The sequence below is a fragment of the Podarcis raffonei genome, chromosome 15 (assembly GCF_027172205.1).
Source record: "Podarcis raffonei isolate rPodRaf1 chromosome 15, rPodRaf1.pri, whole genome shotgun sequence".
In the NCBI taxonomy this organism is placed as follows: domain Eukaryota; kingdom Metazoa; phylum Chordata; class Lepidosauria; order Squamata; family Lacertidae; genus Podarcis; species Podarcis raffonei.
Genome location: NC_070616.1, coordinates 4,897,084 through 6,029,583, shown reverse-complemented (window position 1 = coordinate 6,029,583; position 1,132,500 = coordinate 4,897,084). Strand labels below are relative to the sequence as shown.

General features: G+C 44.8%; 9 protein-coding genes and 3 long non-coding RNA genes across 31 annotated transcripts; 7 read left to right on the top strand and 5 right to left on the bottom strand.

Annotated features, from left to right (window-relative positions):
* Positions 1-14,952: 14,952 nt before the first annotated feature.
* Positions 14,953-139,292, bottom strand: USP32 (ubiquitin specific peptidase 32). Of its 3 annotated transcripts, none has more exons than XM_053366615.1 (34): positions 138,968-139,292; positions 102,048-102,175; positions 86,268-86,373; positions 85,355-85,473; positions 76,808-76,967; positions 59,541-59,672; positions 58,436-58,543; positions 55,348-55,463; positions 54,872-54,934; positions 53,323-53,406; positions 49,089-49,150; positions 48,820-48,922; positions 47,761-47,950; positions 46,570-46,745; positions 45,259-45,399; positions 43,239-43,398; positions 40,163-40,317; positions 39,378-39,459; positions 38,126-38,200; positions 37,103-37,241; positions 36,654-36,759; positions 36,135-36,308; positions 34,929-35,103; positions 33,266-33,417; positions 32,015-32,129; positions 31,721-31,932; positions 30,775-30,959; positions 29,626-29,712; positions 28,760-28,880; positions 19,457-19,648; positions 18,554-18,848; positions 17,337-17,755; positions 16,576-16,668; positions 14,953-15,716 (listed from the first exon to the last, which is right to left on the bottom strand). In XM_053366615.1, the coding sequence occupies exons 1-34, from the start codon at positions 139,023-139,025 to the stop codon at positions 15,543-15,545; spliced, it is 4,857 nt and encodes a 1,618-aa protein (XP_053222590.1). In that variant the 5' UTR covers positions 139,026-139,292; the 3' UTR covers positions 14,953-15,542. The 3 variants fall into 3 exon arrangements, with proteins under 3 accessions (XP_053222590.1, XP_053222592.1, XP_053222591.1); XM_053366617.1 differs by having other exon boundaries at positions 47,905-47,950; XM_053366616.1 differs by having other exon boundaries at positions 43,281-43,398; positions 138,968-139,291.
* An 18,384-nt stretch (positions 139,293-157,676) lies between these two features.
* On the top strand, positions 157,677-167,479 carry CHCT1 (CHD1 helical C-terminal domain containing 1). 3 transcript variants are annotated; one of them, XM_053366627.1, is made up of 5 exons: positions 157,677-157,895; positions 160,447-160,622; positions 163,188-163,287; positions 166,394-166,569; positions 167,172-167,479. In XM_053366627.1, exons 1-5 carry the CDS (start codon positions 157,833-157,835, stop codon positions 167,323-167,325), a joined length of 669 nt encoding a protein of 222 aa, XP_053222602.1. In that variant the 5' UTR covers positions 157,677-157,832; the 3' UTR covers positions 167,326-167,479. The 3 variants fall into 3 exon arrangements, with proteins under 3 accessions (XP_053222602.1, XP_053222601.1, XP_053222600.1); XM_053366626.1 differs by lacking the exon at positions 166,394-166,569 and adding an exon at positions 159,036-159,167 and having other exon boundaries at positions 157,681-157,895; XM_053366625.1 differs by lacking the exon at positions 167,172-167,479 and adding an exon at positions 159,036-159,167 and having other exon boundaries at positions 157,682-157,895; positions 166,394-166,598.
* Positions 167,480-177,813: 10,334 nt separating this feature from the next.
* On the bottom strand, positions 177,814-219,851 carry APPBP2 (amyloid beta precursor protein binding protein 2). The gene is made up of 13 exons (XM_053366623.1): positions 219,289-219,851; positions 194,626-194,714; positions 192,515-192,666; positions 191,735-191,858; positions 188,184-188,352; positions 185,973-186,062; positions 185,562-185,629; positions 185,377-185,482; positions 183,958-184,082; positions 182,544-182,629; positions 181,026-181,216; positions 180,731-180,896; positions 177,814-178,581 (listed from the first exon to the last, which is right to left on the bottom strand). Exons 1-13 carry the CDS (start codon positions 219,427-219,429, stop codon positions 178,328-178,330), a joined length of 1,761 nt encoding a protein of 586 aa, XP_053222598.1. The 5' UTR covers positions 219,430-219,851; the 3' UTR covers positions 177,814-178,327.
* Positions 219,852-228,510: 8,659 nt separating this feature from the next.
* PPM1D (protein phosphatase, Mg2+/Mn2+ dependent 1D) lies at positions 228,511-263,664 on the top strand. Its single transcript, XM_053366624.1, has 6 exons — positions 228,511-229,352; positions 238,458-238,686; positions 246,519-246,643; positions 255,769-255,959; positions 256,679-256,921; positions 261,954-263,664. The coding sequence occupies exons 1-6, from the start codon at positions 228,983-228,985 to the stop codon at positions 262,491-262,493; spliced, it is 1,698 nt and encodes a 565-aa protein (XP_053222599.1). The 5' UTR covers positions 228,511-228,982; the 3' UTR covers positions 262,494-263,664.
* A 3,011-nt stretch (positions 263,665-266,675) lies between these two features.
* On the top strand, positions 266,676-726,202 carry BCAS3 (BCAS3 microtubule associated cell migration factor). Of its 5 annotated transcripts, XM_053366619.1 has the most exons (26): positions 270,165-270,339; positions 272,340-272,427; positions 274,062-274,116; positions 274,760-274,835; positions 275,887-275,993; positions 286,350-286,431; positions 295,375-295,447; positions 321,989-322,096; positions 323,923-323,999; positions 337,027-337,103; positions 338,624-338,707; positions 347,233-347,403; positions 363,535-363,628; positions 386,948-387,081; positions 408,196-408,460; positions 447,011-447,161; positions 459,838-459,882; positions 470,759-470,883; positions 472,975-473,140; positions 476,043-476,143; positions 495,566-495,666; positions 498,866-499,062; positions 501,538-501,635; positions 702,476-702,643; positions 720,711-720,801; positions 725,068-725,167. In XM_053366619.1, the coding sequence occupies exons 1-26, from the start codon at positions 270,180-270,182 to the stop codon at positions 725,105-725,107; spliced, it is 2,934 nt and encodes a 977-aa protein (XP_053222594.1). In that variant the 5' UTR covers positions 270,165-270,179; the 3' UTR covers positions 725,108-725,167. The 5 variants fall into 5 exon arrangements, with proteins under 5 accessions (XP_053222597.1, XP_053222594.1, XP_053222593.1 ...); XM_053366622.1 differs by lacking the exons at positions 270,165-270,339; positions 720,711-720,801 and adding an exon at positions 266,676-266,785 and having other exon boundaries at positions 725,068-726,202; XM_053366618.1 differs by lacking the exon at positions 720,711-720,801 and having other exon boundaries at positions 725,068-726,202.
* On the bottom strand, positions 716,536-739,099 carry LOC128402477 (uncharacterized). 2 transcript variants are annotated; one of them, XR_008327708.1, is made up of 8 exons: positions 739,016-739,096; positions 732,003-732,076; positions 725,021-725,232; positions 723,891-724,734; positions 722,011-722,197; positions 720,959-721,203; positions 718,278-719,147; positions 716,536-716,924 (listed from the first exon to the last, which is right to left on the bottom strand). It is a non-coding gene; the product is annotated as an uncharacterized LOC128402477 (long non-coding RNA). The 2 variants fall into 2 exon arrangements; XR_008327707.1 differs by lacking the exons at positions 716,536-716,924; positions 718,278-719,147; positions 720,959-721,203 and having other exon boundaries at positions 721,695-722,197; positions 739,016-739,099.
* Positions 739,100-765,844: 26,745 nt separating this feature from the next.
* On the top strand, positions 765,845-800,212 carry TBX2 (T-box transcription factor 2). The gene is made up of 7 exons (XM_053366478.1): positions 765,845-767,422; positions 769,970-770,237; positions 779,431-779,577; positions 784,754-784,830; positions 785,775-785,944; positions 790,541-791,169; positions 798,326-800,212. Exons 1-7 carry the CDS (start codon positions 767,058-767,060, stop codon positions 798,770-798,772), a joined length of 2,103 nt encoding a protein of 700 aa, XP_053222453.1. The 5' UTR covers positions 765,845-767,057; the 3' UTR covers positions 798,773-800,212.
* A 13,236-nt stretch (positions 800,213-813,448) lies between these two features.
* Positions 813,449-824,409, top strand: LOC128402854 (uncharacterized). Of its 2 annotated transcripts, none has more exons than XR_008327788.1 (3): positions 813,449-813,572; positions 821,640-821,753; positions 822,401-824,409. It is a non-coding gene; the product is annotated as an uncharacterized LOC128402854 (long non-coding RNA). The 2 variants fall into 2 exon arrangements; XR_008327789.1 differs by having other exon boundaries at positions 821,637-821,753.
* A 9,881-nt stretch (positions 824,410-834,290) lies between these two features.
* Positions 834,291-934,448, top strand: TBX4 (T-box transcription factor 4). Of its 7 annotated transcripts, none has more exons than XM_053367680.1 (10): positions 859,304-859,458; positions 870,435-870,580; positions 888,267-888,425; positions 892,173-892,267; positions 903,957-904,076; positions 906,709-906,856; positions 919,388-919,540; positions 930,099-930,187; positions 931,311-931,552; positions 933,074-934,448. In XM_053367680.1, the coding sequence occupies exons 3-10, from the start codon at positions 888,270-888,272 to the stop codon at positions 933,700-933,702; spliced, it is 1,632 nt and encodes a 543-aa protein (XP_053223655.1). In that variant the 5' UTR covers positions 859,304-859,458; positions 870,435-870,580; positions 888,267-888,269; the 3' UTR covers positions 933,703-934,448. The 7 variants fall into 7 exon arrangements, with proteins under 7 accessions (XP_053223653.1, XP_053223655.1, XP_053223656.1 ...); XM_053367681.1 differs by lacking the exon at positions 859,304-859,458 and adding an exon at positions 865,405-865,648; XM_053367678.1 differs by lacking the exons at positions 859,304-859,458; positions 870,435-870,580 and adding an exon at positions 834,291-834,345.
* LOC128403067 (ATP synthase F(0) complex subunit C3, mitochondrial-like) lies at positions 851,597-852,119 on the top strand. Its single transcript, XM_053367685.1, has one exon. The coding sequence runs from the start codon at positions 851,668-851,670 to the stop codon at positions 851,971-851,973; it is 306 nt and encodes a 101-aa protein (XP_053223660.1). The 5' UTR covers positions 851,597-851,667; the 3' UTR covers positions 851,974-852,119.
* On the bottom strand, positions 897,095-902,497 carry LOC128403068 (uncharacterized). The gene is made up of 2 exons (XR_008327856.1): positions 902,358-902,497; positions 897,095-897,208 (listed from the first exon to the last, which is right to left on the bottom strand). It is a non-coding gene; the product is annotated as an uncharacterized LOC128403068 (long non-coding RNA).
* BRIP1 (BRCA1 interacting helicase 1) lies at positions 926,418-1,132,194 on the bottom strand. 4 transcript variants are annotated; one of them, XM_053367674.1, is made up of 26 exons: positions 1,132,093-1,132,194; positions 1,129,833-1,129,960; positions 1,128,533-1,128,644; positions 1,126,593-1,126,781; positions 1,124,404-1,124,534; positions 1,122,447-1,122,572; positions 1,100,190-1,100,486; positions 1,095,202-1,095,423; positions 1,093,720-1,093,919; positions 1,091,204-1,091,336; positions 1,090,513-1,090,667; positions 1,090,242-1,090,407; positions 1,089,697-1,089,837; positions 1,088,179-1,088,340; positions 1,055,582-1,055,741; positions 1,053,410-1,053,531; positions 1,039,044-1,039,156; positions 1,034,999-1,035,081; positions 1,030,388-1,030,711; positions 1,020,541-1,021,341; positions 1,018,505-1,018,579; positions 1,016,670-1,016,748; positions 996,901-996,974; positions 992,347-992,446; positions 931,369-931,563; positions 926,418-926,555 (listed from the first exon to the last, which is right to left on the bottom strand). In XM_053367674.1, exons 2-23 carry the CDS (start codon positions 1,129,923-1,129,925, stop codon positions 996,935-996,937), a joined length of 3,924 nt encoding a protein of 1,307 aa, XP_053223649.1. In that variant the 5' UTR covers positions 1,129,926-1,129,960; positions 1,132,093-1,132,194; the 3' UTR covers positions 926,418-926,555; positions 931,369-931,563; positions 992,347-992,446; positions 996,901-996,934. The 4 variants fall into 4 exon arrangements, with proteins under 4 accessions (XP_053223649.1, XP_053223650.1, XP_053223652.1 ...); XM_053367675.1 differs by having other exon boundaries at positions 926,419-926,555; positions 1,124,404-1,124,531; XM_053367677.1 differs by lacking the exons at positions 926,418-926,555; positions 931,369-931,563; positions 992,347-992,446; positions 996,901-996,974 and having other exon boundaries at positions 1,016,704-1,016,748; positions 1,017,705-1,018,579.
* Positions 1,132,195-1,132,500: the final 306 nt, after the last annotated feature.

Here is a 1,132,500-nt window from a genome sequence, read left to right as displayed (position 1 = left end):
CCTCTCCTTTTGCAAAGCAGTTATGACAGAATAATTTGCTGCTATGTAATGCATTTTGGAGGCCGACTCCAGGGAGGTGCACTAACGAATATAGCTATTTGTCATCTGGAGTGCCTCCATTTCTCCCATTAAATTAGCAACCCAAGCCATGCACACGGAAAAGGGGAGGTTGCACTATTTCATGGAGACTCTTGTCAAGCCAAGGAGCCACAATGGAAGGAGGCAACCTGCTTAACACAATACAATTTCAGAAATTTCCTTCTTCGGTCATACTAAAGGCCTGCTTCCCTGAGTAGCCAACCAGACACCTCTTAGGGGTAGAATTTTGTGCCCAAATGTGTCTAGCTTATCTAGTAATTCTTAGCACCTTAAAGCAGGCACCATCAATGTGGCACCCAAGGGTGCTGGCATGCCACCCAGTACCTAGTACCTGTGAAATGTCAGTAAATATAATTTCAAAGATTCACAAAGTGCAAGAGTCTTTGCTCTTTCTGCTCACATATGGGGAAGGAAATTGTTATAGCAAGGAATGAGAGTGAGGTCCAGCAATTGCCCTCCCTTTAATGCCCCAGCATAAGGCCTAGCAGGCCAGGACTAACATTGCTTCATTATTATCCTCTTGCAAACTGTCCTTGCAGGAATTAATATAACCACCACTGAAAAGGCCCTGTCACAGGACAGTGCCAAGTGGGCAGCTCTCATTGGCAGCCCCACCAATAAGGAGATAATAATATAACTGCATTTACTTGCTTTGTTCTTTATTTGCCTCACTCTATGAATAAAACCTGATAAAGAATAACTTTATTGACTATCTGAATCTATAAAAGAACCACTGGCTTTGGCAGAGCAAATCATTCGTCAAAACATTCAGTTCCTGTTTGCACTGGCTCGGCCTGTCCTACAATGAACACATCCCTTGAAACATGCCTACATTTCATTGGATGCCCTCCCTCCCATTCTGGACAAAGAAGAGGGACAAACAGTGTCTCTTGGTGAGCAAACTGGAGCAAACCAAGAGCCCCAGCCAGCATAGCCAAGGCAGGGTCAGAGATGATGAGTGCTTTTGGATGACACCTCTGGCATAAATGGTGTCATTTATGTTCATAGGAAGGGGTGAAAAGCAATGCAAGGAGTTGAAAGGCTATGTCTTCTCCATCACATCCCAGATTCTGCAATTGCACTTGGCTATGCTGGCTGGGGCTGATGGAGTTGTAGTTCTACAACATCTGGTGGGCGATCCTCATACCTGTTGTAAGAGATGGTCTTAGGAACATAGGAAGTTGCCTTTACACAAATCAGGCCACTGGTCCCATCCAATTCAGTACTGTTAACACTGACTGGCAGAAGTTCTTCAGGCCCACAGGCAGTGCTGGATTTGGCCATGGACCACATAAGCTACAGTTTAGGGCTTCAGGTGCCTCTAAACACATTTTTTTAAGTTTTGCATAAATTGCGGGGGGGGGGGGGTTTCCAAGGGAAACAGACCCTAAAATAGACATTATCATTCTGCTGTGACAAAATGATACTTAATAACTACACAATTATTTCTCAGATTGCATTTATGAATCTGTGCAGAAATAACTAATTTAGATCAAATTTTCATTAGGTCAGGTGTCCATAAGCTGTCAAACAATATATGCTTGAAACCTTTCCTATAAGGAAAGTTTGCCACGTTTGGGACTCTTTAGTTCAGTGAAAAGAGCGTAAGAGCTGGCATGACAGAAGTTTATAAAATTAGGCACAGCATGCAGAGAGTAGATAAATAATGTTGTTGTTGTTGATGATGACATCCACTGAAGCTGAGTGTTGGACGTTAGGAAGTCCTTCTTCACACAGCACATAGTTAAACTATGGAACTCACTGCCACGGGAGGCAATGATGCCTACCAACTTGGATGGCTTTAAAAGAGGACTGGACAAATTCATGGAAGATAACAGCAGTTCCTAGAAAGCACCGCAAGGTGGGGAGCACTCTTGAGTTGAGATCCTGCTTGCAGGCTTCCCTTGGGCATCTCATTGACCACTGTGAGAACAGGATGCTGGACTAGATGGGCCATTGGCCTGATTCAGCAGCACCCTTCTTATGTTCTTAAGCAGCCCTGGTGGCAGGTGAGATCCAGCATTTACAAATTTATTTGGTTATTCAACAGGGCCTCTTAAACATAACAAAGCTTTCAGGCCTCACTCAGCATGTCTAAATGTCTTATGACTGCAAGTTGTTTTTTTAAAAATACAATTTTAAGTCACAGACATTTTATACAGAAGTCAACAAATAAATGCTAATCATCATCATCATCATCATCATCATTTTAAAAACCTGGCCCAGCCTGCAAAGTGGAGATTTCATAGTTCAGTGGCAGAGCATTTGCCTTGCAAGAAAAAGGTCATTGGTTCAATCCCTGGACTGGGAGGGACCCTTGCCTGAAGCCCCGGAGAGCTGCTGCCAGTCAGTGAGGACATTACTAAGTTAGATGAACCATTGGTCTGGCTAGGTATACGGCAGTTTCCTCTGTTTCCACCAATGTGATAAATAAATAAATAATGCAGATTAAGTACAGTGTAAAATAGGCCCAATAATCAGAATTTGAATCTACCCATTGTGGAGGTTGTGTGGGGTGGGGGGAGAATTCTTGACCTTTGAATGGGATTTTCTTAAGGGCAAATAAACCAACAAGGGCAATGCAGCAGAGGAGGCCTGGTGAACGCCTAGGCAAATAATGAACGGCTGTTGTTGATGTTGGACTTGTGCCTTTCTCCCAAGTAGGCGACAGACACACGTGGAGCCATTCTGCAGAAAAGTATGTTTAGACTTCAACCAACAGACCGGGGAGCCCAGCTTTAAGGGTTCAGGGCTGGTCGTTTATTTTATCAGAAATAAACTTCCTCTCCTTGGCCATTGAAATGGCGCCAATTTGGGCCTTCCCAGTTTAGGTTGGCGTGCGTGTGTCAGCCCTTGCTTCCTGTAGGTGTTTCCCCGGAGGACTTCCACATTAATATACAAACATAACACAAAAGGAAGACAAATTTACATATTTATACTCACAGGGAAGGCAATTTTTCAAGATGGGCAGGGGTGAATAAACTCTCCCTAACCGATGAATGAAAAATAAGACAGACTTAAGAAGATGACTTATACTGCATTAGCCTATTCCTTCACCTAGGCCAGAGTCAATGGCTAACTGTTGGAGGCAGCTTGTGATGGCCTGTGAATCCGATTCAGAGGCTGAACCGGAGGAACCCCAGCCTGCACAGGAGTCCCCGCCTCCAGGGCCGCCTCAGCTGGGGCAGGGCCTTGGATCTGAAGCACCTGCACCTGTGCCGGATCCTCAGGAGCAGGCACCAGGTGATTCCACTCTGGCTCCGGAGGTGGCTGAGGACACAGTGCCTACAGGTGCGCCTCTCCCAGCCCTGTCAGGGGAAGGTGAGTCTCCCCCTGGGTCCAGTAACCCTCCGCCTCTCCTGAGCTGCAGAGGCTCAGGGCAGAGAGGCGGAGGGAACTGGTTTCTCCCAGGAGGAGTGCTCGCCTTAAGGCCAGGAGAGGCGGGTCTCCTGGGGGCCGGGACCGCCCCGGCCTCAGAGAAGATAAAGGCCAGTCAGCCCGGTCCCAGGTTGCGGGAGCAACATCGTTGAATACCTGCTTCTGCCCGGATCCAGTCCTGTCCTTCCAGAGTTCCCGTCCCCGCCTGGCTTCCTGCTTCGGACCCCGCCTCGCTCTTTGTGAACTGTTTCCAGACTCGTGACCCAGGACCGGAGTTTGACCACGCCAACGGTAACCTTCCCCCCGGGACCAGCACACAGCTTGACTCTGAATGCCAGTTGCTGTTACACTCAAGTCCTGCTATAGGCACCTGATTGGCCAATTTGAGTACAGGATGCTCTCCCAGTGGGAGAGTGAAATAGCAAGCCAAGAAGTGTTTCTTAAGATTCATTACAAGACGGAGCAAGTTTGCATGGAAGACAATAGCCCTTATAGTTACCACTCCATTCCCCCCCCCCCCCCGCAGAGCAGACAATCCAAACACAATACAGGAGAAATTGTTGACATCTCTGGAAAGGGCTATAGCTCACTGGTTCAAGGGACAAATAAATAATGATACTCTAGTTCAGCCCACAAGCCAGAGTTTCCATAGCTCAGTTGCTTTGCATGCAGAATGTCCATGGATCAATCCCCGGTATCTCAATGTAGGGCTGGGCGGGAATCCCTCACTAAAACCATGGAGAGTTGCTGGCCACTCAGCGTAGACAATACTGGGCTAGATGGACCAATGGTCTGACACAGTATAAGGCAGGTTCCTATGATGCCTCAAATGGCTAGTTCTCATTAAATGTCTCTCAGCCAGTAACCGTTTTGCAAAGCATAGTCCCTACCTTAGGAAGCAGCAGCTGCTCAGCATGGGTCCAAGCGAAGGTCTGTTTGCCAGGTCTTTCTCTTTGGCAGAAAAGTCTTAAATGGGGTAGTGTGCTGCAACAAAATGTACACAAAATATAGGGTAGATTTTAGGAAATCATATCCTGACCTACAAGCAGTTTGCAGGGTAGTTTATAAAGAATTAAAATTATAATAAAAGCAATTGAACAAAACAAAACAAAATCACTTATTTATCTCCTGCTAAATATAGTCTTTAAGTGGTTTACAAAATATCTGTCTATCTCTCTCTCTCTCTCTCTCTCTATCTATCTATCTATCTATCTATCTATCATCTATCTATTGTATTTTAGTTTTTTTGAAGATAATCTTTATTGATTTTATGATTACATACTATACATATACACATTACTTTACATTTACATTTACTCCTAAGAGTTGACTTCCCTCCTTCCTTCTTCTGGCTTTTTTATGTCATCTCTAAGTTTTTCGCATTGTCTATCATCTATCTATTGTAGTGGCTAGAGTGTAGACCAGGGTTCGAATCCTCTCTTGGCCATGATGCTTACTGGATGACCTTGGGCCAGTCACTGCCTCTTAGCCTAACCTACCTCACAGGGTTGTTCTGGGGATTAAGTGAGGAAGGGAAGAACCATGAATGCCACCATGAGCTCCTTGTTATATTTTTCTCCAATGAAACTGAGAAACTGCAATACAAAAAAATGCAATAAAACATCAATATGCTCTCCCCCCGAAAAGAACATAGCTGCACATTTGAAACACCTTCATAGTCAAGGATTTTTCTCCTCAGCCTCCCTCTCACAGAGGTATATCCCACCTCAGAAAGACATCACTCGCCATAGGCATCACATCCAAATTTGGCCTTATGTCTGCACAAATCAAACCACGCCTGCTACTCATGCAATTCACTCATCCCATTCTGCCACCAGTACACCCAAACACAGCACCGTTTGCTCCATTATCTCCCAGTCAGCCACCAGCAACCACTCAACAACAAAAAATGCACTGTAGGAACGCCCCAAGGGTGTCCTGCCAAAACATTCGCCACACAGAACTGTGTACATGACAAGGCAAATTGCTACCCATCAGTCACACGAAAGTACTGTTCCCGACAGCAGTCTGGGTTTTACCCCAAGACGCCGTCTCCCACCCAAGACTAGTCTCAACGGGTGGAACTGAGCACACACCCCTCTCCCTGGTGCTCCTTCCCTCTCGCCAAGGAGTGCCCTCAGGAAATTGCACCCACCCAAGAGGCATGCCAAAAAATAAAACCCCACAAAAGTAGAATCATAGAATCATAGAATCATAGAGTTGGAAGAGACCACAAGGGCCATCGAGTCCAACCCCCTGCCAAGCAGGAAACACCATCAGAGCACTCCTGACATATGGTTGTCAAGCCTCTGCTTAAAGACCTCCAAAAAAGGAGACTCCACCACACTCCTTGGCAGCGAATTCCACTGTCGAACAGCTCTTACTGTCAGGAAGTTCTTCCTAATGTTTAGGTGGAATCTTCTTTCTTGTAGTTTGGATCCATTGCTCCGTATCCGCTTCTCTGGAGCAGCAGAAAACAACCTTTCTCCCTCCTCTATGTGACATCCTTTTATATATTTGAACATGGCTATCATATCACCCCTTAGCCTCCTCTTCTCCAGGCTAAACATGCCCAGCTCCCTTAGCCGTTCCTCATAAGGCATCGTTTCCAGGCCTTTGACCATTTTGGTTGCCCTCCTCTGGACACTTTCCAGTTTGTCAGTGTTCTTCTTGAACTGTGGTGCCCAGAACTGGACACAGTACTCCAGGTGAGGTCTGACCAGAGCAGAATACAGTGGCACTATTACTTCCCTTGATCTAGATGCTATACTCCTATTGATGCAGCCCAGAATTGCATTGGCTTTTTTAGCTGCCGCGTCACACTGTTGGCTCATGTCAAGTTTGTGGTCAACCAAGACTCCTAGATCCTTTTCACATGTACTGCTCTTAAGCTAGGTGTCACCCATCTTGTATTTGTGCCTCTCATTTTTTTTTGCCCAAGTGCAATACTTTACATTTCTCCCTGTTAAAATTCATCTTGTTTGTTTTGGCCCAGTTCTCTAATCTGTCAAGGTCGTTTTGAAGTGTGATCCTGTCCTCTGGGGTGTTAGCCACCCCTCCCAGATTGGTGTCATCTGCAAATTTGATCAGGATTCCCTTGAGTCCATCATCCAAGTCGTTGATAAAGATGTTGAATAAGACCGGGCCCAAGACAGAACCCTGTGGCACCCCACTAGTCACTCTTCTCCAGGATGAAGAGGAACCATTGATGAGCACCCTTTGGGTTCGGTCAGTCAGCCAGTTACAAATCCACTGAGTGGTAGCATAGTCAAGATCGCATTTTACCAGCTTCTTTACAAGAATATCATGGGGCACCTTGTCAAATGCCTTGCTGAAATCAAGGTAGGCCACATCCACTGCATTCCCTTCATCTACCAGGCTTGTAATTCTGTCAAAAAACGAGATCAGGTTCGTCTGACATGACTTATTTTTCAGAAATCCATGCTGACTATTGGTGATCACAGCATTCCTTTCTAGGTGCTCACAGACTGTTTGCTTAATGATCTGCTCCAGAATCTTCCCTGGTATTGATGTCAGACTGACTGGGCGGTAATTATTTGGGTCCTCTCTTTTCCCCTTTTTGAAAATAGGGACAACATTTGCCCTCCTCCAGTCTGCCGGGTCTTCGCCTGTTTTCCAGGAATTCTCAAAGATGACTGCCAGTGGTTCTGAAATCACATCTGCCAGTTCTTTTAATACTCTTGGATGCAGTTCATCTGGCCCTGGAGACTTGAATACATCTAGACTAGCCAAGTATTCTTGTACTATCTCCTTAGTTATTCTGGGCTGTGTTTCCTTTGCTGAATCATTTGCTCCAAATTCTTCAGGTCGGGCATTGTTTTCTTTATCGGAGAAGACTGAGGCAAAGAAGGCATTGAGGAGTTCAGCCCTTTCTGTGTCCCCTGTTTGCATTTCACCATCTTCTCCTCTGAGTGACCGCACTGTTTCTTTGTTCTTCCTTTTGCTACGAACATACCCATAAAAGCCTTTTTTGTTGCTTTTAACCTCTCTAGCAAGCCTGAGTTCATTCTGTGCTTTAGCTTTTCTGACTTTGTGTCTACACGTGCTGGCTATTTGTTTGAATTCCTCTTTGGTGGTTTCCCCCCTTTTCCATTTTTTGTACACATCCTTTTTTAATTTTAACTCAGTTAAAAGTTCTTTAGATAGCCACCCTGGCTTCTTTAGGCACCTTCCATGTTTCCGTCTCAATGGTATTGCCTGAAGTTGTGCTTTTACTATCTCCCTCTTAACAAACTCCCAGCCATCATGAACTCCCTTTCCTTTTAGTATTACTGTCCATGGGATCTCACCCAGCACTCGCCATGGCTGCCAGACCTCTTTGCCTCCATGGTGCTGGTTTTGTAGTTCTCCGGAATGGATAGTGTAGCCTTTTGGGCCTTTTTAAACCATGGGTAGGAAAATGTTACACCCGAGCAGGGATGAAAAGGAGCCAAACGACACCAAGGGGTTAAATCCAGAGAAAGAGTTTTTATTCTGCCAACCCGGGTGGGCAGAGGAGCAAGTGTGATAACTCACAAAAAGCATGCACGAGTTCACAGTCATGTGCACAAGCATATATACCCCTTTCTAGTTCCCTCCCCCTTTTCTCCGCCCTCAGGAGTCCTGCCCATGAGTTCCTCTGAGCATGAACAGAAAGCTGTCTTGGGACTATTGGACTCTTCCCAGAAAGGGGGTGAGAGGGTTTCAGTGTGTTCCAGTTGTTTCATTCTTGTGCTTTGGCATGGTTCCCGGACAGAAAGCAAGTTGCAATGTGGTTCTTTAGCAAGGCCATAGGCTCTGAGAAAGGCCTGAGAAGACAATGGGCTCTGTTCTCTACCTTGTTGCAATCTTTTTTAGTTACAGCAAGCGGAATGCTTTTTGTCTTAGAGGAAAATGCAGTTTTAAAATGCTTAAGGCGAAGCCTGGCTGGGGGGGAATTCACAAACAGTTTTTAGGGCTTTTTGGGGGGGAACCCTAACTGTACCCCTTCATTAGGAATAATCAGTCAGAGACAACTGGGGTCCCAGAGCTATGTCCCACTTGAGGCCAGCCAAGGCTCTGTAACATGGGGGACAATGACAACTATTTTTGCAAAAAACAAACAAACAAAAACAAACAAACTGTTTTTACTAGTGTGTCTTAATGGTGCAACCTGCCCTGGATAGAAAATGGGCAACCTACAGGGAATTGCTGTACTTTACGGGGGGGGGGGGGGACGGACCCAAACTGAAATCAATTGAAAATGTAAGGTGCCACGTTATGGACTGGTTACAATACCATCAGTTACACAAAATGCTTAAATTAGATAGGAAAAAGTGGTTTTCTGGACCAAAGCTCACAATTCAAAAAAGAACTTGTCAAAGGCTCGATGACGTACTGGGCAATAGATATGTCACAATATAGGTATTAACCTCTGGGAAAAACTCTGGAAAAGTGATTTAAAGTTCACAGCATGTTAGTTCTTTGAAGGAGAACTACTTGAAAAAGATTTACAGGTGGTATTTAAGTGCTGGAGATGCAAAGAGGTTGAAGGAACGCTCTTTCATATGTGGCAGACTTGTTGTAAAAGGGTAAAAAAGAGTATTGGGAAATGATCCATAATGAATTGAAAAAAAAAGTTTAAAAGTACTCCCCCCCCAACCCCAGAGTCCTTTCTGTTGGGGATAATTCAGACTGAAATTCCCAGGTGTCAAAAAAAGTTATTTATGTATGCCACTACTACGGCCCCTGTTTAGTTAGCCCCAAAATGGAAAACAATCAAGGTCCTGACTAAAGAAGAATGGTAACTTAAATTGACAGAATATGTGCAGCTTGCAGATTTTACAAATTAGAATAAGAGGACAAGAAGAACATATGTTTAGAGAAGATTGGAAAATGTGGATAATGGCTCTCGTGAGAGTGTGGAACAACCCATCATATCATAAGAAGAGCCCTGCTGGACCAGGCCATTGGCCCATCTAGTCCAGTGAGTGATGGAAAAACACAAAATGGCTGCCGTGAGGCGTGGCAGGACTCAAAATGGCTGCAGGAAACAGCAGGAAAGGAAGGAGGACCACAAAATGGTGTTAACAGCCCAAATTAATGAGGAAAAGGGACTTACATCAGTCACTGCTCCCTCACAGGGAGCAGCTTTTTCTTCCCTCTCTGTTCAGAAATGTATTAAGCAGGCATGTTCAAGTCAGAGAAGGCCAAGCTGGTATAAGCATGAATGGAGCAGGAAGAGCAAACAGTCTCTTATACTATGGTGGTTCTTGAGGGGATATTTACTGAGGCAAATTTACTGGCAGGCACCCTGGTACACACTCTCATAGGCACCTGTATGAATCCCAGCAGGAAAACCTTTTTTTAAAAAAAAAGCTAATACTACAGCGCAAAAATTGAATTCAGCGTTGTAAAGGAACAAACAAGTGATAGATTTCCCCAAGTACAAAAAAAGTTGCACGGTATTGACACTCTAGCCTTCTTTTTTGCATTCATGATGGTTGCCACATAACGGAAGTTACGACTGGGTTTTCCAATCCTACATTGGAAGTTGTGCTTATGCAGGAATTGACTAGGGGGCTGAGAGCTGTGAGGAGCCCCTTAATTCTCCTCACAGAATAATATGGTCCTCAGAGTGTTTTAGCCGTCAATCCCTCTTCCCAGCGAACTCTGGGAACTGGAGCAGTGTGAGGGGCACCCCTAAGAAACTACATTTCCCAATCCGTAAATTTATTTCTATTCCACTTTTCCTCCACGGATGTTCAAGGTAGTATACATGGGATAATCTCCTCCCCTATTTCATCTTCGAAGCTCAGGCTTAGAGGCCGTGTCTTGTCCCAAGATCGCCCAGCGAACCTCATGACTTGGGTGGAGATTTGAACACAGATCTCCCAGGTCCTAGTTCCAACACTCACTATTAGTCTGAGAGGTCATTTCCAAGAGGATTTCACAAAGATCAAAGTCCGTAAGAATTTCTACCTAATATTCATACATTTGCATTATAAATCCATTGTTTATGGGCAGAGAGAGAAAACAGAGAAAGGTTCTTGTCCGGTTGCTTTATCCATCACCATAAAAACAATCATGGCATAATTATCTATGACCGGGAAAAGAGGAAGTCACAAAGAATCTGCAATTAATGTAGGCAGGACAGCAATGCAATCCTGTGCAGAATTACTTGGAAATCAGCTCCACTGTGTTGAAAGGGGCTTGATCCCAGGTAAGCATAGGATTGCAGCCCAAATTACCCATTACTGTACATGCTAATGTAAGAAAATCCTGATGGCCATTTGGAGAGTGACTAATCTGTAGCAGAGAAACACCCACCCTCTACATTTCAGAGTTTTCTATTCTTCAGTTCTTCACACTTACACAGATCAGTTTGCAAATATTATTTTTAAAACTCCTGATAAAAATTCACCAGCATTTTAACTGTGGATTTCTCCTAATGCAACACATTTTTGCATTTAGTTTTGCCTAACACACCCCTTTTCAAAGCAAAGTCCTGATATAATGCATATTGGTATATTTCCACCATTTTTATGCACACCTTACCGTAGCTAGCCTATACATTCTTGCACATAAATATTACTTGGCCGGAGAATTGGAATTGCATTGTGAAAGCTTAAGGGCAAATTTCAAAGGATGACCGTTTCAGTTCGTGGATTGGTTTGGAAGACTTGAAGCCTGTAAGTTCTCCTTGAAATGCGAACAGAATCAAATTTGTCTCCCATCCGTGTGTATCTAATTTTCTTCACGTGGTCAATTTGCAAAGAGCAGCAGGAACCTTGGGAGAACTTCAGAAGCAGATGCTGCCACCAGCTGGTCTTGATGTTGGTTACATCACCACCCTTTGCAAAGAACTTGGTGGCGAAATATTATTCTGACAAACCTCAACCTATTCCCCCCTTCCTACAGAATAGTTACCACTTAGCAGAAAAGGTGGTTTCAGCAGATTTAACTTTTGTGTTCTGTGTTGTAAGGAAGCCCATGGACAACTGCAGATGATCCCACTGCTTTATGGGTGGAGGAAACTGCCCTGTACCAAGTCAATTAGCCAAACTTATCATGTTATTGCCGAACCTGCCTGGCAGAGTGATGGAGATTTTTCCTGCCATTTGCTACCAAATCTTTTTTTAACTGGCAATACCAGGGATGGAGCATGGGACCTCCTGTACCACAAAGGGACTATTTGGTTTGGAGGCAGGTTCAGTGTTTCATCCATTTTTAGGCACTTTATGTAATAATGATATACTATGTCCCTAACCTTATTTTGCAGCTAAAACAGGCACTGCCCATATGGGAAATTCATGCTTTCACCACACGGAAAGGAGCAACATCTTTTTGATGGTGAAATTCCACCCAAATGTATATTTATTTATATGGATGGGGAGCATAAAACAGATCATAAGTCAACTCACTCATTTTTTTTATAGAAATTTCTAGAAAAGAAAAGGGAAAGGAATTGAGGCAGCAGATTGCATCCACAGTATTTAATTTGTTTGAATAATATAGTTACAGATAAACAAGTTCACTCCATATACAGTTACTTGGACTTTTTTTTTATACAGTTCATATTCCAATACATTAATACTTTTTATTATTTACACAGTACTTATGTACATGGTCTTTCTAAATTCAGTGCATTGTCAATAAGTTTTTATACAATAATTTACAAAGTGAATGTGGTTAAGAGTTAACTTAATAAATTTCCCTGTTAAATTTAGGAATTAATTTAATTTTTGTTTCTCCTTAAAAATAATAATTAAGAATCGATGTAACAAAGCATGGCAGATTTTTAAAATGGCGTTAGTAGATCGTTTCAGTGACAAGAGATGTTCTGAAAGGAAAGTTAATCTGAAGACGAGTTCGGAGGAGTTTGTAAAAGGAAAAACAGATCGGGGTGTCTCAAAATAGTCTTGAATCCAGAAACTCCGCCGGTTTGGAAGGCTTGGTTTTCTCCAACCTCACTGCCCTGCGGAAAATAAATTTAGGAGCAATACCCTGTGAACATTACCAGCAGGGGCAGCACCTACCCAAGCCATCTTGAAGTGTTATTACCGGTGCTCAATAATCGCCCCACCCCACCTTTGGCAAAGCTTAAACCTAACTGTTAGAAATTACTGGACTGAGAAATGGTGTCCATCAAAAAGATCAATGCCTGAACAAGGGCCAAATTTAGCTTCTAAAGAAATGGACTTTCCAAAGAGTCAAGTCAGACACTCGCACGCTGCCAGAGTTCCTAAGGTAGAGTCCCTGACTCTATACAGAGGTTGTAGCCATGAGTCATGGATTCATGCTATCTCCCCTGATCCTGATTGGCAGAGGTATCAAGGCATCCCACAAACATGTCAGTGTGTAGGACAGGCCCCTATGTGAAATGCCAGCGCCACCACATGACTTGACATGGGATATTGACATGGGGTGGGGAACCTATGGCCCATCCAGGTGTTTCCAGACCCCGACCCCCATCAGCTAGCATGGCCAATGTTCGGGGCTGAGGGCCACAGGTTCCCTACTCCTGGTCTAAAGATTTCAGACGGTCTCAGAACATCCCCCCCACCCAAGCAAGTGCATGCAGGGACGCAGCTAGCAGCCCCACAATGAATCTGTCGGAAAGTTGCACGGGGTCAAGAAAAGCAACTTCAAAAAAAAAAAGTTTGTAAACCCTGAAAGCTCAATCAAAGAGGAGACAGGGAAGCAAAAGCTGTGCCTTGATAGTGATTAAGCTAAATGATTCTGTTTCATGGTAGGAGTGGCAGGTAGAAAAGCATATTGCAAATAAATAATGCGACTTTTGGCCAAGTTCCCACTGAATTGTGCCTAGGCTGCTCAGATGCCTGAATATAACTCGATGGAAAAATAAAATTAAAAAATCCTCTACTTAGAAATCTAGCTTTTCAGGGACAAGTGTGTTTGCTTAGCTTTCTCCCTGACCTGCAACTTTTCCAAGTGTGTTTGTTTTGTCCACAGGAGCCATTCAGTCATCAGAGTCCCTGCTTGAAATTTTCATATGGTACAGGCCAAACAGAAGTTCAGCAGTTCAGCAAAAGCTAGGCTTTTTGTTGTTGTTCCAGTTTATAAATTAACACTCAAACCCTGACACTGCCTGCTTATTCTGACAAATTAAGGAGTTACAACCCTGTTTAAACTCACGAGTTATCTTATTCAACAATGTCCTTTAGAGGGGTGCTTTGGAATAGCAAGAGAATTCAGATGAAGATAATGGCAGAGTCACTTGGGCTCCCAGACTAGGGGACCAATTACTAAAGTTCTTACTTCTGAGCTAGTGGATTTTTGAAGAAGTCTGTTGGGCCCAAGTCTGCAGGGATTCAAGCACCTTTCTTCACAGATATTTCTGGTCAAAAAGGAGTTCTGATGCAGATCTCTTTTTTTTTGCAGACCTTCCTACAAATGAACTCCATTGGTGGGACAACAGACTTGGCTTTCAAAAGTTGTAAATTAATTCCAACCTTATTACAGGAAGAAATGGGGCACTATTTTTCTTTCCAGGTCATGGGATGCAGCAGGGAAGCATGCCTAGGTTTGCTCGCAGACTGGATAAACTTCAATGTTAAAACCGTAATAGCTACCCAAGCAGGATTTCTTGCTCTTTAAGCAAAAGAGGTGCCCTCATCCTTCACTCCAAAAACACTTGGCAGTAATAAAATTAACTTATGTCTGAGTTTTAATTACCCTTTCCTTTCATTTAAAGTGCAATTTAATTAAAAACACAACACACACACACAACTATTTCACACTGCTCACAAACTTGAATCTGGGGGCCAATTTTCTAGGGTCTAAAGGCCAGAGCAGAAGAAATGCCTGTGAACTCTTAACCATGGTGGAGAGGTCAGAAGACGGGGGCAGAGCAACCTGTCATTCCCCTCTCCACTCACCCCTTGCCCAACATAAATTCCACGAGCACATGAGTAAACATTGCAGCGTTCCCATCTCAACCAAGATTTAGAGATTTGTTAGTTTAGCATCTCATGTTCCCCTCCTGGAATCTCAACCATAGTTACTAGTTTACTAGTGTTATGTCTGCACCAGGCCTGAGATCTTAGGAGCAAACTTCTGTGTGACGTAGATTCTAAGATGGGGCACTAGTGGGCCCATATGCATGTTCAAACTTTCACATAAGGCAGGGAGGGCAGCTCACACATTGATGCCAGGAAAAGCTCAGGGCCTCCTGACTTCAGATTGGGGATGAATGCCAAATAATCCCCCTGTTCCCTCCCCACTCTCTCGTGAGTAGGATGGCATAATATCAGCCACAAAATCACAGAGGGGACAGGAGAAATTCCCCTCCAAGCCATTCTGAAAGCACACGGCTCATCCAAGAGGGTGGAACTGACACAGCCAAAAGCCAAGAAACAAACCAAACTGAGACCAGTGGGGTTAAGAACGGAAAAGGCAGGAAATTCCCTAAGCCATGATGTTTGCTCCTCTGTGCAGGTCGCCTATCCCGGGCTTTCCTTATCTTGCCACTAAAAAAATGGAATAAAACTTCAGAAAAAGGAGGTAGCAAATTCATGTTGTCTACAGACAACATTACAAGTTCAATCGTCTTAAATCTGAAGAGAGCATCCAAAAAGGTTGGTTTTCTTCTTCTTCTTCTTCCTATGGGTAATTTGCTTTTGTTTTAAAAAAGGGGGGGAGGGAAGCAAACCATTACTCTGGGCCAGCTTTTATTTGGGCTACTTACAACTTAAGCTTTCTTGGTCCTAGTCTGCTTATATCAAACCAGTTTAAAAGCCAAAGGTAAAAAAAAGAAATCCAACCAATGGGTGCTATTCCCCCCCCCCACTCCCCGCCCAATGTGTATGGAGAGATCTGAACAAAAACACAAAAAAACCCAAAGCTATCTCAACCTGTGAGCTGCTATGTAATTAGGGGTTCTTTCTTTCTCTTTTCTTCTAGTTGTGCTTTCAGATCATGAGAGGAAAATAAAAAAATAAAAACTACGTTTAGCTCTTCCGCTCTGCTAAAAACCACTTTTTTTTTCTTTTTTTGCCAAACGGGAGGCGACTTTTCAAGGGCGCTCCCTCGCAGCGGTCCACGGCGCCTCCCCTGGCTTGCGCTCACTGCAGCACGCAGTACTTCTTGTAGTCGGACTCAAAATCTTCGTCCATGCTGCTTGTGTCTGCCATGTTCTTGCCGTCTATCTTTGGCAGAAATTGTGCATAGTCCACTCCTTGCTGCTCGTAGAAAAGGATGTAGGCGGAGTCCGTGTCGATTTCGTCAGGATGCAATTCCTGGAAGAGGAAAAGGAGGAGGGGATGCTCATTTTGTTCCAACAAAGAACCCCGTTTTTTGTTTTTTTAAAAGTGCTCTTCTAAAAATTAAGCTGGGCACACCACAAGTTTGGAAACTGCAGAATCTCAACCATCCCTGCCCCCGGGGCTAGTGTCATGGACTGGCTGGATGCCAAGGAGGCACCAGCTGGGGACCCCCCAAGAGAACCCCCAGGGGAAGACTGCTCCGAGCCAGGGGATTGGTGGTGGGACGATGATGAGTGGTCAGAGGGAGGCCAGTGAAGAGGTAACAAGTGAAGAGGTGTTTTTATGTTGTGAACCGCCCTATGATCTACAGGTCTAGTGCGGTATACGAATTTAATAAGTATCAGGGTTTAGTGAGCAGGAAGAAGCTGTGGCAGAGGACAGTCCAGAATCAGAAGGCTGGAGAGGAGGCAGAATGAAGATGCCAGGGAGTCTCCCCCTCTTGCTGCGACTTGCTCCCCTTGAAGAAGTATGAAGAGGGCATAGCAAAGAGAGACAAGACGAAGGAGCCTCAGGTTGCTGGGAAAAGACCCAAAAGAGGAGTCTTAGAGAGCAGTGGGAAGGCAGGGACCTTCAGTCCTCACAACTACCTCATTGTGGAAATACCTACTGGGAAGAGTTGCTTTGACCACTAGGCTTGGACTGTTTGGGTTTCTTTGAATAAAGGGTTAACATCTTTGACACCGGGTGTTTTATTTATCTGAATCATCCGAACTACGGGAAAATGAGCTCCCTCCACATACAGTCACACGTGGGCCAGAGCAGCCGCCTCTTATGCCTGGCCATCATCACGACTGCCCTCCCATTCTCTCTTAAGGAAGGCAGAGGAGATTACCTTACAGCTGCTGTCATTGTAACAGTACCACTTGCTGTTGGGGTTTTTGGCGTAAGTGACGTAATGACCTCCTCCCATAATTCCTGAATGGCACTGGAAGGGGAGGAAAAAGCAGTTTTGTATTGCTGGCCCAATCAACAAGGTTGTAGCAGTAGTCGGTGTTGTTCTATATTTATTTACACCCTCCCTTTGCCCCTGACAGGTTACCCCAATGCTGGTGGTCCTCCATATTTGTGGGACACCCAACTCCCATCAGCCCCAGCCAGCATGGCCAATGGTCAGGGACAATCAGAGCTGAAGTCCAGCAACACCTGAAAGGCGTCAGGTTCCCCAACCCTGGCACAGACAATAAGTGTTCCTCAACTTCCATTAGCTCACACCATCTGATGAATTTTGCATCATTTCATAAAGGCTCTTGAGGATACAAGCTGATAAATTGTACCTTGTTGAGTCTATGCCCGCCAAGAGTCCTGCAGCACCCACATTCTACTTGACGTGCTGAAGAGAGACCTCAAAATCCCACCCCAAGCCAAGCCAAACCCTACAAGTCATGCGAATTTTGGCAAATGAAGCACATTTAGCACCAAGTTATTATTCCTGCCACCCCGCCTCACGGCGATGCCTTTCTGACGCCTTCATCCCAGCCCTTTCCTTACCCACCTCCGCCTTTTGGGCACCTGCACAATGGCGGACTTGCCTTCTATAAAATCCAAGCTTTTAAGAAACCAGTGCAGTCTCCCACCCCAGAGTGAGTCACCTACCGAAATTGCATATAGGCTGTAGATGGGGTTAACACAGATCTCTCCTCTTTGGTCAACCACCATCTCCTCCTCCCCGTTGATGCTGCCGTTGCTGTGGGAGTTTTGCTTGCACAGGTATCCATTGGCTAAAGTCACCTCGCTGCCGTCCTGAGCGGCAAAGAGCTCACCCTGGCTACCCCCCAAAGCATGCCCTCGGCTGAAGCCATCTCCTTGATCGGGGGTGACCTTAGGGTCCGGGTCTGTACCGTTCTCTCGGGTCATGTCCAAGTTCTCTTTGCTGCTGGACAGTTTGTTTTTACATAGCTGGGGGAGCCGGAGCCGCCCCTTGCTTCTTCCCAAAGTCCTGGGGCTACCAGTTGGACTAACGTTTTTACTTGACGGACATCCAGTTGCACACTTCCGCCCGGGAGATGGAGACGCTGGAAGAAGTGAATGAGCAAGTGTGCGAGTGTGAAAAAGGGAGAGAGTGGCAAAAAGCTGAACAGACAAGACTAAACTGCCCACATTTAATCCCAAAACAAAGCTATTAACAACTTTTACATCAGTGAGTTAGGTAAAGCAGCCGGCTGCATCACACAGAGACTTCTAGGTCTTAACTTGCAAAGTTCATTAGCTCTAGCAACAGGGGGTTGCTCACTACTGTGTCTTGGTATACAACCTAGTAGTGAGGTATTTAGCAACATTACATACTCCTAGATCCAGGAAAGCATTTTCAATGGTTAACTTCACCATTTATGGAAGGCCCATTTGCCAGACTATTTGAGAATTCGTTCCTGCAAAAGCAGCTCAGTCAAAATGTGAGCCCATGTACCTCTACACCGTGTATGTGTCCCAGAGGCCCAAACCAGTGACTCACACAGAGACACAGCCTGCAGCCTCTTCTAAGGGCAAGCAATTCTGCAGCAATATGTCTACTTCAGGTGTGATGGAAATGACCTAATTTCACTCAGTACAGAGATGCGGCAGGATTATCTGCTCCCACCAAAGGCAGATTGGATTGGCAAGCCCAGTGCAGTGACTCATGCAGGAAAACAACAGCCAGTTCTGAGGGCAGGTAATTTTGGGGGGTCCTGAAGTAGTCAAATACAGTGGCATGTGGAGATGGAGCAGAATCACCTGCCCCCAGCAGAGGCTGGTTGGACACATCTATGGCAGTATTAACCAGTCCTCCATTTTACTCCATCCAGCCCAATGTGGAGATCCCTCCTCTCCCCTACCTTTGATATTATTTAAGACGCCGGAAGTGTTGAGGGAAGAGGGGCTCCTGGTCAGCACATCGCCCTCCCCGGCCACCGGGACGCTCTGCACCTCCATCCTCAGACACTCGTCTTGCGGAATCTGGGTGTCAGAGGGATCGTCAACCTGGGGAGTCAGTGGCTTCTGCAGCCAGCAACTTGGATCTCTTGGCACCAGGAAGGCACTCGGGTTGAAGCTCTCTCGGGGAAACTTGACGATCTTTTGGGATTTTATCCAGCGGCCATTGACAAACTGGAAACGCTTCAAGTGGATTATCTAGAACAAGAGATGTGGGAGGCAGGATCAGGTCAACGCTTCAACTATTACCATGTCTTGTCTTTTTTTAGTTTGCAGGCCTCACGGCAGGCCTTCTCGCCTCTCTCTTAACATGAGTCACCTCCGGCGGCAATTGGTGCTCATTAGAGCCGGCAAGGCAGAAGACAGGAAGACCTACAGCATGTGGGGCCAGAGCCAATGGCAGGCAAAGCCAATTAGCTCTAGTCTTGCCCCCATTCTCCTCCATGCCATGTTCTACAAGGACAACATGGGACTGAGGAGGAGGAAACTGACAGGCAGAGCCTCCACCGCCAGAAGGGATGTGAGTAAGAAGGCGCCAGAAGGGGAAGTGGGGGCTGGCTGAGGGCAGAACGAGGTTGGTGGGACGCTGCCCCATTTGTGCTAATGAACCAGCCTTCAGTGTCGGCTCTGGGAGACAGTAATCGTCCAGAAGTAGGAACTACTTCTAGTAAAGTAAAGATGGAACTCGAGTGGCCTGATCCACAAGAAGGCAGCTTCATAGGGTCAATTAAAAACGAAGAACTGTAAGAAGCTGTGTACAGCCTGGCTGTAAAAATGGAAAGGAAAAAGAGAGCCTTGAATCATACCAGGATAGGGGGAAGCCTCCACAGGTCCAGCTTCTTGGTGGCCAAGCAGTGAGTTTTGCACTTGGAACAGTAGTACATCTCATCTTCGCCTAGTTCCTCCTCGCTGGTGAAGGCCCGGAGGCAACTGTCCAGGTTGATTGGCTCAGCCTGAGCGCGCCGGCTTTGCTCCACGCTCCTGTGCTCCTCAGCCATCTGAATGCATGACAAGGCAAACACTTGAGGAACTCTGATGGCTTGCTCCTACTTAAAAACATGCCATCTCCTCTGACCCTGCTAGAAAAATGCAACCTGTGCCGTTAATAAAGATAGTGCAACTCGTACAGCACATTGGCAACAAATATTCACACAGTTGTTCAAAAATAATTTTGCACCATTTATCAAATATGTGAGAAAGAGACAATTACAAAGTGCCAGGAAAACTTACAAACTACCTAAAATAAAGTGAACTTGCAATATCAGATTTTATTAGGTTCTTACAAATTCTTGACTTAGTTTTTCTTGTTTTTTAAGTAAGTTCAAGAAGATTCAGGAAAAGGTCAAGTTCAACATTGTTCCCGGTAGCTGTGAAGTCATCTCCTCTGACCCTAGCTTAGATTCCTTGTCTCCTTCCAGAGAAAGATCTCTTAACAATGTACACCGCTTTACTTCACAGCCTGCATTAGCCTTTTTTTTTTTTTAAAATTAATAAATAATAATAATAATAATAATAATAATAATATAAAAAAAAAGATGGAGTGAGTTTTGTGTAAGGAGAACCTCATGACACAGAAGCACTACCTTCATTTTTGGAAGGAGAACCTATAGACAGGGACAGTAGCTCAGTGGCAAAGTGAATGCATGTCTCGCAGGAGGTGCCAAGTTCAATGCCCAGCATCTCTAGGCAGGGCAGTGAAATCCTGTCATTAATCCTGGGCAGCTGCTGCCAGTCAGTGTAGTCAATACCAAAATACTTGGATTAATGCTCTGGCCCAGTACAGAGCAGCTTCCCAAGCAGTAACACACCTTCTTTGGGGAGGGGTGAAGTGCACTGTAGGCAGAAGTGTTACCAAGTGAATTTTATCAATTCTTAGCTTTAAAGATTGTTTGATTTTAACGTTTTTCTGTTCCCCACTTTGGGACCTCTGGGTGAAGGCCGGTTCATAAATGTCAGAAATAAAATGAAATAAAACTCCTTGACCACATGCCATTTCAGACTGCAGGTGAAGCAATGCTCCTTTCATATTGGAAGAACAAGGAGTCCCTAACCATAGAAACACAGGTGTCAGGGTGAAGGGTATTTGACTCACTTCCCCCGGTCTTGATTTTCTAAGCAAAAATGTCGGGGAGTTTTCAACATGGCGCCGAGGTAAGACACGCTTACCGGTGCTCTTCAGATTTCTTTTAATCTTCTCTTAATCCTCTATATTTTATCTTAACTGACCCAGTCAGTCTTTGAAGCTTTTTATAATTGCTGCTAGCTCATTCCCTCCCGGGCTTTAAGGCACTCCCTCCCAGTTTCTCGTTGACTCCGCGTGACAAACTTACTCCAAGGATTTTGAAGGACTTCTAATGGGCTCTTAACCCTAAAAACTACAAATTTATAAAACCACAAATTCCTCCCACCACCTCCAATTTCGTGGACCCCCAAATATCTCAGCTGTTTTTAACAAACTGAGAAGAAGGGGGGGGGATACTGCAAAGGAGTGCTCTAATTGGACCCAGTTTTTAAACTCCTCGCAGCAGCCCACCTAGGACGGAACGAAAATTGAACGAGATTGCGACCTGAGAACTTTAATACTTTAATACTTAATCACTCTGTTTAGAAGTCTGATCTCATTGATTTAAGAAGAATCTGCAATGAGAAGAGCCAAAAGACTCAGGTGTCTTGACACAGAAACTGACGCAGAGCCCTCTGGTTTCAAACAGAGTAATCTAGATAAGTATCTGCTACCTCAAAAACAGCATATATCTCCTCCCAAAAACTCCCTCAACTCTTTACATGGAAAGACAGTTGAAGAGATATCCCTAGGAATAAATGAGGACAAGGCCACTACTCCCATAACCGAGGCACAAGTACTAATTGATAGAAAGGTGGAGCTGCTGGAGGAATGCTGCCTACTGACTGCTCAAACAGTTCAAAAAATCTTTGAACAATTACAAAACATCTTCAAGAAGCTGGATAACCCAGATGAAAGGAGGCAACTCACTCCCTTTTTGCCATCCTTAACAAGCCCTGGAGATAAACAGAACAAATACAAATTTATACCTCTAAACCAGCTAAAAACCAGAGGAAGCCCCCCTCACTCAGTTAACTTGATACTGAGGCCATGTGAGATTGTTCTCCACATTTTTCCATACAGAGGGCCTCTACCTTACTGGGAGTCAGCCTTCTGGGCCAGACACCATCTAGATCTGCTCCTAGGCCTTGAGGGGGGAAGGATTGACTTAAAAGCAGCCAAGAGGCTCACTAACGATGGATATTCCAAAAAAGTACTACTAAGATTTGGTAGTCATAGAATCCCAACCAAAATCTTAAGGGAAAAGGCTCATTTAGCCCAGAAAGGAATTATTCCACATCGACACTTTGAAGATATATCACTCAGACCACTGATCGCATCTAAAAGACAGAACAAGATGAACAAGGCCATTCCAACAGAAGCCGATATCTGCCCTACTCCCGTGGAAGAACCCAGTAGATGGGAGAAATCGCTGCCAGCTACCCCGGAAATCACGCAAGAAAAATCCAAGTTCCCAAACCATGCGATTGTAGCATCAATCAACAGCCTCGCCCTTGACACAACAGACTGGACAGTCCCAGAAGAAGAAGATCTGCTGAGTAACTTTACCAACTTACCAGATAAAGAACAAATAAGCATACTCAGTAAACTGACGAAACTACAGGCCAGATTGACCGAAATTCACCAACAAGGTCAACAAAATGCAGTAGAAACAATACACAATCAAACTTCACACCTACCAGCCCTCTCCCCAAAATGCATAGTCAAAAAGAGAGCTACTAATGGAACTTTCAAATGTATAGATGCAGAGCTCCAAATCCAGCCTCCTTTAAAATATGAAATGACAAGGAAAAACTCCAGCAATGAGACCACAAATTCCTGGCTGAGATATCAAATACTAGCTCCAAACGAAATAGGTACCCCTTATTTAAGTACTACAAAGGGTTCTAACATTGCCGAACAAAAGATGACCTCCAACAGACCTGACACACTGAGCTCAACATCAAATGAAATCAAAGAAATGGAAGTAGAGACCGAAAACAATCCTACTGTCCATAATAGTCCACCAACTACAGAAATTTCTCAGGAGCAAGGAACAGCTAAGGAAGAAAATCAAGAAAGGGAGGAAATTCTAATTTCCCGCACTTTAAAAAAGAATCTAAAAGATCCATCATTATGTTCCCCACCGAAAGTAGCGACAAATGGCTGTATCGGCACAAGACAAAATCCCTCGCTGGACTCAATAACAGAATTAGAATGACTAAAAGCTGTCAACCAGCCACCAACTCAAAAACGGATCCTACGCTTGCTGTCCTGGAATATTGCAGGGTGGGGAAACAAAGACGGAGACCCAGACCTAATGAACTTCTTCAAAGATTTTGAATTAATACTTCTACAAGAAACATGGTCAACTAGAGATATTAAAATCAATGGATTCTCCTCCTATATGAAACCCGCATTGAAAACGAACACGAAGGGCCGGCCGAAAGCAGGGTTCTGTTGTATGATCAAAGACAACTTAGGGTTTGAAATCAAGCAGTTAGAAAAATGCTTGCCACTTGCACAAGCCCTACTTTTAACCCAAAAAGACGATACTTTGCTACTTGTAAATGTCTATATCCCCCCATCCAAAAACAACAGCAACAGTGAAAATTGGTCACAACTAACCTTTTATATAGAAAATTTGACCGATAAATACCCAAACACCTCATTGATAATAGCAGGTGATTTTAATGCCAGAGTGGGAACCAACAATGAACAACTATGTAGCAAACTAAATTGGAATACTGATAATGATATCGCACATGCCCTGAAAATAGGACGATTCTCCAGAGATAGGGTTGTAAACACCGAAGGCTTACGCCTACTTGAATTATGTAACAACTTTAATTTGCAGATTGTGAACGGTTCAACAAAAGGCGATAGAAGCGGGGAGTTTACATACTTCTCCCCCCGAGGATGCAGTGTCATCGACTATATTCTTGTCCCTTATAATATTATAAATTCGATCATGGACCTCAAAATTGGAACGCGTACTGAAAGCGACCATCAGCCATTATTGTTGTCTATTAACTTAAAGGACGAAACCAAAATAACCAAGCACAATATTATAGAACCCTCTCAATACAAACAAATGACCCAATTAAAATGGTCCCAGGAAATGAGTGCAGTAGTGGGGCAAAAACTTACAGCCAACCTGAGAAAACAAGTATTATCCAACTTAAAGACTACTAATTCCTACAGCGATATTCCGAAAATTTATAATGAAATCTTCCAAATGTTCGTAGAACTTAGTACTCCACCTAAAGTTTGGGTACTTAAACATAGCGCTAGCCCTTGGTTTGACGATGAATGTTTCCAGCTAAAAAGAAAACTGCGCCAAACATTTAAAAATAATCGTACTAAACTAGAGCCCTCTTATCTTGATGAAAAAAGAAAATATCATTACATTCTGGCCGAAAAGAAACAGAAATATGCAACCCAAAAATGGCTACAATTACTCGACTCAATTCAGAGTAAAAATAACAAAGCGTTCTGGAACCTAGTGTACGGAGGATTGAAAGCCGAAAATCAACTAACTCTACCACCAATTGCAGAATCCAAATGGTCCCAATATTTTACATCGGTATTTAACAATCTACACAGTGAGCTTAAAGGAAATGAAACCACTAAAAATAAAATCAATAAACTCCAGGAGTGGCCAAGGGTAGAAGAAGAGGAAATTAGAGAGATAGTTAAAAATTTCAAATCGGGGAAATCTCCTGGGCCAGACGGTCTACCAATAGAATTATTCAAGACCTATATAGATTGGTGGGCAGAACCCTTAGCTCAATTGTTTACTCTCATAGATAAATATGGGATCATACCTGAGATATGGTTAAGATCAATAATTATCCCAATCTTTAAAAATGGCGACCCAAAAGAACCAAGGAATTATAGACCGATAAGCCTATTATCAGTGATAGGGAAAATCTACGCTAAGCACCTTTTATCTAAACTCCTTACCTGGATGAAAAATCTAAATTTACCAGGGAAAGAACAAATAGGTTTCTCCAAAGGTTGCTCTACATTAGACCACTGCCTTATACTTATGCACTTGGTTGAAAAATACAGATCTCAAAGGCAATCTAAGATATATGCTGCTTTTGTAGATTTTCGTGGTGCATTTGATTCAATTGACCGCCCAAAGCTGTGGAGGAAACTCACAGAATTAAAAATTGATCAGCGCTTATTGATCCTAATAAAAAATTTATACTCTTCCAATATCTGTCAAGTCAAACTTAACACCAAAGGTCACCTCTCACCAGACATCCCAAACTCGAAAGGGGTAAAACAAGGGTGTATTCTTGCCCCCTTCCTATTTAATTTATTTTTATCAGACTTGCCAGATCACCTTCAAAAAATAGAATCACATGCCCCTAAACTTAATCAGAAACCAGTTTCTCTGTTATTATACGCAGACGATGCTGTTCTACTATCATTAACGAGCTTGGGTCTGAAACGTCTTATATCTTCTCTGATCCTTTACTGCGAATGTAACAAGCTCTCTATAAATTATGAGAAGACAAAAATTTTGGTCTTCTCGAATGGTTGGAAATTAGAGAAATGGAAAATAAGAGGGCAGGAAATCCAACAAGTGAAAATCTATAGGTATCTGGGAATCTTATTCCAGAGCAATTTAGGGTGGGCAAATCATCGCACAAATGCCATAAAACAGGCAAAGTGCACCTCATCAGCTGTTGCCCGTTTTTATTATCAGAAAGGCAATCAATTTATTCCTGCGGCCAATCAGATATTCCAAACAAAAGTGCAATCCCAGATATTCTATGGAATCCCGCTATGGGTCCAAGCATATAATAGTGATCTAAAAAAGATTCACTCCAGCTTTCTGAGACGTATTCTTGGACTCCCAACTGTGATCAAATATGAAACAATGTGTGCAGAAATAGGCATACACACAATGGAATATTGGGCCTGGTCCACCTCAATAAAGTACTGGTTACGCTGCCATTTTCGCTGCCCTCCATCAAGTCTGCTCGCTGATTTGCTCAAAGACTCCTACAAATCAAGATGGTATCAGTACCTCGAAAAAAAGATTGAATCTTTAGGCATCGAGCTGGAGCCCCTGTACAATTCTAATGAGCAATACATTTTCCATAATATCCTAACTAGACTAAAGGATGTCGAGAGGCAAAATATTATGGCAGCTGTAAACAAAATTTGTTCGCCCATATTCTATGATTTAAATATCTTAGATAGCAGAGCCAATTACGTCACCAAATTAATAATTCCAGCCCAACGTAGGGCCTTTATGCTGGCCCGTTTGAATGTTTTTCCCTCAGCATTTGTCAGGGGAAGATATCAAAACATCCCCAGAAACAAGAGATTCTGCAGATGTTTTATGAATGTCCCGGACACGGTAGAGCACATTCTCTTTCAGTGCCCATTGTACAGTACGCTCCGTCAACGCGTGCTGTCCCCTCTTTTGGGTGGTCTGGACCCCCAACAAGGTGAATGTGTGGGATTCTGCCTATCCGACGTTGACCAAAGGGTAACGGCGGGGGTAGCCGAGTTTTTGGTAGTAGCCCTCCAAGGAGTGGGTTAGCAAGGAAAACCACTGATTTTATATGTATATATATATATATGTATGTAGCCAACTGCTGCCTTTCTGTATACATCTCAAGGCTTTTATATGTTACTTTCTCTTTTATCGTTTTATTTGTATAATGCCTAATAAAGGTTTGAATAAGAAGAATAAGAAGAAGATTTTCTAAGCATGGGGAGTTATGGTTTCCCCTAGAATGGAAAAAAACACACCACATGTTCAATCTGGTGAATCCACATTGCTAACTGAAGTGATACCAACTAGAACAGTTTTGATAATGTGATCAACTTGTTTCTGTAGACTGGTGGCTCCCAAGATCTACTAGCCTAAAGCTATCCAAGCGAATTCAGTGTGACCATGGAGATTTGAACCCGAGTCAAGCCCTGTCTGCCGAAGTGCCCTGGCCCTTGGGCCATGCAGACTCCAATTTGCTGCTCTCTCCTTTCCGTTTTCAGTCTGCTGCGATTCTGAGCCCCATGTTGTTCAGTCATCCCTCCACCCACTCCAGAAATCTCTGAGCCAGCAGTGAGACGAAAGAACCTTCAGAAGCAATTTCAGGCCATTGCAGAGGCAGAAGGGGTGGCCTCATGCAACGTGACAGCCAATAAAGCCTTTTGGCTAATTTAAAAATAAAAAAATAAAAAATCCGAGACAATGAGAGTGGCTCGCGGCCAAGGAGGCTGCAGAAGCTCCATGCTGTCAGACAAATGCAAAAGCAGGAGCACCAAATTGATCTAATAAAACAGACACTGCAGTAAGAGAACCTCTGGAGGAAGCTGCCTTGTGCGAAGATCACTGGCCCCACTAGCTCAATATTGCCAGTACTGACTGGCAGCAGTTCTCCAGTGTTTCTGATGGGGGTCTCTCCCAGACCTACCTGGAGATGGCAGGGACTGAGCCTGCCTGCACATTATGTGGTCCGCCACCGAGCCACAGCCCTGCCAAACCAGTCAAGACTTCACAAAGCACTCATAAGAAACTTGTGGCCTTTCAGCTGCTGCTGGACCACAGCTGCCATCATGCCTGATCACTGGCTATGCTGGCTGGGTGTGACGGGAGATGGAGTCCAGGTTCCCCAGCCCTGTTATAGAGGACCTATGTCAGCAGGGCCAGATGTTTTGTACTTGTGTGGTCTATGTCAACCCAACATGGGAAACTCTCTGATGCCGCCACTGAGTTCCATCATGAAGAAGGACGCAGACTCAGTGTAGAGCATCTGCTCTGCATACAGAAGGCCCCTGGTTCAACCCTTGGCATCTCAAGGCAGGGTTGGGAAAAGGAGCTTGTATGGAAACCTGGGGAGCCACTGTAGACAATGCTGACCTAGGTGGACCAATAATCTGGCTCGGTGTAAGGCAGCTTCCTGCGTTCACATGCTTTCAAATATATTGTAGCACCCATAAGGGCTAGGAACTTGATTTTCATATGAAAAGAAAATCTGGAGCCAATGCCGATTGGTGACTGCAGATGTGAGAAAGGCATTGCCTGCTAAACAGTACAAGCTTTACAGGCCGAAGGTCCCAGGTCCAATCTTAGGCACCTCCAGGTTGAGGAAAGAGCCCTGCCTGGGACACTGGAGAGTTGCTGCCAGCCAGTGTTGGCAATACTGGAGTTAGGTGGATCAGTGGTCTGATTCGGTGCAAGGCAGTTTCCTATGTTTATAAGGAAAGTAGGAATATCCAAGTAATGCATCTTAAACTGAATTTCCTCCCACCCTTGTGGTTTGTTTTTAATGCATGGAATTTTAAGTAGGATTTTTTTTCTTTTATTGTGTTTATGTGTTTCAGTGGTTTCATTGTCATTTATTGCTGCTTCAGTTTTTGAAAGTTGTATTCATTTATTTCTTGTATTGCATAACTTATTTAATGTGTAATCCTGCCACTGCTTTTTACAGATGCAATTGCTTTATTGTATTGTGAAATGGCTTTGAGATGCTTCGTAGGAAGATGAATAACAGCAACAGCAATGTTAGTGCTCACTGGGGGGAAATAACCTCATTTTTGATGCTGTTAGCTCTCCTGGTGGGGATTTGGAATGTGGGGTATGCATCCTAAAAACAAAAACTCACCCAAAAAACAACAGCACACAAACACACAAGCAAAGAATCACACAGCAAAACAAGCAAACAGGTGTACAAAGACAACACATCTGGGCACTAAACCAGCTGGAAGGATAAGATACTAGAACTCTGCTACCTGACCACCGAGATGACCTCAGAGGGTGATCTAAGCATCTGAGCAGGTTGGTATGGGGAAGGAAGCACTAAATACACAATTCTGTGGGCTAGAGCAGAGCAGCATTTCCACTTTCAGCAGCAAAAACATCCAGAACTCACTTGTTTATTTAAAAAGACAGCCACATGCATTGTCAGAAAGAACACATATACATATATCTGCTTAGGGTTATTTTGCAATTATATAGGGTTATTTTGCAATTATATAGGGTTATTTTGCAATTTTATATATATAAATATATATTTACCCGTTCCTGTGATGTCTGGTAGCGGAGATGAAGTGCCGTGGGATCCCAGTCAACAGCGATGTTGGCATTCCCCATGTGAGCTCTCTCTTCAGTGCAGTCGATTTTACAGCCGTGGCAAAACCTAGGTTGGGGGTGGGGAAGAAGGAGGAGGCAGTGAGAAGAAGAGGGGGTGGGAAACTCTCCCTAAAGCTGACAAGGGCTGAAAATGCAAAAGATGGGCAGTTAATCTGGACAGGACGGGTGTGGGCTGCTTTAGGTTAAGATCCATCAGTGGCAGAGCTTCCTGTCTGGCATGAGAAAAGTCCCTGGTTCAATCCCTGGCATCTCTAACCCTTATCTGAAACTCTGGAAAGCCATTTCCAATGTAAATTCTGAGCTACATGAACCTACAATTCTGGTTCTGTATAAGGCAGCTTTCTAAGCTCCTATTTAAATCAAACATCATGAGGACTAGAATCTTACTTTAGGCTCAGCGTCAGATCGTGTGCTCTGATTGCATAAAGTCCCAGGTTCAAGTTCTGGCATCTCCAGGCAGGCCTGAAGCCCTGGAGAGCTGTCATCTAGCCCTGGAGAGCTAGATGGAGCAGTGATCTGACTTTCTAAATTCCTAATCCAGCACAATGCAAACAGATTTGGGACATGGTGTAAACACAGCAGTTCAGTACACAGATATTGTGAAGGTGATTAACATGGCCAAGTTGGTCTTCACAAGGGGCCACCCTAACAAAGGTGGTAAAGGGAAGGCAGAGTGTGAGGCTGACCGAGGGGAGGGGCTCTCCCTTCAGCCAAAGAATGACACAGATTTCTAATTGGACGTGATGAAGCACCCACTTTTTTTACTCGCCAAGTGGCCACCCTATGCTTACCTGTACCAGGGGCACCAAGCACACGAATTGCCGTCCTTCTGAACCACTCGTAGGGTGAAAGGGTACTGGTATCCCATGCTGTCATCACTTTAAATAAATAAATGAACACACAAACACAATTATTTGTAACATGCAAAAGGTTTTTTTATGATAGTCTTTCCCTAGTTTTATCTTCTAAGCCTGTCATACCCCCCAGATATTTTGGGCACCAGTTCCTGCCAGCAGGGTCAATGGTCGAGGGTAATGGGAGCTATAGTCTGAACCACTGGAGGGTACCAGGTTTGATTCTAAGCCACTCCAATGCTAAAGTATTTGAAGATGAAATACTGTACAGCTCTTCCCCCACCTCCTGCGTTTTTTCCTTCTCAACCATCCTGAGGTGGATTGGGCTAAAGTGTGTGACTGGTCCAAAGTAATCTACTGAGCCACCAGACTGAGGTTGTGCCAAGTACTTGAGGTTGTCATTTGTCCCAATATAAGGCAAAACCTTCACAACTAATTCAGTTTAATAATCTTTCCCCCAGCAATTTTGGGAGGTAGATTTAATGGCATTCCTTATGAAAATTACTTCTGCCTATGTGATAGAGAGTTAGGAACCAGTAAAAGTGCTACTCCTGTGTAATTTTTCTAGAAATAAAAGAACCAGACTGGTCTACCCATTCCTTATGCTCCCTTCCCAGCACAATCTTCAGGGTTAAGTACTTAATGCGTTCCAGAGGTCCGTTCTTAACCTGAAACTGTTCTTAACCTGAAACACCACTTTAGCTAATGGGGCCTCTCGCTGCTGCTGCGCTGCCGCAGCCCAATTTCTGTTCTCATCCTGAAGCAAAGTTCTTAACCCGAGGTACTATTTCTGGGTTAGCGGAGTCTGTAACCTGAAGCATATGTAACCCGAGATACCACTGTACAGTTGGCAGGCTCCCTGGTATTTTTAAGCTTTTTTCGCACTCTGGAACCTGAAGGTCTGTGGACTTTATTAATAAACTTGAACTGAGCAAGGATTTAGGTCTGGGTTTTCCCAGTCCAAGACCCAATGTCTCACTGCACCAAAGACTGGCTTGCTGGCTTAAGACGTCAAAAGCCCCGCAGAGACATTTTGGCGGCTAGATCACCCCCTCCTCCTTTGAGACATCCTGGCATTTAACTCACCAGTCCTGTGCATGGTTACTAGCTTCTTGGGGAGGGAGGGGACTTGCCAGCCGGGACACCTGGATCCAGACCGCATCATACAAGTCTTTCTTCCGCGTATGAACGGTGCACGGAACTATCAGTGGCATTCCAAAGAGGCTTGGCCGGTTCTTCTGAGATGAAAGGAAGTACTTGTCCATCCTCATCTGCATTGATCATTAAAAGGGGGTTTTAAAAAAGAAAAGAAGAAAAAGATTCATTTTAATAATACAATATGATTTTTTCACTTTTCAGAAGGGCCACTATCATAGCAGGAAACTACTGTATTTTTCCATGTATAACATGCCCCTATGTTTTTCGGGGGGAAATTGCCCAAAGCTGTTGAGCTTTTTTTGGGGGGGGTCTACGCCGCCAATTGTCCACACACTCACCGCCAAAACCCCACCATCACACTCAACGCCAACCAAAACAGATTGCACGAACAACAAAATGACTTTTCCCACATAAATGAGCTTGCCACACTAGGCAGGAGGGAACTTGCATGCGGAAGGATCATGAGCTCAGTTCATTTCAGGTACTGAAAACAAATTCCAGATCAGAATGTGCTCAGAGACACTGTGGTTCTTTAATTCTAACTGTATGTCTGTTGCACCTGGCTCTGGTTTGTAGAGAGCTTGGGATTCTAATAAAAAGCCAGGTAGATACAACAAACCCTAATTGTATTCCTTTTGTGGCTGGATCTGAGAGGTGGGATCTTGGGAGTTGTAGTAGATCTGACAAGCTTGCTCACCCCTGGTCTACACCACTGGGTCACAGTTCTCTAAGGTTTCAGACAAGTCTTTCCCAGCCCTCCTTCGGAGTTCCCATGGATTGAATCTGTGACCTTCTGCAGACATCTACCATATTGGAAAATGGCAGATGCATGAACACCAGTTAAGTGTCTTAGCCGCATTCATTCCCCACTAACCATTTTCCTGTGGACAGCAATGATGTAGCCTATGAAGGGGCTGTCGGAGGGAGAGGTCACATGGCCGTTCACCATCCCATTGGAGAAGCCGTTTTCCATCCTGCATGGCACCACTGTGTTTGGCATCCCATTCGGGATCAGGGTTGGCCGGGGAAGATCGCCATTCATCAGCACATTGATCATCCCGTTGGCTGACGGCACGCTGCAGAACTCTGAACCCAAGGGCAAAGGTGTTGGTTACGGGTTTCCACTGACTGCGACTATACTTATAAGATCCATGCAGGGACATTTTACCTGTTTGCACAGGGCTTGGAGTAGCTGACGTGGGGGATCCAGGGATCGGTACCTCAAATGCACACAGGGATGCGCTTGCCGAGAGACGGACTTTCTGGTTGTCTTGAGGAAAGTTCTTTCGAAAGCAAGAGAAATCAACAGAGAGAGAGACCCCCAATGAGGCTAATAAAAAACCCACACTTTTAATGGGATTGCTTAACCGTACTTATTCTGTTTTTTAAACAAAGTTTGCTGTTGGTCTTAATGTGCTGTAAATCTCTTAGAAGCCAACTGGGCATTAAATGGCATATAAATTAAATAATGGGTTGTAGCCAGTGCTCGTTCTACTCAAGCAGACCTGTTGGAAATGATGGACACCACTAATAATAATAATAATAAATTTTATTTATATCCCGCCCTCCCCAGCCGAAGCCGGGCTCAGGGCGGCTAACAACAATCAAATAACCAAACAATCAAATAATCCAACAATCAAATAATCCAACATTTTAAAAACATTTCATTATAAAAAATAATTAAAATCAAATTGATGGCAACCGTTAAGCAAAATTCTGTGCAGGTTACCAGAGGAGGGAGTCAGGCTGCGCCCTAACCAAAGGCCTGGTGGAACAACTCTGTCTTACAGGCCCTGCGGAAAGATGTCAGGTCCCGCAGGGCCCTAGTCTCTTGTGACAGAGCATTCCACCAGATTGGAGCCGCAGTCGAGAAAGCCCTGGCTCTAGTTGAAGCCAGCCTAACCTCTCTGTGGTCTGGGACCTTCAGGATGTTTTTATTTGCAGACCGTAGGTTCCTCTGTGGGGCATACCAGGAGAGGCGGTCCCGTAGGTACGAGGGTCCTAGGCCGTATAGGGCTTTAAAGGTTAAAACCAGCACCTTAAACCTGATCCTGTACTCCACCGGGAGCCAGTGCAGCTGGTATAGTACCGGATGAATGTGATCTCGCAGCGAAGACCCCATAAGGAGTCCATTAATTAACTAGCTTGGGTCCATTAATTTCAATAGGCCTTTTCTGAGTAAAACTTGGATAAAAAGATGGGGAACTTGTGAAGTGTAACTCCTATCATCTCTGTGTTCTCTGGGGCTGGTGGGAGTTGTAGTCTGACATAATCTATGACTGGAGCGGAGGGGGCAGGCGGCAATAATCCCTGTCTTAAGAAAGATCAAGTCACTGTTCTTAGGCTGGTTTCATCTTGTGTGGGGAGGGGAATTAAAAAGTGCATTTTTCAAAGCCCCGAGCAGCAAAAGCATCCTGACCTTTATGTTGGAGCTGTGCACTTCCGCAAGGAGGATCTGCTCTGGCTTCATGGCACAAAGTTCGCTGAGATGCTTTTTCAGGCCAGTGTATTTCTCGTCCATGTTCAGCCTCAGTCCGTATCGGATGGGAGTTGTCCCATCTAGCTTAGTTACTGGGAGAGCAAAATTTAAAAAGGGGGTAGGGGAAAGAAAAGGCAACACATTTGAAAAAAGCCAGTTTAACCAGCCCAGTACTGTTTAACTGGTTGTTCATTTTTTAATAAAGTGCTATTTCTGCTAGAGAACCAGGTATGTGCTCCTTGATTATTAGATTGCAACTTGTGACTAATATCCAAGGCTGAGCATACTCAGTGCATCAGCTGCACACTGATTCTTGGGTATCCTGAGAAACCCAGATTTCATCCAGGGCACCAAAAAAGCCTTCTAACTTATGTAACCTGGTAGAAAGCATTAAAGATCCACAGAGAAGCAGAATTTTTAAAGATCTGTCCCCCCAACCCACTCAAGGTCAGTTTCTCCAGCTGCTTGAAGTTTGCTCTGTTGACCTCGGTTCCCTGTACATGTTCAAGGAATGAAAGTCACCGTGAAGAATACCTGGAAGGGTTCCTTTCTAAGACTCTACAGGGAGAGTTCTGTATGATTCAAAGTAGACCAGAATATCTAACAGTTTGTATTTTTCTTCTTTTTCTAAAACAGTACTGCACATTTCCTTTTTCGGATACTCAAACCATTAAAAACAAAAATCCAACCTGTACAATATTGTTAGTTTCTGTTTGCAAGTTTCAAAGTCCCAGGATGACAGTTCAAGGAACACTACATGTGTCTATAAACACACATATTGTCTGATTAAAGTGATAAAATCATGTAACTCAGGCTGTAATCCTATACTCAGGTACATGGGAGAAAGCTGCATTTAACTTAATTGAGTATACATGTGAAGGACAGCATTGTCAGGCTTGCAAAGGTTGATTAACATGAATAATCTGTTTTCTTTACGTTTAACCTGTGATTCATTCCACAGCTTTTGGCTCCACCCCTTTTGAGTTTTAGGAATACTCTTTCTCTTCCCCCATCCCCAATGTATGTGTTTTGTATAAGCTCAAGTATTAAACATTTACATTGTAGTTTTCTGCTAGAAATATCAAAACGTAGGAAAATTGGGATTTGGACTTGGAAGATGCCCATTTTAAATTTCAAAGGAACTTTAACACAACATTGAAGGAGCAATGAACTTAAATGGCGATTACTTCCGAACGCATGGGTTCAAGTACTACAACTCCTGGGCTTGGATTCTAAATTAGCTGCACTTAAGTCCAACTGATTTCAGTAGGGAGCAAGCCATGGCTATCTTTCTCCAGTTGATTTCAAAAGATGACAGTCAAAATTGTCTTAGTCTGGATCCAGCCCAATGAGCTTCCCCCCCAAAAGGGATCTTTTTTTCAACCAGCCACTGCAGAGTGATGATATCTGGGGTCCCAAGCTGTACAGAACTTAATACAACAGAACCAACAACTTGCAGCCAGTGCAATTCTTTCAGCAGCGGTGGAACATGGTATTGAGAATCGGTCCCAATGAACAGTCAAACCACTGCACTTTAGGTTGTAAGTCCCTCTGGGGCACATACCTGCCCATAAAGCACAGTGTACATAGAATCTTCACCCACCTATGATTTCAACATGCATGTAGCTGTCCATCGGGAGGGGCAAAGATAAAAAATTGAAAGGGTCAAAGCGGACGCTGATGTGCCCACAGGTCTTGCACTTCACTTGGGACCTCAGCTGCCCATGGAACAAGTCCACCACTATTGAGCGGTTCCTCCTCAGGTGGTTCTCCCAGGCCTGAAACAAAAGGGGAACATGAAACCTGTGCAGAGAAGTCGGTAGAACAAGGAGATATATGCCCAATACTTTCACAGCGGTGTGGGAACCTGAGGGCATCCAGTGAAGGGTGGACTCCAACTTTGATTGTCCCCAACCTGTGGCCAATGCTGGCTGGGGCCGATGGACACTGGAGGGCACTGGGCTGCCCATCACTGCTCTTGGTGCAAATACGACACGAGAGAGATTTTGGTGCTCCCAGGTTTGCTATAACATGCTAATCTGCCCGCCTAGCTGTGAGTCAGTCCTCACACTGGTGTCAGCCTCTCGGTGGGGTGTATCACTCCAGTCTGCAGGTACAGGCGCATGGAAGAAACCCTGCTTGGGTCAATAAATGAACAAATCCTTGCACACAGAAATCTAGATGTGTGTGAGAAAGTTCTATTTTTCTAAATGCAGGGTTTTAAAAAGAAAAAAAGATATATATTGGTTACAAAGAAGCATTTCATCATGTGAAATTGCCCTAAATAGGACCACTGGCCGACCACTTGAGGGAGGACTAGGCAGGTATGAAGTTCAGAAGAACCACAGTACCTCCTCTGCATGGAGGGCACCCATGAAAAAGCCCAATTTGAGCAAAATCCCCCAAGGAGTTGTATGTCAGAGCATGAGGCCCCCAAGCCCTAAAACTCATCATACTATTTACTGCATAAACAACAACCCCACTGCAGCCTGTGCTGGTGGCTAAGACCTATTAAAGGACTCCATCCACCAGGGGCTTTCCTTTTGCTCACCAGCTGCCCCACCATGCAATAATACACCTGAGAGTATTCACTGCTTTGTTTCAGCAAGTGTGTGCGTGCACAAACCCACATCACTCTGCTGTATCTTCACATCCCTCCACAAGTCAATTAAGGGAGCCTGCTGAAGTAGGTCGAGGATCCACACCAAGGGCAGCTGGTCCTATTTAGCCCTGGTGGCCCATTCCAACACCTCAATTCTTCTTAATGCTTTTAAGGAACACCGCATGCAGAGGCCCAGCACACACTCACCTCTGCTGCCACCTCCCAATCTGGCCGGCCGTCACTGTCTTTCAGTTCAACGTACGGCTTATCGTGCACTCGGTTCAGATCCTCATGGAGACCATCCAGAAGAAAAGCCAAGAGCTCCTGAGAATCTTGCTGCTGGAAGCCATTAAATCTGGGAGCGTATTTAGCTATCGTCCACTGAAAGAAAGCAAAACACACAAGTCACTGGCCTTGACTGCAGCCCCTTTCTGACTACTAATCCACAGATTCTCAGCACTACAATCAGTGATAAAGGCAAGGGCCATGCACCACTTTAAACTAGGCTGGAACAGCTAAAAGCCCGGGAGCTTAAAAGGCTGTTTAGTGGAAGCAGCCGGAGAAAAATAAAGGCAGCCGCTTGGTGGCAGCAGTGATGTTAGGGAGGAGGCAGGGGTTGGTTTGCCTAGTTTGCTTGTCCCCACGGCCCCTCTCATGGTGCAGGCTGCGGCCCCACCTTATAATTAGTTTGCAGATGAATATACGACAACACTTGTCAGTTCTCACCCGTAACTTTAAAGGAGCAATGTTCTTTTGTGTCCCGCTCCACAGCTCTTGAATCAAGTCCCCGTAGCATTTGGCCATATGTCCCTTCATTCCTATTGGATTTGTCCTGGAATGCATAATGATGAATTGAGTCAATTAGCCAGTTGTTGCATTGAAAAAAAGAAAGAAAGGAAAAGCACGCTGAGAGGCACTCCACACACTGCACAAAATGAGAGGGAGGAATCCTGGAGTGTGCCACAGCAGAGGAACAGAAGGGGTAACACTTTTAAGGCATCGCTGTAAGCTTCCAGCATGGCAAGAGAGGGACTAGAGGGGGGACCAATGTGGCAGCCCGACAGATGTTGCTGGACTACAATTCCCATCATCCCCAGCAACCAGCATGATGGGAGTTGTAGTGTAACATCTGGAAGGCACCACGCTGGCTTTTCCGTGTGATATACAGAAGTTACCTGTTGAGCTCGTAGAGATGTCTGCCAGAGATGAAATACTGGGTAAGAGGCTGCGTGTTGCTGACGCACTGGATGCTGGAGTTCATGAAGCAGGTGTTCCCCAGGTTGCTCAAGCCAGTGGCCCCCTTTTCCGTTGGAACTGGAAAGGATGAAGGGTTGCAAAGATGATGGTACTCCTTGCTGCCTGACATAAATGTGTACACACACACACACACACGATTTAAATTCCCCACAATGCTCCGGAGGGATGCTACGCTGGGAGATTTGTGGAAATAGAAATGGCTGACCAGTAGTGGAAAAGTATTTTGTTTGTGGACTGTAGGCATCACAAGTCAGCCCTGATGGGACCTACGGCTGTTTGGTATTGATGCCCTCTCCCCTGGCTTAGACTGGAAGCACTCTTGTTTTCTCTTGTTTGTGTAACTTTAAACAACTTTCCTACTTTGGGTGGGACATATAGGTCACAGTCACCCGAATGTGATCTATAGTCAGATGACAAACTGATATCAGTTACAAACTCTTTTTATGTTGGGAAGAAAGGTACACTAGCCTGCATATAAGTGATTTAAGGCTACGCATGCACACGCCTATGCAGTAACATATTTAAACAAATAAACTCTAGGGGAGAAAGGCGAAAGAAGAGCAGCTGTGTCCAAAACTGTGTTGTGCGGAAACAGATTCCCGCTATTTGTATCTAGCCTCTTTTTACTAAAACGGCTGTAAGCCCTGCAGTGTCGGACAGGGATGGGTGTCGCTTCTGAACTTCCTGCATTTTTTGTTTAAAAGAACAAGGCACAGAAGGGATCAGTCTAGGCTACAATTCCCAAATCTGCTAGCTTTCTACCTGCAGGCTGCCTTTCCTTTAAAATAAATGTAGCATCTAGAAATATGAATCATCATCTGAGGCGATTCAGCCCAGTCTATAACCTCAGGGCTCCAATCACCTCGTTTCAATGCATGTGTCAACCAGCTGCTGATATTTTTTGTTTTTGTTTCTTTGGATGGGGGGAAGCACACACTTACCCTTATGCCTGTCTATTTTACTGCTGTTTGCTATAAAGGACATCTCCTCTGGCCAGCTCATGTCTTTGTTTCGAACTGAAAAACACAGAACAAAGCTTAGTGGGATAAACACTCCCCTCAAATTCATGATGCAGCCAATCCAGTAAAAGGCAGCTGCTAACATTTACAGCAAGAGTTGGGAGCCTCTCTGAAGGTTCTCCTATACAAGAGCTGTGCAGGGGTAACCAACTTGCAGCCCCATCACATGTTGTTGGACTACAAGTCCCATTGGCTACAACTAGCACGGCCAATGCTCAGGGATGAGGCGAATTGTAGCTGCAGCTGGAGGGCACCAAGTTAGCTATACCTGTTATAAAGGCACCCGACAAACAGATCCTCATTGGGCCATGAGAAATCTTTAAACTTCCATGGTGGAAGAATGTTTATTAACCAAACCCTGGTTTCAATAATAGTCCATTGGATTTGGCTCTCTAGAAAGGTTACAGTGCCACTGTAAGTAAGTAAATATTTGTTTGTTTGATTAAAATTTGTACACAGCCCTTCATCCGAAGATTACAGAGCTGTTTGCAACATAAAACTACAAAATGAGAATACAAAATATGTCATAAAAACAAGAACAATCCAACAGCCCCCCTCCCACATTAGCACAGAATGATTTGGTAAGGGGGGGGGACCACTTTCCTTGGTGAGTGAGCCCATGGCAAGCCTCTATTAAGCCCAAGCCTGGCAAGATGAAATCTGCAAGTGAATCCCAACTCAACAGCTTCATGCTAGAGTCTCCCTTGGAAATGTTTTTGCTGAAGGATGACAACCCACAGAGCAAAGCTGTGGGGCTCTCTCCTGGATTCCAGAGCCTTCCGGCCTCCCATTTCTACTTACAGCCATCTCTACCTTCTGCCTGTAACCAAGTTATCTGACAAATGAGGATAAATATCACTGTGCCTGGCCAAGTGTGCTCTGGCTCATAAGAGCTTATGCCAAAAGAAATTATTTAGGCTTCAAGGTGGCATTTAAATCAAGAGATTTTGCTAAGTACAAAGCATACAGACTTCTTAAAGACATAAGACACGAAGCATAGGGGGGATTATGTACAGTATATATTAATATGGCTTATTGAAAAGGGGGCAGTAGAACAGAAAGCCTGGGAAAAGTGTAGTAGTTGGCATAAACAAATAAGTATTTGGTTAACAGGTGCCTGTAAACACTTTGTGCCACAGAAACTGGCTCCAGGCCGCTTCCCTATTTCTTATACCTTCTATTATTAAGTGCTGCTCATCCTGGATGCTCAGGTATTCCAACGTGTGGTCCTCATCGTCCAGAAGAGTAAGGTAGTTCTGCAAAGACAGGGGAAAGGGAACAGCAGCCTTTCAGTTTTTGGTTTAGAGCAGGTGTGGAGAACCTGTGGCCCTCCAGCTGTTGCTGGACTACAGCTCCCATCATCCCTGTCCACTGGGCCATGATAGCTGCTAGGGCTGATGGGAGCTGGGAATCCAACAGGATCAAGAAAGGCCACAGTTTTCTCACCCCTGATTTCCTCCACAGAGGTTGATATCCTGGGAACGAGATGCCAGAATAAAAAACCCAACAAAGGATTCTGCGTGCACTAGGCTAATCCCAGCGGCTGCCTGCAACTGTGGATGCTTTGACATTAGGAGTGTCACAGATTCAGTCGGAGGCATACCTAGAGGGGACCTTGCACGCTCAGGTGCAGCTAAAATTGAAAGCCCAAAACCATGGCGCTTGAAGTTGGGGAGGGGCAAGTACAGCATGCAAAGGGTGCCTTATGCACAGAGTGTGGTCCTTTCCCTGCCAATTTAGACATTACGCCAAACCACAGCTGAGCTTTCGTAACTGTGTGCGGCCTCCCTGAATTGAGCCACTGTCTGTGGGCAAAGCATTAGTCTGACCCAGGATAGAAATTATCACAAATAAACATCTTGTTACCAATAACCTGCACACCCACCCACCCCTGACTTTCCAACCAGGTTATCTTCCAGTCTTTGAATGTAAAACTTTGTGCGATTTTCTGGGCCTTACCTCGCTGTTGTAGAGCCACAAGCGCATGTCCTCCTCTTTTATCCGTAGCCGCTGTGACAGATATTCGTGGATCTCCTTAATCGTCTGCATGCGGCTAAAGCAGCCAGTGTAGGCCAGGACCCTCTTTAAGGGAGCGCTGGGAGATGGGACATTCCCTGCATTCACAAGACGACAAATGGTTTATACGTATGGGCAGCAAAAACAGAGGAAGCCTTAAACTGAGTGCCCCAGGGATGGGGAACCTGTGTGACTCCAGACACAGTTGGCCTCCAGCTCTCAACACTCCTGGCCATTGGCTACACTGGCTGGGCTAATGGGAGTCCAACAGCATCTGCAGGGCCACGAGCTCCCCAGTTCCTGGTGTACAAAAGGTGTTTCCTTAGGCTTGTTTGGGTTTGCTGGCATATTAGGACTGGTTCAGAGAGCCTTCTTCTCTGCTTACATCACCAAGGCTTAAGTAGAAGGGAGGCAGAACACACACAGAGACAGAATGGCCAGGTGAGCAGGAGCCCTTGTAGTGCGTAAGGCCTGCAACCATCCTTCGTCGACACAGAGTTCAAGCCACCCACAAGTGATCACCTATGACAGGTGTGGGGAACCTTCTGCCCTCCAGAGGGTTCTGGGTGGGAGGTGTAGCTCAGACACATCTAGAGGGCCAAAGGCCCCAGATACCCGATGCCTGGGACGCCTCCACACATACAAATCAGATGTTCTTAATTTGTAATGGAGGTTCTTTGTGCTGCAAGTCGCTTTGGGTCTCTCTGTGAGAAAAGCGACAAATATAACAATTAATATAAAATTTTATCTGCCTGTACCCCTGGTTAGTCATCCTACTTCCACTGGCACCAATTGCAGTTAATGCTAACAGGGGTTCATCTTGAAATCGGATTGAGAGCCAAGCCAGGTTTGCGCTAACCATAGTTGCTCCTGGTGCAGCAACTAACCACGATTAAAAGCCAGAGAGGATTCACAGGCAAGAGAAGAGACATCACAAGACTGTGGTGATCCCTTAAAGGATCCCTTACCTAGACAATTCTGTCTCTGCGTTTTCCCTCAAATTATCTTTGCAGGAGCAATAGATCCCACCCAGGGGAAAATATACATTTGCACTTACAAATCATCATACTTTTAGACTGATCAGCCTTCTCTAACCCGATGCCCTAAAAATATTTTGGGCTACAACTTCCATGAGTCCCATAGCAGCACTGCCAACAGTCAGGGGTGATGGGATTTGTAGTCCAGAGGCATCTCGAGAGCTGTTTCAGACGGTGGACCACCTTAGACAATTCCTCTTTGATATAACTAAGAGCCAGACACTGAACGTTTTTGCATGCAGTTGTGCCCAAAGAGCAAAATTTAAACAGCAATTTCTTTTTACGTCAGCAAACCATCTATTTTCTCTCCACACACCGAGCAAAGGATTATATTTCTCCATTGACATACATACAAACAAAGCATTTTTTCCGGCAATTTAAAAAAAGGTGAGAGGATTAGGAATAAGATTACAGCAAGAAAGCATATTGGGGTGGGGGGCACTGGAGATTAATAGTTGATTTTAACAGTTAGTACAGAGCAAAACCAAATTCCAAATCATGATCAGATACAGCAAATTTGAAGAGGCCACAAATCTGAATCAGGGAATTTGATGTGTTCAAGGCAAAGCAGTTCCCACCACAGAATGACAAGTAAGAATTTGATGGTCAACTGGCTGACTTTTCAGCACAGCTGGTTAAAGAAATCAGCCCAATTTATAACAGATTTGGGGGCTCATAGCAGACCCTTTCCCTTTTAGAGAGTGGAAGAACAAGCATTGAAGTTTTAGAATGAGAATTCAAGCAAACTCTTATTAAAGGCTTCCTTATCATTAGAACTTTCCTCTCCATGGCCTGCCAATCTAATGCCAGCAATGGTCCCAGGAATTCAGCATGTGTATCGTGCCAGGACAGGGTATCTGTGGCCCTCTGGATGTTGTTGGACTACAACTCCCATCATCCTTGACCATCTGCCACACTAGCTGGGGATAATTGGAGTCATAGTTCCAAAACATCCAGGGAGCTGGGTCACAGGTTCCTCTCTCCTGATCTAGTATTGACAGTGGGCTAGACATAGAGGGCTAATAAGAATTAAACACAATTCCCCTGCTGTGGAGGTTTGTGTGTGAAAAATGAGAATCCACACTGCCAAATGCCTCTTTGAAAATGGTGCCTGCTGCAAGCTCCACACCTCCTACCCACAGCATCCTTTAAAAAGGGGTGGGTCGAATAAAATGCAACCTGGACTCTGCAAATGTGAACTAGGACGTTCCTGATTGCAGATTGACTTTCGGCCCCCTGCATCCAATGGCAATAACTGCTCACAAGTGGGGGGGGGGCGATACTGAAAAATTCCATGTCTTTTGATAAAAATAGTAAAATGCCCAGTGAGTTTCAGTGAAAACGTTCCTCAAAAATTCAGCCTATTGTATATTACTAGTAAAGACAACATTTATCAGTGTTCTAACAAGGTTTTTAAATGTATGTTTCCTTCCAACTCTTCAGTGTATTTGCATTGAAGCTGATGAGTGTTTTAACTATACTTTCCACAGAAGAACTGATGGCCCTTCAGCTGCTGTTGGACTACAACTCCCATCATCCCTGACCACTGGCCATGCTGGGTTGGCGCTGATCGGAGTTGGAGTGCCACCATGTCTCAAGGGCCACAGTGTTACCCAGGCCTGATTTCTTCAAAAGCTCAAAATCCATACAACTGATCAGTTAGGGAGCCTTTAAACCAGGTCAACAGCTTATTTACTACACATTTTCACCTGTACAGATTGTTTTCATCTGTACCTCATCATTCAGAGAGGGGGAAAGAAATGGCTTCTAATGTCTCATGACCTTTGATAAGAGTTTATTGTTTTGTTTTAAACCATCCCTTTGGAAGCAGGAAGGAGTTTCCGTCACCAGCCCTGCTTTGGAAGATTTCATTTAAGATCATTTACAAGCAGTGCCGCAGCAAAGCCGTTGAAGTCTGGGCGGTGGGGCCGGCCTCCCTTCAGACACTACGCAGCTGGCTTCTTGCTGTATTCTTACGTTACCTCTCGGCAAATGTTGAGGAAACATCCTCAGGCTCATCATACCCATGTTCACCCAGATGTTGGACTGCTGCGTCCGGGTGGCGGGCTGCTGCCTCAGGAAGAGCAGGTAGCGCGGGAAGAGCTCCAACTCAGGCAGGTTGGTGTCGTTGTTTCTGATCACCTGGGGAGGGGAGGAAGAGTGTTCCCGGTTGAGAGGTTGGCAAGATTACCTTCTATGCAATCTATGTGGGGCTGCCCTTGAAAATGACTCAGAAACTTCAACTGGTCCAAGTTACTGCAGCAGCCAAATTACAGTCGTACCTTGGAAGTCGAACGGAATCCGTTCCAGAAGTCCATTCGACTTCCAAAATGTTCGGAAACCAAAGCGCAGCTTTTGACTGGTGGCAGGAAGCTCCTGCAGCCAATCGGAAGCCGTGGAAGCCCCATCTGATGTTCTGGTTCCAAAGAACGTTCGCAAACTGGAACACTCACTTCTGGGTTTGCAGCGTTTGGGAGCGAAAACGTCCAAGTACCAAGGTGTTCGGTAGCCAAGGTATGACAGTACTGGCGGGCGATCTGTTTAGATTTCATATAGCCCTGGGTTGAACCAGCTGCACTGATTCCCAGTTAATTTCTGGGGCCAACCCAAGAAGCTCATGTCAGTACTTAAAACCTCAAACAACTCAGGCTACAAATACCTGAAAGATGACCTCTTTCCCTACAGACCTTCCTGAGTGCTAAATTGTCAGAATAACCCTCTCGGTTATTCCACTGCCCTCAGAAGCTCAGGGGATGGAAGCTGAGTAGCACAGAGCTACTCTTGATTCTGGATGGCAACTTCTCTCAGCCTTGCCCAAAATACTGAGGAACCTGGAACTTTCTACACACAAAGACTGTGCTCTTCCCGGTGCACTATTCCCCCTTTCACTTATTTGTGGCATTGGCATACTGCCCAATTAACCTTGTCCTCTGGACAGTTAACCAAGAGCGCACTGGCTAAATGCACTCCTGAAGCTTGCCTGGCACACACAAAATCTGGCCTGTTTCAGGTCATGAAAGACGCTCGTTTCCATGGAGAATGTGTGGGAGATGTTTAGTGTTGAATCTGGGCTTTGTCAAGCTTTGGAGTTAACAGCCAGCAGACAGAAGCTTGAGCAGGCTGGCTGCATCCATCTCTTAATAATCAGCAAAACCATTTGTCCAGCTCTATGTAATACCCCCCCCCAAAAAAAACCCCGATGTGAACAGAAGCAATACAAAAACCTGTTTAGGAAACAATTGCTCCCTGATTTAAAACTGACACACATCACACATCAAAATAACCCATAAACCAGGGGTAAGGAACAGGACCCAGTTGATGGACTAGGTTCTGAGCATCCTCACTCCAACCGCAGTGGGCTACTTTGACCAACCTGTCAATCACCTGGTATCAGGGAACCCAACTTCAAAGGAAAGAATCGGGAGCCAGGTCTAGGCCAGGCTGAAAAGGACGCCAGTCAAAGAGCTTCCAAGTGGAACCAATCCCAGTAGGGCTTGTAATTGGCTGCAAATTTAATGACTCCTGATGGCAAGTGGGGCTTATATACTTCTAAGACTCTCAACTGTCCTGTCTTCACTTGTCACACCTGGCATCGTATATGACGGTGGACATGCATCAAAAGGGGGAAAACCTCATGGAGATAAAATTAGGACCTCTGGTTGACATGTGAGGGTGTCATCACAAACTCCAGATACAGTTTGACCCTTGTGCTATAAATCCCCTAAACAATAAACCACCTAAGAGATTTTTAAAACGCTTATTCCCCACTCCACACAAATTAAACTGAAGAGAGCCAAAGTATACTGATTGAACTTCACAGCTCTGACTGAACTGGAAAATATAAGAATAGTAAAATGCTATTTTCCCCACCCCAGCCTTTAAAAACATCCTGCAAAAGTTTCATCAATGGTCAGAGACACTGAGAACAGGGTGGCATGAATGAATGTGAGCACCTGGGCTCTGGTGGAGAACTCGAGGACAGTGGCCGTTTTCAGTACTTACTGGTCTCGGCAAAGACAGGTTTGCGCCGTACCAATGGTAAAGAGCCCTCCATACTGGTTCTGGAACCATTTCATAACTCTTCCCTTGAATTAACTGAGGAGACTGCTTTAAACGACCACCTTCCAGAGTCAACGATGGAGCCTTCAAAAAAAGAGCAGGGAGGGCAATGTCAGATCCTGAGCACTTCAAAACTGCCAAGCCTAAAAAGGTGCAAAGTGTGGACTAAATAAAGCAAATGATTGCTGGAACACTTGCTAACAGGTGAGCTATCTTTTGCGAGAGTATCCCATTTCACATAACCATCATCATCAGTGCTTCTGCGTATTTGCTCATCATAGCAAATCTTCCCCTGAGCTGTGGTTGAGCAACCATTCTCTCTCCTAACCTTATTAATTTTGCTAAAATATTTTTTACCATGCTCTGCAGCCAAAAAAAGGCTTCCCAGAGCAGCCTGCATTGATCAGTAATGAAACAACCCCTGTTCCACCTGACAAGTGAATAGGCGTGGCATGAAAGGAAAAGTGAATAGGAAGGAGGAGGAAAATAACAAACTCAGGCATTAGTTGCTAACTTACAAAGCCATACTCTTTCTTGCAAGGAGCAGCAAAGCTTCCAGCAATTGTTCTTTCCTTGCCCAATGGATGGAGCCAGGATGGTCTCTTTCCACCCTCACCCCCAAACCTTAATGTTCTCTCTGGGAGGCAGGGAGAGCAGCTTCCCAGTGTATGCTGGTCCCCTGCCTGGTGGCAGAGTGTACTGCCCTTCAGTTCTGGAGCTGCAAAAGTGGACAGGGATCATTGCAGCAATTATACGGAGATCCCCAATGCTCTCCTCAAGGTTTAAAGGCAGGTTGGCTGCTGCATTACCAAGGCATGAGGAGCACCCAAAGCAGCAATCCCCTTGCTTCCCATTGCTGTAGCACCTGGAATGCTTTGATTTCCCAGGGCCAACTCAAACCTGGCAACCACAGTTTGGGGCTTCACTAGCAAGACCAGCCAAGGGTTGTAGACCCACGTGAGTGCCAACTGTCGCTCAAAGCACATGTCACTCCAGCTGGTTTATCAGCTACAGCCATTCTTGGACCATGAGAGTTTGGCTTCAGTGATCCATGCACTGATAATCTCCTGGATTGATTACTGCAAGGTGCTCAACATGGGGCTGCCCTTGAAAATGGCTACAACTGGGACAGCAGCCTGGTTGTTCAGTAGGAATATGCCAACACAACGATGCGCAGATTAAACTAGAATTTGTGACAAAGGAAGGCGTATGGGAAGTCACTCAGATATTTCCTAACACTGCCAATGCCATTACCTTTGTTGCGTCTTGCGTTACGAGGGGCTGGTTATCAATCGCTCCAGGCCGCTGTGGATTGAGCTGCAGCAAAATGTTCCCATTGGATCCAAGCAGGCACTGATTGTTGTTGTCTGAAGAGTTAAGCTGACGGGAAAAGCATATCTCGGCACTAGGAGGCAGGGTGTAAAGGAAATCTGGAAGGGGAGACACAAAGAGAGGACAGAAACAATCCTTTTTGCGGAGTTATAGGTAGAACACCGGTCAACCAGCATGCCCAGTTAAAGAGAGGCAGGTGAGATTCAAAGTAAAACAACTCATTCGGAATAAGAACTCCCAATTGGTTTAAGGGCTTTAAAATACCTGACTCTCTTTTTGACCCCCAAATTATTCAAAGCTATGCCTGCAAAGTGACAGCTCGAATCTTTTTTGTTGTCCAACCTTGATCACCACGCAAATTTACATGTTGTCAGACTTTTTGGGACAGGGACCTGTCCTCTTGTGCTTTGTACAGTGCCAGGCACATTGGGCATTATCTAGCCAGACAGATCATACGCCTGCTATGTCACCTGGTGATGCTCTGCTCCCAACTCCCATCAGCCCCAGTTTGTATGGCCAATAAGGAAGGATGAGGGGTGAGTCTAGCAGCATATGGAGGGTCACAGGTTCCCCACTCCTGCTCTAAATGCCCGGCCTTTATTTGTTGAAATTACTTTGTGATATGTTAGCTACTGTGGCTCTGGTGTGCTGGCTGTAGCATCCGAAAATAAGTAGGGCCTGCTGGATTAGTCCAAAGGCCCATCCAAGCCAGCCAGATGCTCACAGGAGTGAGATGCGCCATACCAAAGTAGCTATCAAGCCTGGTCAGACAGGAATTGACAGTCTGGGAATCAACTCAGTTTGCTCTTGAACAATGAGTGGGTCATATTGAGGAAGCCAGGCTGGAGTAAGCAGCTTCATAGGATGAGGCACAACTCTACTGGACCACTGGAACAAGGACGGGGAACCTTTCTGATCCTCCAGATGTGGCCTGACTACAACTCGCATTACCCGGTCATTAGGCCATGCTGGCTGGGGCTGATGGGGGTTGGAGTCCAGAAACAGCTGGAGGGCTGCAGGCTTCACATCTTGACTTATTGCTTCACATATGCTCTTGATGCATCTAAATTCAAACCACTTTTAAAACATTTTTTAAATTAAGTTAATGCTTACTGCTAGCAGTCTCTGAGGCTTCTGATGCAGTTGAAATGCTATCTGAAAACTTTTCTTCTGTGGCACTGAAGTAATTTAAACGGCCTGTTTTGTCTTCTCCCTGCTCTGGCGCATGGGCTGCAGCACCCGGGAGCGAGTTCTTACCTCTGCTTAAGACAGACGAAGGTTCGATCACAACAGGGCTAGCATCCTAAAATTAGAAGAGGGAAATGGAATTGAATTGCAGGGTGAGGCTCTAGCAGATACAAAGCACATTTAACTGGGGGGCCTAAGGCTTAAAGAGATGTAACTGGAAAACATTTTGCACAACTGACCATTTCGCTACCCAACGTATCAATCAAATTCAATTCAGTTTTCTTTTTGGGAAGGACGGAGGTGATTTTCAAGTTGCTAGCCCCTCGTAATAATGGAGAAAGGCCACATCAACTGAAAGATCCTAAACTAGGCTACAGGAAGGCATTTATGAACAAGGCAACCCTGCTGGAATAGACCAACTAGTCCAGTACAAACTATCATGACGAGTGTTCATCGACAGCATTAACCTCATAAATTTGTGCAACCCACTTTTAAAGCAGCCCATATGAGGGATCATCACACTGCCTTGTGGCAGTGTAGACAATACGAAGCTAGACTGACCAGTGGCCTGATTTAGTGTACGGGTCTTGCTGGAAATGTTGCTGATTGGACCTGCAGTCTAAACACAGAAGGGCATGAACTCTCTTTCTTAGTAACATTCATGAGGACCAGAAGCTGAACATCTTAAAAATGGAGACTGCAAACAGAAGCAAAAAGCTGTTGAGAACTGGCAGAATGCTTTCACTCAAAGACTGACAAACAGGGCAGAAAAAGAAGAGTCTGAAATGGGTCTGAAAGCTTACTGGGACTTCAGAGCAAAAATTTGGGAGAACACACTGGTGGTTTTGGAAAGCAAATGGCTCTCTAATGGAGCTGGGGGGGCACTTTAATTGCCATCTTCCCTGCACACATGTTTACTAATTAGCTGACTGATTAAATACAAGCTCTTCCACTCCCCCACTCCAAAACAAATGTTTCACTCACGTAGTTGACATATTCTTTCCACTGCTGCCACCAAGGCATCGCAATAAGAAACCAATTGTGTCCTTGCTGAAGGCCATATCTACTTTCTCGTTCTAACCAGCCCCTAGGTCAAGAAAAACAAACCAAAACAAATCAGAATAATATGCAATAATAAACAACTATATGCTGCTTTCATGTGTTCAAGAAAGGTAGGAGGTGACTATTATCCCCATATTGCAAATGAGGGGACTGAGGCTGAGAGAGAGAGAGTGGGCAGTGGGGAGGCATACCTGATGATTTGTCCTTCCTCTTCTGGAGTGGCAGGCCTTAGACCTAAGACTATATGGCACACCTGGAGACAAAAAGGAAGAAGAAGACAGGCCAATTTAAAGCAAGAACAGCAGGTCTGGAGCAGAGGAATGACTAGCAGAGGTATAGCTAACACCTGCTCCTGCATATGCTTGAATACATATTATGTATTGGCAGAAGGGGAAGACTCATGGATGTTGACCACTGCTTCCAATAGTTCCTTGTTTCTTCGATAGCTTCCCACTCATGAATCTTGTGTTCCTTTCTCTTCTCTTTACTGCTGCACAGTGGTACCTCGGGTTAAGTACCTAATTCGTTCCGGAGGTCCGTACTTAACCTGAAACTGTTCTTAACCTGAAGCATCACTTTAGCTAATGGGGCCTCCTGCTGCTGCTGCGCTGCCGGAGCACAATTTCTGTTCTCATCCTGAAGCAAAGTTCTTAACCTGAAGCACTATTTCTGGGTTAGCAGAGTCTGTAACCTGAAGCATATGTAACCTGAAGTGTATGTAACCTGAGGTACCACTGTAATTAAGCACTGGATCCTGCTCCCCAGTCCATTTCTAGTTTGGGAAACGTCACTGTTGAGTAAAGACTTCCTTTGCCCATGTTGATCATTTTTCTGGAGTTTGGAGCTAACTCCCCCCACACCCCAGTTTGATTTCCCCACTCTTCACTCCTGAAGTGAGAAGGGCCGTGACACTGGGAGGGCATATGTGATCCAACTTTTTTACCTCATGTCATCCAATTTTCTTAATATTTTGTACACTTGTTGAACAATCATAACTATGTTTAAATCTAAAATTTTAATTTTTTATCTCATCCCGTTTGTGAATTATGAGGGTTTGAAATGTCAAAAAATTGACAATTTTGGCTTTGCCGGACTACACAAAAACCTTAAGAGCTCAGCCCAAAAGTGAGGTACGTCAAAACGCCAATCTATTCAGAACTTCCTGGACTTTAATATGATATGTCACCTGATGGACTCACTTTAAATTTTAAAAAGTGATTAAAAAATTTAATATGATTAAACCCCCCCCCCAATGTATTGCTTATTTAACATTTCTAAGAGCTACCTGCAAAATTTCATCTTCGGATCTCAATGGGATCATATTAAAAAAACCAAAAACATTTTGTACATACATGCCAGGCTTATTGGGTTCTATTTAGGATAAATGGGTTTTCTTGGAGTAAAATATAACAGAATAAGCAAGACTTCAAACTGTAATATCAGTTACTTCAAGAATGTCTTTAGAAAGTTATTCAATTAAAATGTAACTGAAAAGCTAGTTTTCTTTTAAAAATGTGTTCCAAAGCCGAGTGATAGCTTGCTGTTGCATGGTTTCTAATTTCCCATCATTTAAATCAAAGGGGTGTAAGTTCAGTTGTGGAGCACAAGGCCTGGGGTACAGTCTCTATGACCTTCAGTTTAAAAAGCATTTCAGCCGTACACCCTAGAAAGCCACTGGACATCGGAACAAACAATGCTCAGGCGGATGGACCAAAAATCTGACAGAGTGAGCAGCTTCCTATTTCCTAAGAGAGCAGCCCTTGATAAGCAGATGGCTTCACTGGTGGCAGAAACATCTGGCTAAAGCATCCAAAGCTGCGAATGACTTGATTCAGAAGTCATGCCAAACCATGGTTTGCACTGGTTTCAGAGCTGCTTTTCTTTCCCATCCTCTGACCGTTCATAAATTGACTCCTGCCTCCACACTGCAGCAGTCTCTGAAAGCAGAGCAACACCAGCAACTATGATTTCTATGATGCGGATGCCAAGCCCAGCTACAGTTAGCACAGTTAGCTACAATTAACACTAAATTTACCAGCTGATTGCAAACCACGGTTTGTGCCAATTCAGGCACCACGACAAAGTGCAGTTAAGATTCCTTAGCCATGCTTTAGTGCGATGTCGGAAGTCGGCCAGTGACTTCCCAACAGAGCGGGCAAAAACTGCAGACTTTAAATCACCCACCATGAGAAAGGAGGGCAAGACCATCAAGAAGCAGACTTGAACGGCATAGTGATATGCATGGAAGAGTCAGAGCCATTTACCGAGAGGTGCATTTTAAGATACCAACATTGTATTCCACCCCTTTAGCTGGGTGATCATCAGAAGATTTACACTGTCTTCTTTATGCAGTTCTCGAGGCCACCAATTTGAATCCCAGCAGGAAACCTTTTTGGGATTTAAGTTGATACTACAGTGCAAAAATTGCATTCTGCTTTATGAATAAACAACAACAAGAGAGTCATTAGCCGGCAGGAAGCGATATAGATTTCCCTAAGCACAAAACATCTGGCATTTTTGATGCTGGCCTTTCTTTCAAAATCATTATAAACCACACGGCTGTAGTTGCAGCTGAGTTTGCTGTGATTATTTTACAAGACGTACTGGTGGGGGTGGGGGAGTGACTTCTACTAGGAAGGAAGAATTCTTAAAATTACAGCAAGGGCAGATGGGGAGGGCTGGGTCACCTTTTCCTCCGCCTCATCTGTTCCGCTAGGATGAAAATTTGCTCAAGCTGCACAGGGGCAAAACTAAAACTAAAAAATGACCCTCAAAGAGAAGTAACAGAAATATTTTAAACACTCTGGACTACAAAATAAGGCTTGAGAAACTCAAACTGGAAAAGATTGCTATGTTTCCGTACAAAGATGCTTGTGTGTTAAGAGCTTCTGGTGATATTCTGCTTTGCATGCTCCCATCTTCAGCGGTGCATGGGGCAGGGGCTAGGCAGATATTGGCCCAGTCTGCACAATACTGATCTGGGACCATGTACAGTGGTACCTCGGGTTAAGTACTTAATTCGTTCCAGAGGTCCGTTCTTAACCTGAAACTGTTCGTAACCTGAAGCACCACTTTAGCTAATGGGGCCTCCTGCTGCCGCCGCACCGCCAGAGCCCAATTTCTGTTCTCATCCTGAAGCAAAGTTCTTAACCTGAAGCACTATTTCTGGGTTAGCGGAGTCTGTAACCTGAAGCGTATGTAACCTGAAGCGTATGTAACCCAAGGTACCACTGTAAATGTATGGGCTCCAGAGAGAAGCTAGCTCCCATTTTGCTCCTCCCCTGACTCCCCACCCCACCCCAAGCTAAGCCAAGGTTTGGGTTCAGTGCATCATCTAAGATGGAACGTAGTTAAGCTTTCTCCTCACTAACCATGTGCTGCGTTGGCCAAGGTTTGCAGGGTGGGGAGGGGAGAACAGCGGCTGAGAGCTCCTCTCGGGAAGCACACGAAGTCACATGATGTCAGTAAGCTGTCGCTTGGGCTTGCTAGGCCACAGGGGTGTTTTCTACACTGGTATCTTGACTTTGGAAGACCAGCTCCAGGCCGGTAGTGTGTCATATTTTAGGTGCTAGTGAGCAATTTTTTTTATAAATGAATAAACATCCAAGCTTTGGGGGCACTTCTGAAATTCATGCTGCCCTTAATGCTGGCCGCATCTGCTCTTAGATGCCTTTTAAAACTGAGATTAGGAAAATTAATAAACTACAGACCTATCAATGGCTATTCGTCATAAGAAGCCTCTGATTTTAGGGGCAGTATACCAACATGTGGCTCGCGGAAGATTCCCCCTCCCTGCACTAGACCTTCCATTCTCATGCTCCATTGTATTCAATTTGCTTTATTGCAATGGATTGTTTTGTTTACGAGAGAGTGGGGAGCTATTTTGTTGTGTGTTGCCTCGAGGACCAATTATTACTGAAAAGGTAGGATATAAATGTCTTAGAATAATGACTCTTTAATTGAGTGGCGATGGGACGGGGAGCCTGTAACATGTAGTTCTGCATGTGCTGGTGTGACACACATTCACACTTTGATTTGCAACACATTTGCAGACCGGCCGGCCAGGATTTAGAAGACTGAACCCACTTAATACAAAATGCAAGAGCTGTTATATCACTGAACACTTCTGTATTCCTGTGTGAGTCTCACTGAATTTTTCACTTTTTTAAAATAAAAAAAACCCAACAGATTGTGCTTGAAGGCATCCCAAGATGCCAGAATGCGTACAAACTAAACTCGGCATCAGTCAGGCAAGGAGAAGTATCTCCGTGAAGCTCACGCTACAGAAAAAAAAAGAGACAGGCAGGAACGCTCAGCACAACAGCTGACGCAGCAATCAGCATTCCACGACTGCAAAAAAAGCAGGCAGCCAAAGCTACTTTTAATTGCTGTACAGTTGGGGTTTGCAGCCTGAGTGGAACTCACCTGGAAAAGGAGATTCAGAAATTCGTTGGCAAGAGCACTCTTCACACTCCAGATTTGGTAGTCTTCCAGAGTAAGGTGGCCGAGCTAAAGTAAAGATGGAGGCAGCAAAGAGAATCTTTGAGCATTTCTCCAAGCATCTGCCCAATATTTACACACACAAATAAATAATGGACATTGTAAAGCATGGGTAGAGACCCTTCAGCCCTCCAACCTATTAAAGCCCACCAGGGGTCCCGATTTTGTCTACAAAGCAGTTTCCACCCAAACCCTGCCCAAAGATACAGCCGCAGCTCCAAAGGAACCATCAGGAGAGAGGCAGTGCACACCTGATTGTTTGTCTGCAAGCTGGGTTTACACTCAGTGCCTTTTAAATTTGATGCAAAATATAAGCCTTGTTGGAGCTAATTTCACTCAGGAGCTCCTAGAGTTTTTGAGTGCAAGCAACGCTTGCTTTTGGCATTAAATTCAGTACCAAAGGCAAGCCCTGCTTCTGACAGGCAAAGTGGGATAAGAGTCTTCTTTTACAGCCACAGCTTTAGGTTTGACAAGTGGGCTGGAAAGGAAGAAATGAAGAATGTGGAGTGCCCTCTTGCTACTTCCTTTGAAGTGTGATCACTTGACATCTCATGATATCAGGTGTCCAAAATGGCCCAGGAGTGGTATTGTTCCCCAGCAAGATCCAGTTCCCCACTCCCTTTTTTAAAAGGGACACAATATGCAGTTTCATATAAAGGAAGGCTACTGGTGACAATACTTTCAAATGGATCCGAAAACCAAAGGGAGCAGCAATTTTTCACATTTACATAGGCCTGAAACTGACTCTGGTTTCCTCCAAAGAAACCTGGGAACTACAGATCCTCAAGACCTTATTCCAGTCATCCGTATTAAAAATAGTCTCTTCCACAACAACACGTATCTCCTGACCCCAAAGGTACACAGGCCCTGCATTGTGCACCTCAAAACTTGCATCCTGAGCAGAGACACAGTTGGAGCCTCCTCTCAGTCTGAACAGCAACAGAGGTTTAAGCTTGGTGGTAGAACAGCTCCTTTGCAAGCATACAGCTCCTCTTGTAAAACATTGTTTTAAATGGAACATACTAGTCCATACTTGTATATAACATATATGACTAGCACATCCATTCTTTCATCTGATTTATGCATCTCAAAAAAGCAAGAATTCCCAAGGAGTGGGGGACCCATTAAGACTGCATTCTAAAATTTATTCCAGTCACTGTTAATAACCCCTTGTTATATAACATCCCCTTCGTTCTAGGTATCTAATCCATTTGTGCAAAAACAAACTTCTCCTATCCATAACCATCAACTATACTTGGCTACTCCACTTACAGACCATTTCCATTCTTGCAACCTACCACTGGGTTGAATTAACAGCGCACACACTTATCAACTCACTACGACCCACTGTTACAGCGGCAATTGTCCATGCTTGCCAGGGCTGGTAGAAGTTGTAGTTCAGCAATATCTGGAGGGGTAAAGGTTCTCTACACCTGACAGAATGGAATGGAAAAACAAACTAGCAGGCTCTTACCTTGGTAGTGTCATGTGCCTTCAAAACAGCTTCTACTATGTCCGGCAGGTTCATGTGCAGCTCCTTGGGAGGGAAGAGGAAAAAGAATGACCCTAATGGACAGCTGAAGAACAAGATGTTCCAAGAGTCATTCAGCCTTCCATAGAAAAGCTGAGAAGCAAAAAATAATAATATTCTATCCACCCATTTTATGCAATCGCTGGATGATCTGAAAGTTTACAAACCTAAAAAATCAGTTTCCAGTTAGCACAACTGTAAAGGCATCTCTCTTAAAAACTGATCTGCTTATGTTAAACCACTAAAATACTGGCACTCATCAAGTTTTCTCCTCCCCTTGATCCAGAGAATGAAGGAAAAAGAAACATTTTAGATGTGCAAGCTGCAGTTCTTTTTAAAAACCTTCACTTTTTTTTCTTTGCATGCATGCAGGCAGCACATTTTAAAAGACAAAGCAACTTTTGAGTGCAAAAACTTACAGGAATGTCATCTGTACGGTTATCTTTCCAGACTTCCAAAAGGGCAACCACCATGTCTTCAAGTTCAACGCGAGACAAAATCCCGTCTCGGTCAATGTCAAAAACCTTGAAGCAAACTAAGGGAAAGAGAAGAGAGCTTGTTCTAACCAACAGGTATGCAGTCAATTAGGATACAGTTAAGGTTCAGAGGAACAGGGTTCAATGGCACAGCAACAAAGCTCAACTTGATGGAAACTTCATTCCCATTCTGATAGGCAGAAACATGAGGGCAAAGGTTTAAAGGCCCCTCCCCACATTGTCCAGATATAGCTTATCCCCCACCCAATACACTGGGCCAGCGTGTGTGGAAGACCAAGGTTTGCAAGCTTTGTGGAAGAGTTTTGCATGCAGAAGATCCCAAGTTAAATCCCCTGCATTTCCAGGGAGCTGTGGGAAGATCCCCTGCCTGAAAACCTGGAGAGCAGCTGCCGGCCAGAATTGACAATACTAAGCTGGATGGGCCAACAGTCACACTTGGTTTAAGACTGCTACCCTACTATAAAGTAAAGGAGCAGTGGAAGCAGATATTGGGGGTGGGGGGGCTCAGGCCTGAAGGCTAGATGGAGCCCTCTTGGGCCTTCCAGGACCTGCCCAGGTCACCCCCCCCCCACTGACCCTACTCTGCACCCTCCTGTAGTGATTCAACTTTGCTGTAATGCATCCCTGAACTGTGGAAATACCTCTTTCTTGTCTGGATGGAGTGGCATGGGTCTCTGGCTACACCCACCACTGGGAGGTATCCACCCCCCCCCAAAAAAAAGTTGCCTACATGAGAACATGGGCTTCTGGCTGAAAAGGGTTCACCACCCCTAAAGCAGAACAAAGCTAGAATAATTCAGGAGAGACGCTTTTTAAGAGTGGTTGCTGTGGAGGACTTTGGAAGGAGGAGGAAGAGAAACTGAGCTATTTGATGAACGGAGGAGAGACTAGAGAATGGCTTCATTTGCACAACACAGTAAGCCATAAACTATGGCTTACTGTGAACAAGCATCAAGCTAGTGTGCACTGTCCTATCATTCCTCTTAGGCTCCTCCCTTAGAATAAAAGGGAGCAAAACACTGCAAACCTTGTTTTACATAAGCATCCAAACCAGGGTCATGGTTTGCTTCTCAGTAAACAAACAAACAAGCGGGTGGCGCTGTGGGTTAAACCACAGAGCCTAGGACTTGCCAATCAGAAGGTCGGCGGTTCAAATCCCCGCGACGGGGTGAGCTCCCGTTGCTCAGTCCCTGCTCCTGCCAACCTAGCAGTTCAAAAGCACGTCAAAGTGCAAGTAGATCAATAGGTACCGCTCTGGCGGGAAGGTAAACGGCGTTTCCGTGCGCTGCTCTGGTTCGCCAGAAGCAGCTTGGTCTTGCTGGCCACATGACCCGGAAGCTGTACGCCAGCTCCTTCGGCCAATAAAGCAAGATGAGCGCCGCAACCCCAGAGTCGGTCCCGACTGGACCTAATGGTCAGGGGTCCCTTTACCTTTACCTTTTAAACAAGCATTGGTTTCTGAAACCACAATACTGGGTTCCAGCAACACAGTAAGCAACACCAGGAGAGGAGCAAAGTGGAAGCAATAGGGTAGCATGCTGTTCCTCCACATTGAGCCAGAGTTTATGGCTTACCATGATGTGCAAACAGGCATGTAGTAGACAGAATATTCAGTTCACTCTCCATTTTTCTAAAAATCATATATTGGTATTTCCAGGACAAAGTAACATCATGCACTATACATACATGGGCATAGGCTTCCGTGCCACAAAGAGCGCAAACTATTTGTGCTTATGAATATTTTATTGAAGAGAAATTAAAATCCACTGAAAATAAGGTTATTGCCAACCAGCAAACAAGACAGCCTCTTCTAGAGAATTGATTATAATTGGCATAAAATGAGAGAGTAACTCACAATAATATATTGGATTAATAGAGCCAGGAGACAAACAGGAATTAGCATTTAAAAGCCCTCATTTTTAAGGCTGTTACATGAGATTAAAAAGAAGAAATCTTTAGCAAGGAAGCTTGGCACTGTTTCACACATTATTAGGGTGAGCAAAGCTAGGTTTGACCACTCAACGGGGAACTACAGCCGCTATTAACTTTTCAAAGACTGCATCATCCATACTTTTAGCTGTTATTTCACTCATTTAAGCCCTGCATCTCCTGTGCTTGAGTCAGCTTACAAGATCAATCACAGAAACAGCAACCACTGCATTAAAGCCCAGGAACAAATCAGACTCAGCAGACAACAAACGCTTCACAAAAGGTGGATCTTGCACCCTCTTGTGAAATGCTGTTAAGAGATGGGCTCTGGCAAACCTCTGAGAGGTCACTCCCAAGCTTCAGGGCCAGTGCTGTGAAGGCCAGACCACACACAATGAGAGTTCAAATAGAGGCCTTAGAACAGTGGCTCCCCATTGGCTAAGTACCGCAGGCCCCTTGGTCTTCAAAAACCAAGCCATGGAGCTCCTACTTTTGAAAATGTTGCTATCTTTGTGATAGTTTTTGTTATGTGAATGGTGCCACCATATTCTCCAACGTGCCCCAGGGCAAAACCGGGACACGCCTCTTCAAGACTGCACTTCCGCATGAGTCACATGACCCGTGAGAGAGTGAACAGCCCAAAATAGTGTGCTTTCGGGGCGCCATGATCTCATGCAAGACACATGTCCAGCTGTGATCTCATGCATTTTTGGGCATTGTGTTCTCATGCGAGAATATGGCCCCCAAAGGATGTCCCAGGCAGTTGATGAATATGTGCCACAGATCCCCTTGGGTGGGTTATGTAGACCACCATTGGGAACTACTGCCCTGGAAGATCTTAATTGTTGATAGGGAATATCAGCAAAAGGCAGTCCTGTAAGGACTAAGAGCCCAGCATCCCAGGGCTCACCGCAATCCAGCATCCTGTTCTCACAACACCCAAATTGATGCCTATGGGAAGCCTGTAAGCAGGACCAGAGTCTCTGGAATATGTAGGTCCCAGGGTTATGAAGGGCTACGAAGGTTGAACAAGTTAGGGGGCACACTTAAAAATGCAGGAAGTTCTATTTTGCATACTCACATTTCTGCCTTTCAGCCAGCGGTCCCCTGCAGCAGGCAGAGAGTCCGCAGGAGATTTCTTTGAAGTCAATGTGATTGTCACGATTTTCATCAAAGGCATTAAAAAGACCTGCCAAGTGGACAGAAGCAAAAGTAAAAGGTCAGGTTCCAACCAGCATAGAGATTAGCCTATCCCAGATAATCATATCTTGGTTTAAGAAGCCAAGATATGCACAAGCCTATTGCCCAAGCATGCAGCTCCTTCGCAGTGTGTCTTAACAAACCAAGAAGACTCTCAATCAGTTTCCTGTTTCAGCTGAACTAGAAAACTTCAGTTGACAGGCTTCAAGTTGGTTTGAGATCCTGACTTGTTCAGAATCTGCTGGCCATAGTTTCCTGATATGGCTGAAACAGTAAACTATGGCTAAATAAGAGACTTCTTTGGATTATCAAGGCATGTTGTGAAGGGAGGAGCAAAGAGGCTGCATGTGTGAACAACAGGCTTGTGCATCTCTTACTTTAATAAGCCAAAACAGAATTATCTGCTTGTTCCATTCCTACCTCCAACATTTCAACCAAGTGTCAAATTATTCAGAGTTGCCAGGTTGCAGCTCTGACATACCAACTTCATAACACAGTAACAGAAAACTAGGGCAAATGAACTGCAGTGTCTTTTAAGAGCTGCCACCTGCTGAGCATCTACCTTTCCATCCCATCCCTTTCCCTAATACGTACCCTCACCATTTGTATAGGGCAAACTGCTCCCATCTCTCGGAGAGCAGGAAAATGATGACTCAGGAGTGGGGATGAACAAATGTGTGGACAAGAATGGTCTCAGAGGGGGGGAGGAGTCTACAGCACCCCCCCTTGAGATCCACTTAAACCAATGTTTTAATGAATGGTACCCATTCCACCCCCAGCAAGCTTATTCCTCCTTCAGCAGTGGTTCTTTATGCTGCAGTGTGACACATTTAAAATACTGTCTTAATATACTTTCAAGTCCTTTTAGATTGGCTAACCTGTTAAACGCCCACCCAGAGCTTTTGAGATGGGGCAGGTTGTAAGACTGGCACTGTAGACTCCTAAAAATAAAATAAAAATATAGATAACCCATGAATGTTCCATACCTTCACCCAGAGATGGATGAATGGGAGGGGAAACCAAAGGGCCAAATGTTTCCAGATCAAAACGTCCTGTCCTTGATTGAGCTTTCAGAAGCCAATACCGTTTTTCAAGATCAATGATATCGGATTCTTCCACTGTGTAAAAAAAAGATGATCAAAGTCAGTCAACTGAAGATGCGGTTTTAAAGCAGAGTGTTTCATGTCAGGGCAGGAGAGGCAGACACTTTACGCAGGTCGCAAGATAAATGGAGCCAATCCAGATGCCCAGGTGACTTTAATTCTGGGGTGGGGGTGGGGGGATGGTTGTGCTTGCAAAGCTGGCACATCACACCTGACACTTAGTGTGGTGTGAGCTTTTGCAGGCAACAGGCAACATCAGCGGCACCGTGGACTGGAAACGTGGCAGATACAGCTCCCAGCAGTCCCAAGGATCCAGTATGAAGACAAACCACATCGAGTGAGGATGAAAAGATTGCACTCACTATGTAATGTGCACACTGGGGGGGGGGAGTGCTATAAAAACTTACTATATATTCAAGCTTTCAAAATCTTTGATGGAGGATCTTATATGAAAACCAAAAAGAAATGCAGGACTCCACGTGGATGCCACACAAATGGTATACAAATTAATTAAATAACAATAAGAGTTTTCCTGGAATAACATTGCCCAAGTAGAACAAACTCAAACTGCTCTGCCAAAACTGAGATAGGGATTCTTTACGCACACCTCAAAAAACGCTGGCAGCAGACATCCAAAAACATCATAGAATTCAACCCTCCTGCCTCTGTATGGGAGAAGTTAGGATGTGGTGGACAAACAACTACTGGAAAAATGGCATGTGGGAGTCACCAAAGAGCTTATGTCACACTTACTCTCCTGCCCCCAGGATTACCCCTTTCCTATTAAACTCCTATATCATGGATAGGGTAACCTATGGTCTTCCAGATTGCTGCTGAACTACAGCTCCAATCATCCCTGACTATTGGCCATGATGCCTGAGGCTGATGGGGAGCTGGAGTCCAATAAAACATGGATGGCCACTGGTTCCCTATCCCTGCCCTATATGAACAGGTGAGTGTTGCTCCATCTACTAAAACATTTCTGCCCCATTTCCCTTCTAGAGCAGAATACTGGGTGAATAGCTCCCTGTTCTAATGCCAACCCTAAAACAGCTAACTCAGGGGGGATAGCAACCTTTTTTCCTGCTGAGGGCCACGTGCTGATGGTGGGCAAAGAGCCATTCTAAGGCTGGAGCTGATCTATTTGGTGGAGAATTGAATTGCCATTGTATAGTTCCTTTTCAGGCCAACCAGAAGAAGATTCATGAAACAGAGATTGAAATCCAAGCATCTCGTCGTCGGAGTTCCGTTGGGTTTGCACCAGTGCAAGTATACGCACAGAGTTTCTCTCATAGACTTATTTCAGAAATATTTGGACTGCTTGGCTTTGAGATACTGAATTGCGTAAATCATTATTATTTTGGCACTGTATATATTATTTAAGATTTTATGTGGTAGAAGGTGTTGAAATGCTGTACATTATTGTTAATGAGTTTTTGTAAACTACATACAGAGTTGTTTAGTTAAAGAGTTGTACTGCAGCAATATCCAGAGGGCCACAGATTCCCTACCCTCTGGGATACAACAATGCAAAATACAAGGAAAGTAAGTTAGAGGACAAGATCAGGACACCTTCAAAGGTTTTTCAGCGCCGTATTTTTCACTGTCAAACATTTGGGAAAGTTACAGCAGCACCTAAGACTGGTGTACACGAAGCGCTTTGAATATCTAGTAACAAAGCTGTCTATATTAAGCATTGCCATGTGTGATCTCATTCCCAGATGGTCCTGAGCCCTTAAACCCATGCCAGCTTTATAATAGGATTAAACTTCAGCTCTTTGGACCAGTTACCACAAAGGAACAAAAAACAAAACAAAAACCTACACACGCTTGCAATGGACCACACAGAGAAGCAAGCCGCAAGGCCATTGTACGCTGTGAGTTTCCTCTTTCTCCAGTGGACTAGAAGCCCAGAAAGGGCAAGCAAGATGCAGACAAACATAAGCTTTCCTCACCCAACAAGGCCGTCATAAATTTGGTAAAATTCAAATGGGCAAAGCCTTGCACAGAATCTGTTCATCTCTATGGTCAGTTTCTAGGGATGCAAGGGATCCACCTAACTTGCGTCTCACATTCTAGGAGGACAGTGAAATAGGAAAACGAACAAATAGGGGAGAAGCTGCACCTGATCTACCAGGCTCCACTCCCTTGTCTGTCTCCAGGCCAATACAGCAACAGTTGCTGCTGTCTCCTGCTCTCCATTTGTGGTACCCTGCTCTTCAGATGGCAGTCTTAACCCAACCCTCCCAATTAGGTTGGACTCCAACTCCCATCAGCTCCATCGGGCATGGCCCACGATCAGTCTAACATCTTTAGGTCAGGAAAGGCTGGACTGGAAGAACACTGGACTAGAAAGACCCAGGGTTCAAATCCCTGCTCATCTGCAGAGATCACTGGATGACCTGGAGTCATTCACTACCCCTCAGCCTAACCTACTTCACAGGATTGTTGTGAAGACAAATGGGGGGTAACTACGTATGCTGCCTCAAATTCCTTAGAAGAAATATGCCACACACACCCCAGAAAATAGAGCCTCCCAGCTCCCACTTGGGTGCTTTTCCTTTTTGCAGCCAAGGAGATCTTCCCTTCCAGCATCCATCTGCCTCTTTCATGTGGGTGCTACCCTAATGGTGTCCCAGAAGGGAAAACACCAAAGGGGTAAACTGGTGACTCCCAGTGGTATTAGCCCATCACTGTGCAGCCTGCTGGACTTGGGCGCCTCTCTGGGCAAAGTCTGTAGCAGGTTTTGTTCTATTTCACTGGCTTCTCAAGTTTAAGAGCTAGCATACCGTTTTTAAAAAACAACACACAATTGTTCTGACAGCTGACATTTAGAAAGTAATAAGCACCTTTACTTCACTCTCATTGATCAAACACAACAAAATTCAACAGTCTATAAAAGGAGCAGGGCAGGTCTAGGCTGAGTTGGCAGGAAGAGTGTTTTTTAAAAAATAAAATACTGTAATAGAACAGGAAAACAGTAATTATAAAAATGGCCACAGCAACTAGCTTAAGTATCCTAAAACATTTCAAGATCTAAAAACGTAAAGACAGACTGTGTTCTTTAGTGGGTTATATTTTGCTCAGTGTTGCATGAAATGGTTTCCTCAGTGTTATCTTAATTCCTTATGCCAATATAATCTCTCTCTCTTTTTTTCGGGGGGGGGGGGTTGTATTTTATCTGCATTTCTGTCAAGCAGAGGTTGTTGGAAAATCAAGGTGAAAGAAATGAAGGATGTTTTCTAAGCAGTCATCTTTAGAAAAATGGCTAACAAGGATTAGAATGCAGAACTGCTACGTTCACGGAATGGCAGACAAATAGGTCCACTGTATTATTGACCGGACTCAAATCGCCTAGAAAGAGATTAGCTGTTTTCTGCAAGGCAAAAACTGCAACTAAGTGGGAAAAGAACATTTACCGTGTGGCTCAAAATCATACATCAATTATTTTCTTATTCAAGCTATTGATTATGTATTTAGCAAAACAGTCAATTGCAACAGCAGAATTGGTGACTAGGCTAAATTCACAGATTGTGCATCAGTCCAGGCTTTCAAATAATGCACTCAACACTGTGTATGGCGTGTCCACTGCACACTTAGTAAATAATCTCTGCTCTAGCTGTCATCAGGTCTAGAAACTTGATTCTTTAAAAAAATGAAGTTAAAGCAGAAGGAAAATGAATTCCTGCCCCTAAATATGACATATGAACAACCCAGTAAGTACTGTGCACTTTCATATAACATCCTACCAATTACATATTATTAATGTCTCAACAGTCCTCAAAACAATGGTATAACACTGCTTCCAAAAGCGTGTCCATCATTCACAGAGCTGCCCTCTCCAGATTAGCCATCTTCAATTATCTATTAAAAGAGCTGTGGCATTCCTCGCTGATGAACATGTAACTCCAAGATGCCCTGCCTTACTTCAAAAAATAAGCCACAGCTGTTGTGCATATTTATTTATTATGCTTATCTGTATGCAGGAGAGACCTTTTTGGTGTTTCGGTCACTCTCGGAGGTTGGGAGACAGAGGCACCTGAGAGGGCCTTTTCTGTGGCAGCCCCCAAACTTTGGAACTCCACTACTTCCTGATGTACACCTGGCCCTAACATTGGGTAACAATCAGGAAACATGCAAAGGAATATCTTTACACAGGCTTTAAGGAATGCCCTACTTTATATTTTGTTTTATACTTTCTGTAGATCAGCTGATGGTAGTTTTGTTTGTTATCATTTAGCTTTTATTGCTTTTATCCTGCTGTAACCTGTCCAGGGACCTTCGGTGAAGGGTGGATAATAGATACACCAAATAAATAAAGAACACTGCTTCTCACAGGAAAATACCAAAGCGGTGGACAGCATTGAAATACAATAAGCATACAATACAAAATTCAGAATACTCAAGCCACACTGAGCAATGACCACACATCAGAAAGAGTCAGTATGAACAAAGCAGGCTTCCATGACACAGCTGCCGCTCTAACCAACCTCCCAGCTGCCAGGGCCTCTCCAAATGCTATTGGACTACAACTCCCATCAGCCCCAGGCAGCATGGCCAATGGTTGGAGATGATGGGAGCTGTAGCCCAGCTACATGCAGAAGGCCACAGGTTCCCCATCTCTACTTCAAGCAGCTGCCTAGATCTTCTTTCCTCACAAACAGCTGATTTGGTCTCTCCTGCATATGAGAATCTGCACCACATACTCTATGCACCCTGCAAGTCAAAGTGGATGGGAGGCCTTTTGGGTGTGCACGCCTTGGTTTTTAATTGTAGTTTTGTATTATCTTTGGTGGCTTCCTTGTGCACCTTCTACCCTACCTTGTGAGAAGTTGCCTCCTAAAAAACAGGATATAAATTCAATTTAAACATATACCCAGCAAAAGGAGGTTGCAAAATTCTTGGCTGTGTCCAGGCATTCACCTGAGCAGGTAATGTTTAAAAGCAGGGGCGCACGTGTAAGCTCTGACTCAAGGCTGCATGAACATCAGCCCTGACCGTGATAAAGTGAGTGGGTAAATATTCGCTTGAATGCAACTAGAAGCATCCATGCAGTTGGAGATCCTGATAAAGCCTTCTTGGAATGCTAAAGATAAGTCATCATTTTCCTTTGCAGAAGCAATATACAGTAACACCCAAACAAGGGTGGGGGGTGGGGGAGAGGCAATCTGAAGGACTGTCATCCATCAGCTGTTGATCTGCTCAGCAAAAGAAGCAAAACGGATTTGAACTTGTCTTTTCCATTCCAGGATGTGGTTTCTATGTAGGATTTGTGTAAAAAAAAATCAGATTAGAGATGTTATTAAACAAGACCAAGTCTGCTTAATATTTTATACTTTCCTCCCTTGAAAATCAGTTTATGGCAGCATTAAGGGATGAAGTCCCCAGCTCCAACAAGCCTCTGGCTAAGTCAACAACCTGTATCTCAGTAGGAGCATCTAAAAATTCTAAACTGCATGTAGTTTAAAAAAAAAAAAGACACTTAAATATCTCTGCCGATCTGAACTTTTATCTATGCGTATCTGAGCAGACTACAGTCAATGAAGGTGTATGTAACGAAAGCGAAAACGAAAAACACAGCATCCTGAAGCCTCTCAAGTCATTTCTTTCAACACAATTAACTCCTACAACCTCTGCTCCCTTGTCCCAGTCTAGAGCTCTTAGGAACACAGTGGTAGACATCGCATTTGTATGCAGAAGTTCCCTGGTTCAATTCCCAGCATCTCCAAGTAGAGATGAATCCTGAGGAGTCATGGCACAAGAAGGCAATTTCCTATTTTCTACAATACGGTAGACTCCCTTCTGCCCCCAACTTACAAGCATTCTGACTATGAAGCACCTTTCCGCACACCCCAAAGAGGTCCCCAAAGAGTCTCCCGCAGCCGTCCAATCCCCACACAGATGTTTTTACCCACCTAATGGGACAATTCTCCTTGGTTCACAACAGGCGCAGCATACCATGTTCCCATCATTTCAGCCGCCCCCTTGACTACATCAACGACTCTCGCGGCGAGAGTTCCTGGCCAACTCCAGTCGGACACACTGAAGAACCGCTGCATGTCGCCAAACAAGCCACCTTTCGGCCAAGAGGCAATCCTGGGGACACATCTCGAAGAAACCCTGCCATTTGCCACTTTCCAGCAGACAACCCGTTAACCGATCCGAGGCAACAAGATCTAGTTAAGGTGACAGGCAATGACCCAGCAGCTAAGAGGATCAGAAGGTGGAGAGATGGGAGATTATGTCACACTAGGAGGGTTTTGCCTTGGGGCCAGAAGCCTGCCCAGGCACTTTCATCTCTCCCTTCCCTTATGTTATCAAGCAAAAACACATACATGAAGGTGCCTGCTGCTTGTTTGGAGTTGCCTATGGTCTTTTAACCTGGTCATTTAAGAGAAAAAGTATCCCAATATATTGTAAGTTATGGGCCCCCACAAAAAGCTTATTAGTCTACTTACCGTATGTCTATATCAGTAATATTTGGTGCACCAAAGAGCTAAGAAGAAAAAGGACTCTCTTCCAGTATATGTGTTTCTTTACCTGATCGCCTGAAAAAGATTGTTACTCATCACAGGTGACCAGACAAATGGCTGTTAATAATAGGCTTGTCTTGTAATCCTACAGTGCATTTTAGAGGGCTTTAGGAAAAGCATACCTGCTCCTGCTTGCCTTCTCCTTCAAGGATGCTTCCATTTATTTATTTATTTATTTATTTATTTATTTATTTATTTATTTATTTATTTATTTATTTTCTCACCTCTCTGCTGACCAACGGGATGTGATTAGTTACTTTGTGTTTTAGTAGCATGTGTTAATTTCTGGCAGTATTAAGATGTACATCAGTAATCTATTGCAAAAGCTGCCTGGAGAGAAATTGCTCGATAGCAGCCTACAAAATCTTTCCAATAAATAAATAATTTGAGAATTCTGGTGGCAAGTCAAAACGCCTTTGGATCATGTGCACTGATCAATCGCTGTGCTTGGTGCTCCTGCTGCCTCTTGTGGCTACTTTATGTTATTACTTTATTTGTGGCTGCATTAAGGAAACTACATGTGAGCCAATGCACATGGTTTCTCTCCAAACAAACCACAGATGGCAGCCAAGTTTTGCTCTTGATGTACTGATTGTGGTTCGAAGAGAAACCACCCATGAGCATTGGATTGTGAGGCTCATCGCTTATTGCTCTCAAATCCATGTAGGGCGGAGGCAAAACAGGATTCGTTCAGCAGCTTGCTTTCGCATACTGCTCTTTTACAGTAAGTCATGGCTTACAATGATGTGTGAGCAAAGGGACGTAAGACGCTGGCTTATACTGGTCCATCTAGCTCAGTGTTGTCTGCACTGACTGGCAGCAGCTCTCCAGGGTTTCATGCAAGAGGCCTTTCCCAGCCTTACCAGGAAATGCCAGGGACTGAACCTGGGACCTTTTGCATTGTGCTCTGCAGCTGAACTATAAAGAGTTTAGTGCTATGTCTGATGTTACCTAAAACCTTTATGGTTAAAGCAACAGTTGAACTATGCAATTCCCAGCATTACCGTCAACTAAGTGTGCCAGGTGACAAGATGGAAATGGCAGACAAGCCGACTATTCCAAACTGCACCAAAAGAGGCCTAAAGCCTGTATGGAAGTGTGGACCAGGACTGAGGAGACCAGGGCTTGAAGACCCATTCAACCACCAAGGTCACTAGGTGACCTTGTGCCACTCAATCTCAATGATAAAATGATGGAAGACAAAGAGAGAAGAAACCCTACTCCTTTGCTGGGGCTGATGGGAGTTGGAATTCCAAAGCATCTGGAAAAGGCTACTCTAAACTCTGGACTCCGCTACATTGGCAAAGAAAAGGCACTTTATATGCATTGTATCTAAAGGGACGCGGGTAGCACTGTGGGTTAAACCACAGAGCCTAGGCCTTGCCGATCAGAAGGTTGGCGGTTCAAATCCCCGCAACGGGGTGAGCTCCCGTTGCTTAGTCCCTGCTCCTGCCAACCTAGCAGTTCAAAAGCACATCAAAGTGCAAGTAGAGAAATAGGTACCGCTCTGGCGGGAAGGTAAATGGCGTTTCCGTGCGTTGCTCTGGTTCGCCAGAAGCGGCTTAGTCCTGCTGGCCACATGACCCGGAAGCTGTACGCCGGCTCCCACGGCCAAAAAAGCGAGATGAGTGCCGCAACCCCAGAGTCGGCCACGACTGGACCGAATGGTCAGGGGTCCCTTTACCCTTTACCTTTTATGCATTGTATATGCATTACAACACTATGACACCAGATGGCGCTGTGGAGTTCCATTTTTGCCAACCCAGTTTTTCATACAAAGTTTACAACACATTTAACTGAAACGATTCTCTGATGTGCTTAGATCCAGCCTCTGCGAAGGTAAGGGCGAGACAGAAATATGGTAATAAATGAAGTAAGACATTGCCCACTGCTGTTGAAGAAAGATACCGTCATTTAAAAAAACGCTCCAGACGAATGCTTCAAGGCAAAAGGGATTACAGCTAACAAGTTTCTTTCCAGCCAGGCACCACCAGCCAAGCAAAATTGAGTTTTCTGTGAACCGTAACAGGATGCCTGAAATTATTTAAGGATACCCTAGTGAGTTCCACTGTGGTCTTTGATGCTGAAGCACCGACCGACACCCCGCTCCCTGAATGCACAAATGAATTCCCAGTTGCAAAAATTTACATCTATCCCAACCTACCAGTTTTGAACAGCCAAGGTACACATCCATGGCAGGTATCTCCAGAGGCTAAGCTTAGCTGTGTTATTTAAGCGCCGCGGCATGAGACACCACACAGGCATTTTTCAGTGATTAATGACTCAGAATGGCTTGAAGGAGGCTATGGTTGCCCTCCCAGAGAGCATTTGACGGAAACAAACTCTTTATTTCTCCCAGTTTAAGCCCAACAGTGAGACGTCTTGCTCTGCTGTTTTTGTTTTAGTTGAGATTTACAGCCTTTCTCGACCCGCTGGCTCGGAGCAGGTAACGGCATCATATAATACTAAGAGAGATGGTCTGCTGTCAAAAGCCTTGTGGGATAACTCAGACAAAGAAAGTGGTAAGACAATTGGTTGGGGTGGGGATTGAACAAAAGGATGAACAAGGGCAATGTGAAGCAAATTTACCCTCTCCTCAACACAGTCCTCCAGATCTTCGGGTCAATAATTTTAGGGCTTGGACTTCATAGTCTGCAGGGCACACCTACCCCAGGGAAGCTTCTGGCGGAGGTGCCCGTTCAGGGTCAAAATAAAGTCCAGAAGTCTCTCCTTTGCCCAGAAAAGCACAACCACTTTTGACTGATTGGGCAAAAGGTAAGGTGGAATGCTAGGGAAGAACATGAGCCAAGCTATTCTGCAGCTGCAAGAAAGATGCATGGGCAGGAGAAAAATCTTGCCCACACTATCAAAATTATGCAATACATATTGCAACTTTCCTCTGAATTACACAACTTAAAACTTGGCTCTTTGATTATATAATCGGACCAATGAAATCTGTACTAATCTTGGCATGAACTCGTATTGCAGTGTTTTATTTTGTCTTTTTTTGTTTGTTCTTATTGCAATGAAATAAAAACTTCTTTAAAAAAAACCTCACTTTGAAGCGAAACATTGGGAAAAAATAAATCTTCACTCAGCTGTAAGTCTCACTCATAACACCGGGAGAGTCATCCCCCCTGCTGCACAGATAATATCTCTTCCAAGCAGCAGGCGATACGTAAGATCCCTCTTGGCCCATGACCCTGGGCAGCCACTGCCAGTCAGAGCAGACAACATTGAGCTATAGGGACCAGTGACCTGTGCAGAGGTGGGGAGGCTGCTGGGCCCCACAGGGAGCACATAATAACATAACCTCTTATGAGGAAGATGGAGCCCCTGGCTCTGCAGGCAGAAGCTCCTAGATTCAATCTGCGGTATCCCCAGTAAAAAAAAGGATCAGATAGCAGGCCATAAGGGGGCGACGAACCCCCTCTGCCTATAACCCCAGAGAGCTGCTGTCAGTCAGAGTAGACAGTGTTGGTCCTGATGGACAAATAGTGCAATGTTCCCACAATGGGATAACCCCACAAATTCTGCCCAGAGTTATAGTGACTTCTGGATCAAATCCTTACACAAACCATTCAAAATGAAGCTCTCTTTTACTGAGGCAAATCACTGAGTCCTTTGAGCTTGGCGCTCTCTACTCCGATCACCATCAGCTCTCCAGGGTGTCATGCAGAAGGTCTCTCTCAGCACAGCCATTTGAGATATCTTCATCAGAAATGCCAGGAATTGAGCCAAGGGTTTTTAGAAGCACGCACCAGCCATGTGCTCCCTCCGTCCGAGAAGTGATCAGACAGCTTCTTTAGAAGCCAAGCTTACAACACAGTGAGGAATATATGAATCAGAGCTTAGCTTAAATATTTATTGGTTTGTTGTTCAGAAGTTCATTACAGTGTGTATGTGTTTCATCTCTCTCTCTCTCTCTCTCTCTCTCTCACACACACACACACACACACACACACACACACACGTTTTAGAGCTGCAACTTCCAATCTCTTTGAATCAAATAAAAGTATCCTCAAATTAATCAGCCAGCAGGTCTTTTAATTAAGTTTATTATTTTTTTAAATACAAGTACTTATAAAAACTGCAGGGGGGAAATGCTACGTTAGAAACATGAGTCTCACCTGTTTTGGACATAAGGGAAAGATGTCTTCTGAAGTGACATCAACCTAAAACCAAAGGAAGTGTGCTTTTCTCTTTAGACTCTTCTCTCTCCTAGGGTGCAATTTCATGCAGACCTCAGTTGTAATGCTGCAAGCGATTACATGGGTGTAAGTCCCACTGGACTCAGTAGGAGCCTTTTGACTCAGAATGCAGCCTCTTGGATCCTTGCTTTAACACTGACAAACCTGGGATCATCACTTCCTGTTATGTCCAAACCAGGAAACTATGGTTAGACTGTTATTTTATTTTGTTTGGTTTGTTTTCTGTTCTGTTCGTATTAGATTTTTAAATGTTTTATTTACATGTGATTTTAGTTATGGTATTTTGATGATGCTGTACTGTCACCATATTTTTATTCATTACCTTTTGATTTTGAACCGCTTTAGGAAGCCCTTTGGTTTTGAACAGCAGCATATGTTGAAATGTAATATGGTGAATAGCTTCAGAAGAAGCCAAGGCAGGCAGCCATGGTTTGAAGCTGGCTTCATATCCTGGCTTGTTCCAAAGCCACTGTTTTCCAGTTCAGATATTAACCAAACTCTGGTTAATAGAAGACAATCTGTTTAGTTTGCTCCTGCTGCAAAGGGATGTGTACACACCCAGAAGGCTTGTTCATATCTCTGTGTATTAAGCCAAGATATGATTGCCTGAACCAGTCTGTACACACAGAGACACACAATATCATTATAGGCTAGGCACTGCAGTTGATTTATTTTTGACCATGTTTTACTGTAAGCCACTCTGATCTTATTAGGGAGGAACAGTAAGACAGAAAAAATTAAAATGAATGTAGATTTGTCCCTACCTGGAGGCTTATCATCTAAAATTAAATTAATGTGCATCACATCAGTTGTGAAAAACGAAAAGGTTCATGGTAGTAACCTTCCATTTTTTATTTTTAAAAAAACATTTCTAGTCTTTCTAATCTATACTCTGAATGCATATGAACAGATAAGCTCAGAGGGGTGGCTGAATAAATTTTCCTGCTGCTGGAAGGAAAGACTTCAGTATCCTGAATCCCTTCCCTACTAATGATTAAACAAAATCAATCAGTACAAGACACCTGACACAAATCTGATTTGCACAGTATTACCAGTTGCAGAAATCACCTTTCATTGCAAAATTTTGTTTTTTAGTGCATTAAGCTGAGAACCCTGTAAATATCCCAATTAAAGATAACTTCCCTTTCCCTTGGCTAAAACGTTTAACAGTTAACACATAGGGAAGTGTGCCAAAAGTTAATTTACTATCTCACAAAAATCAAAGCCATAAAAACAAGCCCAAGCTGCAAAAACTGCTACACTAACTTTCAACTTCAGCAGCTACCCTGGAAGAATATTTATGGTTTAAATGAAATGGAACAGAATTTGATTAAAAATGGCAAGTGTGTGCAACTTGGTGTGACACTTCAAAATTCCCTTTGTAATTTTAGGCCAGGGAGAAACATAATTAAAGTCATCTGCCTTCCAACATGAATGTTATTTACGGGGGGGGGGGGATAATATATATTTTTGGTTAGTGTTTCCTCGATATCTTGGCTCATTAAGTTAATTTAAATGGAGCCACTGGAGCTTCACAGTAAACGCTTGCTGTCTTCTCCCTTGAATCAAAGTTAATAACATTTGCCTATTTTTAACCAGGGCTATTTTTCATGGCTTTGCCAAATAGTTTTGACAGAAAAACCAGCAGGAGATAGTTCCTGGCTTGATTTAAATCAGGGATGAGGAACCTGTGGTCCTCCAGATATTGCTGAACTCCAACTCCCATCAGCACTAGCCAACACAACCAATGATCAGGAATGATGGGAACTATAGTCCAGACACTACTGAAAGACCACAGGTTTCCTCATCCTTGATTTACATCATGCCATGAACTAACTTGTGCCAGTGAGCTCTGGCATTTTCACTAAAATGGTAAAAAGAAGCCATAGCAGATCCTGATTCCCAAAGTCCCAAAGCTTCCTAACATTCAGCCAGAAACAACTGATCCAGACCTCCCCTAACCCATTTTGACGGGTAGGTAGAGCTTCCCACCTGATATCACCATAACACCAGGTGAAGCGTTTTCTTTTACCTGCAGGTTTCAAACCAAACCACATGAGCAAACGAAGCCTTTCTCTGTGGGTCTTGCTACAAGTGCCAATCAGCTGACCAATGCTTACTGGAGGTCCTGCTTTGGGCAGAGACTGGCTACACTATAGAGTTCCGGAAACTCTGCAATGCAGCTGATCCATACAGGGGCTTCTTGTATGTGACGCTGGCCACAGTGCAGACCAATGAGCACTGACAGCCGGCCTCACTTGCCAAGGAGCAAAGCTTTTAATGCTCCCAACTTTTCCTTTGCAACCAAATTTTTGGCGACGACACACCTGGCATCAAATACGACCTTTCACCTTATACCACCACCTTTGATCCGGCATCACAAGTCGGTGTACAAATACAGAAAACGGATTAAATTATCAAATCTTAGTAAGAATCTCCAGCCACGAAAGTCATAATGCAGAAATGAACTGCACAATGTATCACCATTACAGTGATTTCTGGAAGCGACTATCTGCAAGGGCTCAGGGTACATGGAGACCATCTTAAAGAGGCACCAAAATATCTCTCCTAATGGTGATGATGCTTGTGCTCATGTATATTTGTATACAAAATTTACAGATTTTTATTCTTCCAGGCAGAAGACAACCTAGCAAACACTGTGAACCAATCCTCTTGCAGTAGGGGGAGAAAGACCCATGTCCAGAAGGATCCATGCTGTCTCTTGCCATCCAGGTGCCTACTAACTGGAAGGCTGAGAGCTCAACCAGCTTGGCTCCAAGCCCTGCTGCTGCTCTCTAGGAGAAGCCTTTTTATGTTAACGCTCAAGCCATCCATTGCCTTTGGGGCAACGTTCTGTCCATACCCCCCAAGCTATAATCTCCAGGCATCCTGGCTTGTTTTGGTTTTCTGTCACTCCTCAATTTGCCTTGTGCCTCTTGTAATGTGACATTTTTTAATGACCTTCACAACCACAAGGGAAATCAGCGGAGGTATAATAGATAAGCAAAGCAAGGAAGGGGGAAGACTCTGCCTCCACACTCCTCTTTGCAGCCTTAAGCCCCTCGTGACCTTAGATAAGAAACTCTCACAGCAGCTTTTAGGGGGGGGGACTAGCAGCAGTTGCTTAGCAACCAGTTTATGCCATTCACAAAACAGACCATGATAAATATCTGGGGGTCATTTTTTAGCTCTCCCCCAGTTTTTGCTTTAAAAAAGGACACCAGACCAAGGGCAGTCAACTTCTGCATTTTCAGGGGTCGTTCTGTTCCCCAGGTAATGACTTGGAGAGAGGGACAGGATATATTGTCACAGAAGCTGAGCACCCTGCAGACAGATGAGCTGTATCATGAAGCTGGAACCACATCACTGTCAGACCATTGGCCAGATTTGGCCAGTATGGTAGTCAAACTGGTGTCCTTAGATCCTCTCCATCTGCTCTCCAGCATGGACAATGGTCAGGGATGATGAGAGTTGTAGTTTAAAAAGAGCTGGAGGGCACTTCATTGGCTACCCTAACTGGCAACGTTTCTCCAGCGTTTCAGAGAGGGAGCCTTCCCCAGTTCTACCTGGAGATACCATCTCAGTACTATCATGAGACAGTAATCTAATGAAAGGTTGATGAACTAAGGATACTTGAAGAATATCTTCATGAATTGTGATACACAGTGACTTCATCTGCCCTAACCAGTGCTGCTCAGAGTCATCTGTCGATTGAAACCTAGTTAGCTACTCCTAGAATGTTCTTTATTAGTCATTCCATTTCTTGCTTATCTTTCACCACAAGGTCCCAGGGCAGGTAGCAGCAATTTAAAGAACACAATATCAAAGTCATTGTACAGCTCAAAACGCAGATCAAAATACAGTGAAATACATAAACAGAAAACATATTCCTAAATGCATATTCTGAGGGAATATGCATTTAAATATGAACTTTCATGAAAACCCTTAAGAAAATTTGCAGATTAATGCAAAAATGTGATGGAATGGCTTTCTGGTAAACTCGTGGAAAGGTGGCACAGAGTTGTATACAACATTAGTCTTGTTCAGAGTAGACCCCTGAAATTAATGGGTATGTCTAACACTAGTCCACTGAGTTCACCAGGTCCACTCTAAATAGAAATTACATCAAATATAACCCCGATAGGTGGGGTTGGCTAGCCTGCTGTGAAAGACACAGTCAACGGTACTGAAGCTGAGAGTAAACCTTTTCGGCATTCTTGATGCAAACTCGAACAGGCTCATATAGAGGTCAAACAGCTATTTCAAGGGGTTGAGAGCCTGTCCTTCATTTGCCCATCTCTCACATGGGCAAACTGCAAAAACTAAACTGATTCTAAATTAAAAACAGATCAATTCCCCAAAAATGGGCATAGAAAAGATGAGAACCTAAGAATGTGAGCCAGCCACCTAGGAATTATTTGTTTCCTCATTTCCTTGGCCTCATAAATTCCAAAACAAATCGCTCTGTTTCACAGCACTTACAATTCTTGCTGAAACAGCCAGCACAGACTGTAAATCCCACGGCAAATACAGATATTTCAGAAAGCTATAAAAGTGCTCCTGGCTTTTACCAGCAGTGCCTCCAAAAGTGCCTCCAACAGCGCAAACCCAAAATAATCAGTTTTCCAATGTTCCCTTCTAAAATAAAAATGGAAGGCTCTAGCCTTCTTCTAACAAGACAATTAAGCATCAATATTGTGGGCCTGGGAAGCTAAAAATGTCAGCATGTGTGAACAATAAAACTTGGAAGTCTCAAGTGACTGTATTAAAATTAAGGGATGGGGTAGAAGAATCATAATTGGAATTATTCAGTATCTACCAAGAAGCTCCACAGGATGATAGAGATAGGCTGATGCATTGCTTGCTTGCCCTGTGTATCTTTGGGAGAAGAAAAGGCTAAGGAGTAAACCCTACATAAATCCCGAGTGGAGTCCCTAAGACGCCTTGGATGGCACCTTGTACGCCTCTTTCCAGCAACTCCTGCAGCCAAGCTGGTGCCAAATGTCTTGCTCTGACTTCCTTTGAACCACACCAGCAAGGGCAAAAGGGGGGTCTTGTTGTCTGAGAAGCCCAGAACCTCCATACACACTGCCCAGTCTTGCGCCCTGAGGAGGTCACTTTGGTGCAGCTAACGCAGCGGTTTGACTTCACCCTCAGAGGCGCACTCCATTGTCTCTCAAGACAGACAGATGCCAACAATGTATATGCCCTGTGTGAAGGAGATCTATGAAGCCCAGCGTTTTGGTCAAGCTGAATATATCTACTGGAGGGAGGGAGATCTACACATGATGTCTCCTCTTTAATGAAGCACCATACTAAGAGGAAGTGTAGAAGCAAGAGGGGAAAAACATAAAGATGCTCAGCTATTCCAAATATTGTTTTCTTCTTCGGTCACTGGACTGGCAACAATCAGCCAGTGGGAAGCTGGGAATATCCCCTTCCAAAATACCAAGACATCTGCCAATCATTATGATGAGCCTATGTGGTGTGGCAGAAGTTAGACTAGAACTAGGGAGGCCCAAGTTCAAATCACCCACTCAGCCATGAAACTTGCTGGGAGATCCTGAGCCAGTTACACACTCTCTCTCTCTCTCTCTCTCTCTCTCTCTTGCCTCCCTCACAGGGTTGTTGCAAGAATACCAAGGGGGTGAAGAATCAGGTACACTTCCTTTAACTCCTTGGTGGAAAGGCAGGATATAAATAAATAATATAAATGAGGTGACAATATGTGCCAGTATGAAAGCAAGCTGCCTCAATTCTTCCTACATTCTTGGATGTCATATGACAGGGGTAGGGAACCTGCGGGCTTCCAGGTGTTGTTGCACTACAACTCCCATCACCACTGGCCATGCTGACTGCAGCTGATGGGAACCAGAGTCCCAATGACATCCAGAGGGCTGCCAATTCCCCATCCCTATCCCAGGGCAATACATAACATCCCATTAAGCCAACACAGAAGTTATCAACCCAAACCAGGGGTCGTAGGCTTGGGATCCCATTTCCTACAAGGATTGACTGGACGCCTGAGAAATTGATTTCCCCAACGCACCTGAACATACCATTTTGAGAATTAGCAAAATATAACAAGCCTATGATGGGGAACCTGTGGCCCTTTAGATGTTGTTGGACTATAGCTCCCATCAACCATAGTCAGCATGGCCAATGACTAAGTATGATGGGAGCTGGAGTCCAGCAGCCTCTGTAAGGCTACAGGTTTCCACTCAACTGGTCCAGGCAACTGTAGAAGGCTGCCACAGTAACTAAGCTGATGTGCAAGAAAAGAGGATGTGTTTCTTGAACAATCCCCAAGGAGAAGCTGCAGAGGAACAATGTCAGTAAAATCAGGGCAGAGTCTACAAAAGATAACAGGAAGTAAGGCAATTCCTTGAGAACAAGTGTTACTTACAGTGTGTGACTCCAGCAAGGGTTTGATAAAAAGTCGGGGTGTCGCTGTCGTCCGTAAGCGTGACATACACTCCCCCTGAGAGCAGCCAGCGGGAAAACGTGAAGGCCTCTTTATTTTGCCACAGCCAGGTTTTGAATTTCTCAAAGTTTACCTTTTCACCCTGTAAAAAATAAAAAAAGCAGAGGGGAGGAGGATGAGTTGAGCAAAGCAGTTTGTATTTGCTAATGAACTCAGTTGTTTGCTGCAGTTGGTACACTGTAGTACAGCCTACAGGGAAAGAAGCCCTTAGCTCAGACCCAACAGATGGCCATAATAATAATAATAATAATAATAATAATAATAATAATAATTTTTATTTATACCCCACCCTCCCCAGCCAAGGCTGGGCTCAGAGCGGCTTACAAGCAATAATAAAAACAAGTTGAATGATTACAACTTAAAAACAAAATTAAAATACAACATTAAAATATTGAAACATTAAAATATTAAAATGTAGCCTCATCGCAGGAGGAGAAGGAAAGGAAAAAAGAAAGAGAGGGAGGGATTCAAATTGGCTCCAAGCCAAAGGCCAGGCAGAACAACTTTGTCTTACAGGCCCTGCGGAAAGAAATCAGATCCTGCAGGGCCCTGGTCTCATGAGGCAGAGCGTTCCACCAGGCTGGAGCCAGAGTTGAAAAGGCCCTGGCTCTGGTTGAAGCCAATCTAACTTCCTTAGGTCCCAGGACCACTAGGGTGTTGCTATAAGCAACTCTTTCTCAGCCGCAACCTACCTTGCAGGGTTGTTGTAGTGAGAACTGAGATATAAGTTAGGTGAATGCACCTGCACACTCAAGAGAGTGACACACAGGAAGTGAGTTGCTGGGAAAGTCAGGTGGTTGTCTACTTAGAGCCAAACTACATGTTATGTTCACACTTTTAATAAAGTGCTTAGAACTGGCCACTTTTAAAGAAAAAATGGGTGTGGAGTCCTGATCCTGACTGTACCCCCAATCTGAACCAGGACACCAGGACAGTTTCCTACTGAACCATGAGCCCAAAGTCCAAAAAAATGTTAAGCTGGCCCTTAGCTTGCTTCCTGGCTGCGGCAGCAGCAAGGGAGGAGCAAATCAATTTCCACAACATGAACTAGCACACTGGATGTTCACCTTTAAACCGTAGTTTATTTCAGTTATGGTTTAAAGTGATGTATGGACCAGGTAATTTCCTTCTCTCAAAATAATTTAGTAGTAGACAACTGCAAACACAGAATCACCCACACATGCAGCAAACACCTATTCTTCTTTGGTAAAAGGTAGCAAAATATCACAACCAATCTGCATTGAATGGATGCCATTCAAAAGCCCACCGAATCCTGTTATAAACAAAGAGGCCCAAACAAATGGCCCAAGGATTCAGATCTTAGCATTTCCAGTTTTCCCCACTCTCAGCTACCTTGTCCCACAGGCTGCCCCAGCGCCCATGACATCAGAGCAGCTAAGCCAATGGCAACTAGAGAGGTGTTAAGGAGGCAACTGTAAGCCAGAAGACAAGGAAGAGGATGTGAGGGAAATGAAAGGCAACAAACCCGCTATACTAACTACCAGGCCCTTCAGCTACTTGTATTATAATAATAAAAATAATTTTCTCAAGCACTCTGCTTGGTGTGTGGAGTGGGAGAAATCCGCTAGGGCCTCTCTCATTAATATAGAGAACAGCTTTGGCGGCTGTTCTCCTCCCTCCCCACCAGTTCATTATAATGCATGTGTGGCAGCAAACTACTTGATTCAAAAAACAGGATAAAAAAAAAAACCCTCACAGCTACTTCTCCAACACATCAGGTAGCTTGCTTTTCAAACACAAGGCCTGCTACTACATTCAAAGCAACAAAAAGATCAGAGATTACAGTTAAGAAGGGCTGCGTTTTGTTTTGTTTTAACCCTTTGCCACAAAAAGGTCAGATACTGCCTCAAACATGCTTATCAGTAGCACACAGCTTGGTAAGAAGCTCTCTCCAATGTGATTATCATGACAAAGTCTTTGGGGCACTTTTCTGCAGAAATAATTTTACTATTAAGAAGTATGTATTTTCCCAGGGGGTTGGGGAGAGGAGGGGATGCATAATGATAGAGGAAATATTTCATTTCACAGATGTTGGATGGATCTTAATAAGTTATTCTCCCAACTTAATGGAATGGCAGGGAATCTTTTCACGGCCAGTCTTAAAAAAAGAGGTTCAGCAAGCAGGTTTTATGTTGCTTTGGAGGGGGGGTGTCCCACACTGGGAGCCCCTAACCTGAAAGAGGGAATGCATGCAAACTGAGGATTCTCTTAGGCAGCATCTGATCCTATTGAATAGTCCTTGTAGAGTGGAAATGATAGATCTGCCTGGGGTACTGGATGGTTCCTTTACTGGTCTTTGCAAAAGCCGGACCTTGACACCCCTGATTTCAGAAACCACCTGTCACTTCCCCAGAAGGGAAATTTCAGCCTGGTACAAGCGTTAAGCATACCGAGGGGCTTCCAAGTCACCATTATCAGAGAATCTCAGTGGCCCAAGCCTGGTTAGTTATTGTGTGTGAAGTGGGTGTACTAAGACGTGACAGCCCTCTTCAGGAACAGAAGGGAACAGCTATGTGCAAGAACTTAGCCCTGCAACTGGCAAGCAGTATGAAGCCTCTGGATTGGGCAGGCTTGGTATCAATACCCAATGCCAAGCCTTTTGCCTTTGCCTGGCTGATAGGTTCCCAGTTCCAGCTCCCCAAGTCCAGGCCTAGAGCCAACCACTGCCTGGCCCCATCAGGCATATGTAGGATGCAGTCCTAACCACTGGGGAGGGCCTCCAAGGACCCAAAATGTTTTATATACATTTCCTGGCTACAGTTCTTATAACAAGGTAGCTAGCCTTTTTTTTGCCATCACCTCCTAGCTAACCCTCCAGAGGCCACATGCCACAGCAAGCATGGACAAAGAAGTGTGGCCACCCACATTCCTGCACATCAGATGCAGCACACACCGCACCACGGGAGAAAAAGAAAGGTGATTTTGGCTCTCCATCACCACCTCCCTGCTAGAGCAGAGAGAACTTCACCAAATCAGGCTGGGCTGGACCATAGTCATTTGAACGCAAGTATCTCTGTCTCACCCTTTTCTTTCCATGTATTACCATCTACTAATCAGCATGAAATGCTTCACATGTAACTCCAAGGAGAATTCTCGGCCTAGCTGGGAGAAAGGAGCGAACAAACAGCCCCTCACACTTGATCAACCACATGCTGCAAAAAATTATATTTTTAAAGATTTTTTTAAAAATCTGCCATCACACATGACATCATTTGAGAAAAGGAGGAAAACTACAGATGTTTGCCATAGGTGGCTCTGGGCTGGGCTGGAAAGAGAAACAAACCTCTTTTTTTGCAGGAAATAAAAATCACACCCCCTCAAAACACAAGCAGCCTTGAAAATGCAACCACGTCTGTTCCCATTTGAAGAAACAAACCCCAACTGCAAGAGCAATAAAATGTCGAAGCCCTCCAGTGTGTGGCAGGTTGCATGTCCTCCTGAGATTAACAGGCTACCAAAATCCAGCAGAGAAGGTTACTGCCGTCTATTTTCATTTCAAAAGGAAGATTCACAGAGGACATTGCTGTAGGACAGAAGGCAAGCCTGCATATTTTAAGAGAGACCCCTTTGCATTGTGCACAATCTTCACAGAAGCTGAACTGAGCCAAAACGTTGAGCCTCCATTTCACAGAACAGGGCTTGCTACTGATTCTGTACTGAAACAACCCAAATTCCTCTACATTTAATCGGGCAGCCAGAATTTTGCAAAGTTGCACTGTTTGCCTATAGCACAGTTGAGATCTGGTACGGAGGGGAAGACTGGCAGGCACAGGCGAGATCTGGTGGTCAGCAACTGATTACAGGTAGGGCGTTAACATGTTTGCTACACAAAAACTGGATTCCCATTCTTATTTTTGCAAGCAACTATAAACTAATTTGGAGGGTGAAGTGTGTTTACAGTCTCATCTTTTGCTCATCTTTTGTAGTGGGGTGGGGACTGAGTTGGATTGGCCCCTTTATACATTTTAGGAGTGACTGCTTTAGATTTTTTTTTATCGTTTTTGAAACTTGTTTCTAAATGTTTGCTTCTGTAAGACACTCTAAGTCACTTTTGTGAAAAAAGTGGTGAATACAATTAATAATATTAATACCACCACGTAAGAGGAGTTTGCTGGATCAGGCCAAAGGGTGCTATTTTGGACAGCATGGCCTTGTATGCTAACAGAATTCCTCTTGGACTGGGCTCACTTGATAGGTTTCCACCCAGGATGGGTGGTAAACTTTCCCCTGCAGGCTTTGGCTTGGTCGCACTTGGACTTTCTGGAGTTTGCTCCTTCCTCTGCAAAGCAGGGCCAGCAGGGTTCTAACCCACAGAATGAGAATTTGCTTTTAAACTTATCAAGCACAGGAGATGAGAAGTCTCCTGTATAGCCTCCACTCCTCTGCAGTTCCAACAAAGTCTGCTCACTACCCACAAAACAAAAGGAAGAAGCAGCCACACCTGAATTTAAAAGGTACAGGGCTCATTCTCTGGGCTGCTACCATGCAACCCAGCCAGCAGCTCAGTTTCGGGGGGCGCTCGGGGGCCGTTTAAATGAACCCTGTGGGACGCTTGTGGCCCATGGGCCACAGGTTGCTGACCCCTGACCTAGACAGCTAAGACTGACCTGTTGGGGACTGAAGTATTGATAAACCTGCCCACTAGGTGGGGAACTGTGCAAGACTGCCAAAGATCAATGGAAGGAAAACACTGGATGGAGGCCACCTATGGTGCATTAGCTATGGCCGAAGCCACCTATGGTGCATTAGCTCAATGGTAGTGCATCTGCTTCACATGCAGAAGGTTTCAGGTTCAATCCCTGGCTTCTCCAAGTAGGACTGGGAATGTCCCCCAGGAGACCTGCTTCCAGTCCAGAGTTGACAATACTGAGCCAGCTAGGCCCATGGTCTGACTCAGTATAAGGCAGCTTCCTAGAGTTTTCGTAATTATTTCCAAGCTTTTCACCACACACACACACAAACAACAAACAAACATGAAAGCTAGCTGCTGAATCCCAAGCTAGGGAGTGGACCCCTAGCTTCACAGGCTTGCTTAAGAGTTTGCCATTTGTTATCAGAAACCTGCCTGCATGAATTGAGTAGCTTGTGAACTCTTGATGGGCTTGCAAACCTACCAACCATGCACACCAAACCTTTAGTAAATAAGTGCTCTCTGACTTTGAATTAATGGAGCTTGGACATTACCCTTATTGACTTGCTTAACATACTATTTTCAAAGATATTTCTTTGCTGAACAGTTAACCTCTCAGCAGGGCTGAAGTTCAAATATTCCCATCTTTGCTTTGTCAGAAATTAATCTGCCTTGCCTATGCGTTATGTGGCGAACTCTTGCCAGCCTTTTGCAAAAGGAAAGGCTGATGCAAAAGACAACTGGCTTTTTTCTAGCTTCGTCAACATGGCTGGTGGAAGTCCTGGGGAATGCGCAGAACAGGGGTATTAGGTGCAGAGTGAGATTCTCAGCTTTGTTATTCTTAGTAGCCATAGTACTGTCAGAGTATCTAGCTCTCAAGGTTACAAAGTAACCGGTACTATACCAGCTGCACTGGCTCCCGGTGGAGTACAGGATCAGGTTTAAGGTGCTGGTTTTAACCTTTAAAGCCCTATACGGCCTAGGACCCTTGTACCTACGGGACCGCCTCTCCTGGTATGTCCCACAGAGGAACCTACGGTCTGCAAATAAAAACATCCTGAAGGTCCCAGGCCTCAGAGAAGTTAGGCTGGCCTCAGCTAGAGCCAGGGCTTTCTCGGCTGCGGCTCCAATCTGGTGGAATGCTCTGTCACAAGAGACTAGGGCCCTGCGGGACCTGACATCTTTCTGAGGGCCTGCAAGACAGAGTTGTTCCACCAGGCCTTTGGCTAGGGCGCAGCCTGACTCCCTCCTCTGGCAACCTGCACAGAATTTTGCTTAACGGTTGCCATCAATTTGATTTTAATTAATTTTTATAATTGAAATGTTTTTAGAATGTTGGATTATTTGATTGTTTGTTTGTTTGTTTGATTGATTGATTGATTGATTGTTGTTAGCCGTCCCTGAGCCCGGCTTCGGCTGGGGAGGACGGGATATAAATAAAATTTATTATTATTATTATTATTATTATTATTATTATTATTATTATTAAAGTCATGCTTGAAAACGATTATTGTTATTTATTTGATTTGATTTCTTTCCTGCCCTTTTCCATAAGGTCCCAGGATGGGTTACAACAATTTAAAATTCAATACTAAAATAGCTTAAAACAAATTAGAATCACAAGATGAGGGTGGGTCCTGAAAATGCATGTCTTGGGTGTCAGGGGCCATGGTAAAGAGGTGCGCCTTCAGCATAGGAGGGAAACTATATAATGAAGGTGCCAGACACACCTCTGTGGGGAGGGAATTCTACAACCTAGCAACTGCTACAGAGGATGCCCCCCACAAGGGCACCACCACCCAAACTTCCAAGGGCGGTAGAACTGCCGAAGGTGGACTCTCTGCTTATCTTAACACCTGAGAGGGTCTGAAGAGCAATTCTTTGTGAAGACTCAGAACTCAGACAAAGTGCTGTACAGTCATACCTTGGGAGTTGAACAGAATCCACGGCTTCTGATTGGCTGCAGGAGCTTCCAATCCGAAGCCCCATTGGACATTTGGCTTCAAAAATAGTTCGCAAGCCGAAACAGTCACTTCCAGGTTTGTGGCATTTGGGAGCCAAAACATTCGAGAACTAAGCTGTTCAAAAACTAAGATAAGACTGTATAAGATTTCCATTGGATGGAGTGGGAAACGGTCTTTTCATGCTGCCCCTTGGCAACCAGGGGAATCAATGCACAAATGACAATCACAGCTTGAATGGGGCAGTTGTGTTAGTCTGCCATCTGCAATATGTTGAGCTGTAAGTGTAAGCGTTCCTCTCCAAATGCCTGCTCATTTCAGTAGCTAAGGCAAACAAGGATACAAAAATAAATAAATCCAACCCTACCCAGCCAGCAGGGTGGCATTAAATGCTCCTCAAAAAGCATCTCCCAACAGCTTATCAGTCTGTTGTTTTGCTTTCCAAGGGAAAGCACCGCCGATCAACTTTGAAACGAGGCATCTGATTAGATTTATGCTACCCAGGACACAACGGGCAGGTATATGACATTCTCATTCTCATTTACACAAACGCTTGCAGCAGACTCTCTCCTACTGCTTCTAGTGGAAAGAATTTTAATGAGCTGTAGCCCTTATGCCTGAGGACAGGCATCAGAAGTGTGAAAGACAACACTGGAAAGGAGTTGGGGGGTTTTAATGCTGTTTTGGAGAGGTGCTTCTGAGTCCTTCGTGCTCCCATCAAGGAAGACTAGGAGTTTGGGGAGGGGTGGATCTCTCCGCCTCCAAGGATGATGGGCGCTTTGCACATTTTGAGAGAAAGAGAACAAGAGATGGGACTTTGGGAGGTGGGATACAAATGATACAGTGCAGAAGACCCTGCCTTGGCCACATTCACACCCTGCATTTCTTAAGGCTCCTGAGAGTTGTGAGAAGTCCCCAATGCCCCTCATTTATCCTTAATAGAACCCAATAAAGCAGACATGAATGTACAAAAAAAAATAAAAATCCCACTGAGATCCCAAGATGAAATTTTGCAGGTAGCTCTTAGAAATGTTTAACAATCAATACATTTTTGGGAATTTAAATTTAAAATTTAAAGTAAGTCCATCATGTGACGTGTCATATTAAAGCCAGTGACGTTCTGAAGAGATTGGTGTTGTTGTTAGTTTTGAAGTATCTAACTTCTGGGCTAAGCTGTTAAGGTTTTTGTGTAGTCCAGCAAGGCTGGATTTAAACTTAATTTTGATCATTCAACAAGTGTACAAAATACAATTTAAGAAAATTGGATGACATGAGATAAAAAGGTTGGGTCACTTGATATGGAATGACACAGTTAATGAGGTCACTGAAGCAGGAGAAAAGGCAATGCTTGAAAGCAGGAATAGGGAACTGTTGACACTCTAGATGACGTTGGACTCCAACTCCCATCAGCCCCAGCTAGCATGGTCAGTGATCCGGGGTGATGGGGGCTGTTGTCCAGCGACACCTTGAAGGCCACAAGTTCCCCACCCTTTAAAGCAGCAATCTGGTGCCCTGCAGATGGTTTGGACTACAACTCCCAGAGCCTCTCCAGCCAGCAAAGAGATGGCTGGCTTGAAGAACCAGACGCATGACTGCCCCCCTGCAATAGCCAGTGCTAGCTTATTCATTTCAGCAACCTCAGGTGCAACCTGACACCTGCACAGCACCTTGCAGAGACTAATCCTATCAAGTCTGCAATCTCCTACTACAAGGGTGTGGAACTGGATCTGGTCAGTAGACCTGATCCTGATTCTGCAAATCACTGCAAGCTACTTCCGACAGGAGGTCAGGGCTCCACACTTTCACCCTCATCCTCAGGTTATCCGGTAAAAGGAGATAAGGAACTGCAGGAAATACCTCCGAGAAGCATTTCTTGAGGCTTTCCGGGACTTTCCCATCGACCACATGAAGCATCCTTTCCATCTCTTCACGGACGACATAGCTCCCGGATTCATTTGAAAACAGGCTGAAAATGTCTAAGCAAAAAACCAACAACAGAATAATTAAACATTCAAGTCACACCAGTGCAACAGAGCTGGCAATACCAATTAACTTGCACAGCTTTCTGAACAGGGCTGATTTTTTACTTTTCTACACTCATAAAAAGGGCTTTGCTAATCAGTTATGTTATTGGGATCAACAAGGATGCCAGTTTAAATTGGAGCTGATAATATTTATATACAAAACATGAAATTACATCTGCAGGAACAGTACCTGGAGCCTATAATGATTCTAATATTTTAATTTGTTACTGTTACTTACCTTTGTATTTTTTATACTAAAGATTTTATACCTCTACACACACACACACCATTTACAGCTGAATGCAAATATAATATTCCAACCGAAATATTTTGATTCTTCTGCAGAGAGTGGGAGATGCTAAGTGGAAAGTCTCAAGTTTCTTTCATAGAATGCCTCCGCCTCACTCTAATGGTCTAACTATCCTGACTGAACATTAGATTCCCATTTAAAGTGAATGGAGGGAAATGCAACCTGATACAGTGGAACCTCCACTTATGATCATAATCCATTCCGGAGGCCCATCCGCTTTACTTCTGGGTTTGCCACGGTCACAACTTGGAACGTCCGCGAGAAAGGGCAGATGTAACTCGAGGTTCCACTGTATGTCCAAGGTTACGGATTATGGGAGAAGGTGTCTAATTCACACCTCCACCCCAAATATTAGGTTTATATCCTGCCTTTCTTGCAAGGAGCTCAAGTGCACAGTGAAGCCCCCCCAAAAAAATCAGACACTGCCACTACTTACATTTTGCTTTCTCTTCATCTCTGCCCCTCGTTAGCAGGACTAAGCCTACTATCAGATTGTTGAAATGTAGTCCTTTGGACGTGCCACCGAAAGAGCAATATATGACCTGAAAGTTACAGAAAGAAAGTGAGAAAACTTTACTCTTTATGCTTTCATGAAGACAAGATTCTAATCCTTTTGCTTGGCCACCGTAGCACAAAACTCCCAACCTATTGCTTTCCTGAATTTGTCTATCTAGACTGGAATCTTGTTTCCAGCTGTAGTCAGCCAGAAGTTCTTAGCTGCTCACAAGGAGGACCTGGAAGCAATTGCCTCTCCATTTCAACCCAGAGTCTGGAATGAAGGAATATTTATTCATTTAGAATATGTTATACCATGCCACCCCATCTAAAGTCTTCAGACAATAAAACTAAAAACAAAACAATAAAAAGTAATTCAACTGCTAACAACAGTCTTTCATAAAAACAGCAGCAGTGCAAACATTGGAACTGAAAAGTAATGAAAAGTAAGGCGATCTCGACCTGGCATCGCAGGCTTTAAACCTAATAACACTTACCTGGGCATAAAAGTAGACAAAGATTGCAGTGTGAAACTCAAACCTGCCTGTACAAAGTGGTCCCATAGGCAAACATGCACGACTAAACTCAACTAACAAAAATCAAAAGCCTTTGCAAGAAGGGAATCTCCAAGTCACCCACACCCCATACATTATCCTGGGCTTCTAGCCACTGCCAGAAGTCAACATTTACACCAAGCCCCACCAACAGAGCTGACCGGCACAACCATCAACCCCTAGCCCAAAGCCAAACGACACATGGTTTCGATAGGTGGTTTAGAGCCACACATTATTATTCTCCGAACTGTGCATCTTAGGTTGAGTAGGAACAGGGCTTTAATATGCGGGCGGCTGGCAGCACTATGACACAGGAAGAACTCTCCAGTGGCTGCTAGTTAACATTTCCCACTGTAAGTGACTGGATTGCAAGTGATTTAAGTCCCTGGTATGAATATTGCATCTGATATGAACTCACATATCAGCCTTTGGCTGCCTCCTTAGCCTCCTTCCCTCCCTCCCCTCATCTGTAATGTGGGTGGCAAAACTACTGGCTGCCAAAGCAGGTAAAGTGATTCTGAGTACTTTAAAGCAATGTTAAGCACTATTATTACGAGTGAAAACTTCCCATCCACTCTAAAAACAAGTGTTAAAGCCTTGCTTATCTATTTATAGCCAGCACAGGGAACCTTTGCCCCTCCAGATGTTGCTGAGCTACAACTCCCTTCAGCTCCAGCAAGCATGGCTGCATTATCAGCACTGAAGTGACCTCCCTAGGGCACAAGCCCAGGCAGCGTGTATGAAGGTCTTGGGCTGCCCAGACATTGTCCCCGCTCTCGGCCTCGCTGATGTGTTCCAAAGGAAAGCAGAGCCATACATTGGGCACCTGCTTAGTTGCAGGAGTTGCTGGAAGGAGGTGTTCAAGGCACCATCCAGCTATCTTAGGGACTCCACTCCAAATTTGTGTAAAGTTTACTCCTTAGACTTTTCTTCTCCAAAGATGTCTTGCAAGCAGTGGAGGTTTAGGATCAGTGTTTTCCATTTCCTAGTTGGGCTACCTTCCCAGGCTGATGGGCCCCATCTGCCCCTCAATTCCCTATACAGTGGTACCTCGGGTTACAGATGCTTCAGGTTACAGATGCTTCAGATTACAGACTCCGCTAACCCAGAAATATTACCTCGGGTTAAGAACTTTGCTTCAGGATGAGAACAGAAATCAAACGGCAGCAGCAGGAGGCCCCATTAGCTAAAGTGGTACCTCAGGTTAAGAACAATTTCAGGTTAAGAGTGGACCTCCAGAACAAACTAAGTTCTTAACCTGAGATACCATGTGCAGAAACTGCCTTCTTAACTGTTAGAATCAGTATTGTTCTCATCCACTCAATCCGCCAGAGCCTGTCTTCACATACAGGGGAAGTCCCTAACTCACTGAGGGTTTGAGACTTATCGGCTCCCCTCACCTAGTTTAGTTGGCCAACCAAAGCTGTTCCCAGGATGTGGCTGTTGTCACATGCTGACAGCTTCTAGGAGCCACGAGTGAGAGCTAAGTACAGGATGGGGAACAAACTACCCCAGAAGGAGCACAATGTGTCCCTCAAAAGAGAGGGCCAAAGGTTCCCCATCACTAATTGATAGGAAACACAAGGAAGCTGGCCAGTTTATATTTTCTGGGGTGGGGAACCCTGTGGTCCTCCAGATGTTGTTGGACTACAACTCCCATCATCCCTCACCATTGGCTATGCTGGCTAAGGCTGATGTGAGTTTTGAGTTCAATGGCATCAGGAGGACCACAGCTGACCTACACCATGCCTGTCACTGCGTCAGCTACTCTGGGAGGGAATGAACATTCATACTTAAGTCACCAGTGGCATGGCCATTCTGTCACCTCCCTCTCAAGCCTCACGGGCCTACAAACCTGTTCCAACACATTTGTCCTCAGACACGCACAGTATATCATATTACTTATTAGCTACCCTTCAGGTTGCAGCACTAGGTGATTATTTATAGGTCCGATAGTCATGCGAGAAGTCATCATAGGACAAATCTCCCCCTGCTTCTAAAATAACTCAGCCTGTCTTGCTTCTCCAAGAACCAGAGGTGGAGCATTTTCAAGGTGCATAAATATCAGGCACTCCTAGTGCCTGGGGTTTTATTTACAACTGATTTAAAAAGGCTTCTCCCTAAACAATTGATGCCAACTCTCCTAAAGTTTGGATGCTGGTACATAGAAAGCCACAACCTCTCGTTCTAGCCCAGGCAATCATATCACAAGCACTCTCCTCCAGTTTTCTAGAGGTAAACTGGTGGTGACTAGGCAGAGCAGGTTTAATAAACTGAAAGGGAATGGGGCTCTCCTCCTCCTGTCAGGTTGTCTGTCACTAATCATCAACGCTGGCATGCTTGGGCACGTGCACTATTAAAAGGCTAATAATGTTCACTGACTTTATTTGCAAGGCCAACTTAAAGACTTCAATACCATTCCAAAGGAGTCACATGTACAGAAGCCTCCCCATACCTGTAGTGGCTACTGGTTCCAAACAAGCACTACAGGAACTTGGAGGCAGAGAGTGAGCTTTCAGTTTTTGTCCTGCTCTAGGCTCCCAAGCAAGGAGAGCTCCATGGAAACTGGCATGCACACACCCTTCCAAGCAGGGTCCTTTTCTACTGCCAGAGACAAAGGCGATAATTGCTGCTCCTGTTAGTTCCCTATCTTGTTCCTGTGGACAACAACTGAATTCCCCTGCTCTGTGCCCTCCAGCTTGCAAGCCCCAGCTAGTGGCAGGCATTATGAGGTCTCTGGATTGCTCAGGTTTGGTGTAAATCGGGGCTGGAGAACTTGGGACCCTCCAGATCTTGCTGGGACTCAAACCTCCTTTAGCCCAAGCCAGCACGGCCAATAAACAGGGACCATGTTTAAACCAGAACCTTACTTCTTAAGAGACATTGGATCAAAGAAATTACTATTCTGGGCATGTCTCTTCTGAAGGCAGGTAACTCTACAAAATTGGGGATGAATAAATGAGAGTGAATAAATGAGCCAAGTTTGTTGCCATCCAGATTCTCATCGCTGGTGTTTCTTTTCTGAAGCTTCCTTTCCAAGAAGGCTGAAAGTCTTAAAAAATGTTCAGCCCCCGAGTATGCTGGAAATTTCATCCGTGGAAGATAAGAAACAAAAACACAACAGGTTGCAGCCATTTTATCCACTCACATTACCTGGCTATTAAACAAGGTTGACTTTCTGAAAACACAGCAGGGCCTCAAATGGAAGAAAGGACCTGTTTTGAGCAAGGAAGCTCAGCCCTGAGAGTGTATTTCAGGTCCTTTTATTGTAAAGCAGCACCTGGTTCTCAGAAAACAGTGCAAGGAGCCAAGGGACTATTTTCCTGGGCTTGGTAAATGCTCAGCTTCAAAACAGCTTCTGCCACCTTCAAAGAGAGGCCCACTGCATAGCTTTAAGCAGATATGATTCAAGTGCATTAATGGCTTCATGTGCCAGCTCCTTAGATTCCAGTTCTGTTAAAAATCACATTTTTGCATGCTTCAAATATGCTAAATCTGTTTAAACCCACTAACACACTACACAGCTCTAGTAGGCAGACATTTCCAAGTTCTAGTGCAGTGGTTAGACTGCTGGACAGTGTTTGAGGGAAACTCAGGTTGAAATCCCCACTCAGCTGCAAAGCACACAGAGTGGCCTTATGCCATCCTTAATCTAACCTCCCTCACAGAGCTGTTGTGAAGATAAAACTAGGTTTGGGGTAGGAAGGAGCCACTGATGCGCTTCTCAGAGAAATTAATATACATGTAATAGTATTAAACTGCTTTGTGCAGAGACAGGTTATCTAACTCAAGACAGTCTGCTTCCAACTGCAAAAGTCTATCCAACTTATCCCTCCAACAATGCTAACTCAAGGATTTTCTAGGAATCTGTCCCATGCAAAAAAAAAAACTTGGGAGATCATTCCTCACAAGTAAAGCAACTGCACACGCCCCATGAGGCAAACCGGGAACACAGGAATGACGATGAACAAGCAGCTTTGGCAACAACGACAAAGCAAAAGTTAACTTGAGGGCAAACTTACCTGAAGAGTGGCAACAACACAGCGGACATAGGAATAGGACAGCAACATAAAATGTATGGGACATTCCAGGCTACCACATTGACTCACAATGACCACACAAACATTCAAGGGACGATCAGGTGCCAGAAATGTAATTCTCCTTAGTGCCAGTTGTGGCGAGATACCCTCACTCCCTGCTGCTCTACAAGGACTGAGATGCAAGAGATTTCCACGAGTTTCAAGACAAAACACCAGCAGGGACAGATGCTTTGATTCAGTAACCAGGCAGCATAGAGCTTCAGCTTTGATTGCCCTCTCCAGTGCTTGCCATAGGCCAGTCCCACTTTTTCAAAAACAAGACCGTTCAACAGTTGTCAAATGGCCTCCTTACCTCTCCACTGTGTAGGTTCTCAGGGGCACCAGAGAGACTCCAGAAAGTATTTCCACACAACAGCAACCTAATGCACTTTACACATTTCAAGACATGTCCCTCTTCCCAAAACCTCTGCATGGGTGCAAAGCGGGGAGCAAGCCCCAGGCTTGCAGCATTCTCCCCATGTCTTGTCATGATCCCTGATGAGGGAGAAATACAGACTGCCCACTTCCCCATGGACCCTCTTGACTTGAGGATGTAGCTTTACCATCTTCCTCAGAGCACAAGCCCCTGCTAACACCCCCTCCACTACAGAGCACAGAAGTCAGTGCCTACAGAATCACAAAAGGGAACCCAGAGTCAACACAGCCATCTTCTCAAGGAGCAGTGTTTGAAACTCCCATTGTTCTAGGCGCATTTTGTGACAGGGAATTTCATCAGTGTGAGCAGTTTCTGAGCTCTGAGCGAAGTACTGTGCCAAAGATTTCAGATTACAACTGCAGAATGGAAGAAAAGGACCTTTTTCTGCCTCCCCACTTCCAGCTACTCTCTGAAGACTAGAGAAGAGACCCAGATCCTCTTAAGGATATCAGAGGGGTGGGGGCAGGAGAAGAACTAAGGTAAAGGTAAAGGTACCCCTGCCCGTACGGGCCAGTCTTGACAGACTCTGGGGTTGTGCGCCCATCTCACTCAAGAGGCCGGGGGCCAGCGCTGTCCGCAGACACTTCCGGGTCACGTGGCCAGCGTGACATCGCTGCTCTGGCGAGCCAGAGCCGCACACGGAAACGCCGTTTACCTTCCCGCTAGTAAGCGGTCCCTATTTATCTACTTGCACCCGGGGGTGCTTTCGAACTGCTAGGTTGGCAGGCGCTGGGACCGAGCAGCGGGAGCGCACCCCGCCGCGGGGATTCGAACCGCCGACCTTTCAATCGGCAAGCCCTAGGCGCTGAGGCTTTTACCCACAGCGCCACGTGAAAAATGAGTATTTTAGCTGCAGTTCATTCATTTTCAGCTTTGTATTGCTGTTATAAAAAAGTGTGCCTAGACATTCCATTGTTGAGCCCATAACCTAGGTTTTAGGTGCCATTTAGCTACTAGCTTTCATATTTCAGTTTTTAACACTGTCAAGGAGGTAGAGCCAACTCCCTTGCTCAGCATATATAAGCGCTCATGTGATACCAGCTCTCTACTGAGACAACATCTTTTATAGCTCAGCCAACTGGGAGCTGTCCAGGGTCCTGAATTGCTCAGAGAGGCCTCCTTTGCCTTAAATTTGCCTGTCTGGAAGGGGCTTTGTGGTTCTTCCACTTTCCCTGCAAGCTAAGCAGAACAGTAGAGTTCTCCTCCCTCCCACTGCTCAAAACACAGAATGTAAAGCATGAGCTGTCAGTTTGTTGACATGCTGTCAGTTTCAACCAGAACCCTGACACATCAGGAGGCACTGATCCAGCTTTGTATTAACCATTTGGCTGGCACAAAAAGCAGGGATTGTGTGCAAGTGCTCAAAGTGAGCTGGTGGAGGAGGGATGGAGTGCTTTGTCCTTTCTTTAGTCCAGCCTTTCTCAACCTGTGGGTCCCCAGATGTTGTTGAACTACAACTCCCATCACCCCTAGCTAGCAAGGCCAGAGCTCAGGGATGATGGGAGTTGTAGTCCAACAACATCTGGGGACCCACAGGTTGAGAACTGCTGCTTTAGTCCCAAACCAAGTAGTCTGCAAGAGGATGGAAGCTTCCCACCTCTACACCAGCATTTCTGCCAGTCCACAGTGGTCTAATAAAACTCTGCAGACTAGTGACCCTTTTGTGCACTAGCTCCCTATTTCTTGTTTCACAAAAGCCTGAATACCAGCAGTGACTCGTGTGGCACAGTACTATTGGTCTGTTGTGGTAAATAGGTTGTGTTTATTTTTCAGTTCTCTCTTATTTTGATGTCAACAAACACAGTTGCTTTTATTCACTGTTCTTTAACTGTTCTATTGTTGGTGCTTACATTTGTAGCTCTATCTTGTAAGCCACCTTAGTGTAGCCAGATGGATGAACACAGACCTCATGATCGGAAGAAGTGGACAGTTGAAGCAGGGACACTAGCAGGACAACCCAGAACGCTTCAGGTCCTGGGAATCACAAGACACAGAATCTCCAATTCCGCACCACAGCTGCTATAAGTGACCAGGTGTGCAGCTCTCTTAAAATCACCAAACCATCCTTCAGGTAAGACTACAAGACTGCCCTGCCTGCCCTAAGTAATTGCCAATGTTAAGATTCAAACCAAGTTACACGTGATTTACATAAAACATTAAATTCTCCGGACCCACAGTCCAAATTCTGCTCTCAAAGCTGCAGGCACAAATCTCACCTTTGGATGCAACGATATTTACCTCACAGCCCTTTCTGTTGACAATACACTGAAAATACACTTGCTGTGTGAGGTGTGGAGAGCAGCCTGCTTTCAAGATGAAGAGTGTGGGTGTTACACTTCTAAAACTGATGGAGCAGATTACTCTTCAGAATGCCCAGCTCCCTCCATGATATCTATTAAGATTTATCTGTGCCAGAGAAGGAGGGAAAAGGCTGACTCCTTCTAAACAAATCTGCTTGCGCTGCAATTAAAAGTGGTTGCCATATTTACGGGAAAGAAGGAAATGAAGCAACTGACTGTGGAGCCGAAGCACCTCCTCGAGCGGTAATTACCCAGCTGTGTGCCAGGACACCCCTGTGTGCTGCGAGGAGTTAAATTACCAACAGCTTCTGGCAGCCCTAAGTTCCCAGCCGCACAGGAGGCTGTCCGCTACGTCTCCACCCAACGCCCTGCTCATCTTCCATCCTTCTGATCACCTATTCTGACATGTTTCTACATCAATCGTGACTGGATCATTCAATCACTGTCAAGGTGCTGGCCAGGCAGAATGCCCTGCCCTGAAAAGGAGGCTGCCCGTTGAATCTCTTTGTGAGCTGCTGTTCTGGCTTGGCCTCTGTCCAACAACCTCCTGCAAGGTTGAAAAAAATCCTATGCGTTAACCCCATCAGGTGCAGGAAAATCATTCAGTCACTCCTGGTGAGGCAGTATCCCTAAGACAGTGACCCACGCAAGGTGACAAACTGAAGCACAATCCAGGTAAGACAGAGGCACTGTTAGTGGGTGGGTTCCCTAGAAAGGATGGATGCCTGCTCTTGATGAGGTTACAATCCCTCTGAAGGAACAGGTACATAGCTTGGGCATACTTCCAAATTCACTGCTGTCTCTTGAGGCTCAGGTGGCCTCGGTGGCACAGAGTGCCTTCCATCAGCTTCTGTTGGGCAAACAGCTGTGCTCCTATCTGGACAGGGATAGTCTAATTTCTCTTGTCTATGTTCGGTAACTACTAGGCTTGATTACTGCAATGCACTATGCATGGGGCTGCCTCTAAAGCAGATTTAGAAAATTCAGCTGGTGCATAATATGGCAGCAAAGTTGCTCACCAGGGCAAGACAGTTTGAGCATATAACCCGGTTTTGACCTATAAAGCCTTAAGCAACTCAAGACCGAAATACCTCAAGGACCACCTCTCCCAATATGAATTAACCAGGAACCTGCGATCTTCATTTGAGGCCCTTCTTCGTGTGCCCCCAGTATGAGAGCTCCAGAGAGGGGCAATATGAGAATAGGCCTTTTCTGTGGTGGCTCCTGAAGGGACACTGTTCCATTGTCTCCCAAGATAGATGCCAACCAAACCCTATCTGTGGAATGCTCTCCTCAGGGAGGCTCGCCTGGAGTCTTAGTAAATACCTTTAGACATCAGGTGAAAACATTCCTCTATAGCCAGGCCTTTCACTGCTTAAATAATCTATGGCCTTTTAAACAGGGGGTATTGTCATTCTTTGCTATCACATTGTGCATTTCTATGTTTTTATACTCAAAACCGCTGTGATCCTCAAATGAAGGGCTGTTTATCAATTTAATAAATGAATAAGCAAGGTGCTCATCTGAGGGCAGGTAGGGCAGGTATTCACCTATACTCTAAAAATAAAAGCATATTTTGGTGCAGAAGTGAAGTATACCTTCTCGCTGAACTCAGAAATAAATAAATGTATTCCTATCAACAGATATTTGGGGAAATGATGCCTTTAAAAGGATGAGGCAAACCAGTGGTGCAGTGGAACAGGGATGAAGAGGAGCTTCTTATTTCATAGCAGGGATGACATCAACATCTCCCAGAGAGCTATCTGACAATTTTCTGCATCCCAAATAAATAAGTTTCTTGGGAGATAAACTCCCAAGAAAGAGGTGGGTTATATTAGCCAAGAGTTAAACCGCCAACTGGAAAGAAAATCCCTTCATTATAAGCAACCAACCAAAGCAGAACAAAATAGCAATCAAGCAATTGAGTCCACCAAAACTCTTCATCAGGCTGGATGTTAAGCAAAAAATAAAAAGGGTGGGGTGAAAAAAGTTGGCATTGGTCAAAAATTAATCTGCATTATATAACAAGGATGGGGAACCTGTGGCCCTCCAGATGTTGAATTCCAAACTCCTATTAGTCCTGGCCAGTCTGGCCAGTGGTGAGGGGAGTTGAAATCCAACAACATTTAAAGGTCACAGGTTCCACACTCCTCTTGTATAGTGTTAAGAATAGGTGTGGCTATGAGCGCTGTCACAAAGCACACCTACATTTCAAAGTTTACCACCACACCAGTGGGACAAACTGCAGCCAAGCTTGACTAAGGCTCAGATGAAGCTTGTACATATAAACATGCCACATCTGATGAGATCCACAGGTAAACACTGAACACAGTGCTCCCTAATTTAGAGGACTAAAGGCCCCGCTTTGGTGTCTCTGTCCTCGGAGGAATGGAAGGGCTGGAGAACCTGTGGCCCTACAGGTGTTGCTGGACTGAACCTCCCATAATCCCCAATCACTAGACATGATGGCTGGTGTGAGTTGTGGTTTCACCTGCCTTAGTGCAACAGCCCAAACAACTGGCATGAGCTCTATTCAAACACACACAATCCCCTGACTGCCAGCTTTCATTTCAGCAGCCCCCATGTTCACCTGCCTCATTCATCTCAAGCTGAGGTAAGGCAGTGGCAAGTTATGGGGAAATGTGGCTAGTCTTGGGAAACACCGGCATTGGGAAAACTCTGAAATTGGCTCCCAAAAGGAACTAAAAACAGTCACCTTGTAGTCCTTTGTGCCCAGCACTCCTGCTCCCTCTTCTGTTAAATTCCCTCATGTAAAAAACCCACCTTTCCTAGAAAGCCCCTGACTGAACACTCCTGGCCTCCATCCCAAATCCAAAATGAGGCCAAGTATATGCAATGGCATATTACTCAGACCCACTGCTCTTGCCTCTCCCTTCACTAGGTTAAGTCTATGAGAGAGGGACTCATTTTTTGCTTGCGTTACTCTATGTAGAGCCATGTATGTACACCTATTGTGCTATTTAGTAATATTTATATCAACAACCTGGGAGCTCGAAAAGTTATTCAATTCTGGGATGAAGCATGCTTCCATACACTGGACTCAAATCAGGTAATATTCTGCATCAACAATCTAATAATCCAGCAATTTTTTTCCCTAGTATGTAAAAATATTTATCTGTTAGCTTTCCAAGCAAGAATATGGCAACATACAGAGTTTGGAGAATCTTGCCTTTTGTGTGTGCGCATTTGGCAGAAGAAAAGGCATGGTTAAGTGAGAAACGGTAAATGCTACACTTCCTCTCCACTACAATGAACCTAATCCTATTCTGCCATAACCATGTGTACGTTTCCAAACCTCCCCTCCAAATAATGAGGCCTAGAAACTTGATTTGCCTTTCACGAGTCCAAAGTCTGTGCCAACTACCAGACTCAACGTAGAATTGAAGGTTACTTAGAGTCGTGTCCTGTGTTAGAGCTCTGTATCCCTCTGTGGACACTCAGTATTTATTCTCAAATCCTTATTCTTGTGCACATGTACAACAGCATCTGCAAAAGATGCAGGCAGAGTCTTATCAATAATTGCTTCTCAAGCGACAAAAAAAAATCATTAGCCCATTTCACCTGATAGAAATAGGTTGCGCCTAGTTCTGACTTCACTTAATGGGAGATGCCTAGATACCTAATCATTCATACCAGAAAAATCAATAGCTGTATATATCACAGATGGCCTCCAGGTTGAAATGGGTTTTAAAATTATATAGAACAAGCTTCTGACATTTTCTGAGCCCTTACTAGATGCTGCCTGCCCCTTCAGGTTTTTCTACCGCAGCCATGAGTCCCAGTAACTTGCTTACCATTCAAACCCAGTTGCAGAGTTTCTATAAATTTCAAGTTCTCTTCTTGCGATGAATAATTTCTGAAAGTTACCCAAATATTGTGGTTGGAGCCCCCAGAAAATTTCAACAGTTGAAAAAAGGCACTTCCAGTGTTTTAATTTGGGAAATTGTTTCACGTTGCATGGACTGCATCACATGGTTCTGGTGAAGGTCCTGGTTAACAGCTGGTTATACCAGAGAACCACTTTATCAAGCAGAATGAAGGTGGCAGCATGAGATGCTATGGAGATGGGTCATCCATGCCCCTTTTGCCTCCAAGGTCAGAAGGGGTGTGGGGAAAACCTCCAGATTACTGACCACTTTGCAAAATGCAGAATATGTAAGCACTGACACCACCAGGTACATAAGCACTGGATTGTTATCTAACGTCTCTCCTAAATATAATTTGAGAGAGAGAGAGAAAGGGCCCATGCCCCAAACCTGGAAATTTTATTCCAACACCTCTCCAGATTGAGATATCGGTCATTATGCTTTCGTGCATATCTTCTCAGTCATGCGGGCTTGGAAAATACAGGACGGCTTAATGCACAGCTGAATTTTTCAAGGCTGATTTTTTCTAGAAGCTGAACAGTGCACACACAACACTGAAGTTGTTGTGCTCTTGTGGTACAGTACACACAGCCCTGAAAACGCACCACCTCCTTCTACCTTATGGTGATTTCACCAGGACACATTACAGACTAGGGACAGTTGGGAATGAAAGGAAGTTGTTATTGTTACTTTAAGTTTAAACATTTAAGAATGAATGTTTTGTAAACGGGAAATCTTTTTGCCATTTTCACTGCTGCTTGCTGCATTTTTTTAGAAACATGCCCAGCTAGCTTTGCTGGGAAAATAATTATTATGCTGAAATGATTATCTGTTGTCTTCCACAGGTTCAGCAAGGATGGCACAGATCTGTGCTCCAGGTATACTCAGGACATATATAGACTGTGTTCACATGGCACATAAAGCCGGGATATCTGCCTTATGGTTTACTGGGAATGAGTTGCATGAAGTGTGCTGGTGCATGCTGCTTGATCATTCTAACTCCCTGAGTAACACAAACTGGAAAGCTGCAATGGAGCTTGGTTCTGATGTCCAGAACCAGAACCAGGAGACACATGAAAGAGGGCAGAGGAGAAGTTAGCTTCACACAGGTGCAGTCTCAGATTGCTTGGGGAAAACTCTGGAGGAGGGGACTTAGGCAGCTGCAAGGAGGTGGGGACCTTCAGTCTCAGCAACTGCTTCACAGAGGCAAGACCTACCAGAGATGAGTGCTTGTTGGACCTAGCACTCCTGTGCAGGTCCTAGTTTGGCTAATAAAGAGTTAATAACAACCAGCTCAGTGTATTTTACTGCTGGCTCACTCCTGCCACCGCCCCACTTCACTTATTTTCTCTGGTGGAGTTCCTGTGTACTTAAAGACCTTGTGATAATTAGAAAATCAACGGCTACTGATGAGAAAGACTTCGCCTGCTACATTTCTACCTGTTAAAAGGCACGGGAGTGTCACTTCTAGGCGATTTCTCTCACGGCAGTGTTTTTGAAAGCATTATATCTGCTCCCCTCGAAAGGGATAGTGTGGATATAGAACAGAAGGAAGGCTGTTCATGCCACTGAACAACTGCAGCACTGATCTGCATCTGATGCTCTTCGTTGAAAGTGCCTGCTTTTATTCACTCCCTCTTGGACTAATCTTATTTCCCCCCCATTAATTTCCTCTTATTCCTCTCCTCATTGTCTGCACTCAAGTCTTTGCTAAGTCTGCCTTCCGCCTTAATGGCCTCCATCACTGCCTCTGGTTTTTGCACTACCTTTCTGTGATAAAACAGCTCCTGCCTGTCAATTACTTCTGATCCATTTTGCCACAGTCTCATTGCCTCCTGCTTCAATTATATTTTCTTAGGAACACAAACCATCTAACCAAGCTGGGATCATCGGTAAAGCTTAATTTCAGGATCATAGGTTCAAGCCCCACGTTGGGCAAAAGAATCCTGTGTTGCAGGAGGTAGGACAGGAGGACTCTCAGGATCCCAACTCTACAATTCTACGATTCTAAGTACTGTCAACAGCAGGGATGGAGGAACTTGCTGGCCCTCCTGATGTTGCTGGATTGCAACTCCCGGCATCCCTGAGTGCCAGCTATGTCGGCTGGAGCTGATCAGAATTTGGAGTCTTAGCATTGCTTGGTGGGTCAGAGACTCCCCACCCCTGGGTCAACAGTCACTGATTGACAGCAGCTCTCCAGGGTTTCAGACAGGAGTGTTTCCCAGCCCTCCCTGGAGATGCCAAGGACTGAAACCAGAGCCTTTGGTATGCAAAAACTACATCTCTTCCCCAATAAAGCTTCCAAATCTTGCTGGTTTACTTGCGTCTCATCTCAGGCTTTTTAGGTCAGTTTTCTATTCAGGTGCTCAACTTATTTCCTCTGTTTGCAACTGGAACTATGAGGCTGCTACACCTTTACTATTACCTTTCATGACTGCCTTTCTGTATCCAATTTATAACCTTGCTTATCATTTTCTAACTAATTCATTCTTCAACTCCTCCACGTTGTTCATCTTTACTTTCGCCTTCATGTTTTGGGAATATTTTATTTCAGCCACCAATTTCCATGTTCTAAGCCGCTCCCTAGGCCTAGAACTTGCTACCCCACTTTATTCTTTGCCACACAGGGTATCTTTAGATGGGGGGTGGGGAGCTAATAACATAGTATTCTATCAGACTCAATGATTCCGGTAATTTCCTTAGAGAAGCTGCAGCAGCCAGCGAGGAAAACTGCCACCACCACCATCTGCGTCAGCTGCTGTTTTCCCAACCAGGATCAGCCCTGACACCCTTCCCTTTTCACAGCAGGTTATTTATGAACCAAATATACCTTTCCCAAAAGTGTGGGAGGAAAGCCCTGGAGCTGTTTATGATCCCCTCTATTTCTGACATTCAGGCACTGAGTGTCGTCATTTACGCAGCCAAAATGGCACCACCCACACACAAGAGGGAAGTTGTCAGCAAGAAGGTTTTTTGTGGGGGGTTTTGGGCGGGGGGACACCCCAAGATTTGCAGAAGGGGGGCAGGAAACCAACAAACAACCCAGTCAAGAATGGGCATGCCCAGTGACCATGGAATGCTGACTGACAGTTGTGGGGAACAGAGAACTATCGGAAGGGGGAAATGGAACAGAGTGGCTGAAATCCTGATCAGCAGAACACCATCCTGCAACAATTTGCTGCAGGCCCCACTACTATTAATTCAGTTTATTAGTTGCTCAATTCTCCTCCTCACTCTCCTTAATTTTTCGTTTAAATGTATATTCATGGCCACAGAACTAGGAGAGCTTTATTTTGAAAAGAAGGGAGTAACGTTAACAAGAAACAATAGCAGAAGGTAGAAATTATTGTGGGGGTTTTTGCCCTATTTTACTACCTCAAGTCATACAAACATCAGGTGTAGATTTGTGAGCCCTTTTTGGGTGGGTGGCGGGATGACAGAGATGGATAAATGATGAAGTTGCTGAAGACAGCCCTGGACATCTGGAGTATAAGGGTAAGAAATGGTTGTTATGACTAGAGACAAAGATGGAGAGACTCCTGTCCAAAACCCTGGAGAGCCACTGCCAGTCCATGTTGACAATACTGAGCAAGATGAACCAATGGTCTGACTCAGCAGAGGGCAGTTTCCTGTGGGGTCTTGTATACTAGAAGGACCCAGTGGTGGAGTGCAGTTATTCTCTACACACTGAGCACAAAAACACCCCCCCCAATTCCTAACTGTGTCTGGTCACTCAGTGCAAGGATGAAGCACAGATTTTGCCTTCACCACCACCTTTCTCTCAGTGCAGGGGTATTTCCTCCCACCCAATACTTTGCCATCACAGAACTCTACTGTTCTCCATAGCAGTAAAGGGCAACTACTTACTTCTCACTTCTTGAGCAAAGGGTCTGCTGTGGTGGAGGTATAAACCTACTCCCTGGTGACCCCAGCCATTGAGAACCCAACCTTCTCTCCTATCTGCACCATCCCACCCCTTCATCCTGTGACTCGCTGCTTGGTCAGGAAGTGTGACAGAACTGTCCAGCACATAAAAGTTCAGCTTTCCCTAATGTAGTGTGCCCTCCAGATGTTCTGCGCTGCAGCTGTCTTCATCCTGAAGCAAGCAAGTCTATAGTCTTCTCCAACCTGCTACTGATCTTGAGACATTCTGGACTACAATTCCCATCAGCCACAGCTAGAAACAACAGGAGCTGTAGATCAAAACATATAAAGAACACCAGGCCAAGGGAAGGCTGATACAGGCCCTAGGATTACAACTGCTAGTTTTCACAAAACAGCAACACACCATGTTATAAACGCATACATATCAGTGTGACTAACTAGCAGAGACACTATGACCGATATATTGGTTGGTGTGAGGCTATAAAGGACTACAGATATTGAGCAACCATTTCCAGAGCAAGTTGAATGCATGTAACTCAACCACACCCCCCCCCAACACTTCAAGGAAATCAGTAATTACCTCGGCAACTTTTGGAGGAACTCCATCCCCAAGCACTTCCCGAACGAAGCACTGCTGGCTCATGTAATATGAGAGTCCGCAGGTCCTCTTGAAGGCATCTTTCAGCCGCTTCAGTTCTACATCTGTAACTGCATTGGGAGGGCGGAGAGGGAAAGAGTTAGGTACATACTCCGTAATCAAGAAATTTACTCAGAGAAAAGTCAGTCGATTTTTTAAAATGAAATTCTTTGCTAAGATTATTGGAAGAATATCATTCTTGCAGAAACAATGCACACCCATCACCAGCACACAGAATTCCCTGGTCACTCCTGCAGCCCCCGTGTCCCAGAAAGCCCTATGCACTTGTTATGTATGCCGGTGTGGTTGCTCGAGAGCGAACAGGCAAGACCCCCACCAGTCTTTTCAAAGGCTTTATTATCAGTGCAAAAGCATTCACAGTGCAGGACGTCTCAATTCCATGTCTTACTCAGTCACTAGCAGAATCTGGGAGTGGGCGGTCCTTAAACTTTCCCCAGCAGAGTAGTCTCTTGACCCCCATCCTATGCTTCCCCTCTCTGCACATAAAATGACTGCGCAGAGAGGGCGTGGGCAAAGGGGGACCTGCCTCCCCCCCCGCTTTGCTCCTGCTCAATGCTGTGGCTCTCCCTTGCATCCTCCAAGCCCTGCACCCCTTCCCCACTAGAGGAATGGCTTCCCTCCTCCATGAAGGAAATGATGCTTCTCACGATCTTTAGAGGCTCCCTGTAACCCAACTGCCCTTCCACCTCTCGCCTCTGAGCTGATGGCAGTTCCCTGACAGCACTGAAGTCATCTTTCCTCCAAACAATGATATATGGCTCTGGCGGCAGTCGGTCCACTGGCAGCTGCCATTTTGTTTTTCCCATAACACTCATCTGGGGCATTGTATGTAAAACTAGAAAGCACAGACCCCAAAATATAGAAGCACCAGTGGGTGGAGCACTACTCCCTCTTTGTTGCATGTGCCATTTTACTTTCTGTTTAAACCTCCAGACCAAGCAACACTGTGGGATGCTTCAAGGATGACACTCACAGGGGATTTGCTGCTCCTTACAATTTAAGAACAGAAAAAGCCCACTCCTCTACCAAGCTGCAAGCTCCAGTGCTGCAACAGGAAAGACTCCTGTCACTGCCTGGCATTTCAATAAGCTTTCAAAATTGATTCCGCTCTTGTTAAGAAGGGTTTTCTTAGAAGGGAACAGAGCGGCATTGAAAACACAAACACAAAAATGCCCTAAACATTCCTCTGGTTTGCAGTTGCGATCTGTGACCATGTGACGGCTGCCTGATGACTTCCTCCTGGACCCAAAGTTCCTGTTCCAAGATGCCAACAATTACCACACATCCCCACTTGGAGAAGAAACTGCAATTCCATGGTTGCTAGCTCCAAAATGAGTTATGTGACACCCCCTCCCCTGAACTCACTGGGCACAATGCCGGGTTAAATGAAGCACAGCAAATGTTCACAAGTACACAAAACAGTTGATATGTCTGCTGCTGAAGCATGTCGTGTTGTCATGTTATAGGAGCACTGAAAGCTGCCCCATTCCATCTCAGGCCACTGGGCCATCAAGCTCAGGATTGATTAATTGGCAGTGGTTCTCTGTGACTTCAGATGGGGTTTCTACCTGGCCACACCTGAGGATGCTGCAAATGGAACCTGGGAACTGTGGTCCCTCCCCCAAATCTGGGGCTAATGGCTGTGGACCACTAAGGATATATAGATAGGCTCGCTCATCCCTGCATTAGGGCCTAAGATCTAGTGTCTAGCATCAGAAATATTTAGGAGAATTCTGTGCACACCGCATCCATTTCAACCCCACCCCACCCCAAGTAAATTAGATCAGTTGTAGGTCCCTCCAGCTTGCAGTACATTTGCCAGGCTGACCTTCAACGTTGCCCAGCTCTGAGCTGCGTGGTTCTGCACAAGAATGCTTCCCCCATTCCCAGAGTGAGGCTCTTACAACAAATTAAAAATTGAAGCTTCATAAATATTGTTAGTGGGGGTAGATTTGGAGTTATTTATCAGGCTCTTCAAATGCTGTGTCAAGAGGAATAGATTCTCTCTTTCCCCTGCCCGTCCCCTGGGGGTGAGGAAATGGCAGCGCCAGGCTGCCAGGTTCATGTGTTCTGTATTCAGCTCTCACAAGACTGTCTGCAACCACAATAGAAAGATTTCAAGTCCCGGGGACAAATTCTAATCTGTACACCCAGCTCCCTCATCTGTTGCCAGCCAGAAGATCAAGCCTCCTGACTGAACTTGGTCTGTTTCCAGGAGGCTGGTTCCAATGCTAGCATCTGAATGTCTGCTCCGATATATATATTTATTTATATATATATATAGAGAGAGAGAGAGAGAGTGCGCGCTATACACAAAAGAAGCAAGAAAAGGTGGGGTGGGGGGTTGTTTTGCAGTCAGGGTGGAATAGCTCCATGAACCTAGGAGTCTGGTGCCAGCAGTTCTGAATTTGAAATGTTTTCTCTTCCTGAGTTTAATGGAAAAGGAAGCAGCTAAACTTTGGTGCTGGCACAAAGGACATTCCTCACCCCCCAATCACCACAATCAAATGTGAACCTCGGAATCTTTCAATAATGCAAGGCTGCAACAGCAGGTAGGGGGAGAAGCTCAGCAACACAGTACATTCCTTACATGTAGAAGGTTCAATCTCCAGCATCTCCAGTCACAATGATCAAGTCACAGTTTGTGAGAAAGACCCTTCACAGGCAAATGCTCTGGAAAGCTGCTATCAGTTCAGAGTAGGGGTAAATGCACCATGAATCTGATATAATGCAGCTTCCTATGTTGCAAAGAGCTTGTTTTTTGATTCTACAATATGAAGGAAATGTTCTATTGGAAAGGCAACAATTTGCAAACATAAGGAGGTATAGAGTGGCTACTAGATTATCTCCCAAGAGCAATCAAAAAGCAGACACACAGAATACAGAATAGCAAATTTACCTGACAGACACGTGTGCGCACACACACACTATATATATTACTAGCCCTTATGGTAAATGCACAGTCAGTGGCTGTTCAAAACAGATGCCCTGTAGCTGGGAATGTGTCTCCTTTTCCTCCCTATAATTAGTGAAGCTGAATTAATTATTCAAATCGGTTTTAAAGGTATTGTGCAGGTTTGGGGATTTAGCTTACCCTACTGCAGTACATGGAGCGCTTGAGATTTTGAAAGGCTTGAGCGTGCCATTTTAGTTTTAAGTGTGGACGCAGCCCTGTCATTAATCCACCAGTTGCTTCTCCTGCAGGGAAATGGATCCCATTGCAAGAAGTGATACAAACGACTCTTGACAATAAAATCATTTCTTTTCCACGGTGCAAGCCTCTTCCCTATTCATCAAGCCAAATGGGCACTCCTACTCAATATTTACCTGCCTTAATAATTAATAGGGCGCATGCTGCTACAGCCATTCCAACTTGGCATTGCATCCTAGCTAGCTGCAATTAAAAAAACACACACCACACAGACTTTTTCATTCTAAATGCTTTACATATTAGCCACGCAGAAGAAAAGTGGTGGGGTGGAGAGAATCATGCTAAAGAATAGCAGTGAGGTCTGGGGGGAGGGCTCAGTATCCTCCAGTACATACATCATTACATCCTCATGTACCAACTTGCAGTGCCATCAAGATTTAATTCAAACCATACAGCACTTTTTTGGGGGGGTGGGAGAGAGAACTTGCAGCTGAAGACTTGGCTCATTATACGGAATCAACAAGCAATTCCTCACCTCCTCTGCAGTTCCTGGGCATGTGAACCCTTTCTCCAGCTGAGCCTATTCTTCTCGTTCCTCTGGGCCTTGCACATTCACCCCCTTGCACATTCCTTCCCTAGACCGCTGCTTCTACTTCACTCTGCTTTCTATCAGCCTAGCCTTTAGGCAGTTGCAGTGGAACAGCACGTGCGATGCTATATTAAATCTGACCTTAACATGCCTCCCGCAGCCTGGGCCTAACGAAACCTTGAAGACTGACTTACTGAATGTTTGGCCTATCTTTGTGTTAGGGAAGTGAGATATTTTGTGATTCAACGGAAAGGGCACATTCTGAAGGTTTTACAGCCTATATTTCCACATTTTTCCTTTGCTGCGTGTTGTGCCATTTTAAATTTCTGCTGGGGTTTTCCTCACCAAAGAGTACTTGCCCCAACCTTGGGTCTTGGCTTCCAGGATTTCCAACACTATTCAATGATACACCCAGGATCGGTACTTTTATACACCACTGAAGAGCTAGGTCCTGGTCCACAAAACTCATGAACTGTTGACTGTGCTGTCTGGAATTTGGGCATGAATAGTTCATATTGCAAGCCTGCGGCTGCTCTCTAACTTCTTAAAAACTCGATGACCTTTCTCTGTAAGTTACTTTCAAGCCTGTGGTCTTTGGTTCCACAAAGTTGCTTCCCAGTTGCAGCAGAAGTACAAGATGCCTGCAATCTACAAGGAACTGTGCTGGGCTGAGAAGCAATCTGGGCAGCTGCTTGTCATAAGTACCCCAGCAGGAGATGCTGTCAAGACAGAACTGTGAGATGCTCACACCACTACCATTGTGAAACAAGCAAAAGCATTCAAACCCCTCAGCTTCTCTTGACTGCTGCCTTAGTGGCTACACTCAGGTGTTAGTTGAGCCATGTCTGAACAATGTCTCGGAACTCTTTGTTCCATTGCGAGAGCTCTCCCTTTCCTTCCAGGAACAGCAGTTAGGGTCTTTAAAGCCAGCACATCTTTGAAGCTCTAGCACAGAGGTTGGCAACCTGCAGCCCATGAGGGTTCCTTAATCGGCCCATGAGCTGTCCCCGAACTGAGCCGCCTGCTCGGCGAGTCCCCACGCGCTCTCTTCCGGTGCTCTGGAAATCTCTTCTGCGCATGCCCAGACACCAGAAATCGCATCTGGGCATGTCCGCAGGCACAATTTTCAGCGTCTGGGCATGTGCAAAAGTGATTTCTGGTGCTGCGGACATGCACAGACACGATTTCCAGCATAGTGCTGCGCCGGTCCGGCCCAAGGAGGATCTCCGCGGGAGTGATCCAGCCCATGCCCAGTAAGCCTTGCCGACCCCTGCTCTAGCACAGCATTCAACTGGGTGATGCTACCTCTTAAAGAGTTACCTAGATGGCTAATAGGATGGAGATTTATCATCTGCCAAATGAAAGCTGGGTAAGGTTTTGGAACAACCCCCTTGTCCCAATGCCCCGTTGTAATTAAGCCCAAGTATGTATAATTAAAATAACATTCACATCTTCTCCTCCTTTCTTACACCACTTCTATAACCTTCCCCTTCCTCTCCTGCTCCCTTGTGTCTATTCTTAGACAGAAAGCCCCCTGAGACAGGAATCTGTCCATGTGTAAACAGATGCACTATAGAAATAAAATGTAATTTAGAACAGATCTCTCTCAACTGGGAGCACCACCCATCTAAGCACTATGTGGAGTATGACAGCAACAAAAGAAAGCTGTACTAGGAGTACCCAAGGGATTACACCATCCAGGAGGACACAGATGTTATTCAAACATCATGCCAAACTCTGGCTTGACATCCCAGGCATATAACAGCAAATTATAGCGTAGAGCTCCTTTAAACTGCTTCTATCTGATGGCATCCCAGAACCCACCTTCATCAATTTTTGTTCAACTTTGGCTTTACATTGCCTTATGCAGAACCTGGATAACTTCTTTGAGACATTCAGACTCCTGGGATATCTGTGATTTGGGTTTTTCAGTAAATTTGGAACGGGAAAATTTTTATGATGCCCTAGAGAATGATTTAATTTAGCATGTTTGTTTTACTTTTGTTTAGTAAACAAAGCTTTGAAAAACCTTTGAAACTGGAACATAAAAAGTTGCCTGAAACTGAGTCAGACCATTAGTCCATCTAGCCCAGTACTGTCTATGCTCACTGGGAGTGGCCCTCCATGCTTTCAGCCAGGGGAAATTCCCAGTCCTGCTTTGGCAATGTTGGCGATTGGAACCTGGGACTTTCTGCAGCCAACACAGACGCTTTATCACTAAGCTATCTTGCCCAATGTTGTATTTGCAACTGGCATTCATCTATTGTTACTAATGAACTTATACAATGGAAAAATTCCAGTGCGGGGGAGAAGTATTAGAAACTTCCAGTGGAAAGGTTTCCGTCGCACGCAACTGTGGGATGTAAATGTTACACGTATATTTTTATTAGCTAGTCTGAGACACCTGGTGCTTTGGCATTACCAAAGCTAAGAAGGTGAGGCCCTGATCCACATCCGATGGCAGACCACTTGGGGCATTAAAAAAGGCTGCTCTGATTTTCCAAGTTATTGAATAGGATTGAAGTAAAACAAATAGGGGACGCAGGTGGCACTGTGGGTAAAACCTCAGCGCCTAGGACTTGCCGATTGTCAGGTCGGCGGTTCGAATCTCCGCGGTGGGGTGCATTCCCGTTGCTCGGTCCCAGCGCCTGCCAACCTAGCAGTTCGAAAGCACCCCCGGGTGCAAGTAGATAAATAGGGACCGCTTACTAGCGGGAAGGTAAACGGCGTTCCGTGTGCTGCGCTGGCCACGTGACCCGGAAGTGTCTTCGGACAGCGCTGGCCCCCGGCCTCTTAAGTGAGATGGGCGCACAACCCTAGAGTCGGACACGACTGGCCCGTACGGGCAGGGGTACCTTTACCTTTACCTTAAAACAAATATTTTGAAAGCTAGCTCTGGTATACTGAGTAAAATGCTGAACTTATCAGGGAAGGGCTCACTTGGGTCAGTGGCAGAGCATCTGCTTTTGTATGCAGAAGGTTCCAGGCTCAATCCTTGACATCTCCAGGTAGGGAAAGAGAAACCACTGCATGAAACCCTGGAGAGTTGCTGCCACTCAATGTAGACAGTACAATGATCTGACTCAGTACATACAATGTAGCTTCCTGTGTTCCTATGTTGTTCCTCTCTCAAATGAGATGGGTGGCAGGGATAGGTCAGTTCTTTCATTTAAGGCAGTGGGGCCATGTAATAATAATAATAATAATAATAATAATAATAATAATAATAATAATAAAGAGTCAAGGATAGGAGCCCAAAAGGTATGGCTTTCCTTGCCTCGTTCTCGTTTCCTTGCCTCGTTCTCGTTTCAACTTAAATTATTCCACTTTTAACACCTTTTGAAGTGAAATGCAATCTGGGATGTGCTGCTTTTGACAAAGCAAACAATGCCAGGTCCTAACAGCCTTATGGTTGGCGCAAAGGTGGTTGGCAGCCACGGGCATTCATCTCACTTTTCCTTTAAAAAATTCACTGGCAAATAAAAACACACAGCACAGCAGCTGCTTACTGCAAAACATTTATGCTGTGCACATTGCTCCAACAAAGGGGTTTGTTGAAGCAATTATTCCCCCCTCTGAAGAAAGGGCTGCAGGCTCAGCCGCAAAGCACAATCTGAACCTGTAATGGTCTCAGAAGACTCTAGTGGAACGATTCTGCTTGGGTGCCTTTGCTCTAGATTCCTGTTTGCCCACAACTGGCCCAGGGAGCTTCGCCATCCAAAACTCAAGGTGAGGACCACTGCATACAGAAAATGCCAAGTTCAAATCCTGACATCTCTCCAACACCCTGGAAAGTGGTTGCCAGTGGAGTAGCCAGTCCTGACCTATAATCCAATTTGATACGGCTTTGTACAACACTTGATAGAAATTTACTTCTAATGCCCAAAAAAATAGGACGTGGATACCATGCCTCAAAATTCCACAAAGGTAGCTATGTTGGTGTACTATACACATTAGAGTATCAGGGCACCTTAAAGACTAATAAAATTATAGTGGCATAAAAATAAACCTGGGGAGAGGCCAGGACGTTTTGCATGCAGAGGCTCCTAGGTTCAATCCCTGCCATTTCCAGTTTTAAAAAGGGATCAGGCAACAGGTGACGAAGAAAACCATTTTCTGCCTGAGACAATGGAAAGCTGCTGCCAGGCAGGGTAGGTGGAGAAACAGATGGTAAAATAGTTTGGCCTCATATAATAAGGCAGCTTCCTATGCTTCTATGTGTGCTGTTTAAAAAAAAACAACGCTTTAGTATATTGAAGCAAAATATATTGATTTTGTAGATGCAGTGGAGTCCCTCCCCCCTCCCCCATTAGTCTTTCAGATACCATACACTGCCCTGAGTCAATCAGCTGGAATGGGAGGAAATTCCAAAAAAAGAATATTCTTGCTGTTACAGAGGAAATTACTGAGCAATTTCTGTAGCCTCCCCATTTCAGAAGCCACCCTCTGATTTATATTCATAGGCTGAAGATATATAAAGCCGCTTGATTTGCATCCAACCCCCTTCTGGCATAAATTTCTTCACAGACAGTATTTTAATAGATTCGCTGCTTTGTTTACATACTCAAAAATGGTATTGATTTAGTTCGGCACTGCAAAATGTATTTTCACACACGTTTTCATAGGATGATTTAAAGCCCATTTTATGATCTCCCATTCTCTCTATAATCTCCAACCAGCAAAAACGCAGAAGAGAAAGCAAACAGGCTGGCAGGGATTCAGCCAGTATATGACCATGTGAAAGTAGCCCACTCTCGGCAGCTGATGGCTTTGTACATGGGACTAAGCACCCACAGGGCCTGAGGGACGGGGGAAGACTGTGCAATCTATTTCCAATCTTCAGGCTGCGTATGCCAAAAACATCACCACCTACACACAAGAAGGAGGTATCGGCAGGCTTCGAGAAGCCTAAGGTTTGCAAACATAACAAAAATATTCTGTGGCTCAGTAGCCACAGAATGGTGAATTGACTATTGGAGGGGTAGGGAAGGAGACTAAAAACTAGGTGGGAATGAATGGGGGGGAAATATAATTTACCTTGGAGACCACTGTAAGCAGTTGAAAAAAATAGCAGGACTGCAATAACACTTGTAATGTATCGAGAGCTATGGACATAATGGAGTTATAAAAAACTTGGATTATTGAACAAAGATGCAGTAGAAAAGGTTTAACAACAGAACCCATGAAGGGGAAGGGGTAAGTCCAGAGATTTGGAGGAATCTTCTAATTGTGGATGTGTTGTGGTATAATTTTAAATTTGTAAAACCAAATAAATAATATATTTGGGGGGGGGGACTAGGTGGGAATGGGCTTACTCCAGAGTGCAATGTTTTGTTGCAGGTCCACTTCAACTTCTGTGTATATGTGTGTGTGTGCATTGCTGGAAAAATTGCAGCAATTTAACAGGCGGCTTAAAGTGAAGACAAGGGCCGAACCACTCCCTTGGCACTCTAGGGAACAGTGGAGCTTGAGCACTCTCGAAGCTTTATTAAGTTTAAGAGAAATTCTGCAACCTCAGTTAAAAATCTAACTGAGAATCACTGTAATTTTAACAAGTTCTCGTAAGACCAATGAGATTTCAAAAAGCTGGAAAATAAGGAATCAAATACATGATTAGAAACATAAGCACACAAACACACACATTTTATATAAACATTAGTTGTTGCCACTGCCATTGAGATTCTCGACTGTTGCAGCCTGACCTCTCACTAAAATATCTGAGGTTTGCCTGTTGCAGAAGGACGACACAAAGCAAATGCAAAGTGGTTGGATTCAAACAGTGCCCTTTTCTGGTCTTATCTTTTGATTGCACATGGCCAAGAATACATATACTTTACTTTTACAAAAGAAATCCAAGCAAGCAATGAAATCTGTGGCAAAGATTCCTCAAGTGGTGATGGTGGGGGTCCCATAGGCCTTTACTCAAGGGGTATTTTTCTCCAGGCTCGGATGATGGGCCATGCTTCTAGAAGCCTGTGAAGGTCAGGTTTAGCTTTGGTCAATTAGGTCTACTTGAGTAGGACTTGGCTGGAAACAACACTCAGTGCTGAATAAATAAATTATTAATAATAATAATAATAATAATAATAATAACAATAATTTATTTCTACCCCGCCCATCTGGCTGGGTTTCCCCAGCCACTCTGGGCGGCTTCCAACAGAAGGTTAAAAATACATTAAATATAGAGTACAGGTGTTCGATATAAAACATCCTGCTGATTATCTGCTGGAAGCTTCGCCTGGCTATTCACAAGGTTACCAAGATGAGAAAGCGAAGGTGAGCCTCAGGGGAAAACATGCAGAGGACGGAGCATCCTGGGGAAACCCACAGAATACTGTCCTTGTTCCAGGGAGCCTGGACTGGCCAAACTACAAGGGGAAAGATGGCACCAAATAGTCTGGCAAATAAAACGAGCCTGTATTATTTCAGCACTGTTTGCCAAAGATAAACAAGGGCAAGCAGGCACTGGAAGATTCATCTGCTATAAAAACAAATGTGTGTATATTAAGTGAAAGAAGGACGATGGTGATGGTGGGATCTACTAGGTAGCTTTAGGAGTTGTTGCTCTGCTCTGGGGGTTCAATTACTTCATGCCACAGCTGTATGTTATTCCACACATAACTTTACATGTATGTGCACAACAAGTTGCAGAGATAACAAATTTTCAGTCTTCCATGCTCTGATACTACTCCAACTATTTAGGAATAAAGGGCACTGTTTCTGACATTACGTAAGCATTATTATTTTTTAGATGAACGATAACCACAGTAACCAAATAGCAAATTTTCCTGACCACATTCCCCACTGCAAGAAAGCCCCAGGTTTTGGGTTTTTTTTAAAAAAATAAAAAAATGTGTGGTCCCCTTCCAGCACATAACATTCATAACAGGCTGGGACCATTCTGTAATTCCAAGCAAGTTCTGTGATCCTCGGATGAAAGGCAGTACAGTGGACCCTTGGGTTATGTTACCTTCAGGTAACACAACTTTCGGATTGCAAACGCAGCAAACCCGGAAGTGTATTCTTCCGGGATTCGCCGAGTGCGCATGCACAGAAGTGCTCTATCAGGTTGCAAGCGTGGACAGAAACAGCACCTCTACTTGCATATTTTTCGGGGTACATACAGACCCCTGGAATGAATTACATTCGTATCCAGAGGGTCCACTGCATATAAATTTAATTGAAATGAAGACTAAGCCATCAGAGGGGTGAATGAATAAGATTTCCAGTCCTGCACATTGAACCTACTACACAGCAACAGCAACAGCAACTGACTGAAGTACACAAAGTAAATAGTGAAATGCAAGTAATGCTTCACTAACACAACAAATAATCTACAACAAGTGGGGGAAAGGCCACAGGGCAGTGGGAGATCACTTGGCTTTGAATGCAAAAGGTCTTGGGTTCAATCCCCTGCAACTCTTGCTAAAAGGGTCAAGTAGCAGGTTAGAGGAAAAGACCCTTAGTTGGCCAAAACCCTGGAGAGCTGCTGTCAGTCACAAGCAGACAATACTGAGCTAAATGATCAAGAGTCTGCCTCAGGGTAAGAACATCAAAAGAGCCCTTCTGGATCAGGCTAAAGGTCCACCTAGTCCAGCATTCTGTTCTCACAGTGGCCAAAGAGATGCCTAAGGGAAGCCTGCAAGCAGCACCTGACAACAACAGCCCTCCCCATCTCTGATTCCTAGCAAATGACATTCAGAAGCCTACAACGGTGGAAGCAGAATATAGCCATTGTGGCTAGCAGCCATCTATAACCCTTATGCTCCATGAAGGTAAGGCAGCTTCCTTTAATCCCAGAATAGAGATCATAGAGGCCATAGAAACCGGTATTCCTTTGTGTAGAATTTGGATTATTCTAGTAAAGTCTAGGTGTAAGGAAATGAAACAACCAGGCTCTCCTATGCCTATCTGGATGCAGGATCTCCAGGCTTACATATTAACTGGGGGTGAGGGTGGCTGAGAGCAGCAGGTGACCAAGCTCAAGGCCAGCTGCCAATTTGTCTGCAGAGAGTCACAAAAGTTAAAGGAGAAGGCAAATCTAGAGACCATTCCTTCAGAAGGAACAAAGCCTGGTCCACACCCCCTGCGTTCCTGTCACTGGGTGAAATGGGTGTCTAGAAACAGATCAGCGAGTTGGCAGCCAGCTGATTGTCACCAAGGAAGTGGCAACCAAAATATTATTATTTTTTTAATGCTAGCTTGAGTAAATTACACACATGCTCTCACACACTTACGGGTCCTAATGCAAACTCCCTTGCTTTACTCAACCAACAGTTTGAACTGGCTGAATGGGGAGAGAGAAAAGGAACTTGGCTCTTATTCTTTATAGGGAGTCACTTTCAACTACTGTATAATTTAGGGCCCCATGTGCATGCCCACAAGCCCCACTCAAATTGGAACGTCTATCAACACCACTCCTCCACTGAACTCGACTGACGAGTGCCAACAGAAATGGAGCCAAAAAAGGTAATTAAGGAACAAGAGGGAAGCATCAGCATGATCAAGAAGACAAGTACAAAAAAACATTTTTAGGAAATAAACCTAAAAAGGCAGAAATGTGGATCAAGCATGTTCAGTAGCTATGGGGTGTTTTGTCAGTTCACATAAACACACACTTCTCACTGGCTTTGGAATAGCAGGTCCTTTTTAACCAGAGGAATTAACGTTCCTTTTATTCCAAATTCCTCAACAAATTAGCAACTGAATCCTGTTATTCAAAGAGTAACAGCTCTGCAGGTTCAGTACCAACCTTGCGGGTCATAAATTACCGTATTTTTTGCACCATAACACTCACTTTTTTCCTCCTAAAAAGTAAGGGGAAATGTCTGTGCGTGTTATGGAGGGAATGCCTACGGGTGGCATGCCTACGGATTTTCCTCCTCTAAAAACTACATGCGTGTTATGGTCGGGTGCGTGTTATAGAGCGAAAAATACGGTAATCTCCGGTGACTGAATTATCTTCTCTGTAATCAACGGCTCAGGGTTCCCCCCCCAAGGAAATTCTGTCCTACTTATACAAGATAATTGCTACTTTATACAGGACACTATTGAATGGCTGGTGTCTCAGCTTGGGAACTTGTCAAGACCCAAACTGATTTACTGCACATTTCCTTCTCCACCCCCAGAAATCAACAAGGTATAAAATATAAAATAAGTCCGGGGAATGGAGGATAGAGAGAAGATATTACCAAAGCAGGGGGAAACACTTGAAAAAAATAAAATAAAATAAGACTGTTGGGATATATAGACAGATCTTGACTTCAAACTTTGGCAGAGATATATTTATATCGTGCTGTACATTTTCAAGAATGCTCATCGTTCACATAAGATAATACAGCCTGATTAAGCACCAAAGGTCACATTGGAAATGCTAGTGGTGACTGTGGATATATCAGCTGCTTGGAATTTGAATGAATTGCATATCTCTTTAAAGACTATGATAAGTGCCAAGTAACAGCAGGCAGGAGGGATGCATTAGGATTGCTTGGCAACATAATCTTTTAATTCCTTTGGTCTGAAAAAAAGGCAAACTCAACCAAGCAACAATCAAGCTTAACAATCATGCACGTGTATAACAGGGTATTCTTATCTCTGAACATGCCAAATTCTGAACTTCCCCTGCTCCCCTCACCTTCCCAAGACCCAATTTCTTCATTTTATATCATTTGTTTCCCAGCTTTTCTCTGAAGAGCTCAAGGTGTCATACATGACTCTTACCTGCCTCACAACAACCTTGTGAGGTGGGTCAGGCTAAGAGACAATGACTGGCCCAATGTCACCCAGTAAGCTTTTGAACTCTGGTCTCCCAGGTTGTAGTCCAACACTCTTAAGAATTATGATTCCAGGTTAGCACAAACCATGGCTTGCAAGGCGGCTTCAAGTCATGATTCTGCTTACAGGTGATTGCAAACCATAGTTTGCCAAATCTAGACACTGTACCAGGCCTGCATTCCTTGGGCAGGAAGGGTATGACATACATTAAACAAAGGCATGTGCAACAGAGAGAGCTCATATGAAAACTAAAAGTTGGGTTTTTTCCCACTTTTGTGAAAAAAGTGAGCATTCCGTTCTGATGCTCAAAACATGTTCTGGGGCTCAGTATGTGCTCAGACACCCAGTTTCTGAATTTTAGATGTATGTGTGGCCTCCCCCAAGCGATTACTTTGAGTCTGGCTCTACTTTACAGGCTTTGGGATTCTTAAAGAAAAGGATGGGGGGGGAAACATTATTTAAAAAGTATTATCTGAAGGGAGAAAGTTCAACAAGTGATGCCATATCCAATACCAAGAAAATGCAGCCATTTCATTCCACATACAGAGAAGACTGCTTTAGTTCCCTGCTATACAGCCAGGAACATGGCAGCAGGTCGTATGTCCTGCTTGGTATGCTTCAGGAATGACATATTTGCTAATTCCTTTACAAGATGACCACACACATCCCAAGATGGATTTAAACTTTATTATCTGCTGGATTTCATCCTTCTCCTAATGCTGTGACATGGCAGTTTGAAGCATTAAATTTATGTACGCATTGCACATGTTTTTGGAGATTTTTTAAAAAAAATTATTTAATGAGAAAATAGAACAGGAATATGGATAAAACCATGCAAGGCTGACGCAGAGAAGAGACAGAAGAGATTCACGGGTTTTGTTTCATGAAATAAACATTCTCAGCAGCAGCACTAGAGCATTCTCAAGTGATCTCAGGACAGAAGAGACCTCTCTCTACAGCCTCCTTTGCTGAATCCAGCTCTGGTCAGTGGAGGAAACAGTTTTTTCTGTCACCTTTCCAACCAACACCCATGTTTCATACAGTCACCCGCACCGCCCAAGCGTAATTCAAGATGTGGCAATGCTGAAAGAGAATTCCTTTTACATAACTTGAGACTGTTTTGCCCTGGTGCAAAGAATAAATGCATTAATAACTACTGCGATGCTTGCGGGGGGGGGGAGATTTCTGGGTTCACAGACGGGGTGAGGAAAACCCTGGAGAACTTGAATCCCAAGCCAGGAAAAGCAATTCCGTGAATGAACATTAATTCTACCTGCTGAACAGCAACAAGCCTCTATTACAACAGAGTTAATCTGAAAGGATAAACCCACAAGAATGAACAATTGCTTTGCCATATTTTAAGCTTTGCTTCTGTGGCGGAATTTCCCATTCAGGAGATTTCTCTGAATGTCCACAAATATATTCAAGTACTGCAAGGTGGGGGGGGGGGCGGGGGGGGGAGGGAGAGAGAGAGAGAGAGAGAGAGAGAGAGAGAGCTCCCGCAACCACCTAGCAGCAGTTAACAACACACACTCATGTTTTGTTCACAAGATTGCTGAGGAGTTAAATACAGCGCACTGTCATTTGCATTGTTTACGGGTGCTCCACCCTAATTTGGAATGCATAAGAATTTGTGAAGGGAGGGGAAGTTCAGCCTTTTCAAGCAAACAAGGGGTGCAGTGACAAGAGAAAATTGGATTTCCTCCCCAAATCAGTTATTTTAACCACATGCAGCTTTTTCAGTCCAGTCCTCCAATCTCCCTGCACTATAAGCTCTAGGTAAGAGGAAGAAAAACTGGATTGCATCCTCCTATCTTGAGTGGGAATAATAGGAAGCAAGAGGAAGGCCACACACCAGTAGGCTACGTTCCAGCCAGGCAAAAGCCAGAGGTTTCTATGCACTCTCCACCTGCCGTACAGGCAAGCAATAGGTGTGATCGGTGTTCAAGAAATCATTCCAACCAGGCAAAAGTACTCAAGGCAGTGGCGTAGGAAGGGGGGTGCGGTAGATGCAGGTCGCCCCGGGGGTGTCATCACTGAGGGGGATGACAAAATGGCAAAAATATGTGTTTTTAAAAGAAATTTTAAAAATTGAGATCATGACACTTTTTAAAAAACCAAAAACTCCCGCACCCACTGCACCGCCCTTCCTACGCCACTGGTAGCCAGGTGAGGCGGGGGGCAATGGGCGCCACACCGCAGGGCCTGCAGTGTGCCTGAGCCACGCGTCTCTCCGGAGGGGGAGGCAGCGGACAGACTGCCTGCAAGCTCCACACTGCTTGGGCTTGCGTCTGCCCACTGCCTCAGGCGCCCTACAGCTGAGGGGAAGGCTGCGGAGAGGCTCCACGCAGCGGGCCCTGCATTGGCTCGCCCTGCCCCATGGGCACCTTGCCGTGCCCCCATGGACGGTGTGCGCCACACTGGGCACCCGAGCGGCTAGCTACTACAGGCTCAAGGACATGGAACAGGGGTAGTGAGGGGAGGTGGCCTAGGAAGAGACCTGAGAGTCATATGCAGAGCCCGATTGCTACAGGGCTGTCTTGAGAGGCAAAAGAGCAAGTGTGCTGCACCCCTCTCTTTTCTTGGGGGCAATCATGTGCTAGCAAACACACTCTGCTCACTTCCCCAATCCTTACACCAGATCCACACCCCTTTGGCATGAGAACCATGAGAGCAGCAGGGGGATTAAATCAGATTCGATGCTGGACTCTGCGTGCCCTACAAGCCCAAGGACCGATCAGAGTCTCCGTGGGCTTGAGGTAAGCCAGGGGAAGAAGGAGCACACATCTTTGCCTTCTCAGAGCTTTGGGGAAATACCTCAACCCCCTACAGCCCCCCCCCCATTGCTGCTTTCTCTGCATTCATCCCTCTCTAGCTGTGCTGCCAGGACAAGTCTCCCAACACACGTGAAATGGCTGACTTTTGCAAACAGAAGATGCTACAAAAATATCCCATAAAGTTAACATCTTGCGTGTTCTAAGCACTTCGCACCTCAGCAATCCTTGCAACTACCCTGTCAAGCTGATCACTTTAATTACCCCTCATATTTGCAAAACAACAAATAATGGAGACTTCAGACCTGGGAGCTGATCCCATACGCTCCCCTGTAGATTAGGACACACAAGCACCCTGATACATAGTTGTAGAAATGTACTCAGTAGTTACATTACAATTGTGGAGCTCTTCCCCTACAAAGCCCAAGCTTGACTTCCTCCTAAAGGAGTTTGATAAAAGGATTAGACAAATCCCTGGAGGATAAGCTATCAGTGGCTACCAGGCAGGATGGCTGTTCAACCTCCACTGCGAGGTGCAGCATGCTTCTGAATACCAGTTGCTGAAAACAGCAGGTGGGGAGAGTGTTGCTGCACTCTGATCCTGCTTGAGGGCTTTCCAGAATAGACATCTTTGCCCTGATCCAGCAGGGCTACTCTTATGCTTTTAGCTGCAAATTTTCTTCTTCAGGCAGGCATTCAGTGTCCAGAATTTGGTAGGAATTGTGTGCGGGAAGGGACGGAATTATTTCTGCATTATGCTTTTATTGTGTACACCTTGTTTTGTTAAGTAAAGCTATTTGGAAGAGGATAGAAACTGAACTGGGCATTTTAAGTCTCACAATACTTTTTTTGGGGGGGGGAGGTACAGAAAATGGAGTTGATTAAAAATGCAACACTACAAGGCTTCTTATCTGGGGCTGGGATTGGATATTGGTAGTGCTGTGCACACTACACTGGCCTTGTCAGACTCCGGGGCACAATTCAAGATGGCAGTGCCTGCTTTAAAAGCCCTGCACCGTTCGGGACTGGGGCACCTGTAGGATCTTCCTAGCTCCACTTCTGCCTGCCTGTCTGTTAAAATCATCTCCGCAGACCCTTTCCAGGAAAGTTTGCTTGACACTTACTTCTAAATGAGTTTTGCTTGGTGCCAGAAATACACCTTCCCAGGTTTTGTGATGGTTTTACTCACAACCAAATTGGTTTTACGCTGCTTTTATATGCTATCATCATCAACATCATTGATATTATATTATATAGTTATTTATATCCTGCCGTTTTCCCTGATGGGTTTTCAAGGAGGTTTACAGATAAAAACAAAAACTGCTAAACACATAGAAAAATCAGTCATTAAAATACAATTAAACATTTATAGAATTTAAGCTACATACACTTATAACAATAATTGCAATAACCAATTACAAATGCAGCAACCCATTTTTACTGGATGCATGGGTTTCTTTTATTATTATTCTGTACTGCCACCATGAAAATGAAACCCAAGTAGATAAGACAGGCAGAGTCTATAGTATACCAACAATCAGGCTGCTCAAAGCCTTGGCATCTTAACTGATCTGCACAAGAACGTCCTGTAACATACTAGAAACATTTCAACCTAAAACAGTTGTAAAAACAAACAACCAACGGTCTTGCATTTCTACACCATATGAACAGTCTGTCACCTTTGTCTCATCCAAAGATCCTCAAGGCAATGATGCAGGAAGGCTTTATAAACTTTAGTTCTCTCACCTTTTAGGTGACAGATGACCACAATGGTTGATGTGGGAGGGAATACTAGTAAACATTTTAGGGACCTCTACAAATATATTCTCTAAGCTGTATTATGAATTTGTGAAGGCAAAGGGGAAAAACTGGAGAGCAGCTGCCCTCCTCTCTGTGTGACCCCAGCAGCCCAAAGGCTCGGAAGAAAAAAAACTGCAGTGAGCACCCAAAACATTCATTCCCCTTTCAGCTCACTTCCCCCTCAAACCCCCTTAAGTAAGCAAAGGAAGTTAATGCTGCCCAGCACAGCATGTCTCTTAAAAAAAAGGGAAGGAGAACAAAGAGAACACTCTTTTGACACAACAGGCTAAAGATGGGGAAGGAACAGAGGAAAACAAATGGATGAGGAAAGGCAGGAGAAGAGCCATATACAAAGTGGGACCTGAAGGTGGTGCCTGCGAGGGAAAGAAAAATGGATGTGATGAGGTGCAGCGGGGCTGCAAAGTTAACTCCCTGGAGCAATAAGGAGTTTCAAATGATGCCTATATGATGGAGGGTGAGTATCTGTTTGCAAAGAACATCATCAGTATTGGGATTTAGCTTTGCTCAGTCAGATCTAGACCCCAAACAGAACTTAGGCTGGAGATGAAATGGGGTGAGGTGTAGTGGAAAAGCCATACATGCCTGAGATCTGCATATCTGCAAAAACATGAACATACATCACCCACAGGCGAGATGGAACGTCACCTCCTAAGATTAGAGTGGCAGTAAGAAAAAGCAGGGCCTTTTCTTCAGCAGCCTCAAAGCTCTGGAACAAGCTTTCAAGGGAGCCGATTCATGCTGTATGCGTTTTAGGAAGGTTTGTTAAAGCACATCTTTGTCAGGACCTTCGCAGGGATGGCACCCAGGCTTTGAAACGCTTTGCCCTAGAAGACTCACTTGGCCCCTTCTTCTCTGATAGCCTTCAGACACCAGGTCAAGACACGACTTTATCAGCATGCATTTGACCTGAATAATAGGTTAAAAGACTTCTCTCTGGCAATTGCTATGCTACATTTGTCACTCTTCGTTGTTTAAGTGATATACAATTTTTTATTGTTTTATTGTATTACCTATTATTGTTAGCTGCCTTCAGGGTCCCATGTGTGGGCCGAAAGCTGTGATAGAAATAATAAAGAGAACCTTTTAAAGCAAGCTTTTGAGAATTGATCTGCAGCTGTTTCAGCAGGTTCTGATTTTATTGCTACCACTAAATAAATTTGGGATTCTAAATGGCCTCACCCCCTTTCTCCAGAGTAACATTTGTTTGGTGTTTTAAAACATGTCATAAACCACCTCGAACAGTGTGAGAAACAGGATTTTAGGGTGTCTGCATTTAAAAAAAAGAAGATCTGATGCACTGTTTTGCTTATTTATTTTTACAGCTTTATGACGCAAGGTGCCTCTGGGCTAAATGTTTTGAACAGGTTGTGTATGTCTATTATTTGACACATTTATCATCAATTAAAGTCATGATTTAAATAAGGCCAAGGGAGGGCACAAAGGCACACGATTTGGTGAATTCAGAAAGGTGGAGAGTAGCAGATTCAAGTCATCTTGTGCCTTTATATTGTCTTTGCTTACAAAACTTGCCCAGAGATAGTCTAGATAGGTAGAGAACCTGTGGTCACCTAGATCTACCACTGCCATCACCCCTGTCCAGTGGATACACTTCCTGGGTCTGATGGAAATGTGTTGGGAGGGCCAGAGGTTTCCCCATTATAGGACAGACTTATATTGAGCCAGACTTCTGGCCCATCTAGCTCACTATTGTCTATGCTGACTGGCAGAGGCCCTCCAAGGTTTCACACAGGGTTCCTCCCACCCAGCCCCATGCTGGTGGTTGTACCTGGGACCTTCTGCATGCAAAGCCAATGCTCTACCACTTGGTTGATGCATGTCTTTCCTTGGTCAACACATGTGACTGGACAAACACCGTTGACTGCCTACTGATAACACGCCTCAGATGACGAGGGTCAAATCCCTCCAGGAGAACATTACCTATAAGTGCCATGAATAGCAACTACAAAGACACTTCCTCGCTTCCAATTCCTAACACAATTTGTCATCCATTCGCTTCCACATGCCTGACTCTCACATAGCAAAAGTGACATAAGGAACAAAACTCCTAATCCAAAAGTCAGCAAGCTTTTCTACTAAAATTGACAAGAGTCCTCAAAGCAGAGATGTATCTCCAAGAGAGATGTCTCTTGCAACCTCCTCTGCTGTCATATTGTGCTAGCTTTAATGTTGGGGAGCGGGAGATTCTTCTTCAAAGATTTGTGTCATGCCCTATCACAGAAGCAAAGACAAGAAAGAGGTGGGCAGGGGAGCTGAGGATCCTGTGCTCCAGCACATCTTAAGTCACTCAAGGACTTCGCTCTCAAACTACTTGGAAGAATCCAAGACTGTTGTAATACTGCAAGCCCTCCAGGTTTTGACAGCTCCATCAAATATTTAAATCAGGAAAGATTAATGCTATTGCTAGAGCACTGTTTCTCCACACTGTTTTCACGAAACCCTGAGATTACTTGGAAGCTTATTAGGGATTGCTCCATCAAAGGAGCAATAATGGCAGGATGTTTTCTTGGAAGTAAGATCACTACTGATTTTCACCTGAAGTGAGCAGCCACAGGAGAACATTGAGCGTGTTCCAGATAACACTTGGTTCACAAAGCACTCTGGCCATCTCAACAGGACTGGCCTAAACAACATATGAACTGAGTATGCACCTTGGAACGTGCCCCAGAAACATCTACAACCTTCTGGGATTCTTTTTTTAAACAAACAAACAAACAATGCTAATGTAACAAAAGAAAAAAGGGAGAAGAACCATCTGCTGTCGTTAACAATAATTCATCAATCCATCAAAATAATCCATCCTATTTAATTTAAACATGCACATTAATATAAGCTAGCAAAATGTTAAAAGAGTTTTCCAAACAAGACTGAAGATAGAAAATGTACATTCAAAATTTGGGAACACCTTCAGACTACTGAGTAATACTGTATTGGCCCGAATATAAGCCACACTTTTTTTCCAAATTCTGCCCATGCGGACTATAAGTGTGGCTTATATTCATGACCTTACAGCTCCCCCCCCCCAAACAGTCCAGTCCTTGCTTCATCCCAAGCCGCCAAAAAGAAGGGGGATGGCGAGGAGGCCACCTGCAAAGCGGCAAGGCTCCCCCCAGGAAGCAGCCCGGGAGCGCGGGGCAATGGTGCCCGTCCCATCCGTGGCTCTCAAGCCTCCCCCAAGTCACGGAAAAGAAGGGGGGAAGGCTGCCGGCCTTATTTTCTTTTCCCCTCTTGAATTTTAAAGGTGTGGCTTATATTCGGGTGCAGCTTATATTAGGGCCAATACAGTAGATGGTAGGTCTTTGACCTTCCGTAAGTCTTGCTGCAGCCACAAGGGCTCACAGGATCCACTTGCATTGTCTGCTAGTCCCCACATCACAGTACAGTGGTACCTCTGGATGCGAATGGGATCTGTTCCGGAGCCCCGTTCGCATCCTGAAGCAAATGCAACCTGCGCCTGCGCAGGTCGCAATTCGCCGCTTCTGTGCGTGCGTGTGACGTCATTTTGAGCGCATGCGGTGAAACCCGGAAGTAACACACTCCGTTACTTCTTGGTCACCGCGGAGGGCAACCCAAAAACGCTCAACCTGAAGCATATTCAACCCGAGGTATGACTGTAATATAATTTGGAAGTGTGTAGAAATTCACAAAAATCAAGGATTGTTCCAAAACAAAATTAACAGGACAACAATTTCTGCCCCAAAAGGGGATATACCCACATCACATGTCTCAGAAAGATTGCCAGCATCTATATGAATTCTGAAATAGCCAATTATTTCCTGTAAAGATGTTGTGTAGTCAAAAACCTGCTAAGATTCTAAAGATGAAAAGACTCCCTGAACCTACAAAGTTTAAAAACCCAGTGCTCTACAAAATGATGTCAACATCAGGGTGCCATTCAAAGTTATCCTGCTGGCAAAGCTTTTAGCAATATATTTACTGTGCCAGCTTCAAGGATAATAAAGCCAATGCGATAAGCTAACTTGCTTGATTGCAATCTCCTGATATCAACCAATAGTAGACACCTAATCAGACCATCCAGTGGCAAAGTCTGCAACACAAAATCACATATAAGGAGGCTGGCGTTCTTAGCAAATCCTCAGTAGTGATGGCTGTGCACCAATGATGGGTGTCATATTATACTAAAGGTGGAAGGAAGACTCACACTTTAATAGAGGGAACCCACTGGGTTGTTTTCTTACCATTTTCCTCTTACAAAGCAGCTGTATATGAACCTGAATGTAAACAGTTACTTGCTGCCAAATTGTACTTTGGGGAGCTGCAACCTATCAGTTAGAAACCACAACCTTACATCCTTTACACAAGATTACTCAGTGGAAAGTGTCTTGATGGTGGTGGAATGCTACACTGGGGTGGATAAAAATCAATTTCTAAAAGTTTTGTTTTTAACTTTAGTTACACTGGGCCACTTTTTAAAGAAAAACAACTCCGCTTAAAGGGTTTACTAATATGTTAAAGCTTGCATTTATCTCTCTTAAAAATGAATCAGGACCATCTCAGGAAAACATTGAGTTACCATCTTGGGACAATCTCAGGCACACACTGAGTTGAATGCTATGTTTCAATGTGAGAAAGATGGAGAAAGCTGAGCATTATAAATGAGACAACCGTGTGTAACCAACTGGTTCTAGGGACCAGCCAGCCATAGGGACATAGGAAGCTGCCCTATACAGAATCAGACCAATGGACAATCTAGCCCAGTACTGCCTCCACTGACTGGCAGCAGTTTCTCTCCAGGATTCCAGAAAACAGGTCTCTCCTAGGCCTAGCTGGAGATACCAGTGACTAAACCTGGAACCTTCTGCATGGGAAACAGGTGCTCTATCACTAAGTTGAGGCCCTTCTCCCAAATGGGTAAAGTGCTAGAATGCAGGACACACTACCTTGTATATATTACCAGAATGAACCACAGAACCTACTAAAATCAGTCTTGTGCACTCACCTTATATGCCCTCTTAACTATCAGATCTCTGCAATGGATTAAATTTTCAAAACTGTGAATATTTAGGATTATACCAAATAGATGTCAAGGACGTCTCATTCATGCACTGTTTTTCCCCTTAAAAGTGCTCTGGGGCACATGTTTAAGTTCATACAGGGCACCAGCTGGGTTTGTGGACCTCACTTCTGCCCCTTCCAAACTGAGCTTTCACAGGAATTCTCTTACTGAGATATTGCTGATTAACTGCTAAGGAACATCAGCGTTCTCTAGAACAAAGTTGGCGGGGGGGACGGGACACACCACAAATCCACACCGCCAAATTATTTGTATTATGCATACTGTACACGTAAACATTCATTCCCACCCAAATAGTTTTTAAACAGATGGGGCATTGTTGAGTTCTGCACTATGTTGGGATGTTTGCTGTCACGAGGACACAGGCAAGCTAAACAGGTCACTCCCAGTTAGCCCACGAAGGTGATGCTTCAGGCATTCTTGGCCAGGCTTTACAGCACAGTGTGGCAGCTAGAGAACAATAAGCAACAAATGAAGCAATGGAGAAAAGCATGTCTATCCAGCGCTGCCCCCGCCCCCCCCCCCCCGCCACCAACTACTGCTCCAGCTGTTGCCCCATAACATTTGTGCCACTCCCAGCTAGCCCATCAAAGTGATATTCTAAGGCAGGACCGTGTGTGTGTGTGTGTGTGTGTGTGTGTGTGAGAGAGAGAGAGAGAGAGAGAGAGAGAGAGAGACGGCCCTTTCTATCTCGCCCTTGGGACTTTCCCAGGGATATATTTCCTTGGACACACCCCTCTCTCTACATAGCACACACATCCTTTAGTGTTTTTGTGTCAACTGGAATATGTCATTGAAATATGATAATGCCTATTGCTTGCCTGGATGAAGGAAAGAGAGGGGTGTGTGAATATGTGTAGAAACTAGTCTACCATACAAAGGGTAAATTTTACATTTGCTGCCCTGCCCACTTTTGCCACTAGCCCTGCTCACCATGTGCCCCATCCCCCAAGAAGGTCGCCTAGAAGCAAAAGTGGCCATCAGCAGAAAACACTTTCCTAAGGTTCTGTAAGTCAAACAAGCAATGAATACCCAGAGAACAAAGTTCACCAGAGATTCAAAATTCCTTGTTAAAAGTTGACAGCTGAATCCAAATGAACATTGACACAGCAAGAAAACACAACAAAATGCAGTAATAAGTCCGCTTATGGAAAATGCCCAACTCAGTTTCTGGTTGTCTGTTTTATATGGAATTTTGAAGGGAGTTTTTGTTCTTTACCACTGAAACTCTGTGACATTTTAAGTTCTGGTTTTAAAACTTCCCCCTTCTCAGGGAAACTAAAGTTATTTCAGGAGGTTACACACATCGAGCATGCAGGACAGTGTTGGCGAAAAATACAACCACCCAAAAATTCTTAAAAACATTAGAAGGAAGTTGCAACCCAGTGGTACTGTTTGAAAGTATTAAGAATCAGGTCCAGCAAATGCCACACCAATTTTATCAAGGGGGAGGGGCAACTTATATACACCTTTGCCCTGCTGTAGTGACTACTGCATCACTGTCTATTTTATTATGTTTTCTTGTAAGCCACCTTGAGAACCTTATTATTTTATTTTTATTTATTTCAGTAAATTTGTATACCGCCCTTCATCCGTAGATCTCTGGGCAGTTCACAATGTAACTTTGGTTAGTAGGCAGGGTAAATAGTTCAAGATAAATAGTCCGAAATAAATACAGTGGTACCTCAGGTTACAGACACTTCAGGTTACAGACTCCGCTAACCCAGAAATAGTACCTCGGGTTAAGAACTTTGCTTCAGGATGAGAACAGAAATCACGCGGCAGCAGCAGGAGGCCCCATTAGCTAAAGTGGTACCTCAGGTTACGAACGGACCTCCAGAACAAATTAAGTTCGGGTTGAAGTACCACTGTAGTCATTTTTTCTGACAAAAAGAAAGAGAGGATTTATTTGAAGGGCTAACTTCTTTATAGCAAGAGAGACAGAAATAATAATAAAATAAGGCTACAGAAAGGAAGTTGCAGGCTTATAACCAGTAATTTGAAGGGGCAAATATCGACTCTTTCTGGGCAAAACATGCCTCCAAGACATCACCACTCCAGATGTGCCAAAAAGATTGTCTGTACTGGTTTGCAAACCTGCCTTAAAGGACAGAATTCCAAAGAGAATTCACCAACAGGGAAGAAGAACACATTCAAAATACAATTCACTTCCAACCTGACTACATCATGATTTACAATAACCTCTGTAGGTAGTTCTCTTCACTTTCTCTTTAGGCTAATCTTGATGGTGAATTCCTCTCGCATCGAGGATTACAAAATAGGGATATTACCCGAATGCCAGCAAATTAAGTCTCTTCTACCAGATACCAACCAAGAACAAATGTCCAAACGAGTCCAGCAACTGCCCGTGGTATCCCTAGCAACAGGCAATCATTAAATGCAGTTGTTTAAAATCTGGTTCCCAGAATTTAATGCAGACAGGCTGCATTATTTAGGAATTAAACATGTAATATTTTAGTCCACCAGTTACGGTAACTTGCCAGAAAGAGCAGCATTTACAGTTGAGCAAATCACTGCTTGTAGAATCCAACATTAGAAGGTTCCCCACTTTCCCTAGCTATAGTTGTTTTCACCAGAGGAGTCTTTTGTCTCATATAAATGTCCTCTTAATATGAAAATAGGAGTGAGGAACATTAAAGCATCTTTTAAGCACTGCAAATACCACAGAGCCATTCAACCACTGAGATAATGTTTACATTAAGATAAAGGAACTACTTTCAAGAAGAGGACAACTTGCTTCAGCAATTACCACACCAGTAAAAAAGGATCTGGTCTCTGAAAAAGGCAAGAAATCTACATATCTTAAGAGGTGTTAACAATAATCTCTAGCATATCCAGTTAAAAGGATCCAGAAGCCTTCACTGAGAAACAGTCTTCTCTATCTGAGACCCTGGAGAGCTGCAGTCATCCAAAGCAAGATGGATCATCAGTCTGACCAGACGAGAGAGGGCTCCCGTGGTATAAAGAATTATTTCAAGCAGTTTCTTTCAGTCTCATAAAAAATATCTGTTGCCAACACAGCTTCCAAGGAAGTGCCATGCAGAGTGTGACTCTTTCTAGCAATTAGCAATAAAGGGCTGCTGGCCCTTTAAGGCTAGAAGAGAAAAGGGAGACAACAGGCCTATCCACCCTTCCTAACACACATCTCTTAAGAGCACATCACACAGTGGCTGCCCAAACAGGTTATCACCACAGCCAGGGCAATTTACAGCTTGGGTGACTTCCCAGCCCAGAGGCAAATTGCAAAAGCCACTGAACTTGCCCTTTACTCTGAGGTCTGTCTTTATTTATTTTCTCTTCTTGGCCATCACATATCTTCAGCAATCACAAGAGGCGGAGAACTAACAGGATTAATGCAGAGAACTCTGGAAAGGTATGCTGTGTTGCAAATAGGCAGTGGCAGAGCAAAGCCGTGCTTTATTGGCAACTTCAAGGCTGGAACAAGAACCCCAAGGTCCAAGACTGGATCCAAAAATTGGAAGGGCACAACAGCTGTGAGCAAAGCAACATCAACCCCTGAAGCCCCCTGGACTGGCTGAGCCACAGATAAACACTAGGAGCCTGTCACTGCGGGCAACAACCAAATGCCACTCTGCTTGCTAGATTTCAGGGACGAGTTTCAGGCCACTGAGCTCGATGGCTCTGAGTTAGTAGGTCTAGATTTGGGTACAGTTGTTGCTGACCCAGCCTAGCCCCAACAGCTTATTCCAGTTAACCTCCTGGGTTAACCACCTGCACCCACCCCACAGTGAGAAACACAAGATTCATGTCCATCTGGAATTAATGGCAAGCTGGCTTGCTTGGCAATGCACACGAGCCTAAGGTAACAATGGCTGTGTTTGAACACAAGACTAAACTATGGCTTAGCACTACCAAGTCTGCATCCTCTCAGATGAACCTCTCCCCTCCACACAGCCCAGGGGAAGACTTCAGAAGCCTTTTATCTTCAGTTTTAACAAACCACAGATTCCCATTTTGTCCAAACTGGGGGTTGTGGTTTAACTTTCAGAACAAGTCAAGTTCAAACTGCAGCTTATAAAGCCCGCTTGTTTAAAGTACCATAGTTAGTGTTAAAAGCGATCCTGAGCTCAGACAAAACTGAAAGCCAGGGTTAAGTAAGAGTAAAAGCTTCTGAGTTTCTGGCTGTATGGGGGGAGGAGATGGGTGAATGGACCATGTGAGCTGAGGAGGAGTCTAGGCTTGTGCACTAAAACCCATGCAGTGAAACAACTATGCAGCACTAGAAGCATTGTGAGAAACTAACCTTTAGAAAATATGAATATGCTTTAACTGTACAGGCTTTAATTGAGCATATATTAATAAGCCAAGATTTCTTCCATAATAACCAAGACTCCAGGACAAATGTGACATTTCTAGAAGACTACAGTGAACTGCTCAGCTAATTTAATTACACAGTCAGCAATGCACTCATCATAGCTCTCCTCCCAATACAGAAAGCCAGTCTGCATGAATTGAAGCCAGAGACTCACAAACCCAGAATCTATCCTGGGCCACATGTCCAGTGGTTTGAAAATTTAGAACCTGATCAGCTCAGAAGTGGCCAGCAGTATGCTCTTTATCAATGGGTTGGAGCCATTAACGGCTTCCTGCTAGATTTCCAGAGGTGCCCATGTACTTGCTTATCCCACATCTCATTCACCTCATGAAGAGTTCTGGAGTACCTGAAAGTTTGCACACCACGTTGCATTTGGCCTAATGAAGTATTTGCCCTGATGGTTGGGGTCATTTCTTAATTCTCCCCAGCCTTAAAATGGCAGATCATTCTTGTGTACTCCCACCCTCAGCATGTGTCCCTGTTTCTTTGAATTAGTATGACACTAAAGCCTGGTTATGATGTGCTTATTTACCACCAATTTTTTTTACATTCTCAACCGAGTTGGTTTTTGTGGTAAGAGGTAGCAAGGCATTAGTTAGCTCTCTTTGCCAGGAGTGCAAGACAAGGTGAAGATTGCAAGAGGACTCTGTATCTGAAGGCACCTGTAGCAGTCATTAGTTGGGGGCCACTGCAAGTGTAGGGGGAATTCAATACAAATTGTGTCTACCATTTTTAAATCAATGAAATCAATGGAATCAATGAACTTTCAAGGCACATCTGAAAGCCTGCAGTGTAGGGGCATTATGCAGGAAGGGAGTCCCACAACCAAGGAAAATATGATATACATATTTGAGCAAGTCACAGCTGAATGCAGCTTATCAATTGCCATGTTTCAGAGTAAGAATGGCCCACTCAATATTTACACATGGAAAAAAGGGAACTGCTGCCACTCACAATTTAAGAATATTAAGATATGCTCTGAGGTGTATCAACTGCCAAATTTGGCATGCACACACACACAATAGCAGTCAGTCACTTTTTCTTTCTTTCTTTCTTTCTTTCTTTCTTTCTCTCTCTCTCTCTCTCTCTCTCTCTCACACACACACACACACGCACACACGCATATATATCCCTCGTGTTTTTCATCACCTGGACAACACGAGACTTTATGAAAAGGCCTTTGGAGTGGCCAGCTGCCAATTAGGAACATAGGAAACTGCCAGACTCCAAGTCCATCTAGCTTACTAATGTCCAGATTAACTGGCAGTGGCTCCCATTGATTTCTTACAGGCGACACACTCAGCTCTACCTGGAGATCCTGGAGATTTAACTAGGGACCTTCTGTATCCTTCAACTGATGCTGCCATAATGGAGTTCTGCCTACTACTATTGCCACTGTTTTTTATTTGCTTCTGTATTATTTCTTCCTTAAGTGCCTTTTAACAGTTTTCACTCACTATCCTGTGCATTCACCCTTTCTTTCCACATAAAATACATTTTCAAAAAATAAATAAAAAACACCGTAAGGCACCAAACTTTCACAAAGCTTTCCTGCTCAGCTGAGGATCCTCACCCCACTGTAGGCAAATGAGAAAACATGATTTAGGTGCATGCTCTAAAGAACCACAAAAAGTTTTACTTTTGATCAGTAAGAGTGTTGTTATCAAGTTAGGAAGCTGCAAAGGGTAACCCTTCACACAGAAGCAGCTGTCCACAAGTGTACACACAAGTTTTATTTTGGTGCAGCATAGACTTCTCTGCCGTCTGCTACTGCCTACAGAGTTGTCACAGGGGTGAGTGCAGCCCAGCAGAGGGAAATGTTTTGTTTGCGGCACTGTTTTTACACACACACACAAACACAGAATGATTCACTGTCTAAGTAAACAGGCAAGTTGTTTAGCCAGCCCTGTACCTGCAAATAGCAACCAAACAGAACCTCTTGAGAAAGACAACATGAAAGAACACAACTTTAGTTGTAAACACTACTGCTCAGAGAGGAGTGAATGCAGAGATCTGACTGACTTTGCAAACTGAAGACTTGGGATAATTTTATTTATATCCCGCCCTCCCCAGCCAAAGCTGGAGGGCACTAGGTTGAAGGAAGGCTGGCTTATCATGACAAGAACGAAACTAATCTTCTTCTGAGTTTATGGGCCCCGCCCTCCCCCACTCCATGCAGAGTCACGAATCAGGAAGTTTTCACTTCCAATTTCAGTTTACTACAGTGTAGCACAACCTGGTGCCTTCCAGATGTTTTACACTAAAATTCCCATCATCCCCTACACCAGCGATGCTAACTGAAACTGGTGAGAGCTGTAATCCGACCACATCTGGATGGCACTAGATTGGAGAAGATTGATGTATTGCTTTGACTGAACCCTAAACTGTAGCTATCTTAACAATAGTTTGCTGAAACGCACTAGCTTCATAAACCATGGTTTGAAATTGGCTTGTCATACAAACCACAGTTAACATTAACCACACTCCAATGCATTCAAATAACACAGCAAGCTCTGGATAATCAAAAACAGAAGCAATTGAAGCAAACCCTTCTGAACTTCTCACAGCCACACTAGGAGGGGAAAATACACGAGTCCAAGAGCAGAAGCAGCTGCGGTTTATTGTGATGGGAACAAGCCTATCAGGACACCCAAATGAAATATTTTTAAAATAAAATGCCAATGTTTCCATCTGAGCAGTCAAAAGATCCACATTCAACTTCACAAATAAATTTGGCATAAATTACCAACCCACAAGATGTTTCATCTATTTGCCCACAAGCCACTATGAGGGTCATTGGTGTCCTAAGAAGGAAACAACAGAGCCAACTTTTGCACCTTTTCCTGCCTGGTTGCATAGAAGCCCCAGGAGACTGGCTGTTTACATGATTGGCCAAATTAGTATTTTTCCCTCTTTTTTGCCTCCCTCCTGCACAGTCTTCGCCTCAAAACCTAAAGAGGGTAACTTTGTGCAGTCTTTGTTCCCCTTTTCAAACTATCAAGAGATAAGCTTCACGATAGAAACGCAACAAGATTTCAACATGTAAAAGCACCCATTTGAAATTCAACCCCATTCCTCCAGCGACGACTTCCTATTACAGAACACTGTGCAAACTGCAAGTCATATTTTCTGTTTGGGAAATGGACCTTTGAGAAAATTAAAGTAACAATTGCTTAAAAAGCTACTTGTTACACCAAAACTGCAAGTATGTTTGAAGTAAAACTGGCATGCATGTATAACCTGTGCTACGAATGGTTTTAGGGAAGCTTGAAAACAATGGAAATACCAGGAATTGACCGATGCTATATTAAACCCTGGCCTTGGACTCTTAGGGCCTTACTTCACATTAGGCAGGGGGAAATGCAACTTTGCCACTCAGCAGGAAGCTCCATCCCATCATGACCTCCTGAAAAAAGTTAGCTGTGCGAATGCATATTTTGCATTTTTTCTAGATTTCTTTTTAATGTATGAAGTAGCTTTCCATGTATCCTGTCTAAAGGTGTCTAAATGAGTCTCTAACCAAAGTATGGGGAACCTGTGGTCCTTCAGATGTTGCCAGACTAAAACTTACACTATCCCTGGTTGCTGGCTATGCTGCTTGGGGCTGATGCAAGTCCAGCAACATCTGGAGAACTGCAACTTAACACACAGCCCTGATTCGATCTCACTGCAACAGCCACCAACAGTGCAGTGAGAGCCGAATATTTATTCCCCAAACCTCCGCCCTTTAGTACAAGACCGAGAAAAGGCTAAAAGATGAGTTGTAGCTTATGATGACAGCTGCAGTGGGTGAGGATCCTCAACCGAGCAGTAAAGCTTTTTGGAAGGCAGTGACCAGCAATTAAGACATCCAGGTCTGCACCCATCTCGGCGTCACGGTAATTTTCACCACATGCTTTTGGAAAAGAGCGCAAAGATCACCAGTGTGGCAGGAAAACTATTAACACAGCCGTTGTCCCCAGTCACTGCATCCCTCCAAAGCAGCACGTAGTCAGCGCAACCCCAGGCACAGCGGTAAAGTAAATAGCAGGTGTATGATATGTATGCAAGAGAGCAAGGCAGTCATAAGGAAACGACACAGCTCCTTTCAGGCAAGGAAGCAGGATCTTCTAAAGCTGTTGGAAGGAGGGAAGATGCGACAGACTGATATCATGGGAAACAAGTAAAACCAGTAGCCGAAAGGGCTGCAAAGGAACTGGGGAGTGGGGTTTTTTGTTTTTTTGCAGTGTCAGCAGCAGTCTACAACCCCCCTCCTCACTTTACAACACAACTGATTTCACCAGTGAAAGTGAAAGGAAAGTGTAAAGGAGGATAAGGGGAAAAAACACAGGTGTTTCAGCAAATGAATGATGCAAAAGCAAGCCCCAAAGGATGCAATGACCCAGAGATCCGAAGCCAGCTGCTGATCCTCTCCCAGGTGCACTGCCCTCCTGGTACTTCCGAGAAAGCTCAAGGTACAGTCCAAGGCACAAGCGTCATTGCTGTGTCTCAGGTCCTCCATAGCGGTGCCACGAATGCAAAGGCGCTTCGTGCCACTTTGCCCTGACAGACACTGACAGCTCCACAGAGAGAGGGGGAGATGAACACTGCTGGATCCCTCCCTTCCTGCCTTCCCTATGAGCAAAGGGCATTTGCAACCCAGACTCCTCTCTCCTCCACCATCCCCCTCTCACCATTCTTCTAGACAGCTCTGAAGGATATTCCTCCCTCCCCAGACACATTTAAGTACTCCATCTCTCCCTGGCCAATATCCCTTTGTCACTTATCTCCTCCCCCCCCCACATGCACTCTGAAAAATAACCAGCATCCCTCATCCCACACCAAGCAATGCCCACACTCTGCTTAATCCTTCTACCTGTATGTCTTGCATCCCGCACATACTTACACAACCTCACCTTCCACCACCTGTTTTACAAGCCTCTTCGGACTGCTCCCTCCTGCTTTTTCTGTTGCCCCCTCAAGCCAGGATCTGTGTTTTCTAGCTCCAGTATGACCTCCCCCTTCCCACAGAACTTCAGTTATGACCGCCTGTGGTTTGCCAGCCATCAACCTTACTGCTGCCTCAAAGCCAAGGCATCAACGTCACAGACTTCCCTGCCAGCACCTTCAAGGCACCTTCACTACCACCTCAACCTTAGCCTCATTCCTATGCAGATTAGGCCTCAGCCCCAATTCACCAAAAGTAACACTGTGGCAAGCTGAAACTTCTGTGCCTATCCATTCTTTGCCACAACACAGGCTTTCTTCCTGCTACTACTAACCCAGCCATTCATCCTGGGCCTGCAATGATTATGGTTTCCAACTCAACACTCTTACCCAACATTCTCACAGCTCCCCAGCTCTGGAGCTCCCTCCCTGTGGTGATCAAGCTGTCTCCTACATCAGAGGTTTTCAACCCTTTTGAGCCCATGGCTCCTTTAACCAACTATGTTCTTTCTGTGGCACCCCTGTTATGTCACCCCTTGCCTGCAGAGCTGACAGCCTCTCACCCTTTTTCGAACACCCTCCCTTGTAGAGTGTTCCCTCAACCTCCTCTCCCCTCTCCTTGGGAGTCTTCCGGGCAGTTGCTGCAGCCCCTGGTCTCTGAACTGCCCCGCCCCAAAGAGAGGTGCCTCCCAGAGGCACCATTCGCCTGCAGAGCTTATAGCCAGGGCTGCTGCAATAAACAGCTGTGCAAGTATTTGGGAGGCGGAGACGTGAGAGGGCATCTGAGGAGGGAGGGAAGGAAGAGAAACGAAGGCCAGAGGCACTCCTGACCATCATTCAAGGCACCCCAGGGTGCCACAGCACACTGGTTAGAAACCACTGTCCTACGTGAATCTCATTCAGGAGACAACAAATTTTTGCTTGCCTTTGGAACAAAACAGCTGGGGCTCTGTTGGTTTAACAGTATTGCTGACCATGTTATAACTGTAGCGTATTTTATGTTAGTTTGGATTGCAACTTTAATATTTGTTTTAAAAGGCTGCATTTTTGTGATTGTTGCTAGCTGCCCTGGGCTCCTGTGTGAGGAACAAGAAGATACAAAGAAACAACAATATTGTTGTTCTTATAATTATTTCCATGCAACCACTTAACTCTCAAGCCACAACCAGACATCTTGTCATAGTTCCTAAGCCAGGGATGGGAAACTTGTGGCACTCCTTTTTTTTTTTTTAAATTCCCAGACAGAGAAGGATACAGGTGAAAGCCACTTCAGAACCTGCTCCAGATGAACTTCCCACCATATACAAACATATGCATTCTGACCTACCAACAGCTGCCCTTCGGGAAGGATCCTGATGACTTTTTAATATACTAATATTGTTTATTGCAGTTCTTTTTGGTGTCATTTAATGTAAACTGCCTTGGAGGATTTGTTGTCCTGAGAGGCAGATTATTAATAAATGTGATAAAGAAACTCCCATCAGCCTCAGTCAGCATGATCAATGGTGAGGGAAGGTGAGAGTTGGAATCCAACATTTGGAGGGCCACAGGTTTCCCACCCCCTGCTTCAACTTCACTCACAAATCAGAATCTCCACTCAGCCTCATTCTCTGTTCTCACCAATGCTTGCATTTTGGGGAGTGCACAGAATGTAGGGACTTCTTATGAAATCCCCAAATGAGCCCCCCCATCTCCTCCTAGCTTTAACCAAATTGTAAGTCCCTCATAAAAGTGTGGTTACATCAAAAAGAGTGTGGGTACAACAAAAAGGAAGAGGACTCTGCCTCCCCTGCCCGTCATCCAGGAATTCAAGTAGTGATCCTCATTCTCTTCCTCCAGAGCCACCTGTGCATCCTAGCTACAAGAATCAGTTGTCATAACATCTACCTGACTCTTCATGAAACCTGACCCCCAGCTCACCATGATAGCAATACTGCACTCTCTGACACCATCCTCTCTTCTGCATCTTTATTGTCATCCCAGTGCCATACGTCTGGGAAATCTGAGCCAAACCCACTCACCCAGCCTCATAAGGCCATTCAATTCTCCTCCTCCATTCCATGACAAACACTAATAATAATAATTAGTATGCATACGCTTCCAAATATCCAAAGAGTTACAAATATATAATCTTAATAATCCTATGAAAAGCAAATCCCACTCCCCAAAAGCCTTTTGGCAACCTTAACCTGACTTACCCCCCACCTACATTCAGCATGCACCTCAAATGCACTACCATGCGAGTCTGATCCATATGCTCCATATAGCCTCATAATCCCTGCTGCAAAGAACATGCATGGAAAACGTGCCCAACCCCCAGCAGACATACATTAACTCTAAGACCACCTACATCCAAACCTCACTGCTGCATTCACCCCATAAGTGGGATTTTTTAATTTAAAAAATTGAATGGTGCACTGTGAGCCACCTTGAAAATGGTAGTGGAAAGGCAGGATATAACTACTTTTAACAAATGAAATGTATCTCTCTCCATAGTCTCTTTCCACACTCCTCTTGCCCATCAGCCTTACCCCACAGGGCTTTACTTAACATTAAGAAACTATCCCTAGAGATTTTGAGAACCTAAGCATCTACTGTCCAGTTGCCAAACTCCATTTGGGAGGCACGGTTATTGAGCAGGTGGTCACTGATGAGATCCAGGAGCTCTTGGAGGAGACTGATTTTCTAGATCCATTTCAATCAGGGTTCCAGCCTGGTTTTGGCACAAAAACTGCCCTGGCTGCCTCATATGATGACCCCAGTCAGTGGGAGGGACAGGGGTGATAGATGTTTGTTAATCCTCCTCGACTTCTCAGTGGCTTTTCATACCATCGACCACTGTATCCTCCTGGAGAGGCTATCCAAATTGAGGGTGAGTGCAACTGCTTTACAGTGGTTCTGGCCCTACTTCGATGGCTGTTTCCAGAGGGTGGTGCTTGGGGACTGCTCTTTGGCCCCATGAAACCTTCAATGTGGGTTCCTCAGGGTTCAATTTTATCGCCTAGGCTGTTTTAACATCTAAATGAAACTGCTTTAGTGGGGGTCGTATGGAGTTTTGAAGTACGCTGTCAGCAATATGCTGATGACAGACAGCTCTATTTCTCCTTTACCTCTCCAGGTGTGGCGGTGGATGTGCTGGACCGGTGTCTTGCCTCTGTAATGGACTCGAGGAGAGTCAACAAGCTCAATCCAAATAAGACTGAGGCACTGTGAGTGAGTGGTTCCCTAAACCAAATGAACAGGAGACTCCCTGCTCTTAAGGGGATTACACTCCCGCTGAAGGCGAAGGTATGCAACTTGTGGGTGCTCCTGGATCCATTGCTGCTTGAGGCCCAAGTAGCACAGAGTGCCTTCCATCAGCTTTGGCTGGTGGCCCAGCTGCACCCCTTTCTGGACAGGAAGGGGACCTGTTATTATGATTTCCTTTGATTGTTTTATGGTCTTTTTATTTTGCTCTGTAAATTATGTGGGGGTTTTTTATGTTGTACACCACTCTGGGATCTCTGGATAAAGGGTAGTATATAAATTGAACAGATAATAAATAAACTGCCCCTGTCACAAACAGAAAGCATACCATGCTCACAGCTCTCTTTCCTAGTAAGGCAGTCGTAACCCGCAACCTACTACCCCTAAAGCGCCCTCATCCACCACCCTGCAAACTCCTCCTTAGCCCCTTCTGTACCCCATACCCCACATACTCCTCATTCCTCTCTTCAAACACCCCACTTGACCCCTGCAACTCTTGACCTAACCCCCCCCAAAGGGAGCTTGCCATTTCTCCTAAGCACACAGGCCTCAGATGTCCACCCTCAACACCCCTCCACCTCCTTGCACTCAAAAGATAACCTGAAGTCAGTCCTCTCCTCTGTTAGCATAGCTCCTCATTACCATGCCCACCCCCACTGGCACATAATTAGCATGCACCTTACGACCCTCGCCCTCCCACACTCCCACGCCCGCCTACATCTGCATATCATTAGCGCACTCTGTGCCCACCCAATGCCCTCTCACCTCATTACCGTGCCTGCCTACATCTGCATATCATTAGCGTACCCAAAACCCCTTTTCACTGTCATGCCCACTTAACATTGTCACAGCGTTATTAGATTTACCTTTCACTGGGAGGTCCCAGGGCGGGTTAGAGCAACATAAAAAATAAAAATAAAACCACTTGACAACAGAAACCACACGCTCCCACACGCCTCATTTACATGTCATTAACATCCTCTTGGTCAACTTCAAATGTAAAAAAAGCTCACACTCTCTCTCACACACACACCCCTCAGAGGGAGCCCCGCCATTCCCTGTCAAGCGCCCCCTCCGACCCAAAACTCCCCCCCTCATTAGCAAAGCTCCCCCTCATTATCCTAAGAGGCCTGCCCCCCCCCAGCACTCACCCCTCCGCAGGGCCTCGTCGTAGGTGAGGAAGCCGATGCGGGACTCCTTGTTGCCCATCGCGTCTCCCTCAGTCCATGGCGGGCGCTGCCTCCGCCGCACTCACCGGCCGGGGCCTCCCCCGGGGCTTCGTCCTGGCGCCGCCCAGAGGCTGCCCGCTCCTCCCTCCCTCCCCGACCCTCGCGCAGGCTGCCGCCAACGCCAACGCCGCCCTCGCGCTCCCTCCGGCCTCGCGACACTAGCAGCGCCGACGACGACACCGCCGCCGCCGCCGACTCCTCAGGAGGCTGCTCGCCTCAGCTGCTGCTGCCGCCGCCGCCGCCGCCTCCATGCCGAATCACGTGACGTCGCCAATTAACTGACTCCGCCCCCGCCAACCCCCACTCGCCGTTCAAAACATCGCCCCGCCTCCTCCCCCGCGCGTCATGACGAAGGGTGGAAAGGGGCGGGGCGGAGGGCGGCGGGGCGGGGCGCGTCCCTAGAGATCGAGCCAAACAAAAGGGAGCAAAACGGAGGAGAAAAGGGGAACCTGCCGCGCAGCGCTCACTTCCGGTAGCTGTTTGAAGGGGGCGGGTGGAAAACGATTGTAAGGTCGGGTCGGGAGGAGACGAGGAGAGTCACGGAGGATCAGGCCCACCAGAAGGTTCCCCCAGGTGCAAATCCCCAATTGCATCCCCCGGCAGGGCGGGGAGGGAACCTGCGCTGCTGCCAGTCAGTGCAGGCGACACTGAGCTAGGCGGGCCAGTGGGCCTGACTCGGTACAAGGCAGCATCTTGCGCTCCCAGTCCGACACACAAGTTCTCACAGTGGCCGAAAGAGGTTCCCCAAGGGTTGCCATATTTTAAAAGACACCTATCCATAGCTGTCAACTTTTCCCTTTTCTTGTGAGGAATCCTATTCGGAATAAGGGAATTTCCCTTAAAAAGGGAAAACGTTGACAGCTATGCACCTACCGCCTCAGAGCGTGGAGGCGGAGCAGGGCCACAGTGGCTGAACCAAGTTTTAACCACTAGTGCTTGCGTGATTTTGTTTCCTATATTCTGCGAGCAACGCCAGGTGCAATGCACATAGTGCGTGGGTCGTAGCGCATATTGATAAGCGTAAAGGCAGATAAGAACGCAAGGGGCGGCCCAGGACCATCTTCTCCAGCATCCTCTCACAGTGGCCGACCAGATGCCCTCTGACTGAAGACTGATTGGACCCGCAGTCCCAAAAACACCTCGAGGGCGCCAGACTACTTGGGGAAACCTGGCCTATTGCGTGACACTGAGTTCCTCCCGCGTTTAATTGGGAACCGGAAGTGTCTCTCCACTGCATCGCCGTCCACGTTCCCCTTTGGAACCAAGGTTAACTCCTCCCATCTCGAGCGCGTCGCGTGACGGAGGAGGCGGAGCAGGGTCCTGTGTTGTGGTTGGATCCCAGCGGGAGCGCCCATAGATATAGCAAAAAGCAAAGTGACACTAACTGCCAATTTGAGTGCGCCTTCCCAGTGACGGGGCGGACCTGTTTTCCTCTCACGTTCCAATTCAAAGCTCAGGTTCCACCACAGAGATACCTAGTCCTAGAACGGCACCGCATTGAAGCCCGTCGCAGCTTGTTGCTATGTTAAACAGGAAGTGTGCATAATGGCGGTCTTGCCTTTTTGTCTCTATGGAATGCTTATGCAAACGGCGTATGGCAACTTTAATTAGGGGTGGCGGCCATCTTGGGGCGGGGAAGGAAAGCTGTCAATCTGAGCCACAGAGATACAAATTGTAGACGCGCACGCTTCTCTCAGACGCCTATTGGAATTGGAGATGAGATTTGGCACTGTCAAATGGGCGTAAACCCTACACAACCTATGCTGGGTAGTTTTAGATTAGGGCTGGAGACACCAATGTCCAAATCCTCACTCAGCCATGAAGCTGATTTGGTAGCCTTGAGCCCGTCAGTTTTTCACAAACCAAACTACCTTGCAGGCTTGTTGTGCGGATAAAACCGGAATAAATGAAGCTATGGGCCCCAGCTGTGCTCCTTGGAGGAAGGGCAGGCTCTATATGTAATACGTAAATTCTGTGGGATTTGGGACACGTGTCACACAGCTTGTTGTTTTTCATATAAAAACATAATGCAATCCTTGCTGGATCGAGCCAGGAGCGCATTTAGCCCAGCAGCCAAATACTTCATATCGCTTTGAGTTGCCGTGGCAAAAAAACAGCTAATTAATTTAATGATCATGTTTATGGAACAATGAACCTAAGTAAAAGTAACACTCACTGTTACAAACTCAGGGTCACACATACTTTCTGGCAGAACAAAAAACTGGAGATAGCTGAAAAAAAAGCGACCAACCCAAATTGTAGTTAGTGGGATCATGAGGCAGACAGATAGCCCCTCACGCCCTTAAAATTATGCTTGTTTTCAAATGGGTATAAAAACCGCAGAGCCCTTTGTAGGTGGTCCAGCCCCTTTCTTGCTAGCTTCCCAGATTGCGATAACTGTACCTCTATACTCAAGTATGGAATAAACTGGAAATTCCTGATCAGGTAACCGTTTGCTTTTTCTGTGCCTCACTCCTGGGCTCTGGCCTCACAGAAGGGCTCCAAAGCTCTGGTAGGAAATTTCCCACAGCAGTGATATGATCATAATCTGCAGCAGTTTACCAGATGCCCCAATGTTCATTTACAGTGTTTGAACTGCCTTTCCCTTCCTCCCTCCTACTGGCTTTTTCCTTGAGCATCATGTCCTTTTAAACTATAAGCCTGAGGGTAGGGAATAGCTTACGAACAATATTTGCAAGCCGCTCTGGATGCAGCATAAATGCCTTGATATCCATCAAGGCCTCCCCAATAAATTCCAGTACCCCAGGAGCACAGCTGAAAGTTAATGTGGACAGTTATTGAGATAATCATAAAACAGGTGCCCTTGACACCAGCAGTTCTGGGGGACAGGGGGCAGGCGAGAGAGACCTCCAGACAAAGGGCCACTGGTCAAATTCCACATGATCAGGTTGACCACGGCACTTTCTCATGATTCGCTCTGTAGTGTATGATCTCTGGGGTTGACTCTCTTTGTTTGCTGAGAGCCAGCTTTAGCTTTGCACACTCTGCTGTGAACACGCAGCTGATTTTCTCACACACCAACTTCCTTGACATGGCCGGACCTTTTCTGAAAGACGAACAAGTTGATCGTCGCCTCCTGAGGAACCTCTGCCAATCTGCACAAATCTGTGGAAAGTTGTGGTTCGAGATGAAGAAAGGAAAATGCCTGTGTTCCAAAATCTTGCCCCAGGAACACACCTTTCCCCTTTGCCCTTTATTTGCATGGTTTGTTTTTCGAACTCTTTTTCCTTTGTTTTGTTTTCCTCCCAAGGCACGCAATGGAAAGCTGCCTGATAAGATGGAGCTGGGTGCTTCACTTTTGAGCAAACATTTTCACTGCAAATGAGATAAGATTAAGGAGTAAAGTGACAAAGGGTACTTCCAGGGAAAACAGTATTTGGAGAAGTTCTCTGTTTTTTTATGCTTCTTCAGTCACTGGGCAACACCATTCTTATTCTGCATTCATTGTGGTTTTCGGGGCAGTTATACATAATCCCACTTTCGATACTGTTTGTGCCTGCAAAAGTTTATTTACTTATCTTACTGCATTTATATCCCAACTTGTCCTCTAAGGAGTTCAAGGTTTTTGTATCTGGTTCCCCCCAGATATACTTTTGTAGTGTTACAGGGCAAGGGTGCCCTTCCAGATAGCAGTCCCACAATAACAGTAAGGAAGCATCGCAGAACAACTAATACAGCGAAATGAGGTGTGGACAGTCCAGTATAAATCCACCTTGAATGCACTGTTTACAACAGTACCATTATTGCATCAATGACAGTACAGAATACACCTGCAAAATGAACAAAAAAACAAACAAAAGCAGTCTGGAGGGACCCCGGAGAGCTATTTCACAGCAATTTTGGCTCATTCTGGAGAAAATTTTACATGCAAACCAGCTATAAGCAGAGTTCATCAAAGACAGGTCACCTGTGGTGGAAGACATCAGGGAGGAACTAAAGATGTAAGTGGCCATATAATGCAGTGAAGGGAAGCAATATCCTCGGTGCTACACTAGTGATACCACAAAGGGTCGTGGCTCAGTGGTAGAGAACAGTCTTTGCCTGCAAAAGGTTCTGGGTTCATTCCTCAGGATGGAGAACCCATGGACCTGTCGATGTTCTTGGACTACCACTCCCATCCAAGGCCATGAAGGTAAGGGGCTGGTGGGAGCTGACCTTCAACAGCATTTGGAGGGCTGCAGGCCCCCCGTTCCTGGTTGTAGATGGTCCAGCAATCAGACCTGCTATTATGCTCGATGGTATCTGTGCAATGTAACTTTCACGTCCCCTGTGTTGCTCTGGAAATGCATAACACAATTATATCATTGACCTGACTACGGAAGAAAATAGGATGGCAAGCTTAATGAAATATGCAAGTCCCGCCTCTTAACTCCCCACTCCCCTCTCAAGTTCAGTCAAATCTACAAATATTATTCCAAGGGGACAAAGCACCCTCTGCCACCTCTCGTCGTTCGAGGACTGGAGAATTGTGATCGAACTGGCACCGCCACATCAATTTGACATGCAAGAAATTGGGTCTGGGAAAGACTATGCGTTCATAGTGAAATGTGTCAAACTAAAGCAGGCTCTCTCCAGGTTCAGAATCTGCCAACAGCCACAAAGCTCACTCTGAACTCTCCAGGTCCTTGCAAGCAGTTAACTCTTTCTCCAGTCATGTTCCCAACTCACCCTGCAACTGCAGTGTTAAGTTGTGGGTGAACATATCAGACGACACAGCGATTCTTCAAACAGCTCTTGTTTATTCACAGGCTAGAACAGAACTGAACTGAAGGGTTCAGCCAGCCTGCTTATATAGAGCTCCACTAGAACGCAACAGTAATCATTTTCTGTAACTATCCAATCACTGAATGTCACTTTCAATCCCTTATTTGCATATGTGAACCTGAGTGAAAACTATCTACAGTATCCCCCTGCTGGCCCAGGGTGAGAACTTCAGTTACATAACATGCAGCCTCTGATGTTGCAAGTGAAGATGAGGCAAATTTTGAACACACACACACAGAGAGAGAAAAATCCAGCGGGCAACTGGGATCTACTACGATAAATATCTTCTTTGGTGATCACTCATAGCCAAGTAAGATTGTCTTCCAAAACAGGGTTTTAGCAGTGAGTCCGTAAATGACTGTGGATGCCAATTCTGGATCCACACACCCAGTGCATTTTTTCTGGGGGGACGCAGGGGTATGCATATCCCTAAACATTTTGTGAATCTAAGTTTGACCTCATTGAGGGGCAGTATTTCAACATGAGTAGGAAAATGAGAGTACCCCTAAACATTTTTGTCAGAAAAAAAGCACTGCACACATCCTTCCACAGTGGGGACGTAGGTTTCTGGGTGGGAGTTGATCACGGTGAGGGTTTGCCAAATGTGCCTTCCACTTAGCACATTTCTCCCTTTCGTCCTGAGTTTGAGTGTCTTCAAAGCCCATGACACCTTTGGTAAAGGCTGTTCTCCAATTGGAGCACTCGCAGGCCAGTGTTTCCCAGTTGTTGGTGTTTCCACTACATTCCCCGTCCCCAACCTGGGAAAGCTCCACTTGAACTTCCATTTTAGTATCTGCTTTCTTTTCCCCGAAAGGGTCCGTCTGCGGTTAAAGGAAGTTCAAAGAGATTTGTCAACCTCTGACATCTTGACTCACCTCTTACTAAGAACAAAGCAACGTCATCTGCTGTGCACAATCTTGCATAATGCAAACTCTTGCATAAACAGAGACGGAGCTGGGTAGTCGTCAACCCACTTTTGTGGCCGGTGCAATGGCAAAACCAGTTTCACTGGTTCATTTCAGCCAAGGCTTTGCATAGGCCGAGTCCCTGAATCCCTATCTGGAATGGATGTCATTTCTGGAAATCTGAAACTTGTGTCTTCTTAGCACAGGGGTGGGCAACAGGCAGCCTGTATGCTTGATCTGGCCGTTGCTTTTTTCCTTTATCAAGGTGTGGCAAAAAGATGGGGCTATATTCAGCTAAGTTTTACTCGGAGGAAGGCCACTGGAATTAATTGTCCAAAGGTGCCCACACACCATACATTTAAAGCACAGAGAAAGAGAGAGAAAGAGAGGGAGAGGGAGAAGTCATGGGAATTGCAGTTTACCTCCTCCCAGAGCTACAGTTCTCACCACCCTCAACAAACTACAGTTCCCAGGAATCTTGGGGTGTACTTTAAATGTCTGGTGCATACCTGGTCCTAGTCACGTCCTTTAATTTCATTGGGTCTACTCTGAATAGGACTAATTTTTGAGACAGCCCATTATCTGCAGTCGGTAGGGTGCAATGGTTAGATGCAGAACCTCTGTGGCCCTTCCAGATGTTGCTGCATGATGGCTTCCAACATCCCTGACTGCTAGTCATGGCGTCTGGGACTGATGGGGGCCACAGTTCAGAAACATGTAGAAGGTTCACACAGGTGGTGGTTGTTTTAATTATGAAGCCTGACCACTCAGAAGTGGGTTTAGAGTTTGTGCACTTTGGGCCCCAATAAGATTTCAAACAGAGCAAACCCAAAGGATCGTCCAGTCTGGTTCAGGCATGGACATACGTTGGACCTCTTCAGATATCCTTTTTATTGTGCATTCATGGGGGGGAAATCCATCCAGAGGAGCCCTTAAGCTGGACTGTCCTTGCAAAAACTTTGTGGTGCAGAGCATTCCTGTTCAGCATTCCAGCCAGCCATGCCCTATTTCACGATACTCCATTCCATTGTCTCCCCCTCAAAACAGTCAGCTAGCATGGGCACTGAGCATGTCCAGCCCTCATTGAGCTGTTTGGGGAGATTTTCCTACTTTTTAAGGTTGTTGTTGTTGTTATTTCTGCAAATTATGTTTGTGGGCTTACACAGTGGTACCTCGGGTTAAGAACTTAATTCGTTCTGGAGGTCCATTCTTAACCTGAAACTGTTCTTAACCTGAGGTACCACTTTAGCTGATGGGGTCTCCCGCCACCGCCGCACGATTTCTGTTCTCATCCTGAAGCAAAGTTCTTAACTCGAGGTACTATTTCTGGGTTAGCGGAGTCTGTAACCTGAAGCGTCTGTAACCACTGTAAATCAGTACAGATCCGTAACTGGGAATGAGGCTGCAATCCTATATACACACATTCCTCAGGGAGGCTTCAATCAGAGTAGTCAGTAGGCTGGCGCCCCCCAGTGTTGGGCTCCCTGCCTTTCACCCTACCAGTCCCAATGGGCACCTGCCATCACTGCTTGTGGTGTGCGAATGAGAAAACACAGCATAATCCTATAGGTAAGTTGGTACAGTACTGCAGCCTTGGTATCATTTGTTGTTGTTTTTTTCATAAAATATTTATTAAAGTTTCACAAAAAGCAGGAATTTACAAAGTAAAAAGAAAGCAAGAGAAAAAGAAAAGAAAGAAGAAGAAAAAGAAAAAAAAAGAAAAAAATACAAAAATGCATGGAAAAAAAGAAAATACAAAATACAAAAACAAGAGAAAAAATTAAGTAAAAAAAGTTAAAAACAAATCCTTTTATCTCCATATCTTTAAGCCCATTTGCTTGTTTCCATGACCTCCTCACACCTCCCTTTTTTGTATTCCCGTTCACATAGTCAGTTCAGCAAATCCTTACCCTCTTTCATTTATCTTAACTCTATGTCTTAACATATTATAACTACCGTATTTTTCGCCCTATAGGACGCACTTTTTCCCCTCCAAAAATGAAGGGGAAATGTGTGTGCGTCCTATGGGGCGAATGCAGGCTTTCCCGGGCTTCCTGCAGCTCTGCACCACCCTCCCAATCCTGGCACGAAGCCGCGCGGGGCTCCGGAGGGTGGCGCAGAACTGCCTGAGCTCCAGGGCTTCTTGCAGCTCTGCGCCACCCTCCGGATCCCGGCGCGAAGCCGTGCGGGGCTCCGGAGGGTGGCACGGAGCTGCCTGCGCTCCAGGGCTTCCTGCAGCTCTGCGCTACCCTCTGGATCCTGGCGCGAAGCTGCGCGGGGCTCCGGAGGGTAGCGCAGAGCTGCCTGCATTCCGAAGCCTGGTGCGCACTGAAGAGTGCCCCCGGGCTTCGCGCACCTCTCCGCAAGCCTGGGGAGACCGGCGCGGTTCCCTAGGCTTGCGGATAGCAGGCTGTTCTGGGGGCTGGGGTCGGGGGAAGCTCGGGCTTCCCCCGCGCCTGCCCCGTGCCTGAGGAGGGAAAAATTTTTTTTTCTTTATTTCCCCCCCCCAAAAAATTAGGTGCGTCCTATGGGGCGGTGCGTCCTATGGGGCGAAAAATACGGTATATATTTTCATGCATTATCAATCCATTTTTACATATTCTTATTGGCCTTTTTGCTAATGCCACTTAATTTCAATCCAACATCATTTTAACATTCATTAATTTTACAATATTTCTGCAAATAGTCTTTAAATTTCTTCCAATCTTATCTTCTTCCACCAACTCTTCTCCCTGGTCTCGGATTCTGCCAGTCATTTCCGCCAGTTCCATATAGTCCATCACCTTCATCTGCCACACTTCCAGGGTGGGTAGATCTTGTGTCTTCCAATACTTTGCAATGAGTATTCTTGCTGCTGTTGTAGCATACATAAAGAAAGTTCTATCCTTCTTTGGCACCAATTGGCCGACTATGCCCAGGAGAAAGGCCTCTGGTTTCTTCAGGAAGGTATATTTAAATACCCTTTTCATTTCATTATAGATCATCTCCCAGAAAGCCTTAATCTTTGGGCACGTCCACCAAAGGTGAAAGAATGTACCTTCATTTTCTTTACATTTCCAACATTTATTATCGGGCAAATGATAGATTTTTGCAAGCTTGACTGGTGTCATGTACCACCTGTATATCATTTTCATAATATTCTCTCTTAAGGCATTACATGCCGTAAATTTCATACCTGTGGTCCATAACTGTTCCCAGTCAGCAAACATAATGTTGTGTCCAACATCTTGTGCCCATTTAATCATAGCAGATTTAACCGTTTCATCCTGCGTATTCCATTTCAACAGCAAGTTATACATTCTTTAAAGTATCTTAGTTTTGGGATCTAACAGCTCTGTTTCCAATTTTGATTTTTCCACCTGGAAGCCAATTTTTTTGTCCAAATTATAAGCCTCCCTTATTTGATAATAGTGAAGCCAGTCTCGCACTTTGTCTTTTAATTTCTCAAAACTCTGCAATTTCAATTTGTCTCCTTCTTGCTCCAGAATTTCCCAATATTTCGGCCATTTGGCCTCCATATTGAGCTTTTTCTGAGCCTTTGCTTCCATCGGTGACAACCACCTTGGGGTTTTATTTTCAAGTAAGTCTTTATATCTTATCCAGACATTAAACAATGCTTTCCTGACAATATGGTTTTTAAATGCTTTATGTGCTTTTACCTTGTCGTAGCACAAATATGCATGCCACCCAAAAACGTTATTAAAACCTTCTAGATCCAAAATGTCTGTGTTCTCAAGAAGCAGCTATTCTTTCAACCAGCAGAATGCTGCTGATTCATAATAAAGTTTAAGGTCTGGCAGGGCAAATCCACCTCTTTCCTTTGCATCAGTTAATATTTTAAATTTTATTCTGGGCTTCTTGCCCTGCCAGACAAATCTAGAAATGTCTCTCTGCCACTTCTTGAAACAGTCCATTTTGTCCAAAATTTGCAATGATTGAAACAAAAATAACATTCTTGGCAATACATTCATCTTTATAACAGCAATTCGACCCAACAAGGAAAGCTTCAAATTTGACCATATTTCTAAGTCCTTTTTCACTTCTGACCAACATTTCTCATAATTGTCTTTAAATAAGTTTAAGTTCTTAGCAGCCTTGGTATCATTTGAAACATGTCTGTTCAGACCTAAGTCCTGCAGAGTTCAGGTGGACTTAGAAAAGCAACTTTTGCTAGCCATTCACTGGTATGGAGAGGACTACTGTGTTCAGATCCTCCTTGTGGGCTTCCCATAAGGGTACTTGGCCCCTGTGATAATAGGCTGCTGGACCAGATGCAGGGCCGGCCCACCCATGAGGCAAGGTGAGGCAACTGCTTCAAGCAGCAGGATTTACTAGGGCAGCAGATCCTGGTGTTGATCTTCCTCCTGAAGGGACAGGGAAGGTATTCCCTGTATTTTATATTTAAGTAAATTGCTTTGCTCTGATAAATTGTTTTCTAAAGTAAATTGCTCTGATAAGTTGCTTTTCTAAATTGCTCTGTTAAAATTGCATATTATCCTGCTTTGCTGAATTGGGAAGAGGCCCACTTCCTCTTTCTGCCGGCTAGTAGACAGCGAGCAGCGGCTTTGCAGAAAGGCCAGCTTCCTCTTTCTGCTGGCTAGCAGGGAAGCCCATTTCCTGTTTTTTCTCTCAGCTAAGTAGAAACTGCAGTACTCTCTGCACATGCTCTCTGATGCAGTAATGCAAGAGAAGAACACACGAACAAGGGAAGGAGGGGCGTTTAGATAGCCATATACCATATAAGGAAATAAGCTTAACCTTGCCAGCTGATTGGAGAATTTGAAGAGGTGGGAAGAGATGGGCAGACTCTCAGGTATAAAGATGCTTGTTTATTTGTATCTATGGGCCAGTCTTTTGGGAACGATCCCACTGGCCACCTCTGTGCACAGATTTCAATAAAACTTTTTTTCTCCAAAGAAGAATCTTTCCTGGTGCTTTTTGCTCTCTCTTCGGCCCTGGGGACGCAGGCAAACGATTCCCTGGCAAGGATAAGGCTTCAGCCTTCATTTTGGTGCATTGGCCGGGAATCGCCCCACCCCAGGGGGCCGGGGAGGGCCAGGCCCGACCTCGGTGAACAACCCCGGACCGGCGTTCGCGGCTCCAAGTGCGCACCCCTGCCTGTTCGTGGCGGGAGCCGGCCACACCGCTCCGGAGTGAGACACCTGGTCGAGGGAGAAAAGAGAACGGCCGAAGGAGGGGTCCGCAGCGGAACAGGTAAACCCTAAGGGAAAGGGCGTGGTAGGAAGCCTGGACAGCTTCACCTGGCTGTGAGCAGTAGAGTGCCGCCAGAAAAGGGATAAAGGGTCTGGCTGTGAGCAGTAGAGTGCCGCCAGAAAAGGAACAAGGGAACTGGCCATGGCAATAAGGTGCCGCCCCGCCAGACAGGGACGGGAAAAGGGAAAAGGGGAAACAGAGGTGGCAGTAGAGTGCCGCCAGTAAGGTTGGGGAAAGGGGAAACAGAGGGAAAATTATTTTGGTGTGTTTTGTGTGTTGCATGTTGGAATTATTTTGGTGTGTTTTGTGTGTTGCATGTTGGAATTATATTGAGGTGTGTTTTGTATGTTGCATGTCAGATACTCCAGTGGCTGAATTGTCAAGTGTGGGCCGGGGCTTAGCGTCCCCTTGGCCGAGCGATTGCAGGGCTGTGCATTTCTTAGCAACGCGAGTTCGCCAAGTCACAGTCTGTAGTGGTTGGTGTGTGAAAGGATCTTAAGCCCGGTTAGGAGCGGAGTATCTGAAAAAAAAAAAAAAAAAAAATGGGGTCTGGGAAAAAAAAAAATGGGGTCTGGGGCAAGCTAACGTAGTCCTCTGAAATGCTTTTTAACCAACTGGAAAGCAGCTACGAAGCATGATGATTGGGTTCAAATTGAGAAGAGAGAGGATGTGAGGTTGATTGGCCCACCCAAGGAACTAATTAGCCCTCGGAGGGCAGATTTAATTTGCAACTAATCAACCCACTATATCAAAATATCTTGAAGGTCCACCCAGACCAGATCCCTTATATTTCTACCTGGAAAATCAATGTAGAAAAGAATCCACCGTGGCTGAAAGCCTGCCGAGGCGACGCCCCACAAAATACAATATGTGCAGTCCGACCGGCAGGGAAGTCAGAAAGGCCCCCCGGTGATACCAGAACCGGAAGGAGAAGAGGGGGAAGTCATTAAACCGCCGCCACCCTATGCTCCACCAGCTGCCCCTCTAGCGAATCCCCCAGGCCCAGGGCCCCAGGACCAGGGAGGAGCCGGCCCTCAGCCTGAACCCTCCAAGGTTGATGAATTAGAGAGCGAAGAGGAAGAGAATGATGAGGAGTTTATGAAGGGACTAATTGAGTTAGCAAAGAAAGGAAAAATGTGGACACAGTATCAGACAATTGAGATTGCAACAGTATGTACAACCCTATGTGAAAGAAGTGGATGTTAGTTCCCATTTGTTAGCAGCAACCAGGGTGTCCCTCCATAAGTCCCATAAGGCACAGAAAAAGGGTGGGACTGCAATGATGCCTCTACGCAGAGTGTATGACCCACCAGCCCCCCAGGACAGGGTGGGGAAGCACCACCACGCACTTATACAGTCCAACATGTGCCTTTTTCAAGTGCTGATGTGTGCAATTGGAGAAATCAGAACCCTACCTTTGAGGAGAACCCAGATGATATTGCCAACGCCCCATTATAAAGGCTGCCTTTGTAGCTCAGGCAGCGCGCCCGATGTTCGCTGAAAAAATCCAGAAGCATAAGAGGTTCATCGGCCATGGGCTGGAATAGATGTTGGAAATAGCTCAAACCACTTGCAATCAGAGAGATGAGGAGGCCCAGAGAAAAAAGGAGAAGTATCAAACAAGGAAGTTGATGGCATTACAGGCTACCACACCCACCCCTCAGGAAAGAGGAAGTGCCCGGGGAGGAGGGCGAAGCCGTCTCGGACGGAATCAGTGCGCCATCTGCCGACAGGAAGGGCACTGGAAGAGAGAGTGCCCTATTCTATTATTAGGAAGAGATTTGTTGGTAAAGTTGCAAGCCCAAATTACTTTTAAAGCCATCGGGAGAAGCCACAATGTCCATTATGTCACTTGGGGAACTGGTTGTGGAGGCACCCCTGAGGGAGTACTGGCGCCTCATGATGGTAAAAGAAGAGGAGGGACCCATCCCCGCCAGTATTCTGGAACAAGTGAACCCCCTAGGAATGGCAAAGAATATCCCACCAATAATTGTGAAGCCCAAGCCATTTGTCAATCCTGTTGCAGTAAATAAGTATCCCATCCCACGAAGGGCGACTGAAGGAGTGTGGGTGCATCTAGAGCGACTGCTCCAACATAGGATCTTGAGGCAATGCCAATCACAGTGAAACACCCCTTTGTTACCAGTGAAGAAAGGAAGCAGGCTATTATCCTGATACCAGAACCAAAGAACTCCGTGGCTTTCTGGGGTCTGCAGGATTTTGTAGGATATGGATATTTAATTACAGCATCATTGCCAAGCCTCTACATGAGTCAACCAGAGGAACTGAGAGAGACCCCTTTGTTTGAGGCACAGAACAACAGCAAGCCTTCGTGGATTTGAAGAGGGCACTACAGCAAGCCCCAGCGCTTGGCATCCCAAACCCTGAGAAACCCTTTATTCGTGGATGAGGACCAAGGGACAGCGAAAGGGGTTTTGTGCCAAAATTGGGAAGCTGGCAACGGCCAGTGGCATACCTATCTGAGCGCCTGACGCCTACAGAGCAAGGTTTACCGCCGTGTATGAGAACAGTTGTGGCAGTAGCCACCCTACTGAACAAAGCAGACAAATTTACTTTTGGCCAAGACACTGTTTGTGTGACCCCGCATGCAGTCCCAGCTCTGCTTGACATGAAGGGTACCTATTTTCTCTCCCAAGCGAAGATGAGAAAGTGTCAGATGTTATTGCTGCATCCGCGTTTGAAGTTTCAGGTCACCACCGCCCTCAACCCAGCTACCCTGTCCCCGGTAGGAGAAGGTGAGGAGCAGATGCACGATTGCATTGAAGTAATGGATGAAGAATATTTCAGCAGGCCTGACCTCGAAGAGGAGGCAAACCCCCATTGGCCTTCATGGTTTGTGGATGAAAGCAGCTTTGTTAAGGCTGGACAGCGGAAGGCAGGCTATGCAGTGGTAGCCTTGGAAGACCAAGTGATCGAAGCGCAGCCACTCCCGCCTGGAACGTCGGCCCGGCTGGCATAAATAACAGCGCTCACCAGAGCCCTGACCCTAGCAAAGGGACAGAAGATAAACATTTATACTCTAAGTATGCCTTTCTGACTTTACATGCCCATGGAGCCTTATGGAAGGAAAGAGGTTTGCTTACCTCCAGAGGAAACCAGGTGGCCCACCCACAAGCCTTATTGAACCTTCTGGATGCTGTATGGGAGCCCAAGGCAGTGGCAGTTATCCATTGTTATGGACACAAAACTGGACTAGGAGAAGTGGCCAGAGGAAACCGACTAGCAGACAGGGTGGCCAAGGAAGCAGCCCGGGAACCAGCTCCCGCGTCAGTTATTGGAGCACTGGTCCCTGGAAGGATCTTGAACACCGCTGATAAGCCAATATACACCAAAAGGAGAGGGACACTGCAGATGCCCAGGGGCTGACCATGTCCAAAGAAGGATGGTACCTTACTCATGATGACAGAATATGGATTCCAGAGTCCCTTTCTCGGCAGATTACTCAGAGATACCATGAGTCCACCCACATGGGACCAGATGCCACAACCAGACAGCTGAAGCAGTGCTTCTACATAGCCCACCTTTATCAACTGGCAGCCCAGATTTCCAGGAAGTGCCCGCTATGTCAAAAGAATAATCCCAGAACCGGACCCTTGGCTCCCCCGGGGATTCAGCATAGTGGAACTGCACCCATGGAAGACCTTGTTGTGGATTTCACTGAATTGCCCCGCTGTGGACTATACCGCTACCTGTTCGTGGCGATCTGCACGTATACAGGATGGGTTGAAGCCTGGCCTACCAGAACTTAAAGGGCGTCCGAGGTAACCAGGTGCCTGTTATAGAAGATCATTCCCCGCTATGGACTACCTAGGTCAATAGGATCTGACAATGGACCAGCCTTTGTCCACTCAGTTTTGCAATAACCCCCCATGCTAGTCAAAATGTGCAGTTTGATAATTATGTGCAGTAATTCTCCCGAGATTTTCTCTCTTTCTAACAGGTGGACCCAGGCCCACTGCTGTTAAAGTTCCTGACCTCACCCCTTGGGTCCACCACACTTAAGTGAAGAAGGCTATTTTAGATTGGACAGTTACACCAAATCCTGATGATCCTCTGAAGCTAACCATCTCCAGAAGAGCGCCAGACGACTGGACAAGTGGATGGGAGGGACGCCCGCGGGCAGCGTCCCCAACGTAGAGACTTTTTTCCCAGCAAATTTTAAGGCACCGCCAGGACTTTTGATATTGGGGCCAGAACTCTTTGATATAGTCACTCTGTGTGTCAGGCCTCTGCAAGGGTGGATATATATTCCTGTGGGTATATGTTAATATATGTAGAGGGAGAAGCCCCTTTCGGATACAGTATGTTGGGAGGAAATCATGAGAGTATTAAGCATCCACAAGGACAGGTGGGAAAATTGGTTAAGATAATAGGCTCCTCCTCAGAGAGGTGGGACACAACCTCCCAAGAAGCAAGGCAGCTGATAGAGCACGAGTATCAGTGGGCCCTTCAGCAATAAAATAGATATGTCCCAGATAATAATGTCAGCATTTCAGCCACCATTGATCACATGGAAACAATGATAGCCAGGAACCCGCTGAAAACTACAGGAGGTGATCTATGGGGTTGGTTATATTTTTGGCTGCCTCATGGCAGTTGGCTCAGGCATATTGTGGTATTATTAGCAGGGCCGCTGTTAATCCTTCTGCTTCTTTGCCTCTGTATACCCTGCTTCGTGCAATGCTTACAAGGTGTGATGCAAAAAGAATCATGGCCCTTATTGCTCTTCCCCAGGATTATAAACCCGAGAGACCAGGACGAACCTAGGAGATAGGTTGTCCCAAAAGAAGAGGAGGGAATGAAGGGACAGGGAAGGTATTCCCTGTATTTTATATTTAAGTAAATTGCTTTGCTCTGATAAATTGTTTTCTAAAGTAAATTGCTCTGATAAGTTGCTTTTCTAAATTGCTCTGTTAAAATTGCATATTATCCTGCTTTGCTGAATTGGGAAGAGGCCCACTTCCTCTTTCTGCCGGCTAGTAGACAGCGAGCAGCGGCTTTGCAGAAAGGCCAGCTTCCTCTTTCTGCTGGCTAGCAGGGAAGCCCATTTCCTGTTTTTTCTCTCAGCTAAGTAGAAACTGCAGTACTCTCTGCACATGCTCTCTGATGCAGTAATGCAAGAGAAGAACACACGAACAAGGGAAGGAGGGGCGTTTAGATAGCCATATACCATATAAGGAAATAAGCTTAACCTTGCCAGCTGATTGGAGAATTTGAAGAGGTGGGAAGAGATGGGCAGACTCTCAGGTATAAAGATGCTTGTTTATTTGTATCTATGGGCCAGTCTTTTGGGAACGATCCCACTGGCCACCTCTGTGCACAGATTTCAATAAAACTTTTTTTCTCCAAAGAAGAATCTTTCCTGGTGCTTTTTGCTCTCTCTTCGGCCCTGGGGACGCAGGCAAACGATTCCCTGGCAAGGATAAGGCTTCAGCCTTCACTCCCGCCTCATTGTTACCGATTTAATAATAATAATAATAAATTTTATTTATATCCCGCCCTACCCATTGAGCTTCATGACTGAGTGGGGGTTTTGAATGCTGATCTCCCTAGTCCAGCATGCCAACCTCTTTTCAGTGCTGCAACACAATCTCCAAATTAGGCCATCGTCTGGCCCTTGCGTTCTACCAAGGGCAGTAGACAGGAGAGGATCTCAAGACAGCTACATGGAAGTTCTCTTCTTCATTCTCATGCAAAGGAGCATTTTCAGACATCAATAAAGACACTCGACAGATTCCACCGTGGCCAAGTTGGTAATGAGTCACCAGTAAATTAAAAGGGCAAAGTCCCGTCCACTGGTGAATTGAGCAGAGCTGATCAGAACAAAGGAGTTGGCTTCCAGAGGCCTTAAGTAATTTGTATTGTTGGCATCTGTTACGCACATCTCCTCGTTGGGGGCTTAATTTGCATTTCCCAAACATCTGACGCAGGAGAGGGATGCTGCTTGCTTCATCCCCAAATTCAGCATCAAGGCGTTATTACAGCCAGAAAGGTCACAGACCTGTTTGTGTTTTGTGATATTCCAAGAGACTTATTCTGAGGTTTTCACCTTCAGCAGACCTGGCCCTACTATTAGGCCAGGGGTGCATTCCCTTCTGGGAGCCCACAGGCCAGTGGTGGATGAGGCCAGAGGCAAACGTGGGCAGAACAACAAAGGCAACTTTCTGCATTCCCATTTGAAACACTTTTCGCCCACAACCAAGAGGACTAGAACCTTTGTTTTGTAGGGGGAAAGCACAATTCAGCTGTCATGGATTGGCTGGATGCAGAGGAGGTGGGAGGCAGCTGGGGAACCCCCAAGGCAAGAAGGCTCAGGGCCAGGGCACTGATGGTGGGACAATGATGAGTAGGTGTTGGAAGCTGAAGAGGTAACAGGGTTTAGCAGCAGGGAGCAATCCAGAAGCAGAGGCAGAAACGGAGGCTGGAGAGAAGGGGGGTCAAGAAGCAGAGATGAGGCAGGCTGTTGAGGAAGTCAAGCTGTCTCCCCCTCCTGTGACAAACAGCTCCTCTTCCCTCTGGTCCCCCAGAACCTGAAGAGGGATGAAGAGGGCAGAGCAAAGACACACAAGACAAAGCAGCCTCAGATTGCTTGGGAACAGTTAGCTCCACTGCCATGCTCCCAAAACCTGCCCTGACGTTAGTAGCAGAGAATCTGCTTTGCATGCAGAAGGTCCCAGGTTTAATCCCTGGCGTCTCTAGAAGGGATGAGGGCAAGATCCTAGTCTGAAACCCTGCTGAGCTGCTGCCTGTCAGTGTAGGAAATGCTGAGCTAGATGGACCAGCCTAACAGTATAAGGCAGTTTTCTGTGTTCCCTTACAGCACAAAGATCAGGGCCTCAGCAGAGACATACAGGGGCTATTGAGGGGCGAGAATAAAATGTTTTCAATCGCGTGAGAGAGATGGAAATATATCAGAGGAGCACCAAGGAGAGTGGCCTAGAGGCAGAAGGAGGGCATCTCCCCCTTTGAAATCAGAGGCTTCTTAGAAGCTTGAAATGGAAGAAAAGAGGCCAATAGAGAGAACTGTTAGGAAGAAAATTCTACAAAAGGCACAGTGACCTTCCGGAGAATAAAGCGTACAGTGAGTGGGAAAATTCTTGATATAATTATTATTATTCCTTTCAAAAAGTAAATCTAAGACAGATTCCAATGCTTGCCGCCCAGAGTGGCTGGGGAAACTCAGCCAGATGGGCGGGGTATCAATAATAAATTATTATTATTATTATTATTATTATTATTATTATTATTATTATTATCTGAGATACCACTTTACAGAAAGTTGAACGCCCAAAGGATAAATTTAACAAACCTGTATTTAAAGGGGAAATCTCTCGATTTAATTTGGACCAATGCTTACTAGTCCTGCCACCAACTTTTGGTGACTAGGTCTCTCCTGCCGGAGGAATGAGAGAATAAAGAAAGAGTGCATCTGAGGTAGTGCAGAAAGTTTATTTTGTTGTTGTCGTTCACACCTCCACAGAACAACCAAAATTCCTCAAAAAGAGACCATGATTCCTTCAGACATCTGAGGAGGCATTCAAATGATGGGGGCCATCAAGAGATGAGACTTAAGCCACACACACACACACACACACACACACACACACACACAACCAAACATTCCCCCTGTTTCTTCTCAGGGAAGCAATCCTTCTTCCTTCGCTTGTCATAAGAATTTGGAACCAATTCGCCTCAGAGGTGAGGTCACAAAAGCCGGCTTAGATTCAAACACACCCACACAGGCCGGACCGTGGCCCACGACACCCAGCTCATCTTTGGGTCCCTTGGCCCCCAAAGAGAGTCCCTAGGGAGCAGAGAAGGAGTAGGGAAGAGGCAGGATTTGGCTAACGGAGAAGTCGGCCATGGGAGAAGCAACTGCCAGAAGAATGGCAGGCCTAGAAGAGTGGAGGAACAAGGTTTGCCAGGTCTGTGTAATGGGTACATTTTTGTAGTTGTTCGAGAAGAAACCTATTCCTTTGACTATGCATTTGGAAAGTTACCAAGTGGTTTACCAATGCTTTCCAGTTTGCAAAATAGGCAGGGGGGGCCGAGGGACATGGCAGAGGTGTATAAACTTATGCACAATATGGATCTGCTGGGGTCATCCAGTGAAGCCAGCTATTGGGAGACGCAGGAGAGAAACTCATTCACACAGCACATAATTAACCTATGGAATTGGCTCCCACAGGAGCTGGCAATAACCACCAACTTGTCTGCCTTCAAAAATGGATTGGACAAATTCATTGAGGGTAAGGCTGTCCATGGGATGTGGGTGGCACTGTGGGTTAAACCACTGAGCCTAGGGCTTGCCAATCAGAAGGTCAGCGGTTCGAATCCCCACAACGGGGTGAGATCCCATTGGTCGGTCCCAGCTCCTGCCAACCTAGCAGTTCGAAAGCACGTAAAGTGCAAGTAGATAAATAGGTACCGCTCCAGCGGGAAGGTAAATGGCGTTTCCGTGCGCTGCTCTGGTTCTCCAGAAGCAGCTTAGTCATGCTGGCAACATGACCCAGAAGCTGTATGCCGGCTTCCTCGGCCAGTAAAGCGAGATGAGCGCCGCAACCCCAGAGTCTTCTGCAACTGGACCTAACGGTCAGGGGGTCCCTTTACCTTTAAGGCTGTCCATGACTACTAGCTGCAATGGCTGTGATCTGTCTCCACTGTTGGACGCAGTATGCCTCTGAATACCAATCCTTAGGAACTGCACTTATAGAAAGTGCTCTTGGGATCAAGTCCCACTTTCAGCCTTCCCACTGTGGCATCTGGTTGGTGGCTGTGAGAACAGGACGCTGGACTAGATGGGTCTCTTACCTGACCCCACAGCCAGGCTCTTCTTATGTTCACAATGAGGGCTGCTGCTGCCCCCTAAAGTCTGTCACCTGAGGCGGTTGCCTCATTTTGCCTAAGGATAGAGCTGGCTCTGTATGTCCACACTATTATCATTGTCTCAGCTGATTCTTCTGCCACTTTCCTTGATGGCTTCTTGCTTAGAGATTGCAGTTTTGCTTACTTTTTACCTGCGGGGACCCAAGAAAGTGACTTCTCGGGTGTGCAAATGTTTGCAGGTGACTGAGCTCAAGCTTCCAACCTGCCGAGACCGTGAGACGTCACACAGAGAGACCCTCACGAGGGTCGCGTCGTCGGGAGATGCGCTTGTCCACTACGCAGATGGACTGACACAGGACACCTTCAAAATAGTGAGAAAGAAAGCCATTTCTACCCATAGGAAATGGTTCCTTAAACCGTAGGCCATTAAACTGTTGGGCATTGCTCCTGGAATACTAAGAATACATATACACACTCTCAAGGGATGGAGGAGAAATCAGATTCAGTTCACGTATAAAGGAGAACGCTGCAGTTTCCAAAACAATACACAAAGCGAAACAGCTATCCTTTGAAATTTGCAGGTCTCTGAACTTTGCAGTGAGGTTCCCCGGCAAAGTACAGTATACAAAAATGCATAGACTAGGGTAAAGTGTGCATAAGCATGCATATATTAGTGAATAAAGCCAGCGTGTGGTAATGTTTTGGTGATCACTTGTAGCCAAATAAGATTGTCTTCCATAAACACAGTTTTAACAGTGAATCTGTAAGTGGCTGTGGAGGCCAGTTCTGGATCCACACGTCCTTCCACAGTGAGGACATAGGTTTCCAGGCGGGAGATGATCACGGTGTGAGTTTGCCAAACGTGCCTTCCTCTTACCTCATTTCTCCCTTGCGTCCTGAGTTCGAGTGTCTTCAAAGCCCATGACACCTTTGGTAAAGGCTGTTCTCCAACTGGAGCGCTCACAGGCCAGTGTTTCCCAGTTGTCAGTGTTTATACTACATTTTTTAAAGATTTGCCTTGAGAGAGTCTTTAAATCTTATTTTGACCACCAGCATTACGCTTTCAATTTTTAAGTTCAGAATAGAGTAGTTGCTTTGGAAGACGATAATCAGGCATCCAAACAACATGACCAGTCCAACGAAGTTGATGGTGAAGAATCATTGCTTCGACACAGGTGATCTTTGCTTCTTCCAGTACACTGGTATTAGCTTGCCTGTGTGGGAATGGTCAGAGTGTCGGACTAAGACCTGAGAGACCAGGGTTTGAATCCCCACTCTGTCCCCAGTCACTGTCCTTAGCTTAACCTTCCTCACAGGGTTGCTGTGAGGATTAAATGAGGAGGAGGTGAACTGTATACACTGCTTTGAGCACCCTAGAGAAAAAAAGTTGGGATATAAACGCAACCAACCCACCAATCAGTAACATACAAAATGCATTATAACCAGAAAGATCGCTTTGCAAAAATCTGCGTATTAGGCAGAATTGCATTACATACTGAAATGCGAAAGTTCATGTGCGTTTGCTTTTAAACCACAAAATAACTTGTGAATGTTGGGGAATTGAACTTAAGCCTGGAAGAAACTAAAGCTGACGAATCTGCCTATCGCTACAGCCCCCACACCACTTTCTTCTCTCTTCCCCGCCCCCAGTGCAAGGAGTTCCTGAGACCCTTCAAGAAATGCCTGCGGAAGCTGAATTTGCCGAAAGATTTCCCGAAGGAAAAGAGGCTGAGCTGCACCCGGAAGAACCTGACCATCCTCGGGGACCATATCAACATGTTCCTTCAGCACTACTGCAAGACCTGGGAGCTGAAGCACTGGAAGAAGTAAGGGGGCTTTTCCACAGAATGAGGCTGCGCAACAGCATCCCAAAGCTCAATGCCCAGAACCTTCCCTGAATAGCAGCACTCCTTTAAGGGACTGAGGGTATATAGTGGTACCTTGGGTTACATACGCTTCAGGTTACAGACACTTCAGGTTACAGACTCTGCTAACCCAGAAATAGTACCTCGGGTTAAGAACTTTGCTTCAGGATGAGAACAGAAATCGTGCTCTGGCGGCGCGGCAGCAACAGGAGGCCCCATTAGCCAAAGTGGTACCTCAGGTTAAGAACAGTTTCAGGTTAAGAACGGACCTCCGGAACAAATTAAGTTATTAACCCGAGGTACCACTGTATTGCAACAATTCCCTCTGGTATATATTATTACCAAAGACATTCCCTTGCTTGGAAGTAGCTTCTGTAAAGAGCCTGTGTTCTTTGTGATAAAATAGAGTTAACAAAAAATGTCATGGCGCCTCCAGAACCTGTGTTTATTTGCAACATACCAGCAGACTCCTAAGGCAGGTAGCATTACTGCTAGTCCTGAATCAATTCCCCAAGGAACAACTGTACCCAGTGCTTTTTTTATTTAAAAAATGTTTAGGGGTACTCTAATTTCCCCACTCATATTGAAATACTGCCCCTCAATGAGGCCAAACTTAGATTCATAAAATGTTTAGGGGTATGCGTACCCCTGTGTGCCCCCAGAAAAAAAGCACTGACTGTACCCCTCTGCTACTTCCCTGCTTTTTGCCCCCTATCAAAACTGCTTCCTTCTGTATCTTTTGTATTTAAAGTACAGACTTATTGAGGTCATATGGAAATATACTTTAATTTATTTTGCATATGACCAAATCCTCAGTTGTTCTGAACTACTGAAGGATGGGGGAGGGGGAGCTTTACGATTTAATAAATAAAAGCTATAATTCATTGTGAGGAGGGAAGCAAGTATTTCTTTCATGTTTGCCTCACCCATTACAATTTAAACACCAGCACCATGATAGCTTAAAAAAAAAAAAAAATCTTAGCTCTCAGCTTCATTGATTAAAATTGTCCCTCAGTGATTAAAATTTGGCTCCCCTCGCTGAGGCTCTTTTAAATCTGTTTGTTTACAAACATCCAGGCTGAGTAGGTGGGAAGCAAGCAGGGACATGGGTAAGTAATACAAGACTTAACAAGGTACACTAATCCTATAGGCATCTGCTGAGATGTAAACCCTATAGCATTAATGGTGCAAGATTCATGAAATTAGCCCGTTAGGTCTCGGGTCATCCCCTCCACCTTAGAAAAAGTTACATGCTTTACAGGTTTGTCAGGCAGAGTCCAAAGCAAAATTCTAGCAAGAATCTCTCTAGTTATCTGTATAGGAGCCAAGAGCAAATGTTTATTTTTCGTTACCGGAATACTTAAGGATCCAAGAGGGTTGAAAGAATTCCAATTGCCCAGCTCTCTGCAAGCAGATAATAAGATAATCTATTTTTCTTTCTTTCTTCTAAAGCTGTTTACCGTACTCTCCAAATAGGGCTGTGAAAGGGCAGAAGTGGGTGATTTACAAGGACAATGGCAGAATGCTATGGCAGTGCAAAAACCCAGATGGTTCAATACTGGCAGTAGTTCAATATCTTGTTAAGCAGGGAAGGGCTGTTAAGTATCATTGAAGGCTGTCAAGACATACCATATTGCCCATGAAAAGTAGCTAATCAAAGGCCGATTTTAATAATTGATTTGGTTTAATCAATTGGGCCACCAGGAGGCCAAAGGCTCCTGTATCTATCAACTCTCTTCAATACTTCTGTAAGACAAGCAACCAGGGATGGAGGGAGAAAATTGATTAAGGTCACTTTTTAAAGGCGAACCTTTATAAATCCGTACTTCCCAGAACACTGCAAGAACCAAAGCTGCCATCGTTTGAAATTTGCACTTCTCCAAATTTTGCAACACACTTTTCGAGCCATGTAACATGTACAAAATTGCATACGCTAGGGCAAAACATTTACAAAAAAATGCATATTTTAGTAAAATAAATAACTAAAGAAATCTATAATGTTATTTCAGAGCTAGCCGCTGTTCACACCATACCTTTAAAGCACTGTGATACCACTTTAAGGGGCCATCGCTCCCCTCAAAGAATTCTGGGAGCTGTAGTTTGATAAAGGTGCTGAGAGATGCCCTCTCCCGGCCTACAAGTCCCAGAGTTCCCTTTGAAGAGGGACAGGTTGTTAAAACACTCTGGGAACTGCAACTCTTTCCGTATGAACACAGAAAGCTGACTTATACAGAGTCAGACTGTTTGTCCACCTAGTTCATTGTTGTCTACACTGACTGGCAGCAGCTCTCTGGGGTTGCAGACAGGGGACTCTCCCAGCCCTTCCAGGAGACGCCATCGCAGATTGAACCCAGGGTCTTCTGCATGCAGGGCAGGTGCTCTGCCCCTGAGCCATGTCCCCTGGCCTTTAGCCTTTAGCTCTCTTTGCAACCGTCTCGCTTTCTGGCACCCTTCTCTGTCCCACGTTCCATGCAACAATGACGTGTTTAAGTTCCCTCTCTCCTCCCACTTTGCCTCCTGCTCTAGGATGCTTTGGAGGTTTGTCTCCCTCTTCTCAGCACTCAACGAGAAGCAGCTGTGCAGATTGTACCGCTACAGCAAGACCGACCAAATGGCCAAGTTCCTGGTAAGAGCGATGCTTCCTTTGACACGGCAGAGAAAGCAGTGGAGGGTGGCAATAGGCAGCTGGGTAGCAGGGCAACATCCAGCCTACCATGGAGGCGCAGGTCAATTTTGTGTCCAGGGCAGCTGTTTACCAGCTCCATCTGGTACGCAGGCTGAGACCCTACCTGCCCGCAGACTGTCTGGCCAGACTGGCACATGCTCTAGTTATCTCCCGCTTGGACTACTGCAATGCACTCTAAGTGGGGCTACCTTTGAAGGTGACCCGGAAACTACAACTAATCCAGAATGCGGCAGATAGACTGGTTGGTGACTGGGAGCGGCCGCCAAGACCACATAACACCGGTCTTGAAAGATGTACATTGGCTCCCAGTACGTTTCCAAGCACAATTCAAATTATTGGTGCTGATCTTTAAAGCCCTAAACGGCCTCAGCCCAGTATACCTGAAGGAACGTCTCCACTCCCATCGTTCTGCCTGGACACTGAGGTCCAACTCCGAGGGCCTTCTGGCGGTTTCCTCACTGCGAGAAGTGACATTGCAGGGAACCAGGCAGAGGGCCTTCTCGGTAGTGGCACCTGCCCTGTGGAACACCCTCCCACCAGATGTCAAAGAGAAGAACAACTACCAGACTTTTAGAAGACATCTGAAGGCAGCCCTGTTTAGGGTAGCTTTTAATTGTTTAACAGGACACGGGTGGCGCTGTGGGTTAAAGCCTCAGCGCCTAGGACTTGCCGATCGAAAGGTCGGCGGTTTGAATCCCCGCGGCGGGGTGCGCTCCCGTTGTTCGGTCCCAGCGCCTGCCAACCTAGCAGTTCGAAAGCACCTTCGGGTGCAAGTAGATAAATAGGGACCGCTTACCAGCGGGAAGGCAAACGGCGTTCCGTGTGCTGCGCTGGCTCGCCAGATGCAGCTTTGTCACACTGGCCACGTGACCCGGAAGTGTCTGCGGACAGCGCTGGCTCCCGGCCTATAGAGTGAGATGGGCGCACAACCCTAGAGTCTGGCAAGACTGGCCCGAACGGGCAGGGGTACCTTTACCTTTACTTTAATTGTTTAACAGACCACTGTATTTTAATATTTTGTTGGAAGCCGCCCAGAGTGGCTGGGGAAACCCAGCTAGATGGGCGGGATATAAATAATAAATTATTATTATATTATTACTATGTTTTCCCACCCTGCCTCAAACAAAATTTGAATCTCTCACTGAAAGTAGATTTCTTCTCTAGCCAGAGCATTGGCAGATCATAGAATCATAGACTTGGAAAGGACCCTGAGGATCACCTAGCCCAAAGCAGGAGCATGCAGCTGCCCCATACGGGTATCGAACCTGCAACCTTGGCCTCATCAGTACCACGCTCTAACCAACAGAGCTATCCCGGCTGAAGTGGTCCAGAGAGAGGCGGGGGCAGGAAGCAAGAGGCCATATCAGCACCACACATTTAAAGTTTTCATATGCCACTGTAACAGCTGTGGCTTCCTCCAAAGGAGAACCAAAATCTCATCAAGGGCACTAGGAGTTGTTAGGTATCGCAGCCATCACTGGCCAAGCTTGCTAGGCTGATAGAAGCTGTAGTTCAGCAGCGCCTGGCAGGCCAAAGGTCCCCAGTGCCTCCTGCAGTTGAGCCCTACATTGCAGATCCTGCATTGAGTAGGGGTTGAACCAGATTACCTGCAGGATCCTACCATCTCTCTCTCTCTCTCCACACTCACCCACTTTTATTATTATAAGCTCCTTTAGGGGCAATAAAGAGGCAATAGGACTGTTCAGAGGCAGTCTCTCTCATGCACCAGGTGCTGTGGCCAAGGGCTGTTGCCGTCCTACAGTGCTTGCCCCTGTTGGAAGCAGAATACTGGGCCCAGATGGGCCTTTAGGTTGACCTAGCAAGGCAACGTGTTCAATAACACCTCTCTCAGAGGTGTGGGGGCTATCGGATAGCACCAAAGAGATCCTTGGCAAATGCCTCAGCGTTGCCAGTATATTAACTCGATCTTTTTATGAGTTTTTATTAAGGCTGGGAGATGAGCGGGACAGACTGAGTCATCACTGCTTTGTTGAAATCCCTGCTATGATCGATGGTGTTCTGTGCTGCTCAGGGCTTGCTAATGTGCGATTTCCCAGCCCCATGAAAAAGGAGAGTTAGCAAAGGAGGTTTTCTTCTGGAAAATTAAAGACGTCACAAGGATCTAAATCAAGCAGAAAGGCTACTGAATAACAGGCTGCATTTAAATAACTTTAATGGTGCTCAAAGCATGTTTTTTCCTAGTGGACAGTCTGCTTGTGCCAGCTGTTGGGGCAGTGAGCATGGCTGCCTTTGGGTCAAGCCAGGAATGTTGCAGAGTCAGACTATCGGTCCACCTAGCTCAGTAATGTCTACACTGACTGGCAGCAGCTCTCCAGGGTTACCAGGCAAGAGCTTACCCCAGCCCTGCCTGGAGATGTTGGGGACCTTCTGCATGCAAAGCAGATGATCTGTCCACTGAGCTACAACCTTTCTCCTATTCCTGTTGCTAACCTAGTTACGGCTGAACTGTCAACAGTTGTAAAGTTTAGCTGAACTTTCTGGGCTGGGTAAAAAGTGCAAAACCACGTCCTCATGAATCTTTGGGGAGGGGGTGATTTGAGGTGGGGGTGAGGCATTCACCGGAGCTTTGCACAGCTGCAAACATCCACCCGACAAAGGGCCTCGAAGGCTTTGCATTTAAATTGCAGCTTTTCCATAACAATCCACTGAGAAAACCACAGCGGCACCCAGTGGTTGTGCCACTTTATAAAGAAGTTGGCCATGCCTGAACGCTTCCAGCTTTGTCCTGTATTCTACTATTTCTGCACTGTTATTTAACAATGGAGATGTATATCTGGGTGCTATACAAAGGGAGCAGAAGGGGAGCAGTCGATCGTGTGAGAGCTCTTTTTGAGCATTGAAAGACGACACTTGTCCTCCGTTCCAGCGCTGCATTTTTGAAGTGCTGCAAGCCACCGAACGGGACATTCTCAAGTGTGTGGTTTGATGCCTCACAGCTTCATTTAGGCCAGGAATCCTCACACAGTAGAGTCAGAGGCAACCAGTCCTGCATTGGTTTTGTGCATGTCTTCGTATTTCATTCCAGAAAGCTTATTGCCGGCTGGAAAGTCCTGACATGGTTGTTCTGCCCGACTGTGGCAAGCTGATGAAGCTGCGTGATACCTGGGGCCTCCAAGGCGGTGCAAAGATGCAGGGGAAACTAAAACAGGTGTGCTCACTGTCGCAAGACTCTGACCTGCCTCTGGGAAGTACGTCTAAGAGGTGAGTGAGGAGCATCAACTGTGCTCAAATTGGTAGGGGTGCGCAGGGGACGTCTAATGAAATCCATAATTCTCACCATTGACTAGGGATGGATGGATCCGTCATTTTCAATTGCGTTTCTCATTTTCCGTTCTCTACATCCCTGCAGCAATTTGAGAATTGAAAAGAATAATCCTGATGTTTATCAGCTTTTCAGTGCAAATTTCTCCTAACAGGGCGAGGGAAGGATTGCAGAAGGGCTGTAACTCAGTGCTAGAGCGCAGGCTTTTGCGGTCAAGTGGCCCCAGGGTTGATTCCTGGCATTTCCAGGAAGGAGTAAGAATGTCTATCCAAAACCCTGGAGAGCCCCTGCCAGTCAGTGTTGACAATATTGAGCCTCATGGAGCAATGATCTCAGTATTAGGCAGCTTCTTACATTCCTTTACTGGGCACTTACAAGAAGGATGGGGATCTGTGGCCTTCCAGATGTTGCTGGACTCCCGATTCCAGCAGGGCCAACGATCGGGGATGTTGTGCATCCTTGCTGGATAGTTCAGCAACATCCACTGGAAAATGGGTTCCCCACTGCTCTCTTAGGGAGTTTTTCCACCCTGTCTCTTCAGGCTACACAAGAGGCCCTCAAAGGCAAGAAGGAAGGAAGGTGTCGATATCAGTCACCCCACGTACATGGCTACCATATCACCTACCTCTACCAGCAATGAAGCAGCGAAGCTTTCTCCAGCGGCTGAAGAAACTCCTTTAAAGACTGACCGTTAGCATGTGTGGCGTTTACCAAGGAGACCACACACACAGGCAATGTACCCAACGGAGAATTTGTAGAAAGAGTGTAGCTTTCTGCAAGACGCCTTTTAAGTTAGGCCTCTGCAGAGACTCGATGTCAACAGCTTATATAAAGACCTGCTTCCTGAGAGCAGCTTTCCTGGAGTTTATGATTCAATCTGCCTCCCAACAGTGGTTTGGGAGCAACATGAGGGAGGTCTGTGAAACGGAGAGGTGGAATGGCTCTGCTGAGTTGGGCTGTTGAGAACTGGAGTCCAAAACACAGCCATTCAAATTGGGATCAAATTGGGATCATGTCCAGAACACATGGGGCTGGGGCACGTTGAGGAAGGCAGAGCTCCCTTGCTTTGGTGATGGCTTTGTGAGGTTTTAAAGAAAGTGAGGATTTGATGAAAAACCATTCAAATCAAACCTCTTGCAGGAGAGGGCAGAAGGGAAACCCCTTCCCAGTTTGTGGTAGCAAATTAGCACTTAATATTTCTCTCCATGGGATGCGGGTGGCGCTGTGGGTTAAACCACAGAGCCTAGGACTTGCCGATCAGAAGGTCGGAGGTTTGAATCCCCACGACAGGGTGAGCTCCCGTTGCTCGGTCCCTGCTCCTGCCAACCTAGCAGCTCGAAAACACGTCAAAGTGCAAGTAGATAAATAGGTACCGCTCCAGCGGGAAGGTAAACGGCGTTTCCGTGCCCTGCTCTGGTTCACCAGAAGCGGCTTAGTCATGCTGGCCACATGACCCAGAAGCTGTCTGCAGACAAATGCTGGCTCCCTCGGCCAATAAAGCGAGATGAGCGCCGCAACCCCAGAGTTGGTCACAACTGGACCTAATGGTCAGGGATCCCCTTTACCTTTACCTCTCTCCATATAATGTTTAAATCCTCTAAGGTGGGATGGGGAACCCCAGACCTGAGGGCAGAATGCAGCTCTCTGAGCCCTTCCACAGGGCCCTTGACACTCTGCCCAGGTGAAAGAAAGTTAACTTTTCCTAGAAAGTCACTTCTTTAGCAACTACTGTAGTCTCTTGATCCTGAACTATAATGAAGCAGCAGTGCCACCTAGTGGCCACATGCCTCCTAGTGTATACCACACAAGGCCTAAGTATAGTGCAAGGGCCTTCATCCTTTGTAGGCCCAGGATGCCCCCTTTGTAATCCCAAGCTAACTATGGGGCCGGCTCTACTGTTAACCAAAGTTCTATGTGATTCCCCATGGGAGTGGTCACAGGCCACATCTGCACCATCCATTTTAAAGCACAATGATACCACTTTGTACAGTCAATGGAGATGTGGAGTTGTTAGGAGACTTCCGGTTCCGTTCCTGGAGCTACACTTATCTAGAGTAGTTGAAGAGTCTCTTCACAGGGAACTCTGGCAGCTGTAGCTCAGTGAGGGGAATAAAGGGATTCTTTAAAAAACAACACCCACAGCTCCCAAAATTCTTTGGAGAAAGCCACGAGTGTTGTAATGGTGCTTTAAATGTGTGGTGTGAACATGGCCGTAATTAAGATTTGGCACTAGATAAGTGCGGGTGGCGCTAAACCACAGAGCCTCGGGTTTGCCGATAAAAAGGTTGGCGGTTCGAATCCCTGCGACGGGGTGAGCTCCCGTTGCTCGGTCCCAGCTCCTGCCAACCTAGCAGTTCGAAAGCACATCAAAGTTTAAGTAGATAAATAGGTACCACTCCAGCGGAAAGGTAAATGGCATTTCCATGCACTGCTCTGGTTCACCAGAAGCGGGTTAGTCATGCTGGCCACATGACCCGGAAGCTGTATGCCGGCTCCCTCGGCCAGTAAAGCGAGATGAGTGCCACAACCCCAGAGTTGTTCTCAACTGGACTTAACTGTCAGGGGTCCTTTATTCTTTTTTAAAGGCTCCTAACAATCAGCTAACTATGGGCTATAGTCAGTGGTAGTCATGGTCGTGTTGATTAGTTTATGTGGATTTACTCTTGCGTAGAACGTAGAGACAACCTGTTCTTTTGTACCTGATCACCCTGGAGAGGAAATAAGAACAATGGGCTCAAAAAGTTAAAGGAGGGCAGGAGTTGTGGTCTGCTGCCCACAGACAATTTAGGATGGTGTGGGCCATTCTCCTACACAGGGTACTGAACTGAGGGGGTACAAAGTAATAATAGAACCTGTCAAAGGGACAGAAAAGGAAGAAAATGTGTGTGAGACAGAGAATGAGAGCTAAATCCTTTGAGGATGAGGGAGACTGGAAGCACGATTCGTGTCATTGGTTTGTGATGTCAGGCAAACAGAAGGGCTCAGTAGCAGAGAGTCCCCCCCCCCCAAAAAATTATCTCAAGAGCTTCCCTCCATGTTGCTGTTCCAGTGTGCTGAGCCAGTGTGGTGTAGTGGTTAAGAGCGGTGGACTCGTAATCTGGTGAACTGGGTTCGCGTCTCCACTCCTCCGCATGCAGCTGCTGGGTGACCTTGGGCTAGTCACACTTCTCTGAAGTCTCTCAGCCCCACTCACCTCACAGAGTGTTTGTTGTGGGGGAGGAAGGGAAAGGAAAATGTTAGCTGCTTTGAGACTCCTTAAGGGGAGTGAAAGGCGGGATATCAAATCCAAACTCTTCTTCTTCTTCTGTTCCCCGCTGTGTATTGAGCATAGCTGCCAACGTTTCCCTTTTTTTAAGGGAAATTCCCTTATTCCGAATAGGATTCCTCACAAGAAAAGGGGAAAGTTGACAGCTATGGTATTGAGGGCTCTCCCTGCTCCTCTACCTCTGTCCCAGCCATTTAATTATTATTGCTAGTATTATTAATCTATCCTTCACCTCAAAGTCTTAGGGTAGGCCATAACAAGTAAAGTACAATGTTAAGAACCGTTAAAAACAGCTCGCAACCCCAGAAATAAGGTGGATCCTAAACCGTCCAAAGCCGGGATAAAGAGGAGCATCTTTCCTGCACTCGATGAAAAACGGGATAGTGAAGGTGCCAGACGCAACTCTGCGAGGAGTCCTACGGCTTGGGGGTATGCCCCACAACCTCAAGGGTGGTAACACAACCAATAGGGCCCCCCTGGGCATTATTTCACCCCAGCTGAGCACTGCCCCCACCCCAAAAGAAAATTCATTCCCTACAGGAGGACTGAAATCACTCGGCTCAGGGTGATCACCCACCTTCATCCGTCCCCCCAGTTCACCCCAAGGCTTGCCATTCCCCACAACCCCCTTTAAAGGGAGGGGGCGCTTCACAGAGTGGCTTTCTGAACTATTGTGTGAAGCCTCACTGTAGGGGGAACAGCTTACCTGGGTCAGCTTGCTGTTCCTTGTGCTGCAGTTCGCATGGCTGCCTATCAGTGGCCACATGAGCTACAGAACGTGACGACACCTTACATATTATATATATATAGGAAGATATAAAAACACTAAAGTAAAATATCTCCCCTGATGCTGCCCTTTCCCCCCCCCCCAACAGGGAGTTTTCCAAAGAGTGTGCCAAATGATAGCCGAAACAGAAGCTCGCTCGTTTTTTTGTTTTGTCTTTTCCAAAAGAGCACAGAAGCCTTCTGCGTCTCGAACAAAGCACACCTGCACGAACGCAGGAACACTATATTTATTAGGTCAATTATCCATTTTTTAGCAATACAATTACAGAATTATCACAATGTTGGTTACAAACATACTCAGTATGGGTTTTGATGGTTACAAAGAATAAAAGTCGGGCACTGCAGTCTTGGTGCGAATGTTGGAATACAAAAAAGAAAAGGGGGGGGGAGAAACATGGGAAAGGGTGGCACAAGAGTGGAGGAGGATGAGCGTCCGAAAGTGATCAAGATGCTTTCATATAAATAACCGTGGCACAAAAAGAGAGAGAGGAAAGAGGGGTTCAGATTCAGAGCCGCTGGGAGGTGCGCTTGCTCCAATTTTAGTAGCTTTTGTTTCCAATGTACAGTGATATATGTATACATATATATATATGTATATACATGTATTTTTAATCCCTTGTTAAGTTCCACTGAATCAGTAAAAAAAAACCACAACACATATATTAGTACTGAACTCGGTAATAGTCAAGGGGGGAAAATGTAAAAGTTTGTTCACCTCCAAGGAGTAAACTCTAAAAAAATTATCTCTCTCTTTTCTGTTTAAATATTATTATTTTAAAAAAATCATGGCAACATAGCTTCCTTTAAAGGAATATACACAGAAAGGAAAGCAGATGGAAGATTTAAGAGTTACACGTATGGTACCTGTGACAGTTAAAAGTGATCCAACACTGAAAAAAACCTGTGTGCCAAACACCAAGTTTCTAGATATCTCTATATATTTATATAGTATATATATTTTCCCCATCTTTATTTTTTTATTTTAGAGTTTTTGAAACAAAACAAAATATGCACTTGGAAAAACAACTTCCTAAGGCCTCTCCAAGCTATAAATTGCTTAGGATTGCAATGAAAGTATTTGCTAATGAGAACTTGGAAACCAAACGGCGATATATTTCTCACAGGACAGGGAAGAAGCCGGTTTCACTGCCTAAAACATACCTGAGTTTGGGGAAGGGGGGGGTGGGCAAACACCGCCAGAGCTCTGCCGAAAAGGAATTGCGCAAGCGTTCTCTTGCTACATGGAAATTTTTTCTTCCTTCCTTCCCTCCCCACCTTCTCAACACAACATTATCAACAACAAAAAAGACACCTAGCAAAGGAATTTTCCCCCAAAAGGCCAAAAGGTGAAAATGTGCAACAGGCTAAACCTGTGTCAAAGACACAAAAAAGCAACTGAATTAAGAAGAAAAATAAATCCCAAAGGAGGACAGATATTTCAAATCGCAGTAATAGCACTTTGATCCAGCAAGGGTTAGGTGGTGAAGGAACATTATCAGGCTCCTCCAAACCCAACCCGATGGTAGATTCCAGAACAAAATGGCACCATGTTGATCCAATGAGGAGCTGTACTGAGAAATGAGTTTTCCACCACGCATGTGGCCAAGTGGCTCCACTGGGGGGGGGGTGTGTGCTGCGTCTTTAATCCTATTTTTGGGCAGTTTTGCCTTTCCTTACAACCGTAAGAACAAGCCTTTTTCTATCAATACTGTTATCTTTCTTAAAGGTAGTAGGTAGGATGGAGGGGAGGGGAGAAGGCCCTCATTACAAAACGTAAAGTTATTAATAGCGTAAAACATCTGCAGAGGCAACCAGATAGATGAACTTCCAAAGAGCAACTGTTGCTATCAAGCAATCCAAGCTGGTCATTGGTTAACTTTAGCCAACATCTTTATAAGTGGGTTTTAGGTTCGACACATAACTAAAAGGATGGAGAGAAACAGACCCTCTTCCCCCACCTCCTTCTCCTGCACTGCTAGAAGCAACAATGCAACACCAACTTCATTAAGCCAGCATCAGAGAGCAGCATCTCACCGCGTTACGGGATTACAGAAGGCGGCGAAGGTTCGGCCCATTTCACAAGTCCCTGTAATTTCAACGGGAAAGACTAAAGCAGGCGTCTCCAACCTGAGGCCCTCCAGATGTTTTGGCCTACAACTCCCATGTTCCCTAGCTAACAGGACCAGTGGTCAGGGATGATGGGAATTGTAGTCCAAAAGGCCGAAGGTTGGGGATGCCTGGACTAAAGCAAGTATTCAGTGTTCTTGTAGAAAACTGATGGGACTTAAAAACAAGGGCTTGTCGTCTATAAATCTCTCCCACCTAAATCTCAATGGGACTTGGGAGCACGTAGCTTTTGAGTACATTGTGTCTGATGCTTATGGGCCAGTGACAGCTTCCCAAGCCTCAAATAACTGGCTTCTCTACAAGCAAGACCAGCTTCAGTTGCCTCCAAGCGAGGCAAATGGTACTTGCCCTGCCATTAAGTGGCTTGAGAATCCTAAGTGATAAGTCAATGGTTAGCAAGATTTGCTGCCTTGTGTTGAAGTGGACCAAGGGAGCTGGGAGGGGAGTGTCCTTCCATGACAACTTGACTATCGGTCTGGGTGAGCAAGTCCATTTAAAAACGCCTCTGCTATTCCTTTCGTCCTAACCACTCCAATCTGATTTAAAAATGAAACCTGAATTTGCAAGGGTAGGGGAAAGACACAAATTTAAAAAACTGGAAGAGGATGGAAACTGTGAGGATTCTCCCAAGACTCATTCATTCTTTTAAAACGGCTTTGTTTCGAGGGCTTTCTGGAACAATAACAACAAAATAATAATCCATTTCTTAAACGCCGAAGTACACTCCCGTGGAGAAAGTTGCTCAAGAGGCAGGGAGAAGGCAGATTTGTAATATTGAAATGACAGGTTTGTTTTGCGGTGTGATTGTTTGGGGAGAGAAAGGAAGACTCAATCGGTTTCTAGTGAGCTTATTACCTAGTATTGTGGGGGGAAACAGAGTTGAGAACTCCCTTCTCTTTCTCATGCACAGGAGTGGGATCCCCTACAGTGCTGTACATGAAAAATGTGGCCTAGTATATAATGTGAGCACTATTACTAAAACAGAATACTCTTTCAGAAATCAACACCTTGCTATTAAAATGCCAGCCCCCCCCCAGCCCCCAGAAAATCAGCAGGAGCTTTAAAAGAAGGGAAACTTCAACATAAATCTAGAGAGGCACATGGTAGCCTTTGCACATGAACCTGGCACAGAAAATCAAACCCATTTCAAAGGAAATTGTTAAAAAAACCCAAAAAACCCACACAGACACTTCCAATTCTGTCTCCCCTTTTTAGCAGGCTAGAGGATCTGGCTTTGTAAATGCTATATATTTAAAGCACGCGGCTTTCTCCAAAAAATCCTGGGGACTGTAGTCTACCTCTCAAAGAGCTACAAGTTCCAGGGCGCTTAAGAAACTACAGTTCCCATGATTTTTGTGTGTGCGCAATCTTTAAATTAGTACCTATCATGTGGTTCTTTTTACCTCTGACAAACCTCAAGAGAATTCCAGATTTCCCAAGGTTTTAGTTTCATTTTTATTTTTAAAAAGAACCTTCTAAAAATTCAAAGAGCAGAAATTGAAAATATCTTCCGGGTTTGTCCAGACATCAACCTTGGTTACACTTACACAACCAACTGAGGGCCACTGTTAACATTCGCTCATTAAAAGTTAGCATATTCCCAGTGGAAAGGGGGTATTCCTAAGGTACCATTTTTGTTGGCTTCCAAGGTCCTAAGAATTGCAAATAGCAAAGAAGCCTGGCTCATATGCAACACAGTCAAGCCCTGTGTGCTAAGGAAATTGGGTAGCAACAACCAGCTCGGAGACTACCCTGACAGGCAGAAGCGATCTAGATTCTTCTAAAAGATTTGAGGCAAACACTTCCCATTGTCTTCACTTGGGAAAGAAAAGGAAAAAAAGAGCATTTCAACTAAACCTTTCATTGTGCGAACTTGGAAAGACCTGGCAAGTCTAAACAACCCTCAGTCACAAATACACACACAAATAAAAGCACCTCGCCTCTTTCCAACATGCAATTAATTGGACATATCCCAGAATGAATCCAACATGATTTAGACTGGATTGAGGGCGAGGAGAGGGGGAAGAGGAAAGAAGACTAATTTTTTTTAACAAAATCAATAACCCATCCATGATGGTACCTGGCCTAAAGCATAGGAGGCAGAATAAATGGGAGGATGAAATGCTCAAGAACAACAGCTGTTGATAAAAGATAGTGATGTCAAATTGGTGGAAGGGGTTCAACATGGAGGAGCCTTTTCTTTCCTCTGAAAGATCATTTGCAAGCAAGAACCAAGGAGGAACATGCAGGAGAAAATGAGCCGAAAGAACTCTGGCCTCAACTGCTTCAGGACGGCACTTGGGAGTTGCCATTTTTCAAAGCTCCCGTTTGTTATAATCTTGAAATACAAGTGTCCACCCCACCCCCACCGATTAAGAAGCAAGTATACTAGGTATCAAGGTTCTAGCTCAGCCTACACTGGAGTAATCCCACAGAAGATAATGAGGCTATGCCAGTACTTGCAAGAGAGGAATTCCCTTGAAACCTTGTCTTGAACAAGGTTTAAGGGCTCGTTTTAATACCAAAGGTGGCCCGTAATTATTATTTAAGTCAGCAAGCTTTGCTGGTTTGTATAGTAGTTACAGCAATCCAATTTATTTATTTGTTTTTGCTCTCTGAAGCAATTTAATTGGCATTGTTGTATTAATGGTAGTGTTTTGCAACTTTGGGCTTTTCTTTTCTTTTTTTACTTTCGTCTAGAATGGCAACAGATGTGCTGGGACTTTAGCAATTGGATTAAAGCCTTTGACTCCCAACAACCAATCTATTCTGATGTTTGGTTTACAGCAGCTAAGCTGTGGCCGTTTAGATTGGCAACTGCCAACCTGGTGCCTCTCCAAACGTCTTGGACTCCAACTCCCATCAGGCTTGTGAAGGCTGAAGGAAGTTACTAATCTGGGAGCGCATGGAGGGGTTCACGTTAGCCCACCCTGGTTCGACACTCAAACTGTCAGTCAAAAGCAACTTTTAATGGGCACTTACTGGGAAGCCAGCCTGCTGAAGATCTGACATCTGCAGCATTGGGTATCTATGGGGATTACAGTTGCAAAGTTTTATTCTGAGGGACACTTCTAATAGAAAAAGTTTTTTACATGGTGGGTGGGGAAATGGCATTTTTATTTTAGAATACTTGTCCAGCCCACAGAGACTTGTGGTTCAGAAATACACCCGGAAAGCACCACCCAGGGAGGCTGATTCTGGGCCTGCAGCAATAATCCAGGAAGGTCTTCCTACCATGTGTGGTTCTGGTGTCCGGCAATTCCCTTAATAACAAGAGATGCTAAAGCCACAGCTCCAAAAAATCAACACCTTTTGTTTCAAGCAGGGTGTTGACGAGATACCGCACCCACCATGCACAGGGAAGGAAGTATCTTTTAAAAAGGCACTATTATTTTTTTAAAAAAACCAAAAACTATCAGCCTGCAATATTCCAGGTTAAAAGCCAAACACTATTGCTATTAAATGAGGAACTCTCAGTAACTTCCAAAGCCACCGACCGCTAACTGTTGATGCACTCTTTTTATGACAGGTTGCCCCCACTTGCATTCCACCCCCCCACCCAAAAACCTCACAAATTAAAGGGGGGTAAATGAATGAAACTCATTCCAAACACTAGAGAGGCTTTTTCTCTCTCCTGCTTTCCCTGGGCAACTTATAAACCCCCTGAAAATAGAGGAGAACACCTGACAAAACCCTTAACCACAGAGACACTGCCTGCATCTCTGCGTTAAGAAGTGAGGTAAATAGGAACTCTCCCCCTCCTTCCTTTCCAACCTAGCTCACTATATGCTACATAGGTCTTTCAAAGTTCATTTACTACCTCGGTGTTTAAAAGATGGTACAATTAAAAGAAAAACCCACAAACCACACATATACCCCAAAATTAAGACAAGCTAGTGAGACAGGCATAGTTATTTTTTTGTTTTGCTTTTTAAAAAACATATTATGACAGACATTAAATATATATATATAAAAAGAATTGAGTTCTGGCTGTTTTTGTTTAACGTTAAAAAAAATATGATGAAGCCGAGAGAGAAAGGAAGAAAGACAGACCTGTTGTGCTTATTCTTTTTTTTTTTTTTTTTGGCATTATCCATTGACCCCTGCAAGCTGTACAATAAAAAAAAAAAAGATCATCTGCAGATATTAAAACAAAACCAGATTTTTTTCCCCTTAATGACGACGACCAATCTAATTAGCACAAGCAAGTTATAGCCTTTAGAGAGAGCCCGTTTCAAAGACAGGGGAAAGGGGAAGGAATAGCATTTGCTATGCTTTGCTTACGGTGCTAAACATCTAGTTTACCTGTGTAAACTTAGTATTTTAAAAAGACATGCCTTTGAAACCGCCGAAGAACGCTGAAGCTCCTAGCTTTGTTATCTAGTACATGTATGTATATAAAGTCTCCATTCATCACTTGAAAATACACCCCTTCGTGAAGCAATCCTACCGAGTTTAAAAAAGCAAATGCGAAAGGGCAGAAATTGTGACTTGAAAGCCATTGGTCCGAGATTCTTTTCCTAAGGACGGGCTGGTCCGCTTGAAAACTCCCGGTCCTATTACAGAAAACTCTTTTGCCCTGTACGAAAAACAAAAACACAATGAAATAAACCAAGAAAGCTGAGAGACTAAAATATTCTGCCAGTGGTTACCACTTTCAGGTGAACACTGGTCCATTTTGGGTGCTCTTTGAAAGTGCAAACGGTGGTTCAGACGGAGGCAGAGCAACCAAGCATCACTTCCCAGGAGGAAATTCTTCGCCATGTCTCTTCGTAAGGCAGCAGAAGGCAAGAAGCGAAGATTTCCCCCACCCCTTTTCTTTTTTTCGTGTGTGTATGAATATCTGTGGTTACTTTTTTCAGCAATCCGTATCGAATAAGTTTTTTCCTTGTTTTTACACTGTATAACAAGAATAATCATATGGTCGTATAGGACTTCAGACTTGTCACAAGCACTGGTCAGTGGGCACCCTCCTTATCCACCAATTAATAATGCAACTCTCAGAATGGTTTAATGGCTTTATTGCTCTCTTTCCATTCTCGCAGAGATTTCGTGTAAAGTAGCTTCGCTTGGACAAAAAAATAAAAAATAAGAGAACATCGTTAGGGGTGTTTATGGGGGGGTTTTTTCTTCTTCCTTTATATATATATTTATATATATGTATATGTATCTCTCTCTCTCTCTCTCTCTCTCTCTCTCTCTCTCTCTCTCTCGTTGAAAACGTGAGCCAAAACAAAACATGCCGTACTCATGCTGGTAAGAATTTTAGCACACATTCGTCTGTTATGGTCACTCCATTCAAAGCTGAGATTCCTCCCCTCCCCGAGAAAACAGGGGATTTCTAATGGACTGGACCAGTGTTTCAATGCAATTGCAGCCCCCTCAGAGAGAGAGAAAAACACACACACAAAACTACATGGTTTCAAATTTCACAGTATGACTTTTCCCATGTAAATTTGGGGAGGAGGGAACAGAAGAAGGGGGAAAAAAATAGTCGTTGGTAAAATTGACCAAGGTCCTTAGCAAATCTGTCCTTCGGCGGTCTGAGACATCAGGAAAGACTGGACAACTTCTTCAGTGGATTGCAGGCTGGTGCTCACGTCCTCAAGGGCGTCTGTCACTGAAAACTGCCGATCCCGCAACCGGTTCCAGTTGGCCAAAATGTTGTGGTACTCAAATACCTTCTCGTAATTGCCAATGGAATTGTACAGTTTAATGAGGCCCCTGTAGTCATATTCTAGTCCACTGTAACCTTCCCCAAAAAGCTTCTTCCCTAAAAATAAACAAAATGTGAAGGAGAATTAATGCTGTACTTTTTTCCAGTGTTGCCTAACAGAGAAGCCTGCTCTTTATTTTATTTTATTAAGTAAAAATCTGATACCTTTCAGCTGGAGTACATTTTACCATGTTCTCTGATCTGGGATGGGGAAACTGTGTCTTCCCCTCCTCTCCAGATGTTGCCTGACTACAACTCCCACCCTGCCTGACCACTAGGCATGCTAGCTGGGGCTGATGGCAGGCAACGTCCAGCAGCATATCAAGAGCCACAGGTTCCCCATCCCCGACCTAAAGGAACAGAGAAGGCATTGCTATTTATACTGGTTCCCGCATGCCCTCAAAAATAAAATATTGAGTGTGTGGTATCCCCACCACCTCAAATAGACCTGGAAGAAGGATCTACAGTCATACCTCATGTTGTGTCCGCTTCAGGTTACGTCTTTTCAAGTTGCGTCCTGCGGCAACCCGGAAGTTACAGAATGGTTACTTCCGGGTTTCGCCGCTTGCACAGAAGTGCTAGATCGCGCCGCGCGCATGCGCAGCACTCCTGGATGTGAACGCTTCGAGTTGCAGATGTGCCTCTGGGACAGATTACGCCTGCAACTCGAGGTTCCACTGTATTTATGATTAAACCAACCAAGATTGGTGGAGAAGGGACAGCATTTGCTCCCTTCAAACATCTTCCCCCAAACCATGTCCAGCATGCTGGACCTCATCACCAGCTAAAACGAAACACAATTATTTGCTCACAGGCCTCCGCTATTGCCCTAGGTCCTTTACGTTGGGATGGATCCAAATCCTGTGTGAACAGAAAGCCACCTGTCTTTCTCGCCCCCTCTGCAAGAAGCTTCTCTGGAAGTCTGGGGGAAACACCTGAAAAGCACTGGTTAGGCAGCAGGGGGCTCTGGTGGGAGAGCATTCTTGTTTTGTAGGCAGGCTATTGTAGTACTTTTATCGGTGGATAGTTCCCACAATGCTTGGCTTGTTGTTACTCCCTTTGCTTTATCAAGTTATTGCTAGCCACCCCTGGGTTTTCTTTTAGAAGAAAAGGGGTCTTGAATGAATGGATGGGTGAGCAATTGTCTTGAAATGGGTGGAAGAACCTTGTGGCAGCGGGATGCTCATGGCAACAACTCCCTGTCACAAAACAAACCCGCAAAGGGAATATCCCTCCCCTAAAAACAGAACAAACCCAGGCAACAAAATCCATCCTCTTCTGCGGCCACACCCCAAAATAACACAACCACAACAATGAAATAGGCAACGCTCCTCACCATTCTCCCAGCACCCTTCCCAATTCTTACCATGCAACAGAGAAGCCTTTTTCTTTCCCCTCTAGCTCAAACCTCTTTTCTTTAAAACAAAAGCTTGACTGGGCAGGAAGGAGAACAAATCAACAACTACAGCTGCCCTCTACTTTTTCCCTTCTAGGAATGATTGTGGAGCCCAGAGGCATTCTGGGAAGATGAAACAAAAGTGGCCGGAAACAAGAATTTGCCTCCCAATGACTAATTTTCTTTTAATAATAGTAAAAAAGAAACTTGAACAATCGTGAGGGGCTGGAGGGTGCCAAGGGAGGTGTTGGGGAACCCACAGACACCTTGCTGGCAATCCCAGAGGTAAGCCAGAAACCATAGCATGGTTATCTGTTCCTGGCTCACGCTGGATGATAACAAACCAGACTCATGGTCTGGCCACAATCCTAAACTACGGATTGTGATTTGTGACGGAGACAAACAGCTCAGGAAGACATGTCTGTTGCAAACAGTTAACTATGGTTTTGCTGTAACACAGGAACTGAGGCAGTGTGTGTTGTTAGGCTAGGCTGAGACATGGTGCCTGATCTAAGGTCATTCATGGGAGAGCAGGAATTCGAAGCCTGCCCCAAATCCAAGCCAGGTGTTGGGAACTTTTGGCCTTCCAGATGTTGTTGGATGCCAGCTCAATGTAGGCATGGTCAAGGGTGATGGGAGCTATAGTTCAGCAACTTCTGGAGGGCCTATGGTTCCCCACCTCCTAAACATCCTTCCTTTTTTATCTGGATTTCTTCCAGGGGAAAGAGAACCTCACCTACCCGCTCCCCCGCCCCCCGGAGAGACAACATCACTGTATATGCAAGCTTAGGCTCAAAAGTGTTTACACACCAATTGCTATGGATCTCAAATAAAGCTTTTCGGCGTTTTCGTACTGATTCATGTCGTAGTTGTAGAGCGAGGCAAGGTGTCCCACGGAAAGAGCAACTTCATAATCTTCTTGGCCGAGAAGCTGCTCCTTGATCTGGATCGCTTTGATGTGCATCTCTTCCGCTTCCTGGAACACGCCCACAAAATTAAGACAATGATGAATTGCTGGTCTAGTAAGATGATTGTCAAGAGAACCAGAGATACAGTTCAAGGAAGACATGTCAATAATATTTGCTCCCCGCCCCCAAATAATTACCTTAAATTTCCTCATGGACTGGTAAAGCCTGCCAAGGTTACCATAGTGTTTTGCCGTCTGCACGTTGAACTCCCCAAAGGCTTTCTTGGCAAGCTGGAGCGAAGACAGGTGTAAGTCGTGGGCTTCCTGGAGTAGCCTTTGTTCTGTCTCCTTATTGTGACAGTCAATCGCAATCTCCTCCAAGATCAGTGCTTGCACAGGAAAGGGGGGAGGAAAGAGAGACATTAGAAGACCCAACACCATTAAAGGCGTCAGCTAGGACTCCAAGGAAGTGAATGCTGACCTCTGCATTATCTGAAAAGTCCTTCAGCTCAACTCTAGCCCTTTCCCAACTCCAATTCGAAGACAGAGGTCCTGTGGCTGGGACGGGATGATATGGGATTGGGGGGGCAACTCCCATCTCTTGCGGGGACGCAGTTAGTGCCAGCACCGTCTGTTAAGAGTTTGGGTGTAATCTTCGACACCTCCCTTTCCATGGAGGCGCAGATTGCAGCTATAACAAAGGCGGCATTTTTCCATCTCCGCCAAGCCAAGCAGTTAGCTCCTTACCTCTCTCGCCCTGACCTAGCCACTGTGATCCACGCGACGGTCACCTCCAGACTGGATTATTGTAACTCACTCTATGTGGGGCTGCTCTTAAGACTGACCCAGAAACTCCAGCGGGTGCAGAATGCTGCAGCGAGACTCCTTACGGGGTCTTCGCTGCGAGATCACATTCATCCGGTGCTATATCAACTGCACTGGCTCCCGGTGGAGTACAGGATCAGGTTTAAGGTGCTGGTTTTAACCTTTAAAGCCCTATACGGCCTAGGACCCTTGTACCTACGGGACCGCCTCTCCTGGTATGCCCCACAGAGAAACTTACGGTCTTCAAATAAAAACATCTTGAAGGTCCCAGGCCACAGAGAAGTTAGGCTGGCCTCAACTAGAGCCAGGGCTTTTTCGGCTGTGGCTCCGACCTGGTGGAACACTCTGTCACAAGAGACTAGGGCCCTGCGGGACTTGACATCTTTCCGCAGGGCCTGCAAGACAGAGCTGTTCCGCCAGGCCTTTGGCCAGGGCACAGCCTGACTCCCTCCCTCGGCAATCTTCGCGGAGCTCTGGCCCAATGGTGGCCAGTGGCTTGAATTTAATTAATTTTATAATGAATGATTTTAGAGTGTTGTTTGTGTTGTACTTTTGTATTGTTTTATTGTTGTTAGCTGCCCTGAGCCCGGCTTCGGCTGGGGAGGGCGGGATATAAATAAAATTTTTTATTATTATTATTATTATTATTATTATTATTATTATTAGGCCGCTTTGAAGGTGTATGCAAAGCTCAAACACACCAGCCACTTAGAGCTGACCCTGCCTTTAGGAAGAGTGAGGCGTGGGCTTCAGGTGGAAGATGCTGGACACGGTGGAGGGAGGCACTGTTTTCCCACACATTCCCTTCCCTAGCTGTCCTTGACATTTGCTACAGTACCAGCAGTTATTTCTGCTCCCTAAGCGCCGCAGCTAAAAGCAGCATGGAGGTACCTTTAACTCTTTTGGAGGAGGCAAGGAGAAGGTGGTCTTCTGGGAGAATGTGGGTTATGATGCCAATCGCACGCTCCGCATGGAATCTAAGGTCAAGAGCAAACAGGCACACATGAGGGGGGAAATCTCTTGGAAAGTTACTGAGTAGTCAACACAGAAACAGCAAGTTCCCAGAAGGGCCATCTAAATCATGCACAGAGGGCTTTGTGGGACTCGCATTAGCATACTGTGGGTTTTGGTAGACACTGGGCAGCTGTTTAGCACATGCTAAGAACACGGGGGGAGGAACAGGATGAAAAAGACTTATGTGAGAGATTCTGGTATGTTTGCAAGACATCTTGGGAAAAGGCACAACTTTCACCTTAGAAACAAAGACTGCATTTGTCTGCCTGGTGGTAAGGAGATGGGAGGAAATTCTCCTCCTGGCAAGGAAGTAATTTTTTCTCTCCGTCTCCCTTACTCTCTTCAAGATCATCCAACAAACCTAACTGGCAAGTTTAGGGTGGGGGGCAAAGTCTTCTTTGCACAACATGTAAACGCGCAACTCAGCTCATATTTAAGAACTACATTGGCTGCCAGAGGTCACTAGGAATTCTACGTAAGCGAGAGAGAGGGCACCTGGAAGCATATTTTTTACTAGCCTGCTAAGAGACTAGCAGCTTCCATGTCCAAGTTAGTAGTTTATTTGCAAGGCTGTCGTGACCACATTTTTAAAGTAAGGGTGGGGGACGACAACAAAATGTTGCAGTATTAAGTGCTTTTGTTCAGATTGTCCTGGTTCCCACCCAAAACTAATAAAACCAACTTTTTTGTAAGTAAATAAATGCATGCTTATTACTGCAGAGTATCAATACCAACTCAGCATCATGGAAAGAGTAGAATACAGTCCAGATACTTTTAACAAGGCCAAGGGGGAGAAACAGTAAGAAGCACAGGATCAGGTGCTCAAGATGCAGCAGTGATGGCCTTCCACTTCAATGGCATTAAAAGAGGGATTGGACAAATTCACAGAGCATAGGGCAACCAATGGCTGCTAGTCATGATGGCTATCTACTATCTCCAGTATTAGAACACTGATTTTTATTTTTTTATAAAAAAACACATTCATATACCATTTAACTGTAAATAAACCCTCAAAGTGTTTTACAGAGAATATAAAACACACGTTGACACTCCTAGCACAGCAGCCCAGGTGGCTCCAAATGTTCTCCAAACAACAACAGCAACCACAAAAAGCTTTGCCAGCAACAAAGGGGATGGACTTGACTTGCAAGATCTCTCCCAAGTGAGGTCTGAAGTGGTACAGGGCCAGCAAGACTATACCACATGCTTTTAAACATTTGAATATATATATATTTTACATTACGCAAGAAGAAAACCTTTGGGTCCAAAAAAGTGTAAACAGAGTACTCACAGTGCATTGTCAAACTTCCCAGAACTGTACTGGTGAACGTAGGAAGAGTAAGCCAGGTCTTCGTGAGCTGTTGCGACATGGATGTTTTTGCCCCCAAATACTGACTGTCTGATGTCTAGCGCGGTCTGAAACAATTTGAGTGAGAGACAATATTCAAGTCAGCTAAATCAGCTAGGATCCGGAAGCTGCCATAGACATTTTTAAAAGCATGGCTTGCGTGGGACAGAAGAAGCATTATTTGAAGTAGTATCTCACACAGCTGTCGACACAAGTCGCCAATGGGTAAAATCTAATTGGAAACATCATGATGAGGATGATTTGTTAAATTTCTATACCACCCTTTATCTGAGGACCAACAGGCTTTTGCAAATGAGGCTGGGCTCACAGGGAGCCTGAGCTGCTGCGTCCTTCTTGGGCAACCTGCAGCTGGAGGGCAGCTGAGAAGGACGGGGTGGCTCACAACACCCTGCACCCCTCCTCAACTGTGCCTGAGCAATGGCCCTCTCTGGCAGCATATAAGTCATAAACTTATTATTTTGTTATAAAGATCATCTGTCTGCCTAGACATACTTTCACAAAGTCCACATCTTGGAATAAACTGGAGGGACCATATGGCCATGGGCTTCTTTGTTTGTAAGTAAAATAATGTTGTGCCATAATGCAAAAGAATGGTTTCTAGCAGTATGTCCGCCAAGTACTTTCAACTCATGGAAAATTGTTTCTAGAAGAGCAATTTGCCAGACTTTTTGAATACCAGCAATCTAAGTTGTCTAAATCAAATGTCTTCTAGAACTGTGCTAGTTGCTCTTGCTGCTGTTAACAGGTGTCAAATGAGTTCTTTATCTCCTTTTTAGATCTCTATCCACATCTATATATAGATCTAAAAGAGCCAGGTAGGGGGAGGGAGTGACACTCGGACTGTTATTAAAGAAATCTCCCTAAAGACCCCCCCAAGAAATCTCAATTTTAGGGCACTCCCAGCAATTTCAATAATAAAACTTGTGCCCACAAAACCACTGGGAGGGAAGCAAATCCCTTTTAGTTCTCCACCCACAACACTCTGGACCTCTTTTTCAGGTTTCTTACCAAGGGATACTGCAATTTTTCTCTCTACTATTTTCATAAAATTTGCCCATAAAACACTAGAGGAGATTAAGTGAATCCTCTTTTAACCGCCCCAAACTGCAAAGGTTGTTCTTCCAGGAAAATCACTACAGCTTTCCTTCTGAAGTCTGGCAGGATTAATCTGCTACCATGGGGCTACCATGCCTGCAAATTTTATCTGCTTTGGCAAGAAAAGTAAGTACGGTAACAAAACCTCACCTGCAGTAAAGAATTTTGAGCAGAAACAAACACACACATGCACAAAACCATTTAATAGACTCCCGAAGGCTGCACAGATGCAGCAAAGGACCTTACCTGATAAATTGCAACTGACTGGCATATATTGTCTACGTTGAGTAAGTAAAACCCATAGTCTAGTAGTGTGTCTGAATATTTTGGGTGTTTGGCTCCAAAGTGCTCCCTGGAAGACAGGAACACAACTTAGAACCACAAACAAGATGCAGCAGGCAATAACATTTGGAAACGGGGCATATACTCACCGTGCAAGATACACCGCATGTTTTATTAACTGTTCGGCCTTCTTAAATTCACGTTTTACAACACAAGCCTAAGCCAAGAGGAAGAGAAAGCAGGCATGAGAGACCATGAATATGCAAAGGCATTCTTGCCTGCCTATGGGCAGCCGCTGTTCAAGAATGGCCATTGACTGCTAAACTGAGTGGAAAGCCTGCCCCATTAAAAAGGGGGAAGACAGAGCAATGAATTGTCAGGAAAAGCATAAAGGTCAACACGTCTGAAATGCTGCTTTTGGAATTCATTTGTTGATTTTCTCCTCTATGGCTGATTCTCAACAGTACTAGACGCTGCCCACTTCCCTCTGCAAGAAACATGGAATGGGTTCCATCCCTGCTCAATTGCATGCAGGCTATTTGTAGAAGAGTTAGATTTACCTTAGAAGCTTGCCGTAAAACGTCCACGACTACTTTTACTGGCAATCCAACTGAGATCTCCTTCATGGCTTCTATGCACCATTTGTAAGCCTGTGGAGCACCCAAGGATATTGTCAGGATTATTTAAGATTTTATAAAAAGCCTCAAATTTTCTATGTGCTGTGCAGAATTATTATTTTTTTCCAAATGCAAAAGCAGCTCTTGTTTGCAGGCTTACAATTTGATAGACAAAGGAAAAAAGGAAACAGGGAGGGATGATGAAACCAAGCAAATTCAGGTTCCATTAGGGTCACTGTCAATGGTCGATGTGCCATTTGCCAAGAACCCTCAATGCAGCAGGGGATCCATTCAGAAGAGCCTCTTAGACCTGTTCCTCCTCTTCATTGGAAACCTGCTGGTTCACCCTGCCTCTCAATAACAGAAATAGCGAGCAGGAGGAGGAGCTGCCACTGTCTTCATCCTCACTGGCTCTGTCTGGCACCAATGAGGAAGCAGAAGCAGAAGTGGCAACAATGGCAGAGAGAAGACACACTCAGTGAGGGAAGCAGAGGGTGGAATTGAGGGCGTCAAGCCCAAGGGCTGTCCATCAAAACTGGTACTGGGTTCCAATATCACAATACACACAAACACATGACTTTATTCACTGAAGTACCACTCTGCCTTGTGAACTAAACCTCTATGGGAGATGAGATTGTAATCTCTAATGAAAATCAGAGAGAAGGCTGGGAGTTGGGAGGCAGGTGCAGAACCCCCAATGGGGCTTGCAGATCCCTTCTCCTGTCCTGACTTCCAAGCCTGGCCGTTCAAATAAAGTTTAGGAGCAGTTGCTTAGCAGGAGCCTCACTGCCCCACCACTTATCTTTCGACCTTTGGCCTCCTGGCCAAAGGGAGCTCTCCAGTCCTTAATCCAGCACCTAAGATGTTCACAGAAATCTAAACAGGCTCCCAAGAACTTGGCTTTCAAACTCTGAACTGTGAGAATCTGCTGTTCTAGCAAGACCATCAGATGTTGCGATGGTGTGGCTGGGTGTCTGTCGAGATGTAAAGCTTAAGTCAAGAGCAGAGGAACAGGCAGTCCTAGGGAAAGACACTCTGGCAAACTGCATGGAGCCAAGAGTCCTGCAAGAGATCTTGGAGCCACCTATATCCAGGGTGATGGAAGGGCCGTAGCTCAGTGGTAGAGCATCTGCTATGCATGCAAAAGGTCCCTGTTTCAAACCCTGGCATTTCCAGGTAGAGCCAGGGCAGACTCCCTATCTGAAACGCTGGAGAGCCGCTGCCAGTCAGCGTAGAGAATACTTAGCTAGATGGCCTGACTCAATATAGGGCAGCTTCCTATGTTCCTAAATTGTTTGTTCCAAGCTGAGGATTTAAACACTATCCCAACAAAGGCTGCGAAAACACTTCGGTTCCTGCAAACTCTGGCACTTGAACCTGAGCCAAGTGCTAGCTTTAGCCAAATGCTAATTTTATTTGGCACCACCTTACCAGCTGGAATTCTGTCACCAAACCTCAGTGAAACCTGCTTTTGTCTGCCCACGCGCTGCTGCCGAGTGAACCCACAGAACACTTTGTGCTGGAAAGAATAGCTGGCCTGTTCTTACTACATAGGAAGCTGCCTTGTACCAAGTCACTGGTCCGCCTAGTTCAGCACTGTCTACACAGAAGGGTTTCAGGTGGAGGCCTCTCCTAGTTTGGCCGGAGATGCCATCAGGGATTATTATTATTAAAGATATTCATACTCCGTCTGTCTCCCAAGTTGGGATTCAAAACAGCTTACAACATTTTAAAAACACAATTTTAAGACACAGATTAATAAAGGCAAGCTAGTTAAAAACAACAGTTAAAATATGACAAAACACATTTCGAACTGGCATTAAAATACTGATTGCCCTGACAGCGGTCAACATGGTCTGGACCTGGTTTTCAAAGGCCTATCTGAATAGGAAGGCCTTAGCCTGCTATCAGAAAGACAGCAAGGAAGGAGCCAGTCTAGCCTCTCAAGGGAGGGAATTCCACAATATGGGAGTAGCCACAGAAAAGGCTCTCTCATGTCACCACCAACCATGCTTCTGGTGTTGGTGGGACCAAGGGAAGGTGCTCGACTGAGGATCTTAACACTGAAGCTTCTGCATACAAAAGACATGCTCTGCCACTGAGCAACTTCCCATGCAGAGACGTTTTAGGCTGGATTCTGCGAAAGACGCTCACCTCATCGTAATGGCTCTTTGCAAAGAGCAGGGCACACAGCTCCCCATATAGAGCAGCTTTGTTGGCTTGCTGGCCGTGCTTTGCTAGCTTGTCCATGTAAGACTGCGCTAATTTGAACGTTTCTTCTCCCAGGTGGTATTTACAGTTGCCATTCCGGACGTGCAGCAACCTAGGGCAAGACACAAAAGGATCTTGAAACCTTGAGTGGGAAAGTTGCTGAGCGATTCAGACTATTAAAAGGCGATAACTGGCTTTGTGATCGTGCATCCTCAAATGAAACAAGGAAGCTTCTCATCACCGTTAAATAATATTTTAACATCCTAAGTAATTTCTTTAACACATGCCACCAAACCACAGGCAGGAAGACATGTTCAGAGGCAGCAGCCTGGTTCAGATGCAAGAGTGTTGGTTCAACAAACCATTGTTTACTGGGTCAAGTAGTAGTATTTCGCCCATGTGTTCCTCTTCCCCTCTCCTGGATGATGCAATGGAAGACCTCGGCGGTTTGTTAAACCAGCTTCCAGTGACTGGGTTGACCTTTGACTACAGACCAAGACAGGAAACCAACTCTAGTTTGTAGTCAGGGATTAAACCACAGTTGTCCAGTTCAGATGGAACAGGAAACTCTGGTTTAACAAACCAAAAAGTTTTGCATTGTGGTGCACAAGAAAAGTGTAATGAGCTTATTGTCGAGCCAGTATATCACAGAATGCCAGATGCATTTTAAAAGCATGCATTAAAAACACAGGATTGAAAAATAAAATAAAACTCATTCTTATTGGAAAAGAGATACAACCCCCGACCTCAATTACAGATTAAAAATATGGCATACTGCAGATGTGTCTGAGGTATTTTGCTTTCTGAAGACTTAAAGGGAGGATAATACTGATGGATTTATGAGAAATTAGATTTTGCTTGTGGCATTGTAGAACAACGAATTACAAGATATAACACAGCTGTGTGTGGGGGTTTTATTTATTGTGAATTGCTATGATTAATGAGTGGTTAATGAATTTTGTATTAATCGTATGACTTGTACATTTTGTAATAATTATTTTTTAAAAAAAAGCACATTCCTTTCCCACCTTTTTTCTGAATACACCAAAGGATTGTACTTTGGGCACATGCCTCTGGTAATCTGACCATTTAATTCAGAGAGTGTGTGACACTAATAAACTGGCCAGAGATTAAGGGTTATCTTACAAGGCACTACAGCTCCATACGCATCACACGTTTAAAGCACATTCCCTCCCACCACCAAAAGTATCTTGGGAACAGCAGTTCACCCCTCACAGAACAACTCCAAGCACCCTTAATAAACTACAGTTCCCAGGATTCTTTGGAGTGAGGAATGTGCTTTAAATGACTTTCCAGTGTTTGCTGAAGACTTCTTTTTGCTGCCAGGCTTATGCAGACAAGAAAAATATGTTTCACAGTAAGTCAGCTGGTGCTCTTTTTTTTTTTGGTATTGTTCTTAATGTATTTTTAATCACTGTAAACTTCTCTGAATTTTTAAAATGAAATTCCAGTATAGAAATATTTTTTATAAAACAATAAAGAGATAAAACTTATGGTGTGGACGCAGCCTGCATGTGACTGAAAGCACTGGAAGGAGTGCCTCCACTCCCACAACCACCCTCCTGTTCTAATAGCCTCTCCTCACCAACTTTAAGATGCCTCCCGGGGGGGGGGGGGGAGGCTCTTGGCTTTTAGACAACCAGGACAGGTCTGCTCCAGAGCAGCCAAAGAAGCTTCTCCCCATGACAGAGCAGGCAAAACTTTTTTTGGGGGGGAGGGGAGTGGTAAGATATCTCAAAGTTCATTCCCACCATAGATCTCAATTCCTAGACAAGAGAAAGTTACTCTGTTTAATCCACCTTAAGTAGTAATTTATTAAAGGTAAAGGGACTCCTGACCATTAGGTCCAGTCGTGGCCGACTCTGGGGTTGCGGTGCTCATCTCGCTTTATCGGCCGAGGGAGCCGGCGTACAGCTTCCTGGTCATGTGGCCAGCATGACTAAGCTACTTCTGGTGAACCAGAGCAGCGCACAGAAACGCTGTTTACCTTCCCGCCGGAGTGGTACCTATTTATCTACTTGCACTTTGATGTGCTTTCGAACTGCTAGGTTGGCAAGAGAGTAATTTATTAGGGAAAGCCTAAAAGTGGATTTAAAGCATTCAACGAAGCCCCGAGCAGGTGAATGTGTTCTTGCAAGGACGACTAGGAATAATTCCAAACAGCCATCTTGTACTGGAATGCTATTAATGTATTGAGTTGCACATTTTAATAAAACAGGAATAGGGTCTGTCTCCTCTTCCAGCCTTTTTTTTTTAAACGACAAAGTCCTCTGCCAGTTCTGCAGTACAAGGATCTGCAGGAAATCACAGCTAAGCATTAAGTCAGCACAATCCCCCAAGAGTCAATAACAAGCAGGCGGAGGACGATGGGGGTGGAGGGGGGGGGGACAGCAGTGACCTGGCTCTCCAGGCAGGAAATGTCACCTTGTTTGCACATCAGTAGCACACAGTAAGATTGATTGAGACCGTGGCCCTGAACATGCAGTCCGTATTTCCCAGGCCTCAGATTTATTTGTTTTTTAAACAAGTGCAGACCAGGTAACAAAGAGGTCCTTGGGACACTGGAGGAAGAACAGGTTCCTTACCTGTAAGTGTGGTTCTCTGAATGGGGAATCATGGGGTGCAGTCACACCCATGGGGCTGCAAATGACCCCAAAGAACCATCACCACGAGCTTTGTATCGGAAGGCTTCCTGCTACGGATAGTCTCACTTGCCCCTTGTCAGCCACTAGTTTTATGGAAGAGCTAACAGTACACACTCACAGATGCACGTCATCTCCCAAGATAGCTTGCCGATGAATTCTATTCCAACAGCCATTGCACAGGACTGGCTGGAAACCCCGGGGAGGTCCAATTTGGACATATGGGTCTCCAGAGGGCAATCCCAGAAGAATGTAAGGAGAGCTCTGCTGGCTCAGATGAGCGGCCCACCTGGTCCAATGCTTTTTCCTTACATTGGCCAAGCAGGTGCCCATGGGAAGCCTGAAGGACTTGAGTTCAGCAGCACTCTCCCTCCTTGCGATTCCCAACAACTCGTATCCACAGGCATACTTCCTCCGACTGTGGGAAGTAGAACGTAGCCATCACTGCAGGAGTCACTGACCGTTCTGGAATTTGTTTGGCTGCTTTTAAAGCCATCTAAGCCATGGAGCGGAAATGTGTGTGCTTTAAAGCGCAGGATCAAGCAGAAACACAGCCCATGGCAACCAAAGGGAAGGACAGGAAGCAAAAGGTGTGCTAAACCTGCCTGACACCTGACCCGTTCTAGCTGTTTTCTGTCCCGTGAGAATCACTGTCGCTGGGGACGGACGGGCACTAGGAAAGGCCACCACAATCTACACAGGTGGCCTCGATGAACAGCAGCCCATTAACTAGTCATCATGGCCACTTCATAATTTACTCGTGTTAAGCACAGACACACCCTGCAGCACGAGCATCTCACCCCTTTGCTAAAAAATGGAGACAGGGCTTACCTCACGCAACACTCCACCGCACGAAACCAGTGGAGCATCTCATCGTGAAGCGTACATAACTGAAGGCAGGAGAGGAAGACCTTCTCAGCATCGCTGTACCAGCCGGCGTCCGAGAGGAAGCCTCCTACAAAGGCAATGGACATGGACAAGGTGTTGTGCAACCAGGGTGCCATTGCCATAGAGAAGGGCCCTTGCTCTAGACACACTTCCCCATTTTATTTATTTACTATTGTTAGCGGTTGGGCAATTCTCTGGATCTAAGCCACACAGTACTTTCTTTTGAAGAAAGGAATTGAGCTATTTCTTTACTTTCTCTCCCCTCTCCCCCAGCAGTTTTTTTCCTTTCAAACTTGCGTCCCCAGCTGTTGCTGGACTACAACTCCCATCATCACTAGTGCTGTTAGCTAGGGGTGATGGGAGTTGTAGTCCAACAACAGCTGGGGACCCAAGTTTGAGAAACAGTGTTCTATAGGCTGCTCCCCTTCTCGCTTCACTCGCCAACACTGCCTACTCCTTACCCCTCTGAACCTCCACTCACTGGCCTAGGCCAGGTGCCCGTTTGCCTCCATCTCTGGTTCCCTCTTCCTTGCCCAGTTTATGGTCACGCTGTACTTCGCAGTACCGCCTTTCAGCAGCCATGCGAACTACAGCATGACGACATCCTTAGTAAAATATGTAATAGGGGAGAAAGAAAATCTTATTTCAGTTTCTTCTTCATGTGCCTCTTACAAAGTTCCAAGCAAGCAAGATAGACTAATATCCTATTTCACCCACAGTTACCTAAGACAAATCCAATCTGGATAGCTTTTTCTTTTACAGTAGCATCTGATTCTGCTATGTAGGAACACCTCCTGCTGAACGAATAGGCCAACACGGATGCCACCTTTACTCCATGGTCCATCAATGCCTGAAAACAGTGATGAAGTAGATGTCTGCAAGGGAAACAGAAGGAAGAGGGAGAAGATAAAAACGTTTTACCTCCTTCCAACAAACACTTTGTGCATGCAGTCCAAAGGTATACTTACCGGGGATAAGCTCCAATGTGTTTAAGGGGCTTACCCCTTGGGAACTTCACTGTGAGTTTCTGTTTTAAGTAACAGGCACTGAACTATCAAGCCATTTACTAAAGCAGTGGTTTTCAACCAGTGTGCTGGAGCACCCTGGGGTGCCATGAATGATGGTCAGGGGTACTGCGGGCAACACAGGCCTCTGACCCTCTTTCCTTCCCTCCTTCCTCTGATGCCCTCGCATCTCTGCCTCCCAAAGGCTTGCACAGCTGTTTGATGGGGCAGTTCAGAGGCCAGGGACAGCAGCAGTAGCTGCCCGGAGTACTCCTAAGCAGAGGGGAGAGGTGAAGAAGCTGAGGGAACACTCCATAAAGGAGGGTGTTTGAAAAAGGGTGAGAGACTGCCAGCTCTGCAGGCAAGGGGTGACAAAACTGGGCTCCTGAGCCCCACAGGGGTGCCTCAGAAAGAATGTAGTTGGTTAAGGGAGCCGTGGACTCAAAAAGGTTGAAAAACTCTGTACTAAAAAATAAAGAGACCACAAATTACAATCTGGTCAAGCCCTTTGGAACAGATGCATTCCCTGCCCTCCCTGTATCCATGGGTGGTATCCAATGCTAGTCCTACTCAGAGCAGACCCACCAAAGTTAATAGGTATGACTACCTTATAGTCATTTCAATGGTAGGGCTTAGTTGGATACAACACCATCTCTCTCTGCCATAATACAGGAACTCAGAAAAGCTTAACATTCGTCTACGACTAGCACATACACACTCAAACACAAACAGCTGCCGCATTTTACAGCACAGAACAGATTTATGCTGTGTCCTTGAGATTGGGTGGGGTAGAAGACACCCACCCACCCCCAAACCCTGCAATTTTCACCAAAAAAAAAATCCAAAATGCCACCTCCAGCCCAGATTTGCAAAAACAGGAAGCAATCCATCATCTGGAATTCCTGCTACAGCCAATATCAGCCACATGAATTATGCGAGCACCACAAGGCTGGGAGCTCTTAATCAATCAAACTTCTACCACACCGACGCAAAAGCAGCTGCCAGAGCCTGTTAACAGGGCTGTTAAGCAGAAGAACAAAACATACTTTGGGGAGAATTTTGCTTTTCTTCCCCCCACCCCCACAAACCTTTCCTTGCCCACAGTAGCAGAGGATACCGAATCCAGTGAGAGCCTGTTGTCTGAGAAAGCTTCTTTAGTTTGGTTTATCTGTGGTTGCCTGTGATTCCCTTCCTCTCTCCTATGTTCTCTTACATACATAGAGAACTTGGGAGAGTTGTGTCTGTGTTTTCTTTTGTGTTTAAATTTTGTTCTGGACTCAAGACACGAAAGCTCAAAAGAGAACGCACATAGAAGAGGAAAGGCTCACTAGTAGATTCTGACCATTGTCTTCCTAGGACCCGGGAGGCCTCGCCCCCTCTGTCTTAAACTAAGCTTTAAAGAAAGCTTCTACTGTAGATACACTTACCTATGGGTTCTGCTAAACCCAATGGTGCTTACATTTATTAGGTTTACACTGTAGGTGTGATACACCTCCAGGTTAAAATCTTTACAAAGCTATGTCTTTTAAGTCAGAACATGACTACTGTATTTACATGCTGGTAGCCAAGCTAACCAACAGGAAGTCATGGCTGAAAGCAGCTGCAAAACACAAATTTATTGGGCAAGGCACTTTACGCAAATGGGTGGGTGCTATCCAGTCACATTCTAAGCACTGAGCACCCACTGATTCCAACCAGAGTTAAGCACTGAAACTGGTGGGGCTCAAAAATGCTCAGTGGTGATTGGACTGCATCCAGTTATATTTTACAGGGGGAAATGTTCATCTTGCAAAGTGAGAGGAGCTGCCATTTTTGTAAGCACTGACTTACCTTTTATCTAAAGCTCGAAGCACCTTTGCAAAAACTTCCAGTTCGCAGAATTCACTACCTAGCTGGCATAGTCGGCCTTGTTGGTAAAGCTGCAGGAAGAGGGAGAAAAGAGTTTTATGAGTTGTACTGAGTGACATAAATATCAAGCCAGGAGTGTGGCACACTGTTTGTTCTAGCTCAGGGCATGGCAGCTCTCTGCTGACAAACAGGGTCACAAAACATTGCTCATTACACAAAATCAGGCTACTTGGTACACCTAATGACCAGTGGTGTATTTTTAAGGTGTCTGCCACCCCTGGGCAGAAGTGGTACCGGTATATCCTCCCAGGAACTTGTTCATGTGCAACCTCAACAGAGCACACAAGCACCAAATTCCATGTGTGTTGGGGATACCTTGACTCAACTTCGGAGTGCAAGTCCCAAAGGCTTCACAATCTCATGTGGTAGTGTGCTCTTTCTCTCCATCCGCTGCCCGCCTCCTTCCTCAGGTGTGGTTCTGGCAGCAGTAGTGGCGGCGGCAGCAGCAGCAGCAGCAGCAGCAGCAGCAGCAGCAGCAGGGCAAAGCCTCTCCTGTCAAAGAACTAAGCATGCAACCCGCCTTGCACCCTGGGGTGGTCACTGCAGGTGGTGTGCACATGGCAACAGAGGGCGATGCAAATGCCACCTTCTCAGCTTTGCCACCCTGGGCAACTATCCCATTTGCCCTCCCGTAAACATGTCTCTGCTCATGGTTTAAGCTTAACCTAGCAAGTTATCTGTCTGGTCCCATCCACTTTGCCAGCTGTGATGGTATCGCTGGGCCAGAAGGGGCAAAGTTATATGGCAAGGGCAGTGAGTTGCATAGCTTTGCTTGCCAGAATTAATCACAAGGAGGAGAGGAAGGAACCTACAATAAAAAAAAAGCTTTCTGGATTGTAGAGTATTTGTTCTTTGTAACACTCATGTGAGCCATCAGGCTCTGACAGCTTTTTTCGCTTCGCTTTGCCAAGTAAAGTGCATTACTTCCACACACACACACACCCCTCAGTACACAGAGGATAAGCCAGCAAAATTTTGTTTACTACGTTGCATGTTTTTCTGAAGTCCAGCAGTCTGCCCCATTCTCTGGGGACTGAAGCTACTAGAAAAAGCACTGTTGTAAAAAATGTCTACATCAGGAAAATAATGTTTAAGGGTTTTCTTTTTTTTTAAGGACTGCGTTTTGTTAGTACAGTGGTACCTCGGGTTAAGTACTTAATTCGTTCCGGAGGTCCGTTCTTAACCTGAAACTGTTCTTGACCTGAAGCACCACTTTAGCTAATGGGGCCTCCCACTGCCACCGTGCCGCTGCTGCACGATTTCTGTTCTCGTCCTGAAGCAAAGTTCTTAACCCAAGGTACTATTTCTGGGTTAGCGGAGTCTGTAACCTGAAGCGTATGTAACCTGAAGCGTATGTAACACGAGGTACCACTGTATAAGTGCAGCTTGCTAAGTCAGAGCATGGGTTCACTGAACTCTTGTATTGCGTACACTGACCAGCAGAAGCATATCAGATTTTCAGACGGAATCTTACGTAGAGGTTCTGGAGATTGAACCTGGAGCCTTCTGAATGCAAAGCAGATGCTCTACCACTCAGCTATGGTCTCTCCCCTGTGGATATAGGAAGCTGGCTTATACTAGCTCAGACTACTGGTCCATCCAGCCCAGTGCTGTCTACTTTGACTGGCAGCAATTCTTCCAAGATCTCTGGTTGGGAAGGGTCTCTGTTATCAGCTGCTACTGGACCCGTATTTAAACAGAGACAACCAAGGCTTGAACCTGGGACCTTCTGCATGCAAAGCATTTGCTCTACCATCCCGTCCCAGGAAGTCTGGCTTGTAAAGAGTCCAGTATTGACTTGCCCATGGCGAAAAAGAACTGCTTCCGGGCAATAGGGAAAGAAAGCTTGTTCAGGCATCAAGCCAAATCATGCTTTGTGCCAACAAGGGTTTAAACATCTGCCCTTCTATAGTGATAGCCTGACAATTCAGACATCACACCAAAGTGACCAAACCATGGCTTTCAAACTACGGTTTCAGATTCTGGTTTGCCAGCCAATTGCAAGCGGTGGTTTGTCACTTCACAGAGACAGAAAGACACAGTTAGGCTTCCTAAACCATGATATGGCTCACTTTATTATAAACTGAACCCTGAGAGGTTTCTTTCCCCCACTTCCTTTCTGTGTTGTCATGCCACAAATGACTTACAACGACCATGTCTGTAGGGTACTTAAAAACAACAATATCAGTGTACAAGCCAGTAGCTTTTAATAGACATTGGCAAGACTGTTTCACTATGCTTCTATGTCAGGGGTCACCAGCAAAACTGGAGAAACTTGCCAAAGGCACGATACACACACACTGCAACCAAGCATTCAGAACAAACTATTTCAAAGGCAACAAGAAAAACTTTTAAGCTTACTTTCTGCAGGGGGAAGAATCCTGGGGACGCCAGGGAAGACCCGTAGGGGCATGTGGGCACCACACTGGCAACCCCATGCTCTGACATGGGTTGGCAACGTGCGGCCCATGGGCCGGATGCAGCCCATGAAGACCGTTTTACAGGCCCATGAGCTGCCCCTGAACCGAGCCGCCCGCTTGGCAAGTCCCCCACATGCTGCGCTAAACTGGCATAGGGACTTGCTGAGCGGAAATTGCGTCTGCACACATGCAGATACTAGAAATTGCATCTGCGCATGTCCAGACGCCGAAAATCGCTTCTGTGCAGGGGCGCTTTTCTGCGTCTGGGCATGCGCAGAAGCAATTTCCAGTGCCACGGACATGCGCAGACGCGATATCCGGCGTTGCACTGCGCCAGTCCAGCCCACACACGATCTCCATGGGAGTGATCTGGCCCATTGCCAGTAAACCCTGCTGACCCCTGCTCTATGACATCCTCTTCTCAGGCCCCTGTGGGGGCAGTGTGATGATGCACCTCTCTTTGGGGCGCGGGGTGGGGGAGACCAGGGGTGGTAGCTGCGGCTGCCCAGAGGACTCCCAAGGAGAGGGGAGAGGAGAGGAGGCTGAGGGAACACTCCACAAGGGAGGGTGATCGAAAAAGGGTGAGAGGCTGCCAGCTCTGCAGGCAAGGGGGGACATAACTGGGCTCCTAAGTCCCGATGGGGTGCCGCAGAAAGAATGTAGTTGGTCAAGGGAGCACTGGACTCAAAAAAGTGAAAACCTCTGCTCTTTGTAGTACAGTCATACCTCAGGTTACAGATGCTTCAGGTTGCGTTTTCTTGGGTTGTGGGCCGCCGAAACCCGTAAGTACTGAACGGGTTACTTACGGGTTTTGGCGGTCGCACATCCCGCACGGATCATGTTCGCAACCCAAGCGTCCACTGTAATCCTCAGGGTATTCCATTTTACTTTACAGAAATTGTGTTGCAAATACTCCAGCATGTGCACTTTCTATGTACAACAACCTTGGGGGAAATGAGATTTCCAAGCATCTTTACTGCTAGTGTAAATAGCTAGAAGCTGTGCTTGATTATTCAGTGACCGTGCATGACAAGTGCTTAAAAGAGCCTATCACCTATTAAAGCTCCCCAAGAAGTGGCAACCTTTGATCCGGACTGCCAACCTAACTGGTTGGCTGCCAAATATTTATATGGAAGGGAATTCCCACAAAGGCTGCTAAACTCTAGGAAGTTTTGAGAGCTTGTTTACATAGATCCACAGCAGTTAATTTTTTTTAGAAAACAAAACTCTTTTTCTGGCCCGCAAAGGATGGGAGAAAACATAATGAGGATGCAACACAGCTAAAGCTTAAAATGTCTGCAGTTCTTAGGAGTACAGGTCAAAGCAAAGCATGTTCAAGGATGCAGTTTTATGATAGATTCTATACTGGCAGTTTACTTTAAAAAATTAATAATAATATGAAAGCATAATAAATCAATAAAGTAATTCTCATATACTGCATAAGTAGCACAATTACCTCATTAGCCACTAAAATCCTAGTGAAATATGTTTTAAAAAACGAAAAAGAGATGCCCGAAACAATACTATGTTGGGGTGAGACACATCTCAGCGGTGAAGTCATACCACAGATGTGGAGCCACCACTGAAAAGGATCTTCCAAGGGCACCTGAACTGCACGACTCAGTTAACCTAGGAACCACCAGGACTGCCTCTTCCATTGATCATAATGTGCAGGCAGGTTGATAAGGAGATTCTATACACATTTACTTGAGAGAAAATCCCATTGTTCTCAATGGCCCAATGTAACCGTGTTTCCAATCTCCTAAAATCAGGCATACACAGTGGCTTTGTAGACACTTTCCCAAGGTTTCCTTTAGCGTAGTGTAGTGTGGGCATGCTGGCACTAATCACAGTTGATGCTACCCAGAATTGCCTCCTAACTATGGCTTGCAAAGCTACCTCAAAGCATGGTCTCACATAGAGTTAAAAAGGATACTGTAAACCTTGGTTAGCACCAATATATGAATGATTCTACACTAGGGTTAATACAAACTATGGGGGAAGGGAACTTTTGCATGAGGAGTCCACATCTATATTCCTGATCCCCTAGCTTCTTCGGCCTAACTGGATGTATCACACCAAATAATATGAGTGAACTTGATGAAACACATTGAGCAATCAAATTAATACACTAGATATATGTCAGCAACTATTATATGTATGTATAAGCTGTAACACAGTACAAAACTCCGGGTTGCTTGTTTACTAGGTCTAAAGACTCCTCCCCCCCCAAAAAAGAGGAAGCAGAAAGGCTTCTCAACTCTTAATTTGCCAGTTTCACCCACAAGGATTAAGCTGTTTTGGAAGGCTGACAGCTTGGCATATCACTGCTAATCTCTTTCCTTAAATACCAACAAACATGTTTAAACGGAATGTATCTGTGGCAGGATTTCAATGATATATACCCAAATGGTGTGAAAAATCGAGTGATTTGATGTGGTGGGGGGAGGAGGATATTTGAAAGTTAACGCAAAGATGTAATTGAATGATCTGTTTCCTTTGAAAAGCTCCGTTCCAGCTGTGTTCTGAGGAATCCTCAGGTTCCATAGAAAGTAATTTCGAGCCTCCTCAAATATGAAAGTGGCAAACAAATGTCTCTGAAAAGATAAGCTTTCCCATCACCTCTGAACTTCTTAAATATGAATTTGTTCTGGGACACACAGATATTCTCTTAAGTCCTAGAGGACTAAGTTACTACCTTTTCCTGAATAAACCTGCCTGGATGCAGAGATGATCTTCTTCAGGGAGCTGTTCTCGTTCTCCCTCCTTATCTTTGCCATTCAATGCTGAATTAGATAAGGACTGGCAACAGGGGTCCCTATCCTTGTGCCCCCTGCCCTGACTCTAGAACACCATCCTCCAGGGAGGCTTGGGACTATCTTTTCAGCGGTAGGCAAAGAGCTGCAACTTTTAGATGCACAGTTTTGTGTATTGTTTTAAATAGGATACAGGTGACTCCCCACTTACATGGGGGTTACATTCCAGGGGACCGCGCACATAAAGTGAAATCATGTAAAATGGGAAGCGCCCTCTAAATACCCTTTCTGCCCCTCTTTCTTCAATCCATACTGTACCCCAAAATATCCACAACTAGAATGGAAGCTCTGGGGCTGGCAGGAGGCTAGAGGACACATGGGAAAGTAGCTGCTGTTGCGCTACCCCACACACCAGCTGTTAAGCAGGGAGGCTGAGCATCCCAAACAAAGCCCCACCGCACCTCCACCCTCTTCGGAACTTCTTCACTTCTTCGGGATCCACGGAGGGTCTCCTTGTGAGCCACAAGGACTTTCCAGCTCTCTCCCACCATTTCTGGATATGAATTGAATTAATTATTTCCTGGCGCTGTGTGTACGCATCGTGCACAAGATGAGCAAGTGTAAGTGTGGAGTTGCCCATATTATGACTTTCCTAATGATGTTATCTGTTTTTATCGTTGCTTTACCTTTTAAAATGTATGCTGGTGGCTCCATTACTGGAGATGGAGCACTGGGCTTGATCAGTCCTCCCCAACCAGGTACCCCCCTCCATATTTTGGAGTCAAACTTAATCATTGGTCCTGCTGGCAGGGGAAGTAAAAACATCTGAAGGATACCAGCTTGGGAGAGGCATGGATAGACAGACCTTTGGTCCGATCCACCAGAATTGGCTCCTAACTTCTAAACTCCAGATTTTTTGGGAGGGGGAAGAACAATACTGATTGAAACTTTCTCCCTCTCCCCAATTGTTGTCCTCACAACAACCCTGTGAGGAAGATTAAGCTGGGACTGGACTAAAGTCACCCAGTGAGAGCTTCATACCAGATTTGAAAATGGGTCTCCTTAGTCCCCATTTAGACATTCTAACACCACAACACTATGATTGTCCATTAACTTAGACCCATTTTAGTGTTCCACATAGCAGCAACAATGTAGGCTCACTTTCATTTCCAGCTGCCTGCCAAAATCTAGGCCAGCCCATAGCTAGATAATTAGCCTTTTAAAATATATAAATCCTGTGGAAGTAGGTCAGGCCTTTGAAAATATTTTTCGCCCCCAAGATGAAAAAAGTCAAATACAATATCCGGACCATAATCATTCATGACTTCGCTAAACTAACAAGTGTACAATGATTGTTGCACTGTCGAATCCTGGTTCAGGCTTGCAAATAGTAATGTCCAACATTTTTACAGCGCATTTGAAAAATGCTTCATTTCTCAGCAATCCTGACAAGTGTGCTGCAAGGCAGAATAGTGCAGATTTATTTGCTGAATTTGTTTCAGCTCTTGCTCCATGGTTTTTTTATGCTTTTGTTTGCAATTTCATTTTGAGATTCTAGCATTCAGTACAGCAATGCTAGCTTAACATTACAACTCTTCTTCCCATCTAGGTAAATGTACCCAGAAAGAAGAAACCTGCCCTATCATGTGCCATTGGATGGGTGCCAAGGTCAAGATATGTCACCTTGCCAAAAATCTGCCCGGTAGTTCGTGGTGTGGGCAAGATTTGAGCAGGGGATTCCCACAGCTCACAGTCTACTTTGTGATGGTTCCAGGAGCAATTCCGGTCAGCATACATGTTTGGGGGTGTGCTTGGGGACACAAGATTCACCTATATGCGTGTTTTTAAAAACTCCATTCTTTGATCTCCACCCACTTTGATCTTTGCGCTTTGGGTTCCAAGCCACTCTGTATAAAACAGAAAACCTCGTGAACTCCCATTCATTATATTGGGGAATCTAAAAGTGGGTATCAATCTTTCCCCATTTTTGGCCAATGTGGATGAAATCTAAAGGTAAAGGTTCAGAAGAACTCTTGAGTTGTTGTTTTCATTAAAGCAGCCCAATAAAGTTTCTTATTCTCAGGGAGCCATGCTCTTGTTCCACATCCCATTCTGCTTTAACACAAAATTTCTACTCAATTATTCTGGGCGAGATTATCACTATGTATTGGAATATCACTGTGGGCTTGCCTTTAAGCAGCTATTCTCAAACTTCACAGTTTTGTAAACAACTTATTGAACTTTTATCTTCCATTCCAGGATTATCACAAAAAGCAGCACCATATTGTGAAAATTACAGACCCAGGACTAGCCCAGACTGCTGTCCCTTTAACTGGTAGCTTTTAAGGGACAGATTAGCAGTCTGCATCAGTCTATATCATGAAAATCAATGGGTTCTATTCAGAGTAGACTTAGTGACACTAAAGGGCACAACTAAATATGACTAATTTAATTTAATTGGGTCTACTCATATGGTTGGTCCCTTAATCAGTCTCATTAGCTGGTTTGGTAACTCCAGCCCTGTTCAAAACAGCCTCCATTTCAGTCATCAGGAAAAAACCGTAAATCAGTATACAGCTCCAGATATTCCTGAATGTCTCACAATTGTTCTGCAGAGCTGCATGGAGCTTGCAGGCCACAATTAGAAATCATCTGCCTTTATGGTTCTTTATAGTCTCTTTATGGTTCTGTAGGTGTTAACCAACTCAGCACTGCCAAGTTGACAGTTTTATCACCTATCACTGCAGTAATATAGGGTGACTGTGCTTACTTTGAATGCGCACTGGCACTAACTGAGTTGTCACTATCTGCACAATTTGCTTTGCATTTCCCTCTGATCTCACTACTTTATAGTCCTCCACCACACCTGTACTTGGGGAGTATTCTTCATGCATATTGCGAGGTGGACTCTGACCCACAAAGTATTATACCAAAATCTGGTAAATCTTTAAGGTGCCACAAGGTTCTTTGCTGTTTTTGCTGCAACAGACGTAACATGGCTACTTCTGTGTTTTTTAATCTGTCTGGGAGCTAATTGTTAGAAGATGGTTCCTTAGAAAAGAGATTTCCCTGGAATGTTCAGAATGAAAACACCACCAGAAGAACATCAGAAGAGCCCAGCTGAATCAGGCCCATCTAGTCCAGCATTCTGTCCTCACAGTGGCCAACCAGATGTCCCTGAGGGAAGACCACAAGCAGGACCTGAGTGCAACAGCAACTCTCTCCACCTGTGATTCCCAGCAACTGACATTCAAAGCCACGCTGCCTCTGTCTTCAAGGCTGGTGGTCATTAATAGCTTTATCTATGATAAAAGTGTTTGGAGAAGATGACATCCCTGGCTAAGGAGAAGGGTGTGAGTTGGTGTGGGTGAGAAAGAGAACAAGGACACAAGCCACACACACACACACACACAGAGAGAGAGAGAGAGAGAGAGAGAGAACACAAAAGGGCAGTTAATGGAACAGATAGGAGCTAAAAGTGAGAAGCAGTTTGGTGTGCAAAGGGTCCCTTGGTGGATATCAGATGGGAGGTATGGGATCTGCTGCCCAGAAGGAGAGCATATGCTACCTGCCTTTTGTAAATAAACCACACACTTTCCCCCCTTCCAATGCCATTAAGCCTTCGGTGCCCTGTCCTCACCTCCAAAAGAAACCAAACCTAGGCCATGCAGCCCCTGGAACTCCCCACCACTTGAAGTAAGGAGCACATACCATATGAGTAAATTGAAGGCTATTTAAATTTTACTACTATTATTACATTTACATCCGACCTCTCCTCCAAGGAGCTTGAGATGGCATACATTGATGGTTTTCCCGTTTCCCTGCTCTATCCTCACAACAACCCCATGAGGTAGGGTAGGCCAGGAGACTGAGAATGGCCCCCAAGGTAACCCAGAAAGAGTCTCAAGACCCAGTGGTGATTTGAAACCTTGTTTCCCTAGATCCTAGTAGTCCAACCCTCTTAACCACTACACCACAGGCAGCATGTGAACAGGGCAAGGGCACGTACATGGGGAAAGTGAACTCAAAAGTTATCGGGGGTGGGGAAGGATCCAGTGGCAGAAGGAATCTTCACTCCTTCAGCAGACAAGCAAAACATGGACAGACTAATGACCCTCTACTAAAGAGTCACGATGTAGCTGCATTTATACCATGCCCAGTAGCTAAAAGGCTTTTCAGAGCAGCTTACAAAATCAGTTCTGATTTAGGGATTCCCAATGGATTTGTAGGGACGCGACAGGTCCCTCCTAAGCCCATTACCCCAATCTTATTTTCGGAAGAAATGCTGCTGCTTTTTAATGGTGTGTCTTTGGAGACTCCTCCTAATGGTATGCAAAGGTCTTCATTTCCCTTTTCTAATGCCAATGTTGGATCAGTGACCCAGCCCAGAAGCCTTGCATACATAGGAGCACATGGGATGATTTATTTACTTACACTCAGCTGCGAAATACATGGTTGGCGCGCTATTGGCAGCAGGGCTGGGCGATATCAGCTTTTCAACATCGAGGTGTATCACCACGGTTTGGCGATATACCGCAATGTTGAAAAAAGAAACTGCACTTGCCCCTGCATGCTGGGCACCAGGTGAAACTGCCCCAGCTCACACAGCAGGAGCTGAGGTAGTTTCACCCAGGTACTCACAGACTGGGACAATGCAGTTTGTTTGAACAGCTCAGCTGAGGATAAGGAAGGTTCCCCCTCCCCAACTAAGACAGCCCCGGTCATCGTCCCCCCTGCAAGCAAGCAGCAGGAGCATTGGGGCTGCTTTACTTTTAACTGCTCGGCTGAAGCAAGGGCAGCTGCACACTCCTGAGTTGAGCAGTTTAAAGATGCAGGAGGCGGTTTCACTCAGGGGTATATCACTGCTGAAACTGCCACCTCTCCCAAGTCCCTCTGCTAGCAGTGCCCATTGAAGGAAGGGACTATTGTCTCCCTCCAGAAGATGCTGCGAGCAGAGGGACTCAGGAGCAGTGGCGGTTTCACCAGCAATATACCGCTGACTGAAGCAAACATCACAGTCTGCTCCTCATAGCAGTCCTGGACGATATATCAATATATCGCCCAGGCCTAATAGGCAGGTGGGATATGAATATGTAAGGAGTCTGGCCAGCATCTATTCAGGAGACCACCTGGACACCCCCCCCAAAACTGGAATGAGCTGCATACAAAGTGGATGCTCTTAGGAGAAAGAGGAAGAAACAAAACTACTAAAGAAAAATTCCTTCAGTGTGCAATATTAGTGTTTCACTGGAGCTCCTTGTTCCAAATGAAACTCAGTAAAAAAGGTCTTACTGACTTCACTACAGGATTAAAGACCTTAAATCGTAACTCCATCTTGTTATCCCAGAGAAAAAGAACGACATGAAATCCTCTCTCGGATTGTTTTTGCTTCTCCTTCCCTAATATAGTGTTGCCTTTTCAGATAATTTGTATGCAGCACTGTAATCCTGCCAGAATATATTTTTTTTAAAAAACCACCATATAATTCCTTTGCGATGTCCTAGTCATATTTTGAAAACATTTCCCCCCCTCTGTCTCTTGCTGGAGAAACAAAGATAACATGTACAAAGGAAATCCATTTAGCTGCCTGCAAAAGAGGCTCAGTGAAATGGCCAGTCCAAATATGCATCGCTAAGAACTGGGTCAGAATGAAAGTCCACCTCACTGAATAACCAATTTCCAAGAAAGGCAGCTGCTTGTGGATAAGAACGTAAGGAACAGCCTGCTGGATCAGGCCAGTAGCCCATCTGGTCCAGCATCCTGGTCTCACAGTGGCCACCCAGATGCCAACCATGGAGAATAAAGCTATCTGTGATTACTAACCCCCATGACTATGTTCCTGTTGGAAGCAAGGGTGCTTCTGAATGCCAGTTGTTGGAAACCGCAGGAGGGGAGAGGGGGCTGTTACACTCAGGGTCTGCTTGTGGGCTTCCCCTAGAGCAGTGGTTCTCAACCTGTGGGTCCCCAGATGTTGTTGGACTACAACTCCCATCATCCCTGAGCTCTGGCCTTGCTAGCTAGGGGTGATGGGAGTTGTAGTTCAACAACATCTGGGGACCCAGAGGTTGAGAAAGGCTGCCCTAGAGGCATATATGTGTCCCTCCAGATGTTGTCAGAGTCCCAACAGGCTCAGCCAACACGGCCAATAGTGAAGGATGATCGCAGACATAATCCCAAGAACATCTCGAGGGCCACAGCTTCCACATCGCTTCTCTACAGCTACATAAACTGGTCATGAATCTGAAGAATTGGGACTGATGTCAATGAAAGAAATGGTTGCAGAGGAAAATAAATGCTGTTGGGGGGTGTAGGCTGAAGTGATGCCCTTTATTTTGCATACTTTCGGTAAATCATGACCCCACATTCTATGGCCTCTTGATGCCACTGTTTTCCAAATTTCCCCTTGACACCCATGTACATGCCAAATGCAGGTAACAATCCATGCATCTGCTAAACAGTCGACTAAAAGATATGCCAAAATAAAATGTTTATAGCGCTGCAGAACTCTTAGCTATCACATGGTATTGGTTCCCAGAAATTTAAACTACCTGCTGCAATTTTGGAAAAACAGGTAATTCCACTAATTTTCACATGACAATAAGATACGTGGCTATATACTTCCCCCATGTGGGCACCAGGCAAATCCAAAACATATGAAGAACATGGAAGAAGCATAACCAAAACAACAAACTATTTTCAAGCCATCTAATTGTGCTTGGACATGTATCCAAGGCTAGCTCTACTCAGGGCCAACTCCTTGAAATTAAGGGGCATGCGTTGTTACAAACTCAGATATATAAGGTAGGCACCAAATGGCTCCTTAAACCAAGGTTGTAGTCACCAAAACGGAAAGTCTCGTTGCCATTCTTGGGCAACTGAAATGGACTTCAGGAAGTAAAATGTTTTTTCTGTGCAACCTGAGCAGAAGCAGTGAACAATGTTATAGTTAATTGTTGTAGCTTGTCTTCATTTACCCCACCACCCTGCTCATAGTTGTGAAGAATATTCTTAAGTTATGAATGGTCTGTGTCACCATTAAGGAAAAGGGATAGGAATAGGCCAATATGTGGACTGTCCCTTATATTTTATCCTACCTCTTTTTCTTCACAACTGTAAGTAAGGTGGCAGGGTAAGTGAAGACAAGCTACAAAAAACTATAACATTCTTCCCTGCTCCTGCTCAGGCTGCATAGAAAAAGCATTCTGCTTCCTGAAATTCATTCCAATTGCACAGATAAAATGTGATTGATACAATTCTTCAGGATGTGGTATTAGTATGTGGAAAAAAGTCAGGATCCAATGATGCCGAGGCATGCACCTCCAGAAGATGGAAATGTCAGGTGCCATCTTGGCACCCAGGCATCTTCACTTGGTCGCAAGTGGCCGATACTCAGGTGCAAAATGCACCTGGCTAATTTCGAACACTGGTGGGGATGACTAATTTAGGGTCATTAATTTCAATCGATCTGGCCTGAATAAAACTTAATTGTATACAGCACTTGATCTGGAAAAATATACCAAACAATAATTTAAGGAAAGGTGCCACAAGCTAAGACTGTGTGTTTTCACAATTTGAGATGCGGCATCTTTGCCTAGAATAATTACACAGGGGGGGGGGGCGGAATCAATGCGGGAGTTGGATTAAGGAACAGTGTGTTATGAAGAGCATATGCTCACATGTTATCAGAAGCACCAAGTCTCATGTGAGGACTATGGAAGCATACGCTTTAGTAATTCATTGCTGGGTCATTTAACTTTTACACACACTTTGTAACATGGAGGGCTCATGAAAGATCAAGATTCTGTAGACAGAAAAGCTAGCTGGCAAACCGAATAGTGAGTGCTCCATTTTTGAAGATACCAAAAATTCACTTATTTATTCATTTGTAATTCAACTTTGCATCCCATCCTTCCTTTTAGAAGAATAAGGAGGTGTACAGTACAGTTCCTCTCCTTCAAACCTGCCTGCATGGTATAGATAAGGCTGAGAACAGATAAGGCATTTGGACGAGAACAAACTCTGTGGTGTGCGTGTTTGTTAACTGTAGTATTTTTAATCCACACTTTCATAAAGTATGTCAAGGTTCTACACATATACAAAATTAGAATGCCTCATCATTCAGTATCAAGGCAACATTCAGCATATCTGATGGGAACAGACACACAGCCCTTCCCCCAGTTCCAGACCTCTGAGTCTGAACGCGCTGAGCCCCTTTCCCAGGATCAGAGCTCCTCAGCTCCTTGAGCACCTCCCATTCCTCATGCAGCCAGTCCCACCAAGTCACTTCCTCAGGGCTCATTACAGCTTGATATCCAGATTGGTAAGAAATTCCATATTTGTATAAACCAGTGAATGGAATCTTTTAACTGCACCCACAAATAGAGGGCAACAGACACGGGGAACCCCACACGGCTCTGTTCAGATGTGTAGCCACAGTGGCCGCATTCAGATTATCCTTCAAACTGTGATCAGGATCCTTGCTCCCTCCCTACTGCCTGAATGTGAGAGTTTCAAAGCTCCCGCTTCTAGTTGCTGCTGTTTCAGATGCAGAAAACTAGGGTTTGCTCAAATTGCAGTCTGGCCTCAAACCAGGACCAAGCCACAGTTTGGCATTCTCGTCTGCATCCATAGGATGCATTTGCATGCAGTAGCAAACTATGTTTTACAACTGGATAGCACTGGAAACCATTGCTCCTTTCTGAACCTCCAAACTTTAGATTCTGAAGGTCTTATGAACGCACTCAGTGGCTCAAATGAGACATTCCACCAAACCAGGGTGGATAAAAATCAATGGTGTTTTTTTAAAAATTTTAATCAGATTTTTTTGATTTAAATTGGATTTTTAAAATAAAATGCTTTTGGAGGAAATAACGGTAAAAACTACTCTGAAAAATTATTATTCCAAAAATGAAGCCTTCATCTGGTTGTAAATATTAAGATTCTACCAGCAAGAATGAGTCTCTCTGTAAAAAAAATGGATTTAAATCAAGTCATACTGACTAGTGATTTAAATTGTGATTTAAACCGTGATTTAAATCAATTTGATATAAATCAAATCAATCCTGCACCAAACCACATCTTGTGGTATGATTTTCTAAATCATTTCCCCCAACCTGCTGCCTTCCAGATCTTCCGAACTACAGCTTTCATCAGCTCCAGCCAGTGTGGCCTTTGGTCAGGGATAATGGGAGTTGGAGCTCAAACCATCAGGAGGGCGCCGCATTATTACCCCTGCTCTCCTACCTGTTGCTGTTTGTATTATGGAAAGAAATACAAGGCCTTGTAAATAGTTTGCACTGCAGCACATTAAAGATGCAATCCAGCCAGCACACCAAGAGAGCTTACTCAGTAAGTTTCAGCAAAGCTCAGAAAGGCCAACAACACATGGGGAACTAAAACCTATGCTATGGGCCAAGTAACACATAAAGCTATTCATTTTTTAAAATAAAAATAAAAAAGTCCTTAGAGTAGCCACTTTAAATTTTGAAGAAAAAGCTCCTGTAGGGACTCAGTTTGGAGGCGGCCTCCTCATCTAGCCTCCTCACCTGTAAATACAATAGGCAACAAGTGTGTTTCAACTGACGATGCAGCCTGCAAATACGCCATGCATGTAGAGCACAGGACTCCCCACAAATAAGAATACTGGGAATTGTGGTTTACCCCTTAAAGGTAAAGGTACCCCTGATCATTAGGTCCAGTCATGGACGATTCTGGGGTTGCGTGCTCATCTGGCTCTATAGGCTGAGGGAGCCGGTATTTTCCGCAGACAGATTCTGGGTCATGTGCCCAGCATGACTAAGCCACTTCTGGCGAACCAAAGCAGCACACGGAAACGCCGTTTACCTTCCCACCGGCGTGGTACCTATTTATCTACTTGCACTTTGACGTGCTTTCGAACTGCTAGGTTGGCAGGAGCTGGGACCGAGCAACGGGAGCTCACCCCATCATGGGGATTCAAACCACTGACCTTCCGGCAGGCAAGCCCTAGGCTCAGTGGTTTAAACCGCAGCGCCACCCGCAAGCTACAAAACCCTTCACAAACTGCAATTCTCAGGATTATTTGGGAGTGGTGATGTGCTTTAAATGTATGGTGTGTACACAGCCTTAGCTCAGTAAGAAGTGGAATCTAACACAGTGATCTAAGAGTGCAAGCTATACTATTATGTTTTTTCAGAGTCTGCTACCACCGCAAGGCCACCACCACTTTTGCCACTGCCACAAAGCCTTACAGGCCACCACTGCTGCCACCACAACAAGGCCTTGTAGGCTGTCACCACTTTTGCCACTGCCACGAGGCCTTGCAGGCAACCACTACTGCCACCACAACAAGGCCTCGCAGGCTGTGCCATGGTGAGGCTTCTGCTGCCTAGTAGGCCTGCTGGCAGTCTCAGATTATTTGTATTCGCTATGACTCATCACCGTACTCTGGGGTGTCCTGAATGCCACCATTTGGTAGCCAAGCCCAAAACCAAAAGTCTCATTTGGACGCATTTGGCTTGCCTGCTGCTGAAAGTGACCATGAGGTGATTGATAATATCAGCATTTATCAGTTTTAGACCCATAAGTAGTAGCAGTTGCTAGGACATTGTCCTGTTCGCCTCTGCATAGTTCCTTCCTTATTTCAAATTTCGTGATACAGTATATTGATATACTGCGACGTTTAGCTGGTGATGTATCACTATACGGAAAACCAGTTGTCACCCAGCCCTAACCACCACCTTGCTTCTGTTTCAAAAACACCAAATTGTTACATAAAGGGATAAATGCAATACTAGTTGCACTGGACAATTGCAAAGTTGCATATTAACATTGCTCCCAGATGACTTATCCCCCGTGACTACTCACTGCAGTTAAATTAGTATGTTAAGAGTTTTCAGTTCCTTCATTTGTTTCCTTAAAATATAAACATTACAGGGGAATATAGGCTATTAAGGCTATTAAACAAACAGGCATTTGTTTAATAAATTTAAGGAGTGTTTAATATATAAAACTTTCTTTTTTAAAAAATGAAATAGCTTTTAGTACTTATTAAGATTATTATGAAACCTTTAGGACACAAGAGAAACCACCAGTGATTTGGGGAAACTTGTACATAAATTTGATTAAACAAGGATTCAGAATCCATACCACTTGCTGTATCCCAGATGACCTAAGTTAATGCACAAACATTACATATATCAGACTAGAAGTATGGGAAGGAATGTCTAAATGCCTAATGGAGAGATGAGTATGATAGCTTTACAGTAGACTGCTATTCCTCAAAATATTCCCTGGGTGGAGGCAATCTCTTAAATGGTTTACAAAGTTAAAACCATAAAATCAAAAGGCTAGAATATAAACAGAATGCAAATATGTACTATCCATAAGAATCATATGGGCATAGACAGCTGCTTTATAAGGAGTCAGACCCTTGGCACATCTAGTCCAGTACTGTCTACACTGACTGGCAGCAGCTCTGCAGGGTTTCAAAGTGGGGACATTCTCAGGACTACCTGGAGATGCCGGGCTGGAACCTTTTGCAAACCAGATGCTCTTCAGCAGAGTTATGTTGGGAAGGGATCGAGACACTAAAACAAAATGCTAAACGGTAAAACAAATAATAAATAATAATAATAATAATAATTTATTATTTATACCCCGCCCATCTGGCTGGGCCTCCCCAGCCACTCTGGGCAGCTTCCATAGAAACCAAAAATACAGTAAAATATCACACGTTAAAAACTTCCCTGAACAGGGCTGCCTTAAGATGTCTTCTGAATGTCAGGTAGTTGTTTATCGCTTTGACATCTGCTGGAAGGGCGTTCCACAGGGCGGGCGCCACTACCGAGAAGGCCCTCTGCCTGGTTCCCTGTAGCTTTGCTTCTCGCAATGAGGGAACCACCAGAAGGCCCTCGGCGCTGGACCTCAGTGTCCGGGCAGAAAGATGGGGGTGGAGACGCTCCTTCAGGTATACTGGACCGAGGCCCTTTAGGGCTTTAAAGGTCAGCACCAACACTTTGAATTGTGCTCGGAAACGTACTGGGAGCCAATGTAGGTCTTTCAAGACCGGTGTTATATGGTCTCGGCGGCCGCCCCCAGTCACCAGTCTAGCTGCCGCATTCTGGATTAGTTGTAGTTTCCGAGTCACCTTCAAAGGTAGCCCCACATAGAGTGCATTGCAGTAGTCCAAGCGGGAGATAACCAGAGCATGCACCACTCTGGCGAGACAGTCCGCAGGCAGATAGGGTCTCAGCCTACGTACCTGATGGAGCTGGTAAACAGCTGTCCTGGACACAGATTTGACCTGTGCCTCCATGGACAGCTTTGAGTCCAAAATGACTCCCAGGCTGCGCACCTGGTCCTTCAGGGGCACAGTTACCCCATTCAGGACCAGGGAATCCTCCACACCTGCCCGCCTCCTGTCCCCCAAAAACAGTACTTCTGTCTTGTCAGGATTCAACCTCAATCTGTTAGCCGCCATCCATCCTCCAACCGCCTCCAGACACTCACACAGGACCTTCACCGCCCTCACTGGTTCTGATTTAAAAGAGATGTAGAGCTGGGTATCATCCGCATACTGATGAACACCCAGCCCAAACCTCCTGATGATCTCTCCCAGTGGCTGCATGTAAACGTTGAAAAGCATGGGGGAGAGGACAGAACCCTGAGGCACCCCACAAGTGAGAGCCCAGGGGTCTGAACACTCATCCCCCACCACCACTTTCTGAACACGGCCCAGGAGGAAGGAGCGGAACCACTGTCAAGTGCCCCCAGCTCCTCAAGACGGTCCAGAAGGATGTTATGGTCGATGGTATCAAACGCCACTGAGAGATCCAGCAGAACTAGGAAACAGCTCTCACCTTTGTCCCTAGCCCGCCGGAGATCATCCACCAGTGCGACCAAGGCAGTTTCAGTCCCATGATGAGGCCTGAATCCCGACTGGAAGGGATCCAAATGGTCCGCTTCTTCCAGGCGTGCCTGGAGTTGTTCGGCAACCGCTCGCTCAATCACCTTGCCCAAGAATGGAAGATTTGAGACTGGGTGATAGTTGGCCATCGTGGCCGCATCTAAAGATGGTTTTTTAAGAAGCGGTTTAATAACCGCCTCTTTCAGCGGGTCTGGGAAGGCTCCCTCACGGAGGGAAGCATTCACCACCCCACGAAGCCCATCACCCAGTCCTTCCTGGCTAGCTTTTATAAGCTAGGATGGGCAAGGATCCAGGAGACAGGTGGTTGGTTTCACTCGTCCAAGCAGCCTGTCCACATCCTCGGAGGTAACAGATTGGAATTGATCCCACTCAACTTGACTAGACAGAACTCTAGCACTCTCCTGCCCCGGCCCTGCTCCCACGGTGGAGTCTACTTCTTCCCGAATCTGAGCGATTTTATCTCCAAAAAACTTTGCAAAATCATTGCAGGAGAACATGTGGCCCGTACTGGGCCCCGATGTTGCAGGTGGTTCCGCTAAATTGTGAACCACCTGAAAAAGTCTCCTGCTGCTGTTTTCTGCAGATGCAATAGAGGCGGTGAACAAATTCTTCTTCGCCGTCGCTATCGCCACTTGGTAGGCTCGACGTTGAGCTCTAACCTGTGTCCGGTCAGATTCGGAATAAGTTATCCGCCACCGGCGCTCTAGCCGTCTCAACGATTGTTTCATTGCCCTCAGATCCATGGAAAACCACGGGGCTGTCCAGGCTCCATGCAATCGGAGAGGGCGCTTCGGAGCCAAACAGTCAATAGCCCTGGTTAACTCCACATTCCAGCGGGCCACCAGGGAATCAGCTGAAAGGCCATCAACATGGGATAAAGCATCCCCTACCACTCTCTGGAAACCATTTGGATCCATTAAGTGGCGGGGGCGGACCATCCGAATTGGTCCCACCTCCCTGCAGAGGGGATGGGTCGCAGAGAAGTCCAGTTGCACCAGGAAGTGATCTGACCATGGCACTACTGAGGTATGCCATCTAAAAATGGTCAGGAAATGGCCAAGTACATTTTCAGTAGGTGCCCAAAACACATCACTGTCAATGCCTTTCAAATTGTATGGCGGGGGGTTGGTGCCACTTCAAGAAGTTTGCTTTCCACGCTGTCACTTGATCTGCTAGCCATGACATAGCCAGTAGGACCTCTTCCAATGACCGTAATGATCAACTGGGTACGTTCAGGGGAATATGGTGTCCTAGGTGTTTTGGTCTGAAGTTCTTCATGATTTTGGATGTTAATAACAGAATCCTGTACATGACTCAGTAGCTAATGAGCAGCCTGTGATGTTCTTGTAAACACATGCATTAGGTATTGTCAGCGCTGCCCGAGGTCCCAGCTCACAGAAGACCAACGCTGCTTCTTTCTTTAGTATAAAGGTCTTTATTGAAGTTCAGTTTCACTTCCACACGCGCAGCGTGCAACGCTACGTCTGTACCTTAGACCGCCGAAGCTCCATCTGAATCTCCTCCCCCCTGACACCAGTTTAAGACTCTAGCCTTGCTCCACCTCTTCCTCTGTTCCTTCCTCCTCTGGGTCCGCCTGCTCGTCGGGGTCTCGCCCTTCCTAGACTCTTCTGACGCTGAGTCCCCTGACTCTTCCCCCTCCCTCCGTCGGGCTTTAGGACCTGGCTCCCAATCCGGGTTTTCTGCTGTCCCGCGCGCCTGCACATTTGAACTTGGCGCGCGCGCCCAGCCTCCCACTTTCCTTCTGACCGTTACACTGCTGTCACTGCTCCCTCCTTCGGGGAGGCTAGCTGGACCTGACCTCCCCTCCGTTTCCCCACTTTCCGATGGGGGCGTGGTCAGCCCTGACTCATCTTCTCTCCCCGCTGGAGGAGAGGCTGGTCCTGACACATGTGACTCTTCCCCCCCACTGCGCTCTGGTGGGGGAGCTGGTCCTGATCCCCCGCTGCTGCCTTGGGAGTCCCCGCTGGCCCCTTGCTTCTGGTGCGTCCCCCCTGGGACCCCCCTTGCCCTCACCATCGGCGCCCCCTTCTGGGAATCTTCTGATTCGCTGGAGAAGCTCATGGAATCTCTCGGGTCACTGTCATACTCCCCTACGCTCCCCTCGGATTCCTCTCCTTCGCTCTCTATTTCCTCTCTCCCCTGTGCTTCTGCTCCTGAGCCCCTGACAGGTATGTATTCTGCACAGCACCCTAGATGTGACATTGTGAAGCAGCTTCATTTTCAAATCAGGCTCAAGGATTTGGGCTTATGGCTGAAAAAAGTGCTTGCGCCTCAGGCTGCAATTCTATACATTTGTAACCTGGAAGCAAAACCCAATGAACTCACTGGGGCTTATTTCTGAGTAGACATGTAAAGAATAGTCAGTGCCCTAAAATGCTGGATTTATGTGAACTACAGCACAGGCTGGGTAACAGCAGTGAGTCTTGCAGACATCTTGGAATCTGCATTTGTCATTCTATGAATATATGCAGCCAGAAGACTGTGGAAGCAATGCATGTATTCTGAAATTCTTACTTTTAAAGTGCAGAAAAAGAATTATCCATGGAAAAACAATCCGGACACTAATATGGAAAATAATGAGAGTGGTAGGAAATACACATTTTTAAAATCAGGCCTATAAATAGCCATTTGGTGAGTCAGAATAATCACCAGGGATTAAAGCAAACAAACTTTTGTAAGTGAGAAGGAAGATGGTTTCTCTCCCCCACCCCCCTTCCAGAGCTGTGAGTTCTATTAACATTATTTTGTGGGCCAGTAACTTCTGTGATGGGACGCGGGTGGCGCTGTGAGTAAAAACCTCAGTGCCTAGGACTTGCCGATTGTATGGTTGGCGGTTTGAATCCCCGCGGCGGGGTGAGCTCCCGTCGTTCGGTCCCAGCTCCTGCCCATCTAGCAGTTCGAAAGCACTCTTAAGTGCAAGTAGATAAATAGGTACCGCTTTATAGCGGGAAGGTAAACGGCGTTTCCGTGTGCTGTGCTGGCTCGCCAGAGCAGCTTTGTCACGCTGGCCACGTGACCCGGAAGTGTCTTCGGACGGCGCCGGCTCACGGCCTCTAGAGCGAGATGAGCACGTAACCCTAGAGTTGGACACGACCGGCCCGTACGGGCAGGGGTACCTTTACCTTTACCTTTAGTGATATGGTTTGGAAAGTTCCTCTGAAATGTCCTTCAGATCACAAGCAGAGATGTGACAAAATACCTTGCTCAAGGCCATCATTATGAGAAGAACTAGGAATCTGAACTGTGGCATACTTTCTCCTGGGTGACAGCGTCATTCAGAAATACAGTTAAAAGTGTACATCACTCATGAGTAACTATCAGGAGATACACATCAAATGGAATGGGGCTGGAAGGGCATCTGGTCTGACTTCCCTTGCTCAGTGACAAGTTCCTCTATCCACTGTCCCACCCCAATTCATGGCTCAGAAACTGGATCACTGCCTGCCGCAAGAGGATAGCAAATGAATTACTTGGCTATCCCAGCTGTATGATTATAAATGAATCTGAAACTAGAGTTGGGAACCTTTGGCCCTCCAGATGTTACTGAACTGCAACTCCCATCACCCTAGGCTGCTGGCCACACTTGCTGGGACTGATGGGAGTTGTAGTTCAGCAACACCTGGAGGACCAAAGGTTTCCCATTCCTGGTGTAGATGAAAGCAATGAAACCTGCTGAAATGCCCACTTAGCATTCACAGCTTTCCTCATCTGGGATAGCTCAGTCAGTACAGAATAAAAATCTTAATCTTAGGGTCATGAGTTTGAGCCCTGTGTTGGGCAAAAGATTCCTGCATTGCAGGGAGTTGAACAAAATGATCCTTATGGTCCCTTCCAAGTTTACAGTTCAATGATTCTATGACATAAATGGGGTTATGATATATGAACTCCAGCCAACATACACGTTTGCAGATTTCCCTGCCTTTGACAAGGCTCATCCTTGCATTTCCAAATGCAGCAGCTCTATCCTATCAAGGGACAGGTTTAATCTCCATTTCGTTCTATGTTTGATTGATTTTTCTATGTTTTAGCAGTTCTTATTTTTATCTATAAGATGCCTTGAATCTCGTCAAGGAAAAAGGCAGCGTACAAATAAATATATAGTACTTTCTTTCAGAGGGGTGCCTTTTGCAGAAACTAAGATTCTCTTGTGTAGATATGCTGAGTGAAAAGCCTCCCTTCAACCAAAAGCTTTGTCCATTCAGTGGCTAAAATGTGAATATTTAAATGGCTCTCCCCAATATCTAAGGTAGAGGGTACCTGGAAGTGACTTAAATGGATCCCATTACAGTGCTGTTCCTGTTTGATTGTCCTTCTAGACTAGGTCAATGATGAAAGTGGGGGGTGCCTTTTATCGAGACACCTTTTTAAAAGCTCACATACAGAAGGACTGGAAAACAATTCTCATATGCTAAGGCTTGGGAAGGTGGGGATGGAATCAATTATTATTCATTCTGCCTTTTTAAGAAGCAGGGGCATACGCTAGTATACCCACCACCCCAAAACGTGTAGGTAGAAGTTGAACCTATTTTTCCACTATCAAGAATAGACCCATAATGAGTATTACTTTTCTTTGTCTTTTAAAGAACACTGGATAAACACCACAGAGCAATTTGCTCTATAACAAACAATAAGATTAACATCGAAGAATGATGGAAGAGGAGACTCTACACGCAACCCAGAGCAGCTTATAGAATACAAACTCTAGGAAAATACCAGGCATCCTTCAACTTGCCCTTGATCTATAAAGCTGACATTTTCAAAGGACCACTTTGAATATTTAACTGGATGGCAAAACAAATAGCAATAAAACTAACTTGAGATGGCGATTTTAGGAAAAATGAAAAGCATGCAGTCTTTATGTTAAAAGGGTGCTTCTGATTAAGAACTCCAGCTGTCATGAGAACCTTGAGAGAGAATAAATCCTTATTTTCTTCAGCACCCCAGTTCTACAAACCTAAGGGAGGTGAGGGACACAAATCTCTCTCTATTGCTCCCAATAGAGTCTAGGCAAGACAGCGTAATCCAACATCACTGTATTACAAAGCATTCTACACTCTCAAGAAAAACACCAACGCTGGAAACATACAGCCACAGCAGTGCTGATTATGACACCCCACTCCAACCAAACAGTACTCTAGTTAATCCTCTGCAGTCGAGGGTGAGAGAGAGAGATATCAATTACACATTTATAGTGCAATCCTCCTAACCATATCTACTCAGAAGCAAGTCCTGCTGAATTAAACAGGATTTGCCCCCAGATAAGTGGAGTCAGGATTGCAATCTTAGGCTCCTATGCAGACTTAACTGCTACCATCACCCTGCCCCAACAGGCCTGGTTGGAAAGTGCCCCCCCCCCAAAAAAATCTGAGACACAAATCTGTTCCAAGTTCTGGAGGAAAGGTGTGTGGGGCAAAAAGTGATACTAGTTTTTTCTAGGGGGCAAATGCTAGAATGGGTGCTTACATACGGGGTAGGAAGTGCAAATAAAAGAAAGGATCAAGGAATTTTTTGGGTGGTGTCAGGGCACTTGCCTAGGATGGGTGCGCAAAACTGGAACGGGAGGTAGTCAGTTTTTGAGAAGGAAAATTCTGGAAAAAGCAGCAAAGAAGGGGGTTGGTTTTTTTTGGGGGGGGGAGTTGCAAGGGGCAAAATAAAAAAGGAGAGATCACAGGGAGATGTACTATAATGATGTTGAGTATTGTTCCAGAAATGGTGAAAATACTCAGGGTAGGGTCTAAAAAGCGATTCTACACGGGGCAAGCTCTGCAGCGAAGGGGAGAAAAAACCAAATAAGGGGGAGTGGGGTAAATAAGCAACATAGATTCTCTGAAGGTCCACATTCTACAGTGAGGGAGCGCAAGCAAAGAGGATGGTGGTGGTTGTTTTTTTACATGAGCAAATCCAATTCTGAAATACTGATCATTCAGAAGGGGGTGCAAACCCCATTTGAAGGAGCAGGCGGAGGCGATGGGCAAAAACAAGATTCCCGGGGCGTGGGTTGCAAATAAAATGCGAGTAGCAAACAGAGCCCCCTTCTGAAATGTACAGAGGGGGGGCAAAGAAACTGTTGGGACGCTTCCTGAGCAAAACAAATAAGGATGGGGGTTCCAAATCTGACAGCGGGAGGGGGCGCAAGTAATAGTTTTAGGAGCAAGGGGGGGGGAGGCATGGCTCTGTGGAGGGGGGAGTCCACTCGGCCGGCAGAAGGAAAAGCTCCCGTTTGGGGAAATGGGTGGCTGGATGCAGAAGGAAGGCCGAGGCGAAAATGGGCTGGGCTGCAGCCATCTTCCTTCCCCCCCAAATTGGGAAAGCGGTACAGGGCGGGGGTGGGGGAAAGAGAGGCGCTCCTGACTGACGCCCTCGCACGGACCCCCCCCCCACAAATACAATCAAGGGGGTGCCCCCTTCCCTTCCTCCCCTCAGCCCCACGGCGGGGTCAGTCCCCCCCCCGGCCCGGCCCTGCGCCGGACTTGCCTCCCACCTTGTAATAGACGTCGAACTGGATGTTCTCGGGCAAGGAGCGGATGTCCCTGCGGCGCGCCCGGCCGTAGCTGTCGACCACGGCCGAGATGGCGGTGTTGTAGAGCGTCTCGGGCACCCACTCCAGCTCCACGGCCGCCATCTTGCCTGTGCCGAGCGAGGGACGGGCGGGCGGAGGAGGGGTGGATGGAGAGAGAGAGAGGGAGGCCGGCGGCGGCGGCGACGCCTGCCTCTTCGCCCGCCTCCCGCCGGCGCAGCTCCCGGGCTTGGGCCGGCCTGCTGCTTCGCTCGGGGCCTCCTGCTCGCTCCGCCTCCCAGCCAGGCGAGGCGACGGGGGATTCAGCGCCTTCTCTGCTGAGGCGGCGGCGGCGGCTGCTTCGCCTCAGGCCGCGGCGGCGGGGCGAGGCCTGCTCGGGAGGGAGCCGCTGGGGGCGCCGTCGCCGCTGCTGCTGCCGCTTTGGAGGGAGGGAAGGAAGGAACGAAGGAAGGAAGGAAGGAGGGAGGGAAAAGGAGGAAGGGAGCGCGAGGAAGGGGAGAAGGAGGCCTGAGGGGAAAGGCCGAGGCCGCGGGTCTCGCGCTGCTTCTCTCCTCTGGCGTGTGACCCAGTGGCTGCGGTTTTTTCACTGCTGCTGCTTCTAATGAAATAATAATAATAATAGTAATAGTAATAGTAATAGTAATAATAATAATAATAATAATAATAATAATAATAATAATAATAATAATATGGTTGGTATCCGTCGGGAGTTAGTTAGTGGAAGAGTGCGCCTGCAGGAATAACAACAACAAGAAGAACGAGAATAAAAATACTTAATGAGACTTTTTTCAATTATTTTAGTAAAATAAAATAGCAAAGTGACTTCTTTTATTCCTCCCCCGCCCATAACATTAAAAATAATAATGCATCTTTAACTTTTGAAAACGAAACAAAACCCTGGTTTTTTTCTTAGTAAAGTAAAATAACAATTGTTTTATTTTTCACAATAGAAATGAAAGGACAGAATTGTTCTGTTTTTCTTAATAGGAACAAAATAGCAATGTTAACTCTTAGAAAAACGAAAACAAAATTCTTCTGTATAGTTTGGAAGCACATTGGAACAAAAAAAGAGGGGGTTTTCTTCATCCCTTTTAGTCCAGATTTTAAAATCAAAAGGAGGGGTGGGAGAAAAAAATTATAAGACGGTCCATAGGGTTGTCCGTTTAAAGGTTGTAAACTTTAATATTAGTAACAATATGTACTGCTAAGTTATTATTTGTTACTATTATTATTACTAATAAATTCCTGTTGTTAATAGGTTGCAGCACATTCCATAGGGTTGCAGGTTTAAAGATTGTAGTTTGTTTCCTTTTCTAAAAGAAAGGGTTGCAGTACAATCAAAGAGGTCTCCAAGCTTAAATTTTGAAGATGGCAAAGTTAAAAGCATCAACAAAGGAAAAATAAGTTTCTTAAGGGTACAGAGGAAAAACTTCCTAAGCTTGTGCATAGTGCCTTTCCTCAAAGCGAAAACAAATCTTTTTCAAAAAGGACCTCTGCACATAGTTCCCCCAGGCATGTGTAGAGTTCACCCTTAAGAAAAACTTCTCCAAGATCCTCAAATATGTGCCATGCCTTCTTATTACAAACTACAAATGGAATTTTTCCTCACCTTTCTGAAGAGCTGTCCAGGTGTGTGGTGGATCTGATGCCCTATTAGGAGAAGGGCCATAGCTCAGTGATAGATAGACTGCTTTGCATGCAGACAGTTCAATCCCCAGTATTCCTAGATAAGACTGCGACAGAACCCTGTCTGAAATCTGGAGAGCTGCTGCCTGTCAGCGTAAACATTACTGAGCTGAATGGACCAATGGTCTGTCTCAGCTTTCAATCAGTCCTTTATTCAGAACCATGAGGACTGGAAACTTGCTTAATTTATAGGGTTAGAGCTGTAGCTTTGTGGCAGATATATTCTTTGCTTGCAGAAGGTGTCAGGTTCAATCCCTGGCATCTCCAAAAGGCTGGGACTGGAATGTAGAGAACTGCTGCTAGCCAGTGCAGACATTATTCAGGTAAATTGGGAGGCAACCTAAGGTCCGTGGGCTGAATGCAGCCCAATCGCCTTCTCAATCCGGCCCACAGAGGGTCTGGGAATCAGCATGTTTTTTCATGAGTAGAATGTGTCCTTTTATTTAAAATGCATCTTTGGGTTATTTGTGGGGCAAATTTGTTCATATTTTTTTCAAAATATAGTCCAGCCCACCACATGGTCTGAGGGACAGTGGACTGGCCCATGGCTGAAAAAGGTTGCTGACCCCTGAGTTAGACAGACCAGTGGTTTGGCTCACTATAAGGCAGCTTCTCATGTTCCTTTGTAGTGGTGTGACAACATCTGGGAAAGTCAACGTGTATTTAAACACACCCTTTTTACATGATGCCAGCCACCTTATTCCTAAGATGACTTTGATGCTTGGGAGTATCTCCCCAAACCCCTTTTTGTCACCACTTTTCTTACTACCAAAGGGACGCGGGTGGCGCTGTGGGTTAAACCACAGAGCCTAGGACTTGCCGATCAGAAGGTCGACGGTTCGAATCCCCGCGACAGGGTGAGCTCCCGTTGCTCGGTCCCTGCTCCTGCCAACCTAGCAGTTCGAAAGCACGTCACAGTGCAAGTAGATAAATAGGTACCGCTCCGGCGGGAAGGTAAACGGTGTTTCCGTGCGCTGCTCTGGCTCGCCAGAAGCGGCTTAGTCATGCTGGCCACATGACCCAGAAGCTATACGCCGGCTCCCTTGGCCAATAAAGTGAGATGAGTGCCGCAACCCCAGAGTCGGCCACGACTGCACCTAATGGTCAGGGGTCCCTTTACCTTTACCTTCTAACTACCACCAAAGCTTACTTTTCAGAAAAGCCTTTGGCTCAACCTGCTGGTTACAATGCTGTACTTCAAGGTGAGGCAACCTGTGAGCCTTCAGATGTTATTGGACTACAACATCCATCATCCCCACCCAGCATCAGCCAGTGGTCCGGGTTGAAGGGACTTGTAGTCCAACATCTGGAGAACCACAGGCTCCCCTTCCTTGCTGTATTTGAATTAAGCCTGTAAGAAAATCTTAAGTGTCACAGATTATTCCTTTTATCTTTCACTGCCTCTTATTTCCCATGTTGGATTTTAGCTTGCAAGCTCTTGGGGCAGAGACAAAGTCTTTCATCAGAAGAGTGTCAGGCACATCAATAACCTGTAATATATTAATAACATTCACAACAACAAGACCACAATCTTTATATTCAGAGATGGAGCTGAGTATGGTGACACAGTGTGAACATTTAAAGCATGTTTAAAACTTCCTTCAAAGAATCCTGGGAATTGTAGTTTGTTAAGGGTGCTGGAGATTCTAGTTCTCTTGAGGAGGTAAACTGCTGTTCCAAGGATTCTTTGGGGAACTTGTTATTTAAATGTATGGTGTGCACACAGTTCATGGAAATGTACATGAACTGTCCTGCAAAAGTAGCTGACTGTACCACGGTGCAAGATTTTAGTTAGTGTACTGGTAGTCACACATGACATGTGCATTGAACTAGTTTAGGTTGTAGGATTGGGAAGCTTCTTGGAAAGCAGAGGTAGAACTAAGCTAAGCAGGCAAAGTGACAAGCAGTCCTGGGCTTGATTTGAGTCATGACTTGTCTGCCACTGTTTGCAAAAATACTGCTTAGCCCTGGAGATAGATCTATCTATCTGATGTGCTATTCGACTAAGCTCTACTCAGAGTAGCCCCATTTAAATTAAAGGGCCTAAGGTATGGCCTACTCTGAGTAGGACTAACATTGGATTCAACCTTTGGTTTCTGAACATGTACAAAGTTCATTTTGGGTCTTTTTCAGCTGCTGTGCCTTCAATATAAAAGTGCTTGACCATGGAAGATAAACAACACCTGGATAGCTCAGTCGGTAGAGCATGATACTCTCAGTCTCACGGTTGTGGGTTCGAGCCCCATGTTGGGCAAAAATATTCCTGCATTACATGGGGGTTGGACTAGATGATCCTTGTGGTCCCTTGAAACTCTATAATTCTGTGATTCAATGAACAGAGGGTTTCATGTAGAGGGCACTCGCAGCCCAGCCGGGGGATGCCAAGGATTGAACCTGGACCTTTTGTGTGAAAAACAGATGCTCTACCACTGAACTACAACCATTAAATACAGTATATGGAAATCAGAGCCGCTGAGCAAGGAGCAGAGCTGTCTCAGCCAACCTCTAGCCTTTGGTTTTCTTCCAGAATCTGGCCACTGCTTTAGTGCATCCTGAGCATCCACACTGCCACGCTCCCTGCTTCAATTTTAAAAAATGTCCTGCCTCTCCCCAAGTTAGAGCAAAGGTATGTGCTATTAGGCAAATAATACCTTATTTCAGGCCCGTGCAGAGCTTGTCTGAGGCATGGGGAGGGAGTCTTGTCCATGAGATGCGCCAGCACGGCACTGCCATCTAAGTTGATCTGATGCTACATGTTAGAACATGGTAACACAGGTCCAGATGTTACTATTGAAGACGTGCAGTGCATACAGACAGGCATGGGCATTTCACCGCTGGCTGTTTCGCCCATTAACTCTCTGGTCAGCTGGGAGAAATGGGGCATTCTTGGCATGACAGCATAAGTATGGCAGGTTCCTTGTGGAGCTCCTCTGCCAGCTTAGCCCTCTGAGGCCTGGGGCAAGTGTACCCAGATGCCCCCCCCCACCTTCCCTGCTGCACATGCCTGCCCTATTTGTTTCCCATCTGGCAAATCCAGGAATTATGATCATGACTTAAAGAGAATTACATACTTGAGAGTTAGTGCTTTGGCATCAAAGGTATACAACAAGTCAATATATGTGATTACTTACCATTTATTAAAAAAACTATTTTCTGCATGTTTTTAAATCTTGCAATTTTTGCAACACTGTGGTGACCTTTGCTCCAATTTTAGTCTGGAGAACTGAGACTGCATTATTGTCACATGCCCAAGACTACACAGTGGGTCTTTAACAAAGGTCTGATTGCCACGGCCCACGTATTTTGCCAGTGAAACACAATGACTTGCTGGTGATGCATACTCACTAGTAACCCTATATGCTTAGCCCTTTACCATCCTACTGTGCCCAAAATTAAGGCAGCCAAAAGGTTCCTTTTCTCCATCCTGTCAACTGTGCGTATACAGGTGTTGGTTGCCATGTGTGATTTCAAGCACTTGGATATTTTACAATCTTTATTGAAAGAGCACAGAAAATGTAGCTGTAACCTGTACAGCAGGCGCCGTAACTCTTCAACAGATGTCAAAACTCGGATTTCAGAGTCCAAGGCTCAAAGCCTAGTTTAATCCTGAAACTAACCCTGGGCCAGTCATTATACCTCTCACCCTATTCTACCTCACAGGGTTGTTGTGAAGATGAAAAAAAAAATCAAGGAGAGGGGGGAATTGGGTAGCCATCTTGTGCTCCTTGGAGGAAAAGCAGGATATAAATATACTGAATTTCAAAAAGTCCTTCCGCAACAGATTGCCTTATCTATCATATTTGTAGGCAGAATGCATATTCTGAAGACATCTGGAGGCAGCCCTGTTTAGGGAAGTTTTTAATGACTGATGTTTTAATGTATTTTTAATCTCTTGTTGGAAGCTTCCCAGAGTGGCTGGGGAAACCCAGCCAGATGGGAGGGGTATAAGTTGTCGTTGTTGTTGTTGTTATTTATTATTATTATTATTATTATTATTGAAATATACTCAGAGTCGCAAAGTGATTTCATGCTCTTTATTCAGCTCATAGTGGTGAGGAGGAATGAAAGTCCCCTCAAAGTATCTGCTTTATATACATTATTTACACAATGGGCTGCACATGATTGGCTAATTCCGGAATTCTACTGTAAGCCAATCAGGTTGTGGATTCACTTCTATCTGGAGCATGATTGGGTAGTTCCTGCCAACCAATCATACTGCTGCATTGTTCTAGGACCAATCAGACTGCTGCATTCTGAATCCTATTGTTCTAGGACCAATCAGACTGCTGCCTTTTGGATCCTATTGTTCTAGGACCAATCAGACTGCTGCAGTTTGGATCCTATTCAACTCAGTACATAACAATAATTATTATTATTATTATTATTATTATTATTATTATTATTATATTCTGATATACTGTATAGCTATACAGTTTTAGGTATTTCTCGATATCGTAGCTATCGCTGGCTACTTATACCTATGGCAAACTATCACCACTTAAATATCTATACAGCAGTTCTATGCTATTCCTTTTTCGTCTCTCACTTCCTGTTCTAGACATCTGAGTTCGATTGCTTGCGCCTCGTTGCCTTAGGAACAGCTTAGCCGGCTACCGCATAAACTGGTCGCCCAAACATTCTTTAACGTAATCGGGGCGCGCTCAAGTCCGCATCCGTCTCACGCAGGCGTGCACAGAACTGTTCTTTCACCTCGCCCGCCTTCCCTCACTTCTGATTGGTCGGGGTATTTTGTACGTTTTAGTCTTCCCCGCCGGGACTCTTGCGGAATGCTGGGAAGAGTGGCGGAACAGAGGTTGAAAGGTTTGCTTCCTTGCAAGCAATGGACCTTCCTGCTTAGCCTTCCTGGGCTCAGAGAACGATCCATTTTGTCTGGCGGATAGATTTCCAAGAAGCGCCAGCCTTATGTTTGTTATAAGCAGGAGTTGAGGGCAGTAGCCCGCCTCTGTGGTCTGTCCCTAGTAGCTGCTATTCAGAGGTAGACTGCCTCTGAAGGTGTAGGGTCCATCCCAAAATATTATAACTAATACAAATATAATTGCGAAGGACCATTCAGTCCAGCATCTGATTCCCCTCATTGGCTGAACAGAAGTCCTAGAAAAATGTCTGCAAGATAAGAAAATCCCTGCTGGATCAGGAACTGTTGAGTCCAATATCCTGTTCTCACAGGGAAAACAGCCATTGTGGTCAGCCACATTCTCCATGAATTTGACTAGCCTCTTTTTAATTCATTCTTTGTAAAATACACACAAATCTCATGCACAAAACTGACTAAGAATAGTGCTGTTACATTTTGCATCATATCTCAGGTTCTACAAAGCCTAGAACTATAAACTTTTTTAAAAAAAATGAGTGAATACTTCTCATAAAATAATGTTTGTTATTTACAGTTTTTAGGATTGTGTTTATTAAGACTAACTTATTTAAACAACAATCTGCTGTCCGATTAATTAAGGCCACCTTCTGAGTCAGTTAAGCGTTTTTCCTCCTCATTGCTCCATTGCAAAAATCACCAACCTGATTAAACATTACAGCCCTATTATTACCAGGCAGGCACCTTTTTTCCCCTAGTTTTTTGACACCTACTTAAAACTTTTTGATTTAGGTAAGCCTACTCATACGTGAAACCTTATGTTCAATTGTTTTTAAAAATCATTGATTTTATCTGTATTTTGTTAACTGTATTATGTCACCAGTTTTTAAGTCTGTTTTTATTGCTATTTTTTAATAAACAATCTGAATCATTTAATGTTAAACCACTTAGGATATATTTTTTTTATTAAGCGGCATATACATTTTAATAAGTAAATTAAAAGGGTATCTAGCACTTTTGAGATATTCAGGTCGCTTTTCAACACACCTTGTTGCAAGTTTCTGGTTGTGACAAAGCCAGGTAAGATGCCAAGTTACAAACCTTCCTGTGTTTTGTCTAGTTTTTGATTGCAAGCCCTGTTGGACAGAGAGACCTGTCAAACCTGTTATTTGCAGAGCCTCAGGTAAAAAGATAAAGAAACAAAGTGTTTTTTAACACCTTAACGACTGAGGCTGAAGTCATATACCTAATGACCCTGGGAAGGGAGTCCCACTGAGCTCAATGGGAATGACATATTATTATGGCATAATAGGCTTTCGTGAAATAGTGTCCACATCATCAGCTGCATGGAGTGTGTTATCCATGCCTAATTAGCCGGTATATAAACACACACACAAAGTGGTAAAAAATGCAAGCAGTCTGGTCAGAGGGAAATTAAACGCAAGCAGGGTGGATTGTTGTCAACTATATCAAAGCTTAATTATCATAATTTTAACTGGAAGGTAGGGCCCTGTGTCACAGGCACATAAAACATATTGCAGCTCTTCACAGTCCATCATTCTAACCACTATGTATGTAACAAGGCCAAGACAGTCATAAGACTAACAATTTCTGGAGCCTGTTGTAGTCTAATTAGTGTGTGTGTGTGTGTGTGTGTGTGTGTGTGTGTGTCGGAGTATATGTACTTTAAATATGGCTAAGTCTGGATCCTACCCCATTGTTTTGATTTCAATATAAAAAAAATCAAATTTCTAAATATTTCTGTTATATGTTGTTACCATAGCACAAGTAAGAGGTTAAAGGCAGAGACCCTGCCAAGAAAGCTTCATGAATATGAATTCATTATGCCATTAAAATAATTTTTAAAAATCGAAGACAAACATCTTTTAACCTGAATCAAACCATTTTTTTGTTTAAAAAAATAAGTCGAATAAAACTTTATTGAATAAAACAATATATACATGGTTTCGAACAACTTGGGATAACTTTTTCCAAAAAGGCCACTTCTTGCACAATGCATGCATGAATTATAACAACAAATATTGACTAAAGAAGAAAAATAATAACACGAATTAAAGCATGCTTTAATAATGATACCTCAATCCATCATAACAATTATTACAGAAAAAATATAATATGAATTAAAAGATACTCTTTAACAATGGAATGTTAATGTTTTGTTTATGAATTCAATAACCTGTACTCCTGAGTCCTTTAAAAACGGAGCAAGGCGGAGGGCAATGTACGATAAAATAAAATAAAAAATCAACGCCAGAGAAAACCTTTCCTCTGTAACCAGGGCCCTCGGTTGTCCTTTTTTATCTGTAGAGCTTTTGAGAAGTGTGCGGGGTGTTTTGAACGCATTTCTTCCTCCCCTAGGTTTTAATATGGGGTTATTTTTGTTTCGCTTTGCGCTGCCTTGGGGTAAGGTAAAGCGACTAACAAATCCAACGATCAAATAAATATTAATTTAAAAATACTAACAACACTGTAACCGCCAACCCATTCCATCTTCTGCCTAGATCACAAGGAGGTCCTTAAAACACAACATGAAAAGATTTGAGTTTGTCAGCGCGTGGGAGAAAGGAGCAACAGGGAGAACTGGCAAATCCGTCCTCTGCGCGCGCCTCCCTCGTTTTCCCTTTTCGGCGGGGGAGGCGGAGGCTAGTGCACGCGAGGCGCGCCCCCCGCTCCTCCCTTGGAACGTCGAACCTCCCCGGCGTTCTATCGGAAGCAGCGATTGTTCCGCCTTTTGCTACATCGCGCTCCGAGCCGCCCGCGCGGAGGGTTAGAGACGGGGAGAGGGAGAACCAGAACAGGGCATGCCTGGACAGCGCCTGCCAGCGCCGCCGCCGCGGCTCCTCCTCTTCCTCCGACGGTCATAAACAATAAAGTCACCGCCGGCCGGGAGAGAGAGAGAGAGAAAGAGAGAGATTGATTGATTTGGGGGGGGGGAGAGGAGGGGGCATCAAAAGAAAGAAGCCGAGCGCGGATCATCTCTAGGCTTTTCAGGGGAGCAGGGAAGGAGGAGGAGAAGAAGAAGAAGGGATAAAGCGGAGGAAGGAGGTGGGGGGGCGGCCGCGGCGGCCGCAGCCTGGTTCCCGTCGGGAGGAGGCAGAGGGGGCGGCCCGATCTCCCCGCATGGAGGGTCCCTGCTCGCTGGGGGTGAGCCTCTTCTCGGACCAAGGCGGCAGGAAATACATGGAGGACGTCACCCGCATCTTGGTCGAGCCGGAGCCAGAGGCGGCGTCGGGGATGGGCGCAGCGAGCGGCGGCGGCGGCGGCAGAGCATTAGGCGGGGATGATGGCGGCGGCGGCGGCGACCGCTCGGTGGCCTTCTTCGCCGTCTGCGATGGGCACGGCGGGCGCGAGGCGGCCCATTTCGCCCGGGAGAACCTCTGGCCTTTCATCAAGAAGCAGAAGGGCTTCCGATCCCACAAGCCGGCCGCCGTCTGCGCCGCCCTCCGCAAGGGCTTCCTCGCCTGCCACCGGGCCATGTGGAAGAAGCTGCGTGAGTTACTGCTCTTCGCTGCTTGTCAACCCCACATCGCCTTGTTTGTTTGTTTGTTTACCTCCCCCTTCCCCCTGTTTGTTTGTTTGTTTACCTCCCCCCCATCGCTGCTTCCCCCTATATAGTCAGCGGGGCTTGCTTTGCATCCAAGTAAATGGGTGCACGATGACAGCAGGACTGTGCGCCGGAGTTTACTCGGGAGTAACGGCGCAATCCTAACGATACTTGTTCAGAAGTAAGGCCTACTGAATTCACTGGGGCTTGCTCACTTACGGGAGGAGGTTCGGATTGCCTACTATACAACGCAGTCCTAACCCTGCCATGCTTGAGTTCAGTGGGGCTTACTCCCGGGTAAGTAGGGTTCGGATTGCAACTGAAGCTCCGGATAGATGCAGGTTTACTCAGGAGGAAGGCGTTTGTCTTCTATGAATTGGGCTTCCTCCCAGGTAAATGAGCAAAAGCCTCGCACCCCTATGGGCAGCGTCTCAGAATTAACTCCTCTGGAGTTGTCTAAGGATGTATCCAACTAAATTCTAATGCCCATTGAAAGACATAGACCTGATTTAGTCGTGCCCCTTTGATTTCAGTGGCTAGACTCTAAATAGAACATAACACTAGATGCAACCGGCTGTCATCTTCCTGGTGGAATCCAGTGGGATTTCCAGAATGACAGCACGTTTTCTTGCAAGCCTGTGCAGGTCTCCTTGGAAGTAAGTCCTACAAGATTCAGGAAGATCCTGGATGTTGTGCCAAACAGTGTTATAGGGCCAGCTTCAAAGTCCTCCCCTGTTCACGCCTACTTCAGAGGTAGCTCTCACTAAGTTACTCATTCTGTTATTTAATTGTTTTGCTTTCAATGAAGCTTACTTCCGTAAATGGATTTACAATGGCAGAGGGACTCCCTCCAGTGTGTGTGTGTGTGTGTGTGTGTGTGTGTTTTGGGGAGCATCTTCCATGACACCTTCTTTCCTGGAATTAAAGTAGCTCCAGGTTTTTACTTCCTTTCTGTAGCATTCACATAAGGGAAGAGAGATCCTGATTAAATCTGACTCGGGCTAAATTGGATAGTATTATTTTGGGCTGCTGTTACAAGCGATGCATTTGGATTAATTTTTTTTATGCATCATGCATTGGATAGGATTGTGGGGAGGGGTTAGTAAAAAAAATAGTATTATTGATAATAGATTGTCTGAATTTCTGACCTGCCAATAAAAAAAAGTTGTGACTTGCATATTCAAACATGTAGCCGGATCCTGTGTGTGTTGCCTAGGAAATGTGTCCTACTGCATTGAGTGGGAATACAGGAATTCAGGTGCTGCCTTAAGCTGAGTTAGACCATTGGGGTCCACCAGTGTTTGAAATTAGCCAGGCACCAGGCACATTTTGCTGATGGCACGAGTCCAGTTGTGACTACATGTAGATCTCTGGATGCCAGGTTGGCAATTGACATCTCCCTCTGGCTGGCTTCTCCAGCTTTCTTAAGCAAGTAAGCAGAAGAGCTTATTTACTGCATTTATATCCCACCTTTCCCCCCAGAAAGTGGGTCACCCACCACCTCCTCAGTTAATCCCTACAACAACCTTGTGAGGTAGGTTAGGAGGCTGTGATTGACTCCCAGGGTCACTTGAGTGGGGATTTGAACCCTGATTTCCCGGGTCCTAGTCCAACACTTTAACACTGGCTTCCCAGAGTCTTCCTGCTGTGGAGCAGCTATATAAATTAAGTAGGTAAATAAACATGGGGAGAGCAAAATGTCAATTAAAGAAGGATCTGAAATATTTTCCTTGAAGCTTGGCTTTGTTTTATTCCGGATTGTTTTATTTGATATTTTAATGTGTTGTAAACCACTTTAAGATTTTTTGTTGTTTCAACTATAATGCAGTATAGAAATGAAACTAATAATAATAAATCTCACTGCCCCCCCATGGTGCCTAGACATTTAATTGTGTTGACTGTAGCCCAGGTTTAAGGAACCATTTGGCAATTAGCTTATTTACCTGTTTCTAACACTGGCACCTAGCTCACTACAGTGGTACCTCGGGTTAAGTACTTAATTCATTTTGGAGGTCCGTTCTTAACCTGAAACTTTTCTTAATCTGAAGCACCACTTTAGCTAATGGGGCCTCCCACTGCTACTGCACCGCCAGAGCCTGATTTCTGTTCTCATCCTGAAGCAAAGTTCTTAACCCGAGGTACTATTTCTGGGTTAGCAGAGTCTGTAACCTGAAGCGTACGTAACCCGAGGTACCACTGTATTGTTGGCATCACTCCAGGATTTCAGACAGGAATATTTACCAGCCCTACTACCTGGAGATGCTGGGGATCCAACCTGAGACCTTTGCATGCAGACCAAATGTTCAACCACTGAGTTATAGCCCCTTTCTCAAAGGGAGCCTAACCCCAGTGGGGCTTATTCCGAAATTAATCACCTGCAGAATTGTGGCCCAGTTTTATGAACACTCAAGTAGGGAGGAGGATGCCCAAATGGGGAGTAGATGTTGGCTTGGGCCTTAGTTCTGTTCCTGCTTGCTTGGTTCCAAATCCTGTTGATCTCTGGGGTGAACACATGAATGGAACCGGACTCCAGAGCTGGGACTTTGTGTGTAGAGGAAGCGTTGACTGGGTCTCGCTTACAAAGTAATTGCACACATCTGTGAATAGACAGAATCTCGAGCCGTTGTAGTGTTTTTAAATTCCACCCCCAGATTTCAACCCCATACAGTAACATCGGGAGGACTTTGCTGATAAATGCTTTTCTGATTGGAGGAACCAACTGGCCGCCTTTTGCATAGAAGAATTTCTCCAAGGCTTTGATGGTTCTCGAGATTCTACAAAACTCTTTTGCACGAAAGTTACTGGGCCTCCCCAAGGGCTCGGTTGCTGCACAGTTAAGAACAGAACTGGGCCTCCCCTCTATTGTTGCGAGAGCCCACATTAGAATAATTAGTTTTTATTGTAAATTAATCAAAGCCCCAGGCTCCCTACTAGCCAGGCAAGCCTTTTTAACTTGTGCTTATAACAACAAATGGTCCAAGGCCATGGAGATTATCATGGCACGCTACTCCCTCCCAGATCTTGACACGCAGTCATCTTGGGACCATCATAATATCCGGGCCTGGATTCTTACAAGAGATGAGGCCATGGACCGGGCACAGTCCGCCACAGCTCGCCTCTCCAAGTGGCTCCCTAAAGTGAAAGTGGTAAGATCACTTGCCAACTACTTGATAGACCTGACGGAGCCCAATTTGAGAAGAGCGTTTACCATGGCCCGTTTCCATTCTATACCCACAGCCTTCTTGCAGGGGATTTACTTTAAGACCCCCATTACTCAGCGTCTATGTCCATGCACAATGAATGAAGTAGAGGACTTCATACACTTCTTTTTCTACTGCCCTATTTATGAGCTAATAAGAACTAAGCTCCTCCTCTTGATCCCGCCCACCATCACATCTAAGGAAGACTGTTTGAAATCGCTTCTTGTGGATGCAGATCCCCAAATTTCACGTGGGGTGGCAATCTTTATAGTGCAGGCTTTGAAACTTAGGGCTACACTGACTGGGTAGTGTGTCCCAGACCTGGTCCTGTTTTAATTCTTTGTATTACCTTTTTAACCTAATGTGCCGAGCCTATTTTGGGGCCATTATATGTTTTATATACATCTGCATTTTAGATTCCCGGCGCTGGCAACTAAATTTTTACATTATTGTTTTAGGGTTTTTTAAATGTCACAATGCCACTAATATCGTTTGAATTTTGTTAGGTTGCTTCTCTCTAGCATTTTTGTCTTATCCTGCTATGGCTGTACGCTAATGCAATAAAGGTTTGATGATGATGATGACAGAATCTCATCTTCATATGGAACTGTTGACCCGTGGTTTCACATAACTTTCAGCCAGGGGTGGGCAACCTGTGGCTGTCCAGATGTTTTTGGACTCCAGCTCCCATCATCCTTAAGTGTGTTGGCTGGGGCTGACGGCATTAAGCCCATCAACATCCAGAGAGCTGTATGATTGCTTAGAAAGCCAGTGGTTTCCTCCTGCCTGACTGGTCAATGAATGCAGAGGCACTAGGGCGGTTGACAAGAGTCTATTCAAGTTACCATATTTTTCCGTGTATAAGACACTCCCATGTATGAGATGACCCATATTTTTTGAGCCCCAAATTAAGAAATAATTAATTGCAACATTGCATGTATAAAACAACCCCCAATTTTAAACTTTAAAAATTTGGGAGAAAATACAGTCTTATACACGGAAAAATACAGTAACTCTTCAGTTAATTTCCAATATTTTGGATTGCTTGTGCTTTTAGTCCATAGCTCCATTCACCTGCAATCACACTCTAGAGGTGCTCTTCTAAGGCACTTGCAAGTTTGTTGTAGTGGTTAGAGTAGGACCATGGGTCCTGGGTTCAAATCCCTACTCAGCCAGAAAGTTTTCACTGGGTGACTTTGGGCTGGTTGGCATCTCTCAGTCTAACCTACCTGGGGGAATGGGGGAATCACATATGCTGTCTTGACCTCTTTGGAAGAAAGGTGAGATATAAAAATAAAATCCTGCTTATTTCAGTGGGACTTACTCCTGGTTAAATGTGTGTAGCATTGTCACCTTGTACACCCCACCACAATTAACCCCCCTCCCCTTTGCAGGCTTAATTCTTCATTACAGCTCATTCTGCCTTCTCACTTTTTTCCCCCTTTAAAAAATGTACATTATTTGAAATTCGTGGTCATTTATCCCCTTCCTTGATCCTGAAATGTGATGGGGTTAGCAGCGTGAAAGCTGGGTAATGTTCCTGAACTTGGATATGTGTGGAAATGAAGAGAAAATTAAGTACAAAACTCAGGATATCCTAATAGCCCTGTTTTGTCAGTGTATATCACAAAAGAAAACATTTGTGCATTTTAAGCGCTTTGCAGAACTCTGGGCTCCTATCCATTAATAAGATTGTACCCTTTTCTCCTTACTTCGCTTGGGCTGCAATCCTTCCATGTGCCTACTTAGAAGTAAGCCCTGTTGAATTCAGTGGGGCTTCCAGGTAAAGTGGGGTTAGCATTTCAGCCTTTGTCTCTCCCTTCCTCCCTTCCCAAACCCCCTGTAAGCTCTTTGTTAAAACAGGGTATGGCCAAAATTGGTTACAGCTTGTTGTAGCCAGGAAACAGGCCTGGACTGAATTAGTGACAACAAGGGGAATGTCCGAAATATATATTGCAAATGCCCGGTTCTCATAAAGAATGGAGCGTGGCTGTCAAATTTCAGATTTCCTTCCTTAATTGTTTTGCAGAGCAGAACCTGAGTGTGTTTGTGTGTGCTATTTTAGGGTCTGTTTCTCTCACCCATTTTCCTGGTTTTTCAGGCTACATAAGATAGCATCAGGGACATATCAGGTTGCTTTCTGTAGCCCCCTCCATGTTATTCTCCCCTCCCCTTCACCTGGCTGCAAGTTTTTCCAGAGGCAGCCTCTCCAGGTGCCATTTTAAATTCCCCACAATGCCATGGGGCGCACTCAGTGTAGTGTCGCACCAGGGAACCGTGGGAAAGAAAAATGGCAGCCTTCAGCGGCCAATGGCATAACAAGGTCTTGGGGCACTGCGATCAGGTCACAGAAGAAAGATGGGGTATAAATGAACTGGGTGGGAGGGAACACTGCATGTTGGGAAGTCTGCAGTCATGCTTAGGTTTGCAAGGTGTAGCTGATGAATCGATCAAAATGTTCTCAACTGACTAAAAAGGAGTTCCTGATTAATAGGGCAGGAAGCTTTTATTTTTTAAAAAAATAAAACATTTTTAATGCAGGTCACATTAGGAAAGAGGCGTAGCCTCTTGTGTGTGATAGGGTTCGGTCCTCAACATCTTGGGATACAGTTGGGAAAGACTTCCTGTCTAAAATCTTGGAGAGCTGCTGCCAGTCCGTGTAGACAATAGTGGGCCAATGGTCTGAAAAGTACTATAAGGCATCCATTTGGCCACTGTGATGCTGGGCCTTTGGTCAGATCTACCAGGGCTCTTCTTAGGTTCTTATGACCCTAAATTAACTGCACTGTACAGTACAGTGGTACCTCTGGTTAAGTACTTAATTTGTTCTGGAGGTCCGTTCTTAACCTGAAACTGTTCTTAACCTGAAGCACCACTTTAGCTAATGGGACCTACTGCTGCCGCTGCGTCACCAGAGCACGATTTCTGTTCTCATCCTGAAGCAAAGTTCCTAACCTGAAGCACTATTTCTGGGTTAGCGGAGTCTGTAACCTGAAGCGTATGTAACCTGAAGCGTATGTAACTTGAGGTACCACTGTACAGTGCCTGTCATTCTTGCCCAAACCCTGATTTTTTTTGATTTGCAGGAATTCTATTTATCGTCATTTCCCTAACTGTTCATTTACACATTGCATTTGAGCTTTCACATGATGCCAAAAGCCACTTCCGAATCTATAGTGCAAGCTTCGCACCCATTTCCATATTACTTACAAATGGATTTTTCTTTTCCTGGAAAGAAGTAACACTGAAATTAGCCCTGAACTTGCACTATATTCCACTAAAAGTTCAAGAAGTAGCTTTTATGTTGTTTGAAAGCTCAAATATAATGCAGAACTGAATAAGGGAAACGGAATAAGCTTCCGTGTGGAATAAGCCAGTGTGGTGTAGTGGTTAAGAGCGGTAGTCTCGTAATCTGGGGAACCGGGTTCGCATCTCCGCTCCTCCACATGCAGCTGCTGGGTGATCTTGGGCCAGTCACACTTCTTTGAAGTCTCTCAGCCCCACTCACCTCACAGAGTGTTTGTTGTGGGGGAGGAAGGGAAAGGAGAATGTTAGCCGCTTTGAGACTGCTTAAAGGGAGTGAAAGGCGGGATATCAAATCCAAACTCTTCTTCTTCTTCTTCCATGTGAATGCAGCCTTAGAGTTGGATCTGGAAGAGCTGGACTCAAATCTCCACTTTAACCGTGAACTCACGGGGTGGACTTGGGTGCAGTCAAGTTCTCCTTAAATGGACATCTGCCTTGCATGGATATTGAGGATCTTGCCTTCAGCTTTGTTACCCAGAAGGAAAAGTGGGATGCAGATAATAGCTAAATAAATAAAATGCTTGCAATAATCATCATCATCATCATCATCATCATCATCATCATCAGGGTTTAGGCAGGACTGACAGGGGCTGTACATTGCTGTTAATTCTGGATCATAAGAACCTAAGAAAAGAGCCCTTGGTGGATCGGATTGAAAGCCCACCAAGCCCAGCATCTCAGTGGTCACCCAGTTGCCTGTGCGAAGTCCGCAAGCAGGTTAGGAACGGAACGCAACAGGGAATCTGCCCACTTGTGATTCCCAGCAGCTGGGCATTCAGAGCAGAAGAACGAGCTGCAAGAAGGAGCGAGGGGCTTAAAATCAGTGTCAAGACCCCGGGTTGCTCCTAGCAGCTGGGCTTTCGAGCCCTGGCTGGCAATTGGCACGTGCTGCAGCCAGTTGATGCACTCTTGGCTCTGTTCCCTGGCCAATGGCTCAGGGGGGTAGGGGAGGGACCAGCCTTTGTTCCTCTGAGCGCATTTGGTTCGCAAGGGGGAGGGAGGGAGAGAGAGAAGGGGCTGCAAAAATCTGTCCAATGTTTGCATGTGTGTAGGGGAGAGGAGAGGTGTCTCGAAAAGTCTTTATTGAATCTCCGAGTTTAAGCATGCCTTCTGTGTATGCGTGGGCTCAGACGAAAACCGGATTTGACCATGAGCTGACTGTGGTTGTACACAGTTTGTTGTGCTGCTGTTTCTTTAATCCTCGTGGTGCAGTGATATTTGTGGTGTATATGTTGTGTCCGCCCCTGCCCCCCCCCCAAAAAAAACATCCTCAGTGTCTCAGAAGAGTTGGGAAATGTAGGAAGTGGCCTTATATCAAGTCAGAACATTGGTCCATATAGCTCAATATTGTCCACACAGACTGGCAGCAGCTCTCTAGGGTTTCAGGCAGGGGGGGCGTCTCACCTGATCCTTGGGGCTTCCTCACGCGTAGCAGACGCTGTACCATTCAAAAGCGACCCCTTCCTGAGAGCTGTGAGGAGGAATCCCCCTCCCCGTTCCCCTCCTGGAGCCACAGTGTGGTTTAACATGCCTTATTCTTGGAATTGAAGCTCTGTGAGGGGGACAGGCGTCTCCTAGCAACTCTCAGCACCCCTAACAAACGGCCTTTCCCAGATTTATTTAGGGGTGGCAGAAGCCATTGCTTTTTAGAGTCACATGCTAGTTCTTTAAGTTGATGGTGCACGTGTGGCCTTTGAGTTTGGGAACTGGACCACAAGATACGGAGAATAGTCACTTCCATGGTTTTGCTTGCTTTTGACTCTGGCCCTGCCCACTGCTGGAACGCAGCTTCTGGAAATAAGGGAATGTGGGCCTTATGCTGAGAAACTTTCCCCATTATTATTATTATTATTAGTAGTAGTAGTAGTAGTAGTAGTTATAGTAGTAGTAGTATAGTGCCTTTCATCCAAAGGCCTCAGAGCAGTTCACAGCATTAAAATATAAGATAAAACAAAATACATAATAAAAACCAGAACAAAACATACCAATTTCCCCCCCCCTCAAAAAAACACATTTAAAAAGATACATGTTAATTGGCCCAAGGACTGGTTGAAGAGGAATGTTTCCGCCTGGCACCTAAACATATATAATGAAGGCAGTCCTCGAAGTATTACAGCCCTGAGCCATTTAAGGCTTTATAGGTCAAAACCAGCATTTTGAATCGGGCCAGGAAGCTAATGGGATGCCAATGCAGTCGGACTAGGATCGGCTCAAACCGTCTTGTCTCGGTGAGCAACCCGGCCACCAAATTCTGCATTGGCTGATGTTTCTGGACTGTCTTCAGAGGCAACCCCATGTATAAACATGTTGAGGTGATCTAACTGAGAGGTTACCAGAGCCTAGGCGACAGAAGTGAGGCTATCCCTGTCCAGATTGGGGCGCAGCTGGGCCACCAGCTGAAGCTGATGGAAGGCATGCTGTGCCACCAAGGCCACCTGACCCCTTTGGGGAATGAGTATCTGTGGGCCTGGTTTATGCCTGTACTTTTTGTTCAGGATGTTGTGCCTAAGTTAAAATCCATTTTCTCGTCTCCCCTGCTTTGCAGCAGAGTGGCCGAAGACCATGACCGGCCTGCCAAGCACGTCCGGGACGACCGCCAGCGTGGTCATCATCCGGGGCTCAAAGATGTACGTGGCTCACGTTGGCGACTCGGGTGTGGTGCTCGGAGTCCAAGATGACCCCAAGGACGACTTCATCCGGGCTGTGGAGGTGACGCAGGATCACAAGCCCGAGCTCCCGAAGGAGAGGCAGCGGATCGAAGGCCTCGGGGGCAGGTAGCCATCTTGTCTTATCTTCTTGTGCTGTGTGGTGAAAAAGTTGGTTCTGCTGGACAGGTTGGATCAGGGTTCAGCAAACTTTTCCAGCAGGGGGCCCGTCCACTGTCCCTCAGACCTTGTGAGGGGCCAGACTATATTTTTTTGGGGGGGAAATGAACGAATTCCTATGCCCCACAAATAACCCAGAGATGCATTTTAAATAAAAGCACACATTCTACTCATGTAAAAACATTAGGCAGGCCCCACAAATAACCCAGAGATGCATTTTAAATAAAAGGACACATTCTACTCATCTAAAAACATCAGGCAGGCCCCACAAATAACCCAGAGATGCATTTTAAATAAAAGGACACATTCTACTCATGTAAAAACATCAGGCAGGCCCCACAAATAACCCAGAGATGCATTTTAAATAAAAGGACACATTCTACTCATGTAAAAACATCAGGCAGGCCCCACAAATAACCCAGAGATGCATTTTAAATAAAAGGACACATTCTACTCATGTAAAAACATCAGGCAGGCCCCACAAATAATCCAGAGATGCATTTTAAATAAAAGGACACATTCTACTCATGTAAAACATGAGGAGTGTGGTGGAGTCTCCTTCTTTGGAGGTCTTTAAGCAGAGGCTTGACAACCATATGTCAGGAGTGCTCTGATGGTGTTTCCTGCTTGGCAGGGGGTTGGACTCGATGGCCCTTGTGGTCTATTCCAACTCTATGATTCTATGATTCTATGAAAACATGCTGATTCCCGGACCATCCACAGGCCAGATTTAGAAGGCGATTGGGCCGGATGCGGCCCCTGGGCCTTAGTTTGTCTACCCATGAGTTGGATCAACAAGTGTTTTTTTTTCTTCTTCTGTCTTTACCTGCCAGCAAATGGTTAACGAATGGCAGCCTCTGATTGGCCGTGGTTCCAGGAGGGAGAGTTTAAAAGGAGAGGATTTGGAGAGAGACAGTTAGTTAAGAGGTTGGTTGAGGTGGGTTAGAATTGAGGTTAGGAGATGGGTAGGGAGACAGGTTGACGTAAAAAGAGTTAATGGGGAAAAGGGTTGGTTCTGGACAAAAACAGCTTCTGCTCTGAGCGTATTGTGGAGGACAGAATGTGGTGGTGCACAGAGTTTTTTAGCTCCCCCCCCCGTGACTTTTTGTACACAATAAGGATCCCGCGATCTACCAGGATCAGCTGGGGATCTACTGGTAGATCGCAATCTACTGGTTGGACATCCCTGGTCTATTACTTAAAGTACCTCGGGAGCAGGACTGTTAAAGGGGGTGGATAACTGAAAGAAAGTATCACCGTATAAAGGGACCAAACCTATAATGCTAAAACAACTGAGGACGAATTTAAGCGAAATCACACTGTATTCCTGAAGTAGCCAAAATTTAACCCATTTGTGTTATATACTATCTTGCCTTAAATAAATCTTTATTGTTTATTTAAAGAAAACCTGTCTGAGACTCCAACTTACTAGTTATCCCCTCACAAAGGTCCCCCCGCAGGATACACTGGGGTAGAATTTTAAGAGGAAAAGAAAATAAACCTTTGGGTAAAGGGTTGTTCAGTGAGGTGGGAGCAATTTATCTAAGAGGGAGTGAGAGGAAAAAGTGCCGTCGCGCCCGTCCCATGCTGCTCCCAAGGGGAGGCGTTTTCGGAAGGCTCTCTGGTCATCTATCCCCGGGGTGGCACCTGAATCTGGTCAACAGGTCAGATCCTGACTGCCTCCACCTCCTGTGGACCACTTTGACCGGTGTGGGCTGTCAATCACGTAACACCACATGATGCTTTTCTGCCAGTCTTGGCTCCCGAGGGGATTTGTAGTGAAGGAGACGGCATTTCAGATATTCAGGGCCTGAGTCATTTAGGACTTTGAACATTAATGTGACTTGGGCCTGAAATTAAAACAGGTAGACAATTTATGGGGTTGGGGGAGAGAGAGCCTTTTTGTCAGTTGCCTCCCACCTGATTGCCCCTTTTTTAACTGGAGGTGCCAATGGTTATAAATGTTTCCTGATTTTAAATGATGGTAAACTTGGCTAAGATCGTATAATACAGCAGTCTCTGAAAATGTCCCCCCAAATGATAAATTCGATATCAACCTGCCCCTGCACTGAGATGTGTGTATCTTGCCTTGCTGCCATCAATGCCCAAAATAAGGGGAGGTTTCACTATCATTTCAGCACTAAGTGAAAAATTCTCCATTTCCCTCAGCTTCTAAACACTGCTTGCTTTTCAGGGTTTCAATTTTTAAGTTTTTAAAAATTGTTTTATCTGGCTTTTTAAAAAATGTGTTTTATTTGTGTGAGAGGGAGATGCTGGTTGGCTGTTGAAATGGACAAACAAACGAAATATTTAAAACGTATATATGAATGTGTGACTTTATTAGCTGGATCAGAGCAAAGTGTCTGTCTAGTCCCATTTCCAGCAGCAGGCTGCCAGATGCTCCTGGGAAATTTGCAAAGAAAGTCATGAAAGCAAATGGCTCCCTTTGGTTGCAAGACCCCAGCATCTGGCGCTGAGCTCTGGCGCAGAAAAAGCTCTGGCTCCCTGCGAGTCATAGTCCATAAATCATGAGCCAGCCCTCAGGAGTTCCCCTTTTCATTTTGCTCTCCTGCTGGGGTTGGATGTCATTTTGGCATGGATGCCAACCAATCAGGATGCCAGCTATGGGCAAGAGGCCAACCAAGAAGGGTTCCCATCCCAACCAGAGGCGGAGTAGATTTGCAAGGTTGGTCAAGCTGGCGCTAACCTTCCTTTCGCCCCGCTGTCTGCAGACACAGTCTACAGCAGGGGTAGCCTATGTGGTGTCTTATAGCTCTTGTCTTCCCAAGCTATTGGCCATGCCAGCTGGGGTTGATGGGAGTTGTAGTCCACATATGGAGGACACCCCATTGGCTATTGCTGATCTAGTGTCACCCTGGCTGACGTCAGCCGTGGTTGGAATCCCTGGCAGTCATGGTTTTCATTGCAGCCCGAGTGTGAGGTGCAGTTGCAGACCAGCCAGACTTCAAAGTGCAGTTGCAAACATTGGTCAGGCCTGACATTAACTTTCCTCCCTGGCATGTTGGTTTTTCTGTTTGTGGTGATTTATTATTTGTATGGGGGAGCATTTAATCATGTCAGCCGTCCCCTGCATTCTGATGCAGTGCAGCGCAGACAAAGAATGTACCATTCTTGACCTCAGTACTCTGTACAACAAGGTAGTTCAGTATTAATATTATTTTTATTATTATCCATATCAGAGATATGGCAGTGGGGACTTGGTCTGAGATAAGAGCTGGTGGCCTCTTATTGAAAGTTTTGCTTTGGTGAGATTTGAAATTGGATTTCTTTTTAACGTGTAGCTCAGTGCTCTGCGGGGTGATCCTAAGAACGCAAGAACAGGCTGCTGGATCAGGCCAGTGATCCATCTAGTCCAGCATCCTGTTCTCATAGAGGCTACCCAAATGTCTTTGGGGGAAACCCACATCCAGGACTGGAGTGCAAGACCCTCTTCCTTCCTGCGGTTTCCAGCAAATGATATTCAGAAGCATTCTTGCCTCTGACTGTGGTGGCAGAGCATAGCCATGTAACCATCAATAGCCTTCTCCTCCATGAATTTGATCAGTCCTCTTTTAAAGCCATCCAGTTTGGTTGCCATCACTGCCTCCTGTGGCAGTGAGTTCCGCAGTTTAACTACGTGCTGCACGAAGAAGCGCTTTCTTTCCCCTGTCAAACCAAGGATTGTTAGTCACGAGGGATGTATTCTACAGGGCCAAAGGCAGCATTGCCTCTGAAAACGTGTGGCTTGGCGACATCAGCTAGAGAGGACTGTTGGCTTCTTATGGGCTTCCCAAGATGCATCTGGTTGTCTGCTGTGGGGCACAGGATGCTGGAGGACTAGATTGATCTCTGTTCCGATCCACCAGGGCTCTTCTTCCCATCCTGTGGTCACGCTGCAGTGTGACCCAAAAGCCCAGAACATCCTGTGTGCGCCCTCCACCCGCAATCTTTCAGTCCACAGTTGTTGCTGGTGCTGCATGATGCGCTTAATGATTTTTCCAGCCATCGTAGGATTTGGGGGGGGGATCTTGAGAGCAGGCGAGTGTGTGTGTAGCAGGGGGTCCATCAGCTGCCGTGCCCCTGTTGCAAAACAAAACCTCTGGGGCTTGGAAGTTGGCAGCGCTTCATAGGAGCGTTGCCCTGAGCGCTTGCAGCATATGGATGGGCACCGTTCCCTCTCCGCCCTCCTCTCTCTTTTCAAGTCTCTCTGAAACAGAGATAACCCGAAGGTTTTTTCTCACTGACATCACCAGCACCGCATCTCTGTGGGGCTCGTTAAACTCCAGTTATTTGAGCACAGAGCAGGTGGAGAGGCACATCGGGTTTTTTCGCTAGGGGATGGCACATGTTGCAGGATGAGAATCCCCTCCTGTTTCTGGCTTGCTCTGTTGTTGTTGTTTTATATGCCACCCATCTGACTGGGTTGCCCCAGCCACTCTGGGCAGCCCCCCCCCCAAAAAAAAATTAAAAACACAAACACTAAAACCTTCCCGGAACAGGGTGGCCTTCAGATGTCTTTTTAAAATCACATAGCTGTTTATCTGTTTGACATCTGCTGGGAGGGCGTTCCACAGGGCGGGTGCCACTACTGAAAAGGCCCTCTGCCTGGTTCCCTGCAATGTCACTTCTCATAATGAGGGAGCCACCAGAAGGCCCTTGGAGGTGGACCTCAGTGTCTGGGGCTGGAGGATGGGGGTGGAGACGCTCCTTCAGGTAGACAGGGCTGAGGCTGTTTAGGGCTTTAAAGGTCAACACCAACACTTTGAATGGAGCTCGGAAACGTACTGTGAGCCAATGGAGTTATTTTAGGACCGATGTTATATGGTCCCGGCAGCTGCTCCCAGTCACCAGTCTAGCTCCACGGGGCATAGTTATTGCTCTAAGGTCTTGACCTCTGTTAGAAAGGGGAGAAATGCATTAGCCACAACAGAGCAGCCAACATACCACAACACTCCTCCTTTACAACATCTGTGCTACTGATTCTCAGACTTTGGGATTGTTGACTTGTATACAACAAGAAGTTAAATCAATTTGGGTCGTACTAGACCCAAAATTTTTAAGCAATTTGACCTAAAGTCACTTATTGGGCACTTAATAGTTTCATAGTAGCTTCCCTGATTTCTCTTCTCCCTCCCATGTAAAAGAAGTGTTCCTGTTTAGAATTCCAGTTAGCCAGCCATGCTTTCCTCCAGAATCCTTGAAGCTGTAACAGGCTCAACTGAGACTTTCCTTGTGATGGCTTTTCATTGTTCTTTTTTGACTTGCACTAGGCATTTTGTGCGCTGGAGAGCATTGGCCATACTTGAGCTTGGTGTTTTTTTTACCTTTGGGTGGGTGGGGGAAGAATTGCCCCCTTTTAGATTTGTTTTGTATGCTTCCTGGAAACCTTGGGGTTATCTGAGCACACTGATAACATCCCTCTTTTGGTTGGCCATGTTTTGGCTACAGCCCTGTCTGCCCTCATCTAACTGCGTTCTCATTTAGGAGGAGTGATGTTGGAAGTACAAAACCAGAGGTCATTCCACAGGTGGCTTTGCGGTTAATTCTGTCCTTGGTGTTAGTCAGCTACCCAAGAGGGGGTGTCGCTTAGCAACCGGTCAGAGCAACCTGATATTTACTGAGGTAGCAGGTGGTCTGATCTGATCAGCTGTGTAGTTCTTGCAGGAGTTTTTCCTCTATATGTTTGGTTTGAATGCCTCCCTGCTAAATACAAGGCCCGAAAGAAGACAGCCAAAACCTCTCTGTTCCTTTCTCCTCAAATTATACACTTTTTTTTTGTTTAGGTTCCTCAGTAATGTGCCATCAGTATTCCTCTTCTCTCTGGACTCTGTCTGTCAGTTTGCTAACACATTTTGGGGGTGGTATCCCATATTATCTGTGACCTTATAGGTGGCCCCCAGATCGCTGCTTGCAGTTTCGTTGATCTGCATCTCAGCAGTTCTCTGTCCCCATTGGGCATACAGCTCCTTTCTGAAGGATTAATAGACACCTGCTTCTTGGCATCTGTGGTTTGCTTTTTGGCTCCAAAACTGGTCCTGCTGGTTAAGCGCTGGAGAGCAGGTGCTAAAAATTTCAAGGTGCAGCTCTTGTCCCTGACGAACCCTTTGCCAGAGGGTTGGTGACGTCTGCTTCTCCCTTCCTTTCTTCTTACTGTTGCTGGGGCAAATCCTGAGATACTTGGGTAGTTTTACATATTTCAGTTTTTGTTTTTTTTAAAAAAAAGGCTAATGCGAACAATCTTTTCTCCTGCTTTTGGTGAGAGGCCAAGGCAAGTGTCTAAATAAATGCCTTTATTAGACAGCTTTTGGAGATTGCTGAAGACGCACCTCTGTACCCAGGTTTCTGGCACTTGAGGTGCATGTTTTTGGATCCCATCTTATTTTTATGGTTGCAAGCTTTCTTAAAAATTGTTTTTAAAATGGCATTTGATACTGTGATCCACCCTGGAACCTTAGGTTGAAGGGCAGGCAGTAAATAATAATAATAATAATAATAATAATAATAATAATAATAATAATAATAATACAATAAAAAATAGATTTTGAACATCAGCAATTTGGTTGTGGCAGGTGATGGCATCTCAGGACAACGGACCTGTCTGGTGCTGCCTTTGTGTCTATTTCCCCTACCTCAGAAGTGGAGAAAGAAACACATTGGAAGGAGCAGCATGAGGAGCAGCCCTAGGCTGCCAGTGAAGGGCTTTCATTGTCTGTGTCAAGGGATCCGGAAACTTTTATAGGGAGTCTGGCCTTGCCACATGATCAGCCGCAGCCTATCGGTGTTAAGAGGTTTCCTCATTGGCCTGATAGGCTTCTTTGTTGTTCCCTCTTTTTCATTTGACCGTACAGCCAGAATCCCCTCCTGTCACCCCCTCAGCTTCTAGGCTTCAAATAGATCTGAGTCCAAGTTTTGCAGTTGAGAACACTATTTTGTCGTGGCTTGAAATTGGACGCATTAGGGGGTTCAGAATTAGTCTTCTATTTTTCCTCTGCTGCTGTTGGTTTTCCAGTGGCAAGGAGTTCTCTCTACAGCTTTTGTCTTCCACCTTATTTATTTATTTGTATTTATTTATTTATTTGTATTTATTTATTTATTTATTTGTATTTATTTATTTATTTATTTGTATTTATTTATTTGTTTGTATTTATTTATTATCATTTGTTTGTCAACTCAGAACATACTGGGTTGTATCCAGTGATAGTCATATTCAAGATAGACCCATTGAAATTGTTGAGTAAAACTTAGCTTACATCTGCACAAGACATTAAGCAGTATTATAACTCCTTAAGCAGTCAAGGCTTGTCCCAAAGACTCACAGAGCTACAGTTTCCAGAGTTCCCTGGAAAGAGGAATTGATCGATAGATGAGAATTTTAGCTCTGTGAGGGGAATTAGGTTCTCCTAATAATGGACAGTATTGAACCAGATGGGCCAATAGTCTCACTCAATACAAGGTAGCTTGCCATATACACTTTTAAGGGTGAAATGTCCTAAGTAGGGAGAAAACCCCCAAAGCAGCTCCACGAAGTCTTTGTTGCAAAATGCCGACTGACAGAGGAAAAATTGTGAGTAGGGGATGGAATAGGGTGCTTAGCTGGCTAGACCCCTGAGCAGCACAGCTCTGCACTGCAACATTTTAGTGCAGCTCCTACTTATAAAAACAATGAGATCATTCACACTTTGACAGTTTTACAGCTTCGTAACTGACTTGCCTTCTCTTTCTTCTCCCCTATTCCCTCCTCCTGGATTCCTCTCCCTGCCACCCTGCCCTGACTCTTTTAGTGTGATCAATAAATCCGGCGTGAATCGGGTCGTGTGGAAGAGGCCTCGCCTGACCCACAACGGCCCTGTGCGGCGAAGCACAGTGATTGACCAGATTCCATTCCTGGCGGTGGCTCGGGCTCTAGGTAAGCAAGCGATTGGCCAGGCCAAGGAGATGATGGGGGCGGAGGAGATCTAACTTGACTGCCAATGCTATGGATATCCTTTGGGGCAGCTTCCAGTCCAATGCAGGCGCTTTTTCCCCATAGGAGAGAAAGGAAACTATTCACTTAACACGCAGTGGAGGAATAAAATTGGCCTCCCAGATTTCTAGCCCTGGAAACCACAGATTCATTTCAAGTTCATTTATATCCCACCTACCTTGCAAGGAGTTCAAGATGGCAAATATCTTCTCCTGTCCATTTTATCCTCTCAGCAACCCTGCAAGGTAGGTTAGGCTGAGGGTGAGTGATTGGCCCAAGGTCACCATTGAGCTTCACTTCTGAGCGGGGATTTGAACTCTGGTCTCCCAGGCCCTCGTCTTAACACTACAATCATTACACTACAGTGGCTTTCATGGTTGTAAGTGGATTTTGTATCCTGGTTCCGGGAGGGCCAGCATTCACTGTAACTTTGTTAGTGCAGGCCTCATGAGAGAGGGTGGATTGTGCTAGTCTGTGAATGGATTGCCTTCCTATATCTGTGCCTCTGGTGAGAGAGCTCCTATGGCACAGGGGCACTTTCTTCACTGCCTTGTGTATCTCGGTGGCTTCCAGACTTCTCTCAGGATGCAAAAATCGCTCCTTTTCAATGGCTTCTTTCGGGTAAGAGCAAGTGTAAAAACAACTGCATTTCATTTAGTAATGCAAAGGTATAGTGCTCTGTGAGCCGCCATTTTAGGATTAATAATGGGCACTGTTAGCATTGCTGAAGTATAAAACAAAAGTGAAAGCAGGTCCCACGTTGTGGGTCAGAGGTGGGTCTTGGGTCTGGACTAGCTGAAAACCACCACTTTAGAGGCTCTAAGCACTCAAAATATTGTCCCCCAATATGTAATACAACAAAAACCATACTAAACCATAAAATTTTAAAAAAGTAATTCTTAGAAAACCCCCATAGATTGATTGTAATACATAACAGGATCTGATTTCCTCGCATTATTTTGAACTACGTTAGTATCCCTGGTTTTATGTGGGGTTAAGAGAACAAAAAAAGTAGGGCAAGTGTGTGTAGAGGAATGTAATGAAGTCTTATCAAAGTCCTGATGGACTACTTGGATGCTTTAAAAAAAATAAATCTCAAATGCCAAATCGTTTTATTTTAAAAAATCTCATTTTTCTTTTGGGTGCCCCTGCCTTTCTGGTGCCCTAAGCATGTGCTTAATCTGCCTCTTGGGTAATCTAGCACAGCCGCTTGGGGGGGGGGCTTCAGCTGCTCATTTTCCTGCCCCCCTTGCAGCCAAGCTTGTTGGCTCAGGTGGCAAACAGGCTCTCGCAGCTTTGGGAAAATGCTGCATGCTCCATTTGAGGGTGGAAAGCTGCCTTGTGTGTCTCTATCCACTATCCTCAAAACTGTTAGGTTGTCAATAATGCTCCAGGCACTTGGCTGGCACCCAGTGCTGGCTGCCCTCGTAGATGCACCTACCTCAGTAGGTCCTGGAGCAAGGAAGCGTGCTCTGACCTCAGATAACTCCTTTGATCCAGACACGGTCTCACTTTTCCAATAGTTGGCTCGTTCTGCCAAGTTCCTCCTCCAATCACTTTGACTGCTGTGAAGGCACACGATAGGATTTACAGTATTTCAAAGTTAAGGCTTATGCCCCAGGGAGGTTGCTCCAGTGCTGCTAATGTCATAGTTTGGCTTCACCCCCGGAGGCACACTCCATTCCCTCTCGAGACAGACGGATGCCGACAACAGCCAACGAAACAAAAAAAGCTTGCTTTAAACCAGAAGCAATTTGTTTCACATCGTGGTATTTACTATTCCAGTACATCAAGGAAAACACACCCTTTCCCGTATAAACTCGTTAGGTTTGTTTACTTGTATCCTTCTGTAATAAGATTCCCCACACCCCCAGCCCTGCCAGGAGATGACAGGGATTCACCCTGGGACCTTCTGCATGCAAAGCAGGTGCTCCACCCACTGAGCCACACAGCCCTTCCCCCTTCCCGCTCCATCTCCATTTCTGTACACCACAGAGACATGCCTTGGCAACCCAGCAGTAAATGTTCACAGGGGCGCTTCCAGTTACACCATTGGGGATGTTGTTTTGATTCCATATACCAGCCTCACAAAGTGGTTGCTAGCCTGTTTTGTCCACACAGCAACCCTGTGAGGTAGATTAGGCTGAGCGGATGAAGGACACCCAGTGAGCTTCAGGGTTGAGTGGGGATTTGAAGCCGACTGTCCCCACTTCTAATCTGGCACGGCACCTGCTATCCTACATACACCGTTACAAAAGGGGTGGGGAAACTCAGGCCTAGGGGCCGGATATGGTCCTTCAGGTGCCTCTGTCTGGCCCTTGGGACTTTCCTCGGGCTGCATTCCCTCCCCAGCCCGTCCCTCCACCCTCCTTGGGTGCTTTTCCTGGCAGAAATGTGTCTTTGGCGTGCATTAATGCCTCTCGTTTCCCTGATGGAGAGATTGGTGGCGGCGGGGGGTGACTTTTGCATGGCAAGCGATGGAAACCTCTGACGTTTGCATAACTGGAATGTAGCTTGCTGTGGTAAGAGCCATATCTTTATCACGAAATTGAGATACAATTTGCGGGAAGAGATTTCAAAGACATGGAATAAATTAAATAAATATCTGTTGCTGCAGACTTTTTTTTTTGCCTCCCGGCCAGACCAGCAATAGTATGCGGCCCCTTCAATGTATCCCCACAAGAGAATGTGGCCCTCGGCCTGGATGCTGGATTGCCATACTCTCCTTGGGCTGCTGCTGTTGTGCAAATGCGAGGCCTAGTCGGTGCTGTGAATTTTCAAAGTGGAGGAGGAGAAGCCTCGGGATACGCTTGATTCCCCATCCCCGCCGCCCTCCGCCCTTCCCTCACAATATGTTTTGTAGATTATCTTCCTCCTGGGGTTCTCAGAGTAATATTGCAGGCTTGTGTTCTTGCCCACAGGAGATCATTTTAATGGAGGACTGTGAGTGTTTGTGTGCGTGGAGAAGCTTGAAAGGCGAGGCAAGGCCTCGACTCTGCATGGCCTAGGAACTTCAGAAGTGCGCTCAGCAAATTAAAAAAAAAAGCCCCGCCCCCTTTTTGTGTGCCAGTTGTAAGGAAATGAAAGCCAGATGGACCTTAGCAGATGGTTAATGTTTTAATTACACACTTCGTCGAGTTAAGTTAACCCCTTCTATCCCCTCTGCTTTGCTGTCACAGTTGGGGGATCCACCACACCAGCCCTGTGGATTCTGGTTGCAGCTTCTGGTTCCCAGTCTCTCTCTGGGAATTTCACTGATATCTTTGCTTCTTGAGAAACCAGCCTTTACTGTGTGTGTCTTCGCCCCATCGGGGAACGTGACAGAGGCGTTTCAGATTATGAATTGGGTGGGGAAAGTGCCTAGGGAGCAGAGGTTTGTGTCATGGGGCCATCCAGTGAAGGCTGGGCGACTCAGGCAGCCAAGTCCTTCTTCACGTAGTTACACTATGGAACTCACTTCCGCAGGAGGCAGTGGCGGCTCCTGGCTTGGATGACTCTAAAAAGGAATTGGGCAAATACACAGAGAATAAGGCTTTTAGCCACAATGGCCGTGTTCTACTGTCGGTTGCAGTGTGCTTCTGAATAGCAGTTTTGAATACCAATACCAGCTTCTGGGAATAGCAAGTGGGATGCTGTTGTGCTCAGTTCCTGCTTGCAGCCCTCCCTTTGGGGCATCTGTTTAGTCACTAGATGGGCCTTTGGCCTGACCCATCTGGGATCCATCTTAGATTTAGCGAGGCCTTGGCCACAACTGCCTGCCTGACATCCACCTTAGCGAGACCCTACTACAACCAGGCTTCATGAGCAAACGGGATTTTCTGTCTTTCCGCTATCCATATTGATCGCCCTCCCCACCTCCCACCACCCCTGGCGCAAACCTGCAATTTATTTCCCTCTCACTGGAAGCAAATGTGCTGCAAAGTGTACACAATAACGTAATCGAAAACAGGATGAGTGGCGGCTGTTTCCCCGTGTGGGGATTTGGGCCTGCGCTGCTGAGTTTACATTGCTGGCTCTCGGGCACATGTGGATCTGTTTACCTTGCCGGAAATATTTCTCTTTTCTCTCTCTCTCTCTCTCTCTCTCTCTCTCTCTCTCTCCCTGCAAACCCCCCACCCGCTGTTCCAGCCTCTGCACCCCCAAGCAGGGGCCTCTTGGGTTGGGTGTGTGTAACTTCTGCACCTGAATAGATTTCTTTCTCTCTTTCCTGGCCTTTTACAACAAGAAAGAAGATCTGCTGGATCTGCTTCTCCTGAGCTGCGACATTCAGCACTGGCTTCCCATCGCTTAGGGACATTGGAAGCTGCCCTATGTTGAGTCACTTAGTTCAGGGTTGTCTACACTGACTGGTGCTGCTCCTCCAAGGGTTTCAGGCAGGGTGCGTTCCCAGCCTTACCTGGGCGTGCTAGGGATTGAATCTGAGACCTCCTGCCTGCAAATATATATTTGCCAAAATACATTCTTCTCCAAAGAATAAAGATTCCAGTTGCTCATGGCTCTGAATTAAGGTCTGATTGCAAACATCCTCTGAACCTCTGGAAACCCTTGGAAAACCCAGCACTCCTCGTGGGATTGCATTTGCAAAGCCTCAGGGGATTGCTAGACACTTGTTTTTTGCACCGTTTTTGCACTTTTAGGGGGCTGTTATTGTCGCTTTAAGTGCCACTTTCGGGTTTGCAGCAATGCGTGTATGCATGTGGTTGTGCTTAACTCGAACACACGTCAGTGGAAAGTTGCCTGCACTATGAAAAGCCTTTAAAAGGCTGTGGCAGTGGTAGAGTATCTGTCATAGGCACAGAAAATCTCGCATCTCCAGGTAGAGCTGGGAGTTAACCCAGGAGAGCTGCTTCCAGTCAGTGCAGACAGTACTGAGCTAGATGGACCAAAGGTCTGACACAGTATAAGGCAGCTTTCAGGGTCTATTTAAATCAGTCCTTCATTGAGTCATGAGGACTGGGATCTTGTTTCATTTTTTGAAGAAGTGCTGTAGCTCAGCAGTAGCTCAGCATTCCATTTATGTATTAAGGTGTTAGAATAGAGAGAACTTCCTCCCCGCACCCCCCCCAGTCTTTTTGCCTTAGTGAGACTCAAGCGTTTCCAAACCTCCCACTGAAGGCAATTAATCCGACAGTCTCTTGGCTGCCTCCCAGCCATTTTTCCAGATGAGCTCCTTTGCCAGTAAATGGCAGGTGGAGGCTTAATTGCAGGTGGATATGCTTATGAATCTTCCAGTCATGCCCCAAAAAACCACTCCTCGACTGGATTGTGTAAACCTGTTATATATTGCTCCCTCTAATAGCGAAGTCGGGTGGCAGAGTGCCAACGGCTGTGCAGCGCCTCTGAAAAAATCAAGAGGGAAGTTCTGAGCATGCTTGAAGGAAATCCTGCATTTTGCAGATGCGCAGAAAAAATAAATAATAATTAAAACTAAGAGGGCAACTTCCACCTCTCCTCCCCCACAAAACAGCCCAATGAGGACTGAGCATGCTCAATGAATGACGAGTAACCAATTTAACATGTCAGGACTAGCTGCCTCGTTGCCATGCTACCTCTCTGCGTGGAAATATTGGTTTAGCCCTGCCCAGACTTGCAACGTGGGGAGTCCTTAGAGGATGCCCCCCCAGATCTCTGCACAGTCTGTAGCCCTGAGGAATCTTTGATCCAGATATACCCCCTTTAGGATTTATTTCACACACCCCAGAAGCAGAAGAGACAGAGAGCTCATATGGTTAGAGTGTTGGACAGCAACCTGGGAGACCAGGGTTTAAATCCTTGCTTAGCCATGAAGCTCACTGGGTGACCTTGGGCCAGTCACTGCCTTTCAGCTTTGCCTGCCTCACAGGGTTGTTGTGGGGATTAGATGAGTGGAGAGAACCATTTATGCCACCTTGAGCTCCTTGGAGAAAAGGGAAGGGTGGGGGACATAAATTCAATAAATAAGAGGCAGAAAGCCATACTGGAGCTTAGGAGCTGCTGGCAAAGTGTCTGCCTAGGTCCACGTGTGGATACTCAGGAGGAGCAGGAGCCACACAAAAGCCCAAGCCCGGATCAGGGCCTCTCTGAGAGCCAGGAGCAGGTGGGGGGAATCAGTAGCCCTTTGGATGTTGTCAGGCTTGGGTTCTGCTTGTGGACTCCTGATAGACTTCTAGCTGGCCATGCATTTAAAGCATTATGATACCACTTGAAACAGGCATGGCTTCCCCCAAAGGATTCTGGGAATTGTTATTTATTAGGGGTGCTGGGAGTTCATGGGAGGCACCCTGTTCTCCTCTCAGAATTCTCTGATTCTCAGAATGGTTTCTGTCAATCTCTCTTCACAGGGAACTCTGGGAATTGTAGCTTTGTGAGGCAAACGGGTGTCTCCTAACAACTCTCAGCACCAGTTCCCAGAATCCTTTGGGGGAAAGCCATGCCTGTTCCGAGTGGTATCATAATGCTTTAAATGTATGACGTGACTATGGTCTTCGTCTGATCCAGCAGGGCTTTTTCTTCTATTTTTATAAAGAATTAGCAAACCAGTAGAAGAAAATAAGGCTGTCTGAGGCTATGAGGCACGATGGCTATCCTCTACCTGTGCTGTCAGTTGCTGGGAATCCCAAGTGGGAAAAGTGCTGTTTGTAGGCCTCCCATTCAGGCGTCTGGGAGACCACTGTGAGAACACGATGCTGGACTAGATGGGCCATTGGCCTGATCCAGCAGTCTCTTTTTATATTCTTAGGCCGTAACAGGGCCTGATTCCATGCAGTTCATCTTCATCCCCCACCCCCATTTTAATATAAGCTGATTCAACCTCTTTGTGCTAACTGGTGGGCGGAGGAGACAGCCTCCCCTGCGATCAGGGATGCTGTGTGTGTGCGTGTTTCCCCCTAATTAGCCTTGTTAATGGGAGAACAAGTTATTCCCTTTTCCTCTTATCTCTGCTTTAGCAGAGGCAGAAATTAGCTCTCGAACGAGGACCGGCTCAGGTTGTGCTTGGCTGTAGTAAATAGGAGTAATTGATTCGAATGGCTCCTTGTCGAGCGTCTGAAAACGCTGTCAGCTGGATGGCGTGCGGCGCTAATGGCGAAATGAGCATTGTACTTCAGGAAACAAAAGAGCTTGGGTTCCTTATTTCCTAAAGCGGCTTCCCGCTTTCTGAAGTGCCTGCGTGGGCGGAAAAAGAAGCCTTGCGAGGAGTGGAGCTCACAAAAAAATGGCTGCCTTTACTGGGGCCTCAACACTTTAGGGTTTTGAGCTTTCTGATGACAAAAAACACACACTAAAAAATACAAAATGCTGTTATTCAGTTGCTAGGGGTTGTAGCTGTTGTAGCTGTGCTATCCAGAGCAGATCCTTTGAGATTAAAGGACTGACAAACTCAGGTCCATGAAGTCCAGTGGGTCTACTCTTGAGTAGAACTGTTTTTGGCTTACGGCCCTAGGTCCTTTTCTTGTCAAGTGGTAACAGTTTGTTTTTCAGGCGTACCTGTACTGTAACACACCAAAAGATGTTACAGCCCTCATTAAGGGGCTGTGTAACATGAGGAAAAATCGAGTCAGAAAATCTTTTCCTTCAGGCTGCTTATGCGAAGGGATGATTGCCTGTTTAAGAGCCACAGTGCTGCAGTGGCTAGAGTGTCACACTGGGACCTGGGAGACCTGTGTTCGAATCACCACTCTTCTATGAAGCTCACTGGGTGAACTTGGGCCCATCACCGCCTCTCAATAGAACCTACCTCACAGGCAGTAGGAGAAGCCAATATAAGTTGCAATTCCAGCTGAATTTGGGGAAACCGCTTGAGCGATTTCAATTGCTTTTGTTTGTGTTGCTCATTGCAAACAGCTGAAATGATAACAAACCTGATTTGCAATGGGGGTTGAATAATTTCGATTGCAACTGTATATATTGACTTGGGGTGTTTTTTTTATAGAAACATAACACAGAATACAAGCGTGTAGAAATATTTTCAGTACAAAACAAACTGAGAGTAACAGTCTGTAACAACCAGGCATGACGTGGCAGCTACTGTAAAAGGTCTCATAAACTTACAGAGCATTAAATCTCCCCTTTTCCCTTTCTCCTGTCACAGGAACACCTCCATTCCAAAATAGGGCAATAAGTCAGTCAACCTTTATTACAACAATCCCAGATAAAACCACTAACTGCAACCAAACAAATGCAGTTTTACAGTTATGGGCCAGCAAAGGACTGATCGAAATTAACAGCAAAGGGCTAGGATGTGTATAGAGTACTGAAATCCAGTAGGATCTCAATCCCAGATGAGATAGATAGGTTAAACCGAAAGGTGAGTTCCATTTTCAGAAGAAGTAATGGTGAATGTCAAGTTCCATAGCTGAAAACTACCACTGTGTGTGTGCCCAGTTGTGCTGTCTTATATTTGACTACATAATAAAATCAAGCCATTCCCCAATGAAGTCATTGGTTTTTTTGTTTGTACCCTCAACACTCTTAACTCTTGGGTTATATTGGAAACTGCCTTACACAAATCAGACCACTAGTCCATCTAGCTCAGTATTGTCTACACTGACTGGCAGTGTCTCTCCAGGGTTTCAGGCAGGGTTTCTAGCTTGGCTGCCTGACCTTGTGTTTGCTGCCTCTGCCAAGAGCTGTAACCATTTGCTTCTGACTGGTAACAGGATCTTGTTCAAACTGATGCTGATGGATGCGTAACCTTAATATAACCTTAAAACCCGAAATTGTAACTAAGGGGATGTTCTATGGATATATTCTGCATTGCCATACCTTGAGATGCTGTGGATTGAACCAGGGATACGGATCTACAGCTCTCCCCTAGTATAGTCCCCCTGGCTAGTAGCTAATGAGAGCCTAATCCTCCATAGTCCAATAGCAGCTTGCTGTGACAGCCCTGCAGGGAGAAAGCTAGTCTGAACTCTTTTCTAAAATCCTGGCAGTTTTGTTTTCTAAGCACAGGGAGTTTGATTTTCAGATTCCATCCTTTACTGTTGCATTTGATAGCAGTGGCTCTCTACCCCGCCCACCCCAGTTAAATGAATTAAAACTTATAAAACTCTTTTTTGTGTTTTATCTCTTGACCCTTCCTAATCCAGGTGATCTGTGGAGCTATGACTTCTACAGCGGCGAGTTTGTTGTATCTCCCGAACCGGACACAAGTGTGCACACATTAGATCCTCAAAAGCACAAATATATCATCCTGGGTAGTGATGGGCTGTGGAACATGATCCCACCGCAGGAAGCCATTTCTATGTGCCAGGACCATGAAGAGAAAAAGTATTTTACGGTGAGCATGAGCTTAATCTGAAGCCATACCAATAGCCACCAATTTCCCCACCTTCAACCGAAACCATGATAGAAAAATAAATGTGGACTATCTGTGGCTGGGTAGTGAATTGAGAATATTCTCTCTCAGTCTTTCATGAACAGGTTTCTTTAACTTATTACTGTGAGGGGAAATGAGGACAGGAACCTTCTAGGATTGGGTGGGAAACCTGTGTAGCAAAGTCTTTTCTCTCTGGTTATTTTTTGTATATTTTGAGCTATATGTGTTTTGCGTAAGCCACCTTGAGTCTGGTGGAAAAGGTGGGATATAAATAAATATAATATCAGATCTCAGGAAGCCATCGTGCAGAATTTGATCACAACATCTATCTAAAGGCCATCTGAAGGCATAGCTGAGAAATGAAACTTCCCTAAATACAGTGGTACCTCAGGTTAAGTACTTAATTCGTTCCGGAGGTCCGTACTTAACCTGAAACTGTTCTTAACCTGAAGCACCACTTTAGCTAATGGGGCCTCCTGCTGCTGCCGCGCTGCCGGAGCACGATTTCTGTTCTCATCCTGAAGCAAAGTTCTTAACCTGAAGCACTGTTTCTGGGTTAGCAGAGTCTGTAACCTGAAGCGTATGTAACCTGAGGTACCACTGTACATGTCGTAGTTATGGGATGGTGACTTTCCTTTTCTCTCCTTCCGCATCTCCTTGCCCACCTTTGGAACCGAAAGGGAGGGCGACAGCAGTCTCTGGCCAAAATGCTGGTGAACCGCGCCCTGGGACGTTGGAGGCAGCGCATGCTGCGGGCAGACAACACCAGTGCCATCGTCATCAGCCTCTCTTCGGTGCGCAGCGACCAGAGCAGTTTGGAAGGGGAAGAGGAGCTGTATTTCAACCTGGCCGAAGGCCCGTCCTACAGCAGCCCTGAGATGTGGGCAATGACTCCTTCACGCTGCTCCACTCCTCCAGTCAAGGTAAGAAAAGAGGGGTGGAATCCCGAGTCATGATGTCGAGAGGTCATGGCAGGGGACTCACCCATGCAGCTGCAAATAAAACGTTTTAAGTGCAATATACAATGTGGCACTAGATGGCAATGGTGAGCCTTATGGAAAATTTGGTGTATTTTTAAAAACACTTAAAAAAAAACATTTTCGGAACTGTTTTTATATGTGTGTAGATTCCACCAGGGTAGAACTTATCACCTGTGGCGCCAGGCAAAAACTTTCCTCTCTAACCAGGCCTTTGGTTGGTAGTTGTGCCTGCTCTGTGGAACGCCCTCCCATCAGATGTCAATGAAATAAACATCTGGCTTGTACAGGGAGGTTTTTAATGTTTTGAGTTTTTTAAAATGTGTTTTAATACTTTGTTGGAAGCTGCCCAGAGTGGCTGGGGTAATAATAATAATCAATGGCCTTACAGAAGCAAGTGGAATGGTTTGTTTTATGCTTTCTTGGTCCTCCTGGTTTTAATGCATCTTTGTGGGGTTTATTGTCTGATTGTTTGGTTGTAATTTGCTTTGAGTTGCCTCTGGGCCAGAGAAAGCAACTTACACCTTTACTAAATAAAATAATAACTACAAGTCCCATCATCTCTGGCCCTTGGCAATGTTGGTCTGGTCACAGGCCTCTCCACTTAGCCACTTGATTTGCCATGATTCAAATAGAAGATCCTTGGAGTGCAGTATATGTTTCCGTGGCTGCCAACCCCTTGTTAGAGTTTTGGCTGCTGCTGTTCTCTCTGTCGCCACTGCCTTCTGGAAGCCCTTTGTACACCAGTCCTTGTCTTGTCAGAGGGGAGGGGAGTCATGCTCAGCTGGGGTGTTTTGAAGCAACCGACAATTACCGCCACTGGGCTCAGAATAGCTCTGGCTGCTTTGATGTTCCCCTGAGTCTTTGAATAGCTCTCCTTTGGCAAAGCAAAATGGAAAAAACCCACAAAGGTTTGGATGAGCTACTCAGGGGTCTCTATACAGGCACAGCTAGTAAAAAAGGTGGGGTTTCTTTTTTCTTTCTTCTCCTTGCCTTTCTTTCTTTCTTTCTTTCTCTTTCTTTCACTTTTTCTTTCTTCCTCTCTCCTCCCTCCCTCCTGTTCTTTCACTTTCAGACTCCCTCTTTTCCTATTTTCTCCATTCTCCTCCTCCTCCCCTCCCTCCCTTACCTCCCTCATTCTGTTATTTCATTCTTTCATTTTCTCTATCCTACTCGCCTCTTTTGCACGCACGCACTCTCTCGCTCTCTCTCCTCTTCCAGAAAATCAAGGCAGTCTACGATATACAAAATTAAACCAGCAGTGATAAAACACCAGTAGAAGTGTCAGTAGAAGCAGCCATAAAATCTGGTTTGGGAAAAGAGTTACATATTTCAAAGGCCTGTCTGAACAAAGCAGTTTTCAAAAGAAGTCTGAAAGCAGGCAGGGACCATTCCTGCTGAGCTTTTACTGGCAGGGAGTTCCACGGGGCAGGACCTGCCACATTAAAGGCTCGGTCCCCTAGTAAAGTCTGACTGAACCTCAGGGCTTAATTCCCCCCTCTATCTCTCTACCTTCTTCATGCCGGAACTAGATGGGCCATTGGCCTGATCCAGGAGGCACTTCTGATGTTCCTCTTCTTAAGGAGTGAAACAGGGCTTATAGGAGGAGTCCATCTGGCAAATCCCAGCAGGGAGCCCAGGGCCTGCCTTCCTCCCCTCCTTCCCTTTTAATAATGAAAACATTCAGTTTATATTATTATTTGAAGAAGTCAAAATGCTCATCGTTCCATCACACTCTGTTGTGATCAAGGCACAAAGTTTAGCATGTGGTTATGCAAAGGCGCTGGACGCGGGTGGTGCTGTGGGTTAAACCACAGAGCCTAGGACTTGCCGATCAGAAGGTCAGTGGTTCGAATCCCCATGACGGGGTGAGCTCCCATTGCTCGGTCCCTGCTCCTGCCAACCTAGCAGTTCGAAAGCACGTCAAAGTGCAAGTAGATAAGTAGGTACTGCTCCGGCGGGAAGGTAAACGGCATTTCCGTTCGCTGCTCTGGTTCGCCAGAAGCGGCTTAGTCATGCTAGCCACATGACCCGGAAGCTGTACCCCGGCTCCCTCAGCCAATAAAGAGAGATGAGCGCCGCAACCCCAGAGTCGGTCATGACTGGACCTAATAGTCAGGGGTCCCTTTACCTTTACCTTTACGCAAAGGTGCAGGCAGAATTATGGCAGGGAGGTAGCAGCCCTGATTCTCACCAGCAAGGGACCACGGGGCAGCTTTAGGCTCTGCCCCTACGATGTCCCAGCCTGCATCCCTTCATTTTCTCTGGCAAGAGGTAACTGGGGTAGTATCTAGGTTGGCACTGGCTCAGGGAATCTTTTGACAGCCCCCCCCTCCAATAGCGCTTGTGGGGTCCACAGCTCACACCTTCCACCTTAAAAAAACCACAACTTTTCATATGGTGTCCTGAGCAGTGCTGGTGCCAGGGTCTTTAAATTTCCCATAATGCCCCAGAGTGATGCCTTGGTTAGAACACTGTGGGAAATTTAAAACAGTGGCTGGACTCAGCTGCCTGGCAATGCTGGGAGTGATGCTGCTGCCACCGTCAGGCCATCCAAGAAGGTCCACCAGAGGGCACTTTGCCAAGACACAGGGCCGTGGCTCACTGGCAGAGCATCTGCTTTGCATGCAGAAGGTCCCAAGTTCAATCCCCGGCATCTTCAGGTAGGGCTGGGAGAGAAACCCTGGAAGGGCAGCACTTAATTGAATGCAATCCCAAAGAAGCAACTAAAGAAACAAGCAAAAAAAGTTTCTCCAAAAAGCCCAGGATTGCGGAGGACTTGGTTTACAAACAAACCCCAAATGGTGGCGCTTGGGGCTGAGGAATACCTAATTTAAATATGTACCAGTAAAGGCATGTGGCTTTTTTCCTTAATGCAAGACAAAAAATATCCAGTGGGTGCAATTAGGAACATGCAGTGCTGGAGGCCTGCCTGTTACAGTACAGTATATCCTCATTTATTAAAATTAGAGGCAATTACAGATTCACATGAGAAATGCTCTAAGGGTATGTATGTGGTGGGAGGGACATTTGTCTTGCCTTAATACCCTTGATGTATCACCCAGCCTTTTATAATGTGCACAGGACAGGTGAGATGGAGGTCTCACAGGAATTTAGTTATTGGCAAGCTAGATGTTTGGGTGGCTTGGCAGGCTCTGGTTATTTGGAGATGAAAGGAGCTCTGTGTATGCTCAGAGGTGCAGTGCAAGGGCTCAGAAGGAAGTTCCTTTTCGTTGAGTGGGGCTTACATCTGAGCCAGTGTGTATTGGATTGTAGCCACAGGGCTGAAAGGAATCTTGTGTATGCAGGGTATGTGGGTGAGTTACCCCAGTGAGTGGTTAGTGTGTTGGGCAAGGAGCCCAGGGTTCAGATGCCACTCAGCCTTTAAGCTCACTGGGATCACATCCACACTGTACAGTTAAAGCACATGGCTTTTTCCAAAGAAGCGTCGGAGCTGTAGTCCATTAAGGGTCCTGGGAGTTAGCTCTGTGAGGGGTAAACTACTATTCGCAGGGATCTTGGGGTGGAGAGTCATGTGCTTAAATGTGCTTTAAATATACTGTGTGTAAATGGCAGGCCCCTTACAGAACTAGAATGTCAAGATGTACAGCAAGATCTCCCACTTCCCTGGCTATTCCGGAGGTGACTTTTTGAGGAGGGCCTGTTTTAAATTTTCAACAATATATTTCAATGTAAAATTTTAGAACTCAGCTTGTTGGGAGAAAATAGAATAATTTGAACTGCAAATTACCTCCTTGTATATAATTGGCCATAGATAACTTGAAAGATATTAACAGTAATTGAATGAACAAAAATTCTAATTAGGCAGATGGCAGCCAGACTGACTTATAAAAGGACAAGGGGCAAGGCATTTCAGCCATTTAAGTCTACCACAGTGCCTTGGAACAAAACTATGGTTCAGCCCTATGTTGTTAGCCTTTACACAAACCCTTTTTCTAAAGAAGGCTGGGTATGGTCTGGGTATCAGTGAGAGCGGACTCCAAATCCCTGGACAATTTCTCCCAGCTGGTTTGTGTGGATGGCTGATTTGGGTGGTCACCTGATGTCCAGGAAGATTCTGGTCTCTGATGTTAGCAGCCCCATTCAAACCACCTGTCCACCTCTGAGCAGCTGCCCTGCTGCAGCTGGTTATGTTAGACCAGTGGTTCCCAATCTTTTTTTGGCCATGCACCATGACATATAATTCTTATTATTCAAAAAGTGAACTCCTATTCACGTGGAGGAAGCCTTAAAGGCCATTCACTGTTAATAACTCATTCCTGAATTGCTCCCCTGTAAGGCGTGTTCCCCATGTTGGGAACTACGACATTAGACAATACTTGAGCATTCAGTACCTGGGAGGTCTGTATTTTACCTTCTGCTTACATTTAACCTTGCTGCTTCTCACTGGGATAATGGCAAGATGTCGAGCTGGGGTTCCAGAGCTTGAAAAGCTGAATTTTCCAAGCTTGAAGTTTATTTTATTGGACCTGAGTCTTGTCTCTAGAGATGGCAGCAGAATGAGGAAAAGAACACCTCAGAGAAAAATAGGATAGGCTCAGGTGCTTATTGAATAAAAGTTTCAGCCAGGGATGATGGAAATTGTATTTCAGCAACATCTGGAGGGCCAACACCTGAAATAAGAGTACAACAATAATATTCACTAAAAATTCCTTTTAAAAAGCCTGTCCTAAGTAAAACTGAACAGTGCATGAAAAAGAATTAAGGGGAGAAATTCCCACTTTGTAACACTAGTAAAAAGTCTTCTATCCGTATGTGTAAAGTTTATTTTAAGAGTCAATAGTCCAGCAAAACCTTGGGTAAACATACATATTTTTCAAGAAGCATTTAAAGCTCTCCACCTCTCCGATTATCAGACCACCACAAACTTCTCTGGGATTTGTCTGAACAGATACCTGGAAATATCTGTGTCTTTGGATTCACAACTACATAATTTTACTCTCTTGAACCCCACCAGGTTTTAGAAGATGACTTGTGGCCACGGCTCAGCTCCCCTGAGACCATCCCTTCGCTGACGCGCAACATGGCATTGAGTAAACCTTCAGAGCCGCCTGGGGAGGCCGCCAAAGGCAGCGCCCCAACGTTAGCAGTGGTGTCCAACAAGGATGCGGTGCCACAGGAGGAGAAGTGCGGCCGACTGTTTGGGTTGAGGATGCGCGACTCGGAAGGACGGAGCCTGCCAGGGACCCTCTCTCCCTCCAACTCTGGGAACGCAGGCATGGATCCAAAAGCCTTCAAAGTACCTCCAAGTGAGCCAACCAAAGCAGCGACAGTGAGCTGCAAAAGGACATTGGAAGAATCCAATTCGGGGCCTTTGCTAAAGAAGCCCAGGAGGGGGATGACTAGGAACGTCAGCGTCCAGCCTGAAATCTTGTCCTCCACGACGACCCAACACAAAACCACCAGTAAGCTGGCCATGCGCCGTAGCCTTCGAAGACAGAAGAAGCTGGGGAACCCATTGTTCCACCAGCCCAGGAAAGCACTTTGTGTTTGCTGAAAGGGTTTCAGTCATTAATGCAGTTTACCTGCATAGGGAAGCTTTTTAATGTGTAATGATTTATTATGCTTTCATATATGTTGTAAGCCTCCCAGGGTGACTGAGGGAACCCAGTCAGATGGGTGGGGTACAAATAAAAAACCCCTATTATTGTTATTATTATTATTATTATTATACCTTGCGGTCCAGTTCAAAGTTATGAAGTTTCGGTACAAATAAGCTGAAACTGCATATTTTTATTTTATCTTTTTCTCATTTGGTTTTTTATTTTTTTTAATGCAGAAAACCTTTTTTGGGGCGGGTTGGTGTTCGAACAGCTTTATCTCAAACTTGTACTTGCTTGTAATATAACTGTGAATTTTGTAGACGTTCTTAGGGTTATAAGGAGTTTGCTGTAAAAATGTGTGTAAATTTATATTCCTTCATACCAAAATGTAGTCTCCCCACCTAACTTTCTTTTGCATAATTGTTACAACAGGGCTTAGCAAAACCCACAAAAACACAACACCTTGATTTTGGATGATGAATTTTTTTTGGGGGTGGGGTTAATTTAGTACAAAGTAATGAATTTGTATAAACTTCTTGTGACGACCTCACAACTTTTTAATGAAAGTAAATTATTAAAAAGAATGGAAAATATGTATTTTCGTAGTACTTAATACGTTCTGCCTGAAGTGTACCCTATTAGAGAATATAATACTAGGTCTATTTTCTTTCTTTATTAACTTTTAGATTTCTCTATTCAGAAATGAAACGTACGCAGAGGAGATGCTGAGTCTTCGTCACACAGCAATGCTGGTTTCTGTATTTTGATTAAAATACTATGCAGTACTTTATCTTAGTTGTATTTTCATTATAATTTTTTTGTAAGATAAAGGGCCAAAATTTTAGCTCAAAAACAGGAACGAAACGTAGTTTCCCTCCATCAGTTATTGACTCCTAATTCTTGAGAGGTGTTTTTTGAATTTTTTTCCTTTTAGCAACACATTTGGATATACAACACATTCCTTTTTACAAGCATGAGATATTTTACTGTTCCAACAATGGATGGTGCTCTTGATGGTGACATTTCCACCATAGGTTCTTAAGTTATTGGGATAGTTTTCTAGTTTTCTTTGCATACGTTGAGCCATGTATACTTATAATGAAATAAAGTTAGCAAAAAACCTGGCAGGGTGGCTTTCTGTTTCTTCCTTTTGCTTTATTAAAAATGAAAAGAACATGGTTGACACGACACAAGGTCACACACAGTTCCATGCCATGTTGCTGCACACTGAAATGCCACAGAGAGCTGCAGAAACTCTAATCTGGAGCAGCTCCTGAACTGCTGAGCCATAAGACCTCAGATGAGCATTCAATCTATGCTTCACAGGAAGGAAAGGTGCATCATTGTAAACTATGGTGTTTGCTCCCAAAAGATGTAGCAAGGCCTGTAAAAGCAGATTAGACAAATTTATGGGGCTATCTAACCCTAAGACTATATTCTACTTCCATGGTTGGAAGTACTGTGCCTCTTTTTAGCAATTGATTGGAATCACAAGTGGGGAGAAGGTTGCTGTGATTGGGTCATACCTCTTTTGTATAATCCCCTAAGACTTTCCATATTGCATGTTTATTACATTTATAACCAACACTCCTTCCCAAAAGGTCCCAGGCCAGCAGCACCTGATAACAAAAGCAGGAAACAGGAGGCTTCCTTGCACCCCAACCCTGCAGGAATCTGGATACACCCAAACACCATTTGGGAACAAGCACGTATTTCTGGCTTCCTCTCATATAAGCAACCCAAGTCACTTTTGCAACATGGCAGTTTTAGCTTTTTGAAGGCTGTTTCCCCATTTGTGCATTTCACAAGTCAGCTGCACACTCTGAAGAAAGAGCTCCCTTTTCTCAGACCCAGACAGAGCAGTTCGCAAATATTTTTGTACAAATTCACAGTAGTTTTCCATCCCTACTTTCCAGCCCCTGCCTGAATTATCACTTTTAGCATGTTATTGGGATCTGTCTCAAGAGACCATGGAGTGCGCCTCCAAGGCTGAAGTCAAGCCTGAGTTAGGAGCACCGAAGTAACCTCCCTGGGGTACAAACATGGGCAGTGTGTGTGGAGGAGGTCCTGGGTGGCCCAGCCTCACAGATGTGGTCCAAATGAAAGCAGAGCAATATGTTTAGCACATGCTTGGATGCAGGAGTTGCCGAAAGGTGTACAAGGCGCCATCCAACCATCTTAGGGACTCCATTCTGGATTTGTGTAGGGTTTACTCCTAAGCCTTCGCTTCTCTCGAAGAGGTCCCACAACGCAGCAGAAATTTAGGATCAGAGTTTTCCTTCTGCTATAAGGGCTATCTTCCAAGGTTGACTAGCCCCATCTGTCCCTCACTTCCCTCTACAACATGTGCAGAAACCTCATTATTGACCGTTGGACCCACTATTGGTCTTGTCTGCTCAATTCGCAAGGAGGGGAAGTCCCTAACTCACTGAGGGCTTGAGACCCATTGGCTATCCTCTCCTGGTTTAGCCAGACAGCCACTGATCTGTAACTGCTGTGCATGCTGGCTAGGGCTGATGAGAGCTGTTGTCCACGAAACAGCTGGAGGATGCCAGGTTGACAGATTGGGATGAGATGGTTACAAAGTTCACATTGCCCAGGTATGCTCAGTTACTGGGGTGGGGGAGCTACCTGTCCCATCTGCTCACTTTATTTCCATTCTTACCCTACCTTTCCTCCAAGGAGCTCAAGGTGGCAGCATACATGGTTTCCACTGCCTACCCATTTTACTCTCACAACAACCCTGTGGGGGTAAAGGGACCCCTGACCATTAGGTCCAGTCGTGGCTGACTGGGGTTGCTGCGCTCATCTGGCTCTATAGGCCGAGGGAGCTGGCGTTTGTCCGCAGACAGCTTCCGGGTCATGTGGCCAGCATGACTAAGCCGCTTCTGGCGAACCAGAGCAGCGCACGGAAATGCCGTTTACCTTCCCGCTGGAGCAGTACCTATTTATCTACTTGCACTTTGATGTCCTTTCGAACTGCTAGGTTGACAGGAGCAGGGACCGAGCAACGGGAGCTCACCCCGTTGCGGGGATTCGAACCGCCGACCTTCTGATCGGCAAGTCCAAGGCTCTGCGGTTTAACCCACAGCACCACCCGTGTCCCATAGGTTAGGCTTAAAAACCATGACTGGCCCAAGGTCACCCACTGAGCTTTGTGACCGAGTGAGGATTCGAACTCTGGTTCCCAGGGCCTGGACCAACAATCTTAACCACTATGCCCCCAAATAGTTAACACATAATGGTACACGTGTGTTTTTAAGTACAGTATTTAAAAGGTGCTTCCTCAACATATTGGACAATGGCCCTAGAAGGCTGGCATGAAATTCTGCTGAAATTCCCTCTTCCAACACAGCCACGTTTCCAAGGTGAGGGAGACTGCGCTGCACCTGTTGAATCGCCCCACTGCAAAGGCCGCTCTACCCCTTGGCATCTCAATGGCGCAAACCCCTGCTTGGGACACAGCTCGAAGCATCAAAAAATACACCCTTTAACACAGAGACTGACGCAATTATTTCGCAAGTATATATAAATAAATTACATACTGTACACACACAATTCAATTTTGTTAAGACCGGAAATCACCTAGAGATTATTTTGCCGCTCTATATTCTTCCCTCTCTATGGTTCTTGCCGGCTTCTTGCTTGTTACGTCGCGCCGCCAGCCGCGCGCTGTCGTCACGCGTCCCGGTCTCTTTCCTCCACGCCTCCTTCCTCACTTCGCCAAGTAGAAAGAGGTAAACAAGCGTACGAGTCACCAGCAGCGGGCGTGGCTAAACCCGTTCTGACGCCCTCGAATCCCATTGGTCGCGCTGACTCAGCTTCGGACCGGCCGCGACCTATCTTCGCCTGCGGCTGAAGCGCCCGCCTCTATCTGATCCCCGGATGTAAACAAAGCCTCCCCCCCCACCTTCTCCAGGTGGGCGTGCCCAAAGAGTCTCTCCCCTCGCGCCAGCTCTCACCACTTTTTTTTTGGAGGGGAGGCTAAGTTCTCTCAGCCTATCCTTGCTAGAGACGAACGGGAAGAAGGAGCCTCTGGGCAGCGGGGCAGAGCTCTGGAAGTGCAACCACCCGCAGTGCCCGTGACGTCGCACCCCGGGTCCCCCGGAGCCATTGGAGGAGCCGGCCGAACAAGTCCCGCCTTCTCTGGCAGGCCATTGGCTGGTCGGTGTGGTGGCCGGCGAGAGGGTCCCAAACACTGTCAGTGACGGGAGGAAGCGGGACGCATCGGCCGCGGCAGCAGCAGGTAGGAGCGGGCGGGGCTAGTTGGAGGGGGGGCTGAGGGGGGGCTGACGCTGACAGGAGTGCCAAGGGGTGGGGGGAGGGGCAGCGGTGAGGGGGGCATTATGGGGGGGCAGCTCCTTATTGAGGGGGGACGAAGTGGGAGGGGGGAATGTTTAGGGGGGGGAAGAAATGAGGTAACTGCATACCTACGAGGGTCGAGGGGAGTGAGGGAGGCAATGACATGCCTTGGGGAGGGGAGGACATGGTTGGCATCTGTGGGGGGTGTGAGGAAGGGGGATATGGGGGGCAAATGGAGGAGGAGGGAGAAGCAGGTAAGTGAGGAAGGGGAAAGGGGTGGAAGGTGGGCATTTTGTGGGAGGGAGTGTTATAGGAATTTGGCACCTGCTGGATGCAACCCATATAGAAAGCGAATGCATGTATCAAAGGCAGCTTCAAGTCCAGGACAGAGTTCTACTCAAGAGTAGGGCCATTGGGAGTTATGGACCTGAAGCAGGCATTTCTGTTCCTTCCAATTTTGTCTCTGGCTCTGACTAGCTTTGGGCACAGCCTGGTATTGCGAAATCGCTTTGAGGCACTTCATAGGAAGCAATTAATAAATGGTGGAGTAATTGTTCATCTTCTTCTTATTATTATTACACACCTGGGTGCATACATAGTCATTGCTGATTTAGATATGGACTGCATTTTCTACAAACATAGGCATTGTCAAAGTGGTTCGCATAAAAGCAAATGTGATTGTGTGTGAGACACACACACACACACACAAAACAAACACACACAGTAAGACGGACTAAATCCAGACTCCTTTGCAGCAACATTGGCCACTTTTTTTCCTCCTCCCACTCCCTGCTTTATTTACCATCTCGGCTGGTGGGGGTCTGGAGAACTTGAAAACTTGTGCACACTTTATTTTGTGACATTTCAGTCTGCCTACTAAATGTATTGCCCTAATATAGACCCTCCAAGTGTCCCTGTTTTCCAGGGACATCCCTGATTTAGAGAAACCACCCCAGTTTCTTATTTGATCCTGGAATGTCCCACTTTTCCTTAGGATGTTCCTATTTTCATTGGAGAAATGTTGGAGGGTATGGAATTATCCAACCCCCGAGCTGAAGGCAATCCTGTATAGGGAAGTTTTCTTAAATGTTTAATATTTTATTATGTTTTGATATGTGTTGGAAGCTGCCTAGAGTGCTGGGGCAACCCAATAAGATGTGTGGAGTATAAATAGTAAAATTACCATTATTGAATGGGACATCCCTATTTTCATCAGAGAAATGTTGGACAGTATGCTAATGTGGATTTTTGAGTTTGTCCTATGAGCCATCATAGGCTTTGCTATACCTACACACACATATCATGCATATGCCAGTGTATATCTCACATGAATTTTTTACATGCATACAGTTATATGTGTGTGGTGTGATATATATGCAATAGTTGAGATATAAGGAAGAAGAAATATATGGCAGTTGGGGGAAGAATGTGGGGATAACTGGAATCTCATACAGTAATGAGCTGCAGATTTGCTTGTTTGTTTTTTATATTTCTATACTGCCCTTCATCTGAGAATCACAGAGAGGTTTACAATATAAAAACAAAAAAATACAGACCAAAATAAGAAGAGCAACAGACAGTGACCCTATCAAAGTTTAAAAGGCCACAGATTGTTTAATTAAACAAAGACCTGGAAGAAGAGGAACGTTTTTGTCTGGTGCCTAAATATATTTAACAAAGTCACTGGGCAAGCCTTTCTGGGGTTGGGGCAGAGGTGTATGTGTAATCACATGTTTGTGTGAAAGAGGTTAACAGGTATGACATTTTTGTATTTGGCATACATGCAAGTACATATGTGTAAATGGGATCAAACACACTCATTGTTTCTTGTTTTTCAGCTTTTATCCCCTACCTTTGTAACAAATATTCAGGCAGCTTGCCATCTTCAAAATAAAAAGCAATGTAGGACAAGGCCCACAAGAATGAAACTACAGAGCAATTAAAAACCACAGAAAGCCTGCTAAAAGGCAGGAACAGTTTTTTAAAAAATCTTAAGGCTAGTACATCCTCTATGTGTATTATATGTAAATATGTGTGCATATGTAGGTATGCTTGTATGAGTGAATGGGAAATGCTTGAGAAGGGGGTGGAAACATATGGCAGTAGGAGAGGTGGGAAAACTTTAGCTGGAGAGATGGAGACTAGAGTCATAATTCAGCTGAAAGTGAGTGGTGAGGCTATAGGAACATTGGCATCTGCCTTCTCCTGAGTCAGACTATTGGTCCATCTAGCTCAGTGTAGTCTACATTGACTGGCAACTGCTTTCCAGGGTTTCATGCAGATAGTTTTCCTTGTCCTGCTTCGAGATGCCAGGGATTGAACCTTGGATTTTATGTAGGCACAGAAGATGCTCTACCGCTGAACTGTGGCCTTTTCCCTAGCATGAATGCTTTTGCACTCCATGTAGAATAAACCTTTGACAGCTCACCCCTTCAATCCCTTGCTGTTCTTTGAGTGTTCAAACAGATAGAGAAGTGGGTTGGAGTGGGATATACCAACTGCTTTGTGTCCTAGCAGGAGGTAGCAGTGGCGTAGCGTGGGTTGTCAGCACCCGGGGCAAGGCAAGTAATTTGCACCCCCTAACCTGTGGATTTTAGAGAGGGAGCTGCAAGTGCGCCCCCCCCCAGATGTTGCGCCCAGTGCAGCCGGCCCCCCCCTGCACCCCCCACGCTACGCCACTGGGAGGTAGCAACTACCATCAGGTTTTGTGCTTTTGTTCCTAAGCAGTGGTAACAGAGCTCTTCCAACCCTGGATTTTCGGGTCATTAGTGTGTGCCGTAGCCCCCTGCTGGCCAGTGCATTGTATATGCCTGAGTAAGGGGAGCAGGTTTGTTTTGACCACACTCTTGACTCTGCTTAAAATGACTAAAATATTCAGAGTAAGACATTTAAAATTGAACCCAGCCTAGTCTTGGGGAGTGGAGGAACTGTCATGTTGCTTCCTTAGGGGGCATCTATCTTCAAGGCAGGCAAGGAAGGTAACAGGAGAGTAAGTCAGTACTGTCTTTTTTCAGTACTGTAGATTTTCTTTGGAGAAAGCTATTTGAGATGTATGCTATTTGGCTATCTTTTATACAACTTATACTCATTAACTTGTGCACATTCAGCTTTACATGCATGGCAATAAACAAACAAACAAACAAATAAAGGGGGCACGGTTCTGTGAAAAATCAAATTGGGCAGTCTCACCCAATGGGTTTTGACTACACAATTTTGAGTTTAGGCATGATCCCTGGAATGTAACCCCTACATACGTTGTGGGCTTACTGTACTGCCACCCCCTCACCCAGCTGCTGCAGGAGAGCAGATTGAGTTGATCACTTTCCAGGAGAAACCAAATGAACCTCAGGGATTTTGTCTGTGCACTGATTGCCCATTTCATCTCCTTCATAAGGGGCAAACAACTGCAGTGTTCAGCAAGTGTTCATAATTCAGGATCATCTACTCAGGATCAGGTACTGATCTTCTCTGCACCAGCAGTTCTCTTCCAGCTGGAAGGTCAGTTTCAAAGTCTGTTTTTCTGTTGTCTGGTCACACACCAGCAAGCGATAAGTATCTCAGAACCTGATTTGTCGAGATGGGAAGGGTGTTCCAAAAGGAAAATCCCACCCACAAAAGACAAGGTTTTGAAAAAGAGTGGCTCTTGACTATGGCAGATATCATTCATTGCACACTGGAAGTATTTTGTCTGCTTTTATCCCACCCTTCCTCCAATGGTGTCTCCTCCATCTCCCATTTCACCCTCACAGCAAGCCTGTGAGCTAGGCTGGGCTAGACAGCAAATGGCAAAAGGTTCCTCAATGAACTTCATAGCTGTGCTGGCCTGGTATGACACGCTAACCACTTCACCACACTGGCTCTCTGAGTGTTAGCTGGCGATGTTGTGCTGGCTTTTAGTTATTTGATTTAAAACAGAAGCACCCTCCCATCCTTTTCTTACTCACTTACTCAGCTTCTAAACAACCCCATATCAGCTGTTATCCCAGGGCAGTTAAGGACAGAACACAAGCCTGCTGGATCAAGCCAAAGGCCCATTTAGTCTAACATCCTGTTCTCACAGTGGCCAAGCAGATGCCTGTGGGAAACCCCTCCTGTGGTTTCCAATTTACTGCGCCGATATAAAAAAGTTTTCCTCTTCTAATTTGCCTGCCTGTTGCTGCCTACATCTCTCTGTGCTTCACCATATTCACTCCCTCTTATAGTTTAGCTGCTTTAGAGTAGTTCAGTTGTTCCCAAGCATTCTCCCCTTCAAACTCCTCACCCATAATCACAATCACAAGCAGAACCTCCCCTGCTGATCTTTAGGCATGGGCCAGCACATATTGGGAGAGGTATTTCTTCAGGTATTTGGGTCTTGAGTGGTTCAGAATTTATAACGCAATCTCAGTACCATAAACTGGGCCCTGTGCAGGCAGCCTACACCAGTTCCTTAAGGAATGCTTATGAATCTATCTCAGGACCCTTTACAGATGTCTCCCTGTGACATTCTTTACTAGCTGAGGGGTCTTAGCCTTCTTCAAGGGTAGACCTGTGTAGAGTATATTTCAATAGTCCACACCTGAACTAGACACGGGGACTACTTACAAGTCAAATATACTTAATAAAAGGTGTGAACTTGTGTGCTTGCGTGTTTATGAAAGTGCATACTCCGTGTGCATAGTGAGCTGGACAGTTTAAAAATTAAAACTCAGTCAGTAGAGAGGAAGAGCACCTCAAAAGTACAGGGCACATAAAGAGGGAGCAAGCTCAGGTGCTCAGTGAAGAAAAATTATTGTAGCTGCACATTTTGGAGTTAAGGACTCCTTTTTCAGGAGCTACAAATGGAAATAATGGGAGCATTATATAATATAATGTAAATTTCATACCATAGCAAGTTTACATGGCCCCAAAATATTTCAAGCACATGACGAAAAATATATCTGTCCTGAACACTTACACCCATATCAGACTTTTAAAAGAATAACAAAATAAAATAAAATTTTCCAGACCTTTTTTTGAATAGGTGTACTTTTGACCATGTGCTTTAAAGATTTTTAGACTGGGGAAATTTTCTTTAGCATGTATGTAATATACGATACATTACATTTTAAAGACCTGTGGTACTCATGTTGCCATTGTTTCTTTCCACAGCTCCTGAAAAAGGGGTTCTTAACTCACAAACACTTAGAACTGCAATAAAGATTTGTGCTTTGTTTAGATCCTGAGGTTGTTCCCTCTTTTTTTGGTCAAGTTTAAGAATTAGCAAAGTTGTACCAAGGCCATAAAGTATCTATGCCTGTGCTACCAAGTATGGATCTGGGTTGCATCATATTTTCATCATAACCTTCCTCTTCTGGTCTGCAGGATGATACTGCCATTGACCTCTTGTGACGCAGCAGCTACTTGCTTAAATATCACTGGTGATAAGTGTGAAAGACTGGTTCTCTCAATGGCAGAAAACTTGTGAGACGTTCTGTAAAAATAACTTTTTTAAAAAATCAAACCTCTTCTGCATGCAGGAATCTACAGATCAGCAATGGCTGCTGAGTCTCCCCGTCGCCCAAGCCGATGTACCGGAGGAGCAGTGGTTCGTCCACAGGCTGTCACGTAAGTGTCTGAAGCGCTGCTTTGTACACTGAGGAATCTTGTTTGGTGCACCTGGAGTTACAAATGGAAGATGAAGCTTAAAGGAGTGCATCTCCACTGCAGAGGCTATTGAAAGGTGTTGAGCACCTTTCTGATATGCCTTACCTCTTAATGCAGGGGCCAAGAACCTGGGGCCCTCCAGATGTTGTTGAACTACAACTCCCACCATCCCTGACCATTAGTCAGGCTTGCTGGGGCTGATGGGAATTGTAGTTCATAGAACTGTAGAGTTGGAAGTAACTCCAAGGGTTGTTTAGTCCAACCTGCTGCAATGCAGGAAGCAGCAACATCTGGAAAGCCAAAGGTGCACTGCTCCAATTTAGAGTAATCCCATCCACCTGAGAACAGATATTCATTTTTAAGAGCCGAAGAAGAGCGCTGCAGGTGGATCAGGCCAAAGGCCCACCTGTTCCTGCACCCTTTTCTCACAGTGGCTAACAAGATGCCCCTATGGGAAGCTCGTAAACAGGACCTGAGCACAACAGCCATTCTCCCCATCTGTGGCTCCCAGCAACTAGTTTTCAGAGGCATATTGCTCCAAAAATGGCTAGTAGCCATTGATAGCCTTCTCCTCCAAAAATATGTCTAATATACTTTTAGTGCCATCCAAGTTGGTTCTTTCTATTCTGGGATGACTACAAAATCAATCTACAGTAGTACCTCGGGTTACAGACGCTTCAGAAGAAAACATGTTCTATTATGTTATATCAAGTTACTGTTATTTATTGTTTGTAAGACGCTTTGGGATTTATTTAAATGAAAAGTGGCATAGAAATGTAATAAATCAAAACAAAACAGGGACCATCTAAATTAGATAATAAAATTTTGCTTTCCCCCACCTTTCTTTCCTGTGAGTTGTTTAGGAACTGTTTTGTTTTTTCTGAGGTGATAGATAAATAATACGTGAATAAAAAAATAACCTGGACAAAAATACTTAGTATGTCCATGTTCAGCAGGTTTTGCAATACTTTTCAACATATATTTCCGGTCCTGCCACTGCTGAAATTGTATATTTATTACAGTGAGCATACCCGCCCCCCTCGCCATATTGCTCCCTAAAAGTTTTGGCTGATTATGCTGTAGAAATGCATTGATCATAATGCTGCTAAGGAAGATCTGCTAGGTTGAAACACAGTGGGTTCTTTTATCTAATTTCTTATTAATTTGCTGTCATGAATATATTTTATTGTTTGAATAGATAGATAATATTGAGATCTTCTGCTAGGTAGTTTTGTATGGCTTTCATATTTTAGTCCATATCAAAACATTTTATTTGAGTTTTCATGTTTGCTTCCTTAACTACTTTGTTGACTTTTAGAATTAAGATTAAACACAACAGTAATCTTGCACGTCTCTCCTCCCATGTGGCAATTTTGAGTATAGCTCATAACTGAAGAAATCTTAGCCTCCCCTAGAAAAGGCTCACTCCCTGTCTTACAGCCACACTATCCCTCAGCCTCTCCTACCTCGCAGGGCTGTTGTGAAAATGAAACAGGGGAGCACTTTGAGTCCTTCAAAGGTGGCATAAAATGTCATAAGTAAAATGAAATATTTTTGGATTTTCATTTTTCTTCTCTTTTTTTCTGGGCATACAGAGAACAGTCGTATATGGAAAGTGTTGTTACCTTTCTGCAAGATGTTGTACCACAGGTAAGTACAAGTACAGGTATTTTGTAATGCTGACTGGTGTATTTCCTTACTTTTCTCCTTTAACAGTAGAGCACAGTAGGTTACTTAAAACACATTGCAGTTAAACATGCAGAATACAGCTATTAAGGCTTTCATGTTCCGACAGTTTAGTCAATTAAATTCTGGGCAGAGTAGACCCATGACTAATGGCTTGATTGTGTTGTATTTTAAAAACTCCTCTTAATATCAAACTTAACAGGGTGAGTGTTGATAGGATTTTAGGCAGAACGGGGCCACTGCAAGACAAGGAGAAGATATTGGCCTCCTTGAGTTGAACTCCAATATTGCATCTAAAATTAAAATCATTCTAAATAGGCAGCCCCTTTTGCCCATGAAAGCCTCACAGAACAAAGAGGACTAAGCACACTTGGTACTTCTATTATAATGAGAGTCTGTTGGAAAAGTAAAATGGCATGTGGAATGGCCTGCCCTGCCTGAAGGAAATAGCTGTCTGTTTCTTTAGGAGGATACACTGCAACATTTAGTTGCAAGCCCCACAGGTTGGATTAGTAGATTGTTATAGCTTGTTTTGTGCGTTATCATCGTGGGTAGGCAATAATAATAATTTGACAATTTTCTCTCCCCCTCCCCCTTTTACTTATAGGCCTACAGTGGTACAACTCCTACAGAAGAAAAAGAAAAAATTGTATGGGTCAGATTTGAAAATTCTGACTTGAATGGTACGTCTCTCCCCACCCACTATCCTGTTTTCTATATTTGCTCTTGGGTTGCCAGTCATTCAAGGTGTTGGCTTTGACCATTTACAGTTCTAAACAGCTTGGGGACTTGGATATATCATGGCCTACCTTCTTCTATATATGTCCCACTGCCTGCTTGTTCAGCATCTGTGGCTTTCCCCCCCATATGATGTTTAGCAGGCATCCACTAGGAGCAGGCCCCAATTCTATACTTCCAGTGGTTTGCTAAGACCTGGCACTTTCAGATTAGTATCACTTACACAACTCAGTTTTTACATTTTTGCTGATGTTTAATAGCAATCAGTTGTATTCAACATAGCACTAAGGCCAAACCTTTTGCAAATGCAAACATCATTGAAAGTGGGATCATGTATAACTGTCCTGATACCATCGTGAATGCACAATAAAAAGGACCCCAAGTTTTGCAATGGGCACAATGGAGCCTTCTGGTTTGGGGAAGTCGGTGGAGGAAAAATTAACTTTCATTTGATATTTTTAAATATATATACAAGTCTTGCACAAGGCTAATACTTAAATTTTGCTAAAGGAGCATTGCAGCAGACTTCTGTATTACTTTTATTTATTTACTTATAAATAAGGTTGGTGTATAGTCTGCGAGGTAATTCCCTCCTCAGATGTTGACATCGTGAGAGAATAACTCTACTGGACTCGCTTGTCAAAATCCCAATGTGTCTTCAACCGTCATGGTTCATGCTGCCCATGGTCAGGAAGCTGTAGTACAGCAACAAATGGAGGCCGCTGCTTCAGCTGTCCCTGGTCTACACTCCCTGGCAGTAGCTCTCCAGGGTTTTTAGACAGGGTGGGAGCCTTTTCCAGCACAACCAGGGATTGAACCTGTGACCTTGTGCATGCAAAGCATCTGTCCTACCAGAATTCTGGGTAAATGTGAGCATTTGCTAAGCTCTGTCTGTTGTTAGCTGTTCATAATGTTTAAACCGTGTGTGTGTGTAAGAGTCACCTTGCTTTGATGCTACACTACTGTGATTTTTGGTTTTTCTTCTGGACCTTTTAGATACCTCAAGGAATGTAGAATTGCACGAGATGCACAGCACTGGCAATGAGCCTCCTTTGCTGCTCATGATTGGCTACAGCGATGGGATACAGATATGGAGCATACCTGTAAGTACCTCATTGATATGCTGTTGTACTCATGCCTTGATTGCTTGCAGGTTCCGTATAGGCACCTGGTTGGCCACTGTGAGTACAGGATGCTGAACTAGATGAGCCATTGGCCTGATTCAGCAGGGCTCTTCTTAGGTTCTTTAGTCTACATTCGTCTTTCTTCACATTGACAAACTATACCCTGCTTAATCACAGTTGGCTCTAAGTGGTGTACGAGAAACTTACTACAATGCAAATACAATTCAAAGTGGAATGATAAAATCAGGAATGAGGTAAAATTCCTGCTGTAATAATAAAAAATAAAATATTTGGGTCCACAAAACTGAACAAACAGCTCCTAGAAGATACAGGCTTTGTATCTGAGCCATGGGATTTGTGTACACACATACACACCTCACTGTCTAGGCAATCAAAGAGGCGTGTTCATAGCTGAAACACACTCCAGCCAAGCAAAAGCACTAAAGGAGGTTCTCTGAATGTTAAAAACTTTTGGAATGAAGTATTCTCCATTAAATCCGCAATTACAAGCCAACCTCTTTCAACAAATCCTGCCTTAGTCCTACCATCTTTAGACATAGACTTGGGGTCCAGCTTGCACCACACATAACTTAGTAGACTTCTTTCTTAATGCAGCAAAATTAGCAATAGCTCAACAATGGAACAACCAGTCTGAAATACCCCTGAACATATCTTGGCTATATTTTGGATTTTCAGCTATTTCTGAGAATCTCACCGGACATAAGGGTAAAGGTAAAGGGACCCCTGACCATTAGGTCCAGTCGCGGACGACTCTGGGGTTGCGGCGCTCATCTTGCTTTACTGGCCGAGGGAGCCGGCGTACAGCTTCCGGGTCATGTGGCCAGCATGACTAAGCCACTTCTGGCGAACCAGAGCAGTGCACGGAAACGCCGTTTACCCTCCCGCTGGAGTGGTACCTATTTATCTACTTGCACTTTGATGTGCTTTCGAACTGCTAGGTTGGCAGGAGCAGGGATCGAACAATGGGAGCTCACCCCGTCATGGGGATTCGAACCTTCTGATCAGCAAGGCTCTGTGGTTTAACCCACAGCGCCACCAGACATAGGAGAGGGATTAAAGGCATAATAAAAAGAGATACCTCCCAAGAAACACAGACCCCTTTCCTTAGCATAAGTTTTTTTTTAAGTTGTTTTTTTTTTAAAGTTTTCTTGGTTTACAAAGGTATGTGCAATGTCTCTTTTTCAAGTTACATTTTCTACAGATCAGTTTCATTTGTTGAGACATTAGTGTTACATTAGGAAGAAAAGGGGGAAAGAGGTGGAGAGGGAAATAGTGAGTGGGGATGGGGTTGGGTGGCGATGTTTCTATTTTGCTTAATGTACGTGTGGGGTTTTGTGTCAGCATTGCTTGCGCAGGTTCTCTTTGCTATTCGCTTGTGTTCCTTTGGTGGTGAGAGAGGTTGGGGTTGGTCTAGGGTTTGGTTGTTCGTTTGTGACTTAGCGTAAGTTAATGACCACAATCAAGACCTTGTTACACCAACCATTCAATCTTCTCAGTGGAGAGGTTATGTTAAGTAATATGTGTGAACATTGAATGAGTAAGCTAATGGCTAAATTCAGTTCATAGAACAAACACTGTTATATGTACTGCTGGGTAAGTGTTTAATGGTTCTTGCATTTGCATTTGTATAAAAATCAATAAAAACTTGTAAAAGGAAAAAAAATAAGCCTCTGGATTAACCCAGCAGGTTTTTCATTTTTTTATTTTAATGTTCTTCAATCAGTTACTGCTTTTCATAATATTTTGTCAGGTGTGTCAAACGAGAACGAGTGTGTCTGTATATCCTTTGAGTGCTGTGCTGTCACAAAGAGCGATGTTTTGGGGAATGAGCATTAGGTGTCGCTATGATACCGAGCTAAGAACAGGAGAGCTGCATCAGCAGCTTTGGTGGCAGCAAACTTTGGAAGATGGTTTGCAACAGAGACGGGGGAAGGCAGGGATGATGTTAAACAGATTCTGTGTCATGTGCTGGCACTTGAGGAGAAGCTTCTTTTGCAGGAGGGTGGCAGAATCTGTCAATTTCTATTTCTCTTGGTTTCTTATTTTTGTAAGAAACTTTTGTAAGAGCTTAAGTTAAGCTCTGCACATTTGCAAACCAATGGACTGGTTTTTTGTTTGTTTTTTACGTCCTAATGAAAACCCTCAGTATTTTAGTGCCGATCTCTCCTTATATGTATGGTTGTTTTTGTTTTTGCAAGATCCACCCCCCCACAACAGAAAATGTATTGTTTTTAACTCATATATGCATTTTTCTCCACGCTTCCCCCTGGTGTATGCATTTTTCTACGTGTTATTTAGCTGGAAAGCTGCATTGCAAAACTCAGAGAAGTTAGAACTTCAAAGGTTGACTACATTTCAGTTTCAGGAAGTGGAAATTTAAGTAGATTAACCATTGAATGCAAACTGAATCAGATTTCTTCCCCATCCTTACAGTGCAGCAAAAAAATCCTTTTCACATTGCCAGCTAAAGAACCTCTGCACATTGCTGGGGTTTCTGTGTTCCTGTTTTCCTACTAGACCCAGGCCAGATAGTTGCCCTGTGCACACTGAGTGTGCCTCAGAATACACCATGTGTTCCCTTATGGCTATGTGTTGGCAGGAGAAGCTGGCAGGCAAGTTGTCTTTTTCAGGACCATTTGTTCAATGTGTGCTCAGTCTTCCCTTGGAGGAGCTCCTGATAAATTCCGAGCCGTCCCTAGTTCAGGAGCTGTTTCTTCCAGTTGATGGGCTGCAAAGGTTCGACCTTCAGAACAACCTTTCCCATGTCCGTTTGGAAACCCCTTGCACGCAACAGAGTGTGTTTTAGGATTTAGGGTCAATTTACTTCAAAGGTACTCCAGATGTTGGACTCACATCATCCCTGACCATTGGCCATGCCATGGGAACTGGGAGTCCAACAGCACCTGGAGCACCACAGGTTTCCCCCCTTCCATTGATTTACATGGCCCAGCCTCTCTGATCTTCACTTTCAAGCCTCATGATTTGAGAGTCGGACATAATCCTGCAGCTGTGTTTTGTGGAGGAAGGTCAATAGTGGTGTAGAAGCCATTTCAGGAATGCCAGTCTATTGTGATTGGTGGTACAGTTAGGCAGTTTTGGACTCTGGACTTAAGTGGCCTTATTGGGGGGCCCAGCTTGTCGTGCACATTATTTCACTTACTTTAAAAAGCCTTGCTGTGATTTGCCAGCCCTCCTGCTCATTCTGTTGTTAGGGTCCTCAGACCTCTGTCCCAAAGCCCAACCTGACAGCATCACTCCTACAGATACTAAGCCTTGGAGTTCCCCTGATTAGTATTTAAAAGCCACCAAAGTAATCCATGCTCCCTTCCTGTGATAAGATACACTTTAGGTATCTATAGATGAGGAGTTTTGTCTTATTATCTGTTCTTGGTAACTGTACAGAGGTGCTTCCCTTTTAGATTTCTATATTTAGAAACCCTCCCGCTCACCCAAAAAGCCCCCCAATGCCCCAAGCCTCTTAATAGTGCGGGCAAACTTCCCCCTTTTATCTATAGCGTTGTGCTTTAGTTCTCTGTTCTGCTGGACACCTATTCAGCACTTAATAAACTAATGTGCTCCAGGCAACCCGGTTTGTGTCTGAGTGATTATGAAGTGTTTATGACAGTTCCTAAGCCGACACCCTCCATAATGGTGTTACATGGGCTTGGAAACACTTCTTGGCCCTCCTTTCTGATGGTGTGTCTCTCTCCAGTCTGAGTGGTTTTGCATTAAATCCCCCTCAGAGTAAGATCTTTTGACTACCAAAGTGTTACTTGCAAATGGAATATCCCATTTAGATTTGCTTCAAAGGGCTCTGGTAACGGTTGGGCAGGGCAAACAGCCCGGGATATTTATTTTATTTTTTTGAAGTGTGGTGTGTTAATCTATGATGCACAAAAAAGGGGGGGAGGAGGAAGCTGTTTATTTCAACAACTTTCCCTTCATTTCCCCCTCCTCACCCGCAGGGGAAAAGGTGGGTGGGGAGGTTTAAAGCCATCTTTAAATAAAAAAAGAAAGAAAATGGTGCATTTTTGAAGAAGGAAAATGGGATGAAATCATCCCAAGTGGTGCAGGGTATGGCTTATGAATTGTGAAATGTGGGATCGCACTGTTGTTCAAGTTTTTATCCAGTCCCAATCCTACTCAGAGTAAGCCAGTTGGGAGTAATGGGCATGACTAACTTCAGTTCATTAATTTCAGTGGGTCGACTCTGAGTAGAACTTTTGGTGGTGTTTCCCTCGCCATCCTGCCATAGCAGCAGCACCAGCTGCAAAACGTTTGGAACTGGTTTCTCCTTCAAATGGGCTTCTGTTCAAAGTGACTGTCTCTTATGGAAGTACAGTGGTACCACAGGTTAAGTACTTAATTTGTTCCGGAGGTCCGTTCTTAACCTGAAACTGTTCTTAACCCTGAAGCATCACTTTAGCTAATGGGGCCTCCAGCTGCCACCGCGCTGCCGGAGCACAATTTCTGTTCTCATCCTGAAGCAAAGTTCTTAACCCAAGGTACTATTTCTGGGTTAGCGGAGTCTGTAACTTGAAGTGTCTGTGACCTGAAGCGTATGTAACCCGAGTTACCACTGTATTGCACTGTTACCAAAGAAATCATGAAACAGAAAAGATACATTAAAAAACAAACAATGTTAAAAAACAAATAAGGCTGGGCTAGTCATAATAGTAATACAATAACCTAATTCAGGGATGGGGTACCTGCAGCTCTCCAGATGTTGTTGGACTCCAGCTCCCATCAGTCCCATCAGCTAGCATGGACAGTGGTCAAGGATGATGGGAGTTGTAGTTCAAAACATCTAAGGGCCACAGGTTCCCCATGTCTTCCTCAATATAATGTATTGTAATATGGGCTTCAACAGTGGCCTTTGTGTGTGTGCTCAGGCCTCAGTGAATGTAGAAGTTGTGTTGAGGGTCCTGAATCTGTCAGAAGGCATTTATTATGTCCTTTTCAACCCAGAACTGCCCTGTCCAGTGCCAAGTACATGCCAATTTTGGGATAAAAGTGGGCATTATTATTTGGTTTTATTCTTGTGGGGAAAAGTGGAAACCTGTTGAATGGATTCAGCTGAAATCAAGGCACAGGAGCATACAGGTATATTATGTCTTAAAGGCTGCAGTCTTTGAGTTTCTGGTCCTCCAAAAGCCTTGCAAGATGGCAGATCTCTCAGCTGCAGACAGCCAGATGTCATCCTAGCAGTGTTGATGTTTCATAGAGCACACAAATAAGATCACCAGAGAAACATGGTAAAACATTTTCTATAAAAGTTGTTGGGATCCTATACTTCTGTAAATATTAAGCAACACACACACACACTCCAAGTCTGTGTATATTGAGCCAGTCCATGTGTAACATCAGGACTCACTTTGCTCCATCTCCAGCTTAACTGGGGTTAAGGAATCCGCTGACACCAATGTTAGCTGTGGTTAAAACTAACCACTACCACCCCCCAACTCCATACAAAAGTCTCTGTTTTTAAGGGAACAAATACCCTACTGTTGCCTTGCATTAGTAAACCAAAGCATAGTGCAAAATGTGCACATGGTGCTTGCACCCTCACATAGTGCCCTTTGCTGCTGCTGCTTTGCTCTTCCCAGGGAGAGAGCCGTGAAATAAACGAGGAAGGTGCAGTTCTCCATACCTTTTCTAGAGCTCGTCTGAGAGTTCAGATTTCTAAATGCACATTGGGGAAGGGGAACCTGTGGCTCTCTAGATGTCACTGGACTCCCAGCAGCCAGCAAGGCCAGTAGTCAGGGATTATGGGAGTTGTAGTCCATTGACATCCAGAGGGCCGCAGATTCCCTGTACTTTATGTACATTATTTTGGCAGTTCTTACCACAACCCTGTAAGGTAGGTTAATATGATTACTGTGCAGAGAGGGTAGAATTTGAACTGGGGGCAGATTTGAACCAGGAAGACAGAGCATGTCATTAGCGGTTAACGTCAGTGGTGTTGTGTCTTTTTTTTTGCGGGGGGCAGGCAGTACAGGAGATTCACTCTTAGGCACGCCAGGTAGGAGGAGTTCAAGAGTCCCTCAGGCTCAGTGTTGCATCTGCACCAGGTCATTGAAGCTGTGCTGTTCCCATGCTTCGCCAAAGGCTTCATTCTTTTCAACATGTCTGGAGAAAGACTTCAGTTTTAAGACAACAAACGCCTTGCCGTTGTCTTGCATTAGTGAAATCAAAGAATATTAAAATGTGGAGCTGGCTCAGAACTTCATCCGTTGCGCAAAAAAGGACAGAAACAACGGCCGCTTGTCAACTCGGATTATTAGGGTTGCCAACATTTTGAAGACATCACAGAGGCTCCGACAATTTTTGGTGGCGCCTTTAAAACCCTGCCTGCCGAAATAATGAGGATGGCTCTTTGACTGAAAAAAAATTAAAGCATCTTTCCTGCCCTTTAACCAGCCACCCCTTTGTTGGACAGACAGGACTGGCCCTACTGTTAGGCAGCATGAAGCAGGTACTGAGGGGCATGGAATAGACAGAGCTGTGTGTGTCTTGCACCACCCAAGCTAGCATGCTGCCCTCCGGTGGAGGGGAGGATGCCTTGTCATCACTGCTGTGGATGTAACATTTGTCCTTTCACCGCACAGCAAAATGTCTTGGGCCAACCCAAGGGTTTTTGTTGTCAAGCCATCTGATTTTACAGTACTTCAGTCAATCTGCTGCTGGTTCTGTTCTGTATTTTCCGTTTGGTTTTCTTTCTTTCTTCTTTTTTGGGGTCTTTTAAATCCTATTGACATTTGTAACTTTTCATCCTATTGACTTTACGTTTGCATTGCCCATTGCCTTGCGATGGCTCTCCCTAGAAGGCTCCCTGTCAATAATGCAGGCAAATAAATGAATGATTGCTTTGAGGAATTGCTGCCACTGGAGACGGGAGGTTGGATACGGCGACTGTGATAGGAAGCCCCAAGAATTCTAAAACATTCTGACTGCTGAGTGGGGCATATCCCAAAGGAAACCCATCTTGACATCCTCTGTGCTGAAGCTGTAATGTTGAAATGGGCCCCTATAGCACCAACCTGAGGCAGGAGAAGCTGAATATTTGGAACTGTAGTTTCCTAAGGGCACTGGGAAGTGTAGCTCTGTGTGGGGTAAACTATAGTTCTAACAGTTCTGTTTTGGGGGTAGGGGAGAAGTGTACTTTAATATTTTAGAGCATACTCAACATTAATCTGGAGGATTCAGAAGCCAACATTTCCCCCCGTGCAAGCAAAATCGTGTTTTGTCTGTTTCTGTACCAGCGCTTGAATTCCCAGTTTTGATTTCTCTTCTGGGTTGTCACGCCTTTCTTCTTCATATTTTATTTATTTATATTTCTCTTTCTCTTCCCTCCCTCCCCATATGTAAGTTATTTTCTATGGTTCGGAAAATATTTGTTCGCACAGTAAGGGGAATAATATCCCATTTTGTGTTTGTTTGTTATGGATTCAAACTGGTATGCTTCCAGACAACAAAGCCTGTCATCAGGAATTAAGACATTGATTCAAATGAAGTGTTTCTTTTTTTCTTCATCGTCTTCTTTTCCTCCTCCTTAAAATACCGGCTGCAGCTAGGAAAGGGACAGAAGGCACAACTTCAGCTCCCTCTGTCTTTCTCTCTCACACACAGATGGGGTGGGTGTGATGCTGCACTTAGGTTTGACAAACGGGCTCCTTGCGCCTCAGATGCAGGCCTCTTGTGTTTTTAAAGTCAATGGACCAGTGACTTCGTTCCTTGTGTAGCCGGAGCTGGCAAGTCCCCTGCCTGCAGTGATGGCTGTCGGCTTGCCCTTCTGTGGCAAGGAACACCTGAGGCTGCTTTTAAGCCCTCATATCTCATTCTTAAAACCTGTCTCAGAATGTCCTTGGCTTTTTGAAAGGCAAAGGAGTGTTTCTGCGTGTAGATGCTTACAAAAGAAGTTTCCACCGGGGATTCGCCACTTAGGTGGAATGTGTCCAAAATGGTAGCCATGATGAGCAGGTTTCTGTTTTGCCACAGGTGCTTTTTGAACAATTTAAAGTGCCCCCCTCCCCTCGCCTGTTCTTCTAATTACGTTTCTTTACAAACTCCATCTGGGAGTCTCTGAAGAGTTGGCAAGTTTGGGAACTGGGGATCTAGTATCCATTTTGTTTTTTCCTCCTTCCTGCATGATTGTCTGGAGCTCCTTAGGTTAGTGGCAGGTTGCAACATTAAAACAAAATATTAAAAACAGTTTAAAACGACTTACAACCACAAAAGTAAGGTGGGTCTTTAAAATATACACCTCAAGTGTCAGAAGCCAGGGTGAAGTTCCCTGCTTTGCATATGAGTTGTTTGCTCTGAAAACTGTCATCAAGAAGGAACCTGGGTTAAGGTTAGCTCTGCTTAAGGTTGGTGCATATGTAATCATTAAGAACATGAGAAGAGACCTTCTCATACTTCCTCTGACAGTGAAGGTAGAACATTGCTGTCATGACTAGTAGCCCTTGATCATTGTATCCTCCATGAGTTTTTAGAAACATTTTTAGAAGTTTGTGTGGACTTGCAGTTTAGTATTTCTGGATTTGTAACCCCTTTCACTCAGCCTCCACCTGGTTCCTGACATTGTATGCTGCTTGCTTTGCCAAATTTATTCTGGGGTTCTCTCTATGTCAGCATGTTGTTGGCTTTAAGAGGTTTAGCTTCATTACATCTGTTTTAAGTTCTTTTCGATTTGGCACATTGCTTCGTAATGTTTGCCATTTTCCCAGAATGTTTGACATTCCGTATCAGATCCATTACCAAACAGTTCTGATGAGCCACTTACAGGAAGTCTGGAAGAATTATCCCTCGACTAACCTTGAACTGATCTCTTCTAGGATTCCATTAATGACCAAATTAATTAAAGCAGGGGTCCTCAGATCTGCTTATTAGGTGTGAGCGCCCTTGGCAGTTCCCTTTTTTTTTTGGAACGCTCCTTTATCCTGCGGTTTAGAGAAGGAAAAACAAAACAGCCTTGGCCTCATCTGAGCAGCGGGAGAGGCTCCTGCAGCTCCTTACATTCTCCAGACAATGGCACTATATATGTAAAACAGTATCATAGCACTTTAAACATCCCAAAGGATCCTGGGAACTGTAGTTTGTTAAGGGTGCTGGAACTGGAGCTTTGTGAGGGGAATACATCTGCTTTAAATATAAGGTAAAAGTAAAGATAAAGGACCCCTGGATGGTTAAGTCCGGTCAAAGGCGACTATGGGGTTTCAGGTTGAGGGAGCCGGTGTTTGTTCACAGACAGCTTTCCTGGTCATGTGGCCAGCATGACTAAACTGCTTCTGGCGCAACGGAACACCGTGACAGAAACCAGACTGCACAGAAATGCCGTTTACCTTCCCACCGCAGTGGTACCTATTTATCTACTTGCACTGGCGTGCTTTCAAACTGCTAGGTTGGCAGGAGCTGGGACAGAGCAATGGCAGCTCACCCCATTGCAGGGATTTGAACCGCCAACCTTCTGATTGGCAAGCCCAAGAGGCTCAGTGGTTGAGACCACAGCACCACCCGCTTTAAATATATAGTGCCGATGGGACTTGGGAAAGAGACTCCAGCTTTCTCGTAAGGAGAGTCCTGCTCGATCAAGCCAAAGGCCTGTCTAGTCCACCATTCTGTTTCCTACCGTTGTGCATCAGATGCTTATGGGAAGGTTCTCCTGCTCGTGACCTCCATTCGCTGGTATTCTGAGGAGTTGAGTTGTATCCAGTGTGTATCCAGTGTTAATCATATTCAGACCGGTTGAAATCAGTGGACATGCCCAACTTACACCCGTTAATTTCAGTGGGTCTGCTCTGAGTATAACTTGGCTATATACATGCCATAATGCCTCTAATCCCAGAGCAAACATGTAGCCATCATAATCTAGTAGTTTTTCATGAAAGCCAAAAATAATGGTTGATTGTTATTATTTATTATTTATTATTTATTAAATTTATCATCTGTAGATGTCAGGGTGGTTCACAGCATAAAATATAACACAAAATACATAATAAAACAAGAACAAAAACAAACCTATAGCCCCACATAAGCCTGTATTGGACTCTCAGATTTTTCAGTTGTTGCAGTGTCTGTTGTTGTGGAAAGAGCTTTTCATCAGGGGAAATGATAGAAGAAATAAATAATTATTTTCCCACCCAGATTACAAGAGAATCAGAACTATTATTTTAATTTTCTGGAGTTCTTTTTTTAAAAAAACACACAAGCAAACACTATTGACACAAACCATTGAAGCTGCTTTAGAATGCTAAGCAAGGGACAAGAAAAGCCTTTGCTAAGGTGTCTGTGCTTATTTATTCTGTTACACAGATCAGCGGCGAGGCTCAGGAACTTTACTCCATCCGACACGGCCCTGTCCGAGCTGCTCGGGTTCTGCCATCACCACAGATTAGTAAGTACAAATCCTGTGTATTAACCCTCCCACCTTGATCTCTTCTAATCATCCTAGTTGCTTGTTGTCCAAATGTTCACACATTCTGTCAACGGAATGTGAGCATCCCTTTTTGTTTTGCCATTCACCTGACCCTGCAAGAGTGACACCTGTGGTTTTTGATGCAGGGTGAGCTGAACCCTCCACCTTCCCTGACTTTCAGTCCCTGTGATTCATTCCTCTGCTTTTCTCTTGGTCTAGCCTATTTCCAGCGTCTGGGATGGGCAAAAGGTTTTGGGCAACTGACTGTGGGGTGGGAACGGAGGGAGCGGGAAGGGTGAAATTTGGATGCTAAACTCAGATCTCCTTCCCTCTCCCACCAAGGTAACCAACAATGTAACCTATTAACACCATGTTCTGCCAAGTATCCAAAGCCTAATTCAGAGGTTTTCAACCTTTTTGAGTCCATGGCTCCCTTGACCAACTAAATTCTTTCTGCGGCACCCATGTGGGGCTCAGGAGCCCAGTTATGTCACCCCTTGCCTGCAGAGCTGGCAGCCTCTCACCTTTTTTCGAACACCCTCCCTTAGTCTTCTCTCCTCCCCCCTCTGGTCTCTGAGCTGCCCCTCCCCCAGCCCCAAAGAGAGGTGTCTCCTCACACTGCCCCATGGGGACTTGTCTGTCCATTCTCAACAGGGCTGCCTGCCTGGGCTCCCTCACCTGCTTGCTTGCTTGCTTGCTTACTCTGAGGCCAGATCAGCTCCTGGCAGCCAGTACCCCATAGACAGCTCCAGGGGCACAATTTGCCTGTGGACCTTGTAGCCAGGGCTGCTGCAACAAACATCTGTGCAAGCCTTTGGGAGGCAAAGATGCGAGAGGGCATCAGAGGAGGGAGGAAAGGAAAGACGGACAGAGACCAATGTTGCCCGTGGCATCCCAGTGTACCATAGCACACTGGTTGAAAACCACTGGCCTAATTCAACAGTAGCTAATGTAGAGGCCTCCCAAAGTTGTTGGACTCCAACTAGCCTAGCATATGTGATCAGTGGCCAGCATATGTGATCAATGGCCAGGGACGATGGGAGTTGGAGTTGAGCAACATCTGGAGGGCACCACATTGTATGTCAGCAAAACAAGCATGTGATTACACAAACATGGCGGTGGCTGTTGCATCTACTTTGGCCATCAGGCAGGTGCTTCAGTGACCGGCTGGGGCTGTGAACTAACAACCTGAATCCGGGACAGAGTTGCCATTTTTCGTTTGCTTAGACAATACCATGTGCTCCACAAATTGTGAATCTGCTGTTGAGTACTGACCTCAGCAGCCCAAGAACCTCTGCTTTGATTCAAAATCAAGTTTCTAGCCTGTATTGTAACAATGAAAAGCTGGCAAATCAGTTTTCGCTTGGTGGTGCTGGCATCTTTCTTTGTGTGGTTTGATATTTTGCTGTACTCTTTTCTATAATATACGAGAACAATTCAGATCAGTTCATAATCATTTAGATTATTTATTGAAACATACAGTGGTACCTCGGATTAAGAACTCAATTCGTTCTGGAGGTCTGTTCTTAACCTGAAACTGATCTTAACCTGAGGTACCACTTTAGCTAATGGGGCCTCCCACTGCCGCCGCTGTGCAATTTCTGTTCTCATCCTGAAGAAAAGTTCTTAACCTGAGGTACTATTTCTGGGTTAGCGGAGTCTGTAACCTGAAGCGTCTGTAACCCGAGGTACCACTGTATTTTGGTTTCTTTTTACATAGCTTAGTTAGAGAGCACAGTGCTTGATTAAAAGCAACCAGATGCATTATTGACCCGTATCTGGAATTAGATGAAAGTAAAGCCTGTAATAGGAGGCCCAGGATAGCCAATGTATGAACCAGGAATTGGGAGAGGAATAAAAGAGTTTTTTGTAAAGAAGGAGTGATAGCCATCAGCAGTGCTGAAACACCATTTTACTGGGGAGCTATTTTTTTAAATATTTTTTTTAAGGTGGCTGGATGTAGTAGGGGCTGCTGGTGGATAGACTTGGCATGTTCCTTGAAAGAGATCGTACCCTGAGATAGGCCACTTGGTTCCCAGGTGTGAAAGGAAAAGCTCAGGCTTTTAACTCTGTGGCTGTTTCAACATTGTAGCTTAATAGTTTGTCAGCTGTGTTGCTAAAGCTCCGTAATCCTTTTGATGTTGGGTTCCTTAGCTGCGCCGTGCTCTTAGGAGCATAAAGCCGCTGTTGTTTGGGTGAATTATTCTGTGCCTTCGTTTTGGGAAAGATACCTGGGTGTATCTGATTGAGCAGGTTCTATAGCAACGTGTGCCTGTGTTTGTGTGTGCTTGTGCTTCCCTGGATTTGAAACTAAGGACGACCCCCTTGAAGTCTGATAGTCCAGTCCCATGGCTTTCAAATTTATCTAGTAGCGGAGGACAGCGGTGGCGTCAGGTCGGGACTTTGGGGCAGGGCTCCAGGGCCTCACTTGCAAGGTTGAGATAGAGGCACTGCAAATGCAACAGGGCCGGCTTAACCTGTTTTCAAGCAAGTTAAGTAATGGACATTGCCATTTAAAAAGCGTAAGACCTGCATAAGGCCATTAAGAACAGAGTCTAAAATTTCCTAACTGCAACCGCTGGTCAGTGGACTCTTTTAAAATAACTTTTTAGTTGGGTTTAATAACTAGAATAATAATAATAATAATAATAATAATAATAATAATAATAATAATAATAATAATAATAATAAAAAATTATTGAAATAAATAGACCAAGTCTTCTTGCACCATTTGTGTATCACAAAAAGTAGCAGTAATATCTACAACAAAAATTAGCAGTAATAACTACAACACATATAAAAAGTTGGCAACCCATGTGATGACCTGACCAATATGTTTTTATTCAGGGAACAGCCCTAAAATATCAATAATTCTGCTCATTGCAGCTTTTGCTACATGAACATACTGCTACTTTACTCCAATTGCAAATTACCCTATCGTATCCTGCAGACATGTTGCCACTGAAAGAAAGCACATGAAAATGGGAGGCAGAAATGAACCTTGTAGTTGCTCTTCCAACTCTGAATAATGGTGTGAAGTGAAACATCTTGCCTGGCCTTGGATTTTATTCCAAATTACACAGAATTCTGCATTGCTCACATCTGTGCCTTTGCTTTTTTAAAAAAGAAAAGAAAATAAGGCAACCTAAAGGGCTGACTTAGTGTGTTTGTCTGTGTTAAATAAAGTAATAATAATTATTTAGGTTGCTCTGTAAAGGAAGGCAGATGTTTAAAACACTTGTATGTGGTCAAGCGTCTTGGGTGGCTGTTCGGCTTGCCAGTCTCTTAATACAAAAGTAATTCTTTAGCAGGCGTACTATGCAAAGCTTAACTTAGAAGGTGACCCAAAAATGGTAGCAGCTTTTAAGCAGCCTACAGATGGGGCGAGGCAGGTCTTGGTTATTATAGTGACATGTTTCTGGTTTGATGGTGGTAGAATGAAAGCTGTCCTGTGTAGACATTGAAGAGAAATTACAGAGCATAACTCTCAGGTCTTGAAACCTTTTTAGAGCTACATATTAAAATCTGGACAAAAGTTCTAATGGGTTCCATGTTTTATGAAGGCGTTTGTTGGCCGGGTTGGATCCCTCAGGTGGCAGTCTTTAAAGATGGTTAAATGCAGTCTTGCTTTACTCAACTGTAACCACCAAACTTTACCTCCTTTTAATACTATTATTAGTAAACGCGGGTGGCGCTGTGGGTTAAAGCCTCAGCGCCTAGGACTTGCCGATCGAAAGGTTGGCGGTTCGAATCCCCGCAGCGGAGTGCGCTCCCGTTGCTCAGTCCCAGTGCCTGCCAACCTAGCAGTTCGAAAGCACCCCCGGGTGCAAGTAGATAAATAGGGACCGCTTACTAGCGGGAAGGTAAACGGCGTTCCGTGTGCTGCGCTGGCTCGCCAGATGCAGCTTGTCACGCTGGCCACGTGACCCGGAAGTGTCTGCGGACAGCGCTCGCCCGCGGCTTATAGAGTGAGATGGGCGCACAACCCTAGAGTCTGTCAAGACTGGCCCGTATGGGCAGGGGTACCTTTACCTTTAATACTATGTTAAGAACTTAGGGGCTGGAGCAAATTCCTCTTCCTACTATTAAGGAATAACTGACATGTTTGATTAAAGGAAAGTGTGTATGTGTGTACACGCGCGCGCACACACACACACACACACACAGGATGGGTCCAATGGAAAAGGCGAAAAAGGGATAGGAGGACCAACCTCAAGAGGCTGAAGAAAGAGGAACACACTTTTTATCATGTCGGAAATATGTTGGGTATTAGTAAAAAGTGAATTCCTCTTCCTTCAGCATCCTGAGATTGGTCCCCCCCTTTTGTCTTTCAATATAAGGGGACGTGCTGCACCCCCCCTTTATTTCCCTCACAAGACTAGAATTCGGGACCCACTGTGAAATTGTTTGGTGATAGATTCACACATTCGGCTTCAACAATAGATTTCAGTAAATGTAGTTTTTTATAAGTTTTCTGAAGCTATTTATTAGGATAAGGGTTAAGAATCAAGTTAAGAGCCACTCTGGCCATAAAACAGCAACATGTGCTGGTCTCAGCAGTAGGCAACAGTGGAGGTGCATCTGTCCTACAAGCAAGTAGAGGTGGGAGAAAGGATGTCAGAGAATTCAGAAGCAGGAGCAAAAATGGTTAATGCCATGGTTCAGAAATCATACGATCAGTATTCAATGTTGTTGCTGTTAGTCCAAACAAAATGTAACTGATTACACACACAAACACACTTACATTGAGATTCTTTTGCAATGAAATGAATGGGGTGAAATAATGTAAGGACCACGTAACTTGCATCATTTATGTAATCAATTTTCTAAGTTTTGTAATTTTGTGACTGTGGACAGTGAGACAAATAATGCCATTTTTGGTGGAAGACAAATAGCAGTGGAATGGAAACAGCACTGCATGCAACAAATCCAGAGCAGAAAGGAAAATGATGCCCTCTTACATCCCTACCTGGGAGAAAAGTGGTATAGCAGCCTTTGCTGACCTGGTGCCGTCCGGCTGTTTTGGACTACAACACCCATCAACCCCCAGCCAGCACAATTGGCGTTGTAGTCCAAAATAGCTGGAGGATGCCAGGTTGTATATTATCTTGCACCAGTGATTCAAATTGGCAAAGTCCCCTGTTCACTCAGTTCCCACCTCCATGTTACTGTATGTGTAGACCAGGCAAGTACCAAGCCAAACCAACTGTGTGAAAATGCCTTTTCACTCTCTTGGCAAGGCTTTGAGCGTTGGGTTGTCTTTTGTATGCATGCCTTTTTCTTTTTTAATTGACAATGGCTCAGTCTGACACAGCTTGTGAAATTCCCTCTGCTTAATGGAAACTTTCATTATGTTTTTTCTTTGTTTCAGTTAGGCTGGATGATGACAGACTCCCCCCCCCTCCCCATTTTCTTTCTTTTTATATAAAAAACCCGAAATTCCTCTAAACAGGATTGCGGAGGAGATGGCGCCTCATTGGCAGGGGAGACAGATTTCATTACTTTAATTGTGTGGTTTATCGGGATCTTCAGCTTTTGCTTTTGCTTTTTTTGTGTGGGGGTGTGGGGCGGGGGGTTGAGGGTTAAATTCTATCAAATGCAACAGTGTTATGACAGAATTAAAAGGATTTGAAATAAAGGAGTTTAAGAGAGAGGCCTTTGCAGCGGGATTTCGGTAGTTTTTGATTTGATGGATTTGCCGAGCTGTGGGCTTAAGAGAGAGAGAGAGAGGACCCCTCCCCCATATTGTCTTTTGCCATTTTGTTAAACATGTTGCACAGGGCAGGTGTAGCGTGGCAAGTTGCACATATGAAGCAAACACACACACACAAAAGCAAGCAAACAAACCATGTAATCCACCCATAACTGAGAAGAATTTAATCCTACCCACCTCCCACTGCGGAATGTAAGAAGGCATCATTTTCATTTTGCCCTTCATTTTCTCATGCAGCACTGTTTCATTTCTGCCACAGTTCGTATTCTGCCCAGAACTACATTATTCACCTTTCTGTTTGCTGTGGCTTAATTAAGTAGGTTCTGTAACCCCCGCATAAGTGGCGGGACGCCTGTAGTAATACAAACCTACATTTGTTGAAATCTATTGCTGAAGCTGAATATGTGGTTTTTGTTGAATTTTACTGTCTCTAAAATGTGAGAGTTCAGTCTCACATGCCACCTAAAACATTTTTTTTTGGGGGGGGGTCTGTTTTAAAATGGATTTAGCATTTGGTTGCTGGTGCCTTTTCATTCCTCAAAATTCAAACATTTATGCTCCATGATTCGGTTATATTTATTTATGAGAGTATTTATAAACCACACACACACACACACACACACACACATATCATGTAATCAAGATGGTGAACAAGAAAATAGTTAAAACATCATAAATGTATGAACTAATAATATGCAGAACAAATGACCAATACTGAATCAGATTAATTTTCTAAAGACACTTGGTGAATTAGAAATGTTTTCAGAAGGTCTTGATTCCCTCTTCCCCTCTTTGGTTTTATTCCCCACCTGCAACTTGGAGTCAACCTTATGTGGCTCCTGGTGTCCACGGAGCATGCTCAATTCTTGGGTTGTTCCTTTGCAAATCTTGGGGTTTGCCTGATGTCCTGCGCCCACTCAGTCGAGGACAACGGTCAGCAGTTAAATTCTTTATTGACAAAAGCATGCATTTACAGCAGCTGCTAAGGTGCACAGAATATGCGCGCGCGCGCACACACACACACACACACACACACACTTACTTCTTGCGACTGTGTTGCTGGCATTAACTTTTCCAGGTTGGTGCCTGGGAGAGCAGTTGAAGCAACAGTGGGGCCACACACATCCTGGGCTTATGTACCCTCGTTAGATGGAGTGTGCTTACACAACCTGAGACTTCTCCTATATGGAAATTGCCACTGTGCTTGCCTCTTCAAGCCCCTTTTAGTTCTAGGAGACAGTGGGGCATGGGAGGTCGGGGTTTCGGCTTGCCCGCCCTTCGCCTGAACAGCCTCTCATTCCACTTCTGACATGTCCTGTTCCCCCTCCTCTGCCACTGACTGCTCAGACTCTTCCCCTTCCTCCAGCCCTGGCTCCTGCCTTGTGGGTGTCACAGAACCCCATAAATATCTGGCTCCTGCTCCTGGGTCCGCCTCCGCCCCCCTTGCTTCTGTCTTATGCTCTACAGAGCTCTGCCAGTCCCAGACACCCAAGCATGCTGGTTTCAGAGGCCCTGAAATCTTACTGTTGAGCTTGGTATTAGAAGAGGTCTAATTAGAAACCTGTTGTAGCCCATGTTAACATTTCTTCCATATTCTGTTCTGTAAGGTGATTCTTTCTGGTATACAGAATATTTGAAGCAACTGGTCTGTTGCAAGTGGCTGTTTTTTATCTTATTTTTAAAAAGAGCTTTAAATGTTTATCAACAGGTTGGTTGAAATAATGCAAATGTGACTTGCAGAAGGCTCTGTTGATGGTAAAACTGTCTGTGAGTCATTAAACGCAGAATAAACCAAGACATAATTAGGAAGGGGAAGTTCCATAGATGATTGGTAAACCTTTTATGCACTTAAATTTGTACCCATTCTCTTTAATCTTCTTGAGGACTGTTGAGTGAAAAATCTGTTTGCCTGTGTTAATGGTTTTTCTCTTTCAGATTATTTCAGATTAATGCATTTAGAAGTACACAGTTAAACTGTGAATTAAGCTTTGATGGAATGGCTTTTCAACAATACTTTCTGTTGATCAAATAACCTGGATTCTAATGAGAGGCAAAACCAACTGTTAAAGGCCCCGCAGTTCACTTTTTAGAACAGGGTTGTTCATTTTGTTGTTCCTCGGTTATTTAATTTCTGAATAGGGAACAGAACATTCTGCACTATAGTCAATTGAGTTTCTTTAAGTGGCCCATTGTTGAATCTTCGCAAATATTGCAAACTATCTTTGCCGGTGCCTTCCTCCCTGCTTCATAGTCACGTTGATCTTGCATAGTGATGGACATTGAGTTATTTCAGGCAACTGGTTTATACGGCATTTATCCTGATTTGTTTACAGGATGGTTAGACTATGAACCTTTCCAGACTGGTTTTTTGGGGTTGGTGTGTTCTGCAGCACATCATTGGCACAATAATAGTGCATTAATGGTGGCTCTATACTGGGCCATCCCCACGTAATTTGGCTTTATTAGTTGTTCTGTTACACTTCCTCAGTGTTACTGTATTATTGGTTTCTGGAGAGGTATTATTGTGCTAAAGTGTAACAAAAAGAGGAACAGATAGCACCATTGCCCGGGACATTTGTGCTATGAAAAGTTACAGGTTTTCAGCAGGAAGCTACAGGACATGCACTCATTGGAATGGAAGCAGTATGTCCATCCTGAAACTTTTGCATCTGCAAATTGTATTGAAAGCAGGATCGTATATAACTGCCCTGAAGCTATCAGGAGCACAAATCGTCAGGAATGCACAATGAAGAGGGCTCCTGGAGGGCCCTTCCTTGAACATTAGTTCAGATTTGTTTAGAAAATATGAAACCGAGCATTCAGCCTGCATCTGTCCTGATTTGCTTATGGGGTGTTTTACACGTCTTCCCGCTAACCATTTGTTCATTCCACACTTTTTGAACCATTTGCTCGTCGCTTTCCAAACCACAAAAAAATGTTTTGATTTGGGTGACAAGAACCATTTAATCCACTTTAACTGTGCAGACATAAAATTTCGGTACGCCCTTGAATCTCTCCCACAACAAAAGTGACCATCTGGAGGTACCTACTGTTGTGTATGCAGGTATTGTGACTGGTGAAGCCATAATTTGCAGAGGACAGGCCTCTATTTCAAGCACTGGCAAAAAAAAAAAAAAAAAAACCAAAATATTATTCGAATGAAGAAGTCATTTTGGATTTTTGTTTTGTTTTTGTTTTACTCTATTCAGGTCCTCAGAAGAGTGATAACTTTGCTGAGAAGAGGCCTCTCCTTGCTGTGTGTAAAAGCATTGGATCTTCTGGGTAAGTTGACTGGTTCCAGATGGGTAGCTGTGTTAGCGCTGGTTGCAACAAAACAGAACAGAGCTATGTGACACTTTAAAGACCCAATTCAGAGCCTGCTTCTTCCTCCATCTTCTGTTAATTTCTTAGTTGATTCTTGGATATTAATTTTCTCTATGATTCATCAATAGTAACATCTCCAAAGGATAGCAGGTGTCTTCCCCCCTGCCCCCAAATACTCCTTGCTCCCTCAGCTTTCAGACACAGCAGGTTGCATCTGACCAACTATGTTGTACTCAGAATTAGACCCATTGAAATTAATGGACCAAAGTTTATCTGAGAGGCCAGTATATTTGTATTTAATGGCTTCAGTCTAGACTAATTTGGGGTTTATTCATGCTTCATCTTGTCCCTGCTGCTTTCCCCCAGGGGAAACTGCTCTTTAGTGCTCAATTGGCACAAACAGCAATTGAGTTTTCTGTGGATTGCTGTGTGTTTTGAGCTAAAGAGCAGGTTTCCCCTGGGAAAGGAGCGGGGCAAGGGGACCTTGAAAGTGTGGGTCAAGCAGAAAGCCTCTTGGACTTGGCTTTCAAGCTTAGGACAAGCAGAAGTGTTAGCGAGTCTGTAGTTGAACTTGTTCCCACTGAAATCAGTGGCTTTAAGTCATGACTAATTTATCTGGATCGAATCCAAAGTGTATAGCAAATCCTTGCTATGTTGTTTCTAAGACTATAAAACAAAGAACAGTTTAATAGCCAATTGTAGCAATGGGTGGATTTTCCCCCTCCTTCCTTTTAACAAACAAAAAAGGAAAGAAAAAGCTGTATTCTGTGCCCAGTACCACATTCTGCACTTTTCCTACTGCAGTGGTACCTCGGGTTAAGAACTTAATTCATTCTGGAGGTCTGTTCTTAACCTGAAACTGTTCTTAACCTGAGGTACCACTTTAGCTAATGAGGCCTCCCACTGCCACCGCCGCACAATTTCTATTCCCATCCTGAAGCAAAGTTACTATTTCTGGGTTAGCGGAGTCTGTAACCTGAAGTGTCTGTAACCCGAGGTACCACTGTATTCTGTGGAATTGCAGCCTGCACACAGCTTAACCAATGAGACACGGAGTTGCACATCTTCCAAATCTCTCATTCCACTCCCACCAGGCTTGCTCTTAAGATGTGCCTGGTGGATGGCGCCTATTGTGTTTTAGCTGCTTTGGGTTGGGGGGAGAGAGGCTGTTAACTGATCGTCCTTTAGGATATGTTTACAACTCCCAACGCTGTTTACACTGGAGATTATACGCTTGTCAGGATGTTTATAATCCCACCAGCAGCCTTTTTGGTCAAAAGGTCTGCACGTACTTAGGGGGCCACAAATGCCGCTTTGCGGTTGTCTGCAGGGACTTCTCTCCATAACTTACATCCAGTCCCATCCTCCAAGGTAACCCAAGAAGCGTTTGGAAGTCAGCCCAGGGGCAAATGGGGATGTCAAGACCATAGTTGAGCCTGCATATTTTGTGCTTAGTGGGGGCAAGGCAGGGGAAGATTATGCGTCAAGGGTAGTTGAGCTGCAGTCATTCCTAATTATGTGCTCCGCCTTTATTATTTGGTTTCTTCTTCTTCTGCAATGGGTTAGAGCAAGGAGCTAGGTTGCATCCGACCATAAAGTCCTCTTTACAGCCTCCTCTAGCTTTGGTAGGCATTGCATAATTATGTATTGCCCACATCCTTTCATGCCCTTCTGGGAGCCACATCATGAGGACTAGAAATGTGGGTTTAAAGAAAAAAAGTTGAGAGAATGCTGAAATTCTAGCCCATCGGCTGGGTTTTGGGGGCCTTATTGCAACCTTTTCTCATGGGGGAGGTGCTCCAACCCATTGAACATTTGGTTGCCCTTTTCTGCTTAGAGAATAGGAGAGTTAAGATGGGGCATGACAGACGTGTGTAGAAGTATTCATGGCATGGAGAAAATGGACAGGGAGACATTTTTCTCCCGCTCATATATTGCTAGAACTTGGGGGGGGGACATAAAATGAAGTTGGATGTTGGAAAATTCAGAACAGATAAAAGGAAAGGCTTTTTTCACACACCACGTAGTTATACTGTGGAATTTGCTCCCACAAGAGGTAATGGTGGCCCCCAACTTGGAAGGCCTAAAAAGGAGGAATATTAATGGAGCATAAGGTTATCCCTGGCTTCTAGCCATGCTGGCTGTGTTGCGCCTCCACTGTTGGAGGCAGCATAGCTCTGAATACTAGTTGCTGGGAGTCACAAGTGGGAAGAGCACTGATGCACTCGGTTCCTGCTTGCAGGCTTCCCATTGGGAGAATCTAGTTGACCACTGTGAGAACAGAATGCTGGACTTAATAGGACATTGGTGTGATCCAGAAGGCTCTTCTTAACATTCTTTTCCTGTCAGCTGAACAGCTAAGCAACATCTGCTGTCGAAACTCAGGATCTGGGGTTGGCATGGTGCTCTGGCTAGGTTTGTTGGCCATTATCTGCATGGAGTTGAACCCTGTGGTTGTATGCTCCAGGCTCTCTGGACATTGTTGGATTCTCACTCCCATCAGCACCAGCCTGCATGGCAATGCTCAGGACAATGGGAGTTGTAGTCTGGCAACTTCTGGAAGGTCGCAGGTTCCCCATCCCTGCTGCAGGTGAAGAGTAGTTGCTGTTGGTGTCTGTCAAGCTGTCTCTCAGGAAATCTCGCTGATCATCTCATTGAGCTGCCCCAGCTAATGTTTTGAAGGTCAGAGATCTGAAAGCTCCACCAATTTGGAGGGAGGAAAGCAAAAGAGGGCAGCATACAACATTTCTTCCACCTTTTGCTCAAGGGCCTCTGCTTCAGCCTGCAGAACTGACCTAGTGTAACCCAGTTGCGTGAGAGGAGGATTGCAAATGGGGCTTCACTTCCTGCCCTTGCACCAGCAGTGGTTAGTTTTGTGCTGACCTGAGATTACTGAGTCAGTACATGTGCTACATTTCTCAAGCAAGAAAACAAACAAAGGTCCTCCAGTCTCTTCTGTTCCTCGTAAAATGCCTTCACACAGAGCTGTTGCATGAGACCCCATTTGGTAACCTGCAGATTAAGTGTTCCTTGCCATTTTGTACGCGTTCCAAGTGAGCTGTTGTGTCCTTGCAATTTATATGCTGCGTGTTCTCTTTTCTGCCCACCCCCAATATTAAATTACCGTTCTCTCTCAATCCAAAGAAGCCCTTGCATGTGGAAAAAGAGGTATTGTTATTCCTTTTCGAGCCGGCCCTAGCGTTATGCAGTGAGTAAGACAACTGCTTCAGGCAGCAGGTCCTGAGGGGTCAGGAGTGAACAGGGCTGCGTGGGCTGCACAATCTGCCTTGCTAGAGTGCTGCTCTTAACTGTGATGCTGGGCCATATTCCATCACCAGGACTGAAGTAAGGTTCATGTGCCACCAGTTGGGTTGACTTTTGCATGTGGAATAAGGGCAAATTTAGTATGGCATAAGCTTTTTGTGGATCAGAGCCCACTTCCATTTTTTTAGCACCAAACAAATTAAAATAGTAAGTAGCAACATTGATCCTTGGGTATTAGTAAGTGCCTCAGCCAGCATTTCATGGCATATTTTTTTAATGGAGTTCCCTTCCTTTTTGTCCTTGTAAATCCAGGCTCCAAGCTGTGAGTTGCGTGGGCGTAAGGCAAGGAGCCAGGCTGTATTAAAGGTGACTCATAGTCAACTCTCAGGCCTATACATGGTTGTCTTTTTCGTGTGTGTGCTACATTTACGGGGGCGGAAGCGGCATATACTGTGAGACATGCGACTGTGGCAGGCGCCTCTCGATTGGAGGGGGGTAAGAGTTTCTGGTTTAAACGATGAGAATTCTGCACACATTCCAATCTACTGCACGAGAAGGGCTTATTTACAAACATGTTAATATACTGTTTAACTGTCTCTCACAGTTCCTGGAACAGCTGCTTTCTGTTCCATCACTTGCCTTTTGGTGGGACTCTTGAGAAGGGTGAGCTCCTCTTAAGGATGATTGGGCACCTAGTAAAGGGCCTATGCGAGGCACGGGGGCCGCATTCCCCCAGGAGCCACCTTCCGGGGGCCGCACGCCAATGGTGGCAAGAGCCAGTGGTGAAAGAGAACAGGCAGAGCTTTGTTACCATAGATTACAATGGCATTGCTCATATACCAAAGAACATCAAGTCCAGCATCCTCTTCTCACAGTAGCCAACCTGATGCCTATGGACAGCATGCATGCAGGATCTCTGCACAACAGCCCTTCTCCCCATTTCTGCTCGTGAAAATCCACCAGCATTTTAATGCAATTTTCTTTCTAATATTAACTCATTTGTATGTGTATACACATTTTTGCAAAGCAGCCCCATCCTAAATTAATGCAATTTTGTGTTAATTTAACTAACATATGCATTTGTATGGACGTTTTTATACACATTTTTCCGCATATTACTTGGCTGGAGGATCACATTGCAAAATTCAGAAAAGTGCTTACTTCAAAGGATGTTTGCGTTTCAATTCTCATATTGTTTTGTAAAGTGCATTTTCTGCACACTGAATCATATTTCTCCCCAGTTCCTAGCTTTCAGCAGCTTGTCCCCTGTGTAACAAGGCCAGCCTAATCAAGGCATTGCCTTCATTTAGGTGTTAGGTTTTTTTCTTATGGGTCAATGCAGCTACTTTTTTTTTTTTTGCTTTATATATGACATGTTTAGTATGTGTTCTCCACCCCTATGTGGCTGGAGTTCAACCTAGGACAGGGATGGGACACCTCAGTTCCTTGGGCCCAGTGTGGCTCTCCAGGCATCTCTGTCAGGACCTTGGGACTCTCCTCAGGCCACACCCCTTGCCAGCCCTGCTTTGAACCCTCCTTGAGTGTTTTTGCCTGGCTTGAGTGTGTCCTTGAACTCTGATAATGCTTCTTGCTTTCCTGGATGGAGAACAGAAAGATGCATGAATGTGTGGAAACTAGCCCATGTGCAGAAAGGTGAAATTTGCATTTGTTACTATGTCTTCTTTTGCCTCTGGCCCCGCATGTGGCCCCTGGAAGGTTTCCTAGGAAGGAATCTGTCCCTTGGGCTGAAGAAATTTCCCCACCCCTGTCAAGGATATTGCATGTTCCCAGGGTGCTTGTTGGCACCCCCTTTTCAGAGATTGCAAAGGTTCCTACTGCCTACCCCCTCCAGTAGGCTCAGGGGCCAGTTCCAGTACTCCATGGAGTCATAAAAGCGCTCCACATCACACTCCGGCTTGATCCTTGCCTTGACATTTTTTCCACACAGACCCCCCCAACCTCTGAAAAGGGTCTAATGGAGCCTGCTCGGTTCCCCTGCATCATGTGCTCCTGCTGGCATTGCCCCCTCCTATTCCAACCACTGAAAAGGATGCAGCCTTGATGCACAAATGGAAAACAGATTGTGTCTCCTGGCAGACTTTGTGATGCTGGATTCATTGCTGCTTCAGCTAACTTTGGGGCCTTAGATTACAAGATTTGCAAATTGAAGGAAAACCCTTTTTCCCCCCTCAACCCCAACCCTAAATGAAGGAACATCTGCAGAAACTCTGCTTTTTAGCACAAGCTTGGAGAAGCAGCATCGAGAAGAGGAGGCAAGTTGGGGTGGGGGGCAGATCATGAAGAAAACTCGTTGAACAGCTTGAAAATATGTTGAGCAGGGGAATATAAGAGATTAAAAATACATGGAATCAAACTTGAGTTATTTGAAACGTGCCCCCCGCAAAAGACCCTGAAACTAATTGCTTTCTCAGAAATTCAGGAAGTATTTAGTGATGTTATGTGCAGTAGCAATTGGGATGTTTAAGGAGCAGGAAAACTAGCTGAGCCTTCCTCTTGGTGGTGTTTGCTTGTCTGCATAGGGATACATTTTGGAATCTTGCTGTGAAAGAAATGTTAATACTGGGAATCCCTGATAATCCTCAGCAAGGCCTCTACGGGCCTGAATAATATGTCATCCACACTGTTTCAGTTAAGAGGTATTTTTATTTAGGCTTCTAAAACTATGGTGTTGTAGCAAACATTAGTCATTCTCAGAAGGGAATGCCTGTGACTAACACAGGCCCAGTAATTTCAATGGGTCTACATTTAGTTGGATTATACCCATAATTATTTCTAGGCCCTGGCGTCAGCAGACATCACCTTTTGAAACTGTTGGGGTTCCAGCACCTTGGAGAGGCCTAGCCATGAAGCCTGCCCCTGGAACCTTATCCTTTTTAACTGTCCAATCAGCACCGGGAAACTGAGTCTGGGAGCTGCCATTTTATTCAAGGGCATTCTGGGAAATTTGAAACATCACCTGCCTGCACCCAGCCCATTCAGCTGTCACCACTATCAGATAAGCCTGTCAGGGTCATGGGCATAGAAGGAGGCTCTCTAGAGAGCATTTAAGCTGGAATTGGGCTTGATGGGAACATTGCTGTGGCATAACAGACTTGAGAGAGAAGAGGCGCCTACAGGCTGTTCATTGCAGCTCTCTTACTGCATGATGAGTCTGGAAAAACCTTAATTTGGACAAGAGAGATAAAAGGCGAGGGATCTATCCATTGATGTTCTACTCAGAGTAGGCCTATTGAAATGGATGGGCCTAAATTAGTCAAGTCCATTAATTTCAATGGATCTTCTCTGAGTATGACTAACATTGGATATAATTGTCTTTAGCTGTTTTCATTGTTTTACGGTTGTTTGGTGTGCTTGTTACCCTAGACTAGGCATAGGCAACCTCGGCCCTCCAGATGTTTTGGGACTACAATTCCCACCATCCCTGACCACTGGTCCTGTTAGCTAGGGAGGATGGGAGTTGTAGTCCCAAAACATCTGGAGGGCCGAGTTTGCATACGCCTGCCCTAGACACCTTTGAGAGGAAGGCAGGATTTAAATTTCAACAACAACAACATAACCCATTAAAACCACTGCCCCTTGTCTTACACTGGTATCACCACCCCCACCATCACCTGTATTTATATCCCACCTTTATGCAGACTAAAGGCAGCTTTAACAAATTAAAACAAGGCAGATAAAATACAAAAAAACTAAAAACACATAACAGAAAATAGTTAAAAAGTAATTGAACTATATCAAAATAATGTATGCCACAGAACTCATAAAAAATGGGTACATTTTGCCTCCACCTCCCTAAAACAACGCCTGTCTTCATTTGAGCTTTTCTTACACACTGATCTTATGCACACTCACATACACACTTGCAGCAAAAGAACAGGGTGTACTAAATGGACCAATGACCTGACTGAGTGTAGGGCAGTTTCGTGTGTTCCAACATGTACAGCAGAGATGGGGAATACATGCTGCTAACCCGCACAGATGCTAATGAGCTACAGTTCCCAGCATCTAGTATGGCCAGCAGATTGCAGATTATGGGAATTGCAGTACAACCTCTGGAGGGCCACAGGGTCCCCATCCAAGGAGCCTGGAAAGAAGATAATGCAACTTCAGTTAAACATATGGAGGTTTAATTTTTTGTTTGAAGTGAGCTTTTGTGAAAATCGCACTTGGAATATTTTCCGGAGTCAGTTTATTAATAAAGTACCTTGGAAGCTGTTAACATTAACAGCCTGTTTCAACTGCAGGACATTTATGGACGTGCTAATGTTTGGCAAAGAAGCCATTTCAACAGGCAAATATTTTTTTTATTAAAAAAACACACCCTGGTGTTTAAAGCTGAACTTTATTACTACCTTTAATCATGTGTGTGTAATTAATAGAAACCCACTGCCATTGCGTTACAAGCCATCCATCTGTGGTAGTTCTTGATGGGAGACTCCAGTGTTCAGCCATGAAGGATCTGTGGTTCATAATGTTTTTAAAGAAGTGTCTAGTTGTGAAATGCCTTGGAAGTGGCAAATTGGGGGGGGGGGAGGGGGCTGTTCTTCCCCACCCCACTTTGGGTGGATCACCCAGGAGAAGGGAATTAACCACGATGAATAAGCTTTTTGTTCACAGTTCTCCAGTGTCGGATCTGAGTAACTCTGCCACTGCCCCGTAATTTAAAAACTGGAATGTCTGTGTAAAGGCTCCTCTCGGTGCCAAACAGTTACCCAGTGAAATCGGAGGCTGGTTTCGAAGTTTGAATCTGAGGAGGGAGCACTCCAGCTTTGCAGTCAAGGCACCTAGAAAGGGTGGTTGGCATCCTGCCTTGTTGCATTTGGATTTCATCCTTCCTCAAAGAAGCTCAGGGGGAGCGTATGTAGGTCTTTGCTTATTTTATCCTCTTTGCAAGCCCATGAGGCAGGCAGGGCCAGATGCTGGTTGAAACAAGATTTTAGCTCCAGCGAAGTCCCAGGACTTGCAGCAAAGTTCACTTCCTTAAAATAAAATGAGATTTGTGCACTTCTTACAAATACGTGTATCTTAGTTCACGGGCAGGGAACCCTCAGGCTACATCCAGCCCAGAAAGCATCTTCTGGTTGCCCGCTAGCCCCCTCCCAAAATAAGATCCCTATTCCTTTTGCTTTGGGTGCATACACAACATGCATTTAAAGCACATCTCCCCTGCCCCAGAATCCTGGGAACTGTTGTTTGAGAAGGGTGCTGCAAATTGCAGTCTGTGAAGCAGGGGCAGCCCTCCCCATTTCACCACCTGACGTGAAATGGGAATGTAACCCCCCCCAAGGCACCCCCCAGTGGCACCACCACCAAAATGCTTAGCCAGTTAAAAATTGCATGTGCAAAATCTGCAAAGGGAGCTGGAAATGGTAGCAACATTGTGGACAAACACTTCACCTACATCAATTCAAAATGTTGTCATAAATTTGTGTGCGTCTGTGAAAAAACCCCCAATCTTTCAGGTCTGGGTTCCCCAAATAGGCTGCCTGTCAACCATCTCTGTTCTGTTGCAATATCCCAGAAAATTGTGAGAAATTGCTTCAAAAACAAACAGTCGCCCAGTTCCCTGCTCCCCAAAACCTCTCTCTCCAATAGGTCTGGTGAAACGTTTGCAGAACTTTTCTTGTGAACTGGTGTGCAGTTCTCCTCCATCTCAAGAACTTTCATCATTCTTTCCCCCACGACTTCTGTTATGATGCCTAAAAATAGGTTTAAATTAAAACTTGCTCGCTTTCCCCCAAAATTAAGCACTCTGTTGGGACCTATAGGGAAACTGAATGTGTGTGTGAGTGTGTGTTGTCTCGGCAGGGGCACTGGAACCCACCCAGTTAAAACATTAAGCAACAGCCGGCTGAAACCACAGGTTCCATTTGCTTTCAGACGTTTCATATGTGGCTTAGGTATGGCAGAAAGGTTTGGCCGGGGGAGAAGACTTTTAAAACCATTTTGAATGCATAGATTTAGCAAAACGTCTACAGCTGAAATCTTGAGAGGGTGTGTATTAAGAGATGTGGCAGCAGCCTTAAGCCCTGGGGGACAAGGAGGGAGCCGCAAATCTAAATAGGAAGTTCTGGGATGCTAATTTCTTCATCACCTTGCCCCAGCCATAAACTGAGATATGTGTGCCTTCTAAGGCAGGGTTTTCAAAAGTGGTGCCTTTATCCCCCCACTCCCGAGAGGAAGGGCGTTACAGAGAGCTTGGTTTGCAGGCTGGAGGAATGCTGGCAGTGTGATTTGTGTGTGAAAAGGCACAGGAATAGTTAGGAGCAATATGGCTGTTCTTCACTTCCACCATCTCCATTAGATTTCTCACAGACCCTTCACCATAAGGTCCCAGGGTGGGTGACAAGGACATAAAACACAGTATTTAATACACTATTAAAATCTGTTAAATACCATTGGCTACTAACCACGATGACTATGCTCTACCTCCACTGTTTGCCTCTGCATGCCAGTTGCTGGGGATAACACATGTGGAGAGTCAGTGTTGCACTCAGGTCCTGCTTGCAGGCTTCCCCTTGAAACATCTGATTGGCTACTGTGAAAACAGGATGCTGGTGCTGGCCTGATTCAGCAAGCCAGCTCTTATGTCGACCCTATTAATATTATTGTCTATGACGGATGTCTTCTACCTCCAGGAAGCTTTTGGTAGACCTTCTCTATCTAGCAGGGCCCAGTGGCAAGTCTGAGGATGGGGTCAGTCAGGTTCCCGAGAGTACTTCATTGTTAGATTGAGTCTCTAGCCTGCATTTCCAGCAGCTTGGCACATGGGGCAACTGTACATAGAGCTGAAAGATAGAATCATAGAATTGTAGAGTTGGAAGGGATCGCAAGGGTTATTTGTCTAGCCCCCAGCAATGCAGGAATCTTTTGCTCAACGTTGGGCTTGAACCCACAGCCCTAAGACTAAGAGTCTCGTGCTCTACTGCCTGAGCTATCCCAGGGACATTAGAAGCTGCCTAACATTGGTCTATGTGACTGCGAAGGGAAAGAATAAAGGTTGGGGGCTTCAAGAGATCGTAGGGTGCAAAAGAAGCTTCTGATGTATGATAGTGTGAAAAAAATGGTTTGGGAACTATGAACCTCATATGTACAGAGTGCGCCTCTCTTGCCAATGTGGGACCTCTGTACAGCAAGCCCACAACTTATGCACATTTAACTTGTGCACATTCAGGTTTACGCTCTTGGCAAAAAAATCAAAAGTAGAATTGAAAAAGGGGTGGAAAGGAGGTGAGCATCTGGGCAAAAAAGACTCTGGCAATCCCACCTGCCATTGCACCCAATGTGTTTTGACTCTACGCGATTTTGGCTTTACTCCCAATCCCTGGGATGCAACACCCTGCGTAAGTTGAGGACTTACTGTACTTCATAAGGTGATTCCACAGTACAATGTGAGAACAGGATGTGGCACTAAGTGGGCATTTTTTATTACATTTTATGATTTTATGATAATGATTAATAAGTGTTGATTATCTGTGTTGCTATTTCTTGACTTGGCTTCATTGAACGGGTTCGATGACAACTTTATCAGCTCATCAAAGGGTCAGTGAACTCAGACTGGCAGCAGCTCTCCAGGATTTCATTCCCAGCCTCATTTCTTTGAACCTGGGACCTTCTGCATGGAACGCAGATGTAACCCTTTTCCTGGTTCTACATCCACCAGCTTCTGACAGTTAGGCATTTATAACTTTTAAATAACACAAGAGCTGTCCTGCCTCTCTCATTTGCCTTCCTGTGTCCTACAGGCTCCAGTGTCAAGTAGTTCCCAGTTGTGAGGCTGGGGCAAGACAATAGAGATGTGAGCATCTTTTCTGGTAGGCCTGTCTGAATTACAAATGTACTTTGATTGGTTAAAAATAAAGCCATGACAATGGCACTTTAAAGACCTGAGATGATGGGACCCTGGATGCAAGGCAGAATTTTCTGAAGCTTCCAGAAGTTTCCACTGCAACGTGTGCAAATTAGGCATAATGTTTGAACTCGTGTCCCATCCCATCCTTCTGCTGCCCTGTGCTGCGTTGTCCTCCGTCTGCATTGGAGGACTAAAGCAAAACATCCGTCTTGAGAGCTTTAGCAATTGGCCAGATGAGCCCATCTGCCGTGTACAGTTGCTTTTTCACAAAGGGCAGCTGTCCTGGCCACTGGAGCGGGGGAGACTCTGCTAATCCTGAACACCATCAGAGGGGCAATCAAGCCGGCCCAAGGACTACTCTTTAAAGAAAACAAAACCACTTAAAATTATTAAATAATGTAACCGCTATCAAGTTAATTAGAAGAGGAACAAATTCCACCAAAATAAATGTGTTTTCAATATGGGCTTTCTTCAGGACGGGGCTGGCGGTGGGGGTGGTGGTGCGGGGAGGGTACAGTACAAACCAGGGAACGAGAGGAAATCTTATTTCTGGCAGCCCTGTAGACATGGAACTGTGGTTGAACTTTTTACCCTAATTACGTCCTTGCTAATGCCCGGAGCAGTCTGGAATCAAAGCATCCCTTCAGGCCTTGGAAAGTCTCTGATGTGGCCAGCGTTTGTTGTGTGATGAGGGTTACTTAAGGGGGAAGAGGGGATGAAGAACAGAAGTAAAAAATAAAAATAAAAAAATGCACTGGAATATAGTGACAGGGTGCTCCCCCCCGCTTCTTCTTCCCCTTCAGAATTTTCTCAGTTACCACCCACCTCACTTGTTGCCTACAAAAATAGTGTAATTGTTTGCATCTGTGTGTTTTTGTCTGCCTTCGGAATAGCTGCTATAAATCAATGTGACAGAGAGTCGAGCGTGCGCCTTCCTCCTTGCTTTTCTAATTGGTGCTGTCTCTTCCTTGAGTTTCTATCTCTTGCACAAGGTTAAGAAACAACAAAACACCTTGCAAGAAAAAAAGGAAGGGAGTAAAAATAAAACCCCTCTCCTCCTCATCCCTGCAAGCAGCATTGAAGGTGCAGATCATTGCCTTGAATGTTTCGCTTTCCTTTCCTGCTCTCTCCCAAGAGGTTGGGACAGCTTGATAATGCAACTGTTAAATGCATTGGAAGGGTTAATAAAAGTTTCTGAAATGGATGAATGGATTTATTGATTGATTCCCTGTTTATTCTGTCTATTCTCCACAGAACTCTATAGGAGCCACACACGCTGGTCTCCTCTCACCCTGGTCCATAGCATGCTGTCTTCACAAACAGCTATGGGGTAGGCTAGACCAGGGAGTACAGACTCAAGGGCACATTCCCTTCTAAGCTGCCTTCCAAGGGCCACATGCTGGTGGTGAGCAGGGCCAGAAGCAAAAGTGGGTGGAGCAGCAAATGTAAATTCCAGCTTTGTACAGTGGGCTTGTTTCTGTGCCCCCCTCTCTATCTTCCATCAAGGCAAGCAAGAGGCAGTTCCAGATTCAAGGATTAATTCCAGCCAGGCAAAAACACTTGGGGTATGGATCAGAGCCAGCGAGGGGTGTGGCCTGTGGAGTGTTCTGGGGCAAGGTAGACGGGCCCAGAAGGTCACATTTGGCCCCCAGGCCTGAGATTTCCCATCCTTCGGTTGGGCTGAGAGATTGGGATTTGCCCAAGGTTACCTATGGAGCTTCATAGCTAAGTGGGGATTTGAACCTGCGGCTTCCCCCATCCTCCTCCAATGTCTTAGCTCAGGGTGGAACATCCTGTAGCCCTCCAGATGTTGTTGGGCTACAACTTCCACCATCCCTGAACATTGTCTCCATGCTGGAGCTGATGGGAGCTTGAGTGCCAACAACATTTGGAGCACCCATGTTGGCTACATCTTTATTTAAGGGATAAAGTTAAGGGTTTAAGCTAGCGGGTGCTGCCCTGCATACTTTGGAGGAGACTGGGATGCAAAGCTAATAGAAGTTGTTTATATATATCAGAATGTGAAAGAATGTGCTTTTAATGTGAAATTAGGATCAATTAAAATAATTCACCTGAATTGCAAATCTCAAATTTGGGGGGTTTGGTTTGGGGGCTTCATCCTCCTCCTTATAGACATCTGCAGGGATTATCCCCTTCAGACACTGGGTATGGTGTGTTCTGGGACCGTGGGGTCATGTGGGTAGAAGATCTTGGCTTGTGTGTATAATTAAATAGTTGCTTTCAGAGGTTCTGGAGGCCAAACATACACCTATATGAATCTCTTTCAACCCCCCATACCACATTCCTTGCCACAAAAGCAAGTTCCCGCAATAGTTGTTTTCCTCTAAGGCAGTAGTTTTCAAACGGTGGGTTCCTGGACGCTGTGGATTTCCTTGGAAGCTGAACTGGGGAATCCTCCAAAAAGCAGATCAGTCATGGTGGACAGTCTTCCTGAATTGCAGGGGTTGGACTTCATGACCCTTGGGATCCCTTGCGACTCTACAATTCTATGATTCTCTGAAAAACTACTTGCTCACCACTGCCCATCTTCCTTTGAGATTTATAGCACTATGGGTATGTTGGGCGTGTGACTTTGATACATGCCTGGTCAGAACCCCATGTGGAAACAAAGCCTTGTAATACGCACCAGAAACTTCTACAAATACACAAGGATTCCTCTGCAAGCAAGTTAGTTTGGAAAAGATTCCCCAGAGGCAGAAAGTTTTAACACCTCTGATTTAAGGTGTTGAGACACTTATTTTTTTCTTATTCTTGCTGAAACACACACACACACACACACACACACACACACACACACATCTTTGTATTGCTATCGCACAGCAAGAATTTATATTAACCTTCCTGGTCTTCTGTGTATATTTCTCAAATGTTCCTGACCAGAAATAATGGTATTTAATATATGCTGAAGTCCAGCAGAAGAAACATTTAAAAAACTGATTTATAGTTCTCGGGTCTTGGCAGCCTATACAAGAGCTGCGCCAGCTGGGTCTCTTAACGTCTTTTAAGTGGCGCTGCAGAATTGCTGCGTTTCGCCTCTTGCGTTTGCTGGGTAAAAGTTTGGCTGCCAATGGAAGTCTTTCAGAATGAGCTGGAGCCAGCTTTTAGTGGCTGCAAACTTTTAAGCAACCCCACAGCTTTCTGTTAAACTGTGTGGTGTGCAGTTGCCGCTCTTGATGTGCAGAATGCAGCCTTGTTTGTTTGGGGCTTGTTGTTTTGATCCTGCCTAGATTTAAAGTCTCTTTCTGTTATGGCAGTGAGCTTTTGTTTACAGGATGAATTGTAATCCTTTATCTGATTGGCTGGTTGTAGGTTACATTGTGCTGGGGTTTTCTTTATTTTTGCTTTTTTGCCCCTTAGGGGGTCTTTGTAGTGGGACTCATCTGGGTGTCCCATCCCATGCTCAGCCACAAGCCCAACACTGATCATTCCCAGGAGACGTGAGCTCAACTCCCCCAGCGGCTAAATGGCCCTCTTGAAGTGCATGCCTGCTCCTTCTGTATTCATGCTGGGGAGCCAGAACCTAGATGCCCCCTAGACTGGTGCTTTTTTGTGTGGTGGTGGGGAGGTTGTGTTCTGCAATATGTTAAAGGTAAAGGTAAAGGTACCCCTGCCCGTACGGGCCAGTCATGTCCGACTCTAGGGTTGTGCGCCCATCTCACTTAAGAGGCCAGGGGCCAGCGCTGTCCGGAGACACTTCCGGGTCACGTGGCCAGCGTAACAAAGCTGCTCTGGCGAGCCAGCACCAGCGCAGCACACAGAAACGCCGTTTACCTTCCCGCTTTACAGGGGTACCTATTTATCTACTTGCACTTAGGGGTGCTTTCGAACTGCTAGGTGGGCAGGAGCTGGGACCGAAAGATGGGAGCTCACCCCGCCGCGGGGATTCGAACCACCGACCATACGATCGGCAAGTCCTACGCACTGAGGTTTTACCCACAGCACCACCCGCAATATGTTACTGACTCAATAATAGTGCATTACTGGCAGATTTGTATTGGACCGTCCTCACATCATTCTACTTGGTTAGTTGTTCTGAGATGCTTCCCCACTGTTACTGCATTATTCCTCTTTGGAGGATCACTCTTAATGCTACAACACAACAAAAGCAGGACAAAGGAAGCCTGAACATTTGTGGCATGCAATGTTGCAGGATTTCAGCAGGAAGTTATGTCACATGCATGGACTGGAAACGAAGCAATATGCCTGCCCAAAAACCTTTGCAGGTGCCAAAGATATTGAAAGGGAGACCTGGTGTCACCACATTTTCTTTTTCACTTGAAAGGTCTGGCATAATGAAAATTGTGCTGTTGTGTGTATGTGTAGCAGTGTGTGTGTGTGTAAGGGGGCACTCAGCCTTTATTTGCTAGATTAAGCATTGCCTGCTCCCAACGGACCATCTGTATAATGTTGTAATTTCAAATACCCTTTCAGCTAATTTAGGGCTCAGGATGCAAAATTCAGCCTTTGAAATGGGGTTGGAGTGAGTGGGATATCATGGATTTAGGATGAAGCTTTCTGAGGGATATAGAAATTCATAAAACCAATAAAGGTTTTTGGGGGGCTTTTTTGGTCGGGTGGAATCCTTTAGTCCATATTAAAACAGACTCATTTATCCAAATATATTAAGTAATGCAAAAATGTGATGGGATTATTACAGCAGTGTCTGGTGACACGTGACTTGTCTCACTGTAGTGGAAAATGAGGCTCACACTAATTTTTTTCAGGTGAGGCAGGCCTTGGTTAAAATGCCAGCTTCTGCTGTGAGAGAAGATGCCACAGGTCACAGAAAGCAGCAGTTGTACATGCCAGTGTGTGTTTATAGCCAAAGGTGCCCTGCTCCAACCTAGAATAATCCCATCTACTTGAGGGCACATATTCCTTTTTAAGAGCCGAAGAAGAGCGCTGCAGGTGGATCAGGCCAAAGGCCCACCTGTTCCAGCACCCTTTTCTCACAGTGGCTAACAAGATGCCCCTATGGGAAGCTCGTAAACAGGACCTGAGCACAACAGCCATTCTCCCCATCTGTGGCTCCCAGCAACTAGTTTTCAGAGGCATATTGCTCCAAAAATGGCTAGTAGCCATTGATAGCCTTCTCCTCCAAAAATATGTCTAAGCCTCTTTTAGAGTCATCCAAGTTGGTTCTTTCTATTCTGGGATGACTACAAAATAAAACTACTGATCTCTTCCCTTTCCTGTATCAGGCCTTCTGTCCCTTTCTGTCCATCTCTTTGCATACCTGGTGTTAAACCAGTTGAGTTTGCTTCTGTGGAGTGCATCTCACAGAAGAAAACATGTTCTGTTATATTATATCATGTTAGCATGTTATGTTATTGTTATTTTTTGTTTGTTGATGAAAATGGGGACACGCTTTGTCTATTAGCTGTTACTCATCTTCATGGTGGTATTTTGGGGGATCTTGGTTAGAGTCCTGGAGATTCTACTGGGGACAAAAGAACAGCAGCTGGCTTATGCTGTTGTTTGTTATTATACTGAACACATCATTGTATAAATTTATATTAGATTTTTGTTGTTACCTATTGTATTTTTTTGCTTTGTATTATAAGCTGCTTTGGATGTTACTTTAGCTGAAAAACAGCATAGAAATATTAGCTCTAACCTAATCCAGTTTCAAGTTGCAATTTCAAGCTAATCTAATTTCACGATGACATGGTTCTTCAACCTTGGGTCCCCAGGAGTTGTTGAACTACAACCCATATTAGTCAGTGATCAGGGATGATGAAAGTTGTATTCCAACAAAATATGGGGACCTGAGGCTGGAAAACCTGATCCTAGTAAATATAGTCTGTGTTCTGAATGCATGGATCCAGTTTTCTGAATGCTTCTTGCAGTTAGATTAGATGCATCCCATCTCCCACAATGGCCCAGTAGATGACTCTGGGCAGCCCAGAAATACAGTATGAAAGCTAGAGCCTTCTTCTATGTTTCTCCCCAGCATATAGTACTGAGACGTATACTGCCTCTGAAGTTGGAGGCTCTCTGTTGTCATTGTGGCTAGTTAAATAAGTTGTTCAGGTGTTTCCAAGGGCCACCAAATACCTTGGAAGAGCAGGAGCCAAACAAAGTGCTGTCTTCACCTGGAATCTGTCTGAAAGCAGCCCCCCTCCCTACACACTGCTTGGCCCTACAGTCAATCCATGTGTCCCCTCTCCCCTTCTTGTGCTCCATCAGCATCTTCTCCACAGACATCTTGTACTGCAGCTGCTTATCCTCAGCTGAGAGCGGCAGAGCGAAATACCTGCTCCCTTAATCCAAAGCAGATTCAAATGTGTGATGGGGCAACACTCCTCCCATCATCTAATACTCTCGCATATGGATAGACTTGTACTGTGCTAGGCTAGTGATGGCCATTCCATATCAGTAACCCTTATTGTGAGTCAATGTTATCCTTCACAGTTTTTGACTGTTACATGAAAAAACCCCCAGCTTCTTAGACTCTTGTAGTAACTCTTGGGCAGTGTGTGTGTGTTTTCCAAATTTCAGCTTCCTAGCTGGTATGGAAGTATTCTGTAACCGTTTTTGGGCGTATTATGTTTCATACATTTCAAGTACAGGATGTCTTTGGATTACACATGTCCCAAATGTCAAAGCTTCCTACCCTGCAATTTCGATATTATGGATGATGTTGGATTTATGGTTCTGACTCTGAACGAACTGTATTTATGGTACGTTTGCCATATGAACCAAACTCTTTATTCAGAAACACCCATCCACACCCAAACCTGAGGCTTAAAAGTTGAAAAATCCTTTGGTGTTGAGTTGTGCAAGAATATATATATCTCCTAAACTTCTCTCTAGCTTGTGGTAGTGATTTTTTTAAAAAAAACTGTATAATCCTATACATGTCTACTCAAAAGTAAATCTTATTGAGTTCAGCGAGGCTTGCTGCCAGGTGGCATAGGATTGTAGCCACAGTCTCTTTAAAATGCAGCAGCTGCTTGATATTATTTTGCTGTTTTGATTATTTTAAGATGCCCAGCAATCTTTGAATGAAGGGTGGTATAAAAATCTAAGTTAAAAAACCAAAACAAAATTTCGGTCAAACTTGAACTGGATTAAATTGACTAGTTTGACACTTTGTTCCAAAATAAAACTAGTTTCGTAACAACCACCACCACCACCATAACAACTCCTGTATTTTTCTTCATATCACGGTTTTGTTGGCCTTTTACAATATTTTCATTGTTATATTGCTTTGGGATATTTCATGAGAATGATTCATAAATGAAGTAAAGACATCAATTGCGTATATGGATCAGAAGAGAAAACATGTATTTTGAAATAATTTTAAATTTGAGTAAGTAATTGAGAGAATGATGTATTAGGAAGCAGTCTGGAACCCAACTAGCATGGAAATATAATTGTGGGGTGGAGAGAGTTGCAATGGCAAGCTATTTTACTTACAAATTGCTTCCCTCAAACCAATTGCTCCAAGCTGCATACACGACAATAAAAAATACACAATATAATAAAATAAAACATGTTAACTGGTTATTCCTCCCCCCCCAAAAAAAAATTGTTGAAGAATTACTGAATAATATAGAAGGCTGCAATTGGGTTAAGCATTCACTAGTAAGAACATGGTTCATAGGAATCGCACTCATATTAACCAGAAGCCATCAAGCATTGCTCCCTGTTGGCTGTAGGGAAGCCAGTGGCAATAGGAACAGAAATTGCTGATTTTCATGCATTTGTCATATGTCCCGAATGGAATTAAATCCAGCAAAAATTAATGGCATTCGCTGTTGTTATTATCAGTCCACGAATGATGCATAATTGGCATATGCCCTCCCCACCATTCGCATTGTGTTTCCTTTGCACTGAAATGAATAGGGTGGAATAATGTAATTTACGTAATTAATTACATTTTGCCACAGCGGACAGCGAGTTGAATGATGTAGGAAAGGCAACAGTGCTGCCTGGAAAAATACAGAATGGAATGGAAAATGTTGCCTTTTCATCCCTATATGGCTGCTTATCATTTCGCTACTGTGATTTCTCTTTCCTCCTGCTGTCCCATCACCACCATCATCTTCTGTTGCTGCTGCCCTTGACAGAAGCATCTCTTGGGTTTATACAGCTGCTATTTGCAGACAGCTGCTCTCCCTCCACATCTGTTTTACAATCATTCCATCCTCCCTTTTCGCTCTCTTGTGTTGAGCTACAAAGCTATCAAGCAGAAGTTTGGAAGAAGTCACTATCTTTTGTTGCTTTGTAGGTGACTCTCTTTGAAAACCAGGAAAGCTCCTGCTTTGAGGGCAGTATTGGTTCTCCGTGACTTGTTTTTCTTAGAACCTGGATTGGGTGCTTCCTGCATTGCAGGGGTTGGACTAGATGACCCTTGGGTCCCTTCCAACTATGAATTTATGATTCTTTGTGCCCATTTGACCCCCTCTCTTCAGAGCACGCTCTTTCATTCCCACGATTCTGTGATTCAACCTTCCTCTTCCTTCTCTAAGCTCAGCTGTCATCTTTTAATATCATAGGCTTCTGTCTGTGGATTCCACTGAAAATAACAAAAAAAGCAGTACTAATTGTTTGAGCCCACAACTGCTTTTATATATGGAGCAAGTTAAAAGTCTGGTTTAGCTGTACCTTGGTTTGTTTCTTTTAAAATTAAAAGCAGGCTGGGGTTTTGTGAAAGACTTTGATATATTTGTCTTTTGATGTTGCTAATTTTTCTATCTTCTGAGGTTGTTTTTCGTCAAAGGACGAAAGATGTGGGGTGTTAGCTGAACAGAACTGTGGTTTGTGCTTATTTGAATAACCAAACTTGTTGCAGAGCTCACCAGCCAGGGCTTACAAACTTCTTAAAAATCAGGATGTGTATTTTTCTTCTCTTGCATGTTGGAGTACAGTCATACAACTGTAGAGTTTGGAGTTTCCACTGGGCTTTCGTGTTGTATGTGCATGCAGTAAATAAAAGGTTCCATTGTGGTGCTGGCAGACTCTGGATACCTCCCTTGGGGAGAGTGCTTTTGTTATGGAGCATAAAGTACACCCACAGTGGAGTGCCCCACTATGTATACCTCTGGGGATCTGACCCAAAAGTGTCTGAGTCGCCTGTGAGTCTCAGTTTTGTTTTGGTAGGTCATGACCAACATCTAAAGCCCAATCACCTAGAACAGTCGTCTTCAATGTTTTCAGACCTGGGGTCCACCTTTAGCCCAAACTTGCATCTGGGTACCAATTTTTAACTTTTTTTAACGTTGGTGAGGATGATTCATATTTCATACCTATCCTTCGCCTTAAGGTCATGGTGTAGGTTACAACAATGTAGAATCAGTTAGAATGATTTACAATCAGAAGAAGGGTGGAGGATGGACATATCTCTCAGATGACACAATGCCAGATATTTGTATGGCAGCAGTCCTGTTCTTGCAACCCAACCTGCTAGCAGGTCCCAAACTGAAGATCAATGACCTAGAGGCCCTAAGAGAAACTTCAGCATAGAACTAACTATTGATATAGCATCCCCCCTGCCCATGTACGCAATTTCTTTTTTTCTTTTTCATTTTAAAACCCAAATTCTTCACTATTTATGTGGTCAGGGGAAGCAGCTACATAATACTAATGACATAGGGCTCTTGGGTGGCAATAGTGAGGAAGAATTCTTAGTGACTAATGGAGAAAATCTAAATTTATCTCACAGGACATTTTAGATTATTAGTAATCAGGCCTTCTGTCTGTCAGTAATACTTCTAGGGTACTTTTTCAGAGGGCACTTTCACACTTTAAAAAATCAGCCTTGGAGAAGAAGAAGGGTCTGTGGGCTTCGATGCCAGATGCTGAGTCCTGTACGAACTGATCTCCTGCCCAATTATTATTGCACTGTTAGTATTATTCCTACTCTGAGCGTTTCCAAGCACATCTTGGATCCATGCTTTCCTGCTGTTATGGTGGGGGCAGAGATGGGCAGCTGTCTCAGAGTCCCATATTGCTGTGTAGCCATAAGATTTGCTGTCTGGCTGGTGGAGACCAGCCAGGTTCAAATATTACAGTTGATTGAATAAAATATGCAGCGGGCTTGCTGTATGATTAAGATGTCGTTCAGTCTTCCTGCACAACATGTCAAGCTTTTAAAAAACAAAAACACACCCTCTTCTTAATTTGGACTGTATGTACTCCAGAGCAAATGCCAGGCCTCACTCAGTGTAGGAACATAGGAAGTTGTCTTACAGTTGAGACAGACCATTAGTCCTTCAAGCTTAGGATTGTTTTCACTGTCAGCCAGTGGCTCTCCAGGATTTCACACTGAGTTCTTTCCCAGCACCCCCTAGAGATGCTAGGGATTGAGCCTGGGACCTTGTGCACGTAGGGTAGATGCTCTAGCACTGAGCCTGCTCAGACTCTTTGGCTGGGTCAGCTGTCCTCTGGCCTTCCCTTCACCTCTACCACGAGCAGGGTGGCTTGCAAGGAGAGCCCAGGACTCTCTTCTCAGCTGAGGAGAGAAGTGGAGAAATCCCTCCTGCCTGCAATGTCTGGATCAGCCTTTGCCAACACGGTGACCTCTTGATGTTGTTGGAGTCCAACTCCTAAGAGCCATGATCAGCATGGCCTGTGGTGAAGGATGATGGGAGTTGTAGTCCAACAATATGCAGAGGGCATTGGGCTTGGGAAGGTGGAGTCTGGGTCAGCTGATATTTGCCGTTGCCAAGATGTGCAGTCTCTAGCACCCAGCTGAAGCTGTTGCCTGAAATGGTTTGCAGCTAGTGCAAACTGCAGTTTTATACGGTCTTTTAAAAACAACCCCAATCTTATGAGTTGAGGCTCTGTCCTTATGGCTCTGTGAAGGATGTACCACATTGTTTATTATATTGCCAATCTTCTTTGTGATGTGAAGTAAATCTCTGGACTTTCCTCTTGATCTGAATTACCAGCTGATCTGAGTTGCAATGAACTGACATAGAGCAACTCTTTTAGCCGTGGGAAGGTTTGCTTTTTGGAAGCTCGAGCCAAATTTTTACTTGCTCATAATGTGATATATATAAGATTTTATCGTGAAGGTTACTTTTTTGCAATCAGGATTCTTTTTCTTCTTTTGTAACCTATGGCTTTAAAACATTAAAGACCACCTGGTTCATTGACTGTTGAAACAGGGCAGGGTGGGAAGCAAATAGTAATGATATCAGGACAAAGGAGCCAGTCAGCTTTAGCCAACATAATGCCCTTTAGATGAATGTTGAACTCCAGTTCCCATCATCCCTGACCATTGGCCATGCTGGCTGGGGCTGTTGGGGGATGTAGACCAGCAACATTTGGAAGACACCATGTTGCCTGCCTCTGGGATAAATTAATGTAGGGGACTGGGGAAACCCAGTGCAGCGCTACCAGTTTCAGAGGCAGTCTTCTGTTCTTTGTGAAGTGGGGCTCTGCCTGGAAAGAACCAGGGAAATGTAAGTGCATTTGATTTGGTTGTATCCCCTTCAGGGTAAGGTGCATTTTAAATTTCATTCCTGAGACCTGCTGTTAGGCAATCTGGGGCAAAGAATTACCATGTCTTTTCCAAATTACTGTTGCTTCCTCCTCCAAGTGAAAGGATTAGGTTTAGTAGCACATGTCTTAAGATTGGCAGCACCTTTTTCTGATTTTGAAAAATAAGTGTTTCCATACCTCCTGCAATTTGTGGTAGGTTTAAAAGAGTTCTGCTGTTTTGTGTCTCGGTGATATATGCACACACTTTGGGGAAATGTCACTTTAAAAAAATACCTTGGTGTGTTTTTCTGGACAAATCCGATAAATATTATGAAAGGTATCTTGTGTTGTTGAGCATCTGCTTTGCATGCAAAAGGTTCCAGGTCCAATCCTTGACATCTCCGTGTAGGGCTGGGAGAAACTCCCATCTGAAACAAAAAAAAGAGAGACTGCCACTCAGTGTAGGCAGTACTAAGCTAAATGGATCAATGGTCGTGACTGCTTCCTATGTTCCTTAATTCGAAGGAGGGGTTAGTGGAACACAGTGTTTCCTCAGAATGGTTTTTCCCTGACCTACAGCCATTTTTGGTAACCCCCAACCAGCTTAAAACGCCCCCAGCAGTTAAAGCTAGTGGCAATCACAGTCCATTATGGTGGCAAATTCCACACAATTTATTTGTGGAACTCGCAGCCACAAGATGATGTGATGGATTGGCCACATAGCTTATTAAAAAAGATTAGTATAAGGCAGCTCCCTATGGGTTGTATCCAACTGAAAGAAAATGGGCATGTGTCTTCATTAATTTCAGGTGGTCTGCTCTAAGTAAAGCTGTGTTTGTTACAATCCTTTGTTCCTATACACACATGGAAAACATATATATCACAGGGATACCTAGCCTTTCAGCTCTTCTCCCAAAGCTGTTTGCAATGTGCAGGGAGTTTGTTTGTTTAATGACTCTAATATATGTATGGGATTTTGTTTGTTTAATGCCTTTAATGCGGACTTCCTCAACCTTGGCCCTCCAGATGTTTTTGGCCTACAACTCCCATGATCCCTAGCTAGCAGGACCAGTGGTCAGGGATGATGGGAATTGTAGTCTCAGCACATCTGGAGGGCCGAGGTTGAGGAAGCCTGCTTTAATGTATGGGAGCTCAGTCATGAGCCCCCAAACATACTCCTGCAGGTTAACAGAAGAACTTAAGAAGAGCCTGCTGAATCAGGCCAATGGCCCGTCTAGTCCAGCTTCCTGTTCCCATAATGGCCAACCAGATGTCTGTGGGAAACTGGCAAGCAGGACCCAGCTTCAAGAGCATTCGTCTCTCTTGCTGTTTCCAGCAGTTGTTGTTCCGAAGCATTACTGCCTCCAACCTTGGAGGCAGAACACAGCCATCATGGCTACTAGCAACCAGTCACCCTCTCTTCCTCCATGAATATGTCCGATCCTCTTTTAAAGCCAGCCATAGGGTGGCCATCACTGCCTCCTGTGGGAGGGAGGTTGAAGTATTACCACCCATGCAATCCGCCTCATATCCCTTTTGGGTGCACCCGTAAGCAGTAGCAAACACCTTTTTCTTAATATTTCCTCCCTCTGTTTTAAAATCTGTGTTCTCCTGTTTGTGTGCGTTACACAGCCGACCCTTTTGCGCAGCTTCCTAGAAACAAACAACTTTTCAGTGCACTCTCTTGAGGAGGCGGGGAGGAGAAGGGGGAGAGGAAGGAAAAGGTGTCGCGGGAGTGAAACTGCCAGATCAAAGCCGCTTCTTGGCTTGCAAAATGGCGCCTGCCACTCTCCCTTTCTCCTCTTGCATCCCGACCTACCCTTTTTCTGTTGAAAGAAAGCTGGCGGCGGCTGCTTCTCTTTTGAATGAACAGCTGGAGAGCCTTATTTATATTAAAATGATAAAAGAGGCACGTGCCGCATATGGATTTTTTGTTGTTGTTGTTAAAACAAACAAGGAGCCTGTTGAAACGACCATGGGCTCTTTGTACTGGGGTTGACATCGGCAGCTGTGCGGTTCAGCTGCTTGTCCGTAAGTCCCATTCCGGCGACGTGTGTGTTTCGCAGTGAAATCTCAAAGTTCTTGGCCACCCAGTATCCTCCTGAGTTGTCCATGTGTCAAAACACGGGGGCTGAAAGCTAGACATTACAGAGATCGCTTGGATTGGAGGTTGGGGGGGGGGGAGAAATGCTGCCAAAAGTAGTAGTTCTCTCCTCTCCCCAGTCTCCTCTTCTCTCTTCCCCAGTAACTTTATAGCAGATGATGTCATCCCGTTGTAAGTTTTCCCCCTCCGCTTCATTGGCTGTTTTCGTTAGCATGGGCGGGGATGTTCACGCAGCAGGATGACATCACACTGTGCATTTTTAGCTTACCTGATAGGAGGGGGGAAGACGCACTGGGCCACTGACGTCAGGGCCACCTTGCGACCATCATAATCAGTGGTGTGGTTAGGTAACTGTAGACCCTGGACTGAATGGTCTTCCACAATGAGAGCCCTTTTAATGGTTAAGTGCATTCATTGACTGGTAATGTGTATTTGCTTCAAAATAAGATGGTCCTCTTGCATGTGGGCCCACTCCTGCTCATGCTGCCAAGCACTGCAGCGCCCCTGATCTCTGCCCCTAAGCCCCCCCCCCCGATGCGGGCCCCATAGTTCATAATGTGCAGTTTCAACCCAAATCTCCAGAAGCCGTGTCTTGGTGTCATGTTGGTTTCATATATGCACATGTCTTGCCATGTTTGCTGCATTGTTTTTGTAAGCCAGCTTGCAAACTTCATAATGATAATACTATATTTTTCAAAACACATAAAACTATGCAGCTTGAATAGCTATAGTTTCTCTTACTTTGCTTAATTTAGTCTGAATTTTTAATCCTTTCTAACAAAAATAATGCAATTGATGCAAACTTTGTTAGTATGGGGAGCTGCAGGAAGCTATGGGGAAGCACTGAACTGCTGTTGGGCTGCAAATCTGATCTCTCCCCCAAATCTGGCGTCTGAGCCACTGTATGTGCCCTATTATTACAGTGGTACCTCTGGTTACAGACGCTTCAGGTTAGAGATGCTTCAGGTTACAGACTCTGCTAACCCAGAAATAGTACCTCGGGTTAAGAACTTTGCTTCAGGATGAGAATAGAAATCGCGTGGCGGTGGCGAGAGGCCCCAATAGCTAAAGTGGTGCTTCAGGTTAAGAATAGTTTCAGGTTAAGAACAAACCTCCGGAACGAAATAAGTTCTTAACCCAAGGTACTACTGTATTATTAAGATTGGTAGCATTCTGCAGATTGCTACAGTCAGTCATTTTTATGCTCTTCTGGGGAATCATATCATTCTGACTGTTATATATTCAAATGCATTTTGTTTGTTTATTTTATTTTCCTAGATTTATGTACTGCTTAATCAATAAATAAATCTCGTAAGTGGTTTGCATAAAACAGCATGAAATGCTCTTTTAAGAATAACAATAGAAGCAGACTTTGAAACAGTAAACATAATAAAATTATCAAAATCTAGATAAAACCAACAGTTAAAAAACCAAAACAAATGTACATAATAAAATGACATGTTTGGGTAGCCTTGTCTAAGCAAAAATGTTTTTAGCAAGTGTCAGAAATTATATAGAGAAGGGGCCTACCCAATAACAATTGGCAGGGAGTTCTAGAGCATAGGCGCTGCCACACTAAACGATCCATTTCTCGGAAATGTGAAAAGAACAGTACATGGTGCTTGTCAAAGTGCTAGTTCTGCAGATTGAAGCTGCTGAGCAGCCACACATGGGCCAAGCGATGGGCCTTCAGATAAACTGCCTGGAAGCTGCTGTGGGCTTTGTATCCTAATCATAACTCCTTGAATTTGCTAGCTGGCCTAAATATGCTAGCCAACCCCGTGTTTTTTCTGATGTCTTTCAGCACCAGCCCTCCTTACTGTTGCGTGGACCTCCATTCTTTGCGAACTGGTGAAATGGTAAAATCCATACAGTTCAAAACCCCCATTTATGACCTGCACTGCAACAAAAGGTAAGCCCTTTTATCTTTGGATACTTTGCTCCATCCATCCCCCAACCCACTTTGCCATTTATATTTCATATTGCTGTCCATCATTGCCTTCCATGGGAGCAGCTTGGACCAAATGCAGTATTTTAAGTAGTTATAAGCTGCACATTTGAGCCATAGGGCGTGGGGGGGGGAGGCAGGCCAACAAAGACTCCCCCAAAGATCTGAGTGATTCAGGCAGGGTTATAAGGGATGAGGCAGTCCTTAAGGTATCCTAGACCCAAGTTGTTAAGGCCCTTGTAAATCAATACAAGTTCCTTAAATTTGGCTCAGTTACATATGGGCAGCCGGTGCAAGCTTTTAATCACCTGAGTTATGTGCTGCTGCAGCCAATAGCCTCACTGCAGGATTTTGCACCAGCTGGAGCTGATTCCACATGTGGTGTCTACTGCAGAGATCTAAAATGGCTTCCCAGCTGCTGTCCCCTTGAAATTTTTGTTTTGTTGTCGTCGTCCTTGTGCTTCATGTCCTGATAATCATTTTAAGTGATTCATTACATAAACCCTATCCCACCCCCCTCCTCTTAATTCCATTGTATGGAGGGTGTGGGGAGGGGAACGGGGGACACACAAAACACTTTCAGCAAATAAGGCACGGCTGTTACGCCCGGCAGATTTGCAATAAAAACCAGCAATGTGATTATTTTTGAGGATGAAACACTTTTTAGATTAATATGCCGTGTGGTAGTGATGGATTTTCATTTTGAGTCACCGGGGAGAAAGGATGCTTTTAAAAAAATAAATGTAAATTGCAGGAGGCACAACACTGGTTTTATTAAAGAGGTACAAACCCTCTTGTATTCTCTCTGGCATCTCACAGGTGGAAATGGAGGCACACACTACATTTGCAGTTCCTGCACTCTCACACCCAGGATTGCTACCTGAGGTTTCACACACACACACACACACACACACACACACACCATCCCAAATAACTCAATCTGGTATTGGCCACAGAATTCAGCTTCTGTGCCTGCCGTGCCTGCTCCCTAAAATATGTTAACAGCCTCATAACCAGCATTGCTCAGGAATTCTAAGAAACCAACAAACAAAAAATTGAGGTAGTTTTGAAGTCATTGCTTCAAGTCAGTGCAGTTTTGAAAGGTTCAGTTTCAGTCTGCCATCTTGAAGCAAAATGGCGCTTTATGTCCAAATATAGACAAAAACTTGCTCCTTGATCTCAGGAACCATCGTACAAAATATGGTTATGGCGATTTAAGAGGGGTCCAGATGCATAGAGAACAGACAACTTTCAATAATAGTGATTATCATAATTATAGTGACACACAGATCCCGCTTTACAAACACAGTGCATTGCCCTGGAAATGGCTCGTTAGGCAAGTATTCATGTAATAAGTCAATGATTTCCATTGATTCCTATGTGAAATTTTCTAATTGTTTCCAACCATGGAATTTTGATGCCAACATGGGGGGAGGGGAAATGGGAAAATCTAGAGAAAATGCTCTGATTTGTCCAGTCACTCCATCTTCCTCCCAATCAGCAAAAGGCAAACAAGGAAGTAAAAATTACTTTCTGTTCAGATATTTGTTATATTGATATTTGTGGTTATATATTGAAGTTTGGGTAATGATTTTTTGTGTTCGGATAAGTGAATTTTTGCATAGTGAGCATTTGTAAAGCAGGACCAGTGTGTATTATTATTATTATTATTATTATTATTATTATTATTATACACTATAGAAACCAGAATGTCTAAATCCCACCATTTCAGTTTTTAGTATCTTGATATTTCAATTATTCTCCATTGTTGTTTTGTTTTTCGCTCCCAGGATCCTTGTTGTCGTCTTACAGGAGAAAATTGCTGCTTTTGACAGCTGTACCTTCACCAAAAAGTTCTTTGTCACAAGTAAGCATCTTGTTGAGCTCTGTTTCCCCTCCTCTTCTTCCTGAATGGTTGTGGCCAAATCAAACCCAACTTGATCAGACTTGTTACCTGGCTTAGGTGACCTCCTTAAAAACAGAGTACTGTTTGCATGGTGGCCAAATCTGGGAGCTATTGTTGATCTGTTGGGGGCCCAGTACTTGTAAATCAAGGGGCATGACATGGGGATTTGTCCTGCATAAGCCCCTTTGAAAGGTATAAAATGGAGGTGCCCCACCCCCCGTGATGCTGGACTCAAATTCCCATCGGCCTCAGGTAGCATGAAGGACCACAGGTTCATCATTCCTGGCAGAAGAGTTTTGCAAGAGAGGTGTGCTCCGTCCCCATTGGATTATTCCTGTTTGCTTTTTCTGGCTCCCAACCTGTTGACAATCCTCCTCCTACTGCTGTAGGAATTGAAACGTGTGTTCAAAGTGTTGCTCCCAGATTTCTTCTGGTTTGAAATGGTTTTCTAATGGGATAATAGTTGCTTATTCAATGGGACGTGTGCAAAAGGGATGCCATTAAGGAAGTGCACAATCTCTCCCCTAGTATTTTAGACCACTTATGATAGTCCTCAAGCAAACTCATATTGGGCTAGAGATACCTTTCTCAAGGTTTGTCAAACATGGATGTTTAGAGAATGTTTGCTTCCATATAATGGAATCTGACGATGCAGAAATGACACCTTTTTACAGGTAAGCTTGGTTACCCCCGGCAGCAGGAACTTACTGGCGATGACCCTTTGAATTGCTCTGATCAGAAATACACCAGCTTTACTTAGTTGGCACTTCTGTTAACTTGCCTTGGTTGTAGATGGTTGGGAGTTGCTATTTCAGATTGTTTCCTGTTTTATACTGACTTGGCATTATTGGTCTATTTTTGTTTTTAAAAGCATTTTCTACTGCAAGGCGAAAAGGTTGTGCCAGGGCACACTGTTTTTTAAAATATTATTTATTAGTTCAAAAAATTTCTGTTCCACTCTTCATCATAAATAACCCCAGGGCAGTTTACACATATAGAATGTATTACTAAAATTATAAAACATGATATAACAGTTGTGGGGAACCTTTGGCCCACCAGATGTGTCCGAACTACAACTTCCATCATTCCTGGCCATTGACCATGCTTGCTGGTGCTGATGGGAGTTGTAGTTCAGCAGCATCTGGAGGGCAAGAGGTTCCCCTGCATGGGCTATATAGCAAATGAAGAGCAGTACTAAAATCCATACCAAGCAACAGCAGAAAGCAGTTATATTTGACAAGGATTCATCAACTACCTTCAAGTGCCTTGGGGAAGAAAGATGTTTTAAACTGGTGGAGAAAGCTATACAATGTACACACTTGTCATATTTCTAATGGGAGGGAATTCTATACCTGGTGTGCCACCACAGAAAAGGCCCACAGTTAATGCCTGATGTACCCCAGAAATGCTGGCAGGACCCCTAGAAGGGTCTCTTTTGCAGATCTTAGGGCCCAGGCAGATTGATATAGGGAGAGGCACTTCTTTGAGTACTTAGGTGCAAAGTTGTTCAGGTTTGCTCAGTCACATGCATATGACAAGTGCAACTCTTGTAAAACTGACGTTATATGGTTGCAAAAAGTATGTGCCAGCTTCCTTGAACTGTCTTCAAGGATGGCCCCCTCCCAGCTTATTACAGCAATAAAAATAGAAGGTTATTAGAGAATGAGTTATTCTGGCCAGACCATCTCAGTCCAGGAATGGTTATAGCTGGCAAACCATAGCTGAGAAAAATGTAATGCATATCACAGATGCCACATGTACTGGATCTAGTATAGGCATAGGCAAACTCGGTCCTCGGGGTGTTTTGGGACTACAACTCCCATCATCCCTAGCTAACAGGACCAGTGGTCAGGGATGATGGGAGTTGTAGTCCCAAAACACCCCAAGGGCCGAGTTTGCCTATGCCTGATCTAGTAGTTCCCCCTCCCCAACTACAAAACTGCTCCGTTAAGGGGATGTCATCCCTGTTAGGAGCAGATCATCTTCCTGCATCCTGGGCATGTGAACTGCACCTCCTCAGGATTCCATCTCAGTGGGTTGACTCTCATCCAGCCCATTACTGCCTCCAGTCCAGCAGCAGCAGCAGCAGCAGTGACAGCACGGCCTCCCCTGATTCTGCTGACAAGGAGAAATAGAGCTGGTTGTCATCCACACATTGATGACAGCATGCTCCAAATCCCTGGATGACCTCACCCAGTGGATGTTAAACAGCATGGGGAATAAGATGAAACCGTGGCGGACTCCACTGCACAGGTGTCAGGTGGTTAAGAACTATCGTGTCATCAGAGGGGCTGCAGCATCCCTTGTTGCTTCTAAATCCATCAGAGCAGGAATCTGCAATGCTGATTTCCCCACTGCCTCTACCCCCAGCTGCAGTGACGTCATCCTGAAGCAGAAAGCAGTGACACATTGGGATTCTTTGATGCTGCCCACACCACAACTGATGGTTGAAACCCCCCCATATTTATTTTAGTGTAAACAAGCCTACACATGTTCTAAGCTTGTAGATTCTTTACTAGCCTTCTAAGGGGTTAGTGGCCTACAACTCTGGGCTGACCGTGGAATAGGATAAGGCCCCCTCTTCTGCAACCAGCATAGAAATGCAAGCAATTAGTCTCTAAGCAGACTAGTAAAATAATTTGTAATCTGCCAAGGGGGCTGTCAGAAGGACGGATAGATTGCTGTGTCCAGGGTTGGCCCGCCCATGAGGCAAGGTGAGGTGGCTGCCTTGGGTGGCAGGATCCACAAGAGCAGCAGATCCACTCTCCAAGGAATGTATTGTCTGCTGCAACACTCCCCTTGGAGGCCAGATCTGCTTCCTCCTTCCAGCTCCCCCGCAATGCTGCCTAGAGAAATAGGGGGCACTGTTGGTCTCCTCCCACCCCTAAGGAGAAAATGGCAAGGGCTGCGCTTTGGGGTCTCCTGGGTTCTGCAAAAACCTTCAACCATTGGGTAAGGATGACTTGATTCCATGCCTTTCGTTCCCAGTGTAGAACTTCACTCCCCACTTCTTTACTTGCCGATGAGAGGCAACATTTTGTGGGTTCGCCTCAGGTGCCAAAACGTCTTGGGCTGGCCCTAGCTCTGTCCACCCTTAGCCAGCTTGCTGCATTTCTATGCTCCATTTCCAGACAGCACAGAAATCAAGCGGACTGGTTGGGGAGACAGAAATCAGCCCTGCTCACTTGCCTGCCTGGAATTCTGTGTCACCTATGATGTTCACATGAGTTGGTTCTAGAGATGGGGGAGAAATTAGATTCAGCTGCCATTTATAGGCGAGGTTCCCAGATTTGCAGTTTCTGAAGCAATCCACAAACTGAAGCAACAACCATATTTTGAAGTCCACACTTCTCTGAATTTTGTTGTGCTGTTCTCACGCCAAGTAATGAGTTCAAAAATAAATATGCTAGGGGAAAGTGTGAGTAGAAATGCATGTATTAGGGGAAATGTTGATGGGTTTTCATGAGGACTTAAAAAAACCCAATAACCTCATGTTGAAATGTGCAGAACCGATGATTGGAAAAGTGATAAATTGGAATGGACAGATTTGCCTGTCCCTAGCTGGTTCTGTATCAACTAGACTGAAGCGTACCTCCAGTTCTTAATGCGGAAAAGAACGACTGTGCACCAAGTTTGAGGAGGGTGCACTGCTTCTTTTATTTATGCTTTGAGCCTCCTTGAGGACACCACTGGAAAAGTAGGCTACATGTTTGTAAATAAATAAATTGGTGCATGAATTAGAATCCACATTTGCATGTCCCTGTCTTGTTCTGTGGGGAGACAACGGCATCTGAAGAAGGAGAGGAACTGAGGTCCACCCTGACAGAAGTCCCAACTTTAGTTTGTGTAAGCAGAAATCTGTCTTTTGCCCCAGATGTTAAATGTAAACTTTTCTGACCTTTTGAAGAGGATGAACTAGGCTAGCCTTAATGTATATTTGTTTGCTTATCATGGTCCCCTCTCTGCATGCTGGAACCCAAGCTTACTTTAGAAGTAGGTTTGGTTGTCCTTAAAAGGGAAAAAATAGCTAAATAAGCTTAGAATTTAGTGGCAGGAGGGGGTGGTGGAAATGCCTTGAATTTACTTAGTCTTTGCATTACATCGTTTTGCTCTTTGTGTGTGTGTTTAAAGCTTAAAGCAGCTTCCCTTTCTTCAAAGTGGGGAAAAACAGCATTCGTGGAGTAATCTGAAAGTTACCAATAGGTGTCAGTTTCTCCCTACATCATGGCCTTGAGATAACCGAGGGATCCGCTTTCCCGTTTGCTGAAGCCAAAGCAGCAGGGAAACTAGCCTTGATTTCAAGGCATTACATGGTTCTTCCATGGCTGCTAATAACATTTTCTGAATTAAAGTGTGAAATCAGATCTGTATGGGGTACTTCCTTTCCTGCCCCCTCGCCAGATTTTGTGGGGAAATAAAATCCCTTCCTGATTTTATTGCCTTACTTTCTTAGTCTTTTCCTCCACCCCGTGCCCCAAAGTAAGTTGCACATAATCAGATCTCTAAAAACTTCTGAACAGCGTAGAGTTTGAAAGGCCATCTATCTAGCCTTTAGGCATGGAGGCCCACCCACCCATTTACTAACTCACACCCCTGCCCCCTGGCAACACGATGGCTATATTTTACATCCAGTTTCGGAGGCAGTGCGCTGCCGAATTCCAGTTGCGGGGATTGCAAACAAGAGGGTGCGGATGTGTTGATCTGTCAATTTCGGTTTCTCTCAGGTTTTTTGCCCCCCATTTCGCCAATCTTAACGTCAGCTTGCCATATTTTGGCATCAGGTTGTAGTATAGCTCAGTCGGCAAAGAGCAGGAGGCTCTTAACCTCAGGGCCATGGATTTGAGCCCCATGTTGGGCAAAAGATTCCTGCATTGCAGGAAGTTGGATTAGGCGATCCTCATAGCTCCTTCCAACTATGATTCTATTGTTTTCTCATGAAAATTCACCAGCATTTTAACTACTCACTTCTCCAAATACAGTCGTACCTTGGTTGTCAAACGCCTTGGTACTCGAACCTTTCGGCCCCCGATCGATCAAAACCCGGAAGTGAATGTTCCGGTTTTTGAATTTTTGGGGGGACCTGAACATCCAAAGGGGGGGGTTCCGCGGCTTCCGATTGGCTGCAGGAGCTTCCTGCAGCCAATCAGAAGCCATGCTTTCGTTTCCGAATGTTTTGGAAGTCGAACAGACTTCCGGAACGGATTCCGTTCAACTTCCAAGGTATGACTCTATACCCATTTTCTGTTTGCAGATTTGCCTCACGTTCAGACATTTGCTAAGCAACATCCCTAATGTAATTCCTTTTATAAAATGTTATTTTCAACAGTAGATGCCAGTGTATGCACTCTTCCCCATAATCTAGCTCAGTGTTGTCTACACTGACTGGTAGCGGCTCTCCAGGGTTTCAGGCAGGGGTCTGCCTCGCAACCCTATCTGGAGATGCCGGGGATGGAACCTGGGACCATCTGCATGCAAGGCAGATGCTCCACCAATGAGCAACAGACAGTGTGTGTGTGTGTGTGTGTGTGTGCGCGCGCAAGTAGAACTTCCTGAACCTTTAGAAAGGAAAACTCTAGGGGGGGCGGTAACTGTACCAAACTTGGATATGGGTGCCTCAAATTATAACCAGTTTGTGACCAACTCTCCTTGTAGAATTTCAGATTTTTCAGATTTTAGCATTAATCTTCCAGGTTTTAAAAACTTTTTTAAAACGACATATATGCTTATGGTCTGAGCTGGAGGTTTCCCCCCTTAAAACTTTCTTTTTTGTAGTTGAATCAGAAATTCTTAAGCCTGTTAAGAAAACAACAACAACCCTGAGATCTCATTTGATTTTTGTAGTCTGTGTTCAAGGGGACCGATAAATACTGACAGTTTGATGTGGTGGCAATGTGGTGTAGTCACCAAGAATTGCTGCTGTTTGACCCGAAGAGCGGATTTCTGAAGTCTTCCATTTGCTTTAGCTATGGATTTCCACCATTGGGGTGGAGTGGAGAATAGAAGGGGCTCTATCCGTACGAGATGCTGAGCTGCAGTCTTTGCACACATCCAAACATTGACAGGGCTGTGGTACCACATCAAGCAACACTAACTCTGTGCTAGAGCAGCTGCTTTGTGCGCAGAAAGCCCCTGGTTCAATCCTTGGCATCTTCCAGTGGAGGTGGCAGAGAGATTTCTTGTCTGAAACCCTGGAGAGCCGCTGCCAGTCAGTGTAGACAACACTGAGCTAGATGGACCAGTGGTCTGACTTGGTATAAGGCAGCTTTGTACATTCCTTTGCTAGAGATGTTCCTACCTGGAGAAGTCAGGAACTAAATATTTTCCATTTAGCCTTCCTTCTCAAAAACTTCCAAGTCCTCGTGGTTCTGAATGAATGATTAATTAAAAGAGGGACATAGGCAGCTGAATAAAGGATAAAATAAAAGAGGAACACAGAGTCAGACCATTGGTCCACCTAACACAGGACTCTGGGGTTTCAAGCATTCCCAGCCCTACCAGAAGATGGCTAGATATCAAATGTGGGACCTTCTGCATGCAAAGCATATGTTCTGCCCTTAAGGGGGTCTGTTACTAGATGGGGTGGCCACCTGATGAGACTTGATCCTGTGGCTTTAAGGCAAGAAGTCAATTGCCTTAACCCTCTCTGACTGCCTGTTGTTAATTTATGGTGCTCTTTGCCTATTCTTCGTCTGCCACTTAATGGTCCTCTGAAGAACATCCCATTTCCCCCGCGGTGATTGGGATGGCTGGAGGAAGTGGGGAAGAGGCACGGGGACACATTTATCAAAAGAAAATAAACGGCTGTTTGGTGCATCAGTTTCCTGCTATGACAGCACCGGCGCTTCTGCCAACTACTCATCCTAGAAGGGGGCAGAGGGTGGCTCTTCTCCTCTCGGAAGAGACCAGGCGATTGGGACATGGTGATACGGCAGCAGTGGCTCTGTGTCCAACAGCCAGTGCCGGCCCCACTTTCCCCTGACTCTTGTCAACCTCACGTTGATGATGTGCTCTTAGTCTCCGGGGAGGAAGACGATGGCTGAAGCCATTATCTGGCACCAAGTTTCTATTGACGCGATACATCTGAGTCCCCAAAGAGGCTCTTTTCTTAGAGAATTTAGTCAGTCTGCTTACTGCGTTCTATATTTTTTTAAAAAAACATGATGATTCTGCTCTTGATATGTCAAGATTGTGCAGTCCCATGGTTTATTAATGCAGGACTGGTGCCGGACTTTTGTGTGTGGGCGCTAGCAAGACCCCGCTGTGAGTCGCCCCCTCAAATGTCCTACGACAAAGATGTCTCAAGAATTCATGCTGCTCACACTGAGAACCACTGTTTTGAAATCAATGCCTTACCTTGAATTGTGCCTATTGCCATCATAGAAGCCTAGGGAGCTGTCCTGTGCCTAACTAGCTCAGTATTGCCTCCTCTGACTGGCAGCAGGTCTCCCAGGGGGCATTCCTAGCTCTACCTGAAGAGGCCAGGGATTGAAGCTGGGACTTAAGCATGCAAAGCAGATGCCCCACCACTGAGCTATGGTCTGTGCCCTAAAAACGAAGTAAGAGTCTAGTCCTCATGGCTTTAAATATAGGGCTGACTTAAGAACATTTTGTTGTTGTTGTTGTTATTTAGTCGTTTAGTCGTGTCTGACTCTTCGTGACCCCATGGACCAGAGCACGCCAGGCACTCCTGACTTCCACTGCCTCCCGCAGTTTGGTCAAACTCATGCTGGTAGTTTTGAGAACACTGTCCAACCATCTCGTCCTCTGTCGTCCCCTTCTTGTGCCCTCCATCTTTCCCAACATCAGGGTCTTTTCCAGGGAGTCTTCTCTTCTCATGAGGTGGCCAAAATATTGGAGCCTCAGCTTCAGGATCTGTCCTTCCAGTGAGCACCCAGGGCTGATTTCCTTCAGAATGGATAGGTTTGATCTTCTTGCAGTCCATGGGACTCTCAAGAGTCTCCTCCAGCACCATAATTCAAAAGCATCAATTCTTTGGCGATCAGCCTTCTTTATGGTCCAGCTCTCACTTCCATACATCACTACTGGGAAAACCATAGCTTTTACTATACGGACCTTTCTTGGCAAGGTGATGTATCCTTGACATTAGAACATTAGAAGCTGCCTAATAAAGAGTCGCACCCATGGTCCATCTAGCTCAGTATTCTCTGCATGGATTGGCAGCAACTCTCCAGGTTTTCAGATGGAGAGCCCTCCCAGCCCTACGTGGAGATGCTGGGGATTGAACCTGAGACCTTGTACGAGGAAAGCAGATGCTCTGCCACTGAGTTACAACCCTTCTCTGTAAACCCCCAAGGCTCAGGTATAGCATGCTCTTTTATGTAGCCAGCATCCTTCAGTAGCTGAGCAGTTGCATGTGAACACTGTTTTTTTGGATGCCTCCCTGAAAGGAAGACAGAGCGCTTCTGCTGGCTGGCCTGCTCGGAATTAAAAACCTTACCAGAGACGGAATAGTTTGCCTTTTAAAGTTTGGCCCGTCTTGCAGGGGTGAATGTTGTTGCCGCTTCCCGGTGCAGCTGTCTTTGATTAGGAAACCACTTTAAACTCCACTTGCCCTGTTCGTTTTGAGTTTTGAAAGGCTTTGTCACAGGCAGCCAGGCGGTTGGAGGATGTCTACACGCTGAGCGCGCCCTGTCTGCCTCTAACACGGTTTTCTAGACATGGAAACACTCCTTGGCAAAAAAAAATACACACAATACACTTTCCCCCTGAATTAAGGTTGGAGGTGCTCCTGCACCTGGAAAGGTTTGCTTCTAGAAAGCATGAGAGTAAGAATTGGCTGTCGCCAGGGTAGTGCAATACACACACACACATCTCAGGGGTTGCCTTTGGCTGGTCATCAGACCAAAGCCCGTGGTGCTTACTTAAGGCCAGAGCTCCTGCCTGAAGCACAGCAGGACCAGGCCTGACTCCAGCATGATCCTAGAACTGTAGAATTGAAAGGGATCCCAGGGGTCATTTAGTCCAACCCCCTGCAACTCAGGAATAAGCATCTGGTTGCATCCATAACGTATGTTTAAAGCGCATTCTTTCCCACCCCATACACCTCAAGGAAACATAGGAACTGTAGTTTGTTAAGGGTGCTTGGAAGTGTAGCTCTGGAGGTAAACTCCCAGGATTCTTTGGGAGGTAGGTGTAAATATGCCTTAAATGTATGGTGTCTGACCAGTGGACCTGTAACAAAAAGTTACAGTGCATCCTTCCATCATAGCAGGAGTCGTCCTGTTCAGGGTTGCTTTCAGTGATACCCTTCTCCAGGTTACACCATCCTGCTCCTCTCCTTCCTGACAGTTCCGTAGCTGTTGCATGTGCTCAGTCCTCTTTGAGCCATTTTGCTGTTGTTTGCCACCTTAGACTTTATTTTTTATTTTTTTAAGTACTCTTGCAGACTTCGGGGCTCCCCTGAAGGGGATTCTCAAACAGATCTCTCTCTGCTCCGCTTCCTTTATGATGTGTCTAGCCTCTTAGATAAGTGGTGAGGAACGTAGGAGCCGACCCCTAGGGGCCAAGGTTGCTTTGGCTCTCCAATAAAATATTTGAGGGGGCCAACCCCCCACAAAGTTTAGAGGAATTCCCATTCAAATGGTGTGTGTGCGCGCGCGCGCCACATCATGTGATTGTGCAGGGCAGGGCTCACCTGGGCGCCGCCAATATTTTACTAAAATCGGCACCCCTGGTGAGAACTCTCAAACTTGGGAGCTGATTGTGATGTTCCGGGCCTCTCCGTCTGTACCCCAAGACTCCCTCTACACCATCTCCCTCCTAAGCCACAGCCATCTGGCTTGCTGCACAGTAGCTTGCTACAGTAAGAGTTGCAGCTATTGCCCAGCTCACCTCTGGCCCTGCTCACCACTGGCATGTGGCCCCAGGGAACGTGCTCACAAGGGGAAGTGGCCCTCTGGCTGAAAAAGGGTTCCCCACCCCTGCTTAGGGAGAAGAGGAGTTATAAGAGGCTGAAAAGGAAGAAGACAGGGGCTTGCTCTAATGCACCACCCCCAAAGACAATGTTATGGGGGGTGGGGGAGAATGCTACTGGGATAGTGGTGGTCTAAGGCACAAGAAAGTCCCTGGCCAATAGTCCCTGGTGTCTCCAGCCCCAAGGATCCCAATTGGCAGGGCTGAGAAAGACTGTCTGCCTGAGACCCTGATGAGCCAAGTAGATAATCCTGGGGCTAGATGAGGGTGGCTGGGTGTTCAGGAGAATGTTTGGATGAAGTCTCTTAGACTTTGGCTTCGTCTGGTTCTCATAATGCCCTTGCCAAAACTGCACCAGGAATTAAGGGTCTCCTCTTGGCAGGGTCCGGGTTGGAGGCCTTGGGTTGGAGGTCAAGGGCAGATCTAAACAAGAGGAAGTCTTCAGAACAATGGAAGATGCGACGGCTCTGGGAGAGTGGTGGCATTTCTATACAGCTTTTCATCTCCAAGGGGATTCTGTAAACACATTTGCAAGCTATATTACTTCATAGTCTTTATAAACAAGTTTAATTTATCCCTTTCTTTTTGGAGGAACAAACAAAATATTAGTTGAAAGGATTCGGCAATTTGTTTTTTTCTGTCTCCTGGGAATAAACAGTGTCATGCAACAAAAGCGTCCCCTCCTATCCTTTATTTACCCTGTTCCCGTTCTACACCTCTGTTTGTCTTGATCTGTTCCCATTTTGGTTGGATTATCTGGCTGATGCAGGGTGGTGGCGCCTTATGGGGAGAGCATAAAGACCTTTGATCTTGAACATGTTGATGTGCCTCTGTGTGCATAGTTCTTTCTTTCTTTCTTTCTTTCTTTCTTTCTTTCTCTTTCTTCTTAATGTTCATGTGATTTGATTAACTATAATAGTTGGGTGGAGTTTATTAGTAGTTCTGTGGGCGCACCCGACATCTTAAGAGGCCACAGCTCGGTGGCAGAGCACATGCTTTGCAGCCAGACAGTTCATAGAAGCTGCTTGCCTTCACCCATGCTCAGTCTACTGAGCTCCTGCAGCTTGGTGGTGGGGCACAGGTCTCATTTTCAGCCTCCAGTGAAAAGGATCTCAAATTAGCACCATTAGGAATGACGTCTCCTTGAAACCACAGAATGCTGGACTGAATAGTCCAGTACACCTGAGCTCAGCACAAGTCATGATCCTAAGAGCATGAGTATGACATCAGACTAGCCCTGCTGCAGGATTTATTTTAGGAGGGCAGGCATTATGTTGGGGGCAGAACCAAGTATTTAGAGACATACATACTCCCGTGGAGGCAGAACCTGGCCATTGTGGCTAGGAGATAGTTCAGTAACTAGTCCAGCATTCTGTCTTCAGCAGCAACCAGCCAGATGCCTCTGGGAGCTTTCAAGTCACGTGTGAGGGTGATGCCTTCTGCTATTGCTTGTGCCTCCTCCAGCATTTGGTGTAGGCTGCCTCTGCATACACACGTTCCTCGCAATTTCATGACTAATAACCATATAGTGATACATTATCCACAGATTGTATTCAACCAAGTGTTACCCAGAGTAGACCTATTGAAATTAATGGACCTAACCCTGTCCTGTTCCTGAAATTCATGCCTTCAAACACCCAATTCTCAGATGTTGAAGTTAACCCCAACCCCCAGATGTAGACATAATGCTAACCATGGTTTGCTACAAAAGGTGGTTCCTTTGTGATAGGAGAGGGGGTTAGAAGTCTTCTGGGTGCTCTTGCTCTCTTGACCATGGTTGGGAGATCAAGAAGTGTTGACGACCCACTGGGCTGGGAAGAGGCAGACAATTATTTTTATTTCTTTTGAAAAAGAGAAACCAGCCCACTGACATGTTCATTAGAAGGGATGGAAGAGAACAGTCTACTGAAAAGGCTTTTTCAAGAAACCCAAAACCAATCTAAGTGGGACAAGATGAAGAGAATGATAGATGTCATTGGCATATATTTTAAAAGCCATATAAAATGGATATGGCAAGAAGGGAATTGTTTAAAAGTATCTCTCCCCTCTTCCCCTTGTTCTGTTTGGGGTAAAGAGGGTATAAGTCACTTTAACAGTGTATCAGCTTTCCTTACCTATTGAGAGGATGGGTCAAATGTCCCTTTAAGCTTATGCGGGGCCAATGTAATGATATATAGGACAGTCCAAACTGGAGACAGTCTGTGGCTTCAGACCTCCTTGAAGCAAATCAGTGCTCCCCCCACCTCCCCAAATGTACAAATCTGAAAGGCTTTATGATGAGGACTGCTATTCCTCTGAGCAAGTAAAGCAGGCTAAATGACCCACCATTTTTTTAAACAGCCTTGATAGCCTACTGGGAAGCCTGATGGGAAGTTACTCAGAGGGTCTGGAGCAGAACTGATCCCAATGCTTTGACAAGCCTTGAAGTTATGAAAGCTTGAATACTGGGTAGGGGTCGTACATGGAAAAAGAGAAGGCTGTGTCCAGTATTAGTTATACTCAGAGTAGACCCGTTGAAAGTAATGGGCATGACTAACTTAGGCAAATTAATTTCAGCTGGGTCTCCTCTGAGTAAAACTTAGTTGGATGCAGCCCATCACCTTGCGCCATTCCGTTCATGGGACAGAATAACATAAATCGTGTTGATCAAGTTGCATGAATTATACCAAATGCTGGAGTCCAGTGACTGCCATGTTTAACTACAGCAAGAATGGGGAACTTTTTTTTCTGCCTGAAGGCCGCATTTCCTTCTGGGTAACCTTCCAAGGGCTTCATGCCAGGATTGGGCAGGGCCAGAAACAGAAGCACTAGCTGAGGCTGTTGGGAACTGGAGTCCAGCAATAGCTATGGTGCAGGCACAGGTTCCTCATTCTTGAACTAATGCAGCATCCTTTATAATGGGAAACTTTGTGGCTATACCTTCGTTTAAGCTCAAGTTTTCCAGTGGAAAAAGGAAACTGAGATAAACACCCATGCAGCTTCTGGTTTCCCCTGTATTTTGTTGTTCATAAGAAAGTCTGTTCCAGTATTCTCAGTGTTCCTTTCCCCCCAACAGGCTGCTATCCTTGCCCAGGACCAAACATGAACCCCATAGCTCTAGGAAGCCGGTGGCTGGCTTATGCAGAAAATAAGGTAAGAACTCAAATGCTTAAAGGTACATTTAGGTACATTTACTAAAGTTCTGTAATTGCAGGAAGGTTGGCAAGGATGTTAAGCCTCCTAGTGGTTCCCTTGTTATCATAATTATGATTTATTATGATATCGGCGTGCGTGGTGCTTTGTGACCTAAGGAGCTTACAGTCTACATTTCCACGGCGAGGAAGTCAAGCGATGGAAAGATGGGGAGAGAGGGGGAAAGGTAACAGGATGAAGACGCGTCTGCTTTTGTTTCCGTTGGATATGGTGCCAAATGCCTTCTAGGGTTGCTATACATCCAGAATTTCCCAGAAATACTGTAGGACATGCAGTAGGAAGCAGTGTCCGGGTGGAAACCTGCAAAATGCCTGGGAAAATCCAGATGTATGGCAGCCCATGTCGGCAGTGTCGTTTTTGCCAATTTTCCTTAGAAAAAGTTCAAAAATGTCATTTCTTTGCAATTTTGAAGCTCAAGAACTTTGGGTAAAGTTTTAAAAAGCTCACTTTTCACTTTTTGAAATGTGGCAACCCTAGCCTTCACAGAATAAATGCAAGGAGAACATACATGGAAAAACCCACCCATCCCTGGCCTGCCATAAAATAATAGGCATTTTGCTAGTGACAAATAATTATAGAGGCATGTCTGTTCATGGTTGTAAGGAAGCTCCTTATAATTAGGTTATACAAACAGGAGATAAAAGTGGGATCTGCAACAAAATGCTGCAGCGTGGCAGGGTGCTCCTGTTCAGGTTTCCAGCTGCTTCATTCCATTCTCTCCTCCCCCTTTCCATTCTAGCCCTCCTCCAACAATCAGCCATGACTCCATGGCTGCTGTGCACTCTCAGTCCTCATTGGGCTGTTTTAGAAGGATTTATTCCCTCTTCCGCCAATATTTCCTTGGGATTCCTGCTGGTGCTTTCCTCTTGTATGTGGACGGAGCCATGTAAGGACCTGCGCGAGCTCAGTGCAAATGAGTCAATGCTTCAACCCAACTTGCTTTTCCTGCCCAATCCCCTGTTAAATCAAAATATCTTTTTAGCTATATGGTGCTTTTTCACAAGCTTACCCTTTCTAAACCTTAAAAATATCTATATTTCAGAATATGTGGTACCCTTCTGTCCATGGCATGCCAACGGCTTCAAGTTGTCATGGATCTGAGTCTCACTTATAGGCACTCAGTTTATGTTGTGAGAGGGCTGCCAGCTTTGTATCTTTTCCCTCTCACCAATTTCCCCATTCTAAAGTTATTGTGTGTGTGTACACAAAATAGACACACATATAAAAGGCAGAGTACCTGACAGTCTGGGTGGCACCCAAAAGATTATTTTAAAAGGGGGAGAGAGGAGAAAAACGTTAACAGTTTCTTGAGGTTTTGGGGGCTGTTTGTTTTTGTGTGATCTGTATGAAAAGAGGAGTCCAGGGAAGGATCCTACGCCCGCAAGAGGCATCTAAACATGTCAGAATTGACTATGCAGTTGACTAGGAGTGACACTGGCGCTCTCCCTCTTTCTTCTCAGCTGATCCGGTGCCATCAGTCTCGGGGTGGGGCCTGCGGAGACAACATCCAGTCGTACACTGCCACAGTCATCAGTGCAGCCAAAGTGAGTATGTCAGCAGCCACTGGGGTTGGGCTCGTGTCGTCGTTTTTCATTTTAATTGATGGATTTGAAACTTTTTTTTAAAAGCGCAGATCAGGTTTTCAGAATGGTGCATAGGATAAAACAAATATACAAGAGCAACAGTCCACTCCGCCCCAGAAACAGATTCTGAAACTTTTTTTAAAAATACTGAAACTTGCTGTAGCCCAGGAGTGAGGAACATCAGGCCCAGAGGCCAAAGGTGGCCCCCAGGACCTTTCTGTCTGGCCCTTGGATATCTCTCCAGGACATACCCCTCGCTGATCCTTCTTCACATCCTCCTTGAGTGTTTTTGCCTGGCTGGACTGTGTCCTTGAACTCTGATAATAACTTATGTCAAAGGCTTGTTTGGTGGATAACACAAGATCATCCCCTACCTGCCAATCTGGTCACCCATGAAGTTCACTGGGTAAAGCAGCTCTCAGGCTGTTATCACACGGGGTTCTTGTGGGGATGAAATGGGGCGAGGGAGTCGTGTAAGCCACTCTGAGCTCCTTGGAGGAAGGGTGGGATATAGTAATGAACAAGTGTAAATAAAGAAGTGTAAATGTTGACAGAGAATGTAAGAATTTTTACTGTCATAGGGACTAGCAACTTGGTTTAAAGAATACGAAATCCGTCTGCACCGATTGCTGCACCCTAGTGCTGTGAAATATGTGCATTCCTATGTACATTCTGTTTTCACTAACAACAAAAACAAAATTGCAGTGTTGGTCAGCAAATGCTTGGCTCTCGCAGGCTCTACTGATTATAACTTGCCAGCTTCTCACTTTGCGAGAGAAAACATGGTGGTTTTGAAGAAGAGGGATCAGAAAGGGAGTTTTCAATTGGAGAGGCCTGGCTGACCTCAACAAAACAACAACTCCAGAGAAACCCACAAAGGGAGGCAGAGGTCATGCAATTTCCTTAGGAAAAACAAATAAAACCTTAAAAAGGAAAAGAAATGTGTGTCCCATAATGATGACTGCCAATGCCAATGGAGCCACGGATAAATGGGGAGAAAAATCACAGGTTTTGTATTGCTCAGGGCAAATGTCGACCTCCCTTCCTATGAGTTGTGGGTGGGGATATTGTGTTGAACTTGTGCAGTCTGTCAAGTTCTTCACTATTACTGGGAAGGAAAAGCAGTATCCTTTTTCCCTTTCTTAATTTTATCAGCAGCATCACACTGTCATATATACTTGGATATTCTTTAAAACAACAACAAAACTATTCATTTTTAGATTGCCTCTTGCATGTTTAAATAAGGGTGCCTTAGCTGCCATCCAGGGAAGCAGGAACAGATGGATCAGCTGGGTATTAGGAACATAGGAAGCTGCCTTATTCTGAATCACACCATTGGACCATCTAGCACAGCATTGCCCACACTGACTGGCAGCAGCAGCCCTCCAGGGTTTCAGACAAGGGGCATCTCTCAATCCTACCTGCAGATGCTGACGATTGAATCATAGAATCATAGAATCATAGAATCATAGAATCATAGAGTTGGAAGAGACCACAAGGGCCATCGAGTCCAACCCCCTGCCAAGCAGGAAACACCATCAGAGCACTCCTGACATATGGTTGTCAAGCCTCTGCTTAAAGACCTGGGACCTTCTGCATGCAGAACAGATGCTCAACCACTGAGTGTAACTCCCCCCCATTTTGGTAGCCAAGCTTTATTTTCCCATTCCTCTTCCTTTCCTCCATGCCCTATGACAAGAGTATTCATGGGAGGAGAGGATTCAGCTTCTAGGCTGGGAGGCACTCAGAAGCCTCAAAGTGCTTCCAGAGGCTGTTACACTTCCCTCAGTTCCAGTAGAATAGGAATTGTGAAAGCATATTCTCATTTTGTCCCAGTTTCTGGGGAAAGCCAGGAGTAGTTCAAAAGATTCCTCACTACTTCTGACTAGGGATGGAGGAGAAATTCAATTCAGTTCACATTTAAAGGCAAAGTTCACCTAATTCGCACTTACCGAAACCATACACAAAACGAACCACAGCCATCTTTTGAAATTGGCACTTCTGTGAATTTTGCAATGCCATCCCACAGCCAAACAATGTGTCCAAAAATGCAAATACCAGGGTGATATAAAAATGCATACATTAGTGAAATCAGCATACCAAAATGCATTACATTAAGGGAAATTGCTTTGTAGAAATGTGTATATTAGGGAAAATTGCCTACAAAAGTGCTGTTGGGAGAAATTTGCACAAAGGTGTTGATGAATTTTCATGCACACTTTTTTTTTAATGCAAACTGATTTGGAAGTGTGGGAAACTGAACATAATATTTGAAGAAAAAAATGAAAAAATTAAATCTACAGGTTCAGCCACCCCAACTGCCAATTCTGGTGGCTCATGATGGAGGGGAGATTGAAACCAGGAACTTAGTGTTAGCCACCTCTCAAAGCCAGCTCTCATGCCATAATGCCACAACATGGCATCACATTAATGGGAAACCATTTAAAAAATATATAAATAAAATCTGGGGTTTTTTTTAATGCAGACAGTGGTGTTATGTTATCAGCATTTTTAACAGAAGTCCTTTTACGTTTATTTCCGTTGACGACGTGACAGGCTAAAAGAAGGATGTTCTTCTGAATGTCAAACAGCAAATCTACACACCCAGGTTTCCGTGTCACTCAATAACATCTGTAGTCACTTCTCTCTTTGTGTCTTTTAAATCCCAAGCTGGCAGAAAATGATTTGACACTCCCCACCCTCAAACACCCTCCCCCAACAAAAACACCCGGGCATCTGCTTTCTCTCGTTACTTGATAACTCCTTAATGAATACTAACAGCTTATGTGAGAGCCTGGCCATTAGCACTAATGGATCAGGAGGACAGCTGATATGGCATGGGAAAGGTTAAAGATTACCAAAGGGGGGAGAAAATCAGCCGTCCCTGCTAGAGCCTATGCACCACTCCTGCAACAAGTTCAAAATTTCACAATATGTTAAAATATTACAATTCACAAAATACATTGCAATGCAAGTTATCTTTTGCCAACCTGCTGGCCACATAGGAACATAAGAAAAGCCTTTCTGGATCGAGCCAAGGGCCCATCTAATCCACCAACCTGTTCTCATAGTGGCCAAATGATTCCCGTGTGAAGCCCACAAGCGGGATCAAAGTGGGACAATGCCCTCCCTGCTTGTACCCATTTTGTCTGGATCAAATCTTAGCACTTCTGCACTCCGATGCAACCTCACTGAAAGGCTTGCTGTGTGAGCATGTGTGAACAAAAGAAGCACATGCTGGGTCAAGACACTGGCCCATCTAACGCAGCATCCTGTTGTCACAGTGGCTAACCTGATGCCTGTGGGGAGCCTGAAGGCAGCAACAGCAACTCTCCCCGCTTGTGATTCTGAGCAACTGTTTTTCAGAGGCATTCCGCCTCCAGTACTGGAAGTGGAACATAGCCAGTAGGACTAGTAGTCATGGATAGCCTTGTTCTCCATGAGTTTGAGTTATCCTCTTTTGAAGCTATTGCTTCATTTATTTGTTTATTTCAGGATTTCCCAAAGTTGGGTATCCAGCTGTTTTTGGCTACAATTCCCATCATCCCTGACTGCTGGTCTTGCTAGCAAGGGATGATTGGAGTTGTAGTCCAAAAACAGCTTGAGACCCAAGTTTGGGGAACCCTGGTTTATTTATTCATTTATTGAAGTATTTACATACCGTCCACTCACGTACAATGTCAAGGCAGTTGGCAATGTAGGATACTGCAGAAGCAATACCAAATAACTACAGGAATGAATGGCTCATCTAAAAAAGAAAACTGAACAACTGAAGAGGCCTGTGGGCATAGAAAAGTCCTTAGGATACGTCTGAAGGGTAACAGGAAGGATGCCTGCAGAATCTCTGATGGAAGAGTGCTCCGCAGCATGAGATCAGCCACATGAAATGCCTGACTTCTAGTGGAGCCCCGTCAGGCTTCTGTGGCACGAGGGACAACTAGGAGCATTGCACAAGGGCTCCCTGACTAACCCAGGATAGAAGGGCTCAGGGAGTCCTTAAGGTTTGCTGGACTCAAGCTACTCAGGGGTCATATATTTAATCGATTAATCATAGTTCATTTATATACTCAGTTTTCCACAAATACCTTATGCTTAAAGTAGCTCACAGAAAACAGTTAGTTGAAAGATAATAATAGCAGAGCAGCCACAATACAGGCATCCCCCCCCACTTACACACAATCAACTTCTCTCCGTTTCTCATTTTTCCATTTTTAAGTTCTCTACATTCCACATCAGTTTGTGAATTTTTTAAAAAAAATTCTCACGAAAATTCATCAGCTTTTTCATGTGAATTTCTCCTAATATACACATTTTGTATGCAAAATTGCCCAATATTAATATTTCTGCAAAGCAATTTCCACTAATATAATGCATTTCATATGCTATCTTCTTGTTACATGCATTTTTTTTGCATGTGACTTTGCAGAAGAACTGCATTGCAGAATTTGGAGTAGAGCAGGTTTTGAAGGATGCCTTTTTCTGCTTGCATAATGTTTCGGAAGGTGCAAATTTTGTAGGTTCTCCTTTAAACTCACGTTGAATCACCTTTCTCCCCTGTGTGTATAGGGGAGCGTTCAGCTGTGCTTGACACATTCCTGAGCTGTAGTGACCTTGCTTGCCAGATCGGGGCGTCGTTGCTAGTTCTTGAGTCTCCCCTGAGAAGCCACAGTGACCCTGTTTGCCAGATGTGGGAACAGACAGGAGCTCCTGACCAGGCCGCCACCTCCACAAGGGGTAGCCTTTTGTTGCTTCCTCTAGTAATGCCTATTGAAACAAAGCATATGATCCAATGTCACCACGCTCCATATTTCCTTGCCTTTTGCAAACAACACCTTGTGAAACATGATGGCGAATCTCTTTGCATTATGGTGCTATGTCACATGCTTTAAGTTACTAGATGTTACTGGAGGAAGATAAGAAAAGAAGACACAATGCTGCTGTTCTTGGTCCAAAAAGCCTCCTTTTAATTCCAGTCTATGGTTGTACTGAATGCATTTGAAACTTGGGTGGGGGGAAAGGATTGAGTTGTAATGTTCTTGTACGCCCTGCGATGTGCTTGTATGCCTCCAGTAACAAGGCATCTTACGTCTGCATAAATAAATTAAATGAAGCTCTCTCTCTAACCTGCTCTTTGATTATATCATATCTCTCTCTCTATGTAAAATTTACTGTGCGTTTATAATGCAGTTCCTTTCCTGCTGCCTGGAGTATTGCATCTGCTCGTAATTACAGACGTTTGTTTAATCGCTTGTGGATTATAAAACGGTAGTGATTAATGTCTTGTCGAAAACGGTAGTGTATGTGTGTGTAGGAAAGGGATCTCCCCCCCCCTTCCGTAGAAGAACCTTGAAGAATAATGTTGTACAAGTGTTCCTTTTTAGGCCCCTTTTATCAGAGATCAGGGCTGGGGAACCTGTGGCCCTCCAGATTGTGTTGAACTACATATTCCATCATCTCTGAACACTGGCTGTTCCGACTCAAGATGATAGGAGTTGGAGTCCAGCAACATCTGGAGAGCTACAGGTTTCCCGTGTCTCGCCAGAGTGGTGCATGCTCTGATTATCTCCCGCTTGGACTACTGCAATGCACTCTACGTGGGGCTACCTTTGAAGGTGACTCGGAAACTACAACTAATCCAGAATGCGGCAGCTAGACTGGTGACTGGGGGCGGCCGCCGAGACCATATAACACCGGTCTTGAAAGACCTACATTGGCTCCCAGTACGTTTCCGAGCACAATTCAAAGTGTTGGTGCTGACCTTTAAAGCCCTAAACAGCCTCGGTCCAGTATACCTGAAGGAGCGTCTCCACCCCCATCATTCTGCCTGGACGCTGAGGTCCAGCGCCGAGGGCCTTCTGGCGGTTCCCTCATTGCGAGAAGCAAAGCTCCAGGGAACCAGGCAGAGGGCCTTCTCGGTAGTGGCGCCCGCCCTGTGGAACGCCCTTCCAGCAGATGTCAAAGCGATAAACAACTACCTGACATTCAGAAGACATCTTAAGGCAGCCCTGTTCAGGGAAGTTTTTAACGTGTGATATTTTACTGTATTTTTGGTTTTTATGGAAGCCGCCCAGAGTGGCTGGGGAGGCCCAGCCAGATGGGCGGGGTATAAATAATATATGATGATGATGATGATGATGATGATGATGAATTAAATGGTTAAATAAATCTGGGAGCTAAAAGGGTGGAGCCAATAAACTGGTTCTTCTCACTCAGTCCAATGCTTTTATTTATGTACTTACCTTAGAGGGAACGGAGGAAATAATTGGGCACTAGAGGCGAATGGGCAGACTAGGAGTGGGTGGGAGCTCTTATCCTCCAAATGTTTCCAGAAAGCATCTCCCATCATCCCTGGCCATTGGCCATGCTGACTGGGGCTAATGAGAACTCCAACTTCTGGAGGGCCACAGGTTCCCCTGCTCTGTTTGAGATAACAGAGCCCCCTTTATCCTATGGGTTCAGCTTATTATGGGACTGGGTGTTGTGATAATACCCTTCCCTCCAGAGATGGTACTCGTGTCTTAGGCAACAAAGGGCAGCTGAGTGATAGTGTGAAGCCTCAGCAAGAAGATCCTGACTGATGGATCAGGCAAAAGTTCCATCTAGTCCAGCGTCCTGTTCTCACAGTGGCCCACCAGATGCCCCAATGAGAAGCCTACATGTAGCACTTGAGCGCAGCATCGCTCTCCTCTCCTGCGATTCCCAGCAGCTTGTATGAATTCTCAGTCCAGGCCTTGTACAAAAGCAGCTTGGTTCTAACACCATGCTACCAGAGGCTGCGGGGATTTCTAGGGTTGCTACCCTTAGACAGCTGATCGCGTCAATAGGCCTACTGAGGCAGGGCATATTGCATCTGGTTGCTTGGAGTGTATGTGTGTGTTTTCCAAGAAATTGTTGGCATGCCAGTTGTTTAAGGATTTTATTCCTTCCCATTTGTTGGGGGAGCTTTAAAAGGTTGGAGGTGGGGGTGAGGGATAAGACACCAAGACACACAAATGACAGGATATGTCTATTGCTAAAAGACTTTAAAAACCTAAAGACTTTTCCCTTGATGAAGCCTGGCTGGCTCCGACTTTTTCTTCTTTTTTTAAAAAAGTGGTAGCATCTCCATTAGCATTAATAGGGTAAGTACATCAACTGAGGCATCTCAGAGGTTAATCGGGCTTCCTGGCTGGATCGGTGCCGTCGATACACAGTGGCGCCTGGTTCTGTTGGCCCCTTCAGAGGTTTTCCTGACAACACACTAACAGAGTCTTGTGTGTAAGTCATTTCCCCATGAATAATTCAAGCCAAATGCTCGGCTACTAATTGATGAACACTAATGTGTTTTCTAATCACTGCAGTTTGAGTTTTTAGCACTAAACAAAGCAGTTGCAATTGATTTGTGGCTTGTCCTCCAGTCCGTCATGTGAACTGATTCCCCCCTCAATACTCCCCCCTCCCTGCACACCACAACCATTTGGAATTTGAATGAGGAGCTTCATTTTGTCATTTCGCATATGAGTTTTTCCTTTTCTCTGGTCTCATTTCTGCATCTCCCAGAGGCCCTTTAGCTTATAAGAACTTAACATAAGAAGACTGTAAGAGGAGGCTGCAGGATCAGGCCAAAGGCTCTTGGTAGCAGGAACTTAGGAATACACCAATCGAACAGATGTGATATGCTGAGATAGAAGGACATCAGAAGAGCCCTTCTGGATCTAGTCCAGTAGTGTCCTGTTCTCAGCAGTGGCCAATCAGATGCCTAGGGGGGAAGCCCAAATGCAGAACATGAGTGCAGCAGCAGACCTCCCCACTTGTGATTCCCAGCAGCTGGTGTTCAGAGGCCTGCTGCCTGTGACAGTGGACAGAGAACATAGCCATTGTGGCAAGTGTCCATGGGTGTCCATAGCCATTGAGGGAAAGTGTCCTTTCCCTCCATCACAACATCTTGTGAGAGCAAATTCCATATTTCACAGTGGCGCTCCGACTCAGAAGTAAGTCCTATTGAATTCAGTTCTTCCCACTCCCAGGTATGCATTCTGCAGCAGCTACAGCTTCCAGGCTGGCTTTTCAATTACGTTGACGCTGCTGCTTATTTATAATCTGCTCTTGAGTCTCGGTAATAAAATCACAGTAAAATTATACAGCCTATCTTCAAAGGAAAGCCTGTGCAGAGTGTGTTGCAGCAGCCCAGCCAGGGAGGAACTGCAGTAGCTAGGTTCTGTCCCGTCAGGGGAAAAGATGGGGTGTGTGTGTGTGTATATGTGTATATATATATATAAAGAGAGCATGTGCACTAAATAATAGGTTCTGTGAATATGTATACATTTTCTAGCGTTATTATTCCTTCTTACTTTGGTGCAGCTTTTTAAAGGAAATGCAGTGTGTAAAGGGTTTCACCTTCATTGTCAAGTAGCTGTTGCTGTGTAACTTGCTTACAAGAGGCAAAACAAGTGCTGCGGTTAAAATGAGTTTTGCGTTAACCGTTCTTTTTATTTCATTTTAAATAGACCATAAAAACCGGGCTCACCATGGTTGGGAAAGTCGTGACCCAGCTAACAGGCACTCTGCCATCAGGAGCGACAGAAGAAGAAATCTTAGCTCACAGCAATACCCGACGCAGTCCCTTGGTTCCCGGGATCGTCACGGTTATCGATACTGAGACGGTTGGAGAAGGCCAGGTAAGAACATGTTCATATGAGCAAAACAAAATAAAATCATGAGTCTAAAAACTTTCACTGTTGGAACTTTTCCTCTTTAGCATGTGGGTCTGGTGCCTTTTTTGGTGCAGAGGTTCACTGCCCTTCCCAATCTGCCACCTAAAGCAAAGGTGTGGCTAAAGGGCAGGCTGAGGAGCCTCTGGGAGCATCTCCCCTCTGCTCCACCTCCCAGGCTTTCCCAGGGCACAGCCTGAAAACCGCTGCGCACAGAAGACTGGACAAGATGGAGTGGTTGCTATGTGCTCCAGCTGATCACTGCATTCTGCAGGTGATGGCCTCCTGCAAGTACCATCTTACCAGGAGGCCCGTTCTGCACCATATTTGTAGCAGGCCTCTAGCATGGTGGCACCTACTCTTCGGAGTGCTTTCCCGTCTTTCTGGCACCTCCTTGAACACCTTCCCCGTCTAACAATGTGCCTTTTAAGTAGAGAGCTTTCCCAGCCTACCTCTGTGTTGGAATGGTTTTTAGATTTTATTGTTTGTGCGTTTGGTGCCCTGGGCTTCTTTGTAGGAAGGGTGGGATATAAATGTAATAAATCAGTCTTTATCACCAGTAATATGGGGCTGTCACTGAAAAACAGCAGCTGCAAGTTGAGGTTCCTGGAATGCTTAGATAGGTGCACCTTTGTTATGATGCTTGTGATGTCATCAAGTTGCGCTGGTTCCTTCTCACCACATTGTTTACTGCTGCCAGCAGGACAAAGACATAACACTGGCAAGTCATGATGGAGGAACAGTGGAAGACTCGACACGAGATGGCTGTTTGCTGTGGCAACCCTGTGATAACTGTTGTGTTTCGTTCCACCCTGAACCCTCAGCTTATTTGATGATTTTTGTAACAACTGATGCAAAATATAGCTCTGTTTTGTTTTGAGTTCCCCCCTGTTTTCCACCCTACCCGCCTCACCCCCACAGGGGCTAAGACTATTTGTGGGTGGAATGGATTTATTGAACGGGAACTGCTAATTGGGAATGAATGAAAGCCAGCTCTCGTGCAGCTGAAGAGGACTCAGCTAAGTGACATTTTTGACAGTGCCAAGTGTGAAGTGTCACTCCGCATGTTTCTTGTAATTGCCCGACACTGATGTTGATTGGGGGTGACCACTTGTGTGATGTGGGTACGGCTTGATTGCAATGATGAATCCGTAATGGAGTGGGACCACCCCAGGGCCCAAAGCAACTGCTAAGAGAGAGAGAGAGAGGTTGAGATTGTGTTGCTTCTTAGAGGGCCTCATTGGCAGGCTTTAACTATTGCAATACTGAGTAAGAAGAGTCATAAGGAGTAACTTGCCAGTGATCCTGAATGTTTGCACTAATCCCCAACATTTCCCAGTTGATAGTAGGTAAAAAGCACTGTGCTGGCAGTGCTTCCATCAATGGCTATGGTCTCCCTCCATCTTTCGAGACCAGTATGCCTCTGAATACCAGTTGCTGGAAACTGCAGGCCATGAGAGCACTGTTGCACTCAGGCCCTGCTTGTTGACTTCTCATGGGCGTCTGACTGGCTGCATTTAGCTTTTTTCTAGCAAGTATCTATAGATAAAATGCATTGATATTGGAACCATCCAGTGCTGAATGGTGGACAAAAAAAAGTCCTTCACATAGCACATAGTCAAATTATGGGATTTCCTCCCACAAGAGGCACTGATAGTCAACTTGCATAGCTTTAAAAGAGGATTAGGCAAATTCATGGAGGATATACCTATCTATGGCTACCAACCTTGATGGCTGTGTTCTGCCTCCAACTCTTAGACAGCATGCCTCTCAATACCAATTTGTTGGAAGTTGGAGGAGAGAAGAGCACTGTTGCACTCAGGTCCTGTTTGCCGTCTTCCCACTAAGACATTTGGTTGGGCACTGTGAGAGCAGATGGGCAGCTGACCTGATCTTTTTGTGTTCTGTTATTTTGCCAAATATTATTGTCTGAGAACACCCCTCTCCTCCCCACCCACTATTCCTATTCCTATACAATGCCTAGTGGATGCAACATTCTGTTTTTTCTGCATTGGAAAAGAGGAGGTTTTATTTTTATTTCTGGGTGGGGTGAAATATGAACTAGAAAAAGGAAGTTATCCCATCATAAGATAGCAGACTTCACTGTTTGGAATGAGCCTCACTGCCTGTAGCATCTGGAAATAGTATGTGGGGCATGAGCATCTATACCAGTTAACAGCTTCACAGCTTAACTATCTGAAGTTTCTGAACACAGGCAGCTCCAAATACCATGCATTGCAGTAATCTCTCCCAGAAGCTGTCAGGACCTAGGTAGCTGCACCAGATTTATAAATTATTGTTTATAGCATTTATATCTTACTAGTCATGAGCCCCGCATTACTCTCGGAGCAGGAGCAGAAGGAATGGTGGGAACCTGGGTTGGAGGCAGACACTTTGGAATGGAGAAGAACGGTGCCTGCTCTATCCTCTGACCTTCCTGCAGAGCAGAGTGTCTCAGAGGAGGTTGGGAAGGGAGCTATTCATCTGATGGGGGAGCCTGAACAGGAGACTGAGCAGGAGGATGCAGGCTTTGTCACCTGGAACCATGCAATGCCTTCGCAGATGGGGGAGACCCACCCCACCCTGACGAAGTACACGCTTGCAAACATGACATTCCTGCAAGGGAGCATGCTACACCTCGCTTTCAAATGAGGAATGGGAAAACTTGTTGGGATATCTTCATTGCTTCCATCCTGTTCGAACTTCTTGCCCTGCTCCTAAAGTCCCAGATCACGACTGTGCCTGTCGCCAAGCCTGTATCGTAACTTGCCTAAGTAAAGGTCTCTTTCTTCCAAGTAAGAGGCTCTGCCTCTGTATTTTGAGCCAGGACATTGCTCTCCCAACAAGGGTTTCAGGAGGAATATATGGTTTACTGCTTCGGCCTTCAATTTGATTCTCCCAACCGTCCTGTGAATAGGCAGAGGTAGGGACTGACTCAAGGTTACCAAGTGAGCTTCATGGCTGGGTGAGAATTTCAACTTGGGTCTCCTTGGTCTAGGTCAATACTCTAACCCATTTTCCCCCAACCTGGTGCCCACCAGATGCTGTTGGGACTCCAACTTCCATCAGCCTCATGGCCAAGGATGATGGCAATTGTGATCAAGCAACAACGGAAAGGAATGGTGTTGGGGGAGTGCTACTCTACTTAACCACACTGGTGCACAGAACAAATCTGGCTCTCCTGCACTTCAGTTTAAACCATATTGTGTGCGACTCACTATGCCGATAGTCCTTCTCTTTCCCACACCCCCTAATTTTTCTAAAATAACAATTGTTTTTCCAGCTTCAAACGTGTTGCTTGGAGCCTGTTCCTTGAGAAACCGGTTCAAAGAAATACTTTCTTCGTTTGACCTCCAAGGACCTACTTAAATGCAAAATAACACGAAACCCAAAAGGTGGTGGAGGAAACCCCAAATATTTCATTTTAAGTTTTTATAAGGTTCAATTATCTCAGTATAAGGTTGTTGATCCATTCAGAGTTTATTATGCTTTCCTGGAAAATATTTTCTTGGCTTTTCCTTCAGTGCCAGGAGAATGGGCCAGGGGTGGGGTGGGGGAGCGGAGAAGGCAGAAAGAAATTCTACTTCATAAATTTCTCATGAAGCCTTTTTTAATGCAGTCATTATTTCTGACGTTCAGTGTCTGCTCCCAGACTCCTCCAGCAATAGCTTTAGTAATAAAATGATTTATCTTAGGTTTTTAAGTTGCCTTATATATGATTTAGAGGATTTTTGTCTGTAATGAACTTGGCCTCTGATCTTTATAGCAATCGTGAGCCAGCCTGCTTAATGGATTTGGTGAAAAACTTTGGGGGTTTTGTAGTGTGTGAGTGTTGTGTATAGGTGTAAAAAGAAAAGCGCTTGAGTTATTCAACTACATGGTGAAATATAAGTAAGGCATTATTGCTAAGTTGAGGGTTCCGGGTTTTTTGGGTTTTTTGTCTGATGCCCCTGAAGTATCACAGAATAACTACAGGCTCTGTACTTGGACTATTCCAAGCCAGGAATAACATGCCAGCCCTTGTTCTTTTGAGCCTGGGGATCTTGAAACACTGTTGGAATTAACAATTTAGAACTTTTCCAGTGGTGAGGGTGGGCCTCAGTGTTTTGCAGCATGATCTTCATAAAAGGAAAAGGTATTCTGCCTGCAGTTTTTGCTTCCTCAGTCCCTCAGGTCTGTCACCAGCCTGTTGTCATGTCTCCCGTGTGGCCAGCGGCTTATGACGGGCCAATATAATAGAGTCCATAAGAACCTAAAAGGAGCCTGACTGCTGGATCAGGCCAGAGGCCCATCTAGTCTAGCATCCTGTTCTCACAATGGCCAGCCAGAATGGAAAGCCCATCAGCAGGGCTTGAGTGCAACAGCCTGTTGTCCACTTGTGATTCTCATCAGCTGGCATTCAGAGGGTTCCTGCCCCCAGTACTGGAGGGAATCTGCATGCAATTCCTTCTCACCTCTGGTTACCAGGAGAGTGCCTGCATGCACACCATGCATTCTACAGCACACAGCTTTCCCCAAAGAATCCTGGGAGCTGCAGTTGACTCGCCCACAGAGCTTCAATTCCCAGCACACATAGCAAACGGCACTTCCCATGATTATTTGGGGGAAGTCATGTGCTTTAAATGTGCGCTGTGGTATACGCTGTCGTGGACTTTCCCCTCTTGTTCTCACAACAATTCTGGAAGAGCAAGTTCAGAAAGATTGAGGTTACTTGGGAAATGTCCCTGCATATCTGAGATTTGAACCCAGTTCTTGTGACTTGTGTACCCTGAAAAGCTTACTTAGAGACCGTACAGTATATGGGAGAATAAAGGTTTGCTTTTGCTCTTCAGGCTGTGGAACCTGTTGGACGGAAAATATTTTAGTGAACTTTTCTCAGCACAGACACCTTTTTGTGAAAAATTGCTTGTGGTAGCAGTTTACGTAGTCAGCCCCCAACAGTGGTAGTTTTTGAAACAGAACTGTAGCATCAGGTTATATATATATATATATATATATATATATATATATATAGTTGAATTATTGGACTTGGCTGTTGTGTTTATATTTGAAAGCTGAATAAAAATAATTACCGAGAAGCCCAAACAACTTTGTGGTCAACCCAAATACATTAACAAGGTTTGTGAGCTTGTTTAAACTTCCTTTTAATGAAGTGTTAGCAAACTTTTCAGTTAGATGTAATGGTCGTTTCTTTGGAGCCATCAATTAGTTGAAATGAGTGAAAACAAAGATATACAGATTTCCTCTTTTTCTGCCCCCCTTCCCCTAATTGAAATTAAACGCATAAACTTTTAGTGGCTGGACTGATGTTTTCTTTTGACCTTTTGATTTTTGACTTAATTAATTCATTGGGTGGGACCACCCAGAGTTGGTCTGAAATAATGACCTTTCTCAAAAGCCTTGCAGTTTTGGGCCTCATTTTAAACCTGCTAAATGTCTTGTATAGCTGCATGGTAACAGAAAGAAAAATGAGCAATATTTTTTTATTGCAATAGTTGCCCTAACCCAGCCTCCCCCAACTTAGTGCTCTCCAGATGTTTTGGACTACGACTCCCATAAGTCCCAGCCAACAGAGTCTTCAGGGCTGATGTGAGATAATAGTCAAAAACTTCTGGAGAGCACCAAGTTGGGGAAGTCTGCCTTAATCCAGTAAGTCAAAGCATGCATAGACCTACACTTGCTAAGACTAGGTACTCGAACCCAGGCCTGGAGGGTGTATTCTCCAAGCCATCCCCTCTGCCACCCATCACTGGCTGAAATTTAAGGCAGAGGAATGCGGTGTAACTCAGTGCAGAGCAGAGCACAGAAATCGATGTGCAGTGATTGGACGATGCTGTCCTGTTGACCAGAAGGCCAAGGTCCTGGTATTCATGTGGCTGGTTCAGAAGCTTCGTAATGAACCTTGTTCACATGCCATGGTGAGCCAACCTATGGTTGATGGGACCACATGGACTCCTCTTGAAGAGCTTGCGACTGCTTTTCTGCTCCGCAAAGAGCAAACCTCGGCTACAGCTTGTGGTTAGCAAGGAGAAAGAGTTTAACATCAAGCCTGGGCTTGGACAATGTGCTGCACAGCATGGGAGCAGAAAAACCAAGGAGCGGCAAAGCAGCTACAAGCTTCTCTCTGGGAGCCTTCAAATTTGCACAGTCCTTTTGGCTTACCATATTGTGTGAATCACTGCCTGCCAATCACAGGGTTCAATGCGGAAGGGTTGTATCTCAGTGAATACAAAAGGGCCTGTTGGGATAACTTTAGAAGAGTGAGAGTGCCTGTCTTGTGAATTTTGGTTAAGGAGGAGACTTTACCTGTTGGAATACCTCTCTCTCTCTCTCTCTCTCTCTCTCTCTCACACACACACACACACACACACACACACACCAACATAATGAAGTAGTTTATCATAGGAAATACATGACTGGTAGAAAAAGTTCCTTGTTTTAGTCTAACTGGTCTAGAGAAGAACAATGCAGCCATCTTTCTCCTTTGTTCTCTTGGAGGGTAGTTCAAAGATGACTTTTTATCTTGTGGTCTGAGAGATAGGTGTGAGGAGCAGGAAGTTATAAACAGGATGCAAACTTAGATGTATCTTTCTAAATAACAAAGAGATAGAGAAGTCAGCATAGAGATAAAGGTACAGGGATAGTCTGGGAATCGGGAGGTTCCATATCTGTCTTAACTCCACACAAACCCCTCTTGTACAAGCTGAGTTGCTCTCAAACTTCCAACAGGGCCCATGTTCAAACCCTGATGTGCTTAGGTAGGACTGGGAAAGACCCCTGCCTGAAACCTTGCAGAGCTGCTGCCAGTCTGTGTAGACAGTATTGATCTAGATAGGCCAATGGTCTGATTCAGAACAAGACAGCTTTCTAGCTTCTTATGAAGGACCCCATAACCAACACACCAACACTGGAATTCTTACTCTGTTAGCCCTCTGGCTTTTGTTTCAAAAGGCATTGCCCACAATCTTTCAGAATCCATCTCTGTGCCGCCATGAGGGCTAGAAGCTTGGTGTAAGGTAGCACTTGGTATAAGGCAGCTTCCTGTGTGCTTGAAGGCGGCAGCAATTCTGAGCCCACACAAGTGACTCACTAGGCCAGGTCATTGGGCACTGAGATTCCTAGTTTGAACCTTGAGCTCTTTTTATGTATGCATTTATTTCCAATTTTGAGCTGCCTAATAAAAAGAAAATCCTCCAGGTGACATGCCACATCAAGCGGAATAAATGTAAGAGCATAGCATACCAACGGTTCAATAATAAAACAATAAAGCTGAACCGGCAATAGTTCATTGATTTAAAATCCAGCTATCAAATCCAACTTGGCATAAAATGGAGACAATTCAGCCAGCAGCAGACACTTCAACTAGCATACTGACAAAACTCACCCCCCTACACACGCCAATAGCTAAAACAGACCAATCTGCATTGCTGTCAATCTGCAAAGACTAAGGCTGGGATACTCTTTTTGGCTCCACAGACTAGATCCTTATCAGATTCTGGCCTCTGTGACTGCCCAGCTGTCAATCACCTGATGTCACAGTGATGTGTTCGGTGTTTGGGTGCTTTGAAGTCACAGAGCCCTGCGTGGTGCTTTAAAATGACGGAGGGTTTAAAATCCAGCCCCCCCTTCCAGAAGTGTGTTAGACAACGGTTGCCTAGTCACAGATGTCCTTCTGGGGGGCAAACTCCCTCCTGTTGGGGAGATCTGCCAGTCTCCTTCCCTGCCCATGTTAAGAATGCAGTAAGAGCCCTGTTGGATCAGGCAAGTGGTCCATTTAGTCCAGCATCCTGTTCTCACAGTGGCCAGCCAGGTGCCCCAATGGGAAGCCCACAATCAGGACCCGAGTGTAACAGCAACCCTCTCCCCCTGACTTTCCCAACAACAGGCATCCATAGGCATATTGCCTCCAACCGTGGAGGTAAACCATCGTCATGATGGTTCATAGCCATTGATAAACTTACCCTCCAGGCAAAATCCAAATACATATTTATTTGTCCAGGCACCTGGAAGGGGATAGGAACATTCGGGGCACGGCAGATTTAAATAATCACTTTAATGATTGTTTTGAGTATGGCCCTATCAAATTTAATGTTACTACCACCCTTTGAGGAGAAAGGGTGGTATATAGATTTAATAAGCAGAGAAGCAAACATTGAAGGTTCCTCTTTATTTCACAACCTCCCAAGTTTTGTTTTTCGCGTGAAAGCAGAGCTTCTAACTGTATGCAAAGAATACGCTGTTGAAAAAAGAATACGCTTTTCTGTGCAACTGCCCCCCCTGCACTGCCCCGCAAACCCCTTTATTAGTGTATTGTAATATAGAAGACAATAAAATTTGGTGAGGGAAGAGAGGCATGGCCAATAGCAGAAACATGCAAAGTTAATTTTAATTCAGTTTAAGGATTTGATTTTTAAAAAAGGGAAAAAACCATGGCCAATGAAAGATGCTTATCAAGTATCAAGACTCTATGAGAAAAGCCATCCGTGGGCCTCAGGCCAAGAACTTAACAAATAAATGACCTCCCAACAATAAAACTTAAACCTACCATGTAGACTTTCATTAGCCCATGTTGTCGCCAGTGTTTATTTACAGCAAAACTCTCTTTTTGCAGATAACGCAGTCTGCTACCCTCAGTGTTGACTTCCCCTGGGTTTTTTTTTCTGTGTGTGCTTTCTATCTGCACTTATTATTGAATAATTCTCTTTATATATAAAAAAGCAACAGGATTCCCTCTGAACCCAATACTGTCTGCCTTAACTTTTATTAAAGGGGCTCTGCTTTTTCTCAAGAAGACATTTTTGTCGCAGATTAATGGCTCGAGCCAAGCCAAAGGCTGCTCTGAGTTTACGCTGGATTCTATTAAAAGGGAAGCAGCTGTTAACGTTGCAGATTTATCACATTTAGCTTCCCCCTCCTTCTTCTCCCTACTGATGTTTGACCTTAGCTATAAATGTTTTGAGGTGCTCATTGTTTTTCTTTCAGAGTTCTTTTTTCTCCACCCATTATTGCTGCTGAACATCTTAAAAAAATTGAAGCTGACATTATATTGGCTCTGTCAGATTGGACAGATGAGGGCTTTGCAATTAAAAAAAACAACAATTTGGTGCTGCAAAAAAAGCAGAAGGATAAATACTTACTTTTTATCTATCTATGTATTGCCCATCCTTCATTCTAAGGTCCCTGGATGGGTTGCAAAATTGAAGCACAACATTAAAAACAATTTACAGTCATAAAAATGAGATGGGCCTTCTCCGGAAGCTGTACAATGAAAGTGCCAGACGCAGCTCTATGAGGAGGGAGCTCCACAGTTTAGGGGCTGCCACAGAGAAGGCCCTGGCCTTATGAGGGCGGAGGAACCAGCAAGAGGGCCCACTCTGCCTATCTCAGCACCCAATAGGGTCTGTACAGAAGGCAGTTTTTCAGTCCAGGCCTTCTTTTAAGGAGTCCTCTCTCCCTTTCTCCCCTAGCCTTCTCAATCACCTGCATGAAATTTCTTGTCGCCTCTGGCTACCAGGCTAGAGATGTCTTTAAAGATTGGTTTAAAGGGCACCATTAAAGCTAGGGGAACAGCTCTTTGTCTTGTCTATTATTTCAGCTTCATTCAGTTGATCCACATACACATTTCCCTCTTCAGGAGTATGTGTGCAACACAATGCCAACAACGTAAATGGGAACTCGAAACATAGCAATCCTGTAAGGGCCACAACTCAGCAGTTGGAAATTTCAAACGCCGACCCGTCTGGATGGATGAATACGGTTGAAGATGCTGCTGTGGTTACAAGGGTTCATGCGATATTTGAATTCCTGGGTTAGGTTCCTAAATTGTTTAGTCTGCCTTCTGTTGCTCTTTATTTAAGCGGGGGGGGGGGGGGAGACGCACACAACACAACCCGCTCCAGCATACAGTAAGAAAAGATCAAACACAGATCAAATGAGGCATTGCAATCCAATGCACTCAGGCAGGTCAGAAATGAAGGAGAAAGGCATCTATTTCACTTCAATGCCCAATTAAATATGTTCCGTGCCGCAAACAAACGTGGGTAGACTTCAGGATTGCAGAATCTACTGAGACTGATGAAGTGGAGCCGGGTGTCTGGGGGGCAGTGGGAGGGTGGTACACCCACTGGCAGCACAATCCAAACCCGGGGTGAGAGAGTTTGGATCTGGCGGGTCTTGTTTTTTCATAACCTGAGCCAGGGTTACACCAGTCCCTGACCCCGGATAAGCTTGAGATACCCCAGTGCAGGTCTCCAAAAAGGGGTGTTCCAGGGGCATGGCAGGTGAGGCAAGGACAGACTTCCACCTATTCCAAACCATTTTCATCTCAGTCATGTGATCTAGGGCCCAGTCTATCAGAAAATCCCAGTCCATTGTTACCATTCAATAGGCAATCAAGGGGATCTAGAACAGGCCAGCAAACAGCCCATGGGCAGCACCACCACACTAGAAACATCTTGTTCAGAGTTAGGAGCTGAGCCAGATGACCCTGCCTAAAACAGGGCCTTTTTAGTGTTGGCTTCATGTCTCTGGGACCACCCTCCCTCAAAAAAGGCATGTTTGACTCCTTCATTTTTTTAGGTGAGCCTTGGACTTTCCTTTTTCAGTCTGTCTTTGTGTGAAGAGGTGGTCAGGATATTAAAATAATACTGCTCATATATATTTGCATTTTATTATTATATATTTGATTGTATATATTGGTTTGCAGATCCAAGGTGATTTTTGCTGATCTTTTACCTCTTGGTATTTTAATTACCTATTCATATATATTTAATGTAAGACCCCTTGAGAAAACTCTCTCATGTTTTGAAAGGTGGCACAGAAATTCTTAAATAAATACATACATGGGAATGGTCAAGAGGTAGAAAAATGTGAGGTAAATTAATTGTGGCACAATGCAGGCCAAAAATCACACAGAATAAAACCAGGATGCCTTGCAATGTGTGTGTCTGTACCACAATTCTAAATCTGTCTCCTTTACTGCAAGCAAATTCAGTTCTTTGGGGTTTTTCTCAGGACACCTGAAGGTCACGTTAGTCTTTTATAATCATTTGTCCTCCTGTTTTAAAGGGACGTTCCACCTGTGTCCTCCACTGTCTAGCAATGTCAGTCTCTCTGTTGAACTTTAATCCAGTCAGTTGATGGAGCCGAGAGTATTCACTTAAGCCCTTGAGGTCGAATCTGTTCCCTTTTGAAAATCGTCAGCTCTCTTTGGGGAAGTGAGGTCGAGCAGCTGACAAGACAAGTGGTGATTTTTGGGGTCTTGACAGAAGGGAGACTTAATGTTGATTTCTTGAGTGCCTACTTGCTTCTCCTTTCTTGATCGGAGGAGATATAACTGAGGAAATATTGCGTTCCTGTGCGTTACGCAGGATAATGGTCAGATTTATGAACCTTGCCTCTGAAAGAGTTTTTCTAATGCGCTTTCAGGGATGGCGGCGACAGGCCAAGGCTTTGGGGTCGGAAGAAGGTGGTGCTGCCGTGGGGGAAGGAAGGATGTTAAGGGCTTGATCTCTCCAGAAGCCCAAGTGCGGCTTCTCTGTACCACAGAGGATCATCTTATTTACTTGCCTTTTCTGACATCTACAAGGCTGGCTTGTTAAGAGAGAGAGTTCTGGATATGGAGTGTGTGTGTTGTTTTACAGCCTGGTATCTGAGCTTGAGGGAAATGTACAGAACCTGAAATGGTTATGGGGCTTTCTTGGAGCTTCTAGAAGCTACCTTGTTCTTAGAAATGTATTTGTTCAAGTAATGTACAGTTAGGCCTAGAACAGGTGTGGAGAATCCTTGGTCGTTCAGATGTCGCCAAACTACAACTCCCATCACCCCTAGCCATTGTCCATGCTTCCTAGGGCTGATGGGAGTGGTACTTCTGTGGTATCTGGAGGGCCAAAGGTCCCTCACCCTTGGATTGTGTGTCCATGCAATACATATAACATTTGAAGGTCTCTGTTTGAGGACTGTCCCGTCCAAGTGCGTTGGGTCTAGTCAGGCCAGCAACTCGATATGGATTATCTACTGCTGCACAGTAACTTTGAATGTGAACATGGCTTGGCCATGTTAACCAATAGCCAATGGCCCATCTAGTCCAGTGGCCAACCAAATTCCTGTGGGAAACCTGCAAGCAGGATTTGAGCAGGAGAGCAACTCTCCTCTCCTCTGGTTTCTAGCAGCTGGTATTCAGAAGTAATAGTGACTATGGAGGAAGAGCTCAGCCATCATGGCTAGAAGCCATTGATAGCCTTATCCCCCCGCCCCAAGAATTTCTCCAATCATCTTTTAAAGCCCTCTGAGTTGCTGGGAGTCACTGCCTCCTGCAAGAGCATGTCCCATAGCTGAACTGTGTGCTACATGAAGGTGTACTTTCTTTCATCTTTCCTGAATCTTTGAGCATTTAGCTTCATTGGATGTTTCTCTGATATCATCATGCCCACTGCGCCTCCTTTTTTGGGGTTTGATGATCCCGTTTAATGGCCTTTCCTTTTCCCAAGCCAGTCTGTGACTGACCATTATGGACAGTTGCAAAAATCTGATGAAAAGTCAGGAACTTGTCTGGACTTCAAAGCCAAGGTGTCTGATATCTCTCCTGTGAAAACACAGGAAGGAACTCATCCCATCTGCTCATGACTAAACTCTGCCCAGCAAATCTGTGCCACCAATGACAGAATATGTATTTTTTTTTCTTTAAAAAGCTCCCGCTGCTGTCTATTAAATAAAGGAATTCTCCTCTCTAATTCAATCCAGGCCCCAAATATTGTCCTGTCTGTTAATGTTGGAATCAAACAAAAAAGATACAGTTGTGCCAACAGTTCATGGAAGCTTGAAGGTTTCATAGAACCTTAGAGTTGGAAGGGACCCAAAGGGTCATCTAGTCCAACCCCTGGTGTCCTGGCATTTTCTCTCTTGATGCACTCTCAAATAGGTTTCCTTCATGTCCAGAGCAGAACAGGGATGTTCTAATAAATAATATTAATTAAATGTCATTTTTCATAGAGAAGGGGTCATGGATTTTCGGAGGGGGGGAATGCATCCTTCAGGAGAAAACTGAAAAGGGGTGGAGTAGGGGTGGTAAGGATGCCAAGCTCTAAACTGGCCCCTGTTGGTTTGCTGTGATCAAGTTGCTGCTATACCTTGAAACATCTGTCTGTCTGTCTGTCTACCTAGGCTGGCCCTACTATTAGGCAAAATAAGACAGTGGCCTCAGGTGGCAGTTGCTGAGGGGCAGCCATTTCCTCCAGCCATTTCTGTTGGTGGACGGAACCACACAGTCTGTCCTAAGCTCCCTAAGCCCCAGCTGCAGCAGCATGTCACCAGTGTTGGAAGTAAAATTCCCTGTGCAGGGAAGCAGGGAGAGGGTGCCATCTTGTCCTTCGCACCAGGGAGCAAATGGCTTGGGCCAGCCTTATTACTTGCCTTCCTCCTTTTGTGCAGCATCCCAAATGAAAACGCCATTCTGTGCTCAGAAGTCACGATAGAATCATGACCCAGGGGTTTGATTCCTCATTGTCAGGGGATGAGGGCGAGGACTCTGAAGCAGAAGAGCCAAGGGCGTGCAGGGCCAGTCCCACATGTGCTACTGTCAGATGAACCTGCAGGGCCAACACAGAGCCTAGATTGAGAATATAACACTGTCTGCCTCTGACTCGGAGGCTCCACTGCAAAAGTACCAGTAAGACCCAAGGCTCCTCTGCTCTGTCACAGCAGGAGATCAGCAGAGAGGGCTGGGCTTCTTTAAGCAGAATAGCATCTTGCAGCAAAGGTGGGGCTAACAATCAGGCTGCACCTGCTCTTGCTCCTACAGAAGGCCTCAAGTTTAGCTTTCTCCTTTTTGGAGCCACTTCAGAGCTCTGTTTCCCAGGACACAACCTGGGCTTTGCATCCAGCCTGAACCTTTCTTGTGTATTGTGTATTGCCTGAGGCTTGCCCACCTTGCCTTGCTTTGCACCACAGGTGGCTCTTACCTGGCTGCATTGCAGTACACAGCAGTAACAAGGTATGTCATCTCTGGTTGAGTTTATCCACCAAATGGCCATGGATGAGCTACAGTTTTATTCTGAAACATTTGCCTTGGAAAATGTTTCTGTGCTACTTATTCTTCCTTAGATGGTTGGCACAGGCAGAGGATGTTGCATGTTCATGTTTATAGTGTTGTACAAGCGTTTGGAAGAGGGAAATGGATGAGCACAGTGGTGCCAAGGGTTGGGTGGGCTTGGCGATGCTATCCTTGAGCAAGAACAGGCAATGCAGGGCTGTCACTATCCAGCAGCAGCAACACCATACTGACTCCTAGCTCCTCTCCCTGTAATGTGAACATACAATGTGGCCCTGTCATGTGTTTCCCCCACTTCTCTCCAGCATTATTGGTTTCATAACTACATGCCAGGGAGAAAGGGTGGAGGAAACTGGTGCTGTGGTTCAGCCTCCAGTGGGTTGGTTGGAAGCGATTCCTTTTGCTAGAAAGGTCAAAGCCTGCTGCCTGCTAGATGTTGCTAGACTCCGTCTCCCATCAGCCCCAGCTAGCCAGGATGGCCAGTAGCCAAAGAAGACTGGACTTGTAACCCAGTAATGTTTACAGGGCTTCAAGTTCCCTGCACCTGGTGTAGAACGTGCCATTTTTTCTGTCTTTACTTTCTGAGTAGAGTTTCTTCTGAACGTGACAGTATAAAAACAGGTAACTTTGTATTGTGGTACAGGAAGGGCAAAATTATAAGAGTTTCTCAAACCACATAATTATGAAAAAACCTGTATAGGGTATGGGGAAAATACAATAACTTATTAGAAAGGAAAACACATATGTTGTTGTCACCAACAGAAGCCCTTGCAAGGAAAAAATTTATACACAGACAAATTGGAGTACATTATAGAGACTTGCTAACTGTCACCGGGGAGGAATATAAATTGAAAGAGTATGGAGAGATAAAGGATCAGGTGGCAGATTTGTTAAGTTACCATCAGTTGAATGCATCATTTAGGTTAGATAAAAAATGTGGATTTGCGAAACAAAACTCGCAGCTTGAAAGAGAGTTATTAGGCTCCAGGGTTAAAATATTATCTAAAATGTATAATTTATTACTTGAGTGGGACACAAAGGACGAAATGGTGAAATCATCGATAAGTTGGGCCAGAGACATGGGACAAAACATTGATTTTGCATTATGGGAACAACCATGGAAATTAAATTTAACATTTATGGCATGCTACACACTAAGCGGAAAACTCATGAAGATGATGCACAGGTGGTATTTGATGCCAAACAAACTAGCAAAAATGTCAAAATCAACAAAGGGTAACTGTTGGAAATGTAAGATGGCACAGGGATCCTTTTACCACATGTGGTCGTGTAGCATAATTAAAAACTATTGGGAAATGATCTATAATGAACTTTTAAAAATGTTTAAAAAATCATTTGCTAAAAATTCAGAAGCATTTTTGTTGGGTTTAATAACAACAGAAGTTACCAACAAAAGAGAGAAATTCGTTCCTGTGTGTGGCAACAGCTGCCCATGTGTTATTAGCGCAAAAATGGAAAACAAATAAGGTGCCAATGAAAGAAGAATGGCATATCAAATTGTTAGAATATGTGGAGGTAGGGGGGGATGACCATTAGAATAAGAAATCAAAATGATAAAAGACATAAGGAGGACTGGATATTTTTTATTGAGTATATGAAAAAGTATTATAAGCAGACGATCAGCCTAGAAGGATGGTAAGATTCTCAGCAGTGTAAGAAATAACTAGAGTTAAAATAAGGAGTTGCGATAGACGGGCTGAACCAAGAAAACACAAGAAAAGGAGGAGATATAAGGAACCATGGAAGGAGAGCATGGGAAGTCAGTCAAGGAATGTGTTCTGTTTTCTGTTATTTCTAAATTTCTACTTTATTATTATTTCAGAGATTCTTTTCTTTTCATATTATTTTTATTTATACCTTGCCTGTATTGAAATATATCAGAAATGCAAATAAATGCATCACACACACACACACACACACACACACACACACACACGTACGTAACTTTGCCACAACCCTTGGACTGTGAATGTAAAGAGGATAAAATGCAGCTACGCCACTCTTCTTCTGTTCTTTCCGTTACTGCACAGGTGCTGGTAAGCGAGGACTCGGACAGCGATGGCATTGTGGCTCACTTCCCAGCACATGAGAAGCCCATCTGCTGCATGTCTTTCAACCCTAGTGGTAAGTGACTTGTTTGCTCTTCATCTCATCATATTCTGCTTGCTACAAACACGGGGGTGAGGGTGTAGCCTTCTGTTATTGTGGTTCTCGATGCAGTCTTGCTGGAAATCCCAGTCCAAGGAAGTCGGATGCTATTTCCATTTGTCAGTAGCCAAAGACATGGGCATGGTGTGGGGTTGCAGACATATAATCCTTGAGGAGGGATGCAGCTCAGGTGTAGAGTCCCTGCTTTGCATGCTGAAGGCCCCAGGTTCAGTTGCTGGAACCTCCAGGTAGGGCTGGGAATATCCTCTGTCTAAAACCCAGAAGAATCACTGCCAGTGTGTGAGGACAACATTGAGCTAGATCAGGCATAGGCAAACTTGGCCCTCCATATGTTTTGAGACTACAATTCCCATCATCCTTGACCACTGGTCCTGTTCACTAAGGATGATGGGAGTTGTAGTCCCAAAACATCTGGAGGGCCGAGTTTGCCTATGCCTGAGCTAGATGAACCCATGGCAAAAGGCAGCTCCCTATGAGTAAGGGATGGAGGACCAGCAGCCCTCCAGATGTTACTGACTCCAGCTCCCATGGCCCCTGACTGACTGGGATTGATAGACGCTGGAGTCCTACGGCATATGGTTCCCCATATCTGCCACTGGGGAAGGAAGACATGACTTTGTAGCCTGCTGTCCATCTTCTTACCATGCTGAGATATTGGAAGCATTATATCTGCACTGGGTCAAGAAATTACATCCAATATCTGTAGGAAATGGGCATTAATGTATCTGAAAAGTTAGGTTAATAAAAGGTTTCCTCCTCCGTTATATTCTAGTTGGAACAGACATCACACGCACAGAGATTTTTCTTATTTTATTTCTTGAGGTTTGTGCAAATATTCTCATAGATTTGACACCACTTATCCTTTTGCACTTAATGCTTAACCTGGAGATGTAACTTGGGCTTCTTTCTTAGTATTAGTGCCCCCTCCCCCCCGGTGATGGGTGGGGAGAGAAGTGATCTGAAAATGATATTTAAAGCCTCAAAGAAAGCACCTTTGCCCCTCTCCTTCCTACTTTCAGCTGAATAAGGCTTGTGGGCAGGTAGAATGCATCCTGTCCGTGTAATCTCGTCCAGCCGACAGCATAACTTGTTTATTATCCTTCCTACGACAAGAGTAATAACTTTTTGATTGACTGCATGGCGGTCAGTGAAACAGGGTCCGTGGAAGATCAAGAGCTTCCGCTTGCCTAAATTAATGAGTTTTAAAGTGAATTAAAATGCCTCGAAGAGGTTTGGGATGAAATCACATTTCAGAGAACAAAAACGGAATGGATGTCCTCTCTTTCCCCTGCTTACAGTGGCTAGTTGGACTTACGCTTGACAGCCCATCTGTTATGTCAGAACTCCTTAATAACTGTGTGTGGCTCAGAGTTCTGTTGCTCTTACTGCTTGTGACAGGAGATAGTGGTGGGGAAAGGGGAAGCTGTGTTTTAATCATAGCATTTGTAGATCTTGCCATGTATTTCTGTGTAGGGCTTCTGCACTCATGTGCCCCATTTACAGCACCTGCCTCTGGCTGCCACAGTTTTTGAACTGGGATGTAGACTTGCTAAGGAGGTATAAACCAGCTTTGCTAAAGAAATTAAAAATCAGCACCCTCTCATTTGTTACATTTATCTGTGATGAGACCTTTCTGCCCTCAGAATTGCAATCTAAAACATTGTTGTTGGCACCCATCTGTCTCAAGAGACAATGGAGCGCACCTCTGGGGGTGAAGTCAAACCAGTGGAGAATCACAGCGCCTGCTGTGGCTGCAGAGACTGGTAACTCATAACTTCTGCCTCCAGCATTGTTTTCGCTGTGTTGGATTAAAAACAAACATTTAGAAAATAGATGATCAGCAATTTATTTTTCTCTACCCTTTCCTTCAAGAGATGCGGGTGGCAGCAGCACACACAGGAAGACCCCATTTAATTAATTCATTGGGGTGATTTTGGGCCCGCCCTTCCACTCCAATTCTAGAGCACAAGGTGGCTTACAAAAAAGTAACCACTACCAAATAACTCATCACTTAAAAAAAATAAATTATACTTGGCCCTCCAGATGCTGTTGGACTCCAACTCCCATTATTCCTGACCATTGGCTGTGCTGGCTAGGGCTGGTGGGAACTGGGAGTGCAGCAGCATCTGGAGGACATAATTTGGAGAGCTGCAGGTCTTCCATCCTTGCAATTTGCAAATACATTAGAGCAATAATGCCGGTGTGCTTAGAATGACCCTGCGAGGTAAGCTAGGCTGAAAGAGCTCCTGGTTCAAGGTCATCTGGGGAGTTTCAGCAGCAATTCAAATGCAGCAGCAATTCAAACCAATAGCCCTGTAATGTAAGCTAGGCTGAAAGAGCTCCTGACCCAGGGTCATCTGGGGAGTTTAGCAGCAGTTTGAATGCAGCAACAATTCCAACCCATGCTGGTCCAGATCCTGCCACCCGCTGACTTTTACTTTGCCGGAGGCCACCCAGTGAGTCTAAAGGTGCGTTTGCACCCTGGTATGTGAGATCCACAGCCAAACACCACAGGATTTTTTTCCCTATTAAAAGTTTCATTAGGCGGAATTAAGCCTTGAATCATCTCCCTTATTTAAAGAGGTCCAAACAGTTTACAAACATCACGGATGCTTACAGTGACCCTGATAGAAACACATCTGACCTGTAAATGTAAATCCACAAGTTCTCCTCGACCAAAGGCGCCTCGGACTACAGTTTGGGAGGTCGTCACAGACGGGAGGAACCTACACCATAGGAGGCTGGTTGATTAAGATGTTTATGAATTGGCCTCCAAGCTCTTAATGTTGTACATGACGCTCTGCCAGGAATTCTAAGTGTGTGTAATCTTGATAACAAGAGGAGGAGGGGAAAGGATTAAATTGTTATCCAGTAGAATCAATTGCTCCATCTTAGGCCAGGCTAGACTAAACGGGCGAATTGTCTAGCCTCCGGTCTCCAGGATCTGGGCAAGCGACTCCTGTATTATTGAGCGTACATTATTAAAAGACATCTTGTAATTTAGGTTGGAATTGAGCAAGCTGCTGAGCTAATAACGGCAAAAGTTATTGAAGTAATTGTGTCTGTCCTGTCTGTTTCCACCACAAGCGGTTTAATAGGACATCGGTTTTATGTGGTCTGCTGGGCCTGAGCTGTTTTGGAATTTTCCTACAGTTCCACAGGTTCCTGAGTAAGTGAAGGGCTTTCCTAAGGTGGCATCAATTAGGACCTGCTGCAAAGGCTAGAGTTCATCACCTAATCCAAGGGTGGGGAACATCTGTGGCCCTATCTTGCTGCCTTCAGTTTGCTCTACTGGGACAATGCAGTTGGCCTACCAGGCAGTTGTCTTCAAGTTTTATTGTGATTACATATGTCAAGCAACCTTGATCGTTCTGATGCTGTACAAATACTGTGGAGTAGCAGTGGCAGCAAGATGTCCCCCAAATGGTGAAGAATATTTGACATCTACAGTGCAGACTGCCACGTTGCACTTGGAATATTCCAACCGAAGAGCACATCATGGCAATGGATGTCTTGGCTCCTGATGTTACAGCAGCGATGTAGCGTCGGTTGCCTACACCCAGCCTAGGTGAGCACATGTGCCAGGCCTCCAGCCCAGCCCTCGCCACTGACACCACTGGAGTGACCCTGCTCTCATTGAAGCAAACTGCGGCCATAGCCAGCCAACGTGGCCCTTGGAGGCTGGAGAGTAGCACTGGGCTGGGCCACGCTGGGGCACCTGATTCACGCCCCCTCAAAAATTGTGTGCTCGGGGAAGTGGCCTCGCTGGTACCTCCCCACGCTATACCCCTGTGTCACACTGATTCTTAGCCTTGCACACAGAGAGAGCTTAGCCGTATGTGGAGAGCCTCTGGCCCTCCAGTTGTTGCTGAACTACAGCTGCCATCATCCTTGGCCATTGGCCATGCTGATGAGAGTTGCGAGTTTAGCAGCATCTGGAGGGGCCAAACCTTATTGCTGCTTCCAGGGAGTTGGGGCTATTGGACAGAGAGTGGGGAACTGGCTTCCCAGAGGAAATGTCATAGGTTCCAGCAACACACATCATCACAAAGGTTGCTGCTGTGTATTGCGGGATTTCAAAGTTTGTTTCTGTGCAGGAAATCATAGCATGTGATATGACTCATGAAACCCATGCAACAGAGATTATCACCCCCTCCATGTCGTTTTCTTCATGGCCTGTGTTTTTTTTTTAAGTCTTTGCTGTCCCGATTCCTTGGCTCATGTAGGGTTTATATTGCCCTGAGTAGCATTTATGAACAGACCGCTTCGAAGCCTGTTTATATAATGCCATTAGCACTTAACTGTTAGCAATTATACAGGCCCTGCAAAGCTATTTTCATAGGCTGTATAATAGGGCTCTTAAAAGCAGCGGCGCTACTTGTTAAAAAGGTATTCTAGTGAATTTTGGAGAAGTCCATAAAACATCGATATAAGGAGAACTTTTCATGCCTGATAATGCAGAGATGGAGTGGAAAGGAAGGGCGTTGGGGGGCATGAGTTGCCAAGTCTAACCTCTTCTCTAGACTAAGTGGCTTTAGGTAAACTGCTGTCCCCTCAGCCTTCTTAAGTACAATCTGGGGATAATTAGCACTGGCCTACTTTAAAGGTTTGTTGTGAGGACTGCTGAGCAGTGCACAGAACACCCTCCAATGCCCTAAGTATTATGGGGTATGCTTAAAAGGCCCCTCTTCCTATAGTGTTTTTGTTTTGTTTTTTACAACAGCCTCCCCACCTATATGTTGTTATATTTGCTATGAGGATGGCTATGCCTATTCCCTGTCCTTATTTTGCTCTGTGAAATGTTGGAGAGTACAGTTAGTGCTCACTATTGATGCCTGCCCTGGGGTCATCTTTGAAAAGGTGGCTGGGTCCAAGAGTTGTCATTTTAACTCCCCACTATGCCCTGGGGTGACACCATGTCTAGGGCACTGTACAAAGTTAAAATAGTCATAATAATAACAATATTAACAATAATAATAATTTATCTGCTGCCCATCTGACTGGGTTGCCCCAGCCACTCTGGGCGGCTTCTAGCATAAAACTACAGTAGGACATCACACGTTAAAAACTTCCCTATGCAGGGCTCCACACAAAGACTCTCAGGGCTGCATAGTTATGTAAATCAGTTCAGGTCGGCTATAGGACACTTTGCTAAAGGCTTCCTCAAACATGAGCTAGTTCAGCCCTTCTGGAAACAAGAGGACAAGATTGAGGGACCTATCTATCTATCTATCTATCTATCTATCATCTATCATCTATCTATCTATTTATTTATTTATTTTAAATGCTGTAAACGGGACACGTATAGCATACCAGTGAGTTGGGGGGGGGGGACGACACAAGGCTTCCTTGGCTGCTCAGTATGCAACGTGCTGTGTATGGGATCTATTCATAGAAGCTGAAATTAAAGGACGCCGTTAAAATGCTGTTGTGAACCAGCCAGTCCGACAGCTGCATTGAGTTTGTTTTTCAATTTCCCACTGCCTTTCTTGTTTATTAGCTGTGACTCTGAGGTCAGAATTAAAACAAACATTTTAATGGCAGCATTTACAACGTTGGCAGTGGGCACCCCCTGGCTCGGCGCTGTGATCTGGAGTGGTGGTGGTGAGCCGTATGGGTGGCGCATGACATGCCCCTCCAGACTTTAAACATTGTCGCAACTGGAGGAACCTCCCCCACTTCTCCCTCTCAACCCCCCCCCCTCGTACTGTACATTGCCAGTAAATCACATATCTGATAAGAATCGCACAATCTGGACTTTTCAGTCCAGAGGAACTGGCTACGCTTGAATTTTGTTTCAGGGGGCCCCAGGAAGGGGAAAATAAATGTATATGTACACATTTTTTCCTCCCAACCCTACACATTCCTGTGGTTTGCTCTGACAGATAATCTAAGATTCACAAGCTTTGTAAGACGATTGCAACTGAAGGTACTTAAGGGTTCAGGTAGATGTACTCCTGTGCTGTCATGCTGCTATGTAAGAAGATCCTTCTGGATCAGATCAAAGATCCGTTTAGTCCAGCATCCCGTGCTCCCAGTAGCCAATCAGATGCCTCTGGGAAGCCCCCAAACAGGATGTGAGGGCCATAGCCTTCTCCTGCCGCTCTTCCCCTGAAGGTAGCATATGCTCATCATAACTAGGAGCTACCGATAGCATCAACCTCTATTACAGTGGTACCTCAGGTTACATATGCTTCAGGTTACAGACTCTGCTAACCCAGAAATAGTACCTCAGGTTAAGAACTTTGCTTCAGGATGAGAACAGAAATCGTGCTCCGGCGGCGCGGCAGCAGCAGGAGGCCCCATTAGCTAAAGTGGTACCTCAGGTTAAGAACAGTTTCAGGTTAAGAACTGAGATCTGGAACAAATTAAGTTCTTAACCCAAGGTACCACTGTAATTGCATGGCTCCATTGGGAAAGCAAAGTGTATGCTCTCTCTCTCTTCTCTTTTTCACTCTCTGGTGTGGGGCTGCGGGCTGATCCGGGGGAGAGAGACCACAGGGGGTGGTACTCAGAAATCAAAATGTGTCCACGGGCCTCAAAAGCTTGTTTACCCTTTAGCCAAGAACTAATGCAAAGTGTGTGTGTGTGTGTGTGTGTGTGTGTGTGTGTGTAACAGAATCCCTTAGCCAAGATTGATCAGATGTGGCAAATAAGGTGTTGAGTCCTGGAAAGGGATGTAGTTTTCCTAACAAGTGGAACGCAGCCACTTCATTTTCTGGCAGCCAGACCCATGGCATGGTCTTGCAAGCGGAGTGTTAAGATGACAGCTCGGTGTCCAAAGTAAATCTTCCATCCCGAGTCAACTTTGGAACAGCCCAGATTTTCTGGCACAACGCACTACTTCCACTGAGTCACCAGAAGGCCAGTCTTTTATTTGCCGTAACCAAAATGCGACCGACTGAGCCACGTTTTTTCCACAAGCCGGCAGCACTTGAGAAGCCCCCCCTGTAACATGTGCCCAGCTGTGGCTGTCAGCACAAACACAAATCTAAGGATGTGTAAACCTTTGTCCCTTCCTATCTGCAAACATTTCAGTATTCCCACGTGATGGCACCTTACATAGGACTTTCCCCAGCCGTCTTGTTGGTTACCTGTTTGCAAGTAAGGCAAGTGATCAGGCAGGGTGGTTTTTGCAATCTGGAAGGGAGTTACTTTTTACTTCAGATGCTGATCATGCTGCACTGACTTACAGAGTAGGTAAATAGACTGGTAACACACATTTTTTTTTCCTAGGCTAACTGTTAAGGTCAATGCCTAGACTGCTGTTTTGGCAGACAGCCTTGCTGTCCTCTTGCATCATCAAGCGACAGCCATCGCTGCAGTGAGATCAGTGCTCCAGCTCTGGCATGTGCTGTGGTTCCCTGTCATGGAGAGAGCATAGCTCAGTAGCTGAAAGGGATGTTGGAGCATTCCACCAGAAATGGAAACATTAGCAGAAATCGTCACAATTCACATGTTTCTCCGAGATGAGGCATGGAAATCCTGCAAGTGAATGCAAACAGTATATGCTACCATGGTTTTGAGTCCACAGTAACATTTATGGACTGGCTGGATGCAAAGGAGAGGTGGGAGGCACCAGCTGAGGAACCCCCAAGGGAATTTAAGGACTAGTGGGAATGCAATCAGCATCTACCCCAGAACAAATTTTGACGGTATAATGGGGAGTTTTCTTGTAATTTTTTGGCACGTCTGCTGTAGAAGTAGCTGTTGTAGTAGAATGATTATTACTTCCAGTGGCAGAAGCAATATTTCAGCTTTCAATTTTTAATGCCGAAGCTTAACCCAGAGCTATAAACGTTACGATTTGAGTTAAACATTAGTGCAGTGGTAGATAAACATACATTCTATGTTGCCACTAGCACTGCTCTCGCGGTTTCCCTCGCTTAGCAGCTTCACAATGAATTAAATCTTGTACTGACTATTCTCCAGGTTCAGTTTTCCAGGTAGAAGTTAGCAATTTTGAAGGTGCAGAAACATTTTCCACACTTCTTATTTGCACTGATCATTCAGACAATCACCTCCCCACCTCATTTCCTTTGGCTACTGTTGCTTCCTCACTCCCGAAACAATCATACAGATTCCCAACCAGGGATCACACAGCAATTGGAACAATGTCACAGTGCAGCCTAGAATCTGGAAGGGACCCTAAGGGTCAATAGCGAACCATATTTGATTACTTCTTGATGTCACCATGGGCAAATGAGAGCAGAGGAAATGAAAAACCAAATGCTTTTAGCAAGGAGTACTGGGAAATCACCAAGATGGGGCAGGTATCTTTTAGAGCAGCTGAAAATCTCTGCGAAAAACTGAGTCAGTTGGGCTCCAACATGAAGCTGCATATTTAACATAGCACTGTTGCCTTCTTGTCTGAGATATAGGCACTGATGGGCAGATAATGACAATGGGCAAGCAACTGAAATAGGAGCAAATGTGGGGAGGTCATTATTTGGGGGCAGAGGCAGGGAGGTGGCCAATAGTTCTGTGCGAATGGGAAGAAGGAAGAAGATTCCATGGCCTGACTAGGAAGTTAGGATGTCATTCCAACTGTGTACTGACCACATGAATGAATAAAGGCTGAAAGCCAAGTCCTTAATATGGAGACAGAGGGAGAGGAAGGGAGACAGGAAATACCACAGGCTGAGTAAGGATCAACGCTAATGGGAAAGATATTATTTTATTTATTTATTATTACAATTATTTATATCCCGCCTTTCAGGATACAGCTAAACATTAAGCTACATTAAAAAAAACACACACACTCAGCAAAAGTCAACTTATTACCAGGGTACTTTGGGGTAGTTCGTAGTAGATGGTTCCTGTGGAGACTGGGTACACTAAGATGTCACACATTTAAAACTCCCCTGAACAGGGCTGCCTTCAGAAATGCTTCTGAATACCAGTTTCTGGAAACCGCGGTGGTGGGGGGCACTTTCCCACATGCATCTGCTTGGCCACTTTGAGAACAGGATGCTGGACTAGATAGACCATTGGCTGGATCCAGCAGGCTCTTCTTATGTTCTTACCTGCTGCTTCATCTTGACTGATATCCTTCCCACAAGGAAGCTGGTGGCATAACAGCCTCGTTGCAGGAGAGGAGAGAGTCCCTCTGAAGCAGGCTTTATCTTAGAACTTTAAGCTGCGAAGACGGATAGAGGAATGGTGGTGGGCATTGTGTTGGTCCATCCCACAAGTGATGCCTCTCAACCCAGCCTTTGCCAAACCTGCAAGCAGGATGCGAGCACAAGAGCACTTTCCCCCTGCTGTGGTTTCCAGCAAATGATACTCAGAAGCATTAGTGCCTCTGACTATGGAGGCAGAGCATAGTTATTGTGGCTAGTAGCCTTCAATAATTCTCTCCTCCATGAATTTGTCTAATCCTTTGTTAAAGCCATCTAGGTTGGTGACCATCACTGCCTTCTACCTCTAGACCTCTAGATTTTCTTTGCGGCCAGAGACATGTCCAGCACCTGAGACATTAAAATGCACTTGGAAGATCTGGTTCACTTTCAAAAGCCTAGTGTCCAGTAAATACGTGTTTTTCCGTTGTAATGTAGTAAATAATTGATCTTCCCTTCCACAGGCGTCATCCTGCAGGCCGAGAGCTGTGAAAGGCAACACGTCTAATTTTTAAGCAGCAGCCCCCTCTTTGGCTCAGAGAGAGCTTTTCCACCCATTAATAACAGGGAAAATTAATGTTAGGCCTGCAGTAAAACAGATTAAACTGTGTACCCCTGTGGATGCCTGACTGCACCTCTAACAGAGCTGAAATTCCTCTGGTTAGTTAAATGTGGTATATTGAAATACGATGGTGGTCTTGGGTTAATAGTTAAAGAAGTTTAAATTGGAATTTTCTCCGCAGAAGTGTTTTCCCATTTATCAAAGTAAGTGGGGTTGGGGGCGGGGTTGTTAGATCGTTGAGAAGCCTCAATAACGCCTCACAGATTCTCTTCTTGCGTGACTTATCAAATTCATTTTTATGTATTTGAGGACACAAGGTTGGCAGCAACATAGCTATTTGTGAAAAATAAAGACTAGCATGGTCCAGGCTTGTTTGAACCTCGGTTCCGGGATAGGTCGGTTTTTGCCCAAAATGTACCTCGGGTTAAGTACTTAATTCGTTCCCGAGGTCTGTTCTTAACCTGAAACTGTTCTTAACCTGAAGCACCACTTTAGCTAATGGGGCCTCCTGCTGCTGCTGCGCCACCGGAGCACGATTTCTGTTCTCATCCTGAAGTAAAGTACTTAACCCAAGGTACTATTTCTGGGTTAGCGGAGTCTGCAACCTGAAGCGTATGTAACCTGAAGCGTATGTAACCCGAGGTACCACTGTATTGAAACCCCATTGCAAATTAGTCCTGTTTTTTATTTCCACATGGATTTCACAGTTGGAGCCAATCACCATGAACCCCAAAAGGGTCTGTGTGCATGTGTATGTATGAATATAGGGAGCTCCCAAGGTCCATCATGCTCAGTATTTTCTACACAGACTGGCAGCAGCTCCCCAGGCTTTCAGGCAAGGTAGATTTTCCCAGCCCTTCCTGGAGATGCCCGAGGTTTGAACCTAGGACCTTCTGGGTGCAAAGCAGTAGTTCTACACTAGGCTATGTCTCTTGTAAGGAAGGGGTCAGCCTTCATGGTCTTTATGTCAAGTGAGGGTGTCAGTGCTGTGGTGACTGAAGAGGAATCTCCTTCTGCCCAAATTTGACAGTGATCACCAAGCTTACCATTTGGAGGAGGAAACTGCAGGCAGTTTGAGACTGGGCTGTCATGCCATAGCCCTGGAGAGTCAGATTATCTCAGAAGGCCAACCCAGTGTCATTGTTGGATTCAGTAGCTCCTATATTTTCTTCCTTCTCTCCAAACAGCTGCTTCTTGAGCTAACCTTTCTTTATCCCATTGGCTGGCTCACCAGCCATCACTCATCTCTCTGCTAGCATTTTCATTCTTGACTGGGCCTCATGTGTAGATTAGAGACACCACCCTGCAGTTCAACAGAAGCTTATGGAACTTCCAGGTTCAGAAACAGAAAAAGTCTCATTACCTGTGGAGCAATAGCAGGAGAGGGCTGTTGCCTCATTCACACTGTGTAGAGTTAAAGTGCAATCCTAACCATGTCAGCTCAGAAGTAAGTCCTGTTGAGATCAATGTTGAGATCGAAGTAGGTTTGATTGCAGCCTTAGACAATGGCTTTGATATCACAAGACAACTCTGTATTGTGTGAGTGAGGCACTAGCCCGTTTTGTTTTCAGTACCCAAACTGAGCTCACAGCCCTCCCACATACAAAAAATCCACTCCTGGTTTTCCTCCCAAGCTTTCTTCATTTCAGCAGCTAGGAAAAAGTATTGTCGTTATTGTTAAACAATTTGGAGCCAGACACCTGTGCAGATTTACTGTGACTTACCCAGAGATCTGCTTGGTAGATTGCAATCTACTTTCTGCCTATCCTGAGCTAAGCTAGTGGTCATCACCACATCTTGAGGTGGTGCGTTCTATAAATTACATGTTTTGTAAAAAACGGCCCTCTCTCAAAGTAGCCCTGCCCTGTTTTGATTCACTGTTTTTGACATGCCATCCTTTGAGAAGGGCAATTCTGCACCAGGAGTGATTTAAATGACCCAGGCACACCTTATAGCAAAGATGTGGCAAAATACTGCTAATTGGAAGAGGAGCAAGGCCAGGACAATAAATCATGCAGACATGACTTTGAGCTTTTGGGATACTTTAATTCCTCAGGTAAATAATTTCTCATTAGCATGCAAGCAATTCTCTCGTGGCTTGCTAGCATATGTCTCAGTACACAGTGTGGAAGCAAGGGGTTGGATCCGGTTAAGTTGTACTTAGAGTAAACCCATTGGAATAATATACCTGTTAGTCCTGCCCATTAATTTTAGTAGGTCTACTCTGGGTATTACTAACATGGAATACAATCCAGCTACTTTAAGGTCACCTGTGTAAAGATTCAGCTGTGTTGATGACAGAATCATGAGATTGGTACATTTGAACCTTACAGAGGTTAAGGTTAAAATAGGTTGCGTGTACCATTGGTTCTACTTAGAGTAGACCCAGTTGAATTGAAGCAATTGGCCTTAGAGGCACAAGAAAGATTGTGTTTTCTTTCCAAGATGGCAACACTCAAAGGAACCTTTTTTTAAAAAAAAAAAAATTCTACTCTTGGCAGCTCAACCAGTGGCAAAACTATGTGCATCTAACTGGGTTTCATCAACAGCACAGCAATTAGAGAGGTGTTATAAATAGGGATGTATCTAAGAAATCTGAGCTGTGCTGGTTTCCTATATATATGTTTTTTACTTTTCTCTCTCTCTGTCTCTCTCTGTCTCTTCCTCTTCTTTAACTGCAAGTACCCAGCTGAGATTCCCTACCCTTTAATTTTGTCTTCTTGGGCTAACCAACTGACGCCTAGTTGAAAAGACTTATGTTGCTACACGGCCGCAGAAGCCGTCGGTTATCCCGTCGCCATCCCCGCTCGGGTCCTGGAGCCTTTTTCTGCATCTCATCAGCAAACTTTCAATCCCACCCTTTAGGCCAACCTCATCTGTCAAGGGGGCAACGAGGAGAGGAAGCTCCCAAGTAAACACACAGCAGTGCCTAAACTCCTAATCACTCACGGCTTCCGCTTCCAGGCCCTATAATTAGAAGTTCTTCTTCTTCCTTGTATTCCCAGTTGACGCAAATTCTTTTTGTGGCTTGGCACCTCGCTTCAGGGCGTGGGTTTTAGTTTATGGCCAGCCCGGAGTCTGGTTTAGTCTTCTGATACTGCAGAAATAGCTCTTAAGCCACAATCTACATCTGTGCCCCCTTCTCCAACTCCCCCCTTTATGTATATCCCCTCTGCAGTTCTCCTCCCCCATCCCCAACCAGCCTTTATTTTCTTTATGCAAATGCACCTTATTTCATCCTTCACCAGATAGTGTGCATTGCAAATAGGAAGCTGTAAATTGAAGCAAATGGAAGTACTCACTGTAACAAACTTTGGTTGTTGTTGCTGTGCGAGTGTGTGAGGTCTTTGTATCTTTTGCATGCATGGAAGGATAGTTAATTCCTCCTGAATGGGATTTTTCCATCTTCTCTGTGGATTTGAGAGGGAGGAGGGAAACCATCGCTAATTGAACTTCACTTGCAAACCCCCACCCCCTTTTTACAAATGGCTTTGAAATGTCCGCATGGCAATATCTGCTCGGCTCATAAATTCTTGCCAAGTTATTACACGTACACAAGAATTTGAACTCATTTCAGATGTTATCTGCTAAATGGGACAAATGTCCCATTAAAAAACAAGCAGGAAGGCCTGGAAATTTTTTGATTATGATTATCCGCTCCTCCACTGGTGGGGTGATGATCATTCCCTCCAAAAATATTTTGGGGAGTGTTTGTGTTTCAGATGGAGGCATGGTGGAAGTGTGTGTTGTGAATACAGGTATAGTATTGTTATGAGTTGTGGGTGCCAGATTTCTAATCCCTATAATCCTAGCAAGTGTTAAAATATAAACCAGGCTAGCTTCCTCATGAGGTGATCACCTGGGTGAAGGGCCATTAATAAAACAAAAGAAAGGTGATGGGCCATTAAGAGAGCAAAAGAGATGGGCTCTGTGGCAGATGGCAAATGTGTGGCGCCCCTCCTCCACCTTGCAGATAGTGAGAAAGACAAAAGCCAGAGTTTAGAGTTGAACAGTGTGTGTATGATGTCACCGAGAAGAAAGGCAGCAAGCTGATAATGTCTGAAAGGCAGAGCCTGACTTTGGGTGGCTGTTTGAATCTAGGCCTATGGCTATAGGAGAAGGAAGATCCTCTTGGGGTGTTGACACTGTGAATCCCTCCATCGTAGGCTCACGTTGTATATATGTGTAAATAAACTTTAAATCGTAATGACACCATAGTTTCCACTGTGCCTTACTGTTCAAAAGGAGCCCTCGGTAAGCTCATGGAAACCCTGGGATCTCACCCCTTGGAGATTGGGGTGACATGCAACAGTATCCTTCAAACATAGCACTGGGTTAAGAGAAGACTTGGGTAAAAGGATAATGAGAGCTATATTCACATAGGACATAACTAAACTCTTGAATTCACTCCCACAAGAGGTAGTGAGGCCATCAGTTTGGATAGTTTTCAAAGAGGATTGCAAAATTTATGGAGGACGAGGTTGTCAATGGTTACTAGCCATGATGGCTATGTTCTACCTTCACAGTTGAGGCAGTATGCCTCTGAATACTATTTTCTGGGTATTGCACATGGAATGAGTATTGTTGCACCATCCTGCCTGCAGGCTTCCCAGATGAGGCATGAAGTTGGCCACTGCAAGAACATGGGCCTTTGGCTTTTGACCTTTTTGGCTTTCCAATAGGGCTTTTCTTACACTTTTTTCTATCCTAGGATACCACATCTCTTTGACTGATGTTCTGCCAAGTCCCTACTGCCAGAGCTTCAAGAACGTAGGAGTAGGAAACTTCTTTACGCTGTCTCAGACCATTGTTTCATCTAGCTCAGAATTAGCTATCATAATGGGTAGCTGCAACTCTCCAGGGATTCAGGCAGGGGATATTCTAAGATCTGGTGCTCAGGCCAGAGGTAGACCAAGCCCAGACTAGATCAACATGATGCGAAACATGGTGTCAAAAATGGCAACAGTGCACCTGACCTAGCAGCTCCCCTCCTTCTAGTATCAGGGGAGCCAATATGGTGACTACCAGATACTGTTGACCTCCTAACTCTCCCATCAATGGGCACAACTAACTGCAGTCTATTTCTCTGGGTCTCCTTTGAGAATGGCTTAGTTGGATAGCAGCCAAATAGTTTGCCCAACCTTAAAGCCTACCCATTATTTGAAAGCTAAATCCACATTGTTAGGTTCTACGTTCCTCTGCCCATGTATATTCAGAACTTCAAAAGAGGCATTAAGGAATTGCACAAAGTACTTCTGCTGTTTGGGAGCCAAAGTGAGAAACTTCAGTGTTGAGCCACAAAAGCTGGAAACCAAAACTCCTCAGTGAGAAGTAATGAGAGATGGAAAATAGCACATAAAAAGAGAAATATATACACACATGTGTGCGAAAAGAGGTAAAGGTTCCAAAACCTCAGCAATTTATTATTTTGACTAACAATATGGAATTAAGCACTCTCTCTCACTCTCTCTCTCTCACACACACGGTTAAAGATGCTAATCATCTTCTAAGAATGTACTTGGGCACACTGCAAATTCTTGAAGCAAGGCGAGAGCCGTAGATCAAATGCGGCAAGGATTTACAAGAAATATCTCTCTTCACCTCCTTGAATCAACAGCTCTTGTGGTGGAGAGCTTCAGTCCTGCAGGTGGCTGAGTCTGCGTCGACCTGACTGATTGCCAAGAGTGGTTCTTCCGCTGACTGTTTGAGTTAGCTCTGCCTTGGCGGACCACCGCACTTTCCTGCCTTATCGCCATTTTGAATCAAAACTCGATGCATTCTGCACTCTGATGCAGCTGTACTGTGTGCTCTCAAATGAAAGACTCACCATATGGGCTGAAGGTAATGGGTAAGGTGAGCATATGTGAACATAAGAGGAGTTTCGCTGGATCAGGCTAATGGCCCATCTAGTCTGCATTTTGTTCCCACAGTGGCCAATCAGATGCTTACAGGAATCCCCCTGCCCCAAATAAGGACTTGAGCATAACAGGAACTCTCCCTACTAGTGGTTCCCAGTAACTGGTATTCAAAGGCCTCCAGCGCTGGAGACAGAACTTAGCTGAAGTGCTTAGCAGCCATTGATAGCCTTATTCTTCATGGTTTTGTCTAATCCTCTTCTAAAGCCATCCAAATCGGTGGCCATTTCTACTTCTCGTGGAAGTGCATTCCACAGTTTAACTGTGTCAAGAAATACTTTCTTTTGTTGTAAAAGAAGGACTTGAATTTTTAGGATTTAGTCTTCCTTCGCAGGATCTCTTTGGTAAAGTGCTAAAATCTCAAGGGTGCTGGGAGGAAAGCAACAGCACTTTGCCATTAGCTGCCCTCTTGTTGATGAGGTTCTTCTATAAGGCTCCTGGCTCAGGTAGTGCACTCCTCTGTCCTCACTAAGCTCCACCTGACCTTTGAAGTAGCACTCCCTGGTTTCCAGGTTCATCCCCAGCCCCTTAGGATCTGGCAACCCTACTGGGACCTGGCAACTCTCCACGATCATCATCATTGTTCAGACAAGAAGCTCCTGGTTTGAATCTGCACTGATCCTAGCAGTGTTTTGGAACCTTAGCCTGGGAAGTGGTCCTTATGCACTCTTACAGGGCGCTGGATGGCAGCCAAAGTTAACATAGGTCCTCACTTGATGAAAGCCTCTTATTTGAACATGGTGACACACAGCAGACTCCTCTGTTAGGCAGGCGAAGGGCCAGATCGGATGCCATCCATCTCTCTCTTGGAAAGAGGACTCTCTTTTCCTCCCTCAGCTGCCATATCACCATCCATCTCTTTACTCTTTCAACAAGCCAAATGATTACTGTTAAAACCATTAAAAAGGCAAGGAGAAGAGACATCCTTCTTCAGAACTTGCATCTCGGGTGCGCCATATGGACCGAGTTAAAATCACAGGTAGCTGAGCACATTCGACTCCCTCGCGTCAGGGAGGCACACCTCACGTTTTGTAAGAGTGGCACTCAGATATTGCATAGCTTGCTGGGTTGTGGCTAAGGATGCCACTTCATGTGGCTCATTTACTTGTGTCAATTTAGTTTATGGATCTGCAACTCTGCAAGGTATGTATAGACCACAGAAGGCCACTTAATTTTTTTTTTTAAATTTAATTGTGTGTGTGTTTCTTGGAGGGGTGGGGAGATGGTTTGGAATACTATGGTCACATGCACACAATGCATTTAAAGCAACTTTTATACCACTTTAACAGTCCATGTCTTCCTCCAAAGTATCCTGGTAACTGCCATTTGTTAAGGATGCTGGGAACTGCACCTCTGGGAGGGGTCTCTTCTCAGCAACAGCAGGGAAAAGGCAACAGGCAGAACCCATATGGCGCAATGGTAATTTATCCGAGAGCCTCCAATTCATTTCAGATATTTTCATCTGGGGAAAGTGTTCCCGGCAGTTCAGAAGAGGGACAGCAGCAGCTCCTTTTAGCATTCCGCAGCTGGTGGAGCCACATATCTGAGCGTGACTGAAAACTCACCGGTCGCTGATCCATTCACAGAATTCAAGATAGGAGATGCAGCTGTGCCTCTTTCTTCACATAGTTGAAGGATTTCCTCTGGTCGTTGAAGGTGTTCAGAACATGTTGCGAACCATTCATTAAATTACAGTTACAGTTATCTTCTACAAGGGAACATAAGAAGAGCCCACTAGATCAACCAAATGACTCATCTAGTCCCTCTCCCTTCCTGCAGTTTCCAGCAACTAGTATTCAAAAGCATTACTGTCTCTGACAGGAGGCAAAGCACAGCTATCATGGCTACTAGCCATCTAGGGCCTTTTCCATGAATTCATCTAATCCTTTTTTAAAATTCATTGAAGTTAGTGGACATCACTGACACCTGTGGGAGCAAGTTCCATAGTTTTAACTACCTGCTGTGTGAAGAAGCACGGTGATTTGAGGACTGACGGTTGAAGGTGCAAATGGACTCAATTGCTTGGAAAGCACCGAGTTAAAAGTTCTGGGTGTGGCACATTCCTTGTTCCTTGTTCTGTTGCTGGCTGCACAGGATTCAGTCGATAACCTGTGTGGCAAAGGTCCTTTGGTTGCCACTGGAGGCTACAATCTCTCTCCCCATCCCCTTCCAGGTGGTCCAAGAAAGCTCAAAGAGGCAGCTGCTGGGAAGTCCAAAAAGCTGCCTTATGCTGAGTCAGACCCTTGGCTCACCTAGCTTAGTATTTTTGACAATGGCTGGCAGCAGATCTCCTGGGTTTCAGTCAGCCTTTCCCAGTCCTAGCTGAAGATGCCAGGGTTTGAACCTGGGACCCTGTGCAAGCAATGTATGAGCTACAGCCATTGAATCTGTGAATCTTGGGCACGGGTTTTTAATGTTGATGGACGTGCTTGTTCAGTGAATTTCTCTCTTGGCAGTGCAGTGATGCCTTTTTACAGTTTCACTGAGAGTCCTTTGCATTCTTGCATTAAGGCTTAGCTTTATGGGGGTGAAGCGGGCCCATATTCCATGGCAATCCACCCCTCTCTTTCCGCCACCCCACCTTGGTTGAATCACCATGTGGCACGAGGGGACCCTAAAGAACGCCAGCTTTTTAACGTGGGTGGCCCCAACCGGATGTCTACAGTTTTCCTTAGTGAACATGTTTAATGGTTTGGCTATATGTTATTTGAAGGTTGCCTACGTCTAATTCCAGGAAAACATATTAGAGTGTGTGTGTGTCCCTGAGCAGACTTCACTGCAAGTTTGTGTATATATTGCACAGAGGATATGACTGACTTCAGCAGTTTTGCAAGTGTGTTTGTTAGCCATACACACATCATCTGACATCACATTATCATATTTTTGGGGGTTGGAATGTAGTGTTATTTCCTGAACCTCATTCCTACCCCAGTGTTTGGGATAAGAAGCCAGTTTTGTCCCCTTACCAACCATTCTCCTAGATTGCAGCCTGTTCCTTCTATCCCATTGGACACCGTAGGAGCCAGTGTGAATTAAACCATCCGCTATCTCCAAAATCCTCTCTCCTTTCATCTGCATAGCAATGCTCTGGCATTGGGAAGGACTTTACAGCAGAAGTCCAGGGCAAAATCAGTAGGGGGTGGAAAAATGCAGTAGGATTGGTTTACCGCGTTTTGAAGTAAATGAACACACATTACCAGCTTTAAAAAATGGGAGTGTAATAGGTTATGCTGAGACCCTATGCTATGTCAAGTTTAAGAGGTTCCATAGCATTACTCAAGAATTGTGTGTTTATTATTATAAGCTATTATATATTATATAAGCAATATATAAAACTATTATTATTTTAAACTAATTATGTAAAACTTTAAATTTAGTATTAAAAGGGGGGGGGGACTATTTAGAGGCCCCTGACAATCTGAGGACCTAAGCTGTAGTTTACTTAGCTCGTGTGTAAATCAGAGACAGTGTGGTGCAGTGGTTAAAGTGCCAGGTCTAGGAGACCAGAGTTCAAATCCCGCTTTGGCCACAAAACTCACTGGGTGACCAGTCACTGCCTCCCAATCTAACCTACTTCACAGGGTTGTTGTGGGCATTAGGGCAAGAACCATTCACACCACTTTGAGCTCCTTGGGGGAAAAAGGCAGGATATAGATGCAATTGTTTTTTTAAACCACCCTGGGTGTCCTCATTGGACTATTGTCCAAAATCTAAAATTCTATAGTTGCGTCACTGCACTCTGAATCCTCCTTCTGATAGTAATTAGGGCAACAAAAATACTTTTGTAAATTGACTATCAATGATTATAGGCATCATGGCACCCAGTGTTAACATCTTAACAATAAATTATCCTTGCGTCCCTCCTGATTGGGCAGTCAGAGGGTTCCAAACTCTTCTGGCTGTGAAGTTTTTTTTGGTGTTTTTTTTTGAGGGGTGGGCAGTAGACTTTGTGAGGAATGCCTCTTGGCTTACTTTCCATGAATCTTGCTCAGGTCAGAGTTAAGGTTGCGCCATATGGATGTGATCTATAAAACCGAAAGAACCTCCCTTTGCGACATGGGTGGCTTTCCGACATGGTAACTTAGCAGAAAGGGTGCAGTATTTTAAGTCTACTTTGCCAAAATCAGCGTGAAGCTCTTTGCAAATGGAAAGAGATGCTCTGACAAACTTCCTGTGGCTTACCAAAAAGAAAAGAAAAGGGGGGGGGGAGGGGAAGAGCAGAAGCTCAGATTGGCAGATCCACCAAATCCTGGCAGTTCAGAAGGAAAATCCTGCATGAAGTGCAGGGAGGACATGTGTGCCTGTGCCTGTGCCAGGTTCATTAATACAATCTCGTAGGGCTGGGTGTTTTAAGACTTCTCCCTCAAGGTCTCCATTCTTCATTGACTTACCTTCCGTAGAAAAACCCTCTGTTTCACTTGGGAAGCATTCTGGGGCATACCTCTGTTCTTTAGAGCAGTATTTCCCACCATGGACCACTTGAAAATTGCTGAGGGACTTTGGCAGACCAATTAATGATTTTTTCTGCCTGTTCCAGGAATTGTAACGTGCTGCACTAGATGCTGTATGATTTTTAAATCCTATTTTTGCTTGCTTCTTTTATTTCTTATATACTGCACTTTATTGTATTATAACTCGACTGCAGTAAATGGAATAAATTCAATTCAAGAAATAAAAGAAACAACAACAATGCAATTAAAAATAAATGTGAATATTCGACACAATGAATCTGCTGTCTCCCTTCTTAAATCACAAATCCATACTGAATGAAGCTGTAGTTTGGGAACCCCTGGTTCAGACTTTGCTCTTACTTTCTGTGAGTCAACAGTACAACCCTTAACACCCAACAGTACTTCGTTTCTGAGGAAGATCAGCAGTGTGTGGACAACCCGTCTTTCCAAGAAATTTGTCCTCCATCGTTGATTTTCTCATGGAGTGGGAAATTGCAAAGGGCTCCCCTGAGCACACTTTGGTAACCATAGCAAGGGTTGCCAACATGGACCCTGTGGACTCAGGTGTGCCGTAAGAGGCTTTTCCTGGCACCCACAGGGTCAGGTTGTATATCTGAGGCTGTATATCTGAGAGCATCCTTGAATCTGAATCATTAGCCAAGGAAACTCAGGCTTCCCAGATGGTACATCTGGATGGAAGCCTCTCAAACATCTGGTTGGATGTACTTTGTCTTTTGACAACCAAGAAATAATTAATGTGGAGTCAGCATGGTGGTCTTGACAAGGAAAGGCTGAAGTCGCTTGAGCTTAATATATGAGAGAGATCACCTCAGACCACCACGTTTCCTTCTGCCTGGGTCTTTGGAAATGCTACAGGAGCACAGGAAAAGTGCAGAATTTGACACTAGGGACACCATATCGGACGTCCTTTTTTAAAGCCTCTAGCCCTCATTGCTGCAGAGAGGTTTTGAAAGTGTGTGGGCAATGCCTTGAAACAAAAGCGAGAAGGTTGACAGAATTATTCCAGTGGTGGTGGTGCTGTCCTTCTTGAGATCTTAGGAACACAAATCAATGGTTCATCCATCTCTGCATTGTTTACACTGACTGGCAGCAGCTCTCTAGGGTTTATGGCAGGGGTCTCTCCCGTCCCAACCATGAGATGCCAGAGATTGAACCTTGGATCTTACGCACACAAAGCAAATGCTCTCCCACTGAGCTATGGCCCTTTATTTCTCTGCATAGTCTCCTCCTCTGCCTCATGACAGACTACATTGTGCAGAATAAATTAAGTTGGGCAAATTTACTGAATAATTTGTGCCAGGGTTAGATAATTTAGGGAGATATATGGATAATATCTGTAAACCTCAAGTTTTCTGGGTGCAGAATGTTAATTCCCTTTATTTAAATGTGGAACCCATTTTGGTCTAGCTGTGTTCCACTACAGTCTCCAAGCTTTTTCTTAAAATTCCAGTGCTTATGGCACATCCAGTCAGACTCTGCTAAAATCTAGGCTTCCCGGGACAGGTTGCTTTCAACATAGTAGACCAGACTGGGACAGCGGACAGTTAAACGGTTCCACGACTCCTGGGGCTGGCTGCCACACACTTGCACGTGAGAGAGTGTGCGTGCTTGCGTCTGTTTTTGCAAGCGGAGAGGGGAGGAAATCAGGACTCTTCGGATCTGTGGAGAAAAGGGGGCCAGAAGATTTTGGAGGCCAAATTCAAACAGTAAGAATGGTTTTCTTCTGCACAGTTGACAGCAATTTTGTGTGTTCCAAAAGTCACTGACAACTCACTTACCCTCTGCCCAGTAATTATGTAGCATTTGGAGGAGACTAAACGCAGTCGCAAAAAGAAAGAAAGAAAAGACTTAATTGCAGGCCTGGCTGTGGCGTGAAGCTCAACACAACTTGGGCAAATAAATCACATCTTCCATAACGCTTTCTGCTTCTGCAGCTTTCACTTTTTGCCATGGAATGCCCCAAATCCCTAACGGAAGAGAATCTCACGCTAGAACTTTGCACAGTACATACCCTTCCTAACCCCTCACTTTAAGCGAAGCTTGGAAATGTGCATCTTGTGACCCCATGACTCCATTGAAAAGAAGAAAGAGAAAAGCACAAGTTAGACCTTCAGGCTCTAAGGCTTCAGGCCTAATCCGTCTTACTTGAGAGTAAGCCCTATTTAGTTCAATAGGACTTAGGTCTCAGTAGACATGGTTAGAGGTCTGTGCTATGAATCAATTTCATCGGTGGCTTGCTATGTTGTGAATTGCCTTGAGATCTACGAATGAATGGGGTGTATTATTATAAATAATAATAATAATGATGATGATGACAGGCTGTAATCTTAAGCACTCTTACTTGGGAGTAAACTGCATTGAACATAATGGGATTTGCTTCCAAGCAAATGTGCATTTCATTGCATTGTTAAATCAGCATATACACCCCGCCCCAGCATTGCAGCGATGAAAAACATTATTTTTTTTAACGAGACTTTGATTCTTATTCAAAGAATAAAATTTAGTCCTGGCCTCTCTATATTGCTCTGACTGCTGTATGTAAAATGGAAGTGAGATGATAGGGTCGGGAGGAGGGGGTAGGGATGGGGGATTTAACTCACTTCACATTTAAAGGTGAGTCTACCTAATTTGCAGTTTCTGACAATAATAATAAAAATTGCAGTTTCTGAAACTACCTGAAATAAAACAAAGTTGTGCTTCAAAATTCATACTTCTCAAATTTCACTGCGTGGTTCTCCAGCCAAGTAACGTGTACAAAAATGCATTGTATTGGGGGGAAATTGTTTTGGGGAAAAAATTTGTATGTTGGGCAAAATTGCAGACAAAAATGTTGGTATTAGCAGAAATGTGCATGATTAAAATGCCGATCAATTTTCATTTAAAAAATATGCAGACTGATGTGGAAATGTGGAGACGTAAATTCAAGATGGGGAAAATGAGAAACAGAGAGAAACTGACAATGGCAAATTATCCCATTGTTTGTGTGTGTGTGTGTGTGTGTGTGTGTGTGTAAGTAAGTAAGTAAGTAAGTAAGCAACATAAGCAATTTATTTCAATGTGTTTCATTTGCACAGAATGCTATGAACTTCTTTCTTGGTGTCTGTTCAGATCAGATCCAAAAGTATTTATTTGTTTTGACCACAGGTCATAAAAAATTAACCCCCTGTTCTGAGTGTCTCTGACTCCCCTTGTTTCCTTTCTTCCAGGTATGCTACTGGTTACGACAGACACGCTGGGCCACGATTTCCATGTTTTCCAAATTCTGACCCACCCCTGGTCATCTTCGCAAAGTGCCGTCCATCACTTGTACACGTTACACCGCGGGGAGACCGAAGCCAAAGTAAGTTGCATAAGAAACCACGAGGCTTTTTATCTGACTTGGCAATTGGAGGAATCAATGTGGGTGTCCTTGGAAATTGCTTGTCTTGCAGTCAAGTCAGAGGAAGGCCATTTAAGATGGATTCGTGTGTTTTTCTAACAGATTTGTGAGTGTGTGTGTTTAACAAGATGATAAAATGCGGCTGCGTTTGCACTCTCAAGTCCCACAAACCAACAGTTTTTCAAAGTATGAGCATTGGGTTTGGTGGGTCAGTGTTAAGAACGGGAGGGAAATTAGATTCAGCTTGCATTTAAAGGCGAACCTACCTCATTCACACTTTCTGAGACAATGTGCAAGCCGAACCAATGTCATCCTTTGAAATTTACTATTCTCCGAATTTTGCAATGCAGTTCACCCGTTAAGTAATACATGCAAAAAACAAACAAACAAACAAACAAACAAACAAACAAACATGTACTACGGTAGAGGTTGCATTTAAATGTATATATTAGTGAAAATAGCATACAAAAGTCCATTATATTAGGGAAAATTGCTATGCAGAAATGTATATGTTAGGAGAGGTCTGCACTAAAATGCTGATGAATTTTCATTTTTTAAAAAATGAGCTAACTGACGTGGAAATGTGGAGAACCAGATTTAAGATGGGGGGGGGGATGAAAAACAGAAGCCTAAATTGTCCATCCTCACTGTCACATGACTGGAATGTCAAACAAGCAAACTGTAATGGCAAAAGGTTAGTGTAGAAGATGCTGGTGTATTGGTGCCTGTTCTCTCAGCTGACCTGATTTCAAAATGCTTGTCCAATGAAGCAATGATTGCCTTGGCACTTCTGGGATGGTACATACCCTTTGGGTAACAGATTGCCACCTTTGCAAAGAGCGCCCTTTTAAAATTCTCCAGAGAAACCAATGGATGGTATTGAAATTGTTTTTTGGCTTATTGCTACTATTGTAGGTTGAAATCCTATTACATCATGGGCAGCCAGTGTGGTGCCCTCTAGTTAATAATTTTGAATAGACCAGGGATAGCCAGTGTGGTACCTCCAGATGCTTAGATGGACTACAGCTCCCATCAGCCCCAGGCAGCATGGCCAATGATCAAGGATGATGGGAGTTGTAGTCCAATATCTGGTCTGCTCAAACTTTTGAATTTGATCGGCATGAGAGAGGGGAAAGCAGCACAACCACCTATTTATTGGGAAATAGTATTTCTTTATTCAGTATTGGAATAAAGCTTATGACATAGTTCAACCTTATTCAGTCATGGGGATTATTTGAACGATATAATTGACATTTATTTTCTCTTTAAGACAATCGGATTTAATTTTAGTTAGCTGAAAATTCTCATGGATACAATGGCTTGTAACTGTATTAATTATTGAAACTGTTAATTATTAGTTGTCATAGTAGTTGTTACTTTATTTTATCTGATATGATATGGCAAATAAAGGGTATGACATAATTTCACAGTTCATTAACAATAAGAAAAATTGCTAGAACCAGCAGCAAATTTAAACAGATAGAAGCTAGCAACAGGTCATCAAAGGAGTGGAAAAATGAAAAATCAATCTATCTTTATTGTGGTCAAAGACCAGACAGAAAGGAGTGGAAAAATGGAAAGGTCTTTAGGGCTTGTTTAAAACTATGAAATAAGGGAGACAAATCAAGTTTTATGGGGAGTTACAGAAGTTTGGTCACCACTGAACCTGGTAGTCACCAACCTCACTTTTTTAATGCCACAGAGAGCAGGCCTTCTGAGGCCAATCATAGGGCCTTGGGAGACTCATAAAGATGTTGACATTCCTACAAATACGCTGTTGCAAACAGTTCAGAGCTTTTGAACGTTAAAGCCAGTACGCTGAGCTTGGGACCAGTATTACTGATGCAGAAACAGGCTGGTGACTTTGTTCTGCATGATCTGATGGTTGTAGACTGTCTTGGCGGAGCTCTGTCTAGAGGAAATTACAATAGTTTTGGTCCGGAACCAACTAGTTCGAGCTGGAGAACCAGGCATAAGTGAAGCCCTGCTGGATCAGGACAAAGGGCCATCTAATCCTGCATCCTTTTCTCACACTGGCCAATCAGATGCTCTAGTGAGAAGACATCAGGCGGGAATTGAGTGCAACAGCACACTCCCCGCTTCTGATTCCCAGCAACTGGTGTTCAAAGGTATACTGCCTGTGACAGGGAAGGTAGAGAAAGCTGGTCATCTAGCTACATATGCCACCTGCATCTTCAGAGATAGTGCCAGGGCCAGGAGAATGCCCAGTGGGCATCCCTAACCAATTAATTGCCAATTAATTGCAAACTTTTGTTGTTCAGTCATTTAGTTGTGTCCGACTCTTCGTGACCCCATGGTCCAGAGCACACCAGGCACTCCTGTCTTCCACTGCCTCCCACAGTTTGGTCAAACTCATGCTGGTAGCTTCGAGGACACTATCCAACCATCTCGTCCTCTGTCGTCCCCTTCTCCTTGTGCCCTCCATCTTTCCCAACATCAGGGTCTTTTCCAGGGAGTCTTCTCTTCTCATGAGATGGCCAAAGTATTGAAGGATCTGTTCTTCCAAATTGCAAACTAGGTCTGTGGTTTTCCAAGCAACCAATCAACAACACTGTCTTATCTGGATTAAGTTTCAGCTTGTTCAGCCATCCTAAAACTGCTTCCAGCCACCTCTTTAATAGTTTTTTTCATCACCCCTCTGGATTGCCAAATGAAGACAGGAGGTGGAGCTATGTGTCACACACATACTGGTAGTGCCTGTGCTCAAACCCCCAGATATTTTCTGGAAAAATACATTGGGTACCATGAGGGAACCATGTTAACTTTCTCCCAAAATTAATCCTGACCAGTCATCTCATAATGATTAGGATGACGTGATGTCAGTAAGGCAACTGAGGATGAAGGCAAGCGAAATTCATGGAGGAGAGGGCTATCGAGGGCTACTAGGCATTATGGCTATGCCCTTCCACCATGGAGGCAACAGTGCTTCTGAATACCAGTTGTTGGAAATCACAGGAGGGGAGAGGGCTCTTGTGCTGAAATCCTGCTTGCTGGATGCTGGAATAGACAGGCCACCAGCCTGATCCAGCAGGCCCTTCTTGCATTCTTATCTTTTTAAAAGAAGGCAATGTAAGTGAATGAATAGCCTGATGTCATGCAGGCAAGCAAGATGAGTTGAGGGTGAGTGCGAGGAAAAGAAGGCAATGTAAGTGAATGGGTGAATATTTTCATAAGGGGTGTTGAAAAACCATCAAGGAAAAGGAAGTGTATTCGACAGTGTTCACAAAAAGCTGTGGATAGTTTTGGCTTGGCTGTAATATATTTAAATGTATGCAATTTAAAGTTGGCTCAGATAGCAGGGCAGAGAGTGAACTTTATAGCCATCAAAAGGCCAACAAGGAAAGAAAGGACAGCTGAGCCACTTTTTAACCAGCCAAGTTGGCACCCTAGTTGGCAAGAGGCGTCTTGCTGGGTTTTACAGGCCCCCCTAACCTCTTGGAAGATGTCTGGCAACGATGCCAAATTGGCGGTTGAGATTGCCAAGGATATCCTATCATTTGGAACGTTTATGTAATTGCACGTATATGTTTTTAGCCTTTGTGTGTAACAAAGTATATCCACTTCAGCGGCCTGGGGGGCTGCAGGGGGAGTAACGTGGTGTCTTGATAATGCCTTGCTCGGCAAAACCACTAGTGTGCATTGCACTGTGATCTACAGGGAGCTTTCAGGGTGCTCATTCAATGTGCAGCTCCCTAATTCTTAGTGCTGGGCATCCCATGTTTCAGAAAGGTTGCTTTATTTTCTTGTGGAAGTGTTGTATGATACATCTATTATATTGACCTAAATGTAGCTGCACAAATCTGGCTTGTATAAAACCTGTGTGTGGCTTATGACTGCTCTTTCATAAGCCGAGAAGCCATGATTTAACATGAGGATCACCTGCCCTTCTTACCAGGGGGTACCGGCTGCCCAGTGAACTGTTCTTTGTGAAGCTAATCTAGAAATTGCCCATATATTTTAGATGGAAAAAAGCAAGAGATCACTGGAGACCTACAATATTTTTTTTCGCTTTCAGTGAGATCTCATGTTAGGGGTGTAGCCTATATTTGTCAGCGGCTTATATTCTGCCCAGTACAGTGTGTGTCTATATAAACACACATACAGATAGGGGCAGAGGTGCTTAATGCTGAGCTGATGTGGGACATGGACATTTATCTGCTTATTTATTCCTCTCTGAACTAACAAGGCTGTGATGATTATCCTCCCTACTTCTGTGTTTTGCAGATCATTCATTCCCTTGCAAAACTCTCTCTGTGTGTGTTTGGTGACTTTCATAGGGGAGGACAAATTATAAGTGGCAAGAATGGCTTACTTTTAAAGAGAAGGTGGTCAAGCTGAATAAAAAAGCTTGGTTTCCCTCAGCAGCTTTCCTTTTGCAGTTTTGAACACAGCACCCCATGTAAATATATCATGACCAGGGTTGGAGGAGAGTTTTAGTTTTGCTTGCATTTGTTTGATTTTGTTCACATTCTTTTCCAGTCCTACCAGTGAGGATTGAACCTGGGACCTTGTTTGTGCCCAGCATTTGCTATAACCATTGAGCTGTGGTTCCCTGCCTGCCTGCTACTTCTCTGAAAATCCCTCCTTCCTCCCCCATGATGCTTTTAAAAACATACGAACAGCCTGATGGATCATGCCAACGCTCCATCTATTCCAGCATCCTGTGCTCACAGTGGCAAGCCAGATATTAGTGGGAAACCTGCAAACAGGACTTGTGAACAGCCACTCTCCCCTCCTGTGGATTCCAGCAGTTGCTATTCAGAAGCATTACTCCTTCTGACCATGGAGGCAGAGCATAGCCATTGATAGGTTTTAGCTCTATGAATTAAACCAATCCTCTTTTAAAGCCATCCAAGTTGGTGGCCATCACTGTCTCTTGTGGGACCAAGTTCCATAGTTCAACAATGAACTGCATGTGAAGACGTACTTCTTTTTTTCTTTCTTTTCTTTCCCCCCCTCCTTCCTTCCTTCCTTCCTTCCTTCCTTCCTTCCTTCCTTCCTTCCTCCAGTTTCCACCAGGATACTATTGATGCTTTTTCATCTGTTATCTCAATATCATGTTGTTAAGTTGCATACTGCCTCGTTACATCTTCTGCGAAAGTACAGCTTACAAATATTTCGAATAAAATAATTTGCTGCTGAGCTGGGGAGCTCCAGATGCTGCTGAACTACAATTGCCATCAGCCCAAGATGGCATGGCCAGTGGCCAGGGATAACGGGAGCTGTAGTTCAGCAACATCTGAAGGGTGATAGGGATCCCCCTCCCAATTTGCACAGTAGCTAGGGTGTCTCGACATGCCTCAGCCACTGAATGATGAGTTCCGCCCTCAGACCATACCCACCTTGTATCAAAGTGCTTTGATCCCTTGAAGAGCACTGTTTAAACGCTGGATATTGTTGTTCGGCAGCAGAGGAACACCGTGTTCTGGAGGTACGCCGTCTTCCTTTGTAAACAGATAAAGGTCTGGGTTTTGGCCCGGCTGCACTTGTCTCTTTGATCTTTGTGCATAAACACACACACACGCATACACCAAAAGGCCTGTGAGTCACCTTATCTCAATCCCAAGCAAATAAACGCAGCGATAGCGAGGCGGGCTGGTGGCCAGAAAAACCACTGTGTAATCTTTTTGGCTGTCCGGCCTTTGCTTATTCTGACTCGTAGGCTGTTGTCACAAGCGAGCTCGCCCGAGCCTCGTTAAAGTACAGAGGACCATGTAATCATGTTGGCGCTACTTTTCCGGGCTGTGCGAGGTTTGTTTTCCCAAATGCAAACTTTGACTAAAGTATGTTTAAGGTTAAGCTTCATGCATCACTCTGGGGTGGCTCCTGTCTCTCCCCCCCCCTTTTAAAAATAATAATTTTTATTTAAATTATGGGGTGCTTTAGAGGTGTGCACTACACATGGAGGGTGAGCTGGAAGTGGGGTCGGGGAACAAATCCCCGCTCAAACCTCCTTGGCATTTCCGTATTCCGCTGAGCTTGTCTGCCAGTGCAACATGGATATTTATTATTATTTATTTATTGAATTTATATACCGCCCTATACCTGGAGGTCTCAGGGTGGTTCACATAAAAAGATCACAGTATATAGAATAAAAATAAAAGCAATAACCCAATAATACCCCCCCCCCAAAAGAGCCACATTTTAAAAGGATATGGGATGTTGATCTGGTCAACCAAAGGCCTGGTTAAAAAGGAACGTTTTTGCTTGGTGCCTAAAGGTGTATAATGAAGGGGCCAGGCGAACCTCCCTGGGGAGAGCATTCCGCAGATGGGGAGCCACTGCAGAGAAGGCCCTGTTCTCTTGTGGTTTCACCATAGAGAGGCAGGGATGGAATGACACTTCCGTAACCTCCAAAGGACATAACGGACAATGGCTGCTTCCAGTTTAAGGCATCCTTTTCATTGTTTTTAAATGGAGGAGCAAGATCAGTTTCACCCACTCTGCCCATCCTGTTGCACCTGTTCTGCCTCTGAACATGTTGAGTATCCACACTCTTAGCCGTGTCCTTCCCAGTGCAACTGACAAAAGTGGCCTTCAAGGTTTTCTCCTGTTATTCCAGGAGTGGGGGGGGGGAGACATGTTTCAACCTGAGGGCCACATTCCCTTCTGGGCAACCTTTGAGGTCCACATGCCAGAGGTGGGCAGGACCAGAGGCAGAAGTGGGTGGAGCAAAAGTTTACCTTAGTGCACTAGGCTAGCACTCATACACCACTTTCTACCATCCATTCAGAGAAACAAGAGGCATTATCAGAGTTCAAGCACACATTCCATCCAGGAAATTGGGCTGGGGAGAAGCTCCCTGTTTGAAACCCTGGGAATACTTCTGCCAGTCAGTGTAGACAATACTGAGCTGGACTGACAGATGATATGACACTGTACGTTCCTGAGACACTTGTGGAAATGTGGAACCCCAGTTCAAGAACCCTTTTGCTGTTGATTTTTCTTATTTTATTTGAGACATTATATACCACTTAAACACTCACATTTCTAAGTGGCATACATAAACCACACAGAGAATAAAGCAATTTAAAAATTCATCGCAAACCCAAACCCGAATGCTACCTTAAAATGCCTGTTGCACTAAGAAAGTCTTTGCCATTCTCCTGAAGCGACGATGGTGCCTTTCTTGTCTGGGTTGTGAGGTGGCTCTGTGAGCATGGGCCCATGGCACTGAATTCATGTTGTCTGAGTGGCTGTGCTGCGACTTCAAGGACAGAAAGTTATGCTGGGGTGGAGCTTGGATCAAGCCTCTCGAGCTGTCGGTTTCCTGGTGATGTTGTGACTTTGCAACCCCCCTCCCCTCTCGCCCCATCCTTAATGCCTTTGGCAAGGCAGCAACTGTGTCTTGGCCACTTTTCCAGCAATGGAGCACCTGCATAATAGCCATTAGCTCAGTCTCCCCAACCCCGGTCCGATCCTGCAGCCTTCAGACCATCTCTTCTTCCCCTGTGGTATCTCCTTTCTTGTAATTGACATGGGAATAAAACTTTAAACAGCGGTGTCTAAATGTACTCAGTGTTGCATTACTCAATCGGTCTGTGATTACCGAGTGTATGTTTTCACTGATCTTTAACGGAAAAGGTGATTGTGAAATAGGCAGGGCAGGCTGGTCCCAGACACACACCTGCCTGACTCGTAGCTGAGAGAGGGCCTCAAATATCTGAGCCAGCATTTCCCCCAAACTTCTGATCATTGACACAGATGCTATTGTTTTGAATGAAAAACAGGAAGTGCTTGCACCTGAAAAATCCTACTGGGGGGAGGAATGGGCTGAACATCTACGGAGTGTTTCACCGAGGCTGAGGTCATCGGCTGATAGCATCACTTTCCATGTAAACCCAATTGTGCCTAATGTCATCTGCAGCCTCAGAAACCATTCTGATACCGTACACCAACAAAATGAGGGCCTAGTTTTCATCTTGAAACAACTTGGATTACATTTTAAGAGGCTGGGAGGCAAGGTCCTAACACCACACTTTGCAGGCCCACTGTTCAGGGACCCCATAGAGGAATACCAGGGATACCTATTGAAGAAGGAATCTCCCACCTATATCCAGGAGCAAATAAGCACTGCCACAATTCAGGAGCCTCACCCAGTGGTCTTCAGGGTTGGGGTGGGCAGACTTCTGGTTCTTGGGGTCCTTTTATTTTTACTAGAATATTGATATCCGCTAACTTGCACCAAGTGTAAAATAGCGTTTAGAATTAAGGAACCCATATGCTGTTCAGGAATTTGTTTCCAGTTCCAGAATTAAATTCACAGACCTATCATACACAAAAATCCGCTCCTGGTTTTTCTCCTTAGTTTTCTTCATCTCAGCCACCTACCGTATTTTTCGCCCTATAGGATGCACCGTCCCATAAGGCGCACCTAGTTTTTTGGGGGGGAAATAAAGGGGAAAAAATTATTTCCCCCCCAGGCGCGGGGCTGCGGCGGGGGAGGCCCGAGCTTCCCCCGACCCCAGCCCCCAAACAGGCAGCTCTCTGCAAGCCGTGAGAGCCCAGCGCTGGCTCCCGCTGCTTGCTGAGAGGTCCGCGAAGCCTGGGCGTGCTGATCTCAGCGCGCGCAGGCTTCGGCATACAGACAACTCTCCGCAAGCAGCGGGAGCGCTCCCGCTGCTTGCGGAGAGGTCCGCGAAGCCTGGAGAGCGAGAGGGGTCGTTGCGCACCGACCCCTCTTGCTCTCCAGGCTTCAGCGAAAGCCTGCATTCGCCCCATAGGACGCACACACATTTCCCCTTCATTTTTGGAGGGGGAAAAGTGCGTCCTATAGGGCGAAAAATACGGTAATTTTTTAGGAGAGAGGAAATAAAGGAGCATGGGCTTTCTAACAATAAACAATGGGAAGTCAGAAAGCCTTGCTGGTCTACTGCAAATTGCCCAGAGATCTCCCAGTAGATCATGATCTATGTTTTGCTTATCTAGGTATTTTCCTAAATCTATAAACCAGGAAGTTACTTTAGGAATTAATACTATATGAGCTCCAGCCTCATGCTTTATGCTGTCAGTACCCCAGTGCAACATATAACCAACTTCCAGAAAACTGTAGCCCATTCACAGTGCCCCACAAAATAATATTTTTGAAATCATGAATGTAGGCAGCCCATGCATTGATCTCTGCAAAGGCCCTGAACAGCTTGGTTCCTGGATATCCTTATATCCCAGCTTGATCCCTAAAATCACCCTGAGGGGCACTTACTTCGTTCCCATGTTACAGAGGCCTGACTTGGACTCAACTAGAAGTTGGGCCTTTAGTGTCACCAATCCCATGCTGGAAACACTCTGGCAGCAGAGATTTGGCAAGTATTCTTGCTTTTGACTTTCAGGCGTCTCTTGAAGACCTCTTTGTGACCTTCATGTGCTGGATTTCTTTTACTTTTTCCAATGGTGTTTTATGTTTTAACAGCGTACAGTGCCCTGACATTTTATGATATGGTGGTATTGAAATACTGTTATAAATAATAAATAAACGACGACAAGCCTTTGCAAACAATATTCTTGATGGTAATACAATGCATCTGGCCCTGGGGGAGATTTGAGACCCAGCCAGGAATCTAGGCAGGTGATGTGGTTCTGGGGCAGGAATGTCCTGATCTTTGGCTCCTTAGGATCATTAGTAAGTGTGGAGATCTGGTGAAGGTTCCTGCTCTCCTTGGTGCTCATAAGAAGAGTTTGCTGGATCAGGCCAATGGTCCCTCTAGTCTAGATTTGCTCCATACATTTTCCCATCAGCAAAACCTCAGTATAAGGTGTCTTTTAGGGATATTGAAGGCATGGGAGTAAGTTTACTTAACACAGTTTGTTAAATTATCCCCTTGAATTCAGCAAATACTCAGAAGGCAAAAATCATCCTGACTACTTGCTTCCCCACCAATAAAATAGCAAGGCTTGCTATGAACAGAGCAAATTTCATCACAGTCTATTTGGCTACTATCTAAGCTTGTAAACTCTTTCAGGCTAGAGACCTTTATTTTTTGCTCATGTTCTCCTTAAGCATGTATAATGATGGGGATACATTTGGCCTTATCTTGGTAGCAGAGCACATGCTTTGCATGCAGAAGGTCTCAGGTTGAAACCTCAGTGTCTCTAGGTAGGACTAGGAAAGACCCTGCCTGAAACCCTGGGGAGCTGCTGCCAGTCAGTGTGGACAGTACTGAGCTAAATGATCCAATGGTTTGAGTTGGTATAAGGTGACACTCTGTGTTTCTACACAAAGTGTGGCACCTATATAAATAACACTATGAAGCTATATAAATAACATTAGAAGCTATGCTCTAAACGCCCCCCACCCCAGCAACAATGTTTAAGGGTTGGGCCATGGGCTCTGGTTCTGTTTCGCTGAATAAAAACCCAAGGGGTGTGTTTACAGACATCAGTTTTGCCGCCCCAGATCCTGAGCTGTGCCTGGGTTTGTAGAGCTATCGCTGGGTAAACTGACCCTTTGATCGCTGTGTTATCGGAAGCTGATGTCCCCAGAGTGATTAACAAATCAGAGAAGGGGATGAAATTCCATGCCCGGTGCTTTTTGTGCTACTGCTCCTCGGGTTTGTTTCTGAAAATGGGACCCTCTCTTTCCATCTCAACATGGGCGAGTTTGTGCCACCTCTAGATGCAAAAATACTTGGCGAAATCGGAGATAGGCTGAATTTTTAAGAAGTGGCGTGGAGGGAACAAGCAGAGAGAGGCAGAGTGGTACCTGCTCGGGATGAACAAATCTGTCAATTTGGATTTCTTTCGGTTTCTCATGTTCCCAGTCTGACACATTTCTGTGTCAGTTTCCCATTAAAAAAAAAAAAAGGTCCTTATGAGAAATGATCAGCATTTTAGGGTGCATTTCTTCCAATGTACATATGTTTGTATGCAATTTTGCCTAATATATTGCATTTCTATATATTGTTTACACAAATATGCACATTTTAATACATACCTGTTACTATTATTAGTATAACTTAATATGTTTAGATCCTGCCTTTTTCCTACATTGGGGTGCAAGGCAACCTACAACATTTAAAAAACATCAACTTTGGACCTCAGGGTAATGGAAACCAACTAGTTAAATCCAATAATACAAATACATCACATTTAAATCCAGCAGTTCAAATGCAGCTTGCCCTGACAGCAGCCCAGGGATCAGAATGCTTCACACCTTAGTTTTCAAAGACCTGTCTGAACAGGAAGGTCTTTGTCTGTTGGTGGAAGGATAACAAAGAGGGAGCCAGTCTAACCTTTCTTGGGAGGGGGCACTTCCACAATATGGGAGCAGCTACAGAGAAGGCTCTATCTCTTGTCTCCACCCATCATGCTTCGGATGTTGATGAGGCTGAGAGAAGGTGCTCACCTGAGGCTCTTAGTACCCAGGCAAGTTTGTATAGGGTGATGTGATCTTTCAGGTTGCCTGGGCCAGAACCATATAATATGTGTTTAATTAATTTTTTGCTGGGAGAACTTCCAAGTTCCAAGAAGTGTAAATTTCAAAGGATAGCTGCATTTCTGTTCACATATTGTTGTGAAAGTGCAGATTAGGTAGACTCACACTAAAACGTACACCTAATTGAATGCACGGTATGTTGTGGAAATGAGTTGTGCACCTGAGCCCTTAAGGATCTCCGTGATCAGACAGGGATATAAGGAATCAACTGTTCTGAAGGTGTCCGGGACCCAAGTTGTTAATTGCATGTAAGTTAATACAAGAACCTTGAAGTTAGCATATGGGCAGCCAATGCAAGCTTTTAAGTAATGGAGTGATGGTAGTAGTCAGTCCCCACCAACAGTCTAGCTACAGCATTTTGTGCCAGCTGAAGCTTGCAGACCAAATCCAAGGGTAGCTCCATAAAGAGCGCATTGTAATAATAATGTCTTGAGGTTACCAGTGCATGAATCACTGGGACCAGGCTATCCCTGTCCAGGAACAGCTGTAACTTGGCCTATCAGCTGTAGCTGGTAAAAAGCACTCCAAGTCTACTGAAGTTACCAAACTATGTTGTCCCTGTTTGGCTGGTATCCTGCGATCATTCCTGGAAGTGTTACCCTTCTGTTTTGATTGGTTTCAACATGTGGGCAGATCTGATTGGGTGCATACCATTGTGACATCATTGGGATCTCTGGAATCTCTGCATGGCTGGGATCACTGTAGGAAGATTGGGGGGACGGACCACGGTAGGAGGTTGGTGAGGGGAAGGACCCCTAACTATAATACAAAATGGCGCTGAAGCATCAGGAGAGAGGGGAAGCAATGAAAAGAAATAGCGGCCCTTTGCACAATTTCAGGAACTAATTTCCAACCTGCAAAAGTATTATTTTATACCTGAAAAACAAGATGGGTGAATGTTCAGCAGAGCCTGAAGGTTACTGTAGTGTTCTAACTGGAGCAGAAAGCTGCAAGGGAGCCAGCTTTCAGCATCCCAAGGTCTGAGTGAGTGTTACTTGGCTGAAGACATGGGAAGGATTCCATGCTGAAATAAGCACAGGATCCGTCATAAACCCAGTGACCGAGGAGTGTTCGGACTAGTGGGACACTTCGTACTTGAACAGAGTAACGGAGGCTGTTAAAGAAATACCGAGAAGAGTTCGAGAGCAGTGAAAACCAGGCAGTAATCTGATCCTTCCAAGAGCTTTACAGCCAACAGCACCACCTTCCACAGTTCTTTACAAACACCTTTTTGGGTTGAAAAAATATTGGTTTGGCTCTGGAAAAGTTCCTTTTGCTTCAACTGCTACCAGATGCGGAACAGTGGCTGAGCTTCAAGGAGCGCTTCCAAAAGAAATAGCAGATTGGTCTCACCAGGGATGCTGTTTTGAGTCTGAAGAGTTCCTTGTTGTACATGCAAACAAGAGTTCCTCTACCACCACCCAACAAATCTGGAGCATCCGGAATGCAGCTCCTGAGTTCGAATTCAGTTTATCTGCTGGGCTACTGGAGTTCTCATCTGAGATAAAAGTTTGAAGGTTCAGACTAATAGGGGAAGGAAAAGCACTGTGTGTCAACGCTTGCTTCTTTGTTATTAACTATTACCTTGCCATTCCTCCAAAGTGCTCAGGGTCACATACATCCTCCGTCACCATGTTTTATCTTCATGACAGCCCTGTTAGGTTGGTTCTGCCAAGAGAGATGTGCACATGAGGCTGCCCTGTACTGAAGCGGAGCACTGGTTTGTCTAGCCCAGTACATTACAGCAAAGAGCAGCCCTATAAACACTTAGGAAATTGAGTCCTTCCCAATACCAGTCTTTCCCCCCTTTTTTTAAAAGGCAAAAAGAAAACTAGAAATTTCAGAAATTGAACATGGAACCTTCCGCAAATGCAAAGCATATGTTCTCCTGAACAATGGGGTTGCCAGGTCAAAGGTCACCACTGAATTTCACAAAGAACTGGTCCATGGCCATCCGCATGGCAGAGCAAGAATTTGAACCCAGGTCTGCCAGGCACAAATCCAGCATGTTAACCATGGCTCCTTATTGGCTCCCAGTAAACTTGCTTACTGATGAAAAGGCACAGTCTATTGATCTTTCTTCTACTATGGACCCTACACACTACCAGAATGTGGGCCACCACTCCTTTCACTCAGAGGAGAGGGGAGCAGAGGGTCAGCTGCCACACAACATTGGCTTGACCTCTTGAGCTTCGAACAAACCAAACCAAAACCAAAACCACAACCAAACAGCCATTGAAAACTTCTCTCTAGGCCACCCTAGGCCCATCTCTTGAAAAGCCTGCTAAGATTATTATTGGCCATTGTACCACGCTGCCCCCATTGGCTCTCTTCACCTTGTATTTGTACTGTGACGCTCCTGGAGAGTTCATTTAAGCCATATTTCCCATCCTGGTGCCATCCAGAAGTTTTGTACTACAGATCCTAGCAGCCACCACGTGCAAACTTCATGCAAACCAGGATGAATGCTTCTTACACAGGCCGTCTAGAAGTGACCCAAGAAACACAGGAAACTGCCTTACACTGAGTCAGACCACTGGCCTACGTAGTTCAGTATTGTCTGCACTGACTGGCAGCAGCTCTCTAGGGTTTTAGGCAGGGGTCTCTCTCCCAGCCCTACCTGGAGATGCCAGGGATTGAACCTGCGACCTTCTGCATGCAAAGCAGTTGCTCTGCCACTGAGCTATGGTCCTTCCCTTAAAGGAAAAAGGCAGGAATTAGATTTAATAATTGTACTCTTGTTCTTCTCCATTTCCCTAATTGTTGAGCCCCCCCCCATTCCAAAAAAACCAAAACAAACCTTCATTCTCTTCTCATGGGCCTCTAATCCACTTTGAGCCTGCAGTCAAGACAAAGGCCTTTGTAGAACAATCCAGAATATTAGGTCCCGACAATAAGGTTTCTATGATGATCATTCCAAAGCCTCCGAAGGGGGTTAAAACTGACCGCTCTTTAGCAATGTCGTCAGTGGCTTGTTTGGCTGTAGCAATGAATCTGAAAAGGACAGGGTTGTGTCTGAGTTTGGGTGTAAAGCTGGGGCAACGTGTGTGTGTGTGTGTGTGTGACATTGTCCCTCTGATGAAGTACTTCCGTGAGCAAACCTCTTTGCCTTTCAGGAAAACATCTTCCAAGTCATGTGGTTTTGTTTTTTAATCCCCCTTTTAATGCGAAGGCTTTAGATATACGGGTACTTACAGGCAAGTGAATCCTCGCTGCTTTTGTCCAGAATATTCTGAAGTGCATTTCTGGAATACTTTTCTCAAGATTTGATGGCTGGCCTGTTCCATCGCTGAGTGCCCACCGCATTGTGAGAGCCAAACTCTCCTGAGGTTGATCTAAACCCTGTGCTTTTTAATAACATAATGAAAGCTAATCCCCGCCGTCCTGTGTGTTTCCATTTGTTGCATTGGACCCCATTCACCTACGATGGGTTTATCTGCAAATATTTTCATTCAGTTGTTGCTTCTTAGGACTTTTCTTTTGGTTACATCACTTGAGGCCAGGCTACTTGAAGTGATTTTGTCCTGGAGAAAAAAGAGGAGGAATGTGATTTCCCCCTTGCTGTTGTGGAAAGCAGACATTGGAGGGGAAAGTGGGGTGGGGAGAGAACTAAATCCTCTCCTAGCTTTTGCTTCAGGATCCGCATAAGAGGTCATTATAGAAGCGAGGGACTCTTGGCTTTGATGGAGAAGCTAAGCTAGTTTCACAATTCAAGGAGCCCCCTCTGCCTCATCTGAGTTGGGCCACTAGCGGTTCTCACCCATTAATGTTGACCCTGATTGGCAGGGTCTTGAGTTCTCAGCTGGATTCTTTGATTCACTGATTCCCAAGCTATGTGCTGTGACAGAGCTTCTGGTAAGAAGCTAGTAACAGGTGGTGGCAGCGATAAACAGTCTTCCCCTCTATCAGCAAGATCAGATGGTGACTGATGACAGACATGGGGCCCAAACAGGGCCGCTGAAAAACAAGAGGGGGAGAGGAAAGTTCATTTCTAAAAGGAATTAGTTCCAGTTCCAATTCACCCTCTCCAAAAAGGAACGAATGCCATTTCAGTTCAATTCACAATTCATTCACACGGTCCATTCATGCCCTCCGCCCAAGTCTTGAGAATTTTATAAGATGCTCTGCTGAAGTATAAAATATACTTAAGAAAACATCAAAATACACAGAATGTAACCTCTTTTTATCCCCCCCCAAAATAATTGCGAATTGTGGGGTTTCTTATAGCTCATAGGAGCCTAGAAGAAGGCACAGAAATCATGCAAAGAAGCACTTTTGCTAAAATGGGGGGATAAACAACATTCTGCTGTTGTAATTATGATAATTCCTATTACTAGAAGTAGCCAATCCATTAGCAGGAAGCTGCTTAGGGGGAGGCAAAGTGAACCCAGGGCTCATCCGCACAGGTCCATGTTTTAAAGCTCCATGTCCGAGCACTTTCTCATTTTTTGCCCTGGCGTTTCCCCCGCAAAAACCCTCTCTTTGAATCAGAGCAAACGGCAACCACGAAAAACCCAAAAGCACAGGCCAAACAGTAAGTATGGATGAACCCCCAGTTGTGCAGAAGCACGGCAGCCAGTCTCCTGTATGAGTGGGGGGGGGGGTTTTAGGGGCCTTTAACAAGTCACACCGTAATCCTAAGCCACTTTTTCAGTATTTCTTACTTCTTAGGTAAGGTTGTTTAGGGTTGTAGCCCCAATTTATACTCTTACCCAAGAGCCAGATGGCTTAACCAGGCCCCAGTCCTTGCAAAGCCTGGGATGTCATTGCCAAGCAGTGACTCCACAATATGTTTCTCATTTAGCTGCCATACATTTAAAGTATGTCTTGTGAGTTTTAGGAGAAATGTCTGCATTTTCTTTTTTTAATAGAAAAGTTTCATAATGTCTTTGGTGGTGTGGCATGGCTTCAGAGCCCATAGAATTGACTCACTTCTTTAGCTTGGCCAAATAATTTTGGGCTCACCAATCATAAAGAGGGGTGTCCCTGTTTGCCTCTCTCAGGGGCTGGAGGCTGTTTCCCCCTAAATAACCCTCTGCTGAAAAACCAGAAACTGCTGGCAATGTTGCTAAGGTTGTCCTCATTGTCTGCCACCAGGTTGGGTTTTCTCTATGAGAAACGGGGCAATTTAGCGGCAGGAATCTTAGGACATATCTATATGACCACATCCTCCAACATGGCACAGTTATTTCACAGAACTCAATTTGAGACACTTTTCCTCTGGAAAGATCTCTACTGTTTGAAATCTGAGTACTGTAGCTTTCCACTATGCTGGGGCATGTGTGTTAAGTTTGTCTAATGTGTGAGATTGTCACATGTTAAGATTATTTTGTTTTCTTTCAAACACACCCCCCCCACACACACACAAATTGTTGTTGTTATTCACTTTCTTAATTTCTGTCCTGGCAGTCTAGAAAGCCTCTTCCTTGCTGTTCCCTTTAGTATCCTAATCCTAGGTGAAACTTTTTTTTATCGAAGATGGTTGATTTACTAGTGAGCTTGTAAATGAGTGAGCTTTGTGATCCATGCAACAGCAGTGGGGGAGACAGAGGGGAAATATCTGGCCATTTATCATGAGTCCTGGGGAGACATCTTGGTGGAATTGGAAGGAATGGGATGAGAATGTGGATTTGGAGGAAATGGATCCTAGGCATAAATTGGGGGCCAAGCGGACTGTTGGAGATATAGCCTCCTTGGTGCCATCTGGCATTCTGAGCTCCACATCATAGCAGACTGACCTGTTGACTCTGCCTCTGCTACCAAGGACACGGGGACAGAGCCGTCTTTCCTATTGGGCTTACTGGCACATTGCACCAGGGCGCTGGCCTCTCAGGGGCGCCCCAGTAAATGGGGGAGCTGCACGGCTTTGCCAGCAGCCTCCCCTTTCCCTGCACACCCGCCAGCTGTGCCCTGTCAACCATATGGCTGGCGGGCGTGCAGTTTGCCTCCCAAGCCTCCGCGGGAGGAGAGCAATCCCCACAGAGGCTTAGGATGGAAGCTGCATGGCGCCAGATATGCTTAAGATGGCCCTGCATAGGGATGACTGTGCCGGCGCAAACAGATTCAGCAAACCCATCCTATTCTAAGGAGCTCCCATTTGCTTGCCCAGTCCCATGGCTTGGATCTCCAACTGTGCAAATGTCTGTGCCCACCCTTCTCTTCAAAAGATCCAGGGGGTGGATCTCAGGTCTTGTGACAAAGTCTCAGCTCACACCTGGCCATGAATTTAACTTGTTGTGCTTCCTCTTAACCTGAATGTTTGCCTCCTGACTGACATATCACACTGACCTGTGCATTCAAGCCTTTGACAGAAACTGAGTTGGGTGTCTGACTGCTGCATCCTTCTGCAGGGGGCCAGGGCACCAGCAACGATGCAGGGAGATTGATCATTTCACACATAGAACTAACTAGCTCACTACTAGTAACACTGAATCACAGCAGCTCTCCAGGTTTCAGGAAGGGGGTCTTTTTCCTGGTCCTACCTGGAGATACTGGGGGTTGAACTTGGAGCCTTTTGCATGCACAACGCATGCTCTCTCACTGAGCTGTTGGGCAGATCTGCACTCTGCACATTTGATGGCACATTTGATGGACATTTAACTTCCCACAAAGAATTCTGGGATCCCGAGTTTCCTCCTCACGAGAGCTACAGTTCCCAGCACCCTTAACAAACTACAGTTCCCAGAATTTTTTGTGGGAAAGTGTCACTTGCTTTAAATATGCTCTGAATGTTCTTCAGATGTATGGTGTGGCTCTGCTCACAATCCTTCTCCAATTTTTTTTTTGGTCTGGAAAATGTCTTATAAGCTACGTACAAAGCAGAAAACAATCCAGCAAAAATTTCTGAGTGCATCTCATTTTTATTATTTATTTAAAGCAGGTGTTGGGGATCTCCCTCCCTCCAGATGTTGCTCGACTACAACTCCCATCATTCTTGACCTTTGGTTTTGCTGACTGGGGTGATAGTCCAGCAACATCTGGGGCAGTAGTCCAGCAACATCAGGTTTTTCCACCCCCAATTTAAGATGTTTATACCCCACCCTTTAGCAATACAAATCAGTTCTCAAGCAGTCCCTGCACTCAGGCTCATAATCTCAAAAGGTATGAAACATGAGGAAAAAGGAATGGGTGAGAGGAGGGGAAAGCAAACCTCAAGCACAAATTCACTGACAGCCAATGTCAGTGGTGGTTCTCCTTGTCATGCCTTTGGGTAACTATATCTAGTAAAAACAATGGTTTAACTGAGATAGATACACAGCCCAAAGTGGTGGAAAAGTCACCAGTAGAGTAATCATGTGTACAACCTGCCCCCTTGCTATTTTCCATCTAAGTTCCAAATTTTCCAGAACAGGTTATGATTTCACGTGGTATACCCTGAGTAACGATCAGCTTTCATTTTCAAACTGTTGGCTTTGGATTATTGGCAACTTTTACGCACCCAAATTTAGAAGAAAATTTCAGAGTTCCTCCTCCTTAAAGGCCTTGTCTTTAAACGTTTAAACACAAACCACATCCAAAACTTTGGCACGGATCTGTCAGTTTTGCTGGCGATTATTTACCTCTCATTTTTCATGTTTCCCCAGGATGAAAAATGAGCAAGCAACTAATGTGTATCTTGCCTCCCGTAAAAACAACAACAGCTCAGCTCTCAGGGCCAAATTCAATTAAAAAATTACACCAGACTCCTGTGGGTTTGTTTGTTTTTTAGCAATTCCGCACCACCACCCCAGCCTCCTGGCACAACAATTTTGCTTTATTGAACTGGGCTCTTGATTTAGCTGGAAAACATTTTGAGCAATGATCAAGGTATTGAGTTGCTTGATGTAATATTAAATTCATAGAAAAAATTCCTGGGTTTGCATTAACAGGAAAATCAAACTTTTGACCCCAGAATTTGAACTCTAACTCTTGACCTCCTCCTGAGCCCCCACTGCTCCTTATTAATAATGCTTTTATTATATTTCACAAAATTTATTCCGCCTTTGCTAATATTTTGGAGGGAAAAGTGCACTATGTGCAGAACTCAAGTCCTCCTGTTCTTCCAGCCTTGCATATCTCTCCGCTGATGTTTAGCATGTTAGCAGTCATTACCTATGCACTTCCAAGCACATTTTCCACTAGCCCTGCTGACTGGACTGATAGAAGTTAATAACAAATAACATCCTCAGGGCAACAGTTTAAAACCTTAGCACTCCTTCTAAACCCAGGGGTTAGATTAGGTTTTTAGACAAATTCGTAGAAGATATGGCTTCAGCAGCTACGAACTCGGATGGCTATGTTCTGTTAGAGGCAGTATGCCTCTGAATGTCAGTTGTGTGGCAAGACCCCTCCCCCATGTGAAATGAAGACACCGGACACAGAATTTTAGGTTAATGGGCATAAAAAGGCCACAACTTTATTGATTACAGAATTGGAAGGTATTGGCCTTAGGCATTGGCTCCTATCGACTACCCGGCATGGGGACCGGGGAGGGTTGTCCACAAACCGTGGGAGTCCTGTTGAAGTACGCCAACTAGGATCCCACGGGTGTCACCGCTCTGGGGCGTGCCGGAGGCCCTTACCTCCCTAGGTTTCGGACAAGGCCACGCCCCTCGGAGTCCTCTACCGGACTACCCTTACTTTTGGGGAAGGTGATGGCGCTTCCTTCCCCCCTTCATTTGCATAACAATTGACCCCTGCCAATGCCTAACCGCCAATACCAAAATAAGTTGTGACGTTTGCTACGAGGTAGGCGAAAAAACCAAAAGGCTTGAAGTGCGCCAACTTGGAAAAATTCCTACCAGGCCCCTTGCGGCGACCAACCGAAGTCCATAGCAAGGTCAAGGCTAGCTAAACCTAAAGGGAGGGTGGGATGGGAAAACCGCTCAGCTGGAAAGGGGGCAAAGAGGGCGGTCCCCGGTCATGCCTAGTCTTAAATAGGCTAGGCCACGCCTCCCCGGCCCGCTGATTGGCGGGCCGGGTCGCTGACACGCCCGGGGATTCCCTAACCACGCGGGGGCAAGGGCCAGCCCCCGCGTGTGAGATGTGGGAGGGATTTCTGCCCGCAACCCCCTCTCCTCCCAGGTCGGAAATGGCTTTGCTGGGAATGACAGGTGAGGAGAGTGCAGGTGTGCTTGGGTCCTGCTAGCAGGCTTCCTATAGGCATCTGGTTGACCACAGTTGAAACTAGGATGCTGGACTAGATGGGCCATCCTTGGAAATTTGCATTCTCCAAAGTTTGTGATGCCTCTCTCCAACCCAAAATGTACAAGAATGCATTGTGTTAGGGGACATTGCTTGTTAAATTGCATACATTGGGCAAAATTGCATATAAAATTCATATATAAAAATGCACATACAAAATTTCTATGTTTGTTTGTTTGTTTTTTAAAATGCAAACTGATGTAAAAGTGGGGCAAACTGAGAAACCAGCATTGACAGAGTTGTCCATCCCTAAAGGAAATATTAAAATATTGCAGGTTGCCCTTAGCCTTTAGAATTGGGCAAGGCTATCAAGCGTATAACTAGAGTTAACCTCCATGCATTTGCCTGATCCTTTCCATTCTGGAAGTCAGGCTGATTTCTTGACACTGATTACAGCTCCTCAAATGGTACCACTTGATTTCTCCCACCCTCCACTCCAGGTGCAGGACATTTCCTTCAGCCACGACTGCCGCTGGGTGGTGGTCAGCACTCTTCGGGGCACTTCCCATGTCTTCCCCATCAACCCGTATGGAGGGCAGCCCTGCGTCCGCACACACATGTCGCCAAGGGTTGTCAACCGAATGAGCCGCTTCCAGAAGAGCGCTGGGCTGGAGGAGATTGAGCAGGAGCTGACGACCAAACAAGGAGGTCGCTGTAGTCCCGTCCCGGGGCTATCCAGCAGCCCGTCTGGCTCCCCTCTTCATGGTAAGTGTTGGCTTTTCCTTTTCAATTGTCTAGCAGTAGTTGAAAACAAAACTGCCCTTTTACAAATCTGTGGTGGATCCACATTTGGAATACAGTGGTACCTTGGGTTACAGACGCTTCAGGTTACAGACGCTTCAGGTTACAGACTCCGTTAACCCAGAAGTAGTACCTCGGGTTAAGAACTTTGCTTCAGGATGAGAGCAGAAATCACATGGCAGTGGCAGCCGGAGGCCCCATTAGTTAAAGTGGTACCTCAGGTTAAGAACAGTTTCAGGTTAAGAACAGACCTCCAGAACGAATTAAGTTCTTAACCCTAGGTACCACTGTACTGTGTACAGTTCTTGGTTGCCTCACCTCGAAAAGGATATTGTACAGTTGGAAGAGGTTCAGAAAAGGGCAACCAAAAGTATCCAAGGGATGGAATTTCTCCCTTATTAGGGGAGGTTGAAGCATTTTTAATTCAGAGAAAAGGTAAGTTAGGGATAACATGATAAAAGGTCATAAAATTGTACATAGCATGGAGAAAGTGTGTAGAGAAGAGTTTTTCTCCCTCTCTCATAATACTAGAATTTGTGGATGCCCAATGAAGCTGAAAGATTGCGCACAAGAACACTCTCCCCTCCTGTGGTTTCCAGCAACTGGTATTCAGAAGCATGACTTCCTCTGACCAAGGAGGCAGAGCCTAGCCATCATGCCCGGTGGCCATCACTGCCTCCAGTGGGAACAAGTTCCATAGTTTAACTATGCAATGTGTGAAGAAGTACCAGTTGCTGGAAACCACAGGAGGGGAGACTGTTCTTGTGCTTGGGACCTTCTTGCAGGTTTCTCTCAGACATCTGGCTGGCCATTGTGAAAACAGGATGCTGGACCAGGTGGACCATTGGCGTGCTATAGTAGGGCTCTCCTTATGTTCTAATGTTAGAAAGAGAACTTAGTACCTTCCAGATGTTGTTAGACCCCAACTCTCTATTCACCATGCTGGTCGGGGCTGACGGGAGTTGAGGTAGCCACAGGCTTCCACCCCCTGTGCTACAGCAAGGTATGCAGAAGATAGATCAGGAAAGATGGGTGCTTTTCATATGCAGGTTAAAAATAATTTAAAAGGTTTTAGAGCTTGATCATCTCATGTTTTATTTCATAGACCTCCCAAGGTGTTCTGCTCTGTGTTTCAATGGGTGTTTTTTTTAAACCTGGCAATCATATTGTTGGTTGGTCGAGGGTAGGCGGAGAGCAACATCTGGACATTCTGAAGACAAATATTTATTGTTTTGCGAGGAAATGTGAAAGCCAGCTCAAGATGAAAGATGAGCTGAAATGAAAAGTTGGGTTTGTTGTCATTGTCGCTGATCTCTTTCACAGTAGTGCAGTTGGAGAGCAGTTGTTCCAAGAGGAAAGTTGTTTCCACAGAGCCTTTGCCTAATGCAGCTCCTAACTCTAGGGCAGGAAGCCTGTGGACCTCTGGAAGCTGCTATTCATAGTCCAACACTCTCTGTGAGAACAGGATGCTGGGCCACTGGTCTGATCCAGAATGTCTCTTCTGATGTTCTCAGGAGGTCTAGTTGGTTGACCTTAATGCTCTACTATTTATGAAGCATCTTGAAGCAATTTCACAGTACAGTAAACACACATATAAAACCATTGCGTATATAAAAACGGTTTCAAATTCAATGTGATACCAAATGGGATAAGGATCTCCACTTAGAAGGCTTTTTGGAAGAGGAAAGCCTTCGAGAGATGCCAAAAAGGCAATAGAGACGGCGCCTGCCTGTTATGTCAAGGGAGGGATGTTCCAGTGAAAAGGTTCAATCCTCGGTATCTCCACATATGTCTGGGAAAGACTCCTTGCTCCGAAACCCTGGAGAGCCACTGCCTATCAGTGTAGGCAAAGCTGAGCTAGGTGGACCTGCAATCTGACTTCATATAAGGCAGCTTCCTCGGTTCTTTCTTGTGTGATTAAGAGTAGGCCTTGGTTGTTGAGTCATTGGCCATGCTAAGGCATCCATTTTTCTGATTGTTTCCTCATCTTGGCAAGGTGGCCAGTGAGGTCTGTGCCACCCAGCTTCTCCTGAGATAGAACATTACTTTGCTCCTTGCATTACAATGCAGCGGTCGAGTGTGGCATGCTTGGAACAGACACCAGATTGCTGTAAACCATTATTATAACACATCCAATCATTTTTAACTACTGACATCATATAGAGAACAGGAAGGAGCGATCAACGTCTGCAGCTTTCATCCATTGGTGTCTGCTTTTTGTCAAGGGGGAAACTACAGTAAGTTGTCGCCTTTATAGGTTTTCCAAACACGTTTGAAGCTCTTTCTTTGTAAATAGAAAGGAGTGTTTGATGCTCAAGAAGCATCTGAGAGGTTTCATTTGGTTTTGATTAGCGGCACGACCAAAAATTTCAGGAGTGGGCGGATGGGATTTTGTTCCTTCCCCAAACCTAGTGGAAGCTTTGAAGGATTATTATTTTTTTAAGTGTGGGGTTTTTTTAAAAGTGACAAGTCAAAACGAAACACCTTGATTTTGGGAGGGTATCGCAGTTCATCATAGTTGAGGGAAATAGCTTATTTATTAAAGCCGTGAGTCCTCGTCACCTCCAGCCACCTCCAGTTCATGCCATTTGATGGTGCATATCCTTGTGGCTGTGTTCCACCTCCCCCGTGGGAGGAAGCCTGCCTCCGAAATGCCAACTGCTGGGATTCATGAGTGAGGCGAGTGCTCTTGCATGGGGTCCTGCTTGTGAGCTTACCATTGGAGCAGGGGTTCTCAAACTGGTCCGCAGACCGCCGCAAGCTTCGTCCAGGTGGTCTGTGATGTAAAAATACACTTTAAAAACGTGCAGCAGCATCTAGCACAATTACAATTGCTGCAACAGAAAAAACACACGAAATGATCTGTCGGGAACCTCAGCAAGTTTCAAGTTGTCCTTGGGCAGGAGGAAAGTTAGGGCATTAGGACATCTGGTTGGCCACTGTTAGAACTGTCCATTTGTTTTTACTCACCGCTTCCTGTTCTGTTATCAGTTACTGATCCATAAGAGGACCTCTTCTCTTTCCCCATGATTGGGAGAAACAGAAACTGAGTGAGATGAGAAGTGTCCATTTAGGATAGATCGGAAAACCCCTAGGTCCAAAGGATATGAGATACCAGGGACAAGCAATGGTCCTGGCCTTCCTACTTAGATTGGGCTAGCTGTTTTTAGAAACAGGATGCCGGACTAAGTGGGCCTAGACTTTGCTCTGATCCAGCAAGGAAGTCCCCATGTTCTTATTACTCATGATCATTGGGAATCAAATCTCCTTGTTCTGACGCTGTCTACCTTTGACTGCCAGCCCCTGGGGATGGAGCACAGACCACCGTCTTCCTGCCCTGCTCATGGGCTTCCTGGAGCCATCTGGCTGGTTGTGGTGGAAAACAGGATGCTTGGGCTCAATTGGACTTTGGCAGGGATTATTTTATGAGCTTCAGCTGCTGCAAATGTCCCGTTTGCATTGGGCCTCTGTCAGCACTTAACATCTCCCCTAGCATGTAGCTTGCCACCCTTCCACTACCACCCTTCAAGACCTGTGAACCTCATCCGTAGGGCAGAAGCAGCCCATGTGGTTTTCTCCAGATGCTGGCTGGGACTGCTGGGAGTTGGAGTCCAGCAACACCTGGAAGGCACCCAGCTGGTTCTTCTTGCTTCGCGAGGAAGGGTGGCGAACATTTTTCAGACGGAAGGCCATATTCCCGGTGGGCCACATACTAGTGGTGGCTGGGGGAGTGGGTGGAACGACAAATGTGGACTGTACCTTTGTACAATAGTTTTGTTGCTGCACACCCTTCCTCTGTCCTCCATCTAGGCAAGTGAGTCCAGGTAGGCAACAACACTCAAGGATGCCACAAATTGGCCTGGCAAGGGGTGTAGCCTGGGAGAGTTCCCAGGGAGGGCTCATTTAGCCCTTGGCCCTGATATTCCCCACCCTTGCTCTAGGGACACGGAAGAAACATGCCCACCCAAAATGGTTTTTTATCCTTCCTTCTGACTTTTATCTTTCAAATGCATTCGGCACAGCAGAGAAGAAAATCTATTTATGGTTTATTCTGGTCCCAAATTGTTTACTTGTGCAATGTAAACCTTTTTATCAGAGTGGGGAGCCGTCCTCACAGGGAATGACTCACTCTTGGCTCCTGCCAGGTTTGCTGTCTTTGAGCAGGAAGGCAGGAAGGGAAATGGTTAAGAAGCATCAGACAAGGGGATAATTTCCTTTGCACCTGTTATACGGTTTCTCTTTTGTTGCTTAGGTTATTTTATCTGCCAGCCCCATCCTATTGTATATTTTTGGTCCTTCGGTAGAGCTGCCAAGCTTGTTTCAACAGTGACCTCGGTCCCAAGTTGAGCATCCTTCTATGGGGTTTTGCTGTTTCCTGGAACGACGTGGTGCCACCGAGTTACATCAGGGGACGAACAAAATTAGGTTGCCTTTGCCTAAATTCCCAGCTTTAGCAATGACATTTCAGTTTCAGTTTTTAAGCAGTGAGGTGACAGTGAACTGGCATGACAAACGGGCATTTTTATGGGGTTTGATGTTTTGCCCCCTTGAAAAATTGATGAGAGAATGACATACCATTATCACTCCCAAAATGCAGACGTGATGAATAATTGGTTGCAATTTTGTTTTCCTATTTTTAGTTTTGTTGTCCCACAACCTTTAAAATGGAGGGTGGGGTATATGTGGTCTAAAATGAATTCTTTCTTTCTTTCTTTCTTTCTTTCTTTCTTTCTTTCTTTCTTTCTCCAGAATCATAGAATCATAGCAAATTACCTTGCTCTGACTCAGGCCACTGGTCCAGCTTGCTCAGTATTATCTACACTGATAAATAGCAGCTCTCCAAGGTTCAAGCAGGGAGCCTCCCCCAGGCCTACCAAGGGACGCTGCCAGGGCTTGAACCAGGAACCTTCTGCATGCAAAGCAGATGCTCTGCCGCTGAGCTGCAGCCTTTGCTCTCTACAGCGGATGAGGCTGCTCTTTGTTGTCTCTGAATCACTACGATTAGTTTGTTCAATCGCACTCAGTGCAGAGAGGCAGGGAAATGTGTCCCCAACCCCAGCTGAAATATTTTTGAATTTCAAAACCTAGAAGAAGGTTGGGTAGGCCTTAATGAGTTGGTTTTCTACATTATGCCTTCGAATCATAGAAACGTAGAGTTGGGAGGGAATACGAGGGCCATCTGGTCCAGCCCCTCAGTGTAGAACACTTTTGCCCAATGTGGAGCTCGAACCCACAGCCCTGAGATTAAGAGTCTCATGCTTTACTGACTGAGCCTTGTCTATAATAAATCACTTGCATTTAAGGTTTGTGGCAGGATCGGGAAGACCCAACCAGTTTATTGGACTTTTAAACCAGCTATTCACAATCTATGGTCCTGAGAAAGGAATGAATTAAGTAACTGAAGGTTCTTGTGAGTCCAGGGTGCATGCTATTCACAGAGGAGGCTGCCCACTGCATCTCTGAATGAGTCACTGCTCATCCAGGGAGAGGGCAGAGCACTGAATGCCCCAGTTTCAGTCCCCAGCACCCCTAGGTAAGGCTGGGAAAGACCCTTGCCTGAGCTCTGGAGAGCCTCTTCCAGCCGCTGTAGATGATACTGACTTAGATGAACTAAACAATCAGCCTGTAGATAAGGTTGTCTGTTGTGTCTCTACCTGAGTCCCTGCCCTGAGGGCAGTGGATGTCATGCGGGGGGGGGGGATTTGGCAGCAGAGAAATGAGCTCTAGCCCAGTATTGTCTACTCCAGCTGGTAGCAGCTCTCCAGAGTTTCAGGCGGGGGACATTCCCATACCTACCTGGAGATGCCGGGGTTTGGATCTTGGCCCTTCTGCATGCAAAGCAGACGTTTCACCACTGAGCTACAGCCTTGTGACCATACCGAATGTGCTAAAGTCCACGGTGGGTTCTCTCCCCCCCCCATCGAAATAAAGTAGTCAGTTGAAGTTCACTCCCTCCCATCAATAAAGTGTTTTTTGACCCTAAGAAACTCTGACTTGAGCCTCCTGCGGGGCTGCAGAATAACATATGTCACATTGCAAAGTTTCCCTTAAAATCGGGGGTGGGGGGTGGGAGTGAGAGAGACCAAGCATTTTCATCCACAGCCTTTTACTGTCTGTGCATACAGGGTTGCATTACAAGGGAGAAAATGAGGACAGAATCCAGAGGTTTGATAAATATACACATCTCAGAATGCCTGCAATGTGTCCCTGTCACTGTGCCCGATTTCCTCTCCTCTCCTAGCAGGGTTCTTATGGGAAAGCAGACTTGAAAGACGTGACGGCTCCCGTTCCCCCTTCCTGAGAAGCAGATTGGCTTCCTTTAAGTAACACTCACTTAAGAAACCACCTTTTAGAGCACGGCGGACCTAAAATAGTCCTTGCGAAAATGAGCTGGAGCATAACATGAAGCACTGGAGGGCAGTTCCCGTCCAAATTACATTTAATATCCGAGCCTGTAAACAAAAGAGCCTGTCGGCCGAGCTGTCTGCGTGCCTCTGTCTCCAGTCCATCCCTTTTTCTCTTTCATTTTATCCCCTGCCGTGTTGACTGGTGGTTCTAGATGCAGGCCTTAAAACATTCAAATAGGTTTTGCTGCGTCTGATGGCAACCACAGTCCAGCTTTGATCAGAGCTGCTTTAAGGATGCCCCCACCACCGCCGCTTTTACCCATCATCCAGAAATAATGAGAGATCTGCATCCTCTGGGTTGGATGATGTAGAAGAGGGTGGAAAGGGCTTCTTCCTACTCCGGGTGGTATGACATGTGTGTTGACAAAGTCTAAGCCTTCCTCGGGCCAACACTGGGGTACCCCTGTCATGACACCTCCTTTCCCTCAGTTAAAAGGTAAAGGTACCCCTGACTTTAGGTCCAGTCGCGGATGACTCTGGGGTTGCATGCTCATCTCGATCTACAGGCCAAGGGAGCCGGCATTTGTCTGCAGACAGCTTCCGGGTCATGTGGCCAGCATGACTAAGCTGCTTCTGGCGAACCAGAGCAGTGGACGGAAACGCCGTTTACCTTCCCGCCGCAGCGGTACCTATTTATCTACTTGCACTTTGACGTGCTTTTGAATTGCTAGGTGGGCAGGAGCTGGGACTGAACAACGGGAGCTCACCCCATCGCGGGGATTTGAACCGCCGACCTTCTGATCGGCCATCCCTCAGTTACTATATTCCCTCAGTTACTATATTGCAAAAACTTGCGTTCTATGCTTCCTTTTGAGTTTCAGAAGAAGTTTGCTATGTACCAGAAGAGTGGAGTTTTGGGGTGGGATCAAGCTGCAATCCAAGCAGGTCAACCAAAGCCTATTTGTATGACAATTGGCATTGTAATAACCATTTATTGCAATATACATTGTCATCTGTCCTGGGAATTAGCAAATCGGTCAATTTCAACTTCTCTCAGTTTTTCTAGTCTTAAGGTCAGTTGCACACATTTCCACATCAGTCTGTGGTTTTCTTTGTTTTTAAGAAGTCCTCATGAAAATGTAGTGTGAATTTCTCATTTTAAATGGATTTCTGTACATAATCATGCATAATGTGCACATTTCTCCAAGCAATTTCCGTTAATGTGCTGCATTTCTGTATGTTATTTTCATCAGTGTTTGCACACACACACACACCCCGTCCTAGAATATACATTTCTGTCCATGTTTCTTGGCAGGAGAGCTGCATTGCAAAATTAAGAGATGTGCAAATTTTGAAGGATGGATGCATTTTAGTTTGCAAATTGTTTCAGGAACTGCAAATTAAGCCTTTAATTGTGAACCAGACTGGGTTTCGCCAGGGCCACCCTCAGTATTCATGTACACTGGATTTTTAAAGCAAAGCTTAGATAGGCATGTACCAGCAAGAGGTTCAAAACCTAAAATCAACAGTGGGTAATACAACTGGAGGAAGGTAACAAGGCCATAGCTCAGAAGCAGAGCCCTTCCTTGCTTTGCTTTCTGAAGGCCCCTGGGTCCAATCCCTAGCATCTTCAGTTGAACAGATTGTGTAGCAAGTGATGGGAAAGACCTCTGTCTCTTTGCCTGAGTTTCTGGGGAGGAGACAATGCTAGGTTAGATGATTTGACCTAGTATGAGAGGAGAGGCAGAGCACATCCTTTGGGCATTTGAGTCTGAGGTCGCCATGCTGAACACTGAAGCAGGGCAGCATTTATTTCAGTTTAGTTAATCCAGAATACGTCCTCCTCTTGCTCTGCCCATCATCGGCTCAGGCTCTGATTGTAAGGCAAACAGAAGTTAGGGATCAAGCTGGTCTGCATTCAACATGTTGAACCAGGGATGGGGGACCTTAGGCCTGGGGGCCAAATGAGGTCTTCCAGTCCTCTCTGTCTGGTCCTCAGGACTCTCCCCAGGCTGCATGCCCTCTGAGCCACACCCCTGCCCTGCTTTGTACCCTCCTTGGGTATCTTCGCCTGCCTGGAAGGTGCCCTTGATTTCTGATCATGCTTCTTGCTTGCTAGATGGAGGACAGGAAGGAGTGTGTGTGAGAGTCAGTATAGGAAAAACTCTATTGTATAAAGGTAAAAATGTACACCTGTTGCTTTGCCCACTTTTGTCTCCATCCCCACCCACCATTGCTGTGTGGCCTTCAGAAGGGAGAACATCCCTTGGGATGAGAAAGGTTTCCCAGCCCTTGGAATAGTTCAGTTCCTGGAATGAAGGACTAAGGGAAGGTATCCCAAAGGAGGAGGGAGATTCTGAACCCCATGTTTATTTTAATTTTTTAAATTACACTTAATATTCCACCCTTCTTACACCGTGGAACCCACAGTGACACACACATGGGATTTCCCATCCAGGCACTGACCATACCTAGACCTGCTTAGCTTTGGCAAGGTGGTGGCCTCCTGTGGCTTTTCCCCAGGACCTGCTTGCATGGACCTTTCTTGCCTTAAATATGAGACCACCAACTAGTTTCCCTTTCTGAGTGACAGAGGCAAAGTTCCACCTTCAAACAGAAGGAGCCAGCCAGGACCATCGCATCTATTTGGGACCTTAGATGTATGCAAAACAATGACACCACAATCTTCATTTTGAGCATTAACGTTGGGATGCTTAAGCGAATGTCCTCTAGAGGGTGGTGTTTTCTCAGCTTTTGCCACGGGTGCCTCAGAGAACCCCCTCTCCTTTCCTCGCACTGTATGTCTGTGTTAGGCCAATGGCCGATTTATGATGTATGAGGTAGCAATATTGTTTTATCTTGCTGTTCCACGATATGGGAAGGCCGTCACAGCCGCTTGTTGACTTCTTGTTTGAAATGTTCTCGGAGCTGTTGTTTATACGTTCCCCTCGGAAAGAATTTGCCTCAGCTATTTCTCCTTTTCAAATTCCAAATGACATTTTTTTTGGGGGGGGGGGGAGGCGGGAAGAATTGCTCTTGATTGTCCAGCAAAATTTCAAATTGTCCTTGTGTGTATGTGTGAGAGAGACCTTTTCGCTAGGAGCCGTTTCACGTATTATGCAGAACAAGTCAGTAGAATTATGGGCTGCACCATTTCAAAGTGCAGGAGCTGTGTGTGAATGTCACATTTTGTTAATGCTCCTTCACATTGAAAAAAGGGGGAAAATGTGTATCAGAGAGAGAGGTTTAACATACACACATTTCCTCCACTGTAAGAACATAAGAAGAGCCCTTCTGAATCAACCCAAAGACCAGCATTCTCTTCTAACAATGGCCAAACAGATGCCCCAATGGGAAGCTTGCTACTAACCTAGAAACTGCACAGAGCTTTTTCTGTGGTAGCACATCTGCCTTGCATGCAGAAGTTCCCAGGTTTAATCCCTGACATCTCCACACAGGGCTAGGAGAGAATCCCGCAAGTCAGTGTAGGCAATACTAAGCTAGATGGACCAAGATCTGACTCGGTGTTCTTCAGTGACGGAGCTCATGTATTGCAGCAATTGAATAAATTCTGAGTTAAACTTGAAGACACAGGTTTCCTGTGACTTAATTCGTTCTGTGGCATCCTCTGCAATAAGTGAGAGAAAAGTCACTAGAAATGAGATTGGCAATATGGTGCCCTGAGCAGGGATAAAATTTGGCATACACCCCTGAAATATTTCTTATTTTCATAGCAATTCCTTTCAGTACAGGTATTTTTGGGGAGGGGGGTGTTATTAGTAGGTACCTGTATATAGGTGTTGTTGTTGTTGGCATTCATCTGTCTCGAGAGACGATGGAATGTCCCTCCAGGGGTGAAGTCAAACTGCTGCATTAGCAACACCAAGGTGACCTTCTCAGGGCGCAAGTCTGGGCAAAGTGTAATGGAGGTCATGGGCTGGCCAGACAACAAGACCCCCCCTCAGTTTTGATGATGTTGTCCAAAGAAAAGCAGAGCAATATGTCTGGCACCAGCTCGGCTGCAGGAGTTGCTGGAAGGAGGCAGACAAGGCACCATCCAACTGTCTTAGGGACTCCACTCCAGTTTTGTGTAGGGTGGACTCCTTAGCCTTTTCTTTTCTTGAAGAAGATCTCCTCCTCCTCCTCCTCCTCCTCCTCCTCCTCCTTCTTCACCTCCTCTACTCAATGCTCTGTGTGGAGAATCACCTGCACTGCCCTAAATTAGGCGCTGGTGGGGATGGGAGGGCCCAGGAGTGGTGGCTTTGTTTGTGGGTAAGGATGGACAAATCTGCGGTGGCAGCCAACTTGGATGACTTCAAAAGTGTATTAGACATGGAGGATAAAGCTGTCATTGTCTACTAGCCATGATGGTTATGTTCTGCCACCGCTGTCGGAGGCAATATGCCTCTGAATACAAGAAGTGAGGAGAGTTGTGCTATTGTGCTCTGGACATGCTTTCAGGCATCCCATTGAGGCATCCAGTTGTTCACTGTGAGAACACAATGCTCAACTAGATCGGCCATTCGCCTGATCCAGCAGATCGTCTTATGTTCTTTTAAAGCAGTTGCAAGGGGGTAGAAAAAGTAGGTTTGAGTAGGAAAGGGGGTCAGCCCCAGACTTGTTCTTGCCCATGCTATGCTAAAAATGCTCACTCCACACTCTCCACTTTATATGAAGCCCCTGGGAAGCCCCCGCATGTGCACAGATCTGCCACCACAATATCTCCTTTGGCCCATGCAGTGAGCTGAGCAGAATGAACTTCTGAGACCACCACACCCACTGAGGCTTTCCCCTCCAGGAGCCTTGAGGCCTAAGAGCATGATTGATACCCTTCCCTTGGAGGGATATTTTCCCCTCGGTGCAGGAAAGGTCAACAGCTTGCTTCCCTACTTTGCCATATAATAATTGATTTTGTGTGTGTCCTGATTTATAAATAAGGAAGGCGAGAGCGGTTGGCTTTTGAACCCCAAAAAAATGTAACCTAAGAGGGACTTTAAAAGCGTCAGGAGATTAAAATGAGCCCATCTCAAGACACAGGCACAGTTTTTTTCTTTAGTATTGAAATATGTTGATGGGCGGTGAGGGTTTGCCTTTTTTTCTTTTTAAAAAAATTCCTTGGGTTCCTCATTTGTGGGTCCCTTTTCCCATCCCGAGGAAATGCATCTTTGACACTTCTCATGACCTGACTCGATATATTTTCTGACATGGAGCCAGGGAAATATCCTTAAATGTAAAAGCAGAAGCTGCTGAGAGAAAAGTGGAAAGGAAGGGATGGCCTCAGGCACCTTGGCACCCAGGGTGAAATATTAAAATAGATCTCTCTCCTCACCAGGCCTGGTCTGGCCAGAGTTCACTCACATAGCTGCTGTGTCTCCCTGCTTCCCCTCTCACAGAGGCCTGTGCTGTTGGTGTGATCTTCAGGGTGTGGTGGTGCTGGGGGGCTTCGAAAGAGGATTGGACAGATTAATACAATGATTGTGTTCCAATCCCATGGTTGAGGACAGAAATGCTTCTGAATACCAGTTGCTGGAAACCACAGGACTGGAGGGTGTTCTCAATCTTGGATCCTGCTTGTGAGTTTCTTACTGGGGCATCGGGTTTTGAGAACACGCTTCTGGACTAGGTGGGCCATTGGCCCAATCCAACAGGTCTTTACTTATGTTCACTGAGGGGCCATTGGATGGTTGTCTAACCCTGTGAGGTATATTATTCAGGGCTCCCTTTCTAGAAAAAGAGGTGCCGGGACTTGCTGAGCTTTTTTTTAGGGCCCTGGGTATATTATCAGCTTTCCCCAACTTGGGGCTCTCCAGATGATGTTGGACTCAAACCCCTATCAACCCTCAGCAACATGGCCAAGGGTCTTGGATGATGGGAGCTGGAGTACCACCACATCTGGAAGGGCTGTTGCAACAATGTAATTGTGAGGTGGGCAAGAGAAACCACGTACCACCACTACCCAAAATTCCTAATATGAAGTTTGTGAGTGTCAGACGAGGACCTGGGAGGCCAGGGTTCAAATTCAAACTTGGCCATAAAGCTCACTGGGTGACCTTGGGGTTGCCGCTGCCTCTCAGCCTCACCTACCTCTGCAAGTTGTTGTGAGGATTAAATGATGAGGCAGAGAACTGTGTGCCCCACCTTGAGCTCATTGGAGAAGAAAGTGGGATATAAATGTAACAGATAAATAAAATAAAAAATAAATTGTGGAAAATGTGAGCTTCAGAAGAGGTTTGTATATTTATAAAAGCATTTGTATGTTGCTTTTGGACCCTAAAATGGGCCCATCAGCCACTCATATAAAAACACCATAGAAATCAAAATAAAATTCGGTAAAATTGGGAACAGAATGAACGCCGACATAATTTGCAAAGGGAGAGCCAACGTTTTACCGATTAAAAGCCAAGCATTTTTTAAAAATATATAATAAGTCTTTACTCATTTTGAACTTGCTGTTTCCCACACAATCACTTCAGCACAGAAGTCCCACACAATTGGTCAGCAACCAATTTTTACCAGGTGCCGTATTTTGAACTGATCAAGGCCTGGTGACATTTATTTTCTTGTTCATTTTTAGTGAGCCATTTATGTCCGGCCATTCAAAAAACAAACAAACAAACAAACAAACAAACAAACAAACAACACACCACAACTTTCTCAGGGTGGATCAGGCAAACACACACAGACACCAGTGTACAGTAATAAAAACTTGACATAATTAACCAAATCATTAAAAAGCAGCAAATAAAGCAGTCAAGAGCAACTAAAGGTATGCAGTTTTAAACATATTCGTAAATTTGGTGAATAAATTTTAAAAGTCTTTTCTCAGCACTGAAATGGTGTCAGTTCAAGTGCTCAACCAACCCCCTTTGGCAGACAGTTACCCAAACGGTCCCCACCCCTTAAGCAGACCCTTCCCCAGTCACCACATGCCAGGTCTCCAACAACGGCTATGGAGAAGGGCTTCTGAAGATGATGTTGTTGCTGCTTAGATTTCTTACCATTCGCCGTGAGGTCCCAGAGTGGGTTACAATAATTTTTTTAAAAATACAATATTAAAAACAGTTAAAACTGATTGTGATCAAAAGAGTTGTGTGGGTTGGAGAATATATTTTTCAGGTGTCAAAAGAGCTGTGTCTTTGATATCTGATGAAGGTGCCAGTTGCACCTCTGTCACAGAGAATGCCCTCTCCTTCAAGAGGGTCTGTAGGGAAGGAGGCATACTTTCAGATATTTGGGATCTAAGTCACATAGGGCTTTAGAAATTGATCTGTAAGACCGTCTGTATAGATGCGGGTTGTTTTACACTTTTATTGGTTTTGTTATGATTGGTTTAAATGTTTGTACTTTTTCTGTAAGTCACTTTGGGTCACTTTTGTGAGGAAAGCGACTAATAAATACAATTAATAATAGAGATAATGCCAGGCCTAAGAGGATGGGAGGTGATCAAATCTGCTTTTGTTCACACTGAGGGTGCCCTTTGCCTGCACCTTGGCATGGGTGGTGTCCCTTTGCATCTGGGATCAGGCTGAGGGCCAGGTGAGAAGCCCATGCAGGCCAGAAGGAGCCCCCAAGGTTGCCATTTGCCTTCTCTCCATGTTGCACATCTGGCAGATTCGGTGTATCCTTGGCTTGCCTCTGACGCTCACTAGGGTGTAAATAGACCCCTTGCAGCAGGATCTCATAACAGCGGGTGAGTGGTTAAGAAAATCGTGCATGAAGTTCACCCTGATCAGGATGTGCCACTGGTTTATGAGGCACACGGCCTCTCTTCTCCCAGAGTGTATCGGGGTGTGAACGCCATTTGTCCCTGGCGCTGGAGCTTATCTTCCAAATGTACTTGCTTAACTGGCTGGCTGGCTGGCACAGCATTGTGCTCAACAGCAGGACCCACCTCTCCCCAGGCCCTGAACCCTTGCCCTCCTTTGGGAGTGAGATGTTTCATGATACTTAAAGGGGATGCAGTGTTGAAATCAAAGGATGAACACCTGGGAAGAGGGGGGCAGGTCACTTCACAGACGTTAATGGCCTTCTATTACCATGGTCACGACTTTGTCACATTCGCAGCCAGAGTTGTGGAAAGTAGGTTTCATTTATTTATTGCTGACTTTGCCAACCCACGCAGGTGGGAGTTGTAGCCCTAAACCTCTGGAGCCTACCAAGTTGGCAGAGGCTAATAATGAAGAAGGGGCCCCCTAGCTCAGTGGTAGTGCAAATGTTTTGCATGCAGAAGTTCAATTCCCAGTGGTGTCTCCAGATAGGGCTCAAAATGTCCCCTGGAGAGCCACTGTCAGTCAGTGTAGACATTACTAAGCTCGATGGAGCAAATCCAACTCAGTATAAGGCAGCTTTCTGCATGCCTATGTCTCTCATATCCTAGCCCTGGTCTGTTCTTCTAGCAGGCTACTCATTTCTGCTTAGCGTAACTGGTCTGAATTTTCTGTCCAACTTCCTCTTCCTCCAAGCAACCAACTCTGCCTCCTCCGCGACTTGTGCCAGCCTTTTATACACACCTGCCCCAGTGCTGTGGTTCTGCCATGCTACTTGCAACCATCGCCGATACAGAATCTGGCATGGGGTTCCAATCTTGCATGCCTGGAGGGTTTTTGGAGCCCCAGTTCAGGACTTGAGTCAGAGATTTTGGCTCCCCCCCCCCCGCAAGCATTGGTGGCTGGTGGCCATTGGAACTGGTGGGGTGGAATACATGGAGCCCAAACAGCAAGTGGAGCCAGAGCCAGTGGCAGGCAGAACCAGCTGATTCTAGTTCCCACCCACCCACCCACCTTCCTCCTCCCTGCTGAGTTCTACAGACAAGTTCTGGTCTGTGGGATCACAGCTACAGGACTAGTCCCAAGCCTTTTGGCAAGCTGTGACTCAGACCAAGTCTTGAGAATAAGAGAGACAATATTAATGGAAGGATGGGGGAATTGTATGTAAGAAAAATGAACTGGTGGCAACGATGCGTGTGTGTTTTGCTAAGTATTGCAATTGTCCCAGCTGTGGGTTACACATTCTCCCAAACTATTTTGGCGAGCCAGCATTGCTTCCGCAGAAATCCATGCCTCCCCTCCCAGTTCAGATCCCAGGCCTGTTGTTTCTCTCCAGGACGCCACTGTTTCCTCTTCCGACTCTCGCAGATTTGCTGATAGTACTGTAGCAGGTCTGAGAAAAGGTCAAGAGAGGAGGGTGAAAGTCCTGGAACTGTATCTGGGAAGGGTTTTTTTTATCCTCATCGCAACTCCCCCCCCCCCCCGTTTGAATGAAAACAAAAAAGGAAAGAAAATAAACTGCCCAGTGTCCCATGCATATTCTTCCCTCCCCCACTAGAACAACATCCTGACATATATATTTAGAAAGATGATTCCCCCCATTTTTGTTGTTGCTTGCATAAAAAAAAAATATAACAGTGACTCTGACTCAGAATCTTTATAGAATGCAAAAGTAAACGAAAACCTTTCAGCCCAACCCACAAACGGGTCTTAAAGAGTCAGGCATATTCATAAAATATTGCTGTGATGTTTTATGTAACAGGGATATATATTTGAGCATGTGCAGAAAGCATTTCTTTAAGCAATGAGCCACCACTAGGGATGGGGAAGTAATTCTGTCCAGTTTGCATTTAAAGGTGAATTTACCAAATTTTCAAGGAAACTGCATGTAACTCAGCAACACTTCCTAGTAGGTCTTGCTCCTATAGAGCAATTGCCAGGACTGAAGGTCCCTGCCTTCAACCCTTCTTAAGGCTCCTCCTCTCCCAAATGTTTCCCACCAATCTCAAACTACGTCTGTGCGCGTCTTGTCCCTGTTCTGCCCTCATTATCCTGCGTGTTCTTGGAGATTGGGAGGGGCGTTTGTCACAGCCAGAGAGAGAGAGAGACTCCTGGGATGCTTCAGCAGTCTTGCCACAAACACACACACACACACACACACACACCCCGCTTCAGCCACAGCGTCTGAACCGCTCCCTGTCCCAGGTTCCTCCTGTTCACTAAACCCTGTTGTCCCTTCAGTATCCAGCATCTCTTCCCAAGCTTCCCCCTCTGACCTCTCCTCATTGTCCACCAATCCCCAGGCTCAGAGCCTTCTTCCTCTGAGATCTCCCTTGGGGGAATCCCCGGCTGGCACTTCCCACTACTCTTCACCATCCAGCTAGTCCCTGGCACTTACAAAGCCTGCAGCCCAGTCTGGGCCCAGTCAATATGTTTGGAGCAGGACTGTTGTTTGTCCAACTGCACGTCAGGCAACATGATTGGCAACTGCTTCCAGGGCGCCTAGAGAACACACCCTCTCGGCCTAGATTCAGCTGCGGCTGAAAGTGACACTGTGAATGGGAGAACTTCTGCTAGGATCCTGGCATTTGCCTGGTCTGTTCCAGTCCCTGGCTCTAGGTATTGACTTCCAGGGACGCTGGGATGGAGAATGCTCACTCCCAAGCCTAGATGTGGGTATGACCACCAGCCCGTTCGCACCCCCAAGGCTCTGTCAAGACAGAGTATGTTGCTGGCATTTTAGTTGCCCCAAACTCTGTGAAAGTTTAGTGATCTGCGCAATATTTTATTCAAGTTAGCACCCTTGGATGAGATGGATCCCTGCTGTGATCCAGGAGGGCTCCTCCCATGTCCTGGTCAGGTTCAGACCAGTTTCTTCCTCTTTGCCAGATCAGTGGAAACTTTATACTGCGAAGGTGTTTTTGATGATTGCACAGACTTTGCCCCTTCTTACCAAATGTGACATCTTTGCTAGCAAAAACAGCTTCTGGCAGCCCAGAGGCCATCAACACTGTCTTAGGCTTGTGACTATCGAGTGATTAAGCAATGGACCTGCATGCTTGTGTGTTTTCTTCTTTTTTAATTATTACTTAAATTCTCTTGTGTTTCCATCACACTGCAATTGTTCGGTGTATCCAGAATTCTGCACATTTCACATTTTTTTCTTAAATGTCTAAGAAACAGCTGCTTAATGTATGCTTTCTGCGCCCCCCCCCCCAAGGCCACAATTGTGCTTCTTTTTTTCCTGCCATTAATTTAATAGCTTCTCTTAAAAACCCAAATGTACCTTTGAAACGGCTCTGCACCGAATCATACCACCAGTTCTCTGGTGAAAGGGCCATAGCTCAGGAGTAGAGCACATGTCTTGCAGGCGAAAGTTCCCCAACATCTCCAGTTAGGGCTGGAAAAGGTTCCCTGTCTGGGACTCTGGAGAGCCTGCTGCCAGTCAGTGTAGACAATACTGAACATGATAGACCAATGTTCTGACTCAGTATAAGACAGCTTCCTAGGTTCCTATGCTCTTACCATGGAAAATACTGAGCTAGATGGACCATTTTCCTGGCTCAGTATAAGGCAACTCCATATATTCCTAAGTGTTAAAATCAGTTGTTTCTTTTCCTGTTCCCATGTCAAACACTGGCTGATATTTTGAGGAGCTGAAGCATCTGTTTTTCATGCAGAAGGACCCGGGTTTAACCTCCCCCACCCCACCTGGTGTCCCCAGGTTGGGGAGGGAATATCCCCTGCCTGAAACCCCAGAGAACTGCTGCCAATCGGCGAATACTGAGCTAGAGGGACCTATGGCCTGATTCAGTATAAATCAACTTCCTGTGTATCTCTTTACCCTGTATTGCCTACTCTGACAGGCAGCATCTTTCGTAAGATTTTAGGCGACTGTCTTTTCAAGTGCTATTTCAAATGCTTCAATTGCCAGTGTAATATAGTACAGGATTTGCCAACATCTTGCCCTCCCAGGTTGTTTATTTTTTTTGGGGGGGGGAATACAACTCCCGTAAAATGTAGCCGACATGGCCAAGGGCCAGGGATTGTGGGAGTTGCGGTCCAATGCCATCTGGAGGGCACCCACATTGACTAACTCTGAAATAGAGGTCATGCAGCATATACAGTGGTACCTTGGGTTACATACGCTTCAGGTTACATACGCTTCAGGTTATAGACTCCGCTAACCCAGAAATAGTACCTCGAGAACAGAAATTCATGCTCCAGCGGCACGGCGGCAGCAGGAGGCCCCATTAGCTAAAGTGGTGCTTCAGGTTAAGAACAGCTTCAGGTTAAGAACGGACCTCCAGAACGAATTAAGTACTTAACTCTGTGCCCATGAAACAGCTACATACACACCACCTGCTTTGGCCAAGTGTCTTCAGATCACTCCATTCAAGAAGCAAGCATATCAGCCATCCAGATTTCCCTGAGAGGGAGGGTGTGTGTGTGCACGTTAGACAGAGGAAGATAAAATAGAGTGGACGGATACTTTGCAAATGGCATTACCCGGGAGTTGCTCCTGATGGCTTTTGCACAAACGCCCAACTTTGTCAAAACCCCGTAAATCTTGCAAAGTTTATTTTTCTTGCAGCATCTGTGTTTTATAACAGCGCTTTTAATTTGTTTTTGCTTTGTCTGTTGGGATTTCTTTTGTCCGGCATATTCGGGCCTCCCCCCTTCCATTAAAAAAGAACAAACAAAGAAAAGGACTTCTGAGTGGAAGCGAGCATGTTAAGTTATGACTGCCTTGGGACTCTCTCATCCACAAAGCAACTATGACAGGCAGCTATCCCCTGCGCAAGCCACAAAGGTGATTGTTGGTTCCCCCTACTCTGTCTCCTCTTCGCCTTTGAATCCTCAGCTTAATCCATTTTGCTGATGTGCACTTCTAATAGAAAAAGTGTCTGGAAAAATATGGATTCCAAATGTTGAAGGGGTGACAGGATGAGTTTGGCTCCCTCCCCACCCCACCCCTCTCCTCTCCTCCCTCCTCCAATGCTAAGCATGCAAAATAAAAAATAAAAATTATGGGCTGAGTTTTCCATGTTTCACTTGTAAGTTTGTTTATTGGGGAAAATGTTCTGCTTTTCAAAGAAGTGTACATTATTGTTAAAATGTGCTTTGAAAAGCCAAACTTCCCATACTCCCCCCAGTATTAGGGATGAGGGTTTTTTTTTATTCAGTCCATGTTTAAAGGTGAAGTTACCTACTTTGCAGTTTCCGAAGCAAGACACAAACCAAAGCCACTACAATCCTTTCAAATGCACACTTATCTGAATTTTGCAGTGCAGTTTTCCAGACAAGTAACGTGTACAAAAATGCATATACTAGGGTAAAGTGTTCATGTATTAGTGAAAACAATATACAAGTGTGCATTATATTAGGGCAGAATGGCCTTGCAAAAATTGATATAGTAGATAAGATTGCATACAAAAATGTACATATTAGGAAACATTCCCACTAAAATACTGATAAATTTTCATGAGGACTTTTTTTAAAAATTGCAAACTGATAAGGAAATGTAGAGAACTAAACAATGGAAAAATGAGAAACGGAGAGAAATGGAAATTACAGATTAGCCCATCCCTGTGTAAAAGTAGTGCCTTGCAGTAAAGAAGGAAAAATGGAAGGTGTTTGAAATCCAGACTTTCTAGATCTCCAGAAACCCCAGACTTGAGACTTTAGGGGCAATGCCTCATGATGTCTCAGGGGTGCAAAACGGCCCAAGGATATAACCTATGGGGCAAAGGAGCAATTATACAGAGGTCCCATCCAGTGTGCTCAAAACTAAGTCAAGATTTGTACCGGGCAGGAGCCATGATCAGTCAGTGGCATGGCCCTGGTTCAAGAAATGTTCAGCAATCAGCAACAGGGGCTTCCTGTGGTAGAGGGGCAGGGTATGTGCCTTCTACCTTCAGTAGAGTCTCATGGCTGCACCTCAGAATGGCCCTGCCTTTAGGTAGAGTGAGGCTTAGAAAGGAGATGCTGGGGGAACAAAGGGTTGTGTTGTGTCAAGGTGCTGGAAGACAGAGCTACGTGTGCCAAACAGCTTGTCCTGCACTCCCTAAGCTCACCTAGTGCCCTGAGGTACAGTGCATGCAGTTGAAGTAAGATTAGCTATCAGTCTGGTCAGCTTCTGCCCATGGAATTTCCAGGTGATGATGCCATCTTGTCTTTTTGCCTCAGGCAGCAAAACAACTTGGGCTGGCCCTGACCACTCCACCCAGAGGCCTGCCGGTAGGACTGCCTGATTTGTGTGTAGTTCCTCTCCTTGGGAGAAAAAGAAAAGGGGAGGGGACAGACTCCCAACAGTGGGGCAGTCATGTACACTGTGCTCTGGGGGGAGGGCCAGTATTGCAGAGAGGAGGGGCCTCCTCGCTCTCCTTTCTCCAAGCGAAGAGAGGGTTGCTGCCCAATGAATGTCTGAAGTGGGGCAAGCATTTTGGAGCCCATAGCTCAGTGCTAGAGCACATGTTTAGCATAAGCTTACCAGATTTTTTCCAGTGAATCCAGGGACACTTTTCAACTTCAGTAGAAATGATAGGGTTTTGTCAGGGGGCTGATTTGTAAATCCGGGGACTGTCCCCAGGAAATGGGGACGTCTGGTAACCTTAGTTTAGCATGCAGAAGGACCCATGTTCAGTCCTTGGCATCTCCCGGGAGGGCTGGGAGACAGCAGTAGTGAGCTAGGGGGACCAAGGACAAAACTCCCTATTTCCAGTGGCAGGTAAAGAATTTTATTTATTTTTATTTTATAACATTGATACACCGCTTGATGGGGGGGGGGACACCCCTCAAAGCAGTTTCCAAAAAAGAATGGCTGGGATATTGCATAATCCAAATTGTGTCAAGTTTTAAGATCTGACAAAGCCAACAAAGTTACTGCCAACTTTTAAGTAAAGCGAGACATGTTTGGTTGGTTCTGGTATCAGAACTTCGACAGCTAGTGTCAGTTAGCACATTATGTATGTTTCAGTGCTCAATGCAGTTTTGCTGCTGTGTCTGTATTGGGTAGATTCTGGCCATGTAATGAACCCTGTGAAAGGAGCAGAATATTGTTTTTTAAAAAGAAAGAAAGAAAGAAAGAAAGATTGGAACCAATGTCCCAAGTCCAGCAGTATCCAAGCGATCATAGCAGTTCATGAAAAGGTGCTGACATGCATTAAACCATTCTCAAATGAAATAGTGCAGAGCAGGTGGTGTAAAGAGACCCTCCTTGTACCGCAAAGTGGCACCACTGTGGGGGTGGCGAAGAAGGTGGGGGGATGTACTGTTGGACAAATGGTTAACCAAGAGTGGCATGTGATTTGCTTGGAAGGGTGATTGAACTCTGGCACCGAGGGCAGAAAGTCCCACAGTGGGTGGATCTATATCTCACATGCCTCTGTGTTCAGTGCCTGCAAAGACCCATTCATCAAACTGTGTATTCCCATTTTCCCTGTTGTTCGCAACACAGTCAGACATTTCGCTAAGGTTACCTAAGTGTTCTGAACAAGGGAAAGAACGTGCCGGTCAAAAACAGTGATAGCTTTTCCTGGCAGCTGAGTGGAGCAGGAAACAGGAGGCCGGAGTTACTTTCTGTTAGGGGCAGGGGGTCGGGTTCAGCCGGTTCACATTTAACGGCGAACCCAGGTAACCCTCACTTTCAGAAACCATGTGCGAATTGGAACACAAAAGCCCCACTTTGCTGTGCAAGCTCTCCAGAGAAGTAATGTATACAAAAACACTGTGCTAGGGTAAAGTGCGCATCCCATCAAACTCCTAGCTGGTATGAGAGGACTCTGTCAGTCTTCGTTTTATGTAATGCATTTGTTTTAGGCTTTTAAAATGGTAAACCGCCCTGGCAGGAAGGTGACAGCTGAATCCAATAAATAAATACATGAATAATATTAAGGGAAACAACACACGACAATACGTGGGGAAACTGATTTGCAAAAAAGCACAGCTATCCTTTGAAATTCATACTCCTCTGAGTTTTAGGATGCAGTTCTCCAACAGAACATTTTGTACAAATAATGCATATATGGAGATTTGCAATAGATGCTGGGAAAAGTTCCTCATAACTTCTGTTGCGTGTGGCATTCACAAACTGTTGGGATAACTTGGGCTAATTCCCGCAGCATATTGCCAGCCTGGTCCCTACCCCCACCCACCCACCAGGACACACGCACACAGAATGCTTTTCCATCATCACACTAGAGGTCTTCGCCTCTGGCATGTTTGCTTCCTCGTCCTTTGACAGAGAATCGGCGGCTTGCTTGAAAAGGTGGAAAGACAGCTGATGCTTGAGTGCACCCTTCTGGACTTTGGGCCTGTACTGGAAAGGGCTGCTTCTGTTTGCCATGTTCCCCATGTTGCATTGGGAATTGCTTGCTTGTTCAGAGCCTGAAGGGGGGTGAAGTGTAATAGGGTTTCTCCCCACTCCCCGCCACTCCTTTATCATTGAGTGTTTTCTCAGGCCCAGATACAATAGCATGCCATAATTCCCCCCTCCCCGCTCTTTTTTTTAAAAATAAAGAAATTGACCTGTTAAATATAATCTGTGGAGCGCCACGTCATCCTGGTAGTGGGTGCACAATGCAGCTCTTCTTGAATACAAGATAAAAGAGCCACTGGAGCGCATTTTGCTTGCTCCCTACGGCCATGCAATTAAGAAGTTAAGGTTGCAGCTTGATGGTGCCAGCCACAACAACATTTCTGTGTGTGTGTGTTTGTGTTGTGCATCTGCTCAATCTTCCACAGTTACAAAGGACCTAAGTGTAAAACGCTGGAAGTAAACACGAACGACGTTACCATCTTCCTAACCTTATTCACTGGCACTTTGTGGAGCTGTTTGGAGGAGTCAAATTGTCAGCTGGAAGCAAAGCAAAAGCTTCAGTCCATCCTGGAAAATGCTGTTTATCAGTTAGCGATTGACTAGTGTTATTATCCTATTGCTGTGCATCCCCAAAACAAATAACTACTGCATCAGAGGAGTCTCAAACCTCCGTTTAGCTCAAACTTCTGTTTCTCTGCAGATGGATCCCTCTGGGAAACCCACAAAAAGGCATGAAGGTGACGGCTTTCCCTGCTCAGAATCTGGTTCCCAGAGATATACTGCCTCTGTATACTGCCTCTAGGGACGCGGGTGGCGCTGTGGGTAAAACCTCAGTGCCTAGGACTTGCCGATCGTATGGTCGGCGGTTTGAATCCCCGCGGCGGGGTGAGCTCCCGTCGTTCGGTCCCAGCTCCTGCCCACCTAGCAGTTCGAAAGCACTCTTAAGTGCAAGTAGATAAATAGGTACCGCTTTATAGCGGGAAGGTAAACGGCGTTTCCGTGCGCTGCGCTGGTGCTGGCTCGCCAGAGCAGCTTCGTCACGCTGGCCACATGACCCAGAAGTGTCTCCGGACAGCGCTGGCCCCCAGCCTCTTAAGCGAGATGGGCGCACAACCCCAGAGTCGGACACGACTGGCCCGTATAGGCAGGGGTACCTTTACCTTTACCTTTATACTGCCTCTGGGCAAGGGGGTGTCATTAAATCATAATGTGCAAGCCTCTCTGTTTACAGGTATAGATATAGATGTTGTCACTTGCTGACTTGGATCCATGAGGACTTAGAAGCTTAACCTTTCTGCTGCCTGCCCCCCCAAATTTGATATTTCTCCCGAATCTAAGCTGACATTAAGAACTGAAGAGCAGTGCTGTCAGTGGGGCTGCTTAGTAACCCACATTACTAAGTGAACAGCTTCATTTTCTGTCCAGCATATTCCAAGAGGAAATAATCTATAGGTGGCTTTGCACATGGCAAATTTCCCATTAAATAGGCACTATTATCATAGCAATGGCAAATGATACTTAATGTGTCTCCTAACTTCTCAAAGCACTTTACCTACATTATCATTTATTATATTGTAACATCTGTGCACATTTTACAGAGTTTCATAAGCACAAAGGGGATGGGGGAACCCACCCCTGCAAGTTTATAATGTAGCATTTTATAGTGGAACAGAGAGAGGTGTAAATTATCTTAATTGTTACAGCAGCCATTTAAGAAAAGTCAGTATTGTTATCCCCGTAGTACAGGGGTGTGAGTGAGTCAGAGAGGGGAGAGAGAGAGAGAGAGAGAGAGAGAGAGAGATGGCCTCCACATCTGAAAAGACAGTAGTTTGTGGAAGGCCCGTCAAGTTAAATCAAATCTATTTATCAATCTAATTAGCTTTGGGTTAAAATCATGTTAAACTTAGGGATGGGTAGCTTAGTCTTCTTTCATTCCTTATGAATTTTCCTGTGTTTACCCAGCAATTCCCAGCGCAACAAACAGGATTGCAGACAGAAGCAGTATTAATCCCATCCTATCTCCACATAAATGCAGAATGCAATGATGATAATGGTCTTTAAAAATGCACGAATATTTGCATTCCGAATGCATATTGCAATACACATGTTAAAATGCAATTTCAAAATACGCATTTCCTCAACATATTTTATCTCAAAATACCATACACCATACATATGTTCTAAAACGTATTTTGGAACATTCAGAAAATGCAAAAAGCTCAGTTGTAATTGCTACATTAGTCCAGGATGCGCAAATTAGAGGTCAGTTGGTGTTAGAATTTGCACAAAACTTCCCTACTTAAAACTCGTTCAAGCTTGTCATTTGCTGCTCATAAAGTGAAACTCCCTAATAAGTACAACACTGGCAAAAGAAGTAGTTGTGAACAATTGTATTGGTTTTCTTCCCCCCTTTTCCTTCAGTTATCTTGTACTGTCACCTGAGGATTTGACTGTGTCCCAATCCCCCCAGCTTAGAATACAAAGGCCTGTATCTTTCAATATTGAAGATTTTCTGTGGTGCTCATGCCACATGGAAAGCTCCTCTCTTGCTAACCTCAGGATGGCGGCTTTTATTGAGGATCTTAATTGTTCAGTCACTTCCTCCTGGGTAGGATCAGTTGTTTTTAAACAATTTAACACTGTGTCTCAGTCTAGAATTGTGCACACTTCAAAGCGGGGAGTGCTGCAGGCTCGGAGAGCAGGGTTTCTTCTGCACTTCAGAATGTGCTGTTGGACCCAGAATCCAGCTTTTGGGAATTTGAGCTTTTCTGTTTAAAACTGCTTATGAATGTGGAAGATATGCTTTGAGAGTGTATGGGCAATGCCTGCCCATCACCTTGTAAATGGAATTCAGTTTTCCTATTGCTCCTCCACATCAATAGCAAGACCAGAATGAAGTGTGTGTGTATAACTCACATAATTTTCGCTGTACCTTTGATTATATATCCATCTGAGGTTTATGAATGGTTTTGATCAGCAAAAGTTATTAATAAAATTGGAAGAAATCCAGAAACATTTACCCAGCAATTTAGTTTTGCAAACAGGGGTACCATTTCAAATTTTACTGGAGGGTGGGGATTAGTGCTTCAATACCCCTCCTCCAAGATTAAAGTGAGTCAGGTTAGATTCCCTGATCAAAAGTGTCCTGACAGTTTCGGCGCTGTTTTTAATAAAAGAAGAAGACACTGCAAGATCCGGTCTTTTAATTTTTTTTTAAAAAAGATATTTTGTGGACTTTGCACGTTGCGTGTTGTTCAGCCATAATGTTACTGCTTCTTAAATGAATATTTCCCCCTGCATGTTATTTTTTAAAAAAGCAGTTGGTAGTTAAAAATGACAAATATGAAAAAAGAAGAGGAAGAGGGTATCTAAAAATTATAAAGCTGATGCATCAGAAATAATATTTCTGTTCATGAGAGGCAGAGGCAGGCATGACTGGATCTTTTTTGTTAGGTCTGAGAAACCGAACAGGCTGCAGTATGAAATGCACTTTCTGTGGAGTAAGTCCCACTGCTCAGGATTTACTTCTGAGTCAGTGTTTAGGATTGGGTCCTTGCAGCTCGAGAAATCTTTCAGTTTCTGTTTCTCTCTGTTTCTCATGTTTCCAACCTTCAGTTCCCCACATTTCCACACCAGTGGCCGTGTTTTGTTTCTTGTATTGATTCAGAAGGTGTGAAGTAGGGAGGATTGCCTGTAAATGCATATTTAGTGCATATTTACTCAGAAGCAAGTCCCACTGGGTTTACCAGGGCACACTCCTAGAAATGTGTGTTTAGCATTGCAACTGTAGTTGCTGTGCGGGGCTTAGAATTTACTATAAGTGCTGGTTAAATTAGAAATATCAGGAAAACAATTCTACTAAAATAGCTACTAAAGCAGTCATCTTACTCAAAAGCGTCAGAGCTAACCAAATGAACAAGCTTGATAATTCAGCACAACAGAAAAGGGTTAAAGAAAGAGCCTTAAAAGCAATTGGATACAATTAATTTTTGGAATAAATCTGAGGGTTATTAAAAAAAACAAAAAAACCCTGAGAGTGAATATCTTTTCATCTCTCTAAGCTGTGTTGAACTTTGCAAGTAATGATGGCATATTTTGGAATAAATGTCTATGAATAGAATCAGATTATGATTCAGAAGTGGTTACTATGGCTTTGTAAACTTTACTCTCATGTTTAAAATAAGAAAGTTTTTTAATAAACAGCAACAACCCTGAATAGGGTCTGAACACATATGTCAATTTCAGTTTCTCCTGGTTTCTCATTATTCCAACCCTAAATACAGTTCTTTACATTTTCACAGCAATTTGCAATTTTTTAAAACGAATGAACATTTGTCTGCCTTTGAATGCGTATTTCTCCTAATATATACCTTTTAATGCAGTTTTAACAGTTTTTGCGAGCCATTTCCCCTAATATCATTTATGTATTATTTTCACAAATGCTTGCATTTTTCCACACAGTGTTTGGTTGGAGACTTGGATCACAAAATTTGGAGAAGTGTGAATTTTGAAGGATAATGCCGTTTCAGTTCACGTATTGGTCTAAGAAGTACAAATTCAGTAGTTTTTTGTTTTTTTAAATGGGTCAAATTTCTCCCTCAGCTCTCTATCTTCAGCTCACATTCTATAGATGAAGAACAGTTTGTAGGAATGAAAGATTCCCAGTTTCTCCCTAATTACCTTTCCCTTTTTCTACTTTTATTTTTGTTCAGATCCTCCCCAAACTTGACTGAGAGAGAGAAAGGTTTACAATGGCTGTGTTCTGCACACTTACTTAAGAGTAAGCCTAATGGATCTCAGTAGGACTTCCTTTTGAGCAGGCATGCGTAGGATGGTGCTGTGAGGCTGCAACCCTTAAACACAGTTGATAGGAAGCAAACCCTGTTGACTTCAGTGGGACACAACTTTTTTATCGCTGTATGTGTCCTGTATTCCCTCCCAACGTTTCACTCAGATCAGTGCCATTGCCCCACCTGCCAACACTCTTAGGCATATCGAAAGCTGTCTTGCACTGAGTCTCAGTGCAACATCAGTGTTGTCTCTTCTGCCAGGGAGTGATGCTTCTGTGGTCTCAAACTGGAGTCCTTCCCAGCCATACCAGGAGATGCTGGGGATTGAACATGGAATCCTTTGCACACAAAGCATGCACTCTGCCAACTGAGCCACAACACGCCGTGGAAGGATCTGTGCTACCAGTTGCGTGATGTGTTCATTTATCCTGCAATGTTTACCTGTCCTGGGTGGTATCCTGAAGCAGGCTGTGTTAGTGAACTGAACATAGCAACAACGAGTCTTGAAGAACCTTGTTGTTGTTGTTAGTCGTTTAGTCATGTCCGACTCTTCGTGACCCCATGGACCAGAGAACGCCAGGCACCTCTGTCCTCCACTGCCTCCCGCAGTTTGGTCAAAGAACCTTAAAGAACCTTAAAGTCCAACAAATGTGTGACGTCGTATGCTTCAGCAGATGCGTGAAATGTTATTTGCAGTGGGTGTGTGCACTTGGGGGGGGGGTTATGTGTGTGAGAGAGAAGTGTGAGCATTGGGCAAAATGGCAATGAAAACCAAACGCTACAGCTTGTGACAGTTCAGTTAAGGCTTTAATGTATACCAAGAGAAGGACAGCAATTTTACACAGCAGCAACAGTTGGTGAGAACACAGATAAATTCACCCCTGCAGTGGGACAAAAAGCTCTGGCTTCTATTCGTGCCCAAACCAATAGAGACAAACTTCCCGATTCATTCTACTTTAGCTCTTTGTACGTACACTTGATGAAGTGGACTCTAGTCCAGTGGCAAAGCAAGTGGTACCCGGTGCAGAAAATTTATTGTCACCCCCTGCCAACATTGTGGTTTTTTGCCAGGTTTGACTTTATTTCAATTTTTTTGGGGGGGAGCCACAGTTGTTGAGCTTTTTTGGGGGAGCCTTACAACGAGGAGGCTGCATGCCGTCCTACAGCTGAGCGAGAGCTGGCGGGTGGACTGTTTTGACAGCAGGAAGCCTCACAGCGTCTCTCACAGACGTTGACTGCCGCACAGCATTTTGTCACCCCCCTCGGAGGTGGCACCCAGGGCAGACCACACCCACCTTGCTTCGCCCCTGCTCTCGCCCATAAACACTTCCGCTGTAATAAATTGTCTTGTCTTTAAAGTTCCACACAACTCTTCTGTTCTGCTTCAACAGACAAACGTATCTTGCCCCTCTGGAAGTTTTGAGCATACACAAAGTCCTGAAAAATACTTAATGTCACAGAAGATCTCGTTGTGCTTCTTATAGAACAGCAATAACAGGCAATTGCAGTTTTAGGCATGGGAGGGAGGGAGGCAACACTAATGAAAAAAAAAAGGCTAGCACATGCAAGTGCTGCACTGTTAGCACATGTTTTTAAATGTATCTCCACATATCTCACCCAAGGACAAAAGAGAGACACAAAAGGTGTGGATGTGTTTACCAGAAACAGTTGGGAGGTATGACACATTGGCAACCCGGCCTTTCCTTTTAAATTTCTGTGATTTATTGCATCCTTGTCTTGTTGGATGAAGTGCCGCTTGGCTGTTTTATGCACTGTTCTTATTGCATGCCTATAATATGTATATAATATATCCACATGAGGGTTGCAGCTGTTAAGGCAATTAACTGGTTAGACTAATTGATTAACTATATGGATTTGGGCAAGTTTCATTTAAAACAAACAAATACAACCATCCCCTCGATTTCCAAAGTTCAGAAGTTAGTGTGGATCCTTGTTGCCAAAACAGCCATCAGAGCACAAGAGGTAGGTACCAGCAGGCTCCCTAAACCTTCTGGAGCAGGTTTTGGAGCATGCCAGCTGGGGGGTGGGGGCTGCAGGGAGGAGGGAGAGTCCTGTCGGCCAACAACATGTGTTCTTTTGGCAGATGGACACCATTGGATTTCACTCATCGTATTATTCCCTAAGTAGTTCCTGATCTTGTAGTACTCAGTTCCTTAGTCCAGTCAGTGCTTCAAAGGGGATCTCTGAATTTTAGGAACAGTTCAATAATTTATTAATTTTCTATAATTATTGTTTGGAACTGATGAATGCCCTAGTTTTAATTTATTTGTTTTGTTTTATTCACGTATTGGTTGCTTTTCAACATCCGGCAACAGAAAATGTCTGTCTGTCCATGTGTATCTATTTATCTATTAGTCATTTATCTATCTATCTGACTATCTTTTATATATATATAATTTTTATTCAGTTTTCAACATATTAATTGTCATACATACCACCATATTTCACATCTTATACAATCTTTTTGGACTTCCATCAACACCTCTGACGATCCCCCATTTTTATCATTTCTTCTGCATTTCTTAAATTCATATTGCCTTTAATTATCTTAACTAATGTCTCCCTTTTTATCCAATTATGCAATAATTCAAATTATTCACCTCACAAAACTTCTTGCAAACCTACAAATGTAATCTGGTCATCACAATTATTTTCAAATAGTCCGTAAATTTACACCAATCTTCTGTGAATCTCTGGTCCCTCTGGTTTCGAATTCTTCCTGTTAGCTTATCTAATTCTGCATAGTCCATCAATTTCATCCTCCAGTCTTCTTTCGTCGGTAATTCTTCTTGCTTCCATTTTTGTGCCAATAATATTCTTGCTGCCGTCATTGCATATAAAAACAGCTTACAGTCCTTTCTGTTTATCTAGGTGACTATCAGGCTTCTCTCCCTCCCCGTTTTATCCCCACAAAAGGTAGGTTAGGGAATGAGACAGTGACTGGCACAAGATCAACCCCAATGAGCCTCATGCTTGAATGGGGCGTTGAACTTGGGTCTCCCTGATCCTAGTCCAGCACTTAAAACCACTTTGCCAGGCTACGTCGGCACACAATTTTAAAATACTAAAAAATCATTGGCTGAGATAAAGGATTGTGACATGGTTGCTTGGCCAGGCTCTAAAGGCAGAGTGTTACATAAACAGGGCATTGATGCCCCCAAAGGCCCTTTCTCTTATCATTACATAGCTCACCTCTGATAAGGCACCTGCGGAAGGAAGGGCCTCCTCACCCCTTGCGTGGACATTGCTGCTGTCGTAATGTGCAGCCGCCCCATTTGCACACCTAGTCCAGCTCTTTGGAGCTGTTATCTATGTGCAGATTATACTGTGGAAAGGTCCCTTTTTGTTATCGCCTGCAAGAAGAGGAGGGCAATACACAGTGGAAGCCTTTGCTCTCCAGAATGCCAGCTCACAAATAGATAAACCAACACGTAGGTGGAGCTGTGTTTTAATTTGAGATGCATCCCTGCAAATTATTCCTTTAGCAGGTTGCTGGACCTCGACAGATATATGGCATTTGAGTTTGAGCAAACTGGGTGCATTTGCAAAGGGGGATAAAGGAAGGAGGAGATGGGCAGAAGTATATTTTTAGAATGTTCCTATTTGTTCCTATTTTTCCTAGTTGCTCAGAGTCCTTTTTCTTTTTCTGTTTGTATTCGGGGCCAGGAGGTGAAATAGATAGATAATGTATGTGTTTGATCCATCGAGCATATCCAAGATCATCATTTGATGTATACTGTCCAAAATATCATTATCTCAATCATTCCTTGATCATTTAAACCATTCACTGCATGCACAGAAACATAACAGTTGAAGTGTATGTTTCACGGACAAGGCATGTTAAGCCACCTTTGCAGTTGGATCTTTGAAATTCAGTCTATTTTATTGTAATGTATTTTATTTTATTTAAGTGTCATCAGGAAACCATTCCAGGTATCTGTATCTTGCCTTCTTTTAGATACAGCAACTTCACAAATAGTGGAATTAACCCTTCATTGCAAAGGGTAGCAGACTTTCTCTTGACAAAATGTGACTAATTAAACCACAACATGCGGACGTATTCTTTATGAACCAAGAATGAAAAAGGAGCTAATTAAAAATCTGTTCTATGCTTTCAGGGTAGTATAGTAGGGAAATGAATATAATAGCTTCAGTGCTATTCTAAAATATACACACACAAACCTTTAAAAAAAAAGTTCTGTGTATGTTTTTATTATATTGTAATTCGCTTCAGGATGCCTCATGGGAAGTAATTCATAAATAAAGCTAATAATAATAATAATATTTTTTTTAGTTTATTTCCTTTTTCAAACAATGCATGAAATTAAATAAGCATCGGTTCAAACTCCTTTTGTCATTCACCGGATTAGAAATTCACAATAGCTTAGAAGAATGCTGTTTCATTTTGCCCCCCACCCCAACTCTTTTTTTAATTCATTCTCAGACCTCTCATAGCAAAACTCTTCCCAGTTTGTCATGAGCTGCAATTCAGGAATCCTGGGGCGTTAAATAGGAAAACCAACATTAAAAGTGGGGGCAGGGGGGGGGGAATCCAAGGTAATGGTTATGTGCCATATTAAATGACCGAAAAAGAGAGAGGGGGTAAAGGAAGCCTTGAGTGTCTTTAGGAAGATGAGGCCTTCTCTAAGAACCCCCCTCCTTTGCCTTCTTTTTCCTATCTTCAATCCATCTGAAGCACCATTATAGCTTCTCAGACGGCTTCCTGTGAGGAACCCTTTTCTCCCGCCTTGTTATTCTTCCTTGGAAAAAAAAGGGGGGGCAGTTGCACTTCAGCTCTGAGTTTTGGACGCTTCTGCCGTGGGACTTGGATAATATCTCTCCCAAGCGCAAGCTGCTGTTTAGGAACCTAATTCAAACATAGCTCCCTTTTAAGTATCCCCCCTCCCTCCCTCCCTCCTCTCCTTTCCTCCCCCTCCTCCTCAAGAGAAAAGCCACCATTTCACAGTATTGGCCGGACGCAGAAAAACAAGTTAATGATCTAAACCTTTTAATTCAGGGAAGCTTTTCTATGTTTGAGTGCTTTTCAGGCTCTTGTAAACAGGCGAGGCCCCTGCTTTCTTCTGCTTTCCCTTGCACACCCCTCCTCTCATCTGGCCATGAAATGTGGCATTTATTCTGTGTCATCCCCCCCGAAAAGAAAAAGAATGAGAGGGTGAAAGATTATTGACTGAAGAGTGATACAAAATTGAGGAAAATGATGTCAAAGTTAGGCATACAACTTACTTTTCCTAGGATGCCTTCCGGATTAGATTTTCTTTAAACCTATTGTACGGTGGCTAATGATTTAGGTGCTCAGTACAATATTAGTAGTAGTAGTAGTAGTAGCCTTAGAAGTGAGAGAGAACTGTAGTTTAGTTGATAGTCTATTTTCAAAAGCAATGTTCTTCTTAAAAAGAGCACTCGGACTTCATAATACAAAATCATGTTGTAGGAGGACTTCAGGTTGCAATGTGAGGTTACACTGATTTGGGAGTGAGTCTCACTGGGACTTGCTTCTGAGTCAGCATGCATAGGGTTGGGCAGTAAAATTGCATAAAGTTACTCCTATCTTTCCACTGATGCTAGCTGAATTCTGGTTTTTTATTTCTATTGGCAAAGAACTTGAACCTCCCTCCAATACAGTATAGATTATGGGTTTGATCGAGCCAAAATTAATTTATTAAGCACCATTGGTTTCCATTCAAGAGATTTAAGCATCTTTTAATCCTCCCATTGAAATCAACAGGATATATTAATTAGGGATGGAGGATAAATTTGATCTCATCTAATTTTAATGAGGAATTACCTAATTTTCACTTTCCGAAGCAATATGTGAACTGAAACACAGCTGTCCTTCAAAATTTGCACTTCTCTGAATTTTACAATTCAGTTCTCCTGTGAATGGCATGTATAAAAATGCATATGTTGGTGAAAGTTTCATACAAACATGCATTACGTCTGGGGAAATTGCTTTCAAAAATGTGTATATTGGTCAGGACTGCATGCAAAAATGTGTTCTCTAGCAGAAGTTTGCATGAAAACGCTGACAAATTTTCAAGAGGGTTTAAAAACAATCACAAATGGTGTGGAAATGGGGAGAGCTGAATTTAAGGTTGGACAAATGAGAAATTAATGGCTGTAAGTTCCTTGGGACTACCTTGGGCAAGATATAGTAAAGTGCCCTGAGATCTATAGGGTGGTATACAAATTTATAAAAAATAATAATAACAACAAATTTAATAAATTAATAAGAGAAACAGAATGACAGATTAATCCATCCTTGGGTTCAAAGTGCTTAATTTTGGCTGGATCCAGTTGTATTTAATTTGTTTGCTTTAGCCTGAGCCCACAATATATGCTCACGTTATTAGATGGTCTCTACTTCTAATGTAATGTTAGAGGGTGGTGGTCAGGGCAATATTTTAACACAGGTTTGGGAACACAGTCAGACTACAAACAATATAACCTTATCACTAGAGACCAATACGTTGGTGTGTTATGCAGGAGACAACCAATGTTATCTCTAATATCTGCATATGGGGAGCATTGTGGTAAGTCCTCAACTGAGTGACAGATGCATATTCAAAATTTGCCGACATGCAAAAGCAAATCCTCAGGGCAGCCCCCAAAGGAACATCTGCTTTGAGGCACATTGCTGCAAAGTTTCCCTTTCACTTCTTTCTGTGTGTGGAGATTGGGAGTAGCAGCTAATAATTCTGTACACTATGTGCAGTGCAGGGCAGCACATCAGTCCCAAAGGAAGCAACATTTTGGGGATCGCAACATTCTAAGAAGGAAGACCAGTCGATTGAGCTGGCCTGTCCATGTAGGCAACCTTAATTTGCTAAATAATGATCTCTGACCTTCCTCCAGAGTCTGCTAGACATTTATAAATAAGTATGAAATAACAACGGATAGATAGATGTAGAAATAACATTTTTATTATTGGTAGGAGTACCATTATCATTATCATCAACATCAAAATCATTATACCACAGTGAGGCTCTTTAAAAAGATTTAAAATAAACCACACTTTGCTCCAAAACTGACTGTCTGACAGTGCAATGCTATGCATGTTGACTCAGAAGTAGGTCCCATTGAGTTCAATGTGGCTTACGGCTGGGTCATAGATAGATAGGACTACAACCTAAATTTTCCAAAGAGAAAACATAGAAAAGAGAAAAGGAGAAACGTAAAATGGTGGGAGGAAATGATTATATTAGAACATTCAGTTCTCCTGAAAACAGACTATGCGGGCAATTGTGCCCGTCTGTTTAGAATGAACCCGAAAGTAATGGTTGGTAATACTTTTTATTGACACAAATGAGTTTCAAGCGTCTGAATAGGAGGAAGTGAGCGGCCCAGATCTCGGCTGGCAAAGCATTCAGAACGCAAGGCGCAACCCGGGAAAAAGCAGGCAATTGAGACGGAGAAGTGGAAATCTGTGGTTTGAAAAGGAAGAATGAAGCCAAGGAAGGGAGCAATTGAGGAGGACAATAATATGAAATCAAAGAGGAAAGATAAGAAGGAGCAAGAGGGAGCAAATGCACTTAAGTTAATAATAAAATCATGGATAGGATTGTAGAGCGACGAGGCCTTGATGCAAAGGGTGAATCAGAGGTCGGTCAAGTGCGATGGGGGCACACTGTGAGATATATAGGGGGCGAGCTAGAGATATGGGTTGGAGAAGGAAATAAGGAAGAAGAAGAAAAGGAGAAGGAGGAGGAGGAAGGCTTTGACGCAACTACATACAGCACATTAAAGAGGGTGGAGACCTTTTGCCGGCTTCGAACCAAGCAGAGGAGGAGGAAAGGCAAAGTCATCAGGAGCTAATCTACAGATTAAACATACACGCAAGAGGTTTTTTTAGTATAATTTTGCATTTCCCTCCCAACAAAAGTACAGTACCTAAGAAGGCCAGGAGTCTCAGATGAGTGTAAAATAGCAACTGACTTCATGTTCTTCTTGGTATCAAAACTGCTCATATCGATTACATTGCCGTCGGTTTAATTGAGAAACGCTTGTTACTGTCCCAGCCCTTTCCTCTTTTTTTAAAAAAAACCTTTGCCCTGTATTATGAAAGATTACGAGTCTTTAAAAGAGGAGTTTGTTTTGAGATTTAATTTGAAGTTTTTGTTTCATAAAAGCAAATTCTTCTCTCTCTTTTTTTTTTCCAGTTAGATTCACAGGATAGAGTTCCTTACTATCTGCTCTGTGATTGCTCAAATCCTTCTTCTTGTTACTGCTTTCAAAAAGAACTTGATTGTGGGTGGGTGTTGGGGGAATCTTCCTCAGTTTTCTCCTTCTTTTCATTTGACCCTGTTCTTTCCTTTTAATCAATGAATTTGCAATTCAGAAATTCAGTTTCAAACATTTGTTTATTAAACCAATGTTAGTCATACTCAAAATATATGTATTGAAATCTATATGCATTAATTTCAGCAGGTCTACTCTGAGTATTACTTAGTTGGATAGGGTCCCCGGGAGCCTTTTAAATGTACATTATTTTAGCACTGTTTTGTTTCCAATGTATGTGGAAAAAACTACAGTTCTACACAAGATCAGTATACAGCTTTATGTTATTACATTTTTGTTTCCAAGTTAAGCAGTAGGGGAGGGTGTAAATAATTATTGCAAACAAGATGAGTGTACACCTTTATTTTCAGGGGGGAGGTGGAGTTTGCAAAATTCTAAAATAAACAAATCATCCGTGATTTAGCATTTTGATTTACTCAAGCATGTGGCTGTTCGCCAGATTTCACATTTCTCTCAAAGTTTCCACACAATCTCTTGATGATTCAAATGCATTAAAATTCAGCACATTTATATATGTATATTGAGAGGCAAATTCACGTTTGCTTATTTTTAAAAATGAAGATAAATGCAGAAACGGAATGGAATAGAATTATGAGAAAAAAGCCTGTGAAACAGAAACAGGCAGAAGTTGGTACATTTCTTGTTAAGCATGCTGGAATCCTATTTATTTAAATGGGATGATTAATTCAGCACAGCCTGGTGCTCAGTTACTTTTTGCTCTCTCCCCTCTCTCCCTTTGTACCTAATAAACAATTATTGGAAGAATTTTTGTTGTTGGTTACAGCATATGTAGGCACACCGATGCCCCAGTGCCTCACACTTTTGTTTGGACGGACACTGCTAATGCCTAAAGAAAAGGAAAAAAGCTGCAGTCCTCTATGCCCTTGGCTTTTAGGTGAAAGTAAATGTGCTCTGTGGGTTTTATGTTTCTGAGTTAAACTTCCTTGGAGTTCAGCTCTGAAATGCACACACTGAGCTTGTAGGTCGCAGCCATGCAGAGTCCCTTCTGTTTTTATGGCAATGGCTCTCTATGGCACCCAGAAACACCGAGGCTTACGGATGGCAGTGCCTCCAGTGCACATCCCTGCAACCACTGCTAGGAATAGATCCCAAATTACAGAAAAGATTGCATTAAAAAACAACAACACCTAGTGCAGGAACCTTTGGGGTAGAAGAGGCATCTATCTCTGTTTATCTAATTCCCGTACTAAAGAAAGTCTTTCCTACTCCAAACTCTTCAGGTAACAGCTACAGACAGTGTAGTCCCAGTCGCTGCGGTGAACTAGGGACAAAGCTGTCAACTTTCAGATTTGAAAATAAGGGACCAGCAGCCTCGAAAATAAGGGATCCGCAGCCTCACCTGTCCCGGGGACAGTCTACGGGATATCTAACAATCCGGGATAGCAGCGGGAAGCAGCGGGAAACGGCACTGGAATAAGGGAATCTCCCACCAAAAAAAGGGATGGTTGAGAGCTATGACTAGGGAGCCTTCAACATCCAACATCTTTGAGAGTCTTTGGCTTTACTGGCAGAGAATTAAAGGGCCAGGGGTGTAATAAGCCTTAGGTACAACCCTGGGAGACCAGGGTTCAAATCCCCACCTGGCCATGTAGCTCACTGGGTAGTCACTATCTCTGAGCCAAAGTTGGCTCCCTGGGACGTTGTGAGGATAATAACAGAGAGGGGGAAGAACCATGTATTCCTTGGGGGAAAGGGAGGCTGTTCCTATAAATGTAATAATACATAAATAAGGATGCGTGTGCCCCCCCCCCTTCTCAGAAGGATCCTCACTCTTTCTGAGGCAAAGACAGGGCCTTTTTGTTCCCGGTGCCTTCTCACTGTAACCAGCCCTTTACCCCTCTGTTGGGCTCTCTCCCTGATTTGTTTTAAGGAAACAGCCAAATACATGGCTCCCCTACCCTTTAGCTTTTAATAGTATTTTCTCTGTATTACTGCAGTGGGTTTGTTAACAGGTCTTATGGCTTAATCGCATCCGCAGTGATGTTTCTGTCAGCCACCTCAAGGCTTCCTGCAGTTGAAAGGTGAAACATACGTATTTAAAATAAATAAAAGACAAATCTACCATGTTCAGTTTGGCCTGGGCAAGTATCTGCATTAGCTATGTGAGAGGAAAGCTTCTCCTATACATGAATCTCTCGTGCTGGATTGGGCCCAGCATATACACATGTACACCTTGACTTTGCTGTGGGGGGGGGGACGGATGGACTTTTTAAAAAAAAATGTCACCATATTTTCTTCATGTTGGTGTTAATTCTATTTTTGCTTCCTGGGTGGTACATCCGCCTTAATCCCCACAAGGAGAGCTGTTGATCTGAAAACATATAGATGCAGAGATTAGCCGGGCAGAGAATAGGGCTGGGGAATAAATTCAGTTCTTGTGCATCTACCTAATGCGCGCTTCTCAAAAGAATACTCAAGCTTAAAACAGCTACCCTTTGAAATTCGCACTTGCAGCGCAGCTTCCCAATCGAATAATGGTGTACGAAAATTCATGCTATTTGGGGGCAGAACTGCTTGCAAAACTGTTTGCCAAAATCTCATACGGAAATGTGTAGCTTCGGAGAAATTCATTTATTTCATAAAGTTTTATATACCGCTTGATTGTTTTTTAAAAAATCAACAAACCTCAAAGTGGAAATGTGTACTACAAAAGCTGAAAAATTTTCGTGTGAGGGCTTTTGGTAAATAAATAAATAAATCACAAACCGTTACAGAAATCCAGCACACTGAATTTAAGATTGGAAAAAATGAGAAATGGAGAGAAACCTACTTTAACCAATTCATCCAGCGCTGGAGGGGGTAAGGGTACTGTAAACTTAATAATAAAAATGCTTAATCTTGGAAAGGTGGGATTGAAATGTTTGAAATAAATTAATAATGCTGCTTCCCGCACCACCTCTAATTATTTCTCTCTCTCTCTCTCTCCTGTTAAGGTAAATTGAATAGTCAAGACACTTACAACAATTTCACCAACAATAACCCTGGGAACCCTCGCCTTTCTCCACTTCCCAGCCTGACTGTGGTAGTTCCTCTTGCTCAAATCAAGCAGCCCATGACTTTAGGAACCATCACCAAACGTACAGGGTAAGTAAAGTGCTTTAAAATAGCAATTCCTTAATGCATTAAAAATATTTTTTTTTCTTTGCATATAGTATTTTTCGGGGGGGGGGGAGTTTTGCTTAGCAGCAATACCTCTGTTCTGTATTTAAAGGTTGCAGTCCTGTGCACAGTTTCTTGCAAGTAAGTCCCTTTGATCACAGTAGGACTTGATTCTGAGTAAATGTGCATAGGATTGCCCTGCACATTCACTCTGGTTTGTGCCGCATGTAGAATAAGGGAGCAACTCCAGGGCATCTGTAAATATTTGTCCAAAATTCCCAAACTCGTTTCTTTTTTCTTATTTTGTACTTCGATGGCTCATTTTCTCCAAATCATCTGAGGGATTTGCTTTCTGCTTGACATCAGAGGTAATTAGTAACTTAAACAGAGGATTTCCCGGCCCCTGCTAAGCTATCAACAGCGCTGTTTTGGTTTTGTTTTGGTTTTTAAAAAAAATATTATCCACATCTTACTCTATTTCATTTTAGTTTATTTTTATTATTTTCACCCCCTGGCCTCCCGGTTCATAACGTGATATATGTTATAGTTAAAAAAGAAGTTTGGGAGACGTTCAGAGTAAAGTTCCTGCAATTGCTGTACTTCAATCCAGGCTCAAAGTCAGTGTACTCAGCCAAACACAGTGAAAGCGAGCAGAAATATTGAGCTTTTATAGAGCTTACCTTAGGAAGAAAGAGGGAGGGAGAACTGAGCAGGGAACATAGGCATGTGTTTTGATGGCAGAACAAAGTACTGCCAAACACTTGCCCTCCTTAAGAGTTTGCGTCTCTCTCCCACCCGCAGAGAAGCAGGAGTATTTCTTTTATCAATCGACTCTGGCCTTCCTCACCTTAGTGCTCTCCAGATGGGTTTGGACTGATGGGAGTTGTAGTCCAAACCCATCTGGAGGGCACCAGATGGGGGAAGGTTTTATCTGATCTGATACATTTTCAAGCACTCTTCCATCTTAAACCTTTCAAGCTCAATGAATAGTGTTCTGGGGTGATGTCCAAGGTTAGTCTTACACAGAGGAGACTCATTGAGCCATATCAAGCTAAATCCTACTCAGGGTAGACTCATTGAAGTTAATGGAGCTATGTTAGTCATTTCAATTCATTTTGGTGGGCAGCATCCAACTAAGATTTACTGAAAGGGAGTCCTATTGAAATTGATGGACCTAAGTTAGTGCTGTGCTAATAGAATGGACTGGCTCACTGTACATCAAATGTGAGGGTGCCACATTAAAAAAAAAATCCTAAAAATCTGCAGGAAGAACACTAGAACAGCTGGGGATCAGTTAGGGATAGTAGTTTTGTCCTTCATGTGATAGGGTGTTTTTTGTTTTTTTTAAATATTACATAGGATGGAAAGCAATAAGAAATGTCACCCTGCACGTATGGAAGTGGTACATTAGATAGGCAGTGTGGTATAGTGGTTAGAGTTTTGGAAAAGGACCTAGTACACCACCTTGAGCTCCTTGGAGGAAGGTGGGAAAGAAATGTAACAAACAAAAAACCAAAAAAACTATTTCACTCTACCACTTATTTATAAAAACATTTGTATACCGCTATTCATTTTAAAAACATAAGTGGTTTACAGCCTATACTCACACCCACACAGAGTAAAAACCGCATAAAATTTTAAGGTCAGAGAACATCAACTGTTACAGAAAGTTGTTTTTTTCTTAATTGCCTGCGTTAGCTTAGTAGCATAGAAAAGTTTTCAGCAGACATTTAAAGGTTAAAACAGAAAGTGCCTGCTGAATCTCTGTTGGTAGAACATTTCACAGGACTGGTCCACTGACATTAAAAGCTCATTTTTGTATCACTGTCAGATGAGCCTCTCCAACTTGGGGAATGACCAGCTGCTCACCTGGTGATGGGGCTGGGATACAAGGGTTCAAGCAGTCCCTAAGGTACCTTGAACCTAACTCATTCAAGGCATTGTAAATCAATACAAGGAACTTGAACCTGGCTTGCTAGCAGATGAGCAGCCAGTGCAGATGTTTTAATAATGGTGCCACACCTTGCCAGCCATGTGCCCCTATCAACAATTTGCCTGCTGCGTTCTGCACCAGTTAGAGCTTCCAAAGCAGGCCCAAGGGCAGCCCTGCATAGAGCATGTTGCAGGAATCCAGGCTTAGGGTTCCTAATGCATTGACTTCAGTGGTCAGGCTATCCCTGTCCAGGAACAGACATAGCTGATGAACCAGACAGACCTGGTAAAAGGGACTCCTAGCCACAGGGGACACTTGGGCTCCTAGAGACAGACATGTCTCGCCAGAGTGGTGCATGCTCTGGTTATCTCCCGTTTGGACTACTGCAATGCGCTCTGCATGGGGCTACCTTTGAAGATGAGTCAGAAACGACAACTAATTAGAATGCAGCTGCCGGACTGGTGACTGGGAGTGGCCACCAGAACCATATAACACCAATCCTAAAGGATTAGCTTCCAGTATGTTTCCAAGCACAATTCAGAGTGTTGGTGCTGACATTTAAAGCCCTAAACGGCCTTGGCCCTGTCTAACTGAAGGAGCGTCTCCACCCCCAGCATTCAGCCTTCTGGTGGTTCCCTCACTGTGAGAAATGAAGTTACAGGAAACCAGGAAGAGGGCCTTCTTGGCAGTGGCGCCCCATGGAATGCGCACCCCGTCCCTGTCAGATGTCAAGGAAATAAACAGCTATCCGACTTTTAGAAGACATCTGAAGGCAGCCTGCTATAGGGAAGTTTTTAATGTTCGAGGTTTTGCTGTGGGTTTATAATTTGTTGGAAGCCGCCCAGAGTGGCTGAGGCAACTCAGTCAGATGGGTGAGGTAACAACAAAAACAACAGCTCTCAAGCTGTACACCTTTTCCTTCAGAAGGAGTGCAACCCCATCCAGAATGGGCAACTTGCCTCTTTCAGGCTTGCACTACTGAATGTGTAGACCAAGCCAGTGTAAGAAACCCATAAAAAAGTGAAGTGGCTGAGTTAAGCCAGAGGACACCCAGTAATCATTTTCTTACTCCAGGGCATGTCTCCTGTCCTACTGGAGCAAGGAAAACCCATGTAGTGCCATTCAGTTGCTGTTGGACTCCAACTCCCATCAGCCCCAGTCAGTGGTCATGGATGATGGGAATTGCAGTCCAACAGGATCTGCAGACTACCTTCTTGGTTACCCCCATTTTAGATAACCCATTTCTTTTAACCTGTGCATGGATACGGATCCTTGGGTAGGGTTCTAGAGAGGATTTTGTCCGGGCTGCATTACTCTGCCATTCCTTCCCTTTAGTAGCTTCTCCAAGGGGGGAAAAGCAAGGGGGGATTGGGGCGGCGGCTTTCCTCTCTGCATGTCTCACAATGTCTGGTGTTTGCTCCTGATGCTGCGGGGCTGAAATGCCCTCTTGTTTCTCCAGGCTGCAACTCTTACATTTGATCATGGTTGATTTAGCCCTCTTGCCGTTTGAGATAGGCTAGTTAAATACTGAGCGGCTTACTCCATAATCTTTTGAAGATCTTTCAGCATTTCCAATGCTTGAATTGCTATCCTTCAACATCCCTGAGACTAAAAGAAACATCCGGGATGGTTTTTGAGCCTCCTCTTATCCTCTGATGGTACATCAAAGCAGGCGCTGATCCAGCAGGTCCTCTGTGAGCACGGAGACTCTGATACACACATGAACGTTCCTTTGCCTATAAAAGGGAGCCCCTCTGAATGTGGAGCTTTGGGTATATGTCTTAGTTGTGACTCCTAGAGGACCTGCTCCTTGCCTTGCAGGCCTTTTTCTACCTGGCCTGGAAAGGCAGGGCCCTGGCTGACTCCAGCTACAATTTATTTTTGGCTCTACTGAAAAATTCAGCTGGGGTGTTGTTTGGGGCAGGGGTTGTTGCTGTTGGTTTTTTCATTTTAGATCTTGTGATTTATGTGGAAATGGTTCAGTTTGGTTGTGTATTTTTTTAATGTTTATGGCTACTTTTGCTGTAGTTATGTATTTGTTTCATGTTGTAAGCCGCCCCAAGCATGGTTTGAACTGTGGAAAGGCAGCATACAAATAAAATTATGTATCCGTGTGTGTATCAAAGCCCTGCAGGGGTTTTTTCGCCTTGTGTCTCAAGTGAGTGAAGGTTGCATATTCATTTTGATGGAGGGATAGAGCAAATACAATTCAGAAGAGTGGAGAGGCTGTAACTCGGTGCTGGCACCTCCAAGTAGGGCTGGGGAAACCCCTTTTTGAAATCCTGGGGAGCTGCTTTCATACAGTACAGTGGTACCTCTGATTGCGAACGGGATCCATTCCAGAGGCCCGTTCGCAACATGAAAAGCCCACAACCTTAAGCGCCGGATCTGTGCAGGTGTGCAGCGTGATCTGGCGGTTCTGCGCATGCGCAAAGCGTGATTTAGCACTACTGCGCATGTGCAAGCAGCGAAACCCAGAAGTAATCCTTTTCGGTACTTCTAGGTTGCCACGGGACGCAACCTGAAAAAACGTAACATGAAGCAAACGTAACATGAGGTATGACTGTATAGGCAATACTGAGCTAGATGGGTTTGACTTCTTCATGTACCCCCATGAGAGGTCTGGAAGGGGGCAACACAAAAGCATGGCTTTTCAGTGGTGGCCCCCACCTTGCGGAATGCTGTCCCCAAGGAGGCACTCCTGGCACCGACTATCTTTTCTCTCTCTTTTTGGCCTGGGATTTTGGCCCTTAATTGGAAGTTGTAGCATTGCGGTCTGTTTTATTGGAGTCGGATCAGTAAGTCCTGGTCTGTTTTGTCTGTGGTTTTAGAATAGAGAAAAAAAATGGATGTTCTTAATTGGTTTTAATGTAAATCGCTTTGTGTCACTCTGTGGCAGCTTCCTGTGTAATAGAGTAGAAGGAACTCTAAGGGCCTCTGTGGACTCCAGAAGGCAAGGGCAGAGTGTGAAAGCAGCACACAGACTGTTGGACGGGGGACCCAGGTTCACATCTTTTAGTCCAGGAAGCTCACTAAATGGCCCTGGGAGTATCACTGCCTCCCAGTTCAGCACCTTTCTAGGGCTGTTATATGAGTAAATAAGTACAGCATACTGAAATTATGCTTATAAGTTAGAAGAAAGGGATTGCCCCAGTCCCAGGAGCGCCTTACACAGATCTACATCAACTGCTCCATGGAAGGGAATCCGCTTTGAATGCAGAAGGCATCAAGTTCATTCCCTGGTGGGGCTGGGGATGTCTCCTGCCTAAAACCCTGGAGAGCTGCTGCCTGTCAGTGTAGACAGTATTGAGCTGGATGCACCCAAGGGTCTGACTCAGAATATGGCAGCTACATATGGTTGTTACTTAACTCACCTTGTGCTTCTGTCTGTGTTTAAGGGAGGACCGTAGCTCAGTGGTAGAGTGTCTGCTTTGCATGCGGAAGGTTCCAGGTTCAATCCCCAATGGCATCTTCAGGCAGGGCTGAGATTATCCTCTGTCTGTAATTCTGCAGAGCCACTGCCAGTCAGTGTAGAGCTGGATAAAGCAACTCAGTATAAGGCAACTTCCTGTGCTCCTGTGTCCCGTTGAAATCAATAGGACTTAAAATTGCTTATTCTTGGCTAGAACACGTGCTATAGATAGATTAGTTAGATAGATATAGATATATTTAACATTTACAAACAATTATGAAACTCTCCCCCTCCAAAAAAAGAAGAAAAAAAGTTGGCTCACCGTCCTCTCCTGGCAAAACAGCAGGAAACTGAAACCGAAGAACAGCCACAGACAGAAATAATTTAAAGCCCATTCAGATTCCAAACCAATTCCATTTCTTGTGCATCCAAAATTTAGCAGGGACACACACACACACACACACACACACACACACACACACACACACAGAGACACTGTTGGATAGAAATAGGGGGGCTCTGCAGTTGCTTACGCAAGGTTGGAGGTTTGCAGAGATGTTCCTAGTGGATTGGGCCCACCATCTGAATGCAAGTGTTGGGGAGGGGGGTGGACGGGAAGCCCCTTTTGTGGAGGAGAGAATGAAGCGGAACGCCGATGTTCCCTGAAGCTTGGCAAGGCCTAAAATGGCCAAATTGAGACAGCAGCCTTAACTTAAACCTCCAGGGGGCAAAGCGTGTGTTTAACATATTTAACATCTGCCCTCCTATTTCTCGGAGCACGGAGCGACGCGAGGCTGTAATAGGAAGACAGGGCAGGGACCATCTGCCTGGCTCTGAGAAGTGTAGGGCGAGTGTATTACCACAAATGGCAGAAGACAGATGTATTTACACCTACGTGGGCAACACCTTTAAGCGCTGCTCCGAGGGAACAAGGCCCTCCCCCTTTCTCTCCCTCTCTCTCGTTCTGGCAGCAGCTGCCTAACCTTGGCAATTGTGCTTTAGTCAGGAGGAGAAGTGCCTGGAACCCACCGGATTTTGCAACTGTCTCCTGTGCAATGAGGGAGGGGGAAGAAGATTGGCATTTTCCTCTCCCTTCAATTCGTCTTCAAAGTCTCAGATCTGTCACTAGGCTACCCAGGCAGTGCTAGATTTTAAAAAAGCAATTCTGGGTCAATACCAGATAATTCTGGAATGGCAATCATTTTTACCCAAGGTTATTTGATATATTACACACACACACACACACACACCCCAACATCCTCCTATTTTTGAAATAGTTCACAATGATTTTCTTCCTTATAACCTCATAGATCAGGTAGTATGGTGGCTTAGTGTCCTATTTTACAGAGGACTCTTAACTATCTTAACGGTGGCATGGGCTGTACAGTGGTACGTCTGGTTGTGAACGGGATCCGTTCTGGAGCCCCATTCACAACCTGAGCAGAAAGCAGCATGCACAGGTCGTGATTTTGCCGCTTCTGCGGATGTGCGTGACGTCATTTTGAGCATCTGCACATGCGCAAGTGGCGAAACCTGGAAGTAACCCTTTCCAGTACTTCCGAGTCGCCGCGGGACGCAACCTGAAAATGCTCAACCTGAAGCAAACGCAACACGAGGTATGACTGTATAGTTTAAGTCCATTTTAAAGATAAGGACATTGTAACTAGGAGAAGCCTACGCCTTCCCTTCTATGGTGAGAGGAGCTGCGTAATCTCTTAGGGATATGAATTAGCATGTGCAATTTTTATGTAAATCTATGCCCTCTTTTGTTTTTTGGCAATGCATACATTAAGTGGCCTCTCCATCAACAAAGTAGCTTGTTTTGGGGAGGACCTATATTATTGACCTATATTAGCTATGTCCATTGATTGCAGTGGATCTAGTCTTGAGTATGACTCATGTTGGATACAGTTCTGTGTGCATGATTCCCTCTGCCTGCATGTGGAGGGGTCAGCCGGGGCCTCAGTCAAATCTGAATCATTGTGCGTGCACCACAATACTCCACAATAGACCTGCACATTAGGGGGACATAGGAGACCCAGACTTTCCATATCACTTTTCAATGCCTTCTCTCACTTCCATACGGCCCCCAAGACCTTTAGGGCAGCCCTCAGCAACATTTGACACCTCCCCAGCCCTCACACTGCCTTCCCAAAGCCAGGTAAGTGAGGTGCTAGGCTTTGGGGCTTGAGGCTCCGACAGGGTCCTACAGTCCTCCCACCTCCCTCCCAAAGCCTACTTCGCACTTTCCCAGCTTTGGGAAGGAGGTGGGAGGGCTCTAGGACCCTGCCAGAGCTCCATGCTTCCTTCCCCAAGCCCTGCACCTTGCTTAGCCAACTTTGGGAAGGCAGCGTGAGGTCGGGGGGGGGGCTCAAATTTTGGTCTTGCTTTCCCCCACCACGTGACAAAACAGAGCGTGGCCTGTGGCTTCTGTGCCAAAGCACTATTGCAGCTTTCTTGGTATGAAAAGTTGAGCCACCCTAATTTAGGTAATACTATTAAATAGTGGGCTTTTTAAAAAAAACAATGGCCCACTTACCATCCTTTGAAAGCCCCTTCTGTTTATAAAAGTGGTCTGCCTGCCAGATGACGATGGGAGATGAGGTGGTCAAGAAAGAACCCAAGCCTGATGCCCCTCCAGAGCTCAGAATTTTTGGATCCCAGCCCTGGGAAGTGAATAGATGCACAGCTTTACAGATCTAACCTTTGCCCAGTTTAGCAAAAGTTTAGCTAGCAAGAAACTCCCTTCAGCATGGTGGAGCTCAGTCAGTTGCGTTTGTTTTTGCAGTTCGGGAAGAAGAATGTAGATAACACATTTTTTTGATGTGGGATCTGGCTGAGATGTTATCATCTTTTAACGTTTCCCATCTCGTGTACGATTTGTTCATAAAATCACTGATATCCGTTTGATCTCTTTTGAACTCTGGAGACTTTAATCCTTTCCAGGACCTATTAGTGGTTCAGACTTCTTTTTTTCTCTCCCTCCCCCCCTTTCCCCCCCTTTTGGTAAGAGGAGCAATACCAGCTGAATAGGAAATAACAAAAGAAAACCAAAACCAAACTCTTAAAGGACGACAAAAATCTGAATTAAATCCCTAGATTTCAAACACACAAAACAAAACCAGAAGGCAACACATTTATGGAAATTAAATTCGCAAGTCATAATGTTTTGGAAGAGTGGGTTAGATCTGTGGGTTCAGATTTGTACCGTAGTTTATTCCTGGGGCTCTGGTTGGGTAGTGGTACGATATCAAATTTAGAAATACCCAATTCACTTTCCTTAACCCCCAGAATGTAAAACAGTGAACTGAGGGGTGGATACGAAAAAATAGTTGGGGAACATAATCACTTGACAAAATGCTTTCCAGCAACCCCTTATCCTTGATGTGATTCTGAGGAATGGAGCCTTGTGTTGCCTCTTCCAAGGAGAAAATTACTAAGGAGGGGACAATAGCTTCATGGCAGCTGCATGTTCTTAGTCAAAGAACAGACTATCTTGGGATGTGGTGGACTCTCCTTCAGTGAAGGTTGGCTGGCCACTTGTCTCTAGCTGTGATTCCTGCATTGAAGGGGACGGAGGTAACCCTCCCAGCTCTACAATCCTGTGATTCTGTGATGCATTGTAGAGAGATGATTTTAAAAGCAAATATACCCAGTTCCGTAGGGTTAAATAACAAACCACAGCTGTTGTTGATATTGATATTGATTATGATGATGGTGGTGGTGATGTTGGTAATATAGGTATATACCACCCTTCCTCCCAAAGGAGCCCAAGGGCATTGAACACACAAACCATAAAACTTATTTTAAAAAATTCAATTTAGATGCAGGCTTGTTGGAAGAGAAAGGTCTTCAGCAGATTCCAAAAGTCCAGAGATAGTGCCTGTCTAATATTTAATGGGAGGGAATGTGCTGTGCTACCCATAGATTAATCAGCAGCAAATCATAATGGATGCTTCTACCACGTTACGGGTCCTAATTTTCACAGCTTGTAACCCAAACTATGGACAATAGCAGAAGTGAGAGAGAAGGGTTCCAACTAAAATGAAGGCGCTGCTTTTGTTCTTTAATCAATTGATCTAACCTACTGATCAACTAAAGTAGCCTTCCCTAACCTGGTACTCAGCAGAAGTTTTGGACTCCATCAGTCTCAACCAGCATTGCTGACGGTCAAATAAATTCGGATTCTAAAACACCCAGAGGGCACCAGGTTGGGGAAACTGAGGTTAAGGCTGCTACCATTATTATTATTATTATTAGTGGTTGTAGTAGCAGTATTCTTTAACCCATATATTTTGTTTTGTTTTATTGTCTCTACAGTTTCAAAAAACGTTTACATAAATCCATTTTTTTAGAAAACCCAAGGGATTCTCCTGGGGTGAAAATAGCAATCATCTGTTTTGCGCATGCAGTGAACCTAGTAGCTGTCGGACAGGCCCGATGGTTTCTTTGGCTTGACATTGCTGTGTTCTTGTCACCCAACTCAGCCATCTGGTGCTGTCGATTCGAGGATGGTTTCTCTTGTAAATTTTGTACATTGTCCTTTTTTATTAATGCACACAGAGCCATCCTGCGTTGGAAGCTGCTCAGAAAACATGCTCAGATCCTTGTCAGATGGGTGATCCCAGACATCAGTTTTGATAGCGGGACTCTTTCTGGCCATATTCCGGTCAACCTTTTGCAAACATTTGGCTTTCCTTCTCACTTTTCTTGTGCCTCTGAAAGATGAAGTTGGGGGGGGGGGACATAAATCAGCCCATTCCCACACCTTTGCAGATGTCGGGCAAGAAGCTCTTTTTTGAAAGAGAAAAGAATCACAGAGCTCCTGTATCTTGATTTTCCACTCAACAGTGTTGTGCTTCACTCCACATTTAATGGGTTGTCCATGTGTCCTACTTTAAAGAGACAGCCCTTCATTTCAAAGGCTATCCTAGGCAGTCCTGTAATGGAAAGCCTAATCTGTTGCAAGGACTGTCCAGTTGATAAAGGAGTGGTGGGCGGGGGCTGTCCTTTAAGTTGCCCATCGAAACTTCCTCACTCTGCCTAACGGAAGGGCCGGCCCTGAGAGCAGAAGTCTTGAAGGTGCCCCTATCATCAGTTAGCACCTGTCCACCATGTCTCTCTCTCTCTCTCTCTCTCTCTCTCTCAACACACACACACAAAATAAATATTAAAATACAGAAAAAGAGGGGAAATACAACAAAAGAACCAGTGCAATGTACAAGGCACATCATGACTTCAAAGGATAAAAAGTTCCAGAGCCCGTGTTACATACATAAAGTTGCCAAATGTCCATAATGGCTGTTGTGTGTTTTTGCAAGTTGTCACCAAATACAGTGAGATGTATTAGTTTTCTATTTAAATTATAGTTACAGGCAACACAGTTTTCTATTTAAATTATAGTTACAGGCAACCCATCATTCACACGGGGGTGGTGTCCCAGGTCATTGAAGAAGCCTGAAACACCCAGTTCCACCCCTGCCCTGCCCTTTTAGTGACGTTCCAGTGACAACGTTATGATGTGTCTGGGTCACTTGTGGGTTCGGCGCTATGCGCATGCACTGCACCTGAATGCAAAAACCAGTAGATGATTTGGTAGCAGATTCTTTTTTGTTTTCTGCATGAAAATCATAAATGGCAGGTGTCTCAGATATGGGGATATTGTTCACTACTGTGGGGGTGACAATGCATTAGATGCATGTTGTAGCTCTACTCCTGTGTAAATTCTATAATGAACAAAGTGGATTTCAACCCCATGTTCTTGAAAGTTATACATTGCTCAGGCATCTTTGATGCACATGCATAGGGGTAGCCTGTTTCAGCCAGAAAACCATTTGAGGGATGGTTGAATTTAGGCCTCCGTGGTACTACTAAGTCATAACCTCTCTCATTTACTGCTCTCAATATTTTGTTTTTCATTTGATCCCTGAGGTTTCGTTGCCTTCAACACTTTGTACAGTGGTACCTCGGGTTACAGACGCTTCAGGTTACAGACTCCACTAACCCAGAAATAGTACCTCGGGTTAAGAACTTTGCTTCAGGATGAGAACAGAAATTGCACGGTGGCAGCGTGGCAGCAGCAAGAGGCCCCATTAGCTAAAGTGGTACCTCAGGTTAAGAACAGTTTCAGGTTAAGAGCAGACCTCCTAAATGAATTAAGTTCTTAACCTGAGGTACCACTGTATTTTGTTTTGTTTTATTAAACTCCAGCATTGTTTCTGTTGATATTTAGCCACATTCCTAACCCCTGTCAGGGCCCACATAAGCGGAGACACAAATTTCCCTTTTCGTAGTGGATGAACTGGCCCTGCTGCTGGCACAAGTTTTAGGAACATGTGAAGCTGCCTTATACCAAGTCAAAACCTTGGTCCAAGCAGCTCATTGTTGCCTACCCTGAGCGACAGAGTCTCCAGGATTTCAGACAGGTGACATTCCCAGCCAAACGTGGAGATGCCGGGATTGAACATAGGATCTTCTACGTGCAAAGCATGTGCCCTACTAAGCCATGTCCCTTCCAGACATCCAGTCTGGTTCTTGCAATTAGTCAGTGTTGCAGAGGGGAACATTTTGCACGTGCACCTTGTGTGCATACCTCTGCAGTGTATATACGCCCCATTTATGTTTCTGTTGCCTTTCCATAGATGTTGATGGAAAACTGATGTGCATGCGCACCTTGGATTCTGAGCATGTGAATGTGTGAAGCTCTCCCTTTCCATAGGACCAAGATTGGGAAGCTGTGATGCTACCATATTGCAGTGCTCTTAGCTTCCATCAGCCTCGCCCAGCATGGCCAGTGGCCAGGGTGATGGGAGCTGGAGCCTAGGAAGATGTGAAGAGCTGCAGGTTGCCTACCTATGGCCTAGAAGATGAAGGGACGGCTATTGCATGGTCCTCGAGATTAGCATTAAAATTACAAAATGATTTGCTGGATCAGACAAGGTTCGTCTTGTATGGAAGAGCATTTAGTCATGTGTTCACCCACCTGCAATCTGACATGGTACAGTCCAGAACACACTGGTTTACTGCTTCCGTGAGGACTAGTCCCTGGTGATGTCAGGACTACACGTTACGGAGCAGGAAGGGGAGATCTCAGCATGGGGCTGCTATTTCCAGTAACATCCCCATGTTTCTTGCATTGGGGTTTTCAGCCCCCTCTTTCGGGTGGGAATTACTTTTTTTCATTTAGAAAACGGGTGACCATTAAAAAAAGAAAACCTTTCTTTCTTTCTTTTTGAAATGGCATGATTTTGAGTGTTGCTTGTTGACGATGACCTCTGCCATCTAATTTCTGTGCATTTCTCCCCCTTTCCACGAAGACCCTACCTGTTTGGAGCAGGATGTTTTTCCATAAAAGCTCCGTGGTGAGTTCAGTTCAATCCCAGCATGCCTTCTAATTAATTTGCTGTACTCACTGGAAAGTACCATACATTGCTTTTCTCCTCCTTCTCCTCCTCCTCCTGCATGAGCTTATTATTCTGTACATGAAAGTGATATGTGATTAAGGGGCAGAACTAAATGTGATGCCCAACGTGAGTTGCTGCTGTTAACAGCTGCCCCCGGTCGAATTTCCCTTTCCCCTCCCAGTACTGGCAAACAGAATGTCTTGTTACCATGTTGTTCGTTTCCCCACGCCACCTGGTGCCAGCTCCAATCATGAGGGGACTCCAGGCATAGTATACTCTGGGAAGGTCTCTTCTTATGCCAATACCTCCCCTTGGGTGGGCTCATCCAGGGACACCACTGGCACCTCAGTGATCAATGCTGACCAACCATTTACACTTCCCACAATGCCCCAGTGACACTACACTGGGGACATGGTTGCAAGTTAAAATAGCAACCACCTGGTACTGAATATATGGGGTTATTATTTTTTAAGTGGGGGTGTCTAAGGCTGGCACTGGCAGCAGGCCCTGCTGGGGCACTGGGGGGGGGTGGTAGTTGCCTGAGAATCCCTTCTGGTCACATTTGGTCTGGCTTCTCCCCACCCCTCACCATGACAGCCAACAATATGTGGCCCAAGTTGGGGCAATCCCCATTGTAACAATGTCATACCACCTGTTTCTGTATCTCTGTGTTACTGGGAGAAGTGGGGGGACTCGACCCGGGGTTCTCGATTTTTGACAGCAACCACATGTTCGCACTCATGTTTGGCTCCACCGTTGTAATTGTCAAGCCAACATCCTCTGTTACCCTGTACATCAAGTTGGGGGCAGGACTATGGCCTTCCAGACATTGTTGGACTCCAGTTCCCGTGGCCAATGGTCAAGGATGACGGGAGCTGTAGTCCAACAGCATCATCTAGAGCAGCGGTTCTCAACCTGTGGGTCCCCAGATGTTGTTGGACTACAACTCCCATCATCCCTGAGCTCTGACCTTGCTATATAGGGGTGATGGGAGTTGTAGTTCAACAACATCTGGGGACCCACAGGTTGAGAAAGGCTGGTCTAGAGGGTCACAGGGTTCCCCACCCCTGCTCTACATAGATGTGTCTGCAGTGGGCATTTTGTGCATTCGTGGCCAGCCTGTTTGTGCTCAGATAGCTTTCCTAAGACTTGAAGACAGCATGCTAGAGCCCTCATTGCCCATGGTACTCATGCTTATTTATCCCACTTTCTGCCCCAGTGAACTTTGGCTGGGCCAAACCCAGAGGAGATATTCTAATGGCCTGAATTCAGCAGAGGCTATCACAGGCCTTTTCCATTTTTTCCATTTTCTTAATGTAGCAACAACAGTAGCTGTCTTATACCAAGTCAGACCACTGGTTTACCTAGCTCAGTACTGTCTACATTGATTGGCAGTGGCTCTCCAGGGTTTCAGGCAGGGAACATTCCCAGAATCTGGGGACTTCTTCATGCAAAGCAGATGTTCTGTACCACTGAGCTATAGGCTTCTTCAGCATTCATTATATGCTACAGCAAAAAGCAGTTTTCCAACCCCAGTTGTTTTTAGAAGAAGTACTCTTGACCGTCTGCAGTTCAGCACTGCAAAACTCCCTTAAATTTCAGCACCAACCCATGGAGGAATAAGTGGAGTTTGCTCCTGCTGCCCTGGTTAGTTTACTCAGGAATAAGCATCATTTTGCTGTAGAATAGAATAATGCATTTGTGCTGGACCCAACTATGTTTTACTCAGAGACAAGCCACTTAAATTGATAGGCCTAAGTTAGTTGTATCCACTAATGGGCCTACTCTGAGTAAGACCAGCACTGGAGTAAAAACAAAAACATGGGCATCTGTAACCAGTCCATCAGCCCCAACTATAAAATGTCTTTAAAAATATTAGACTGTTTGCTTCTCTCTCTGTTGTCTGCTACTCTGGGTGTGGTTTATCCCAGGCTGCAGGGCCCTAAACTTTGGCTAAGAAGTCCACCCCTGCCCTACTTAAAGCACCAAAAAAGTGTATGAACTGGGCCACTCTCCCCACATCAGCTCCATGTTGTCTTTCAGAAAGACCCCCCGCCCCCGCAGTTAGCTCTTTCTCCTTACTTCATTTCATTAAGAAAAAATAAAAGAATAACGGTTGAAGAGTGGATTCTCTGTCAAATACCCTTCAGTGGCTCGCAGTGGGGGGAATAAGTAGATGTCCGTAGCGTCCGTCAGAATAATTGCCGTTCCTTGTCAACCAGGGATGGTGCTGGCCTGAGCCAAGATTAAAAGCTCTAGATTAAAGTGAGGAATATATAGAATGTAATAGAATAGACCTTAAATCATTGTATTTGCACTCACAAGAGTCTCTTGTGGTCTGTTTGATGCCGCGGTTGTAGCGCGCTCAAGAAAATGAACCTCTGTTTGCTTACACAGCAATTGGGATGGTTCATCTTTTTAAAATAATTATTGGGAGAGGAACCATTTCTTGTAAAAAGAAAAATGAAAAAAGTCTGCATGCTGTTTTCATTAAGGTCTTAATGATGTCAGCATAATTGAACATAGATTTGCCAGCTCTGTTTGCTTGCGCTGAGTTAAAGAAGAAGAAAGGGGGGGGGCTGTAATTATTGTTAGTGGTTGATTTTAAAAACAAAACCCATAAACTCATTGAGGGGGAACTTGGAATGTGTGTTATTTGGGAAATGCTAATTTGTGATCTGCCAAATACATTTTTGTTAAGGGACAAATGTTTTTGTATTTTGTATTTGGGCAAGTAAGATAAATGCCCTAATCCAAATTTAGGGACTGGGGTGGGGGGCAGTTTAAATTCAGTTCTCATTTAAAGGTGAACCTGCCTAATTTGCACTTTGGGAACAATGCCTGGACCAAAACACACCTGTCTTTCAAAGTTGTATTGCCACGTAATGTGCTACAGTGTGCTGTTGAGCAGCTTCCACCCATTTCTGGGAAGGGCCACAGCTCATCTGGCTGCGCACATGTTTTGCATGCAGGAAGTCCCAGGTCCAATCCCTGACCTCTCCTAGGAGGGTTCACAAATTCCCAGAGAACTGAGCCCCTGGTAAAGCCACCCTCAGTCAGTGTAGACCAAGGATAGGGACCCTGTGGCCCTCCAGATGTTGTTGGACTACAACTCCCATTATCTCTGACAACTGACTGTGTTGGCTGGGACTGATGGGAGCTCTAGTCCAGCAACATCTGGAGGGGCAGATGTTCCCCATCCCAGGTGCCAGCAGTCCTGTCCTAGAAGTTGACATTGCAGGTGAGGCTAGCTCAGGCAGGTTAAGAGCTTCTTCCCACATTATGTTGCGTATACATACACCTGAGATTTTTCTTTTCATGTATACACATGAAAGATTTAAGTTGTGTGTGCTATGAACAAATCTTTGGGAAATCGTGCATGTAGGCACAGGGAACCAGGGAACCAGGGAACCAGGATGAGCATTAAACTCTGTTTTGAATGTAAGTTTGGAGGCAAACCTAGTTTTGTTTCTGTGAAGCAGAAGAGATCTGGGTTCCATGGGGAACGGGGCCTTTTCAGTGGTGGTGTTGATGTTTTCAAAACCCCTGCATAAGAGTTGCCCATACAACTATGTCACTATATGGCTCCTGTTGCTTGGTGAATACTAGTCTCTTTTTTTTAAAGCCTTTTGGAGAGAAGCTGAACTGATAACGTCTTCTGTTTAGTGGTTCTCTTGTTGTAGTATTTTATCACACTGCCTTGATTGGATGTAGCTCTGTGCATTTAGTCACTTCAAGTTCCCTTTGTGTACAAAGAATGTGATAGAAAATGTTAAAATAAATAAATCCCACCGAGACACAGCTGGATTTTTGCCCCTTACATATTTTTTTTAACAAAGTCACAGACGAGTAGTCTGTACCATTTTGGCTTAATGGACAGTTTATTTCATGTACCCGAAAGTAACGGAACCCTGTGTTACATCTATCTGTGGCTATGCTTATTTTTCCTGAGTGAGATGGCAAAAGGAATGAATTTGAATTTTGGTTTGTGGATGCACATTCTTCAGATTCTGTTGACTGTGGAGAACACTTCTGCCTTTTGCGTCCCACATCCCCCCCCAAAAAAAATGCTTTCAGAAGCTTTAATCTTTAAACTTAATCAGAAAACTGAAATAAATTACAGGGAGCCAAACTCTCCCCCTTCCCCCCTATTCAAGATTAATTAGCCACCCAAAGCACAACCCAAAAGGAACTTGATAACAGCAATGCCTGTTCTTTAAAAAAAAGTCTTGTTCCAATCAGTAATGACTTTGCACTGTGCAGTCCGGATGAAAAGAAACATCTACATACTACTCTTAGCAATGTGTGCTGAGCTTTGAGATCTGAATAAATTATTGGTTTATTATCGGGTAGGAGCAATGTATTCAGCCCTGAAAACCACATCAATAGTATTGCATAAGCCAGATCGCTGCAGTAGTAACATGTGAATTGTGATTAAAGCAGCTTGCTTGCCACGATTGTGAATTACTCTGATTTTACTTTATGGGTGGTGGTTGAACTATGATTTCTGTTGATGATGACGATTACACTTCTCCTCTCTGTAGATCACTTTTAAAAGAAAAGAAGAAGAAAATATGTGGCTTAATCTGCTGCAACTTTTAGTTCTCATTGGTAGTGCATTTAAAAAGTCCAAACTTTTATTTTCTTTTTAGCTTCTCTGCCTGCCATAGTTTACAAGGCACCCAGAAGTGACTCACTCATGTATGCACATGCACTAGTGTGCATAGAGAGGACCTTAGGAATAGAAGAAATTTGGCCACCACATGCCTTTGGGCATCCTTGCTGTCCCATAGACCTTGAAAAGACTCCCCCCCCTTTTTTTATTGCATCTTTGTGTGGCTGGAGGAGGCTTGGTTTAAATATAGCAGGGGCGTGGAAGCAGTAGCCTTTGCTATTGCTTTCAGCCACAGTGGGTGAAATGCTGGGAGTTATAGTCCCAAATACATCAGGAGGGCTACAAGTTCCCCACTCATGTCGTAGATTCTGTGCATGGGAACATACAGTGATGGAAATATTTCCCAAATTGGTCAGTTGGTCAGCGGATGAAGTCCTAAATTGCTGTTGAGCGCATGGCACCCCGAAATGAATTAAATCCGTAACTAGAGGTACCACTGTACATGTAACTTGCCTCTTACACTCATTTTACTTACGCAATCACAGCTTTGTGTGGGTGGGGGGTAAACAAACAAATGGAAAGCGGAAGAAACACACTGCATTTATTTATTACACACACACACACACACTTCTGTAAAGCTGGTATTGCGAGCTTTTGAGAGCCAGTGTGGTGTAGTGGTTAAGAGCGGTAGATTTGTAATCTGGGGAACCGGGTTCGCGTCTCCGCTCCTCCACCTGCAGCTGCTGGGTGACCTTGGGCCAGTCACACTTCTTTGAAGTCTCTCAGCCCCACTCACCTCACAGAGTGTTTGTTGTGGGGGAGGAAGGGAAAGGAGAATGTTAGCCGCTTTGAGACTCCTGAAGGGGAGTGATAAAGCGGGATATCAAATCCAAACTCTTCTTCTTCTTCTTTTCCGGCTTTGGGAAGGTGGTGGGAGGGCTCTGGGACCCTATGAATGACGTCACACCATCTTCCGAAAGTTGAGTAGGCATTCCTCCATTGGGGGGGTGGGAGTTCCAGAGGTATCTGACTTTATGCGTTTTTGCATATATGTGGGGACCCCCAGAACCAAACCGTGTAAGATGCAAGTTACCTAACAAGGCTGGCTAGCCGAGGTGTGTGTGGCAAGCCTGCCTGTGTGGAATATTAAAGATTCATTTGGGGGGAAAACAACCCAGCAAGGATTTGAAGCCATGGGTTCAAGGTAACCCCATGCGCACCCTGCCCTCCCCACTTCAGCAAAGTATGTTTAAAGCAAAACTACTATATGCCCGCTTTCTCCCCTCTCCTGCTTCTCACTCAAGTTTAACCGCAAGAGTAATCATGTTTTACAAGGCTGCCTTTTCTCTGTCTACAAAACATCATTCTTAAACTGAAAATGTTTTGGCACTGGAAGCCAGGGCTTCAGTGTGAGCCGGAGAGGACGTTTGTTTTAAAGACGTGGTGTAAATAGAACATACTTTATTCCATTTCCTTTTGAAACTGTTTATACTTGCGTTGTGAAAAATTGTAAGTGTTTGGGGGCATCAAGGGCTTGGGAAGAGACTCGCCAGGGGTGACCTTTCTGCTTACTGCTGGCTCCCGGTGAAATGCAGGGCGTGCAAAGAAAATCCCATGTGGAAGTTTAGGCGATTGCTGTTTTTATACAGTGTTAAGGTGCGAGTGCATCTGCCTGTGTTACAGGACACACAGACTGTGCTCTTTTGCCCCCCCAAAAAAGACCTGTGCTGCTTGAATTAACATTTTGGTGGGTTAGATTAAAAGATGACTATTCCTCTCCATCTCCTTGCTGAGCATGAGGAAGCTGAGAATGGTCCATGTTTCCAGATCTATAGTCATACCTCGGGTTGAAGTAGCTTCAGGTTGAGCATTTTTGGGTTACGCTCGGGTGACCCGGAAGTAATGGAATGCGTTACTTCCGGGTTTCACCGCTTGTGCATGCATAGAGGCTCAAAATGACGTCACGTGCATGTGCAGAAGCGGCGAATCGTGACACGCGCAGACACGGGTTGCATTCGCTTCGGGATGCGAACGGGGCTCCGGAACAGATCCCGTTCACATCCAGAGGTACCACTGTATTGATATAGATGGGAAACCTTGGGCCCAAGGTCTGAATGTGGCCCCTGGGCCTCCCTGCCTGGCCCTCAGGACTCTCTGCAAGCAGTACCCCTCAGCAGGCCCTGCTTTGCATCCTACTTGAGTGTTTCTGCCGGTCTGGAATGTGCTCTTGATGTTGCAATGCCTCTTGCTTGCCTGGATGGCGAGATGGGAAGCAGTGCTGCCTAGAAACCTCTGGCTTACACATGGCTGGAATGCAGCCTGTCGTACAATGGTAAGGCTTGCATCTATTGCTCTGCCAATTTTTCCTCTGGCCACACCCACTTTTGTCTCTGGACCCACCCACTACTAGAATGTGGTCCGCAGAAGTTAGCCTTCATGGGAATGTCAACTTTGGGGTGGAAATGACCCCGAGGTCCCTTCCAATGCTACAATTTATGATTCTATGAAATACCTTTCTTTCAGCCACCTCCCAAAGAGAAGTCACTTAAGGCAGCTTACAAAATATAAAAAAGCAGACTTTTTAAAAAGCAAGCAACAACAATCCATCATTAAAACACAATTGCCAGACTAAAAGCAGCCTCAGAGAACCAGAACGCAACGAGCCAAAGCTAGCAATCAATAAATTAAATTTAGCCAACAACTTGAATCGAAAGTTTTGTTTAAAGATAAATGTCATCAATTGCCAGCAGACACAAACTCACCTTTTGGAGCTCTGCCACGAGACATAGAAACATAGAATCGTAGAGTTGTAGAGTTGGAAGGGACCCCAAGGGTCATCAAGTCCAAACGTTTGCCCAATGTGGCAACCCATGACCCTGAGATTAAGAACCTCGTGCTCTACCAACATGGAGGATTTTTTGTTTGTTTGTTCCAAGGATCAAAGTGGATGGTAGATTTGGTCCCTGTCCCGAAATTATAGGGAGAGTGGGTGGGGTGCAGAGAGGAAGGAAGGCTGACAAAGGGGGGCGCGACTTGGCTAAAACCAGAATCAGCAAGTGGTGCCTGTGACTTACATTAAGGGCCTCTACCTCTACCCCGTAACAGTGGAAATGGGGCCAAACACAGGGCCAAATGGTGTCCCCCAGGCCCCTCTGCTTGGCCTCAGGACTTTGCCACCATCTCAGACTATGCTTGTCACTGGCCCTACCCCATGCCCTCAAGTGATTCGTGCTAGGCTGGAATGTGTCCTAGAGCTGTGAGAATGCTTTTATTTGACTGGATGAAGAAATGTTTGTGGCCTGTGCAGGAAACCTTGCAGGCTTCCTTGAAGTCTGCCCTGCAAGATAGAAATCACGTCCATTGCTCCACCCACTCTTCCCTTTAGTCCCCACCACTGGATTGCAGAGACTCGGACAGTTTTCCACAAGGAATTTGGCCCTCATTCTGCAAAGGTTTTGTCTGTCCTGCCTCATTTGTAGATCTTGAACTCTGATAAAGCCGTTTTACCAGCCTGGGTGGAGGATAGATGTGTGTGTGTGTGTGTGTGTGTGTGTGTGTGTGTGTGTGTGTGTACTAGCCTGTTGTACAAATACAACACTTCCCTTTAGTTCTCTGCTCACGTTTCCCTCCAGCCCTACACACTCCTACCATGTGCTCCCTAGAAGGTTCCCCAAGAAGAAATGCGATCCTCAGGCTTAAAACGATTCCTCTCCCCTCTCCTATTATGTGAGCACTGGCCAGTTCATGGTGTGAAATTCTCCTGCATGATACATGTCAAAATGCACAGTTTCTCAGCTTGGTGCAATTATATTACTTTCAGTCATTCAAGGAGCACTCCACACCACCTCTTGTTTAGTGAGCCAGGGACTTGGTTCCAGCTGCTTCCATCCATAATACTTTCATCCCAATCGTGGTGTTCTTTCCCCCAGTTCTCAACACCTTTTGCGACACCACATAGTAACAACCTCCCATTAGCAACACTTTTAAAGGAAACAGCTATCGCTCAGCTGAACACTTCAACGTTGCCTTCAGCTTATGCTTCATAGGGATGGAGGGATCAGTCTGTTACAGTTTTCCATGTCGTCCCCCCCACCCATACATCTGTTCTGCCTGTTTCCATATTAATCTGGTGGTTTTTCAAAAAAAAAAATCCTTTTAAAAATGCAAATATATGAAGATTCAAATTCAAATGTGTACTTGAATATGTATTCCATGCATTTGTCATTTTCAAATAACAGAAAGGTCAATTTATAACAACAGTATCATTCTTTACAATAGCAGAAGAAACAAAACAAAAAAGCTTAGGGTATCTGTAGTGCTGCTGAGACATCAGAGGAGAGCAGAACTTTGTACCAAAGAGAGAGAAGGCAGAGTGGGTGTCTTTCAGTTGAATTACTTTTATTAACAAATAGAACAGCAGGATACTAAATCACCATACATTTATTATAAGTTTTTTGGGGGAAACCCCCCGCCATACCTTCCTTCTCTCCTAGATCAACCAAGGCTAGTTGCTAGTTGCTGATGTACCAAGCCTTAAGGGAGAGATGTTCTGCTGTTCTCCTGTTCCTGGCAATATGCTGCTACAACAAAATACCTATTTCATTACGTATTTTATCTCGTACACACAGTGTACGCAGTATCCAACATTCTGTCTGCTACTGCAGGGGTTATTGCACTAGCAGATGGGTGAGTTTTAATGTTAAACAACAACAGAAGAATCCAAGGCAGTAGTTTCACTAGTTTCAAGCAACAGATTGCACAATATATTCTGCAGCCAAGTTCCCAGCAAGCTGCTCATGCATTCTCTTGTGCTACAACGTTCTACTGGCATAGAACATTTTACCAGCGGAAAATAGTTTACTGCTAAGCGTCTTTAACCTAGCGCTACATTGGACGTAACCCTTCTCAAACGTACTTTATCCTTTTAAAAACTACATTGTTTAAAAACACATTTTGGCACTTCATTTTGGGGGCAGAGAGCTGAATTGCAAAATTCAGAGCAGGACGAAACCCAAAAGATAATTCCATTATCCATGTATTAGCCACAGGAGTTGCACCATTAGATCAGTTTCACATAAAAATGCAGACCAAACAGAATAGTCTTCCAACTCTAGCACCAAACTAAGAGTCCAGATGGCAAATTTTCAGTTCCCCGGACAAGACAGACAAAGGAGTGTTTTATTTTTATTTTTATTAAAAAATATGAACAGGCAAGGATATGGCATATGCCCTCTGCTGCCCTGGCACCAGGGAGTGCTTCTAGGTGTCATTGTCTGTGGCATGCTTGCTTCTCACTTGTTTTTGTGGATTTTGTCTCCATTCCTTGTAACTTCTGCATGTTTCTCCACCTTGGCTTGTGCTCTCTTACTATAAAAGTTGATGGTTTGCTGTTGGGTATTTAAATATGTTGTAAGTATGTAGGTTGGGGGATTGGAATCACCTGCAGGCAAGAAAGATACCAAAGTCTGGAAGCTGGGCGTTTGGAAGCAAATTTCCCCAATTCAGAAGTATCTGATCCCATTACGAGCCTGAGCCCAAATCCCTCTGAAGTTTGGACTAGGTTCTTAAGAACCTCCCTGGACAACCTACTGGATTAGCAGTAATGCAGAATCCCCAAAGTCATCCTTCAGTGAAATGGGGGGAAAGTAATTGTTTGAATCCACATGCTTCATTCATATTCTCCCCCCACCCCCAAATCTTGGTATGGCTTTTAGACATGGCAGTGGAACTGTCACATGGGGAAGAGCCTTCAGAACACAGTGCCTTTCTACCCTTCTTCCCAAACCTGGCCCATTCCATTATTTGGGGAGCTAATTTTGTCAGGTGCTAATTCTTAGCAAGTGCTAAGATCAAAGCTGCCGTTTTCTCCTTGCTGCCACCGCCTCTAGCTCATCTGCCAGGGCTGGGGTGGGAAGGAGAAGAGATAGCCTCAAGGCCGTTAGTCGCTGATCTCTGCCATACCCACTGAGCAAGCAGTCAATCAAATAACCAAGCTATTTCTGCTTTATGAAAGGTTCGCGTTAATTTTGCATTTCTGAAATGCTGAAGAGCCACTGTTCTGCCTGTAAGATTTATTGATTCTCCATAGTTCTGAGAAAGCAGGTCCCCTATAGCTTTGTATTGCCTCTCAAGCAAAACTCATGCCGGTGGACTGCTTGATAATAATTAGACTTTGATCTTTTTTCTTCCCCCTTCCCTCCCACCTTCTATTTTCCATAGCAAAAGCAAGCCAGCTCCACAAATTTCACCCAGCAAATCAGTGGGAGGAGAATTCTGTGTGGCTGCCGTCTTCGGGTCGTCGAGGTCGTGGTTTGCAAGCAATCAAGGTCTTAAAAGGGAGAAAGGTTTGTGAGCTCAGAAAACAATGCATAAACAAATATGTACTATACAATGCAAAGCTGATTCATATTGGCTTGATCTATTGGTCCATCTAGCCTAGTGTTGTCTTCTCCAACTGGAAGTAGCAGTGCAGGTGCTCAGGCACCCAGAAGGAAGTCCCATTATTCACTACCTGATACTTTTAGTTTGGTTGTTCCGGGGGTTGAGCTGGGATGTTCTGCATGTGAAGCAGCTTCATTCCATAGAGAAAGTGGAGCATCTGTTCTGCTTGCAGAAGGTCCAAGGTTTAATCCCTGGCATCTCCAGCTAGGGCTGGGAAAGATTCCTTGTGGGCCAATCAGTGTGGACAGTACTGAAGGAAGTAGACCAGGGTTTCCCAAACTTGGGTCTCTAGCTAGTTTTGGACTACAGCTCCCATCATCCCTAGCTAGCAGGACCAGTGGTCAAGGATGATGGGAACAGTAGTTCAAAAATAGCTGGAGACCCAAGTTTGGGAAACCCTGAAGTAGACCAGTCGTTTGACGCCATATAAGCTCCTTATGTTCCTAATCTGGGTGTTCTGCCTTTCTATTCTCCCAATCACTCTGAGGTAGGCTAGGCTAGGTCAGAGAAAGAGTGACTGGCCTAAGGTCCCACACAGTGTGTGGGGCTTGAACCCCTTCACTCTGAGTCCCACATTCTAACGCATAGATGGAGAACCTTTGGTCTTCCAGATGTAGCTGGACAATGTCTCCCATCATCACTGGCTGAGGCTGATGGGAGTTGGAGCTCAATAACAACTTGAGCACCACTATGTCACACTAACTCAGGGAAGGGCCCTGGCACATTGGTTGAGCATCTGCATTGCGTGCAAAAAGAATCCCAGGTTGAGTCACTGGCAACACAACTGGGGAGCTTCCCCTATCCAAAGCTCCATAGAGCTGCTGCCAGCAAACAATGATGAGCTGGGTGGACTCAGTATAAGGCAGCTTTTGAAGTGCTTTGCCACTGAGCTATGGTCCTTTCTCAGCAATGCTTGTGAATGCTGCCATAATTCTGGCTCTAGAGGAGAAGTGCCAATCATGGTGGCAGAAGGAAGGAAAAGCAAAGCAGCACTCACAACGATGTGCAAGCAAGGGAAGGAAAATATCTGGAATCCATTGGAAGCTGCCTTTGATCCATATAGCTCAAGATTATCTGCTCTGACTGGCAGTGGCTCTGCAGGGTTTCAGGCAAGGAGATATTCCCAGCACTGCTTAGAAGTGTCAAGGGTTGACCCTGGGACCTTCTGCATGCAGAAGAGATGTTCTCCCACTGAGATGTTCTCCCATGGCCCTTCACCATGGGAATTCCTGGGTCCAAAAGAATCTTGTAAGGAGCCCAAGGCTTGCACACTTTGAACTTCGTGCTTGTCTTTTTTGGGAAAATTTTACAAAGCAGATAATGCAAACTGTTCACAGTCTAGTCTTTGCAGCATTTATTTCAGCATTTATTTATCTTTGCAAAATATCCTCAGCAAAAGTAAAAAATAAATAACAAAATGTCAGATCCCTGCCCTGAGAGTCTTGCAGTCAGAGTCTTTCAGGGTGTCGAGACAAAAAGGATGGTGGGAAAGGGAGAGGCAATATTAACATGAGCTGGATCACTGAGTGCAATCCTATACATATTAGTAGTAGTAGTAGTATACCACCTTTCATCCAAAGATCACAGGGTGGTTCACAACAGAAAAATACAAAATATTTTTATTAAGTTTCAACATTTTGAACATATAGAGTCAAAACACAATTTCATCTTTTCTCTTATTTTTGTTGACTTCCCACCCCCTTTTCTATGAATTTGTTGTTTCTCACCTCCTGCACTGTATCTTCTATCAAATCATAGCCACGATATTATAATCTAGTTACTTCTGTTGCTATTAAGTATGAAAAACACTTAATAGATGTGGGATGGCAGGCAGGTGGGGCTTGAGCGAGGGCAGGCTGAGATTGGTGGGGCTGTGGCCCTTTCGTCCATACGGACCACCCTCCACTACATTAAAGGATGAAGGTGGTTGTGCAGGATTTGTTAATGAATAAAAGAAATCCCAATGCCTTTTCAATGTTCTTCTTCCCCAACAGATCAGTCCAAACAGTTTGTCGTGGAGTCTCTCTACATCATCAGCTGCTACGGTACTTTGGTGGAGCATGTGCTGGAACCGCGGCCCCTCAGCACTGCCCCAAAGATAAGCGACGACACCCCACTGGAAATGGTGACTTGTCCAAGGGCCAGCTGGACGCTCGTTAGGTAGTCTTCCCTTTCCTAACTTCTGCTCTTGCTTCATTTTGTGCTTGCGGTTAGAGGTTCTTCTTCTCGGGTCCGATTCGGAACTTCCAGCCTCCAGGGGATCCAGTTCCAGGGCGTTCCACAGTTTTAATCACAGGTGGAGGTGTCAGAGCAAAATGTATGTGGGAATTCCCTTTTCATGCAGCACACATTCCACAAGAAAAAAAACTGCAGTCAGGGTAAATTGTCTACTGAACTAGACAGACCCAATGGTCTGACTCAGTATAAGGCAACTTCTTATGTTTTTATGTTCCCAATTACAACATATATATTGCCGCTGTTGGAATAGCTCAGTCGGTAGAGCATGAGGCTCTTAAACACAAGGTTGTGGGTTCGAGCCCCAAGTTGGGCAAAAGATTCCTGCATTGCAGAGGGTTGGACTAGATCAGTGGTTCCCAACCTTTTTTTAGCCATGCCCCACCTAAGCATCTCTAAAATCCTGACACACACCCCCCGGTGACATATAAGTCTTATTATCCAAAAAGTGAACTATTTATGTGGAGGAAGCCTAAAAGGCCATTAACTTGGTCTAACTCATTCTCAAATTGCCCCCCCTCCAAAAAAAATCAAATTGCCCCCCTGTGGGGGGTGTGCCCCACATTGGGAACCACGGGACTAGATGATCCTCGTGGTCCGTTTCAACTCTGCAATTCTTTGATTCTATATGGGGATCTGGAGTCTACTCACGTTGGTGTGTACTCTGAGCTTAACTATAATAATGATAGTCAATTGTTCTGCATCAAGTTCACCTGAAATCTGTGCAAAGCGATGACATCTTCTGCCCTGTTCCAGCCTAACTGGGAAAATAGAGTGGAAGGAGGCAGACAGATTGGCCCCACAGAAAGGTCCCGTGGGCCTGATCAAGCCCAGGGGCTGCCAACTCAGCCCTCCGCAGCCTGCAGCGAGCGACTAGACCAATTGTCTTATGCAGGTCTTCCAAGCGGGTGTGTTCTGAAGGCTATTTAAAGAAATTAGCCATGACTTACCGAATAAAACCAAAGGAGGATTGCTGAGAAAATATTGTCAGTGCTTTTGACATTTTAAAATATTTTTCAATTGATTTTCTTTTCTTTTTTTCCTGTTTGGTAGGCTCCAATCTTCTTCAGTGCTGGCTTATTCCTGGCTTAGACTAATCAATACATGATTTGCCAAGCAATTGAAGAGAGGCCAGCCCTGATTAAAATGACAACACTGTCTTTCTTTCTTTCTTTCCCAGGGCCATTATTGTCAAAACAAGCAACTTGTAATGGCATTGTGAATTCTAGCCGGATCAATATTCTGTAACTTTGCACAACTTCTTTTTCACAGATCCTTAGTTCTTGCAGTGTCATATGATACATCAATGCCCTGGGTTAGGATCAGGTCAGGCCTAAGCAATGAGTTATGAGAAGTTGCACAAAAGTGGCAAACCCACATCCCCCAGAAACATGCTTTTAAAAAACCCTTGCTGGGTTTCTGTGGTGGCCAGTGAGGGGGAAAGTAGAAAAATATGTTAATTCAGTGACTTCATGTCACACATTTATCCAAGTAAGCATTTTGTTTAAAAAGTCTTAATTCATCAGCATTTTAGTTTGAGTTTCTTCTAATGTCCACATTTCTCTATGCAATTTTGCCCATTGTATCCATTTTTGCAAAACAAGATTCCATAACATAATGCATTTTTTGCATGTTCTTTTCACAGATATATGCATCTTTATGCACACTTAGCCCTAGAGTATGTGAGTATGAGAGTGAAGAACTGAACTACAAAATTCAGAGTAGTGTGAATTTTGAAGGATGACTGTGTTTGCATATTGTTTCAGAAAGTGCAAAATTGATGGGTTTTTCTGTAAACATGGACCAAATTGGATTTCTTCCCCACCCTTAACTAGACCACTGGTTCATCTAGACAGGGGTCTCCTCAGACTAACAGCATCTCTCCACTTTTCGAAACAATATGCAAACTGAAACGCTTGCCATACTTAGAAATCCACACTTCTCCATATTTTGCTGTGCTGTTCTCCAGCCAGATAATGTGTACCAAAAATGCATATACTAGAGCAGGTGTCTTCAAACTTTTCAGACCTGGGACTTTCAACCCAAACATACATTTAGGACCCCTTTCTGAATCTTTCACCTTGGATCAGGCTGCAGCCCACTGCTGGGTCCTGACCCACCGCCTGAGAACCAGTGTACTCAAGGCAAAGTTTGTATATAAACACATACATTACTGAAAATAGCATACAAAAACATTACACAAGGAAAATTGCAAATTTGTATATTATGCAAAATTGCATATAAAGATGTGTGTAGTAGGAGAAATCCACACTCAGATCATGAGGACTTGTTTCTTTTAAAAAGAAATTCACAGAACTAATGTGAAAGTGCGGACAAATGCAGTTAAGGGGGGGGGATGAGAAACAGAAAAATTGAAATGGACAGGTTCAGCTATCCCTAGTTCCATAGCTCAGTAGTCCCCTTGGGTTTCAGGTGGCAAGAGTTCTTTCCCATCACCTGCTGCCTGTTTGCTGTGAGCCCCCAAGCCAGTTTCATACTGACGTTCGATAGACAAATAATCTGACCTGGTGGAAGTCAGCTCCCCCTGTTCCTAAATTGATCTCTGTGTCAGAAAGAGTAATGTATGAAGCATGCGTGTTTTCACAACTTCCCTTCAGGTTGGGCCACTCCTCACCCCTTTCCCATCTGTGTGTGTGTGTGTGTGTGTGTGTGTGTGTGTGTGTGTGTAATATTCCGTGCTTGTACGAAATGACTTTAAATAATTATAAACACTGCACTCTCTTGCATAAATAATCGGATGCGATGACACAGATGCTGATTTTTCTTCCAGCTTAAATATTAATACTCTTTCGTGTTGCTTCCGCAGAACTCCCCAGTGGACTGAACTGCAGCCGCCCTTTAACTTGAATCATCCGCTGCTCCTGGCCGCAGATTCCGTGCAGTGCTACCAGTATCTGCTCGTTGGCTGTAAGTAACTTGGAAAACTCTCCCCTCTGGAAGCTGACCGTGTGGCTCTTTGTTTGGGAAAGGAGAAACAAATCCTTGGGAACTGAAACCTTTGTAGTTGCAACAGCTCCTCTCTCTGGCGTCAATAACCCTTGCGGCACTTTCAGGGTGTTCTGCACCCCCACAAAGGATTCAAATTATATGCATGCTTATTCCCTCACTGGTGTCACTTCATACTTGCACATAGTCTTAGACAACAGAAATGGGGAAACCTTTCTCACCCCAGGACCTGCATTTCCTTATGGGTGACATTCTAGGTATTGGGGTGCCCAGGGAGGAAGGGGCCAGAGAGAGAAGTGGGTGGTGCAACAGATGTGCTACTTATCTTTATATGTTGTTGTTTAGTCATTTAGTCGTGTCCAACTCTTCGTGACCCCATGGACCAGAGCACGCCAGGCACTCCTGTCTTCCACTGCCTCCCACAGTTTGGTCAAACTCATGCTGGTAGCTTCGAGAACACTGTCCAACCATCTCGTCCTCTGTCGTCCCTTTCTCCTTGTGCCCTCCATCTTTCCCAACATCAGGGTCTTTTCCAGGGAGTCTTCTCTTCTCATGAGGAGGCCAAAGTATTGGAGCCTCAGCTTCACGATCTGTCTTTCCAGTGAGCACTCAGGGCTGATTTCCTTAAGAATGGAGAGGTTTGCTCTTCTTGCAGTCCATGGGACTCTCAAGAGTCTCCTCCAACACCATAATTCAAAAGCATCAATTCTTCGGTGATCAGCCTTCTTTATGGTCCAGCTCTCACTTCCATACATCACTACTGGGAAAACCATAGCTTTAACTATACGGACCTTTGTTGGCAAGGTGATGTCTCTGCTTTTTAAGATGCTGTCTAGGTTTGTCATTGCTTTCCTCCCAAGAAGCAGGCGTCTTTTAATTTTGTGACTGGTGTCACCATCTGCAGTGATCATGGAGCCCGAGAAAGTAAAATCTCTCACTGCCTCCATTTCTTCCCCTTCTATTTGCCAGGAGGTGATGGGCCCAGTGGCCATGATCTTTGTTTTTTTGATGTTGAGCTTCAGACCATATTTTGCGCTCTATCTTTATATAGTAGGGTGCATTCCAGCAACGCAATAGTAAGAGGCTTCTACACCACAACACACCTCTCCATCCCTCATCCAGGCAAGCAAGAGGCAGCAGTCACAGTTTAAGGACACCTTCTGGCTAGGCAAAAGCATGCGAGGGGTGTCTTTAGCAGGGTTTTTGAGGGGTGGTAGGGGAAATTCCTGAGGGCCAGACACAGAGGTCTGATGGGTCACCTTCATCTCCAAGGCTTGGAATTCCCCACTCATCCTACATTAAAGGGGTTGATTATTCTGTATTATTTCAGGGGGAGAGGGTTAGACCCCATTTACAATGACTGTGTGTGAAATAGTGCTTGTCCCACCCTGCACCAATTGCTACCTGGCAGCAGCAGCAGAGGAGAGGAGAGCAGGGCCATTTCGTTGGTGCAACTTTTGGCTCTGCCTCTCCTCAAACTCTTTTGCACCCTAGCGGATCACTAGAAAAACCTATGACTAGGAGTTTGTACCTGAGTTTGCTTATTTCCTCCTTCCTCCCTATCCATTTTCCTTTTGTGTCGTGTCTGTTCAGATTGTAAGCCTGGGAGCAGGGGATCCTGTGTTTATATAGCTCGGGTCACCTCTCGGGTGCTGAGATCAGCAGCGGGGGCCGTCAGAAGGGCAAGGAATGGGAACCAGGAAGGGGCTTTCTCTGAGCCAGCCCCTAACTGGTTGAATTCCCTCCCCAAAAAGGTGGACCTAGCACCATCAGCCTGCATTTTCCGCCATATGCTGAAAATATGCCTCTTTACCCTGCCCTTTGACATATGATTTTATATATAGACAGGACTTGCTCGGTGCTTGGAGTGATACAGCTGCAGGGATCTTCTTACATACCTATCCACTGGTAGATCTCTGGTGGATCAGCAAGAATTTCTGACTTCCAATTCTATAACAATAGCAACAACATTTTGAGCAGTTTTTTTTTTTAAGATAAAGAGGCTCAATAGTCTGTAGTCCCCGTCCCCCCACAAAAAGAACACAGAAAAAACCATGGAGAAGTAGCTGAAGACTTGGATCAATTCCGGTAAGAAAAGGGAACCTCCACATTGAGTTAGCTAGTTCCACAGGTTCTAGATCTCAAAGAGGTTTAGAAAAGGCTACAATTTGCTTGAGACAGTATGGAATGTGAATGGATGCACTGAGTTATGTTACTGTATTTTGCTTGTTGCTGATCTTAACCTTCCAAGGGGCCTGTTCATCATATGGGAAGACATGCTCCCTCTAGGAACTAGAACTCAGACTGCTGAGACCTTGCAAGCTGATTGCGTAGACATTTTAGCAGCAGTTTATGGCAAAGCCACAGCCTATTTTTGCACACTTTTAATAGTGCCTTTCTGTTTACTGTCAACCTTAACCATTTTGCCAATGAAGTCCCCTTTTAAAACCCCATCCAGCCCTTCAGATGACTGAGTTTTCATGTTGTTGTGTGTTCTTTCACTCTCTTGGGAACTCTTGGCTTGAGATGTGCAAATTTCATCTTGCTCTCTCAGACGCTAATTTGTGCGTGAAAACTGAAAAAGTGGAGACTCTAATTTAATATCTCTACATCCCAGGCAGCAAAGTGGAAGCGCTTAATCCAATCGGCTTGGTTGATGGCAAGCCTCCCGTCGTAATATTCTATGGTATCGGGTAGACGTCTTGGCCCTATCTGGCGCAGGTTGCTATGGGGAGGAGGGCTAGGCTTGTAAATTAATCTTGCTCTTAAAGGGAGAAGGAAAACAATCATCATAAAGAAGCCGAAATGTTTCTGTGTAAGAGAAGAAAAGACCAAAGGCCAGAAGGATGCAGCTTGGCCATGTTCCTAGGAATTGTAAACATCCCCTCACCCTTTAAGGTGGGAAAAGAGCAGTGAAGTTTTGCATAAAATATGCATAGATGCAATATATAGTCCTACTCAGACTAAGTTAGGTTCATTAATTTCAGTGAGTCTACTCTGAGTAGCTTTCTCCTGCTTCTTAGTCTCTGTGCTGCCTCTTGTAGAAGCAATGCTTTTTTCACTCAGAGGGCACTGGAGCACAGTTCTGGCACCTCTCAGGTGGGCGCCATTTTGGGCCACCGCCCCCCCCCGGTCTCTTGCCTTTACATATTTCTGAGAAGCCCAAAACAAATATTTCAAGTCAAAACAGAAGCTGGCCAGTGTGTGCAAGTCTACATTTTTTTTTTTTAGACCTTCGGCTCCACCTAGCTCCTAGCCAGTCCTAGCCCCAATTGGTCAAGCTATGGGGCCCAAATTGTATTTCCTTTTTTTCAATCCGTCTCCCGTGTAGCAGCAGGCTTTAAGCTTTCCAGCAAGGCCTCTACCATTGCACACACATGCAATTGCCCAAGCTTCCAAGCTGCCCTGGCCGTCTGCCTGAATCTAAGAGAACAAGGGAGATGGGGCCGCATTTATTTGACCTGCACCAGAATCAGGGGTGGCCCCCAAACCAGCTAGGGAGAGAACTTGCCATAGCCTTTAGCACCTCCACAGGTGGTGAACGCAGCTATTGTCAAACTGGAATCTGTGCAGGGCTGCCCTGAGTTGCCTGGCAACTTACTGTAACAATTTCATGGTGAGTTCTGGCACCTAAGACTTTTAGAGTCAGCTGTTAGGGTTGGCATAAAACATCCACCACCAGTTTCAAAGGACCAGCTTGCAATTTCGAGTCAGAACTTTCTTGTCGTCGTGATTGACACCCCTGTTTTGTCAAGACCCTGCCTAGATGCCCAGCACTGGCTGCATTTGAGCAAAGAGGCAACACCCGCACACCCGCACTGGCTTCATGTGTGCCATTTTCAACTCCTTCCTCCATCGTTTATTTTCCTTCCCTTTCCCTGCCGCTGCCCCACCACACAGTAGTCATTTGTCAAAAGAATGTATGTTCCCACAACGGACCTCCATGAATGGCGCCTTTCATGAGGGATGGGGACCTCCCAAAGAAAGGTGACCAAACCCCACCATCTCATAGCGGGATCGATGTGCCGAAACAAGGCTTTGCTAAATTGCTGCCTGTGGCTGTGCTTATTTTGCCTAATGCTTTCCATCTTTCAAACCAAAATAATTCCTTAGTTCCTAACCAGCTTTCTTTTGAGTCTTCCAAGGAAACTCCATCAGGGCCAAAGTTGTTTAATAGTAATAATGTTCAGCATTCGTATTCATTCTTTTCGAATATGCAAAGCAATGCACACAGGCTGTCTCGGTAATCCTTCAAACAGGGATAGCTCAGTCGGTAGAGCATGAGGCTCTTGATCTCTGGCTTGTAGGGGTTCCAATGCATATTATGGAGCTCCGCTCAAAATTACAGCTAAACATCAGGAAGAACTATTTGACAGTAAGAGCTGTTTGACAGTGGGATGGAGTTGGGAGGTTGTGGGCCAGGCATAGGCAAACTCGGCCCTCCATATGTTTTAGGACTACAACTCCCATCATCCCTGACCGCTGGTCCTGTTAGCTAGGGATGATGGGACTTGTAGTCCCAAAACAACTGGAGAGCCAAGTTTGCCTATGCCTGTTGTGGACTCTCCTCTCCATTGGAGGTTTTTGTGCAGAGATTAAATGGCTATCTGGATGCTTTAGTTGAGATCCTTGCATTGCAGGGGGTTGAACTAGATGACCCTTGGGATCCCTTCAAACTCTACCCTTACACGATTCTGAATCCCCTTGTCTCATCTTAGTTCTGCAATGCAATCGTCTCAGACACCGTGTCGGGTGGTGCTTGGCACAGAAGTCTGCGCTTCGATTTTAGAACACTGTTGTTCCAAAATAGCCCTGAATGTAAAAAAATAAATAAAACCGTAGTAATCCTTCAGTTTTGCTCTTGAAAAGAAGCAATGAAAACCCCACGTGGAAAACACACCCTTGATATATGGCCATAGGAATCAGTTATGCCACATTATGAACTTCCTGGGCTATTAGATCCCATTAAATACAAGAAGATGGCAGAAGCCGAGAGCAGGAACCCTACCTGAGCTTGCTTCTACTCTTCCCCCCTTAGGGAAATATCTGTTAAGACACAAATGCTCTGCTTACCTGCAGGAGCAAATGTAATGGTCTCACATTAGCCGTGGCGGCCTGCGGTTTGATGCGCTATCGCTTCCGTCAGTATGTTTAATTGCCAGCAAATGGCTAAATGGGAAGTTGGGGGGTGAATGGCTGCGGCTGTCTGCCATGTGAGCGGTAAAAGGGATTCTGGCGCCATTTCAGGGTCGCGATTTGTATCTGTCTATCAGAGCTCAGAATGCAGGCCGTTTTCTCTTGGTTTCAGACCCTCTGTATAGCATTTCTGCCAATTGTTTGGCTCCATTAAGTGTGCGGCGGTGGAGCAGGGAGGCGGGTGTGTTGGGGGGAGGAGAGGAATAAAAGCTTGAATGGTCCGAGCCGCAAGGGGCTACGGATAAGCCCTTTCTTTGTCCGGAGCTCGGAACACTGCATTAGGTCTCATTATCCATTTATAATAAGTGACCTTTGCCCCCCGAGGTCATTGAAGAAATACTCTGTGTGCTTTGCTAACAGAAGGTACCCCTCGATCAGCCGACAGACGCAACAATGAACCGTCTGATAGTCTGGTCGCACAGGGTATACTTTTGGGCCGGCGGGGGAGGCGAAAGGTTTATAAATATACAGCTTGATGCCAAAGCCTCCTCTCCCATCGCTTTAATCTTTTTTGGACAATTCATGGGCAGCCAGGGGAAGGTCTCAGCTCCTCGAGAGGGAGAATGTATTTGTACATTTTATTTTAACCTGCACACACGCTGCTTGAATTTAGCTACGTGTGACCTTTACACTGATACTAGTGAGTGGTTTTATTTATTTATTTAGATTTTAAAATAAATAAATTGCAACAGCAGCGTCGAACAGCTGGAACAAGGACAGTGTTGTCCGGATGGAGCAAGTGTCCAAAAGTGGGTCTGGAGGGTGGGGTGAAGTGGGCTTGTAATCAGGCTCACAGACCTGTGTGATTTCGGGGTGGGGGAACGATTGGTGACACCTGCTGCAAAAACTTGAAGGCAGAATTCTCATATTGTAACCTACCTGGGGATAATAAAGAGTAGTTTTTTAACACACACACACACACACACACACACACACACACACACACACACTTCTGCTCAAGGCTATTCTAGGAACATCAGAAGTTGCCTTATATTTTGTCAGACCTTTTCTCCATCTAACTCAGTATTGTCTGCCCTGACCGGCAGCAGCTTTCCAGGGTTTTGAACCTGGGGCCTTCGGCATGCAAGTTGATGAACTGCCCCTGAGCTGACTGTCTTGGCTAGTTCCCTATACTGTGTACAATACAATTTGAATCTTGACATACCATAAGAACAAAGGAAACTTCTTTTTATATCAGTTCAGAGTTTTTGCCCATCAAGCCTGGTATGGTCTACACAGGCTAGCAGCAGCAGTTCTTAAGGATCTCAGGCACAGAAGGGTCTAGCGCATCCATTGTTACATGATCATTCTTTCTTACTTACAAAAACTAACTGACAAACTGGAGATGCGGGGGACTGGACCTGCATCCTTTTGTATACCAAGTATGTGCTCTGTCCCTGATCTAAAGCAACAACTTTATATTCAGTGCAGTGTAGTGCAGGGATAGTGAACGTAGTATGCTTAAGACACTGTTAGACTGCAAGTCTCATCATCCTTGACCATTGGACTTGGGCTGATGGGAGTTGGAGTCCAGCCATGTTGACTACCCCTGGTATAGTGGGTGAAGGATGTGAATGTGGAACCTGTCGTCCTCCTGATAATGTTGGACTCCAGCTCTCATCATCCTTAACCATTGCCTGTGCTGACTGGGGCTGATGGGAGTTGTAGTCCAACAACAGTGTTCTTCAACCCTGGATCAGATGTTGTTGGACTACAACTCCCATCACCCTTGACCATTGGCCATGCTAATTGGGACTGAAGGGAGTCCAACATTTTCTGGAGGGCCACAGATTCTTTTTTCCACAGTTAATGGGTTTTTGCGACCATACCGGCACCTTGAAGTGCACCCATACACACAGTAACTTACTTCCCCTAACCCCATTATACAAGTAAAAGAACAACAAACTTTAGATCATGTGTTGGGTTCTTCCCCCACCCCACTCCATTTCCCATAATCATGTCATATGGAAAGGGCACCTTCTGTTTACGGGCATTCTTCTTGGTCAGATATATAAAATTTATGGAAAAAGGCCTACAGAAATTAGGAGGAGGCTGATGGCAAGAATTAATATATTAACTGGTCTGCAACATTCTTTGACAAATTGCTTACTAAATACATCAAAATTGATTGGCCGCTGTGTGTTTTTTGAATTGACAAATGAGTGCATTAAAGGAAGGAGAGAAATCCATTAATTACAGTTGCCCTTGACCGTAGGAAATGTAATGATATAAATATAGATTTTGTTAAAACAAACAAACAAAAAACTAACCCCCATCACCCCCTGTCTTTTGCTGTAGGGTTTGCTGGTAAGCTTACACGACATATCTTCACTATTAAATCTCTGCTGGGAGGTATTGCAGTGAGCAATTGATCTTGAAACGTGTGTGCTGGGTGGGAGCCTTTTGAACAACATGGTTGGGTTCAAGCTTTCTACAAGGATCTCTTTCCACGTTGACTTGTCTACCATGAAACATGATGATTTGAAGGGTGGGGCATAGTCCAGGGTGGTGCTCTTCAACTTGGACCCTTAGATGCTGGTGGTTTACAACTTTCATCATCCATTGGCTAAGCTGGCTGGGCATGATGGGAGTTGTAGTCAAGCAACACCTGGAAGCCACAGATTAAAGAACTACGGTTCTAAGGTTCAGTGAGTTAACATGGGAGTGTTGGTCAAGCCTATTATAATAGAATTGTAGAGTTGGAAGGGACCACAAGGGTCATCTAGTCTGACCCCCTGCAATGCAGGAATCTTTTGCCCAACATGGGGTTCAAGCCTGAGATTAAGTGTCTCATGCTCTCCCAACTAAGCCATCCCAGCTTCTTGTATTGAACCTCATTTTGCCCAATGTGAACTGAGAGCGGACCATAGCTGACAACCGGCATTCTCTCACAGCTATGTATTGTGAAGAATATTCTGCCATGCTGAGCAAAGTATATTTCAGGTAACCATACCCACCTTTGCACTGAGGAAGAGGTAAGGGAGGGGGCTCTTTTTCCCTTGCGCCACCTGTCCTCTGATCTCTCAGCAAACCAGGGGACTTAGGCTCTCTAGGTTATGAATGGCCAGTCGACTTTAATCCCAGCTAAAGTGGCCGCTTGCACATTGCCAGAAAAGGACAAAAGAGAGCACACATCTCCATACATTTTGCATATGAAGGGCAGCACATTGGCTAGACCTGCTTGAAGTTTAAGCCCCGCGGTATTGTGGAAGAAGTATGGAGAAACACATGCTGTACTGGTGGCAATGTTCAGTTTTGCCCTGAATTTCTATGGCGTTACTTGAAGACTATCCTTATTTGAACCAATCCCACCGTCTGCCTCTTCTGGTCTAAATAGTAGCTGTGCTTTTACAATAAGAAACTGATGGTGCTTTATCCACATTTCAACGTTTTGTAACTTCTGGTAAACAACAGAGCGATGTAATATGCATTGCCTTGTGTTGTCCAAGGAGAAAGCTAAATATTCATATTGTCTCGGTTCTTCCTTTCGATGTCATTTTTTTTAAGCTTGCTATGAAATGTTACCTCTAGTGAGTTTTGCTTTTGCTTCCCAGAATTAGACTTGGTTTAGATGCAGTAATTAAGCCAGGCATCATCGTTGTCAAGATGACATAGCAGTCAACATGAGCTAATTGAAAGCCTGACTTGTTACTTTCTGGACCAGATTTTAGTTCTCCTGCATATAAAGACCTTAGAATCCTTACAAAACTATAGGGTTTATTTGCTCAACACAAACTTAGAAGCAGAGGAGTTAAGAGTAGACACACTGAAATTAATGGACCCAAGTCAGTCGTGTCCATTATTTTCACTGGGGTAACTCTAATCAGGCCTAGCATTGGATACAACCCAGAGTCGGTTGCTCTAATTTCACGCTTGGAAATATGTGGTGACCTAAACTGGTGAGTCAGTGAACATTGGCACCTTTGACTTATGTCCCTTTGACGAGATTGTACCAGATTTTCAGGAACACGTTACAGTTACGAGATGGAATGGAAAGCTGGCTCTCCAAGGGCGAAGTCTTCCTGACCACGAGTTTCAGGGCGTCTCACACCTGCGTCCACCTATGTGGCAGTTCTCCTGGGGAAAATGTTGGGGACCCACTGGTGACTTAAGCTTTGACACCATTCTGGGTGCTCACAACTTATATTCTTCAGATTACCATTCACCTAGGCATGCAGCACAGCAATAGCCAGCATTGGATATTGTTGGACTCCGATTCCCATCATGCCCAGTCAGCATGGCCAACAGTCAGGGATGATGGGAGATGTAGTACAATGACACCTGGAGGGCACCACACTGGTTATCCCCTGATGTAGACTCTTCGATTTTCAGTTTTTGCTCAGAACTAGTGTTGCGCCAAATGTCCTCTGATATCAGCGTTTGCCTTCAGTATGAGCGCATTTGCTGCAGTTGAAGGAGCTACTGAAACTGTTGAGTTCATCACTGCTTCTTTTAACCACACCTAATCTTAGATCCTATTGACTTTGTTGCTTTAGACTTGGCAATGGGAATGACATTGGCATGGAGTCCCCAGAGCTAACAGGGCTCCGTGGCCAGGAAGGAAGATGGGGTGTCAAGGAGAATAGCACCAGAGTGATCCAAATATGTATTTGGGAAAGGGAAGCAGTTTTTGGTGCTCGGGAAAGCTGGCGCGAAATGGAAGAAGTTGCTTTGGCTCAGCCCCGCTGGAAACCTTCACCTGCCAAAGAACTTGTAGTTGCAAAGCTCACTTCCATGGCCAGCTACAGAAGGTACACAGCCTGCAGAAGGCCCCAGGGTCACCCCCCCAGCACCTCCCGGTACGGCAGGGAGAGAGCCCCCTTCCAGAAATGCTGGAGAGCTGCTGCCAGTCAGTGCAGACAGTACTGAGCTAGGTGGATTGATAGTTCGACTCAGTATAAGTGCAAGTCCCTGTGTTTCACTCTGGTGAAATCAAAAGCGGTTGTCTCAATCAATCATTTCCCCGCCCCAAACACTTTCTGTGAAACCGAATGTACGGTGATTTCAAGGAGCGGAAACCTGGCCCCATGTCGCTGCCCAAGACTCCTCATATTAAGTGGTAAGGTCACTGCAATAAGCACTTCCGTGTCTTAACACAACCTTTCGCGAGCCAGCCTGCATTACCTCTCGTTTACTTGAAAGGCGTTTGTAAGTGGAAACGTCAGCGTCCACGGCCCATGGGGAAACAAAAAGGAGGGTTCCCCCTCCCTCTCCTTAAGACCTGACTGTGTTGCCCTTTTCCTGAAGACAGAGAGGTTAAGTGGTGAAAGGAAGTACAAATAATTCCTTTTGCCGAGCGTATGACAGAGCAAAATGAGTAGAAACAGGGCAGGCTTCCGTTCTTCCATCGAGCCGAACTATCTCGGACAGGTGGAGCCTCTCTGGGGGCTCAGAAAAAGCTGCCCCCCCTTGCTCTGTGCAGCCGTTTCATAAACAGACCCAACCAAGATGTAGTCATCAACTTGGGACTGTTTATGCAGATGTGAGAAATTTGCTGCGATCTTTACATCCCTTTGTGGCTCTGGGTGTGTCCATGTTCGTTGTATCTCGGTAGTAAACACTGGTCTGTCCCCTGTGTGGCTCTCAAACGCTGGGAGTAGTTCTGAGGGCAGGAGGGGGGGATTAAAATAACTTTCAGATGCCTACAAACAACAATAACATGCTGAAATGGTTCTTTTTTGCTGCTCTCGCTTGGTCATCTGGAACTTCTTAAAAAAGATGGTGGTGGTTGGAGAGCGTTTGGGGAGGGGGGTTTCCATCAATGCGGAGAGGTCAGTTTTCAAAGCGGCGTGCGAGGGTTTAGCTGTGCGAGCCCTCCTGACGCTAATGGGAGTCAAACGGCTAAATCCCCGCGCTCCGCTTTGAAAATTTACTACTAAGCCTCTTGACTTCTCACTACATACTTTGATTGTAACAGTAATCCATGGTTAACATAATTTTCCCGACAATAATGTCAAACATACTTTTGAAGTCGGTGAATTATAGAAAGAAGTTACCTCTTCCGTAACTCTTTAAAGATGGCCCCATCAGGCTGATTTCACAGTAGGCCCTCGCCCCTGAGTTTATTCTCCAACACAAGAGAAGAATGTATTTGTTGCCGCTGTTTGGATCTTTGGCTGCAGGCTCTCTGTGCTTAAAAAACCCAGCGCTATTCAGCTGCATGTTGCTCACACAGCCCCAATCTTAACAGGGGTGCCTTTCACAAGGGATGCCGTCTGTATGCCTTTTTGTACTAAATTTGGTCCTGACCTCACAAATGCTTAAAAAAAAAAAGTGACTTGCAGAATGTGGGTAGGCCTGCACATCTTGTAACTCCCCAGCCATGTGCATTAACTGCACTGCAGGCAGGGGGTCAGCTCACTGAACACTTCTTTATTATTTATTTGATAAACTCCGAGAGAAGTTTATAACAATTTTAAAAAATGAGACCATCCCCTGCCCAAAGACTTACAATCTGAAGGACACAACACAAAAGGAAAGGGGATTGGGAGGGAGGAGGGTGGAAAGCCAGCTTTGAGCACTATTTCATAGATTAAAAGGATCTTATAGTGTGTTCTTTTTCAGAGTTGGGAGTGGCAAAGCAAGCTTTTTGCAGCTGCTTCTGCATTGGGCGATGGATGGAACCGAGCAGGTCTCCCCCTCATGAAGATGATATCCCTGGGAAGCAGAAGGAGCAGCTTCCTAATAGCCCCGGGTCCCTTGGCGGATGGTTGAGGACAGCAAGAGCCTTCCTTCTGCTCTCCAGTCGTAGAGCACCAAGGAGTTAGCGCTGGGTGTTCTTTCTGACACCGAGAGCAGAAGCAGGCTCCCTGCAGTTGCTCCTTCACTGGCCAATGGATGGGGCCAAGCTGATCTCTCCCTTGACAGTTGATAGTCATGTGCGGTGAAGGTGATTATTGATCCAGGGCACCAGGGCCAACTTAAGACGTTTTGCCGCTTGAGGCATAACAGAAAATGGCACCCCCTGCTGCTGCTGCTGCTGCTGCTGCCGCCTCATGCCTTCCCCTCCTCCTTCTCCGCCTGAGGTGTCTAGAGGCAGCCTGGGGAAGCCCTGACGTTCAGTGTTGACTTAATAATGAGATTGGTCCAAATGTGTGTGTGCATCAGGCCCTCCAGTCCTGTGGGTGGAGGCCAGTGTCTTTCCGTTTCCCGAGGAGCAAAGTTGTCGAGGAGGCTGCAAGCATCAGGAGCTCTTGGGGCCAGAAATGGGAAACTTCAGTTTTGTGGGCAGCTTCTCAGTATAGTGAGTGAGCAGAACTGCATTTCAGATTATCATCATCTTGGGCAGTGAATCAGGCTCATTCAGGTTAGCCAATGGACTTTCCTGGACAGGAAGGGCTATATGAGACTTCCTCTTTGGACTAAGACCATGTGTGATCCAAAAGGTCTTCCAGACTATCTCCTGGGTTAGCCAGTCCCTGTAGACAATAGTGAGCTAGATGGACCAATTGCCTGACCCTCAATATAAGGCAGTTTTCCTGTGCCCCGAGTAGCTTGCCTTGCCTTGCCCAAGCTAGCTTGTTGCCCTCAGGTGTGGTGGAGGATACTATCCCATGTGGAAGCAACGTTCAGTTGCCCCTCTGGTACAGAGTGGGGTGGTGTCAATTTGCCCTTCAGCCCCAGTGGCAGTTTGATGAGGGCGTGCTTTGCCTGGTTTTATTTCAGTCTTCCCAGGTCATCATCCAATGTGAATGTCAGTGAACACACACATTCATACACATATATCCTGGATTCTGGCAATTTTGAGTCAGCAGCCCTATTGAAACAACAGCTTACTAGATACCCATATATCTATCTCTGTCCCTATTTAAGTTCAGAATGGTTCCACAACACCGAGTTTCTTCTGTGGGGGGAAGCAACACACCTGCAGTCGTCGAGAACCCACCATGTCAAAGATCTCTCTGCAGCACAGAGAGATGTCTGTTTCGTAATTATACCCTGTCTGTGACTGTTCTCCTGGGAGGAATGTAATGAGAGGAAAAGGAAACCAGATCTCTGCATTGAGCTGCTGATAGAAAACCTGAAAAGATTAATAATTGAGCATCTATTGTCCCCTTGTGTCGGAGGGCAAGGAAGAGCTGCAGTGGATCACACAAGCAAGATGTGCTGCTTTTAGGGATTTGGGCTGCTTTGTCATTTTTAATCGCTGCAGCACCGTGTGGTTCTGCTCCTGCAGGGATCAGGCCGCAATTGTTCAGCACCCTTTTAGCTGCTTTATGTACCACTGATGTGGCTTCTGTGCTTTCTTTTCATAAATCCAGATAAATAAAAAAATACATCGGAAAAAAGATCCCAAAGATAAGAGCATCAGAAGAGGCTTGCTAGATCACATAATCTAATCCAGGATCCAGCAGCCTCTAATGCATTGCAGAAAGAGGAGGAACTGCATCGCTTAAAAAAGAGAGCAGAGGGGACAGATTTTGCATAGAATTTGCATATCCTGATTTGTAAGTACTGATAGGGATGTAGGAAACCGACTTACCCTGAGTCAGGCCACTGGTCCTTCTAGCTTAGTGTTGACTGGTGTCAGCAGAGGACACTCCCAAACCTACCTATTGAACCTGGGACCTTCTGCACGCGGGCAGATGATCTGCCACCAAGCTAAGACCCTTTGCCAGATCTCTAAATCAGGCATAGGCAAACTTGGCCCTCCATATGTTTTGAGACTACAGTTCCCATCATCCCTGGCCAATGGTCCTGTTAGCTAGGGATGATGGGAGTTGTAGTCCCAAAACATCTGGAGGCCCGAGTTTGCCTATGCCCGCTCTAAATGCAAATCTCCAAAAATTTAAATAGCCATGCAATGCATCACAGCATATGGGGGAAGGCTATGTTCAGGGGATCTCTGTGTCTGCTCGTTCTGCTCTCCAGGTGCTGTTGATGGTTCAGGGCGCCTCCTGCTGCTCTGCCTCCTTTTGGTTCTTTATTTTAAAACTGGACTTGGGCTGGGTAGCCCTTCCATGACAGGGCTGTTCCTCCATAGAGTAGGAAACATGACCACGCTAGAAGAGCAGCCTGCACAAGCCAAGGTAGCCACTGTGGGGTCCCACTCGCACCCCAGTCCTGGTGACTTTGACAAAGTGAATTCTGTTTGGCCCCCTCCCCCCAATAAAAAAAATGGTGTTGAATATCAAGCTTGCCTCCAAGCGCCTGAGTTGTTAAAAAGTATGCATTTCTCCAGGTCAGCCATGAGCCAGCAGGAAAAACAAAGCCCTCATTCACACAAACAGCAGATGTGACATTAAAGCCGTTCCTGGCCCTGCCCTGTCATCTTCAACTCTCTGAACTAAACTATTCACCCTCCTGGTTGTTGGCCTGGCTCAAGCAAATAGCAGATGAGGTGGCAAAAGTTCATTGCTGGCAGGGGTGGGTGCAGGATCACATGGTTTGGAGGCTACCCCATGAGCAGAAAAGGATCTGCATATAGAAAAGCAGCCTCTCAGTGATCTGAAGATGGCACAATAGAATTGCCATTGTCTATGATGTGCATTGTCTATGATGGGCGCGGGTGGCGCTGTGGGTAAAACCTCAGCGCCTAGGACTTGCCGATCGCATGGTCGGCGGTTCGAATCCCTGCAGCGGGGTGAGCTCCCGTCGTTCGGTCCCAGCTCCTGCCCACCTAGCAGTTCGAAAGCACCCTTAAGTGCAAGTAGATAAATAGGTACCGCTTTATAGCGGGAAGGTAAACGGCGTTTCCGTGCGCTGCTCTGGTGCCGGTTCGCCAGAGCAGCTTCGTCACGCTGGCCACGTGACCCGGAAGTGTCTGCGGACAGCGCTGGCTCCCGGCCTCTAGAGTGAGATGAGCGCACAACCCTAGAGTCTGTCAAGACTGGCCCGTATGGGCAGGGGTACCGTTACCTATGATGTGCACACTAATTTTTGTTTCTGCCCTGGTATCCTTTGTGATGACACAGGTGTTTTGAGCATGGTAAAACCTCCGTAGCCCCACCTCCTTTGAATAGCCCCACCCATTCCTTGGCCATGTGTGGCCAAAGCTGCCTTACCTTGTGTGTGTGGATAGATAGATAGATACATATAGATAATGCAAAGCGGCTTCTTAATGTACATTCTAATTACTAATACCAAACTCAGGCACTGAGTTATTAGCAGCTTTGCATAGCCAAAACGATGCTTCTGGGACACAAAAGGGAGAATAGCAGCATGTTCGAGGGAACCCAACTGTTTGCAGCCCAGTGTATACTGAGCATGCTTAGTAACCACAGAATGCTGAATTGTGGGGGTAATGGAAATCAGGGTGAATGAGATGGAATGGAGTATCCCGAAAGTGGGTGTGTGGTTGGATGACTGGCTGGAACAGAGAAACGGGAGCATGCCACACTGTGACCTCTTGCTGCTGGGTCTCTACTTGTCGTTTGAAACTGGAACCACAAGAATCAGTAGTGTTATCTGCAGTCTCCCCCCCCCTTTTTTTTTTTGCTATGGCAGAGAAGGCTATTGGATTTGGAGGAGACAGGGCAGTACAGCAGCAATCAAAAGGAGAGAGAGGGAGAATTTTGGCTGTGGTTGTAAGCACACTTACTTGAAATCAATGGGGGCTACTTTCAAGTCAGCTTGGCTCTGGGCTCTTGGTCTTTCAGTGTTACAACAGAGGAGACCAGCTGATGCGGAGAGCCTAGAACCAGTTGTGGCTAACATTAAGATTTGCAAGTAATTAACAACAACAACGCACGTAGTGTATGGATTTATAGAGGCGCCAACATCTATTTACGGTCCTATATGTGTCTCTTTCCCATTATTAACTAGTTTACAGCACCGTTATAAAAAATGGGAGTGGGCAGAAACTTCACACGTCAAAGTTACCCCTGAAGCAACATTTCCCTCGTTCTTTCCCCACTCTTCCGCCCCCCCTTTTTCTTCACAATATGCAGACTCTAAAGCTGGTTCATTTATACATTCTTTGTGCTTTTTAGTTCTAATTGACACAAGCGGGACCTGCACTTCGGCAAAACGTTGCAGTATTTTCTCATCCCCTGACAAGGGCCTTCCTCTGAGATACTGTAAACTTTGAGGGTCCCTATGTGCCACCTCTGGCTTCTCTTCAGATCGTATAAATCTTTCGCCTGTGTGCCACCTCACAACAACACCCCCAGTCCCCATGTTTCCCTGCCTTTCTTTTCCTGCGGATGCAACGTCTTGTTCACAGATGACAACAAAATGACAGGAATAAAACCAGTTACAAAAATACAGCTACCTGTAGTCAAAATACATAGCAAAACAGCTCCATTAAAACATCCGTAATTGAAATATATAATAAACACTCCCATTAGAACAGCATCGTGGTTAAATTAGTTATACCACGTGAGGCCATTGGCCCCTTTAGCTCAGTACTGTTTACCCTGACGGACAGCAGCTCTCCCAAGGCTTTCAGGCAAAGAGCCTTTCACAGTTCTTCCTTGACATGCTGGGCATCGAACCCAAGAAGTTCTGCATGCCAAGCAGGTGCTCAACCCCTGAGCTACAGCATCTTTTATGATCTTAAAAGATCTGTGTCCCTTAAGAAGCAATGTCAAAAAGGACTCGAGGTTTACAGCCCATTCCCTCCCTGCAAGAAGACAGATTTTGAAGCCTCTACTCTTTCCTCAACAGGACAGGCACTGACCGTACCGTAAGCTCACTTGACACTCATTTTAATGACCCAGGGAGAATCGGCTGGGAGCCAACATTAAAACTTCCCTCTTTTCCCACAGCCCCGTCATTCTCTAATCCCGATCTTTCCTCGTTCTGGCAACCCATTCATGTCCCCCGGTATTCCCACACACATTACGTCGCCCTGAATTCCGGACGTCCCCAGACGGCGGACAAATCCCCTGTCCCCCGAGGTGTCCTGATCAGAGGCAGGGTGGGGAGGCTCCTCGCGGCTGTATTCTTTCGGTTATAGATTTCACTTAACGGTGATAAAATATGGCTGTTTGGCAAAACAGCTGCTGCCGAGATGTAAATCATCTGCTCCCACCTGCCAAAAAGATCTCGGCCAACTTAATTGTCAAGGCAGCTTCAAATAAGTTGCATTAACGTCAAGGCGGCTTGATGGTTACGACTCCCTAGGCCAGGGGAGAAGCGCTGTGCTTACGAGGGCGGCCTGCCCAGCACTGCCCGAGGAGGCGGTTTGTCACTGCGGCTTAGCTTGGCTCCTGCGTCTCCTAAAGTGGACAGTTTCTGAAAACTTTGCGGCGGGCACTGTATCGTTGACGGTGGCGCTTGTCAAGGGGTGAGACGGCTCTGGAGCTGTCAGGTTTACTTGAAGCTGTTTCGCCATGCTCCTTTGTCACTGCCAGCTGGAAGGCACAAGCAGCTAGTTTGAATGGGAGCAGAGGAAGCTGCCATATACCCCATCCAGATGCCTTGGTCCATCTAGGGCAGCATTGTCTACTCTGACTGGCAGCAGCTCCCTAAGATTTCAGACTGGGAGTCTCCGAGAATTCAGTCAGAGGATGTTCCCAGCTGTATCTGAAGATGCCAGGGATTAAACCAGAGATGTTCTGCATGCAAAGCAGCAGTGATAGACCTACATTTTGGGGGGCTCTGTAGCTTGAACTGTCATAGGGGCCCCTTCACAACCGGAAATGAGTTCTGGGTATGACCTGTTATCTTCTTCAATGGGGTTGTTCCATGACAAATCACCACACCTTTAAAACACATGTGCTACTCACTTTGGGGTTGTTGAAATATATACAACAACAAAATCATCAATTTGAGCCATATGACTCAAACTGGGTCTACTAGACTCCAAAAAAAATTAAGCAACGTGGAATAAAGTTGCTTCTGGGGCGCCTCTGGAATGACGGGCCCTGAAACATAAGCGCCCTTTGTTTCAGAGCAGATCCACCCCTGCAAAGTAGATGCTCTTCCACTGAGCAATGGCTCTTCCCCTAAAGTGAACAGAGAAAACGGTAAGCAAAGTTACAGACACATTGCACTGTAGAGTGGTGTGTGGATAAACAGAAAAAAAAATATACTTTTGATGCTGATTGGTTTATATTTATTGATTTTATTAACTGTTGCCCGGAGGAACCTAGACTCCCTGTAACTCAAACATCTTTTTGGCTTAGTTATTTAACTTAACATTCCACAATTATTTTTTGACTTATGCACATCACAAATGCAATTTTACTTTGTACTTGGTGATCAGGACCTAATATTTGTTGTTTGTATTGGTTCATGCTATTCTTAAAGTTAATTATATTATGTTTGAAAAGTTAACAGACACATTTTGTCCACCTAGCTCAGTACTGCTCTGCCTATCCTGATTGACAGTGGCTCTTCAGGGTTTCAGACAGGAAGTCTCTCCCAGCCTCTCCCAGGGCTTCAGACAGGGATTTCTCCCAATCCCTGAGGCCAGGGATTGAACCTGGGACCTTCTGCATGCAGAACAGATGCTCTACCACCGAGCCGCAGTCCCTTCCCTCTTTGTTTGCTTGTGATGTCCAAACCAAAACTAAGTATTGGTTAATTTCTAAGTGTTTAAAGTGCTGGGCTTTACACTTAACCTGGAAATTAGTCTGTTTGGCCAGCATCTCCCATTAAAAGGATCAGGTAGCAGGTGATGGGAAAGCCTCTTATCTGCTTAGGTGTGTGGCATCTCTGTAACACTCAAAGTTGTCAGCTCCCTTTAACCATAGTACCTATACTGAACTGCAGGGGTGAGGAGCAATATATCTTTGAACACCAGCTGCCAAGGACTTGCAGTGATGGAGATCTGTTGCTTTCATGTCCCGCTTGGGGGCTTTTCACAAGAATCTGCTTGGCCAAAGTTGGAAGCAGGATCCTGCATGAGATGGTCCATAGTTCTGATACAGTGGGCGCTGCTTGTATTTTCATGGAGGGTAAGACAACCAATGGCCACTAGCCAAGATGGCAATGCTCTGCCTCTACGGTTGGAGGCAGGAACACTTCTGAATACCAGTTGCTGGAAATGGCAGGAGGGAAGAGTGCTCTTGTGCTTAGGTCCTGCTTGTGGATTTCCCAAAGGCATCTGGTTCACCTCTGTGAAAACAGGATACTGGACCATTGGCCTGATTCAGCAGGCTTTCCTTATGGTTTCTTACACACCGTTCCCAAGATGTCTCACACCTAGGCTCAGCCTGAGCTACAGAACTATGCCATGCGTCTTCTGGACATTATTTTGACCCTCTCTCATTCCTTTCCCCTTTCTCTTTTTTTACACAGTGGTTCCTCTGGGAAGTCCAGGACCGATCACACGGCACGAATCTTACGACAGCTTAGCATCAGACCACAGTGGGCAAGAAGATGAAGAGTGGCTTTCTCAGGTATAGATATTGCAGGTGGTGTGCATGGTCCCAGGGCAAGGGCAAGGGCAAGGGCAAGAGACCTGTGGCCCTCCAGTCGCTGTCAGATTTCATTTCCCACCAGCCCCAGCCACATAGGCAATAGTCAGAGGTGATGGGAGTTGGAGTCCAGCAACCTCAGGAGGGCCACAGGTTTCCCACCCTTTCTTTAGGTTGGCTACATTGCTGGGATGTTTGTGTGATTAAAGTTGAGCCTGGATTGGACCTGTCTGTCGGGTCCTCAGTGAAGTTTGATATCAGATGGGTGCTCATTGGAGGAACACCCACCATGTTGCTTTTTGCCACACAATCACAGAATGCCCTCTGCATTGCAGAGCTGGTGGATCAGGATCTTTGGGTGGAGCTCTAGGGGATTTGGACGAGAACCACAAGTAGTGTGTATCCTGCAGAAAAGTGTGCATAATAATGCATATATTTCTGAAAATAACGTTTAAAATGACACTGTTTTAGGAGACATTTCTTTGCAAAAATGTGTGTATTAGGCCAGCTTGCATACAATCATGTGTATATTAGAATAAATTCGTGCCAATGAATTTTCATGAGGAATATCTCAAACTAATGTGGAAATGTGAGGAACTGAAGACTGGAAAAATCAGAAATTGACAGGTTTGCCCATCCCTAGGCTGTGTTGATTTAACTACAGGTATCCAACACCTAGGAGCTAATAGCAACAGAGTGAAAATCCCCAAGCAAAGATTCAAAGCAGCAAAATGAAGCCCACATGCCTGGTTGTACTCCAGTGGGTCCTGTTCATTGCTTTCTGGTGACTGCCAGTGTTTGCCACTTTTCAGACATTCACCGAATTCCTCAAGCACGCATGCGAGTGCTGATGGCCAACAAATTCCGGACACCCACTGGAACATGACTTATATTGTAAAGCAAAAAAAAAAAAAAAGCCCAGCAGAAGTCTTTTGGGGCTGCTCAAGGGGTAATCAGGAGTACTTTGGTTATTTTTGTTAAGAGCGATCTCGGAACACAAAAGGCGCTCACGATCCCTGAGCCAGCCACTTTAGATTAGAAGCCCCGCCATGCGTGTGTCTTTTTCCAGACAAAAGTGTTGCCATTCGCAGTAACAGCATGCAGTGGAGAAACCCTGCCCTGCGCTTCCACTTCTCAATTAGAAGAGTGGGTAATGCGTGCTGTCATTGGGAAGTACATACAATATGTTTGTCCTGCGCTCGGCGGGGGAGTGAATGGGAACATCTGGCTTGTACCCTTGGTGAAATTGCAGAGGCATCTGTTTACCTCTCGGGCTCTGCGGCGCTGATGGTTTCGAGCTTAAAATATACAGAATGCTTTAGTCGTGGCCTAATTTACATAGCGGCGCAAACGAGCTGCCTGCATCAGGCAGACAGCCTGAGCTACCCCCACGAGAAGGGGAAATGCGGATTGAGAACGGAGCGGCCTGTGTGCTCATCTTCCTAGGCTGGGAAAGAATCGCCCAACAGCAAGACTGTGATAAAGGCGGGGGGGGGGGATACTTGTTATAAGAATCACAAGTCACCTGGAGCACTGAAATTTGAGCATCAGTAGAGACAATGCAGCAGCCCAGGAACCGTATCTCTACAAATATGAAGCCAGCGTTGTGGGGAATGAAAATAACTTTGGAAGGCCACATTCTGTGTCGATTTAGATTTGGGGGCCTTGTCTTTCTGCCTCCCCCAAGCAAAGCAGCTTTATTCTTCTGTGATGTTGGAACCTGTGGTCTTCAGAAGACTCCTTTTACTTTCTTGCGTGCAAGATTGTTAAACCCTTTTTTTTTTTGCTCTCCGCTTCACTTTGGTCTCCGAATCTGATGTTGCTGCTTTTTCTGTCATGGGGTTGTTTTTTGTGTGGCGGTGGCATTATTTTAACTTCACTTTATAATTTATTTCTTTATTGAACAATTTCTCTGTTTTTAATGCTGCCCTTCATCATTGATTCTGTGGCAGTTTGTTTCCAACAGTCCAGAACGTAATAAAATACCGTTGATGCTGTAAAGCTCAAAAAAAACCCAGTAAAGTAATAAAGCAGTAAGAAAAAAGCAGTGCATGGAAGTGCTTAGAAATACCTTTAAAAGACATGGAGAATTAAATAAATAAAGCTTCACCTGGCCTCTGAAGTAAAGACAATTCCCCATTTATGTGGAGGTTACCTTCTGAGGCACCACACATTTAAGTGAAATCATGGATATTGGGAACACAATTGAAAAAGCTGGCAAACACCCTCTAAACCTTTCTCCAACTCCAGCTCTCCACAGGCCTCAAAGGTTGGCACAAGGGCTCCTGGGATTGCACTTGAAAGGCTCATGGGATTGGCAGGTGCAGCTTTCACACCATTTTTGCTGTTTTGCATTCTTTTAGGGCTACTTTTGCCCCTCTTTGTGCCACTTCCGGGTTCACGGTGGTGCGTGCAGTCGTGGTTGTGCGTCCCTTGAACACATGTAATTGAGGAGTTGCCTCTATAACAAAATTGTCTCTAGGCAGGTTTCCCTAAGGAAGGACTTCCACAGCATGTTGGAGAGAGTTTGGGCAGATGACTGCTGTATGTGGTCAGGTTCATAGGAGATCATAGGAGATTCCTTTAGGGCAGCCTCCCTGAACTTCTGATTGGGCATTGCCCGCAGCGATCTTCACTGACCGTTGCAGTGTATCCCTAATAATTATTATTATATGACTCTAAGATTACTGTATGATCTGAGAAGGTTGTATAATCTTAGAAGGGGACGCTGTTGTGAGGGGCATGTCTGTGACTATCTTGAAGTGACCCTGCACTTCTGAATTTGACACTACACTATTGAGTAGAGTGGGGTGTTTTCCTTTTTAGATGAAAGCAGATGATGAAACTAGATGGTATGTCAGATGCAAGGCTGCTGCTGAAAACAGCATCCCCCTGTTCTCCCTGAGTACATAGAGGGTCCGCTGAGCTCCTTTGGCTGTTGCATCACAAGACTATGTCAGACTGTTAAGAAATCTGCCCTGCAGGAGCACTCAACACAGGGCTGCCATTTTATTGCAATTCTTCCCTAAGATCTTTAGGACACTCTGAACCCAGCAATTCAGTTATTGCATGGAGCAGGTGGGGGATATAGACAGAACCTCCTGATAAAGAGGTTACAGGACGTAGTTGCATCACAGCCATTAAGCACTGCTTTAACCCTGTTTGTATGCTCCCCTTCTAGGTTGAAATTGTGACTCACACCGGACCTCACCGGCGCCTGTGGATGGGCCCGCAGTTCCAGTTCAAGACCATCCACCCCTCAGGCCAAACCACAGTCATCTCATCCAGCTCTTCAGTGCTTCAGTCACACGGCCCTAACGATACCCCACAGCCTCTCCTGGACTTTGATACGGATGACCTGGATCTCAACAGTCTCAGGTGAGAGAGAGAGACAAAAACACTATTCATTTTGCATTTCCTTGGTTGTTATCCCTCTGGCCATACACAACCAGCTGCTTACTGACAAAAGTGATTCTCTCGCATAAAATGTGGGCCGAATCCCATCAAGCCAGTCTGCTGAGGGCTGTGTTGGCAATGGGTCTTTAACTGGCCCCAATTGCCGAGTGAGGGGCAAAGTCCCCTCCATTTGGGCACAACAGCTGAGCACAGTTGCTCAGTCACTTCCATGCAGTGGTGGCTCATGTTCCATAATAATCAAAATCAAAACAATACTTTTATTTATATGCCGCCCATCTGACTGGGTTGCCCCAGCCACTCTGGGCGGCTCCCAACAAAATGTTAAAAACACTATAAAACATCAACCATTAAAAACTTCCCTGTGCAGGATTGCCTTCTCGTATCTTCTAAAAGTCATATAATTGTTTATCTGTTTGACATCTGATGGGAGGGTGTTCCACAGGGCGGGTGCCACGGCCAAGACGGCCCTCTGCCTGGTTCCCAGTAACTTCACTTCTCACAATGAGGGAACCGGCAGAAGGCGCTCATAGCTGGACCTCAGTGTCCGGGCTGAACGATGAGGGCAGAGAGGTTCCTTCAGGTACACTGGTAAGATGCAGGGAGCCCAGCAATGGAGCCAGAGCCAATGATTGGCTGAGCCAGAACCAATGACAGGAAGAGGCAACTAATTCTAGTTTTACCCCATGGTCTTTTCTGATGAGTTCTACAGGGGGCAGCAATGAGACTGGGGAAACCGACGGTCAGTGCCACCTCCTTGGCTGGTTGTAAGTAAGGGGACAGGCAGATGGCGGCTGGCTGAGGGCAGACTGAGCTTGGTGGGGCCGTGCGCCATTTCCCCCGTATGGACCAGCCTCCGCTGCTCTGGTACTCAAGCTGAACCGAGGAATGCCTTGAATAACCTTCTCGTGTATAAAACACATAGTTTTTCATTATTTTGTTATTACCGGGCACAGCTAAATCATATGGCAGAAATATGCTCCTTTGCCAGCAGCGATAACATCCCGGGATAACAAAGCAGAAGCGAATGCTGGTTCACGGCTTCTGTTCTTTCTTAGAGTGACTCATAACCTGAGTGGAGAAGAACATCGCTTATTTAACCTCACTTGTACTCTCTGGTTTTCTCTACCCCATTCTAATGCATTTGGATTGATATGGATATATAAAATCGTAAAAGCAGGCAGGACGGATCTGTTGAGAGTGTGCTGAAGGCAGACTTGGGCAGGAGCGGGAGGCGGACAGTTCAACTGAGCCGCTAGCACAATCCAGTGGGAACATCTCCTGCACAAAACAGAGAAAGGTTCCCCCCCCCATAATACTAGGACTCTGGGGCACCCAAGGAAGCTAGTTCCCATTAAGAGGCAGTGATGGCTACCAACGTGGATGATCTTAAAAGAGGATTAGACTAATTCATTGAGGACAAGGCTATCAATGGCTACCAGCCATGATGGCTATGTTCTGCCCCCACTGTCGGACAGTATGCCTCTGAATGCCAGTGGCCGGGAATCACAAGTAGGGAGAGTGCCGTTGCACTCAGTTCCTATGTTCAGGCTTCCCGTTAAGGTATCTGGTTGGCCACTAAGAACAGGCTGCTGGATTAGAATGGCCACTGGCCTGATCCTGCAGATGCTTCTTATGTTCTTCCAGAGAATGGAAACTACACCAGAATAGGAGCCAGGCAGTTTCAATTCATTTTGGAAAGGCTTATACGGAAGAACTTCCTAATGGATTGTTCTGCAGGATAATTAGTCTGTGAATGGTGCCATATTTCTTTCTTTGTTACATTCATACCCCACCTTCCCTCCCCTTTCAAGCCCTCCCCTTTCTCCTCACAACAACCCTGTGAGGTAGCTAAAGATGAGAGACACAGACAGACAGACAGACAGACAGACAGGGAATGAATGAATGAATGATGTTCAGGCTCATTCAATTAGCTTTGTGACCCCCCCCCCGTCCTAGTTCCTCAAGGGCTAAGGAATCTGGTGCCCTCCCAAGGTTGTTGAACTCCAATTCACTTCCGCTCCAGGCAGCATGGCTCAGGGTCAGAGATTACGAGGGCTATATTCCAACAACACTTGGAGGGCACAGGTTCCCCACCCCTGGCTCTAACCACAGCACCAGAATGGCTCTCCATAGGGTGTTTCCATCCTGAGCATGAAAGCATCTTGAGCCTTCCCAGGTTGTACAAACAGACTTTCTGAGGAAAAAGTGCCTCTGCGTATGAGCCAAGCTCTGCTGAGACACCACAGCTGTCCTCTGTGCATCTGGGGTTACACAGTCCGGCTCTTTCTGGTAATGGGTGCAACCACAGACAACCAGCACTTCTCTCTTTCTGGCTTGCTGCACTTTTCTGACTTGCTACCCTTTCTGCATTGCTATCCTTTTTCCCTCAACGAACCGGCATTTACATCTAGCCACCTGTTGCACTTTGCATTGCAGGATCCAGCCTGTTCGCTCTGAACCCGTTAGCATGCCAGGGTCGTCACGTCCAACTTCTGATCGCCGAGGAATTTCAACAGCAGCCGATGCTACCTCAGGTAGGGAACGTTCCTATGAATGGACATGCATGGTCTTCTCAAGGGTGCCTGTTATCAGTTGTGCACTGACTTACTGCTCCTCAACCTTTCGTGGCTGTAGAGTGAACTTGGAAGAGTTGTTTCCCGCCCTCCGGGTGATAATATTGTGAAAGACAAGAAGCTTTGCTTTCACTGATGAATGAAGGTGTATGGTAGTGCAGGGATGAAGGTGAGACTGAGGCAGGTGCTAGGAGCCATGTTTGTGACCATGTGACTGGAGGGCAGTGCCCGATTGGTGCGCAGGACTCCTTGGGACGTCTTGACGGAGCTGTGGCCGCCACCACAACTTTCAGGGCAGAATTAGCTTGGTCTGTTTCCCCCTTCCTGGGTCAGGGGTAGTTGTCGTCTTTTGGAAGCAGAATGAAAGCGGGGGTGGTTGTGATCAGTCAGCCAGGTCCTGATCAACACCTGATTGACTTAAATACAGAGCTTGGTTGGAAAAGAGTGATGTCGTCTCCTTACGTCTTATTTCATTTCATCTCTAAAGCAGAGGTGGCTGATCAGATGATGTTAGACTGCCGCTCCCATTGTCTATGAATGTTGGCCATGCTGGCTGGGCATGATGGGTATTGTAGTTCAGCAGCATCTGGAGGGCTACACATTACGCACCCGTGCTATAAAGTTACTTCTACAATATATGGAGAATGGATGGAATAGACAACATCCTCTCCTTTTTTTGTGTGTGTTTCCCCCTATCATTCTGAGACAGGGTCCCTCCAGCCATCCTTTCCTTTTGTGCATTCATGATGATTTGTGCTTGTGGCAGTTTCAGGATGGTTATATGCAGTCTCACCTTCAGTGTTGTTTGCACCTGCAAACGTTTCAAGGCAGACATCCTGTTACGTTTCCAATCAGTGCATGACTTCTTGCTGAAATCCTGCAACTTTTTATACTGAAAATGCTTGGGGGTGTTGTTGTTTCTGGGGTGTCCTGCTTTTGTTGCAATAGGACAATAACATTGAGGCAGCATTGCGGAAAAAATAAAGCAGAATGATGTGCGGATGGTCCAGGATAAATCCACCGCTCATGTACCCCCAAATAAACCACCAGTCTGGAGCGGCCCTTAGCCAGAAACCAGTTGTTAACAATTTGAGCACAATGCCTGTAGTTGTATGAAGCAGAGAAAAGATACATATTTAAATACATATTATTTAAAACCGAGCTGTTGACCTCCTCTCATAGTAAATGCTGTGTTCTGTTCCCTCCCCTTTTTAATTTCTTAACCTGATCCTAGCAACTCTTCCGTGTCTCAGTCCTGTGGTTGCTCTTAATGTCTTCCATAGTGTTATAAGCAAGATGCTCTCTGCCTGAATTTGGTCTCACTCTGCCCAGGTTCAGTGCATGAGAGAGCTTGTGGGATAGGTCAGCCCCGGACCAGCTTCCGTGATTCGTGGCAGCTCCTTTACCATATTCGTCCAGAGAGAAGGACAGCACAGCCTTACATTTTAATTCAGCTGTATAGCTTTCGAAGGGTTCAGCACCGCCGGATTTTCTCCAGCAAAATCTCTCACAAGTGGAGTTATTAAACACACAGCATTAGCAAAAACACTTGGGGCTTGAGGAGGATTTTAATCTTTAGTGATTCGGAAATCCCTGGAGACTGCTGATTGGATTGAGGTTTAAACTGTCAAAGGAAACTGAAACACATAGAGAAAATTGATTTGTGAAAGTTGTTTAAAGGGGAGTGGAGGGGGGGCTCCCAATCCCCCCCTCCTCTCTTCTCTCTCTCTCCTTTCTATAGAAGCAAAGTTTTAATCCAAGCATCACACAAGCTGCCAAGTGTATTTATTGAAATGTTTTAATAATTACTTTTTAGTCTAGTGTTTTGAATCATGAATGGCCTAACCGTCTGGGCAGCTGCTCTAAGCCGGCAGCTCATGGGATAAGGTGCGAGTTACACAATGGACATTGGTGTCGTTGTAGTTCAGGGAGGAGGGACATCAGGCCCAGAGTCTGAATGCAGCCTCCCAGGATTTGGCCCTCAAGGCTCCCTCCAGGCCACACTCTTCACTGCCCTTTCTTGACAACCTTCTTCAGTCAGAGCATAAGAAGAGCTCTGCAGCTGGATCAGGCCAAAGGGGGCCCATCTAGCACAGCATCCTGTCCTCACAGTGACCAGCCCAGTGGCCCCATGGGAAGCCCACAAGCAGAACCCGAGCACAAGAGCGATCTCTGCTACTGTGGTTTCTTGCTACTGGCATTCAGTCCTTTACTGCCACCGCCAGTTGCAATTTTCAAATGATTTATGTGCAGAAATGCCACTATTCCTTTGAGGATCTCTTCCCCCACTTTCAAGCCTAACTGGCTTGCCTTATTGTTGGAACGTGCTTCATTTTAAGGTGCCTGAATTTCCCACCCCTAAAAAAACCAAAAAACCAACATAGGATGAAATTTGACACCCATTGACACTTTGTAGACCCTTGCTACAAAGCTGGATCTGTGCATGCAACAGAAGGAAGGGAAAACTCACCAAGAACCAGAGGTGTACCTTACACCCTTGGCAGGAGCTGCATTGACAGCATCCCTTGCACCCTTGGCAGTCACCAGCTCCCTCCATCTTTCTTCACAATATTTGCGCCCCCCCCCCCAGTCTGCGTCCTTGGTAGGCGCCATCTGGGCTGATTCCTAGGTATGCTCCGGCCAAGAACCCTTTGGTTTGATCTCCTGATGCAGGGCTGGGGCACCGGTGGCCTTCTGGATATGGTTGGACTCTGACCCCCAGCCAGCATTGCCAGTGGTCATGGATGATGGGAGTTGGAATCCAATGACATCTGGAGGGCCAGTGCTCCAAGAAGTAACATTCCCTTCTGGGTGGGAGAGATGGCAGAATACCTCTATTTAGAAGAGGCAGTTCCCTCTGAGGTAGGACAATGTCCTTTGGAGCAGTGGGTTCAAACCCTGTGGTCCTCCAGCCCCAGCCAGCATGATCAGTGCTCAGGGATGGCGGAAGCTGGAGTCCAGCCATGTCTGGAAGGCCACACATTCCCCAGTTTTTTTTTTAAATACAAGGAACTGAAATAATTGCATCTGTTTAGCACTGCCTGCATTCTACCTTCCTCAGTTCAATGTCATGTCTAGGGGGTTTTTTTGGGGGGTGGCCTAGATGCCATGGGAGAGGAGTTCTTCCTCGTCCTCTCTGTTGCAGATGATCATTCACTCACCCAAAGCACTGTGGGTCAGTGGTAGAACATCTGCTTTGCTTGCAGAATGACCCAGTTTCAATCCCCACATCTCCAGGACCCGTGCTTGAAACCCTGGAGAGTCGCTGCCAGTCAATAGGGCCTGACTCAGTATAAGACAGCTTCCTATAGTCCCCCCCCCAACCCTTGATGCTTACTAAAAGGCAGCAAATTGGTTAAGCAGAGCTTTGAATAGAAGCTTCTTGATTGCAAATGGCATTCCTCCACTGTGTAACGTCGTGTTCTACTGTAAATATTCCAGCTTCCTGCTGAGATTGCCAAACGCACCTCCAAAAATGGCACTGTGTTCTTCGCAATGACCAATTTATTGGAAAATGCGTTGTGTCCCCGCCACACACACTTCTTTATTCTATTTGTAAAGGTTTGTGGAGGGTTAATAGGTCATAAATTTTTACTACCCATCCCAAACCAGGAAGTGATTCTTCTCTTATGGCCCGTTGCGTCCTGAGTCTCTTGCGCTCTTCTAAAGATGCTTATCTGGCTCTTTGATTGCCTGTTGCTCGGAGATACGGCTCCAGTGGCGCCTTCCCTTATCAAGGCCCATCGCTTGGTCTTCCCATCAGAAAGTTGCAAGTGTGTGTTTTTCATCTTTAATTGATCTTACAGCACATTTTATAGCCTTCGCTTTCCCCTCTCTCCCCCCTCCCACCAGCATAGAGGACAGTTCTTTCCTTTGTGTGAGATGTGATGGTGGCATAACTGATTCCAGGGGGATAGCTAAGAGGTTTTTTTTTAATTAAAAAAATTAAAAAGGAGCTGCTGAATTATGAATATGGATATACTTGTAGAGCAGCCTCTGCACTGGAGCACTGAAGGGGAATTGGGCAAATGAGCCAAGGCAACGCTTCACAAACATCTTGCATCCTGGCCCCAAACCTTAAAAAATTTTATTTTCAAAGTATGTAAGATGAAAGACAACCCGCCTGCAGAGGAACCCCTTTCCCAGAGGGTCACTGCTCTGGGCATAGGAGCTGGTTCCAGGTCTGAAATGGACTTATCAGCCCCACCCCAGTTATGTCAAGGACTTGACTATCGCTTACCCAATCATGGGCAGGAGTGGACAGCCGGATCCTGGAGCTGCCATTTAAATTTCCCATGATGTCTTACAGCAGAGCTTTCTAAACTGTGTGCTGGGACACATTAGTGTGTCGGCTGCAGTGTAGGTACATCGCGCGACTGCTCGCTGCACTACTCCCGGGGCTGGAAAGGGGTTAGATTGACCTCTGGTTTTCCAGTAAAAGTGAATGACTGTGTTGTGAAATGATGCATGTCTAAAACGTGTGTCACCGACATGAAAAGTTTGGAAAGCTCTGCTTTACAGTGGCACTACATAGAGAGAATATTAGGGAAAATTAAGATTGTGGCTTCTAGAGCCTGCCGCTTTCTTTAAAAACAGGAGAGGGGAACCAGGGCAAATACCGGCAGCGCTACCCAACTAGGTTTCACTCAGAGTTGACCTGTTGAAGTTAATGGACCTAACTTATCCATGCTCATTAAATTCAGCAGGACTACTGTGCATCAAACCTTGTTGAATGGCACTCTGTTGCCCCAGCAGCTGGGCAGGTGTGACTTGACACAAGCAGAAACAGAGCAAGAAAGGAAGTAGTGCATGGGTGGGGGAACCTCAGCCACAGGGGGTGAATGCGGCCCTCCAAGTCTCTCTATCTGGCCCTCGGGCACTCTCCAGGCCATGTACCCTTCCCAGCCATGCCTCCTCTCAGAGGTGGAGAGAGGTTGTTGCTCTCAAGTCCTGTTTGTGGGCTTCTCATAGGCAACTGGCTGGCCATTCTGAAAATAGGATGCTGGCCTCGCTGGGCCCCTTTTGGCCTGATCCAGAAGGGCTCTTCTAGGCTGACAAATACCTATATTGATTGTAGCTGTCAAGCCTGGTGCCTAGCTCTGCCACAGGATCTGACTCCAACATAGGTAGGAGATGGCCAAATGGGCCTGAGACAAGGAGGAGCGACCACAGATAGGCTGGAGGTCATATATGGGATCAGGCAGGGCAAGGCAAGGCACAGCCACAAAGTCTGCTTGGCTCCTCCATGTGAGAAGTCACTCAGCCTGAAGAACTGGCTTGGCTGGAAAGTTTGTCTAGAAACCTGTCATCCCTCGATTGGTTTTTGATCTCTTGTTTTGCACACAAAAGGTCCCAGGTTCAGTTCCTAGGCTCTGCAGGTCAGGTTTCTCCTGCCTGAGACCATGTAGACACTGATTCTACTAGAGGGACCAACGGTCTGACTCTGCTTCCTGTGCCCTTTAGCCACAGAGCCTAGTCTGGTTTGCTGAGGGACCAGAGTACCAATAGCACAGCGGGGTAAGATGCTGGAGACCCTGGTTCAAAATACAAACACACACATCAGCACCTCATAGTAATTCCAAGGTTAAGCCAGCCTTGCATCTTTGATGCTCAGATTTATAAATGCCAGTTGCTGGAAACCACAGGAAAGGAAAACGCTCTTGTTCTTGGGTTCTGCTTGTGGGCTTCCCACAGGCATCCAGGTGGCCAATGTGAGAACAGGACTTTGGACTGGGTGGGCCTTCTTACGTTCTCATGCATGGATTCCACCATTACATAGAATACAAGGTGGGCTATGCACACACACATACACATGTCTTTGAAGGGGTGTGCCACGTGTCACCTGCCTTGTTGCATTGTGAAATCTAGCTGTGCAAACAGTCCCGTCTGTCAAGTCTGTATAAACAAACACTGCGCTAGTAAAAGCACTCAACTGGCGGGCTGGTGACAGCCTTCAAAGGGCTCGGCATTCGGCATTTCGCTATTTAAAGGCCTAGCCTCACGGGCAGAATTTCAGAAATGATGGGAGCTGCCAGGCACTGCAGTCTTGCATTATGATAATATTGACATTGCAGCTGGAGTTGGGGCAGGTGGCGGTGGTGGTGAGAGGGAGAATGGCTCTTGCAAAATGTTTAAGCTAGTGACATCAACCTGTTTGGCCCACATTGGTGATTCAGAGCATGCGGCTGGTTTAACTGCCTCTGGAGACTGAGGCTAAAACAAGAGACTCCTAAAGGTTTTTGCGTGGTGTCTAGAGAGCAGGGGTTGCAAACCCATTGCCCTCCAGATGTTGGGACTCCAACTCCCATCAGTCCCATCCAGCATGGCCAAAGGTCAGGGGTGATGGGAATTGCAGTCTAGCAACGTCTGCCAGGTCCTGGGCAGTAGCAGGGTTTGTGCAGCTGGGTGGCAGAGGATTCTGGGAAGTGTAAGGGGACCCACTTAGGTGTGCCTCACAGGGAGTCTGTGCAGACCCAACACTGCGCATCCCAAGGGACAGTTGGTGCTATTCAGACAGCCTGTCTTTCAGGCCAGCTTGACTGCTGTTATCAGTGTTCTTACTGGGAAACTCCCAAGGAGCCACAGGGTACCCTAGAACACAGCTGAGAAGCTAGTAAGAAGGTAAGAAAAGCCCTACTGGATCAGGCAACTGGCCTATATTGTTTCCAGCAACTGGTATTCAGAGACATACAGCCTCCAAGAGTGGAGGAAGAACATATCCATCATGGATGCTAGCTATTGATAACCTTATCCTTCATGAATTTGTCCAATCCTTTTTTGAAGTCATTCAAGTTGGTGGCCTTCACTGCCTCTCGTAGGAAGAAATTCCATGCTTTGTGCATCATGAGAAGAAATCCTTCTATTCTGAAGAACACCGAAATATTCATATAGATTACAGTGGTGCCCCGCAAGATGAATGCCTCGCAAAACGAAAAATGCGCAAGACGAAAGGGTTTTTCGGTTTTTGCGTTGCTTCGCTAGACGATTTCCCCTATGGGCTTGCTTCGCAAGACGAAAACGTCTTGCGAGTTCGTTCGCTTTTTTCCTAAAGCCGCTTGAAGAGGCGCAGTTGCGACGGACCGTGCTTCGCAAGACGAAAAACATCGCAAGACGAAAAGACTTGTGGAACGAATTAATTTCGTCTTGCGAGGCACCACTGTAATTCTCTGTCTCTCCCTGTCTCTGTCTCTCTCTCTCTCTCTCTCTCACACACACACACACGGAAGAGATAGTTGGCCAAAATGATGGTCCAAGCTATGAGTGGGGGGAACAAAATGCTGCTTAGGTTTTTGTCCTCCTGAAACACAGTGGCAGCTCTGAAGTTGTGTGTATGCGTAGGAGGAGCCTTGGATTTCCTAGGGTCATGAGGCAGGGCTCAATTTGTGGACGGCAGAATCAAGAGTCAGCAGCTCGGCGCCACGGCTGTCCCCTGCTTGGCTCGAAATGTTGTTATGGCCCTGGATAAGTGACAGAAACGATAGCATCAAAAATGTACACTAGTAAAATCTTGTTAAGGAAACGCCACCGTTGGGGGGGGCAAGGGATGGGTGAAGGAAATAGCCCTTGGAGGTGATCACAAAGCAAGAAAATTGGTACTGGGGGAAGCAGAGTGTTCTGATGCATTTGGGTGCTTCAGGATAATAAATTAAATTCTGCCACTTAATGTAGTGATCGCAAAGCAACCCCAAACAGTGTGCAGGTAATGGAAATGCGCGCAAAGATTATGCGGGGCATTTCTGTATCCTTAAGGAGGTAAATGTGAGCTGTTGTTGGAGGGGAGGTCGCCTGCATTAAATCAGGGAGGGGTGGTGGCCTTTTGAGGGGGGATGCAGCTTTAAATGGAAGATTAATGTACATCAGGGGAAGTATATCCCCCGGAGGAAGGAGAGGCACGGAAATTCCAGATGCTGCTCCAGATTGACAAAGACAAAATGCCAGGTTTCCAAATTTAGGATTTTACCCAAAAAAAGCACAATGCCTAACTCGTAGTAGTCCTGATAGGAGAGAGAGAGAGAGAGAAAGACAGAGAGAGGATTTGTTTGTGCAAGAGAGGAGACCATGGGAGTCACGGCAGTAGTATGTGTGTTCTATTATGTTCACAGTAATTATGATGTTGTTGTTCTAAATGTTTCTATAATGCTTTAAAGCAGTGGCTCCACACTGATCTATGGCTGAGGAGTTATTCTGCCTTTGTTTCACAGCTCTGTGCTGCAAAGGGCTTTGGGAAGTGTCCCAGGGTGCACACTCCATTCACAGAGGGTGGTTGGCTAGCCGGCTGAGCCACCCTGTTGAGCTGTTCTGCATGGGTCCGCCCTACAACCAGCCCAGGACTCTCTTCTTGCAGGAGGAGGTCAGTAATAGAGGGCAAACTGTCTTTCACTGACGTTCCTCCTCCCTTACTGACCTGCGCACGTTGAGGGAGCCGCTGAGGATTGAGCCACTGAGGATGTTAGGGGTAGGAGAATCTGGCAATCTCATTTTCTTTCATTTTCCCACTCTTCGGTTCAGTCCCCCACATTTCCACATCAGCTGGTGAGGTTGACTAACAAAACAGAAATGTTAAATTATTATAGCAAAACATTTCTTCTTCCGCCTTCAACAGTTGCTCTGATAAAAATGATGTTTCCAAAATTTATTTATTGTATTTATTAAATTTATATATCACCCTTCACCCGAAGATCTCAGGGCAGTTCACAAGATGAAAATATAGAATAAAAGCACAAATAAATAGTTAGAATAAAAACAAACCAATAACACCCCCCTCCAACAAACACATTTAAGAGAAGTTGAAGTAGAACATTTTCGCTTGGCTTAGGCGTCAGACGAACCTCCCTGGGGATTGTTATACAGCTTTTAGGATCGGGTGCACTGGGTGGAGCTGATGGGAGTTGTAGTCCAGAACATCTGGAGAGCACCACTTTGCTGAAGGCTGGAATAATAGTTTGCCTGCAGCTGCCTAGTACAGTGTAATCTCGTATTATGGATGGGATCCGTTCCGAAGGCCCGTCCATAACACGGAACTGACGCAAGCCGAAGCGCCGCGTCTGCGCATGTGCGGCGAAACCCGGAAGTGACCCGTTCTAGTTCTTCTGGGTTGCCGCAGGATGCAACACAAAAACACGTAACCTGAAGCGGACGCAGCATGAGGTATGACTGTAAATTCCTATGCTATGTGCATGGAATTGTGGGCACGCGCACAGCCAAACAGCTGCCATCGTCACTCACATTAAGGAAGTGGATATGATAATGAGCTCGATTTGCACACTTTATTCTTGTTGCAAGATTTGAACTCCTTTGGGATCAAATCTGGAATGGAAAAGTGAACAGAGAATCAACGAGTCATACATTAGCACAGCCCTCCAGACATTATGGACGCCTCTCATCATCCCTGACCATTGGCCACACTGGCTGGGGCTGATGGGAGTTGGAGTCCGACAGCATCAGGACAGTGCCAACTTGGAGAAGGCTGCACTAGAGGAATTCCATGTAAGGTCAGGCTGAGGCATATGTAGCCAAAAGGCAAGGCAAAATCATTGGGGAAAGCAGCAGGCTTTCCAATATCAGAAAGGCAGCCCAGGTGGGTAAGGTGAGAAAGGAGCAGGAAGCAAAGACCGACCAGGCTGGAGAACAAGGGGAAAGCTTGCAGAGTCAGGAGAGTGTAGCAGGGAGAGGCAGGGGCAGAGTGAGGAACAAAGGCTATGAGCTTTGTTCGCTGCTTTCATGTGCAGACTGAGGTCTGATCTGTATGTTCAGCAGAATGAGGTGGTGGAGTGGTTTGTACCACTTCAAACACAGGGGTGGGAGATGTCATTTTCGAATAACTACGAACAACAGAAGGGATCTGGAATCCTGCCTGTCCCTTGCTGTGCTATTTTTCCTTTTGCAACAGAGTCTCTCTCTCTTGTGGCAGAGCATGTGGTGGGGGAGACGATTCTAGCATTTTCAGTCTGGCCCCAGTTTGCCACCTCAAGTCTCAGCCCACCTGTTCCCCACCTAAATTCTCTGGCATGTGTGGACCAGGCCAAAGATGGCAGACAGGCAGAGGGATTTGCACAGATACATACCCACCAGCACTTCTCTGATGAAAATAGGGACATTCTAAATAATAATAATAATAATAATAATAATAATAATAATAATAATATCCCACCCATATGACTGGGTTGCCCCAGGTACTCTGAGCAGCTTCCAACCTATATAAAAACATAGTAAAACATTAAACATTAAAAAAAACTTCCATATTCAGGGATGCCTTCTGAAGGCTGTATAGTTACTTATCTCCTTGGCTCAGGGGTCGCATATCTCCATACCCTCCAACATTTCTCTGATGAAAATAGGGATGTCCTAAGGAAAAGCAGGACATTCTGGGATCAAATCAGAAACCAGGACAGCTTCTATAAATCCAGGACTGTCCCTCGAAAATGGGGACACTTGGAGGGTATGTGGATTAAGGGAAGGGAAGGGGCTGGTTCCAGTGGACAGGAAGTGGAAGATGTATGTAGAGGACAGGAAAAGTCAGGCACCAATCGCAGGGGGAGCTGTGGAGCAAAAGCTGACATCATAGCACAATGATGCTTCTGCAAAGAGACAGAACTAGCTGCACGGTTTTGGCCCAGCTCCCCAAAGGTCTGTGATTCAGGCCTATCAGTGGCCAATGGGCACAGCCCTATGGGCCAGACTGGAGGCTGCACTGCTTTCTGGGTCCATCTCTCTCACTCTGTCGCTGTCTCTCAGTTTCATGAACACCTCTTGCCTGCATCAGCGCGTTCAGCTTCCCTTTCCCTCTCAGGCACCATCAAATATTTATCCTCGAACGTTGTAGAGTCACTTGAAGTGCTGCCCGGGAGCCGCAGAGCGCAGCTCTACTCAGGTAGCAGAGATGTGTGAATGCAGCCAGCCGATGGGAGCTGGCGGCGTTGGGGAATTCCCGCGCGGCCCTTATCGCCGCCGGCAACTGCTTGACAGGCCCGAACGGCCACCGGTTTCCTATTACTGGCGTTGAGAGGGCCAGGGGAGGCCTGGCGTCGTGAATAAGTAGGCTGCGCTGGTAAGAGCCGCTGCCCGCAGGGTCCTGGTTGGCTGCAGGGATGTGTAATTAAGATGCCCTGAAATCCTTCACCTGAACCAGTAATTACCTGGATGGTATCAAGGAGGGTGGTTGTTGCAGACAGTGGCTTCATTCAGGCGACATGGAGCTAATCTAAGAAACAGTGACCGGGGGAGGGAGGGGATTTGACCCATTCCCCATCGCGCGCCCCTCGGTTGTTCACAATAATGGAAATTCTTGAATTTGTTTGAGTGTCTGGAGGGAGCTAAGGAGGTTCAAAATACAGCAGGCTTGGTTTTCAGTCTAGTTAAAGCAGGGGTGGGGAACCTTTTGCAAACTGAGGGCCACATTGCCTTCTGGGCAAGCTTGTGAGGGCCATATACTAGTGATGGACAGCGTTAGAGGCCAAAGTGGGTGCATACATGAGGTTTATCTTTGTACGGTAGGCTCATTTCCTACACATACTCCTTCATCCCTCACTCTTCTCCACCCAGGCAAGCAAAAGGCATGACCAGAGTTCAAGGACACATTCCAGCCAGCGACGAACACTGTCAGTGAGGGTTGTTGCCTGGGGTGGGGGGTGGTGTGGGGAGAGTCCCAAGGCCCAGGCAGAGAGGTCTGGGGTCTGCATGCTACCCTCAGGGCTGGGGCTTACCACCCCTGAGTTAAGGTTCTCAAGGCTGTTGCCCATCAGCGTTGACATTCCTGGGCCATCTTTGCAGCATTTATTCACAAGGTAGGCCCATCGCTGAGCAGCAAAGTGCCTTCCTTGCATGCAGGAGTTCCCAGGTTCCATCTGTTATCTCCAGCTCAAAGTAGCATTGCTAGAGAAGACTTCAGCCTGAGAACGGCTTTTGGAAATGTCAGCTGGTCGAAAATATGGTCACCAGTTTCCTGATGGGGTTTAGGTGGTCAGCATTGCTGATATCAGCTCCACTGGTTTGCCAGTGTGTCCCCCCAAATCCAATTTAAGGTGTTGCCTTTGATTTTTAAAACCTTAGATAAGCTTCATTTGCGGACTTAGAAAACAGCAACAGCTTTAACCAATACCAACCACTCGCTTGACTGATTTCCATTCCTGACCAGAAACAAACCTGCAAACTGCAGCAGTGCCCACTTCCTTTTCTCTTTTCGTTGGAATTCTCCGACTTCCTTTCTTGCAAGTCTCCACCTATTTAGGTTAGGAGAAAGTGGGGCGCTCAGCAGGAACACCACTTCTGTCTTTGCTTAGCTTGCTTTATCTCTCCAATTACAAGAGGCGAGGAAATCAATATTCTGCAGGCTTTAAATCATCTTGAAATTGGAAGAAAGCGAGCAACACATGCAAACATTTAGGGTTGTGCAGCAAACAGGGCCTAGTTGCGCCAGTCCTCAGTGTCTCCCCACTTGCCGCCAGCCCTGACGTCGCTGTCTCTGTGATTGATGTTTTGACCAGTTAATGGGGCTCAGAAGTTAATGGCACAGGGAGCCCCAGATTGGGTATATTATTATTCGCATAAGCATCATAAGAAGGTGTGCTGCACAAGAAAATGTCGTTCTCATCCAGGAGTGACAGGAAGTTGATGAGAGACATATTTTAAAGCTCCGGTTTGGGCAAAACATCCCAATAAATTTCAAGGGAAGCCAAAGTGTGAGGGGGAGAGAGTTTAGATAAGACTAATTGTCTGATCTTGGCAGAGTTTTGCCCCAGGATATTGGGTGCCAAGGAAGGAGCAAGCTAAGAAGGTGTGAGGAACCTTTGGCCCTTCAGATGTTGCTGAACTGCAGCTCCCATCATCCCTGGCCATTGGACATGCTTGCTTGGGCTGATGGGAGTTGTAGTTCAGCAGCCTTTGGCAAGCCATAGGTTCAAAGTTCCTGCACTAAGAACACAAGAAAATGAGAACATAAATTACTCTGGATCAGACCAGAGGCCCATTGAGTCCAACATCCTGTTTTCAGTGGCCAACCAGATACCTCTGGGAAGCCTGCAAGTAGGACCTGAGTGCAACAGCATTTCCCCCACTTGCATTCAGAGACATACTGCCTCTGACAGTGGAGGTAGAAAATGGCTGTCAGCCCACAGGGTATAAACAGAACATTGATCCAGAAAAGGCAGGTTCCAGTTCACAGGAAAGCAGATTCATCCTGTAAGCCTAGGCTGAGGCTAAGGGGCCCTTGCACATTTACCTGATGCTTGGGGGCAGAGACCTGTTCATCCGAAATGCAACGTGTGTTGTCAGTGCAACCAAATACTACTGTCTGAAAGACTGCCTCCTTCCCTATCAACCCTCCCTGAGTGTTAAGATCAGCAGAGCGGAGGGACCCTCTTGGTAGTTCAGAAATATGGAGGTGGAGGTGGCCAGGGAGAGGGCATTATCTGTGGCAGCCCCTAAGTTGTGGAATGCCCTCCCCAAAGAGGTGTGTCTGGCTTTGTCACTGCCTAGTTTTCAGCGAATGCTGAAGACACAGCTCTTGACCCTGACCTTTGACATGTGTGGTTTTGGGACCCACCCTATTCCTATGGCTGTGGTTTGTTTTCACCGAGTTAAAATCTGAATTTTAAATTGCTGTAAGCTGGGACCAGCTGATGAAGAGCGGCAAACAACAACAACAACAACAACCCTCCAGTCCAGCATTCAGGATGTCATGCCTCTAAGTGAATACATCCTTTTCATGGCGCTGTTGGATCCCTGGTTCCCATTGTTCCAAAGGAGGCCGAGCTCTGCCTCTGTTGGTGTCAGATGAAAACCTGAGTGAGCTGTGTTTTGAAAAAGATCTTAACTCTTAATGGAAGGTTATCGTTCTCCCTCCCCCTGTTCCTTAACCAAAGGAAATCCTTTGGAAACAGAACCTCTAATCAAGGGGTCACTCCAAAGCAGTAACATGAAGCGTGACCCCAAGGCATTTGCTGCCTTTTGGATGCACGCTCAGGCCTCCTTAATTTTCACTTTGGTGTTTTTTCTCGTTTCACTTCCTCCTTTCGCTTTCTATTTTTAAATGATAACTAGATTACCTCTGTTGGCTATGTACGAGGTGGTAGCAGAGGTATATCTAGGGTCCCTTGTGCCCTTACCAAGGAACTGCGTTCCCCTCTCTCCCTCCCCCCCAAATCACTTTACCACAATAGCCCCATTATTTGTCTAGAAATTACTGCTCAAATGAAATTAGTTTTGATTTGTTGTGTATGCTTTAATTCCATTGATTAAATGCTCCATGTGGATATGAAGGTTTGTTGGGGGCTGGTGTGTCCCAGCATGGGGTTCTCTGTCTAAAATCAGGCTAGGAACACAGCCTAGGGAGTATCCTTGATCCACCGTCTCTCATCTGCCTGGTTTGCTGAACCAGGTGCTGAAGGCACAAGAGGAAAGGCAGCAAAAGGTGGTCGCTGGAGAACTGCCCTGAGCTTAGACTCTTTCTTAACACCTCACAGCCAATCTGCCCCAATAAGCAGGTACATGGTTACCGCCTTCTTTGCAAGCAATCAAACTTCTAATGTTTACATGGGCACAATCCGTTCGATAGCACCAAGGCTGCCATCCTAGCCCCATTAAATTCATTTACTTCTGAGTAGGCACGGCTAGAAATGCACTGTAACTTCTTAACAACCAACCCCTATCCATACTTACTGGGTAAAGCAACTCTCCAAGTTCAACGGGGCAAATTCTCAACGGCACTGACTTGGGACTGATAAGCCACACTGAGCACTGCCCTCTTTTACAACTTAACTAGGCTACAGCAACGAGCCTCCTGTCAAGTATAGCAGGTTGTGAGTTGTTACACTGAATGTCGGGAGAGCCCTGGGATGGCATGAACCAGAGAGGTGCCTGGGCGGCGGCAGTGCCATCACCCCCTTGGCTTTTCCATCACCCTCAGGCCACCTCCCTTGACAGTTACCTGTGGAAGTAGTGGCCGCAGAACATGCCTCCCAGGAGCTGATAGCCGTGGGGCACCAAGCAAGAGCATGGATTTTTTTTGGGGGGTGTCTGTGCCCCCAGTGGTGGTGGTCAGTTTCACCAATGAAATTAGAAACAAAGGCTGTAATTTAAATAGAAATGCAATACATCTCACCTTAGTGTGGAACAAGGCTGTGACCAGGTGAGCTGTGTGCGTCTATTCAGTGATTCTTGCACAAGGACTTGGACCGTGGGTAGGCAAACTAAGGCCCGGGGGCCAGATCCGGCCCAATCGCCTTCCAAATCCCGCCCACGGACGGTCCGGGAATCAGCGTACTTTTACATGAGTAGAATGTGTCCTTTTATTTAAAATGCATCTCTGGGTTATTTGTGGGGCATAGGAATTTGTTCATTTCTCCCAAAAAAAATATAGTCTGTCCCCCCACAAGGTCTGAGGGACAGTGGACTGCCCCCCTGCTGAAAAAGTTTGCTGACCCCTGGCTTGGATGGTACATATCACTTTAAATAGAAAACTCCTTCAATAAGCGGACTGTCCCTTAGAAATTCCTTCCAGTCAGAGTAGACGTTAAAGGGCTAAATGGACAGATGATGTGTCTCCATATAAAGCGGCATTACTGCCTGCCTGCAGATGTGTCTTCTTTCTTTCCTTCATGTTGAAACCTTTGCTCTCATCACATAAGCTTCGTGAAGAAGCATGGACTACAAAACCCTCGTCTAGCCCCCAGAAGGTATTATCTCACTTGCTCTGCATTTCTTACAAAGATTTGCTCTTACAGATATTTGAAAGTCTGTTTCACGGTGCATAAACTGGAACCACAAATAACCTTGTCCTTTTGTGGTTGGGTGTATATGTGTGTTTTCCTTTCACAGTGTCATGTTGCCTTTGTGGGTATCCGTGGTTTAGCTTGACGGATAGGAAAGAAGGCAGAGGCTTGCACGATAATTCTGCCGCGAGCCTTCTATATTAGCGATGCTACACATTTTATTAGAAATGCATTGGGGTAAGCCCAATCTGCTATGGATCTTTACAGGAGAGATCAGATCATCTCCCCAGGCAATGATCCAGTTGAACTGGAAGCCTACCAAATCCGAACCTCAGTGCATTCTTGTGCACTTTTTTACATTGCAATGGCTCTGGGAAACCAGTCCCATCTTAAGGAGATCCATATTTGCCAAAGGGGGTAGTCCTTTTAGCGCTTGTGAGGACTGAATTTGTTACATCAAATCACTTCCAGGTGCCAGGCGCCGTGGGGAATTGAGCTGGGAACCTTGCAGATCAGGTTGCTGATTCCCTGCTGCCTGCACCACAAGGGGGCACTGCCTGGAGCAAGCAACTACAGTTGTTAGTCTGGGGTGCCCTGGTTTGGCAAGTCATGTGACACAAGGAAGACCAATCCCATGCCACAGACTGAAACCCACAGCCCTGCTGATCTGGCCACCTTGCTGTTGGAAGCATTTAAACAAGACTAACAAACATTTAGTACAAAACCCTGGAAGATGCAGTACTGGGAACTTATCTCCAGGTTCTCCGTCAGTTCACAAAGCTACTCCGGCCAGCTTTTCGGGGTGCGGTGATGATAGTGGCGATAGCAACAAATCTCTGAGATCACAAATGTTGCTTGTTTGATTGTGAGTAATAATACAGAATGCAGATATTTTCTTGTCCAGAGAAGAAGCGAAAGTTCGTCTAGCTTTTGACACCTGCCTGCTCACTTTTTGTTTGATCGTAGCCATTGTTAACTGCTTGGCGTAGATAAGGTTTGAGGTTAAGAGAGGTGGGCAGTTTTGATTCTAATTAGATCTGATGCCCCGATCTTCCTTTGTGGATAAGCACAGAAGCTGGGGATCCTCAGAAGGACTTCTGAAGAAATATTAATTGTGCTGAAGATAAAAAGAGCTTGCAATGGCTTCCAAGGGATCCCTTGCATCCTGCCATCTCCACCTTAGGTTTTTTTGCATTGTGGATATAAAAATCTTTGTAGTGCCATCTGGAGACCCTATTGATGTTTCCTTTTTCTTTTTTGCTCAGTGTTTCAACAGAGGGCCTAGTCCCAGGAGGATGGAGGTGGGCTGCAGTTATTCCGTGGGAAAGGAAAGGTGCGCGGCATATGCTCAAAAGCACTGTTCTCTTACCTTCACCAGTGGAGGGGGGTAGCTGTGTTACTCTGTTGTAGGGAGGGGTACCTTGTGGCAGCTTAAGCACTTTCCAGATTTATCAGGGCATAATCTTTTGTGCATTTAAGCCCACATCATCTTTTGCTCAACGTGAAATCTTAGTTGACAGGTATACGAAGGAGAAAAAGGTCAGGTGGGAGTTATATGACAATAAGGCGCAAAAATCACAGCTAGTGATAATTAGAGCTTGAACACACATTAAGTAGGCACCCCTTTAACCTTTTACAATTCAGCTCTGCTGGATCATCAAGTTCGGTGCTGTCCTTCCACCTCACAAAAGTGCTAGATGAAGCTCATAAGAGGGGCTGAAATGCTACAGAGCTGTGACCCCCTTACTGTGAGGAGGACCAATGGAATATAAGCTGGGGTGGGGTGAAAGGTTGCTTAATTTTTGTACCCTGGGGCGGGTTAGTTGTGACCCTCAAATGTGATGGGTGGTTGAAACAGAGCCCTAGGTAGGTATTCTTAATATTCAAGTGAAACTTAATCTCGGATAACTTGAATGGGGGAAGGAGGAAAAAAGGAAAAGGTCCTTTCGTGCCACTGTTCTATTTTTTATCCATTTCCTTTTTGTTTTCAAATATAGCATATTGTAAAACACAGATAAGTACATTTTCCCCTTAAAAACACAGATAAAAAATTCACCATATTCTAAGTGAGCCGTTTCCCCTTTGATTTGAATCTAAAACACGGGTAAAAGCAGGGGCGGGGGAAGCACGTTGCAGCTGCTATGATGCATTTTACAAAAGAACATATGCACTCATTTAAATCATTTACATTTCGCCTTTTTGATTTCCGTTATTTTTAAACCCGTGTTGTAGCGAACAGCGGCCTCTTTGCAGGCCCAGAAAAGAGGCACTTGAAAGCACTGTTTTTAAACTTTGATGCACAATAAGGTGAGCTAAATCGGAAGCGATGCTCTTCTCAGTTTAAAGATTTTTTTATTGCAAAGTTTTGGCCTGGGAAATGCTACTGAAACTTGAATATCTGTTGACTGGTGCACATCGCAGTGCTGCGAGCTGGATACAGAACCAGCTGAAGATGCAAGAGCAGGTAGGGTTGAGCAATTGTGTTGATTTCCCATCCATGTTGCCAGGGCAGGCACAAGACATTTTGCTGCCTGAGAAAGAGGGATGCCCCTTGCCTTTGCCAATTCCATGTACAAAAGCTGGCTGGTCTGGCATTCCAGCCATGCCAATAAAAATAAAAATAAATGGTCACTTTATTTTACAGTTTCAAAAGCGCAACAAATACATTATCATTCCTCAACAGGTATTGGAAGTTTACTATATTCCAGGCTCATTTCCCCATCATTCTTTGTCTGATCATTTCAGTTTCATAGAGGAAGGGACTATCAATGGCTGTTGTCCTTTGCCTCCGCAGTTGGAGGCTAAGATACTTCTGAATACCAGTTGATGGAAACCACAAGAGGGGAGCGAGAAGTCTATACAAGGCGCCTGAAGCAGCTGATCGTTGCTGCTTCACATATAGCAGAAAGAAGGGCATCCCCATAATGGGATATGCCTTGTTTCGTTTTAATATCGAGAGAATCCAAGAATGCGATTCCACCCCTGAAATGGCACGTCCCAAGTAAATCTTTGCCCCTTGGTGATGCAGAAGGATCTCAAACCTGACCCCGTAGTCAGCCGAATCCTGGCTAGTACCGCAAATAAACCACTTGCTGCAGCACATATATGCCTTTGAGGTGGCTTTGCGGCAGCGGAATTTCCGGCTCCCCCCAAAAAGGTGACAACTCCTGTGTTTGTCATTTGCTTTAACATTCCATCCATATTTCAAGAGGGCTGTAGGGTTTCGAAATCTCTAGCTGCCAGGCTCTAAGCTAAGCAGAGCTGGCAGCTCGGCGATGTGGAAGGCCATTATCTCACCTTTGTGCTTCTAACTGCAGCCACTTGCCTCTTCCTGTTTCATAATACATTCCCCGGGTGGCAGCGGAGAAACTTTTTAACACCTATTGGAGGCATTAAATAATCAGCCGTGGCACCGTGGTGGGCCTATGAAAATTGCATGAAGGGCAAATCAGCTTGCTTCGCTTTCTTTGCTAAGGCCTGTAGATGTTTTCTTCCCCTCCCTTCACCGTCCCCTCTGCAACCCGCTACTGTGTTTATTGATTTGTTAAATTCACACACCCCAAAAAATATTCCAAGATGATCAGAGTGCCACATGTGATACCTTCTCTTTTCTTCTCCCAGCAACCTTGTGAGGTGGTATGTGACCAACAGAGGCTAGTGAATGCCCTGCCACTCTCCTACCTGCCTTCTTTCTTTCCATCCAGTCCAGCAGGTAGCAGTGGCATTAAGCGTCAATCCCTGTAGAACTCACCAGGAAGGAGGATGGGGACAAAGCTAGAATTAGTTGTCTCTGCCTGTCATAGGCTCAGCGCCACCTACTGTTGGCCTCCATGCCTTCTGCCCCAGAAGTCACCTGGGCACCAGCCACTGCAGGGTGTGGCTGGCCCAAAGTTACCCAGTGAATTTTGTGGCTTGGGGGGCGGGTGTCAAGCCTGGGTATCCCAGACCATTATCCTTTGCAACAATCAGGGCTAGGCCAAAGCATCCATCCCCAGTGCAAGTTTCTGTTTCCATTTGCAGGTCATGAAGTTAGGGGACCATTTGGGCTATTTCCAGAGGGCAGGGCATGCGATTTGTGAAGGAAACAAAACCCAGCTGAATGCTCACAGTGCCAATCAGTTGCCAACCACCTCTGCTCCGCCAAATGCCTCCTAGAGCAGGTATTACCTACAACAAATGCTTCAAAAGAGCCATGTCATCTTTAGGGGTGAACAGATAGTGTCAGTTTGGTGCCCCTCATTTTTCCCTTTTTCTATCCTTAAGCTCCATTCTTTACATTGTCACATGTCCTCACCAGCGTTTTAGTACAATTTTCTCCTAATATACTAATGCAAGTTTATATGTAAGTTTCCCTTGATACAATGCACTTTATATGTTATTTTCACCAACAGATTCATTTACATACACACTTTACTGATGCTTATGCATTTTTGTAGACTTTATTTGGCTGGTGGACTGCATTGCAAAATTCGGACAAGTGCAGATTTTGACGGATGGCTGTATTTCAGTTCTCGTATTATTTTGGAAAGTGTGACTTGGATAGGTTTGCCTTTAAATGTGAACTGTATCAAATATGTCCCACATCCCTAGTCCCAGGGAGGCTAAGTCCGAGATCAAGAGGTCCCTGGTTCAAATCCCCAAGTCCCTGACACTTCAACCACTGCAGTATCTAGTTTGGTCTGAACCATGCCAACATATGGCATCAGTTTATAGTCCTATCATTGAGTATGATCATTTACATTTATTTGAAGGCCATAACTTCAGATTAAAAGACAATACAGGTGCATCTGGGTTTGGAAGTCACAAAGTCAGATGATCCACAGTGTTTGTTCATTCCTTCTCTCTCTCCCTAAAAAAAAGCAAATAAAACAAATTTTAGTTTTGATCACCTACTCGGCATCTCCAGGCTGCTCCCCGAGCCATTCCAGGTGTGGGATTGCAGCAGGTAATTTCCTGCGGCCGTGTTTCGTAGGGAGGACTCTCTGCCTTGGAAGATTATATCTGCTCACCTGGCTCTGGTGGTGACAGAGAGACCCTTTGTTTATTCATTTAGGAGGCAGATTAACCCTAATGAATATGGTTTCCTGGAAATTGATACAGAGGACAATGGGGAACAGAGGACTTCAGGGAGGGGGGGAGAGGGCAAATTCCCTTCTCTTTCTTCACTTGTAAATAATGGCCCCCTTTCATAGCAGAGCTTTTAAAATCAGGATGGCACGCAAAATATGTCAACAACACCAAAAAGTTTTCCCCACTTTAAACATCATCCTGGGGTCGGGCAAATTTAATTGAAGCTCGGACCGTTACCATTTGTTTTTATACGGTTAGCATATTTAATTGCCCCTCTCCTTTCCCTCCTTTTTGCCAACCCTTGCCATTATTTGAAATAGAGATGTATAAAAGTTTTGACAAAGTACATTAAAAAATAATAATATGCTCATGGTTAATGATCCCCAGTGTGTGTGTGTCTGAGAGAGAGAAACATAAATATACTTGTGTTCTTGTTTTATGACACTTGGGGTTGTTGTTTTTACAGCGTCCGTGACATAAAGACTTTTTATTGGGGATGGAAGGTCTTGGATTCTACATGGAAGCCATGTGTGTCTTTCCTTGGTAAATACCTTAGACTTTTATGCTTCCTTGCCCATGAGAAGCACAGAACACGTTAAATAAAGACTGTGCATTTGTGGGCTCCTGTTGTGCTAGGTTCAAATAACTCATTCCCTTAGAAATGCTGGTATCCCTTTGACATTACACTAGTAAAGGCAATGAAATTAAGAAGGGCCTTCTTGATCAGGCCAGTGGCCCATCTAGTCCAGCATCCCGCAGCCCACCAGACGCCCCAGTGGGAAGTCCACCATCAGGACCTGAGCACAAGAGCACTCTGCTCTCATGCAGTTTCCAGCAACTGTTACTCACAAGCATACTGCCTCCCACTGTGGAGGCAGCACATAGTCATCGAGGGTAGTAGCCATTGGTGGCCTTATCCTTCAGCAGATATGCAACAGGGACCTTCTTGAGGAGACCAAGCTCCCATCAAGAGATTGTCTACCGCAGGAAGCAGCCGTGAAGTCTCCTTGTTGGCTAAGGACCTTTTTATAAGAGTCCCACTCCGGATATTGCTGGGTGTGGATGAGACCCACTCCATATATTATTGTCAGAAGGCACTCTTGCTGGTCCAGCTAGTTTCCCTCCAGCTCCCTCTTCTTGGTTGGAACTTGGTGGTGCTGACATGTGGACACTTTTCACGTCCTGGCTCCGGATCCAGTATGACCTTGTGTCCCGTGACATGGTCACCACCAGGAGGGTCGTTGTAAAGCCCAATCTGGTCCCACCTCTTAACACGAGGGATCTGGATCAGTTGCATTACATACTATCATTCCTTGATGTAGCCCATGCACCGTAAAATTATGGCACTCTCCTGGTAGCGAACATAAAGTGTGCATTGGAAGCCATTGCACTGCCCATCCTTGACACACAGTGCGGCTGAAAATGCCATGTATGTTACTAGTTTAATCCCCGGCGATCAACCAGAAAACCAGGCATTGACATGAGCAGAATTATTGTCTCCGTTATGCTGAAGAAGGGAACATTTTCTCACATTTTTCTGTGAACGGAACATGAGACACATTATTCCCAAGGCTTGGATGTGTAGCCACAGATGTGAGACCCTCTTTAACTTGCAACCAAACTTTTCCAGATCTTATCACTATAATTTATTCCTTTGCTCCCTGAAGACAAAGTGTGTTTGCGGGGGGAGGAACCTCCCTCCCTCTGCCTTCTTTCACATAACTTTATACATTGGAGGCTTTCTCTTTCGTGTGTTGCAGGATATGTGATGGAGGTGGAACACTGTTGGCTTTAGCCTGCTGGCTTTTCTAGTTGCCTATAAAAACTCTAGCGTCTCAGGCAGCAATCGAAAAAACAGAATTTATCTTTCGGCAGGGAGGGCGGAAAACCGTGAAAGTTCGTCTTGTCTCCGAATGCATGTATGTGCGATAGCTAAAGCTTCCAGAGGCGAGGTAGCATATGCTATGTTTCATAGATAGCAGTATATCCAAAATCCATTTGTTTGCTTTATAGTGGAGATTGTTCTATCTTGTGTTTATCTAACCCCTTAGCCAAACCGAGGGTAGCCAAAATACTTCCGCAGGCGTGAATAGTTCCTCTGGCGAAACCACCTGACTTCTGCTTGGTCCAACTGTTTGGTGCAGGGTTGAGCGCCTCATGTTCTAGTGGTCGTAAAAAAGAGTATGTGCCAAGGAGGCTTTTAAAACCCACGTCAGGTAGGAGGGTTTGCCCCCATGTCTTTGCTTAAAAATAGCTGAAGTGAGAGTCAGATTGTGGGATTGGGTGCTCCTGAAATGTTTAGTTAAGATCGCAGGCCTGCTTTGGGGTGCCTTTCTCAGAGTGTCTGGCTGTCTGCACTCAGGCACAACCACCCGGTGATCCCACAATCATGTCTTGAAGCAGCTCATGGGAAGCTGTCTGACACCAAGTCAGATGATTTCTCCACCTAGCTCAGTGCTGTCTGCAGTGATTGGCAGTAGCTCTCCAAGATTTCAGGCAAGGGGTCTTTCCCAAATCTAGCTGGGGGTGTCAGGGATTGAATGTGGATTGCATGCAAAGGAGATGCTCTCCCACTGAGTTATGGGCTGTCACCACCCATAGAGAATCAGGCCTTATGGTGTGGAAGCCACGGTCAGGACATCTGAATGACTGCCTAGTGTTGGGTCTGAGCCTAACAAACTACCAGGAGCTATGTGTCTTCAGCATCAGACCCTGTGATTGGTCCTTTGGGGCCTCTGGAATGACCAGCTCTGGTATTGATATTGGAAGCCAGGCTGTCTTCTTTTGCCTGACCAGCAAAGCACACCCAACCTTCCTTCTGAACTCCTGTTTCCACCTTAGTTCCAAAGCTGCTTCTAGCAAGTGATCACCGTGACTTTGGAAATGTTAGCCAGTAATGCCAGTAAGCTGCAGTGACTTTGGTGTCAGAAGGGTGTCTCCTGCCCCCATCCTGAGCTCCCTGACCATACCGCTGTTATTCACTTCAACAAAACAGCTTTTAAGCATTCCCTTTTAGAAAGAGGCAGAAATTCTGGCATCATCATCTGGTTTTGACTCTTAAGAACTTTCCACACTAGCAGTGTGGCTTATTAAACTGGTTGCATTTGCAACCTTTTCAAACCTCTTGTTTTCTTTGCTTTGGCTTTTGATGTGAGGCATTTAGATGCATTTTGCTAACATATTTCACAGGAGAGGATGGATAGTAAGCCCCGCCCCAGGATCAAGTTTGGCCAGATAACAGAGAATCAGTGTAATCAATAAATTGCTATTTATGCATAGTGTCCTGAGACCCTACAGGCCCGAGCCAGCTGCTCAGTGGTGTCAAAATAAAATTATTTTTAAATGTTCTGGAGTTGCTGATCATCCTCTCTATGGCTCATTCATTTTTGAGGGCAGTGTGGGCTATACCTCTCTCTCTCTCTCTCTCTCTCTCTCTCTCTCTCTCTCTCTCTCTGTTCAATTTTCTTCTCCTTTAAAGCAAACCCAAAAGACAACAGTGATTATACGATTTTGTATTTTAAGTATTTTCATAATCCAACATAAATTGGCCCACCCAAGGATTATGTCTGTCTTCTAAAGATGTGTTTATATAGTCCTTGGGTGAAAGATTGCAGAAGCCGAACCACTAGTTTGGAAAGCTGAGCCAGACCAGGAAAAAATCAGCATACAATTTGGCACTTATGGAGACTAAATGATTTCCTTTTTAGCTGCTGATTTCTACTGGGAAATGTATCCTTGGACTGAAAATTACATCCGGAAAAATGTTTATGTAGTCTTTTTTTTTTCTTTTTCAAATGACTGATTATTCTTCTAACCTTTAACACGCACTGTGTATAATTTTGTCCCCTCGTTAACTCTTTCCCAGCCTGGGCATTTAGCTGTTTACTTAGGGAGGGAAACACAGCTAGTGAAAAATGGGCTTTTCCATTTCTTTATTTTTCTTTTAATATAGCATTTCCGTTCTGCTTATCTGCTCCAGACCCTTCCTGTTAACTTGCTTCTTGGAAGGAGAAATCTTATTGCGATAACAGTAGACTAAACTCAGCTCCACAGAAGTCCCCAAGTATGAGGAGCAGCAGGGACAGACCTTTCCACATCCTCTAGACCAGGGATGGGGAACTTCTTCCAACCCAGGGGCCGCATTTCTGCCCCCATCGTTCTGCCCACACACTGAGGTCCAGCACCGAGGGCCTTCTAGCGGTTCCCTCACTGCAAGAAGCAAAGCTTCTTGGTAGTGGCGCCCGGCCTGTGGAACGCCCTCCCATCAGATGTCAAAGAGATAAACAGCTACCTGACATTTAGAAGACATCTGAAGGCAGGCCTTTATAGGGAAGTTTTTAATGTGTAACATTTTAATGTATTTTTAATCTTTGTTGGAAGCTGCCAAGAGTGGTTGGGGAAACCCAGCCAGATGGGCGGGGTACAAATAAATTATTATTATTATTATTATTATTATTATTATTATTATTATTATTATTTCTTTGTGGGGAGCCTTCTGGGGGCCACATCCCCATGGTGGGCATGGCCAGAGGCAAAGATGGGCAGAGCAACAGCTGGGACTTTGCACAGTAGGTGACATCTCAGCCACACAACACTTAGAAGTGACTACATGCACACAAGCACATCTTTTGATCCTCCACCAAAGCAAGTGAGGGGCATTAGCACAGCTCATGGGCACATCCCCACAGGGGGAACAATCAAGACTGTAGAGCAGAGCTGGGGAGGGATGACGGCAAGGCAGAGAGGCCCCGTGGGCTTCATTTGGCCCCCAGGCCTGAGGTTCTCCACCCCTCCTCTGGACCAGTTCACTTTACCTTATAGTTAACCTCGTTCTGTGACATGGGGCCTACTTTTTATTTGGTACCAAGCATATGTCTTCTTTTCCTAGCCTTCCCTTTTCTCTTGAAATATTTCTGGGACGTGCTCTAGAGTTCCTTGACAGTGTGCTTGATACATTGGCAAGGCCAGTTGTTGCCCCAAGTACATGGGAATGTAGCTATACTTAGTAGCCTTGCGGCTGCAGAGGTGGAGAGAATTATGCTCTGGTCTTTGCCATTGGGCAGAGGACCAAGGGCACTGATCCTCTGCTTCCCAGACATCATGGAAGGGGAAGACCAACTTGGAACACATTTATAGCTGCCACATTGCCATTAGAATGCAATCAGTTAAAAGTTGTCCTAAAACATGGACAGAAGCAGGGCTGGGGGCATTTTCCCACAATCTTTATGCTGTAAGGCCTTTCCCATTGCATTTATTTTTATTTATTCTTAAAGATTTATACACCATTCACATTAAAATATACCAGAGTGGTGTACAGGAAAAAGAGAGAGAGTATAAACTGTATGATAAGGGCATCTTGCTGGCCACTATGAGACAGGATGTTCAGCCAAATGGGCCATTGGCCGTCTTTCATTCTTAATATACACCATGTGTAATGCATTGAAAACAACAGTGCACTAGAAGTTGATCAGTGGGGTATAATTAAACATTTCAACTCAAAAAATGCTTGGGTGTGCATCTCAAAGAGTAGATAGTTGATTGCTCGGATGGACAGGGCAGCTGTTTTGTGGGACATGCAGGTGCTGCATCCTGCAACAGTGCTGCTCACCACATGGGGCAGGTGCACACAGATCCACAGGTTCTTCGTTCTATCTCTGACCCCTAGAAGGAGTATCTGGCCAGATCCAAATGTGCTGCCAGACCAGAAGGGAGAGGACAAGATGCACTGGACCCTCCCTTCTGAGTTTACCTGCAGGGCAGCAAGGTGCCCCACACCAGGTGCATTTTCTCACATACTACCTGGCAGCGCTTTGCTGAAGAAAATCAGATTTTGGGGGTAGATCGTTACATCAGTCTATAAGCAAACTGAGGTATGATTTCATGTGTTTTGTACACAGACTAGTCCATTTTGAAGAGTACATGGCTCCCTTCCTTCTCCCCCCCCCCACCCCGTATAATTAGGAATGAGCAAAACTGTCACTCTTGGCTTCTCTCAGTTTCTCATCTTTCCACACTTAAGTTCAGCTCTCCACATTTCCACATCAGTTTGTGATTAAAAAGCATTTTGCCCCAGATATTTCCTAATATACACATTTTTGGGATGCAGTTTTCCCACCAAAGCAGTTTCCCCTAATGTAATGCATTTTTGTATGTTATCTTCACAGATAGGTGCATTTCTATGCACGCTTTACCTTAGTGTATGCAGTTTTGCACACGTGACTTGGTTGGGGGACTGCACTGCAAAATTCAACGGGCGACTGTGTTTTGGTCTGTGTATCGTTCCAAGCAGTGTGAATTAGGTAGGTCCACCTTCAGATGCAAACCGGACTGAATTTCTCCCTCATCCCTAGCAATAATGACAACCTTCAGTCCTTCTCAGACCCTTGACTGTTCAAGATCCTTTAACCGGCTCATGATGGATTGGAATTTGGCAGAGGACCGGGAAAACTTTTCCGTTTGATTCCTCTCTTCTAAATAGTTTGACAGCTGTGTAAAATCCCCCAGACCTTATGAGTAACTGGTAATTGGTTTGGGTTTCTTTTCTTTTTCTTTTCATTCTTTCTTTCTTTCTCTCTTTCCCCCCTTCCCCTTTAACATGGAACCCAACAGAGTCTCTGGTGGAAACCGTTGACCTCCTTTATGCTGTTTCTTTTACCGTCTCGTCAAACATCTGGAAATCGGCGTGTTTGCTAACCGTTTCTCGACATGATTTTGCATTTACATCATGCCACTATCTGGTAAAAGTTTTCTCTTTGGTGGGGGGGAGAAACGGAGCCTAGGAAAGTGGGGGGGGGGGATGAGCCAGGAGAATGGGGAGGGGGAAACACCCAGCAACTTCTGGGGCTGTCAGAAGGTCAAGTGTTGATGGCTGATACGGCCTGTGCTTTTGCTAAACATATGTTTAGCTCAGAAAATCTGAAGCGGTTCCCAAAAATTTGGTAACCATTAGAGTACTTCCGAAGTCAGTTCCGGATATCAAGCCTAAGGTGGAAAGGGGGGAAGGAGGAGGGGAGGGGAAAGGGGGATGGAGCCGGTCTGAATTTCCATGAAAAGGATTTTGAAGTCTGGCAGCCGACGCATCTGAGGAGCGGCTCACGCAAGGCTGAGCAAGTCAGGAAGTGCTTCGGGAAGGGCTGTTTGGACAGGGGATCGGCAGCTCAGGCCTCGAGCTGTGAACTTTTCATGCATCCGAGGCCAGATAGCGCCGGACAAGCCACCGGAGGGCATAGGAAGGAGGAGAGGAAATTAAAGGATCATTTAAGTGGAGCAGGACCAGACAAATGGTTACGCGGCCATTTTTTCTCTTCCCCATCTCTGCGTAAAGGAATGTTGCAAAATACGGGCTTCTTTGAAGTGAAGGCGCATAATTGTCACAGAGTTTAGAGGCTGTGGAGTTTTTCGTCCTCTTTTTCTTGCATTCCACCTTGATTACAAAACCACCTGCTCCGGCAGCTTTTTATAAACCCTCTTCTGCATCAGATCCTCTCGTTGTGGAACGTATGTGCTACAGCCCAAGCAAACTGTCTCAGATACTGTATTTTTATGGGATTGATCATTTTTAATCCAATGTTCCCTGCTTAAGTGCACGCACTTGAGATGAGGAAGAGTCAATCATGTGCTTTTAAAGTGAGGAAGGAGCATATGATAAATAATGGCTAACTGAAGGCCAAACTAGACATTGGGTGCCATTTAGCTGAGGATTACTCAGAGTAGGTCCTTTGAAATGAATGGGCCTAACTTAGTCATGTTCATTAAGTTTGATGGGTCTACTCTGTGTAATACTTAGTTGAATAGCACCCCATGCATTTAAGTACATGATACAACCCCCACCACCCTGCCCCCCAAAAAAAATCCCCAAAGAGAAAAGCAATTTAACAAAGGACCAACACGTAAAGGGGCAACAGAATAAGAATGTCTAACATATAAAACAGTATAATGGTGGAATTCAGTAGTAACAGGGTCTTATGGTCGGGGAAAGCTTGAGCAAAAAAGATATGTATTTACAAGTTATCTGAAGCAACTGTATGGCAAAAGGGAGGGCATTCCATAGTGTGGGGCCCATAGTGCAAAATGTCCATTTGGGGTGGGGGAGTCACTACTGCAATATTTTGTAGGGTGTGGTACCATGAATGAATTTTCTTCAGAAGGACTAAGTGATCTTACAGGTCTGTACAGGGGTAGGCGGTCTTTCAGGTAACCTGGTCCCGAGTTGTTCAGGGCTTTATATTTTAGTAACAAGACTTTGCAGCCAGTGGGCCCAGAATGGAATCTGACAACTCAGTGGGAATTGCAAAGTGGGATTAGGACCAGGGTGGAATGTGGCAAATCATGGGCAGGACTGAGGTGGAATGGAGCGGGCCAGGGGCTTAGCTAGAATATAAGCTGGTGTGTTGCATGGGGGAAGCCCCCAGAATGTATTGGGCTGAAGACTGGTAGGATGAGGAGTTGGCTGGCTTTTTAGACCCTTCCTTGTTCCTGGTAGGCCATGGTTTTAGTGGGTCGGTCCCAGTTAAATGTTACTATTTTGGTTTATTACCTGCCCTTCCCCCTAAGGTCCAAGGCAGGGTTACAACAATTTAAAATACAACGTTCAAAAAAACCTGTAATCACTGAAAAGGGGTGGGTCCTAAAAATAGACATCAAAGGCGTCAAAAACCAGGGTAAAGAGGTGCACCTTCAGCATTTGCCAAAATGCTATACAGTGGTACCTCGGGTTACAGACGCTTCAGGTTACAGACGCTTCAGGTTACAGAAATAGTACCTCAGGTTAAGAACTTGGCTTCAGGATGAGAACAAAAATCACGTGGTATCGGGGCGGTCGCAGTGGGAGGCCCCATTAGCTAAAGTGGTGCTTCAGGTTAAGAACAGTTTCAGGTTAAGAACGGACCTCCAGAACGAATTAAGTTCTTAACCCGAGGTACCACTGTATAGTGAAGTTGCCAGACACACCTCTGTGTGGAGGGAATTCCACAATTTAGGGGCCAGCTCAGAGAACGTCTTGTCTCAGGCTGCCACCACACCCTGAGCTTCTGCGTGCGATGGAAACTCCAACGGCTCCGACTGCCAACCTGGGAGGGTCTGCAGGGAAGGAGGGCAGTCTTTCAGATATTGGGGGCCTGATTCATTTAGGACTTTAAACACTGACACAGGCGCCTTGAATTGTGCCCGGAAGCCAACTGGAAACCCTGCCACGTTCTCAGCTTAACAGAAACCCAAATGCAAACTTCTCTGGTGTCGTACTCTACCAACTGCCTCTCGGCATCTCCCCCCTGCTGCGCTGCAAAGCGTGAGCTGCTTTTAAATAATTTCTGAGTCTGTGAGCCCCAATTGGCCCAGAAGACAGTGACGGTCAAGCAGTTCCTTCTGCCCAGCGCAGAAGGCCTTCCTTGGGGCCCCGTGAAGCCTCCGGGTTTCCTCCCAGCTTTCCGTGGTCTACACTTTTCGCTGTTGTTCTTTCCCGGAGAGTGCTGATTAGTGACTTGCGGTGGGAGAAGCTGATTTATCGTGGCCGAGAGCCACCCCTTGGGGGCCGGGCAGAAACACTCATGAAAGAACCCTGATTAAAAAGAGTGGTAATGAAGACAAATGTTTCAGAGGGAGTGGAGAGCACGCCGGGCCTTGGCGTTCCCAGAACTCTCTCCTCTACGCTTTTGGAGTGCTGGTAATGGAGTGGCCAAAGGAAATATCTCTCCTGTCCACCCCCCACTTTCTTGTTGTTTATTTCTCATGGCATTGGAAAAATTTTCCTTTTCCTCCTGGGTGTTCTAACTCTCACTTGTTAACTGCTGTTCATGCAGGGTTGCAATTAACCCTTGGCAGACGCTTCCCCCTGTCCCCCCTTTCTCTCTGCTCTTTACATAGAGAAGTGGTGTGTTTTTTTTAATGCCTCAACCCCGCTCAACTATTTTGAAATTCTTTTAACTTGATGGCTTTGTCGGAGTTCTCACGTCGTTAAATGGGACTTTATTTTTCCACGGTCTGTTCACACCAGCCTTGGCATTTTGATAACTATTCCCCCCACATTCTTGGACCTTAAAAAAAAGTTAATAAAAGAACACACAAAAAATATGAAGTATGTGTGCTTGTGTTGGTATAGATAATGTTAGGGGTCGGTGAGAATTCTGTTTTGTCTGCATTTTAAAGTGAACTGATCTAATTCACATTTTGTGAACGTTTTCACAGATCAGAACACAGCTAACTTCTTTGAATTTTGCAATTCTGGTTTGCTTGTTTTTTAAATGTTTGTAAGAACGTGTGTTTTATGAGGAAATATGTACCAAAGTGCGTATTTTAGGAGGAACTTCATACAAAAGCATATAAAAATATGTAATTTAGCAGGGAAATGTCCACAAAACGTTAGGGCAAGTGGGGGAGGGGGAAATGAATATAATTTAAAAGTGGAGTTTTTGTACTTAAAAAAAATAATCCACAGAAACAGGATAAAACAGACACGATTGAACACAAGTGGAACCAATATGAAATGGAAATAGGCTGATTGGTTCATCCCTAATGGAAAGGGTCTCGGTTCTTCTGCTTTCTACTCTGTGCTACAGCTGGCTATTGTAGGTATTGGTTGCCAATAGCCTGCCAGGATGGAAGGAAAATATCTCTGTTCCAGACTCGGTAAATCTCCATATAAAAAAAAAAGTTCCATAACTTAAGACTCAGTTTTCTCTTTTTTGTGTGTTTAGGAGGAGGCAAAAGTTATCTTAGGGGAATGTTCAGTGTGAAATTTGTGGATGGTGGGTGAAAAGGGGTGCCCAATTTGGAGAGGCAGCAAAATTCTTCAGACATTTTGTGGTCTGACCTTTGCTTGACCATCATTATTTCTGTCCTCTTAATCTTCCTGATAGCCTCTTCTTCTGGAGTCTTCATGGGGAATGGAATCCAGAAATGGCACCTCTCCCAGTCAGATCCAGGCAAGGCAGGTCCATGGGCAGCTTCAGATAAGCCCTGCTTTCTGAGCTGTGGAAAATGTTACCTCAGCAAAGAATCAGCATCATCTGAAGGTTTAAGAAGGCTGGCAGTGTCAGTGAATCTTCACACACACACACACACACTTGTTGTTGTTGTTGTTTAGTCGTTTAGTCGTGTCCGACTCTTCGTGACCCCATGGACCAGAGCACGCCAGGCACCTCTGTCCTCCACTACCTCCCGCAGTTTGGTCAAACTCATACTGGTAACCTTGAAAACACTATCCAACCATCTCGTCCTCTGTCGCCCCCTTCTCCTTGTGCCCTGCATCTTTCCCAGCATCGGTGTCTTCTCCAGGGAGTCTTCTCTTCTCATGAGGTGGCCAAAGTACTGGAGCCTCAGCTCCACGATCTGTCCTTCCAGTGAGCACTCAGGGCTGATTTCCTTAAGAATGGATGCGTTTGATCTTCTTGCAGTCCATGGGACTCTCAAGAGTCTTCTCCAGCACCATAATTCAAAAGCATCAATTCTTCGGCGATCAGTCTTTATGGTCCAGCTCTCACTTCCATACATCACTACTGGGAAAACCATGGCTTTAACTATACGGACCTTTGTTGGCAAGGTGACGTCTCTACTTCTCAAGATGCTGTCTAGGCCTGTCATTGCCCTTCTCCCAAGAAGCAGGCGTCTCTTAATTTCGTGGCTGCTGTCACCATCTGCAGTGATCATGGAGCCCAAGAAAGTAAAATCTCTCACTGCCTCCATTTCTTCCCCTTCTATTTGCCAGGAGGTGATGAGACCAGTGGCCATGATCTTCGTTTTTTTGATGTTGAGCCTCAGACCATATTTTGCGCTCTCCTCTTTCACCCTCATTAAAAGGTTCTTTAATTCCTCCTCACTTTCTGCCATCAAGGTTGTGTCATCTGCATATCTGAGGTTGTTGATATTTCTTCCGGCAATCTTAATTCCAGCTTGGGATTCATCCAGCCCAGCCTTTCGCATGATGTATTCTGTATATAAATTAAATTAATTTATTTAATTAAATAAATTAAATAAACACACACACACACACACACACACAATTTCCAGGAGAGCTGCGAACAAAAAGGGCCTGTAACCTATTTGTATAGACTACTTCTGTGTGGCTGTAGAACAGGAGAAGCTACAGGGGGATTATCCACAGAGGCTGAGAAAAGAGCCAGGTCCTCAGCCTGGGAAGTTATAGAAAGGGGACACTGAGGATCTGTGATTTGTTTGAACCTGAGTCCTTCTCAGGACAATTCAGTCATGGAATGCAAGGCTACAGAGATGGAATGCAAGGCTACAGAGATGTGGTTCCCAGGTGGTCACCCATCCAGCTGCTGGCCAGACCCTGACTTACTTAGCTTCAACAAGGTGGTGTGCTTTCAGACCATACCCTTCAGAAAAATGCATCGTCAAGGTGTAGCGTTGTTCAAAGAGGACTTCGGGTGGGGGAATGGTAACCTTGAAGAAGAACATTTTTACCACCCGAGAATGGGGTTGCAAATGGATGTGCGGTTGCTTCTTCTCAGCTTTAACAAAACTAAATCAAGGCATCTCTGTAGAAGTTGGAAGGTTTGCAGGGTGCTTCTGGGTTCAGGAGCCGGAAGGGAGTGGACCCCTGGAAAGGCCAGCTCTTCCTTTGCTGGGTGTCGTGCCGATGCTGGTTTTGGCGGCTCTGCTGAAGTTCTTGTGGGTGTTGGGGAGAGCTCGTTTTCAGGCCGGCGCCGTTGCACTCGTCAGAATGCATTATTGTCAGCCACCCACTAATTATCAGGAAATTTATAGCTGCATTAGGTAAATGTCACTTCACTGCAGTGGCCTGGAATAAGAGTGTTTTCTGCTCTGAGTTAGCACCATAGGCACATCACAGTGAGAGTCTCGCCAAGTAAGCTACAGGCTTTATTTATGCACAAGCATATTAGTGTTTGGAGAGAAAGTAGCTAAGAGATGGTGTGTTTGGTTCTTTCTCCTTTTTTGTTGGGGTGGGAGACAGCATTTGAAGACTCAAAGCTGTGCAGTTCTCTGATATGTAGCAGCACCAAATATAAAAGATCTCTTCCCCTTCTTCTTTTTTCTTCTTCTTTGGCGATCACTCGTAGCCGAGTAAGAGTAAAAGACCTAAATGCTGACTGGCCCAACAGTTTATATTTTACTGACCTAACTTGGAGAAGAATGCTGTCAGTGGCTACCAGCCATGATGGCAGTGCCCTGATTCCATGGTCAGAGGTGATTATGCTTCTGGATCCCAGTTGCTTGGGAGCCACAGGGCAGAAAGTTCTCTTGTACTCATGTCCTGCTTGACAAGAGGTTTCCCACAAGCATCTGGGTGGCCACTTTGAGAACAAGATGCTGGACTAGATGGGCCACTGGCCTGATCCTGCAGGCTTTTTCTTGCGTTCTTAACCTAGTAAAACTGTCAGAAGACCAAATGCCAGGGTCTGAAAAGACAGCAAATTCCAGATCCGCGCAGGACCCACCATATTCTGCCAGTTTTTAAAGTCAGCAGCCACCCATAAAGTTGTTCTCTGTCTGCCCTTGAGCCCCATTGCACGTGGAGCACCCAGCACCCTGCAGAGCATATAGCAAGGCGGCAAGGGAAGCATGTTGGTGGCTCACACTGTGCCACGCAGGGCCCGTCCTGCATCAGTGCAGGCCATGATACCAGTAAGGTAAAGGTAAAGGGACCCCTGACCATTAGGTCCAGTCATGACCACTCTGGGGTTGCGGTGCTCATCTCGTTTTACTGGCCGAGGGAGCCGGTGTACAGCTTCTGGGTCATGTGGCCAGCATGACTAAGCCACTTCTGGCGAACCAGAGCAGCGCACGGAAACACCATTTACCTTCCCGCCGGAGCGGTCCCTATTTATCTACTTGCACTTTGACGTGCTTTCGAACTGCTAGGTTGGCAGGAGCAGGGACCGAACAACGGCAGCTCACCCCAATGTGGGGATTCGAACCGCCGACCTTCTGATCGGCAAGTCCTAGGCTCTGTGGTTTAACCCACAACTTGCTTTAAATGCTGCTAGCTTCTCAGCGGCCACATTGCCCCTACAGTGCTGCCCTAGCAGCCTCCTCTGCCCCCTCTGTTAAATGGCACCTGGCACCTTCCCCCTCCGTGCACTCAGCTAGATGCACTGCTGCTCTCCAGGCAGCCATCTTCCACACTGTCACTAAGCTACCGACAATCCATCACATTGTGAGTGGCTCCCCGCCAGCCCATGATACTCTTCTGTGGTCCACTAGGGGGAGGCCGAAATGTTGCATGTAGGTCTGCCCTGAGGGGCTGAGTTTAAAAGTGCTCATTCTTAAATGCTGCCTGGATCTACGGCATGATAAGGAAATAGCCAAATAAACCAGCAGGCTCAGAAAGCAGCCAGTGGATCAGGCTACCTTGCCAAGACTATGCTGCCCCATGTAGAGAAGACTGGTGGGGCCAACGGGATACTGTACAAGGAAACAGTTTTGTGAGTGGCTTCTGGAAAGACGTAAGCGAGACCAAAAGAGAGAAGCCAGCCTGAGCCTGTCCCTGGGATTCAGCAATGCAATGCATATGTCCTTACAACAATCAGCATTGAACTCATCTGTGTTTGTAAATTAGTAAACAACCATCCTGTTCTGGCATGAAAGTTTTATACTTCTGCTTTTCTATAAGAAATGGCCTTATACATTATAGTGATATGAATTTATAATAAATAGAAGTCTAAGATGGCTGCTGGGTAGTGCATGATTTAAAACCCCCATTATGCTCTAATATGGGAGAAGTGTTCTGACAAACGCTGACCGAGCAAAAGGTACCTCCTCTCCCCCTCCTCTAAATTTAATCCGATCGGTCACTTTGAAGATGTATTACCCATTTGCTGCAAACAAGAGGCAGACGGAAAATGAGATAATACGGCATAAAATAGCTCTTTCTCATGCAAAATGGATGGCGCTTTATCACAGCAGTTTACTGCTAAACTTTGATCATTCGCAGAGAAGTTCTCGGAGCAAAGAGCACAGAAAACAACTTGCTGCGTGATTCCCCTGCTTTTTGCCTATGATGGTCATTTGGGTCAAGATCCTAAATATGGTACCATCACTTTGAAAGAAGTGATAAGGCTGAGCTCAATACGCTGGGATCAGGGCCTGAGTCAAGCAGAGGGTTGAAAATGCCTCTTGTCCAAAATAACCTTGTTTAAACTGAAATCTTATCTGAACTACAAACAAATGTGTTAAAAGCCTTTGTGGGACCTCTTAACTCTTCAGATATTGCTGGAATTCAGTTCCCACCAGCCTCAGCCAGTGTGCACAGTGGTCAGGAATGATGAGAGAGGTGGTCTAGCAGTGCCCAGGGGGCTACAGACTCACCAAGCCCTGGACCAGGCTCCAACTGGGGCTGAGGGAAAAGAGGAGCTGAATTCAGTCTCTACTATGGAGCTCAGACAGGTCCCAAGACCAAGGGAAAGGTGGCACTTTAAACACCAGGTATAAACCCAGCCTATCCAAACCTAGCCAAACCTGGCCCATCTGGCTGTAGGCAAGGAGTCTCAGGAGCCAGAACTGAAAGAGCTGCTTAGGCACACATAAGGTCCAGTGGGACCTTTGGCTTTTTTTATTGAATAGTTGACCTTGTCACACACTGGTTGTTAAACTCCCTTCATTATTATTATTATTTAAAAGGTTTGCCATGCAGTATGGTGGTGGGAGAAGAATATTAAGCCCTTGGGCTTAGTTCTGTGTTTTGGGTGGCCCTGACTCTCGTCTGCAAGTCAAGGGTCTTGATTCATGTTCTTGCATGTATACATATGTTGTCTGATTTCTGTCACCATTCATATATTAGTTTGCAACTAAAGCGTGCTGCATGCCCCCACTTTCCATTCAACAAACAGGTGGCACCGTTTAGTGGGACCATGCTGGCTAGCCGTGACTCAAAGCTGACACACCTCTCTAGCTGCAGACCCCAAAATCTGCATGTTTATATGTCAACTTGATTTCTTTTTACATTTATATCCCTCCTTTCCTCCAAGGAGCTCAAGGTGGCATGCACACTTCTCCCCCTCCACATTTTATCCTCACAACAATCTTGATGGGTAGGTTAGGCCGAGAGACAGTGACTGGCCCAAGGTTACCTAGTGAGTTTCATGGCTGAATGGAGACTTGAACCCTGGTCTCCTGTGTGCTGGTCTGACACACTAACCACTGGGCCACACTGCTTGAGTTGAATAAAGGCAGCTTTATACAGCAGCTGTATAAAGGTAGACACTTCTCCCCATTAAGAATCCCGTGCAACTGGGCTTCCTGATCACATGGAAAAGCTACATGCATGAAAAGGGGCCCCATTGGTTGTAGTTGGTAGTATAAATAATGATATAACATAAGAGCATAATACGAATCTGCTGGATCAGGCCAATGACCCATCTAGTCTAGCATCCTATCCTCCCAGCTGCCAACCAGATGCTTGTTGGAAACATCTGGTTGGCTGCTGTGAGAACAGGGTGCTGGGCGAATATGTCTCATATTCTTTTAAAGCCATCCAAGTTGGTTGCCATCACTGCCTCCTGGGGAAGTGAGTTCCAGTTTAACTATGTTGTGCATGAAGAAGCGCTTTCTTTTTTCTGTCCTGAAGCTTTCAGCGTTCAACTCCATTGGAAGCCCATGAGTTCTAGTGTTATGAGAGGAGAAAAACTTTTCTCTCATCCACTTCCTCCATGCCGTGCATAATTTTATAAACTTCTATCGTGCCGCCTCTTGCTCTTACTGCATCTTGGGAAATGCATAATTATTGCTGTTGTGCTTGTGTCCTGCTTGCCAGCTTCCCAAGAGGCATGTGGTTGGCTGCTGTGAGAACAGGATGCTGGGCGAAGTGAGCCTTTGGTCTGGGTCCAGCAGGGACCTTTGTGGTAATGGGATGCTCTAAATGTGACAAATGGGGGGAAGCTTTACTTCCTGTTGTGCGGGTTAGGAGGAGAAATTTACCTCTCTTAAAACATGGAGCTCTTCCTTGGGTTTTCTAGTGGTGAAGGAATCACAGGCTCTTGCTTCCAATCTACCCACTGAGTTTTGGACGGTCTGCCTCCTTTCTCTCCATGGGTAACCCAGTGATGACATTATTCATGAACTCTCCGCCTTGCCTGCCTTGTTCTCTTCTGGTCGAGGATGTAGCTGGTAATTGGGCCCAGATGCACCGAAGTCCTTTTGGTTGCTCTGTTGTTTTAGCCTAGACGAGTTGAGTTTTTAATACAAGTTTGACCTTGGGTTGAAACATTCTCAAAATGCCATACTTTAATATCAATTTATACACTTTTCTTTTTTTGGTATTAAAGCAGGTCAGATAACTGGAGTCGGGGGAGGAAAGAGACAGAAAGTTAGAAGGCAGGGAGTGTATTAATGAAACGCTTTTGACCCACAGAAAAACAGTGGCTGTCTTCTTATTTTCAAAGCCTCTTTAATAATTTCAGGAACATGCGGGATGAGCGGTTTTTGAGGGACCTCCTCAGAATTGTTGAATGGAAAAACTTAAACTAATATTTAGGCCATGAGGATGGGTGAAAAGAGACAACAGAGATTTTCCTCCAAACAGTGGTGGGCCCGCCATTGCAAGCTGAATTAAGCCATTGTAGCCATCTAGGCCAGCCTTGTCCAGCTCATGGGTGGAACCAGAGGCCTGGAGGCTAAATGTGGCCCTCCAGGCCTCTTGGTCTGGCCCTTGGCACTGTTTTTCTAGGCCTCACATCTCTATGACCTTGACTGGTCCCCTCCTTGAGTGTTCTTGCTTGGCTGGAGTGAGGCCTTGCACTCTGTTAATGCTTCGTGCTTGCCTGGACGGAGGACAGAGAGGGGTGTGCACGAGTGTATGCAGAAACTTGGGGGTGCAAAGATGTTGACAAACTGCTGAAAACAGGAGCCACTCTTCAACGCTCATGGAAAAGGATGCAAATCAGGTTCAGCTCATTTTTGGATCGGCCCCTAAGAGCATGATGCAAGAAATTGCTTTTAGAGCAAGTCGCAGAGAATAAGGTGGCCTTTCCTGCTGTCTCCAAGCCCTCCCCCCTGTTCACACGCACACATGCTGATGTCCTTCCTGGCTGCTTAAAACCTGTTTAGCTTTGGGCTGTGCAGACCAAAACTATAGAGAGCGAGAAATCAAAAGTCTTTCTTATCAGAAATGTTCACTCTCGGTCTAACAACTGTTAGGCCAAGATAACAACTCCAGGCCAGCTGTCAAATGTTTACCATTATCGTAACCCTCCCCAGGGTAAGATGCAACTTTGGCTCTCTTCACCGGCAGTAATTTAATTTTTCCTTCATCCTGACTCGGAAATGGCAGCAGTTTTGTTGCTGCTGCTGTTGCTGCCGCTGTTGGTTTTTGTTGTTGTTTTTCAAAAGCTTCCTCTCCTTTTTTTCTGATGGCTGAAATTTTCCTTGTGAAAAACGATTTCCACCAGTCTTGATTCCTCCTTGCTTCTGCAGTCTTCACCTTTTTAACTGACGGCTCTGTAGCTCGTCACCAGCTATGCAAACTGACAGTTCACTTCCTGGGGCGGCAGCAGCGCCTCTGGCCTGCAGAAAGGAGCAGCCTGACCAAATTTACGCTTGCGAGATCTCTTAATTCACAAAAGCATTTGCTCTAGTTCCTGTTTTCTGCTGCAGGGGCTGTTGCGGGGGTGCGTCTGTGTAGGGGGGCGGAGGGGGAGAGAAGTAGCAAGAGACTGTTCAGAGGAGAAAGGAGCCTCTCTTAACACTCTACTGAGTACACAATCTTTATAGATGAAAAACAGAAGGGGAAGGACATTTCAAGCCATCTTGCTGATGTAAGCAGCGGTTCATTGAACTGTACAGCTTACCACCAGACCCTTTTGCCGCTTGGACGTGCTAATTTCGGGTCCGTCCACCCCGTCCCCGCTCTTCTGCCATCGTCCCTTACTCTTTTTGTTGCCTATTTGTCTTAAATCTGGAACTGTTTTGCCAGACCATGAATGGAGAAGCCGCTTAAGCATTGCCAAAAGAAGCGGAAACGCATAATGGAAAAAAAGAGGATGAAAGGAGGGCATCAATTGGCATAAAATTTGCTTATGCTAATGTATAGATATAGGTGCAAATTTAGAAAGAATTGCTGGTGCTTAACCAAAAGTATTGCTATGCACCCAATTTCCAAGCGGTGAAAGATTTCTGGGATTCCTGCCCTGGGTTCAGTTTTCTTGGAAAAGAGACTGTGGTGTCTTTAGTATATGTGGTTATATTTACACATATATTCAACCTGAGCGTGGAGGGATGGAGCCTAGATGGAGGGACTCCTTAGTCACAAGAAGCAAGGCACTTCTCTGTCTCCAGATTCCACCTCTGGCCTATTGTCCTGCTACATAGCAGCTTGGAGAAGAGGGTCTGAGAAAGGCACAGAGCCACCAATCTGGTTATGCTAAATCATGACCATTGACTAGCCAGCCAAAGCCATTACCTTGGCAGAGGAACTGGTTTAGCAAGCTTCCGTGTATGCATTCTACCTTCACAGATACAGGGCTGCAGGTTCTGGAAGGGGACCCAATGTTTTATCTAGACTGACCCCCTCCTCCTTAAAAGCCTCATAACAGTATCATAAATCCCTCCATATAAGAGGAAAATGTGGCATAATCTTTTAGAGTAATCAAGTGAAACATTGTTATACAGCATGACAAAAGTTTGTAATTTTATCAGGACAAGTCGTTTGTTTTTTGTAACAATTGTTTCCTCAAAATGTATCTTCTGTACCATGAAAAATAAATAAAAACATCATTTTTTAAAAAGGGAGACCCTCCCCATGTCTCTCTCTCACTCTCACACACATAGTTCTCTCCCTCAGTTCGCTCTAATTAGTGGCTCGCCAGCTGAGCTCTTGGCCACGTCACACTTTGCAAGTCAGAAAATGACTTTCTATCACCTTCGGGCCCAGCTCAGAAGAGGGAGCGTCCTGGACATGGACTGTCACCTGCCACATGCTTAACATTCTCTTCACCGCCTCCTCTGCTTCTACCATCTTGTTGTTCTACTATCTTGTTGAGATTCCTGAATCGCAGGCGTTTGGACTAGACCAGTGTTTCCCAACCTTGGGCCTCCAGCTGTTTTCGGACTACAATTCCCATCATCCCTGACCACTGGTCTTGCTAGCTAAGGTTGATGGGAGTTGTAGTCCAAAAACAGCTGGAGGCCCAAGGTTGGGAAACACTGGACTAGACGACCCTCTGGGTCCCTTCCAAGTCTACAATTCCATGTTTCTTTGATACCATCAGAAATAGGCAGACTGAAAGGGAAATACACGACTGGGGAGTGGCATGCTGTGGTGGCCTTCCATTTTTATGTAAGGTGGAAGTTGCAGCCTCCCCTACAGCACAGCTGCCATGATCAGAGATGCATCTGGAGTAGAAACATATGTTCTGTTTCCACATCCACCCTCCATGTGCATTGGTTATGTGTGGCGGAGGAAACAGGGCTGGTCCACATGCCCTCTAGCCCTACACCCAGATGCCCATGCATTTTGCAGAGTCTCAGGAAGAATAGCCTATGCAGAACCAGCTGTATGTGCATAAGCTTTACACACAGTCTGGATGCATGTGTGGACCTAAACCCTGCACCGAACCCCCAAAGCAGACAAGACTAGTGTTTGCTATCAGATTTCACCTAAACTGAAATGGTCAACCAAGTATTGGGGGCTTCTGCTCAGGAGAAATGGCCAAGGGGTTTTGAGGAAAGAAAGAAGAAATGATAGAGTCCAGAAGAGTCCTGCTGGATCAGGCCAGTGGCCCACCTGGTCACCCAGATGCCTATGGGAAGCCTGCAAGGAGGCCTCGGGCATAAGCACATTCTCCCCTCCTTTCCAGCAACTAGTATTCAAATGCATTACTGCCTTTGACCACGGAGGCCGAGCATAGTCATTGTGGCTAGTAGCCATTGATCGCCTTCTCTTCCATGAATTTGTCCAATCCCCTTTTAAAGCCATCCACATTGGTGATCACCACTGCCTCCTGCAGGGGTGAGTTCTATAGTTTAACTATGCATTCCATGAAGAACCGTTCTATTTTATCTGCCTAGATCTTCCAATGTTTAGCTTCCAACCAAATACTGCTCTCAGTGTGGATTGGTTGTCCCTGTTGTTTCACTGCTGGGTGCAAAGTCTGTGTCATCTTTAAAAGGTTTGCAATGGGAGTTGGTGGGTCTCTCTCTCTCTCTCTCTCTCTCTCTCTCTCTCTCTCTCTCTCACACACACACACACACACACATATACACAGGCCTTCTACTTGTTTGCCTTAATTTTACATGATTTTTTATTTATTTAACCGGAGCCTTTAGATGATTTGGAGAACCATATGAGAGATTTGCGGGGGGGGGCGGGTTTCAGATGTATCAGATGGTTGGATTCCAGCAAACACAGGGATTTCTGGACAAGTTGAAGAGAACACATGTTCAATGAAAGAGAGCACCGCCATTTTGTGTTCGTCCCACCCCACTTCTCGTTCCAAGGGGTGGGGAGCAGGAGCAGTTTCTGGGGTATTTGTCCTCCTGGTGAATTCACGCAAAAATATAGCCACAATTCTTTTATCAGCCTGCATTTTCTCTCCCTCTCTCTCATATTCATATATAAGAAGGATAAAAGTGTTTGATGGAAAATCCGAAAGGAATCTCTGGTTAGCTCGAGGAGGTTAAACTCAACAGTTGTTTCCCTTTGAAGTGGCTGGCCATGAGGTTAATTGCCAAAAGTGCTTGTGGAAAAGGTGGTAGCAATTTAACAAGACTGTACAGCTTGCAGCCGCTCAGATCAATATCAGGTGTTTGCATATTTTTTAATGGGAGAAAGAGGGCCAACCACCACCCCCTTGCTCCAAACCCCGTCACAGAATGAGAAACAGGGGCAGGGCTGGCCTGGGGCGGGAAGGGGGCAGGGAAGCCCAAATAAGCAGCCAATAATTCTTTGTTTGCTTAGCCAATCATCCTGTAATTGGCCACGAAGTTCATAGGAACCTATTGATTGGCCCAAATGATTGCTTACTGCTTCTGTGTTTTAATTTTTATTTTTTTCTGCTGTATGCTACTCCTACAGAATAAAAGGCAATTACTGGAGCCTCTCTCCCTCTCCCTTCTGATCTTCCAACTTCCCCAGCTCTGATTTATGAATCTGAGTAAATAAAAGCAGCCCCCAAACAGGAGTTTAAAGCTCAGTGGCACTTCCTGCATCTTTGCCACTGGCAGTTGAGTTACCTCCACCACCACCCCGCCCTCTCTCAGAACGTTCTGTTTCACTGCTTCTAAATAAGTTCGCTGAAATTACTCACCTACGAGCCAGGTTGCTAGCTGACATGCCTGTGCACACCAATGCAAAAACAAAACAAAACACCCACCTCAAAGCAAAACCTTACCTTGCTGACATGTAGGTGACTCTTATTTGGTTATAGGCAAGTAAGTGGCTCTTGACCAGACTGGATGAAGAAGTTTGTCCAGATCAGGGGATCCGTTTTGGAGCTGCTAGGAGAAACAAATCCCATTGATGTGGGTGGAATTCTGGCATGCAATCTGTGTCCACGGCCAAAGGGCCAGTGCAGTACACCTTTATCTGCTTTCTGATTGGGTAGGAAACGCAAATAAACATTGCCAACACCCCGCAGTCTGCAAGCCTGGAGACGCAGGGCTGCCAGGTCTCTTGAGGCTTGGGAAGGAGATCTTGGGAGCTAAGGTTGGCTAGTCAGGGTGGAGCCTAACGGCGCTTCAAGGAGGTGGAGGTGGCATCTTGTGAGGCAGGAGAAACTGCATGCCCGTGCCTGATTCCTCAACCTGATTGTCATAGGTGTGGAGCTAGGAGGGAAAGCTTTCAAACTAGGCAGAAAATATTCTCTCTGCTGGTCCTTGGTTTGTTGTGATAGGATGGCGAAGCACTTTAGTCAGATTTAACTGCACAAAAGCATGCGCTTCAGGGTGACGGCCTGAAGAGACTCCTCTGCTGTTTTTTCAAGCACAGCTTCCACCAGGCCCCTAGCTGAGGCCAGAGAAAACCTGAGAAACTTTTCAGTGCTACACCCCCCCTAAAAAAAATCTCTTTCATACAATATTTCTGTTAGCCAGCCCGAAATGGCTTTTACTGATACTTTGCCACCACAGCACTTAACTGCAATCCTTTTCCTGGTCCCTCCTTCTAAACCACAGTTCCTTCCATGCTGTTAGAAGGGGGGAGGAACTGGCATTATTTATATCCATTTAACAGATTTAAGTGACTTTGGTTTCCAAGCGGTAATTGAAAGAGAAATAATTTTTAATATCTTCTTCCAAAGAGCGTGGCATTTGCCTCTTTTTAGAAGGCATCAGCCTCCCCCATTTTGTCCGCTGCAATACCCACAAAGCTCTACTGTTCCCTAAATTCCCCTGTAAATGTGTCCTTCACACAATTCCCAAGACTTAGGGAGGGGGTGGGGAGTGCAGCCTGTTTTTTCGCTTAAGCCCGAATCTTCCCTCGTTACAGGAAGACGTCTTGCTCAGAAGCCTAATAAACATGGACTATCACTCTGCTTCAAGCTTACTGGCGAGGTCTCCGCGCCGCAGACTTGATGAGTCGCCTATTATATATTGGCTGAGTTCAGCCAAATTTTTGAAATAATTTGAAAATCCAAGCTGTCTAAGAAATACTGATGCTTATAGTCAGGTGGGGCCCAGCCAGACGGCAGTCCAGCGTTGTGTCTCCTCTGTTATCCTCCTGAACATAATCAGGATTTGTCAGCTGAGTTTTTTTAAAAAAGGGAAAAGCTTTTTGTCGAAGTTGACTTGGACTTCAAAAAAAAGAGAGGCCTGTTCTGTGTTTTTCATTGGGTGGCAGGGAAAGAAAAATAGACTGGTATCATGGCCATGCGTATGAACTAGACATACCCTTTATTTTGCACCTCAGCACATCCACAAGCCTATTCAGCCCCCTTAAATGGACAATTATAACTGAATTTTCTACTTTCTCCCAGTTTATGACACTGCTGATCTACAGTGGTACCTCGGGTTACATATGCTTCAGGTTACACACTCCGCTAACCCAGAAATAGTGCTTCAGGTTAAGAACTTTGCTTCAGGATAAGAACAGAAATCGGGCTCCGGCGGCGCGGCAGCAGCAGGAGGCCCCATTAGCTAAAGTGGTGCTTCAGGTTAAGAACAGTTTCAGGTTAAGAACAGACCTCCAGAACGAATTAAGTACTTAACCCGAGGTACCACTGTATTTATTTATTTATTTTGCAAGGTTTATATACCACTTAAACCACAGAAGAAGCTGTGGCGGTAATGTGGCCTGGAGAGAGTCTTGAGGGCTAGATAGAGAGACCTGGAGGGGCACATTCGGAGTTCCTCCTCCCCTGGCTTAGCAGTTATATGAGTGGGGATTTGAACCTGAGCCTTGCCAGTGGTAGCCCAACACTCTTCTCCAAGGATGGGGAACCTGTAGCCCTCTGAACTCCAACTCCCATCAGCCCCAACTAGCTATTGCCAGTAGTTAGGGGTGCTGGGAGATGGAGTCCAATAACATCTGGAGAGCCACAGGTTCCCCATTCCTACTCTACTAAAGCACAGTGCCTCTTGATCATTTTGTAATAGCTGATAACTAATATCTAACAAGTAGCTCCTTTTCATTCAAAGCTGGTGTCCCATCTCCCCCATTCTTACCAAATGCAAATAAAACCATCACCACCTTTATAGCCCTTGAGGCTAATTCCAAGCCAATCAAAAGTGGGCATGTGGAGGTGTTTTGTTTTGTTTTTGTTTTGAACAGCATTTGTAGGTACCTTGTGTGACCCGTCTTTTTATTTTCCACACCTGCCCCGGGAGACAAACCATTCATTAAATTGTAAAGGCTTTTTATATGAGTTTCTTGCAACACCAGGAGGCAACTGAAGCAGAAGGAATTCATGGAAGATCTCCAGAATTCATCCTCTGCTGATGTGGCCTGCAGGAAGGGAAGAATTCTCCTGAATTCATATGCGGGGGGGGGGGGGGAGAATCTGTGACTCTCTTGGCTGGAGTGCCGTGAATGTGGAACGGGCTAAGACTCATTCACTTCACCACTTGGAAGCTAAGCCCTCTTTCCTCTTATTACCTTTGAAAAGGGTTCATTCAGAATCAAATGCACGTACATTTTTGTAGGAACTAGAAATGTCAAAGAATTCCATCAGAAACTGAAATGGCAGCAGAAATTGCTGCAATTCACATGTTTGTTGGAAACCAGGGACAGAAATCATGCAAGTGAATATGAGCAGTATTTACTATTGCTGGGGGGTGGGATGTTAGTCCACAAGCATCATTTAAATAATTGTGTTGCTTCCAGTATTGTTTTTGATGCTTCCCTTCCATTGAAATGCATTGAAATTAATTCCATTAGTTTTCGCTGTAGTGGATAGTGAGGTGAACAATGCAGTTTTTAGTGGAAGCCGAACTGCAGCAGAACAGAAACAGAGCTGATTGCAACAAATGCAGGTCAGGACAGACCACTTCACATCCTAGTCAGAACTAACCTTCACTTGCTGGCAGACCTTTCAGGCAACATCTATAAGCAGAATGCTAGAGTCTAGCTCACACCCACTTGCTCATAGATTCACATAGAAGAGGGAGAAATAGATGTATATCCCTTCACACTTGTGCCTCTCTGTGACAGGGAGCACCACCCAGACTAAAAGCAGCCCAAGGTTACACTTGCAAAGTCATCTCCACGACAATTTTGCAGATCCTGCATTTTCCAAAGGTCTTGAGCCAGTTAAAGAGTGTAACCAATTTCAGTAGGGAATATATCTATACCAGGACTGAAGAACATGTAGTTGGACTACAGCTCCTCTCATCCCTGAATGTTGGCCATGCTGGGTGGAGTTCATAGGATGTCCAGCAACATCTAGAGCAGTGTTTTTTAATATCAGATCCCTAGACGTTGCTGGTCTGTGATCCCCATCACTCCAGACCTTTGGCTAAGCTGTCTGGGGGTGATGGGAATTGTAGTTCAACACCATCTGGGTATCCAAGGTTGAAGAACACTGATCTGAAGGGCCACAGCCTTCCTGCTTCTGAACTTGACCTATATAGACAGATAGGAGATGTGACTCTGTTATCACTCCAGTTCCACTGACTACTTGCTCACCTTAGGAGCTGAAGATGCTTATGGGTCCTGGTTAGTACTTTTAAAGCTTGAGCCAGTTTTGGGATCAGGATCTCTTACTTGTTTGTTTTATAGGCTTATATTCCACCCAAAACAATTATTTAGGTAGATAACGCTACACAAACCATGTTGGGGCAGTGTTACCACCCTAACTGAGGGTTAAGCTATTTATCAAAAAAAGGTCTGTGTAAGCAGAAGAGTTTTAAACAGGTGTCTTAAGTAAGCAGTGCTTGCTTAAGAGTAATCTACAAGGAGTTCCACAGCCTTGACACAGGCACACTAAATGTCCTCAGTTTTGTAGAAGCAAGGCAAGCATCTGATGGCACCTTTAATAGTGCTTTTTGGTTGGGCAACCATATATGGGCAAGGCAGTGTTTCATGTAAGTATAGGTTGGTGGGGGGGAATAATTATAAATTAATTTAATAGATTTACATCCCAACTTTCCTCTGAAGAGCATAGTACTCTGTTCCAACCACCACTTCTACCATTTTGCTCTCATACCAACCCTCTAGATGAGAGAGAGTGACTGCTGGCACAGGGTCAATCAAGAAGCTTTGGGACTCAGCTGGGATTTGAATGTGGACCTCCCTGCCCTAGGCTAATACACTGGGCATTCCACTGCACCAGCTCTCAAAGGCCTCTGTATCCATGCCCAAGCCATGTGATTCAGTTCACAAGCCTAATTAACACTTTCTGAAACAATACATGAACCAGAACAGCCATCCTTTGAAATTCACACTTCTCTGAATTTTGCAATCCAGCCAAGTAGTGTGTGCAAAAAAAAAAAAAGCATATACTAGGGTAAAGTGTACGTGTGAATGCATATATTGGTTAAATTAACACAAAAAGCATTACATTGGGGAAATCCTTTTGCAAAACTGTGTTCACTAGGCAAAATTGCATACAAAAATGTGTATATTAGGGGAAGCTTGCACTAAGATGCTAATGAATAAGCATCAGGACTTTTTTAAAAATAATAATAATAATCACAAGCTGATATGGAAATGTGGAGAAGTGAACTTAAGGTTGGAAAAATGAGAAACTGAGAGAAACAAAAATTGACAGATCTGCCCAACACTCGCCTCCATCCCTGAGAGGGATGACTCGGTCCTCACTGATGAGAAACCCTCCATGGTACTTGCAGTGTACTTGTCCACCCACTGCAAATACCCCCAGCTACTCCTTGGAGTCTGAACAAACCTCTTCTCAGAATTGCTTCCTGAAAAGAGCAGCAGCTTTGCTGCTTCCAGCCTCCCTGCTTTCTTCAGGGGCAGGGTGCACAGGTAAGTCTCGCTTTGCCTGTGCATTTGCTTTTTGGAGGGGGGGGATTGCTCCCTGCGCACGAGGAAACTGCAGCCTCGCCCGTCAGAATTTATTTGCTGGCGACAGACGAGCGCGCGCAAACGTTTCGATGACTCCGGCTCGCCTCCTGCTTTCATTAGGTCGGGTGAGCCGATCCCAGATGGCGTTATGGAAATCGGCAAATGAAAACCATATTGATCGGCCTTGTGAACTAATGCGAAAAAGCTGCTCCGAAGGGGAAAAGGTGGAGAGGCGTGTGTGCTCCACTGTTCAACCCGATAGCCCCTTGTTAAGGCCTTTAATCATTTATTAATGTAAACCCACTCCTTCCCTTTCTCCTCCATTCCTTTTTCCTTTCCACTCAAATTACCACAGCCATAGAGCATCCTGTTCCATTTATCTTTTAATGTTTCCTTTATTTAATTTATTTTTAAGTTACATGTTAAATTTTATTACAATGGCAAGTGTGTGTCCTCTCTGAATCTTTCTTTCTTTCTTTCTTTCTTTCTTTCTTTCTTTCTTTCTTTCTTTCTTTCCTTCCTTCCTTCCTTTCCCCTTCTCCCTTCTGAAGGGCAGCTTCAAATGACTTGAGATTTTACATATGTGTTTGTTGCATTTGTCTGAAATGTTAGGGCCCCTGACCTTTTCCTGCTACAAACCTGTACAGAATTTCAAAGAACTTCATTGCAGGATTGAACCATAGCCTTATGAGCAAACTTAAATTTCTGTTGTCTGATCGAATCCCTTCCGCGAAATACTGATGGGCTGGAAGTGGCCTAGGTTATCGTGAGGGGCTGCATTCCGCAGGGTGATTGACTAACTCTGCAAAAGAAGGTACTCCTTTTTGTCCTGCCCAACAATATTGGACTGATCCGTCTATAACAGAGAGAGTAATAGCATCTTGCCCTAAATGGAGTTCTTGCAAAGATTATGGGGAAATGTATGTAAGCCAATTGGAGTGGTGTAAATGCTAATATAGAAAACAAAACAAAATACCCTGGTGTGTCCAGACTGGAGCCCAACCTATGATCCAATGGAATTTGGGGATTTGGAGAAGGACCGTAGCTCCATGGTGGAGCATCTGCTTTGCATGCAGAAGGTCCCATGTTCACTCCTCAGCATCTCCAGGTAGGACTGGGAGAAACACCCCACCTGAAACCTTAGTGAGATGCTTCCAATCAGTGTAGACAGTTCTGAGCTAGATGGATCAATGGTCCTACTTGGTATAAGGCAGCACAACAACCCTTTTGTGGGGGGGGCGTGTCAGGCTTAGAGAGAATGGCTGGCCCATAGTCCACCCAGCAAGCTTTGTGGCCAAACCCTCCCCAGTCTTATCCCAACACTCTCTAATCACCACACTGATGTGGAAGTGAGGTTCCCTTCACTCTGCTGCCACTGACTTCCCAGTAAAAGTGTGCTTGGGGGATCCTGTTGTGTAATTGTGGTTCCAGATTTTTTGGGGGACGGATGGTCAGGTAGTCCCAAGGGCAGGCCCCCAAAGATGTGCCTGATGATCTGTTTCAAAAATATGTGGATGAAACATATTCTTTCTTTCCGTTTCCTTGAACGCTCATGTCCAAGTCCACCCCCCACTCTGCCTTACACCCACCCACCCCGCTAGGGTTTGTGTTGTGATCCAACCTTTCTGTTCCCTTCCAAAGGCTCCAAACATCAAACAGTATATAAATTACAGCCAGAAATCCTCTCTGTGACAGCCAAGTGGGTCTTATTTGTGACCAAAGAGCACAGCATAAGGAACAGCAAGAAGACTATGAAGAGCTCTCTCTCTCTCTCTCTCTCTCTCTCTCTCTCTCTCTCTCTCTCCATCTCCCCCCCCCCCGCCCCCGTTCCCACTGGGAGTGTTGTTTATAGAGCATTATAATTTATAACTGAAGAGAGTGGATTTAATTTCAATGGAGGGGGCTCGCCAGCAGGGCGCCGGCCGGCAATCATATGAATCAGCAAGCTGCAAACGCTATTGAATGGAAAGTATTCTCGCTGGCCACAAACGGACAGTGTTTCTCCTGAAACAGCTCCCTCGGTGCAGGAGGATGCTGCCGTCGTTCATCTATTTTACATATCTTACTCCTGTTTTAATTCTGCTGTTTTCTTAAAAGCATTTCTCCCTTTGTTGCCACTCTGAAGCATCTCCTTTCCCCTCTCCATCGCCGTCTCCACCCCTTCTTTCTTTTAATTTCCTTATTTCCTAACCTAACATTAGAAACTAATTAAATCGCTGGACTTGTAGATATTCCAATCTGCTTCCCTCCTCCCCGATTCCCCTCTTTTTCTTTTGACACATGGTGCGTTGTTGAGGGTTTCTCCAAACTCCCCCCCCCCACTCCACCCTAAATCCTTTCATCATCTGATCCTGTGTCCTGTGTACAGCAACTTTGTATGGCAACTGAAGTTAAAACATGCAAACAAGACTGTGATCGTCCATTAGCATTAATATTGTAAAATAGCAGTCAGATTCAATCACAGGAAGTTTTATTTAATCATGGATGTTTTGTGGAGTCTGGTGCATTTCTTAAGCACAAATGGGACTGGCAGAGATGCGGGGGGAGGAGCTGTATGCTGGAGAAACCTTCAAAACTTTTGCTCGTTTTGAAATACGACCAAGTGGAGACTTTGAACAACTTAGGTATAGCAGCTGTTCAGAGTTGTGCACAAAATACTTTGATCCAGGTCAGGGGAATCATGGGAAGTATAGTCTGTTAAGATCACTGGGAATCTGCAGCTCTGTGAGGGTGCAAACCACAGTTCCCATAATTCTTTGGGGGAAGTCATGTGCTTTCAATGTGCAGATCTACCTGCAACTGCCCATCACCCTTGACTATTGGTCATGTTGGCTGGGGCTAATGGGAATTAGATTTTCTGGGAGGAAGAGAAAATGTGTTTCAGTTCACGTTCTAATGCAAACACGACTCAACTTGAAGCACACCCAACTTCTGACATTCAGACTCCTTTCAATTTTGTGTACACTCCTCCAATTCTCCCCTCAAATGTCTGAATTAAGGGATAGTGGTCAGAAGGATACATACATTCATGAAAATAGCATTGAAATTACATGTGAGTGGGATTTGCTTACAAAAATATTACGTTGGACAAAATTGCATAGAAAATAGTGCATATTAGGAGAAATGTGTTCTAAAATGCTGGTGAATTTTCAGGAGGACTTAAAAATATATATATTTGCAAACCAATGTGGAAATGTGGAGAACTGAATTTAAGGCTGGAACAATGAGAAATTGATGTTGAGAGATTTGTCACATGGCCTGTCATCCTTCCCTGCCAGCCATCCTAATCATCTCACCCTCCCAATAAGCTTTGCCCAGCCCCGTAGCTCATTCAGCCGTTGCACCCTCTCTCCATTTCAGAAAGTGCCATTAAAAATATATTGTGCATATTAGAGAATATTGGGGGAGAATGTGCATAAAATGCATAGATTAGTAAAAACAGCAAACAAAAAAGTAAGGGAGGATTCCTGACAAAAATGTGTATACTGCACAGTATTGCATACAAATTCTATATATTTTTCTATGTTAGGAGTAACTAATTTAACTGTACATTTGTGCAGGGGGAGCTTTTGCTTTAGATCTTGGGAGATTGCTACGTTACTGCTCTATAAGATGGGTGGAAAACCTTAGGCTTGGGAGGGTCTCAAATGTGACCCTCCAGCTCTCCCTTTCTGGTACGCAGGCTCTCCCCAGGATACATCTCCTCTCCTCAGGCCACACCACTCACCAGCTATATTTCACACCCTCCTAGAGGGTTTTGACCTACCTGGAATGTGTCTTCATATGCTGATCCTGGATGGAAGATAGAGAGGTGTGTGCGTGTGCGCGCATGTTCAGAAAGGTAGTTTGCATTCATTGCTCCACCTACTTTTGCCGCTGGCCCCACCCACCCCTGGCATGTGACTCCCAAAGGATTGCCCAGATGGGGATGCAGATCTCTACACAATTTGGTGCATACAAAATTCAGTTCCAGAAAGGAGCAGAATCCATTCATGTCCTTCTCTTGTGCTCTTGCGCTATTGTAACCAGAACAACACGGCTACAAAAATTGGGATGGTACAAGATGCTGTAAATGAGTGTGATGATTGCCACATATCGAGAACAAGAAATATGCTTTTTTAAAAAGAGGAGCCCACTCATTAAGGACTCCCGCCCATTTCCCTGCTGCACTGTTGCATTACCCGCTTAAAGACTGGAATTAATTCAGAAAGGCTGTGTGCTGAATTTTTATTTTTATTTTATTTTATTAAGCTGAATTTTATAAGGTGGCTTATGACTGTGTAGCACCACTTCAAGTTACAAATGCACATGCGCTTGTGGTAAACCTCACTCAGTTTATTGGTTGGCTTTGATGAAACTCAGCAGCGCAGCAGCATTGCAATGTGTTCGCACCAACATGCACCCAGCTAAACGTATGAGTATTTGTAGAGCCATCAGCATAGCCTGCGATAACATACACAGACCCTGCTTTCAATCTAAGACGGGGTGGAGAATCTTAAGGCCTCTCTGTCTGGCCCTCGAGACTCTTCCCCAGGCCACACCCCCTCCCCTTAGGCCACACCCTTCACTGGCCCTGCTACACACACCCCTTGAATGTTTTTGCTTGGCTGGAATTTGTCCTGGAACTATGATAATGCCTCTTGCTTGCCTGTAAGGAAGATAGAGAGAGGCATGCATTGAAACTAGCTTACCATACAAAGGTAAAAATTGCATTCGTGACTATGCCCCCTTTCACTTGTGGCCTCACCCACCACTGGCAGGTTGTGTGTCTCCCCCCAAAAAAAAAGTTGCCCAGAAGGGAACATGGCCCTCAGGTTGAAAAAGCTTCCCCACCCATTATCCAAGAAATCAGGAGGGACAAGGAGTGGAGAGAGAGCTGTTTGAAGAGCCAGAATGACGAGCTGGATTTTTGTCAGGGGTTTAAATGCACTGATGGCAAGAGTAAATGGGTAACGGTAAAGGTAAAAGGACCCTTGATTGTTAAGTCCAGTCACGGACGACTCTGGGGTTGCGGCGCTCATCTCACTTTACTGGCCGAGGGAGCTGGCGTTTGTCCTCAGACAGCTTCCGGGTCATGTGGCCAGCATGACCAAGCCTCTTCTGGCGAACCAGAGCAGCGCATGGAAACGCAAATGGGTACCAGGAACTAAAGAATTCCCCAGGAATAGAGCAGTGGAAGGAGGCCCTCATTTGGAAATTGAGATTTTTGAAATGAAGCATGAAGTTCGGACGGGTGAGAAGGAAATCTATAAACTCATCTCCTCCCGATCCAATTTTTTATAACTAAAGAAGATTGACATTATGAGGGGTCCTCCCCTCGTTGTCTGCTCAAAATGGTGACCTTTATCCCCCAAAACAGGGGTCTGTTTCAGTCCCTGCTCCCTGCACTTGCTTCAGTTTTGATGTGCTCTGGCAGCTGAACAAGGCTAATAAACCGAGAGAGGGCCAGCTGGCTGAAAGGGACAAATTCAAATCTTCTGACCTGCAAAAGTAACATGATGCCCATATTCCTTCATTTAGCATAATTAATACATTGTATTTCCACTGAGTTTGATAAACTAACACACGGACCTCTTCCCCTCTCCACCACCAGCACCATTTCTCCTTTCCCCTTCTCCCTGGTGGCCTCTCAAGTAATGAATCTTGGAGATCTAGTGTTTAAATGCTTTTAAGACCTAACAGGAAATATTGTGTCTTAATAAAGCTAAGATCCAAAGTCCCAGTTGGGCCACTGCGAGCGAGGCAAAGGGTTGTCTCCAAGGTGGCATGGCACATTTTGGGACCGCTGCCCAGTCAGACCCTTCAAATTCTCATGAATATGTGATGTGCACAATCAATGGAGATGTGTTAAGCATTATATAGCTGGGTTTCCCTTGACAGAGTCTTTTGTTGTGTAAAGAGACAGCATTGTCTTGGAGGGCTCTGGGACTTGAACCGGGAGCCTTGGGGTCAGGAATCTGGCCCAGAGAGCTACCTAGATTATCTGTGGTCAGGCTACAGTACCTTCTTTTGGCACAGGAGGGAAGAGAAGGTTCCACATCAGTCCCTGTAATTGGCATGAGAGCTGCCAGGTCTGCTCAGGCTCTGAGCTGCGAGGGGACTCAGAGGTGACACCTTGCAGGTTTGGGGTGGAGCCTGATGGGGCAGAGGATGGCACTTGGCAAGGGCCTACAAATGCACTTGCCGACTCACCAATGGCAATCTGGCAAGGGCAACATCAGGGAGACACCCTGCTTTTGTCAGGAGAAGTGGAGAGGACCTTCCTGCTGCCACGTTGAGCCTCAGTACTTTTCCGGTGTCTTTCAGCTGCAGCTCAGCCAGGATGGCCCCAGCCCACCCACCTTTTTGCTTTAAGGATGTACATCATCCTTGAAATTTGGGTGCAGAGTTGCCCAAATTTGCCTAGATTAGAAGCAGTTCCCAACTTTATCAAGCTACCCTTTAATACAGGGGCAGGGAAATGTAGGCCCTCCAAATGCTGCTGGACTACATCTCCCATCAACCCCAACCAGCATGGCTCATGGGAGTTATAGTCCAACAACATCTGGAGGGCCACAGTTTCCACTCCTGCTATAATAGGAGGTGCCTGGAGGGCATTTCAGTCATTGTGCCAGTTGATGAGGACCTTCATGGCTGGGATTTGAGATGCTGTGCTCCGAAACAGCACCAGGATTAGATCAAAGTATGTGCCTTGAATTGCAACCAGAACCACATTGGAAGCTGGTGAAGATCTTTTAGCATGTTTGAGCAAAGACTGAAGTAACTGCCATCATTTGAACCAATTGAACAGGGATGGAGGGTCTTTTTGTCCCATGAGCCTGAGGTTCACCACCCCTGCAGTTGAAATAGTTTTCAAGGGCAGCCCCATGCACAATACATGGCAGTAATCAAGTCGCTTAAGGCAGAGGACCGACTTGCAAGCGATTTCCTATGACTTAGAAGGCTTATCTCTTGCACACATCTAGAAAAGTATTGGTGGGGGTGGTGAAGGGAAACCAATGCTAGTAATACCTTGGTACATATTAATCTTTCCATTATGCTCTCGGTTCTTCTGTGTGAGCCCCTGCATTCCACTGTCTCTTCGTTCAGTAATTTAATTAGGATGGCGACTTGGAGATCTTGCAGCCGATTAGAGGCCGTGACTTGCTTGAGAGATCAAGAAAGCAAATTGATAAATGTCAGAGCAAAGGTGGGCTGTGTGGGAAGAGAGAAGGGGAGGCACCCCTATGCTTTTGGCTCTGAATGAGTGATCAAGGTCAGCTCTGGTTTGTTAACATATTCTGGGACCCGAGTTCATTATAAATAGCACCCTGGTGGTTTGCCTTTGCCCCTGAAGATCACGGTTGAGATTTACCAGTGAGCCTTCTTTGTAGCTGGCTGGAGATGGGAGAGAGGAAGCACTCCTTAAAAACCTAGAAATCAAACTCTTCTGTATTGAATATCTTAAAAAGGCATTTGTGTTTTCCCAGGGCTGGGCTGGCCCAATATATTTTGCCACCTGAGGCAGAGGATGAGATGGCGCCCACTCCATTCCAGACTGGTAGCTGAATCTTAGTTGAGCACTAGTGATTGGATGCTGTGCATTTAGGGGCATCAATCTAGGCTAAGAAGGGAAAGGGGAAGCGAAGAGGGATGCACAGCTTCAACATCTCACTGTCATTGCCCACCCCCTCTACCTCTCTCTGACTAATGGTAGGACTGCCCCAGATATATATTGAATCATCAGGATCTCTTGTCCTAGCAGCACACCTCTGCCTACTTTGGGTATATCGTACTCTGATTGGATATGAAGTGGAGAAATCTTCCATGGGGCAGTTCTTCAGAATCTTCTGTGCTGCTCTTGCCCGGCTCCTGTTCATATCAATGGGGCTCACTCAGGAGAACCTCCCAGTAAGATAATCTCCAATGGGTCAAATCAAATAATCAAGTATACCAAGAGTGAATTCTGTTCTCTTAAGTGATGGCCCTCATTAGGTTGGCCACAGCATCATTGCAAAAGTGAACCATGATGTGCCTAAAATGTGCATGTGCTAATTTACGTGTATAAGCCCAAATTTTAGAAAGAATTGCTTTAATTCCCCTAGTAAGGAAGACCGTGAGCAGCTAACCTGTGTGCCTACTCAGTCTCCAGTCAAGGTGCTAAGTGTTGATGAGGGAATATCAACACTTTTCACTCCTCTTTCTTTTTCTGCTTCTTATCTTTAAAATGGACTTGGACCTGTCTGTCCTTCGACCAAATCAGAGGAGTCTAACCTGTGGCTCTCAGTAGGTTTTGGGACTTCCAACTCCCATCAGCCCCAGCCAGCATGACCTATGAAGTCTAGGGTGATAGTCCAGCAGCATCTGGAGGCCTGCAGGTGTAGTCATCCCTGAAATAGAGGGCAGTCCTTTGTAAAGTAGGACATGAGAGCACCTTAGAATCGAGCCCAAAAGGGCACCATCCACAATCAAGAGGGAAGTGGCAGCATGCTTAGGGAAATCTCAGGACTTGAAAAAGTACCAAAAAAAAAAAAAAAACCTTTAGAAAAAAGAGGTCCCTTATAGGGATAGAGGAGTAATTTGGTACCATCAGGAGTTTAATATGAATCTACCTTATTTGCAATTTCCAAAGTCATGGGTGAAGCAAATCATAGCTCTCCTTCAACATATACTTCTCCAGATTTTGCGTTGTGATTCTCCAACCAAATAATATGTATGACAATGTGACTGTTTGGGGGAAAGCATGCCTAAAATTGCATCTATTTCTAAAAGTAGCTTATTAAAAGAGCATTCTATTAGGGCAAAAAATTCTTGCAAAAAATGTATCTTAGACAGAATTGCATACAAATTGTGTATATTAGGAGAAATTTGCGCTGAAGTGCTGGCTAATTTCCATGAAGACTTCTTTAAATAATAAAAAAGCAAACTCGTGCAGAAATGAGAAGAATGGAATTCAAAACAGGAACAATGAGAAACTGAGAGAAGCCAAAATGGAGAGATTTGTCACATGGCCCATGTCACATGACTCCAGCCCTCTCAGCCTTAATCAACCCACCCTCCCACTATGCTTCACCCTTTGCCCAGTAGCTCATTATCTCATTTGCAGCCCCCTCCCCACGTCAGAAAGTCCCATTCAAACCCCTTTGCTGCTGTAGCTTTTTTTCATGGGCCCCAGTTCCTTGACATGAAGTTAAGCTGGTGTCAAGCCCCTTCTCCTATCAGGAAGTGTCTTCCAGAAAGACTTTCTTAAGTCCTTTCCCCCCACCGCCCTTGAAGTGAAGCTGCGAATCGCTTTGAGGTGAATGTGTGTGTTTTTTGTTTTGTTTTTTTTCAAAAATCTAGAACAAAAGAGTTTTTCCTTACAACAGCTGTGCAGTTTTATTAAAAATTTAGAGAAATCTTATGTGTCTAATCCTTTGAGCGGATGTGTAATTACTTGGCGAGGGCGCTTACACATGGATAACCTAGCTGTACTGTGAGACAAGATTCTTATGTTTAATTTAAAGGACCAGAGCTTCTGCTGTGGTGGAGATTATCAACACCAAGCCCTAAGAAAAGAACGCACAGCCCAAACCGACCGCTCTGCGTTTTCATTTGTTGCACAGATGTTCGGGGCCATCTGATGAGCAGATAGCGGAGTTGCCGAGAACAGCAAACAGGCAGGAGATGTGCAAGAGAGATGTGAACATCAGCTTCATATTCAGCGGGTTTTGTCATTTGCTTCTGGGGTTGGGGTTTGTGTCTCCCCTGATTTCTGGATATGACTTGTCTCCTTTCTGCTCCAGATTAGCATAGCTACAGTCTCTGTTAAGCTGAATCCCTTACTCAAGGGTGTGAGAATAAGACGATCCGTGGCTACTAGGCACAATGTCTATGTTCTACTTCCACTATCAGAGACCGTATGTCTTTGAATTCCAGTTGCTGGGAATCAAAGGTGGGGTGAGTGCTATTGCCCTCACGTCTCATGTGCTGGCTTCCCATCGGGACATCTGGTTGGCCACTTTGAGACCAGGATACCAGACTGGGTGGGCCTTTGGCCTGATCCAGCTGCAGGGGTCTTCAGGTGTTCCTAAGTGTTGGTGCTTCTAGAATACAGGGCATGGGAAACATAACATGCGTTCATGGAGACCCAATTTGTACTTTCCTTCCATAGAAAGGCCAGGCATCGTTGTGATTTCCCAAATGCATGGGGTGAGATCCTTCAGATTTGCTTTGGCACCTAAGCCTTAGATGTAGTGAAATTGCTCACCAGTGAAGGTTTCAGTGGAAACACACAGAGAGATTGGACGAGTACCAAGCAAGCCTCATGTGATAGAATCAATGGAATCATTGGCAGCGCCACCAGCCTTTTACCATGTCGCCTCCATGGAGAAAATTTTGACATGCAGATGAACGAGACCCTTGTGTAGATGGGTCGTCATCCATCTCCTGGCACTCAAGTTCACTGGACGCCGCAGATGGGGCAATGCTTAGCTCTGCCTCTAAGCTCCTTGATATTGCTTTCTGGAACTTCTTTAACTGACAGGAGGTGCGATGCTGTGACCCCCTTCAATCAGGGCTGGGCAACTTTTTTGTTTTGTTGTGGACTACATTCCCTTGGGAGTAAGCTGCTGGGAGTGGAGCAGGCAGAGCCAGAAGTGTGTGGGGCCACCCCTTTTCTTTCTCTTCTGCCCCTTCTCTCTCTTTCTCTTCCCCCTAACCAGCTAGATAGTTCACTATTTTAGTCTTGCAGGTGGCCTTTTAAATTAGTTAAGCACCCCATGAAAATAGACCAGGGGTGCAGATTCCCCCTACCTTAACCCACCTTGGATAGAAAGAGATCTCTGAAAATGATATTCAGCCAGGATCATTGGAGGAGGGTGGGAATAAATCTTCCTGGCATAGATGGGAATTTCCCCAGGAAGCTCCTACAGAAGGTGAAGGGGCAGGTGCCTTGACAGTCGCAAGAAACTTCTCTCGTCTTTCATAGTGTGACTTCTTCTCTTTGAGTACAATCCTAGTTCTTGCAGTGGCCTCATCACACTGGCTCTTGTGAGATATGTTACCTACTCCTTAGGTCTCACTGCCTGCTGATAATTGCTGTCTAGGCTGGAAGGTATAGAGAAGCAGGAAATTGCATCCATAGCCCAGTGACAAAAGGTACTCCTGTATGTAACAGGTATATATATGTACCAGGCTTGGCCAGTTGTCAAGAGTCTTGATACTGCCTGCTAATCACGGAGGCCGATGTTGCGCAATGTTATTCCCTTCTGTGCCTGAAGAGGGCTCTGACCCCAAATGATCCCAAGTAACTGAAGATGACGTTGGACTCCCATCAGCCCCATGCAGCACAACTGATGATCAGGGATGGTGGAAGTTGGAGTCCAGCACTATTTATTTATTTAATTTATGCTTACATTCCTTTTTTTGCTTTTTGCTTTTTTTCTTTTTCCTTTTTCAGACAAGTGCCTACTGAAAGCAGCTTAAAAACTTAAAACAGCAAGAGATAAAGAAAGCAGTAATACAAAATTTTAAGCTTAAAAAGACAGCATCTCTCCAAAACCTGGAGCCTACTGGGGTGGCGAAGGCTCCATAAGCAGTTGGCCCAGAGGGTCCCAGATCAGGAACCTGGAACTACTTTCACGGGGTTCAGATCCCACGGGGACAGCATTAAATGGTGCGCTTTGATCAGATTGCTACCAGCGATTGGGCCCAAACAACCCGTGATGCAGTTCCTTTAATAGGACCATAATTATAATCTGCACCTGATCACTGGAATGCTGATCTATTTCTTTTGTGTTTGGGAGAAATGTGCAAACAAGCCATAAACTTGGTGAATTAAATAAGCACTGGGCGTGAAGAAGCAAATGTTATTGGGGGAGGGGGGAGGGAGACGGAGAAAAATCAAGACCACACTATGTAGCTGGACAGATGTGTTGAGCAGCTTAGCTCTTTGTTGAGTCCAACGCTTACAAATGAAAATGTCTCAGTTGTAAGAAATTAAAGACAAAACATGCTGTTAGATTATAGGGAAAGGGAGGAGGAACGAGGCGTATCAGGCTGGTATTTAAGCCATGCCATTAATTGTTTTGAGGGTTGTTTTAATGTATGTATATATATCTATTAAAAGGGTCCTTCAGCCCTCGAGCAATTGCTTTGTTTAATTTGCATTTGTGCCATGTGACCTTGCATAATAGCCAGCGAACGTGGAGCATCCGAAAGGCCAGGGCTGTTGCAATTGTAGGTTCTGCCTTGTGCAAATGAAGATGCGTCTAAAACGGCATTTCTCTTTGTTGTGTGTGTGTGTGTTTCAAAAGGCGCTCTAATGAATTAGCGGAAAATGCACTGCTGTAAACAGCTGTTGTGTGTTCGTCAAGCATCTGCGGAGGGGTCTGTCTGCTTTTCATTTCTTTCCATCGTTCCTTCTCTCTCTCTTCTGACACAACCCACAGACTTTTTTTTTAAATGGCCCTCTCCTACTGTAAAATGTAATATTTATTTCCAGATAACGCACTCCAGTTTCTCCAAGTATTTGGGGGGGGGGGGAGTGTCAAGCAGATTTAACTGACGTTACAAATACAGAATTCAGAGGCAGTTGTTAATGTGATTCTCAGGGGAGCCAGTGCATTGTAGGGCATGGACTTCCCTGACCGAGGGAGACAGTGGTTCAGATCCATTATCCATGGTGTCACCATCCCTCAGTCTACTGAACTGTACAGGCTTGTTTTGGGGAGAAAATGGGATAAACCCTGGAAGCATGCTTTGCGGGGAAGGGCTGTAGCTTACCAACAGAGGTCTGAGATTTGTTTCTGAGTGGTTTGCTGGAAGCCTTCAAGTGAGGTCAGATTCTACCCATTCCACGAAGTGGTGCTATTTATTTACATGTTTGAGAGTGTGTCCCATCCCGTGTTAGAGTCTTAAAGCTGATTGCAACCCGAGAGCCAGTGGTTGGGGAGTCAGACCAGGAACCCCGAGAGGCCAGGATTCAAATGGCCCACTCAGCCACGTTGACTTGGCAGTCAGTTACTGTCATTCAGCCTAACCTGCCTCAGGTGGTTGTTGCAAGGGCAAATTGAGCACGGGGGTGGGGGGTGGGGAACCATGGATGTTTATTGCTCTCCTGGGTGAAGGTCTCTTTCCAGTAGAAACCTCACACATATACCAAGTTGGAAAAATGGAAAAATAGTGTGTAGGTTTAATCACCGACCCTCTCCCCTCTACTCTCTCCCGCTACCTCAGGATACCATATTGTCTTACACTGAATTTATCCAAAACACTTTATAAACTTTACAGAGAAAGAGACATTGCACGTTCTTTTGTATTTCATGAAAATCTTTAATAAAAAATATTTTTTTAAAAAAATAAGTAAATAGATTTGAACCCCAGCAATGCTTTGGATTGCCACGCTTTGTAGATGCTAATATAGGAAGAGCTTTATAGTGTGTGTGTGTGCACGCGCGCACATATACATATACATATACTGTATGTGTGTCTAGATATGTATTTCCGCCTGAAATAAATATGTTTCCATTCACCCACCCATCCTGCGACTGAATGTAAACCCCTTCCTTTCAAGAGTTAATAAACACACCCAAGCTGTGCTGATCTTGTAGCTTTAGCGAGCCTTAATCTGTAAGCTTGATTACCTCCTAACCTTCAGTCGCCTGACGCAGCAGGGGGTGGCAGGAGGTGCGGGAGGGAGGGGGCTCCACAGCAGCTTTTGTGGCGTTGTGCCCAGCTTGGACTTAAAGGGAAATCATTCGGGAAAAGGAGACGGATGGGGCTTTGTCATCTGCACAGCGGCAATGGCAGAGCAGTAGCTCAGCGACAGAGAGTCTCCTTTGCACGCAGAAGGTCCCAGGTTCAGGCTCCAACATCCCCAGGCAGGGCTGGGAGAGACCCTCTGCCTGAAACCCTGGAGTCAGTCAGTGTTGACAATGCTGAGCTACATAGCCCAATGGCCTGACTCAGTTTAAGGTGGCTTCCTATGTATTTTCAGTGCTCAGGGTTGAAAGCAGGGAAAGGGGGCAGTCCCTGGTAGTGAGATTGCAAGGGGAAATTCCAGGACACCACTAAACTCTTCTGGTTATGCCTCTTTCCATTCTCTACTGCCCATTAGATGGATAGATTTATGGTTCTCGCCATGGCAGTGGTCTCTGCTTCCCCATCAGTGTCTAGTCATGCCTTTCACATAACTTCTGGATGTCTGGACTTCCTGTGCTGCCATTTCTGCCCTCTGGTGAAGGCCACACAGTGCGAGATGCACCCTGGCAATCTGGCTTTCCCGTGTGATATCCTGTCCACCAAGGGATCCACACTCAAATGCAAAGGGGTCACCAATGTGGTCCCATGGTACCTTTGAGGTCTTCCCCTGGCACCCAGCAAATCTCAGAGCGCCCTCCCCTCACTGCCTTGGTCATGAGTGAGTCTACCTTTCTTTTCCTTGAAAAATACATAGAGCTAATGGAGGAATTTGAAGAGTGGCACTCGTTCCAACTTCCTCTTTCAGTCCTGTGTGGTTTTCAAGAGTCAGAGTAATTCTGCCAGATCTGGGGAAAACAAAGTGTGAGTTTCGGTCTGCCTGCCAGAGTCCAGTCCAACAACATCTGGAGGGCCATTGGTTCTCCACCCTGGCATTAAAACAATATTGTTTCGCCATTGTCACAAGGTGCTGAAGCAAAGCCCCAGTTGCCTGCCTTCCAGTGTGGGCCACCATCCATTCACACTCAAAGAACATCCATTCACACTCAAAGAATGATGCCACATAGCAAAATAGCCTCATTTTGAGCAGAGATGTATTTGCAGACAGTGGTTGTCCAGGGCGGCAGACTGGGGGTGGCGCTAGCATTGCCTCCCACAGTGGTCACCCTGGGGTGCCAGGCAGGCTGTGTGAAGGGGGTCTCTACACAGCACAGGGGCAGCTTTGTCAATGGGCCTGGCTCTTGCAGAGAAGGAGAAAGAAGGAGAGGAGGTCCAACACTAGGTGGAGCCAGAGCCAATGGCAAGAAGAACCCATTCATCCTCTTCAGGAGGAAGCTGACAAACAGCGCCACCCTTTTGACTGGTTGCATGTAGGAAAGCAAGCAGGTGTTGGCTGGCTGAAGGGCAGATTGAGTTGGTGGGACAATGCCACATTCACCCACATGGACCAGCCTCCACAGTACAGCATCAGGAGGTTCTTTCTAATTCCACCCCTCCCAATCTCCCAAATTTCATCTTGCAGCAGTTTTGAGGATGACAAAATGCATTTCAAGGTTTAGATACCTTTAAACCTTTCCTAGCAAGGCCTGTCTTTTGACACCCTTCATCATGCTTCCTCAATGCCCCATCTTGCCCGACTTACGTTGAGGGGTTCAGAACTGGGCCTCGCGGTGAGCTGGTGTAGTGCAGAGACTGTGAGCACAACCCAGAGAGTCGTTTCCAAATTTGGATGTGTGGTTTTGTCCATGGTTAATATGCTGGGAGAGATGGGGCTTGGGGTGGGGTGGGGTGGGGGTGTTGCTTGCTTGCTCTGTGACCACTCTGTGACCTTCCAGAATAAAAGTTGCCGATCGGAAGCAACTGGCTGAGAATTACAGTGGTTGATATATTCTAATTTAAATAGAAACGTCCTCCGTTTAAAATATGGTTCATTCACCGGTCAAACCGTCCTTACTCCCTTTAATTGAATTAAGATGGGCAAATGAGGGATGTATGCAGGACAAGGAGGGAGAAAATGTTCAACAAATCACTGTTATCCTTCCTCAAATGGTGTAAAACGAATCAATTAGAGGCATGTCAGAGCACCTTTTACACACACATGCAACTTTCCGACTGAGAATGTTTAATAAAAGTGGAAATTTAAATTGGAGGATAATAAATTAGATTTTTTCAGCTACTCTTAATTTGATTTCCACCGCTACCCCTCCAGTTTTTGCTTTGGGAGGAAAAATGCTGTTAGGATTTGTGTGGCTGCTAAATCAACGGTGGTCCTCTCCTCTTTTATTTTTCATTATTTTATAACTGGTACATTTCTCAAAACATGTCCACATATTTTGCGTCTCATTGAATCCTGGTGGCAGCTACATAAAACGAAGGGAAGGCAGTAGAGTGGATTCCAACCACTCAGCCTTTTTTTGAAAAAAGATTGTGCTCGCCTTGGTGGAGAATCTTGAGACAGCAGGAGTATTCTCTTTTGCATTCAGCTTGGTTGTCGGGATCAAAATCAGAGAGGGGACATTTGTGCCCATACATACATGGAGGCTAAAAAAAAGAGGAGGGAAGAAATTCCCAAGTGCTATAAAATGGCATCTACCATGAGCCTTTGGGGGAAATTCCTTTCTCAAAGACATAGGGCTATGGTGTGAACTCCTGTGCACTTGAAGTACGATCCCCCCCCCACTACACGCTGAGCTCACAGCTGTGGTGAACCCGTAGGCCTCCAGACGTAGCTGAAGTACAACTCCCATCATCCCTGACCATTTGCCATGCTTGCTGGGGCTGATGGGAGTTGTAGTTCAGCAGTGTCTGGAGGGCCAGAAAAATTCCCCAGTGGAGATTTCCTTCCTTCCTTCCTTCCTTCCTTCCTTCCTTCCTTCCTTTCTTCCTTTTTTGTCTGTTAGAGGTGCAACTTATTTTATAGTTCATTTTGATACATACCTAGAACAAAATTTATCTGGTGTTCCCCACCAGAGATGCTACCGCTCCCCTAACACCCCATGCACCCCAAAGGATGATGTGAAAAATAAGAAAAGCAATGTCGGATCAGACCTAAGTACCATTTCCCCCAGCATTGTGCTATCACAGTGATCGTGATTAATCAGATGCGTGCGAGATGCCCACAACCATGACATGAGCACAAGTAGCACTTGTGGAACATAGGTGTACGAGTGGCCTATTGGATAAGCTGGACCTAAAAACCCTATGTAATGCACATTGCAATCATCCATATTTGACGAGGTGGAGGCCTTAATCATGAGCACCAGGTCCTCATCTGCCCCCTAACTAAGTGGAGCTGGGAGAGAGCACAGCTGGCTATGCTGTAACCGTACAATCCAACTTGGAACTGGGCCTGGGGTTAGAGCCCCTAGGGCACAGCAGATTCTCCTCTGCGGACAAGGAGAAAGCCAGGCTTCTTGCCTTTATACTTAACCTGGCTAATGCAGGGACTTCATATTGCCTGTCAGTTGTCAGGGCAGGTTCTTTTTATCCTTATTGATTTATTTCATTCATCAGTTGTTTTCTAACAAGAAAATGTCTCTTTAACAACTTGACAAAACTAATAAAATACTAATAAAATACAACACATTAAAACAATTTTCAAAGAAAATTGTTTTGGCATATAGGCAGCATATTAATTAATTAATTAATTAATTAATTAATTAATTAATTATAATAACAACAGAGAGAGAGGGAACAAAATACTAAACCCAGCTACATAGTAATACAGGCCAGGGGGCTAGACTCGATACTTTTGGGGGTTTCTTCCAACTCTACAGTTCCGTGATTCTAAGTCCTCCCCACCTCACTGAAATATGAGCACCGCTGTAGGGGAAACATGACTTAATGGAAGGCCTGAGTAAACTGAAAGGACTAAACCTGGCGCATCTTCCACAAACAGGGGCCACCACTGAAAAGCCCTGTTCTCACGTGGCCACACTCTGCACCTTCCGTGGGAAGGGAGACAGAGAAGCTACTGTATAGAAGCCCCATGGAACTCAGTGAGACTTACATCTTCAGTAGGCACGCATAGGATTACACAACAGACGTGTCAGGAACGACAGTAGCCAGAATTCTTGCAGTCTTTGTTTTTTATCCCGTGTGGACTTAGCAACATTGGAAAATACTTCATTCCCACAGTGACTTCTATTTCCAAGGATTTTTCTTTCAAGAGCATCGTGGTATTTGTAAGTTCGAAATGGGCGCCCTTTCATAGAGGCGTCAGCAGCTCCAGGGAAGAGAACTCGATTTTTCCTTTCTTTCCTTATTTTGGAAATTTGGCCTGGTGACCCTACACTGACATGACTGAAATCGGAAGGGAAAAACACGCACATGGGACCAATTAGCTTGGTAGCCCACAAACACATAAAAGCAGCCTGCCCCAAAATGTGTCAAAATTCACATTTGCAGAATATGCATAGCAACACAGGATATAACAAACTATGCTTACATTAGAGCTACATTGGAAATCCATAGGAGATAAAATAAAGGTGGCATTCATCGTATAGATATAATGGGAGGAATTCAGTGTTGTCCTCTTATAAAGCTGTGCCGGATGGAACAATTTTCCTTTCCCTCCCCTGCATGCTGTTTTGGGTGTTCTTCCAACCTCCAAGAACTGATTTGGGGTGGCGGGAAGCCCTGTTGCATAAGTGGGACTCCCACTAGTGAAACTGTTCAGCTGAATCCAGCCTGGTTGTGTGTGTTTTTTCAAATGTGAAAGGGCAGTAGCTCAGTGGCAATGTACTGTATTTTTCGCTCTATAGGACACACTTTTTCCCCTCCAAAAATTAAGGGGAAATGTGTGTGCGTCCTATAGAGCGAATGCAGGCTCCTTGGCTTTAGCGATAGCAACGCGAAGCCTCCGAAGCGCAGAGGGAGCGCTCCCTCCGCACTCCAGAGGCTTCGCATTGCTTTCGCAGAAGCCTGGAGAGTGAGAGGGGTCGGTGCGCACCGACCCCTCTCGCTCTCCAGGCTTCAGGGATAGCTGCCTGAAGCCTTCGGAGCGCAGCGCGAGTTCCCGCTGCGCTCCGCAGGCTTCGGGTTCCTGTGCTTCAGCAGAGAGGGAGAGCTGCGCAGCGCCCCTTCAGCCAAGCAGGAGGAGAAATGGAAGGGGCTCCGTTTCTTCTGCCACTTCACTGAAGGAGCGCTGAGCAAAGAGGGGGAGAATTTTTTTTTCTTGTTCTCCCCCTCTAAAACAAGGTGCGTCCTATAGAGCGAAAAATACTGTATCTGCCTTGCATGAAGAAGGCTGACCAACCAAACCCAAAGAGTGCTCGCTATTGGTTCCTTGTCATCCTGGGGAAAAGTGACAAGCGGGGTGCCACAGGGATCTGTCCTGGCCCCGTTGTTGTTCAACATCTTCATAAACCACTTGGATGAAGGCGTTGAGGGGATGCTCATCACATTTGCAGATGACGCCAAACTGGGAGGGGTAGCCAGTGCCGCTGAAGACAGAATCGGGATTCAAGATAACCTTTACAGATTGGATAAAATACGTTTTCACTGCCTTTAATAGGATTCAGGAGGGGGGAAATGGTGCTGTGCAGTTAGAATGCTCCACAGTGCAATATTAAAGAGGGGGCCCTCTTGGTAGTTCCACCACCTTCAAAAGTTCAGGAAGGGGTGATGGACCGAGAGATAGTAATAATTATTTACTATCTATATGCCTCCCATCTGACTGGGTTGCCCCAGCCACTCTGGGGGGCTGGGAGTGGGCATTCTCTGTGGAATTCTTTCCCCAAAAAGGATTGCCCGCCACCTTCATTGCATCGTTTCTGACATATTCTGAAGGCTTTACTCTGGCTTTGGACATTTGAGATATACGGCATATATCTTCAAGACCTCCCCTATTCTTGTGACCGTACCTTGTTTTTTTAAACATTTTTTAGTAGTTTGGCAGTTCACATTTTAAGGCAAGCCTAACCAATTTGCACTTTCTGAAACCATATGGAAACCCAGCCATCCTTTGAAATCTGCACTTCCTGAATTTTGCAATGCCGTTCTCCATCCAAGTAATGTCTGCAAAAAAATGTGTAGACTAAGGTAAAGTGTGCATTTAAAAAATCAATGTATTAATGAAAATAGCATTAAAATGTATTATATATGGGGAAACTGCTCTGCAAAAATGTGTAGATTATGTAATAAATGCTAAATAATTTTCATGAGGTTTTAGAAACACACACACCCAATGTAGGAATGTGGAGTTCTTGACGAACTGAGAGAATCTGAAATTGTGATATTTGCCCATCCCTGCCAGGTGTTTTAATAGGCTAAGTCTATAGTGATAATGTATGCGTGTTGTGGCTACAGGCAGCATGTTGACATAAATATACATTACACCTTAGAGGTCAAATCTCTCTTTGCACTTCAGCTCAGGAGATGGGGAGGGTGTCGGGGAGGACTGGGCAGCAACTTGCAAAATCCCTTCCTTTAATTGCGTGACAAATCCGATTCCTGGATTGTGACACACAAATGGTGTGGGCTGTTAATTTCTCGGCTCAGGTTCTGGTGGATAAGCCAGATGGCTTGGCAAGAAGGCTTCATCCCAACCATCGCAAACACATCCAGCCGGGGGGGGGGCGGGGAAAAAGAAGATTGAATAGCGATTTCACAGATTTTTTCATTAGTTAATCTGCACTAGAGAGGCTTCAAAGATTCCATCAGTTAAGTCGCTCAGCACTTGTGGAAATTCCCAGCGTGTTGTGCTAAAGCTGGATTCCAATCCAAGCTGCGAAGCTGGTCCTTCAGGCGGGAAATTACTAAAGAGGGAGGGAAAAAGTCATCTCTCAATTCAGACGTCAGACATCTTTTTTCCAGGTGTCATGCTTGTTCCGTTGACCTGTATTGCTTTGGATTCACTGCCCCCAGTGTTCACATGTTGCTGTTAATTCAAATTAGGGCTGATATGAATTTGTGGAAATTAGAGGGGATAAACAGGATCTGGGGGGACGCGGGTGGTGCTGTGGGTTAAACCACAGAGCCTAGGACTTGCCAATCAGAAGGTTGGCGGTTCAAATCCCCGTGACGGGGTGAGCTCCCATTGCTTGGTCCCTGCTCCTGCCAACCTAGCAGTTCAAAAGCATGTCAAAGTGCAAGTAGATAAATAGGTGTCGCTCCGGCAGGAAGGTAAACGGCGTTTCCGTGCACTGCTCTGGCTTGCCAGAAGCGGCTTAGTCATGCTGGCCACATGCTGTACACCGGCTCCCTCGGCCAATAAAGCGAGATGAGCACCGCAACCCCAGAGTCAGTCATGACTGGACCTAATGGTCAGGGGTCCCTTTACCTTTAAACAGGATCAGGACCTCAGGAAGCACTCCACAGTATGCCTCTGGATGGCTCTTGATGGAAATTACAAGTGGCCAGAGTGACATGGCGCTCGGCTCCTGCATTCGGGCTTCAGGTTGGCCACTGTGAGAACAGGACAATTGCTATTATTATTTCTGTTAATAAATTGCTAGAATCCACATTTAGTTAAGTATGATAAGACCAGCAGCAAGGAGAGTCGTTTGCCATCTTCTTGCCCGCTCCCACTGCTCTTTTCACCTTTTGCAGATTGGCCCACTAAATCGTCGTCGTCGTCCGTGGCCTTTCCTTCACTGGATCAATTATTAATGGGCTTAAAACCCTTTCCCTTTGGATCATCCTTTGCACCACTTCTAAGCTTTAACAGTAAATTTATTTTTAATTAATTCTGTGCACTGAGAATTAGAGGACGATCTCCTGCAGCCCAAGCAGAACGCAAGTGCCTTGGTGGGTTATGATCAAGAAGCCCCTTAAAGCTTCTGAAAGCTGTGAAGAGCTCCAGTTCATTGTTTCTGTAACTCACCATTAAGGAAATGCTATTGTCCTTTGGTGAGTATCCATATTGGTTTAAGTAGGTCTTCTTGATTGGCGGTGTTTCTGCAAGAGGTTTCATATTTTAGGACTGGCTTTTCACAAATTACTTACCTAGGCTGCTATCCAATTAAGTCCGAGTAGGCCCATCGAAATCTATGAGTTGTAGCTGTTGTTATTATTTATTGCACTTATTTGTCACTTTTCCTTTAAAGGGCTAACCCAAAGTGACTTACAAAATACTACAGATTAAAACTAGGATCAAACAAAACAGTATAGAAATCTAAAAGCACACTTGTACATATAAAAAACAGCTCTAACGCATTGTACCCACTGAAAGAGGCCACAGATATATAAAACCCTCCAGATTACAGCCAAAGATAAGCGTTTTTGCCTGGTGCCTAAATGCAGATAGTGATGGTGCCAGGCAGACCTCCTTGGTGAAAGCATTCCGTAAGCAGGGAGCCACCACAGAAAAGGCCTGTTCTCATGTTGCCACCTTTCTCAGAGGTGGCACATGGAGAAGGGCCTCCAATGCCAAACACAGAGTGAGGGTTGTGTTGTTAGCCATTCTCAGAGCAGGCCCATTGAAATTAATGGGCAAGATTAATTTAGTATAATCAATTTCAGTACGTCTCCTCTAATTTAGTTTGCTATAACTAAAATGTATATAACTTAAGTCCATTGATTTCTATGGGTCCACACTGTCTTAGATATTATCCTTTTTTTATTTTGACACTTTTATGTGGCACTCTCTTTTTTGCCACACAAATGCCCCTGGAGGTGGGTTCCAGTCAATAAACCAAAATATATAACATTATAAATCAAGCTCAGCACAGGATTTGGAAAAATACAGTGTTTTCACAGCCTTTTGAAAGATTCAGAGGAGAGAGGGTGCAAGAGGGTAGCCACTTGCGTCCCAGAGTGTAGCCCCAGCCCCCCCCGATATAAATTTACATAACACTTGTATATGTTAATTTGTAGGTATATGTGCTTCTTTAGAAATACTGGGTGGGATTCAACTAAGTTGCTGCATACATGGAATAAGGTCTACTTGGTAGGGTTTTAATCAAGTAATTGTTTTTGTGTCATAGCTGTTTTTAATTCTGTGTAAATCTGTGAGATGGTGGTTTTGAAGGCGATTCATAAATCAGTGATGATGATTATTGTTAGAAGAAAATGCTATCATTTTTCATTTTCCCTCTCTGTTAATGATAGCCTATAGCTGAACCAGAGTGGGTTTAAAAATTAAAAAGTGACCTGCAGTCAGCCTCAACAATAAAAATTTGGTTCTGTCAATTAAAATTTAGTCCCACCAATTGACCCAACTAATCTACAAATCAAACCAATTTAAACCTGCAGTCCTCTGCACACTTAACTTAGTAATACAACCCATTGAATTTAGTGAGATTTGCCTCCTGGTCAACACACGGATACTCTGATGGTCCAGGCTTAGTAGCAATAAGTAATGTTGCAGCTAGAAAATACTTAATATTAAGAATGATGACAGCTTACATTTAGGGACGAATCTGTCAATTTCTGTTTGTTTCAGTGTCTTATTTTTCCAATATTAAGTTCAGTTCTCCACATTTCCAAATCAGTTTGCCAATTTCTTTTTTTAAAAAAAAAGAGTCCTCATGAAAATCCACTGGAATTTTAGTGTGAATTTCAACTGACATATGTAATTTTTTATGCAACTTTTTCTAATATATGCCTATTTGCAAAGCAATATTCCCTCATGTAACGCCTTTTTGTATCTTGTTTTCACTAATGCAAGCATCTTCATGCACACTTTAGTATATGTATTTTCTTTTTAATCTGTTACTTAGCTGGAGAGCTGCATAGCAACATCCAGGGAAGTGCACACTTCAGAAAATGACTTTATTTCAGTTCACGCATCATTTTGGGAAGTGCAAACGCCTTTGCCTGCAAACCGAACTGGATTTCTTCCCCTTCCTCAACTGCAATATATTATTTTGAGATCTCTTTTGTGTTAATGTGAACTGGGACCTATTGCATGAGGGTTGCCATTATTGTTCCGGTAACCCAAGGCAATATTTTGAAAGTGTCCAAAACTGAAGGGAACCTGCCCAAGAGGGGACCACAAAGTCTCTTTATTTATGTTTTTAAACTGATCCTTCCATCTCTGGATTTCGTGACATTAGCCCAAAGGGAAACACCGGTCCCTTCGATCACACTGTGCGCCCATTGTCTTAACTTGTCATGGCTGTAACGCGGGTGACTGTTTGCCTAGCGTGCTAACTCTGTCCGGGTCAGTTCCAGTCTGGGGCTGCGAAAAATGAAAAACATGCCCCAGTCGGGATACGAGCTGGGTCAACAGCTGGCAAAGGATATGGCAATCATTTATATAAATATGTTTTCTCGAGCCCACAATTTTTTCTTTTAAAAAAAACCACTAACCCAACAGCTGGGAAGGGTTGAGAGTAGCCTGAAGGCTGGTTAGTTCCCTTCCAGATGGGGAGGTTAGACTGAGGCTAGCCAGGCTGCTCCACATAGACTTCCGATTTGCATTAGAAATGAAAAGAGAGCAGGAGAGGCAAGAGGAAGTCGAGCTGCAAGGGTGTTTGCACTGTTTTTCACCTAACTTAATCAAATAAGCAAAAAGTTTCCGAGGCGGAAGGCTTGCATTTATTTGGTATTCGCGCTCAGGGGGCTTTTTGGGTGCTTATCGCGGAGTCTGCCGTGTTCCCTGCCCCTTTCAAAGGGGAAGCCCAGGCGCCGCGTAGACGTCGTTCCTGGGCAAATCCCGTGGCCGTCTCAGTGAACCCACATGAGAGTCCATGTTGGCGTCTACAGCGGGCAGAGCCTCCAGAAGCATCCACAAATAATTGCCACGGTTTCCCTTGCTTTAGAATTTGGAAGACCTGATCCGTTTTAGTCGTTTTCTCTGCTATTGCAAATTATGGAGCTGGGTCACTTCTTATAGAGACCCAGACCAGGTTAAATGTTACCGTTTTCCCCGGGGTCACTTTAAGGTCAGGCATCATGGGAAGTAAAAGAGAGAGCCGTGGTTTTGAAAACTGTTTTCCACGAGGGAAGCCTTTCAAAAGGAGGTGTTCTCTTCTGTTGACTTTCTCAATCGCCAGCATCCCCCTTTAGGGCTGGGAATGTACCAATCTGCCATTGCTGATCTCATAAGAACTGATGCGGGCAGCTTTTGGCCCTCTGGATGTTGCTAAACTACAACTCCTGTCAGGTCTAGCAAGCATGGGCAATGGCCAGGGATGAAGGGAGTTGTAGTTCAGCAGCTTCTGAACAGGCAAAAGTTTCTCACACCTGTCATAGAGGCACCACCTTCCAAGAAACTCCCGAGTTTTCCTGGAACACAACTTGGAAACTATTGTGTTACATTCATGCAAGGCCATGCAAGAGTGTTGGAGTAAACTGAGCACTTTCCTAGATGGATTTGGTCACACAAAAAAGATTCCTCCCTACCCGTCCCCAGTTGAAAACTAGTCTCAATGGTGTCAATAAATTATTTTCAGCTGTTTCCATTTAAGTAGCTTCTCTTTCTGGATTCCTGAGTTTAACCCATCACAAATATATTCTCTGATGGGCAAGCCATTCTCTATGAACATGCTGATACAGATATCTCTGCTGAGTTGAGTCCTCCCTGCAAGGATGATGGTTCACCTGACCCAATGCCGATTCCTTCCTTAGAAGCAGTTGAACTTGAGATTCTTATCATTTTGCCACTTACGACGTCATAAGCCTGGTCCTTACCTTTGGTTGTTCCAATAATCACTGACTTTACTAGCTGCCTTATCATCATCTGACAACATGACGGCTGGGTAGAGTGAGCCTCGTTGAGAGAAAACCTCTAGACTTACGGCACCCACCTCAGTTGAATGCAAGCCGCTGTTCCAATAATCTTAATTTATTCTAATGGAAATTTATGATGTCGTTTCTCAAATTAAATTTCTGCCCTCACTCCCCCCCCCCCAATTTGGGAGAATGTTTAATGGAGCACCCCAGAAATGCCTGTGTTAGGACACAATGGATCAAAAGTTATTATCTATCTCCCACACCCATAATAGATTATTGGGGGGGGGGTTGTATCAAATGAAGTTGTCCCATTAGCACAAGCAGTCCCACTCCTCTCTCTGCATTTCCCCATCTGTTCTGGGTTTGCTCCTAACCCTCCAGAGCAGATTGTATGGGGCACCCAATGAGAAGGGGGGGGGGGGACTCAGTTTACACAGAAACAACTCCTTGCACTAGCCATACCTACTCTTTCTAGTTTTTTTATAGTAATCATTTATTGACATTACTTAAAATGGGCATTATTTAGAGTCATTAGCAGAATGCATGAGTTGCAACAGACATGGCAACCCCTCTGGAACGTGTCTTAAGACTGCAGATATATATCTTATTTATTTGACAAGATTTATATGCCACCTAATCCACAAAAACAACACAAACCCACCATCTAGGTGAGTGACGCAAAGCAACATAGAATCAAAATGGCACTAAAACGTATCAAAACATAAATAGAAGTAGCAGTTTTAAAAATGAATATACCTAATCAAACTGTTGTATGTTAAAACCAGCAGTTTCAAAAGCAGGTATACATAATCAAATTGTGTGTCAACGTTGCAGCTTAAAAACAAATATACCTGATGAAATGACATCTCTGGGTGCCTAAACATTAAAAAAAAAATTTAGCAGGTGCCAAAAACAATCCATTGAAGACACCTGCCTAACACTGATGCACGTGGACCTGGGTACATACCCACACAGAGCTCTGTAAGAATTACTCCCAGGGTGATTTGCCTGGGATTGGGCTGTTGTGCATTAATGGGCAGCGCATGTTCTCCTTTCCTGCTCAATTCCTCTTGGCAGAGTTCAGCCAGATGAAGTAATTTAAAACTACCTGCAGGGCATCCTTCCACCTTCCACTTGGGCCCTGCAGTTGTAACCCTTTGACCCTGGAGGTTACAGGTCTAGTGCTTTTTTATCCTCCTTGATTCCTTGGTATCTGCCTACTTCCTCCTCAACATTAGGGCCTTGTTGTAGAAGGAAATTGGAAACACCGTGGCAGGCCTGTCTGGAGGCCGCAATCTCTTCACCCGATCAGGCCCTTTTGGGCTTTTGCAAGAACACAGCCTCTTGCTTTAAAAATTTCAAGGACAGAAAAGAGCAGGCTTAGATATTTGACTGCAGTTTTTCTTTTGGTGTGTTTTAGTGTGGAGGCAGAGGCTTGCAGGGCTGCTTTCAAACAATGTAATTTGCTTCTGGGATCCCTGCCCTGCCCATTCAGCTTTCTCCAGGAGTCGCTCACCCAGTGGGGTGGAGCTGCTGCAATAGCCTCCCAGCGGTGGATCACCGCTGCTTTCCAGGAGGATGAGAAGCAGTGGTTGGGTTGGGGCTGTACAGATGGACCAGCAGTGGTGGTTGGTGCCCCTTGGGGTTTGTAGGGCAGAAGGTAGAGATGCTAACACTGGGCAGAGCAAGAGCTGATGACAAGCAGAGCCAAATAATCCAGGTTGTGTTCCCCTCCTCCTCCTCCCTGCTACTGAGTTATACAATGGCAGTGCTAAAATTACCTATGTAAAGAGTGCCTTCCCTGAAATCTTGGACCCTATGATCAGCTTGTGAGGTCTGATTGGTGGACATGCCACCAGGGGCTGCCTGGTCAGTGTTGATCCATGACAGGGCCTTCTCAGTGGTGGTTCCCCATTTGTGGAATGCCCTCCTCAGTGCATCTGTCTCCATCGTTATTGACTTCCAGGACAAAATTTGAAAACATTGCTGTTTGCCCGGACATTAGATGGCTGAAGGACATTATTCCTGGTACCCTAAGATCACTGGGTGAGAGAAGGTTTTTTAACAGTTTTTAGAATGTGCCAACTGTGACTGTTTTGGAATGTTTTTAGAATCCTCTAAAAGAAATAATTGTTCTGTTGAGGATATGTTTGCTGCCCTGGGCTTCCAATTCAATAAATAATAATTAGGGAGAGGAGGAAGCTGACAAGCAATGCCACACCCTGAACTGGATGCAAGTAGGGGCAAGATAAGGGCAGACTGAAGTTGGTGGAGCAGTGGCGCATTTGCCCTAATGGACCACCCTCCACTGTGCAGCAGTGGAGTCAGTTCAGTGCATCTACATAACCCCAACCTCGCCACTGCCTCACTTAACACTGCTGCTGGGAGGCTATAGCTGTGGCTCCTTCCCATCGGGTGACGCGCTCCTGGTTTTCTTCCTACTGAGCTGGCAGCCTGGACAGTACAGAAGTCCTTTTTCTTTTTCCTGAAGCCACTGCAGGAATAAACTCTTTAGCAAAATAATGCCAAACTCCATGGGCAGATGGCTTCATTTTTGTATGTGTTCATGAGGTGGGATGCTGCAGTTACTGTCAAAGGCAGTGTGCCTCTAATTCTGAATTCTAGTAGCTGGGAATTGCAGAATGGGAGACTGTCTGTTGCACCCAAATCCTGCTTGTGGGCTTCTCACTCTGGCATCTGGTTAGCCACAGAGAGAACGGGGTGCTGGACAAGAGGGGCCTTTGGCCCAATCCAGCCAGCTCCTCCTTGTGTTTTTTGGACTTCCCTAGATTTGCAAGTCCTTTGCGACACAGTGAACCTAACTTGTGCAAACTTTTTTTTTTTTTACAATTCAGAACTTTCCTGCTGTGAGTATAAATCTCCATATGAAACATTAAGCCATGTCACCATCATTGAGAAGGTCGTTCTGTATTTGGTGTCCCTGCTGTCCTGACAGATACTTCACTCAGTTGCTTTAACTTCTGTGTTCTATTGTTGGCGGGGTGAGAAGCTGCCTAGATGTTGCCTTGGGATCCGTGTTGAGTTTACCTGTCAGTTAAACCTGGTTGAATTTCACATATTTTAGGAAGGCAACATTCATAAGTGTAAGTTGGGAGGGGAAAGATGGAACACCGCAAGTCGCAATGCATATTTATGCCCTTTCGCAGCGGGAGTTTTGGCAAAGTGTTGCTCCTGCTGTTAAACATGGTGACCTTGTTGCCTGTGATTTACTAACTGTTTCACAAACATTTCCTCACTCTGTGTGGCTTGATATATTTTCCGGCCTCAACATCTCGGCAGAGGCTCCTGTCCAAAGCCAAACCAGCCTTTGTTTACAGCTTTTCCGGAAACTTTTTTTTTTTTTACAAAGGAGAAGCTTTCCCCTCTTCCGGTGCTCTATTTTTTAAGTCAACACTTCTTGTTGGATTATTTGTGCAAACGAGCCATTTGGGTACAAGGTATCACTGTGGATCCAAGTGGAAACAGCTCCTTTTCTAAAAATAACACCAGGGTCGTGTGAACCAGCTCAGAAACATCAAGACACATGGACTTTTAAAGGACCTTTATGTTTGCTGGTTGATTTTTTCCATAATATTCTGGGCCTGGGTTTTTTCTTAACATTTAATTCCCACATTGGTGTCTCTAGAATAGAACATGGAAGTTAAAGGGCTGAAAAAACAGGAAGGAACCCTTCAAGGAATCACATATATCAATGTTAAAAATAACAGCCTCCTTTTGCCCCAGTGTGTGTGATTTTCTTCTAAAATATTTGTTTAGAAGACTTCTATGAAAATGTGCGCCAAGGTCCAGCGTGGCATCTTGCAGCTATTCAGGACTTTGTACAGACAATACAGACAACTTATAGAAGTCAACCAGGGTTGGATTTTCTGGTGGCTGCGTGTCAAACCAGTCCTGCAAATAAATTTCTAAATCAGTTCCCAGTACTTGTGTGAGTTGTGATTCAACAAGGTCAGCAGGTCTGTTGAGCATTATATACCTGATGGCAGGTATATAATCACAGTCTGGGGTAAGCTGTCAGTGGCTAAGTGCGGGTTGTAGTTTAGAGGAAGACAACCCATGAGCTTGGGTTCGGATGACACACTAAGGCAAACCATGGCTCAGCTCATAGCAGCAGGAGGACCAAGAAGGCCACAGTCTCCTCTCTGGGATCCTGGTGTTCCCTCTGCTATGCCTCTGTGGTTATCAAAGGACATGTTTGCACCTACCCACTCCCAACAGCTGTAGCTTACTCCAGTATAATTTCAGACAGTAAAGTGCTTCTCTTCAGCACTTTCAGTGCAAGGGAGAGTAAGCTTAACTCCAGTTCACTTACGTGCTTCTGCATCCTCTGTTGGGACGAAGTCTTTCACTACTCACTTTTTAAGGCTGGCATAAATAACTGCTGTTTGAGATAATGGTTTTTTTAATGTTACCCCCTTTTTTAATTTAACAGGATTTATATACCTTTAATAGGCACAAACCTCTAAGCTGCTCACCTAAAGCAATAGAAAATATCCATTAAAAATACTGATAAAACCAAACATTAAAATCAAGTTAGCCAAAAACATTTCAAAATATAAGCAGTAAGAAAATAAAATGATAGGTTAAAATTACATGTCTGGGTAGGCTTACCTGACCAGTTTCTTTTTTGAGCAGGCCCTGAAAACAATACAGCAAAGGGCCCTGCCTATTATAAATAGGCGAGGAGTTCCAGAGAGTAGCTGCTAGTGCCACACGGAAGGGTGGATTCCTTGCCAAGTGCAAAATGAGCTGTGGCGCTTGTAAAATGTGACGCCTTCTATACCCTCTGCTGCTGCTGCTGCTGCTGCTGCTGCTGCTGCTGCTGCTGCAGCTGCTGCTGCTTTAGATCGTGAGCCTGCTGGAAATATGGCACCATTCCGCTCGATAATCTTGGGGAGGGTTTTAATGGGAGCAGTTGCCACAATGAGGAAATTCAGAGGTTCGGCCTTTTCTTTTGATGGTTGTTCCAGCGATCCATCTTTGCGAGCAGACAGGAAGCAGAGAAGACTAATGTTGGGCAGATGACATATCCTTGAATTCAAGTTTGCTGGCCTTTGGGATACGCGAGAAGCTCTGGCGAGCATAGAGGCTACATTATGTCGGCCGCTTGCTGTAAGCCCGAGAAGTGATTAAGATGCTGGCACTAAATAAAAACTGGCTATTGAAGAGCCCCTGCCCCGAGGACCTAATTCCAGATCAAATTTTGCAGCCCGCGCAGGAACAATGGAGGTCCAGTACTCTCTCCTCTCCCTTTTTGTCACGTTGCACAAAGGAAGCCCCTGAAAGTCTTTTGAGAGACAATGGGCCCCTCTGGATACGAAGCCCAGCCCAAAAGAGGAGTGGGGGAGCAGGAACAGGGAGAGGAAACGGTACAAAAACACATTTTAAAAATACATTTTGCACTGCCCTTGACATTTGGAAAAAAGAAGAACCTGGTGTTTGGAAATCCCATCTGCCCTTTTGCCACGGGGCGTTGTGTCTTCCACTGCTGCCGCCACCCCCGGGCTCCCAAGTCTCTAGTCAACTTGATCCTTTGACATTCTGACTCCTCTTTGTAAAGAAGAGGAATACAGATAGATAGACAGACAGACAGATACAAAGATCATTAATGTTTTAGTAAAGTAATTGCTGTCATGATGAAGGCAATAATGCAGGACAACTTTGTGAGTCTGGACACCTTATGTCGCCTGCTGGATCAGACCAAAAGTCCATCTAGCCTAGCATCTTGTTGTCCTGGTGACCAACCCGATATCTCAAAGGGAAGCCCCCAGGCAGCACCTGAGCACAGCAGCACACTGCCCACTCGTGATTCTCAGTAGCTGACACTCATAGGCACACTGCCTCCGACCCCTGGAGGTGAAGCATAGCCATCAAGGTCCAGCATTGACTCTGGCTGGCGGTATCTCCCCAGGGGTTCCAAAGCCTGACACCTCATTCTTTCAAAAGTGAAAATGTCAGGGGTTGAACCTTGGGCTTTTGTGCTAAGCATGTGCTTACCTCCAAGCTCTCACCTGTACCTGTCGTCTATAGAGTGAACTGTCCTGAATTAGCTGTTATTTCCCTGTATTTTGTGGTTTTGTTTTCCGCCACATTTCTTCCATGTGGCTTCTGATATAATGCACTGAATTCCTCCTCCTTCCCTAACCTCCCCCCTTTTTTAAAAAAGGAAAAAGGAAAATAATAAACATAGCGAGAATTTGGCACGGCTCAGTTGCAGACGGTTGCTTCTGAGTGAAGCGAACCCTAGACCATATGTTTCAAAGTTGAAGCAATTTAGAATCAGAGGTATAATTCCGAATGTCCTCGGCAGGAAAGTGTATGTAAAATACCCAGAGGATCAGAGCTCTCCAAGAGCGCGCGGGAGAGCCTTTTTTTAGCACTTTCCCCATAGCAACAAATCTGCCCCATATCACTACTTATATCATGGAGTTACACTGCAACCATGCTGACAGCAACAGTGTGTTTTCCCTGTTCTCTCTCTCCCCCTCTCGCCTTCTTCCCAGGGAGCCTTTGAGTTTCAAAAACAAAGCAAAAGAGAGGGGTGACCTCTTCATACACAGCTTCTAAGTCCCACACAATTCTGATGTGGAGATCATTAATGGAAATGGCCACTCTCTAGTCTATGCAGGAGGCAAGTCTGAAGAACTAAGACATATAGCTGTGATGAGAGATGAAGTTCTAGGCCTAATAAACAAAATAAAAGCCAACAAATTGCCAGGTCCAGATGGCATCCACCTGGGAGTTCTCAAGGAACTCGAATATTAAATTGCTGATCTTCTAATGAAAAATTGTAACTTGTCCCTTGGATTAGCTTCCGCACCAAGGACTTGAAAGTAGTCAATGTAACGTCAATTTTTAAAAAGGAATCCCGGGGGAACCTGGAAATGGCAGACTGGTTAGCTTAATGTTTGTCCCTGAAGAATTGGTAGAAAGTATTGTTAAAGGTAAAATAACCAAGCACATAGAAGAACAAGCCCCGCTGAAGCAGAGCCAGCATGGCTTCTGCGAGGGAAAGTCCTTTCTCACAAACCTATTAGAATTCTGTTAATCCTATTAAAATTATACGTGGCATGGAGAAAGTGTATAGAGAAAAGCTTTTCTCCCTCTCTCATAACACTAGAACTTGTGGTTATCCAATGAAGCTGAATGTCGGAAAATTTAGGACAGATAAAAGAAAGTACCGTATTTTTTGCTCTATAAGACTCACTTTTTCCCTCCTAAAAAGTAAGGGGAAATGTGTGTGCGTCTTATGGAGCGAATGCAGGCTGCGCAGCTATCCCAGAAGCCAGAACAGCAAGAGGGATTGCTGCTTTCACTGCGCAGCGATCCCTCTTGCTGTTCTGGCTTCTGAGATTCAGAATATTTTTTTTTTTGTTTTCCTCCTCCAAAAACTAGGTGCATCTTGTGATCTGGTGCGTCTTATAGAGCTAAAAATACGGTACTTCTTCTTGCAGTTCATAGTTGAACTTGCTCCCCTGGGAGGCAGTGATGGCCACCAACTTGGATGGCTTTAAAGGAGGATTAGACAAATTCATGGAGCTGACCGCTATCACTAGCTACTAGCCATGATTATGCTCTACCTCCACAGTTGGAGAAATTAATGTTTCCAAATAGCAGTTGCTGGAAACCATGGGAGGGGAGAGTGCTCTTGTGTTCATGTTTTGCTGAACAGGATGCTCAACTAGATGGGCCATTGGCTTGATCCAGCAGGCTCTTCTTATATTCTTATGTCAAAATATATGTACTGCCTTTGAGCTATTGCTCCCAAAGTATTTCCCCATCTCATTTAAAAAAAAAACAAAAAACCCAAAACATTAAAATATTGGATCAGGCCAATGGTCCCTCTAGTCCAATATCCTGTTGCCACAGTGACCAACCAGATGCCTTGATGGGAAGGTCAAAAGCAGAAGCTGAGTGCAAGAGCAACTTTCCCCACCTGCTATTCCCAGCAAATGACATTCAGAGGCATATTGCCTCCAACAGTTGAGGTAGGAAGCAAACATTCTGGATTCCTTTAGAACATTTAAATATCTAAAATGATTAAATTTTGATAAGACGAAATGCCTTTCCAAGACGTGAGAAGCCCTCATCTTATTTCTCCGTCCAGTCCAACAGTAGAATTTTGCTAACTTGTTTGTTTCGGCAAGCATATGGCTACATCATGTTTGCCCTCCAAGAACAAAACACACACACACACACACACACACAAATCCTCACTAGTGTTCCCTGTTTTCTTTCCCCCGCACAGATTCAAAATAAAAAGCCGACTGAGCCCAGGGAGAGGTTAACATATTCTGGGTTTGATAACCCATCTTTTCATTCACTCTCAAATGTAGTTGTGTGGGCATCACACTGATGTGGGAAACTCTTTTCATTGAAGAATCTGAATATTGTTTAAGGAAGTGAATAATTGCACATATGCTTCTCTGTGGCTCCAAGATAGAGAACAAGCGAGCCATTCTTGGGGAAAATACTGAGGTGCCATTGTCGCCAATCGTTTTACAGAACTCTATGGAGAGAGATGAGGGGCGGGGGGAATATTCCAAACTTGACAGATTTGTATCCTAAATAGTCTTTTGCTCCTTCGTCAGGGAACAGTATAGTTTGGTCAGCACAGCCTGATTCAGATGCTGCCAACTTTTTCACAGGGCGTCTGGGACGGGGGGGGGCGTTGTTTTCAGCATGTCAAGCTACAAAGGTCTGAAGTTAAAACAGAACCGGGGGGGGGGGGTAGAAATTCCCTTTTTGAGAAATGAATCAATGCAGTAGAAAGGATGGTTATCTGCTGCTGAACTTTCCTTTCTTGAACTGTGCTCTATAGCCTCTTTTTAAAAAAAAAAGAAACCGAATGGAGTACAGAGCCACTTCTTACTCTAAGCCACATCCCATCGTTTGAGAGTATTGAGGCAGGATTGTAGCTCAGGGGCAAATCTCATGCCAAAGACTCTGGGGTCTGCTAGCTGGTGATGGGAAGGATCATAGCTCAATAGTGGAACGTCCATCTTGCAAGCAGTAGGTCCCAGCTTCCATCCCCAGCATCTTCATGTGAGACTGGGAACAAGGCTCAAGGCCTAAGAGACCTACTGCCAATCAATGTAGCCAATACTGAACTGGATGAATCAGTGGTTTGACTCAATATAAGGTCTCTTCCTCTTGTGTATCTTTCTCAACCTGATGCCTCAGAGAACTGTTGGCAGTCAGAATACACATTAGGCTCATTGGTTTAGAGGAGATTTTCTGGACCTTGTTCTTTACAAATGAAAGTGTGAACAAGGCGGTAGTTTTTGTGTCGTGCGTTTGTGTGTGTGTTCCATTCACACCTTGATGATCAGACCACATCCAGCAATGAGCCCAGTGCTTGGTTAGTCCTGATCTGCACCCTGCGTCAACGGCTGAGGTCCTTAGGATGTCTCTCATCACACTCATGGTCCTTTGGCCTTAAACCAACTAGCACTTCTAAGTCTGAAGGTTCCTGTGCGCTTAATCCCTACCCCTAACTAAACCTGATTAACTGTACACGATTAACTGTACACGTCTCCTGGTACGTTCCTCCCTAATCCACTCCAGCGCTTGATTTAATTTTCCCTTTTTGTAAAGGCTGAGGTTCAGCTTGATTCAGAATTATTTCAGGGATTCGGTACATATGGGTTATTACTTCCTTTATCCCCTTTGGTGTTTTCTTCCTTTAAATCCACTGAGTTTGGAAAGGGGGGAAGAGATTTAAAAAGCCGTCATTGGCAATGCTTTAAAGAAGTGTGGTGAAAAATGGGAGATCTGAGGCATCCTAATGATGAAGGCAGCCCACCTTTAAGAACCTTTGGTCAATCATAATGTTGTGGTTGTCCCTGTCAGAAAAAGGCTCCAGATTTTGATGAGAAAAGGAAGTAAGAGAGCATTTTAAAAGACTTTGCAAATCCCAATCCTGGGTTCCATTTCCTGGTCACACTGCAGTGTGAGAAAGAGTTACTTTGGGGTAGGGGTGTGTGTATGTGTGTGTGTGTGTGTGAGCGAGAGAGAGAGAGAGAGAGAGAGAGAGAGAGAGAGATTAATAGCTAGCATTCATGTTGGCGGCATTCTCAAAGAGTCTCATGCTATCGAGCACATGCTTATTCCTGAAATAATTGGCTGAATCTAACACAGAAGCACATATGCCTGTTCTGCAACATCCATCACAATGTCATTCAGTCTTAATCAAATTCTTGCTTGTGCCAGCATTCAGTCGTGTTGTGGATACTGATGCTAAGGTTTATGGGAATTTGACGAAAACCATTGTAAAATGTCCTCTTGTCACAACTGGTTGATCAGCTTAGGTTTACATCGTGATAGCCAATGTGGTACCTTCCAGAGGTTGTTGGACTACAGCTTCCACCATCCCTGACCATTGGCTGTACTGGCTCCAACTGGAGTCCAATAACATATGGAGGGCTCCAGGTTCCCAGTCCCTGATTTAAACCCACCCATTAGTTGCGCCTGATGGTACAGAGACTTCATATAAGAATATGATCTTCAGGAGAGGTCTTCTCAAGGTCCACTTAGAAAGGTAGGGACATAGGAAGCTGCTTTATACCAGTGCAGGCTTTTGGTCCACCTAGTTCAGTATTGTCTACACTGATTGGCAGCAGCTCTCCGGGATTTCAGGCAAGAAGTGTTTCTCAACCTTACCAGGGATGGAATGAGGGACCTTCTGCATGTAAAGCAGACACTGTACCAGTGAGCTGTGGCTCTTCATCCCACTGGAAATGGAGCATGACCCTTTCCGTGATTCTCAAAGACTTCCTGTTTCAGAAAACCTGCTAGTTTTTTAAGCTCAAATGTGAGACCTTCCTTTGAAAAAAGCTGTTTGAAACATTGGTATTGAAACAGTGGTGATGGCAAACAAGTTATATCGCATTCTGAAAGAAATTGTAAAAAAACAGTGTACAAAATTAAATACAGAGAGGACTTTTTAAAAAGAACGTTTAATACTAACTGTGCTGCAGGGTCCTCTAAGGTGGCTTCGTTTTCATTGCTCTGAATTTAAAACTAGTGACTGTTGTCATTCATTTTCCCTTTTGGTGTATGTCACAACAATAAAGCAATTGGAAAGATGGAGGGGAAAAACTTATATAAGAAAAGTTAATGGTGCTCATCCGACTTCCACCCTTTTGGAACAGTTTGGGTTCCTTTGTCAGCCACTATGCCTGGATTTATCCAGCTGTGGATTCAGGCCCTGGTTATTTCGGATTGCCATATGTCCTCTTTTTCCAAGATGCGTACTTTTTTTTACAGGTCTGTAAAATGAGAGTTGTCATAGCGATCCATAGTTAAAAGTAGAAATTGGCAAATGTTTAGTCTTCAAAATATTGCAATCCTAAAATTCATTTTTAAAAAAGAAATCTAAAACTCAATGGTCCTCTGCTGTTCACAAATTCCAATAGGGAATTTTAGTCTAGACTGTTTTGACAACCTATTTTAAGCTTCTTTTCATGACCCCCACCCACCCCAAAATCAGAGGAGGGTTTCTAAATACTCCCCTCCAGTATTAGCTCTATGATATCAGAGCATTTTGCTGAATATTTTATTGACTGTCTGTTTGCCCTCTGCTAACCTGCCTGCTATCCTAGGTTTCTCCCTCTCTGGAGAGTGCATGTCAGTTCCAGTTAGGCGTTGGAGCATAAATTTCCCCTTCATATTTCCTGTGAATAAACCTTATCCCAGCAGGCAGGATGCTCTGCCCAAGTGCATCGTGGGATTGCCCAGGTTTCCAGGACAGCTCCTCAAAGGTCCAGGGATGGATTTAAGGTGGTACAGACTAGAGGTTTCATGAACCAAGCCTTTTCCCATTGCGGATGGCCTTGGGTCAGCGTCAGAGGACCATCTTCCATGCTCATTGAAAAGGCGCATCAAAAGAGTTTCCTTTCCCTTCCCTTCTGAATTCATTTATTTTCCAAACGAATGTCCTGCCATTGTCCAAAAGGGGACACCCATTAAAACCTTCGGAAGAGCCTTTGCTGGATCAGACCAGTGGCCCATCAAATTTCCAAACCAGTGTTTGGAAGCCACAGGAGGGGAGAGTGTTGCTCAGGTCCTGCTTGTGGGCTTCTGGTAGGCCATAGTAAGAACAGGATGCTGGACTAGATGGACCACTGGCCCAATCTAGCAGATCTTCTGTTCTCCAGAAAGCCCACAGGCAGTCTCCATTGTTTGTCTGCAACAAGTAACATTCAAAGATGCATTGCCTTTGAACATGGAGTTTCCATTCTGCCGATCTTGAATTGCTGTTGATTTGGAATACTTCTTTCCTTCTTTCTGGCTTGAAAATGTTGGAATTCTCACCGGGATTTACAAATCTCTTCACTCTTCTGGCTGGATAAGTGTGAGAAACGAAGAATAGCCTGCTCTTCAAGAAGCCCCACCCATTGTAGTGCTGCATGAATCACTGTTCTGGGCATGCCTCCTGACTGGCAGTCCTGGAAGAGCCACTTGTGTGGAGCCTCGATGAGCAACCTGCTCTGAGGGCAGATAATCCAGCCAAATCTCTGTATCGGGAATGTTCTAGTGTTCCAATTGCACCCAAGACACAGAACCCCTGACCCTGTATCCACACTGCCATTTGCTACCTTTAAAGGCAGCAGTCTTTTGGAACTAACCAAACGCTGTCACGTTTTGTGACTTGAGTGGGAATTTAAAGGATATTGGTTTTGTTTTCTTGTTTTTTTAAGTAGCAGTTTATTTTTTAAAAGTTAATAGTGAAGTTTCTGTGAGATCATTCACCAACTATTCACTATGCACCGGATATCAATAATTCAGAAAGAGTTCCTCCGCTGAAGAACATACTAATTTCTGAGCTTGGTTTTCCTTCTCCTGTGTGAAACGGACAGTTTTTCGTTGTCCACTATTTCCTGCAACTTTTTTCGTCCCCCCTGGAGTCTTGGGCTGAATTCATAGGCTTACTGAGGCCTGCAGAGCTCTTTCGTATGGAGGAGGAAGAGGTGAGCCCCTTTAAACAGAGATCTCAAAATGCTGTATTAGGCCAGGTCAGACTCTTTCTTCGCCTGATCCAAAGTTGTCTGCACCCCAGTATGGTCTCTGGGGTCATAGGCAAGTCCTTCCCAACACCTGCTAACTGGAGGTGCTGAGAATTCAACCTAGAACCTCTTGTGCACAAAGCCTGTGCTCTGTCACTAAGCTCTGATCACTTTCCAAATGTATGTGCTGGCTCCCCCATGCATAGAGACCCAGTCTGTGCAGTTCTTCCTTCGAAACTGGGTGTGTGGTGTGTGTGCACACACATGCATAATACGAAGCAGAGTTTAACCAGATTAGGTTTGTGTGCATTAGATGCTCCTATGCAATGGAGAGCAAGGCTCTACACTAAGGGGACCACTACCCTGTTAAAAGACCCTTCCAAGTGTCCCTATTTTCCAGGGACAGTCCCAGATTTACAGAAGCCATCCCGGTTTCTGATTTGATCACAGAATGTCCCGCTTTTCCTTAGGACGTCCCTACTTTCATCAGAGACATGTTGGAGAGTATGGAGTTATGTGACCCTTGAGCCAAGGAGATAAGTAAACTATACAGCCTTCAGAAGGCATCCCTGCATATGGAACCTTTAGAAGACATCTGAAGGCAGCCCCGTATAGGGAAGTTATTTAATGTTTAATGTTTGATTTTATATATGATGGAAGAGGATAGGGCATCCCATTCAGATGGACAGGGTACAAATATTATTATTATTATTATTATTATTATTATTATTATTATTATTATGGAATAGGACATCCCTATGTTGGAGGATATGTGTTAAGGATATGATCTGGACTTTATACTGTATTCTAGCATCAGGTATTTTACCCAGGCCAGGTTTGGTATCGGGTAACTTGTTGATTAGACCACCAAGCTAGTAGGGTCCACCGTCACATACAAGCTGTGTCCTCTCTTGTCAAAAACTACCCAGGATTTGTTCATTGAAAACCCTCCATGAGGTCTAGAAACTTGGTATGTCTTCTTTTTAAAAAAGAAAGTAAGAGAAACACAAGTTGAATTATGCACCCAGAACCACCTTCTGTGGGGTTTTTTTTCCTGGATCCCATCATACAGATTACAGACAACCTTGCTATGAAAGCTGTTACTGTGAGTTGGTGCCAATTTTATTTATTTGTTTGAAGGATTTTTATCCTAGAGTAGCTTACAAATGTCAGTGCTAAGGCAGCCACCGTCCAAAAACCTAAGGAGAACACATAAACGGAAAAGGGGTTGGGGGAGAGAAGGAAAAAAGAAAACTCAGAATTTTGTTTCTTAGCTACTTCTTTATTTTGTAATAAAATCTGACAACACTCACTTTGTGGCAAAATTAATCCTATTCATTCTGTTTCTGCTTTTGGGGGGGGATTACACAAAGTTGTGTAGAAATCAGTAAAACTGCAGCTCCGCACTCTGAAATACAGCAATCTGAAGCCATTTATTATATACATTTCTCCCCTGGTCCACTCTCCATCAGAGAGACTATCTACTACAGTTGCAACAGTGGCCCAGAGTGTTGAAAGGTTTCTACTTCTGTAAAAGTTTTGCCCCCATGGATTCACGCCACTGGTATATGGTGTCACTCTCTTTATTCACTGAAGCCAGTCAAGTAGATGAAGATTGGTATTTAACTGACAGGGTCATGAGAGAGCAGTAAGCAAATAAATAAATAAATAAAAACCCAAACGTCGTGGGTTGGCTTCTAGGTTTTCAACTCGTGGCATCCTGACCCTTTCCCCTTGGACAGGAAAATAAAAGCGTGCCACGGAAGGTGCACCAAGGGCCAGTGCAATGGCTCCGAAATAATGGGAACAAGCGACAATTCCCCACAGAAGGGCTGCTGAGTATCATCTCATGTAGAAATCTTTGCACATTCAGGTGAAAATAGGCCCTTTAGACCCTCCAAATCTCGGCGTAAAGGGGATGTTGAGTCTGCGAAGCCTTCATGTGAGAAGATGGAGGGCGGTAGAGCGTTATGCCTGCAGAGACCATGAGGACATGGAGAGCAAGGATTTGTTTGCACGGTCTCACTGTTTTCTCCAGTAGCGAAGAACTCAGCAGAGTTAGCTGGGAAGGGCAGGGCGATGAGGAAGTCTGGGCACGATATGGGATCGCAGAATAGCAGGTGCCCACAGGGCGCAAATTGTTGAATGGTTTATTTAAATGTAAAGGTTCATCATTGTTCCACCCAATGTGTATGTCTTTAAGGGGCCAGAGCAAGGGCCAGAGTAAGATAACGAGACCCAGCTTTACAGCTGTGAAACGTAGCAGGTGCTGCTGAGTTGTATTTGATTAAGGTGTGTCAGCATTTGGGTGTAGTATATAAGGAGCAGCACCTAGCTCTCCCATTACCCTGGGGGATGGGTTGGTGGTTGGGTCTGGTTTGGTTGTTAATGTATTTAGTGTAAAAGGAGTTTTTCTTTTTCTTATTAAAACCTTGTTTAAGTTATTTTTGAGTCCTTTCTTTTTAATGCATGGTCTCCCCAGCAAGCTCTCTGCGCTACTAAACTGCAAATAGCCAACATCTTTGGTTATGGGCCCAGCTGCTGAGTGGATGACTGCATATTTTTGGACTCTGAGAAAGGTTTGAAAACTCCTTCTCCTGTTAGCGTAGTTCTGTGGGTCTGGAAGAGTTCCAGAATGGTTGACCGGGTTCCTGAAGCTGAGAAGGCTCTGGTCTTCCCACAGCTGACAGATGAGAACTATAGTTTATGGTCTTTTCGGGTGGAGGCGCTTTTGACCTCTAGAGAAGTATGGACCTATGTAACTGATGACCCTCCTGACCCTGTGACTAATGCTTGGTCGAAAGGAGATGCAAAAGCCAGGGCGATAATTAATTTGGCAGTCAGCGACCAGCAAGTAGTCAATATAAGAAATAAGAAAACTGCCAAAGAAATGTGGGACAGTCTTGCAGCAGTGCATGTTAGAAAAGAGTCAGCATCTGCATTGACGTTTTTCAAGCAGTTGTACCAGACGAAGTTGCAGCCTGGTGGTGATTTGGCAGCACACTTGAGACGTCTGGAGGCAATACGCTGCGAATTAATTCGAAGGGACATGGAGATACCTGATATTCAGTATGTTTTTATCATTCTATGTTCCCTTAATGAGGACTTTGATGGTATAGCTAGCCAGATATCTGCTGTTCCACCAGCACAATTAACTGTGGAAGGGGTGACGGCAAGATTAATGGGCGAGTTGGACAGAAGGGAGGCTTGTGCCATAAGCACTCCTATTTCCAGAAGTAATGAGGAACGCCATATGCAAACCTGTGGTGATACAACTGCATTTAAAGCTGCAAAGCGTTGTTGGTTCTGCAATAAGCAAGGACATTTTGCAAAGGACTGCAGATCCAAAAGAAAGCAAAGTACTCCCAAGCCTGTTTCTGTTCGTCAGTCACGGTTGTCAGCCCAGCAGCCGACATCGTATAGTAGAGACAGAAACGAGCCGCGAGTTTTCCATGCTAGGACAACAGATCGTAAAAGACTTAAACGTGCCAAGTGGAAGTCTTTTGTTGTGGACTCAGGAGCATCTCAGCATATTTGCAACGATCGAAGCTTGTTTATTTCTTTCGAAGAGGAAACTGGTAATGTACATTTAGCCAATTCACAAGTCTTGCAGTCGCTTGGCAGGGGTACTGTTAAACTTGACTCTTTAAACATTACGATAGCGAACTGCATTTACTGCCCGTCAGTGGACAATTTATTGTCAGTAAGGTGCTTTGCTCGTCAAGGCATAACTGTGCGTTTCTTAAAGTCAATGTGTGAGTTTTTCGATGGGAACAAACGTCTATTATATGCCCGGGAATCTGATGGTTTATATAGACTGTATTTTCGCACCTACTCCCAATCACCTATAAATTGCAGAGCAGCACAGTCAAGCCAGGGGTTGAGGAATGTAAGGCCACATTCCGGGTGTGTCCATGAGGCACACAGAATTCTGGGACACCTGAATTTTGCTGATGTAATTAAGACAAAGAATATTGTTAATGGCCTCAACTTAAAACCATGTAAATTCTTTATGCAATGTCTATCCTGTTGCAAGAATAAGATTAAGGTTGCACGCAAGGGTAGGTGCTCAGATAGGAAAGTAACTGAGCCATTTGAGCGTGTACATTGTGATTTAGTTGGGCCACTCCCACCATCATTAGGAGGTTCTAAGTACTGGCTTACTCTGATAGACCAGTATAGTAGATATTGTTGGACTTATGCAATAGCTGAGAAGTCCCAAGCATTTGAGAAGTACAAAGTTTTTTGCAACTGGGTAAAAACGCACTTTAACAAATCAATTAAGAACCTGTTTTCTGACCGGGGCGGGGAATTTGTTTCTGAGGATTTTGAGAAATTCCTGGAAGCGCAGGGGACTACTCATGAGTTATCTTGCCCCCGAAGTCCCTGGCAAAATGGGCTTGTTGAAGTTGTGCAGCGTGACCTACAGGCAGGGGTTAAAACGTATCTGCACGATGCTAATCTGCCCAAAGACTTTTGGGCTGAAGCGCTTAATGCGTTTTGTTATGTTAGAAATCGCAGTTATCATTCTGGTTTAGATGTCACCCCCTATGAGAAGCTGTTTAAAAAACGCCCTAATCTGAAATACCTACGCATTTGGGGTTCAGATGTAATTATGCATTATCCTGCTAAGCAGAAATTGGGTGAACGTAGTGTCCAGGGAAAATTAATGGGCTACCAGCAGGGGGCATACAGAATTTACATACCAGCAACTGGCAAATTTCATATTACCAGAAGCATGATACAAACTGTAAATTGGAATGGAGTTGCTGTCTTCCAAGATACTGATGGTATAGATAATATTGAGGAAGAAGAGGAAGAAGCAGCAGCAGCAGGAGGAGGAAATGGTGCTTCTGAATTAATGGAAAAAGACAAAAAGTCTGTTGAATCTGATTTGTTTGATGATTTAAAGTCACAGGCACCCAAGGGGAGGTTAGATTCTCTTGAGTTTTCTGACCGTGAGCTTAGCCTACAGGCATCTCTTCAATCTGACAATGATTTACAACCTGAAACTAGTGGTTCACTTAGTCCCATTAAGTCTGAGGAGTCTGACTCTCCTTCCGGACTGAGACGTTCAGATAGAAAGAGACAGAAGCCACAACGTTTTGCAGATGAACATTTTAATACTGTGTATGCCAGTAAGGCAGTTTTTGAGCCAAAAAGCTACAATGATGTTCAGAAATTACCTAAGCAACAAGCTGCAAATTGGTATAAAGCTATGAACTCTGAGATAGCTTCTTTAAAAGAGCATAACACTTGGTCTCTTGTACCACAAACCCCAGATATGAGACTTATTGATTCAAAATGGGTTTATAGAGTTAAAATGAATGACAAAAATGAAGTTGTAAGGTACAAGGCTAGATAGTTGCTAGGGTTCTCAACAAATTACAGGTGAAGATTATGATTTGTGTTATTCACCAAGCGTAAAATTTGAAACAGTTAAGCTTTTGTTAAAAGATGCATCACAACGTGGACATTCTGTTTTGAAAGACATGTACAAAGTATGCTTTATGTTTTTGTTCCACAATGATGAACCGCAGGGGAAATGTTGAATGGTTTATTTAAATGTAAAGGTTCATCATTGTTCCACCCAATGTGTATGTCTTTAAGGGGCCAGAGCAAGGGCCAGAGTAAGATAACGAGACCCAGCTTTACAGCTGTGAAACGTAGCAGGTGCTGCTGAGTTGTATTTGATTAAGGTGTGTCAGCATTTGGGTGTAGTATATAAGGAGCAGCACCTAGCTCTCCCATTACCCTGGGGGATGGGTTGGTGGTTGGGTCTGGTTTGGTTGTTAATGTATTTAGTGTAAAAGGAGTTTTTCTTTTTCTTATTAAAACCTTGTTTAAGTTATTTTTGAGTCCTTTCTTTTTAATGCATGGTCTCCCCAGCAAGCTCTCTGCGCTACTAAACTGCAAATAGCCAACACAAATGAGCTCACAGAGGCCTTCCCTGGTGTCCTCATGGTACCCCCCCCCCGGTTGAAATTAGGCTTGAAAATAAGTATTCTATTGTAGTTAAACAATAGTAAGTGTGTGGGGTGCCACAGGCAGTTTATCCAGTTTGCAGATGATGTGCCAGGGGCCCAAAAAGGTTGCTGTCCCCTGGAATAGAATTTTAGTCTTGAAGGGGCCTTTGGGGATCATTTGATCCATCCTCTTAGCTCCTTGCAAGATCCTCAATTCAGGATTCAGCTGCAGCATCCCTTCTTAAAGACTTCCAGCGAAGGAGAGAGACCACCATCACCTCCTCCTTCCGCTCTCAAGCAGCTCTCAACTCTTACACTCTTACCTTAATGCTGTCTTCTCTGTCAAAAGTTGCTCATAGGATTTGGTCCCCATAGGTGCCAACTTCTAGGGGCCAAGGTCCCTTTGGCCCCCTCAGTAAAATATTTAAGGGAGCTGCTCCCCCCCCCACGTTAATGGACATTCAAATGGTGTGCATGCAACACATCATGTGATCAATTATTTGGGACAGGGCTTACCTGCCCCCCCCTCCAATATTTGATTCCAGCGGGGATGGAATTTGGTGAATATTTTAAGATTGAGCTTATCCACACAGATTTTTTTCCCCTAGTTCCTGTCTTATTCTTGGCAAGATGTAAGTTATACACTGGTACCTTGGGTTAAGTACTTAATTCGTTCCAGAGGTCCGTTCTTAACCTGAAACTGTTCTTAACCTGAAGCACCACTTTAGCTAATGAGGCCTCCCGCTGCTGCCATGCCACCAGAGCATGATTTCTGTTCTCATCCTGAAGCAAAGTTCTTAACCCGAGGTACTATTTCTGGGTTAGCAGAGTCTGTAACCTGAAGCGCATGTAACCCGAGGTACCACTGTATTGATATATATTTACCTTATCTTCTAAAAATACAAACAATTATTGTGTATGCATTCATATGCACATTGCTATAGGTATAATGTTATGCATGTATTATATGCATATACATCTGGAGGGCACTGTTTTGATTCCCCCTGGTAGTTAGCCTTGTAGGCTGCTATTAAGTTTCCTGGGAAAATTGTGGGACATGGATGGCAATAGCGATTGCTGAGGTGGAACTAGCTCAGTGGTGAAGCACATGCCATGGGTTCTGGCGGTCCCAAATTCAGTCCCTGGCATCGGCATTAAAAGAAGCACCTAGAATATTGGTGAGAAAGGTCTCTTGCCTGAAACCCTGGAGAATTAGTTCCATTCTGAGTTCTTGGTTAGACGGGTCAGTCAATAGATGGACGTGGTGTAAGGCAGTTTACAAGCAAAGGACCAAAGCTGTTGCCAGTGACTTCTCACAGGTATCTTTCCTGCAGTAATTCCCATGCTAAACTTGAAAACGCATCTTGCAGCAGAGGGTGTAGCAGTGATTGCTTCCAGAACTCAATAATGCTCAGCCCCTGTATTTTTTTAATGGAAGCCCATTCAGCAGCCAGTCTTCACGTGACAAGTTAAAACAGCAATTGCTGGCAAAGGAGAACATACATAAAACATAAAAAACCGCAGTTTTTTTTTAAAAAAATCTTTATTTTCCACCCAGAAAGTACCCAGGGAGGGGCAGGCTAAAAATCTAAACACGCAAGGTGATTCTTGGGCAACAGGCAATGAATCTGCTGAGGTGACAAGCCCGCTAGTTGACTCCATTGTCTGAGCAAATGTCACGTCACAGGGCTTCAGGAATCAGACAGATTATTTACAGCTTTACAAGGCTCCAATGAAAACATGTGCTTCAAAAAATATGAATTTATTGCCGTGGCATTAATTTTTGTGAGCAGTGTCACACCATCGGGCATTCCCCTTTTTTAAAAAAAAGAAGGAAAGAAAGGTACATCCATTATGACTTGAAGAAAAATATACCTTGGTCTGACCTTATGCACTGTTGCATCAGTAATTAAGAACATTAATGTGGTTTCTGGGCCTTCTGAGGTCAGGGACACAGGGGTTGGAGCCTTTCAAATCAGGGTGTGGAGTATTCTGGGATGGGGTGGAGCCTTGGGGTTCCTGGCTGGGGAAAAACAATGACACTTGGTAGGTTAAAGTATGAGCCTGACTTTGCCTGGTATCTCAAAAATGGAACCTTATGGACATGAGTGGTGGGGACAGCAAATATCACAGGCTTTCCAATTTAAGTGGGGCTGCTCCCTCTTAGATTTTACTCTTTCCTTCAAGGACCTAGAGAAGCGGTCTAGAACTCTGGCATTTCAGGATGAAGCCCAAGACCCAGCAACCCTCAGTATTCAGTTATTGGTGCTAACATGAGACCACAACTAGTGTCCCCCTGCTGCCACCAGAATCCAACTCTATCCATGCAAATTAATCGAGGAGTGGTCAATTGCCAGGTCTGCCTCTGACGTCACACACAAACATATATATGCTCCAATGTTTTGGCCTCTTTGCCAGTGACTCATAAAGGGCCTGTCAAAAGGCCATACCTGAATCTAAATACATTGCGCGTGTCCTAAACAATCAAGACTGAAGTTAGCATTGAGTCAGTGGCCCGCCACTCCCCGCCCACCTTCTTCTTCTTCTTCTTCTTCTTCTTCTTCTTCTTCCTAATTGTTTAAAACAATTCATAAACCAAGAACGCATACATTGACTACTAATAATGAAACATATATTCTGGATATTTTTCCACACTTATTATGTTATTTTTGTGATGTACAAATGACATGAGAAAACTTGGTATACTTATTTGTATAACATTCTTCTTGTTTATAAAACCCAATTAAAAAAAAACAATTGGAGCCTGAGCTGCAGCAGGCAGAACGTCCTTGCTCTGTTGACCAGCCGTGGGGCGAAAGCATAGCTGTCAACCTTCCCTTTTTTGCGGGAAATTCCCTTATTCCAGCACCTCTTCCTGCTGCTATCCCAGATTGTTAGATATCCTGTAGACTGTCCCCGGGACAGGTGAGGCTGCTGATCCCTTATTTTCAAATCTGAAAGTTGACAGCTATGGGCGAAAGCTAGGCTTAGTCAATATTGAAACTGGGCCTGGCCAATCAAGAGGTGCCATGATGCAATAGCTATAATTCCTGTATTGTAGGGGATTGGACTAGATGACTCTTTGGGTCCCTTCCAACTCTACAATTCTATGATTCTATGCCATCTGCCAGTCAGAGAACTGATACTGCATGTATCTGCTTCCTTCTGTGCCTGAAGAGGGCTCTGAGGCTTAAACACACACGGTCCATGATAGTTTGCAAGGCAAGACCCAGCCTCAGGCATGATGCAGTTCCTGTTTGAGATTGGGAGTCCCTGATAGGCTATCCTTTGGGTGGAGGAATTGAGGTAAGCCCCCCCCCCCCAGTGTTTTCCATGGCACATCGCTGACCAAGCAGGCATCCAGGCATTTTGCAGCTATTCCGTCAATGCATCGGGGAGTGTCTGTGGGGTTTCCCCAGCTTCCCCTAGAAGAAACCCAGGCCGAAAGGTCAGTACCTCGAACGAGTGACGTGACAGCTGGCCTGCAGCTTGCCCACATCTCTGGTTTCTTCACAGCTCGGGGAGGTTTATGAAATTTTGATGCAGGAATTAGGTTGTTGCTCATCTTGTACCGCCGTGCTCATAGTATTGACAGTACCACTGAACTGCTTCAGGCGGAGAGCATCTCAGCAATGGCTGGGCTCTTTCGGCTCTTCCACTGCTGACAACATCAGAAGTGTTTTAACAGGGTTTTAATGGGCAGACTCTGTGGCTCCTTAGAGAGCTGCAAATAGCTCCCGTGAAAAGGAGGGGGGGGCTTAGAAAGGAGGGAAGCAACTCCAATCGGCCGCGATGAGCTTTTGACATGGCCTCCTTTTCCTCATCCAGATGCTGCTTGCTGAGATGGCTGCAGCGTGGGTGACAGCGGACGGGGGCTATAGGCGCCGCCAAGAGACCCCCATAGGCAAGAAACATGGTTCTGAGTCTCTTAGAGAGTCGTCTCTGAAGAATTTAAAACAAAACACACACAAAAAGACAACTAGGCTTTGAAATTGATGGGGGAAAGAACTCCGGAAATGCCAAGCTCCGGTGCGTTGGAGAAAACTCTTAAGGATTCTCCTTCCTCAGCTTTCCCCCCTGCGGGTGGAGGAAGGGTGAATGATTTCGATCAATAATTTAATATACAGAAGCTGCCATAGTCACACTTGAAGGTGGCTGGTGACATTCTCAAGCGCTCCTTAACGCATCCCTCCCCCCTGCTCTTCTTACACCCCACCTTCCAGTCACGATCTGGATCCAACCTTTGAGCCTATGGCAGAACAATGGAGTTCCTCTGGCAGCATGAAGCAAAGTGATTGCGTGACTGCAAGTTGTAAGATATACCACTCTGGGACAGGTGTGCCGGGGCGGGATTTCTGCCACCAAGTACACAGAGATGACATGCTGTCGTAAGATGAGACCATTTGGGTTCAAATCTCAAGAATCTGAATTTTCCCATTTTCCCACTTCTTTCTGAACTCCCCTCAAGTCTGGCTCCTGCACTTGGGGCATCATCAGGCAACTGCGGTATCCCAGCCCCACAGCTGGACCCACCACTGATACTAACCCTGGCTAACTCTCCCACTGAATTTTCTCATCGCTGATGGCTGAGTCGGGCAAGAGCTGTTTTAATTTCTCACAATGCCCTGGAGTGATGCCACATTGGGCATTGTGGCTGGTGGCAGCTTCCCACCCAGCACTGATCAGAACACTGCTGCTGCCCACCATTGCATCTAGGTGAGCCTGCCGGGACCCGCTCATGTCAGAGGGAGCTACTGACATAGGCCCACCAGAGTGGACATTACTCAAGACCCCTCAAGTCCAGCTTCCATGGACCTCTCAGCATTCATACCTTGCCTGTCATCCATCAGAGGCCCTATTTTTTTATCCTCACCCTCCCTAAACTTACCGTGTGTTCTAAGCACCTTGGCATGGCATTTGGGGGGCCCTCAAGCCTTCCTAGATATGTTTCCTTCCTGGAACCTGATCCCAGCAAGTGTTGCCCAATGCTTGGGCTCACTGCAAGCAGCCCCCCAACCGCCCCCTGTCTTAGCAAAGCAAAACGGACCTCACAAGTCAGGTGCTAATAAAGAACACGAGAAGATCCTGGTGGATCAGGCCTGTGATCCCTCTAGTCCAGCATCCTGTTCTCACAGCGGCCAATCAGATGCCCTTGTGGGAAGCCTGCAAGCAGGATTTTATCACAAGAGCGCTATTCCCACCTGTGGTTTCCAGCAACTGGTATTCAGAACCATTGCTGGCTCCAACTGTGGAGGCAGAGCCTTGCCATCATGTCTGGTAGCCATTGATAGCCCACTATTCCGAGAATCCTCTTTTAAAGCCATCTAGGTTGACGGCCATCACTACCTCAAGTTCCCTAGTTTAACTGTGCTACGTGAGGAAGTATTTTCTTTTAAGCTATTTACAAATTGGAGGTGGCCAGTTTCTGATAAGTTGGCTGTCCTCTCCTTGGAACGCACCCTCCACCCCAGGTTTCTTTGCACTTCACTTTGCATCTGAGATATGCATAAGCTTCCAGCTTCCTACTGTTTTGAGTGTTAATGCAACTGCCCCCTTCACACTTCAAGTTAAGTAATCCCAGCCAAGGAAGGGAAAAAAGGAGGGGGTGAGGATCAAGGTAGGATACTTAGACGGGGAGTGGAGAAGAGAGGAGAACTAGAAATCCTGATTTTTATATCTATATATCTTGTACAAACTAAGCACAGCAGGCCCCCAGACAAAAAAAAGTAATTAAAAAATCATAAGGTTTCCAGTTAGGCTGTTGTCCTCAGTTTCTCCCAGCATCTGCAACTTCTTTTGAGCATACTTCTGCTGGTCTTCCTAAGGAAAGATAATATGGCGAGTTGTTTCTTTCCCCATTGATCAGGGTACATCTTTGGACGCTGTTGCAGCACTGATGTCTCTCAAACTGTAGGGTTGCCAAATTCCAATTTAGCCAGCAGCATCGTTGTATCCACTGATGTCCTTGTTGTTGTGATCCTGAGTGGCCTTAAGGTTTGAGAATCAGGAAAGAAGGTCCCCACCACTGACAGGCGCATAAGCATGAGCAGACGAGCTCAGTGCTTAATTCTGGCCGAGGCTGTGACCTGGAAGCTCCAGTGGACATGCCATGCGGGGAGAAGAAGCCCAAGAGACCTGCTTTGGTGCAATCCTTGGCATCTCCACTTAAAAAGGACCAGCTAGGAGGTGATGAGTAGGGGAGGGAACCCCGAAGAGCTGCTGCCACACAGAGAACACAGTACTGGGAGAGCTGGACCTGGTATTAGGCAACTTCCTATGCTTTCGTCAATATGGAGGTTCCAAGTTGCAGAATATAAGAGCCCTGAAGCAGGATCAGTCAAAAGGGGGCCCATCTAGTACAGCATCCTGTTGCCATAGTGGCCAACCAGATGCCCCATGGGAAGTTAGTAGTAGTAGTAGTAGTTGTTGTTGTCATTATTATTTTATATTTGTACCCCGCTTATCTGGCTGGGTTGCCCCAGCCTCATTTTGTGAAATGAAAAAGTTGTCATCACCATCTTCATCTTCATCATGAATTAGCTTGCTCTCCTGGGTGCCTCCAGGATACGGCAGGGGAGATACCCAACTATAAAACCCACCAGGAGACAGCAGTGGTGGTTTGGGTAGAGATGGAAAGCCTCTCTCCACTGTCACATGCTGCAGATTATTTATTCTCCCCCCACCCCACCCCCGCATATTTTTCAGACAAATTCTATTAAGCTCCTGCCGGATGAGTCCCAGTCAGTCACACTCATTTTCCCCTTTTCCCTCAAATCTCATCACACATTAATGAGGATACAAGCAATCATGCGCCACAGAGAAGAAGGGGGCTTTCCCCCCCCAACGCACACATACATATATCCCCCAATGCAGATGGCCCTCCTGTGTTCTGGAAATCTGGAGGAAATGAGGGTCATCTTCATTTCATTTTTATTTTTATTTCTTTGCTTCCCAGTGGCCTCTTCCTTGAGCTTTTGGCAGCCTCGGAGTTCGATGGAGGTTATTTATGAAACGGAATAATTCAACCCACACCCCGCACGACAACTTGACGGCCTCTGCGTGCCGCTCGGTGGCAGAATCCATTCCCTTCTAGTGTGGCTGATAGCATTTGCCGTTGCCTTTTATGTTCATGCCTGTACCAACAGGAACAGGCTCTCGGGGCCCCGTCTGGCTTGCACCGGTTCATAGTCATAGCTGATTTAGTTACGTACCACATTTTCAGCAAGTACATCTGTATTCAGAGCAGTTCACATAGGTATGGGGTGGGGCGGCCATTCTAAATACGGCAGCACAGTGCCACAGCATGAAAGATATTACGCTGCAGCATTTGGGACTTTATAATTTAGAGAAAAGGCAAATAAGAGCAGACGTAACAGGGAAGTTTGCGGAATCATGTGTGGCATGGATAAAGTGGTTGGGAGAAAGGGGGTTTTCCCCTCACTCATAACATTGGAACTTTTGTGTCACCGCTGCAAGATGCTGGTGCCTCAACTTCACAAATCTCATAAACCTCGTCCCTCTCCATATCCTACCATTTACAGTCAGACACACATCAGCTCCAATGTTCCTCACTCCCTTCTCCGAATCCTAGTGTAGAATGTCTCCATTAGGAGCAAGGCCTTGATATTGCCCCCAAGCTATGGAATGAAATCCCCTCCATCCTGAGACCCGCACTTGCCCCTTCTCACATGGCATTTGGGGTCTGTGTGTCAAAATGCATCTCATCCCTCTCACCTTTGGCTTTGTTGTCTTGTTCCGTTAGTCCTTATACTGTAGTAGCTGTTTTGTTGCTGTAAGATGGGACTAATCATCCTCAACTACCTTATAAGCAAGGCCATACAGAGGGGGCTGGCATCCAGGTACACTTGCCCCCAGCCTAAGCTGGCGCCCCCACCCCTGGACTTATGCTGTCATGCCAAGAACAAGACTCCTGCTCTGGGCCTCAGATATGCCTGCTTACAAGTTCATTATAGAGATTAATGAGAGATCTAATGGGACGTGGGTGGCGCTGTAGTCTAAACCACAGAGCCTAGGGCTTGCCGATCAGAAGGTCGGTGGTTCGAATCCCTGCGACGGAGTGAGCTGCCGTTGCTCTGTCCCAGCTCCTGCCCACCTAGCAGTTCGAAAGCACGCCAAAAAGTGCAAGTAGATAAATAGGTACCGCTCCAGCGGGAAATTAAATGGCGTTTCCGTGCGCTGCTCTGGTTCGCCAGAAGCGGCTTAGTCATGCTGGCCACATGACCTGGAAAAACTGTCTGCAGACAAACGTTGGCTCCCTCGGCCAGTAAAGCAAGATGAGCGCCGCAACCCCAGAGTCGTCTGCGACTGAACTTAACTGTCAGGGGTCCTTTACCTTTACCTTTTTAATGTTGGGTAGTAGCTGAGAAGGGACGCGGGTGGCGCTGTGGGTAAAACCTCAGCGCCTAGGACTTGCCGATCGTCAGGTCGGCGGTTCGAATCCCCACGGCGGGGTGCGCTCCTGTTGCTCAGTCCCAGCGCCTGCCAACCTAGCAGTTTGAAAGCACCCCCGGGTACAAGTAGATAAATAGGGACCGCTTACTAGCGGGAAGGAAAACGGCGTTTCCGTGTGCTGCGCTGGCTCGCCAGATGCAGCTTGTCACGCTGGCCACGTGACCCGGAAGTGTCTGCGGACAGCGCTGGCCCCAGGCCTCTTAAGTGAGATGGGCGCACAACCCTAGAGTCGGACACGACTGGCCCGAGACGGGCAGGGGTACCTTTACCTTTACCTTTACTTAGTAGCTGAGAAAAACCAGGCCAGAGGCCCACCTAGCCCTTCACCCTGTCCTCGCAAGGGTCTACTAGATACCTCAATGCAAAGCCCCCAGGCAGGACTTGCATGCAACAGCAACTCCCTCTGCTGTGTTTCCCAGCAACTGGGCTTGCTTTGTTTACCACTATGCACCACTTTGAGTGCTGGAAACCCAGGAATGAATAATTTTAATAAGCAATAAATAAATACATTCTCAGTTTGTATATCCTGCCTCTTTCAAGGTAACCCCCCACCCCACCCCACCCCACCCCACCCCCATGGAGACACATTAGTGAATGCAATCCTTAAACCCTTCTGTCACACTTAAACGGACAAAGCCACCCATTTGTCATTAGTCCAACTACTAGAGTTATCTGGTTTAATTTTGTGGTGGTAAGTTAATGCTTAAAATTGCAGAACAACCCCCCCCCCCCGGGGCTAATGGTCAGTAAATGACTCGGGATGGGAAGGGGGGGGTCAGAGGATTCATCAGCCTCCTCCTCATTTTAATTCCTCCAGTTTTAAGTTGTTCTATAAATATGTCTTTATGGATGTTGTTTGACTAGCTTAAAAACATCTAATTGGAACCAGTTGCTTAAATCTCTTTGGATCAAGGAGTCCGTAATAAGCAAAGAGAGGGTATCTTATCCTTCCAATCCAAAAACGCTTAGCAACTGGTACTCCTTGATGCATGTATAATCAGTTTATTTTCAGTTTCTCATTTCATCTTTAACAGGAAAAAAAAATGCTTAGCTTTCTGTCGGTGTGATCTAATGCTTCACTTTAAAGGCCGCGTTTTCTTCTTATCCTTAAGATCGTCAGCTTTGGAAACGACAATGTAAAAAGCAGAAGAGCTTAAGACGCTGAAAGGTTTAAAGAGCATCTTATTACTGACATAACGATTTCCTTTCTACCCTAAATGCAGAACATTACGGCGAAGCGACCTGCCAATGGGGCTAACCATTTGCCTCCATTTGGATCTCACGGTTTCAATTTGGCTTATGCGCCCTTTCCTAACTTAAAAGTTGCCTTTGCAGCAAAATTTTTTGAAAAAGAAAGACACCCAATGGGTGCTGTTCTGTCTTTCACTGGTTTTAGCAATGTGTGACACATGCCTCAGCTGTGTTAGGACTTCTGGTTATGTGCTCCCTCTATGAATTATCTTTAAAAAGGCAATGTTTTTAAAAAAATCTAAATCGCAACATATATAGAAGGATCCTCCAGGCGTTTTTGGACTCCAGCGCCCATCTTCCTTGACCATTGACTATGCTGACTGGGGCCTTCATGTGGTATCATTCTAGACAATTTGGGGAGATGGAAAAATGGCAGCCACTGGAAGTTGTTGCAGCAGAGGGTACTGAGTACATTGCTGAATTTCCCCTCTTAAGTAAATCAGTGGAAATGCCCCCTACAAATTGGGAAGTGTGTGCAAAATGGGGGGACTGTCTTGGCTCAGCTTAGGAAGGAGTTGCCTAGATGAGGCACTATAGCAAATGAAGCATTTACTGCCATGAGGCAGAGTGAGGGAGCCACCTCAGATGGCAATATCCTGGCTTCCACCCCCAAAAGCCAACAGATGCACTTTCTTATAAGTAAAGAAGCGAGTGTTTAGTATAGCAGACTAATGGTACCAACTCAGTATCATGGAAAGAGCAGGATATGGTCCAGGCACTCGTTGCAAGGGAAATGGCTGGCAAGAATAAGTCTGGTCCAGGATCAGGGCCAAAGTTCAGGTACTCAGGGTCAGTCGCAAGGGTTCCAGGACCGTAGGGGAGCGGTGAAGTTGGTCCAATGAGTTTCCGCACCTACCCGCCAAGATTTTAAGCAAAGGTGGAGAATGCCCAGCAAGAACCTCTGTCCCTGTGGGAATTCCTGGCCTAAAGGCGGATGCACCTCCTAGGGGAATGAGTCTCCCATTTCTTTTGATGCACCTCCTCTCCCTGGGAGACATCATTGGAGGCACCTTCCCCTCTGAACCCTCATGCTGTGCCCCTCTGCCTTGCCCTCTGGTAGGGAAACAGCCTCCACTCTCTGCTTTGGGTTTTTTAAAAAAGCTTTTATTCCTACTTTTATATTCTGCTTTTCCTTCAAGGAGCTCAAGGCAGCATACACAGCATTTCCACACCCATCAACTCTCCATTTCCCCCCCACAACAACGCTGCGAGGTAGCTTAGACTTAAGAGACAATGACTGGTCCAAGGGCAACCATTGAGCTTCATGGCTGAGGGAGGGATTTGAACCCCGGTCTCTCAATGCCTAGCCTGACACCCTGACTGCTACACCACCCTGTCAACCCAGGCTTATTGAACCCATAAACAACAATCGCATCTGTAATAATAATAATAATAATAATAATAATAATAATTATTATTATTATTATTATTATTTATTATTTATACCCCGCCCATCTGGCTGGGCCTCCCCAGCCACTCTGGGCGGCTTCCATAGAAACCAAAAATACAGTAAAATATCACACGTTAAAAACTTCCCTGAACAGGGCTGCCTTAAGATGTCTTCTGAATGTCAGGTAGTTGTTTATCGCTTTGACATCTGGTGGGAGGGCGTTCCACAGGGCGGGCGCCACTACCGAGAAGGCCCTCTGCCTGGTTCCTTGTAGCTTTGTTTCTCGCAATGAGGGAACCGCCAGAAGGCCCTCGGCGCTGGACCTCAGCGTCCGGGCAGAATGATGGGGGTGGAGAGTAGAAGTGACACAAAATTGGCACATATTTAACCTTACCCTGATCTAATGGGATTAGACACAGAGGTAACCTTTAAAGCGGGAAACAGGAATGCAAACAATTCTTTTTTGAAAAACACACACACAAATAAACTAGCAGCTCCATAAATTATGTAATTAAAAAGGCAGGGAAATAATGTACAAGCCCAGTTTGGCAGGTTAAATCTTAGGACAATCGAGGTTGGAAGCAAAATCTGGGGTACGTCACATACCCTTTTTATTTCAGCCTTGCATGTCATCACCTGCCTCTTCAGCGAAGCCGTGACATGGGTCTTTATTCAAAAATTATGTAAGTTTGAAAGCCTGACATATAATTTAAAACAAGGGGAGCTCAAGGACTGTCCTGTTTGATTTGAAATATGCACCTTAAAGTAGTTTTGCCGTACTTTTTGGCCCATTAATCTAAGACGTATTTTAGAAGGCCACAGCTGCATAACTTTCCGAGGCGTAATAAATTTGGAGCTTACATTTTGACATCTCACCTTTTGCGTAATGTGGGTCATGCACGATTGGTGTCCTCTGTGAGACAACGTTGGCTTATTATACTCAGGAGATGAAGAGCTGGCAAATGGGTGCAGAGCCCTGGAATGCACAATCTGCCCTTCTCTCCTTGGTTGACAGGCTACCATTTTCCAGCCTCAGTCTCCACTTCTGTAAGATGGGGCTACCTTACAAGCAAGCCCATGCAGAGGGGGCTGGCATCCAGATACACCTACCCCCCGGCCTCGGAGAACTAAGCTGGCACCCCAGTGCTTATGCTATCATGCCAAGAACAAGATGCCTGCCCCGGGCCTCAGACCTGCTTACAAGGTCATTACAAAGATTAATGAGAGACCTAATGTTGGGTGGTGCTGTGGTCTAAACCACTGAGCTTAGGGCTTGCCAGTCGGAAGGTCGGAGGTTCGAATCCCCGCAATGGGGTGAACTCCCGTTGCTCGGTCCCAGCTCCTGCCAACCTAGCAGTTCGAAAGCAAGTCAAAGTGCAAGTAAATAAACAAGTACCGCTCCGGCAGGAAAGTAAACAGCGTTTCCATGTGCTGCTCTGGTTTCGCCAGAAGTGGCTCCTACCCTGGGCCTCAGATATGCCTGCTTACAAGGTCATTACAGAAATTAATGAGAGACCTAATGGGGCGTGGGTACACTGTGGTCTAAACCACAGAGCCTAGGGCTTGCCGATCAGAAGGTCAGGGTTCGAATCCCCGTGATGGAGCTCCCGTTGCTCGGTCCCAGCCCCTGCCCACCTAGCAGTTTGAAAGCACGCCAAAAAGTGCAAGTAGATAAATAGGTACCGCTCCGGCGTGAAGGTAAATGGCGTTTCCGTGCACTGCTCTGGTTTTGGTGTTCCGTTGCACCAGAAGCGGCTTAATCATGTTGGCCACATGACGCGGAAAAACTGTCTGCGGACAAATGTTGGCTCCCTCGGCCAGTAAAGCGAGATGAGCATCGCAACCCCAGAGTCGTTCGCAACTGGACTTAACTGTCAGGGGTCCTTTGCCTTTTTCTTAATGTTGGGTAGTGGCTAATATCATGAACTGTGAAGTCCTCAGTCAAGGGTGGCCCAAGGCATTTCAGCACCTGAGGCAAAATGCCTCCCCTATGATGGGTGTGAAAACTCTGGAGTCCCAACGGGTGGGGAGGAGATCCTTTCAGGATCACTACACCAATTCACCAATGGGGCTTTGCATTGGCTCTTTCCTTCAGGAGAAGCTGGTCACCATCAGGCGGGGGGGGTCTCCCCTCCCCAGCCAGTGGCAAAACTGGGTGGCAAAACACCTCCCTTCTTCCCACAGGTTTTCCGCAGAGGTTTGCCACCTGTCCTCTCTGCCCCTAGAGGACCTAGCGGCAAAGCTAGGTGGCAGGTGGGGGTGTCACCCTTTGTGGGATACTGGCTGAGGGTGCCGCCTCACCCAGCCTCGTGGGCAGGCCTGCTACCCCAGCTCAGCACATAAATGTGGTGTCATGGTTAGAGCAGAGCTGGCTAATCTGGTGCTCTCTAGATTGTTGCCAGCTACAACTCCTGTCAGCCCCCGGCCAGATATGATGGGAGTTGTAGTCTCCCACATCTAGGGCGCACCCCTGGGTTAGGGTGATGGACTAAGATCTGAGAGACCAGGGTTGAAATCCACACCTCAGCCACAAAGTTCACAAGGCGAATTTGGGCCATTCACGCTCCCTCTCAGCCTAAACACACACACACACACACACACACACACACACACAACATCCCAGAATGATGCTGCATTGGACAAAAAGCATTGTGCTAAATTAAAATGGCAGCTCCCATCTTCCTGGTTCCAATGGCTATGTTCCCTTCCCACTGTCCAGCCTCCCTGTCCACGCGTAATACAAATTCCTCTGCAAATCTCTCATAGTTTCAGACTTTTCTTTTGAGTCATGGGACTGTTGCTTTGTATGCTTCCAGTATAGTATGCGAAAACGTTGTGCAACCAGGCTGACAGTACAGTCATTTGGGAAGGTCAGGGGGGGTTCAAACGTACAACCGAGTATCATGCGGAGACGTTCACACTTCTGCATCCCAGTAGAGAAATGATATCCTGGTTTTTAAAAAACAAAACAAAACATGTTTTATAGCTCTTTTTTAAAGAAGAACAATAAAAATTGAACTCCGCTAGAACTTTAAATGACTAATGAGCTTTGCAGAAGAAATTTTATAGTCTCAACGTCCATTAGCAGATTTGCAGACTTGTTTCATTGCTTTGGAACTCGGAGAGCTGCTGCTGCCAGGACCCCTGTAACAACAAATAAATAAATAAATCATTGCTGCTGCTGCTGCTGCTGCTGCTGCTGTTGCTAACAATGGCAATAAACATTTGAACAATGACAAGCATTCTGTACAGCGCATTTCAAATGTTCAAACCGCTTTCCATGAAAAAGTAATCACTGCAAGATCCCCTGCAGTGTAGGCTAGTATTATTATCCCCATTGCTGCAGGTGGAGAGACGGAGACTGAGGCAACAGTCGCTTGCTTCAGGTTGCCTGGTTAGTTTGGGGTGAGATTTGCACTCAGGACCTGCTGGTCCACAGCTCCTTGTCATAACCATAATGGCATTCTAGTGCTTCGGGATAACTGGTATGGGCAAAGGAGGTGCAATTGGGGGGGGGGCTCAAATAATTAATTGCATACTAATTTGAGAAGTAAAACTGTGTTCTGTCAGATAAAACTAGTGGACGCTTCTGAAACCAGAAACCTCTAAATTATTTTTATTTATTATTATATGTTTAGATAAGGCTGCCCAATTGCATTGTTCTCCGGGTGGCACACATAAAACATACCCTCCAACATTTCTCCAGTGAAAATAGGGACATCCTAAGGGAAAGTGGGACATTCCTGAATCAAATCAGAAACCAGGATGGCTTCTCTAAATCAGAGGCATCCCTGGAAAATAGGGACGCTTGGAGGATCTGATAAAATGAGATCTGGTGGTGGACAGCATAGCCCAGGGATGGGCAAGCTGTGGCCTTAGATGCGCATGTGGCCTTCAGCATCATTTCATGCTCTCCTCTGGACTGATTTCATGTGGGTGGCCAGGAAGTGTGGAATAAAGGGACAGAACGTGGCAGACTTGGGAGAAATGGGGAGAGGAAGAAGGGGTGTCAGAAATAGGGAGAAAAGGTTCAAGAGAAAGAGGGGGAGAAAAGAGGATTGGAAGAAAGAGAGAGAGAGAGAAAGAAAGAAAGAAAGAAAGAAAGGGGGTGGCCCCACACATCTTTGCCTCAGGTCCCCCAACACGTTGCCCCCAAGGGAATGTGATCCTCCACAACATCAAAAATAAGTATTTTAAATATACTTTTCAATCTGGACCTGAATTCTTGGGTCGAATTGCAAATACTTTGCAATATTACATTTTGGGTTAGGTGTCTGAATAAAGCAAGAGAGCGGAAGGGGTCACATGCTTCAAGACTTGTGGGGGGGGACACAAAATTTGTTTCAGAGCCCTTCGTTGAAGACCACCCTCGCCCCCTCTTCTTAATTTTCTATCTTCCTTTCAACAGCCCGCTATGAAACCTCGTAACCTTTTCACCTTTAAACTTTGCTTGAACTTGGAAAGAAGACTTGTGAATTGTAAAGTTGTTGGGGGGGGGGGCATTGACCGGGTTGGGGAGGAGAGGCCTGATTATATGTTACCGTAACAGTAATACTAGGAAAATAATCCTTCCCTTGTACACAAGGTTTTCGCTACTGCAACCTCCGGCATAATAAACTCACATGACATCCCTAACAGCGAATGCTGGCCTATGGTGATGGGCTGTTGGTTATTTTGTCTTTCGCCACCCCTTCTCGCCCCCCCTCTCATTCTTTCTCTTGTTCTAAACAAAGGCCGATTATCCAAACAAGAATTTGGGCTGTAACAGGCGGCCTACTTTAAATGATAGTCCAAAACCTAACCATTTTGCAGATGCGTTCTTGATCGTGAAAGAGGTTTGCAAAATCAGAAGTGTCTGATGGGCTTTACTTGAAGGTCAATGGGTATAGGACTGTAAGCTAAGAAGGTGTTCTGTTTTTTTAAAAAATAAATTAATTAAAATAAAATGTATTTTAGCAATAAGGAGCTCTAATATGACAGGGCGGAATGGCAGCAGATTTATACAACTTCCAACCCACCGGTCGCAGTGCAGTGGTTCGAGTCTCAGACAGGAGCCCAGGATTCAAAGCTCACTGGGTGACCTTGGTCCAGTCACTGCCTCTCAGCTTAACCTACCTCTCAGAGTTGTTAAATGAGAACCTCCCTGGAGGAAAAGGTGGGATATAAATGCAGTAAATAAAGAAACAATATGCCTATTCAGAAGTCAGGCTGTTGAGTCCAACAGAACTTACTCCAAGGGAAGCGAGTGCAGAGTTGCAGCCTTACATCGACTCTACTAGACAACTATATCAAAAATCCGCCCTTAAAGTAGAAATGGAAAGATTTGTTGCTTATTCTCTTGGTTCACCCTGATTCAAACTGAGCTGCAGGCCTTCTGGAGCACAGCAGCAATGCTTCTGAATACCAGTTGCTAGAAACCTCAGGAGGGGAGAGTGCTCTTGTGGTGCTCGGATCCTGCTTGTGGGTTTCCCCACAGGCATCTGGTTGACCACTGGGAGAAGAGGATGCTGGACTGGATGAGCCATTGGCCTGATCCAGCAGGACTTTTCTTATGTTCCACCTGGAGTGGTCCCTTTTATGGCAGGATGTGGTCTTTCAGCACACTGATCGTTGTACCAGTGGGACTTGCTTGGGGATGTTCAGCTTAGCCTGAAAAAGGTCAAGTCTTCCACCCTTTGATTAAACATTAACTCCCCATTTCTTCTTAGGTTTCTCCCCTGTTTCAAAAGTGGGTATCGTCGTTTGGCCCAAAGTAATCCACATCTGAAAAACCTGTAGGTTTATCTTGATTGAAAATCTTTTTTTCAAAGAAGAAACCCTTCTTGGTTTTAAACGGGAGGAAGCTAATTTCCTCCTCATCTAAACAACACAGTTGCCCCTACCCCAAGTTGTTGCACACAACATTTCCTTCTAACCTGTGACACCACAGATGCCTGGGGGGATTTTAAGCCAACTTTCATCTTCCAGTCCTCCAAGGGATCACTGTGAGGTGCTTAGACCAGTCTCGTGATCAGACCAAACTTTTTGCAGGAAGCAGTTAGCCTGAGTTCTTTATGGTTGAGATTGGGGCACCAAAAGAAAAATCTCCATCGAAATCTTCCACTTTGGTACACTGGTATGATTTACTCTAGCAAAGTCCTCTAGAGTATTATATACACACAGGGCCCTGCCCTCAAAGTACACTGGGGCTCACAGGACATCTGGGAACTGAAGATGGCAGCAGCTAGAGCAGGTGCATCTCTATACAAGGATGGGTCCTTTAAAAATACATTTTTACTAAGGGATGATAGTATCACCAACAGTGGGACCTTCAAGGCTCATGAACCCTAGCATTTGCTCAACCATGTTGTAGGCTGATAAGAATATACAAAGATAGCGCTTCCTCTAATGACAAACTCAAATACCAAGTGCCTGTTGCTCAGTTGCAAAAGTGGGACTTGAGAAACAAGAGAGAGGTGACAGCGTGCTTGGGGAAACTGTAATGTTTGTAGAAGTACAACAAAATATTTATAGATGGGGAACCCTAAGGGGTCAAAGCAGCCCAGTGAGGAGTGAACGTTTGTGAAATACTGAGTGCTAGTTTGAAAAGAAAAATCGGAAATGGGTAGTGGGGAAGAGAATGGGCCACTGGAGAAGGGCATGGGTGGCTAGAACTTTGAAGAGGAGGACTACCATGAGGAGGCGAGAATACTTTGCATTATTTTGTTGCCCCACTTTTGTATATAAATGCACACATATGAATTAGCCCTAACCTTGTCTAAGTAAAGGAATGGCTTCCTTTACCTTGACTAGAGTAATGGACTTCTGCGGAAAGTCCGTCTGGATTATTCAATTCCCTCTGCTGCCCTTTGCACCGGCATATTTGCTGTCTTTTGTATTACTCTGATGCGGGAGGTTCCTGCTTGTGCATACTCGGAACACAGCCACACAGCACCATGGGTCTTGTAGTTTATGATAGCCTACAGTAGACTTGATGAAGTCTGCAGCAACTCCTACCACCATGGTGGCTGGGGAAAAACATTATGAGAAGTGCTGCCAGCCAAGTTCATAATTGATTGCGTTCAAACATTACATTTGTGTAAATGTACATATTACATTTGTGTACATTTGCGTACAGACATTACAATTGTGCATACAGGATGATCAGGAACTGCTCATGTGCAGGAAAAATGTCCTGCGTGAATCAGCTCTGCAGGACCTGAAATTAAATTTGATAAAAAATAGTACTCTTTCCCATTTTTATGTCAAAAGGAACCTTTTTTAGTTATTACTTGTGCTTCTAGCGAGTGTATTTTGGTTGAATCAAGCTGCCTTGCTCCACAGTGAGATGATTGAAACAGCATTCTGGCAATTTAAGAGGCCTTGGTTTATGACCTTAATTCAAATCTCGGTCGGTTGTACCTGGTTTACCCATCAGGAGGCATACCGATGGCAATAAAACGCAGAAAAGGTTAGCCACATCAAATTGAGTATTTAACGTGAGACTATGGCCAAGCTGTTGACAGAAGGAATCTAAAATTTTACAACCTCCTCCCTTCAGATGTTCTGAAAATCATTTTGGTCGCCGACAGGGAGTAAGCAAAATGTGGTTTCAGTATAAGTGAAAGGGCTTTATTTTCACTGTGAGGTTTTCAGTCCAGGAGATTTCCCTTTTTGAGGATGTTTCCCCCCAACACTTCAGCTGACTGTAAACTGCAAACCCATTTGCTCATCCCTTGTCTTATCCAATTAATCTTCTTCACCCCTTTTGTTTGGTAGATCTATCTCAAGGTTACCAAGGGAGTGGAAGAGAGGAAGTGGAAAGAAAATTCCTCAACATGGCAGGAAGTCATTGCTCTTGTCTTCTTGACGGGAGCACCCAATGCAGAATTTCCTTCCTCCTGATTTTCAGACTTAATTTGATTTTAAAAGGCCAAGCCTGGGTACCAGTGGCACATTGAATGAAGCGATATTGCACACACTGTTGAAGCCCAGAGGAAGTACAGGAATGTAAGAATCCCCCCAGCTCATTATAGCTAAGAAAATAAGAAATATGGAAAAAGGTATGTTATTTATTTGGGTATCCTTCCCTTAGGGATGGATGCTATCCACATTTTCTGTTTGCAGGCCTCAGGTGTGCTGAATGGACACTGCAGGAAATTAGCTGGCTGCAAAAATTGGATCATTCCAAGATCCCCAGCAGTCATTCAAATCTTGGGGTCCCTTCCAACTCTATCATTCTATCATTCTATGAAATGTTTTAAAGAAGGTTTCCAATAAATCAGCCAAAAGTTTTTTTTCTGCAAAAGTTGCAAGGGCTCACAAATGAATTGGAGGTGCCCCTTGTGAACAGTCTGCTAACTCCAGGTGCGGCAATATTTTTTGAGGCTCAGTGAATCTGGATTGAATCTGAATTAATAATCTGGTTAGATGACTCTTGATGGTGGTGGTTTCATTTGAGTGACTGGGTGGTTCCGTTTGTCTTAAAGGAGATTCTGACTTTGTGGAAGGTTGGTTGATGATCATTTTTGATTCATAGTCATCACTGCTGCTTCATAAATCCCACTTCTTCCCAACATTGGCCATTCCCATGAAAGGACTTGACTAGATTTGTGTTTGCCAGTACCAGACTTGAGATAACCCAACAACAGAAGAGCAATAGGAATTATCTGGTCTCTGGTACAGTAAACCTGGTCAACTTTACACATCAAATCCACATCAAGGGAAAGGTAAAACAGGATGCCCTTTGTGTGTGTAGAATCACATAGTTTTATTTTCTCATACACATAAGACTGGTGAAAAAGTACACTTCCAGCCCTGTAGGCTACAGTTTGGAAAAAGAATGAATGATTTGAGCGTCTGGGGCATTATCATCAGTTGTTTATTATGCCTTAAATCCCTCTGTCTGACGAATATGATAACGGGGGTAGTCTTTTATCTATAACGAGAACTAATATCGTATTATTCCAGCTGTCATGCTATTGTAAGTGATCAAGACTTTTCTTTGGTCCTCAGATTTTGTTGTTGTTGTTTATTGGTGTTTATGTTTGATGCATGTACATTTTTTTAAAAGTAGCTGTTAATTAAATAACCACCCCACCCATGTTGCTGATGCAAGGGTGTGGCAGTATGATGGGACTAGAGGGAAAGTTGGTTGCACTTCGGCCCCAAGAATGTAGTTCCACCACTGTGTGGAGGCAAGTGATAGGGCAGACTGGGATTGGTGGGGCAGTGTCCCCTTAGCCGAAATGGACTGGTCCAAAACATCTGGAAGGCCCTCAGTTGGGAAAGCTTCTTAGGTGCCACCTATGCTTTCTGACATTCCCTTCATCTGACACACCTTCATCTTGAGCAATCTTTGGTCTACCAGACACGTCTGTTCAAATGAGTCCATTGAGAGGCTGGCTTCGTCTACAACACACATCGTTACATAGATAATGCTTAATGATTCCCTGTGTAAAACGTCAGTTGTGCAATAGAATCTGTGTGTGTGTCATGGTGCTGTCCAAGTGGTTGGATGATCCAAATTGGTAGCACAGTTTCCTCTCTTCTTCTTCTTCTTCTTCTTCTTCTTCTTCTTCTTCTTCTTCTTCTTCTTGGAAATAAAGCAACAGTGAGTTCTTTGTGCTTCTCCCGTTGCCCTTCTCTCTTGGGGAATTCTCTGTAGTAATTACTGCTGAGTTGCTGACCACAATACCACCTACTGGTGAGAGTGGAGCTGATCGTGGGCCAACTCTGCTTTATTGCTGACCGCAGCTGCTTTTGACTTCGGCAGCTGTTTCTCCTTTAAGGCGAGACCATAAAAGTTTATTGAGCAGCTCGCCGTCAAAAGCGACATGTTGTCCTCGGCCGGCAAGGCAGGGCTGGAGCCATGTTGAATTACAAGGCTGACACCCCATTATGAGGATTGGTCTCTGGTTTTCTCCCTCTCCTTCCTGTCCACTCCCCTCCCTTTGTGTCTGTTCCTCATCCAGAGTGAGAGCCAGCTTTGGAGTAGTGGTGCCAAGTGCCCATTGGGACAGGTAGGTTGGAAGGCAAGGAGGCTCACAGTAGGCAGAGCCCAAAGCCAATGATAGGCGGAGTCAACTATTTCAGTTCTGCCCCATCTGCAGGGGCAAAACTGAGACTAAGGAGGACCAAGCCGACCAGCAGTACTCAAACCTCCTGAACTGGATGTGTGTAAGAAGGCAGGCAGATTGATGGGGCAGTACCCAGTTTGCCATAATGGACTTGCCTCCAGTGGTTTTGAGGACGAGGAGAGCTCCAAAATTTGATCTTTTCTAGGCTCCCCCAAGACCTACAACTGATGTGCCACCCAAATAGCACCACCATTTTTATTTTGCATGGGGCATTCCAAAAGATTGGAGTGTCAGTCGAGGACTTAAACCAGGAAACCTCAACTCTGTGGAGGGTTGACCATGTCTGTGGTGAGCCACAAAATCTTCCAGTTCAGTGATGGGTTCTCAGGCCCACCCAGCATGGCCAGGAAGAGCTAAGAAGACCTTTTCGACTTGATTTCCTTTCTGGGCAACCTTCTGTGATAGGCAGGGCCAGAAGCAAGGATTGTCAGTTTTATCTTTGTCCAGTAGGCTACTTTCTACCCCCACACGCCTGGCTTTGTCCTCCATCCAGGCAAGCAAGAAACACGATCAAGGAGACATCCCAGCGAAGCAAAAACATTCAAGGACGGGGCGTGAAGCAGGGCTAGTGAGGGAAGCTGCCAGGGAAGGTGTGTGTCCCAGGGAGCGTCTCAAGGGCCAGGCAGCTTTTTCCTGGAGCTGTCAAAGCCGAGGTGGGAGAACATCCAAGTGGAAGTGCTTCAGTCACAAACACAGCATACCACTAGGCAGGCTGCTATTTTCCAGGTCTTGTTTTCTCTCCATCTGCAATATGGTAATAATTAACAGAAGCCTACCTTACAGGGTTGATGTAAAGATCACTGTACTGATGTATGTGTCTCTCAGCCGAGGTTCTTTCTTTTTTAGTACTAGTACAAGTGGGACTTGCATCAAAATGTTGCAGAATATCCTCCTCGGCAGGGTTCTTGCCAGCCCACCAAACTGTCCTTCAGGAGACTTAAAAATATAGCACTTGACACTTAGAATTTTGTGGTTACTGAGCATGTGCATTCTTAGCAGACAGGGCTTTTCTTCGGGGAGGGGGAGATCTTAGGGTAGTTGTTGTTTTTAAGTACTTCTGCGAACCTCGGGGTTCCTACGAACATACCAATATCTCCCCTTTGGATTTCACTTGTCGTGTTATGGCTCTATTTCTTTTGGCACTCAGCACCTGAGTTTGCTTTAGAGTGAGCAACTGTTGTTTTATTATATTCAAACGTGTTGCTCACTTGGGTTACCTTAGTGAAGCGGTTTGCTTTCAGCCTCCCCTGTCCCACAGGAACAAAGGAATCTGCCTTAAACTGAATCAGACCATCTAGCTCACTATTGTCTGCACTGAGTGACTCCAGGATTTCATGCAATGATCTCTCCCATCTCTTTTTTTCTTTTATTTAAACTCTGAAAAAATGTATACAGTCAATAAATCATTCTTTACAATAGCATAAAGTAAACATTTCACCGCTGTGACTTCCTTCCACCTCAGATCAACATCTTTTCGTACTCTGTATTTTTGTTTACATTGTGTTTTTGGTTTTTTAAACATTCCCCTATTATTAATTTTACATAATCTGCACCAACTTTACGTACTTAGTCTAAACATATCAACAGATTTTCTTTGGAACAGTGTTTTTTCATATAATCCTCCAAGCGTTGCCACTCCATCCTTAATTTCTGATTTGACTGGTGTCTTATGACTGCTGTTAATTTGGCCAGTTCTATAAATTCATATAGCTTATCTATCCAGTCCTCTTTTGTGGGTATAATGTCCCCTTTCCAGTTACCTGGAGGTAGAGGTGGTGGAAGAGGGGATTGAAGCCTTCCGCATGCAAAGCAGATGCTCTACCACTGAGCTACCACCCTTCCCAGATTGTTGTGAGGGTGTAGAGGAGTGGAAAGCTCCATTCCCCCCCAAAAAAACAGAATGGATCCCCTTCGATGGAAAATGGGGTCACAAGCACATCCTTGGATTTGTAAAAGGAGAATACATACACATTCACACATACAGAGACTTCAATACACTGAGATATGTTCTGCTTTTGGTGCAAAATCTCTGTGTGGTTAAATAAATTAGCATTTCTACATATTTTATAGAATGGCTGTGTAAACAGAAAGAGTTTTGGGATGCATCCCAGTTACCTTTCCATCACCTCTTCTGCCTGGCAGCCAGTGAATCTGAAATGGGGGCTCTCGCTGTGTGACATGGGCCTCCTTCGAAAGACAGGAGGAGCACAACAGCTTCCACGGCCCTGTCACTGGCAGCAAGGTCAAGCAGAGGGGTCTCAGGAATGGGACGGGACAAATACAACTCCCTCAGGAGGTTCGTCCACAATCCAGATTTTAAAACTGAATAGGCCCTTTTATTTCCACCAACCAGACACCTGTCATTTGTGGGCAGGGGTGTTGTTAGCTACTTGAAAGACCCGGTGCACAAACTCACAAAGGTCCAGTAAGGTCTAAAGTTGTGCAAACCACTTGGGATATTGAGCCTTCCTCCCAAACTGAATATGGTTTCAGGGCTAAAACGGGGTGCGGAATTACCTTTAAAATTTTCTTTCTGGCAGCTGCATCGTTGCTATTATTACTATTAATTACCCACTCTTCATCCTAAGATCCCAAAGTTTTAAACAATTTAAAATACAACTTTAAAAACAAAACAAATGCAAATCACTAGACGGGGGGAGCTAGTTACAATCCTTGCGGCAGCTTCTGCTAGGATTGTTCTTCCTGTTGCTGCCTCTACCTTTTTACCACAACGTAAGTTCAGTGCTACCACCACATCCAGAAAATTGCAGAAATGGTACCCCTACTCCTCTGCCCACAAGATGGGGTTGTGAAACAGATTGGATGGTGGTGCATCTCTCTGCTGCACTGTCAGAGCTGAGCGGCTATTTGAGTGGGGCAGATAAAGGTGCTTGGCAGGCTGCAATTGGCCCCCAGACCTGAGATCCCTCCCCCACCCCATTTTATATGATTGTTGATTAAAACACAAAGAAGCAATTACCCCTCTCTTCATTTTGACTGCGTCAGTTTAGGTCTGGGTTCACCAAAGCTTGCTTTTTTAAAAAAAATCTGGGGGCACATTTGGAAATCTGAAACTCCTATGGGGTTGAAACTCCATCATGAAACTCCATGATGGGCTAGCGGGGTGATGCTTCAAAACGATAGCCACCCTCAACCCAACGCACACCAAAATAAATAAAACACAGTGCTCCCCAAATAGCAATCCTCCCCCCACAAAGCTAAATCCCCCTGAATTTAAAGGAGGGGGGTTAGTTGGCACCCAGGGGGGTGGCTGAAGGCACTATGTTGGAGACCCCTGGTTTAGCCAAATAAACTTTATTCAGACTAGGTCTTCCAACTCTCCATTTCAGACTTAGGAGGAGAAAGAGATGGAGGCAGTTTTCATTACACTTTGGTTTTTTAAAAAATCTTTTCAGTCAATGAGTGTGCCTTAAAATCAACTTTACCTGCAATCCAAATTTACTTTCTTACCCCTGATGAAAGGATTTCTGTTTTGTTTTCAGAGGGGTGTGGCTAGGGGAAGCCATTCCCATCGCTAAAACGCAGTAGACACAAAGGAATAATATTTAGAAATCCGGTTACTTAAAGGAGCACAGTTATTTTAGCCAGATGTATATGATCCTCTTGCAAGAAGCTGTCATTCCCCACTCCCCCCCCCCCAAACTGCTGCCCTTATTTATAGAACTCGTTTTCTGGAATCAAGTGTTTTATAGCGAGGTGGAGATTGTAAAGGAGTTGTTTGTAATGAAGTTTCTCTTTGGCCAAAGCTCCCTTCCAGTTTTATATCAGAAATGATCTGAACGGTGCCTTTATGGGGGTGACACTTGAAGGAAAGAGGGGATGAAAAAGCCAGTGAGTTAAGGGAGGGGTTGGCGGGGGGAGGACCAGGAAGGCCAAACTGGGGATGTGTGGTGGTGGAGAGAACCTCATAAAAATAGTTGAGATCATTTGCCAGTTATCAAGAAACAGATACTGCTCTTTTATAACAGGGAGCACTCAAAAGTTTCTGCGCTCTTAAAAAGGCAATTAAAACCTTATAACTCCAGAACTATAAACCATTTCTTTCCCCTTCTCCTTTTCATCTGGAACGTCGAGGGCAGATTACAACGCATTAATAATGTTTTTTGTTTAGAGTCCGGGGTTTCTGATGACTTCCAAATGCGAGGCCGCCTCGAAGGAGTCCGGTTTCTCTTTTAAAAAAAGAGTGCTTGTAAAAAATGAAATAAAAAAGTAAAGCAAAATGTGGTAAGATTGTTATGAAAAGAGAGTGTATTTAGGAAATAGCACTTAGTGGGGTCTCTCTGAATGCTTGCCAGGTCAGGAAACTGAAGTGCAAGGCTTGGCCGACGTTCAGATTACCAAACCCCCCCCCGGCCCCCGGCTCCTTGACCACACAGTACGTCAAAGAACATGTCACGCGCAAACCAGATCAGCTCTGCCACGCCTACGGACCAGCTTGGCATAGATTTTTTCACATAACCCGGAGCGCCAGAGAGGGAGAGAAAAGAAAGAAAGCATTCCAGAGCGGAGGGAACATTTAAAGAAAAGGGGGGGGGGATAGCAGAAATGAATAAATAGATTTATAAAGAAGCAGGAGGAATGGCCTGGGAATGAAACGTTAGTTTAGTCTTTTAGGGCATGTTGAGCAGCAGCTTCCCACCACTACCCTGCAGAGCCATTTTCAGGAAATACAAAGGGATCCATGGTACAGAGCAGGTGGGAGAACTTCTGAGGTCTGCTTGGCGTACTTAGAAACCCTGAGGTCCAGCAGACGGGATCCAGGTGCAAAATAGTGGGGTGAGTGGGAGGAGCCAAGTACAAAATGGAGGTTCAGGGTGGAGCCAATTCCCTACTGTCTCCCCATAAGCTACACAAGGGCACCCAGTACAGAATTTGCAGGGCGAGGTGATGAACCTCAGGTGGCACCATGGTGTGGGAGAGGGCAGGCAATGGATGAAGATGGGACTTGGTCTCTGAATGGTAAAGCAAGATTTTTCTAGGGTTGATTTTGTGAGTGGGGGCGGGGGTGCAGTTTGGCCAGCACTGAGAAGGTGGGTGGAGGGGAGTAATTTGATTCAGTCCCCATTTAAAGGCCAATCCATCCAATTTACACTTTTCCGAAACAATATGAGAACTGACCTTAAGAATTTGCACGTATGTGAACTTTGCGGTACAGTTCTCCAAACAAACAACATTTACAAAAATGCATGTGTTAGGTAGGGTTGACATCTTCCCAAAAGTGAAAATCCGGGCAAAGTTGTTGAGATCTTTCTTTTTCAAAGTTTTGGGGTCTTTTTCAAAGTTTTGGGGCTTTTAAAAGCTTTTTTTTTTTTAATTGCCCTATTCACCATACGTCTGGGTTTCCCCAGACATTTTGTGGATGTGTACAGGAAAACCCAGACATATGGTAGCCCTACTGTTAGGAGAAATTGTGCCTAAAAATGAAGAAAATAGTGAAAATGGCATGCAAAAATGTCTTCGGGACGGTTGCTTGTAAAAATGTGTATACTAATCAAAAATGCATATTCATTAAGTGAAATTCGCATGGAACTGCTAGTGACTTTTCAGGAGAGGTCACATGCCAGTGTGGGAAGAGTCTGAGACAAAAGTGGGTGTAGCAATTGATGTGACTCTTACCTTCATACATTCTAGCCACACAAAGGTCAGAGTTTTACACACACACACACACACACACACACACACACACTTCAGTCCTCCATCCAGGCATGCAAAAGCCATTATCAGAGTTCAAAGGCACATTCCAGCCAGGCAAAAGCACTAGAATGGCATAGAACAGGGCCGGTGTTGGGTGTGGCTTGAGGAGAGGGGTGTGTCCTGGGGAATGGGAGTGGCTTGAGGGGAGTACCAAAGACTACACAGAGTCCTGGAGGGATGCATTCAGGCCCCAGACTTGCTGTTCATCGCCTACATAGAACAGCCTAGTTTGAGTCAACCCCCATGACCTCATCCACTTAAATAATTTTGTGTTTTTAAAAATAAAAGATGGGTTTGCCGGCCTGTTTAATCATAATATATAAACCACATTGCACAATGTGAATGATGATCCGTATCAATAACAGACATTATTGATAATTTCAAAAAATGGCTGCTATGCCCAGACTTGGTTTCATTTGTTTGCTTGGTGACATTTGATTGAGCGCCTGCTCAAATTGATATTTATGTGTTTTATTTATTTCCATCAATTAGTAGTTACAATATTAAGGGGTGCTCTCTCTTTTTTTTTTACTTTTAACTATAATGCTTTCTACCAAGAAATGGTGGGGATATCCATTATCCAGTGACCTCTTGCATCAAAATACAAATGACCTTCACTCGAATAAAGGTCCGCTGAGAGACTTTCACTGTTTTTTTTCAGGGTTCCACTCAGCCAGCCAGACCCACTTCCAGGAGACTTCTATTCCATTTGTCCTCTTCGCCCCTGTTTTCTGCCATTTCCCTTCCCACCCAGTCAGCCCACATCTACTGAGCATGCTGAGCCCTCATTTCAGTGTGAATTTCTCCTAAATACACATTTTTGTATGCGGTTTTGCCTAATGTATGCATCTCTGCAAAGCAGCTAGCAGCTATAGCAGTACAGTGGTACCTCTTAATTCGTTCTGGAGGTCCGTTCTTAACCTGAAACTATTCTTAACCTGAAGCACCACTTTAGCTAATGGGGCCTCCCGCTGCTGCTGCACCGCTGGACCACGATTTCTGTTCTCATCCTGAAGCAAAGTTCTTAACCCGAGGTACTATTTCTGGGTTAGCGGAGTCTGTAACCTGAAGCGTATGTAACCTGAAGCATATGTAACCCAAGGTACCACTGTATTACCAGCCCTTCACCACCAGGACTAAGGCCAGGTTAAAATGATTTCAAAGTTCAGAATTAAAAACAGTTAAAACAGATTATAGTCAAAGGAATAGGGTGGATCCTAAAAATGCACATCTCAGGGGTCAAAGGCCATGACAAAGAGGTGCACCTTCAGCATTCACCAAAAGCTGGATAGTGAAGAAGCCAGATGTGCCTCCGCGGGGAGGGAATCCCACAACTTAGCATTTTTGCATGCTGCTTTCACAAATATATGCATTTTCGTGCACACTTGTCCCTAATATATGCTTTTTGTACACATTACTTGACCGGACAACTGCATTGCAAAATTCAGAGAAGTGCCCATGAATATGGCTGGCTGCGTTTCGGTTTGAGAATTCGTTTGGAAAGTGCGAAATTAGGTAGGCTACCTGAATTGAAATTGTCCCCCATCCCTAATAACAAGTATGTTTCAAGTGTTTCACATGGAATACCTTGCAATATTTACCACAGCCCTCTGAGTTCGACGAATATTTTTCACATATTGCAGATGTGAGGGTAGGGCCTAGCTGTCTAGGTACTTCATTACAGAAGCAATCCAGCCGGGGACTTCCTGATTTGGAATTTAGAAATGCTTAAATTAAATTGCTAGAGTGCCTGGTTTCAACGTGTGTGTGTGCGTGTAAGAGAGAAAGAGAGATAACAGATGAACAAGGGTCTTAAGTTGTTTCCTGCCTTCAGACAGTAACTCATTAAACCTTTTGAAAGCTTTGAAAATCCAGCCAAGTGTTGTTGCAGTGTTAGCACATTCTCCTCTCCCTAGACTATATACATCTTGGTTATTATTATTTCTACGCTAAACTAGCAGATGTTGCCGGCCAGATTTTAGCTCCTCGAGACATTCCCCAACCCCAAAAAATCGAGACTTTGATTAAAAGCTGAGTTTCTGGTCTTAGCCCAGAAACGCTTAATTGTTCACAAACACCAGATTCCACAACATTCATTGCTCACAAATGTCACACTTTCGGATCTGTGGGAGTGAAGATAGGGTACTTGAAAACTCTCAGGGTCTTAAAAACAGTTTTACATCCGTCTTCGAAGGATCCTTTGAGGATTTATTTTCTTGATTTTCTCATTCATTGCTAAAAGGGATGTTGTGAGGGACGGGGTGGAGAGAGTTGAAAGTTTGAGAACATGTAACCATCTGTGTTGTGGTTGTTCCCCAGAGTGAAATAATAACTCTTGGGAACATAGGAAGCTGCCTTATACGGAGTCAGACCATTGCTCCATCTAGCTCAGTCTTGCCTGCACTAGCTGGCAGCAGCTCGCTAGGATTTCAGACAGGAGTCTCTCCCAAATCTACCTGGAGATGCTGAAGATTGAACCTGTCACCATTTGTATGCAAAACAGATGCTCTAATACTGAGCCTGTACAGCCCAAGATCTCCAGCAAGCATGTGCACCAGTTAGAATTGCTTACATGCTTAGCATAAATAAGTTTAGCAATACAATTATGAGTTGGTGCAACCGGTCAGCCCTCTAGGTGTTGTGGGACTCAAGCTCCCATCAGCTCCAAACACCCTGCCCAGTGATCAAGGATGATGGGAGTTGGGATTCAACAAACTCCAGTGGGGCTCAGGTTCCCTTCTCGTGGTTTACAGTACAGCTGACCCAAAATTGCTCTGAGTTGGTTGGATTTTGTAAACATTTTCAACAGTACAGTGGTACCTCAGGTTAAATACTTAATTCGTTCCGGAGGTCCATTCTTAACCTGAAACTGTTCTTAACCTGAAGCACCACTTTAGCTAATGGGGCCTCCCGCCGCCGCCGCCGTGCCACCGCCACACGATTTCTGTTCTCATCCTGAAGCAAAGTTCTTAAGCTGAGGTACTATTTCTGGGTTAGCGGAGTCTGTAACCTGAAGCGTATGTAACCTGAAGCGTATGTAACCCGAGGTACTACTGTATTGGGGAAAAATACCCTTTTTTAAAAAATACTTCCACTCTCCTTGCTTATTATTTGATTTCCCTTACTTGCTCTCGCTCAGTGACCTTCACGTGCCATTAGTAATGTCATCAGTCTCTCTAAGCAAATTCAGTCTATTCTCTTATTGGGTGTCACTGCCCATGTGACTATTCCAGCGAAGGAGTAGCTGGGGTTGTTGGCACTTGTTGTTTAGAAGCTCTTCTCCCTTCTTTGTTCATCCTTGCTTTCCCAGCCCATTGCCTCATATGCCCACACTGATGTTTAGTCCTATTGGCTGTGTGACCATGTCATCTAATAATATTTATTTATTTATTTATTTATTTATTCATTCATTCATTCATTCATTCCCTGCCTATCTGGCTGGGTTTCCCCAGCCACTCTGGGTGGCTCCCAACAGAATATTAAAAACAGAATAAAACTTCAAACACTAAAAACAGAGCTGCCTTCAGATGTCTTCTAAAAGTCAGATAGTTGTTTATTTCCTTGACATCTGATGGAAGGGCTTTCCACAGGGCGGGTGCCACTACTGAGAAGCCCCTCTGCCTGCTTCCCTGTAACCTCACCTCTCACAGTGAGGGAACCACCAGAAGGCCTTCCTCAGAGCTGGACCTCAGTGTCCAGGCTGGACAATGGGGGTGGAGACGCTTCTTCAGGTATACTGGGCCAAGGCTGTTTGGACTTTAAAGGTCAGCACCAGCACTTTGAATTGTGCTCGGAAACATACTGGGAGCCAATGATCTTACATCATGGACACTCACAAGCAAAACCATATGGGTTGACACCACCAAGCAGATATAACAGCAGTGCAGGCGGATGAGGCTCAGGACTGGGGGACAGGAGAAAGAAGACCCCCAAGCAGCATCAAAACAACATGAATATTTGGCCGAGTGAGTATCCTCCATCACCACCCCACCAGGTAATCTCTTAAGCTGTGTCAAGTTTGCAACTGCCAAAGTGAATCTTAAAATGACAGAATATTCAGTGAAATCTTGTATTCCTCCTCCTTACACACACACACACACAATTTCCAACAACTTTTTGTAGGTTGAGCCTAGAAAAAAAGAGAGAACAACTGGTTGCATGTCACCCAGGAAGCTTGCAGCTTGAATGGGGATTTGAACCCGAGTCTCCAGTTCTGTTTTGAACCCGAGTCTCCTTCTGCCCACTAAATCAGACACATTGTTAGGGTAGATGGCTCAAGAGGCTCAAACAGCAGTACCGGATTTGCTGCCCATTCCTCCTTTTCAAAACAAACCTCATTTACAGGCCAGCTGGACGCACTGCAAAACTTATTTATTTCCTAGAGACACCTATATGTATAAATTAGCTTATACAAAATGATGTGCAGATTTGCATCATGAGCCTGTCCACCCCCTTCCCCAGTGCCCAGCAGATCCCCCTGGACTGCACCACACCGATCATGGGAATGTGCCCTGTCAGACCCACGCATATTTCTACATCGGTGCAGGCGGAAGAGAAGGCGCCTGGGAGAAATTTTAGGTAGACCTCAGCTTTGCTTTGCTGTGGCCTTTGGTTTCGGACAGACCCGAGTGGTCTCAGCAGATGTATGAGTAAGCATCACATTTTTGCCATACCCCCACCCACCCACAAATATACATACACACACACACACACACACATGCAGTGGGAACGTGTTACAAAACATTCTGCCCTTGTTCCCTCCCCCGGGACTCCCGACGAGAGACAAGGAGACTGACAGCTCTTTTCCTGTTGTAGGTCAGAGCTTCAAGGAACTCTGCAATCTTCCCACCAGCTTTCTTCTCCCCCCACCCCTTCTTTTCTCCCTCCTGGAACTCACGGTTAAAATTAGATGTTGGCTGAACTCTGAGGAGTTCATTCCGAAAGCCGTTTCAGAGGCAATTTGTACGGCGACTTTGCTGCCCAGTCCATTTTTCTCACAGGACCCGTTTTGGGAAGCCAGTAACCTGGATTGCCCCAACACTTTAGTCATTTAAATGACGGCTGTATCCTTCCCATACAGCTGAATTTACAATGGGCCGCATGGTGTGGCGTGGAGATTAGGCCAGAAATGTGCTGGGCTGCCAGCAAGGGGTGCCATACAGGGTCCCAAGAAGCCCCCTGTATATGGCACTGCCCCCTAATGTAGCCTTTCTCACAGGAGGCTTCTGGGAGGTGGAGAGCATGGCAGCCACCAGCCATTAAAAATAATTTCTGCTGTCACCACCACGCCCTGCCTTAGACCTCTCAACAGGTTTCACCTCCTCTCATAGCACTAAAACAAGGCCACATTCACACCAGACATTTAAAGTGCTGTGATACCATTGTAAGCAATCATAAAAGAATTCTGGGAGTGCTAGTTTCTTAGGGGTTGTGGGAAACCACAAGAGGGGAATGGTGCTCTTCTGCTCAAATCCTGCTTGTGGATTTCCCGTTGAGGCATCTGGCTGGACACTGTGAGAACAGGATGCTGGACTAGATGGACCATTGGCCTGATCCAGCACGCTCTTTGTATGTTCTTAAGGGTGCTGAGAGTTGTTAGAAGGACCCTATTCCCTTCACAGAGCCATGATTCCCTGAGTTCCCAGTGATGAGGAATTGAGAGTTAAACCAGTCCGGATATTGTAGCTTCTACCTCACAGAGCAGATGTAAGGATAGAATGGACTGGTCATGGGAGAGCCATGTAAATAAACCTCTGTAGGACCTATAAAAGCCCGTATAGTTAAAGCTATGGTTTTCCCAGTAGTGATGTAAGGAAGTGAGAGCTGGACCATAAAAAAGGCTGGTTGCCGAAGAATGGATACTTTTGAATTATGGTGCTGGAGGAGACTCTTGAGAGTCCCATGGACTGCTAGAAGATCAAACCGATCCATTCTGAAAGAAATCAGCCCTGAGTGCTCACTGGAAGGACAGATCCTGAAGCTGAGGCTCCAAGACTTTGGCCACCTCATGAGAAGAGAAGACTCCCTGGAAAAGACCCTGATGTTGGGAAAGATGGAGGGCACAAGAAGGGGACGACAGAGGATGAGATGGTTGGACAGTGTTCTCGAAGCTACCAGCATGAGTTTGACCAAACTGCGGGAGGCAGTGGAAGACAGGAGTGCCTGGCGTGCTCTGGTCCAGGGGGTCACGAAGAGTAGGACACGACTAAACAACAAAAGGACTAGCTAGGTTGAAGACAGTTCCCAGCCCAGTGGTGTACCTTTCCTTACACCATGTACAATATAGGTGGGGGAACTTGGGCTGAATCTAGCCCTCCAGGCTGCTAGACTCTCCCCAGGCCACACCCTTTCCACAGCAGTGTTTTTGCCTGGCTGGAATGTGTCCTTGAACTCTTGCTCTCGCCTGAATGGAGGGTAGAGGGGTGTTTGTGTAACGCCAGGCTTCTGTGCAAAGGGAAACTTGACCTTCATTGCTCCACCCACTTTTTCCTCTGGCCTCTCCCACCATGGACATACAGCCCCCAGAATGTTGCCCAGAGAGGAATGTGGCCCTGGGTCTTAAAGAGGTCCTCCATCCCTGGAGGACTAAGCTTTTGACGGTAGTCCTTTCGCTATACAAACCAAGCCCATCTGGAGGTGGGGTAGAATTTAGGCCATTTTCTTCCCCCCATCCCCCCCCCCCCAAATGAGAGAGGACGGAAGAAAGGAAAACAGGAGTGAAGATGTTAAAAAAATATATGCAATGGGTCCTCTGCAACCCCTGAAATGAAAGCGAGGAAGAGCATCTTGCAAGGATGCACTCCATGATGCGCTTCCATGCATCAAACTGGGTGTTCTTACAGTGGGGGAGAGGGTGTGCGGACACTATAGAAAGGAGCAGAGTGTTCTGGTTAGTATCTGCAGCAAGACTCTGGGCCTGCCCCTATATAAGTCAACTCTCCCCCCCTTTGTGGTCAGTTCAAAACTCAAAACAGCTTGTAAATAATTTTACACACACACACACATATATCTGGTCATTCCAAGTCCAGATTGTGTCAGCTTCTTTTGCTCATTTGCTTTTTCTCATTCACATCTGCTCCCCAGCCTCATTACTCTTCTGTTATTACATTCATTTAAGAAAAGACGGGAAACTGGACTTTGCCCTATTCCGCAAATTCGTTTTTAATCCCTCCATTTTATGAACATGCATTAAAATGTCCGCCAAGCAGGAACATGGGAAGCTGCTGCATAACGTGCCAGATTCATTTCCCATCAAAACCAGTGATGTCTGCTCTGACTGGCAGCAGCTCTTCAGGCCCTCAGGCAGAAAAGCACCTTTCCCATTGACGCCTCCTCATCCTTTTTAACTAGAGATGCCAGGGATTGAACCTTGAAACTTCTGCGTGCAAAGCAGATGCTCTGCCTTCCTCAGACATTAGTCCAAGTCTGAGATAAGAATACAGAGCTGCCTTATGCTGTTTCAGGCCACTGGTACATCTATTCTGACTGGAAGCATCTCTCCAGTGTTTCCAGCAGGGGACATTCCCAGCCCTTCTACCCACTGAGCAATGGTCCCTCCTTCACTGGGTAGCTATAATGGTTACTCCCTGCTCTGCATCTTCATATTCATTCATTATCCTCCCCTTACATCTTCAAAAGTGCTTCTTTCTTAGGATAAGTCAGTTTGGGGGCATGTAGAAAGGTCTGAGGTGTTGGTGAGGATTGGTGTCGTGACTGTTGGTGTCCCAAAGGCCGAGAAAGCCAACTCAGGTGGGGAAATGGCTGCTGTTACCCAGTGCAGTCCTTATGGGAGAAATGGGTAGCTTCAGGCATGGGGGCCAAATGTGGCCTCCGACCCCACCTACCCCTTGCATGAGGTCCTCAGGAGGGTGCCCAAGTGCCAATACAGCTGCCTCCTTAAAGTATTGAGCTGCATCAACAAGGCGTGAATCTCCCTGTCTGTTTCCACCTCACCCAACCTTACGCTTCCCTCTTCTCCGCCATTGGGTTTCTTAGGCAGCCCTGTGGGTTGTGGGGAGATTAATTGAATCAATAAACACAACATTATGTTCCAATTTAATGGCGTGATCAGCTATCAGATGTGCTGTGCTAAAACAACATTTTCCTAGGAAACTTCATGGCTAAGTTTTCTTAGGCACAGGGGGCCTTTAATCCCTGGAGGGAACTTGACTCGCTAAATATAACATGAGCAAATATATTTTATGGAGGTGAAGAAAAATAACTTTTCCCGTACTTTTGGCACGCTATTCCTTCTGCAGAAATATGTATTATTCTTCCCCTTCCCAACAGTGAGTCAGAGACTTTCTGGTAGGCATTTAGCTTTTATGGACTACTTCCCAGATTGCGATCCTGTATCCCAGCCGTCCCCAACGGGGGTTGTACCCCCAAACATCAGGAGGGCACCAGGTTGGGGGAGGCAGCTGTATCTCATGAGACTAGCCGCACCCACTTCTTTTAAAAGCCACATGTGGAGGGGTTTCTTCCTCTTCCCAAGGCAGCTAGCAAGGATGGTAGAGTAATTTGATTCAGCATTTAAAGGTGAACTTTACTAATTTGCACTTTGTGAAACAACATGCAAATCAAGACGCTGTAATTTGCACTTCTCCGAATTTTGTAGGGCAGATTTCCAGACAAACGATGTGTACAAAAATGCACAAACTGGGATAAAGCGTGCACAGAAGAGCATATATAGTGGACAATAACCTGACAAAAGTGCACTATATTGGGGGGAATTGCCTTGCAGAAACAAGAGTATTTTAGGAGAATTTCACACTGAAATGCTGATGGATTTTCATGAGGACAGATTCCCAGGCAGATGTGGAACTGTGGAGGAAACAGTGGGAAAATAGGGGAAATGTAATGGTTCAAATTTGCCTGTACCCAACAGCAAGTGGTCAGTCTCTGGAAGGTCATACGACATCACTGGCACTATCCATGAGGGGCCTGAGGGCCAGCCCCCCATATTTTCAAGAAGGGAGCTGGGGGGGCTCAAAATTCTATGGAAATCCTCCAAAGGACACACCAGGACAAAGATGCTTGATCCTGGAGCCCCTCCGAGACTTGGGGCTTAACATTAAGGACCATCAAAGAGACCGGCGGAAAGGAACTGAGAGAGATATAAGGGCCTCGGACGTGAGATCTCCAGGCTAAATAAATAACATAAAGACTGATGGACATTGGTTGGGGTCTGGAACCGGGAAAAGGGTGGGCGGAGGTTGGGAATCCAAAGGGTGTATAAGGATAATTTGTTTTTTATAATTTAGTTAATGGTAAGGAAATTGGGCAAATCGTGGAAGGGAAATGTCGGTCGACTTCAGGAAAAAGGTTTAAGAATAATTAATGGGGTATAAGTATGGATGTGTGTTTTTAATAAGGTAAAATTGGTTTTTTCTTTTTAAATTAATTGAAAATAAGATTGTTAAAAATAAATGGAGGAAATGGAAAAAAGAAGGAAAGTAAAACAATAGTAAGTTAGAATAAATGTATAAGTTAAGGTAAAGAAATAAGTTAAGGACTTGCTGAACTGACAATTTAAATGGGAATACAAGAAGGGGAGGTGTGAGGAGGTCTGAGAAATAAGGTTAAGAACAATAAGTATCAGAAACTTTTATGTGTTTTTATTGTTGTTTAGTTTTGAATATTTTGTATTTTTGTGTTTGTTTTTTTCTCTTTTGTTTTGTTTATTTCTTGTTCTTGTTTGTTGTGTGTTTTTTGAAAATCCTAATAAATATTAAATTTAAAAAAAAAAAACAAAGATGCTTGATCCTGCCACGTCCTTTTGAGGATCACCAGGTACGTGGCAGGGCAAAGCATCTTCACTCCGTGCGTCCCTTTCACAAGGTAAGACAGCTGACAGGCCGAGTCGGCCTGACCAGACTGGGGGGGGTCACATGTGTAATGTCACGTACATGTGACGGGCACCCAAAGTTGGGCGCAACTCAGTGCTGCTGCTTGGCATCAGGGAGGCCCATATTTTCTTCACATGGTGCCCTTTCTCTTCTCCAGGCAGTATTGTGGGGGCCTGAGATGCAATTTGATTTACAAACTTGAGTTTTCAGGGGCAGTGATAAAGCTGGTCCTCCTTGAGCAGTCAGGGCTTTGCCGTCACGGAAAACACGAGTTCAGGGAGAGTATTGGAGGTCGGCTTCTCTGTTGCAGACAGTTTCCCTGTAAAATCTAAGCAGGAGGTGTAGCTTTAATGTATGGAGCTCCTCTTCTTCTTGCACCTTGACAAAGTGTTTTCTTTTCCTTACAAAGGGAACTGTGGGCCAATCTATTCAACCTCACCTTGATGGAAATTTGGAAAAGCAGACCCTCTGTCAGTGAGCTGCACCCCTTCTTCACTGAAAACATTCAGCCCGACCTTGACATTTTCCTCCCATAGCAGTGAACGGCACTGCTTGTGTATGAGAGAAAGGAAAGGACTCAAGTGACCAAGCCCATTTCACTCTGCATAGCTGTCCCCCCCCCCCTTATGAGTTCTGCTCTTGGTCACACTAGAGGATAACGGAATGCTAGGAAGCAGCTTTTACATTTTATCCGCAAACTGATTGTGTTTTGGAGTTTGGGGAAAAGAGAGGCATCTGTGAGGGATCCAGTCTCTCCATCCGCTGTCATAACAAAGGTTGAAAGTGATTGGTTGGTCGTGCCACGGATGCTGTTTTTGACCACCGTGGGGAGCCTCGGGCAAAGCCCTAGCAAAAGGCCCCGTATGTTTCCGATCACCGCAGGCTTTGAAGAGTGACACTTTGCAAATTGCGACACACATGTTGTCAAGTGTCTTGCCCACGTGTCAGATGCTTGTGTGTAAATGTTTACTCTCCACCCCCGGGGTATGTTTGTGTTGAGGCGGACGGCACATTTATTGTGGTCTGGATTGCAAAATATGTTCCTAATTGTACACTGAGGCCCTGGTGCCACAATGGCTAGGAGACGTTCAAGCCTACCCCTCCATCCCTGTTGTATAACAGCCGAGCATGGCAGGTAACCACGAGCCGTGGGTTTGGCCGTCTCTTTCTCCAGAGCGACTAGATGAGAACTGAGCACACACTACACTTCCTCACTTCCCTTTTGACACTCTCCCACCAAGTATAAATATTGGTTTGCTTGGCCAGTGTGGATGCTGGCAAGGGAAACACTCTATTTTTTTTTCCTCCTTCCCCTTTCCTTCCCAAGATCCTAATCTCTTTTATCTTCAACTTTGAAAATCTTGCTGCTGAATTCCAAGCGGATTCATGGTGCGTTGGGTGGCTGGCTGGCTTTGCATGTGGTTGTCAAAATGCAACTTGGATTTCTCCCCCATGAAGGTTTATATGGCTGGTTCAAAGGAGGAGGGGGGGAAGTGAAGTGGTGGGGGGAACGCTGGACGCCGGATTGATGGTTGCTTTGCCCACAAGATAATAGCAAGGCTCAAACTTCGGGTAGTACAAACAGCTGTAATTTAGGTGGTTGGGTGTGCTGTTTCAGCACTTCCGATCCTTCCAGTCCACACATACAGGGTATTCTAAGCCTTTGATTGGCCCCCACATCGCATCTTACCACTAATGGGAATGACAGCTGCTTTCTCGTGGTCATTGCAGGATGCTTCCCTAGACTGGCTCATTCGTGAGTGGGATTGCAGAGTGCAGCACAGTTGGGCATTTGCCAGAGCCCCCAAGACCAGCAGAGGACCCACTGCAAAGTGCCCCCATTTCCCATTTTGCACAGGGTAGTCTAGAAGAAGTGGATGTCACTCCATTGGGACTGGTGACACTTCCTCGCTGACCTCAGTCCTCCCTTGTCTGTCCCGAGAGCCAGCGTGGTGTAGTGGTTAAGAGCGGTAGTCACGTAATCTGGGGAACCGGGTTCGCGTCTCCGCTCCTCCACATGCAGCTGCTGGGTGACCTTGGGCCAGTCACACTTCTTTGAATTCTCTCAGCCCCACTTACCTCACAGAGTGTTTGTTGTGGGGGAGGAAGGGAAAGGAGATTGTTAGCCGCTTTGAGACTCCTGAAGGGGAGTGAAAGGCGGGATATCAAATCCAAACTCTTCTTCTTCTTCCTTTTAATTACAACCAGTCTAAGGAGTGGCAGTGCCTATTGGCTTCCTCCTCCTTAGTCTCAGTTTCGCCCTTGGAGAACTCAGTAAGAAGGAGGATGGGGACAAAACTAGAATGAGCTGGCTCTGTGTGTCATTAGCTCTCGCTCCACCTACTGTTGGCCTCCCTGCCTGAGCATTTCCAATGGGCACCAGCCACCCTTGCCCAGAAGACTGAATGCTGTGCCTCTCCCAGATTTGGAGTGAGCATGCACAACACCACCCAAAATCCAGGAGCCAGCACTGGTTGGCCTGAAGATCACATCCCAAGTGGCAAATTTCAGGCACAGTTTGGGGAAAGGTAGCAAGTTTTGAGAGCAGAGACCCCCCCCCAAAAAAAGTTGCCATTCATTCCGTGCCCAAATTCTCTCCAGCATCAGCATGGTTTCTGATGGCAACCTATCAGTTGATTTTAGAGACAGGGGAAATTGTTAATTCCCTTTGAGCTCTCAGCAGCTTTCAATACCATCAACCATGGTATCCTTCTGGAGTGGCTGTCTGAGTTAGGGATGGGTGTCACTGCTTTGTGGTGGTTCCGGTCCTACTTGGATGGTTGTTTGCAGAGGGTGATGCTTGGCGACTGCTCACCATCAGTACATGTTCCTCAAGGTTCGATTTTATCCCTCATGCTGTTTAGCATCTACATGAAACCACTAGAATTTTGGGGTGTGTTGTCAGCATTCTGCTGAGGACACACAACTCTGCTTCTCCTTTACCTCTGCCTGTGTGGCAGTGGATGTTCTGGACCACTGTCTTGCCCCAGTAATGGACTGGATGAGAGCCAATAAACTGAAGCTTAATCTAGGTAAGACTGAAGCAATGTTAGTTGGTGGTTCCCTAGTCCAGATGAGTGGGAGATGGCCTCTTCTTGATGGGGTTACACTCTCTCTGAAGGATCAGATATGCATCTTGGGGATACTTCTGGATCCATTGCTGTCGCTTGAGGCTCAGGTGATCTCGGTGGCACAGAGTGCCTTCCATCAGCTTTGGCTGGTGGTCCAGCTGCGCCCCTATCTGGACAGGGATAGCCTAACTTCTGTCATCTATGCTATGGCAACCTCTAGGTTAGATTACTGCAACATGTTATACATGGGGCTTCCTCTGAAGACAGTTTGGAATCTTCAGCTGGTGCAGAATTTGGCAGCCAGCTTGGTAACCAAGGCAAAACAGTCTGAGCATTTAACACCTACCCTGGCCCAAATGCACTGGCTGTCATTTAGTTTCCGAACCCAATTCAAAGTGCTGGTTCTGACCTATAAAACCTCAAATGGCTCAGGACCACAATATCTCAAGGACTGCCTCTCCCCATATGAATCAACCCAGACCCTATGACCGTCATTTGAGGTCCTTCTTTGTGTGCCGTGAGAGGTCCAGAGGGTGTCAGCATGAGAACGGGCATTTCTGCAGCGGCTCCCTGTTTGTGGAATGCTCTCCCCAGGAAGCTTCGCCCTGGCGCCTTTGTTACACGTCTTCAGGTGCCCGGCAAAAACTTCTCCTGGGTCTTTGGCTAATTAAACCATCTTTGGCCTTTTAAACTGTGGGGGGTGTTGTTTGTTACTATTTTTGTGTTTTTATATTGTGAACTGTGATCCTCGGATGAAGAGCAGTATAGAATTTTAATGAATAATAATAATAACATGCCTCTGAAGGTTTGCTGCTGGGAATCCCAAGTGGGGAGTGTGCTGTTGCCCACTGTAAGAACAGGATGCCGGGGTAGTTGAGACTTTGGCCTGATCCTGCAGCCAAGCTCTCTTTAACTTCACATGTGTGTCTGAATGGAAGTGCCTTCTGAAAATGCCTCTTTTGATTAGAAACTTGAGCAGTATTGTGAACTCTTTTGCCCTGTTCCTGAACTTACACACACACACACACACACACACACACACACAACTCTTCTCCCCTCCCTCCTCTTTTGGGCCTCCCTTTTCTCCCTGTCATTGCCTTCTCCTCTGTGTGTACATTTTCCAATGGCCGGGGCAACTATTTCCTCCCATAGGCATCTCTCCAGAGCTAAGAGCCACATATCTCGAAAAGGGCAGGCGCAGCTTTTCCAAACAGCCAAGCCAGCGCCGAAGCAGTTAAAAAAAATGTTAGCACGCGAAGCGGCCAGCAGGAGTTGGTGCTTTGGAGTAAAGGGGGACGCCAGCCTGTCTCTAAACTTTCTGGCCCTCCCCGAGTGCCTAGATGAAGGAAGAGCCCTCCATAAATCACTGGAGATTAGAGTCCCTGTTCCTCCAAGTCGGCAGGCCTGTACTGCTTAACGTCAAAGCCTCACGTATTACTTTAACAGCACTCCTTTTCTTTATTAAATCCACTTGGGGTGGGGGAATGAGAATACAAAAAAAAAGAAGAACAGAAAAGAAAATGATGATCTTTCCAGTAAATGGGGAGGAGGCCTAAAAGGATTTAGAAAGTATCTCTTAGGTTACATTACGGAGACTAATAACCGTTTGGGGAGTAGGTAACATTTTTTGCGCCGTTTCGGAAAACAAACCGAATATACGGATTGTAAAGGTTTGGTTTTATTTCATTTTTTCCAATCATGCCATGCAGGGGCTGATGTTTTGGGGTATTTTTTAGCTTGGGAATGGGTTTTTTTTTCCCCCCTTAGCGTGCACACGTATTCTTTTGTCCTGCTGTTGGCAATGGTTAAATAGTGTTTGCAGGTTTTTTAAATTATGCAAAAACCTAATGGACCGGTTTGATCAGTGGGGAAAGTGGGCTGAGTACATATGCCATGATCCCTCTATTGCCTTTTGAGGGGTGGGGATGGGGGTCATCTCATTTGCACCTCAGTTTATGCTTCTAGCACTGATCCAGGAAAAATAATGACGGTGGCATTGGTGTCGGTGTTGCCCTTGTAGAACTCAGCCGCGAAGAGGAGGGTAGGGCCAGAACCAGAATGACTTGGCCCCACCAACCAATGGCACTGGCTCTACCTGCTTTTGGTCTCTGCCTTCTGGCCCCCCAGTTCCTTTTTAATTTTATTTTTTTATATCAATTTTTCATTATTACAGTTTCCAGAACCACACTCACATTGAAAGCAACATTTCCCTCATTCGTATCTTACTTTCTAATAAAACAATCATTTACGACTTCCCTTCTTCCCCTTCCCTGGTTCCTTTGATTTCTCCATGATTTCTGCATATCCTTATATATCCATTTAATTCTCTTTTCCTTTTATTATGCCTTTAAGGTACTGTTGAAGTTACCTTAATCCTGCTAACGTTTTCCCATATTTACAGCTCTTTTCCAAATACTCCACAAAAATTTTCCATTTCTCTTTATATACTTGATCCTCTTGTTCCCTAATTCTGCTAGTTAAACCTGCTAGCTCTGCATATTATATCATTTTTAGTTGCTAATCTTCCTTGTTAGGGACCTCCCTCACCCTCCACTTCTGTGACAACAAAATCCGACTGCAGTAGTGTCATACATAAATCTGGGTACCTGTAACATTCCCAAAAGGAATGCCTCTGCTTTAGGGGGAGGGAGTTTTTTTTAACATTTTTTTCATCTCATTGCATATCAATTCCCAATACTCTCTATTTTGGATGCCCACCACATATGTGCAAGCCTCCCAGTTCCATTGGGCACCAGCCACTGCTGCCTTCATCTTCATACGATTTTTGGTTTAATACTCAAGCGTTGTGTGACCATTTTAAGCTGTGGGATTTCGTTGTAAGGTTGCCTTTTTAAAAAACCCCAATAAATGTTTTGGAATATTTCTGGAGATTTAATAAAAATTATATCGGCAAAAAAATGAAACAAAAAACCCTGCACCAAATCCTAGGAGCAAATGCTAAGATTCAGGCTGAACTTCCCCTTCAGCGGTGTAGTCTTACGCTCCAGGAATCTGAGATATTCTTCTTCTCCTTTAAGACTTTAAAAATGTAACCTAATGAAAAATCCAGGATTTTATAGTCTCTCATTGATGAACTCTGTTCAAATGTTTGCAGGAGAGAAAGGTGAACATAGTTTTGGCCCCAAAGGACTTTTAATGATAAACTCACACTATTTTAGATTTCTTTCGCCTGTGAAAAAAGACCTTTCCTTTGTCTTTCTTGAAGCTCAGTGTGTTTCCCCCCCAGTTTCCTGCCCCAGTTCAAGCCCCGCATTTCATGTGTGTTCTGAAGCTTGGAAATAGTTCACACCTAAAAAAAATGGGCATTGGCTCCTTTACCAAGGGAAAAGATGGACATCGTTGGGTTTGGGGTGTTTCCCCCCCTCCCCGCCGTGGAGTGCATCCAAAATTTGATTAGGATCAGCTTTTCTGCTCATTTGGGGTCTGAGGAACAGCTTGGAGGCATCACACTCTGTGGGTGTTTGCCTGGTTTTATTTGTGTGTGTGTCCGTTCAAGAAAACGGGCCATTTTGAAAGTTTCTGAACTCTTAAAATAACTGGGAGGTGGAATGAGACGCTTGGGTGGGGGGTGGAAATCAGGGCAACTGTTCTGAAGCTTGCCTGTGCAAGTGTTTTAAGATTAAATATGGAGCGATTAACGTTTCACAAGTATGTCAGCTCGGGGGTGGGGGGGAGCGGTTTGGGGAAGGGGAGAGAAGGGAGGCAGAAGGTTATCGTAAGATTATAGCCAGTGGTCCTGAAACAGCCTCCGAGACCTGCCGTTACTGTTTTATTAGGAGAGAACAAGTCCATAAAAGGAACAGGCGGTTCAATCATATTAGAACAGGGTGATACGGAGGCAGTTGACAGCCGGGCTTCAAAACCCATTTAAGATCCAAGCGAAAAAGTTTCCCCCAAGTAATACGCTGCAGCTGGTGTCGACTCATTTTGGAAAATGCTGACCCTTTGGCACCAGCCATTTCTACTTTTTGCAATCCGGGGAATATCCTGCCTTTTGGGGGGCGTGGAAACAGAGCGAAGGTTTGGTAGCGCACATGTCTCCCATCAAAATGGAAGGCGGGGGACGACTTGGCAGGGATGCATGTTTGCTATCTTCTCAATCTAATTTCTACATTTAGACCGGAGAGCAGAGGAATGTTTTTGATGGTCGGAGGTGTGCTGTTCTGGAATAAACTCCCTAAAATAGTCATCGGAGCGAAAGGACTGTGCTGAATTTGAAAAGCAGGGCCGGATGCGTTTCCGAGCTGGGCTGTGGGTTGGAAGAAAAGGGCAGGTTGGGGGAGTTTAAAAAGAGGTCTGGCATCCCATTCCATTAGCAGCCAGCTCATCCGCACAGGAAAAGAGTGTTGCATTGGACTGGCTACTATGGGAAGCAGGATCCTGAACTAGATGGGTCTCTTTTGGTCTGATCCAGTACTGTCAGAGTGGAGGATATGAGAAGGCTCTGCTGCATCATGTCAAAATGCCCATCTAGTCTAGCTTCCATATTTCCTATGTTGATCAGTCAGATGCCTCTGGGAAGCTCAAAGGCGCGTCATGGAGGCAACAACCCTCTCCTGCAACTGGCATTCAGAGGTCTTTGAACTTGGAGGTTCCATATCACCAACATGATTAGACTGACAATAGACGCATCCTCCCTGCAGGGCCCAGCATCAGGGATAGGGATCCGTGGGCAGCTGCCAACTCTTCCGAGGGCCCTCTGTCCATTCCTGTGGCTCTTGGTTCTGCTGCACCACCTTGCTGTTACCTGACCAGTGTGAGGAGAGCCTTGTCTCGCACTCGCACTCTGGGCAATGGTACAGATTGGTCCCAGAGACGTGAGCAGCAGGAGCAGGAGTGAGGACTGGGAAGGACCGACTTTGAGAATGGATCCGCTGTGGGTATCAAGGCCAACGGCCTTCCAGAAATCGGAATTGGCACTGCCACCAAGAACCATAGCTGACAATCCCTCAAAAGTCTGAGGTTTTTCTTGTTTTGTTGTTAAGCATGCCAGCTGGTCCCCCCCCCCCCGGTTATATTTTATTAAGTTTTTAACAGTCAAAACACAATTTCGTCTTCCATCTTATTTTTTGTCAGCTTCCCACCTCCTTTTCCATGTTGTTGTTTCTCTCCTTCATGATGGCTGTTTTTTCATTGTGCAGCCAAGTCATGTACAGTTTTTTTATATTTAGTAGCAAAGAAATCTTATCATTAATAATAATAAATAATAATAATTAAATATTAAATATTACCAATGTGTTGTTTCCAAAAAAAAGTCCTACTCAGAGTAAACCCCTTTAAAGTAATGAAGTTATGTCTGCAGCACTAACATTGGATGCAAACAAACAGTACTACTACAACTGCTGCCAATAACAATAATATAAAGATGGATGGCATTATTAGAGCACTGAACATCTTCTGTGTCCTCCTACCCTCCGTTTGCCTAGGCTTGTTTTTAGTTTGCCCTCTTCAGTTCACGACAGACCATGTAGGGCTCTCTTCTTTCAATGAAATCCACATTTTTATTTCCCGTTTTCTTTTTAAAGCTTTTTGTTATCCTCTGTTGTGTGGTACGGAATGCTACTTTCTCATTGTTGGCCATTTGTTGGATTTCAAGCGGGAAGAGGGAAGTGCTGGAACACAAGGGCAGTGTCTGTCATCCCCCCAAACAAGATGCTTTTAAGGATTATATACCAATTTCACACAATATAGGCATGACTGCCGTGGCAAGGGGAAACCTACATCCTGGAGGAGTAAGCCGGAACCTTGATTTGCCTTTAAACCTTCCAATGGGTAATATCCTAATAAGCTGGCTGAAACAGGATATCTGGAAAATGAACTCATTTTTAAGTAGGTCACAACATCTGTGATTATCTTGTTGGGATTACTAGCCTGATCATACTGTTGGGATCATGGTGGGTTTTCTTTAGGGCCTCGCCATTCTGTTAGACCAGGCCATGATAGCATCTGGCTTTCTCGAAAGTGGAGCTCCTGGCATGATTTGGTCGTTTTCAGTGCAGCTAGAAAATCTTGGAAGGGGCATGGGGCTCCTTGAGAGAAGATTGATAGCGGCAAGTGAATGGCACACAGTTATGAATTGCAGGGACTGGAAACATTCTAAGGCTGCTTTGAGGCATCAGGAAGATGCTACAAGGCAAGTGCTAATGGCAAGTGCTAATACCTGCAGGGCTCCATCCATACAGTAAGAGGGCAAACCTCTGGTTACTTCAGCATCATTCAGCCTTAGAAACGGGCCTCATATAGGAGCAGCAGGTCCATCCCAATTATTATTATTATTATAAATGGAAATTGCAGGTAGCACAAAAGGTATACATTTCGTATTCTTCTTTATTAAATTTCTATACTGCTCTTCATTTGAACATCACAGAGCTGCCTGCAATGTACCGTATTTTTTGCTCTATAAGACTCACTTTTTCCCTCCTAAAAAGTAAGGGGAAATGTGTGTGCGTCTTATGGAGCGAATGCAGGCTGTGCAGCTATCCCAGGAGCCAGAACAGCAAGAGGGATCGCTGCTTTCGCTGTGCAGCGATCCCTCTTGTTGTTCTGGCTTCTGAGATTCAGAATATTTTTTTTTTCTTGTTTCCCTCCTCCAAAAACTAGGTGCGTCTTATGGTCTGGTGCGTCTTATAGAGCGAAAAATACGGAACCACAAAAATACATACCGTAGGAACAAAACAAAACAAATCCAATATCCCACACATGCACAAAGTTTACAAGGCTGAAAAGTGTTTCATTAGCCAAAGGCCTGGGAGAAGAGGGATGTTTTTGCCTGGCACCTAAAGATGTGTAACGAGGGCTCCAGGTGAGTATCCCTGGTTAGAACATTTCACAAGTAGGGAGCCACCACAGAAAAGATTCTGCCTTCATTGCAACGTGCTTCTTCAGTCAAAGTGGCCCAGCCCCATCTAGCAGTCTTTTTCTCTAACAGGGCAAGGTAGACTTGGGCTTCCACAGTGAAGTCTTCTGAGTCAGAGGATGGCAATGGTCTGGAGGGGCACAGACACCATTGGCTCATCTTGTGGTCATGTCTCTGGATGCAGCCCTGTGTGCGTTCTCCCCTCTGACTCAGTCTCATTCCATGAAGAAGAGAATCCAATCCCAGGGTCACGACAGAAGACATGGATGAGCTTATCCTCCTTCCAAACTGAGATATTTTCACCTCCTCTCGCAAAGCTGCAAAGAGAAGTTTGGAAGCTTTCACTAATGATAGCTTGTCATGCCATTTGAACCTGACAAACCATGGTTAATCCTAACTATGGTTTGCTTGAAATAAGTCAGCTTCACATCATAGTTTACGAAGCTGGTTTATTTTGACAAACCATAGTTATCTTTAACTGCAGATTGAGACGTAATGCTAAACTGAAACCAGAAGCAAAAGTTTCCAAACTCCTCTACGTGGCTATGCCTGAGGAGGGGACTGGAGAGGGACATGCCAGTCTAGGAGACTTGGTTCATTCCCATCACAATAATCCATAGTTTATCCCCATGTCCAAATTTATGATGATGTCTTAGTTCAGACAGCTTTGCAGCTGCTACACTAGCTTCCATTATGTTTCCACCCACAAGTTAAGAAGGGCAGCCACTTCGATGTCACCAAAAAAGGTCAAAGGAAGACATTTCTTTCCATAGCATTTGTCTAGACTAATTTATTTGTACAGATGCAAATTTACAAACAGTTGACGTTCCTGCCCTGCCTTGACGATGTGCCTTGGAGTTTGTGTAGTACGCATAGAAATGGTTTCTTTTGATGGACTGACATGCTGCTTTCTATGCGCTGAAATCCTTTCCTAGGCCATTGTTCCCCTTAATTACTGCAACCTCTGCCCTCTCCACTTATCACTCTTAACACACCACTGGCAAAGTGTTTTCTCCCTGTCTCTTTCTCCCAACATGTTCAAGCTCTTTAACCTACAAGGCAACTCAAATCCTTGCCCCCAGTCACTCTTTGGCACCTCCTTTCTTCCTCTCGTCTCTTTAAAAAAAAATAAACTTCAAGGCGACCGGTCTGATTATGAAACTTCCTCTTGCTTCTTTTCTCCTGCTCATCCAAATAACAACCCTGTGGAAAAGGATCCCGTTATTTGTTTGCTTGTTTGGTAAAGGCATTTAACAAGTGACCACCACAACTAAAGGTTGCAGTGAGGAGTGCATCGTCTTGAGCTAGTTGTGTAGGAACTCACTACAAACTGAGATTAAAACAAACATTATTTCTGATGAGATTTGGGAGCCTGCACAAAGTAGTAACCAGCCTTTCCTAAGCCAGGCCGCACCTCAAAGTCAGCTCTGCAGACACTGGCCTCTTAGGTCATAGCTGTTTCTCTAAAGGGGGCCACATGTCAGATATTTATTTGATAATGCATGTATTAAATGGAGCATTTCTGTTCAGGGTCCTAGCCAGCTAGACATGCTTTTTTCCAGGTTCCATTTCCACACACTTGCCATTGCTGCATCCTCATTGGGCTGTTTGGGGGATATTTTGTAGTCTTCTCTCAATATATTTTTTTTTGGGGGGGGGTGCTTTTCCAAATCTTGGAAAAAGATTTGAAAGCTTTTTCAAATCCTTCCCCCCAAGGAGCCTGATGCCCCCTGTTGTTTCTTAGCCACTTCTTTTTTGGCTGCATAGCTCTCACCACTAGGAATAGGAAGAAATTCAATTCAGTTTGCATTTTAGTATGTTGCTGTTGTTGTTTAGTCGTCTAGTTGTGTCCGATTCTTCGTGACCCCCTGGACCAGAGTACGCCAAGCACTCCTGTCTTCCACTGCCTCCCACAGTTTGGTCAGACTCATGTTGGTAGCTTCGAGAACACTGTCCAACCATCTCGTCCTCTTGTCGTTCCCTTCTCTGCCTAATTCACCCTTCCTGGTTCAATGTATGAACTGAGACAGAGCTGCCCATCATAGTTTGTGCATCTCTGAATCTTGCAGTGCACTTCTCCATCCCAATCATGTGTGCAAAAGTGTGTATATTGCAGGGAAGTGTGTGTAAAAAATACAGTTATTAGTGAAAACCACACACAAATGCATTATATTGGGGGGAGCCGCTTCCGAATATGTGTGTTTTGGTCAAAACAACATACAGAAATATGTTTGTGCACATACCATGGTGTATTTTCATGAGGACTTTTAAAAACAACCACCATGAACTGAAGCAGAAATGTGGGGAACTGGATTTAAGGCTGACAAAAATGGAGAAACAGAGAAAAGGCAAAATTTTTGTTGTTTGCATAATATTGACAGATGGATCCACCCCAAATTGTCACTAATCAACTGACTTCACTGTTAGAGGGAATTTGCAAGGCAGCTTTCAAAAGTATATTGTCAGAGCAATCCGTAACCCCCTTATGCCAGTCTTAGGGGTTATTTTGGTGTCCCTCTGCCCAGCCTCTGCCTGCTTCCCACCTGCGGAGTGAAGCCAGTGTCACTCCGCCAGCAGTGCAGACCTCTCCTTCCCCCTTTCCAGGAACAATTTCACCACCTGAACTATTGTGTGGTCTAGATGGGAGCAAGTGATTTGGCAGAATGTGCAGGCAGCAGGACCGCACCTTGCCCTCCTTCTTTCCCACTGATCTTGGCGTTCTTGTCCCTAGAGGTAAACGCCGCCTGTCCTCCGAAACACAACAGCTGGTTCTTATGTGAGAAGGCAATCCACAGATTAACTTGACAAATGTATTACCAGTTCATTTTACAAGATTGAGGACCTACAGGGTATTTTTAATAGAGTTTTGACCTTGATCGAGTGCAGAAATCCCATAAAATGGGAAAGGGGGGGGGGTTGAAATGCCCTCATTCTGAAGTCTAACCTGCAACTTACGTGTGTTGTTTGTGCTCTAGTCAAGTTTGATGTTTGCCTCTAGCTGTCCTTGTCAGCTTTGGTGTGAAGTCGAGGCTTTGGAAGCAGAGCTGTTTGCAGCGTGAAGGGTAAATTATTCACTATACCAGGTGCGGTGGCAAAAATTGTGTCATTCAGCCTGGTGGTATTACACTGATTATTACAGAAAGCCAGCCTGATGCTCGTAGTTCTTGAATGTCAGATTAGGACCAAGGAGATCCATATTCAAATCCCTGCGCAGCCACCAAGTAACCTTGGAGTAGGCAATCGTCTAATCTACCTGACAGGGTTGTTGCAAGTATAACATGGCGTTGAGATTGTTGTTGGCATTCATCTGTCTCAAGAGACAATGGAGTGCACCTCCGAGGGTGAAGTCAAAACATTGGAGAATCACAGTGCCTGTTGCAGCTGCAGAGACTGGTAACTCGTAACTACTGCCTCCCACATTGTTTTAGCAGCACCAAAGTGACCCCTGCAGAGTGCAAGACTGGGCAATGTATATGGAAGTTCTGGGATGCCTAGATGATGATCTTGGCCTCACTAATGTGGTCCAAAGGTAAGCAGACCAATACATTTGGCACCAGCTTGGCTGCAGGAGTTGCTGGAAGGAGGCGTACAAGGTGCCATCCAGCCATCTTAGGGACTCCACTCTGGGTCTGTGTAGTGTTTACTCCTTAGCCTTATCTTCTTCTAAAGTGATCCTGCAAGGCAGCGGAGGTTTAGGATCAGTTTTCCTTCTCCCAGAAGCACCCCCAGGTGCAAGTAGATAAATAGGGACCGCTTACTGGCGGGAAGGTAAACGGCGTTTCCGTGTGCTGCGCTGGCTCGCCAGATGCAGCTTTGTCACGCTGGCCTCGTGACCCGGACGTGTCTCCGGACAGCGCTGGCCCCTGGCCTCTTAAGTGAGATGGGCGCACAACCCCAGAGTCTGTCAAGACTGGCCCGTACGGGCAGGGGTACCTTTACCTTTACCTTTTAATAATAAATTTAATAAAATAGATCCTTTCCCAACAGACACAATTCTGCAGCTATCAAATCATTAGATGTGTGTTTTGCATGTCTGTTGCAGCACAGCCAAATTGGCACAATCTGATCTTTCAGGTTGGTGGGAAGGGGTTAGCCAAAAACCCTTCTGTTACTTTCTCACATGCTCAGAATGGGAGGGAGAAGGATTCCGTTCATTCTGTACCTTTCTCCCTTGTTATGCACAGGGGAGGCAGGTATGCTTCAGTGGAACCACAGGTGGGGAGACTGGCAATTCCTGCTTGCCAGTTTCCCATTGGGGCATCTGGTTGGCCATTGTGACAACAGGATGCTGGACTAGATGGGCCTTTGGCCTGATCCAGGAGCCAGACTCCTGATGTTCATCTTCTTCTAATTATTTATGTTAGGAACGCCAATCAATCCTGCAGCAGGAAACAAAAAACTATCACTCAAGCCACCCCTCTCTCTCACCTAGGGTGCACACGATCCCATTTCTCACCCATGTGTCCCGTCTAACAGTCCCTTGATACCGCCTTATTTTTTACCAGTGGGAGTTTGTGTGTTTTTATTTTTTTTAATCCTCCCATTTTCTTCCTGCCTCCCCGTCTCTTTGATGTCAACTCTTTTCACACCACGGTTCTCCAGGCAAGATGGGTCAGTGACTCCATTTGGGTAGCAGTGTGTGGGGGGGAATCCATTGCATTTACATAATCAAATCAGGCCAGATACGCATCGTCAGGAGCCATAAAATGAAGCTTGGACCGGGTGGGGAGGGTTGTGGCGGTGGCTCCCTTGTAGGCAAACACCGGCTGATAAAGAAAACACTCGTATATCTGACACGTCGGCAGCTCTTTGTGTTTACTTACAGCCGGTGCGCTTGTTGCTCGCTGCTACTGCCGCTGTGCTCTCCACGTCCCGCCGGGGGAGGGCTGCTTTGAGTCAAGGCTCTTTCTCCAGGCTGTTGAGTCAAGTACGGTGGGCTCCACTTGCCTTCGGACAGCATTCCTTGGAAAGGGGGTCGGCCACTTGATGGGGCACTTTGGAAAGTGCACGTTCGTCTGGCGCACAGGGCAGTAAACCTCTTGGCTGATACTTATTTTCAGCTGATAACAAAAGAATGCACGCTTACTCTATTAGCGACCTTTTGAAAGGCAGAAGGCTTCACCCGACATTTGGACCTCATGTCATCGGTCCGCCTTTGAGAGTCTTTTGTGTGATGGTGGTGGTGATCTAATAAATTAATCAGTTGTTTGTTTGTGTTAATCGCCTAACAAAGGGCACTCTTTAGGAGACTTACAATCAAGTTTCAGAACATACAAAATTTTGTTTTTTTAATATCAAAATCGAAACTGTCAAATCAGTACATATAAAACAACAACTTCTTGGGGTGGTATCCAACAAAGTTCTACTCAGAGCAAAACAGTTGAAATTAATGGAGCCTCAGAAGGTGGTTTTTCGATAGTGGTTGGATGGCCATCTGTCAGAAATTATTTAGCTGTGGTTCTTGCATCGCAAGCAGTTGGACTAGATGACCCTTTGGGTCCTTTTCAACGCTATAATTCTCTGATTCTAAGTTGATCGTGTCCATTATTTTCAATGGATCTCCTCTAGATATGAAAAAGAGTGGCAGTCTGGAGCTACACTAACATAATGCCTTGGTTCAGTTGGGTCAAGTTGTATCAAATCCCCTGTTGAAGTGCAAAGTCTTAAGTATACATTGAAAAAATGTTCAGTGTCAGCACCAGGCAGGTCTCACATGGGAGAGCATTCCTCAGGTGGGAGCCACAACTGTAAAGGACCTTTCCCTTGTCACTACCTGCTTAGAGGACTCACCCGAAAGACGGTTTGGTAGGAGAATCTTAAGATAGATTTGTGCTGGGACAGGTGGTCAGCCAAGTATTACAGTCCCAAGAAATGTATAGATTAAAAGCAGCACCTTGAATTGGGCCTGGGAACTTACAGGCATCCAGAGCAGTTGTCTTAATACTGGTGTTACGCAGTGTTGTATAATGCCATGCTTCTCTGTCTGGCCATTGAGACACTTGCCAGGCCATTCCACTTCCCAGGCCACACCCCTCAATGGTCCTGCTGTAAGCTCTGCTTGAGTGCTTTGGTCCGCCTGGGATGCATCTTTCAACTATGACACTGCCTCTTGCTTGCCCGGATAGATGGAGAGGGGTGTGCCCAGTGTGGGATCTTTGACAAATCCTCTTACTTCTGTGTAACTTGAGATGTAGTCTATTGTACCAATGTAAGAATCAGACCTGTTGCTCCACCCACTTTTCTCTCTGAGGCTGGCCACCACTGGCAGGTGGCCCTTGGAAAGTTGCCCATGAGGAAATGTGGCCCTTGGGCTGAAAAAGGTTGCCAACACTGTGTTATATAGACCACCTAAGATTCTGTTGCTTGTATGGCTTCTTTATGGAGACTAGAGGAGAGGTCTTCTCCCCCATCTCCTCTGGCCACTTCTTTGCTTGACTATGGGACACTCTGCAAATGCCCTGCTGAAACCACAACATCGGAAGAGCAACCTGCAGCACATACATTGCACTGACCTCAAGGCTGTTTCCTAACTTTGCATGGTCATAATGGCGCAGCAGAGGTCCCGCATACTTTGCGCATGAATATCCAAAGAGGAAACAGGCAGCGGAATGTTCCAAAAACTACCAACATGGAATTGGGAAATCAGGCTTCTAAATCAAGAGTGTTACGTGGACACTTATCGAGTCTGATGGTGACTCAGGGAGGAATGGGAGTAATTACTGTGACTGCTTCCAATGAAGCAACCTTGAGAAAGGTTCATGCAGGCGAGATTTCTTGTGCCGTCACAGCCTGCTGAAGTCGTGTCATCTTCAAAGGTGTTCTCCCCCCTCCTCTTCAGGCTGTTGGCTGCCCTTTGAATGATGAAACAGCACTCCGTTTCTGAACTGTTATTCCTGAGACGTATTATTTGGCAGGAGAGGAATGTGCCCAGTGCACTGATGTATAACGCCGTCAGCGGTCTGTTTTCGATCAGTGATTTCTGCTATGCTTATTAAACAGATTTATACAATGAACAACTTTAATAACAAAACCTGTAACCTTCTTTATTATGGTGCATTATTTACAATTCTGTGGTATATGGGTGTAGGGGTGTTTTTCCTGCTACCTTCAGGAAAAACGATGTGTTCTATTTATTGTGCTTTTTATGAACTTTCTAAAAAGTCTCCTATATTGGGGAACTGAGGAAAGTGGTTTAATGTGCCGTTCCCATCTACCGTTTCATTGCATCTGCAGGACAGAAGTTCATTCCAGATAAAGCTCAGCTTGGCTAAGTTTTCTGGGGCTTTGGGAAGTAGTCCCCCCTGAAAAAATGTCAGGGCCAGGGATTGGAGTGGAGTCAAAGTGCATAAACCAATTGCCATCAGTCTTCCAATGATTGCTAGCTTGTGGCCACCATTTTTCTTTTCCAAAGCCTCCTGGAAACAACATGGCGTAACAACATAGCATCGTTCCAAGGGGCTTTGGGGGTGCGGGGAATGGCTACCTGGAGGCACTTTGGGTGGTGTCAGTAAATTTTGCACCCACCAACCCCTGAATTGTATCCTCTCCACAAATTGCCAGAATGCCTCTCTCTTCTTCTCATTTCACCACCTATTAATGGGACGATGAAAGGAAAGGGCAGCATTTCAACATAGCACTAACTTCAGGAGGACAAAGTAATATGGGGGAGGGGTTGCTAAAATCCTATGAAGGTGAATGTTGGAAAATCCTGGAGAGACAAAAGAAAGTACATATTCACACAGCACATGGTTGAACTACAGAATTTGCTACCATAAGAGGTAGCGGTGGGCATCAACTTGGGTGGCTTCAGAAGAGGATTAGACCAATTCATGGAGGATAAGGCTACGCCTACTAGCTGCAACAACTATGTTTTACTTCCACTATTCGAGGCAGTATGTCACTGAATTTTAGTTGCTGAGAATCACAAGTGGAGAAAGAGTTCTCTTCTGCTCAGGTCCTATTTGTGAGCTTTCCATAGGCATCTGGCTGGCTTCCATGGGAACAGAGTGCTGGCCTAGACAGGCCTTTGGCCTGATCCAGCAGGCGCCTTCTTGTGTCCTTATCTCTCTCCCCTTAGCAACCCCTTGTTCTCCAGTCCTCTTCTTGCTGAAACCATTCCTTTTCATCTGCCCGCAATCTCATTGCACCACTGGCTTATAGTCTTCATCAATTAAGGCAGGCCATGGACACTGCTGTGATGTCACAGCAGCTCAGACAATAATATGGGGAAATAAAACTATTTCTGTTGGCATGATTTAGATTTCCAGCCCATCTGGACCCAGAGCCACAGGGTGAGTTATATAACGTTACATGGTTTATTGAGAAATAAATAAATAAAATGAATATTATAGTTCATCTGTGCTTCTGGGTAAGAATGAGCTAGAAATCTGAATCAGGAATAGAAATCATTCCATTATGAGAGAGGTAGAATATCTTTTCACTGTCCACTTTCTCTGCACCAGGCATAGGCAACCTTCGGCCCTCCAGATGTTTTGGACTACAATTCCCATCATCCCTGACCACTGGTCCTGTTAGCTAGGGATATGGGAGTTGTAGGCCAAAACATCTGGAGGGCTGAAGGTTGCCTATGCCTGCTCTACACCATCCATAATTGTATACACTTCTATCATGTCCTTTAAGGAAAACAGTCCAGGAGGCAGAGAGCTGAGATGATGGGGAAACCAAGTGGGAAGATTATTGGAAGGGCCTCACATAGAACCTAGCTATTGCAGGAGCTGCATGTTAAGAGAAGGCATAAGGTAAAGAGACAAGAGAGATAAAGTCCCTCATAATATATTTTGACCAACCAGATCTTCAGCAGTAGGTCTCAGTGTAAAGAGTGCTGTTAGCACTTAATTCTTCACAACAATCTCTTGAGATAGATCTCCACCAGTGTACCAAGGAACCACAGCCAAAAGGTCATGGATGAAGCTGCTTTTGCCATCACTTCATGCCATCACTGACCACTGGGTTTCTGCTGGTGTCTAGTGGACAAGTTCTTGACATTAGCCAGTGGATAACACTGCCCCTTCTGTTGATCAGTCTCAGGTCATCTTTTACACTAATGTGCCGTAAATTAAATCCATTATTAGTCCAAAATAAAAGGATTTCATTCACAAGGGTCCCTTTGAAAGATGTGTTCCATCGTGGTCTTGGGTCTCCAAACATTGTTAACTTCCAGTTCTAGGTCAGGCAACTTTTTTCTTCCCCAGGAAATTTTTACAAGCTTTTTCTTCCTGTCACATTATCAATCTAAAAGCTCAAAATATCCTCATTTGCTGTCCAGGGAGTAAATTTGTCTTTCAAAGGGCCCTTCTTTCTTTCCTTCCTTCCTTCCTTTCCTTGTCACTCTCTGTCTTAAGGCAAATGAGTCACAATGGAGCATTTGTGGTCCGGATGGAAACTCTAACAAGCATCAGCACGCGATTCAGGCCGTGCCAGTTCTTGGCGAGGCTTATCAGCCTCAAGCGACTATAAATCTGCCCTGTGCCTCCCAGTAAGACTGACAAAACCATCAACCTAAGTTGCAGGTCTCTCTCTAGCAGCCTGAGCTGACGTGAAGTCGAGGCTGAGAGTGTGAAGTGTGATCTTTAAAAACTTCCCGCTTCAAATCTTGCTTGGCCGTCAGAATGCTAGGTGGGCTTAATCAGAGATTGTAAGAGTTGGGAAGGACATCAAAGACCATCTTCTCCAACTCCTTTCTGATGCAAGAAATCCACTGGCAGGATCCAGCAAATACTCGTGAACTCCTGATGGAGCAGAGTCTTGCACCTACAAAGTCAGTCACTTCTTGTGACCTCACAACACTAAAAAGCAGATACTCTGTATAATATCCACATCAATGAGACAGTGTGGTGTAGTGGTTAGGATGTGGGAGACCAGGATTCAAATCGCCACGAAGCCATGAAGCTTGCAGGGTGTCCTTGGGCCAGTCGCTGCCTCTGTGCTTACCTCATGGGGTTGTTGTGGAGGTTAAATGAGGAAAGCAGAAACCAGGTAGACCACCTTGAGCTCCTCGGAGGAAAAGGTGGAATCTAAATGCAATAAATAGATAAAATGAAATGAAATAATAAAGTTATCCTAAAATATTGAGCTGTGCTAACTGGATACTTCTTTCAAATGCTGACTACACCATAGCGATGATCACCCAAAACCTTGACGTCTTGGAGATGAAGACTGTTTAATGATATCTCTGAGATACCAAGTCAGCACAGCTGGATATTTTTTAATGTGTTGATGTGATATTATAGAGAGCGTTTACTCTTCCGTTTCTGCTTTTCAGGGTTGCCAAGTCACAGCCCTTTGTAAAGTTTTTAAGGCCTTTCAAAAACGCATGACATTCATTTAGTATCATGACTTCATTTAGTCTTTTGCATCTGTTTGATTGGTCAAAGAACATATTCTCTAGGCTTGTTTCCTTCGGTGGCAAAATCAGGTCAGGAAACGTAACATGGCGCCTGTCCCTGGAAAATGAGGACAACAAGGAACATCTGCCCCATGCAAGTATTTTGCAAGCTTGGTCGTTGAAGCTACTAAGATTTTTATTTTATTTTATTTCCTTTTGCTTGTGATGAATGGCTGAGCTGATGAGTTGGCAACTAAATGGTTATAAACTGAAACCTTCTACGCATATGGATGCATATGATGCTCATGATGTGTCTCCCAGCCATTCATTCTCGGCCGCCTATTACTCAGAAGTGTGAGAGGTACGCTGGGGGGGTGTTGGGAGGGGGAGTTGGAGAAGTTAAGAGGTTTCCTTGAAATATGCTGCTTGCGTTATATGTGTCAGCTTTCGAAACGCCCGTTCTCTGCCTTTCAGATGATGATAAATTGGAAACGTGTAATTAAGAAATTCAAGCATTCCAAAAAAGAAAAAGGCAAAAAGGGTCAGGGCTGGGGTTTGAGGGGAGAACTCCCAACAGTGAATTACAAGTGTTCTCAGAGTTCATGAGCTTCAAACATAGAGCCAGGTTTGCCAATGATGGCCGCCTCTACCTTATTCACTTGGAAAAGCGAAAGAAAGGCGGGGGAAGGGAAGTGGAAACTTTGAAGGAGCAAAGCTGAAAGCTGGGTTTGATATTGCAAACATGGCTTATGTGTGTTCTGCGTTTCACATCGAGCAGAACTAGAGCCGTCTCTGAAATAATCCATTTTCAGGAGGATGCATGTTCGGTGCAAAGCAAACCAAGAGTCAGGTCCTGCCCTGAAGAACACACAATCTCAAAATTTGACCCAGAGGAGGCAATGGAACAAAGGGAGGAAGATGGAGGCAAAGGAAGAATAAATGTTTGTTTTGGTTACACCTCCCTAAGGTGAGCTTCAGTGTGGGGTGAGGATCTCTAGGCAATGGTGGCTGGTTGGGCCCATTGAGATTGTCAGGGGAGAAGGAAGGGAGCCCCAAAGTGGGTGGAGCCAGAGTCCATGATTGGCTGAGCCAATCAACTTTTGCTTTGCTCCCATCTCCCTCCCTGCTGAAGAGAGTTTACAAGGGCAACACTGAGATTGAAGAGAAGGAAGTTGACAGGCAGTGCCACACACACATCCCAGGACTGGTTGTAAGTAAGGTAGCAGGCAAGGGGGAGCTAGCTGAGCTTGATGGGGCAGTGCCCCATTCACCTAATCAACTGGACTTCACTTGTCATAGGTAGAGCAGCTGAATCCCTGGAGGCTCAGATGCTGAGACACTTTGTTTTAAGGGGTAAGGCCTGATACAATTACAGGCAGGGCCTAGAACTGTGGAATTCGTGGGCACTCCAGCACATTGAACATTGCCATCTTTATTAGTAGCAATTGATAAATATACATGCTGTGCATGCAGAAGGTCCCCAAGTTGAGTTCCCGGCATCTTCAGGCAGAGTCTGAAACTCCTGTCTGAAACTCTGCACAGCCACGGCCAGTCGGTGTTGACAGTACAGAGTTAGATAGACCAATGGTCTGGCTTGGCGTAAGATAGCTTCCTCTATTCCTGAGTTGACTGACATTGTGAAATTGGGTTGCTGTTGGAACAGATCTGTTTGTGTGTGGTGTGTGCAGAGAGACAGAGAGATTGGTCCAGCCATGTTCATGGCATTAAACTGGGATTGTGACCTGATCTAGGTGGGTGTTGCCCCAGTGTGGCAATATACGTTAGTACTTTTGAACCGACAATAGCCATCAGCAGTTCCATATGGGAGGGTGACAGTCAAACTAGCAGGTAATTTGATGGATGGCCATGATATCCTAGCAGTAACCACTGTCTGCTGACATGGGATGCTGGGGTTGGGAGAGCCAAACTGGACATAAGATCTTGAAAAATAGGAGAGGTCACTAGAGGACCACAGGTCAGAGCAGAAGTCCTGCTGGCTCTAAGCAGGGTATCTTTGCATAGCAGAGGGGGGAATTTGCAGAAGCTAGCCTGTGTACGTGTGTGTGTGTGTGTGTGTGTGTGTGTGTGTGCGAGAGAGAGAGAGAGAGAGAGAGAGAGAGAGAGAGAGAGAGGACTTTTGCAGCCAGTCCTCCCTCTTGATTCATGCCCCAACTGTCAAGTTTTGGGAAAAACCCAGACTGACCTCTCCACCCAGCTCACTTCTGCAAGGGCGTGGATCGAAACTGACAGCAGAGAGTGGCATGGAGGAGTCAGGGCTGGCAGAAGACGGAGCTAAGGGCGCCAAGAGGCTCTCTCTGTATTGAGCAACTGCTGCCTCCATGACATTGTAAAGAACCATGCTCATCCTGAGCTGTCACTGGGCCCAGTAACGTGCGTTCTCACTTCAAATGGAGGAATTGCTCAGCAAAAACCACATGGCTTCTCCAGTTCCTCATACCCAACTTTTATACCCCGTCTTTCCTTGAAGGAGCCTAAGGAGGTGTGCATAGTTCTCTCTGCTCTCCATCACAAGAACCTGGCAAAATAGATTAGGCTTGGAGACAAGGTCACCCAGGGAGCCTCATGGATTTTAACCCTGGTCTCGCAGTCCTGGTCCAGCACTCTAACCACTACGGCACACTGGTCGGCCATCTCCTGTTAACGTTCCCTCTTCTTGAGAGAGAGTGGAAGGTTCCCAGAGCAGAAACCTTACTGATGTTGCCGTAAGAACCACCTATACTTAGCTGGCTAGCTCCTATCTAAGCTCCCAGGCTGGTTTCATTGCTGAAGCAAGAGCACCTTAAGACCTCTAGTATAAAGCCTTCCTGGACGGAGGAAAGAGACACACATTCTCCCTCTCACACATGTTTTATGCAGATTATGCTACCCAAATTTCAAAATGTGAGAATGTTTCGTCCTTTATGCAAGCCCTGTTTGGGGGCTCATGGTCAGAGCAGGGGGCAGAGGTGACCCCACCGAAATGTGAACTCTTAGAGGATCACATCTTGCAGTCTTAGCAACTCAGCAACAAACACACACACCCCACTTCCCCTGGCTTTGCTCATCCTCTGGACTTGAATTTTCAGAACACTGGTACTTTCCTTCCCCATTGAATTTGAAGGAAAGCATTTTACTTGTTGCTGTGAAATCTGCTTGTTCGTGTGGACTCAGACAGTGATGTAAAGTCCTGCGACCTTCCACACAGCGCAGGGGACTGCTAATTGACATCTCTAACCCCTCTTGGTTGCTGCAAGTCCTCCACCACCCCACTTTTTTGTTTCACCTCCTTGACAGCCCCCCCAATAAACCTCCAGCACCCCAGGACAGACATTTGGCAGCACTGCGCACAATGTTTTCAATTGCACTCAGCCCAGGAGTGACCCCGACAATAAAATACTACATAGAAGGACCGGTGCAGAGATCAGACGCTGGGAAAGCTGGCAATTAACCTATCTGCCCTCACCTCGTGGGTGGAATTGGCCTGTAGCATCTCAGGAGCTGCAGCTCGGCACGACACAGGCAAACCTGCCCCGCCCTGTGGATTTGACCGCTCCTTGGGTTAGGGGAGGTAAAAAAAGCCAATTGCATTACTGAGCAGCATTCAAGAGCTGCAGGTTTCTTACAACGCCTACCAGGGGTGGAGAACCTCAGGCCCATGTCTGGCCCTCAGGACTTTTCCCTTTTCCTCAGGCCACACTCCTTCCGAAGCACTGCCTCTCACTAGTTCCCCTCCTTTTCGTTGTTATTGCATTTTCAGTATCTCTGTTCACCAGAAATGGTCCAAAGAACTTACACAAAATAGTACAAATGCCAGTGTGGAGGTAAGTCTAATACAACACAACTAGCTAAAAGGAAAGCAAGAAGGAGGCCACAAATATATCAGAAACCTTCCTGACTATGGGCTAAAAGCCAGGGGAAAGGTCCCTGCGCAGAAAGGGGCAACAAATCCTTGCTCTGCTGGTTCACCACAAGCAACAATTGGCACACAAGCTCCACTTCAGGTCCCAGCAGCCATGGTGTTCACTGGCTGATTGTGGGCCATGCCCCCATCTCTCAGTGCAAGCCCACCTCGCAGGCTGTCTGTGAGGATAAAATGAAGGGGTTGCAATGTGTGACACCCCTGAGCTCCACAGAGGAAGGGTGAGATAAAGTGCAATGCATTTGTCAGTGCAATGTTCGTACGGTCCAAAGTGTTCCTGCAACTCTCTAACTTCTACAGGGCTCTAGCAGATGACATGTGTATTGAGCGTCCGCTACAATTTGTTTTCACAAAATTTGCACCGAGGTTATACAACGTCACTGTTTACTGAGCATCTGTTCTGATTTGCTTGCGTGAAAGTTGTATGTCGCCATCCAATGCTGCTGTTGCCCCATACTTTCCTTTGTGATTTCCCCATCATGCTTCGTACCACAAAAAATGTCTTCCCCCTGCTTTGGAAATTGAGTTTGTTGCACCGCAGCACAAATTCAGTTTTGATTGTCCTACCTGGATGTGTCGATATACGACAAATACACAAAATAGCAGCAGCCTAGAAGCAGCCAGAGCAACAGGCATTTTGCAAATATATTTGTAGAGGTCGTAATTTTTTTGTTTTGAAAAAGTCTTCCACTTTTTATCAAACGGAAACATCCATTTCTCTGTTACAAGACTCAGCTGCTTTGAACTGTCTCCTTCTTTGGCTTGGAAGTCAGATTCCAGGTTTGGTGGGGATGGGGGTAATTTTTTTAAAAAAACAACAACATGCAGGTTAGACGTATTTGGAACCCTGTGGTGCGGCAGAGAAGGTCTCTCAGTGGCAAAAAATCACAGTTGTTTTTCATCAATCATCTCTACTTTTGCTCCACCGTTTGGGGATAATTGTACCCGGAGCAACTGTTTTTTTGTTTAGTCTGGGTTTTGCACAAGGATAAGCCGCGAGACCAAAAGAATAGCTTGTAATCTTGGTGGAGAGCCAGTCTAGGCCAAGGGAAAACATTAGGGGATTGCGAGTTACTAGATGTTTGAAATTTCAGGGGGTGGGGGGCAAATTAATATACTTTGTGTCCTGGCCTGTTGGCATACATCTGCAGATTCCTTTGAATGTCAAATGGATGCATGTTTTCTTCAGTCAATGCTTTCTTGAGATTGACATTCATGTTGTCCCATTTTGGTATCCCAAGGGAACATTTTCTCCTGGTGTTTTCACTAAGGCTGGGCCAAACCTCTGAACTGTTGAAAGCTTGGATCACACGGTGGGGGTCAGAGCAAAGCCATCCCCTGTCTCTTGCATTTTGGGGCGAAGGCAAATGCTTTTCAAGTACTCTTTCACACCAGTCGGCTAGAGCCGTTCCCTCCCCTGTGCCCCGAAATTGTGCACTCCCCATGAATCAGGCACAGTGGAGGCTAGTCCATTGGGCATATGGGGCACTGCCCCACCAAACTCATTCTGCCCTCAGCCAGTCGTCACCTCCCCCTGCCACCACCTGCCTTCTTACTTGACGGCCAGAGGGTAGCGCTGCCTACCAGCTCCCTCCTTCATCTCAACATTACCTGTGTAGAACTCGGCAGGAATGGGGACAAAATGAGTGTTTGTTGGCTTCATCTCTCATTGGCTCTGGTTTCATCTACTGTTTGTTTCCCTGCCTTCTACCCTACTGGGCTCAGAACGCATCAGCCACTACTGGGAGAGGGGCTAAGAGCCCCTACCTTTATTTTTCTCCCCACCCCCCCACCCCACATCCCCGAAATAGACGGGGAGCTTGATAATGTTTCATTCAGTGTTTGGGATCCTACCTTCCTCATACCATTTCATTCTTGGTTCACACTTCATCCCACACTTCACTGTGACCAAGAAACAAACCTCGGGGCATCACTATGCAGATTTATTTGTTTGTTTTATTAAACATATCCTTGGTTATCATGCAGTAGGGTGGTACCAGAGGAAAATACTTAGGGGGGCAGATTGGACCCCTAAAAGCATCCAGTGGGCTGTCTTGAACTTGAGCCCTCTGACCTCCAGGGCCCCCAGCACTTAGGTGGCAGTAATTGTCCCTGCTCATGTAGACCTATAGAACCTGTCAATTGACTTAGCCAGCCCAATCCCAGCTCACATAGGCCTATAAAACCTTACCAGCTGAAGAAACTTGCTGCAGTGAGTAGCAGCACCAACCAACTCCTAGCACCTGACTTGCTTCTCTGGGGCTGAACCCTCAGCCTGGCCCTGTGGACTCAGATCTGCTTGCTCTGAGCTTGATTTTCCCAAAAGAATCATGTTCTTATTTCTACCCACCAGTGAAGAGCAAGTCTCCTCAGCACCCCTAAGCACCACCATGGAGACAAGCTCCCTTCCCACATACACTGAGAACGCAGCGGTTGTGAGTTAAAGGCATTTGAAGGCAAAGACATTAGAATAATCCCAGTGTTGCGTCAGAGAAGCCAATTTGTTGCTTAACATCTCCAGGTCAAAAAGACAATCCTGGCCTTGTGGAACCCTTCGGAACTGGCTGTATCGTTCCGATTGGTTGTAATGGAAACACCTGCTCAGATGGTGGCAATGTGTTAAAACGCCCTTGTGTTTCCCCGCGGTACGTGGAACGTTTGCTCGGCTTTAAGAGGTTTATTCAATTAACAGTTTAAACAGTCCCTTATATTTTGTCATTTGGCACAGCGGATTTTCATGCCTTTAATAGTTTTACGCATTTAACAGTGAGCCCCTTAAGTGGACTCTGATGGATGGGACTCTGCCGTTTTCCTTGAGCCAGCAGGAGGGCATTTGTGCAAGGAGTGGGGTCTGGGGGTGGGGAGAGAAACTGATGAGGCCAGGCAGCGACACTCGACACATGCCTGTTGGGTGTTTGCATCTCGGTGACCTCCTGGGCCTGTGTGTCGAAAGGTTGCCGTTCTCTAATCGGGTGCCAGCTGTTGGATTGTGGCTAGTTGTATGCTTACAGGGCAGGTGGTGGGAAGCTCAGGTAACTTGCTTTGGGATGGCAGATTGCAAAATTGCCTTGACTGGCCAGGGGCCTTGCCATCAAGGAGAAGCAGGCGGCCTCTTATTCTTGAATGTAATATTGTCCTTGAATTCATTGATAATCTATTATTATTATTATTATTATTCAATTTATATACTGCCCTTTTTCAAAGGATCTCAGGACGGTGTACAACATTAACAACACATTACAAAACATCAATGATAAAAACATAACAAAAACATAGTAAAAATCATACTTGACAAGACAGCCTAATAATAAAACAATCATAATAATAACAGTCCTCTCCCCTACACTTTTAGATTATTTAATGTTTTGATAAACAAAGAGAAATGTTTTAATAAATATAGAGGAATGTTTTTGCTTGGCGTCTAAGGACATGTAATGATGGTGCCAGGCGAGTCTCTATGGGGAGAGCATTCCACAATCGAGGAGCCACCACAGAAAAAGCCTGTTCTCTTGTTGCCACCCTCTGAACTTCTCTGGGAGGGGGGACATAGAGAAGGGCCTCAGATGAGAAGCCTCTTGAGGCACTTTACATGAATCGAACCATCTCCAAGCTGCCGTTATCTGGCATTTGGACTGTGCCTTCTGGTGATGCCATAATCTGCCTGCTTGTTCAAAACATTCTGGAATTATAGATCTGTGAGTGATCTCCTAACAACTCTCAGCACCCTTAACAAACAACACTTCCTAGGATTTTTTGCAGGAAGCCACGTCTGTTAAAGGGTATAATAATAATTTAAATGTATGAACTTAAATATGAACTTTAATAATTTCCCCCCCACCAAAAAAAAAAAATTTAAATTGAGGATTGATCCTCCAGACATCCTTAAAGTTGGAATTCAAGTCGTCACAGAGCCGACAATGAGAACTGGCTGGTCTGTAATACAAATAACATAATTTTGTAGGACCCTTCTCTTCCCTTAGCATCCAGTCAATTTATTATACCCAGACACACATCAGACCACTCCCTAAAACGAGGAACATTTCCCCACTCCATCTTTACAATGTCCTGAGTATTAAAAGATAAGGAAAAAATAGTTACTGGAACTCAGGGCCGTCCCTTCCATTAAGCAGAATGAGGCAGCTGCCTCAGGCATCTGATTGTGGACCATGAAAGGGGAGCAGGTAGTTAGTTGTTTTAATTTATTATTACTGTGTTTTCACAGTCATCCTTATCGAACAAATCCCTGCTTGTGGGCTTTTCCCCCCCTGTCTCTGTTGCCAAAATAACTTGGCTGGCCTTTGGTATGATGGGCCTTAACTGGAAAGCACCACTGAGTTTTGTCCTATATCTTCACCCACCCTTTTGGAATTCACAACTGACCTCCAGCTCTCCAAAACTTTAAAGAGTGGGAACCATTCCACACCCTCTGTTCCATGTGCCCCCAACCACAAAACTGAATGAGAATGTTTAGCCTAACATGAGTTACTACAGCTTTCTCATTGGCTCCTATGCTGGGTGCTGTATTATCCTACTTTCCATAATCATTGGCTGATGGGTCTCTCTCCAGGCACTACCATGCACATCCACCAGCCTCATGGAGTCTCCCACAAGCGTTCCATGGAACGGCCTCTGAACATCAGGCGCTGCCGTAAGAACAGAGCCCTGGATGGTGGGTGTGCGGTTTCTAGCCGAGCACGACCACCTGCAAGTCTTGTGCTAGTGTTAGCAGTTTTCGCCTTGCCATAATTTGAATCCAGCTGTTTTTTTTCCCTTTCTTTTGAAGTCGGTTCCCTGATGTTAAATGTTAACTGCAGTTTCTTTTGGCCCGCGAAGCAGGCTGTGCATTCTTTCCTGTCTGCATGATAATAACGGCTGTCCGTGGGCCAGCTCCATTCTACGACCCGGCCTGCAGCACCAAATGGTTTCTGTCGTTAATAATGTCGTCCGGAACACTTAAAATAGCAGAAATGTGTATTCCAGGTGCAACATTTTAAATGCATGAGGAATTCGGGTTATGTTGCAAATGCTGCCGAGACCCAGACTGCACTTTACACCCAGGGTGGGCAAGCTCAGGTCCAGGGGACAAATGTGACCCCCTTGGGCCTCTCTGTGCGGCCCTTGCGACTCTCGCCAGGCCACACACCTCACTGGCTCTGATTCATTCCACAAATTTCTTTTTTTATTATTTTTACTTTTGTCTGGCTGGAATATGTACCTGAACCCTGATCATGCCTTTTGCTTGTCTGGATGGCAGAGGATAGAAAGGGACTTGTGACTGTGCATAGAAAGTAGCCTACAGCTAGATTAAGTCCCCAGCATCTCCAGTTAAATGAATCAAGTACCCCCTCTAGATGTTGCTGAACTACAACTCCCATTGGCCCCAGCAAGCATGGCCAGTGGCCAGAGATGATGGGAGTTGTAGCTCAGCAAAATCTGGAGACCCAAAGGTTCCCCACATCTGAGGTAGCGGTTGATAGAAAGACCCTAAAGAGCCACTCCCAGAACAGATGGACAAATAGTCACAACTAGTATGTTCCTTTAAGAACATCAGAAGAGCCTGGCTGCAGGATCAGGCCATAGGCCCACCTAATCCAGCACCCTGTTCTCACAGTGGCCAACCAGATGCTTACAGGAAGCCCATAAGCAGAATCTGAGGCCAACACAGCCCTCCCTAGTTGTGATTTTGAGCAACTGGTATCCAGAGACCTATTGTTTCCAACAGCAGAGGCAGATCATATTTACCATGGCTAATAGCCATTTATAGACTTCTGCTCCTTGAATCTTCCTAATTCTGTTTTAAAGGCATCCAAACTGGTGGCCATCACTACATCTTGCCAGGGGTGAATTCCATACATTACCTGCATGCCCTGTGAAGAAGTCCTTGCTTTTGTCTTTCATGGTGTCCACATCCCAGCCTCCTTAGTAAGCCATCTTGCAAATGGGTCTTGTCAACTCTGAAGGACTGCTTTGCTCCCTTGCCCCTCTGGAGGTATTTTTCATTCTCGTCGTTTTGGCACCTGATCCCGCAACGAGCACATAAGAGATCAAAGGCACATCCTGACCATTTGAACTTGGCCTTCCTAGGGGATAACAAAAATTAGATATGTGACCCTCCCCTTGTTATGGCAGCCTTACAACTGCGGCCCCCTTCCCTGTATTTGTGTGTGCATGTGTGCGTGGAGGATACATTACCGTTCTTCTGGGATCAGTATAAAGAATAATTAAATCTATTTATGTATTCCAAGGCCAGAACATTGACACCACTTTTTCATATTGTCTCTACGACTGAGAATCATAATCAAATAACATGTCAGGAGTATTGATCATACGGTTCTAAATTTGTGTGATATATCACAGGGGCCTTTTGTTATTAGAAGGTAACATACGATTTGTTACTTTTCTTAAAAAGTATAAAAAATGGCACACCATCTGTCTTGTGGCATTTATCTTGTGGCCTGAGACGGTTCTTCCCTCTAATCAGCCACAAATTTTGATGACTTGTCATTTTTTGACATTGAGTAAAGCAATCTCTCTCTCTCTCTCTCTCTCTCTCTCTCTCTCTCTCTCTCTCTCTTTTGGTCCTCCCACACACCACGAGCTGAAACATCCTTTTGGACAAAAAAAAAAGTCAGAATGGACAAGTCTGTATTTAGTTCTGGTTTTAAAACAGGGATGGTCAATGTGATGCCCACCAGATGTTCCCACCAGCCCCCAGCCAGCATAGTCAGTGATGTGGGACGATGGGAGTTGTTGCAGTACAATGATATCTGGAGAACCACAAGTTCTTTGGTCCTGATCCAGACAACCTCTTAATACGAAATCTGCATGTTAAGGGTGTAAGTTGTGGTTGCAAAGACTGTGTGTAGCCATTTCTACAGAGGTGGGAATTATAGCTCGGGGGGGGGGGAATGAGCTCTGCTAACAATTCTCAGCACCTTTAAAACAAACCACAGCTCCTGGAATTTTGGGGAGGGGGGTAGTAGCCATCATAATAATAATATGTTATTTATACCCCGCCCATTTGGCTGGGATTCCCCAGCCACTTTGGGTGGCTCCCAACAAAATATTAAAATACAATAGTCTATCAAACATTAAAAGCTTCCCTAAACAGGGCTGCCTTCCGATGTCTTCTAAAAGTCTGGTAGTTGTTTTTCTCTTTGACATCTGGTGGGAGGGCGTTCCACAGGCCGGGTGCCACTACCGAGAAGGCCCTCTGCCTGGTTCCCTATAACTTGACGGTTTAAGGTGGTATCTCAGGATTTCAAATGTGTTGTGTGAATGTGGCATAACTCTAGTTTTGCCCCATCCTCCTCCCTGCAGAGTTCTACAAGGGGCAGCACTGAGACGGAGAAGGAGCAGGAAGCTTACACCCTTTAGACTGGGTGTAAGAAAGCATTGGGGGCCTGAGGGTAGACCACATTGGTGGGACGGTGCTCCATTTGTGCTCATGGAGCAACCTCCAGTGTCCACACGCCTCTGGTGTGTAAGGGGAGCACAGAAGAGGCAGTTTCCCCTCAAAGCTGGAGCCAGCCTTGAGTGAGACATTATAAACACTCACTCACTTAGAAGGTGGTGTAGTTTTTTAAATATTAACATAAGTATCCAAGCGCTAGACCTTGTCTCTAGACACCCTCCTCTGCATGTGGAGAAATCTGCCACTGTTATAAACCTGTCAATGTTTTTTGGGGGGTAGAGCAGGGAATTGATGTCTCCATATGCCCAGCTATGTGTCCCTTCCCTCCCCCCATCCCGATCAGGTCTATTGTGCAAAGGATCACATTGCTGCTTAATGTGCCCAGACTGCTATAAACACATTTTGTTATTTTATTTTTAGGGTGGGCCTAAATGGACATTTGCGTTGAGTATTTCCCTCCCCTCCCATCTCTCTTTTCAATAAGAACATAAGCTATGAAGATTTCATTCAGATTTGGTGGCAGAATGCATGCATTAAGATTAAATTTCTTTTTTAAATAAATAAGTATCCATATAGCTCTCTATATTGCACGCTTTGCTTTTGCTTAAATGGGCCAAGAGGGTTTTCCCCTCCGGGCCTTGGGGACGTCTTAGTCTCAAAATCTAAAGTAACAGATCTTTGTCCCTAATGTGCTTTGCGAATCTGACCTAAAAAGTGTCGCTCGGAGTCTTGGAAATGAGTTTCCTCCAACAACTTGTGAGCTGATTGTGTGTTTTAGGGGAGGTTAAATGGGTTAAGATCCTTAGCTCTTCCAAAGCCACTAGAGTGATTCCTTATTAATCTTTTTCACCCTCTAAGACATCATCTGCAGATCAAGGTGGATTTACTGCATAGGATAACGTGGCCGGCTATTCCATAACTATCTGCCGCAGCTTCTGGATTTTATTTTTATATTAAAAAAATAGGACAAAAGAATGGCAAAAATATTAATGCATTATTATGTACAATATATCCTTGTTGAGTTTGACGCTTGGCATCCATTGTCCATTGTGCTGTGCTCTGGCTCATCACGCTGGGCGAAACAGGTTTGTTTGTCATAAGGAGGCCTGCTGAATGTAGCTCGTGACCTAAATTGCAAAAGAAAGTATGTTTGTCCTCTGCGTGCTACCGCCACATTGGAGAGCGCAAGGCACTGTCTCCAATTAGGACTATTAGCAGCAATTGCCAAGGGAGCCTTGTTTTTGCGGGACAGTGTGAGGCTACAATTAACATCAGCCGCCTCACTCGGGATCACTTAGTCAACTGCCCCAAACCTGCTTCTCATGATTGGTAAAACTGTCAACTCTTGGAATGAGCCGTGGTGTCAAAGTGTAAACATCCTGGGATTTCCCCCCCCTCCTTGCTCTTGGGAATGAATTTCCTTTTCCTGCCAGAATGGGGATGAGGGAGGCAGAGGGGAAGGGAGGGAACCCAAAGATAGTTAGAGATGATTTATGTCTCCATCTGGTAGATGTTCCTAGACATCCAGCTTGGTTTCTGATGGGAAGGTCACCAAACCGCTGTGAGGGTAGGTGTTTTCCATCACCGGCAACGATATTTCGATGAACGGGGATGCAGGGAACAGTTATCCTTGAATAAGAAACTTCAGATCTTCCCGTCGTGGTTTTTTTTCCTTTTAAATGTCACAGAAGGCTGTTTTGTGCAATTGGGCAGGAGTCAAATAAGCTGTCCAGAGAAGCTGTGGGATCTTCTCAGGAGTTTTGAAGGAAAGCTACAGTGGACATTTTGCCACAAACCTGAACCTAGGGATACCCATTACTGGCACGATGGTCAGTATTTTTATTTATAAAATTGTGTAATGTGTGCTCAAAATGTACCCAAAACCTCAATCAAACCCACAAGTTGAGACAGACATGCAGTCAAAAAAAGAAAAAGAAAAAAGAACTATGAACAGTTCAAAAGGAGAGGAGATTTTGCACAAGCAACGCGGGCAGAGGGAGAAGGAAGGAAGGAAGGAAGGAAGGAAGGAAGGGCAGTTAGATTAAATTAACTATTTACTGAGGATTCATTTCTGTGCAAAAAAAAAAGTCTGATTTTGGGAGGAAGGCCTGGTCCACTTTAAAAACAATAATAGTTAAAGGGAAAGAAGGGGATGATCTTACTTATTTTATTTATAAAAATATTTATATACCACCATCTTGAAAAACATTGGGGCAGTGCACAAGAACATAGAAACATTTATAAGCAATATGTAAAGGTAAAGGTAAAGGTACCCCTGCCCGTACGGGCCAGTCGTGTCCGACTCTGGGGTTGCGCGCCCATCTCGCTTAAGAGGCCGGGGGCCAGCGCTGTCCGAAGACACTTCCGGGTCACGTGGCCAGCGTGACAGCTGCATCTGGCGAGCCAGCGCAGCACACAGAAATGCCGTTTACCTTCCGCTGGTAAGCGGTCCCTATTTATCTACTTGCACCCGGGGGTGCTTTCGAACTGCTAGGTTGGCAGGCGCTGGGACCGAGCAACGGGAGCGCACCCCGCCGCGGGGATTCGAACCGCCGACCTGACGATCGGCAAGTCCTAGGTGCTGAGGTTTTACCCACAGTGCCACCCGCGTCCCCATAAGCAATATGAAGCCATCACTAAAATGACTAGCTGCTTAAGGGACATTTTACATAACTGTTTAGGCCTAACCAGTGTTTGGGAGATACCTAAAAGTCAAAATCGTTTCAATGAATGTTTTGTTGTTTGCTTTATTTATACGTTATTGTGTTTGATAGTATAGTGCTTGTAAGGTCTGTTGCTTTTTTTAATGCTTTTGTGATTATTGTGAGCCGCTTTGAGCCCAACCTTTGCGGAAATATTAAGTCAACTCAAATCAAAGCAAGGATGCCTGCCATATCTCTGTTGTATCTTACATACTAACATAAGGGAAACATGGATCAGACTGAGTCCAAACCAAAGGCCAGGCAGAATAGTTCTGTCTTGCAGGCCCTGCGGAAAGATGTCAAGTCCCGCAGGGCCCTAGTCTCTTGTGACAGAGCATTCCACCAAGTCGGGGCCAGTACTGAAAAGGCCCTGGCCTAGTTGAGACCAATCCAACCTCCCTGAGGCTTGGGACCTCCAAAGTGTTGTTATTTGTGGACCTTAAGGCCCTCCGCGGGGCATACCAGGAGAGGCGGTCCCATAGGTACATGGGTCCTAGGCCGCACACACACACAGAGCCCATCTTCCAAACTACATGTGATTGTGGCACGCAGGAACACCTTAATTTCTGGTCAGCTTCTGCTTCTATACCTCGACAACTTAAATATTGTTTGTAACAACAGTTGATGCGTAGGGAAAAGGCTGTAACTCAGCGACAGGACATTTGTTTTGTGCGCAGCAGATCCCAGCTTCAATCCCCGGCATCTCCAAACTCTGGGCAGGATTGAGAATGCCCCTTTCCTGGAACCTTGGAGAGCTGCTGCCATTCAGTGTTGGAAGCATTCAGCTAGAGATGGATGGATGGTCTGACTTTGGAAGAAAGCAGCTTCCTTTGTTCCTGTTGCCCTTGTTTCCTCCAATATAACATTCTACACAATACCCAAGGCTCTGAATCCTCGTTCTAGTTCAGTCAGTACTCAGTCTGCATTACACTGGATCTTTCGGACATCTTCCTGCTACAGAACCCTAACACCCACTCCTCTGGAATTTTCCAGGGACGTTTGTTGCTCTCTTCAACGTGCCTCGGGGTGTTCTGCTGGACAGAAACAAGATGGGCTGGCGGCCCTTTGGGTATTAACTCCCTGCCCACCCCGAGCAATTTTCGTTGTGTGTGTTTTGTATGTGGGTCCCTTAATTACTCCTAATCTGACTTGTCTTTCTAATTGAGGCGCCTAGCAGCTGTTTAGCAACCAAGGCTCTTAGCTCCTAATTTACATTGCATTTGGCACCTGACCTCAGATGGCATACATAAAGCTCTTAGACGGATCATCCAAGCTTCTTCTTGAGAATTATGGCGCCACAAAAGGGTCAGTGGTGTGAGACAGGACAACTCAAGGTGCGAAGTGCAGCGGCGGCTAACACCCTTTACCTTGCTGAAACCGGCAATCCTTTAAAAGGCTGATCCGGGGTTTTAAATCAGGATTCCTCCTCTTCCTCTTGCTCTACTTCTTGTCAGAGGGAAAGAGTGTGGGTTTTATTTTATTTTTGTTTGTTTGTTTGCCTCGTAACCCCTTAGGCTTTAAAACATTTTTAAGAAGGCTAACGCCCTTTACTACTAAGGTGAAACTGGCAAGCCATTAAAAGGCTGATCTGTAGTTTTAAATCAGAATTCCTGCCCATCCTCATACTGTACTTCTTGTTGTGGGAAAGAAGGCAGATTTTTTTTTATATTCCCTAGTAACTTGTAGGCCTTGGGGGGGGGGAAACCTAGTTGAAGCTAGCAATCCTTTAAAAGAGTTTTTAATCAGGATTCATTCAATTTCTCCTGCTTTATTTCTCTTCCTTGGGAGAGAAGTATTTTGTTTTATTTTGTTGCCTTGTAACTCACAGGTATCAAAAAAAATTAAAAGGCTTTCCATCCAGTTGAAACCAGCTGTCCTTTAGAAGGCTGGTACGGGGTTTTTAAACTGGGAATTCTCCATTTCCTCCTCTTCTACTTCTCATCCTGGGAAAGAAGGCAGGTTTAATTTTAATTTATTTATTATATTAATTTATTTGCCTAGTAACCTGTAGGCCCAAAAAAGAAACAGCCTGCCTGTGCTGCTTAATTCCAGGGCCTTGGCAGACGCATTTCACACTTGATAACACCCTGTGGGGCCGTGTCTAATTGAACAAATTTGAGCAGCAGGCTGAAAAGTCACTGCTTTTTTTTAAAAAAAAGTAGTTGATAAATGATTACGCTCTTAAAGACACAGCTCTCCTGCTCCATTCCGGAGGGATTGCTGGCAGCAGGCTTGCTCTCCTTGGCCACCAAACTCCCTTTGCTTTATTCGCCCTCTGCCTTTGCTTCAGCCCTTCCCACCCGCTCTCTCAGCTCAGGATGGGCAAGTCTGTCCATTTTGCCTTCTCACAGCTTCTCATTTTCTCCAGTCTTACGTTCTCCGCATTCTCACAGCAGTTTGTGAATTATTGTCTTACATTTTTGTGAAAATCCATCAGTGTTTTAGTGCGAATATATCCTAGTACAGTGGTACCTCGGGTTAAGTAATTAATTCGTTCCGGAGGTCCATACTTAACCTGAAACTGTTCTTAACCTGAAGCACCACTTTAGCTAATGGGGCCTCCCTCTGCCGCCACGCCGCCGCCACACGATTTCTGTTCTCATACTGAAGCAAAGTTCTTAACCTGAAGCACTATTTCTGGGTTAGCGGAGTCTGTAACCTGAAACATATGTAACCTGAAGCGTATGTAACCTGAAGCGTATGTAACCCGAGGTACCACTGTATACACTTCTTGGCATGCAATTTCCCATAATATTACACATTTTTGCAGCGCTTCTCCAGTCTCTCCAGCTGGAGAACTGCCCTGCAAAATTCAGAGAAGTGAACACTTTGAAGGATGACTGCGTTTCGATTTCTGTATTGTTTCCCCTGAGAAAAGTGTAACTTCGGAAGGTCCGCCTTTCAATGTGAACTGAATCTGATCCCCCCCCCAAAAAAAATCTCTACCCTCAGCTGTACAGGAGTCAGCTCTGACATGTGGTTTCTGGACAACGGTGCTAAGCCTTCTCTGTCTATCCTATCCCTTCTAGAGCATGCCAGACCCAGCAGGAAGATCCCAAGATGAACCAAAGGCAATAGGAATCCGCAGGCAGGCAGGGGAAACAGATTTATTGGGAAATCAGTGACATGAGGGGGGAGCCATCCCAACAAGCAACAAGATGGTCCATTATGTGCAGAATCTGTCTTGCTCAAGAGAGGATGCCAGTGTTGCAGTACTGGCTGTGGCCAAATCTAGAGGATTGGCAGGTTTCCAAAGCTCAAGACTGGCCAAGGGCTCACTGCTCCAACACAGCTACTGGTTGTTATTGGGTTTGGTTGGGTTTGGTTTTGCTTGGCCTGGCACACTCAAGTAGGCTAGATTCAGTGTGAGAGAGTTTGTGCGGCCTAGCTCTGTTTGGCACAGTTTCCAGGATCTTGAACTGTTCAGAATTTAGGGCATCTGCTCCTTGATTCCTTCAGGAGCACAGGATTCTCATCGGGCCAGAGAAGGTGTAGAGAGTCAGGGTGGTGCAGTGATTATAGAGTGTTGGACTAAGACCTGGCAGGCCTGGATTCAAATCTCCACTCATCCACGAAGCGCTCACCAAGTGACCTTGAGCCAGTCACCGTCACTCAGCCTAACCTAACTCACAGAGTTATTATGAGGATAAAATGGGGAGGAGAACAATCTGCATCACTGTGACTTTTCTTCAAGATGGTATATAATTGTGATAACTGGATGTGGGTGGCGCTGTGGTCTAAAGCACTGAGCCTCTTGGGCTTGCCGATCGGAAGGTTGGCGGTTCGAATCCCCACAACGGAGTGAGCTCCTGCTGCTCTGTCCCAGCTCCTGCCAACCTAGCAGTTCGAAAGCACGCCAGTGCAAGTAGATAAATAGGTACTGCTGTGGCAGGGAGGTAAACAGTGTTTCCGTGCACTCTGGTTTCTGTCACAGCGTTCCGTTGCACCAGAAGTGGTTTAGTCATGCTGGCCACATGACCTGGAAAGCTGTCTGTGGACAAACACCGGCTCCCTCAACCTGAAAACGAGATGAATGCCGCAATCCCATGGTCGCTTTTGACTGGACTTAACCGTCCAGGGGTCCTTTACCTTTACCTTTACCTATAACTGTAATACCTAAATGAGTACATAAGAAGATCCCTGCTAGTCCAGCATCCTGTTCTCGCTGTGGCCAGCCAGATGCCCCAAGAAAGTCTACAAGCAGGAACTAAGTGCAATAGAGCTCTCCCTTCCAGCAGTAGCCAGCAGCTGGTATTCAGAGACATACCACCTCTGATGATAGAAGGAGAACAAAGGTGCTATGGCTAGTAGCCATTGATAAACGTTAACAAACCAGTCTTCCAACTTCCTTTCTCTCTATGTATAATTAAGAAATGGCCTTCAAGCTTCATCTCTGCCTTCTTTCCCCCCTTTCCCTGACTCTGAGATTGGCAAAGGGGGCCCTACTGGTGCCGCTTAATGAGTGTTGCTTCTGCGGTGAGGGCCTCTTCTGTGGTGGCACCCCCATGGTGGCCTTCATCCCCCTTGGAAGCATGAATAGCCAGGACGTTAATGGGTTTTTGCTGGTTTCTGAAGAGACTCATCTGTCCTCAAAAGCCTTTGGTGGTTGATTCAGTGCTGTTGTTTCTCCCACTGGGCCTTGTTGTAAAAGGGAATGAAATTGCTATAGGTTCCGATTTATGGTCCGATAGTGTTTTGATGAGATTATGTTGATTTAATTGTTATTGATGTGTACTTTTATGCTTAGAGGTCACTAGGACATAAAAGTGGGTTATAATAATTCTAAATGTACATTTTGGAAAGTTGTGTGTTTGTTGTGCATCTCTTTTTTTAAAAAAAAAAAATATTCATTTTCCACAAAAGAAAAAAAAACCATTTTTTATACAATCAGTTCACATTTTATCACACATTCATCTCTTTTTTTGACTTCCCTCAGCTCCTCTGCCGATTTTTCGTTTACATCAATATTATTAACGCATTTCTTAACTTAGTATTGCCTTTAGATATCTCCTTCCCTCCTCTTTTTTCTTTTTAACAATATTCCTCTGTTTTTCACAGAGTCTCTTTTGTTGTGCATCTCTTAAGAGATCCTAACCCAGTTTTGCATGATGGTTCCTGAAACCAAGGAGCAGGCTTCCACTTGTGCATACATGTAGTTGGGTGCTGTATCAAAGCTTCACTGATCTTAACCACTTATTTCATAAAAGTGGGTTATAATAATTCTAAATGCACATTTTGGAAAGTTGTGTGTTTGTTGTGCATCTCTTAAGAGATCCTAACCCAGCTTTGCATGTTCCTGAAACCAAGGAGCAGGCTTCCACCTGTGCATAGATGCACTTGGGTGCTGTGTCAAAACTTCACTGATCTTAACCACTGATTTCAAAACTGCACTGATTTTTATCCCCATTCTTGGTGTTCCAGAGCAATTTGGGGCACAAGGCTACTAGTAATAAATGGCACCAGATGCCATTGATTGGAAAGGGTTGCAAAGCGTCCAGCTCTACTTCCCAGGCTTTACCTGTTCTAGAGAAGGGAAAGGAGGGAGGGAGAGAAGGCTAATGTTTCATCCACGCTGGAGGAGGTTGTTACTCCTCCGACACCTTTAAAAGGGTACAAGTCCCTGATGTGAGCTTTGTTAAATGATGACTTGTAATCTCTTTATTCAGTTAGCTCATTTGCCTAGCACTAACAGCTGAAGAGCCGCTTTGCAGAGACTTTGAAAACGCATAGGAAACACTTGCTGTTAATTACTGGAACATGGAAGGATCTCAGAGGATGCAATCAAGAAGGATAATTATCAGGGAACATTTAATTTTTAAAAGAAGGTGGGAGAGAACTGGGGACACGTATGCTGAGGATGATAATGGAAAGGCATGTGAAAACGCAATCGCACAGACATTTCCCTTTATGCACCTTGAATCATCTTGGGAGGGCTTTTCCAGTCTAAAGGACTGTGTAAAAAAGATGGAGATAGGGAGGGAAATCCCAGGCCCCAGGGAGCTAATGTGGCCCTCCAGGCCTCCCTGACAGGCCCTCAGAACTATCCCCAGGTCACACCCTCCTTGATTGCTTTTGTCTGGCTGGAATACGTCCTTGAATTTTGATAATGCTTCTTGCTTGCCTGCATGGAAGATGGAGATAGAGAGCTCTGTGTGTGTAGAAACCTCTGGCCCTTGTGTGGCTGAAATGTAGACTTCTATAAAGAGGTGAGACCCACATTCCTAACTCTACCCACTTTCGCTTCTCGCTCCACCCAGTTTTCCCCTCTGGACACCACCTGCATGTGGACCTCAGAAGGTTTTCTGAGGAAAGGCAGCCTCCGAGCTATTTCAGCTTGAGATGGGAAATCACCTGACATAGTGTGTTGGACTTCAACCTGGGTGACCGAGTCAGACTGTTGGTCCATCTAGCTTAGAATTGTCTACACTGCCTGGCAGTGACTTTTCGGATTTCAGGGAGATGTTCTCAGCCCTATCTGGAGATGCCAGTGATTGAACCTGAGACCTGCGTGGAATGCAAATGCTCTTCCGCTGGCCTATGTCCCTTTCCCCAGGCAAAGACATGGTCCATGCTGACTGTTGCATTGTATGTCCCTGCCTCCAAGTGTCTTGTTGCTACCCTGAAAGAGTTGTTTGGCACAAACCCTTTTATCTGGCCCCAAACCCTTTGTTCTCTTGCGCTGCTTAAGACCAGTGTGTTAGTCCTTTAATCCTCATTCCGCCAGAACTTTGGATGGGATGGAGGATGTTTTTGTTTTATTTTTGGAACAACTGAGCAATGCAGCCAAGGAGCACACGAGGAATGCAGTTGCTAGGACAGAAGCCAATTGCAGAAGCAACTGTCTATAAAAATTGTCCACTCTTTGGACAGCAAATCCCTGCACTGAATATTCTACACTCTTAATACAAGCAGCACACGACATCCCTTTGGGTATCTCGTGGTTGCTGCCTGAACAGGCTCACATCAAGCCAACTGGGCTGCGAGGCAAAGGGAAGCTGCTCTGTCTTGGCCACACCAGGGAGCAGAGCAGAGCTCGGATATGAAAGCCGACAATGTCGGGGGGGGGGCAAATATTAATGTATTTATTAAGCAATCCGAACCGTCTCTTCATCTGTTTTTGCCAAGATAAAGGAAGCTACTTGATGTAGCACATATGGCTGAAGGGAGCACAAAGTAGAGCATGCATGAGAGATGGAGAGAGAAGGAGGGAACGCGTTCACCCCTTGAGGTCATTGGTTTGCATCCAGCCCAAAACCAACGCCAAAGGATGTTACCATCTGACAGCTCTTTGGTGGCCTGTTGGAAGGGATTTGGTGGTTTCTGACGAATCCTGTGTGGGCAGGTGTCCACGTTACACTTGGCAGCAAGCGGTGTTCTCGCTTGGCAGCCTGGGCGAAAGGCATCGCAGAGGGGAGCAGCTGGGGAGGTCGGCTGCATGATTGGACGGCCTCCCGTCATCTGCACGGTGGGGCAGAGATCACCCGAGAGTGAGAAGAGCCGGGAGGACTCGCAAGAGCGTAAGAAGCCCTGACACATCATGCCAAAGGTCCATCTAGTCCGGCATCCTCTTTCTCACAGTGGCCAACTGGGTGCCCATAGGAAGCCCTGGGGCATGGACAGGAAAGCAGAAGCCCTGCCCAGCCTATGATCTTTGCTTAAGAGTACTCCCCACTAACGTCACTTTCGCTAATCACAAAGCTGGATCCTTTTGCTGATTACAAAGGTGCCTGTGATGAATGAATTACAAAGCTTTTTCTTTGTAATGTGAGAATAGTCACATCAGAACCCCTTGCATTGTGAGTAGTAGGCGCCACCTGTGTGCCTGGCTTTTTCCAAGCTGAGGATACCTGTCTACTGTTCATTTCCCTATATAGCAAGGATGGGGAGGACCTGTTTCCCTCCTGATGATTCTGAACTACAACTCCCAGCAATAACCTTTGGCCCTGCGGGGGTCATGGGAGTTGGAGTTCAGCAGCGTCTGCCTAGATCTCCTTAAAGCCATCCAAGTTACTGACTGTCTCTACAGCCTGATGCCTGCCAACCTCTGGTTGACTTTGATTAGTGGTGGCTCTCCAGGCTTTCAGACAGAGAAGTGTCTTTACTGTCACCTACTACTTGATTATTCTTTTTTAAACAGAGTTGCACCTTGGACCTTCCACATGCAAAGCATGTGCCTTCTAACGCTGCCATCGTTCATTCCTGTTATTTATTGGATGCTTTTAAGGGCCAAACTGTAGCAGAGAAAAATAAAAACAATAGAACCTCAGGCAACAAATGAAGCACTGAGTAGATACAGAAAAACAGATGCGTTTTGAGAACCTGAACTAGATTGCCTCGACTCTCTTAAGGAAGGGACCCCTGCTACAGTGTGGACCATGAGCGTAGCCAGGATTCATTGGGGGAGCAGGCTTTATGTTAGGGGAGGCAGAACTGAGTTATCTGTGATGCACTCTCCCTCCTGCATTTTCCAGCAACTGGCACTCAGAGACATACAGTCATACCTTGGATCCCAGATGCCTTGGTACTCTGACGTTTTGGCTCCCAAACGCCACAAACCAGAAGTGAGCGTTCTGCTTTGTGAACGTTCTTTGGAACCCGAACGCCTGACGGGGCTTCTGCAGCTTCCGATTGGCTGCAGAAGCCATGCTTTGATTTCCAAACGTTTTGGAAGTCGAACCGACTTCCGGAACAGATTCCATTCAACTTCCAAGGTACAACTGTACTGCTTCCAACAGTGGAGGGAGAACATAGACATTCTGGCTTGTAGCCATTGATAGCCTTCACTTCCATGAATTTGTCTAATCCTCTTTTCAAGCCATTCAAGCTCATCTCCTGATCACCATCTTCTTCCACTAGCATGAGATATATTGCTCTTATATTTAAATTATGGCCAATGCAATCTATACTCGGAGCAGACCCTTGGAAATTAATGGGCATGGCTAACTAAGGCCCAGTTGGTTTACTCTGTGTCCCATTTAGTTGGATACAACCCAATATTTCTAAACGTTGTTGTTGTTTAGTCATTTAGTCGTGTCCGACTCTTTGTGACCCCATGGACCAGAGCACGCCAGGGCCTCCTGTCTTCCACTGCCTCCCGCAGTTTGGTCAAACTCATGCTGGTAGCTTCGAGAACACTGTCCAACCACCTCGTCCTCTGATTTTTCTTTACAGCATTGGCCTTTCCTTTCGCTTCCAGGCATATCTGCAACAAATAAGTAAGCACATGCAAATTTAGTGCAAATCCACATTTTCTTTTGCCCTCTCACTCTTTTTAGCAATATTCTTCCTCTTTGGAGGCGATTTGTTAATTGGACACCTTGCCAACTAATAAGGGGGCTCGGAGTGGCTCAGAGGGTTGTGGCCACCATCCTGCAGCAAGCAGATTGGTTGCCTGTCTTTGTTTAGAAGGCATTTCTTAGGTAATTATCTTCAGCCAATTCTACTCTTTCAACTTCAAGAAGGTTGGCGTATCCAGGCACAAAGCTGGAAATGAAACACATCTGGAGGTCCAAAAGGGGACAGCGGCTGATTCTTATTTTGCTGTTTTCTGTGTATGCGATTTTTTAAACAACAACAATGAAGAACAAAGTTCTGTATCTTGCTAATTGAATGCACGGACTCTTTTTTTCTCCTCCTTTTTTATTTTTTATTTTTTGAAAACTACACCCGGATTCTGTTTCTGTGCCATTAATGGGACTCTGTCGTTTGATCTCATCAAGGCCATTTTGACCATGTGTTTGTGGTAATTCACTAAAACGTGTGAGACTTGAGTTGGTGGCATGTCCTGACCCTCCAGTCAGAAGGACAGCAACTCACCAAGGGGTCTTGCACTTCCCTTTTAATGTCTTATTTGGCCAACAGCAGTTCCTTGATCACGCCAAGCCGTGGAGTTACTTATGTTCATATCACAATGCCAAATGACCCTACCAAGCCAAAGTTGAAAGCAGAGGAACTATGGCTTGTCTTCAATGAACATATGAACATGAGAATATCCAAAGAGAATAGCTATCGTGGCTGGTAGCCTTCAGTAGCCCTTTCCTCCGTGAATGCTAGCCAGTGAGTCTACTCTAACTAGAACTTCGTTGGATGCATTTTTGTTTTTTTGTTTTTAAAACTGAATGGAAATGGGAGGCCTGCTCCAAAAAAATGATACTAATTCTTCATTCCATTATCATCTTTCTTTTTTTAGAACTAATGGCTGGGGAGAGAAGTGGTACTCAGGACTGGGGCCGTTGTGTGTGGAGATTTGATTCTCTACCAGAAAAGACTCAGAGGCCATTCGTAGAGCAAAGGGGTGTGGGTTGCATATAGAGATGGGGACAAATCTGATTTGGTTCACATTTAAAGATGAACCTACCTAATTGCACTTTTCAGAACAAGAGACAAAATAAGCTGTCCTTCAAAATTTGGACTTCTTTGAACTGTGCAATGCAGTTCTCCAACAATTTTACAGAAATGTATAGATCAGGGGGAAAGTGTGCCTGAAAAATGAATATTTTAGCTGAAGTAGCATACGTAAATGCGTTTTGTGTAGGGGCAATTGCTTACAGGAGTGTGTACGTTACTCAAAGCTGCATACAGGAATGTATTTATCAGCAGAAATTGGCCTTAAAATGCTATTGAACTTTCACAACGGCTTTTCAAAAAGAAAAAATAAATTGCTGCAGAAATGCAGAAAACTGAAGTTAAGATTTGAAAATCGGAAAACTGGAAAAAGCAAAAGTGACAAGAGCAACTCCATCGCCCTTTGCAAACAGGTCTCAGGTTCAGCCCTCAGAATTTCCAGGTAGAGGTGAAGGAAGCTTTGAAACCCTGGAGGATTCCTGCCAATCATGACAGACAGCACTGATCTGGTCGAACCCATGTTTTAACTCGGTATATAAGGCTGATTCTTATATTGCTTCCCCCCATTGGATTCTGTTCCTTCCCAGTAAGCATGCGTAGAATTGCAACCAGTTTTTATTCCCAAAAAGAAATTAGCATTCGTACACAAATGAAGCTTTCCCAGAATCCGCAGTTCACATACATAGATTATTCTGGGCATCTTTGCAGCTGAAAGTCTTCTCCGGCATGGGTCCCAATCGGTTTTAGTGATGAATACCATATTCCGTTGAAACTAATCACATATTTTAAACAGGCAAGATATCTCTTCCCAGATGGAGGTTGACCCTCAATTAGTTGAATTCTTCAGCCACAGACTTATTTTTAAAATTCTTTGCACAGAAAGGTTCTCCACCCCCCTCACACACACACACACAAAATAGGTGTTTTTTCCTTTCTCTCTTCCCAATGCCCATAGGGAACAACGCTGTAAAATACAGCCCCAAATTGTTCCCAGGCCTCATGATGGTCTGATTATCTGAGTCGGAGGACGAATAACTGAGTTGCAGGGAGGAGGGGGAGAGATTCGTAAATGTGGAACAATGTGACAATGATCAAATTACTGGGGTCCGTAACGGTGTCAAGTGCCCCGTTAGGGCATTTTTGTGTGTGTGGTTGAGCATTGTTGGATGATGTCCAGCAGCGCAGAAGTTGGAAGGCGGGGGAAATGGCCGGCCTCTTGCTCAGTGGCAGCATTGGACAAGTCTTCTAACTTTGGGGGTCCCTGCATGAGGTGGGAAATGAAGCCTGGTATTATTTTGACAGAGAGAGAGTTTAAAGCAGTGTCTGTCCCCGTGGGTTGAATCCACCTCAGTTCTACATACAGCAGACACATTGAAACTAATGAACCTAAATTAAGCATGTCCATTACCATCGGCGGGCCTACTCTGAGTAGGACTGGCATTGGCTGCAACCCATGTGTGTGCCTGGGTGGCTTGCATCTTCCTTTACTAATGGTCTGCTTTTAGGTAGGGGTATAGGTAGCTGCTCCGGCACCCAGAGTGGCAGGGGCAGGGCGATCTACCCAGGGGGGCATCACAGTGATTCACCCAGGGGGGCACAGCGGCAATCTGCGCACGGGGTGTGGTGGCAATCCATTCAGGGGGGTGCTGTGGCGATCCACGCACAGGGCACGGCGGGGATCTATGCACAGGGCGCGGCAGTGATCTGCTCAGGGGGGGCGAGCTGCCCACAGAGTCCGCCTGGTGGACGCAAGCCCCACGCTACCATTTTGGGCAGCGCGGGGCCCCGAGCCACCACGTCACTCCCAGGAGAGACGCATGGCTTGGGCACACTGCAGGCCAGGCCCCGCGGTAAGTGCCACCCCCGCGGTGTGCCATTTTGCCACCCCCTCAGGCATGACACGCGGGGAACCCCCCCTCCTACGACCCTACTTTTACGGGAAAAAATAGCCTCCCTGGATTCCGCTGGTGTGTTTATGTTTTGTCATTTTGATGCCTCTAAACCACAGGGAAGAGGCACTTCTGGCTCTCTAGAGGCCTCTCTATCAGACTCATCGAATCATATCATTGGAAGGGACCCAAAGTGTCATCTAGTCCACCCCCATGCCCCTCAGGACTCTAATCAAGACCTCAGTCTCCCCATGGATTTCAACAGGGGGTTCCACTTACAGGTCTCCAGTGTGGAGAACGTAGCAAGAGTGTGGCTGCTGGACCATCTAGTCCAGCATCTTATTCTCGCATGGCCAACCAGATGCCCCAAGGAGAATTTGATGGCCACAGCCCTTTCCATACTTGTGGTTCCCAGAAACTGGTATTCAGAAGCACTCTGCCAGGCAGAGAGCCTTCTCAGTAGTGGCACCCACCCTGAGGAACGCCTTCCCATCGGATGTCCAGGAGATAAGTAACTATACAACCTTTAGAAGACCTCTGAAGGCAGCCCTGTAGAAGTTTTAAATGTTTAATGTTTTATTATGTTTTTGTATATGCTGGAAGGCAACCCGGTCAGATGGGGTAATAATAATAATGATGATGATGATGATGATGATGATGATGGCAGAACGCAGCCATGATGCCTAGTAATGTTAACAGAGTCTACGTAATACCAGAGACCTGCCACAGATCAGGCCAAAGGCCCATCAATCCCAGTGTCCCATTGTTCCAGTTGTTAATTGCACAAGCCTACCTTGCTAGGCTGTTGTAAGTTTCAACAAAGTAGGGGTGGAGCACCTTTTAGCCTGAGGCCACATTCCACATTCCAGGGGCTGTGTGCCTGCGGTGGGCGGGGCCAGAAGCAAAAGTGGGTGGAGCAATAGAGGTGACTCTTTTCTTTAAGCAGAAGGGGTGCGTTGCAGCCACGCAAAAAATAGGGGCTTCTGCACCCCACACAAGTCTCCATCCATTCAAAAGGCACAAGCACAGTGCAGGGACACATTCCATGCAAGCAACAGCACTTGAGGAGGGCATGGAGCACAGCCAGTGAGGGGCATGGTCTGGGAAGGGGGAGTGGCGTCAGGAGAATCCCAAGGGCCAGAACGAGAGGCCTGGAGGGCCACATTTTGGAGAGTCAGGCCTGAGATTCCCCTGTCTCTGTTCTTAAAAAAGAAAAAGCCTGCTAAATGCAATTAATAATGATTATGTGTTATAAACAATCGCAGTAATATTCTGCACGCTCCTTGATAAATGGAACATGTCAGCTGGGCTGCCTGGCGCACCCTCCACTTTCTCCCCTGAGCTTCAGATGAAGCCTGAGAGTAATTTAAACTCAATCTGGGGTTGCGTTCGAGGGCCTTTCCTCCAATCAATTGGGGAATGAGAACCTCTGAAGTCGGAATTTGTTTTAACCAAACGCATTTAAGATTATTATTCATAAACACACATGTTATGGCTTCGGCTCTTTCACTTCTTCCTTTTACAGCCCCTATAAATCGCATGCAGAACACAAAGGCCCTACGTTCTCAAATAAATGTTCTGCAGCCGTCGTAAATTATCTTTTTTCTTGCATTCGTAATGAAAGAGAGAGTGAGGCGGGGGGCGGGAGTGACTGTTTGATGTTTTATATCCTCTTCCCTAAAATGTAAAAATATGGGAGATGGAGCCAGATTTTATCTCGTCGGAAAATAAAAGCGGAATTGTTTCCTACTCGGGTTTTTTTTCTCCCTCCGCCCCTCCCTGCACCCGAGTTCTAGGTTTAACAGCTTCATGAAATGTTATGCGTAGGTTTGGAATACATTTTGCATTAATGTGTGCTTGCGTGCCCATCCGTGCTTGCCTGCCTCAGTGTCCACTCTCAGGGTTGCAAACCTAAAATGAATTATGAACACTAAGAATAGGTGTGTGTGTGTGTGTGTGTGTGTGTGTGTGTGTGTGTGTAAACTAGAGAGAGAATTTTATATAAATGTGTGTGTGTGTGTGTATAAGCACATTACATGCATTATATACGACATGCTTTATCACCATCTCCAGTTGTTCTTACTTTTTCAGGGTCGCTCCTCATTTTTTTGGCCTCTTGCCCCAGCCAAATCAATGTCCTTCTTTTGCCTTGGAGGGAAAGTTTGAGGGATCTTTTTAATATATATATATATATATATATATATATATATATATATATATATATATAATATATATATATATATATATATATTGTGGTGGTGGTGATGACTTGGATAATGCTGTCATTCTTAACATGTCAGGACTCTGAGTAGGGGGGGAAATAAGCGTCTTGTACCTGGCACACAGACACCATTGGAACATGGGAATAATCCACCTTACACCAAGCTGAGCTGTTGCCCAGCTAGCCCAATATTGCCTGCAGTGGCTGGCAGCAGCTCTCCAGGGTCTCAAAGATTTGAGAGCCCCATCCCCTGCTTCAGTGTTCTTCAACCTGGGGTCACCAGGTGCTGTTGGACTACAACCAGTGCTTTTTTCTAAAAAAAGTTTAGGGGTACTCTCATTTTCCTACTCATATTGAAACACTGCCCCTCAATGAGGCAAACTCGGATTCACAAAATGTTTAGGGGTATGCGTACCCCTGCATCCCCCCAGAAAAAAAGCATTGACTACAACTCCCATCATCTCCACCCAGCGTAGCCAAGTAGAGCATGCGACTCTTAATCTCAGAGTTGTGGGTTTGAGCCCCACGTTGGGCAAAATATTCCTGCATTGCAGGGGGTCGGACTTGAATACCCTTGTGGTTCCTTCCAACTACACAAGTCTGTGATTCCATGGTGAGAACATCAGGTGACCCAAAGTTGAAGAACATCCCAGACTTTGTCCTATGTCCCACATCACGATTAAATTTTCCAGGCACAATGGATTAATAGGAGACGATCCCAGAGCGGGACTCATACAGAGATCCAACAGCCAGACTCCCCAAAGAGCAGATGACTCTGCAGAGTTTCTCTCCATTGGGCGAGCAACTGAAGGCTCAAAGCAAACCTGTTGAAGAGATGTTGCAGAATAGCGTCTCATGCACTGTGGCCATCCTCATTCTCCAAGCATGAGCCCTTTGGAAGTGGCTGTTTTCTCATGGTACGTGAGAACCAATCTGTGAACTGAAGGACAGCCGTTCTTCAAAATTTGCATTTCTCTGAATTTTGCAGTGAAGTTCTCCAAGCGATGTGCCTTAAAATGCATCTGCTAGGTTAAAGTGTGCATGTATAACTGGAATTAATGTGGGGCAATGCATCATAGCCAAGGGAGATCGCTTTGCAAAAATGCTTATATTTGAGGGAATTCGCACTATCGTGCTTATGAATTTTCATGAGGACTTTTTTAAAAAACCAAACCGACGGGGAAATGTGGAGAACGTAACTTGTGGAGAAACAGAAAGACTAAAATTGACAGATTCGCCCATCCCATCTGTGTGTGCTTTGTTTTCTTTTTAATCTCACCCTACTGAATGTTTAGCACGTTCAGACCATAGGGGCGGGCCTTGCCTCAGCCTGGCTCTCCTGGAAGAGCGCCTGCTTGCAAAACTCACGGCTTCTCTAGTTTGCAAAGCAAACTTTTGCCTTGTACTATTTACCTTGGCAAATGCCCCACCAGATTGATGATCTGTAAAGTGGATTTGTTATTTGCCTGTTTGCTTTGGCAGTTCTTGAAAGCAAGTTCCCCACCCCCCCTGATTACAGTCCCAGATGTCATTGCATACATTACCATTCGCTCCAAGTTTCTCCTAAAGTTTTAATTTCCACTGCAAATACCATTAAGCTTTCCTTCTTTTTCCTTTTTTTCTGCACCTCTTTCTTGGTACTTCAGCTCCAAGCAGGCAGCCCTCCTCCATTCCCTATTTTATTGCTACATTATTAGCCCCCTCAGCTTCTTCTGCTGTATCAAAACAAGCAGACAGTTGGAGAAACCCAACTTCCAAACAGGTTCCTGGGTGTTTGACTGTAGCTGGCAACTTTTCTAAGAACAAGTCGCAAATGCAGATGAAGCCATCCATATACCGTAGGGGAAGGAAGAAAAAGAAAATGCAGAATGGCACAACAGGCATTGAATCCTGCTTCCTAACCATATTGGTACTCATTTTAACTACGAAGTTCCTAGATACATCTGCTAAAAGCTCAGAAGGCAGGGCTTGTGTGTGCATGTGTGCTCAATGGGATTTTCAATGGTTGGGAATGTCAGATTAAAATTTTCAGAGTGGCAAAAACTTCAGAATAATTTAAGAATAAGAATAAGCATATTTTCAAAAGGTATGTAGGCCTCTGGATTCTTCTTGCTCTCTCTTTGGTACAGAATTTGGGTCACCCGGCTCCTGTACTATCAATTGCAATTTACTTTGGGCTGCTTCTTTTTCATTTGGTTGTTTCAATGTGTGTTTAAAAGCTCTTGATGTTCTCACAGAGTAAACACCTGTTTGGAAACCCATGGGAAGCTACTTCATATCAGGCTTAACTGTGATCTTCAGACTGTCAAGAGAGAGGTCTGCTCCATCATCTGCCCTCTGATCCATTCAATCTGATTAGGCCAAGGATTTTCACTTCTGCACAAAAAGCATAGGCTCTATCACAGACTGGTGGTGTTTGGGAGGCCGCTGTTTGGTGCTGGACCAACAGGGAGGGTCCTGGACCAGATAGGGTGCTGAGACTAGATAGGCCTCTGGTCTGATCCATCTGGGCTCTCCTTACACTCTTAGACTACTGGGGCATTCGTGCTTTTCCATCAATGGCCTCCTGAGTTGGGATCCAGCAGTTCCTGGTTTGAGCAGCACGGCAGTTCCTCACACATGTCAGCTGCAATGCCATTGCAATGTATCTTAATCCACACACCACTCTCCTCCCAGGTTGAACAGAGGATGTAGGATATAGCACCATAGTTTAGTGGTAGAGATCCGCTTTGCACGCAAAAGGTCGCAGGTTCAGTCCTTGGCATCTCCAGATAGGGCTGGGGGAATCGCCAGCCTGAAACCTTTCCCATTGGGGCATCTGGTTGGCCAGCTATGATAACAGGATACTGCACTAGATGAGCCATCTAGTCTCATGCCCTGATGTTCTCAAAGCATATACCTCTTAAAAGCATCAGGAACTGCAAGATGCAGCTCTAGTGGAGCAGGCATGCCTATTTCCACGAGTAACAATATAGCCCATAGCCCAGGAGCAAAAAAAAAGTGGATTTTTCACTGGCAATGAAAACCCACCAGAATCTCCTCCTTTTGGATCTGGAACTATGCAAGCTCATCTCTCTCTCGACCATTTACAGAATCCCTTTCTCTGGCCCACAAGAAGTAGTGCTTACCGACCTGTCTGCTGTGTAAACGTCTCACCAAGGACGCCATGGTTAATGCCCTTGTCTCCCCATCAGTGTCCGGATAATGCTTCTTGAGACACTCTCCTGTCTCCATCCATTGTCCTACCAGACGCCAAGCTGTGTGTGCAGGAGGATTAAGGGCAGAGAGTGCTACCTGTGTATGTCTTTATCTCTGTGGCGGTGTCTCCAGACCACAGTTTCCCTCATAAATGAGCAACGGCAAGGCCCCAAATGCTTAACTTTGACTCTTTGGTGTTTACCCAATTCCCACCCTCCGACCCCCGAGTCTTTGGTTGAAGTGCCACGGGGGGGGGGGGGCAGGCAAAATGGAAGAGGCCACAACTCCAAATAGTTCTAATTTTCAGCAGAGGGGTAGCTTGGAGGAGGGTGGGTTTTGTGTGTGTGTTTAGTATTAGCTTGGAAGAGGGAGTCTCGAGGATTTTGTTTTTGAGCAGCTCATCCAATTTGTACTTCCCACTACTTAACATGCAGATGAGAAAGCAGGCTAAGTCTTCAGTTTTCACATCTCTTCTAAATTTTCAGTATGGTTCTCGGCTCAAATAACATAACAGAAAGCCTATTTTTGGTTAAAATGTGTGCAGAAATGAGCGTTGTAGGATGAAATGCACACAGAAATGTATATGTCAGAATGGCGTGTATGCAAAACACACACACACATTGCAGACTGAAGTGGAAATGGAATGGGACAGACTTAAAAATTAAGGCATGCAAAACCAACACCAAGAAGAAAATAGATTGATTTCAGCTGGAGTAGGGATGGGGAGATCTGTCCCTTTCAGTTTCTCACCGTTTCTCATTTTTCCAATCTTAAGATCAGTTCTCATTTCCATATTAGTTTGCAATAACAATAATAAACCTTCCTTGTCAGCATTTTAGTGCAAATTTCTCTTGGTATAGACATTTTTTATGCTATTTTGCCTAATATGCACATTTCTCCTATTATGTAGAGGTGTGTGTTATTTTCACTAGTATATGCATTCTTATGCACCCTTTCCCCCCCAGTGTATGCATTTCTATACACATTACTTGGCTGGATTCCTTGTATTATTTGGAGAAGTGCAGATTTAGAAGAACAGACGTGTTCTGGTTCATGATTGTTTCAGAAAGTGCAAATTAGATAAACTCACCTTTAGATGCGAACGGAATAGCATTTCTTCCCCATCCCCAGCTTGGAGTGGTTGGGGCTTTCTTTGTGGCGAAAGAGCAATACTTTGTGCTTGGGAATATTTTTAAGTTGAAGAAGCAAACTCACTTTCCTCCCAGTGAGTTTACTTTTGGTGGAAGAAAGAAAAGGACTTCTTTGCAGTGATTCTGGCAAAAGGCCCAAGATGCCTCCATCTCTTTGCTATATAATAAGCAAAATGAGCTGATTAAAAACTCATTACTCTGTTGAATAGTTTTCTTAACTGTGTAAAGCAACTGAGGGAGACAGATAGATAAATAGATGGATTCTATGTCAATTGTTTGGGGGGGTTGGGGGTTGGATGAGCTGATCTTTTTTAAAAAAAAAGATCACTTCCTCTTCTATTGTGTTTGAAGTATCTATGCACTGACCTGTCAGGGTTGGATTCATCCATATGGAAGTGTTTCTTCAAGTTTTTTAATCATTTAAAGGAGGGGGGAAATGCAGATCCGATTTGCAGATGTCTCTGGTTTTGTTCACAGACAGCAAGCCCGACTTGCTGCAGGTTTCTGCAGAAATGAGTCAGGGTAAAAATTACCGTATTTTTTGCACCATAACACTCACTTTTTTCCTCCTAGAAAGTAAGGGGAAATGTCTGTGCGTGTTATGGAGGGAATGCCTACGGGTGGCGGGGGGTGGGATCTGCTGCAGTCGTGAGCAGAGGATCCATGGTTCCCCTTCCTTCCCTCTTCCGTGGCTTGCTTTGAAACAGCAAAGCGGGAGAAGAGCCGCTGAGTGGGGAGGAGAGAGGGACAGAGAGCCTACTTCTTTAAAGGAGCAAAGCGGGAGAGGAGAGGAACCGCTTACACGAGTGTAAGCGGCTCCTGTCCGGTTGGTTCCTTTAAAGCAAGCAGGCTCTCTGTCCCTCTCTCCTCCCCACTCAGCTCACTACATAGCAGCAAAGTTTTTCAGCTCGCTAAGCCGGGGATGAGCGGGGAGGAGGGAGAAAAGCAGAGCCTGCTTGCTTTAAAGGAGCAAAGTGGGAGAGGAGAGGAGCCTTCTCCCCTTATACCCCTCTTCTTCATTATTAGCAGCATCCTTCTCCACACACCCCACGCATGCTCCTTGTCCCTTGAGTGCTTTTCCTTCCCTCCCCACTTAAAACGTGGTTACAAAGCACGGATCCACATGGATCCTCAGGATTTTTGCACTGGGTCACCCCAAATTCACCATCAGATCACATAGCATGTCCATGGCTACAGCCTGCACCAAAAAAATCACACACCCACTGTTGCCTGGGGCCGCAGTGGTGCAAAAACCTGGTTACAAAGCATGGATCCACATGGATCCTCAGGATTTTTGCATTGGGCTACTCCAAACTCACTGTCAGATCACATGTCTGTGGCCACAGCATGAACCACAAAAATCATACATCCACTGTTTCGTTTAGAATATTTTGTTTTCTTGTTTTCCTCCTCTAAAAACTACGTGCGTGCTATGGTCGGGTGCGTGTTATAGAGCGAAAAATACGGTAATGAGCATGCGTGGCGCAAAAGGCGCATTCCAAAGGTTGAGCTTTTAACTGCCCTGGGGGAAAGCCCCTCCACCCCAAGCCCAAGCCCGGGCACTGAATTCAGCTTCCTGGGGATATGGACACACACACACACACACACACACACGTTTCTAGACCTTATGATTGCGCATTTCTCTCCCCCCCCCGCCAATCCCCAATTGCAGCCAATAGACTCAGTTGCATTGTGTGCTTGGGGTGGGATGCCCACAACAGTTCCCCCACTTTACAGATGTGCCTACAGGCCTGAAGAGGTTGGATGACGTCCCACCTGATGCTGTACTTCTCCTTAATCACGCCTTTAAGCCTCCATAGTCCGTCTGCCTTTAAAACCAAAAAAGGATCTTACTCTGCTTATTTTTATCTCCAGATCTGCTAAGACGGCAAAACGTCCCTGCTTGGGTTAGTTAAAACAGTGAATTAAAATTCACCCTATTATACACACACACATAGAGAGAGATAATGGTTTTTCAGCAGTTTCTCTATATAAACTTCCAGTGAGCCATACTGACCTCAGCCTTCTCTTACTCCCTTACGATGACTCTACCCATTTCTCCTGCCTTCTGTACCACGAATTTCATCCCAGACCCCTTCCCGCATAGATCCCCTGCTTCTTTAAGCGGTCCTTTCTCTCTCACTGCCAGGAATTTTGTCCCAGATACCCATAGACCTCCTGCCCTCTTAAGTGACTCTGCCCCTTCTCTCTTTCTGCCTGCCATTCCAGGAACTTGGACCCAGATGCCCATAGTTCCCCTGCTCCCTTAAACAGCTTTTTCTTTTTCCCTCGCTGCCCTCAATGCCAGGAACCCCTCCCAAAAGAGTTGCTTTCCCTTTCCCTTTTGAACAGAGCTGGGGATGCCTCTTCTAAAATGATGCTTGCTGCAACAATATGTCATCTTTAACAAAAACAAAAACAAAATGCGCTTTTTCTCGTTTGCGGAGCTATTTTTCTAGAAAAAGAGGTGCTAGAACTCACCATGAATGTCTCCCTTGTTCTCTTATAATGGCAATGGCTCTCACCTGAGTAGTACCAGTGAGTTCCGGCTGAAAAAAAGGCTTTGCTCGTATGTACCTGTGCAGACCCTCCAAGTGTCCCTATTTTCCAGAGTCAGTTCCAGATTTAAAGAAGCCGTCCTGATTTCTAATTTGATCCTGGAATGTCCCGCTTTTCCTTAGGACGTCTCTATTTCATTGGATAAATGTTGAAGGGTATGGAGTTATGTAACCTCTGAGCCAAGGAGATAAGTAACTATACAACCTTTAGAAGACATTTCAAGGCAGCCCTGTACAATCATACCTCATGTTATGTCCACTTCATGTTACGTTCTTTCAGGTTACCTCCCATGGCGACCCAGAAGTACCAGAAAGGGTTACTTCCAGGTTTCGCTGCTCATGCATGCGCAGACGTGCAAAATGATGTCACGCGCATGCGCAGAAGCAGCAAATCGCAACCTGCGTGTGCGCAGAAGCGCCGCTGCGGGTTGCGTTCTTTTCATGTTGCGAACTGGCCTCCGGAACAGATCCCGTTCGCAACCAGAGGTACCACTCTATAGGGAAGCTTTTAAATGTTTACTGTTTTATATGTTTTTATATACAGTGGTACCTCGGGTTACAGACACTTCAGTTTACAGACGCTGCAGGTTACAGACTCCGCTAACCCAGAATAGTACCTCGGATTAAGAACTTTGCTTCTGGATGAGAACAGTGGTGGCGCAGCAGCAGTGGGAGGCCCCATTAGCTAAATGGTACCTCAGGTTAAGAACAGTTTCATGTTAAGAACAGATCTCCAGAACGAATTAAATTCTTAACCCGAGGTACCACTGTACATTGGAAGCTGCCCAGAGTGGCTGGGCCACTCTGGGGTATAAATAGTAAAATTGTTGTAGTTGTTGAATGGGGTGTCCCTATTTTCATTGGAGACAAGTTGGAGGGCATGTCTGTGTGTAGGTTTTAATCAACTCAGCAATTGATTTCTTTCATAGTCATAGCATATAATTGTGAGATCAGGCTTGGGCTGGCGTCAGCAGGTGTTGTTCCCAAGGACCACCTCTTGCTGACACAGCTGCCCCAGGCCCCCTCCGGGCACCAGGAGGCCACCACTGCAATTGCCCAGAATGCATTGTGGACAAGTACAGTGGTACCTCAGGTTACATACGCTTCGGGTTACATACGCTTCAGGTTACAGACTCCGCTAACCCAGAACTTTGCTTCAGGATGAGAACAGAAATCGTGCTCTGGCGGCGCGGCAGCAGCAGGAGGCCCCATTAGCTAAAGTGGTGCTTCAGGTTAAGAACAGTTTCAGGTTAAGAACGGACCTCGGAACGAATTAAGTACTTAACCCGAGGTACCACTGTACAGTGGAGGTTGCCTAGCTGGCACCCCTCAAGAGAGCACTGCCATCATTGCCTGTCTCCTCTTGAAGAGCCATAGTTCAGTAGCAGAACATGTGCTTTGCATGCAGATGCTCTCTGGTTCAATCCCTGGCATCTTGATGCAAGACTATGGGGTGAAACTCCCTACCTGAGAGCTGCTGCTAGTCAGTGTAGACAATACTCATCCACACTTATGCCTAGAAAGCATAGGACTGAGCAGTTTTGCCTTTGCCCCATCACTTCCCCCCGAAAAACCTGCTCTTTAGTGCTGAATCAGAGCAAACATCCAGGGGGAAGTGTGGGTGAGCCCTGACACAGATAGACCAATGGTCTGACTTGGCATAAGGCAGCCTCCCATTCATCCAAAGAATATTTGTGTAAGAAAGTTTAAAGAAACACGGGCTCCATAGTCTTCTTCTTAATGCCTATGAGAAGCTCCCTTTCCAGCTCCTCTTTTGCGTTTGCTGCCGATCTCCCAATTTCCCCAGTGCACACGAGAACCAGGCTCACAGAAGGGTAAACTCTCCTGCCCTTTTGAGTCCGGTCTCTCCCGCAGATGAGAATGGGATGAGTTAAGTGACTGAAAGCCCGAGGCCAGGACGTGCCGCCTGTAATCATTTTTTCACTCCATCATCTCACCTTGCGATGCCACGCTGCCTTATACAGCCACCAGATGGCTGATGTATAATATAAGTGACAAGGGCAAAACCTCTCAAATGCATTCAGAGGAGAAACTTCGAGATGCCGAGGAGCTGGCTGGTCCTCTGGCTCAAGACCAGCTGGGGTTTGTTTATGCCCTTTGACTGAATCCAGCAAGTGGGCTGCGCCATTGCCTCAATTAGGCCAAAGTCTATAGGAAAAGAAGGCTCTCCGTGAACCAGCAGGGATATCCTGGCTTTGTTTCGTTCCGTCTCTGTTGCCTCCAGTGCCTGCATCGTCCGTGGCGTCCTGAACTCCCTTGTCTAATGAACGTTTTAGAACACATTTTCTCCCTGCTTCCTTTTGGCCTGCAAAGCTCTGTGCAAGTGTTGAAGTAGGTCTGGCTTGAGAGGGAGAGTGTTTCTCCCCCCAAGCTATCTGAATGCAGCCGCACTAAACAAAACTGCTTTTTGCAGGGTATGTAGTTAACCTGTGGAATTCATTGCCACAGGATGCGAGCATAAGCAGTTGTTGATGTTTTCAAATGCAGGAGCAGTTTTCAAAGTTGCTTGAGGGTTTTTCAGGTCAGTGTATCTGCCAAGATATTCTCTGTGTTTGGCCTGACCATTTTAGGATTAGTGTTGTTGCCAAAATCAATAATTAACAAGATCCAAATGGATGGGTCGTTGGCCTGATCCAGCAGCCAAGCTGTTCTTATGTTCTTCTTCACCATGCAGTAAAATAGGAATGGAGATTCTCTTGTATTGAAAGCAACCCACTGGTCATGCTCCAATGCTGAACTGGGGCCTTGTCTCCAATTCTAACAGTGCAGTGGGTTCCTCATTTTCCTTTCACTCTTGTCTGAGATTTCTGATTTCCTTGCCTTATTCTTAGGCAGCTGCATGGCGAAGACAGCAGAGTTATGATGGTTACATCTCTCTCAAAGCTAGCCTAAGCCCTACTGTCGGACTGGGGCCTGCTCTATAGCCTGGGACAATTTTGACACAGGAATGTCACCATTTTCCTACCAGTATCTATCCCTGTTCCCTAACTGTGCGCAACATCTGCCCATGTTAGCCATCCATAGGTCAGCTGGCTCAGTCACATGATTCTCCTGAAGGTCATATTACCTCCTGTTGACCAGCTCCCAATATGACTGCATCGTAGCACCTCATATTTACCCGTGTTATCTTCTTTCTGCAAGTGAAGCTCCTTTTTTGCAGTTCAGGCGTGTGTGTTTTTTCTGGGAACCCCCGATGTTTCGTGAAGTCAACAGAAGCGCAACTGAAATGTTAAACTCCTTGGCTGAAGGCTCCACCACTCACTCTCAAGAATTATGCAAACCCATCCGTGGGTCTCAGAGTGTAATCAAAAACATTAGTTGCTCCAAACAAACACAAGCCCCACATCAAGGATGAAATGCCGGATTGCCTCCCCACCCCACCCCCCGCTTCTCTTTTACTTGTGGGTAAATCGGATTCCTTTCTAAAAGCATAATGCATCCTTTTGTATACAATCATCTGTGCGCATGCAACACACCACAGGGGTTGATAATGTCCCCGATAAACCCGGCTGTTTTCTTAAGCGAAGTGAAGCTATGTGTTTTTTCAATTGCTTCTGACAAAAATCAGCATTTCCTGCTTCTTAGTGGTGTGATGTTGGTAAGATACAACTTATGCGTCCCAGACTTTTCGGTGAGGTCAGAAATTACTTGTTATAAAAACCAGGGCTCAAATGCTCAGGCTTCAGTTCAGATCACAGTTATTCAGTTACATACACAGATTGGTTGTGCTTGTGACATCTGTATCCCACCCTGCTTCTGGGTTGCTGGGGGGAGCAGTGTTTTGAGCATCGTGACAACCCTGTGAGGTAGATTAGGTTGAGAAACAGTGGCTTTCCCCAAGGCTGCTAAGGATTCATCTGCTTTGTTAGGGGTGTGGAACCTTCAGCTGCATACATTCGTGAGAGTGGACCCCAGAAAGAGGAAAAGAGGGCAAGAGTGGGGAGCTGAAATGGATGGAGAGAAGGGAAGACAAGGGAGGGAAGCCTTCTGTATGCACTCAGTTCAGAGCTCTGGCAGCCTGCTAGGTAGGGAAGAAGAGAAAGGGGAAAGGGTTCGAGGAAAGAGAGAGAGAGATGGAGAAACGGGTGCAGAAAAAGTAGGGGGAGCAGAGAGAGAAAGAAGTTCGATTCAGTTCACAAACCTAATTCGCACTTTCCAAAACAATCCATGAACCAAAGCTCTGCCATCCTTTGAAATTCACCTGTCTCCAGATTCTGCAGTGCTGGTAACTGTGCAAAAATGCACATTTGGTTGTAAAGTATGCATAAGAAAATGCATCTCTTAGTAAAAACAACATACCAAAAAAGTGTTATATTAGGAAAAATTGCTTTGCAAAAATGCTTTGTTTTATTTCATAAAATTAATATACCACTTGATTGCAAAAACAAAAACAAAAAAAAACCTCCAAGCAGTTTTTAGTAGAGGAAATTGCCTACAGAAATGTGTATATAGGGAAAATTCACACTCAAACACTGGTGAATTTTCATGAGGATCTTTTTTGGAAGGATGAGGGGATTGCCAACTTATATGGAAATGTGGGAAACTGATTGTAAGATTGGACTACTGAGAGACAGAGAGAAGCCAGAATTAACGAATTCACCTGTCCCTACCGGCTGCTGCTGATCTTCCTGCGAAATCTGCTGCCACAGGAGAATTCCCAGTGTGTTTCAGGAGGGCTGGGCAAGACAGATGTGCATTCATGGGTAGACTTCCTCATGGTTTGCAATAAACCAGCAAGCATATCTGCCTCCCCAAAGTTTGACGATAGAAAGCAACATTGCTAGAAAAAGAAATTCTCTCTGCAGCCAGTGTGGTGGCAGTTACTGATCTCTCAGATTCCTTGTTAAAAATATTAGTAGTGAATTAAAAAAAACACCTGGGGGAAAAAGCAATGGTAGGAGGCTGGCTGGTCTATAGTCACTCTTATGTCAATTTGCATCTCACTGTGTGGCTCAAAGAGTGCGGCAGGTAATTGGCTCCACCCACCCTCAAGCCACCATTTTGCAAATGGATCTGATTGCTGGGCATTGGGGTTTTAATAAAATAAAAGGAATGTAGCACCTCAACCCTCACTCTTGAGATCATACTCCCATAGCCTCCAACATTTCTCTGATAAAAATAGGGACATCCTATTCCATAATAATTATAATAATTTTATTATTTATACCGTGTCCATGTGACTGGGTTGCCCCAGCTACTCTTGGCAGCTTCCAACATATCTAAAAATATAAACATTTAAAAAACTTCCCAATACAGGGCTGCCTTCATATGTCTTCTAAAGATTGTATAGTTACTTATCTCCTTGGCTCAAGGGTCACATAACTCTATACCCCCCAACACTTCTCTGATGGAAATAGGGACATCCTAAGGAAAAGTGGGACATTCCAGGATCAAGTCAGAAACAGGGATGGCTTCTGTAAATCTGGGACTGTCCCTGGAAAATAGACACACTTGAAGGCTCGGTTCTCCTTCTCCCAGATGATGACTCTAAAACTTCAGACCCAACTCATAGCTGGCCAGGCCTCTCTGGTGCTGGGATCTGAAAAGGTAGTAGATCAGAATCTGCTGGGCTCATCTCTGACTCCACATGTCATGGCTTCATTCTGCTGTGGCTCCACCCTGGGCTTCTGGGTTCTTCTCCAGCTTTCCAGAGATGACCACCTTGGCCATATTAGAAATCTGCAGCTGGCAATTCTACCGACAGCTGGGAGCAGCCGCTGAAACAAAGGCAGCTTTTCAACCAATGGCACATTCTTTTGTTTTATATATCTATCTCTTCTATTACCTTTGCCCAGACTAGAACAGCCTTTTTTGTCTGGGCCTCCTTGGCTGAGTCTTTTAGTGAGGTGGGCTGGGCCTCGTGCTGAGGAAGTGCAGATCCTACAGAAAGGAGAATAAAAGGTCAGGAATAATCCAAAAAGACAAGCTGTGCAGATCTGTGTGTATATTGGGTTTCACATATGAAACCCAGTCGTGATAAAGCTGATGGCTTTGGAAACATCTACTTTGATTAATGAAAACATCGTCCACGTCGACTGCGGGTTTCATACTTCAAAAGATCGGCCGGGATTAAGGAAACGTCGGAGGGGTGGGGGAGGAGGAGGGAGAGTTGCTTATTCATATCACATCTCAGGAAACTATTTTGTAAAAAAAAAAAAAAAGTACAAAAAAGGGAGGATTTCCAGAACAGAGGAAAGAAAAATGACAAGTATTTTCCCGTTTGAAAGCTACAAATAAATTAGGCAATCAAGAGAGCCATTAACACAGAGCAGGCGGTGGTTGTAAAGGGGGAAGTTTGCAGATGTCTGATCAAGAGTGTGGGTTGGGTCCCCCCCCCTTTTTGTATCTAATACTTTTGCTTCATTCATTCTAGAGCCCCCACTCCTGTAAAGGAGTTGGAATTGTTGGATGGGTTTCATTGTATTCAGGCTTTCTTTCTGGGGTTACGCAGGGGTACGCATACCCTTAAACATTTTGTTCATTTACTCTATTTATTTCCCCCGAAATTGAGAGTTCTCCTAAATATTTTTTTAGGAAAAAAAGCACTGAATGTATCTATTAAATTAACCCCCCCCCAAATGCATCTGAACAAAACCAGTCATTTTGAAATCCATGTGCCCTTCTTTATAGAGGATGGTCCAAGATAAAATACAGAGCAGTCTCTCTCTCTCTCTCTCTCTCTCTCTCTCTCTCTCTCTCTCTCTCTCTCTCTCTCTGTGTGTGTGTGTGTGTTAAAGTTACCCATCTGTAGTGAGCACCTGGGTTGAGCAGGCACACACAGGCCACCGACTCACAGCTTTCCACATATCCTGAGAGGATTTGCCTTTCTCTTTTGATCATAGTCATTATTTCTAAACTTGCATCTATACATACAAATTAACATGTGAAGCTTCTTTGCGAGTCTTTGTCCTCTTTTGCCCCTTTCTTTGGTGATGCCCAAGTGGCCACAAAGGAAGAGACCAGCAGGTGGATCAGACCAGCGGCCCACTGAATCCAGCATCCCCATGTCAACCGTGTCCAACCCAACATCCATGCGAGCAGGATCTGAGTGCAAGAGCAAATCTCCCCACCTGCGACCCCCAAAAACTGGCATTCAGTGGCTGGTACTACCCCCTTCCCGAAATCACGGAGAGCCACTTGTCAGTCAGTGTTAGACAATTCTTAGCTAGATGGAGCAGTCGTCTGACTCAGTACAAGGCAACTTCCTCTGCCTTTGTGTTCCTCGTGGTCTGAGCTGGTGCAAGGCATCTTGCTATATTCCCTACTCATCCACAGTCTTAGCCAACGACTATGGACATCTCAAAGATGACGGCCTGCCCTTCCCTCTGCTTGCTCTGTCACCGTGTTACACAGCAATTAGCGCTCTGTTGGCATACAGGACCGGTGAGCATCTTGCTATTTATAGCTCGGCTCCAAGCAATCCCACAAAGTGAGCACCCTAGCCAGGGAATGAAAAAAGCTGACAGTTATATAGACTTAACTCCTGCGGTAGATATTTCTGCCACTGTTTTCCAAAGCTTATCTTTTGCACTTTAAGCCTTGATTTATTAAAAACATACAAAGGGGTGAATTGTTCCTGAGGGTTGTCACATATCGTAGATAAATTAGAAAGGAACTATGTAGGCCCTCGCGAGTTTGTTAGTCTTTAAAAGGTGCTGCAAGACCCTTTGTTATTTTTCGCCGAAGCAGACTGACACGGCTGGCCTTCTGGAAGGATATGAGCCATGCGATGGAGTGAACGAAGCTGGCTCAGTGCAGGGCAAACTGCTCCATTGGCCCTGGGCCTTGTTCTCAGGGAGAAGGCTGCCATGCCATCAGTATGCTCACATCTCTGCTCTAGGTGTGGAGAGGTGATGGAAAGGAAGCCGGTGATGCTTTCTGGTGACAGCAACATGCTTCTTTCCTCTCTATATTTTCTCTCCTCACAATAAACTAGGGTCCCCATTTCCATTTTTTGAAACAACAACAACCCAAGTTTCTAGTCCTTGTGGCTAAGAAAGAAGGCTTTAAGAGACGGTCCCAGGCCTGTGGACCAAATGTGGCTCTTCAGTCCCCTCTTCAACCCTTTGAACTCTCCCCAGGTCACATTCCCTCCCCAAGCTTACCCCCTGCTTTATACCTTCCTTGAGTATTTATGGGTGGCTAGAATGTGTCCTTAAACTCTGAACACACTTCAGAGAAGGGTGTGTGAGAGTATGGGTGTAGAAACTAGCCTACTACGCAAAGCGTACAATTTGTGCTAATTGCTCCACCCACTTTTGCCTCTGGCCCCGCCCACCTCTGGCATGTGGCTCCCAGAATGCTGCTCAGATGGGAATGTGGCCCCCGATTGGCAAACAGTTTCGAACACGTGCTTTTAATGCATGTGGACGATGCCTGGTGAAGTTTCAGAAGCCTTCTTTCCTCAGAGTAAATGCAGGCCTGAAGATCTCAGCTTCCATTTTAAAAAAGGAAAGGGAACTCTATGTTTCTAGGCCTTGTGGCTGACAAAGAAGGCTTCACTCTTGTGTGGATGATGCCCAAAGTCTCAAAAGCTATGGGAAGATTGGGAGGGGGGGTCACTGAGTAGGATTTCCCATAACCCAGAAGCCCCAGTCTAGTGCCCACTCTGTAGCACTTTATCCCCCTCCCCACCCTGGCTGACGAATGAAACCAGAATAAACTATGCAGAACAGCAAGAGTAGCAGACTAAGCTATGCAAGATGAAGCCAGTGTTGTAGGCATTGCAGCACTTGGGTTACTGTTGATGCCGAATTTAGAGGTGACAGTCTGCGCACAGCCCTGATGAGAGGATGCTCAGAGTTCTGCCGTCTGCTTCACACGGCATGTGTCGCTCCTCTCTGGGCTTGGTAACTCGGTGTCAGGAATGATGAAAGATTAAACCAGGTAGGGATTAATGGCTGTCTGGAGACCGGGTGAAGCTGATCACCTTAATCCATAACGCAATTCCAGCGCCAGGGAGTGCCAAGGCAAAAGGTTGTCGGAGTCCAGTGAAACCAGTAAGGGGGGGGGAGGTAGGGGGAGTTACATATACAGTTATGTCCTGTCTAAATAGTTTGCTACTGTCTCCTCACATGAGGGGCCCCTCAGCCCTCGAGTAGATGCCCATTGGTGTCTGATGCCCGATGGTACGTGGAACCAATGAAAGGTGAAGCCAACAGATTCTGGTTTTGTCACCATCCTCCTCCCTGCTAAGTTCTATGAGGACAACACTGAGACGGAGGAGAAAAAGAAGCTGAGAGGCTGCACCACTCCTTGGGCTGGATGTAAGTAGATAGGCAGGCAGGCGGGAGCTGGGTGAGGCCAGATAGAGATTGGTGGGGCAGTGCCCCATTTGCCCTAACAGAGCAGCCTCCACTGACGGACTCTTTCCTATGTCAGTGAAATACAGTTTAGGCTTAAGTACAGTGGTACCTCCGGTTACAGACGCTTCACGTTACAGACTCCGCTAACCCAGAAATAATACCTCGGGTTAAGAACTTTGCTTCAGGATGAGAACAGAAATTGTGCTCCGGTGGCACAGTGGCAGCAGGAGGCCCCATTAGCTAAAGTGATGCTTCAGGTTAAGAACAGTTTCAGGTTAAGAACGGACCTCCGGAACAAATTAAGTTCTTAACCCGAGGTACCATTGTAATGAAAAAGTGGTCATTAGTGTTCATGCTTACTCATTTTTGTGCCTGTGCAGTAGAGCCAAGGTGCATCAGAAAGAGGATATGGAAGAAGGCTGAGAATACTAATACTGTAGAACATTTTTTTGATGGCATCCCCCAGTTCTTTCCCTAAAAAACAAATGATTATATCCCGTGCGAGTCAGGCTCCAAGTCAACAAATTGAAATTCACGGGCAAGACCAACTTAGGCTTTACTCCAAGTAGAGTTTAGCTGGCTACAACCCCAAACTTGTATCCACCCAGGACTTGTGTCAGAAAACGAGGGCAGTCCCTGGCAAATGGGGATTATTGGCCCACGTGCGATCCTAGCTTAATGGTGTTGGCGTGAGATTTACTACCAGACACGTAGGTGGAATGCCATCGCGGGGTGAAAAGGGAGGAGAAGATCAAAAGGGAGCGTCCCGAGCAGAGGTTTTTGGCACCGTTAATCCCTGAAAGCAGCATTCTACATTAATGCTCACACCTCACAAGTTGCCCGTTAAGAGCTCTTGGCAGGTCTCGGGGCTTGATTGGGGAGGCAGCGCTACTCTTGTCTCCTCAGCTCTCAAGCATCTATGGAACTAGAGTCAGACTCTCTCTCTCCTTCCCTCTGAAGTTTTTTTTATTTATTTGGGTGCCTGCACAGCCGCCTTGGCAGAGCATCAAAAGCGATTGCCACTGTTATTCATAGGCCTGCTTAAAAGGAGGACCAGGGTGTTTGGGTTTCCCACTTTCTGAAATGTGATAAAAAGTCTTGATCTCCCGTCCTTGTCTACCGAAGAAGGGGAGGGTGAAGTGGAATCTTTGGGAGCCTTTAGGAAAAGGCAACTGATGAGGCACTTGAGAACATTCTTCAGGTCCCCCAAAGTGCTGACACAGAAAAGAAGGCAAAGACGAGGGGTGCTTCCAGATCCAGCTGGGGTTCAACCACACAGAGGCAAATTCAAGTTGCACAATTAAATTGGATTTGGTGCACTTATGGGGGGGGGAAACAACCCACTCCCCCCCCCAATAACAGCAAACTTTCTGTAATATGGAAAGTGACAGGAAGGTGTACTTGGAAGTGAGGCAGAACATGCTGTAACCCAAGGGTAGGCAACCTAAGACCCGTGGGCCGGATGTGGCCCAATCACCTTCTCAATCTGGCCCACAGATGGTCTGGGATCAGCATGTTTTCACATGAGTAGAATGTGTCTTTTTATTTAAAATGCATCTCTGGGTTATTTGTGGGGCATAGGAATTCGTTCATTTCCCCCCCTCAAAATATAGTCCAGCCCACCACATGCTCTGAGGGACGGTGGACCGGCCCACGGCTGAAAAAGGTTGCTGACCCCTGCTGTAACCAGTGGAAACGGATGCTCAATAAACAGCCAACATTTGTGGTGGGGAGAACAATTGGCCCAAGATCACCCTGTGAACTTTGTGGCTGAGTGCGGATTTGAATCTAGATCCTATTTGGACACATCACCCACTGCGCCACACCAGCTCCACCAGTGGAGGCTGTTCCACTAGGGCAAATGAGGCACTGCCCCAGCAACCTCAGTGACCCAGCTTCCTGCCTTACTTGCAAATGGCCCACGGAAATGTCTTGGCTGTGACCTTCTTCCTCCTTGGTCACAGTGTTGCCCCTTGCAGAACTCAACAGGGAGGAGTTGGCTCCACCTTTCTTTGGCTGTGGCTCTGCCTACCATTGGCCTCCTTGCCATCCAACCCACCAATCCCAACGGGCACCAGCCGCCAATGAACTGTACATCACAGATGAACTCAGGAAGCTGCCTTATATCAGGCCAGACTGCTTGTCCCTTTCCCTAAGAACTGTTCCCTCTGGCCAAGGGAGAGGTCACAGAGCGGAGCTCTTTCCCACCCTTTGGATACCCAGTCCTTTTAATGGGAGGTGCCAGGGGTTCAGCATGGCACCTCCTGTACCCAAAGCATTGTTCTCTCCCACTGAGCTGTGGCATGAAGCCCAATCGAAAAGGATTTTGCAGAGCGAAAAGCCCATGTAAACAATGATGGAAGCATCTAAGTTCCAGGAAGTGACATCAAAATGGCAAGTGACGTTGACTAGATTTGGGGTTCCCCTCGTGGGCCTTAAAACGCCAGACACTCTCACCCGCCCCCTCACCCTTCGTATTTATTTATTTTCTCCAAGCCATTAGCTTTTCATATTATCTCTCCTCTTTGCTGATGCACGGATTAGCTGGCCGGCCTGAGTGTTTACCACCGGTTATCACCCAGTACTTTGGACGTTATCAGAGGAAGGGACGCCTGCCGCAGGGCCTGGTCTCTCGCCCTTTCTATTACTACCTGTCAGAGGCCGGGAGTGAGCTGTGAAGCTGCCCAGTTGCCGCAGGAGTGCAGATAGTTTCTGACGGCTGATCAAAGGGAAGCACCAGAAGCCTGATAACCAGGGGATGTGTTTTGTGCACTTTCAACTTCGAGAGAAACGCTGGCATTTCCCTCCTTCCCTCCGCGCCCCCCACCCACCCGCACCCGACCTCTGCAGGCTGGCAAAAGCCAGGCCCGCTAAACGCTCCATATTCAGTTACCTAATTGTTGAGTGAAATGGCATGCAGATCGCGCGTCAAAGCCCCCAGACAGTAATCTCATTCCAAGCGGGGGAATGATTTAAAGTAAGCCTTCGCAGCGGAGCTGCTATATAATAGACTCGAATAATTTTAATTTGTACTTTGAAGTGATCTGGGGGTCCACAATCTAATCTTTGCATTTAGTCAAACGTCATGTCCTATTTTTGAATTAGGAAACAACTGCAAGTTAAGGGAATTATTTTTCCGTTGCCTTTCTGGAGAGCGTAGAGGTTTTCGCTCCATCGTCTTCGCTGCGTGTGCCCGTTTATCTCTCGGGTTCCTTTCACTTGTTCTTTTGGAGCCAGTGGATGCTGGTAGGAATGGTGTCAGCACCCAATATTTCCATGCCGCTGCTGATGCCCAGTCCCCTCAAGAGGGGTCACCGCTGATGCCAGCCCTCCCTGTGGCATAGAGCTGGGTCTGGAGCTGCCAACCATTTGAAATTTCCCACAATTCCCTGGAATGCCTGATAACTCATTATTCCAGGCCATAGTAGAAAATCAAAATGGCAGTGTGTTCCCCAGTGAAGGGCACCATTGAATGCTCCAGAGTGAAGCTACATCATCAAGCACTCTGGGGCATGGTGGGAAATTTAAAATGGCGGCTGCATTGGCACACTAATATAGATGGCTGCATTCCTTGCCGATGACCCCCTCAAACCTGGTCAGGCCCTGGATGCTGATGATTGGTCTGTTTGCTTGTTGTAGAAAGAATTTGGGAGTTCTGTTTTAAAAGAATGTGTAGTCCCTGGGTGATGCATGGGCTGGTCATGCCCTGTGCGTGCCGGGTGTTAACATTTTCTGTGTGCTTAAAAAAATAAAATATCCATCCTGTTCCTAGTGAAAAGAAGACCTTGCCTTCTGGATATGAACTTGGATATGATTTTTAAAATTAAATGCCAATTGGTCTCCAGTAATTCACATCTTGAGGTCCTGATCCAGGTGCTATTGCCCAATGAAGGCCAGGCCTTATTGAACAGGGCCTTATTGGAAGTGGCACCAACTTCACTGAGGAGAGGTCTGCCAGCCCCAATACTATATTATTTCAGGCTGCAATTTTGTGTCCACTTATCTAGGAGTAAGCCTCACTGAATTCAATAGGACTTACTTCTGAGCAGACATATATTAGGGTTGTAGTTGTTAGGCATGTGGCCAAGTCTTGGTTCTCCCAGAAAGCTTTTGGTCAAGATGTCTTAATCCGTTTGTGCCTTCCCAGTATCTAACCTTGGAATCGTATAAGGCCAATTAAAACTAACGGACAGAAGTTAGTTGTGCTCATTAATTTATCTGGGCTGTATCCAATGTAAGTTTTACTCAGGGGTCAACCCATTGAAATTAATGGGCACAGAAAACTTAGATCCATTAATTTAAGTGGGTCTGATCTGAGCAGGGCTAACATTGAATACAACGCATAGTGTGATTCTTTTTTTAAAAAAAATATATTTATTAAGATTTTCAAATTTAATACAATAAAAAAGAATCAAAAAGGAAAAAGGAAAAAAAATTAAAAACACTTAAAGTTCATAATACCTATTTTTCAATAACATATTTCCCTGACCTCCTCATACCTCCCTTTCTTGTATTCCAGTTCAAATTGTTAATTCAGCAAATCCTTATCCATAATTTTTAACCTATTTCTATACTTAATTTAACATATTATTATTTTACTTTTTCTCTTTCATCCATTTCCTCAATTTATTTTTGCTAACCTTATTTTCATTTAATTTAGTTCATTTTAAAAAACCAATTTTACCTTATCCAAACTTAAACATCAATACTTATACATCAATACACATTCTTAAAACATTCTTTCTAAAGTCGACCCAAATTCCCTTCCACGAATTTCCCAATTTTCATACACATTACAAAAACAAAATAAAAACAAAACACATTATAATTATGTACCCTTTGGATTCCCAAACCCCACCCCACCCTTTCCCGGTTTCAGTCCCCAACAAATGTCCATCAGTCTTAATCTAGTATTAGCCTGGAGATCTCACATCCGAGGCTCTTAATTCTCTCTCAATTCCTCTCTGCCGGTTTTTTTGATAGTCCTTAAAATTAAACACCAAATCTCGGAGAAGCTCTGGCCCTTCAGGATCCGTGTTTCTTCCAACCAGTCATCCATACTTAAAAGTGGAGCCCAAATCTTGTTTCTTACTCCTTTCAAGTCCAAATGTCCCCGAGGCTCCAACCTCCACCTTAAGCAAATTTGTAATCCTTAGGTCTTCAGATCTCCACATAAGGAGATCTCTCCTTTTTTCAATCTCCAATTCAGGCCAGATTTTCCACATCAGGTTCTTATTTTCCTTCATTACCATCATGTCAGACCTCAAGTCCTCCTTCATCATCTGCAGAATTACAGCTCCTCCTTCCTTTTCTTCAGGGACAACATATGTCTCCTTCTCCAAATTCTCAAAGTTGTCAAGTTTCTCTTTCTGTTCAGTTGAATAAACTTCCTGATTCAAATCCTTATCAGATTCAATGATATTGTTTACAGTTGAGTCCAGAGTTGTAACATTTATAGCCAAAACATCAATTTGGCCTTGTAACTTTCCCAAGAGAACAAAGACTCTGTCCAATTCAGCCTGAATTCTCCCCCTTCCAGCCATTCTTGTAATGTCCCAAAACCCCCTCTAGAGGGATTTTGGTTTCTTAATATTCATTCCAGTACAAATCCAAAAATCCAGTTAGTTTGTATCAGTTCTTCCTTGTTTTCAACAAATTGTAACAAAATTGTAACAGATATAACCAGCAGAAGCAACAGAAACAAAGTTCTCTTTTTCCGTCTTGACAGCTAATCTGACAGCTGTCAAACTCTTTAGTACCTCATCAACAGGCTCTCTCGCGGAACACTCCCGGGTCCGGGAGGGTGGCACTTCAGCTCCCAAAATTAGCTCTTTATCCTCCAGCAAGATTTCTTATACTGCCAAACCGTGAAATTAAAGTCTTTTACCAAAGAAGGAAAAAAGAGGTTCTCTCGACCTTAGTTAGCAGGTCCTTGCTTTAACTTGTTTACAAGACGGGGAGACAGACTTCCTTTTTACACCTTCCCCGATCGTGCCTAATTCTTAAAAAAAATTTCTTTACAGTTCCAATTTCCGTAGTACTCACGGGTTGTTACTTTTAGAATCCAATTGTTCACAAGAAGAAGTCAGCGCTCTCCGACCATGGCAATGCGGCTTCACTCCGCAGGAGAAGCAGTCGACTCTCAGCACCGCGCCGCTCACCCCGTCCCCCGTTCCGAAGCCTTTAAAAAGGCTCCTTTGCAGGTCGGGGGGGCACAAATGGTGCCCGCCGAGTCACCAGGTTCACAGGCTTCACCGCCTGTGATTTTTGAGGGTCCCCGCGTCGCCGCAGCGGCCAGACCCAATTCCTGCGGAGCCGATTCCCTCCGGAGCTCAGAGGGAATCCGCCATTAGTCGATGGCGCTAACCCAGAAGTCCGTGATTCTTTTCCCCCTGATCTTTTGTTACATAATACTGCTGTGAAATGTAATATAAATAATACTGTATTGTTTTATATTTTCTCACCTTGGGTTTTCTTTTTGACGTCCGATGCTCTCCTGAAGTGAAGCTGCTGTAAGCGAAATGGGAGGAAATAGCATATAAACTAACTTTCACTCCGTCGTTTCTCCTGAAGGTGCCTTTGATCGGAGCATGACCCTCCTCGAAGTCTGCGGGAGCTGGCCCGAGAGCTTTGGCCTCCGCCACCTGTCTTCCATGGAACAAACCGACGAAGGCCTCCGGGAACGGCTGGCTGACGCCATGTCTGAGTCGCCCGGTCGGGACATAGTGGGATCTGGAACAGGTACAAAGAAGAGATGTGATCAGAGATCACATACGTCTCTCACCCAATGGTGATTTTCTTTAACTAACTTATAATGTTCATCCACCCCCATTGCCTTGCTCCCTCGAGGACAACCCCACCCCCAAACAGATCCTTCACATATTGGGGTAGCACTTAGATACAGCTGGAGCATTTGCAGAGGGTGGGGGAGGTTGACAATCTAACACACAAAACCCGGGGCCTGTCTGCACTATACATTTAAAGCAGCATCACGCCACTTTAAACAATCAAGACTTACCTCAAAGAATCCCGGGAGTGGTTAAGGGTCCTGAGAGTTGTGAGGAGGCCCCAATTCCCCTTGCAGAACTGCAATTGCCAGAGTTCCCTAGGAAGAGGGGTTGATTGTTAAACGCCTCCGGAAATTGTAATCTCGGAGAGGGAAGGATAAGTCTCCTAACAACTCTCAGGACCCTTAACAGACTGCAGCTCCTGGAATTCTTTGGGGGTGAAGCCATAACTGCTTAAACTGGTTATGATCCCGCTTTAGATGTGTAGTGCAGATGGGGCCCTGGCAGTGGCAGAATTGTACCTTTCTAACGGAGGGACGATAGAAGGTCTTGAAACTATACAACAGGCCTCTTGGGCCAAGTGGTTCTCCGGACCGAGGGAGGTGTCAGATCTGCTTCAGACATCCTGGCTTGACTGTGCCCATCCCAGCTGCCTGTTGCTTCCCCCAGCACACTGAAATGACTCCAGGTTAGAGAGGGGAAAGGCAGCCTGTGGCCGTCCAGGTGTAGCTGGGCTGCAGCATCCATCATCTCTGACCCTTGGTCTTGTTGGCTGGGGCCGGTAGCATTAGAGTCCTACTGGATCAGGCCGATGGCCCAGCTAGTCCAGCATCCAGTGGCCAACCAGATGCCCCAACAGGAAACTGAGCGCAGCAACAGCAGCTGTCCCCATTTGCAATCCCCAGCAACTGGTCTTGCCTCTGACAGTAGAGGTAGGTCTGATGGGAGTTGGGATCTGATAGCAATCTGGAGGACACCCAAGTTGCAGAAAGATGATGCGGAAGCCAACGGGTCCCTTCATTGTGAGCCATTACATTCCCAATATTGCTAACATTTCCAAAAGCGCCTCTGGATAGCCCCACTCCCAGAAGTCCTTTGAGAAAGTTGCTGGTGGTCTTTCTGCCCACCCCCCTCACCCCACCCAAATGGACTCTCCCTTCCCTTCTGACTTCAAACTCCTTGGGGCCTCTGAACCCTCCCAATCGCATGATGGAAGCCCACCTCCCTCTGGGGTTTGTGTTTGTCATGGCAACATGAAAACAAATGTTTGTGTCTTGGGACATTTGCAGATTTGGGGCTTGCGACAACCCACCTTAAAAACGTCCAGTCTCCACACACTGCACCCCACTCCGTGCCCTACGGGAACGTGCCTCACTTCCCCTCGCGTGGCATCTGCGCTGATCAACAGCAAATGTGCAGATGAGGTTCTGGGTGTATAATTATCTGCCTTCGAGAGAGTGCTGGCTCCCATAATCCAAATTAATCCATCTTCATCACAGTCCATTATTGTGATAAATTAAAGGGCCCATTAACATAAATGGAATGGCACTCCCAGGGATTAGGCTTCGGCTCAAGAGGCCGTCGGGAGGCTGGAATGCTTGCAAATTGCAGGCGCTTTTGGCGGCTGGGATTGGTGTTAAGCAAATTCCCTCTTTCCCCACAAGAAAGATCCCGTTTGGACTGTGGGTAACAACTCAATATCAACGCCAGCATTAGAACAGGGCCTGGCGGGAGTTTTTCAGAGGGGAGAAAGATTGCGTTGTGTACCCTCTTGCTTGTGCCTCAGAGAAAGAAAAATGATCGGGTCAGAGAGTGTGTTCCAGGTACAGTGGTACCTCGGGTTACAGACGCTTCAGGTTGCAGGCTCTGCTAACCCAGAAATAGTACCTTAGGTTAAGAACTTTGCTTCAGGATGAGAACAGAAATTGTGCGGCGGTGGCGCAGCAGCAGCGGGAGGCCCCATTAGCTAAAGTGGTACCTCAGGTTAAGAACAGTTTCAGGTTAAGAACGGACCTCCGGAACAAATTAAGTTCTTAATCCGAGGTACCACTGTATCTGTGCCAAACAGTGTGGGGATATATAATATAGCATAGAAAACAAAAGCTGATGAATCTTGCTGCTTGCTGTTCTAGAGAAGCCAAGCTTCTAGCCCTCTTTGTTCAAGAAAGTTTGAAGCAGTCCCAAAAGCACCACATGTTACGTCTGGTGCAACTCCGCTCCTCAGCCTTTTGCTGAGTTTGGGGCCTGGGGTTCCAAAGAGATGATTTAGCAAAGACTAGCACACAATGTTATCAATGAAGGAGGACCATAGCAAGCTGAATCAGACTGTTGGGGTGCAGGGGATCAGGGTGCAGAAGCCCTACAGCTCAGGCCCTCTGGGCCACCCCTGAACAATGCTCCTGTGGACCAAAACAGCTGCTTGAATTTCTCATTAAAACCTCGCCAAGCTATAAACTGAAGAGCAAGCAGAGGTCAAGATGAATGGCTGCCCCTTTCTGCTATATCTCAGACAGAATATTGCTGGCTGCTTTTGAAACCCATCCCCGTTCTCCTCACCCACCCCACCCCCCTAATATTTACTCTGTTGTTGAAAGCATTTGGCTGAAACAGCCATTTGTCTCTCTTTTATTTAAAAACATTATTATTATTTTTTGCTTAGTCTTCACTTTCTCTAATGCTTTTCCACCCAGTCAGCTGGACTAAATGATACCAGCAGTGAAGTCTCTGTCGAGCAGCGCCATAAATTTCTCCCCACAACTGGTTTTCTTATATTGTCTGGAATAAGTGTTTTAACTCCTGGAATGTGCTGTTTTTAACTCTGAGCAAGAGGCGTGCTGCTGTGTGAGCAAAACAGAGCCTTGGTGGTCAGTTGGCGATGGGCAGGAGACAGTAGCTACTAATGGACAATTAGGTTGCTCTTTGCCTAAAGCCACCTTGGACTGTACCACGGATCACAGCCCTCTAACAGCATGGCTAAAGTGGCTCAATTTTAACTCTTCTCAGAGAGTGACAGAGAGTTATCTCAGGAGAAGTTGGTTTAGAGTAGCAGGGTATTGATGTTGCTTCGCAGCCAAGACACCTTGCCGACTTGCTTGCTTCTGTGCCTCCCCGACCCCCAAGGCGCTCTTATGCTTCCAGTGTTGTCTCCTCCAAAGGAAAGGTTGTTGTTGTTGTTTAGTCGTTTAGTCGTGTCCGACTCTTCGTGACCCCATGGACCAGAGCACGCCAGGCACTCCTGTCTTCCACTCCCTCCCACAGTTTGGTCAAACTCATGCTGGTAGCTTCGACAACACTGTCCAACCATCTTGTCCTCTGTCGTCCCCTTCTCCTTGTGCCCTCCATCTTTCCCAGCATCAGGGTCTTTTCCAGGGAGTCTTCTCTTCCCAAAGGAAAGGAGCCACAACTAAAAGTGGAGTGTGATTAAATAATATCGATTCCTCCCGCACCATGGTGAACATTAGATACAACACAGAACCCACCCTGGTTTTCTGTTTGGCTGGCTTGTCTTCTCTGTCAGCATGTAAAAACAAAGATGGGTTTTGTTCCTCCGTAGAAACTGCAGAGCAGGGAATTTGCTTTAGTAGAGGATGTTGGTGGACTGTAACTCCCATCATCCCTGGCCATTGACCATGCTGTGTTAGGGCTGATGGAAGCTGGAGTTCAACAACATCTGGAGGGCCTCAGGCTCCCCAGCCCTCCTCTGAAATATGTGGGGGGGGGGAGGATGTGTGTTAACAGAAAGCCTCTAGCATGTGGTTAGCCATGTGAGAACAGAATGCTGGACTTCATGCCCCTGACTTGATCCATCAGCCTCTTCTTCTTCTGCTCTTGTAGTCATCAGCAGGCCCTTTCGCCCATTGTTGCTCTGTTCCCCCTGCACTGTCGGAGGCAGTGTGCCTCTGAATGGCAGCTGCTGGGAATCGCAAATGCTGTTGCACTCAGGTCCTGCTTGCAGGATTCCCCCGGGCAGCTGGCTGGTCCCTGTGATAAAAGGATGCTAGACTAGATGGGCCTTTGGCAAAGGTTTTTACATTGAAGTGGTTCATTGGTGAATTAAACAGTTAAAAGACTGGCGATGAATCAAGCAAAAAAGATTTTGCTTGGTTGAACAGACCTACCTTTCAATTTAAAAATTAAATAAAGGTTTTCCTATACTTGGAAAGATAGGATGGGGGGTTGTTTTTCAAAGGTTTCTGTAAGAGACACTAGTCAGCATAAAAAATCAGCTTGGAGCCATCTGCTAAAAATTGCTTAAAGGCATGCAGGAAGAGCTGGCTGGGGACATTTACCTCGATGGCCAAAAGGGTCTTTTCTACTTGAAGCTTTCTCTGACTTGACAGAAATAGCTATCAGACAGCAAGCGGAAAAGGAACCCGATCAGAGTAGCAGAAAAAGGAGAATAAAGAGGAATCTATTTTCAATGTGGCTTCAGCAATAGAGCCGGTCGTACAGTTTGGCTATGCTCAGGGAAATGGCCTTTTGGCCCCATAATCTAACGATCCGGACAGCTTTGTGTCTATCTAAATCCAAGTCCGTCCTTCATAAACAGTCGTCCAAGAGATACAGCCCCAATAGAAGTATGCCCAGACAGTGGCGTTTATTTTTCAGCTCGGAGGTAGAAATGAAAACCCAGTCCAAACACAGATACTTTTCTATTGAGCTGCCTAGAATGCCTACATTCTACAAATGTGGATTTTTTTCAGCTAGGGATGGAGCAGGAATCGGAACTTGGATGTTCTGGTGCACCTCTTTCCTCAGCAGACGTGTCAAAATGTTCATTTCAATGCACGCTTTGATATTAAAATGAAATGCACATTTTTAGAAAAAAATTGATCAAGGCTACTTATCTAAATGTGAATTTTCATGCAGATTTTTTTTCCTGGGAATTTTTTGTTGTTGATTAACGTGGAAATGGAACAGACCAGTCCCATAACACTGAGCATGTGAGAAACTCAAAGGGGGTGAAAGTAGAAGGATTTGTCTGCCCCTTCTCTCAGCTTCCCTCTCCACAGGGTTGGCATCAAGGGTTGGTGTGATCAGGCATCTGCCAGGGGCTCACACGCCCACAGGGGACCAGCTGCTCCTCCCCATTGCCACCTGCTTGGTTGTTCTCCTGCCTCTTACTCTGGCCCAGACAACAGTGGTGGGGCAGAGGAGGAGGAGGAGATGCCACCGTCTACTTACTCGCTGGCTCTTCACTGGGCAAGCAAGCAGGTGGCATCAAAGAGGTAAAGGTAAAGGACCCCTGGACGGTTAAGTCCAGTCAAAGGCGACTCTGGGGTTGTGGCCCTCATCTCACTTTCAGGCCAAGGGAAACGGCTTTGTCCACAGACAGCTTTCCGGCTCATGTGGCCAGCAGGACTAAAGCGCTTCTGGCGCAACAGAACACCGTGACAGAAACCAGAGCGCACGGAAACGCCGTTTACCTCCCTGCCACAGCAGTACCTATTTATCTACTTGCACTGGTGCTTCCGAACTGCTAGGTTGGCAGGAGCTGGGACAGAGCAACGGGAGCTCACACCGTTGCAGGGATTCAAACCGCCCACCTTCCGATCGGCAAGCCCAAGAGGCTCAGTGGTTTAGACCACAGCGCCACCCGCGTCCACGGTGGAAATGTGGAGACTCATCCAGGGATGGGGTCTCAGAGAGGGCGTCCCGGAGCTGGGACTGCTCCCCTCTGCCAGTTTTAGAGATTCTGCTGATTCTTTGCTGCCATCCTCCCCATTAAGGGCAAAATGCCCTTCCGAGAGGATCTTACCTGGCACTGACTTTGATGTCGTTGCAGTGCCAGGCAAAGTCCTTTTTGTTTGCCAGAATGGTTTCCTGCTCCATGTTACAGCTTTATTTCCAGTGGCACATCTGCGGCTTAGTTCTGGCAGCGTTTGATTTATGCATTTCCAAGATCCGGATGTCCCTGATTTGGTTGGAGCCATGACTTTGTGCAGAGACGCAATGGGCAGATGATTCTGCTCTGGGTCTCCCTTTTCTTTTGGAACTGCCTGCCCCCAGCAGAGCAGGATGGGAAGCGTGCAGAGCCAGAGCAGTGGATCATGCAGGGGGCCATCTTGACAGGGGGAATGATTGATCCAGGGAGAGCATGAAATCCAGAGAGGCAGCAGGCACCCTCTCTAAAATGGATTACAAGAGGCTGTTCTTACTCTACAGATGCATGTCTTGTGGCAGACTCATGTGCTCTGGCATACAGCTTGGGAATTACAGCATCCGGATGCCTGTATTTTGAACGTCTTTAACTTTGGCTTTCCTCTGTCAGCATCTTATTCCTCCGAATGGGCTTTTGGCATTCGTTTGGAGGTTGCCTTAGCCCCTTGTTTCATCTCCCTCCCATTCCATCACGTCCCCATGTCTGCTTTTACGTCTTGGAAGTGCAGGAATGCATGTACCTGCCACCATCCAGCTCTAAACTATTTTCATCCTGCAAAGTCCATTAGAGAGCTTTTTTTATACAAGACAGTAAAAAAAAACTGGCTTCGCATTTTATTTGTCCCTTTGCAGCGCCGAGGTGAGGAAGCGTGTATTTAATACGACTCCCTGTAAGCTTTCCGAAAGGAAACCGGTCACTCCTTGCTGCAGTACCATTGCCAACAACTCAATATTTTTACATTTTTTTGTTTTTGTTGTTGCTCTGGAATGACTTCCAAATCTCTGGAATCTTGGCGACGGGCCATTTTTAAGCCTCCTTGGTGGGGGAGGAACAGCGGCTCGCTCCCAATGTAGGCAGCTCAATGAGCCATTTCCTCTCCCAAACTTCCGTCGAAGGTTAAACATGCACACGCTTTTGAGCAAGGGAGCTGGACCTCGCCAGAGCCCCGTCTGCATTTTAAGCTTGGCCCGGAGACGACAACAGTGGCGCTAAAAATATTTCCAGAGGGGAAGTTGATCCAACTATAGATTAAGAGGCAGGGATGGAGGAAAGCTTCGTTGGCTCTGCATCTTGAAGCAAACCTACCCAATCTGCACCTGCTGGTGCAAAACTCTCCTTCTGATCTTGCACTTCGCAGCGTTTTGTGCTACAGGTCTCAGCTCGAAAAGTGCACCAAAATGCATTTGAAAATGCGGGTATTCAGATAAAATACATTTTGAATGTGTGCTTTAGGATAGCATATGTATTTAAATAGCTGCTTTGCTTTAAAAAGTTTGTCTATACAGAAATTTAAACTGACCACTCTGGAATCAGGATGGAATGGCAGCTGTCTTATACTGTCAGACCCCAGTCCATCTTGCTCAGAACTGTCTACACTGACTGGCAGCAGCTCTCCAGGGTTTCAGGCAGAAATTCTTTCCCAGCCTTAATTGGGGATGCCGAGGATTCAACCTGTGACCTTCTGCAAGCAAAGGAGATGCTATACCACGGAGCTGTAGCTCTTCCCATTAAAAAAAAGTCAGATTTCAGTTCTCATGGTTCTGAATTAAGCTCTGATTTAATATAAGATAAGCCTGATGTTGGGAAAGATGGAGGGCACAAGGAGAAGGGGGCGACAGAGGACGAGATGGTTGGATAGTGTTTTCGAGGTTACCAGCATGAGTTTGACCAAACTGCGGGAGGCAGTGGAGGACAGAGGTGCCTGGCGTTCTCTGGTCCATGGGGTCACGAAGAGTCGGACACGACTAAACGACTAAACAACAACAAGAAAGCCATGTGCAGATTCAGGCCCATTGGTCCATGTAGCTCAGTGCTGTCTAAACTGACCAGCAGCTCTTCAGGGTTTCCAACAGAACCTGGAGGTGCCAGAGAGTGAACCTGGGGTTTTCTACATGCACAGAAGATGCTCAACTACTGCACTGCAGTCCTTCTCCAAGGAACAGTCATACATCGTCTTAGGCTACCATCCTAATACCCACCCACCTGTAATTAAGCCCCAGTGTTTCTTAGCTGACAAGCTGAGCATTGCACTGTCCATTAATATATGCTTTTCGCGCACTTTTTAAAAAAAAAAATAAACTTGGAGACCCGCCGTGCAAAATTCAGAGAGATGCAGGAAGGATATCTATTCATTTATTTATTCATGAGATTTCCTCTCCTGCCACTTCTTCCCAAAGGAGCCCAGGGCAGTAAATAACAAAATGGCAAACCAGTACACAAATTAAAAAACAACAATAGCATGTTAAACTCTTGGTTAGATTGCTGCAATGCGTTGTACGTAGGGCTGCCTCTGAAGACGGTTCAGAAACTTCAGCTAGTGCAGAATTCAGCAGCCAGGTTGCTTGCCAAGGCAAGACGGTTTGAGCATATTACACACATCCTGGCCTGGTTGCACTGGCTGCCAATTAGTTAACAGGATCAATTCAAAGTGCTGGTTTTGAGCTATGGAACCTGAAGCGGCTCAGGACTGCAATACCTGAAGGGAAATGTGAATGTTAATAATAGGGAGGGAGATGCGCCTCACCAGGGAGGGCATTCTGCAAACAGGGAACCACCACTAAGAAGGCCCTGGGATCAGGCTATTCTGATCCAGGAACAGCTATAGCAGCCTAAGGTGGGCATGAACATTCGTTGTTACAGAAGCCAGTTGGGTCCTTGGTGACGGGTTGGAATCCACCTGTGTTCCCAGACAGCAAACCTGGGTTGCCCAGCTAACTCCTGGGCACAGAATAGCCACATTCGGTTTGTACATTTTTTTCAGGAATTTGCATGGATTCATGTGCAAATGTAAACTAGCCGGATTTCTCCCCCATCTCTGCCACTTTCCTTCCATAGTTAAGGGGAGTTACACTTCAAATCTCATCCACTGAAGCCCAGTAAAAAAAACCCAGTAAGGTGCTGGGCTGCATAATACCCTTCCTTTGCTTGCTCCTGCACAGCTGCTTTCTGGTGCAGCCCATTCTCCCATGCTGGGCGACTTCCAGCCCATCGCTGTCTGCTTCTGCAACATTCACGGGAATCAATGCTTCTTATTTTCCAAGCGTTTGCGGTAGCCAAGCCCTGTACATCCTTGAGTGCAACTCGTGGCATTCACTTTCCTGTGCCCAGGAATCCCAGACACCCTTTCTATAGAACTACCCGACGATTGTGGAAAGGGACACCCGACTTCGATGGAGCCTTGAAAAATGTTTCGCTCCCCAGGGAAAACACTCCTTGCTCACGCAAAATGGCTGACGTTTAAATATTTTCCAGCATTTTGCAACCAATGCTCTTGTCGTGTGTGTTTTTAAGCAAACAAGAGTTTCTTTGATTATTATTATTCTTTCTCTCTCCACCCTCTCCACCCCCCCTTTTTATTTTATTTTTAAAGTCAAATTTGGGATTCTGTTGTTCAGAGCAGAGAGGTCACAAGACCCTAATGCATTTAGCATTGACTGCCCTCTCTTGTACTGCTTCTATTAGTCAGTAATTTGATTTGTACCTATTCATTTGCAGTCCCTGCAGGAGCACTGAGCTGGCCCGGCGTCTAATTGGTGCTGTCTCTATTTTAGCCTCATTAAATTAGCCCTGACTCCTGGCCACTTGGTGTCTGCGCTTGTCTGTCCATTTATACAACCTAATGTAACACAAAATTCATTACTGATCACATTACTTTCAACTCTGAAGCCAGCCTTGTGATAAACATTTCCTTAACCCTTCTCTTGCTGGCACACACAACACACCCACATAACCTGAGGCAAGAGCAATGCACTCTCCAGAAGGCGGGAGAGGGATCGATATGGACGATAAAAGCTGAGTGGAATCCCATTTCTAGATTTGCCGTCCCTCTTTGAGGAAGGGAACAGATTGGAAAGCATAGAGGAGATGAAATTGGATTGAATCAGAATGAAGGGACCGTCTGTCCACTGCCAGCACTGACTATAACAGCCCTGCTGGATCAGGCCCAAACCCCTTCTAGCCCAGCATCCTGGTCTCACAGATGCCCCAGTGGGAAACCCATGAGCAGGACCTGAGCACAATTGTCCTCTCCCCACTTATGATTTCCAGCAACTGCTATTCAGAGGCATATTGCCTCCAATAGTTCAGTCCTCCATGCATTCATCTAGCATTCTTTTGAAGCCATCCAAGTTGGCGGCTCCGAATGTTGTAACCTTTCTTCACAGGGGTCAGAGAGCTCTGGAGCAAGTAGCACAGAGGTGTCCAGGGAAGGGCCTCACCTCAGCAGCAGAACATCTCTCTTGCATACAGATGCCCCAACTTCAATTCTGCACATCTCCCGGTAGGACTGGGAATGTGCCCCCGTCTGAAATCCAAGATAGCTGCTGCCAGTCAGTGTAAGCAATACTAACCTTCGTGGACCAGGAGTCTGATTCCGCATAAGTCAGCTTCCAATGTTCCTATGTGGATTTTGGGGCCGCCACCAAAAAAATAAACTGCTAGGTTGGGGAGGCTTTCTTAGTTTTCGCTTTGGAACAAAAATGACATCAGAGTTGGCGTCTTAGCCAGGGCTCCTCAGATTTGCTGAGATTTTATTCTTACCAGGGTTCTCTGGAGGTTTGTGTGTGTTTACCTCAAGTCAAAAGAGGTCATGTTACCATTTTTGGAAATTTTTGTCCTCTCTCTTTTGCACGCAGGTGGAAGAGTATATGAAAAAAATAATACTTTTCTTCATTAACATATATGGGAAGAAATGGTCACTCTTGGACCTGTTAAGAGCAAAGCCCCCTTTTATTGGATTCTTCTGCTTGTGTTACTGCTGCTAATTACATTTTACGTTGCAAATAAAAACCAGATGACTCTCGGGACACCCAGGCCAACCTCCTGCAAGTGAGAATTTATCTGACGATCTGAGTAAACAGTGTCTCATCATTTAACAGTTATTGCATATAATGGCTTTCTAAGCGCTTTTCTGCGAGGAGTTAGCAGTGGCTCAGCATAGCTTGACTTCACTGAAAATTTGCAGACCATGAGATGTGAGGCATCCAGAGTTGGGTTCTATGTATGTGTACTCCCCTCTCCTTGCCTTACAGAAGCATTTCTTCCTTCCAACCAATACAAACAAACTTAGGGTTGAGCAAAAGTGTGTGTGGATGGTGCCATTCTACAGCTTAGTCACTAGGAGGCACTGGACTTAATTGTGACTGGGTAAGGTCAGGCATTTCCCGCCTCTTCTGGTTCAAGAGGCATGATAACTTTATCGTCTAGCTTCCTGGCTGGTTGCATCCCCAGCATACATTAAAAGCACATTTTCCTCCACCACCTCAAAGAATCTTGAGAACTGTAGTTTGTAAGGGTACTGGGAATTGTAGCTCTGTAATTGCAGTTCCCAGGATTCAGGGCGGGAGGTTTTAGTGGGTATGCAGATAGTGTGACCTGAAGGCCCTCTGTGATATCTGCTGACTTTTGTGAGTGCCTTTGCAAGTCCTGAATGTGTGGGGATGAGGGCATTTCAGCTCATTTTAAGCTCGCTATTGTCTACAGTGCCTCTCCGGGGTTTCAAACAAGGGATATTCCCAGCCCTACCTGGAAATGCTGGGGGTTGAACCTGGGACTTCATGCATGCAAAGCAGATGTTCCGCCTCCAAGCTACAGCCCTTCGCCTCTCTCACATTTCCTAAGATGATATCAGTCAGAGACCACACTGGACAGGGCGCAGGGAGGCAAGCCAAATTTGTTCCCATTGGATGACCTTCTTTTCTTTGGAAATCAATTACAGGGTGGGGGGTGCTGTTTGCAAAGGAGGCTGTTTTTAACGGTTGCTGATGTTAACTCAGCTCTGTGATCCTGGGCAGCTCTCAAAATGAATCTAATTGCTCAAACATGGGATGCGGAGAAAGGAATGTTCATGGTTTTTCATTAACTCCTCAAAGCTTCTCATAAGGTCAGTTTTTTTTCACAGCTTGCGAGTATGTTATGGTCTGTGGTTCAGCTGTTTGACTGGCAGTGTCCTCAAGGGGTTGCAGAGCGTCAAGTGACTACGGCCTTTTGATGGGTGTCAGATGGATATTTGAAACATCAGGCAACCATGTCACCCCCAACCCAACCCACTTCAGGCAGGCTGGAGCTTCGGACAGAGAGCTGTTGCTTCAGCAGTGAAGCAGCTCGGGCAAAGAGCTTATATTGGGAGTTTAGGGCTCCATTCCCTTCCTGGCTGTCTGCCAGGCCCTGATCCAGGCAGGTGCTTCCATACACTTCCTCCTCCTCCTGAGGAGCCTCACATAAATCTAGCGGGACCTAAGCTTCTGCCTGACTCATCTCCTCTACTCTGTGGGACGAGAGTCTGAGAGATGGTCAGGCATCCAGGCCACTGGTGTGGGGACCTTTAGCCCTGAGCAGGAGGGTCCAGATTCAGTGGCCCTTCGGAGTCTATATGGAGCTCTGCTGGGGGGTCCTGCCCCCCGTCACTTGAAAAGACCTCATCTTCCAAGGCCTGGAAGGGCTGAAACATGAGCAGTCTTGACTACATCAGTCTGCCCCCGCCTTTAAAAAAAACCACCTCTCTGGATTTATAAAAAGAGCACATGGGAAAGGCTGAGCATAGCCCTCTCCTCAATTTATTATTTTGCTACATGTAAGGGATTTTAAGTGGTAAAGCTTATAAAATGGGGAAAGGCTTTACAGCCCACAGACCACATTTCTTCATTCACTTCGCTTGGCCTAGGCAAGATAGTGAGGCCAGGGAGGGGAGTCACTCTCAGCACCCGGACCTGAGATTCCCATCCCTGATGCTATAAAAACATGACATTCTTTGCCACGCACAGCCTGAAATGGTCCAGTCCAGTTTACCCCTCGGTCAGGCTGATGGTGTCATCGTTGGGCTTCTGCTCCCGTTAGCATTTTCCAGTAGGTAACTTACTCTCCATGTCTTACTTGCTAAAACTAGATGCTCGTTAAAGGATCCAGAAACACAAATAACCTCAAAATTGGAAAAGTGTGGGAGGAGGGAGACCAGGTCTTACACATGAAAGGAGTTGCTAAAATTTTGAGGTTAAAGTGTGTCTGAAATCCCTTAGTTGGCATATCGGTCAAATGAAGCTCAGACCATGATGTAATTGCCTGATTTAGGAACCTTGTACCTACGAGCCAGCTTTTCTCCCGTTTTCCCTAGACATTTGGGTTGACACAGCAGTAATGACAGTGGGAGGCAGTATGCCTCCGAATGCCAGATGCTGGGAGTCACATGCTGGGGTGTGCTCTGGTGTTCAGGTCCTGCTTGTGAGATTTCCATTGGCCACTGGGAGAACAGGCTACTGGACTAGATGGGCCTTTGGCCGGATCCAGCGAGGCTCCATCTGATGTTTCTATAAAGTACTTCTGCTTGCCAGAACACTTTTTTAGGTTGGCAGCAGTGGAGTTTTCAAAGGATCACAAGTGATCAAGTCTTGCCCAGAACTAATTTATAAATTATTAACAATAATCTCACTTAACTTTTCATTGTCATTTATTTCTTGCATTGATATACTGGTGTGCATGCATATAGATCACTTAATGCCAAGAGAAGCTGAAATTACACTGTCTTAAGTACCGGTAGTTGCTTAAAAACAGGCAATAAGGTATGGGGGAAACACACCTCGGGGGGTCGGGACTGTTCCATAACACTCCCATTGAAAGGATCTTTTCTTATTCCCAACATCTTTCAGCAGCAGAATCGCAAGGATTTCAAAGCAGACTGGAGATCTTAAAAGAGAGGAAATAGTCCCCGATAGGCCCTGCTTCCCAACTGTTATGGGCAGGGATGGCAAACCTGTGGTCCTGAGAGGTAGTTGGGCCACTGCACCCATGGGATATACTGCCTAGGGGTTATGGGAGTTGAAGGGCCACAGATTCCCATTTCTGGTTTAGGTCTGCAGGGCAGGGGGTGGGGAACCTTTGTCAGCCCAGTGGCTGACTCAAGAGTAACGTGTAGGTGGGGGACACAGATCAGTAGCAAAAGTGGCCAGAGCAACCAATGTGAGTCACAGGCCTGATCCCAGTCCAAGGACTCAGGCCATCAGGCAGAAACTCTCAAGGACACGGAGCAGGGCCACGATGGGGTCCAGGGAGGGTCTTGAGGGCCACATAGTGGGCTGCATTTTCCTCCAGGTCTGATGTTGCCCACGTTAAAGGGTTCTGCCGATTGTGCAAAGAGATGTGCGATGTAAACGCTGAGAAGCAGGAAACAACTCCCTTTCCCCCAAAGCACATAGCGACATAAATGGGATTATCGTGCCTATTGTGGAGGGAATTGTTTCTCTAAAACACTTGCTCCTTTATCTAGTGTACTTTTAACCTTCCAGAAATTGTGCCGAGTCAAACTTGGAGAAGTTCCAAAGGGCTGAAGACTAAAGCTTTGACAGACCAAGTCATCAGTGCTCTGTTAACAAAAAGGGGGGGAAAACCACAAAAGCCTTTAAAAAATAAATAAATCCTGAACTAAATCTATTTTTGTCAAAGGAAGGGGGATGGGTGGAAAACTCTCTCATCTGAAATCCCTGTTGTGGTCTATTTGGATATCTGTCAAACTGTATGGCTTCCTTGCTTCTCCATACATGGCTCATTTATCTTAACGGAGCATTGATACTCAGTGGTGTGCAAAATGTTTTTTAAATGTTGTATCTGAGATACAAGTCAGCCAAAATTTGGTGACAAACCTGCTCCTTGCTTCTGTATTCATGCGGGCTTTTGTGCATCCCATAATTATGTGATTGTTCCCACACAAACCAATGAAGGATTTGACATTGGCTGCAGCCTTTGGTGTTCTGTGAGAGTCTCATCTACAGTAGTACCTTGGTTTACGAACTTAATCCGTTCCGGAAGTCCGTTCTTAAAGCGTTCTTAAACCAAGGCGTGCTTTCCCAAAGCAGCAGGGGACTCAATTTACAAATGGAAAACACTCAACAGGAAGTGAAACATGTTCTGCTTCCAAGGCAAAGTTCACAAACCAAAACACCTACTCCCAGGTTTGCGGTGTTCTTAATCCAAGTTGTTCATAAACTAAGCTGTTCTTAAGCCAAGGTACCACTTTATTCTGTTTCAGGAGAGAAAAACTAAAGTTTCTAGTCTTTGTGGATGGACTTAACAAAGTATTCTGTTTATAGGGCTGCTGTGAGGATGAATCAATTCACTCTACCCTGAGTTGAGTATTTGAGTAAGCGTGGAGTCGGATGGTGCCTTGGCTTCCTCAATTAATGTTTTAGAAGGCTATAGGAGGGACATAATTTGTCTAAAATCACAGGGAGGGGCAGAAATCAGGGAGTTATGGATTTCCTTAAAGATTCCCCTGAACCTTTCCTCCGATAATCTCGTATCAACCTGCCAGTGTGTTGAGAGATGAGGCCCTCTTGGCTGTCCTTATACTCAAGTAAGCATGGTTTAAGGCGCCAAGGAAGGGACTTTTCAGTGGTGGTTCCTTGCCTGTGAAACTCACTCCCTACTGAGGTATGCCTGACCCCACTTCTTCATAGTTTAAGGTGACTGGTTAAGACACACTTTCCAGCTGGAATTTGCAGGAAACCTAATTGGACAAATGGCTTAGTTAGATGAGTAAATCGCAGTTTGGTGGTTTGTTATGAGTTGTGTTGTTAATTTAAGGGTGTGGGATGTATTCTTTTAATCTTATCTGATTTAGCCATAAGCCACCCTAAGGCTTGTGCACAGGGCAGTATGCGACTCGAATGAATGACCTGAACTTCTAGGAAGAGCAGGGTGGACGGGTGGATAAGCTCACCAGGCCAGCAGGCGCCACTTCCCATTGTCCCCACTCCTGCCACCATTGGAGGTCTTGTTCCTTTTAGAAACGCCATCGTCAGGGTGCATCTCAGCGTAATTCAGCACTGGGATTTGAAGGGGGGGAGGAACATTAGTCGAGCTTCAGAAAGCCCAGCGCTGTGAAAAGTGACTGACGTGTGAAAACGAGGCTACAATTAGTTCTTTCCACCAGCGCTCTCCCATTCAGTCTGGGGTCACTCCTTCGGCAAGCCGGGCACGCTTGAGCCTAATGCGTCGTGACAGGTGGAGAGGAGGAAGGAGAATCCTGGGATCCGAAGTTGTGCCTGCCGCCGCTCTGCTTCCCCCGCCGCCAACACATCGGCCCCGACTGTCATTGTATCATTTCGTCCACCCTGCGCCTCTGCAGGAAACGGTGCAACCCTGGCAGGGTGGGTGGAACAGCTTTTGGAGCAAGTCCCTTTCTCCCTGTCCCCCAGTATCCTCCCTCTTCATTCCCAAGTAGGATATTTCCTGAATCTTCTGCTCAGCAATTCCTTCTGTCAGGGAAAGCGAGAGAAAGGAAAAACCATTAGGAGGGCTAATACACCAGAGAGCAGATTCCACAGTTGAGAGAGAAAGAGAGAAAGACGGAAAGGGGGGAGAGAGAAAGTGGAGAGAGGCAGAACAATTTATGAGTGTTCCAGGCAACGGAGGACTACATAGAGTTTCTGAGCAGGCCCCGGATTAATGTCCCGTATAAAAATGGTTTCAGGTTTAAGCAAAGCCAGCCGGGACCTTCTTTCCTTTTAAGATTTCCGTGGAGTCCTTTGATGGCTTCTGGGTCTCAGTCAGACAAAAGATAATGACTGATGGCAACTCCAAGAAGATCCTAAAAGCAAAGGCGAATGAAAATTCGTTATATCCAGCTGTTCTCAGACTCTGTCCCAGCCGCCAATTTAAGGTTTTTTCTCCACTTACCCAGGAAGACTAATGCAAGGACACAGGGGTTGGCTTAGTACAGGGATGCAGAACTTCTGGCTCTACGGATTTTGCTGGACTGCAACTGTCATTGTATAAATTGGTAAAATAATGATAATCCCTGACTGCTGGCCATTGAGAATGGAGCCTGAGAACATCTGGAGCCACAGGTCCCTCATCCCTGGCCTTATAGTATGTCAGACTAACTAGGTATTTTCTACCTTCTTCCAGCTAACTAGGCATTTTCTACCAATCTTCTCCAACCTGGTCCCCTCAACACCACCAATGAGCTTCAGGTCCAGAAACCAAACATGGTCCTCCAAGCCTTTCTGTCTGGCCCTCGAGACTCTCCCCATACCCCACACCATCTCTGCAAGCCACATCCCTCACTAGCCCTCCTGCACCCTCTCTGTGCTTCTTTGCCTGGCTGAGATGTCTATTTTAACTCAATGCCTCTTGCTTGCCTGGGTGGAGGGTCGCGAGAGAGGAGCATGCGTAGAAACTAGCCCACTGTAAAATTTACTCATCGCTCCACCCAATTTTGCACCTGGCCCCATCCACCAATGGCATGGGAACTCTGGGTAGCTGCCCAGAAAGGAATGTGACCTTCAGGCTGAAAAAGCTTCCCCACCCCAGCCTAGATGAAGTGCTTTGAAAGGGGGATATAAATGCCTAAAATATTAATGTTGCTGCTGCTGTTGTTGTTGCTGCTGCTGCTGCTGTTGTAGCCCATCTTTCTTCTAAGGTGCTTACTCAAGCTGGTATACCTGGTGCTTCCCCACTCCCCATTTTATCCTTACAACAACCCTGTAAGTATGTCAAACTCAGAGACAGTGACTAGCCCAATGTCACCCAGGGAGCTCCAACAGTCGAGTGAGGATTTGAACACCAGTCTCTGTAGGCTGGGTCACCAACCCAGATGCCCCAGACTCTGAGCTTTCATTTTTAAAAAGTTAAGCAATTTTTGTAAAATGAGAATGGTGTACCTTGTACATTTCCCCTGGCACTGAGGAATGCTCCCAGTTATTTGACAGCAACTGCATTTGTGTGTACAACTCTATAATCAGGACCAACAGGCATAGCTGACCTTCCATGATAAGCATAAGGTTGTCAGGGATTGTTGTCTCTCTACTTTTGTGTTATGCCATGCTCTCTGTGGCAACCATTTTGTGAGCAGCATCCTCGGCGCTCCCTCAAAATTCAAAATGCGCCCAGTAATCCAAAAAGGTTGGTCACCCCTGGACTAGTCTGACACACCGCTATACCACACCAGCTCTTATTAGGGCTGCAAATATTTATTTATCACAGAGCAAACTCAATATTCCAAGTCCCACTCCTTAATGACAAATAACCAAATCTCCAAACTTGCAGCAAATTTCACCTTCTCTAAACATCTTTACTGCTTTGGGGTTTCTTTAGAAAAAATGTCACAGTCCCCCCCTCCAAATGAACACAGCACTCTGTTTATCCACAGAACAGGCACTGCAACCATCGCCGCATCCAAACGCAACCACTCCCAAACACCTCAGCCCAAATGTAGCAGGACCACCTGTAAGGTTGAGAAGGTAATTCCTGTTTTTTAAAACAAAAACGCAAACATCCAGCCACATCCAGTGCTCTCTTCCATCCACGAAGTCAAAAGATGCCCTTCAAAGTAAGGTAAGTATCGCCATCCCACTTCAATAATTTCCAGAGAGGCGATGCAGGCAAGTTCCGCTGTACCTAGAACGACTCCAGGTGGATGTTCCCAATCTCTTCAACCGCTCGCTCTCTCCTTCCCCATCTCTTTCTGGTTCTGAGGGTCCTATGGGCTTCTGGTAGTCCAACTTTTGGGATATGTTCAGGGCTACAATGTAGCTACTGCACATGTAAGGCGGGCGATAGGCGCATGGTGATTGGCACTGGTCTCTCCTGTTCTTTAAAGGAGGACAGCACGGTAGGATGTAAAACCTCTGGCTTTAGCATGGCTTGGAATGTAGCCTGCTGTGAAAAATAAGTGTCACAGTTATGGATCCAGCCTCAGGCCCCACCAATTACTGGCAAGCGGCCCCCAGAATGTTCCCCAGGAGGGAAAGCAGCCCCTCTACAGCAGACCTCTCATGATGATGTCTCATCAATAGCCTTCTCTTCCACCCTTCTCTTAATATCCTTTCAAAGCCATCCTGTGAGAACAGATTCAAGAATCTGTAGCTAGGCTGAGAAAGACAGTGATTAACTCCACGTCAGCCAGTGAGTTTCATGGCTGACTGAGGAGCCCAACCTGTGCCTCCCTGGTCCTAGATGAACCCCCAATCCCTGGAGGGTATTTGTACCACCACCACCACCATCACCCAAACTCACCCTGCCTATCATAGCAGCAGATGTGCTGCTGTTACTCGCAAACATGATTCTCCCACCTGCCAGTCAAAAGTGGTACAGTCCAGTCTGCTGCCCTGAGACTGGACTGAATGAGATTCCCATCTCATTATGTGGTAGGACAGTCCATCGTGATTTGTCGGCTGATTTCACCTGGTGAGAATTTAGAGTCAGGTGCAATGAATTTTGACTGGAGAAAATTTCTTGCGGGAACTCTTCACCTATATATATTTGCACTTAGCTTTCTTTAACCGCCTGCTCAGAATATTTAACTTCCTGCCTCCTTGACTGTCCCTTGTGTTTCCCCAATATTTGGTTCAACTCTGAGTTTCAAGCATGTCAAACTTCTGCTGCACCGACCGCTTAACTGGTTGCTCTTGGGCTGATGAGGCTTCCACTGCGCTGGTGCTGCCGTTCACAATCATTCTCACCTTGAAAGTGGAGGTGGGATGGTTGTTCTCTCTCTCTCTCTTTAAATGTCTCTTTTTCACGCTTTCTTGCTTTGGTTGGGTGTCCCGTGGCAGTTACTAAGAGCTCTTGGTATTGATCTGCCTGTGCCAAAAATACTTAACTGGGGGCGGGGAATTAAGCTTGTCATCTACAGAACTGTGGGAGGAAACAGGTCAAAAGAGGTTGAGGGAGAGGCATGCACACCAGCTGTTGAACAGAAAAGGCAAAGGGTATTTAGCCAGGGCAAACGTGGAGGGATCCTCAACGCAAGAGGCAGCCTGACACACAATGTTGGAATAAGAAGGGCAGAAAGATGGGAAGCTGCTTCTGAGGGTTCCCAGCAGATGGTGGCTATCACAACTTGTGAGCTTCCTGGATTACTGGTGGGGAACCTGCTGCCCTCCAGATGTTGCTGGACTACAGCTCCCATCATTGGAACTTAGCCTGCAGCTGGATCAGGCCAAAGGCCCATCTAGTCCACCATCCTGTTCTCACAATGGCCAACCAAGTGCCCCAATGGGAAGCCCTCAAGCAGAACTGGAATGCAATAGCAACCCTCCCCCTTGTGATTCACAGCAACCAGTATCGCCTCTGACACTGGAGGTAATATACAGCCACAATGGCTAGCAGACACTGATAGTCTTATCCACCATGAATTTGTCTCACCCGCTTTTTCCAAGTTGGTGGCCATCACAACATCCTGTGAGAGCCTGGCCATTGACCATGCTGTCTAGGGCCAGTGGGAGTCAATGTCCAACAATGTCTGGGGGGTTACAGGTGCTCTAGCCCTGACATGTAGGTGGGGCACTGTTGGCACCTTCAGTGCTGGGGTGGGTGGATCAGGAGTCCCATGCTCATTCTGGGAAGCACAGTTTAACAAGGGCACTGGTGAGTGTGCCCAAAGGAGGAGGGACCAGGAGAATGAGGGGGGGGTGTCTCAAAACCAAGAAGAAAAATGGTTGGAAGAGGTGGACCTATTTAGCCTGGCGTAGAGAAGGACAAGGGGAAACACAACAGCAGGCTCCAAGTATCGGAGGGGCTGCCACACAGCAGATGGAGAAAAATGGCTCTTTCTTGTGCCAGGGGGCAAGACTAGAAGTTGTGACTGGAAATGGCAGAGAAGCAGTCTTTGGGTAAATATTCGGACCGCGGCTCCCATCATCCCTTCCCAACTACCATGCTGGCTGGGACTCATGGGACTTATAGTCCAACGCTACCCGTGCATTAGGAGAAACTTCCTACCAATGAAAGCAGTTTGACAGCAAAGCAGGCTGCCTCAGGAGGTGGTGCACTGTCCTCTGGAGGGATGAAGCAACGGTTGAAGGGCCACCCTGCAGGCAGGCTGTCATTGCAAGGTTCTTGCCATGAGTGGGTTAGACCAGATGTCCTCATCTAATTCTATGACCTCTGTGGTTTCAGACCAGAGCCTTTCTGAGCCCAACCTGGAAACGCCAGGGATGAACTTGGGGCTTTCCATGTGTCATCTTAAGGAAGGGGGCTGAAGCTCTGCTACTGAGCTACTGCTTTATCCCCTGAAATGTATCCTAACATTTCTGCCCTTCAGCAGTGGCAGCTGGTGCCCTTTAGGACTGGTAAGGCAGGAGACTGGGAGGCCAACAGTAGGTGGAGCCAGAGATGGGGGAAGCAAGTGCCGATGGCAGGCGGAGCCAACTAGATATAGCTTTGTCCATGTCCTCCATAGAAGGGCAAAACCAAGACTAAGGGAAGTTTCAGCCAGTGCCATCCCCTGGGCTGGTTGTAAGAAAGAAGGCAGGAAGAAGGGGCTGGCTGAGGGCAGGCACTGCCCCATTTGCCCTAATAGACCAGCTTCCGCTGCCCCTCAGATCACCTCTTCCTCACCCCAAAAAGCTTCTCTCTGCTTTGGCAAGCAGGTCACTCATCCATCTTCACAGACAAGAAGGATTCAGCAAATATTAACATCTGCTTCCCTGTTCCCAACCTTGCTTTTTCCTTCTTTCTGTTAAAAAAGAAAAAAAAATGCAACATTGGCATGAAAATCAATACTAGGTTGTTGGGGTTGTTTTTTTTTCTTTAAAGGAAGAGACAGGGAACCTTGTAAGGAGTTCAGAAGCCAAAAAAGCAATGTTTGGGCGGAGCTGTTGCCCACATTCCGTCTCCCTACCCGTGGAGTGACGCGAGATGTTTAACCAGAGCCAGCTGTGCGCGAGGGGGAGATAAAAGGAGCCAAATCAGACAGGATAAGACCAGCATTAGTGCGGAATATGCTACTCATTGCAGGGCTACACTGCAGTTTTGCAATCCCTGAACTCATGGGAGAATAAGGATATACATACACGCATGCGTAATTTTATCTGTACGCTGCCTTTCCATAGTTCAAACCATGCTCAAGGCGGCTTACAACATGAAACAAATACATAACCACAACATAGCAAAAGTAGTCAAAATCGATAAACAAATCATTAAAAAATACAAAACCAAACTGAACAATTCCCACATAAATCACAACAAAATCTAAAATACAAATACAAAAAAGCCAGCAGCGCTCAACAAAGAAACCCAAACACCCCGGCCTAAGAGTCTGTTCAGCAACCTCACCTTTTGTAGTTGGAGTCAGTCCAGGCCCCACCCTCCCACGTCAGGTGGGAAAAGCCTGCAAGGAAGGGAGCAGATCTCCCAGGACTCACAGCCAAGATGGTCTCTGGCCTCTTCAGCTTTTGTAGGAATAAAGCAGAGAAGGGAGAACCATGCACACTTCAACTCCTTGGAGGAATATAAATGTAACAAATGTACAAATAAACCTGGACTGGCCATGAGAGGTAGCGGGGGGGGGAGTGTTTGAAGTTATTCATATCTCCTAAAATGGGGGAGGGGACACACCACACACAAACCTACCTTGTACCCGACAGGCGAATGTAAACCAAGCCCAACCAAGCCCAGTTACACACACCCTCGTAAGCCCCTCCATGGCCTTCTAATGTCTGTCCTCTCTCTTTTTACCTGAAGCACTGACCAGAGTGGTGCCGCCTTTTCTCTCCCCACTACAGAGCTACAGCGAGAAGGAAGCATCGAGACGCTCAGCAATAGCTCGGGCTCCACCAGCGGAAGCATTCCACGCACCTTCGACGGATACCGGTCGCCTCTCCCGACCAACGAGAGCCAGCCATTGAGCCTCTTCCCGACAGGCTTCCCGTAAACAACTCCCGGCGTTCCTGAAGCAAAATAACAATAATCCTGCAGGCCAACGATATGATGCACCGGATAAACTCTTGATGTGCGTTCACCCCAGTGGCTGGCTCCAATGCTGGGTGGTTCTTGTCACCCTAACCAACGCCACGTCCGCTTTCCGCACTTCCAGAACTGTATGAACAAATTTCTGATTTGCTGCACCGTGCAATATATAAACGAGACTCTCCTCTTTTAATCCTAATGGCTTTTCTAGTACAGGGAAATGGCTGTTTCGAATAAGTATTTTAAGCAACTTTTATGTTCTTGTAACCATAATCTGCTTCCCCACTCCGCGCATCATCCGTAAACCTCAGATGAGGGAAACATCTGTGGCCCAGCAGCTGTTGCGGGACTTTAACTTCCATCTGCCCCAGCCAGCACAGTCAGTGATCAGGGATGATGGGAGTTGTAGTCCTGCAATGTCCGGAGAGCCACAGGGTTACCTACCCTTGTCAAAAGGAGACTCGCGTCTCTAAACCTGAATCTACTGCTAGCCTTCATTTTGTAACAATTAAAGCTGCTACCCCTATTTGGGAAATGGCGTCATAATTCTGAAGAATGAGGCCCATATAAATTGAGGCTGTCAGCATGCAACACTTTGCAAATGTATGAAACGGTGACAGATTGATTACTGGAAGGGGATATATTGGAGGACAAGCTCCAAAGGGGACACTGGTTTCTTTGCAATACTGATCTTGTTTCTTCATCCCTCCTCCCCGGCAAGATTTTAAATTGATACCAGGAGTATTACAAGCAAAGGAAGTATCTTCTCTTTTCTTTTGTCCTTGGGAAGGATGATCTCTGATGATTCCATGTATTTTAGAAACGTACTTCATCTGATTAACTCCAGTGGGAAATCCTTCTCGTTGAACTATTATAACATTGTTCCTTGGAACTCCTCCTATCTTATCCAAAAATGCATGTGATCTTAAATAAATCTCTGTGGTGAAAGGATCTTGTTTATATTTTTGTGCCGAGGTCATTTCGGTGGTGTAGGTGGAGGCTGTGGGCTACAAAGAATCTATAAAGTTGCTTTATACAGAGTCAGATCATTGGTGAATCTAGCCCAGCACTGTCCACACAGACTAGCAGCAGCTTGCCAGAATTTCAGGCAGGAAGCCTTTCCCAGCCCTCCCTGGAGAGGCTGCCAGGGATTGAACCTGGGAACTTCTACATGCAAGGCAGGTGCTCTGTCCCAGAGTTACAGCCCTTCTGCTTCCAGCTCTGTACCACCTGTGGCACAGCATCCCTGGTCACGGCCAACTGCCCAGTGTTAGAAACTCAGATATATAAGCTAGGCGCCAGGTTTACAGTCGCTAAAACAGAATGCCTAGTGGCCATTTTGGGGCCAGAATCATTCATTCTGATTGTGCAGATAAAATAAAATGGATAGAATTCTACAAGATGTGTTGCTAGTGTGTGAAAACAGCCAAGATCCAAGGATCCCCAGGCACACAACTCCAGATGGTGGAGATGTCAGGCAACATTCTGGCACCCAGGCATCTTCACCTGGTCGCAAGTGGCCAATAGCCAGATGCCCGCATACCTGGAAGTAAATCCCATTAAACACAAAGAGATTTACTTCTGAGTAGTACCACTGCATTCTAAGTTAACTATACAGTGAATTCTTAATGAGTGCCTGAGCCTAAGCCTCTTTGCAAAGTTTTCACATTTTTCATTTGCTGGGGGGGGGGCCTTCTTTAACATCCATACACATTTACTATGCAGTAGTATCCGCAGAGAGTAACTTCTATGGCATCTCAGATGAACCCACCCCAGAAATGATGCATCCTGGTTGCTAGAGGAAAGGCAAACAACAAAAATTATATGGACCTAAAAAATGAGGCAGAAGTAAGAGAAGTGCACTAAAGGGGAAGGGAAAACAGCAGCTCTTTAGGACCCCAGCAGTTGCTGCAGCCTGGTGTCCAAAGAGCTCACTTGCCAAGCAGAACTCTGACTTCACTTATTGGCTATAGAAAAAACAGGCAGGCAGGAGCAGCCAAGCTGTTTCATCACACAAAAGTTGCATAGAAAGAAACCTTCATATTTTCCTTCGGAACTTTCTTTCTAGCGGGGCTAGAGACTTGCTCTTTTAAAAATGGAACTTCAGAATCTGTGGGCCTGGTATTCCCTGTACCTGCCTCTCAGTGGCCCTGCAAGCTCCTCTTAAGTCTCAATATCTCTACAAGGTCCTTTTCGTTTCATTCTGTGTTTTTAACAGAGACTTATAAAGGTAGGTAAGGTTCTTCCAGGATTCAAAATATATTTGCCTACTTCACATGATGAAAGGACAAGGCATCTTGAGTCACACAGCGAAAAGGAAACGCATCCTAAACCACAAATCTTTTAACGCTTCCTCAGCTTTGTAGCGGATGGGAAATTGGCCTCTTTTTTTCTTCTTTTGTGAAAAATAAAATAAAAATCTTTTTTAAAAATAATAATCACATTTGCTCTTTGGCTCAGCACTATAGGTTTACCATGTCCCAGGTGGTGAGAAAAAGAATTGTCTATGCGTCTACATAAGAAACCACTAAAATTTTGAGTTTCCAAAATTTTTGTTGTATCCCCAATCTCTTTCCCTTTCTTTCAAAATCGCAACCATGCAAATAAATGGGAAATTCTCAGAGTCTCTTTAATCTCTGCGTATTTTCTCCAGGAATAGCCCCCATCAAAATCGGCATCAGTCACTCCCAAACAACACGTGGCGAGAGAACACTTCATGGAACACACACAAAAGAATTGCATAGTCTCCCCGGAGCTCAAAGAACTCACCACCCATAGAAGAGAGATCTGGCTGCCACCACCCTGGATGATGCCCTGCTCTGTCTTTGCCTCTTTTTTAAAAAGCCTCTGCTGAGTGTCTGGGGGTAATTCAGCCCTGGCTCTGCATGTGGCTGGATAAATGAGTTGTTCCTGATACAGCTGCAGAAGGAGTAGGATTAACTTGGCCATCAGAGGATGTTGGGTTTCTAGTCTATCTGCAGGAATCCCTGGTCTTTCCAGTCAGGAAGCGTCCCCATCACCAGTGATTCATAAATATATGAGCATCACTGTTGGCATTATCGGGCCCCTATCATTAATCATACTGCAGGATGGGGGCACTGCTAAGCTCCTCCAGAGGCCTTTGGCCCTTCTTCTCACAGCTGCTGCCTAGCCACTCAGGCCAGATAAGGAACTGTTATCAGCCCAAGGACCACTTTTTCTTCTGGGCAACCTCCCAAGTGCCACATGCTAGAGGTGGACAAAGGCAAAAATGAGTGGCACAACAAATGTAAATGCCACCTAGTTTCTAGACACACCCTACTCTATCCTACATCCAGACATGTGAGAGGCATTATCAGAATTCAAGGAGACATTCCAGCCAGGCAAAAACACCCAAGGAGGATACGAAGCAGGTTGGTGAGTGGTGTGACCTGGGGAGAAGGCAGAGGTCCAGAGAGAACCAGAGGGCCACAGTCAGGACCCACGGCCGAGGCTCTCCACCCCTGACATAGAAACATAGAACTGTAGAGTTGGAAGAGACTGGTGTGTCCATCTAGTCCAACCCCCAATGCATGAATTTTTTGCCTGATGAAGGGCTCGAATCCACGATTCGGAGATTAAGAGTGTCATGCTCTGCTGACAGGGCTATCCCAGGCTCTTGCCCTCTCCAAAATTGCAAGGAATGACAAGAGAATGCGGAGAAAGAAGTCTCCATTTGCCTCCCCTTTCTGCCCAATGACACAGAGGGGATAGTTGGGGAAGGGGAAAAATGGTGACCACCAGGCTTAGTGGTGCTGCTGTAATTCAGCTGGTGGCTGCAGAGAGAGAAAAGGTAAGGTTAGGAGGACAGAAAGGCCGTTTTTCATCCCTGTTTTCACCCCTGTGATCTTTCACCCCCCCCCCCAAAAAAAGTAATTCAAGCCAAAAGCAATAATCTTTGGGCTTGGCCTTATGTTGTCATTTGTATGTAACACAGCAGACCTACCTGCCTTTTTTGACAATCCCTTGCATTTCCTCCAAATACAGTGGTGCCTCGCAAGACGAAATTAATTCGTTCCGCGAGTCTTTTCGTCTTGCGCGGTTTTTCGTCTTGCGAAGCACGGTCAGTCGCAACTGCACCTCTTCAAACGGTTTTAAGAAAAAGGAAACAAACTCGCAAGACGTTTTCGTCTTGTGAAGCAAGCCCATAGGGAAAATCGTCTTGCGAAGCAACTCAAAAAACGAAAAACTCTTTCGTCTTGCGAGTTTTTCGTCTTCCGAGGCATTCGTCTTGCGAGGTACCACTGTATATGTCAGGGAATGGATTGGACCAAGCAAGGCTGCGGACCTCGTGAGCAAGTGGAACCAGTGAGGTTAAGCCAGTCCACTCCAGCACGGATTTTTTAACACAGTTCATGCCAAGGTCAGTTCCAAAAGTTCAATCACAATCCAGATTAACACATACAGGAGGGATTGTCAAAACCCGATGCTTCCTCCTCCTCCGCTCCCGCTCCAGGCAGCACCCTCCGGGGACAAAGTTCTTGTATCCAAGGGAGGCAAAACTCCCGTCATCGCCCTCAGTTAGGTCTAAATTGTTCTAAATTCTCAGAAGCAGCTTTGGGGGAAGTATGCAAGGGCTGGCAAGCATTAAATCTCTCTCCCTCGCTCTCTGTTTTAAAGAATCATCACCACGCAGCCACGGGGAAATTCCCGCTTCTTCTTTTTTTAAGTGCCCCTTTGAACCAAGACTTTTGCTGCTGTCAGAAAGGGGAAATTTATAGAATACGACAATACCTGAGCATCTTCTGTCTGAGGAGAAAACACTGTGCAATTTGGGGTCGGGGAGAGGTTCATAGCATCTCACGGGGCCATAGCACTGCAGCAGAGCACACACTCTGTCTTCGGAAGGTCCTGGGATAAATCCCCACTGAGATTCTTTTATCTCAGTTCATGGAGCTGGGAAAAATTCTTCTCCTGATGAGATGTCAAAGGGTGGCAGGACACCTGCCTGGCATGCAAAAGGTCCCAGGTTCAATCCGTGGCAGCAGCACAGGTAGGGCTGAAGTGCAGCTGCCACTCAGTGAAGACAACACTGGGCTAAGTGCACCAATCGTCTGACTCAGTAAAAGGCAGCTTCCCATGTGTGTCTTCTCTAGCTCAATTGGTTGGAACATGGTGCTGGTGATGCAAATGTTGCAGGTTCAATCCCTGTATGGGACCACTGCATATTTCCTACATTGCAAGGGGTTAGACCTAGTTGACCCTCCGGGTCCCTTCCAACTCTACAATTCTATGATTTCTATGTGCCTGTTTAAATCAGCCCTTGATTTGGAACCGTGAGGACTGAGTATAAAAAGGCCGCTTTCTACATTCCTACCTAGTAGGTAGCCAGTGGTGCCCCTCCAAACTTTGTTGGACTCCAAATCCCATCATCCCTGACCATTGGCTTCAAAAGCAGTACAGAGAGGGGTGCATGCAAAATATTAATAGGCAAGAATTCATATAAATGAGAATTAATAATTTTTCATTCTCAACAACCGTTTGAGCAACACAAAGAAAAAGAGTGATTGGCCCAAGGCCACCCAATGAGTGGGGATTTGAACCCAGATCTTCCCAACACTTTAACTACCGCACCACAATGAAACAGACATCCCCTCTACTGCAAACGTTCAGCCTCACGCAAGAAACCCCTGAAAGACCTTCTGCGAACGCAGGCTTTTAAAAGCCCTTTTCCAAGTTGTAGCAACTGGCCGCCCCCCTATGGAGTTCAAACACCAAATTGTCTCATTTAACCCGGGCTTGGCTGTAGATCACTCTTTGGGATAAAGTGGGAGCTTTCTAATAAAGCCGAGCTCACGTTTCCTGAGCGAACGTGAAATACGGCTTTGCTACCCTTTCCCTGGTTTCTGTAATAAACACGCCCATGTACTGCCCTTAAATCATTTTGGGTGGCAGCGCTGGAGTGGGGGGTGGAGGGGGGTCATTCACTTGCACAGAGAGAGAGAGAGAGAAGATGGCAAAGAAAGGTTGCTTTGCAAAGGCAACCTGAAGTTCAAATTCACAGCATGTGGGAAATCCTAGAAAGGATCCGATGCACGCCTGCGGTCGAATGAGGCAGTCAAGCAACTTGCACTACTTCAGGGGGCAGTTGCAGGGGGAGGGCAGGGGGGGTCATTTTTGTAGTAGTAGTTACTTAAAATATTTTTATGCCATCCTTAAATCAAAAATGACAACCAAGGCAGGGCAAAGCATTCTGCTAAAATGCATAATGCAAAAGGAAAAGCCAACCATATTAAATCAACAGGTAAGATGTGTAGCTCAGTGCTAGAGCATCTGCTTTGCTTGCAGAAAGTCTGTTTCTATCCCCAGCATCTCCAGGTACGGCTGTGAGAGACTCCTGGCTGAAACCCTGGAGAGCTGCTGCCAGTCTGTGTTAAGCCATACTGAGCTAGGTGGACTAATGGGTTGGCTCAGTATGAGGCAGCTTTCTGTGGTCCCACCATTCATCCAGAACCAAGAGGGCATAAATAATTGTTTTTAGGGGCAATATAGGTAGAGCATCTGCTTTGCTTGCAGAAGGTCCCAGGTTCAATCCCCAACATCTTCTGGAAGAGCTGGGAGAGAATCCCGTCTGAAACCCTGGAGAGCTGCTGCCATTCAGTGCAGACAATACTGAGCTAGATAGACTAACTGTCTGACTCAGTATAAGGCAGTTTTCTTTGATAAGACATGACTTTGCATAACATTAAAAGCAGGGTAACACAGGCAAGTTTTTAGAAACATTATGAAATACCTGGATTGATGGAGCAAGCCATATATCTCTCAGAAGGAAATGCCACAAGGTAAGAGACTTTTAAATGGTTACCTCTGTAAGACAAAAATATATATTAAAGTGTTAAAAAGCACTACAGAGGGGGAAATCCTGCTTTGAGATGCCCAAGTTTTATACGTGCAAAATAACCTGATTGGTTTATTTACAAGTTTCAAAGCACATTGCCTGACTTATCACTCATAATGGACCTTAATTTGCTCTGTCTTGAATTTGCCAACATTCAGCTTGGATGTCTATGAGTTCTGGTATTATGAGAGAAAATCTACACCTCTTACCATATCCCTCCCCTTGAATATTAGACAGGTGCTGTCTCTGTTTTATTTTTGGTGCCTATGGATGACATTCCTCTTTCAGGTAGGTAGCCGTGTTGGTCTGATGCAGTCGAAATATATATATAAAAAATTTTAAATGCCCAGTAGCACCTTAGAGACCAACTAAGAACAAACTTAGTTGGTATCTAAGGTGCTACTGGACAATTATATATATAATAAACACACACACACATATATTCCTCTTTCAATGAGTCTCTTTAAGATGAGATTTTTCTCAGTCTACATCTGTATTGGAATTGTTTCTAAGATGTTTTTAAAGATTTTAAAGAGTTTTGTTTTTTAAAAAAAGGTTTCTGAAGATGTTTCTAAAGTTATTTTTGTTGTTTTATTACTTGTTTGCTGCCATGAGCTCCTTTGGGAAGAAGAGCAGGATATAAATTCAATAAACAAGCAAACAAATAACCCCCTGCCCTTAATCACTTTATTTCTAAACTAAAAAGCCCCAGACATTGTAAGCTTTCCTCCTAGGAGAATCAGCTCAGCCCCCAGATCCTTTTGGCGGCCCTTCTCTGCACCTTTTCCAGCTCTACAATATCCTTTGTGAGATATGGCAGCCAGAAGTATAGCCACATTGCATTCCAAATGTTTGCTTGTGCAGTATCATAAATTTGAACAAAGGTATCCCACCAACAGAGACTCAAGGAGAGTCGAATCCCACCAAAAGCAATTATATTTTCAATCGCTTTCCTAATGATCCATAACATGGAGCACACATTTGCTCATAGCAGCCCATATTCCGGGTCTGTGTTTTCAACAAGACACCACAATTACCCCAAGGTCTCATTCCTGGCCAGTAGAAATAGAAGATAATTTCAATTCAGTGTGCATTTAAAGCTGAATCTATCAAATAACACACCTTCCAAAACAATATGTGAACAGCCACCCTTCAAAATTCACATTTATCCAAAATTTGCAAGTTCAAATTATCCAAATTCAGATCCCCAACCTATGTCTACAAATATGTATATATTAAGGAAAGTATGCGCAAAAGCATCATATCTAAGTGAATATAGCATATAAAAATGCATTATATATGGGGAAATTATTTCCAAAGATGGGCTCATTAGTCAGAACTGCATATAAAAATTATTTAGTATTTTATTTAATTAATTAAGTTGTATACTGCCCTTCATCCAAAGATCACAGGGCAGTTCACAACATAACCAATAACCCTTCCCTCCCACAAACATATTTAATCAGCCAAAGGCCTGTTTATAGAGAAACGCTTTTGCCTGGTGCCTTAACATGTGTAATAGAAGGCTTCAGGTGGGCCTCCCTGGGGAGAGCATTCCATAAATAGGGAGTCACTGCAGGAAAGGCCCATTCTTGTGTTGCCACCCTCCAGACCTCTAGGGGATGGGGCAAAAGAAGGCCTCAGATGATGATTGCAGGGTCCAGATTGATTCGTAACAGGAGAGACAGTCTTTAGGAGAAATTTGCAGTGAAATACTGATTAATTTTCATTAGAATTGTTTTTAATGCAGATTGCTTAAGAGTGTAAAATGAGAAAGTGAGGGAAGCAAAATTAACAAATTCATCCACTGCTGCTGGTTAGTCACCACCAGTTCTTACTCCATTACCTTATCTGAAAATTAGGATTGTTTTACCCCGGTGTGCATCATTTTACACTTACTGTACTTTCATTGAACATTTGCCATTTGTTTGTTTGATAGTTTAAGTAGTTAGATTATTTTCTGATATTGTCGCCACCCACCTAAGTTTCGTAGTAATTATAGGCGCATTAAAACACCAGAATCAACCAGGGGGAAAACAATCAATAACAAGCGTAAAATCAGCTTGCTATTGATCAGCTGTCGGAGGCGACTGCTTCACTCTGCCTAATGGTAAAGCTAGTCCTAAAGTTTGGATCTTTGCACACACAGCCCTCCTGTCTTTTTTTTTTTTTTAAACCAGGCCAGGAGCTGCTGAAATTATCCCATGTTTCTGGCCAGATTGAAGAACAACCTTTTTCTGCATTCACCATGAGGTGATATTGGTTCCCCTCGCCTCATCACGACTGTATATGTCCAAATGTTTCCTCTTAAAAGACAAAGTTAGCAGCTGTGAAACATTAAGGGCGAGGTGATCCGAGCTTAACTGGCGGAAGCAGAGGATTTTTACAATATCTTAGGAGCGCGAGGGGGGAAGCCAACAGGATATGGAAGAAGATGGTCTCTCCCATGTGTGAACTATCTAAAGCCCCTAGACGCGCCAAGTCCTGAGAACAGAAAAGCAGAATCAAGCACTGAATTGGGGGGGGGGGGGGAGAACATACTAAGTCAGTGTGGTACAGTGGTTAGAGTATCGGACTAGGACCTGGGAAACCAGGGTTCAAATCCCTACTCAGCCATGAAATTTATGTGGGTGACCTTGAGTCCGTTTATGCTTCTTAACCTAACTTACCTCACAGGACTGTTGTGTGACTAAAACAGGAGGGAAATAACTACACATACCAACTTCAGTGCCTTGGAGGAAAGGTGGGATATAAATGAATAAACAAACAAACTGACTTAACAGTTTATTTTATCAATATAAATCTGACGGGGGCTCCCACTCCACAAGAATAGTAAAGGACCGCAGACAGTTAAGTCCAGTCACAGTTGACTCTGGGGTTGTGGCGCTCATCTCGCTTTACTGGCCGAGGGAGCCAACGTTTTGTCTGCAGAGTTTTCCCGGGTCATGTGACCAGCATGACTAAGCCGCTTCTGGCGCAACGGAACACTGAAACCAGAGCAACGCTCAGAAACGCCGTTTACCTTCCCTATTTATCTACTTGCACTTTTTTTGGGGGGGGGGTGCTAGGTTGGCAGGAGCTGCAACCGAGCAACGGGAGCTCACTCTGTCATGGGGATTCGAACCGCCAACCTTCTGATCTGCAAGCCCAAGAGGCTAAATGGTTAAGACCACAGCACTAAACAGTCTGCTATTTGGTGAAAGGGAGGAGAAGGAATTGTAGAAGAAATGGCCCCACCATTTCCTTTTGGACCCAGAGGATCAAGGCCGGCCCAGGACATTTTGACGCTGTAGGCAAAACGTTTAGATGTGCCCCCGCACCCACAATGCCGCACCCACACAGATCCATGCCCTCGCCTGACTCCTGCTGTTTCACCTGCTCTACCAGCTCAACTGCACCCTCAGGGCTGGCAGAGGTGCAACTGTGGGGGCAGGGAAGGGGTTGGATCTGCTGCCTGAGGCAAATGGCTTCACCTCACCTTATGGGTGGGCCACCCCTGCAGAGGATCTTGTTTGGGTGCTAATTTGCACCATGGGCTTCTCATCTTGCAAGGTTTCCCAAGGTAGGCCCAAAATCCACCACCACCCCACAGAAGTTCAGTGCCTACTGGGAGAAAGGGACAGGGCCTGTCCCCAACTGATGACATCATCAACACCAGTGTTTCTCACTCCACGTGTTTTTAACCCTTAATACACATGCAGTGATACACCAGGCAACTTCCTTTTCCAATGGTTATTTGAAGCATGCTATTTGTTTGTTTGTTTGCTCATGCAAAATCCCACTAGCACACATCTTGGAGAAATACAGAATCACAGTATCATGCATATCAGGCCTGCAAGCTTCATTCAGGTGGTCTGCGGATTTGTGATTGAAGACGGGGGACAGAGTGCATCTATCACATTAAATATGTATATTGGTTTTAATTCTATTTTTATTGCTTCTTCTATTTCTTTGATTATATTTTATCACATTACAATTTAAATTCTATGGCATGCAGATTGCAATACAATAGAATACAATGAAGAAGTCACAAGAATACAATTAAAAACCACACAGCATCTCGCACCCCACATTCTCTGTCTCGTCCTTCGAACTCACCTCAGGCCACCTCTCAATGGCTTGGTTTTGCACCCTAAATGTTTTTGCCTGAATGTGTCCTTGAACTCTGACGATGTCCCTTGCACATATGGATAAGAGGGGCCTGTGTGTAGAAACTAGTCTGGAGAAGTGGATAAAGAAAAGTCTTTCTCCCTCTCTCCTAACACTAGAAGTTGTGAGCATTGAATGAGGCTTAATGTTGGAGGATTCAGGACACATAAAAGAAAGCACAGCACATGGTTAAACTATGGAACTATGGATATAGGACAACCCAAATGCTGCAATTATCATCAGAGGCCCTTCTTCGTGTACCTCCTCCATGAGACTTCTGGAGGGCCTTTTCTGCAGCAGCTCCCCACTTGTGGAATGCTCTCCCCATGTAGGTTCGGCTGGCACCTTCATTATACAACCTTGGGTGCCAGGAAAAGAAGTTTTCCTTTTTAACCAGAACTTCGGCTGATTAACAGTCTATGTTAAATGTGTTTGTGGGAGCATGGTTATTGGTTTGTTTTGTTCTTGTTTTTACTATGTACTTTATGGTTTTAGTCTGTATTTGTATGCTGTGAACCACCCTGAGATCTTTGGACGAAGGGCAGTATACAAATTTAATAAATAATAGTCATAGTAAAACAGTAAAATAGTAATGGCCAGTGTGAGAGCAGGATAATGGACCAGATGGGCCCCTGGCCATAGCTGTCAACCTTCCCTTTTTTTGCAGGAAATTCCCTTATTCCAGTGCCATTTCCCGCTGCTATCCCGGATTGTTAGATATCCCGTAGACTGTCCCCAGGACAGGTGAGGCTGCTGATCCCTTATTTTTGAGGCTGCTGATCCCTTATTTTCAAATCAGAAAGTTGACAGCTATGCCCCTGGCCTGATCCGACAGGCTCTTCTTATGTTCTTACTATACAAAGATTAAAATTTGCATTCATTGCTCCACCCACTTTTGCCTCTGTCCCCATCCACTACTGGGATGTGGCCCTCAGGAGGTTCCCAGAAAGGAACATGGCCCTTGGGCTGAAATAGTGTTCCCCACACCTGGTTTAAATAATGCAGAGCTAGATAAACCAAGTGTCTGACTCAGTATAAGGCAGCTTCCTCTCTTCCGAGGTTCATCCAGTAACACCGATTACTGCATCAAAATTCCCCCTCCCTCTGATACTCGCACACACACGCACACACACAAACACTAACCCAGCCAAGGATCAAACTCCCTTTGACACCTCCCATAGGCTGAGACAGGCTTAATGTGTGTGCAATTTCACACTCTGACTAATCTACGCACTGGGCAAACTAATCCCCGTAATAACCGGCAGATTTAGTTGTAAATCAGGCCATCGATCCAGAAAGTCCCCAAATGGCTCGGTGGCTAAAAATACTTTATACTTGGGAGAGAGAGGAAACAACTCACACACATGGCCTGAATGTGTGCAAGAGATTTTTATTTTTATTATTCCACTGGTAGATTTTTAGCCAAAGCCGTTTGCAAAAATCTTGTTAATCCTTTTTTTTTCCTCACAGAAAATCACAACCCAGAATTACTGAGAGGGTCGAAAATCCCACTCAGGCACCCCCTCAAAAGCAGCTCATTGCCACAAGCAAGCTGCTTCTCTCCCCCTGCCCCCCCCCAAATTCCCTCCATTGGCCTTAGCTACAGCAATGGCACAGGATGTTCACAGGCATCACAACTGCTTGAAGAGGAAAGTTCAGGCGTTAAATGCTGACAATAACAGGGGTAAATCTGCAGGTGGGGACACGTCATAGTAGAAGGGAATATGAGCTGTGCAAGAATGGGAAGCAGAAAACTGGGTGCTCTGAAGAAGCAGAGAGGCGGAAGGCTATAAGGAATCAAGATGGTGGGCTGAACCTTTCAAAATTGTGCTAGCAGTGTTGCCATACGTCCGGAACTTCCCAAAAATCGCTGGAACATCCATGAAAATCTGGACGTAGGGCAGCCCATGTTGGTAGTGTAGATTTCATTAAAAATAGCTCAAAAACTCAACAATTTTGGGCAAAACTAAAAAAAAGTCAACAACTTTGTCTGTCCCCCCAGAAAAATAACCCCACAAACCCTATGTGCTGGTCTTAAACAAATTCTGCCTGTTGGTTCCTGAGATCAAGGAGCAGGTTTTCATCGATGTTTGGATACAATTGGGTGTCATTTTGAATCTGTACCTCTTTGAAACTGAACGGATAGCTTTCCTATGTGGCAAAATATTAATATATGCATATTACAGGCCATTCCAACGTGTGTGCGTTAATTACTTGGTGCAATTGCATTATGTACTTGAGATTTAATATGGTTCAATGAAAAGTAATAAAAAATATAGGAAATGCACTGATTTTAACCACCAGTAAATGACTAAAGAATAATATATACCGGTAATATCTTTATCTATCTATCTATCTATCTATCTATCTATCTATCTATCTATATAACCAGGTTTGCTTAATAATAATAATAATAAACAACGTTTATTTATTCCCACCCTCCCCGGCCTAAGCCGGGCTCAGGGTGGCTAACATCAAATATACAACATTAGTATGAAATCAAACAATAATTAAATTACCTCCTAAAAACACGTCAAAATCAAATTAAAGTCTAATTAGATGGCTTTCCACAGGGTTAGGGTTAGGAACAATCGTGTGTGTGTGTGTGTGTGTGTGTGTAAAAATCCAGGAAGGACATAATGCAAGTCTAGCACTTTTCATACCTTCTGCCTCCAGCCCTTACCCCCCACCCTTTATTTTAGCAGAATAATAAACAACACCTAGCAGTACATATAATATTTTCTCTAACTTCCACTTACTGAGAAGACTAAGAAGAAGCCTGGCTGCTGCTGAGCTTGACTGCTGAAAAATAAGAGGTAGGCCCAAAACCCACCACCACCACCCCACGGAATGAAAGTGAGCCTCTCATTGGTCGAGGCAAATAAAATGGAAGGCACAATGCATCTGACTGGACAGAACTGCCGCCCAAATTCTTAAGGAGCTCCTCTGATTGGATACTGCTCATGAGGCAACAGTAGGGCAGCAGAGGATTAATAGGAGAGCAAAAGAGGCTTCTGGCCTTACTTGACATTTTCCTGCCTATTTATTTTTTTCATAAAATTGTATACACAACTTGATAGTTAAAACACACACACCTTGAAGTGGTTTACAAAAGATAAAACAGTGAAATCGGTAACAACCATACTTTAAAACACTTTAAAAGTTAAAACACTAAAACCAGACTAAAATTACCTCAGTTTCCTAAGCAGCTTGTCTAAGCAATAATGTTGCTTTTGTAAACTCTGTTGGGGTTTAACTTCTATCAAGCGTTATATGAATTGGGGGCGGGATAATGAAATAAAACGTTTTTCTGCCTTGGGAACTGCTCCTCATCCTTCTAGCTCAGTACTGTCTACTCTGACTGGCAGCAGCTCTTCCCCATGGTTTCAGACAGAGTCCTTTTCCTAGTCCTACCTGGAGATACTGAGGGTTGAACCTGCAACCTTCAAGGTGGGCTGCAAGGGTCTGAAATAAATATATCAGGCTTCTAGAGCTGCTGCTTCTTCCTTGAGCCCAACCATGTCATCGCTGAGGGCAGTCAATAGCCTTTTAATCTATATGTGCAGATGATCTATGGCTGTAATATGCGAGTGTATATGAGCAACCAACCACCTGCTTCCCAACCCATGATCCTGAGTGCTGGCAGGCCACATGAGGCCCATATGAATCCAGTCCAGAGGTCCCATCGGGAAGCCCCACTGATATAACACAGAGCGGCTTGTTCCCAAGGGAGCTGGTGCAAGGTTTGTTTAGCAGACGGCTTTGTATTTCATTGCTTCAAAAAGCCAAGCTGTTTACAAATCCCAACAGAAAGAAGTCAAATATAAGAAAGACAAGATTGATTCATAACCAGACAATACTCCTGCTGCAACTAATCCACATCACCACAATTCTACATTTTAAGCAACATCATTGAATAGAAATCTCTTAATATTGCACCGTTTGGCTTTGTTTCAGGGAGTTGGTGGCCCCCAAGGAGCTGTTCGAAAGGAGAAAGAGTTGGCCACGGTCACCGAAAGCGCCCAAATTTGCTGACAAGCTTGCTGGGCACTGGAGCCCAGTGCATGACTGACAGGGAATGAATGAATGACAGGGAATGAAGCTTTGGGAATGAAGCTCTCTGGCAACTGGAAGATAGGGAGAGCCCTGTGGCCTTTGATGAGAACAAAGGGGTCTTTGGCAAAGGGCTGTTGAGTGGCCTTATCGGTCCTCCCCCAGCTATGATTCAATGGATAATAGCATCCTCCACCTCTCCGCACTTGTCTATCAGAGGTCCACTGATTACAAAGGCATGAGATTGCAATTCCTCCTCCTTTGATTAGCCAGCTCTTGGCCTAAAGGTGCATGATAACCCTAGCTCCGGAAGGCTCTTCAGACTCCTCTGGAGAAGCTTATCAAGGAGACAAAATGCTCCTCATACATGTATGTCCAATACTCAAGAGATTTGCAAGGGCTTAGGCCCCTCTCCGCCGCCGCCACCGCCACCCTACCCTGAAGATCGCAATAACAGCCTTCTTCATTATGAGAGCAGGTCAAGGATGGGGCTCCTAGACTGCAAGCATAGAGGTTAGAGAAAACTTCGAATAAAGATTTGGTGGGAAAATTAATGTTAAGTGGCAGCAGTACTGATACTACTAGTAGTAAGTGTTGAGTAGTGGTTTTTAATGTGAGCAGTTTTAAATTGATACTGAAAATAAAATATGGTAAGCATTCTGGTTAGAGCTGTTATTTTTTTTTAATTCCTAGGTTGCCAGGTAAATGTAAATTAGGGGTAGTGTTGTTGCTGCTAAATGGCATAAAAATGGGTAGTGTTAGATAGTTTTAAATTTTTCATTTGTATTGTGAGGAAGATCATGGGCACAAACAGGTCATCTGCACACATAAGGCATGTTCACCTGTTACACTGAACACAAGTACAAGCTGTTTCCACACATGTACAAGCATTTATGAGAAAGAGTACACACGTGTTGATTTGTGCAGACTCAACTGTTGTGTGCCCAGGAGCATTGACTGTCCATTTGTTGAATGTTCCATGTGAATGGTTGCAAGTTTGTGCAGCTCAACTATCTGTATACACAGATTGTACACTCGGTTAACATAATGTGTGAACACCATAACAGTCTTCCTTACTAAGGTGAGATGCACTGTATTTCTAGCAGGACCGATCATGGGAAGGAGGGGTGGGGTGCTGAGGAGAGTCCCGAAAGCTGGATGAAGAGGTTTGGAGAATCACATTTTGTCCCCGGGCCTGAGATTCCCTACCCCTGGTCTATACATATAGATTAGCACACGCACATTTCATGATCTGTGCCTTCTTTTTTAGTGATGAATTTCCTCTTCCCTCCCTGTCCATTTTTCCTTGTGTGCTGTGTGTGTGTGTGTACTGTATTTCGTGCTCTATAAGACGCACCAGACCATAAGACGCACCTAGTTTTTGGAAGAGGAAAACAATAAAAAAAAATCTGAATCCCAGAAGCCAGGACAGCAAGCAGGATCGCTGCGCAGAGTGTTTGTTGTGGGGGAGGAAGGGAAAGGAGAATGTTAGCCGCTTTGAGACTCCTTAAAGGGAGTGAAAGGCGGGATATCAAATCCAAACTCTTCTTCTTCTTCTTCATCCCTGCCCGGGAGAGGCTGCGTGCGGCTAAGGCTCCCCCAAGAGCCGCGTTCCCTTTAAAGAGCATGCGGAGTGTGTGGGAGCTTTTCCCCGAGGAGGGAGAAGGGCCGCACACATACTCCATGCAGCTCCTTAAAGGGTGCTGAGCAGAGCCTCCCGCCTGTATTCACTCCATAAGATGCACACACATTTCCCCTTACTTTTTAGGAGGGGAAAAGTGTGTCTTATAGAGCAAAAAATACGGTGTGTATTGTGTGTATGTATATATATTGTGTGTGTGTGCATGTGTGTGTGTGTGTGTGTGTGTGTGTGTGTGTGTGTGTGTGTGTTGTAAGCCTCTGGGCAGGAACTGCCTTCTTTTAATTTATTGTATGTGAGCGACTCTATGAGCCTTTGTGGCTGAAGAATGGGGTACAAATGCTCTAAATAAATAAAATAAAATAAATTTTCTCCTTTTCGGTGATGCATAAGCAGCCAACCTGGTTTTAAGAGTCTTTGAGCTACAGGAACAATCAGATGCCACCCAGGCAACCTACTATGCCATGTAACTGTAGCATGGGGTGGGGAGGGAAAACTGATTATTCTACCTGATCTCCCCTCTGTGAACTGAAATGTCTTTGTGTTTGCTGGTGTGTGTGTGTGTGTGTGTGTGTGTTCCTAGAACACTCAGACACGGAGTTGGAGGCTGTGAACACATGTACTTTCCGGACTCTGGGGTGAGCTTGGTGTTTTCGTAAATGCAGCTGAGGGCCTTCCTTTGATCTCCTTGATTCATGCCTAGGTTTGGCCTGGAAACCTGGTCCAGATGCTGCGTCCACTCCTTCGCTTGACTACTGGTGGGTGGCTTCAAGATTTCTCTGCGATGACACACACATGCAGAGGGAGAGTGGAAAGCGAGGCGGCTGGCTTCCAGGCTCTGTTTCAAACACATTTCCCCTGCAAGCGGCTTGGAGAGTCGCCCGCGGACCTCTCAGCGCTTTTGATACAGCAGGCCAAGTTTGGAGTTGGATGCCTCAAGACAGGCCCAGCGCGGCTCATCGTAACCACCCGTGCTTTGCAAAAAGTTTGGCTCGCCTGCATTTAGCCATCTGTGTGCATCAGGTGCCAATCTTCTCCCAGGAGAAGGGAGGCCCTACTTTGCATGCTAAACAGCAGCAAATGCGCTAGAGGCCCCATCCCAGTCTTATCTCATGCCTTGCATGCAGAAGGGTCCAAATTCAATCCTCAGCATCTCTAGGTAAGACCAGGAATGCTCCCTGTCTGAAACCCTGGATAGCTGCTGCCGGCCAGTGTAGACAATAGTGAGCTCGGCAAATGGTCTGACTGACTCAAAGTCCTCTCCCTCTGTTCCTATGTAATGGCCTTGTTGGGGAGAGGGTTCTTTTCAGATGCTTAAGGGTATTACTGGTGGCAGAACTTGCAAGTCTGAAATTTCAGCAGCACCCCATGCAATGCCAAATTTCGGCACCACCCCACACCTCCCACCTTCCATTCCACATCACAGTTGAGGCACGCCGAGGCTCCATGCCCAGTGCAACCGAAGCGGTCGCTCTCCGTTAAATCCACCTCTGGTATTACTTCAAAATGTAGTAAGCCAACTCTGCTGCTTAAGACTAGTGCTGGTGGGGGGGGTGTCTCTGGTGGGGGGTGTCTGCTGAGTGCGATTCGGGACCTCTGACCCAAAGTTGACTCTTGGAGACCATGGCTATCTCTCTTCCCTTTGTAGGCATCAGAGCGCTAGCTGTGAGGCCTCCCTCCCAAGTTCACTTCATCTGCGTCTCCTCGGCCGCATTCTCTTGACCATTCAAGATGTCAGCTTCTCAGTGTCAAGGGGCTCCCCGCTATCAGGTCCCTCCCCCGCCCCGCTTCCCCGGCTCCTCATGAAGGGGCCTATCTGATACTTGACCAGCCATGTAAGAGCACCGAGGATGGCAGCCAAGGCATCTTGGTGGAGTGCGAAATTCACCCCTGGTCAGAAGGCCAACACAAGGCCCGGCCGACACTTGCCTCCACTTCAGACTCCAAGATAGGGATGAAGAGGCAAGCAGGCCTCGGCTTGGCCCTGTGTACTTGAGGGTCACCCCTGTAAAGTGTGGCACACTTTGAAGCACCGGGAGAAGGAATTCTGTCACAGGGAGAACCAGCACTGGAAATATAACCAGGGCGGTACAATGGGAAGGAGGTTCTTCTGGGCCCAGATTGACCCTTCTGGCTGGGGAAAGGCAAATCCATTGATTTTGGGTTATCTCCATTTCTTCCTTTTGTGCTCTTCAATTCACCTCTACACATGCGATTTTTATTTACCTATTCACTTGTCGCATTTATAGCCTGACTTTTCCATGCCACTTCCTCATTTACTCCCCACAACAACCCTGTGAGGTAGGTCAGGCAGTGACAGGGCCCAAATCACCCAACCGAGCTTTTTGGCTGAGTGGGGATTTGAACCCTGGTCTCCCAGCATGGCACCCACCATACCACATTGACTTTTTAAAAGCCCTTCAAGAAAATTCATCAGTGCAAATTTCTGTGTGCAATTTTGCCTAATATACACATTTTCGCAGAGCAAATATAATGCAATTTTAAAATGCTGTTTCAACAGCTGCATTTTTGTGAACACTGTCCTCTGCCATATGCATTTGTGTGCACGTTATTTGGCTGGAGAACTGCATTGCAAAATTCAGAGGATTTGTGAATTTCAAAAGATGGTTGCATTTCGGGTCTCATATTGTTTTGGAAATTAGGTGGTTTCACATTTAAATGCGAACTCAAACCAATTTCTCCCCCATCACCAATGACCAGGGGCCAAATGCCTCTCTGTCTGGCCCTTGGAACACTTTCCAGGCCACACACCCTCCCACAAGCCACATCCTCCTCAGGTGCTTTTGTGTCAAACCAAGAGGATGTTAGAAGAAGGGTGAAGAGGCGCCTATGTATATTTGTTTATAGAAACCTCTGACTTTTGCACAGCTGGAATGTAACCTAAAATCTTAGAATTGTGGAGCTGGCTGGGATCTCTAAGGGTCATCCAGCCCAACCCTCTGCAAGTCATGATAGATGGACATCTAACCTTTGCATAAAGACCTCCAAGGAAGGAGAGTCCTGCTGTACAAAGTTATTATAGGCAGGTGCCCTAAGACAGGTACCCTAAGAAAGCCAACCTAATAATTCAAAAAATAGATCCCTGCTGCCAAACTAAAACACACCGTTTAAGAAAGGAAGAAATTAACTGGGGAATTGAAGAGGTGATGAGGAATGGGGTTGTGAGTAAACATCGTTACCAGGAGGAGGAGACATTCATTGGGAGAACTCTATAGAACGATGGGGGGGTGGGGGACAGGCGGGGAGCAAAATATGTTTATGTAGCGGGTGGAATTGAAGAGAAGACGGGACTAAAGCAATCGAAAACAGCCTGGGCAATAGGAAGTTACCGAGGACTAGCGCGGTGCCATGGACCAGGAAGCGGAAAACAGAGTTCGAATCCCCAGTTTTGTCACTTACACTTAGGGCTATAATTCGTGCTTTTAAAAACCTCAGTTCTGAAGCCTAATTTTAAAGAAGAAGAAAACCTGAACAGGAAGTCAACCGAGCTCTCCTTCGAATTAAGGACTCCTATTTTGGAGCTGAAATCCGTCTTTGCCAAGTTGTAAGATAAGCCTCTGGAAACGAAGGGATGGTACTCCCTGGGTATTTAAAAAAAAAAACACTTTCACTTCTCCTAGAGCCGTGAAAGTAGTTGGAACGAACAGTTCATACTTGGGGCCGGGGGCCTTTTTTGATTTTTAAAGAAGAGGAGACACGGGTTTTGAAAGTGTCTGCAAACTTACCTGGGAGTAAAGCCCCTCTACACAGAGCTTTCTTTTCCAGCAAGCATACATCGGATTGCGCGAGGGAGCTCTCTTACTGATTTTTAATTATGTCTTTACAATTAAATAATTAATTTGTCTCCTCCTAAATGCCAAGATTCTTTACTGAAGAGGGGGTGTCTTCTTCTCCTCCGCGATCTGAAAGCTGGGGAGTCCAGAGAAATCCAGCCTGGATAACCGAAGGGAGGAGTCACATTTTTTTAAAAAAAAAGTTTAAATAATTTCAGAATTATTCGAATTGTAACAGGAAATCAAACCATTTATTCGACTGTATGTAAACTCCACTTCAGAGATCAAGACGATGGAGAGAGGAAGAGAAGCGGCGACGATTCCCGATTGTGTGTGAAATGCTCACGCGCACGTGGGTGTCTAAAACACACCTGCGTTAAAAATTCACACAGATTAGGTATCTTCTCAAGGCTAGGGACAGGCTGTGTACATACCATACATACCATACGTTTAATTTACACCCACGCAGCCAACCAAATAATCCTGGGAACTGTAGTTTTCCCCCCATGAGCTACAATTCCCAGCGCCCATAACAAACTACAGTTCCCAGCATTCTTTGGTCGAAGGGCGCTTTAAATGTATTCTAGGTTCTGGCGCAAAAGTGCCCAGAAACTGATTTATTTCTATCTTGTTGCTGGGAGGACTTTCTGAGCTTCAGTATTCATCGCGGACAGGCAGGAGAAATCATATAAATCTTTGACCCACCCTTTCCCCCTGTGTGTTTCCTATTATTTCTTTTTTTGTAAAAAAATAAATAAATAGACACCCCCCCCACGAGCAGGCAGTGCTTTATTTTCCCCATCTTCTTCCGGTTATTATCCTATCAAAATCATTATATTGCCTTCGTGTTACGCCGCCTTTTAACACACGTGTCCCGCAGGCGGTGTACATAACCGTTAAAGGAATGCTATACATTGTAAAGACGGTATCTGTTCCATGTGTTTTGGCGTTATTACAAGTCCTGACGGTTCGAGGAGCTGGGCTGCGTTATAGGTGAGCAAACAGAAAGGAGATCTCCGCCCCGAGGAAGCTTCCAATCACCTTTACAACAGAAGGCGAGAGGCTCTACTGTATATGAGAGGCAAAGGTGTTTATCTCGCCTTTATCTGCACTTTCTCCCCTCTTCTCCAGGACATTCAAAGGCATTCAAATATTGCAATAAATGTTTAAATACATCACACATCATCAGGCTCCCCTTTGTGTCGATAATCAAACTGGCCTCCCTTAAAGGGTTCTTGGGAGAATCATTGGGGGGAAAAGGAAGCGCTTGAAAAGCCTTTTATCGACCACATTTGGGCCACGACACTCCCTGCCCCCCCCCTCACCGCGCGCCTATTAACACTTTTGGCATCCGGTTTATTTCAATGGGATGTTGCGCGCATGCGTAACACCCCCCCCCCCGCGCGCGCCAATGGGCGTTTTAATGAGTCCAAGGTCATCGTGCCCATTGTTTTCAATGGGTCTGCTCTAAGTAGAACATTTCATGGAGTGGTGTATGCATGTTTCATTTAAAATATATGGGTTCTATCCAATTAAGCTTTACTCAGAGCAAACCCACTGAAATGAGTGGATCCATGTTCGTCGCGTCCATTTTATTTCAAGGGGGTAAGCAGAACTTTTAAGTCTGAAGCAACTCTAAAGCTACAATCCTGTGCACACTTGATTGGGAGTAAGTACCATTAAAGTTAGTGGCTGCGTAAAGGCGCATAGGAAAAAGTCTGCTTGGAGTTTGGCTGGATTGTTTCCTGCCTTAATTAATAAATAATAATAATAATAAATGCAATCAGTATTTATTTCGCACACTTTAGAATTGTGTGCCACCAATTCATAAAAGTCAGGGAGTTCCCCTCAGAGAGGGAGACGACGCAGGCCTCTTCGCGGCTCAAGTTCTCGCTGCGAAATTAGCTCTCTGCCCCAAGGAGGTCACCAACTACAGTTTCCGACCAGGGCCGCCTCCCCACTCAGAATGACAGCTCCAGCAACTGGCTGCTAAAGGAGATTGGAAAGGACGTGGGCAGGGGACGTTTATCTCCAACTTTCCCTATGAGGTTTACATGCAATTTTCCCTTGACAATCGGGGAAATGTGTTTATAAAGTTGTTAAACTCTGGATAAACTTCAGGGGAAGTTTGATGGGGGGCGGAGAACCCGTCTCTTTTTCTTGGCGTGTTGTTATTTTCCAGAAAGCTGGATTACTGGAAATATTTTTCTTTTAAAGACGGAAAGAAATCTAAACAGTCTTTAAAAGGTGGGAGGGAGGGGAAAGAGAGTGAGAAACTTGGGAAATTGAAACGAGGAGGAGAGAAAATATCCCCAAAGGCTGGCTCGAGCGGCCTTCACGCACTGCAGAACAAACCGGCGTAGAAATAAACTCACATGCCCGTCGGATTAAGCTTTTTTTATGCCGCAAGCCTTTTGCGCAAAACGATGCGCATATTTCCTCCGAAGCCCCATTGAATCCAAGCGATTCTGCCTGAGATGGGAGCCTTAATTATGTGAACTCTTGTTTAAACTCTCCCTTTCTCTTTCATCTCTCCCCCCCTTCTTTTAACTCTTCTTCCTCTTCTCTTCCCCTCCCTGCAGACTCTTAGAATATTTTCCCAACGTGGTAAATATAACTACAGGCTATTTTTACGTGTGTGTTGTGGAGTGAGGGGGTTGTGTTTTTAGAAAGTATGCTAGGCCCCTCCCATTTAATGTAATTGACGCTTATAATTCTCGGTGCGCATAGCTAAAAACGCCTGCTTTCTTTTTCTTCTTCTTCTTGTTTTAGTCATTCATGTCCACAAGCCACTTACTTGCGCAATGGCCACCCTGAAATCTTGCGGTTTATTTACTTTGCCTCGAAGTGATTTGCCACTTGTAGCCCCAAAGGAGCCTAGATGCTCTTCTGACCCCATCTGCAGTAGACATTCAAAGCTATATCCTGCCACTGGCAGTTCTTAGGAGACCCATGTGCCCAGGATAAAGGTAAAGGTAAAGGGACCCCTGACCATTAGGTCCAGTCGTGGCCGACTCTGGGGTTGCGGTGCTCATCTCGCTTTATTGGCCGAGGGTGCCGGCATACAGCTTCTGGGTCATGTGGTCAGCATGACTAAGCTGCTTCTGGAAAACCAGAGCAGTGCACAGAAACGCAGTTTACCTTCCACCGGAGCGGTACCTACTGATCTACTTGCACTTCAACTGCTTTTGAACTGCTAGGTTGGCAGGAGCTGGGACCGAGCAACGGGCGCTCACCCCTTCGCGGGGATTCGAACTGCCGACCTTCTGATCAGCAAGTCCCAGGATACAGAGCTATAATTCCCAAAGTTCGCTGGGAAGAAGGATTGACCAATAAAGCACCCTGGGAATTGTAGCTGGTTGAGTTGGAACAGGAGTCTCCTAAATACTCTCAGCACCCTTAACAAACTATAGTTCGCAGCATTCTGGGGGAACCCTGGCTGTTTTAAATCATATTGTGCCGCTTTAAATATCCCATGCAGATGGGGCCTGTGTCTACTTCCCGGCTCCTTTTACAGAGTCATAGAATGGACCACGAGGGTCGCCTAGTCCAAGCTCCTACAAAAAGTATCTTCGGAACCAGGCATGGGACAACCTGTGACCCGCCAGATGATGCAAAACTGCAACTCCCATAATCCTTGGCCATTGGGGCTGATGGGAATTGGAGTTCATCAACATGGGGGGGGGGTGAGGATGAGAAGCCTTTCCCCATCCCTGTCTATGCAGAACTAAGTCCTACCTACTGGAATTCAGTGGGACTGACGCCCAGATAACCCCACTTACCTGCGAGTAAGCACCATTGAATTCATGTGGGTTTCCTTCTGAGTAGACAAGGTGGTGTTCTCAGTTGGCGTAGCCCATCCTGATATCTTGAAATAATTTCAGAGTTGTTGGTGTCCGTCCGTCCCCCCCATCCAAATTCCAGCGTTTATTTGAGGGTTTTTAAAGGGAGGAGATTGCCCAGACTATTTGTTCTGCAATCAATAATCCTTTATTTATACGGCATCGTCAATGCACGTGTTTCACTTGTTTATTCAGAAGTATGGAGGTGTTTTTTTAATAACACCTTTCATTCATCTTCCCGGGGCTGTTTACAGAGGACAGAACAATTAAAGTCTACATTTAAAATAAAATGTAAAACCTATATGCTAAGAGTCAGAACATTTATTTTTATTTTTATTTTGGGCTCTTAGTTCCGCATGTTATCGTTTAGGTGATCCGCCTGGATAACTTTGCTTGAATGGGCCTCCGCCTCATCATCATCATTGCATAAAACAGTAGGATTATAAATGCATCTGAAAACACTCTGGAAAATACTTTTTTTTAAAGAAGTGTATAACAAAAGCCTACATTTCTATCCCACTCTTCCTTCAGAGAGCTCAAGGTGACGAACACTGCTTTCCTCCCCTCCACAACAACCCTGTGAGGTAGGTTAGGCTGGCAGACTGTGACTAGTCCAAGGGTACTCAGTGACAATTAGACAGTGGGCTCCAAGAGAAACTCCTTTGGGACTGTTTTCCGCCTCTGGGGTGCCATAATGGAGCGCCCCACCCCACGTTCTGCTTGTGACCTGTTCATCTCACATGGCCCCAGGGCACATCGACTGATCCACATAGATCTTTAGAAGCGTGAACATATTATTTCTACAGATATCCGACGGGGACTCAACAGCCCTCTTCTCTGCCAACAGAACTCGCTAAGTGAGCCGGGACAAATCCCCTGTAACTGTAGATGGGGAGAGCGGTCTGTCCTTCTGTGTGTCTCGCTTACAATTTTATTCGATAATAATAATAATAATAATAATAATAATAATAATAATAATAATAATAATAATAAAAAAAAAAAAAATCGCTATTAATGTAATCGACAGCAATGGGACACAATAAGCTGGCTGTGTTCCCTGCCAAAAGCCTTTGCCACAGTTGTTCTGACATGCTTGTTCTCTCTTCCAGGCTGCAAGGCACGTGTGACACGCCTTAAGGGTGAGTGAGATTCACACGTGCAAATGTCCGTGTTCTTAAGCTGCTGTGCGCCCTTGATGCACATGAGTTTACTAGTTCCTCGTACACCTGACGAGCGGCAGCTATGCTTGTGAATGGACCCGGAAGGTGGCTTCGATGCCAACCCTTAACTCCACTTACCTGGCTGGCAGGAAAGCTAGGAAACTCATATGCACACACCTGGGGTGAAGTCCCAGAAAAGTCAGAGGGATTTACTTTTGAGTAGACATATTTATAGGCGCTGCACTCCACCGCTAGAAAGAATCTCTGTGTTCAGTGGGACCAGAGTCCTAAGTGAGGCCTAAAAACCCAGCCGGCCTTACTTCTGAGTAGGCACGTTCAGGATTGCTCTGAGATAGGGATGCCAAGCTTTCCAGGCACAGAAGCCCCTTTCGTGTTTACAAACTGATTTATATATTCTTGAACCCTTTTATATTTTCACAAATCATTTATTCAACAAGAAGTGCCTTTCCATATATTTAATTTTCCCCCGCTGAAAGAGTAAATATAAGCCTCGCATTTCTCGTGTCTGTCTGCAGGAACTAGAAAGTCTTCAATTAAAAAACTAGTCGAGGGTATTATTATCATATAACCCACCCATTCACTTCGAAATAATTCATTCTGCAAACAGCCCAGAGAACTTGAAACAAACAACCTAGTCCTATTTTTGCATCTTGGACTAGGAAACAAGATGAGCCGGGTTTACTTTCGAGTAGATAAGCGCGTATGGGGTTGGAGCCTAACAATTCGACCCATGTATTCTCGGAAAATAAGCCCCGCTGAGTTCAGGGGGAATGGGACTTACTTCCAGGTGACTATCGCAGGCTGCCCTAAGAGGAAGGCTGCGAACCGAATACACATTCGGAGTAGGTCCCACTGAAGTCGGCAGGTGTTACTTCCAATAAATTCTGCGTACAGGATAGGGGCTACATGTCTCTCCCGGGAATCGACGTGATATCTGAGTTAATAGGTTTAAGATTCCAGGGTAAAATTAATCTCCCACCCCGGACCTTTCCCCCAAAACAAGACACGGTAAAATAATAATCCGAAACTTGACTGAAGTCGCTCCCAAGTCTTGACCTTCGTTAGGAAAACAAACACATTGTCAATTTGCTTGCCTCGCTGCTTTGCTTGCCTGGCCGCGATCAGAAACGGTCGTGCACCTGTTGATCTGAGACTCAGCCTGGCTGCACGCTGCGCCCCTTCTCCTCCTCTTCGCTTTCTTTGCGGCCGGGCGGAGGTGGGGGGGAGACCAGAAGACGCTCTTCCTCGTTCTGCATCCACGAGCATTTCCCATCTTCCTCGCCTTTCTGCGGCAGTAAATTTGGAGGGGGGAATACAGTGGTACCTCTGGTTACGTACTTAATTCGTTCCGGAGGTCCGTGTAAAACCCAATGTGGATCGCGTGCAAACTTCTTTTCACCTGTCTCTGGGGTTCCTCTTGGGTGGATTTGAAATCGTGTCTTTCCCCCCCACCTCTCCTAGGACGGCGTCCCGCCCCCAGTTTCACACCAGTCGGGGGAGGCGGAATTACAGGATAAGGATATGGGCACGTGGAGTTTGCAACGACTAAGAGAAAAAAGTCTGTCTCTTTTCACTCCCCCAATGCTATTGAAAAACTGGGCATTTTGCACTATTAAGGATCTCTCCGCTCTTCTTTAAGGTGCTGCAAAGGCAGCAACTTCAATGGGGGGGCGCAAACCCCCGGGAAGGGGCGTTTCAGGAGCGCAGACTTGGCGCTGTACTTCTCCAGCCGCCCCTTCTGGAAAGGAAGGCCCATTGATTTCGGTGGAGTGACCGACTCCGGAGGAAACATGCTTAGGATCGACTCCGGAGGAGGAAACGTGCTTAGGATCGGCTTGCAAAACAACATGAAATCTCTGCCATCCTTCATAACAGCAATGATTCCAAAGGGAATAATATCGAATTCTCAGAACAGATCTGGGTTTCCTTACCCATTTCGAGGTTCTTGTTAAACTCCTCTTACTAGGTCCTTTGTGGGGGTGGGGAGGTAGGAACACGAGACTAAACCGGTTCCCTGGGATGTGGGTGGATGAGGAGGTTCTACAGGACCGGCGGGCCGACCGCCTCCCCTCCTGCAAAATAGAAACCAGAGAGAACTAAATCCAGTTTGAGGTGAGGCACACACGCACACCTGGATTTAAAAAACCGAATCTCCAAAAAATAAATAAATTGTTTTCATCAATCCATATTGTCCCTCCAGTAAAGCGATGATGGGCGGCTTTGAAATGTCTTAACCCTTGAAAGTAGCCAGTGCCCTTCCCCCCATTTTAAAACAATTCAGTCTTTCCTGATTTTGAATCTTTATTCCCAAGCAGCCAACAACCTTCTCTCTCTCTCGATTTAATCTTCATTTCATTTGTTTGAGAGAGGAGCAAAGTACGTGTGAATGCACTCTCTAATATGCATTCCCCATATAACCTTTGGTCACCCTCTTTCTTGGCTCTCCCACTGGGAGAAAAACATATTGTAAGCTTATCGGGGCAGAGAACCCACTCTTCGCCGTCCTTGTTTTGCTTATTCCCTTGTAAAGGACTTCGATAAGCGACCATAAACTTGCAAGGGGCGAAGATCGCCTTGGCTGTTCCCTCGCTCTGCTTATTATATTTTAAATACTTTTGATACCACTCGTGGCTTCTCCCTCCGTTTCTTTATTGCCTTGTAAAATTCATTGATAAATGCATTATCTATTGGGAGTCCAGAGTATAACTTGAAAGGCGGAGAGGAGACGCCAGACAGATATTATGAATTTTTCTTATCCCTTGAAATCTGTCCACGCTGTGCAGCTTCCTCCCACAGATCCTTTGAAACCAGAAATGTGTGTGTCTGCTCATTAACACAAATATTTATTGCACATATACATGACTGATATTAGTGTGTCTGCATGCAATAGATAAGAATGTTTTCGTGCGTGTACTCGTATAATGTTGCAATTGTGCCTGATAGCGTTGAAGAATTAGATTCTATTACCCTGCATAACTGATTTATAAATCCGTGTACTTTCTGAAACCAACCGGCCTTGTTTCCGAGTAACCCCCCTCATCCTTTTTAAGAAATTGGGCCCCATCCTCGAACTAAAGTGCTGGAAGCCTGACTTGTTCGAGAAGCTGGTGGTGTTCGATGCTGACTTTCAGATTTGCCTGACAAAGGGACCTATTTTGGATGGAATCGCTCCGGGGCCGAGTCTCTGGCCCGGGGGGCAATTCAGCAGTGACGTAGAAAAAAACATACTCTAAGCAAGCTCAGAGGCTTCACAGAATTTTGAACCTGGCTCCTTGAATTTGGGGAGAATACGTCCTTGCTGTAGAGAAAGGGGAAGAGGGGGGGTTCTGGGGCTGGCCGAAAGGGGCTTGAATTAGGTTGGTCTGTTTTGCGGACAGCATAATTGAGACAAGAGCTTCTTCGATATATGTTTTAAGGTAGGACTGAGTGGAAGAGGAAAAGGGGAGACTCAGCAGCACGGTTTAGGGGTGCTGTTTAGGGGGACCACCCACCTTTCCCATCCAGACAGTAAAGGGTTACTCCTCCTTAGGAACACATCCAGCACTGATGATCATTAGGTATATAAAAAAATTAAACGTATCACCAGTACTTTTTTGGGCGGGGGGTGGTGGTCCTTAATATTGTATATGACCTCTGAATCCTCTCCAAAAATATCCCGCCTCCCCCCACCTCAACCCTCCCCCCCGAAACCTTCATTCCTTAATAAGGTGATGGATTGTGCCTTCAACGCTGTATAAAGCGGGCTGATTAGAAATCCAAGGTTTTGTGGGTGGGACGTCACATTAAAAACACAAAAGAACCCAGCTAACTTTTCCGAAGTGATCTGAATATCCTCCCGGATCTAAATCTGCATTTTATTACTTTTCTATTATTATTTTTAAAAAATGCAGTTAAAACCAACAGACCACGACTCTTGGATAACTCGGTTATAATATTGGGGGCACTGATGTCTCAATCTCCCCCCCCCCCGCCGCCGCTGCCGCCGCCATCGTTTTCCGGTCCAGTTTGCAGGGAGGTGTCAGTTCCTGGGAGTGTAACGTGTATTCTGCTTGCATGTGTGTATGTGTATGTCTTATCTCAAGACCTCCCTCCCGGATTCTCCAAAATTGGGCTCCCACGGCCAACTATATTCATATTTTTAAAAAATCTTCATTCTTGGAATAAATTCTACCAAGGTGGAACACACCTTTTTGAATGTTACAGTTTTCTTTTTCGCTCGTGTTCTTGTGTGTGTCGATGATCCATGAAAGCCATTGCCCGCTACCCAATCCACGGCTGGCCACGTGCTTCCGTTTATCCCATTGAAATCCGTGCAGCATACCTGGAAATTATTCCTATGGAAACTCAGCGGGGTTTCATCGCGAGAAAGACACCCCCCCCAAAAAAAAAAAACACCAGCGTGTAATTTTGGGATTCCTGTCTCCTGTAGACTTTATGTCCCAGCCCCCTCCCCCGAGGCAGAACAGCCTGGGGTGAAGCTCCTGACGCACTTTTAATGTCAGAAGGGTGCCCGTTTTCTGGACTTTGCAGATTTGCGTGGGGTCAAGTGGCGAGCTGTGTGCGAGCGCGGGGGATTTTTATTGTTGCGGAGGAACGAAGGGCGAGTGAAACCACATAGCCAGAATAATATCAATTGTCATTTTTAAAAACATTTTATTTTTCGAAACAAGTCTGTGCATTTTCCTTAGAACAAACTTTGACCCTATCCTTAAAATACACACGCTAGAATTGAGAATATACATACAACAAATAGCATTTAAAAAAAAGTATGATCACAAACTAAACTGGGAACCGGAGGGGGGTTGTTGGGGGTAGTTTTGCAACGCCGTCCTCTCCCAGTGTCTAAGGTAATGCATTGAGATCTTGTTTAACTGTTTATTCTGAAAACATAACAGGAATGGCAAGCACCTTGAACGCGGTAGGACTTATTTCTGATTAAAAGCAGGCAACTCTGCATGGCTCGGTGACAATCCAATGCGCGCTGGGAGCGCGATCCTAATAATGTCTCTTCCAAAGGCTGGTCCTATTATCTTCCGTGGGGCTTACTCCCACGCAGGTGGGGTTAGGGCTACAGCTTCCCCCGGGAATAAGCCCAGCTGAACTCAGCGAGGCTTACCCTCGAGGAAACATGCGGAGGATCGCGATGCGCAGAAGGTTGCGCCAGATGCAATGGCGTTCCAAGAACTCCAGCGAACAACTTAAGCAGCCAGGCGCTGGTCCCTATGATCCTCCTCAAACTACACGCGCCCGCCCCCCAGCCTAGAGTTTTGTGGTTGTGTTAACTTGGAGGTCTGACGATATTTTGCTATCCCGGCTGATCTGTTCCTGGGGACAATTTTCCATTCATTTCCTATGGTGCCTGCAGAAGGGGGGCCGGGGTGGGTTAGGAGGCAGGGAGGGGCATTGATTCTTGTGAGAAATGTTATTTTCATCAATCACCCGCAATTTGGCTAAGTGGCCCGGACAGAATACCAGCAGTCCCGCTGGCTGAGGTCAGAGAGACGAGGGAGCCGCGGAGAAGAGCAAATTGAGGACCCGGCAACCCTTTTGCAAAAGCGCCAAGGTCCCCAATGGCTGCCTGGCTGCCTGTGTGTGTGTGTGTAGTTGCAGGCAGAAATTGGGGGGGGGGATAAGGAGGGGCAGACTAGGAGGGGGGCCCGGGAAGGTCCGCCATGTGACATGAGGGAAATATGAAGGACTTTGACAGGTCTTAAACGGCCTGGCGCCAGGGCCGGAGTCTGCGTGGCTAAAAATAGACGAGGGATGGAGAGAGGAGATGGGTCGAGATGAAAGGGGGCGCATGTGGGGGGAGGGGGAGAAAACGGGGGGGGGAGGACAGGACAGGGACCTGCTGGGGGGTGGGCAGATGTTTAGCCAGAGCAGCTTTCTCCCAAAGTTCAAGCAGCGTTTTTAATTGTCTGTGGGAAAATAATAATAAATCCTCGTTTTGCTTGTTACGCATCTCCTTTCGTAACGTTTTAGGGACCCATTTCACTCCGCTCCCCATCTCTTCCTTTGAAAGAATGATAAAAAATATATATTTAAAAAACACCTCTTTCCCTCATTCATCCAGCCGTGGATTTCTTCCTTTCAAATTAATGCGTCCTACTCATAATTTCACACACACGTGTCTTCACGTTCATTTTCTTCTCATTGCGAAAGGAATATTGGCGTGTGTCTCCATTTCCCCCGCGATCGCTCCTTCTCCCTCGTTAATTCATACACCCTTAGCTGCTGCTGTTTATTTCTACACAACTAAAACATAACAAAGCCTAGAAACGATGTTAGGATGTTATAAAGGTGTGATTATGGATATCTCCAAGGATGCTAAATTTTGCTTTGAGACCCAAGCAGGATTTCCCATCTGTAATATTTATCTTTCCCTCTTTTCCTACCGTGTTTTTCACCCCCTCCCTCACTCACACAGATGTAGAGTGGTCTTGATTTTCAGCCTGGATGTTTTATCTGAATGTGATTATTCTTCGCCGTGAAAGAGGACTGAGAAATCCATTGCAAACCTTTTTGGGGGAAATGGGGGTCTCAGCTTCCCGATAGGAAGAGTGTCGCCCTCCCCCCCCCCCCGCCTCGCAGCACTTATCCCGCCTGGAAAATACAGGGGTTAAAGGCATAAGCGAAGCAAGTGGAAATAAATCTGTGCCAATTTCCTCCCCCCCTTTCTCTTTTTCAGCCTTTACTAGGAGAATTGCGGTGGGGGGCGGGGAATGGAGAGGGATCGGGGAAGGAAGTCGATAAGATAAGTTATTTAAAAGATAACCAGTCCCAGAAGGTTGCAGAAGGGGGGAGAGAGAGAGAAAGGAATAGCAAGGAAATTATTAGATCAAAATGCACTTGGGAAAAGGGGGGGGGCAAAGTGGTATGTTCCAGCTTGTTGGGGGATTAAGGGAAGCTTAATATAGAAAATGGCTGGAAACTGAACTTTGTATATTCGCTGGGGTTTGGGGGGGGAGAGATCCAAGTCTCCAGAACTTCCCCCCATTTAAACTCCATCCCACTGCCCTGATAACCGGAATCGACCTGAGACTTAAAGCAAACTCTCTCCCTTCATTTCCAGGCTAGCCCCCACCTCGTATTTAAACATGGTGTGCGTTGTGTCCGTCCTGCACACACGGACGCAGATGTACGTGCGGGATACGAGGAATCTACAAATAAATCCGCATATATTCTATGCATAATACAATGCTTGTTTAAAATTCACCAAGTCGGGGGGGGGGGAACAGCTCCGAAGCATATACACGCACAAAGATCACTCCTCTACGGGTCTACTCAAAGCAAGCCGCACTGAGTTCAATGGGGCTTACCCTCCGGCAAGTGGGTACAGTATTGGATTGCAAGCTTAACCTGCAGCAAGAGAATACAATTCCTGGGCCGATTAGATTGGGCATGTTAGATTTCCGTTTGTTTATCTCCACACACACACACACACACACACACGAAGGGGAAATATATATGTGTTTGTGTATTTGTACGGGGTATGTGTGTAATGTAATGTAATATTGGGGAAAGCACGAACGTTCCAAAAACATGGAGCATAACATTTAATTTTGTATACCAATCACGAAAGAGAAAAAAGCAGCTTATTTTTTATATTTAAAAAAATAATCGGGGGGGGGGGATAGCAAAATATTTTAAGACGTGAAAAGTGAACTTTTGGGTTCCTTTATATCCATGGAGCGTAAAGGCGTAGATGTTGGTTCAAACATCTTAAACTCCAAATGTTATCAGATCAGGGGTCCAATTTTCCTCTTCTACGTCCACCTCCCCACCCCATTCTCAGTTCATGGATGAAATGAAGTAGAAAGCAGATGCATTATATAATTCAGTTCCTGTCATGTTTGACATGGTTGCAGCTGATTCTCCCTGCTTGGGTTTCAAAACCAAGTTTAGCATCCTTGAGAGAGGTGTGTGTGTGTAGATATATATATGGCTGCTGTTGTCTAAATTATTTCATTTTTCTTTCATAACCCACTGAGGACATTTTCTGTAGTTGGCCCATCGCCTGCGCTTACCAGAGAGTTTGGTGGGATTCCCTCGCCCTCCTCCCCCACCGCGATCCTCTGCGCAGTTAAGCAAGCCCCATTTGCGTGGTGGGGGGTGGGGAGAGAGACCTGTGGGATCTACTTCCGGCAAATGACAACTGGGAAGGATATTATCCTAAGTGCAAGATCCTGCCCCAAGCGAGCCGCGAACACCCATGGATTTTGCCGGGCAAAAGAAGCAAGCGAGCGTTTACAGTTCTGCTGTTGAAACCAGTGAGGTATTTATTAGAGTTGTTTGTTTGGCTGGATCGTGTCGCAGGTATGCTTTGAGCACGAATAGGTACCGAGTCTGTATCTTCTTTATTTCTCACCAGCACCCGACAAACCCTTTCCTGAAAGTTAAAAATGAATTATGGGCAAAAGATGTTCCCCCCCTTTTTTTCAGGCTGTGATCCTGAGCGCGCTTTCCATGCGAATAGCAACCCCTGACCTCTGTGTTTTGTGGCGCTTATTTCCGGGGAAGCGAAGCTAGAATCGGGCACGTTTGTAGGTTCTCCCTTTCTCCGTAACAGCCTGGAATCGGGATAAAATTGTAAGGAAAGGGGTGTATTTTGGAAGAGGTGGGCTGGTCCCTACAGGGTTTGATGCTTCTCTAGATGCTGGTTGACTTTGTCCACGTTTAATAAGGGACTCCTCCTTCTCCTCTCTTTGGTGAAAACAAAACAGAAAGATAACAAGACTAACATCTAGCTCAAACTGCCCTTCTCTTCCCCGCCCATAGACAGCAAAGCCAGAAATCGCGTTGCAAAAAGCCACGTAATCGGTCGCTTATTTACACGTGGGTTTAAAATGCGCGCGGGAGGGGGAATATTGGGATCTATCATTTTCAAATCAAGGGGTACCTTGAGCAAGCAGGTGCCATCCTACCACTAAAAAGAACATCAACCTTGCTCCCAGTTTTAAAACTACTGCTTTTTGCACTCCCTTTCCTCAAATCATTCCTTAGCACTAATTAATAATAATAATAATATCAATATGCCTGTTGCTATCATGGACCTTCGCTTGGTATTTGGGAAGATTTTCTCCCCCTTTATAGCTGAGGTCCACCTCCTGTTCTGCACTATTGGGAGCAAGAGAGCTGAGAAGGAAGTTGGGGGTGATGGGGTTTAATTCAGGAAGAGGCAGCAGGAATATCAGCAAGGAGGCCAGGACTCCTGCACCTTCAATAGCTGGGTAGAAAAAGGACTTTCAACAGCGGCAGCTTGCTACTAAAGGTGTAGGAGCCCGGGCCTCCTTGGTCTCTGCCCACCCTTGCTTGGTAACTGGGCTGGAGGAGCAGAGCCTTAAATTGAACACCTTTACCTGGCTGTCATAAGCCCCTTGCAGAATCTGAATTTTACCAAACAGTGACTGAATTGGCTTTGAGGTAGTGAGCTCCCACCCCACAGCCCACCAGGGGTCAAATCTGGCTTCTGGTTTGGCTTTTGGCCCTTCTCTATCTCACTCCATCAGCAACATGGTAGTAATGGTGCCCTACTTTGCAGGGTGGTTGTTTTGGATTAGTGACAGTATAATATGGGTGGGGGGAATGAGAGGGTGAAAAATCTGCAGAAGCACCGTCTGGACCCTGTTCTGACTAGTACATCATCAACCTACTTGCACCCCATCTATATATATGGCTTTCTCTCTGATATCCGGAAAGGAAAGGTTGTAGGTCAGGGGTTGGTCAGAAGCTGCTTTGCCTGCAGGAGGTCCCAGGTTCGATCCCAGGCATCTCCCGATAGAAGAGGGAATGCCCCCTCTGCCCGAAGCCCTAGAGAGCTGCTGCCAGTCAGTGTTGGCAACATGGAGCTCGATAGATCAATGGTTTGACTCGGTATTAGGCGGTTCCCTATGATTTTTCTCTGGGCTGCGGAAAAGAGGAGAGTGTATGTGCGTGACAGACCATCTCAAACAAAATATATTCTGTAAAAAGCCTGCCTACTTCTTGAGCCTTAAAAAACAAAACAAAACAGGTACCGGGGTCAAGACAGGCAGGCTGGAGGAGCCCCCCCCCCGCCCCCCAGAAGCCTCGCTCCTTTAAGACAATAAATGTGCAGGCTTGTAATAATAACACCTTGGGGTGACTTGAAATGCACTCTGTCCATGTGCAGAGAAACCCGCTGCCTCGGTGCTCAACATCTTGTGGGGATGAGGTCTGGCTTTTTCAAACAGATCCCGGGGCTCAGGAAGCCTCTGCACTGGAGCAACTAAGTCAAAGGCACTGTAAACGGAAATGTTTACTGGCTGACGGGTGGGAGGGGGCAGGCAAAGAGTTATCCACAGAGCAATCCTATAGGCGTGTCTATTTCAGAGAAAGCCCTGTTCAGTTCAATGAGACTTACTTCCCAGTAAGTGTGGTTAGGATCGTAGCCTCATCAGACTCAAACGGGATATTAGGCGCTCGAAAAAAGAAGAAGAAAAAAGGAGGGGTTATCTGGCTGCTGCAAACAGCGCACCCCCCCCCCAATTTCTCTGCTGTGAATTAAGGGTTGTATCTGGTGGGTGGGTGGGGCCAATGCCTTTTCACTTCCCCCCTTTCCGCTGTCGTTTTCATTTTTTGCTCATATTCATTATCCGCATCCTATTTATTATTAATCCCCCCCAACCCAGTTCATTCCCTGCAAAATGCTCGGCGTTAACTGTAAGCTCCTCGGGGCTAGAGCTAAGGCCACGCCACAGGCGTAGGCGCGCGGCTCCCTCTCCCCCCAAAATAATCTCGGGAGCTCTCGCTTGTTAAGAAGAGCTGGGAACTGTAGTTTGTTAAGTGTACTGGGTACTGTAGCTCTGTGCCGGGGAAACTACAGTACCGTCCTCGGGATTCTTTGAGAAAAGTCGCGTGCTTTGCGTGAATGATGGAGAAGCGACCTAAGGCGCCTGTTGCTCCATAGATCTCGACCCGCTCAGTCGGGATGCTGCCCCAGTTGGGGACTGGGCTGGGGGACCCTGTGCGTGTCTGTGCGGAGTCGCTCCCCTCCCCCTTCTCTCCACGCCGCCGAGGAGCTGCGAAAGACTAGCTGGCCTTGCTGAGTCTCTCAGAAGCTGATTAGATGCGGCCATCTAGGGGTCAGGCGAGCACATGATTCCGCAGCCTGGGCAAGCGCGGCTGCTGCTCCCATCGCGGGCTTATAGGTCCTCTCCCACTTGAAGGGAGAAAAGGAGGGGGGCGGAATAACTTCCCAGAATTTGGGGGACATAAATGCTTCTCTCAATTTATTTATTTTTTAACTCCTTTGTCTTGTCGCTTTTTAATTGTGGACACTTCAAACTCCTGGCGCCAAGAGGCTCTTGACCCAACTCTTTTCTCTCCCCGCCCCCCGCTCAATCAGGGGGAATCTGAAAGTAGACACACAGCCAGACAGATAGCTCTCCTTGTCAACTGTCTGTGGAGTGGGAAGATTTGGCTGGGACAGGGTGGGGGGGATCTTGAGGAGGTGGCGAGAGAGAAAGAGGTGCGCCTCTCCCCCCAAAAAAATCCATTTCCAAACAAAGTAGCCTTTGCAAGCGATCGCCCTCTTGGCTCTGCTTTCTACAACCCCCTAAGTAAATTCTCTCCCTCCAGGAAAAGACTAGGAAAGGCGGTGGGCAAATAACGCCGATCAATTGATCACGGAACAAGGGGGCGAGAGCCCAAACTAATTTCATTGCTATCCATTTCTCATTTGGAACCATTTTTGGGGGGCGCAATAGAAGAAAGGAAGTTCGCCAGCCAACTTTACGCATTACATGCAAGCGGGCGGGCGCCGTGACAATTCGTTGGGTGTTTTTAATAGGTGGGGGGGACCATTTAACCCGCCCCCGGTGCCTGTATTATGGGATATGCTGACGAGCTGGTGTGGCTGTCAAGAGGTCAGGGCTGCGATCCTTACGCACGCTCACTTGGGGGTGGTAAGCTCTATGCAAGCAAAGTGGGAGTTTATTCCGAATAAAGATGCGGAGAACCGGACGGCAAAGTTGTGTTCCTAAGGACGGTGTGGGTAGCATTGGTGTTTAGGGGTAGACAAGTGGTTTGTGGGTGTCAGCCCAGGGGATTGCGGGGAGGGGAGGTGGGGAGAACCGCTACAGTATTTCCAGGGCTGCGATCCTGCAAAAAGTTAAGCGTGGGAGTCTGGGATGTAGAACCCCATTTTTAAGAACAAACAAAGCCCTGAGTAAAACTGGGAGCTGTTCATTCAGAGCGCAATCCTGTACATGTCTACTCAGAAGTAAGTCCCGCTGAGCTCAAGGAGGCTTGCTTCCAGGTGAGCTTGATATAGGATTGCAGTTGGGAGCAAGTTTCAGTGGGGTCCAATCGGACTTACTTCTGAGTAGACATGGCACGAATGCGCTGCTGGAGACCATCTAGTTCAAAATCTTTAGGTTGGCGGTTGGGAGTATTAATAGTATGGAGTTGCAGAATAGTAAGAATGATTTAATAATTAACAACACATCCGGTGTAAACCGCGGCTGCGTTCACACGCGCACAAAAAGTGTTCCACGCTTTAGGCACCCTCCTCGCCTCTGCGACCTTTTCCCAAAAGCTTTTTAAAAAAAATAATACTACGGATCGGCGCTCGCGCGAAACCTACCCCGAGGTATCTCTGAACGCGCGCCCCGCTGCTCGCTACTCACCCGAGGCTGCTTTGGCCGCGTTTTGCAGAGGGTCCGATTCGCTCCGCTATTACTTCCATTGCCCGGGCTGAATCTTTCCATCTCCGCACGGTCCCGGAGGCCGAGACTGGGCTAGGAAGCGAAGTCTTAAAGCGGCGATGCGCACCGGCTTGCCTCCATTTTTCTCAGACCCCCCCCCCGCATGCCTCCCCCGCGTTATCTGTGCGCCCCACCCCTACCCCAAAGATTGGGAAGCCGCGAAATCTGCTCGTGGTCCAGGCAGCCCCTGCCTGGATCCACTGGGGGGGGGGGGAGCGCATGGCCCTTTCTCCCTTCTCTGGGTGGGCCCTACCCGAATCTCTTCAAAGGGTTTCTCTCCCTCCCTCCCTCTCTCTTGCTCTCTCTTCCCCCCTCCCTTCTTCCTCCCTGAAATTAAATCGCGGGGGGGGGAGTGGAACATCGCGCTCGGGGTTTTGGAAAATGAATGGATGTCATAAGAAACTATAATTTGGGGGGCAGGAAAGGGAAAAAAAGGAAAGGAGCAGCCCTTTGATGGATTAAGTGGAATAATTATATTCACGGTGTCCCTGTTCACCCCCCCTCAAAATATTCCTCTTTGTAGGGGGCGGGCGGGAAAGGGGAACAGTATTGGCCCGAGACCATTTGAGGGGTGAACTTCTGAAACCGGCTCGCACCTAGTCAGCTAACCAAAGGTGTAAGCCTGCTGTCTTCAATGATATTTACTCAGAAGTAGTCACTTGCGCTCAGTGCGATTTACCCCAGGGTAAGCGTGATAAACTGGGTCTTCCCGAAGCCCAGGATTGTCCCCAGCGAGTGGCCTGATCCACAGAACGCGTCCACGCATGGTCTACTCAGAAATACATTCTATCGGGTTATATACTCAGTGTAGACCCGATAAAATTTATGCCTTTTATTTTGCAATTGGTCTACTCTGTGTAGGACTAACGCGTTGCACTCCAAGGGGATTTGCACCCAAATCCAAGGGGATTTCAGCCTAAAGCAGAATTTCTTCGCCAGTTTCTTTCGCGACGAAGCTGTGACATTTACTAACACCTGAATTGCATTTTCTCGGAAGTAAACTACTCCCAGAACAGTGCGATTCTACCAGAAGCTTTCCCCAAGAATGCCGCACTATAGATGCAGAATAGACGTGGAATAGGCTAGCATATTTGAGCTCCTTAATATGTTTATTGTAAGCTCATCGGGGCAGTGACCTGTCAGTCGCTTGTGCTATGCAGAAAAGCCACACCATGCTGTACTGGTTTCAGCAAATAATAAATACTAATTCGAATGTGGTGGTGTGCTGGGAAACATCCACTATGTACACCCGCAGAAAGAACACACTGGTAGGCCTCCGAACAAGATAACAGGGTTCTCACGTTCAGAGGACTCGCCAGTCTTTAGGCACGTGACACCCACCGGCTTTTGCTCGCAGGCCTTTTGGGCACCAAGGCCCAATAAGCTTACAACAGGTCTACTCGGGAGTAGCTCCAAAGTCCAGGGGCCTGTGTGAAGGGATGAAATTTATAAAAACTTTCCCTGCGAATAAAGTGGTGTGGGGGGTAGAAAACACGTGTGGAAAGAGACACCTGCACTAGCGTTCAAAATATACACCGAGTGGGGGTGGGGTGCGCTCTGGGGAGAGGGACCCTTTCCAAGCACCTGTTCAAGGCCAAACACTCATCCCCACAACCCAAAAAAACCCGACTCCGAGCAAAGATGGCTCATTGCCGGCGTCTCTTCTCCAGTCCTAGGAATGGTTCCTGCCGCTTCCTTTTCCACTAGGTGATAGATCCTCTCCGTGGGTGTATTCAAGGGCTTTCTGGAGAACCAGGGTAGTGCCCCCCATCCGGATCCTGGTCCGCAGGCCTCCGCCCTCTCTCTGATCTCCATCCCTCGCCCGGCCTGCGCCCTGGTCGCTCGCGCGCTGGCGCATTCCGTGGGGCGCCTTCTGTCCTGGCTGCCTGGCCAGACTCACTCCGGGTGCCTCTGCCAACAGTTCCTGCGCTGGGGGAACGTGCCCCCTCCCTCTCCCCATCAACTAGGAGACGGGCCTGGAGAGGGGAGGGCTCCTGAGGCCTTGCCTCTGTCATTGGTTAATATTTTATTCTGTTGACATGTTTTCTTTCGGGTGATGCCTCCGACACCTTTCACCCCCCTCCGTTCCTCTCTTCTTCTCTTTCTCCTCCCTCTTCTCTCTTTCTCTCCACCCGCCCATCACAAACCCCTTTCTATTCCCTCCTTCTCTCCACCCCCACCCCTTCCCAGCTCCCTCTCTCACCCCAGATCTTGGCCGGACCTGTCAAAACCACGCCTATGGACATCCACAATTGGTCTGAACCGCGTAAAATCCACAATCAAGGGGGGCTCGGCTCATTAAGGGTTGGCCCGAGAGGTGGAAACGCGCGGAGCGGAGCGAGGGGGGTGGGGAGGAAGGAAGGAAGAAGAAGAGGGAGGGAGGGAGAGAGAGAGAGGAGGAAAGAGAGAGAGGAGGAGAGAGAAGAGGTGGAGGAATCCGAGCGAGGAAGGGCGCACGAGAGATCGTCCCAGCGCTTTCTGCTCCTTTATTTTTTAAAAGAGAGGGATCCAGAAGAGACGCAAGCCAGTCTGCCCTGGGGCTCGCTCTCCTTCGGAGCTATGAAGCGCCTGGCTCCCGGCTCGGATTCCGGCGTCGATCCAACTCCGGAGCCTCGCGATCCTTGAGCGACCGGAGAAGAGGGGGCGGGGGTTGGTTTCGCTTTGGGTCGGAAAGGCGAAGGAAGGAAAGAAGGAAGCTCCCCCGGCTGCTGCCCGCTCGCTCGCTCGCAAACGGCGAGGGGGGAAAGAGAGCGCGCGAGCGCCAGAGAAGAAAAGGGGGGCCGGCGGCAAGATCCCCCTCCCCTCCCCACCCCACGGCCGCCAGATCCAGCTTGGCTTTCTCTCCCTCTCTCGGGGAGGGGGGTCAGGAGTTCTTGTAGGACTGGGAGGGAGGGGGACGCGCTTCTCCGCCGACTCCCCCTCCCCAAACCTTTCCGATTGCAATATCATCTTGAGCTGTTCTTTAAAATTTTATTTTAAGGACTTGATTGTTTTTTTTTGAAGGCGTCAAGACTCGCCCTTGTCGGCTGCACTTTTTTGGGGGGTCTCCAATTTGATCGGGGAGAAGGGGCTCTGTTTCGCCCTCCCTCCTGCCTGCAAGAGGAAAAAAAACATATAAGGACTTACCGGCCCCTCGGAGACGTCCAGAAGAACTCAAATCACCGGGACTGTTTGGTAGTGTGGTGTTTGTATGTGAGTCTGTGTGCGCCTGTTTGTGTGGGCTTTCCCCCCAGCTCTGCTCGGGCTTCCCTCCCTTCTCCCCAGTTTCTGGCCCCCTGCACAAGAACCCGAAGGCAGTTTTGCCAGAGTTGAGGTGGGTTGAAACCCACCAGCCCGGGGGCGCTTCTGAGAACCGCGAACAGAAAACGGGTTGAAATTCACTAGCTCTCCTGCCTGAGCTCGCAGGGGGGAGGTGTGCTTGTGTGTGTTGTGTGTGTGTGCACGGGGTGGGGGGGATTGAAATTGACAAGCAAAGCAGGCGCCTCTTCTTCTCCCCCCCGCCATCAACTCCCAACCCCTCCCTTGCTGGAGGGATCGGCCTTTCCTCCCGGATTTGTGGATGTACTGATGAGAGATCCAGCCTTCCCGGGGACTGCGATGGCTTACCACCCTTTCCACGCGCCCAGGCCGTCCGACTTCCCTATGTCAGCTTTCCTGGCGGCCGCTCAGCCCTCCTTCTTCCCGGCTTTGGCTCTGCCTCCGGCCGCCCTGACGAAACCTTTGCAGGATCCTAGCCTGGCCGGAGCCGCCGAGGCCAGTTTGCACGTCTCGGCGCTGGGACACCATCACCAAGCCGCCCATCTGAGGTCGCTCAAAAGCCTGGAGCCCGAGGAGGAGGTCGAGGACGACCCCAAAGTGACCCTGGAAGCCAAAGATCTCTGGGATCAGTTTCACAAACTAGGGACCGAGATGGTGATCACCAAATCTGGAAGGTGAGCAGTTGCGGGCGCCAACCACGTTGCAATTAGGAATAGCAAAAGTAATAATTGATAATGATAATAATTCATATATTTTAATCATAGGATAATAATTCATGTTTTGAATGATAGCAGGATAATAATTCATGCTTTGCATGATAGCTTGATAGGGGCATTATTAAGCACTGATTTTTGCTGGGTGGGGGGAGGAATCAACCTTCTGCGTTGTGCTCCCCCACCTATGACTTTAATTTAAATGTATCTGTCATCTCTCTTAAAACGCTTTCCTACCCCTAAACCCATTTCTAGCCAATGCCACATAAACTGGAAGTAAAGTTTTCCTGCAATCATGGGGTTTTATTCCCAAGCTAACGCGTTCAAGGTTGGGTTAGTGTGTTTAAATGCTAAGCAGATATATCTGATTTTTGGTAAAGGGTTTTTGCTGTGTGTGCGCGCGCGCGTTTGTGTGGAAGTCGTCTTTTCCACGCTGAAACTAAGCCTCTTCCCCCCCACCTCCCCAAATCATGGTTAATTATTTAAACCCTATAATTCCATATTATATTTGTTTACACGATTAAAAGAAAACTTGTTTCCGGGTTAAATGTTTCTGGCTGATAGCCTCGAAACACCCCAGAGTTGTGTGATTTTAGCTAATATTGTTATTTTATTTTTAAAGTTCATATGTATGTATGTATTTTTTTAAAGCTGAATAATTACATTTTACATTAAAATATCCTAAAGGAGCCTAGGAGTACAGATTGCAACCGTAGGGCACGCTTTACATAGGAGTAAGCCTCTATGTCAAACACGGTTGACTTGACTACAAAGGGTAAAACAGGCATTAGGATCAGGCCAAAGAGGCATAACTGATGCCAGAAATACAAAACCGAGGGTCATCCTTACGTTCAAAGCACGGTGCTGAATGAAGGAGGGATGATTTTTGGAGGTTTGGAAATGGATTTGAAACGCTCCCTTCCACCCAGATTCCTGAAAATTTGGGTACTGCGGTTTGGATCTGCTAAATTTCTTTCCATTTTCCGTTTCATGTTGCCTGCAGGGAAGCCCTCCGTCCTCGCTGGGCCCCCTGCCCTCCCACCCCAAATATAATGAGCGGACAAATTTCTCGAACTTCCAGGGAGGGGGTTTCCTGTTGTTTTATCTATTCTCTCCCCCCTCCCTCCCTTTGCCAGCAATGCCTTCGGTCTATTAAGAGAAGTTTGAGGTTTGCATTTTTTCCCTTTTCAGGTTAGGTCAAGGGAAATTTGGAATGGTAAAACAAGGGGCGCCCGCTTGGGCTTCGACACGACCCCTCACCCCCATTCGACATGTAGAATTTGCACCACATTTTTTAAAGAGAGAGAGAGAGAAAAGATCTGCCGTGCAGGCGCACAACTAGGTCATTCGGCTTCCCTGCCCCTGACAATCCGGATTTCAACTTCCTTTTGAACCTGGATTTTTAATCCGGAACAAGGAATCGTTTTCTTATTAATCTGCTCCTAAAATAAAAAAAGTCTGTCCTATGCACGCTGTAAATCCCATTCACCCTTACCTTGAAGTAAATCCCAGCGAAATGGATGGGATTTAGAATTTCAGAGTAAACCTGTTTGCTAGAATGGGGTTTTCGAATGCAGGAGGAAAGACAGGTTTTTTTTTTTTGAGGGGGGGAGCTTTCTTTCAAACCCTCGAAATGCACACCTTTTTATAAAAGCAGAATTTGGATTGGTGAATTATTTTCTGGGGGGTCTTTGTTTTCATCAGTGGCATAGCGTGGGGGGTGCAGGGGGGGCCCCGGCCGCACCGGGCGCAACATCTGAGGGTTAGGGTTAGGGGGCGCAAATCCACGGGTTAGGGGGCGCAAATCCACGGGTTAGGGGGCGCAAATTACTTGCCTTGCCCCGGGTGCTGACAACCCACGCTACGCCACTGGTTTTCATAGTACCCTGGCCCTGAATAGGTGGCCTAATTTCAAAGGATGTGCCCCGGGCCTGCATTTTAAACTGCAACCTCGTAAGGACTTTCCTTGCACAAAACCGGCTTTACTCTGGAGTAAACGCGTTTGGGGGCCCCGCCCTGAAAGAGTTTCAGTCCAGTTGGAGTGCATGTTTACTCGGAGACCATTCCCACGGTGCGCAACTGAACCTTTCCCCCTTGAACTGTGCTCTGGGATCGCAGGCGCCAAAGACCGCAGTCTCTGTAGCCTCTTTGGAAAGCCTGCTGAACAGAGTGGCACTTACTTCTGAGTAAACGTGCGTGGAAATCGCCCGCCGAGGAAGCCCTGTACCTTAAAGTCCAGCTCGCCTTCAAAACAAAGCCTTAGATTGTCAGCTTCTCTCTTTCGAAAAAGAAAGGGACGCAATTCAAAACAAAAACACAAGGCCATCTCTTGAAATAAAAAGCAGCGTTTCACAGTGATCCATAATGTTTAATAACGGGCACGTGTGTTTTAAATAGATTGCAGTGTTTCCGAGTTGAATTCTTGACTTTGCGAAGAGGTGGGTAGAATGATCGTTAAAACCTTGTTTTTTCCTTTTTCCTTTTTTAAATTTCCTGGTGTTTATTCAGGCGAATGTTCCCCCCTTTCAAAGTTCGCGTCAGCGGCTTGGACAAGAAAGCGAAGTACATTTTGTTAATGGATATCGTGGCGGCCGACGACTGCCGCTACAAGTTCCACAACTCGCGCTGGATGGTGGCCGGGAAAGCGGACCCGGAGATGCCCAAACGCATGTACATCCATCCGGACAGCCCCGCTACCGGCGAGCAGTGGATGGCCAAGCCGGTCGCCTTCCACAAACTCAAGCTCACCAACAACATCTCGGATAAGCACGGCTTCGTAAGTCCCTCCCGTGCCCCCTTTCCTTCTTTCTGTGGGGTAAAAAGCTGGGTGGGGTGGGGGCCAGGAGAGGAGCTGCTGTTTTTCTTTCATTTAATTTCCAAGGCTTTGAAACATCCGCCCAGCCTGCCACCTCCTCTGTGCCTCGGGGATGCCCGGCTCCTGTCACACAATTGACACGTGTCTCTATCTTCAGATAATCTCTCCGCTGGGAACTGGAGTTTTTTTTGTGGGGGGGGGGAGTGGAGAGAGAAAGAGAGATCAGGCAGGCATTTTTTTAAAGAAAGAAAAGCTGCGATCTGGAGCGCAGGATTTATTAAAGAGTTCAAATCCTGGTTGAAATGGTGGAGTAGGGGGCTTTACTCCTGAGTAAACCACCGCAAGAACTGGCGCCATGGGGCTGCTGTTGATCAGCACAGTTTATCTCCCTCCACTCCCGCAACAGGCAGATATTTTCCTTACTCTTTGAGATTGGGGTTTTCTGGGGCGCCAGGCGTTGCACATCTGTGGCTCTTTAGATCCGCATTAAAGTGAGTAGTCCTCAATCCGAAATGCGTGAGCTCCTGTTTACAACTCCCTTTTGCAAACCTCCTCGTTAAAGCTCTCCTTTTGGAGTCTGTATTTAGTAAACTTCGTAGAACTATTCCGTATATAACACGTATAATAGTGTGTGTTCCATATATAATTCGTACAATATCTCTTGTGTGTGTGTGAATGTATGTGCACGTTCTTGGTCCCCGTCTTAAGAATTTTCAACCTCCAACCTGAAAGACCGTACACTTTTAAATAAATTTATCCGATATAAATCTGTAGGGTGCTTCCCCCCCCACCTGATGCTAATGAAGGGGGCTTCTATGACCCATAGCTAATAAATCATACCTCCTTATCAGGAGTTTAAAATTCGTAACAACCTACACCCCTGCCAGAGGTTGTCTCCTTCTGGGGTCAAGGGTGGGGTGGGATAATGGGTGGAAAATCCTCGCTGGAGAGCGTATCCTACACGCTTGTACACGCTTGACTTGGAAGTAAATTCTCATCGATTGCAATGCGGATTTAAATGCGCATCATAGCCTTGCGGATTTACAGCCGCATCGTGTATGCGAAGAGATATGTTAACTTGGGAAGGAAATCCCATTGATTTCCCCGCTCGCCTTCCCATCGGGACCTCCAGTCAACGTTGCAATCCTATCCAGATTTGCCAGGGAAGTAAGCTTAACTGAGATCAACCGGGCTTAATTTAGAGTAAACACAAGTAACGTCGGGAGGAGAGATGGGCGCTTGCTTGCTAATAGTGCGGTGGCAGGTCGGTTTACTGGGTGTGTTCAGTGGAGCTTACTCCCAGGTAAGCCTGAAGAAAACAATGACCTGCATAAGCAACGTTTCTTCCAGGGTGAGCGGTTAGTTAGTGCCTTCAGTTCAGCCAAGGCTGAGGCAATCATTCATGGAGGTAAATCCCATTGAATTCAACGGGGTTTACTTCTGAGTAGGCACGCATAGGATTATGCTGTGAGCTGCCATTAACATTTCTGATCATTTTTTCACCGCAGGGGCTGGTTTGCTTGTTATTTATTAAAACCTATAAAGTCCTTTTTCTTTTTTCTTTGGCAAGACAGCTAAAGTGAATTAACAGGAAATATTTTTATCCTATAAAATAATCACCTTTATTTTTAAGGCAATTTAAACTCCGCTTCTTTTATTTGCCTTAAAATTGGCAGAAGGGGCTGAAAAAAACCCTTTTACTTAAAATGCTTGGGGGGGTGTGCGTGCGCCTGTGTGAATGGATTCCAGTAGATCTTTTCAAAACTGGAAAGTAGGGTTTGATCCTGGATTACTCTAAAATGTACGCCAGTAATTATTTCCCCCCCCCCCGTTGAGCAGAATATAGTACTTTTCATCACTTCTCCATAATTTTGCAAAAAGTGCAAAGGAGATAATTGTAATTTATATATATCTATATGTTTTGTGTGTGTTTGAGTGTTATATATAAAATTAAGATCCCTTAACTTTGGCGTGTGCGTGGAGGAAACAGAAATGCAGAAATGTAGGGATTATTTCAATAAATCTTGAGGTCATTTGTTGGGTGATGAATGACCTTTCTTTAAAGTCAAATTAAAAGGTTACTTAGAAGGGTTTTTTGTGGCGTGGGGGAGGCATGTTTAGTTTTTACAGGTGTGTTCTTAGATGAACAGACTAGTTCGTTCTCCTTCAGGATCCGGAAAATAGGGGGATCAACAGGCTAGTTCGATTCCTTTCCCTATTGATTCGGAAGTAGCTGCCCTGGTCTTCAATGGAGCCTTAGGGAAGGAATTGAGGTACGTGGGGGCTGCGCTGCTCTCCCCCAATCACCACCCCCAGGAAAACAAACGCTATAATCGATAATGTACACGATGCTGCGTATACGTGTGGTGTGGGATCAAAAAACAATTCTGCTGCCTTAGAGAGAGAGAGAGAGAGAGAGAGAGAGAGAGTTTCCTCCGCCGCCCCCCAGTCTTCAATGTGCCCTAGTCTCTCTCTGCGTTATACACACGCACTTTCAATGCCTTTCTAGGTTTGGCGAACTCAGCGCCTTCTTAAATATCCCTTGCTAAACACCAGGATGTCTGAAAAAGGCGAGCTTAACTTGCACTGATGTGGTTGTCCGCCCCCTATAATCTTGGCACAATTTTAGTACGCTGCCATAGTTCCTACAGGAACAATTCAGAGCCCACAGTCCGAATGAGCGTGGTGCTTTTATATATTTAATAATAGTTGTTGATAGATTTTGTGCCTTCTATTTATTTCGCAGTAGTCTTACCTGTAGGTCACGCCATTTCCGCAGCAGAATTTGCGGATCTAGTGTGTGTTGCGTGTGTGTGTGTGTGTTTCTCAATGATTTGCTGGCACACGCCTGTTAAATATAAACGCAACCACCCCACCATCGCGTATTGAAAAAGCGTGCTGCAGTTTTGTGCAGCCTTGCGATCCAGCATTGCGGAATCCAATAAGTTGCGCTCTTTGCATTGAACAAGGGGGGGGGGAGGCGCGCTTAGCAGGCAGGAAAGGGAAAGTTTTTTTGGGTTTTTTAACGGTAACAAATCTAATGATTAGCAGAGGTGGTCAATTTCGCCTTTAATTGTAGAAAAAAGACCTTGAGCCCAGCTCAGATAGAGAGAAGGCCCCGATCTAACAGAAGTGAAGCGTTTGTGTGTGTCTAAAGCCCAGGGGTTAACTTCACCAGCGAGAAAGTTTTAAGCCCATGTTTAAGACCTCTTTTTTTCGGTGCCCCTCCCCGCGAAATTAATGGGGTGTGCAGACCGAGCCTAGGTGGGCTTACTCGGAAGGAAAGGCCGCTTGTTAAAATGGGCACGACTCCCAGGCAACTGCGCCTAGTAAGACTGCAGGTTTTAAGGTGCTTCTGCGGGGCTGAATTGTGCCCAAATATTATTGCCACTTTGTGGGGGGTGGGAGAAGGACGCGGAGGGGTCTTTCTTAAAACGCCTTAAGTAAAAATGGTCCATTGGTGGAAACTAAAAATGGGCAGAATTATCTTAAATAACTAAGCCCAGTCAAGGATCTTTGTTTTAAGGGGGGGGGACGGACACCCAGCTACTTTTTAAGAGGAAGGGGGAGGTTGGAAATTATTTAATTTCAAGCACAACTCTGCTTTTAACATTGAAACCTAAAGGTTCACGACGCCAGCTCTAAAATGTAAAGACCACTTCCACTAGCATAATAATTCCTCTCTTAATAATAATTATGATGACGATTAAAAAATAAACGAACCGATGGATCCTGCATTCTGTTTTTGTTCGGACGCTAAGCCAGTTTCCTTTTGTTGAATTCGATTTCAAGCTGATAATGTCAAGGATCGCAGCCCAGTCCTGGGGGGGGGGCGGTTAATTTAAAGTGACTTCGACCCAAATAAGGGAGCTGTGCCTTCTCCAGCATCGTTACCTTGGGAAGCAACGCCGTGCATATTTACTCAGGAGTAAGACACAGTGAGACTTCCTAGGATATTTTTTTAAAATAAAAGGGTTTTTACTTATATCCCTTCCCAGCACGTTCACACACCTTGCTTCCAACCGCTTTGATTCTGGAGTGAATCCGATCCCACCGGCTTCGGTTGTGGCGGGATTTACTTCCAAGTAAGGTTTGCAAGCCCACAAGGAGGTGGGACATACACCCCCGCTCCCAAATAACCACGGACATCAACTAGGATTTATGGCTAACGTGTTTAGGATGCTTAAAGGAGGGGGCAGATTTTCCCTTATTATAGCTTAGGATATAATACCATGTAAGCAGTTTATTTAGGGCGCAGTCCTGTGCACGCTTACCTGGGAGTAAACGCACTGAACGCACGGGGGCTGCTTGCCTAGGGGTCTGTGCACTGCTAAGATAGAAAGACTCCTCGAATTTAATGCAGCTACTATTTTTTCAGTATGTAACAGCTCCAGTTTAACAGTCCCCCCCCCAAAAGCAGTGGGTTTTAGAGGTGCCTAAGTTTGCTTAATGTAACTGTATGAATTATTAGGGTCCCCAGAATGAGTGGGTTTAAGGGGTGCCTAACTCTGTAAAGTCCTATAAGCCTTATGGAAATAGCTGCTTGGATTCCGCAGGAATCCCAACTCTCCCGGGTCACTGGCTTCTGGATCAGGCCGTATATTTGACCCTCAGGTACCTCCAATTTGATCCCCGGATTTGTACTGTTTGTAATCCAGACGCTCCACCAAATCCCCATCCCGTTTACTCAGAAACAAAAACGAAACAAAAAAACCCCAATTCACTCAGCAGGATTGACTCCCGAGTTGGCTTGCGCTTTGCTGGGGTTATAAGTGTGGTCTGGAGAACATTATAAGGCCAGGTAAATCAGTCCCAACGCCAGAACTCCAGACTGGAAGTGGGGGCCAGAGAATTAAAAAAAAAAATCCCATTTGCAAGAGACGCCTCCGATGAGGAATGCTCAGATCAAGCGAATTAACTGGCGTCCCCATTTTAAGTGCTGTATCAGTCAAAATATTGGTGTGTATGAGAATATCTTCGTGTAAGAAAGCTGCATGCCATTATCATTCCTCCAAGGAATAGACGGGTTCGTTTAAGGTTCGTTCCGCACAGCATTTAATCCGAATTACCACCCTTCTCCATCCCGCGCTGGAGAACTTGCCGTTTTAAGGCGGCGGTTATGTATAACCTGACTTTTTTGGGGGTGGGGTGGGGAATAAGCCAGGATGAATTCATCAGGGCTTACTTCCGAGTAAGGATACCCATGGAAGTGGCATCTATCTCCTCCGATCCTGAACATGTGTGCGTGTGATTAGGGGATTCCAGACGCAGCGTCGAAGACGTCGGAAGTCTCCATTAATTTCAGGAGCAAACCGCAACTCTCTGCAGTTCCCTGCCTGCTGGGGAGTAAATCCCAGTGTGGGATCTCCAATGGCGCTTACTTCCAAGGAAGTGGGTCCAAGGCTACACAGTTTGTAGGCTGCTATCCTAACGCCTGCTTCCTGGGAGCAAGCCCCAAGGAATTCAACAGGACTTACTTCTGAGTAGTGGTGGTTAGAACCGCCCTGAGCGGTCTCCCACTCTCTCTTGGGGTCTTCTCGAGTTTCAAAAGGGTTTCTGCTGGACTCCTGGGCCCCCTTACTTCCGAGGAAACATGCCCTAGGTGGGCGTGCGCCCTTTGCGTGGAGCGTGTACCTCGAGTTAGGCTTGGCTGCTCCCTTCCTGACAAAGCGCTTTGGTCCCATTGACGGCAATAATGTATCCTACTCCCTTGAGAGATATTTTGCTGCTGTTTGGATCGGGGCGTTGGGCATCTTGAGCCTCAGAGTGGCTGCGCGATTCTTTCCTCCGAATTAAGTCCCGCGGAAGTAAATTAAATGTGCCTTGGGCCCTTGGATGATAGAGATCGTTTGGAAGTAGGTCCATCCTAATCAACGATGTTTACTTCCAAGTAAAAGCACGTCCTAGCAGAGGCAGAAGCTACCCTCACGACATCGGGGTCTTCCTTCTGAGTAATCCTATTGGAAAGCCTGACATATCCAAAAGGGGAGCGCATTCCCTTCTCGGATAAATGGGGCATTTGAAACGTGCTTGGGAACTGGGATGAGTCTATAATCCTTCCAAGAATTCCTATTTCCCCTTGTCGTTAAATATTTTAATATATGGACGCTGAGGAAGGAGCAATTGATATAAAGCGACCTGGTCAATGTAATTTGGACGGTAATTAGTTGAGACTGGCTGAATTTCTCTTAATGGTTTTTCCATATATATATATATATACATACACAGAGTATATATATATATATATATCGTCTATTAGCTCAAATATTCGACCATGAGGCCCTTCACTATTTGGCAACCCACGTGGTTTATTCGGAAGCAAGCCCCAATGAGTAAAATGGAGCTTACTCCCAAGTAAGAGTGTTGAAAGTAGTATTTTTGTAGAAAAAGAAAAGAGAATAAAAAATCTGCAAGGTTATGCTGCCGCGCGCACCCCACACATCTAAAGGCACAACGCCAAAGAAACTTGGGAGCTGTAGTTTGTTAAGGGTGCTGGGATTGGTAGCTGTGTGTGCGGCGAACTACAGTTCCCAGGATCTTCTGGGAACAGGGGGTGTGCCTTATGGGGTGTAGACAGCAGGAGAGTGTAACTGTACCTGTTGAAAGCGTCAACGTACTTGCTTCTAAGCCCCCCCCCCCCCAAATCCATGGGAGAAAAGGATCGTTAGAGTTCGATCCGTTTCCCTTTCACACACACAACCGTCTTCTGGGTTTCCCCCCCTTTGACCGGAATTCAAGTTATTCCCCATCCCGAACGTTCCATTGCAAAGAACCCGGGCACCGGGTCTGATCCTGGGCACGTGTCCTGGGGAAGTTCATTACTCGGAAACCGAGGTACTTCCCGCCCCCCAGTTCAGCGCGATGGTTTGTGATTTCCAAGTGAAGCGACTCATTTCAGCTGCAACCCAGTCACGAAATCTGCCCGGATAATTCCAGATGAATTTGTTTATGAAAATTATAGAATTTCCTGTCGGATTTCCAAACTTGTTCCGAGTTTAAATGAATTGAAAAGGGGAGGATATTTATGGCAGTACCTTTGGCAATACGTTTGAGGTGTGTGGGGGGAGAGAGGTTAGTCACCTGCCACCGTTAAGTAGGTTCCTAACCAAAGGTTGTAGCCAACGTTAGTCATTCTCAGAGTAGACCCATTGGAATTAATGGACATTATAAGCTCCGGTAGCATTTAGCTGGATGCAATCCCGTGCTTCTAGGTGTCCAAAGAGCAAAATAGGATCTACTCCTTTGAAACTGCTGAAAGAATTACACCCTTACATGGAAGTAAACTTCGTTTAAAACTAGAGAGGCAATCTACTCAGTTTACTCAGGAGTAAAGACAGCACCCTATGCTCACTGACATGGGAGTTAGGCCACCGAATACAATGGAGCTGAAGTTGTCAAACGTATGTAGGAATACTCTTAAGTTATTTTATTTAGTTTAGTTTCCTGGGACTTACTTCTGAGTAAATATGTATACCACCCAGATGCTGGGGGTGCCAGGAAAAATGGACATGTTTGGCACTTGCTCTTTGAATACCTCCCCACTTCAGATACGATCCAGAGATAACAAAACATTTCTATGTCCCACCATTGAGTTTCATGGGGTCAGTATGACGTTTGTGCTTAAAATTCTCCCATTTAATTAAATGGGGTCTGAAAGGGATTACTTCATTAGTTTACCTGCCCTTTATTATTATCTTATTATCGTTACCATTATTAGTGCTGAAAGAAAAACAGCTTTTTTTATTTTTTCCCCTTTGTTTTATTTGTGGGACTGCTGGACACTTCTGTGTGTGGACAAAACGCAAACCCAACTGACTCCCTTTGAATGTCCTGCTAAAATAACCTATATTTCCTTCCAATAATATTATCTATTTGTCAAGCGACTGAATTGGCCTTTTGGGGGGGAAACAAATTTGCCTTACAATTATGTGTGTGTGTTTCATCTGGTATCAAACTATTTAAAAACAGCTGTAGAATAGTGTTGCAAAGAATTATGTCTCTTTTGCTGGACTTATAGCAAAACACACACACACACATATACAAACTTAAACAGGTTTGAGACTCAGCATACTTTTATACCACAGTCATATAAATGTATATTCAGAAGTAAGCCCCATTGAGTTCAGAGGGGCATATTCCCAGGTAACTGTGAATAGGATTGCAGCCTTCGCTTTGGGTGTAAATGCTGCTGAAGCCTGGAATATTAATTTCCGGATCAAATGCACAGGAGTATATTTTACATTTATGAAGACCCATTACATTCAACACCTTTGCTCTTTTGTCTTGCATCAGGCCATAGCAACTTCCGAAAGTGTGCAGCGTATATAAACCCACAAAGTGTAAAACAGCATATACAAAACACACTTTGTCTTTTAAAACATGATCAGTTCTTTCTCCTGAACCTTAGGCACTTTTGTTTTAAAGTGAACCAGCAGTCAAAATCTTAAGCCTTTCTGTGAATTGATTGTGTTGTTGTTGTTGCTGCTGCTACAGTGTTGTTGTTATACCTCCCCACCTCCTGCAAAAAAAGGGAGAACAACAAAATTCCAGGATAAGATTATGGTAGAAAATCTAGGTAACCTAATTCACTGCTTTTTGTTTTACTGGGATTGCTTGCCTGAGCCTATGAGAATTTACACGGAAGGGAAGCCTTGAGTTCAATAGAGCTTACTTGCAGGAGTAAGTGGGCTCAGAATGCAGGATTCATTTTCCAAGCTGGGAGTGAAGGCTTTGGCTAAGTGCTAGAGCATCTGCATTGCATGTAGAAGATCTCGGGTTCAACTATCGGCCTCCCCAGATAGGGATGGGAGAGTTTCCTGCCTGAAACTCTGGAGAGCTGCTGCCCGTCAGTGTGGACAATACTGAGCTAAATGGATCAAGGCAGGTTTTTTTGCTCCTTTGTTATAGGACTGCAGCCTGCCCGCCCTTTCCATTACCACCACCCTTTTAACTTGCCTCCAAATGTGACTTTCTATATAAATATATGTATAAATATCAATTGGGAAGAGGAAAAGGGTGATTATTTTTTTAAAGAAAAACAAACCTACTATATATATTAAAAAAGTGAATTTGCCAAATATATTTGTTTTGTTTGTTGCCTGGATTTTAACTGCCTCTTCTCTCTCTCTCTCCCCTGCCTTTCTCTGAAATATAGACCATCCTTAATTCGATGCATAAATATCAACCAAGATTCCATATAGTTCGGGCCAATGACATTCTCAAGTTACCCTACAGCACTTTTCGAACTTATGTGTTTCCCGAAACGGACTTCATAGCAGTGACTGCTTATCAAAACGACAAGGTAAGCGACACAGATAGACTGCCATTGCATCTGGAGGTTTTGTTTTGCTAGCATTCTGAATAGACTTGCCTTCCATTAATTTGTTCCCCCTCCCATTCTTTTAAAGTCAAAATAATTCACGACATGTTCCTATGCCACCACCACATTACGGACCCCATTTGGACCCTTGCAATTTATGGCAATCCAGCTATTGCTTCATGATCTGAAGCTGGCGAGCAGGGATTAAATTTCCTCTTAGCTTCATAGCTAGTGAGCTGAGCGAACTTGGAGCAATCTCTATCAGCCTCAAAGTCTACCACACAGGGACAATAACACCTGTGGGACAGGGAGGGAAAATCACATACTGTATGTCAGTCACATTTTCCCAGAGAAAAGGCTGGGTTTAAAACTCCATTGATGCATTCAATTATTCAGCAGATGCACAAGCTTAAAAAAGAAGAAGACAGCTCTCTGCCCTCTAGGAGCTTACAGTTCAAATTCACATGGATTATAAAGATAACGCCCCCCCTTCCATAAATTAATTTATTTCTTCTTTATACCTTCCAACTCTACAATTCTATGATTCTGTGTTTGAAACATTGCACTAATTCACTAAGTGGCTAATAAGATTGTATTATTACAGATTTCTTCTTTTGGGAGGGGGCGGGGGGGCGGAGGGAATAATTGGTCCAAAACAAAGGAGGAAATGTTGCAACTCCCATATCTCTTCCGTACGTGCCTTGATAGATCCCATTTTTTAAGTCAAAGAATTACATAGCCACACATTACTCTGATGGTGATATTCCACCTTTCTCACCACACGTCCAAAGCGGAGGCCCCATTGCAACCAGTGGGACATACTCCTGAGTAAACACACATAGGATCCGATGACAGGGCAGATGTGCACAGCCTGATCCCACCTGCGTTTACTTGGAAGGAAGCCCAATTGTGTTCCTCAAGGTTTCCTCGCAGGAAAATGTGTAGGCTTTGCAGCTAAGCATTGCATCTTAGCCTTCATGTATGTGGGGTGGGGGTTGTATGTGGAGGGAGGGGGGGGGCGAGACTCTCTCTCTGTGCAGTCTCTTCTTAAGCCACTTCAGTTCCTCAGTCAGCTTCTCAAACTGCAGTTCTAAAACCAAATCGCAGAAACTAGATTTAGGAATGTCCCTTAAACTGAGTCAGAGCACTGGCTCATTTTTCTAAGTACCATCGCAACAGTTTCAGGTAGGGGGACAAGTTCAGGCCTACCTGGACAGGCTTTCTGCATGAAAAGCAGATGCTCCATCACTGAGCTAGGGCCTTAGCAGGGAACAAGCAAACAGGCCCATATCTGCGTAACTGGTTTTGGTGTCTTTATTCGGAATGGAGGCAAGGACACCAGTTCTTGTCCTGAGATAGAGCTTCTTCTTCCCCCCTCTCACTTCCCTGCTCAGTCCCTTGCTAGGGAGAGCCTGGGCCTGTTATTTTGCCTCAGGTCGCTCTCCTCGATGGGGGCCTGTTTTTGAGCAATCGTTAATCGATTATGAACTTTGCCATAAACTTTACGAGGCAAACAGGCCCACCAGGGTGCTCTGTACTGGCTGTCAATTAATCCTGCAAGGCAGTGGGTGGGACCAGCTGTATGTGTGTGTGTGTGTGTGTGTGTGAGAGAGAGAGAGAGAGAGAGAGAGAGATAGAGAGAGGAAGAGAGGGAGAGCTGGAGAAATAAAAAATGCCTAGCATTTGATGTTTAGAGGTATAGCAGATGTCAGGCTTGCGGGATCTACTTTGCGTTTTTATTACAACCCTGAGATCCACCGTCCAGAGCCGGGTTGAGAAAGGAAAGCGCTTGAAAGTTAAATAATTCCGAGCCAAGGACATTTGTTTTATGTACTAGAGCTAATGGTCCTCCCATACAATAATGTGTTCCTGGTTAAACTCCTCAGGCAGCTCTCTCCCATCTAGGAACATGGGAGCTGCCTTATAGTGAATCAAACCGCTGGACCCTGTAGCTCAGTGACTGGCAATGGCTTTCCAGGATTTAAAGCAGGAAGCCTCTCGTAGCCTTACCCGAAGATGCCATTGAGGAATGAACCTACCGCTGACCCACAGCCCTTTCCCTTCATTTTAGGAATATAATTTAGGCTGGGAGCGGGGGAGTCTGAAATCTTCATTGATCTGTTTCAAAACCACCCTGAGGTTTGCATGTAGTTCCTCACCTACCTCACAACATTTACATCACTGCAGGGATGATGTCTCTGCCAATGGTCTCTGCATGGAAAGAAAAACCCCACCACATAAACTTAAAGAGAGGGAAGGGGTCAGGTTACGTTAGCAGGCACAGCTAAGGGTTAAACCATGGGTAGGCAAACTAAGGCCCGGGGGCTGGATCCGGCCCAATCGCCTTCTTAATCCGACCCACGGATGGTCTGGGAATCAGTGTGTTTTTACATGAGTAGAATGTGTCCTTTTATTTAAAATGCATCTCTGGGTTATTTGTGGGGCCTGCCTGGTGTTTTTACATGAGTAGAATGTGTGCTTTTATTTAAACTGTATCTCTGGGTTATTTGTGGGGCATAGGAATTCGTTCATTATTATTTTTTTCAAAATATAGTCTGGCCCCACACAAGGTCTGAGGGACAGTGGACTGGCCTCCTGCTGAAAAAGTTTGCTGACCCCTGGGTTAAACTCCCAAAGTTCCCTTTATGATGAGCAACCAAAATGGCGCAAAGCAACGAGCAAGCTTTGGAGTCCACCAGAGCTCTTCATCAGAGGGATATTAAGCAAGGGGGGGCGCATGAGGGGCAAAATGATTGCTGTTAAAGCAAATGGGGGAGGGAGCACGTTTGTTGGGCAAGAGCTTCATCTCACCTATAATTGCACAACCTTAATTTGCTGGTGTGCAAATGACTCCCACCCCAAAACTGCAAAAATAGCAAGGTAGGGCAGGGGCAAAGACTCACTGCCTGAAACCCTGGAGGGAGAGCTGCTGCCAGTCAGGGTAGACAAGACTGAAGAGATGTGGGCTCAGTTGTTCTGCCTCAGTTTCCCATTCTGCAGATGTGGTGATTGTGCCCCTTACCTCAAAGTAAATTCTGATTGAAATGGGTAGGGCTTAATTTCAGGACAGAGGAAAGTTGCTGAACGATGTTCTCAGACCTTCCCTGAGTCCTAGAAAGATGGATTTCTGGTTGGCGTTGCTGCTTGGAGTCCTGGCTGAGGCGCCTTCTCTATATACATAAATCTAAGGAGCACTTTGGAAGGGGGCAGACTCACGCTGGAGAAAGGGGGAGAAACAGAGCAATGCAAATGGAACATGGGGCTGGAGCGCCTCTCCTCTGAAGAAAGTGAGGGGTGCATTGAGATAATTCCCAGACTCTAGATTCAAATATCATGTGCCCCCACAGGACGGGGAACCTGTGGCATTCCAGATGTTTGTGGGCTCCAGCTCCCATTATCCCCTGACCATTGGTCATGCTGGCAGCAGGGCCTGATGGGAGCTGGAGTCCACCAGAATATGCAAGCGTTCCCCATTCCTCGTCTTGAGAACATTTTATTATTATTATTACTACTTCTGTGGTCTTTTCAGTGGTGGCTCCCTGCTTGTGAAATGCTCTCCCTGGGGAAGCTTGCCTGTTGCCCTCATTGCATATATTTAGGTACGGGGGGGGGGGGGAGTTCCTTTTTAACCAGGACTTTGGCTTTTAAATATCTACACCCTTTGGCACGGTTGGGATGGTGTGTGTGTGTACACGCACACTAGTTTTAATGTATGGATGTTTTTGCTAAAAAATATTGTAAGTTGCTTTGAGTTGCTATGGCAAAAAGGTGACTAATAAATTTAATAAATAATAACAATAAAAATTAGAGGAGAAAGAAAGAAAGAAAGAAAAGAAAGAAGGAAAAGAATGCAAATAATGGAAATAATGGAAAAATAAGATGGGCATCTCATCGGACCATTTTTGGGGGGATGTGTGTGTGTGTAGGGTTCTAAAAGTAATCAGCAGGCTAATATTTAAAATTGTAAACAATAATCTTCTGTGAAACCGTGGAAAGAGTGAGAGATGTCTGTGTGTGTATCGGGAGGGGAAAATACAAGAAAATTGCGCATCCATTTTTAAAATGCGGTATCTGCGGGACATATTACCAAGCCATGAATAATTGAGGGGTCTCCTGTAGCCAGTCGCCAGAGCCCATAAAAAAAAAATACTCCTGGCGTGCGCTCCTTTCCCCGAGACCAGATAAGAATAGCGTTTAAACAGCCTGGCAGTGTTTTCGTCGCCACCTTCCCTCTTGGGGGCCGTGAGAAACTGGGGCCGGGGAGCCGAGCAGCTTCCTATCATTAAACCCCGATGAATAATTCAGGCAAAACCTCAACATCGTTTTTAATAAAGCCTGCGGTGTGTTTTAAACCGGAGGGGATTCGGAGCTGATCTATAAAAGTGAGCGGATGAGATGCTTTCTGGGTTGAATTGGAAAGGGGGAGTGTGTGTGCATGTGGTTTTGTTTTTGGTTTTGTTTTTTGGGGGGGTTGCAGACGCAACTAAAAACTGATTATCCAAAATCAGGGAGGGGGAATCTGTGTCCCTCCAGATGCTGAACTACAACTCCCATCATCCACTGGCTATGGATGATGGGAGTTGTAGTCCAAGGACAGTTGGAGCTCCCCCCTTCCCGATTTTCCTATCCATGGCTACTCTGGAGTAGCGTGACTTTCAGACCCTCCAAGTATCCCTATTTACTTCTGCGGGAGCTTGGCTAGCATTGCGCTATGAAGCTGCCACGGCATGCAAGCGGTTACTTGGAAGTAAACCTCACTGAATTTTACGGGGTTGGCTTTTTAGTAAAGGAACAAGATGGGAGTTCTGGCACAAAGGATATGGTGATGTTTTCCATTTCCCCTCCCCTCTCTCCCTCATCCCGATTTGTTCCAAGTGATTTTAAATTGCTAATATCTGGAGGAATCATCTGAGTGCTTTTGGTTATTGTTTTTAAAATCCGACTTCCAAATTTCCTTCCCCCAAACGGAGGGGGAGGGATATAAAGTGAACCGTATTCAGAATGGGTGTCCAGCACCTAGCACCTCGGGGAACGGGGAGAGATAAGGGTGGCCAGGGAATTTCCAGGAGCTAAAGTGACACAGCTTTGTTTGGGGAGAGGAGAGTGCCCATCAGGTGCCATGCTTGAATTAAAAGAGGTTTGTCCTTTGATTTTTCAGATCACCCAACTGAAAATCGATAACAACCCTTTTGCAAAAGGATTTCGAGATACCGGGAATGGCAGGAGAGAAAAAAGGTATGTATGAATACTAATCAAGTCTGGGGATTTTTAAAAAAGCAGGACACCCACCCACCCCTTTTCTTTCCTCCTCCTCCTCCTCCTCCTCCTCCTTCAACTCCCCTCTCAGGAGTTGGCTTGCAGATGTTTTGGAACCCCCTTAACTCCTGACCATTCATTGGTCATGCTGGCTGCAACTTCTGTAGGGCACCAAGTCTGCCTGCCTTTGAGTTGCCTGTTGCGGCTACAGTCTGAAAAGCCCTTGCTGGAAAGGAACCCCACTAAGCACACTGGACTTACTTCCAAGCAAACATCTGTGGGATTGTGACCTGCACCTTAACTTACAAATGTTTACATGATAGTTATTAATAGCAGTAGCAGCAGCATTTTATTTGTTGTTCCACCAGTGTGCCCATTTATCAATTACTATTGCTACTACTGTTATTAAATAATTTATCAAAGCCACAATAATAATCAGAATATTATTAATAACCATCCTAATAAAAACTGCACCATCGGTATGCTCGTTGTTATACTGATGGTCCAGTTAACAGAAACAACTATTAATAAACATAGGTGCATTGGTGGTGCAACAATGAATGTGTGTGTGTTTTTTAAAAAATATATTATTACAGTATTTTTATTAGTGCCATCAGCATTCCTGCCACTTCTCAGAGCCCAGGTCTCTGCCCAAAAAGCATAATAATCTAAAATGTGACCCAGGGAAAGTAGAGGCAGGGTTAAGCAGGGGAGAAATATGTGGCTGTCTCAGTTCCACGGGTTTAGGTTTGGTTACAGGTATATATATATCTGCAGTTACCAGTGAATAGCCAATGATCCCTTTCTCCGGCTGTTCCTCTCGAAACCGAAAAGGCAGAGACGGAGAAGGAGGCTCTGGGCACCTACCTCGCTGACCATCTGTTTCAAACTTAAGACTAAAGCCTGCTTTTTGTCACTGAAAGGAAACAGCTCACTCTCCCCTCTTTGCGGATGTACGAAGATCAGTGCAAGGCAGACCGGGATGGGGGCGAATCGGATGCGTCTTCGTGTGACCCGGCCCCCGTCCGGGAGTCGCTCCACTCCCCATTGGGCACAACTCCCAGTCCTTTGAGGCTCCACCGGAACAGCAGAGGTAAAAAGCTTCTGAATACCTTCCTTAAAAAAAAATTAATCTTGAGTAGGAACCATAGTTTGCTCAGGGTGCTAGGAGCTGTTGCTCTGCTAGGGGAAAACTACAGTTCCCAGGATTGTTCTTTTTTGGGGGGAAAGCAATGGGCTTTAAATGTGTGGTGTGGTCCTGTTGAACTTCGTGGGGGCTCTTTTTCCCTTCTGAAACTACAAAAGACTTTGTTGTTACTTTCTGCAGGCTGATCCCAGGCATGATTTACTCAGAAGTAAATCCCGCTGGCTTCAATGGGGCTTCCCCGCTTCCCCCAAATGATCCCGCATAAAGAGCTCCTGGCCTTTCAAAGTGCTATATTTTTCTCCAGGTTGGATGCAATGGGAAGTTTACTTCTGAGTAAACAGGTGCAGGACTGGAAGGCAGGCCCTTGTGTCCATGGGGTTGTATCTATTGATTAACAACAAAATTAATATTTCCCCCTTCATCAAAGCGCTTAACACATCTTTTCACAACAGGCTTGTGAGACTGCCAGTGTGAATATCATTCCCACATTGCTGAATGGAGTTAGGGGAGCTATTTTACCTTCTTGTACTTGCGATCCGAAAGATCGAATGATTTTTCTTTTAATCAGCAACAGAACGGGGGGGTTCAGATCGCACTGAGCGATGCCTCGTTTTAACCAGCACGTGCGTGGGTGTGCGTTAATTCAGCACCAAGCCGTGTCAAGGCCCTGAAAATCTACCTGTCTAGCGTCAGCCATGCTCAGAGGAGACCCATTGAAATGAATGGACAGGATTCATTTTTAGCTGGATACAAACCAGTGGCTCTGGTTTACTACACCTCAGGAAAGTGTGCTTAGAATTGCACTGTGGAATAGGCACCTGAAATAACATTCCCTAGGGCTAAACCCTTGAAACCTATGTAGGATTTGGTGAGATTCCTGCATCGCAGGGGGTTGGACTAGATGACCCTTGGGGTCCCTTCCAACCCTACAATTCTATGATAATTTAGGAACACAGGAAGGTGCATATTGAAATCTAATTAGAATCATCTATCAATATTTTATACCTAGGAATATACTTCCCTGGGGGTAAACCTCATTTGAACAGCGTATGGCATTGACCTGCCCCTTCCCAACCAATCTAATCTAAGATATAAATCCTAAAGTGAGGAGTTTCTTATCAAGATTGCTGAGCTTAATTTAAGAACCAGAGTGGTTTTATTTTTATTTTTGGATTTTATTTCTGTCGAAGGAAAGAGTCTGCTTCGATGGGCTTCTCATCAACTCAACTCTCTTTCCTCACTCCCAGCCAATAAAAATATTAGCTTAGAAAGAAAATTGGAGAGCTTTCAAAGGGGAGAGGAAGAAAAGAAGAAAAACATCATTACATTTTTAGTGATTTAGCTTGCAATCCCCCTGCCCCCCCCCCGTTTTACAACCTGTAAATCAAATTTGCAAAATAGAACCCACTGGATTTAAAAGGCAAGAGACTCAACAACGCAATCCTTTACCTGTCTACTCAGAAGTAACTCCCGCAGAGTTAAATGGGGCATGCGTTCAGGGAAGTAAATTTAGGATTTTGCTGCCTCAGACTTCAAGATTCAGATAAATCTTTTTTGTTACGGATTTGCAGCCTGATCTCAACGACGAATAAGAAGTCTTTTCCTTTGTTGCCTGCAAAATACGCATGCATATTTAGAAGTATTTTTCATGGATATCACAGCACTTTCCGAGTAAACATCATTTAGGTTCAGGATTAGCCTCATTGAATCTGGTGGGTCGGTGTATTTCCAATTCCATAAACAGATACAGGATGTTTTTATATATTTTCCCTCTTCAGTGCATCTTACTCGCTTGCTCTCCACTCCCAGCAACAGATACGATCCTTCTGACATCTTATTTTTCTTCCAATTACCCATTTCAACAAGGGCAATTTCCCCCATCAAAACAGATCGAATTTCTCTTCCAGTTGGGGGAAGGAAAGAGGGCGAGGGGAAGGCGCCCCTTCACTGTTTGTGCAAAAATATGGATTTTAAATAAAGTGGAGTAAGAAACCTTTCTCCCCACCTTTTTTTTCGTTGCACGATAAGTGGATCTCTCCAGGTGTCAAAGTGATTGAAACGGCCAGTTTTATTATGCCTACGCAATGGAGAGCGAGCAGTATATATACACAGTATATATAATTTCTCCCCATCGCTCTGCTGGCGAGAATGGTCAGTCGCTAGGGCGAATGACCCTGTTCTCTATCGCCCCCTGGCAGCGGCTCTAAGCACACTTCATTTCCTTCTTCACCTGTCTATATTTCTCCACTCCTTTGAGGGTTGGTTTTTTGTTTTGTTTTTTTGCAGTCTCCTGCAGCGACCTCAAATTGGAAGGTCAATCAGCTGTGCTGCTAGTTGATCGTTTATTACGGAGCAGAAGAGTGTTTGTTGCATCAGTCCACACACTATAGCAGAATGATGGCTATCTAAAAAGAATCGAATAAACAAATAGGAATTCCCATCTCCATATGGCTTCCCCTTCCTATATGTTGTGAGGTCTCTGTCTCTTACAGTCCATTCTATTTTAAACCGACTTGGGCTGACATCCTATGCTCCAAGGATGGAGAACTGCTTAATGTCAAATGCAGCCCTGTCTCACTCAGGTTGTGGACTTGGACCAAAGAGGGGGTCTGGAGGCCATATTTGACCTGCAGGGTGGAAGTTCCCCAACCCCTGATTTATTCCATTGTAAGCGGTTTCTTAGGGACGTGGGTGGCGCTGTGGGTTAAACCACAGAGCCTAGGACTTGCTGATCAGAAGGTTGGCGGTTCGAATCCCCGCAACGGGGTGAGCTCCTATTGCTTGGTCCCTGCTCCTGCCAACCTAGCAGTTCGAAAGCACCTCAAAGTGCAAGTAGATAAATAGGTACCGCTCCAGCAGGAAGGTAAATGGCGTTTCCGTGCGCTGCTCTGGTTCTCCAGAAGCGGCTTAGTCATGCTGGCCACATGATCCGGAAGCTGTACGCCGGCTCCCTCGGCCAGTAAAGCGAGATGAGCGCCGCAACCCCAGAGTCGGCCGCGACTGGACCTAATGGTCAGGGGTCCCTTTACCTTTACCTAAGCGGTTTCTGACTTCTTTGAATACAACAACAACATCCCCTTGCTAGAGATTTGGTTAATGTGCACTTCTGTTTGACAACACATAGACAAAGGGAACTTCGAGATGACCCTGTTTATGGAGTATCCATCTTGATTTGTTTGCAGGGAAATGAGACAATGCCTGCTATTTAATGAGGGTTCATTCTGATTTGTTCACAGGGAGGTTAGATAGAACATTGCATTCGTCACACACTTTCCAGGGCATTCCCCTCCCCATCACTTTCCTTCTTGCAAAAGAAAAAGGCTGATCTGTTGGGGGAGGAGGTTTACTGTGTAAGACCCTCCAAGTGCACAATCCGATTTTGACATTAGGAAGTTGGGGACTTTTTTAGTTTGGAGAAAAGTCGAGCAAGAGGTGACATGATAGTGGTTTATAAAATTATATATGGCATGGGGAAAGTGGATAGAGAAATGTATCTCTCTGTCTGCACTTGAAATCATGGAAATACAATTTAGCTGAATGTTGGAAGATTTCAGACAAATAAAATAAAGTCCTTCATGCAGTGCAGAGTTAAACTACAGAACAGGAGGCAGTCATGGCCACCAACTAGGATGGCTTTAAAAGAGGATTATATGGGTTCCTAGAGGTTGAGGCTCTCTTTGGCTACTAGCCATGATGACTATGTTCTGCCTCCACTGTCAGAAGCAGCAATGCTTCTGAATAATATCAGCTGCTGGAAACTGCAGCGGGGGAGAGTGTGGATGTACACAGGTCATGCTTGAAGGTGGGGCTACCTTTGAAGGTGACCCGGAAACTACAACTAATCCAGAATGCGGCAGGTAGACTGGTGACTGGGAGCGGTCGCCAAGACCACATAACACGGGTCTTGAAAGACCTACATTGGCTCCCAGTACGTTTCCGAGCACAATTCAAAGTGTTGGTGCTGATCTTTAAAGCCCTAAATGGCCTCGGCCCAGTATATCTGAAGGAGCGTCTCCACCCTCATCGTTCTACCCTGACACTGAAGTCCAGCGCCGAGGGCCTTCTGGCAGTTTCATTACTGCGAGAAGCCAAGTTACAGGGAACCAGGCAGAGGGCCTTCTCAGTAGTGGCAGCCACCCTGTGGAACGCCCTCCCACCAGATGTCAAAGAGAACAACTACTACCAGACTTTTAGAAGACATGAAGGCAGCCCTGTTTAGGGAAGCTTTTAATGTTTGATGCATTACTGTATTTTAATATTTTGTTGGAAGTCTCACAGAGTGTCTGGGGAAGCCCAGCCAGATGGGCGGGGTATAAATAATAAATTATTATTATTATTATTATTATTATTATTATTATTATTATTATTCCTGGAGGTGGCCACTGTGAAAACAGGATTCTGGTCTAGCTGGGCCATTGGCCTGATCCTGCAGGCTCCTCTTATGTTAGTATGTGATTGAATCTTGGAAGCAACCAAAGGTGTAAATAAACCCCCAACAGCACAAGAGCCCTCTTTAATTTTATTTCCCCTCTCCTTTTGCAGAAGACAAGGGCAGCGACCAAGAGCTGGAGAAGCTCCCCGAAGGGAAGAGAACAAGCCCTGACCCTGGGAACTGCAGCCCCCATAGCAGCCCCCGTTTGCAAGGCGGCGAAGAGCGGAGTAAAGAGAGAGCCGGCAAAGCCAGCGATCTCTCCAAAGAGAGCACCGCCGAAGGGGGCATTTTCAGCCCCCTGGGCTTGGAGAAAGACAAGGTGGAGGGGCGCAGGAAAGAGCCACCCCAGCCGTCTCAGCAGCAGCAGCAGGAAGGATCCAAGAAAGAGGCTCCGGATTGCGCCACCCTGGGGGGCAGCAAGGAGTCCTTTGCCCCCCTGATGGTGCAGACAGACAGCCCTCCGCACCTGAGCGCCGGGCACCTGCAAAGCCTGGCGCTCTCGGGGCTCCACGGCCAGCAGTTCTTCAACCCCCTGAGCACCGGCCAGCCCTTCTTCATCCACCCGGGACAATTTGCCATGGCTCCCGGGGCCTTCTCTGCCATGGGCATGGGGCACTTGCTGGCGTCAGTGGCAGGCGGAGGGAGCCTGGAGAACGGAGGTCTTTCTGCCTCACAAGGGGCAGCTGGCACAGCCACCCCCTTCCCTTTCCACCTCTCCCAGCACATGTTGGCTTCTCAGGTAAGGCAGCAAGGTGCGGGGACCTGTTTTGGGAGGGGGAAATGGCTAATGGTGCTGTGGTGTAATAACCTGGGCAGCCTGGTACCCAAGTAGATCAATGTACTTTGCCTATGGGAGGCCCCAGGTTCACTCCGCACTGTCAGCTGCTGTGGCGACTGGGTAGCAGGTGATGGGAAAGACTGGAGAGTCACTGCCAGTCAGAGAAGGCAGTGCTGGGCTGGATGGCCAAACAGCCACACCTGCTATAAGGAAGGCTCCTCTGTTTCTGCAGTCTTTTCCTAGGGCAGCATGGCTAAGCATGAAGGCCACAATCCTAGGCAAGCCCCTTTGAACTCAAGCAGCGGGTTTACTCCTGAGTAAACATGCACGAGGACAGGCTGCACCGAGGCTCAGTTTGTGAACCAGGGAAGTCTCTGCAGTTCAAATCCGGCCCTTTGCCAGCCCTCCTGACTTGGTATTCACTCCTGCATCTGCAAAATGGGTATAATGAATGACCATATGCAGTGGTTGTAAAGGCCTTTGGCAGGATGCTGGGCCAGATGGGCCTTTGGCCTGATCCAGCAGGGCTCTTCTTAAGGTGCGTAGGAATGAATGAGCATATGTAGGCAAATGAGCTTTCTCTGTGTCATCCTTGCTGCCACCTACGTATACATAGTTTCTGTGCAGGATATGAGAGCTTTTGAGAGTTTGGTCCAGGCAACCTGCATGGTGATGCAGGAATTCCAAGGCGGTCTCTTCCATGAGCTTTTACTGGAGTCAGCTGTGGAAGCTGATCCTTTAGGGCAAAGGGGGAACTGCCACACCAACCTCAACCTGCCTTTTGCCAGCTCCCACTTGCCTGCTTCTTATTCCATCACCCACATGATACCCCTTTAAATACCTGAAGACAGCTATCATAGTCACCTTTTAATAATCTCTGGGCTAAAGACACCCGATGCCTTCGACCGTTCCTCATCTGGCTTGATCACCACCATTACTGGTCTCATTAAGGAGCCTCGGATAAGCCTCTGAGGGAGTTATTAGGACTTCAGTACACAACTGTTGTCATTAGGGTACCCCCCTTGTTTGGGGGACTTTCCTAGAAGCACAAGACTGGGACATCATAGGAACATAGAAGCTGCCTTGTACTGAATCAGACCACTGGTCCATCTAGCTCACTATTCTCTGCACTGGCTGGCAGCAGCTTTCTCCAGGGTTTCAGGCAAGGGACATTCAAAGCCCAATCTGCAGGTGCTGCCAGGGTTTGAACCTGAGAGCTTCTGCATGCAAAGCACAAGCACTGTCACTGAGCTAATAATAATAATAATAATAATTTATTATTTGTACCCCGCCCATCTGGCTGGGCTTCCCCAGCCACTCTGGGCGGCTTCCAAAAAAATATTAAAATCCTCTAATACATCAAACATTAAAAGCTTCCCTAAATAGGGCTGCCTTCAGATGTCTTCTAAAAGTCTGATAGTTGTTGTTCTCTTTGACATCTGGTGGGAGGGCGTTCCACAGGGAGGGTGCCACTACCGAGAAGGCCCTCTGCCTGGTTCCCTGTAACTTGGCTTCTCGCAGTGAGGGAACCGCCAGAAGGCCCTCGGCGCTGGATCTCAGTGTCCGGGCAGAATGATGGGGGTGGAGACGCTCCTTTAGGTATACTGAGCCAAGGCCATTTAGGCTTTTCCCCGGCAGGAGCTGAAACAAGACTGTGTGTTGGACAGGGAGGGTGTGCTTGCTTTTGTAATGCTCTTTGCTCACGGGAAGAAGAAAAAAATACATTTTAGGAAATAAGTGTCTTGTGGCTCTAACTAAGAGGTGTTTTGTCTATCCGTTTGGGTTTGATTTGAAAATTGGAAGGGTTTTTTTGTGTGTGTCCAGAATGCATTTAATTGCATCCGGACTGGGTGGTGCTGGGTGCTGCCCTGTTGAGACTGCTGGGGAAGAAGGCAGGAAGATGGTCAGCAGATGAAACCAGAGCCAATTACAGGCAAGACCCGCTCCCTGATTGGTAGCAGGCAGGAAAGGGCGGGCTGAGGTCAGGCTGCGATTGGTGGAGCAGTGGCCCATTTGCCCTGTTGGGTATATTACACTGCAGTGTTAAAACACAAGAGGGGATAAGGCTTTTGCCAGAAGGTGAACCTGCCAGTGCTGGGATGCGCTTCAGTAATTCTGGCTTGTCGCCTGCTCTGCACCTGGTCACCTGTGGCATATAGATTTTTCTGCTAGCCGTAGTCAGGGGACCTTTTGTAAACTAGAAGATGATGAGTTGTTTTGGTTTTTTAATGTGCCGCAAAAGACCTACTTATCGCAGCAACGTGCAGACAGGTAGGGCCAAGAACATAAGCCCTGCAGTTGGGCCAAAGGAGGACCTGTCAAGCATCTCTTTCTCAGTGGCCAACCAGATGCCTCTTCTGGGAACCTCACTGAGCACCGCTGTGGCTCCCCCTGCTTTGATTTCCCAGCAGCCAGTCTTCAGAGGCATCTGAGATTGGAGGCAGCCCATAGTCATCATGGCTGGTAGCCATCTACAGGCTTCTCCTCCAGGAATTCCTCGAAGCTGGTGGTCACCACTGGATCTTGTGGGGGCGCATGCCAGAGTTCTAACTAGGCGCTGCGTTAGTCATGTTACTTTTGTTGGCTTGCAAAGGCTGAAGGCTGATGTGCATATCTGGGGCCTTTGCCATTCTCAGCTGCAGTCAAGGTTGATCCTATTGGTCTTTGATCTGCCATCTGGCCTAGCCTCCTGCCAACTCAGATCTAGAACCCATATTTAGCCTCTGCACGTGGCACACTTCATTTTTAGTTTATTTTTGCAATGTGAGTATTTATTTCCACTTCTCTCTCATCCTCCTCATATATTCTCGCCACCATTCCCTGCCACCATTCATACTCTTATCTGCCCTGTCCCACTCTCTCTCTCTACATAATAATTAAACAGAAAAGAAAATAGCAGACCCACCTTGGCTTCCTCCACACCCTGTTTTTCAGAACCTGGTGGTCTGACTCAAAGGTGCACAAACTCAGGCCCGGGGAGCAAATGCAGCCCTCCAGGCCACTCTGCCTGGCCCTCAGGACTCTCGCTAGGCCACACCCTCTTTCTCTCTAAGCCACACCTCCTCCCCCAAGCCACACCCTCTCACTGACCCTGCTTTGCATCCTGAGGTGTTTTTGCCTGACTGAAACGTGTTCTTGAACTGGGATTGTGCCTCTTGCTAGGGGGGCTGAAGGATAGAGACATTGGGTGTGTGAATGTGTGTGCGTGTGCAGATAGTTTCCTACTGTACAGAGGTAAAATTCAAACTGTTGACTCATGTGGCCGTCAGAAGTCTGCCGCAAAGGAACATGGGCCCTGGGCTGGAACAGTTGCCCCAGTCTAACAGTGCTGGCATGCGCACATTACTGGGGATTTTGACCGCAGTTCCAAAAAAGGTAGCAATTGCACTCATCTTTAGGAGGACAGGAAGCGGAAGTATAACAAGGGAGACCATTGGTTCCTTTTGTTTAGTTTTGTCTTGTTTGCTTGTGCTAGTTTAGTATCCAGAATGGCTACCAGGATACTATTCCTCCTATTTCCAATGTTCGGGTTGTGAGTGCTGCTGCATATAGAGTCAAAGTGGAAACACACACACACACACACACACACACACACACACCAGAAGGCACAGGGAAGCCTCAAGGCCTGCAGAATTATAAAAATATTGGGGGGGGGATAATGATGGATGAACCCAATGAGGACTGAGCATGGTCAGCAGCCACAGAATGCAGAATGAGTGTTGGTGGGGCACTAGAAAGCTTGTGGCAGGGGGAGAAGGCGGAACGGAGTATGGTACAGGAGGGAATGGCTGGCTGACTAGAAGACTGAAAAAGTGCACTCCACACTATCATTTTTGCTGCAGGTCCCAGTTGAAAACATGCAATCTGTTCTGACATGCCTGCTTTTTATATGCTGGGGGGGTGCCCCGTTTCGAGAATGTGATTTCAGAATTGCATGTGTGAATTCCCCCTATGCATAAAAAACACAACAACAACAGAGCCGTCAACTGATTTGAAGAATTGTTAAATGAGCTTTCAGCCAGTTGGTTTTATTTAAATAAATTTGCACACTAACCACGATTAACATCTAAGATAAAAGGGACCTATCATGGTTAGTGTGCAAATTTATTTAGATAAAACCAACTGGCTGAAAGCTCATTTAACAATTTAATCAACAAAAGAGTCCACTAAATGTTATAAACAAGGGCCATTATATTTCTGTATCAGATTGGAACCAACCCGAGATAACTCAGATGTATTCCCTCCTAACTCATGAATAGACCGAACCTTGCAGAACCCATCTTAAAATTGTATTTATTTATATAGGAAAAATATATATAAACTGCTTACGTTGAACTCCTTGCCTGTTGATATCAGGCAGGCATCTTCACTGCACTCTTTTCAGCACCTACTAAAAACAGGACTGATGCAGATATTTAGAAAGCTGATGAGAGTTTTCATATGTTTTTAGTTTATTGTCAATATATATATATATTGGGAAGTTTTAAATTATTGTTAATTCCTCTTATTGATGGTTTTATTGTTCTACCTTTTTTTTGTAAACTGCCAACTGACAAAATGCTTCTATTAGTGAAAATAATGTACAAAAATGCATTCATATTAGAGGAAATAGCTTGCACAAATGTGTACCTTGGGCACACAAATTAGGTGAAATTCACACAAAAAAAGGTGCATGAAATTTTGTTGTGGCCGTTGAACTACATAGCAAGCCTTTAGAGAATTTGGCAGATTTTTAAGATTAGCTGCAGCTCAGTTAGGAAGCACAAGTTAAGGATGTTTGGCATTATTCTTCAGATTTGGCAACGCATGCATATGGGAAAGTGGAAGCAAAAGTGGTGCATGGAAATAGGGGAATTACTCTCAAAACTACATATATTAATAACAACAGAAATGCATCTCTTAGGCGGAACACTCATGACAATTTCATGCAGACGTCTTGTTGATTTTCAATGCACTCTGAATGGGGTAATCTGAAAAAAATGAGAAGACTGAGAGGAACTGAATTTTACAGATTCAGTCATCCTCACCTGGACTTACAGAAAGAACTTTAGCTCAGTGGCAGAGCATCCGTTCTGCATGCAGAAGGTCCCAGGTACAACCCCCTAGCATTTCTGGATAGGTCTGGGGGGAAAAGGCTCCCTGCATGAAACCCTGGAGAGATGCTGCCAGCCAGTGTAGACAATACTGTTGGCCTGACTTTATCTATCCAAAGCAAGTTCCTTCTTGTTGTTTTTTAAACCCCTTTTTCGATATTAGTTGGTTAATCAAGGCATTTATTTATTCATCCTTTCTGCATAAAATTTTAAGCCTGCTTTATCTGCTGGCGGATCTAGTTGTGCTTTTAATCATACTGAGTCACTGCAACTCAAAGTGCATTTAAGCAGCCTTTAGTATCTAGGCAGGAGATTTTCCTGGATTGGGGCGGAAGGGAAGTTGTACTATGTCATTTAGACAAAAGGTCGGGGGGGGCAGGACCCAAACTGGACCCATCATGTTTCTAGTCTTGTCTGTTCAGCTTAATGCAAGCTTTCTTTCCCAGACTTATTGAGCCCAACAGGGGGCAGAACCCAGAGCCAAGGATAGGTGAGGTCAGAGCTAATCACAGGCAGAGGCAATGAATTCTTTAAAAATAAATAAATATTGAAACTTTTCAACATACTATACAATAAAAGCCAAATTGATCTCAATGAAAATAGAAAAGAAAGGAGAGAACAAGACAAACACATGAAAAATAGAAAGGAAGACAGAAAGAAAACAAAAAGAACAAGTTGAAAAAGGGGGGGGGACCTTCTGTTGGGGGCACATCTTAATCCTTGTCTCCTACAAAAGTTAGTGAACCCACCCAACTCTCCACTGGGAGCTTCTCTTTCTTCTTCTAGCCTCCCAGCCTGGGAGATCTTCCCTGCCTCTCATATGGGGTCCTTCATCCTCCATCCATCATCTTCCTGTTTGTATCCTCATTAACACACAGTGGAGGACATCAAGAAACAAGACAAAACACGAGCATAGATCGAATTAGCAGAAGAAGACAAAAGCTAGAAATCATTAAAAATAAAAATAAAAAGAGAGCTAAGAGAGAGAAATAAGGGCTTCCGATTCTCTACCTGCCATTTATGTAGATAAAAATCATTCAGATTATTCAAAATGTTCACTCCAGGAACAGCTGTATTCCAGGATAATGTTCAGCTGTTCCAGAGGCAACTAATACTAGTTTCCTCAGAATCCTCCTTCCTGCTGGCTTCTACAAGGACAACACAAAGAAGGAGGGAGCTGACAGGCAGGACCCCTCTGGGAATGGTTATGAAGGGGGGGCAGGGTAAGGACTGGTGGAAGGCAGGCTGTGCTTTGGGGGGGGGCAGAGCCCCATTTGCCACTTTGGAGCAGTCTGTATTGTAAGCCCGTGCTTGTTCACCAGTTGCATAGCCCCTTCCATTTGTTATCCAGATCCGCACAAGCAAAAAGAAAGAAAGAAAGAAAGAAAAAGAAAGAAAGAGAAAGAAAGAAAGAAAGAGAGAGAGAGAGAGAAAGAAAGAAAGAAAGAAAGAAAGAAAGAAAGAAAGAAAGAAAGAAACAATTCCCTGCCCCAAAGAGCTTGCAAATTAAAAGCTGACCACAGTAGAGAAATAAGGCTGGATATGCCAAACGTGCAGCAAACTCCGTGTGGGCAATATAAAAATAACAGAACATAATAAACAACGAACAGAAATACAGCACAGAATATCCAAGGCAGACTTAATATTAGGTTGGAAAAGTCCTTAAGATAATTAGGAAAACCGAATTCCGTGTTGTAATGTGAAGAGGGAGTCCTGTATGTCTGTATTTGCTGTCCCTAAGATAAAATCCCAGCAAACCGCGTAGAGTTTTTCAGGGCCTTCCAAGCCCTTGCGACAGGTAAAGCAGAAATTGACTGATTTTTCCATCTCTAGAATGGGAGGGTATGAATTGTAACACCAAGAGGGCAATAGATAACATGCTAAGATGTGCGCATGCTTGCCTACATGGAACCAAATCTGTAATTTAATGTGATTCCTTTGCTTGCTCCTTTCAACTCTGCAACCAGTGGTTTTTCTGAGCTGTGAAATTCCATAACCTCCTTTTTGTCTTTCCTTGTTCCCAGGGAATCCCGGTGCCTACTTTTGGTGGACTTTTCCCTTACCCGTACACTTACATGGCCGCGGCAGCTGCCGCAGCATCCGCCATGCCGGTGACCAGTGCCGCCACTGCCAGCTCGCTATCCCGGAACCCCTTTCTGAGCAGCGCCCGTCCTCGCCTGCGTTTCAGCCCCTACCAGATCCCGGTCACCATCCCACCAAGCACCAACCTCCTAACCACTGGCCTGCCTACCAGCTTGAATGCCAGCTCAGAAGGTTCAAAGCCCGGAAGCAGCAGGGAATCCAGTCCGCTCTCGGATCTACCCGTTCACAAACCCAGCAGCCAACGAGCCTCGTTGTCCCCTAAAGGGTCCTTAAAGGATTCCATCAATGAGCTCCAGAACATCCAGAGACTGGTCAGTGGTCTAGACACCCAGAGGGAAGTCTCTCCCGGAAGGGAATCCCCCAAGTGACTTAACCCTTGGGAGAGGCAGCCCCTCCAAAAGGGATCAGGAGATGCTGGGGGAAAAGGTGTGTACAGCACAGTATAAATATTTATTTTAAGAAAAGGAGGAGGGGGGGGATTTAAGATAAGGGAGAGTAAGGGTGAGGGAGCCCAGGTGTGATGCACTACAGAGGCACCCAGATGGAACAGGGGAGGAAGGAGGCACACTACAACATTTGAGCATCACCCGTTGGTAAGAAGCATGGGAGAATTTTGGTGCTGACCTGGGTTCTGGAGGTCAGCCCCACAACCACATCTGCCCCCAAATGCACACTTGTCTCCTGGTTCTGGTTGTTGTAGCAGGATATATAGAGAGAACTATGGTCTTGGAAGGGTATGATTCAGGCCACCTGTTCCTATAGCTTTTTAAAAATAAAAAATCAGCACTGTTGGAAAAGGCATTTTGGTCCTTTCTACCTATAAGGATGGAATTCATGAAATGCGGACATTGTTTTCAAGCAGGAACAATGGGGGGAGAATTTTCTTTCCTCTGAAATATACAAACTCTGGCCAACTGAACACTGGACATTCATTTGGGGCGCAGTAGGAACAGCAGACTTCTGAAAGTTGACATCCAGCTCCTCACCTTTCCTGGGAGGCCATCAAAAATCATCCACAGTGATCTTTAGAAACTGGTACAGTCAGTGTGATTGACTTTCTTTCTTTCTTTTTTCTTGAACTCAACCTGTGTACCAGAAAAAAAAATTAAAAGAAACATAATATTTATGGAATAAATGGTAATTTGTGTAAATAAGCTATACGAATCCCAAAATATGCAAAAATTGGTATTAATTTATTCAGAGTTGTACATTGGAATGTACATAATTAGAGTTTAACTCGTCACATTTCATTGTTTTTGTTTTTTTCATTTTACGTGAGCATACATATTGTAAATGAAGACCTATTTAGCTCTTTGTGAATGGAAGAAAATATTGGGTTTTCTTTTTGACTTTTGTGTCTAAAAAAAAAAAAGCTTACCCTGCCTGTTCAAAGACAATCGTGCCATCAGTACTGCTCTGAAGACATGGGGGGAGGGAGTTAAATCCTTTTTACAGGGACTCTACAGGGAACAGTGTCCCCTCCCAGTATATAACCATTGAAAATGAAATTTTAATGTTGAATGAATGGGGCAGCGGGAATCTCTTTTGGAGCGTGGGGTATTGAAAAAGAAATGCAGGAATAAACCTCAGGTTTTTATTTTTCACTCCAGAACAACAAAAAAGGAAAAAAAATAACCTTTAAAACTATACTAAAATTTAAAATATCACATGGACAGTGTGCTATATATTGTTTTAATTTTTTTTTAATGACATGATTAGAAAAGTGCTGGTTATTCGGGTATCTATCTGTTCAATTTTTTTTGATGAGTTCTCTCACATCTTTCAATAAAAAATATTCAAAGAACAAACCCCTCCCCTGATTTTCTCTCTCCTCTCTCTCTTTCTCTCTCTCTCCTTCACACAGAGAATCTAGACAAAATCTGGATCAGACAAATGGTCCACCGAGAGAATGTCCCATTTCTCTTGGTGGCCAACCAGGTGCCTTCAGGTATAGGAGGCAAAAGGTTTCAGCACTTTCCCATCATTGTCTGCCAGGCAGCTGGCATTCAGTGATATACTTCCTCTGAAATTGGAGGCCCCACACAGCCATCACAACCAGTAGCCATCAATAGGCTTATCCTCGATGAAAGAGTTGGAAGCCCTTGGGACTCCAACTCCCATCAGCCCCAGGCAGTGCAGCCAATGAGCAGGGGAATTATGGGAGTTGTAGTCCTGCAGCGGTTGCTGAGCAACAGGTTCCCCACAGAGACACTGGCTTTTAAAAAAAGCGGAGGCAGGGGTTTAGACCATTGGTCAACCACATCTCATGATCACACCATCCACAAATTAAATCTGCCTTTTGTGGAGAAAGCCTTTCTTTCGCCTTAACTTTGTATGATATAGAATTATGTTATTTGGTATAAAAGAATTCATCCTGGGATGTTCTATAATTCAATTTATAACCTCCAGACCTGCAGCAAAAAACACCCCAGTACATTAAAGGCATTGCAAGCCGGTATATGTCTCCTTGGAAGACAGTCCTAAAATGGCAGAGTGGAATATTTCTAAAATGGTGCTGCCTACCATTGGGCCTCCTTGTATTCTGCCCCACCAGATTCATTGGGCACCAACAACCACTGACAACTGCCCATCAAATTTTATTGGATGACCCCTGAATGCCAGTATTATTGAAGGGAGAGGGGAACGGTTAATCATTAATATTATCTACACATAGTAAATTCCGGCACTCTGCTAGGATGGCTCAAACTCAAAAAATGCAGTTATTTGCAAAGCCTAAATCAGACAGGTCAGGAGACCGTTTCCTGTCTAACCAGCTATCTGAAACTGCTGATGCTAGCTACAGGTCAGAAGGTCGTTTCCTGCCTAGCCAAAAACTGCTGTCAACTAAAAACCACTAGCAAGATGTTTCCTGCTTTACTTCTGCTTTAAGTAATGCAAGATAAGAAGAGATACGAAGGAATGCTTAGCTAGCAAAAGAAAGACACGTGTACAAGAAGGTGGGAGGGGGTGCTTACTGAGCAGAGAAAATGCTTAACCAGCAGAGGAAGTGCTTAGCTAGCAGCCTTAGCCAGCAAATATTGGGGGGGAGGTATGGGAGGAGGGTGAATGCTTTCAGGTATAAAAATGCTTGCTGAACATGGTAACAACACAGTCAGATTTCAGAAACTATATTCTGCTGACTGTCTCTGTGCACAGATTTGCAATAAATCTCTTTTCTCTGACCAAGAAGTCTCTGGAATTGTTTTTCCCCTCTGGCCACGGGGTTGGCGGACCGCTGGACCTCCGGGTACTGCTAATCTAAGGCTTCAGTTTTGGGGGCTCGTCCGGGATGGGTCCCCACCCCACGAAAGGTGGACCGAGGGGCCAGACTCGACCGGGTGAGCAACCAGGACCAGCGCTCGCAATCTCCAGCGCGCACCCTGCCAGTTCGTAGGGGGAGATCGCCACGCTGTGCCTGAGCCGAGACACCCAGTCGGGAGAGAAAAGAGGACTGGCCAGGAGGGAATCCGCAGCGGAAAACGGTAAGCCCAAGGGAAAGGGCGTGGGCCCCAAGGAAAAGGGGGGCGAGGTCTGATCAAGCCTCACCTGGTTGTGCAGAGGGCCGCCAGGAAGGGAACTGGCCGATTGCAGTAGAGTGCCGCCAGTAAGGTTGGGTAAAAGGGAAACAGAGGGGAAATTGTATTGGTGTGTTTTGTGTGTTGCATGTTGAAATTATAATGGTGTGATTTGTATGTTATATGTTGCATGTCGGATACCCCAGTGACTGAATTGTTGTCAAGTGTGGGTCGGGGCTTAGCGTCCCCTTGGCCGAGCGATTGCAGGGTTGTGCATTTTCTGCCAGGGCGACCTCGGCAGGTCACAATCTGTAGTGCGTGGAGTGTGAAAGAATTTACAGCCCATTAGGTGCGGGGTATCTGAAAAAGAAAAAAAAAAATGGGGTCTGGGGCAAGCCAATGTAGTCCTCTGGAATGTTTTTTAAAGAACTGGAAAGCGGCCACAAAGCATGATGATTGGGGGTTCAAATTGAGAAGACAGAGGATGAGGACATTGTGTGAAGTTGATTGGCCCCAACAAACTAACTGGCCCTCGGAGGGGAGCTTTGATTTGCAACTAATCAGCCCACTATATCAAAATATCTTGAACGTCCACCCAGACCAGATCCCTTATATTTCTACTTGGAAAACCAATGTAGAAAAGAATCCACCGTGGTTGAAAGCCTGCCAAGGCGACGCCCCACGAAATACAATCTGTACAGTTCGACCGGCAGGGAAGGCAGAAAAGCCCCCGGTGATACCAGACCCAGAAGATGAGGAGGGGGGAAGTCATTAAACCGCCACCACCCTATGCTCCACCAGCTGCCCCTCTAGCGAATCCCCCAGGCCCAGGGCCCCAGGACCAGGGAGGAGCCGGCCCTCAGCCTGAACCCTCCAAGGTTGATGAATTAGAGAGCAAAGAGGAAGAGGATGATGAGGAGTTTATGAAGGGACTAATTGAGTTAGCAAAGAAAGGAAAAATGTGGACACAGTATCAGACAATTGAGATTGCAACAGTATGTACAACCCTATGTGAAAGAAGTGGATGTTAGTTCCCATTTGTTAGCAGCAACCAGGGTGTCCCTCCATAAGTCCCATAAGGCACAGAAAAAGGGTGGGACTGCAATGATGCCTCTATGCAGAGTGTATGACCCACCAGCCCCCCAGGACAGGGTGGGGAAGCACCACCATGCACTTATACAGTCCAACATGTGCCTTTTTCAAGTGCTGATGTGTGCAATTGGAGAAATTAGAACCCTACCTTTGAGGAGAACCCAGATGATATTGCCAACGCCCCATTATAAAGGCTGCCTTTGTAGCTCAAGCAGCGTCCAATATTCGCCAAAAGAAAAAAATCCAAAAGCATGAGGGGTGCATCGATCATGGGCTGGAATAGATGTTGAAGTAGTATCAAACAAGGAAGTTGACGGCATTACAGGCTACCACACCCACCCCTCAGGAAAGAGGAAGTGCCCGGGGAGGAGGGCAAGGCCGCCTGGGGAGGAATCAGTGCGCCATCTGCCGACAGGAAGGGCACTGGAAGAGAGAATGCCCTATTCTATTATTAGGAAGAGATTTGTTGGTAAAGTTGCAAGCCCAAATTACTTTTAAGCCATCGGGAGAAGCCACATTGTCCACTATGTCACTTGGGGAACTGGTTGTGAAGGCACCCCTGAGGGAGTACTGGCACCTCATGATAATAAAAGAAGAGGAGGGACCCATCCCCGCCAGTATTCTGGAACAAGTGAACCCCCCAGGAATGGCAAAGAATATCCCACCAATAATTGTGAAGCCCAAGCCATTTGTCAATCCTGTTGCAGTAAATAAGTATCCCATCCCACGAAGGGCGACTGAAGGAGTGTAGGTGCATCTAGAGCGACTGCTCCAACATAGGATCTTGAGGCAATGCCAATCACAGTGGAACACCCTTTTGTTACCAGTGAAGAAAGGAAGCAGGCTATTATCCTGATACCAGAGCCAAAGAACTGCAGAGAACTCTGTGGCTTTCTGGGGTCTGCAGGATTTTGTAGGATATGGATATTTAATTACAGCATCATTGCCAAGCCTCTACATGAGTCAACCAGAGGAACTGAGAGAGACCCCTTTGTTTGAAACACAGAACAACAGCAAGCCTTCGTGGATTTGAAGAGGGCACTACAGCAAGCCCCAGCGCTTGGCATCCCAAACCCTGAGAAACCCTTTATTCTATTCGTGGATGAGGACCAAGGGACGGGGAAAGGGGTTTTGTGCCAAAATTGGGAAGCTGGCAACAGCCAGTGGCATACCTAGAGCCCTGAGCCTGGCAATGGGACAGAAGATAAACATCTATACTGATTCTAAGTATGCATTCCTGACCTTACACGCCCATGGAGCCTTATGGAAGGAAAGAGCTCTGCTTGACCTCCAGAGGAAATCAGGTGGCCCACCCACAAGCCTTATTGAACTTTCTGGATGCTGTATGGGAGCCCAAGGCAGTGGCAGTTATCCATTGTTATGGACACAAAACTGGACTAGGAGAAGTGGCCAGAGGAAACCGACTAGCAGACAGGGTGGCCAAGGAAGCAGCCCGAGAACCAGCTCCCGCATCAGTTATTGGAGCACTGGTCCCTGGAAGGATCTTGAACACCGCTGATAAGCCAATATACACCAAAAGGAAAGGGACACTGCAGATGCCCAGGGGCTGACCATGTCCAAAGAAGGATGGTACCTTACTCATGATGACAGAATATGGATTCCAGAGTCCCTTTCTCGGCAGATTACTCAGAGATACCATGAGTCCACCCACATGGGACCAGATGCCACAACCAGACAGCTGAAGCAGTGCTTCTACATAGCCCACCTTTATCAACTGGCAGCCCAGATTTCCAGGAAGTGCCCGCTATGTCAAAAGAATAATCCCAGAACCGGACCCTTGGCTCCCCCGGGGATTCAGCATAGTGGAACTGCACCCATGGAAGACCTTGTTGTGGATTTCACTGAATTGCCCCGCTGTGGACCATACCGCTACCTGTTCGTGGCGACCTGCACGTATACAGAATGGGTTGAAGCCTGGCCCACCAGAACTGAAAAGGCATCTGAAGTAACCAGGTGCCTGCTTAGGGAGATCATTCCCCGCTATGGGCTACCTAGGTCAATAGGATCTGACAATGGACCAGCCTTTGTCCACTCAGTTTTGCAATACCCCCCCCCATGCTAGTCAAAATGTGCAGTTTAATAATTATGTGCAGTAATTCTCCCGAGATTTTCTCTCTGTCTTAACAGGTGGACCCAGGCCCACTGCTGTTGAAGTTGCTGACCTCACCCCTTGGGTCCACCACACTTAAGTGAAGAAGGCTATTTTAGACTGGACAGTTACACCAAATCCTGATGATCCTCTGAAGCTAACCATCTCCAGAAGAGCGCCAGACGGCTGGACAAGTGGATGGGAGGGACGCCCGCGGGCAGCGTCCCCAACGTAGAGACTTTTTTCCAGCAAATTCTGAGGCACCGCCGGGACTTTTGATATTGGGGCCAGAACTCTTTGATATGGTCACTCCGTGTGTCAGGCCTCTGCAAGGGTGGATATATATATTCCTGTGGGTATATGTTAATATATGTAGAGGGAGAAGCCCCTTTCGGATACAGTATGTAGGGAGGAAATCATGAGAGTATTAAGCATCCACAAGGACAGGTGGGAAAATTGGTTAAGATAATAGGCTCCTCCTCAGAGAGGTGGGACACAACCTCCCAAAAAGCAAGGCAGCTGATAGAGCACGAGTATCAGTGGGCCCTTCAGCAATAAAATAGATATGTCCTAGATAATATTTCAGTCACCATTGATCACATGGAAACAATGATAGCTGAAAACCCGCTGAAAGCCACAGGGAGTGATGCATGGGGTTGGTTGTATTCCTGGCTGCCTGATGGCAGTTGGCTCAGGAATGTTATAGTATTATTAGCAGGACCGCTATTAATCCTTTTGCTTCTTTGCCTCTGTATCCCCTGCTTATTGCAATGCTTGCAGCAAATGATGCACAGACTCCTGTCACGGAAGCTAGGACCCACAGTCATCGCTGTGATGAGGGAGTATAGGCCCATACCCCAGAACGAACCTAAGTATTAGGTTGTTCAGAAGAAGAGGAGGGAGTGAAGGGAGAGGGGAACGGTTAATCATTAATATTATCTACACATAGTAAATTCCGGCACTCTGCTAGGATGGCTCAAACTCAAAAAATGCAGTTATTTGCAAAGCCTAAATCAGACAGGTCAGGAGACCGTTTCCTGTCTAACCAGCTATCTGAAACTGCTGATGCTAGCTACAGGTCAGAAGGTCGTTTCCTGCCTAGCCAAAAACTGCTGTCAACTAAAAACCACTAGCAAGATGTTTCCTGCTTTACTTCTGCTTTAAGTAATGCAAGATAAGAAGAGATACGAAGGAATGCTTAGCTAGCAAAAGAAAGACACGTGTACAAGAAGGTGGGAGGGGGTGCTTACTGAGCAGAGAAAATGCTTAACCAGCAGAGGAAGTGCTTAGCTAGCAGCCTTAGCCAGCAAATATTGGGGGGGAGGTATGGGAGGAGGGTGAATGCTTTCAGGTATAAAAATGCTTGCTGAACATGGTAACAACACAGTCAGATTTCAGAAACTATATTCTGCTGACTGTCTCTGTGCACAGATTTGCAATAAATCTCTTTTCTCTGACCAAGAAGTCTCTGGAATTGTTTTTCCCCTCTGGCCACGGGGTTGGCGGACCGCTGGACCTCCGGGTACTGCTAATCTAAGGCTTCATTATGAGCGAGGAAGGAGAAAGGCGGCTCTCCCTGGTCTATTTAGTCAAGCATTCTGTTCTCACGGCACAATTTCAGTGCTCCTGTGATTGGGGTCGGCCTGAGGCATTTTCCTGACTGAGGCAAAAGTCAAGATGGCACCCCACCTAATTCCATGTGCAGAAGCCAGATGGGCTGACAGTTTGAATCTTAACACCGGCAGAAGAACACCATCTTCCACCCCATCTGGGTGCAGGAGAAGCTGTGTGTGTGGCACACGCAGCACTGCCCTCTGACAATTCGCAGCTGCTCCTTGCCCCTCAGGGTTTGCTGTCCAATGACAGGGCCGGCCCTGCCATCAACCAGCTCCACATCTAAAGCACCCTCTGCCCATGGAGCTGCTAGGCCTGAGGTAGGCTACTTTCTAGCCCGGAAAGTCTCATCAGAGCTCAAGGACACATCTGAAGCAGGCAAGGACACTCAAGGAAAGTGGGGAGTATGGCTGGGGGAGTCCCAAGGGCCAGAGGAGGGCTGCTTTTGGCCCCCAGGTCCTGAGGATTCCCACCCATGGGCTAGGCTTGCCCATCCTTCCTCTCTGGGCCATCTAATATGATTGAGATTGTGGATGTTGTCGCACGTAATATTCCATGGCACCCCCATTAGCCTCAGCCAGCATGGTCAGGAATGGTGGGATTCAAAACATATGGAAGGCACTGCCTTGGCTACCCCTGCTTCAGAGTGCCTTGTTAGTTGCTGCTACGAACTCTTCTCTCGGGATATACCGGTAACATTAGCTGAGGCCACTCTTTGAACAACCCAGTTACAGTTCCCAGTTTGCTCTTGGAAGAGGCATTGGTTTTTAAACCACTCTGAGAATTGTAGCTCCGAGCAGATCCACTGCACAAATTAAAGGCGCTCGACTTCCCCCCAAAGGATCCTGGGAAATGTGACTTGTTAAGGGTGCTGGGAAATTGTAGCTCTGTGAGGGTTCCCAGGATTCCTTGGGGCGAGTCATATGCATCAGGTGTTGTTTAACGATAGGATGTGGCCTTGCCCTCTGTGAAGGGGAGAGGGGTTCTCTCAGAGTCAGCACCCTTGAAAAACTACAACTCCCAGGATTCTATGCAGCCATGGCTGTTAAAGCGGCATAGCCGTGCTTTAAATGTACGACGCAGATCATTTCTCCTTCAATAGGCTGTGCTAGGGCATTGTGAGAAATTTTAATGATATCACCACCCAATCCAGTCTCAAACTGCTTTCAGCTATCTTACACACCCCACAGTCCGTCTCAACCACAATTTGCATATTTGGCTGCAAATATGCCACATATTTAAACACACACACCCTGCCCCACCAAAGAAATTTGGGAACTGTAGTATGCCCCTCAGGCCTCACAGGGCTACAGTTCCCAGCACCCTTAACAATGCTTTAAATGTATGGTGTGTACATAGCTTTTTACTCTGAGTCATTTGGTCTCAATTTGGGCTTCTTCTTTTTTAAATAACTGATGAGAAACCATGATAAATTTTTGAATATAAAGACTTTGCTTCTTTTCTTTCAAACTAGGAATATCCCTCCCCCCCTTTCCCTTACTGATTCTTTTTCCGCTCTTGCTTCAGTCAGGACCATAAATAATAATAATAATAATAATAATAATAATAATAATAATAATATGTTTGTTATTATTTTCAATTAGGGGATGTGTAGAAAGTCTGTTATAAATCCCAGCGGGTCTGCATTTCATTTTGATCAGGAAAGATTAAAATGCTTCAATTCACATCGACATCCGCTTCGCATTACAGAGATATAAATGGAAAGGGGGGGGGGCTGCAGATTGATTTAAAGCGACAGCAACAGAAATGCTCTCCGGCAAGATGGGGTAAGGCACAGGGTGGGGGCAGGGTGGGGGGGAACACTGTACCGTTTTGCTGTAATTAAACAAAACAAAACAACAACAACTTGGCTCTCACAATCCATAAAATCTTCCGTTCCTTTTCCTTTTGATTCCGATTGCCAACATAAACTGTTTCCCTTTGAACATGATCTTTCGCCTTAATTATGTTTGCAAAATATGCTTCCCATCCTTGCAGAGAGGAAGCTTTTTATTGGTTTTTTGGCTTGATGAACTTTCTGGCATTTATCTCTCACAGGCTCCCTGGAACAAGATGTGTACATATTTCCCCAGCCGATGGGAGCTGGGGTTGCACAGCGACTAAGGCTGCAATCCTATGTGCCCTTTCTCCCCACCCCACCCTCAATTCAGAGCGTGTGGGGCTTACTTGAGTGTAAACATGCCTAGGACCAAGCTACAGACATGTGAGTGGTGAGTTAAGCAGTCTCTGGTTCAGATCTTACCATAAACTCACTTTTGACTATAGCGGCAGTCTGTTCCCATCTGCAATATGGGACAGTTCTACCCCTCCACTTTATTGTAACGGTTGCTGATAGAACACCAATACAGAACTGATTAAGGACTTCTCTGCTTGCTTAAGCCACAGAGACAAACATGTAGGGCCTGCAACAAAATGTTGCAGCATGTGGAGCGCTGCTCCATTCCTTTCTATTCCGTGTCCTCTCTGAGGTCATTCCATTCCCATCCCAAGCTCACTGAGCATATTCAATCCATTCTGCTCTAAAGAACAACATAGCTGCTTTCTTGTTGCTGTCATAGGACTTGCTTCTGGGCCTTTTATGGCAACAACAACAGGCTGAGATTTAACAGGTGAAGCTTTCCCGGCTTCACCTAGGGACAGTTTTCGGTTGCTAAAACAAACCACAGCGTTCCCACCAAAGGGAAACTTCCTGAGAAGTGTTAAATCTCAAGCAACAGGGTTATTCTTTCCATTGTGATGACCCCTGAAGATCTGGGGAAAGACTTGGGAGGTAGATAAACCACAGAGAGATCAGCAGAATCAGAAAAGGAATCCAACCTTTGTTTGAAAAGCAGTTCCAAACTTCACGACCGCACAAGAGTGGTTCCCTTACACACACACTGTTCATTAAACTCTGGAATTAAATATGGTTAATGGAATCCTCCTCTTCTCACACTCCAAGAGGTGTGTGCTCAGTTGCCTTCCAAAATTGCCTGTCCAGCTGGACACAACTGCCCAGGCGCAATTCTTCCCAATGTCCCCTAATTCTGTTTTGTCCGTGGGCCCCATGGTGGGTTGTGGGACTTTGGAAGCCAATACATACTGTCAGATCTTCCCACATATACATATATTGTCAGACATAGCCAAAGATCCAGTCATTGTCCATATGGAGTAGGGGCAGGGAAGTGGATCCTGTCAGTAGGCTGGATCCCTACTTCCCGGCCCCTCCCTTGGGCTAACACGGACAGATGGGTAGGACCATCCGCCAGTCAATCACCCTGATGTCATAACGACATCAAGCGATCCAGTTAAACAGAGGTCGCTGTAGCTGTCAATTAGCTGGTTGGTGGTTCCTTTAAAGATGCGTTTTCAGTGCCAATCAGCTGACTGGCGCAGGGAGCACCTGCCACCAAAGGGGCTGATAAGTTTTGGAGGAAGCGGTTTGAATCCAAACCGTTTCCTCTGCAGAGGGGAGATCAACTCTGTTTGGAGTTTCTTACGCAGCCAGTCTCGGCGGAGTTCTCTGTCAGTGCCGATCAGCTGATCCACACTGACAGGGAGCCCCAAATGCAAAGGAACAATCCAGAGGCCAGTGTGTTTTAGGCTTACAAAACTGCCATAGATGCTCCTAAAATCCACTTTTCTTTTCTTTCTTAGAGGTTATTAAACATGAAGTGTTCTATCCCGGAAGCAGAATCATTTTTTCCCTTACTGTGGATCTTGCCTCCCCATCTTCCACCCCTGAATGTGATCTTCTCTGCTCCCACCACATCTCCAGTCCCCTACAAAAAACCCCATCTGAAATGGAAAATTATTTTTTCTTCCTCTTTGCAGCTGAGTCTTCCACAGAGGATAGGAATTGAACTTTCGCCTCTTCTTGCTCTCTCTCTCTCTCTCTCTCTCTCTCTCTCTCTCTCTGCTTTAAGTTCAGCTACATCGCTTTATGGTAAAGCAATAAAGGATGACATAAACAACCCCTTTTCTTCACCAATTACCCTTTCCTCATTCTCTGGAAGATTTATTAGTCAAATTGTTTGTCTTGGGAAAGAGGAGAGGAAAAAGCCAGGGGGGCTGGCTCCTTATGAACAGGGCGCCCTCTGCTGACAAAGCCTAATTAGTGTTGTAACGATGGTGACATACAGACCACCGAACATTGCAAGTGCATCGTTTTAAAGCACATTCCCACACCCTCAAATAATAACCCCGGGAACTGTAGTTTGTTAAGGGTGCTGGGAATTGTGCCTTTGGGAGAGGGTCAACTACAGTTCCCAGGATTCTTAGAAGAAAGTCATTTGCTTTAAATGGATGGTGTGCATGCAGCCTATGAAAGCTTTGTGAGAATCTAGAAAAAGCAAGGGGGAAATAAATAAAAACTAACAGTCCTTAACATTTATACAATGCTTTCATGTGTTAAAGCATTTACAATGTGATATCTAGTTGAAATCTGCACAACCTCCCCTGTAAAGCCAAATGCTGTCCCTCAAGCATTTCTATCTGGCCCTTGGGAAAGTCCCAGGGAGTTCCCCTGGTGCCTCTGCCCCTCCTTCTCCATTGCTTTTGTCTGGCTGGAATGAGCCCTTGAACTCTGGCAATACCTTGTGCTTGGCCAAGATAGAGATATGGGTTGGAAGCCCCTGGCTTTTCACAGAATCAGAACTGCAAAGTTGGAAAGGACCACGAGGGTCATCTAGACCAACCCATCTTTTGCCCAACGTGTGGCTCGAACCCACGGCCCCGAGATTAAGAATTTCGTGCTCTATCGACTGAGCTATCTGTGGCCCCCAATTTATTTTGGTTGGTCCTTTCTGGGGTGGGAAACTGCATGTTCCTCTGATGACAATCATTCAATTCTGCCTCCTCCACACCACTGGCATGTGGACCCTAGAAGGTTATCCAGAAGGGAATGTGGCCCTCAGGCTGAATATGGTTCACCATTTGGCGGTGTAAGAATTGGGGGTTCAAGGGGACAAATTCAGTTTGGTTCTCCTTTTAATATGGGCCTACCTGTTCTGCACTTCCCGAAACAATGTGCACTTCTCAGCATTTTGCGATCCCCTTCTCTGGCCAAATACTGTGTGCAAAAATGCATGCGTTGGTGAAAATGACATACAACAGTGAAATGCCGATTAATCCTCCTGAGGTGTTGCTTTAAGAAAGATCACAAATGTGGCAAATGGAACTTAAAATACTAAGAAACAAAGTAAAATTAATGCTTGCCCATTCCTCGTAAGAATGGAGTGCGCCTTTTGCGTGATCTTCATAGAATTGTAGAGTCCAGAGGGACCCTAAGGGTCATCCAGTCCGACCCCCTGCGATGAGAAATGGAAAATGGTGGTGGCTGTTGAGATTTGGGCGATGCACCTATGCAGTGGGAATCTTGCAGGGGGGAAAAGCTGTGCAAGACCGATTCTGGTGAAACCATGTGAACTCAAGCATGCGAGCTGGAGCTTGAAGCGGACGGCGTCTCCCGGCACAGCTTGATCTCCGCTGCTTAACCAAACGGGCGTGTGAGATTTTTCTGCTGCAACAGAGCTGAAGGCACACCTGCCAGCCTGCACAGCACAGCACAGGGCGGGAGGCAGGGGGCTGAACGTTTAACAGATCCCCCAATATCTGTCCTTCCTTGCTCCCAGTACATTTCCAGTATGTTTCCGCGCAAAAGTGTTGGTGCTGACCTTTAAAGCCCTAAACAGCTTCGGTCCTGTATACAGTGGTACCTCGGGTTACATACGCTTCAGGTTACAGACTCCGCTAACCCAGAAATAGTGCTTCAGGTTAAGAACTTTGCTTCAGGATGAGAACAGAAATCGTGCTCCAGTGGCGCAGCGGCAGCAGGAGGCCCCATTAGCTAAAGTGGTGCTTCAGGTTAAGAACAGTTTCAGGTTAAGTACGGACCTCTGGAACGAATTAAGTACTTAACCCGAGGTACCACTGTACCTGAAGGAGCGTCTCCACCCCCATCATCCAGCCCGGACATTGAGGTCCAGCCCCCTAGGGCCTTCTGGCGGTTCCCTCGCTGCGAGAAGTGAGGTTACAGGGAACCAGGCAGAGGGCCTTCTCGGTAGTGGCGCCTGCCCTGTGGAATGCCCTCCCATCAGATGTCCAGGCAATAAACAACTATTTTACTTTTAAAAGACAACTGAAGGCGGCCCTGTTTAGGGAAGTTTTTAATGTCTGACGCTGTATTGTTTTTAATATTTGGTTGGAAGCACCCAGAATGGCGGGGGAAACCCAGCCAGATGGGCGGGGTATAAATAATAAATTATTATTATTATTCCTCCCCATATGCTTTGAGCTCTCTATCACACACACTGCCAAGTTGTCCCTCACTTACTGCCCTCAGAACCCTCCCTGCACTATGGTGGTCAAAGTGGTGTTCAGGGAATGTGTAGAAAATTCCGGAAACGTGCCCAATAGCAGGGCTGTTCTTATGTCAAATCCCCACTCAGCCATGAAGTGTTAATATTTTTTTTTAAATATAAAGCAATCTATAAGTCTAATACAGAGGTGGATAACTTGAGGCCCTCAGGCCAGAAGACACAGGGGAACCAGGCAGGCCCATTGGCCAACTGAGCGGCCTACTCCGAGTCCCCCGGTAGAGGCAAAGGGGGGCCCTTTGGTAATAATAATAATAATAATAATAATAATAATAATAATAATAATTTTTATTTATATCCTGCCCTCCCCAGCCGAAGCTGGGCTCAGAGTGGTAAATGGGCCTACAATTTCCCATCAGGCCCATTGGTTCGAGGCTCCTGCCCTCTGCAGTAGGAGGAAACAAGCTTACTCCATCTTCCATGTGACAGACCTTCAAATATCTAAAGATGGCTATCACAGGTAGGGAAAAGGTTATTGCACTCAGGTCAGGCTCTTAAATCCCCACACAGCCATGAAGCTCATTGGAGGACCATGAGCCAGTCACAGACTCTTAGCCGAATCTACCTCACAGGGTTGTCATGTGGATAAGTGCAGGTGGGCAGCCATGTTAAATATCAGACAGGCACCACCTGACCCTTATGTTTCCCTCCCCTTATGGTCTTGATTTATCGGCTACTTTTAAAACGAGGCTGCATTTTAAATTGCATTTTAACCTGTATTTTAAATTGGTCCCCCCCATTATGTTTTTTACTGTGATTTTATTGGTGTTAGCTGCCCTGAGCCCGGCTCTGGCCAGGGAGGGCGGGGTATAAATAAAATTATTATTATTATTATTATTATTATTATTATTATTATTATTATTATTATTATCTCTGTTGCCTTTCTGACTCCTCCTGAAGGCCTTCCTCTTCCAACACGGCTTTTAAGGAAACATCTTTCTCAGTCTGCCTCTGTATTGGAACAGGGTTTTTTTTTAATAGATTTTTTAGTGTGTTTGCTGCCCCGGGCTCCTTTGAGAGGGAGGGCAGGCTATACATTTAATGAATTGATGTGTACCGCCTTGAGCTCTTTGAAGGGAGAGCAAGATGGTTTATATAAGATACAGAGGAAGGGCATTGAATACCCCTGAAGACAATTTGCCTGGGAATTACATAGGCTGGAAAATTATCTAGGCAGATGTTGCAACCAGCTATTGTAAGAGGAAAACATCATCCTATTTTTCTCTCTGATGAACAGGTTTGGTGGGGGTTTTTGTTTCTTTTTTAAAAAAACTTTTAAAATTCAATAAAATAGAAACAAAAACCTTTAGAAAACAACAACACCCTGCCAAACCTATTCGTCCAAAGGCACAAGCAGAACCAAAGATGTAGGTTGTCGGTAATACAGTTTTGGCTTTCTTAAAAAGGGAGAGTTGTTGTTGCTCTCAAGTCTTGTTTGGGGGTTTCCTGCTGGTCCACCAGCAGGTCTCTTCTGACGTCCTTACAAATTTGGTTCATCAAACATCTTGCTGATTTTACTGCCCTGTCCCAATGAGCCGGGAATATCCTTCAGCTTCCCAGAAAGGGGTTAATAATTTTCTGAGATTTGGGTGAGAAAGGCTGGGGGGGCGCAAGGGGGGGGTAGAGAGATGGACGCCTGGCTTTGCTGGCAGCAGACAGTCCTTTGTCCAGGAGTCAGTGGCTGACGCCTTCTTCCTCAATATGAGGCCCCTCCTGGCTCCTGGACAAAGAGAAAGCGGGTTGATCCATCAGGCGCGGCTCCCAATTAGAAGAGCCCTGCTTGTGTTTGTCTTAACTTATTTTCTCCCCCTCCCCGCCCCCAGTTCGCCCTAGAGCGCCATTGTCCCCGTCTGTTATCTCCCAATTAACAGCAATTGCACACTCAAGGAGAGCCAGCCTTTGTCTGAGGTCATCTATCTGGGGTGGACGGACAATGTCTGTATCTGTGTGTGTCTGCACAGGCCTATCTTGTGCACTGATTAATTTTACTGAAAAATATTTTTAAAGCAACCCTGGCTGAGATGTTTTGCTGCTGGGGGCAAAGCAATGGTGCACCCTCCCTCCTTGCAATTCAAGGTGCACCGTCCCCAAGCTATTTTAGCACCTGAGACGGAAAAATCCCACAAGTTCCTCTCCTCCTGGAGAGCTGCTGCCAGTCAGTGTTGACAATACTGAGCTAGGTGGACTCAGGGCAGCTTCCTTTGCTCCTAGAGAAAATTCATTGCTGTTGGGCCTTTTTTAATAGAAAGGCAAGGAGTAGAGGTATTAAATAAAACTCAACTTTCAGGGTGGCATGAGAGTTCCCTTGAATTCTTTCCAGCCTTTATTTTGAGGCTTCCATTTCAGGCTTGAACTATGTCTCTATCACATTTAGCCTTTCTAGGATGCATAAACATCCTAAGATCAACTGAATGATTCTGGCTACCATGATCTGCAAGGGGAGATCAAACCTGATACCATCCATCGTCCAGTGAAGAAGAAACTGCTCTGGTGCTTGCTTTCCTCTTCCCTCCCTAGTCCTTTTCCTCTTGTGTTGTGTCTATCAAGCACCAACATTAATAGTGATAATGATACCTAGTACAGAGTAAGTCCCATTGGACTTACTTCTGAGTAAACCTGCTTAGAATTACCTTGTTAGTCTGTGAGGTCCAAGCATTGCAGGACCTGTGTACGTTTTCCTTTTCATCTCCTCCCATTGCTGCCAGCTGTATAATTAAAGTAGTTGCACCAATGCTGCCAAGCTCTTCACAAGTTATTAATAAGGTCACGGAGGTTAAGATACTTCAAGGTCTCTTTTTGCTGTGCTCTTCTCTTTCTTTTAAAGGCACTCATTAGAGGATGAGTGACTGATGGGTGCTTCAAGTGACTGGGAATTGATTTCAGAAGAGCTGACAAAAGGGGTGCCTTCATTCAAGACGGCATCTATTTATCCATCAATAACATTTGTGTCCTTCCTTCAAGAAGCTCAGCATGGCATGTGTGAGGATTGCCCTATTTTTATCTTCCCAACAGCCCTGGGAGGTAGGCCAGGCAAGGGAGAGCACCAGTTGACAAGCTTCATGGCTGCATAGGAATCTGAACCCAGTTCACATTTCCCGAAACGATATGCAAACCGAAATGCGGGTATCCTTTGAAATAGGCACTACTCTGAATTTTGCAATGCTGTTTCCTGACCAAATTTATGTGCAAAAATGCATATATTAGGGGGAAGTGCATGAAATGCACATTTTTATGAAAATAACATACAGCTTTCTTTCTACAACTGTGACTATATTGTATTTTAATTTTTGTCAACCTTCCCTGGAATTAAATTTTGATGAAGACAGTACTGAAAAGTTTTAAATAAATAAAACATTTATCCCCAGAGTACAGATGGAAAACTGAGGCTGAGAGATAGTAGCTTGCTTTGGGCTCCTTCAGGAATTAATGAGTAAGGTTCGAACCAGGCCTTTCCTGGGTCATAACTCATTCTCTTAACCACGACAGTATATCAGGTCACTGTGGATTTAGGAGTGTTTTCTTACAGACCAACACAGCTGCCTTTGTTTTTGCTTTTGTTTTTGCCTTATATATACACGGTGCCTCCCTATTAAAAGACTGCGCTAACCATGGTTGAAAACCCAAAGCATGGCTTGAATTTCCAAATGCACCAGGAAACTGTGGTGGAGAGCTATCTGGCCGCTTTTGCCCTTCCATGTGCTTACAACTCCTGTTTCTATAGCACAGTGGTCTCCACAAATTGAGTAAGTCAAAACCATTTTTTTTGCAATTTAGACACCCCCCCTTTAGCTGCAACTTGGCACAGTGTCTGTGCGGAGCCGGCAGTGCAGGTGGTGTGAACCTTTTCAGTCTGAGGGGCAACTTTCCGGGGAGCACTTGTTAGCAGTGGGCACAACTAGAGGAAACCTAGGCAGAGTAACAAACGTACATTCTATTCTTTTGCACAACAGGCTAGTTCAGGGTTTACCAAACTTGAGTCTCCAGCTGTTTTTGGACCAAAATTCCCTTCATCCCTGAGCACCGGTCCTGCTAGCTAGGGATGATGGGTTGTAGTCCCTGGGCTAGTTTATACACACACTTGCAAAGCACTCCTTATTCTCCATCTAGACAAGCAAGAAGCACCATCAGAACTCAAAGACATATTCTGGTTGTGCAAAAGCATTCAAGGTGCAAAGGCACTTAAGGGTGTGCCTTGAGGAGAATTCTGTGGGTCAAAGAGAGAGACCTGGATAGTTGCATTTGGGCTCCTGGGCCTGAGGTTTCCCACCTCTTCTGTAATGGTAGAAGATTGACCTTCCCTTCTGGCTCAACTTCCTTTGTTCCTTTGCTCAGTTGTAGAGCATCTGCTTTGCACACAGAAGGGTCAGTCCCTGCTTATCTTCAAGTTAGGACTGCCTGAAATTCCGCTGCTAGCCAGTGTAGACAATACTGAGCCAAATAGACCAACTTGGTATAAGGCAGCTTCCTATGTGCCTATCTCTTGTGACTGCACAACACCCAAAATTCCTGCTGGCTCCCCATCATCACAGCTGCATGCTGGCAGTGAGGTGGGGAAGAGCCAAGAGGCGCAGGAGCCCAGTACAAATGTTGTTTAAAAAGCTGCTTTTCCCAGGATCATTTAAAAAGCACACACATTAATTTGTTGGGGTTTCTTCTTCTTCTTCTGAACATGTCCAGATTGTTGTTCTTTCCCACGGCCTCATAAGGCGAAACTGGAAATTCTGAGGGAGGAAATATATGTGTGTATCTGTTCCATGAAATGCTTCCTCTTGTCAGGAACATTTGACTATATTCATATCTTAACTGAGTCTCTGGAAATGAGAGTTTTTTCTTTTATCTGCTTGACGATACTGTCAGAGCTCATCTAATTTATAAACAGTTCCTGATGTAACGGAAGGTTAAGGAAGTAAAATATTATTTCACACTCCACCATCTCCCCCCAGGACTCCAAAGTCCTCCCATCGCAGCGTGCTTTATTTTTAATATTGTCTTTAAAAAACACTTATTTTTTCATATTTAGTTGCTGTGTATAATCACAGGAATCGTAGGTTACCTTTCCCACAACTACATTCCCAACACCTTTAACAAACTACAGTTCCCCACATCCTTTGGGGGAAGCCATGTGCTTTCAATGTACAGTGTGCACAGAGCCTTAAGCACATTTTTTATTTAGCTGTATGCTGCTTTTCCAAGGTGGGCCATGTCCAAAGTGGCAATAAATATTTGAGCTTGTATCCAATGACATACCTACTCAGAACAGACCCATGGAAATGAATGGACCTGACTAACCCAGGCCTATTGATTTCAGCTGGTTTACTCTTAGTATGGCTTAGTTTGATACAACCCTATATAAATAATCAAACCACAGCATCGTATATGAACGTTACCAAAATATGGAGAGGGGTATTCATTCTTATGTACAGAAAACATTTGGAACAGCTGGATACCAGTTTGACAGATGGTTCGTTATTAGTTTTTATTTATTTCATCAATTTGTACAACACTTTGGTCATAGTTGTCTCTCAGTGGTGACGGCATTGACTACAGATGCTGTTTAAGCAGGAGAAACTGTAACCAAGATCTTGGGGTTGGAACTCTGCCCAAGTGCCCTCCAAGCCATGTCTCTTCAGCATCCCTGCTTTGAATCCTCCCCGAATGCTTTTGCATGACTGGAGTGCCTCAGTGAACTGTGATAATGCCTCTTGCTTCCTGTATGGAGAGATGGGGGTATTGCCTTGAAACCTGACTTTTCCATGGCTGGAAGGTAGTCTGCCCTCCATTGCCCCACCCACTTTTGCATGTAGCCACACCTACTTTTGCATGTGTTCCCACCCACCAATGGCATGCAACCGCCGGAAGGTTGCCCACAATGGAACTCAGCCCCCAGTCTGAAAAGGGCTTCCCCTACCCCTACTTTAGAGCAATAATGGTCACTGAGTTTGTAGCCCTAGTGAACAGGCCAAAAAATGCAGATACTCATGAGGAGTACTCACAAGTGATCTGAAGGACAGGCATAGCCCACATGAGATTAGAAGCCAGCCTTAATCTAGGAAGATTGTGCAGGAAGAATGATGTCTCTGTCATGAAAGCAGGGCAAAGAGTGGTTTCTTGCTGTCTTGTGTGTTAGTGATTCAGTGATTCAGAATTCAGTGTAGGTTATTGATTTGATTTTCTATCTGTTGTTTGTAAAATTCATCTAAATAGAATGAATGCACAGAAAATGGTCAGAAACATCTAGGTTATTTTTAAAAAATCATTTGCTTAACATTATTTATTGACATTTCCAAGGAAATTTAAAGAATCTCTCTCTCTCTGTCTCTTTCTCCTAGCATTATGTTTACAGAAAATGCTTGTAGGTTAAGGATACAATACCTTTAAGCCTTATGTGAAACATAAGTGGAGAAAACCGTACTGTAAAGGCCTGCCTAAAGAATATTTTTTTAGAGACATTCTGCCAAACTGGGTGTAGGTGGAACCATTTTACAGCCTGCTACTCTAAAGGCCAACCAAACTTCCAAGATGTGGGGAACCCCCAGAAATGCCCCATCAGTGGATCTTGGTGGTCGAGGTGGAATATAAGGGTACCCCAATCAGTCCTCTTAACCTAGATTTTGTCAGGCTTACAAAAATTGTAAAGCCAAAAGCAATGACCCTTCCTGTTTGAATCCTAATTTGTTAGGATTGGGGCTCTGCAAATAACCTAATGTACCCACCCCCTGGAGACATCAGGACTGATGAGGAAGCCCACCTTTAGGTGGCGCACTTGGGTAATTTTTGACTCTGGGCTAATTTTTGGAGGGGAATCCTCTTTAAATAATTATTTGTATTATTACTTCAAAATTATTACTCCCCGGAGAGGCTCGCCTGTTGCCTTCATTGCATATCTTTCGGCGCCAGGCACAAAACATTTCTTTTCACCCAGGCCTTTGGCTGATTAAACAATCTACAGCCTTTAAATGTCTCTCTCTCTATGTGTGTTACTGTTTGTTACGTATTTTGTGTTCTTATATAGCAAACCGCCCTGTGATCTTCAGATGAAGGGTGGTATAGAAATTAAACAAACAAATGATAAAAATGTGGGTCTGTGGCTTTTCCTGCCAAGGTGACAGAGGGCAGAGCTGCGTGCTCTGTGCCACCTAGCCTGTATCCCTTAAGGTGCGGAGGATGCCATCCTGTTGCCAGTGTTGATAGCGCCAGAGCTCAGAGGTTGAGCAATCGCTTTGTATGCAGAAGGTCCCAGGTTTGATCCCCAGCATCTCCAGGCAGATTTGAGAATGTCCCCTGCCCGAAAGCTTGGGGAGCAGCTGCCAATCAGTGTTGGCAATACTGAAGGAGATGAACAGATGGTCTGAGTCAGGGTAAAGCAGCTTTCTGTGGTCCGTAAAAGTAAGATGCAACTGTTAGAATGGTTGGCTTCTTTATGTGGAATGGAGCGGGTAGGAAAATGCCTCTGCGTTCAAGCTTTATTATGATGTACTGTCAAATGTCTCCTCGGGAACCAGGGTGAAGCTTCCAGACCTGCATGAGGGTTAATGGAGGCAGTGGTGGGAAGACAAGGAACAGAAATGCTACGATCTTCAAGTCAAGGTCTCCTAAATTTCATATCTATCCTCTCCTGGCTGGGGAAAAAAAGATTTGGTTACATAACACCCCACCCCCATTCCTAGTAGAACTAGGCAAATAAAAACCAGATCCCATTATTCTGATTATATACTTTCTGTTTTGTTTTATTTAGCAAACTTTGCTGCTGATCCTTCTGTATAAAGAAACACTCGCTAACCATTGCTCCTTTCTCAATGTGTTTGGCGGCTCTCTAAACGAAGTTTTAATTTCTGCAGTCCCGTTTTCAAATGGCTGATAGGAAAAAGGATTTTTTTTTTTTTGCTAACAACATTAAAGCTTGGCGTTTCAGTTTTCAAAGGCTGAGTTTTGCTTCTTGTTTAATAACCTTTCTGTGCGGGCGTTTTAAAACTCTGTCGTGCTTTTTGCAATCTCAAAGGACAGAGGGTAGCAATGGTCAGGTAATTTTGCATCCTGCCACCAGATGTCGCCCAATGTCAAAATCCAGATTGACAGAACCTCCCGTTGAAAACAGGTTAGCAAATTACATCGCTATTGTATCTCTCCGGATTTATGTAAACTCTTAAGAAAACAAGGGTGCTCTTTTGGAGCACGGAGCGCGCTTTTACCACCCAGTAGCCCATACAGTTAGGCTGCAATCCTATACCCAGTCTTCTGGAAATAAGCAAAGCTCAATTGAGCTCAAAGGGAATTACCTTTGAGTAGATATAGGACTGTGCTGCTGGAATGCTGGGTGAATTTATTTATTTTATTTTATTTAAAAACAAAACAAAAGAAAGCCTCGAAATGGGTTACAAGAAGAGTAAATCAATAAAATTATCAGTAAAAAAACACTTAAAAGCATTCAAAGAATAATAAAAATTGGCAATAAACAGAGATTAAAACACATGTAAACATTCTGCATCTTCTCTGGGCAGGCTTGTCTAAACAAAAATGCTTTTAGCAGGTGATGGAAAGAGTACCAGGAAAGTTCCTTCCTGACAGGTGACACCTGAAACAGTGTTAGTTCTGCAGATCGAAGCAGTCAAGTGGATGTATATGGGGCAAGGTGGTTTCACAGGTAAACCTGGTCTCCAGTTGTTAATAGAAACTCACAGAAACACTTTAAACTTGGCCTGGCAGCAAATCAGCAGCCATGGCATCGCAGTACAGGTGTTGTATGCTGGCAGAGTCTTACACCTGCTAGCAATTATGCTGCAGCATTCTGCATTAACTGTAGGCTCCAGATCAAGCAAAAGGCCCACATAGTGCACATTGCAGTAGTCCAGTCTTTTTTCTTTTTGCAGTAGTCTAGTCTCTCCCCGCCCCCCCTTTTTTAAAGAAAGCATCCAGTGCAAGAACCGCTGTGACTGGTCTGGAAGTGGATAAATACGAACTTATCTTATTTTCTCTGCCTCTCACTCTCTCCTGCATCTGAAATGGTTCAAGTATGCTGTTGTTTAGAACTTCTTTCTATATTTAGAGTTGTTGTTTTTAAGTGTTTCACATGCAATTGTTTTAAATTGTTTTCATAAAGATGTAACTATTTTATATATGACATATTCTTAATGACTAATAACATTATATGTAAATCTATACCCGAGATGCTGGTTTAGAAGGCAGTTAATAAATCAATGATAAATATAATATTGTAAATCACTTCAAAATGCCTCCTGGGAAGCAAATAATAAATGAAATTCTTGTCATTGTTATTGTTATTATTCACAGCTTCCTGTGTTCCTAAGAAGGTCACAGAGGGGATGGATTGTTCCTCTTTGACATTGGACTTCAATGTTGCTTATTCTGATGCTGCAAAGCCAATTTTTATTTTCTTACGAACACTGCCTTCCATATTAATCAAGAGATCCCATAAACAGAAGAAATGCATTACACCAACCTTCAATATTTTGAAAGTACCCTGTAGGTATGATTTATTATGGGTTTTTTTCCTGCAGCTCTGAAAACTACCTGCACAGGTGAGGGGAATAAAAACACAGCCAACCTGTTTAATTGTGCATTCAACCCAATTTGCTTCCGTGGTGCTTGATTGATGCTTGCCCTTTGTAGAGCATTTGTTCTGATTTATTTCAGGGGAGGGCATGCAGTAAGGAACATTCACCCTGATTTGTTTGCAGAGGTTATACACCTTCCCATCAACTGATCATCATCCCACTCTTTTTAGTGCATTGTCTGGTCAATTTCCTATCCACAAAAAAAAAAGTTAATTTGTTATATTGGAGAGGCCACCCACTTTATAACTTCACAAATTATAAATTTCCAATATCTAACTGAACGCACATCGAATAACGTGACCATCTTACAGCAGCCACAGTGTACGGATTGCCTTGGCTGGATCTGAACTCAGGGCCACCTATTCCAGGACTCCGTTGCCAACTGTGGCCAGCCAGATGCTTCAAGGAAGCCCACAAGCCAGGGCCTCGCCCCTCTTGCCTGCTCTTGATACCCAGCACTCTGAATTTTACAGCCTCTGCTTTGCAGAAATCTGCCTGCCCTGCTTGCATAAAAGCAAAGCACCCATATATATTTAAATAATGTCCGCCGGGAATGTTGGTGATCCCACCACTAGGGGGAGTGTGTCCTTCTCCCACAATTTCCATCATATTACTCTTAGTTTCACTCCTTAGCAACTTGCCGTTGTGCGGCAAATTAGCATCACCACCGACAAAATGCTTTAGCAAAGAAAGTAGTTTTTGTTTGCTGTCAGGCTCATGCTTTAATCCTGAGTGGTTGGATTCTGTATTTAAAAGCTAGAATTGAGGCAGGGCAGTAGAGAAACCGCCTAAGACAGAAAAACTAAAAATAGCAGTCTTCCCCTATGACAGTAAAAATATCCTAATAAATAAGTTTTGCTGTCTGTTTACAGCAGCCCCAAAATCTGACAATTGAGTTAGGCAGACTAATGGTAAGGCCAGCTCTTGTCAGATTCTCGCCTTGGGGTGAAGCTACAAGTTCAGCTGGACTTACATAATTTTAAGGGTCTGCAGCTGCTGCAGAAGAGTGCTTGCTGCATTTTGGTAAAAGAGGGATGAGTGTACTCCCAGTGTCGTCAGACTCCAACTCCCATCAGCTTCACCCAGAATGTGCAATGGTCAGGGGTGATGGGAGTCAATTGTCATTGATTTATGTGGTGTTTCATGGATCAACATAAGCAAATATATGTCACAGTCCCCTAGCAGCATACAATCTAATGTTGACAGCAAAATGAGACAGAAATACCATAAGCGGTAGGTGGGAAGGAAGAAGGAGGATTAACAAAGGATGGAGATGACATTGAGAGCTTTGTTTTGTATTTTTGCTTTGTTTCAAAAACAGCATTATACTTCCAGCCAATTGTCCTTCATAAGCATATTAGCCAAGAATGTTTGGGGATATCTTGGTAATTTTTCCATTAAAGCGCTCTCCCAGATCTGGAGGTACCAATATACTCTCTGTTTGATTTGTTTTCAGTGTGTTATTAGCAGTGCTTTTTTTTCCTTAAAAAATATTTAGGAGTACTCTCATTTTCCTACTCATATTGAAATACTACCCGTCAATGAGGCCAAACTTAGATTTACAAAATGTTTAGGGGCATGCGTACCCCCAGAAAAAAAGCACTGGTTATTAGTATGTGTCATTTGAACAGTTTGGGTGGCATTTTATTTATTTACGTTCATGGAAATGCTGCTTAGGGGTTTGATTGAAGAGGCTGATCTCTTAAATAAGTAACTAAAGGAATGCGTATCATAAATAAAATAAATAAAAAACACAAAGTCCTGGCTGTTCTGACCACAGTGCGCAGGCTGAGGGTCACATTCTGGCTTTAAGCTTTGCAGCAAAAGTCGGAGAGAGATGGCCTTATTCTCCAAAGCTTTCCTGCCGTCCACCACAGCCACTGCCACCACCAAACGTCTCCCTGCAGCTTCTCTGGAGCCTAGCAGTCCTTCTCCTCCTCTGCCTGTGCTATCTGCAAACGGGGGCAGATCAACTACAACCCCTTTCGAGATTAGACGCATATATATATATATATATCTATTTGTCTGTTTCTCCTTCCCAAAAGGCTTGAGCAAGCGAGTGAGTTTGGCGCAGGGTCTGCTGCAGACTCATTGGCACCGCAGCTCTGATTGCTTTGGGTAACCTTTCCCCCTTTTTCCTTCTGGAAGCTTCTTGTGAAGGTTTATGCAGTGTTTTTAACAGGAGAGGTGGGGAAGAGTCCATCTCCACCTCCTCCAACCAATTAAATCGGCAAATGCATGAAAATCTGGCCAGCATTTCCAACCAATTTATCTGCAGGATTTCTGGGAATGCCGCTGGTCAAGGTGACATTTACAAGCATGCACCCCTTTTTCCAGACCCAACATGGGTTCCCTGCCCTTTTAAGGCTCTGATCCACAGCCCCCTACTCTTTGGCCCTTATTTCTCACTATACCTGTGACCTTCTCACCTCTGTGTCTATTAACCATAGCTGCTTAAAACTCCCCGCTTTCCTTAAATTGCTCTGCCCGCTGTCTCTTGCCGCTCTCTGGCCTGATCCAGCATTATGTGTGGGATGAACAGATGACTAACCAAAAGGTGTATGAAAACCTGAAATCATACCAGGATGAATGTTCATTGTCACATTTATTTGCCTGTTTGTGCTCCTGGTATGCTTACTGTTTCAATATTTTGCATTTGTTCATTAGCAGTTTGTTTGCCACCTCAGGGGTTTATGAACGGGAAAAGCTTGGGTGCTAATATTTTGATAAATAAAAGCAAATAATCAAGGAAACAGATGTTAAGAGGATATTTTGAGGCAGGCAGGGGGTAGGAAAAGTCCAGAAACAGACCTCACTTCTGGCATCTCAGGTGGAAAAACCTCCTGCTGTCTTGTTGCTTCTCATGGACCAAAGCACCACGTAAACAGCAGGATCTGATGTGGAATAGCAGGAACTTGAGGATGTTACTTTCCCAAGAGAGTTGAGTTCTTCTGGCAGAGAATCACAGAAGAAGCTTATGCAGGTGTGAGTGGGGGGAGCAGTATTCACCCTTTCACTCATCTCCTGCTAGTCTGGCTCCCCCCCACACTTTCTTGCACTCAGAATGGTCAAAGGTGGTCCACAAGATCCTCAGTCTCAGGCCAAAACCCTGAGCTCTGGGAGCTCTCTGTCTTCCAGACCTTCATGTGAAGGGTCGTAGCTCAGTGGTGGAGCATCTGCTTTGCATGTAGAAGGTCCCAGGTTCAATCCCTAACGGTGTCAACAGGTAGGGCTGGGGAAAGTCTCTCTGTCTGAAATCTGGCTGCCAGTTAGTATAGATAATATTGAGCTAGATGGACCAATGGTCTGACTCAGTGTTAAGGCAGCTTCCTATGTCCATCCACTCTTCACTCACTGCCGTTCCTTCAAAATGCCACTTTTAATGCAGAAGTAAAAAGCACCAGCAGATTCAGAAAGCATATAGGGGGGAAAACACTGAGGTGAGAACCTCACTGCTAAAACAGCTCAGCATTGGATGGTGGTGTGTTAGGGGAAATTGCACACTGCCCCACCAAGCAGTCTGCCCTCAGCCAGCCTTCATCTGCCTGTCTTCTTACTTAACGACCAGTCCAGGAGGCAGCACCTCCTCCTTAGTCTCAGTGTCGCCCTTGTAGAACTCAGGAGGAAGGAATCTGGGGACAGAACTAGAAATAATTGGCTTCACCTGTCATTATCTCTGGCGCCATCTACTGTTGGGCTCCTAGCGTATCGTCCTACCAGTCCCAAGGAGAAGGGGAAGAGGAAGAAGTCAACACCTTCTTCAACAAATGGTTTTCTCCTGGGACCACAACAACATAGAAGTGTTTAGCATTTCTAGGTAAGAGAATCAGAATGCAGTTGATGTAAAAATCCTTTCCTTATCATGAGATCATGGAGAGCTGCAATAATAATAATAATAATAATAATAATAATAATAATAATAATAATGTGTATGTATGCTGCCCATCTGACTGGGTTACACCAGCCACTCTTGGCGGATTCCAATAAATTATAAAACCACAGTAAAACATCAAACATTAAAAGCTTCCCTATACAGGGCTGCCTTCATATGTCTTCTAAAAGTCAGATAGTTGTTTATTTCCTTGACTTCTGACAGGAGGGCTTTCCACAGGGTGGGCATCATTACCGAGAAGGCCTTCTGCCTGGTCCCCTGTAACCACACTTCTCAAAATGAGGGAACCACCAGAAGGTCCTCGGAGCTGGAACTTGGTGTCCAGGCTGAACAGTGGGTGGTGTGCAGATGTTCCTTCAGTCAGAGTAGACATTACTTGGCGAGGTGGACAATGGATTATGAGGCAGAGGGCAGTGTTTTGCATGCAGAAGGCCCCAGGTCAATCCCTGGCATCTCCACTTTGAAAGATTAGGTTGCATGTGATGGGAAAGATAGCAAATGAAAGATCTAAAAGTGGGAGTGGATTGAGGGAGATGGAGCCTCATTTTCTCAGGTGCCTGTTGTCTTCTGATCTATCCATGATATAATTAGATCTGCTAGTGTTTATTTCTGGAGCCCAGATATTCTTCAGGAAAAAGAACAAGAACTGTTATTCCAGCAGCTGGTGGGAAGATGGTGGATGAAGTCTTTGAAACTGGAGATGGGTTGGATGAGGTAGAGCCTCATTTCCCCAGCTGCTTGTTGTGGCTGTTAACTTCCAGTGTATCCATAAAATAACTGAATCTGCCAACATTTCTTTCTGAAGTCCAAATACTGGACGGGGGCACCAGCTAATGGGAAGATTGTGGATAAAGCATCTAAATCTTGGAGTAGGTTGAGGGAGACTCATCTCCCAGTTGCCTGTTGTTACTGCTACTGTCTGATAACTAAATCTGCTAGTGTTTCTTTCTGAAGTCGAACTATTGGTCGGGTGGTGGTGGTGGGAAGAAGAGTTCCTGCCAGCACCTGTGTTCTGGATTGTGTGTCCCTCTTCCTCCAAGCAGTGGGTGCCATCACTAACACCTTTGGCAGTGCACATGGCTGCTGTGAATCTTCAGCAGCTGGAGGTGTTGATGACAGCATCCCTTGTTCTATGGGAAACAGGGCTGTGTTCTGTCTTGGCAGGTAACTGGAGGAGGAAGAGGAGGAGGAGGGTGGGGAAAATGACTTTAAAAGATTGTGTGCTTTCAGCATATATCAGCATTCCTAAACTGGAAAGTCACAAGGAAAGATCCTATTGGAAAAGGGTTGTGGAAAAGGGAAAATAATTAAATAAGATTTAATTGCACAACCTGAATTTCTAGGTTTGCAGCTGGATCCCACCCACAAAATAGTGACAGTCTGGAAGTAGCCTGGGTTGTGTCTTCTCAGTAGACATCCTCTGTCAATGTGGTTCATTGATATAGACTGCAACCTTGTCCGTAAGAAGCCATTTGATTTTATTGACATCCTATGCCCTTTTAAAATGTGTTTTTTTGGGGGGTGTTATTGGGTTGTTTTAAATTTGATTATGTATTTTGTGGTTTTATATTTTGATTTTCTTCTGTGAACCGCCCTGAGACCTCTGAGTATGGGGCGGTATATAACTTCAAATAATATTAATAATAATAGTCATAAAATAGAATAGACCTTTTTTAAAAAAAGGCCCTCCACCCCTTATTGAGCAGCTTTAAAGTGGGTTCTATATTAAACCAAATTATTTCAACAAACCGCGTTCTGATAAATTCAACTCACTTTACAATGTATATAATCTCTGTAAACATTCTTCTGCAGTGTTTATACAGTCAGAACTAGGTAGAAAGAAAACTCTTAGCAAAATGAAATATCTATGAGGCTGAAAAGATTAAGGATTTTTTTATGATCTTAAATTCTCTGCTACGATTCTGTAGTAGAGAGAAAATGCATTTGTTCCCAAGGATCTCCTTTCTCCTAAAGGTGAGGAACCTCAGGCCTGGAGGATGAATGTGGCCCTCCAGGCCTCTCCATCCGGCCCTTGGAACTCATCTCAGGCCACTCCGGTCACTGCTCCTGCTTTGTGCCTTTCTCTAATGCCTTTGCCTGGCTGGCATGTGTCCTTCAGTTGTAGCAACGCCTCTCGCTTGCCTGGATGTAGAGAGATGTATGTGATGTGATGTATAAACCTCTGACTTTTGCTCTGTTGGGATATTGCCTACTGTGAAAGGTAAACGTCATATCACTTTTGCCTCTGGCCCTGCCCATCTTTGGCAAGTGGCCCCTGAAAGGTTGTCTGTGAAGGAATGTGGCCCTCTGGCTGGAAGAAAAACATGTTCTCCACCCCCTTCCTAAAGTTCATTTAAGCATTTATTAAATCAAGGCTGCAACCTTTATCTAAGAGCAAACATCTCAGGCCACCATAGGAGTCAACATACCTAGGACTGCACTGATAGACTGACTGGGGCGACCATATGCATATTGTGAAAAAATGGAAAGGCATCACCCCCCCCCAAAAAAAACCAACAACCCCAAAGAGGATACAGATTTGCATTCCTAGCATGTGTATCTGTAGATGCAATTTTAGAAAGGATGGCTGTAATTTAAATAGACCCCCTCTGGCCAACCTGTACAGTTATGGAATTAGAGACCTCTGGTCACAATCCCCATGTTCCACCACTGTATATATGCTGCAGCATTAAGTGATGTTATTTAGGATCCAGTAGACCTATGCACTGCTAAATTCCTGATTGCTGCACTTCAGCCTAATAAGGTCTAATAAAGTGTGTTGCCCCAGAACTGTTTAAAAGACACTCCAATTTGTGGGCAACAGTCCTTACTGAACTGCTTGCTGAGATCAATCTGACTGCCTGAGTTTTATCTTTCTTTTAAATAGAGTAACTCCTCTCTTCCCCATCATTAGATACCAATTAGTCTGTTGGATATCTCTTCCAAAATATAAGCCACTTTTCTCTCTCTTTTTTTTTACTTAACAAGCTGCAGGATCTCTTCAGGATTTTCTAGGCTGTATCCATGTATTAACACACATCATCAGAAAGCTAACAATATGGAGTTAATTTCTTTGGGCCCACATGGAATTGCTCTTACAGAACTGCTATGCCCTCTGCCTTTCTGGAAAGGCCACTATAAAAAGGTACCCTTGGAAGAGTGTTTCTGTCCATTTTGTAAAATGAGTATATGCAGAGATGTTCACAACACACCCGGCTGTCCTCTATAGAAAGATCTCCGTGAAGAACATCTTTCTGAGTTTAGCCACAGGAAGAATTTTGTTATACCAAGTAAATTTGCTTGTATGTTTTTTTTTACAGTTAGGCAAGGAAAACTATGCCAGCTTACATGTTTCTCTTTATGCGTTGGCAGCTAGGAAATTAAGTAACAGATTTGTGGATCAGTTCTGAATACCTTTTATCTTTGTTTTGGTTTATAGCTAGACAATTGCTGCTGCTGCTACTGTTTTTATCTGGTCAAACCGCTTCAGGCTTGCATGTTGGGACACTCATCTTGGGGGCAGGGGTGAGAAGAGAAATCTAGATAGAAAACTAGCATGTAAAATGAAAGGATGTATACAACCTCAGCTTCTTCACATAGGATTTTGCTACGTAAAGAGAGTTATTTTGTGCTCCCCATAGGGGAACATTCAGACACGATACTACGTTCGACCTGCATCCTGGAATGGCACAGTCCAGGAAAAGGTTTGTAATTTAACGCTGCTGAATCTATAAAGTAGCTCCATATGCAGTTTGGAGGGGATGTAGGGATCTGCATGGTCAGAAGCCTCTGAGTGACTGTAGTGCCACCCATTCTTCTAGCTGCTACAAGCACCTTCCATCCAGGGAACAGTAAGCAAGACTTGGAACTTAGGATCATTTCACACGGGCACCTGTGAATGAATCTCCACATGATTAAAAATCTCCTGGTGATTGCAGAAGTAAATTCTCATGGCTGCTATACCTATCCACCAAAAAGCTCCTCTTAGCACCAGTGACCACTCGCTCACCCTCCATCATTGCTTGGTTTTTTTGTTTCAAGTGAGGAAGTCACTGTGATTTTATTTTGGGCTTGTTCTGATTTTAAATGTGAAGCAGCCTGAAATCTGTACAATTGAAATAAGTTTAAAAATAATAGCTATATCCTTTACATCTAAATATTTAAACAACATTTTATGGCATCGTTTTAAATCAGATATTTACACTGTTGGAAATTGGTTTGGGGGTGGGGAGTGGGAATGAAATTCCACCAGGGTGTACTGTGAAATGAACATGTATATCTGGCAAACTCTGAAATGTCTTATAAAATATACCAACAGGCAACCATGTTAAAGTACACCATATATTGGGTACATAAATTCTTTCTTCTTCTTTGGTTTATGGCCAATGTTTTTAAAAATATTATTTTTCTCATTGGCTACCTACCATGTGGTGGAGAATGATCTGGAAACCATTATGAGAAATGTGTGTGTGTGTGTGTGTGTGTGTGTGTGTGTGTGTGTAATCTTGGGGGAACATGTTTGGGTGAGCATATAGAGAAGCCAAACAATGAACATAAGAGGAGTCCTGAAGAATTATGCTAAAGGCCAATCTGGTCTATCCTGTTCTTGCAAAATTGCCAGTTGATGGGAAGACCACAAGCAAGATTTTGTGGGCCACCTGGGCCCGCAAGTCAGTTTTACTAGGAAACCGGAGGTGAAACTAACCCCTTTCCAGCCCCGGGAAGAGTGCAGGGAGCATTTGCACAACACACCTACACACTACTACTACTACTACTACCACTACTAAACACTGCAGCCAACACACTAACGTGTCGTGACACACAGTTAGGAAAGCTCTGAGTTAATTATATGCACATTCTGTAAATCTTGTAAAATGTTTCTTTAGCCCAAGGGCCACATTCCCTTGTGGGAAACCTTTCAGGGGCCACATGTCAGTGGTGGGCAGAGCCAGAGGCAAAAGTGTTTATAACTTATGCTTTTGTACAAGACGCAGCGTTCGAGGCGCACAAACCGAACACACACATTATTTCGATTCAAGGACACATTCCAGCCAGGCAAAAGCTCTCAAGGAAGGCATAGAGCAGAGAGTCCTGGGGGGCAGATACAGAGGCCTGGAGGGCTGCATTTGGCCCAGGGGCTGAGGTACTCTGCCTCTGCTGTAAATAAATAAATAAATTTACTTGGAAGCAAGTCCCATGGTGTTCAATGGGACTTACTTCCTACTAAGTGTGCTTGAGGTTGCCACTTAAATGTTGCTAAGGGGTTAACTCCCCACCCCCACCCCCCACACTCCCTGAAACTTTTGAAGACATGTACAAAAATATTAATCCAGTTGCCTGCAGGATTCTCTGAAATTGGAATTTACTGCGATAATCAAAACGTATGTTTTTGGATCAACACGACAACCTTTCTTCAAATACCGCCACCCCACCCCCTTGAACAGGCCGTCTAAAAGGGCATCCATAGTCAAATCCATCATATTTATTACATTTAATCAAAATTTGATTTTGGTTAAATTTATTCCATATGCATTGTGCATGACGTGTTCCCATTTCAAGTCCTGAAACACAGCTCTATAAATATCTCCCTGTTAAGTGGCAGCTACGATGGATCAGATACTTGGCCATTGAACACTAATATGTTCAGGGCCAAAGAAAAGAGCCAGCCTGGTAAAACGCCTAGAGTATTGGGCCTTGGGGAACCTGGGTTCAAATCTCTGTGAAACTCAGCGGATGACCTCAGGCCAGGCAATATATGTCTTACCTAACCTCCTTCAGGAGGTGGTGGACTTTCATTCATTGGAGGTTTTTAAGCAGAAGTTAGATGGCCATCTGTCATGGATGTTTTAGTTGAGATTCCTGCATTGCAGAGGGTTGGACTAGATGGCCCTCAGTCCCTTCCAACTCTACAATTTTATTATTCTACCTCACAGGGTCATTGTGAGGATAAAATGGGATAGTCCCTATGTGTGCTAGCCCCAGCGCTTGGGAGGAAGTTACCTCAGATTAACAAATAAAAAACTGTACATTCTCATAAAATTGTTATACAAGGGATGGAGAACCAGTCGTATTCTCAATGTTTCAGGACTACAACTCCCATCAGCCCCGACTAGGATGGCTAATGGTTGGAGATTATGGCAGCAATAGTCCAGAAACATTTGGTGGGGAGCTGGTTCCCCACCTTTAACAAACTACACTTCCCAGGATTCTTTGGGGGAAGCCAAAGCGGTATGATACTGATTTAAATGTATGGTGCGGATGAGGCCAACTCCTATCATCCTTAGCCAGCATGGCCAATGGTAAGGAATTATGGGAGTTGTAGTCCGCAACATCCAAAAGGCACAGCATCGGTTACCCTTGGCCTAGGGCAGGTTTCCTCAAACTCAGCCCTCTAGATGTTTTTGAGACTACAATTCCCATCATCCCTGACCACTGGTCCTGCTAGCTAGGAATCATGGGAGTTGTAGGCCAAAAACATCTGGAGGGCCGAGTTTGAAGAAGCCTGGCTTAGGGCCTACTCAAAATACTGTAGTTTCTGAGGGTCTAACAAATTTCCTTCAAGTGTCCTTATTTCTCCTCAGAGAACTGCAATTTCCAGTGTCTCCAAGGGAAAGAGTAAAAAAAAAGAGGGACTATGAAACCAGCCATGGCCAATCCCAATACATTTTGCTGCCTGAGGCAGTAAAGCAAACACAGCACACGCCGTTGGTTAAGAGGCCTAGTGCCCAGGCTGGTGAGGTAATTTTGCACCTGAGGCAGAAAGTCCAATAAGGACCTCTCCTCCTTCCCTGGCAATAATAAGAAATAGAACTTTTAATTCAGCAGCTAACAATTTGCTGCCACTTTATAACAAGCCCAGTCCTTCTTAATAGCAGCACAGGCGACCTGAAGTCATTTTACAGGTGGAGGTGTTGCTCTGTCCTTAAGGCAGGACCACAGGCCTGAAATGTGGCCTTTGGGACTCTTCCTTAGACCACACATCCCCAGCCATATGCCTCACCCTCCTTGATTGTTTTTGCCTGGCTGGAATGTGACCTTGAACTCTGATAACACTCCCTGCTTGCATGGATGGAGGGTAGAAAAGGATGTGTGAAGGATCTAGCCTTCCTTAAAAAGTCAAAATCCACATTCACCTGCAGTTGCCTCTGGGAAAAAGCTTGTCCAGGCTGAAAAAGATTCCTGCCTTAAGGTATGGTCTGAAGGTGCACAAGGCCCCTACCAGATGAAGTGAGGCAGGTGTGCGTAATTGCAGAAGATGCAAAATGTCAACAGGTGTGTGGCTCTTAGCATCAAAAGTACTTAAGTGATAGAAAGGAGAGAACCTCACTGGCTCTGAGGGGCTGAGTTAAGTAACTAAGGTGAGTACATACTCTGGAAAGAGATGAGAGCAGATACAATTTAAATGGAGGCCAGGGTTGACAAGAGCATTTTATGCTGCCAACTGTGTCTGGCTACTTTTAAATTATTAGCTGGTGGGGGTGGGTGACTATTTTTAAATGGTCTTGTTTGGCTTGAGATGTTCTCAATGGTTTTAAAATGTGTTTTTGTTTTATTTTTAATTGTATTACTTTACTGCTTTGTTTGCTGCCTTGGGTTCCTTTGGGAGGATTTTAAATTAATAAAATTAAATAGAAATTTAACTGATAAAAAGATATCCACATTTAAAAAAATAATAATCCTATTTTTCTTACTAATTTAGCTGCTCTACCACTGGAAGGATGAAAATGGTGGAAGACACTCCCATAGATGACTCCACAGCCCGGATAAATGTAAGTGTCCTTTGTGGCTGCTGCCTGTATTTCACCTTGCAGACCTTTCCCCCCAGAGTAAAAACTATGTATCATATGCGAGCATGTGTACTGAAATAGTTTTTATGCTGTAACACACACACACACACACACACACACACACACACACACTTGCTTTGCCCCAGCTGTGGGCAACCAATACTTCTGTAACCTCATGCTGGGAGATGGTAGCTAGGACATGCACTTAAATTATGGAACTTGCACCCACAAGAGGCAGTGTTGGCCACCAACATGGCTTTAAAAGAGGATTACACCAATTCATGGAGGATGAGGCTATGAACAGCTACTAGCCACAATGGCTATGTTCTACATCTACCTCCAATGTCAGAGCTATCGTGCTCCTGGATACCAGTTGCGGGGAACTTCAGGTGGGCAGAGTGCTACTGCTCCCATGTCCATCTTGCAGGCTTCCCATAGGCATCAGGGTGGACAGGATACTGGACCAGATGGGCCAGTGACGTGATCCAGCAGGCTTGTCTAATGTTCTTATGTGACAATGTATTGGTTAAGGTTTTTGGACTAGGACCAGGAAGACTTGGGTTCAAATCTCCACTCAGCTATGAAGTTCACTGGCTTACTTTGAGCCAGTTGGTGGCTGTATTTATGTATGCTTTAATGCACCCAAAGCTTTTCCTATATTGCAGCACAGAAAGAGTGCGGTAAAGAAGGCCTGAGATATTATTGTGTCTGATGTAGAGCAGCAAAAAGATACCCACACCCACCCACCCACCCAAAGTCTGTCCAAATATTTTGGTGCCTGAAGCAGAAAAGCCTACAAGCAACCTCTTCCCGTGCCCCCACAGAAATGAAAGGAAATGAAATTCCAGAAATAATATATTAGATAGCTATCCATTTGGTGTCTTCTCATGACACCCCAAAAACAGCTCTGCCAACCAGTTGTGGTTGGTGTCATGGTTGGAAGTCCCTCTTCTAGACACTGAGTTTGGATAAGGGATGGGGGCAAAATTTGATTCAGTTTGCATTTTAAGGGGAACCCACGTAGTTCATGCTTTCCAAAGCAACACACAAACCAAAACGTGAGAAATTTGTAATTGTCTGAATTTTGCAATGCAATTCTCCAGCCAAGTAACGTTCACAAGGCATATGTTAGTGGAAATGACATACAAAAACGTGTATATTGGGAGAAGCTGCTTTTACAAAAATATGTGTTTGCAGAAATCGTATGCAAATATGTGTATATTAGGATCGATTAATAGTAAAATACTGGTGACTTTAATTGCGGATTTTAAATTAAAAATAATTGCAAACTGATATGGAAATGTGGAGAGGCTGAGTTTAAGCTTTTATAAATGAGAAATCTAAATTGGCAGATTGCCTCATCCCTAGCATGCACCTTTGCCCTTTTGGATGGTCAACACCTGCATTCCAAAATTAATTCTGCTCCTTGTAAGAAGCTTTGCATTGAGTTGCTAACTGAAGAGAGAATAGCTAGTATTTTTAAGGCATTGTTTTCAGCTGCAGCTGTAGATTTCCAGTAGCAAATGTGGGGTGGGGAGAGAGGGTATGAAGTTGTTTTATCAGGTTCGAGCCTGCAGCTTATGGAACGTTATGGATTTATTTTGCATTGTCTCCTGAGGATTCTCCAAGATTAAAAAGTAAGGTACTGTGCATCCGGTTTGGCTACAAACTGACTGGGGAAAGCACTTGTGTGCTAATAGGAAAAACATAAGCCTTATTTTTTTCCCACCTGAAAGCAGTACATTATAGAGGAAAAATAATAACTCACCTTGTGTGATTTAGATAAAAATATATATATTTAAAAACTCTAGCATAGGATCTCTAGCCAGGGATGACCCTACTACAAGGTGGAGTGAGCTATCCTGTTTCTCTGGTGGCAGACTTTGGGATTACAACTGAAAGCTTTTGTAGCTAACCTTTTCTAATCCAAGGAGCCCAGGTCAAACTCTATGGAGGGCCAATTGCCGAAATGCACATGACCAAAGTGTAAAAGTAGGTGTGGCTGAAGTCAAAGTCAAACTGAACATCTTAATATTGCATGTGGTTATGGGCCATATTAAGAGAAGGGCTGTAGCTCAGTGGTAAAGTTGTTTTGCATACAGAAAGCCCCAGGTTCAGTTCCAGGGCTGGGAGAAGATTCCTGTATGAATCTGAGTTCACCTGGGCACAGTCTTGTCCCTGTCCCCACCCCAAGTAGGGTGAGATGCACTGTATTTGTATTTCACCTGAGAGCAAGTGTGCTATAATGGTTAGAACATCACACTCTAACCTGGGAGACATGGGCTCAAATTGCCACTTGGCTATGAAGCTCACTTGGTGACCTTAGGCTAGTCACTGCCTCTCAGCGTAACCTAACTCACAGGTTAGTTGTGGGTATTTAAATGAGTAGGGGGACAACCTTGAGCTCTTTGGAGAAAAAGGTGGGATATAAATGCAACAAATAATGACTATACTTTAAATTACTGTAATATTTCTAAATATGCATCTATGCTTTGAAATTAGCAAGTGCAAACTTTTGGTCCCTTTTTTTGGAGGCAGGGAGTGATGATGCACACCATCCTTCTCTTCCTGTCACTGAGGAGAGTGTTCCACAAGTGGGGAGCCATAACCTCCCTCTTGTGCATAAAAGGTAAAGGGACCCCTGACCATTAGGTCCAGTTGTTGCCGACTCTTGGGTTGCGGCGCTCATCTCACTTTATTGGCCGAGGGAGCCGGCGTACAGCTTCTGGGTCATGCGGCCAGCATGACTAAACCACTTCTGGCGAACCAGAGCAGCGCGTGGAAACACCGTTTACCTTCCCACCGGAGCGGTACCTATTTATCTACTTGCACTTTGACGTGCTTTCGAACTGCTAGGTTGGCAGGAGCAGGGACCGAGCAATGGGAGCTCACCCTATCGCGGGGATTCAAACCGCTGACCTTCTGATCAACACATCCTAGGCTCTTGTGCATAGGTGTCACTATTTTGGTTACATAAGGAACAGAATGCACAGACTGAACATCCGAAGTAGAATCAGTGCTTTTTTCTTCCTTCAGGGGGTACTCAAGGGTACGCAGTACTCTTTTTGTTGTTGTTCAAGAGTGTGGCACTTAAAGTAACAACTTTATGGTGAGTACTGCCACCTCTTTTTCTAGGAAAAAAAGCACTATAAAGAATGGTGGTAAAAAATAAGCATACTTCAAGGATTCAGGCTCCTATCCTGTCTCTGATGGCTTGTGAGTTGGGATGGATGGATGGACCCATCAATTTTGGTCCTCTCAGTTTCTCATATTTCCAATCTTAAAATCAGTTCTCCACATTTCTGCAGCAATTCACAATTATTATTATTATTAAATAAAATTATCCTGAAAATGTCAGTATTTTTGTGTAAATTTCTACTAATAAAACACATTTTTGTATGCAATTTCCCCTCATACAATGCATTTTTGTTTTTGCACAAATACATGCATTTTTATGCACACTTTGCCCTAGTATATACATTTTTGTACACATTACTTGATTGGAGAACCACATTGCAAAATTTGGAGATGTATGAATTTTGAAGGACGGATGAGTTTTGAGTTGCATATTATGTCGGAAAATGCGAATTGGGTAGGTTCTGAGTCAAATTTCTCCACCATCCCTACCTGTGACAGATGTTGGGGGAATGCCACAGAATTGTGACAGAGTTTCTTCTGTGTTTAGTGGAGTGTGTGTGCACATGTTGGGGTCTGGCTCAAGCCAGCTGAATATGTACAACTAGGGCTTTGGGGAATTAAATTGAAAAGGTACAAGGTGAGGTGTAGAAATCATGACGTGTGAAGCGAAATGGGAAGCTCCTTCTTTGGCGGGGAGTTGCCACAACCGCTTCAAGGTGTTCCTGAACCTGTCATCAGGCTGTTGGGCCTCCTTTCCAAAGGTAAATAAGCCACATAGTAAGAGTGTCCGCAGCTGACATTCACCGGGAATACCAGCTGAGGCTGAAAAGAAGAGGGCATGCATTGGCTGAAGGAACCAGCATATATGGGAGTTTGACGCTAGTGTTTACCTTAACATATATGGGAGTTCAACGCCAGTGTTTACCTTAACAACTAAGGAATTATGACTAATAATCTGAAGATCAATACAGAAAGGGGACATAAGAGACTTTCAGGCAAAACACATGCAAAAAAAAAAGAACAGCCATCCCAACTGGTTCCCTCCAGATGTTGTTGGACTCCAGTTCCCCTCAATCCAGCCAGCATAGCTAATGGTCAGGGATGATGGGAGTTGTAGTCCAAAACAGAGTGCACCAGGTTGAGGACAACCTTGGTTATTAACAGTTCAGGAAACACTGATTTAGAACTTTTTTTAAAAAAAAAGCAAAGCAGCATAGGAAAGACTAGTTGACACTTGCAAAAGGCCTTTAAGCTGCATTTTCAGCCCTAGCAAAGGAAACTGTTTTTTTGAGGTGGGGGTGGGGAAGGAAATGCACAAAATGTCTGTTTAGCTTGAATTTCGTATTCCTCGTAATTAACATCATTCCGTCTGATTAGTTGCCAACAAGCTGCCACAGCAGCTGCTTAATTTCCCAGATCTTTATGGCGACCCTGGCAAGAACGTGTGGGTTCAGGTGTTCCCCCTAATTGGGAGCGATCTTTTGCTGAATTTAGTCAAACGCTCTTTGACATTTCACCCTGTTGGGTCTTGTAAAAGTAAACTCCCTTTAACTTCACTAGGAGGAGATCTGGGAGATATGGAATAAGTTTTAGGGAAACTGCTTTTGTGCTGATGTAGAGAGAGCTGCTTTGAGGGTGGCACTCGATGTTAAGGAGAGATGTGAAGGTGGTGTCATGTGGCTTGCTTTTTCTCCCTCCTCCAAATAACACCTCATTCAGGAGTGCAGAACCTTAGACCTGGGGACCAAGTGTGAACAGATAAAGGTGAACTTGCCTGATTTGGACTTTCTGAATACAACACGCTAACTGAAACTCAACCATCTATTGAAAAGTCCACTTCTCCAAATACGTCATAGGATCTTAGAGTTGGAAGGAACATATTTTTCCTGTTTCTAAAAAACTAGTATGAAGTGGAAGTCAAATCAAGGCTGCATCATAACAACAGCACCAGGAATATTAGTGTCTGTAGCAAGGAAAACTATATCTTCTCCTTGTAGTGTCTTAATTCTGGTGAACGTCATGACCTGAGACCCACTGGGGTCAACACAGCAGGCAGACATTTCTGATCATACATTTCTTTCATAGCAATGATACTTCTGTTTTGAGTTAGCGGGCTGTAAGTTATTGTTCTTAGAAACTATTGGTAGCTAGCAGGACACCAAGGAGAGCTTGTGCCAATTAAGAACTCAGAGAAGCTGCTGAGTTCCTTCAGGCTAACTGGAAGGTGAACTATGGCTTCGTAGAAAGGCAGAGTGCCCCTATGCTGACATGCTGGTGTCACTCCGCTTACACAGAACGTGTTTCTGATACCTGAGCGGTACAACTCAGGAACACCATATCTGAGTGTTACAATTCAGAGGCTTCATCCTGCTAAGTGTTGAGTCTGCAGAAACATGTTCCCACAGCTAAACTGCAAGATGTATCTAGACACTTTTTTTAAAAAGTGTTTCAGGAAAACACGTTGTAAACATAGTTGTCAACGTTTTCCTTTTTTAAAGGGAAATTCCCTTATTCCAAATAGGATTCCTCGCAAGAAAAGGGAAAAGTTGATGGCTATGGTCGTAAACTTCATTATGGGAAATTACGTTGGCAAAAGACGGGACTCCACAGTGCCATCTGGTGTCAGTGTTATAACACATAAAACTAATGTAACTGAGTCCCATGATTGCTTAGGCCACAAGATATGTCCATAGTTGCAACTGCAAGGCCAGTTATGCCTAGCAGGCCTAAATTTGAGATAAGGGCCTAATTTTGCCCCTTCCCATGGGAAGTGTTGAAGTGTTGTAGCAGTTTGATGACTCACTTTTGTGGACACTGGGCTGGGCAGTGAGCCGTGGCCTGGCTCCCAACCCTGGACAGGCCATGAGAGGACTATGTGAGGGGGCTATGAGCTGGCGGAAAGAGGGGAGGAAATTAAAAAGGGGGTAAAAGAAGAGGTGACGGGCAGGCTTGTCTTGTTGATGGTTGAGTGTGTGAAAATGACCCACACAAAAATAAGGAGAACCAGCCAGAGAAGAAAGCGGGGTGGGGGAGTTGAAAAGGCTCATTCCCTCTACCACAACCAGTGCCAATCCCCGTCAAAATACATTTTTATGCATTTTATTTAAATGTATATTTAGTGGGCTATCTAGATAGAGCAGTCAAGTCCCAACATTTCCTGTTTGCTAGAATGGGCACACACAGGAATGTGGCTCCAGCAGGGAGGACTTCCTGTCAAACCTGCAGGAGCTACCTCCCCCTGGGTGCGACCATGTAGCGATGGGTGTGACCCAAATAAAAGGACTGATTGTGTTGCCAATTCTCTCTCTTGATCTTTTGCTCTCTTGGTGTCCTTTCTTCATCCGCTCTTTGCCTGCGCATGGCTCATCCATAACAAAGAATGTAGGCCCATGATGTAAGTCTGAGACTTAGCTCAGACTTCTCTCATACTCTCCAACATTTCTCCAATGAAAATAAGGATGTCGTCTTCTTCTTCCCCACCACCTAGCTGACTGTGATGCTCCAACCACTGGGCGGCTTTCAACATATATAAAAACATAATAAAACTATACACGGCAGTCTTCAGATAACTTCTGAAGATTGCATAGTTACATATCTCCTTGGCTTCCTGAGTTGTATAACTCAATACCCTCCAACATTTCTCCAATGAAAATAGGGATGTCCTAAGGAAAAGCGGGACATTCTGGGACCAGATCAGAAACCAGGACGGCTTCTGTAAATCCAGGACTGTCCCTGGAAAACAGAGACACTTGGAGGGTCTGTCTTCTCTTCAATATAATCTACAAATGCACCAAGGCATCCTGGATTGCTTCATTAAAAGGCTGAAACCAGCTAACTAACAGCTTCCTATTTGCTGCAAAGGAATGTGTTCTGATCTATGCTCACTCACGTGAGTAAGGAAGCATAATATACATTCCTACATATTTCCCCTCTAAATAGGCCAGGAATAGAACTGCATCATTTTGAAAAGTGCAAAACCTGGTTTTGCATAGCTGTATTTTCAAATACTGAATTCCTCAAGCATTGCTACATACAAACAAACCTATTTTTAAGACTAAGCCGATTCCTGGCCTGGTCAGCGATGAGCTAATATGTGTGTATGTGAACCAGCTTGCAAAATAGCTCTTCTTTTAGGGCTGTTATATTATTTGTGACATATATTCTTGCCCATCCAACAAGTCCTCTGATCTTAAAATTGAAAAGAGAGAGGTTCAGAGTTAAACTAAGGCATTGTGTATGATAAAACACAGAGGCCTATTTGTTAAACGGCTTTGTCTTATGAAACCAACTCCCCCCCGCCTGTCCACCCGCCATATTCTTGGTTTTCCCATTACCAGTTTTATTGGGTTTTCTGTCGGAAAAAGATGTCATCTGAAGCTTGTAGCTGAATGCTGACTTAGATAGTATTCTGTGCAACACACACACACACCTCCAAACAACCCAGCGTCTTGTGTGTGTGTGTGTGTGTGTGTGCGCGCGCGCGCATGCATGTGTGTGTGTAAAACCCTCTGATGCTCATAAGCAATGTGGCTCCCTTCCCAGTTAGCGCTGTGGGGCGAAGAGGTCTTTGTCTTTCGGATGCTTCTCCCACACTCTTCCCTCACCTGACCACAGCAGAGGTGTGAGGGAGGAAGCAAACTGTGTTCCACCTACTGATGCCAAAATATTTCTCTCTCCCCCACACCGCCCCCTTCTTTTTATAGCTAAAGGAAGATGCATCTGAGTTTCCTAAGTTTAGGTTGTTTCTTTTTAATGGAAGAGTTGGATTATTTTCACCATATCTGGCCTTCTGCAGTTGTAATTTGGGGACATCGGGTTTTATTTGGGGGGTACACTTTTCATATACCGCCTGTTTCTTGAGAATCCCCACTATTTTGATCCATTTTATTTTTAAGCAATCCTGGTGACCAGCCTGGTGCCCTCCATATGCTTTTGGACTGTAACTCCAAAGCCCTGGCCTTATCCAACAGGGCTCTTCTTCATGCTCTTATGATGATTGTTCTCATCCCATTGCTGTGGGAAATCTCCACAACGCCATGAATCAAATAATTTTAAAATTCTACTAAGCACCACCACAATATTGGTGGGAAGGGCAGATTTGCAGGTGTACAAATTACAAATGTACAAATTAATGTGCATGCCAAAAGCACAAATCCTACTCCACTCCACAGGTAACTGTTGGCTGCTGTGTCAGTTTAAAGTCTACATAGTTATTTCTTTATTAACATTTATTTATTTTGAGTTTTATTTTGCAGGTTGTAGTTGCCACTTAATCTGAGCGATTTAGAGAAAAGTCATTTTACCCATTGCAAGAAATTACCATGGCAGCGTTCAACATAGTACTTCAAGTAAATCCACTGAAATCCACTTAACAGCACAGAAATACCACCAACGGTACCAAAAAGAACTGATAATAGTATTAGAACATTGAAATATCATAGAAACGTATGAAGGCATATTACACTGAGTCCATCTAGCTCAGTAATGTCCACACTGACTGGCAGCAGCTCCACAGGGTTTCAGGCAGGCGTCCCTACCAGTCCTACCTGGAGATGCTAGGAAGGATCATGGGCCTTTATACCTTTGATGCGGACTCTTGCTTTTAAAAGGGTGACGTTTACATATGGTCATCAAAAGGGGAGTGTTCATATGCCTCAGAGGCAGCGCTTTTTATTCCCACTTCATGTGTGACCAGGGCATTGAACCCTGAAAGCAACTTCACAGAGTAAGGCCGAGCGAGGCCTGCCTTCAATTGAAGATTCCTCCGACTGCAAGGGACCTAGGATATTGTTCACTGGCAGGTTGACATACAATATTATAAACTGCACTTCCTGTGACTGAGAAGTACTTAACCTTGAGGCTTCCCAGGGCTTCCTCCTGACTTACGATGTCCTTTTTATAGGATGGTTGATGCTAGTGTTTGAGTGATTTCATTGCCAACTCCCCCGTTCTATGGGGTTGGGGTTTTTTTTAAAAGCCTACTGTCCAATTTAATGGGCAGTAGGCCTTAAAAATACCTACCCCTTTAATAGCGCCGCTGAATATCTTGCCCTTAGCGATTCATCCCTCGAAAGCTGTGTCGCAAATGCCGTTCGGAAATCCGTTAACACAGTAACCTTTGTCAGTCTCCCAATTCGCCTTCCTCCTGGGGTGGCAGGAGATTGAGAAGGAGCCAAGTCTGGGGGAGATGACCTGCTGACCCACCTTAAGCTGGGGAGGAAGGAAGTGGTCTTTAAGGTAACAGCGATGCCAAGACCTGCTGTGTGACACGCCCAGAGAGCCATTCCATTCTGATGCCGTTTGGGCCCTGAAAATGAAATGGGAAATGCTAATGCAACGCAGAATCCATCATACAAGCGCTGCAAAACAGCCGTGAGCTTGTTCTGAAGGCTTGCAATAAAAAATTCCTCCCGCGGTCATGTCGGTCCTTTGAGGCAGATCAGGATTTCTTCCTCACCACTCTTCGCGCAAACGCACGCACAGACTAAAAAGAAAAAGATGCAGTAGTAGCTGTTGTTGTGCTTAAATAATACAGGAATTGGAAGAATGTTTACTTTGTAAAATTCAGTTCAGGTCCACACTGCATTTGATAAAGAGGACTTTAGTCCACAAAAATTCTCCTAAAAATACTTTAAAGCTGTTTGTGGTGGGCTTGCCACAACAGTCTTTCATTGACTAGCCCTTTGGAAGCTGCAAATACAACCATAACTCATAGCCAGCACTTCTGTGGATGAGAAAGAGACAGCAGAGGCTTTGTATATTGGTGTGAAGCAGGAGAAACCTAATACAAGAGGTCAGATAAATTTAACATATTAAAAATACTATGAAAACCAAAGGGGCTGGCTTAGAAATTGACTCCCAAAAGACAAAGTGATGTTCACAAGCTTTGATGGCTGTGAAAAGTGTTAAGAACATCAGGTGAGCTTGGCTGCTGGCTCAGGCCATCTAGTGCAGCATCCTGTTCTCCCAGTGGCCAACCAGATGCGCCAGTGGGCAATGCACAAGCAAGACCTGAGCACAAGACCACTATCCCCTCCTGAAGTTTCCAGGACCTAGTATTCAGGAGCTCGCTGCCTCTGACAGTAGAAGGTAGAACATAGCCATTGTGGCTAGTAGCCACAGTCTTATCCTCCATGAAATGCTCTAGTCTTCTTTTAAAACCAATGTACCGGGTAGTTGGTCACCATCGCTACCTCTTGTGGGAGCAGAATCCAATAGTTTAGCTATGCACTGCATGAAGAAGTACTTTCTTTTTGTCTGAGGAGAGTCCCGGGGGCCAAACTGAGAGGTCTGGAGGGCCACACTTGGTCCTCAGGTCCGAGTTTCCCCACCCACCCTTTAAAGCAGTAAATGTTTGCTTCCTCTTTGATACACATAGTTCCATAATCTAGGAAATAACATTAATAAAAGTTATTGGGGCCGCCTTGCCCATGAAGCAGGCTGAAGCAGGCATATCGGGTGGCAGAATCCTGTGGTGCAGCACTCCTATGGGCACCCTGCCCACCCATGCCGCTGCTGCTGGGGTCATGCAGTGATTGCTTTCTGGGAAGCTGCCGCTGCCACTACACAACAGAAGCTAACAAGGCTGCAGCAGGGGGAGGGTGTCAGTGAGGAGTGTTGCCTTCCCATTTCAGGCAGCAAATAGGCAAGACTACCCCTGGCAGTTCTGCAGTAGTCAAACGTGGAAGCAAATAGAACTTTCAGAACACTCCATGTCTCCGTGGCAGACCTGTGATGCTGAGAGTGTGTGTATCGAAATGATCCTATCTTGAAAAACATTAAACATTACAGACCGTTTCTATTTATTTTTCTCTTCCCGCTAATATTGTCCCCAAAATTAAGCTGCAAATGTAGCTATTGCTTGCTTTCTTTCTTTCTTTCTTGCTTTCTTGCTTTCTTGCTTTCTTGCTTTCTTGCTTTCTTGCTTTCTTGCTTTCTTGCTTTCTTGCTTGCTTTCTTGCTTTCTTGCTTTCTTGCTTTCTTGCTTTCTTGCTTTCTTTCTGATTAATCATCTGTGTTTGGCAGCCGAGACAGATCCATGACAGCGATGAGTGCTTTTGATGCGCTGCTCCTGTCAGGGTAACTTCACTCCTCCCTACAGCGCCTCTCTCTCCCCTCCTTCGCTCCTTGGTGACTGAGGAATCCTTGCAACATCTCATCACCACTAACTTGACTTACCTCACAGTTTATCTAACAAGTAATGACATCAAGGGTGTCTCTGAACCTCTGACTAAATGGTTGGAGACTTCTAAAAACATACACTGGGCTCTACTTAGACTTAAAGGTGGACAGAATCCTAGGTTGATCAGGAGGCTGTTTTTAAGTCCCTCTTCTTTCTCCCCCCATTCCCACTCTTTCGTCCCTCCATCCTTTTTAAAGAAGGAATGGGTGGATGGGGATTTGAATAGAACTGGGAGGATATACACAACAGCTTGTCGAAACGGTGGGGGCAGGAGATGGCCATGAAGGCTAGAAATGGCCAGTAGCCATGATAGCTGTGCTCTGCTGCAAATTTTGGAGGCAGTGTGCCTCTGAATACCACTTGCTGGGAGTCGCAAGTCATCTGCTTGGCCACTATGGGAACAGGATGCTGGCTAAGCAGGGCTTGTGCCTTTTGCATCTGAGTGTGGTTGGTAGCACACAGACTTCTAGCGAAAGATCAGGCTAGCTTGAAGCCTGCCTACCCTTGCTGTAAAGTGCCTTTACACGCTGACAACTTTATTTATTTGCTCAGTTTCTCAGTTGCCTAATAATCAAAGTTCTCTGGAGAGCAGGCAGATTAAAATCACAGTTTGAAACTCCTGTTAGTAACAGCGCACAAACATACCAAAGCAGAGGTTGGCTTACGCTGACGATGTCAAGAGCTTGTTGATGAACATTCAGTCACAGGCTGGTGTGAGCAACAAGCAGAACTCAGCGTGAAGGGGTGGGGCTATGCAAATAGGATTAGCCTCAACTTCTTCATCATGCTTGATGTCCCCAGTAGAGAGCACAGGAAACGGATTTGGGCTCTAAGGGTGTGCCCCTTCTATTTCCCATCCTCTTTAAAATGAACGAATACCCATTCTCCCCCTGCAGTACAAGTCCCACTCCCACCTGATTGGGATCCCCGACTACTGGTCCTGCTAGCTAGGGGTGATGGGAGTTGTAGTCCAACAATTTCTGGGGACCCAAGGTTGAGACAGACTGACCTGATGCACACATCTCAATCAGAGGCTGCATTACAAAGCCCTGAACAACTTGTGTCCAGGGTACCTCAGGGGCCACCTGAACTCATATCCAGATGAATTACTGAGATCATCTACAGCAGCATCCTTAGTCATTCCCCAAGTTGGCGAGGCTCATCTGACAACAAAAAGCTGAACTTTTATAGTGTCATGAGCCGAGTAATACGGAATACTCTGCCAATAGAGATTCAGCAGGTGCCTTCTATTTCAACTTTTACATGCCCACAGAAAACTTTTTTTAGTCTTTCAGGCTTATGCAGCCAGTTAAGAATACATCTTTCCATGATAGCTAGCTAAATTCTGATTTAAACATTTTTATGTGATTTTTATTGTATGGTTATATGTATAATTGTTGTAAATCACTCTCTTAATTTTTTATGGACAGTGGTACATTATTTTTAAATAAAAATATATACACACAACACATATACAAAACAGTCCTGGCAATGCACAAGTCTTCCAGTCATAGTGCTACCGCCCATCATAGTAGCAGGTGTCTCTTTGCTAGTGCTTGCAGATCCAACTGGGAACTCTGCAACCCCAAATGAAATGCTCTTGATTAGGCTCAGTATTAGAAGGCAGGTTGTTATGTCAGCCCCTGCTCAGCAACAAGAAGGCTTGTGCAGCAGAGTGGCTAAAAACCTAATGCTGTGCACACACCATACATTTAAAACACATTCCATACAACCACATTCCATACAGTTCCATGGGAACTGTAGTTTGTTAAGAGTGCTAGGAATTATAGCTCTGAAAAGAGTAAACTAAAGTTTGCAATTTTTAAAAGAAGAAAATCCTTATGAAAATTAATCAATGTTCGCATTTTTGCACGTAGTTTTGCCTGATACAAACACATTTTCAAATAAAGTTTCTGTAATAGAATGCATTTTTCTATGTTGTTTTACTTAATTTAATGCATTTCAATGCACACTTTATCCTAGTACTGTAAATGCATTTGTGTACACATTGCTCGGTTAGAGAGCTGCATTGCGAAATTCAGAGAAGTGTGAGTTTTGAAGGATTGCTGTGCTTTGGTTCATGTGTTGTTTCAGAAAGTGCAAATTGGGTAAATTCATATTTAAAAGCAAACTATACAAATTGGAAGATAACAAATCACTTTCATATTTCATGTTTTATTCAGATAGTTTTATGGGATAAGACAAGGAGGTCTGTTCTGCCTGTGAGCATACAACCTAAAAGTTCAAGATGGGGGAAAGACAGCTTGAGGCCCCTTAGAGAAAGAGACAAGAATAATGATGGATGGATGAGAAAATGCAGTTTACAAGTGACTATATCATAATCCTGTTCTTGCCCTTCTCCAGGATTCTCCATTCCATTCCACCCTTTCCCTCCCCTCCCCCAACTGACACTCGACATTCTGTTGCTATTGAGTGTGATCAGTCTCCCACCCCATTCATTTTATTTTTGCTTTTGCACTTCTGCAAATCATGGGATTTCCATGAGCATGCTGATATCTCTCTAGTTGCTGGCACTCAACATCTGAATTTGTTATTAGAGGCAGAGGTGATGAGTTTTGAAAAGAAGGCCATCTAAGCTAGTTGATCTCTCCACCTCCAAGGGCAGTGAAATTCTAGAAATTAAATTACTTATATAAATCATTACATACATACATTATACATATACAGAACAATCATTATTGGGCAAAGCAATATTTTGACAACTGGAGTCATACCTTTTGTAGAGTTTCTGGATCTCAATCAAAGCAAAACACTGGCTATTAAATATGTACCTAAAATCTGTGTTTCCACTTAGCAGAGTATTATGGAATGACACCTGGTGCATTCAAGTTTTTTTTATTTAATATTTGTCCAAAACAAAATAGCCACAATCCATTTTTCTGGAGAGGGGAGAGAGTTGATAGTGTGTTCAATCAATAATATCACTATTGCATCCAAATCTTAAAAGCAATTTGTGTTTCTCAGCAGTCCTTACAAGAGCTCCGTAAGGTAGGATGATGATGATGATGATATTGATACCCTGCCCATTTGGCTGGGTTTCCTGGCTAGGCTTGCTTATTCCCATATTCCTACTGGAGGGACTGAGACTGGAATCTGCAGAAAAGAGAAATCCCCAGATTTACTTAATGATACAGTTGACTAAGTAGGTGTCTTCAGCAGCTACCTCTGTAAGGCAGATGTGGAGATACAGCACAGCTGTTACTCTTCCATAACATTTTGTAAGCCATTATCTGCTTAGATATCCTGATGTCACTGAGGATACATCAACAGCCAGAAAGGAAAGAAGCCCCATTCTCCAACCCCCCACAGAAAGCAGATTGCCCTGAATGAAATTCTGAGTTGCCACAGGCGGCTGAATCCTAAAACTGGAGGAAGATAACTGAAGATGGGACTTTGTATGTTTTGGGTGGAAAGAAGTGTTCTTCAGCCTCAAGGTCGAGGGTGGAGAACCTGTGACCATGAAGATGTTATTAGATTCCAATGCCCATTAGCCCAACCAGGATGACTAGTGGTCAGGAATGACAGGAGTTGCAGTTCAGTAACACCAGGAGGAGCACAGGGTCCCCAACCCAGCTAATGCTATCCAAATTGGCTCCTATTGATTTTTTTCTAGTACGCCACCTAAGCTTGAGTCTCTAGCTTTGCTCATTTAAAAACTACTGTGTTTCTCTCCCTTCCTATTCTCTGTCTGATAAAGAACATGCACCTCTCATTATGACAACTGCTGGATTATATCATTTCAAAGGTAGTGAATCCTGCCATATTTTTTTTACTTGTTTGTTGCAGCACCGCAGCCTGAGCCTCCATACTATCTAGTAGCACAGGGGTAGGGAACTTGTGGCTCACCAAGTGTTGTTGCACTCCAGTTCCCACCATCCCTTGTCACTGGCCACTCTGGCTGAGGTTGATGGGAGTCTAAGAACATCTGAAGGGCCACAGGTTAGAATCATAGAATCATAGAATTGGAAGAGACCACAAGGGCCATCGAGTCCAACCCCCTGCCAAGCAGGAAACACCACCAGAGCACTCCTGACATATGGTTGTCAAGCCTTTGCTTAAAGACCTCCAAAGAAGGAGACTCCACCACACTCCTTGGCAGCAAATTCCACTGTCGAACAGCTCTTACTGTCAGGAAGTTCTTCCTAATGTTTAGGTGGAATCTTCTTTCTTGTAGTTTGGATCCATTGCTCCGTGTCCGCTTCTCTGGAGCAGCAGAAAACAACCTTTCTCCCTCCTCTATGTGACATCCTTTTATATATTTGAACATGGCTATCATATCACCCCTTAACCTCCTCTTCTCCAGGCTAAACATGCCCAGCTCCCTTAGCCGTTCCTCATAAGGCATCGTTTCCAGGCCTTTGACCATTTTGGATGCCCTCCTCTGGACACGTTCAAGTTTGTCAGTGTCCTTCTTGAACTGTGGTGCCCAGAACTGGACACAGTACTCCAGGTGAGGTCTGACCAGAGCAGAATACAGTGGCACTATTACTTCCCTTGATCTAGATGCTATACTCCTATTGATGCATCAGGGATGGTTCCCCATCCCTGCAGTTGACTTGCATCCCAATTGAGGCTGTGATCCTACACACCAGGCAGTAGTGGTGGTGCTCATTGGTGGAAGGCAGGGAGACCAACAGTAGGTGGAACCAGAACCACTGAAAGGCAGAGCCAGCTAAACTAGTTTTGTCCCCATCCTCCTCTCTGCTGAGCACTATCAGGGCAACACCGAGACTAAGGAGGATGAGCTAGTGTGTATGGTCTGTGTGTGTGGTTTGGGAGCTGTATGGTCAGGGGAAAAACAATGCTGTCCAGGGTTGTAAAGACTGCAGAGAGAATAATTGGGTGCACTCTTCCCACTTTGGATCAAATATATGCTTCCAGGTGTCACAAGAAAGCTGCAGAGATAGCGCAGGACAGTGCGCACCCCGGAAATGATTTCTTTCAGCTTCTGCCTTCTGGAAGAAAGTACAGGGTTATAAAGACTAGGACTAGCTGTCTGAGAAACAGTTTCTATCCAAATGTGATTTTGGTTTTAAACGCAGTGTAAGGTAGTCTCTATGGGAGAATATTGTATTTAATTATGGGGTATCAGAGTTTTTAGGGGGCTAACCAGGCTGGGATAGCTGGGATAGCAGGCTTGTTGGTTTTTTAATGTCTGATGTATATTTTTTCAATTCCGTTGTTCTGTATGGGACAATGACAATAAAGATTATCGTATCGTATCATTATAAGGAAGAAGGCAAGCAGGTGGGGGATATCTGAGAGCAGTGTGAGGTTGGTGTGGCAGTGCCCCATTTGCCCTAACAGCTGGCAGCCTCTAGTGGCTGGCAGAATGTCTCACTGAACTCAGTGAGACTTACTTTTGGAGTAGGAACCCTCTGCGAGTTGGCACTCTCCCCTCCTACTCCCTTCCTAAGACTGTGACTATGCAGGCTTTGTGGATCCAATCATGGCAACGTTTTCTCTCTTCTCTCACCCTGGGATTTTCTTAACATGCAGTCTGGATTGGTGAGTTTTGGAGAACTCTAAAGGTCGCTCGTGACTTTGCAACATTTTGCTTGACCTTAATAAAAAGTATTTCCCAGTTGCAGATTTTGACTTCCCCACCCCTGCCCCAGCAAAGCAACACTGTTTCCAATGCTTTTTTTACTTTTTAGAGCAGACCTGCAGATGAATATGTTTTCTGTTTGAATGCTAAATGGATGCTTTCTGAATAAGCCACTGTCTGAAATTCCAGGTGGTTGTTAGTCGCTCACATAACCAAAGTGCTCTGTCTAGCTTCTCTTTTTGCCTGGTGGAGGAACGTTGTATAACTCCAAAGCTTGTACAAACTTTTTACACTGGCAGGCATCCATTTGATAAAACATATACTAGAAACACAAGATGGTTAGGCTAGGCCCTTCTCTCGTGGTCTTCCCTTGAGCAGCAGCTGTTGAGTGTGGCCACCCCCAACGTCCCTGAATATGTATACCTGTGCAAAGTTCGTCTTTGCTCCTGCCCTTATAAAGAACAGTTTCCAGCTGCTCTGTAGGCCCATCTCTGCCTCTGTGCTGAACAGGCCTGAGGTCAGGACGAAGGAGCCTTGTCTCTCAGGTGCTCACAATGAGCTCTTGCCAGTGTTGCGCCGGGAGTTCCAAACCAGCACTGTTTCCAGGGACATTGATACTGCCGCCAAGTTTATTGGTGCTGGCGCTGCCACTGTAGGTGTGCCTGGCTCTGGTGCTGGCATCGGGACCGTATTTGGCAGTCTTCTCATTGGCTATGCCTGAAACCCTTCCCTAAAGCATCAGCTCTTCTTCTATGCCATCGTGGGTTTTGCACTCTCTGAGGCCATGGGGCTGTTCTGCTTGATGGTGGCATTCCTCATTCTCTTTGCAATGTGAAGGAGCCGGGTGTGCTGCCTGCCATGTGCTCCCCCCCCCCTGTGTTTAGTCCAGTGCGTACGACAACCTGATTGTTCTGTGGCAGATAGGGGAAACCCATCTGTTAACCAAATCTGTCCAGCTCAGAGGGGGCAAGTCAATAAATACTGTATTGGTATAATAAAATAAAATAAGGATAGTTAGGCTATTGGTGATTCCACTTGGTGACTCCTTCCTTTCCCATTGAACTATAATGAAATTCCACCTAATTAGAACCATTGAGCTGTGATGAAATTCCACCTAAATTAGATGCAGAGGCAATTTTTGAGGGTCCTGATAGGGTGGGGAAACAGTGGTAGAGGCTTTTAGGAGAAATGTTTTAATTTACAGTATTTGATTCTGAAGTAAATACAGATCAGATTGCCAGTAGGATCCTGATCAGGATTGAGGCATGGTTTGTTAATCTCAGTTTTCTGCTTTTTCATCTTCGGTCGCATTTCATACCAAGGAGAAGTGCAGCTTTCTGATTTCTTATCAGTGGTGGTGCAGTTGTTTTGCATGCAGAAGATCCCAGGGTCAATACTTGCTGGTCAGCATAGACAATACTAAGTAGGGAAGGATGAATCTGTCAATTTCGGTTTCTTGTCTTGCCAATTTTAAATTTAGTTCTCTGTATTTTTTTAAAACATAAAAGCATGTATGAAAATTCACCAGCATTTTCCTTTGCATTTTTCCTAATAGACAATGCACTTTCCCCTAACATAATGCATTTTTAAATGTTATTTTCACGAATCTATGCATTTCAAGGCACCTCAGTATATGCATTTTGGGGGGTACGCATTAGTTAGCGGGAGGACTGCATTGCAAAATTTGGAGAACTGCAAATGTTCATGGATGGCTGTGTTTCGGTTCGCATATTGTTTTGGAAAAGTGTGAACTAAGTAAGTTTGCTTTTAAATTAGAACCAAATTGAATTTCTCCCCCATCCTTAATTACTGAGCTAAATGGACCAATAGTATTGACTCAGTACCAGGCAGCTTCCTTGTGTTCTTGTGTACCAATTCTTCGTAATTTGAAGCAGCTTTGATGCTCACTTCCTGCAACTCTGGCTATTAAAGGAAAAGAGGATAGGAGATAAGAACTTCAACTTCGTCCAAGTTTCCCATGCTGACCATTGTTGGCTTTTATAAAAATGTGTCATTAGAGCCCAGTATGTGTAATTCATTATTTAATTTTCCCACTGGCTCTTCCATCCTTCCCAAGGAATCTGAAGAGAAGTTCAAAGCAGTATGTTCTGACAGTTTTTGGTACAAACACTCACTTTCTCTGTTTACATTATAGACATTGTTTCTTAAAAAAAATACATTAAGGCAGAGAAAACCTTTTAAGACTGCTTTATTTTATTTTCAAGTAAAATACTAAAAGTGCTCCTGCTCAAACGGGAAAGTTGACTGTACAAAAATCATAGCTGAGGTTTTGGGGGGCTTGAATACAGCTAAGATAATTGTTTATAAAAGTATATAGCTGGGATGGAGAGAGAGGAAGATATATCAATTTGGGGGGAGTCTAAGAAGAACTAGTGCAAACATAGGCAAACTTGGCCCTCCAGATGTTTTGGGACTACAACTCCCATCATCCCCAGCTAACAGGACCAGTGGTTAGGGATGATGGGAATTGTAGTCCCAAAACATCTGGAGGGCCAAGTTTGCCTATGCCTGAACTAGTGAGTCACCCAAGCTGATTGGCCATAGCTTGAAGAGTCTCCATGGTTATAGAGAAAGTGGATACAATAGAGATAACTTTTGTCTTCCTCTCTCATGATACTAGAACTCAGGGACATCCAATTAAGCAGACCAGATGGGCCTTTGATTGATCCAGCAGGGCTCTTTTGATGTCCTTTGGAGTGACAAAGAGAAGTGCTTCGTTCAGTTTTGTGGAACTCATAGCCACAGGACATGGCTGTGGCCACTGTCTTGGATAAATGGATTGAACAAATTTAATGGAGGAAAACAGGGGTCTACTAGTAGCTTAAGGGAACCTGCATAGTCCAAGCCAGTACACCCCTGAGGAATAGACACAGAGGACAAATGAGAGAGAGCCTAGATGCCTTTCTTGTCAGCTTCTCTAGCTGACCTTTGGTCTGATCCTTCAAGCCCCTTATTGTGTTGTTACAAAAGGTTAAGGGCAGAATCCAAACCCCAAGCTAAGCATTTAAGGCTCCAATCCTCTGAACTCTTACTTGAGAAAAGCCTATTGAACGAAGTCGGTTTTACTTTACGGTAAAGATGTTTTGCTGCCTGTCCAATGAATAATAATTTTCTTCTGGCGATGGCACTGTGAATCATGCAAATCTTGAGTCCTGTGCATGATCTCTGGTCGGGCAGCCTGGCTAGGGAAACCTGTGGCCCTCCTGTCGTTATTAGACTCCAGCTCCCATCAGCCCCAGCTCCTGTGGCCAATGGCCATGGATGATGGGAGATGTAGTCTGGCAACATCTGGAAGGGCTACAGGTTGTTTACCTCTGCTTGAAATCCAATATAAAAACATTGCTCCCATTACTCTTCTTCTGTTTTACTGAACTCTCACAAAAGCTGGGTCTTAAAACGCAGTCAGAAAGTGTTGCAGGGCACTTTGATTGAATAAGTACACCTGAATTCGTAGTCGGTGGCTGGAAGTGTGGGGAACTGAGCCAGTTCCTCTTTCGAGGAGGAAATGCACATGCATGCCAGCCCCTCTCTTGGAGATTTATTATATAAAGCTTAAATGTATACCTTACAAAAACCGGTGTACAGCAGACCACGTTCAAAGGACTGGTAATGCTCTCCGAAGGCTAAGCGATGTTAATTGCTCCAATATGATTGTATATCTTTTGCGATTATCAATGGCAAGGGGGATGGGGAGATTCAGAATTTTAAAAACTGTTTTATTTGTTTTTTGAAACGCCTTAATTTGATCTTTTAAATAATGACAAAATTGGTTCCTTATTGTTTTGCTTTGTGCTAAACAAACAAACAAACCCCAAGATGGATGGAAAAACCCTATCCTTCCTATATTTGGCTTAAAGAAATCTAAGCCAAGCTATTAATTCAACACTAAAATTATTAAACTTTATTAGTAGAGTTCCAGGATTGAAGGTCTTGTCTGAGCAGATGAAAATGGCTGGATGCTTCATTTTGTACATTGAATGTTATGTTTCAGGAGTTAAGTTTTGGTTAAGTTTACAAAAAAGCAAAGGAGTGGGATGTCTGAGACAGCAATTCTAAACAAAATTATTAGGGAGGGGGAGAGAGTGGATTGTATCCAATGTTAGCTCTGTTCTGAGCAAACCCACAGAAGTGAGTAGGCGTGACTGACTTGAGTTCATTACTTTCAGTGGGTCTACTCTGAGTAGAATTTAGCCAGATACAATCCAATGATGCTTCTGAGTAAAGATTAGGATCTTGCTGTAAGGCTGCACATTTACTTGGAAGTAAGCCCTACTGAATACAGTGCAGCTTAATTCAGAGTAAACATCCAGGAAGATCAGATTGCATATCTACAGTCCTGTCTATGCAAACTTACTTGATAGTAAATCAATATTGAATCTGCTAAAATTTACTTCTGAGTAAACATAGGGTCAGCCTGTAAGTTACTTGGCCATAAGTTCCACTGAGCAAAGCAAGGGTTTACTCCCCATCAAATATGCATTGGATTGGATTGCAATCTTAAACACACTTTACAAAGCTTCATTAAACTTAGTAGGGCTTGCTTTTGACTAAACACGCAGAGATTACTGGCAAGAACAGTCTTTTTGGATTGCATCAAAATGGTCTCCCATTCCTTGGCCTCTGTAAGATGTTTGCCCAGTAAAAATTTCCATTTAAAGAAATGGCAAAAGAAAATAATGACCTAATGAATAATACCTCTCCTTAGAAATACAAACTGTTCAGCTATTGAGGGAGAAAAGTGAGAGTGGGGTAGAATGTTTAAGTGTGCAACTCAACCAAACCCAGCCACATTTTAATGTTGCATTTCAATGGGAAATTTCTGAGATTTAAATGTACTTTGACTAGTTCATGCAAATCCCCATCCCAAAAAGGAATGTTTGAAAAGGCCATTTATATGGATGGCAAAGTTTTGCAACTTATGAATGGGAAAGGCAAGAACAGACATTTTTACATTGGTGTCCCTCACTTCCCATAAACAATTTTGTTCCCCTATTCTGTCCAAGACAGAAGGAAGAAAGGGGAGGACTCATTTTGGTTGCTTGCTATTTCTCTTTTAAAATACTCACCCCCCCCAACCATTTTGGGAAACAGCTACCCAGCTCTTAGCTGAAAGCTCCTCTTTCTCTCCTGTTGGCCACTCAAAACAAATAATAGTGATAAATCCTTTTCAGATGTTTGTGGAAATAAATCACTAGAAATTTAATTAATTGTTTCACCTTAACTTTGTCCGGTCATTCCTTGTTTCCGGACTGGACTGCTCCCATTACTAAGATTTTGGGTCTGCAGGAAAAAGCTGGTTTACTTGGCTCCTAAAGGTGTGAGATCTGGAAAAGTTACACACATCCACACACCTCAAAAAGAGTGTGTAGGGTACCTTTGGGGAATCTTGGGGGGGGGAGAAGAGGACAAGGAGGGCATTTCCAGATCTTCGGGGATATGTAAACTAAGTACCTCTTTCCTAAATTTTGACCATTTATGGAAGGAGAATATGGTTTTTTAAAAAGGTCATATTTTGAAGAAGAATTCTGTGCCTCTAGGAAACTGGCTATATTTCCCCTTATAAGCACAGTCCCCCCCCCATTGCAGCTTGAAGTAGCCTTAGGCAGACTGACTTTAAATTAAAATGAAATTTGCAGTGGGTTGAATTGAAGCAAACCTGTGCACTTTTAACTCTGCTTACTGGGAGCAAGACCAGTAGGGCCCCAGTGGGGCCTTCCTCCAATGTAATTGTGTAATATGGGCCTCTTATTCTGCATAGGTCACCTCCCATTTCTTTTAGCCTCACAACCAGCTTTCTGCAGTGAGTGTATTTCATGCTCTTTCCAAGAATTCTATCCCTATTTTACTCACTCACTCTTCAGCAGGACTCTCTCAAGAGTCCATGGGACAAGTGAGCAAGACTGTGCATGTCTACACAGAAGTACGTGCCATGGGACTTGCCCCCAGGTTACTTCGCATGGAAGTAAACGCTACTCCTGAATGATGGAGTCCACTCATAAGATTACTCAGAGCATGCATTATATTGCTTTGTAAGTAGGCATGGATTTAGGCAGTTAAAAACAACAACATGCAACATTCCAGCAGCAGGATCGGAACCTCTTCCTTGGAAGTAAGTACGAAGAGAAGGTCACTGGGTTTGGGGTTACTGGGTTGGAAGCATTTTTTAAAAAATATGCGACCCCTCCCTAGTTCCGCCGCCGCTCGTTGGGGTGTTGTATGTGAAGTGGACTCGTTGCCAGAGTTTAATTTGATGCGGGGCATATATGCCAGGCAATAACAAGAGTGCCTAGAGCGTGTGCAGAGTATCTGTGCGTCGCCACGGGCCAATCACAACGAGACACACGCGCGTCGGGGACTGAAATAGCCCCCAGGGTGTGATGGCTGTTCGGCTTCACTCCTGCCACTTTTGACAACTCCACTAGCTATTTTGTGCCAATCGTTCGCCTTTTATTCACTTGTCGTTCTCAGGTTATGCTAAAAAAAGTGAACGCTGAAACGAAGCAAGAAACCCTTTAGCAGCAATTTTTTTAAAAAATTGGGATGGTGTTTATAGCTTGACTGTCTAATAATAAACGTTCCCCGAGCGCTTCCTTGAACGCAAATCGGCTGAGAGAAGACTCACTAAGGAACACCAGGATTGTTTAAAAACAGCACCGCCCCCCCCACGCAAGTCTCTCTCAGTATTACAATTTAATGCGTCCCGATGGTTTGCATTGTAAGCGCCTCGGGGCTTTGGTCGCGCTACATAAATCAATGATCTTTCGAATTTGAACTGAATTTCTTTCTTTTTTAAGTGTGTAAAAGATCGTGTTGAAAAACACCAGATCATTTAAATTGGGGGAGGGGGACAACATTTGCCAGAGGTGGAGGGGCGGGAGAGAGAAAGCGCAAGGCAAAATTGGAAGTCGATTTGGACAAAGTGGGGGGCGCAAACAAACAAACAAACAAACAAACGAAATGGGTTATCTTTGCGTTCACAAAATCAGGCAGAGATATTTTTTTGCGGGGGGGGGACCTTACCTCCCTAGATCCTGTCTTGACTTCAACACGGTGTTCTCAAGAAATGGATAATTAATTACATGGCTTCAGTTTTTAAAATGTAGTGAGGGAGGGTTAATTTAAAAAAAACAAAAACCCCACGCACAAGCATCTAAAAATCTAACCTGGAAAACTTCAGGCTGGTCATCCAAATATTTAATGACATCATTCGATGACATGAGACCAAACTCCTTTAAAAAGAAAAGGGGAAGGTCGCCACAAGCTCTCCAGAAATCCAGCCTAGCCATTCACTCCCTATGCAGGGACCAGTTACTCAAGAGGAAGAAGCCCCACGGCGTGCCCAGTGAGGGCTTAAGTTGGCAGGGTAACTGCGCCATCCTAAGGACGTCTACTCAGAAGTAAGCCTCCCATTGAGTTAAGGAGAGCTTTCTCCTAAGTCAGGCTTTGGGCAGCTTCTCCACCCTTTAGGTCGCCCCTAAACAAAGAAACAAACAAAACACAAGCAAAAGGGTTATTACATTTAGAACACGCGTTTGGCTTTCCCCTCATGATAAAAGTTGCCCCTGTTGAAGGAAAGGGGAGAGAATGTTATATTTCAGAGCCAAATAATCGCACGCAGCACCTGTTTGTCTTCCTTCTGCTCCTCTGATATAAGCAACAGGTAACAACAACCCACCTTTTTAAAATAGGAGGTTTGCTCTGGGGTTGCTTTTTTTCACCACCGCCACAAAAGCCTTCTCTTCCCTGCTCCCGCCTTCTCCTTCAGTATCAAACTTCTAGACAGCCCCGGATTATATACATAAATATATTTAAGGTCTGGGGGAAAATGGTTCATTAAAAGGCTGACCCCAGTTTACTTTTCCCCCCTCCCCCGCCTTCCAAATCTGCTTCTGTTCCCAATTTCAGCACCACGTGATGGTGGGAGTGAGTTTAGGGGGTTTAAATTCACTTTCAAGGATAGAAAAAAAGGGGGGGACAGAAGTCTTTAATTTTTTTAAGGAGGGAGATAATCTTGTCCCATAAAGAACCAGTAGTGTTTTGCGTTGTTTGTTTCCTAAATGCCATTGTCTTTCGTGGAAGATCCACGGAGAACAAGAGTCCTTGTAAAAAAAATTCCCCCAAAAACTTATTTTTGGGGGGGTGGGAAGGAAAGGCAATCTTTGGAGTCGAGTTAAAACAAGCTGAGGTAAGATAAATCTCCCCTTGTTATGTTATGCAGTAAATGTGTGTTTATATATAATATTGCAAATAAAAGTGAATAACAGTGCATTATAAACAGTATAGGTCTACTCAAAAGCAAGCCCCGCTGAATTATCCGGGTGTGTCTCTAGGATGGCAGATAAATGCGTGTTTAATTATGGTTTTGTTTTGTTTTTTAATTGCAATCGGAATACAATTGGTTCTAAGATCTGGACACCACAAACCTTTTTAATGTCATTTCTAGCTTGCAATCCTATCTATGCAATTTACTTTGAAGGAAGTCCCATTTAACTCAGCGGCGCATGAGTAGACCTGTGTATGAATAATTTAAAATGGGATAGCCCAGATGTAGCCTGTTGGAGGGTGCTAGATAATGCTGCAATCCTATGCACACTTTAAGTCCCAGGGGTTTCCCGAAAATGTTAGGATCGCGCTGAAATATATTTGTTTTGGCAACTCTTTAGATATCCAGTTATATTTTATATATATATATATATCTATGACGTCTCACTGGTATACTAGTACATACGGATAGGCTGCAATACACAACAACCCATTAACGTCGGTGGCAAAATTCAGGTTTTGCGCGTGGGATTGTACTTGCGGACGTTTATCCAGACATCTTCCTTTTGCACGCCTCACTAGACAAGTATCCACACGTGCCTTTGCACGCGTGTAAATGTTCTCTGGAGGGTTCCCATTATCCATATGGATACAATACAAAGTTGGCGGAGGTTAAGCTTTGAAAACTAATTATTGTGGATTTAGCTGAAGAGGTCAGGCATTTAAAATCGCAGACAGTAATTCTACCCCCCCCCCAAAAAAAAACACCCGCTTCTAAAAAAAACCATATTCTGTGCTACAGAGACCATGCATTGCATTTGAAATTTTTTTTTTTATTCTTCTGAAGTGGTTGAAGAGGAGAGTTTTTTAAAGTATATTTCAATAGTTCACTCTCAGGTGCTGTTACAGTTTAAAACTCTACTTTTTATTATCAGATTTTCTTCACTCTCCCCCCCCTCCTTTCCCCTATTTTGTGGAGTTTTTTCTTTGCTATTTTTCTTTCTGTCCTCACTTCTCTATCCTCTTTTCCCCATTTCTTTGCGTGTTTGCTTTCCTCCATTTTATATATATGCATTTTTTCTATTGGTTTATAAATACTAGCTGTGGACCTCCACCCCTTAACAAACGCCGCATTTAAACAATCGCAAGGTAAGCGCTCTTGGTGTCCCGATGGCAGACAATTTGAGCACCTGCTTAACATACTGTAATGTCTACTCAGAGGTAAACTCAGATTGCGTTCGATGGGGTTTAGTTCCTAAATCAACACATTCCCTAGTCCCATTGAATTAAATAGGACTTCTGAGTAAACATGCATGGGATTTCACTACTAATCCTTGCCCTTGACATTTATACCCGCAGAGCGATCCTATACATCTCTGCTCAGAAGTAAAATACCAATGGACTCCATAGGATTCATTGCCCTAACCAGGGCGCTCAGAATTGCGCCTTGACAAAAAAAAAAATCCCCTTTTCATTTTGGAAGGATGTCGGTGCCCTTAATCGAGCAAAGTTAAAAGGGTTGATTGATCTCTATAATATGGTAAATTTCCAGAATCCAATTCTCATCCTAGTCAATAATCTAAAATCGCGAACTTTTTGATATATTCAGAAGGGAGGGAAAGAAAATTAATAGATCTCTCCTGATTTAGCTGCCTTCACACCGGTGTTTTTTGGGCGGGGGGGGCGGAAGTTCTATCTAACGTCAGTCGTGCTCAGAGAAGATCCTTTGAAATGAATGGGCATGACTAATCTTCCAGTTCAGTGGATCTATTCCGAGTAGATTTTAGCTGGTTACAACCACGAGGCTGCCAGCTATGGGTGCTTGTCTGGAAGAGTAAAAGCTCACTGGCTAGGAGGAGTTTACTTCCAAGTAAAATCTCGGACTGCAGATTATAGGATGGACGGGGATATTGCAGGACAAGAGAGTCTTAAATGCCTCCTTCAAAAGCCAACGCTACCCATCCCAACGGAAGTTGTGGCTATATTACATTCTAGATGCGGAGGCAACAGGCAGTAGAAGCGATTGGCTCGTTGATTCCCAGCCATCTCTCTCGTTCTAATTTCTCTCCATTTTCTGCAAGAAAGCCTGAAAAGAGGACCTAGAAATGAAGAAAAAAACACACCCTACATTAATGGTTTTTTTTTAAGTTAAAGCAAGCTTTGAAATTAAATACATAAATCCGAATTAATGACGACTAATCTGTGCGAGCATGTTTTTTTTTAAAAAAAATAATAATAATCAAAACTATGGTTTGTATCCAACTAGATTGTACTCCGAGACCATCTACTGAAATCAATTAGTCATGTCCATGAATGGCAGTGGTTCTTTCTCTGAGCAGGACTGAAACGTTGGGTGCAACTCCGCAGGTTTTCTTCCCAGAGATTCATATCCACGGAGAGTCACTTTTAAGTTGCAACCTTAAAACACTCCTCCTTGGTGCATTGAACTCGATGGGCGCAGTTTGAGAAAAGAATGGGTGTTGTTAGAGTTGCAGTGGAAGCGGGCCATAATTCACAAAGGAGGGCGCCCTATTGGAGCTCATGGGAACTTAATTCACCGTTCAGCGTGGATATGTAGAACTAGATGCATTCCCCGGCCCTGTCACACAGCTGGGGCCTACAAGGCCTTGATTCCTCCAGGCGGCCGACCTCGCTTTTGGGGGCGCTTTTACGCACCAGATCCGTTTGTGTCCACGGGCTGACACCTAAGACCCATTTGCCCTGCAGGCCGCGTGAATGGGCCGCCTGGATTTAAGGCGCAAGAACAGATTTGGGCTTTATTCCGAGTAAATAATTTCCGGGCTGCCATCCTATTCACACTTCCATAGAAGTGAACTCTGAGGAGTTTACTTCGGGGAAAACATGACGCGTATATATGAATATGTATGTATGTATGTATGTATGCATATGAAACTGCCATTAAGGTCGGCCAGAAATGCCCAAGGATCAGGATGGGATTCTAATCTCTCTTTACTGGGAAAGAAGTCCCATTGAAACCAGTGGAGGTTACTTCTGAGTAAACATGCTTCGGAGCGGGGTGAATGGGCGTGGAACCGCTGAGTTCACTCCGGAGTCAATCCGGTTCCACGTTTAATGCCACGTACGCATTTTAGGAGAGCGAAGTGACTTGTTTCCCAAAGTTAGTCGCTTGAGAGCATCTGTATGCGTCTCGTTTTGCTATTTTAATTATTTATGTGTTTTTAAAAATAAGGGTGTTGAAGGCAGAAAACTACTACAAAGTTTCGTAGGAAGGATCTTAATTTCTGAATAAAACCAACAGTTTGCTGGTTATTTTTTCTGATATTCTTGTTGGTTCTCAGAAGGACATTTGCAAGATTGTGGATTTTTGTCTATTTCTCTGGATGTTTTAATATAGGATATTTTAGCACCAGGACATTTTGAACAAATATCCATGTTAAATGTAGAAAACCCTTTTTAGAGAGCAAAATGCTCATTTTTTCATTTTTTAAAAATTTAAACATATTTAGATCTGTGTGCGTGCGTGTGTATACATGTGTGTGGAGTAAATGTGCAATCTTATGCACACAGCTGCTAAATCTAATGGCATTCAAAGCCCTAGCCTGTGCCGCTGTGTTCAATGGAGAAGCCTCTAAAGTAAGCACACCGAGGACTGCATCTTGAACTTCCGAATAAACGCGCTTATGGTTTGCACTAAATGACACATTGAAAAAGAACTCGGATTCTGTAAGAATATAGGAGTTAAGGAGTTCACACAAGAATTTGTCCCTAACCCGAGGTAACCCCACGATTCTCTGAGCCAGTTTCACTCGAAGCAAAGCTTGGCCAGAGAAGGTCGACAACCCTGCCGTGTGAACCCTGTTTACTTGGAAGTAAGCCCCACCGTGTTCAACGGGGGCTTACTCCCAGGTAAGTTGTAGGTAGGATTCCAGCCTCCTGTGTCCGAAGCGCTGGCAGTGTCCACCGCCTGGTGACATTTCGCAGGCTTTCCCAAATCGTTTATTTATTACAGGCTGAAATGTTGGAGGCTTTATTTTTTAGCGGAGCGGGGGGTGGAGGAAACGCACCATTTGGCACCGACTGAATACTCTCCATTGTGTTCTGATATCGGCACCGAGGAAGCCGCGCCAATTGTTCACCTTCAGCTGGGTTTTCGTACTTCTGGATCCTCTTAATTTTGTGCTGTCTCATATTTATGTATGTGTGTATACTGTATAGTATATGTTGAAAAAAATCTTTCCTTGGGGGTCAATTTCTTTGACTCTTTTCATCCTATCAGAACTGAGGTTGTGGAGATGAGCGAAGCAGCCTTCTCTGTCCCGCAGTAATTTGGGGGGTGTTTATTAAGGCTCGGCCTCTTTACTCAAAAGTAAGACCCCTCCACCACCTTCCTCTTCCACATCTCATTAAAACTGACACTGCTCTAGACATTTGCTTTTTGCAGGTAGGGAGGTAGCATGTATGTACAATATGCGTGTGATATATTTACTCCGCTTATTTAATCCGGTGTCAATCCCCATTCGAAAGAAAAGGAATCGCTGCGGAGTAAGTGGGTTTGGGATCATAACCATCCTCTTTTCGGTGGAGTGGAGAAAAGAGAGAGAGAGAGAGAGAAGCAAACTCCAGACTGTTGTTTTGGTGCAGGAAATATATAATTAACTTTTTGCAAGTTTTGCCCTCGGAGCCATCAAATCTCCACATCGCCATTTCTTCAGACCGCTGCAATTCCCGCCCCGCACCCTACAAACCCACCCTTCCCAAACCCCAAAATGAATCGGTTCCTGACCGACCCACCCCAATCACACTCGCTATGGGGGGGGAGGCGTAACCTCTCTTGCAAACGCGTTTTTCTCCCCTCCTTCATTCAATCGGGGGGTTCTTTCAATTTTCTACACACCCCCCAAACTACATTGCTATAGGGTTCATGGACAGTTAGGGGGAGTGACGATGGCCCTGATTCCCCCACCTAAAAAAAATAATGAATTTACAAGTTCCCTCGGAGGAAGCAAATCAAAAGGCCCAGTCAATCATATTTGTAACTGTACAGTTTTGGCCGCCATATATATCATAAATAGCACATTTTTCAGAACAGCTAATGGATCAGTTTTCATTTGCGCTAAGAAAACGAGCCGGCTCCCTTATTTACTTCCAAGTGAGTCCCACGTATGAGTAAGTAGCGCTTATTTTCCAGGTAAACATGCTATTTTGGAACAGGGTGGGAATATTAATAGCATAGATGTATATTTGTTTTTAATCCACCGGACTAACTGGTGTGTGTGTGTATGTATACATTATATATATATATATATAATGGATATGTTTGCCCGCGTATCTTTAATATTTCAGCCTTTAACGCCGCAAAATTCTCCTCCCCCAGGAGTGTAAAATGCCATCAAATGTAAGTTCGATTTGTCTTAAAATGAAATGGTGTTTGCTTGTGTGTTTTTGAGGCATCTTAAATGCCACAGGGACTTCGATTTTCTTCTTCAAGTCCCCTTTCTGCTTTGTTTCGCTGCTTGAACAGTCTGGGCCCAATAATATTTGACTTATTCATGCCCCCTCTTCTCCAAATGCTAAATTGGTTCCCCGAATATCCTTTTTCCTTCCTCCCAAGCCTAATCGATTCCCCAAATTAATCAAATCAGTTTGAAACTAGATGAATCTCGCTCCGGTAAGTGTTTTAAAATACCAAATATAGTTCTGAGGAAGGTGAGATGAGGTTCTTACCCCCCCCGCCCCCCCCGCCCTGTATCTTGGCCGGGAGGGGAATAAGACTTTGACTCTTTAAGTGCTCTGTCGCTTTGAACTCCACCTAAAAGATAGATGTAGAGATTGCCCCAAAAAGCGGGAAGGGGGGTGGCAGAAAAAAATAGCGAAAAGCTTCCCCTCTCCTTTCTTCCTCTTCGCCTCGGAAGGGGCCACGCTGAAACTTCGTCTGGGACTTGAGTTTTTAACAGCTCAGGTCTGTGCCATGCATGGCTACTTGGAAATAAACGCCAGTGAGTTTAGGGAGGCTTACTCCCAGGTAAGCGTGAATTGGATTGCAGCCCGAAAACGCCTTGGTAGAAGCTCCTCTCCCCTCTGCTCTGAAGCGAGGATAGCTGCAGAAGATTGTTTTCCGAGCTGCAAAACTGGTAAATAGTCTGTCTGTCTGTCTGTCTGTCTGTCTGTCTGTCTGTCTGTCTGTCTGTCTGTCTGTCGGTCTTAAACCACTTCTGTCCGCTTAGAGAGATGCAAGCTTTTTGAGTCCCACAGAGCTCTGCGTCAGGAATTCTATTGTTTGTTGGATATTTTCGCGACGGGGTGGGGTGCAAATGTGGACACCTTTCTCCCTGCCAAAAGGCTTTTTTTTTGAGGGGGGGGGCCGCTCTCAGTCTCCAGGCAGCACAATCTTGGTTTGGAAGGCAGGGGGTCATAGCCAAGACCTACTTGGAATAGACTCATTGAAGTGAATGAGCCTATGTTTGTCATATCCATTGATTTTCGACGGGTCTACTCGTGAGTATCACCAGTACTGGATACAAGGCAGGAGTTAGGAAGTGGTGGGTAGTCAGACAGTTGTTAGTACTGCTGTTGTTGATTCTTATACTGTAAGGGTGTAAATCTTTGCAGAATACAGGAGCATAAAAGGTCCCTTTCCCCAAAGAGCTTACAACCTAAAATTTGTCCACAGAAGAAAGACTTGGGGGGGCATAAACAGGGGGAACCCCATTTGATTTATTTCAGTTGCACATACTTAGTTCTGGTAACAGGCACCATTACAGGAGGGCATTGGGGATTAGAAGGCTGTACCAAAGGGTTCATGGAAAAGGTGGGTTTTGTGAGAATGGATTTGGTGCAGGTAAGAAAGAGGGGTCGTAACAATAACTTTTAAAAATCACCATCAGTAATGTTGATGATGAAGACAGCCCCCTGTCCCTAGACTCTTAACATAAGTGGCCATAATTTTTAAAGATTGTTACTCTTAGGAGTTTCCTAAGCAAGGTAGCGGAAATCCACTCTTGACTGAGGACCTCTTAGGAGCTGAATGGATTTGGTCTGTCAAATAACCGGATGGCTGTTGTAGGGAGTCTATAGTGTGGACTTTAGTCCTCCAATGCCCTAGCATATAGATTATATGATGGTGCTGCAAGTCCCAAGTGTATGGCAAAAGACCACAGAACCTCCTAGGTTCAATCCCAAGCATATCCAGGTAAGGAGAGAGAGAGACTCCCTGTCTGAAATCCTTGAGAGCTGCTGCCAGTTGGTGTCAACAGTATTGAGCTAGATGGACCAATGGGCTGACTCGCAATGAGGACATTTCTCATGTACCTTTGTGTGTGTGTGTGTGAATTATAAAATTTACTAGGTTTTTTGTTTTGTTGGGTTGCAAACTTTCTAGAATCTGTGTCTTTCTGAATACAAATAAAATTTCAGCTAGAAATTGGCATGTGGGGTTCGCCTTCTAAACTTGAGGAAGTTAAGCCCCCTCAGGCTGATTGTAGTATAATTGCATTTAATTCAGGCTATCCAGTGCTTACTTCACTGAGTTCAGGGTCATTTGCTGTTTGGTTGCTGACACTTCAAAATGTTTTTTTTTGTTTTTGTTTTGCTTTCTATGTGGTTTTGTTTGCCCACTCAGTTGAGTGATTGTGATGGATGGGTTTTGGACCAGAAGAGAGTTGGTCTTTTTCTGTGTTTCTTCCAACACCTAATTATGGAACCCACCAGCATGATGTTGTGAAGGCCACAAATGGCTTTTTAAAGATAGAATAATAAGGATTACAGAGCCATCCTATGCAGAAATAAATCCCATGGAGTTCAGTGGGACTTACTCCCAGATGAATGTGTATACAATTGCTGTTGTGAGGCCATTTCACAGAGAGATCTATCCATAGCTATTAGGCTATGGTATCTAAATTGAACCCTGGAAGCAGTATACCTCTAAATTTCAGCTGAGGGAGGGATGGCCATCTTTGGGGTAGAATACAGGACCAGACAGACCTTTGGTCTGATACGGTGAGTCATTTCTCATATTTCAATGCGCCCAAATATCTATATTATATTAATTATTTTCTAACAGTACTCTGTAAATGTGCAAATCATTCCCAAACCTTTGTATAGCATATTCATCTTCACATTACCCAATTTGGTCCAGTGTGGCTAAGGAAAGTGGAGATGCTGCCGTGCGGAAGTCAATCAAATCCCACTCTGCTGCAGGCACCATTGTGTGGGCCCTGGGCAAATCCCTCTCTCTAGACCTCAGTCCTCCAACCTGTAAAATGGGAATGAACAGTTATCTGTCCCCTAACACGAGCTGTAAGGGCCTAGCTTTGTAAAAGGTTGTAATAATACATTTTAGTCTTTCCATGCAGGTTGTGATTATCCCTTTTATATGGATGGAAGCGTTGAGGCTGGCAGCTGCTCGCCCAGTGCAAAACATGTTGGATTCTGAGGGTTGTGCATACATATGTGTGCTGTTCTGCTTTCTGGTTTCCCAGAAGCATTTGGTTGTCAACTTCTGGCCTAGAAGAGGTTCTGGTCTGATACAACAGGGCTCTTTTATGTTGTGTATCAGCTTGTCCCGGTCCTTAGATCTGGAGAAGAGGTCTTTCTCATTGCCCCATCACTAGGGGATATATGTGGGGTGGTGACATAGGATGTGGGTTTCATCTTCATGGCACCCTGAGAGTGGAATGCACTCGCCTCTGGAAATACAGTGGGTGCCAGCATTGTTGACATTCCGGTGCCCTGTTAAAACCAGTCTCTTTGTCCCAGATGCTGCAGGATGCTAGTGCGTTGCTGTAACTGATGGAGTTTTTATGTTGGAATTTTTAATTCTATTTTACATGCACTCACTTTTGCTGGCTTCTTGTAATATTGTAATCTGTTTTAGGGTTGTTTGATGAAGAGCAGGTAAATCATTGTGCTTAATTAACAGACAGACAGCTTATTGGCTCTCTGGGGGGAAAGGTTCAACTTTTTAAAATTCAGGAACAGGTTATGAGTATGATGCCGTAGAGATCTGTGTGACTCAGGGGAAGGCAGAAGCGAGATAGCCCAGGTCAGGGTGTGCTTGTGCCATCAGCTTCCAGCCCAGCCAGAAAGGACTCTGTCACAGTAAATTTTATCTCTGTTATTAAAATTGCAAACCATTTTGGATGCGTTGGCAGAAAGGCAGTATACAAATGCAACAAAACACAGACCTGTGAAACATACAGAAAAGGGGAAAGTGACATGACCCAGGTTGGAGCATCTTTCTGAAGACAGAAGATGAGAAGCTCTTGGTGACACGACAACTACTGGGAGGAGATCAGGGTAGAATTGTATAAAATTTAATTTGCAAGACAGACAGACAAACTTGTTTTCATCCCCTCTCTCTCCCATAGGACTCACCCAGTGGAAATAATTAGCAGTCAGTTCAAGATTGACAAACAGGGTGTATTTGTTCACTTAACTCATAATAATTAATGGATGGGATTCACACTCACAAGCTGCGGAGGTGACCAGAAACCGAGGGGACAGTTTTCAAATTTTGGATTCGGCAGAATAGTGAATGGAGGTAGAGAATTGTGAAAGCTGAACTGAACTTCCAGGTTCAAAGGCAGTCTATCTCTGGGGCTGGAGGGGGGCACTGTTTCCACGCCTGACTTGTGAGCTTCACCAAGACAACTGGCCGGCGGCTGTTAGAAAAACAGGACACTGTACATGGGCATTTAGTGTGGTGCAGCCAGTTCTTGGTGGTTTCAGCGTCTTTCAATGCTGCATGCCACAGACAGACACTCTGCAGCAGGAAGGAGAAGCAGCACCTGTTGGTCTGCTGTACTGCTGTTTTAAAGGCACAGACCTCCTTGCCTGTTGCAGCAGGAGCGCTGGAGAGCCCTGGGGACACAGAAAGATAATCCTGAGTCAGATCATTGGCCCCAGTGTTGTCGACACTGACTGGCAGCACCTCTCCAATGTTTCAGGCAGGCAGTCTTTTTCAGGCCTGTCTGGAGATGTTGGGGTTGGACCAGGGACCTTCTGCATGCAAAGCAGATTCTCCTCTACTGGGCTACATCCCTTCTCTCTTGCTTGTGCTTTGGGGCTCCTCTTTTGGGGCAGGGTGTGCACTGCCTGTCCCCCCTCCCAGATATCTGGGCCTTGATATAGATGTGGGCTTTTATGCTCAAAAGCCGAAGGCCTGCGATCTCTTTCGCCGTTCAGCCAGTATTATTAGCTGATGCCCCGAGCATGTTATTTGCCTGACTGTGCTCTCCAGATGTACTATAATTTAAACCATGATGTGCCTCTCTGACCCCCCTCCCTTTCCGAAAGCAGCATCCAAACATTGGGAAGGGAGTTCAGGGTGGAGGGACGAGATGGTGCTGTCCCAGCTTGGCTCCATGGTGCTCTGAGCAAAAAGGGGGGAGAAAGGGGGTGAGGAGGCAGGGCCAGTTTTGGGAAAGGGGACTGCAGGTTGAGGGAGAGTGTGGCGGCCATGGGGAATAGAAGGAGAAGGGGGCCCCGGTTGTTTGGAAGATCCTAAGTAAGAAACTAGTTGGAACTCCCGAAGACTGACAGCAGCAACGTCAGCAGAGGAGAGGGAGGGAGGGGCGGCAAGAAGGGTGGGCAGTCAAGACTCCAAACTGGCGCTCCCTCTTCCCTCTTCTCTCTCTCTCTCTCTCCCTCTCTCTCTCTCTCTTTTATTTAATGGAACATTTTAAGAGGAGATCTTAAAGGTACAAAACGAGATCTATGGGAATAGACCAGCTTAGAAGGAACCATCTCTCTCCATTTGGGATCCCCTCTCTCTGCGTATTCTTCCCCCCCCCCCGAAAAATAAAACAAAAAAGCAGATTCATTTTTTAAGGATATAGAACCAGAACCGGACTCTTTTTAAATTACCATTTGGTGGTGGTTATTTTGTATGTTTGTGCGAGTTTTTCTTCTTCTTCAAAGGATTTGGGAGAGGAAGGGTGATTTCCCACCCCAACCCGTCTTTTTAACAAGGATGCTGATCCCGCTTGGATGCTTTTGATGAAGCAACAGCAGCGAAACTTCGCCAGACTTCTCGTTCCAGCAGCGTCAAGCCTCGAGCGATTACTGTGAGTCAAGAGTTTCTCTCTCCACCCCCCCCCCCGCACCGCGCCGCAACACACACACACACATCGCAAAGTAAAGACCCCCAGCTAGGTTAAAAAGGGGGTGGTGGATGGAGAGGGAGGGAGCAAACCAAAGGAAGTGTTTGCCACCTCGCCAGCGTTTTGCCAGGCACAGAGTGGGGGTGGGTGGAGGGAGAAGAGGAAGGACCAAGCTAGAAACTACAGGAATGAATTCACCACCACCAGTAGAAAAAGAGGGAGGGGAGACCTGCCAGGTTGGGTCCAGATCAACATTATGTGTTGTTGGGTTGCGCTTCAGCCAACCTCTCCTTTCTTATATGTACGTGCACGCGCGTCCCCTCCAATTTGTGTTGAGCTTATGTATGTATCCCCCAAAATAATCACAGGGGCCTATGTGATGGCGAATGCGTTTCAACTGCTGTTATTTCTAGGGGAGGAGAGGAATCGCCAAGGTTTGGGGAGGGAGCATGAATCTTTTGGGCAAGGTTCTGAATGAAAAGAAAATGGAGGGCGGGAATGAATTTTTTAAAAAAACACACACATATAAGTGGGTATTATAGCATTCTAGGTTGAACAATCTAAAAAAAAAAAAGCTGCTATCTAGAATTTGTAATGGATTTGCCAAAACCACACACTCCCTAATAATTATTTTTAAAGATCCAGTGTAAGTTTTATTTTTCAAAGTATTTTTTTCTCTATCACACTTTAGATACGCTCACTTTAATCTGATGATTTATTTATTTTTACCTGACCTTCTGGGTGTTTTGAGTTGATGATTTGCAGAGCCTAATCTTTAAGCATCTTTGCTCAAAAGGAAGGCCCCTTGAGTTCAATAGGACTCCCTGACTAGCAAGATTCACAGCACTAGATCACTCATTCACTTGATAATTCGACCGCACAACTTTGCGTACCGGAAAACAAAAAGTACAGAGCTAATGTTGCTATATATCACATTTCAAAAAAGTAAATTATCATTTTGAAAGGCCTTCCCCCCCCTAAGAAAGCATGTTCTAATCAAAAAGAGTTCAAAGACCTGCAACTTTATGCAATAGATGGAGATCTTGGGAGGTGGGAATAAAAACCCATTTAGAAGCAGAAAGAGAAAGTATTTTGAAAACGGTTCTTAAAAAAAAAAAAGACAAAAAAGACGACCAGATCGATTTGCCAACATAGTAGTCGGAAATTAGGGGCGTGTGGTTTTTTTTATCCTTCAGGACTTTGTAACTCCCTCTATACTCTATATATGGCGAATGCGCATTTGCCACATCTCTGCCTTTACTTCGGGAACGTCACAGACTCCCGACGGAGATGGATTCGAAAGAATAACACCTTAAACATTAATGCCACTAATACATAAAAGTTCTGGGGAGTGGCGCCTGCGTAGAAACGGTGTTCCTTCCACACCCTCGGCTTTGAACTTCAGACAACTCATCTGAACCCGCGTTACCTTCGGGGCGGCGGGGAGGAGTTGGGGAAACTGGGTGTAAACAAAAGCGTCCGCGCTTTGGAGAGCGCTTGTTTGAGAAGTCTTTTTGAACCAATGTGGCCAGGTTGAACCTCCTGTAGTACAGGAGGAGTAGGAAGGAAGGGGAAGACGACGTAGGAAGAAGTTTCCCCGGGAATTTAAAAGAGTGTGCGCGCGTTGGGGCGGGGGAGATGCGCCAGCCTCCGATATTAAACTACGCTTTAAACTTGGAAAGTTTAAACCCACTGATTTCTGCAGAGCCTACAGTAAAAATCAACTTAAAAGAAACTGGCAGCGCTCCAAGTACAACTGGGGAACTCACCTTAGATTTCTAATATTCCGGGTGGGGGTGGGGGTCGATCCTCCAAGTGGTGGCACTGAGTGGAAATCTAGACACTTAAGCATGGCCTACCCATTTAAAAAAAAAATTATGTCGTGGCTGTAGCTCTCCAACGGTTTGACTTCACCTCCAAAGCCGCGGTCTTCCATTGTGTCCAGAGACAGACGGGGGCCTACCAACCAACCGGGTCCCCATCCAACTTGATCATTAATTCAATCAAGATCTAACATGATAATATTAACAGTAGCAACACAAATGCATTGTTTTTGTTGTCCTCATAGGATGATTAGTTGCAATAATATAAACGGCGCTGTTCTTAAAATCAAGGATGATAATTTTCCCTGGCCACGTTTTGCCCTTGAAGCAGCTTGTGTGTGAGAGAGCAAGGCCACCACTATGTTACAGACGGGGAAACTGAGGCCGAGAGAAATCTGGCCAAGTCAATGGTGGCCAGCTGGCATTTGTTTTATGAGTTGGATTTCTGAAGCCAACCACACTACGTGAACTTACTCTGGAGTAAGTTATTTAGAAGACGTAAATCTCCGGCATTTGCCCGTAAATAAATGTGCCTCGCGTTACACAGCTAAGGCGGAATGTTTCTTTCACTCCGGTCTTTGGTCCCAAACTTGCATGAAATATGTAACTTATTTGAGAATCAAACAGGCATACGTTTTGGGGTGGAATGATACTTTCTTCCTCTCCCTCTAATTATTTTAATAACAAATAGCTTCCTAATTCTAGGTGGCCTTCACCACGTATGAGGAACCAAGTTGAACATTTTCTTTTAAAATATCGATGATGAGACACACACACCCACAAAACTTCTTCCTATGTGTTTTGGTTTTTTAAAAATACGAGCAGTGTATTTTAACTACAAGTGTCACACACCTCAGCACCTTACAGACCGTCCTTTAAAATAAGGGAACCTTGCACGCTGCCTAAATGTCCCTGGTAGGCATGTGGGTTTAGAAAGATGCAGGCTCAGCAGAGCTGGACTGAGTTTCTTCCAGACTAAGTGCGTGTTGGGTTGCAGCTTAACAGGGCGATCCCACTCACGTCAACTCAGAAGTAAGTCCTACTGGCGTCAGTGGGGCCTACTCCCAGAAAAGCAGATTTGTAGTTATAGCTGTGCCCTATATGCGCGCTCTTGCCTGAGAGTAAATCCCACTGAACTCAACAGGGCTTATTTGCGAGTAGACCTTTGTAGGGTTGCAGTGTAAGTATCCCAATAAAAGCGACCTCTCTGGGTGCCCTTTGAGCAGCATGTTAGCTTTCCTCTCGAAATAAACTGTTAAAATCGCTTGGCTAAATCTGTTTTTTAAAACAAATATAGCCAGAATCCTCCCTGTTTGTGTAAATGTCAAGGCATGCATTATATAAAACTCCAACGCACCTACTTTTAAAAGGGGTGGGGGTGGGCAAAGGGAAGTTTACTCTCTTTCGCTGTCCCGCCGTTTTTTTAAAAGCTGGCTTAAAAAAAGAGAGATTTCAGGATGGTGTGTAGATAAATGGTTCCTTTCCTTTAAGAAAAGGAAAACAAAAAGGAAAGTGCGTGTGTGTTTTTAAACGTGCTGGTGATCGCGCCGCTCAGACGTCACCAGAGCGCCCCTTTTTAAGCCTAAGGCCTTTTGGACGAGCTAGACATCCAGGGAGGCCTCATTCCCCGATCCCAAGCAGGCTTACTTGGGAGTAAAGCATCAGCCTGGCCCATCCACCCCACCCTGCTTTCTGCGGACGAGAAATGCTATATCCTCAGCAGCAGGTAGGCGCACTCCTAGACGCGCCATGGAGGGAGATACTTGGAAACGAGCGCCATTGAATCCGGTGACTCTTGAACAGTGAGAGTAGGCGTGCAAAGAAGGTTTCCCGTTTGCAGCGCCGTCCTGGGCAAGTTGACCTGGAAGTAAGTCCCAATAGACCCAGGAAAGTCGGGCATAGAGTAGCGGATAGGATTGCAAGGGATATTGTATGGGGGGGGGAAGTGTGTGGGGGAGTGGGAACGATCCCATTTAAGGCTGAGCAATTCCTGGTGGTTTCCATGCGCGCACCAGTGCCTCCTGCCCATAGCGCCCAGACGTTCTCTCTGCCGCCTCCTAATGTATATATACTTACTATAGGTGCTTTTGCGTTCCTCCTAAGAGCACGTGAATACTGTAGTGAGATGATTATGGTAGCGCCCTCAGCGTCCAGGCGGCGTTTTACAGTTTCCGGAGCCAACGCAGGTCGCTGCACGCGAGGCAAATGCAGCCTAGTTTCTGACTAGGCCTCATTCGCTTTACAGCTGCTCTGTTATGTGAAGTAAATCTCAGGCAGCGAGACTTTTTCGTTTCCAAAATTCAGGTGCATACAATTAAGTAAACAAACTCCCTCCCCCACCCCCCGCTAAAAAAATGAGGCTGCAGGGTCGTTTACCTGCAATTTGACATGCCACACAAGCCTATGGATGTTGATCCGCAACATTCCTTGCTTTGTTCAAATGGGGCTTCTTTACAAGTAAATGGTGCGTAAAACGTAAAGGTGGGCATAAACAACAAAATCTATTATTATTTGAAATTTCCATGCCTTTGCATTGCAGGATACTTTTTCTTTTTCTTTTTTGTCTGCACCCCGCCTCTTAAAACTGTTGAAACTGGGGGTGGGGGGGGTGCGTAGCTGACTTGGTTCAATGTTTGTAAATTTGGAAGGAGAAATAGGGTTTTAGAAAAAGACAGAAGATGGAGGTGAGGGTGAAGTTGTAAAGCCAGAAAACAACACTTAAGGGCATGTGACAGGCAAAAGTGGGATTTATTTCACTGGGGGGCAAAGGCGAAAAGGCTCGTCGGAGGGAGGGAGAGCCGCGCCGCAGTCCTCCTAGATGGGGCGTCGGGGAGAAAAGTCCATACAACCCCATCGAGCTCGCTTGGATCCTGCGGAAATATCGCTGCGAGGAAATGTCTGGGGCAGGATTAGAACCCAAATTTGGTCGTGTTAGGTAGAAAACACAACTGCGAGGCAACGCGTGAACAGAGGCTGGGCGTCGGCGGTCGCATTATTCAATGCATTTTTAGAGCGATTTTATACTGCTGTCAACTCCTACCAGTATGATCACACTCGCTTAGTTTGTTTATTCCTAGTGCTTGGTCTTGCGTCTCCCCCACATCCCAAAGACTCGGGAATGCTTACTAAACTTTGTATATGTGTGTGTGTGTTTTGAATTATAGCTCAATTAAACGGTTGCATTGCTTTTTAACTAACTCTCAATTCAGGCTGCAACCCCTATGCGCAGTTACTTCCGAAATAAACAGGCAGAGCATCGGATTACGCTGCCTGATCATAGCAGGCATGTTTACTTAGACTAAGTCCCGCCGGCTGCTAAATATGGGGCAACCCTCTACCCCAGGTTTTGTTTAAGAACTTCACACTCTTGAATGATCCAAACACACACACAAGCCACCTTAAAGCGTGTTTTACCCAGAAGGACGCTCCCTTGAGTTTGGTAAGATTTTTACTCCAGAGGAAACGCCCCCCCCCCCCGTTTATATTTGCATGTGATTTAAATTGGTGGGGTTTTGTTTTGTGATTTAAATTGGTGGGGAAACACAGCGGATTTTGCGGCGGTGAGAACAACAGGGGGAGAGAGCGCGACATGAAAGGCGTTCAATAACGTGTTTTCAAAAGGGGGATCTTCCTTATTTACTCTGGAATAAATTGCTCTAAAATCAACAGGGCTTTGGTGTCTTGTGTTTACACAGGAGGCGTGAATCAGTGGCCCATCAGACACTTTAGGTAGCTTCTGGATTGTACCCCCATGACTGACACGTGACAGCCCCCCCAACCCAGAGGGCCACATTTATTTGAAAGTAAGAGTCACCTTGATTTCAATTGGACTTTCTTATGAGAAAAGCCTACCGAGGTGTTGCTGTAAGCCGGTGAACTCACCTTCTTACGACCAGGGCGGCGTTTTGAAAGGGAGACATGGCTAGCGTATTTAAACTAAAATCAGTAAAACCGTCTAGTAGACTCTTTTAAATAAATAGCTTGTTAGGGTAGACCGAAGTGAGGCAGCCTTTGTGCATACTTACTCGAACTTGATCCCCGTTGAACTCAATGGGATTTGTAGGAAATTGTGCATCAGATTTAAATCCGAGGTTACTTTGGGGGGGGGGCAGCGGAGGGGACGTCTTGTGCATTCCTATGCATGTCTACTCAGAAGTAATCCTCGCTGAGATCAGAGGGACTTAATTCAGAGGTAAACGTGCGCAGGATTCCGTCCTGGAATCTGCAGGACCCTATTCAAGTTCATTCTGAAGTACGTAAATCTCTCTTAATTCGGTGGGGCTTAGTTTAAGGTAAAACGGACCAAGGGGTTGCACGTAAGATAACAACGATGTTAGATATGCGATTCGAGCGGCCGTGTAAAGGATAAAGTCGCAAGCAAATAGACTCTTCTGTGCGCTATGCATCGTCCCAGGTTACTCTAAGAAGATTTTAGAGCCCTGAAGGAAGTCCTCTTGAGAGCTCAACGTGACTTCCTTCCAAGCAAATAAAATTCCGTGGTTGTTTACTCATAAGTAAAACCTCCCGTGTTCAGAGGCTTATTCCCAGGCATGGGAGATGCTCCCAGGAAAATGTGCAGTCTTGGTGTGTTAGGATTAACAAAAGTTACTCCAGGGTGTGAGTGGAATCCTTTAAAAAATGGATTCTAAGCAGGCTGCCCAAATGAAATGAACACGCTTTGCTTTAAGGAAAGCAGGATTTCCTCCTCACAAATAAAAACAAATCTGGAAGGGTGTTTGATTTGAGCAGACACACACCTTGATCCGGTCCTAAGGGTGGTATCCAACTAAGTCACATTCCACTGAAAGCGCTGGACTTCACCAACTTTCAATTCCATTCATTTCAGCGACTTTTTAACCCTAAATTTACCACCTTACTTTTCTAGTTTTGTGTAAGGAGAGGTCACATTGGGTGCAAAATCAAATCCCATTGAAATCTATGCACGGTTAATTTCCACATAGGATACCATGTGCAAGTTTTATTTTAGTGGGGCTGGAGTCTGAGGACATCCTTCAAAGTGAGATCACACACACACACACACACACACACACACACACACACGACTCACATGCAAATGCAATGGGTTCCTTGTAGTAAAGTTTAGTTACATTTCAACATACATTTCAACATACTGATAGTACATCACGTGTGAATTGGGTCGGCTAAGCTTCTAAGTATCTTTAGCATGCTACTGTCTAGGGAGTATGCTTCACTGAAGATGATGGGATTTGCTTCTGAGTAAAACATTCCCAGGATTGCATTTTGAGGAAGATCAGGGTTGTAAGCTTACTTAGGAGCAAGTCACATAATTTTATTCCACCTTTTACAATATACTGTACTGGGGCTAGGATTCCAACCTCACTGAAATATACTTGAAGTGGGGTGTGTTTTATTGATTTTTATTATACCCAGCAGGGGTTAATTTGAAGTAAAAGTTGCACAGGATCAGATCTGCATTAATGGTGCTGCTTCGGGAATAGAAACAATCCATTTGTTTGTAAATTTCAGCATGGGAGTGAAATTGATCTGATCTTTTTTTCAGGCTCATCTTTTATATAGCACATTTTATTGTTAGATTTTTGGGTGTCCCCACCCTGCCTCTAATCTGCTTAGTAAAACTTGGGAGAAAAGCTGTCTGCCTCCCCTCACTGTATTATCTTTATTGCTTTTTTCCCAGTGACTGTCGGAGTTAGGAAAAGGCAGGCCCTTTTATCTTAACTAAGGCTCACCGTTAGGGTGTTTACACAGAACATCTTTTCGTCTGTTTTTAGTATTATTACCAAAGTTTTAAAATGGACTCCAGATAAGGAATTGGGGGTGGGAAGCAATATTGCAGCCTCCCCTTCCCCTGAATCTAATTTAAGTAATGTTATGAACGAGAACATTTGCACACCTTTTTATATCTATAGGCGCGAGGGAAAAACCTTGTCCAATGGGGTTGATGAATAGGGCTAGATTTTTGCATGTTATACACAGATGTAAATATCACGGAGTTTAAATGGGTTTGTTTCCAAGTAAGCATGCTATAGGAGTACACTTGTAGGATTTTTTTTTAAAAAATGTATCACATATGTGTTGCCTTGGTATCCCAGCGGATAGCAGGAACAATATGTAAAATTACGGTTAAAATTAGAATTAAGTCAGATTTGTGGATTGCCTGTATCTTTGTGGGCCTCCCTAAAGATCTTTAAAGTGGACAAGGCTAGCCCCTGAGGAGGTATTTTCATCTGGTGGGGAATTAAGGGAGTTTTTCACATGGATTCTAAGTTCCATTGATCCCAGGGTAGAATCAGGAGTAAGGGGCTTCAAACCCACTTGCTCAGAAATAGAATGTGAGGAATGCACATGCTTACTCTAAGGTAAACCGCCCTTCAGTTCAACAAGACCTCCGAGGAAATTTGCACATAGCTGTGCAGCTTTAACCTGAAGGAAAATGAGTTTAGGTTTGGAAGTCTCAGTCGCCAGATTGAGATGGGAAAAGGCGTTCGTAAAGAGATCTGATTGATGCCCGCAATATTACTATTTATCCATTATGGGAAGCCTTCCCCAGCAAAATTAAATCTTCCAGTGGCAGAAAATAATCACATATTTTCATAACCAAGAGAAAAAGATAAGAATCTGAATGTGCTGGGAAAGGTAGAGAAACTACCAGTCAGTCTCTTGCCATTCAAAAAGTAAATCTACTTAGGAGTAAATTCCTCTGATTTCAATGCAATTTACTTCTCAGTAAGCCTGGAAGCCTAAACACCCCCTTGCATGTAAGTGCCACTGAGTTGAATGGGACTTGCAAGTTTACAGGTTTCCATCAGCATCACTGAAAATTTTGCTGAATTCAATGGTACTTCTAAATCAATGTGCATAGATTTGCAGTCTCTTTTGGACTTAACTTTTGAGTAAACGTTCATAGGCTCAGGCTCTAAATGTGCTAAGGGGAGTAAGTCTGAACTATGAGGAAAAAACTTGTAAGTAAACACGCAGAGGATTCTGTTGTACGTGCGAGAAAAGTGATGCTCAAACTCACTTTCTAAGACTGCAGTCCTAACACACCCTGCTTTGTTACTCCTAAGTAAGCATGCATAGGAATCTAGTTGCATTCAGCATACTTAAGCCAGAATTTCTAACAGGCTCCAGTTTGAGACCCTTCCCTCCCTTTTTTCAGTGGGAACAGCTGCAGCCCAGCTTAAGTAGTTTTTTTGGGCTAGCTGTGGGGGGGGGTTTGGGGGGGAGAGGAGGAGTCTTTCCTTCCTGCCTCTCTGCTGCTGCCCCTAACTTGAATATTGCCCTCATATGTTAATTCAAAGCTAGCCTATCTGAATGCCCTCTTGTATTTGCTGTTTATTCCCTAACACTACAGAAAAATATATATCATGCAGTCGAGGTGTATAATTTCTGAATTTATGTTCCTTAGCTTAGAAGACCTCTATGTCTGTGACCCAGTTTGCTGGCAACTGGGGTGTGGGAGATGCTTTTAAAAATATCCTTCAAAGCCAATGAATGATTTGGGTACCCTCTTGGGAAATCAGGGGTAAAGGGAATTTTAAAACTGTCATTTCTTTATAATGCAGGACAAAATTAGGAGAATATGTATAAAGTTGAAGGGCGATGTGAAAGGAGGACCTCTTTTGCATGTACATGGTGCTTTTGCATCTTGCAATGCAGGTCTCACAAGTCTGATGTCATTCCCAAAGTCAATTTGCCCGGAGATAACAATAGGACAAAATAACCCGAGCCATGGGCGGCGATACTACTTGAAACTCTCTTAAAAATGCTTGGCTCCAGTCGAGCTAAACTTAAATCCCGGTGACCATACAAAAATCAGAAGTAGGCATGCTCATCTGTTAGGAAAAATCCAGAAGTTACAGTCAAGTAGTATCTTATTTTGAGGACCAACTAAAATGCTGCAAAAAAACACAAAAACAAAACCTGGAACAAAACAAGCAAGCTTTTGAGCTATCCAGGACCCTTCTTCAACTGAACCATAAGACTTGCTTACTATTTTGTGGCATTCTTTTCAACACCCCAAATAACCACATTGCCTTTCTGTGGCTTTTGAATTTGTGGTAATTGTTATTTTCTGCATGATGTTAATAGGCTTATCCTGTGCACACTACTCAGTGGGACCCCCTAGTAAGTGTGTTTAGGATTGTCGTGGAAGTCTTTCTGAAACCAATAGAACAAGTTAAGAGTAACTAAAATCTGGTTGCTTCCTTCAGTGGGATTTAGTAATGATGACCAGCCTTAGCTGGCTGGAAACTCTTAAGCTGTCTCCAGATTTGGGAAGAGGCAGGGACAGGCATAGGCAAACTCGGCCCTCCAGATGTTTTGGGACTACAACTCCCATCGTCCCTAGCTAACAGGACCAGTGGTCAGGGATGATGGGAGTTGTAGTCCCAAAAACATCTAGAGGGCTGAGTTTGCCTATGCCTGGGCAGGGAGATCTGTAGAAAAACAATAGACTTGGTAAAATTTGGGAGGGTTATTTTTAATTTGTTAAGTCTGCTGTGCTGTTAATGGTAGTATGATCTAAAGGCATAACCAGGTAATCATGTGCGTCTCCATGGTTGTGGAAACCTTCGCCTTGCACTTGCTGTTAAAAGAGCAGGAGCAGGCCAAGCCATTTTTTCTGGTTAGTTGGCAAACCTAAGTGGAAGAGAGGTGAAAAACGGGGTCCATTTCTTTACGTTCCCAAGAACAGCCACTGGTATTCAGTTCATATGGGTCACCTCCTGAAGCTGTTAAAAATAAGTAATTCCCAGACTGAAAATAGATATTATTGTACAGCAGTTGCAATAATATAATCAACACAGTCCATGTATTTAAAGGGAGAGGGGAGAAAGGTGTTTCCAAGGAGATGTTAGAGGCTCAACAACACACACAAAAGGTCTTCTGCTTTCCTCAAACCAAAGAGCATCTCTCCCTACCATATAATACTGCCACTGATGTTTTTCACCAAAGTCTTGAAAAACAGCTCATGCTCAGCCAGCGTGCACTGATACAGAAAATGGAGGAAAAGTCCTGGAATTATAAAATTTTAAGGGGGAATCGGTATCGCTAATGGGTGGGTAATGATGCATCTATGTAACTCTTAACAGCTTTTCTTTAAAAACAACAACACCACATTTTATGCTATCTAAATTTGATTTTAGGGGAGGAAAAATGGCATTGTTTGTTAGAATTTTGGTCTCTTGAACTTCCAAAGTATTTGAATTGGGGGGGGGGATCTCAAGGGCCATTATGAAAGAAGTTGCAAGAACTTAGTAAAAGACACAAAGATAAAAAGCTATGTGTTGGCTCACTCTGGGGCCTACGGCTTATATCCATTAGGGAGTCTAGCCACTTCTGTTCCATGAGATTAGACTGAGCGAGTTCCCAACTGGCTTTGAACCAAAATGAATTTGGATACAATGTGAACCAAACTCTCTCTCTCTCTCTCTCTCTCTCTCTCTCTCTCTGTGTGTGTGTGTTGAGGATGCATGGGTAAATGATGTCATTTTCCTTGGAAGCCTATCCCAGTCTTTAATACCTCGGCCCCCATCCCACAAACCTTCACTTTCTCTTCCTTGGTGCTTTCCTAAGAGTCTCATAACGTTATTCTGTATTAGATGGAAGCCCCATTGATTTCAGTGGGACTTTACTCATGTATCGCTGTGTGAGAAGGTGACCCCCCCGCCCCCAAATATCTAGGGCAATATTCTTCCAACTATATTCCTTCTGGGATAAAACTGAGGTTCTTCAGCAGCTCAGCAAGGGCTCCTCAGTGAGAAGACCAGCCTTCCCAACATCTCTAGAGCAACAGTGAGGTCTGATAGCGTTGGTTGGAGTGGTGGGTGAAATTAGAATATGCCCCAAAATCCTTTGCAACAGTTGCGGGGTGGTGGGGGGATAGGAGCACAGGGACGTAGGAAGTTGCTGCAGACTGTCAGACCACTCTTCCAATCCAACTCAGAATTGCCTGCTCCAGGAATAAGGAACTTGTGGCTCCTCCCAGATGGATTGCAGCTCCCACGAGTCCCATTCAACACAGTTCATCGTCAGGGATGTTGGAAGCTGGAGTCTAGCAACATCTGGTAGGGCACAGTTTCTCCATCCCTAGTCTTTGCTGACTGATGGTGGCTTTCCTGGAGTTCAGACATGTGTCTTTTCCCAGACATGTGTCTTTTCCTACTGGAGATGCCCACCTGGCCTTTGTGGCATGCAGTAGTCAAGTAGACATGCAATCGGTTTGCCTTTCTTTCTTTCTTTCTTTCTTTCTTTCTTTCTTTCTCTCTACCTAGTGGGGGTATAGGGTGCTAAATAGACTCCTACTAGCTAGTGTGGTCCAAATAACCTAGGTGTTGGGATTTAGAGCAGGCAGACAAGGTTCCAAGGGCACAAAGGTGATGGGGTGGTGTAAGGGAAGGAAGAGTCTGTTTAGCAGCCAAACACTTTGCCAGGCCACCAGAAACAGATGCATGGGCCAAATGTGACCTGTGCACCATGGGTTCACCACCGCTGCTTTATCCCGCACAGAGGAGTTCTTCAGACCAGGGGAACCCAAGCAGGAAGCAGCAGCTATACAGTATAGGACCACCTCTTGGTTCTCGGCCTGATCAAGCTGCAGTATGTAGCTCTTATGTAGAGCATCTGCTTTGCATCCTGGATATCCTAGGTTCAATCCCTGGTACCCCCAGGTAGAGTTAGGAATATTTGTGTCTGAAATCTTGGAGAGCTGTGGCTGCTGATCAGTGTAGACAGTGTTCAATGACCAGTGGTCTGACTTGCATATAAGGCAGTTTCTAGTATGTTTATGTACCTGTATACCATGGGACGCGGGTGGTGCTGTGGGTTAAACCACAGAATCTAGGACTTGCTGATCAGAAGGTCGGCTGTTCGAATGCCTGCGACAGGGTGAGCTCCCGTTGCTCGGTCCCTGCTCCTGCCAACCTAGCAGTTTGAAAGCATGTCAAAGTGCAAGTAGATAAATAGGTACTGCTCTGGCGGGAAGGTAAACGCCATTTCCGTGCGCTGCTCTGGTTCGCCAGAAGCGGCTTAGTCATGCTGGCCACATGCCCTGGAAGCTGTACGCCGGCTCCCTTGGCTAGTAAAGCGAGATGAGCGCCGCAACCCCAGAGTCGGCCGCAACTAGACCTATTGGTCAGGGGTCCCTTTACCTTTACCTATACAATGTTAGCTGCTGGGAATCACAAGTTAGAGAGTGCTGCTGTCCAGCTTGTGGGTTTCCTATGAGGGCCGCTGTAAGAAGAAAATGCTGGGCTTGATGGGCCTTTGGCTCAGACCCTTCTGATGTTCTTGTGGCTGAACACATTTGCTCACTTACGATGTTTGGTCAGTCTCCTGTGCTGTTTGTTCCTGCCTCACTTTCAACACCATGTGGTTAGGATCATAGTCTAAAGCTGCATTCTTAAGTATACTTTAGCTATACTATGTTGGGGGTGAGTGAGCTGGTAGTTAGGAGAGGGCATTCATATGTGCAAGCCCATCCCTTCTTCATTTGTAGCAGCAAGCAACGAATCTCATGTGAAGGGCTGCAACTCAGTGACAGGCCTCGGGTTCAACCCCAGGCATCTCTAGGTAGGGCAAGACCCCTAGTCTGGAACGCTAGCGAGAGCTTCTGCCAGTCAGTGTAAACAATATGGAGCAAGATGGACCAATAGTCTATCTCAGTATAAGGCAGGTCTTTATGTTCCTGTGAATGAATGGCAATGGATCAAGACATTGAATTTTCGAATTTCAGAGTTGGAAGGAGGTATTGAAGACTATTTAGTCCAATCCCCTTGCTCTGTGCAGGAATCTTGCCGCTACAAAACTGGCCAGCCAGGCTCTACAAACAAAGCCGTCCTATGCCACTGGTCGGTCTGGCTTAGTATGGTCCCTACACTGACTGGCAGTGTCTCTCCTGGGTTCCTGATAGGGGACGTTGCCATCCCTACCCAAAGATGCTGAGGATTGAACCCAGGACCTTCTACACACAAGGCTTTGCCGCTGAGCTACATCTCTTCTCATATTCTGCTCACCCAGGGCCTGGAGCAGCTTAATTAATAAATGTATTATGCAACAACCCCCAAAATACCACATTAAAAACAATGCAGCAAGGAGCAACACTAAGGCAAGCAATCAGCTTTTGGTTTTGCTTGGGTTAGAACGAGGGATTGGGGAGAAATTCATTCGGTTCACTTTTTAATGCAAACGCTTCTCATTTGTGCTTCCTGAACCAATGCACATACCGAAATGCGGCTATACTTAGAAAGTTGCACCTCTCCCTATTTTTTGATGCAGTCCTCGAATCATTTTTTCCCCTTTACAGGAAAAGCACATGTTGGGGAAGACTGTGGACAAAACTATATATCAGTGAAAATAATGTATAAAAATGCATTACTGCCTTGGGAAATTGCTTGCAGAAAAATGTGCATTAGGAGAAATGCCTTTGCAAAATGCGTATCGATTTTCATGCAGAATTATTATTATTTTTAAAAAGGCACGCTGGCAATCTCATGTGGGATTGGGACAAACTGATTATAAGATTGGAAAAACGAGAAACCAAAATTGATGGATCCTAGCTAGAACTGGACCTTGGGAATTTGTGGTTTAAAAAGAGGTGCCAAACCTCAAGCCTTCCTGGATGGAGTTAAGATTAATTTATGCCAAATGGGATCCTCAAGCTGTCAGTGGTCATGTCTGGGAAACTCTTCCCTCTCATAGAGTCTGACCTGACTCGCAAGCAACCCACCATGCTTGGCAAAGGCCACCAGCCATGTATGGTTTAGAATAACAGAACCACAGAGTTGGTAGGGACCACAGAGGTCCTCTAGTCCTGCAATGCAGGAATCTTTACTAAAGCATCCATGACAGATTGTCATCCAACCTCTGCTTAAAGAGCTGCAATGAAGAGGAGGCCACTTCCTTCTGAGGGAGTCTATTCCACTGTCGAACAGCTCTTACTGTAAGAAAGTTTTTCCTGGTTTTCAGCCAGAACCTCCTTTCTTGTAACTTGAAGCCATTGGTTTGGGTCCTACCCTATGGAGCAGGAGAAAACAAGCTTGCTCCATTCTCCATGTGACAGCCCCTCTAAGTCTCCTCTTCAACAATCTAAACATATCAAATTCCCATAGCCGTTCCTCACAAGGCTTGGCTTCCAGACCCTTGATCATCTTGGTTGTCCTCTGCATACGTTCCAGCTTGTCAATATCCTTTTAAAATTATGGTGCCCAGAACTGGACACAGGACTCCACGTGGGGTCTGACCAAGGCAGAATATAGCGGGATTATTACTTCCCTTGATCTGGAAACTAATCTGTTGATGCAACCTGTAATAGCATTAGGGGTTTTTTTTGCTGCTGCATCACACTGTTGACTCATATTATGCTTGTGGTCTATTAAGACCCCAGCAACCTTTTCACATGGACAACTGGAAAGCAAGGTGTTCCTCATCTTATATTTGTATAGCTGGTTATTCCTGCATAAGTGTTGCATTTGTCCCTATTGAAATTCATTTTGTTAGTTTTAGCCCAGTTCTCCAGTCTGTTAAGGTCATCTTGAATCCTGATTCTGTCTTCCACAAAAATGGCCACCCCTCCCAGTTTGGCATCATTTGCAGATTTGATGAACATCCCAATAATAATAATAATAATAATAATAATAATAAATTTTATTTATACTCCACCCATCTGGCTGGGTTTCCTCAAAACCTTCATCCAAGTCCTTTGTAAAGATGTTGAAAAATAACGGGCCCAAGACAGAACCCTGTGGCACCCAGCTTGCCACCCTTTTTAGCATGATGAAGAACTGTTAGTGAGCACTCTTTGGGTTGGGTCAGTCAACCAGCTACAAATCCACCTAACAGTTACTTTGTCCAGCCCACATTTTACCAGCTTCTTCACAAGAATATAATGAGGGACGCTGTCAAAGGTCTTACTGAAATCAAGATATATTATGCCCACAGCATTCCCCTGATCCACCAAGCTTGTAACTCTATCCAAAAAAGAATTGAGATTCATCTGGCATGACTTGTGTTTGAGAAACCCGTGCCCACTAGGTATTTTGAGTCTGGGCTTGTATGAACAGGGGTGGATGAGTGGTGGTTGACAAGTACCTGGCTGGCTATAAAACATGTCTAGTTTGTGGAGGTACACTTTGCAGAGACCTGCCCTTATAACAGGTTGTGTGGTGGATGTGGCTGAACTGTGGCTTTTGAAGTGAAGGTGTTTGTTCACAAACTCTTTTCTTTATCAGTATCAGGGCTGTGTTCGCCTATTTACATTTAAGGCTTAAACTATAGACTTTGGGAATGGGAACCCCCCCCCCACGATTGCCATTCTTTGGGATTGAGTGCTGGTGTTACCACCTTCCCACTTTCCCTCTCTTTCTCCACTTCATTACCCCTCAGCCTGCGTTCCTTGTGGAGTAAAGTTGGGCACGATCTCAGAAATAGGGCCAGATTAATGATGATTCTTATTCATTCTATGGATTTGGGCTCCAGTTTCACTGCAGCCACGTCTATGGTTTTGTTCTGTGGAATTTTCCTTGCATAAAAAGGTCTGTCCAAAATGCTTCTCGACTCAGGATAGAGTGACGTTCCTGTAACACCGGAAAAGACCGCCATGTTTTTCATGTTGAGGAAAATGTGATGCTTGGCAAGACTAGCGTGGGAATAGAATATTCTTCATACTGCTGAAGAGTTTAGAGATGGGAGAAGATAAGAGAGGGCAGAAGGAAACGAACTCAGCGGCAGAACAAAGTTCAGTAATTTTGAACCAATTCACGTGTTATGGTTTCTATCAAATAGCCCACCAAGCTCTGCATTTCTTCGTTTGAGATCCTACACTCGCTTCATATGTGGATTCCTTGTTTTAAAACCAGGGTCAGATATATATATATATATATATATATATATATATATATATATATATAGATTTGTCTGTTTATTGTGGGCAGATCTTTCATAGGATAGAGAGTCAACTTTGACAGACGCAATAATCTGAAATAAGGCTTAATTATTGATGATACAGGAATAAAAAAAAACTTGGTCTCAGAAAAGTGGGTTTTGATGATTGCAATGTTCACCTCAAATAGGACACGAGAATTGTGACCCTGTGAGTTCTTATCTAGGTGAGATTTTTAATATATAAGGAAGGTCAGCTCCACTCTCCTTGCAGATGTTGGGAGCCCTGGGAAAATTACATTTCCCAGTATGTTGCTTGCATGTGGCTTGCAGCTGCAGCAACCCGGTGCCAGAAGGAGTGGGAAACTTTCCTTCCTCTGCTGCTGGTGGAGTTACAGCAACAAGGTGGGAGAATGTGGGCAGTTGAGACTCGATTGTGCTCTTGATGACATTCAGTGGATACAACAGGGTCTGATCTGGCTCAAAATTGGGCTTGGAATTAACTGAGCTGTTTATTTTTTACAGGGAAATTGTTCCGTTTTCTCCTCCTAATTATGAGCCTAAGTGGGGGAGGTGTTTCATTTAAGGTTCCACAGGGGTCTCTATTGTCTACAACAGAGATTCCCCATCCTGACTGTAGGGAAACACTTTTGGAGCTATATGGAACAACAACAACAATAATAATAAAATAATAATAATAATAATAATAATAATAATAATAATAATAATTATTATTATTTATACCTCGCCCATCTGACTGGGTTTCCCCAGCCACTCTGGGCGGCTTCCAACAGAATATTAAAATACAATACTCTATTAAAAATTAAACGCTTCCCTAAACAGGGCTGCCTTCAGATGTCTTCTAAAAGTCTGGAATATTCACTTGTGGAATTTGAGAGGAAATTACCCAACTGACTGAAAACCCCTTGTTTTCTTTTCTTTTCTTTTAGGAAATGCTCCAGGAGAAAAGTTTGTCTGAGCCGGAGGATGGATTTGCTGCGCCCCAGGCCCCTGGCCATTCTGAAACCACAACCGGTTCCCCTGTTCTGGGTGTAGCAGGAGTCAGCAGTACGCCTCTGAACAGCCCCCAGGGTCCAGATCCAGAGCAGGTATGCAGCATGTTTAAATGAGTCTGTTTAGGCATGGTGTAAAGAAAGTGGATAGAGAGAGGTTTCCCCCCTCCTCTCATAATACAGTGGTACCTTGGTTGTTGAACGGCTTGGCTCCCAAACAAACCGAACGCCGCAAACCTGGAAGTGTGTGTTCTGGTTTGTGAACGTTTTTTGGAAGCCGGATGTCCGATGCAGCTTCCATGGCTTCCAATTGAGTGCAGGAGGCTCCTGCAGCGAATCGGAAGTTGCGCCTTGGTTTTCGAACGGTTCCAGGAGTCGAATGGACTCCTGGAACAGATTAAGTTTGACAACCAAAATACCACTGTACTAGAATTCACACCCACACAATGATTTCTGACAGATTCAGGAGAGGCAAAAGGAGAGTCCTTCATACTGGGCGCAATTAAACTATGGAACTGCTCCCATAGGAGGAAATTATAGCCACCAACTTGTATGGCTTCAAAAGAGGATTAGACAAATTCACAGAGGATAAAGCTATCAGTGGCTACTAGCCAATGTGTCTATGTTCTCCTTCCGTGGTTGGGAGGCAATATGCCTCAGAATACCTGCTGCTGGAATACACAAGAAGGGAAAGAGTTCTGTGTCACCCTGGTCCTGTCTGCAGGCTTCCCATGGGCATTTGGCTGGGCACTGTGTGAAAAAAAGTGTTGGACTAGACGGGCCTTTGGCCTGATCCAGCAGGGCTCTTATGCTCCTAAAGCTCATGCTTGACACCCTTCCCTGATATAATAAGCTCCTGATTGTATTTGGTTTTGTCTGCTTAAAGCAGTTGTTCCGAAACACAAATGTAGTTATTAAAGTCTCCTGTGCACCAAAATCGCCTTCCCAATGGAGGAGGCTGCCCTGTAGTATCTCTGCATAACTTAATGCTCTGTGGCTGCTTCTGCTCAAAACGGTGTCTGTTTTGAGTGTGATTAGCTCATTGGGTCGTTCCAGTGCAGAGGCTCCAAAGAATGGTTCTCCTTCAGAGATGGTCACATGTTGGTTCTCTGCATGAGTGATGGCTTTGTGCTTGCTGTTTTCCTCCAGTGAGCCTCTGTTGGTGGCAGGCCATTTCACTGCAGCTCTGCATTGGGTGTGGATCGCTCCATCACTCCCAGAGATGTGGCAGAACGGTTGGTCCTCAGAGGAGGCTACCTGTTGCTTCTCTGCATGGGCTTAGATCTTTTGAATGAGAAGGCACACCCATGATAGAGACCTGTACAGAAACACTGGGTATTAAAATCCCCTCTATGGACGATTCTTAGGGGTCATAATATATTTATTTATTGTGTTTATATCCCACCTTTCCTCCAAGGAGCTGACTGTGCCATACACCATTATCCGCCATTCATTTTATCATCACAACAACCCTAATACGGTGGTACCTCTGTTTATGAACGCTTCTGGTTACAGACGCTTCAAGTTACGAGCTCCGCTAACCCGGAAGTAGCTGCTGTTGGTTGCGAACTTTGCCCCAGGATGCGAACGGAAATCGTGCGCCAGAGGCCACATAAGCGAAAGCACGCCTCAGGATAAGAACAGTTGCAGCCTAAGAATGGACCTCTGGAATGAATTAAGTTCGTAACCAGAGGTACCACTGTATTCAGGTTATAGTTTGAGATATATGGGGGCAAGGTCCATGGTCACCTAAGTGTGCTGCATGGCTGAGAGGGAATTTGAACACAGGTCCCCCTTCCCCCCTCCAGGTTTGACACACTTAACTCACTGTACTGGCTCCCAGGATTTACAAGAATGGAGTATTTTTAATTCACTTTTTGGGGGGGGGGGCAAACCCTGACTTAAAAACCTGTACCATCTTCCTTGTTTTTGTTTGGTTTTAACCATGTGGTTTGTTTGCTAACCTTGCTAGAAAAAAAACCAGTTCTGACCACACAGTAGTATTATATGCCAAATTATTTATTGTAATCACTTTTTTGGGGTTGTTGGTTTTGTTTTTTTCTTTAAAAAGAGAGTTATAGATCCTGCCATTTTTATGCAATAATTAAATGTAATTGTGTACCTTTCTGCCAAAAGGGGGAGAAAGATTGTAAATTTCCTTGCAAATCCACCCTGGCTCCTGATTGGCTAAATCTGTTTAGTAAGTGTGTTTTTATAAAGTGTTGACAACTTTCCTGTATCAGAATTATAACCAGTCGTATAATAATAAAGCTGAGAGGTGAAACTGAGAGGGAGCCTGCATTTGCTCCTGAAATTATATTTTAAAAAACCCAAACCAGTTGTGTTATAAATTCAACATGCATTTAAGTAATAACAATTATGCCTCAAGCCCTGAAGCTCAGTTTTAACTCTTGTTTGCTCTGATGATTGATAGCTAATTATTTGGGGAGGGAGGGGGAGGAAAAGCAAAGACAAATTACCAGCAGATTATGAAAAGTCAAAGAAAATTGATCTTAAAGTAAAATACAAGTCACCAGCCATTAAATGGAGGGAAAAGCAGATTTCAGTGAAGTCAACCAATGAGAGGCTTCTTTTGGTCTTTGGTCAATCTAGTCAGCTGATTAGATCTGGTTAGTGAGCTATAGACTCTATAGGTGGCCTCAGGTTGAGCCTCTATCTTCACAACCTCAAGCTTTCCTACCTACCTGAAAAGGTAACTAAGCCTCACTTAATGTAGTTGGACTTTTCAGTAAACATGTGCAAACTGTACAGGCACTTGCTTTTAATTCCAAGAGATATTCTTAAGGGTGTGAATTTTTAGAAAGGACCACAGACACCTCTTTTACCCCAGGCCAGACTATTTTGTCCATCTAACTCAGTTTTGTCTGCCCTGATTGGAAGAAGCTCTCCAGGGTCTCTGATTCAGAAGTCTGTTCCATCAGCTGCTACCTGATGCTTAAAGTAAATAAATAACTATAAATGAAAACAGGGGGTGATAAGAACCGAACCAGGGAACTTCTGTATGCAGTGCTTAAAATGGCAATGACGGCAGGCGAAATTATAGACATAGGGGTAAGCAGGGAAGCTTGTAGAAACAGCGGACTGGGATCGGGTGCTGTGGGATCTTCTCATTGCCACGGGCTTGCAGTGGTTGAAAAAGTCTGATGGTCACATCTTGATGTGACACAAGGACATTTGCTGTGTACTTATGACGATGACTGTGGGGCCATGTGTGCAAACCTATCCTCCAGCCTCTGTCTTCACACCAGAGCGCTTCTCATGTTGAGTTGATGCACTTAACCGCACCGCCCCCCGCTGCCACTTCAAACTGTCCCATGAGCAGAAAGGTCAGGGGTGGAGTGGGTGGGACTGCATGGGTCGAGCTGGGGTTGGCATGCACAGCCCCACCCCCTCTACCTCAGGGGTGGGGAACCTCTGGTTTGTGGGTATAATTAGGTCCTCCTAGGCTTCCCCATTTGGCCATTTCAGCGAAGCCACACCCACCAACCTTACATATAGGAACCAGGTGTGGGGCGGTTTAAGACCTGGCTCAGCCTAAAGAGCTTTGCAGGCATCACTGATCAGCTGATGTGTGGCTCCTGCACAGGGCTTTGCTAGACTCAAGGAACAGCTGAGCCTGCATGATTTGGGAGTAATTCCAGAGCAGTCAGCCGGGTAGCCTGGCCTTTAGTTCACAACAAAATCCAATTTTGTTTCTTCTCTTTACTGCTTGGTCTGGCCTAACCGACTTTCCTCAGTAGCTGTGTTTTGTTTGACTTTCCTCAGTTTACGTTTTTGTGGCATTCTCACTTCTTCTCTTTTTGTTTGACTGACTTGTTGAAGACCATTGAGAACATCAAGGTGTACCTGCATGAGAAAGAACTATGGAAGAAATTTCACGAAGCTGGCACAGAAATGATCATTACTAAAGCTGGAAGGTAGGTTTCTAAAATCCTGTCATTTTTAAATGTTGCTTTTAAATGTGTGTGTGTCCTGTGTCTGTCTGTCTGTGTTCTATTTAGCTGAGCTCTGGATCCTTGCGCCAATGACCTCTTTGAAATTCTCCACTATAATTGCGGATAGAGGATTCTATTCAATGTTAGTCCTGCTCAGAGTAGATCAATTGAAATGAGTGAACCTGACCTAACTTGGGTCCATTAATCTCAATGGGTTGATTGAGTATGACTAACACTGGAGAAAGCCCAGACAACTTGTGGGGGAGAGGCAGGGGTGTGGTGGTCTGGGGCTACGGTGGGTTGAAAATCCATTGCTATTTCTGCAGGAGAACATCAACCCTATTCACGAGATTCATTTCCATTTGAGACATGGGACGTATAAGTGAACATTGGCAATTTTCACTCCTGTTTCCATTTTCATCAGGATTCTCCCAATATCTGTACAACCAAGGGCAATATATCAACCTGGTACCAAATAGATTACCATCCTAATTCTTGCCCCTGGTGGTTATCCATATTCAGTATGGACACTCCTTGTTTGATTTTACTTGTTCAAATAACACCAAGGAGTGTCCATGGTGGATATGGATAATCAGGGCTTCTCCAACTTGTTTGGTGAACTGATGACGTGGAAAAGAGAAGCGATCGCGGTTGATTTTTAAAGATTGGGGGTGTGATACAAGGGAGGACTTGCGTCCCAGCAGCTACAATCGGCTTTGGAAACGTTATTCTTTCCCTCCCCTTTGAATGCATTAGAACGAGGCCAGCCCTATAAATTACCAGCAATTTATTGCTAGCGTCTACGTACTAGGTTCATTACTCCCTTGTAGGCTTGATCTGCGGGGGGATGTTGAAAAAGCAGAGCAACCTCCACGCTGCAAATGGGCACGTCGTTGTTGCCAAGAGCCTGTGATTTATAAAGTGGAAACATCTTTAAAATGCACTCGCTATCTTTTCAACGTTGGACTGTTTTTGTTACAGAAGGTGGGGCGGGGAAACTCAGAGCGATTATTTCATATTATAAGGGGAATCATCAAAAGATTAAACAAAAAGAAGTTTATGTTAACCAAGTTCCCTGAACTTTGCATAAAATGGGTTGACTCTTTCATGGATAAAATATGGTGTGTAGAAATATACAAGGCTTTGAACATCGCAGTGCATAAATCTGTGTGTTTTTCCAGTTCCAGAGTTTTATTATGACTTTATTTTGGCATGCAGAATATCTTCTTCTTTTTAAAAAAGAGTTAATTGGAAATTATGCATTAGATGCAAACTCCAAAAAGCAGAATTTGCTGGCAATTTCTCTTGTGCTGATCTTATCAAAGTTAAACAATGAACTTGTATTTAAAACACCTTTCTGAGTGGTTTTGCCCTTCTTTCCCTGAGACATCTGTTGGCAAAATCAGGCTGCTGGTCTAGATCAGTGTCATCGGACGTGGCAAAGCTATTAAGGGCCCTGAATCCCAGAGGGGGCCCGAAATCAATATTCGTCCACATTGCTTAAAAGAATTGGGTCCAGTAGATGCAATTTGAGTTGCATGACTCAAATCATTAATTTATGGTGGTATCTATTTCAACAATCCTTATGTTTGAGAGTCAGTGGCGCAGGTGTTGCAAAGGCAGAGCACCGCAGCAAGTTGACTGTTCTGCTGAAGAGCGTTTAAATTATTTCTACATATTGTCTCCAGAAAATGACATTGAAAAGAAGCTCTCTGTTAAAGAACCTGGAAGTGAATAAGGTAATAGGGGTTATCCAGACCTCATTGCTGGTTACCAATGGCCCCCCACAACATTTCAAGCTTCAGGGCTTCAAAAACATAGGTCCGCCACAGTTCCTGTTAGGGAAAGGACTGCAGCCTGGCTGTTGAGAATCTGCTTTGTGCAGTTACTGTGTTGCTGCTCCTCCTCTTAAAAAACAGGAGATGGCATGGAATGAATTTTAGGAGCTTTTGCATGCAAAGTAGGTGCTGTACCGCTAAGTAGTGAGCCCATCCCCGAATTTGCTGGGTCGCAGATTATTCTGCTTGGAGCGGTGAGGCTCACAATTGCAGGAGCAAGACTTTTGCAAGTCAGGAATGGCATGCAAAAATAAATCAAAATGCTGTGTGTGATGGAGGCTGTTCTCTGGTGCAGTGTTTCTGTTCCACACACCCTGCTCTGTTGGTGGGCTGAAGTTGGTGGGACAACTTACCCTCGATGGCTGGGTCCTCTTTGAACAGCATCCTTTAAGGCTTATTGATTTTAAGAGACCATCCCTTGGCCCCTAGGAGAACACTGGTTCTGTCTTTTATGGGAGCAATTAAAGCGGTTATGAAACAGAGCAGGGTCGTTAACTGCGATCCCACTTCTGTGATATTTATAGGGCCCTTTTCAAGATTTACATTTGAATAAAATGGGAATCTAATTTTAGCTCTGTTATGGGTTTTTATTTTGGGGTGGGGTGGGGGACAGAATTTTGCCAATTTTGAGGTGTGGGTGGTACACTGGGAGAATCTAAAACCAGCCTGTAAAGCGACCAAACTCTGTTCCCCTCCTATGGTAATGGAAATGAAATCTTTGTTTAAATCTCTCGTGCAACGGTATGGGGTTAACTGTCCTTCCTGTGAGATGTGTGAGAGAATGTTCTAAATATTAAAAAAAGAATTAGATGAGTTGTTATAAAAACATGTACCCAAATATAAAAACTCCCCCTTTTCCACATAACCTCCATGGCACTGCCACCAGATAAATCTCTTCGATCTGTCTGCAAGGCCACAGGTTCAGGGTTTTCTGTGTTTGGTGAAAAGTGGATTTGGGGCTGAAAAATGAACTAGCAAGGAGAACTCCCGCTGAACTTGCCTTGTTTGTTATTCTGGAGTAAGGATCTGGCCCAGGCTAATCCAGCACTTCAAAGAGGACGGCCCTCACTTTGTATATAGAATGTCATGGCAGAGAGTGGCGTGGTTGATAAGAGAAATTGGGGATGGGACGGTTTTGATGCCCTGGGAAAACGGGACCTTAGTGGGAAATGCTTTGATCTTTTCTAAAGTATTTTCTGTAGGGTCATCTGCCTCTTTTTCTTCTTCCAAAAGGCCTCTGCTGACTCTTTGTCTCATGCACGAAAGGCTTAGTATAATCTGTACTTTTAAAGGGAGTGGGGATAAAAAAGCGAGGAGGCAACCTAAATTTTCCACCAAGCAAAGCTTGCAGAATGCAAATTATAGCAATTTTTAGACATCATTGCTGAGGCTTTGCTTCTTCTGCAAGGTGGGGGAATGGGATTGCAGGACAAAGAGACACTGAAAGCCTTGCCTCACTAGATTGCATCAGATTTTGTCCGTTCTGTTTCAAGCCCAGCTGTAAGGACTAGAAACTTGATGGTTTGTTTGTTTGTTTGAATGATTGATTCAATGCAAATGGGAGAATGTTGAATTCTGCCCTCAGTACCGATGTTCCGCAATTATAGAATTACAGGTAACAGCTTAAGAAGTTCACACATATCTGGTGAATATAGGACTTTGGTCTTGGTGTAATAAGGTGAAATGGCTCTGTCTCTTCCTCTGTCTACCCCCCTCCAATAAAATTTTCAAAAAGTCGTGTTGCCAACAAAATGCTAGATTTTGAATCCATATCCTCTCCAGTTATTTGATGGATGAAAATAAACAGTGACACACTCAAAACTTCAATTTTTCCACTTCTGCAATCTGAAGCAGCAGCTTTTTGTTTCTTTAAGTTTGTAGGCTCCCCCCTACAACATGGGAGTGCACATCTTCATTGCATTTCTTTGTTTTTAAAGCATTGGGAAAGTTCTTCATTCAGCCACGTCCCCCCTCCCAAAAAACATGTTGCAATGAGAATTATTTAGCTACGATTCCTGCTTTGCAGGGGGTTGGTTTGGTGACCAATAGGGTCTCTTCCAACTCTACAATTCTACGACTCCACCATTGGTGCTAGATCTAAAGAACAGTAGTAAATGGCGGAGTGAATTGGGCCAGTGTTACACTTGGTTTTCCAACATGGATGTCGCTGCTGGTAACCGAGGAGGGGAAAGGCAGAAGGGGAGTCGGCTCAGTTCAGGCACACGGTTGAGTGTCAGATTGCGTCTACTGCACCTGAACTATGCCTCGCTTCCTTCCCTGAGTTACCAGCAGTGACCTCTGTGCATTGGGAATAATAATAATAATCATAATAAATTTATACCCCACCCATCTGGCTGGGTTTCCCCAGCCACCTGAGAAGCCAGGTGAACAATGCCCCCCTCCATCCAGTTCTGCCCTGCTGAGTTCTACTGCTAAACCATGGGCAAAACTAGGCTTTATTTCTGTTAAGTTGTGGGCAAACATATCAGACGACACAGCGATTCTTCCAAAGCAGCTCTTTATTTGTAAGCTGGAACAGAACTAAACTGAGGAGCTCAGTCAGCCTGCTTATATAGAGCTCCACTAGAATGCAACAGTAACCATTTTCTGTAACTAGCCAATCACTGAACGTCACTTTCGATCCTTCATTTGCATACAAACTATCCAATCACTGAACGTCACTTTCGATCCTTCATTTGCATAACTATCTATAGTATCCCCCTGCTGACCCAGGGTGAGAACTTTAGTACATAACAATTTCACCCTGGTCAAAGACCCAGTTTGCCACCCACCCTGTGCATTTATGTACACACACACACACACACACACGCCGGGAGTCTCAATGACGCCCCTCTGGAGGCTTCACTCGGGGCAAAAAAACCTGGCTAGCCCCCCTGTAGCTACGGCTCTAACTAAACAATATTTCAACATTCTGGGTTTCTTTTGGGTCATATTAAATGGCACTCTGAAATGAAGTGAAGCATAACGGGCTTTATTTGACTCTTTTGAGCTGAGAATTGTCTTCTAGATCATAAGCGGTTGGACTTTAGTCTTTGCTTTTTCTTAGAATCTGAAGGTCCATCAGCTGTAACAAAGTGCAAAAAAGTGGCTTAAACAGATGGGTGAACATAGAATTAGGCAGTGGTTTCTGTTCCAACATGTGTTTGTCACAACAAGCACTGTTTCCATTTTACTGCAGTTTGCTTTCTGCCTAGTACTATGTTATTCTTTTCGCTGTCTGCTGTATGACAAAGAACATAACTATTTATGTAGCTTACAACCATTTCAATGTAAAGGAAATGTCAAAACAATGTTTTAAAAAATCACCAATCAGGTATTGTTTGTGTACCTAACCCCCCACTCTCAACGATGTGAACAAATACTGATCACATTTGCTTGACTAATTTCCTTACCTGCACCAAATTCTACTTCCCTTTCCATTGGAATTCTCCAACACCTGTACCTCCTATGGTGGGGACACTGGAAGAAGCTACTCTGAAGGGATCTCAGGATTCTCTGCGAAGAACCATAGATCAGTGGGAGAGCACATGCTTTGCATGTGGAAGGTCCCAGGTTCAGTCCCTGGCATCTCCAGGTCCTATCTGGAACCCTCAAGAGCTGATGCTACTCATTGTAGACAACACTGAGCTAAATGGGCCAATGGGGCCAACTCTCTATATCACAGCTTCCTGTATTAAAGCAACCCTTAGTGCAAAACTCCAGGGACAGGAATCTTGTTTTATTTTCAGGAGACAAGTGGTAACTTGGTGGTAGAGCATCTGCTATGCATGCAGAAGTTTCCAAATTCAATCTTGCCTGGAACCCTGGAGGGATGCTGCCAGTCAGTGTAGACAATACTGAGCTAGGTGGACCAATGGTCTGACTAGGTATAAGCCAGCTCGCAATTTTCCTGAGAGGCTGTTGCCCAGTTCCCACATACAAGCACACCTGCTTTCTAAGTCCTGATGCTCTTTCTGCCAATACAAGTTGGTTGGGATGAGGGATTCTGCCACTTCCGTCATTGGCACTGCTGCTGACTCACTGGTTGGGGATGTTGTCCAAAACAAGCCAGAAATCCCTAGCCAAAAAGTCTAACACACATTCCTACCTCCCCTACCAGATAAACTCTGTGATTCAAAGGCTGATCAATCTCTGGATGGACTTTTTGGCTTTATGTCAATAACCGCCAAACACAGCCAGGAACTGTGGGACTGCTAGAAGGAATAAAAAAAAAGAGGTTGATTTTTAAATAAATACAAATCCCCTAAGTGGTTTCTCTTCTAACAGTTAATTTAAAAGCCATTTGTGACTATCCAAATGTGCCCAGGACAAACTGAACTGAGGAGGGATCACTTCATTATCAGACCTAATAAGTCACTCTCACTTCATCGCTTAGCTATTTTAGCCCTGGCCTTTTTCTTAATTTTCTTTGTACTTGGCCACCAGCAGTGCCGTGTTCTATGCAGGGCTGCCAAAGTGATCTGATTGCATAGAAAGACAGTCCAGAAACTACAGCAACCTTCTCCAACCCAGTGTCCTCCAGATGCTGTTAGACTACAACTCCCAGCAGCCAGCATGGCCAACAGTCAGGGATGATGGGAGCTGTAGTCCAAGAACATCTGTGAGGTGCCAAGTTGGGGACGGTTAATCTACATCATGCAATAGGCTCATTGGGAGCTATTTGAAGAGCAGTGGTGGTGTGGCATGGATTCAGTCTTTTCCTCCAAATTAGAATATATAGTCCTCTATTTGACATCTCAGGGGTGGGGGATCTGCAGCTCTCCAGATGTTGCTAGATGCCATCTCCCATCAACCCCAGTCACAGTCTTAAGAAAATAAGAAAAGACTGCTGGATCAACAATGAAGGCAGAACATAGTCATCATGGCTAGTAGACACCAATAGCCCTCTCCTCCATTAATTTTGTCAAATCCTCTTTTAAAGCCATCTATGTTGGTGGCTATCAGACAGCCCATTGGAAGGTGGCCACCATATTTTCTGAGGAACATTGCCCTTATTACCCATTTCTAGTACAATGTTTTAATGTGCAAAAACACCCCCCCTGCAAACAAAGGCCATGTAAGACCAGTCAGCCCTTCTCCTGCCCTAAAATTTATCCAGAATACTTCGGAGCTCACAGGGGTTCCCCACTGAGGAAATCAACATAGAAAGTAAGTCAATGATTTGACTTGGTAATCTATTTGTTTCCTCTGCTTACAAAACTCCCATTTCTCTGTATACTGATGGAAGAGAACATAGTTAGTGGGGTGGTGGGTTTTTCTGTCTCCCTTCTTTAGAATGTCAAGGCCAGCTGGAGAACTTTGGATGTGACAGTTCCTCTCCATGCTGACATTTCATGGGGTTGGCGTGTAACAGCTGTCTCCTTCCCCAACTAATAAAGGAAGATGTGCATCTCAACATAGTCTAGCTCCATGAAGCCCAGGTGTGTAGTTTCTGATATAGAGAGATATCTATTTATATTGGGGGGGGGGGGCTGCCAGTGCTATAGCCTGACTGAAAACTCACCTGCAAACCTTTGGAGCTGTTCTGTTCCCGCCCCCCGCTCATAAGCTAGGGTGAAAGATTTAAGCTGTGGTGTCAACGTGGGAGGGGGCAACTACCACAAAACTTCCCAGTTATTACTGAGTGAGCTCAGTCTGCTTTTCCCTTCCTTTGGCCAAAATGTGGTTTGTACGGAATGGGGGAGAAATTTGCTTTATCCTTCTTTTAATGTGAAACTGCGGCTTAGTCATGCTGGCCACATGACCCGGAAGCTGTCTGCGGACAAATGCTGGCTCCCTCGGCCAGTAAAGCGAGATGAGCGCCGCAACCCCAGAGTCGTCCGCGACTGGACTTAACTGTCAGGGGTCCCTTTACCTTTACCATATCCACACTTCCTGAATCAAAACAATTGATGATAACAGGACAGCATCCCCCCAGTTACCTGATAGAAGTAGTACTAGAATATAAAAAATATCATAGTGAACCAAGGAAGCTGCCATATAGCAAGTCAGCCAATTGGTCCATTTGGGTCAGTCTTGTCTACCACTGACTGGCAGCAGCTCTCCAGGATTTCAGGAAGGGAGTCTCTCTTCCAGCCCTACCTGGAGATGCCATGGAATTCAGTCTGCATGCAAGGCTGGTGCTCTATCACAGAGCTATGGCCCTTCACTGATTTTCCTCAGCAGACTGAGTTAGGAGGTGCTGAGCAGGCCCTGTGGTACATCCAGCTGGTATAATTCCTTTTAATTCCTTGCTGCTACCCGCTCACTGCTTTGTCTGACACCTGCTCACTTCACTCTCCAACAAATGCTGCCATGGAGCATCAGCAGTCCCAGCACGCGCTGTGTCAGTGTAGCAATGGGTGGACATGCACATGTGACGTCTGCTGGGCTGTGGGATCCTGAGCTGGCTGCCACTCTGTCTCTGGGGCCTTTCCCAATATCCCAGTCTCTGTGGCACATTGGGAGAAAGCAGTGAGGCCAAAACAAGGCAGGCCCAGCCAGTCCAGCAGCCACCAAGCCTCTTCATCCCTGTTCAGGAAATATGGGAATGGGAATGGGGCCGGGAGCTGGGGTGTTTCTAGCCCTCCCTCCATCATAATTTCCCCAAAGATAGAGCCAGACCCTCCAAGTGTCCCTATTTCCCAGGGACACCCCTGATTTAGAGAAGCTGTCCCAGTTTCTGATTTGATCCTGGAATGCCCCACTTTTCCTTAGGATGTCCCTATTTTGGTTGGAGAAATGTTGGAGGGCATGGAGTTATCCAACCCCTGAGCCGTCTGAAAGCAATCCTGTATAGGGAAGTGGTTTTTTAAAATGTTTTATATCTTTTTATATATATTGGAAGTTGCCCAGAGTGGTTGGGGCAACCCAGTAAAATGTGTGGGGTATAAATAGTAAAATTATCATTATGGAATGGGACATCCCTATTTTCATTGGGGAAATGTTGGAGGGTATGTAGAGCTGCCTTTGCCTTTTCTATTCCCTGTCTCTGTGCCATTCAAGAAGCCAGATAACCACTTGCTAGCTGAGAAAACTGGAGAATGTCTTCTATTATTATAGTCCACTGCTTCAAAGGACATGCACCAGTTTGGCCTGGGTGTGCAAGTTTTGGATGCTGCCAACCACAATTGGGTCGGATAGTTGCCCAGTTATCTCATTCCGCCTGCGCTTTCCTTTGTATGTTTCAATCAAAAAAGAGAAACATCTCACAAATTCAGTTTCTATCCAATTTTGATGACTACATTGCTACAACCTACTGGGGAGGTGAGATAGGCAGGGCTTTTGATCCATAGTGTCTGTTCCCACACAAATATATAAAACACACATACATACTATATTGCCCAAGCTTTTGATTGAAAGCCCCAGCAGTTGCCAAGAGGTTGAGAAATACATTTTCATTAAGAAAATTTAACTGACAAGTCGCTGGCATGGTGCTTGCAGGCACAAAAAATGCAACAGCTAATAATCATGATGAAATGTCAATGCACGGCCAGAATTTTTCCTTTTTTTAAAAAAGCTTCATACCCAGGGCTTTTTCCTGGAAAAGGGTGCAGAAAATTGGCAAGATCCAGTGGCTCGTTGACCCAGCTTGATTTGTGAAGCCAAATGCTACCAAAGGCAGTTACAGAGTAGGTTGCAACTTAAGCAACACCTAAGATCAGATGTGAGTTCTAATTTGTTATCCTTTCAAAGAATTTCGGCTGTATATATTATGGTAGGGGCTTCACTGCACTCTATTTATTTTAGAGGGCTATTCTAAAGAACATTATAAACTCTGACTTGTCTACTCTATATGAATTCCATATGCTAAAGCTTAATTTTAAATGCCATTAAAAAGCACTTAACATTTACAGTATATCAGATCTCTGTTCCTTTAGCAGCTTGGATGTGCTACAGTTTGGAAAACGTTCGGTAGGCAAAAGACAAAAAAGAGCCCTTTAGAAGTTGGGCTCATAAATATCCTAGTAGAATCTTCCAGTGCTGTGTTTAAAATTATACTGAACAAACTTCTAAATACCCAACTTTTTTCCCCCTTTTTAACCCCTGTTCATTTTTGGGTATACAGTAAGCTTTTTTTAAGGCCTAATTTAAAACAAAACAAAAATAAAATAAACCTTGGCTTTAAAATTAGATTCTTTCTGTAGCATTTCTCTCATCTCCCTCTAAAAAGTGTGAATTAGTCTGTATATTTGCAAACTGAAATATGCTACTGTATTTATACAGGTGCTTACCTGTGTCCCAAGGTTAAGAGAAGGGCACAGCTTATGAACAGAAATCAAAGATGGCTGGGGTTTTTTTTTTGTTGTTTTTTGGTAAACCGCCCCCTTTTGAGCTCAAACTAATTACATGGTAAACACCTGGAATTTATGCAAGGGTGTTAGAAAGAGCTGATTCAAAGGTCTTCTAAAAGGAACCCATTTTGTGGATTTTTGCCCAAGCGGTTACAAAATGGCTGCTCTGACGACAAGGATCGTTCACCCCACAGACAGAGACTGTTCTTCTGTCACCAGGACTTGTCTTTCTTTCTTGTTCATTTACTAATACAAATCTCTATTTATGAGGAGGATAAGACTATCAAGCCCAATGGTGTTGTGACAAGTACCCCACTGCCATCTTTTTTGAGGAGGAATTTGAGAAGAAGCTGCGGGAAATGTTTTATTTTTCTTAGATGGAGAACTGAGGGAAAAGGGATATGTTGAGGGAGAATTTTACACCGTTTCTGTCAACCAGTTTCTGGTTTAGAGAGCACTTGGCGGGGGGCGGGGTAGTGTATTTGATAATACCACATTTCCCCAAGTCTCTGAATCTCGCATAGAAATGTTTTCAAAATGCTCCTAGAGTGCTTCATGGGAAATTATTGCAGAGATATATATGACTGCAAAACACTATGTAATAACAGTACTCAGCTTTTATATAACCAGGGCCGGTACTGCCACTAGGCAGAGTGGAGCAGCTGCCTCAGGCTAATGATTTGGGGGTTTCATAAGATGACAGCAAATTGTTAGTTGCTCACTTTATTATTGTATTTTTACTCCCAGAGAAAATTCTCAGTCTCAGGTGCCAAAATAGCTTGGCTGGCTGTAGGTACTCTGTGCACATTAACCAGGTGTCATCTTGCTGTCCTGTACCAAACAGCAACATAAACGAGTCAGTTGATTGTGAATAAATTTTCTTGGACTGGTTGCAGGAAAATTTCTTGTTGGGTGCAAAATAAAACACTGACGGGGTGCAGGGAGCAGGCTAGTTTCTCACATAGGCAAAATGAAAAGAATACTGCCTTGTATCTCAGGTTCTACAAATGCTAGAAACTATGATGCTGGATTGAAATTGAGTGGTTTCTAGCTGTAATGGTATAAAGGAATATGAAAAAAATGATTGGATAGAAAACAAGGTGTTATTATAAGCTGTAATGCTTTAAGTTAAGGATTTGCTGAACAAATAATTTGAAATGGTATACAAGAAGGGGAGGCATGAGGAGGTCAGAGAAATATGTTATTGAAAATTATGTATTATGAACTATATGGTTTTTTTTAATTTTTTTGTTTGTTTTTTGTTTACATAAAAAATTGAAAACTTTAATAAATATCTTTTTTAAAAAATACAAATGCTAGAAACTTACTCTTTTTTGTGGGGGGGGTGTTAAAATTGGGAATCTAGGGATTATGATTCATCCACACACACACAAACACACACACAGTGAAAATATGTATGCATTCCTCAGTACTGCCTGGAGTAGGCTTATAGGGTATTCTTGTTTGCTTCTCAATTTGGCCCCTGTCTTCTGACCTAATGTCTATTTTTGTTTGTTTGCTTTGTGTCCTTTCTGTAAGGAGGATGTTTCCAAGTTACAAAGTGAAAGTCACTGGGATGAACCCCAAGACCAAGTACATCTTGTTGATTGATATTGTTCCTGCAGACGATCACCGGTACAAATTCTGCGACAACAAATGGTACGTCTTGAAATTACACAATTAAAATCACCCCAGCAGATCTAGAGTTGCAGCCTCATCCGGATGGTAGTTCAGTTTTGGTGGTGTAGCTTGCAACAGGAAGAGCAGGAAATGTCTTTGGCAAAGCAATCTTTACTTACCTTTTCATCCCTAAGCACCTTGACACTCTCATTTTTGGGAACTTGTAACCTGCACAGCCTCTACTTGGCTTTGCAGATGGGGGCAGGTTTGAGGCAGACTTCCCCTATATATGGAACAAGTATTGGAAACATCAAAACACGGCTCCTTGTACTTTGAATTAGAGCATTGTGGCTGTATTCTGGACACCATTAATGCATTATGTGTTGTTCTGTGCCAAACTTTACACACCCACTGAAAACTTTCTAAGCAAGCAATTAAGACTTTCTCTTCCCACAATTGCTAACAGATATCTGATTTTAACTTTTTATATGGCTTTTATTGTATGGTTTTATAAACGTTTGCTGTAAACTGTTTTGATTTTTAAAAAATGAAATATATTTATATATATTTCTAAATAAGTTGTTTTTAAGTGGAGCAAGCAAAAGTGTGTTGGTTTAAATGCTCAGGGATGCCCTGCCTGTGTAAACAAGGACTGCTTTCAGTTCAATAACACTGATTGGGAAGCTGCTTCAGATATCCCAGGTACTGTGAGCAACTAGTAAACAACGGTAGCTGCTTATTCCTGAGGCTTGCAGACTTGGTCGCTGCAAAGTGGCCTTGTGCAAAAATGTTTATAATCATCAAGTAGATGCTATTCACTATTATTCATTGGTGTACTTAGGATTTTGCACTTTCAAAGGTTAAAAAAAGTTATGTCTACAACATGTAATTTAAAGCACATTTCTTTCTGCAAATGAATCCTGGGAACTGTAGGTTTGCTAAGGGTGCTGGGAATTGCAGCTCTGTGGGGATTCTTTGGAGGAAAGCCCTGTGCTTTAAATGTATTGGTGTGGATGTGACCCAAGCTCCCTGTCCTTACAATCTCAGTGTTGACAGTGAGGAAAAACAACAGATGGAAGAGCTAAATGACAAATGACAAATGGGAGTGACAGTTTTTGTTTCAGCTGGGGTTACAATTTGGGATAAGGATTACGGAGTTAAGTCAAGGACGTCACCATAAAGTTTTGAGAGAGGATATGAAGGAAGGTGAGGGGTGTGTGCATGAGATGTATATCTCCAGACTACATCTCTTAATTGTGGGAGCTTTGAGTGTTTAATTCTTAACCCACATTCTCCTTCCACAGTCTCCTTAGTATTGGGAAGGTGCCCACTGAACACTTCTTATGACCCAAGGTGTGTGTGTGTGTGTGTGTTTGTAGCCATTGCTTCTTACTGTGAACTGTGGGTTGCAGCTGCTAGGACAGTGAATAGTCTTTCCCAATTCTACCTAGAGACACAGTGGATTGAACCCAGGCCCTTCTGTATGCACACCAGGTGCTTCCTCTAAAAATAGAGTTCTCATTTGTCAAGGTTCTGTTTTAAGGGCTGATTTAAATAGCAACATAGGAAACTGTCTTATACTGCATTAGACCATTGGTCAGTCTACCTCATTATTGCCTACACTGGCTGGCAGTAGCTCTCCAGGCATTTTGGGTAGGAGGTACTTCCTCAACCGTACCTCAAAATGCCAGGGATGTGCTCTACCACTGAGCTACAGCTGGTGGCAGACAGTGAATGCTCATCTTGTTGGTTCAGTGAGAAAACTAGGGTGGTGAAAGGGAGGGAAAGTCTTTTGTAGCAACCTGGGTTTTCAACTAAGCTGGAACTCTTGCTCCCCAAATGAATTGTGGGAGTACAGTCTATTTCACTGGACCAGATCAACAGTACTAAGGAAGCCTAAGAGATGGCAGATGGAAAGGCGAACGTGCTCAGGGCTTCATCTGAGGTCCAGCTCTGGAATATAATTTCCAGTGCCAAAGCAGAGCTCCGGAAGTCGTGAAGTAAAAATGGAAAAACACAGTGATGGTCTCCATCAAATCTCACAATTCCACCTCCCACCTTGTAAGCAAAGCTTCTCAAGCTTTCAGAAAGCACTGGGGGGTATTCAACAAAGTTTTACTCAGGGTAGACTCATTTAAATTAATGAACATATCTAAATTGGGTCCATTAATTTCAATATGTCTGAGAAAAACTTTGTTGAATACCACCGTGAATGTGTGTGTGTCTGCAAACCATCCTTGGACTTATCTGAAGGATGGTAAATTTAAAGTAAAGAAATCCAGTTCAGAATATCAGTTGGGTGAACTATGGAAGCAAAGAGCAGAGACCTTTTCATACTACCCGCAAGGCTGTTTAAAAATCTTTAGGTTAAATTTGTTGATGTTGCTCTCTCTAAAAATAAAGCATACAATAAAAATACAAGGCTCGCATTTCATGGCTGGTGTTTGGTAGTTGAAAAACAAAGTGGTTTTTTTTGTCTTTTATCTGCTGTATTTACTTCACAATCCATCAGATTTCTGCTCTGTTCTTCATTCATTTAGAAACCTTTTATGGTTATGATTTTGTAGCTGTCCTTGAATGGCTGGAGACGTTGGGCAAAACATATCGTACTGAATTAAATATATAAATGAACACCATAAAACTAACCTTTCTGCGTTTGCTCCCCTCGCAGGATGGTGGCAGGTAAGGCTGAGCCTGCGATGCCTGGGCGATTGTATGTCCACCCAGATTCACCTGCCACAGGAGCCCACTGGATGCGCCAGCTGGTGTCATTTCAGAAGCTAAAGCTCACCAACAACCACCTGGATCCCTTTGGACATGTAAGAGAAATGACTATATATTATTACCGATGATGTTTAGGCTGTCAAAAGATTCCATCTGGGAAGTTGCGTAAAACTTGTTGTAGCAAAAACAGCAAAGGGTGTTTGGGAACCTTGAAGATTAACAAATTCATTTTTGCATAAATTTTGGATGGAGTGGAGTCCAGTTCTTATGCCATAATAAACTGGTTAGTTTTAAGGTGCCTCAAGAGCCTTTGATGTTTTAGGACTACAACTCCTATCAACCCCAGCCAGCTGCAGGTCCCACTCATGCCAATGGTTCTTGTGCAGAATCTCTAACTCCAGGTTGAGCTTCCAGCATAACTCTACACACTCTTGTCACTGGCACCCAGAATCTGCATAGCCTTATAGTTTTGATATTTGTGCCAGACATTTTTTTGTGAGTGTTGTCTTTGATTTCCGGCAGCAGAGGATTCAAGCGTGGCCACATGTGAGCATCAGATACTCTTTCTTAAGTATCTCAACATTTTTCATTGGTTGCTGACACTGTGTTGTCTGTTTATCCATTCATATTTGCATATTTCTCTTGGGCTTTGACTCATTCTGCAGTTTCCTGTTTTCAGCCAACTGAAATCTTTGATGTATAATACTTTGTAGTGTGCTCAGAACTGATGGTGTAAGTCAATCAACCCCCCCCCCCGGGTGTTCAGAAGATTTATACACAATATACAGGGTATTTTTTATTTGGAAAATATTCATGTGCAGAGACTGGAAAAGGATGTGACCAGTGGTTTTTATAAGTGCAGAACCTTCTCCAAGGCACAGCAGTGGGCCAATACATTGCTTACTTATTGGTATATCATTGCAAAGGGTACATCTAACTAGTGTTAAAGTGCATATGGGAGCATAAGAGTATAAAGGGGTCTATGCAATTCTTAGCAGCAGGATATTAACTCAGTTACTTTCCCTATATTTACATTTTTAAGAGTTATTTTCTTTCTTCCTCTTTACCTACCATTACCTGAGCTGCTAATATACCACTATTTATGTTGGTTCAGTGTGAATGTTCATTTTGGCCACAACCAAACAGGATGTTTTTTGTTGGCATTGGAACCTGGATGGCTTGAGCTTCCTGGTATTTTGTTGTTGCGTGGGATATAAAGTTTTCGACACAGGCATTCCCATTTTCCACTTTCTGCATTCAAGCATAACTGATTCAGAGTTGCATTTTGCAAACTGCTCTGACTCTTGCCTTATTGACAAAAAGGTATGCGATGGAGTGATCTTGCCTGTAGCTTTCCCCTTGAAAATTCACCAGTCAAACATGGTTTTTAAAGCTCTGAGTGGGTCAGAGTCCAAGTTGCCGCAGAGCTGCCTCCTCCAATGCCAGTAGACAAACTGGCTATGGAAGGCCCTCCCCCTGGAGTGATGTCTGTCCTCCTTGTTTGTTTCTGTCTATCCAACTCTATATGGTTTGATACTGTGTTGTCTAATACCTAACAGCAGTGAGCAATTATGTATCTTTATGGATATACAGTGGTACCTCGGGTTACATACGTTTCAGGTTACATACACTTCAGGTTACAGACTCCGCTAACCCAGAAATGTTACATCGGGTTAAGAACTTTGCTTCAGGATGAGAACAAAAATCGTGCTCCAGCGGTGCGGCAGCAGCAGGAGGCCCCATTAGCTAAAGTGGTGCTTCAGGTTAAGAACAGTTTCAGGTTAAGAACAGACCTCCAGAACGAATTAAGTTCTTAACCCGAGGTACCACTGTATTTTATTGTTTTATCTTTGCTGTGCATCACCCTGAGCACCTTCTGGAGGAAGGGCAATTCATAAGTGTAATAAATAATAAAATCAAATTTGCATGCATGAGCAGCTTCCAACATAGGCTGCTATTCCTCCTTAGACGTAACTGTGTTTAAAGCTGTGCTCTGTACACGATACATACATGAATAAGCCATATTATACTGGTCTGTGAAACCTTTGTTAAAATGCATTATAGCCAGGGACAGGTTTTGGAAGATTCTTGGATGAGACACTCTCCTGGTGATGCTTGCTTAATTTGTCCCACGCCTGGAACAGAAATCAATTCAGTAAATATGATTGGTATTCATTGCTTCTGTTGCTTTCAGCCTGCAAATGATACATGATTACACCTGCCCATCCCCGTTTACATTGTGTTTCTTTTTCATTGAAATGAATGGGCTGGAATAATGTAATAACAACATAACTTACATCATTAATCACATAAATGATGAAAGTTACGTAATTTCAAAACTGAAACGAATAAAGTAGTTTATGGCAGAAAACAAACTGCAGCAGGTATCGGAAGAAGTGTGCATGCACACGAAAGCTTATACCCAGAACAAACTTAGTTGGTCTCTAAGATGCTACTGGACAATGATTTTTTTATTTATTTCGACTGCAGCAGAAGACAATTATTGCCATTGGTAATATTCCATCCATTTGCCATTTGGGCAGATTGAGGTGCTTCTTTTCTGATGGTGGAGCTTCTCTCTGTTGCTGGGTGTAGGGACACTTCTGTCCCCTCCCTCCATCTGCCCCAGCAGGGCAGATTGGGAGTTTGGAATGCTCCGTTAATGAATAATCTGTGGATGACTTCATTATGCCTCCTCTTGCTGAGAAGAGTGTGGTCTTTTCCATCTGATGTGAACCTCGTAGGCTTCATTCATCCTGACCTGGGTCTTTTTCTTGGAATAACCGAGATTCTCAAGAAGCTAAAACAATTTTTGCGTGTGCCTTAAAAAAGGAAAAGAAAAAGCACTACAGTAGGAGAAGCCAACACTCTTCAGTGGCAGATAGTTGAAGAGGCATTTATCAGCCTCTAAATGTTAGACATCCTCTTAAGCCACATCTACTTAAAAGCAAAATCCCTCCTCTTGGGGTAAGACATTAATTTATGTATTTCAAAATCTTTACATGCGCGGAGATAATCAGCCTGACAAAAAACCCTGATTTATGCGTGCGTCCTGAGGGTGGCTAGGGATATAACAAGCTTAACTATTTTGACAGATATTTGGGCTTTGGATGATTCCCTTCTTTTCTTTCTTTGGAAGGGGAAAAAGGGGAAGCCTTTTTGAAACATACACAAGTCAAAAATGCTGACACGACCAAAATGTATTCATTAATAATGCCAGATTTATTTAAGCTGCTGTGGATCCAACTACTGCTGGAAAGTGATACTCCATCCTTCACAGTGCCATTGGAAGGGAAATTCAATTAATACTATTGCACATACATTGCCCGTCAAGAAAGATTCATCTATGAATATAATGTCTTCAAAACGTGCAAAATAAGTTTGTACATGCAGTAGGCTGGGGAGGGCATTAATGATGTCATCTATTAGAACTGTGATATGTTTTTATAGGGGTACTCATTCATGAAAGGAATTCCAGTGTCAGGAAGCTGTAGATGTATAGGATATGGTTAGAACAGAGAGGTTGGGAGATGCCTTGGCCAATCAAAAGACAGGACTTGCCAACCAGCACAGTCTTGGAGAGACCAGCTGCAGTTCGTAAAGCACTTCTGGAGCAATGAATTTCTAGATCACTCAAGCAAGTGGGCCAGATAATAACCTACAGGGGAATGGGCACAAAGTTGTTGAGGGTTGGCAGAAGGTAAATTCCCATCAGCTGGTAAATTGTCGCATCATTTGCAGTAGATTGGCAAGGGTTTCTAGATGGTGGGCTTTGGAGTTCTAGTAAAAATCTGAAGTAGACCCCAACACCTGCCCAATGCCCTGTTATCAGTTCTGACCCCCCGCCCCCCGCATCCATTGTTGACTTGGAAATTGCAGGTCTTGGCAGATCACGTATTTATTTTTCCACTTGTTGTAACAACTCTAGGTGCTTTATGATTTTTACTTGTATCTTTATTGCTGCTTTTATTTTTTATGTTGTATTTTATTGTACTGTTACAATTAGAAATCTATGAAATTCAAATTGTCACACAATAAAATACTATATATAAAGATAGTTGTTATATATTCTATTACAATCTGATTTCCATATAATTCAAATTCCATTGCAATAAAACACAAGAAACAAAAGAAGCAACAAAAATACAAAAAAGTTTCAATCTGAATGTTTAGTATGATGGGTGTGCCATCTCCTGTCTTCAGCTACAAATTCACACACACACTGCAGAGCATGTGAATGTAGTTCGTGGACCCCTGTTGGTTTGCAGACCACAATTTAGGAGCTCCTTCCCCCCATGTCCAACTTCAGGACATCTAATGCACTGTCTCTGGCTGTGTCCATTCCACAGAGAAAGGAGGAACCCCCAATATCAACTGCTGTCATGCTTTGGAGTGACTCATTGCCTCCTTGCAGAATCAAGGTCTCTGGGGAATGAGGCAATGCTAGAGTCCAAGCCAAGGTGCTTAATGAGAGGGAATGCAAAGTATCCCTAGTGGAGAAACCAAGCCAATGTCAATTCCAGGAATGAAATTGGAGCAGTTTAGGCAAAAAGGAGGCGGCAGCAGCAACAGTGGAGCTGAAGGAACATAGAAAGCTGCCTTAGTCCAACCAATTTGTTCATCTAGTTCAGTACTGTCTACGTTGATTGGTAATCAGTTCTCCAGGGTTTCAGACGGGGGCATTCCCAGGCTTATCTGAAGATACCAGGGATTGAATCAAGGGCCTTCAGCATGCAAATTACAGTATGCGTGCTATCCTTGAGCTACAGCTCTTACCAAAATGTGGCAGAGCCAGGAAGCAAGGCAAGAAGAAGAGTGGGCTTGGAGTCGTGTCACACAGAAAGTGTGTCACTGCATGGTCAAATCTATCCACAGGAAGAGGAAATCTTTAAAAGCAGCAGCATGCAAGGGAAGGAACTGATCCTGGGTAGAGGAAAGCATGCAGGAGGCTGCTGATGTATGCCAGCTTATTCTTTTCTCTAGTTAAGTCCCACAGCTAGCTACTGGGAAATACACTGTTTTTAGGAAAATGACAAAGAACTTTGTGGCAACTCAGATTTATTATGGCATAAGCATTTGTGGACCAGACCCTTCATCACAGTGACAATTCCTTTAAAGCAAAATAGTTACAGTGACTGATTAACAAGCCAGCAAGAACATTTTGCTCTCTGGAAAGGAAGATTCTTGATCCAAGATATGATGGTGCTTCTCCCCGCCTCTTGGGCATTTGGTCAAAATTGGAACAGTTGGCTTCTGGGGCCCATATGTATCTGTCTACAAAGAGGCAGTTCTTCTCCCAGTTGATGTACTTGATATAAAACAAAATGTACAGCTCATATTTCCTTCCACTGCCCAAAATGAGGAAATGGAGTAATTCAGTTGACTCATTAGCCCAAATGTTTGAAAAGAAAGTAAAAGACAGAGAGCATGTTCAAGAGGGATTATACTTCAGTTATATGATTCCTTGGGAGAAGCTATTAAAATTGTGGGGCTGGCACACCACTGTCTGTTGTTTTGTATTAAATGGGTGATTGTCATGGCAACTTTTGCAGTGTGTGACACCTGATCTCCTTTGGAGAACCAAGGAACTCTCTTAAAACAGCTCCCAATTTATTTATTTATTTGCTCACGGGTCAACATATTATGCATTGATTTCAGGGAAAGTTCGCATTACACAGAGCAAAGTGGTCTGATCAAACGTTATGAATACTTAACGTTAAGAAGCCACATCTCTTTCAAATTCAAAAACGTTTATCATTCTTAAGAAATCCAAAGCAATGCTTTTAAAAAACAAGAAAACAATTACCATATGGGCTTCTATCCTGCCTTTCCAATGCCTTATCAAGTTAGTAGTCTGTATGGCGCTATAAATGTAAGCAAGACTGTGTGTTCCCAAAGGTACATATCTAGTGCTAGGGAGCTGAACTGGTATATAACTCTGAAAAATATATATAGATTGATATTGGTTAAATATATGTTTGGAGAGGGGATATGTTGCAGGGAGGGAGGGGACGAAGGTGTTTTATAAGTGGCAGTACATTTTGAAGTTAACGGTTAACTTTAAACTGCTGTAGTTTGTAGAAGGAACTCAAGTAACAAAACATATGCCTTAAAAAAGAGAAAATAGACAAATGTTTATGGGGTGAAAGAGCCAAGGGCCAATTCTCATGTATTGGAATAACTCCTAATTCGATGTTTTCTGATCATGTAAAACCGCTATTGAGGGAATGCCCATTTTAGGGTTCAGGTGCTTAACAAAAACAAATCTCTACCTCCCTGCAGATGGAAAGCTGTATATCAGGGTTTTAACCAAACTTTCATGACATCCTAACTTTCCAGGTGCAAATGTTATTCTGGGGGAACGCTGGAACAATTTGCTCTCTAAAATACTACAGTCTGTGAAGGACTGCACTGGGACCCTAGGGTGATGGGTGGGTGGGAAAGAAAGAATAAAAATGCTATTTTGCGCTACATCCCAACTAATGCAAGGCCCTTTGATGCGCTTTACTTAGCATCACCAGTGGAATTTGAATTGAGTTCATTTCATTGATAGTACATATGATTCAAGCTTTGTTTTCTTACAAAAGAAGAGTTCCAAGAGTCACCTTTGTCTACTAAGGGCCTTATTGCGTGGCGAGTTCCCGCCCCCCCAGTGGAAATAATGACACATGACACAATTATTAAGGTTAATGGGCTAAATAAGGCCACAACTTTATTGGTTACAGGTGATGAGCGGTATTGGCTTAGGCATTGGTCCTAACTAACTATATCCGACTTCAGCCCGTCTGCTTGAAGTCCGGGAAGGGTTAACCACCAGTAGGGGGACTCCTGCTGATGCACATCAACTAAGTACTCCCCCCAGGGTCACTGATTGGGGGTGTGCCTTAGGCCCTCACCTCCCCAGGCTTCAGACAGGGCCACGCCTCCTGGAATCCTTTATCGGACTACCCTTCAATATGTGGGGCAGGTGATGGCACTACCTCCCCTCTTCCATCTACAGAACAATACCAATGCCTAACCGCCAATACCAAGAAAGTTGTGATGATTTGCTACGAGGTAGGCGAAAACCAAGTGGCTGGTGCCAATTTGACAAGTGGGAAAATTCCTACCAGGCCCCTCAACAGCGACCAACCAAGGTCCATAGCAAGGTCAAGGAATGAAAACCTTATAGCGTGGGGGAAACCGGAACAGCTGGCAGGCGGCAAAGAGGGAGATCCCCGGCCGCTTCCTGCCTTAAATAGGGCAGGCCACGCCCCCATAGCCAGCCAATTGGCTGGCCAGGGGATGACATGGCCGGGAATCCCCCCCCCAATCACGCGGGGTGGTGCCGTGAAGCCACAACCCCACCTCCTCTGTAGGGCGGAAGTGGCTTAATTGGAACAGGAACTTAGTCCAGGGGCCAGCAACCTGGCACCCAATGGCCTACACAGCCCCCTCCCTTGTCTCTCTCCATGACTGAAATTACGCTTGAAATAAGTGACTAGGGTGGTAGTGTGTGCTTGGTTGTGGTTTGTGTGTAGCAGCACCCATAGTTGCTCGAAATATGCTCGAAATACGTTGCAAATGTGCTTGAAATACGTTGTGTTGTTGATATTCTTACTACTACAGTACTACTATTACTACTACTAATTTTATTATTTATAGGTAGCCCACCTGGCTGGATTTCCCCAGCCACTCTGGGCAGTTTACAGCATATTTTAGAAGCATTTGTTGGGAAGTAGCTTATAAATCCTTAAATAAAGCTCATCCACATTTCCGTTTGCCCCATGATTTCCAGGCATGAGTCTAGAGGTTTTTCTTTCATACTGCCACTTCCCTCAGGAACACCCACAGTTCACTGCTGAATCACAACAAACATCAACCCACAGAAAACCCAATTGACGTTCGTTCCAATTGAGTAGTAAACAGCAGGTTTCCCCAGAGAAAGTGGCAAGACAAAGGAAAATCTTATTGGACTAGAAATCACGGGACAATGGAAATATGGATGAGCCCAGAATCACTGTGGAATCTGTACGAAAAATCTGAACATTCATTCTGCACAGGCTTCTGAGTGCCTGTCATGACGCAAACTTATACCCCACCTGACAGTTTCTAATAACCAAATGGTGTGCACTTTACTTGCTGAAACAAAGCTTCTGTTCATATGGGTATTATTTACACCAAACAACGAGCTCCTCTCACGATGTGTGGAAGTATTCCCTTTTTCAGAGCCAAACCTTTAATTTTCAAATCGGAGCATAGCTAATTGGGGGTTTGAATCCTAAATGCAAGGCTGGAACTCTCTGGCCATAGGACCCCACCAGCTTATAGGGGAAGGTAATGCAAAATTGTACAACCAGGCCAGGAAATGGGTCATGGGGGTAGGGATGGGCAAATCTGTCAGTTTTGGTTCCTGTTTCTAATTTTTCCAGTAACTTCATTTTCCTAGATGGCTGGATCAGTTTGCATTTTTCTAAAAAGTCCTAATAAAAACTCATCAAAATTTTGGTGTGTAATTCTCCTAGTAAACACATTTTTGTTTGATATTTTCACCAATATATGCATTTATGCACACTTTGCCACAGCATGTGCATTTTTGTACACATTACTTGGCTGGAGAACTGCACTGCAAAATTTTGAAAAGTGATTTTTGAAAGAAGGCTGTGTTTCAGTTTCTTGCTTTAGAAAGTCTGGATATAGCTGGTTTGTCTTTTAAATGTGAACAGAACTAGACTTCTCTCTCATCCCTAAATGCGAGCGTTTGTATATTTGCAGGCTCATATTGCATCTACCTATCAGTACCACTAAGTGCCTGCATAAATCTTGGCTGCATTACACAGGAGCTAAATAGGAGATGTTTTGTGTGCTCAACACCAGGATGTTTGTTGTGGTATCAAAGTCACCGTTTGAAGATAGATTTTCAGATGTCCTCCAGTGACATAATTGCTACTATATTGGCTAGTCCCCCACTGCCAAAGCAACTTTGTGGTTGCTGTTTTAACTGCAGTTCAAAATTCAAACTCACAACTAAATGCATTCCCTACCTGAGTATGAAAATGCTGCAGGTGACTAATGATCAGTGGGAGGGGAGGCTGCTTGAGCTCCAGGTGTGCTCATAATACTTGGACTGAAATCTAACCAGCGTATCTTTGGCAGGCTCATGCCCTAAATTTTGATGGGCAGGGGGCAGTATTAGGAGAGGGGCTTATAGCAAACAGTATTTATTAGAATGAATGTGAAAAGTGGCCCGTGCAGAACTATTCAAAACCAAGTTTATTTCAATGCCACGTTTATTTCTCTGTTCATGTTTTTCCTGTGGCATATCCTACCACATTTAGTTTTAAGAGGCTACATAGGAAGCTCCTTATACTGAGTCAGACCATTTGTTCATCTACCTCAGTACTGTCTGCTCTGACTGGCAGTGGTTCTCCAGTATTCCAGATAGGTAGATTCTGGCCCCACCTGGAGATGTCAGGGATTGAACCTGGGGCCTTCTGAATGAAAAGCATGTGCTCTACCACTGAGCCACGGCTCTTCCCCAAGTTTGATTCACTTTATTTATTAAATGTATAAGTTTTCATGGTCGGCAGGCTGCATGCGAAGCCGCTGCCTTTTATTTGCGTCATTCTGTGCAGTCAGCTCCCCTCGTGCACCAGGCACTCCATCCCTCGTCAGCCATGAAATTCCTCCAAGTGCTGTAGGGAGGGCAGAGATGCAGGACTCCAGAGGCACGCTGGGGCAGCTTAACGACTAATGGAGTGTGCGCCCTTTGCAAAGCTCCCGCCAACTGGCTCCAACCCAAAACTTTTTTTTTTACGGGTCACAGTTGTACCTTTTGGAGTCTCTGTAAAATATCCCTTTCAGCTGGAACACCATCTCAGCAATACTGATTCTAGGCAGGCAGCCTGGGCTGCTGTTTCATATGCCCCCCCCCTCCCTGTTTGCTTCTAAAAAACACTTTCTTTGTGTTTAAGAAAGTAGTGCAGTCCAGCTGATGAGATTCAATTGGAGATATTGAAAGCGGATTAAAGCATTAAACCCAAATGGGAGCTGGGCGCCTCAACTCTCTTGGTATGCTTTGGAGCTCCTGGAACTACTTCTGCTCCTGGAACATCTACATGTTACGAATAACAGTGGAGCGAGTGGGGAGGGGTGCAAAATTATGGCCTGTTTTAATAGAGCTTTTGGTGAAGGGAAGGTGCTTTACTTTGATCTGTGTTTTTTGTCTTTCTTTTTAAGCGACAAGAGATTGATGGAATCTCCATATCCTAGAGGTTACCAGACCATGGACAACATAATTTTGGCTATCCCTGACTTAGGAGTTAGGAGATAAGAATAAACTGCAACATTTTGCTGCAGCAGGTCCCACTATTTGCTGTTAGTAAATAACGCCATTACAACTTGAAAATCTCAGTAAATATATTTTAAATTCTCATGAACAATAGAAGTATAATTAACTAACTTCCCAAATTAACTACTGTGATTACTGTTTTTGGAGTTAATTTAAAAATCTCCTCAGTGTAACTTCTGGAGCTGTCCTCCGGTGGTTTGATATCACAGGGCAAGCCAAGTGAAATATATTTTAATAACGGCCTTAATAAAGCAGCCTTCCCCTCTTCCTTGGTCAAAGCTCTGTAGCCAGGCAGCAGCCAAATAGTTAAAAGAGAACCCCATACAAAGCTGATAAAATGCCACGCTGCTTTCTCATTCCTCCTCAGGGAGAAGAGGGGAAGGCTGATCTGGAAAATGTCATCAATAAAAACTACATTTAAATGGTATATCATGCAGCTGGCTACTGTGGGCAGAATTATATGCAGTCAGACCAAAAGGGCCTTAAAAGAACTGATCCTGCCATAATGGTGCCGCTTGACCCATCTAGAAAAGAATAGGCTTCTGTTTTCCAGCCCCAGCCCCACTTTCCATCAGCATCAAGATTGTGAACATGGCTAAACGGAAGTGGAGGGGCCTCGATCAGGTTGCTGGATGCTCTTTCTGCCTAGATACCATTAATGTGCAATGATTCTCCCCATTTCCTCTCCCCAGAACACTCTAGGGGGTGTGGGCCTCTGCAAGTGGGAGGCAGGGAGAGAAGGGGGCAGCCCCCCTCTTCCCATATGAACCATAATCTCCAGATCCCCAGCTTTCCATAAAAAAGAGAGTAAATTTCTAGCATTTGCAGAACCTGAGATATGAGGCATAATTTACAGGCACTATTATTTTCAGTTTTGGGGGTGAGAAACTGCTCTATTTTACTTTGTCCTCCCCCCAGGCAGAAATTCCTGTGGATGTCCATGGCTATGGGGTCCTTATGAATATATGCAACTGTACCTTGTATGTACATATGCATATGTGTGTGTGTGTATCTGCCTGTCTATCTTTAAATATACTATATGGTGATGGGCAAATGAGTCTATTTCTTGTCTACTTCACTTTTGTATTTGTTTCTTACAATATTTATATGCAGTTTGAGGCAACCTGGCAGCCCTGCAAGCTTAACTTGCCACCCTATGTCTCAGGACCTAAGTAGGAGACTCAGCAACCCTTTTCCATCCAACTCTTTCCCATCTAACATGAGTAAAAAGCTACACTGGGCAATACTAACTCTCTCCTCTAATGAAAACAGACCCATGCAGAGGATGCCTTTGGCCTTCCATCATTCAGTGAAAGTGGGAATAGAACAGCTGGTATTGCTGTACCGTCAAGTGATGGGGGAACCTCTTGCAATGAGTGGATGAACTGCCTTAATACTGCAAAAGGGTGGGGCGCCCCCCAGCCTCTCTGCTTGCTGTTGGCTAAGAAATTAGGGGAAAAGGTGAGGAATGTTTCTGTGAAGGGAAAGAAAAATGAGCAAGAGAATGAACAGGCACAGGATGAGGCAGTGCTTTTTTTCTAAAAAAATGTTTAGGGGTACTTTCATTTTGACTTAAGAAAATCACCATTTTATAGTTCAAATTGAGGGAAATAAGTACAAAAGCACAAAGTTGCACAAAATGTTTAGGGGTATGCGTACCCTGCATACCTCCAGAAAAAAGCCACTGGGATGAGGAGTGGCAAAGGTAAAATGAATACACTGATTTGTGATTGGAACTGTTTGCATTGCTTGACTGCTTCATCAATTGCCACATAATTCCTTGGTCCATTCCTGGGCCTAATTCAAAGTGTTAGTTTTGATTTTTGAAAAAACTCTTAATGACTTGGGAGCTCAGTGCTTTAAGAAATGACCTATCTCCACATGCCCTTGTCTATAGGCAAAGACTTTCAGCTGGTGCTCTTCTCTGGGTTCTGTAGTCTGAAGGGGTTTATGCTGCTTTTAGAGTTTGTTCCTCTTATTTTTATGTTTGTCTAAATTGGTTTATTGGGTTTTATCAATCAGAATTTGTTTGAAAGGCATGGTTTAAAAATATGCTATTGATGAAATAAATAAATTGGAAGCAACCAGATACGTTTGTTTGGCTTCAGGTCTCAAGAGTTACATCATTTTTTTTTACTCACACACAGGAATGCAGACTCCTTCCTACTTGAAATCAAAGCCAAAATTCATCACAATGTTTTAAATGCCTTTCCCTGCTCCTATAATGCACTCCAGTTGAATACACTTTGTTGTACAGTATTCCTAATGAGTTCCCTTCTTGTTTTCCTTTCCTCAGATCATTCTTAATTCTATGCACAAATACCAGCCAAGGCTGCACATTGTGAAAGCAGATGAGAACAACGCATTTGGCTCCAAGAACACAGCTTTCTGCACTCACGTGTTTCCAGAAACATCCTTTATATCCGTGACATCCTATCAGAACCACAAGGTTTGTGCCACCGTGGCTCAAAATGTCATTTTGTTTTGTGAATTTGGTGATATGTTTGGGGTGGTGGCAGCAGCAGGTGCAGCTTAGACCTTTGTAAAAGAAACTCCACCAAAGTAGCATTTTTCCTTTGCTTGTCCTGATGAGAACTTTACTGCTCAGACAGAGAAGTTTTAGTACTATGAGACAAGTAACCTTCTCTCGTCACTTTCTTCACACTGTGACTGGATCATTCCTACCTAATGGTTGGTAGTTCACACTTATACTTTAATTATATTGATTCCTTCTTTCTATTCTTCCGGTGTGCCTGTAATAACTGCATTGCTCAAGGGTTCCAGTCTTCTACAGGTTTTGTAGATTCGAGAAAACTTTGGGACATTATTAGGTGGTTAATATCCAATTCAGTTTTACTTAGTGTAGACCTACTGAAATGAAGGAACCTAATTTGGGCACATTCATTAATTTCAGTGGCTCTACTTTGAATAAAACTTAGTTGAATACCACCCAATGTTTCATTTGGGTCACACAGGTCCCGTCCCCCCCCGATTTGAAATGAAGAGAGCTTCGTTAAGTTCTTTCTTTATGTTGTAAAAAAAAGGAGCAGCATTGCTAAGGTCTTGGGTTTGTGGGATTGTGGTGCATTGGGGCAGCTCCAAACCTCTGCGTTAAATGGAATATGTGCACCATTGTAGTCATTACGGATGATACTCCGCCTTGCAGGCAGGTTCTCATTATAGGCTGATTTCCTGTAATAGTGTGTAGGTCAGGGATGCGCATTTTGTGGCCTTCCAGATGGTGCTAGACACCATCTCCAGACTTTGGCCATGCTAGGAGTTGAGAGTCCAATAACTTCTGGAGTGTGGCAGGTTCCCAACCCCTGGGGCCCATGCTCAGAAATCAAGCTATTGCCTTTGGAAAAAATTGCATGGCCAAACTGTAATCCAAGAATGTTGGGCCAGCTGGCAGTGAGCCCAAGGGCAGACAAAAGTAAGGACTACTTCCCACAAAGAGTAATTAACTTACGGAGTAATTGGCTATGAAGTTATATGGCTTAAAAAAAAAAAGATTAGACAAATGAACAGAGGCAGTAAAACATGCAGAGCAGATGCCACTATTTGCTAAATAGAACATCTGTGTTCACAGGAACTGTGCCTATGGGGAATAGAGGCTGGGCAGGGCACATCACATGGGAAGGATGTTGGCATTATGCCAGGCATTATGCCAGGCCAAGGTGGGCCTCCATCCAGGAAGACAGTCTTTTTGGTTCTTAAAGGTTGTGTCAGAAGACAGGCTCTGAATAGAAAGCACCCACCCACTTGCCCTATGCTTGATTTTACCAAAACCCAGAGGATGCCATTCAGGAAAGGAAGGAAAGTGTACTGAGTGTGTGTATGTGTGTTTAAAACAGGTATCTTGGCAGTCATAGTGAGCCCAGTAACTAATGAATCAGAGGCCATAAACTCTCGGATGTCATTCAAAACAGCAAGCAAACCTAATAATGACTGGTAAAGCCCAGCCATAAATCTACAGTGAAAAGTAATTACGGTATATGTATTTAGGGAGACATACAAGGAATGTTACTATAAAAGCAGTTAAGAGCCTGCCTTGCGGTCAGAACATGAAGGAAAAGAAGGATTTTTTTTTCTTTTTTTGAGTGGGCGTGAGATTGAGAGAACTGGAGGGGGAAAAACACAAAATGGATTTCAGCTCTTGTTCTTGTGGTAGATTTACATGCATTTTGTGAAGGTTTGGTCTGATTGGATGCATGTGATACAACTGGAGTCTGAGTCAAGATCTGTACTGACTGAGAATTGGCGCTCCAAACCACACACTATCTGTATGTGTGTGTGTGGAGTGTGCGTGCACTATCTATTGCTCCACCACCTGTAGAGCAGGAAGGAGAACAAACTCCAGACTTGTGGGATCGATGTCTTTTTTTTGGGGGGAGGGGTGTGTGTTAACACCAAGATCCACCAATTGGAGCCAAGTGAGAAAAAAATGGCATGGGGTGTGTGACTGAACATAGACCTAGAATTAAGAAAGAGGTGTTTGAGCACATGTTTAGCTTCTGATACCAAAACTGAGCTTGGCGCCAACCCCCAGCTCTGGTTTTCCTCCAAGTATTCCTGGTTTCAACAGTCTAATTCAGGGGTCAGCAAACTTTTTCAGCAGGGGGCTGGTCCACTGTCCCCCAGACCTTGTGGGGGGCCGGACTAGATTTTGAAAAAAAATATGAATGAATTCCTATGCCCCACAAATAACCCAGAGATGCATTTTAAATAAAAGGACACATTCTACTCACTCATGTAAAAACACGCTGATTCGCAGACCGTCCGTGGGCCAGATTTAGAAGGCGATTGGGCCGGATCTGGCCCCCAGGCCTTAGTTTGCCTTTTAGAGGGGAAGCCTTTTAGTTGCTACTGTTAAACACTTGGGGGACAGAAACGTTTGCTGATCTATTGGAAATCACCCAGGCATCTACCAGTAGATTCCCAGTCTATATTCTGCCTGCTTACAGCTGCAAAATGAATGAAGGGTTCCCAGCTTGTATCTTGGGAGAAGGTGCCCAACAAAGCCACAGGTTTGAGCAGCTGTTTCATTAAGGGCGGAAAACATAGAAAGGCACAGGGGATTGTAACAAACGAAGTTCTGTTCAGACCAGACCCACTTAAATTAATGGGCATAAAGTTAGATGTGTCCATTGATTTCAATGACTCTACTCTGAGTTAGGGATGTCAGAGAATTTTGACAGAAATGGGAGCGGAAATTGCTGGAGTTTGCTTATTCTTCAGGAACAAAAATCCATCCAGCAGCTGCTACTGCTGTTTTCAGTCTGCTAATGATGCATAATTGATGTTTCCCGCCCCAATTTGCATTGCATTTCCAGTGTCAGACTTTGGGCTCTCAGATTTCAGCGGCACCCTGTGCGATGTGAAAATTCAGGGACCCCTGGTTCTCACACTCTGTTCTACAGTATAGATGTGGCGCCCAGTGGAACCACACTGGTCACACTCCCCTAAAACTGACTGGCATTTCCTTTGCATTGAAATGAATATAATGGTGCCTTGGGTTACATACGCTTCAGGTTACAGACTCCACTAACCCAGAAATAGTACCTCGGGTTAAGAACTTTGCTTCAGGATAAGAACAGAAATCCTGCAGGTAGCGGTGGCAGGAGGCCCCATTAGCTAAAGTGGTACCTCAGGTTAAGAACAGTTTCAGGTTAAGAATGAACCTCCAGAACGAATTAAGTTCTTAACCCGAGGTACCACTGTAGTGTAGAATAGCACAATGATAAGGTAATGAGTTACATAAAATTCTGCCACAGATGGCAGAGATGAGTAACATAGTTTTTGTTAGAAGCTGAACTGCAGTCGAATGGAAACAGTAATGCATGTAACAAACATGAATTGGAACATAAATCGGTGCCTTCTTGCATCCTTATTCTGAGTAGGACTAACTTTGGATGTAATCCAATGCAATTTCTCCCAAACTGCTTGTCACAGGATTCAACCAAAAATGTTGACAATCACAAACTTTACAGCACAGTGTGAATTTCATGAAATCTGTGCCAGATTGTTGGGCAGGGGGAGAAATCCCTGATCGAGGAAGGCATTCAAGAGCACTCGTCCTCTTGACACCGTCTTTGACTCGCTTAACCCATAGCAAAGTTGTCAGTTGTAAAGTGAAGTTCTCCAGAAACAGTTTTGTCTGGAGAGGCTTTATAGAGAGAGATCACCTTAAGGTCTCACTTAAAATGTCAGTATTAGGGAGAGGGTCGTATTTCTACACAAATGACCCAGGGAGATGTACTGGTTTCTTGACACCCAGCTTAAAAGCTCTTTTCCTCACAACTCCATTCACAAACAGGAACAGTTGCTGGCTTTGGTAACTTCAAGCAGCTGAACTGTATACTGTTTGGGTACTGTGAGCCTCATGAGCTAACCAAACGAATAAGGGAGAGCAGTTTTACAGCACTCTGGCTTTGTAACTTCAGGAGTTTATTCCATTTCCCAAACTAAACAGTGGACTCTGTGAGGCGGGAGATGGAGAATACAGATTGTTGAAACTGCAGCAGATTGCTGAAACTGATTCAGAACAAGGCACCAAACGCATCATAGGACTGACACTAGCAGCTATTTAGTTCAAATCTGAGGTTGTTTGGTAGCCACTTTGAACTCTGCCTCATGCTTTCTTATTTATTTCAAACACTGATGTGCCATTAAAATGTTCAAGACAGCTGACAATGGTTAAAAATAAGAAAGACATGAGATTAAAAACTGCAAAAATGGTTTAACTTTGGAGACAATGGTGGTGAGATACTTTATAGGCAAGAATGGCATCATTCTATGCAATGTGCTGGTAGTCTTTATAAAAAATGCTGTGTTTTATTGTGATATGCATGCAAGCCAGCTTAGGAACTCTTGTAAGGGCTGAAAAGTGGGGTAAAAGTGATATACCAGTATTTGATTTATCTTCAACAATATTGACCCCCCTTAGTTGCCCCACATCTAATTCTATCTTCAACAGTACCACTCAGATGCATCAATACAAGACTGGGCAGAAATTAGACTAGAGTTGGTGCAGTTAACTAAATTTAGACTCTGGACTTAATGTTTTTTTTTGGGGGGTGGCAGCAGCAGCAGCAGCAGCTGGCAATGTATGTTACTTCACTAACTTCAAAATGTGGTAAGCCAGCAAGGGATGAGAATGAAATTTGATCCATTTAAATGTGACCCCAACTAATTAGCAGCACTTTCTGGAACTATATGTGAACCAAAACACAGCCATATTTCAAAATTTGCACTTCTCTGAATTTTGCAATGCAATTCTCTTAGCTAAGTAAAGTGTACAAAAATGGATATACTAGGATAAAGTGTGCATAAAATTAATACATTGGTGAAAATAACATACAAAATGCATTCTATATGGAGAAATTGCTTTGGGGGAAAATGTGCATCATAATAGAAAGTCATACTAAAATACTGCTGAATTTTTACGAGTACTTACAAAAATTGCAAATTGATTTGGAAATGTGGATAACTGAACTTTATGTTGATTAAATGAGACACTGAAATTGACAGATCCACCTGTCCCTAATTAGCCAGCCCTGGAGCATTTGGGTGCCCTCCTGCTCCTTCTGTTGACCAGGCTCTGGACCTTTGCCCCAAAGTCCTACTCTGATGGCAGCACTGATTCGGATGTAGCAGTAGACTCATCAGATTTTTTTGTTTCTGTATTATTTAACAACCAAATCCTCCCTCTTAAATTAAGCTGCTCGAGTCTCTGTTCTGTGTATGCAGATTAGGGGTCATGTGGCGTATTAAGTAATTGACTCTGCTTCCCCCCAGCCACTATTTAACACCTGGCTCTGATTAATGGACCTTGGGGTTCTAGTAAAAAGCAAAGTAGATCCCATAGGCTTCAGGTTTGCTCACACCTGCTTTAGAGGAAATGCAGAATGGCCCAGGGCACAAACTCAGAATTCTCAAAGCATTACTTAGGCCAGTGATGAAGCCCCATAAATTGTTTTCAGTATCAAGCTAATCCCTAAAACATTCTGCTTCCACTAAGCTGGGTGGGGGATAAAAAAATCTATAAGTAAAGGTAAAGGGACCCCTGACCATTAGGTCCAGTTGTGGCCGACTCTGGGGTTGTGGCGCTCATCTCGCTTTATTGGCCGAGGGAGCCGGCGTACAGCTTCCGGGTCATACGGCCAGCATGACTAAGCCGCTTCTGGCGAACCAGAGCAGCACACGGAAACACCATTTACCTTCCCGCCGGAGCGGTACCTATTTATCTACTTGCACTTTGATGTGCTTTCGAACTGCTAGGTGGGCAGGAGCTGGGACCGAACGGGAGCTCACCCTGTTGCAGGGATTCAAACTGCTGACCTTCTGATCAGCAAGTCCTAGGCTCTGTGGTTTAACCCACAGCGCCACCTGCGTCCCTCAAAAAATCTATACAGAATGTCAAAAGCATGCTTTTTTTGGTTCTGTTCAGCCTGTAAAATATCAGACACTCTTCACATGTTTTGAAGAATCATCACTTGCTTGATGCTACCAAATCTAGCTTACCTCACAGCTTCAGTAGCGTGGTAAACACACTGTCTACTAATGTTAGAAACATAAGCCCAATTCCCACCATCTTGTGGACATCTCCTAACCTCATTAACTTTCCCCATGTTCAAGTTGGCTGCAAATTGTGTCTCTGAGCACGTACTGAGTGCTCTCACCTTGCTTTCTTCCCACTTCTGTCCTCTTGTTCAGAGGCACATTGTAGTCGGGATCCAGAATGCCAAGATGTTTCTGGACTCCCGCTCGCACCATCCCTGACCATTGGGCCATGCTGGCTGGGAGTGATGGGAGTTGGATTTCAGCAATATCTGGAAGGCACAAGGTTGGTTTTCCTTTACCAATTAAACACCAGCTCCTTTCACTCCAAGATGCATGGCAGCCCAGAGGACACAAGATTTATTGTAACCTATAGGAAGATATATCTCCAATCCACAAGATGAATCCATGTGTTGAGTTGACCTGTGCCCCATTTAGGCTGTGGCTATTTATGCACCCACTCTAAAAAGGACCTGCCAACTGAGAGACTATATTATTTCAACATCCAAAATGCTGCCATTATGGAGCCACAAACAAGCAGCTCATTCCCAGGTTGTCTATTCAAATAAAAACAGACTTGGCAGAGCCCAGGCAGGAACCCTCAGTGTGAATCTTGGTTGCAAAGTTATAGTTGTAAGTGCAGCTGTATAGCCCCAATATGGTTAACCAAAGAATCCACTGAGGACATTCTTAGTAACTCTGGCATCTTTTAATCATGTCAATTATGCTAATCAGCTGAAAGGACTCTGGTGTGAGATCTGTAAAAACACTTATTTCAAAGCGTCCATTTGGGGCGGTGATGTAGCATCTAGCAACATCATCTTAATATCTTGGGACCAGCAGGATTGTATCATTTGGTGTGATACAATCACTTGAAGACAGAGAAGGCAGGAAGGATATGGAATCTGATAAAGGGGCAACAAGAAGAGTTAAGGAAGGGTTTCCCGGAAAGGAAAACCAGAGAAGAGGTAAGACTTTGAGGCAAGAGTGAATAGTCTAGGCATGCCAGGTCAGGCCCATGGTTCATCTAGTGCAGAATTGTCCACACTGGCTGGCAGCAACTCTCCAGGATTCCACTCAGAGTTCTCTTCCAGTCCTACCTGAAAATTGAATGTGGGCCCATCTGCATGCAAAGCAGATGTTCTGCCCCTGAGCTATGGACTTGCACAAACATTGTGGCCACCTGTTCTATAGGAGCTGCAGGGTTAAATTTAAAGGATGGCTTCCCCTTCAGGGAAGTTATGACTGAGGCAGTGCCAGTGGGGATATGTAGAAATCCCAAAATTAAGAGGCAGGTTTTCCTGATGCAAGAGCCCATTAGGCTTGAAATCTGGAACTTACCCACTGAAGGTCAGGGCTGTGGGTGCCCTAGCTCTTTCCCTGACTGTCTTCCCACCCACCCTAAAACAAAATGTATGGAATGGAGGATAGCTGCAAACGTCTTTTTGTTTAGCAAGGAGATGGGAGTCAGAGTGAGAAGAGAGAAACACTGTAAACAGAACATTCTGCATTCTGTTTGCAGGCAGTAAAGAACTTATTATAATGCCAGTTGTCGAGGTGTCCTTTGGTGACACGGAGTACAGAAAGGAGCTGAATGAAGAAGTGTTCAATTGCACCTTAGTTTGTGGGTGGAGTGTTTAGGCAAAGCATTGCAGCATCCTGCGGTCTTTGGAAGATTGTTAAGCTGCCACAGGCTCTACCACAGCTTAAGGAATCTCTAGGGAAAGGCTAACTATGTGGGGGGGGGGCAGCCTGACTCCCTCAATTACAGAGCCAGTAGCATCACTTTCCAGGTATCATTTAGTCACTTGCCTGGAGCTGTGCCTGCCATCAGCCTTGAGAGTGCTGCTCAATGATGAAGTGCACGGGGACATAGGGCGTGGAAGGTAGCGTTGTAAAGAGAGGCTAAAAATATAATAAAAAGCCACATTTTTGAAACTCCTTTTTTGAAAAAGAAAGAGCAGAATTGGCCAAGATGAGTGTGCCAGGAAAGCTGCAGCCAGCCAGCAGAAGGTAAAGTGGCCTCCTTTTGAAATGTCAGTGCCTTCCAGGAAGAGGGACTTGCCTTGCTCACCCACTTTCCCGATAAGCATTGCTGGGCTGCTATGTCGTGTTTTAGCAGGGGCAGTTTTCTACTGGGGTCCATTCCACATTTGTTTCTGTTCTCTCCCCCCGCCCCCCCCGTAATGCTCTTTTGGGCTGGCTTGTGAGGTAGGCAAGGCATGACCCAGCCTGTAACAATTTCACCGCCTCTGCTGCTGTATGCCACCATTTTTTCACACTCCTTTTATGACAAATTTTTAATAACTGAATTTTTCCCTCGCTGTGGATTGCCATGAGAGCGAACGAAGTGTTATTGTTTCTATTATCTGTTGGTGAGGGTGGTTTCAGCCTTGCTGAACTGACTTGGCACCCTTCACCTACTTAATGGGGTGAGGGAAAGGAATCTTTGGCAATGAAGTTCTACCCTCCATTTTACTCTTAACAACTTGTCAGTGATCCTAATTCCGCTGCCTACTTCTCAATGCGGTTGTGAGGCTGTGCTTAAGTTGAAAACCTTCCCCCACCTTCACTTTTAACTGAGGGTGGAGTCACATTAGTGATTATAGGACAAATGTGACTGTGGTAGCATGGATCTCCAGAAAGAGCTCTGGGGCAGGATCACTTACTCAGTAAGGAATATTTTATCCCGAGTCTTTGACAGCAGGGTAGTGGTGGGCGGACTTCTGTCCACTCCAGCCATTGCTGAGGATCCAGCTTCTCCCTCCATTAACTTGTGATAGAAGTGTGACCTCTCTGTTAACCTGCACATGGTGAAGGGTAAAGTAGTGGCTACGTTGCCAGAAATGGCTTCCCACTTCACCAAGGACACCCCCTTTGGGTTTACTGGGTCCTTGCTGGAGTGGTGAGTTCCCCCTTCCTTGCCAAAGCCCTGCTTTCTCTGCCACTTATGCCAGTTCATGGAGATAACTCTCTCTCCATCAACTGTCTGTGTGAGTGCAGAGGCTTTAATGTATGTATGTGATTTTGAAAAGTGACTATTTAAGTATCTCCCGCTTCTCCATGTAATTTAATACCTTCCCTATTTTTATTATGGAATGGAAACACATCAGAAACTGTGTTTTAGAGCTTGTCCACACTTCTGCTTGCCCCGTGCTTTCTAGGCAGGTTTTTCATTTGCCCAGCCACTTTCTCCAGGCAAACCCCACTGTTTACCGCTAAATTGGAACAAATGTCAATCTGCAGAAAACCTGTTTGATGTTCCTTCTGATTCAGCAGTAAACAGCAGGCTTTCTTGGGGGAAAGTGCAGACAAGCCCTACACATTGTGTCCCTTCAGTGCCAACTGTATTTTTCTGAGAAGTGCAAGTACAATGATGGCGCATATTAATAGGGATTTGTTTTGCATATAAAGAAGAACCTACCTAATTCACAGTTTCCAAAACTATGCAAACTGAAATAGGGCCATCCTCCAAAATTCACACTTCTCTGAATTTTGCAGTGCTATTATCCAGCCAAGTAATATGTACAAAAATGCATATACTAAGGTACAGTGTGTCTAAAAATACACATATCAGTAAAATAACACACAAAATATCTTTATATGAGGCATGATTGCTTTGTGAAAAGTTGTATATTAGGCAAAATGCATGTACAAAAAGAATAAATTTGCACTAAAATGCTGTTGAATTCCCATGAGGACTTTTAAAGAGTTGCTGATGGATATGGAGAGCTGAAGACTGGAAGAATGAGAAACTGAAATTGTCAGATTTGCTTATCATAAATGAATGTGGATTGCACCTTATTCTGACATGTTTCTGAGCCAAAGGTCCCAGAACCAAGGATTGATCTGAACCGATATGTAGGTCACATCTACACTGTAGACATGGACTGGTTTTATGCTACCAGGAGGTACTCAAGCACAAAACATGGCTATAGGTTGGTAAGTGCATTGGACTAGGACCTGGGGAACCAGGGTTCAACAGCCATGAAGTTCACTGGGTGATCTTGGGCCAGTCATTATCTCGCAGGTCAACCTACCTCAGAGGAGTTGTGGGGATAATGTGGAGGGGGAGAACCAGGTACACCACCTTGAGCTTCTTGGAAGAAAAGGTGGGATATAAATGCAATAGATAAATAAAATAAAGCACTCTGTAGCCATAGCAGCTTGAAAAGTGACAGGGAGATGTGTGAGATGAATGACTAGCTACTGGGAAGAGATATAAACACCCCTACAAGCCAATCAGGAGAAATGCTCATTTTCATCTAACCCTGCAAACAAATCAGAATGAATACTAATAAAGACTGGATATAATCTAACTACTACATAACTTTGTTCAAGCAATTCAGGATGAATGCTAAATGCTCAATAAATAGGTCTTCTGGAGAAGCACAAAGTCTGCAGTCTCCTTTCAAATTAATAACTCACCGCATTTATTTCCTTAATAGATAACTCAGCTGAAGATAGAAAACAACCCATTTGCCAAGGGCTTTAGAGGCAGCGATGACAGCGACCTACGCGTGGCAAGATTACAGAGGTGGGACAACTAAACAGAGACAGATAAAATTAGGAAGGGCCCAGAATAAGGGCAGGTGTCTCTCTGTCTAATACAGCTACTTCATGGGCAGTGTTTTCTTTGTAGGTGGGGAAAACTGTATATATTGTCATCCCTGAAGTGTGCTGCATAACCAAGTTATTAATTTTATAAATTGTCAAGAGTGCTTCTCAGCAATAACCTCAGAGGAGAGTTCTTTCAGACTTGAGTCCTACTATAGCCCAGCAACAGACACAACACACGGGGCTTCTGCTTGTCTGTTTTGGCTCTTGCTTTTGCTGGATCGTGTCCCCTTGGGGGTTCTGTGCAAGCAGCAGCAGATCTTGATCTTCACAGCTATCAGATGCTTTGACTTGCACATTTTGCTGCTTTGGCAGGAGCCCATGTGTGCTTGGCAGAAGTGGGCTATAAATAAATTAAATGTGCATTACAGATGGGAAACAGACATGGAGCAAGGGTGCTTTGCCCAAGGCCACCCACTCAGCTCTGTGGCTGAACTGTGATCTTAAATACAGATCTTGTCGGCTGGGGAAAAGAGCATACGCTTTGCATGCAGAAGGTGTGAGGTCAAATTCCCAGCATCTTCAGCCAAAAGGTCATCAGGTAGCAGGTGAGGAGAACTGGTCTGAGATCCCAAGGAGCTGCTACAGTACCCATACAGTCTTAAGGTGACTTTCTTATGCCCAGCACTCCAGGGCAGTTCTTCTGAGGAACTCCTTCCACATCCGACGATCCAAAGAAGTTGTGTGTGTTGCAGGAGATTCTGGGGACATATCCTAGGGGGCACAGTCCAGGTCATGCATAGTGCTAGTCTGAGAGCCTAATTGGGTTCATTGTTACCCCATATGGAAGGAGTGTGCCTTTCTAAATCATGCCCTCCTAAATTTACACCCATCACTCTCCTGCAACAGGCCCACTGCAGAAGAATAAGAGCAGAGATGGTCTTTGGTCAAGCTTCTTTTAGGGAAACTAGTCCAGTGTTCCTGAAGGAAGCTTCCAAGGAACACAGTTTGGCAACCATCTTTCTAGGGCCACACAATAGTGAGATAAGATTCCTGATGTCTAAATGTGTGTAAAACTGTTTTTTTCCTATTGCATTTTGCAGCAAGGAGTACCCAGTGATCTCCAAAAGCATAATGAGGCAGAGGCTGGTGTCAACTCACGGTCAGCTTTCCACTAAATCTGACGTCAACTCGCTCCACGGGAGCCACCAGGGTCTCCAGCATTACCAGTATGAGAATGGTGCTCACATGCAGTTTGCAGCATCAGATGCCCAAGACCTGCCCCTCAACACCTTCATGGCACAAAGAGAATCAGGGCTCTTCTATCACTGCCTGAAGCGGCGAGGTAACTGAGATCTGTAGGCAAAAAATTTTAGGCTAGGAGACCTTACCTAACAGAGTGGTGGGGGGTTTCCAGCGGATTCTCTAAGGGAAAAAAATGTCTCATACAATGCAATTCTGAATCCTATACGGTTGCATTTCTTGTAACACTAGTTCAATGAATGTGCACACACATGGAATTTCATCTCTCTTTGTGTGTATGTGTCTTATTTGGTGTAACACTGCAATCTTAAGCACACTTATGAGGGAGTAGGTGCCATTGAACTCCCTGAGATTTAATTCTGAGTAAATGTGTTCAGAGCTCAGCTACATGTGACGTTGAAACACTTGACCTAAAAGGTAAACAAAGCCATAAGCTGTGTACCCAACAAGCAGAAGAGCAAGAAAATTGTTAATTACACCACTCTGAAAATTGGTTCTTTCAGAAAAATGCATTTATTAACTAGCTTATTCATTGTAAAAAAATTCGGGGTTCCTCGCAACAATAATTGGGGCTTCCCGACCTCAGAATGCTGTTCTACAGCAAACAAGCATGAAGAGAGATCCCTCCCCACCCCCAGCACATAGCAAAAACATTTACCAGCCCTTAGCATTTATCTGGCAAGTTTTCTGCAGCATTTTGATGTGAACTCCTGGCAAATGTAGACCACTTCTCTTTTTCTGGACAGCGCTCTTGATAAGGCATTTGAGGGCTCCTTGAACTTGTCAAAAGCAACACTACAAAAGCATTGTGGCCAGCCTGTTATCGAGATGAATGAAAAGTAATTGCTGGGTGTAAGAAAGCAGTAGCCAAAGTCATTTAAACTTTCAACTGATAGAGAAAGCCCCTTAAATTAAGATTGATTGGAATAGATGGACATTGGCAATGCCCTGCCTTTTTGAGAATGAGGAATGTCTTTTGAAGAATAAACAGGGCTATTGGATTATTACAAAGGCAACGGTGTAGCTTCCCAGATCAACAGACAGCCTGATTCTGCTCAGAGCTAGGTTCACCTTAGGCATGCCTACCTCTGCATAGGATCAGGCTGTAAGGTGCATAATGCAAGGGATTAAAAAGCAAGTTGTATGAAGGCAGACTGAAGAACCAGGATAGGGTTAACGCTGGGCAGAGGAAGAAGGTGCTAGTCGTACGGTATTTAGAATAGTTCAAATGATCACAAGGAAGATGACAGGGGGCACCTGCCACACTTGCTGTGGAGAAAAGGCAAAGCGGCGAGTTTCAACTGCAGCTTTGTCTTTCAAACTTTCTACCTTTAACGTGCCCTTTTCCTAATTGATTTTTTACTGCATATTGCAGAAAGTGAACGCACTCAGTTGCCAAAACTTTGGGGGCATTCCTATCACCCTATGCAAACACAGAGAGTGACCAATATATCCAACAATCCAGTGGGATACTTTCTGTACCTGGGCTGGAAGCGATTGTAAGAACTGCATGTAGAGGAAACTAGCAATGCGTGGTCTGTGCCCAGAACCTTTTAACTATCTAAGCATTTCTCGTTTTGCTTGTTCCTTGGTATGCATGCAGAGGGTGCCCGGCATTTGGATTTACCCTGCAAACGCTCTTATCTGGACGCCTCCTCTTCTGTCGGGGAAGAGCACTATTTTCGGTCACCACCTCCATATGACCAGCAAATGCTGAGCCCCTCCTACTGCAGTGACGTGACGCCGCGGGAGGCGTGCATGTACTCCAGCTCCGGTGCTGAAATTGCAGGTGTCTCATCGGTAGAAGACTTGCCTCCTCCTCCTCCTCCTCCACCTTTGAGCTGCAATATGTGGACCTCAGTTGCACCTTACACCAGCTACAGTGTTCAGACAATGGAAACTGTCCCCTACCAGCCTTTCCCTGCTCACTTCACAGCTACCACCATGATGCCGCGTCTACCCACCATCACGAACCAGAGTTCCCAGCCGCCGGGCAACAGCCCCTTCACAGTCTACAATCAGCTTTCACAGTCTCAGGCCCGGGAGAGAGTCCCTGCACCCTCCTTCCCAAGGGAACGGGTGCACCCCTCAGTGTGCGAGAGGAAGCCCCCCTCTCCCCACTTAGGCGCAGCCAATGAATTCCTCTACTCTCAGACCTTCTCGCTGTCCAGGGAATCTTCTTTACCGTATCATTCAGGAATGGGGACTGTGGACAACTGGCCTGATGGATGATTCCTCCAACTGGGCACTGAACCTAAAAATTGCAGTTAAGAGTCAATGCTCCAGGACAATGTTAATTCAGTGTTAATACCTGTGGGTAACTTGCACTTCCGTGACACCGACCAAAAACATCGGTGTTTGTGTAGCTGAAGAGCTTGTTTTCTGTTAGACACAAAAGCAGCTCAGTCTTGGGGGTGGGGGTAAAAACCCAGTTCTATACAAAAAACAGCACTCGGCTCCGTGGCCTGGACCACCAGTCGTATTGCCCAGTGAGAGTATTTGCCTCAAAGAGAGATGTGGTTCCCTCCATGATATCATGAAACACTTATTCTCCCTTTTCAAGCACATGCACACACACACAAGATACACCAGACTGTTCACTGAATGCCTCCTCAATTTCCATGCATTTTGGATACTTTACAAAAAACAATGCAGAGAGCAAGCACACACACACAAATGAGCGTGTGACCCAGAAAGCCACTTAAGCAGATTAAATATGTATGCCACTGCCTTCAACCGCAGTAGGGCTTGGCCAAGCTGGTGCAGTCTGGGAAGCTGAAATCAGCACTGATCAGGGGAAAGATTTTTTTGGGGGGTTGCCCCCCTCCCCAGTTTTTGCAGATAGAGAAAGCGCTTCTAAAGAACATCATTTTCCTCCCAAAGGCACTGGGGGGTCTGTTTATTTTGGTTTCTTTCATTGTCTGTTTTCCAATCTTAAATTCAGTTCTCCATATTTCCACATCAATTTCACTTTTTTTTTTTAAAAAGGACCTTATAAAATTCATCAACATTCTAATCAAAATTTATACACATTTTTGTATGCAACTTTTTATCATATACACATATTTGCAAAGCCATTCCCACTAATATATGCATTCTACATTGCACTTTGCTGGAGCACCGCATTGCAGAATTTGGAGAACTGCAGCTTTAGAAGGATGGGCTGTGTTTTGGTTCACACATTTGTTTCAAAATGTGTGAATTAGGTTTGTATCACACTACATCCTGTGTTAAGACCTAGTGCTGTCCCAGCAGTGCCTTCTGGGAGGAAATTTATGATTTATGATTTAAATTTAAGATTCATACTGTTGCTCTTAACCCTCCACATACAGCTAGGGGGAGACAGTACTTTTTAAACTCTGCGGGAAAAGAAAGAAGGCATTAAATGATAGCCCCTCCACCACAACTCTGTAATGGTTCAGGGTAGTCTCCAAAATATTCTGCAGTTAGTAAATCAGATACAGGCTAGACCCAGACAAGTCAACTTCTGAGTTAAGAATACAAACCAGGAAAGCAATCTTCTGAGTTTCTCTGGCAGGAATACCACTGCAATGAACAGGAGTTGTGCTCTCTCACATGACTCCCATAATTCCAGTGGAGATCCTGCTTGGGGTGGGGGGTGGGGGGTGGGATCTGGCTGGATCAACCCTGCTCAGAGAACCACACCACAGAATAAGCGAAGGTAAATTTAAACATAATGAATTTAGTAATTCACAACGAAAAAAGTATTTTTTCTGCTTAGCTTCAGTGCAAAAATGACAGGTGATCCTAAAAACTCACTGAAAATGGCCGTCTTGCACCAGAATCTGCCCCTCCAGAATATGTAGTTCAAGTAAACATGTAACTTAAGAACATGAAAAGGGCTCTGCTGGCTCAGGCCAAAGGTCCAACTCATCCTTCATCCTGTTCTCATAGCAGCCAGAAGCCTGCAAGCAGGACTTGACTGCACCACTTAAGGGAGGCTTGACACAGAACTGTCCTTTCTATGAAACTGATCATGTGCAGTTCTGCCCTCAGCCACGTGCCCTGCTTTTACAAGTCAAAAATGTGCTTTATACTTGTCCTGTTTGCCCCATAGTGGGGTAGGAAAGCTGAAAATAATGCCAATATATTTCACATCAGGCAACCAATGCACCCCATTTATTTCAGATAGTACATGGGTGGACAAGTCTAAAAAGCCCGGGACGCAAATTTTCACAGCCCTCTAGCAGCTATAGTGCTTGCTATAATGTAGTTTATTTAGTGTTAACTCTGGAAGTGTATACTTAATTTGGCCGAAACTAAGCCTCCTGATCTCATCTACCCATGTACTATCTGAAACTAGCTAGGGTTTATGGGAGTTAGAGGCGCCATATTGGCTACACATCTGCTAAAACATCAGTGGCAACAATATCACAGGCAAAAGAGGACAGGTTTTCCTTACTGGAATGAGTGCAGAGCCTATTCCTGGTCCTTAAAAGGAAAGTAACGAGCAGAAGGAAAACCCAGAAAACCAAACCCAATTAATTCCTGCACCTCTTAAGAATTCACATGCAAAAACCACACTTCAACAGGGGCATACATTACTGACCAATTCCTAGTCACCCAAACTGGTTCTCTCCACAACACGGTGACGTCTCCAGTCTGCTGGGATTCTACACCAACAAATTGGGATAATGAAAAGGAAGAGATGGTTTTCATGATGGCAGGGCCACTAAGGAGAAAGTTACTTTTCACCCAGAACATCCTGTGTGGTGATTCAATTAGCCTGTGTGCGGCTGGTGTGGGGTTCTATAATCAGAACTGGGAAATCACTACAAGTGTTGCATGCTGAATAATTATTTATATCTATATATATATCTATATATATAAAATATAAATATATATATCACACAAATGCAGGCCCACATGTTCCATTGAGCTTTGCTTTTTTTTTTTAAACAACGAAATACGTAATAAAATAATGAATGTTGCAAGGGACATTTTTTAAGGAAAAAAAGCTATTTAAGTTAAAAAAAAATTTTTTTACACCCGTTTGTGATGTAAAAACTAAGTTTTGGTTAGATGAAACATATATGCTACAGATAAATCTCTATTAGAATCCACTTTAGATAAAACGCAGTGTGGCATTGTTGTTTGTTTTTTTAAAGCTTTGTTACAATAGTATGGACATTTTATTTTACATATCAGAACATAAAAAACATTTTACTACTATAAACTGTCTCTGGGTGGCTTTCAATAACTAGCATCCGCATTCCTGGGTATGTTGCTTGTCCATCATTTATAACAGCCCTTTGGACAACCTGCTGTCCTCCAGATGTTTTATATAGCAGCTGCCATCAGCCCCAGCCTATAAGGTAAAACTGTTCTTGGTCCACACTGCCATGGAGAAGAAAATTCTCTTGCGTAGAAAAGGAGAATGGTATGCTCTCCTTGTCCTTGACAGCATTAACAATTTTTTTTTAATGTGTATGAATATTTCGTTGCAACAGTCAACCCCCCTTATCCTACCTTGCATAAGATAGGACAGTGCAGGAACAGCTTCGCAAACCAGAAGGCTATGTGTTCAGTGTCCTTTACCTCACACCCTATCTGCAAGTTGCTACCACCATTATGAAGGGGCTCCTTTGAGTATATCTTAATTATACATATACACATTTATTTATCAGTAACCTTGCTTCGTTCAAAGACTCGGAGTGAGGAAAAGCAATTTTACTTTTAAAAAGCCCCAGGCTTTTTCTTCTCAGGTCTTATATGGATTTATATTTCCAGCACCGAACTTTTCCTCATTGGTCTGTTTCCCCCATATTCCTTGGCCTCGACAGCACTTCTACCAATATTGGATTTGGCCCTTACTCTGCGTAGAACAAATATTATAGCAGATCACTGAGGGCCTATACGTCATGCTCAAATATGCCAGAAATTAAAGAAACTAAATCCATGGGTTAAAAAATAAATTTGCTAGCATTGGCCATTTCATGAGTTTGAGAAAAGCCAACATCTGGAATAAAAAGGGCGCTTTTTGGCAAGGCTATTTTCTTATGAAGGAGGCGGGGGTCCTCTCCGCATTCTGGAAAATATGGGCTGCTCCACATTACTTTTAGTATGTCATTAAATAATTCTTATTGCAGCTTGTAGAAAAAGAATGTTTCCTTTGAAGAGGAGAAACTCCCCAAGGAGAGGAGGAGGGTGGAACACTCTGTAAGGCAGAGAAGAAGCTATCACTTCTGTTGGGTAGGCAGGGTTCTCCAGTATTACCTGGCCCAGATGAGTAGACTGGGAGGTAGCCGAATCCTAAGCCTTGCCACAAAGCCACAGAAATTGTTAGTAGGGGGCATTTGTAGTAATTGTTTGCACAGTACAAAAGGTGAAGCAACAGCGAGAGAAACAACTGTTTGATACAAAATTACAACCACCCAGGATTATTACGAATTATGAAAGGACCTGCTAATTGCCTAGGATTGCTGAGAATAACCATTGTACACAGCTGCAAAGTATCTATGTGAAAAATACCCAGTTCCTGCCAAATAACAATTACAGCCAAATGTCCAAACTGAATTATGGCCAGCACCATGTTAAGTATGGGTGACCATCAAGGTAAAGGCCACATTATATGGTAACACAACCAAGTACGTTGCCCTCTTTGAAAAGAAGAAGAAAGCCTTTTCACAACCTGGTGCCTTCCAGATGTTTTGGACTACAACTTCTACCAGCCAGCTGAAATACGGCTCTCCTTCCAAATTCACACTTCCCAACAATGCAAAATTGCCTGCAAAAATGTGTGCACTAGGCAAAGCTGCATATACATATGTTCACACACACATATAGACATATGTGTATATTAGGAGGAGAGCCACATGTGAAAATGTGTGTAACCGTTCATGTGGAATTTATATTTGCAAACGAATGTGGAAACAGGGTGAACTGTTCTTAAGATTGGGAAAAATGACAAACCAAAATGGACAGATTCAGCCATCCCTACAATAATACAAAGGGAACTATGCAATAAAGGACATGGTTCTGTCTAAAAAAACACAATCACAATCGGGAACTGAATTATGAAGTTCAGCAAAAGCCAAAGGTAAGAGACCGGGGTTGCTCCTTTAGGGCTCAGAGTAGTTCTATGGATTGCAGCAGCAGATGGTTGGGAGGGGTCATATTTGTGACACCCCCCGTCAGTCTAAGCCCTGAGGTGGAACCCACTCAGTGGAGCACACTTTTTAAAAAGAGCCAAAACACATTCAAACAAGATTAAGGCCTGGTATGGATGTTGACTCAGTCCTGAGTTAAGCCCTAAAATCTGCTTGTCCTCTGTCAAACAAAAAGGCTGGAGGGGTGGAGAAACTGCCCCTTAACCAGATTTAACACCTATAAACCATGGTTTGCAAAGCCACTTATTCAACTCCTGATTTTACTATGCCATTTGTGGTCAGCCCTTAACAATGGTTTGAGTGTAGCATCTAACCACGATTAAAGAGCACAAACCATTGTTAAAAGTGTTTACATTCACTTTCTCCTCTTATACAGTTTCCTTCTCTTACCCACTTTGTTTTGATTCTTACTTATTATGACTCTGGAGCCACTGCTGTTTGTGTCTGGGTAACTGCTTGACCAGTGCTGAAGCCCAAGAGTGGTCCTCAGCCCATAGTTTGCGAAGCAGCGCTTGAGATGTTTTGGACTACAATTCCTGCCATCTCTGATCACTGGTCATATTGGCTGGCTGATGGGAGTTGTAGTTCAATAACATCTGGAAAGCACCAGGTTGGGGAAGTCTGACAGAAGGTCTGCTGGGCCAGAGCCAGCTTCAGGTTGTAGGGTTTTTTTTGGGGGGGGGCAGAAATGGGCACTGGAGGAATATTTGATAGCAGCAGTACCAGCTCCCCAACTGAACCAAAATTCACGTTTCCCACAATGCACTGGACTGATACTACATGGGGTACATTGTGGGAAATGTAAATGGTGACTCCTAGACCCAGCACTGGTCAAAAGGGTTCCCTGGCACCTGCCCTAGGATGCCACATGCTGGCACCAGGCTTAGAGCTTTGAAAAGTCAGAATCGGTGCCTTGAATTTTACTCAGAAGCATGCTGACACTTACTGGGGAGGAGCCAAAGTTGTAAAGCAGATAAAAGGCATTATTTTAAGAAATCAAGTGGTTAGCAGTGGTTTGGACTCAGACCTGTGTGGAAGGGAAGGTCACACTGTCTTTGGTGAAGAGCAAAGGACTGTACTAATATCCAATTAGCTCATTTTCATTGCATCCGACTTGTTGCTGAAGGGGTTTGTACACACACGGCAGAAGTGTTTTACAACATCCCAAGTTCTTTTATAGAGGAATTGTTTTAACACATATAAAAAGAAACACATAGAGCCCAGTGCTCTAACAACTTGCCTCAAGTAATGTTTACACAAACAACGACAACCACAAATCTCAGGCTTTCCTTCCTTTTTTTTAAAGAAAGACCGAGCTCCCGAACGTTGCTTCGTTTCAGCTAGGAAATACTTAAGTGGTTCTCTGCAAGCCATAAGGAATCAATCAAGATGTATCTTGGGAAGGTGATGAACTCGCCGTGTGCATCAGGAAATAATGGGAACCAGCAATGGGCTAGCTAAGCCAGAGAGTAAGCAAAGGTGAGAGTTACCAAGAGATGGCAGGCAGGACAAAATAGACAACGGGACAGGTAATCAATTCAATTTGAACAGGTGACTGAAGGCACCATAGGCCCCTTGTCTTCGGCGATTAAAACATCATTCTCCAAGATGAGGCATCAAAGGTCAGGCAGAAAGAGAGAAAGTTAAGGAGTCAATGAAGCCGCAAGTTTAGCAGGGATCTCAGCTCGGAATGTAAGGCACAGCCTTTCTTCCTGTCCTTTTAAGAAAAGCAGCCAATTTGAAGATTAGATAGCTTTCTTTCCTAGGCATTCATCATTATGAAGGAGAGAAGACAGCTTGGAAGCTGGAAGAAAACCTTGATGGGGATTTCTGTACAGTATCATTCAGACAAGATTTTACAACTGCACACACATGAACCTTACTCTCCTCCCCAAAGAAAAAAATGTGGGTGGGTGAGGGGAAGTCAGCCGTTTCCCCACATTCCTTCCTTTCCAGAGGGTTGGGAAGGGGTATGGAAACTTTCCACACAAGTATTCCGATCCACCTTGACTGTGTGCAGTTGGAATGCTCGTCTGGACACGCTTCCTGATGCTCAATTTACGGATGCACACAGTGCAGAGGAACAGCCCCGTTTTGAGCTGTGACTCACTTGCAGGAAAGGGCAAGCAGCACTGCATCCGGGCCAGAGGTTTATTCCCAAACATTTTAATGTCAAGTTCATACAGTCGTTACAGCACATAAAGGTCACCCCCATGTGGAATTTCTCCTATGGTGAAGCTCCTTTCCGCAAATGTGGTCAGATTTATATTTATCCATTTAATGAAAACTGACACAATACTAACCTCCTACTGTAGAAAAACACCAGAACCAAAAATAGCTTTTAAAAGACTATGCTCTTTAAAGAATGATGCAACGTTCTAAAGGGCACTCAGTTTCAAACTGCAGGCAATTGCTCTGGAATCCTTGTGCAATCTCATTTTCTGTATATTGGTATTATATTTTAAAATATGCCCTTAACTGAGCCCCTACTATTAAATCATTGGACCCAATGATTAATCAATGGATACTTCCTCCAAACCCATAGCTGGTCCCTGCCTGTTTTACTGCACACTGATTGGTGGTGTCTTTGAACAAAACCTCTGGGTTCCCATGAGATGCAACTCTGTGCAACTGTACACCATCCTCTGCTCTCTAATTGGGAATCCATAATATCAGTCGATCAAAATCAATGATTAAAAAAAAAAGTATTATGCAATATCACTATATGGCTCTACAGTTCCTCATATGGCGATTCTTGCATTTTAAAATGCTTCCTAGATCCCCTTTCTTAGGCTTTTAAATTCTTTTTAACTAGATAATTCCAGTATGTGGCTGCATATAAAGAAAAAAAAATGCAATCGCCCTTTTGATATCTGTCTCAGCGGAAGAACTCAACGAACGTACTGAGGTTTCGCTAATGAAATTCTAGACGGATTCCACATTGGCAACCAGATCTCTATAAATTAGCCTCTGATGCTTGCTAGGATTATCATAAAAAGGGTTCTGTTATCCTGCAACTGCTCCCCCCCAGAAGTCTTAGCGCTTATGGGTAATCTGAGGCTCCTTAAAGGATCAGCTGCATAAGCAGAGCAAAATGGAATCCATAAACAGTTGAATCAGTGAGGCACCTTTAATCTTCTGCGAGGAGGGGCGAGAGAGATCATTTCTGATGGAGTCCATTTAGTCTCTGGGGACTCTCCTCTTAGGCCCCTCCTGGGAACAAAAGGCTGCAAATGCAGCCAGATTCCTCTGGTATCACTAGGAAGGTGGAAGCAGGCTGCTGGAGATGCAAGGGAAGAGTGAGCCTAAGAATGTCGGAAGAAGCCTTCAGTGGGATCAGTGACCGACCAGATGCCCCAATGGGAAGCCCACAATCAAGACCAGAGTGCATCAGCGCTCTGCCCCCTTGTGATTTCCAGCAGATCGCCTCCAACCATGGAGGTCGAACATTGTGGCTTGCAGCCGTGGATAGCCTTCTTCTCAGTTTGTCTAATCCATTTAAGTTCATGGCCATTACTGCCTCTTTCGGGAGCAAATTCCCACCTTAGCTATGTGCTGTATGAAGAAGCACACACAGACACATTTAGCAAATGGATGGTGATGTAATACTGACTGCTGGCCTTGTTGCTTGATTCTGACCCCTTGGCACAGCTCCTGGGTTCTTGGTACCTGACTCATCTTTGTCACTCAGTCCTGATACTTGCATGTTTGTGTTCATTTTGTACCAAGCTAAGCAGGACTGGGTCCGCTCAGTGCCTGCATGGGAGACACAAATGAAGTTTTCTGGTTCTCTGCTGGCATCAGCACCCACCTGGGCCAGAGTACTAGAGATCAGAAAGTAGGAAAGGACCTTTCTTTCTTTCTTTCTTTCTTTCTTTCTTTCTTTCTTTCTACCTACAACAACACAGTTTAACTGTCATGGCTTCTCCACAAAAAAAACTGTAGGACTTACAATTCATTTGAGGGTGTTGATTTTTAAAAAAACAAATTAAGTCTCTAGCCTCCCTTACAGAAATTCAAACTACACTACAAACCCTAACATTCAAGAGACTGGGAATATGTTGGACACACTGACTTTTTCTTGCATTTGTAACAAAAGTCTCTTTTTATTATTTGAAAATGTCAATGCTGGCAGCTGCACTGATGGTTAATTGCACAAGAAGGGGACTCCATTCAAGAGTAAATCAGCTATTTCTCCCCTGGATCAACAACAACAACAACAACAACAACTGCAAAGAACGCTCCAAACCTCAGAGTGCCTGAACTGTGATTTAGGATCATCACCTGCCTTCCTCATCCTCATCCCGGCATCCTCGAGCCTTTCATGAAGTCAATTTCCTGGAGGCCTGTGGCCGTCACACGGAACAATCCATCCTCAGTGCCCCTCTTAAGATGTTGATCCTTTAATTTCCTCCACCCAGTTCCTGAAGGCAAACGAGGGCCCACTTTTTATGCTGCGCCTTTGCACTAATCGTTTGTGGCAGGCGAAGTGAAAAAAAAGAAATCATTCCACATATTGCTACCAATTTGGCCAGAAGAGGTACTAATTTGGATGAACTGCTAGGCAGTTTTAAAGAGCTGAGTGTGTGTATATATATATATATATATACATACCTTGCGGACCAAACAAATGAGCCACTATGCAAGCAACAACAATTTAGGGAAGCAAAACTGTAAGCTGATCCAGAACTCCACAATGGTGCTGTAGCATCAGTTGGTGCAACAATTCTACAATTTGATTATTCTAACCACCAGTGCTAGCTGGCAGCAATATTTTGCAAACCTGTTTAGAACTGGGTGGAGATGGGGCAGGATGAGGGCTGTAGCCCAGTTGCAGAACACCTGCTTTGCCTGAAGAAGGTTCCAGGTTCAAGCCCTGGCATTTTTAGGTAGCGCTGGCAAAAGATTCCTGTCTAGAAAGCTGCTTCCAGTCAGTGCAGGCAGTACTGAGCTGGAAGGACCAACCAACTGACTTGGTATAAGGCAGATTCCTATAATGTTCCTGACTAGCACAGAACCGGCTGAGTTGGTGGAACTCAGCTGACTGAACGGATGTCAATGGACTGGCCACAATGGCTGGAAGGAATAGAACTGTCAGCCAAGAGAATAGAGATGTCACCTCCAACATTCCTCTGCAATGTAGTTTAGCGTGGTCATTTTAGAATTTGGCTGACTGAACATAACTTCAAATTTGGAATACAGGAAACTGTGCTAAACTAGGTGTCCCCAACTGTACTGGGCCTGGGGGCACATACAAAAATCTAATAAGTCGCTGCAGGCACCACAAAATACTCATTTGACATAAGAAAAACTTACCCTGCCCCGGCAAAACGCCGCTACCCACAGCAAAATAAGGAAAGCACAGACACACCCGCCCCCTCCATACAACCCCCTCCAAAACACAGACAACAATTTTAACTGAGAACAGTTTTTTAAAAATTAAAAATCAGGTGGGTGGCAAAAGGAATGTCTGAGGGAAGCACTTCACAGCATTGGCTCATTATTATGAACTACCGTATTTTTCCCTCTATTACACGCAGATTTTTTCTCCTAAAAAGTAAGGGGAAATGTCTGTGCGTGTTATTGAGCGAATGTGTGGTCCCTGGAGCTGACAAGCGCGAGTGAAGGCAAAAATCAGACAAATATCAAATCTTCCGGAGAAGGGAGGAAAGTAGGAAGCTGCTGCTTTCCTGCATTCTGCCTCAGGGTCTTACTGCCCACCCGCTTCTGTTTCCTTACTGTGTTTGCTCAAACGGAACAAAGAGCAGAGAAAACCCCTCCCCTCCAGGCAAGCAGAGCGTCCTTCCTTCTAATTCCTCTCCGTGCGTCTGGGACTCGAAGGCAACATGCAGGTTGGGGGGGGGAGAGAGAGAGAGAGAGAGAGCTGGTTGGCTTGTGGGGGGACGACTTTTGCCTTCCTTTCCTCCCTCCGGTAAAACCCCTCTCCTGCATTCTTAGCCAGCTGCTTCTCTGCACACCCCTCTCCTTGTCGCTTCTATGTTTTTCCTTCCCTCTCTACTTAAAACGTGGTTCCAATCACGGATCCACATGGATCCTCAGGATCTTTGCATTGAGTCACCCCAAATTCACCATCAGATCACATAGCGTGTCCATGGCTACAGCCTGCACCAAAAAAATCACGCACCCACTGTTGCCTGGGGCTGCAATGGTGCAAAAACGTGGTTACAAAGCACGGATCCACATGGATCCTCAGGATCTTTGCATTGGGTCACCCCAAATTCACCATCAGATCACATAGCATGTCCATGGCTACAGCCTGCACCAAAAAAATCACGCACCCACTGTTGCCTGGGGCTGCAATGGTGCAAAAACGTGGTTACAAAGCATGGATCCACATGGATCCTCAGGATCTTTGCATTGGGCTACCCCAAACTCACCGTCAAATCACATGTCTGTGGCCGCAGCATGAAGCACAAAAATGATACATCCACTGTTTCATTCAGAATTTTTTTTCTTGTTTTCCTCCTCTAAAAACTATGTGCGTGTTATGGTCAGGTGCGTGTTATCGAGCGAAAAATACGGTATACACTGATTGGCAGCCTGGGGATTTCTAAAGGATGTTCAAAATTCTGGAACACACAAACATCACTTTTGATGACAAACCGAGATTTGGAATCACTGTTACAAGAATGCATTAGGGGTATGTTTGGTTAAAAACAACAACACTTGGCCACGTTCATGAATTTACGTATTGACTTATTTATTTATTCTTTTTTAAAACTCCGCCTTTTTAAAAAACGAAGTGCAAATACTAATTAACAAATAGCAACAGCCATAGCCAGGGATTGAACCTGAGACTTGCTGCACTCATAGCTGGGTAAACATGGACTTCTGCGTTTTTGCCACAATACTTACTGTCTGGCTAAGACAGGCTGTAAACATTATATTAATAATGGAAGTAAGCAGTATATTAAGATCCAAACAGATTTAAAGGAGTGCTGGCAGCAGTCCTCAGAAAACATAGAAGTTGTAGAACAAAGTCAGATTTGTACTTGCCTCCTTGTTTTTGATACCTTTGCTCTCTGCACCAATGAGGGCTAGAAACTTACTTTTTTGCTTTAAAGGAAAAGGAGGATCTTAACAAGTGCATCCATGAGTGATGCAAAAGTATGTCAAAGACCGTTGGCAGCATTTCGCCAATCCCAAGATGTACATAGACATGGCCAAAAGAGGAGAGGAAAATCCAACACCAGTTGATTTATGTGCTGCTAATTCCCCCCTGAGACGATCAGATTTGGACTGCCTGATTGTAGCAGAAAAATCTCTGCACAGAGATCAGCTCTGAACTTGGGCATAAGATCCTAATTATTTGAAAGCCATTTGTTTTCACAGTGTGCATTTTTTAAAAAAGAGTGTTCGAGTCAATGGCATTTTAATACATTATTAAATGGCTTTTTTACAGCAGGACGTCTGTTTTGCTCTTTCTGCCCAGGCCTGAACTTCGGGCTGCAGAATTTTACGTTTCAGGCTGAATCTCTTTTCAAAATTTCACATACTTAAGCTAATTTAATAAGTAGAAAGTCTGAAGGACCTGCTAGTTTAAAATATGTCCTCGCAGTACCTTTAGACTTTAAATAGTATTGCATTAAATACAGCGAATGCAACTGAAGAAAATGTTGAGGTGCAAATACCATAATCTTTTAAAAGGATATTAAACTGATAAGTAAAAATAGCTGAAATGTAAACCCTGCGATTCTGGCATTTAAAAGCCCAATAACTGATTTTGAAAACTTTTTTTTTTTTTTTAAAGTCCTGACCTTTCTAGTTGTTGTGGATACAGCCCCTCCCAAAATGAAAAGGAAAAAAATCTGCCTGGGATACCATGAAAATGATAAAGCAACCTATCATTTATCCATTTATCTATCTTGTTGCTATGAATTAAGAAATTATCTCAAGATACATTCATTTTAGTAGCTGCTAGGCAACTGATTGCTCAAAATTAGATGACCCCAGAACATTTGGAATTGTCACAGTGGAAACAGAAAGTATGGACACTGGTGCCCTCCAAAAAGTTGACTGAGGAAGTCAAGGCATTAGCTGGAAAAGGAGAAGATGATAAATTTATGGTGACATGATAACCATTATTATACATTCAATGGACTACCCCTCACAATGGACTCACTCCTGATGCCTTGGAAGATGCCTTGTTTTCCCTAAAAGAAATGTTTTTGGAGGCTGGGGTGGTGGTGGGAAGTAGGTAATACTGAAAATTAGACCTATTGATTTAATTCATGGGTAGGCAAACTAAGGCCAAGGGGCTGGATCCAGCCCAATCGCCTTCTAAATCGAGCCCGCCGACGGTCTGGGAATCTGCGTGTTTTTACGTGAGTAGAATGTGTCCTTTTATTTAAAATGCATCTTTGGGTTATTTGTGGGGCATTGGAATTCGCTCCCCCCCCCATATAGTCTGGCCCCCACAAGGTCTGAGGGACAGTGGACCTGCTGAAAAAGTTTGCTGACCCTTGATGATAATAATATTTATACTGTGTTGCTATCAGGGCTTTATTTCAGCTGGAACTTGCCGGAAGTCAGTTCTGGCCCCTTCTCAGGTGGGTTCCATTGCCATTATAAGAGAAGGGAAGGGTTCATGGTGTGTTCCGGCACCTCTTTTTCTAGAAAAATAGCAGTGGTTTCCATGAAACTATTACTCGAAAGGGTTTGTAATAAGATGTCTGTGGACTATCAGTGAAAACAGAAACGGACTCTTCTTCAACATACTAATAATTAGAAGAAGCAGTAGTCGTGTTTATTTATTTGAGATCTGTATCATTCCCAAGAATAGAAACTGCGGCCAACAACACTTAATACAACCAATAACATACAATAAATAATCCCATCAATAAAACATCAAATAAAGCCCATCAATTAAGCCAGCAAAACATTGTAGCAATGCCAAGACCAACAGCAATTAAAGCTACAAAATAACTAAGCCATCTTCATTGCATCTTAGAAAAATTAGAGCGATTCCAAAATACCTCATCACTGTTATAAAAGGGTCTTCCTGCTTTCCTAAAAACCCAACAACACAGAGCAGGCCTCTCTAAACTATATGGGGAAAAGAGTTCCCTAACAAGGGTGCCACCACTGAAACGGTTCTATGCCGGCCTTCGGCAACCTGGGGCCCTTTGAATGTTGCTGGACTTCAGCTTGGTCCCAGTCAGCGTGGCTAATGGTCAGGGATGAGGCCACTTTCACCTCGAGAGGGACTAAGGTCAAGTCTCATTACAATGTATGCTTAGACTGGATTGTCGTGTTGTGTTTTGAAATGATCTCCTGTTTAATTGCTATTGTGATGATGTATTGATTTGCATTTTTGTAGTTCTGAACATCTTTATACAGAAAAGTGGCATTCAAATTTTAAAATAAACAAGGAGGCTCAATCAAGTGACAAAGCAGCGTTACTTTTTGTCAATTTAAGAATATAGCACGTTGGCTTTCTAAGTTCTGGTGACAATGTGCCATGTGTTCCTGGGGTACTCCATTAAGACGTCAATCAAAGCAACATTGTAATCTCCTAGTGCAAAACTGACAAAGCTTTAAAAACCTGCAATTCCAAGGGAGAAGACCACCATCTATAATCACACCCACACTACAGACCTAAACCAGTTTCAAGCTGGCGTGATCATCACGGTTCTCAGCCTGAGAACTGGAGTTACACTGAGCAAGACAATTAATTATCCATCATAATTCCTTATCAGCACCTTCACAAAACGACAGTTCCTACGAGGAGGGAGCCATGACAAACAAAATGATTTCAATCCGGTTTAAATGTGGAAATGTCTACAAGAACAAAAGTATTATTTGAATGATCCTTGGGGGGTGCCATAACAATTAAGGTAGTTTCAAACTGAAGGGGGGGATGCAAGACAAGGGTTTGTGTTTGTATATGTGTGTGTGCGCACACGCACGCTCTTGTGTTTAAGAGAACAACTGTTAGGAGCACAGTGGTGCATTCTGAGCAAAATCATTTCCACACAGTCCCACGGCGGCTGTTGGGCCCTGATGCTGCTTACAGATTTAAGAACTTTAAAAAAGAAATGAAAAAGAAAAGGAACGAGTGTATTCGAAATGCAGGAATTTCACCAGTGTCTGGATGGATGTTTTGCGTTAACATGGCTTTCAAGACCAGCTACAGGCCAGCATGCCAAAATTCAGCCAAGAGGTGTGTTTTTATGGCAGAGTCATAAACCCACAAAATTAGTGGTTGAGAATGGAAATTCTGACACATTCTTGATATTAATAGCGGGAATAAGCAGTGCTTTTTCTTTTTCTTTTTTCTTTGACAGGCTGAGCCAGTCTCTTATATCAATGGTGCTACATAGTCTGTTTCTGTGTGCAGCAAGTATGCAGCCTTTAGCCAAGTGGTCGCTACAGATTTAAGCCTCTGGGGGTGGCTCTCCTGGGGGAGAACTTGGAGAAGGGGCAGCAGGAGTTAGGGGTTGTGCCCTTGAACAGCAGTGTGGGTGCAGGGCTGAGGAGTAGGCAGTAGATAAGGACTTGGAGTGCGGGGAACAGAGCTCAAGTCTCTGCTTGGCCATGAAACTCACTAGGTAGCCTTGGGCAACCACCCACTCTCAGTCAAACCTACCTCACTGGGTTGTTGTGAGAATAAAATAGAACAATGCACCATGGAATAATGCTGCCTAAGCATCTCAGAGGTGGAACCCAGGAAAGGGCTTCAGAAAATGTCTTAGGGTAGACTCAGGCCCTATCTCCCTCCACTGGCTTCTGTGCCCACCATCTTCTTTTTCTTGTGGGAATGGCAATGATTTCCTCTGGGCTGCATCATCTCTCGCTTTGCTGGCATTTTAAAAGGGACAGACAGGACCTCTGGACTGGTAGCAGGCAACCCTAAACAGTCTTTATTGAGGATGGCTGGATGTGGCATTTTAAAAGGCTCAAGTATGCTGCTGTTTAGTTTTTTTGTTTTGTTTTTAAAGGGAATCTGGGCAGCTGCAAAGGTGCTATCCCAGTTCAGCCACTGCAGCAAGGTCACCGTCCAGGGAAGATTCCTGGCCACTTTTGTTTCCACTCCAGGCTACGTATAAGGAGGGGGTTTAGCCAAATGCTGGTGTGATATATTGACTCTGCTTGGAAGGAAAAGCCAAGTTCTTAGAGTCAGGCAGACACAGATAAGTGGGGACCTTCAGCCCTGTCTAGACTAATAAATGAAAGCTTCTCTCCCACAGTGGTCAACACTAAAAGGGATGTGGGTAGCTGGGTCCACCAGATCACGTGTAGTAGGAAGGACTCAAATTTTGAAGCCTTTTGGGGCAAGCCAAATGCTTCGTCGAAGGCATCAGTCTTCTGCGGTAACCCTACTGGGTTGGCAAATGCCAAGCATCACAAAAATGACAGCTTTCCTCATTGCTAGCTGTGGCTGGCTGAAGAGAAACCCCAAACTCACTGAACACTGGAACAGGACCGCAGTGTGAACTGACCAAAAGAGTCATGTTAGCACTTTGGAAGCTCAACTTGACTGACCAATGCATGAGTAGAGGCCCTTTCCCCTCCCAAAGATTGGTAAGAAATAATGGAAGACTTGTGCTCCACTGTTTCACACTGAAAGGGGGCGGCAATTAAATAAAGCATCCTGTACTGACCCAACAGATTAATCAGGAGTGGGCAGATTTTGTTTGTTTTCTGCTGGGTTCACCGGTTGGAGCCTGGTGCAAAGTAACAGCTCGGGAACAGGATGTAGAACTGTAGAGTCCAGTGCCTCTGAGCATACGCTCGGCCCAGTAATTTGTTTTCAGTGCTCACAGATACACCCCTTCATACAAAATGCTACTCCTGCCCCCCTCCACCCAGCTTTCTCGATTACAGCGGCCTAATTTAGGAGGGGGCCAGGATTCTTGTAAAGCCATTGGGAGTTGACAACCCCTGCTGATCTACTGCAAACAACCTGGAGATTCAATGGGAGATTCTGGTCTACCTTTTGCCTGCCTATGGATTAAATGATCCGGACCTCTACAGAACCATGTGCCAGACCCATGTATATGTAAGCCAAGCACTTCCTTCAGTGATCATGTGCTACCAGAACGATGTTTGTACAAATGGAAGAAGACAAGGGGCCAGTGTGCAGCACCACTTTGTTCCCCCTGTTATCACACACTTGGGTGGGTACAAGGTCAGGGAAAAGTTAGGAAAGAGCTGGCTGTGTGTGCAGTGAGCCATCTGAGCCACTACAGCTACAGTTCATTTATGGCAGGTGCATACAACCCAACGTACGCTGGCCTTTCTCCATGTAGTCAAGGGAACACAGAGAGCTGCCTTGAACTAGACCAGACTCTTTCTTCATGAAGCCCAGCCATAGACCGGCTTCTGACCCCTGACAGTATAACAAGAAGCTGCCTCATAGCAGGTCAGTCTCTTTGCCCATCCAGCTCAGTACTGTTTCCTCTGACAGGCAGAGGCTCTCCCAGCTCTCAGTCTTTCCCATCACCTGCTGCTACTTGGTCCTTCTAATGGGAAACACCAGAGAATGAATATGAAGCCTTTCTGCATGCCAACCATGCACTCTCCTCAGGTATAGCTCCTCCATATTCCACCCATACAGAAAACGAACCTGTTGGGCCACTTCCCTGATATGCTAGCTTTCTATGGGCAAGGAATTTTTTTCTTTCTACAGAGGAGCATTAAACCTGTGAGCCTCCACCGGAAGTGATGTAAATCAGATACAGGTTGACCTTCGCTTGCGAAATAACAACCTTCTCTTAGAATGTTTCTTGGTTCAAGCTCCAGAACCTTAGCGGATAATGCTATACATTAACTAAGAGCCTACTGGATTGTCAACCCAGTCTATCGGATCCTCTCTTTAGCATGTACTGTCTTTGCCCAGCTGCCTCTGTTGCCCGAGAATTAACCCATAAAGCTGGGTGACAAATTAGGTATCATGTAGGACGTTAGCATAATAGAAGCCATCTTCAGTCCAAACTTGGCCATTAGCTTGACCCAATTGTGAAAGGAATCATGATTGCCCTGATCTCTAAACACAATCTCATACCATGTCTTGACTATCTCATGCACAGTCCATCCCTGCCCCCAGAAAACGCTCTGGTAGTGCTGGCCCTATCGTTAGGTAAAATGAGCATTCAGAGGCTGGATGTAACACCAATGGCTTTCCTACACTGTCAGGTTGTTGGATGAAAGTGGATGGAGAAATGTTCTTTTCTCTTTCATTTAACACTAGAACATGGGGATACCGATAAGGCTGATGGACAGATAAAAAAGAAATCACTTCTTTGCACAGCACATAGTTAAAGTAAGGAACTCGGTCCTGCTGGAGGCAATGATGATGGTCACTGACTTGGATGGATTTAAAACAGAGTTACATAAACTCTTGGAGGAGAAGAATGGCTACCAGCCACAATGTTGATCTTTTGCCTCCACTGTTGGAGGAAATGTACTTCTGAATACCAACTGCTGGAAACTGGGGCTTCCCAGAGGCATCTGGTTGGCCGCCCTGAGAACAGATGGACTAGATGGGCCATGGCCGGATACAGCAGCCAGGCTCTTCTTATGTCCTGGTGATGACCCAGAGTCCCTCTCAACTGCTATGAGTCTGTTTCCCCTGAGACCCCTAAGTGAGCCTGCACCACACCCCTTAAGCTAGCATCCTGCACCGTCACCATAGTTAAAGTATGGTAAGTTTCAACAGCCAGTCCCGCTGGAACCTGCACATTCCAGGCAACGGAGGCGCCATTTTCTCCATTGCCTTAGGCAGCAAAATATATTGAGCTGGCCCTGCTACTCTGTACAGCGCCTGACACCCTGTCAGTGGCAAATAAACACTGAATAATAGCAGCGCCAGGAGGAGAAACCAGAATGAGAACCTTACAGAAGGAACGCCAGAGGCCATTCGTTTTGCCCAAGGGAACGTTACTGTCAAAAGCCAGAGCCCCCACTCCTCCAAAGAATGCCTACTTAAAAGATAAGGAAATAAAGATACCCCCCCCCGAATCTGGATTTAATTTTTTTTTCTTTTGGAGGGGGAGAGGGGTAGTTAATCCTCACTTCTACATAGTTTTCAACGTTCCCCATTTCACACGATTTAACTGCCGAAAGCTCTTGAGATTCTGGGTCTTAGAAGCCAGAGCTGGTGCATTTCACAATGATGCGGCTAATGTGTCAGAACTTGTAAAATAGCTCTTAGCGGTAGACCTCCATTTAGAGTAAGACGGAAACTGGCTTTAAACGGTCCCGGCTTTAATATCTAGTCCATTACACTGGAGCAAGGTCTTGTAAAGAGTCAATTATGGGATACTTCTGATTTGATCCACATGCAAGGGAAATCAATTGATTTGCTTTGTTATTCTTTTATGTTAATTTGGGAACTTAATCCACGTAAAACCAAGGGCAGACTTTAATCTGCCCTTCAGAAACTCTTCTACCCCCACCTCCCTTAATATATATTGAGACGACCAAGAGGTTTTCCAGAAAACCCTGCATCTCTTTAAAAAGTTGTCTTCAGTAAACTAAAATTCCATCCAATGTAGAAAAGAGATGAAATCCAAATAATAAAAACCTAGCGAAAGACACTCCTGCAAGTGTTTATGAAAAAATGGTGGTGTTGAATGCAAAATAAGCAATGGTTACTATATGAATACAGTTAGTGAATTGATTTCTGAAGAGTTTTATGCATGGTCAAGTGTGTCCGGAGCACTGCCCCTTAGTGTTAGGCTGCATGCTCAGCTACCAAGTGGTAAAACTGGCATGCATTTATTTATGAAATAAATCTCCCCCTGCACAAAGAAAAGAGAACCCAGGGAGATGGCAAAATTCTTCTCTCTGAGATGCTAGATTTCCATAAGCAGGGAGGGTTTTTGAATAGGATCCAGTTATAATTCATATCTGAAAACTGGTTTTCTTTCAAATAACCACAGGCTTCCAGCACCTGGAGGAGGGAGAATGTTTGCCTCCTTCCCTGGTGCCACCTATACAGAATAAAAATCCTGATTACCAGTACATCTGAATTTTACACGATATTATCTGGGATCTGTAAAATCATAGATGCCTGCATTGATGTCAGTAAGGATTTCTTACGTAACTGAGCTATTCTCTCTTCCCCAAATAGGATGGGTCTCCACTTGGGGCGTTGCTGGGTACTTAGAAGACTTGGTGCACTGTCTCACATGTTTGCACAGAATTTGCATATGCTAATTTACATTCATTCATACAAATTTAGGCTGACTTTCAGAGAGGAGAAAAAAAACAACTCTGGCTGTTAGGACTTAACTCTGAGCTATAGGGGGTGCCAACAGGCTTTTCTGTGCCCAGTACACTGTGTGGATCGGGCCCTCTGCCTCACCCACAATCTGTTAGCAAGAACTGTGGCATATGTACATATGAAAGCTGAACAAGTGCCTCTGGGCAAATGAAGATTGGCTGGGCTGGGGTCTCATGCTTTGTAGCATGCCCAGTCGCCTTATAACCAAAGTTAAACAATTTGATGTTTTTTTAAAAGAGGGGAGAGGGGCAGGAGATCTGGGGCACAGCACAAAAAGAGTGAGGAATCACCCCCCCCAAGAACACCCCTGTAAGCAAAGCCTTTGTTTCAGATTCACAGTCCAGTGCTGTTTACATGGGTGGGGCCAGTCAGTGATGTTGTGATCCTTGGGAGACATCAGCAGTGAGTGCTGTGGTCAGAGACGCAACATCCTTCAGGGCCTTCTGCCCTGGAGGAACCAGCACCGTTAGCATGGCGGTGAAAAGGCCTTTGGTGGGAGACCAAAGAGCTCTGGGACCCTTCCCCAACTTGGTGCCCTCCAGAGCTTCGTGAGACTACAGCTCATTGACCATTCTGGCTGGGGCTGGTGAGAGTTGGAGTCAAACAACATCTGCAAGGCACCAGACTGGAGAAAGCTGGTCTGCGGCCTCATAGACCTGATTGTGCCCATCCTTTTGGTCTTCTGTAAGCAACGCAAAGGGGGAGCAGAGAAAGAGCTGGGAGAATAGGATGCTAGACAACACAGGCCTTTGGTGTGATCCTGCAGGGCTCTTCTCAGGTGTCAGGTGTAACATTTCTCTTAGGTTCCTGCCTTTATCTTGGGAGAAAAAAAGACTGTTCATAAGGGAAGCACTCCAAATCTTTGTTAAAAGTGTAGATAAGATTGTTCTGTTTCAAGTAAGCTCACCTCTGCGTTATCCCTCCATAAAATGCTGCTCATACAGATACATGTTGCAGAGCAGCTGTGTTTGTGTGTTTGTGGGGGAGGCGGACCTGCAAGCCGGTGACACAAGTTCTGCGGGGATCTTTGTTGGAGAGTTAATGTCTTGACGACCTCTACTGTTCAGATAATGTACTGTATCAAGCCTACGCCACGCCAACATCTTTCCTACTCTGCCTTCAAAAATAATCAGGCACATTCATTTGGCACTCGTCGTCCACAAACCACACTGGCAAAAACAACACCCAGGTTGCTGCTCAAGAATTCATTTTATCACCCAGACTCAAATGATTTATCTTGAAGAGGCCATTGATTTTGTTGTTTACAACAATACGGCTCTAATGAGTGCCTTGAATGTGGTCTTAATGCGGGGAGCTTCACACAGTGCATGGGGAGTTATATCAGAGTGCGCTTTGTAGTCAACCTAGTAACATGGGAAGCTGCCAGGTACTGAGTCAGACTTTTGGTCCATCTAGCTCAGTACTGTCTACACTGACAGGCAGCCGCTCTCCAGGGTTTCAGATGACAATTTTTTCCAAGCCCTGCTTGGAGATGCCGGGGATTGAACCTAGAACCTTCTGCATGCAAAGCGGATGCTTTGCCACTGAGCTATGGCCCTTCCAGAAAGCCAGTGTGGTGCTGTGGTTAGCATGTCGGCCAAGGCCCTGGGAGACCATTGGTCGAATATCCACTCACCCAGTGACCTTGGGCAACTCACTGCCACTCAGACTAACCTACCTCACAGGGTTGTTGTGAGGAGAACTATGTACACTGTGTTGAGCTCCCTGGTGAAAAAGGGGCATATAAATGCAATAAATCCTGTTCTCAAATCCTGTTCCTAAGAAGTTCTTACTTGTTCCAAGGGTGCTTGTGCAGGAGAAGTGATTGGGGTGGAATGTTTCAATGACTGACTCAGTCATCTGGCTGTCTCTGCCCAAATCAATCCCCTCCCCTTCTGGCGATGGTTGCTATGCAGTCCTAACCCTATTTACTTGGTAGCATACTAAGTTAGCTTTGGATTGCAGCCTTGGGTATACTGTGGCATTTTTACTGGCACGGGTGCTCCTGTCTTTGTGGCTGCTCTGACACCAGTTTGCCTGAGTAGTTCACTTAGTTTGCCTCTTGTGCGGTAGGCAGAAAGGGATGGCTGGATGTTAATTCCAGGTTCCTTTCAGTTTCACATTTTTCCAGTCTTCCGTTTCCCCCTTTTCCTGCATCTGTCTGTCTTTTTTTTTTTTTTTTAAGAAAAGTTCTCATGAAAATTAATCAGCATTTTAGAGTGCCCATCTCCTATAATATTCTATTATGATTTATTTAATGTATCAGTTCCTAATACAAATATAGGGTTGTAGCAAACATTATAATTGTTCTTTGCATATGCAAAGAGCTTTTTCTGCCAAGAAATCTGAATATTATTTGTTAACTAAATTTTAAAAAAAAGGCCCACAAGTTTTGTCAGGTTTTCAAATGTGCCCACGGGGCCTAAGAAGGTTGGTGAACTCTGCTTTTGAAGATGCAGAGGGCACTGCATTTATGAACAGGCACACTTTCTGTAAACACACAAAACCTCACTGCTCATAGAAACCTAGTGTAGAAGGGAGCAGAATCTTCTCTCTGATAAGCTACTTGTTTTAAGTGTTTATATCTTTATACACACACACACACACACAGAGAGAGAGGGGGGGGAACACAATTTAAAAAGTGTATTCTGCCTTCAGCTTGCTATGGTACAGTTTCTCTATCAGCTCCTTCTGCTGCATGTATTGACCAGTTCAGCTTCAGGACAGATGACATAGGTGGAAGTGCTACAACATGCCTTGGATTAGGATGGGAGCAACTGCAGGTTCAGCTGTAGCCGTTTCCGGAAGGGGATGTGTAAAGGGAGGACTAGCTACAATAATAATAATAATAAAAACCATGACTACACATGATTCTCTACCCATTTGACAACCCGCGTGGAAAGACACCACATGGCCACGCCCTTTCCTGCCACAACCGCAGGCTTAAGACACTCTTGCTTCTGGAAGGAGGGCAAGGAATGGACTGACTCCAGGAAGGATGCCACTGAAGCATTAACGCTAATCTAGGTACAAAAATAGTCCCTCCGTCCCCCCAATCATCACCATAAAGGACTCTAAGCACTCAACGGACATTGACATATAGCTCTTTGTAACCCTCTGTGCCGGGGACGAAAGCATTATCGCCCTAATTTCACAGCCAGAATAAACTAGTGCGCGCCGGGGGGGGGAGTATAAGAGAGATTATAGGATTTCTGCTGCGTACGCACAACACATTTAACACACACACACCCCACAAGAATCATGGGAACAATAGTTTACCCCTGATGGAGCTACAATTCCCAGCATCCTGATAAAAAAAAAACTAGTGTCCCGGATTCTTGAGGGCAAGGGGGGTGCGCTTTAGGTGTATGGTGTGTATGCAGCCTTGCATCATAAAGCAAGCGTACCCTCCACATTTCAGCCTAAAGCTCAAATCTCATAAGTGTTGCTGCACTTCCAAAGCACAGTTTTCTGGCGCACTCTTCTTAAGGTGTCCACTGCCAGGTGGGGAGGAATTGCATGACAGGGAGAGTCTTTATTTATTTAAATAAAGTTCAGAAGCCTGTTGTGTAGAGTGCAGCCAGATCAACAGTGGATTTTGTAACTGAACCCAGGACATCGCTTGTAGGAGAAAACACGTCAGACACATACCTTCCACAATTTCACCGATGAAAATAGGGACACCCCATTCCATAACAATAATTTTACTATTTATATCCCACACACCTTACTGGGTTGCCTCAGCCTCACTGGACAGCTTCCAAGATATAGAAAAACGTAATAAAACATTAAACATTTTTTAAAAACCTTCCCTAAACAGGATTGCCTTCGGCTCAGGGATAGGATAGCTCCATACCCTCCAACATTTCTCCAATGAAAATAGGGACATCCTAAGGAAAAGTGGGACATTCCGGGATCAAATCAGAAACCAGGATGGATTCTCTAAATCAGGGGTGTCCCTGGAAAATAGGGACACTTGGAGGGTCTGCAGACAGCATACATAGTAAGGTCAGCAACAGTATATTTTACTGACAGGTAGTAGAGAAAGGTTTTCATGCTCATGAAAGAAAAGCAGATGCAGGGCCAGCCAAACTCCCATGGAAGGGAGTTCTGCAATCTGAGAGCAGCCACTGAGAAGGCCCTTTTCTGCATCCCCACCAATGTGCCTGTGATGGTAGCAGGACTGAGAAGACCTCACAAGTCCAGGCAGGCTCACATTATAGAGATATACAGTCCTTCAGATAGCATTAAGGTTATTTCCCCCATTAAGCTGTATATAAGTAAACAATAAAATACTTATATCCTACTTTCCTTTCCCCATGAAAGTGACCCTTTCAGGCAGTTCATTGCCATAATTTAAAAGAAGGAAAGGATAACAAAAAGAAAAAAGAAAGCAGCTGCAGCGAGAGTAATTCTAGCCAGAACAGAGAACAAGAGGGATGGGTGAATCTGTCATTTCAGTTACTTGTTTTTCCAATCTTAAATTCAATCCTTCACATTTCCACCGCATTTTGTGGGTTGTTTTTTTTAAAAGAAGGTTCTCGTGAAAATTCATAAGTATTTGAGTGCAGATTTTCCTAAATATACACATTTTTGGTGTGAAAAGTCACTGAATACATATTTTGCAAAGCAGCTTTCCATAATGCAATGTATTTTCCCCACATTCTTTTCAGTAAAATGTGCACACTTCACACTAGCATACGCATCCTTCCCCACGTTATTTGGATGGATACCTGCAACACTCAGAAATATGAAAGAAAGTCCTTCTTCATGCAGCGCATAGTTAAACTATGGAACTCCCTCCCACTGAAGGCAGTGATGGCCACCAACTTGGCTGGCTTTAAAAGAGGACTGGACAGATTCATGGAGGATGTAGCTATCAATGGCCACTGGCCACGATGGCTATGCCCCCCCCCACTGTCGGAGGCAGTATGCCCAGTTGCTGGCAATACCAAGTGGGGAGAGGAGTGCTCTTAGGTTCAGCCTGTGGGCTTGCCATAGGTACAGTGGTACCTCAGGTTAAGAACTTAATTCGTTCTGGAGGTCCGTTCTTAACCTGAAACTGTTCTTAACCTGAGGTACCACTTTAGCTAATGGGGCCTCCCACTGCCGCCATGCGATTTCTGTTCTCATGCTGAGGTAAAGTTCTTAACCTGAGGTACTATTTCTGGGTTAGTGGAGTCTGTAACCTGAAGCGTCTGTAACCCGAGGTACCACTGTATCCTGTTGGCCACTGTGAGAACAGGATGTTGGACTAGACAGGCCACTGGCGTCATCCAGAAAGGGCTTTTTTGATGTTCCTGTTGCAGAATTCACAGAAATGTCAATTTCAATGTGAATTTTGGTTCACATATTGCTCTGGAAAGTGTGAATCTTTAAATGTGACATGAGTTTCTCCACCACTCCTAGAGAAAGCATTCTCCCAAGAACACCCGGCTGGGAAATGTGTTGGAAGGGTGGGCAGGGAGTTCTTACCCCACTCAGTCTTCACCCAGATTGCTTGTTGCGACATTTGCCCGTCTGTAAGTCCGGCGCTAACCCCGTTTCGGGGACCCTGTCCTTGACCAGGGCTTGGAGTTCACTGGGAGGCATTAGGCCTTGGCAGCCTCCCTTCTTCTTCCCACTTAAGCTGCAGTAAGCTCACATACAGAAGGGCTGCGTCGACATATCAGAGTGGAAAAGATGTTTGGATTAGCCGAGAAAACCCATTTCAAATCTCAGATGATAAAACGCCCTAAATCCTAATTGCAACTTTCATCTCACGTCTTAGAGGCCTCGCAGCCAGCTGATATGCCGATACTGATCAAGCGTTTATGTTTGATAAATGCAGCTTACCGGGATCCCCGGCCTCGCTGGCTGACAGAGTTAGCTCAATAGGATCCAGGCTCCGAAAGGTGATTATCTGCCTAAAGGAGGAAGAAGATGAGCCCCCAAGGACAACCTTGTTTGTCAGTTTGTGCACTTAATCAGAACAAAGCTCATAATGCTAAGAGCTTCTCTGTGTTATCGAAAATAAAACAAAAGCCGCTTTTAAATAAATTATGCTGCCATTTTGCTGGGGGGAGAGAGGGGAAGTTCACCGCTAAATTACCTTTTGGCTGCAATTCTGCCAAGAGGTAATTACATTCTGAATGCTATAAGCAGGGGCTCGGGTTGATATTGGGACAGTGCTAAGGTAGTGGTTAGAGCTGGTAATGGAAACTTTGGCCCACTAGATGCTGCTGAACTACAATTCCTATCATCCCTGGCCATTTGGCCATGGTTACTGGCCAAAGGCTCCTCCCTGTGGGGTTAGGATGTTGGCCTAAGATTGGGGGAGGAACCAGGTTCAAATCTCCACTCAGTCATGAAGCTCATTGGGTGATATAGAGCCAGTTACTCTCTCAGGCTAACCTACCTCACAGGATTCTTGTGAGGATAAAATAGAGGTGGGTGGGAGCCATGTATACTGCCTTAAGCTCCTTGGAAGAAAGGTGGGATATACGTGCAAGTAATGTGGGACGCGGGTGGCACTGTGGGTTAAACCACAGAGCCTAGGGCTTGCCGATCAGAAGGTCAGCGGTTTGAATCCCTGCAACGGGGTGAGCTCTCATTGCTCGGTCCCTGCTCCTGCCAACCTAGCAGTTCGAAAGCACGTCGAAGTGCAAGTAGATAAATAGTTACCACTCCAGCGGGAAGGTAAACGGCGTTTCCGTGTGCTGCTCTGGTTCACCAGAAGTGGCTTAGTCATGCTGGCCACATGACCCATAAGCTGTATGCCGGCTCCCTCGGCCAATAAAGCGAGATGAGCACCACAACCCCAGAGTCGGTCACGACTGGACCTAATGGTCAGGGGTCCCTTTACCTTTAGTAGTAATGATAATATTCTGATATTAAGGGATTTAGGGTTGCTGTACCTTGCCATCCATTGCCATTGCTACCATTTTGCACCTTGCTGTCCGGGCATTGGCAAGGCCCACCAGGCTACAAGAATCTCAAACTTGAGGGTGAGGGCTGTAGCTCAGTGGCAGAGTGACCAGCAGAAGGTCCCATGTTCAGGACCTGGCATCTTTAGGAAGAGCAGGGAAGACTCCTGTCTTACCTGAAGCCCTGGAGAACCACAGCCTGTCAGAGGAGACAATGCTGAGCTAGATGGATGGTATTCTGGCTTGGTATAAGGTATTTTCATGTGTCCATATGAAAGCAAGTTGTATGAAACAGCATTAGGTGGGAGGCAGAAATGCAGCATGAAAAAATTGGAAAGGGAGAAATACAGCAGGATAAATCTTGTTTCTTTGTCCCATGCATACTGTCATAAAAAAAATGCACCCCCCAACTTCCTAGTACATTTTTGGAGATATTATTTGATAATATGGTCTAATTTTTGTTGTGGCCTTGTTAAATTGATGTAGACATTGACTGTATGCGCTACTTGAAGACTTGACCCAAATAATTGCTTATTTCTGCTTTAAAAAAAAACATTAAAGATCCCACCACAAAAGAGGTTTGTATGGTTACAGTGGTACCTCGGTTTCTGAACGTAATCCGTTCCGGAAGACCATTCGAGTTCCAAAATGTTCGAAAACCGAAAACTCAGTAGCCAACAGCTAGGCTATTGGATCTTGCACTCAGCGGAAGCCGTGTTTCCTGTTCGACTTCCAAGGCGTGTTTGAAATCCAAAGCATTTACTTCTGGGTTTACGGTGTTCAAAAACCGAAATGTTCAACAACAGAGACATTCGAAAACCAAGGTACTACTGTATATGTTTCTTTCTCCTCCTTCATCCATGAGTCCTCTGGGGTCAGGGATGAGCACTAGAGAACAAAGGACAGTAAGGCCAATCCAAATCTGCGCATGGGCTTGATCAGAGATCAGGACCACCTTTACTTGAGCTTATGGGACATTATGTAAAACGCCCGGCCTTGTTTTGATCAGATGGCAACAGTACAGTACTTTGTATTGTTCAATGATAGTTTGGCCAACGTTGTGTGGAATGGCATGATATTAATTTTAACAGTAAGAATGAACCTAAGAAGAGCTTGCTGGATCAGGCCCATGGCCCATCTAGTCCAGCATCCTGTTCTCGCAGGGGCCAACCGAATGCCTGTGGGAAACCCTCTAGCAGGATTTGAGCACAAGGGATCTCTCTCCTCCTGGAGTTTCCAGAAACTGGTATTCAGGAGACGAGGCAGAGCACAGCCATCATGTATGTACACTTTGCCACCTCTCCTTACGCACTGCACAGAAAGAAGTCACTGGCTCACACATCTCCGCCTAAGCCAGCACATAATATGGAAACAGGCCTAATGCCTCTTTCTAAAGACATGAGCCTGTCAGAGCTAAATTGCTAATGCCCCTTAACTACATTAAGATAGCACCAAGGGTATAGGCTAGTTACTTTATCTCTGCCTCCGCTCCGCACTCCCATAATGTGAGTCTAATGCAACGTGACCACCGGGTCCTCTTTATTTCCCTGCATTATAAATTTAATATAGGAAGCATTATTTTTACGGAACGTCTCGGAGGTTCATCCAACTCCATTTTTCTTCCCGCTTTTTATAACAAAGGGAAGGATTATTTATTTTCATAAGGGCCGTTGCAGTCCCAAAAGAGAGAGAGAAGGAGAGAGAGCCATGTGTTGAAACTTTTTTAAAGTTCATTTTTATTTTCTCCTTCATCAGTCTTGTTGTATGTGTGTGTTTTAATTTGAAAAATGGAAGTTTGATAAACTCATTTGAAATAACCATGGAAATGGATCCCTCCAATGGTAAATTCAGGTGGCGAGTGCCAGTTAGATAGATCCCAGACAGAAAGGGGACACTGAGGAATAAGAGGGGGGTATTAATAATCTGCTAGAGACCGCAACGCCTCAAGGACTGCCCCCTCCATGTGAACCTACCTAGACCCTGAGATCAACATCTGAGACCCTTCTTCGTGTGCCTCCTCCATGAGAGGTCTGGAGGGTGGCAACATAAGAACAGGGCCTTTTCTGCACTGGCTCCCCATTTGTGGAACGCTCTCCCCAGGGAGGCTCGCATAGCACGTTCATTACAGACTTTTAGGAACCAGGCAAAAACGTTTCTCTTCAAGAAGGTCTTTGGTGAATTAACATTCTACAGCTTTTAAATGTGTTAGTGGGAGAGGGGATATTGTTTTGGTTTATTACGTATTTTGAGCTCTCATTTTGTATTTTACGTTGTGACCTGCTCCGAGATCTACGGATAAAGGGCAGCATGGTGTCAGTTGGAAAAGAGTAATGGAAAACTGGGGTTGTGGTGGAATGGGGTATCCTGGAGGAGGACACAGTTAGGCGACTGGAAACCTGAGCAGCGGCAGTCCCTCTGGACCATCTATGAGGGAAAGGCTCAGGGTGAGAGCATCTGCTTTGCATATGAAAGGTTCAGTCACTGGCCTCTCCACGTAGGGCTCAGAAAGAACCTTGCCTAAAACCCTGGAGATCCACTGCCAGTCACTGTAGACAATACTAAGCTAGATGGACCAACAATCTGACTCAGCATAAGGGAGCTCTCTATGTTCCATTAGAATTATAAGGCAAATATGGGTTTCGGCAGATTGTCCTCCCTTTGTAACATGGTGTTTCGCCTCAAATATTCCGTTACAATGCTGTCAACACCTTTCACCCAAAATTTCTGTAAAAATATAGCTGAAAACACTTGCTTGTGAAAGTTTCAAATAGCTAGGTGGGAATTCTGAACAGAACCCAGGATCTCAGAGCAAAAGGATGCATTTAACCTTCTATGGTTATTCATCCCGATGTATAATGCAAGAATTCATCTTGCCTCCAACAAGTTCCTTAAGCAACTAGGAGTGATTCCTATGTATTACACAGCCGAAGCCTTAAAGAGGGGGGGAAATCAATTGCAAGTAAACCAGAAACAAGCATGTGTGTTTAACCACACACCCTGTTGCATTTAAAGCACAAGCAAAGATACAGCTTTTACACTTGTAATGACATTTGTGCCCTACTTTAAACGTTACCAAACTGTTTGTCTAATCCTTTAGGAAACACCATAATAAGGCTCATCTCCTTACTTGCAGCCCATTAGGAAGGCAAACACAAAGATTTAGTTCCTCAAGTCTGTCTCTAAATCTTCTAAGTGAAAGATGATTTACAGTTAAGCTAACAGAAATGTGACCGCCCTGGAGTCTGGAAAGCCTCAATCTGATTTGGGTAATCTTAAATCACGAGAAAAGATCTCGTCTCACGAACCTTGGATTCATTTAACGAAAAAATCAGAGCCCATTGCGAGACATTCATTAAATTATAAAAAAGGTTTATGGAGTTTTTCTAACACAGGAAGAGTGTCAGCAATCGCCTGGGAACCAGGCAAAGGAAGAGGTGGAAATAAACCCTTTTTCAGGGGAGCCAGATAAGGATTATTATTTTTTCACACACACCTCTCCCCCAAAATGGCATAAATTAGTCAACATTTTTATGAGGAGTGAAAAAGTCAAACTCAGATATTTTAATTAGGAATATTAAGACGGTGGTGTCTCAAAGTTCAAGCCAATGTGTTTGCTGTGGGAGATGGGAGCGCTTCGAGCGCGTACAGCTCACTGACTGACCTTGTACTTAATCTAAACTGGGACCCGGACAAAGTACCTAGTGGGTGTGATTTAGCAAGTCAGGGAGAAATCTTATCTGCTTGGTGTACAAATGGAAGATAGTTACCAGTTGTGCATTTTAGGTGTCAAACAACAAACCTGACAATGAGCAAAGGTATCTTCTATTGAGACTGCCAGTCTAAGGGCCCTGCCATATACAGTGGTACCTCAGGTTACATACGCTTCAGGTTACAGACTCCGTTAACCCAGAAATATTACCTCGGGTTAAGAACTTTGCTTCAGGATGAGAACAAAAATCGTGCTCCGGCGGTGCAGCGGCAGCAGAAGGAGGCCCCATTAGCTAAAGTGGTGCTTCAGGTTAAGTACAGTTTCAGGTTAAGAACGGACCTCCGGAACGAATTAAGTACTTAACCCGAAGTACCACTGTATTACACAGCTCAAAAGCTGCTTTGCTGCCAGTGGACACTCAGCAGGGAGCTGCATCCAACTCAGGTACTTAACAGGTGTACCTCTATATAAGGATGGGGGAGAAATTGGATTCAGTTTTCATTTAAAGGTGAAGCCACCTAATTCATACTTTCCAAAAGAAAACAGCGACAATATTGTCCTTTGAGATCTGCATTCCTCTGAATTTTGCAATGCAGTTCTCCAGCCATGGGGACATATAAAGGCATAATTGATGGAAATAACATATAAAAATACATTATATTACAGTAAATTGCCTTGCAAAAATGTGTATATTATGAGAAACTCTCACCAAAATGCTGATGAATTTTCCCGAGGGCTTTTCTTTTTTAACTGCAAGACTGACTCTACAATTCTACGATGTGGAAATGTGCAGAAGTGAAGTTAGGATTAGAAACCAAAACTGACATATTTGCCCATCCCTGTACTTCCAAAACACATGTCTGCTGCATTGCATTCTTAGATGTTCACTTAAAAAACTATTTTAGACATATGCGCATACACACATGAAAAGATGGAGTCCGTCAACAGTGTAGGTAATTAACAGCATATATGATGACTACAGCCAGAATCTTGTAGACAAAACAGTAGCAATTACAAGGGCAGGAGAAAAACCAGGAATAATTACGAAGAACACCCACAACTAAAGGTTGTTAGACAAACTGGGACTTTGCCTCAATAGCAAGCTTAACACATTAGGTCAGAATGAAGGGGAAAAAGAAAAGTTGGAATAAATTTATGGCTCACTGAATACACTTTATCAATTTCTGTAAAAAAGAATATGCCTGACAACATATACAACAACGCTTAACAGGAATCTAAATGGATGGCAAGAACACAAAAACACCTCTGAGCAAATAAGTTAAATAGAGTTTGAAATTTAATGCTATCAAATATATACATCACTACAATTGAATTGTTAACAAGATATACTTAGAGTAGACCCATTTAAATGAATGGGCATGACTAACGTAGGCCCATTAATTTCAACAGGCCTACTATGATACAATAATTTACTTCTAGAATTATTTCCTTTAAAAATATGTATGGTGCATTGGATAGACAAACTTTGTAGTTTCCTGCTCTTCAATTTAGAGAACTCCACTCTTCTCAGAGCATAAGACATTTGCTCTCATTTTTGTTTCACTGAGGGTGCTGTTATGTCTGTTTTGTGATCAGAAATAATAATAATGATTTTAACAGAGAATGTAGCAAAGTAGTATGTGAAGAAGACTCAAGAATGGTTTCACATTTAATATGGCATCAGGTTGACGAATGTTTTCTACAGTATATGCATAAAAATGTAAAGGAAAAAAAAACATGTTCCCAAATACTTGGGGAAACAAAATGGACAACCACTGGTCATCAACATAACCAGACAGTCAGCCTATGCTTGTGCCATTTTGCTGACTTTGGATTCATACATCTCACATCACAACATACGACACATAGTGGGAACTTGTCCTTCAGTCACACAAACAAGCCTTATTCTTTTTTTTACAGCAGTAATTCTTGCAACATGATTAATAGAACTGAAGTTAAGGAGAGCTTGTTCCCCGGGGGAAGCTGTTTTCATGTGAACAGCTCCAAGTCTCCATTTTCAATAAAGCTTTGTTGCAGACTTGGCTTCTGTGGCATCTTTCTATTTTACAACTTGAGCAACCCTCGTGGCTGTAATGGCTATAGAGCAGTGGCACAGCGTGGGTTGTCAGCACCCGGGGCAAGGCAAGTAATTTGCGCCCCTAACCCGTGGATTTGCGCCCCCTAACCCATGGATTTGCGCCCCCTAACCCTAACCCCCAGATGTTGCGCCCGGTGCGGCCGGCCCCCCCTGCACCCCCCACGCTACGCCACTGCTATAGAGAAAGGCCCAACCTGCTTTGCTGTATTTTAAAAACGTGGGCCCCAAAGAGCCTTGGGGTTGACAAGCCACCCTTCCTTCATACACCACAAGGTGAAAAATAATCCCTGCTAACATTTAATTATGGCATTTGCCGGGTTGGCCCTCAGTATCAAAGACATTCAACACTTCTCCCTCAACGTCCCACATCGTTCCTTGATTATACCCCACAACTCCGCCAACTCCAGAGCTATTCCACTGAAATTGTTTTGGTGACGCAGTAGTAAATGGCCTTAGAGGCTCAACTAAGGCACGCCCTGAAGAATCCCGAAGGCGTGACCTGTACTTCTCCTTTTTCTTTCTGCTCTCCTCTGACAGCCAAGCATCTACTAGAAATGACCTGCAGACAATTCGTTTTAGAAGCTGTCGGCACCTTTTCTTTATCAGCCAAAGGAGCGCTTTGCAAAGCACTCCATCTTCCCCCGCATGGTCTGGGTAGCTTTGTGGCAGAGTGTTCCCAGGCCCAAGCTGGCCTAAAGTAGCAGAGAGTGAGGAACGGCATTAAATCAAGGACAGTATCTTGCATATATGCTGTATTCATTGCATACCCAGCCAAACAGTAAGGAACAGCCGCCAAAAGACTGAACCAGAACACAACTGCAATGTGTTCTTTTTATGTGGATGGCATCAGATCTCAGTGAGAGGGAGACAGCATGCACTGGCTGTAAATGCAGTTGGGCCAGAAAGAGGTGAATAGTCAAAATTAGACAGGCACAAAGATTCTAGGCAGAAGGGGCTCACCCAAATCACACAGTGTCCTCATCAAAAGTCAGCATGGCAGCAGAAGGGAACAGTGCCGCACGGGATGAACACAGGGCGGAACAGAGTGATGTTGCCCCCACAGAGTCATACCTAGGGGTTGACAAAACCAGCCCCTACCAGGGGTGCAGGCCCAGGTGGAGTGTGACAATCACCCCAGAAATTGCTGTGTGGTACACATCTTAGGGACGTGGGTGGTGCTGTGGGTTAAACACAGAGCCTAGGACTTGCCGACCAGAAGGTTGGCAGTTTGAATCCCCGCGACGGGGTGAGCTCCTGTTGCTCGGTCCCTGCTCCTGCCAACCTAGCAGTTCGAAAGCACGCCAAAAGTGCAATTAGATAAATAGATACCGCTGCAGTGGGAAGGTAAACGGCGTTTCCGTGCGCTGCTCTGGTTCGCCAGAAGCGGCTTAGTCATGCTGGCCACATGACCCGGAAGCGGTTCCCTCAGCCAATAAAGCGAGATGAGCGCTGCAATCCCAGAGTCGGCCACGACTGGACCTAATGGTCAGGGGTCCCTTTACCTTTACACCTCTTTGCTTCATCAGTCCAGCTGGACAAGGTGACTTGGAAGACCCAAATCAGGCCAGGCTAGCTCTACAAACCCACTTCTCCAGGTTTGGTTCATCAGTCCAAGCAACTCATCCTTGAAAGATGCTGCTGAAAAGCTGTACCTTGTCTGCTCTAAAACTTGACCGCTAAGTCTGTATTACACCATGGCATCTGCCTCCGGCCCTTTGGATCCTTGTCTGTCCACTTGGAGACCTGACCAATGACCATGTCGCTTGCCCTTGTTCCTGCCACCCGTCTAGGACAGAGGGTGGGGACTCCAGCTCCCATCAGCTGCAGCTAGCATGACCAATGTGTAGGGATGATGGGAGTTGCTCTAGAAGCATCACATATTGTCTTATCCTTTCCTTGTCTACCTCATCTGCCTCCACGGCCTGAGTGCCACCTGACTGGGGGTGAGAGTAGCAAAGCACCCAGAACAAAGCACTTTAAGGGTTCATTGATTTCAGTGGGAAAGTTAGGCACACGCCTAGATCCCTTCCGCTAAAATCAATGAGGCTTAAAAAGTGCAAACTTCGGCTGGATTGTGCCCAGGGTTTTGACTGGGTGGGTTTTTTTGTTCTGGGCGGCATGGAGAAGTCTCCATTTCCTGGGTGCCTCGTAGGTCATGCTACCTTTAAACAAAGGGGGAACCTGTGGAACAGCACAACAGTTTACAAGCTTAAAGACATGCGGATAAAAAAAAGGGGGGAATTAATCTAAAGCTGTTACAGTGTTGTGTTTTCAAGCAGACGTTGTTTTCATTGTATTATTTAAGTATTTGTTCTTTTGTGTATTGCCAAAAGCACTTTGGTAGGGTGGAGAGAGCTTCACAAAGAGGGCCATTATCCCTCCCTTCCTTAGCTTTTATACTCTGGCTGCTCAGAATTACTTTCACAGATCTCCTAGGAACACACTTTAAATTCCATTTTAAGAACTCAAGCCCAAGCCCCTACAAATGCAGCTGGTTTGGGGGTTCCTGATCTAGCCCCTCAGGAAGCAGCTACCGCTACACTGAATCTGAAACTCGCAATAACAGTAGAAGGAAGGAAATCTCCCCCAATCCCTCCCCCCCAACCAAAAGGCAAATTTGATATGCAGAAGCCATTATCAGGCTGTGTCCATACAGTATGAACACAATGATTGGCATTTGAAAACTTTGAACGTGTACATTTAGTATGTGGTGCTCCGAGTATAAAATTCAAGGGAAACATTTTTATACAGACATGTAATCAGGGGATGGTGGTGTAGCAATCGTCAAGGGGGCAGATGGGTGTCTTTTATAGCAGGTGTGGGGGACCTTTGATCCTCCAGATGTTGCTGAACAGCATTAGCCCCAGCAAGAGCTGGCAAATGACCAGAGATGGTGGGAGTTGTAGTTCAGCAACATCTGGAGGGCCAAAGGTCCCCCACTCCCATTTTATAGAGTTAGCTAAGGTACTTCCGTTTGCATCTAGATGACAGGTAGCTATTAGCTACTATGCTATGGGGCTGGGGGGTAGGATGGAACGAAACAGTGGGAATGTTGCCAGTAAAGGAGATGGAAGACTTGAGTTTTGCAGCTTGATGGTCAAGATGGAAGCTTGATGCCACCTGTGCAGGGATGGCTAGAAAAGGTTTCCTGTTTGGGTGGGACTTTGCCTAAGCAGGAAGGTCTTCCTGGCTTTGATGTGCTTAAATGTGGCCCTTTGGTCCCAACTCATCTTCGTTCACTGGCTGACCTTTGGCTTGCACACCTTGGCTCTGCTTGACCATCATGCACAACAATTTCCCTCCTTAGTTCCAACTCTTGCTTATTCCTCATCTCTGAGTCCTGGCTTCTGGTTCCTGACAACAACATATCAGACAGCTGCCTCTGGCTCAGACCAGACACTCGGACTCTTTCTGTGACAATTGTCCTGCCTCAGCGGTTCCTAAGCCGCCCCCCCCCCAATGGATCACTTGAAAATTGCTGAGCATCTTGGTGGACCACTTAATGATTGTTCTTTCTGCCTGCTGTAGCAATTGTAATGTGCTGTACTATGTGCTGTATGGTTTTAATTGTATTTTTGCTGCTTCCTTTATTTCTTATATATTGTATTACAATTTGAATTACATATAACTCAACAGAATTCAAAGTGCAAGTGCTCTTTACAGACACTTGAATGAAGCCTGCGGACCACAGTTTGGGACAGCACTTGTCCTTACCATAACACACAAGAGCCCTGCTGGATCTCACCAAAGTCTCATCGAGTCCAACATCCTATTCTCACAATGGCTAACAAGATGCCTATGGGAATCCCACAAGCAGGCCAGGAGTGCCCTGCCATGAATTCACTGCCTTGTTTGGGCAAGGTAGCTGTCTGCCCTGTACTGTGGACACGCCACCAGTTCCCTACATGGACTGAACAGCTAGTTTCCTGACTACGATTCCTTGTATCCACTGTGAAGGCAGATGGCATATCTCTGTGGACTATATACACTGGTGCTTTGCAAGGACTGGCTGCTAAAGGTACATTTAAAAAATGAATGAGGTCACATACCTATCAATTCTTGGCCTGAGCTAGGATCTGAAGCTACCCAGCTCTAAGATGAGCATGCTCTACTTGGAACCTGTGGCCCTCCTGATGACGACGGACTGCAACAGGTATCATTCCTGACCACTGGACCTCACTCGCTGAGGCTGATGGTAGCTGGAGTTCACCAACATGATATACCTACTCCTGCTTTAGCAGCTTCTCCTGATTACAAGCTGTTTAGAGTGAAGAGCCACCTTGAATCTTACAGTTTTATAGGACCTGGTGCAGCCTAACCAACTTGTGGGGTCAGCTGGCAGCATTCAGGCTGGAGCTGTAATGTGGAGCAGGGGTGGGGACCTGGTGGCCCTACAAAGATTGCTGAATTCCCATCAGCCCAGTCAATGGTCAGGGATGGTTGGTGCTGGAATTAAAGAAATAAATCAAAAATCTGGAGGGACACAGTATAGTAACCTCTGGCCTAGAGTATGCCCATAATCTAGAGAGCCTAAACACCCTGGTTTGTTGAAAGGCCAGACTTTTCATGTCTCAGGGGACTGGCTGTTGGAGGCTGGGAATCCAAGCCACCCTGGTTACCTCTACACCTTACACTCTGCAAAATATTAATGCTTTGTGGAAGCAGAATGCACTTGTGGAAAAAAGCAAAATGACAAACAAAGTAAACACACATTTTCTGAAGGCCACAGATCAGCAGAAGGAGCTTATCTTTCTAAGGTAAGGGCACCACATGTTGTTAGACTGCAACTTCCATGACCCCTGACATTGGCCACGCCAGCTATGGTTGACAGAAGTTGGGAGTCCTACAATGTGTGGAGGACAGCATGTTGGCAACCCCAGATCTCTCTGGCCTCCAGCCTAAAGGGAGGCTCCACCAGAAATATAGGGAACAAAGCTTTCCCCTTTAGAAAGACGAAACTCTCTGTATACTGGTGAGAGGTCTCCGTATTCAATAGCAATGTTAGCACACCTGCCAAAACATCTTTTCTATTAGTGTTTATATTCAATTCTTTGCTTTGCTTTCACATTATAGGAAACAGCTTACAAAGGTACCTTTGTCCTCCCACCAGCACCATTAGTAGCTTTTGAATATCTTGCTTATGTCTCCTTTTTGGATGTGCACATATGAAGTCTATTATTCGCAATTCACTGTTCTCGAAAACCTGTGAAAAGTTCAGCGTAGCAGGTGACTGAAAGACAGCGGCTCCCAAAACATTACAACTTTTGTGTCAGCCGAAGGGCGTTGCCCCAAAAATCGAGCCACTGAATACTCTCTCATGCATCATGACTTCCCCACATTAAAGCCTGAGCTAATACCGGACGGAGCTTTTATACTGTGCATGGAGGAAAATTAGGCAGCTTCTTTCATGTGCAAGGTATTTACCAAGAGAGGATCAAGCTTTTGTTGCTCAGCAGAAGTGATGACAATGGAAGAACAACATTAAGTGAGCAGTGCCAAGTGTGCTGCGATTGTGGTGAATCATTCGGGAGCATTTGAAAGACGTTGCGGCAACTGGCTTTGAACTTGCCCTCGCTACGAATGTGGGTGGTGTGCAACACAGGGGCCAGAGGGAAAGCAAATGGTGGGTACACCGGATAACAGATGGCAATGAACTCAAGGACATATTCTGAGCCTGTTGGGTCAGGCCAATGGCCCATCCAGTCCAGCATCCTGTTCTCACAGTGGCTGACCAGATTACCACTCCGACCACCTGTGATTCCCAGCAGCTAGTGGTCAGAGGAATACTGCTTCTGATAGTGGAAGAAGAACATAGCCATTGTGGCTAGCAGCCACTGACAGCCTTGTCATTCACGAATTTGTCTAAAACTCTTTTAAAGCCAGCCAAGTTGGTGCACTGCCACCTGTGGGAATGAACCCCATAGTTTAACTATACACTACATGAAGTACCATATTTTTCGCTCTATAGGACACACCCAACCATAGGACGCACCTTGTTTTAGAGGGGGAGAACAAGGAAAAAAAAATCTCCCCCTCTCTGCTCAGCGCCCCTTCAGCGAAGCAGCAGGAGAAACGGAGCCCCTTCCATTTCTCCTCCCGCTTTGCTGAAGGGGCACTGCGAAGCTCTCCCTCTCTGCTGAAGCCGGGAGAGTCTTGCTCTCCCGGCTTCAGCAAAAGGAACCCGAAGCCTTCAGAGCACAGCACGAGGTCCCGCTGCACTCCAAAGGCTATTCAGGTGCGCACCGACCCCTCTCGCTCTCCAGGCTTCAGTGAAAGCAACGCGTAGCCTCCGGAGCGCTCCCTCTGCCCTTTGGAGGCTTCGCGTTGCTATCGCTGAAGCTAAGGAGCCTGCATTCGCTCCACAGGACGCACACACATTTCCCCTTAATTTTTGGAGGGGGAAAAGTGCGTCCTATAGAGCGAAAAATACGGTACTTTATTTTGTCTGTCCTGAATCTTCTAACATTCCAGTGGTGGTTAAAAAACCTGTGTCCTTCTAGATATTGTTGGATTACTGCTGACACCTTCCCTCACCATTGGCCATGGTGGCTGCGGCCGATGGGAGTTGGCACCCAAACATTTCTAGAGACACAGGTTCTCCCCATCTCAATGCGGCAGGTGATCAAGCAAGGCAGCTCTTCTGACCTATTCTGCCCATGGCTCTGTCAACCCCTTCCTTCCCCACTGTGAGGCATACATGCAGGTCTGAAATTTTACAATAAGAACATAGGGAACTACCTGACATCAAGTCAGCTCCATTGGCCCATCCAGCTCAATACTGTCTACACTGCCTGGCAGCAGCTCTCCCAAGATTTCAGACAAGGTTCTCCCCCATCCATAACATTGAGATCCCAAGGATTGAACCAGGGACCTTCAGCATGCAAAGCAAATGTTCTACCACTGAGCTATGGCCCTTCCCTACGAGGTTGGGCAGGAGAGGAGAACAAGCAAGAGAAACTGCTGCATTGAGTTATTTAAAGGCAACGTGCATGTGATCTAAGCTTTCCAGGTAGCAGCCCTGGACTCAAGTTCAATTCCTGGCATCTGCAGTTACGAGCGACATGGATTGGGAGGCCTTTGCCTGAGCGATCATCAAGTCAGAGTTCACAACAGAGTTAGAGATGGGCCAAGAATCTGTTATAAGCTTGTGTGATGGTAAGCCACTTCTCCTCTTCTTCCTCCGTGAATTTGTCTAATTCCTTTCTCTCACCATTAAAGTAGTGGACATCACTAGATAGCATGACAATGAATGCCATCAGTTAATTATACTCTGTATTGTGAAGAAAGGCTTTCCTTTTGCCTGCCAGTCAGATTCATTGTATAAACTTGAGTCTCAGTATTATAAATACGAGAGAGAGCACGGACGCTAGTACTCCCTTACGTGCTCACTCTCCACCATGCATAAAGTCATATATCCTTATTGCAGTGGTGCACACACATTTTTTCTAAGGCTCCAGGACACATCTCCTCATAGGCAACCTTTTGGTTGGCATGCATGGCAGTGATGGGCAGGGCCAGAGACAAAGAGCAGGTGGAGCCACAGAGGCAACTTGGACCTTTGTACTGTATTCTACGTTCCAGCAACAGTCAGAGGGTTCAACAGAACCGCCCTCATCTCTACATCCAGGTGAGAACGAGGCATTATAACAGTTCAAAGGCAAATTGCAGCAAGGCAAAAGCACTCAGAGAAGGCAATGGAACTGTGGTGAGGCCTCGAGGGCAGTGTATGGCTTAGGGTTAGGAATGGGAGGGAAATTTGATTCAGTTTGCATTGAAAGTCAAATTTACGTAATCCACATTTTCCAAAACAGCAAGTAAACCTAAACACAGGCTGTTCTTTGAAATTTGCACTTATCCAAATTTTGTAATGCAGTTCGTCAACAAAACAATGTGCACAAAAATGCACATACCAGGGTAAAGCGTACACATAAATATTTGTGAAGATAACATGCAAAACACGTGTATATTAGGAAAAAATTACGCTCAAATAATTAATTTTCCTGATTACATGTTTTTTAAAATGCAAACTGATGTGGAAATATGAAAAGCGGAATTTAAGGTTGGAAAAATAGAAACAGAGAGAAACCAAAATTGACATATTCACCCATCCCAACCTGGGATGAGTACCAGGGACCAGGCAGAAAGGGTCACATTCAGTTTCCTGGCAAACAGGAAAGACAAATTAAGAAAACAGCCATGGCTGCTTTCTCACGTGGCCACTGCTTCTCCTAAAGATAACCCAGATCTTACTCTGAGAGCAAGGTAAAGTCACAGTGGCTAAAATATAGTGTCAGGTGGGTATCATTCCATGCCATGCATCTCCCTTGATGCTGATTTTTCAATCTGAACATCTGTCAAAAAAGAAAACTAAAGTACCAACCTGGATGCATAACACTAATGTATTTGCTACTTCAAAAAACATCCATGGCTTGGAGGAATGAACAGCCTTTGGGGGGAGACACAAAAGGTTTATCCATCACCATTAAAACACAATAGTTGCTCGTTCTCTTAAAAATGTCTTCAAAGGGGTAGATGCAGTGTTTTTAACAACAGCCGTAACAACACCTGGGTTCCCCGTCAGTCTGCTCCAACACAATGATAAAAACACATTCCATTAAAACTCCAGGAGGGAACAGAACAGAATCAAAGTTCTGAAGGACACTGAGCGGAAGCAATGGGAGAGAGAAAGAGAGCACAGAGTGGACTTAAGGGGCTAAAATGTTGGGTTTAGAGTTCTTTTCTACTTCGGTGTTCCCTTTTTTCATTAACAGAAAAGCAGATATAAAACACATTGGGACCTGTGTCTAAAAGGCAGCATCAAAAGCCCATTTTCTAATGTTGCCACCTGCAGTCATCTTTTGCAATTGGTACCAGCCTAGCAAGCGATCCGGGGAGCTCACCGGGGTTCCAGTTTTAAACTAGTGCTCTGAACAGAGGGCTCGTCTACCAAAATGATCGAAGGGCAGGAGAACTCTGCTATGATGAATGGTTATAGCATTTGGGGCTTTTGCGTTTAGAAAAGAAAGGCAAAATGAACTGTGGTCATGACGACAGAGGTGCATAAGATTATGGAGAAAGTGTGTGCAAGTAGTTTTTCTCCTTCCCACATAATACTAGAAGCCAAGGGGTCGTCTTGTGAAGCCTGGCGTTGGAAGATTCAGCACAGACTAAAGGAAGGACTTCTTCACGTAGCACATAGTTCAACTATGGAAGGTGTTCCTGTGGAGTTTGGAACTGACAGGGTCAGAACTCCGTGGTGTCCTGTGTCTGGGAAGAGGAGGAGGAGCTTGTCGCAGAGCAGTGACGCACAGCGTCTCTCTGCTTCCAGACTTGCTCTCACCTCTCACTGAGCAGCAGCTCGGTACAGAAGCTGCGTGTGTGCTTTTGGAAAAGCACAGAGAAATGTCGGAAGTTTCGGACGGATTTATTGCCTTGTAAATAAACGCTTCTAGAGATAAGAACCGAACTGTCTCTGGACTTGATTTATCCCTTATCTCGCACGGACCCAGGACCGCTGCTACTCTGCTCTCTGGCCAGGTCAGTTTCCAGCACAGCGACGCAGGGAAGCGTGACTGGACGCCGGGGTTTTATTACACGCAGAGGTTATGGGAGTTACGTGTTTCCTGACAAGTGTGAGAAGGGAGAAGGCTGCCAGCGGTGATTTGCAGTGATCTCCTGCCAGAAGGGAGATGCCGGAGAGCGGAGCCAAGAGCCAGGGGGAACGGCTGCTTCGAGAGTCCGGCTTGCTGGCAAACTTGTGAGTACGCTGAAGCCCCGGGGGGGGGGGAAGATGGCTGCTGCACAGCAGGGCAATGAGAGCTTCAATATCCCCTTTGAAAGACTGAATGGGGCCAATTGGGAGGACTGGAGCAAGCGCATGTTTTATTGGCTGGAGGGGAAGCAGCTATGGGAATGCACGCAGGCCGATCCAGCCCCGGCCCCGCCCAATGCAACTCCCGCAGAGGAGGAGAGGGCCTCAGCGGCAGCAAAGAAAGACAAGAAAGCAATGTCCCATGTGGTGATGGCGATTGAAGCATCACAGCTCCCTCATATTGATGGCTTACGTACCTGCCATCAGATTTGGTCCGCTCTGACTAGAGTACATCAGAGGACCACTGCTGGGGCAAAGATCCATGTGATACGCTCTCTGTTTGAGAAGAGGCTGGCCCCAGGGGAATCGATAAGGGATCACATTGCTCAGGTGCTGACTATCTTCAGCAAGCTGCGTCAGCTCAATGTGCCCTTCCCAGATGAACTTAAGGCTTACACGCTTTTAAGCTCGTTGGACAGGAGCTATGAGAACTTGGTTCTCACGATGGAAACGATGCCACCGCAGGATCTAACGATCGAATATATTAGCGGACGCTTGATTGACGAAGAATCGAAGAGGCAAAGGGCTGTAAAAGAGGGCACGGGCTGCACCCCAAGAAGGAGTGGGGGGGCAGCAGCCAGGAGTGGCGAGGACTGTGTAAGAGCCTTTGTCTCCAAGAGCTGCTATCGGTGTGGTAGCAACACACATCTGGTCCGCAATTGTCCGCTAGAGGCGCAGGGTGGCGGCAAGGAGACCGGCCGGCGTGGAATGTCAACAAAGCAGGTTCCCAGGGCCGGTTCCCAGCAAAGACGTGGGAAAGCAGCAGGCCAGGAGAAAAACAAAGACAAGGCGTCTTATCACCTCACAGCTGCGATGGCGTCTCTGAGAAAAGGCAAAAGCCTTAGTCCGGGAGAGGCTGTGGCCATGGCAACCGATGGGAGTGCGAGAAACGCCACGGCATCTTTGGAAAACAGCCAGAGACACTCTTTATCTCTCGTGATCGATTCCGGTGCCTCGCATTGTCTTGTGACATCTGCTGGGCTCCTGAGGAACTGCAAGACAGTTAAAACTGGACGCTATGTTACATTAGCTGATGGGTCTCAAAGACCATTGACTGAATCTGGTTATTTGTATTGTTCTTTCATAGATCATTGGGTGCAAGCGTATGTGGTACCGGAGCTTGCCCACTCTCTTTTAAGCGTGCCAGCCCTTATGGCTGCTGGGTTCGATGTTCTGTTTTCTAACAATTTGTGTTCCTTTTTCAGGGATGGGAAGAAGGTCTACAGTGTCCAGAGAAAAGGCACGCTCTTCCTGGTTGAGATGCCCATAGAAGATGGGGCTGGTGGGAAAATGGGGCTGGTGGAAAATGGGGCTAGTGGAGAGTCCATTGAAGACGCCTAAGGGCAGTGTGCTAATATCCCACCACACCATGATTGTATACACTTATGGCACAGGAGGTTTGGACACGTAGGGTGGTCATATGTGAGGAAGGCCACAGGCAACACCATTGGGTGCAGGTTCAAAGCATGTGACAAATACCTAGATTGTCAAGCCTGTAAGCAATCAAAGGTCACGACTTGCTCATACCCCAGGTCTGAGAGGAAAACCAGTAAACCCTTTGAACTTGTCCATGCAGATTTGTCGGGCCCCATGCCGACACCTTCGTTAGCTGGATCAAAGTGGGTTCTGCTTCTGGTTGACGATTTTTCAAAACATTCGTGGATATTTGCGCTGCAACAGAAGTCAGAGGCAGCTGCACTGATCAGGGATTGGATCACAGCAGTAGAGCTACGGTTCTCTACTAAAGTAATTTCCTTTCAATCTGATCGGGGGGGGGAGTTTACAGGTTCTGCGCTGCAATCGTTCTTCAGGCAGAAGGGTATCAGTCATCGACTGACGGCCCCCCACTCTCCGCAACAGAATGGGGTTGCAGAGAGAAAGTTTCGCACGCTACAGGAGTCAGCGAATGCTATGTTGGCAGACTCGGGTCTGCCACAGCGCTTTTGGGCCGAGAGTTATCGGACAGCATGTTTCCTGCAGAATAGAGTGTTCAATTCCAGTGTAGGGGACACACCGTATTTTCTGCTTCATGGGAAACAGCCCAAAGTGCATTTTCTGCGCACTTTTGGGTCTACGGCTTGGGTTCTTATTCCAAAGGCCATGCGCAGAAAAGGTGAGCCAAGATCCAGGAAGATGATCTTTGTGGGCTATGAGCCGGGTTCAAAGGCGTGGCGCTTTGCATACCCTACTGGCAACCAGTCCAAGCTGCTTATTAGCGGCAGTGCTGAGTTTTGCGAGCAGAGTGGGTGGAAGCGTCTTCACGGAAATCCGGATGTTCTGGTAGACTCAGATGAGGAAGAGGAAGAGGGTGAGGCTGAACCTGTTGCTGAGGTGCACAGTCCACAGCCACAGAGTCCAGAGCCGGGATCTCCAAGGGAGAGGCTCCGTATCTCTCCAAAGGGGAGTCCCAGGACCCCTCCACAGGTCTCTGTCAAGTCTGAGCCAAGGAGTGAACCATCCTCGCCAGCAGAACCAGCTGTTCGCCCTAAACGGCGCAGCAGGTCAGAGGGGGATGATTCTGACATAGAGGATAGGAGGGTTGATCCAGGTGAATCAGGCGCAGTTCCAGAATTCACGCTGAGGAGGTCAGCAAGATCAACCAAAGGGAAGCCACCTGAAAGGTATGAAGCCACGAGTGTCTGGGTTGGTGTGGCTAGATGTGAACCTGAATCCTTTGAGGATGTTCAGAAGTTGCCTCGGGAAGAAGCCAGCAAATGGCATGAGGCGATGCAGAAGGAGATGAACTCAATGGAGTCTCTTGGAGTGTTCTCACTCACACAGCTGCCGGCTAACCAGCAAGCTGTAGGCTGCAGATGGGTTTACCGTCTTAAACCCACAGAAGCAGGCGAACCACAGTACAAAGCGAGATTAGTGGCCCGTGGATTCACACAGAGGAGGGGTGTCCACTTCACAGAGGTCTATTCGCCGACCTCAAGGGCGGAGACTTTGAGAATGCTTTTGGCAATAGCAGCACAGAGAGGTTGGAAGGTGAACCATTTTGATGTAGATGTCGCCTACCTGAACTCAGATCTCTAGGAGGAGTTGTACATGCTTCCTCCTCCAGGGTTTGAAGTCAGTGAGCCAGGCGTCGTGTGGCGGTTGCACAAATCCATCTATGGATTGCGCCAATCTGCCAGGAATTGGAATATGTGCCTACATGAAGCCTTAGAAGAGCTAGGTTTTAAGAGATCTCTTGCAGACAGTTGTCTTTACATTAGAGATTCAGGCTTGCAACAGCAAGTGGCCCAGGTGTTTGTTGATGACATCTTGTTGATGGCAAGGACAAGTGAACAGGTGGAGAAGTTTGCTAAGGAGCTTGGTAAGCGGTTCAAGCTGAAGCAACTTGGAGATGTCAAGTCCTATCTAGGCGTAGAGATCACAAGAGCAAGTGATGGAAGCTTTTTGCTTCGCCAGAAAGGTAAGATTGAGCAGTTGCTTGAGAAGTTTAGGATGTCTGATTGTGCAGGTGCCAGATCACCCATGGAGGCTGGGTACGTGAAGGAGTGTCAGCAAGTAGAACGCGTGGTGTTCGAAAACACTGAACTCTTTCAGTCAGCTCTGGGTAGTCTGTTGTATCTGTCACAGTGGAGCAGACCAGACATAGCGTTTGCTGTCAATCTGCTCAGTAGAGAGGCTTCAAGTCCTAGTGTGCAGGCCTGGAATGGTGTTAAGCGGGTGCTACGTTACCTGCAAGATACCAAAGACTTTTGCCTCAAGATGTCAGCTGAGGGTGATGTCAAGCTGACCGCCTGGGTGGATTCGGATTGGGCTAACCTTGAGGACCGCAAATCAGTGTCAGGCCTAGTGGTGAAGTTTGGGGACTCAGTGATTGGGTGGAGGTCCCGGAAGCAAAGTCTCATAGCGCTTTCATCTACTGAAGCTGAGTTCAGTGCGCTATCGGAGGTTTGCAGAGAACTGGAGTTCTATGTGTGTTTGGTCGAGGAAGTCTGTGGAGAGAATTGTCTGCCCGTTGTGGTGCATGAGGACAACCAACCATGCCTTAAATTAGCTGAGACAGGGCAATTCAAGGCGAGGACCAAACATTTGGACATACGTTTCCAGAATGTATGTCAGAGCGTTCATGAGGGGCTAGTTGCTCTGAAATACTGTCCCTCAACCAAGAACCTCGCTGATGGTTTCACAAAACCATTAACCTTCCAGAAGCACGAGGAGTTCTGTGAGGGTCTGTGTATGGGGAAAGCATTGATGGCTACTGTCTCCAGACGCAGGACAAGAGGGGGTGTGGAGTTTGGAACTGACAGGGTCAGAACTCCGTGGTGTCCTGTGTCTGGGAAGAGGAGGAGGAGCTTGTCGCAGAGCAGTGACGCACAGCGTCTCTCTGCTTCCAGACTTGCTCTCACCTCTCACTGAGCAGCAGCTCGGTACAGAAGCTGCGTGTGTGCTTTTGGAAAAGCACAGAGAAATGTCGGAAGTTTCGGACGGATTTATTGCCTTGTAAATAAACGCTTCTAGAGATAAGAACCGAACTGTCTCTGGACTTGATTTATCCCTTATCTCGCACGGACCCAGGACCGCTGCTACTCTGCTCTCCGGCCAGGTCAGTTTCCAGCACAGCGACGCAGGGAAGCGTGACTGGACGCCGGGGTTTTATTACACGCAGAGTTCCTACTAGGGGAAGTGATGGTCACCCAATTGGCTGCCTCCATTGTTAGAGGAAGTATGCTTCTAACTACCTGTTGCTAGAAACTGCAGGAGAACAGAGTCTTGTGCTCAGGGGTCCTGCTTGCGGGCCTCTCAGAGGCAGCTGGTTTGCCAATAGGAGAACAGGATACTGGAACAGATCCTTCAGTCCAATCCGCCAGGGCTCTTCTTAGGTTCTGAGACCAATTGTCAATTTAGCCTGATTTTATCTATATTGACTGGAACCAGCTCTCCAGGCTTTCATTCCCAGCCCTATCTAGAGATGCCTGGGATTGGATCCAGAACTTTTCCTACACAAAACAAACACTCTCCCCCACTGAGCCAGGGCCCTTCTCATTCCACATGATTTATTTTTTTAAACCAGGGAGAAACACATTTGAATTTTTTCAGTGTTCCAGGGGATTGTTGATATGGAAGCTACTGGTTATCACTGCCCTGCCGCCCCCCACTCCCGTAAATTCAGTGTTAGGATGGAAGAACAAAGCCAGGAACTCTTGTTAAGCACAGAAAAACAGATTTGGAGTCTGACAGCTCTAAGCTTCCTTCTGCCAACCTTGGGGATGAAGCTTATTTGTTTATCCCATTTGGATCCCACCCTCCCTCTGAAGAGCTTAGGCAGGCGTTCCAGCCTCACCGTGTCCCTGTAAAGAAGGGGCAGGGAACTCTCTTCAGCCCAAGGGTTGCCAGCCAATATTCAATGAAAGCCATCAGACGAAGTAAAATTAGTGCTTTGCTGCCACCTACAGTTGCGTAAAAATAATCCTGCCGTTGTTTGATTTGTTGTGCTTACTGACAAGATGAGCTTGTCAGCAAAAGGAAAATGAGCTCCGCTGCATTCCATTTGGGCACTTCTGGTCTAACACTGAACCGCTCACCCCGCTGTTAGTAGCACTGGGTGCTACTATTTCAATATTACTAGACACTCAGGCTGTGGATGACGGCCAAACTGAATAGGAAGCTAAATAAGTCTTTAGTAACCACATCAGATTTTTAGAAGCAGGTGCAGCCCCCAACCCCAACAATATTTGAGATTGCAGCATGTACTGTTGAGTTTGCCTTCCTCCAAAATCTACATTATTCACCTTGCTGTCTGCTGTGGCAAAATGACACAACTTGCGTAATTCACGTAATTCATCACTTTGTCATCATGTTATTCCACCCTGTTCCTTCCAGTGCAAAGGAAGCACAATGCAAATGTGAAAGGGAGGGGACAGAAATGAAATCAATTATGTGCCATTTGCAGGCTGAAAGCAACAGCAATAGTGAATACCAAGTGTATTTGCTTGATAGAGTTCCGTTCAGGACATGGGACGATTAAAAACACCAGCAATTCCTATTTCTGTTTTCATTGGAATTCTCCAGAATCCCCATCCCACAACAGTATCGTTTCCCCTGGGAGAGAAGCTTGCAAATGGAAGCCTTCTTCTGGGGCTAACAGCAGCTGCAAAGTCCTGGTGGGTGGGACCATGGAAGAGGAGAAAAGCGTTCATCCTCTTCTCCCCACGCACTGTAGCCTCCATGGAAAGGGAGAGGAAGACAACGGGCTGCCTTGTACCAGGTGAAACTATTTATCCATTTAGTCCAGTTCTGGCTACTCTGGCTCGTAGTGCTATAGGGTCTCAGGCAGCAATCTCTCTCACCAGCTGCTACCCGATTACCTTTTTATCTGGAGACATCCGGGATTGAACTTTGGGACCTTCTGCATGGATAGAACTATGTACCATTGAACTATGGTCCCCTTTCTACCATCTAGTTGCACACTCATCTTTCTGGAGTTGACCAATCTGATGGTCCCTAGTTAGCTCACATGGAGAGTAAAACAGAGATTTGTTTTAAAGGAGTACTGACATATTGGAATCACAGACAGCTTTAGTAAAGAGAATGCCAGCAAGGCTACACTTCTCCCAGAAGAAACTCTTGGCCATTTCAGCAAGGTTTTGAAAGTTATGCAGAATTAGATTTCTTTCAAAAGGATCAAACATCTATATAACCACCTCACCTCCTTTCTCAGTCTTTGATCAAGAGCTTATTCCTATAAAAACTAAAATGAGGTTGGAGAGCACATGGGCTGATTGTCTAGAATAAACCTTTTCTATTCTCCAGGCATGTTGTTTTTTTGATCCCCTTTTGTTTTCCAAGTCAAAAGACACATTATCTGAAATGACTTGCAAAATTCGGAACAAATATTCACAAGGCTTTGAATGAACTCTTCCCAACCCCTCACTCATCTTTCAGCGTTGCAGAAAATACTCTTATTTTATCCCTGTGCTTTAAAACAAACAGAAAAGGTTGCCAGCTGAGGCTCTCAAGATGGTAGGACCGAGATTTATATCAGGGGGTTGTGGGGGGGGGGAATCCTCCAACAGGCCAACAACTGTCAACAGTTTAAGCGGCTGCTGTTTGGTCAAGTGAGTTTGCATACAGCAGTGATAAAGGGGGGGGGGGGAGAATGAAATCAAAGGAGTACAATGTAAACATCTTACAGTTTACATTTAATAAATCCAAATTAAACATCCAGATTCGCCCTGAAAACAGGTCAGGAGGTTGTGTGGTAGAAGTGGATCAAAACCCAACACTGGAAGCCTTAACAAGCAATATTTAGCGTAAAATCTGCTTCACTTAAAATGCAACGGCATCCCCCTTCTACTTGCTTGACAGCATGAGCCTAGGCAAGTTTACCTGGAAGTAAGTCCTAGTGTGTCCAATGGGATTTGCTCCCCAATAATCATGGCCAGGATAGCAGCAACTTGTTCCTAAATGCATAATTTTAAATGATTTATTAAAAGGTTGAGAAGGGGGGGGGGGAGAGACAATATTCAGTAGGATGGAGAACTTGTGGCCTTCCAGGTGTTGTTGAACTACTACAACTCTCATCACTGGTTGGCCAAGGGTGATGGGAGTGGAAGCCCAACAAATATCTGAAGGACCATAGGGTTCCTCACCCCAGGTATTCATGGTTCACCTGAGTTCTGGTTTCCTGTGCTTCTCTATTTTATCTGATGTTGATCTTGTGCAGTCAGCATGGTTGCGTCTGATGGGAGTTGTAGTCCATTTGTGTAGTGGTTCAGGGTTGCAGAGGCTCTAAGACCTGTTACTATTTCTGCAGCAGGGTCTCTGTCCCCAGTGTCCTAGAGCTGTCCAATCACCATGAAATGGGAGCTTTTTAGCTACTGTATGCTCCAAAGCTTACCATTTAGGAAGACTGAAAACACAAGGTGCTTCACTTTCAAAAGAATAGTGCAAGTTCTGTTACATACAATGGGAATTCACAGAAAGCACAAGTAACTTCAAAAGACAATATTGCAGCACTCCAAATCATTTGCCCACGTACACACAGAGAAAATAGTAGGCCTGCATGAAAGGCAAAACATGAACACCTGCATTGATTGTTGCAATGCATCCCTAATTATTATTACTGTTTTGTGCTAACGGAGCAGTTTGACTTCACCCCCAGAGGCGCAGTCTATTGTCTCTTGAGACAGACATATGCCAACAACAGCAACAAAAATTAGATTATTGTATAACCTTGGAAGGGATGTGGCTGTGCAAAAGAACTGTGCTTCAGTTCTTCCCATTTACTTTCACATCTAAAATGGCTTTGCAGCACACAACATATCCCATTTTATTTTATTCCATAATCAGATGTACCTGTAGGATTACAGAGATTGCAACAAATTCTAGTATCTAAAATGGCATCTCACATATATGTATCATCCTGCAGGATTACTATGGCTGCAGATCAGTTCAGCTACTCAAGAGCAGCACATATGTATTTAAAGGAACCATACTGAAAGATGCAGCCATAAAGAAATAATACAACAGGTGGCAACATAAACACACCCACTGCAAAATTGGGCCTATGAGAGTGATTAGCGATTGCTTAAATTAAGCCTCCTTTTCTGAGTGACCAGCATTATATGTGAACACTTTACTCCTTTCCTCTGCCCTAAACTCCCCTTCCTGGTATTGAACCAGTAAACCACACCAAAAGCTTACTCGGCCCCCTATCCACTCCTGTCCTCAGCCATCTTGTGAAACTTCCAAACTTACAATCTTAATGACATTTTTAAAATACTTTTTAAAAAACCCAAGATTTATGTGCCGTGTGATTGACACGGCTTGGCTTTCTGCTGCCAATCAATAGGAATCCATATGGCACCTGTTTACAATGATCACAAGTCACTCACCATCAGCATCATCATAAATCTTGGACACTAACTAACTGGGACCCATGGCCCACATTTTTTCACATACAATTTTTGCTGCCTTGATGTTCTTCAGAGCTGGCATGTCAACATGTAAGACGGGGTTATAGTGCACTGCCTCCGGGCAGTGCAACAACATTAGACTAGGCTAGTTCTCAAATAGCAACCAGAGATAACCCCCCCGCCCTTAATCTGCTGTTCCTTCTCCCTCCTCTGGCACTCAGTTTTACAGCTGTTTGTATTGATTTTGCAATTTTCCATCGTTTGAATTCCTGCCTCTTTTCCAAGAGACGTGTGAATCTCGTTAAATGTTGTTGCGGAACTATTAGCAAACACCCATCTCTTGATTCCTTCACGGTTTCTTTTGGCATGCCCTTCTGTCCTCGTCTACTTTCCCCATAAATTACCGAGTCCTGAAAAGACAGCAGCCCCAAAGAAGAACGCCTATACGCTTTGCAAAGCCCCAAATGCTAGATGCAGAGAAGGCTACATACGGTTTTATCATATGCTTGTAAAACACACATGTAAGGCTGCCATGCTATAACAGGGTGTTTGGTCTGGAATCACCAGGTCCCTGTTCAGCCACAAATATCACTGGACTACCGGGAAAGAACTATAGCTCAGTGGCAGAACACTTGCTTTGCATTGGTGGCCCTAGGTTCAATACTTAGCGTTTATTTATTAATTTAGCAATTTCCCATGTTCCTGCTTTATACTGTCAGACTATTGGTCCACCTCTCTTAGTAGTGTATTGTTCATTAGATATGGTAGATGTACTTTTTATCCTCTAATGGTGTTTAATATGTGTTCTAGTGGATTATTTTATGTTGTATGCTACCTTGATAACTTCTGGTTTGATGGCGGTATATAAATGATTATATTAATTTTGGTGTTTAATGTTTTAAGGGATTGTCTTAATATGTAGTACGTTGTCTTGGTAGCTTCTGGTTCAAAGGCAGTGAAGGAATGATTTTAATAAATAATCTGGATGGTGGTGGCTGGGATAGAAACATAGCCGAGTTAATAACAGGAGGTGAGAGCAGGAAGATAGCCTTGCAGCTTAGAAGCATTCACGGGAACTTTTTTGGCTTAACATCGTCAAATGAATACAAAGGTCAGCTTTATTCAACCCTCTCCACCCCCAGTCCTTGAAAGTGTAAAAATAAAAGTCTGGATGCAATCATTGCTAGCTATTATTCCTTCAGCCTGTAATGCAGTGGAGTGATAAAAAAGAAAAGGAGGATTGACTCTTATGGAGTAAAGAGCCAGAGAAAGGCGCTATATTATGCATGAGCCATAACGTTTTGTCCTGCATAAGCAAATCTAATGTACTTAACCCGGCTTGTGTGCTAGCAGATCACATCTGCACATTTTTTCGTGCTGACACTCCAATACATAAAACAAGTCTTCCGCAGGGCTCGTTCAATTACTTTCCGCATCCATTTCGACACCACCCACCTCTTCCATCAGAGGGGCAGAGAACATGCTTTCCATGTACAAAGTCCTGAGTTCAATCCCTGGTGCCTTTCAGTTAAAGGTGATGGGGAAGATTCTCTGCCAGAGACCAGACAGCCATTGCCAGTTAGAATAGACAAAACTGGGCTAGATGGATGGATAGTCTGAACTGGAATAAGGTAGTCAATTACAGACATTTAGATCACTTCTGGAGTTCAGTTTCAGGTCAAGGCCTGATACTCAATACTCTAAGTCCTTCCATACATCTAGAAAACTGCATGTTTCAACAAGGTCAGCCAGTCTGGCCCATGATGCAGGACTCTTTAAAGGGCCATGACTTCTATACAGCGAGTTATTTGGCCCTAGTTGATGTCACCACCCCCTATTACATTTCCATGAGCAAAGATGCAAAGTGAGCCCAAAATAGCCTTTAAAAATTGATAAGGGCTTTATGGAGCTTCTAGACTTATGTATCAGTTTCATCTGGCTCTGTCAAAATGCCAGTCAATTTCCCGCTCTTGTCTGATTTATTGCTGCCGCACACCATATTTGCATCACTCTCCTCATCTGACAGTTCTGTCAGGGCCAGGCTCCACTCTTGGTTAGTACTGACTCAATGAATTTTAGCTCCCCTCCAGTCCACTTTCTGGACCTACAGTCAGCTCTTTCTAGGAGCAATCTCCACGCTGTTTAGTTAGCTCCTGGTTCACTTATAGCCCCAAGGCTTTGGGAGAATTGGATATAAGCCACCATTTTGCTTGCATGCAGGCCATGCCCCTATAACGAGACCAAACAAAACCCCGAAAGGTTTCCAACTGGAAAACTGGGAATGAAATATTCAGTAAAGTTCACCGAAAAATTGGCAACACTCCTTCCATTTACTAGGAAATTGGGGAGTGGGGAATTGAGTAATCTGGGGTTGAGTCTTTTCTATCAGTCCAGGGGGAAAGTAAATGATGTTCTGTCTCCTAGTGGCTGTATCAAAGTTGATGCCAGATTCTGGGTGGCTTTTGGGAAAATTAGACCAAGGGTGCTATGAAAACTGTGGAAATATTGGAGATAGGGTGGACTTTCACATGCAGCTGGCTAGCTCAGAGGCAGCTCATGTAATGGTGAAATGGTCAGGCATTGCCAACGCCCAATATGTGTAACAGACTTCAAAGGACTCTCTCCGCATGAACTTAGCCATGTTGGAGGCAGCTTAGCTAGGTCCCATGTAAAGAAGAAGAGAAGTTTGGATTTGATATCCCACTTTATCACTACCCGAAGGAGTCTCAAAGCGGCTAACATTCTCCTTTCCCTTCCTCTTCCCTTCCTCCCCCACAACAAACACTCTGTGAGGTGAATGGGGCTGAGAGACTTCAGAGAAGTGTGACTGGCCCAAGGTCACCCAGCAGCTGCATGTGGAGGAGCGGAGACGCAAACCCGGTTCCCCAGATTACGAGTCTACCACTCTTAACCACTACACCACACTGAAAGCAAAGATGATTACACTGGTTGTTGGTGAACTAGGGCAGCGGAAATGGACCTGTTTCAGCCAGTGGGCTGCATTCTGCCATAAGCAACCTTAGGAGGGCCACTTGCCAAGGATGGGCAGGGACAGAGGCCAAAGTGGCTGGGGCAATTGATGTGACACTTACCTTTTCCCAGCCACACAAAAGCCAGAGGTTTCTCAACTCCCACCCCTCCATCGGGGCAAGCAAGTGGTATTATTGTAGTTCAAAGACACATCCCAGCCAGGCAAAAACATTTGAGGAGGGTGTGTGGCTGGGCTGGGGAAGAGTGTGGCTTGGGTGATAGGCATGGTTGGAGAAGAGCCCTGAGGGCCAGATAGAGAGGCCTGGAGGGCTGCATTCAGTAACTGGGCCTGAGGCTTCCCACCTCTGAATTAAAGGCAGATAAGTCTAACAGATCACACGGCCTCAATGCGACACACAGGAGTCCATACTGCCTCCCTCTCCTCTAAGCAACACATCGTGCTTTCTCTTGTCCTCATCTGTCAACTGACTGACTGCTCTGAACACTAATTTTGCGCAGCAATTAGCTCACCACTTCCAAGTTCCCCTCCTCGGTGCCCGAACATGTCTTTGCTTTTCAGCAGACACTGCTCTCTTTTATTGGCTTAAGAGCAACTTAGCGGTGACTCATCTTTGCATGAAAGACAGATGTCATCTCCAGTTTGGTTAAGCATTAACCTTGCTCTTTGGTAGCAGCCAGTGTTCCCTACCCACTCAATGCCTTTCTGACACACACACACAAAATCAAACACATCATTCATTGTGACCTTAGTCAAAGAGGCTGATGAAAGTAAACACCTGCGCTAAGCCGTAGCTGGAGAGGTATTTGATCTCAAGCTTTGCTCTTCATTTGAACTAGGACGCTCTTTGACAAGGCAACCAGCCTCTCCCAGGGTGGTGTATGTGCCTCCCCGACTCCTGTTGTTAGCACTAAAATACTTAAATCTCCTATTGTGAATCCTATCAATAATCGCGTTTGGGCTCCTTCTTTTAAAAAATATCTATCTTATCATGTACTGTCTTTTAGCCTGTGAGCTCATACCTGCTCTAATCCTCTGAAGATGAATGACATACAAGTTCTAATGCCACCAGATCCTGTTACTAACAATTACCAGTTTTTCCTCCGTATTTTCACAGCACTTAAGGACACAAGGAAGGGAAAGGAGGGGAGGGCTTTCTTCAAAAAGAAGAGATCAATAGCAGTTCAGAGCCAACGATGTTGTATTTTGTTGGATTAAAAGTGTTTAGCCATGATCTCTTCCAGCAAGACATGAAGAGTTGCATCAATGAAAATATACAGTAGTCACACCAAACAAAACACACCGAAAGGGCAAAGGAAACAATGGAAGGATTACCTTTAAACAACACATTAAAGCATGTACATAAAGGGTTGGCAGCAGCTGGGGGAGGAAACTCAGCAAGTCAGATCCTGTGTGTCTCCGCCCCCCTCCCCTCCCCCAAAATACATGTTCAATGTCTCAGTATTTAAAAGTTTTCTTCGAATTAGTATGATTTCTAAATTGTGGAGTGTTTCTAGATAGCCTCAAAAAGACACAACAGAGCAAGCGATGTGAAATTGTGTGGCCATTCCCCTCCAACCACCAGTCCTATCTGCAAACGAATGCAGTTGGATTTATTTACATAATGTACATCAAATATCTTGGATATGAGCTTATGTTCCCAGAGCGGCTAATGAAGTAGCAAGATACAATAAAAGTAAACATAAAACGAGAAGCCAAAGCAAGGCGTACAACCTAACATAACAAACTGAAAACAATGGTTTGAACCTGGCTATTCCCCACCCACCTCCTGACCATAGTTTAAACAAAGCCACAATATTGAGTTTGGATCCCATGGGGAAGTGTAGTTAAGTTTTAAAATGATGCTCTTTTTATTGCTGTTTTCATTTGGGTTTCGTTTTTTATTTAATCTTCTGCTCAGGTTAGCTTGGTGCAGATGTAACAGGAAACGATGGTTTCTTGCTATAAGAGCAAACTTTCTGTTCGCATAGGAAGCTGCCTCATTCCAAGTAAGGCCATAGGTCCATCTCGATCGCTACTGCCTGCACTGGTGGCCAGTGGCTCTCCATAGTTTCACACAGGGAGCCTTCCCATCCCTCCCAGGGATTGAAACAGAGACCTTCTGCATTCCAGGGAGATTCCCTGCCCCTGAGCTAGGTCTCTCCATCCCTCCCTCGTGCTGGTGGAGACTGAAAGCTTCCGCTCTTTAGCTTATTTATCTGGACACAGGCAATCAAGGCAGTTTACAAATAAAAATAGGAATCTGCTTAACAAGTCACCAACAAGTACAAGGGGAATATATGTATTTTAAAATAATAATAATAAGAGACCCGTTCCAGCCAAACAGGGTTCATTCTAGAGGTGAATGAGCATTTTAGAGAGCAACTTTAACCATGGAGAGTAACTATATTAAACTACATTCTCCTCCAAAGCACAGGAGGCAAATTAATATCCAATTCACATCAGACTACCCGGCATAAAACACAGTTAATAGGAATATGTGGTAGAATAAAAAAATAAAATAAAACCGAGGAGCAGACAACTTTGGTATGCTAACAAAATTTTTACAATCCGTAGTATAGTTATTATTTTTATTATACCGTCCTGATGGATTTATTTTCTTCCTTCTCTATAAACCTCTTACATCCAAGATGGATATTAAAGGGGATATGTGAGAAATAAACTAGCCAGAAAATCCTTTTATCAATACTAGACCCCCCGGGCCAAACCCTTGCAGCCATATGGAACGGAAGCACATGCCAATAAGCTAGTGGGAAGAGTTACGCAAAGTACTTCCAAGACGAGTCTGTAAAAGGGTTTCTAGGAGTTACGGGGACACAGCTGAGTGTGTGCAGCTCTTGGAGAAGAGAGACTGCTACAGGGCAGCTTTCACTGCCCTGGTAACCGCCAGATGCTTTGGACTCCACCGCCCATCATTCCCGACTGTTGGCCATGCTGGCTGGAACTGATGGGAGTCCCAACAGCATTTGGGGGATACCAGATTCCCCACCCCCTGATTTAGAAGGGGAACCTGCCCTTGAAGCTCATAAAAGTTTTTGCTGCTAGCTATATGTAGGCTCACTGTGGCATCACAGGTTGTTACATCAGAGCAGCTGAACCCAATACCAGTCAGAGGGGTGGGTGATATCTTGGGCATTTGGTTACCCTCATTTGGTAACAAAGGCCCAATGCGAAATCAAAAAGCCTTTTGTGGGACCACTAGGGAACTGCAAAGCTGACTTAACAGTTCTCTTGGCAAAAAGAAAGGCAAGATATGAAGAGATAACAGGCAGAAGAGAGGGAGGAAGTCTTGGATGAGGAATCAACCCATTTCCTGTCTAGGCCATCTTACAAGTTTCACCCTTAAGCCCATTCTATTCCATTTCTGTGTTGATCTGAGAATTATTTTGACATATGTGTCTTTGAAAAACAAAAGCACTGCACACTCTCTCAAAATAAGCATTTTAAAATGTATTTTGATTTTCTTTTTCAGCCAAGAACATCATCAGAAAATTTGGGAAGCTGTAGACAATAAAGTTCTAGTCTAAACCTTTATCCCATGTGGTGTTCATCAGGCACGATCATACTGGAATTAGCCAAGAACTAATTCCTCTATTTGAGGAATTGGGGTCTACTAATGGGCCCTCAGTTAGCATGGCAATTAGCTTCCATATGTAGCAAATATAAGATTGGTGTTAAGGAAGTGCCAGCACACAATCTCATTAGGAAGAATAACAATAATTGGAAGCTGAGTGAGTGAAGGTGTACGAGTATCTACGCTTCAAAACTTAACCTGATTTAATATTCTTTCCCGCTCATCATACCCCTAACTGTGGGTCTCCAGGTGCTACTGGACTACAAAAAATAAATGGGGGAGAGATTTGGTTCAGTTCACATTTTAATTAAAACCAGCATCATTTGAACTTCCCAAAACAATATCCAAACCCAGCTATGCTTCAAATTTCATACCTTGCTGTATATTGTGATTGTCACGCTCCTGTATAGGCTAGGGTCCCTGTTTCAGAAGGTCTAAGGCTCTCATCAAAGTACTCACCGACACAGGCAGAGTAGTGCTGGAGGAATGCAGTCCAAACAAAGCGCAGATGGTCAGTCTAGGTCCAAACACGATCCAGAAGCAATTTCCAGGAAACTGCCTAGGAGGGAACACTAGGATCAGGAACAAAGATCTACAGAACAAGTGAATTGTGTTTTACCCCAGCTACTGGAAGGCTCAAGAGGGAGACATTATATGCTCTGGCCTCCTGAACCACAGAGCTGCAGGTAGTAAGAGAGCTTCAGAGATTGCTTACTTATGAGTAGACCCCTTTCACATGAGTAGACCTAGAACTTCACAGACACATACTATAATGTTGTTTTTTGGTCTGAACCCAAATCTTTTGGTGCCGGTGTTCTTGAGGACTAGGAAATCGTTCCATGAAATTCTTTTATATACATTTTTATTGTTCTGTGACTTCAAGAATTTCCATAGGAAGTAATTTGTAGATGGAAGAAAATAAATACGAATAAACAAATATAGCTGCATGCATTCAGCGTGAGTGCAAAATTCAAAGTTGATAAGCCACAGTGTTATGGAAATTGATCCACCTTCTCACCATATGATTCGCAATATACTTGACCAGATCGTTTATGCAGAGAAAACTAAAATGTGTAAAGCTGAAGAAAAAAAGTTTGTTCCAGTGCAATAGGAGATACTCAATTTACGGAAATGGCAAAAAACCTTAAGGATTTCACTCAACATGAGATTTATAGGGTGAGAATCATTTAATAATAAAACACCCTAGAGAGAGTTGGGAGTAGCAATTCCCAACTGGGGGTCGAAGCATGAGAATCAGAAGAATTATATTCAGATTTTTCAAAGGCGCACGATTCCTGGAGTTGCAGGGGTAGTGAAAACCAAACACTTTTCTTTCCATTAGGTTTCAGTGATAACATTCTGTGCCATTTTAATAGACTACGTATCTTGAATTACAAGAACGCACATATACATCGGCATATACAATCCCTTAGTGAGAGGGAAAGATCTCAGTTATTCGCAGGGCACTCAATACCATTACATAATAGCCCTTTCCAAACAAGCAAAAGGAGGCAAAGTTTTTAGCTGGGGATTTAGTCACACTTCATCAGGATCGCGTTTACACGGGGCCCAGCCAAATGCAAGTGAAAGTTTTACTGTCAGTTCACTTTGCATGTGCTATTACTAATCCACATGAAGCCTGCTGAGCTAAACCCCCAAGGTGCAATCAGTGTTAAAATGTTGTGAAGAGAGTGTTTAAAGTTGAGGTTAAATGCATTTGCCAAGGTATGGGTTTTGTCCAATGACAAGCTGAAAGTGAAACGGGCAGAGGTTGGGGGGGCGTGTGTGTTGCTCTAACCAGATATGTGCCATAAACACGGCAGGGTTACAATGCAAAGGTTGCCTACGCACCAGATATGCTGCTGCAATCATCGTTTTGTAGATATGTATGCTTCACAATTGTCAGTTGGCAGTCTGGCTACTGAGTCATCCAGTAGACAAAACGGACACTGGCAATTTCGGAAGAGAAATCACTCCCACGAGAGGCTTCAAAAGAGGATGATACCAACTCAGGGAGTATCAATGACTGCTGATGTTCTACCTCCACTGCTAGAGGCAGTATGCATCTGAACGCCAGTTTCTGGAAAGTGCAGGAGGAAGGTGGTGAAGGAGCATCTCAGCCCCAATCGTTCAGCCTGGACACTGAGGTCCAGCTCCGAGGAGGGCCTTCTGGTGGTTCCCTCCCTGCGAGAAGTGAGGTTACAGGGAACCAGGCAGAGGGCCTTCTCAGTGGTGGCGCCTGCCCTGTGGAACGCCCTCCCTTCAGATGTCAAGGAAATAAACAACTATCTGACTTTTAGAAGACATCTGAAGGCAGCCCTGTTTAGGGAAATTTGTAATGTTTGATCTTTTATCATGCTTTTAATATTCTGTTGGCAGCCACTCAGAGTGGCTGGTAAGATCTTACTAATAATCTCCTTTTAGTGTGCTATTCATTATTCTTATTCTTATGCTCAGGTCCTGCTTGTGGGCTTCATATGGTTATCTATGGCATCTTTTTAACTGCACTGGTTCAGTACTGGCATGTTTGCCATCTTGGGCTCCTTTGAAGGAAGTTGTGGGATATAAATTTAACAAATAAACAATATGGCTGGCTGCTGTTACAGCAGGATCCTGGTCTAGAGGGGCCACAGGCCACTTAATGGTACTGCAACTCTGCCAGGGGCTTTGCAAAATCTACCCTGGCTGCAGTAAAGCACATGGTTTCTGTTTGCAGATAACCTCCCCAGGACTTAAGATCTTCCACAGAGGCCCTTCTCAGAGTGCTCCCTCCACTCTTAGCTTACAGGAGTGGTAGCCCCTCCATGGGGAATATTCCCCCCGAGGAAGCTCACCTGGTTGCCCTCTGTACAATCTTTTTGGAGACACTAAAAAAATATTTCTCCCCTACCCCCTTCAATAGTTTTAACAGTAGCACATGTTCATTTATGGTTTTACAATGAACATCCACTTCTCCCTAGCTGGTGTTTTCTTAATGGCCGTTGTATTTTCTTTTCTTTTTGTGGCATGAGGAATTTTCTTCGATTTATATCGCAGAGGAGTTGGTTGTTTAACGTTTTTGGGACACGACTATGCTTGTCAGATTTTGTATTTGTGATTCTGTTACGTTTTCGTAAGTCGCCTTGTGGCTCTGATGTGAGGGGCGCACAAATCCAATAAAAAGTAATAAACTGAATTAATAACGGTTCAAACACATAACCTCTGCCCCTGTGGGTCCAAAGTGATGCCTTCCCTATGAGACCAAATTCATCCAAAAATGCAATTTCGAAGCAAATGGGGCAAGTTCCAGCTTGAGCAAAACCAACCGACCTGAGGAGTTTGAGGTACCTTAGAAATCTGTGTAATTTATCCAGGGGTTCCAAACAGCAGTAGCTGCAGTAGGCCTACACTGTGAGCTTGTTCTGATTAGGCAGAACCAGCTCTAAGACCGAACACTGTTATTTACAGCAGGCTTCTTCAACCTCAGCCCTCCAGATATTTTGAGACTACAACTCCCATCATCCCTAGCTAGCAGGACCAGTGGTCAGGGATCATGGGAATTGTATTCTCAAAACACCTGGAGGGCCGAAGCTGAGGAAGCCTGATTTACAGTATTTATTTTACATATTGTTATCCTGCCTGCTTTTCATACAATCACTGTCCCCCAAAGCGGAGTGCATCAATTTTTAAAAATGTCATTTCTTTGGCTCATGGATGGGACTATACTGTTCCCCCCCCCCCAGTCCCAGAGCAACAGACACCTAGAACCTAGCATTGTTTCAGGCAGGGAGGGAAAATACAAGCTCCTGTGTCTGCTGTTTCCCTGGCTGGTGGATGGGGCCCCGCTGGGTCTCTCACTTGCCCTGAATTAGTCATGGGAAGAAAGGGGTGCAGACTTCCAATGGTCCCAAGTCCCTTTTGCTGATTGCAGACATCAGCGCATGCAATCCTGGGTGAAATTGTTGAACTGTCCAGGCTTCATAGAGCCAAATTCAAATCCTCATTCAGCCATGAAGCTTACTGAGTGACCCTGGACTAAGTCACTCTCTTGCTCTCTTCTTGAGAATATAAAACATCCAGATTTTAAGAGTTTGTTTGCATTTAGAGCTGACTTTGTGCAAGCGTGAGTTACATGGCTCAGACATTTAATGTCTATTATTCATTCCTGCAAATGCGGGCGCTCAGGAGAGCAAGTCTGCATGATTAATTTGTGGCTCATGCGAGTCTTGTGCTCTCTTGTCCACACCTGTGCAGGTGGGGTCGGTTTTCTCTCTGAAGATCTACCTTTTCTTCAAGAACAACTTAAACAAGTATCATACTAAAGCTTTCAGGAAAATTTAAGTGCTCTTTAGGTTAGCAGTCTTGATAAATTCCATGCAGTCATCTAGAGAATTTTCACTTGGCAGTCCAGAACTATCAAGGTTATTTCCTTCTGAAAAATGATGTTTTGACTGGATTGGGGAAGCAGGGCGGGGGCAGAGTTTTCACTACGGCAACATGTGGCCATCAGAACAAGAGAGAGCCATCTGTTTGCAATTGGGCCTGGCTATTGTGGTCTAGTTTGCTGGTAACAGTTTGCATACTAAGCTTAGTAAAGTACACATTTAAAAAAATAAAGGAAATATAATCAGAAAGAGGTAATGTTACTGTAATTTTAATTTACTCTGGAGGAATAAAGGTCAAAATTTCAAATCTATTTCACGATGATGGGTTGGCATGGTGTAGTGCCTGAGGCTGCAGACTTTTACACACTTACCTGATGGGTGCAAGCCCCACTGAAATCAATGGGCTTACTTCTGAGCAGAATTGCAGTGTAAAAGGAGAAAGGAGGTAGGGGATTTACGGGTTCAAATCTCAGTGAAGCAGCAGAACTATTAACTGAAAAAGACTTTGACATCTCAGAAAGCACCTCTCCCATACATTGAGAGTTAATTCTCATTTGAGGTATGACAAAGTATAATACGAATAAAACAAAGTTTGTGATTGGGGAAACAATAAATATATCAAGGGAAGGCCATATCAGCATCAATTTACCTGGCTCGCCCTGTAGAACTTTCCAAGGTTTGTTCTATACAGGCTCAGAACAGCCAGGAGGGTCTGCATGGAGACTGCAAAGAAAAAAATGCTTAATTTAGATGACTTAAATCCCTAGGTGAAGAAGTTGAATGTTCCAGGCTTATAGATCCAGTTCAAATCCTCATTCAGCCATGAAGCTAATTCACTGAGCAAGTCACATTTTCTCTCTTCCACTCTGTGGTTTTAACTAATCTTTATGTTTGTTATATTGCTGAGTTACCTGTACAGGCAATCCTCATTTTGCACGGAGGGCTCCATTCTAGACCCCAACACGCGTTGACAGAGCACACCTGAGCCCACTCTGCCCTTTTACATTATGTCTTTATGACGTTTGGGGCCTATTTCTGGGTTCGGCGCAGATCACATGTCATTCAGACGTGCCTAAACCCGAAGTTGCCTGTACCAGTGGTACCTCAAGTTACAGACACTTCAGGTTACAGACTCCGCTAACCCAGAAATAGTACCTCGGGTTAAGAACTTTGCTTCAGGATGAGAACAGAAATCATGCTTCGGCGGCGCAGCGGCAGCGGGAGGCCCCATGAGCTAAAGTGGTGCTTCAGGTTAAGAACAGTTTCAGGTTAAGAACGGACCTCCAGAACAAATTAAGTTATTAACCCGAGGTACCACTGTACATTACTTAGAGACGGTCAGAATTAAGTGGTATATAAATGGACAAACTGACTGACTACTTATTAAGCTGGACAGGAGGAAAAGACTGTATACAATGCCCCAAGCGCCTTGGGAGAAAGGTGGGATGGAATAGTAATTTATTTATTTATTTATTGGATTTACGTACCACCCTTCACCAAAATATCTGGGGCAGTTCACGAGAAAAAACCACAAGATAAAAGCACAAATAAATATATTACGTGTACTAATAAATATATTAGTAGAGAATTGGCTGTAAAGCTGTCGAGTAATGCCAAACGAATAATTCCTTTGATGTTGTCGGCAAGGTTTACAAAAGCAGAGGCGGGGAAACTCAGTTATGGATTTACTACGTGGACTTAGGGTGAAGGGAGGCTGCAGATCTTCAGGAGTTGGACTGCAACTCTCAGCATCCCCAACCACTGACCATGCTGGCTGAGGCTGTTGAAACTAGGAATGGTTTTATAAAAGCATTTACAGGCAACTGCTTAGAAAAAACAAAGCTCTTTTTGCACATGGAATGAACATTATATTGGACTCATCCAACAAGCTCCAATATGAAATCTCCTCTCATGCTAAATAAGCACCTGGGCTGAGATAATGATTCTGGGAATCCAGAGTTGAAGCCTGAGCGCCATTAATAATTATTGGATTAGTTGTTTTTTTAATCTAGCTCATTGTTTCATTTTCTATATATACAAAGTGATCCATTAAAAGATTTTCTAAAAGCTTTTGAAGACAACTAGGGGTGGAAAGAAATCTGGTTCAGTTTGCATTTAAAGGCAAACCTGATAAATTCACACTTTATGAAGCTGTATGCAAAACGAACTACAGCTATATTTTGAAACTCACTTTTCTCTGAATTTTGCAACACCGTTCTCCAAACAAGCAACACGTATACAAAAATGCAAATACTAGAGTGAAGTGTGCATAAAATGCATATAAACGTGAATCTAACATGCAATACATTATATTAGGGGGAAATGCTGCAAAAAAATATGTATTTGGAGAAATTTTCATCAGGATTTTTTTAAATGATAGCAATAATCACAAACTGGTGGGGAAATGAACTGACTGGAGAGAACAAGAAACTGATACCGTATTTTTCGCTCTATAAGACGCACCAGACCACAAGATGCACCTAGTTTTTGGAGGAGGAAAACAAGAAAAAATATATTCTGAATCTCAGAAGCCAGAACAAGAGGGATCACTGCGCAGTGAAAGCAGCGATCCCTCTTGCTGTTTTGGCCTCTGGGATAGCTGCGCAGCCTGCATTCGCTCCATAAGACGCACACACATTTCCCCTTACTTTTTAGGAGGGAAAAAGTGAGTCTTATCGAGCAAAAAATACGGTAAATTTGCCCATCCCGAAACACATCGCACTGCCTCATTTTAACACAGTTAAACGGCTTCAGGTAATGTTGCCACAAGACGATCAAATAGAATGCAAAAGAAGGGCAGTAAAGAGTGCAGGTTTTCCCTCCCCTTGGAGTCATCACATAGGCCAGCACATTGTGTGTGTGTGTGTGTGTGTGTGTGTGTGTGTTTGTGTGTATCTCTGCACAGAAACAATTAACTAAGAGGAACTTCGCCAGATGCTTGGGAACGTAACTTGCTCTTCAATTATATTTACTCAGCATCGACTCAAAACGAAGTGCACTGTTAGCAAGACAGGAAAACCTTTTAAGATTACTGTCTGATAAGGGCATGCGTAAGCTACGCAGTAAATCTTAACAGCGATGGGGGGGAGAGAGAAAAAGGAAGTTATTAAGCCTACTGTGCAAGGAATCACATAGTCACCATATCATGATGGAAAGTTTCTAAACTAAAACATCTGATCTGTCGGTTTCTTCAGAGACATGGCTGAATGTAAACATACCCAAGGCAGATTTATTAGTCTGTGGATAGTCCTCATTATTTGAAATGCATGTACACGCACACACACCTAATAGCTATCAGAAATACTTCATTTCTAGAAGTCGTGATTTTTGACCTGGAAGACTTTCCCCAAATCCAGATGTGTGGTGGTTGGTGGCAGTTGCTCAGCAGTGAATCAAAAGTATTTTGTCTACGCTTAAAACCATTATTTTCTTTTATTGCTGCTTCACATGTGCTCCTGGGCTGTGTGGGTTTAGGTTTAAAAGTTTCAGATCCAATTGAACTTTAGCCATTAGTATACTGCCCAAAACATTAAGAAAAATATTGAGGCCAAACTAGCCATTAGCCAAATGTTTCTTGCCAAGGACAGCAGCTGTGAGTCTACAGTCTCCCTCTATAATGAATAGTACAACCTGCCTGCCTCCTTTTGTCATCGTAAGCCACAGGTCAGTGGTAAAGAACACCTGCTTGGCATGTAGAAGGAACCAGGTTCAATTGCTGGGGTCTCCAGCTAGGTCTGGGCAAAACTTTTCATTCGAAACCTTGGAGAACCACTTCTGAGTTAGTGCAAACTAGTATTCTTTCCTTCTTCTAGACCCAGGACTCACCTTTAACCAAAACCTGCATGTGGAGACCCATTCCTTAATATTTTATCATAAATTTATGTGGAGAGTGCTGCAGTTGCAACCCAACTTAGATCAGACTGTGACTCAGAGGTGGGGTTTCAAAACCACCAGTTGAAGAGCGATGCTGTTTGACCAACCTTTCCAAACTTGGTGCTCTCCAGGTGTTTTGAACGACAACTCCCGACATGGCTGAGGACATTACGGAGGGCATTTAGAGGGCATGAGGGTGGGGAAAGCTGCTGAAGACAACACCAAACTAGATGGGTAAATGGCCCCTTTAAACTCTGACCTAGATAAAGGTAAAGGAACCTCTGACCATTAGGTCCAGTCGTGACCGACTCTGGGGTTGCAGCGCTCATCTCGCTTTATTGGCTGAGGGAGCCAGCATACAGCTTCTGGGTCATGTGGCCAGCAGGACTAAGCCGCTTCTGACGAACCAGAGCAGCGCACAGAAATGCTGTTTACCTTCCTGCCAGAGCAGTACCTATTTATCTACTTGCACTTTTGACGTGCTTTCGAACTGCTAGGTGGGCAGGAGCAGGGACCGAGCAACAGGAGCTCACCCCGTTGCGGGGATTTGAACCGCCAACCTTCTGATCGGCAAGTCCTAGGTTCTGTGGTTTAACCCACAGCACCACCCACGTCCCACAAAACTCTGACCTAGGGGTTTAAAAACCTAGGTCACCTCTGTCTAGATCGATATTGGTGTGTTTTATGAACTAGCAATTTTACTGTGATTATTTTGCATGCGCAAACCACAGAAGTTCCAGGGAGATGTTGACAAACATTAGAAAGCAACTAAGCATGTTCCTATGAAGCTGCCTTATGCCAAGGGTTTCAGATGGCAGTCTTGCCCAGCTCTGCCTGGAGACCGCAGGGATTGAACTTGCAGCCTTCTGCCCCGAGCGCCTCCTTCCCCCCATTGCTGCAAAGTGGGTCACTTATAGAGAGGGCTTTCAAAAGCAGGTTTTGACATGGTGTTGGAGCCCAGACTACCAAGTACACCCTGTTCAGCTCTTTAGAGCCAGGCCAGGGATACCATGCGTGCCAGAGCAGGGGCCGTGTCGTGATGGACGAGGCTGGGTTTAAGAACTTTGCATGAGAGATACAAAACAGAAGGCAAAGAAAGGCTGAAGTGCGGGGTAAGATTTACGATGTTCAATTATTTCCCTCACAATTCCCCCCTCCCTCTAGGGTACAAGCACATAATATATTGTACTTTCCATTACCTGGTACAAATATAAAACATATCTGAAAAACACATTTCATCCCTATAACATATTAAAACAACAAGAAAGGGGCCATGGCAGGGTTTGATAGATTAACTGTCGCCCACTGATGTTGTGCCATATTAGTTAACAGCAAATTAATATCATCGCACACATTTTATTCCCCCTTACATCTTACAAAGAAAAATTAGGCCAGAAAGCCTGCAATTCTGAAACTCCTGTATTAAATCCCCAAAAGCCGTAACAACACACAGTGGAGCAAGAGCAAACCTTGCCCGTTTTGGCTACCCCGGGACATTTCCTTTAAGCCACCGTAAGCTCCGACTCAAAGCCGCAGAGACCCTCTTTTGCGATCTAGATTCTACTTGACACGCATGTATTTTATGAACTGGCATATTTCACTGCATTTATTCTGCATGTCCTTATTGTGATCTGAAGCCAGGGCTTTTCATCAGCACCCAATTGTTAAAATAAATCCAAACAACGCAATAGCTTTGGGGTTACGTAGTTGTAAGAAGCAGTAGAAGGTTGAAATTTTTTGGCACACATGAGTAGATATAGATGAAATCGATTTCATTTGTTATGAATTAATTCACACACACCCCCCCCCAACAAATGATAGCCACATGGATCCTCCATCTTCAGACGCAGTTTGCTGCTGAATATGTGTTGTTGGACAAGGTGGGCACAGGGACATAGGAAAAAGCCTTACACTGAGTCAGTTCATTGGTCTATCTGTCTTAGTGTAGACACAGACTGGCAAATTGCTCTCCAGGAGTTCAGGTAAGAGTCTCTCCCAGTCAAAATGGAGATGCAGGAGATTAAGTCAGTGGCCTTCTGCCTGCTATGGTTTCCATACCCTGCTCTGGGTTTCCTGGAGGTTGCCCTGGGGGGCTCCCGTCCAACAGCCTCAGATGCAATCGTCTCCTTATGTTCATCAAAATAAAATAAAAAAATCCTTCCAGTAGCACTTTAGAGACCAACAAAGTTTGTTATTGGTATGAGCTTTTGTGTGCATTCATGCATGCACACAAAAGCTCATACCAATAACTACAGCAGACCAACATAGCTACCTACTTCTATCTAGAATTACGTTCATCGGTCCATTTGATTTTCTCTGCAGTAGCCAGAGTCCATGATACATCATTTAAATGCACAAACCTGACCTGGCCTGTTTCCAAACAAAGAGAAGCACATGTCGTCAGAAAGCCTTATATACTGTTGAGAGAGACATCCTTTTTAAAAAAAGTGGGAACATTTAACTAGTTGGGATTTGCTGATGGTAATAAATACATTGTATATCTGGGGATTCGTGACTTTAATACTTAACTCTGGGTGCTAAAAGGAAAGAAATGAAACATTTAAAACTGCTTATATATTTAAATTTACAGGTTTGTGCATTTAAATGATGTATCGCTGACTCTGGCTACTGCAGAGAAAAGCAATCACAAATTACATATTTCTAAAGGAAAGAAAGACCCTAAACAATTCTACGCCGTTTGGTGGGATTTCATTTCTTATCTATCCAGTTCAGATATACAAAACTCTCTTCCTCCACCAAAATACAAAAACCGGCTTTCATGAAGTGTTTTGCTGCTTTATTTTTCTACATTATCTGCTCTCTATTCATTAGGAAAATACAACCTCTACTGCTGCTATGTTTAGTAATTTCAATCAGCTTTCCCCCTGTTTGTTTGTACTTTTGATTTTATAGTAATAAAAAAAAGCCATGAAAAGAAATAAATCCATAAATTTGGTGGTCTGGTGGTCCCATATGGTAAGGTTTTGTTTCAACTTGGGAGGGAATCAGACAAAGAGGGTTGGGAAAGGCAGATGGTGGCAGGAGGAGATGATGAGGTTAGCAAATACAATCAGCAACCAGACGTTAGCGGTTTTGACAAGTGCCATTAAAGACAGCCAAAATAAAGCTGTCGCCTAAATGCTCCATGTAGGGGAATTCAGAGGGAACCTGGAGCCCATCAGTGCTAAATCTTTTAACCTCCACAAGAGAAGAGGAACAATCTCCAACCATCTACAGAATAGGAGGAAAGGGGATGTCTAGCAACTATTGGTGGCGCTCCAAGGATAGATTCACATTTTTTAAAAAACCGAAACAAAACCAAGCAATCCCAACAGTCCCCAGGTATTCGTGAGGGAAAATGGGTTGTCTGACCCACAATTCCTGTATAAAAGGTATTGGCTATAAAAGGAGCAGAAATGGCTTCTTCCCATACCTCTAAGAATTTAGTTTGCATTTCTCTCCCTCTTCTCTCTCTGTGAGGAGGAAAACAAATATACTTTTAGGAATATTAAGTTATGCTCCAGAAGGGAAAGAATATATCTCCAGCAAAGAAATTTCAAAGGCAGACTCCAGCATGAAATCATTGCCTCGAGTTTTAAAAGATGGTTCATTCTGTTTGAGCATAAATAGAGTCAATGGTTTTGCATTTCCCTTCAGGTGTCTGTTAACTTAGCATGCTGGGGGCGGGGGGGAGTATTGCATTATTGGCAATTAGTTATTGCTCAACTTCTTTTGCAGACATTTAGGCTTCCGCTGAATTGCCACAGAATGTACTTTCATTGCCACCAGCCACCTTGCTGGTGCTAAGCATCTGCTCAGGGTTTAGATGGGATAAACCTTGGGACCACAGGGCTCGAAGGGGGTACAGCCCCCAACCCAATACATAAGGGGCCGAGAGTCTCGCTTGCGTTGAACAACAGGTAGTTAGCAATGAGATTGGCAGGTGACCACAGTGAGCCTTTGACAGTGGGGCAGTGTCCCCCCACCCTCTGCTTCCTCACCTGGGTTTTGCTCTTCCCCATCCTAGTGACTTCTGCCCCCCAGCACACCCCTTTTAGCATGACAACCCCCCCCCCATCATTTGACCCACACTGCAGTGGAAATCGCAAATAGGACAAAACAGGATGATTGCTCTGGAGAGACTAGAGAGTGATTGGCGATGGCCGGGTTTGGCTCCCTGGCCGCTGGCTGCCGACCCCTTACAGAACTCAGCCTCCACCTCTTAAAACTACACAGAATGAGGGAAAACAGTGCCTTGTCTCCACACGTATACCAGCAGCTGGCAGAAGGACAATTGGGACCTACTGGTAGCTCTCCGGGTGATTTGCAGTAAATAAGCAATGATACAGAATCCCAACCATTTAGCAATGCCAACAACAAAAGGCCTTCCCTTAAATGAGTCTGATGAAATCAATAAAGCTTTGGGTAAAAAAGGAAATGTGTGTGGGTTCCAGTTCTGGGTTGAGCATGTGCTCAGGGGCACCATATTCTGTTCCAATGCTAGATCCCACAGAGGAATCAACAAGGTCGGAGGTGCAAGGCTAGGTTGAAGGTTGCTGGAGCATGGACAGGCCTGCCAAAATTGGGAGCAGGCTGAGGCCTTGTGAACATCTGTCTCCAGACTACCTCCTCCAGGCTCCACCCCCTTGTGGCGAACATCAGAGGCTCCTAGGGCCAGCTCTCTGGCCTGAAGATGGACTCTGCTACTACGTTCCATAGTTTTCATCTTGGCTTGCTCCTTGCACCGCCAGACTGGTGATGTGTGTAGGGAGATATCTGGTTCTTTAAAGGAAGATGCTTGTGAAGATCTGGGCTCTGGCCGTATAAGTTCTGGGGGACTCAGAAGTTCTTCTGGGGGCCCCTGTCCAACAGCCTCAGGCACAATGGTCTCCTTATGTTCATCAGTCCACTTTGAGCCTGGAACCTGACTCGACTTTCCATCTGGTGCCCCTGCAGCCTCTGACTCAGTGTCCAGGTCACTGGGGTCAGGATAGTGCCCACTTCCCTGTTTCTCTATTTTGCATTTGACTCTGGTTGGTGCATCTCGAGGATGTAGCGAAAAACAAAGTAGATCCAGCAAGCCTTGAGTCTGCCCACTCCTACCGTACACCACCTTCGTTCCATAATGGAGGAAAGGAAGGAGAGACATATGCTAAATAAATTTGACCCCAATTCTTTGCATTTTTAAAATTACGTCCATGTGTACACATACCTGACAACTGAGAATAACACTTCATGTATCTGATGACATGGACATCTGATGGTGTCATAAAAGTCAATGCCATAACAAATCCCACTAGTCCATTGGTACTGCTGAACTTCAACCCCCATCAGCTGCAGCCAGCACGGCCACAAAGTGCCCTGCCATCTGAGATATGGAGGGTGGTCACAGGAGATGGGGCTTTCTCAGTAGTGGCCCCTTGTTTATGGAAGTCCCGAAGAGGTTTGCTTGATGTTCTGACGCAGTGTAATCATATGGGGGGACCCTGTGGGGATGAACATGATAGCCTCCTGCACTCATGAAAGTTTCCTGCACATTTTAAGGGTGGAACTAGCACATTCATCCCTCTGACCCCCATTTGCCCAATTACTGTGCATGGTGTCAAGAGTACTTGAAAAAGTATTTTGTGAACGTCTTTCAGGTGCCAAGCAAAACCTTTTTTTTTCATTCTCCCTGGCTTTAAAAATCTGATACTTTCCATCCCATTTTGCTGAGTTTTGACACGCCTGTTACACTCCCTTTTTTTTTTTAAGGTTATAGCTTTTCAGCCTGGTGTGGATTTTAGCTCCTTTTAATTGTTTCAATGCTGCTAATCAAACTGCATCTTAGTCATTGTGTTTTTAATTTGATTTGACATTTCTTGTCCATTGCTCAGAGAAGGCAAGTTACTGGGTGACTGTTAAGTGCAGTAAGTAAAACAAACTCTCTCCACCGAAGTAAGTGGAATTTCAAATTTATTGGCTTGCATGTTTCCTCTGATAGAGGAAGACTCCTTCCATTTTGTTAGGAAAGAAAATCCTAACAGGTGTATGCAAAAGGTTATTTGAAGTTATTACAAATATCTCAAGTATCTCACTAATACTGATACCAGGGTGGGGTATATTATATTATATTATATATTATATATTATATTATATTTTATATTATTATACACCATGATCAACTCCCACCCAGGAACCAATGTCCCCACTGTGGAAGGACATATGGATCCAGAATTGGCCCCCACAGTCACTTACGGACTCATTGTTAAAATCGTGTTTATGGAAGACAATCTTACTCGGCTACGAGTGATCGCAAAAGAAAGAAAGAAAAGATAATAAATTTATACATAAAGTAAACTTCAATAACTGAACTCACCAGAATAGGCAGGTGAAAAAAGCAAATCAGGCTAAAGCAGTAAAAACATTTCAAAATGCTTGAACAAACTAATCTATGTTTTAACTAGGTGCCAGAATAACAGCAATATTGGAGCCTGGCAAGCTGGCAAGGGGAGGGTATTCTAAAAGCAGACAGCCACCATAGAGAATGCTCTATCCTGCATCATCGCACAGTTGTCCCATTTTCACACTCTCAACAACCTTACAAGAGAGGAAGACTAGCTTAATGAACTTCACAGCTGGGTGGGGGGGTCTGAACTCAGATCTTTCTGGTACAACTCCAACACTTCACCCACCGAAGCCCATTGACTAGAAAAGTTATTAACTTTGGCTGGATCATACCGCAAGTTCAAATTTATTTTATTTTTTAGAGAAGGAATCTCCATCCTCTCAACTCATACTGATAAAAGAGGCCTGGGACTAGAATTGTTTATTACAGTTTGCCTGATGACTTCCAAATGTTCTTGTATCGACCGCTCGAAGATAGAATTTCTGTTGCAGAAATTACATCCGACTGACAAAGAAATTCAATATCAGCAGAGTTTGGCAATGTTTCCCTCTCTGAAGCACAAGATGGTGTTTTGGAAACTACAACAGAAACATACCGCCCCGGTCTACTGTGCATATTGGACAGTTTGTCCAAAAATAAAGCAATGAAGTAACGCTTGAGGGAATACTTTTCAACAGTCAGTGAGGCCTGGTGGGTTTACCTGGCGGCAGCGGCAGACAACCAAACAATGTTCTGATGAGTGCCAGAAGACTAGACCTTGAAGTTGCTACTTAAATTACCCACAGTGACTTGGATGCGTTGCCACTTTGGGGCATTGTGGGAAATTTAGATGGTGCTTCCAGACCAGGTGCCGATTCGAGTGCTGTTTGTCCAGTCAAAATCTATGCCACAAGAGTATTCAGTCCTTGAGTCCAGCTCTTCAGGGTCTCAGGCAAAAAAGGTCATTTCCCCATCACCTGCTTTCTGATCCTTGTTTAACTGAAGATGCCAGTCATCCTAACACTGGGACCTCTGCATGCAAAGCAAGTGCTTGATCAATGAGTGACAGTTCCTCCCGGCGATTGCTCTTGCTTATAGAGAAGCTTTGCAGCTACAAGTGCGCTACAATCAAGGTTTTAAAAAGGGCATCTCTTTCCATTCCGCCCCACATCGGTTCCACACAGCACCGTTTTCATTCCGCTGCAGTTTGGATTCCACAAAAACGATGTTATTCGGATCACTGTTCACCATGGCCAAATTTAATAATGTGTTATTGTTAGGAGAGTCCACGTCATTCATTTCATTAGGGCCTGGGGGTGCTCTCAAGAAGGTACTGGGGGGAAATGATGGCAAGCAAATTGAGGACCGGGGGCAGGGGAATGCTGACAATGAATACCAATCACATTCGCCTGCCTCATTATCATTCCTGTTTGCAGATGGGCATGCAAACTGACATAATTTCCAATACCATTTTCCATTTTAATTGAATTCTCCAAAATCCCTAAATACTAGTGACAGCTTCCATTCTCTAAACAAATAAAACAAGGCTGGCTCTATTCATCTTCCCTTCTCCTCATTTTTAAAACTGGAGGTGTTTGGAACTGAACCTGAGACTCAGAGAAAAGAGAGTTGTCTGGCATCTATTTTAGTATGATTTAAGCACCAGGCAAATATCTTTTTAAAAAATTTCTCAAGCCTTTTAATCTGCTTCAGTTTACGCCGCCCTAAGAACCCCTGTGATGGGGTGCCCTATAAACACTGTAAATAAAGCAAAGTAAAATAATGTGAAGGTTCCCCACACTCCACTCCAAACATGAATGCCATTCTGTGTTGAAATCACACCCTCAGCAGCTAGGAGATTTCCCATAGTGATAACAAAGAGGGGTTTGTTAATGCTGCAATTGAGGGGTCAGCGGCAGCTGCGTCCAGGACTGCATCATAACAGTTCTAAAATACTGGCTGGCGACAATAGCTCTCATTAGAATACAGAACAATTAGAATGTTGCATTTGTAATCTCAGCATCTGCTACTGAACTCTTTTTAAGCAGATCTTAATAATACAGAATCTACTAGAAGCTGCGTCTAATTCAACCACCTCAAAATTGCACCAAAAGATTGCTTTAATTGGAAGCGCGGGGGACACCCAATTCGTTTTCTTCAGGCAAAAATAACCATACAATGCGTTAAAGTAACAAAAAACCAAACCAAACCCCAAAACAAGCTTACTCGCTCCCCCATCTCAGCACGCTTCATAAGTCTTACTGTAAATCAAAAGGCTTAATTAGAAATGAGGAACTGGAATGTCAGAAGCCTGGCCAGCTGCTACTGGAGAGTTTAGTATTAAAACATTTTTAATAAAGACGTACAGTAGCACTGAACATTTCCTTTCGTTTGTTGTGTTGGGTTCTGCTTAAAAATGCAGTTTATGGCTAAACAAAATAGGATCTCAGGGTCTCTAGAGAATAGAGGCATGTTTGCTTACTTTAATGTTTATAGTGTGTCTCCTAGAGATAATTCTATTTAGAAAATGTTCAGAAAAGGTGACCGACATTCAAAAATTGGATGGGTCCAATAGAACTCCTGACAATCTTATTTGGCTTAGCTTTTTATATACATCTATGTATTTGTAAGAGAGATTTCTAATTTAAAAATCAAATGAATGTGGAATGCAGTATTTTGGCTGTAAAACACAAAATTCAATATGGCAATATGGTAAAGTTAAGCAGACACTGTGAATCTCTCTCTCTGGGCTATATCACATGAACGAAGAAATCTTTGCTGATTAATTATATTAGTCAGTTAATTGATCAATCAATTAAATCTTCATAGAAATATAATAGCTTTAAGGAAAAAACACATTTACTTTTTGAGGATACACACACACATCACATTGTCTTAGAAGAGGTATTCCCCAGTGTCTATCAGATGAGGAAGAATGCGTCTTCTAAAGTGGTACTTGCTATCATGGTTTGGTGCTGCAAATAACAAAACATTAAAAGCCTACTGCTCTCTTAGTCAATGTTACCATTCTCAGTTGAGCCAATTAAAAAAATGAGCCAATTAATCAAACAAAAAGCTGTAGTTATGTGTGTATACAACAAACTGTTTCTATGTGGCTTCCTCCTGGCTGAGGGTTCTAGGCAGCCACCTGAGCCTTTTTCAGGATACTCCATTCCCTCCCCCCATTTCCACCTGGTTTTCCTTTCCTCAACAGAGAGTTGATGATCTGTAGCCACTGAGTAGGCTTTAAACTATGTTGGGCTGTTGTAATGTTTTTGAAATTCTGCAAAACATTATTCCCTGAAGTCTGCTAGGAGATGTGGGTGAAGGACATTGTTTTAGCTACATGAGAATTGGCACTCAGAGAATGAGTTTGCTATTAGAATATAGGACATATAAGTAAAAAAAAGGGGGGAAGGTAAAGGATCCCTGGACGGTTAAGTCCAGTCAAAGGCGACTATGGGGTTGCGGCACTCATCTTGCTTTTAGGCCGAGGGAGCCAGCATTTGTCCGCAGAGAGCTTTCCGGGTGATGTGGCCAGCATGACTAAACCGCTTCTGGCGCAATGCAGCACTGTGACGGAAGCTAGACCATTTACCTTCCTGTCGCAGCGGTACCTATTTATCTACTTGCACTGGCCTGCTTTCGAACTGCTAGGTTGGCAGGAGCTGGGACAGAGCAACGGGAGCTCACCCCATTGCAGGGACTCGAAACGCCAACCTTCTGATCGGCAAGTTCAAGAGGATCAGTGGTTTAGACCACAGCGCCATCCGCATCCCTTTGACATGGAAGTAAAGGTGATTAGAAGCACAATGCCATCAAAATTTCAGACCTCTCAATTTCCATGGGCTGAGCATTTAACTGTGCCCTAGATCTTTTCATTTTCTTAAACTGTAATTACTCATCCTGGAACTGTAGGAGGGACAGGGATACAACCTGATCTAGCAGGAACATCTCATATGCAGGTCCTATTGAAATGAATGGGAAATCTGAGAAAGCCAATTTTGCTTCCAATGGGGCTACTGCATAGCGTCCTATTGAGTTGTGTCATAGGAACATAATGACTGTCACAGAGTTATAGAATCATAAGAGTTGGAGGGGACCTGAAGGGTCATCTTGTCCAACCCACTGCAATGCAGAAATCTCAACAAAAGCATCTATAACAGATGGCCATCCAACCTCTACTTTAAAACCTCTAAGGATGGAGAGTCCACCACCTCCCAAGAGTCCGTCCCATTGCTGAACGGCTCTTACTGTCAGAAAGTTATTTCTGATGTTTAGTTGGAATCTCCTTTCTTGTAACTTGATGCCATTGTTTCGCGTCTTAACAAACAATAAGAGCCGTACTGGATCAGACCAAAGGCCCATCTAATCCAGCATCCTCCTCTCAATGGAAGTAGCCAACTAGACCAATGTAAGACTTCCCCTGGGTGTTGTGCCCACATTTTGTCCTGGCGCCACCCTTCCCCCCCCCCTTCACCCACCAGTGTATGTGGCCCTTGGAAGGCAGTCCTTGAGGGAATGCAGCCCTTGGGCTGAAAAGGGTTTCCCACTACTGTCTTAGGAAAATGTACAATCGCTTCCAGTTATAACCCTATAGGCAGCTCCAGACATTCTAAAGAAGGACACCAGTTGACTGTTCCTGCGTTTCTAATGTATATGTCAATTTTTGGTGGGTTCTGCCTTCATCAGCTGCTACCATGGTCAACCATGAATAGCTGATGAAGGCAGAAGCTGAAATGTTTGCCACATAAATAACACCCCCCCCCCTGTTTTGTTAATCACAGTAACGTATGTATTATTTAAGTGATTAACCAAATCCTAAGAGGGATTCAAGAGAAGTTTGCATTAGTGCTGCTTGGTGCTTTTATAACTATCTATGGGATATACACACACACACACACACACACACACACACACACACACACCTTACAGATGAAAAATAATTTCAAGCTGGAAACTGGCCTAATGGGCACATCTCAAAGATGAAAGACGGTAAGGGAAGAGATGGAAATATAGGTTACGCTGTCAACAAGAGTTTAGTTAGAAAACCTAAGCCAATCCGATGATTTTCATCACATCTTTTCAGAAAGGTTTGTCTCCTCCTAGATTTGTCTACTCACACAATTCTCTAAACCAGATTATAAAGCTAAATCCAACCAAAAAAAACCCTTAACGGATCAGGATTTCATTTCTGGCGCTGCAAAAACTTCAGTTGTGGCCAAGTCTTATCAGCTATAGTGGCAGACAGATTACAGAAGATGCGGTTCAGGATAAGTATGAAGCACTACCCGGCTTAAACCAATTACGCACTTAGGAGCAAAGTTGTCAAACCGCAGATGATTGCCAAATCCGCACATTTAATTTTCTCGGCACTTACATATTTCATGGGGAATTATACTGCCAGTGCCGGCTTTGGGAGGGACAAAGACAGCTGGTTAAAATAATAACAAAAACTTTTATTTAAAACCATTACGGGAATAAGTGGGATATAAAACAATGAAGCTGGGTTTAGCCTGAAGAATGCCACAAACAGAGGGTGAATAAAAGGCCAAATCCAGCCGGCTATGAGATTTGATTTCTCCCTCCAAGGCAACATTTTACCCACTGCATGTGTTTGCTTGTTGATGGATATTTCCATTAATTATCTTGACAACTGATTCTCATCTCCTTTAAAAGGAGAAGCTGTGTATGAGCCCATCCATTATAAAAATAATAATAATCCTGATCTGTCCTAATTATGCTTCGTGGAACTGGAGGCTCGAAAAATGGAAGGCATGCAACCATAATTCAGCTTCTAGGGCTTGCTACTGCCTTACCACAACTCTTTGGCTCCTGAAGAACATTCTACTACATTCTCAAAAACATATGACCAAGAGAGAAGAGAAGAGAAGAGAAGAGAAGAGAAGAGAAGAGAAGAGAAGAGAAGAGAAGAGAAGAGAAAGGGGGTGGGGGTAAAAAGGCAGGCACTGTACAATTTAACTCACATAATTAGCAATTATTGCCTGCACACTCCCCAATAGAAAATCTGTTGCAAATCAAGGGAAAGAAACGTTAATGAGCTACTTCTGGGCTCCTTGCTCTGGGTAATGCGTTTGCATAATAATGAGGTGCAATCTGCTGAAAAACACATAAAGGACAAATTAATAAGGTTGTCATTTTTTTGCCCGATGATGCTTAATACAGTTTTCATAATCTGCTCAAGACAAAGGTCAGTCACTCAGACACAGCCGATTATGCATTCGCGTGGCAGATGAAATCTTTATTAAACAGAATGATGAATCTGATTAACATGCGCTAACAAATATACAGTCTGCAGGGGGAAAAATGAGCGCCGCCACCTCCTGCAAGCCTCCCTCACGTCGACTATTAAGGCTTTACTCAGATTGAGGTCAGACTGGTATTCCCAAAAGGCGCATTAAGCTAAAAGTTTGCCAAATGTGGCAACATGATGAACAAAACAATATCCTGTTATATAAAGAGTGGCTGCCTCGACAGCTGACCATCTAATCAGCAATGGTAACAAGCCCTTAAATAAATTTAGAAAGAAAAATAATAATAATCTTTGTTACAAAAATAAATGCGGCTAGCGAAACACAGGGGAAGTGTTATTGGATAATCAGCAGCAGATCTCAAGAAATGAGAACACAGATGGCGCCAGGTTCTTGGACTACATCTTATGTTTTCATGACTTTTTCGACATGGTTAGTTGATATTTTACTGGGAAGCACAGCATTCCCCCCCAAATTCTGTTAGCTGAGGGACACTTCTTTGCTGAAGTAAAGTTGAATGCACAATTCATTCTTAAACCTCAAAAGGTTTACCTTTTAAAGTGTGAAAGAGTAAGAACAACCCACTCCCAAAAGAACAGAGGAACGTAAGCCACTGGTCAGACTGTTTTGCCTATCTAGCTCAGTATTTTCTACTCTGACTGGCAGAGGCTCTCTGAGATCAAAAGAATATCCTTTCTGCACTTGGTACCTGATCCATTTTAAAGTGAAGATACCAGGGATTGAATTTGGGATGTTACCAGGCAATGTTACCCCAACTTCCAGCAGAAGCTATATGAAAGAAAGGCAAACACAAAAACATGCAGAGATGCAATGGGAAACCTCCTACAGTACTTGTATGGGAGATCTGGGCTCACTGGAACCTTTAATAATTGAACTAATCTATAGAAGCAAACTAACAGCTCTTGTGCAAGCATACAGTTTAGAAATTAATGTGTACATACATACTTCCCCATTCAAAGATGCAGTTTAAACAAAACCATCAAGTCTCTACTCCATGGTTGTTTTAAGCCTTTCTACTGATGACTGCAGCAAGACTTTTTAAAGCAGGGGTGGAGTACATGTGGCTATCCAGATGTTGTCAAGACCATTGACCATTGGCCAGGCTTGTTTGGGCTGAAGAGCCTTGAAGTCCAAAAGCATCTGAAGGGCCACAGATTCCCCACCCCTGCTGAATCTTCTCCCATCTTCTCCAGCATCCAGTTAGCACAGTGGCCAACCAGATGCCCATTATGGGAAGCTCACAAGCAAACTTGACACCTTGCCTTTTCATTTCTCATTAGACTAAAAACCAAATCACTAGGAGCATTAATGAATTTTGGTATCTTTTAACCTCTCAAGCTCTTCTTTTAAAAGAAAAAGAAAAAGCCTGAAGTCGATTTAGTATGTTCAACAATATCTAACATTCTTTACTATAGCTTTCAGTGTATCTTTTCCCCTCATAAACATACAGTACCATAGAATTAAAGGTATCCTTCATGCCAAGTTAGCTGGTTTTATTATATGCTATTGCAGACGTCTGTCTAAATGTAGTTTTTACAGCAGCAGGTCAAATTTCACCTATGAAGCCTAAGAAAACCTTGAGGACACACATTTTTTGCTATTATATGTTGTTCCACAATCACTCAATCTCCCAATGTGGGAGATATGGTTATATACATTGTCCCTTTCCTGTTCCTCTTTAAAGGATCTAAACAAAATTAAATTTATTTTCAGGAAAGGCTGAATTCCATGAATATTCTTTATTAAAAAGTATTGTGTTCATAGGGTTATGAGAACTACTATAGATTTGGAGCCAACAGTGGTATTGGACGCTGAACCGAAATAATAAAATTGAAATAATAAACAAACAAATATTGGATTACCAACTCTCATTATCCCTGATCATGGGATGTGATAGCTGGGGTTGAAGAGAGCTTGTAGTCCAGTAATATTTGGAGGAGTGGGCAGTCTGGTATAGGAAATGGACCTTCTGGTATACTTTGAAGTACTGTTTGTGGCTGACTGAGATAAAGACTGCAAAACCACCTTTAGATGTTCCTCATGTTACAGGGGTCCAAATGGCCTCAACTAGAAGCTGGGCATTTAGTATTGCCAATGCCATGCTGTGGAATTTTCTTCCGGCAGAGATGCGGATTCTCACGTTTGACTTTCAGAAGCCTATTTTTTCCCCTGCTGACAGGCCTTTGTTGTAAGTTGTATAGAATTTTAGTCATTTTAATTACTTGTATTTTTTAATATTGCTGTACAATGTTCTGATATTTTAGGAGAGGGCAAATTATAAATGCAGCTATAAACAGATAAAGTGGGTGGGTCCAATTTACATTTGTATTACAAAGGAGAAGGGCTACCTGTATCTGGCTTTAGATGCACCAGATAAATTTGATTTGCTGGCGGCTGGGTGCCACTGCCAGAGCCAGTTATTTTAGCCCCCATTGGAAAACACCGGGAGGCCGACTGTATGAGATACGGTTTAAACATTGCACATAGTAGATAAGAGAATGTTTTCCAGATAGCATTCAAAGATAAAGCTGCATTCATGTCTTAAAACGAAACAAAAGAAATGGGGGGAGGGGGGAGAACCCACCAGATTCAGATTATATTTTGCAAAGACATACTAGAAATAAAAATGTAAAATTATTACATATTAATTATCACCACACTGTAAAACAACCTGAGAAACTGGAGGATAATGGAAAAGGCATGTTTCTTACAGACGGAGAATATCCAAGAAGCATTGCCATATTTTTATGTCACAAAAAGCAACTCTGAAGGTAGCAGTGGTACATTCATCTAGGAGCCTTTTTGTATGCAGGTAAGGGGCAACTCAAAGAGCCTCATAATTAATCCTAGTCACTTTTTAGATTTGCATTTATTGACAACCTTTACTAAGCCCTGCAGCACGCCCCTTTCAAAAATTAGTTTGTGTATGTGCTTTTTAAAAACATGCTTGTGATAAGAGGATCTGCTGCTCAAAGAAGAAAAGTCAAAACTCCCTCTGGATACATATGTACAGTAGCTTTTTGGATAGCAGCCAAGGGATATAATAGTTGGGGAAATATCTGCAGGAGCTCTTTTACCTTATGATTTCACCGCTGCTTGATAAACTGTCAGTGTTTCCTATAGATGTGCAAGTCACGCCTTATCTGTGATGATCACCTTCTGTTAATGTACCCAATTCATAAGCACAACCCTTAAAAGATTCCGCAGCCTTTTGGCGTAGTTTCCAAATTATTTTCTTTTCTACATCGGTAGAGGATTCATTTTCCTACTACTTCTGGAATTACAAAATCAGAATGTCTGCAATCTGGAAACACTTCTCAGGCATTGCATTTCTCAAACAACAGCCCTCCATAGGTATGCAACAAGTCAATTTTGAAATGGGAAAGGGGAGATTCTAAAAAATAGTTTATGAGAACAGCACATAGGTTGCCCGCTGGGCACGCCCAAGCTCTTAGGTACAATCACAAATATCTGAAAAGCCACCTCCTTCCCTACAGATGCTCTTGGGTATTAAGATCAACAGAGGACCTCTTGGTAGTTCCCTCTCTCTTGGAAGTTTGGGAGGAGGGTGGTACGAGAGGGCCTTATCTGTGGCTGCCCCTAAGATGTGGAGTTCTCTCCCCAGGGAGGTGTGCCTGGCACCTTCACTACATAGCTTTCATCATATGCAGAAAATGCATCTCTTTACTCTAGTCTTGACGCCTGAGATATATGGACTCACCCTATTTTTTGATTGTAAATTGTTTTAACTGATTTTAACCTTGTGTTTTTATATTGTCGTAATTGGGAAATCTGTGGTTAAGGATGAGTAGTAGTAGTAGTAGTAGTAGTAGTAGTAGTAATAAAAAATAGCACACTAAAAGGAGATTAATAGTAAGATCTTACCAGTTACTTAAAGCAATATTTCTCACCTCCAGAGAATATAACACAGTACCGACTTGCAAGCTGGAACTCTCTGCATCTCCTTCATAAACATGAAATAACAGAAATATAAACTAACACATTAAAGGCTTTGCTGTGTCTAAACACACAGTGTAATAATTATTTTAAGAGAGAACCTATTGGTCTCTCATCACTTAACACAATAATAACAATCATGAGCTCCAACAGAAATAAATTAGTCATCATCGTGAAAGCACAAGCCATTTGGATCAATATTTTATTGCTTGGAAACTTACATACATTGGTAATATAAAAAAGTATTAAAATAAATGACTTGCCCAACATGACTGCATTATACAGAAAGCACTTTATACCCAGCTGTTCACTGTTTTAAATAGGTTTGATGAGCAGATCTTGTCTTACTAAGATCCATTGAAACTTTGCTAATTATAATTGTGGGAGGCTCACAGATAAAGCGCTGCTTGGTGATTTTTAACAAATATAGAAACTCCATCCTTCCTTAACCTTTGTAGCTCTTGACCATTCTCTAGCCCAGTTTTCTTTCCTCTCTCAGGCTGTAATTAATACTTGATATAGATGTTAGTGCCACCAATTTTTATTAAAAAAATCCGTTTCTCCCTTTTATGGGCCCTAAATGCTAACTATTTGTTGCGGGACAGCCTGCTCATTTGCTGAATGCAACACATGTGACTCTTTAGGAAATGCTTTGCTCAAGGCTAACAACACAGCAGCTTCTAGTAAACAGGATAAAGCCGATTCTTTGAAATTCCCATTCAAATGTAAAATATCATATACCAGCATGAATTAGAATTGCCCCCAGATTTGTTTAACAAAAGTCAGGGAAAAGCTAGCACCGATTAGGGAAGTTTTCTAGGAGCGTGAGAAAAATCTCAGGCTGAAACTGCGACTAGACTGTTGTGAAGTCCTGTGGGGCAATGAAGAAGAGTGCTGGTGGGGTGGAAGCCACTGCACTGTCACAAAATGTGAGAAGTCCCTGTCCATGCATGGGGGGCCTACCTTGTGGCTCCTGCTTGCGCTGTGGGAACAACTTAAGCACCAGGCCTTCACAGCATTGGTGTTCTCAAGCAGAGTCAAGAGAATATGTGAAGTATCACAAGACAAAAAAAGGAACAGTCAATAAGGGCTGTAGTGATAGACACACACCTGGCTGCCTTAGCTAGCCGACAGTATATATTTTTGTTGGGTATCCTGTTTGATCAAAAGCGAAACAGTACCAAGCACGTAACCAATCTCTGAAACACAGTTCCCTGCACATGAATCTGGGACAGATTTTGCAAGATTTCTGCTCCCTCTCTTCTGGAACCACTTTAGTGGCACGAGAATTTCCCATCACAGCACGGCACAGCTCCTTTGCGTACCAAAGCTACCCACCCCAGAAACTGGAGCAGTTTAGGCAAAGGAAGATATTGTGCATTGGAGGCTGGTGTCCATTGGGGCTGGCAGGGAAGAGAAAGCAGGGAGCGCAGGAGTAGGTGGAACTGGAGCCTATGACAGACTAGGTCCATTAATTCTGATCTTGTCCCCATCCTCTTGCTCGCTAAGTTCTAAGGAGACACCACTAACATTAAGGAGGAGGAAGCTGACCCCTGGGCTGGCTGAGGATAGACTGAATTTGATGGGAATTGTCTCGTTTACCTAATGGGCAGCCTCCACTGGAACTGTGTCATGGAGAAGAGGATGCAAGATTAGACAAGTCATTGGCCAGATCCACTCATTACTTAACCTGATTCCAACTGGATTACTATAACTACCACTATAATCAAACTTGAAAATCTACAAATTGTTTCCGACTTTACCTGTCAGTGACTTGGCCCCTCCTTTAATAGATGGTTTCCTGATTCTTCGTTTATATGTTCTCTGTACTTTCAGTCCTTCAATAAATTCAGGATTTGATTATTATATTGCACCAGTGTGACTAAGAATCAGTGATTTCATGAGGCATTCCCACAATTATTCAAATTATTATGTATTTCCACCACTGAGGACAACTTGGGTCAGGTTCTTAACAACACAATATTATATTCAAGCCCCATTGCATACATTTTACACAGACGGAATGAAAACTTATAAACCTGGCTGGTCAGTGCTTATTTTATCAATATTTTTAAAGTGCTTAAAGCAATAAGCATTTTGTAACCTATATTCAAAGAACCTGATTGAAAGGAGGACTGAAAGGGTTTTGAAAAAACACCACTGATTCTACCTTTATATGTACATACATGCAATATACATAACAAAGAATTCTAAAATGAGTATATTTAACTTCAGCACTTCTTATCATCTGTTCCATTTAGGAGAAATATTTTTGATGAGATGTAGAAAATGGTAAATTAAAAAAAATGAAATTAGGCTGTTATGCTGACATTTATTCAACAGTACAAAAGAGGTTATGCTGGCATATGTTCAACAATACAAAGATTTCTAAGGGCCAGCTTACCCTTTGTGTGACAAACACAGATATTTCCTGTGGCAAACAGAACAGAAACATGTTTTTCTTCCCAGGGAGTCCTGATTTGGCCACAATTTTCCCTAGAGGTTTAAGGATCAGCAATTGTCAACCATACTTTACACATTTCTTATGTGAAACACAATTGCTGTGTAAAGTGTTAAGAAGCTCTAAGGGGTGATTCACACAGCACATCTTCCTAACAAAACTGAACACATCCTCAAGGCTTCAACAAAGCCTTCCTTGATTGTTAGATGTATATATAAAATAAGAGCATGCTAAGTAGGTTTAAGAGGTGATGAAAATCATCTGGATCTGTTTATACTGCTGTGTTCTGGTCCATCTAGCACATGATGTATTAAAGCAGAAACAACAGATAAAGAGAGTGGCATTTTTTGCACACAAGCAACAAATTTTGGACCAGTTTTTCCCATTGCATGGCAACTTCTGAAGCTACCACACAGTGAGGTCCATATGAAATCCAGTTGTTTAAAAAACCCAAAAAAACATGTAGCAGTGATTCTGTGTGGCTACCATGCCTCAGCAGACTACTAATATATTTAGCCAGCCCGCAAAATCTGCCGGCTGCAAAGCAAATTTTTGCATGGATCCTCTTCAACACTCCCACCCCTGCTTTATTCAGGTGCCGCATTCTCCTGCAGAAAGGAAGCAATCAATGAATTGGGCTGCATCATAATTATTTGAAAATGGTATATTTCCTGACCACTTCATTGACCAGCTTCCAGTTATTTCTAGGAATAGCCCAGTGATACAAAGCAAGGCTACATTTACTTGTGACAGACACACAAGAGAACTTTCCCCAGAGTGCTCACAAGAGTAGGACCTGAAGATCCTACCCATCAACTGGTTACATCAACTGTAACCACGGCAATCATCATGAATCTGGGTTTAGGCTGCAACTGCCTCTGTGCCGACCACCAAAAGCAATAGCAATAGCCTCCTCCTCTCTTCCCTGTAGCATGTTGAAATGGAAACACATGACATGTTACCGCCATGTTGGCTATTTCCATTTCTCTGCTCCACATCCTGATTGCAGGGGTAAGGAACCTTGATGTAACAAGATATAACAAAGATAGGGAACCATGCAAGATGATGACACAGTGCCACACAATTTACATTATTTAACATCACCAGAGAGAGAGGAAGGAGGAAACGCTCTCTTTTTTTTCAGTTAATATCCAGTGATTTTTACTTAGGTATTGTTTTCATTGTTCTGGTTTTCTGAAAAACTGATTAATTGAAGCCTATCCCTAACATCAGGAAACAACCATAGCTCCATGATTTCTAGCTAAACTAAAAACTCATTCCTAAGGGGTTCCTCCACCCCACCCCACTACTGATAATTAAACTGGACAACGGACACACCTTTGTTTCGTGATCTGGAAAGCTTCTTTCTCTTTGCCTCCTGCTCAGCTTCACCTATGCTATTAGTACTATGTCCAGCTGCTCTGACTGCCCCTCCAGTACTCTCACTGCTCTGCACGATTCCAGGCTCCTCTGCCTTCGTGTCAGCATCGGTTTTAATGCTGACCATTGCATCTACTAGCTTTAGAGCACTGGTTTCATAAAGCTCTTCAACTTTACTAGAGCTTGCAGTTTCAAAGGAAATCCCAGTCTCGCTGCAAGTATGAGTTGACAACTCCTTTTTCTGTACTGCTGACTCGACACTGTTGAAAAGTTCAGGTGTGAAATAGATACTGTCATCGTTGGCATCTGTCTCTGCAGCTATATCTGATGTTGAAAGGTTCGCGTTTCCTCTCACTGGAGAAAATGCCACGTCCCTCCCCTCTTCGTGAGCCCAGAGCTGCTGCTCAGTAGGATATTCTTGAATGGCCTTTCCAGCAGAAAAGCTAATCGGTTCTCTACATGGTGACAATCCAGTTGCCCTCTGTTGCTCAACCAAAGACACATTCTGCTGGGGTTCATTTGCAACAAGCTGAGTACTTTCATCCATTGGTATCTTTGGTTGGCATTTAGCTTTGGAGAGGTCTTTCTCATTCAGGGCATGCAGGGGTGTTGAAGTCAATGGTTTACTGAAATACTGTTTTATACTGACAGAGGAGAGCTGATTATTTGCTTTCTCCCTCTTGTTCTTCCCGATCAAGGTTTTGGGTTTGGAGTCGGTAAGGTTTCCTTGCTTTACAGTCTGGCAGAATGGCTGGAGATCTGGAATAGAAGAGCAGAGGCATATAACTAGCTGGATAAACAGAATTAGGTAATAATGAATGCTTGTCATTATTTCTAGCATGTACACATCAGAAAACATTGTTCAGTTTCTAGAACAAGGGTGGGCAACTTGTGGGATGATGGGAGTTGTAGTTCAGTAATATAAGCAGGGACACATGTGCCTCATTCCCGCTTTGGAGTTATTTAACTCAGTGGCTTTCAAACTTTCAGCCTTCAGGAAACCTCACCAATTTTTCTGCCATTAAATCCCTGCATTACAGAGAATTCTGTTGCATGTTCTAGGGCAAATGCAGTTCACAAGAAGCCCTGACCAGGCTTTTGGGGCCTCAGTGTTGCCTCACAAGAACAGAGAGTGTGCACCAAAAAACATCCTATACTCCTACTATGACTGCTCATTGCAAGGGAAGGCTTCCTTTCAGGAAATCTTGCCTGCCATTACTCATTTTCTTACTAAGGAATCTCTGACTAGTTTTCCCTCCATTTCAAAACCAATAAACTAGATTAAACTCTTTGTGGAAAAGGCAAGGCACATGTTCTCAACTAGCTGTTATGCTTCATTTAGCTTCAGGCTCATTACCCTATTACTCAGTTGTAGCATCTTTTCTCCACCTGGTCTTGTCTATCTAACTAACTGACATCTTATTTATGTATTTAGTCACCTTGTGCCAAAGCCTCTAGACAACATTCAATAAAACTAGTGAAAAACATCCAATACAATCAGTACAGCTAGTAATAAACCGAGCAAAACCAAACTGCAATAAAAACAACTCAACCCTAGCGTAAATAAATACAGACACCCTTACAAGCAAAAACACATCACCATGAGAGAAACAAAGACAGAATTGAATGATGCTAAAATAATATTATAGTGTTAAAAGATGCTAAAAATTATTAAAAGGCCTGGAAGAAGAGGAATGTCTTCATCTGGTGCCAAAGAGTCACTGAAGGAGGCACCAGGCAAGTCTCTTTGGTAGAACATTCTACAGACAGGAGCCACCCATTAAAAGGCCCTATCTCGTCATCATCCTCCATACTTCAGAAAGAAGTTCCTTTCAATTTTGTACACATCTATGCCAATCTAGTAATCCCCTGGGAGCGCAAGGACAATGATACAGATGAGAGACAAGAGCTTCTTCATTTACTACAAGGAATGGGATTACTGTCCACTTAAAGTGAGTGGAGAAGCCCTTGGGGACCAGGGAGTTTCAGGTATGTACTGAAGCACATACAGAGCTCTGGACTGGGAAGAAAGTAATGTCCACAGAAGCCCCTGCAATGTTTAGAATTAGAGGGAAGATATTAAAAGTCCTCTAGCGCAGAAACCCTCCATAGATATTATTAGCATTACATTAACATGGTATTTCCACATTCACAGAATGAACAACAGCATAACTGTGTGTCTTTCCTTCCCTCGAAATTGTGCTACAGCATTAGTAGATTACTAGTTTTCAAATAACTGGATTGATTGACATAAAATAAAGTAACAGCCTACATTAAATGTATACACAGCTAGGGTGGGGGAAGAACCTGCCACTGAACCAAATAGCACTTTGTTAAGATGAGTTTAATCCCTTCTTTCCACTCAGTAACAAAGAGCCCAATGTGTGTGGCCAAATGCATAGAGACACAAATATATGTGTGTGTGTGTGTGTGTGTGTGTGTGTATTTTGCCTTTCTGACTCCTCACTCTGCACTGGGAACAATTCCGGACAACTTTCCAGAATAGTTTTGAGTGGACAAGAGATGCTACAAAGAGAAGAAGAGAGCCTCACTGCCCTGCTACATGTGAAAAAGTTCCAGCATGCACCTTGAGACACTGTTCATCAGTGGGGAAGCATCCACTTTGCATGAAAAAAGTCCCAGGTGCTTGACATCCTGGAAACCCACTAACAGTCACAGCAGAAAATAATAATAACAACCAGTGCTGAGCGATGTCTGTTTTTCAACGCTGTGATATCTCACTAGCTAAACATGGCAATATACGGATATATCACGATGTCTGAAATAAGGATGCAACTATGTAGAGGCGAATGGAGTAATGTCCTGGCAACTGTTACTACTTAGGAGTCTAAAACAGATACATTTTTATTTACCTTTAACATATTGTTGCAACTGTTCTTTTATAGTATAGAGCAGGGGTAGGCAACCTAAGGCCCGGGGGCCAGATGCGGCCCAATTGGCTTCTCAATCTGGTCTATGGATGGTCCAGAAATCAGGATGTTTTTACATGAGTAAAATGTGTCCTTTTATTTAAAATGGGTTATTTGTGGATGGACTTCCGGAGGCGGCGCAAAACCGTGATGGCGGACCTCTTCGAGCTCTGAAGAGGGGCACCGCAGAAAAGGGTTGCTCGCGACGGCGCAGCGGCAACCCATCAAGATAAACCACGGGCAGAGTGAGTCCGTGGCCGTGGGACCCGGCGGGCACCTGGAGCGACCCCGAAATCACAAAAGGAACCCCGTAAGGGGCTCCGGAGTGAAGGAGGGGGAGCGGTGCTGTGGGTTCATCGCTCTTTCTGCGGAGGCGAAGCCGCGCGGCTGTCACGGATGAGCGCTGACCTTTCTTCCAAGAAACATCGGGCTGAAACATCAAACCCGTGAGTAAGGACCTAAGACTTTACAAACTAAATCGGAAAATTTGGCTAAAAACGGGAGACGAGAAAGAGGAAGTCCGTCTTCCGACACTGCTTTCAAGATCAAAGCAGACGGTCTAAAGAGCGGAAAGCGCTGTGAACAGGGAAGCTTTGAAGCTTTAAATTGGGACTTTCGTGCACATTTGAATTTTACTTTTAAAGAATAAATACAGCATAAAATTGACCTGGAGCGGACACCCCAAGGGCAAGGGAAGACTCTAACCCCAAATCCCCGGGTGGCCGGGTAAAGTTGTTTAAACTGCGGAACTGTTGCAAGCTTCCAGATACTTTTGTAACTTTTGAGCTCATCTAGCTGAAGTGGATACAATTGCAGGCACCTTGCTGGAACTTTGTTATATGTTGAAAAGGGCTCTGCAGGACTTTTTTTTTTAGCGTGCTGGAACTAATTTGCTTTTAAAATTGTTTTTAAAGTTGGAACAAAGAGACTTTAATTGTGGAAAGTTACCTTCTTCTTACTAAAACTTTGGTGGCACTCCCCCTAGAGGACATTGGGAATACAGAGGCCTGGGAAAGTTTTTTTTGTTTACCTTCTCTCAATAGACTGTTTTTAATTCTGGACTTGCCTTTCCCATGGGATTACAACACTTGACCTTGAACGTTGACTGATGAGTGGCACAGGAAAGACAAGAGCAGCCAAAGCTAAGGAAGCTAAGGAGAAAGAGAAAGCAAAAAAGCAAGCACAGCTTTTGCAAACAACTTTAACTCAGGGACGTAGATTATCAGTTCCAGCTGTGCTTGCGACACAAAAAGTAGAAACCGAAAAGCCTGAAAAATCTGAAGAGGAAGATATGGCAGCAGGAGGAGCTGAGGCAGTACTGAAACAAGTTTTGGAACAACTGTCAGCAATAAATCAAAAAATTGATAACCAATCAACAAAAATTGACCAAGCAACATCCTCGATTCAGAAATTGACAGATCAGGTTTCCCAACATACTCAAGCAATTGAAAAATTGCAAGGAGCAACAGAAGAGAATCGTAAACTGGCAGGGGAAGCCGTTCAAATTGCAACATCAGTTAAAAAAGAAGTCGAGGAAGTTAAAGCGGAAGTCAAGCCTCTTCATAAACAGATAGGGGACCAACAAACCTATCTCTCGTTGGTGGAATTGAAAAATCGTGAGACCAACCTTAGACTAAGGGCAGTCCCAGAAATTGAACAAGAAGATTTGAAAGGACTTTTGACAACAGAGTTTACAAAGTTCTGGGACTTAAAAGAAGAAATTGATTTTAAAATTGTATCGGCTTTTCGGTTGGGAAGATTAGTAAGAAAAGATAGATCCAGAGACTGCTTAATAGCTTTGAGATCAAGGGAGGAGAGAGACAAAATACTAGGCCTACACTTCAAAAACTCAATTGTGATACAAGAGAAAAGGGTGGAAATTTATCGAGATATTCCTAAACAGTTATTGGACTTGAGAGCCACCTACTCAGATTTGGCTAAGTTACTGAGACTCAACACAATTCCTTATAGGTGGGAGTTCCCACAAGGGCTATCATTTACTTACAAACAGAAGAAGGTTAAAATAAGATCACCAGAGGACTTACAAAAGTTCCAGCACGACCACGGAGAAGACCTCCAAAAAGAAGCAGCAGCTAATTGGCCTATACCCAACCCAGGTGGAGCAATACCTGCACCTTCGGAACCAGAGGAGAAAGAAGATACACCGCTCTAGGTGTAGCAGAATAGTTCAGGATGTCTCTGCGGCTACTCAGTTGGAATATAAATGGCGGAAATTCCCCGGAGAAAAGAAGGAGGATATTTCACATATTGAAGAAAGAACAATTGGACATTATTTGCCTACAAGAAACCCATGTGACCAGGCTCCACAGGAAGGTTTTGGTAAATAAAAGATTAGGCCAAGAATTTATTTCGTCTGACAAAGTAAAGAAAAGAGGAGTGGTGATCTATGCTAAGGAGAGCCTGATACCCAAATTTCTATTTAAGGATGAACAAGGAAGAATTTTGGCAATTGAAATTCAAACCCAAGGAGAAAAAATATTGATATTAGGAATTTATGCCCCAAATGACGGGAAATCAGAATTTTTCAAGAAGCTGCATGAGACGTTGCTGGACTATCTGGACTATGCTAACATCATAATGATGGGAGATATGAATGGAGTGGTGTCTACACATATGGATAAGTCTTACAACCAAAACTTAACATCTGATGGCAGACTGCCCAAAACTTTTTTCGAACTGACTGACAATCTGGATTTGATCGACATATGGAGGACAAAGAACCCCCTAGGTAAAGAAGGAACTTTTTTCTCTGAGGCCCACCTGTCTTGGTCAAGGATCGACCAAATCTGGACCTCCAGGGGGCTGGCACCCAAGACTAAAAAGGTGGAAATCTGCCCAAAAACATGCTCCGACCACAACGCCTTGAAAATAGAACTTAGATTAACTCAACCCGGTTCCTTCAGATGGAGAATGAATGACACACTACTAAGAGATCAAGAGATTGTGAAAAAGGCCCAAAAAACATTAAAGGACTATTTTGAGATAAATCTGAATACTACAGTTGAAAAAAGAACGATCTGGGACGCAAGTAAAGCTGTTATGAGAGGGTTTCTGATACAACAGAATTCAATCAAGAAAAAACTCTGGAACGGAAAGAAGGACAAAATATTGGAGAAAATACACCAAGGAGAAAAAAAACTGAGAACCAAACCAAAGTCCAAGGAGGTGCTGAGAGAAATTAAATTCCACCAAGCAGAATACTCAAAATTGATCAATCAGGAGATTGAATGGAAAATAAAACAGATGAAGCAAAGATCTTTTGAATCAGCAAATAAATGTGGAAAGCTGCTAGCTTGGCAGCTGAAAAAAAGACAAAAGCTAAACACGATAACAAATCTAGAGATTGATGGAAGGACCGTACAGAAACCAGAAGAAATTAGGAGGTGCTTCCACAGATACTTCAAAGAACTGTATGCACAGGGGCCCCAGAAAGAATCAGAGATAGATCAATTTTTAAAGATAAATGGACTATCAAAAATAACTCAAGATAAAAGATCAATCTTGAACTCTATAATAACCACACAGGAAATTGAAGGTGCCATTCAGAATATGCAACTAGGCAAATCTCCAGGCCCGGATGGACTTACCTCCAAATATTACAAGGTTCTGAAGGACTATTTGATACAACCTTTGTTGGAGGTATGTAACCAGATTATGGATGGGAAGAGGGCACCAGAAACGTGGAAAGAAGCCTTCATCACATTGATACCTAAGTCAGAATCTGAAAAGACTCAGCTTAAAAACTACCGTCCCATCTCACTCCTAAATGTGGATTACAAAATATTTGCAGACATTTTGGCAAATAGACTTAAAAAAGTCTTAAATGAAGTAATTCATAAAGACCAAGCTGGCTTTCTCCCTGGTAGACATTTATATGAGAACACTAATCTTTATTGATGCGGAGAAAGCATTTGACAATATATCTTGGATGTTTATGAAGAAGAACTTGGAGGGGATGGGAGTGGGACGGGGGTTTGAGAATGGATTACATGCAATCTATTCAGAACAAAAAGCTAAATTAATAGTGAACAATGTGGTGACGGAGGAATTTAAAATTGAAAAAGGGACACGACAAGGGTGCCCTCTATCCCCTCTGTTATTTATTTCAGTCCTGGAGGTGCTATTGAATATGATCAGAGAGGACCGGTTGGTACAAGGGATAGAGGTCGGAGTGAAACAATATAAATTGAAAGCTTTTGCAGATGACCTAGTTTTGACACTGCAGGAGCCAGAATCCAGTACAAAAAGAGTTCTCGAACTTATATCTGAATTTGGTCGGGTGGCGGGATTTAGGTTGAATAAACAAAAAACTAAGGTTCTGACCAAAAATCTAACAATTACAGAAACAGAGGGGTTTCAGAGAGAAACAGAACTGAATGTGGTTAAAAAAGTGAAATACCTTGGGATCTATTTGTCCTCCAAGAATTTGAATTTATTTAAGGATAATTATGAGAAATGTTGGTTGGAAGTTAAAAAGGACTTAGAAATTTGGTCAAGATTGAAACTTTCCTTGTTGGGAAGAATTGCAGCTATAAAAATGAATGTGTTGCCGAAAATGTTATTTTTGTTTCAAACCTTACAGATCGTGGACAGAGTGGATTGCTTTGGAAAATGGCAGAAGGATATATCTAGATTTATCTGGCAGGGCAAAAAGCCCCGAATAAAGTTTAAAATATTAACAGATTCGAAAGAAAGAGGGGGGTTTGCCCTGCCGGACTTGAGGTTGTATTATGAAGCTGCAGCCTTCTGCTGGTTGAAAGATTGGTTTTTGTTGGAAAACACCGATGTCCTAGATCTGGAAGGTTTTAATAATGCTTTTGGATGGCACGCATACCTATGGTACGACAAGGTTAAAGCACATAAATTGTTTAAAAGCCACATTGTCAGAAAAGCAATCTTTGCAGTCTGGATGAAATATAAAGACTTACTAGAGAGTAAAACTCCGAGGTGGCTATCACCAGTGGAGGCCAAGGCCCGAAAAAGACCCAATATGGAGGCCTATTGGCCGAAATATTGGGAATTGACTGAAAAAATTGGAGACAATTGGAAGTTGCAGAGCCAGGACAAACTAAAAAATAAGGTGCGAGACTGGCTACATTATGCTCAAATTCAAGAGGTTTTCAAAATGGACAAAAAAGTTGGTTTCCAGGTGGAAAAGTCGAAACTAGAGACAGAATTGTTAGAACCAAAGACAAAGCTGTTATCTAGAATGTATAACTTGCTGCTTATGTGGAATTTACAGGATGAGACAGTTAAATCTGCTATGATTAAATGGGCGCAGGATGTTGGACACAACATTATGTTTGAAGACTGGGAAAGGTTATGGAACACCGGAATGAAATTTACGGCCAGTACGGCCTTGAAGGAAAACATTATGAAAATGATATACCGGTGGTACATGACCCCAGTCAAGTTAGCTAAGATACATCACCTGTCTGACAATAAATGTTGGAAGTGTAAGGAAGCAGAGGGGACTTTCTTTCACCTCTGGTGGACATGCCCAAAGGTTAAGGCTTTCTGGGAAATGATTTACAATGAGTTGAAAAAGGTATTTAGGTATACCTTTCCCAAGAAACCAGAGGCCTTCCTGTTGGGCATGGTAGACCAGAAAGTGTTAAAGAAGGACAGAACTTTGTTTATGTATGCTAGTACAGCAGCAAGAATACTCATCGCAAAGAACTGGAAGACACAAGATTTACCCACGCTGGAGGAATGGCAGACGCAGTTGATGGACTATATGGAGATAGCTGAACTGACCGGCAGAATCCGAGATTTGGATGTAGAAACAATTGAGGTGGACTGGAAAAAGTTTAAAGACTACTTGCAAAAGTATTACAAACTGTATGAATCTTAAGACGGTGCATGATTTGAAAATGATACGCTTTAGCAATTATGATTAAGTAAATAGTAAACTAAGTGATAAAAGAGAAAAGGAGATAATATGAAATTGAACATGTTACGTTTATTTTAAAGGTATAAAAATTCTGACATAATACATTGAATATAGATACATAACATGTAAAAGTTACAATAAGGTATGACATAAGGTAACAAATTGCTGACATTGTTAATATAAAGAACGCAGAATCGGAAGGGGTGGGGAAGTCCAATTTGGGATTTTTGTTAAAAAAAAAAAAAAAATGGTTTCTGGTAAACTCCTTGTTTGTAATGTATAAAATTTGGAAAGAAACGTAATAAAAAATATTATAAAAAAAAAAAAAAATAAAATGGGTTATTTGTGGGGCATAGGAATTTGTTCATATATTTTTTAAAAATATAGTCCAGCCCACCACATAGTCTGAGGGACAGTGGACCGGCCCACGGCTGAAAAAGGTTGCTGACCAGGTATAGAGCAACAGGGGTATTAAGAATCACGAGAAATGATGACCGTCTTTTTCTCATATCACGATTTTTTACATAGCACACATTGTAATTTGTGTTATATAGCCATGCCAAATATTATGAAACTGTTATCATGATGTGGATTTCAAACTGATTTGGGATGATACATTGCCTGGCCCTATAACAACCAGCCTGAACTGCTATAAACAGCTTCCTCTCTTTTTTAATTAATAGTACATTGCTGGATCAGACCAAGAGTCTCAGTAACAAGAATACACTTGGTATCCATCAGAAACTGGCCAGTGGTTCACCAGGAGACCACAATCTATCTTCTGCTCTAACAGACACCACTCGGCCAGGTGGGTACATAATCTGACCTAACATAACACAGCTTCTTATGTTCTTTGGTTCTTATTCGTAAGCAAAAAAGATGAAGTCAACTTTAACAAATTTCCCATAAATATTTCAGGAAGCTACTTAAAAGGTTAAAAAAAAAACCCAGTAAAACATACTTTGTTGATTTGCAGATATGTTACATGACTGACTGGATGTCGCTGGATTAATTGCAATGACATCTGCAGCAGAAAGTGTTTCTAGGGTTAAATCATGCACTTCTCTTTCAACAGTAACACCTGGTGATAGATGAAGAGTTGCCTCCAGGAAAGAACTTGATGACAGATCTTTTGAGCTTGAAGACATGAGCGCAGATCTGTCGTTACCCTGAGTCGAAGAATCTGTGCTCTTCTGGTTTGTTTTAGCAAACGCATCCAAAGAACCAAGGGCACAATCGAAGTTTTCATGGTGCTGGACTAGCTGACGAATCCATTTTGACAATCCTTGGGAAAGAACAATTTTATTTCATTATTACTATATAGCAAGACAGGGAAGTCATGTCATCAAAGTTGTACATGTTTAAAACCTTATAAAAACTGTGTTGCTGTAGTTTATTCTTGCACTAGGCACACAACTTTGAATTATTTGAATTCAAAGATTTGAATTATTTGGTCTGATTTTGTAATGGCAATGAAGAGTTACAACCTGATTTACTGATGCTGCTGGCCATGACATGGTATATTAGAATAGAAAAGGGAAACTGGCTGCTTAGGGGCAACAGAGTCAGATGGGCAGGGTACAACAACAACAACAACAACAACAACAACAACAATTATTATTATTATTATTATTATTATTATTATTATTATTATTATTCTGCCATTACACAACAACAACAACAACTACTACTACTATTATTATTATTCTGCCATTACACAATTCAGCTGTGCCTTCTCCTACACAAGGCAAGACACATGGGAGTAAGCGACAAGGATGCATACAGGGGAGGGATGTACCCAAGTCTAACTTTCCCATAAAAATAGGGAAAAGGAGGTTAAAGAGCCATTTGCCTCTGGTATTGGCTTCCATGGCACTGGGTGGAGCAAATGTCGATGACCCTTTAGCCCTTGCTCAAGTCTAAGTGTTTGTCCCCGTTAAAAATGAGTTGCCAAACAGAGTTTTAGAAAGCCACACTATATGATAATGAGAATGTTAATAGATTATCACAATGAAAATATAATGGAGAGCAACCCACAACATGAAAACTGAGCATTAAAATAATGTTGTGTGCACACAGAGTTGCATCCAGTGTTCTACTCACAGAGTAAACCTATTGAAATTATGTCCATTAATTTAAATGGATCTGCTCTGAGTAGAACTTAATTGAATGCAGCCAACACAGAGAATCAGATTATGCTGAAATGGCAAAATTAATGGGTGTGTTAAGAAACCAAGAGGAAAAAAATATATTAAGGAGTGGGGAATATTTGTGGAATATTTGAAAAATCATGGTATGAAACTAAGTGCATTGGTAGGGTTAACTTAAATCAAGCAGTTAAAAGTATTATTAAGATTAATTGTAGAATAATTTAAAAATGGAGTAAAGTTAAAATTTTAAATAAGAGAAGAAACCACAAAAGGGGGAGGGAGTCTGATTTGTATCTGTATTGGAAATATGACATTGTATGACATTGTAAGATTTGTATCTGCAAATTCTTAAAAACTGAAAATAAAATTTATGAAACTATTTAAGAAGGAAAGAAATGCTGGTGGCTTTATGCTTTGAAGGAAAGGGATTTCTTTGTTGCTATCTTTTTATTCCCCCCCCCTTAAAAAAACAAACATTTTATTTGATCATTTTAAAAGCAGTTTCAGTGCATGTGTTCTGATAAAGACTGAACAAGTGGAATCTTTCGAAGTCAATTACATTTTTGGATTCAATTATACTATGGGTATAATAATCATTCTATCTTTGGATATATTTAATTCATAAGCATCCATTGCATTTTCTGGCAAATTGCTTTGTTTCAACGAGAAATGTGCTACTGAGAATCAGTAGTGCAGCCCCCAACTTCTTGAAAATCCTGCCATGATTACTGCTTCTAAAATTACCGAGAAAGACTCTCATGTGAGGCAATGATATCCTCCCATGTTGCTGCCTTTTCTGAGACAAGGGAAAGACCCTTCGTACGATAGAATCTGAGCACCATCTACTGTCAAGACAAGGGCAGTATTTGCTTCATCTCCTCCCTTCGCTGAAATTGCTTAGAATCATCAAAGGGAAAAATAGGTGCCATCTCTATTTCTAATATTTAAAGCAGTTTCTTCTACTTAGTACTAGTGGACCAATTTATCTGTCATGATTACCAAACGTTTGCTGGTAACAGGGCTGCCTGTATCCGAGCTGGTGATGTTTGCAGCTACTTAAAAGCATGTCCAAGAGTACTGAAACATTCCTTCCCTTTTTTGTTGACTTTTTTTCAAGAAAATGTTTGCCAACTCACTTACAATAGCCTTCTCTAAAAGGTGGCCTTTTCCATGTTGTTGGACGCCAACTCCAAATCATTTACAATAACCTTCCCCAACGTGTGGCCCTTTGGATGTTGTTGAGGCACCAAAATGTCTAGCTTTTATTGAAAAACTGACACACTGGGATATTTCAGCATAGCTATTCTACACTTCAAAGCGAAGTAGATTAAGAACTAACCTCACTCGGTCAAAACAAGGAGATGCAAAATTAAGACAGAGAAGACATTCTGATGCCCCCACCTTATATATATTTTAATAGCTAATAAGGCTGAATGATTATGAATATTTAAAAAGGTAGTACCTGTGTTTGCCCTTCACAAAAACGCTCCTCAGATTACTAATTTATACTGGGCAATGAATTTATCTGGGGTGGTTGATTGCTTTGGTACAATGTCAGTGTTATCAGTCATAAGGATTTCATGAGATCCATATTTTATTTACCTCTCACTGCATTTTTAACTGTGAGATTTTGTATCTGCAGCAGCAAAGCTGGAGGCCAGAACACATTCCCACCCACCCACCCACCATTTATTCAGCTTTAATTAGAAATTCACACAGCAACAAACTAGGTAACAGACTGCAATGCACAATGGACTAAAACAAGAGGGAATTGCAATGAAACTTTGCGGCACTGTATCATCAACCCAAACTGGAGTGTTCCTGTTCAGGGTTCCAGCCAGCTAGGCATGATGTCTGCTAATAAATTATAAGTTGCAAAGGGCTGAAGCAGGACATTCCATCGTTCCTCAATGGACACTTGACTTTGCATGTCTAATGCACATGCTTGTTCCTCATTGGGCTATGTGTGTTAGTTTTCGTACTTCTGCAAATTTCAGAACTCTCCATAAGATGCTGACACCTCCTCGCTCCGGCTCCATTTCAGTCAGCACTCACCACTCGAGCTCATTATTAGAGGGAGAGATATGAAAATGCTTGATGTTTCCAAATGTCACAGTGATTCATATGGCCTAGGAAGAAGTTTTCAAATGCCAGAACTTGACATGACGGAGGATGTGTGGCTGTTGTTGAAGAGAGCAGTCCCATGTCTCTGCCTCTCCTTACTAACTTCTAGCAACTGATCACATCTAACTCCTGACATGAAGTTGTCACATTCTGGGTTTCAGCACCCCGGCAGAGGGCATCCAATGAAGTCCAGTAGGAAAGCTCTTAAGTGAGCTGTTGACGTGGCAGAAATATGGAAGAGACCAGAAGTTACTGGGGAGAGGAGGAGATGCAGTGCTGCTGCTTTACAGAAAAACCATGTACCCTCCATTAACTTCTTGCCCAAGCGAGTTGACAGCAATTTGCACCACGATCAAGGGCCACTTCACACACATCAATTTACCATAGCAAAGCATAGGTGCATTGTTCATATGTGATGGTGCAAAATACTTACAACCCAACAAAGAAGTTCTGTCTTGAAGGCTTTTTATTTTACAATAAATAAAATATTATCACCTGCACCAAAGTAACATAGGTATAGGAAAGTGATATATTTATAGAAAAACAAATCACAGGAGATGATGCCCTAAAATTTAATTTTTAGAATTACCTTTGCTTGCTTTAGATACATGCATAGGAAAGGGGTCTGGTTCCAATCAGAGTAGACCCATTAAGATAATAGGATCTACTCTTACTTGGAGACAACCCTAGATATGGAAGCATCATAGCTCTGTGGGAAAGGGCATGTTTTGCATGCAGAAGGCCCAAGGCTCAATGTCTACAACAGGCTTCCTCAACCTCGGCCCTCCAGATGTTTTTGGCCTACAACCCCCATGATCCCTAGCTAACAGGACCAGTGGCCAGGGATGATGGGAATTGTAGTCTCAAAACATCTGGCGGGCCGAGGTTGAGGAAGCCTGGTCTAGAATCTTCAGGGGGAAGGGTCAAGTAGCAAAAGATGGGGAAGACCTCTGCTTGAGATATTGAACAGCCACTGCCACGAGGGGAAGAACCATAGCTCAGTGGCTGAGCACATGCCTTGCTAGCATGCAGAAGCCCTCAGCATAACCTTAGAATCTGGGGTAGCCAACATGATGTTCTCCAGATGCTGGTGTACTACGACTCCTATCATCCCTGACAACAGGTCATGTTGACTGATGGGAGTAGAGCCCAACAATGTATAGAGGGCATCAATTGCCGCTCTCTGTTTTAGATCAACCAGCACAGCAGCAACATGATCCAAAGCCATGGCCTTGATATATATAGTATATAAGCCAAGTGTCACTAACCAACATCTCCAGGGTATTCATGTGTCTTACCAGCTATGTATTTATTTGGGTTCCTTCTGAAGCGATCATCAACTAAAATAAGCGCTCCCCAATCGCTCCTGTGGCGAATACACCTAAAACAGAGTAACAGGTGAGAAAACAATACATGATGACGCTTATTGGGTTTTTTTAAAAAAATTGGGAAAGGGGGAATATAAGAATGTTCATGATATTTACCTGATAGAACTGTTTCAGATATCACTAAAACTTACAAAGCTTCAGCTAATCATCAGGGTGTTAAATATCTAAAATCTGTAATGTTCTGAGTCCACTGAAAATAGTACTCACACCCAAGGTGGAAATGATTGTAGTGGGTTAATTGGAGAGACTAAATATTTCAGCACAAATAAAAAGTGACAGAGGGACCTGCTCTCTATCTTGCAGACCTTCTTCAACCTGGCCTGGGAAGGCATAGCCCTGACTGACTGCAGCTACAGAAGCTGAGGCTGCTGAAGAGGCCATCTTGGCTGTTTCTTAGTGCAGACCCAGTTCATTGAGCCTGAGCTTCCACAGCTTCCACCTGCCATGAACAACCATTGGCAGGACTGGCAGCAAAAGCAGCAGCAATGTTCTATGTTTATGACAATCTTTTATTCTCTTGTTAATTATGTTGTTCTAAATGTGAATTTTACATATTTGACTTCCTTTAGTAATGTTTTCTTTTGAAATGTTTAAGATTTTTTTTTTGTTAACTTTGCTCCATTAAATGTGTATTCTGTAGTTGACCTCCTTTGCAATGTTTTATTTTGAGATCTTTAAAATAATATTTTAGTTTCCTGTTAATTATTGCTTTGAATGTATAGGGAAGTTTTTAAAGTCTGATGTCTCACAGTGTTTTAGATTTTTTTGGAAGCTGCCCAGAGTGACTGGGGCAACCCAGTCAGATGGGCACAGTACAAATAAAATTATAACCATAACCATAATAGACTTTCTTCAGTAATATTTTATTCTGGATTGTTTTTTTAAAAAAATAATCATGTGTTGTAAACCGCTTTGAGATGTTTTCTTAAAAATATAAATGTAAAGCAGTATAGAAATGAAATGAATAATATTAATAATAACAAAAATAAAAGAGAGGCATGTTTATTTCATATCTAACCACCTGTACTTTGATCATGGATGTAACCGTTTTTCTGCTACTAAGCTTGCTGGACAATGGCATCAGTAATAACAACACAGTCCTGTGGCACCTTGAGAACTAATTGCAATTGCACCTTAAGGACTAATTTTTTTAAAAAAAATGTCACTAGGCACAATCCACCAGGAATCTCACAGCAACATATCCACGCTGATGGCCCTCACTACCTCAAAATATTGTGATGGGCACCAATACAGATGGCTTTAAAGGGGAATGAAGACAAAATAAGGCTAAGGGTAACAAGAGGCGATATTCCTCTGAATAGTTGTCACTGGGAATCACAAGTAGGGATAGTGCACTCATGTCCTTCTCATGAACTTCCCATTGGCATCTGGTTGGCCACTGTGAGAACACAATACTGGGCTAAATGGGCCTTTGGTCTTATCTGATAGGCCTCTTCTTACGAGTTTCTAGAAACATAACCCACCAGTTGCTCCTTGTGCAACTCCCTAGTGCCCAGGGACTTGCGCAGAAGCAACTCTTAAGAGACTGGCCCTTCTTACTGATATGAAGAGCCTGTAACAAGCTCACCACCAGAAAATTCTGCAGGTGGCCTTTCAGTGAAGTCTTCATCACCAGGGGAGTGTGGGGGAAATAGCCAGAAAAACGAAAGCCAAGTGCAAAATTGTGTAGTTAAAATAAATGTATTGGGCCCACTGGAGACATATCCCACACCTTTCAAGTGAAGCAATGCTGCAATTTCATGGCAGAGTTGTCACCTGGCCATGCGCAACATCTGGCATATTCCCTCCCCCCCAAGTGATCACATTTCATGGACTTCATGTTACTTCAAATACTACCACAGCAATATGAAAACGCCACATCTGAGACTTAAACCAGCTCACCTTTTATTTGTCAGTTTATACATGTTGGAATACAAAATAAAAACCCATGAAATAACTATGTCCTTCACATGGGCAGGTATTTTGTACCTGCAAATCCTGATTAGGGTTTAGTTTGGCAGCCACACTATAATTTCAGGTGGATTTTTAGGAACTTTGTGTTATTTTTTTTTACAGTTAGGGGGTTTTTCTGAGTTATATCACCTCAGAGACACATGCGAATCTAGGTCACAAGTAGATGAGGTCTACCTTGCTTATGGTACCTTGCAATCTCATTCCATGATAGACCCTTCCACTGCTCCATCTCCATCACTATGGGGTGGTCCTATGGGTGAAAACCTATTCATAACAGTTCTTCTAGGGATGGGGGAAGGAACTTCTGCATGCAAAGCAGATGTTCTTCTACTGAGCTAAAGGTCCTTCCCTGCCTCCAGCTGGACTTAAATCCCTGTTAAAGATGTTCCTTTTGGTTTTCCATACCAATCTCCCTCCAGCCATAGCAAGCTGCCATCTGGCCCAGTACTGTTTTTTTGGACTCCAGGGTCTCAGGCAGAGAGAGGTCCTTCTCATCATCCAATAATTGTTTCTGTTAATTGGAGGTGCTGGGGAATGAACCCGGGACCCTCGGCCTACAAAACAGATGCTCCATTGCGGAGCTACGCCCCCCAGACATTTTAGAGTGCAAGCCTAAGGGAAAAGGCTGTGTCTATCTTCTGATGTATGAAACACACTAGGGAGCCTAGACAGAACTGCCAGGTTGGAAGGGACCCTGAGCATCATCTAGTCTAACCTCCTGCAATGCAGTAATATGCAGCTGTCTCATATGGGGATTGAATCTGCAACCATGGTATTATCGGTATCGTGCTCTAACCAGATGATAATGATAATAAATATCTACTCTGTTTTTGTTTGCTATGCATTCGGACAACTTTTTAGATGTCATAACCACATGGTTCCCGAGATCAAGGAACAGGTTTTTGTCTATATTTTGATATGACTATTTTAAGACAGGATGGTACACTGAACCTTTTGAAACTGCACTGACCTTAACAACTGATTTCAAACCTGTAGTGATTTTGTGGTTTCTTAAAATCCCTCAGCAATGCTGGCTATGAGAGGCTGCTAGTTATTATTGATGTTCCCATTTCTTTACCAGAATTTTTTTGGTTTAAAGCACTTATTTGTTTAAAGCACTTATTCCCCTACTAGTTTGCTGTAGAAAAAACAACAGCAGTGAAGAGGCACCTTCTCAGCAAATACTAAGGAGAAAGAGGGAAGCTTTTTTTGCTTTTGGAAAGCTGTGTACTTTGTTTCCAAGAAGACCAAGATACTTTTTTTTTTGAAAGGATCAGATGAATATTCATATTTCCCAAAGAAGCAAATGCTCTGCTAGATGTGCATGCCTGATTTTTAGAACAAACAAACAACACCAGGTTTGGCAAGCCTAGTGAGTAAGACAATGAAATGACATATAAAGAAAACTTTACAATACAAGTGGCATAGCTTGAAAGCGAGGAAGGTGCAGGCTACAGCCAGAAATCTCCAGTACTGCTTTGCAAAACGCCTTGTTACTCGATTCTACAAAACATCACTTCAGCTTTAGCTGAACTGGTGTACAAGATGTTTAGTCCACAGAGAATGCAGGTCACAAATGTTTACAAGACTGCAGATTATAGTTCAGAATCACTTACAGCAAAGTGAGGGAGCTACTGGGTTCAGCTATAAGTGGGATTTTTTTCCTCCAATGTTTTGGGGCACCTCTCTACTTTGTTGGTTGTTGGAGGGTTGGAAGAAGGGCTGTGACTCAATGGCAGAGCACCCACTTTGGATGCAGAAAGTTCCAGGTTCAATTGCCAGCGTCTCCAGGTCAGGACATGGGGGCAACTCCTGCCCTTGCCACACCCTTCTCCTCTCTGATTATGATTCTTGTTCACCTGTTTGTGTCTCTATTAGTTTTGTTTTCTATTAATTGCAATTTTGCAAACAAAACGAAACAAAAGTAGATAAAGCCCCAAATATATATGGATCTATATAGGAACAATCTAATTCTACTCACCTGCCCAATGCTTGGTTGAGAGCTCTGAAGGCCTGGATTTCATACCACTGGCTGCCTGGTAGAAGTCCTCTGTCTTTGGAATGTAGGTCATTATACTTCCTCTTAAGCTCAACCTGGAGAAATTACAATATATTTTAAAATTCCTGCATAAATTTCAAGTAGTACAACTGTTAATTTGCCTTATCAAGTAATTATCAAAACAAGAGAATGGCTTTTTCAGCTACCAAACTGCTCTATTATTGTGGACAAAATGATAAATAAAACTAATTCAGGTAACCAGCAGATATCTATATATTAATTTTATAACTCTGAAAGAACCTTCTGAGCTGGCGTCTATACTTAACTTTGTTTATGAATGCAAGTCTAGGAAAACCAGTTACAAAAATATTTTAAAATGCTTCTTATGGTTCTCAGTCTGTTAACATTGTACATGTTGGTAAAATAGTTGATATCACCTTTCTTTTCTTTCCCCCCGCTTTCCCCCCTGAGTGCACATGTCTCCTCACTTTGCTATGACTTTGAGGATTATCAGCAAAGTGGGAAACTGCATAAACCATGCTTTGCCTGTACACCTGAAACACAAATTATGATTTGGATCTAAAAGGCAGTTAGGGCAAAGTATGATTCTAAGACATCCATTACCTCCAGTGTGTGGACCTCTGGTAGCCCTGGAAGCAGGACAGGTACTTCCTGTGGATAAGTGGGGGTACAATTCTACCTCTCCTCCCTTGTGAAGTACAGGCTAAAAAAATAGTTAGAACTCCTCCTCACACATCTATCTGCTCAGACACGAGATGGAATTTTTCAGAAAGTGGAATATTGAGTACCCACAAGCCAAGCTCCTTGCCCTCCTTTTCCAAAGGCAGGGAAGGCACTTGGATCAGGATGGAAAAGCCCAGGCCTGCTATTCAAGCTAAACAACAGGTTTAGTTTGAAAAACGAAAGGCATAAAGCTACACAAAGGAAGGTTAATTTCACTGCTCTTTTGTTCTATATTAACCTTTTAAAACTGACAACTGAAAGGACACGCTTCAAGAGATAAAACAGCAGACTTCTAACCACTTCTGACAGGTAACTTTCAACTCGAATTTGGGTAAGGATTCTTTTCTTTTTATGTTATTTTATGTGCCTATGCCCTTTTAGAAAAAACAGCCTGTCAAATTTACAAATTCAAACTTTGCAGCCAGAAAATAAATCCAGTTTGATTTCACAGATCTAATATTTGTTTCCGTCACTCAGAATTTATTGATTGGGGGCTGAAGGTTCCCCCTACTGCATTTAAAGTTTGCTGAGCAAGCCTTATATAGAACAGGCCCCAAGTAGTTTTTGCAAACCATTTCCAGTTCCAGACTCTCTCTCTCTCTCTCTCTCTCTCTCTCTCTCTCTCTCTATATATATATATATATATATCCTGCCCCTTCCATTCTGATGATCAGTGCAGCAAGGCTGCCTGAGACCCGAGTTCTCTTCTGCAACCTCACAGAAACTTCCAGGAACTAAAGTAGAACTTGTTGGATCAGGCCAAAGGCCTGTCAACTCCAGTGACCCACAGTGGCCAACCAGGTATCTGTGGGAAGCTCACAAGCAAGACCCGAGTAAAACAGCACTCTCCCCACTTGTGATTTCCAGCAACTGGCATTCAGAGACATACTACCTCCAACAGTGGAGCTGGAGCATAGCCAACAGAGCTAGCAGCCAGTGACAGCCTTTTCCATGAATTTGTCTAATCCTCTTTTAATGTTACTGAAAGGGTCCTATGCAAAAGAACAATAGGCTCTGCCTCACAGGGCAGATCTGGTCTGTGCCTTAAATTTCTTTGCACTTAATGCCATGCAAAATTAGCCACCCCATGTTACTTCGGAGCTCTGCCCTTCTTGAGCTAAGCAGGACATGAACCTCTGTAAGTAAATGATGGAAAATAAAAGGCTGCCTTTGGTCAGCAACTAAGTTTCCTGGAAAAGGTAATGTGTGGGAGGGCAGATTTGTCCCTGGGGCTTCTAGTTGCTGACCCCTGGATATAAAAACTGTATAGCTATTTTAAATAACAAGACAGCTTTTTTTGGAGGGGGGTGTAGAGACACAGTGTATCACTGCTTAATAGCAGAATAACAGAAAATAAATTCAAACCCTTGTGTCTGCTCATTAAGGGTTAAAGCGTTCCTTGTGAATCACGTAACAGGTAAAAGGTCAGCGCACGTCACTTTAACGCAATCAGAATCCATTTCACTGTATACGTTTGCATTATCAGGCATCACCGTGACGCCCGATTCAACATGACATGCTGCATATGTGGAAAAGCCAGCGTCTCCTGCTAGCAAATATCCTAAATGTGCAAGTAAAGCACAGGCTAGAAGGGATTAGTTAAAATGTCAAAAGACAGCCCTTTACTTCTACCTGTTCATCCTTAAAAATATACTCCTAGCTATCAGGCATGCTTTGCAGACAAAGAGCTCCAGCGAGGAGCAGCAGAAGGCCTGTGGCAAGCCATGTCATCTTGTAGCTGTCAGAGAGATTAGGCTTTGATCTATCTGGGAGGTCACGGTCGCATTCATATTAGCCGGAGTCTAACAGCATTATACCTGTTAACCACTGTTTCCTTAATGCTTAATTAGACAGACCTCCCCTGCAACTGAACATTAACCAAGAATGTTCCCTCCTCTTGCTCTATTTCATCCCCTTCCCCACCATTTCCACACCAAGCCGAGTTTTCAAGAAAGAAAAGAACAGGCTGTAAACAAAAACTTTTTGCCTTCCAATCTATGAGCAAATAAATGCTTTGGAATGATTTAAAGGGCCTGGATCGCCTTCCTCAAGTGCCCTTGTTTTTTAGTGCTTTCTCCATGCAGAAGGTTAATTACACATTATGGAGAAGATATTTAGAAGGGGGGGGGTGAAATACAGGAAGGGATAGAAGAGAGATTATTCTTTGGGGAATCAAGAGGGAGGGCACACTGGAAATGGAGGGCTTCACCCCTGTTTTTTAATTCATTTATAAAAATATTTATAGACCACTAAGTCATAAAAAAATCACAGAATAATAATAATGTTGTTGTTAGCCGGCCTGAGCCCGGCTTCGGCTAGGGAGGGTGGGAGATAAATAAAATTATTAATAATAATAACAATACTACAGTTTTCCTACCACCCTTTATGAGAAGATCCCAGGGTGGTATACAACATTAAAAACACATTACAGAACATATGTTGTAGCTCATACTTGAGATTAGACAAATTCATGGCGGGTGAGCCCACCAATGGCTCGGCTCTGCTTCCATGGCTAGAGGCAACAGTGCTTCTGAATCCCACTTGCTGGAAACTGCAAGAGGTGAGAGTGCTCTTGTGCTTGGGTCTTACTTGCAGGTTCCCCACAAGTATCTGACAGGCCACTGTGAGAACAGGATACCTTGGTTTGCGAACAGTCTGGCTTGCATACGTTTGGATTACAAACACGTCAAACCCGGAAGTGCGTGTCCCGGTTTGCGAACTTTTTTGGGATTACCACCCTTTTTTTGGAGGCCCCATTGGCGAAAGTGCGCCTTGGGTTACAACCTATTTTGGTTTACAAAGGGACCTCCGGAACGGATTACTGTTGTAAACCAAGGTACCACTGTACTGGACCAAATGGGCCATTGTCCTGATCCAGCAGATTCTTATGTTCTTATAACTTGAAATTCTGCTGCTCCAAGAGAAGCCTGTATGCACAGCATCAAGTCAGAGATGAAGAAGAAGAGGAGGAGGAGGAGGAGGAGGAGGAGGAGGAGGAGTTTGGACTTGATATCCCGCCTTTCACTCCCCTTAAGGAGTCTCGAAGCAGCTAATAATCTCCTTTCCCTTCCTCCCCCACAACAAACACTCTGTGAGGTGAGTGAGGCTTCAGAGAAGTGTGACTAGCCCAAGGTCACCCAGCAGCTGCATGTGGAGGAGTGGGAAAGCGAACCCGGTTCACCAGATTGTGAGTCCACCACTCTTAACCACTACACCACGCTGGCTCCAGGTTTGGGAGGCTAACAGCACAGCTCTTTGGGTGGCCTTGGATGAGCCGTTATCTCTCAGCTTAGCCTATCCCATGAGGTCCATGCCAGTGCTAAAGGAGGAAAGAATTTGAATCATGCCTTTTGGGGTGCGGGGAATACTAAATGAGCTAGAAAAATTATGAACAACAATGTTAGGAGGACGTCACAAACGTTCAGCACAGCTTGCTGGGTGGTCTTGGGCAACCCAGTTCAGATGAACTGACCTCAAAGGGGTTGGCGATAAGAACACTGCTGCCTTCTATGTTTCAGATGGGAAAGCCTAAATATCTAAATGCCTAAACATCTCAGTCTGTCTATCCACCAACTCCAAGCCAGCGAAAAGGTGCCAGATGAGGCCCTAGACAAATTCCACTCGAAGAATCTTTCCCCTCTTCTTGACTGTGGAAAGCTCTGCGGACGCATCTTCTATTCTATCGAACATTTAAGCTCTGTTAAGACACATGCACACAACAAATATAGTAACATAAAGCCTTATACCGAGTTATTAGACAGCTGGTCCACATAGCTCAGTACTGTCTACACTGGCTGGCAGTGACTCTCCAGGGTTTCAAGCAGGGGATATTCCCAGCCCTATGTAGACGTACTGGAGATTGAACCGGGGACTTTATACGTGCAAAGCAGCTGCTCTACCACATCCAAGGGTGACGGGGCAGTAAGGAGGGAGGGAAGCCATGGGGCAATAATCACTGGGCTATCTTGCCTTTGCAAGGAGCATGCCTGCCTTTTATTCTAGGAGCTGATCAAGATTAGACAGGAAGGAAGCAAGGGCATTCTGAATGTAGGAGTCAAGCATGCTTCCAACTTTAACCCCCCCACCCCCACCAAAAAAAATGATATCAAATTTTTTTGGAAACATCGGCTTAGTTCAACAAGCAGCTTCGACATAAAGCTGATGCGATTCTCAGAGCATGTGACACTGGAAGCTCTAAAGAGATTAAAATATCCTCACATAAACAAAATGTTAAGATCGGCATGGCACTGCTTTATTCCTGAGCGATAAAGCCTTTTAGAAGCGGGAGTTCAGCCCATTAAATAAATATAAGGGCTAAACCTGTTAAAACGTGGGGATTCAAACCATTAAGAAAACTTTGCCTCAGTAAAAATAAACACATTGTCCACCAGACACTCATGCAGAAAGGTTTTATCTGTAGCCAAAGTAGGAACCTTTCGACCCAAAACAGTTTAAAGCAAAAACCCACACCAGAGCAGGAAGAATTCGCAGAAGAAACATTTTCCATCCAGTATCAGCATACTGTAAACACAGTTATCAGGGCAAACTATCGCAATATAAATTTTACTGACAAATTGCTGCTTTGGGCTTTGTACACTGCATATCCTAAATACAAGGAAAACAGACTGTATTTTTTTAAAAAAAAATAATCTGGTACATTTTTCACAATTTTCGAGAGAAGAAACTTTAATCTAATACAGTGCAGTATCTTGCTAAAAAATGGAGAGTGTGGGTTGGGGGAGAATAGGCTTTTACAAACTAAATGAACGGGTGGTTTAGGACAGCCACAAGCAGGACCAGCCCAATATATTTTGCTCCCTAAGACAAAGGATAGATGTTCCTCTCCCAGACCTGGGCCAGAGCCTGGACCTCACAGCCAGCCTTCCTTCAAATCTGAAGAACTAGTCTGGAAGTGCAGGGAGCACACCAAGAGGGAGGCAATGGAAGGGAAGAAGAACGCCTGTCTTCAAGCAAGAGGGTTGGTCCTTTAAGTTCTATACAAGGGGGTGGAGCCTGAAGGGCTTTCCCAGATGATCTCAGTACATCTCTACTGGGATGTACAGGGTAAGGCAGTCCTTAAAGGACCCTGGTCCTAATAATATGGCTGAACACTAGTACTGGTGGACAAGCTTAGGAACACATGAAGCTGCCTTGTACCAGGTCAGACTTTAGATCTATCTAGCCCAGTATTGTCTCCACTGACTGGCAGTGCCTCTACAAGGTCTCAAGAAGAGAAAGGGTCTCTTCCCACCATCGGAAATGTCAAGGATCAAACTTGGAACTTTCTGCATGTAAAGCATGTGCACTCTAACGCTGAATTAAGGTCTTTCCCCATGAGCTTCCTTGAAATACAGGTTTTCCCACTGCTACTAATCTTTCCTTCCTGTGCCCAAACTAAGGGGAACCTTGGAAATGTACATGCTGAGTGATAGTGAAGCCCCACAGTGTGCATCCAAGATGAGGGATCAAGAACAACGTGGTGCCCTTCAGATGTTGCTGGGCTACAAGTCCCATCAACTCCAGGCCAGCACGGCCAATGGTCAGGGAGGATGCCAGTTGCACTCCAGCAATATTGTGGGGCCAGATCCTGGCTACCACTGCTTTGGGGCGATAACCTAAGAACTCTTTGCAATATTGCAAAGTACTGCATGGCAGTTGCACTGGGTTCTCCTTAAGAGAGAAGCCCATGTGGAAAAGTTTCCCAGAATGCAGGAAGTTCAAAAGTCACAGCCCTGAGATCCAATGCTGACACCATTCGAGAAAGCAGAAGAGCCACGCTCCCTTTTACACCAGTCACAAAGACGGCCATTTCACAGCCATCTTGAACAGAGCAGAGGCAGAAACTTTCTGCCATTGTCATCTAGTATTTGCTACCACAGTCCTAACATTTTCACATTCTGATGTTCGGCGGGAGGGTGGAGAGGGGGGTTGGCTGGCACCCAGTCTTAATGTTTTCAGATTATAATGTTCAACATCTGACAATGGCAGAGAGAGGGAGGGAAAGCGGGAGACACATCCCATTCCTATACGAAAACGACATGAGAAATAACTGCTTAAGATTTCACATGTCAGAAGAGCTTTGCTTCCACCTGAAATAGCAATGATTATGCTCCTTCACAATGCAGCTTGCCACCTAGTTGTCCCCCCCCCCCACCCTTGGCCTAGTGACTGCCAAGCAGCCATAAAAGCCAGCTAGTGTGAGAAGTGAAACATCACCCCCCCGGTCTTTTTATAAATAAAAATCTTTTCAAGTGGGAGCAGCATTAAACACTGCAGCTTTTAACATCCCCACCACCTTCAAACGGAGGGGTAACATCTGTGAGAATTAAGACTAAATAGTGCATGTATAAAGACTTGGGCGGTCACAAGAGCACACTTCAAAAGATCCAGGCTCCTCGGTGGAGTCACTAAAAGCTAAGATTTGAACATTCAAGTCTCTATTAGTCTTCTGGGGCTAAAATACGAAGGGGAGGCTGCTATCTTGGAACTATTGCAAGAGCAAGCTGCCGAAGCAGACATAAAAAAAGACCAGAGTCTCACAAATGAAAGCTAAATGTTTGCATTTAGGTCATAAGGGCCCTTTCACACATACCACGATATCTGTATCACTCTTGCATAAACAAGAGCTGAAGCTGTTCAGCGCAAACCCTGGTTAAGGAGGAACCATGTTAACCATGACTGATTGATGCAACACTTCACTCTGCTTAAGGCAGGCAAGAACAAATCCAATGGTAGAGGCAAGAGGCAAATGGGAGGGGTAGGAAGGACATGATTTTGCAGTCCACTCCTGATCTCTCAACTGAATTTAATATGTACTTTGGGGGTGCTCTTAGCTGCTTTCTCCCATACCTATAATTGCATATTTTAATTTTTTATTCTGAACCACCTTGGAGTATACTTGTAAGAAGGGTGGTATGGTATGCAAGCAACTTAAATAAGTAAATATGAGTCTGCCCATCAGTGAAGATATATGAGCCAATCATTTGGATTCCTTCCATCCAGATTTTGTTGAGATACAGCTCCTATCATTCCTGACCATTGACCATGGTGGCTGGGGTTGATGGGAGATGGAATCCAACATCTGGAGAGCACCAAGTTGGCTACCCATGGACTAAAGAGTTCCAGATTCAAATTCTCAGTCATAAAACTCACTGGGTGATCTTGGACTATTTGGGAATTTGAACCCAGGTCTCTCTAGAGCAGGCATCCCCAAACTCAGCCCTCCAGATGTTTTGGGACTACAACTCGCATCATCCCTAGCTAACAGGACCAGTGATCAGGGATGATGGGAACTGTAGTCCCAAAACATCTAGAGGGCTGAATTTGGGGGTGCCAAACTCTAGAGCATGGGTAGCTAATGTGGTGCTCTTCAGATGTTGTTAGTTTCCATCTTACATCAGCCACAGCCTGCATGGCCAGAGGCCAGGGATAATGGGGTTTTTAGTCCAGCAACATTTGGAGGGCACCATGTTGGCTGTCCTTACCAGACAATTGCTCCAGCCACTACCCCACATTGGTGCTTTCTCTTTGTGATACACAATACAGCTTGGACTTGGCTCTTTCCCCTTTGCGTCCTTAATGCCAGTGACAAAGAAAATAGGGGAGGCTTATATAACATTGCAACCAGGGAAACACTTTCTAGTGTTGTCAAACTACGGCACATGGCCTCTCTGAGATCTTGAAGTTCTACGGCTTTGACAAATCATGTAGCACATTCACCCCGGGCCCCATCTACTCATCACAGTTGTGCAGGCTTTGAGGGACTGCGAGCAAGTGACTTGATTAAAATCTAATGCAACGAAAACTCTCCTCTGAAGAGAAAATCCAATCCATTTCCAGTGAAGCAGAAGTGAAGAAAAAATCAAACAGCTTCCCTTGAGGTACAACGCGGCTGCATACGCTCAGTGCCACTGCGTCTAAGGTGAAGTGGTAAGTGTCAGTCATCCTTACAATTCCCCAAGGTGATAGCTTCACTTTTAAAGCCTTCGACATACTTTGACAGTAAAGTAAAAACTTAAAGGTCAGCACTACTTGCTAAGGACAAGCTAAACACAAGAAAATCACTTTGGAATATTCCCCCCTCCCGCCTCCTTCTTGGATCAGAAAAGTAAACTACCGAAGGTATAAAGGAAAAAGTTTGTCTCTTTGTCAGAAGGTTTCACTGAAGGGTATATTTATGCGAAAGCTTTTCTGAAACTTGTGCCAAGGTACGGAGATTAAATGTCACTCCAGTAGTGGTCTGCCAACCCCAAGCCCTTAATCTGAACTTCAGTGTTACGGGTTTTACTGCCATCTGGCAAAGGCACTTTACAAGGCTGTATAAAACTACAGGTAGCCTCCAGCACCCTTAACTGGCAATTTCCTTTAAAATATTTCTGCACTGTAACTTTGAATGATACAGTGGCATTACTGCGCGATTCCCATTTTGAGAGGGCAGCGTTTCACAGCAATTATAAGGGCCAAATATTTATATAAGGTCATGAAAGATGTTATTTTACTAGACCTATATCCTGCTTTTCCTCCAGAAACCCTAAGGCAGCACACATGGGTTTCCCATCCACCGCTCCAAATTCATTTTATTCCCCACAACAACCCTGTGAGGTAGGTTAGGCTGAGAGACAGCGACTGGCCCAAAGTCACCAAGACAACTTCATGGCTGTAATGTCAGTCAGTCAGTTTACTGCGTTTTAGCAAACAGACAATATGCACTTAATTTCAGAGGGCATAATGTCTAGTGCAGATGGGGCTATGACAAAAGAGGTCTTTTCTCTCTGCTAGCTGCAATAGGGCAGGCACGGGTACATAGGTATTCCTGATGGGTAATCGAAAGTCATCCTCTGTCAGTGAGAAGCATTACCCACCTCGATTCAATTGATTCCTCATCAGGGCAGTGAAGAAGCCAGGGTCATGAACTTGAAAAATATTTCGCCTCATTAACACAATCCTGAAGCACTGAAATGTGTAACTGAATTGATGTACTCCATCATGGTTCACAAATTATGCTGTTAGATACCTTCCTAAGTTAACATTCGAACCACAGTGGCCTTTACTTCAAGATAGATACAAACACGTATGAATGTGTAAACCACATCACAGCTATATTTTTATCAATTGAAAGGAAGCCAAGAATCTCTAAGTTTATACACACACACAAATAAAAAACCCTCACTTGTTTATTTCTACACCCAGTGCCTCATACGCAACGTTCCTACTGAAAGTGGCTCTTACTGAATTATGGTCTCTTAAGAGTCATCTAGGAAAGGTGGAAGTGAAGAAATCCTCTTTGGGAACACTAGCCTGAGGTCTGTACTTCAGAGCTGCCCATTATCAACATTTCACGGAGACTTTCCTTATTTTTAGGTCCCTGAGGAAAGAGTAGTAAATTACAAGTCAGGCTCACCAAGCCACACTTGGCTCCAAAAATCACATTTTCCTACCTCAACATTGAAGTCCCAGAGGTGGGCAGAGGAAATCTGGTCACAGCCAAAGAAGTCGTTTTTTTGGCTCAGAAATGCATTTTCCTGCTTCTCCAAAGCCCTCCCCACTGAGAGTACCAGAGCTTTGTGCTGGACTCTTAACAGCGCACTCTTTATTTTTGCTGTAACAGCCAGCTTCTGAAGATTACAGTGATTATTTTTCACTCTCATAATATACAAGCAAGTGCAAAGGCTCCACTTTTCAAACTCCCTGCTTCTCTTTCATTAAGGACTAATATAGCAACTCTCAAATTCTGCAGCAGAAAATCTCCCTATATCTGGAGCAGGGGGGACAGAGATTGGTTGATTCTCCTCAAATATAACCAAGAGAAGAATGCAAAAGGTGTCACCATTACGAAAATCAATTCATTAAAACAACATTTAAATTAAACAGCTGACAATTTTAAAAATAATCAAAATGAATAATAAGATCTGACACACATTCAAGTCCTGTGATTTTCCACAAGTCTTAATAGGGTTATTGGTGGGATGTGTAAATATGAGATTCAAGAGTATGTTCTAATTACCTTCCAATCACAAAGTTAAAATGATAAAGGCACATAAAGAGGCTCCCGATACAGTTACTTAAGAGAGAGCTCTGTGGTTTATACCGGGAATTTCTCACCCTGAAACTCACTTACAGATGGTACCTAACACCATGGAAACTAGTGCTGATATGCCCAGGAGCCTCGCCAAAATGATGGAGAGGCTTTACCTCCACAGGCACATACCTCCACATGTGGTGGGAATGTCCCCAAATCCAACTCTTCTGGAACATCAGTCATACAAGAAATATGCAAAATAACTAAGCAAGTTTTAGAAGTCACCCCAGAACTGGCCCTACTGAACATCTTCCAAGATAATATTGTCCACTCACATTTTAAAGAGCTCATAACCCACCTATTCTCAGCAGGCAAAAGAATCATAGCCAGACACGGGAGATACCTATCAGGAGTAATCATGGACCAATGGTATCAAATAGTATGGGAAATAGTCTTACTAGAAAAACTAACCAACAAACTGAAACTGACACGGGGACAAGTAGAAGACGCCTTCAGCCCAGTATGGTTCCCCTTTATCACATACATAGCCCAACAAGACAACAACAAGAATCTGCTGACACCATACAAATCAATCTGGCTAACCTGATCCAAAAATCCACCCCCATACACTCACAAACATAAACAAATCTCACTACAGCCAACCAAAGACAATCAACCACACCCCAGGCCACCCTCAACCTCTCTCACCACCCAGGAAATACAACAAGCAAATTGTAAGAGAACTTATACCTAGAACAAACTTAGTTGGTCTCTAAGGTGCTACTGAACAATTTTTTAATTTTGTTAAATTAATTTATTTTAAAAGAATAGAAGCATTACCACCCCACCATCCCCCTCCTCCTCTTTTCTTCCCAAACTAATATTGCATGCAACACTAACTTCTCACAACAAATGAAACTGATCTGCAGAAAACACAACTTGAAAAAAGAGACAATGCACACGTTTTTGTAAACTAAGAAATCTTTCATCATCATCATAATAAACAAAGGACCACAGACCAGCTCTTCTGCATGCCAGTGTGTTTTCCTATTGCAAAGTGCACCAGCAGATGTGCAGTAATGGTAGATGGCCTCTGGCCGCTTTATGTCAGAGAGTTTCCCCAGTCAAGTCAAGTCCCTCTTCTTCAGAAGTACTTAATCTTCCCCGTTGCTCACCCTCAGCCCCAGTCTCAGGCAAGACTTCAATTACTTCAGTTGCAAGTGGCAGGAATTCAATAGAGAGAGCATTGCTTTCACTCTAGACACAAGAAAAGGCTGCTTGCTTACACTGCTATGTTGACATGGCCCCAAAGACAGCTGGCAGATGAATGCTCAAAACACCTTTGCAGCCAAGGACCAAGCTGACCAGGGGCGAAACTCAGCACAGAATGCTAGAGGGAGTGGGGAATAAATGCGGTGCTCTTCAATAACACCTACTGGATGAAGGTAAAAGAGGTCTTGATGGTTTTCTTCTTCTTCTGGGGACAAACCACCATAATGGCTTTTGTGAATTGACTTGCTGATGTAAGGCTATCATCGCATGTCCCTCCCAGCACTCAGATCACAAACGGGGTCAACCTGACCCAAATTGCAATACTTCTTCCTGGAGATGTCTCAAGGTGTCCTGAGATTTCTCACTGTATATACACATTGCCATTCCTTTTTAAAAAAAATAATAATTCATTTTTAGGTAAACACAAGCAACAAAGGACACACAACATATTGGTCATCACAACCTCCTACAAGAATAGATGTTAATGTCCCAAATGTCTGTATTGGCTCAGTTCAATAAATCATTCCACAAGCTCAAATGAGAGTGTGGTAGTGATCCTCCATTGTCTTCCATTGTCTTCTGTTTCCACTTAGTTATATATTATCATTCTTAATACAATTCAGGTTTTGTGCAAACTTTGGTCAAAACTGAGCAATGTTTCCAAATGAAGCGGCTTTTTTTTTTTTTTTTTTGCCAAACCTTGCTTAGCAATACCTAACTTTACACAATCTAGGAGAAACGGCAACATTTCTAGCATCTATAACCACCCTGGTAATAGCTCTTGCCGCCTAACTTAAGATATTTAATTTATTTAGCAAAATTTGTAAATGACTTAACTTTGATTAAATGGGTTTACAAATACAGTGGTACCTCGTGTTATGGACGGGATCCATTCCAGAGGCCCGCCCGTAACGTGATAAGCCCGCAACTCAAAGCGCCACGTCTGCGCAGGCGCACGGTGTGATTTGGCACTTCTGCGCATGCGCAAAACGCGATTTAGCACTTCTGAGCATGCGTGAGCGGTGAATCCTGGAAGTAACCCATTTCAGTATTCCCGGGTTGCCGCAGAATGCAAAATGAAAACACGCAACCTGAAGTGGACGCAACATGAGGTATGACTAACAAAATATACATTACAATTATCAATAAAGAGCAACATTAAAAACAAGCTGATAAACCCCTAAAATGAACAGAATCAATATAAATGTATACTCTCTAAGGAAAAATTACAGATTAAAATACATGTCTGGATAGGGCCAATATGGTAGCAATGAAATTCCTCTTTCTGGTTATGACTTCAGGCCACTGTGGTGTAGTGGTTAAGAATCTTGGAAGAGGACCCCACTCAGTCATTAAGCTTATTTAGTGAGCCTGGGTGAGCCACTATCTTGTCGCTTAACCTACCTCACAAGGTTGTTGTGAACATAAAATGGAAAGCAGGAAGAACCTGAGCTTAGAGAAAAGTGGGAAATAATTGCAACAGCAGCAGCAGTAGCAGCAGCAGCAATAATAATAATAATAATAGTAATAATAATAATACTAGCAACTAGGCAAGCATGTCACTGGACCCAATAATAGCAAACAGCTAGGTAAGCATATAATAATAATAATAATAATAATAATTTATTATTTCTACCCTGCCCATCTATCTGGGTTTCCCCAGCCACTCTGGGAGGCTTCCAACAGAAGGTTAAAAATACATTAAAACACCAGTCATTACAAACTTCCCTAAACAGGGCTGCCTTCAGATGTCTTCTAAATGTCATATAGTTGTTTATTTCTTTGACATCTGATGGGAGGGCGTTCTTCAAGGTTTTCTTTTGTTAGTACTTGTCAGAAAGCTGAGCAAGAAGCCTCCTGAATCTGAGCGTGGAACTTATTATAGCAAAGAAAGGGGTGTGCGACATCAATCACCATGAAAAGCACGCAATAAATAGGAAGCCTCTGTATTGAATGGTCTAGAGCTATAATTCCCAACACCCTTGACCTTTGGCCTCACTGGCTGGGGCTGATGGTAGAGGAGTCCAACAATATATGGATGCCACAAGTGGCCTCACCCTTGAGCCAGGCCTTTATTTATTTTTTGCAGGCCTTCAAGCAACAAGCACTTTGTTACAGCTAGCAGGTGACAGCAGAGCTCTAACAGCAGGACACATTCAGATGAAGGTCAACCAAGATTCTAAACCAAATGAGTACATAAAAACACAATCTTTTCGAAAGAGGCCAAGTGTGCAGTTATACACGGGTGGGTAATAAAATACTGAAACTGGACATGACGCCACTTACGTGATTTTGACAGTGTCAAGTTTCCTACCTGAAGGTCCTTCACGTTTGGAAACGGAATTCCTATGGTTACAACGGCACGGGCATTGTCATCAGAGAAATCCAAGCCTTCACTGACTTTGCCTCTGCAGACAGCAATAAGAAGTGCCCCATCTTAAATGAGAATGATAAAGAACTTATGTTATGGATCATATCACTCATAATTTTGGCTAAGCGGTGGAAAATGAGCAAAGTCCCAGACAAAGAGGATTGACAACTTAAGATATTAGAATATGCAGAACTTGCAGGTTTAACACATGGAGTAAGAAAGCAATAAGAACATATATTTAAAGAAGAGTGGAAAACATTTATTGAACATATGGAAAATAATTGTACAAAACCGAAAATGCTGGCAACATTAAGATAAATTCAACAGTGTAATTAATACTAATATTTATTTATTTATTTATTTATTTATACATACATACATACATACATACATACATTCCCTGCCCATCTGGCTGGGTTTCCCCAGCCACTCTGGGCGGCTAATTAATGTTTGAATGGTGTAAAAATGACTTGAATGGTTATAGTAAAATATGCAGGAATGGAAGATATGTAAAATGAACCATGGAAATAAATTAGGGAAGTCACTGGATATCAATGAGTTTCAAAATGTTTATTTTGAATCATGAAAAATTGAAATTATATGAAAAGGCGTAATGTACACCTGATGAAGTTGGCTCTTGCCAGTGAAAGCAAGTGCTGCAATGTGGACACCATCAGCCTTCTTCCACATTATCCATTTATTTGTCAGAATTCTTACCCACTTTTAACCATAAGACCCCAGGTTGTGGTGGGTTAAGGAAATGTAAAAATACAGTATTTAAATCAGTTTAAATAATTGGATGGGTCCTACAACCCTATATCTCTCAGGTGTCAAAGGCCAGGGTAAAAACCGGATCTCCAGCATGTAACAAAAGCCAGACAGCCGACCGCAGTTCACTGAGTTTGGCTCAGCAAGCTGACCAAACGCATCATCGCCTTTGTGCACAGGCAAGGATCAATAGCACCCTATACATGTTAAGTCTTTGGGCTACTGCAGAACTCTCTCTCACTACAACCTCTGGAGTTTGTCCCTAAGGAAGGATTTAGTGAGAATCCACCAACCTCAGAGTATTTACAATACTTTTCTTGGCCAATTCATGCATTTTTTCATCACTTACATGAAATGTGCACAATGTCACGAATGATTTTTCAACAAATAATATTCTATTATTATTATTATTATTATTATTATTATTATTATTATTATTATTACTGCAGTTTCTTTTCAAATTTCCAATATATCCCCGATGAACAGTGCTCCTGTACAAAGTTCTTTGTGACCTGGTAAAGGTAAAGGGACCCTTGACCATTAGGTCCAGTCGTGGCCAACTCTGGGGTTGTGGCGCTCATCTCGCTTTATTGGCCGAGGGAGCTGGTGCACAGCTTCCGGGTCATGTGGCCAGCAGGACTAACCCACTTTTGGCGAATCAGAGCAGCGCACGGAAATGCTGTTTACCTTCCCACCGGAGTGGTACCTATTTATCTACTTGCACTTTGACGTGCTTTCGAACTGCTAGGTTGGCAGGAGCAGGGACTGAGCAACGGGAGCTCACCCCGTTGCGGGGATTTGAACCGCCAACCTTCTGATTGGCAAGTCCTGGGCTCTGTGGTTTAACCCACAGCGCCACCTGCGTCCCTTTGTGACCTGGTACTTTTCATGAAAAAAGAGCTTTTGAATCTACTAACTGGCTTTTTGTCATTTCCTGCTGTAACACTGGCCCAACCTTTCGGCTCCTCTTCTCTCCCAATACACAGCAACAAAGGCAGACCTACACATAGCAAAGAACACAAGGCTGCTGCTGAAAACGGAAGCCATGGGTCTAGTTTCTGCCACCTGCCATATAGCATGCAGCACAACTTACCTGTGTCCCTTGACCTTACTACATTATGAAATTACCCCTAGCGGAGGCTGGCAATGTTATCTAGATAGGACAAAGAAACCACAACATTGTGAGGTCAAGAGACAGGGTAAGTTGCATGAGATGTTTAGCTGAGATGGTGGAACTTGACACAGGGCTGGCAGCTTTAGCAGCAGCTGGTCGTGCATCCTACAGTCTTGCTCCAGCCTCAGCAGACAAGTTTTCAAGCTTCTACATTTTTGACTTGGGCCACTCACCTTTTCCTTCTTTAAATTTTATGGCATCGTAGTATACTTGCAGCAGCTCGTCAAAGTCAGCTTTGTTGCCTCCTTTAGGTTCCACGATGACTGTCTTAATCAGTTCAAGCTTTTCCCATAAGCCAGTGTGCAGCCAGCGATCTTTCAGTTTATCTAACATCTGAACAGATGACCCCAAAAATGAAAGTATAAGAACTATGCCTACCAATTCTCCTGCTTCTTTCAAAATCAAAATGATATATGCACATGGGTAAAATACGATGTACACAGAAAAGAACTATAAATTCATTTCATATACGTTTCTTTCTGTCTCTCTTTCTTGCAAACTGGTTTAAGCAGCCCACTGAAAGAAAATGAAACTTAACAGCTTTGGGATTTTGAAACAGCAGAGTTCTCTAAGCAGAAAGTATGTATGGACACACAGTCATATGGCACAATTATCATTGCAAAGACATACAGAAGTTACCGGGGGTGGGGGGAATCAATCATTTAAAAAAAATATAGGCAAGACTGCACATATTTGTAACATTGACGTCTAATTTAATATGTATTTTACTTTATATTTATATTTTTCACTGCTTATTTTATTTCTATTTGGAAAAATTGGTCAATAGATTATTGATTTCTGACTCTGTATGTATTTCAATGTATATCCTATATTTATAATAATTTCAAAGTATATTTCATACTTTACATAAAGCACTTAAGCGGTTTTTATGATAAAGTGGGATACACATTCTGTCAATTAAACAAAACGAACTGAAAATATATTCCCATTTTTTACCACCCTGCAAAGGGACTTTTGATGTCCTTGCAGTACAGCTCCTGGCTTGTTCCAGGTCTGGCCTGAGGTGGTGAGACAACCTGGATATTTATTCAGAAAATATTCCACAAAGGGGAGGGGGCAGATATCTAATTTTAACATTAAAACAATCCCATCAGGTACATTAGGCTGAAAGATACGAGAGTTCCCTGACTTTGGTTCCCCCACTTCCCCATATCCTAGCTCAGCATCATTCCCCCATGGCACTTATAACAGGTGGGACTTATGGAAGTTGAAGTCCAAAATACCTGGAAGGTACCAGGCTGACAAAGGCTGGTCTCCACTCATTGGCAGTGAGATTCAGACAGGGATCTCTCCTCCCTGGAGTTGCCAAGGATGGAACCTGGAGCCTTTCGTATATAAAGCATGTGCTGTCCAGTATGTGGGACAGCACAGCATCCTTGAAGAAGATCTGTGTTTTATTTGTTCTATTATCTATTCCTGCTTGGGCCCATCAAAATATCTAAACTGTACAAACAGTAAATACAATTGTCTTCTGTGGCTACTGAGTGGCAGTTATTTTGCATGCACAGCAATATACCGTATTTTTCGCTCTATAACACACACCCGACCATAACACGCACGTAGTTTTTAGAGGAGGAAAACAAGAAAAAAAATATTCCAAATAAAACAGTGGATGTATGATTTTTGTGGTTCATGCTGTGGCCACAGACATGTGATCTGACAGTGAGTTTGGAGTAGCCCAATGCAAAAATCCTTAGGATCCATGTGGATCCATGCTTTGTAACTACGTTTTTGCACCACTGCGGCCCCAGGCAACAGTGGGTGCGTGATTTTTTTGGTGCAAGCTGTAGCCATGGACATGCTATGCGATATGATGGTGAATTTGGGGTGACCCAGTGCAAAAATCCTGAGGATCCATGTGGATCCGTGCTTTGTAACCACGTTTTAAGCGGGGAGGGAAGGAAAAGCACTCAAGGGACAAGGAGCATGCGTGGCGTGGGTGGAGAAGGATGCTGCTAATAATGAAGAAGAGGGGTCTAAGTGGAGAAGGCTCCTCTCCTCTCCCACTTTGCTCCTTTAAAGCAAGCAGGCTCTGCTTTTCTCCTTCCTCCCCGCTCATCCCCGGCTTAGCGAGCTGAAAAACTTTGCTGCTATGTAGCGAGCTGAGTGGGGAGGAGAGAGGGACAGAGAGCCTGCTTGCTTTAAAGGAACCAACCGGACAGGAGCCGCTTACACTTGTGTAAGCGGCTCCTCTCCCGCTTTGCTCCTTTAAAGAGGCAAGCTCTCTGTCCCTCTCTCCTCCCCACTCAGCAGCTCTTCTCCCGCTTTGCTGTTTCAAAGCGAGCCACGGAGGAGGGAAGGAAGGGGAACCATGGATCCTCTGCTCACGACTGCAGCAGATCCCCCCCCCCGCCACCCGTAGGCATTCCCTCCATAACACGCACAGACATTTCCCCTTACTTTCTAGGAGGAAAAAAGTGAGTGTTATGGTGCAAAAAATACGGTACTCGTCCACACACACAAATCTGTTGAATTACAATGGCTATTATGCTCACTCTATTCATTCTTGAGCCGTGCCTGACTTATTGCCCTGTAGTTTCACTCACTTCTTCTAAGAGTTTTGCCTCAAGCAGTGCAAAACTGCTCCCTGTGGAACCTGCAGGAATTCCCAGAGCAGATACCCACAGCATCCCTTATCTCTTAACATTATTTCCTAACCAGCAACCTCAGGCTGAACTCTCAAGAACCCTTTAAGTGCCAAAGTTCACTTGGACCTAACAGCCTGGTTCAGCAAATCTAGGCAGGACCCACAGCTATCCATGAACACATGTTCCCTTTAATGCTTATTAAGGAAGAAGTAGAGGGGTCATACGCCTTGCACTCTGAAGTGGCAAGTGGAATGAAAGGGGGAAGGATGTGTGTAAAACATTTGTATTCAAAATGAAGATGTCCAAAGAGGGCAAGGTAAAAACAGTAATATTGAATTTCAAAAACTTGAACGCAGAAGTAACAGAGAACTAATAACCAGCCCATTTGCTCCTTTTACCACCTCCCTGCTCTTTTCTAGAATGAACCTGCTTGCCTTCACAAGCCCCAGATGAAGTCAGTCACTCCCGTCAGGCCAGCAAGTGTGACTGTGGGGCCCACATTTTAATCCTGCACCAATATGGTAACTCCCATGTGGCGCTCATTGCGACTGCTGGTGGCACCAGGTGCATTTATCTGGGAGACAGTGGCAGTGAGCTGTTTCCCAGCAACCCTTCTCTCTCTCTATAAAAGCAATACATTCAAATTGTATTGGCTTCTTATTTAAATTACTTAACCTGGTTTAAAAACGCCTATACAGTGGTACCTCGGGTTAAGTACTTAATTCATTCTGGAGGTCCGTACTTAACCTGAAACTTTTCTTAACCCGAAGCACCACTTTAGCTAATGGGGCCTCCTGCTGCCGCTGCGCCGCTGGAGCACAATTTCTGTTCTTATCCTGAAGCAAAGTTCTTAACCTGAAGCACTATTTCTGGCTTAGTGGAGTGTGTAACCTGAAGCGTATGTAACCTGAGGTACCACTGTATCGTTGTAACCCTGGGATCTTATGGGGAAAGGCAAGTAGGGAATCTTATAATAAATAAATAAAACAAATTTAACACAAGACCACACAGGGCTTAAAACAGATGTCGACTTATTCAACGTGCAGTGGTAATTAAAATTCATACCCAACAGACACATTTTAAACTAAGGCATTTGGCAGAGTACTATAGTGTGGAAGCCACCACAAAAGAGGTGTTGCCCCTCGTGCTCACCAACTATATCTCAGGTGGTGGGACACGAAGCACTGAATCTCTAAGAGCCAAGTGTTGCCCCCTGAGCTTCTTGTTAGGTGTAGAGGATACTAAGGCCGCCATGCTCTGTACATTTGCCTCTTGACCACAGAGGGACTCAACTCTGAGTAGACTTGCATTGCAATGGGCTGTGAATTAGTTAAGCTGATTGCTTGCATTAACTTATGGTTGTATCAAAAGTAATACTCAGAGGAAACCCGTTGAAATTAATGACCACAACTAACTTAGGTTCATTAATTTCTATGTGTCTACTCTGAGTAGAACTTGGGTTGCCTACAATCCCTAGCCAGGAAGAAATGATGGTTTGAGGGGAAAGTCTACTTGAAGGGTGGGGGGGTTGTCAAAAGAGACAAACAGCTTGACTGATGTAAGGGTATAGGGCAAACACAGCCATGTTACTTGTTTGAAACCTACCTACTTCTAACGCACTCAGACATTCGCCTGCTGAATGAGCAGGTTCTTTGCCTTTTAAAATGGAAGTCATAGATTCCTGTTCACTGTTGGCAAAACCAGCACTAGAAAAGCTTTGCCTTGAGGGAAAAACCCTAAAAAATCTTGAAAAGCCATTATTATTTCCCAGTTTGCGGATGACTGAGAAATGCAATGAGCATCTTTCACTTTTCACCCCCTAGAGGGTCTGCAATCAAAGCCACTTCTGGCCCCTCCATAGCTTTGGACTTCTAAGTGATGGCTGCCTCTCAAACATAGAGCCTGCACCTGCTGCACAAACATACCCAGGCAAACATTTCAGGCAACATAAAAAAAATTCCTCTATACAAGGCTATATATTGTAACTGACAAATATTATTTTGTTTGTTACTTTGTTATGTAATTTTGTGTTTCCATACTGTAAACTGCTCTGTGATCCTCGGATGAAGGCTGTTACAGAAATGTAAGAAATAATGATAATGATAATGATAATGATAATACCAACAACAACAGACATGAATTGGGGAGGAGGGTGTGGCACTAAAGTGAAGATATCCATAGAGTGGGCTAAACTCATCAGTGTGCTGCCAGATCTCTAGCAAAGTTTACTGGGAAAAGCCTAGTGCAGTGTTCCCCAACCGAGAGCCCACTGGGTTTTGCTAAACTACAGCTCCCATTAGTCCTGCCCAATTTATACTCCATTTATATGCTCAGAACAGGGATTGCAAGCCCTTTTGGACCCATTTGCAAACTAGAGATATTGTCGTAGGCACCGCATATGCACACACCCCACAACCAAGCACAGGTCACAATCTACCGTATTTTTCGCACCATAGGGCGCACCGGACCATAGGGCGCACCCAGTTTTTAGAGGGGGAAATCAAGGGGGAAAAATTCCCCCCCCGCCCCAAAGAGCAGCGTACAGGCTGCGCACAACCTCTCCCTGCCGGAGGGGTTGCACGCGGCTATGGCACAAGCCAAGGCAGCGAGCAGAATGGATCCCGCTCGCTGTTTTGGCTTCCCGTTTAGCCCCGTGCAGCCTCTCCTTGCCGGAGGGGTTGCACGCAGCTATGGAGCAAGCCAAGGCAGCCAGCGGGATGGATCCCGCTCGCTGTTTTTGCTTCCCCTTTAGCCCTGTGCAGCCTCTCCCTTCCGGGAGAGGCTGCGTGGGGCTAAAGAATCCATAGCCCCGTGCAGCCTCTCCTTGCCGGAGGTGTTGCGCCCAGCTATGGAGCAAGCCAAAGCAGCCAGCGGGATGGATCCCGCTCGCTGTTTTTGCTTCCCCTTTAGCCCCGTGCAGCCTCTCCTTGCCAGGAGAGGCTGCGTGGGGCTAAAGAATCCATAGCTCCGTGCAGCCTCTCCTTGCCGGAGGGGTTGCGCACAAGCTATGGAGCAAGCCAAGGCAGGGGGCGGGATGGATCCCGCTCGCTGTTTTGGCTTCCCCTTTAGCCCCGTGCAGCCTCTCCTTGCCGGAGGGGTTGCGCGCAGCTATGGAGCAAGCCAATGCAGCCAGCGGGATGGATCCTGCTCGCTGTTTTGGCTTCCCCTTTAGCCCCGTGCAGCCTCTCCTTGCCGGAGGGGTTGCGCGCAGCTATGGAGCAAGCCAAGGCAGGGGGCGGGATGGATCCCGCTCACTGTTTTGGCTTCCCTTTTAGCCCCGTGCAGCCTCTCCTTGCCGGAGGGGTTGCGCGCAGCTATGGAGCAAGCCAAGGCAGCCAGCGGGATGGATCCTGCTCGCTGTTTTGGCTTCCCCTTTAGCCCCGTGCAGCCTCTCCTTGCCGGAGGGGTTGCGCGCAGCTATGGAGCAAGCCAAGGCAGGGGGCGGGATGGATCCCGCTCACTGTTTTGGCTTCCCCTTTAGCCCCGTGCAGCCTCTCCTTGCCGGAGGGGTTGCGCGCAGCTATGGAGCAAGCCAAGGCAGGGGGCGGGATGGATCCCGCTCGCTGTTTTGGCTTCCCCTTTAGCCCCGTGCAGCCTCTCCTTGCCGGAGGGGTTGCGCGCAGCTATGGAGCAAGCCAAGGCAGGGGGCGGGATGGATCCCGCTCGCTGTTTTGGCTTCCCCTTTAGCCCCGTGCAGCCTCTCCTTGCCGGAGGGGTTGCGCGCAGCTATGGAGCAAGCCAAGGCAGGGGGCGGGATGGATCCCGCTCACTGTTTTGGCTTCCCCTTTAGCCCCGTGCAGCCTCCCCTTGCCAGGAGACGCTGCGCAGAGCTAAAGAATCCATAGCCCCGTGCAGCCTCTCCTTGCCGGAGGGGTTGAGCGCAGCTATGGAGCAAGCCAAGGCAGCCAGTGGGATGGATCCCGCTCGCTGTTCTGGCTTTCCCTTTAGCCCTGTGCAGCCTCTCCTTGCCGGGAGACGCTGCGCAGGGCTTTTCTGGCTTTACTGGGAGGTGGGGGGATTCACCCACCTCCCGCAAAACCGGCAGAAGCCGCGCAACTCCTTTAAAGATATCGCGGCTTCTCCTGGCTTTTCTGGGAGGTGGGAGAAGGGACTGATGCGACCAGTCAGTCCCTTCTCCCTCCTGTGGAAAAGCCCGCAAGAGCGCACGGAGCTTGTGTGCAGCTCTTGGGGGCTTTTCCCGCCGGCCTCCCCCCTGCATTCGCTGCATAGGACGCACACACATTTTCCCTTGCTTTTTAGGAGGGGAAAAGTGCGTCCTATGGTGCGAAAAATACGGTATTCTATTTGCTACAAGAGAATGTCTCTTTCAGTGGGCAAAGGAGACCCCATGAGCACCAGGGATGACCTTCGTGGGCACAACCTTCAGCTTAGAATAGTCAAGAACAACATCATCATCATCATCATCATCATCATCATCATCATCATCATCATCAACAACAACAACACTTTTTGACTCCTAAGGTTCATACTGCAGGTTATTCCTATTTATTTTATATTCCGCCCCTCCTCCCAGGGGTGGCAAACACACAAGTGGCAAAACAATAAAAACATCTAAAAACAATTCAAATACAGCTCCAGATTTGTACTTTTAAAAGCTTGTTGAAAGAAAAAGGATATTCGGCAGTCTGTCTATTATTTAACAGAAGGGGATTCCAAGGGGCTGGTGCCACAACACTAAAAGCCTGATTCATTGTGTGGAATGGATCAGGAGGAGAGAGTATCTGCAGGAGGCCCTCCCATCTGGAGAACATAGTGATACAGTTGCTTAACTGCTGCTGGATCTTCATGCCCCACAATTCCTGGTAGCAGGAAGTTTCGTGTGAAAAACGTTTGGTATCTCCTGTCCCTTTCATTCTTTTTTTTTAAACTTGGGTGTGTGTGTGTGGAACTTACAGGGCAGCTGGGCATTGCTTCAAAGTGTAACACTGGGGAGGCCTCAAGCCCCCGCCATCTTGATATGCCCAGCAGAACTTGATACATTTATGCAAATCTGTGTCACGAGCCTCTGCCCTGAGCCCTTTAAGTACACCTGGCCATTTGCCTCAGTTTTATTTTGAACCAACAAGATGTGCACTTTTGCATATACAGAGAACACAATGCGGCAATTGAAAGGACGCTACATAGGGCCTTACACTCTTGCTATGACAGAGAGTGCTACTGAAATGCCGCTAATAAATAAAACTAAATAAAATATATTGCTCTCATGCCTCGCAGGAACTCCTACCTTAAGAGAAGAGTTAGCCAGAAGAAACAATAGCACTTTGGTGCTGAGAAAAGCAGAGAGTGAGTCGTGCTTAAGAATAGAAGCCATAGAAAGAAGCCATTAATGTTCACAGATAGTCACTTTTCCACCCAGGGGAATAATAGTTTTCACAACGTGAGGCAGTATAAATATATATATATATGTTTTATTAAACTGTTTGGAAATGGATTCTTTGCCCAGAGAAGATTGCTGGGAAGGCTTCGGAGGAGGCGGGGTGTAGGGAAGAGTTTGCCTACATTCAACAGATGCTGATGAGTTTTTGAGAGAAGTGTTTCTATAATTTGAAGGAAGTGGTACACCCTATTACTTTGGGTCAGGTCAAGTATATCACATTTTCATCTCCAACTTGTGCAACTGAGCGACACGTATGTGCGCTACACTCACAAGTGATGGTATCTCTATGGGCTAGTGAAAATGTTAAACCCCAAAGACCAAGAAAATGTTGTAGGGTCACTCTTTGGGAGCAGTTCAGATATAATGCTAAACCATGGTCAAGAATTCCCTACCTCAGAGCGCACCACGGCAGTTTAAACTATAGCTTACTGAAACAAACAAGGATAAAAAACCACGGTTTGATCTTGGACATTTCTGTAAACCATAGTTTAAACTAAACACTGTTTTTCTGCTTTTGGAATGTATAAAAACCCATGATTAAAGAAGGAAGCCAATATTTTCAAACTCCCTCCTGGAGGAGCAGAGGGGATGTGGAAATGCTTAAATCCAAACAGGCTCATTCACTTAGTGCTAAACTACAGCTCACTCATATCTGAACCAGAATTGTATCTCCCCGTGGCTAAGACGAACCAGGATTCCCTTTTTAATACAGAAACATTTCCTAACTAATGTCAACCCTTGTTTTCAAAACTCTCATCAAGCCGGGAACGTAAGTAGCATTCGACGCAGTTGAAACCTGTCCCAAAATTTCCATAAACTGAGAAGTTTCTCTGCAGAAGAGGAGGGACTGTGTTTTTCCATGGCTGGCTCATTATGTTCTGCACCAGCCCAGAACAGTTATAATGTTACATGTGAACCGACCTTTAAAAAAAAGCATTGGCGTGTCAGTTACCGTAACTTCTTGAGCCACTTGTAAATTTTATCTTTGCAGCGAGGCAGCTCCCTTTCATATTTTTGGCAATTTTGTCAGTCAATCTCTGCCCTGCCCTGAAGAGCTGTTGCCTCGTATTCTTCATCAGCCATCTCCTGGTTTTTCAGATGGCATTTCTCCCTCTCACCAGACCTCAAGCAAAACAAGGCCAGGCAGTATAATATATGTTTTGCCCTAGGGCCTGTTTAGCATAATTTCCAGCTTCTTAAAAAGAAAATAAGCCGAAAACTGAGAAGTTTCAGCACTTGTACAGCTGCTGATCTTGCTTCCTTGGGGCATCATTTACTTCTACACCTTTTGGCATTCTGAACAGAAGTAGAACAACCACATTAGGAGAAGGATTTACATTGGTCATCTTGCAAGTTAAACTAACAATACTGGTACTTTCAAAGATGTCTTCCAATTTAGTTTATTACCTATTTATTTAATAAATGTATACACAATATATAGAAATCTCTAAGTACTTTGTAAAAAAAAGTAAAATCACAAAGCTAAATAAACAGAAACAAGCAAAATGCAAGCAGCATACAGCGAAAAACCACAATCAAAATTCTGAAACAACTTACTGAGCAGTGAAATTAAAAAGTTAAAAATCGAGAAATGCCTGAATAAATTAAGTTTTCAATTAGTATCTAGAACACATCTATGGAGGCCTCTTGTACAGGGATGTTCTAAAGGACTGGAGCCACTGCAGAAAAAACATGCTTCCACATTGTCACTTTTGTAATTAAAATACACACACTTCTGTAAGAAAATTAAGTATGTGGTGAATTCTTTCTTACTGAAATTAGTAGGGCTCATGAGTGTTTAACTTTTGCAGGATCATGTCCATTATTTTATATAGCTCTAGCGATATAATAGGCAATATGATAGAATATGCAAAGAAGCAAGACTGGCCTGGGTTTATCATTTGTTTTTAGGGGTGTTTTTTTCTGCTGCCTAAGTTTTATTAAGGTTTTGCCCATCCCATCCATTTTTGCCTTTACATACGCTGAAATGTATATTTTTAGCCCCCACTACTTTTGTGATTGTGGTTTGAATTAAACTATGTTAATGTTGTATCTTAAATTGTTGTAACCTGTACTTGGACCTTAGGGCGAAGAGCAGGTAATAATTAACAACATAAAATAACACATTCAGTTGCTAATACTATCAGTATGCCAGTTTCTCATAGTGGTGTTCCTGTATCTGTTGCTTCTGGTTGGCCAGAAGGCTTCTGACAGTGTCTGCTGGTATGCAGGGGACATCACTCAGCCCAGAGATGTCTCTGCATGTCTTACCCTGATCCAAAGGTGTGGCTCTTTCTAAGACACATACATAGCTGGTGAAGACACACTTCAAATGGAGACAGCCCAGGTGTTTGCTTAGTCTGCATTCATGGACTGGCCAGCCCTGCAAGCAAATGGGGGGCATCCCTTGCTAAATTGAGGTGTGCTCAAAGTCCCAGTGCTACCAGTTGCTAAAAGTCCATTCTATAAAAATGCAACCTGAGGCTGACGAGAGCTGGAGTTCAACAGCATTCGGAGGGCACCATAATCGCTACCCCTGGTGAAGTCAATATGAAGACTAGGTGGAACCAGTGATCTGACTCGCTATAAGGCAGATGTCCTAAAGCTGAAAAACAGCTAGGGTAGACACAGGCACACCCAGCAGTCATTCTGTACCCAGACAACACTGAAATCATTACTGAAATCATGAAGGTTGAAGCTACTCCAGCATAATTTAGCAAAAGTGAAGCAAGACGACAGTAGAACAGCTATTAAACTTCTCCAGAATAACAACAATAAGAGAATCACAGTATTGGCACCATCTTCAGTGCAAAAAGTCAGAGGCACTCAAGGGACTAACATTGATCTAAAAGCTCCCCACAACGTGCACACACATACGCACCCCGCCCGTCATCCAGAGCTCTTCATGTTGTTGCTACCAGAATTTTCTTTTTGAATAAGCACTGCTTCAAAATTAAAGTGTGTCTCCAGTGGGCTGGAAATGCGTTTGAAGGGTCAAACAGAAGTTCTACACACAGTCAGCATAAAACTTCAGGAACGGAATAAAAAAAGAGACACAAAACCAGTGAAATGGTAACATGGCTTAGGAGGACCTGTGTTTGGGTAGACAATGTGGGGAAGATCAAAGGAGACCGGAGGGGGCAACCGCTGTCATTAAACATCTGAGGCAGGAAGCACTTTCCAGCTTCACAATCACGCAAAGTGGCACCATCTCGCTATTTATTTATTTAATGTTGCCAAATTTGCTAAGATGCCCAATAGTAAATACACTATGAGCATTGTACAAAAGGAGAAAAATATTAAAGGGGGGGAAGACCACAAAAATCTAAGCATTATTATTATTATTATTATTATTATTATTATTATTATTATATGTATATACTGCCCTTCTTCTGAGGATCACAGAGTGGTTTACAGTATAATACAAAAGCAGATTTAACCATGAAAAATGGAACTAAAACTGTAACAAGTAGTAATGACAGCTTTAAAAGGCAGTAGAATGAAAAAGCTTGGAAAAAGCAAAAAAGGGGGCGGCTTGGCACTGAAAAGACATTAAAATAGGTCTGGGGGAGGACACTGCATAATTGAGGAGCCTCTAAGATCCTTCATCTTGTAACCATTCACTGTTATCTCAGCTGGTTGGGGCACTTTGACCCACTTTTTGTTTAAGTCTTCACTAAAAAGATTTATGCAGGCTGGCAATGCCACCCTTAACAGAGTCAGAGGGGTTCTTTTCACATTTATACACCCGCCGCTATCCACTATAGAAAATTCACTTGGACAAACAAGACATGTCATGGGACTTTTCAACTCTGCTGTATGACCCTAAATATTTGAAATGTTTTAAGCCAAAACAGTTTAAAAAGAGAATTAAATAGACTGATTTCCGTCTCTCAAGTGGAATCTATTAGCAGTTGTTCCACCTAGTTGCAGCAGAGGGAAGACAAGACAGTGGTGCCCACTCAATTGACTGATCTCCCCCCCCCCCCTCTCTCTCTCCCTCTAGTAATTTTAAGTACAGGCAAACACTCCTCACCCCTATTTGCATGGAGTTTGTGTTCCTGGTCCTCACACACATCAGCAGACCAAGCATACTGTAAGCCCAGTCTGCTCTACCCCATTATGTCCCCTTTCCACCCTCTTCTGGGTCCGAACACGACCCATGTATGCATGGTTGTATATGCTTTGTACACACACAAAACAATGGTATCCAGTAGTGCCAGAATTAGCATGTTTTCCCTTTCCTTCCTATATATTTTTCCTTTTGCATCATGGCCATTAGATTGGAATCCTGAAAGCAGGGCTGTCTTGGTTTTTAGCACATGAGGTTTCATGGGTCTTAAGAATTAACCAAGGTTTATGAATTGTAGCTCTGTAATTTTGAAGATGAAGATAGGAGTGCCTGGCGTGCTCTGGTCCATGGGGTCACAAAGAGTCGGACACGACTAAACGACTAAACAACAATTTTGAAGATGCAGCTTAACGATCTGTTTAATGATTATGTTTAACTTACGGTGGACAATTTGGATAATCAAATAAATGCTTAAAAAACAACCCACATCCTATGTAAAAAAATTGTTGTTGTTGTTGTTGTTTAGTCGTTTAGTCGTGTCTGACTCTTCGTGAGTCCATGGACCAGAGCACGCCAGGCACTCCTGTCTTCCACTGCCTCCCGCAGTTTGGTCAAACTCATGTTCGTAGCTTTGAGAACACTGTCCCACCATCTCGCCCTCTGTCGTCCCCTTCTCTTTGTGCCCTCCATCTTTCCCAACATCAGGGTCTTTTCCAGGGAGTCTTCTCTTCCCATGAGGTGGCCAAAGTATTGGAGCCTCAGCCTCAGGATCTGTCCTTCCAGTGAGCACTCAGGGCTGATTTCCTTCAGAATGGATAGGTTTGATCTTCTTGCAGTCCATGGGACTCTCAAGAGTCTCTTCCAGCACCATAATTCAAAAGCATCACTTTAAAAATAGTTCAGTGGTTTTCAAACTTTTCCCCCTCAGGAAACATTCCCCACATAAATTCATTTCTGAGAAAATTCATAGGACAGTTCTTGGGGTGTATGCAAAGCTCTTGTATGGTCTAAGTAAGGCTGATTAAAACTAAATATTGCCCTATATAAGCTGAGAGCATGTCCCATAAGAACACAGGAAGTTGCCTTAGAGTGAATCAGACCACTGGGTCCTTCTAACTCAGTATTGTCTACATCGACAGCAGCTCTCCAGGTTTCAGGCAGGGGTTTCTTCCAGCCCTAACTAGTGATGCTGAGGATCGAGCCTGGACCTTCGGCACAGAAGATGGTTGCTCTACCACTGAGCTACAGCCGTCTCCCAGAACACGTTCTCGTGCGGCTGTAGACTGAAGCCGGAGATCAATAATGGCGGTCATGATCTTGCTCAGAGTGTTAAGCTGGTGTGCAAAACATTGCCAGATGTCCATTGTGATCAAAACCTTCACAAAACATGTCTGCACGTGTAAGGAAACGGGGAGTAAAATCTGGAGTAGCTCTCACAGGCTTGACACAAATAGAATTGTTAAAAAAAAGGGAGGGCACACGCTGCAACTACATAATTAAACTAGGCTCAGGACATGGTGATAAACTGGGTATTATGAACAAGAAGATGATCACTATGTGCACACACTAGCACAATAAACAGTGAATAATTCATAGTCAATTCTGAAGATAGAGTATGCATCACTCAACTTGTGGGGAACGCAGGGGATTTCACTGGTATGATTTTTCTTTAGGGACAATGACAAAGTGCCACTCGCCAGCAGGAAACTGAAGCACTGAACTATGTTCCATGTGCCATAAATCAACACTGCAGCCTACAGGATGTCTCTCTGGTACCAACATACCATCAATTTTTCAATAACCCCCTTTAAATAATGGAAAATGTGAACAGCGACAACAGTAATGAAAAATGAAATGTTTTGCACGCCAAAGACTCCAGAATAACACAGCTAATATGGCGAGCCTGACAATGAATTGGTGGTCTATGTAAAATGCTGGGTATTCCTGAAGCAATTATACCTATCTGGTGCAACAATCGACCTTAGCTAACTTACAACTTACAAAAACATTCCAGATATGCGGGTTTCAACTTGGTGACAGAAAGTTTAACCAGTTTTGTACCTTGAGCGAAATCCGCTTTATGTGGAAGATCCACTGGTTAGGAGCAGAGGAAGCTGCCTAATACCAAATCCTAGCACTGGTCCATCCAGCTCAGCATCATCAGCATTGACTGGCTGCAGCTCTTTGGGGTTTGACACAGGGAGACTTTCCAGCCCCATCAGGAAATCAGAATTGCAGTTCTTTTTTCTTTTCGTTTAACAAACATAGGGAGGTATGGAAAGGTTAGCAGCTTCCTGTAGCCAATCAGAAGCAGCATTTTGGAAGCTGAACGTTGTGGAAGTCAAACAGACTTCTGTTCAACTTCCGAGGTACGACTGTACTTTCTAAAAGGGTATAGCAATAAGGGCTGGGGCTAGTGAATCACTTGAACTCTACCCTTTATCTCCCACTTGGTGCTACCTATGTTGTCAGGTGCATAATTAATTAATTAATAATTCTATACCACCCTTCATCCAAGGATCACAGGGTGGTTTACATATAAAAACACAAAAAATGCATACCATGTTAACAGAGCCAATAACCCCCTCACCCAGTTTAAAAGGCCATAGATTATTTAGATTCAGGTAGGTAGCTGGTCTGACACAGTCGAAATAAAAATAAAAAAATAAAAAATTGTCCAGTAGCACCTAGACCAATTAAGTTTTCTGGTATAAGCTTTCTATATTTTTATGAATTGTCTAATTAGCCAAAGGTCTGAGAGATGAGGAATATCTGGAGCCTAAAGATATGTAACAAAGGTGCCAGGTGAGGCTTCCTGCAGAGAACATTCCACAAGCGGGGAGCCACCGCAGAAAAGGCCCACTCTCATGTTGCTATCAGATGACAATGGCAGGGTCCGGGTTAGCAACCAGAAAAAAAATCCTGCTGTTTTGGGGCAACATGCTACCAACAGCCAACAATGCATGCTCAGAAATGCAAAAGTGCCCCTCTGAACCTGGTTAGGGGCCAAATGAACACTGAGAATTAGACCTAGCAAGTGCATGTCTGAGTCCACCTGTGGAGGGTCACTGAAAGCTATCAGTTTTGCAACAGAATGTTTAAGTTGCAAGTTTAAGCTCCTTTAGCCAACATTGTAGCTTTGTTCATTAATGCATTAACAATAAACCTCAACGACAGGACTTTGGACATAAACGCCCTAAGATTGTAATCAGTCAACTGGGGCATTGGATTCTTTTGACATCTCAATCGCATCAAGCAGTGAACCTCTAAGAAATGTCAGAGGGAGTGGGTAGTGGATTGGCTGCAATGGTACAGAACAATGGTTAGGTCAAAGCAACCTATGCAAGTTGTATAAAAGCTGTGCTAATGCATGCAGCGATGTTTAAAGTAGTGCACTGCTTATTATTTGCAACTGAAGCTTTTGCTCTTACTTTATTTCCATTTTGTGATCGCCACAAAGCATTTGAAAAGGCGACCTAGAGCTTCACGGACCGAGCGCAGTGTATAGCTAATCTCCCTCCAACGCAATTGTTGCTTAAATGGTGTGGGTGTAGGGTGGGACTGAATCTATAAGTTAATCGAAGTGGAAATTAGTCCATGTGTTAAAAACAAGCCACTCCAATCCACCTTACCACTGTACTCTAAAAAGAGAAGAATTCTTCGTTTATTTTCCTGCTGCTGCATGTTCAAGATATTTAAACCAACAGTGTGATTAAATATTAAAGGATGCTGCTATCCAGGGTGTGAAATTCAGTGGGAAAAAGTTCCATCTGCCAGTGCGGCATGTAATTTTTTTAGACGTGATGTCCAATAATCTGCCACCGACTGTCGCTATGGATTCCACTTTACGTGATGTGAAACCGTTGTTGGAAAATATCCTCCCCCAAGTAAAAAGCAAGTGCCAGAGGGCACTTCAGAAAATGAAAGCCCCTGCGGGTCCCAGCTGTAACAACCCACCAATCTATCCCCACCTTTGGCAAGGGGACGGGAAGTCAACTCCCTTGGACTACTAGCACCATCTTGCCGTTGTTTAAGTGAGAGCGTGTGCCTCTCCCTCTGTCCCCAGGAATCCCAGCAGCTGCCCATATTTAAAGTGCCTGGTCTCAATAGGGATTATATTGGGACAACCACTGGCTGTCTCCACACTCACACGTCTGCTGTCTTTTTAAGTCTCTGGGAATGCGCCATCTTACAGTTTTCTGTTTGGATGCTTTGTTAAGAAAACACACACACCAGAATTAAAAACAACCTGGAAAATACAGTACCAGAGAAGTGTGCTCTCTTTCTCTCTCTCTCTGATGCTCCTGCCCACTAAAAATTTGCAAACTCTCCAAGTTAAAATGCTTCAAAAACACCGCCATCTTCACATATTTATTTATTCAAAAGAATGTAATTGCACCAGGATCATGGTGAACTAGACTGGAATTTGTTAGTGGCAGCTAAAAACAAAATGTACTGTGCAATGGCATGACTTTAGACCAGGCTTCCTCAACCTCAGCCCTCCAGATGCTTTTGGCCTACAACTCCCACGATCCCTAGCTAGCAGGACCAGTGGTCAGGGATGATGGGAATTGTAGTCTCAAAACATCTGGAGGGCCAAGGTTGAGGAAGCCTGATCTAGACCTCCCAACTCTTGAAGAGAATGATGTTCAAGGATTTGGATTCTAGCCTTAATGGCCAAATTGACAGACTTCGTTCACTTATGTGACAGGTAAAAAGCAACAAGCAACACTTGGAAAAACCTGGGCTTTGTTTATTGCCTATGCAAAGTGACCTGGATGTTAATTCTTATTTGACATTTTCGGGGGTTTAGTGAAATTATTTACAATTATCCTTTGCAATTAAGTTTTCCAGTGGTATATACAGTTGCTTGTTGTAAAATACAACAAGAAGGGCTGCAAGCTGGTTAAGGCTGAAAACCTATACCTGCTTAATTTTAAGTCCCATTAAACTCATGTTTTACTTTGTTCAAAAGGACTGTGAGAGTTCACAACACAGATAAAGCTGGGCAGGTCAAGTAGGAATGCTGTCAAGAGGCAATTCACAATTAACTATTCCCCAGCCCCCTCCTTCCTCCCCCAGCAATGCTCAGGAAATTCCAGCAAACAAATAGCACATGCAGTCTCTCTCTCTTTCTCACACACATGATGATGATGATGATGATGATGATAATAATAATAATAATAATAATAATAATAATAATAATAATAATAATAAAAAACAACTTCATTGCAAAGAATATTGTGACTAGACATTCCGTTGTAGGAATTGTAACCTAGATCTAAGGTGCCATTTGGTGATTAGCTTATATATCTGCGTTTCTAACACTAGGTGCACTCCTGGCTGTAATACTGGAGAGCTGCTGCCAATCAGTGTAGACAACACTGAGCTAGATGGACCAATGGCCTGACTCTGTATAAGGCAGATTCCTGTGATTCTAAGTTTCAGCAGGCTCAGGGAAATCCAATGGTTTGCAGACGTACCCCTCCCCCCAATCAAATAAAAACTGGGGGGACGGACTAAAGCGGTAGGTGGAGGAGCCTAACAAGGACTGACTGACTGGTACTCTGAAGAGGAGCAGTCCATGCTGCAACATTTTGTTGCAGGTCCCACTCTAATCATTTTTGCTTTTGAGAGGGGAGCTTGATGGGGACCAACTTAGAAGTTCATAATCCTCCAAAAAGGTACACGGTCACCATTCTGAGATGTTATCAAAAGTACAGAAGCTGGACAATCCATACCTGCCTGCATTAACCATTAGCAATAGCCACCCAAGCAAAGAAACCTAACTTGACAGATTAAAAAATGATGCAAAGCAAGTGAATAAATACCCAAGTACACTTTACACAATAAAGTATCAAGTTTAAAAATTTAAGAGCTATTATTTCTCATGGCTCCATACTTAATAGCATTTCAGCCGTCCACTTCATGTCTCGTCTCACCGCCCTGTTGATGGTAAGGAGATGATGTTGTTGATAAAAGCCATTCTCGGTGGGACAGAAATTGATCTGAGAAGTGGTGGAAACTTTCCACTCCTTCCTTCGACCAAGGATTTAGTGACCTTGCAAGCACTGAAGCAGGTTCTTTGATGGAAGCTTCAGGAGGCCAGAGCTTGAAGCAAAGCTATCACTCAACTCGGCAACTTGAAAGATACAGTCCGCAGGCAATATGCCCACAGCAATTTCTTCTCTCACCTCAATACCGGACTTCAAACCAGAAAAATGCCACACAAAAACCATTTGCTCCTCTATTCTTAAATAGCAGCTTTTTCCTTGGATAGTTAAGATTTTGTACATTGTGCACTGAAATAGCTTTTGATTAATCCCCTCAACTAATGAGTCCTGAGTGAGTTTAGCAGTCATGGAATAAGATAGGCCCTCTTATGAATCAGCAGCAGATTAAAGCACAGGAAGCCGAGAATAAACGGACAACGGAGGGATGCAAAAAGTGGGTTCCCCCATGAATCAGTAGCGGGGGCTGTGCAGTGAAGTGGCAATTTGCTGATGACACCAAATTATTCAGGGTAGTAAGACCAAAATACAGGCGTCCCTCCACTGATGCATGTTCCACTTGCAAATGACCATGTATACGTGCGGCGCCAGGAACCAAACAAACAAACAAACAAACTGGCCACTCCTACCTACGGCCCATATCCCCACTCCTAACACTGTAGGGTGCATGTCCACAAACACACACGCCAGCCCTGCCTGCCCTGGCACCAATCTCAAGGTGTGAGTGGGCAGTCAGCACATGGGATCAGTGCCTACCCGCTGCACTGCTGGGTCCCAAAGCATCTCTCGAGGGCACCCTAGAAGGCTCAAATGACTAGCCAAATATCTCAAACATCATCTGACCACAGCAAAGTATTTTGAGACTAGTGTTGTATAGATGACAACACACCATTTTTATTCCATTTGTTAGGAATGGAAACAGCCAAGGCCAGTTAATCTCCCACCCCTGGCAGCAGTCAGTGGGCAGACCCCCACAGTGGAGCAAAGCTTCTCCGTACTATAACTGCAGGAAGACAAGATGCCTTGTGCCATGTCAGACATTTAGCTCAGTGCTGTCTACACTGACTGACAGCAGCTCTGCAGGATTGCAGGCAGGAGACCCTCCCAGCCCTGCCTGGAGATGCCAGGGATTGAATCTGGGGCCTTCTGCGAGCAAAGCAGGTGCTCTACCATCAATATATCTTCAAGAAAGAACATAAGGAATCATAAATGGGAGAGGCAGACTAAGCTCAAGGAGACCCAGGTTGAAATCCTCACTCAGCCATGCAAGAAACTCAGCCTAACCTTCCCTCACAGGGTTGATGTTTGGATAAAAGGGGGGTTTGGTGGAGGAAACTCTGTGTCTCCTTCAGCTCCAATGGGGGAAATGGGAATAAAAACGTATTAAAATAAATATTTCGCTGCAATTGTTTAAAAATTCAATGCCATTGGTTTAAATCCAACAGAGTTAAGTTCCCTTAAGCTCATTTAAATCAACTGCTCTATCTATACCTAATTGTGCTGGATTTAGGCCACCGTTTCATAACAACAGTTTGATTGTTTTTCTTTATATTTAGCCATAGTTACAAATCTGTCGGTTATCTTCTTTGTTCTCATAATATTTATGCTCTAAAAATAGTTGGCCATTCTGCCTTCTGATGTGATTTTCTTTCCTTTTCCCCTACCCCCTGCACCTTTTCTTGTATTAATCTGATCTTCTGATTTTATATATACCGGTATATATATAAATTTTTATACTATGGGCTGTATAGCATGCTAGTCCTACTCAGAGTACGCCTACTGAAAAGAATGCACCTGATTAACTTGGGCCTATTGCTTTCAATAGCTCTACTCTGAGTAAAATTTAGAGCCTGCTGGATCAGGCCAATGGCCCATCTAGTCCAGCATCCTGTTCTTACGGTGGCCGAACAGTTGCCAGTGGGAAACCAGCAAGTTGAGTTCAAGTACATGAGCCCTCTCCCCTCCTGCTGCCTCCAGCAACTAGTATTCAGAAGCAACCTATGAGCTGCGTCCAGTATTAATCCTACTCAGTGTAGACCCTTTTAAATTAATGACTATGACTAACTTAGGTCTATTAATTTCAATGGATCTACTCTAAGTAAAACACAGTCAGATACAACTCTATATAGCTAGATGCTTGAAGTTTGAATCCCAAATCCAAACTACTGGAAACAAGGGCATTGTCTGGAACATGGTGACGTTTTGTACACCATTTTTTAATTTCCGTCAGGCATTATTCTCTCTCCTGTTTAGTTTCATGCCATTAAAATTAGATTAACTTTTTGTATTGTTTTATGCACTCTTCCATTGTCTCTCGAGACAGACGGATGCCAACTGAACTGAACAACTAGATATATTGTTTTCTTTGTATTTATTTATTTATGTTATGATTTGTTATAATGGCTTCTCTTTTCTCATTTTTTTCTTATTCAATTTCAGCATGAACATAGATACATACTTATATCTGAGAAAAAAGGCAAAAATATATATAATTGCATACAATTCTGGAAAAACACAAAGGTAAAGAAAACAGAGAAAAGGATAAGGAAAGGAAACACAGCAATAATTTGCAATTGATTTACTGGGGGGATGGGTGAGCAATGTAATGTTGCAATTTTTTTGTGTTTTTTTTTGTCACTATACAGATTCTTACAAGAGGTACATAATCCAATTATTTATTAAATTTGTATACCACCCTTCCCCCACTTGTCGGGCTTATAGTATGGTACGAAAAACAATACATTTTCATACTGTCGATTGAAGTGTAGAGTGTTTGAGGACCAGAATATTTGCAGGGAAACCAAAATGCTTGTTTACAAAGCTATTGTACTACCAACCTTACTGTATGCTTGTGAAACATGGACCACTTGGCCATCTCCAACTCCTCAGAAGATTCCATCAACTGTGTCTCCGCAAAATTTTACACATCACTTGGGAAGACAGGCAAACTAATACCAGTGTACTGGAAGAAGCAAAGATCACCAGTGTTGAAGCAATGATTCTTCAACATCAACTTCGTTGGACTGGTCATGTTGTTTGGATGCCTGATTATCGTCTTCCAAAGCAACTACTCTATTCCGAACTTAAAAATGGAAAGCGTAATGCTGGTGGTCAACAAAAGAGGTTTAAAGACTGTCTCAAGGCAAATCTTTAAAAATGTAGTATAAACATCAGCAATTGGGAAACACTTGCCTGCGAGCGCTCCAATTGGAGAATAGCCTTTACCAAAGGTGTCATGGGCTTTGAAGACACTTGAACTCAGGATGCAAGGGAGAAACGTGCTAAGAGGAAGGCACACTTGGCAAACCACACCGTGATCAACTCCCGCCCAGAAACCAATGTCCTCACTATGGAAGGACGTGTGGATCCAGAATTGGCCTCCACAGTCACTTACGGACTCACTGTTAAAACCGTGTTTATGGAAGACAACCTTACTTGCCTACGAGGGATCGCCAAAGAAGCAGCAGCATTCTGTAGTGGAAAGAGACACTTTAAAAGCTCTACTCTAGTAACACTCACATGAACAAACCTTTCAAGGAGGAGGAACATAAATGAAGGAGTGTAAACACAGAGCATAAAGCAAGGGCCTGTGTTCCAGTCCCTCTTCACTTTTAATTCTTGCCAATGAGAACAGTAGTTAAAAGTTTATGATGGGCGTTTTCATTTTAAAACCTCGTTTTGTCTAAACATGGCCTCAATTGCCACACTCTGCTTACAAGTTCTGTATCAGCACAAGATCAAGTACCACAACTACTGTTACGTGCTATAGCAGCTACAGTGTCTGATTAGGATTGGAAAGATTCGGATTCAAATCTTCTCTCAGCCGAAACTACTTCGCAAGGTTGTTATAAGGATAAAGCAGGTAGGAAGAGAAACCACATCCACCACCTTGAACTCCTTGAAGGAAGGGTAGGATAAGAACTAGTGTGCTTATGTTCATGTAGTTGGAAAGTTTAATTTCGAACTCTGGTCATACAAATACACTTTTTACATATTCTTCTCTCTCTCTCTCTCTCTCTCTCTCTCTCTCTCTCTCCCCCATACACACACAGACACCATGGAATGTTTCCCTCTTATCTGGCTATTGTCATTTTACTGTCTCAAACTTCTTAAAAACAAGCCATCTCACTAGGGAGGAAATCAGTCAGCATCAGGCCTAGTGGGGAAACTCTGCACTTGCTCAATGTCTGTGGCTTTTACACAGTTCCAGATGTTCCGTGCATTAATAATGCACTAACTCAAACCCTCTTTTTGAAACTTTAGAACGTGCAAATTGCATTAAAACCTCTTTGCCCTCATTAATGGTATTGTTACAATCCCAGTACTCTGGAAAATGTTTTTTTGGCATTTGTTTAAACTTTGTGATGTTGCCATTTAAACTTTGTGATGTTGCCATTGACTCACTTTAACAGCCAGTGTTCAAATCTTAATGCTTTTAAACAAGCCTGGCTAAACAGACTACCTTCTTTTGTAAATTTATTGATGTTAATTCATAAAACTCTCATTTCCCCCCCACCTACCCACTTTCCTGATAAATAAAATACTTGAATGAAATAAATAAAATACTTGAATGTTTACGCAGGTATTTAGTAAACCTTAAAGCGCACAAGGATGGTTTTACAATGTAAATCCAGCACACATTTAATCTTGAAGGAAATTTTCAGAACGAATGTAATGCTTTCTAAACGATTTCAAAAACAAATTAAAATCCAGATTTACTGCTCCTTCAGTCTGTCCACCCATTCACCCATCCACATTCAAGACTTGGGTATCTTGGTTTCTACTGTACTCATACAATTGCTTTAAAAATATCTGGACTCTATTAGACAAGAGCCAGATATTTGGGAGGAGCCAATTTTACCCTTGATTGATCCAGTAAGATGGCCTAATTGGAGAAAATTGATTTGGATATGAATATTTTGTGTTTGGTGTTTCTCTGGTGTTTGTTGCACCAGAGAAATCTATTGTTTTCACAATTCAAACTGAAGTACCTGATGCCTGACCAAGGGGGCAGACTTGATTTTGAACCCAAATGTTCCTGCGAGCTTTTAAAGAGGCAGCACAGGATAGTAAATGAAAGGTAAATGGTGGGTGAGTGGAACGGAACAAAATAGTTTGAAATAAAATGAAAAGGAATGAAAACGGGAGCAAAAACTAGGGGCTGAGTTTTCTTTGTTCATGAACTTAGCAGCATATGCAAAAACAGATCTGCAGGAAATGTTTATGCAGAAACCAAGCCATAGGAAAGTTAACTTTTTCATCTGATGGAAAGCCGTACTGCTGGAAAAGTCGCAATCAGCCCCAAAATGCAGCTGTGGAAATGTTCTCTCTCCAAAGAAAAACTGGCAGTGCAAGTCAAGTGAGAGACCCCCATTTTCAAAACTGAAAGACCTATTGTGCCAAATGACTGGGCCCAGACAACCTAAGAGAGCCTCCTTCAATCCTGTGCTCCATCAAGCAGGAATGCTTTAAACATGACATGTATGCACCAAATCTGATATCTTGCAATTGTCTTCAGCTGGAGACTCTTCAAGGTAGGAACCAATGTCTCTCTTCAAAAAGTTTGTGCAAGATGTTCTTTCAGATGTGGTTTTCAGTGGTCAAAGGTGAAGGGTTTCTCATGAGGGCATGTGAGGCACCACTCCACCAACCCCAGTCTGTCCTCAGCCAGCCCCTGCCTGCCTGCCTGTCTGTCTTCTTACTGGCAAACCACTCCAAGGTGTGGAATTCGATATCAGCTTCCTCTTCCTTAAGTCTCAGACTGTCCTTGCAGAATTCAGCAGGAAGATGGGAACAAAACTAGAATTAGTTTGCTCTGCTTGTCATTGGCTCTGGCTCCACCTGCTGTTGGGCTCCCTGCCTTGTACCCTACCATTTCCAATAAGCAACAGCCATCACTGGTTGTCAAGGGCAGGATAGTTATTTTGTATGGTGATACCCATACCATGAACCCTTATGATGGGACAAGCTACAAGCCCAAGAAATAAAAGAAGCATTTTTGTCCTTCTCCTGTCCATTTCTGCCCAAGCTAACCTCTCCACATCTAGATGATAATGTCCCTTGCTCAGATTGCAAGAATGAACATGCACTGTGCTCAACTTTAAAGAGGCAAAGGAGTGAAACAAAACCAACGGCCAAAATGTAAATTTAGGCAAGACTCAGGAGAAAGCAGCTTCTATCAAGGCTCAAAACACCTTCCTAAGGCTGATGCCCAGCACAGCCAGGGAATAATAATAATAATAATAATAATAATAATAATAATAATAATAATAATAATTTATTATTTATATCCCGCCCATCTGGCTGGGCCTCCCCAGCCACTCTGGGCGGCTTCCATAGAAACCAAATATACACTAAAATATCACACGTTAAAAACTTCCCTGAACAGGGCTGCCTTAAGATGTCTTCTGAATGTCAGGTAGTTGTTTATCGCTTTGACATCTGCTGGAAGGGCATTCCACAGGGCGGGCGCCACTACCGAGAAGGCCCTCTGCCTGGTTCCCTGTAGCTTTGCTTCTCGCAATGAGGGAACCACCAGAAGGCCCTCGGTGCTGGACCTCAGCGTCCGGGCAGAATGATGGGGTGGAGACGCTCCTTCAGGTATACTGGACCGAGGCTGTTTAGGGCTTTAAAGGTCAGCACCAAGAGAAGAAAAGTCGAATGCTGGATCCAATCAGGCAGTGTGCCAATGCCTGAAATGGAGTGAGCCATGCCAAACAATAAAGTGAGTAGTTCATTAGCAAAACGCCCCCCAATGTTATTTCAGACATTTGTTAGCAAGCAGCCCAATATGGCAGAATGTGAGACGCTGTTAACAACAAATGTCCCACTCACCAAGTCTCTGCGTGTCTTACTGATCCTCTGAGATGGGTCCCTCCCACCCAAATACTCTACCTATGTGATTTCAAGTGCCCATCCCAGCTTGGTTGCCTGCCTCACTAAACGCCCCCCCCCCCCGCTAATGTCAGAGGGTCCAAAGGGCCCAAAGCAGCACCCCCCCCCACAGACTCAGAACTTGCCCTCACTCTGCAGAATTGCTGTCACCTCACACTGTCTTCTAGCTTAGCTGAAGAAGGTCACTAGGAGCCCCAGACATGAGGCCATCTCAGTGAGGTTCTGGAACATTTTCATTAGGTGTGGAAGAATTTTGATGTGAACACTTGTGGCTCTCACCAAATGTGTGCACGTACGTACTTTTGGACATTTATCCTGGCGTGTGGAGGGGGGACGGGAAAAACCTGCACAGGCCCAAGAAATCATTTCCCCCCATTCTTTATCTTTCTGGCCCATCTTCTGTTACATCATTTACAAAAGCCATATTTGGCTTAGTGAGATCAGAACATTGACAGTTTAAGAGTATTAACGCTCATCAGTGATGCACGGTTTTTGTATCTGAAGTGAAATTAAAGTATATTGTGCATTCTCTCCCTCCCCCTTTATGCCTTGTTAAAAACGTAATTCCAGAGTGTATCTGTGAGATGTACCTTATTAGCTTTTCAGAAAAGAAAGAACTGATTCCAAAACAAAACAATTAAAGCAGCCTGCCCTAGAGAGCAGGTATAATCAAGTCTCTCTCTTTGCTAAATATTTTATTCACATGTTTTAAATCAACACTCTCAACCGCTCACCACCTTTCTTTGATCCTCGCCACCCCACAAGTCATTTCATAATTATTATTTTTCTCATTTTCAAATATTCCCCCTTTCCTAAAATGTAGTTTTGGATTCTGCCACCATGGGGAAAATATCAACAATTAACTTGAGGAACTGGCACCATCACACAACTCTCTCTGTGTTATATCCTATTTAGAGTAGACCCACAGGGGTGATAGCCAATAAAGATTTACTCAAAGGAGACCCATTGAAATTAAAGGGCCTAATTTAGTGAAGCCTATTAAATTCAGTGGGTCCATGCTAACATTGGATACAACCTGTGCTATTTTTCTGGGGAAAGAGGTGCCAGAACTGAGTTCTAGGTCAAAAAAAGCCCTGGATACAACCCAACAAAATTCAATGGACCTAAGTTAGTCATGTCAAATAGTTTTAAAGGGTCTACTCAGGGTATGACTAAAATTGGATAAAAACCGATCCCTAATTTCAAATACCAAGGCTGTTTAAAGAACCATTCAGTGCTACAAACATTCAGTAGACTCTTCCCGGATCTGCTCCTACTTAGAGGGTAGATATCTGGTACAGCACCCAATGCACTACAAGGAGCAGTTAGCCAGAAGGGGAAATTGGCACACGCACAAATGCAAACAGAGCAATCCATGTGTAGAAATGTTTCATATTTTTGGATCTTGCCCAAATCAACATCCAAGCAGGAATGACATTAATCAAGAATGGTTTAAATGCTGAGCAGCAACAAAAAAAAATGAATCACATCGAAATGTTTTCACCACAGTGTGACCAGCCACCACGGAAAGTTCAATCATCAGCGTGATGGATCATCCCTGAAATTTATAAGCATTAGCATTTTTCTCCTTGCTGGTTAACTTTGACTTTGATATGACACATATTGAATGAATCATTCCAAGATACAGACACTAGGCAGGATGCATTTAAATGCAGACAGGTCGGCGACAGGCACCCTAATGACCCTTATCTTAATCTTGTTTAAAAGCACCTTAGATTTCTGAGTAATCTTTTCACTTTCTGATATTCCCCTTTATAGGGTGTGCTTGCAGGGGTTGCTACCGATTTTACTAGAAGTGTTTTTATTACTAACATCAGTCTCCCCTCCTGCTGTAATGCATTCAACCTTCAGAATCCCGTCTCTCGCCACAATTTTTTAAATAGTAGAAATTAAAGTTCATATCTATATACGTGCACATAAAAGCTGTTTTGAAGACTTACAGAGCTTTTGAAGCAAGTGTTATTAAAAAGCTGCTATTGGGTTGGGGGAGAGACAGTATAATTTAAATAGGTGAAACAGTCAAGATCTGGTCACTCTTTCTGGAAAAAAAGGGAGGGAATCCATCCTTATAAAAATGCAAAAGCACTATTGCACGGTTTTATGCATGTTATTTATTGCCGTAGCCATCAAAAATGGGATTTTGTATGCTTAGGACTAGACAGAGACTGCAGAGACTTGGGAGGCTCTCTTACTAAATTCTAGATGTAAATGAATGCAGTAATCAATATCAAAGCCTGGGAAGGGAAAATGACAAAGCTATCAGTTCGTAATAAATAGGTGGTTATATAACCTAGCACTGTGTACAACCTGACAGTTGTGGATCTTTTAAAAACCCTCTTTTCTTTTAAAAAAAGATTTTAGTACATTCCTTTCTTAACTATTGTGGCTTATCATCTGCTTGCTTAGCCCTTACCCCCCATCCCGAGAGAGAGGAGCCTTGAGCTCATTTAATCTCTCTCAACCCTTCTCTTTCTCTCTCTAAAAAATTGCTATAAAAGATAATAAATCACTGTTTGATACCCTTGGGGTGCAGCAGACAGAGACTAACAGCTTGCTATGCTGCACTCATGTGGTTAACATTAAGCACAAGTTTAAGCAAATCAGAATATGCAGCTATAAATACAAAACTCATACTCCTAATATTGAATAGAAAAGCCACACTTCAGGCTGTGGTACTTTCAGGAATGGGTCGAGGCTGTAAGCCAGTAGTGGGGAACCTCCAGCCTTCAGGGCTAATGAAGCACAGCAAGGAACCTCCTTTGGTCCCCAAAACCATTTCCCCCAAGTTGCACTTAACACACTGCATACCTGATGTCATGTATGGTGGCACCACAGTACTGAAACTAGAGAATATTGAGAGATCCTCTAAGATCTACCGGGTCCCATCTCTTTAGCATTCAAATACATACTGAAAACTGTTTTTTGTTTTGTTTTTCAATGTGTTTTTCTTCCATTATTCAGCGCTTGGTTCTTAGGTCTGCTGTTTTAAGATTCTATTTTATCTTTGCTCTTTCTAATTGCTTTACTCTTATGCTGTGTATCTGAAGAAGTGCATGAAAGCTTATACCCAGAACAAACATAGTTGGTCTCTAAGGTGCTACTGGACATTTTTTTAATTTTTCCATTTATCAGACCAACACGGCTACCTACCTGAATCTACGCTTATGCTGTTTGTGTTATTGATTGATTGTCTAATGGCTGTTTTTAACTCTCCAAGCAGGTATGGTGTGAGCTTTCGGACAGAAAAGCAGAATTAAAAAGGAACTATAAATCTAGTCTAACCTAGTCCATCTGACAACACATTTCTCTGAGGCACTTCAACACCCTGAAAGGACCCTGATCCGCTTCCTAGTTTTCAAGAGCTTCCCAGCTTAGTTGGCCAGTGACATTTCCTGCCCACCACAGGCAAGGCCCACAGGACTGACTACTTAGTGACTTGGCTCCTAAGTTGCACAAGTGCAGGAGTAAGTGCCGCAAACTGCAGAAGCAATACATATTCAAAATAAATTTGTTAAGTTTTATTACATTTTTATCCCACCCTTCATCCGTTTAGCTCAAGGGGCAAGCCAGCATTCCGATCCATCTTTTTAAAAAAATCTTTGCAACAACTCTGCAAGGTGCATAGGAACGTGTCATAGACTTAAGTCAAGCCAATTACTCCATTTAGCTCAGTATTGACAACACTGACTGGCAACAGCTCTCTAGTTTTCAGGCAGGAGTCTCCCAGCCCTACCGGGAGATACCAGGGACTGAACAGGCATATTCCCTACCACTGACTAGCCCAGCATCTTTCAGTGAGCCATGTGGCAGAGTGGGAATTTGAATATATAACTCTCACCTATCATTCCACTTACTACTCCATGCTGGTTCTCTCTAGATATCCATCTATACTCAATGGCACACACTCTTAGCTGTTTATTGAAACTTTCAAACACACGCATTCTTTTAAGGGAAAGCAGCTGAATAGGTGGCACAGCAAAGCTGCTCCGAAGCTGCCTAGAAACTCTGTATCCTTTTCCAAACGAACTTGGAGCCAGAGAGCTCGATACAATTATGGCCTGGGTTCAGCCACAAATCCCAGGTGTGCAGGTGTATTGTTTTAGACCTCTCAGCAGCCTTTTGATACCAGGGTCCACAAGGAGCTGCTGATGCACCTGTGGGCTCTTGCAGGAATGGTGCACTTGAGTGGCTTCCTTTCCCTCTCTTTGCTCCCTGAGGGTGGAGCCAGGTAATTGCTCCTGTGCCCAGAGGAGTTCTCTCCTATGGATTAAGGAAGGTTTCTGTGTTGTCGCTTTCCTTTTGTCCTATATCTGCTCAAATGGACTCCACAAAGGGAGGAGGGGGACAAAGTGAAGAAAGTGGAGATTTCAACGACAAAGAAGAAAACATTTGCCTTTTGATCTAAGCATCCTTACTTCCATGGGGAAATCTGCAGCTACTGAGGTGTTTTAAAAGGTGGAAGGCACAAGCCGACAAGAAACAGGTTGCTTATGTACAAGAGGCATTGTGTGGTGCTAGTGTTGCATAGTGGTTAGTGCTGGATGAAGAATTGGGAGGTAGAGGGAAATATTAGTATCCAATAAAAAAGTGCTCTGTAGCATTCTAATTATTTGCACATATACACTCCAGTCACTTTCATCTGGGAAGGCCCCTTAAAAAAACCATGGAGTATCCTGGAATGGGAGAGTGGAAATAGGATTTGGGGTGGGGTAGGGGATGTATGCTACAAGGCAACTCATCCCTCAACCACAATTCTTTCTCTTCCTGCACCTCTTCAATAAAATTCCCTCCCCTGTACTGTGCTACTCTGGTTAACAACTAGTTGCATATTTTCCTGGTCACCTGGCCCTAATCTTCAGCAGACAAGAGCTGCAAAGCAGTTCATTCACAGCCATTTGTCTACCAGTATAGCAGCCTTTCCCAACCTGATGCCCACCATTTTTTGGACAACAACTCCCATCAGCCCCAGCCAGTATAACCAATGGCCAGGGATGATGGTAGCTGTAGTCCAAAACTAATGAGAAGGTACTAGAATGGAAAGCCCTGCATTAGAGTGAATGTGTTGTAAATATGGGAATCAGCTATCAGCACCACCAATTATATGATTCAAGCAGGAGAATACAGCATGGTATAAATGATGTTATTGTTATTGGACTATTTACAATTGAAATGTTGTTGAAATGTAGTCATGCAGATTTAAAGCGACTAGTGTGAGTGCAAAAAAACCTGGAACAGATCCCAGGCTCAAATTCAGAGGCATCAGATAAATGCAAGGTATTTTATGAGACGTGTTATGTTTGCATGTCTGCACACATGGCTCTGGCAAGTATTAATGTGATAGGAGTCACATATTCAAGTGGACTCCTTTTTTCCTTAGCAGTTGGTTTTACAGTCCAATGTGGTCACCTATTGGTTATTTTCAGTAACTGCAAGACCTCCTTTGATTACTGCTGTCCCTAGAGAGCAGGCAAAATTAAGAATGTGTAGCATCTTGACACCAAGCAAACATTAGGAACTGGAAAACATGCAGGACAAACCTTTTATACTTTTTATCTGCATTTCCTTAATTTTTTTTGTTACATTTTTTCCAGAATCCCAAATATTAGCAAAAATATTCTAGAGCATCACAAATAGAAGGCACATATGGGCACAAGTGCCAGCCAGTGCAGGAAAACGTATTTTTGCCTCCTAAACTGCTTCTTTCAATGCTATCTCTGACATAACCTGATGTGATGAACCGAAATGAGGTCAGAGGGCTGCATCCTGGCTGCTCTGAGTGATTGATATGTGTTTTGTTGTTGCATGGTCTTGATGGAACGAGGGACTAAGAGTCCTTAAAAACACCAGTTCCTTTCAAGTTGGCATGGTGTGAGCTCCAAATGATCACAGACAGAACCACTTAAAAATTCAAAAGGAAACATGAAATAACTTCACAGAATTAATGCTCATGTGCAAAATGTTTCTGGGTTTACGTGAAGAATGTTTCAATTCTTCCAACAAGGAAAGCAGAAGCAGCTGTTGAGGAGAAACCAATGCTAACATTGCTGGCCAGATATCAGAAACCAAATATAATTATCAGATAATTCATTGCACGTACTAGATTGTATCTAATGTTAACCATAGACTCATTAAATTTAAAGGGCCAAGGTTAGTGAGGTTCCTCACTTTCAGTGGGTGTGCTCTGAGTATGCCTAACATTAGATACAACTCATCATTCTTAAAAGCACCATCATGGTACTTCTATCATGAAATATCATCAGTCATCAGTTGAAGCCAGAGCTTCTCAAATCCTGTCCCTGGGAATTTCCCGACATCTTGCAAGAAGTGTTTGAACATCACAAAAATTTAACAAAGGCAAAACAAAGAAGACTGGCTCAGTTATTAGCATTTCAAATCTCTTCCCAGGTTTAGGAACAAGTTGGGTTAAAAGAAAAGGGGTGGAGAATGGCGTGGGGTTTTTTTTAAGCTTACAACATGGAATTAAAAGAAGAAGAAACCTATGGGCTCCCCAGGACCATCGAACTATAAAGTAGAAGAATACAAACCATTATAGCCCATTCAAAATATGAACACAAAGCACATTGAGAGAGGAATACAAAATGCTAGTGACTGCCTGTGCCTCTTATGAAGAAGCTCCCTCATGCTGCTGGTTTGCCAGCTTCACTGGATCCCCATCTGTTTCCAAGCCCAATTCATTGTGTGACTTCTTAAGCTTGGAAGACCTTTGTTGCTTGAGACTAGGGTACCCGAAGGACCACCTATCTCCATATGGACCCGTCCAGATCTCTTCCCCAAATTACTTTCTTCAGATCCCCCACTGGGGAAAAGATGCAGCAGGTACCTACTGAGGGAAGGGTAATTTTAGCAATATCGTTCTAGCTATGGAATGCCCTTCCCCAAAGAATCTTGCCTAGCACCTATTTCAACACCCGGCAAAGATCTTATGACTTTGCTAGGCCACTTAAATTGTTCCTACTGTGGGCTGAGGTGTGGTTTTGGTTGCTGCTTTACTATGTTTTATTGATTTATTGTACGTATTTTAAAATATTTTTTATCTTTGTTGTAAGGGATAAGGGATGGCCTACTTTATTCTTAGGGACGCGGGTGGCACTGTGGGTTAAACCACAGAGCCTAGGACTTGCCGATCAGAAGGTTGGCGGTTCGAATCCCCATGACGGGGTGAGCTCCCGTTGCTCAGTCCCTGCTCCTGCCAACCTAGCAGTTTGAAAGCACGTCAGAGTGCAAGTAGATAAATAGGTACCGCTCTGGCGGTAAGGTAAACGGCATTTCCATGCACTGATCTGGTCCGCCAGAAGCGGCTTAGTCCTGCTGGTCACATGACCCGGAAGCTGTACGCCGGCTCCCTCGGCCAATAAAGCGAGATGAGCGCCGCAACCCCAGAGTTGTCCGCGACTGGACCTAATGGTCAGGGGTCCCTTTACCTTTACTTTATTCTTATGTGACAACCTCTGGCAATAACTTTCTGATGGTAAGAGTTGTCTGACAGGAGAATGGACTACCTAGGAAGGTGGTGGGCTCTCCTTTGCAGGAGGTTTTTAAATAGAGGTTGGATGGCCATCTGTCAGGGATTCTTTAGCTGTGATTCCTGCACCGATCACCCTTAGGGTCCCTTACAACTCTATGATTCTATGAAACTGGCCACCACACCCTTGATGTGTGGAAGTGTTGGCACACATATACAAATAACTGATATAACCCCCATGTAGCTTGAAAGAAGATTGAAAATGTTTGATTGGCATCTCACCTTGTAAGATGGCACAAAGCACAAAACCCCTTGGCCGATGGTCTGACAAACTGAGAGCAGAAGCTCCCCAACTTCATCCTGGAAATCAAAGGTCTCAGCGTGCTGGAACGTAGCACATAATGACCTGCCTTTCGGGCCAGCTCCAACAGTACCAACCCACACCTGTTGGGGGAAACATTTCATTGCTGAATAAACATACATAACGGCAACAAAATACATTCCACTATAAGACTGCAGGATGGAACTGCACTGTGGAAAAAAACTTGTGGCCATGGATTTAAGAGACTGAGACAAAACTGATCAGGGCAAGTAGGTTTATTGGAAATGTTTACTTTTAAAATCCAATGGCAAAATAAATCAAGACATTTACGATGCACAGAGCTACCTGCATGCCTGCCTGGAGCAAGCAGCAACTCTTTCAGGCGAATAGGTTGTCAGACTCATTGCTCAGACTGCCCCTTGACATACAGGTGCTGGAAGATGGGCAGATTGGTAATTGTGTCTATGTGTTCACTGGGAATGCTGAAGAACAGATATGCTCAAATAAGTATTCCAAGCATATATCCAAAAGTGCAAATTCCACAAAATGCATTGGGATTTATTACTCTCATAACTTTTTAGCAAATAAAATATTGCTTATTTTTTTCCAGTGGGTGGAGTTCTACTCATGGGATTTACCTACTGGGGGACTTGTAAATTCGTGTGTTTGCATTATTTCTGCTGATTCTGCTGCAGCCCCCCCATGCTGTTCCTGTAGGCCCAAAAACCCACCAGGGCAGCTTTTCAGAGGGTATAGGGGAGTGCAGGGGGGTGAGGGATCAGCAAAAAACCCCCACCTGCCTCTTTCTGCTACATGTGTACACTAGGCATCAGAGCTGACAACAAATTTGCTCAAAAAAACCCACTCTTCTGAAAACATTGATATTGGCTGTTCTCCAACTATTCTCTGAATGCACAGCTATGTCACTGCACACACACACACACATACCTGTGTGTGTGTGTGTGTGTGTGTGTGTGTGCGCATACACACACACACACACACACACACACACACACACACATGTATGTATCTGGCAAGAATCTATTCCAGTACTTAATATTTGGCAGTTGATACCTAACACTCTTTGTTGTATGACATGCAATCATATTACATATTTGGTGCCTGCCACAATGTGCTGTCTCCAATGTTAGTTCTACTCACTGAAATTAATGGACTTGACTAACATGTTGATACAGTACAGTCAAAATGTGAATGCCAGTGTTTTGGATATTAGTGAGCATTCAATTTTTGGCTCAACGATTCCTCACAACTGAGAACCTGATGCAGTTGTCACACTGCTTGCGCTAACCAAACAGGCACATCATTTTGCATGGTGAGGAAGAGCAAAGAAACTCTTGTATGGGAACCAGGCAAAATGTATACATCCTATGGAATGCCCCAAGTAAACTAAACTACAGCATGGTCCCTACAGCATATTAACATAAGGGTGAACCCAAGCTCAGATGCAATGAACATACCTGGGAATTCCTAATAACATGGTTTGCTTCAAGTTGAATGGAAAACTTCACACCAAGCTCAGAAGAAAAGGAGTCCATCGGAGAGAGCGTTCCTGAGGTCAACACGACTGATCTAACATTGCCACACATGTCTGAGAAGGCCTTGAGAGAAGAATTTTATTTATTACATTTATATCCTAACTTTCCCCCCCGTGAGTTCAAGACAGTGTATACGGTTTCTCTCCCTTCCTACATTTTATCCTCACAATGACTCTGTGAGGGAGGCTGAGAGAAGTGACTTGCCCAAGGTCACCCAAGGAGCTTAGTGGCTAAGCAGGGAGTTGAACCTGAGTCTTTCCAGTCCCAGAAGGTTCCAGGCTCAGTTTCCAGAATCTCCAGCAGCTAAAAGGATCAGGAGATTCTTCTCTGTTGGGAGGCACAGGAGAACCACTACCAAAAAAGCAATCCTGGACCAGTTGGGCAAATAATCTGACCTGGTATAAGGTAGCTCCCTGTTACTTGTCCCTAGGTTCTCTCCCGCATGCACACACCCAAAACTGTCTTACCACAGCTGGATTCAAGCACCAGAAGCTGAGTGTATGCACTGCTGTTTTTTGTCGCGATCTTCTTTTTGATCGTGCAAAGAAACCATTCTCATCTGGAGTATCAACTGGATTTTCATTAGTCCAAACGTAGGCTTGCTGCAATGCAACTCTGTAGTCATCAGCAAACCTAAACAAAAATGACATAAAACCCTGAAAAATACCTACAATTTGCATGTTTAACTTTGAAATATTAATAGCTGGGGGAAAGGATTGCTTTCAGAGCCTCACTGACCCGTGATTCTCTTTAAAAAGATACCCCAGGACCATGAATAACCCCTTCAGCATAATCTGAGTCGAAGGGCTTATAATTGGAACCGAAACAAGCTCTTCTCCTCCATTGAACAGGTTTACTTTTTCCTCCTTTTCAAGAACAGCAGCAAAATGTTTCTGCAGAAGACCAAAAACAATAAATTAACACAGTAAGCAAGCCGAACTCCAGCTTCCTCCCAACCTGGTTACCCCCAAATGTTTTGAAATCTAACAACAACTGGAGGGCACCAGGTTGGGAAAGGTTCACCTACATCAATAAATGGCTATAAAGCTTTGATGTTCTCCATGACAGTTTGTAACAGTCATCCTAAAGAACAAGATCTTCAGCAGGCAGAAACTCAAGAAGTCAAGAGTTGCTCAAACTGTTGCTCAATATTGAAGTTCAATTTTAAAAACCTTTACAGTTTTAATTTTAAAAAATACCTGAAGAAGCAAATGAACACATTCTCTAAGATAAAGCAGGATGATAAACCTTTCAACTGGTCTGCAGTTCTCAGGAATATTAAACAATTAGTAGTTTAGACTGCATGGTATCATACGTTTCCTGGATTCAGACAAAATGGCCCAACTATGGTTTGCTGCTATACTGGGAATGGAAACCTTCAACACCCACACACAAGAGAGAAAAAATATGAATTATTACACATCCCTACCTGTAAGATGGGAAACGTGGCGTTGGTTATTCCCATATCATGCAGGAACGCCACCATTTGTTTTCCACTCCAAACCTTACTAGAGGTCTCATAATTTCTCTCCACAAGCTGACCAATAGTTTCCCTCAACCAACTGTAAATAAATAAAACCCAGAAGAAGCAGAATTTTTGTGAACATTTGTGCATTAGACCTTCCATTCTACACACACACAACAGAAGTAATCAAATGCTTTAATGCACACAAATAGAAAGGCCTCCTCTGGGGTAGCAACCGTGTCATACAACGTCCTGCTCCAGGAGGCTGGTTTGGCTCTAACCCTGGTAGTTTCACAAGACTGGAACTACTTTTAAAGACATGGGCTTGGCTGGCACAAGACAGTAGACCAAGCTAATGGCTTGCCAAGACCAGGAAAATGTGCAGACTCCCCAAGATGGGGCTCGCAACCACTCTGCCTCTCCAATCCTTTTTACTCCCATGTGCATGTTCTCTGAACATAGGCATGTGCTTAAACTCTCTCCTCGCTAACCACAAGCTCTAGCCAATAACAAACCTTGGCTGCAGCTTATGGTTACAAGGAGCAGAGCTTAACCGCAAGCCTGGATTTAGATGATACATTAAGCGAAACCACGGCTTAGCTTAGTGTGGTGCATGGCCCTGGTTACCCATAGTGTGATTCAGGCCACCAACAGGCATGATAAGCAAAAGCTCTAAAAATGTATTGCACAGTAACTAGTACAGGACTGTTATAAAACTGGATTTCTTAGCTGGCAGCCCCACCACTTTATTTATCAACAGAGTCTTAATTGTTGGCCGCTTTATGTCTCATCTATTGCTTTCCGCCTGCTGCCTGCACTTCTGTTGGCAGACTTGACAGCGAGATCAACCTGAGTTTTCCTGATAAGGTTAAAAGACTTCAGGCATTTCGAGTCTTCAGCTATGTTCCTTTCATACGATGCAAAACATTTTTAAGATTTGAAAAGCCACCATGAAAAAATTCACCATCTCTGTTTCAGTAGCAACTGCCTCCACTTCCCGCCCCTTGAACCTTCATAGCACAGAAGAGGTAATGGGAAGGCACCAAGTTTAGAATGAGTAAAATTAACAAACAACCAATTTGGTCTAGAGTTGACACTGCTCCAGAAGACATAAACTCACAGAATCTATGCCGAGCTACCCGACCAACAGACTCATGTAAATTGTTCTACTGGTGGATGGAAAATTTTCAGGTTGGGGGGGGGAGAGACTGAATTTTTGGACGCTCAGACATATTAAAACAAACAAACAAAACACACACAAACTGGCCATGTTAGGAAGAAATGGTACACAGGTTTCTGTATCTACGGGTAGCTTCTGTATGGGAAGAGTCCTCAGTACTCCTGATACAGACTGAAGTAGAACAGGCCAGCAACAGATCCATCATATGCCTATTGCGCATATGACTCAGCTGTCAATCAGTAAGATTTCCCCCATCATTATTATCTTAATTATTTAACAGACAAGGAGAAGGGCTGCAGCTTAGTGATGCAGAACATGCTTTGCAAGCAAAAGGTTCCAGGTCTGATTCCCAGTCGGGCTGGGGAAGACCCCTGCCCATTAGTGTGTAGACTGGCCTTTCTCAACTTTGGGTCCCCACATGTTGTTGGACTAAAACTCCCATCATCCCTAACCACTGGTTCTGCTAACTAGAGATGATGGAAGTTGCAGTATAACAGTATTGGTGGACGCAAGGTTGAGAAAGACAGGTGTGCAGACAATAAATTAAATGGGACCAATGGTCTGATTTGGTATAAAGCTTTTTTTGTTCCTATGCCTTGACTTACCTCTTCTAGAGGCTTTAAATAGCCATGGCAATAGTAAAACACAAGAGGACTATAGTCACAGTTCAATTTAACTGAAGGTTGCAGGACTCCTGAACACTAAAACAGAAGGTGTGGGTAAGAAAGAGAGCTTTATTTAAGGCTTGCAGCCATACAGGACTGGCTACATGCACAACTAGAGAGCCTGAGAATAGCACCAAGGGGCCCAAGACCAGAAAAAAAATGCAAAGATGTTTCAACAAATGGTCTTGCCCCTCGTGCCAGCTTTTAAAGGCAAGATGTGTCTCCCTATGAGACTGGTGTGCTTTGAGGCACACACTTCTCCATGGTGTGGGCCTGCTCCCAACAGTGTAGGTGCTGCCAAGTTCTCTTTGACAGGAAGAGAACTTCTGGCACAGCCCATCTGGCCCCTCTGCTCTCAGCTGTCCAGTCTCCCCTCTTGGCTGGTTGACTTCCTCCCCTGCTGCTAGGGAATATCTCCAGTCTGTAAATAGGGCAAGACATGGGAGCCAGGCAAACTGCCTCCACCTCCCCAGCTTCTAAAGGCAAAGGAGGAAGGGGGCACCCTTCCTCCCATCTCGCTCCTTGCTACTGGCATCCATCTTTTTTTCTTTCTCCGAGAGCAACTGCCACCCCAGCCCAAGACAGTTGGGCTCACAACACTGAAAGCTATCTCTGGTAAATTAGCTTCCTCTTACTTTGTCAGACTGCAGCATACAGCACGCAATGGTTCGTGATCCTTCCTCCTAATGTTGTTATTCACCATGGTGTCCAGCTCCTCTCGGGCCAATTTGAGTTGAGTGTCTGTCACGCTGTAGCTGGCCGATTCCCGTGCACAATCCTCAATATTATGAGCTTCATCTAAAATGATCACCTGGTCTTTCAAGTCAATCTCCATCTGCAAAAGCATGAAAACCAACAAAAACTAAAATCAAGTATCCGGTAAATTCGCATGATTTCTTCTGCTAGCAGTGAAACTGCAAATTTTGCTTTACCAGGCTATGGATTTTCCTTTTTTAAAAAAACAACACAAAAAGCTGCAGGAAGGAGGATGTCAGTTGTGGATAATGGTTAAAGTGTTTGACCTGGGTTCAAATCTCCACTCAGTGACAAAGCTTACCCCACAATATTGTATTAGTGAATGTATCTATAGTCATGTAGCTAATGTGACAATGATGGTCAAAACAACAATAAACAAAACAGGAGACAAAGCTTACTGAATAGTCTTGGGCCAGTCACTGGCATGCTTCACACATCTATGAACTCAGCCCAGCAGAGTAACCATGGTTTGCTTTCTGGCAGCAAACCATGGTATCACTCTGGAGTGGCTGTCTGGGTTAGAGGTGGGCGACACTGCTTTGCGATGGTAACGGTCCTACTTGGACGGTCGTTTCCAGTGGGTGATGCTTGGAGAGTGCTCTTCAGCCCCATTTAATGTTCAATGTGGCATTCCTCATGGTTCAGTTTAATCCCCTTTGCTGTTTAACATCTACATGAAACCACTGGGTGGTGTTATATGGAGTTTTAGAGTATGTTGTCAGCAACATGCTGATGACATACAGCTGTACTTTACCTTTACAACTGCATGTGTGGCAATGGATGTGCTGGAGTGTTGTCTTGCCTCGGTAATGGACTGAATGAGAGCCAACCAACTGAAGCTCAATCCAGGTAAGACAAAGGCACTGCTAGTGGGGGTTCTCTAGACCAGATAGATGAGAGGTTACCTCTAGGTTAGATTACTGCAACAGTCTTATACATGGGGCTGCCTTTGTAGATGGTTCAGAAACTTCAGTAGGTGCAGAATTTGGCGACTAGGTTGCTCACTGGGGCATATTACACTGATTGTGGCCCATCTGCCAATTAGTTTCCAGGCTCTATTTAAAGTGTTGGTTTTGACTCATAAAACCTGTGATCTTTAGATGAAGGGCAGTGTGAGAAATCTTTTGCTTGCTACTGGGCACCATGTGTTCATGGAACATCACTAATATATTTTCTCCCTCTGTTCACAGCTCATTGGATGCAAATCACAATCTCTTCCTTTTTGTGACAAGAGGAAGATCTTTTGCACAGCAACATATGGAATTTCCTTCAGGTTGACCTTCACTAATATTATTTCTTAAGACAATTATAAATAAATAAATAAATAAAATGTTAAAACACGTGCTTGCAAATATACTTACACTCTCTCTTATTTGTGAGTCTAGAAGATAGTTGTAAGGACAAAACACAATTCTAGCCTCCGCCATAAGCTCTCGAGCTGCAAAATAGGCACAGGCACGTAGCTTCTTCCCGAGGCTCACTAGGTCTTCGATGTCCCAAGCCTGGTATTTCTTACGTGCAGATTTTAAGGCATGATGTTCGCTAAGCTTATGGACTCCATGGTAGTAAGAACAAGATGTGCCCTAGAAGTAAATGATTTAAAAATTCAAGATTCAAATATGCACTGCTAAGAATAACGATGCCCCTCAGTGTAGTTAGTTTTGCAGAAGTGTATTTCAGTAGTATCAGTAGTATTCAGTAGTACTGTTTTGGGGGGACAGGAGGCAGGCAGGTATGGGGGACTCCCTGGTCCTGAATGGGGTAACTGTGTCCCTGAAGGAGCAGGTGCACAGCCTGGGAGTCATTTTGGACTCACAGCTGTCTATGGAGGCACAGGTCAATTCTGTGTCCAGGGCAGCTGTCTACCAGCTCCACCAGGTACGCTGGCTGAGACCCTACCTGCCTGCACTGTCTCACCAGAGTGGTGCATTCTCTGGTCATCTCCTGCTTGGACTACTGCAATGCGCTCTACTTGGGGCTACCTTTGAAGGTGACCCGGAAACTAAAACTTATCCAGAATGCGGCAGCTAGACTGGTGACTTGAGAGTGGCCGCCGGGACGGTGTAACACTGGTCCTAAAGGATCTTCATTGGCTCCCAGTGCGTTTCAGAGCACAATTAAAAGTGTTGGTACTGACCTTAAAGCCCTAAACGGCCTCAGCCCAGTATACCTGAAGGAGCATCTCCTTTCCCATCGTTCGGCCTGGACACTGAGGTCCTCCTCTGATCCTCTTCTGCTGGTTCCCTCACTGTGAAAAGCGAGGTTACAGAGAACCAGGTAGCAGACCTTCTCGGTAGTGGCACCCTCCCTGTGGAACACCCTCCCTTCAGATGTAAAGGAACTAAACAACCATCTGACTTTTAGAAGACATCTGAAGGCAGCCCTATATCAGGAAGCTTTCAATGTTTGGTGTTTTAGTATGTTCTGATATATGCTGTGAGCCACGCAAAGTTCCTGGGGAAACACAGCCAGATGGGCGGGGTATAAATAATAATAATCAGTTCAAGCAGAGTTGGTGAAATGCAGCATATTGGTGGAGTTCAAATGCAATGGGAAATCTTGATTTCTTGTTATACAGACAAACTGACAAGTCATAGGTTTATCATCCCCTCATTTGTGGCTTCAGGGTAGGAAACATCCACTTTTACACAAACCACCATTCTCCATTACATCCAAACTTGGGGAATGGAAGTTGTTTAAACTCTTGTTAGTGAGAACAAGCCAGGATTAAACCATGGACTCAGGTACTGGCTTGAAAAGTTTAAATAGACCACAGTTATCTAACTTTGGATATTCACAGGGAACTGTGGTTTGTTTAAAAGTGAATGCTTCTGATCTCCCCACACAAGAGGTGTCCTAGGTAGGGGTGTAATGCTAGTGCCTATGAATCTAGAATCATTTTCACGCATCTAAAAGGGCTGAATTCTGCAGAAAGGAGATTCTTGTTAAGTAATTACTGCACTAGCATTTGGCATATTCTCCTTTTGTGACCTAGCCTGTTCATTTATAGCTGTTTGTGTGTGTGTTTTTAAGTAATAAAACAATTTGGTATTTCCCACAATGGCTACTTAAATGCAAAACAGAGGCAAAAAATGAGTCCCTGAAATCATATCCTTTTTAAGCTCTCTAAAGCGTCTTCAACAAATGAAGGCTGGCCGAGAGACGCTCATCCATGTTAAGCCTGTAACACAACCCTAAGGGAAGGTTGGCAGTGGAAGTGTTATCGCACTTGCGGCCTCTTAGCTCGGCAAATTGTCAGTTATCCGTTTATCAACTGACTTTTGCAATATGGTCTTAGGATAAAACAAAGACAACTAAAGCGACAGAGTTAATTGGTCCTCATTACCACGACAGCTCACCCTCAGGGCCTGTGGGGTAAAGAGGGTATAAAGACTTAACACCTTGTTTACACTTGTCATATACCAAAGTCTCTTGAAAACAAGAGGAGAAAGAAAAGGAGGGGGGAGTTTACCAACACTAGGCATAGTGTGTCGGCATTCTCTTTAGCAGGGACACGGGTGGCACTGTGGGTTAAACCACAGAGCCTAGGGCTTGCCAATCAGAAGTTCGGCAGTTCGAACCCCCGCAACGGGGTGAGCTCCTGTTGCTCGGTCCCAGCTCCTGGCAACCTAGCAGTTCGAAAGCACGTCAGAGTGCAAGTAGATAAATAGGTACCGCTCCGGCGGGAAGGGAAACGGCATTTCCGTGCGCTGCTCTGGTTCGCCAGAAGCAGCTTAGTCATGCTGGCCACATGACCCGGAAGCTGTACACCGGCTCCCTCGGCCAGTAAAGCGAGATGAGCACCGCAACCCCAGAGTCATCCACGACTGGACCTAATGGTCAGGGGTCCCTTTACCTTTACCTATGGTCTGTAAAAGCAAAGAGGGCTATGCTCTGCCAACATCAACTCCTACCTGTCAGCCTTCTTACAGACAGCACTGCCTGTCAGCTTTCTCCTCCTTAATCTCAATGTTGCCCTTGCCAGGAGAAGGATGCAGATATTTGTTGGGTACCACTCTCAGTGGGTACCAGCCTTTCTTCAGAAAGCACTGGTGGCTTATAAATAAGGTGCCTACTGGCTTTGGACCATCAACCTCATCCATGCAAAGTAGTGGGCTGAGTTTTGGACTACAACCAAGGAGACCGGGGCTTGAATCCATACTAAGTCACAAAGCTCATTTGGTGGCATGGGCTACTCAGACATGTTTGGCCTAAACTGCCTCACACGAGGCTGAAGTTACCATAACCTCTGTATGCAGCAAACACACCAGTGATTAATAAAATTATTTTCATGCTTATATAATATGCAAGCATTCCTAAAATATATGCTATTAAGACCTAACAGGGAAAAGGCTTCAACAACCAGACTGTATATGACACACACACATGAACAGTCCTCATCAGATCTTATCTCCACCATGGATTCACTAGGTGGGATAATAGTGCTGATTTATTTTACAGAGCTACGAATATAAGGTTCCTCCAAAAGAATTCCTTCCTCCCCTCCCGTCCCCCACCCCTGTCCTTATCCTCAGTGGGAGGTTTTTCTCCTTCTCATATGATAACAGAACAAGAAGTCATCCAAAGTAGTTGAATATGTGGGAAGATTCAGGATAGGTGAATTAAAGTACTTCTTCACAAAGCTCATCATCAAAGAATGGAATCTGCTAGCACAACTTGTAATGATGGCTAATGGTTTGGATGGCTCATGGAAGATATGGGTATCACTGCTGACTGCTAGCCACAACGGCTGTGTTCCACCTGCAGTACTGGAAGCCATATGGCCTCTGAATACAAGTTACTGTGGAATACAGATGGGAAGAGTGCTGCTGGGCTCAGGTTTTCCAGAATCAACTGGTTAGCTATTGTGAGAATAGGATGCTGGGCTAGGTGGGCCTTTGGTCTAAACCAGTAGGTTCTTCTGAGGTTCTTAGGTGGGTTACCCCAAGAGATAGTGATTAGCTGAAGACAACCCAATGAACTTTCTGACTGAACAGGGATAAATGTATCCAAATTGTTCCCCACAGCACAATCCTATAAATGTTTACTGAAAAGTAAGTCCCACTTAGTTCAGTGGGGCTTTTTCTCAGAAAGCTAAGTATGTGATTGCAGGCTTAAAGTGCTACTTAAAGAGCTATTAATCTTAATATCATATCATAATAATGAACATGTGTCCAAGCTCCGTGACTCCGTGACTCGCTACCTCGCTGGCATGCTCCTCATTAACTTTTCAGCGCCTGGAAAAGACTTTTCCGCTTTGCCAAGCTTTTGGAATGTGTTTTGGCTCCTGTTGAGGAATTGTGTTTTAGCCGGTTCTGGTTTTTAACTCTTTGTTCATATCATCGTTTTTATTATATTGCACTTTGCACCAAACCCTTTAGGGGCAAAAAGCAGGATAAAATTATGATATGAATAAAAATAAAAATAACTAAAATATATGTACACTATATCTGGCACAAGTCTTCCCATGTCACAGGAGCATGAATATGGATAGTGACCATCCATTTGCAACATTTAAGCACACAATCTGCAACCCAGTCATTTAATTCAGATTTAACCCTTTTGGCCATGATCTCCAGATTCACACCAGATTCTATACTATGTAATAGCAGTGTTTTGTTTTGTTTTTAAAAATGCCTGGCCTTTCAGAGCTGGGAGTTATTATGTAGGGAAATGAAAGACAACAAATTAAGAATAGAAATTTTAAAGATGTTTAAAAGATTCAAGAGTGCAGACAAATCTTCTCTACCACAGAGCCACACAACATACTTTCCAGGAACGCAGAGGCCTGATGAGATTTAAGCACCACAGTTTAGCAGGCTGTATGTCAAAACAAAACATGTTAAAAACACGTAAACGAAACAAATCCTGGTATTAAGGGGAGAGGTTACTAGGAAGAACCCATTATTCCTATATATGTACAGAAGAAGTCAAATTTGCATTTTTCTAATGTTTTAAACTAGACACTGAACTCAGTTTTTCAAACCCCTAAATAAGGAAGGGGGGGGGAGAGCATCCCACTTCTGAATACAGTCATACTTCATGTTACATTTGCTTCAGGTTGAGCGTTTTCAGGTTGCGACCCGGAAGTATTGGAAAGGGTTACTTCCGGGTTTCGCCACTCGCGCATGTGCACAAAATGACGTCACACGTATGCGCAGAAGCGGCGAATCGCGACCCGCGCATGCGCAGACACGGGTTGCGTTCTGCTCATGTAGCGAACGGGCCTCCAGAACGGATCCCCTTCGCAACCAGAGGTACCACTGTACTACATGAATGGCACAAGAAAATGTTAAAAGCAGTGAATATTATTTTCTTCAGGAAATGGTAAAAAAACAAAACAACTCACATTTTTGGCTTCCAGCAACTCTACACATTTTTCATTCTTGCTGCTGCAGCTGGACACTGTTGGATGGACACAAGTGTGGTCCCTGCTAGAAAGAATAGTCATGGGGATATCTGAATATGCCGTCCTCCGCATCTCCCTGGTAATCTGAGCAATTTGTTTGTGGGTGCGAGTTCCAAAAAATATTTTGGGGACAAATGCCTTTCCTCCATTTTCTTTCTTCTTTTTATCAGTTGTTTCTTTGACTTTTGCTTCAGCCAAAGAACAGGAGCACTGAATGCAGGCACTGGAAGGCTGTAACTGAAGGACAGAGAAATCTCTTTATGGACATTAAGACAGGAAAAAAATATTTTTCTCTCTCTTTCTCTAAAAGGTTTCTTATTTTCTACACACAAGAAAACTGGGTCATCAACAACTATTCTTGGAAACAAAGAATTTAAATGGCTGTAATAATCTTTCTATGCTCCCCACCCATTTAACACCTGTTAAAAAGAGTCTGACTTCAGGTAAAATAGACTCTCTCATTTTAACCAGAGCTGTCTATTAAACACCAGTCATCATAACACTGGATACTTGACAGCTTCAGACACAAATTAAGTTACCCAAAAAAAGTACTTAAAGGAGCTTCTTTTGCATATTGAGAATTAAGCTGCACTTTTTACATCCAGTTCTAGAAACAAAGGTCATGAATAAGTCGAAGACTTGGTAAAACAGGAGCTAAAAAGGCTACCTTGGCCAGAACATTATAAAAGGAATTTATTTACCGTAAGTTCAGCAGTCTAGAGGCAGCCAGACTCCACTAACGTCCAAATTATAGAGCTCAAATCTGCCACCATTTTTTCACAAGTAAAACTAAGCTACCAAAGAAGAGGTATGAGAGTAATGGCTGAGATCTGGGATATAAATTTGCAGATAAATAAATTGAAGATTTTAATTTTTAAAACAACTGTGGGCACTTCACACAAGTAGTAACCAAGAGTTGTACAAACAAGCCCAAGGCTGAAATAAACAACTCTTTTCACGACAAACCTGATCCCAATAAGACTGCAATCTTATTCACACTGCCCTGGGAATAAGCCCCACTGAACACAAGATGACTTATTTCTGAGTAGGGATAGAGGGATCTGTCAATTTCAAGTTCTCTCAGCTTTTCATTTTTCCATTCTGAAGTTCGGTTCTCAACATTTCCACTACACTTTCTGAATTATTTTGAAGTCTTCATGAAAATTCAGCAGCATTTTAGTACGAATTTCTCTTAATATATACATTTGTATGCAATTACCTAATATACACATTTTTACAGAGCAATTTTCCATGATAAAATGTGTCTTCACTAATATATGCATTTATATGCACACTTTACCCCAGTGGGAATTGCACTGCAAAATTTGGAGATTTTCCAAGGATGGCTGTATTTCAGTTCACAGATTGCTTTGGAAAGAGCAGATTAGGTAGGATCGCCTTCAAATGCAAATTGAATAGATTTTCTCCCCAAACCCTACCTCTGAGCAGACATGCATGCAATTGCACCCAAAGTGCTCTTAAAAAATCTGAAGCAGTCAAGTTTATACCTGATAGCTTCAGGTGATGCTAACTATACTTTTCACCTGCATGTATTGAAGCACTTGCTGAAATGTTTTTCTTGAATGTTGTCTATAGAACTTAGTTAACTTGCTCAATAAATTATATATAAAACCAAACCAGGGAAATACAGCATATTAACATTTTGATACCAGATTTCTCTTCTTGCCTTTTCCACAAGTCAAATTGCACTTAATTAAACCCATGCTATTATTGAAAAATCCCATGAATTTATATTGATTCTGGAGCCATGTTAGCCTGCTGCAGCAAAAAAATACCAAGCAAATATTTCCCCCTCCACTTCCCAGAGCTGTATCCATGCGCTTCTCCCTCCCCACTCCCTCCCGCAAACATCAAATTCAGTTGGTGATTGCCGAAACTATGAAAAACTGGGACACTGAGAAACAAGAGCAGGGATAAGCAAACTTTTTCAGCAGGGGGCCGATCCACTGTCCCTCAGACCATGTGGTGGGACGGACTATTTTTTGGGGGGGGGATGAATGAATTCCTATGTCCCACAAATAACCCAGAGATGCATTTTAAATAAAAGGCCACATTCTACTCATGTAAAAACACGCTGATTCCTGGACCATCCACGGGCCGGATTTAGAAGCTGATTGGGCCGGATCCGGCCCCCGGGCCTTAGTTTGCCTACCCATGAACAAGAGGAAGGCATTTGCATGCTTGCAGAAACCCTGAGGTTTACAGAATTACAAACAAAACAAAAACAAAACAAGGGCAAACAACCCCCCCAAACAGCCCAATGAAGTCTTAGCATGCTCAGGAGCCATGGAATGGTGTCAGTTGGAAAAGGAAAACAGGGGGAATGGGAGGATGAAATGGAGTATCCTGGAGAAGGGCTTGGGCTGGCAGGCTAGAACCCTGAAGAAGAGGCACTCTAGACAAGAATTGATGGTAGCACTGCAACATTTTGCTGTAGGCTCCACTTGTAGCTTATTATATAAACAAAAAATCCTGGGTATGTAGGTAGAATGATAGCTCAGCTGCTTTGTTCCACTCTAATTATGTTGCCACTTAGGAGCCCTCCTCACTTGCACACTTACTTAGAAGGCCGTTATAAGATTTTAATAAAGAGGAACGTATATCTTTCGAGGGGGGTGACAGAACACTGCAGAAATAGCTACTTGGAATAAAATATACTTATGTTCTAAAGCTGCACGAAAGATTATTGGTGCAAAAAATGACACTATGAGAACAGGAAGCCAAACACTATTTTCTTGCCAGCTTCACCATTTCTTGTTCTTTCTTTCACCCTCCTCTTAATTGTAATCAGTAAGATTATCCTCCATAAGCAAATGCAAAGTCACTGTGCGCGTTACGCCACAATAGCAGGGATCAACTATCTCTTGGCCTCCGCTCTGTGGAAAGGCAGGTTCAAATTACCCTCAGTCCCACTCAAGCTTGTCCACCATTAAATATTACAATACACGATAGAATGGAAGTAAATGCAACCCTTCTGAAGCTGTCACTCACTGGGATAAAAGGTCCGCTGACGTGCCAAATAAACAGGCCGTCAAAGCGGGTAGAGTTACCGGCCGTGCTAGAATTGTTACATTCCTCTCTCAGGTTGCCAGTAACAGCAGATTTCATTACGGGTGTGCTGCCACGTTAAATAGCCCGTTCCAAATATCCTGCCTTCTCTATATTGAATAATTACTTATTCACCAAAAAGGATAAAAGGAAGAGTTATGAATGGGACCCTTGTCAGCGATAAAGGAGGAAACAGCTGATGGGCAGTGTACGTTACATACGTGGCCATGCTGGCCTCCGCTGTACAGCCAGGCAGAGAAAAGCGAAATTCAAATTATGTTGAGTGGTATTTCTGCCTGGGCTCTGGTTTGCTCTTTGGAAAAGAAAGCACGCAGATAACAAACAACAACAACAACAACGATGTCAATATGGTGAAGTGGAACAAGAATTTAGTAGGTCCATTGCAGACATGCTCTCAAATGAGTGCCCCTCCAACACACTGGTGGATGAATTCTTCTGTTTTAGAGGGTCAGGGCCATAGATCAGGGGTAAAAGCACCTGCTTTTCATGCAGAAGGACCTGGGTTCAAACCGTGGCACCTCCAGGTAGGGCTAGGAATGTGTGAAGTCTTGAAGAGTCTTGATAATACTGAGCTACTCCGTGTAATGCAGCTTCTTTCTGTTCCTATTTTCCCCAAGGAGGAATATTAGAGAAAAGAAAGACTAAAGCCTGGTGAGCAACCTATGAATGCCAACTTGGGCAAAAGGTGGGATATAAATACAGCCAATACAATCAATCAATCAAGTTCTGCATGCAGAAGGTCTCAGGTAGGTGCAATCCCCGGTGTTTCTAGATATAGCTGGGGAAATCTTCTACCTGATGCCCTGAAGAACTGCTGGCAGCATCGACAGTACTGAGCTAGATGGACTAATGGTCTGATCTGATATAAGGCAGCTTCCTACGTTCCTATTTAAATCAGATCTTAACTCAGAGCCATGAGAACCAGAAGCAGCTAATCTAGTGCCCTCCAGAGGTTGTTGGGACAACTCTCATCAGTTCTAGCTAGAATGCCCAATGGTAAGGGGAAATGCGAGCTATAACCCAACAATTTCTGTAGTCCACCATGTTGGATAGTCCTGATCTACTACTCTTTTTGCCTCTGTGTTGACAACTGAAGAACTGACGAAAGAAGCACTTTTTGCCTCTGGGGAATCCAGCTGCCAATCTGTATCTTGACAATATGTCAGGTATAAACATTGGAACCCTGTGGCACCTTACAGATTAGCCAATTTATAGATCGCATAAGGTTTCGGTGATCACAGTTGACTTCATCAGAAGCATAAAAGCTTATGCCATAGTGTATTTGTTACTCTTTAAGATGCCACAAGACTCCTTGTTGTTTTTGCGACCACAGGCTAATATAGCTACCCCTCTGGGAGTCAAGTATAGAATATCCCATAATAGAGAAATATGAGCAATGATGCTGTAATGCAAATCAAGATGATCGGAAATTTTAATTGACTTTCAATAAAAACATGAATGCCTTCTGCTGCAGCTTTTATTAGGGGGCGGGGGAATTAAAATGTACTTGGCATGAATAATTTTTTTTTTAGTATATATAAAGGCATAAAGACAGCAAAATCTGTGAAGAGTTGAAGAAAAAATAACATTATTTTACAGGTGGCCTTAAAGGTTTTTCATAAAAGGTTTGAAATTGGCATAATACTGCCTTTAATAAGCTCTTCGCCCTCTACTGCGGCGTTAAAATGTTACCTTTTACTTTAAAAAACCAACATCAGGAAAGTAGTAAACTTGGTCTGATTTTATAGTCACCAGTAAAATTGTATAGAACTGCTTTGCAGTAGTCATAACATTTCTGCAAGCCACAGACGCCATCAGCCAAAAAATAAAACCTTTAAGAAGGTGCCTGTATAACTTTTTTGGGCGGAGAGGAGGAATATGTATGTATGTTACAATTATAATTTTAGCAACTGAGGTCTTCGCTTTATTTGTCTTTCTGAAAAGGAATTTCTCCCCTTTAAACACTCTTCTTGCAGGTTTTTTTTTTTTGGTTAAAAAAAAGACAAGTCTTCGGGGATGAAGTTATGCACTTTAAAATAAGGTCTGTTAAAATAAAAGCCTAGTATGTTTAAAAAGTAACTGAAGCATAGAGTTGCCACCCATTCGCAATTTTTATGGACTGTTCTGATTTTGTGAGCTGCATCCATAATATGTAGCAAGCTGATTATGGACAGTTTCACCCACTCCCCCATTTTCTAGGAAGGCATGATAATGTGTTTGGGGCAAACTTCAGTTACTGAATGTCTAGTCTGAACAAAAGGCACTGGCAAAAAGGGGGAGGCAGTGAAGAGTAACTAAAAATACACCCAACTTATTTAAGCAAACTATTAAAGGTGCCTTAGTGTAGTAAAATGTAATTTATAGCATTCTTCTTTTATTCTCATCCCCACATTAGTTATTGAAATTGCCCTGCCAGATAATCCAGCCTTTCCCAGGGGGCACAGAAATGCTGGGAAGCCCAAAACCAGGGCATGGAGGCAAGAGTCCTCTCCTGCTCTTATTCCTTAGCACCTGGTGCCCAGAGGTATACTTTAACTGAACCTGGAGGTTCACATGCATGCAGCCATTAACATAAAGCCACTGTCTTTCCATGATGCTGTCTAATCTTCTTCTAAAGACATCTGTGCTAATGGCCATCATCACAACTACGATATTGCAAATTCCGTAGTTTTACACTGTTTAAAGGAGGCCTTATTTTCGTATGCTCTGTCAATTGGTTTCGCCGGACGATTCTGAGTTCCAGGACAGCAGGCCCACAACTTAAGTGGGGGTTATATTGCAGGGCTCGCGCCTAAAGCCACAAGTATGTATGGTCAAAACCCATTGGGTTTGATGGCGAGTGCAGAGGTCATTTCCCCCAGAATTCCACCCTGTTTTTAATTTTTAACTTCTTTTTTTGCCACACACGTAAAGTTGAATATGCACAAGTTAAATGCATGCAAGTTGCAGGATTACTGTACTAGAAGATTTAGGAAGAAAAACTTATCTACCCATTTTCTCCATGCCATTCATTTTATAAACCTCTCTCAGGTTTTTTTGTCAACTTTAAAAAAAATCCAGTCCTAATCATCATGGCCTTTCCCCATAAATTTATTCCAGTCTTTTTTTAAAAAACAACAATTCAGAAATCCAGTTATTTCGTGTTTCAGCACCTACACTTTTGAACTCCCTGCCTGTTGACAATCAGTACAGGCCTTTACTGTACTCCTTTCAGAGCCTATTTAAAACACTTTTCCTGAAGTGAACCTATCTGGGCATGTAAAAGTTACACGTATCATTTCGCTTTGGCTACTGTTGATTTTTAATGATCTTTTGAACATTTTAAAATGCCTGTCTTCAATAATGATTTTTATTTTTAAGCCTATATATTTGTAAACAGCTTAGGGGCTGTTGTTGTTATTTTTAACAATCAAGCAGTATATAAATTTTATTAAATAAATAAATACATTCCTGACAGTACACTAGCAGTTTCTCTTGCAGCACAGTTTGAGGAATCCTGGCCTGTTTTCCAACTCACACGTTTACTAATTAATTCAAAGCAACATTACTCAAGCTCAAAATATAGCAGCCCCACTCAAGTGCTTGATGAGAAAATATTCCCTCAAATGCAACAGCCCACCCCAAGTCCTTTCTTCAGATTTGATGTAGGTTAAGCTAAAGCAAACAAAAATCATATAGGAATGTAACATTGGAAAGACATTTGCCTTTCTTTCTTTCTTTCTTTCTTTCTTTCTTTCTTTCTTTCTTAACTCAATTCTAATTATATCTTTACTCAGATTTTTTTTATATGTGAGGAATTGAGAAATCAAATATTAAAAATACCTTATGCACCACTTCATAGCTGCCCCACTTTTAAGAAAGAACCCAATACAACATTATTTGAAGAGTACAGAAAATAACACTTAGAAGTCACCATTTCCCAAATATGTTCACCAGCAATTTTTATGAAGTCGCCTAGCAAATTTAATGCAGAATGTGGTTCTACCTTCAGCCTAAGTAATAAAAACAATAACCTACAAAGTACTTGGCTTATGCACCCACTTTATTATTGTAATAAAAGAAATATGCTAGCATTGGTGGGCAGAAACATATGGAGGACAACAGGCAGTGGTTTCAAATCCCCTAGTAACTTATCCCTAAACTTCTCCCTCTTGCCAGGGCATGATGACTCCTGGAGGCTCAGAAGGGACTGTTACACAAAGCAGACAAAGCCAAGGCGGGAGAAGAAGAGTCCTGGGCAGCCTTACTACCAGGTAACATATGGAGCCCACCTCCCGCAGCAAACTCTGCAATCCTGTTTAAAGGACATTGATTTTTAATTAATTTATATTTTATTGAATTGTCAGGGGTTGCATCTAACAAAGTTTTAGTTAGACTAGACCCACTGAAATTAATGAACCCGAGCTAGCCATGCTTATTATTAATAGGTCTCACTCTTAGTAGGACTGGTGTTGGATACAACCGTCAGAAAATACAAACTAGAAGACCCCCCCAAAAAAACCCCCACAGAAGCAATCATACACTCAAAAATGCCATCCCTTCAAGAATCCCGGAATTTCCTCCTAAAAGGTCCCTCCACAGCCTTTCATGCAGAGTCGGAGGATTTAAAGTGTTCTTTTTTACATATTGAATAAGGCAAAACCAAACGTTAATAAAGCCACCATCTTCTGCTTGTACTTTCAATGCTGTCAATTGTCTGCTCAGCTTCTCTGTTAGTGCCCTAGTCCATACCCGTGTTTGTTATAACGTTCCAAGTACCAACTTTCTGCAGCAAATAATTATTGGGCCCGTCTTTGCTGTACTTCTCAAGACATCTGGCATTTGTACCATGAAGCCCTCTTGCCTTCTGGTGTGTTGGGGGGGTCTGGTTGTCCTCATTGTAGTTCTCTCCACTGGCCATAGTTCTCCAAACTCAAAAGCCTCACATTGTTTTAAGGCTTCCTCACAGAAGAGGTGTTCCAGCTCCATGATAATTTCACTTGCCCTTTTCTGAATCTTTTCCAGCTCTAATATCGTTTTTGAACAGTGACCAGATTTGTATTCCAAGTGTGATCACACCACAAATCTGTAAAAATGGCATTATAACACTGGCTGTTCTGTTTTCAATTCATTTCCTAATGATCCCTATTTGTGGACTTTGCCTTTTACAGAGCTGCCGCATAATGATTCAATATTTTGATTGAGCTATCCAGCACAATTTTGAGATCTCCTTCCTGGTCAGTCACTACTAGTTCAGATCCCATAAGCCAGGCTTCCTCAACCTCAGCCCTCCAGATGTTTTGAGACTTCAATTCCCATCATCCCTGAGCACTGGTCCTGCTAGCTAGGGATCATGGGAGTTGTAGGCCAAAAACATCTGGAGGGCCGAGGTTGAGGAAGCCTGCTGTAAGCCAAGGGTTGCCAAAACAGTGGTCACAGGTGCCTGCAAGTTCCCTTGTAAAAAGCATTCAATTAAAGCTGATGCATTGGCCTGATTCAGCAGGCTACAGTGGTACCTCAGGTTACAGACGCTTCAGGTTACAGACGCTTCAGGTTACAGACTCCACTAACCCAGAAATAGTACCTCGGGTTAAGAACTTTGCTTCAGTTTGAGAACAGAAATCGTGCGGCGGCAGTGAGAGGCCCCATTAGCTAAAGTGGTACCTCAGGTTAAGAACAGTTTCAGGTTAAGAACGGACCTCCAGAATGAATTAAGTTCTTAACCCGAGGTACCACTGTATTTTTATGCTTTTAAAAGTCAATACCATGGGGGAGGAAATTAAATGGTCACAACTTAACCCAATCTCTTTAAGTCCTGAAAAATATTAACATATGCAGTGGGAGATAGTTACTATCTAGCTAACTAGTGGAGCCCCCCCCCCCCCCCGCATCAGCCTCTGAAGCTGCCAAGACTAAACACAGTCAGAACGAAAAACAAACGAGGAGATAGATTTAATGGCCAAACCACCATCATGGCTCCCCTGTTCTGGGGGACAGCGCTACCCAGGATAAGCCAGTTTAGAAGGTCAGCAGTTATAAAGGCAAAGAATGAAAACATCAGAAACAGAAATCAAAATCGCATGCAAACTAAGGCTAAACAAAACAGCGGGGTTATGATCCTTGACATCAGTAGCTGTAAGCGCTTCCTTGATATTCCCCATCTGCATATCATAGGAAACAAAACCTGCCTGGTGGTGAATGCCCAGTGTGCGAAATCTCACACAAGGACACCCTACTAAGATAACTGGAGTGGCATTATTAAAGCTTCTCTTAAAAAGAAAACCTTCTTTTTAGAAGGCGTAGTCTTCAGCTTCTTGATTAAACTGCACAAAGCAGCTGTTTATCCACTCGCAGTAACCAGCAGGTGAACCCGATTCAATATTTATCACCGGCTTTCACAGATCACCGCTAACCAAGCAAACGTTTTAATTAAGCTGGAGCTTGCTTCAAAGAGCTCATTCAGGACGTCAATCAGCGAGGGTAAGGGATCGGATACTGTGTCAGGTGAGAGTGTGTAATACAAATCCACAACTTTCTTCATCCCATCCGCCGTAAGCTAGCCCCGCTCGAGAGCCCACGCTCTGATTGTAACAGACTGCCAGTCTCCTGGAATGTGTAACCGAAGTCACTCGGACCCCATTGTGGAGGTTGTAAGCAATATGTTAAACTGCAATGGGCTAGCACATTAAGACAGATCCTTTTCACAGCTGTTTCTTGATACTCCAAGTGTTTGTTACACTACTCTCCATTTACTGTTTACTTTCTTGCCTGAGTGTAAGTGGGGATTCCTTAACGCAGCCACCCCATGATCTCAATAAAATTAAATAAAAAAATTAAAAACCACGAGAGTCTGTGCTTCAGCAGACCCAATGCTTCTGCAACAATGGAAGCTTTACCTTCCAGTGACTGCATATGAGGAATGAGGCAAACCACCAGAAAAATTTTTGAGGGGCACTGATGAGAGATGGGAGTCCAACACCAACATCAAGTTGGGGAAGGGTTCCATCTGTGCCAGCTAAAGGTATATAAAATTATGCATAGTGTGGTGAAAGTAGACGGGGAAGTTTTTTCTACCTCTCCAATAATACTAGAACCCAAGGACAATGTTAAATTAAACATTGGACAATTCAGTACAGACAAAAGAAAAGTAATTCTGCACAAAGCACATAGTTAAACTCTGGAATTCGCTCCCACAAGAGTTAGTGATGGCGACCAATATGGATGGCTTTAAGAGGAGACCAGGCAGCTCCATATAGGATCAGGCTATCAGTGGTTGCTAGCAACAAAGGCTGTTCTACCTTATCAGAGGCAGTGCACCTCTGAATACCAGGAGCAGGAACTCGCAAGAGGGGAAAGGATTGTTGCCTTTCAGGCTTCCTATAAGCATCTGGTTGGCTGCTCTGAGAATAGGTGCTGGACTAGACTGGCCTTATGTTCTTATGTTATGTTTTATATTGCCACAGCTTGATGATGATTGGCTTGTGGTAACACAATGGTGGGTTTTTTCAGTGGTGGCACCAGTGATGAAACATGAGACGCCCGATCAGTATTCACATCCCACCACCTCTTTAAGACACAATTATTTATGCAAGCATTCCCACTAGTACGAACACTCTGAACTAATAGTTTTACTTGGTCTTTTAACTGTTTTAATTGCCACGCTTTCTAATGGGCTTATTTTGTTGTAGATTTTAATTGTAGATATTTGATGTAACTGTTTCACTGTGTATCTTAATTTTGTATGGCTTTCATACTGGGATACCTCATAGGAGCCATTTTGGTATGTAAGTGGTATATAAGTTAATCATCATCATCATCTTATGCTGTATAACTCAGTTTCTGAGCAGAGGCCCATTACACAGCAAAATATAAAATAATATTTCTATGGAAAATGCAAAAAGGACTATGAAGGGCAAAAACTAAATGCTACTACAGACTGGTCACCGATAATAAAGTCACTGGTCACTGGAAATAAAGAAATCACATTTATTTGTTTATTCAACCTGTCTGTGCTGCCTTTCCAAAGCTTAAGGAAGTGTACAAAAATGTAAGTTAAAACAAAACATAAAATTAAAGAGATAACAAAGTGTTCCGGGGGGGGGGGGAGGCATCCCTGAATACTCCCCGGCAGTAACAAAGGTCAAATGAATGCACCTAGAAATCACCTGAAAAGGGCCAGAAGAGATGAATGGTCTACCTCTAAGTAGACACCATTCCATAGTTTTGAGGCAACTGATGTAAATGGCCTTGCACCCCGTTGTGCTAGCCTACAACAGAGCTTTTTCAGTGTGTGGTGCACATGTCTCCATCATTGTTAACTTTAAAGAGGAGTTTGGAAACATTCCTGTTCATCCAGACATTTGATTGCTATTCCAGGCGATCCTGTTAACACTGGATGAAATAATGCTTTAAACTGTATTTTTTTTTACAATATTTTCAACTGAAACTGCTTTTAGATGTTTTTATTTGTAATTGCTTTTAGAATTGTTTTAACTGTTTTAAAATCCTTTCACTTTGTTTTAAAACTGCGTATCTGTTTACCTCCCTGAGCTCCTTAGGGAGGAAGGGTGGGGTATAAATTCAATAAATATGTTAAATTTTCACACATACATAAAGACATAATTTTATTTGCGTGATGCCTTTCCAAAGTTCAAATCATGTTCAAGGCGGCTTATGACATGAAAACACGCACACAACTGCAACATAAAAAGAAGTCATAAACAATAAATAAAACATCAAAAAGTAGACAACCAAGCTGAACAATTTCCACATAAATCATAAGATCTAAAATAAAGATACAAAAACCCAACAGCAGCAACCCCAAACAAACAAAAAAACCAACCCACTATCAGGAACAGGAAGACAAAGCAGGGTCTAATTAAATGACCAAAGTTAGCATGACAGCCAATAAAGGGAGAAGACATCAAATAATCAATAGGAAGTGAACAGGTGCCCCACAAAGTAAGATGCTATTTTACTCAGACCAGATTTATAGAAGCTCCTGAACTCTTGGAACAACGGTGGGGGGGGAGGTGAGGAAAACACGTAGGGGATGATCCACAGAGTTCTAGGGCTTAATAATTTCCCACAGCATCAATACATGACCTCCGAAAGACAGGTAGATTCTCAGGATTGACCTCAAATGCAACAGAGTGCACTCCAATAGGAACAGAACAGTGAAAAAGCCCTGGTACAAAGGACCACAGTTCAAGCCTCTTAACAGGCATTTTTACCTGTTCACCTGCAACAATTAAAAACATCTCTAGGTGATCAGGCATGCTAGTTCTTTATTTTCCATGGATGTGCTGCAAACAACTAACACAAGTGTATGTGGGTAAGTGAGACAGCACAGGGTGAAATGTCAGCAAGCAACTTATTTTGCTTTCATCTGCAGGGCTGCCATAGTTTAAATGTATAAAGATGTGCAGCTGAGCTGTGTTTACTGAACTACACCAATTGTGTTTGAAGTCTTGCTTTTACTAAGCTGCCAGTCACCAGTTACACACAAAGGTCTCTCCCTTTTCTAAAAAGAAAACAAAAAACAAAAACCACCCTTTTAAGACAAAAGGTCAGGCCCAAACAAAAAGCTCAGTGCCCTTTTACTGTTAAATATAAATGCAATTCTTTTCAAAAAGATTCCCCCACTCCATTCCCCCCCCCTTCTTACGCAACCTATGGTTTCTTTCAACTGAACAAATATGCTTTAATTGTTCCATTGGAAATACATGCCCTCTGGGTTAAGGACTAAGTAGGATCTCCAAAACCAACACATATGTATATTCAAAGGGCTCTATGCAAGGGCCTCGCTTCTGTAATGTGTTGTTAGCAGAAGGGAAAGAAAAACATCCGTTAAAAGGGCATATTGTCAGTGAACACCACAGCAGGCACAATGCTCACCCACTGTGCATGATCAAAAGGTAATAAGAGCAAAAATTTACCCAGGCTACCTTTATCATGGCTCTTGCTTTTGTCTCCTTTCCCTGAGCTGCAAACCACACTGTAGAGTCACTGCCAGAAGCTCATTTCAACAGAAAGGGCAGAATGAGGTGAGCAGGTCGCTGAAAGATGTTAAGGGGGGGGGGGAATCCCTCAAAATGTCTAGAAAGAAATTGCACTATGTCACTTGGTGCAGTGTCTGAGTGAATACCATAAATCAGGGAGGGGAAAGCTGTGGCTTTGTGTGCTGTTGGACTGCACTCCAATCATCCATCACCAATTGGCCACACTTGCTGGGGTTGATGGAAGTTGAAACCGAACATCACCTTGGGGGTATCAGGTTCCCTGTCCCTGCTGTGAGCAGTAGAACACTTGCTGCACGTGCAAGGCCCCAGGTTCAATTCCTGGCACTCTCCAGATCAAGCTGGGAAATACTCCTATCTGAAGGCAATGCCAGGTAGCATAGACCAGGGTTGGGGAACCTGCAACACCTCCAGACATTGCGGGGCATGTAGTCCATTATCTTTCATTAACCTGGTGTAGACAATACTGGACTTGAGGGTCATAATTCCGTGGCAGGGGCTCTGTTTTTCATGCAGGAGATCCCAGGTTCAATCTGGCATCTCCAGGTAGAGCTGGGGAAAGACCTTTTCTGACATCTTGGAGCAGCCCCTGTCAGTCAGTCTAAATAAGGCTGAGTTAGATGAACCAATGGTCTGACTCAGCTTCAGATTTTTTCCTACATTTTATTGAAGCAGTGAGGGAGGCAATAAATGTGAAATGCTTGTTTATTCTTTTCTTTTTGTCATTCCATTCTATTCTCCCATTTTAGGAAGAGCCCAGCAGCTTTGGAATGCCCTCAGGATATTGTCTTCATGTTAAGTACATGAGAACATGAGTCAACATGCAAAAATAAAGTAAATGTTGTGACTAAGGGCAGTTTCACACATTACAAAAGAAATTCATGATACAATCACAGCCCCAGGACACACCCACAGCTGCCTGACAAGCATGTCTGCATGATGCATGTGATTGCCAACACATTACCCATTTTATGAACAGAAAATTTAGGGGTACAGGGAATATTCAGACCATCTCCTTTTCTTTCTTCATGCCTGCAATGTTCCCTTCCTGCACTTCCGAGGGATGTGAGTACCCAATATCACACCAGCTGAATAGTGTGAAGCATTCCTTACAAAGAACTTCTCAATCACAAATGTCAGTCGTGTAGAGCAGGGGTGAGCAGGCTTCAAGCTTGTAAGAGCTACTTTGTTTTTTCCTAGAACTCCCAAGGTCTACACATTAGAGCCAAGTACGAAATAGGGCTTAGTAAGCAGGCTAGGCATGTGCTTTAAGCAAGGCACCTTCAAGTGTATTCCAGCCCATGAATTTGTTTTCAGTGTCTGAAAAACTGAGCTCTCAGCCCTTTCACAAAAGACCGACTCCTGATTCCTCCTGCCCCAGCAACACCCCTAATTTTGAGGTGGAGCTGAGGTTATTGCTAATTTTAAACCACTGGGAGTTGGGAATCCTTGCTGATCTACTGCCAATCACTCAGAGATCTACCTTCTGCCCAGCCCTGGTTTAGAGTAGCAGTGGGTAGACTTCACACTTGTAGTATCTGAAGTCCGTGATAGGGACACAGAAACACATGAAACTGCCAAGACCACATAACACCGGTCTTGAAAGACCTACATCCCAGTACGTTTCTGAGAACAATTCAAAGTGTTGGTGCTGACCTTTAAAGCCCTAAACAGCCCCAGCCCAGCATACCTGAAGGAGCGTCTCCACCCCCATTGTTCTACCCAGACACTGAGGTCCAGCGCCGAGAGCCTTCTGGTGGTTCCCTCACTGCAAGAAGCCAAGTTACAGGGAACCAGGCAGAAGGCCTTCTCAGTAGTGGCGCCCGCCCTGTGGAACGCCCTATCACCAGCTGTCAAAGAGAACAACAACTACCAAACTTTCGGAAGACATCTGAAGGCAGCCCTGTTTATGGAAGCTTTTAATGTTTGATGTATTACTGTATTTTAATATTTGGTTGGAAGCCGCCCAGACTGGCTGGGGAAGCCCAGCCAGATGGGCGGGGTATAAATAATAAAATATTATTATTATTATTATTATTATTATTATTATTATTATTATTATTAGTCAGACGGTTGGTCCATCTAGCTCAGTACTATCTAAACCGACTAGCGGTGGCTCACCAGGGCTCCAGACAGACGGATATCAAAAAGAGGCACCTTTAATCCAGTCTGGCATTGCTTTATTATGAATATAAATAAATTAGACACAGAGGCCCTAAATACACTAGCAAGGTATGCACCCACCAATTTTTTTGCTGCTAGGACTGGACATTGGAGATCAGTGACCAGTCTCTTGGTAACTCTGTGCTGTACATCATGAAACTTGTTAAGAAAGACAAAATAAGTAGATTAAATGTCAAACTTAGTTTTATAAGTTATTTATTTTTACCTACCTCTCATCTGTTGGTTATTTATGATTTGTAGCCCTGTCTTTTACAAAATTAATTTTTTAAAAAGAAAACCAACTTTTGGGCTTTAAGGCACTGAAATAGTTTTGAAGGATCATGCTCTAGGCCCTGCCTACCCTACAGATTTAATATGGTTCGGTGCTGAGTTTCATTATCAAAAATCTATCCACCTAATTAAGTGCAGTCAGTTTTTTTCTCTTCTGGCTCTGTAGTACCAACCTGAAATAATCAAGCCCTTTATCTAAAAAGATGATTAAGAACTGGATTATAATTACCTTTTTCATTAGTTCAAGAGTCACTTTAAACAGATTTTGAAATCTGAGTCTTGTGAACTTTCACATTTTGAGCAGACAACGCGACTAGTTTATCATGCCGCATATTTTGGACATATAAGGTTCACAATACAGAATCTGCAACGGAAGACAGTGGCCTCAAATTCTGACATTTTACAGGAAGATACATGTGTAACTGAGCAAGGTGTTCACCAAACTGGAGAGGGACACTAATCACACAATTATAAGGTTTGCAAAGCAGGCACCCCCACACTCCTCCAACCCTTAGTTATACAGTCATACCTCGGGTTGCGAACGTGATCCGTGCGGGAGGTACATTTGCAACCTGCAGCGTTTGCAACCTGTAGCACCACGACTGCACACGCACCGGACGAGATTTAATGTTCTGGTATTTCCGGGTTCAGCGCGGTCCATAACCAGAAAACGCGCAACCTGCAGCATTCGCAACCCGAGGTATGACTGTACTTCTCCGTGAGTCAGAACAAGAGAGTTCAGATGCCAAGAGAGCACTTTCTCTGTGGCAGCCCCTAAAAACCGTGGAACTCCTTTCCTACCAAAGTGTGTCTAGCACCATCATTTTGCCAGAAGCAGAAGATTCACCTATTTATCCTGGCCTTGGTGCACAAGTTCAGGTATTTTTATGGGACGCATCTCTTCTGTTTCATTTAACCCATATCAGGCACGTCCAACAGGTAGATCATAATCTACTGGTAGATCACTGGATGTCTGCGGTAGATCACTGTTCTCCCCAGAAGCTCAATAGCTTTGGCTCCCCTAAAAAAAGCTCAACATCTTAGCCTGCAGCCCATAAAAACAGTGCCTCCCTTCTCCCTAAAAAAACTCAACAACTTTGACCTGAACGCCTAAAAAGGGGGTAGATCTCTGCCAGTTTTTAACTCTGTGAGTAGATCGCAGTCTCTTGGGAGTTGGCCACTCCTGATCTATATAATTGCTGCTTTTGTCTGGAATTGTTTTATTTTTATAATTGCATAAACCACGGATATTGTAAACTGTAAAAAAACCCCAAATGTACTGTATTTTATTACATTACAATTAGAAATCAATAGAAAATACAATATATAAAAAGAAGAAATGTAATGTAATTTAAAAAAAATAATCATACAGCATCTAGCACAATTGCAACAGCTGGCAGAAAAATCATGAACTGGGCTTCCAAGGCTCCCCCTCAGCAATTTTCATGTCGTCTGAGGAGGGCATTTTGGGAACTGCTTGCATAAACTGTTTTAGTTGTTTTTTAGTGTATGAACATATTGTTCAAACCCACCCTCTGACTTCATAGTGGAGGGCAGGTAAAAAATCAAATCAAATAGATAAGAGGCCCATTCTTCTTCATACCAATTTTAAAAAATAAGAGTTCTGAATGATCCAAAAAAGCACAGCCACACACAAGTCCAGCCCCTCTACAATTTCAAAAGTTCAATTTACCTAATAAATTGTTACAGTCAGGTTCATGAATGGAAACTGCCCTAATAAAACTTCCACTTCAAAGCAGAAACCGCTTTCTGCCACAGGTGGCAATTTTCCTTTACTCTTGCTCTATAATCCACAAACTCATTTTAACAGGCTAAAGTGCTGCATACATAAATATCACTAAATTGTGGTTTATTGTCTCTCTCTCTCATATATATATATATATATATATATATATATATATGCAGCACTTTATGTCACTTTATGTGAGAGAGAGAGAGAAACCTGTAGTTGGCTCAGCAATCAGGGATTTTTGTTGTAATTCAGGAGAGAATTTGAAGTTTGATGTTGTTCAGGTTCTTTTTAAGGGTTTGCATCTGAAAACCAACAGTGCCCCCTGCTGGGCTCCAGAGTTCTTTACAATGAGTTTGGCAGGTTTTAAATTCTACAAAGCTTTTCTGTACACTAATAAAAATTATTGCACACTGTAACAGATATAGATCCTCTTCTTTTAAGCAAAATAACATCTTTTGTTAGTGATGAGCACAATATAAATTTTAAATCCACTGGAATTTATGCGCATGAATAAGTTAGGTACATTAATTTCAATGGATCTAATTCTGAGTAAATCTGGTTGAATAGCAACCATTTGTCTAGTAAAGCTACAGTGGGAATGGTTGTTATTCCATCTGTGTGTGTACATGTACACACATACACATACCCACCCACAAAAATAAATCCTGCCCCACATCATGCAGTGCAGTGAGTACAGTTTTAAAAAAATGTTTCCCTGCAAGTATTTTAAAGTCACCTTTAAGAGCAAAAGTCATCTCAGAGTGGCTTAGAAGATAAATCAGAGCACAACAAAACAATAAATAAAACCAGCAATGCTCAACAGAAGAGGAAGCCTAAAAATGTTAAAATCCAGCAACCAGATACAACAAAAACCATTAATCCAACAAGTACTCCTCAAAGGATGACCAAAGAAAAACAGGTATGTCTTCAGAGCCTTTTGAATGTGCTGGTAATAATGGGGCTGCCAGACCCCACATGCTAAAGCATTCCAGAGACATGGAGCTACTACAAATAAGGCCATCTCCAATCTCCTAGTGCCCGCCAATCTAACTGCTATCACAGCAGGCAGGTGAGATGGGCCTCCATTTCTGATTTTTAAAAACGGGAAGACTGATATAGGTGCAGCAGACTTTAGTAGCTTGGTTCCTAATCAATTAAGGCTTTAAAGCATAAAACCAGCACTTTAAAGGTTAAAGAAGCCAGGGAGGGAGAGAGAAGAGCCAGGGTGTTGTATAGTGTTGGACTAAGACGGGGGAAACCAGGGGTCAAATTCTGACTCAGTCATGAAGCTCTCACTGGAAGAATTTGGGCCAGGAGCTATCTCTTAGCCTAACATACCTCACAGGGTTATTGCAAGGATAAAATGGGGAGTGGAGATGGCTGTGACTTCTTGGAGGAAACTATCTAGATAGGTGGATAGATGGATAGATGGATGGATAGATGGATGGATAGATAGATAGATAGATAGATAGATAGATAGATAGATAGATAGATAGATAGATATAGTTCAGGAACCACTCATTCTGCCTTCCCAGAATGCTCTGCATTCCAATCAATACACCTACACTGTGTTAAACAAAACAGATTTACGCAAGTGAGAGTTCAGTAGGTGTGTCATATATTATTAAAAGTTTATACATTGATTCACAGGGCCAGATTTTTCTGCTGACATGCTTTCAGTGAAGGGGAAAAAAATCAATGGAGTTACCTTGGCAGACAATCTGACCTATTTGCATTTAATGGAATTTCAAAATTATTCAGTACTTAAAGAAACGGCTTTAACTTGGAACGCTATTTGAGCTCTGATTAATAAATCACTTAAAATTGTTTAAGAGATTTCCCGTCCCCAACTGGTTTTAAAAGCTTACAAGATTCCACTGAAACGAGCATGAATATTACACAGTAATGTAAAAGAAAGGCCCCTTCCATTGCTTTCCATAACATCCAAGGCCACAGGCAGCATTTACACACCCAAGTCATGTAATTTGGTCACCAATGTTTTGGTGACTCTCGGCCAAATACCTGAGCTGTCTCCACTGAAAAATATTACGTGTCCCAGCTGATTTTAGGATTCTAGATGACACCTTCAATTATTTATTTAAAGATTTATAAACCATGTTTTCATATGATATATATATATATATATATATATATATGCACATCAGTAAAGGTTAGCTGGATAAAGAATCTCTGGTTTGAAACGCCTGTTTGAATAGTAGTGTTTCTAGGAAAACATCTAATAAGGAGCAGTGGTGGCTTCTGACAAATATCTGTTGGCATGTGGGAGTCAACAGGATGACCAAAAATGTCCCATTAGAAGATCTCAGAAGTCAAGGTGGAGCATAAGGAACCAAGTGGTCCTTAAGGTACTTTGAGCCCAAGTTGTTCAGGGCTTTGTGAGGTAACACAAGAACTTTGAACTTGGTCCAGTAGCAAACTGGTAACCACTGGCAGCAGAGTGGCATGCTGCCAGTAGCCTGGTCCTGTGAGCAGTCTGGCTGCTGCATTCTGCACTAGCTCCATCTTCTGGATCAGACGCAAGATGGAGGTTTTATCTGTGCTTTCATACCTGCAACTGCTTATTCCCACAAACAAGGCACCACTTAGTGTCAGAGACAGAGAAACATGCATGAACTGGCCTTCACAGTTTCAAAAACAACTCATTGTTTTGGGTTAGGCACCTGTAGAGACAACCTTTCAAAGAATCTGAGGTAGTCCAAACGTAACATTGAACCACAGCTTGTAGAATTCAGCTTCCTGAGAATCTCAGCTTTGACTGGATAAAAAACTTCTTTTTTTGCCCTTACGACTGAGAATATATGTTTGAAAAATTGACTGCATGCAGATGTGACACTGAACTACAGTCAGCAGGGTGTGAATGAGTCTAGCCTCTTATTGGGCTCGCCCCTACTTTTACATTGCTTTTCATTAACCAGTTAGTGGCGTTTTTCTGTAGTTTGCGTGTCAGCTGTGGCTGGTGTCAAGCAAGCCAACTTCAAATAGTGGTTTTTGACGCTGGCACATTTAAAGGAACCATTGTTAATAGTTTTGGCAAGCTGCCCTTGGCCAAAAACTATAAGCAAAACTCGCAGCCCAAACTTGCTGGAGAAGGATGGAGGGGAGAGAATGCAAACCTTGGGGAAGGCTAGCCTTGTTTACGTCTGGTTAAACCACAGTTTGGATATCCAAACGTATTCTGTGTGCAGCTAATGCCTAGTAGAAGCCAGTGTGGCTCCTGGGCAAGATTCTCAGCGGACAAGGGTTGGGTCTTCAGTGTTCTCCATGGTTTGGTGCGATTCACCCAAGCCTCAGAGACACATGCACTTGTACACATCATCCTTTATTCACATGTGGTGATTCCCACCCTCCTTTCCTGCTGTGAGGTAAACTATGGTTTGCCATTTTGTCTGAACAAGAAGAGATTTTTTTTAAAAGAAATAATTGAATTTTTTGTTTCACTTCAAAGCTTGGATGAAAGCCTGGGCTGTTGTACATTCCAAAGGGACAGGGTTTATCTGAAGTCACTACTTGTGAAGCAATTTTGCTGAAGGAATCCCTATTGATTTCCCATAACCCTCAACTCCACTAAAGAAGGACGCTAACTATAGAAGCAATTTAATTGTGCAGTCACTGATTTTCAGTTAGACACTTACAACAGCAACAATGAAAATCAATACAAGTTGCCCAACTTATTAAGTCATTGTGGCAGCTGAGGTCATTAACTCACAGCACACACAAAAAGTAAGCACTTACTCGTGTCAGTAATAGTCCATGCGCTTGTTTAGCTGTTCCTATCATCCCTTCAAGAGGAGTCGTAAAACGAGCCAGCCCAGGCAGAGAACCAAACTAGCCACATGCCTGGGGTACAAAAATCTCTACAGCAGGAGCAACTGAAATACTGAATTTCTCTCTCAATACAGTGCACCTAAGAATTACTTGACATCAGAAAAGGTTGCCTATTGTATCTCTGCATGAGTCACTGCACTGGGATTGCCTTCTTCCAAGTAGGAGGCACACACAGACTGATTCACAGAAAGTGGTTGGGCATTTTTCAGAGTTGGCAATCACTTACTCATAACCGCTCTTATTTTTTAAAAAAACAACAACAATATTTATAGATTTCCCTTCCTCAAAAGAGCTCAAGGGGGTGTCTATCAAAATACAGCAAACTAAAAACATTATAACAAATCATTAAAACAGATAGAAAGTTTACTCCTGAGCAGCTATTATCAGATTGCAAAAGCCTGGGTAAATAGAAAGGTGTCCAACTGATGTTCGAAAGCCAGCAGCATGGGAGACAGACACAGCTCTAGGGGGAGAATGTTCTTAAAGTAAACTTCCTGGGGGTACAAGAGCAAAGCATCCATCCGCTTTTATTTTTGAGCCAAACCGTGTTTCCACTATTAGAAGGCTGGGCGACACTGTGGTAAATGAACAACAACAGCAAGTGGTTCAGAGTATGAAAGAAACATGGCAATAGAAAAGTGGCAATTCTCTCTCATTATATTCATTCAATATAAAACGGTTATCAAATAACATTCAGGTGATATATGCCACTATATAACCTCCACAAGAAGAAATGTCGACTATGAAATGCTAGAAAGAAAAAGGTCACTTTCTTTAAAACAAAACTGTACATACTATAAACATCAAAGGCCAGAGAAACCGAAATAAAAGAACATAGGAGAGATGCAAACTAAAGCAGGGGACGCCTTGAATACCAAGCCTGCCAAGGTCATTGTTGGAGTAAGAGCCTCTTAATGTTAAAGTGCCAGAAGGAGAAGGAGCAGGTGGAAAGGGAGCTTCAGATGGGCCAGCTAGAACACCTGGGTTTCTATGCTCAACTCTTCTGCAACAACATAATTGGTCTTTGCTTCTTGAATCCAGAGCTACCATACTTACTGTTTTGAGAGAGAAAGGGACCGGTTTTTCAGAGCACACAGTCAATTCCCCATTTTTCTGCTGCCGGTAAACCTCCAGAGCGTCAACTAATTGGGTTCCTTGGGACAGCCGGTGCCGTTTCCTTGCCTGTAAGGAACACCCAACATGCCTATAAAACTCAGGTAGGAGGCACAATGTCTCCTTTTAAGCCAGTGGCTTTACAAAAGTTCCTACATTGACGGGATTCCTTTCCCCACAACCAGTCTGTCATGGACACTGCAAAGTATTCTAGGCATTTGTTAGAGGACAAAGAGTTCACCTAGGAAAGTGGCCAGGCCAGCTGGATGTTAGCATGGTCCTGTATCAGAAGAATCCACCCTAGAATGTAACTGAAACTCCATAATGAGGAAGACATGAGTCAGACCACTGGCGTGTCTAGTTTGCTATTGTCTCTGCCATTTGGGTCTTAAGTTGCTGAGCTAGGACCCAACTATTGCAGGTGTGGGGAACTTGGGCACGGGGGCCAAATGCACACTTCAGGCTTCTCTATCTAGCCCTTGGGACTCTCCTGAAGCCACACACCCCTCTCCCAGACCATAACACTCCCCAGCCCTGTTACTGTGTCCTTTTTGCCTGGCTGGAACATGTCCTTTAACTGTGATCATGCTTAGTATTTGCATGGATGGCTGTATTTGTAGAAAAACCTTTGAGTGGCTGGAATGTCTTCTACTCTGCAAGAAAATCCATCTTGCCCCATCAGTTTCGGCCTCTGTTCCTTTCCATCCTCAAGAAAGTGCCCACAAAGTGCCCTTTAAGATGTTTGGGGAATAGAAAGGCTGCATGCTTTAACCAGTAAGATCAGGGACGAGGAATTTCTGTGGCCCTCCAAATGTTGCTGAGCTACAACTCCCATCACCCCCAGCAAAGAGGGACAATAGTCAGGAATAATGAGAGTTGTAGATCAGCAGTATCTGGAGGAAAAAAATATAAACTAAATTTTACATCAACTGAATTTTAGATTAAAAGAAATTCTAATTGTTGTGAGTCAAATGGAACAACATTTTAAAACCATTTTAGCTCTGGTGTTGTAACAAGGCATGAAAAACGTAATAAAGATGGCCTGTCCTTCCAAAATGACTAGCAGGTTTCATTCATTTTATGTCCAGTTATCTCACACTTTCTCCAGTATCTCAGAAAGTTATCTTTCGGTGATATGCATTTGTCTTTACATTTAGTCAGTTGATTAAAAGGCAGACGATAAATGAACACAAACATTTTTTTAAAAAAATCAGCAAACAGCCCTCAAACAAAGCACTTCAATTTTAAGATATGCCTGTAATTAATCTTGCCTTGTAAATGTTCCCAAAAGTTAATAGCCTGTTTAAAAAACCCAATTATTAGCCCATTGGCCACTGACAGGAGAAGAACAAAGAATTGAATTTAAATGCTGAGAACAGAAGAGGCAGCTTCTCTCCTCATTTCTATGAAAGGTGCAAAGGGGAAACTGAGGGCCCATCTAGACTTCCACTAGGAAGAATGGGTTCAAGTGGTTTTCTGCTTATCCCATGCTTTTTGGACACAGTTTCCAGCAGTTTTCTGTTTGCCCAACTGCTTTGCTGGGGGAAACCCAGTATTTAGCACTGAATTGGAGCAAGCGTCAAAAAGACCCGTGTTTTGCTGGAGGAAAGTGATGGGACAAGCGTAAGTCTGGATGAACCCTGTATGTCCCATCCATCCTCCGCAAACCTGCTCATTTATCTGCTTGCACTTCCTGGTCACTGCAAGCAACCAGACTAGTGCTTAAATACAAGGCTGAACTAACAGGCTTCTGTGGGAGAAACAGAAAAAAAAGCAATCAACAGTCTGGTTTGGGCTGTGACTCAGTCCTACTAATCTGTACATTTTTAATTGACATGCTGATCCATAATTGGACTGATGTATACCTGAATTAATTTTGCTGGCAGAAAACTTTACTCACCTGCTGGTCTGTTTCTAATGAACGAATCCTTTTCCTATCTACTATAAAATCATCATCTCCATCTTCATGCAAAGACGCCTGCTTCTTTGCAGATAGTTTGGAAGCGAGTGTGGTTCTTGAGATCTCGTCTGCTATGGCAACATATAAAGTAGAAAATCCCTATTATTTAGCCACTGTAGAAAAAACCAAATCACTACAAATATGGCAAGAATAAAATAGCACCGCCAGCTACCCACATTATCACAAAACTAGCACACAACAGAACATTAGAAAAGAAGTGAAATGCTAACATTTATAATTGAACCCAAAGCTAGCAAACTCCTCTGCTGGTCAGCAGAAAGATCAGTATGACCTCCCCTTCCCCAACTGCTTTGTTATGAATTTCTAGCTCCATCTGCACAATACATTTAAAGCAGAATCATACCACTATCAGACCCCTAATACACCCCGTAGAGCTACCATTTGCAGAGTGGTTTAATAGTCAATCCCTCATCTCAGAGAAGGTGTGAATTGTAGCTCTCTGAGAGGAATTGGAGCCTCCTAACAACTCTCAGCACCCTTAACAAGTTGTAGTTCCCAGGCTTCTTTGGGGAAGCCATGGATGTTTAAAAAGGTACGCTGCTGCTTTAAATGTGTAGAGCAGATGAGGCCTCTGCCTTGGGCAGTATACACCGACTCTGCTGCAGCACTGTGTGTTCCAAGGTTTCCATAGCTGGCTGACCATATTGACACTAGTGCTGCTCTCCAAAGGGATCCTTCTCATTTGTCCTATTATCACTGAATAGATGCTAGAGAAAAAACTATTCTTTATTGAATCTTATAAAAACCTTTTCCAACAAAATCTGGAAGCCAAAATAAAAGATAAAACAACCCTTCAATCCAACATTTTTCACGTCTCTGCTGTAACATTCACAGCTCCTAATGTAGCAGTGGGGAATCTCTGGCCCATAGGTCCAATTAGGCTCACCAAGCCCCTCCATCCCATTTGGCCACAGGGCCAAGCCACACCCAACTACCACCTATCACAGGGTTTCCCAAACCTGGGTCTCCAGCTGTTTTTGGACTACAATTCCCATCAACCCTGACCGCTGGTTCTGCTAGCTAGGGATGATGGGAGCTGTAGTCCAAAAACAGCTGGAGACCCATGTTTGGGAAACCCTGACCTAACATCAGGTATGGGACAGGCAAAGTCACAGCTGCAAACAGTGCCAAATAAAAGTATGGAACTTCCACAAGTTCCAGATCAGAGTCATTCTGCACTTTCAAGAAATAGGTCCTACACTTTGAAACTCCCTGCCCATTGATATTAGGTAGTCACCTTGATGTATTTTTTTGTGCCTGCTAAAAACTCTTTTGTTCCAGCAAGTCTAGCCACATGTAATTTCAACAGACTGTTTATTTTAAACTTCTTAAATGTCTCATGTTCTAATAAGGGTATATTTATTAAATAAACAAACACAAGTAATGGCTTAAAAAGAGCCATTCTTCTTTGCAGCCCCAGCTTTACCTTTGGTTCTCTCCCTATCATGCAGCTTTTGGAATGAACTGAAGATATTTAGGAGTTTCTGAGTGTCTCAGATTCCTTCCAAAAACAGTGACAAGGAAAGGTGTCAAATGCAAAAGGCACACTTCCAACAGTTTCTGTGCTAATTTATTTTTCCTGCACCTGACTTCAGCTGACTGGCAGGGGGGTCTGCCCTGCCCACCTGTCAATGCAGCCTGCAGAGGGTTGGGTTATTTTCAAATCCAATCCTCCAGCCAAAAGTGGTTCCTTACAGGGGTTCTAATGCAACAGTTCTGATATTACTGCCCTTCATCTGAGCATCACAGGGCAGCTTACAATATAAAAACACAAAAGTTCATAACCTTGTAATAAATGAAAATAATAACACACACACACACATACGGTTCAAAAGACCATGGTGCCCTGATTACTATCCCCCCTCGCACGAAATTGTGAATTGAACCTCAGAAGATGCTAACCCACATGTCGTGTTACTAACACATCTGACCAATAATTCCAACTTTTCCTTTTAAGGCCACCAACTATTGTAAAGCTTCCTGACCTAATTGCCTGGAAGCTATATCTTACAATGGGTCTTTGCAAGCTCACCCTTGAAGGACATCAATACTGCAAGTGCCCTTCAAAGCAGTTTAAGAAACTTTCCAAGAAGTCGTTTGAAAATTACCTTTGTTTCTTGACTTGGTTCCACTTTTCACGGGTGTCACTGTTTCACTGTTGGTGAAGGAACAAGATGCGTCTTGACTCACCGCTACACTGTTCTGGGCCTGAGCTGCATGACAGCGACAGCCACATGGCATCAAGGTCTCTGGCTTCTTGCATTCCTTTGAACATGGCAAGTCATCAAGCGGTTTGTCTGAAGAGCAAATAGGGGAATATTATTCACCTTCTTTTCAAAACTCCAAGAAAGAGGGAGCCCAGTGAAGATAACCTGGGACCTGATCCAGCTGGACTTCCCCCCACAACAAGAGTCACCCACCAAGAAGTGTTCCAGGAGAGAGGGCTCATGGTGTCATTTGCATGCCGTGACACAGAGAGGTGTGTGTTGGGAACAGTTTACATCAGAAAAGTTTCCAATGCCACAGAGCAGCGATAAATCCCCTGAAAAATATGAACTTCAAATTCAAAACTACCAAGCTGGCCTAATACAGTATTTGTTATTGGCAAGCATTCATTGTTACTAATGATCTCATGAAAAGGATTTTCTTTTCCCAGCAGAAAAAATGAAGCAATGAAAAAAATTCTGCTCTAAATCACTGATGTGGCCATCATTATCAGCACATTGGTGGGTTTGGGGAGTGTATCCAGGAATGCTTTGATTTGCAAACCCCTGTGGGATTTTTAAATTTAAAATTAAGCTCAGTATATAAATAAATAAAGTGTGTTTTAATGTTCTCAAGTTGAGTGGATATAGGATAAGGCGGCCATTCTGCTGGTGCAGCAACAATGCATCTACTACATCAGGACAGATAAAAGAAAGTGCTTCTTTTTGCAGCAACATAGTTAGATTATGGAATGTGCTCCCACAGTAGGCAGTGGCAGCCACCAGCTTGGAGGGTTTTAAAAGAGGACTGGACCAATCCATGGCTATAAATGGCTACTAGCCATCATGGTTATGCTCTGCCTCCATGGTCAGAAGCAGTAGTTTCCGAATACCAGTAACTGGAAACCACTTGGATCCTGGTTGCAGGCTTCCCACTGGTAGCTGGTTTGCCGCTGTGAAAACCAGATGCTGGTCTAGATGAGCCATTGGCTTGATCCAGCAGTCTCCTCTTAGGCTCACATTACAGCCCACCCCAGCATACCTGGGATCTGCCCATCAATGAGCTCAAATTTGAAATAATTAATTAATTGGGTGGCAGCTCTAAATATCAAGCGATGAGAATCCAGTAAGGTAACATGCCCAGACTGGACCAGAGTCATGCACTGCGGTGAGCTCAGACCTTACCCAACCTCCTCATCCTTGGAAGGTAGAGCTGCTTTTCCCTCGGATCGTAATTCCTTTTGTGCCCAGGGAGCCCACTGTCCTCCTGAATTGTATGCTAAACATTGCAGCAGAACTCAATAATGAATAAATGACAGTCAACAGCTACTTGAATAATTTACAGACCCAGGAAAAAAGACATCTTCCAGCCAACTGGGCCACATAATTTCAGGCAGCCGACTATGCATTTCCTATGCACAGGGTGACCAGAGGCAAAGGAACATGGGGAGATCCCAATGCAGATTCAGACCATTGGTCCATATAGCTCAGTATTGTCTACACTGACTGGCAGCAGCTCTCCAGGATTTCAGGCAGGGAGTCTCTCCCAGCCCTACCTGGAGATTCCAGGGATTGAACATGGGATCTCCCACATGCATAGCGGATGCTCTATGGCTCTTCTCCTCCAAAAAACGCCAGGATGGCTCCTGTACCTTTGAGTAAAAGAGGAATTTTCAGCATGAGCTGTTACACAGGGATAAAAAAGCCCCATCCTCCCTTGCCCTCAAACACCTTCAAATGCCCTGATTATCAAATACTGTCGCTTTTCTAAAATAAGCACAGCCATGCAGACGGGCCTCTCTAGGGGAAAGACTCCAAAGCTGAGACTCTACTAAATGGCTTACCGTAAAGTGACTGTTGCCATGACAATGCAGAGCAAAGCAACGCCAGGCTTTTCCCGCTTCCAGTAGGACTCTCCAACAGGCAGTGCTGCTTGGAGTTGAGCCCCTTCACAATCTGTGAGTAAATAAATATAATAAGCACAGGGGATTGTAAATCATCTTGAGTGAATGATATTAGTGCAGTAACGTTTTTTAAAAAATAATATCATCTGAAATACCCAGCACAGCCTAAGAAAGTATTTGCTCATCCTGGAGGAAACTATTAGGTTGCAGAGGGGTATGTTTTGTAGGTTCCGATAGTTGCTTCAATAAACCATAGTTCAAACTAACTGCAGTTCCCAGTACTGATGTTAACACCTGTGGTCAGTTTGCTAGGACACTAAGGAGCAGAGAGGAGTGAGGAACCCAAAACTCCAGCAGCTTTTTCACACCCTGTTTCAGAGTAGGATTGGAGAACCTGCAGCCTGCAGGTCAAATCAGAACCAGCAGATGTCCCAATTTGCCCACAATTCGCCCATTTTCCCCAAGCCTGCTCACCTGTCCCTCACCTGACCTCATATGTGTGGGACAAATGAAGACAGGGCTGCAAAGAAACAATCGGGAGCCTTATAGATGGACAAGGCTTGCTGTAAGTGCCAATCAGTGCTTTTTCCTTTCTCCTCCTCTGATGAGGCTGCATTTTAATGTTGTATTTTAATCTTGTTTTTTAAGTTGTATTTCAATCAACTTGTTTTTATTATTGGTTGTTAGCCGCCCTGAGCCCGGTCTTGGCTGGGGAGAGCGGGGTATAAATAAAATTTATTATTATTAGAACACATCCCACAGGGAAACACTTTCTTTGCCTGCAGTTTGATTTTAAACTATGTGGGGCCAAAGAAGCAGGGTTTGCAGCAGGTGCATATTCTGTTTCTTTTACCAGCGCAATTTGATTTCATAGGGCAAAGGCTTCACCTGACGTCAGGTGATGACAGGTGGGCAGTCCCCACCTACCTGTCAAAGTGACTCCAAGGCATTGGAAAAAGTCTGGATTCAGTCTGCCCCAGTTTAGAGCAATGTCCAAACCAGACCAAGATATGAGCATTATTGCAATTTTCATTCTCGGTTCTGTAAACATTTCTAAATGGTTTTGGGTTTGAGGTTTGCATTTGAAAAGCAAGCAAACAAACAAGCAAACCCCAAAACAAAACTCAACCATAAAACAGAAATTTTAGAAAACATTTTAAAAGGAAGACTACTAGAAAAGGTTGAGAAATCTGATTTACTTGACTGTAACTACAAATCTCATTGCAATGAATAAACTTACTGCATTCATCATAGCAAGCTGTGAAGGGTATGCCTTGCAAGGGAAGAGAATTTTCACACCTCCAATGGTGTATTCTGACGCTGATGAAGCCATAACCACATTGAGTTTTCAGAATTCTTGATTAAAATCTGCAAGATTAAAAAAAAGCGAAGTTGTTCTAAATGATGCACAGGATGCTGTAGGAACATGGCAAAAGCCACAAAGAATGAGAGAAAAATAAATGCAAACTGCTTGCGACTAGTAAGACATTTCATTCAGTCTTACATGAAGTTAGAGCATTAGTCCATCTAGCTCAGAACTGTCTAAAATGACTGGCAGTAGCTCTCTAGGATTTCAAACCCGGGCTCTCTCCAAGGCTGACCTGGAGACTCCAGTGACTGAACTTGGACCTTTCTTTTCCTGTGAAGCATGTGCTTGAACACTGAGCTTTTGTCCCCCACCTAAAAATAAAGTTTGTGTCCTCATGCCTCTGGATAAAGGGCTGAATTACATAGGAAGCTGCTTTACACCCAGTAAGACCATCAGTCCGTGTAGCTCTGTATTATCTACATTGACTGGCGGCAGTTCTCCAGGATTTCAGTTAAATATCTTTCACAATCTTACCTTCTTTGTAATCCACTTTAAACCTTTATTTACAATTAAATGGTATACAAATTATGTTAAAATATAATAGATGGTAATCAAATTTATGTATCAACCTTCCTCTTAGGATGGTACACAAGAAGCTAAAATGCAAAACAGCAATAATAATGGAAAGTAATCAATTATTTCAACAAAACCACTGTACGAAAGAGTAACCACACAAAAAAACCAAGAACACTTTTTAAAAAACCCGCTAGTTCCTAATGTGTTCGATTGTAGCTATGAGTTTCTGGCTTTTGTGTCAAAACAAAAAATTTTTTTCCTTCCAGTAGCACCTTAAAGACCAACTAAGTTAGTTCTTGGTATGAGCTTTCGTGTGCATGCACACTTGTGTATCTGAAGAAGTGTGCATGCACACGAAAGCTCATACCAAGAACTAACTTAGTTGGTCTTTAAGGTGCTACTGGAAGGAAAAAAAAATTTTGTTTTGACTATGGCAGACCAACACGGCTACCTTTCTGTAACTGGCTTTTGTGTGTCTGTGTACTAAAAAAAAGAAAGAGGGATGATTTCCAAAATGTGCCCAAATGGATGTTGTTGTACCTCATGCCCTAAGAATTACCGTATTCTCCCAGAGTTTTGGGTTGAATGAGGCTGGCAGGGGGTGAGGCTCAAAACTGAAGGAAACTTTGTGCCAGAGGAGATTAAATTTCTATTCCACCCTTCCTCTCAAAGGAGTCTAGACCAACCAGCAACACAATAATAAAATAAATGTTCATGTCGCTTCACAACTGCATACCCCAAAGTGCCCATAAAATATTTCAGGCCATCTTTGTACATAAGGGTAATAACAAGAGGTTGGTGGTTTTTAAAAAAATCTGTCTTACAGAAATGTTTGGGGTTTTTTTTTTAAATCAAGAATCAAAACACTCAGGTGTCTGGTTTTTATTTTTAATGGCTTGTGAAATGCTCAGTATCGCCATAGTAGCCAAAGTCAGTCCTACTCCTAAGTAAGCCATGGAAAGTAATGTGCCTGACTAACTTAGGTCTATCGATTTCAATAGGCCCACACTCAAAACTAGAACTTAGTTGGATTCTCATCTATAGACTTGAAGCATCGCCGTTTAATAAGTAACAGCAACCAACTTGTGTATGGAAAGAAAAGCAGGGGAAGAAAGCAAATTTTGTCCCACTCAGCCATAGTTGGAAGAGACCCATTGAAATGAATGGTCCTCAGTCCTATCCACGCATTTCAATGGGGCTACGCGGAGCAGGGCTGACACGGATACAACCCAATGTGAAATGTTTTTAGGACAACTATTATGTGGGTTTTGAAACACCTCCTCATACTTCATGTTATTTTGAATTCTGATTTATAAATAACGAGGGAGGGGCGAGAGAGAGAGAAACGCCGCTTTTCTTTCCTCCTAAACTTACGAGGGTTTATATACAAAAATATACACAAAGAGAGGGATTTATGTACTATATATATATAGTAAAATATATGTAGCTGCTCCTTCATCGGGCAGAATTAACGGTCAACATACGCTCCCCCCCCTTCAAAAAAAGGATAGAATAGCTAAGGAATCCTCCTCCCCTCTACGCTTGCGAGTTGGACTCGCCCAGCACGCGCGTATCAAGCCCAGGCCCGCGCGCGCAGAAGAGCCGCACTTTTTACCTCAGGAATCGGGTTCTCTTCAGTTTAGACAAGCCCTCCTTCCCGCCTGTTTTTCCTCATCCCACTGCGCCCGTCTCCATCCGGCACTTTAGCCAATCACTGGTGAGACACGGGCTTCCGCCGGCCAATCGAGAGCCGCGAGCGGGTCCAATCCAAACGTCCTGGGATTATTCTAATCGGAACTCAACGCTTGGCGTGTCTTCCGGGTTCCTGCTGTTGCCTAGGTAGCCGCTCGTTTAGTGCGGCCTACCTGAATTTCAGGCGTCTCTGCCTCCTCCGCTAAATTTCCCAAGGTGGAGATTCTCTGGCCATCGCTTACCACATTTTTTAAGGATGTCTGTGCCATGTTTCGTGACAAAAACCCCATAAATCATAATCGCAGAATTGGCAGGAACCCCAGGGTCATCT

Bases quoted from the DNA above. Each gene is read 5' to 3' on its own strand.
- USP32 (XM_053366615.1), bottom strand. From the start codon at position 139,025: ATGGGCAACAAGGAGTCCCGCATCGGCTTCCTCACCTACGACGAGGCC. The intron at 19,649-28,759 runs GTAAATATATAT...TCATGCATTCAG, and splicing joins ACCAGACATCACAGGAACGG to ATGGCTGAGGAGCACAGGAG. The intron at 18,849-19,456 runs GTATGATTCAAG...CTCTTGTTCTAG, and splicing joins GGAGGCTTCCCCCTATCCTG to ATAATCCACTTGAAGCGTTT.
- CHCT1 (XM_053366627.1), top strand. From the start codon at position 157,833: ATGGGAGAAGCAACTGCCAGAAGAATGGCAGGCCTAGAAGAGTGGAGG. The intron at 160,623-163,187 runs GTAAGGGGGCTT...CTCCTGCTCTAG, and splicing joins GAGCTGAAGCACTGGAAGAA to GATGCTTTGGAGGTTTGTCT. The intron at 166,570-167,171 runs GTGAGTGAGGAG...CTGTCTCTTCAG, and splicing joins CTGGGAAGTACGTCTAAGAG to GCTACACAAGAGGCCCTCAA.
- APPBP2 (XM_053366623.1), bottom strand. From the start codon at position 219,429: ATGGCGGCCGTGGAGCTGGAGTGGGTGCCCGAGACGCTCTACAACACC. The intron at 192,667-194,625 runs GTAAGTCAGTGC...TTTCCCTTGCAG, and splicing joins CTTCGAGCTTTAGATAAAAG to ACATCTACTTCATCACTGTT. The intron at 185,630-185,972 runs GTAAATCTAACT...CTCTTGGCTTAG, and splicing joins TTTTACGGCAAGCTTCTAAG to GCTTGTGTTGTAAAACGTGA.
- PPM1D (XM_053366624.1), top strand. From the start codon at position 228,983: ATGGAGGGTCCCTGCTCGCTGGGGGTGAGCCTCTTCTCGGACCAAGGC. The intron at 229,353-238,457 runs GTGAGTTACTGC...CCTGCTTTGCAG, and splicing joins GGCCATGTGGAAGAAGCTGC to CAGAGTGGCCGAAGACCATG. The intron at 256,922-261,953 runs GTAAGAAAAGAG...GAACCCCACCAG, and splicing joins GCTCCACTCCTCCAGTCAAG to GTTTTAGAAGATGACTTGTG.
- BCAS3 (XM_053366618.1), top strand. From the start codon at position 270,180: ATGAACCTCAGGGATTTTGTCTGTGCACTGATTGCCCATTTCATCTCC. The intron at 272,428-274,061 runs GTAAGTGTCTGA...CTGGGCATACAG, and splicing joins GTTCGTCCACAGGCTGTCAC to AGAACAGTCGTATATGGAAA. The intron at 324,000-337,026 runs GTAAGCATCTTG...TCCCCCCAACAG, and splicing joins CAAAAAGTTCTTTGTCACAA to GCTGCTATCCTTGCCCAGGA.
- TBX2 (XM_053366478.1), top strand. From the start codon at position 767,058: ATGAGAGATCCAGCCTTCCCGGGGACTGCGATGGCTTACCACCCTTTC. The intron at 770,238-779,430 runs GTAAGTCCCTCC...TCTGAAATATAG, and splicing joins TCTCGGATAAGCACGGCTTC to ACCATCCTTAATTCGATGCA. The intron at 779,578-784,753 runs GTAAGCGACACA...TTGATTTTTCAG, and splicing joins CTGCTTATCAAAACGACAAG to ATCACCCAACTGAAAATCGA.
- TBX4 (XM_053367678.1), top strand. From the start codon at position 834,295: ATGAAAATGGTGGAAGACACTCCCATAGATGACTCCACAGCCCGGATA. The intron at 888,426-892,172 runs GTATGCAGCATG...GACTTGTTGAAG, and splicing joins AGGGTCCAGATCCAGAGCAG to ACCATTGAGAACATCAAGGT. The intron at 904,077-906,708 runs GTACGTCTTGAA...CTCCCCTCGCAG, and splicing joins AAATTCTGCGACAACAAATG to GATGGTGGCAGGTAAGGCTG.
- LOC128403067 (XM_053367685.1), top strand. From the start codon at position 851,668: ATGTATACCTGTGCAAAGTTCGTCTTTGCTCCTGCCCTTATAAAGAAC.
- BRIP1 (XM_053367674.1), bottom strand. From the start codon at position 1,129,925: ATGGCTTCATCAGCGTCAGAATACACCATTGGAGGTGTGAAAATTCTC. The intron at 1,122,573-1,124,403 runs GTGAGTAAAGTT...TGTTCCTTACAG, and splicing joins CATTAGAAACAGACCAGCAG to GCAAGGAAACGGCACCGGCT. The intron at 996,975-1,016,669 runs GTAAGATCTTAC...TTTTCTTTGCAG, and splicing joins AATATTGCTTTAAGTAACTG to TCTCCATGCAGACCCTCCTG.